Source organism: Cryptomeria japonica, chromosome 7 (assembly GCF_030272615.1).
Source record: "Cryptomeria japonica chromosome 7, Sugi_1.0, whole genome shotgun sequence".
In the NCBI taxonomy this organism is placed as follows: domain Eukaryota; kingdom Viridiplantae; phylum Streptophyta; class Pinopsida; order Cupressales; family Cupressaceae; genus Cryptomeria; species Cryptomeria japonica.
Window position 1 is genome coordinate 189,238,898 of NC_081411.1, and position 1,153,433 is coordinate 190,392,330.

A 1,153,433-nucleotide genomic window follows, 5' to 3' on the forward strand; every position below is an offset into this window, starting at 1 on the left:
ATGAGAGCAACCACTATCAATTATCCATTCATCTTTCTCCTCAACTTTATCTACTAGGGATTTCTCCTCATTAATGCAACTTGTAGAATTTGTAGTTATCGGAACATCTTCCTTGATAGAAATGAACACAAATTCATCTCTTGAATTTCCCTTATCAGAGTCATCATCTGTCACACTTTCATCAACAACATAATAACATTTCTTCTAATATTTAGGCTTATTTGTCTTAAATGGATTCTTAGGATTTATATCTCTTTCTGGAAACCTTGATGCAAAATGTCATATCTTGTTACATGAAAAAAATTTAAGAGGTGACTTTCCTTTATACTTACTAACACCTTTAGGCAATCTTTTGGCAATAACAACTTCAAGCTCCTCAATCTCTCTTTCCTCTTCTTCCATATCTTTCATCTCTTTCTCATATCTTGATATTCTTGTATAAATTTCTCTTGGATCATATCTTTTCTATCCAGATACAATAGCTTTGAATTCAAATTCAGTCTTAGGAAGAGAGTCACCAAACTCACTCAACCCAAAAACAGTAAGCTTACCAATAATCATATCTTTTGTCACATTTGTCATAGTTCTTATCTCATGAATAGCAGAAACTTTATGTTTGTAAGCAGGAGGTAAGGATCTCAACACTTTAGCAACAATCTCACATTCTTCTAATAGTCCACTAGTACATATGATACCACACACAAATTCATTCACTTTCTGCATAAAAGAAGTAATGTTCGCATCTTCACTTATCTTCAAGTTCTCATATTTACCCTTTAATCTCTACAACTTAGAAATATTCACATGACTATCACCTTAATGCAAGGTCTCCAATTTTATCCAAATTTCATGAACAATCTCCAAGTCCATCACATTAGCCATTTCAAAATTAGTCAAGGAACTCAACAATGCTTCCTTAGCTCTAATAATGTATTTTTCTTCCATTATTTCATCCAGAGTAGTAGGACCATTCTAAGGAACATTATATACATTCTTAGTATCTTCCAATACTCTTCTCTAATGCATCTCAAGGGGCATTGCATTTGGATTTTCCAAAGACTATAGTTCATTCCATCAAATCTCAGACTATCCTTCTTGAAAGAAAATGTTTCCATCCCAGATCTCCTCAAGTGGTCAAGCTTCTTCTAGAGGATCTAGCTCTGATACCAATTGTTGGCAACAATGCAGAAAATTGAGACAGGGGGGTGAATCAATTTGTGCAAAAACTTACTGCAACTTAAACCACAAATCAATCACATCAATAACACACATGACACAAAGACTTTTGAGGTGGAAAACCCAGTTAAGGGAAAACCCACGATGGGAACCTACCCACAATGAGATAATACCCTGTTAGGAGTAAATGAAAAATTTCAATGGGGAATGCACATGCATTCAGCCACACTGCCTAGAGCTTACTGCTCAAACAAGAAACCTAGAAGGGCTACAACCCTTAGGGAAGGATCGCTACCTTATAGGAAGTCTCACTGACTTCCAAAAGAATTCAGATTATATCTAGAGAATCATGAGTTGATGAAATATCATCTCAACATGTCTGAGTATGGTTCTGGTTAAGAACACTATTTGATCTTCTCTACAACACACTTCTTCGCACTTCACTACTACTAGATGATTAATACATTATTCTCTCATAGAATGATACCTCTAAATGATTATTACATTCATTTATACAAGGCATCAACCTCTATTTTAAGGTCAACTCAACACATGCTACATATTACAAAAATATAATCACACGTGCTATAATAATGCATGCAGACCAAAACAATGTAGGCTAAGACATAGTTTGGATCTAAACAACCACTAAAGATATCAAACATGTCCAATAATTATGTCTCAATCATAAGCAACACACTACAACATCATGAATGTCCCATAACATGAAGAACATCACTGGATAAGGAAACTCTTCAATAATGCACACAACAATCAATCCAGACCACCAATACACATAGCACACGATCTAGAAAAAATCACAAGAAACATAAATTACACCAATACAACTGCAACAATTTGCATTACTAGAATCATCATTATCTCTCTACCGGATCTCAAGAACACCAGCGCAACTAACTGTCAACCTGAAAGATTTTCTTGTGGGTTTCCAAATCACGAACCAATCAAACTGAGGACACACATCAACGTCTAGAATACATCCCATGCATCCACAACTAAAGATATTACAATTTTAGAGGATTACACACATATTTACCAAATATTGTCAACACTCAACAACTAAAATATCATTTTTAGTATCAGACCTCATAACTTGATCAATTCTCCATGCGGACCTCTAAAACTTTTGCTAAATCAACTAGAGATAAGTATGTCAAAAACTATTAATCTGCATCAGTTCATCTGCAACACATAGGATAAACCAACTCATTCAATTTGTCTGTGATAATGAAATACACAGAGGAATATGTTGACGTGAATGACAACACATCACTCTATCCAACCAATCATCCAACAATATCTAACACTCCCCTCACCATCTGAGTGTGTCAACTCCACCTTATCTATAGTAGGCCTAGCAACTACTCTCGGTCTCACAACAGCTTTAGAATGTCATATGAAGATCGACATGGCTGAGGGAACACCCTGCTCTTAACCAAATTGTTGCCTCACTCAATCAAAATAGAATGGGATGACAATATAACTGTGGTGACCCTCTAGGTAGTTGTTCCTCTACATGAGGTGAAGTTGTTTTTCCAGGCCCACCCATATGACCATCCATTGGTATGGCCTCCATGTGATCTCATCTAATCTCAAATTATCTATAGTGATCCTCCAATGCAATAGAACACCTAGTTGTCATGGTCTGGTAAGTGTATAGGCATAAACTCTAGGCATGTGAATATCCAAATCTATTGGACACCTAGGTAGCCTAGTACATGCGATATGTTCAAACATCCATATCTGAAGAGGCATACATGTCATCAGGCTATGACTCTTACCAGAAGAATAGTCGTTGAGAACATGGTAGAGATGGGCTAACATGATCCATCCCCATGAGAACATTTTACGCTACTCCTCCATCACCTGTATCACATATGTGAGACCACCATGGATGTGGTTGCCTTGTCCATCAGGATATATGGCTAGCCCCATAATGGCTATCATCAATCTCCTAGCAAGAGGGATATTGCTAGTAGTGTGAAGTAGCCAGCAGATAAGAATGTGTCCCCTCATCTCTTGCAGAATGGCTTGTTGGAATCTAAGAACACTGAGAGGGGGGGTTGAATCAGTGTTCTACCAGAATGATCAATTTTAACCTTCTTAAAACATGCATTCACAAACTGGTATACCAGAACATATAAGATTGAAAGAAGTAAAGAAACCAATAAGCCAATCACACAAATGAATACCATAACACAGAGAATTATATGTGGAAAACCTCAAAGAGGAAAAACCATGGTAGGACTTGTGACCCACAATATCAATCCACATGCCATATAAAGAGATATTACAAAATATAGGGGCCTACACTTGCAGGAAGACTTACAACCTAGAGCACAGTGCTCAATCACAAAAGGAGCCTTGTTGACTACACAAAAATCCAGTCTATAATCCAGAGAAATGATTAAACTGCAATGATAGCATCTTCTATGCCTAAATACAGTTTCGATTAAGCTCTGTCTGATCTGGTTTGAAACCCTAAACCCTTACCAGAATACCCTCTTACATAAATATCCTCACACACATGATCTCTCTCATATATTTCACATCTCCATTACATTCCATAACCTCACATATTCATATCCTTACCTCTTACAAAATGATCTAATCAACCGACCTATATACCATTTACAATCCATCATGCCTTATGTCATCTTACAAAGAAAATTACAAAATAAATATACATGTCGACTCAATAACATAAATAAATATATATAAAAATCAATTGCCTATGTTGGATCTCCCAAATGACGTTGGCCTCCAATACTTGTATCCTAATGAAGTGATGTTGACCTGCAATATCGGTAACCAAAGAATTCCTTCCAACCAGTGAAGATACTTGTCGATGTTGGTGCCAATGTCGGTGCCAGTAAAGTGTCTGTCGGTGCACTACTAAACCAAAATATGAAGCCAGAACATGTTGCCATAAATGACAAAATATTGAAACCAATTAATTAAGTGTCAATTGCCAACAATCTCCCCCATTGGCATTAATGACAACACTCAGTGAAAAATGATCATGGTTTCCATCTATTGGTTTCATCCTGAGCCTACTCCCCCTGAGTTGAATATCCATCTGAGATCATAATCAATACAAAATACTCCATATCTCCTAAATATTTTTCACCTATACCTCCCCCTTTGATAGCAATGCCAAAAATACCAAAAACCAAAAACCGAGATGAAAAATGAAAGTTTGTACAAAGAATATCCCAAAAAATATACCTTACCAGAGCTGAATATATTTGAAAATTTTCAGATAGGCCTTCTCCAAAAGCTCTAGATAAGTATCCCAACCAAATTAGAAAGTGTCAGAAATAAATACAAGTACATTTAGTATATGGTAAAATGACTCTTTCTCATTAAGCTTTGTTGGTGTGGGCTTACCAACCATATCTATACACTCCTTATGTACACTTAATGAATCCAATCGGGGACTACCAATCCTCTAAGACTTCTGGCTCTCCTTATGATTTTATCTTTTTCCCTCTCAAGAGCTAAAACTTGGGCTTCCAAAACCAAAATTTAACCATCAATAGATGTAGTCAATGAATGTGAACCATCAAAAGAATTGACTATACCTACAATCTCCTCCTAAATATCCTTAATACTTTTATCTATCTTATTTGTAAGTAAACCTATGTTACAACATACTCTATAAATATTAGTACACTGCCTCAAGGCATTATCAATCATCTTCAACTTATCATTAATCTCCTTCCTCTCCAACTTAATCATTTGATCAAAAGTTTCTCTCTTTGCCTATGTAAACCTCTCCAATGCCTATCGGTTTGATATCTGTTGTAAAGATTTAAATTCCTTAGAAATGTGCTCTATGATTATGTTAAGCTTTCCAAATGGGCTTGCTTCTCATCAAATTTACACTTTGAGACAACTCTATGCAAAACTGGGATAGATTGGTCAATAACTCCTTTATCCATAGATCCTTCCTTCATCATTTTCTATGCAGCCATCATCATGAGCTCAGTAGAACTCATCTTTGTTATCCTTTTTCTTTCAACTTGCAAGGTGTCAATTTGCAACAATGATGGGCTCACTACTGGTTCCTTGTCAGATTCCTCTTTCTCCTCCTCTACTAGTTTATTAACTTTTATAGCTTCCTCACTTGCACTAGTGGCTTCACCACTTGGTGCAGTATCAGTTACTGGACATTCCTCCTTAGGAATTGTGTCCTCAACATATACATGATGATCTAGAGGACTAATGTCCTTAACATTAGTAACCTATACACTTGCAACCTATATACTCTCTGATTCTATTGGTATCTCAACATTTTCCTATACATTAGTTTCTATCAGGGGCTCAATATCCAATATCCTGATATTTTTCAAAATTGTAGATGTGGTACACATTATACCTTTACCTTTCCCTTCAACTGGGATGTTTGTAGTATCTGTTTTAGCCTTTGGTGAAGTATAAAAACTAGGGTTTGCTGCTGTAGCATCCTAAAATTGCGACACTTGCAATTTCGACTGCATTTGGGTCTTCACGATGGTGACACAACACTGAACCTGAATGGAGACCCCGAAACTTGTCCACGACATCAAAAACTGCATTTTTCAGCACCCTGGCCTGATCCTCCTTGCACCTTGCTATCCCTGGAGGTGGGACCATGGTGCCTAGCACCCTGGTCCCCCAGGACCATGGCGCCCAGCGCCCCTGGTCCCTGGCCCTATTTTGGGCTCGGTCTCTTTTGGGGCCTCGGGTCTTTATGTTTGCAATTCGGGAAATAATTTTTCTTGGTCGGCCTAAGGTCAGAAAAATCAGTCTTTTAACCCTAATTGGCAAGTATATAAACTACATTTTCCTCTCCCATTGGGGTGGATGAAAAAGAGGAAGGACATATGTGTACAAGACGCCGAAACGATATTCAAACATTCAAGCATTCAAGCATTCAAGCATTCCTTCAAGCAATTGATCATTCTAAGTCTCCATTCAAGGCTAAAGTGTTGCATTCAAGACAAGGATTCAATCATTGAAGAGGAGATCACATACAACATACAACATACAACAACATCTACACCTTCGCATGTAAGAATACAAACATTCTTACAACAAGGTACTAGTACTTGTTTACATTACAATCATTTACATTTACAGCATTTCTCATTTCTTGGTTAATTCCAAAACTGGGGTTTGACCTAAGGGCAAACCCCTAATCCCTAACCCCCCAATCGTCTTCACTTTTCTGTGTGTAGGTTGTAGGTACGCGGCTGTAATTAAAGATCTGGAATCCTTGTGCAGAGACGAACAGATCCCCCTTCATTTCGCAGATTTTTCAGAGGACCGTGTGCACGCCGGGCGCCATCGTCCCATCAACTTTCACTCAAATTTGCAGGACAGTGTTGTCTCAACATTTTATTGCTAATTCCAGGTCCGCAGCTTCATCCTATATTCCTATCTCTGTTTATAAGTGAATCTTTCTCACTTTTCATGCATTCCTAGTTCAATCATTCTATCTACATTCTTTACAAAAGAGGGTAGCCTTGCTGTCTTAACCCTTGAAACTCATTTAGGATCCAATCTTGCATTGTGTGGGATTGGATCTTGTGGGTTTCAACCCCTCTTTTGAATGTAAAGTCTCCCCTAAGTGAAAACCGTCAACCCTAGTGACCTCCTTCCCCTCTCCTTGGAGTGGTGGGGGGAACACTTAGGGTTCGCTCACGATTTTCCGCTTTACATTTTGGTGAACCTGACATGAACATCCTTTCTGATTATTCATGGTTAGATCTGAAAATTGGCTTCCTTGATTACATTTCCATGTTTGATCTTTTGCAAATTTTAGAGGTTAATTGCATAAAAACCCTAAATTTTCTTTTTAGTAATTGAGCTTGTGAAATGTTTAATTATTAATGCTTGTTTCAGATCTACCCTTCTACTGCAAATTATCAAATCATATCTGTGCTTTAATTTTGAAAATTAAGTGGTTAAGTGTCAAAACCCTAATTTTTAAAACCCTCTTGATTCAACCTTTGACCGACAATTTCACTGATCAAAACATCTCCAAATCAGCTGTAACTTTGGATTCCGCAACAAAATCATAATATCTTTCATCCATGAAAATTTGGAAAAAAGTTGTGAGGACCATGTGCATCCTGAGCGCCATCGTCCCCGACATTTTTTCTGAAATTTTGGGAGCTAGATCTTACTATATTTTTTTGCTAAAATCCAAAATTTTGGCTGATTTTATCAATTACAACACTTTCAAAATTAAAGTCAAAGTTGGTCTAGTGATTGCTTGGATTAAGGCTCCTAATCATTCAAAAATTGTTGAAAATGAAATTTTGTGTCAAAATTGTGTTCTTACTGTCCTAAATCTGAAAAGTGTGTTGGTGTTCATTCAAAATTTCAGTGCTTCATTCAAATTTTTGCAGTTTGTAACTTTTGAAATTAAATGTTTAATTGCAACAACTTTGATTTCCACTTTCAAAATTGAATTTTGTGTGAAATTGAGTCAACTTTTAAATTTCAAAACTTGCATTGCTTTTGGTATTCCCTCTAAAATCATAAAATTCAAAATTTCAGTTTCCCTCTCTTTTTCAAAATTCAAATTTTGCATTTTTCGACAATCTTGGTAGGGTTCAATTTTGAGATCGCAACTTTAATTTGGCCTATCTACAGATCGTAAAATCACTCAATTTTTTCAGATTAGCTCTAAAATCATCATAACTTTCATCCCTAAAAATTTTGAAAAAAGTTGCGAGGACCGTGTGCACTCCGAGTGCCACGGTCCCTGACATTTTTTTTGAAATTTCGGGAGATTGTCATGATTGTATTTAACAACTTAAATCTAGGAGATTGGATGATTTTACTGAAATTTGCTACCTCTAAATTCAAAATCTTCTCTCTCTCTCTAGTGCATGAGTTTTACAACAATAAGCCCTACTTACACTATTCCCATTAGACGAAGCCGTAGAATTAAGTCTTTCCAAGGTTTAATTACCGAGGAGATGGAACCTAATTTGAATAGTCTTTTTAACGAGGACATGGGTAATTCCTCTAATCCTCTTAATGATGAAGAAGCTCTCCATGAGGTTTCCGAAGAACAACTTTTGAAATTGGATAACCAATTTGACAATTTTCAACAATGGATGTCTCAAGAATACCCCGATAGTCAAGCTCTTTCATTAATTGAGGGTCTAAAATGTATGGTTCAAAGTGATAAGAATGGAATTGATATTTTGTGTGGTATTGCACACATTGTGGATTTGAATGTGATTCCTATGAAGAGTTGTGCTGAAACTTTGGGTTATGCACAACCTCCCACTTAAGTCAATCTTTCTATTCCTCTGACAACTTCTATTGCTAGCATACCTACCTTTACATCAAACATAATGACTAATTCTATACAAGATATTCTGCCTATGATTACCAGTCATGGGGGCAATCCTTCCTCTTCAATTAACCCTCTTCCTTCATTTAATCTGACTTCTTCATTCATTCCTTCAATGAGTGTTCCTATTACACCTCCACAAATGAACATGACACAAGGGGGCAATTCATTCAACCATTCCATTCCTCCTTGTAGTGTTCCTCCTTTCCAATCCTCTCCTATGACTAACTATCATAGTGTCCCACCACCTTACTCTCAATCAATACCTTCTTTCAATAACATAACACCTCCATCTCAATCTAACACATCTAATATGAACTCTTTGACTGAAGCGACCATTAACAATCTTGCACAAACTGTCTCTTCTTTACAGCAACAAATTGCCTCCATGAATCAATCTAAGTTTAGTGTGCCCAAATTTGATGTTGCGAGCTCACTTTCTCTTGACATTGTTCGAGCTATCCCTCCTAAACATGTTGAAATCCTGCATTTGGAGCTTTATAATGGTAAAGGTGATCCTCTAACACATGTTAAGACTTTTCAAACAATATGTACCGATTTTGCTTATGACCAAAGGTTGCTTGCAAAACTGTTTACTAGGACATTAAGAGATAAAGCCCTACAATGGTATTGCTCGTTGCCTTCTTATTCTATTACTTCTTTCGAACAACTTGCAAATGCTTTCATTCAACAATTTCAAAACAATATAAGTCCTAAAGTTACTTTGATTGATTTAATGCATTGTAAACAAGGTGTTAAAGAAAAAGTGATTGATTTCATTGGTAGATATAAGCATTTGTATGCTCAAATTTCTTTTCCAGTGCCTGACAATGATATTCAAAGAATCTTTATTTGTAATTTACAAAAAGATATTCGAGATAAACTTCTATTTTCTGAGTTTACTTCTTTCCAACAGTTGTGTGCAACTCTTCACAATTATCAATTGACTATGAGTCAAATGGAACAATTGCATCCTATGGCTCCAAGTGATAAGGGTGATAGTAGTCAACAACCATTTAGGAAGTTTAAATCGAATAGAGAGTCCGTTAAATTCAATGAAAACATCATCAACAACAATGTGAATGCAGCATCAGGTGTGCCTCCTATTTCTAAGTTTTTCAAGAAAGAAAGAAAGTTTACTCCTTTGAATGAATCATTGCATAGTATTATGAATAAGTTATTGGAACAAAATGTGCTTACTCTTCCTCCTATAAGGAAAATAGATCCTACAAAGATTAATTCACCCTATTTTGATAACAAATCTTTTTGTCAATTTCATCGTCAACCTGGGCATGATACTGAAAAATGTTTTTCTTTAAAGGGTAAAATTCAAGATTTGATTGATAATAATACTATCTCTGTTTCTGGAGTAAATGATAAAGGCAATACATCTGTAGCTCCTCCTAACCAAAATCTTCAGATTTTTACTGATCCATTACCTTATCATACCTCTAATGCGATTGAGACTAATGATTCCTCTTTCTCATCTGATGGTCTTGTGTCTATGACTCCGAATGTGATTAACCTTGTAGAGCAGCAAGAAAACCCTAAAGAACCTTCCATCACATTTGATTCTAATGAAACTATCAGGGCACCTGATGGTCCTTTATATATAGTTGCAAAAGTCAAGAATACACCTTGCCGTGGAGTGCTTATTGATCCTTCGTGCATGGTTAATGTTATTACTGAAGAATTTCTTTTTACTTTGCAATTGAATCAAGTGATCTATGACAAAACAAATGTGGTTGTGAAATTATTTGATGCATTTTCTTCTCTTGCAATTGGTTCTATTACATTACCTATTGAGGTCCATAACAAATCCCTTGATGTGAACTTTGCTATTATTCCTTCTTCGGAACAATTTCGTGTGAAGCTAGGCTATCCTTGGCTATCTTCCATGAAAGCTATTGCTTCTCCTATTCACAAGTGTTTGAAATTTCCCCATAATGGTGAAGTTGTTACTATCAATCATAGTCTCTTTAAACCAGCTGAAAGAACTTCTAGCATTCCTATTGATTATTTTTGGCCTACATAATTCCAATCTCTTCCTCCGCGAAGTGATCATCTTTTCAAATCTTATCAAAAGTGGAAAACAGATATGATCCTATCTCTAAGTGAACCTAGAACACCCAAACTTGATATTCCTATCATTCTTGAGAAGGAAGTTCTTCCTTTGAAAGATAAAACTAATGTCTTTCCTCAAGAAGATTCCCAACCCATCCCTATGGATGTGACTATGTCTATGCCTAATAAACTTTCTAAAAGTAGACCTATACCTCCTCATCATGATGGACTTGGTCTCCTTCCTAAACCAAATATTCCTCCTTTATACGGAGCAGTTCCTCCTCCTTCCTTTTATAGAGAGAAGAGACCTTCCTCTTCTCCTATTATCCAGCTTAAGAGACCACAACCTAAACACCCAAGTAATAAGGATGAGAACATTCCTCCTCCTCAATCTTCTCCACTTCCTACTAAGACTAGACAAAATCATTCTACGCGTGAACGCTGACGAAGGAGTCGTCTTAGAGCTTAGGTAACTACTTCTCAAACTTTGCAATCCCCAAAAACACCTTCAACAAGCATTATTCCATTTTCTCCAAAATCTCCAAAACATAAGATGCATGATGGTCTTGATCCTGTGCGAGTTAAAGATCCTATTTTTATAAATCTTGATGATGATATAGATGAAAATGTTACTTCTCTTGCTTCCGATAGTGAATATGAACTTGTTGATATTGATAACCATTTATCTAATGAATTTTCTAAAGCACTTATCCTAGCTCCTAGACAAGAACAACGTGGCTTGGAACATGAACATAGCCCTTGTTTGGATCTTGTGATAGCTCCATCTACTGTGTTGGATGTTCCTCCTCTAGCATGTTCCCTGCCTTCCCAAAACATTGATCAGGAAGATCGGGGGGTAGATGACATGCTAGACTAGTTTCATTAGCATAGCAAACTTTCTCCTCCTCTCTTTTGTTACTTCTTCTATGTGTTATTCTCATTCTTCTATTTGTTGTCCTTAGTGTTGTCTACTTGAGGACGATGCAAAGCATTGAGATCTCTTTTGGTCTCTCTCATGTTGACTCAAAAGACACATGTGTTCCCTTCTTCTAGGTGACCTTCCTTGATTAGGGAATGAAGAACAATTATGCATACATACATATGATATACATGAATTATCATACAGCATACTGACCCCAAGGAAAGTGAAGTCACCTCATGCTTTGTGTTTTGTGTCTATTATCCTTGGGTTTATCTCACACTTGGGGGCTAAATCTTTGTGATAACGTGCTCCTTTCCCTTCTCATTTCTTATGTGTATCACTACCTTAAAGCAATCACCCTCATTGAGGTGTGTGCGATCGCTTTAACATAGGGGGGCATACACCCCATCTATCCCTTCAGGATACTTGAAAATTTCTTGGCGAACTTAGATTTGCCTTGAAAATTTTTGGTATTTCTCTTGCATGACTCATAGTGAGGGAACCTTACTACTGACAGTCATGGTTCTCCCTCGTGATCTTCCCTTTTACTTTGTCAATCGAAGTCGTAAGATCCTTAGTCCACTGGGGGCTTGGTGTATCTTGCCTCCTTGACGTGGTGAAAGTCTTTCAATGTTGTTTCCTTATACTTTACCAGAAGTATGAGTGTATGCTTATACTCCCGCTAAAGTGGGGGCTAAATGTAGCATCCTAAAATTGTGACACTTGCAATTTCGACTGCATTTGGGTCTTCACGATGGTGACGCAACACTGAACCTAAATGGAGACCTCGAAACTTGTCCACGACATCAAAAACTACATTTTTCAGCACCCTGGCCTGATCCTCCTTGCACCCTGCTGTCCTTGGAGGTGGGAACATGGTGCCCAGCACCCTGGTCGCTGGCCCTATTTTGGGCTCGGTCACTTTTGGGGCCTCGGGTCTTTATGTTTGCAATTCGGGAAATAATCTTTCCTGGTCGGCCTAAGGTCAGAAAAATTAGTCTTTTAACCCTAATTGGCAAGTATATAAACTACATTTTCCTCTCCCATTGGGGTGGATGAAAAAGAGGAAGGACATATGTGTACAAGACACCGGAACGATATTCAAACATTCAAGCATTCAAGCATTCCTTCAAGCAATTGATCATTCTAAGTCTCCACTCAAGGCTAAAGTGTTGCATTCAAGACAAGGATTCAACCATTGAAGAGGAGATCACATACAACATACAACATACAACAACATCTACACCTTTGCATGTAAGAATACAAACATTCTTACAACAAGGTACTAGTACTTGTTTACATTACAATCATTTACATTTACAACATTTCTCATTTCTTGGTTAATTCCAAAACTGGGGTTTGACCTAAGGGAAAACCCCTAATCCCTAACCACCCAATCATCTTCACTTTTCTGTGTGTAGGTTGCAGGTACATGGCTGTAATTGAAGATCTAGAATCCTTGTGCAGAGACGAACAGATCCCCCTTCGTTTCGCGGATTTTTCGGAGGACCGTGTGCACGCCGGGCGCCATCGTCCCATCAACTTTCACTCAAATTTGCAGGTCAGTGTCGTCTTGACATTTTACTGCTAATTCCAGGTCCGCAACTTCATCCTATATTCCTATCTTTGTTTATAAGTGAATCTTTCTCACTTTTCATGCATTCCTAGTTCAATCATTCTATCTACATTCTTTACAAAAGAGGGTAGCCTTACTGTCTTAACCCTTGAAACTCATTTAGGATCCAATCTTGCATTGTGTGGGATTGGATCTTGTGGGTTTCAACCCCTCTTTTGAATGTAAAGTCTCCCCTAAGTGAAAACCGTCAACCCTTGTGACCTCCTTCCCCTCTCCTTGGAGTGGTGGGGGGAACACTTAGGGTTCGCTCGCGATTTTCCGCTTTATAGCTGCAAAGAATTGAACCCATGCCTTGTGGGTTTTCTTTGACTATCTCATTAACACTACCTAACATAAGACTTATTATTTTGTGCTTGCTGTGAAAAATCTTTCTATCTGCAACCTCAAGTGTCATGTCCATCTTCTCTGGAGTAACAGTTGCACAATTAATTAGCAACTCTTGAATCTTTATATGCTTGTCCTCCTCCATTGCTGATAATCTTCTAGCATCTAATTTTTCATATAACTATGTTGGTATTTGATTTTGAATTTCTAACAAGGCTTTCTTATAAATATTCAAATATAACAAAACTGCTTCCTCAACTTCTCTTTGTTCATCATCATCCAAATGCTCATAATAAAATTGTGCATTCTTCAACACACCATCTTTATTTATTTCATCTACTAATTCTACACAAGTCTTGGGTGGAATAATAGTTACATTACCGGTGACAAGTGTTAGATCAATGTCATCCATCTTCTTTCTTCTTCTAGTACTGGATGGGGCAAAACGTGTTTCTTTAGGAGCTCTCTTCTATGATTTTACCCTGATTGTAACTTTCCTAACTGGTTTCTTCTTTGCTTGCACCTTAGTCTCTTTAGTTTTCTTCCTCAATAGCCTTTTGAATGCCAAGGGTGTGTCATCATCATATCCAAATTCTGATAGAATAGACTCAATAAATATTTCTGGTTCTTTTCTCTTCCTTCCTTTTTCTAGAGCAACATACAAATTAAGCTTTCCATGTACCAACAATATAGTAGAAAATGAAGCTTTGGTTATAGGTATCAAAATTGATATAGAATGGAACATTACACAACTTCAAGTCTTTGGAGACTCTTAGCTCGTCATCAATCAAATCAATGACGATTATCAAACAAAGGATGAAAAGTTGATGCCTTATAAAAAGATGGTTGATGATATCAAGAAATACTTTGTAGAAATAACATTTCATCAAATTCCAAGGAATGACAACAAAGTAGTAGATGCCATGGCAACACTTGCTTCTCTCCTTCAGACATAGGAAAATCAACAACATTATGAATTCCTAGTGGAAGAGTTGTTTTACCCTGCTCATGATTATCGCGATTCCCAAACCATCTGTCACCTTGTTAGGCATGATTCCTCCCGCTATGGCCAAATTTACACATACATGAAAGATAACACCCTACCTCCTGATTTATCAAAGAACCAAAAGAGAAACTTTATTCACCAATCCTCTATTTATACTCTTGTCGTGGATAGCCTGTTTAAACGAGGTCTAGATGGTAATCTTTTAAGATGTCTCAAACAAGAAGAATCTAAGAAGACCTTACATGAAGTCCATAACAACATTTGTGGCACTCATTCAAGTGGTCTTACCCTTTCAAAAAAACTCATACGCTTGGGCTATTGTTGGCTAACTTGTTGGATATTGTTAGCATATGATGAACTGAAATGATGATATGATGATAATGTATGTTGTCATTCATCTCAATAAGTGAAAGTGAACTGGTATGCAGATTGGAAGAAGATGGTGAACCGGTATGAAGATATGTAGTGAACCAATGTCGGGGTTTCACTAAGTATGACTACCGGTTGGTAGTCTCAGCTCTAGGGTTTCTGGTTTGGCAATCCAGCTTGTGCGATGCAACCAATGACATTCTATGATGAGTTAGCTAAGAAATGAGGATGAGATCGAGGTACCATGTCAGTTTTGTGCACATGAAGGATTTCCTTGAGGATCTTGCATGTGAAGATCGATTGCATTAAATGTCTACCTCTGGAATGATCATTCTTCTTAGCGGTATGAGAAGAGAGTGTGATGGGTTAGTGATTCCCATATGCGGTGAAGAATGAACAATGCAAACTATCTTGTGATTTTTTAAAGATTGTATTGCTCTATGAAAAGTGTTTGGATGGTTAGGATTGGACCGCCTGTATTGTAAACCTAAATGCTTAGGGTTTAGGGTTTATGATACCAACCTAATTTTTGTCTATAAGGTCGATGATATTTGTTATTTTTTGTTGTTGGCAAATGTAAGGTGTGAATCTGAGTGATGAGATACTTTCTAGACTAGTAAGAGGAGAACTATAGAGTGTGATTGCAAAAGAGAGGAAATGGAAAGGATCTACCTTGTCATGTAATGTTGTTATCAGATCAGAGTTTTACCTGTTGTCTTCTAACCATTTCAACAGTTGGAAAATCCCTTTACTGGGTAGCTTTAAAGGGATTATTGTAAATCCTTTAACTAGGTGACGCAAGATCATTGAGTTCTTCAAATCCTCTAGCGAGGTAACCTTTAACAGGGTATATAGACATCCCTTAACCAGGTGATCTTTAATAGGATCAGTTCCTAACATAACCTTATTGTAAAGTCTTTAACCGGACTAGGCTCCTAATAGAGTGAGCTTCAAAAGAGTTCAAAACAAGCTTGTGGGTATTCATCCCCACCATGGTTTTTCCCATCTAGATTTCCATGTGGAAAATCTATGGGTCATGGGTTGTGCATTTTTCATGTGATGATTAAGTATTCTGTGTTTTAGTGATTATGCATGCAGAGCTAATAGGTTATGGTATTACTGGGACACCACATGCATATGTTTATGGGTGAAGTTGTTATCAAGTATTGAATGTATTTGAAGTGATTAGACTTATCATTTTATGTTGTCTAAAGTCTTACTATGTTTAACCGATGTTGTCATGGTTAAGTTCAGTTATGAAGACAACCGGTTGGTATTGTTTTAACTTGATAAGTTGTTGAAAAAAATTTTGTCTATACAAATTTACCCCCCCTCTCAATACTGATTAGGGTATTTGTTGTTCATTATTATTCATCAATTGGTATTAGATGTTCTCCAGGTCCTCGGTGATTTAAGATTAACCACTTGAGGTAAAGATCCTGTTGTAATGATGAAGAGGGAAGGTCCTAAGTTCAATAGAGATAACTTCAAGATATGGAAGGACAAAATGAAGATTTACATCAAGAGTATGGGTGCTCAACATTGGAACTATGTTGAGAATGCCTATGTGATTCCCACTGGTACTCTGACCGATGATCAAAAGAGAGAGATTCAGGAAAATGGGAAAGTCATGGAAGGCCTTATCAGTAGCCTGCTAGATATTGAGTTTATTGATGTACAAGACAAGGACACTCCTAAGAATGTATGGGACACACTGGAAACCATTTATGGTGGTGATGAGCATGTAAAACCAGCTAAGGAAGAGAGCCTTAGAGGAAAATTTGAAGACATGAGGATGGTTGAAGGAGAGACCATTCAACAATATGGCATTAGGATTAAGACTGTGGTTGGAGATATCAAAAGCACTGGTGGAATGATTGACGATGCCATCATTGTTAGTAAAGTCTTGAGATCATGATTACCGATCTATGCAATCAGAGTTGCTTCTATCCAGGAACTAAGGTCTATTGATATAACCAAGGTATCCTTAGACTCTATCATTACAAAGTTGACTATGTATGAGTTGAATAGCTATGATGGCAGTGTTCAGAAGACTGAGTCAACCTTTAGAGAAACTACTACACCATCCAGAAAAGGAAATGAAACTAGTCCCAGTTATGAATCCAGACAATGCAGAGATATGGATGATGAAGAGATTCTGATGGAGTTTGAAGTTATTCTTGCTAAAAGACTTCTGAAAGGAACTGGTAAATATAGAGGTAAGCTTCCTTTAAAATGTTTTTCCTTCAACAAGATAGGAGAAATAGTTGTTAATTTTCCTAACAGTGATAATAAGGATAAACCGAAGAGGTTTAGAAAGTATAAAGGAGGAAGTAGAAGAAATTATCTTGTTGTTGTGGATGAAGGTGTTACTAATGAAGAGATTGAAGATATAGTGTTTGTAGCTGTGAAGGAAGCAGTGTCTGACAAGAAAGCCCTTGTCTCTTGCATTGAGAACTCCAATAAGTGGATTATAGATAGTGGGTGTTCTCACCACATGACTAGTGACCGGAGAAATTTTTTGTCTCTAGAAGAATATGATGGAGGTGTTGTCCATTTTAGCAACAATGCACCATGCTTGGTAAAAGGCAAAGGATCCATCTCACTAAATGGAAAAAGCAGTGCAGATGATGTCTACTAGCTAGAAGGTCTAAAGCATAACCTTTTAAGTGTTGCTTAGCTGAATGACAAAGGACTCACTCTGAAGTTCAAAGGTAGAATCTATAGTATAATTGGAAAGAGTGGTGAACTTATTGCCACTAGTAAGTAGACCAGAGGTAACCTATTTCAGTTGAATGCCAAGATTATTTAGTGTCTGATGGCTAAGTTTGATGATGATTGGATATGGCATAGGAGACTCTATCATATGAACTTTGACAATATTGTTAAAGTCGGTAAGATCAAGGTGGTAAGAGGATTGCCTTTGCTGAACAAACTTGAGAATTATTTGTGCAGAGAATGTCAACTTGGGAAGATGTCTTCCTTAACTTTTAAAGGTAAGTCTTTTTCAGCAGAGAATTTACTTGATCTTATGCATACTGATTTGTGTGGTCCTATGAAAACTAGAAATATTCAGGGAGATAGGTATTTTATGATTCTTACTAATGACTTCTCAAGAATGATGTGGGTCACATTATTGAATGACAAGTCTAAAGCATTTGGAAAATTCAAAGCCTTTAGAGCATTAGTAGAAAAGGAAAGTGGCCAAAGGATAAAGTGCCTAAGAATTGATCAAGGAGGAGAATTCACTTCTGATGAATTCAACAAGTACTATGAAGAGAATGACATCAAGAGGAAATTGTTTTCCCCTAGGACACTACAAAAAAATGACATAGGAGAAAGGAATAATAGGGTTGTAGTTGAAGCGGCAAGAACAATGTTGATCCAAGGAAAGGTTGTTCACACCTTTTGGAAAGAAGTGGTGAGAACCACAGTCTATACAATGAACCAAGTACTTATCAAGAAAGGCAAAGATAAAAACCCTTATGAGTATTGGACCGAGAAGACTCCCACTGTGATTTATTTTAAGGTATCTAGGAGTAAGTGCTATATCAAGAGAGGTAAGCATTTGAGAAAATTTGATGCTAAATGTGATGAAGGAATATTTCTAGGATATTCCACTAAGAGAAAAGCCCTCAAGTGCTACAATAATAGAAATTAGAAGATTGTTGAGAGCATCAATGTCAAGGTTGATGAATCTCCTGAGAAATCTGAGGGAATCAGTAGTGAGCAAATGGAAGGTGAACCGGGAATAGCTTTCTGGGAACCGGTTACAAAAGAAACAAGCAAAGATCTCAATGTTCCCATACTAGTAGAAGCTGCGATAGGAGAAGAAGAAGATAGAAAAGAAGGAGAAGAGGAAAAGCTAGAAGAACCAGCTAGAATCATTCCTAGATATGTGAAATTACATCATGGGCCAAAGAAGATCATAGGAGATAAAGATGCAGGGATACTCATGAGAAGAAAGGTGAAGGAGAACTCTTGTATGATCTCCAAATTGGAGCCTAAGACTATTAAAGAGGCACTTACAAATGAAGATTGGACTAAGGCAATGGAAGAGGAGCTAGATCAGATTGAAAAGAATGCAACATGGTCTTGGGTACCTAGACCTAAACACAAGAATGTTATTGGTACCAAATGGGTCTTAGGAATAAGCTAAGTGAAGAAGCTACGGTTATAAGGAACAAGGCTAGGCTTGTATGCAAGGGATATGCTCAGGAAGAGGGATAAGACTATGGAGAAACCTTTGCTCCTGTGACTAGACTAGAAGGTGTTTGAATGTTACTTGCATTTGCAGTATTTAAAGGATTCAAGGTATATCAAATGGATGTGAAGTCTGCATTCTTGAATTAAATCCTTGAAGAGGAAGTATATATAGAGCAACCAGATGGGTTTGCCCTATCAGAAGATAGTGACATGGTGTGTAGATTACACAAGGCCCTGTATGGATTAAAACAAGCACCAAGGGCATGGTATGAATGATTGCACTCTCATCTTGTCAATTTTGGATTTGAGAGAACAAGTGAAGATAACAACATCTACTTGAAATCAGAAGGTGATCAGATTCTAATTTGTGAAGTGTTTGTAGATGACATAATCTTTGGAGGAGATGATGAAATGAGCCATGCATTTGCAGATGTAATGAAGAAAGAGTTTGAGATGTATCTGATTGGGGAGATAAAATTCTTCATTGGTCTACAGATTTAGCAAATAAAAGAGGGTATCTTTATTACCCAATCCAATTATGTCAAAGAGGTATTGAAGGCTTTTACCATGAAGGAGAGCAAACTGGTTGGTACACCGATGGTGACTGGTTGTAAATTGACTAAGGAAGATAATTTAGTGTTGGTGAATAAGAAAGAGTACCAGTCAATGATTGGTAAGATACACTATGTGGTACATAGCAGACTAGATATTGCTCATGCAGTGGGCATAGTAGCTCATTTTCATAAATGTCCTAGAGAATCCCACTTGGTAGCAGTCAAGATGATTCTTAGATATGTGAAAGGAATAGTTGACTATGGATTGTGGTATCCATATAATGGTGACTTCAATCTCAAAGTGTATATCAATGTCGATTGGGTAGGATTTGTGGACACCCAGAAGAGCACAACTGGTGGAGCGTTCTTTCTTAGTGGAAGATTAGTATCATGGACGAGTAAGAAGGAGAGTTGTATTTCCTAGTCTATAGCTAAAGCAGAATATGTGGTAGCATTTATGAACTGTAGTCAAGCAATATGGATGAAACATGTATTGGAAGGTTTCAAAGTACCTGTATCTGAACCTGTGAATATATTTTGTGACAACAAAAGTGCAATAAATATTTCCAAGAATCTGATATTGCATGCTAGAACTAAGCAAATTGAGCTTAAATATCACTTGTTGAGAGAGAAAGTTCAGAATAAGGAGGTTGTACTACAACATGTTTCTAGTAAGGAGCAACTCGCAGACATATTCACAAAGCCCTTACTGAAGACTATATTTACCTATTTGAGAGGTGAATTAGGGGTTTTGCCCCTTCATGAAGTCAACTAAAGTTGTGTGCTTCACATCAGTCAGGAACTACAGTGTCAAATCTTTCACGATTGATGTGTTGAAGGATGCTACTCCATAGGGGGAGCAACATAATAGAGAATGGAAATTTGTGCCTCCACTTTGACATTGTTGTCAAAGGGGGAGACGATATCTGATGAGTAGTGGGGAGAAGATATCTGATTTATGGGGGGAAGATATCTATTAATACAGATACACTTGTCTATGACATCTATAGTTGCAATGCTACACTAAGTACTGCCATCAATCCCAAAGGGGGAAATTGTTGGATATTGTTGGCATATGATGAACCGACATAATGATATGATGATAATGTATGTTGCCATTGATCTCAATAAGTGAAAGTGAACCAGTATGCAGATTGGAAGAATACGGTGAACTGGTATGAAGATATGTAGTGAACTAGTGTCAGGGTTTCACTAAGTGTGACTACCAGTTAGTAGTCTCAGCTCTAGGGTTTCTAGTTTGGCAATCCAGCTTGTGTGATGCAACCGATGACATTCTGTGATGAGTTAGCTAAGAAATGAGAATGAGATCAAGGTGCCACATTTTAGGATTCCCAAAGATACTGAGAGGGGGGGGTGAATCAGTATCTAACCAGTTTGAGAATTTTCTTAACTTAAAACATGTAAAGCATATCAATACTATATATCAGTAAACAAAAAGTAATGCAATAAACAAAGATAACATCAACCACATGAAAAGCACACCATAACATAGTAGTTTAATGAGGAAACCCGATATGGGAAAAACCTTGGTGGGATTTGTGACCCACAATATTCACTTACTAGCCAATAAGAGAATATTACTGCTACAATAGGGGCCTACACATGCAGGAAGGCCAAGTGCCTAGAGCTCACTACTCAATTACAAAATGGGAAGTCTCACTGACTTACAAAATGGATTATACAAATCTAATGTCTTGTACTACTTCAAAATAGTATCTACTATGCCAGATCCAGTACCGATTTAAGCTCTGCTTCATACATAAACCCTTAACCTATCATTCACATAATAGGTCTGCCTTATTTCACCTATATTCATCCTTACAAAATGTTCTATAATGATCCCATACATATATGAGTCATTTTACAACTTTCCAAGTTGGATTATAATGATTTTACAATTAATTACAAAATATATTATAAACAAAATTCTTGTCGGCCTGGGTGTCAGTATACTTCCTTTCACTATTGGTGTTCTATGTGCTAGTGTAGAGTCTGTCATTGTTGGTGCCAGTAAATTGTCTTGCCGATGCCATAGGATTGCAAGGTTGCCATCAATGACAAAACCTTCAATCACCTACAATATCTCCCCCTTTGGCATTGATGGCAATACTCATGAGAAAATCCAAAAAGTGTCATAAAAAAGAATCTACCAGAATTGTCTTACCAAAAATTGTGTACCAAAAAAAATATGTGCTCCCCCTGAGCTGATGATCCATTTGCTGATTATTTTTCTCATTACTAACTACTCCCCCTTTGGCATCAATGACAAAGGTTGTCAAAGTGTCAATTGAGTGTGGTTTCCAGCTTCATCCTTGTAACCGGTTGGTTACAATTTGAAAAAGGTCTGTCAATACCAAATTCAGTCTCTTAGTGAACTGTTTGCTATCTTTTAATGTGGCCTCTATCCTCTGAATTATACCAGTGAGGTGTTGCATTTGTTGTGCTGGTGTTTTCTATCCTTGAATTAAAGCCTTAGATATCTCTTTTCTTAAGGAGGCGAGGTAGTCCAATTTTGGACTGTCTCCATTTTAGATCTTTTGCCTTTCCTTTTATTCTTTCCTTTTCTCTTTCCAACTTTAGAAGTTCCTCCTCAAAAGCTGTTATTTTCTACTCAAAAACTGATAATGGTTCAAATGAATTAATGAAATTATCAGCTAGTTGATTTATTTCTTCCTGTACCTTGTTGATCTTCTTGTCTATATCTACTGTCAAGAAGTTTGTTTTGCATGTATCTTTGTACAAAGTTTTAAACTCTTTTAGTGTATTACATAGTGTCGGTAAAAGAGTGTTAAATAGTCTCATGCACTTCTTTATTTCCTCTTCAAAGAATTTGAGTTTTTCCTTCTCTAGTTTCTCCTTGAATGCTTCCTCATTTATTTGTTCAACTATCACAGTGTTGTCAGTAATATACTTAGACAATGTGTCAAGTTGATTCAAAAAATCTTTATTATCTATATTACACTTGAGTGCTATCATTTTCAAAATTGGAATTGTGTCATCAATTGCTTTGTATGCTTGTGAACTACACTCTGTTATCTTCTTGATAGAATCCAAAAGAACTTATGTCACATTTGTTGGTTTGAATTCTACATTGAAAGAACCAACAATTTGTATTCCATTGCTGGGAGCAATTTCTTTGCTTGTGGTGACCTCTGGTAGGTTAGTTTGTGTTTGCATTTCTTTAAGAAAGGGTTTGGATTGCTCTGTTGTTGCCAGTGGCACTATCTATGCATGAACCTGTTGCTGTGAGGGAGCCTGTTGCTCTGCCTATTTCTCAGTGTTGTCACCTGTCGGTTTACCTTCTGTGCTATCTATTGCCGATGGCTCATTTGCAACATCTGTTTTCCCTATTGAATCCTTATCTACCACAATATTGACTTTCTAAGTGTCAATTTTCATTGTATATAACACCTCAGAATCAAGATTTGTGTCCTCATGTGGTATGTCCATACTCTCACTAGCCAGTTGATTGTCAGTAGTAACTATCGGTGGAGTATCTAGAGGTGGTGGGGATAAGTTATCTGTTATTTTTATGTTGGGTGGTCCACCAACCTTACCTTTTCCCTTATCCTTTTGATAAAACAAGATGGGTTTAGGGCTTCGATACTCTTCTTGCTTTTCCTTCTCTATAAGGAATATGTCCCATGCATTAGTTGTTTCTTTTGTTACCTCATTCACTCTCCCTGCCATTAGTGCTACATGTCGGTGAGCAGTTGAAAATACTGATCGGTTAGCCTCTGAGATCAATTTATTTATCTCATTAGGTGAGTTGACAGGATGTAGAGCAAGTAAATTTTCAATTTTTATTTTCTTATCAAGTTCAATAATACCTACTCTCCTAGCTTCAAGTTTGTTGTAGAGATCTGTCGGTATTTCATCAACAACTTGCATCAAAAAATTCTTAAAAATATCTAAATGCAATATTACAGTGTTCTCTACTTTATCTTTGTCATCATCTGATAATATGCTATACATTTTACTGATATTTATCAATTTACCATCCTCAGTAATTTCATCTAGTAATTTATCAATAGGAGCTATAGACTTCTTCTTAGGAGTCACCATTTTCTTCTTTGGAGTCAATTTCTTTGCTGGGGGCCTTACTGCCTGTTGTTTCTGTCTTGTTCTTCTAGGAGAAGGTGAAGATATCAGTGAAGATTTCCTTTATCTCACAACTCTTTTGAATGCAGCTGGTATGTCACTTTCTGAAGAAGTTCCAATGGGTGAAAGGTGAATTTCTGGTTGAAGTGCTTCAAACTCATCTTCAGTAATACCATTTTGTTTAAGTACATCTTCCTTAATAGCTTTTTCTTGCCTGGATCCTTTTCTAACTATTGCTTCAACCTTTTTAACATTTTTCTTTGATTGAATTTGTTTTTCAATAGTCTCTACACTACCAAATACCTCTTCTTTAGGTTCCTTAGGTGCTTCTAGGAGGGCTTTTGCATATGTTTCTATTATGTGGTCATTAGTTTCATACCCCATTTCAGTAACCTAGATGGTTCTTGGGATAACTACCTCCATCCAAATTTCATCCTTCTTTATAAAAAAATAGATTTCATCCTTATATTTGTTCACAATTGCTTGTGACAATCTAACTCTGGTCTTCATCCAGGCCTTCAGTGCCTGAAAATACTCATTTATGTTCTTTTCTCTATTCTCTCCCATGTTGTTTAGTAAATCTGACAATTGTTTTCCTACCGGTATATCAAAACCAATATTTTTGTTACCGATATCGGGTACTTGTTTGGTTATGTGTAGCATTAGATAGACAAGTAGGTTTCCAAATCTGAATGTTCCCTTTTTGTCTTTCTTTATCTTTCCCAAATTGTAAATTAGTTCATCTTTAAGCCATTCGCACACATCTATTTTTGCATTATCATTAACCATGTCATAGGCACTCTTTATGCATAGGCTAGAGACTGAGTTTAACCTATTTGCATGTGTGGTTTTGTAGCCTAAGATCATACTGATGAATCTGACATTGATATTTGTTACATCATTTACCCTTAAGGATCTCTTATCAGATGTTGCACCAGTTAGGTTAATCACTAGGTCATTCGAGACCTTCTTTGTTTTATCGGGTCTATTACCGGTGGAAGGTAACCCTATCACAGCCTTTACTACTTCTTTTGTGATTTTGTGAACTGAGTCTAACCAGAAGAATGCACCATGTACCCTGCTTAGTACTATCCTTATAACATCCTTGGGAAAATCCGGGATATTGAGAATTTTAGTAAAACCTAGGGTTTCTACTATCTTGTGTTCAAGTTTGATATTTTTGGATTCATCACAAATTATAGATTTATACATATTCTTAATTTTCTCATCACCTAATTCCTCTATATGACTATGTATATACATTCTAGGGTCTTCAGCAAAAACTACTCCTTTAGGGATTTGGGAAAATGCACCAATATTATCATCATTCTTGGCAATTTCAGGAATTAACTGGAATACAGGTTTAGGGTGTTTAATAACTTCGACAATAGTAGGGTTTGCAATGAGTTCAGAAACAAATGAAGAAGCCATGGTTATAAATACCTTTATCTGCCTTAAGGAATGATTGCTTGATGAATTGCTTCACTTCTTTTCTTGGAATACCTTCACTCAAGAATTTTTGTGCTCTCGAAAGTTTGAATGCTTGCTGAAATAAAAATGGAACCAAAACACTAATTTTATAATGTTAATTTTGCAAACCACCACATTTAATGCTTGTCGATTAAGTAATGACTTAACTTATCTGCCGGTATAGAAATAATTTCAACTTCTCACCATGAATCGAGGGAATAATAGCATATTTCACATTTGATTGCCAAACCCTCAAAGGATTTTTCTTTAGTTAGATGAAGAGTCTCCTATTAGTGGAGTGTTACTCTATTCTGCCAGTGGAGTGTTACTTTGTTTTGTCGGTGGAGTGTTACATTATTTTACCGATGGAGTAGTAGTCCTATCAATATTTAGATCTGACTTTCTGATCCATTGTTTTGAGAATTCTTTCTTTACCTCTTCAACCTTTTCTTTACTTTTCAAGCTAGCATCATTATTACTTGCTGGTGATACCTTACTTCTACAGAATTTTGCAATATGTCCAATCTTGTTATAGGCATAACAAGTCACATTATTTTTCTTAATAGCTTTCCCATATCCTATGCCGGTTTGTGTTCTACACTGATTAGATAAGTGTCCAAATCTTCCACAAACATAACATCTTTCATTCATTCTGCAATTTTTTGAATTATGACCAACTTTGTTGCATTTGGAACATTGACCGGTGGGTGTATTCATGTTCTGATAATTTCTAGATCTAGACAGATTTTCTCTATGACCATATTTGTTATAGTTAAAGCATTTGCCATTAAATTTATAAGTAGTGGGTTGTCTTACCAGTTTTCTATGATCATGTGTGTTTGCAGTACCATAGCTTTCACCAGTTTCAAAGCCAAGGCCATTAGTGTCACCATTAGGTTTCTAATTCTTCAACAAGTCACCAAGTTCTTCTGAGCTTTTCTTGAATTTTTCTTTGTGCTGATTTGTAGTATCTAGTTCTCTTTCCAAGATACCTTTCTATCTCATGAGTTCATTTGATTTGTTTTGTGCATGCATCAGATTTGTCTTCAACATATAATTTTCATAACAAAGTCTTTTGTTTTCATTTGTAGCATCATTCAGTATTCTAGTCAAGTCTTCTTCATTATTCTTTCTATCTTCAATTTCTTTACAAAATCTCATAGTCATATCTTGCATCTCATTTTTTATTGTCATGTTTTCTTGTTTCAGCTTATTCATCAGATCACTAAGTGTTTCCTTTTCATCATTCTCATTTTGCATCATTTCGTAAAGTTCTCTTCTCTTGTTCCTTGAAATGGTGAGATTTTCTTGAAGTGCTTGAATAATATCCTGTGCAGCTTTTAGATCATCTTCAAGTTTAATATTTTTCAACTTTTCTCCTATAGTACTTCTTCTTTCTCCTCATCACAAAAATCATCATAATAATCTTCTAAGTCATTAAGTAATTCTCTCTAAATATTGTTTACTATTCTTTGACAATGTGTCAAAGGTTTATATGAGGAGATATTGATATTTACCGATGTAGACACTGTCGGTTCATTCTTCTTCATCTTCTTTGTCTGTCTAGCCTTCTTTGGCATTTCATTAGACTCGGTCTCCTCAGAGTCTAGTTCATTTGACTTAGTCTTCCTTTTTCTTTCAAAGACTTTTCTCGGTGCCACTTCCAGTTTCATCTTTGCAGGTGATCATTTGGTCACTCTTGGAGTTGCAATAGTAGTCGGTGTCGATGCTGTAGGTACTACCTTTTCCTTCTTTGTTGCCGGTTCTTTTCCTTTCTTAATAGAGGGTCCCTCGACTAGTGTGATCCTTTCCAAATAGGTTTTTGTGCTCTTTGCCTTAGGATCAAGAGGTGAGGCAATAAGGGTTGAGGCATACCCTTCCAGCATATCATACATCACCTCATAGCCCATTGGCTCCACTTCTTCCATTCTAGGCTCAACAGCCTCCATTAAGCATTTGTCCACCTGGATGGTGAAACAGATGTCATCTTCATATTTTTTAACAATATCACCTGAGATCCTTAGCCTTTGGCATATTTTCCATCTAAACTCATCAAAATATTTGTTCAATACATCAGGGTAACTAGTTCCAATAGCTTGAATGCTTTCCTTGATCTGCTTGGTTACCGGTTGGTCAGGAGACCACTGGACATCTCCTACTCTAGGAAAGTAGCCTTGGAAATAGAAGAACAACCTGATCAATAGTTGTCCAAACTTAAATCTCAGTGCATTATCTTGTTTAATCAACTTCAGATTAGACATGAGTTGCCTCTGCATACTGGTGTATGGGTCAAATGTTGCATCCTCTTTAATCATCCGGTAAGCGACATTTACTGCTGCAGGAGATATAGAATGAATCCTGCTGGCTGAGAATGTTTTCTAGCCTATCACCATGCAGGTGTACTTAACAAGATCATCCTTGATGGAGTTGATTGTCATGCCTCATGAGTCGCTTGTTGAACTAGTGAGCTTGGCCATTTTCATTTTGCTTACCGTTCTAAGGGCTGGCACTTCCCCTATGTTGTAGAAACCAGTGACTGCATGAATTGCGTGATGCGTAATATCATGTGTCCTCTTCATGTACATCTTGTCACCATGGACTCTTCTCAAAATGATCCTAATATGATCCTTTGTAAAGTCTTCTAGAAAATATACTACATTATGGAGTTTCTTCTTCTCTAAGATACTATATTCCGGTTTGATTTTCTTGTCCTTTCCACAAAACAGACCTAGTTGAGAGTGGATGGCTAGAGACCCTAGGTCTTATATCTTGCAATCAATATAGTTAGAAATTCCCTCTTCCACTATCACTCCAGCCAGAACTTGTGATAGGGCATTATACTTTGACTTCCTTTGAATGAAACCTTCAGACTCAATGGATGTACTAGAATTGGTATGAGATGTGGAAGCCATTGTAGAATATTTTAAGAACTCAAAAAATACCTTTAAAATGCAAATTTAGGGCTTTCTAATTCTCCTTCACTCCACACTCTATCAGTGGCCGAATCACCGCTTTGTGTTCTCCACTTGACTATTCGCAAACTAAATTTGAATCTCCTTCAAGATTATTCAATTTCTTGAAATCTTAGCTCAAATCACCTTTTCTTCGCTCTACACTTTGAAAAACTTTTCTTCACTCGAAAAAAGATAGCGAGAAATGATTTGAAATATGCTTTTATACATGTCTCTCACCTACCACCATTAATGCTCCTCTATTAGGGCATGAACCCTAATTTGTCTTTTTACCATTTTTGGTCTTCTGCCAAGTGACAGGTATCACATACTAGTTAAGGTCTTTTACTGGTGTAAACCAGGGGTTCGAAAACATTTTGCCATTTGCTCCCCCTAAGCCTTTTGAAGCTTAGTTTGTCGGTTCCGATATTTCCACACTAGGTGCAGAAACCGGTTCTTCTTCCAACATTGTTGGTTTCTTCCTCCAGGTTTTGTTCATGTCTGCTTGAACTATTTCAACATCTATTTCTCCTTCCTGAATGACCGGTATATCATTAGATATACTCTTTCTACTTCTGCAGAATCTTGTAATGTGACCCGATTTGTTGCAGTGATAGCAAACCAATCCAGGTGCTCTCCAAGGTCCACTATTCATGTTTCCATTCTTCCTTTTGCATGTAGTAGTAGTGTGACCATGACCATGATAGATCATACAATTTTCACTCCATCCAGTTGCTGCTTGATGGCCACCGCTTCTTGATTGATGATTGAAGACATTAAACTAGTTGTGGTTCCGGTTCACAAAAGGTTTAGGACCAATTCCTTGGGTCCTTTGAGGATATCTTCCGGTGTTATTCATCATAGACCTGCATTCAAATTCTCTATGCCCAAACTTGTTGCATGCATAACAATGACCATTGAACTTATTGGATCTAGATACATTGTTAATAAAGGAAAATTATTGTAGGCTTTGCTCCTACAAACATTGGCAGTGTGTCCTTCTTTAAGATAGTTAAAGCAAACAAGTTTGAATTTTCGCTTACCTTTTCCTTTGAGTGTTGGTTGCTTCTTTGATGCTTCAGCATTTGTTCCTGAGGATTCTCCTTCCTTATGTCCAGAGAAACCAAGTCCATTGGTATTCTTTACTGGCCTAGATGACTCAAGCTTTTGCTCTAGCTTAACAGTACTTTTGCTAAGCTTAGCAAGTATTTCCTTTGACTCAGAGAGTTCTTTGGAAATAGCAGTATTTGTCTCCATTAGGCTTTCATTTTAAGAGATGACTATGTTTAGTTCATCTTCTATTCCTTCTTTTTCCATTCTGCTCTCATAAAGGCGAGCAGACAATGCACTAATCTCTTGTTTCAACTTGGAGATCTCATGATCTCTATCCTTTACCGGATCTTCAACTTTCCTCTGGTTCTCAAGCTCTTGACTAAACCGGATAGTCATTCCTTCCAACTCCTTTCTCAGATTAGAGTTTGAATCATTCAACTTATTTACTTCTGCAATCATGGCTTCCATATTTGCTTCATCTTCAGAACTATTTTCAGATAGCTCCATTAGCTTCTCTGCATGTTCTCTCCTTTTTGCTTGAGATGCCTTGTATTTGACCATAAGATCATCATACGATTTCTCAAACTAAGTAAGCCATTGAGTAAGTTCCCTCAAGGTGTATTCCCCTGTATCTCTTTCCAAGTGGTTAAACTTATAGAAAGGTAGGCTCTGATACCAATTGATGAATACTAAGAGGGGGGGGGTGAATTAGTATGCCAAAAATCAATGCACTTAAACACTTCAATAGTCTGAAGATAAACCGGTAAAATAGTTTAACAGACAGACCGGTTATCACACATGCAAACCAAAATGCAAATAAAGCATTCACCCACAAAAGAAATACAACCATAACACAAGATATTTGACATGGAAACCCAAATGGAAAAAACCACGGTGAAATGGAACTCACAAGTCACTATCTGCAGAATAGAAGCCAGACAGGTTAAGGTCTTACAATGTTCTTCACCAGAACAGATCCTGTTAGGAATCTCAATCTCTGTTAGGAGATAAGTCCGATTAAAGACTACCTTGCTAGAGGATTTTAGATTCACAGAGGTGAACCACCTTGTTAGAGGATTTTCCAAAAGGCTTTCGGGCCTACCCGGTTAAGGGCTACAGACTTGTCAAAGATGTGAGTAATCAACAAGTTGTTTGATCTATCTAATAGCACAGACCGCTTGGTTAGATCCAGTATAGCTCACAGATAATGCATTCCAGCATTAATTCAGTCTTCTCTATCTCTCACTCAGTTACAACCTAATCTTCTTAGATAAGATCACTCTTACAATAACTCAACAACAACCTTAAACCCTAGCACAACATTAACCCTTTTAGCAACAACCTAAAACCCTAGACATGATGTCCTTTTAAAGGAGTTTGATTTCATGTCATTCCAATAGGATTACATTTCAATTTCCTAGGTTCAATGACTCTAGACATACTCAGTAACACGACACAAGAAGTACTGCCAGTGTGTCGGCACCATCAAACAATCGGTGAATTGGTAACTCATCACAGAGTATTACTAGTTCATATAAAATATCGGTTGCCGGTTTGACAAAAATGAAGACTGGTAAGAATGTGTTATGCCACTTTGCTCCCCCATACCACTTGAGATCTATGAACCGCTTGGGGTTGACATGCCGCTTTAGACCGGGAAACACATTCTGCAAAATCACCAATAGTCTAAAGACTAGAATACAACATACTGGTTGGAACAGATACCAGTTGAGCTCTAGCTCATACATATAAAGGGGATCTCAATGCAAGTGTGTGTCCATCAATGACAATCACAACATAAACATAAAAAATGCCAACAATCTCCCCCTTTGGCATTAATGGCAACACTTAGGAGAATAAAATTTTAACATCTAAGTGTTTTACAACAAAAACATGCCATAAACAAAATTACTCCCCCTAAGCATATACACTATCCGTTAATCAATACAATGTATAGGAATTTTGCATACAGAGCATAAACATTGAGATAGCAGAGCATATAGCATATATCAAAGCATATAGCAAAATTTTAAAACTAGATAGTTCTCCCTATACTTCTCCAAAATGGATAGAGTACTTCTCCCCCTTTGCCAACAATGACAAAGTACCATTGAATAACCCTGTTTCCATTTGATATTAAAATAATAAAAGTTTATGACAACAAGGAATAATACTTGTCAAAAACCAATTTATAGTCCTGGAAAAATTGTTTCATTGATAGAGACCAGGACTCAAGTAGGGAGGTGGCCACTTCTTTCTCTGTTTGCATCTGGGAGACCTATTCTTCCATGGTATCAACTGTGCTCATTTCCTGTATAACTGTTAAGGCATCCAAGTTCAGATAACACTTCTGAAGAATTTGCAGATGTGGAAGTAAAACCAGTTGTAGCTCCTACAAATCTCTAGACCGTGTATTGATCTCTTGCTCCACTTTGGCTGACTGGATTTGAAACTGGTGAACGGTTTTCTCATAAGTTGCAAAGGAATCATAAGGTGGCTTAAATGTGCTCAAGTAAGACTATAAGTCTGATTGAATCTGTTGCTTCTAAGCTAGCACATCATCATATAATAGATGGGGTTGATAGATTTTTCTTAGTAGCAGATTTCCCTCATCCAAAGCGTCCCTTATATCCTTTTGGTCTTTCAGCAGTTCAGACCGGAGTTCATTCAACTTCTTTACTAGAGCAATGTTAAGAGCCTTTTGATGCTCTTTCTTGACATTTGCCTCAGCTGCTTCTTTTAGGCTTTGCACCTGATCATCCACTACAGTACATAGTAGCTTAAGTTGTGCTAGTGATGATTCAGTGTTGGGAAGATTCTTACCGGGGATCAAACTGATAAGGGTGTCTATAGCCACTTGAATTATATCTTGCTCCTTTTTCCTTCAAATGATTTGAAGGCACTCTTAAGCAACCTTGATTCTCTACATTAGCTCTGATTCACTTGCAAACTAGAGATTGATAGGACTAGAGATATCAGCCAGTTTGGCCTGACTCCCAGTTGTCTTCGAAGTCTCCATCTGTGTGCTCTTCACCGCTTCCACTGCCTTGTCCTCTTCTTCCTTCTTCTTTTTCTCTACTTCCTTCTTCTTTTCTTGTTCCTTGTCTTCCTCTTCTTTCTTCTTCTTTTCCTCTTCCTTCTTCTTCTTCTCTTCTTCCTTCTTCTTCTTCTCTTCTTCTTGTTCCTTTTCTTTGTCTTCCTCTTCCTTCTTCTTCTTTTCCTCTTCCTTCTTCTTCTTCTCTTCTTCCTTCTTCTTCTTCTCTTCTTCCTTTTCATTTTCTTTGTCTTCCTCTTCTTTCTTCTTCTTTTCCTCTTCCTTCTTCTTCTTCTCTTCCTTATCCTCTTCTTCTTTCTTTTTCCTCTCATCTTCTTGCTTCTTTTTCTCTTCATCTTTTCTTTTCTCCTCTTCCTCTTTTCTCTTCTCTTCCTCTTTCTACTTTTTCTCATCTTCATCCCTCTTCCTCTTCTCTTCTTCTTCCTTAGCTACTTCCTGTCTGTCCTCAGCTTGCTCACTGCCCTGTTTGACCTGTTGCACCTATTCTGTTCCCTCAGAAGGTATGTCCTGAGTGACATATTCTATGTCCAGGGCATCGACATCAATAGTGTCGATTGGTTCTTCAACCAGGTTTCCTTCTTCATCAAAAACTACATCCAGTTTGGATATAATCGGTTCTTTTTTTGCTTGCAGGTTGGCCATACATGCTTTGTGAGCTTGGATAGCATGATTCATATGCTAATAAGTGTCTTTTTTAACATCATCAATTATTTCCTCTAACAACCAGAGTCTTCTTCTCCTTGTGAAGAAGAGTCCTTTATTTTGGTCCAAAACATCAAATAATTCTGAGTTTGAGAGGTCGGGAAAGTATTGTGCAAAGACTTTCTCCCTTATCTCCTATTCTTTTTCTATGGTAATGCGCCATTTGTTATCTAATGCTTTATATAATGAATCCGATGTCTGAGATTTAACCTCTGATGGCGACCGATCATTCTTACACAAATAAATAATAATCTCCTATAGTACTTCTTCTTTCTCCTCATCACTAAAATCATCATAATAATCTAGTAAGTCATGAAGTAATTTTCTCCTAATATTCTTTACTATTCTTTGATAATGTGTCAAAGGTTTATATGAGGAGATATCAATATTTACCAGTGCAGACGCTGCCGATTCATTCTTCTTCATCTTCTTCATCTGTCTAGCCTTCTTTGGCATTTCATCAAACTTAGTCTCCTTAGAGTCTAGTTCATTTACTTAGTCTTCCTTTTTCTTTCAAAGACTTTTCTCGGTGCCACTTCTGGTTTCTTCTTTGCAAGTGACCATTTGGTCACTCTTGGAGTTGCAGTAGTAGCTGGTGCCAATGCTGCAGGTACTACCTTTGCCTTCTTTGCTACCAGTTCTTTTCCTTTCTTAACAGAGGGTTCCTCGACTGGTGTGATCCTTTCTAGATAGGTTTCAGTCCTCTTTGCCTAAGGATCAAGATGTGAGGCAATAAGGGTTGAGGCATACCCTTCAAAGCATATCGTACATCACCTCCTAGCCCATTGGCTCCACTTCTTCCATTCTAGGCTCAACAACCTCCATTAAGCATTTGTCCACTTGGATGGTGAAATAGATGTCATCTTCATATTTTTTAACAATATCACCTGAGATCCTCATCCTTTGGCTCATTTTCCATCAGAACTCATCAAAATATTTGTTCAGCACATCATGGTAACTGGTTCCGATAGCTTGAATGCTTTCCTTGATCTGCTTGGTTATCGGTTGGTTAGGTGACCATTGGACATCTCCTACTCCAGGAAAGTAGCCTTGGAAATAGAAGAACAACCTGATCAATAGTTGTCCTAACTTGAATCTCAGTGCATTATCCTATTTAATTGACTTTAGATTAGATAGGAGTTTCCTCTGCATACCGGTGCATAGGTCAAATGATGTATCCTCTTTAATCATTCGATAAGTGGCATTTACCATTGCAGCAGATATACAATTAATCCTACTAGCTGAGAATGTTTTGTAGCCTATCACCATGTAGGCATAATTAACAAGATCATCCTTGATGGAGTTGACTGTCATGCCTCGTGAGTCACTTGTTGAACTGGTGAGCTTGGCTATTTCCATTTTGCTTACCATTCTAAGGGCTGGCACTTCCCCTATGTTGCAGAAACCGGTGACTGCATGAATTGCCTGAAGCATAATATCATACGTCCTCTCTAGGTACATCTCGTCACCATGGACTCTACGCAAAATGATTCTAATATGATCCTTTGTAAAGCCTTCCAAAAAATATACTGCATTATGGAGTTTCTTCTTCTCTAAGATACTATATTCCAGTTTGATTTTCTTGTCCTTTCCACAAAAAAGACCTAGTTGAGAGTGGATGGTTAGAGACCCTACATCTTCAATCTTGCAATCAATATAGTCAGAAATTCCCTCTTCGACTATCACTCTAGCTAGAACTTGTGATAGGGCATTATACTTTGACTTCCTTTGAATGAAACCTTCAGACTCAATGGATGTACTAGAACTGGTATGAGATGCGGAAGCCATTGTAGAATATTTTAAGAACTCAAAAAATACCTTTAAAATGTGAATTTAGGACTTTCTGATTCTCCTTCACTCCACACTCCATCAGTTGCTGAATCACCGCTTTGTGTTCTCCACTTGACCTTTTGCAATCTGAATTTGAATCACCTTTAAGATTATTCAATTTCTTGAAATCTTAGCTCAAATCTCCTTTTCTTCACTCTGCACTTTGAAAAAAATTTCTTCACTCAAAAATAGATAGTGAGAAATGATTATAAATATGCTTTTATACATGTCTCTCACCTACCGCCATTAATGCTCCTCTATTAGGGCGTAAACCCTAATTTGCCTTTTTACCATTTTCGGTCTTCTACCAAGCAATAGGTATCGCATATCGGTTAAGGTCTTTTACTGGTGTAAACTAGGGGTTCAAAAACATTTCGCCGTTTGCTTCCCCTAAACCTTTTGAAGCTTAGTTTGCTAGTTCCGATAATTCCACACTAGGTACAAAAACCGGTTCTTCTTCCAACATTGTTGGTTTCTTCCTCTAGGTTTTGTTCATGTCTACTTGATGTATTTAAACATCAATTTCTCATTCCTGAGTGACCGGTATATATCAGATATACTCTTTTTGCTTCTACAAAATCTTGCAATGTGACCCGGTTTGTTGCAGTGATAGCAAACCAATCCAGGTACTCTCCAAGGTCCATTGTTCATGTTTCCATTCTTCCTTCTGCATGTAGCAGCAATGTGACCATGACCATGATAGATCATACAATTTTCTCTCCATCCAGTTGTTGCTTGATGGCCACCACTTCTCGACTAATGATTGAAGACATTAAACTAGTTGTGGTCCTGGTTCACAAAAGGTTCAGGACCAATTCCTTGGGTCCTTTGCAGATATCTTCTGGTGTTATTCATCACAGACCTACATTCAAATTCTCTATGCCCAAACTTGTTGCATGCATAACAGTGACCATTGAACTTATTGGATCTAGGTACATTGTTAATAAAGTAAGGAAAATTATTATAGGCTTTGCTCCTCCATACATTGGCAATGTGTCCTTCTTTAAGACAGTTAAAGCAAATAGGTTTGAATTTTTTCTTACCTTTTCCTTTGAGTGTCAGTTGCTTCTTTGATGCTTCAGCATTTATTCCTAAGGATTCTCCTTCCTCATGCCCAAAGAAACCAAGTCCACTGGTATTCTTTACTAGCCTAGATGACTCAAGCTTTTGCTCTAGCTTAATAGTACTTTTGTTGAACTTAGCAAGTATTTCCTTTGACTGAGAGAGCTCTTTGGAAATAGTAGTATTTGTCTCCATTAGGCTTGCATTTTCAGAGATGGCTATGTTCAGTTCATATTGTATTCCTTCTTTTTCCATTCTTCTCTCATGAAGGCGAGTAGTCAGTGCACTAATCTCTTGTTTCAACTTGGAGATCTCATGATCTCTGTCCTTTACCAGATCTTCAGCTTTCCTCTAGTTATCAAGCTCTTGACTAAACCAGATATTCAGTCCTTCCAACTCCTTTCTTAGATTGGAGTTTGAATCATTCAGCTTATTTACTTCTGCAATCATGGCTTCCATATTTGCTTCATCTTCAGAACTATTTTCAGATAGCTCCATCAACTTCTCTGCATGTTCTCTCCTTTTTGCTTGAGATGCCTTGTATTTGACCATAAGATCATCATAGGCTTTCTCAAACTGAGTGAGTCATTGAGTAAGTTCCCTCAAGGTGTATTCCCCCATATCTCTTTCCAAGTAGTTAAACTTATAGTAAGGTAGGCTCTGATACCAATTGATGAATACTAAGAGGGGGGGGTGAATTAGTATGCCAAAAATCAATGCACTTAAACACTTAAATAGTTTGAAGATAAACCGGTAAAATAGTTTAACAGACAGATCGGTTATCACACATGCAAACCAAAATGCAAATAAAGAATTCACCCACAAAAGCAATACAACCATAACACAAGATATTTGACGTGGAAACCCAAATGGGAAAAACCACGGTAAGATGGAACTCATAAGTCACTATCTACAGAATAGAAACTAGACTGGTTAAGGTCAGACCAGTTAAGGACTTACAATGTTCTTCACTAGAATAGATCCTATTAGGAATCTCAATTTCTGTTAGGAGATAAGTCCGATTACAGACCACCTTGCTAGAGGATTTTAGATTCATGGAGGTGAACCACCTTGTTAGAGGATTTTACAAAAGTATTTTGGGCCTACTCGGTTAAGGGCTACAGACTTGTCAAAGATGTGAGTAATCAACAAGTTGTTTGATCTATCTAATAGCACAGACTGCTTGATTAGATCCAGTATAGCTCACAGATAATGCATTCCAGCATTACTTCAGTCTTCTCTATCTCTCACTCAGTTACAACCTGATCTTTTTCAGATAAGATCTCTCTTACAACAACTCAACAACAACCTTAAACCCTAGCACAACATTAACCCTTTCAGCAACAACCTAAAACCCTAGACATGATGTCCTTTTAAAGGAGTCTGATTTCATGTCGGTCCAATAGAATTACATTTCAATTTCCTATGTTCAATGAATCTAGACATACTCAGTAACATGACACAAGAAGCACTGCCGGTGTGTCAGCACCATCAAATAATTGGTGGATTGGTAACTCATCACAAAATGTTAGTTGGTAACTCATCACAGAGTATTACTGATTCATACAAAATACTGGTTGTCAGTTTGACAAAAATGAAGACTGGTAAGAGTGTGTTATGCTACTTTTCTCCTTCGTACTGCTTGAGATCTATGAACCACTTGGGGTCGACATGCCGCTTCAGACCGGGAAACACATTCTGCAAAATCACCAATAGTCTAAAGACTAGAATACAACATACCGGTTACAACAGATATCGGTTGGGCTCTAGCTCATACATATAAAGGGGATCTCGATGCAAGTGTGTGTCCATCAATGACAATCACAACATAAACATCAAAAATGCCAACAAATCCAAGATACAGGTCTTGTTTATGTCAAATACAGTAGGCCTCCTCTCATAGATTTGTACATAGTCAGATTAACAGGTGTAGATTCATCCCTTAGTGATAATTTGTCATTTGTAGTCATAGGTGTGCTTATTGGTTTAGAGTTCTCCATCCCAAATTTCTTTAGTAACTCCTTCAAGTACTTGGATTCACTTAAGAATATACCTTTATCAGTCTGTGAAATCTGCAATCCTAAAAATAATTTTATCTCTTCAATCATAGACATTTCAAATTCATGCTGCATTTCAATAAAAAATTCTTTACATAATTCATCTTCTCCTCCAAAGATTATATTATCAATAAAAACTTCTATAACCAAAATTTCATCATTAGTCACTTTACAGTATAAGTTACTGTCAGCATTACCTTTAGAAAAACCAATCTTTAAAAGATATTTATCCAATCTAGCATACCAAGCTCTTGGAGCTTGCTTCAACCCATACAAAGCTTTCCTTAACCTACAAACCCTATCTTTATTATCTGTCAAAGAAAATCCATTAGGTTGCTCAATGTAAACTTCTTCTTCAAGATCTCCATTCAAAAATGGACATTTAATATCCATTTGATATACTTTGTAGTTCTTGTGTGCTGCAAAAGCCAAGAATAATCTGACTACCTCAATTCTAGCTACCGGTGCAAAGGCTTCATTATAATCAATTCCTTCTTTTTGAGAATATCCCTTACACACTAGTCTTACTTTATTTCTGATTACCTTACCTTCTTCATTAATTTTGTTTTTGAATACCCATTTTGTTCCAATCACATTTTTGTCTTTAGTTTGGGGAACTAATGTCCATGTGTTATTCTTCTCAATTTGTTCTAGTTCCTCTTCCGTAGCTTTAATCCAGTGTTTATCTTCACATGCCTCATTAATGATGATTCAATTTGAGAAATAAGACATACCTCTTTATTTTCTAGTCTTCTTCTTTTCATAACTCCTTGATACTCATTTCCAATTATCTGATCTTCAGAGTGATTCAATCCTACATACCGGGGTGTCTTCATTTGTTGTTGTTCCTCAATTATAGTGGAATTTTCAGATGATACCGGTGTAACTAGATCTTCATTCTATACCAGTGGATTCAATGTAGGTTCATTTGTTAGTATCTCTGTTGCCGGTTCAGAGTCTATATACATTGAAGTTCCTCTAAACTATTCATCAATCTTCACATTTGTATTCTAAACAATTTTCTACAATCTCTTGTTAAAACATCTACATGCCTTGCTCTTAGATGAATAACCAAGAAATATTCCTTCATCACTTCTAGGATCAAATTTGCCAATATACTCATCTCTTCTAATATATCATTTGCTTCCAAATATTCTGAAATATTTAAGAGTAGGAGTAATACCAAACCATAGTTCATGAGGGGTCTTACCAGTTTCTCCTTTGATGTGAAATTTGTTGAATGTATAGACCATTGTGCTTACTGCCTCTCTCCAATATACATGTGGTATATTTACTTCAGATAACATACTTCTAGCTGCATCCAAGATAGTTTTGTTTTTCCTTTCTACAACTCCATTCTGTTGTGGTGTCTAGGGTGCTGATAACTGTCTTCTGATTCCATTCACTTCACAGAATGTATTAAATTCCTTAGATGTGAATTCTCCTCCTTGATCTGATCTTAGACATTTGATTTTCTTACCCGTTTCATTCTCTACCATTGCTTTGAATAGTTTTAACTTCCCAAGTGCTTCTGATATTTCTCTAAGAAAAGTAACCCAACACATTCTAGAATAGTCATCAATGATTAGCATGAAATATCTATCACCTTGTAAGCTTTTAGTTCTAGTTGGACCACATAAATTAGTGTGAATTAAGTCAAGAGTATTATTGGATTTTTGTGGAATACTTTTAAAAGATGCTCTAACTTGTTTTCCAAATTGACATTCCTTACATACCGGATTGTGAGGCTTGACAATCTTAGGTAAATCTCTAATTGCCTTAATAGTACTGATTTTTACCATGCAATCAAAATTTACATGATAGAGTCTCTTATGCCATAGCCAACTTTCATCAATATGTGCAATCAAGCATGTCTTTTCACTGTTATTCAAATGAAAGATATTACCTCTAGTTTGATTACCGGTTACAATTTCCAAACCAGTTCTATTCATAATTTTGCATTTACCATTCTTGAATTGTAACTAAAATCATTTTTCAACTAATTGACCAACACTCAAAAGATTATGCTATAAACCTTCTACATAGTAAACATTGTCAGTATTATGCTTACCATCAAGAGATATAGTACCTTTTCCTTTGATCAAACAAGCTTTATCATCTCCAAATTTTACCAGACCTCCATTATACTCCTGAAAGTTCAAGAATTTACCTTTATCACCAGTCATATGATGTCAACATCCTGAATCAATGATCCATTCATCCTTAACTTCAACTTTACCTGCCAGTGCCTAATCTACCAATTGAACAGTAGGTGTCGATTGATCTTCTATTATAGCAACAAAAACCCATCCATTGTCTGTCAGATCTTCATCAGAATCATTAGTGTCTCCTTCATTAGTAAGATAACAAGATTTATCTTTATTCTTCTTAAATCTATATCTCTGATATTCAGGGTTAGGCTTGTATGTTCTTTGAGCTTCTTCTCTTAGTCTAGCATGTCTATCAGGGCATCTTGAAGCCATATGACCAATCTTGTCACAGTTAAAACATTTAAAGGGTTCTTTACCTTCATACTTACTTCCAACTGGACCTTTAGGCATTTTCCTTGCAAATAGTGCTTCAAGTTCTTCAAGTTCTTCATTTTCTCTCCTACTTTCCTCAAGTTCTCTTGCATAAAATGTTTTCCAATCAGATTTGTCAAAAGATGGTGCAACTGATGTTGATTCCTTAAAAGCTAAATGTGTCTTTATTGTAGCAATAGGACCAAATTCCTCAATTTCAAAAGCTGAAAGTTTTCCAATCAATGTATCCCTAGTTACTGATGTATTAGGCATTGTTCTCAACTCATTTATGGTAGTAACTTTCATTTTATATGCTAGTAGAAATCCTCTTAAAACTTTTGAAATAATTTTTGTAGTCACATAAATCTGTCCACTTAATAAAATGAATACTTAGTATTTATTTGATTATTTAACCATCAATTAATAATTAATTAAATTAATATTTAATTAATTCATCTTAACCCTCTTCTCCTATTAATTAAATAAATTATTCAATTTATTTGATTTAATTCACTTAACCAAATTCATACCATTAATTAAATAAATAAATCATATTTGTTTAATTAAATCTTCTCTCACATTTAAATAAATTAATATTTATTTAAATCCCCCAAAATCCCACCTCTCACATTTAAATAAATTAATATTTATTTAAATCCCCCAAAATCCCACCTCTCACATTTAAATAAATAAATCATTTATTTAAATCACCTTTATCCTCCACCCACTTGTATTTTCCTACAAAAGCAAGTTGCACAATTATTTTAAATAAATCATTTATTTAAATAACCTTTATCCTCCACCCCTTACATTTTCCTACAAAAGCAAGTTGCACAACTATTTTAAATAAATTATTTATTTAAAATCCTATTTATCCTCACCCACTTGAAACCTTTAATGGTTTCCCTTAAAGTATTCAAACTTGATGGCTTTAAAGTCTTCAAACTTGATGGCTTCCTTCTATAGTCTTCTTAAAGACTTTAATGGTTTTCCTTAAAGTCTTCAAGCCTTTAATGGTTTCCCTCAAAGTCTTCAAGCATTTTAAATGCTTTATCTTCTTTTTCTCATTTAAATAAATTAATATTTATTTAAATATTTATCCAAATTCAACTTACACCATTTAATTGAAATAAATGATTTTATTTTAATTGAAAATACCAAAATTTCTCCCACTTGCATTTTCCTACAAAATCCACTTGTATGCCTAAACCCCTTCTAGATTCTTCTAAACCCTTCCTAATTAGCCTAATCCATCCGCTAAATATTGTCACATTCTTAAGCAAATTGGAGTCACTTCTCAAAGACTCCAAAGTCTTTGAAAAGCAATTAATGCTTTGTGTGTTCAACAAATTAACCCTCAAAGTCTTGGATAACCTTTGAAAGCTTTCAACCTTCAACCACTTAATCCCCAAAGTCTCCAATAACCATTAATGGTTACCTCAAACCCTCCCACATGGTTAAAATATTTGTTTTGACTCAACCTCTACCCAACCCAAAGGTCTCATCAGGCCATTAATGCTTTGACCATGATTATCTCTTAAACATTTGCACAAAGGTTTATCCTTGGATTAACTCTTAATCCAATGGGTAATCTTAATTTAGACTTGACCCTTACCTTCTAGATAACCATGAGGTCTTCTCAAGCCTTTAATGCCTCCAACCTCTTCTCTCAACCCAATCCTATGTTGACACTTGTCACCATTTTATTGGTGCCAATTGTGCACATGGATCCCCAACTTTCAAACTTGGCCCTTGATTAAACCATTCAATCTTAACCCTTCATTTCCCCATTTCTTCTATAAATAGAACCCTTCTCCTCAAGCAAAAGGAAGCATTTTAGAGTATTGTTGTTATACTAGCATTAGCATAGAGCTTTTTCATAGCATCACTATCTACTCTTGCATAGTATTTGCTTATCATATTCAACCATCTTGAATCTCCATATGGCATCCATGGCTAGTGCTAAAAGCTGAGAGCTACACTCATTTGGGACTTGGAGAGGAGAGAAACAAGGGAGAAGCATCAAAAGGCATCATGGAAGCATCTTAGGGAGGCTCTTCTCCTTTCTTTTATTTTGTTAAACTTCTTTCATGCTTTTTAAAATCTCTCTTGATATGTTTGGAATGGTTTTTAGTTCTTTGTTTTGTTTTTATGGTTGAAACTAACTTATTAACATTGAACTTTGTTGTTGCCTTGTCCCCATTTCCATGACATCAATTTCATCTTCACTTAAGGTTCCTCCACAACATTTAATACCCAAAACAATTTCATTTGCTCTTTCCATAAAAGCAGAAATCCTTTCATCTTCTTCCATTTTCAAATTTTCATACCTGACCCGGAAGATTTCAAGTTTTGCAATTTTAAATGTGGAATCTCCTTCATTCATTGTTTCCAAATGATCCCAAATAGCTTTAGCAGTAGACCTATCCGATAATCCCATGATTTGCTGATCTGTTAGTGTGCTCAAAAGTGCTTCTCTTGCTTTGCAATCATTTTCTTCATCTTTTCCCAAAGTAGGTGGATTAGGCTGACTTTGAGTAGGAGGAATGTAGTCATTCTTTGTAACATCCCAGATGTCTTTTCCAATGCAATTTAGATGTGTCTCCATTCTGATCTTCCATATACCATAGTTGGTTCCATCAAGTTTAGGACTATCCTTCTTAAAATAGTTAGTAGACATTGGATCTCCTCAAGCTGTTAAACTTCTACAAAAAGAGGACTAGGCCATGATACCAATTTTTAGGTCCTAGAGACAACTGAGAGGGGGGGGGGGGGGTGAATCAGTTGTCAAAAAAATTCAAACTAGAAACAACTTAACCAACCTTAATGCTTAATACCGGTAAACAAAAATTTATGCCGGTAGATAGTTTATTAGTTAATTACATCACCGGTAAAGATTAATGCATGAAACAAAAAGACAATAACATCCACAACACATAACACCAATATTTGTACGTGGAAACCCTGTAAGGGGAAAAACCATGGTGGGAAACCTTACCCACAATCAGATGATACTATTGTAGATAGTATGTGTATACAAATGGGGTTTGCACATGCAAAAAGGCCAAGCACCTAGAGCTCACTGCTCAAACACAAATAGGAGTCACACTAACTACAATTGGATGGTTAAATCCAATAAGAATGTATTTCTCAAAATAGCATCTTCATATGCTGGATTCAGTACCAATGTAGTTCTGATTGTCTTGACAAATACCTTGCTTCACCTTCAAATGATGTCTACGTGTATAGCTCTGCTTATTCTCACATATACCTTCTTACAATTCCTTTTTCCAATCGCCTATCGATCTTACAAATAAGATCTTACATATATACCATAACCTAAGAGCAATTTTAGTAGGTCGGCTGTAAAAGATATTACAATAAAATAATTACAAGTAAATCATTAACTGATGCAATATCTGATTCAACATGTCAGCTTAATGCATTTATAATAACAACAAAATCATCTCCAAAGCATGTCATGGTAATCTAGAATAGATAAGCCTGTCAGTTCATAACTTGGACCTATTTGCCAGTAATAGCAAATATGCAAATACGAATATGCCAATGAACAAATCTCCAAGACAAAATGTCCAAATGATGTCTTTGACATAACTAGATATTTTCCATGTCATTACAAGTGTCGGTGAATAATATATCCTATCGTTGTACCAAATATCGATGACTATGCATAAGTCACTTGCTTGCCGATGAACATTGTTGATCCTCCAAAGTGCCAGAGTTGATAAGTGTTGATAGGTGTTGAAATCAATGACAAAACCATACCAAAATACCAACAAATTCGATGGAGGCACGATTGTCAAAACTGGAGGAGCACACAGGTATAGACCCAGGATCATAAACAATTCTCATTTTTATGAGACTAGGGTGTGGCACCTTTGTTCAAGACCAAGCGTGGCATCCTGGTCCACTGCCTTTTTCAGCTTCTTTTGGTAGATCAATAGTGTAGAATCTCAGCTCCTAAATTTTAGAAGTATAGCTTAGTGAGGAAAATCAGAGACCAAGGCATGGCGCCTAGGTCCAGCTTAGTTAGGCCTAATTTTCGATGACAGGTATACATTTGAATTTCATTTCCTGCTCTGTATTTTGTGTTTCAGTTTCAGATCTGTATCTTTCTACATTTTCAATTTATATCAGCAAATTTAGTTATCTCCTTAGCCTAATTAGTCATATCATCACATTTGGCACATTTCCTCTCATTGCAACAAAGGAATAGAAACCCTAAAGATATTCCTTGTCTCTCTCGCACAAGAAGTAATCTAAGTGAATCATCTCCTTAGGCTCTTTTGTATTCTAATGTGTGGATTATTGGCATTCTACACTCTTATGAGAATAGTTGATGTTGTCATTGATGGCAACCAACTTGCAACCCACTGGCAATAGGTTTCTACATGCACTGGCATCACAAACTTCATACACTGGTAGACACCGGCACCAAAAAGTGCTTATACCGGCATTCAGATTACATCGGCAACAAAGCATACTGACACTCCAGCCGACATGGGATAAAGTTTTTTTTATATGAATTGTTTTGTAAATATAATTATCTTTTGTAAGCCAGCATGGTATATTGTAAAATACTCATATATGTATGAGATCTTATAGATCATTTTGTGAGGAACAAGAGAATGAAGAATAGAGATGTATGGTAGAAGCTAATTGTTTAGTAGCAACGAAGGTTTTTTGGTTATGGTATCTATTTGAGCTTAAACCGGTACTAAACTTGGCATTAGAGATGTTGTTTTGAGTAGTACATTGTATTGGATTTAATAATCCATTTTGTAGTTAGTGAGACTCTTCTTTGAGCAGTGAGCTCTAGGCTGTTGGCTTCCCTGCATGTGCAGGACCCTATTGTAAGTAGTATTTATTCATTGGACAGTGAGTAAATATTGTGGGTCACAAATCCCATCGAGGTTTTTCCCACACCGGGTTTCCTCGTTAAAATATCTTGTATTATGGTGTATTTCTATGTTGTCTCTGTTATTTCTATTTACTGCATTTATTCTTATTTACCAGTACATTGTTTTGGGCTGCAAAGTTATAAATAAGTTTAAATATTCAATACACCGGTTAGACACTGATTCACCCCCCCTCTCAATGTTTGTGGGACTATCACCAAATCTAACAATTGGTATCAAAGATTTGTCCTCTATTTGCAAAAGCCTAATAGCTTGAGGAAGATTTTGAAACCGGTACAGATGGAGAACTTAATAAAATAGTTTGAAGGAGATCTTGAAGATTTTGATGTAGAAAAGTTGAAGAATATCAAACTTGAAGATGATTTGAGGACTCTAACAAATTCATTAAAGGACTTCAAGAAAATCTGGTTATAGCACAAAATAAGAGAAAAGAACTTCATGAGAAGATGCAGAATGCTGATGATGAAAAAGAAATTCTTAGAGACATTGCAAATAAGTTAAGGAAAGAAAACACTAATATTAAGAATGAAATGCAAGATATGACTCTGAGGTTATGTAAGTATATTGAAGATAGGAAGAAGAATGAAGAAGACTTGAGTAGGAGACTTAATGATGTAGGAAATGAAAATCTGAGACTTGGTCATGAAAATGATATGCTAAAGACAGATCTGATTCACATGCAACATGATAAGGAGGAACTTACAAGACAAGTTGGAATTCTGGAAAATGAGTTGGTTATTGCAAATGAACACAAAGACAAATTCAAGAAAAGTTCAGAAAGGCTTGATGACATGTTGAAAAGACAAAAAGCTGATGGAGATACAAATGGACTTGGATTTGAACATGGAGAAAGTTTTGGTACTACAAATAATCAAGATCAGAACAAACTGGTAAGACAACCTAATGCGTATAAATTTAATGGGAAATGTTTCAATTGCAACAAATATGGTCATAGATAAAATCAGTGTAGATTTAGAAATAATTAGAATACAAACTTACCCACTAGTAAATGCTCCAAATGCAACAAAGTTGGTCATAATTCAGAAAATTGCAGAATGAATGTGAAATGCTATGTTTGTGGTAAATTTGGGTATTTATCTAATCAATGCAGATCACAAACCAATCAAGGATATCGAAAGGCTATTTAGAGGAATAATGTAACTTGTTATGCATGTAACAAGATTGGACATATTGGGGATGACCCTTTGGTGAAATGGTGGGGCTTCTTGCCTGTAGTGCCTACAACCTAGGTTCAAACCCCCATGGGTTCGTCTCTACTATGTAAAAAATGGAGTACTCTTACCCTAGGGAGAACCTTGGATAAATAGTGGGGCTTCTTGCCTATAGTGCTTACATCCTTGGTTCAAACCCTTTTAAAGGGGTTCACCCTGTAGTGTGACGATAAAGTCACGGACACCGAAATGGGGAGGTCCCATGTTCGACTCACACCGCCATAGATGAATTGACTTAGCCCCAGGAAAGGATGGAGTGATAAGGAGGCCATGCTTCATGGGTGGAGAGATAAGGAGGAACCTTGATTGGTGGAGTGATAAGGAGGTTTTCGCTCGTGGCTATGGAGGGATAAGGGAGATGGCTATTGTTGGAGAGATGAGGAGGAGGAGATGACTGCTAATAGAACTAATTCTTAGAGGTGTTAATAGCTCAGATATGTAAGGCGGGGATGAGGCCCCTCGATTTGTGGCCTCACCTGGTGATTGGACCAGGCTAAAAATCCATGTCACCGATCAAAAAAAAAAAAGATTGGACATATTGTAAAATTTTGTAGAAGCAAAACTATACTGACACACAAGAAAGGAGCTAATTTGAAGGGAAAAGAAAAGGTAGATGAAGTAAAGAAAGAATTTTCAAAACAATAGATTAAGAAGAGTGATCAGAAAATTGATGAAACTATCTCTGCACTAGAAGAATGAAGTAATCCTCCACCGGCAGGAGATTCTTCATCCAATTGAGGAATAATCCTTAGGGGGTATTGCAGCAAGTTGAAAATCATGCATTCTACCCTTGGTTGATGGTGAGAAGATACATTTCTTCTTTACCGACAAGTGTATTAATTTTTCACTTAACCAACAAGCATTGAATGCGCTTGTTGAAAGATATTTCAATATATAACATTGGAGATCCCTCATTTTCGACTCACTGAACATTCAAACATCAAAGAGCGCAAAACTAAGAAAGGGCATTCTAAGGCAGAGTTGTGAAGTGATTTTTCAAGCATTCTGAGAATTTTGGTTCAAAGGTATTTATCTTTTGAAATAGCAACCTCATCTTCTGTTCCTGAGTTTATTGCAAAACCTATCATTGTTGAAAACATCAAATGCCCTAGACTCGTGTTTAATATTATCCCTGAGATTGCAAATAGGATGATTCTGTCGGAGCTTTTTCAAAAGTTCTGAAGGGTGTAGCATTTGCAAAAGATCCTAGAATCTACATACATGTCAACATAGAAAATATAGGGACTAGGGATTTAAAGAAAACATTTAATGAGGTTATTATCGATGGAAATGGTGCAATTAAACTTGAACATAAGATTGTGGAAGACTTAGGTTTTGTAGAGATTTTGAACAATTCTGAATTTCCAAAGGAAGTTGTAAGACTTGTATTAAGCAGAGTCCATGGAGATTTCATATGGTTAGATTCAGTTTGCAAAATAATCAAGGAAGCCATTAAGGAAGTTACTAGTTTACCTTCAACTAGTAGTAGGCCTAATAAAACCAAGAAAATACCTAACAAGGGAGTTATGGAGTTAACCAGAGCCACATCTGATAACAGATCACTTAGAGTGAATGATGTTAAGGATATAAATGTGAAATATGTGAGTATGGTACTAGGATATAAAGAAACACATGCAAATAGATTGAATTATGTTTCTAGCCTTTGTATTCACAGTGCATATGAGATGGTGAACAATAATGCTAAGATCGATGTGTGTGAATGGCTTAAAGATGAACTGATTGATAACTTAAAGAAGATTAAGGGAGATAAGAAAGTTACTTTCCATTTTCGGAACCTACTAGTATGCTTGATGCTATACTTTACCAAAGAGATACCCGACATAGGTCACAAAGATTTTGGTTATGACATCCCGGTAGGAAAATAGATACAGGAAGCTTTCACCTATATGGGCACTAACTGTGATAAGAACATTACAGACTACTTCAAAATATTCCAAACTAAGATGAGAGCAAGAGAGAGACTACTGCAGAGCATAATTGATAAGTATGACAAGCAAATATGTTTTGTCATTAAGCAAGATGAAACTTGGATGGAAGTGTAATACCCTAAAAATGGTCATCTAAACCATGAGCCCCTAATCTTCACAACATCACCAAGGTCCTAACCAAAGGCAATTAAATAAATCTTGAGCACATAATTAATTCCTAAAATCATCAAATGTCACATGGCAAAATTAATCACTCAATATTAATTAAATATTTATTTATGTAATTAACTCAATCCAAGTAAATCATTTTAAACAATTATCTTATTTATTTTAATTGAATATCCTTGCATATTTAATTAAATAAATCAATTTGCCATTAAATCATCAAAAAGAGGAATTTAATTAAATAAATCAATTGAGCACAAATCTTCAAAAAAGGAAACAAATCAAGAAAGAGGAATTAATTGACCAAGAAAGAATTAAAATTTTGAGAAAAGAAATCAATTGGAGATAATCTTGAAAAACAAATTAAAAATTGATAAATAATCTCAGAGAAAGCAATTAAAACAATTAAATATTAAAATTGAATGAAATAGAGAATAAATCAGTTTTTCTTGATTTTATCTTAATTTTAGTTCAATTTCCTTTAAAACTGAGAAAAGCATCCAATCACATCAATTCACCTGGATTGTGCTTCCTCTTGGAAAATCTTGACCGCTCATCAGCATTTGATCTCAGCCGTTGGTTTCTTTCTGAATTTTCTATAAATTCAGGCTCTCATATCTCATTCAAGGATCCTAGAGGCTGGAGAATATATAGTTATTATGTCATTTTTTCTCTAGGTTCATTGAGAATATTGCATACATATTTAGATCATTTACCTCATTTATTGCTTCAACTTTTTAGATTAATCTTGCATCCATCTAGCATTAATATCATGCTCATATAGATTAAAATCCTTCATCTTGGTGTTGTCTAGTCACTGGATTGCTTATACAAATCTAAGAGCAATCTTATACTCGCATCTTTTAGAAGGCAATGGGTCGATTTGTTACGGTTTTCATATTCATATTTATATCTGTCTAACCATGCATGTAATGACTTGATTGAAGTTTTGTGTAGATACAGATCCAAGTCCACTTTTCACACACACATTTCTGGCACCCACTGTGGGGCAAAAAATTACTTTTTCAGCCTCAAAATCATTTTGTTTTATCCTGCAAGTTTTGTCCATACAGTCTCTGCAAAATATCATACGAGCAGTTTCATTGCATCGTATGACATTATATTGATGCCTGCATTGTATCGTACGAAATAAGATTATATCCTGTAAATTGTCGTATGAATCAAAATATGGACTTGTACGACATACTGATTCTATTATATCCTATCGTTCTATATTGATTTATGACTCGTACGACATACTACTTATGTTGTCTTCTGTCGTTCTATATTGATTTCTAACCTATACGATAAAAGTGTTTTGGCATTCCATTTTATGAGGATTGTTGTACGATTCTATTTTCTAATATTTTAAAAAGAAAATAGATTACTTTTCAGGGTTTTTCTTGAATTAAATTTTGATTATGCTAACGTTGACCCTGAATTGTCTTCTGTCTGCTTGAGATTTTCATAGCCTAACCAATTTCTTGCAGGACGCTTGTCAAAGAATTTATCAATCAAACATATGCCTGTCAAAGAATAAAAACAACATGACAACTAATGCATTGTTTTTGCAGGTTGTGTAAAGAGAAAATCGACCAAATATCATGTATTCTTTAAATTCATTTTTAGGCACTTAAATTGCTATCTGCTTAAAGAACAAATCTGTCTTTCATGTTTTTAGAAAAATCTAAGAGGTAGGAGAGTATGCTCTTGTCTTTTATAGACAATCAGAAATCTAGACCCTTGAAGCTTTTTTCTAAGTTTTGAGATTTGTGTACGTTTAGCGAGCCTGTCACAGTGGGAAAAAGTAATCACCCTATGAGAATGACCCAAGTGAGTATAGCTGGACCTGCGCATTCCAACTCGCTATAATAAATAGGCCTCTAGTGATTAAAGTCTCAGATGATGGGATTATTTGAGTTTTCTCTTTGAGATCTCTCATATCAAGCATTTTGTAGGGTCTCATGGTCTCAATCATGTTTACGTGACTATGGCTTGTTTTGGTACCTTGTCGGGCTATAGGCCTCAATCATGCTTGTGTGACTTCAAGGGGTAATTTCAAACGGAATTCCTGACTAAGAACATAAGATAGAAGCTACCCGATTCACCTCCAAAAGGTTGATAATCTTTGTGCAAGAGAGATAGTAACTCTCCCAAGACACTTGCCATATCGTACCCCCATTAGCATTTGGAGTCGGCTAATACAGCATTGAGAATCCATTGCATGAGACTCAGTGACCGTATTCTGATTAGCTATTGGGTGTGTACCTAAGTCAGCAAGCAAAGGTTTTCTTCTCTAAGCCAACTTCCATAGGGTTAGTGTGCTATGATTGAATTATTATATATCTTGCGTGTTTTCTATGTTTTCATCCCTAAAACTAAAACTAGAATACCAAAAATGGAGAAAACAAGAAACCACTTAGTGATCAAAAAATCTGTCCATATCCAAACTGGTCTCTGTTAGTCATCAAAACATCAACCCTTATCAAAAAATGGTAGTCGTCAGTCATTGAAACTCTGTCTGTCAGAATCTCATCTCTGTCCAATCCTTCATCGTATGAATTCATGATCTTGTCAGTCAAAACAATCAAAGTTTCCCAGATCAGTCTATAGTAAGCATAAAACTGGTCATCATCCTCTTGAGCATAAACAACCTTTATAGTGTATCCCTGTCATTGCGTTGCATGATTTTGTCGATTATCTTTAAGCTAGTTCAAACAACATCTTATCAAACCTAAGTTAACTTAGATAACATCTTACACAGGATAGATCATTCCTAAAACTAGACCAAATCTTAAGTTAGTTCTCTCAATCACTACGTTAAATGAACTACTAGCTACAAAATGCCTGTTCAAACCAAAAATTCTAGTAGCAAAAGGGACAAAGAAAAAGAAATACCTTTTGTGTCAAAAGACAATCCATTCTTTGTGGAAGACCCCTTTTACAATAAACCATCCTCATCACAGATACCAGTTTATGACATACCAATCTTTGGTCAGCCCCTATCTCCCACCATGTCTGGGGAAAGACAAGAAAGAGAAGCTAATAAATGAGACACTCGCGATGACTTTAGCAACCATGCCATTGACAGTGATTCCTCATTGATTGAATCTGAGATTCCTGAACCTCATGAAGCTGAAGTACATAGATGTCAAAATGATAAACAATTTCGAAAAATGATGAAGGTCATCATGGCTAGGGAAAAATAAGACTATTTCCTAGAATTAGCAAAGCAAGGCGCCAAACTCCCTACTGGTTATAATGTGAAGGCCCTCATTGCTAAAGAGGAAGAGACACCATGGGGAAAAATAAGAAAAAAAATGCAAGCATTACAAACTGTGGTCGGAAGAATAGAAGACAAAGATAAAACGCCAAAACAATATTCTTTGGACACAATATGCCCTTTACATGTCTCCATTTCCTTCACAAGTTGAGATCCCAAAATTTGACAAATATGATGGTACCTCAGATCCTCAAGATCATGTCAGAGAGTTTTGTGCCGCTTGTATGGAGTTCATGCATGATCAAACCCCAAGGAGTTTAGGGGGTCAAACAATGGAATGGTTAGCAAGCCTACCCAAAGGGATAAAAATGTTTGAAGAACTAATCCAACTATTTTTACAACAATACTCATACAAATTTCATCACCCAGTCACTATGATGGAGCTTTACAATACTAGACAAAAGATAGGAGAACCCTTTTTCACCTTCCTCCAACGATGGAGAAAGATATTCTCTAGATATTTACGGACTATCCCAGATCTTGAGAAAATGGATATCTTTGTCAACAACTTAGTCCTTGAATTGAAGTATAGTGTCCAGATGCAAGTACACCCTTCATTCAACAAAATGATAGATAATGCCCTCAAAATGGAAGACATGCTTATCAAAAAGGGAGATATATCACTTTGGAAAGAAACATCACAAGGTTCTAGCTCTAAAGAAAAGAGTAAATACTAGAAATATGGAAAAGATAGCAACAAGAATGTCATTAATGATGGAGTGGTAGATACTATCCAAGCAAAAACAAATCCACAATATTTAACTTGGCCAGTGGCATGCAAGCACTCAAGGCAGCTGAAACTACAATAGAGAATCCCCCAAATAAAACAAGAGAATGGTTTAAAGAAAAACCTTGGCTTTCAAAGCCTAAGCGTGATTTTACTCCTCTAGATGAATCATATGAATCGGCTTTTAAAACTTTATTGGCAAATAATCTAATAACATTACCAGACAATTCTAGACCATATGACCCAGAAATTAGACCCAAATGGTGGAGAGAAAAGAAATATTGTAACTACCATCAGAACAAGGGACATAACATAAACCACTACATGAAACTCCAACATGAATTCCAAGATCTCATTGACGTAGGCAAGATCGTTGTTGGAAATCATGCAACTAATGCTGATCATAAGGCCTTTAAAGATCCCTTACCCACTTATGAACAAAGAGATTCCTCAAAATCCAAGGGAGGAGCTAGAGTCAATTATACTTACACTAACAACGATAATGTGATCAACATGATTGAATCTACACAAGCTAAATATTGCAATGTGATCATAGTCCCAGATCACCAAAATCAAGCACAAACTGCTAGTGCCATGACTCGTTCTCAAAGGAAGATTACTCTCCCAGGAGCTAGTTCCTCAGCTTTTGATCAAACAACATCAAATCTACCAAATAGACAAACAAACACAATCATGACCAAATCAAAACAACTAGTTTCATCAGCTTCTCCTAGTTATAGTATTGTCGAACAATTGAAGAGAACCAATGCTCAAATCTCCATTTTGGAACTGCTTAAGATTTCTTCTACTCGTAGAGAGGTCCTGGAAAAGGCTCTACATACCACTAGTGTCCCTAAAGATTTAGACGTAGATCAGTTTCAATCTATGGTGGGTCACCTAACTTCACCTCATTATCTCACTTTCTCTAAAGAAGATGATAACTCACTGAGTCACCCACATAACCAACCATTACATATTGAAGCCATGATCCATAAACACCAAGTTAAACATGTTTTGATAGATGGAGGCGCTGGGTTGAATATCTGTACATACAATCTACTAACACAGCTGGGATTTTCTGCAAATGTTATTGATCCAACAAACAAAATAACAATCAAGGCTTATGATGAAGAAGAAATAACCTCTAAGGGTCTAGTGCGATTATTGATCAGGGTAGGACCTGTAGAAAGAGATGTCATTTTTCAAGTCCTGGATCCTCATCTTTCATACAACATCTTACTAGGTAGGCCATGGATTCATGAAGTGAACGTAGTACCATCTACGTATCAACAATGCCTAAAGTTTCCATATAATGGATTTGAATTCAGTATTCTTTCTGATACAAGTTACACCTGCAATGCATTAACACAGAGTGTTGATGCTTTTGTTCCTCATAATAGAGTGGCCTCCACAACTGAAAGTTTAGAATCTTTGCTAAAAGATTTACAAAAGAAATCGAAAATCACAAACACTAGCATAGATGGCTACAAAATAGAGCCTATACTCTCACTAATGTCTCTTCCCCCATCACCAAGATAGTTGGGAAAACCATCATAGGCTATGAAGCCAAAAACTTCAACTCCAAAAGTCATTTACGATGGTGTCTTTATATAGTCCTCTACTTCTCTTGCGAATGAAATAGAAGAGGATGATGTTCTCAAGTCACTTTTCAAAGAAGACAGTGCAAATAAAGAAATATGACATTGTGAGATTTCTCCGACACAATATGGTCTAGGCTATAAGATGCTTCAACGCATGGGATATTTAGGTACTGGTCCTCTATGCAAACGTCAAAAAGGTATTGTTGATCCTATTAAGTTACAAACTAAGTCTGCCAATGATAAATCTGGATTGGGATATGATCCAAGAAAGTCATCAGATCAGAAGCACATGCCCCACCATCAACGTAAGTGGAAGAAAAAGGTACTACCTTTAACAACACAAGAAATTGATAATCAACAAACTCAGGAGGAATGTGACTGTGAGCAAAAAGAATTGCCCACCTAGAGAGAGGAAATAGATGGTAATCAAGTTCCAGTTATATCAGCTATAATACAACAGGAAGTAGAAGTCTCAAAGGATATGAGAGATGAAGTATACAGAATCAGAGAATTGTTTGCACCACTGAACATTCTAGTCACATATACTGGCAAACAACAAGTAGATGATTTAGAAACTGATTCAAATGAGTATGAATGGGGTCCTAACCATCTCTCAGATACATCTATTACATAAACCCCTGAAGAATCTAGTGATATCACAGATGATGCACAAAATCTTATATGCCTAAAAATGCAAAAAGAAATGGAAGAAATCAGACTAAAAAGACAAGAAGACTATGAACGACAGATGGAGGAAGAAAGGACACAAGCAATTTCTTCACCAACTCTACCTCTAATGAGGTAGGACAAATCAAGTACAGAACTACAAAAGAAGAATTAGAAGCTACAGAAATAGAACCAGTCATCAGTCTAGAGGAAACTGAATGGAAGAGACAACAGGGATTAACAGAACCGTCAAAGTCATGTCCACAAGTGTGTCAAATATAAGAAATCAATGAACCAGATCACAAAGGAACTTGCAACATCAAAGATGTGGGTGTTGATACTATATATAGCTTTACTAAGCCACTTGAAGATGAGTCAGCAACTTTATCCTATGACTCTGATGACTCAGACAAGAGCTCTATTTATAACAACAACTATTCAACAACGCATTATGACTACTCTGTCATGAATGATGAGATACTGTCTACTGTCACACAACAGTATGTAGTCTAGTCTGAAGTAGGTGACAACACTAGAAGTAGGTCGGTTGGGTTAGGTCCAATAAATACTAACATGAATTTTGACAATCGTGTCATAACTCTTCCTGGTCTCCAAACACATACACAAGGTAGTCTTCTAGAACTCGACTGATCGGTCCGAAGCCATGATGATAGTACCATGAACTCCCTTGAACCTATCCCAACCTTATCCTTAATACATCCAGAATTGATTGATTGTACTCTTTATAACCAACCCTTGAATGTACCTACTTTTACCAATGACTATACATTAGCCTATTATCTCAATGCAGTTGAACCCATGTACTCTTCCACCAATGAACAAAATGAAAACATGACTAAAGCCGATATCAAGTATCTTAGTCGAAAAAACAAGAAAAATAAAAATAAAAGATCTGATGGCAAAAACCACATTGTGGCGATGTCAGAATCTAAAAAAGAGAAAATAAAGGATGTACCTAAAGGTGAAAACCTTTTTGAGGTGCTTGAAGTGAGATACTTGATATACTACCAAGTCACTTCTAGGAGAGATCTTCCATATTGATCGAACCAACTCACCCAGTGAACATTGGGAGTCCAGAGACACCACATATCATTCATTTAGCTCAATCACTATTAGTAGAAGAGTTAAAAGATTCCAGCAACCTTTTTTTAGAAAAGAAGATCAACTTTGCATGGACATACTCAGATATGCCAGGACTAGATCTTGATCTCATCATGCATCATCTCTCTATTACATAAGGAGTTAAACCAGTCAAGAAAAAAATCCATAAGATGCATCCTCATGTGGCATTGCTAGTCAAAGCTAAACTAGAAAAAATGTTGAAAGCTGAATTTATTAGAGCTATAGACTACGCAGAATGGATATCAAATATAGTACCTATATCAAAGGCAGCCAAATCTATTAGAGTTTGCACAGACTTTAGGGATCTCAACAAGGCATGTCTGAAAGATGATTTTCCATTGCCCAACATTGACATGATAGTAGATATGACTGTTGGATATGAGATGTATTCATTAATGGATGGATTCTCTGGTTACAATCAGATCAAGATAGCACCTGAAGATTAAAAAAAGACAGCTTTCACATGTGCATGGGGAACCTTCTATTGGAATGTTATGCCATTTGGTCTAAAGAACGTAGGAGCAACCTACCAAAGAGCAGTAACCACCATCTTCCATGATATGATGCATAAAAATGTGGAAGATTATTTTGATGACACCTTGGTAAAAACAATGAAGATATCTACACATATTCAAGAGCTAGGCCTCATACTAGATAGAATGGAAAGATTCAAGCACCGATTAAATCCTAAAAAGTGTGCATTTGGAGTAACATCAGGAAAATTGCTTGGTTACATAATTTCCAAAAAAGGAATTGAGGTTGACCCTGAAAAGGTCCAAGCTATAATGGAAATGTCTCTGCCCAAGAACATCACTCAAATGAGAAGTTTATAGGGTCATCTTCAATCAATAAAACGTTTTATATCTCAACTAGCAAATAAAGCTCAACCCTTCACAAAGGTATTAAGGAAAAGGATTCAATACAACTGGGATAAAGATTGTGAATGAAATTTACAACAAACCAAAGAATATCATTCTAATCCACCCATATTAATGCCACCAATTCAAGGTAAGCCACTAATCCTGTACATATCAGCTACAGATACTTCACTGGGGGCACTTCTGGCACAACAGGATGACAATAAAAAGGAACGATCTATCTATTACATCAGTAGAACATTGGTGTCATATGAAATGAACTACACTACAATAGAGAAAGTGTTAGGGTTCCCATAGATACTGAGAGGGAGGGGTGAATTAGTATCTGACTGGTAATGTAATTTTCTTGAAACTGAATATGCAAAACATAAAGTAACAGCATACCGGTATGCAAGAATTAATGTAACTAACAGAATCAAAAACATCCACATGAAAAGAACACCATAACACAAGATGTTTAACGAGGAAACCTGGTGTGGGAAAAACCTCGGTGGGATTTGTGACCCACAATATTCACATACTGGCCAATAAGAGAATATTACTTACAATGGCGGTCTACACATGCAGGAAGGCCAACTGCTTAGAGCACATTGCTCAATAAGAAGTCACATTGACTTACAATGAGGATTTACACTAATCCAATATTCTGTACTACTTTACAATAGCATCTTCAATGCCAGATTTAGTACCAGTTCTTGCTCTGTTCTTTACACATACCCTTGACCTACAATTCACACATTAGGTCTGCCTTATAATTTATTTATGCTTCCTATCCATATCCTACAAATGACTACAATGATCTCTTTTATATACAAGAGTCATTTTACAATTTGCCAAGTTGGCTTACAATAATAAACAAAATATTACATATCAAAAATCTTGTCAGCCTCAGTGCTAGTATACATATTTCCTTTTGTGCCAGTGTACATCTTCTGTGCTGGTGCTGGTGTAGATTGATCTTGCTGAATCTGGTGCACTGTCTTGTTTGAATAATGCTTTGCTAGTATAATGTCTTGCCGGTGCCATAGGATTGCAAGGTTTCTTGTGTAATGCTTTTGCTGGTATAATGTCTTGCTGGTACCATAGGATTGCAAGGTTGCCATCAATGACAAAACCTTCAATCACACACAATGTCTCATTGGAGTGTCCATATGCCAAAAATCTCCCCCTTTGGCATTGATGGCAACACTCATGAGAAATTTCAAAAGGATATCCAAAAATGTGTAGACCAAAAATGTTACCAAAAATGTGAGAGCTCCCCCTGAGCATGTGATCCTTGTGTTTTAAATTTTCTCATCTACTATGTCCCCTTTGGCATCAATGACAAAGGTTAGTAGATTTTATAGTTGTACCAATTCATAACCTCAACCTTGTAGTTGGGTAGTTATTATCTAAAGAATATCTCCCAAAATTAAGTTTATACCATCCATAAAGTTCTTGTTGTCTTTTATTGTTGTCTTAGTTATGTATACTGTACCGGTGAGATGCTGCAAGTGCTCTGTCGATGTTTTGTTTCCCTGTGTTAGTGCCTCTGAGATTTCCTTCCGCAGAGATGCTAAATAGTCCAATCTTGGACTTAGTTTAGATCTCAATAATTTTGCCTTGTTTATTATTTTCTCTTTCTCTCTTTCTAATTTGAGCAATTCTTCCTCAAAATTTGTTATCTTTTCCTCAAAAGTTGATAATGTATTAGGTGAGTTAACAAAATTATCTGCAAGTTTATTGATCTCTTCCTGTACCTTGCTCATCTTTTTGTCTACATCTATGGTCAAAAAGTTTATCTTACAGGTGTCTTTGTACAAAGTTTTGTGCTCTTTCAATAAATTGCACAGTCCTGATAGAAATGTGTCAAATTCCCTGTTACACTTATTTATTCCTTCCTCAAAGAATTTTTGTTTCTCTTTTTCTACACTTTCCTTTACAGATTCTACCTTTGTTTGCTCAAAATTTCTAGAAATATATTTACAAAGTGTATCCAACTGGCCTAAAAAATCTTTGTTGGCTATATTACAATTGGGAGCTATTGATTTCAAAAATGGAATTGAATCATCTATCGCTTTATAATCTTGTGAGCTATAATCAATTTTTTTTTGATAGATTCAAGCAATACCTCTATTACATTTGATGGTGACCCAATAAACTGAGTGCCGGTGGAAGTGACCATGCTAGTATTGACCTCTGGTAGGTCTATTTGTGTCTCCATCTCTTTAAGCACAGGTTTTCCTTTGTGTTCTAGATTCCATCTTTTTCTCTGAATCTGCTACCAGTTGCTCTTTGTTTCCTACTACCAGTTGCTCTTTGTTTCCTACTGCCAGTTGCTCTTTGTTTCCTGATTTATCTGTTGTATCCTTATCTACCACTATGTTGATTTTCTGAGTATCAACATTCATAGTATATAGGACTTCAGGATTAAGATTATTATCCTCTGCATCCATACTCTCAGCTGCCAGTTGATCTTCTGCAGTTGTTGTTTTAACCGGTGGAGTATTTAAAGGAGGTGGGGGTAAGTTGTCTCCAATCTTGATACTTGGTGGTCCACCAACTTTACCTTTCCCTTTATCCTTGTCCTTCTGATATACCAGAATGGGCTTGGGATTCCTATATTCTTCTTGTTTTTCTTTTTCAACCAAGAATGTATCCCAACCATTTTCTGTTTCCTCTAAAACTTCTGTAACTCTACCTACCATTAGTGAAATTTGCCGGTGTGCAATGGAAAAAACTGTCTGATTGGCCTGAGCTATTAGATCATCAATTTCCTTAGGTGAGTTAACTAGGTATACTGCAAGTAGTTTTTCTATTTTAATTTTCTTATCCAATTCAATTATTCCTTGCCTTCTAGCCTCAAGTCTTTTATATAGTTCATCAGGAATTTCATTTAGGACTTGCAACAGAAAATTTTTATACATGTCCATGTGTAATATGACACTCTCTTCAACTTGTCCTTTCTCATCATCTGATAGGGTGTCATAGATTTTCCCTATGTTTTTCAATTTTCCTTCCTCTGTGATCTCATTTAGTAATATGTCAAGAGGGGCCAAGTCAGTGTTTTTCTTCTTCTTCTTTTTGGGGGTTAGCTTCTTCTTAGGTGTGGCTTTCTTGACTGGAGATCTCACGGCTTGTTGCTTCTGTCTTGTCCTTCTAGGTGAAGGAGTGGTTACCGATGAGGGGTCTCTTTTCCTAACAACTCTTTTGAAAGTTGCTGGCATATCTCCTTCTGAGGAAGTATCTACCGGTGATAGATGAGTTTCAGGTTGTTGGGCTGCCAACTCATCTTCTATTATGCCAGTTTTCTTTAATACATCTTCCTTTATGGCTTTTGCTTGTCTGGTTCCTTTTCTCACAAATGCCTCAACCTTTTTCACTCTCTTTTTAGATTGAATTTGACTTTCGATGGTCTCAGCACTACCAAATACTTCTTCCTTTGGTTCATTGGGGGCTTCTAGAAATGCTTTGGCATAAGTTTCCACTATGTGGTCATCTGTTTCATACCCCATCTATGTTACCCAGATAGTCCTTGGGATGACTACTTCAATCCAGATCTCATCTTTTTTTATTACAAAACATATATCATCCTTGTATTTGTTGACAATTTCTTGTGATAGTCTAATTCTTTTATTCATTCTGACCTTTAGTGCTTGAAAATACTCATTGATATTCTTTTCTCTGTTTTCACCCATGTTGAGTAAGTCAGACAATTTTTTTCCTACCGGTAGGTCAAATCCAAAGTCCTTGTTGCCTATACCAGAAGCTTGTTTGGTTATGTGTAGCATTAAGCATACAAGTAAATTTCCAAATCTAAAGGTTCATTTCTTATCCTTCTTGATTTTTGCTAAGTTGTCAATTAACTCATCCTTTAACCATTCACAGATATCAATTTTTACATTGTCCTTAACCATGTCATAAGCACTCTTTATGCATAAACTAGAAACTAAGTTAAGCCTATTAGCATGAGTTGCTTTGTAACCTAAAATCATGCTAACAAATCTAACATTTGTATCAGTCACATCATTAACCCTCAATGATCTGTTGTCGGATGTTGCACCAGTTAAGTTTGTTACTATGTCATTGGAAACCTTCTTGGTTTTGTCAGGTCTACTACCGGTGGAGGGTAACCCTCTTACTGCTTTCATAGCTTCCTTTGTAATTTTATGCACTGAATCAAGCCAAAAGAATGAACCATGTACCCTGCTTACAACTATCCTAACCACTTCCTTGGGAAATTCAGGAATGCAAAGGATTTTAGTGAATCCTAGGGTTTCAACAATTTTATGTTCAGGTTTCACATTCCCGGAGTTGTCACATATAACAGATTTATACATGTTTTTGATTTCTTCATCACCTAATTCCTCTATGTTGCAATGAATATACATTCTAGGGTCTTCTGCATAAACAACACCTTTTGGAATTTTTGAAAAAGCACCCGTGTTGTCATCTTTCTTAGCTACCTCGGGAACTAGCTTAAACACGGGCCTAGGTCATTTTATAACTTCAACTACTGTAGGGTTTACTATGAATTCAGGTGCAGAGGAGGATGCCATGATGATAAATACCTTTTTCTGCCTTAGAATGAATTGATTACTGAAGTGCTTTGCCTCTTTGCTCGAAAATGCCTTAGCTCGGAAATCTTCGCACTCTCTAAAAGTTTGAATTCACGGTGAAATGAAATGGAGCCAAAACCTTATTTTATAAAGTCTTTCCTACTACCTACCACATTAATTTCTTGCTGGTAGTGTATTAGCTCAACTTTATTTGCTGGTAATGAATGATTTTCAACTTCTTTTCTCTAATCGAGGGAATAATAGCACATGTGTCATTAGATTACCAAACCCTTAAGATAATTTTCTTCAATTTGATGAAGAACATCCTGTCGGTGGAGCATTGCTCTGTCCTACCAGTGGAGTATCATATTGTCTTGCCGGTGGAGCATTTGTTGGTTCTACCAATGAAGAAGTATCCCCAATATTTAGATCACCTTTTCTAATCCATTGTTTTGAGAATTCTTGCTTAACCTCTTCAACCTTTTCTTTACCTTTCAAACTAGTACTTTCGTTGTCCATCGGTGTACCTTTACTTCTACAAAATTTAGCAATATGACCAATCTCATTACATCCATAACAAGTTACATTATTTTTCTAAATAGCTTTCCCATAACCTATGTCGGTTTGTGTTCTACATTTATTTGATAAATGACCAAATCTTCTACAAACATAACATCTTACATTCATTCTGCAATTTTCAAAGTTATGACCAATTTTGTTGCATTTGGAGCATTGACCGATGGGAGGATTGATGTTTTGATAATTCCTAGATCTACATTCATTTGCCCTATGACCATATTTATTACAGTTAAAACATTTTCCATTGAATTTGTAAGTATTAGAAGGTCTTGCCGGTTTGCTGTGATCCTGGATATTTGTAGTACCAGAGCTTTCTCCAACTTCAAATCCAATTCTAGAAGTGTCACCTTTGGGTTTTTGATTCTTCAATAAGGTACCAAGTTCTTCTGATCTTTTCTTGAATTTTTCTTTGTGTTGATTTATAGTTTCCAATTCCCTTTCCAAGATTTCTTTTTGTCGTATTAGTTCATTTGAGTCATTCTGAGTATGCATCAGATCTGTTTTCAACATGTCATTTTCATAGCTAAGTCTTGTGTTCTCATTTGCTGCATCACTTAGTCTTTTGGTCAATTCTTCTTCATTCTTCTTTCTATCCTCAATCTCTTTGCAAAATCTCATAGTCATATCCTGCATTTCCTTTTTTTTTGTCATGATCTCTTGTTTCAATTTGCATATCATATCATTTAGTGATTCCTTTTCATCATTCTCATTTTGCAATTTTTCACAAAGTTCTCTTCTCTTATTTCTTGTAATAGTAAGATTTTCTTTAAGTGCTTGAATAATGTCCTGAGTTGCTTTTAAATCATTTTCTAATTTGATATTTTTCAGCTTCTCTGCATCATAGTCAGTAAGAGCTCCTTCAAGTTGCTTCATCAGATTTTCCATCTTTACCAGTGTCAAGATCTTCCTCAAGTTGTTAGGCTTCTGAAAATAGAGGACTAGGCTCTGATACCAATTGTTAGGGTTCCCACAGATACTGAGAGGGGGGGTGAATCAGTATCTGACCGGTAATGTAATTTTCTTGAAACTAAATATGCAAAACATAAAGTAACAGTATACCAGTATGCAAGAATTAATGTAACTAACGGAATCAAAAACATCCACATGAAAAGAACACCATAACACCAGATGTTTAACGAGGAAACCTGGTGTGGGAAAAACATCAGAGGGATTTGTGACCCACAATATTCACTTACTGGCCAATAAGAGAATATTACTTACAATGGGGGCCTGCACATGCAGGAAGTCCAACTGCCTAGAGCACATTGCTCAATAAGAAGTCACATTGACTTACAATGAGGATTTACACAAATCCAATATTTTGTACTGCTTTACAATAGCATCTTCAATGCCAGATTTAGTACCGGTTCTTGCTTTGTTCTTTACATATACCCTTGACCTACAATTTGCACATTAGGTCTGCCTTATAATTTATTTATGCTTCCTATCCATATCCTACAAATGACTACAATGATCTCTTTTACATACAAGAGTCATTTTACAAATTGCCAAGTCGACTTACAATAATAAACAAAATATTACATATCAAAAATCCTGTCGGCCTCAGTGCCGGTATACATATTTCCTTCTGTGCCGGTGTACATCTTCTGTGTCGGTGTCGGTGTAGATTGATCTTGCTGAAGCCGATGCACTGTCTTGTTTGAATAATGCTTTGCCGGTATAATGTCTTGCCGATGCCATAGGATTACAAGGTTGCGTGTGTAATGCTTTTGCTGGTATAATGTCTTGTCGGTGCCATAGGATTGCAAGGTTGCCATCAATGACAAAACCTTCAATCACACACAATGTCTCATTGGAGTGTCCATATGCCAACAGAAAGCATGCTTAGCATTGGTCTTTGCATCACAAAAATTAAGGCACTATATGTTGGCAATATCTATTAAGCTGGTAGCTAAGAATTATCTGCTCAAATATCTTCTTAGTAAAGCAACGCTTATCGGACGACTGGCTAAATGGGTCATGGTTCTTACTAAATTTGATATCAAATATGTGGAATGTAAAGCCATCAAAGGATAGGTTATTGTAGACCAACTTGCTGATGCTCCACTTGAAGACAGTCAACCTCTGCATATAGAATTCCCAGATGAATCAATCATGCACCTTACTAAACAATCATGGAAGATGTACTTTGATGGGTCTTTCACTCAACATGGTTCTAGTGTCAGGATACTTTTTATTACTCCCCAAAAATACTCAATTCCAAAAGCTTACAAGATTCTCTTCCCTTGCACAAACAACATTATAGAATATGAAGCTTTGGTAAATGGGATCAAGTTGGCTATTGAGTGGAAGATTGTTGAATTACACATCTATAAAGATTCACAACTCATCATCAACCAAATCAATGACCTATATCAGACAAGAGATGAGAAACTGATGCCTTATAAGAGAATGGTGGATGATCTCAAGAAATACTTTACCTTTGTATCATTTAAGCAGATCCCTAGAATAGCAAATAGAGCAGCAGATGCAATGGCCACTTTGGCATCTATACCATAGCTATAGGAGTCTAATTTTTTCTTTGAATTCCTGGTGGAAGAGTTACATTACCCTACCTATGATTCTCCCGAGTCCCAGATGGTAAGTTCTATTGTTGGACATGACTCATCTCATTATAGCCACATTTATTCTTACCTACATGACCAAGTTGTTCCTGCTAATCTTTCCCGAAATGAAAAAAGGAACTTAATCTGAAATGCGTCATGGTATGTCATCATTGCTAACAACCTATTCAGGCGAGGTTTAGATAATACTTTTCTTAGATGTCTAGAAACTGAGGAGTCCCAACATGCATTATCTGAGGTTCATGAAGGTGTTTGTGGATCCCATTTGAATGGTCTAACTTTAGCACAAAAACTACTAAGGGCTGGCTACTACTGGCCAGACATGGAGAAAGAAGCTATAAACTTTGCTAAAACCTATGAAAAGTGTTAGTTGCATGGGCACCTTATACATGCTCCAGCAAGGGATCTCATACCCTATGTGACACACTAGCCCTTCCAACAGTGGGCATTTGATCTAATTGGCCAAATATATCCTGCATCATGTAATGGACACAAATTGATTATCACTGCCACTAAGTACTTCACTAAGTGGGTAGAAGCTGTTTCTCTCATCAAGGCAACCGACAAACAAGTAGCCCTATTTATTCTTAATTATATCATCTGTAGGTATGGTATACCTTCATCCATTATAAATGACAATGGAGGATAGTTCAAAAAAAAAGATCTAGATGAACTCTATGAGAAATTCAAAATAAAACAACACTGGTCCTCAGTATATTACCCTCAAGGTAATGGACAAGTAGAGGCATCTAACAAAAACCTACTGACTATCTTGCACATAACAGTGAACAAATCTGGGAAGGATTGGCATCTGCAACTCAATCTTGCACTATGGGCTTATAGAACAAGTATCAGAACACCTACTAGGGCTACACCTTTTTCTCTGGTGTATGGGTCAGAAGCAATATTACCTATTGAAGTAGAAATACCATCTCTAAGAGTTTCCTTGCAAGGTCTTGTTATTGATAAAGACTATAGAATATCTAGATTGTAAGAGCTCAAATTGTTGGATGAGCGTCGGCAAGTGGCTTTTGATCATCTCAGAGTGTATCAAAAGAGAATGTCCAGAGGATATAATAAGAAGGTTCAACATCGAGAATTTCAGGTTGGTGACCTATTCCTGAGAGAAAATCCTAAAAATCAACAATTTCGAGACAACAAAGGGAAGTTTGAACCCAACTGGCTGGGTCCCTATATAGTTACTACAGCTTTTGGCTCTAGTGCCTATCAACTCTCAACATCGGAAGGAGAACAGCTCTGTGAATCAATCAACACCATCCATCTAAAGAAATTCTTCACCTAAATATTCTCTACTCCAGTAGCTTATACAACTAAAAGGTCTTGAAGAAATCCTAAAAAAAAATCAGAAAATGTCCCGAAGAAATCATAAAAATCAGAAAAACTCCTGAAGAAATTCAAAAAAGAAAAAAAGAAAAAAAAATAAATAAAAAGGAAAAAAGAGAGAAAATGCCCTGGTGAAAACCTGGTAAACAAGCACCTTAGTAAAAAAAATATATATATATGCATCTCTGCCAAGTAGGTGAAAACCTGGCAAACAAGCACCTCTTGTACTGAAGCGCTCCATCTATAAATGCAATGTTGGCACTCCCGCTTTCATGCATCTTTTCTTTCGCTTGTACATATCTTTTGGTCACTTTAATGACATCCTAGTGAAACTGATCATTGTCCTAGTCTTAGGTTAATTGATAAGAGCACATTACATGTCCTAAGAAGTATCAACCAAGTCAACCTTAGGTCAGTGAAACTTGGTTGTCCACTCCGAGACAGTTACCTATCTCCTGACTACTGAAGAGTTTTATCACTGAGTAAACAAGCAAAACAACATAACGGAAAACAATCACTAAACAGTTTGAGCTATGAATGAAAATTTTCTTTGTGTGTTGTCTTTTATATTGGTTTTCGATTATTATCCCTCTAAGTAACTTGAGGAAGTCTATCTTGACTAAGAGGAGCAAGGATTGGGGGCATAATATCCTCTTTGTTTTTTGCTTCAAGGAATGATCCCAATGATCTGGAAACATCTAAATTAGCTGGGTGTCTCTGATAAGAGCCTTCACATCAAGGTGAAATCGCCTCACATACCTCAACTCCACTTATTTGGATGCTACAGGGAGGTTCCCATCATTTCTTTGTCTGTTTTGAGGGAATCTCTTTATTGTGCAATCCAGGTCCATGTGTAATCTATCCAAGGATATGAATGAAAAAAGGGTCATTGCGAACAAGATAATTAATATTGCACATGAACAACAAGGAACTTTAATCTGCCTGCTATAATTGTAAAACGCTCAATGATGAAAATTAAGCTTTTCAAATCTAGTGACTAGGTTTCAGTTGCATCTCATTTTGCATCTCATCTTGCATTTCATTTTGCATTTTGTGAATTTAGAGTGATTTCAGTATGGTAACACTGATTTCTTTATCTTCTGAATGAGAAGTTGGAAGCTTCACCATTTCTCAACTAAGTGATCTCTTTTTCATCATCATTTCTCCAATAGAGTACTTGTGTTTTGAGATGTTAGCTACATACATGAGCATCTCATATAGATTCATACATTCACTATCATTCATTTGCATTCATCTTATTGCACAGAAAAATGAAAAATTTACATTACTCATTACTCATTACTCATTCACATTCATTTATTTGCATATGAAAAGAAACAAAAATGAGACATCCATATTCATTTGCATTCATACATTCATGCTGAAAAGAAATGCATACATATAGAATAAATCATATAAAGGACATCTCATAAGAGAATCAACACAAGTATGATGAAGTCAAATCGGATCTCGTATATATATATCATGTCAAGTATAAGAGTACAAAATGATGTCGAATGACATATACAAACTCCCATTAGAGCAAGAATCGTATAGGCTACAAAAAATGGGTGTGTCTACAAAAAATATCCGAGCTACAAAAAGAAATAATCTAGCTCGCACCCTCTCCCTCATCGGCTAGTGGGGGAGGAGGAGCCTAATACCTGGGATCCTGTCGAGGCTCCCGAGCTCCCTTTGACCGTGCCATATACTGTGAGTAGGGTATCACCTACTGAGCAACAGGAACTGCGACACTATATGTGGCCATGTAATAAACTTCCTTACTACTCTGGTGGAGGACCTCCTATCGCAAGGGCTCTATCTCTACTCTCAGTGCTGCGATCTAGTGATCATGCTTGGTCCTCACCTCAGCAAGCTAGCGATCCTCCTCGGCCCTCACCTTGGCCAGCTATCAATCCCGCTCTGCTAGTTGAGTCTGAGCCACTGTCAATTGTGACTATAGCTCTGCAAGATGTGCCCTCATCGATCGTCCAGCATATGTCCCCTACTCTCTCGCAGGCTCTCCACCCACATCTCCACCTGTGGCTCCACCCTACTCATCGCGCCACTACCGGACCTATCTCAGAGCTATTCACTCCTCCTTAATCCCACCCAATCTCACACCCACTCCTCCTAGGGACCCGCCCTCACCCCGCTATTGTCCACCCTCAACTGGCACCCTATTGCTGCTAGCACCAAAATCACCACCTATCCGCCTCGAAGCATTAACTCTCAGTCCCTACCTCTGGCCCTGCTTGTGGCCCTGTCCTTGTCCCTATGCTAGTATGAGGGCATCATCCTCAACATCCTCAATACAAGGAGCCTGCTCACTAGGATCTGTGAATCAAGGGAATGGATGCTGCTAAAAATAATCTCTATATAGGGGCAATACCCCCACATCCGCTATGTCATCCATGTAATCCTACCTCAGGTAGTGTAAACCAGTCAGCTCCTGCATCGCCAAAGAATAAGACAACTGTGAAGACCATCCCTGCCTCTCCTCATCTGCATACCGCACATAAGCTATGTACTCCTGTGAGATCCCTTAAGGTCAGCCATACTGCCTCATCACTCAAGAAATGACGAATTGCTCCACAATGGTCTACGACCTCCCAATCAGTGGGCATGTAACAAAAAGGTCCCTGCGGACTAGCCACCAGTCATCCCACAGCTCCAAGCCTCTATACGATCTCCATGCAACGGCTATCAGGTCATTGAGCTGCTGTCTCCAAAAATTTGTCTTGCCCAGATGGGGCTGTGTAATATATCCGGCATACCTATATATGATTGGTTGTCCGCGGTCTCTACTATCATCTACTATGGGCCGACAAATGGGAAGGTGCTCCCAAGCCCACACTTGCAAAATATATACACTGGCGGCCATGCTCTGCCCATCTCTATACATGATCTCATGCATCTCTGGATACATGTGGGCCAATAAACATGAACCCTAGCCAAGTCTCTCAGAGGTCTCTATCAAACTCTCTAGTATCTGACCCAATCTGCACTGGAAGCCCTGCTGCCCTCTGTCTGGCATTAGAAAACAACCTATAAACCTTGCTAGAATGCATGCAAGAGGATACTCCTCACTATACCTACTCATAAGTATGTCCCAACTCATGGAACGAGTCAAAATGTCAAGATCACCGAAGACATGCATCACTGCCTATAATCCTGGAAGGTGCCTTGAATCATAATCCACCTTATCCCCAGCAAAAGGGATATGAAGGATCCTATATACATCCTCAGGAATGATAGTCAACTCCCCCACTGGTAGATGAAATGTGTTATGCTCCGAATGAAAATGCTCTACCAATGTCGTGAGCATCCCGTGGTTCACACGAATATCAGGTAATCTCAATAGATGAGTCAAGCTGCACAAGTCAATATGAGCCTGCTCAACCTCACATAAATGTTGCATTAATGCCATAATAGGAGGATAAACACATCTGAACAGCACAGGAGGTAATCGAACCTACAAAAACCCAACAACGAAGCATCAAAAAACATTCCAAATGAGCCTACAAGAGAAGCAAAACATCACGCAAATCCAACTAAGTCAAATACAAAATCAAAATTTCACATTTACACCTTCAAAAATGCTCACTGTCTCTCGAATGATAAAACAAAGATAAGCATCATTTCGTACAAGCCAGGAATAGCTCTAGTACGACAAAACAGCCTCAAACGACAAACTTTTAGACTTCGCACGACAAAATGGTCTTTTTACAGACCTATCGTACAACACGAGGGTGCATCTCGAATGACAAAACTAATGACCTTAAATGACAAAAGAAATTTTACCAGTTACTCATACGAGACAGGATCTTGTCTCACACAATAAACCATGATGCCTGACCACAAACATGCGAAAAACTTGCAAAATGAACAAAAAAATTGAAAATTGAAAACATAAACAGGCTTAAGATCGATCACTTACCACTGGCTCGTAGTTTCAGGGTCGATTATGTCTTCTCTGGTGTTCAAATTGATGCTGATGAGTAGGGACCACCATTTTATTTGTAGAAGGTTTTTTTTTAATTTTCAAACTTGGAGGGTTAAATTGAATTGAAAATGACACTTTTGTCCCATATATAGCCAAAAACCTAATTTTTCAACTTGCTCCGATGGACACGAAAAATTGTACCCTTATCTAATTTGACTGTTCTGATTCCATTTTTGGGATCAAAATCGAAATTCGAGATCATTTTGCTAGTCAATTTCAGAATTTGGACTACTTAGCACTTTTCATCAAATGCTCATTCTTTCTTCAACTTTGTGCTCAATTTCTCATTAATCAACGCTACATCTCAATTTAATTTCTACAAATCAACTGTGCGCTCAATTTCTTATCAATCAATGCTAAATTTTCAAAAATTTCTCTGAATCAATTTGTGCTCAAAACAACTTATCATTGCTAAAAAATTGCCTATCATCACGTACTCTTGCTATTTTTTGATTCCACTCCTGAGGGAGCATACTCGTGACCTTATGACCTCACATTCTTCAAATGTTGAGAAAATTTTCAAATCTTTATCAAAAGTCGAGCAAAAAAATCTTTTTCAACTAAAGAAAATCAAATAAGACCTTATCGCTAGGGGCATCTCAACTTCATCACTATATATTAAGTTGAGATTTCTCGACCATCTAAATCGAATCAATCACTAGGGGCATATCAGTTTCATCGCTTCATATCAAGCTGATATTTGTCTTCGTTTGAATCAATCTCTTAACATTAATCAGTTTCATCGCTTTTCATCAAACTGATTATTTGCTTAAACTCAATCAAGGGTTTAAAGAGTATCTTTGATCACACTCAATCTAAGTAGGTGTTCAGTATTCGTCGCTTTGGATCAAGCTGGACAGTTTATCTTTTCTCATCATATCTTTATCAATCGAGTTCAAGATCGATTTTTATCATCACTCACTATGTCTAGCTCAATCAATTTCTAGATCAATAAGATCCGCTTCTTGATCAATCAAGTTCAAGTTTTGTATCTTTTATTTTCTATCGTTCCCAAGTTCAATCAAGTTTGAGATCGGTATCGCTTTAATTAGACTTCATTCAGCTTCGTCGCTTCGAATCAAGCTAAACACCTCGCTTTCATCTAGTTTGTGATCAATCAAGTTCAGAACTGGCATCTCCTAGACATCAACTATTCTTTGAACCAACATGTTGCTTGCACATTAATTCAAAGAGGGGCAAATGTAATACCCTAAAAATGGTCATCTAAACCATGAGCCCCTAATCTCGACAACATCACCAAGGTCCTAACCAAAGGCAATTAAATAAATCTTGAGCACACAATTAATTCTTAAAATCATCAAATGTCACATGGCAAAATTAATCACTCAATATTAATTAAATATTTATTTAATTAATTAAATCATTCCAAGTAAATCATTTTAAACAATTATCTTATTTATTTTAATTGAATACCCTTGCATATTTAATTAAATAAATCAATTTGCCATTAAATCATCAAAAAGAGGACTTTAATTAAATAAATCAATTGAGCACAAATCTTCAAAAATGGAAATAAATCAGAAAAAGGAATTAATTGACCAAGAAAGAATTAAAAATTTGAGAAAAGAAATCAATTGGAGATAATCTTGAAAGAAAAATTTAATTAAATAATTCAATTGAGCACAAATCTTCAAAAATGGAAATAAATCAGAAAAAGGAATTGATTGACCAAGAAAGAATTAAAAATTTGAGAAAAGAAATCAATTGGAGATAATCTTGAAAAACAAATTAAAAATTGATAAATAATCTTAGAGAAAGCAATTAAAACAATTAAAAATTAAAATTGAATGAAATAGAGAATAAATCAGTTTTTCTTGATTTTATCTTAATTTTAGTTCAATTTCCTTTAAAACTGAGAAAAACATCCAATCACATCAATTCACCTGGATTGTGCTTCCTCTTGGAAAATCTTGACCACTCATCATCATTTGATCTCAGCCATTGGTTTCTTTCTGAATTTTCTATAAATTCAGGCTCTCATATCTCATTCAAGGATCTTGGAGGCTGGAGAATATATTGTTATTATGTCATTTTTGCTCTAGGTTCATTGAGAATATTGCATACATATTTATATCATTTATCTCATTTATTGCTTAAACTTTTTAGATTAATCTTGCATCCATGTAGCATTAATATCATGCTCATATAAATTAAAATCCTTGGTGTTGTCTAGTCATTGGATTGCTTATACAAATATGAGAGCAATCTTATACTAGCATCTTTTAGAAGGCAATGGGTCGATTTGTTATGGTTTTCATATTGTATTTATATCTGTCTAACCATGCATGTAATGACTTGATTGAAGTGTTGTGCAGATATAGATCTAGATCCACTTTTCACACACACAGGAAGTAGTAAGCCCTATAACTATTTGGGTTACTGAGATGGGTTATGAGGTAGAACTATCTATTTTGGAGACATATGCTAAAGCTCTACTTGATGCACCAAGGGAGCCATCTAAGAAATTCTTTGGTAGTGCAGGAACCATTGAGAGTAATGTATCTATGCAGAAGAGGACAAAAAGAAGAGAAAAATTTATCAGAGATGCCTCCAAGAAGGCCCAAGAAATCAAAGAAAGTGTCATGAATATCAATGGTATATCAGCAAGTGAGCTTGAAGGACTGCAACCTGAAGAACATGTTTCACAAGTTGTAACATCTTCTGATACTGACAGTGGCAAGGCTGTTGAGTTTAAGAGAGTGGAAAAGAAAAGAAAAACCCCGCTGGTACCATCTCCTTCACCTAAGAAAACAAGGCCACTAAGGAAAAAGAAACAGGCAGTTAGGGAACCACAGAAGAAGCTTACACAAAAGAAAAAACAAACACCGATTACCCCCACACTAGATGATCTACTAAATAAGATTACATGGGAAGGTAATCTGGTAAATGTAAATAAATAGTATAATTCTTGTAAAGATTCTGACAAACAAACCATTGAAGAAAGCATTATCCTACACTTGGATATATACAAGAAAGTTTTGATAGAAGTGATGGATGAGTTATCTAACAATTTATACTTGAGATTAGAAGCTAAAAGGCTATCTGTGATGGAACTGGACAAGAAGTTGAAAGTTGAAGCACTCTTGATTGTACATCTGGTAAATTCTAGAGAAGAGATAGATGAGCTTATATCTGAAGCTAACCAAACAGTATTTGTCAGTGGACATTGGCAAGTGAGCCTAATGGCTAGAAGGGTTAAGGAAATTGCAGATAAATGGGACATATTTTTTGTTGAGAAGGAAAAGCAAGAGGAAAGAAATAGACCGAAAATGGAGAAGACATTCAAGGTATATCAGAAAGACAAGGGAAAAGGTAAAATAGGTGGTGTACCTTCTATAAAAATAACATATAACATCCCTCCATCGGCTCAGGACACCCCTCCTTTAACCTCAACATCATCGGTTCGTACAACTAATCCACCGGATATGGCTATTGAAGGTATAACTCATGATGATACTAACCTGGAGTTTGAGATACTTTTTACAATGAATGTGGATACACATAATATAAACATTGTGGTGGAAAAAGAGACTACAGATGTTAAGGAAGATAGCGTTGAGGACAACAATATTTTAGAGAAACTGGCAGTGGTACAAACAGAGAAACAATCTGAGGCAGAGGTTCATGTTGAGTCTGGGAAACCGGCAGTTGTAGAGGAACTTAATCAAACTAAGAAACCATTAAAGGTATAGGTACAGACACAGACAAATCCACTAGAAGAAAATATAAGTAAAGTGGATCCATCTGATGGAAATTAAGAGGATGTAGTGAAGGTAATTGATCAAACATTAGTTGAGAAGAAACCTACAGCAAGATTGAGCACATCTACAGGTGTATTCAGACCCACTAACATCACAGAGGTTCTATTGGATTCCATTAAAAAGATAACTGATTGCAATGCCTTAGCATTTAAGGCAATTGATAACACCTTACCTATTCTGAAGATGATTGCCCCTAATTGTAAGATAGATCACATTAATGATTCTTTAGGGAAATTGGACACATTATCCAAATTCATTGCTGATAATGTAATAACCATAGATAAGGTGAATGAGGATACCATTAAGGAGAGAGTTGATAAAGAGAAAAAATCATTCTTTGAGAACACCATAAAGAAATGTACCGATCACTTGGATACACTTTCACTGGTACTTAATTCTATAATTTTGGAGTATAAGGTGTTATATAGAGAAGCATGTAAACCTCACTGTTTGATAGAGGACATTGATGAGGAGATCAAAAAGACACAAAAGGAAATTGATGACATTGCGGATAATATAATAGGGTCATCTGGACTTATATCAGGTTTTGAGCAGGAAATGGCAGTTTTTGAGGAGAAGTTGGGGAAATTTGAGAAAGAGAAGGAAAGGATGAGGTCCAATGGCCAGGAACTCAAAAGTAAACTTGGTTCAAAATTGGACAATCTTATTACTCAGAGAGTTGAATTATCTAATGCAACAGTACAAGGAGAGCAATCAATGGAGCAACAAATGCACTATCTCACCGGTATGATCCAGTAGACTGGGGCAACTCTAAATGACAACAACAAGTTTATGCAGAGTTTAAACCTAGTTTTGGTAGACATCTTTCAGGTAGTAACCAACCAGTTACAGACCTTGAGGTAGCATTTTTGTACTATTTTGATTATTTATGACATCTTTTTTCATTGATGTCAAAGGGGGAGTAGTGGAGAGAAAAATGCATGTACATAGGAGATCACTTGCTCAAGGGGAGCACATCTTTTTGGATTTCAGTTTTGGGATAAGAGTTTTGGATTTTACTCATGAGTGTTGCCCTCAATGCCAAAGGGGGAGATTGTTGGCATTCTACACTCTTATGAGAATAGTTTATGTTGTCATTGATGGCAACCAATTGGCAACCCACTGGAAATAGGTTTCTACATGCACCGGCATCACAAAATTCATACACTGACAGACACCGACATCGGCAGGCACTTACACAACATTCAAATTACATCAGCAACAAAGCACATCGACACTCCAGTCAACATGGGATAAAGTTTTGTTTATATGAATTTTTTTGTAAATGTAATTATCTTTTGTAAGCCGACATGGTATATTGTAAAAGACTCATATATGTATGAGATCTTATAGATCATTTTGTGAGGAACGATAGAATGAAGAATAGAGATGTATGATAAAAGATAGTTGTTTAGTAGCAACGAAGGTTTTTTGGTTATGGAATCTATCTGAGCTTAAACTGGTACTGAACCTGGCATTAGCGATGTTGTTTTGAACTACATTGTATTAGATTTAATAATCCATTTTGTAGTTAGTGAGACTCTTCTTTGAGCAGTGAGCTCTAGGCTATTGGCCTCCTTGCATGTGCAAGCCCCATGTGCAAGCCCCTATTGAAAGTAGTATTTATTCATTGGCCAGTGAGTAAATATTGTGGGTCACAAATCCCACCGAGGTTTTTCCCACATTTTTCCTCATTAAAATATATTGTGTATGGTGTGTTTCTATGTTGTCTCTGTTATTTTTGTTTACTGCATTTATACTTATTTACCGGTACACTGTTTTGGGTTGCAAAGTTATAAATAAGTTTAAATATTCAATACATCGGTTAGGCACTGATTCACACCACCCCCCCCCCTCCTCTCAGTGTTTGTGGGACTAATACTGAATCTAGCATGGATGAGAGTGGAATTAAGTCCTTGTCTACTCGATTCCATTTTTGCCCTACACAAAAACAATGTAGAAAATAATTAAATAGAAGATGGACAATACAATAATTATGAAATTAAAAAGAAAAATCGATTAACATAGTTCAGTTGCAGCAACCATACATAAAACTATCAGAATTCTAACCATACAACAACGAAAATAACAACTATACATACAAAAGATAACAGCCATATATAAAACAATAGTAAAAAAAATTCAACTAAACTACAAATATATAAAACTATGACAAGTTACAATAAATCTCAATTAATGTAACAACCATCAATAAGCACAATGTATAAATATAGCTAGAGAGTGACAACGTGGATGGCTTTCCAATGCACAAAAATTAAAACTTCTCTAAAACAATAATTTTGCACAATATTGTAAATATTTTAACTAAAAGCAATGGGAATGTACTTTTGAATATTCTTTCATGCCATAGAATTCATTCAAATCACTTTTCCTAAGAAATAGTAAGTCATTTTTAAAGCATATATATGTGGTTGTCCCTAATAATTGACCATGCATTTAAAATAAGATATGACTAACATCTAAGTTGTTTGCCACGATTGTGAGAACCCTTTCTTATATTATATAATAATGTCCACAAGCACAAATTTATATGAAATGCTAATACTAAAAGTGGGAAAAATAGTTGGTGTCTTCTATATAAATTTAATACTTAATAAAATAGAAAATTCATAGTTGACCAACTTTTTAGTATTGTGAGGCTTGGAACTCTCTTGTATATCATGGGCGTTGGGCCCTCCATAATAGAGGAGAAAATACATAACATTGAACGGAGAGCCTCTCATATAAAATTTTATAGCAAACAATTCTCTTTAGTACTATATATTAAATAAAAGAGAAAACAAAATGCAGAACAAGGATTCAATTAAAATATTTATATTCTTGTAAAGCAGGAACAACTGCATTTTAAAAATACTAACGGTCACCATCTCAGCGCAAAGGCGCCGCCAACTTTATTTTTTAAGTTGCAAGTCCCACCGGAAATATACGCTTGCTCTTATTTTATTTTATTTTAAAAGGAGTGGCGGCGCCCACAGATCTGATTTTTCATAAGCATGTGATTTAGGAAGAAAAATTCGGCTTCCTCATAAATTTGAGAAATGATAAATAATTACTCGGTATTTCTTATATTAACATATCAGTATTCCTTTGGTCAATTCTATTGACAATTACTTGTGAAAACATATAGGTATATATTATATTTTTGGAATAATGAGTGTTCTTATAAGTATTCCTTTGTAAAATTTTAATGAGAATTACTTGTGAAAACATATAGGTATATATTATATTTTGGGAATAATGAGCGTGTATATATATATATATAGTTTAATGAAATATCAATTTTGATAAGAAAATCTTATCTTTTCAAAGATGGCATAAAACGTTTCAATTGAGTGAAAAACGTAGGTTTGAGATTCTTATAACTAATTTTCAATAAAATTTGAGGTGATGGCAAGATTTGGTATCCAAATTTGAAGAAATAGATATTCAATTTAATGAAATAGAAATTCTTTTAGAAAAAACACATCCATTATGAAAAATTCATATTTGTTTATTTCCCATGAGATATGAAATAATTTGGTAAGAAAATATCTATTTTCTAACACTATTACATATTTTATTTTGGTTTACCAAGCTAAAAAGATTAAAAATTTGAGCTAATTTTTTTAATTTAATTGTGACTAACATTTTTACAAGATATTTATGTCCATTGTTTGAACCATTCCATTCTTGTACTCGACCATATATAAAGTAGGCCAAATTTGAGATGTTGATCTTGGAGTGAAACATTCTCTTAAGTATTCACAAGAAGCCCAAGGTTTCAAGGGCTAATGGAGGTATAATATTTAATGTATTTCTAATTAGAAGATTATTTAGAAGATTGTAAAATATTCACAGTACTTTTGTGAGGCATCTATTCAAAATAATAATAAAAATACTCATGTTACTTAGGGATTACTAATTATATTCATCTAATAGTTGACAATTCTAAACATTTATCTAAATATATCGACAAAGTCTAGTTTTTTTGTATATATGATTGATATGGTCTTTAATATGTCTTTCCTTTAAAATATTTTTAGTTGAATCATTTAGGAAAATTCAATAAATATATGCACATATGTCTTTAATATGTCTATTGTTTTCTCAATATTACATTACCTCAACATATTATAACATGAAACAATATTTAGTATTGTACAAATTCTAGATTATGATTATATAGAATTTTTATGATTTATGTTTTAGATCACACTCCATGATCCATCATCACAATGAGTTAGAGTTAAAGAAAATAATTGAAAAAAGAACATCCTCTTCTCTAACTCTAACTCATTTTAGTGATGCATCATGGAGTATGATCTAAAACATAAGTAATTCAAAGTGAAACATGGTAAAAAAACTAAAATTTTTACTATAATGATATCATGGATTATGAAGATTTCATGTTTTTATAAAAAAAATGATTTTCTTTCAATTTTTTTTATTTCTAATGTTTTCCATCTTTGTCGTGTTTAGTGCATAACAATAACAAAGTTTATTCCATCCAAATCCTTAAACACTCCTAATGGCATGCCTTTGTTTGTTCAAATGAAGATGCTTGACCTTGCATAATCAAACCAACATATAGGCACACCATGAAAACTAAGATAGGGGTACATTAAGTATTGAATATTGTTTGTGGTGGGAAAATTATTTATATTATGTGATTTCATTCTATTACAACATCTTCAGGAAATACCTCTCAACATAACACAACTAAAAGTGAAGGAGGTATTATCCACCTAAATTATTGGTCTTAAGTTGCATTGTTAATCATAATGTTGTAGGTATTTGCAATGATTTTAAGATCTCTAATACTTAGGAGGAAACCTACCTTTAGGAATTTTGGATTGACAACTTAGATCATCAAAAAAAACAATCTTTTAAATGTTAAAATAAAATATGAATTTACACAAATAATAGTGTCCAAAATTTATATATATTAACCTTTATTTATAAATTCATCAAACATCATACAATCATCAAATAAAAAATGATAAAATTCTATTTAATTTAGTCAAAGAATCACACATATCAGATTAAAAAAAATATAAATCAATCTATATAAATAACATGAACATGAATGATTAAAAGTAAACAAATTTTAAATAGTATTAGAAATCCCATAATGACCTCATTACATAAAATGTGATAGCTCTTTTGTTAACATTGAAATTATATTTTAAAGAATGACCATGTAGTTTTTTATTAGGATAAACAGGTTTCGAGGGGACCAGAAACCCCATACAATAGGTTTTGAAGGGACCTGAAACCCTCAAATTTTTCATGGATACGAAACCAACAAAGAGACGCTGCAAGAGGATACATCAAAGAAAATATGCAGCCCAGCCACAACCACCTAAGAAGAGTCTGACATTACAACATCAGAGGCAATAGAAATTGCACAAACTAGGCAGTCACCACAAAACAAACGCCAGCCAGATAACAATAATAAGCAATACAACCCAAGTTGGAAAAGATATCAGATCTAAGACATCAAGCTATAGATCTAAAAATGAGCATGTAGTTTATCAAAAGTTTTTATTGAATTATTTTAAACATAGTTAATATATTTAATTATTTAATTTTTAATTATAATTTAACAATATTAAATATTAAACATTTAAAGATGTCAAATTTCCACAATCCATAATAACTATTGTAGAGATCTTCTAAATTCAATGATAAAAAAGATTGCTAACAAAATTGAATTCAGAAGATCTCTACAATAATTATTAAACATTTAACAAATGTGATAAATTCTCAATAAAGTTGTCAACATTTATTCAAATCCAATAAGTCAAAAAAACTTATATAAAGACCATACGATCACTTAAATATATTTAAAACCAAGAAAAATGAGTAACAATAAATTCTAATGAAAGTAACAACAATCAACAATCATAAAATGTTTCATCAGGTGGTTTCTCTTTTCTTGTAGTCCTAGGTTTTGTGCAAAAAGAATGTGGATGCCATGAACAAGCTTCAACAAATCAAAAAGTAGATTGTCCATTTCAAACTTTTTACGCTCTTGATTAGAAACAAGGAATCTGGCAAGTTATGAAATGATCTTATCTTTCATTCAATCATTCTTTGATTATACTATACATTGAATAGTCGTAAATTTCTTTCAACTACCTACGAATAATTTTATTCATAAAATTACATTATTTTTCAATATTAAAAACAATCATAATAAACAAAATTAAAAAAAATTAATTAAAGGGTGTCTCCACGGATGTCTCCATAAACGACTTTCCACATCACCAAAGGTCACACACTTATACAAGAGGAAAAAAAAATATGTTATTACCAAAACTAATCATAAAAAAAATTCTAGTTAGAAGGGTGTCTTCATCCCTGACTTCTCAATGCACCGAAGGTCACACTTTTATAAAGCAATAATTCACCCAATATAATACATATATTTTTTATTTTAATAAAAGAAATGAGTTTTTCTATGCTCTTAAGAATCATCCATATCACCTTTTCCTAGGACATGGCAAGTCATATTTCAAGCATAAAATATGATGTTGCCGTTGATAATGACCATGCACTAAAGATACCATATGACTAACACCCAAGTTGTCTCCCACGAATTTGAGATTCCTTTGATATAATAATGTCTACAAGTACAGATTCATTGAAATTCTAATACCAAAGGTAGGAAAAGTAATTTTGTGTCTTCAATATAAAAACCTCTAAAATATTTATTAATATTTAATAAAATGGAAAATGCATCGTTGACCAACTTGTGAGGATTGAGAGGCTTAGGTCACTGGTATATATCATCGGCGGTGGGCCCCTCATGAAAGAGGAGAATAATGTAAAACATGGAAAAGGAGATTCTCTTACACTACTAGGTAGTGCTGTGCTTTAATTATTAAATATGAAGTTTTGAAGCAAACAAATATTTTTTAGCGGGTACGTACAAGGGAGATTCCGGATCCAATTAAAATATCTTTTTTTTACCGGTCACTCTTGTCGACGACGATCAACTGCATTTTAAAATACTAACGGTCGAGATCGTTAGCCGGTCGCTCTCTTCGCAAATGTGCCGACGACTTTACTTTTTAAGCTGCAAGTGCCACCGGTAATATACGGTCACTGTTATTGGATAAAGCAGCGGCGGCGCCGACACAAGTTTCGGCGCCGACCGAAAGAATTATTGGTTTGGAGAAAAGGGTATATTTTCCATTGAGATTCCTCTTTTTTGCACGCTTTGTTTTTTAATACTTTTTATCATGTCTAATATACTTTCCCACTTATGAAAACAAGATAGGAAATTAAAGGTCGTATAGACAGCCCACGCGCGTGCGTTTCCACGATTTGGGTATTTAAATCGGTCAATTCTTTTCATGCCTTGAGTGTTGAATATATATGTTTTTCGTGAAAATGTAATATATATTAATATTAAAAGTTTCTTTAATGAAAATATAGTACAAAGAAGTTTTGTTGGTTAGGTATGAAGATATTTATAAAAAATTATCTTTTATTTTTTCCTATGCATCAGTATTAGGGGAAGAGCACCAATAGGTAACATAGTTCTAATAACCGTCATTTTATTGTCATGTTGACCCCCCAACAGTTGTTATAATGAAAACACTATTAATAAATTTGTTTTGTACCAATAACCAATCGTTTTTTGTAATTTTGTATTCATAATTGACCCATTTGTGCACCACTATTGTAACATTTGTGCACCACTATTGGGACATTTGTGAACAAGTACTAGCGATTTTGAGTTGACGGTTACTGGAACATCTTTAGTTAGGTATCGACACTTTGAAATGTGTACTTTTTGACCTTTGTGCGCATAACCGATTCCACAACGTGCATCGTTACTGCCCAGAAGCCAGATCAATAGCTATAAGCATTTAAGTCGCATACAAAGACAACTTTAAAAAAAAATCAAAATCTGATGTACTATTTAGGATCTGTGGGTGCGCGAAGTTAGCTACGACGACTACTAGTGCTCTTCCCCTACAGGTCCTCGAAAGTTATAGTAAAAAAACTAAAGGTCTACACTAAAAATCTTATAAATATTGTTAATATCCATTTTATTCGATTCATTTTTTATAATTTTTTTTAGGGGAAAAAACTTTTGATTCAGAATTATGACTTAGTGAGATCACAAATGGGGGACATCATCCTCATTTAACCATTTGCCAATAGCATTCAATGAGATTTGAACCTTAATGACAAGAACAACAATACCGCAACTTAACCATCACACCATGCCAATATTAGCAAATAGCTTCATTTTTCATAATTAATAACAAATAAAAAATAAAATGTATTATTTTACTTGAGATATTTCGTTTCCTACACATTAATTCAAGTAAATCTCATAATAGGATGAGATTATCAAATATTCTCCCCTCGTAAACTTAATCCATTACCAAATAAGATCTAAAACTATATTGAATTATACATTTCGGCACTCTAACATCTTGTTGCGAATTGTCTCTTTGTTCTCTCAAATGAAAGGTGTTGCCAAGAACAACAACAAAATCAAATTCTACTTGAACTATATCAAGCATCAAGATCTTTTGCAGTAGAAAAATGTCACTCCATGCTCAAGACAACTCCAAAGTTGGTTTAAGTTCAGAGTTGATATGTAAATTGTTCAAGTTTGTTCTTCTATATGTAGTTCGTTGTTTGGTAGAAAACTGTTGTAGTTGTTGTTTGTGCTAGGCTGCATCCCAATAAATGTATTTTGTTATTTTTATTGTTGAGGGATTACTTCAAAATTTTGTAGTTGTTTTGTTACAACCTTTAGATTTAAACATTGGTTGTTTGTGGCTTCTTGTTTGGCTACAATAGTTGTCTCTCTTGGATTGTTAGCTTTGTTTTAGTTAGTACTAAGTAGTCTCTTGGTGTTTTCTTTAGCAGCCCATGTGCTATCCCCCTTCATTGTAATTTTTTAATTTTGCATTATTCCAATACAGAAAAAAAATATAAACACAGAGATCTCCATACTAAAAAAACAATCTCTAGAGAAGAAAACAATGCCATAAATATAAAACTCACCACCATTGAAATTGTTACAATTAAATCTAGTCAATCTCAAGGATATGGATAAGCACCAACAATATTGGGCTTTGCCCTAACAAGAGAAGTAAATTATCAAGCATTTCATAATGGGCCATGTTGCCTAAAAGAAGAAAAATATAATAAAAATATTCATAATAAATAAATAATGATCAATAATCATAAAAAAAATGAAATTTATTTTATTTATTACTAATTTAAGAAAAACAAAGCTCACATGTAGAGTCATCCAATAGTATATAATGGATTTGAGAAGTACATAGATGTAACTTGTTGGATTTGATGATTGAATTGCATAGCTCTAAGAGCACCTATAACCAAAACACCCTATCGTAAAAGAGAGAAAAAATAATAATATGCAATGAAGCCTAAAGTTTTATTGATGAAAAAGTTAATAATTGATATTGAAGAAGTTGAGAAAATACAACTTTAGAGATCCCAAGAACACTTGCAAGAAAAATACCTATCACAAGAGAAGAATGGAGGCAAAAAACAATAATGGCTCTGAAGAAGAACATTATCATTCAAAGAGGGAATTAGTATTAAAAGTACAATACAATCCTTATAAAGGATATTAGCAACCCCAAAGGTGTGCAACCCTAAAGAAACCCTATAGGGATAATGTGTATTTAATAATTAGAATAATTATTAAATACCTACAATATTATTAAATGTCTAAGTTTAGCTTAAGTGTAGAGTACATAATAGACTAATAATTAAATAAATAATTATTAGCTAATACAAGATAACTCTAATAGATACAAATATAAAATAAATTATCCTTGATAAGGACAAGAATGAAACCCTAGTGAGGATATTATAAGATCATGAAATGAGTTCTAATTCTATGACTTAAGAAGAATATATGACCTAAGTAAGTTTAAGCATACTATTATGAATATGGACTTGATAGTAATCAATTAGATGATTATCTTTTTTACCTGAACACCCCCCTTACTTGTGCAACTTAGGGAGTATGATGGAACCTCTTAATGCACTAATGATGAATGTGTGGATGGGTCTTGGGTAAAAGGATTGATGAGGTACTTATATGCAAATAAAAACATCTCCCAAAACTAGGGAAAATAAGAAAACTACATGGAATAAATTTCTCCAAAAGAGAATAAAAATAAAAATAAGCATATAAATGTGATGCCTAATAAAGGAACTCATATCACCCCTGTTAGCAAGAAATATGAAGGAGATAGATTAGAGTTGTGCTCTTAAAGGATTTATGTAGTTATAGTATTTAAACCCTAGACTCGGTCCTATTGGGGTAGCAAAAAAATTATTTTGAATCCTACTTTTATACTTAATCCAAAAGAAACAACACTTGCATAGATTAGGCCCATAATTAGATGTATTTATATTCATGCATCAATGTATCAAATACATTCCTTATATCTCTGGTGTATCTTCTATCTCTTATCTCTATATATTATCTTTCTGTTATCTATCCTCTATTATAGTGAATAGATCTCTTTCTTGTACTTATGGGTATGCGCAGGATCGTGGTGGGCCAAACAAGCCTTTAAGTGGCAATAAAAATGAGAAAATGCAGCTAGGCAACTTGACGTAAAAATTTGAATAAGTTACCAACATTATTTCAAAATTATGTAAGAATAGAATCTATAGAAAATTGAATGTAGTTTCTATGCTACTAGTTGTTTTTTGAGAAAAAAAAAGTTTATTTAACAAAAATTTGAAATTTCAATGCAGTATTAATAAAATTTTAGGAAAAAGATAAGAAGAAGGTGTTTGTTTGACCACCCTAATCACAATCAAATAATTATTTTTTTTTATAGGATTTTAGATATAAGTAGAAGACTCATGTCTAGACACATTTTTATTTTTATTTTTTGAAACAAATAATTAATTATGATTTTTTTACTACAACTTTTTAAAAATATAAAAAACCCGTATGTCTGACCACCATAACTTGGTCAAAACTTTATGAAATTCAATATATACTTTTAATCCTATATTATACGAAGCATAGAATGTGACACATGCTTTGGATTCAAAAAATGTGATACTATTCGAAAGTTATAGATATATTTTAATCAGCCTATCAATCAAAACTATAGTCAGAATATCACCACTTTTTGGCCCCTCATGATCCTGCACATACCCTTATATCTCCAAATAGGGACACAACCCTTATATAGTATCCTTAGCTAATATCCTAGCTTCCAACCTATACATTTCATGACCCTATTGTTGTCATATGCACACTCCAATGAGACATTGTAGGTGATTGAAGGTTTTGTCATTGATGGCAACCTAGCAATCCTATGGCACCGGCAAGGCATTATACCAGCAAGGCATTACACCGACAAGTTAGTGCACCGGCATTAGTAGATCACACTCTACACCAACACTCAGGACACCGGCACCGGCACAAAGAAAGGAAGTATACCGGCACAGAGGCTGACAGGATTTTGTTATATTATATTTTGTTTATTATTGTAAAAACTTTGTAAGCCGACTTGGCAAATTGTAAAATGACTCTTATATATAAAAGAGATCATTGTAGACATTTTTGAAGGATAGAAGGAAGCGGAAAAAAAAAGAAAAATATAAGGTAGACCTATTATGCGAAATATAGGTTAAAGGTTTATGTAAGAAGCAGAGCAGCAACCGATACTAGATCAAGCATTATAGATGCTATTGTAAAGCAGTACAAGATATTGGATTTGTATAATCCACATTGTAAGTCAGTGAGACTTCCCATTGAGCAGTGAGCTCTAGGCAGTTGGCCTTCCTGCATGTGCAGGCCCCTATTGTAAGTAATATTCTCTTATTGGCTAGTGAGTGAATATTATGGGTCACAAATCCCACTGAGGCTTTTCCCACACCGGGTTTCCTCGTTAAATCCTTATGTTATGGTGTGCTTTTCATGTGGATGTTCTTAATTCTGTTTATTACATTATTGCTTGCATATCGGTACACTGTTATAATATGTTATGCATGTTTTAAGTTAAGAAATTCTCATTACCGGTCAGATACTGATTCACCCCCCCCCCCCGTTCTTAGTATCTATGGGATTCCTAACAATTGGTATTAGAGCCTGGTCCTCTATTTTCAGAAGTCTAACAGCTTGAGGAAGATCTTGACACCGGTAAAGATGGAAAATCTGATGAAGCAACTTGAAGGAGCTCTTTCAGACTATGATGCAGAGAAGTTGAAAAATATCAAACTAGAAGATGATTTAAGGGCAGCTCAGGATATCATTCAGGAACTTCAAGAGAATCTTACTGTTGCAAGAAATAAGAGAAGAGAACTTTGTGAAAAGTTGCAAAATGAGAATGATGAAAAGGAATCACTTAATGATCAGATAAGCAAGCTGAAACAAGAGAACATGACAACAAAGAATGAGATGCAAGATATGACTATGAGATTTTGCAAAGAGATTGAGGATAGGAAGAAGAATGAAGAAGAATTGACCAGGAGACTAACTGATGCAGCAAATGAGAACACAAGACTTAGCTATGAAAATGACATGTTGAAGACAGATCTGATGCACACTCAGAATGACTCCAATGAACTGATGAGACAGAAAGAAGTCTTAGAAAGAGAACTAGAAACTGCAAATCAACATAAAGAAAAATTCAAGAAAAGCTTAGAGGAACTTGGTAACTTGCTGAAGAATCAAAAACCTAAAGGTGACACTTCTGGAATTGGCTTTGAAGTTGGTGAAAGCTCCGGTACTACAAATACTCAGGATCATAGCAAACCGATAAGACAACCTAATGGTTATAAATTCAATGGAAAATGCTTTAACTGTAATAAGTATGGTCATAAAGCAAATGAATGTAGATCTAGAAATTATCAAAATATCAACACATCCACTGGTCAATGTTCAAAATGCAACAAAGTTGGTCACAACTCTAAAAACTGCATAATGAATGTAAGATGTTATGTTTGTGGAAGATTTGGACATTTATCTAATCAATGCAGAACACAAACCGACATAGGTTATGGGAAAGCTATTCAAAAGAATAATGCGACTTGTTATGCATGTAACAAGATTGGGCATATTGAAAAATTCTGTAGAAGTAAAGGATCACCGGTAGACAACAAAAGTTCTAGCTTGAAAGGTAAAGAAAAAGTTGAAGAGGTTAAGCAAGAATTCTCAAAACAATGGATTAGAAAAGCTTATCTAAATATTGGGAATAGTCCTCCACCAGTAGAACCAATCAAAGCTTCACTGGCAGGACAGAGCAGTGCTCCACCAGTAGGAAGTTCTTCATCTAATTGAAGAAAGTTTCCTTGAGGGTTTGGCAATCTAATGACACATGTGCTATTATTCCCTCGGTTAGAGATAAGAAGATGGAAATTACTTGTTACTGGCAGACAATGTTAAGTGAATACTTAATCGACATGCATTTAATGTGGTAGATGGCAAAAAGATACTATAAATTTGAGGTTTTGGCTCCATTCCATTTCACTGAGATTTCAAACCTACGAAGAGCGTGAAGATTCCAAGCTAAGGCATTCCGAGCAAGAGGCAAGAACACTCCAAGCAATCATCCATCCTAAAGGCAGTAAAAGGTATTTTCTCATGGCATCCACCTCTGCAATTGAATATATAGAAAACCCTATTGTTGTCGAAGTGATAAAAAGACCTAAGCCTGTATTTCAATTAGTTCCCGAGGTAGCAAAGAAAGATGATACCTTAGGTTCTTTTTCTCAAATTCCTAAGGGAGTTGTTTATGTTGAAGACCCCAGAATTTACATTCACTCTAACATTGAGGAACTAGGAGATGAAGAGATTAAAACCATTTTTAAAACTGTGATATGTGATAAATCCGGCAATGTAAAAGATGAACACAAGATCATTGAAACCCTAGGATTTACAGAGATCCTTAGCATTCCTGAATTCACCAAGGATGTGATTAGGATAGTCTTAAGCAGGGTACATGGTGAATTTTTCTGGCTAGATGCAATCCACAAAATCACTAAGGAAGCTGTGAAAGTTGTCATAGGGTTACCGACCACCGGTAAAAGACCAGACAAAACTAAGAAGGTATCCAATGACCTAGTTACCAACCTAACTGGTGCCACATCTGATAAAAGGTCCTTAAGAGTGAATGATGTAACATACATTAATGTGAGATTTATTAGCATGATGTTAGGGTATAAAGCTACTCATGCAAATAGACTTAATTCAGTTTCAAGTTTATACATTAAGAGTTCTTATGATATGGTCATAGATAATGCAAAGATTGATGTATGTGAGTGGTTAAAGGATGAATTAATTGACAACCTTGGAAAGATTAAGAAGGACAAGAAAGGAACTTTCAGATTTGGAAATCTGCTAGTATGTCTGATGCTACATATAACCAAGCAGGTCCCTAGTATAGGCTACAAAGAACTTGGATATGATATACCAGTCGGCAAATAGTTAACAAAACTATTCAATAACATGGGAGAAGACAAGGAAAACAATATCCATGATTTCTTTCAAGCACTAAAGGCCAAAATGAAGAAAAGAATCAGGCTATCACAAAAGATTGTTGACAAATATAAAGATGAAATATGCTTTGTAATCAAGAAAGATGAGATCTGGATGGAAGCAGTCATCCCTAGGACAGTTTGGGTAATAGAGATGGGTCATGAAACAGATGATCATATAATTGAAACATACGCTAAAGCACTTCTAAAAGCCCCTAAAGAACCTAAGGAAGAAGTATTTGGTAGTGCAAAAACTATTGAAATCCAAATACAATCTAAGAAAAGAGTGAAAAAGGTTGAGGCAGTTGTAAGAAAAGGTTCCAGACAGGCCAAAGCCATCAAAGAATATGTGTTAAAACAAACCGGTATAACAGAGGATGAGTTAGCAACTCCACAACCGGAAACTCACCTATCACTGGTAGGTACTTCTTCGGAGAGTGACATGCCTACAAATTTCAAGAGAGTTGTAAGGAAAAGAGATCCCTCACTAGCAACCACACCCTCACCTAGGAGGACAAGACAAAAACAACAAGTAGTGAGATCTCCGGCAAGAAAGGCGACACCAAAGAAGAAGAAACTGACACCCAAAAAGAAGAAGAGGACAAACAAGGACTTGGCCCCTCTTGATATACTGTAAAATGAAATTACAAAGGAAGGAAAATTGAAGAATATAGAGAAAATATATGACACTTTAACAGCTGATGAAAAAGAACAAGTAGAAAACAGTGTTATATTGCATATGGATATGTATAAGAAATTTTTGATGGAAGTAGTAAATGAAATTCCAGATGAACTATTTAAGAGATTGGAAGCAAGAAGACAAGCAGTAATAGAACTGGACAAGAAAATAAAGATTGAAAAGCTACTTGTTGTATATCCGGTGAATTCACCCAAATAAATTGATGACCTAATTGCTCAAGCCAGCCAGTCAGTATTTTCTACTGCACACCAGCACATTGCTTTAATGGTTGGAAGAGTTAATGAGGTGACTGAGGAGACATAAAATGGATGGGATATATTCCTAGTTGAAAAAGAAAAACAAGAAGAATACAGGAACCCCAAACCTATAAAAGTTTATCAGAAAGAAAGAGACAAGGGTAAAGGTAAAGTTGGTGGACCACCTAGTATCAAGGTTAAAGACAACTTACCCCCACCTCCTTTGATTACTCCACCGGTAAAAACAACAGCTACAAAAGATCAACTGACAGTTGAAAGTATGAATGTAGAGGATGGTAATCCTAATCTTGAAGTCTTATATACTGTGGATGTTGATACTCAAAAGATCAACATTGTGGTAGACAAAGATACAGCTGATAAGACTGAAATGGCTAGTGAGCCTCCGGTAGCTGAGCAAACTGACAACACACAGGAGAAACGGGCTGATGACAAAGAGAAAAAGGTAGAAACTCAGACTCAGACTTAGACAATGTAACAAACAGAGAAACAACTAGAGCAAAAGGCTCCTGAATAGGAACAGGAACAGAAGGAAACAGTGCCACCGACATCTAGAGAAGTAGAAAAACCATTTCTTAGGGATATGAAAACACAAACAGACCTACCAGAGGTCAATACAAGCCTGGTTACTTCCACTGGTGGTACTCAAAATGTTGATTCATCATTAGGCTACAAAACAACTAATGTGACTGAGGTACTATTAGATTCAATAAAAAAGATAACAGACTGCAGTTAACAAGCTTATAAGGCAATAGATGATACCATACCAATTTTGAAGGTAATTGCTCCTAACTGTAATATAGGCAATAAATATTCTTTAGGACAACTTGATACCTTGTGTAAATATATCACAGAAAACAATGAGAAAATAAAGGAAGAGACACTAAAGGATAAAGTAGAAATTGAAAAACAGAAATTCTTTGATGAGCAAATAAAGAAGTGTAACAGAGATTTTGACACACTTCTACCGGAACTGTGTAATTTATTGAAAGAGTACAAAACTCTGTACAAAGACACCTGTAAGACAAACCTTTTGACTGTAGATATAGACAAGAAGATGAGCAAGGTACAAGATGAAATTAATAAACTTGCAGATAATTTTGTCAACTCACCTGATACACTACTAGTTTTTGAATAGAAGATAACAAATTTTGAGGAAGATTTACTTAAATTGGAAAGAGAGAAAGAAAGAATAGTGAATAAGGCAAAGCATCTAAGATTAAAACTAAGTCCAAGATTAGACTATCTAGCATCACTACGGAAGGAAGTATCTGAGGCACTAATATAGGGATAGAAAACACTAGCAGAGCATTTGCAGCATCTCACCGGTACAGTTAAGAGAATATAGACAACAATAAGAGATAGTAAAAGTTCATGGAGAGTATAAACTTGATTTTGGTGGATCTATTTCAAATTGTAACTACCCAGTTACAAGGTTGAAACTACAAACTCTACTGACATCTTGATAACCTTTGTCATTGATGTGAAAGGGGGAGTAGTGGGATGAGAAAATTCAACATCACAAGAATCATATGCTGAGGGAGAGCACACACATTTTTGGTAACATTTTTTGGACTTCACATTTTTGGATACATTTTTTAAATTCCTCATGAGTGTTGCCATCAATGCCAAAGGGGGAGATTGTTGGCATATGCACACTCCAATGAGACATTGTAGGTGATTGAAGGTTTTGTCATTGATGGCAACCTAGCAATCCTATGGCACCGACAAGGTATTATACTGGCAAGGCATTACACCGACAAGTTAGTGCACCGACATCAGTAGATCACAGTCTACACCGACACCGGCACAAAGAAAGGAAGTATACCAGCACAGAGGCCAACAAGATTTTGTTATATTATATTTTGTTTATGTAGCACTGTAAATTGTACGCACTTGCTAGGGTGGTACAATTTCACACCTAGTTTATCACCCACCTTGGCACATTTTGCATTTTGCATTGCATTTCCCCTTTAGCACTTAATTAGTCAAATTAATTAGGTCTAAGGTTCTATTTCATCATCTCCCACATCATAAAGTTGAAAGTGTGCCCCTTTCATTTTATTCTTCCAATACATCATTTAATCAAAAACCCTAATTAGGTCCTATTTTGAACTTGGGGGCTTGATTTCGGGGGTCAAAACATCTCAAAATCACCTGTAACTTCGGGATTCTCTCTAAAATCATCATATCCGACAGCCCTGAAAATTTGGTGAAAAGTTGTTGGGACCATGGCGCCCGGAGTGCAACATGGTCTCGGACATTTTTCCCGAAATTTTAGGAGCGCGATCCAATCATAAAATAAAGCTTAACCCCAAGAAATTGGCAGGAGATTCAATCTCTAGGTCGGCCAAAAGGTGAAATTAAGACCTAGGGTTTCATATATAAGAGCTCTCTTTCTTCATTTGAAAGGATCCGAATTTTGGCTTTGGAGGACCTTCTATGCAGCGAAAGAGCAGATCTTTGAAGACTTCAATAACATTCAACATCCTTCTATCAAGCATTTATCAATTTCATTCATCCATTTAGGGCTTGGAAGACATTGAAGAACAATAGGAGATTACCGACTGAAGATTGGCTTGTACTCCTCCCTTGAGGGTTGGGTATGATTTCATGTTGTTTTCATGTCTTTGCATAAGCTTCAATATATCCTTTATTCATGCTTTAGATCACTTTGCATCTTGATTTAGAGCATTTACATTATCATTTACAAGCAATTAGGGTTTACTTTCTAGGTTGCTCTAGTTTGCTTTCTTGCATTTAAGGACCTTGCACACACACTAGGTCTGCACACACAATACATTTTACAATACAACTTGGCTATTCGTGGAGGTGGAAATCACCGAAGCAGGGGTTTGACTAAGGCAAAACCCTATATAGCCACCCAAACACCTTTTCAGATATAAGTGCAGGTTTCGGGATTCAGACGACGTTGCAAGTTACAGATCCGGAAGAAGCAGACGGAGACGGGACCACACACCAAGTTTTAGAGAAGAAGACCAGGACAGGGGCGTGGGGTGCCTTGGTCCTGCCAAGATAGGGGCGCTGGGCGCCCTGGTCCTCCTGACAGACAGCATTTTCAGCATTTTTGACAGCTTTTTCCAGAGTGCAAAACAATAGTTTCTGGAGCAGTTTCAGGGGCAGAATCAGGATAGTGGCGCCCGCGCCCCCGTCCCGAACATTTCCACTCAGATTTTGACTCTGGGTACGCATTTGCATTCTTGGCTTGTCCTTGTGTTTACAGCTTTCCATTATTTAAGTTCAATTCTGCAAATCTTGTTATTAGTTCATACTTGCACTTTGGGGTTTGGGATTGAACTTGCATCATTTTATCTTTCAATTACAACAAAGGAATAGAAATCCTAATAGGTATCCCATGGCTCTCTCTTCCGCAAAAAGAAGTAGCCAATTGTGTGATACCTCTAGGCTCTTTCGTATTCCACAAGTGTGTGGTTGAAAGTGAGATTAGGGCATGTTTGCTTAGTGTCACTTTTTCTCCCACACATTTTGGTGAACCCGACGTGAATCTATCATTGCTTCCTCTTGCATTGCATTTGTTAGATCTAGATCTAGATTTAGTGTGTTTTCATTTCATTTTCATTAAAAAGAAAAAAAAAAAAAAAGTGTGTTTCTTTGCATTGTGTGTTTAAAATTTTATGCAATTTCAAAATGTCAGATTTTTATTTGTAAGATGTTCATATTTGTGATGATTATGAGTTAGATGAAGCTTTAGATGAATTTTTGAAACCTAAATATACCAAACCTTCATTTTACCAAAAACTCATAAACATTGTTACTATGCCATTTCGTTGTGATGAGAAAGATAAGTCGAATGATTCCTCTCAAGGGTACATTCCTATCAGCTCTTCCACTAAATCTAGTAACATGGTTGTTTTCAATGATCCCCTCTATGAAGAGATATCTCCTTTTGAATCAAAAGATAAACCTTTTAATAGATATGATCATGCTTTGTTGAATGATGCCCTTGATGCCTTTGTGTCCCCTAAAAAACACTCCCTTCATGAGGATCCTTTTGTGCAAGAAGATGACATTATCCCTACATTTCCTAGTGATGGCCTTTCCTTTTCCAACAAAATTCCCACTAGAGATGATGAATTAATGGTAAATGCTTACCCTTCTCCTAAAGTTGGTCTTACCCATAAGCATCCCTTAGAGGAAGAAGATGAAATAATAAGCAATTTCCTTAATTCTCTCTCCCCTATTGAACATATTTTGAGGAAAGAGGATGAGTTTAACACATCTATTGATGCTCTCCCTCCTAAGGATGAGGAATTAATAAACAATGTTATCTCCTCTCCCGAAATTGACAATACTTCAAACATTCCTTTCAACAACCTCACTATTTGGGATGAACCATTAGAAGAAGGTATAGATTATTCTCTACCCCTAGCCAAAGGGGATGAAATCAAGATTGGAAACTCCCGTGATAGTTTCTCTCCTTCCTTGAATCTCAATTATTCTCCCTCTAAAAATAAAGCATCTCCCTCTCCTCAACTTGGTTCTACTCATAAGGAAACCCTAGTTCAAAGCAAGATGGTTAACATTTCTTTCAAAGATCTCCCTCTCAAAAGTGAGACTTTAGAGAGTAGTATTGATCCTTCTCCTAGAGAGTTTATTCCCCATGTAGATCCTGTGATGATAAAGGATGATATGACCTTTCCTAGTATTACTCTTCCTACTAGAACATCAATGCCTATCCCTTGTCTCTCTCCTAAAATTGATTTGATCCGTGATAAGATTTTAGTGCAAGAGAAGACTATCAATAATTCTTCCAACACTTTTGTTCATTCCTCTATACCATCCTCAATCAATTTGATACATGTGAATGAGACACCTAACAAACCTCTCTTCATTGTCTAAGGTGCTTGTCCTTCTCAAAATTCTCAACCTTTAAATAAGCCTATCTTAGTGGTTCAAGGTGGTTATGCTAATGATTCTTTTTGCACTCCTAAGAAACCTGTTATTACTGTGCAAGGAGGTTATTCCTCTAAGAGCCCTTATGAGTATGCTAAGCAATTGACTAGAGAGAGTTATCATGCGGTTGCCCATACTTATAATACTAGAAACAATAGGCAACCTAATCCTCCTCCAGTTATCCCAACTTCACTTCCTCCTTCCCAACCTATTCTTCCCCAAGCTCCACGTATTTCACAATTTCTTGGTAAGGAATATGATCTCATAGAACAACTTAAAGCTACTCCTGCTAAGATATCCCTTTGGGATCTGATCCAAACTTCTTCCGCTCATCATGGAATGTTACAAGATGCCTTGAAAGATTTGAATGTTCCCCACCTAATACATCTAGTAATATAGTGTCTTTGGTTAACTCTATGATGAATCCTAAAGCTCAAATTGTGTTTACTCAAGATGAGTTGCCTACTAGTGAAATTCAACATCAATATGATCCCTTGATGATTGTGGTTATCATAAATGACACTGCTATAAGACGAACACTGGTAGATAATGGCTCTAGCCTTAATGTGTGTAGCATTAATCTATTGCATAAGATGAATGTGGATACATCCCTTATTGAGCCTGACTCTCGTCCCATTCGAGGCTTTGATAATGTGGCTAAGTCTTCATTAGGTATTATCACCTTACCCATCACAGTGGGACCTGTTACTTTGCCTACTCCTATCCATGTTATGTCGGGAAATCTAACATACAACTTGTTATTATGGAGACCTTGGATTCACAGTATGCAAGCTGTCCCCTCTACATTGCATAGACAAGTTAAATTCATTTATAACAATAAGACATATACCTTGATAGGTGATACTAATTTTCAAGCTTGTTTGCAAACATCTAAGCCTTCCTCTTCTAGTAATGACTCTTTGAACAAGATACCTATGGATGAATCCTTACCCTCTGATAATCAAAATTCTTTGGATGAGTCTGAAGCTCCTGAAGAAGATCCTTCTCGACTTGAATATATGCATAAAAAGGCTTTTGATCCTGAGAAGGTTCTCGCAGAAGACGATTGGGGATCTCTTGACTTTAATCCCACCTTTGTAGGTGAGTATAGGGTTCCTCCTAGAGAGTTTAAAGTTAAAAAGAAGGAAGAAACTAAAAATCAATCAATCTTACCTGAACCTATGAGCAATAATTTTGTGGCTGCTTCTCAAACTTCTTCTCCTCACACCTCTAATTATGAAGAGTTTGATTCTTTGTCTTATGAAAAACCACCTTCTCTTCCTGAAATGGCTGATCGTTATGGTTGTGGTTTTCACATTTTTGCTAAGCATGGGTATCATGGAAATGGTTGTGGCACTCATGAACAAGGGATAAAAGTTCCTCTAGAGACTAATTTTCACAATTATGCCTTTGGACTCGGCTATAATCCCTGCAAACGTACCAAAGCATCTAAAAGACCATCTCTCAATGTGAATGCTATATTTAGTAGTGATGATGATCTCACTTCAACTAAATCATCTTCTACTTCTATCAACTCTCATTCCCCTCATAAGGAAATCTTGGCAATAAACAAATCTCTTTATGAATTCCCTCAAATTTCTAAATCCACTTATGAATCTTTATCTCCTATTCATCATAAAGTCCTTTCCTCTAGGGATAAGGCTCTAATAAATTACACTCATCCCTCTTCTAAGATTTCATGTGACTTTTCTTCTTCAATTTTTATCATTTTATACATGTTCTTGATCTCACTTATAGTTGAGCATTTAACATGTCATATTCAAATACCTCATTTAGTCTATCATGTCTTTAAATAACATTAATGGCTATTATGTTGCTCATCATTATGTGACATTGGTAGCTCATTTACTGGGGGCTCATTGTCATTCATGATGGTACAATTTCAAGTGCAATCATATTTTTTGAAGCAACATAATAGCCTAATTTTCTTGTTCCTATGGGGACAAGAATGATTTCATACATCTCTTCTTTTGCTTATGTCCAAATCTCTCCCTAGAAGATTGTGTAAGTCCTTCTCATTGTCCTTATCCTTGGGAGGCAATTATCTTTCCTTATTTTTATCTAAGGATCCACTTTTTCCTATTTTGTGGATGGTGTGGACTTTATTACTTGATGTTATGCCTTGTACGCATTTGCTGTTGTTTGTTCAAGGGTTCTCTCTTACAAGAGGTGTAAGTCCTTGACTACAACCTCTTTTGCACTTGGTAAAATACATCCATAATGAATTCACTCTCTCGATTGGGTTAAAAAGAGCGTCATCCTTCATTAAGAATCACTTTCACCTCGCAAAAGAAGGAAGTATTGCATTCTTATTCTCTTCTTTGTCTTATTCTAGAAGATGTTATATTTGTCTAAGACAATTCCTCTTTGGGATAGGTGTCTTTTGTACAAAGGTCTCTTCTCCTCTAAGGATCTCCTTTACACATACTACAAGATATCCCTTTTCAACTATCTTATCCTTGCTTAAGGAGTGCAGAACTCTCTTGCTTAGATCTATGACATTGTTGCATTTTTGGGGTATCTTCTTGTGTGATGAAGGTAGGTATCCTTGTTCTACTTTTCTTATGACATAAAACTTACACTTTTTGAGCAATGGGTCATTCTCGAAACTAGAGCACAGACTCTTAGAGCGAGATGTCATGTTTTTGTACTATACATATACAGATTGTAGCATACTCGGGCATAGACTCCTATGAGGTGCTTCTAACCTCCCTTACACACACATGCATGAGGTTGAGTGGAACTAGCGGCATAAGGCTAGACTTTCTCACTCTCCTCCCTTACATGGATCACCTAGACAGACTCTAGGGGCTAGTTTTCCATGTCCTTTTCCCATGGATCACCTAGACAAGATCTAGGGGTGAGAAGTCCATGTTTTCTCTCTCACTATTCTTCTCATGGATCACCAATGTGTGTATTCATGCTTTTTTCCTTTCTTTTCTTCTCTTTGCATTTTGTTTCCATTTACATCCTTCATCTTATGTTAGAGAACTCTCAAATCCTCACACTCTTTGTTGTGTTGGAATTGAGATTTAGTCCTCTTTCTTGCCAAATGATTCTCCATTAGTTTTTGATCTCATATCAAATCTTCTTGTGAGCATTTGTCATCAATTTTCTTTAACAATTCGAAGTGGTAAACATGATACCCTGTTTCAACTCACTAAAATTAGCAAGCCGAAACATGGGGGGGCATATAGCTACCCTCGAATTTTCATCACCTTCCTTAGTAAGCATTAGGTGATTTTGTGATCTAACATGTGGTTTTGTAGGGTGCGGTTCCTAACTGTGTACTACAGATACCGCTGGGGGCTTCGTTCGACAGACTTATGGATATATCCTTTTTCAAATAATGTTTACTTTTCTGTACTTTAGCTTGCATATGCACGTAGTGTTCATATGACCGCTAAAGTGGGGGCTAAATGTAGCATCGTAAATTGTACGCACTTGCTAGGGTGGTACAATTTCACACCTAGTTTATCACCCGCCTTGGCACATTTTGCATTTTACATTGCATTTCCCCTTTAGCACTTAATTAGTCAAATTAATTAGGTCTAAGGTTCTATTTCATCATCTCCCACATCATAAAGTTGGGCCCTTTCATTAAAGTGTGCCCCTTTCATTTTATTCTTCCAATACATCATTTAATCAAAAACCCTAATTAGGTCCTATTTTGAACTTGGGGGCTTGATTTCGGGTGTCAAAACATCTCGAAATCACCTGTAACTTCGGGATTCTCTCTAAAATCATCATATCCGACAGCCCTGAAAATTTGGTGAAAAGTTGTCGAGACCGTGGCGCCTGGAGTGCAACATGGTCCCGGACATTTTTCCTGAAATTTTAGGAGCGCGATCCAATCATAAAATAAAGCTTAACCCCAAGAAATTGGCAGGAGATTCAATCTCTAGGTCGGCCAAAAGGTGAAATTAAGACCTAGGGTTTCATATATAAGAGCTCTCTTTCTTCATTTGAAAGGATCCGAATTTTGGCTTTGGAGGACCTTCTATGCAGCGAAAGAGCAGATCTTTGAAGACTTCAATAACATTCAACATCCTTCTATCAAGCATTTATCAATTTCATTCATCCATTTAGGGCTTGGAAGACATTGAAGAACAATAGGAGATTACCGACTGAAGATTGGCTTGTACTCCTCCCTTGAGGGTTGGGTATGATTTCATGTTGTTTTCATGTCTTTGCATAAGCTTCAATATATCCTTTATTCATGCTTTAGATCACTTTGCATCTTGATTTAGAACATTTACATTATCATTTACAAGCAATTAGGGTTTACTTTCTAGGTTGCTCTAGTTTGCTTTCTTGCATTTAAGGACCTTGCACACACACTAGGTCTGCACACACAATACATTTTACAATACAACTTGGCTATTCGTGGAGGTGGAAATCACCGAAGCGGGGGTTTGACTAAGGAAAAACCCTATATAGCCGCCCAAACACCTTTTCAGATATAAGTGCAGGTTTCGGGATTCAGACGACGCCGCAAGTTACAGATCCGGAAGAAACAGACGGAGACGGGACCACACACCAAGTTTCAGAGCAGAAGACCAGGACAGGGGCGTGGGGCACCTTGGTCCTGCCAGGACAGGGGCGCTGGGCGCCCTGGTCCCTGGGACAGGGGCGCTGGGTGCCCTGGTCCTCCTGACAGACAGCATTTTCAGCATTTTTGACAACTTTTTCCAGAGTGCAAAACAACAGTTTCTGGAGCAGTTTCAGGGGCAGAATCAGGACAGTGGCGCCCGCGCCCCCTTCCCGAACATTTCCACTCAAATTTTGACTCTGGGTACGCATTTGCATTCTTGTCTTGTCCTTGTGTTTACAGCTTTCCATTATTTAAGTTCAATTCTGCAAATCTTGTTATTAGTTCATACTTGCACTTTGGGGTTTGGGATTGAACTTGCATCATTTAATCCTTCAATTACAACAAAGGAATAGAAATCCTAATAGGTATCCCGTGGCTCTCTCTTCTGCAAAAAGAAGTAGCCAATTGTGTGATACCTCTAGGCTCTTTCGTATTCCACAAGTGTGTGGTTGAAAGTGAGATTAGGGCATGTTTGCTTAGTGTCACTTTTTCTCCCACACAGTTTATTATTGTAAAAACTTTGTAAGCCGACTTGGCAAATTGTAAAATGACTCTTATATATAAAAGAGATCATTGTAGACATTTTTGATGTATAGAAGGAAGCGGAAAAAAAAAGAAAAATATAAGGCAGACCTATTATGCGAAATATAGGTTAAAGGTTTATGTAAGAAGCAGAGCAACAACCGGTACCGGATCAGGCATTATAGATGCTATTGTAAAGCAGTACAAGATATTGGATTTGTATAATCCATATTGTAAGTTAGTGAGACTTCCCATTGAGCAATGAGCTCTAGGCAGTTGGCCTTCCTGCATGTGTAGGCCCCTATTGTAAGTAATATTCTCTTATTGGATAGTGAGTGAATATTGTGGGTCACAAATCCCACCGAGGTTTTTCCCACACCAGGTTTCCTCGTTAAATCCTTGTGTTATGGTGTTCTTTTCATGTGGATGTTCTTAATTCTATTTATTACATTATTTCTTGCATACTGGTACACTGTTATAATATGTTCTGTATGTTTTAAGTTAAGAAATTCTCATTACTGGTCAAATACTGATTCACCCCCCCCTCTCAGTATCTGTGGGATTCCTAACACCTATCTCTAGATTACATATTTTTTCTTTGGGTTGGTGTCTATATCCTATTTTTCAGTCAACATCATCCTCTTGGTTAAATGTTAACTTGTCCCCAAGTAAAATTGGTCTAATGCCATGATGAAAATGTTTTAGTCTTGTGCCATTAATACAACACTGTTAAATCATTCCATCCAGAGTCTCCAATCAGATTCCTCTAGATTCCAGAATATCATTAATCTCATAGGGACCAAGCCACCAAACTTTGAGTTTACCTTGCTTTTTAAATTTTCTCATATAAGAGTAATTTGTTACCGAGCTCAAATATATTGGTTTGCAAGTTCCGATCATGCCAAGATTTTTGTGTTTCGTGTTTTGTTAAGAGGTATCCTTTAGTGAGTTGTCTATCCTCCTCTAATACATATAGTTTGTCAAGTTATTTCACATATTCATCTTCAATGACCTGAAGTTTGACTATTTTTCCAAGGTTGCTAACAATAATTGATGGGTAGGGTTGTTGGCATTTGGCATTATAACAGACAATGAGAGATTGTTGGCATTTCAATAAGGATATTGAGAAGGTTGTTGATGATTATGGATATAACTGATTAAGGATGTTTACTGTCTTAATATTATTATTTTGTCATTGATGTCGAGAAATTGATTTTATAATTCAGTATGATGTTGCCATATCTTGCGAAGTATGATTTGATGAGTATAAAGATGTTGGTAAAAGACACAGAAAGAATATGATAAATAAGGGGTGAAATAAATTATTCAATGGACAACTATTACTGAGTTAGACAATGATGAGATCATGATGTTTAGATTTTTTTGATATCCTACATATGTTATTGATTGAAAGGTTAATACTATACTATGTTACCGAGCAAGGAACCTAGTCGGTAAACCCTAAGGAACCTAGTCAGTAAAACCCTAAGGTTATCGCTATCAGTTAATGAAGGCAGAATGTCTACCGAGTGAAGTTTAGTATTCACCAAGTTGTAACCGAGCTGTAACAGAATACATTAAAAGATTACAAGCATTATTTAATGAAGGAAGCTGATGAGCTGACTATGATTAAACGATTGGTATGCAGTGAATGAAGTTTGTTAAAGAATCTATGGCAAAGGAAAATCGGCAGGAAGATCTACAGCTTAGATTGAACCGCAATACCCTAGCACAAGTTCCAAGAAATTTATGTAAGTTCTGAGGTAGAGTAAAATGTTTTTAGATTGAAGGATACATTGAACCTGAACAAAGTTTGAAGATTTGATGGCTATGATTGATCATGGGAAATGTGATCGAGGAGATTAAGTAGTTGGCGAATTGTTTATAAATAGGGAACTGTTGATAAACAATGTATGCAGGCAAGTGTATGCACAAGGATGCTACATAGTGATTACTGAGCACAGAAGCTTGAAGATTTGTTTTGAATAAACAGAGTATAGAGCCTAACAGATGGAAAAGATTAGTTCTATATCTATATTGTATTGAGCAAATAAGAATCTGCTTTAGCATTTTAGATGTGAAGTTGCAGATAGATTTTTATTACTGTTATTTAGTGAAGTAACAAAAAATATCTTAATCGAGTGGACTTAACAGTCTTATTTGTAAAACCCTCTAGCAAGGTGATGTTCTGATTGAGTGTTTGAAATCGTTTAACAAGGTCACTTCTAACAAGGTGAAGATCCTAACAGATCTGAGGTAAATCCCTTAACCGGGTCACATCTAGCAATGTGTTTGTAATCTTTAACAGGATTCTCTTTTAACTAAGCATACTCTAGAAGACTATATTTCTTAGTGGGTCTGAAATCCCACAGTGGTTTCTCCCTATTTGGGTTTCCAAGTTAAATCTGGTCTTATGAGTGTGTAATGTTCATATGCTTTTGAGTTTGCATGTTTAGCTGTTTTGGTTATATTACTAAAGTTTATGGTACCGAGGTTGAATATAATGTTTTTATGGAAGATTAAGTTTGTATGATTCACCCCCCCCTCTCATCTTATTAGTTTGGCATCTGTATTTATCTTTAAGTATCAGAACTATCAATTGGTATCAGAGCTTTGGACTCCAGAAAGAAAAGTTTAAAGGTACTTGAGGAAAAGATCCAAAGATGTATAAGAGGGATGCACCGAAGCTGAACAAGTCAAGTTTCTCTACATCATAGAAAAGGATGAAGATGCACCTAGCAGGAGTTGGAGAATATGTTATATCTTATTTGGAGAATGATTTCATCACACGGAGCACCTATCCATTGACTATGGAAGAGATAAAAGCAAAGCAAGAACATATCCAAGCAATGATTGAAATAACATCTGCATTGATTGATTTAGAGTTTAATGATCTAGAAGGCTACAATGATGCAAAGGCAATGTGGGACAAGCTCATATCTGTGTATGGACGAGATGAACTTGTTCAAAGAGCAAAAGTGGATAGTCTAAGAGGACAACTTGAATCTATGAGGATGAATGAAGGTGAGAACATAACCCAGTACAGTACAAGACTAAAGGAGATTGTCAATCAAATCAAAGGAGCAGGTGGAACTATTGAAGAAAAGGATATAACAAGTAAGTTGTTCAGAACCCTTCTACCAACTTATGCAATTCGAGTCTCTGCAATCAATGAATTGAGGTATGTAGTGAATATGCTAGTTTCTCTAGATGCTACTATTGGTAAGCTACATGCATTTGAGTTAAGTAACATTGATAATAGTGGGTCATCGATAAATAAAGTTGAATCTGCATTTAGCTCTTTTCATCTTGATAAATCTAATGATTACAATGAAAGAAAGTACAAGTACTCTGAAGGAGATCATAGTGGAGAAAGTGAATGATTTTGAAAGAACATGGAGAAAGTACACAAACTGTATGAGGAAATCAGAAAGCAAGAAGATTTTGAAGCACTATTAGCCAGAAGGTTACCAAGAGACAAAGGTAAGTATAAAGGAAAACTACCTTTGAAATGTTTCAATTGTGATAAGATAGGACATATGGCTTCTAACTGTCCTGAGAAAGATTCTACTGAAAAGAGAGATTATTGAGATGATAGACAGAAAGATAATCATTACAGAGGACACCGAGACTTCAGAAGAAGAGATAGAAAGTCATGCTTAATAGCCGATGAGGAATCCAATCATGATAAATCAGATGAAACTGATATAGAGGAAGTAGTTTATGTGGCAATCAAAGATGGATCAGATGAAGAAAGGTATGAAGAAAAAGCCCTTATATCTCACATAAATACTAATGATTCTCAGATCATAGATAGTGGATGCTCACATCACATGACAGGTGATAAACACAAGTTTGTTATGTTAGAAGACTATGATGGAGGCTATGTAAGATTGGGTAATGATGCACCATGTCCTGTAAGAGGTAAAGGATCCATAACACTTCTTGACAATGCAAGATGCAATAATGTTTATTGGGTTGAAGGTTTGAAATACAATTTGTTGCGTGTAGCACAGCTAAACAATACAGGATACCGAATAGAATTTCAGAAAGGAATTGTCAAAGTTCATGGCAAGGATGGAAAGTTAGCTGCTACTGGGACATAAACAAAAGCTAACACATTTCACCTTGACTCAACTCGGAATAAATGTTTGTATGCAAAGATAGTTGATATCTGGATATGGCATAAAAGGTTTTGTCATGTAAATTTTGATAATCTGAACAAAATAAGCAAGAAGCAACGAGTAAGAGGACCACTGAGTTTGGAAATACCTAAGAATGCTATGTGTCGAGGATGCCAGATGTGTAAAATGAAAAGATCAAGCTTTACAAGTAAGTCTTACACTTCTAAGGGAAGTGTAAATCTTGTGCACACTGATCTTTGTGGTCCTATGAAAGTTCAAAGTTCTTATGGCGATAAATACTTTATATTATTTGTGGATGATTACTCAAGGATGATGTCAGTAATGTTTTTAAAAGAAAAATTAGAAGCTTTTCAAATGTTTAAATGGTACAAGGCAAGAGTTGAAAATGAAACAGGAAGACAACTGAAATGTCTTATATCAGATAGAGGAGGAGAGTTCACATCTGATGAGTTGAAATTATTTTGCAATGATCATGGTATTAAAAGACAAGTCTTTGCACTGAGAACTCCACAGCAAAATGGAATAGCAGAGAGAAGAAACAGAACTATTGTGGATTGTGCCAGAACCCTGATGATTGATAAGAAAGTGCCACAAACATTTTGGAGAGAAGTAATAAGCACAACAGTTTACACCCAGAACCGAGTACAATTGAAGAAAGGTACTTTGAAGACACCATATGAAATCTAGTATGACAAGAAACCTAATGTAAGTTATTTTAAAATCTTTGGAAGTAGATGCTATGTACACAAGGATGATAGAAATGGCAAGTTTGATAAGAAAAGTGAAGAAGGAACATTTCTTGGTTATTCTTGTAGAAGTAAAGCATTTAAATGTCTGATCAAATCATCTAACAAAATAGGAGAAAGTGAAAATGTGAAAATTGATGAATTTGCAGAAAGAAATGATGAAGGAAATTCCAAGGAACCAGAAGATTATGATGAATTTGTCTATGTTCAACCGACAAGTCCTATCGAGAAACCTGCAGAAGAAAATGAAGATAATATCCAGTTACCAAGTGATGAAGAAGAACATACAGAGCCTACCGAGCCTGTATTAGCCAAGTATGTCAGAAGGCATCATGCACCAAGTCAGATTATATGAGATAAGGATGATCTAGTGATGACAGGGAACAAACTGAGACAAAACACATGTCTGATATCTGAATTTGAACCGAGAATAGTGAAAGAGGCATTTAACAGTGAAGATTGGTTAAATGCTATGACAGAAGAGATTGATCAAATCAAGAAGAATGACACATGGACACTAGTCCCAAGACTGAAGGACAAAAATGTAATCGGTACAAAATGGATTTTTAGAAACAAGCTGAATGAAAAAGGAGAGGTCATTCGAAATAAAGCAAGACTAGTCTGCAAAGGTTATGCCCAAGAAGAAGGAATTGATTATGGTCAAACTTTTGCACTTGCAGCAAGACTTGAAGGAGTAAGAACATTGTTGGCATATGCTGGTTACAGGAATTTCAAGGTATATCAAATGGATGTAAAATTTGCATTTCTGAATGACATATTAGAAGAAGAAGTTTTTATTGAACAACATCAAGGATTTGCTGAAGACAATAATAAATATTAGGTATGTAAATTGAGTAACGCTTTATATGGTCTGAAACAAGCACCAGGAGCATGGTATGAAATATTGCACTCTTACTTGGTTAAGATTGGTTTTATTAGGACAAGTGAGAACAACAATATTTACATGAAGAATGATGAAAATGGAATACTGATCTCTACCATATTTGTTCATGATATTATATTATGTGGAAATGACTCTCTATGTAAGAACTTTGGAAATGAAATGAGGAAAGAATTTGAGATGTCATTAATTGGTGAGATAAAGTATTTTATAGTTTTATAGATACTACAAATGAAAGACGAGACTTTCATTATTCAATCCAAGTACATAAAGGAAATCTTAAAGAAATTTGCAATGGAGGATTCAAAACCAGTAAGTACTCCTATGACTACCAACTATAAACTATCAAAGAATGATGAATTTGTATCTCTTGATGAGACACTTTACTGATCCATGATTGGAAAGATGTAATATGTTGTTCATAGCATGCCAGACATAGCACATGCAGTAGGTATAGTTGCAAGATTCTCTGCAGATCCTAAGGAAACACACATGATAGCAATCAAGAGAATTTTTAGATACCTGAAAGGCACTCAGGATTATGGCTTAGTATATCAGAAAAGGAATGACTTTGATTTAAAGTTTATACAGATGCTGATTGAGCAGGCAAGATTGATGATAGAAAAAGCACAAGTGGATGAGCTTTCTTTTCAGGAGAAAGACTAGTGAGTTGGCTTAGCAAGAAACAAGGATGTGTTTCACAATAAAAAACAAAAGCTGAATACGTTGCTGCAGCATTAAATTGCACCAACATAGCATGGATCAAACAACTACTAGAAGGTATAAATGAGAAAGTTACCGAGCCAGTAACTATATTCTGTGACAATACTAGTGCCATTAACATTTCAAGGAATCCTGTTATGCACTCTAAGACAAAGCACATCTCTATCAAATATCATTATCTTAGAGAAGAAGCTCAAGAGAAGAAAGTGGTGTTGGACTATGTTAGCACAAAGCAACAAATAGTAGATATCTTCACCAAGCCACTACCAAGGGACACTTTTGAGTATCTCAGAGGTAAGTTAGGGGTCCTACCCCTATCTTCTACTCACTGACCAATTTCGGTGAAAGCATCAATTCGATGACTCTACAAGATATCTTTTAAGAATTGATGTCGATTTACACATGTTAGGATGTTTTCTAAAGGTGTGCAGGAAATAATACAGGAAACAAAACATTAAATAATACAAGGAACAAGAATTGAAGACATAAATGCTTTGACCGAGACTAAAGTTGACACATAATTGGAGGAAATCACTTCATACAGGAAGAAATTATGTTTTAAGTTCTTTACTTTTTGGCATTGTTGTCAAAGGGGGAGAATACTGGAGAAAACTGGAGGAGAAGACTGAAAGAGAAGACTGGAGAAAAGTAGAAAAGAAAGAGGAGAAGACTAATGTATGGGGGAGAATTCTGATGACAGAAGAAGAGCATTTCAGAACAACAATCTGAATCAATTAGGTCAAATCAATTGGTTTTGCCATCAATGCCAAAGGGGGAGATTGTTGGCATTTGGCATTATAACAGACAAGGAGAGATTGTTGGCATTTCAATAAGGATATTGAGAAGGTTGTTGATGACTATGGATAAAACTGATTAAGGATGTTTACTGTCTTAATATTATTATTTTTTCATTGATGTCAAGAAATTGATTTTCTAATTCAGTATGATGTTGCCATATCTTGCGAAGTATGATTTGATGAGTTTAAAGATGTCGGTAAAAGACACAGAAAGAATATGATGAATAAGGGGAGAAATAAGTTATTCAATGGGCAACTATTACCGAGTTAGACAATGATGAGATCATGATGTTTATATTGTTTTCATATCCTACATATGTTATTGATTGAAAGGTTAATACTATACTATGTTACCAAGCAAGAAACCTAGTCAATAAACCCTAAGGAACCTAGTCCATAAACTCTAAGGTTCTCGCTAATGGTTAATGAAGGCAGAATGTCTACTGAGTGAAGTTTAGTATTCACCAAGTTGTGACCGAGCTGTAACAGAATACATTAAATGATTACAAGCATTATTTAATGAAGGAAGCTGATGAGTTGACTATGATTAAATGATTTGTATGCCGTGAATGAAGTTTCTTAAAGAATCTATGGCAAATGAAAATTGGCAGCAAGATCTACAACTTAGATTGAACCGCAATACCCTAGCACAAGTTCCAATAAATGTATGTAAGTTCCGAGGCAGGGTAAAACATTCTCAGATCGAAAGATACATTGAACCTGAACAAAGTTTGAAGATCTGATGGCTATGATTGATCATGGGATGATCAAGGAGATTAAGCGGTTGGCAAATTGTTTATAAATAGGGAACTATTGATAAACAATGTATGTGAGCAAGTGTATGCATAGGGATGCTACATAGTGAGTACCGAGCAAAGAAGCTTGAAGATCTGTTTTGAATAAACAGAGTATAGAGCACAACAGATGGACAAGATTAGTTCTATGTCTATATTGTATTGAGCAAATAAGAATCCGCTTTAGCATTTTAGATGTGAAGTTGCAGATAGATTTTTATTACTGTTATTTAGTGAAGTAACAGAAAATCTCTTGACCGAGTGGACTTGAAAGTCTTATTTGTAAAGCCCTCTAGCAAGGTGACATTCCGATTGAGTGTTTGAAATCTTTTAACAAGGTCACTTCTAACAAGGTGAAGATCCTAACAAATTTGAGCGAAATCCCTTAACCTGGTCACATCTAGCAATGTGTTTGTAATCTTTAACATGATTTTCTTTTAACCGAGCATACTCTAGAAGAGTATATTTCTTAGTGGGTCCGAAATCTCACAGTGGTTTTTCCCTATTTGGGTTTCCACATTAAATCTAGTGTTATGAGTGTTATGATGTTCATATGCTTTTGAGTTTGCATGTTTAGCAGTTGTGGTTATATTACTGAAGTTTATGTTACTGAGGTTGAATCTAATGTTTTTATCGAAGATTAAGTTTGTATGATTCATCCCCCCCCTCTCATCTTATTAGTTTGGCATCTATACATATCTTTAAGTATCAAAACTATCAATTGGTATCAGAGCTTTGGAATCTGGAAAGAAAAGTTTAAAGGTACTTGAGGAAAAGATCCAAAGATGTATAAGAGGGATGCACTGAAGCTGAACAAGTCAAGTTTCTCTACATGGCAGAAAAGGATGAACCCACACCTATCAGGAGTTGGAGAATATGTTGTATATTATCTGGAGAATGATTTCATCACACCGAGCACCTATCCATTAACAATGGAATAAATAAGGCAAAGCAAGAAAATATCCAAGCAATGATTGAAATAACATCTGCATTGACCGATTCAGTGTTTAATGATCTAGAAGGCTACAATGATGCAAAGGCTATGTGGGACATGCTCATATCAGTATATAGAGGAGATGAACATGTTCAAAGAGAAAAAGTGGACATTCTAAGAGTGCAAATTGAATCTATGAGGATGAATGAAGTTGACAACATAACCCAGTATAGTACAAAACTAAAGGAGATTGTCAATCAAATCAAAGGAGCAGGTGGAACCATTGAAGAAAAGGACATAACAAGTAAGTTGTTAGGAACCCTTCTACCAGCTTATGCAATCCGAGTCCCTGCAATCAATGAATTGAGGTCTATAACAAATATGCCAGTTTCTTTGGATGCTACTATTGGTAAGCTACATGCATTTGAGTTAAGTAATTTTGATAACAGTGGGTCTTCGGTAAATAAAGTTGAATCTGCATTTAGTTCTTTTCATCTTGATGAATCTAATGATTACAATGAAAGAAAGTATAAGTACTCTGAAGGAGATCATAGTGGAGCAAGTCAAATATTTCACAAGAACATGGAGGAAGTACACAAACTGTATGAGGAAATCAGAAAGCAAGAAGAGTTTGAAGCACTATTAGCTAGAAGGTTACGGGGAAGAAAAGGTAAGTATAAAGGAAAACTACCTTGGAAATGTTTCAATTGTGATAAGATAGGACATATGGCTTCTAACTGTCCTGACAAAGATTCTATTGAAAAGAGAGATTACCGAGATGACAAACAAAAAGATAATCATTACAAAGGACACCGAGACTTCAGAAGAAGAGATAGAAATACATGCTTAATAGTCGATGAGGAATCCAGTGATGATAAATCAGATAAAACTGATACAGAGGAAGTAGTTTATGTGGCTATCAAAGATGGATCAGATGAAGAAAGGTATGAAGAAAACCCTAATATCTCACATTAATACTAATGACTCTTGGATCATAGATAGTGGATGCTCACATCACATGATATGTGATAAACACAAGTTTGTTATGTTAGAAGACTATGATGGAGGCTATGTAAGATTTGGTAATGATGCACCATGTCCGGTAAAATGTAAAGGATCCATAATACTTCTTGACAATGCAAAGTACAATGATGTTGATTGGGTTGAAGGTTTGAAATACAATTTGTTGAGTGTAGCACAGATAAACAATACACGATACCGAATAGAATTTCAGAAAGGAATTGTCAAAGTTCATGACAAGCATGGAAAGTTAGCTGCTATCGGGACACAAAAAAAAGTTAATACATTTCACCTTGACTCACCTGGGAACAAATGTTTGTATGCAAAGATAGATGATACCTGGTTATGGCATAAAAGGTTTTGATATGTAAATTTTGATAATCTGATCAAAATAAGCAAGAAGCACCGAGTAAGAGGTCTACCGAGTGTTGAAAAACCTGAGAATGTTATTTGCCGAGGATGCCAAATGGGTAAAATGCCAAGATCAAGCTTTACAAGTAAGTCTTACACTTCTAAGGGAATTTTAGATCTTGTACACACTGATCTTTATGGTCCTATGAAAGTTCAAAGTTATTATGGTGGTAAATATTTCATACTATTTGTGGATGATTATTCAAGGATGATGTCAGTAATGTTTTTAAAAGAAAAATCAGAAGCTTTTCAAATGTTTAAATGGTACAAAGCAAGAGTTGAAAATGAAACAGGAAGAAAACTGAAATGTCTTAGATCAGATAGAGGAGGAGAGTTCACATCTAATGAGTTCAACTTATTCTGCAATGATCATGGTATTAAAAGAAAAGTCTTTGCACTAAGAACTCCACAGCAAAATGGAATAGCTGAGACGAGAAACAGATCTATTGTGGATTGTGCCAGAACCCTGATGATTGAAAAGAAAGTGCCACAAACATTTTGGAGAGAAGCAATAAGCACAACAGTTTACATCCTGAACCGAGTACAACTCAAGAAAGGTAATTTGAAGACACCATATGAAATCTGGTATGACAAGAAAACTAATGTAAGTTACTTTAAAATCTTTGGAAGTAGATGCTATGTACACAAGGATGATAGAAATGACAAGTTTGATCAAAAAAGTGAAGAAGGAACATTTCTTGGTTATTCTTCTTGAAGTAAAGCATTTAAATGTCTAATCAAATCATCTAACAAAATAGTAGAAAGTGCAAATGTGAAAATTGATGAATTTGCAGAAAGAAATGATGAAGGAAATTCCAAGGAACCAGAAGATTATGATGAATTTGTCTATGTTCAACCGACAAGTCCTACCGAGAAACTTGTAGAAGAAAATGAAGAGAATATCCAGTTACCGAGTGATGAAGAAGAACATACAGAGCCTACCGAGCCTGTATTAGCCAAGTATGTCAGAAGACATCATGCACCAAGTCAGATTAAATGAGATAAGGATGATCCAGTGATGACAAGGAACAAACTGAGACAAAACACATGTCTGATATCTGAAATTGAAATGAGTATAGTGAAAGAGGCATTTAACAGTGAAGATTGGATAAATGCTATGACAAAAGAGATTGATCAACTCAAGAAGAATGACACATGGACACTAGTCCCAAGACTGAAGGACAAAAATTTAATCGGTACAAAATGGATTTTTAGAAAAAAGCTGAATGAAAAAGGAGAGGTCATTCGAAATAAAGCAAGACTAGTTTGCAAAGGTTATGCCCAAGAAGAAGGAATTGATTATGGTGAAACTTTTGCACCTGTAGCAAGACTTGAAGGAGTAAGAACATTGTTAGCATATGCTGCTTACAAGAATTTCAAGGTATATCAAATGGATGTCAAATCTGCATTTCTGAATGGTATATTAGAAGAAGTTTTTATTGAACAACCTGAAAGATTTGCTGAAAAAAATAACAAAGATCAGGTATGTAAATTGAACAAAGCTTTATATGGTCTGAAACAAACACCAAGAGCATGGTATGAAAGATTGCACTCTTATTTGATTAAGATTGGTTTTATAAGGACAAGTGAGAACAACAATATTTACATGAAGAATGATGAAAATGGAATACTGATCTCAGCCATATTTGTTGATGATATTATATTTTGTGGAAATGACTCTCTATGTAAGAACTTTGGAAATGAAATGAGCAAAGAATTTGAGATGTCATTAATCGGCGAGATAAAGTATTTTATAGGTTTACAGATACTGCAAATGAAAGATGAGATTTTCATTACTCAATTAAAGTACATAATGGAAATCTTAAATAAATTTGGAATGGAGGATTCAAAACCAGTAAGTACTCCTATGACTACCAACTGTAAACTATCAAAGAATGATGAATCTACATCTATTGATGATACACTTTACCGATCCATGATTGGAAAGTTGCAATATGTTGTTCACAACAAGCCAAACATAGCACATGCAGTAGGTATAGTTGCAAGATTCTCTGCAGATCCTAAAGAAACACACATAATCAAGAGAATTTTTAGATACCTGAAAGGCACTGAGGATTATGGCTTAGTATATGAGAAAAGGAATGATTTTGATTTAAAAGTTTATACTGATGTTGATTGGGTAGGCAACATTGATGACAGAAAAAGCACAAGTGAAGGAGCTTTCTTTTTAGGAGAAAGACTAGTGAAATGGCGTAGCAAGAAACAAGGATGTGTTTCACAGTGAATAGCAGAAGCTGAATACGTTGCTGCAACATTAAATTACACCAACATAGCATGGATCAAACAACTGCTGGAAGGTATAAATGAGAAAGTTACTGAGCCAGTAACTATATTTTGTGACAATACTAGTGCCATTAACATTTCAAAGAATCCTGTTATGCACTGTAAGACAAAGCACATCTCTATCAAATATCATTATCTTAGAGAAGAAGCTCAAGAGAAGAAAGTGGTGTTGGAGTATGTTAGCACAAAGGAACAAATAACAAATATCTTCACGAAGCCACTACCAAGGGACACTTTTGAGTATCTCAGAGGTTAGTTAGGGGTCCTCCCCCTATCTTCTACTCACTGACCGAGTTTGATGAAAACATCAATTCGATGACTCTACAAAATATCTTTTAGGAGTTGATGCTGATTTACACACTTTAGGATGTTTTCTAAAGGTGTGCAGGAAATAATACAAGAAAAAATACATGAAATAATATAGGGAATAGGAATTGAAGACATAAATGCTTTGACCGAGACTAAAGTTGACACATAACAACAGGAAATCACTTCATACAGGAAGAAATTATGTTTTAACTTCTTTACTTTTTGGCATTGTTGTCAAAGGGGGAGAAGACTGAAGAAGACTAGAGGAGAAGACTAGAAGAGAAGACTGGAGAAAAGCAGAAATGAAAGAGGAGAAGACTAATGTATGGGGGAGAATTTTGATGACAGAAGGAGAGCATTTCAACACAACAATCTGAATCAATTAGGTCAAATCAATTGGTTTTGCCATCAATGCCAAAGGGGGAGATTGTTGGCATTTGGCATTATAACAGACAAGGAGAGATTGTTGGCATTTCAATAAGGATATTGAGAAGGTTGTTGATGATTATGGATATAACTGATTAAGGATGTTTATTGTCTTAATATAATTATTTTTTCATTGATGTCAAGAAATTGATTTTCTAATTCAGTATGATGTTGCCATATCTTATGAAGTATGATTTGATGAGTATAAAGATGTCGGTAAAAGAGACAGAAAGAATATGATGAATAAGGGGAGAAATAAGTTATTCAATGGGCAACTATTACCGAGTTAGACAATGATGAGACCATGATGTTTAGATTGTTTTGATATCCTACATATGTTATTGATTGAAAGGTTAATACTATACTATGTTACTGAGCAAGGAACCTAGTCGGTAATCCCTAAGGTTATTGCTATCGGTTAATTAAGGCACAATGTCTACCGAGTGAAGTTTAGTATTCATCGAGTTGTAACCGAGCTGTAACAGAATACATTAACTAATTACAAGCGTTATTTAATGAAGGAAGCTGATGAGATGACTATGATTAAATGATTGGTATGTTGTGAATGAAGTTTGTTAAAGAGTCTATGGCAAAGGAAAATCGGCAGGAAGATCTACATCTTAGATTAAACCGCAATACCCTAGCACAAGTTCCAAGGTAGGGTAAAACATTCTTAGATCAAAGGATACATTGAAGCTGAACAAAGTTTGAAGATCTGATGGCTATGATTGATCATGGAAATGTGATCAAGGAGATTAAGTGGTTGGTGAATTGTTTATAAATAGGGAAATGTTCATAAACAATGTATGCGAGCAAGTGTATGCACAGGGATGCTACATAGTGATTACCAAGCACAGAAGCTTGAAGATCTGTTTTGAATAAACATAGTATAGAGCCCAGTAGATGGACAAGACTAGTTCTATGTCTGTATTGTATTGAGCAAATAAGAATCCGCTTTAGCATTTTAGATGTGAAGTTGCAGATAGATTTTTATTACTGTTATTTAGTGAAGTAACAAAAAATCTCTTAACCGAGTGGACTTAACAGTCTTACTTGTAAAACCCTCTAGCAAGGTGACATTCTGATTGAGTGTTTGAAATTATTTAACAAGGTCACTTCTAACAAGGTGAAGATCCTAACAAATCTGAGGGAAATCCCTAAATCGGGTCACATCTAGCAATGTGTTTGTAATCTTTAATAGGATTTGCTTTTAACTAAGCATACTCTAGAAGAGTATATTTCTTAGTGATTCCAAAATCCCACAGTGGTTTTTCCCTATTTGGGTTTCCATGCTAAATCTGTTGTTATGAGTGTTATGATGTTCATATGCTTTTGAGTTTCAATTTTTAGCAGTTTTGGTTATATTACTGAAGTTTAGGTTACCAAGGTTGAATCTGATGTTTTTATGGAAGATTAAGTTTGTATGATTCACCCCCCCTCTCATCTTATTAGTTTGGCATCTGTACTTATCTTTAAGTATCAGAACTATCAATTGGTATCAGAGCTTTGGACTTCAGAAAGAAAATTTTAAAGGTACATGAGGAAAAGATCCAAAGATGTATAAGAGGGATGCACTAAAGCTGAACAAGTCAAGTTTCTCTACATGGCAGAAAAGGATGAAGCTGCACCTATCAAGAGTTGGAGAATATGCTGTATATTATCTGGAGAATGAATTCATCACACCGAGCACCTATCCATTGACTATGGAAGAGATAAAAGAAAAGCAAGGACATATCCAAGCAATTATTGAAATAACGTCTACATTGACCGATTCAGAGTTTAATGATCTAGAAGGCTGCAATGATGCAAAGGCAATGTGGGACAAGCTCATATCTATGTATGGAGGAGATGAACATGTTCAAAGAGCAAAAGTGGATAGTCTAAGAGGACAACTTGAATCTATGAGGATGAATGAAGGTGAGAACATAACCCAGTATAGTACAAGACTAAAAGAGATTGTCAATCAAATCAAAGGAGCAGGTGGAACTATTGAAGAAAAGGATATAACAAGTAAGTTGTTAAGAATCCTTCTAGCAACTTATGCAATCCGAGTCTCTCCAATCAATGAATTGAGGTCTGTACCTAATAGGCCAGTTTCTTTAGATGCTACTATTGGTAAGCTACATACATTTGAGTTAAGTAACTTTGATAACAGTGCGTCACCGGTAAATAAAGTTGAATATGCATTTAGTTCTTTTCATCTTGATAAATCTAATGATTACAATGAAAGAAAGTATAAGTACTCTCAAGGAGATCACAGTGGAGCAAGTGAAAGATTTCGCAAGAACATGGAGGAAGCACACAAACTGTATGAGGAAATCAAAAAGCAAGAAGAGTTTGAAACACTTTTAGCCAGAAGGTTACTAAGAGAAAAAGGTAAGTATAAAGGAAAACTAGCTTTGAAATGTTTCAATTGTGATAAGATAGGACATATGGCTTCTAACTATCATGACAAAGATTCTACTGAAAAGAGAGATTACTAAGATGATAGACAGAAAGATAATCATTACAAAAGACACCGAGACTTCAAAAGAGGAGATAGAAAGTCATGCTTAATAGCCGATGAGGAATTCAATGATGATAAATCAGATGAAACTGATATAGAGGAAGTAGTTTATGTTGCTATCAAAGATGGATCAGATGAAGAAAGGTATGAAGAAAAATCCCTTATATCTCACATAAATACTAATGATTCTTGGATCATAGATAGTGGATGCTCACATCACATGACAGGTGATAAACACAAGTTTTTTATGTTAGAAGACTATTATGGAGGCTATGTAAGATTTGGTAATGATGCACCATGTCCTGTAAGAGGTAAAGGATCCATAGCACTTCTTGACAATGCAAGATGCAATGATGTTTATTGGGTTGGAGGTTTGAAATACAATTTGTTGAGTGTAGCGCAACTAAACAATACAAGATACCGAATAGAATTTCAGAAAGGAATTGTCAAAGTTCATGACAAGCATGGAAAGTTAGCTGCTACCGAGACATAAAAAAAGGTATCACATTTCACCTTGACTCAACTTAGAATAAATGTTTGCATGCAAAGATAGATGATATCGGGTTATGGCATAAAAGGTTTTGTCATGTAAATTTTGATAATCTGATCAAAATAAGCAAGAAGCACCGAGTAAGAGGTCTATCGAGTTTGAAAAAACCTAAGAATGCTATGTGCCAAAGATGCCAGATGGGTAAAATGACAAGATCAATCTTTACAAGTAAGTCTTACACTTCTAAGGGAATTTTAGATCTTGTGCACACTGATCTTTATGGTCTTATGAAAGTTCAAAGTTATTATGGTGATAAATACTTTATATTATTTGTGGATGATTACTCAAGGATGATGTCAGTAATGTTTTTAAAAGAAAAATTAGAAGCTTTTCAAATGTTTAAATGGTACAAGGCAAGAGTTGAAAATGAAACAGGAAGAAAACTGAAATGTCTTAGATCAGATAGAGGAGGAGAGTTCACATCTGATGAGTTCAACTTATTTTGCAATGATCATGGTATTAAAAGACAAGTCTCTAGACTGAGAACTCCACAGCAAAATGGAATAGCTGAGAGAAGAAACAGATCTATTGTGGATTGTGCCAGAACCTTGATGATTGAAAAGAAAGTGCCACAAACATTTTGGAGAGAAGCAATAAGCACAACAATTTACACCCTGAACCAAGTACAACTGAAGTAAGGTACTTTGAAGACACCATATGAAATCTAGTATGACAAGAAACCTAATGTAAGTTATTTTAAAATATTTGGAAGTACATGCTATGTACACAAGGATGATTGAAATGGAAAGTATGATCAGAAAAGTGAAGAAGGAACATTTCTTGGTTATTCTTCTAGAAGTAAAGCATTTAAATGTCTTATCAAATCATCTAACAAAATAGTAGAAAGTGTAAATGTGACAATTGATGAATTTGCAGAAAGAAATGATGAAGGAAATTCCAAGGAACCAGAAGATTATGATGAATTTGTCTATGTTCAACCGACAAGTCCTATCGAGAAAGCTGCAGAAGGAAATGAAGAGAATATCCAGTTACCGAGTGACGAAGAAGAACATATAGAGCCTACCGAGCCTGTATTAGCCAAGTACGTCAGAAGACATCATGCACCAAGTTAGATTATAGGAGATAAGGATGATCTAGTGATGACAAGGAACAAACTGAGATAGAACACATGTTTGATATCTGAATTTGAACCAAGAATAGTGAAAGAGGCATTTAACAGTGAAGATTAGATAAATGCTATGACAGAAGAGATTGATCAGATAGAGAAGAAATTCACATGGACACTAGTCCCAAGACCGAAGGACAAAAATGTAATCGGTACAATGAATTTTCAAAAACAAGCTGAATGAAAAAGGAGAGGTCATTAAAAATAAAGAAAAACTAGTTTGCAAGGTTATGCCCAAGAAGAAGGAATTGATTATGGTGAAACTTTTGCACCTGTAGCAAGACTTGAAGGAGTAAGAACATTGTTGGCATATGCTGCTTACAAGAATTTCAAGGTATATCAAATGGATGTCAAATCTGCATTTCTGAATGGTATATTAGAAGAAGTTGTCTTTATTGAACAACCTGAAGGATTTGTTGAAGACAATAATAAAGATTAGGTATGTAAATTGAACAAAGATTTATATGGTCTGAAACATGCACCAAGAGCATGGTATGAAAGATTGCACTCTTATTTGATTAAGATTGGTTTTATAAGGACAAGTGAGAACAACAATATTTACATGAAGAATGATGAAAATGGAATACTGATCTCAGCCATATTTGTTGATGATATTATATTTTGTGGAAATGACTCTCTATGTAAGAACTATGGAAATGAAATGAGCAAAGAATTTGAGATGTCATTAATCAGTGGGATAAAGTATTTTATAGGTTTACAGATACTGCAAATGAAAGATGATATTTTCATTAGTTAATCCAAGTACATAAAGGAAATCTTAAAGAAATTTGGAATGGAGGATTCAAAACAAGTAAGTACTCCTATGACTACCAACTGTAAACTATCAAAGAATGATGAATTTGCATCTGTTGATGAGACACTTTACCGATCCATGATTGGAAAGTTGCAATAAGTTGTTCACAGCAGGCCAGACATAGCACATGCAGTAGGTATAGTTGCAAGATTCTCTACAGATCCTAAGGAAACACACATGACAACAATCAAGAGAATTTTTAGATACTTGAAAGGCACTGATGATTATGGCTTAGTATATCAGAAAAGGAATGATTTTGATTTAAAAGTTTATACTGATGCTGATTGGGCAGGCAAAATTGATGACAGAAAAAGCACAAGTGGATGAGCTTTCTTTTCAGGAGAAAGACTAGTGAGTTGGCTTAGCAAGAAACAAGGATGTGTTTCAAAGTCAAAAACAAAAGCTGAATACGTTTCTGCAGCATTAAATTGCACCAACATAGCATGGATCAAACAACTGCCTGAAGGTATAAATGAGAAAGTTACCGAGCCAGTAACTATATTCTGTGACAATACTAGTGCCATTAACATTTCAAAGAATCTTGTTATGCACTCCAAGACAAAGCACATCTCTATAAAATATCATTATCTTAGAGAAGAAGCTCAAGAGAAGAAAGTGGTCTTGGAGTATGTTAGCACAAAGGAACAAATAACAGATATCTTCACCAAGCCACTACCAAGGGACACTTTTGAGTGTCTCAGAGGTAAGTTAGGGGTCCTACCCCTATCTTCTACTCACTAACCGAGTTTGGTGAAAGCATCAATTCGATGACTCTACATTGAATCTTTTAGCAGTTGATGCTGATTTACACACTTTAGGATGTTTTCTAAAGGTGTGTAGGAAACAAGACATGAAACAATACATGAAATAATACAGGGAATAGGAATTAAAGACCTATATGCTCTGACCGATACTAAAGTTGACACATAACAGGAGGAAATCACTTCATACAAGAAGAAATTATGTTTTAAGTTCTTTACTTTTTGGCATTGTTGTCAAAGGGGGAGAAGACTGGAGAAGACTGGAGGAGAAGACTGAAAGAGAAGACTGAAGAAAAATAGAAAAGAAAGAGAAGACTAATGTATGGGGGAGAATTCTGATGAGAGAAGGATAGCATTTCAGCACAGCCATCTAAATCAATTAGGTCAAATCAATTGGTTTTGCCATCAATGCCAAAGGGGGAGATTGTTGGCATTTGGCATTATAACAGACAAGGAGAGATTGTTGGCATTTCAATAAGGATATTGAGAAGGTTGTCGATGATTATGGATATAACTGATTAAGGATGTTTACTATCTTAATATTATTATTTTTTCATTGATGTCGAGAAATTTATTTTCTAATTCAGTATGATGTTGCTATATCTTGCGAAGTATGATTTGATGAGTATAAAGATGTCGGTAAAAGAGACAAAAAGAATATGATGAATAAGGGGAGAAATAAGTTATTTAATGGGCAACTATTACAGAGTTAGACAATGATGAGATCATGGTGTTTAGATTGTTTTGATATCCTACATATGTTATTGATTGAAAGGTTAATACTATACTATGTTATCGAGCAAGGAACCTAGTCGGTAAACCCTAAGGAACCTAGTCGATAAACCCTAACGTTATCGCTTTCGGTTAATGAAGGTAGACTGTCTATCGAGTGAAGTTTAGTATTCACCGAGTTGTAACCAAGCTGTAACATAATACATTAAATGATTACAAGCATTATTTAATGAAGGAAGCTAATGAGCTGACTATGATTAAATGATTGGTATGCTGTGAATGAAGTTTGTTAAAGAATCTATGGCAAAGGAAAATTGGCAGGAAGATCTATAGCTTAGATTGAACCGCAATACCCTAGCACAAGTTCCAAGAAATGTATGTAAGTTTTGAGGTAGGGTAAAACGTTTTCAGATCGAAGGATACATTGAAGCTGAACAAAGTTTGAAGATTTGATGGGTATGATTGATAATGGGAAATGTGATCAAGAAGATTAAGTAGTTGGCGAATTGTTTATAAATAGGGAACTGGGTATAAACAATGTATACGAGCAAGTGTATGCACAGGGATGTTACATAGTGATTACCGAGCACAGAAGCTTGAAGATCTGTTTTGAATAAATATAGTATAGAGCCCAATAGATGGACAAGATTAGTTCTATGTATATATTGTATTGAGCAAATAAGAATCTGCTTTAGCATTTTAGATGTGAAGTTGCAAATAGATTTTTATTACTGTTATTTAGTAAAGTAACAGAAAATCTCTTAACTGAGTGGACTTAACAGTCTTAGTTGTAAAACCCTCTAGCAAGGTGACATTCTGATTGAGTGTTTGAAATCCTTTAACAAGGTCACTTCTAACAAGGTGAAGATCCTAACAGATCTGAGGGAAATCCCTTAACCGGGTCACATCTAGCAATGTGTTTGTAATCTTTAACAGGATTTTCTTTTAACCAAGCATACTCTAGAAGAGTATATTTGTTAGTGGGTCCGAAATCCCACTATGGTTTTTCCCTATTTGGGTTTCCATGTTAAATCTGGTGTTATGAGTTCGTCAGATTTTGTCACTGTGCTCCCATCATGTGCTAAAATGGGAGCTTTAGAACAAGATATAGTTCGATATTTTTTTTTGGATGTTTTAGTTGCAAGTGCCCTGGTGGACATGTATGCAAAATGTGGAAACAGAGACAAGCCATGTGAACTATTTAACCAAGTGCCACAAAACGTTTTGCTCTCATGGACTGCCACTATGCACAAAATGGTTTTGTTGAAAAGACTTTAGAAACTTTTAAAAGAATGCGCAGACAGTAAAGTCAGACTCCACGACCTTTGCCAGCATCAAAATCTCTCAAAAAAAATGTGATTTCATGGAATACTAGGCTTGCATGATATGCACAAAATGGCTATTAAGGATGTAAAGAGTGCGGGCATTATCCTACTGCATTCTTGATGTCGATGGTTTGGTCAAATGAGCTATGGCGATTCGTGAGCTACTCCTTCCTACAGCAAGCACGTCCTTGGACATCCTATAGCACATCCTTGGACAATAAGGCTCTAGGCTAGATAGAGAAACTTTCAATGGCCTGATTCAATGAGTTAAAAGTTGAGGTTAGCTTGTCACATTCCAAATTCCAATCTTCATTTTAAATTTTTTTGTGGTTGCTGACTACTTCGTTAAATTATCTATATGCTGCAAAGTGTATTGATTGTTGTACTTTGAATTGGCAGTCTTAAGGGAAAATATAGTTATGACTGGAAAGGATTTTGCATAATGTTTGATGTTACCATAAGATTGATCATAACTATGGGACACCCTGCAACTTGATTTCTTGGTTTGTTTGTTCCAACTTCCAGAGTGCACAACATTGTATGTAGTATGTACTAAATTGGGGAAATCATCTTTTTTGGTAATAATATTTCTATTATACATTTAGGAGGAGTTTTTACAAATTGTGTATGCTATCATTATGCAATCATTATATTGTGCAGTCCTGGGGACTATCAATATAGAAAGTGAAGGCAATTTACATGTCATTGAACTAAAAGTTAAAAGTTCAACTTGTATATGAAGCCTGTCTTCAGCGTAAAATGACCAATTTTCTCTGACCAATTTTCTTTTGGAAGCAGTTTAGTTTTATTTAATAGAACTTATCTTTGGAAATCTCCATCTCATAGATATTTGAATTTAGGTCTGAGAAATTGAAGTTATATTAATACTAGCAGCTTGAATTTAATACTGAAACTGATTACATGGATTACTTTAATCAGAAATTTGCTTATAAAATTATTAGGTTTTAATAGGCTTCTAGATCAATGCTGTGTCTCATGAGGAAATTTGAAAACATATTAAAGATCACTATCCATAATATATATAGTCTTCTTCTTTTTCCATGTTATTTTTTTGTATCAAAATAAGACTTCATTGTATCAATCAAATAAAAATATGAATCTCTCTTATTCAAATGTATATAAACATATTTTCAAGTAGAAGTAACAAAGACTTATTCTTTCACATAAGGGTCTATATGAATATGTCTCATACATATGATACCATATACATTTACATTTTTTTGTTATTTATCATATATGACAAAAAACTTAAAAGGGTATAAGACAACTTGCCACAAATCATAAAATGGATAGAGCTAATATGGGAGCCAACAGCGTGAGCACTCTTAGCACCAAAAAAGGGACAGTCTCAAAGAATCATTTGTAGAATACACACAGGTCAAGAAAAAGGATCAAGAGATAACAACAGTAGATCTAATTGCTATCGGCAGTACAAATTGGACCTCCCTGAGATTCAACCGCTAGTATTTAATAAAATAGAAAATGCATAATTGACCAACGTGTGAGGATTATGAGGCCCTCCTTATAAGAGAAGAATAATGCAAAACATGAAAAGGAGATCCTCTTATACTTCTAGGTAGTGCTTTGCTTTAATTATTAAAAATTGAAGTTTTGAAGCAAACAAATATTTTTTAGCGTGTAAGTACAAGGGAGATTCCATCTATATTGTTGGAAAAGAAGGGATATTTGCTTTATTACAACACGAATCCAATTAAAATATCTATTTTGACTGGTCACTCTGGTCGACCGCAAATGCGCCGACGACTTTACTTTTTAAGCTACAAATGCCACCGGTAATATACGGTCACTGTTATTATTGGATAAAGAAGCGGCGGCGCCAAAGGTTTAGAAATTTGATAGCAGAGTTATATCTTATTAATTAAGAAGATTTTTCTTTCAACCATCTAGTCTTGATCAGGTTCAATATTTTATATTTTGAAAGCTCCCATTATGTTTTGATTCAATATATAAAACATATAAAAAATTAATAGAAAAAAAGTGATTTTAAAGTTATTACCTATTATTAATGATTGTTTAAGTTATATTTAAGAGTAATATAATATATACAAACAGAAGATTTACAAAACTTTGATGAACATTCTTTATAGACATGTTTAGTAAAATTATAGTTGTTTCAAAACAATAGATATATTATATAATAATAATAAGTCACAATAAAAATATATCCATTTGAGAAAATAATTAAAAAAAAATTTTCTTTTATATTTTGTTGTCATATAGACTATTAGATGTATAAATACATTTTGAATACATTTGAATGTTTAGTTCTTATTTATTTTTATAATTTGTATATAATATTTAAAGCTAGATACATATAAAATAATTAGGAAATTTGAAAAACAAGTTAGATATGTTGTATAATACAAACATGTTAGACACAAAAACATTGATTAGAACCTTCAAATAACAATCATCATACATATCATAACAATCCGAAAATGCACAAATGGCATGACCAAAATCCATACAATATCATATGAACAAGTCATATTCTTATTTTTATAATTTGTATATAATATTAAAAGCTGGATACATAAAAATTAATTAGGAGATTTGAAAAACAAGTTAGATATGTTGTATAACACAAACATGTTAGACACAAAAACATTGATTAGAACATTCAGATAACAATCATCATACATATCATAACAATCCGAAAATGCACAAATGGCATGACCAAAATCTATACAATATCATATGAACAAGTCATATTCTACATAATTATGTTAACATAAAATGTAATATTTTTACATAGTTGTAAATACAAATACAATAAAATTATCTTTAGTTTTGTAAGTATAAAGATCTCCAAACTATTAGATAATATTAGCTTGTTGATTTATCACAACTAGATAATAGTAACATCCTTTTAAAGATCAATTTTTCACAATCCATACTTTTTGCATTCAATTGTGTGTATTCTTTTGCAAAAACTTTTCATATCACACTTTGTGATCCATCATCAAAATTCTAGAGAGCTCAAGGAGTAGAAAATTAGGCTAGCTACAAATCAAGGAAAAATAAATAGAGGTGGAAGAGGTAGAAGAGGGGTGACTAGTTGCACACAAATTAAAGTGTTATTGAGAAGAGTAATATTCTTATTCTTTATGTCTTGTTCAAAAGTGTTTGCATATAATATGGAGAGAATACTTGATAAAAATGGAATTCCAATGCATGATAATGTAGAGGCAACTGACCTTAGTGCATATTAAACCTAGACTAATATAATTGATGCAAACATGAAATCCATCAAATGTGTACCATAGTATTGCAAAGAAGATTTGACCATTAATATAAGGCATGCAATAAGAATCCATACATTTGAAACAAGAAATCTATTTAAGTATCACTAACAAAAAATGTGCAAAATTTTAGGGGAGATTAATGTATAGAGAAGTTGAATGTCATAAAATATGTTACAAATATATTTCAAAATGAAAATCTCTCTCATTAAAATTGTGGTTTTGATATTATGACAATTATTTTCCCTCTTCCATGTTGAACTTTGTGTATATTTTAGGACCTCAACATTACACCTTAAACACCTTAATAGTTGATAGAATGTATAAATTTAATAGTCAAGAAAGTCAACACTACAATTTAACTCAAAAATAGGGAAAATGAGCAAGCATAGATAATTCAAATAATATCTCTACTAGGAAGAATCTCTTTTAGATAGACATTATATCGATAAAATTGATACAAATCACACACACACACACACACACACACACACACACACACACACACACACACACACACACACACACACACACACACACACACTGAAAGAAAATTCTTTAACATACACCATTGAAATTAAAATTTCGTCAATATCTACAAAGGATGAAATTATGCACCACATAAGATTTGAAATAATATGTTAAATCGAAGACTCCCTTCTATAATGTGTATATTAATATCACATTCTAATTATTTTACATACTTTCTAAATTACTATCACCCATCTAATCCTTCCATAATATCAAACTTCATTTCTCAACTTTGCTACGTGACATCCAGATTTATTAACAATTTCGATTTTACTAGATTTATTTTGAAATGGTAAGAAGTAAAAAATAATGTACTCATCTTGAAGGCCATGAAAGCTATAGTAAAAAATAATAATGGCCTAGTTGAAAAGTATTAAGAATATTCTTAATACCCACTTCACTCAACTTCATTATCCATATTTAATGAAAAATAATAGAAATAAAATATATTATTTTACTTGATATACTTATTTCCTACACATTAATTCAAGTAAATATCATCATAGGATAATAGATTATCTAATACTCTTCCTTTGTACAAGTAAAACCATTACTAAACAAGGTCTAAAATTATAGAAAATTGTACATTTCAAAAGTAAATATAGTCAACATTTCAAGGATTTGCATGACCACCAACAATATTGATTGTTAGTATAACAAGAGAAGTAGATTCACAAGAATTTCATAAATGGTCATGTTGCCTAAAATAAAATCAAGTTTATGTTGGTATTATGGATGTGTTGCATTGGTTTTGTCATTGATGTCAACATTTGTCATTTTGGAGATCTACATTGTTGATTTGGCACTATGGTTATATTGGTTTATTATTGAACCGACACATTGTGTTCATCGGCAAAGTCAGTGACTTATGTACAATCACCGATATATGCTCATCGACAGGTTATATGGTTCACCGGTAATGATGATGACTTGTTATCATTTGGAGATCACTTGATTATGTCTAAGACATGGTTTGGATACCTGGTTTTTGTTAAGATTCCCAAAGATATTGAGAGGGGGGGTGAATCAGTATCTAACCAGTTAATGGATTTTCTGAATTTATTAAATGAATTGCATTCCAAAATAGTGTACCGGTAAACCAGAAACAATGCAGTAAATAAGATTAGTAAACACAACATAGAAAGCACACCATAACACAATATTTTTAATGAGGAAACCCGGTGTGGGAAAAACCTCGATGGGATTTGTGACCCACAATATTTGCTCACTGGCCAATAAGTGAATATTACTGATACAATAGGGGCTTGCACATGCAGGAAGGCCAACTGCCTAAAGCTCACTGCTTAAATACAAAAAGGAAGTCTCACTGACTTACAAAAGTGGATTATATAAATCCAATGTCATGTACTGCTTCAGATCAGCATTTGCTATGCCACGTTCAGTACTGGTTTAAGCTCTTGCAATAATCATAAATCTTATTCCACAGTCTGCCTTAATATTCACACATAATATCCTTCTCTTCATATTCCTATTACAGATGTTCTATAAGATCTCATACTTATATATGAGCCTTATTACAATTCGCATTGTCGGATTACAAAAAGATTTTACAAATAGATATAAAATACAATAGACAAAATCTTGTCGGCCAGGGTGCTGGTGAACATCTTTGCCGGTGCCAGTGCCGGTGTCTATGCCTGTGCCGGTGTCTACCGGTGCCATATGATTGTAAAGTTTCCATCAATGACAATGCCTTCAATCACCTACAATTTATCATTGGAGTGTGCATTTGCCAACAATCTCCCCCTTTGGCATTGATGGCAACACTCATGAGAAAAAGCCAAAATGTGTATCCAAAAATATTGTCCAAAACTGTCTTACCAAAACTGTTAAAACAATGTGCTGCCCCTGAGCAGATGATCTCTTTTATCATACATTTTTATTATCCTTATTTATTTTTCTCATCCTCTACTACTCCCCCTTTGGCATCAATGATTAAGGCTATCATTCAATGTCAATTGAGTGTAGTTCCTGTCTAGATTCTTGTAACCGGTTGGTTACGATCTAATATAAATATGCTAAGGCAACATTCAGACTATTGTAGAATCTCTCACTATCTTTTAGTGTTGTTTGAGTCCTCTGGATTTTACCGGTGAGAAAGTGTATTTTCTCTTCCAGTGTCTTAAGTCCTAGAACAAGAGCCTCGGAAATCTCTTTTCTGAAAGAAATGAGGATATCCAATTTAGGACCTAGTCTACACTTCAATTCCTTTGCCTTAAATTTTAACCTTTCCTTATCTTTTTCAAGTTTTTCTATTTTCTCTTCAAATCCTGCAATTTCCTGTTCTACTACCAATATTGAATCCGATGAACCTATTAAGTTGTTAGCAATATCATTGATTTCCTTTTGAGCTATGTTGATCTCTTTATCTATATCTTCTGTCAAAATGTTTGTTTTGCATGTATCTCTGTACAATTTCTTGAAGTCCAAAATTGTCTTGCCTAGTACCGGTAATAATGTATCCATATGTTCCTTATTCTTCTTGACCATCTCCTCAAAGAATTTTTCCTTCTCTTTATTCATTTTCTCTTTGAAAGTCTCCTCATTGATTCGATCAATTGTTAGAAGATTGCCGGTTATGTGTTTAGACAATGTGTCTAATTGGCCTAAAGAATCTTTATTCTCTATGTTACACTTGGGTGCAATCATCTTCAAAATTGGTATGGTGTCATCAATAGCCTTATATGCTAGTGCATTACAATCTGTTATTTTCTTAGTTGAACCTAGCAATACCTCTATCACATTAGTTGGTCTAAATTCAATCATGGAGGTTCTGGATGACTGTCCAACTACCTTCACAATTTGTAATTTGTTGATGGTAGTAATAGCATTGATTTCCTCTTTCTCTGGAGGGTCAGTCTGTGTCTGCATTTCAACTACCAAAGGTTTAGGTTTTTCATTTGTAGCTGGTGGCACTATCTCTGAATGTACCTATGAATGATCCTGTTGCTCTACCTATTTCTCTATACTCTCTACTAATGGTTTCTCTGATGGTGCCTCTGATGATTTTTCAGTGGTATCCACTGCCGGTTTTTTTGTTTGTGACTCTGTGTTTTCTACCAGTTTTTTTGTGCTTACTTCTGAAATGTCTACAGCCGATATCTCAATAGATTTTTCATTGCTATCAGTTGTCGGTTGCTCAGTAGATACATCATTATGTACACCCATGCTATCTACTTTTCCTGTATCCATTATCTGTTCAGTTTGTTGCTCACTCCCAATTTCAATGTCTCCAACTATATCTTCAACATGTGTCTCAACTATTGTGTCTTCTACCGGTGGCTCAGTTGCCACATCTCTTTTCTCACTTGATTCCTTATCAACCACAATGTTGACTTCCTGTGTGTCGATATTCATTGTATACAACACCTCAGAATCAGGATTTGTGTCCTCATATGTTGTCTCCATACTCTATGTTGCCGATGGAGTATCAAAAGGAGGTGGGGGTAAGTTGTCTGTTATCTTTATGCTCGAAGGTCCACCTACCTTACCTTTACCCTTATCCTTTTCCTTTTGATAGACTTTAAAAGTCTTTGGTCTCTTAAGCTCTTTTTGTTTCTCCTTTTCAACAAAGAATATATCCCACTTGTCTGCAGTTTTTTCTGATATCTCATTAACTCTTCCTACCATTAGTGCTACATGCCGGTGACCGGTTGAAAATACTATCCGGTTAGCCTCACTTATTAATTCATCTATCTCTTGCGTTGAGTTCATTGGGTGAACTACAAGTAGTTTTTCTATCTTGATCTTTTTATCCAATTCAACAATTTCTACCCTTCTTGCTTCTAACCTTCTATACAAGTCATTGGGTATATCATCTACAACTTCCATCAACAATTTCTTGTACATATCAAGGTGTAAGATAACACTATTTTCTATACTTTCTTTTTCATCATTAGAAAGTGTGTTATACAACTTGCTGATATTTGATAATTTGCCATGTTCAGTTATCTCATTGAAAAGTTTGTCCAAAGGAGGGATAACTTTTTTTTCCTTCCTTTTCTTTGGTGTCAACTTCTTTGCCGGAGGCTTAACTGCCTGTTGTTTCTGTTTTGTTCTCTTAGGTGTAGGAGTGGGCACCGGTGAGGTTTTCCTTTTCCTTACTACCCTTTTAAATTCTACTGGTATTTAACTGTCAGAGGAGGTAGCAACTGGTGAAAGATGTGTTTCCAGTTGTAGTCCTTCCAAGTCACTCTCCTTAATATCAGTTTTATTCAATACATCTTCCTTGATTGCTTTTGCCTACCTTGTTCCTTTTCTAACTATCTGTTCAGTTTTCTTTATTCTTTTCTGAGATTGAATTTTTCTTTCAATTGTTTCAGCACTACCAAATATTTCTTCAGTTGGTTCTTTAGGGGCTTCTAGAAGTGCTTTTGCATAAGTTTCAATTATGTTCTCATTTGCCTCATATCCCATTTCTGTAACCCAAATAGTCCTCAGAACCACTACCTCCATCCAAATTTTATCTTTCTTTATCACAAAGCACATCTCCTTTTGATATTTATCTACTATAGATTGAGATAGCCTTTCTCTAATTTTCATTCTAGCCTTTAGTGTTTGAAAATGTTCATTAATGTTCTTTTCTTTCTAATCTCGCATGTTGTTTAGAATGTCCAGTAGTTGTTTTCCTACTGGTATGTCAAAACCAAAATCCTTTCTACCAATACCGGGCACTTCTTTGGTTATATACAACATTGAACATACAAGTAGGTTGCCAAATCTGAAAGTCCCTTTCTTATCCCCTTTGATTTTCTTTAGGTTGTCTATCAGTTCATCCTTCAACCATTCGCATATGTCAATTTTTGCTTTGTTGTTTACCAAGTCATAAGCACTTTTGATACATAAGCTAGAAACAGAGTTTAATCTGTTGGCATGTGTAACTTTGTATCCAAGAATCATGCTAATGAACCTTACATTGGTATCCTTTACATCGTTTACTCTCAAGGATCTCTTGTCAAAGGTTGCACTGGTTAGGGTCATTGCAGTGTCATTTGAAACCTTTTTAGTCTTGTCAGGCCTGCTACTGGTGGAAGGTAAGCCTGTCACTGCCCTAACTGCCTCTTTGGTTATCTTATGAATTTAATCCAACCAAAAGAACTCCCTTAACACAATCCTTATAACATTCTTTGGAAAATCAGGAATACTAAGAATCTCCACAAAGCCTAGGGTTTTGACTATCTTATGTTCCGGTTTAACATTTCCATTTTCATCACACATAACAATCCTGTACATGTTCTTAATTTCATCATCTCCTAGTTCTTCAATATGACAATGTATGTAGATTCTAGGATCCTCAACATAAGCAACTCCTTTAGGTATTTTTGAGAATGCTCCTAGGGTATCATCTTTCTTTGCAATTTCAAGAATAATCTTAAATACGGGTCTAGGGTGCTTAACAACTTCAATTACAGTAGGGTTTGCAAAGAATTCAATTGTAGAGGAGGAAGCCATTGTTATAAATACCTTAATCTGCCTTTAGGTATGAGTGCTTGAATGATTTGCTTCACTTCTCGCTATGGATGCCTTCCCTCAGGATTTTCGCGCTCTAAGGAAGTTTGAATGCTCGATGAATGAAAAGAGAGCCAAAATATTTGCTTTATAATGTCATTTCCTCCAACTACCACATTTAATGCCTATCGGTTAAGTCAAACTTAACACATCTGTCGGTAAAGAAGTACTTCAACTTCTCACCATCAACCGAGGGTAAATTAGCATGTTTTTCAATTTGTTGCCATACTCCCAAAAGGTTTTTTTTCAGTTAGATGAAGAATCTCCTGCTAGTGGAGTGATACTCTGTTCTACCGATGAAGGAATAGATTCATTAACATTCATATCTGACTTTCTGATTCATTGTTTTGAAAATTCTTGCTTTACTTCTTCAACCTTTTCTTTACCTTTCAAACTGGGTCCTTTGTTATTTGCTGATGATGTCTTACTTCTACAAAAAATTTCAATATGTCCAATCTTGTTACAAGCATAACAAGTCACATTATTTTTTTGAATAGTTTTTCCATATCCTATGTCAGTATGTGTTCTACATTGATTAGATAGGTGTCCAAATCTTCCACAAACATAACATCTTACATTAATTCTGCAATTTTCTGAGTTATGACCAGCTTTATTGCATTTAGAACATTGACCCGTGGGTGCATTGGTGTTCTGATTGTTGGTATTTTGGTTATGTTGATATGGTTTTGTCATTGATGTCAACACCTATTAACATTTATCAACTCTGGCACTTTGGAGAATTGGCAATGTTCACCAGCAAGCAAGTGACTTTATGCACAGTCACCGGTATCTGGTACACCGATAGGATATAATGTTCATCGACACTTGGAATAACATGGAAAACACTAGGTTATGTTGAAGACATCGTTTGCACACTTTGTCTTGGAGATTTGTTCATTGGTATATTCGTGTTTACATATTTGTTGTTATCGTCAAATAGGTCTAGAATAAGCACCGACAGGCTTATCTATTCCAAATCAACACGACATGCTTTGGAGATGATTTATCAATGTTGTAAATGAATTAAGCCGATATGTTGAATCGGATATTGCATCGATTACTGATTTACTTGTAATTGTTTTATTGTAATATCGTTTAGAGCCAACCTACTAAAATTGGCCTTAGGTTATGGTATATATGTAAGATCTTATTTGTAAGATCGGTATGTGATTAGGAAAAAGAATTGTTAGAAGGTATATGTGAGAATAAGCAGAGCTATACACGCAAACATCATTTGAAGGTGAAGCAAGGTTTTTTGCAAAGGCATATCAGAACTGAACCGGTACTGAATCTAGCATATGAAGATGCTATTTTGAGCAGTACGTCATTATTGGATTTAACCATCCAATTATAGTCAGTGTGACTCTTATTTATGATTGAGCAGTGAGCTCTAGGCACTTGGCCTTTCTACATGTGCAGACCCCATTTGTATACACATACTATCTGTAGTAGTATCATCTGATTGTGGGTAAGGTTTCCCACTGTGGTTTTTCCCCTTACAGGGTTTCCATGTACAAATATTGGTGTTATGTGTTGTGGATGTTATTGTCTTTTTGTTTCATGCATTAGTCTTTACCAGTACTGCAATTAACTGATAATCTGTCTACTGGCATAAAGTTTGGTTTACCGGTATTAAGCATTAAGGTTGGTTAAGTTTTTTTGGGTTTGAATTTATTTGACAACTAATTCACCCCCCCCTCTCAGTTATCTTTGGGACCTAACAATTGGTATAAGAGCTTAGTCCTCTTTTTGCAAAAGTTTAACAACTTGAGGAGATCCAATGTCTACTAACTATTTTATGAAGGACAGTCCTAAACTTTATGGAACCAACTATGGCATATGGAAGATTAGAATGGAGACACATCTAAACTACATTGGAAAGGACATCTGGGAAGTTACAATGAATGGCTACACTACTCCTACTCCTAGTCAACCTAATCCACCTACCTTAGGAAAATATGAAGAAAACGATTGCAAAGCAAGGGAAGCACTTTTGAGTGCATTATCAGATCAGCAAATCATGGGATTATTAGATAGGTCTACTGCTAAAGCTATTTGGGACCATTTGGAAACATTGAATGAAGGAGATTCCATAGTCAAAATTGCTAAACTTGAAAGCTTCCGGGTCAGGTATGAAAATCTGAAAATGGAAGAAGATGAAAGGATTACTGCTTTTATGGAAAGAGTAAGTGAAATTGTTTTGGGTATTAAATGTTGTGGAGGAACCTTAAGTGAAGATGAAATTGTTTCAAAAGTTTTAAGAGGATTTCCACCAACATATAAAATGAAAGTTACTGCTATAAATGAGTTAAGAACTATTCCTAATACACCAGTAATTAGGGACACATTGATTGGAAAACTTTCAGCTTTTGAAATTAAGGAATTTGGTCTTGTTGCTACTATAAAGACAGATTTAGCTTTTAAGGAATCAACATCGTCTGCACCACCATTTGACAAATCTGATTGGAAAGCCTTTTATGCAAGAGAACTTGAGGAAAGTAGGAGAGAAAATGAAGAACTTGAAGCACCATTCGCAAGAAAAATGCTTAAAGGTCCAATTGCAAGTAAGTATGAAGGTAAAGCACCCTTTAAATATTTTAACTATAATAAGGTTGGTCATATGGATTCAAGATGCCCTGATAGACATCCTAGATTAAGAGAAGAAGCTAGAAGAACATACAAACCTAACCCTGAATATCAGAGATACAGATTTAAGAAGAATAAAGATAAATCTTGTTATCTTTTTGATGAAGGAGTCACTGATGATTCTGATGAGGATCCGATAGACAATGGATGGGTCTTTGTTGCTATAACAGAAGATCAATCGTCACCTACTGTTCAACCAATAGAGCAGGCCTTGGAAGCTAAAGTTGAAGTTAAGGATGAATGGATCATTGATCTAGGATGTTCACATCATATAAGTGGTGACAAAAGTAAATTATTGAACTTTCAGGAGTATAATGGAGGTCTGGTAAGATTTGGAGATGATAAAGCTTGTTTGATCAAAGGAAAAGGTACTATATCTCTTGATGGTAAGCATAATACTGACAATGTTTACTATGTAGAAGGTTTAAAGCATAATCTTTTGATTGTTGGTCAATTAGTTGAGAAAGGATTTCAGTTACAATTCAGAAATGAAAAATACAAAATTATGAATAGAACTGGTTTGGAAATTGCAACAAGTAATCAAACTAGAAGTAATATCTTTCATTTGAATAACAATGAAAAGACATGCTTGATTGTGCATATTGATGAAAGTTGGCTATGGCATAAGAGACTCTATCATGTACGTTTTGATTGCATTGTGAAAATTAGTACTACTAAGGCACTTAGAGATTTACGTAAGATTGTTAAACCTCACAATCCGATATGTAAGGAATGTCAATTTGGAAAACAAGTTAGAGCATCTTTCAAAAGTATTCTAGAAAAATCCAATAATGCTCTTGACTTAATTCACACTGATTTATGTGGTCCAGCTAGAACTAAAAGCTTACAAGGTGATAGATATTTCATGCTAATCATTGATGACTATTCTAGAATGTGTTGGGTTACTTTTCTTAGAGAAAAATCAGAAGCACTTGGGAAGTTCAAACTATTCAAGGTAATGGTAGAAAATGAAACCAGTAAGAAAATCAAATGTCTGAGATCAGATCAAGGAGGTGAGTTTACATCTAAGGAATTTAATGCATTTTGTGAAGTGAATGGAATTAGAAGACGGTTATCAACACCCCAGACACCACAACAAGATGGAGTTGTAGAAAGGAAAAACATAACTATCTTGGATGCAGCTAGAAGTATGTTAGAAGAAGAAAATCTACCACATGTATATTGGAGAGAAGCAGTGAGTACAACGGTCTATACATTCAACAAAGTTCACATCAAAGGTGAAACCAGTAAGACCCCTCATGAACTATGGTTTGGTATTACTTCTACTCTTAAATATTTTAGAATATTTGGTAGTAAATGCTATATTAGAAGAGATGAGTATATTGAAAAAGTTGATCCTAGAAGTGATGAAGGAATATTTCTTGGTTATTCATCTAAGAGCAAATCATATAGATGTTTTAACAAGAGGTTGCAGACAACTGTTGAGAGTACAAATGTGAAGATTGATGAAGAGTTTAGAGGAACTTTAAGGTATATAGACTCTAAACCAGCAACATAGATACTGACAAATAAACCTACATTGAACCCACCGGTACAAAATGAAGATCCAGTTACACCAGTATCATCTGAAAATTCCACTGTAACTAAGGAACAACAACAAACGAAGACACCCCGGTATGTAAGATTGAACCACTCTAAAAATTAGATAATTGGGAATAAGTATCAAGGAGTTATGACAAGAGGAAGACTAGCAAATGAAGAGGTATGTCTTATTTCTCAAATTGAACCATCATCAGTTAATGAGGCATGTGAAGATAAGCACTGGATTAAAGCTATGGAAGAGGAACTAGAACAAATTGAGAAGAACAACACATGGACATTAGTTCCTCGGCCTAAAGACAAAAATGCAATTGGAACAAAATGGGTATTCAGAAACAAACTTAATGAAGATGGTAAGGTAATTAGAAATAAAGCAAGATTAGTGTGTAAGAGATATTCTCAGAAAGAAGGAATTGATTATAATGAAACCTTTGCATCAGTAGCTAGAATTGAGGCAGTCAGATTATTCTTGGCTTTTGCAGCACACAAGAACTACAAAGTATATCAAATGCATATTAAATGTGCATTTTTTAATGGAGATCTTGAAGAAGAAGTTTACATTGAGAAACTTGATGGATTTTGTTTGACAGATAACAAAGATATGGTTTGCAGGTTAAGGAAAACTTTGTATGGGTTGAAGCAAGCTCCAAGATCTTGGTATGCTAGATTGGATAAATATCTTTTGAAGATTGGATTTTCTAAAGGTAATGCTGACAACAACTTATACTATAAAGTGACTAATGATGACATCTTGGTTATAGAAGTTTTTGTTGATGATATAATCTTTGGAGGAGAAGATGGATTATGTAAAGAATTTTCTATTGAAATGCAGCAAGAATTTGAAATGTCTATGATTGGAGAGATAAAATTCTTTTTAGGATTGCAAATTTCACAAACTGATAAAGGTATATTCTTGAGTCAATCCAAGTACTTGAAAGAGTTACTAAAGAAATTTGGGATGGAGAACTCTAAACTGCTAAGCACACCTATGACTACAAATGACAAATTATCACTAAGGGATGAATGTACACCTATTAATCTGACTAGGTAAAAATCTATGATAGGAGGCCTACTGTATTTGACACAAACAAGACCTGATATTATGAATGCAGTATGTATTGTTTCAAGATTTCAGAGTAATCCTAGAGAAAATCATGAATCAGCAGTAAAAAGGATTTTTTGGTACTTACAAGGCACTACAAATCTTGGTTTATGGTATCCTAGAGATGAAAACTTTCAATTATGTGCATACACAGATGTAAATTGGGCAGGAGATGTGGATGACAAAAAAAGCACCACCGGCAGAGCATTTTTTCTTGGAAGCAGATTAATTTCTTGGTTGAGTAAGAAACAAAGTTGCACATCTTTATCAACAGCAGAATTAGAATATGTTGCAGTAGCAACTACCTGTACATAGGTATTATGGCTTAAGCAAATATTGAAGGACATAAAGGTAAAATGCAAGGAACCTATTATAACTATCTATTGTGATAACACTGCAACAATTGATATATCTAAGAATCTGGTACTACATTCTAAAACTAGACATGTTTCTATCAAACTGAATTTTCTGAAAGAGAATGTTGAAGCAAAAGAAGTAAAACTAGTTTACGTGAATACTAAAGAGCAAATTGCAGATATTTTCACCAAGCCTTTACCTAAGGAGACTTTTGAATATCTTAGAGATCAGCTTGGGGTCATACCCCCTGTTAGGGTTTCAAGCAGATCCGAAGTAAATATGAACTAACAATTATATGCAGATTTAAATACAAAAGATAAAGGAATAAAATAGGACACAGATAACACAGAGATTTAACATGGTTCACCCAGAATGGGTTACGTCCACCATACACAATCGTCCAATCTTTCTTATTATTCAGCAAAAATAGTACATCAACATTACAATGCCTTAAGCATCCTAGCCGCTTATAACATACATTTTTTAGGGAAACAAACAAAGTTGACCTTTTTAGGGTTTTATTACAATGTCGGTTTTCATCAACAAAAAAATGGCAAAATTTTTTTTCTATCGGGTGAGTGTACAATACTTTGCTAATCAGTCACCACATTTCAACAATCTCCCACTTGGAGACTGATCAGACTCCACACCAAACAATCTCCCACTTGGAGACTGATACTATATGACACCACTATTCATGCAACATCCGTTGGATAAAACACTAGGACTCAATTGGTATAAATTCCACAATTATCAATCAAGAAGACCAACAAAAACTGATGAAGAAATTAGCTTCTCCTGTGGAACTGCCTTTGTGAACATATCGGCAGGATTCTCACTTGTGTGAATCTTCTCAAGCCGTAACTGACCCTCCTCCAAAACAGTCTGGATGAAGTGGTACCTGAGCTGAATGTGTTTTATCCTTGAATGAGAAGCAGAGTTCTTCGCAAGATGAATGGCACTCTAGCTATTAGTATACAATGGGTGATCCTCTTGTGTCTGACCCAATTCCTCCAAAAAACATTGTAACCAAATCATCTCCTTGCTGGCTTCTGTAGCAGCAACATACCCAGCTTCAGTGGTTGAAAGTGCATCAACCTTTTGCAGCCTACAAATCCAACTGACTACAGTTCCCCCTATAGTAAAAACATACCCTGTAGTACTCCTCCATGAATCAATATCACCTACCAAATTAGAGTCAACAAATCCACTCAGAGCAGCATTAGATCCTTTGAAACATAATGCCTTCATAGTGGTTCATTTCAAATACCGAAGGATCCATTTCACAACATTCCAATATTCCATACCTAGATTACTCATAAACCTTCTCACGACTCCCACTGCATGTGCAATATCTGGCCTTGTGCATACCATTGCATACATCATACTGCCAACAACTGATGAATATGGGATGTTAGACATTTTATTAACTTCTTCTTGTGCCTTTGGGCACATCTCCTTAGTCAATTTGAAATGACTAGCCAAAGGTGTACTAATTACTTTTGCATCCTACATGTTAAATCTTTTCAACACCTTCTTTATATACTTACTTTGGGATAAATTCAAGGTTATATTTTTCCCATCCTTTGTAATCCTCATACTGAGAATTTGCTTAGCTGCACCCAAATCCTTCATAGCAAATGACCTGGCTAATTTCTGTTTAAGATCATTTATATGTTGCATGTTAGACCCAGCAACAAGCATGTCATCAACATAAAGTAACAAGATAATATAACTGCCATTATCCAATCTCTTAAAATATACACAATGATCAGAATGACATCTATGATAACCATGTTCAGCTATGAAACTATCAAATTTTAAATACCATTGTCGGGGTGCTTTCTTTAGGCCATACAAACTTTTCTTCAACCTGCACACCAAGCTCTCCTTACCTTTGACCTCATATCCCTATGGTTGCAACATGTAAATTTCCTCCTCCAAATCTCCATGGAGAAAAGTTGTTTTAACATCTAATTGTTCAAGATGTAAATCATTTGTAGCGACAAGACTAAGTATAGTTCTAATTGAATTCATTTTTACAACTGGAGAAAATATTTCATCATAATCTATACCCTTTTTCTGTGCAAAACCTTTTACCACAAGTCTGGCCTTATATCTTTTCTGACCTCCTTCCTCCTCCTTCAGCCGATAAACCCATTTGTTAGGCAAGGCTCTTTTTTCTGCAGGTAAAGGGACTAAGTCCCAAGTCTTATTTTTCATCAAGGAGTCCATCTCCTCTTTCATACCTAGCTCCCACTGTTGTTTGGAATCCACCTCTATTGCTTCTTCATATTCTTCTAGTTCACCAGAATTAGTTAATAATATAGAATACAAAGAAGGAGAAAATCTTTCAAGTGGTCTACTTGACCTTGTAGAACATCTAACACTTGTAGGAGTTTGTGAGAAATTTTGTAGTTGCTGAGCATCAGGTACCTGTGACATTTCATTTTCAGGAATCTCATCCAACACCACATATTCTTGCTTGTCCTGTTCATGCTTCTTTTCTTGCATTTGTTCTTTATACATAACCTTCTCATTGAATATAACATCTCTACTTCTAGTTATTTTCTTATTTTCAAAATCCCATAACCGATATCCATATTCATCTATCCCATATCCAATGAAGGTACATTTATGAGATTTAGCATCAAGCTTGGTTCTATTTTCTTTATCAACATGGAAAAAAGCTTCACAACCAAATGTTTTCAAAAAAGAATATTTTAGCTTTTGACCAGTCCATGCCTGCTCTAGAATACCACCATCGAGAGGGGTTGAAGGTCCTCTATTTATCAAATAGACAGAAGTATGTACAACATCTGCCCAAAAATGTAAGAGCAATCCAGCATGCAATCTCATGCTCCTCGCGCGTTCCATGATAGTCCTATTCATTCTCTCTGACACACCATTTTCCTGTGGAGTTCCTGGAACTATCTTCTACTTTCTAATCCCATTTAAGGAGCAGTAATCTTCAAATGCCTTGCTGCAATACTCACCTCCATTATCCGTTCTGAGACACTTCAACCTTTTTCCTGTCTCATTCTCAACCAAAGTTTTCCATTTCTTAAAAGTTTCAAAAACATCTATTTTTTGTTTTAGGAAATATACCCATGTTTTTTGGTTGAGTCATCAATAAAAATAACATAATAAAAAGAGCCACCAAGAGATGATACCTGAGCCGGTCCCCATACATCTGAATGCACAAGCTCTAACTTCTCACTCTTCTTCTCTTTTCCAACATTGAGAAATCTGACTCTTTTCTGTTTGCCATAAACATAGTTTTCACAGAACTCTAAATCAATCTTCTTTAGTCTTCGCAATAGATTTTTGGAGTGAAGGATTTTCATTCCTTTCTCACTCATGTGCCCAAGCCTATGGTGCCACATTATCGAATCTGTTCTTGCAACATCTATTGTTGTTGTCCCTATAGTAACTTTATCTGTAGTAGCTAAGGTAGAGTAAGTGTTACCAATACACAGATATAATGTGCTTACCTTCGCACCTTTAGCTACTACTAATGATCCTTTACTGACCTTCCAGATACTGTCTGAGAAGGTAACTATGCAACCTTCACTACCTAGTTGTCCTGCAGAAATTAAATTTCTTCTTAAGTTAGGAACATGTCTTACCTCCTATAGAAACTAGTCATTACCATTCTGCAACTTTATCTTTATCTTTCCTTTTCCAACAATTTGACAGGGCTCATCATCACCCAAATATACCTATCCAAAATCACCTTGAACATAATCTAGAAAATATTTTCTATGGGGTGTAGCATGAAATGAAGCCCCAGAATCTATTACCCAAGAATCATTAACATTATCCAAACATAAGATTAAAGCATCTTGTAAAGTATTACTTGCAATATTAGCTTCCTTACCATGGCTTTCATTTTTGTCTCCTTCTTTGTTTTTCCGAGACCAACAGTCTTTCTTTAGATGACTAGGCTTTCCGCAGTACCAACAATCTTTCTTTCCTCTAGATTGAGAGCGTCCTTTCTTTGAATTCCCTCGTGACTTCTCATTCCAAGGGCATTTTCCTCTTTCCTTTGATCTTCCTCTGTTCTCCACATTCAAAACACTACTTGGTGATGTTGGAGTCTCACCTATGCTTTTCCTTCGCATTTCCTCGCTTAGGATAATACTAACAATATCATCAAATACCAAAGTATTTTTTCCGAAGACAGAGTTACTTACAACCATAACCAAGCTATTCCAGCTTTCTGGCAAAGAACATAAAATCAAGAGAGCCCTAACCTCTTCTGCAAAAGTAATATTTATCAAAGATAATTGACTGGTAATTGTATTAAATTCATTTAAGTGCTCCGCTACAGATCCTCCCTCACTCATTTTTAAATTAAATAAACGCTTCATAAGAAATACCTTATTTGAAGCCGAGGGTTTCTCATACAGCTTAGCCAATGTCGCCATCAAATCTACAACCATTTTTTCTTCTGTTATATTGAAAGCTATAGATGGTGCAAGGCACAGTCAAATGAATCCTAGTGCCTTTCTATCTAAAATGTCCCATTCTTCATCTGACATTGTGGTCGCTTTCTTTGCCTTTCCTTCTAATGGCCGCCACAAATCCTTTTGATACAGGTAATCCTCCATCTTCATTTTCCATAACTGATAAATCTGGTCATTAAACTTTTCAACCTTGAACTTGGAATCCTCCATTTCTCCCTCTCAAATCTGAAAGTTCTACCAATTTACAGAAAACCTCACTCTTATAGCAATTGTCAGGGTTCCAAGCAGATCCAAAGCAAATATGAACTAACAATTATATGTAAATTTAAATACAAATGATAAAGGAATAAAATAGGACACAGATAACACAGAGATTTAATGTGGTTCACCCAGAATGGGTTACGTCCACCATACACAGCCATCCAATCTTTCTTATTATCCAACAAAAATAGTACATCAACATTACAATGCCTTAAGCATCCCAACCGCTTATAACATACATTTTTAGGGAAACAAACAAAGTTGGCCTTTTTTGGGTTTTATTACAATGTTAGTTTTCATCACTAAAAAAATGAGCTGAGTGTACAATACTTTGCTAATCAGTCGCCACATTTCAACAACCCCCACTAGTAGAGACTTAGACGGTTGATGTTTGTCATCAATTGACACAATTAACAGAGAAATCTTTTACTCTGACTTTGATGATGAGAGCTACTTCTCAGGGGGAGAAGTTGGTATACTGAACTGGTTGGTGTTTTGTATTTGAACCTGGCTTTTGTATTGGCTTTGACATTTGATGTCAAAGGGGCAGAAATTGATATGGAAAAACACAAGAAAAATACATGTTACTCTCAGGGGGAGAGATTGTTACTTTGGGAGAGATTGATTACTCTCTATATCTAAATTTTGGTTTCTGGTTATGAACTCTTTTGGGAGATTGTTGGTTTTTGGTATTTGGCATTTCTGTTTTGGCAATTTGATGGTTTTTCCATCGTGTTGCAATCAATGCCAAAGGGGGAGATTGTTGCTATTTTGGTTATATTGATATGGCTTTGTTATTGATGTCAACACCTATTAACACTTATCAACTTTGGCACTCTGAAGAATTGGCAATGTTCACCGGCAAGAAAGTGACTTTATGCAAAGTCACCGGTATCTGGTACACCGGCAGAATATAATGTTCACCGACACTTAGAATAACATGGAAAACACTTGGTTATGTTGAAGACATTGTTTGGAAACTTTGTCTTGGAGATTTGTTCATTGGTATATTCGTGTTTGCATATTCATTGTTACCGGCAAATAGGTCCAGAATAAGCACCAGAAGACTTATCTATTCCAGATCAGCATGACATGCTTTGGAGATGATTTATCAATGTTGTAAATGAATTAAGCTGACATGTTGAATCGGATATTGCATCGGTTAATTGTTTACTTGTAATTGTTTTATTGTAATATCTTTTAGAGCCGATCTACTAAAATTGGTCTTAGGTTATGGTATATATGTAAGATCTTATTTGTAAGATCGGTATGCGATTGGGAAAAGGAATTGTAAGAAGGTATATGCGAGAATAAGCAGAGCTATACACCCAGACATCATTTGAAGGTGAAGAAAGGTTTTTGTAAGGGCATATCAGAACTGAATCGATACTGAATCCAACATATCAAGATGTTATTTTGAGCAGTACATCATTATTGGATTTAACCATCCAATTGTAGTCAGTGTCACTCCTATTTGTGATTGAGCAATAGGCACTTGGCCTTTCTGTATCTACAAACCCCATTTGTATACACATACTATCTACAGTAGTATCATCTGATTGTGGGTAAGGTTTCCCACCGTGGTTTTTCCCCTTCCAGGGTTTCCACGTACAAATATTGGTGTTATGTGTTGTGGATGTTATTGTCTTTCTGTTTCATGCATTAATCTTTACCGGTACTCCAATTAACTGATAAACTGTCTACTGACATAAAGTTTGGTTTACCGGTATTAAGCATTAAGGTTGGTTAAGTTGTTTTTGGTTTGAACTTATTTGACAACTGATTCATGCTCCCCCTCTTAGTTGTCTCTGGGACCTAACACTGATAATTTCTAGATCTACACTGATTTTCTCTATGACCATACTTGTTACAGTTAAAGCATTTTCCATTAAATTTGTAGGCATTAGGATGTCTTACCAGTTTATTGTGATCATGAATGTTTGCAGTACCAGAGAATCCGCCAACTTCAAAGCCAAGGCCATTTGTATCTCCATTAGGTTTTTGATTTTTCAACATGTCATCAAGTTCCTATGAGCTTTTCTTGAATTTCTCCTTGTGTTGATTTGCAGTAGCCAACTCATTTTCTAAGAAATCTTTTTGTCTCATGAGTTCAGTTTTGTCATGCTCCAATTGAATTACATCCATCTTCAACATATCATTTTCATGATCGAGTCTTAGATTTTCATTTCCAGCATCATTGATTCTTCTAGCCAAGTCATCTTCATTCTTCTTTCAGTCTTCAATGTCTTTGCAAAACCTCATAGTCATATCTTGCATCTCATTCTTCATTGTACTGTTTTCTTGTCTCAGTTTGTTCACAAGGTCATTAAGAATTTCTTTTTCATCATCATCACTCTACATCTTCTTAGAAATTTCTCTTCTTTTGTTTCTAGCAATAGTGAGATTTCCTTGAAGTCACTGAATGATTTCCTATGCAGCCTTCAAATCATCTTCAAGTGTCATATTTTTCAACTTTTCTACATCATAGTCTGAAAGAGCTATTTCTAATTGCTTTCTCAAATTTTCCATCTCTACAGGTGTCAGAATCTTCCTCAAGTTGTTAGGCTTTTGAAAATAGAGGACCAGGCTCTGATACCAATTCTTAGGATTCCCAAAGATACTGAGAGGGAAGGGTGGGTGAATCAATATCTAATTGGTTAATTAATTTTTTGAATTTATTAAATGAATTGCATTCCAAAATAGTGTACCGACAAACCATACATAATGCAGTAAAAAAGATTAGTAAACCCAACATACAAAGCACACCATAACACAATATTTTTAATGAGGAAACCTGGTGTGGGAAAAACCTCAGTGGGATTTGTGACCCACAATATTCGCTCATTGGCCAATAAGTGAATATTATTGATAGAATAGGGGCCTGCACATGCAGGAAGGCCAACTGCCTAAAGCTCAATGCTTAAATACAAAAATGAAGTCTCACCGACTTACAAAAGCAGATTATATAAATCCAATGTCATGTACTGCTTCGGATCAGCATCTGCTATGCCAAGTTTAGTACCGTTTTAAGCTCTTGCAATAATCATAAACCTTATTACACAATCTGCCTTAATATTCGCACATAATATCCTTCTCTTCATATTCCTATTACAGATGTTATATAAGATCTCATACTTATATATGATCCTTATTACAATTCGCCTTGTCGGCTTACAAAAAGATCTTACAAATAAATACAAAATACAATAGACAAAATCTTGTCGGCCAGGGTGCCAGTGAACATCTTTGTCATTGCCGCTGCCAGTGTTTGTGCCTGTGCCGGTGTCTACTAGTGCCATAGGATTGTAAGGTTGCCATCAATGACAATACCTTCAATCACCTACAATTTCTCATTGGAGTGTGCATTTGCCAGCAATTTTGGTGTTTTGGTTATTGATCTAATCGGGTTGACATATTTGCTATTACTGGCAGATAGGTCTAGGTTATGGACCGGTATACGTTATCTATTCTAGATCAACATGACACGTTATGGAGATGATTTATTGATTGGATATTGTTGTAAATGTATTGAGCCACCATGTTGTATCACATCAAGACTTATTTGTAATTGATTTAATTGTAATTTTATTAGTGAGGTGACCTACACAGTTGTTCTTAGGTTTTGTATAAATGTAAGATCTCATTTGTGAGATGAAGTGTGGAATTATGGTATGGTATTGTAACATGGTATGTGCGAATATTGAAGATCATATGAGCAGATCATAAGAACGAATCAAGCAGACATCATTTGAAGGTTCAAGTAAGGTTTGAAGGTGTTTATCAAAGCTTAAATTAGTACTGAATCCAACATTGCAGATGCACTTTGAAGCAAGACATTATTCTAGGATTTAACCATCCTACTGTAGTCATTGCGACTCCCATTTGAGTAGTCTGCTCTAGGCAGTTGGCCTTTTTGCATGTGCAGACCCTATTTATATACACATACTATCTGCAGTAGTATCATTTGATTGTGGGTAAGGTTTCCCACCATGGTTTTTCCCCTTACAGGATTTCCACGTCAAAAATATATGTGTTATGTGTTGTGGATATTGTTTCTCTTTCTGTTTCATGCATTAAGTTTCACTAGTATTAATATACACTGTTAATTTGTTTAACCGACATTAAGATTGGTTTACCGATATTAATTATTAATTTGGATTAATTTATAATTGGGTTGAAATTCATTGAAAATTGATTCACCGCCCCCCTCTCAGTTGTCCTTCCAGTTTGTAACACTTTATTTATTTTATTCCTAAGATAAATAAACTTTATTTTATTTATTACTAATAAAACTCACTTGTAGAAGCATCCAAATTGTATATCATGGTTTTGGAAAGTAAATAGATGTAACATGTTGAAATTGATGATTGAAATACATATATTTATACAATGTCATAAATTCCACATAATTGTGTTAACATAACACATAATATCTTTGTATAATTGTAAATACAAATACAATTAAAATATGTTTAGTTCTATATGTATAAAGATCACCCAAGTACTAGATCTAATATTAGCTAGTTGATTTTTCACAACTAGATAATAGTAAAATATTCTTTTAATGATATCAAATTTTCACAATCCATACTTTTTGGATTTGATTGCATGTATTTTTTTCATCAACATTTCAAATCACAGTTTGTTATCCATCATCATGTTTTTAGAGGCCTCAAGGAGTAGAAAATTAGGATATTTGTAGACCCATGAAGAATAGAAGGAGGTGGGAGAGGGAGAAGAGGGGTGATAGGTTGCACACAAATAGTTGTGTTATTGATAAGAGTAATATTCTTACTCTTTGTTCCTTCTTCAAATGTCTCGACATGTAATATGGAGAGAACACTTGATAAAAATGGACATTCCAATGCATGATAATCTAGAGACAAATGACCTTAGTCCATATTACCCAAACTAATATAATTGGTGCAAACATGAAACCCATCAAATTTGTATGATAGTATTAAAAAAAATATTGGTCTATTAATATAAGGCATGCAATAGGAATCAATACATTTGAAACAAGAAATCCATTTAAGTATCACTTACAAAACGTGTGAAATTATTTAGGAGAAAATAATTTATAGTGAAGTTGTATGCCATAATATATGTTACAAATATATTTTAAAATGAAAATATCTCATAAAAAAATGTAGTATTGATATTATGACAATCGTTTTCCCTCTTCCATATTTATCTTGGTGTATATTTTAGGACCCCAATATTACACATTATAAACCTTAATAGTTGATAGAGTGTATAAATTTGATAGTCAAAAAAGTCAACATTACTATTTAACTCAAAAAAGAGGACAAAATATCAAGCATATACAATTCAAATAACATCTCTACTCAGAAGCATCTCTTTTAGATAGACATTATATCGATAGAATTTATACAAATTACAAATCAAGAGAGAGGAGAGATATTATAGAAGAAAATTCTCTAACATATACCATTGAAATAAAAATTTCATTAATATTTACAAAGGATGAACATATATACCATGTAAGATTTAAAATAATGTGTTAAATCAAATGGTCCCTTCTTTAATGTATATTTTAATATCATAGTCCAATTATTTGACGTAATTTATTTACCATAATCCCTCTAATCCTTCTATTATCAATATTTCATTTCTCAAGTTTGCTATGTGACATCCAAATTTATTGACAAATTTTATTTTACTAGATTTGTTTTGAAATGGTAGGAACTAAAAAATAATGTGCTCATCTTGTAGGTTAGGAAATCTATAGTAAAAAATAATAATGGACTAGATTAAAAGTATTACAAATATTTTTATTACCCACTTCACTCGTCTTCATTATCCAAAATTAATTAAAAGTAAAAGAAATAAAATATATTATTTTACTTAACATACTTTTTTTCCCTACACATTAATTCAAGTAAATCTCATTATAGGATAATAGTTTATCTAATACTCTTCCTTTGTACAAGTAATCCATTACTAAATAAGGTTTAATATTATAGAAAAATATACATTTCGACACACTACAACCAACATAAAATTAGATAGAGGTATCCATACTAAAAAACCAAATCTCTATAGAAGAAAAAAATGAGCTATAAATTATTGATTCGTTATTTTTTTTATGAAAATCCACCACCATTAAAACTTTCAAAAGTAAATATAGTTAATGTCTCAAGGAAGGATTTGAATGCGCACCAACAATATTGATTGTTATCCTAACAAGAGAAGTAGATTCACAAGAATTTTATAATGGGCCAGGTCAATTTTATTTAATTTTTCTCTAATAAAATTTATTTTATTATTACTAATATATGAAAAGAAAAAATCACTTATAGAATCACCCAAATTGTATATCATGAATATGAAAAGTAAATAGATGAAACATGTTGAATTTGATGATTGAAATACATAGATCTATGAGAAAATTCAACAAAAGCATTCTATCATAAAAGATAGAAAACTATTAACATTCTATGAAGCTAAAAATGTATTGATGCAATAATTGATGATTGATACAATATATAATAAATACTCTTTGTTAAGGAAAATGATGAAACCCTAGATTTAATCCTAGTGAGAATATACAAAGATGAGGACATGTATCCTAATCCTATGATTTGAGAAAAAAATATTTGACCTATTGTGAATGTGGATGTAAAAATAATTAATTAGGTGATTGTGATTTCTACTTAAACATCTCCTCTCAAGTGTAACTTAGGGAGTGAGATGAAATATATGAATGAATTAAAGATAAATGTGCGGGCGTTTCATTACTAAAAGACTTGATGAGGTGTCTATGTATAACTAAAAAAAATATCTCATCATGAGAAAAAAAGGAGAAAACCTTCTGGAAAATAATCCTCTCAATAAGACAGTAGAAGGAAAAATAATCATATAGATGTAATGGAGAAAGAGAATCATATGACTCCTAAGTATTACTTCCATCATAAAGGTACAAAAGATATCCCCCATAGAAGGGGAAATAAGAAACTATGTCTCTCCCCTGCAAAGAAGGAGATTATGTATCGAAGGTAAATATTCAAAGAACACTAAAGATTATCTAAAATTGAGGGGAAATGTTCCTCCCTTTAAGAAGAAAAATTATAATGGTAGATATGAGTGTTGGCATTGTGTTGTGATTGATGTCAATCGATATAGAAGAATGCAACTAGTATGATAGATTGTTGGTACTGCTATAAGTCATGTAAACCACTATAGCAGGATAACTGGTATAGGAGAAGAATTGATGTGTTGTCATTGGTGATCATCAGTATGCAGAAGGATGAAACGGTATGTATCAATATGCTAGTGGTGCAGTTAAGAGACCGATGAGTAAAAGGTTGATGACATAGTGATGCATACAACTGGCATGAAAGATAAGGCATAGTGGGAGACTAATTGTGATGAAGAGGTGAAATGTTATTTGAATCACATCACACCGGAGGTGAAGTATGGGCAGGCCACCAGACTTCTAGTATGATGCTAACTAGAAAAACTGCCATCGGATGAAGAAACTATCACAGGTTATGTGACAGGTTGATAGAGTATGATTATTCTGTGAGCAAGATGACATATGGAAAGATACCGAGACATATGTCATGTTGAAGATGTGTCCTCCCCTCTATAAAGTCACACTTGTACTAGCAGAATTATTCCCTAAGATAGGCAGGTGATTGAATGCAGAGACCAGATGAACAAGTGGAAGATGAGGAAGCCTCCAGAGCATGATATCAGAAATGCACACCGGATAAGCAAGTGAAAACAAGGTGTGCTATTGGGACATTGAAGAAAAAAAGAGGAGTTGAGATGGTGTATTTGTCATCTTGACAAACCAATTGAGAGGAGAACTAGTTAGATGAAGAAGGATGCTAGTGAGTCTACAAGAACATACATGGTGATATCGGGATGCCGATGAAGGTTGATGCAGAATAGTTGGAGTGTGATGACTTGGTGTCATCAGTGTGTCTCACTGGCAAGAAGGAAAGTATGTTGTCCACTGACAGACACATTTACTAGAATCTGCATTGGTGATAGTTGACATGTTATTGTTGGTAATTCACACTCATTGGATTCATTTTGTTGTTATTGATGGCAACAAGATATGATGGAAGTTATAAACTAGCACTAGGGAGCATATACCAGAAGATACTGGCTTTGGACCATTCAGGGCTACACTAGTACCAACACCAACACTGACATCAATACTTCTTTGGAAGTTGACATCAATGAGTTTTTACTTAAATCATTTTGTAAATATTGTCAGAGCCGACATTGAATATCTTTTGTCAATGTATTGTAAGCCGACATAAGGCATATCATTTGTAATAGGTATATAGGTCAGTCTGCTAAGTTATTTTTGTAAGTAATGTGATAAATGAAATACGTGGATATAGGAGAATAGAGCAGAACTGTATGTTGCAAAATATATGTATGGAGATCATTTTGTATGCGAATGCTATATCATGCAATGATCTGTAAATAGCTTGGAAAGTATTCTTGGAGGAGAAGAGATATCGGTAGCAGTTCAAAGTTTATGAACCAGTATAGAGAAGAACCAGAACTGGAACTCTATTTGGCATAGCAGATGCTTTCTTGAGTTCACTTTCAGTAATTTACTTTGGCAGAAAGCTTGTAGTCAATGAGGCTCTTTAGTGATGAGCAGTATGCTCTAGGCAGTGTGCCTTCCTGCAAGTGCAGACCCTTACTATATGTAATATCTTTTCATATGGTCAGTGAGCTGATATTGTGGGTTACAAATCCCACCATGGTTTTTCCTCATTGAGGTTTTCCACGTATAAATTATGTGTGTTATGGTGTTCATTTATGTGGATGGTTTATTTGCTGCTTATTATATGTTTATTTATTTACCGACATATATATGCATGGTCTAGAAAGGTAAAAACTGTTCATTCTCACAGAACACTGATTCACCTCCCCTCTTAGTGTACTTGGATCCCAACAATTGGTATCAGAGCCTGGTACCTCGGAAGAAGTTTAACAACTTGAGGAAGATCCTTAAATCAAAATCTTTGAACGTGGCTACAAAGAAGCAGCTTGAGATGGCTCTTGAGGATTATGATACTGAAAGGATGAAGAACTTGAAATTGCAAGAAGAATTGAATTCTGCAAATGAATTCATTCTCATCCCGCAAGAAAGCTTATCATCTTCTCAAGCCAAGAGAAAAGAACTTTTGCAACAACCGAATGATGAGGAGAGGAATGCTCTTAAGGAACAATGTCATAAACTAAGTCAAGAAAACATGCTCATGAGGAATGAAATGCAAGATCTGACTATGAGGTTATCAAAATATATTGAGGATAGAAAGAAGAAAGAAGAAAGAAGATAATCTTGTTATATCTCTAAAGAAAAAAATTGATGAATGTGGAAGATTGACTCATGAGAATAATTTGTTGAGAACTGATTTGGCACACTCCCCGAACAATGAACACAAACTTGAAAGACATGTTACCACTCTGAGAGATGATCTAACTATTGCAAGTGATTATAAAGAAAAATTTAGGATCAGTGTTGCACAGTTGGATGACTTATTGAAAAGACAAAGATAGATTGATGATTCTAGAGGACTTGGATTTGTACAAGGTGAAAGCTCGAGTACTGCAAATGAAGATCATACAACTGGTATGCAAAACTCATCAAAATAGAGGAAACCGGTAAGGAAATCTAATGCTTATAAATTCAATGGTAGATGTTTTGTTTGCAATAAATTTGGGCATATGGCTAAACAATGTAGAAATAAGGCAAATTAAAACTACAATTCTGTTCTCGGTCAATGCATAAACTGCAAGAAATATGGTCATAGATCAGAAGATTGCAGAATGAATGTTAAATGTCATGCATGTGGAAAGTTTGGACATTTTGCTAATCATTATAGGTCAAGAAATGATACCGGATATGTCAAAGCAATTTAGAAGAACAATGTTACATGTTATTCATGCAACACAATAGGTCATATTGCTAATGAGAATGGAAAGAAGAAGGCAGATGAAATACAACAAGATCACACCAAGAGATGGGTTAGAAAATATGAATAATCAAGTGGAGATGGATCTATATCGGTAACTCCACCAATAGAATAGAGTATTTCTCCACAGGGAGGAAATTCCACTAGTAACTGAGGCATAAGCCTTAGGGGTTGGCAAAGTCATTTCTAAATTTTTTATATTACCCCAGAAGAGATCTAAGGAGATATGGAAAGAGATCTGGAGAATTGTGTTCATCATCGATGAAGGTTCACCTGACACATAACTATGAAACTGACATCCGTAGGGTTGTTGGTGATTATTTATTATAGAAAATTAGGGTTTTATTCACTGATAAAAGAGGGTAAGTGAATTCATTTTCACTCACCAAGCATTTAAACATTCAGAGAGAAGTAAAGGCGAGTCAAGAACTAGCAAAAGCACTATGAAAAGCTTTTGAGTAGTTATCAAACTTCCATCGACACTCACTTTCAGGTATTTTTTGACATGGCATCTAGATCTTCAGCTCCTACTTTTATTGCAAATCCCACAATTGTCAAACTCAAGGATAGGGTAAGACCAGTATTTAAGGAGGTTCCTGAAATTGCTAAAAAGGAAGACTCTGTGGGAGCATTTTCTCAGGTTCCTGATGACATAATGTATGTCAAAGATGTGAGGGCGTACATTCACTATACCCTTGAGGATTTGGGCATTGAAGACATCAAAAGCATGTATCAACCCGTGATACTGGGAGACTCCAGAACCATCAAACTAGAATTTAAAGCAATTGAGGATCTAGGGTTAACTGGTATTCTATACATACCAGAATTCAAAGATGAGGTGATTAGATACGCTATGAGTAGGGTTCACAATGAATTTATTTGGCTATATAGGCCTTACATGATCATGAAGGAGGAAATTCAAGTTGTCACCGACTTACCCAGGGTCGGACAAGAACCTGGCAAGAAAATTTCCAACATAGAGGTCAAAAAACTCATCGGTGCTACACCTGATAGCAGATCAATGAGGATAAGCACAATCACCAACACAGATATAAAGTTTTCAAGAATGATCATAGATTACAAGGTAACTCAATCCAACTAATTGAATTATGTTGCTAGTTCATGCATTCATGCTGCATATCAGATGCTAAGGAATAATGTGAAATATGATTTATGTGAGTGGATGAGGAGCGAGGAGATGTTAAACCTTGGAAAGATCAAAGCAATCAAGAAAGGCACCTTTAGATATGGAAACTTGATTGTTTGTTTAATGCTTTACTTCCTAAATGAGCTACCTAATATAGGGAAGAAGCATTGGGCTTAGGACATACCAGTAGGTATGCAAATCAAGGAAGCTATCACCGGTCTTGGTACTGGCAGAGATGAGAAAGTTTTGGGGTATTTTAAGACTTCAAGAAAACATGAGGAAAAGGGAGAGAATTTCAAAGAACATTATGGAAAAGTATTCCACTGATATCTGTTTCATGGTAAAAACTGATGAAACTCTTATGGAAGAAGTTGAACCTAAGCAAATCTGGGTTACTGAGCTTGGATATGAGGTGGATGATAGCATTTTTGAACTCTATGAAAAGATGCTATTAGATGCCCCATTAGATGATAAAACAAAACATTTTGGTACAGCAGGAGAGAAGGCTCTTGAAGCGAAAACTAGTTTTAACAAGAAGAGAAGAGAAAAGAAAATAGAAATGATGTCTGCATATGTACAAGATGTTCTTTATAAGATAGACACTTAACTAGGTTCCAAATCAAAATAGGTTGCTAAACCAGCAGAGGTTGGTACTGTAGAAGTGAAGAACCCACAAGTTCACATTTCCCCTATCACTTCTGACTCTGATCCTGAGGATAATGAACCTCTGTCTTTCAAAAGGGTACAAAGGAAGAATGTGGTAAAACCATCGATAGAGCAGAAGAAGGCAAAGCCTAGGAGGAGACTTGTTAGAAAGGCAACTAAGCCTACTGCATCTCCACCACCAGCAAGGAAGCTTATGTAGAAGAGGAAACCAGTCACACCGGCAACAACAAGTAAAAAGAAGAAGGGTGATGATACTAGAACCGGTAAGACCACAATGACCTGTGCTAAGCTTATTGATGAAATTACAAAAGATGGAATATTGAAAAATATATCAAAGTATTATGAAAATTTAGAAAAAAATGAGCAAAGTGAATTAGAAGAGGCTATTTTGTTATATATGGACATCTATAAGAAAGAATTAATTGAAATTTTGAAGGAGTGTAGCATCCTAAAATTGCGACACTTGCAATTTCGACTGCATTTTGGTCTTCACGATGGCGACGCAACACACAACCTGAATGGAGACCCCAAAACTTGCTCACGACACTGAAAACTGCATTTTTCAAGCACCTTGGCCTGAACCTCCTTACACCCCGCTGTCCCGGAGGTGGGACCAGAGCGCCCAGCGCCCTGGTCCCTCAGGACCAGAGCACCCAGCGCCCTGGTCCCTCAGGACCAGGGCGCCTAGCGCCCTGGTCCTCCAGGACCATGGCACCCAGCACCCTGGTCCCTGGGTCCTATTTTGGGCCCGGTTTCCTAAGTGATATCGGGTCTTTTTGATTGCAATTTGGAAATATACTTCCCTGGTCGGCCTAAGGTCGGGAAAATCAGTCTATCAACCCTAATTGACAAGTATATAAACTACATTTTTCTCTCTCATTTAAAAGAGGTAGGATATAACACATACATGACGGAAAAAGCGTGGAAACTATACTCAAGCATTCAAGCATTCAAGCAATCAATCATTTCAAGTCTCCATTCAAGGCTAAGTGTTGCATTCAAGACAAGGATTCAACCATTGAAGAGGAGATCACTTACTTCATGCTACAACATACAACATACAACATCTAAACCTTTGCACATAAGGATACCAACATCCTTAGAACAAGGTATTAGTACTTGTTTTACATACATTTACATTTACAACACTTGCTCATTTCTTGGTTAATTCCAAAACCGGGGTTTGACCTAAAGGCAAACCCCTAATCCCTAACCCCCCAATCGTCTTCGCTTTTCTGTGTGTAGGTTGCAGGTACGCGGCTGAGATTGAAGATCTGGAATCCTTGTGCAGAGACGAATCGATCCCCCTTCGTTTGATGGATTTTTCGGAGGACCGTGGCGCCGGGCGCCATCGTCCCAACAACTTTTGCTCAAATTTGCAGGACAGCGCCGTATCGACATTCTATTGCTAATTCCAGGTCCGCAGCTTCATCCTATAACCCGAACTCAGTTTATAAGCGAATCTTTATGACTTTCTATGTATTCTTAGCTTAACTTCCCTTAATCAACATTCTTTACAAAAGAGGGTAGCCTTGCTTTCCTAACCCTTGAAATTCATTTAGCATCCAATCTTACATTGTGTGGGATTGGATCTTATGAGTTTCAACCCCTCTTTTGAATGTAAAGTCTCTCCCCTAAGTGAAAAACCCATCGAATCCTAGCGAACCTCCCTTCTCTCTCCTCGGAGTCGGAAGAGGGGAGAACAACTAGGGTTCTATCGCGATTTTCTGCTTTACATTTTGGTGAACCCGACATGAACATCCTTTCTGATTATTCATGATTAGATCTGAAAATTGATTCCTTGATTACATTTCCATGTTTGATCTTTTGCAAAATTTTAGAGGTAATTGCATAAAAACCCTAAATTTTCTTTTTTTGAACATTGAACTTGCGAAATGTTTAATTATTAATGCTTGCTTCAGATCTGCTTTTCTATTACAAATTATCAATTCATGTCTGTACTTTAATTTTGAAAATTAAGTGGTTAAAAGTCAAAACCCTAATTTTTGAAACCCTCTTGATTCAACCTTTGTCCAACAATTTCACTGATCAAAACATCTCCAAATCAGCTGTAACTTTGATTCCGCAATAAAATCACAATATCTTTCATCCCTGAAAATTTGGAAAAAAGTTGCGAGGACCGTGTTGCACTTCGAGCGCCATCGTCCCCGACATTTTTTCCGAAATTTCGGGAGCGAGATATTGCTGTATTTTCCTGCTAAAATCCAGAATTTTGGCTGATTTTGTCAATTATAACACCTTCAAAATTACAGTCAAAGTTGGTCTTGCGATTGCTTGGTCTAAGGCTCCTAATCATTCAAAAAATTGTCGAAATTAAAATTTTGTGTCAAAATAGCATTTTTATTATCATAAATCTGAAAAGTGTGTCTACATTCATTCGAAATTTCAGTGCTTTATTCAAATTCTTGCAATTTGTGACTTTTGAAATTAAGTGCTTAATTACAACAACCTTGATTTCCGCTTTCAAAATTGAATTTTGCATGAAATTGAATCAATTTTTAAATTTCAAAACTTGCATTGCTCTTGACATTCCCTCTAAAATCATAAGATTCAAAATTTCAGTTTCCCTCTCTTTTTCAAAACTCAAAATTTTGCATTTTTTGACAATCTTGATAGGGTTCAATTTTGAGATTGCAACTTTAATTTGGCCTATCTACAGATCGTAAAATCCCTCAATTTTTTTAGATTAGCTCTAAAATCATCATACCTTTCATCCCTGCAAATTTCGAAAAAAGTTGCAAGGACCGTGTTGCAGTCCGAGTGCCACGGTCCCGGACATTTTTTCCGAAATTTCGGGAGATTGTTGTGATTGCATTTAACAGCTTAAATCCAGAAGATTGGCTAATTTTACTGAAAATTGCTACCTCTAAATTCAAAATCTTTTCTCTCTCTCTAGTGCATGAGTTTTACAACAATAAGCCCTACTTACACTATTCCCGTTAGATGAAGCTGTAGAATTAAGTCTTTCCAAGGTTTAATTACTGAGGAAATGGAACCTAATTTGAATAGCCTTTTTAACGAGGACATGGGTAATTCCTCTAATCCTCCTAATGATGAAGAAGCTGTCCATGAAGTTTCCGTTGAACAACTTTCCAAATTGGATAACCAATTTAACGATTTTCACCAATGGATGTCTCATGAGTATCCCGATAGTCAAGCTCTTCCTTTAATTGAGGGTCTAAAACGCATGCTTCAAAGTGATAAGAATGGAATTGATGTTTTACGTGGTATCGCACATATTGTGGATTTGAATGTGATGCCTATGAAGAGTTGTGCTGAATCTTTAGGTTATACACAACCTCCTACACAAGTCAATCATTCTATTCCTTTGACCACTTCTATTGCTAGCGTACCTACCTTTACATCAAACATAATGGCTACTTCTACACAAGACATTCCTCCTGTGATCACTAGTCATGGGGGCAATCCTCCCTCTTCTTCAATTAACCCTATTCCTTCATTCAATCCGACTTCTTCATACATTTCTCCAATGAATGTTCCTATTACATCTTCACAAATGAACATGATGCAAGGGGGCAATTCATTTAACCATTCCATTCCTCCTTGTAGTGTTCCTCCTATCCAATCATCCCCTATGGTTGACTATCATAGGGTCCCACCACCTTACTCTTTACCTTCTTTCAATAAAATCACACCTCCATCTCAATCTAACACACCTAATATGAACTCTTCGACTGAAGCTACCATTAATAATCTTGCACAAACTGTCTCTTCTTTATAGCAACAAATTCCCTCTATGAATCAATCTAAGTTTAGTGTGCCCACATTTGATGTTGCGAGCCCACTTTCTCTTGACATTGTTCGAGCTATCCCTCCTAAACATGTTGAAATCCCGCATTTGGAGCTTTATAATGGTAAAGGAGATCCTCTAACACATGTTAAGACTTTTCAAACAATATGTACTGATTTTGCTTATGACCAAAGGTTGCTTGCAAAACTGTTCACTAGAACATTAAGAGACAAAGCCCTACAATGGTATTGCTCGTTGCCTTCTTATTCTATTACTTCTTTCGAACAACTTGCAAATGCTTTCATTCAACAATTTCAAAACAATATAAGTCCTAAAGTTACTTTGATTGATTTAATGCATTGTAAACAAGGTGTTAAAGAAAAAGTGACTGATTTTATTGGTAGATATAAGCATTTGTATGCTCAAATTTCTTTTCCAGTGCCTGATAATGATATTCAAAGAATCTTTATTTCTAATTTGCAAAAAGATATTCGAGACAAACTTCTGTTTTCTGAGTTTACTTCTTTCCAACAGTTGTGTGCCACTCTTCACAATTATCAACTGACTGTGAGTCAAATGGAACAATCACATCCTATGGCTCCGAGTGATAAGGGTGATAGCAGTCAACAACCATTTGGGAAGATTAAACCGAATAGAGATTCCATCAAATTCAATGAAAACATCATCAACAACAATGTGAATGCAGCATCAGGTGTGCCTCCTATTTCTAAATTTTTCAGGAAAGAAAGAAAGTATACTCCTTTGAATGAATCATTGCATGATATTATGAATAAGTTATTGGGACAAAATGTGCTTACTCTTCCTCCTGTACGACAAATTGATCCTGCAAAGATTACTTCACCTTATTTTGATCACAAAGCTTTTTGTCATTTTCATCGTCAGCCTGGGCATGATACTGAAAAATGTTTTTCTTTAAAGGGTAAAATTCAGGATTTGATTGATAATAATACTATCTCTGTTTCTGGAGTGAATGATAAAGGCAACACATCTGTAGCTCCTCCTAACCAAAATCTTTAGATTTTCACTGATCCATTACCTTCTCATACCTCTCATACCTCTAATGCGATTGAGGCTAATGATTCCTCTTTCTCATCTGATGGTCTTGTGTCTATGACTCCGAATGTGATTAACTTTGTAGAGCAGCAAGAAATCCCTAAAGAACCTTCCATCACATTTGATTCTAGTGAAACCATTAGAGCACCTGATGGTCCTTTATACATAGTTGCAAAAGTCAAGAGTACACCTTGCCGTGGAGTTCTTATTGATCCTTCGTGCATGATTAATGTTATTACTGAAGAATTTCTTTTTACTTTGCAATTGAATCAAGTGATCTATGACAAAATAGATGTGATTGTGAAACTATTTGATGCATTTTCTTCTCCTGCAATTGGTTCTATTACATTGCCTATTGAGGTCCATAATAAATCTCTTGATGTGAACTTTGCTATTATTCCTTCTTCCAAACAATTTCGTGTGAAGCTTGGCTATCCTTGGCTATCTTCCATGAAGGCTATTGCTTCTCCTATACATAAGTGTTTGAAATTTCCCCATAATGGTGAAATTGTTACTGTCAATCATAGTCTCTTTAAACCAGCTGAAAGAACCTCTAGTGTTCCTATTGATTACTTTTGGCCTAAACAATTCCAATCTCTTCCCCCGCGAAGTGATCATCTTTTCAAATCTTATCAAAAGTGGAAAACAGATATGATCCTATCTTTAAGTGAACCCAGAACACCTAAACTTGACATTCCTATCATTCTTGAGAAGGAAATTCTTCCTTTGAAAGATAAAACTAATGTCTTTCCTCAAGAAGATTCCCAACCCGTCCCCATGGATGTGACTATGTCTATGCCTGATAAATCTTCTAAGAGCAGATCTATACCTCCTCGTCATGATGGACTTGGTCTTCTCCCTAAACCAAAAATTCCTCCTTTATATGGAGCAGTTCCTCCTCCTGCCTTTTATAGAGAAAAGAGACCTTCTTCTTCTCCTATTATCCAGCCTAAGAGACCACAACCTAAACACCCAAGTGCTAAGGATGAGAACATTCCTCCTCCTCAATCTTCTACACTTCCTACTAAGACTAGACATAATCGTTCTTCACGCGAACACCGACGAAAACGTCATCTTAGGGCTCAAGCAGCCGCTTCTCAAAATTTACAATCTCCAAAAACACCTTCAACAAGCATTATTCCATTTTCGCCTCAGCCGGATATTGAGCCTAAATCTCCTAAACATAAGATGCATGATGGTCTTGATCCTGTGCGAGTTAAAGATCCTATTTTTATAAATCTTGATGATGATATAGATGAAAATGTTATTCATGATGAACATGTTACTCCTCTTGCTTCTGACAGTGAATATGAACTTGTTGATGTTGATAACCATTTATCTAATGAATTTTCTAAAGCATTTATCCTAGCTCCTAGACAAGAACAATGTGGCTCGGAACATGAACATAGCCCTTGTTTGGATCTTGTGATAGCTCCATTTGCTGTGTTGGATGTTCCTCCTCTAGCGTGTTCCCTGCCTTCCTGAAACATTGATCAGCAAGATCGGGGGGTAGATGACGTGCTAGACTAGTTACATTAGCATAGCAGATTCTCTCCCCCTCCCTTTTGTTACTTCTTCTATATGTTATTCTCATTCTTCTATTTGTCATCCTTAGTGTTGTCTACTTGAGGACGATGCAAAGCATTGAGATCTCTTTGGTCTCTCTCATGTTGACTCAAAAGACACATGTGTTCCCTTCTTCTAGGAGACCTTCCTTGATTGGGGAATGAAGAACAATTATGCATACATACATATGATATATACATGACTTATCATACAGCATACTGACCCCGAGGAAAGCGAAGTCACCTCGTGCTTTGTGTTTTGTGTCTATTATCCTTGGGTTTATCTCACACTTGGGGGCTAAATCCTTGTGATAACGTGCTCCTTTCCTTTCTCATTTCTTATGTGTATCTCTACGTTAAAACAATCACCCCCGTTGAGGCGTGTGCGATCGCTTTAACGTAGGGGGGCATACACCCTGTCTATCCTTTCAAAGATACTTGAAAATTTCTTGGCAAACTTAGCTTTGTCTTGAAAATTTTTGGTATTTCTCTTACATGACTCATAGTGAGGGAACCTTACTACTGACAGTCATGGTTCTCCCTCGTGATCTTCCCTTTTACTTTGTCAATCGAAGTCGTAAGATCCTTAGTCCACTGGGGGCTTGGTGTGTCTTGGCTCCTTGACGTGGTGAAAGTCTTTCAATGTTGTTTCCTTGTACTTTACCGGAAGTATGAGCATACATACTCCCGCTAAAGTGGGGGCTAAATGTAGCATCCTAAAATTGCGACACTTGCAATTTCGACTGCATTTTGGTCTTCACGATGGCGATGCAACACGCAACCTGAATGGAGACCCCAAAACTTGCTCACGACACTGAAAACTGCATTTTTCAAGCACCTTGGCCTGAACCTCCTTGCACCCCGCTGTCCCGGAGGTGGGACCAGAGCGCCCAGCACCCTGGTCCCTCAGGACCAGAGCGCCCAGCGCCCTGGTCCCTCAGGACCAGGGCGCCCAGCGCCCTGGTCCCTGGGTCCTATTTTGGGCCCAGTTTCCTAAGTGATATCGGGTCTTTTTGATTGCAATTTGGAAATATACTTCCCTGGTCGGCCTAAGGTCGGGAAAATCAGTCTATCAGCCCTAATTGACAAGTATATAAACTACATTTTTCTCTCTCATTTAAAAGAGGTAGGATATAACACATACATGACGGAAAAAGCGTGGAAACTATACTCAAGCATTCAAGCATTCAAGCAATCAATCATTTCAAGTCTCCATTCAAGGCTAAGTGTTGCATTCAAGACAAGGATTCAACCATTGAAGAGGAGATCACTTACTTCATGCTACAACATACAACATACAACATCTAAACCTTCGCACATAAGGATACCAACATCCTTAGAACAAGGTATTAGTACTTGTTTTACATACATTTACATTTACAGCACTTGCTCATTTGTTGGTTAATTCCAAAACCGGGGTTTGACCTAAAGGCAAACCCCTAATCCCTAACCCCCCAATCGTCTTCACTTTTCTGTGTGTAGGTTGCAGGTACGCGACTGAGATTGAAGATCTGGAATCCTTGTGCAGAGACGAACCGATCCCCGTTTGTTTGACGGATTTTTCGGAGGACCGTGGCGCCGGGCGCCATCGTCCCGACAACTTTTGCTCAAATTTGCAGGACAGCGCCGTATCGACATTCTACTGCTAATTCCAGGTCCGCAGCTTCATCCTATAACCCGAACTCAGTTTATAAGTGAATCTTTATGACTTTCTATGTATTCTTAGCTTAACTTCCCTTAATCAACATTCTTTACAAAAGAGGGTAGCCTTGCTTTCCTAACCCTTGAAATTCATTTAGCATCCAATCTTACATTGTGTGGGATTGGATCTTATGAGTTTCAACCCCTCTTTTGAATGTAAAGTCTCTCCCCTAAGTGAAAAACCCATCGAATCCTAGCGAACCTCCCTTCTCTCTCCTCGGAGTCGGAAGAGGGGAGAACAACTAGGGTTCGATCGCGATTTTCCGCTTTACAAGGAGATATTTTTATCCTTGTATAATAAACTTGAGGCTAGGAGACTTGACACTGTCAAGAGAGATAGGGAGATCAAAGAAGTTGCACTTTTGGAATTGTGTGGTACTGTAAATAATGAGGAAATGACAAGATATATAGACATTGCAAATAGGACAATCTTCTCTAGTAAATCTTGATAGATAAGCCTTATGATGGGGACAGTAAATGAGGTGGTAAATGAGACAAGTAAGGGATGGACCAAATTCTTTCAGAAAAATCCTGACTTTCTCACATCTCAATAAGAATTTGCAAGGGCAACATCCTCCACCATTCCTAACAAATCAAAAGGGAAAGGTATTTTGGGTAGTTCAACTCTAGTTTTGACACAACCGACAGTAACTATAGATGCTCAAACACAACCAAAAGCTAAGGAGAGTGTATAGTCTGTACCGACACAAACCATTTTTGAGCAAGGAAATGTATAGGACACTAAAAATTATGTGGATAATACTCCACCGACAGTAACCAACACTGCACCAAGTGGCGAAGCCACCAGTGCAATAGAGGTTGAGATGGACAAGGTAAAAGCCACTGAGTCCATACCAGCAGGTAAAACTAATTCCCTGACAAAGGTTTTGGGAATTGACACTTCTCAAGTTGAGAAGAAATCAATCTCCGAGTTGAGTCCAACTGAATTAATGATGATGACTACTCAGAAATTACTAAAGGAAGGTACTATAGATAAAGGATTAATTGATCAATCAGTCTCTGTATTGCATAGATTATTACCTAACTGTTAGATTGAAGATGGAGAAAGCCCTTCCGGTAATCTCAAGACTCTAACAAAGCACATATCCAGTAATTTTTAATCTCTGAGGTAGATAGCAGACCGATAGGATTTGGAAAATTTCATAGCAGCAAAAAGAACAACTTTTGATCAGCTTATAGAAACAGGGAAGAAAAAAATCAAGGACAAACTTATCCCTATTGAGGTTTTTTTAAAATAATGTACAAATATCTACAGAGTGTGTTGTAACATAGATATTCTTACAACTAATGTAGATAGCAGATTGAAGGAGTTATATGATAAGATGGCTAAAATTGCTAACTCTTTTGATGGATAAATTTTTGCCTTGGACAATCAAATTTTTTCTTTTAAGAAGGAGAGAGACAAAATCATGAGAAGAGAAAGAAATCTAAGAGGATTGGTAAGTCCTAGACTAGATTCATTAGGTGTTCACAAGAAAGAGTGCATGGATATGATAGCTAAACCCACACCGGAAGGTATCCAAGAGAAAGAAACACTTGTCCACTTACTAGGTGGACTTGCATCTATTTCTGATACTTTCAAATCCATTTGGGATACATATCTTTAGTTATTGCAAAAGGCATACCCAGAAATACCAAAAATGACTAAGCTCCAGTGAAACTAACAGTATTCTTTTATTCTTTCAATTCTTTCACCGATCTTTGGCACTAATGTCAAAGGGGGAGTATGTTCATATATGAAAAATATTAGGGAAACACATTTCAAATGGAGTGTACTACTCAAGGGGAGCATATTTGTAGGGAATCCATTTTTCACATGAGTGTTGTCATCAATGCCAAAGGGGGAGATTGTTGGCAATTGACACTCATTAGATTCATTTCGATGTCATTTATGCCTTTGGAGCATTTAGGGCTACATCGACACCGACACCGGCACTGGCATCGATACTTCTTTGGAAGCTGACAATAATGAGGATTTACTTAAATCATTTTGTAAATATTGTCAAGGCCAACATTGAATATCTTTTGTAAATGTATTGTAAGATGACATAAGGCATATCATTTGTAATAGGTATATAGGTTAGTTTGCTAGGTTATTTTTGTAAGTAATGTGATAGATGAAATATGTGGATATAGGAGAATATAATAGAACTATATGTTGCAAAATATATGTATGGAGATCATTTTGTATGGGAGTGCTATATCATGCAATGATCTATAGATAGCTTGGAAAGAATTCTTGGAGGAGAAGCGATACCGGTAGCAGTTCAGAGTTTATGAACCGGTACAGAGCAAAACTAGTACTGAAACTCTATTTGGCATAGCAGATGCATTGTTGAGTTCATTTTTAGTAATTTACTTTGGCAGAAAGCTTGTAGTTAGTGAGGCTCTTTAGTGATGAGCAGTATGCTCTAGGCAGTGTGCTTTCTTACAAGTGTAGGCCCCTGTTATATGTAATATCTTCTCATATGGCCAATGAACTTATATTGTGGGTCACAAATCCCACCGTAGTTTTTCCTCATTGAGGTTTTCCATGTATAAATTTTGTGTGTTATGGTGTTCATTTATGTGGATGGTTTATTTGCTTCTTGTTATATGATTATTTATTTACTAGTATATATATGCATGGTCTAGAAAGGTAAAAATTGTTCATTCTCACAAAACACTGATTCACCCCCCCCCTCTCAGTGTACTTGGATCCCAATAGTTATGTCAACCGATGAAACATCAGAGAAGAAACAAGGAAGATAAGGTTTTCACATGATATAGAGAAGTGCAAAAAATTGAAGGATAAGGAGAGTTGTCGAAGTAGCTATGTTGCCGATAAGTGAACATATTCATGAGGTGTTTCACCGATAGAGTAGTGAAGTGCAGACATAAGGGTTACATTGGTAGGTTAGAAAAGGTGATGACAGGAAGGATAACCGACAAGGTGATTTGTGCCGGTAGGGTCAATGAACCGATATGTGTGTACCGGTTACTAAGCTGAACTGACAAAGTAGTGTGCCAAGGTGGATACCTATAGTAATGCCACGTGGAGGTGAAGTGGAGAACTTGCACAGGTTGGTGTAGAGTCATGATGAGGTATTTGGATGCTGGTCTAGCATTAATAGTGACTGCAAAGCTCGAGGGATGTTTGTAGAGGGGTTGCGGCTCGACGCAAGACAAATTTGACTATATCCATTGCGTGCACTGATCGATGTGGATTATCTGGATGTAGATCGAAGTTGTTGAAGCAATCCATTAAGTCATTAATGGTGATTGGCCAAGAGGTGTGCCGACAGATTGGTTGGAGGTTGCTGAAAAAGAAGGCGTGTTTTGAAAGGCGTAAAGATGGCGAAAATGTGCAGGTTCAACATTACTGAGTTGAAATCCAATTAGATCTGATTAGATTATGTGTCTCTCATAATCCGTGAAGAAAATCCTAAGGCGCTAAGTTTGAATATTGTTTTTGGCAGGAATATTAGACTATAAATATGAAAGCCAAAGATATTGTTAAGTGTTGCTGACTAAGAGAGTGTTGTTGCTGCAAAAGAGAGAAAATCAGTCAAGTGCTCATTGAGAGTAAGAGTGGGAGAGAGAATTAGGTTGAAGAGTTCAAGCAGTAAGAGAATGGAAACCATTAGTTGGCCTTTAAGTGTGGTAGAGGAGGAAACCGATGATGACTAAATGAGCATAGAAGAGGCTTAGCAGATTGTAGAGAAGCGAAGCTGAGAACAGATGGGAATCAAATGATAGATATCTGACTAAGTTATCAAGACTGGTGGTGAAGAGAAGCAAATTAGTTGAGAGAAGAGACCACCAGTAGAGTGTAAACTGGTAAAACAACAACCGAGAGAGGTGAACCAGTGTAGCAAAGAAGGTGTCTCACTGATAGAGTAAGGTATATGAAATGGTTACAAGATTCACTTGTAATAGAATGATTACTTATGTATTTGATGTTGTCATTGTGATCACTAAGTTGTTGCTCGGTGTAGGGGCTATAGCTCCTTTAGGTTGTAGCCCATAAATGAGTTAGGGGTTGGTGCTCCTTGGGTAGGTGCCCTAAATCAGGGGTTGTATCTCCTTGGGTTGGTGCCCTAAACTTTGTAACAGATTTCATTGTGAGCCTAGATTGGAGCAGTAGACTCCAACAACATTGCTCACCGAGGTTTTTCCCATCTTGGGTTTTCCTCATACATATTGGTGTTATGTGATGTCCCCTTGTGTGAATGTATTTATATTTAGTCTCCTAACTAACCAGTTAGTTTGCATTCAGTTAGATCTGTTAATAGGTATATTCACATAAGGATAGTTAAAGGGAAAAGTTTGAGATCCACTGATTCATCCACCTCTCAGTGGTACATTATGTCTAACAATGAGTAGAACTCCCTTTAGAGATGAGGAAAACAATCATGATGTGTTCCTTTGAAAACTAGCCAAGTTTCCACATGTTTGATTTAAAATATTTCATATTATGTGAAACAAATACAAACAAATATGAATAATTGAGAAGATTAATCTCCAAATATATTATTAATGTGATACTAGGTGATTCTATAAATAAATCTATAATTCCATGAAATTTTTTATCCCACAACTTAGCTATGGATGAAAGATTAAAAATATCATACTAAACTAAAATGATATCTCAAGAAAAAAGAGGTGGAGGAGATGGAAGATCAACACTCTCATGAATAGAGGTACATGGCAAAACACACAAGTTCAAATAATCAATGTTACCATTAGGAATGTAATTCATTCTAGATGTATGAATGTGGTTATCAATAAAAGGTACTACAAGATCATCTAAAGAAAAATGTGAAAATGCATACAATGAACATGAAAGATCTACCATCATAAAAAAAATAATATGTACTTTGTAAATCTTTCATAAGTATTAAATGATGTTTTAATTCAATATTCATCTGTACTCTATTATTTATAATCAAATATATGGAATAAAAATTTGATAATAGTGAAGTAACGTAAATTGCATTTAATTTTGACATACTGAATATGAATAGATCCTTTCGTACAAATACTTTATTTTTTTTTCCTATAATCAAAATTCTTGGTAAATTACAAGGTTTAAATGAAGATAGTATACCCTATGATAAATTTATATGGTGTGAGGCTCCTAAATCAAGAAGCCATTACTTTTATTAAATACTAGTAGATGAAAAGAGTGTATTTGATTTCATATTTTCTATTCCATTTTCCACTCCAATTATCTTTGGCTATGTAGATGGAGATGATATTGAAGAAAAGGATGCAATACATGACATAGATGAAGGAAATTTACTATTTTTCTTATAAAAAAGGTTCTTCAATTTAACAATATATTTTCTATAAAATTGATGTTCATCTTGTCCCTATTTTTTACAATATACATATTTTTATCTCTCTTTAAATGATTCACACCTAGAAGAAGAAGAGAAATCAAAGGTAGTTTGTGATTATGATCCCTTTTCTTGCTGATTGTTATTGAAATCCTTATTTTTCTATTTATTTCATTTGATGTTTGAATTCTTCATATCTTTTGTGCTTTGAGTTGAGTGAAGATCATGTGGTATTAGATGTAGAGTCATAAATTATTGTTGCTCAATATTTTATAATAGGTTTATGCTAGTTAACAAATTTGCCTTTTCTTCAAATTTTATATGTTTTTAAAATAAAGACTCCTGCACACCCATTATGAAAAAGAAAATGTACCAACAGTTGGGTAAACCAATCTTTGGTTTACCCTCTACATAAGAGTGTAGATCCTTGTAAGATGTTCAATAAATTTTTATGCAGGTTACTCAAGAAACAAACACACTTTTAACCAGAAAGAGAGAAAGGCTTCCACACTCATTTGTCAACACAAAGGAATGCTGCAAAATATCTATTTAAAAGTATAAAGCTCATAGACTTTATCTCTGTACACATTCATTCAACATAAAATTTATTCCATCCATAATACTCAAAGTAATAAAAATATTGATCGATTCTTTCTCATGTCTCACAGGACAAGGGGGATCAGAGTCATTCAAACAACTATGAAGTACTATGTAAAAAAAGAAAATCAATGAATCCACAAACAAAGATAAAGATGGTAATGAAGAGAATATATTCAATGCATAAACATATATCCCAATAGAGACTGTTAATCTTTCAAACACACAGATTTGAAGATCAAACCATAATATTATTTTCATTAAAACACTAGAATTGTCTATATTGAAAATCCAAAGAAACACTTTGTTTTTTGTCTTTTTCAATCAAAATTTTTCGAACCTTTAAAATAACTTATCCAACCATATAAATAGCCTCCAGGCTATGATAGTTTGTTACACATAAAACTAGAGTTAAATAATTAACTCTATCCCAAAGTTTAAAGAAGTCTTGTTTCATAAAACTCAAAAGCAATAACTAAATTAAAAACGCGGCATGAGCTACGAGAAAAGAAAGCATGATCAAGCTCCAACAACTGATGTGGCTTCAGCCTATCTATCTTGTGATCTGAGAGTACTTTGAATGTTCCACCATTCCAGGTGAGCTGTTGAGAAGCTTAAGATGAGATGGTAATGTGGGAGACATATGTGTAAAATCTGTTGCTTCCATACTTCTTTCTTTTTACCTACCTGGAGGACTTTACTCTTGTGCATCTCCAAATGATCGAAACAGATAGCTAACATAGATTCAATTCTTGTGACATTTGAGAAGTCCTCAATTGTTACAGACTTTGCTTCCTAAACCTGATGTATTCGATCTTTGAAGGCCTCAATAATCTGTGATGAATCCTCAAGCGTTTTCTTATCCTCTCTTAAGAGTTGAAGATCTATGCATTTCATGTCTTTTTGCATAGTGTTAGTCAACTCCTTCAATTCTTGTAAGAGCTTGAGGAATTCTTCATGTCCTTCTTGAATGATTGAGTTCCTCCACTCAATGTTTTCTTTGCAAACAAAGAGTATGTTTTCATCTAGGCCATGCACCATATTCTTAGTGAGGAAGTTCATTACCCCATATCTCTGTGTATCTCTCATCTGCCTTAACACAACCAACCATTTACTTTTATCTTTCTCCTAGGCAACCATCTCTTTTTCTATCTCTTTCCAAACAGATTTTGTATTCTCATACACTTTGAGCAAATAAGAGATATAACTTGTCCCTTGTTGTGCAATTGATTCGAGCCATTCACTAAAAACATCTTTGATCATTCGGCTCCTCTAAACCCGATCAAGTAACTTTTGATTCAAAGGTGATTTGGGGTCGAATGATAGAGAAACATGGAAGAGAGACTAAGGATTCGGATTCTGGATAGCATTAATAGATTGGGCCATCTGTATTATAATTTTCTTCATCTCACTTTTATCTTTCTCATCCTTCCAGGTCCTTGTGAAAATTCTTTTAGTTGAAGATTCCAAGTGTTTAACATCAGCAACTCGAGAAGTTGTCCCTAGATAAATCTTTTCAATGATTAAATCTTTCTTAGTAACATTCTCAATCTCTCTATCTACCGAAGGTCTAGCTACCTCTGCAACACAGTGTCTCGTCTACACATCAACATCAATCATGGTTTCTGTTCTGAGTGTTTCGGACTTTGAAGTCCTCCCTAGGCAGTTACTAACCATATCCTTCATTGGGATCAAAATAGGGATGACGTTCTTTTTTTAGGTAAGTGAGGCACTCAGCCACTTAGGGGTGGTGGATGTTTCCTTTAGTAATGGTGATTGTTGATCACTGGTGACAACAACCATAGTATTGCTAGAATCTTTAGGTTGCATGATTTCTTTTCCACTATCTACTGCATCTAGGAGGGGCTGATCTTACATTTGGGTATCCATTGTTTCTTGAGCTTCCTCCTTAGAATCTAAGTCCACTACCAGTGAACTTGCTAGGGTTTTCTGATTAATTTTCCTACTGTGTGATCTAGTAACACCGGTGGAAGATGAACCCGTGGAAGACTCTCCTAGGCCTGTATTTTTAGTCTTCTCCATACTTCGAACTCATCAACACAATTTTCCCAATAATCCTCCAATTGAGGTTCATGCTGAAAATCACTGTCCACTTCTAAATTTTCTCTAGCAAATGCTCGGCTATTAAATTTATATCTGGCAACATATGGTTGAAGCTTGAACTTTTTGAATTCAAGTTCAAGGTTCAATACATCTGAAATAGATGCACAACTATAATGGCCAAGTTCCATAGGAAATATCACCCTAGACTTCCCTTCACTCTTTTTGTCAATGTGTGCCAGTTGACGACATACCTCAATTAAAATGTAACTATCTAATACAAACCGAGGCAACCTGAAAGGTTCACGCTAGAAACTACCAACTCGAATATAAGTGAACTGGGTAAATTGGATAAAATAACTAACCATAAATGCTGATGAATTCCATTGCCTCTGTTGTCAATCTCTTATCTATGTTTCCTTGCAACTCGTGAACCAATCTCATTTCGAAAATGTAATTCCACCTCAAAAGGTTCTTTGTGTATTTATGTTCCTGTGCATGAGGATATTATTCATACACCTTTATCCCATCAATCCAGGGTTCATGATGAAACCCATTCCAATCTTAGGTACATGCAAGCATATAAAACAAATAAGATGACATAAAGAAGCCACTCATTCCTGCAAACCTATTCAGACATTCATGCAATCTTTCTACAATTACCTTCCCCCAATCTAGGTAGGCGCTACCATTCAACATGATTTGGATATAAAAGTACATACAGTCTTCCCAATAGAAAGCATGGGCATTCCCTTTTAACCTATTCAAAACAATGACAATGTCCCGCACTTCTGCTATGAAGTGTTCTCTAGTAAGTGGCCTTGGAAATCTAGAGTCCCCTTTTTGAATCTTCAGTATCATGACCAGGCTGACGATGAAAATGACAAAAAGCTTTGTGATCAAAATAAGGTGAAGTAATCTTTGCAGGATCAATTTGTCGTATAGGAGGAAGAGTAAGCACTTTTTGTCCCAATAACTTATTCATAATATCATGCAATGATTCATTCAAAGGAGTATACTTTCTTTCTTTCCTGAAAAATTTAGAAATAGGAGGCACACCTGATGCTGCATTCACTTTGTTGTTGATGATGTTTTCATTGAATTTGATGGAATCTCTGTTCGGTTTAATCTTCCCAAATGGTTGTTGACTGCTATCACCCTTATCACTTGGAGCCATAGGATGTGATTGTTCCATTTGACTCACAGTCAGTTGATAATTGTGAAGAGTGGCACACAACTGTTGGAAAGAAGTAAACTCAGAAAACAGAAGTTTGTCTCGAATATCTTTTTGCAAATTAGAAATAAAGATTCTTTGAATATCATTATCAGGCACTGGAAAAGAAATTTGAGCATACAAATGCTTATATCTACCAATAAAATTAGTCACTTTTTCTTTAACACCTTGTTTACAATGCATTAAATCAATCAAAGTAACTTTAGGACTTATATTGTTTTGAAATTGTTGAATGAAAGCATTTGCAAGTTGTTCGAAAGAATTAATAGAATAAGAAGGCAACGAGCAATACCATTGTAGGGCTTTGTCTCTTAATGTTCTAGTGAACAGTTTTGCAAGCAACCTTGAGTCATAAGCAAAATCAGTACAAATTGTTTGAAAAGTCTTAACATGTGTTAGAGGATCTCCTTTACCATTATAAAGCTCCAAATGCGGGATTTCAACATGTTTAGGAGGGATAGCTCGAACAATATCAAGAGAAAGTGGGCTCGCAACGTCAAATGTGGGCACACTAAACTTAGATTGATTCATAGAGGCAATTTGTTGTTGTAAAGAAGAGACAGTTTGTGCAAGATTGTTAATGGTCGCTTCAGTCGAAGAATTCATATTGGATGTGTTAGATTGAGATGGAAGTGTGATGTTATTGAAAGAAGGTAAAGAGTAAGGTGGTGGGACCCTATGATAGTCAACCATAGAGGATGATTGGATAGGAGGAACACTACAAGGAGGAATGGAATGGTTAAATGAATTGCCCCCTTGCGTCATGTTCATTTGTGAATATGTAATAGGAACATTCATTGAAGGAATGTACGAAGAAGTTGGATTGAATGAAGGAAGAGGATTAATTGAAGAAGAGGGAGGATTGCCCCCATGACTAGTGATCATAGGAGGAATATCTTGTATAGAGGTAGCCATGATGTTTGATGTAAAGGTAGGTATACTAGCAATAGGAGTGGTCAAAGGAATAGAATGATTGACTTGTGTAGGAGGTTGTGTATAACCTAAAGATTCAGCACAACTCTTCATAGGCATCACATTCGAATCCACAATATGTGCGATACCATGTAAAACATCAATTCCATTCTTATCACTTTGAAGCATGCGTTTTAGACCCTCAATTAAAGGAAGAGCTTGACTATCGGGATACTCATGAGACATCCATTGGTGAAAATCGTCAAATTGGTTATCCAATTTGGAAAGTTGTTCAATGGAAACTTCATGGGGAGCTTCTTCATCATTAGGAGGATTAGAGGAATTACCCATATCCTCGTTAAAAAGGCTACTCAAATTAGGTTCCATCTCCTCGGTAGTTAAACCTCGGAAGGACTTAATTCTACGGCTTCGTCTAACGGGAATAGTGTAAGTAGGGCTTATTGTTGTAAAACTCATGCACTAGAGAGAGAGAAAAGATTTTGATCTTAGAGGTAGCAATTTTCAGTAAAACTAGCCAATCTTCCAGATTTAAGCTGTTAAATACAATCACAACAGTCTCCCGAAATTTCAGAAAAAATGTCCGGGACTGTGGTGCTCGGAGTGCAACACGGTCCTTGCAACTTTTTTCGAAATTTGCAGGGATGAAAGGTATGATGATTTTAGAGCTAATCTGAAAAAATTGAGGGATTTTACGATCTGTAGATAGGCCAAATTAAAGTTGCAATCTCAAAATTGAACCCTATCAAGATTGTCGAAAAATACAAAATTTTGAGTTTTGAAAAAGAGAGGGAAACTGAAATTTTGAATTTTATGATTTTAGAGGGAATGTCAAAAGCAAAGCAAATTTTGAAATTTAAAAATTGACTCAATTTCACGCAAAATTCGATTTTGAAAGCGGAAATCAAAGTTGTTGTAATTAAGCACTTAATTTCAAAAGTCATAAATTGCAAGAATTTGAATAAAGCACTGAAATTTCGAATGAATGTAGACACACTTTTCAGATTTATGATAATAAAAACGCAATTTTGACACAAAATTTTAATTTCGACAATTTTTGAATGATTAGGAGCCTTAGACCAAGCAATCGCAAGACCAACTTTGACTGTAATTTTGAAAGTGTTATAATTGATAAAATCAGCCAAAATTTTGGATTTTAGCAGAAAAACACAGTAAGATGTCGCTCCCGAAATGTCAGAAAAAATGTCGGGGACGATGGCGCTCGGAGTGCAACACGGTCCTCGCAACTTTTTTCCAAATTTTCAGGGATGAAGGATGATGTGATTTTATTGCGGAATCCAAAGTTACAGCTGATTTGGAGATGTTTTGATCAGTGAAATTGTCGGACAAAGGTTGAATCAAGAGGGTTTCAAAAATTAGGGTTTTGACTTTTAACCCCTTAATTTTCAAAATTAAAGTACAGACATGAATTGATAATTTGTAATAGAAAAGCAGATCTGAAGCAAGCATTAACAATTAAACATTTCGCAAGTTCAATGTTCAAAAAGAAAATTTAGGGTTTTTATGGAATCACCTCTAAAATTTTGCAAAAGATCAAACATGGAAATGTAATCAACTTTTCAGATCTAAGCATGAAAAATCAGAAAGGATGTTCACGTCGGGTTCACCAAAATGTAAAGTGGAAAATCGCGGTCGAACCCTAGTTGTTCTCCCCTCTTCCGACTCCGAGGAGAGAGAAGGGAGGTTCGCTAGGATTCGATGGGTTTTCACTTAGGGGGAAGACTTTACATTCAAAAGAGGGGTTGAAACTCATAAGATCCAATCCCACGCAATGTAAGATTGGATGCTAAATGAATTTCAAGGGTTAGGAAAGCAAGGTTACCCTCTTTTGTAAAGAATGTGCATAGAAGAATTAAGCTAAGCATGCATAGAAAGTCATAAAGATTCGCTTATAAACTGAGTTTAGGTTATAGGATGAAGCTGCGGACCTGGAATTAGCAGTAAAATGTCGATACGACGCTGTCCTGCAAATTTGAGCAAAAGTTGTCGAGACGATGGCGCCCGGCACCACGGTCCTCCGAAAAATCCGTCAAACGAAGGGGGATCGGTTCGTCTCTGCACAAGGATTCCAGATCTTCAATCTCAACCGCGTACCTGCAACCTACACACAGAAAAGCGAAGACGATTGGGGGGTTAGGGATTAGGGGTTTGCCTTTAGGTCAAACCCTGGTTTTGGAATTAACCAAGAAATGAGCAAGAGCTGTAAATGTAAATGACTGTAATGTAAACAAGTACTAATACCTTGTTCTAAGGATGTTGGTATCCTTATGTGCGGAGGTTTAGATGTTGTATGTTGTATGTTGTATGTAACATGTAGTATATGATCTCCTCTTCAATGGTTGAATCCTTGTCTTGAATGCAACACTTAGCCTTGAATGGAGACTTGAAATGATCAATTGCTTGAAGGAATGCTTGAATGCTTGAATGCTTGGGTATAGTTTCCACGCCTTTTCCATCATATCGAATGAAAGAGGAAAATGTAGTTTATATACTTGTCAATTAGGGCTGATAGACTGATTTTCCCGACCTTAGGCCGACCAGGGAAGTATATTTCCAAATTGCAATCAAAAAGACCCGATATCACTTAGGAGACCGGGCCCAAAATAGGACCCAGGGACCAGGGCGCTGGGCGCCCTGGTCCTGAGGGACCAGGGCACTGGGCGCTCTGGTCCCACCTCCTGGACAGCGGGGTGCAAGGAGGTTCAGGCCAAGGTGCTTGAAAAATGCAGTTTTTGGTGTCGTGAGCAAGTTTTGGGGTCTCCATTCAGGTTGCATGTTGCGTCGCCATCATGAAGACCAAAATGCAGTCGAAATTGCAAGTGTCGCAATTTTAGGACGCTACAAAAGTATCACCATTTTGAAGGGTTGTAATATTAGGGATAACTTCACGAGTAACAGGATGAGTTGACACATCACTTTAGGAAGACAATGTAGTATTTACTTAGTGTTGTGCCCCATTATCTTGTAATACATTATTTCCTTTTACAAACTTAACTAGTCTATCCAATTCTTTGGGATTTAATTTAAGGTACTCAGTTGGTGTAATTTGAATATGGGAGGATTTTAAAAACTCTAGAATATCAAATGAACCCTCTATCTCTATAGATTTTATCAACTGAGGTTCCTGAGGTTTATGATCATTATTATGAAATCTGGAAACAATATCCTTACCTTTAGAATTCACAATAGAGGAATAATTCATAGTAGAGGATGAAGAAATGCCTTGAGGTTTTACATTTTGTTGATTCCTTGTCAACACAGCACATGAAGGATCCTCTAAAGTAACCAAAATATCACCTCCTCTTTCTGAATCTGACTCATACTTTAGGAAGTGGATTTCAAAGTCACTAGGTTGCCTAAAAGATTCTTGTTCACTTAATTCATTTGAAATCTCTTTAGATCTAATCAGTTTCACATAACACACCATTTCAAGACAATAATTTCCATCATGATCATCTATAAGATGAAAAAAACACATACTCCCCTTTGGTGGTGGGGCTTCAATCACCAATATTTGTTGGGTTGGGGGTAATTGTAAAAATTTGTTTCCAATCCCCAAAGTTTTATTTGTATTCCTCCTAGATATGTCTTGATAAGGTGATGAATAAGATGTACTAGCTTTGGGTAGCTATCTTATTGGGACTCATTAAATTTGAGTCAAGTTTAGATGCCCATTTCAAAATTTTGCTTTGCATTCCCAAATGATCATAAAATGAGTCAGTTTGAATGGCCTAGTTAGAGAGAGGGCAAAAGTGGACCCGACATATAGGTTTGGACTGAAGCTAAACACCGATCAAGTTTCATCTGATTGGATGGACATCATGGTTTCATGAGATCAAGTTGAACATGTTTTAACCTTTGCAAAATGGTGAAAGGGTTTGGCAAGTCCCAGAGACAAGCGATCTTCTTTGGTTAAAGAGTGATCGGGTTGGAAAAGGATCAATGGCTCACATTGATTCATGGCTGGGAGATGCACGAGTTCTACCTTCAGCGAAATAGCAAAAATGTAAAGGGTCCCACCAAAGGTAGCAGTGAACATGGTAGGTCTAGTTGGCAATGACAGAGCAGTGACGAGGTGTTCAGTTGGCAGTCTGCAATGGGCCCGAGCATGGTTGCCGTAGAAAGGAGTAAAAAATGAGAAAGTTTTTGAGATGTAACGGCTCGTGTGAATTCACGAAGATAAGATGCTAGCAGGTTAACCTTTGTGAAGGTGTGAAAAGGCCAGTGGGCCCAAAGATAGGCAGGGCCCAAAGTTAAGAGCCGATCAAGTTTGTTTTGATCTAACGGTTCTTGTGGTTTTGTGGCTACAAGCCAAATGAAGAATAAAGTTTATGAAGTCATGAAAGATAGGTGGAGGTCACATGGAGGTGTGACGTGACATAATAGCTGCCGCTTGTAGTAGAGCTTGATAGTCATGTGTTGAGTGACACGTGGTTTAAAAAAGCGGTTGAGGGCCCGCTTTGGTGTAACCGACAGTTATGTGGCAATAATAAAGATAACATGGGGCGGATTAAAGGTGGAACCCAAAGAAGTTTCCAGTGCTAATGGCCGACTGTCATGTGGCATTTATTAACCGGAGAACAAGTAGGGTAAGTAGTTCCTGATAAAGGGCCCACTTAAAAGGCATTCATCTCAAGATTGATCCAACGCTTCTTGTTGTTTCGTGGCCCGAAGATGCCCGCAGCTTAACTTCAGCGAAATGGCAAAAACCGTTAGCTATCAAGATGAGGCATGGTTAGTAAGTAAGATTGACCATCCTGGTTGGAGTTAAAGACTAGGTGATTTGAGTCCAATCTAATGCTTGGCGTGGCTTTGCGAAGGAAAATTGCACGACTGTTAAAGTCCATGAATTGGTGAAAAGGAGGTAGGGGTCGACATTAAAGCAAAGAGATCAAATGGAGATAAAGGCGATATAAGTTTCTATGATCCAATGGCCAATGTTGTTTCGCAAAAGAAAAGAGCATAGGTTTTATGTTCTACAAAATAGCGAAAGAGCGAAACAGAGGAAAGACTTAGAGAAATTATGACCCGTTGGAGCCAGTTTTGAATTCAATTTGGCGAATTCAATTCTGAAAAGAAAGCCGAAGCATGTGGAGTTAATTTCTAAAAACTTAAATGCCAACTTGTCCTGTTAAGTCCACATCAACTTGATTGCTAAGTATTGTTTCATCAAAGTTTGTTGTAGAGAGAATTGTTGTAGAGCGAATTGTTGTAGGGCAATTTTCTTTAGGCAAATAATCAGGTTTTTTGTGCTTTTCTTGATAACTCTTGGTTTGTTCTCAAATACTGCTATGTGAATTACTTCATTGGAGGTTTGTGCTAGCTTCTAGTGGTATAATTGTTTGACTAGAATGGCACCCAAAAGAGAATTAACAGGGAAGGTGAATTACCAAGACCGAAATATCTGTGATGATTTCTTAGAGCAATTAACCATGTCCACCAACATTGGGGCTAAGGCCAAAGAGCTAGTACCCAAGAACCCTCGTCTAAAAATTGGAGATGGCCTTTATGATAAGGGGAATTGGTTGAGAGACCCTGAAATAGGATTTTCAGGCTTAGGACTATTCAAAGTCGGTTTTGGGCAGAGGAATTCCCCAGCTCCTTTGAATGGCATATGGGAACAGGATGTAGGAAAGCTTGTGGTCCCAGGTGTTTTTATGGATGTAGATCTGTTAGCCTTGATTGCACAGAATTATGACCCAGTGGCAAGATGCATCAGGAACATAAAGGGATCAATCTTGATTGAGATAAATGAAGATGAATTTAAGAAAGTGTTTAAACTCAGTTAGTCCTCCAATTTGTTAGAGCCTATTGACTTTGTGTCATTAGCCCGGGTTTACAATGCACAAAGGGATCATCTTAGAAATGGCCCATTGAAAGAATTCTTTGTAAAGATAGGGGGGTTAATAGTTGTAGGCCCCAACACAATGGAACCATTCTCTCTCAACTTATTTACTTTGAGAGCTAAGGGTATGTTTTGGGCATTATGCCAGATCTTTGGAGAAGATGCTGAAAAGAATGTGCCAACCCACTATATGTTAATGATTACACAAATTCTAAACCCCTTCATAGCAATAACATTTTATTATGCCTCATACCTTGCTGATACAATTCATAAAGGGCTATTAGGAATCAAGAATGGTACGGAGGATAGGCCATTTGGATGGTATTCCATGTTAATGCACATGTTCTTGTTCAAAGGTTCCGATTACTTTGCAAAGGAAATGGACCTGATCAAGATAAAGGATAAAGAGGAGATGCCAGTGCAATTGTGGAGCACTATTCTATCTTGGGATAGAGAGGATGCAAGTTATCTAAAGTTTGATAGATGCTTTGCATCTAAAATTAGGATTCTTCTATGTAGAGAAAACCCTAGAATTCTAAGGCTCTTTTGGAGTTTCTTAGACCTAAGGACTTTGCAGAGGATATCAAGATTGTTCACAATTGGGGAGACATATATTTGTACCCTGTGTCTATTGTTTTTAGAGTGTTTGGATTTAGAGGCACCCCTTATTTACTACCCTATCAGGTCCCATTAAAGATAGGGATTGCAGAAGTATTAAGACAGATTGGAGGAGTGCAAGAGGCTAAGTTAACTAACAGGGGTAAAGGGACAATTTTCCCAACTATTACCATGGCCCACCATTTTGTAATCACTAAGGGTGGATGGAAATATTTTGAAGAATTCTTTAAGCCATATAGGTTGTCAAATGCAGTGTCAAGATGTGCAGACCCCAAAGACTTTTTGAATGGCACGTTAAAAAAAAGAGCAGTGTGTAGAGGTAGGCCACACCAATTTTAGTTCCCAGAAGATCTGATTAGAAATGAATTCATCTTAGATGAGCAGGAACCGAGGAAGGAGAAGTGGGTTGCATATAAGAAAGGCCTTGATTTTATCCATCAATTTGACACTAGCTATGACCCTCTTTCTAGCTTCAATCCATTTGTGGAGAAAATAAAATTCCTAATTCTTTATTTTGAAGACCTCATGTAGACCTTAAAAGAAAAAAGAGAGGCCATAATGCAAAATGAGCCTGATAAAGTTAAGATGGTTTTGGCTAAGCCTGCCTTTGCTAGAGCTATCACACATGGTGACTATGTAATGTGCAAGAAGTCAAAGTACACTGTGATGATGCTAGTGACAAGTGAGCCTTCCACTTCAAAAGGGAAAAGGAAGATTGAAGATGTCATTGACATTAAGGATTCCCCTAAGAGATAAAGAGTGGGAAAGGAAATTGAAACTGATGAGCCTCAATATTCTCCATCTCAATCTCTTATCCACATTGGAGATGAACAAGCTGTGGCTGAACAATTATTGCAGTTAGGGAGTCTCGGTGAGATTGCCTATACCTATGAGGAGACCCAAGAGGGGATGCCCGAAGAGCCACCTAGTGTTGAAATGGATTTAACTGATGGTGAGTTAAAGGGCCATGAATTGGACCTTACTGTTAAGCAAGCTAGTGAAGAATTCCTAGCTGATAGTAATTTTGTCACATCAAGAGCTCTTATGCAGTTTTTATGGAAGCAAAATATTGATCAATTCAAGATCAGATGTGAGCAAAAGGTAAGTGAATAGCCTCTCAAGGATGCAACCCAAGTGGAGGTAGAGATTAAGCAAGAAATGATGATGGAGGAGTTCAAAGCAATCACTCCTAAGAAAGGAAAAGAGATGTTGGATAAAGCTGGTGTGTTGATTCTCCCTGAATGGGATATAGCTGATGCATTGATTCTTGATGTAGTGAGGAAGGAGACAAAACCAATGGAAGGAGTGACCTTTAGCAAGGATAATGCTGCCTTGGTCATGTGGTCTCTGAAAAGAGATGAACATAGAAAGAAAAAGGATACCCCAGGGTCAAGCTACCTTGGAGGCATGATTGTTAAAAGAGTCCAAGACACAGGGGTAGTAGAAGCTGCAAGCACAGTCCTAGAGATTGCAAAGTTTAGTGTTGCAATGGTAGAGAAAGAAGCAAAGGAAAAGGTAGTTCTCCAAGCTAAGTTGGAGACAGTTTTAAAATCTTACAATAGTGCCAAGGAAGAGGTAATGGGTAAAGATAGCATTATTGCCAAGTTAAAAAGCTAGTTGGTAGGACAATACCATCAAGGTGAGTCCTCAACACTGATGATAAACTCTTCTCTTGCACGACCTCCACCTACTAGCCCCATCATTGAATTCCCACCATCCCTAACACCTTCTAGTTCCCAATTGGTTGAGATCACTCCCCATGAGTTGGAAAAGCTAAAACAAGCTCAAGCCTTGTTTGCAAAGAAATATGAAGAGAGAGTGAGGGCTACAATTTTGAGTTTTGCTGACACCATAGGGTCCTCATTAATGTACAACAACATGAGCAAAATTTTGGACATGTGGAATAAGCTCAATGGAGACAATGTTGTTCAGATGCCTATTTTTGACAAATGGAAAACCAAGGACCAGGATCTAGAACTTATTTGTGTATCTTATGATGAGGTAGGGCCTGGCCCCATTATCAAATCCACTTGTGACATGGAAAAGGATCTAGCAAAGTTAGCAGAAGGAGTAGATAATGCAGATAGAAAGATCAATTTGTACAAGAAAGAGTACACTGATCAAGTATTTGAATTACTCCCAAGGGGTTTTGCCAGTCCAACTCAATTGAAGGAGAAACAAATATGGCTTAATGAATTAGATGCCAACATATCATTAAGAATAAAAGGAATCATTGATTCCAATGATACTTCCCTATTTGTCAAAACAATTGAGGAGATAGAGAAAATGAAATCACACTATGATTTTCTAAATTTGGAGGTCAACAAAATGAGGAACTCTTGGAAAAGATTAGCCAAGACAAAGGGAAAAGTGATTAATTTCTCATGGTCTGCAGACGATGTATACCAGGAATGGACAAGAAAGTACACGGTACTAGATGTAGAGCAGTTAGAATAGGTTGCAACAGAACAACAAGCAGAGGAAGCCACATATGTTGTAAAGGACTTGTAACAGCTTCTTGGAAAAGACTCTTGTTTGTAACAAACTTTCTTTTGAAAGGTCCGAAGCTTGTATGCATCCATGTTATTATAAATGGATACCAGGACTTCTAAAAAATCATCGCAAGAATTTGTAAGGAAACTCTGCAGAAATATATCTGGGATTTTCTTGTCTTATGGAGAATACTCTAAGTTTTGTAATATTTTCTCAAAACTAATATCAATATACAGATTATCAACTTTCGAGCCTAAATTTTGTGTTGTCTTTTGGTCAACTTGCAAATATTACTGTTTTCAATATGAGTAATCTAGGGTTATTCATTTGAGTATGGATTGTAAGTCAGTCTTAAATAGAGGTGTTTCTTAGCTTTTCTCTCCAAGAGGGAAATTAAATACGCATGAAGCATTTCTATCAATAAATTTCCTATGGGAGATTTTGAATTTGATTAATGCAGTCTAGTTTGATAAGGGTACATTCTTATGTATGTCAGGCATATGTGGGGTTTTATAAAAGCCGAGGTGATGGGATGTGTGGAAATATTTGATTGTGGGAGTATTGTTTAAACTTAGATGACTCTATGGCCTGGATAAGGAACTGGTATCTATTGTGGTTATCTTTTACATATCTTGTAGGTCAATACTGAACATGAGTATAAGCTTTCTTTCTTTGTTTCAGTTAGTTTTGAGGCAATAGGATTCATTGGTTTTCAGACTAGTTTACTGTGGATCTGTCTTTTAAAAGTGTGAAGTCAATTCACATAAGGTATACCCGCTTGAACTTTGGACAAGTTCAAAGTGTAGGAGGTTTTAAAACCTTGTCATATGTTGCTTTGAAGTTTCCTTCTCTTTGATTTCACTTCTGTAGACAAAGTTTATTATTTTATTATAGGGGTTTTTAAGGGGAATTGGAATTTGAGAACAACATGTCTTTTAAGAGTTATTATGTCATTCACCAGCCTCTGGATTACATGATTTGAAGAAGTATATGGTTGAGCATTAGGTCATTCACTAGTCTCTCTTCCACTTTTGTGCAGTGATCAAGTCATCCTCCAACTCAACGACAAGCAGTTTAACATCACTCAGGGTGGCAACTCTTTGTCTATGGATCATGAAACCTATCTTTGAAGGCATGGAATTTATAAGAAAACATTTCAGATTGTCATCTAAGGGTTTCTAATTGACAAGAATTTTATGTACAATCTTATCAAATTTTGCTACGAAATTTCTCATAGATTCAACTCCTCGACAGAGTTGTCAAAAATCTGTTGGTTAACATATTTGCCTTTTCTTCAAATTTTATATGTTTTTAAAATAAAGACTCCTACACACCCATTATGAAAAAGCAAATGTACGAACAGTTGGGTGAACCAAGCTTTGGTTTACCCTCCACATAAGAGTGCAACTCCTCATAAGATGTTCAATAAACTTTTATACAGATTACTCAAGAAACGAACACACTTTTAAATAGAAAGCTAGAAAGGCTTCCACACTTATTTGTCAACGCAAAGGAATGCTGCAAAATATCTATTTAAAAGTATAAAGCTCATAGACTTTATCTTTGTACACATTCATTCAACATAAAATTTATTCCATCCATAATACTCAAAGTAATGAAAATACTGATCGATTCTTGCTCATGTCTCATAGCACAAGGGGGATCAGAGTCATTCAAACAACCATGAAGTACTATGTAAACAAAGAAAATCAATGATTCCACAAACTAAGATAAAGCTAGTAATGAAGAAAATATATTCAGTGCATAAACATATATCCCAACAGAGTCTGCTAATCTTTCAAATGCACAGATTTGAAGATTGAACCATAATATTATTTTCATTCAAAAACCAAAATTGTTTATATTGAGAATCCAAAGAAAAACTTCATTTTTTGCCTTTTTTAATCAAATTTTTTCAAACCTTTAAAATGACTTATCCAACCATATAAATAGCCTCCAGGCTATGACAGTTTGTTACACATAAAACTAGAGTTAAATAATTAACTCTATCCCAAAGTTTAAAGAAGTCTAGTTTCATAAAACTAATAAGCGATAACTAAACTAAAAATGTGGCATGAGTCACGAGCAAAGAAAGCATGATCAAGCTCCAGCAACTGATGTGACTTCAGCCTGTTTATCTTTTTTGATTCGGGAGTACTTTGAATGTTCTACCATTCTAGGTGATCTGTTGGGAAGCTTAAGATGAGCTGATAATGTGGGAGGCCTGTGTGTAAAATCCGCTACTTCCATACTTCTTTCTTTTTACCTACCTGTAGCACTTTACTCTTGTGCATCTCCAGATGATCGAAATAGTTAGCTAACATAGATTTGATTCTTGCAACCTTTAAGAAGTCCTCAATTTTTAAGGACTTTTCTTCCTGAACCTGTTGTATTCGATCTTTGAAGGCTTGAATCATCTGTTATGAATCCTCAAGCATTTGATTATCCTCTCTTAAGAGCTGACAATCTATGCATTTCATGTCATTTTGTATAGTGTCAGTCAACTCCTTCAATTCTTTCAAGAGATTGAGGAATCCTTCATGTCCTTGCTAAATGGTTGAGTTCCTCCATTCAATGTTTTCCTTGAAAACAAAGAGTATGTTGTCATCTAGGCCATGCACTATCTTCTCAGCGAGGAAGTTCCTTACTCCATATCTCTATGTATCTCTCATCTAAACCATGAAAATTGGGTAAAAACCAAAATTGAAGCCTACATATGTTGTTGAAGCTTGTAAAGATGAAAATTGGGTAAAAACCATGAAAGACGAGTTAAATTAGATTGAGAAGAACAATATATGGTAACTTGTTCGAGACCTAAAGACAAGAATGTAATTGGTACTAAATGGGTGTTTCAGAATAAACTGAATGAACATAGAGAAGTTGTTAGAAACAAAGCAAGACTGGTATGTAAGGGATATTCACAAATGGAAGGTATTGATTTTGAGGATACTTTTGCTTTGGCAGCTAGAATTGAAGTTGTTAGATTATTTATTGCATATGCTGCTCATAATAAATTCAAGGTATATTAGATGGATGTGAAGTCAACCTTTTTGAATGGTGAATTGGAAGTGGAAGTCTACATTGCGCAACCAAATGTATTTTTATTGACAGATGAAGGAGAGATGTTATGCAGATTGAAGAAAGCATTGTATGGACTTAAACAATACCCTAGAGCTTGGTACGCCATATTGGATAGGTATTTGATGAAGTTGGGATTCTGTAAAGGTACTTTCAATAGTAACTTATACTTCGAGATTGATAATAACAATATTTTGATTGTTGAAGTCTTCATTGATGAAATTATTATTGGAAGAGATGATGATTTGAGTAAAAAGTTTGTTGATGATATGCAAAAAGAGTTTGAGATGTCTATGATAGGAGAGATGAAATTATTTCTGGGATTGCAAATTACACATACTGACAAAGGCATTTTCATATATCAATCAAAGTATGTGAAGGAATTGTTGAAGAATTTTGGGTTAGATGATTCAAAACTTGTTGGAACTCCTATGGTAACCAGATGCAAAATGACAAATGATGATGAATCTCCAAAGGCTAACCAGACCTTTTATAGATCTATGATTGGTGGACTGCTATATTTGACTCAGACTAGACCTGACATTATGAATGTTGTATGTCTTATTGCAATATTCTAGGCCGATCCTAAGGAAAGTCATGTTATTGCCATGAAGAGGATATTTAGATATTTGAAGGGAACAATTGATTATGGTTTGTGGTATCTGAAGAATGATGATTTTATTTTGAGTGCTTATACAGATGCTGATTGGGAAGGTGATGTTGATGACCAGAAGAGAACTACATGTAGAGCATACTTTTTGGGAAAGAAGTTGATTTCTTGGGCAAGTAAGAAGCAAGATGTTATTTATTTATCTACTACAGAAGACGAATACATTGTTGTCGCTAGCAACTGTACTCAAGTAATTTGGATGAAGTAGATGTTGAATTATATTATAGCTATTTATAATGAGCCTACTGTTATATATTATGACAATTCAAGTTCTATCAACATCTCTAAGAATCCTGTGTTGCATTCTAAGACAAAACATATATCAATCAAGTTTCATTTCTTGCGAGAGAAGGTGAATGAGAAAAAAGTCAGTTTGGAGTATGTATCTACAAAAGATGTTCAGATTGTAGATATCTTCATGAAGCCTTTTCCTACAGATACATTTGTATATCTAAGAGAGAAGTTAGAGGTGATTTCCCTGCTTGCTGTGAACTCGATGATTTGAGTTACATTAATCCGGTGGACTTCATAGTCTTATCTTGACATCTATATTGATGAGTGGGTCTTGCTACTCAGGGGGAGTAGTTAGTGTGTGATTCAATTGTTCAGATTTGTAAGATTTGATCAAGTTATCTGATCCAATGTGATGATTGGTTTTTTTGTTGGTTTTCTATTGTAGAGTTGTGATTTCTAGTTTGTATTTATCTAGAATTTATTCTTTATGTTGTGTGGATTTTGGAGAGTGTTTGGAACATTCATGTGTGTCCTCAATTTGGGTGGTTCATGATTTGGAACTTCACAAGTGTATCTTTCAGTTTGTTGTTGGTGTTCTTGAGCTCCAGTGATGAAATGATGATGATTCTTATTATCCAAGTTGTTGCGGTTGTTGCGGAAGAATTCACATTGCTTGTTGATGTTATTTTATCATGTTCTACATGTTTTGATGGTCTGCATTGATTGTGGTGCACATTATTGAAGATTCTATTGTTTCGGTGGTATTCTTCGTGTTATAAAACTTTTTGGTTGACCTAATGGTTGTTGCATATTGTGGATGATCTTGGCTAGATATTCAATGGTGTTTCATGCTCGATGTTTTGATATTTAGATATTTGAAGGGAACCATTGTTTATGGTTTGTGGTATCCAAAGAATGATGATTTTATTTTGAGTTCTTATACAGATGCTGATTGGGCAGGTGATGTTGATGATGGGAAGAGCACTACAAGTGGAGCATTCTTTTTGGGAAAGAAGTTGATTTCTTGGGAAAGTAAGAAGCAAGATTCTATTTGTTTATCTACTATAGAAGTTTAATACATTGTTGCTTCCAGAAACTATACTCAGGTAATTTACATGAAGTAGTTGTTGAAGGATATTAGAGTTGTTTATAGTGAGCCTTTTGTTATATATTGTGACAATTCAAGTGCTATCAATATCTCTAAGAGTCCAGTGTTGCATTCTAAGATAAAACATATATCAATCAAGTTTCAGTTCTTGAATGATAAGGTGAATGAGAAAGAAGTTAGATTGGAGTATGTATCTACAAAAGAACAGATTGCAGATATCTTGATGAATCCTTTGCCTACAGATACATTTGTATATATGAGAAATAAGTTAGTGGCAATTGCCCCTCGTACTGTGAACTAGGTCCATTGAATTGCATCAATCTGGTGGACTTCATAGTCTTATCCTGATTGATGAGTGGGTGCTGCTACTCAAGTGGAGTAGTCACTGTGTGATTCAATTGTTCCGATTTGTAAGTTTTTTCCTAGAGGGAGAGAATAATGATTTGTATATGCCTTTAGCATTGATGTCAAAGATGGAGAGATGCACGTGAAAAAATACCTTATCTATCTGAGGTAGAGATCTATGTGTGCATGATCTCAGGGGGAGATTGCTGGAGTTGATTTCTTTCTTTACATTGATTATTTTTCACATTCATAGGTTGCCATAAATGCCAAAGGGGGAGATTGTTGGATATTAGAGTTGTTGGAATGTGTTGTTGTCATTGATGCCAACATATTCCCATGTTTCTTGTGCTTTGGTGTTGTAGAGAGTTTGTTTGGTTGCATATGTGCTAATGCAAATTAATGGGTTTTGAGATACTCATCTCTAGTTGATTCAATATGAGTTTCAATCTTCTGGAAGGTGATTTGATCAAGTTATCTAATCCGGTGTGATGATTGGTTTTTATGTTAGTTCTATATTGTAGAGTTATGATTTCTGGTTTGTATTGCTCTAGAATTGATTCTTTATGTTGTGTGAATTTTGGAGAGCGATTTCATGATTTGGATCTTCACAAGCATATCTTTTAGTTTGTTCTTGGTGTTCTTGATCTCCGATGATAAAATAATGATGATTCTTATTATCCAAGTTGTTGTGGTTGTTGCAAAGGAATTCATGTTGTTTGTTGATGTTCTTTTGTCATGTTTTATGCATTTTGGTTGTCTGCATTGATTGTGGTGCACATTATGAAGATTCTATTGGTTCGATGGTATTGTTCATATTATACGACTTTCTAGCCAACCTAATGGTTGTCGCATATTGTGACTGATCTTGGCGATATATTCGGTGGTGTTGTGAGCTCGATGTTTTGATTTATGTCCATGCCAACATTGTATTGGTCTGCATATTAATTCATGTATCATGTTATGTAATTAGGTCTTATGTGTAGGATAGACCTTGAGGTTAAGGTTGATAATTTATATAAATAAGTGTTGTAATCCTATAATATGTGTGTCTACAGTTGTGTCTGCATTCTTTGAGTGTGTTATATGTGCAAACAAGTGAATTGATATTTCGGAAGTGTGTGGAGGTGCCGAGGAGTGTTGCAAGGTAGACAATGTGCTTAACCAGAATTGTGATCAGGCATTTGGAGATGCTATTCTTTCGGTTCATATAATCTGGATTGTTGTCTGAATTTTCTTGTAAGGTAGTGAACCTTACTTGAGTCTTGTAGCCTTTTGGGATATTATATTTTGAGTAGTGAGCTCTAGGCAATGTGCCTGAATTCATCTGCATTCCCCATTGTATTATTTACACATACTACTATAGAGTATCATCTTATTTTGGGTAAGTTCCCACCATGGTTTTTCCCTTAACCAGGGTTTTCACATCAAAAGTTTGTGTGTTATGTGTGTTGTTGATGTGCTATTTATCTTTGATATTGTTGTTCTTGATCAGATCTGAAGTTGAAGTTAATATGTTTAAGTTTGGTGAAAACTAATCCACCCCCCTTCTTAGTTTTCTTGCATTGTTTTTGCCAACACCATCTACATAACAATAAGACACTAGAACTCAATTATATAGTATTTCCCACTCAACTCCATATTTCAACTAGATAGGTTCCTCTCTATATTTCCTTTCTAGATTTTTTTTTTCTTCTTTTATGTTTTGTATCTTATACATTATATCAAAGTTTTTAAATTTTCTTATCATTAGATTAGTTCACTACACACACTTAATAAATCTATATCACATACAACTCATATGGGAGTATGGATCAAGATGGCTTAGCTCTTTGTTAAGGAAAATACCTAAGCTGATTCACATTCCGGTAATGTTTTATGCGAGAAGTATTAACTTAGGTTGATGTATATACTAGCCTAGGATCTGTTTTCCAACATAACACTTGGGAGAATTAAATATACACATTTATAAAATCTTTATCTTATTCTTCATGATTTATAAAAAAAATCATCAATTCCTAGCTTTTTATTGAAATAATAGAAAATTTATACAAAAGTATAGCAAAAATAGAATAAATGGTTATGTAAATCTTCTCAACATCATAAATTGTATCCCTATATAATTTTATACTCACTTAGGCCTCACTTTAGTAGTTTGGCCTTTCGTATTTTGATCATGTTTGATTCTGCTCACATCGGCTTCAAATTTTAATCTTCATCTATCACCTAGTTTAGTGCTCATTTTTTAGCCCCTGATAGGCTAGACAATTGTCCCCTAGGCACACTTGTACTTAGAAAATGGCACCCTAGGCAGCCTTGTCCAACTTAAAGGGGCCCAATTAAGACCCTACAATAGCTAGAAAATATGGGCAAAAGTTCCCTTCCCGTGTAGGACCGCTTCCAAATTTCACACATGTTTCATGAGGTTAAGTATAAAATGAAGCCTTAAACCCTCATTTAAGACATCCATAATACAAGTCCATCATCTCTTAATTTTGAATTCAATTGTTATCAAGAAAATTCAAGTGAGCAAGCAATTAAACATTATCAAGGCAATGTAGGAGAGGTTAAGTATTCAGGATGGCATCCATGATCAAGTTACCATGAAAATATTTCTATATTCCTACATGATAAAATCAACCTTTGCATGAAGAATTAAAAGCAATACTAATCAAGGTATCACATTCCAGTTTCAACATTTCAATTCAAATCTAGTCTTTGACCTTTTAAAGCCATGGTTTTTGATTTAATTTTAATTGTATTTCAATTCAATTAATGGGTTAATTCCAAACCTGGGGTTTGATCTTGGAAAATACCTATCAACAACATAATTTCTCTTGTACTATGTGTAGATGATAGGTTCAAAAGAAAAAATTATGGATTCGAGAAGAGTGGATAGAGACATTCAAATCCAAATTTAATAGAGGAAAAAAGTGGCGAACAAGGTCATCCCACCTTTAATTTTCTAAAAAATCTTTAGGAGAAGGCTTAGTACTAAATCTTGATTTGAGAAAGATACCTATTTCTCATATTTGACATTCTGAGGACCATATCACCCTAAGAACCATTCTCTAACACTTTTAGGCCCAAATTTTAGACATAGGTTCCTCTTTTCTTTGCAATCCCATATATGTATTTATTTCTATATATCACACCTAAAATTTCTTGTGTATGTCGATTCTTGCCAATTTTACACCTTATACACTAGATCTTGCATTCAACTTATATTTTTCCATAACTCATTTTCAATAATTCAAGGTGGCCAAAATCCACTTTATGCTTAGTCCTTTTCACTCTAATTTGTGATTGAGCCAATTGAATGAATTCCCCTCCTTAAATGTAATCATTAAGGAAATAGGTCTAGTTCCCATTTTGCATTAATATACTCTGAATCTCATTTCCCAACATTATAATATCAAAAAAAAAATACACTTAGTATGCCTAAGTCATATCTAATTTCACTAAAGTGCTAAACGACTAGCCTTGGGGATCAAAGGAGGATATAGGAAAGGCCATTTATCACCAATAAGAGTAGTGGCTAGGTGTAGTGTTCTATGATAGTAGTAATTGGATGGTTGTTTAATAAGTAGTATTGTTGTTAGGAAATGTTGTTGTAGGTGGAACTGACAACTTGGTTAATCCCCTAAGGGCTATGAGATTCCAAAGGATACACTACATGGGTAACCAAGAAATCTAGAATTATGGGTCTTCTATAGACAAGCCCCTCAATTCTTGATGGGAATAAGAGTAGTTGAACCCCAAAATAATTCCAAATCCTCCAAACATGGTGTTAGCCTTGAGGTATGCCTAGAAATAAGGGGGATACAAAGGTACCTACAAACACATTTTTTTCATCTAGTGCATAACACAGTTGTGTTACATAATGTGCTCACACTATAACATACTCATGATATGGATTGGTAGGGATTCATATTAGGATCAATACCTACCAAATGATAATACAACCATATTCTAATGTGAATGTATTATAACATGAGTGTACTACCTCTCTCTTTCTCTTCCCATCTCTCTAACTTATTATATAACTTTCACACTCACTCTTCCTCTATATTTCTCAATCACATCCTTTCTATTTCTTCCTCTATATCTGTATGTCTCTATTAGTTTTACTTACTAATATTATAGCTTATGAGGCTAGGTTAGGCTCATAAATTGTCCACCTCTCCTTATACCATTTTCTTGTTACATTTTGCTCTTAGCTAAGGCACATGCTCAAATCTCTTCATGTTTCCTCCTGCATTATAATAGCAGCTATAGGTCTTCCACACTAATAATTGGATGCCTATAAAAGGGACCATTTTAGCTATGATGTGACCCACAAAGTCATGCCATACTGATGTTCCAATTGCATACAAAAGTAAACAAGTATAAAATTAGGAATCTCATCATATATGTTAAAATAAAAATAAACATCTAATATTCTACTTATTCGTAAATAAGTGCATATATAATTATCATGCAAGTCAAGATCAACTGAAGTGGTTGGATTATCTAACATCATAATCATCACTAAAGGTAGGGGCATAGTAGTGTAACTTGTACTCATCTCTCCATTCTCATAATGACTTGGTGCCTTAGTTTAAGAGGGTGATAATTGTGATACACATGCTCAAGACATAGGTCTGTCCAATGGTGTATCATCATCCCTCTCCTTTTTCTCCTTGGTGGTTGACTAATCCTTATCCCACTCCTCTTTCTCCTCCTCATATCTATCCTCATCCTCCTTGTCATGCCACAAATCATTTCAGTAATTTTCCCATAGATTAGGATCATTGGTGGGATGAATTATGGGAAACATGTGTTGGAGTCAATGGACACGGAGAGGTGGGGGGGGGTGAATCAATGTTCTAAAAATCTTAAAATTGTTATAATGATTCTTTAACCACCAGATGCATAAGGAAGAAAGTAAAGTGAAGAAACACAAAACAAATAACCATGCAACCATAATACCAATATTTTACATGGAAAACCAATAGGGAAAAACCACGGTGGGATTTGAACCCACAATATTATTTCACTATGGCCAGTAGCAAAATAATATTACAAAAGGGGAATGCACATGCATTCAAGCACACCTGCTAGAGCTCACTGCTTAGTTACAAAAATAGGGTTACAACCCCGGAGGAAGGCTCACTTCCTTACAGAGGATTACAATAAGATTACACTTAGTGAGGAACTAGAAAATAACATCTAACTATGCCACAAATCAGTTCTGGTTAGGCTCAAAGTGATTCTCTATGACTGATGTAATAATCGGCTCTATTTTGCTCTACAACTGCTCACCGGATCATCAAAAATTAGGATGCGCATGTGAAACTGCACTCAATCCCTCCTTAAAGTATTGCATACAAATTACCACACCAAAATACATTAACCCAATCGATCTTATTTATCAACACCAACAAAAATAATCTTTCACAAGTTGGCTTCACCAAACATAAATAATGAAATGTGTAGCTACAAGTTAGATTAAATATTTCACCGAACCATATTCCAGACCTAAAATACATGATCACACACTTCCTCTAGGTCTCAACAACCATCTAAAACACATCAACGATCACCAGAATCAACTGTAAGAATCTAATCACATGTTATACCACCAAATATGATGAATACACTGTTTTGATGCTTTATCGAATACCAGACCTTAAATCAAGCATAAGAATCAACACCAGAGGGTGGATCATCATGATAATCTACCTCATATACCCAACCAAATAATGACTAATCACTGAAACTGAAATGTACTTCACCGGAAATGAGAATGATCACAAAACTATATACTGAATTGCACTGATAGTCTTAATCCAAAAATAATTTAACCAAGATGTCTAGTTAGCCAAAACTTCATACCAGATCATATCAATAGGCTAAGTTGCCATCAATGATAACTCTTAAGAATCTGTAAGCATTGAGAAAAATCAATCTTCACCGAACCATCACCGAAACATCAAATGCCAACAATCTCCCCCTTTGGCATTGATGACAACATAGGTAATAAATGATAAGTGCCCAAACCACTGAAAGCAGTCCAATAATCAGAAAATCTATATACTCACTAACTAGATGTACCCCCCTAAAGTTGTGCATCAGTCGACATGTCTTACTCCTTTTTTCACTGCTCTCTCTCTCCCCCTTTGACATCAATGGGAAAGGGTGGGAATCTGCCAAAACTTATGTACAAAATAATGAATGAATGTAATTGATTACATGAACTTGAATATGTATGAGTAGGTCACTTTCAAGGATTCCAAATATTGGTTCCATCCTCTTAGGAAACACTCCAAAACACTTATTAGGGAACTACACATGAAGGCATGAATCTCAACACTTTGAAGATTAGATGGCACCGGTTTACCTAAGGCACTGATTGCATCCTCTTGTGCTCCAATTAAAGTGTCCATCCAAGGAGTTATCAAACTTCTCACATCTCCCACTTTACTCAAAATTTTCTCCTTTTCTTTATTTAAACTCAATAATTTATCAGTATAATCCAAAATTTGTGCTTCAAGGGTACTAAAAAAAAAAGATTGGGGTGCAAAAGAATGACCGAGACCAGCTAACTTACCCTCGAGATCTCTTATTTTCCAATCAATGTCTACAGTAAATTTGGGTAAAGACAAACATGATTTGAATTTTTACCGCCTTAATTCAATGCCTCTTCTATACTCTTCATGGAAGTCTTTAGGCTTTCTCTATCTCTCTCAACTTCTTTCAATTTATTCTACAATCTCATCTCAATCTCATCTCATTGAATCTTTTCTATACAGATTCCTCTGCGGCTTTTTCTAATGATACAAAATGATTTTTAACAACATTTAACATGTTCTTAAGCTTTCCAGAGGGAGAAGCACTAGAATACTGACTAAAACTAGGCAAAAGCTTTTCCAAAACCTCAGTTGCAAGAGAGATGACTTGTTTGTCTTCACACTGAGATTTCAACAAGTCTTCACTTGCTTGGATCTAAGCTTGAGTGGCAAGTTTCAAAGCTTGAAGAGGGGATAAGGTGTCGGCATTGTGTTGTCATTAATGTCAACCAGTATGGAAGATTGATGAGTAGTGTTGTCATTGATGCATACCGGAAATGGTGTCATTGATGTCAACTGGTTAGAAGAGCTATCGGAATAGGAGATGTATGGGAAACACTATCATGGTTGCATAAAGGATGAGATATCTTTGATATCACCTTGTGTTGCAGTGCATCGGTAAGGTAAAGAAGAAGAATGCCATTCAAAGGAATGACCATTGGAGTCGCAGTTGAGTCACCAGTACACAAGTTAGTGTTTGACTTCTACATATGAAATGGACAAGTTACTGGTATAGTCTATCACCGGTAAGGAAAGGATGTCAACTGGTAAGTGTTGTGTTGATAGTGAGTAGTTGCCAACTAGCAAGCTTATGACCAGTGTACAAGGAGAGTGGGAAAGATGTTGAGCTATTGTTTGTGATGAAGAGGCAGAATGTTACCTAAATCACATCAACATAGGAGGAGAAGAATGTACAAGTCACTGGTATGCTATGTGGATGCAAAAAAAAAGGACTCCCACCAGATAAAGATGTAGTCACCATGTGAAGAGATGACTAATAGTGAATGTGCCCACATTGGATCACATGTGCCTATTTGAAGTTATGCTGCACAAAGAAGGAACCCACGTGAGTGCATTGTAGGATGCAGATGACAAGGATTCACTTCCACTAGTAAGTGGAGCTTATCTCCTACTATGAATAGTGTGTATCATAGTTCCATGAGATAAGGAAGGAGAGGTAAAGAAAGATGTTTGAAGGTTCACATCGGATCTAGTAGTGAATCAAAGGAATGCCTCAAGTGCATGAAATCAGGGATATGCTCTGGACCGACCAAGAAGTCATAATGAGTTGTGAGGATATATGAAGAGTGATGGGTTTGTCACTTTGAAAAACTAGTTTAGATGATGTCTAATTTGACGATGAAGAAGGCAAGGCTGAGCACCTACAGATAAGAGAGTGCAACTGACATGCAGATGCCTCAGATGGAAACAGTTGAAGGTTGATAACATTATGTCATTAAGAGTGTTTACCAGTATCTATGTCCATCGGTAATATGGACAAGGTGCAGATGACTCCCATGTAATGAAGATGTGCATAAGCTAGGTTAGCAAGAGTGCTAACCGGTTCAGTGCTATACCAGAAGAGAAGCAGAGTGCAAGGTTGATGACAGACCGGTTAAGGGTTTAACCAATAGGGTTAGCAATCTGGTAGATGAACCCGATAATGGAGTTGGTCAGTAATCCAATCCATACTGATACAAAAATGGATGTCGACACAATTTCCACGTGGAGATGAAGTGTCATGCATGCATAGGTTGTTGTGCTGATTTGGTGAAGTGTTAGGCGGTGAGGTAGATGGTGACAGGTTGACATTTATGTTGACTGGGAGATTCACGGGATGCACTGTAAAGGTTTAAGGTTTGAGGTCAGGAGGACAACAAAGGTCTAGCCCAAACTGATTGAGGAGATCGAGGTAGGTGAAGGAAACCACAAATTAGTTGACAGGTCAAAATAAGATTGCCTAAAATAGAAGGCGTGATTAGAAAGGCATGAAAATGGTGGGATTGATTGATGAGTTTCAGTTCATCAATCCAGGTGATTAGATCGGATGAGATCTGATTGGATTTGGTTTCACCTCGAGGTCAATGAGGAAACCCTAACTGCCCAAAATTTGAATTGGCTTTTGGCAGGAAATACATGTTATAAATATGGAAGCCAAACTCGTTGAAGGGTACTGCTGGATGAGAGAGTGTTGCTACATGCAAGGAGAAATTAGTCAAGTGCTCATCAAGAATATGAAGAAGAGACTAAGTGTGAGGAAGAAAAAGGTTGAAGTATTCAACCTACATCAGTGAAGCAATTGCTAGTTAGCCACCAAGTCTGACAGAGAAGTGCAAAACCGACAGTGACCATACCGGCAGAGAAGAAGTGAAGGAGACTGCAGAGAAGGAAGACATAGAACCGACAAAGTATAGTACTGGTGGAGAGTAGCAGTGTAGCAGAGAGAAGAGAGAACCGATAAAGTGCAAAACTGATAGAGAGTAGAACCAACAAAGAGTAGAACCGATAGTGAATTGGATAGAAGATCTAGCAGAGACATTTGCAGAAGAGTTACAAAATCAATTTGTAACAAGGCTATTAACTTGTAAATTATTATGTTTTGTAATCACTAAGTTGGAGCTTGGTATAGGGATTGTAGCTCCTTGGGTTGGTGCCCTAAATCATGGGTTGTAGCTCCCTGGGTTGGTACCCTAAATTAGGGGTTGGTGTTCCTTAGGTTGGCAACCTAAACATTGTAATCAGAGATTCATTATGAGGATGGATTGGAGTAGTAGTCTCCAACAACATTTCTCACCAAGGTTTTTCCCATCTTGGGTTTTCCTTGTATATGCTGGTGTTATGTGATGTCCTTTTATGTGTGAGTGCTTTTGTGATTAGTCTCCCTACTAACCGATAAGTCTGCATTCAGTTAGATCTGATAAGAAATATACTCACATAGGATAGTTAAAGGGAAAATTTTGAAGAACCACTGATTCATCCCCCTCTCAGTGGTGCATTGTGTCTAACATAAGGTGCTCAAATCCACCAAAACATAAGAAAAATAATCCTCTATATCAATCTCCTTTCCTTTGTTAGTGACATTGGCTGCAATCATGGTTTCTAGAGGTTTTTCTGATGGCTCATTACGCTTCTCCTTTACAACCTTTGCACTCACACTCTTTTCACTTTTTGCTATCTCCTCAGCTATCATTTCTACAATTACTTCTATCTCAGGAGGGTCCTGAGTATACTCATTGGAGATATCTGATACTAGATTCTTGATAGGTGCATCTTTTGCAACATCTTGCTCTACCAAATCAATAAAAGGTTGATCCTTCAAACCACTGGAGACTGCAGTTACTTCTAGAATGGAAGTGTCTCCAGGAATGTTCTCTGCTGGGTGGGTTGCAACCTCTATCTAATTCACTTCATATCTCATATCTAACAAAAATTCTTTTATTATTCTCTCTCTCTTTTGCAACTTCATCGATTTTACCAAGCATAATTCCAATAATTCTCCTCTTGCTTCTGAATGTCTCTTTGGCCAACTTCAATAATCTTTCAACTTCATCCCTGGATATAACTAAACAAGTATTTACCAAAACGTACTTTGCATTTCTTCATCTTTTCTGTAAGAAGCATTTCTTCGGATATCTAAATTATCTTATAACTCTTTGGGAATCTTAGATGATAGTTCAATTAGAGCTCTACCAAATTTATTTGTGTACTGAACAATTGCTTCTTCAATTTCCCTCTGCTCCTTGTCATCAACATTCTCATAGTATACAACAAGATTATTTAAATTTCTATACTTTATTATTTCATTCTTGATTCTATTCTAAGGATTTAGGAGGGATGATCTTAGTCTTACCGGACTCTAAAGCTTCATCTATCTTAGATTTATTCTTCTTTCTCCCTCTAGGCTTTCCGGATGGCTCACCTTGAGTATTTTTCTTCTTGGAGGGTGGAGCATCACTGGATGGCTTTCTAACTACTCTACCATAAGTAGCAATCTTCTTAACTTTTTGGACTTCCTCATCTAACTTTGTCTCCTCCTCAACTACCACATACTCCTGTGAAGGCTTCCCCTTTTTCATTTTCTCAACTCCACCTGTTGATACTACTAGCTTGGGCTTGGGTGGAGGTACCCATTTCTTTACTTTAAAGAGAGGTGTAGATCTGTTAGGCTTTGCCTTGGATTTATTAGGAGGGTCTGTCAGTTTGGGTTGTGGCTTGATTACATCCTCTTCTCTCAATATATTCTAAGCCCTTTCCCTATTTATAGCCTCATTTGTCAATCCCATATTCTCTACAACAACCTCCACTTCCTTCCTGATCATTGTCTTCCTATCGGCATTAGTGAACTTTTTATGCAAGGAGAGGTCCTTTTCCTTGAATGTTCCAAATATTTCTTCCTTTGGGCCTACCGACTGGCTCAATAGGTGTTGAGAATATGCTTTGAGTGTAATAGCGTCAACTTCATACCCCATGGACATGATCCAAACTATCTTAGGCTCAACCGCTTCCGTGTGGAATTGATCTTTATCAACCATGAAACAAACTATCTTCTCATACTTCTCTACAATCTCCTGAGGGATTCTTTCTAAGGCTTTCATAGAGGCCTGAATGGTCTTGAAATAACCCCATAATGTTGATATTCTCATTGTAGGATCACCAATGCCCCATAATCCTTCCTTGATTTATATGACCACCAGTTTATCATAGGCCCATTAGACCTTCTCTTTTATACCGGGGATCTCATTTAGGAAGTATAATGCCAAACAAATGATAAGGGAACCAAACTTGAAGGTATAATTTTTATCTTTCTTGATCTTCTTCAAGCTACTCATCAATTCACTCAAAAGAGACCTTCACATAAATCATACATTTTGTTTTCCTTAAGAATCTAATATGCTAAAAATATTGTTGTATCAAAAACCGAATTCTACCTACTTGACTGATAGACCTTGTAACCAACTATCATTGATGCGAATCTGACATCATGCTCCAGGATGTCACTGATCATCATATCTCTTTTGTCGAACTTTGAACCGGTAGTGGATATCACAGTGTTATTTGATATCTTCCTTAGACCAGGAACTTTATCGGTTTCACTCAGGCATGTTACGACTTGAATCTCCTGCTTCGTGATCTTATAGGGCTTGTCTATCCATATGAACTCATCATGGACCCTACTGAGGACAACCAGATCCATTCCACTTCATCAAATAATGCGAAATGCATGAACTACATGAAACCCTTGTCTTGAAGAATCTTATATTCAGGTTTAAGGTTTCCCAGGTTGTTAGCCAAATGCATGTTATACAGAGAGAGCATGTAAGCACTCCCAAGATCCTCAAGATCACAGTGGATGTATGCCTTAATATGTTCATTATGAAGGACACCGTAGGGTACTGAGGAAAATGTTCCTTATGTATCATCTTTGACAAACTTGAAAGGGTGTTTCTCAAAAACCGGTCTTGCCCCATCCTTAATCTCAACAACCAAAGGAGTAGCAATTTCAGATGTAGATTCCATTTCTAACTTAGGGTTTGAAAACAGATAAATTGACAAAAATAGATAAATACCTTTTGATTGAACCAAGTGTAAGCAATTTCTTTCAGATCACTACAAGCTTGATTTAGGCTGCCAAGTCTCTTCTCTTCGCTGCTCTGCACTTTTTGCTTGATCGCATTGTGAACAATCAACCTTTGAAATGCCTTTTTAACCTCTGAAAACCTAATTTTTGGTTTTAATAAATGCTTCAAACTTTTAGCTTCTGGTTGCCTTGTTTTTCATGAAATCGCTCATCAGAACCTCAAATCTTCAAAATATCTTCTAGATATCATCTGCATTCATGATCTAAACCTTTTGCAACCTTCCAGAATTATTTACAGAACTTCAAATAGGGGGTTTTATGAATCTACATCAATAACTTCCCCTAAGGCCAAAAAGCCCTAGTTACCGGATGAGGTTCTATCACTAGATTTAGGTGTGGAGTCATTCTACACATTAGAATTATATTTCTTAACCCACACCTTCTTATGTTGATCTTTGATTAACTCTACCTTTTATTTTCCTTTCTCATCTGATTTTTTCTTGTTTATGGAAACATTATTCTTGCTTCTGCAATATTTTGCAATGTGACCTTGTTTGTTGCATGCATGACAAATAATATTTCTCTGCATAGGCTTGAAATTCATCTGATTTGGTCTCATCTTGCATTGGTTAGAGATATGTCCAAACATACCACAAGCATATCATCTCTTATTCTTAAAATTATTCATTACTGCTCTACACATGTTTGACGTTTGACTAAGATTATTTCTTATGAAACATTGACCAATAAAGGTAGGACCATTATTCATAGTATTCATCATTCCATTATTCATCCCACTTATGTATTGATTTTCCATATGACCAAATTTATTGCAATTAAAACATCAACCATTCAATTTATAAGCATTAGGATATCTTACCAGAGGATTCTTTCTCTTCTAATGACTAGGTTTTGCATTGCTCTGTAAAAAACCAGAGGATTCTCCTTTCTCATATCCAAGTCCTCGCATATCTTTCCCATGTCTCTGACTATCAAGTATCTCATCCAACTAGGCTGAACTAGCTTTGAACTTTTTTTTGTACTCATTAGTAGCAGTAAGCACATCCCTCATAATTGTGATTTGTCTCGCAAGCTCTTGACCATCATTTTTGGATTGTGCCAGTTCAAGCATCAACTGATCAATCTCATAATTTAGTCTGCAACATTAATGTACTCTATCTTTTAGTGATTAAGTTAAGCATTCTTCATTCTTCTTCTGTTCTTAAATGTCATTTATCAGTTTCATAACAATGGATTGCATCTCAATCTTCTAAACAACATTCTCTCTAACAATCTTTTCACATTCATCAGTCTTGTCTTGATTTTCCATTATTTGTTCTTCTTTCTCTTTTAGTTTGTCCATCAGTTCTTTCCTATTATCTCTTGAAATGTTCACTTGATCTTTGAATGTCTCAATGAAATCTTCAGCAACACTCAGGTTTCTCTTTAAGGAACTTACTTCTTTCATTGCTAAATCAAGGTCTTTAAGTGCCACACTAAGCTATCTTTGCAAACCAGAGTCCATTGATTTCATCTTCCAGATCTTCCTCAAGCTGTTAATCTTTTTTAAAGGAACTAAGCTTGGATACCTATTGTTGGAATCAATGAACACTGAGATGGGGGGTGAATCAGTGTTCTGCAATTTTTAACTTGTTATTCTGATTCTTTAACCACCAAAGGCATAAGGAAGAAAGTAAAGTACAACAACACAATAAATAACCATGCAATCATAACACCAATATTTTATGTGGAAACCAAAAAGGGAAAAGCCACGATGGGATTTTAACCCACAATATTATTCCACTATGGCCAATAGAAAAACAATATTACAAAAGGGGAATGCACATGCATTCAGGCACACTACCTAGAGCTCACTGCTTAGTTACAAAAATAGAGGTACAAACCCAAAGGAAGGCTCACTGCCTTACAGAGGATTACAAAAGGATTACACTTAGTGATGAACTAAAAAATAATATTTTTAAACTATGCCTCAAATTAGTTCCGATTAGGCTCAAAGTGATATGCTATGATTGATGTAATGATCTTCTCTATTCTGCTTTGCAACTGCTCACCGGATCATCAAAAATCAAGATGAACACATGAAACTATGCTCAATCACTCCTATAAGTATTTCATACACATTACCACACCAAAATGAATAAACCCAATTGATCTTATATATCCGCACAACAAAAATGATCTTCCTCAAGTCGAATTTACCAAACACAAAAAATGAAATGTGTAATTGGAAGTCGGCTTAGATATTTCATTGAACCATATTCTGAACCCAAAATACATGATCACACACTTCCTATAGGTCTCATCAACCATATCTAACACATCACCAATAACAAGAATCAACTCTAAGAATTTGGTCACATGTTATACCACCAAATGTGATGAATACTCTGTTTTGTTTCTTTACCGAATACCAGACCTTCAATCAAGCATAAGAATCAACACCAGAGAGTGGATTGTCATGATAATCTACCACATATACCCAACCAACTAATCATTCATCATCGAAAGTAAAACTTGCTTCATCAGAAATGAGAATGATCACAAAACTGTATACTAAACTGTACCGACAGTCTTTATCTAGAAATACTTTCACCTAGACATCCATTTAGCCAAAACTTCATACCGGATCGGATCAGTAGGCTAAGTTTCTATCAATGACAACTCATAAGAATCTATAAGCATTCGGAAACACCAATCTTCACCGAAGCATCACTCGAACATCAAATGCCAACAACATGGGGGTAGGATGAGCAGTTCTCCACAATATAGTGTATTCTTGAGATACACCTAGATAATCATTATTAGATGTAGGCAATAAATCCCACTTCTCATCATCTTGATAAATGAGTGCAATGGGTTGAAGGGGGGCCATGAATTTAATTGTGATATTTTTGGAATCAACTGTGTAAGAGATTTCTTATTAATCAATAGCATGGACTATAGAAATTTGATAAATATGGACCATGATTTTTTTATGAAAAATGGTATCTCAACCTTGTAATAAAAAAAGGTTATTTTTGATAAATGAGTGAAATAGGTTGTAAGGGGGTACCTCCTTGTAGGATTAGGGGTCATGTGGCCCAACAAAGGTTTAGGGGAAGAACCCTCAAAATCCACAATTTTGGCATAATTTTTCATTGTAAATATTGATCGTTTATCATTAGGCTATAGTTCTACTGGTGGATATATTGTGTTCTATAATTTTCCTATAAATACCCTATTTTATAGGATAATTGTTTTATGGTTGTGTATTGTGACATATTCTAAGTGTCTGATTGTTGTTTAGTTTTCTCTAGATGTCCATTGGTGATAATCCCGTGAGAAGCTAACTATGCAACTATATTGTAGTTATATAATTGTTGATTTCTAAATAATACATTGGGTTAATTTTTTGAGGGTGGTGGTTTTCTTCTGAAAGGGGTTTCTCCACATAAATCATCGTGTTGTGGTATGCATTCTATTAAAGTTTATTTTTATTAATGTAAAGATCTGAAATTTTTTTCAAAACCATCCTCTCAAGGTTAGTGTAGGAAGTTGTTCTACTACATTACCTTCCTTATAAGTGATATCAAAACATAATCACCTATGGTTTTAGCTATTGATTGTTGGGATTTTTTAACTAGTCTAAATTTCATTGCAGGGTGGTGTAGAAGATATTTTATGATCTTATTGTGGGAATTTTTAGAATGGAAATTTTTCAAGGAGAATAGAGGAAAATATTTTTGGAAATAATTTTGAGATGTTGAAACTAAATATGAATGATCTATTATTAGGCTGAGATCTTTGAGATGGTATTGATGAGAATTTCTTTAGATTTATAGATCCTATTGTAGAGGGTCAATATGATTTTATGGACTATAAAGTTAGGGCTCTTATAAAATTGTGATTTGTAGAATCTATTGTAATAAATTTCCAAAAGAGTCCTCTACAAAGAAGCTATGGAAGAAGCTTAGTGATATGTATCAATCCTAATCATTAGTGAATAATATTTCTTGAGAAAAAATATATTTTTTGAGAATGGAAGAGGGTGGATGAATTAGAGACCACCTAGAAGCATTTAATATGTTGGTGGGTCAAAGATGGACGAGGAAGAAAAATTATAGATATTTCTTTGTTATTTTCTTGATTAATGAAATTATCTTGTCATGTTTATTGATAATACTTTTGTTATTTTTAAGATTAAAGGTTTGGTTGGTTCTTCTCTTTATGAAGAGATAAGGAGGAAGATATCCATCACTACTAAGAAAGCCCTAACTATTCATGGGAGACCAAAGGAAAAACGAAAAAAGAATGAAAATCATTCAATAAATCAAAGTCATAGAGGAAATCTAAATCTCCTTGAAAGTAAAAAGCTATTTACTAGAATTGTGGTAAATCTAGACTCTTTAGTAATGTTCACAAAGAAGAATCTAGAAGAATAAAAAAAGAAATTTGATTTTGATTTAGAATTTGAGAAGGAAGAAGATGATGCATTCATTTAAGCTTTGGCCACTCATGTAGGTAATGGTGCATGGTTAATTGACTTAGGTGCATCTTTTAATATGACTTCTGATCAAGATTGGTTTTTATGTATGAATAATCTGATGGAGGTAAGGTATACCTGGGTGATGATTATCATTTAGATATTGTTGATCAAAGTAAAGTTAGAATTAGGTTTTCTAATGGTAGAATGCAAATGATTAATGGTGTTTTATCTATGAGAAAATTTATAGATGTGGGTTTGAAAGTAGTATTTTCTAATGTAGGATGTAAAATGGTGAGAGGTGCTATGGTGATTGCTAGAGGTGTGAGACTTGGCACATTGTATAAGATAGATACATACATGTCATTGAATATAATAGTAATTTTGTGAAAATAAAATTTGTGAATGCTTTCTTAGAAGAGGTGAGGGCTTTACCTTTATCAAATGGCCATGAATTTTGGATACCTATGTGTACTCTTAATCCTTAATGAAATTTACCTATAGAGAAGAATATGTTAGGGCACTAGAGACTTGGCTACATTGGAGAAAATGGTCTAAGGAGGTATGAAAAATAAAAACCTTATGAAAGGAGTAAATGATTGTAATTTTACTTGAGTTCTCCTAAATCTTGTGTTGTGTTGGGTCTTTCTTATTCTGTTGTGCTTAGTCCTATAGATGCTCCTTCAATTAGAAAATCCACATATTATGTTTCATTTATCATATTAATATAGAAGAAGGAGATGGGTATATTTTTCAAAGAGAAAATATAAAGTTTTTAGTTAATTTAAAGAATTTAAAGCAATGGTTGAGTTTTAGACTAGAAAGAACATAGAATGTTTGAGGACCAATAATGGCTATGAATTTTTATCTAATGATTTTAATATCTTTTGTAAAGATTGCAATATTAATAGTAAAAAGACAACTTTGTATTATCCACACAAAAATAGAGTTGCAAAAAGAATGAACATGACATTGATGGACATTGCTAGGAGTATGCTAAGTGGTGTTGGTCTCGAGCAAAATTTTTATATTAAATATATTGTCACTACTTAATACCTAATTAACACATCTCCTTCATCATCTTTTTTTGATAAAATGACTATGGAGGCACGCTTAGGTAATAAGCCTTCATTGAGATATATTATATTTTTTGGTTGCGAGGCATATGCCCATGTGCCAAAGGAGAAGTTCAAACATAGTTGGTAACAAGGTTGTGAAATGTATCTTCACTAGGTATATCTATGGTGTGAAACAATACAAGATTTGGGACCCTATTGTACAAAGGATAAGACATACTAGAAGTGTTATTTTTAAACAAATTAAGCCTACCTATGTTAAATTGCAGTCAAAAGAAACTAATCAGGAATATTTGATTCAATTATCTTCTATACCTAAGAAAGTTGAATTGATACCCCTAGAGATAAGAATTTGAGGAGATCTCATCTAGTGAGCTAAATATTTAGAATGGGAGGAAGAACCTCCAACTCATCTTGTTCGAAGGTCTAGAAGGCATAGACAACCATGTGAAAGGTATTCGCTTGATGATTAAGATTTATTTTTTATTTAGTTACTAACATGGATGAACCTAGATTTGTAGAAGATGTATTAGGTATGCATGATGAAGAATATACATGAAGAAATGATAGCTTCAAAAATGAATGCTACATGGGATCTTGTACCGTTTCTTGAAGGACAAAAATTTGTTTCCCACAAATGGGTGTTCAAGAAAACAATTGGTTAAGATAGACGTATTGATAAGTATAAAGAAAAGCTCGCTGTAAATGACTACTACAAGGTCGAGAGTGTTTATTATGGTAAGATATTTTCTCTTGTTACAAAAATGACATCTATTAGATTTTTACTTTCTATAGTTGTTACTTATGAGTTGGAGGTAGAGAAAACTAATGTGAACAATGCTTTCCTTTGTGGTGACTTGGGGGGATGTTGTCATGTATCTCATTACCTATTGTTGATTGCATTGTATTTATTTTTATTTCCTAATATGCCAATTAAGGTTTGGGTTTGAGGATATAGTTTGGTTCAGCAAAATATTTTTGGGGGTTTGGGTTCACTAACACAAAAAATATATAAAATAATGTGTGTGTGTGTACAACTAGTATGTTTATCTAGTCTAAAAATGTTGATCAATGTGAATTATAATTTTTGTATACCAAGACCAGATATATGAACAAGTGTAAACTAACAAAATCATTTATCTAAAACTATAAATAGTTGTTGTTTTTCATTAATGATGTCTATAACTTACATTGTTCAATCTATTCTGAATTTTATGTTATGATGTAATATTCATATTCTATAAAATTAAAAACACAATTCTAAATTTGGGCAATACCCTGGGCAAACCCAGGGAGGTACCCAAACCAGAACCAGTACACATCAATATGAACTAGGACTGGAACATAGGCTTGCAAGGAAGAACCCTGTAACTTAATTTAGTTTTGTTAAGATTTTGTAACTATTATAAAGATGTGAAATTTTTTCAATTTAATAATCCTCTCAAATTTAATGTACAAAGTTGTTCTTCTACCTCAACTTCCTTACAAGCTCATCTCTTCATCTCATTACACTATGAGTTGATTGCATGTAGGCTAGTAGTGCATTTAGGTCAGATATCCCATGGGCCTTATGCATACAATACACTTGAATCCTCACACTTGGAGGAGTGTACAATTCATCAAACTATATGTCTAATACTAAGCATATCATCCAAGATCATAATATAGATGTGATACCATACTCCATTTGCATACAAATATGGTCATATGATCCTCCATTTCTTAAATGGTGTGTAGGAGGATCGATGTAGGTGTGTGCCTCATCCATCTTGTGATACAATAGGAGAAATAGTAGTGAGGAGTATATGCCATAGGATTGGAATTTCCACTATAAATTATAGGATCCAAAATTTATAGATGTGACCTATAGTATCTCCTAATATAACTGGATCAAGAATATACATATGATTCTACTCAATGATGCTTAGTAATATGATCCTACTAAAAATGATGTCTATGCCTCACACTAGAAGTTATGTGTGATCATGTGTTCACTCATGTCAAAATATGAAATATTGAGGTGGCTACATCCCATAGCTCCATGGGTGCCATCAACATCAAATTGTGAAACCTCATCTTTGGCATAGAGTATACACATCATTGGTTAACATCTCAAAGATGTGTCGTTTCATCTTGAGTGGTATGCAATATGCCTAGTCATGCAACAATTTATATATATGACCTCTTGGATGTTAGGAATAAGTTGTCTCAACCTTGGATAATTCCTATTCTTATTATTTGTTTTGTAAAATGTATTTCTTGCAAATAATGTAATTAAGTGTGAGTGTACATGTCTAGTTGACATGTTGATGTGTCGGTATCTTGAATTGTGTGTAAGGAGATCATGGCTGAAATGGTTATGACAGATTCCTATGACACGTAAGAGCTATTTCTAGGAGATTTCAATGATGGGTGAAGACATGCAAGACATGTGGCAACTGATAAAGTTGAGTTCTGTACACTCTTCCTCAATCGTGGGGTTTGGGGCATCACCCTAGAAAAAATTTTAGGGTTCCTATTTTCTTGGAGAATGGTAAAACCCTAATACGGCTATCTTTGGAAGTTGCCCTAAAAAGGAAAGTGCATAAGCATTTTTTAGGGTTACAGACTGTGATACAAAAGAGTGTATTGTTGGTATGATATCGTGCTACTGGATTTGTCTTTAAGTGTCGATTGTCCCCTGAAAGAACTTGCATTGCAAGTGTGTTGTAACTGTTGTGTTGAAGATAATACATTATACAGGTTTTGGAGTGCTGGGGTTTTTTACCGAAAAGGTTTTCCCCAGGGTAAATCATTGTGTCATTCTCTATTTTCTGTATGCATGGTATATGGCTGCAATATCTTTGTTAAAGTAGTTAACGAATCTGAAATTGTAAGGATTTAAAAGAATTTGCACAATACTTTCCTCTAGAGATTAGTGTAGGAAGTTGTTTCCGCACCTGAGTTTCCTTACATTGCGTACTCTCACATCACTAGTGGGACATATAACAATATCATAGAGATTTCATCAACTTTCCTTATCCAATCAACAAATTTTCATCACAATCACCATGTTTCATGCACAAATCCCATGGGCACCTATTTGGACCATGACACCTAGATTGGACCTAAGTGCCCGAATTTAACTCAAACACCTATATTAAACTCAGGTGCCCAATTTGGACTCTAATACCCATGTTGGAGGTTGTTGGCTAGCTAGGTTACAAGAGCCCTAAAATTGGCTATTTTTACTAAATAAAGCTAAAATTTTAAAAAATGAAAGCAAAGTCTGTGTAGCCTACCTTGCAAGTCTATATGCCCTCTATGACATAGTCCCTCAATGCATAGAGCTTGAGTGGATGAAGTGCTCATCAATGCGGCATCACACTCTCGCTTATGTTGACCCCTTTGCCGTAATGATAAAATTAAAGGTAAGATTTTTTTAAATTAGGCTAATATATATATATATATATATATATATATATATATATATATATCTTTGTTTCTACAAAGTGCCCTTCGACATGTTGCCGTTTTACTAAATGACCCTACCAAAAGAATTTTTCATCACTCCTTTCACAATTTAATGTGGTATACATGATAACCAATTTCTACCTCCATCAAGAGAAAGTAGAAATAGGGGGCATATATCTAACCTTGAATTTAATCGCTTAGAAGTATTCTTGATGATTTTGATTTTACTAACAACTTAGTCATTTTGTAGGATGTGATTTCTAACATTGTTGGATTGTAGGTGACTACATTAGGGGCTACATTCAACATCCTTATGAATATATTTTTTCATGAGTGTTTATTTTTTTGTAATTTAACAAGTGCATATTCACATAGTATCTCATATGAATGCTAAAACAGGGGATAAATGTAATGTCATAAATTATGCTCCTTAATTATGAACCTAATTTCATAGTCTTCTAACACATTCCTTAGTTTTCACTCCCCTTAACAAGTTTAGAACTAGTTGTAGCCTTGACTTTATCCCCTGAACTCAAGGAGATCTGTCTTATTATTTCAAATATTCATTATTTAATTTGACATTTGATAATCACCAAAGATTAACATGAGGACCAGATCTAACATAAATATTTAATTGTGAGTTCTTGATTGTTAACAAGAACAAGAAAATTAAGCAGTATCAAGAGTTTCATAGTACGCCCTAGCGTATGCATTGAATAATTGTTATTTAATATGTATAGATTGTAATAAATGCATCAGGCGACAGATTTAATGTTGTTTCCAGGGTTCTGAATGAAGAGCGTTGGCCAATACACGAGTGATCATTTCTTCGGTCAGACATATTGGCTAGAGTGGGACAGGATATTCGAAGGGTATTGGATGAATGAAAAAAACCATGGAAAGTATCAAAACATTTGTCATATCTTCGGTTAGATATTATCGCTGGAGTGGAAAAGATGATCATAATATTGAAAACAACCTTCAAAAACAGCTGTATCGTGAGTACGAAGAAATTCTATACCATCATGTAGCATTATATATCGACAATCCTCTGTTGTAGTTGACATATGGTCGGATTTCCCTATAGGTTAAATGAGAACTTCTAATATCGATAATCTTCCTTTATGTTAGTGATACACGGTGGGATGAAACTTCTTCGTACACAATATCCCTTCTTTTTGATGGATACTTTCAAGATTCCTATTATTCCCCTTCCACTATAGCGACAATATCTGATAGAAGAAATGATTACTCTAATGTATTGGCCGATAATCTGGCTAAGTGTGGAAGCTTAGCTTGAACCAGATACAATGAACCACAGGAGTAACTGAATAGTTGGGAATGAACTGCGCAACTATAAATAGGATGTTCAGAGCACCATCTTCCTACACCAGATATTCTTTTCTTAGTATCATTGGATTTCATTTCATTTCATTTTTCTCTTAGTTTGGTCTCTTCCGCGAACTATATTCAATAGTTGGTTATTAGGTTTAAGAACTTGGTTTTCCTTGTGATCAATATCTCTTTCTTGCAAATAGCTGATAATGAAGATTGTATGTGGCTTCTTTTTTCTAATGGGTTTCATGTTGTTTATGTTCTCCCAAGCTGAACGGCCCATTAAGGACAAGTCCATTTCTCACAAGGGAGTTATGCAACTAAAAAATGAAGCCAATGCGAGGCTTGGGCTTGATGAGAAGCCAAAGCCCATTACGTCTGCCCACACCCTTGATGGTAATTCCAAAAAAATGAAAGGATTTACTTCTCCAGTTAAAATGGGTGAGATGATCAGTGTAGAAGAGGATGAGAATAATGGTCCTACTACTCAACCATCAAGTCATAGTCCTGGAGTTGGTCACAACAATCCTCCTGGAAGTAGGCCTTGATTCACTTGTTTAAAATACCTACTATAATCAGCCATAGTTTTCTCTCTATTGCTCTTGTATTTATATAGTTGTACTGTAGTTACTTCCAGATGGAATAGAACTGAACTTGTAGTCATTATATTTATAGATGTTTGCAATATTTTCCTAAATGGCCGCTCTCTAAAGCATTGAGACAAATTGTAAAGCCTTTTGGCTCTTGAAAGTAGGAGAAAAGGTGGCAGGGAATATACTATATGTTATAAGCATGTTGTTGAGACTAAGCTGGGCTTGTTGTTCTTAATATGTTTGTTTAAGAATATATAAATATATGTAACTATTCAATTCTATATATGGATTCCTTTCTGTTATATTATTATCAGTTTTGAGTATCTATGGTTTGTCACTTTTGTGAAATAGGGCTTGAATCACTTGCTTCAAATTCCTACTATAATCAGCCACTCTTTTCTCTTTTTGTTTCTCTTTCTGCATATATAGTTATACATGTGATTATTGTAGTGAAATACTCTAGTATTAGGGAATAAAACTGAAGCAGAAGCAAAGACAATCTACATGTTTGCAATATCTTATTATATGTCTCATAGTCAGATGGCTCCAGTTTGGCTCATGAAAACAGGCGAAGGGTTTCTAAAAATATTTTTTAAGGGACAAGCAAGACGCTAATAAAAGTAGAAATGATACAATACTGAGTTCTGCCTCTCTGCTTATTTTATTCGTTTAAGAATATACAAATCACTGCAAGGCCCATGTAATTTCAACACAAAAAATCTTTTTTTTACAATATGGTTTACCTCTTTGATTATGTGTGTTATGTCAGTTCTCTAGAATGCTTATGTCAGATAAATAAAATGTTGTGGTTAAATGGTTGGTATTACTGCTGTAGATGTCAGCGGACTTATGATGACACCCTTCCATGATATGTATTTCTAGTATTGGAAAATAGTAGCACCTGCTTTGTTTAATTATCAAATAGCATGCTTGTCTGTTTTGACTAGCAAAATATTGAAATTCAAAGCCATAGATCTGCCGCTCTTAACAAAAAGTGCTCACATTTTAGCAAGTTTCATTTTTGAAGTGTTAAACACTTATTTTGTTTCAGAATTAAAAAGAAAAAATATCTTAAAAAATTACTAACATTGAACAACTTGTTTAATTAAAACGATAAGATGGATTGAATATTATTTTTCATGTGTGATTTGGAGAATGCATCAAAATACATTAATGGCAAAAATGTGTTAGATATGTGATAGGTTTAAAACTATAATGGATGGAAAATGATGATATAGTTTATAATTTATGATTAAAGTAAAATGTATTTTTAATTATATGATTATAATTTTATTTTAAATTATTATTTTTTAGTGATTGAGTTGTAAATCTTGGACAAGAAGATTTGTTAGGTGATAAGAGGAGAAAAAAAAAAAGATTAATTGGTGTTCTCAATAGATTTTGTTATATGATTATTTGATGTTATAGTAAGTGGAAATCAGTAGAGGGTATGAGGAGGTTTCATTAATCTATACTATGATTTACAGAAGATCTCTTTGTTTTGTCATTTGAACTATTAGTGAGGCTAAAGCGGATGTAATTTAATGGGTTTACAAACTATGTAGAGAAGTAAACTTTGAGTTTAATTTTGGAATGCGATTCATAGATAGTGATTAATGATATGATCAAACAAACCAATCAAAGTTAGAGAATGAATGGATATGTGGAAGAGGAATTAGGAATAAGGAACACAACTATTTATTTTTTATTTGTGTAGAGTGCACATAGCATTAATGATGTAGCTATTTTTTTTGGATAATAAAGGAATTATAGAAGATCTGAATTCAATTATATAGATTGAGAGTGTTAGTAGTTGGTCCAGTTTCAAATATTATTATACAAAAAGCTAGAATATATAATTTTTCTGGTATTTTTAATTATAATTAGACATTTAATTTGATAAAGTTGGATGTTAATAGTGATTTAATTTGTAAGGATTGTTATTTTCTATGGCATGTGTTCAAAACATGAAAAATTACTAATAGAGTTTCGCAAAGGACTATTTATTTACATGTACTAAGTATTGATAGTGTTAGGCTTCTACAAGAATACAAAAGAGAAGTAATTTTGACATAGGGTCATCCCAAAAAGAACCTAGACCAAACCTAATCTCCAGAGCATGCAAAATTTTCCTAATCCTTATGGAGCTAATCAAGATTGTCATATGATGAATATGGGACCCAACGATAGTAAGACAAGTCTATACCTATTTGCACCAATAGTTAGACCATCTCCAATAAACCAAGACTTATACACATGTTACACCAACTATGAGACATGGGAGGCTAATGTAGATCACTTCCAATTATGGAGATTGATATTTAAGTGCATCACGAGGCATAGGAGATCATCCGTAGTAGCTAGGGAGTACTAGATAGGAGAGGATTTATCTGAAAGACTTATGCTTTATCATTATCACTATTATAATCCCATGGCAGCTTGTGAGCCTACTTTTTAGACCCATGGGCTGGATGTAAGCATTTTATAAGCATTATTTTTTACAGTAATAAAAGTTTCTCGTATTGTCTACATTCAAGTTGTGATGTATTTTTGTGTATGTTTAGTTGTAAGGTTGGACAATCCATTTCAAACCCTCTAACCTTAATTGCATCAAGTTGTACTAGAGAAAGATTTCAACCTAAGGAAGTGAGAGTTCCAAAATATCCTTGTTATGGACAAATCATTGACTAGAGGAAAGTTGTAGGTGTTGTCAACCGATCGGTGTGTTGGTGTTCCCAATTGATTGCTCTAAAAATTCTTTATGAGAGGCCAATCTCAATCTTAAAGGTATTGGATCAGTGGACCAATTGACAGAGTGGTGATTAGGGATAAGTAACTAATCACCCTCCCTACACTTTATGCTCTATTAGACCTAGGTGGGTATCCCTTACAACAACATCTTTCCAATTCTTCTTATTTATATGATGCTACTACAGATAGGTTCTCATACTACTATGTGAGTCAATGATATTTAAACCTCATGGGATGTGGCCTCCATCCTTGTGTAATTCTGATCACGATGAGAGATAGTCATCCTATGCACACTTGAAAGCAAAAATTAACAAACTGAAGATGATTATTGTATTTTTTTTAAGATAAATCTTTGTTCTTTCCATAGTTAAGCATGCATTATCATGATCAGTGCCTTATCCATTAGGCTAAGAACTAGATTAACCATTATTATAATTCATAGGACATGCATATTTTGCAGCATTTTATGCCTAGTATGATTGATACCTAAAATTAGTCATAGCATGAAAACATTTTCAAAATTGTATCTCAATTTTCATTCTCTACATAGAGCCTCTTTGAATAAGATTGGCACATTTTATCCTCTACTTTAGGAGAATCTAAAAATCATTCAAATTTATCAACATAATGAAGAGATATGAACCAAAAACCCTTGATTGTATTGATTCATATAAGACTTTGGATAACAAAAAGAGAGAAATAATCATAGAAATCATAGAACTGGATTTCTAGATGTTTCGAATATGTGTTCATATTCCTTGCAAAGATTTACTGCAAATGGAACATGACACAAAATCACAATATTGCAGTACAAAACATATGAACCCTTTTGTATGTTGTTCACCCTTGGTAAATAATAGTAAAATAGCCTCAAACTATATGAACTATATTTTTATCGAGGAATAAGAAGAAGGAAACAAGGCCTTGAATATCCTCTTATAGGCAACTTGATGATGCAATGAGCTTCGGGCCTTTTACAAAATCAAAATTTAAGGGACTTGCTAGTAAGAAAAAGAGAAAAAAACTTTTGAGCCTTCTGACAAGACAAATATTCTTTTATGCTTCTCCATAAGTGGTATTTGTTGAAGATGATTTGAGATGATCTGGAATCTTCCTCTTCTCTGTTCAAGATCCCTTATCAAGTTGAAAAGTATGATAACCCTAAAGACCTATTTAATACCTAGTGACATAGAGAAGCTTGTAGGTTCTTCCTAAAGATATGCAATAAATATGCATGATAAGATAAAAGTCTTTGAGATAGAAGAAAATGCTAGTGATTTAATCAAGAAATATATCATCTAACATTTTATAATTGAGAGGGAAGAAAAGAAAAACAAGATAACAGAAAAGGCAGTCCAAACTGTGAATTTAAAAATTTAAAACTTTAAAATCAGGAAAAAACACAGAAAATAGAGGAAAAAGGATTATAAATATTCAAATCCATATTGTTTGAGGTCATGGAAAGCCTTGAGATTCTATTGATATTTGTTATCTTCAATTTCTAGTCTAATTACCTCAATTCTGGTCATACCACTATCGAACCTTGAGAGCCCATCCATGTATGACAACAAATTCTTGTTGAGTAGTGTGTCATCTGAAGCAATATTAGGTAACAATCGACTTTGGATTGTCTAGATGTCATCTATCCACTCTATCTTGAACCTTAAGACTTTTTCTCCTTCTATTCTGCTTGTCTCTTTGTCAAACAGAGTAGGCATGTGGTTGGTGACCAGGCAAAGCAAGCCTATGAGTTCACTGTTAGTTCTCTGTCTATACATTCTATGAAAAATGAAGAGTTATTTTTTCATTTCAAACTGTACCTTAGAGCCTTCCATCATGGCATATAGGAAACTTGGGATATGCTTAAACAATGAAATCTCTAGTATATAAATTGTTTTGCTCATGTGAGATAATGAGGAAGCTACAAAACGATGCCTCTTCAAATTCTCTTGGGAAAAAATTAACAACTCCCTATGCTCATCCCATGCTGCATCAACATGGTCCAAAATTCCATTGAGATTTGACTCCAAGAGTGATTTTGAAATGCCTATCTTTATTCTTCTCTCCATATACAAAGAATCCATCATTAGCACATGCCTTTCATTACTCAAACTGATTATCTTCAATCTATCCTGAGCTAGATCATTCCTTAATCCCATACCTTCATCAGATGTATTCTCAATCCTACCTGGAGTTGTCTATGCAGGTACTATTCTTAATTGTTCTTTCAAAGTGTTCACCTTTTCTCTCAAAATTGTGACCTCTTCTTTTGTCTTCAAAGATACATTATGAGAAAAATTTTCCATATTTAAAGTGTGGCCTATTGCCTCTGTGATGGAAGTGTTGGCCACACTCTTTACTAACAGACTTATAAATAATTGATCAACCTCATATTTCATGCTAGGCCTTTTTGTGACCCCGTGATGGCACCAAATAACTAGTTGATCAAGATGATCATCAAATAATTCTCCTAAAAGTACTTTCTCCCTTTGTACTTCATCCATTGAATCCAAATATATGGCATGTCTCCTTCTCAATTCATTAAAAACAATGGAACAAGAGATGTCTCATCCTTCCAAAAGGAGTACTCCACTTCTCTTTACAATCCGCCTTCCGATCTCTGGGATCATAGAAGCAAATTGTTCATTTGCAGCTCTTAGGATTTCATCATTCATTCTCAACCATTCTTTATTATCAAAATCATCAAAGTTAATGCCTCTACTCTTATCCATTTAATTTGTCAAATTTCTTATGACAAATTGCTTGAATTCCCTAGTATTTATGAAATCATCATCACTCATGAATTGGTCACAAGCACTCAATCTCACATCTTTATTGAGATCTCCTCCAAGTTTAAAAGCATCAAGGGCCCACTCTTAAGGAGCAATTTGAATGGTAACCCCTATCTTTGTATCAAATTTGTGATGAGGTAAAGGATCATCTCCTTGAAATTCAAAACCTTGATATGACTGGAAAGGGATCTCTTTGTAGGGACAATATATGCAAAAGAGTAATATCCCTAGGGCTATCTAGGATTTGAAAAATAGGACCACTTGAAGATAGTACACCCATGGTCCATCTTCATGGAAGCTTCTACAAGCAATCTTTGTGAGGGAGAAGGGTGTGATGATCCTAGATCAAGAGTAGATGTGGATGGAGGTTCTTGAGGGCTTAAGGAAGGGGAAGAAAAGCCAATGGGCGAGCCAGTCAACTGAAGAGATTCTGGCCTTTCCTCCTCTACTACCTACACTAGAGGTATAATAACCAAGCGAGGTCTCTTAGGAGGTAGAGGCATTTTATCAACATCTATGTAAGTAGCAATAATTTCCTTCATCCTTGCTTCTGGGATTAGTTGCATCTCCCATGTTGGGAAGTAAGAATAGTCCTCCTTCCTTCTATTTTCCTCATATAGGATTTTATACCACCTCTCCTTTTTTTTCAATACTTTCTCAAAATGTTTTTCATTTCTTATGAGGTCTCCATCATCTTCCTTATCCCATTGGTTTTCTACTACCTTAGCCTTCCCAAGATTTTTGACAAATCATTCAAAGTCATAAAACCAATATTTAACTTGAGGAAGTCCATACCTGTTCAACATAAAATTCAAGATATCATATGATTTCCTATTTAAGAAGTGATACATCCCAATCACAACTTGTGATGGGATCATTGATCCTTTCTTGTGTGACCTTCCCACCGAGAACTTATCAGCCTCATTTAATTGCTACATGATTTCTAAAAAAGCCATCCTATCTTAAATAATAATAGGCAAAATCCTAGGAGTAACAGGTCTACCAAAGACCCTTATGATTGTGTGGTCCTTAAAGTAGAACCATGACCCCTAGTTGTGGGTGATATCTAACATATTCTTAAGGTCTGTGGGTCTAAGAAATTCCTTAGCCATTGGACTTAGACCCCACCTAACTTCCTTTTGCAAAACACTCAAAATCTTCCTTACAAATAAATTTTCAAAAACCAAATAGTTTGATTCATTCATATGAGAGTCCAAATTATAGGTCCATTCCTAAGCTAGAAGTTGTTCTCCTTTAGCCATAGTTAGAATCTGAAAACTAGGATGCCATAACTTAAGACCTTTGCATACAAATATATGCATCTGAAGAGAATAATACTTGAAGATTATTGATTTTTCCATTTTGAAATTATACAGGGCATTATTAGAACCTTGAGATACCACAAAAGCATAGTCAAAAGGCCTATTGATATCCTTTTTTTGACATCCATACAAACCATCAATATCTAGTTTGGAATCGGGTCCTTTGCGTCCACAACATAAACTTGACATAAGGAATAATATGTGTCCAAAAAGTTGTTGAAAAATAAGTTTGTGTTATAAGGGCCAGTTTTCTTTGATGTCAACTATCTATCATTGCCCTTTATGTGTGGAGGCCTAAATTATGCCAATTTTCCTCTATGAAAGAGCTCATTCTTCTTATACTCCATATCTAGCTCTTGCAGATCAATAACCCAATCTATGTTAGGGTTGAGCATGATCAGTTCATTGATGACATCTCTAGTGATCTTTGTTAACCTTCCACCTTTAGTGGACATAATCTCCCTAGTATTAGGCCTGTAATTTGTAGAAATTGCATAAACCAATTCAATATTCATATAGAATTTTGGCACTACAAGTTTTGCCAAATTGCAATTCCATATATTGGACACTAAACTCTCTCCTTCTTATTATTATACCCTCTCCTCCAAAGAATGAAACCTAATGGTGGAATAAATGCATCTTTGATCCCAAAATAATTATCAATAATGAATTTGTTTGGTTGAGACCTGAGCTTATATATCTTTTGTGTCTTCGATGATCCAGGGAGCTATGTAATTATTTCATCAAATAATTTTCTCTTCCCTAAATCCAAAGACTACCATTTCTATGGTTAGGGTTTTATTGACAAACACAAATAAGTATCTCTTATAATTTGGCTCAAGTTAAAGCCTACTACACTTAGACAATAATGAGAAATCTGAAACTATGTAGAGAAGGTGAAAACCTAAGAAGAATGCAATTAAAGTACAAACTGCAATTGCTTCTTAGAAACCCTAGTTATGATAGAAAAGAAGCACAAAAACATTTTAGAATATGTAGACCATTGTAACTATGAATTAGGACAAGATTAGTATTAATATAGCTAAAAAATTAAGATCATAATAGAGAAAATGGAATCTTTAACTATGGGCATGTATGTAGGTGTGATGGCTAGAGATAACCGTTGTAATTCAGATTTGAATGTTGGGCTCCCAACAACAAATTTTTGGTCACTCGACAATTTACATGCCCACCACTTGACACAATGATACCATTGATGTACACACTGAAAAACCTACTGAGTTAGAGCAACTGGCTACTGATAATTCAATAAAATCTATTGAGATAGCGACAGTAGAAAGTTCAGAGGTGCACATAGAGAAACTGATAGATAACACTGAGACACAATCAGAGAAAGTGGCAATTGAAAGCACAAAGAAACCGACAGAGGTACATCCTGAGAAACATGAAGATAAAAAGGTTGAGACAGAGACAGTGCCACCAATAATAGATGAGAAACCCAAACCTTTGCTAGTTGAGATGCAAACTCAAACTGACCTACCAGAGGACAACTGAAACAAAGAGGTACACACTAAAAAACCTACTTATTTAGACCAACTAGCTACTGATAATTATTGTAGTGTTAATGATATCAAAATTTCATAATCTATAAATTAATGTAGCACTTTTAGATTCTATTGTGTTAGTAAATTTTTTACTTCAGATCACATTCTATGATTCATTATCTGAATATAAGAAAGCTCAAAATGATAAAACTTAATACTAGACTCAATCAGTAAAGAAGATTCATTCAAATTTTATTTTCACTAAAACCAACCAAAAAGAATTCACTTATAAAAAATAAAACTTCATTATCTAAAGATGCCAAAGCCCAATTTGATTGATTTAGACAGGAGGAATTATTAAATATGGTCAATGATTCAAAGAGAGTATATAGGAGATTTAATATTTTTTGTCTCATCATTATCCCTTAAGCCTTTGCGACATTGCGGAGTTAGCTTTGTCATGCACCTTTTCCCAATTGCACAATCGTGCGACAATCTTAGTTGTCGATCTCTTGTGAAAGTGTATCCCTTTATCGTACTTAGAAAATGGAGGTATAGATCCCACATTCTTATTGCATGGCTTGGCTTTCTACATGTCCTTATCTCATTGGTCAGAGCATTTACCATCAGCCTTCATGGGTCCCACATGCCACATCTGCAATGGCGTTGCATAATTGGACTCTGGATGCATCTTTGACTAGTTACACAATTTTACAATCACTTCTAGTCATTGATCTTTGTTAGGATGTGATAGAAGAGCATCCCAGGTTCTTGGTACTCTTGCATCAACCAAAAGTATTTCATTTTCTATTTTGTTCTTTGTTCATTTCAGTAGTTCAGTATCTGAGATTTCACCAGATTCCTTGGCTTTGATCATTTCATGTGCGGGGATAGATTTGGCTTGCATTCCATTTCTTCTACTTTTTTACCAAACCACATCTCATTTGGATCTCTTTCCGGAAAGTTACCACTACCAGATTGGTTGGTAGTTTTCTATTTTTGGACCTATTTGAGCTTAACGGCTAGTTGGCATTCTCGAGTCTCATAGAGAAATTCCTTGACTTGGGGAGTAGACTTATTCCTTGTTAGATGATCTTAGATGCTTGGCTAACCTTCCTATTGGTCTGCTCTTTGTGGCAAATCTTTTCTGGAGGATTTGATTTCATATTTTGGGCCAACCTATTTGCACGTGTCATTTTCCCTTCTTGGGGAATGATATCTTTCTTGGCCAACCCAAATGTTTCTGGATGCTATTTATTGTTTATATGATCTTAGGATAGGGGTAGTTGAGAGACTGATCATTATATTATCATTTAGATTTCAGTGATTTTGGATTGATGCATATGGATGTAATCCTATAATAAGGCAATTTGCCTTCATATTGCCTGTAGTTGTAATTTATTTAATGATATATGATCCACACCTGATCTGACATTCTCTCTCTTTCCTATGTTGTTTTGTGTTTTTTCATTATTATTGTATTGTACAGACTATCCTCATTGAGGATCCTCCTCACCGTGACTGCACCAAGTGGTATCAAAGCCAAGTTTATATCCTGTTGATTTTGTTGTGAGGTGGTGAATTATGGATCTAGCTTGCAGCTGCAGAGGAATTGCTTCAATGGGGCAAAGAGGAAATATGAGAGGTGGAGCTTGGAGAGATGTATACCTAACTGTGATGGATATGTTGAGACTGAATTTGGCTTGCTTGGAAGTTGTTGAAACAACATAAGAAGAGGTCAACATATTAAAGATGTGAGTGATGATGAAGAAGAGTAGAATATTGAACCGGAAAATGGAGGTCAGCCAAAATTGGTGCAAGATGATGAGAGGCTGATAAGAGATTTGACTAGTGTAAATAGTAAACCACATTTTAACCCATTGGAGTATAGTGGTAAGTTGGATCCGGATGAGTTGATAGACTGGATTACGAAAAATGGAGAAATACTTTGATTTTGAGGGTACCAATGAAGAGAAGAAGGTGATCTTGCACTAAGTTGAAAGGACATTGATCATTAGGGTGAGAACATTTGCAGACTGATAGATAGAGGAAAGGAAAAGAGAAAATCAAATCTTGTAATAGAATGGTGAGTAAGTTGAAGGCGAAGTTTTTACCAACAGATTACCAAGTTAGTTTGTTCTAGAAGTTGCATAATCTAAAACAAAAATAATCTATCATAAAAGAGTATACTGAAGAGTTCTACAAGTTGAATATCAGATCTTGACATGATAAGGATGAAGTTGAATAGATTGTGAGGTATGTTAATGGGTTGCGGATGTCTATACAAGATGAGATCAGTTTGGTGAAGTTGCAGAGTGTGAAAGAGGCTTATCAATATGCCCTGAAAGTTGAAGAGAGGTTGAATAAGAGACATGAGCAGAAACAAAGATGAAGGGGTGGAATATTTCAGAGAGGAAAAACCTTTACTGGAGGTGGAAGATCTTTTGCAGAGCAGAACAAAGGAAAGACAAAGGACAAAGGTGATGAAAATTCTGCTAGATATTGCTGCTACAAGGATATGTTGTTGTCATTGATGTCAACATATTCCTGCTCCGATGATTGCAGATTGGTTTATTGGGATTTTGGTTTGGTGTATGGAGTATTTCTAGTATCACTATATTCTTCTGTATCAGTTTTTATGATCCAAGAAGCCTAATTGATCATATCAGATGATATGGTTTTGTAGTTTATTTTTCTGATCAGTACTTTGCAGAGTTAAGTATTTCCTCTAGTATATTTTGGTGTGATCAGATCTCGAGATGAGTCTTTGGGAGGCTTTTTGGGATGGTCTTGTGTATCTTTATTTCAGATGGTTCATGATTTGGTGCTCAGCAAGTTATCTTCCTTCGTGACAGTTGCTAATGATTGAGTTTTCTTTAGTTTTAGATGTTGATCAATAAAGATTTGATGTGGTGTTGATGCAGCTATTACCGATGATTCTAACGTGCTTGCCGGTGTTTCCTAAGTATTTCCTTATTTTTTTATAATATGCATTGATCATTGTGCGAGTTCTTGATGACTTTGCTGAACTAGTGATGTTCTTTGTGTTATTTGATTTTCCCAGTGATGTAGCGTGTTGTGGTTGATCTTGGCGTGACTTCTAGTGGAGATGAGCATTTGGATATTTGTCTTAGGACCATGTTATGTCATGTATATCATTATATTGGTCTAGTGGTTGATCTTTATATAATGTGATGTAATTTTATAATTATGAGTTGAGGGTTTAGCCGACCTTGTTGTCAAGGTTGATGAATTGTATAAATAGGTGGTATTGTCATGCAATTTAGTTGTCGAGGTTGTGTTTGCATTATCAGAGAGTGGTGTATGTGCAAACAAGTGATTCATCCTTTGACATAATGAATGAGCATATATTGGGGTTGGACTTGTAGAGAAGACAATTGTTCTTAACTGGAACTATCATCAGTAATTTGGAGATGTTATACTTTCAGTTCATTCCTTCTGGATTATAGTTTGAATCTTATTATAAGTCAGTGAGACTTCCTTGAGGGTTGTATCCTTCTGGGTCATTATCCTTTGAGCAGTGAGCTCAATGCAATGTGCCTGAATGCATGTGCATTCCCCATTGTAATATTTCCACATACTACTATAGAGTATCATTTTATTGTGGGTAGGTTTCCACCATGATTTTCCTTTAACTGGGTTTTCCATGTCACAATCTTGGTGTTGTGTGTTGCATTTTTTATCTTTGTTGTTGTTGCAATTTATCAGATTTATTTTTGTTGTTAAGTTTATAGATCGAGTGAAAATTGATTCAACCCTCCCTCTCTCGACTTTCCTTCATTGTTGTTGTGGACAATTGGTATTAAAGCTAGATCCTCTGGAAGAAGCTTAACCGCTTGAGGAGATCCAAGATGGAAACTAGAAGTGGAAGTGTTATCTTTAAGAAGAAGAGTCTAAGATTTGATGGAAGTAACTATGCTATATGGAAGAACCGGATGGAAGTGCACTTGAGATGTCTTGGAGAAGATTGTTGGAAGATTACAAAGAATTCCTATTTTGTTCCTCCGAATGGACCGATTATTGTTGACGAGATCAAGGAAGCTGATAATAGTATTAGAGAAAAGGACTCACTAATAAGTGCCCTAATTGATTCAGAGAAAACAAATCTAATGAGACTTTAGACCACATATGAGATCTAGGAGAATCTTGAAACCATGTATGAAGGAGATAAACAAGTGAAAGTTGCTAAGTTGTATAGCTTGAAAGGAAAATATGGATGTTGAGGATGGGAGAAGATGAGAACATAAACACTTTCATGGCTACGGTGAATAATCTTTTCCTAGGTATTAGATGTGCCAATGGAACACTTAAAGAAGTTTAAATTGTAGCTAAAGTGTTGAGTGAGGAATACTAAGAGGGGGAGTGAATTAGTATACCAAAAAGTACTGAACTCAAACACTTAAACAGTTTAGTAGTAAACCGGTATAATAGATTTACTAACAAAATAGTTAAAACAAATGCAAACCAAACAACAAATAAGGCATTCACCCATAGGAGCACAATCACCATAACACAAGAGATTTTGACATCGAAACCCAAATGGGAAAAACCATGGTGAGATGAAACTCACAATTAACGATCTGCAGAATAGTAACCAGACTGGTTAAGGTCATACAATGTTCTTCACCAGAACAAATCCTGTTAGGAATCTCAATCTCTCTTAGGAGATAAGTTCGATTAAAGACTACCTTGTGAGAGGATTTCAGATCCACAGTTGTGAACCACATTGTTAGAGGATTTAGAAAGGATTTGCCAGGCCTACCCGGTTAAGGGTTTCAGACTTGTTGAAGATGTGAGTAATCAACAAGTCAGTGATCTAAATACTAGCACATTATGCTTGGTTAGATCGTTGATAGCTCATTGTTAATGCACATTTAGCATTACTTCAGTCTTTAGTATATCCATACTTTGTTTCTTCACATAGACCTAATCTTCTTCTATGATCGCACATACAAAAACCCCACCAACCACCTAAAACCCTAGAAACTCCTAAAACCCTAGACATGATGTCCTTATAAAGGAATCTGATTTCATGTCGGTCCAATAGGATTACATTGCAAGTTCCTAGGTTCAGTGCATCTAGACACATTTGGTAACATGACACAAAATCACCACCAAAGTGTCAGTGGGTGATAACTCATCACAAAAATACCAGTTGGTAACTCATCACAAAGTAATACCGGTTCATACATTTACCGATTACTAGTTCACACATTTTACCAATTACCGGTTTGTCAAAATGAAGACTAAGAAAAATGATAGCAATCGCTTTGTTCCTTCATACTACTTTGGGATCCTCGAACCACTTGAGGTCCTCATACTGATTGGGTCTTCATACCGCTTGAGATTGGAAAACACTTTCTGTAAAGCACCGATAGTCTAAAGACTATAATACATAATATCGGTTGGAACAAATACCAGTTGAGCATAACTCATACATGTAAAAAGTGATCTCAAAGCAAGTGTGTGTCCATCAACGAAAATCACAACATCATCATCATCAAAAATGCCAAATTGAGATCTTTGCCTCCTATTTATGAGGAGAGTTTTTCTTCGGTAGCCAGACTTAAAGCTATTAGATTGTTACTTGCATATGCTACTTATCAACATTTCAAGGTATATTAGATGGATGTCAAATCCACCTTTTTGAATGGTGATGTTTAGGAAGAATTTTACATTGAGCAACCTGATGTATTTTCATTATCAGATGATGGATACATGGTATGCAAATCGAAGAAATTTCTTTATGGGTTGAAACAAGCCCCTAGAGCCTTGTATGCTAGATTGGATAAGTATCTGTTGAAATTAGGATTTAATAAAGGGACTATTGATAGTAATCTGTACTTTAAGATTGAGAATGATAACATCTTAATTTTTGAAGTCTTTGTTGATGATATTATGTTTGGAGGAGACAATGACTTGAGTATGAAGTTTGTCGGTGATATGCACAAAGAATATGAGATGTCTATGATAGGCGAGATGAAATTTTCCTTAGGTTTTCAAATTTCACAAACTGGAAAAGGTATTTTTATATCTCAAACTAAATATGTGAAGGAATTGCTAAATAACTTTGGATTGGATGACTCAAAACTGGTTCAAATTCCTATGGTGACTGGCTGCAAATTATATAAAAATGATGAATCTCTGAAAGATAATTAGTCTTTATATAGATCTTGTTGGCAAATGACTCTCATCCAATGATTTTTGGTGGTTTTCGGTGACTGATTTTTGGTTTAGGGTTGTCCTTGATGGCAACTCTTCACTAAGATTCATTTTGGTTGTCATGATTCTTCCTATCCAAAAGTAGGTGTTAACCGGTAGGAAAAACAGAGCTTTTTTGGGTCCAAATGCTTTCTAGTGATTTTTGTGCTTTAAATCATGTTGTTGGTGATTGGAATGACTTAGACACACTATTTTGGTGATCTGCACTTATCTTTTTGGATTTGGTCAAGCCAACCTATAACTACACATTACACCTTCAGGCCAGGATGTTGTATGATCCATTTTTTGGTACCGGTATATAAGTTTGGTACGGGCGATATTTTTAAAGTATGATATGATTGTATGCAAGTGAGAGGTGATCAAGAATCTATGTTGGGATAGTTTCACTTGCACATTCTTGATCTGGTAGCTGACTGAGATAGTGTATAGGACAGAATAGAGCAGAACAAAGAATGTGATCTAGTCAGTATTTTAACTAGATCTCATCCAAGCATAGTAGATGCTATTTCAGAGTTCATACATTGTAATTCATCATTTTAACAACTTTGTAAATTAGTGAGACTTCCCTAAGGGTTGTAGCCTTCCAGGTTATTGTAATTGAGTAGTGAGCTCTAGGCGGCGTGCCCGAATTCTTGTGCATTCCTATTTTCTAATATTGTTTTGCTACTGGCCATAGTGGAATAATATTATGGTTTCAAATCCCACTATGGTTTTTCCCATTTGGTTTTGCACATAAAAATCTAGTGTTATGATCTTGTGGTTGATTGCTTCATGTTTTTCCATTTTAGTTTTAAATGTTTTCTTCTGGTGGTTAAAAGTTAAGTCTAAAAATCTATTAACTAATAGATCACTGATTCACACCTGCCTCTTAGTGATCCATGAATCCAACAATTAGTATCAGATCCTTGTACCTATGAAGAAGCCTAACCACTTGAGGAAGGTCTGAGAGATTGATTCAATGGATTCAGGTTTCAGAGACAATTCGGTGTGGCACTTGAGGATCTTGATGCAGCTAGAAATGAGATTTGTACCTTGAAGAAGAACCTGAATGTTGCTGATGATTTCATTAATGACTCAAAGGATCAAGTAAATATCTCTAGAGAGAAGAGGAAGGAATTAATGGACAAGTTGATGGAGAAATAAGATCAGATCATGGAATACCAGGATAAAGCTGATGAAGTTAACAAGCTTGAAAGAGAGAATACTTCTTTGAAGAATGAGATGTAATCCATTATGATGAGGTTGACTAAGGAAATTGAGGACGAGAAGAAGAATGAAGATAATCTATACAATCATTGAAGGAAAGGGAAAATGAATGCTTCAGGATTACCTATGAGAATGATCAATTGAAGCTTGAGCTGACATAGTCAAGGAGCAATGGTCAAGAACTTGAAAGACAAGTTTCTACTTTGAGGGATGAACTTGCTATTGGTAATGAGTATAAAGACAAATTCAAAGATACCTCAACAAGGCTTGATGAGATACTCAAGAGTCAGAGGCATGGAATGGACATGTGAGGGTTTGGATTTGAGAAAGGTGAATCCTCGGATCTGGACAAGGCAATGCAAAAACTGATCATAAGAAGAGCAAGAATCCTCTAGTAAGACAAACTAATGCTCATAAATTCAATGGTAGATGATTTACTTGCAATAAGTTTGGTCATATGGAAAATAAATCTAGAAGTAGGATGAATAATGGAGTGAACAACATGAATAATTTTCTTACCTTTACTAATCAATGTTTCATATATAATAATTTTGGACACAAGTCAAATGTGTGTAGAGTAGTAATCAATAATTTGCAAAACAAATAATGCTATACTTGTGGTATGTTTGGACACATCTCTAATCAATGTAGGATAGGACCTAATCAAATGAACTTTAGACCTAAGTAGAATAATGTTGTTTGTCAAGCATGCAACAAAACCAGTCACATTGCAAAGTACTGCAGAAGCAAGAATAGTGCTCTGGTAGACATGAATAACTTAGATCAGAAAGGAAAAATAAGAGTAGAATAGATCAAGGAGAAGCATGAGAAGATGTAGATAAGAAAGGATAAATCTAGAGCTGACAATGGGTCTGCACCCGAATCCAGTGCAGGATCTTCATCCGGTAATTAGGGCTTTATGGCTTAGGGGGAGCTTTCATACAAACTCTAAGAACCCCCTCTTCAATGGTTTGCAATCGATTTCAGAAGGTTGCAGAAGGCTTGAACCATGAGTAAAAATGATTTCCAGAAGTTTCAGAGAAGATTTGGTGATTCTGTAAGTGATTTCATGAAAATCACGATAACCGATTGTTGTATTTATTACAGTGAAAAATTAGGTTTTCAAAGGATAAAAGTGCATTTGAAGCTTCACTTATCACAATATGATCAAGTGAATAGAGAAGAGAAGAGAGAAAACAAATTTGGTGATTTCTTCAATGATTTTAGACTCCAAAAAGAATTTCAGCACCCGGTTGTGAAGCAAGGTATTTATCTGTTCAAACTTTTAGTTTTTACAAACCCTAGGATTTGAAATGGCTTCAATTTTTGGTATTGTGAATCCTCTAGTGATTGAGATTAAGGATAAGGTTCATCCAGTCTTCAAGAAACACCCTTTCAAATCGATTGAGGACAATCCAAAAGGTGCATTTTCATCAATGCCCTATGGTGTACTACATAATAGGGATATTAGGGCCTATATTCACTATGACCTTGAAGAGCTTGGAAAATAAGACATGTTGGACTTATACACCAAGCATTCAACTGATGGTTTGGGAAATCTCAAATTTGAATTCAAGGTGCTTCAGGACAAGGGTTTCTCACAATTCATACATTTTCGGTTGTTTGACAAGTTTGAATGGATCTGCTACATTCTTAGCCACATGCATGATGAGTTCATATGGCTTGACAGACCTTACAAAATCACCAAGCAAGCGATCCATGCTATAACTAGTCTAGCAAAAACTGGTGATGTTCCCAGTTTGAGGAAAGTGTCAAATGACACCATCATAGGCACCACAGGATCCAAATTTAATAGGAGAGCCATGATTGTTAATGATAATGATGTGAAGTTTGCATCAATGGTAGTTGGATATAAGGTTTACTAGTCCAGCCAGTACAACTTTGTCTCTGGTACTGCTATTTACTCTACATATCAAATGCTCAAGGAAGATAAAAGGTATGATCTATGCAGTGCACTTCTAAATAAATTGTTTAGTAATATGAAGAAGATCAAGTGGGATAAGAAGCATAAATTTAAATATGGTACACTTCTTATTTGCTTGGCATTGTACTTCTTGAATGAGATACACAGTATCAAAGGTAAGGTCCAATGGGCCTATGATAGACCAATGGCCATGTAGATAAAGGAAGGACTATGGGGAGTTAGAGATGCAACCATGAGGATATTTGTCCTTTGGGGATATTTCAAAATCTTCCAAGGTGCAATGAATAGAAGGGAAAGGATTCCTAAGGAGGTAGTTGAAAAATATGAGAAAACTATTTGCTTCATGGTAGACAACGATTAGTGTCTAATGGAAGCAGTGGAACCTCGAATAGTATGGATCATGCCCATGGGGTATGAAGTTGACTATGTTACACTTGAGGCATATGATCAAAACCTTTTGAGTTAATTGGTGGATCCCAAGGAAGGGAGATTTGGGACTTAAAAGGAGAAAGACCTTAGTCTACATACGCAATTTACTGCTCCTACTCAGAAAAGAAAAGTTACTAAGATGGCAGAGGGAGTGGCTTCTTAGATGGGTTTCACCAAGGAGGAAGTGAAGAAAGAAAGGGAAAAGTATGTGCAGAAGGATACTAAGTCTTCTCCTTCTCTAGTGGCACAACTTGCAAAACCTAGCCCATTCAGAAAAGGTGTGCTGAAGTAGAAAGAAAAGCCAAAAAGAACCTATGTTGTAGTATCTCTGGTAGCCTTAGAAACTGAGTCTTAGGAGGAGGTAAGAAAGGCCAAGAAGAAAGGAGAATTTGTAAGAGTGGTGAGGAAGCCACAGACTAGTGGAGCCCTACAATCCAAGAAAGAAAAATTTGATCCTACTCCTACTTGAAGATCCAAAAGAGGTAGACAGGTCAAAAGTGAACTCAACAAAGACCTTGAGTCTAGAAACATACAAGGTAAGTACACAATTGTTCCTAAACTATCAATAGATTAGTTGAGAGATGAAATAATATTGGAGGACAATTTGAAGAATCTTGGAGCATATTTTGAGAATTTTGATGAAGGTGAAAAGAGAAAAGTTGAAGAAGCAACTGTATTATATCTACACAATTTTAGAAAAACATTAATTGAATTAGAAAATACCATTCCAAAGGATTTGTATAGTCTAATTGATGCAAGAAGAATGAATGCAAGCAAGATTGATAGAGAAATGAAGGAGAGAGAGCTAGTAAATGTATGTACTTGTATTACTCATGGTGAAGCAAAGTGGCTAATTGAAGAGACAAACAAGAAGGAATTTAGAAGTCAAAACAAGATCAAAAAATTGATGATTGGGAATGTGGAAGAGGTGAGGAAAGAGATATAAGAGATATGGAAGAAGATAATTGCAAATGACCCTGTATACAAGGATGCATTCAAGCCATCTCAGCCAGTAGATAAGCAAGGTGTTTCTAGAAGTCAGAAGGTTGAGACTCAGTATGAAGAACAACCTGAAGACCAAGGTAATACCACACTTTATGCTAAGACCAGTGATGCTCCTCCAATGGTAGATAGCTCTATAGCTCCTAAGATCCAATAGGTTGATATTGCACCAAGTGGCGACATAGGTGTAACAAATAAAAGGGACAAGGGAGACAAGAAGGATGCTGAGACAATAGAAGATAATGTTGTTGAGGTTGTCAAAGGCAAAAGTATAGCTGCTCTAGCAATTGTCACTCCTTTAGTTACAGGGACCCCACCTCAGATTCTGATTAATCTTGATGGTTCTATTGATCTTGGGAAGATGACTCTTATTCAGAAGCTTATTCTCACAGCATTTGTGCAAGCCCAAGCTAGCCAAGATATGGTGAAATCAAAGACTGGAGATAAAAAGCTAATTTTGATGTCTATAGATGTTTTGCAAAAGGTGGCCCCTAGTGTACAATTAGATTCAAATAGCAGCCTCTCTGATAAATTATTATAGTTAATTAATAGTGTAAATACTAGTTTTGATTCTTTGGAGAAGATGACATCGTAAAATGTTTTAGATAAGTTCAAGGATGCTAGGAAACAAACATTCCAGAAGATGATTGAAGATGATAGGGTGACACTAAATAAGAGATTGTAGATTATTTCTGATTTATTGCCAGAAGCCGGTAAATTATATAAATCTTGTCTCATTTTTCCTAATATTACTATTTATATTGATAAGAAGATAGGTGATTCCTTTGATCCCAGTGCAACACTAACCGGAAGTATTCAAGGACAAATTATAGCCTCAAATGATTAGATCTCAAGCCTTCAAGGGGATAAGGAGAAAATTTTGAGGAAAGTAGGTGAACTCTAGAACCTGATTGCCACCCGGTTAGACACTATCCTAAGTAAAAAGGTGGATTTAATGAACAATTTGACCTAGCCTATATCATCAGATTCAAGATAGCTAGAAATTCATGCTACTATATTTAATGCATTTATCACAGTTTTGGACAACTTGAAGAGTGGGTGCGATAATCACCTAAGATTTTTTAAGACTGTTTATGTTAACCTCTTCAAGTATTTGTAGAGTGTTTTTCATATGTATATAAATTTTGGACAACACCCCATCTTTGGCATTGTTGTCCAAGGGGGAGAGGAATGACAAAAAATTTATAGTATCGGAGAGTGAACTTTTTTGTCTAAGGGGGAGCCTTATAGATTCTTATGAACCGGTGTTTTGTGCTCAACACTTAGTTATTTTTCATGAGTGTTTCCATCAATGCCAAAGGGGGAGATTATTGGGAAAATTGACACTCATCTGATGATTTTTGGTAGTTTCTAGTGACTGATTTTTGGTTTAGGGTTGTCACTGATGCTAACTCTTCATGGAGATTCATTATGGTGGTCGTGATTCTTCCTATCTAGAAGTAGGTGTTAACCAGTAGTGTGCTAACTGATATTCTAGGAAGAACAAAGAATTTTTGGGTTTAGATGCTTTCCTGTGATTGTGGTGCATTCAATCATGTTGTCATTGATTGGGCTGACCTAGACACACTATTTGGGTCATCAACACTTATCTTTTTGGATCTGGTCAAGGTAACCTATAACTACACACTACACCTTCAGGCCGATATGTTGTATGATCCATTTTTTTGGTATTGGTATATAAGTTTGGTATGGGCGATCTTTTTTATGTATGATATGATTGTATGTGAGTGTGAGGTGATCAAGAATCTGTGTTGGCATAGTTTCACATGCGTATCTATGATCTAATAGCTAACTGAGACATTGTACAGGGAAGAATAGAGCAAAATAGAGAAGGTGATCCATTATGTGTTTTGCACTTAACTGGAACTCATCCAAGTATAGTAGATGCTATTTCAGAGTTCATATATTGTAATTCATCACTGTAATAGCTTTGTAAGTTAGTGAGACTTCCCTGAGGGTTGTAGCCTTTTGATTTATTTCAATTAAGAAGTGAGATCTAGGTGGTGTTCCTGAATGCCTATGCATTCCCATTTTGTAATATTGTTTTTCTATTGGCCATAGTGGAATAATATTGTGCGTTCAAATCCGACCTTGATTTCTCCCATTTGGGTTTACATGTAGAAATCTAGTGTTATGATCTTGTGGTGGATTGATTCATATTTTTTCATTTTAGGTTTAATTTTTTGCTTTCAGTGGTTAAAAGTTAAGTCTAAAAATCTATTAAGTAGTAGATCACTGAATCATGCCCCCTCTCAGTGATCCCAAAATCCAATATATCTATGGTTGGTGGACTGATATATCTTACTTAGACTAGGCATGACATTATGCATGTTCTATACATGGCTGCTAGATATCAAGTTGATCCAAAAGAGAGTGATGTCACTATTGTAAAGAGAATATTCAAATATTTGAAGGGGACTATGGATTATGGTTTGTGGTATCTGAGGAATGATGATTTCATGCTATGTGCTTATACTGATGCTGATTGGGCTGGAGATATTGATGACTAGAAGAGTACCTCCGATGGTGCAATCTTTTTGGGTAAGAAATTGGTTTCATGGGAAAGAAAGAAACAAAATTCAATGTCCTTATATACTGTTGAAGCTGAGTACATTGCTGCTACTAGTAACTGCACTCAGGTAGTATGGATGAAGTAAATGTTGAAGGATATCAGAGTTATCTATGAAGAGCCTACTATCATATATTGTGATAATTCTAGTGCTATTAATATGGCAACGAATCTAGTGCAACATTCAAAGACTAAACATGTGTAAATCAAATATCATTTCTTGAGAGAAAAATTCAGTGAAGAGGTAGTTAAGCTGGAGTATGTATCTACAATGGAACAGATTGCTAATATTTTCACTAAGCCTTTGCCTGCAGATACATTTGTCTATTTCAGAGACAAGTTAGGGGTAGCTACCCCTCCTAATGAGAACTAGATGCATTGAGTTACATCGATCCAGTTGACTTCATGGTCTTATTCCTTCTACCTGGATTGATGAGTTTATGCTACTCCTCTAGTGGAGTAGTTTGGTTATGTATTTCATAGGGGGAGAGATTCATATTTTATAGTCTAAAAGGGAGAGTTTTGTTTCATGTTCTTTGGCATTTCTCTCAAAGGGGGAGGAGAAGCATGTGAAAAATGGTTTTATCTTCTTCATCTTAGGGGGAGTCTATAGGAGATGTTTTCTTTCTTTGCATTTTTTTTTCACATTTGTACGTTGCCATCAATGCCAAAGGGGGAGATTGTTAGATATTGTTGCTCCTAGGATCTATTGTTGTCATTGATGCCAACATATTCCTACTTTGGTGATTGTAGATGGCTTATTGGGAGTTTGGTTTGGTGTATGGAGTATTTCTAGTATCACTATATTCTTCTGTATCAGTTTTGGTGATTCAGGAAGCCTAGTTGATCATATCAGATGATCTTGTTTTACAGTTTGTTTTTTTGATCGGTGCTTTGAAGAGTTCAGTATTTCCTTTGGTATATTCTGGTGTGATCAAATCTTGAGCTAAGTCTTTGGGAGACTATTTGGGATGGTCTTGTGTATCTTCATTTTAGATGGTTCATGATTTGGTGCTCCACAAGTTATCTTCCTTCGTGATAGTTGCTGATGATTGAGTGTTTTTTAGTTTCAGATGTTGATCGATGAAGATTTAATAACTAGTGTTGGTGCACTTGTTTCCAATGATTCTAATGTTCTTTCTAGTTTTTCCTAAGTAGGTCCTATTTGTTTTGATCATCCACATTTATTGTTGTGTTATTTCTTGATGACTTTGTTGAACCTGTGATATTTTGTGTTATGCAGTTTTCATAGTGATGTAGCGTGTTAAGGTTGATCTTGGCGTGATTTTTGGTGGAGATGAGAATTTGGATATTTGGCTTAGGACCATGTTATGTCATGTATATCATTATATTGTTCTATTGGTTGATCTTTGTATCATGTGATATAATTTTGTAATTGAGTTGAGGGTTTAGCCAAACTTGTTGTCAAGGTTGATGAATTGTATAAATAGGTTGTATTGTCATACAATTGAAGTGTCGAGATTGTGTCAGAATTATTAGAGAGTGGTGTATGTGTGAACAAGTGATTCATAATTTGACATTGTGATTCAATAGAGATTGGTGTTGGAGAGCAGACAATTGTGCTTAACCAGAACTGTCATCAAATATTTGGAGATGCTATAAGATGTAGAGCCAACCAACAACTAGGTGAAAAGCTTCTCTCACCCACAACTACTATGTCCAAAACAAGCTATTTTTTCTTTTCAAGGTGTGAAAAACACACCTACAAATTATCAACTCACACAACAATGTGAGTGATTGGATCCATACCAATTTAGTCTCTTTTGGTACAGGTATGATGAAAACATTGTACCCTTGTGTCCACCAGTTTAGTGTCTTCTGGTACAAGTGGGATGGAAATCTATTTTATTTTGTCTATTGGTTCTCCAACCAACACAAAACACTAATAAGAGCTAGCAATCAAATGTGTTAGGGATTACTTGCCTCACAACTGTTCAATTATCTAGTAGCCCTACCGGTTGAGTTTTCCAAACACAACTTTAAAAAGTTCCAAAGGATAGGACAAATAAAGGTTGATTAATATACCCTTTATCTAGTTAGACAATTTCCCAAAGGTTTAGTCACTAACCACAAGTTGAAAGGTTTGTACCCTTAATGTCCTTCCTGACCTAATTAAGCCAATTAGGCCTAATTTACAAAGCAAGTACCCCTTGTATTAGTCCCCCGACTAAACCAACACTTTTGCAACTTGGGGTAAGTTTTCAAACAATAAAATCCAAGGTTTCAAGACTTGATCCCATCTTCTTTATCTTTTGCAAGTGATTTCCACTTATATAGTTCAGGCTGTCACATAGAGATGCTCACCTAGGATCAATTCAATCTCTCTGGTCTTGGAGCCTCACTGCAAACCAACACTAAAATATTATGATAAAATGGCCCTTCTAAAATTTTCCCCATATGTTTTTTGGTCTTCTAGTGAAAATGTCAGATTAAGGGCATCTTTACAATGAAACCCTAGGTGTCGATAGGGTTTGCAACCAGTCTGGTTAGAATTGGATGGATCCCTCCAACTCAATTATTACAAAACCTCAAAATCAATTCAAATCAAAGATAAGATACTTCCCTAACTCATTCAATTGGTTTCAGATGTCCACCAATCCATACTGATAAGAAATGAACAACAAAAACACAGAATTTCAGAAAACTCCAAGTATATTGTATTGCTCCAAACTCCAAAACATCATCAAATTCATCAACTTCAACAACTATGTCGACAACAACCTCAAATCGATGCAAGTGGGAATAATATAGCCTCCCTAATGGTTTCCAACCATTTTTCAAACTTTGGAACTATTGGAGGAATAGTTATCCTTTTTTACAACATTTTGCAATGACAAGAAAAGTTGTCAACTTTCACTTTTCAAACTTTGATCACTCCAAGGTGTATTCAACCTATTAAAAATATTTTTCTGATGTTTCTAGACCAATATTTATTTGTCTGACTCATGTTTAAATTCCTACTGACCCACATGGTCATTTATCCATGGTGGCTTATAAAATGCAACCATTATAATGCCTTACATCAATCGGGTCTTATTAACTAACAAAACTATCAAGCTATTATAGATGATCCTTTTCACCTCATGGGTGATATTAGTCTCTTTTAGACTTCATTTATGTCCTTCTTTGTGTCTTTGGGTGCTCCTACACCATACTCCCTGAGTGATTGAATCTCAAGTTCACTTGAGATAAGTTCTGATAATGTAGTCCCATGTTTCTTCATCTGGTTTTCATCCATTCATACTGCATCTTCTTGAGGGAGGCCTTGCCACTTGACAAGGTATTGTTTGTAGACCTTATTCCTATTTTTCTTCACAATCTTGGTGTCCAATATCCTTTCAAGTTTGGGTGGCCCTTGACTTGGAAATTCTTTCAGTATGTTTGCAACATCCTGCACTGGAAATGTACCATCTTCTTGCACTATACCTTTGAATGGTGTCAGATTTGCAACATTAAAGATTGGGGATATACTTATATCTGAAGGTAATTGGATTTCACATGCATTGTTCCCAAACTTCTTGAGTATTGGACAAGGTCCAACCTTTCTCATCATGAGATTTGTGTTTTTCCATTTGGCATTCTCTCCTTTTCAGATTGGTGCATACCATGTCTCCAACTTGGAACAGCACATCTCTTTCTTCTGTCATCCTGCTCCTTGTACTTCTCTTTACTTCTCTACAATTGCATCCTGACTTGGTCATGAATCTCCTCTATCCCTTCATAAAATTCTTCTCCACTACCACTGGTATGTTCAGTTGAGGGTAGATTTCTCAATTCTAGCACACCTCTTGGATTTAGTCCATAGACAATTTGGAAAGGGCTCCTTCTGGTACTCCTATTGATAGAATCATTATAGGCATATTCTTCTTAGGAGATGATGCAATCTCACTTTTCACCATGCTGCTTGGTGAGGTACCTTAACAAATTTCTAACTGACCTATTGACCACTTCTTTTTGGGTATCCATTTGGGGATGATAAGCTGAACTAAAAGACAAGTTTGTGCCTAACTTTCTCCATAATGTCCTCCAAAAATGTCCTACAAATTTCACATCTTTGTTTGACACAATGTTCAAGGGTAAACCATGTATTCTCACCACTTTACTAAAGAAAAAATTTTCAACATATGTAGCATCACTTATGCTCTTGCATGGCAAAAAATGTGTCATCTTCCTAAACCTATCAACAACCACAAAAACACTATCAAAACCTTTTTGAGTTCTTAGCAAACCCATCACAAAATCCATGCTCACACTTTCCCAAGGTCTTGAAGGAATGGGCAATGGCTGGTATATTCATGTATTTATTATTGTCCCTTTGGCCTTTTAACACACCACACATGAATCCAGAAATTTCCAAACATCTATTACAATTTAGGCTAGTGATAAAACTATCTCGCCAACTCAAGGGTTTTATCTAATCCAAAGTGTCCCCCCATACAACCACTATGCTTCTCCTTAATTATGTTATCCCTCCTTGAATATTTAGGAAGGCATAACTAGAATCCCTTGAAAAGAAGACCATCTTGAATCATATAATCTAAATACTCTAAATGATACTAGCTACCAAACTCAGTGCATACCTTGTAAATGTCTTTAAAATCTTCATCTGCACCATACATACCCTTAAGGGAATCAACTCCTACACTCTCCAAATGGATTTCTACAACTATTAGTGCCCTCCTACTAAGAGCATGTATAACTTTGTTTGAGACACCTTTCTTGTGTTTGATTGCAAAGGTGTAGGCCTGAATGGACTCAACCCACTTCATATGCTTATGGCTCAATTTCTCTAGAATATTTAGGAAACTTATTGCCTAATTATCTATATATACACAACAAACTCTTTGGGAAGTGAATAATTCCTCCACTTTTTTAGTGCCTAAACTAATGCATACATCTCCAAATCGTAGGAAGAATATTTCTTTTGACCATCATTCAATTTTTCACTAAAAAATGCATTTGGCCTACCTTCCTGACTAAGTACTGCACCTATTTACAAAAGAATTGCATCACATTCAATCTGGAATATTTTGTCAAAATCCTTTAAGGTAAGAATTGATTGTTGTGATACCTTTTTCTTCAATGTTTCAAATGCTTCATTCGCCTCCTTGGTCCATGCAAATTTTCACTTTTGTCTACCCCTGATGGTCTCTAACATGGGAGCACAAATCTGGCAAAAATTCTAGTGCAGGACCACAAGAGAAATTTTGTTGTGTAGGTTGTAGGAGTTATGAATCATGAGATTTTGGTTTTTTATAAGTTCAATAGGCTAGTGAAAAAGTACGCAAATGTATGTAAGGACCCTAGGAGTCATTGATTGGCCAATGTTGGCCTGTGGGCTCTTAAGGGTGCCAGGTAGAATACTTGGTAGAATAAGTTGGTTTTGTGTTAGAATAGGTTGTTTGATGTGGTTTAATAGTTTTTAAGGTCATTTGGACCTTTAGAAGTGATCTAGGTTTGATTTGGGCTAAAGTTGTTCAATTATGTAAAAGTTATAAAAAGTTGCCAAAGTTGCTCATAGCAACTTTTTAACTTTTGCATTTTTCAAGAACTAATGGCTAGTTCATTGTATTTTTTAGTTAGAAGACACTTGTAACCAACCCAAGGCCAATATAAGGCTTGGTATACCCAATGAGAAGGTTGGTTGAAGAATTGGAATAAGGAGAGAAAGAGTTAGCCTTCAATTTGTTGTCTTTTTCAGTGATTTGCATTGAGTTTTCTTGGTATCATATAGTCTTTATAGACTTCCAAGCCCTGATAAAGAGATGGATTGTTAGAAAAAAGACATAACTTTCATTTCACGGTGATTTTAGGTTTTTAAGTGTTATAGTTTGTAAGTTTTATCATTTTTTTTATACGTGGGACTCGAAGACCTTGAAACAAGGGTTTTGAAGACCTCATGGCTCAAACCTAGTATTCCATGGTGGAACCACATACTAAAACCTTGTGGAATGCTAGGAGGCCTTGTAAAGTACATTTTCATTTTTTTTTTAAGACAAGGGAGGTTAAACTCCAGATTTGCCACCATACCCTAGGCTTGGCACGTTGAGTTGGCAAGCAATGGGGAACATGGACAACATGCCCTAGATGGGTAAATCCGCTAGAAGGTTTTGGTTCCTAGTAGGATTGGACATCCTAATGGGTGTAAATACCTAAAACAATCATTAGAATCCTTGAGCAATTGGATTGGTGAAGGCATTTGAGCAAGACCCTATTTTGTAGGCTTAAAAGGAGGAATTAGGCCTAAAAAAGGGTTAGGATAGCTAGTGACCACACCCAGATCCAATTCAAAGATATTGTAGGAAACTTCCAAAAGGGTATCCTAAAAGATAAAGAGTTCATACCGGTCTATAGGAATTCAGGTAGAAAAGTGCAAAATACCTCACTAACAGGGATAATTGGACTAGGTCTCCTAGTAGGCCTAAAAGTGCAAATTGGTCTTTAATCTTGGAACCGGTAATCTCCAAGGCCCTAGTTGAAGAGATAGGGTTAGGAAACAACACAAATTAAACCCTATGAGAGTTGGGAATGTGTGAGAGAAGATCCTAAGGTAGAGGGGGTTGGCTCTTGGAAGAAGTGTGAGAAGGTGTGTAGTAGGAAAGTCTCAAATAGGGAGTGTTGGACAATCACTAAACAATAGGAGGTAAACTTAGTCTAAGGACCTTCTAAAGGTCATTAAGGGTGGGCCCTGTAACCTTTGGAAGGTTGGAATGAGTGGAACCATTGGATGGTTCAAGAGACTGCCTAGAGAGACATCAAGAATTAGCTAAATCGGTAGGAGTGAACAACCCCTCTACATCAAATTCCTGATAAACTTCCTATAAATGGTAGCTAAGCCATTAAAAATCCTTACATCACCAATTTTTCTAGGAGTTGGCCATGCAAGAATGGAATTCACTTTATCAGCATGCATTTTTAGATTTCCTCTAGAAATAACAAATCCAAGGTAAGTCAGTTCTTCTTGAAAAAACACACACTTTTCCATGTTTATCATTAGTTTCTCTTCATTCAACCTTCTCAAGATAATATCCAAATGTTTTAGGTTCTCCACCTTTGTCTTCCTAAACACTAAGATGTCATCTAGATACACTATGAAAAAGTTACTAATGAACTCCTTCAACACCTCATTCATGAGTCTCATGAAAGTGCTAGGGGCATTTGACAACCCAAATGGAATCACCCTCCAATCATACAATCCTTCATTTGTTTTAAAATAAATTTCCATTCATCACTGGCTCTAATCCTTAGTTGGTGATAACCACTTTTTAAATCAATCTTGGAATAATACCTTGCACCTCCTAAACAATCAATCGAATCTTCTATTCTAGGCATAGGGAATTTATGCCTGATGGTTATCTTGTTAATGTCTTGGTAATTAGTGCACAATCTCCATGTTCCCTCCTTCTTTGGTGCTAAGACAGTTGGGACTACACAAGGGCTCAATCTCTTCCCTATCAAACCTTTATCAAGCAACTCTTGGATCTACCTTGCAATTTCCTCATTTTGTTGGGGACTCATTTTGTAGGTTGTCTTGTTTGGTAAGGTGGCACTGGGAATGAAATTAATGCAATGGATTATCTCACTTATTGGTGGTAGGGTTCTTGGAAACTCTTTTGCAACTATGTCCTTGTATTTTTTCAACATTTCCTCCACCTCCTCAGGGATTGTCACCCTTTTCTTTTCTACTTTTCCATCTAAAATGGGATCTTCTTCTTGCCTTGGTACTGATATCACTACAAAACAAGGTGTTCCCTCCTCCTTGATTGTCTTGAGAAACTCTTTTCCTTCCATGATCATGATCTTGGCCTCCTTCTCCTTTTCATCCTCAGTGTTATCCAACAAAGGTATCCATCCAATCACATTTACATCTTTGGTGATGGAGTAGGTGTTCTTGTGTCCATCATGATGGGCCTTAAGGTAATATTTCCATGGTCTCCCAAAAATAAGATGATAGGCATCCATCTTAACAATATCAAACAATATTTTGTCTTTGTATGCTTCGATGTGAAATTAAACCCATGATTTCTCTTCTACCAAGGTTTGTTTTCCTTTAGTAAGCCAAGAAACTTTATATGGAAACGGATGAGGAATTCTTCTTAATTTTAGTTTCTCTACCATTTCTAAGGTTACTAAATTTTCAATTGAAATTGAATCTATTATAACCTTACATACCTTGCCTCCTACTTTGCATGTGGTCCAGAAGAGTGTCTTCCTTTGTGGAGGTTCAGTATTGCTTGGTACTTTCAACAATGTTCTCCTCTCTCTGGAAGTCCATAGGAATCGGGTGAATTGACTTGTTCAAGCTCTCAAGGAGAGAGGAGAACACATTTTGTTCAAGTAGGTCAATTCTTCTCAAGTATTTGGTTCAAGTCTTCTTAGGGTACTTAGCTGCGGTATGACCTACTTGATTGCAGTTGTAGCATCTGAAAGGTTCAAAGCTTCTTCCACCAAATCTACCTCTATGGTTGGGTCTTCTTCCTCTGAAACCCCCTCTTGTGTTACCATCTTCATGTTGAATTTCTTGATTAGCCTCACCTTGTGGCCCAGGACTCTATCCTCTACCATTCATAGGGCCTCTACCTCTAGATTTTCTACCCCCTCTACATATATTATTCTGATCATTCTTTCTCTTTAGCTTCTCCTCTACTCTTAGTTCTAGTTGAAAGCACTTGTTCATTGTCTCCACTCCTAGTAAGTTGATCTCATCTTGGATACTATATTTAAATCCACCAAGATATCTTACCACTTTCTTCAGTTCCTCCTCGTGGTGTTTGGTCCTTAGACTCAACCTATGGAACTCCTCTTTATATGTACTCACATCAAGGTCTTTTTTCCTCAAACCTTGCAACTTCTTGTAGACATGGACTTCATAGTCAACTGGGATGAATTGTGCCTTCACTTCTACCAACATTCTATCCCATGAGGTTATCATACCTCTACCTTCCTTCACCCTCTCATCTTGGAGGTAATTCCACCAAGTGAGTGCTTCTCCTTTCATCTTTGACTTAGCAAAGATAACCTTCTTATTCTCAGGGGTGTCTTTGCATTCAAAATGCTTGTTCAATTCCTCAATCCAATCCATCACTTCTTCTGCATTCATTTTCCCACTAAACATAGGATGCCATCTTTACTTGATGAAGATTCTCTGCTAATGGACTTTAGGACCTCAACAAATGCTCTATGATCTGCAAGTAACTCAACTTCCTTCCTTGGGGTCTGTTCTTCTACCCCTTGTTCTTCTTCTTCATCAAAGTCACATTCACCCTCCTTTCTTTTGCCTTTGGCCTTCTCTAACTCCCTCACTCTATTTTCAAGCATCTCTTAAAAAATCTTCTTGATGGAATCTTGAGACATACTCTTAGGAGGCATGAATCCAGCCTCTCCCTCGCTTCCTTTCATGAACATACACCACAAATCACTTTCCCCATGTGATCCAACCTCGCGCTCTGATACCAATATCATGCAGAGCTAGGCAACAACTAGGTGAAAAGATTATTTCACCCACAACTACTATGTCCAAAACAATTTATTTTGTTTGTTCAAGGTGTGAGCAACACACCTACCAAATTCTCAACTCACACAACAATGTGTGTGACCAGATCCATACCAGTTTAGTCTCTTCTCATACCAGTATGATGAAAACACTCTACCATTGTGTGAACCAGTTTAGTGCCCTTCGATAATGGTGGGATGGAAACCTATTGGATTTTGTCTATTGGTGGTCCAAACAACACAAATCTCCTATAAGATTTGGCAATTAGATGTGTTAGGGATTACTTGCCTCACAACTATCCAAATGTCTAGTATCCCTACTGGTAGCCTAGTATCCCTACTAGTTGAGTTTTCCAAACACAAATTAACAAATTTCCAAAGGACAAGACAAATAAAGGTGGATTCAGATACCCTTTATCCAGTTACACAATTCCTCAAAGGTTTAGACTCTAACCACATGTTGAAAGGTTTGTACCCTTACTGTCCTTCTAGACCTAATTAAGCCAATTAGGCCTAATTAACAAAGCAAGTACCCCTTATATTAGTCCCTAGAATAAACCATCAAATCCAAGTTTTCAAACCACCAAATCCATGTTTTCAAGACTTGATCGAATCTTCTTTATCTTATGCAAGTGATTTCCACTTCTATAGTTCAAGCGGTCACATAGAGATGCCCGCCTAGGGTCAATTCAATTTCTTTGGTTTTGGAGCCTCCCTACAAACCAACACCAAAATATTATGATAAAATTGCCCTTCTAATATTTTCCCCATAGGTTGTTTGGTCCTCCAATGAAAATGTCAGATTAAGGGCATCTTTATAGTGAAACCCTAGGTGCTGGTAGGGTTTGTGACCAGTCTGGTTAGAATTGGATGGGTCCCTACAACCCGATTATTAAAAATCCTTAAAATCAATTCAAATGAAAGATAAGATACTTCCCTAAATCATTCAATTGGTTTCAGACATCCACCAATCCATACTGATCATAAATTAATAGCAAAAAAAAAAATTTCAAAACACTCTAAGTATATTGTACCTCCAAACTCCATAACATCATCAAATTCATCAACTTCAACAACTATGCCAGAAAGGACTTGGAATCAATCCAAGTGGGCATAATATAGCATCCCTAATGGTTTCCAACCACCTTTCAAACTTTGGAACCATTGGAGGATTAGTTATGCAATGACAACAAAAGTTCTCAACTTGTACTTTTCAAACATTGGCCACTCTAAGGTGTATTTGACCTATTCCAAAGATTGTTCTAATGTTTCTAGACCAATATTTATTTTTATGACTCATTCCTAGACTCCTACTAACCCACATGATCATTTATCCATGGTGTCTTATAAAATGCAACCATGAAAATGTCTTACATCAATTGGGTCTTATTGACTCACAAAACTATCAACCTATTATAGATGATCATTTTCCCCTCATGGGTGATATTAGGCTCTTTGAGACTTCATTCGTGTCCTTCTTTGTGTTAACATTGCACACTCCAATGAGAATTGAAGGTGATTAAAGGTTTTGTCATTGATGGCAACTTACCAGAAACCTTGCATCTTACCAACACTGGTAGACTCTACACCGATAGATAGTTCACTGGCAGTGATAATAATGTTTACCGACATCTCAGCCGACAAGATTTTGATTATTTTAGTTTGTATTTAATTGTAATATCATTTTGTAAGCCGAAATGGCATATTTTAATAAGACTCATATATAAGTATGAGATAGATTTTAGATCATTTTAAGATAGATGATAGAGGATAGCTATGATGGATATGTAGAACGAATATTGAGGTAGATCTTGTATAAGGGCTTATGGTTATTGTATGTGGTTAAACCGGTACTAAACCTGGCATAGCAGATTCTTATTTGTAGTAGTACATTATATTGGATTTTCATAATCCATTTTGTAATTCAATGAGACTTCCTTTTGTAATTGAGCAATGAGCTCTAGGCAGTTGGCCTTTCTGCATGTGCAGGCCCCTCTTGTAAGTAATATCTATTCATTGGCCAGTGAGTGAATATTGTGGGTCACAAATCCCACCGAGGTTTTTCCCACACTGGGTTTCCTCATTAAACATCTTGTGTTATGGTGTGCTTTCTATGTTGTCTTTACTATTCTTATTTACCGCATTAATTCTTGTTTACCAATACATTGTTTTGGAATGCAAAATACATAATTAGGTCAAATATTGTGTTAAGCGATTAGATACTGATTCACCCCCCCTCTCAGTATCTTTGGGACTATCATCAATCCTAACAACCTGCTCTATTGAAGGGGAAATCCATGCCCTCCTAGGTTAGGCATCACCCATCCACTCAGAAATCCACAGATCACAAGCTCTAGACAAGGAATATGTTGGATCTCCATCACTCTCCCTAAATGTATCCATGTCTTTTCCATCATAGGCAGGGGATCCCACTTGCAAGCCTCCCAAAGATAGAAGGCTATCGCATCCAGCCTATACTCAAGAATCACACCGCGAATGGGGATCTTCAAGATCCTCCATACATCCAATAGTGTTATAGTGACCTCTCCTATAGGTAGATGGAAGTTACAGGTCCTTTTATCCCACCTCTCTACCAGTGCAGTCATCATGGCAGTGTGTGCTCTGATCCTTGGCCATTGGTTGACAAAATCCAATCCTATAGTGTTGAATATCTCCAACTTGTATGCCCCTAACCACCTGTATAACCACATTGTCATCAACCGGTGCTCTCTTGATGCCAACGGCCCTAAATCCACCTGCATTCACGCAAACCACTTTATTATCCCTTGTCATTCTTCCTAACCCTCTCCTTTTCCTATTCATGAAGCATCGATGCTACCCCCTAAGCCAGTTCATACACCTATACTCATAAAATTATTCATTTTCCACCCTCCCTAGTGCTTGTGCTAATTCATCCAGCACTCACACCAAAGTCACGGCACTCATGCTATTCCATAGTCGCACGCGCCCAATCCTAGGACCTGACCCTGATCAGCATGGGCCCTCGCACCACATGCATATGCACACCCCAGAACCTATTGGCATTCTACACTCTTATGAGAATAGTTGATGTTGTCATTGATGGAAACTAACAGGAAACCAACCGGAAATAGGTTTCTACATGCATCGACATCACAAAATACACTGATAGACACTGACACTAGTAGGCGCTTACATCGACATTCAGATTACATTGGCAACAAAGCATACTAGCACTCCAGCCGACATGGGATAAAGTTTTGTTTATATGAATTATTTTGTAAAAGTAATTATCTTTTGTAAGCCGACATGGTATATTGTAAAAGACTCGTGTATGTATGAGATCTTATAGATCATTTTGTAATGCGAGGAAAATAGAAATGTATGGTAGAAGATAGTTGTTTAGTAGCAGTGAAGGTTTTTGGTTATGGTATCTATCTGAGATTAAACTAGTACTAAACTTGGAATTAGAGATGTTGTTTTGAGCAGTACATTGTATTGGATTTAATAATCTATTTTGTAGTCAGTGAGACTCTTCTTTGAGCAGTGAGCTCTAGGATGTTGGCCTCCCTACATGTGCAGGCCCCTATTGTAAGTAGTATTTATTCATTGGCCAGTGAGTAAATATTGTGGGTCACAAATCCCACCGATATTTTTCCCACACCGGGTTTCCTCATTAAAATATCTTGTGTTATGTTGTGTTTCTATGATATCTCTATTATTTCTATTTACTGCATTAATTCTTGTTTACCGGTACACTGTTTTGGGTGGCAAAATTATTAATAAGTTTAAATATTCCAACCACTGGTTAGAAACTAATTCACCCCCCCTCTCAGTGTTTGGGGGACTGTCATTGAATCTAACAATTGGTATCAGAGCTTGGTCCTCTATGTGCAAAATCCTAACAGCTTGAGGAAGATTTTGAAACTGGTACGGATAGAGAACTTAAGAAAATAGTTGGAAGGAGCTCTTGAAGATTTTGATGCAGAAAATTTAAACAATATCAAACATGAAGATGATTTGAGGACTACTAAGGAATTCATTAAATAACTTCAAGAAAATCCGGTTATAGCACAAAATAAGAGAAGAACTTCATGAGAAGATGAAGAATGATGATGATGAAAAAGAAAGTCTTAGAAACATTGCAAATACATTAAGGGAAGAGAACACTAATATGAAGAATGAAATGCAAGATATGACTATGGGGTTATGTAAGGATATTGAAGGTAGGAAGAAGAATGAAGAAGACTTGACTAGGAGACTTAATGATGCAGGAAATTAAAATCTGAGACTTGGTCATGAAAATGATATGTTAAAGATAGATCTGATTCACACGCAACATGATAAGGAGGAGCTTACAAGACAAGTTGGAATTCTAGAAAATGAGTTGGCCACTGCAAATGAACACAAAGACAAATTCAAGAAAAGTTCAAAAAGGCTTAATGACATGCTAAAAAGACAAAAACCTGAAGGAGATACAAATGGACTTGGATTTGAACATGGAGAAAGTTTTGATACTGCAAATAATCAAGATCAGAACAAACTGGTAAGACAACCTAATGCTTATAAATTTAATGGGAAATGTTTTAATTGCAATAAATATGGTCATGGAGCAAATCAGTGTAGATTTAGAAATAATCAGAATACAAACTTACCGACCGGTCAATTTTCCAAATGCAATAAAGTTGTTCATAATTCAGAAAATTGCAGAATAAATGTGGAATGCTATGTTTGTGGTAGATTTGGGCATTTATCTAATCAATGCAAATCACAAACCGATCAAGGATGTGGAAAGCCTATTCAGAGGAATAATGTAACTTGTTATGCATGTAACAAGATTGGACATATTGCAAAAGTTTCTAGAAGCAAGACTAGACCGGCAAACAAGAAAGGATCGAGTTTGAAGGGCAAAGAAAAGGTAGATGAAGTAAAGCAAGATTTTTCGAAACAATCGATTAAGAAGAGTGATCAAAAAGTTTATGAATTTATCTCTACACCAGTAGAACAAAGTAACCCTCCACCGGTAAGATATTGTTCATCCAATTGAGGAATAATCCTTAGGGGGTATTACAACAAGTTGAAAATCATGCATTCCACCCTCGATTGATGGTGAGAAGATACATTTCTTCTTTACTGGTAGATGTGTTCAATTTTCACTTAGCTGACGAGCATTTAATGTGGTTGTTGAAAGATATTTCATTATATAACATCAGAGATCCATCATTTTTGACTCACCAATCATTCAAACATCAGAGAGTGCGAAACTGAGCAAGGGCATTCTAAGGAAAAGCTGCGAAGTGATTTTTCAGGCATTCATAGAACTTCAATTGAGAGGTATTTATCATAATGGCAACCTCATCTTTTGTTCCTAAGTTTATTGCAAAACCTATCATTGTGAAAAATGTCAAACACCTTAGACCCATGTTTAAGATTATCCCCGAGATTGCAAAGCAGGATGTTTCTGTCAGAGATTTTTTGAAAATTCTGTAGGGTAGCATTTGCAAAAGACCCTAGAATCTACATACATTGCAACATAGAAAACCTAGGTACTGAGGATTTAAAGAAAATATTTATTGAGGTTATTACCAATGGAAATGGTGTGATTAAACCTGAACATAAGATTGTGGAAGACTTAGGTTTTGTAGAGATTCTCATCATTCCTGAATTTCCAAAGGAAGTTATAAGACTTGTATTAAGAAGAGTCCATGGAGAGTTCATATGGTTAGATTCAGTTTGCAAAATAACCAAGGAAGCCATTAAGGTAGTTACTGGTCTACCTTCAACCGGTAGTAGGCCTAATAAAATAAAGAAAATACCTAACAAGGGAGTTATGGATTTAATAGGAGCCACATCTGATAATAGGTCACTTAGAGTGAATGATGTTAAGGATATAAATGTGAAATATGTGAGTATGGTACTAGGATATAAAGCAACACATGCAAATAGACTGATTTTTGTTTCTACCCTTTGTATTCATAGTGCATATGAGATGGTGAACAATAATTCTAAGATTGATGTATGTGAATGGCTTACAGATGAACTGATTGATAACTTAAAGAGGATTAAGGGAGACAAGAAAGGTACTTTCCATTTTGGAAACCTACTAGTATCCATGATGCTATACTTTACCAAAGAGATACCTAGCATAAGTCACAAATATTTTGGTTATGACATCCCAGTAAGAAAATAGATACAAGAATCTTTCACCAGTATGAGCACTAACTCTGATAAGAACATTATAGACTACTTCAAAATATTTCAAAGTAAGATGAGATCAAGAGAGAGACTACCACAACGCATAATTGATAAGTATGACAAGAAAAATTGTTTTGTCATTAAGTGAGATGAAACTTGGATGGAAGCAGTAAGCCCTAGAACTATTTGGGTTACTGAGATGGGTTATGAGGCAGACCTATCTATTCTAGAGACATATGCTAAAGCTCTACCTAATGCACCAAGGGAGCCATTTGAGAAATTCTTTGGTACTGAAGAAACCATTGAGAGTAATGTATCTATGTAGAAGAGGATAAAAAGAAGAGAAAATTTTATCAGAGATGCCTCCAAGAAGGCCCAAGAAATCAAAGAAAGTGTCATGAGTATCAGTGGTATATCAGTAAGTGAGCTTGAAGGACTACAACCTAAAGCACATGTTTCACTGGTTATAACATCTTCTGATACTGACAGTGGCAAGGATATTGAGTTTAAGAGAGTAGAAAGGAAAAGAAAAACCCCACCAGTACCATCTTCTTCACCTAAGAAAACAAGGACACTAAGGAAAAAGCAACAGGTAGTTAGGGAACCACAGAAGAAGCCTACACCAAAGAAGAAACAAACACTAGCTACCCCCACACTAAATGATCTACTGAATGAGATTACATAGGAAGGTAATCTTGTAAATGTAAATAAATGGTATAACTCTTTTAAAGATTCTGAAAATCAAACCATTGAAGAAATAATTATCCTACACTTGGATATATATACAAGAAAGTTTTGATAGAAGTGACTGATGAGTTACCTAATGATACATACTTGAGATTAGAAGCTAAAAGGCTATCTGTGATGGAACTAGACAAGAAGTTGAAAGTTTAAGCACTCTTGGCTATACATTATATCTGAAGCTAGATGAGCTTATATCTGAAGATTATATCTGAGATAGATGAGCTTATATCTGAAGCTAACCTATCAGTATTTGTTAGTGGATACCAGCAAGTGAGCGTGATGGCTAGAAGGGTTAAGGAAATTACAGATGAGATTGCAAATAAATGGGACATATTTTTTTGTTGAGAAGGAAAAGAAAGAGGAAGAAACAAACTAAAAGTGGAGAAGACATTCAAGATATATTAGAAAGACAAGGGAAAAGGTAAAATATGTGGTGTACCTTCTATTAAAGTAATAGATAACATCCCTCCATTGGCTCAGGACACCACTCTTTTAACCTCAACATCATTGGTTCATACAGCTAATCCACTGGATATAGCTACTGAAGGTATAACTCATGATGATACTAACCCAGAGTCTGAGATACTTTTTACAATGAATGTGGATACACAGAATATAAATGTTGTTTTGGACAAAGAGACTATAGAGGTTAAGGCAGATAGTGTTGAGGACAACAAGATTTCAAAGAAACCGACATAGACTATTGACTCACAATAAACTAAGATACAAATTCAAGCAGAGCAACTGGAGACTGAGAAACCAATAGAGGACATGACACCTAGCAAAGGGCCACCAGAATCTAAGAAACTGATAGTGGTATAGACAGAGAAACAATCTAAGGAAGAGGTTCATGTTGAGTCTGGGAAATTGATAGTTGTAGAGGAACTTAATCAAACTGAGAAACCATTAAAGGTAGAGGTACATACATAGACAGATCCACTGGAAGAAAATATAAGTAAAGTGGATGCATCTTGTGGAAATAAAGAGGATGTAGTGAAGGGAACTGGTCAAACATCTATTGAAAAGAAACCCACAGCAGAATCAAGCACATCTACAGGTGTATTTAGACCCACTAGTACCACAGAGGTTCTACTGGATTCCATTAAAATGATAACCGATTGCAATGCCTTAGCATTTAAGGCAATTAATAACACCTTACCTATTCTGAAGATGATTGCCCCTAATTGTAAGATAGATCACATTAATGATTCTTTAGGTAAATTGGACACATTGTCCAAATTCATTGCTGATAATGTAATAACCATAGATAAGGTGAATGAGGATACCATTAAGGAGAGAGTTGACAAAGAGAAAAACACATTCTTTGAGAACACCATTAAGAAATGTACTGATCACCTAGGTATACTTTTACTAGTACTTAATTCTACAATTTTGGAGTATAAGGAGTTATATAGAGAAGCATGTAAACCTTAGTGTTTGAAAGAGGACATTGATGAGGAGATCAAAAAGACACAAAAGGAAATTGATGACATTGCGGATAATATAATAGGGTCATCTGGACTTATATCAATTTTTGATTAGGAAATGACAGTTTTTGAGAAGTTGGAGAAACTTGAGAAAGAGAATGCAAGGATAAGGTCCAATGCCCGGGAATTCAAAAGTAAACTTGGTTCAAAATTGGACAATCTTATTACTCAGAGAGTTGAATTATCTAAGGAAACAGTTCAAGGAGAGCGATCATCAGAGCAGCAAATGCACTATCTCACCAGTATGCAGCAGACTAAGGCAACTCTAAATGACAGCAACAAGTTTATGTAGAGCTTGAACCTAGTTTTGGCGGACATCTTTCAGATAGTAACCAACCGGTTATAGACCTTAAGGTAACATTTTTGTACACTTTTGATTATTTATGACATCATTTGTCATTGATGTCAAAGGGGGAGTAGTGGAGAGAAAAATGCATGTATAGAGGAGATCACTTGCTCAGGGGGAGAAGATCTTTTTGAATTTTAGTTTTGGGAGAACAATTTTTGATTTTTCTCATGAGTGTTGCCATCAATTGCAAAGGGGGAGATTGTTGGCATTCTACACTCTTATGAGAATAGTTGATGTTGTCATTGATGGAAACCAACTGGAAACCCACCGACAATAGGCTTAGATAGATTCACCAGCATCACAAAATACACCAGCAGGCACCGGCACTGGCAGGCGCTTACACTGGCATTCAGATTACATTGGCAACAAAGCATACCGACACTCTAGCCGACATGGGATAAAGTTTTGTTTATATGAATTTTTTTGTAAATGTAACTATCTTTTGTACGCTGACATGGTAAATTGTAAAATACTCATATATGTATGAGATCTTATAGATCATTTTGTAATGAGAGGAAAATAGAGATGTATGGTAGAAGATAGTTGTTTAGTAGCAGCGAAGGTCTTTGGTTATGGTATATATCTAAGCTTAAACCAGTACTGAACTTGACATTAGAGATGTTTTGAGCAGTACATTGTATTGGATTTAATAATCCATTTTGTAGTCAATGACACTCTTCTTTGAGCAGTGAACTCTAGGCTGTTGGCCTCCCTCCATGTGCAGGCCCTTATTGTAAGTAGTATTTATTCATTGGCCAGTGAGTAAATATTGTGGGTCACAAATCCCACCAAGGTTTTTCCCACACCGGGTTTCCTCGTGTTATAGTGTGTTTCTATGTTGTCTCTATTATTTCTGAATTGCATTAATTCTTGTTTACCAGTACACTATTTTGGGTGGCAAAATTATTAATAAGTTTAAATATTCCAACCATCGGTTAGACACCAATTCACCCCACCCTCTCAGTATCTATGGTATTGTCATTGAATCTAACAGAACCCCCTCAGACCCCTAATCCCTACATGCACTAGCATTATTTGCCAACACTCACGCTAGCCTAGGGGCACATGCACTGAAACAGCTATCAACGCATCCACCCTGCTAAACTTTTCACCTAATTCTATCCCCTAAATTCTATCCTAAATCTATCAAATTAAAGGGTAGGCTCAGGGTACATACCATTGGACCATACTGGGTGGGCCTTTCATGCTGGCGAATCCTCTCTACATGGTGCTTCTATGTGGGAACGTGATCCATGTCTTCTTCTACTTTCTAAGCTTTGATTTTCTCCAATAGTTATGTGTGATAATGACCCTTCATTGAGCCCTATGTGGCTTATATGGGCCCCCTTCATGGGCCTCCTCTGTCGCTTCTCCCTTTCTTCTATCTCTTTTCACATTTCCTAAAACATTTCTTCTTTTCTTTCTCATTCATTTATTATTTCTCTTTCTTTCTTCTTTTCATGAATTTTTTGCTATTTTTTTTTTAAATTCCGAGAAATTCTTAGGGGGCATACACCACCTGCGGTTTACGTCAGGGCATCCTCTTTCTTCTATCTTTTACCCATTGCCAAATTTTACTACTGCGTAAAAGAGGGGCAAAATGTAGACACTTAAATTAATTATTTAAATTAATTTAACCCTCGTACATAATTAATTTACTTAATTATGTTAACCTTTATTCTTCTCAATATTAATTAAATTTAATCTAATTAACATTGTCACTATAGTCCAATGATTGATTTATTTAATAAATCAAGTTTCCTTTCTTCTTCTAGGGCATTCAAAATTAATTCTTCCTAATCCTCCCTTTTGATTAATTAATATCAATTAATTAACTAATCTAGGTGATTCCTACAAATCACCTTTTCCTAATCCATCATTAGTCTAATTAATTCTTCTAGAAACTCCCTTAATCCTACTTAGCATTATTCTTCAATTTTTAATTATCCCCACTCATTCTCTATCCTAGTCAAATCTTCCTACAAATCCCACTTGCTCCTAATCCTCACCAAATTCTTCTAAATAATCGCCCTAATCCTTTGCTAGTACCTAATACCCATGATTAGTCACAAAAGTTAACCATAGCTAATTATGGCTAAATCCTTTCGTCCCCTTCTTCACCTTCCACCTTAAATGCTCCCTTTTTGGGTGAATGTGAGATTTTCAAAATCTCACATTCTCCCATGCTTAGCACCTTCCCAAGGAATTTCAAAATTCCTTTTCCCTTTTCCAATCCCCATGCACACAATAGCTTAGGAATTTTAAATTCCATGTCCATCCCCCAAGGAATTTTTAATTCATTTTATTCCTCCTAGGTGCATTGGGAACTCTTCCACATGTACCTTGAGGAGGGTGGAGACAAGAAATGCCTTTATGGAAAATCTCTTGGTCTCCACCCCCCCTTGTCATTTCATTTTCGTTTGATCCATGTGATCTCTTCTCTTAAATCCTAGCCCTCCATTCCTCTTCAATCTTGATCGTCCATTTTCCTCTATTTAATTCTATAAATTGGGGTCTCCATCCTCTCATTCATCATCTCCAGTTTGTGTAACCTTATGCTATTAGTTTGAGCCTAGAAATCATTCCAAATATATGTATTGCTGCCAAATCCATATTCTCCATTACTTAATCATTTTATCCCTTCATCTTGCATCCATTAACCAAGTCTCACACTCACCATTGTTGTGCAATCTTGGAGAGCCATCAACAATCAAACAAAGGAGAACATCCAATCAAGTGGAGCAATGGGGTGCATTCCACTTCATCATTCACTCAATTGGAGGAACAAGAGAGACTCCTCTCTGGCAAGGTAATATTTTTGTTAGTTTATATATTTATTTGATCTTTTCATATCTTTTGGATTTAAACTAACCTGCTAACCTTGCATACTTGAAGTTTCCCTTGGGTCACATATATATTATTCATCATTGTTGCAAGTTGGTATTTTCAGAAGTTGGTTCAATATCTTAGGGGGAGCTTTCTTGTTTATTTTGTTTCTCTAGTCATTTAGATGTTTATCTGTTATACTGATAAACTCTTCTTGTTCAGTTATCATTCTTAGAGAAGCATGTTAGTATCACCACTTTAAGGCATTCTTTACAGCTGACACACATAATTTTATATGTTTATCATGCCTAGTTTTGCTTAGGAAGTTTGTAGTTGTTGCCCTTTTCAGTTGGATATTATGGTTATTTGTTGTTTTCTACTATTAAACATATCTCATGGGAATGCACTCTTTGATGTACTATTCAGCTTTGGTGTCTACAGGTGGTTGTTCATGATCTACATTAACTAGTTTAGTCATATGCATGCTTCTTTGGTTCTCAATGGATATGGACAACTCTGATATGTATTAGGTTTGTTGAACTAGTAGTCAATCAAGTTCTAAGTCATAGTTTTGTGGTGACATATATCAATGACAAAGATATGTGAGTAATGTAAAAGAACACAAATTTTACTTATGCAACAGCAAAACAACTTAATATAAGTGTTTGAAAAGTGTAGAAATACATGTGTAGGGACTTAAAAATATTCTAAGTTGCTATGATTGGAGAAAATTCATGTAGTCATAAGATGAATGAGAATATACAAATATTTGTATTGATGAGAAAAAGAACAAACTCAGTGCTAGAATTTTATGTAGAACTTATATGATACAATACAGGCACAATAATTTAGAGTTTAGGTATATTTTTTTTAGTTTTAAAAGTTTATTCATTTGTCTCTATAATTCTTTGATTGGTTTATACAAAAATTATAAGCTATATAACAGTGATACATAACAAGGCATAGTTTCAAGAATTTCAGATTGAGATTCTCAAGTTGATCAACTTTGGTGACAAACTTGTTTGTGGTTTGAAATTTGATCTCTAAGGTGTAGTTGATATACAAATTCTTTGAATAGTTGGTTTTGATATTTTTTGATATACAACATCTTCTTTAACAGTGAAATAATGGTGCATACATATCCTTCAGTTTGGTATATTCAATGATTCTTTCACATTTGTTTGGACATATTGAGACATGTGTATTGTGATTCATGTGACTTATAACAATGTTTGGTCGTGAGAATGCATTCTTATCTTTATACAACTCTTATTGTTGTCATGGTTAATTTTATTATCATCACTATTAGAAAGCATAGTTGAAGTAATTCATATCCTTAGACTTGGTATCTTCTCTTTGATTCAAGAAGTTAGAGAGGGCATCTCATGTGTATGTTTACCCTTGTTGGTATTGTTGGCATTATGGTTCTATTTAGTCAATTTATGATGCATGATTGTACAGTATGTACCATATATTTACCTCTAGTTCTCTTGCAACATCTCAGACAATTCTCCTTTGGCATTGTTGTCAAAAAGGGGAGAAATATGACAATTGAGTAGTGAGCAATGAGCCTTGGTGGTGATGATAAAATGATGGTGATGATCAATTTGTATTCAGTTGATTTTGATGGTCATATGCATTTTTTTGTAGCCATTCTTCTTTCTGGATCAGTGTATTCAATGGAAGTCTTGTCTCAATTGATTCAATTGTTTTAGTATGGTATCAATTGTTTTTGACAATTTTTTAGTTTAGTTCATTACTTCTTTGATATCTGGAATCACTCATAGATGTAACAGGACATAGTATGTGCTAAATGCAGTGATACTTGTAGAATAGGTATATTGTTTTAGTTTGATATGTGGTTTTATTATTTTCATCTTTCTAGATTTGACATCAATGCCAAAGGGGGAGTTTGTATCTCCCTAAGGCATATTGGAATTAATGCCAACTGCTCTAAGATGTTTACAGTTCTCCTTGGCATGGTTTAGAAGAAATGAGACATTATGGTCATATGCAAATGATTCATAATGTGGTCATGTTTATATCAACTTGCATATATCTTTTATCACATTACGTATATGGTTACATTTTGGGTCAATGTGTACTTTGTTATGATTCACTTGTTGGCATTATGTGAACCGGTATGAGGACATGATGACATTGTATGTTGTCATTGATGTCAATATGCTGAAGAGGAGAGAATCGGTATATGTGAGAACCAGTATAACACTGTAAACCGACATTTGTGCCAAAGTGAAGCAGTGTGTTTGTTTAAGGTGAACTGACATGTGGTTATGGGAATCGACACATGGAAGCTTTGCATGACTACCCATTGGTAGTCTCAACTTCAGGGTTTTTGGTTGAGGTGTCTCAATCTCGTGTGACTCAATCAGTGACTTTGTGTGATGAGTTAGCATTGTAATGAAGAACAGATCATGTTGCCACGTCACCCTTGTGTGTGTGAAGGATCTTGCATGAAGGAGATTGTTCCTATCTACCTCAGGAATGTGCGAAGTCTATAAACTGTGATAATGCATGATGGGTTATCAGCCACCATTAAATCGGTAGAAAATGAACGATGGAGAATGTCTTAAGATTGGTTCAAGACTGCTACATTTAATGCAATGTGCTCAATGGTTAGGATTGACCCGTTTGAATTTCTTAACCTAACAAGTTTAGGGTTTAGTGTTTATGCTACTGACCTATTTGTTTCCTATAAGGTCGATGTTGGGTTTCTTTCTGAGGTTATTGGCAAAAGTTGTGTGTGTGTATCCAAGAGAAGAGATACACGATTCTTGCCAAACCAGAAGAGAGAAGTGATACCTGCAGAGTGTAAGTGCAGAAGGTGAAGAGGAGCTAAATTGGAGCTAAAGCAGATCTGCATTGGCATTGAGTGTTGTTACCGGATCATTGTAATACCTGTTGATCTCTAACCATTTCAATAGTTGGGAAATCCCTTAACATGGTATCTTTAACCAGCTTACTATAAATCCTTTAACGGGGTGACTCAAAACCATTGAGTTCTTGAAATCCTCTAACAAGGTAACCTCTAATAGGGTTTAACCCTTAACCAGGTATTCTAGCCATCCCTTAACCGGGTGATCCCTAATAGGATTCATTCCTAATAGAACCTATTGTATGAGTCTTTAACTAGACAAGGCTCCTAACAGAGCAATCTTCTAAAGAGTTCAAAAATAGCTTGTGGGTATTCATCCCCACAGTGGTTTTTCCTAGTTGGGTTTCCACGTGAAAAATATGTGTGTCTTATGTGATGTCTTTTTCATGTGATGCTATGTTGTTTTCTGTCAAGCAGTGAATCATGTTGATCTAGCTGTTTATATATATATCTTTGATGGTAGATTACCTGTTCATGCACTAGGGTGAAATGGAAATGAAGTATCAGATTGTATGAGAAGATAAGTGTCAACTGGTTTATGCTTGTCTCAGTTATTCTGGGTTTTTTCGGTTGTACTCTGTTTAAGACTAGAGTTATTGTCTGTCTGCCTATGCACAGTGTCCATTGACAAACTAGTTTTAGGATTGTGTTTTTTCTTGTACTAATTCACCCCCCGCCCTCTCAGTACCAGTTTGGTACTACCCATTTATCATTGAGTTATCAATTGGTATCAGAGCATCCTCCAGGTCCTCTATGTTATAAGCTTAACCGCTTGAGCTAAAGATCCTAGTCTAATGATGAAGAGGGAAGGTCCAAAGTTCAATAGAGAAAATTTCAGTATATGGAAAGACAAAATGAAGATATACATCAGAACCATGGGTGCTCAACACTAGAGCTATGTTGAGAATGCCTATGTTGCTCCTACTGGTACTCTCACCGATGACCAAAAGAGAGAGATGCAGGAGAATGGGCAAGTCATGGAAGCCCTAATTAGTAGTTTATCTAACATTGAGTTTATTGATGTCCAAGATAAGGTAAATCTTGAAGAGGTATGGGATACTCTTTAAAATATCTATGGCGGTGATGAGCATGTAAAACGAGATAAGGAAGGAAGCCTTAGAGGGATGTTTGAAGACATGCAGATGGTTGAAGGTGAGACCATTCAACAGTATGGAATAAGAATCAAAACTGTTGCTGGAGATATCAAGAGTGCTGGTGGTAAAATGGAAGATTCCACTATTGTAAGAAAAGTCTTGAGATCCTATTACCGGTCTATACAATAAGGGTTGCTGCTATTCAGGAGTTGAGATCAATAGACAAGACTAAGGTATCACTAGACTCCATCATTGCAAATTTGACAGCCTATGAGCTAAATAGTTTTGATAGCAGTGTTCAAAACACTGAGTCAACTTTTAAAGCTTCTGTTGTACCATCCAGAAAAGAAAAAGAAGCTAGCACTAGTGGTGAACCAGGATAGAGCAGAGAAATGGATGATGAGAAGATTCTAATGGCATTTGAAGCTCTTCTTGCTAGGAAACTTCCTAAAGGAACCAGTAAATACAGAGGTAAGCTCCCTTTGAAATTCTTTTTTTGTAACCAGATAGGACATATTGCTATAAACTGTCCTAACACTGACAACAAGGACAAATCGGAAAGGTTCAAGAAATTCAAAGGAGGAAATTAGAGAAACTATTTTGTGGCAGTTTATGAAGGTGTCACAGATGAGGAGTCAGAAGATGAAGAAAATGAAGATATTGTTTTTGTTCCTATCAAGGAAGATGTGTCAGACAAGAAGGCTCTTGTCTCCCACTTTGATAATTCTAATGAGTGGATTATTGATAGTGGTTGTTCTCACCATATGACTAGTCACCAGAGCAAGTTTCTATCCTTTGAAGAGTATTATGGTGGTGTGGTTCGTTTTGGTAATGATGCACCATGCATGGTCGAAGGTAGGGGGTCCATCTCTCTCAATGGAAATAGTAGTGCGGACAATGTGTATTGGGTTCATGGTCTCAGACACAACCTTCTGAGTGTTGCCCAGTTGAATGGCAATGGTCTCACTCTGGAATTCAAGAATGGAGTGTGTAGAATCAAAGGAAAGAATGGTGAATTGGTGGTCTCCGGCATGCAGACCAAAGGTAACCTATTTCAGCTGAATGCAAATATAAGTACATGTCTTATGGCTAAATTTTATGATAGTTGGATATGGCATAGGAGCCTCTGTCATGTAAACTTTGATAACATTGTGAAGGCCAGTAAGATCAAGCCAGTTAGAGGGTTGTCAATGCAAAGAAAACTAGAAAATACCTTGTGTAGAGAGTGTCAATTGGGGAAATGTCTTCCTCAACCTTTAAAGGTAAACCTTTCACTACTGACAATTTGCTTCATCTTGTGCATACTGATTTGTGTGGTCTTATGAAAACTAGGAGTGTGTAGGGTGATAGGTACTTCATGATTTTCACTGATGACTGCTCAAGATTGATGTGGGTCACATTCTTGAAAGATAAGTCTGAAGCTTTTGTAAAGTTCAAACCTTTCAGAGCATTAGTGGAGAAGGAAAGTGACAAAAGGATCAAGTGCCTGAGAACTGATCAAGGAGGGGAATTCACTTCCGGTGAAATCAACAAGTACTGTGAAGACTATCCCATCAAGAGGCAACTATCTTCCCCTCGGACTCCATAGCAGAATGGCCTAGTAGAGAGGAATAATCGGACTATGGTTGAAGCAGCTAGAACTATGTTGATTCAAGGAAAGGTAGCTCACATCATTTTGAGAGAAGCTGTGAGTACTGTAGTCTATACAATGAACCGGGTACTCATTAAGAAATGTAAGGATAAAACTCCTTATGAGTATTGGACTAGGAAGACACCTGTGGTTAGCTACTTCAGAGTGTTTGGTAGAAAATGTTACATCAAGAGGAGTAAACACCAGAGCAAATTTGATGCAAAAAGTGATGAGGGAATATTCCTCGGGTATTCCACCAAGAGCAAAGCTCTCAAGTGTTTCAATAATAGGACTTAGAGAAATATGGAAAGCATCAATGTAAGAGTTGACAAAACCTCTGAGAAAACTAAGGAAATCAGCAGTGAGCAAGAAGTAAATGAATGGGTTGTAACCTTCTGGGAATCGGTTGTCAGTCAACCAAGTACCAGTAATAGTGTTCCTACACCAATAGATGTAGATGTTGATACTGAGGGAGATGAGGATGAAGAAGAAAAGAAAGAGGAATCTATCAAGACCATTCCTCAGTATGTCAAGTTGAATCATGATCCTAAGCAAATCATAGGAGATAAGGATGAGGGAATTCTTACAAGAAGAAAGGTCAAAGAAAACTCATGTATGATCTCTGAATTTGAGCCTAAATCATTCAAAGAGGCACATAAAGATGAAGACTGGATCAAGGCAATGGAAGAGGAACTTGACTAGATAGAGAAAAATGGTACATGGTCTTTGGTACCCAAACCAGAGCATAAAATTATCATTGGCACCAAATGGGTTTTCAAAAATAAGTCGAATGAGGATGGCACAATGATTAGAAACAAAGCTAGACTGGTGTGCAAAGGATATGCCCAAGAAGAAGGAGAAGACTATGGAGAAACCTTTGCTCCTATAGCCAGATTGGAAGGAGTTCATATGCTTCTTGCATATGCAGCTTTTAAAGGATTCAAAGTATATCAAATGGATGTAAAATCTACATTCCTAAATGGTGTACTTGAAGAGGAAATGTATATAGAGCAACCAGATGGGTTTGCCCTATCTAAGGACAGTGACATAGTGTGTAGGCTACATAAAGCCTTATATGGTCTAAAGCAGACACCTAGAGCATGGTTTGAACTCCTGCACTCCCATCTTGTGAAGATTAGATTTGAGAGAACAAGCAAAGATAGCAATATCTACTTGAAGTCTGAAGGAGATCAGATCCTAATCTGTGAGGTATTTATTGATGACTTTATCTTTGGTGGAGATGACAAGATGAGTCATGAGTTTACAGATGAGATGAAGAAAGAGTTTGAGATGTCACTCATAGGGGAGATTAAGTTCTTCATTAGACTGCAGATCCAGTAGATAAAATATGGAATCTTTATCACTCAGTCCAAGTATGTCAAAGAGGTGTTGAAGACCTTTGGCATGGAAGATAACAAACTAGTTGGTACACCGATGGTGTCCGGTTGTAAACTATCCAAAGAGGATGACTCTACATTGGTTTATGAGAAGGAATACCGATCAATGATTGGTAAGTTGCATTATTTACTGCATATTAGACCAAATATTGCACATGCAGTTGGTATTACTGCAAGGTTCCAGAAAAGCCCAAGAGAATGCCACTTGGTTGTAGTCAAGCGAATTCTTAGGTATCTGAAGGGAACTATTGATTATGGATTGTGGTATCCATACAACAAGGATTTAAACTTGAAAGTATTCACAAATTTTGATTGGGCAGGTAATGTGGACGACCGAAAGAGCACAACCGGTGGTGAATTCTTTCTTGGTGGTAGACTGGTCTCATGGATGAGTAAGAAGTGGAGTTGTATCTCTCAGTCTACAGCGGAAGCAGAATATGTTGCAGCTTTCATGAACTGCACTTAGACAATTTTGATGAAGTATGTATTGAATGGCTTCAAAGTTCCTGTATCTGAACTGGTAAGTATATTTTGTGACAATACTAGTGCAATTAACATCTCCAAGAATCCGGTTTTACATTCTAGAAGTAAGCACTTTGAGATTAAGTATCATTTCTTGAGGGAAAAGGTTTTGAACAAAGAGTTTGCACTGGAACATGTTTCCAGTAAGGAGCAGTTAGCAGACATATTCACCAAGCCTCTCCCAAAGGCTACATTTATGTACTTAAGAGGTGAATTAGGGGTGTTTCCCCTTCATCAAGTAAACTAACGGTATATGCTCCACATCAGTCAAGTAATGCATAGTCAAATTTTTCTTTAGGATTGATGTGTTGAAGGATGCTACTCCTCAGGGGGAGTAGCATAATGGAATAGGGAAGCTTGTGCCTCAACTTTGGCATTGTTGTCAAAGGTGGAGAAGAAGAGAAGTGGAGAAGATATCTGCAGAAATTGGGGGAGAAGATGTGAAGCAGAGAGATATCTTTGTATATTTCTATCAGTGCCAAAGGGGGAGATTGTTGGCATTATGTGAACCAGTATGAGGACATGATGGCATTGTATGTTGTCATTGATGTCAATATGCTGAAGAGCAGAGAACCGGTATATGTGAGAATCAGTATATGTGACAACCGGTATAACACTGTAAACCGACATTTGTGCCAAAGTGAAATGGTGTGTTTGTTTAAGGTGAACTGACATGTGGTTAGAGGAACCGGTACATGGAAGCTTTGTATGCCTACCGATTTGTAGTCTCAACTTTAGGGTTTCTGATTGAAGTGTCTCAAGCCTATGTGACTCAATTGGTGACTTTGTGTGATGAGTTAGCATTGTAACGAAGAACAGATCATGTTGCCACATCAACCTTGTGCGCATGAAGGAGATTGTTCCTATCTACCTCGGGAATGTGTGAAGTCTGTAAACGGTGATAATACGTGATGGGTTATTAGCCACCATCAAATCGATGGAAAACAAATGATGGAGAATGTCTTAAGATTGGTTCAAGACTACTGCATTTAATGTAATGTGCTCAATGGTCAGGATTGAACCATTTGAATGTCTTAACCTAACAAGTTTAGGGTTTAGGGTTTATGCTACCAACCAATCTATTTCCTATAAGGTCGATGTTGGGTTTCTTTCTGAGGTTGTTGTCAAAAGTTGTGTGTGTGTATCCAAGAGAAGAGATATGTGACTCTTTCCAGACTAGAAGAGAGAAGTGATACTTGCATTGTGTAAGTGCAGAAGGTGAAGAGGAGCTTAAGTGGATCTACATTGGCATTGAGTGTTGTTACAAGATCATTGTAATATTTGTTGATCTTTAACCACTTCAATAGTTGGGAAATCCCTTAATAGGGTAGCTTTAACTGACTTACTCTAAATCTTTTAATAGGGTGACTCAAAACCATTGAGTTCTTGAAATCCTCTAACAAGGTAACCTCTAACAAGGTTTAACCCTTAACTGGGTATTCTAGCCATCCCTTAACCGGGTGACCCCTAATAGGATCGGTTCCTAACAGAACCTATTGTATTAGTCTTTAACCGAACAAGGCTCCTAATAGAGTAGACATCTAAAGAGTTCAAAAATAGCTTGTGGGTATTCATCCTCACCATGGTTTTTCCTAGTTGGGTTTCCACGTGAAAAAATATGTGTCTTATGTCATGTCTTTTTCATGTGATGCTATGTTGTTTTCTGTGAAGTGGTGAATCATGTTGATCTAGCTATTTATATATATATATATATATATATATATATATATATATATATTTGATGGTAGATTACCTGTTCATGCACTAGGGTGAAATGGAAATGAAGTATTAGATTGTATAAGAAGATAAGTGTCAACTAGTTTATGCTTGTCTGAGTTATTCTGGGTTTTGCTGGTTGTACTCTGTTTAAGACTGGAGTTACTGTATGTCTGCCTATGCATAGTGTCTATTGACAAACCGGTTTTAGGATTGTTTTTTTGCCTGTACTGATTCACCCCCCGCCACTCTCAGTACCAATTTGGTACTACCCATTCATCATTGAGTTATCATCACTTCTCATATCAATTAAGAAGGTGACAATAGTATTTATTTCATTTTCCTTTGAAAGAAGGTTCTCTTGATACCTAATGCAATTTTAATGATATTCCTTCAAAACTAGGAGTTTAGGCCCTTGATATTAATACTTTCAAAAGTATTATAATAAAATGGGAAATAAAATCCCATCTTCGTGGCAGTAGTTTGAAGTTTAATGACATTAATATGTCAAATGAAAAAAGTCTTACAAATAAATATAACCCAAGGTTTTGAAGTTCATTATTTAATTCATCATTTTGTGGCTCCAATGCTACGCCCTTGAACTAAGGCACACACATAATAGTTAGGGTTTCAATCACCCACAACCTAGAAAGTTTCTATGATTGGTCTTTAAACATGGAAATTATAGTTTGGACTCAGTTACAATGTGTAACCTTGTGACAAGAAGAAAGAGGTATTGGCAACAAAAATCAAGGAAAACTGAGAGAAGGGGTGAATCAGTTTTTATCGAATTAATCAAATTGAGCACAATCTTAGATCTAATTAACTGCAACAAAAGGAAAGATAATAGGAACAATAGAAACACATATAAAACCAAGATTTTAATGTGGAAAACCCAGTTAAGGGAAAAACCACGATGGGAACCTACCCACAATAAGATGATACTCTGTAGTAGTATGTGTAAATATTATAGTGGGGAATGCAATGCATTTAGGCACACTTCCTAGAGCTCACTGCTCAAAATATAATGACCCAAAAGGATCCAACCCTTGGGAAGGTTCACTACTTTACAATAATATTCATACTATAATCCAGTTTACATGAACTACAAAGATAGCATCTGCTAATGACTGATAACAGTTCCGATTAAGCTCATTTGTTTGCTTTGCAACACTCTCTGCTCAATATACCACACCAAAAGATGAATTAGTTTGTTTGAACATACACCACTCTCTGTTAAATGTAGACACAACATCCACTCCCAAATTACATGAATATAACACATATTTATACAGGTCGTCAACCTTGACTACAAGGTTGACCAAACCCTCAACCCTTAATTACAAAATTACATCACATGATACATAAATCAACGAAAAGACCTATACAATGCCATAGATAACATAACATGGATCCAAATCAACTCCTCCAACATGCAAGACCACTAGAAATCTCGCCAAGATCAATTGAAACACGCTACACTACTTAAAATACCACATAACATAAAGAATACCACTAGACCCATAAGATCTTCAAGAAAGTGCACAAGGATCAATGTGGACCACCAAAAAAATAGGATGTATGATCAAGAAACACCAACAAGCATGTTAGGACCGTTCGCAAGAGTTACACCAACACCACTTTATCAAATCTTAATTGATCAACATGCTAACACTCAAGAACACTTAATAGAAGCAATTCAAACAAGAAAGATAACTTGCAAAGAACCAAACCTGGAACCATGTGAAATGAATATACACATGAACATCCAAAACACTCTCCCAAATCATGAACTTAAGATATGATCATACCAGAGCACAATGGATCAAATACCAGAACACTACAACACTAAACACTGAAAACTAATCTTCATACTGAAATCCTTAGTCCGATCAAATCATCATGAAATCAATAAAGAGTGAAGTAGATATACTACAAATATTTCATTACTGAACCAGAAATCCTCATCAATAAACCAAACCAAATCAACTCACTGCAACCACCAGAACGCCAAACAACTCTCTGCAACACGAAAACACAGGAATATGTTGACATCAATGACAACAACATATCCTAGTAGGAGAAATGTCCAACACGAGTCATGAGAAGTTGCAATTGGTTTTGCATTTCTGTTAGAAAATCATCACAAAGATCCTTGACATCTTGGGCACAAGAAGTTGGAGTCTGAGATTTGAGCAAAATATTTTCTTATTGGTCTTGGTGGAATAGGTGTTTCATATCCATAATCTTTGTTTTTATTTTATAAAAGAAATGTGTTTAAGGGTTTGTTTTATTTTTGGTTTGTGTTTGTTAATGTGAGCATAAAATTTTTGTGAGGTTGTCTTTTTCATTTCGAAGGGATTACTTTGAAATGGTTATCATAACGAATTTGTCATCTATATTTCCTAAGTCTATCAAATTTGTAGGGTTTGTAACTTAGTGCTCTTGTTATTGTCTAACCCTTGTTGGTTTCTTCAATTATACACATTTATGAGTTTATCTTTTGTTTATATATCTTAATCATGATTATGATTTCGGTTCTTAGGTTATGGACAATGTGACTCACAATTTTGTTCCTATGTATTTTGTTAAATCTGGTGTGTTAAATTTATGAATTAAACTCTAGTATGGGTTTATTTATGTGGGTTAATCTAAAATAGAGTCTTTGTGCCTTTTCTTGCTAAACCCTAGTTTGGTTTTGAGTGGTGGTAAAGTGCTCAGGTTTGTTCATATCAGTGCTTGATTTTTTTTGACCTATTTGGGTATGGTAAACAAACCAAAGTAAAGATACTAGTATGATTGTTATTTATTAAGAGCTGATTAAAAAAGTAGTTATGATAACAGTTTTTAATTCAGTTCAAAGTTGTAAAACATTATGTATGTTACATTGAATACACTTTTTTAGTGTGTTGATTCATATCATACAAAGTATTTCACTGATTCATATCCTTGTACTTGAAAGTTCTATTGATAGTTTATTCAGTGCTTCGTGAAATTCATCAATTGTAAAAGTATCTTATATTGCTATGTATACAAACATATACACATCAGTATGTTGTACTTGGACTTCTACCTCTGAATCTTAAGTAATTTGAGATCAGAGGATGTTGTAGAAAGAAACAGAGATGATACTTTGTGTATGAAATTCAAAAATGATTGAGAAAGTTGTTGTGATTTCTAGTGAGGCCCATTTCTAGTGAGGCACACTATAAAATATCCAATGAGTCATTTTAAAAAGAGTAGTTTATCATATAATCTAGTGAGGCATTTTTTAGTGGTTTTTATTCTCCATGAGGGTTTTCCACACTCAGGATAATTTTTTGTGTGATGTGTTATTACTTTGATGTGCGTGATCCTCATGTTCATTTGTTTATTATGTGTCATTCAGTTTTAAGTTGTCCTAAGTGAAATTGATCTACATAAACTCATATCCATCATTAATTATTGTTTGTAATGATATTCCTTGCTCATCCTCATTATGGTTGATCAAATCATGGTTAATCTTTGTTTATGGTTTAGTGAATATCCTTTCTCTTAAGTCTCTTCTTTGTCATAGATCACTTCAAAATATTGTGTTGATGGATCTCTGATATTGATATATGAGTGTCAGTTGCCATGATTCCTATCTTAGTTCAGCAGAAGTTGTTGTGATGTGAATATGTGTTAATTTCATCTTAGCTTGATAGAAGTGGCCTTGATATTAGTTGATGACTTGGGTATGCCTATTCTCATGGTAGGTATGTATTAGATTTTTTATAAGATTATTTCAAAGTCATATGGATTAGTATGCAACTGATTCACCCCCCCTCCTCTCTTAATCGTATTATACTCCAACAATATCTAATTCAATAACATATTGATGAGAATTGATTCTTAAATTATTCCCAATGGAAAATCTACAACTGTATGCATATTTGAAAATTAAGTGTGTTAATATGGAAAACTATGAAGATATTCATCTTCTTTGTTCTACCAAAAACACCCACTTTAAAATGCTTAATAAACCTATCTTAGATTAACATAAATCATCATGTAAATGAACATTTATTTTTCATAAGACAGCAGCAATAATGAAGTATAAATCAGCTACACAAGAAGAACATCTCACAACACAAGATTTACATGGAGAAACCCTTTCAGAAAAAAAAAAACCACTAAGAAGAGAGGCCAATACTTGTATTATCTTTTGTATTGGTGAAAAATTAGGGTTTCCACAATTAGATATATGAAAAACACTAATTTTTACTTAGGGACCAATATATTAAAGAGGGATAAACCCGATAGATGTAGCCACAAATCAACAAGGATGGGGCTAGGAATTCTATTAGATTTACTAGATATGAGTTGATTGCCCTCTGTAGACACCTAAAATTGTCTTAGTTAAATAAGTATTTTATTTATTTAATTATTTTATCTTAAGCTCTCTATTAATTATATATATTTTTATTTATTTATTTAAATAATTCACTTATCCTCTTCTAGCATTTCCTTATTTAAATAATTTTTTGACATGAGCCAACATGAGATCTAGGTCCCAACTTAAATGATGTGACTGTTAAGGGCCCAAAAATGGCTCTTGATTGGGAGGACCAGGGCACCGACACCATAATCTTGACCAATCAGGAACCTAGAAACAAAGGGCAAATAAAGTGCAATTTGAAAATAATGAAGCATTTGCATGGTGTGGGAAGAATCAGGGCCCCAATTAGGAATGGGGAAACAAATACCAAGGTGAGGGCCCAAATGAGGACAAAATTGTGGGAGTACAATTTAGGACAAGATACATCTTCATGAAATAGAGGTTATGTAAAAATCCTTCCTTTCTTCTTCCCTTCAACCTTCAATCTAGTAGCACTTGTATCCAAAAATGAACTCCCATAATTTGTCCATCTGAAGCCCTCAATATATAAGTTTATGGAGGCCCAAAATACCACTATAGAATATTACTATGGGCCAATACAAGATTAGCAAAAACCATGGTAAAAATCCATCCAACCCATCACTGAGATTTCCTATACAAGTTCAAAACTAGCACCATAATTGCACTTACAACTTTATGAGAGTTGTCATACGATGCTATTATATGTTTTTATAAATTTTATAACATGCATCATCTAATTATAGTGTAGTAAATTGTACACCCTTGCTAGGGTGGTACATTTTCACACTTAGGTTAGCACCCGCCTTACTGTGTTTCAATCTTGCATTATTATTTCCCTTTAAGAATTTAACTAATTAATTAAATTAAATCTAAATTCAAATTTCATCACTTCATACATTATAAAATTAGGCCATTTACCCTAAGTGTTCCCCTTTTTATTTCATTCCTCCAATAAAATTTAATCATACCTTAATTATGTCCTATTTTGACCTTTAAGGCCCAATTTCATATATCAAAACACCTAGAAATCAGCTGTGACTTTGGGATTCACTCTAATATCATCATATCTAATGACTGAAAATTTGCTAAAAAGTTGGTCGAACCATGTGCGTTCCTGCCACGGTCCTCGGTTTTTTTTCCCAAATTTCGGGAGCACAATTCTATGATATTATAATGCTTAACCCTAAAATATTGGTGGGACATTCAATTCCTAGGTTGGCCTAAAAGTGTAGTTAGGTCAAAATTAAGATCTAGGGTTACATACATAAGAGCTCTCTTTCTTCATTTGAAGGTAATTATGAACGTTCTAGGAGGTCCTTTCTGAGAATCTAAGAGCAGGTTTTTGGAGCACAAATAGCCTTCTATGTAGTGAAAGAGAATCCTATGTGGATTCTTCACCAACATTCAACAAAATTCAATAACATTCATCAAGAATTTTTCAAGAATTCATGATCAATTAAGAGCCTTGAAGACATTGGAGAATAATAGGAGATCTAGTGGCAATATCTCTCACTTGGGGATTGGTATGACTTCATGTTATTTTCATGTATTTTTATGAGCTTCTTTACATCAATTTGCATATTTACATTCATGATTTAGATCACTTTGTATAATTGATTTAGAGAATTTACTTTATCAATTACAAGTAATTAGTGTTTTCTCTTTAAGGTTGCTCTAGATTGTTTACTTTCATTTTAGGATCTTGCATGCACACAAGGTTCTAGCACATAGATTTTTGATACATTATCCGCTATTTGTGGAGGTGGAAATCACCAAAATAGGGGTTTGACTAGGTCAAAACTCTATATAGCCACTCAAACCTTCCCTTTTCAATTGCAGGTGTAGAAATAGGTACCCGAAGGCACTTTCAGCTCAGCAAAAGGCACAGGAATCACCTACAATCATCAGATCTACCCTAATCTACTTGGGACAGAGGTGTGGCACACTGGTCCTCCCTAGGATAGTGGCATTGAACCATGGTCCCTCTTCTTTTTAGTGATTTTTATTAGGTTGTAGCTTTAGGTCATCAGATATGCAGTCTTTCAGTTACAACCTCCTATCTGCAGAAACATGACAGTGGCATGGCACACTGGTCCAGGTTAGTTTTGTTCAATTTGCAACATCAGGAAGAGGAATATAAACCCTAAGATATATTCCTTGGCTCTCTATTTCCTACAAGAAGTAGCCAAAGTGAGCTATATCCCTAGGCTCTTTTGTATTCCCAATGTGTTGGCAAAAGTAGGATTAGGTCCTAATCACCCGATCTCACTTTTTTTGCCACCACATTTTTGTGAACCCGACGTGAATCCAACCTTCTTCAATTCTGATTTATGTTCTCATATCTGAGTATTTTTTCTATTTCAAATTCAAATTTACATTTACAAGTTTAAATTCCTTGCAAATTTCAAAATTTAGAGGTTAATTTTGTTAAAACCCTAATTTTTCAATTCAAAATTGAACTTGTGGATAGCTTAATTTGCATCATTAATTTCAGATCTGATTTGGGAACACATTTCACTCATAAATTTCATTTTCTAAATGAACATTTAGAGTGCTTGCATTGGTTAAAACTGAAAATTTCCTTCTATTTTGCATATGTTATCATTTGAAAGAGGAAATTTTTTGTCATGATGCATTCATTTCATAGATGTGATAATGGGTTAGCTTCCCTTGCTTAAATTTTTCCATCTCTTAGATAACCACCTCTTATTTATGACAACATTTTATTACCTACAATAGTTGTTACCAGTCCCTTCAAAAATATCCCAAGCTCTAAGGATTAAGATTTGAAGAGTGATCTTGACAATTCTCCCAAAATGTGCCCTTCCTATCTAGCCATCTTAGAGGAAGAGGATGATATCATAAACAACTTTCTTAATGTTACCTTATCTTCCTTACATGACACCTCTCTAATTGAAAAGGTATTGATGGACATTGACTTATCTTCTCTTAAATTTGGTCTTACCGATGGGGGCATCTTAGTACAACAAGAGGTTATGATCACTTCTTCCAAAGATCTCCTTCTTAAGCATGAATCTTTGGAGAAAGATGGTCATCTCCCTCCTAAATAATACTCCCCTCATGAGGTTCATTTTTTGCAAGAAGATGGTATTTTCCCTACTTTTCCTAGTGATGGAATTTCCTCTTTTGATTACAACAAAATTCCTACTAGAGATGATGCATTACTGAGAAATGCTTTCCCTTCTCCTGAATTTTTCCTTACCCCTAAATATTCCTAAGAGAAAGAAGATAAAATCATAATAAATTTCCTTAATTCACTCTCCCCTAAACATCCTATTGAAGACATTTTTAGGAAATAAGATGATTTGGACACATGTAGTGATGCTCTCCCTCCTAAGGATGAAGTATTAATGAACAATGTTATTCATTCTCCCAAAATTGGAAATAACAATAAGGACATCTTTGTGCAAGATATTTCCAATACCTTCTTCAATGACCTCACTATTTGGGATGAACCATTAGAAGAAGGTGTTGATTATTCTCTCCCCCATGAGAGAACCCTAGCCAAAGGGGATAAAATCATGATTGATAAATCTCTTGATAGCATCTCACCTTTCATGAATATCAATCATTTTCCCTCTAAAAATAGAGCATCTCCCTCTCCTCAACTTGGTTCTACTCATAAGGATACCCTAGTTCAAGATAAGATGGTTAAAATATTTTTCCAAGATCTCCCTCTCTAAGGTGAGACTTTGGAAAGTACTGTTGATCCTTCTCCTAGAGAGTCTATTTCCCATGAATATCCTTTGATAATAGAGGGTGATATCACCTTTCCTAGTAATACTCTTTCTTCTAAAACATCAATGCCTACCCCTAGTATCCCTCCTAAAATTGATCTTATTCATGATAATATTTTAGTGCAAGAAGAGACTATCAACAATTCTTCCCACAATCTTGTTCATTCTTCTTCTAAGGACACCTTTGATATTCCTAAACCATCCTCAATAAATCTGATACATGTGTATGAAATACCTAATAAACCCCTCTTCACAATTCAAGGTGCTTGTCCTTCTCAAAATTCCCCATGTAAGCCTATCTTAGTAGTTCCGGGTGGTTATGCTAATGATTCTTTTTGCACTCATAAGAAACCTATTATTACTGTGCAAGGAGGTTATCCTACTAAGAGCCCTTATGAGTATGCTAAGAAAATCACTAGAGAGAGTTATCATGCAGTTGCTCATATCTACAACACAAGAAACAATAGGCAACCTAGTCCTCCTCTAGTTATCCAAACTTCACTTTCTCCTTCTCAACCTATTCTTCCACAATCACCTCGTATATCAAATATTTGCAAGGAGTATGATCTCATTGAACAACTTAAAGCTACTCTTTCCAAGATTTCTATTTGGTATTTGGATCAAACTTCACCTTCTTATCATGGGATGTTACAAGATGCTTTGAGAAACTTATATGTCCCACCTGTAGTTACACCTAATAACATGAATACCTTGATTGATCCTATATACAAACCCAAACTCAAATTATACTCACACAAGATGACTCACCTTCTCTTGAAATCCAAAATAAATATGATCCTCCTATGATTGTGGTTATTATCCATGATAGTGTTATAAGATGAACCCTTGTGGACAATGGATCTAGCCTTAATTTTTGTGGTTTACATATTTTGGATAAGATTAAAGTGGATAGTGCTCTCATCGAACCTTCTTCTCTTACTATTTGAGGCTTTGATAATGTTGCTAAACAATGTCTAGGTGTCATAACCTTTCCTGTTGAGGTAGGTCCTATTGTGTTACCTACACATATTCATGTTATGCCTGGTAATTTGACATATAACCTTATATTAGTGAGACCTTGGATTCATAGCATGCAATTTATCCCCTTAACTTTGCATAGGCAATTCAAGTTCATTTATAAAAATTTATGACATACATGTTATTAGCTGATACCAAATTTCAAGAACAATTAAAATATGGATCTTCTTGTTCAAGTACTTCCCATTCTTCTCCTAATCCCCCTACTTCTTGAAATACATCCATTCCCTTCGATGACATTGTTTCTTGTAGTACTCTTGATTCTTCTACTCAATCGGAATCTCCTCCCAATTATCTCTTTTCTCCCAAAGAAGTGCTCACAAATGATGATTGGGGATCTCTAGACTTTACCCCTACTTTTATAGGAGAATATAGGGTAACTTGTAATAGATCTAAGACCGAGAAGGACAAATCTAAGGAGGAACCTAAAGAGCAACCTAATTTTTCTAAGCAACTAAGTAACCACTTTGTGGCTGCATCTAATTCAAATGATTCTTCAAATCCTTCCTCTAATTAATATAGCACTGAGACCTATGGGGCATCATAATCTCCTTCTTATTTGGCATTGCTTTATGGTCTTGTTTTTCACATTTTAACTAAGAGTGGCTATGATGGCAATGGTTGTGGTGTAAATGAACAAGGAATTAAAGTTCCTTTAGAACATAATACACATGAAGTTTCATTTGGACTTGGATTTAATCCTTCTAATCCCACCAAAGAATCTAAAAGACCATCTCTAAATGTGAATTATATATTTATTAGTGATGATAACCTCACCTTGATTAAATCATCTTCTACTTCTTTCAACACTTGTCCCCCTCATATGGTAATATTGGTGATGAACAAATCTCTTTGTGAATCTCCTCAAGATATTTCTAATACCCCTTATGAGGCTTTATTTTCTACACATTCTAAAATCCCTTCGGCTAGGAATAAGGCTCGAATGAATTACACTTATCCCTCTCCTAAGATCTCTTGTGTGCAAGAATAGTATGACTTAGTGGCCTATTCTTCTCCTATAAACTTTTCTCTTTCCAAATACATTTTTACATTCATCATCTTATACATGTTTTTAATCTCACTTATAGTAGAGCATTTAACATGTCATATTCAAATACCACATTCAATCTATCATGTCTTTAAATAACATTAATGGCTATTATGTTGCTTATCATTATGTGACATTGGTAGCTCACTTACTGGGGGATCATTGTCATTAATTATGGTACAATTTGATGTCCAATCATACTTTTGGAAGCAGTATAATAGCCTTTTCTATCCCATCTCTTCTTCCTATATATATAGGGGGCAAGAGTGATTTCAAACATCTCTACTTCTTAAGATTAAAATTTCCCCTTTGTGAAGTAGTATCTTCTATAAGGATTTATTATTGATTGTAGAAGTTTATTAATACTTTAATTCCTTCTCTCATATCGAAACAAGCATCCCAAACGGGTATCTTAAGTACATATCCTTAATTGGGACCTCCTCCTTGGTGTTGGAAGTCATTGATAATTCATCAATTTCTTTTCTTCATTGAGTAGTATATTTTAATAAACCCTTCTATTTTGTGAACATGCATATCCCTGATGAGGATCCCTTGCCTTATTTTAGAAGAGTGTTGTTATAAATAATCTATCTTTAATGGCATCCCAATTCTCTAATCTTTTCAAAACTTGCATTCATTTGTTATAGAAGATATTATATTTGTCTAAGACAACTCCTCTTGAAGGTAGATGCCTTTTGAATAAAGATCTCTTCTCCTCCATGGATCTCCTTTACACTTATATAGCAAGATATCTCTTTTAAACTATCTTATCCTTGCTTGAAGAGTATTCCCTCTCTTGCTTGGATTTATAACATTGTTGTATGATAGATATCTTCGTAGTGTCGAATGTAGGTATCCTTGTTCTTTTTTCTTTGCTTTGAATTTGTTTCCATTTAAATCTTTCATCTTGTGTTAGAGAGCTCTAAAATCCTCACACTCTTTGTTGTGTTGGAATTGAGGCTTAGTTCTCTTTCTTACCAAATGTTTCTCCATTAGTTTTTGATCTTGTATCAAATCTTCTTGTGAGCATTTTTCATCAATCTTCTTTCACAATTCGATGTGGTAACAATGATATGCTATTTCAACTCACTAAAATTAGCAAGACAAAATAGGGGGGGCATATAGCTACTCTCGAATTTTTATCACCTTCCTTAGTAAGCATTTAGGTGATTTTATGATTTTTTCTAACATGTGGTCTTGTAGGGTGCGGATCCTTACTATGTACTGTAGATACCACTAGGGGCTTCATCTGACAACTTGTGGATATATCCTTTTTCATGATGTTTACTTTTATGTACTTTAGCTTGCATATGCATGTAATTTCATATGACCACTCAAGTGGGGGCTAAATGTAGTGTCGTAAATTGTACACCCTTGCTAGGGTGGTACAATTTCACACTTAGGTTAGCACCTGCCTTAGTGTGTTTACATATTGCATTATTATTTCCCTTTAAGAATTTAATTAATTAATTAAATTAAATCTAAAGTCATATTTCATCACTTCATATATTATAAAATTGGGCCCTTTACCCTAAGTGTGCCCCTTTTTATTTAATTCCTCCAATAAATTATTTAATCATACCCTAATTATGTCCTATTTTTACCTTTAAGGCCTGATTTTGCATATCAAAATACCTTAAAATCAGCTGTAACTTTGGGATTCTCTCTAATATCATCATATCTAATGACCCAAAAAATTTGGTGAAAAGATGGTCGGACCATGTGCATTCCCGCCACAGTCCTTGACTTTTTTCCTGAAATTTCGAGAGCACAATTCTATGATATTATAATGCTTAACCCCAAAAGGTTGGTGGGAAATTCAATTCCTAGGTTGGCCTAAAGGTGGAATTAAGTTGAAATTAAGATCTAGGGTTTCCTACATAAGATCTCTCTTTCTTCATTTGAAGGCGACTACGAATGATCTAGGAGGTCTTTTCTGAGAATCTAAGAGCAGGTTTTTGGAGCACAAGGAGCCTTCTATGTAGTGAAAGAGAAGCCTATTTTGAATCTAAAACAACATTCAACAACATTCAACAAAATTCATCAATCATTTTTCAAGAATTCATCATCAATTAGGAGCCTTGAAGACATTGGAGAATAATAGGAGATCTAGTGGCAATATCTCTCCCTTGGGGATTGGTATGATTCCATGTTATTTTCATGTCTTTCTATGAGCTTCTTTACATCAATTTAAATAGTTACATTCATTCTTTAGAACACTTTGAATCATTGATTTAAATAATTTAGTTTATCAATTACAAGCAATTATGGTTTACTCTTTAGGGTTGCTCTAGATTGTTTACTTTCATTTTAGGATCTTGCATACACACAAGGTTCTAGCACACACATTTTCAGTACATTATCGGCTATTTGTGAAAGAGGAAATAACCAACATAGGGTTTTTACTAAGGAAAAACCTTATATAGCCACCCAAACCTTCCCTTTTCAGTTGTAGGTGCAATAACAGGTACCCAGAGGCACTTTCAGCTCAACAAAAGGCACAAGAATCACCCAGAATCATCAGATCTACCCTAATTTGCCTGGGACAGGGACATGGTACCCTATTCCTACCCAAGATAGTAGCATGACACTAGGGTCCCTCTTCTTATCAGTTATTTTTAGCAGGTTGCAGGTTTAGGTCATCAGATTTGCAGCCTTTCAGTTGCAGCCTCGCATTTGTAGAAACAAGATAGTGGTGTGGCATCCTAGTCCAGGTCAGTTTTGTTCAATTTACAACATCAGTAAGAGGAATAGAAACCCTAAGAGATATTACTTGGCTCTCTCTTTCTCACAAGAAGTATCCAAAGTGAGCTATCTCCCTAGGCGTTTTCATATTCCCAATGTGTTAGCAAAAGTAGGATTACATCCTAGTCACCCGATCTCGCTTTTCCTACCACCACACTAATATTGGAATAGTATCTTATAATTGAAAGACACAAATAATAATAGATACTCTTGCACATTTCATACACTTATATTACATTCTATGCTTCTAATATTTACTCGTGGTAAACCTCATGGTAAATGTGAATAGTAACCATTGCCTGTAAATAATTAACTTACTATTTCCAATAAATAAATAATTATCAATTCAGTAAAATATTTATACTTCCATTGGTAAAATTCCCACCTCTTATGAATAATTTACAAACAATATTATAATTAATCAATTACATAGGATTTACAAGGTTGATGGAACCTTATTCCTAACAAAAGGTACAAGAGAAATATAGATAGGCAATGTAAAAATGAATATGTGAAGATGAATGTAAACAAAAAATGTATCAAGTGTATTGATGTCACTTCATATCTCTATGGAATTCCAATGCACAAGAAGGAAGAATAATATAATATTTTAGAGTATTGAAATAAAATAAAATTCAATGGCCACTTATGTCAGCATTCATGTTAGGTTGTCCCTTTATGTAATCTATAATGTTAAAAAGGAAGATATGAAAACAACTAAAAAAAGAAAATGATATATATTAGACAAATAATTGTATGCTTAGAATGTTATAGAGAACACTTGTGGTTTCCAATTGCATTCTTATTTCTGATGATTGGACTTCAAAACTAATACTTGATGCTTAATTCTGCACTCAAATTTTTACATGATCAAGGTAGTGGTTTATTACAACTTATGCTTCTAATTCTATCTAAATAATCTGTGTACTTATTTAAAATGTATATTTGGTGATATTTTGTTTCTTTCCTTACTAAGTGCTTCCATTTTATAATTCATTCTAAATATTTTGAGAACTAAAGTTTGATATAAATTTATAGAAATTTTTTTGTATGGTTCACAAGTTACATTTGTTCAAGCAAGGTTAAGGATATTAATATAACCTTATGTTTTTTATTAAGGGAAAAATAGGTTTTGAGGGGACCCAAAACCTTGGACAACATGTTTTAAGGGGACCTGAAACCCCTTGGATGAACCAACATCCAGAAAATAGCACGAAACAACTTATGAAAAGATATTCAGAGATTAAATACAACCAACCTCCAGTGAAACACTTACCAAAGGACAATAGAAAATATTACAAATCAGGATGGACCTAAGAAAAGAGACAAGACTCTAAGGGTTTTGACTAGCTCCCACAACCATAGAAGAGGGTTTTAATGAGGCTCCCACAACCTAAAAGAAACTAAGGGTTTTGATAGGAAACCATAACCAAACAAGAGGTTTTTAACCAGGCTCCCACGCCCAACACCCTTTAACCAAAAACAAGAACCAGAAAAACCAAAGGTGTGCCCTTTAAAACTGGCAACAAACACCTGGTTAGTCAAAAAACTAACTAACGGAGGAGGGTTTTTACTGGCTCCCTCAACTAGGAGGAACATGAACATGGCTAAAAACTGAAAGCTCTCTATAATCACTACCTCAATAGGAATCAGAGGAAGAAGAACAATACATAACACATACTTAGCCATCAAGATTCAGAGGTTCTTAAAAATGGGTTTTGACAGGCTCCCATAACTTGAAAAACCTGGAAGCATAAGTTGAATGAGATACCTACACCGAATCAGCTCCAAGAAAGTGAGAACCTCCCATCTCTCTACCTCAATAGGAAAAAAGGGCCAAAATCACAAAGGCATAGAGAGAGCTTTGAACAACTAGTTGACTCCTAGCAAGTTCCATCTGACAACAACTAGCCAAAAACTCTTCCCCTCTATAGAAGATTGACCCACCTCAATAGAGTAGGCTGAGAGGAATTGAGAGATCCAACCCAAATAGAAAGTGAGCCTCTTGAGAAGACAAGGATCAAGAAAGAATATCCACCTAACAAGAGGACCTCTGACAAATCTAGAATCCACAAACAAAAAAAACCCCATGATAGAGAGTCTCCCTAAAAAATAGAATTGTCAACTTTGACTATAGATAGACAAGGCACAACCAACAAGGAAAAAGCCTCCACCACAAATCCAAGGAGTGGGGGAGGGAGGAATGGGGTTGGAAGGAAAAGCCTTGAAAAAGAACAAGTAGAGCACACAATTCAGGCAAAAAAATCGTCCAAAACCAGAAACTCCCAAACCCACAAGAGCACACCAGGTCTTCGGAAGAAGAGAGAAAATCCTTCCCTCATAGAAGCCACCTAGATCCCTAATCCTCCCCTAGCTCCAATCCAAATATCTAGCACCAACAACATTCTTGAAGAAAATAATAGAAGCCGATATGACCGGGGAAACTAAGGATGAGGCAACAAGGGCCAAGAAAACCCTGCTAGAGTCACACTTCATAATAGAAAAAGGAAGACCTACTGGACTAGAGCCCTCCAATCACTTCCCCCTCTCCACCAGTATTTCTCTTAGAAGGTTTGAAAGATGAATCTCAACCCTTGGCGAGACCCTTCAACCCGAGCTACAAAACCAATCCAGATTTGGGCTGCTGCAACTCCACCATTTATGCCGCACAAAGGAAGGAAAGACATGGGCAGAAAAGGACACACCAAACTGTTAGGATTAATTATAGTCCCAGAGATACTGAGAGGGGGGTTGAATCAGTATCTAATCAGTTAGTAGAATATTTAACCTTATTAAGTATTTTACATTCCAAAATAGCGTACCGATAAATAAGAATTAATGCAATAAATAGGAACAATAAAGACAACATAGAAAACACACCATAAGACAAGATGTTTAATGAGGAAACCCGGTGTGGGAAAAACCTCAGTGGGATTTGTGACCCACAATATTCACTCACTGGCCAATGAATAAATATTACTTACAATGAGGGGCCTGTACATGCAGGAAGGCCAACTGCCTAGAGCTCACTACTCAATAAGAGTCACATTGACTACAAAAGTGGATTATGAAATCCAATACAATGTACTACTGCAAAGTAGCATCAGCTATGCCAAGTTCAATACCGGTTTAAGCTCATACAATAACCAAAAACCTTCGCTATCACTTATATCGCCTTATACATAATTCACAAGTCTTATTCATACCTTATTCCAAAGGACCTATAAGATCTCATACATATATATGAGTCTTTTACAATATGCCTTGTCGGCTTTACAAAAGATATTTATAATTAAGAAAAATAAACAAAAGTTTATTCCCTATTGGCTGGAGTGCCAGTATGCATTGTGGCCACTGCCGATGAAGTGTCTTCTGGTGTATGTAGATGTTTATGCCTATGTCAGTGCCTACCTATGGATTTACCAAATCAATTCCTGAAGGTTTCCAAATGGTTGGCAGTAGGTTGCCATCAATGACAACACCATCATTCTCATAAGAGTGTAGAATGCCAACAATCTCCCCCTTTGGCATTGATGGCAACACTCATGAGAAAAATCCAAAAACTGTTCCAAAAAGTGAAGTCCAAAAAGCTAGAAAAAATATGTGCTCCCTATGAGTAGATGATCTCCTCTGATTAAACATTTTTCTTTGTCCACTACTCCCCCTTTGACATCAATGACAAAGGTTGTCAAAAACTGTCAAACAAGTGCAAAAATGTCACCTCAAAGTTTGTAACCGGTTGGTTACAATCTGAAATATGTCTGCCAAAATAGAATTTAAGCTCTACATGAATCTATTGGTGTCATTCAAGGTTGCCTAAGTCTTTTGGATCATGCTGGTGAGATGATGCATATGCTCCTCCGGTGATCTTTCTCCTTGAAGTAATACCTTAGAGATCTCATTTCTCAGAGAGATAAGATTCTCCAGCTTGGGAACAAGTTTGTACTTAAGCTCTCTAGTATTTGCCTTAATCCTTTCTTTTTCTTTCTTAGATTTCTCTAGTTTCTCCTCAAATCCTGCTATTTCTTGCTCAATAACTAATATAGGTTTGGATGAACCAATTATGTTATCAGCTATATCATATAATTCCTTCTGTACTTTGCTTATTTCCTTTTCAATGTCCTTTGTTAACAAATGTGGCTTACATGTTTCTCTATACAGCTCCTTATATTCCAAAATTGTAGTATTAAGTGCCAATAAAAGTGTGTTAATGTGTTATGTGCACTTCTTTATTCTGTCCTCAAAGAATTTTTCCTTTTCCTTTTCAATTTTCTCTTTGAATGTATCCTCATTCACCTTATCAATTGTTATTACATTTCCAGCAATAAATTTAGATGAAGTGTCCAATTGACCTAAAGAATCCTTTACATGATCTATATTACATTTTGGTGCAATCATTTTAAGAATTGGTATTGTATCATCATTTGCCTTGTAGGCCAATGCATTGCAGTCAGTTATCTTCTTGATAGAGTCCAGGAGTACCTCTGTCACATTAGTAGGCCTGAATTCACTTAATGAAGTACCAGATGTCTGACCAACTGCCTTAATTACCTCAGTGCTTCCAACATTTGTTACCAATTTGCTTGTATTTTCCTCTGGTGGATCAGTCTGAGTTTGTGTTTCAACCTGTAATGGTTTGGGTTTCTCAGTGATTACTGGTTTCACTATCTCAATATGTACATGTGCTTCTATCAGTTTCTCTCTTGGTTTCCCTATGGGTTTCTCTGTGTGCTCACTTGGTGGTATAGTAGGTTTCTTAGTGCCAGTCTCTGTATCTTCAGTATTCATACCAGTGTCCAATGGTTGTTCTATTTGTAGTGTATGCTTTATTTGTATCTCAACCTCAACATTCTCTATTGGTTGCTCACCAATGTTTCCACTATCAACAATATCAGTCTTTACCTCTATGTTGTCCTTATCCACAACAATGTTCACTTCCTGAGTATCCACATTCATGGTAAATATAATTTCAGAATCAGGATTAGTGTCATCATATGTTACACCTATATTGTTAGTAACCAGTGGATCGACAGAATGTACTAGTGCAGTATCCAATGGTGGTGGTAAGTTGTCAGTTATTTTGATGTTTGGTATGTTGGCATTATGTGCACCGATATGAGGACATAATGACATTGTATGTTGTCATTGATGTCAATATGTTGAAGAGAACAGAACCAGTATAGCACTATGAACCGACATTTATGCCAAAGTGAAGTGGTGTGTTTGTTTAAGGTGAACTGACATGTGGTTATAGGAACTAGCACATGGAAGCTTTGTATGACTATCGGTTGGTAGTTTCAACTTCAAGGTTTCCGGTTTAAGTGCTTCAAGCCTATGTGGCTCAACTGGTGACTTTGTGTGATGAGTTAGCATTGTAACAAAGAACAAATCATGTTTCCACATCACCCTTGTGTGCATGAAGGATCTTGAATGAAGGAGATTGTTCCCATCTACCTTGGGAATGTGAAAACCCTTTAAATGGTGATAACGTGTGATGGGTTATCAGCCGCCATGAAATCGGTGGAAAACGAATGATGGAGAATGTCTTGAGATTGGATCAAGATTGTTGCATTTAATGCAATATGCTCAATGGTTAGGATTGAACTGTTTGAATTCCTTAACCTAACAGGTTTAGGGTTTAGGGTTTATGCTACTGACCTATCTGTTTCCTATAAGGTCGATGTTGTGTTTCTTTCTAGGCTTGCTGGCAAAAGTTGTGTGTGTGTATCTAAGAGAAGAGATATGTGATTCTTGCTAGACCAAAGGAGAGAAGTGATACTTGCAGAGTGTAAGTGCAGAAGGTGAAGAGGATCTAAAGTGGATCTGCATTAGCATTGAGTGTTGTTACCAGATCATTGTAATACCTGTTGATCTCTAGCCACCTCAATAGTTGGGAAATCCCTTAACAAGGCAGCTTTAACAGGCTTGCTGTAAATCCTTTAACAAGGTGACTCAAAACCATTGAGTTCTTCAAATCCTCTAACAAGGTAACTTTTAACAGGGTTTAACCCTTAACTGGGTATTCTAGCAATCTGTTAACTAGGTGATCCCTAACAGGATCAGTTCCTAACAAAACCTATTGTATCAGTCTTTAATTGGACAAGGCTCCTAACAGAGAAGACTTCTAAAGAGGTCAAAAAAAAGCTTGTAGGTATTCATCTCCACCGTGGTTTTTCGTAGTTGGGTTTCCACATGAAAAATATGTGTGTGTTATGTGATGTCTTTTTCATGTGATGATATGTTGTTTTTTGTCAAGTGGTGAATCATGTTGATCTAGTTGTTTATATATATATCTTTGATGGTAGGTTACTTGCTCATATACTAGGGTGAAATGAAAATGAAGTATTAGATTGTATGAGAAGATAAGTGTCAACCTATTTATTCTTGTCTTAGTTACTCTAGGTTTCGGTGGTTGTACTCTGTTCAAGACTGGTGTTAGTGTTTGTCTGCCTGAGCACAGTGTCTACTAACAAACGGGTTTAGGATTGTGTTTTTGTCTATACTAATTCACCCCCCCCCCCCCCTCTCAGTACCAGTTTGGTACTATTTGTTCATCATTGAGTTATCAATTGGTATTAGAGCATCCTCCAGGTCCTTTGTGTTATAAGCTTAACCACTTGAGGTAAAGATCCCAGTCTAATGATGAAGAGGAAAGGTCCAAAGTTCAATAGAGAAAATTTTAGTATATGGAAAGATAGAATGAAGATATACATCAGAAGCATGGGTGCTCAACACTAGAGTTATGTTGAGAATGCCTATGTTGCTCCTACTGGTACTCTCATCGATGACCAAAAGAGAGAGATGTAGGAGAATGGGCAAGTCATGGAAGCCCTAATTAGTAGTTTATCTGACATTGAGTTTATTGATGTCCAAGATAAGGTAAATCCCAAAGAGGTATGGGATACTCTTGAAAATATCTATGGCAGTGATGAGCATGTAAAACAAGCTAAGGAAGAAAGCCTTAGAGGGAAGTTTGAAGACATGCGGATGGCTGAAGGTGAGACCATTCAACTGTATGTAATAAGAATCAAAACCGTTGTTGGAGATATCAAGAGTGCAGGTGGTAAAATGGAAGATTCCACTATGGTAAGCAAAGTCCTAAGATCCTTATTACCGGTCTATGCAATAAGGGTTGCTGCTATTCAGGAGTTGAGATCAATAGACAAGACTAAGGTATCTCTAGACTCCATCATTGCAAAGTTGACAACCTATAAGCTAAATAGTTTTGATAGCAGTGTTCAAAAGACTGAATTGGCTTTTAAAGCTTCTGTTGTACCATCCAGAAAAGGAAAAGAAGCTAGCACTAGTGGTGAACCAAGACAGAGAAGAGAAATGGATGATGAGGAGATTCTGATGGCATTTGAAGCTCTTCTTTCCAAGAAACTTCCTAAAGGAACTGGCAAATATAGAGGTAAGCTCCCTTTGAAATGTTCTTCTTGTAATTGGATAGGACATATTGCTGTAAACTATCCCAATGGTGACAACAAGGACAAACCGGAAAGGTTCAAGAAATTCAAAGGAGGAAATCGGAGAAACTGTTTTGTGGCAGTTGATGAAGGTGCCACAGATGAGGAATCAGAAGATGAAGAAAATGCAGATATTGTGTTTATTGCTATCAAGGAAGATGTGTCAAACAAGAAGGCTCTTGTCTGCCAGTTTGATAATTCCAATGAGTGGATTATTGACAGTGGTTGTTCTCACCATATAACTGGTGATCAGAGCAAGTTTCTATCCTTGGAAGAGTATGATGGTGGTGTGATTCTCTTTGGTAATGATGCACCTTTTATGGTCAAAGGTAGAGGGTCCATCTCTCTGAATGGAAAGAGTAGTGCTGACAATGTGTATTGGGTTGATGGTCTCAGACATAACCTTCTGAGTGTTGCCCAATTGAATGACAGTGGTCTCACTCTGGAATTCAAGAATGGAGTACATAGTGTATATGGTGAAAATGGATAACAATAATAACAAAGTTGAAAGGCTAAATGAATTCAACCACAAAAACCCTAGCCTAACAACAATAAAGATCCACCATAACATATGAAGATTACCTAAGACAATGCAAATCAAATGAAATCAGAAAGATTATACCATCACATGTCCAATAGGGTTTTTGATCTCCATTCTGCTTATCTCGATTGATCTTGCTTGATATATTTTCTCTCTGATTTTATGTGCACAAGAGCTCAACAAAGAATGGAATGTGGTTGCAAGTAGGATCGTATAGTAGTCAAGTGCATAGATTGATTAGCTATGTTGATTAGGGTTTGATAATGAAGGAAGCATCTCCTTATATAGAAGACACTATAAGAAATGGAGGAATAAGATTGAGAGGTGTAAAAGGAGGTCGGCTATGATTAGAGGGTAGGTAGAAGAAATAATAAAATAATGAAAGGGGTAGGTAGTGTAGGAATTAAGAGATGAATGACATTTGTCATGGGTAGAAAAGGTTAATGAATTAATTAAATAAATAAAGATTTATTTAATTAATAGAAGAAATGAGATCAATTAAATAAATAAATATTTATTTAATTTAGGAAATGATAATTTAAATAAATAAATGTATTTATTTAAATGAGAAATAAGGCTAGAAGAGGATAAATGAATTAATTAAATAAATAAAGATTTATTTAATTAATAGAAGAATTAGGCTTAGATAATTAAATAAATAAAATATTTATTTAATTAGAATGGACAATTTTAGGTGTTTACACATAGAATCAAAGGAAATAATGGTTAATTGGTGGCCACCGACATGTAGACCAAAGGTAACCTATTTTAGCTGAATGCAAATATAAGTACATATCTTATGGCTAAATTTGATGATAGTTGGATATGGCATAGGAGACTCTGCCATGTAAACTTTGATAACATTGTGAAGGTTAGTAAGATCAAGGCAGTTAGAGGGTTGTCGGTGCTAAGAAAACCAGAAAATACCTTGTGCAGAGAGTGTCAATTAGGGAAAATGTCTTCCTTAACCTTTAAAGGTAAACCTTTCACTGCTGACAATTTTCTTGGTCTTGTGCATATTGATTTGTGTGGTCCTATGAAAACTAGGAGTGTGCAAGGATATAGGTACTTCATGATTCTCACAGATGATTGCTCAAGAATGATGTGGGTCACATTCTTGAAAGATAAGTTTGAAGCTTTTATAAAGTTTAAAGCTTTAAGAGTATTAGTGGAGAAGGAAAGCGGTAAAAGGATCAAGTGCCTAAGAACTGATCAAGGAGGGGAATTCACTTTTGGTGAATTCAACAAGTACTATGAAGAACATGGAATCAAGAAGCAACTATCTACGCCCTGGAATCCACAACAGAATGGCCTAGCAAAGAGGAATAACCGAACTATGGTTGAAGTAGCTAGAACTATGTTGATTCAAGGAAAGGTAGCCCACACCTTTTGGAGAGAAGCAGTAAGCGCTGTAGTCTACACAATGAACCAGGTACTCATCAAGAAAGGTAAGGATAAAACTCCTTATGAGTATTGGACCAGTAGGACACCTATGGTTAGCTACTTTAGAGTGTTTGGTAGCAAATGTTACATCAAGAGGAGCGAACACCAGAGAAAATTTGATATGAAATGTGATGAGGGAATATTCCTAGGGTATTCTACCAAGAGAAAAGCTCTCAAGTGTTTCAATAATAGGACTCAGAGAATTATGGAAAGCATCAGTGTAAGAGTTGATGAAACCTCTGAGAAAACTGAGGAAACCAATAGTGAGTAAGCGGTAAATGAACTAGTTGTAACCTTGTGGGAACTGGTTGCCAGTCAACCAAGTACTAGTAATAGTGTTCCTACACTGGTAGATGTAGATGTTGATACTGATGGAGATGGGGATGAAGAAGAAAAGCAAGAGGAATCTATCAAGGCCATTCCTCAGTATGTCAAGCTGAATCATGATCCTAAGTAGATCATAGGAGATAAGGATGCAGGAATCCTTACAAGAAGAAAGGTCAGAGAAAACTCATGTATGATCTCTGAATTTGAGCCTAAATCATTCAAAGAGGAACATAAAGATGAAGACTAGATCAAGGCAATGGAAGAGGAACTTGACCAGATAGAGAAAAATGGTACATGGTCTTTGGTACCCAGACCGAAGCATAAAAATGTCATTGGTACCAAATGGGTTTTCTGAAATAAGCTGAATGAGGATGGCATAGTGATTAGAAACAAAGCTAGACTGGTGTGCAAAGGATATGCCCAAGAAGAAGGAGAAGACTATGGAGATACCTTTACTTCTATAGCCAGATTGGAAGGAGTTCGTATGCTTCTTGCATATGCAGCTTTTAAAGGATTCAAAGTATATCAATTGGATGTAAAATTTGATTTCCTAAATGGTGTACTTGAAGAGGAGGCATATATAGAGCAACTAGATGGGTTTTCCCTATCTGAAGACAGTGACAGGGTATGTAGGCTAGATAAAGTCTTATATGGTCTAAAGCAAGCACCTAGAGCATGGTATGAATGCCTTCATTCCCATCTTGTCAAGATTGGCTTTGAGAGAACAAGCGAAGATAGCAATATCTACTTGAAGTCTGAAAGAGATCTGATCCTAATCTATGAGGTATTTGTTGATGACATTATCTTTGGTGGAGATGACAAGATGAGTCATGATTTTGCAGATGAGATGAAGAAAGAGTTTGAGATGTCACTCATAGGGGAGATTAAGTTCTTCATTGGACTATAGATCCAATAGCTGAAAGATGGAATCTTTATCACTTAGTCCAAGTATGTCAAAGAGGTGTTGAAAATATTTGGCATGGAGGATAGCAAACCGGTTGGTACACCGATGGTGACCAGTTGTAAATTATCCAAAGGGGATGACTCAGTATTGGTTGATGAGAAGGAATATCGATCAATGATTGGTAAGTTGCATTATGTAGTGCATAGCAGGATCAGTGCAAGAAGATGAGTCCACTTTTTGGCCAAAAAGTGGAAGTGTTTTCCCTGTTTTACAGATTTTGTCTGACTTGAGCTTAAATTTTGAAACACTTAGAGATTGAATCTTGGAAAAAGTCAGTAATATAAAAGATAGCTCTCTGAGTGTACTTTTTAAATATGTAATTTATTTTAATACCCACATAATAAAAAATAACTTTTTGAATGAAGTTCTAAAAACTATGTTTTAAAAATACCTGTTTTAGGACCATACCATGCATGTGTACGACCCACACTTTTTGACACATTTAAAATTATTTTCTCAAACCGTTTTGGGAAATGGTTTGTAACACAGTGAAGATTGATGAACATATTTTTCTGTATTTTTTTTTCAAATATTTTTTTTTTAATTAATTTTTTAATGGCCGTAATTATCTTTTTAAAAATTTGATGTGTACGACCCACATAATTTAACGTAAACTTAGTATTTTGAAATTTTTTTTTTAAATTGAAAAGAATTTTGTGTAGATTGATGACATATAATTTTTTTTTCAAAATTCATTAAAATAAATAAGTTATTAAATTAAGAAAATTAGTTAATATTTCAAATTTATGACCCTGATTTAGTATAAATTAAATGAAAAATAGTTAAAGTAATCAATTTTTAAATTAATTTACATATTTAGAATCTAGACAGTATAATCTGAAATGGGTTTCAATTCCATATAAAAATTCTTTGATTAGGGGCACGTAAACTATTTCATTTCATCATATTTGTGCTTTCATTCATGGAGCTTTGAATTTGCAGGTTCATGTCTCAGGTGTGGCCATCCCAGGCCTATCCCGGGCCTAATCCCGAGGCAAGTGGCGGGTTGTGAATTCAAATTTTGCATAACGGGCCCCCGTTTTATAAACGGGGGCCCGTTTCATTTTTTGCTCATTGGATTTAACAACGGGCCCCCATTATTTAAATAACGGGCCCCCGTTATTATAATGGGGTCCCGTTATTAAAATAACAGGCCCCCGTTTCTAAATAACCGTTACTGTAAAAAAAAAAATAGATTGCATCGATTTACCACACTATCATTGAAATCCGTACTGAAAAAGATTTTTTACATCATTTGGCAGTACTTTTTAATATTTTTTACACGATTTTTTGAAGACGAGTTTGTAAAAATGGGTTCTAAGCAACGTCAAAAGAAAAAAAAGAGGACAATGACAGTGGACGAAATTCAAGCACAAAGAGAGAAGGAGGCAAAACACCAAAGAGATCGAAGATCACAACAACGACAATTGAATAACACTTCTGAAGCATCTAGTTCAGTGCCCATTGTAGATGAGACCATTGAAGACATCATGATGGATGCAAGAAATGTAGAACCACACACGGGTATGACTGTTGATGCAAATGTTGATGTGGATGCGAATCCTGGTATGTTTTTAAATCCTGATGACTATGATGCCAATCAAATTGCTGATTTAAATGAAGCTGGATATAAATTTCATACACCAATACGAAAAGAAATAAAAATTGAAAATATTACACCACCATCTCTAAAAGAAAATGAATGTAATTTGTTTACTATTGATAGGAATGTGCTAGATAATCTTAATGGGTTAGTTTCTTGGAGACAAATCAGAACACATGCAAACAGATTATATAAACAATTTTTCTATAATAAAAAGTTAGGATTCCAATGTCAATTAATGCTACAATTAATAAAAATGTTAAAAATGCGTAAAGTCATGAAAAAAATAGGTATTTATGCAAAACCAAAAAGAAAAGATGAATCATATAAGCAAGTTGTATCTACTGTTGCCAGTGCCATCGATTCTATAGGAAAAACAAGTCGATCTAAAGATAAGAATGCAGCACGTAGAGTTATAACGACTGCTATAGTTGACAAAATGATTGTTAATAAAAGAATGTTAAGTGATATAAGTGGCTATTTGAACTTACATCGTAGAACCTTGTCAAGAGCGGCCAAAAGAAGAGACACAATTGAAATTGATCCACTAAACCATTGTTGGAGTTTTAGTGGTAGACTTCAAAGGTCGGACATGAAATTAAATGATGAAACTAAACAATTAATTACAAAATTTTGGCATGATAACACTAGAGTTTCATCAAATGTTAGAGATGTTTTAAAGTTAAGGGTGGGATCCAAAATTCGTGATCCTCATCCAAAACATCTTCTTGACATGACTCAAACTGAATTCTTTAAAAAATTTAGTGATGAATCTGTGTTAATGAATTTACGAATTAGTCAAAGATCATTTGAAAAATGCAGACCCTGGTATGTTAAAATCAATAAACAAAGAATATCTTGTTGTTGTAAAACTCATGTCCAGTTTCGTTACTATTATGATGTTTTTCGATATATTCGTTGTATGTTGCATGGTAATGATCTTGTGTAGGATTGTGGTGTTTATGTTCCACCTGAAACTATAAAAGATTTTATTGGAAGTTTATTTTGTAAACCACCTAATGAACAATTATTTCTTTCCAGTTCATGCATTTATGGTCTTTGCAATTTATGTGGGAACTATTCTTCGATAGGTGAATGTTTGCATGAACATGTTTCATTTGAGTTTGGACAAAAAATGGTTGATGTTAGGAGATTTAAAAATATAGAATACCCTCTAAAGGATGGAAAGATGGGGAAACGTTTAGAATTGATTACAGAACAGAATAGTGTGAATGCATTTATTAGTGAGTTTAAAACTCATATTGTTCCAAAATATGTGAAACATTCCCAACATGCCCGATGGCTTGATGGACAGTTTCGCATATGCAAGAACACATTTCCAATTGGAACAATAGTATTAGTTGTGGATTTTGTAGAAAATTATACTCTAAAACCACAAGAGGAAACTCAATCACAATACTACAACTCAGTGCAAGTGGCCATATTTGTGCACATTATATATAGACATGACCATGACAGTACAGAAGATAACAGAAAAATTTTGAGGGAGTATCATTTCTATGTTAGTGATAATCGATTACACTCTTCAGAGTTTGTCCAAAATTGCTTCGAGGTATTTTATGATAATCTTAAGGAAAGAGAAATTGACATGAAACAACATATGATATGGTTAGATAACTGCACTGGACAATTCAAAAATGCAAGAATGTTTTATTGGCTATGCAAAGTTCACAAGATATCCAATGTCCAACATTTATGGAGTTTTTTTGAAGCGGGACATGGTAAGGGAGAACACGATGGAGCCGGTGCCTGTATAAAAAGAGCTCTTGCTAGAGAACAATTGAAATTCGAGGATGTAGTGAAATTCAGAGATGCTCGTGCAGTTGTAGATTGGTGCAATTCAAAGTTGTAAAAAGGATCAACTGAAAACTCTGCAATTCGACGTTTCTTCTGGTTGATAGAGGAAGATAGTATTCCTATTCGGCATGATTGTAATACCATCATTGGATCAGCTAAATGGCATTCATTTAAGAGTTCTAATTCAAACACATGGACTATATTCACAAGGCAACTTGCTTGCTTTTGTCAGTTTTGTGTTTCCAGAGATTGGGAATTTTGTGAGAATAAAGAATGGGTTGAAGAATGGCAACAAAGCTCATTGACACCCATAGATGCAAATGATCCGCATGAAAGAACTGATGAAGATATGGATCAAATGTTTGCATCAAATGACTATGATCGCATTTCAGATCTTATACAACAAGGTAAAATTATTTTTGAAATTTGTTTTGATTTATTAAATAGTACATAAATTTATGAAATCTTACAGTGTATATTTTTGTTTTTATTTCTCATTAAATATTAAAATAAAATTGTTTTGTGCACAGGACATGTCTATGCTGTTGTTGCACCAGAGGACAATGAAGAGGGGATAGAGTATTGGTTGGCTCGATGTGTAGAGCCAAAACATAAGCTAACTACTCCTCGAGTAGATGATGATGGTTATGACTATCCAACAGGATCTGTGGTTGTTGTTGGCACTTGGCTACGCAAATATCTAACAAGAAAGAATGGATTGCCCGCATTTGAAGATTATGAATTAGAGAAAAAGATTATACATTACTCGCATTTGGTAGTGGCAACTAATATAAAATTGGATAAATATCATGGCAGGCCTGCTAATAAATAATTATGGACTCTCTCTATGGAAGAGCACGAGACAATTATAGATGCTTTGCAAAAGAGAGAGGATGCATATGGTATAACGGAATGAATCTAGTAAAATTTTGTTTCAAGTCTACCACAAGTAGAAGGCATCAATGAAAACAAAGTTATTTAAATAGACTGTTTATTTTATTTTAGATATGTCTTCTTGATTACATTTTGTGTACAATATACATAAATGAGAGACTACTGGTCAAATTTATGAATGAGATAATTATGTTTTAATCAAGTTCTATTCATTATATTTGTTAAATGATACTTTTTAATTTAGAATATGTTATAATTATAAGATATGTTTCGATACTTAGTTCATGATGTATGCACATGTAGTTTATCTAATCACAAGAACTATTTAAATGAAATTCCAAAAATAAAATTACAAGTCCACATAAAGCCTATAAAGTTGTTTAAGCACAACTTCCATAAATAAAATTTCAAGTCCACATAATATATAAAGTATGTGCAAAATTTCAAGTCCACATAATTTCAAGTCAATATATATGATCTAATGTGCACATAATTTCAAGTCCACATAATATCTAATGCGCACAATACACATAAAGTATGCACATAATATATATGATCTAATCCTATTATGAAACTATCCATATATATAAAGTATGTGTGTGCACGTGTAAACAAATATGTAAAGCTCGTAAAATAGTACATATCAGAGCCAAATAAACAGTAAAATTTCAAGTCCACATAATCCATATAATATCTAATCCATATATATGTCTAGATGGTAACATGATGTTCACTCCACATAATATCTAACGTGCACAAAATATATAAAGTATGCACAAAATATATATGATCTAATCCTATTATGCAACTATCCATATATATAAAGTATGTGCACGTGTAAAAAAATGTGTAAAGTCCATAAAAAAGTACATATCAAAGGCAAATAAATAGTAAAATCTAAGTGCTATCATCAATAACATCTCGTGGTCTCTTGTCCCCGGGACGTGGTCCAGATCCACCTGTCTCATGCTGTACAATAAAAAAATAATATTAAAATATTACTTGAAATTAACTTTTAAAAGAATCATTTATCAAATATAGTAGAATTCATAAATTAAGTTACAAACTTACCATATGCTCATCAGATCCTGTAGCAGTATCTCTCTTGTCCCCGGGACGTGGTCTAGATCCACCTATCTCATGCTGTACAATAAAAAAATAATATTAAAATATTACTTGAAATTAACTATTAAAAGAATCATTTATCAAATATAGTAGAATTCATAAATTAAGTTACAAACTTACCATATGCTCATCAGATCCTGTAGCAGTATCTCTCTTGTCCCCGGGATGTGGTCCAGATCCACCTGTCTCATGCTGTACAATAAAAAAATAATATTAAAATATTACTTGAAATTAACTATTAAACGAATCATTTATCAAATATAGTAGAATTCATAAATTAAGTTACAAACTTACCATATGCTCATCAAACCCTCTAGCAGTATCTCCTCTAGCAGTATCTTGTGCAGTATCAACACCAAATGCAGTGCTAGCTAACTCCTGTACAAGGTCAAATTCAAAGTGTCCAATTAAATCTTAAATTGAGAGTCAAAATAAGATCAAATTAAGTATTACATATTAATACCTCAAAGGATGTCGATGTGCGTTCAAATTGGCTCTGATCAAAACTATGAGGATAACCTATCCTAATGGTAGTGTCCACCTGCATACATGCATTTAATGAAATCATATTTAGTGAGCATATATATGTGTACTAAATAATTTCAAGTTAAGTTACAATATTGTAAGAGTTCATATTTAAGTTAAGAATTATAAGATACATACCATAGATGGTGTCACAATAGTCAGACCCTCTTCTCGATGTGATGTAGAGGGTCCCTCATGACCTGAATCCTGGAGAAAGAAGCATTCAATGTGTCAACATGAAAATTTATATAATATACGATGATAACATATTAACTTAAAAAGATCTAGTACAATGTCTAGATAGAAATTTATACTATACCCCATAAGGTGTGCCGAGTTGTCTTCCAGTAGATGCAATATTGACTCTAATATTAGGCGTAGTCCTTATCTACATAAACAAAATTTATTTAATGAAGTATTAGATTGTATAAAAAAAGAGATGCACTTAGTTTATACCTATATTTAATGAAGTACATAAAAAGATTGACATGTACATGTATATATATCTATACCTGGTCAAGATGAACATCCGAGCAAAGAAAATCCATATAAGATGTCATCATACTATCATCTACTGCATCATGCTCATCTGGAACTGAAGTAGATCCTGCAGCAGTAGTAGGACCTACACACGTCTCATGACAACTCGAACACATATGTGGCATCCATCGAGGAGCAGATGCCATGTGAGCAGCTTGCTCACTCAGGTTACCTATGAGGGAAGTCAAAGCATCTAATGTCGAAATGAATGATGTATTTTGGACATCTGCAGGAATCAATGGAGCAACAAGTGGAACTATGAGTGGATCCGGTAGGGGATTATTACTCCGTGCCCCTAATCTATGCTGTGGCATTCCACGACCAACACCTTGGAATGACTTAATATCAAAATAATTTGGTTTTTGGTTCATTACAAACTCACAGTATAATTTCTTCAAAAAATAAAAAGGGACCTCATAATTACGATGTGGTGGATAATCAAAAACCATCCACCATCTATCCCAAAAGTATCTAGCCATTTCTGGATGCACACACCACCTAATTGAAATTCTTTTCTGGTTAGGTTGCATTGGTTCTCTTGTTTTTGGGTTGGTAAAATATGGACATAAATGAGCTTTGGTTATTTTCAAATCTATGATTTGTCTATAAGTTAAACCATCGGCATAAAGATCACGCAACTCTTGTGGTCGTCTATGAAATTGATCTAATTGAGAATCAACAGATCTAACTGACTCGACAACAGTTTGCATTGATTTTGCAAACTCTACAAGATGGGGTGGCGTGACTTGCTCATTTTGGATAGCAGCAATGTTTTGTTCAATCACTTGTAGGTTTTCATTAATTCGTTCTCTTAAACGAATTTCATCCAATCTAGGGGGTTGTAGTGGTGGTGGTGGTGGTGGTGGTGGTGGAGGTGGAGGAGGAGGAGGAGGGGGTTGTGGTGGGGGATTTTCACCTAATAGTTCATCTATGTCAAAGACATCCATGATAGCAAAGAGCTCCTGCATATATAAAGATATACATGAATTATATGCAACTCTATGTCAAAGAAGAATCTATTTTACTAAATTAAAAAAAAACATTTATAAATAGTAACATTTCTATGTTGTTGAATGAGATACACATGAAATATATAATATAATATTGAACTTAAAAAAATATACATGTACATACTATTGAATCTTGAAATATAAAATTTGCGCACAAAACTTAATAAAAACTTTCAATGAAACATCATAAATCTATTATATATTCAATTTAATAAATTCATTTCTTGTAAAATGCATCAACTATTAAAATCAATATAAAATATTTCATACATAAGATCAATAAAGAAGTGAGAAATAAGATGATCCTCCTTCTAGTGTAAGAATATATAGCATGGAAACAATATTACTAAGACAACATAATATTTTGTTAACTTTAACTTAAAGTTATTTTGAAAAATGCACGTGTGTGTTTGGATGCTCCATATTTCTAGTGTTTTAGTGTACACATGATAATTTATTAGAATTCAATTACATAGTTTTGAGATAATTGCCATCAATTCATATTACATTGATTAGTCTTCAAACAATCTTAAAAAAAAACTAATCTCCCATGACTATAAATGACATACTTAAAACATATTATATTCTAAGTGGTTGTCATGTAAAGACAAAACATCAAAACTTTTGAAGAGTTAAGCATATTTCACCATTAAATTTCTCCCATAATCAAATCTACACAAGATTATAATTTACAAAACCTTCAAAAAATATTATTTCCTATAAATCATTTATTATAAAACTCCGCAATCATTTGTTTTCATATATAATCTTTCTATAAAATTTAAGATATCAATCCATACACAAATTCTCTTACAAAGTTGAATAAGAAATGAAGGATAGAGGATTAAATACTAAGATTGTTTTGAGAGATCAATGGAGTAGATTGATTGAAAGGATTGTGTGCATTAGAAGCTTCCAAGTGGCAACTTAAATGTTTGGTGCACATGAGGAGTTCATGATCCAAGAAATTTTTGAGGAAAAGGTCTTCTTAGGGGCGTATACACCAAGATGTTGTAAAAAAAGGTAGCCAAATGACCAAAAAAAGATAAACACGAGTGCGTTATTGGGAAATTCATTTAACGCATTTGAGGTCTTTTTTGTAGTGTTTTTTTCTTACACTATCCTAGGGTTGTTTACACTATCGTAGGTTCATTAGGACTATCCTAGGTTCATTAGGATTGTCCCAAGTTCATTATTGCTTTCTTAGGCTCATTAGGACTTTCTTAGGTTCATTAAGACTGCCCTACATTCATTAGGATCATTTGAGGCTCATTGGGACTATCATATGTTCATTGTGATTGTCCTAGGTTCATTAATTTAATTCATGTGTTCATTAGGACTATCTCACGTTCTCAAATAGCTTCAACTAATATCTTAAATTAACTATTAAAAAAAAAATAGCTCCTTAACAATTTAATATTATATACAATCGAATATGATTTCAACTTCAAACCTTGTGCACCTTTTAAAACCAAAAGATGTTGTTAAAACCATTCTTCTAATATTAGCTTAATCATAACATAATCTAATAAATCTTCCTCAAAATATCTACCAACTTCAAATCATATATTAAATCTTTTATAATATAAATTACATTCTAGATATACCAATATACTTCTAAAGATATTCAAAATACTTCTTGGGAATTATATTTTTCAAATCTTTCGGATGTATATATAATTAGCACCCCATTTAGAAAACTCATTATCAATCAACATTATAAATCAGGAATATTTTTTATTTTGTATTAATGAATTATATGTTTGGCATATTAGCTTCCTTTATGAACCTATGTAAACCAAACTCCTATTTTAGTAACTTATCTAGTTTTGCTCTAAAATTGTGTCCATAATTGATCCTTTTATACCATCACATGACATAATAGGACCATAATAGGACCTTTATGCCATGACATGGCATAAACCTAAGCCTAAACTTTCATATCTAAAATTTGAAGAACTTAATGTTAATTACTTTTAAGGTTATACTAATTTAGTGGTAACTTTTGTATTGCCTAATGAGGATTAAGAACAATTTAGGTACATATGTTCGGTTTTATTTCAATTTCATTTTCGAACGTTTTTGTTTTTGTTTAAATTTCATTTTCGGTTTTTTGTTTGTGTCGATTTCATTTTCAAACGTTTTTGTTTTTGTTTCCATTTCATTTTCGGTTTTTTGTTTGTGTCGATTTCATTTTCGGACGTTTTTGTTTTTGTTTCCATTTCATTTTCGGTTTTTTGTTTGTGTCGATTTCATTTTGTTAATTATCTAGGTTTGGTTTTGGTTTCTAAATTTGTTGATTACTGTTTAGGGTTAACTGTTCAAAAATATTTTAGATCAAAATCAAGAATTTACAAATATAAAAAATAATTTATTTATATGCTACTATTAAAAAAAACTAAAATAATATAAAAAAAACTAAATAATACACCAAAAAAAAAGAAAAATATACAAGAAAATTATGAAATGTGAAAATAGATGACTGAATGTGTACCTGGGATAGTGGTGGAGGCTTGAAGTGGAAACCACAGCACGGGGGCCCGTTTTTGATCTCCTCTTGTCAACTATCTATAACGGTGAAAATGAAAAATTATCCAAAAAAAATGATAAAAATAGCATTTCAAAACGGGCCCCCGTTTTGTTCATAAACGGGGGCCCGTTTTGTCCATAAACGGGGGCCCATTTTTAAAAAAATGGGGGCCCGTTTTATTTGGCTTCAACACCTCGTGACCTTTCGGCTCGGGAGGCCGGACCATTAACGGGCCCCCATTTTTTATAACGGGCCCCCGTTTTTAAAAAATGGGGGCCTGTTTTGTGGAGCACGTTTTCCAACGCACAGACTTCCGCAAATTTGTGACTCATTAGCTTGCACATACCCAACAGACTAGATATTGCACATGCAATTGGCATTATTGCAAGGTTCCAGAAAAACCCAAGAGAATCCCATTTGGTTGCAGTCAAGTAGATTTTAGTTATCTGAAGGGAACTATTGACTATGGGTTATGGTATCCATACAATAATGATTTTAACCTAAAAGTGTTCACAGGTGCTAATTGGGCTGGTAATATAGATGACCAGAAGAGCACAACTAGTGGTGCATTCTTTCTCGGTGGTAGACTGGTCTCATGGATGAGTAAGAAGTAAGGTTGTATCTCTCAGTCTATAACAGAAGCAGAGTATGTTGCAGCTTTCATGAACTATACTCAAACAATTTGGATGAAGCATGTATTGAATGGCTTCAAAGTTCCTGTATCTGAATTGGTAAGAATATTTTGTGACAATACTAGTGCAATTAACATATCCAAGAATCCAGTTTTACATTCTAGAACCAAGCATTTTGAGCTTAAGCATCATTTCTTGAGGGAAAAGGTTCAGAACAAAGAGATTGCACTGGAACATGTTTCCAGTAGGGAGTAGTTAGCAGACATGTTCACCAATCCTCTCCCAAAGGCTACATTTATATACTTAAGAGGTGAATTAGGGATGATGCCCCTTTAGGAAGTAAACTAAAGGTATATGCTCCACTTCAGTCAAGTATTGCATAGTCAAATTTTTCTTTAGGATTGATGTGTTGAAGGATGCTACTCCTCAGGGGGGGAAGCATAATGGAACAGGGAAGCTTGTGCCTCCACTTTGGCATTGTTGTCAAAGTGGGAGAATAAGAGAAGCAGAGAAGATATCCACAGAAATTGGGGGAGAAGATGTGAAGGGGAGATATATCTTTGTATATTGCCATCAATGCCAAAGGGGGAGATTGTTGGCATTATGTGAACCGGTATGAGGACATAATGATATTGTATGTTGTCATTGATGTCAATATGCTGAAGAGAAGACAACCAGTATAACACTGTGAATCGGCATTTGTACCAAAGTGAAGCGGTGTGTTTGTTTAAGGTGAACCGACATGTGGTTATACGAGCCTGCACATGGAAGCTTTGTATGACTATCAGTTGGTAGTCTCAACTTCAGGGTTTCCGGTTTAAGTGCTTCAAGCCTGTGTGGCTCAACCGGTGACTTTGTGTGATGAGTTAGCATTGTAACGAAGAACAGATCATGTTGCCACATCAGCCTTGTGTGCATGAAGGATCTTGTTCCCATCTACCTCGAGAATGTGTGAAGCTTGTAAATGGTGATAACACATGATGGGTTATCAGCTGCCATGAAATCGGTTGAAAATGAATGATGGAGAATATCTTGAGATTGGATCAAGATTGTTGCATTTAATGCAATATTCTCAACGGTCGGGATTGAAGTACTTGAATTCCTTAACCTAATAGATTTAGGGTTTAGGGTTTATGCTACCGACCTATCTGTTTCCTATAAGGTCAATGTTGTGTTTCTTTTTAAGGTTGTTGGCAAAAGTTGTGTGTGTGTATCCAAGAGAAGAGATTTGTGATTCTTGCTAGACCAGAGGAGAACTGGGCCACATCCAACAGCTTAGGCCAGTTCCTCTGGTCCGAGACTATGAAATGCCTCAGGTAGTCCTCCAGTATTCCATTAATCTGCTCCATCTATCCATCAGTCTGGGGGTGGAACCCAGAACTCATCAGGAGTCGGGTCCCAACTATTTTGAACAACTCCTGCCAGAAGCTCGAAGTGAATCGTGGGTCCTGCCAGAAGCTCGAAGTGAATCGAAGTGATACTTGCAGAGTGTAAGTGCAGAAGGTGAAGAGGATCTAAAGCAGATCTGCATTAGCATTGAGTGTTGTTACCAGATCATTGTAATGCCTTTTGATCTGTAGCCACCTCAATAGTTGGGAAATCCCTTAACAGGGCAGCTTTAACTGGCTTGCTATAAATCCTTTAACAAGGTGACTCAAAACCATTGAGTTCTTGAAATTCTCTAACAAGGTAACCTTTAACAGGGTTTAAGCCTTAACTAGGTATTCTAGCCATCCTTTAACTGGGTGATCCCTAACGGGATCATTTCCTAACAAAACCTATTGTATCAGTCTTTAACCGGACAAGGCTCCTAACAAAGCAGACTTCTAAAGAGTTCAAAAACAAGCTTGTGGGTATTCATCCCCACTGTGGTTTTTCCCAATTGGTTTTCCATATGTAAAATATGTGTGTGATATGTGATGTCTTTTTCATGTGATGATATGTTCTTTTTTGTCAAGCGGTGAATCATGTTGATCTAGCTATTTATATATATATCTTTAATGGTAGATTACATGTTTATATAGTAGGGTGAAATGAAAATGAAGTATTAGATTGTATGAGAAGATAAGTGTCAACCGGTTTATTGTTGTCTCAGTTACTCTGTGTTTAGTCAGTTGTACTCTTTTCAAGACCGGTGTTACTGTTTGTCTGCCTAAGCATAGTGTTTGCTGACAAACCGGTTTAGGATTGTGTTTTTGTCTGTACTAATTCACCCCCCCTCTCAGTACTAGTTTGGTAATATCTATTCATCATTGAGTTATCATGGTATTCCACCAACTTTACATTTCCCTTTGTCCTTATCCTTCTGATAAACCTTGAATGTATTATTCAACCTGTTCAATTCCTCTTGTTTTTCTTTTTCCACAAAAAAGATATCCCATTTATCAACCATTTCCTTAGCAATCTCATTAACTCTACTAGCCATCAAACTCACTTGTCGGTGACCACTAGCAAAAACTGATCTGTTTGTTAGGATTCCCAAAGATACTGAGAGGGGGGGTGAATCAGTATCTAACCGGTTTGATAAATTTCTTAACATAAAACATGTAAAGCATATCAATATTGTATATTGGTAAACAAAAAGTAATGCAATAAATAGAGATAACATCAACCACATCAAAAGAACACCATAAAATAGTAGTTTAACGAGGAAACCTGGTGCAGGAAAAACCTCGATGGGATTTGTAACCCACAATATTCACTTACTAGCCAATAAGAGAATATTACTACTACAATAGGAGCCTGCACATGCAGAAAGGCCGAGTGCCTAGAGCTCACTGCTCAATTACAAAATGGGAAGTCTCACTAACTTACAAAATGGATTATGCAAATCCAATGTCTTGTACTGCTTCAAAACAGCATCTACTATGCCAGATCCAGTACCAGTTTAAGCTTTGCTTTATACATAAACCCTTAACCTATAATTCGCATAATAGGTCTACATTATTTCGCTTATCTACTTCCTTACAAAATCTTCTATAGTGATCTCATACATATATGAGCCATTTTACAACTTGCCAAGTTGGCTTATAATGATTTTACAATTAATTACAAAATATATTATAAACAAAATTTTTGTTGCCCTGGGTGCCAGTATACTTCCTTTCATTGCCCATGTTCTATGTGCCGGTGTAGAGTCTATCGTTGTTGGTGCCGGTAAATTGTCTTGCCAGTGTCATAGGATTGAAAGGTTTCCATCAATGACCAAACCTTCAATTACCTACAATATCTCATTGGAGTGTGCATTTGCCAACAATCTCCCCCTTTGGCATTCATGGCAACACTCATGAGAAAAATCCAAAAAGTGTCATAAAAAAGAATCTGCTAGAATTGTCTTAGCAAAAATTATGTACCAAAAAAAATATGTGCTCCCCCTGAGCTGATGATCCATTTGCTGATTATTTTTCTCATTACCACTACTCCCCCTTTGGCAACAATGACAAAGGTTGTCAAAGTGTCTATTGAGTGTGGTTTCCATCTTTATCCTTGTAACTGGTTGGTTACAATTTGAAAAAGGTCTGCCAATACTAGATTCAGGCTCTTAGTGAACCGTTTGCTATCTTTTAATGCGGCCTCTATCCTCTGAATTGTACCCGTGAGGTGTTGCATTTGATGTGCTGGTATTTTCTATCCTTGAATTAAAGCCTCAGATATCTCTTTTCTTAAGAAGGCAAGGTAGTCTAATTTTGGACTAAGTCTCCATTTTAGATCTTTTGCCTTTCCTTTTATTCTTTCCTTTTCTCTTTCCAACTTTAGAAGTTCCTCTTCAAAACCTGTTATTTTCTCCTCAAAAACTGATAATGGTTTAGATGAATTAATGAAATTATCAGCTAGTTGATTTATTTCTTCTTGTACCTTGTTGATCTTCTTTTCTATATCTACTATCAAGAAGTTTTTCTTGCATGTATCTTTGTTCAAAGTTTTAAATTCTTTTAGTTACAACATAGTACCAGTAAAAGAGTGTCAAATTGTCTCATGCACTCCTTTATTTCCTCTTCAAAGAATTTGTGTTTTTCCTTCTCTAGTTTCTCCTCGAATGTTTCTTCATTTATTTGTTCAACTGTCACAGTGTTGTCAGTAATCTACTTATACAATGTGTCAAGTTGATTCAAAGAATCTTTATTATCTATATTACACTTGGGTGCTATCAGTTTCAAAATTGGAATTGTGTCATCAATTGCTTTGTATGCTTGTGAACTACACTCTGTTATCTTCTTGATATAATCCAAAAGAACTTCTATCACATTTGTTGGTTTGAATTCTGCATTGGAAGAACCAACAATCTGTATTTCACTGGTGGGAGCAATTTCTTTGCTTGTGGTGACCTCTAGTAGGTTAGTTTGTGTTTGAATTTCTTTAAACAAAGGTTTGGATTGCTCAGCTGTTCTCGATGGCACTGTCTCTGCATGAACCTATTTCTATGAGGGAGCCTGTTGCTCTGCCTATTTCTCAGTGTTGTCACCTGCTGGTTTACCTTCTGTGCTATCTGTTGTCGGTGGCTCATTTGCCACATTTGTTTTCCCTATTTAATCCTTATCTACCACAATATTGACTTTCTAAGTGTCAATGTTCATTGTATATAACACTTAAGAATTAGGATTTGTGTCCTCATGTGGTATGTCCATACTCTCACTAGCTAGTTGATTTTCAATAGTAACTATTGGTGGAGTATCTAGAGGTGATGAGGATAAGTTATCTATTATTTTTATGCTGGGTGGTCCATCAACCTTACCTTTTCCCTTATCCTTTTGATATACCAAGATGGTTTTAGGGCTTTGATACTCTTCCTACTTTCCCTTCTCTACAAGGAATATGTCCCATGCAATAGCTATTTCTTCTATTACCTCATTCACTCTCCTACCATTAGTGCTACATGCCGATGAGTAGTTGAAAATAATGATCGGTTAGCCTTTGAGATCAATTTATCTTTCTCATCAGGTGAGTTGATAGGATGTACAAGAAGTAATATTTCAATTTTTATTTTCTTATCAAGTTCAATAATGGCTACTCTCCTAGCTTCAAGTCTGTTATAGAGATCTGTCAGTATTTCATCAACAACTTGCATAAAAAATTTCTTAAAAATATCTAAGTGAAATATTACACTGTTCTCTACTTTATCTTTGTCATCATCTGATAATGGGTTATACATTTTGCTGATATTTTTCAATTTACCATCCTCAATAATTTCATCTTGTAATTTATCAATAGGAGCTATAGACTTCTTCTTAGAAGTCACCTTTTTCTTCTTTAGAGTTAATCACTTTGCTGGGGGCCTTACTGCTTGTTGTTTTTGTTTTGTTCTTCTAGGAGAAGGTGAAGATACCGGTGAAGAATTCCTTTTTCTCACAACTCTTTTGAATGTAGCTGGTATGTCACTTTCTGAAGAAGTTCCAACCAGTGAAAGGTGAATTTCTGGTTGAAGTGCTTCTAACTCATCTTCAGTAATACCAATTTGTTTAAGTACATCTTCCTTAATAGCTTTTGCTTGCCTAGATCCTTTTCTAATTGTTGCTTCAACCTTTTTAACATTTTTCTTTGATTGAATTTGTTTTTCAATAGTTTGAGCACTGCCAAATGCCTCTTCTTTAGGTTCCTTAGGTGCTTCTAGGAGGGCATTTGCATATGTTTCTATTATGTGGTCATCAATTTTATACCCCATTTCAGTAACCCAGATGGTTCCTAGGATAACTGCTTCCATCCAAATTTCATCCTTCTTTATAACAAAATAGATTTCATCTTTATACTTGTTCACAATTGCTTGTGACAATCTGACTCTGGTCTTCATCCGGGCCTTCAATGTCTAAAAATAGTCATTTATGTTCTTTTCTCTGTTCTCTCCCATGTTGTTTAGTAAATTTGCCAATTGTTTTCCGACCGATATATCAAAACCAAGATATCTGTTACCGATACCGAGTACTTGTTTGGTTATGTGTAGCATTAGACAGACAAGTAGGTTTCCAAATCTGAATGTTCCCTTTTTTTCTTTCTTTATCTTCCCCAAATTGTCAATTAGTTCATCTTTAAGCCATTCGCACACATCTATTTTGCATTATCATTAACCATGTCATAGGCACTCTTTATGCATAAGCTAGAGACTAAGTTTAACCTATTTGTATGTGTGGTTTTGTAGCCTAAGCTCATACTGATGAATCTGACATTGATATCCGTTACATGATTTACCCTTAAGGATCTCTTATCAGATGTTGCACCAGTTAGGTTAATCACTAGGTCATTTGAGACCTTCTTTGTTTTATCAGGTCTATTACCGATGGAAGGTAACCCTGTCATAGCCTTTACTACTTCTTTTGTGATTTTGTGGACTGAGTCCAACTAGAAGAATGTGCCATGTACCCTTCTTAGTACTATCCTTATAACATCCTTGGGAAAATTCAAGATATTGAGAATTTTAGTGAAAGCTATGGTTTCTAATATCTTGTGTATAGGTTTGATATTTTTAGATTCATCACAAATTATAGATTTATACATATTCTTAATTTCCTCATCACCTAATTCCTCTATATGACAATGTATATATATTCTAGGATCTTTAGCAAAAACTGCTCCTTTAGGGATTGGGGAAATTGCACCAATATTATCATCTTTCTTGGCAATTTCAAGAACTAATTGGAATATGGGTCTAGGGCATTTAATAACTTCAAGAATAGTAGGGTTTGCAATAAATTTAGGAACAGATGAAGAAGCCATGGTTATAAATACCTTTATCTACCTTAAGGAATGATTGCTTGATGAATTGCTTTACTTCTTTGCTTGGAAAGCCTTCGCTCGGGAATTTTCACACTCTCAAAGATTTGAATGCTCAGTGAAATGAAAATGGAGCCAAAACACTTGTTTTATAATGTTAATTTTGCCAACCACCATACTTATCTGCTAGTATATAAGTAATTTCAACTTCTTACCATCAATCGAGGGAATAATAGCATGTTTCACATTTGGTTGCTAAACCCTCAAAGGAATTTTCTTCAGTTAGATGAAGAGTCTCTTGTCGGTGAAGTGTTACTCTGTTCTACCAATGGAGGAGAATTCTTATCAACATTTAGATCTGACTTTCTGATCCACTGTTTTGAGAATTCTTGCTTTACCTCTTCAACCTTTTCTTTACCTTTCAAACTAGCACCATTATTACTTGTCGGTGATGCCTTACTTTTGTAGAATTTTTCAACATGTCCAGTCTTGTTACAAGCATAACAAGTCACATTATTTTTCTGAATAGTTTTCCCATATCCTATGCCAGTTTGTGTTCTACACTGATTAGATAAGTGTCCAAATTTTCCATGAACATAACATCTTACATTCATTCTACAATTTTCTAAATTATGACCAACTTTGTTGCATTTGGAACATTGACCGGTGGGTGTATTAGTGCTCTGATCATTTCTAGATCTACACTGATTTTCTCTATGACCATATTTGTTATAGTTAAAGAATTTGCCATAAAATTAATAAGCAGTAGGTTGTCTTACCAGTTTGCTATGATCATGTGTGTTTGTAGTACCAGAGCTTTCACCAGCTTCAAAGCCAAGGCCATTAGTGTCACCATTAGGTTTCTAATTTTTCAACAAGTCACCAGGTTCTTCTGAGCTTTTCTTGAATTTTTCTTTGTGTTGATTTGCAGTATCCAGTTCTCTTTCCAAGATACATTTCTATCTCATGAGTTCATTTGAGTTATTTTGTGCATGCATCAGATCTATCTTCAACATATCATTTTCATAACTAAGTCTTGTGTTTTCATTTGTAGCATCATTCAATCTTCTAGTCAAGTCTTCTTCATTCTTATTTCTATCTTCAATTTCTTTAAAAAATCTCATAGTCATATCCTACATCTCATTCTTTGTTGTCATGTTTTATTGTTTCAGCCTATTCATCAGATCACTAAGAGTTTCCTTTTCATCATTCTCATTTTACATCTTTTCACAAAGTTCTCTTCTCTTGTTCCTTGTAATGGTGAGATTTTCTTGAAGTGCTTGAATAATATCCTGTGCAGCTTTTAGATCATCTTCAAGTTTTATATTTAATAACTTTTCTATATCATAGTCTGAGAGAGCTTCTTCTAATTGCTTCATCAAGTTTTCCACCTCTACTAGTGTCAAGATCTTCCTCAAGCTATTAGGCTTCTGAAAATAGAGGACCAAGCTCTGATACCAATTGTTAGGATTCCCAAAGATACTGAGAGGGGGGGGTGAATAAGTATCTAACCAGTTTGATAGTTTTCTTAACTTAAAACATGTAAAGCATATCAGTACTTTATACCGGTAAATAAAAAGTAATGCAATAAATAGAGATAACATCAACCACATGAAAAGAACACCATAACACGGTAGTTTAACGAGGAAAACCGGTGTGGGAAAAACCTCGGTGGGATTTGTGACCCATAATATTCACTTACTGGCCAATAAGAGAATATTACTGCTACAATAGGGGCCTGCACATGCAGGAAGGCCAAGTGCTTAGAGCTCACTGCTCAATTACAAAATGGGAAGTCTCACTGACTTACAAAATGGATTATGCAAATCCAATGTCTTGTATTGCTTCAAAATAGCATCTGTTATGCCAGATCCAGTAACGGTTTAAGCTCTGCTTTATACATAAACCCTTAACCTATAATTTGTATAATAGGTCTGTCTTATTTCACCTATCTACTTCTTTACAAAATGTTTTATAGTAATCTCATACATATATGAGACATTTTGCAACTTGCCAAGTCGACTTATAATGATTTTATAATTGATTACAAAATATATTATAAACAAAATTCTTGTTGGCTTGGGTGCTGATATACTTCCTTTCACTGTCGGTGTTCTATGTGCCGGTGTAGAGTCTGTCATTGCTAGTGTCAGTAAATTGTCTTGCCGGTGTCATAGGATTGCAAGGTTTCCATCAATCACAAAACCTTCAATCACCTACAATACCTCATTGGAGTGTGCATTTGCCAACACTGTTAGCTTCACAGATTAGGTCATCAATCTCTTCTTTAGAGTTAACTAGATGTACAACTAGAAGTTTTTCAATTTTAATTTTCTTGTCTAACTCCATTACTGCAATCCTTTTTGCATCTAACCTCCTATATAGTTCATTTGGCAAGTCATCTACAACTTCAATTAACACTTTCTTATATATGTCTAGATGTAGAATTATACTATTTTCAATACTTTCCTTTTCTGAATCAGTGAATGTGTTATACAATTTGCTCACATTTTCCAAATTACCATCATCAGTTATTTCATTCAACAAATTATCCAATGGTGGTATAAACTATTTCTGTTTCTTCTTGGGTGTAATTTTCTTTGCTGGTTGCCTTACTGCTTGTTGTTTCTTTCTCAAGGTTCTTATTTTCTTGGGTCGAGGAAAGGGTACTGGTGAGGGTTTTCTCTTCCTATCAACTCTCTTGAATTCCACATGTATCTCACTATCAGATGATGTGCCAGTCGGTGAATATGTGCCTCCTGTTGCAATCCTTCAAGTTCACTAGCCTTTATACCAGTAATGTTCATAACATTTTCTTTTATTTCCTTTATCTTCTTATAAGCATCTCTTATATGCTTTTCTCTTCTCTTCCTTTGTTTCATAGTTTCTACACCACTTTCAATTGTTTCTGCACTACCAAAAACTTCTTCTGGTGGTTCTCTAGGTGCATCTAATAAGGCTTTTGCATAACTTTCAATAATGTTCAGATCTACCTCATAACCCATTTTTGTTACCCATACAGTTCTAGGTAATACAACTTCCATCCATGTCTCATCTTTCTTAGTTACAAAACAGATTTCCTTATCATATTTATATACTACACTCTATGGTATTCTCTCTCTAGTTTTCATTTTGGTTTGGAAAGCTTTGAAATATTCAGTTATATTTTTTTCCTTAGTAGTACCCATGCCGATGAAAGCTTCTTGCAAATATTTGCCTACCGATATGTCATATCCAAAGTCTTTCTGTCCAATATTGGGGATTTCCTTTGTGAAATACAACATAAGGCATACCAAGAGATTACCAAAATGAAATGTCCCTTTCTTATCACCTTTTATCTTTTCCAAGTTATCAATTAGTTCATCCTTCAACCATTCACACACATCTATTTTTTCATTATTGTTTACCATTTCATAAGCACTATTAATGCAAAGACTAGAAACTGAATTGAGTATGTTTGCATGTGTAGTCTTATAGCCTAAAATCATACTTCTAAATCTCACATTGATGTACTTGATGTCATTCACTCTTAGAGATCTACTATCAGATGTTGCTCCGGTTAAGGTCATGACTTTGTTATTAGGAACCTTCTTAGTTTTGTATGGTTTGCGGTCAGTTGAGGGTAAACCTGTTACTGCCCTAATTGCTTGTCGGGTGAATTTGCAGACTGAATCTAACCAAAGAAATTCTCCATGTGCCCTACTTAGAACAATTCTCACAACTTCCTCTAGAAATTCAGGGATGTTCAATATCTCCACAAAACCTAAAGTCTCAATAATTTTGTGCTCAGGTTTGACAATGCCATTTTCCTCACAAATTACAATTCTAAACATCTTTAACAACTCCTCAGAACCTAATTCGTCAATATTTTAGTGAATATATATTCTAGGGTCTTCAAAATAAGCTACACCTTTAGGAATCTTTGAAAATGCACCTATGGAATCATCTTGCTTAGCTATCTCAAGAATAATTTTGAATATGGGCCTAGGGCGTTTAATATTTTCCAGGATAGTAGGGTTTGCAATAAATTCAGGAGTAGAAGAAGAAGCCATTTGAAAAATACCTTTAGCTACCTGATAATGTTTGAATGCTTGAAAGAAATTTCTTCACACATTCACCTTGAATGCCTTTTCTCAGATTTCGCACTCTCTACTAATTTGAATGCTCGGTGAATCAAAAATGAGGGAAAACCGATGATATATAATGACTTTTCCTTCAACAACCGTATTAAATGCTCTTCGGTTAAGTGAAAACTTAACACATCTGTTGGTAAAGAAGAAATCTATCTTTTCACCATCAACCGAGGGTAAACTACATGATATTCAATTTGTTGCAATATCCCCAAGGGTTATTTATCAGTTGGATGAAGAATTTTCTTCTGGTGGAGTAATACTTTGTTCTACCGATAAAGAAATAGTCTCATCAACATTCTAATTTTTCTTCCTAATCCATTGTTTTGAAAATTCTTGCTTTACCTCATCTACCTTCTCTTTGCCTTTCAAACTAGGTCCTTTATTATTCATTGGTGAAGTCTTGCTTCTACAAAATTTTGCAATATGCCTAATTTTGTTACAAGCATAACAAGTCACATTATTCTTCTGAATAACCTTTCCATATCCTATGCCAGATTGTGTTCTGCATTGATTAGATAAGTGTCCAAATCTTCCATAAACATAACATCTCACATTCATTCTGCAATTCTCTGAATTATGACCAACTTTGTTGCATTTGGAACATTGACCGGTGGGTGCATTAATGTTCTGATTGTTTCTAAATCTACACTGATTTTCTCTATGACCATACTTGTTACAGTTAAAGCATTTCCCATTAAATTTGTAAGCATTAGGTTGTCTTACTAGTTTAATGTGTTCGTGATTGTTTGCAATACCAAAACTTTCACCAACTTCAAATCCAAGTCCATTAGTATATCCATTAGGTTTCTGACTTTTCAACATATCATCAAGTTCCTCTAAAATTTTCTTGAATTTCTCTTTGTGTTGATTTGCAGTAGTCAACTCATTTTCCAGAATTCCCATTTGTCTCATAAGTTTAGTTTTGTCATGTTGCATGTGAATCAGATCTGTTTTCAACATAACATTTTCATGATTGAGTCTTAGATTTTCATTTCCAACATCATTGAGGCTCCTAGTCAAGTCATCTTCATTCTTCTTCCTATCTTCAATGTCTTTACAAAATCTCATTGTCATATCTTGCATTTCATTCCTCATAGTACTTTTTTCTTGTCTCAATTTGTTCACAAGTTCATTAAGAGTTTCCTTTTCAACATTATCACTCTGCATATTCTCATGAAGTTCTTTTCTTTTATTTCTAGCTATAGTAAGATTCTCCTGAAGTCCTTGAATGAATTCATGTGTAGTCCTTAGATCATCTTCAAGTTTGATATTCTTCAACTTCTCCGAATCATAGTCTACAAGAGCTCCTTCCAATTGCTACCTTAAGTTCTCCATCTGTACCGGTGTCAGAATCTTCCTCAAGCTATTAGGCTTTTGAAAATAGAGGACTGGGCTCTGATACCAATTGTTAGGATTACTGATAGTCCCAAAGATACTAAGAGGGGGGCGTGAATCAGTATCTAACCGATTAGCAAAATATTCAACCTTATTATGTATTTTGCATTCCAAAATAGTGTACTGGTAAATAAGAATTAATGCAATAAATAGGAACAGTAAAGACAACATAGAAAACACACCATAACACAAGATGTTTAACGAGGAAACCCGATGTGGGAAAAACCTTGGTGGTATTTGTGACCCACAATATTTAGTCACCGGGCAATGAATAAATATTAATTACAGTGAGGGGCCTAAACATGCAAGAAGGCCAACTGCCTAAAGCTCAATGCTCAATAAGAGTCACGCTGACTACAAAAGTGGATTATGAAATCCAATACAATGTACTGCTTCAAACTAGCATCAACTATGCCACGTTCAGTACTTGTTTAAGCTCATACAATAACCAAAAACCTTCATTGTCACTTATATCACCTTATACATAATTCACAACTCTTATTCATACCTTATTCCAAATAACCTATAAGATCTAATACATGCATATGAGTCTTTTACAATATGCCTTGTCAGCTTTACAAAAGATAATTATAATTAAAAATAAATAAACAAAGTTTATTCCCTGTCGGCTGGAGTGTTGATATGTATTGTGGCCGCAGCCGGTGAAGTGTCTGTCGGTGTATGTAGATGTCTATGTTGCTGCTGGTGGCTTTACCATATGGGTGCCAAAAGGTTGCCAGATGGTTGCCAGTAGGTTGCCATCAATGACAACACCATCATTCTCATAAGAGTGTAGAATGCCAACACAAACTCCCATACTCCACTCCATTTTCGTTGCCCAAATCTACACCTTCCTCCCCTCCATCACCCTCCTCTGAAACCCTAGCTCTTGCCTTAGCACCCGCACTCATCTTCCTCCCCTCTGCCGCCCTCCTCTAGAACCCTTAGCTCCCACCTTAGCGCCCACTAATATAACCTTGTGTTAACAATTTATTTCTAATATTTTGGTTCTTGTGCATTGTTGGTCTATTTCGGGTAACCATATCACATGCTTAGTTTTGGTTAGATAAGCACGAGAAAGGGCCTAAACTCATTACAAGTTAGTCATCAAGAAAAGAGAGATGAAACTCACAAGATGTGATATTGTGTTTAAAAAAGAGCATCCTAGAGACTGACTAACAAAAAGCACAAAAAGAATAGCAAAAGGATAGCCAACAACTAGTTGTTGTTAAAAGATTTTACACTCTTTATAGCCTCCCATTATTTCTACAGGAACTCTAGACTATCTTCAAAGGACACCCCTTCGACTAAGGAACCAACAATAGCATACACCTTGTTGGGAGAGTTGGGACAACCTTAGTTAATAGCTAAATTATAATTGTATATTCATATAGTTATATCATATTTGTTAGTCTTATAGCCTACTCTCCTTGGTGTAGCAAACCCTAAAGTGTAAATGAGGTTCTCCCTTAAATTAATTTCTCCCCAAATTTTTCATTTCTATATATGAATCACACCTCTTCAAATTTAGATTAAAAATAGTTTCCCCTTCATTAATATATTATAAATTATTTAGTATCATTTATTAAAAATAAAGTAAATAACAATAAATATCAAAATATCAAACAAATTAATGTCATAAAAGTATGCATGGCAAACCATAAATTGGTGTGTATAAAATAACAATCCCCATGATTTTAACAATTATCAAGAGAAAATATGATCAAGGAAAATAAGAAGCACAATAAGAAAGGATCAAGGAAAATAAAAAGAGGAAATGAAAAATTAGATATGATCAAGAAGAAGCGGCCTTTTTTTTTTTAAATGTGTGTTCAAGTGACTTCATATCTCTATGTCATCCCAATCCATAAGAAAGACACAAAAATGGAACATAAAAAATGGTAAAAGGGTCATGAAATAAAATAAACTATCATAGCAACTCGTGTCAACATGTATGATAAGTAGTTTATTTATGTAATTAATTTTTTAACAAGTAAAAACTGCAAATAAGATCAAGTAATTGGAATATTATAATTATGATGATTGAATTGATTCTAAACATTTTTTTTTGTTTTTATAATTTAAATATTGCCCAATTTCATCTTTGTAGATTATTTTTTTATGGATTCACATCATATTTTAAAGATAATACACCTACATGCATTAGGAAATTAGGTTTTTATATAGAGTATTAAAGAGTACACTTATGGTTTTCAATTATATGTTTGTTTTCATTTTCGGACTCACAAACTTATTTATGCTTGTAGCCTAATGTTAGACTCAAGTGTCCATATGATAAAGGTATTATTTTATTGAAACTTACTAGTATCACCTTCTAAGTATGATAGTGTATATTTAGTATCTATTTGGTGTTATATTCTATCTTCCTAATTAAATTAATTGATTTTATAATTATTCTTTAATATTTTATAAATGAAAATTTTGTACATATTTATAGAGTCAATTTAAGGTGGTTCGCAAGCTCCATATGTCTATGCAATATAAAGGAGATTAACCTTAACCTATATTAACAATTCATTCACATTGTTGGTGCTTGTGAATTCTTATTATTATATACTAAAATTAAGTTCTTGTAGGTCTATCTAGGGTAATCATATAGAATTCTTACTTAATGCATATATTTATTTAACTATCATATTTAGTGACCTTATAAAATTCCCTTCTAGGTTTATCAATTCTTAATGTTTAGGTGAGCTTCCATCCTTAATTAAGTGGTACATTTTTATTCCTAAAATTATCATTTTATATATGCTAGTCATACATTTCTATCTAGATGAACAATACATTAATATTTGTATTAAGTTTCTAATCTATAAAAATTTAGCAATAATTGAAAAACCAACATATCTTTTAGTGAAATATGAGACATATATTTTCTCAAATTGATGAACCTCTTTCCACGTATGAATGACTTCATCTAGATTAATTTTTTTAGTTTGAATAACATCTTGATAATGATCTCTAGGCATATTAACTTGACTTCAGTAGAGAATAGATTTTACACATTTGTACAAGGTGGGTACCAGTGGCTAGAAACGACTTTTTTTTGCATGACCAAAACTCATTAAAGAGGAAGATTGATGATGACTCCCCTAGCACATGTTAGGATAACCATTAAATAACTAAGAGGAGGGGGTGTGAACCAGTTGTTAATAGATTATATCATTTAATCCACTTAATAACCTTAAACCAGTAAGGCAGAAAAGGATCTTGTAAGCAATAAAATTTAACAATAAAATAGATAATCAACATAATGCAAAAAATACCACATAACACCATGATTTGTATATGGAAAACCTAGAAACAGAAAAACCACGGTGGGAAGCCTACCCACAGTCAGATGATACTTCTGTAGAAAGTATGTGATACAATGAGGGGCTTGCACATGCAGGAAGGCACAGTGCCTAGAGTGTGCTTCTCATTACAAAAGAGTCTCACTGACTACAGAGAGGTAATAACCATCTCAAGATAAATGGACAACAATCCAATAGAGTGAACTGCTAGAGATAGCATTTACCATGCCTAATTATAGTTTCGGTTAAGCTCAATACCGGAGACCTTTGACCTCTTGCTTAATCCCAATTTGATCACCTATGATTGACAAAATTTGTTTCGCATATGATATTGCATTCCAAGACCACGACACATAATCCCCATTTCATACCATGATTTACAATGAGATCTTACATCATTTTATACCAACCCTAAAGCCTAAACCAATTAGGCTGGCCACCTAAAATATATTACAATAAGATCATTACATAAATACATATTACAATGATATGCCATGTCGGATTAAGACCAAACCATCAATAAGCAATCCATAGAACATCCTGAAACATCCCGGTAACATGTAGAGAACACGTTATCATGATACCGGTCCATAACCTAGATAGGCACCAGACCTATTCTGGGTCCACCATGCCAAAGCAATGTATTCAAGAAGTTGAAGCACGATTAAATAACATCTTCAACACCCTGAAATCCATCTAGAAGCCGTACCAACACCACTTATGCATCCTGTCAAGATTTCTTAGTGAAAGATCTATCGGTTAAAGCTTAAACCAATGTCGGTATGGGTTTACAAGAGTGTATGATAGCATCCAATTACCAAGTCAATACCAACTGACCAAAACATGCTCCAGAAATATGTAACACATAAAATAAAACATACTCCATTGATCCAAACATGTTGGAAGTGGCCAACATATAGTATCTTCTGTCAATAATACTATATCTTCTACCAGTAACCAACCATAAAAACTAATGTTGACATCAACGACAAAACATCAATGCAACACATAATCAATCTATTCATAATGCCAACAACCTCCTCCTTTGGCATTGATGGCAACACTAGATGTGAAAACCATCTAAGTACCAAAAAATGCCAAACAAGTCTCCCCTTGTGGAAGACAACCAACAATCTCCTGAATAACTCTCCCCCTATAAATGATCTCTATATAGTTCTAAATTTATTTTTCACATCACTGTCTCGCCCCCTTTCACATCAATGCTAGAAATCTGACACAAATATCAAAGCAATAATGTAGACCTTTTAATCTCAAAGCTAACTACTCCCCGTGAGTAGTAGCACCACTCATCAGTGTCAGAATGAGTAATATTTCTGATAATGCATATCGGACTGATGACAAACTGCATCAATCAAGTCTCTGCTGGAGGGGCGGAAACCCCTAACCTATCTCTCAAATACTCAAATGATTCCTTAGATAGTGGTTTAGTGAATATATCTGCAATTGGTTCTTTAGTGTTCACATAAACCAATTTGACTTCCTTTCCTTCTACCTTGTCCTTCAGAAAGTTATACTTTATTGATATATGCTTAGTCATAAAATTTAATACCAAATTCTTAGACATGTCAATAGTTGCAAAGTTATCATAGTAGATAACTACCAGTTCACTACAATTTACCTTGATATCCTTCAACATTTGCTTCATCCACAAGAATTGAGTGCAATTAGTTGTGGCTGCAACATATTCAACTTTTGCAGTAGATAAAGAAATGCATGACTGTTTTTTGCCAATCCATGAAACCAATTTATTTCCAAGAAAGAAAGATCCACCAGAAGTGCTCTTCCTGGCATCAGCATCTCCTGCCCAATCTGAGTCAGTATATGCACATAAAGTGAAATAATCATTTTTATAATACCATAAGCCATATTCTATTGTTCCTTGCAAATACTGGAATATCCTCTTTACTACACATTCATGATTTTCTTTAGGATTACTTTGATATCTTGAAACAATACTTATTGCATGCATAATATCTGGTCTAGTCTGAGTTAAATACAACAATCCATGAATCATAGACTTATACCTTGTCAGATTTACTGGTGTAGAAGTATCGTTGATAGATAATTTCTCACTTGTCACCATAGGAGTACTTACCAGTTTGGCATTATCCATACCAAACTTCTTCAATACTTCTCTCAGATACCTAGTTTGAAAGATAAAAATTCCTTTGTCAGCTTGAATAATCTGCAAACCTAAGAAAAATTTCATCTCACCAATCATGGACATTTCAAATTCATTCTTCATATTGTTAGCAAATTCCATGCACAATTTATCTTCTCCTCCAAAAATGATATCATCAACAAATACTCTAATAATAAGAATATCATCATCACTGATTTATAATATAAGTTACTATCAGCACTGCCTTTAGTAAAACCAAGCTTCAAAATATATTTATCCAACCTTGCATACCAAGCTCTAGGAGCTTGCTTCAATCCATATAAAGATTTCTTCAATCTGCAAACCATATCTTTATCATTTATCAGGGAAAATCCATCAGGTTGCTCAATGTATACTTCTTCCTCAAGTTCACCATTCAAAAATGCACATTTAACATCCATTTGATAAACCTTATAGTTCTTATAAGCTGCATAGGCAAGAAACGGTCTAATAGCTTAAATTCTAGCTACAGATGCAAATGTCTCATCAGAATCAATTCCTTCAATTTGAGAATATCCTTTACAAACCAATCTAGCCTCATTTCTTATAACTTGACCATCATCATTCAGTTTGTTTTTTAAAAACCCATTTAGTTCCAATAACATTCTTATTTTTAGGTCGGGGAACTAAAGTCCAAGTTTCATTTTCTCTATCTGATCTAATTCATCTTCCATAGATTTTAACCAATGTTTATCTTTACAAGCTTCAATAACAGATGTCAGTTCAATTTGAGAAATAAGACATACCTCTTCATTTGCCAGTCTTCTTCTTGTCATAACTCCCTTGTTCCTATCTCCAATGATTTGGTCTTCAGAATGATTTAATCTTACATACCTTGGTGTCTTCCGAACTTTAGGTTCATTGCTCTAATCATCAGTCATAGTTGGATTTTTTTATTGTGTCAATGTAACTATCTCAGTTTCCTGTATCGATTGAGGCATTATCAGTTCAGTTATGATCATTTCCACTATCAGTTCCTTGTCATATGATATAGATTGATTTCGGTATTGCTCATCCACTTTCACATTAGCACTCTCCACAATTTTCTGCAATCTTTTGTTATAACATCTATATGATTTGCTTTGAATTGAATAACCAAGAAATATCCCTTCATCACATCTAGGATCAAACTTTCCAATTGAATCATCACTTTTGATATAGCATTTACTTCCAAAAATTTTGAAATATTTAACAGTAGGTGTATGTCCAAACCATAATTTATAAGGGGTCTTATCGGTTTCACCTTTGATGCAAACTCTATTGAATGTGTAGATTGTTGTAATCACTGCTTCTCTCCAGTAGATGTAGACAAATGAAATTAGGAGATAGTTATCTACACCTTGGACTCCTCAGTAGAATGGAGTAGTAGAAAGAAAGAATAGAATCATTTTGGATGTTGCAAGATCTACGATGATGGAAGTGAACTCAACACCTTGGTCTGATCTATTAAATTCATGAGAAGTGAACTCGACACCTTGGTCTAATCTTAGACATTTGATTTTCAATCCAGATTTTGTTTCAACCTTTTCTTTAAATATCTTGAATTTCTCAAAGGTTTTAGATTTCTCCCTTAGAAAAGTCACCCACATCATCCTAGAATAGTCATCAATAATCAACATTGAATACCTATCACCTTGAAAGCTTCTAGTCCTTGCTGGACCACATAAGTTAGTGTGAATGAAATCAAGTACATCATTAGATTTATCATGTATGCTCTTAAAAGAACTTCTAACTTGCTTTCCCAATTGAGATTCCTTACATATCGGATTATGAGGCTTCATAATCTTAGGTATATCTCTAATAGCCTTAGTTGAATTGATCTTAACAATACAATCAAAATTAACATGACACAACCTCTTATGCCATAACCAACTCTCATCAATATGAGAAATCAAACATGTCTTATTACTAGTGTTCAAGTGAAAGATATTACCTCTAGTTTGAATATCGGTAGCAATCTCCAAACCACTCTTAATAATGATTTTGCATTTTCTATCTTTAAACTGAAGTTGGAAACCCTTGTCCACCAATTGACCAACACTCAAAAGATTATGCTTTAAACCTTCTACATAATATACATTGCTAGTATTATGCTTGTCATCTAGAGAAATAATACCTCTAGCTTTGATCATACATGCTTTGTCATCTCCAAATTTGACTTGGCCGCCATTGTATTCTTGCAAGGACAAAAATTTGGTTTTATCTCTAGTCATATGATGTGAGCATCCACTATCAATTACCCATTCATCCTTATCTTCAACTTTTGCTGCCAAGACCTTTTCTTCATTCATGATAGCCGATTCTGATTCATCTTCTTTTAAAGCATAGAACACCCATTCCTTTCCATTGTTAGATTGACTAGTAGAGTACACTTCTGTCGGTTCATATCCAGAGTCATCACTTACTCCTTCCTCAACCACTATGTAGCATTGTTTACTTTTCTTGAATCTATATCTATTTTGGTTAGGCTTAAATGATTTCTTAACTCTTTCCTCAAATCTAGCATTCCTTTTAAGACATCTAGATGCAAAACATTTAAAAGGTACTTTTCCTTCATACTTACTTCTTGTCAATCCTTTAGGTACTCTTCTACCAAATAAGGCTTCAAGTTGATCAAATTCTTCATCTTCTTTCCTCATGTCTTCTAATTCTTTTGCATATAGGACTTTCCAATCACTTTTGCTAGTAGATGATCATGATGATGATGCATGATAAGAAGGTTCAAATTTTACAACTCCAGAAGATCCAAATTCTTCAAGCTTAAAAGCGGATAATTTCTCAATAAGAATGTCTCTATTAACTGAGGAGTTTTCCATTGTTCTCAACTCATTAATTGTAGTTGCCTTCATCTTTTAAGTCGGTGGAAGGGCTCTCAAGACTTTGGAAGCTATTTCATCTTCAGTCAGAAATCCTCCACAACATTGAATTCCCATAACAATCTCATTTACTCTTTCCATAAACACAACAGTTCTTGCATTATATTCCATCTTTAAGTTTTCACATAACCTTTGCCGATGATTTATCAGTAAATCACATGATTTTCTGATCAGTAAGTGCACACAAGAGGGCTTCTCTAGCTTTGCAATCATTTTCAATATTCTTATCCAAGAATGCAGGAGCAGGATTTCCAAATGTCAAATCATAAGGTGTGTATCCTTTCTCAGTGATCTCCCAAATGTCCTTGCGAAGACATCTAAGATGTGTCTCCATTCGAATTTTCCATATCCCATAATTTGTTCCATCAAGCTTAGGGATTTCTCTTCTAAATTAGTTGCTGCTGGATTTGAAGTGTTAGTTGTCATAGGATCTACCTAAAGTGGTTAAGCTTCTACAAAAGAGGACCAAAGCTCTTATACCAATTGTTAAGATAATCAGTGAACAATTGAGAGGGGGGGGAGTGAATAAGTTGTTAATAGATTATATCATTTAATCCACTTAATAACCTTAAACTAGATTAAGTACCGGTAAGGCAGAAACAGATACCGGTGAGAAATAAAACATAACAATAAAAATATAATCAACACAATGCAACCATACCACATAACACAATGATTTGTACATGGAAAATCCGAAAAGGGAAAAACCACGGTGGGAAGCCTACCCACAGTCAGATGATACTTCTATAGAAAGAGTGTGATACAATGAGGGGCCTGCACATGTAGGAAGGCACACTACCTAGAGCGTAATGAGCATTACAAAAGAGTTTCACTAACTACAAAGAGGTAATAACCATCTCAAGATAAATGTACAACAATCCAATAGAGTGAACTACCAGAGATAGCATCTACCATGCCTGATTACAGTCCCAGTTAAGCTCAATACCAGAGGCCTTTGACCTCTTCCTTAATCCTAATTCGATCACCTATGATCAACTAAATCTCCTTTGCATCTGGTATTGCATTCCAATACCATGACACATAATCCCCATTCCATACCATGATCTACAATGAGATCTTAAATTATTTTATACCAACCCTAAGGCCTAAACCAATTAGGTCGGCCACCTAAAAGATATTACAATAAGATCATTACATAAATCCATATTACAATGATATGCCATGTCAACTTAAGACCAAAACAATAATAACCAATCCATATAACATCCCGACACATCCCGGTAACATGTAGAGAACATGTTATCATGATACCAGTCCATAACCTAGATAGGCACCAGACCTATTGAGGGTCCACCACGCCGAAGAAATATCTTCAAGCAGTTGAAGCATGATAAAAGAACATCTTCAGCATCCTGAAATCCATCTAGAAGCCGCACCAACACTACTTATTCATCATGTCAAGATTTCTCATTGAAATCTATGTCGGCTAAACCTTAAACCAATGCTGGTATGGGTTTACAAGAGTGTATGATAGCATCCAATTACCTAGTCAATACCAAATAACCAAAACATACTCCAAGAACATGTAACACATAAAATCAAACATACTCCATTGATCCAAACATGCCGAAAGTGTCCAACAAATAGTCTCTTCTGTCGGTAACACTAGATCTTCTACCGCTAACCAAAACCTGTCTTCCGGTAACCAACCATAAGAACTAGTGTTGACATTAATGACAAAAAATCAATGCAACACATAATCAATTCATCCATAATGCCAACAGCCTCAAAACACATGCTCTCTTACACCATATGAGGGTTAATCAACCCAACATTTATACATAGCATAACAAATAGAATAAATCAAAAAATTGCAAGGATCAATTCACCTTATATTTCTCAATGAAATGAAAATTCACACATGCTCTTTTATTTCAATAAAATGAAATGCACATTGTTCAATTACAAAATATTAGGTACTTAGGCATTACAACTTTACAATATAGAGCTCCAAGGTATGCTTCTACACTCCTTAATACTCCTTTTTGTCTACAAAGAGAATATATTGACTCCAAATGCCTAACCTCTAGCCCAAACCTCCCTTTTATAGTATCCTTGCACCCCTTGAAAATCCCACTCTCCCTCTAGATGAAAAATGTATGGCTATCAATTAAAGAAACACATAGCCAATAGATGACATTTCAACTTCCCTTGGAGGCCCCCTATAAGGTTTCTTTTCAATTTTCCAAAGTGGGCAATTAAATAGGTGCATGCTCCTATTTTTTATGTAACCATTAAATAAATATGAGTGCATTACTCGCTCCTTCCTTGTTCCCGTGTCAAGAAGTTTAATTTTTTTATTTTAGCATTATATATGATAGAAAATATAGGTCACAAATATTAAATAATTTCCACCTCTTATGTCCTCCTAGACACTTTCATAGGTACATGGAGACCTATATATGTTTGCATTATTTTTTAACCACCTAACTATAATAGAAAATAAAAATAACATTTTTTTTCTGGAGATGTAGGATTTTAAAACACCCTTGGATGCTCCTACATTATACACCTAGGATAGGAAATTTTTGTCAGCATGATCTCACAAAATGGATTTGCATGTTTGAGCCACCCTTTCAGATTGCTAACAATTTAAAAAAAAATCCATCACTGTGATAAGTGCGCATGAAGTCATTTATTTTTCCTCTTATTCTAGCATCTCATCATGGTATTCACCATCTTCCTCCAACAATTTTGTTCTTTACTCCTCATTCTCCATGTGGAATCAAGTCTACCATAGTGTGACCTCCCCCATCAAATCCATTCAAGTCTCTCTTTCCCTCTCTGATCAATTCACTTCCTCCATTTAATAACCTCCTCCTCCAAATACTATCTTCCCTTCTCTCCTCTTCTATGGGTTTTGACCTACCATAAACTGACCACCTCCACCAAGTTTCCCTTGCAACATCCTCTGAAAATTTGAAATATAAACATACAATATCTCTATACAAATCCACAATGAAACAAATTTTTATATCCACTATCTTTTAAATTATCTCAAAAAATGCAAAGAAAATTCTTCATTAAACATTGTAAAAGAATCAAAATTTACCTCTGCAACCTCTACCTCATCATCATCAGCTACAATTTCCTTTTTTTATGTCTAATATTGCAGTTTTTATCTCTAAAGTTTTTTCTCATTTTGAATATCATCTCTATCTTTGCAATCTCTTTCATGAGCATTGAATCTTACTTTTCATGTTCTTTGTCAAATAAAAGACCTCAACAAGCTGCTATATTTTCATTCTTCTCCTCATCTTCACTATTTTTCTCTTTCATGTATTCCAAATGATATGCTTCTATTGTAGATACTTTCCATGTTGTAAAGCTTCCAACCTATCTAATCTCACATTTATATCAGCCAACTCATCCAATATCCCCAAAATCTTCCTTTTTTCATATTGTCTCCAACCCTCCAAAATTATGGGCTTCCATACATATATCTTCATCTCATCTAGACTATAATCTTTCACCATCACTTTTTATACTCTACAATCTGAAAAACATTTTTGTTCATGGCTTCCTCGCACTCACTTATCCTCTATTGAACAAAGACTCTCAAAGATGCCCTCTTCAAGACCTCTTCTGCCCACTTCCTCTTACCAAAACAAGTCTCTATACCTTCTACCTATATTTATCTCTATTGGAGGATAGCATTAAACTCATACTACACCCAAAAGTCCTGGTGCCAAATTGCCTCACATTCAACACTCTATCTACATGCTCAAGAACTCATTCTCTAATATCCTTTGATGATGAGGTTTTCCTTAGCACACTAAAAGCATATTCTCTCTTACACCATATGATGTGAACTCTACCCAACATCCATACATAACATAATAAAGAGAACAAATAAAACAAATTTGAGAAATAATTTGTCTTCTATTTCTCAATAAAATGAAAATTCACACATGCTCTTTTATATCAATAAAATGAAATACACATTCTTCAATTACATAATAATAGCCACCTAGGATTAAGAAATTTGCAAATGGAGCTACATGCTATTCTTCTACAGTCCTAAAGTTGCTCCTATTTATGTATGAAGAGAAGAACTCAACTCCAAATCACTAACCTCTAGCCCAAGACTCTTTTTTATAGCATCCTTGTGCCTCCTAGAAATCAAACTCCCCCTCTTGATGAACAACAATTGAATATCAATAAAAGCAACATATAGCCAATATATGACTTATCAACTTCCCTAGGAGGGCTAAGGTAAAAGGCGTATTTTGAATTTTCCAAAGTGGGTGCCTAAAAGGCATCTTTTGAATCCCTTATTTTTATGTAAGAATTCAATAAATATGAGTGCATGTCTCTTCTGCTTCCTTGTTACCACATTAAAAAGGGCATTTTTATGATATTAGCACTATAAATGATAGAAACTATTGGCCACAAATATTAAATAATTTTAACCTCCTATGTCCTCTTGGGTAATTTCCTAGGTACATGTAGACCTATATATTTTTGCATTTATTTTTAACCACATAACCATAATACAAATTAAAAATGATAATATTTTTTGGAGATGCATGATTACCCTACACCCTTTGATGTCCTTTCAAAAAACATAGATAAAGCTTGTTAGATGAGTCTAAGAGGATATTTGTTTATTAAATAAAAATTATATAACTTTTAAAAAATGAAGTAGCAAGAACACATATAATAGTTGCCATAATGTACATCTTTCAAATCTCTCTAACTATCTCATTCCTATAAATAATATTCTCTTTAATATTTCTTCACACAATTTTTTTTTTCTATAAAAAATCTATTACACATATTTACATTTCATCATATTTGAATTTGTAACTTTAATTCAACACTTAGTAAGACTAACAAATTTTGAAATCCAAAAGTAAAATTAACATAGAATCCCTGTTGAAGTGGAATGCACCAATCATATGAGTACAATTAATAAGTGAAATATTAATTTACTAAATTTAGATATTAGGATTGCTAGTTGTTACCACAAAATTCAGCAATGATGCTAAAATAATTAAACGATAAAATAATATGAAAAATAAGTGTTTCACCTCTTCATGTAATGTTTAAATGTAGAATGATGCATCCTATTATAAAGAACATTATTTTATCAAAATAATAAAGAGAAAATCGTGTATTAATGCGCTAGTATTGTTCTAAATAGTTGGTACATAAAAAATCCCCCATTTAAATGTTTAAATGTGAACTGAGATCAACCATAATTAGTTGAGGTTATTTTCTTAGAGGCATCTATATTATAATTGAATGTAATCTCATCATTAGAATATAATATATAAAGATGACAACTTTCTCATCAGTTACTAACTAATCATTGCCATTGACTTGGATATAAATTTTGTTATGTGTCTATATAGAGGGTTTCTCACAATTTAGTCCTAAATGGTTTGATTTTGTCTTTCTAAGAACATTTTTATCATCGATTGGTGTATATTCCTAACACACGTGTACTTTGGATCATATATGTGAAAGCTTGATTTACAATCCAATGAATATGAAGAAATAAGCAAAATAATTATCTTGATAAACACATGATATACAAGTAGATGGATTCCAATCAAATGAAGAAAAATGGTGAGCAAAATAAAATGGAAAATAATTTGAATTATGAAAAGACCTTAGGTGTGCCCCTTTTAAGACAATAGAATCACCCTTATGTTTAAATAAAAAAATCAAACATAAGAAAAAGCATTTGGATCCATTAAAATCAAGATAGATTAAATACTAATAAATTTAAGATTTGAAAAATTTATATATTAGTTATATTCAATTAAAAGAATCAAATAAATATATATAAAAAGAACATAGCACGCACTCTTGTCTTCTACAAATGATTTGATTAAAAATATATATATATATATATATATATATATATATATATATATTTAATGACCCCAACAACATATATTTTTCAATTTCAGTAATACCATGCTTTACAATTATTAAGAGAATACAATAAAAATTGAATGAAAATAAATATAATTCTCTCCATGATATACGGTCAAATTAACTTTCCAGTCAACACCCACTAAAGTCAGTTATAAAATATGGAAGGGAGACAATGCCCATAACCAGAATGTGCAATGCTATTGTTTTACTTCATTTTTTATTTTAATTAATAAAATGGACTTTAAATCAGCTATAAGAGGCTCATGATGTATGTACCTAAGTAATTCAGCCTAATTCTCTCCACACCTTTGGCTTAAAATAAGACTTTTTGGCTTAAAATAGGATATTTTTGCCACAAAAGCCATAAAAGTAATGATCAACTGAAACATAAGCACATGAATTTGTACACTTAATAGCTTGTTTATGGCCACCGAGAAAGCTTTTTTTCCTTTTTATATAAACAATGCAGGAAGGAATTGGTTAGCCACCTTATGGAATATTTCTTTGAGAAACCCAAAGTGTTGGACGCTCTATATTCTTCCAATTATTGTACAATTTGGCAGTCTTTCCTTTAAACAAATGGATGATGAATTTATTTATTTTGAAGCCACTAAACAATTATTAATGATCAGCTACTGATAAGGATTGAAGGGTATTTAATTGTTGAATTTGGTTTAAAGATTTTGTAATATTAGGTTATTTATATTTAAGATTTAATTTTTAAATATTTTCTAAAACTTTCACATATTTGTAAATTTTAATGGTGTCCATTTTTATTGTAAATTACTTACATAGAGTACATAAACCCCACCATAAAACATTGTAGTCAAATATGGTAATGTCCACCTCGAAAGTAAAATGGGAGCACACTGACCACAGAAACGTCAAATTATAGCCTTCCAAACTTTAATCAACTTAAAAATAAATAAAAGAGGTGTTTATTCGAGTTAATCTGTTCAGTCAATTAGACAGTGGGTTCCACTGTCTTCTTTTTTTTTTTTGAATGTCCGGTCTATTATATTATTAAGCTCAACTTTTTCTGGAGGAACATTAAGGTCATCCACCAAATTTAAGAACTAATATAATATTGTAATGTCGACTCAGTGTTCTTAAATAGCTGCTCAGTGCCATACTTCTAAACTACAGATCCTTACATTTAGTTTGCCTTTGTAGGAACTCATTTCAGCCTTCATTTGGCTACTCTTTTCTAGCCTTACCAGTGTTTCCTGTTATTTTTTCCTTCCAGCAACCAATATTCAGTAGTTCTCAAAGTTTGCTTTCTGTTCATATCAATATATACCTTGCCTCTGAGCCATTCAAATCTTTTTACTTCACACACTTCATTATGAAGGCCTATGCTTTCATTATTCTGCTGTTTCTGTTTTCCTTATCCCTTGGTGATGCAGCTCGCAGTCTACCTTCTATGAAGACCCACTTTGATCTTAATGGTGTGAGGAGTGAGAATAGTCTTCAAAAGGGCTCCATGGAACACAGAAAAGAAGTCCATGGAGCAGCTGCTGCTAGACGTCATGAAGCTTTCCCTTCTGTAAAACTTGAGGAGATCAATGAAAACGAGGGTGAAAGTGGTAGTGGCAGTCATCCAATGGGACATAGTCCTGGAATTGGGCATGGCAATTCTCCTGATGGAAGGACTTGAATATGCATAATCACAAACACCCCTACAGTTGCCCTGCATTATTCTCTTCACTGTTGTGATTTACCAATTTATTATCTTCCAGCTGTGTTTGGATTTATGTAGTTGTTATGTAAATATGGAAGTCGATTGAAGTGTAGGAAATGGAGCAGAATAGTCAAGGCCATAGTGGTATACATACCAATTGCTTGTAAGAGAATATTTGAAGGTATTCAATAAATATCTTTTCAGGATAGAGTAGAGTGGCATATATTTGAAGGGCATGGGTAGGAATCTTTGTTTTAAAACCTCGCTGTATATTTGTAAAAAATGGGTGGAAATGTTACATCTTGTTTTAGAATTGAAAGGAATGGGTGTCTTGTGGAGTAATGAATGGATGCATCAAATGAGATAAAAGAAAAGAGAGTAGGGTTGCGTAAACATGCTTCGAAAGAGATCTAAATTGTTTTCTAGGTGAACAATGCGTAGTAGAGAGCTTTTCTTAAGATTCAGAATCGTAACTAATTTCGTCCATGTTTTTGTGCATGCCACAAGTGTATATAAGATTCGCTATTTTATTTTTTATATCATCAAAATTAAACTTTTAAAGATTCCTGGCACAAGCATTTCAAATTATAAGGTTATTATTATTATTAACAGCTGTAGCTATTTTATTCCAAAAATGATACGATTCGCGCATAACACAAGGTAAGTTGAAAATAATAGATCGAAGGTTAGCCTGCTTTTTGGAGGCAGATTAGGCCCGTCCCTATGAAACACTCTTTTTATTAAATAAGAAAAAATTACAAGAATTGAATATAGTGTACAATTCAAAGAATAAGAGTAATCATTATTTATCATCTTTAACATATTGTTTTTTATGTACTTATATAATAAAGAATCAGATTATGTAGGAAGATTTTGTTGAATAAGATGGCATTACATAATCTTATTTAATTCTTTTTAATATATATTTTATATAATAGTAATATTCTTATTTTACAAAATTAATCATTATTTAATAAAGTTGACAAGTAAAAGTTTTTTTCATAATTAAATTAATTTTTAAAGGGTACATTAAAAAAATAATAACTAAGAGAGAATAATCATTTTGTCACTTTATAAAGGAGAAGTAGATTATAGAAGTAAGTAAGAATAGTATGCTACATTAAGGCATAGTAAGTGCCTAAATTTGGATGTCCAAATATTTCATTATCTTGTGATGATTCAAAAACTATCACATAACATTTCATGTCAAATAAATGGTAATATTTTCTCTTCTAGCCGATTCCAATGTGATGGATTTGCTTCAATGGTGTCTTTTGTAAGTCTTTACCTTTGTTCTTTGTTGTATGTAAGCACATATTAGCCTTAAGAATATGTTATTTTGTGTTTTTATAAAACAGCCTAGAGATGGGAAATTTTGGGGTTTTTTAAGCACCCTTCAATTTTTAAGAAATAAATTATTATGAAAATATATAAGAAATCTAAGGATCATTAAAAAATGATCAGTCCTTAAAATGAATATGAACCTTTGAATGAGGAAATGGAACATTCTAAATGGGCCTACACTTCTTCTACTAAAGAAACTAAGTAATAGCTCTTATTATGATAGAAGAATTCAATCGAGAAACCACATTAGAAATTATTAAACTATAAAATAAACATAGAAAAGACTTTGAATTGGAATTTAGCAAAGACCTTTTGAAGATAACAACTATTCATGTACAAATCCATCTCTAAAATATTTTCTAAGAACTTTATGGCACTCAAAATAATGAGATAGTACAATTAAATATAGTTATATTTATGTATCACTATAATATTGTCATCAAAAGGGACAAATTCCCTTGGGAATAGAGTAATCCTTTGTGGATAGAAACAAACCCTTTTGAAATAATGATTGCCAAAATTAGAACACTTCTTCCTCATAAATATGGTAGCTCTCTAAGTTCTCTTCTACTTGATTTTATTTTAGCACAGTGCAATTGACCTGTCTCTACAAAACCAACAAATGAAATGGATGTAGTTGACTAGTTCAATTTATTTATTATATTAATTAGTAGAACTTAGAGAGTACATACTCTATCCAATGTGAGGTAGACTAATATTCTTATCTTTTTTATCTTTATCCATCCCATTAACTCCTCATTCTCATCCATTCTTTCACTCTACACTACCTATCATATCACCAAATTTGTTTGATTTGTGTAATATCAAGGAGCAATATTGTACAATAAATCTCCCACAACATCAATTCTTAAGTACATATCTCCTTTGAAATATTAGAATTTTATTACAAAAATATATAAATATGAAGAATCTAATTACAATAATTAATGTCACAAGGTGAATCACTATATAAGAATATATTTTTATCCTAGAGAATTTTATAATCTTTTGTCAGATGGATACTATGAACATGTAATCTAGGGAAAAGCTCTTCACCTTAAAGGTGAGAAGTCTATGTGATGCAGAGACAAACAACAAACTAGGTGAAAACCTTCTCTCACCCACATCTACTATGTCCAAAACAAGTTCCTTTTTTTGTTCAAGGTGTAAACAACACACCTACCAAATACTCAACTCACACAATAATTTGTGTCACTGGATCAATACTGGTTTAGTATCTTTTAGTACTAGTAGGATGAAAACACTCTAGCCTTGTGTGAATGGCAGACAATCTTCCAATACTGAAGGGATGGAAACCTATTGGATTTTGTCTATTGGTGGTCCAACCAACACAAAACATCCATAATATCTTACTATCAAATGTGTTAGGGGATACATGTCATACAACCAAAGGCTTAGACTCTAACCACAAGTTGAAAGGTCTATACCCTTACTCTCCTTCCAGACCTAATTAAGCCAATTAGGTCTAGTTTACAAAGTATGTACCCCTTTTATTAGTCCCCCAACTAAAACAACACTTTTGCAAGATGGGTTAAGGTGTCAAACCACCAAATCCAAGAATTCAGGACTTGATCCCATCTTCTTTCTCTTCTGTAAGTGTTTTCCACTTCTTCAATTTAGGCGGTCACATAGGGAAGCCTACCTAGGGTCAATTCAATCTCTTCGGGTTTGTAGCCTCCCTGCAAACAAACACCAAAATATTATGGTACAATTTCCCCTCTAAAATTTTCCCACAGGTTGTTTGGTCCTCTAGAGAAAATGTTAGATTAAGGACATCTTTATGGTGAAACCCTAGCTGTGGGTAGGGTTTGTGACCAGTCCGAATAGTTTTTGATGGATCTCTACAACCCAATTGTTACAAGACTTCAAACTTGATTCAAGTGAAAGGTAAGAGACTTACCTAACTCATCCAATTGGTTTTGAGCATCCACCAATCTGTACTGGTAAAAAATGAACAACGAAAAATGCAGAATTGTAAAAAACTCCAAATATGTTATATTGCTCCAAACTCTAAAACATCATCAATTTCAAAAAATTCAACAAAAATTACAAGAAAATCCATGGAATCAATCCAAGTGGGCATAATATATCCTCCTTAATGGTTTCCAACCCCTTTTCAAAATTTGGAAATGTTGGAGGATTAGTTATCCCTTTTTACAATATTTTGCAATGACAACAAAAGTTATCAACTTGCACGTTTCAAACTTTGGTGACTCCAAGGTGTATTCAACCTATTCCAAGGATTGGTCTGATGTTTCTAAGACCAATATTTATTTTCTTGACTCATTCCTAGACTCCTACTAACCCACATGGTCATTTGTCCATGGTGGCTTATAAAATGCAACCATGACAATGCCTTACATCAATTGGGTCCTATTGACTCACAAACCTATCAACCTATTACATATGATCATTTTCACCTCATGGGTGATAATAGGCTCTTTTAGGCTTTATTTGTGTCTTTGGGTGCTCCTGTACCATACCCCTTGGTTGATTGAATCTCAAGTTCACTTGAGGTGAGTTCCTGCAATGTAGTCTCATGTTTTTGCATCTGGTCTTCATCCATCCATACTGCATCCACCTCAAGGAGTCCTTACCACTTGACAAGGAATTATTCGTACACCTTATTCCTATTTTTCTTCACAATCTTGGTGTCCAATATCCTTTCAAGTTTGGGTGTCCCTTGAATTGGAAAGTCTTTAAGTATGTCTGCAGCATCTTCCACCGGGAATGTACCATCTTCCTACACTATACCTTTATATGGTGTCAAATCTACAACATTAAATTTTGGGGATATACCTATATCTGAAGGTAATTGGATTTCATATGCATTATTCCCAAACTTCTTGAATATTTGATAAGGTCCAACCTTTCTCGACATGAGCTTTGTGTGTTTCCCTTTTGGCAATCTCTCCTTTATCAGATTTGCTCATACCATGTCACCAACTTGGAATTGCACATCTATCTTTCTTCTATCAGCCTGCTCCTTGTACTTTGTACTTCTATACAATTGCATCCTAACTTGGTCATGAATCTCCTTTATCCCTTTAGCAAATTCTTCTCCACAAGTACTAATATGTTCAGTTGAGGGTAGATTTGTCAATTCAAACACACCTCTTAGATTCAATCCATAGAAAATTTTGAAACGGCTCCTTTCGATACTCCTATTGACATAATCATTATAGACATATTCTTCTTGGGAGATAATGGAATCCCACTTTTCACCATGCTACTTGGTGAGGCACCTTAACAAGTTTCCGAGTGACCTATTGACCATATTTGTTTGGCCATCTGTTTAGGATGATAAGCTGAACTAAAATACAAGTTTGTGCCTAAATTCTTCCATAAAGTCCTCCAAAATGTCCTACAAATTTCACATCTCTATCCGACATGATGTTCAAGGGTAAACCATGTATTCTCACAACTTCATGAAAGAAAAGGTTTGCAATGTATATATCATCACGTGTGCTCTTTCATGGCAAGAAATGTGCCATCTTTCTAAACCTTTCAACCACCCAAAAAACATTGTCAAAACCTTTTTGAGCTCTTGGAAAACCCATCACAAAGTCCATGCTCATACTTTCCCATGGTTTTGAAGGAATGGGCAATGGCTCGTATAGTTCTACATTTTTTGTTTTCCCTTTGGCCTTTCGACACACCACATATGGATCCACAAATTTTCTTGCATCTATTTGCAATTTTGGCCAGTGATAAAATCTTTGCACCAACTCAAGAGTTATGTCTAATACAAAGTGTCCCCACATACAACCACTATGCTTCTCCTTAATTATGTTATCCCTCATTAAACATTTAGGAATGCATAATTGGCATGCTTTGAAAAGAAGACCATCTTGAATCAAATATTCAGAATACTCTAAATGATATCGGCTACCAAACTCTGTGCATACCTTGCAGATGTCTTTGAAATCTTCATCTGCAACATACAAACCCTTGAGGGAATCAAGTCCTACACTCTCCAACTGGATTTCTAAAATGGTTAGTGCCCTCCTACTAAGAGCATCTGCAACTTTGTTTGAGACACCTTTCTTGTGTTTGATTGTAAAGGTGTGGGCGTGAATGGACTCAACCTACTTCATATGCCTATGGCTCAATTTCTCCTGACTATTTAGGAAGCATAGTGCCTGATTATCTATATACACAACAAACTCTTTGGGAAGCAATTAATGCCTCCACTTCTTTAGTTCTTGAACGAATGCATACATCTTCAAATCATAGGAAGAATATTTCTTTTTAGCATCATTCAATTTTTCACTTAAAAATGCAATTGGTCTACCTTCCTAACTAAGTATTGCACCTATTGCCAAATCACCTGCATCACATTTAATCTTAAATATTTTGTCAAAATCAGGTAAGGTAAGAACCAGTTGTTGTGATACCTTTTTCTTCAACATTTCAAATGCTTCATTGGCCTGCTTGGTCCATAAAAAATTGCACTTTTTTCCACCCCTGATGGTGTCTAAAATGGGAGCACATATCTAGGTAAAATTCCTAATAAACTTCCTATCAAAGGTAGCTAGGCCATGAAAACTCCTTACATCACCAATTACTCTGGGAGTTGGCAATGTGAGAATGGCATTCATTTTATCAACATCTATTTTCAGATTTTCTCTAGAAATCACAAACCCAAGGTAAGTCAATTCTTCCTACAAAAACACACACTTTTCCATGTTTATTATTAGTTTCTCTTAATTCAACCTTCTCAATACCATATCCAAATGTTTTAGGTGCTCCTCCTTTGTCTTCCTAAATACTAGGATGTCATCTAGATACACAATGACAAACTTACCACGAACTCCTTCAACGCCTCATTCATGAGTCTCGTGAAAGTTCTAGGGGCATTTGACAACCCAAATGGCATCACCCTTTGTTTGATTTAAAAGAAGTTTTTCATTCATCACTGGCTCTAATCCTTATTTGTTGATAACAACTTTTTAAATTAATCTGAATAATATCTTGTACCTCCTAAACAATCAATAAAATCTTCTATTCTAGGCATAGGGAATCTATAGCTGATGGTTATCTTGCTAATGGTCCAGGAATCAGTGCATAATCTCCATGTTCCCTCCTTATTTGGTGCTAAGGCAGTTGGGACTGCACAAGGGTTCAAGTTCTCCCCTGTTAAACCTTTATCAAGCAACTCTTGGATCTGCCTTGTAACTTCCTCATTCTTTTGGTGAGTCATTTTATTGGTTGGCTTGTTTGATAAGGTGGCACCGGGAATGAAGTCAATGCAATTACTTATCTCCCTTATTGGTGGTAGGGTTCTTATAAACTCTTCTACAAATATATCCTTGTATTTTCTCAATATTTCCTTCACCTCCTCAGGGACAGTCACCCTATTCTTTTCTACCTTGCCATCTACAATAGGCTCTTCTTCCTGCCTTGGTACTGACATCACTGCAAAACAAGGTGTTCCCTCTTCCTTGATTGCCTTGAGGAACTCTTTTCCTTCCATGATCATGATCTTGGCCTCCTTCTCCTTCTGATCATCACTATTATCAGGCAGGGGTATCAATTCAATCACCTTTTCATCTTTGGTGATGGACTAGGTGTTCTTTTGTCCATCATGATGGGTCTTGAGGTCATATTGCCATGGTCTCCCAAAAAGAAGATGAGAGGCATCCATCTCAACAATATCAAATATTATTTTGTCTTTTGTATGCTCCTATCTGAAATTCAACCCAAGATTTCTCTTCTACCAAGGTTTTCTCTCCTTTAGTAAGCCAAGAAACTTTATATGGAAATGGATGAGGAGTTCTTCTCAATTTTAGTTTCTCCACCATTTATAAGGATATTAAATTTTCAGTAGAACCTGAATCTATTATAACCTTACATACCTTTCCTCTTTCTTTACATGTGGTCCCAAAGAGTGTCTTCATTTGTGGAGGTTTAGTATTGCTTGGTACCTTCAACAATTTTCTCCTCATCATCAAGGCTTCTCCTCTCTTTGGAAGTTCATAGGAATCAAGTGAATTGATACTCTGACAATCAGTGTTTTGAGGAAATTGTGTTCTCCTCTCTCCTTGGGATCTTAATCCAGTCTTCTCAGGGAACTTAGCTATGGTATAACCTACTTGATTGTAGTTGTAGCATCTGAAAGGCTTAGAGCTTCTTCCATCAAATCTACCTCTATGATTGGGTCTTCTTCCTCTGAAACCCTCTCTTGTGTTACCATCTCCATGCTGACTATCTTGATTAGCCTCTCCTTGTGGCCTAGGACTCTGTCATCTACCATTCATAGGGCCTCTGCCACTAAAGTTTCTACCCCCTCTACCTCTGTTATTTTGATCATTCTTTCTCTTTAGATTCTCCTCTACTCTTAGTGCTAGTTGAAAGCACTTGTTCACTATCTCTAGTGTTAGTATGTTGATCTCATCTTGGATACTATATTTCAATCTACTTAGATATCTTGCCACTTTCTCTAGGTCCTCCTCATGGTGTTTGATCCTTAGACTCAACCTATGGAACTCCTTGGTATAAGTACTCACATCAAGGTCTTTTTTCCTCAAACATTGCAAATTCTTGTAGACTTGGACTTCACAGTCTACCAAGATGAATTGCGCCTTAACTTTTGCCAACATTCTATCCCATGAGGTTATAATACCTCTACCTTCCTTCACCCTCTCGCCTTAGAGGTAATTCCACCAAGTGAGCGTTGCTCCTTTCATCTTGGGCTTAGCAAAGATAACCTTCTTATTCTCAGGGGTCTCTTTGTATTCAAAATGATTGTTCAACACCTCAATCCAATCCATCACTTCTTAAGCATTTATTTTTCCACTAAACATAGGAATGTCTCAACAAGTTCTCTCTGATCTGTAGGTAACTCATCTTCTTGCCTTGGGGTCCCTTCTTCTCCCCCTTGTTCTTCTTCTTCATTAGAGTCACATTCACTCTCCTTTCGTTTGCCTTTGGCCTTCTCTAACTCCCTCACTCTATTTTCAAACAACTTCTTGATGGCATCTTGAGACATACTCTTAGGAGGTATATTGCTAGCCTCTCCCTCACTTCCTTCCCCAGACATACACCCCAAACCACTTTTCCCAAGCAATCCAACTCACGCTCTAATACCAATATAATACAGAGCCAAGCAACAAACTAGCTGAAAACCTTGTCTCACCTATAACTACTATGTCTAAAACAAGTTCATTTGTTAGTTCAAAGTGTAAACAAAACACCTACCAAATACTCAACTCACACAACAATTTGTGTGACCGGATCCATATCGGTTTAGTATCTTTCGGTACTGGTAGGATGAAAACACTCTACCCTTGTGTGAATGGTAGACAATCTTCCTATACCAGTGGGATAGAAACCTAATGGATTTTGTCTATTGGTGGTCCAACCAACACAAAACACCCATAAGATCTGACTATCAAATGTCTTAGGGGATACATGTCCCACAATCATCCTATTTGTCTAGTAGCCCTATCAGTTGAGTTCTCCAAACACAACTTAACAAAATTCCAAAGGAAAAGAAAAAATAAGGGTAGATTAAGATACCCTTTATCAAGTTACACAATTACCCAAAGGCTTAGACTCTAACCACTAGTTGAAAGGTCTATACCCTTACTATCCTTCCAGGCCTAATTAAGCCAATTAGGCATAATTTAGAAACAAAGTACCCCTTTTATTAGTCCTCTGACTAAACCAACAATTCTACAAGGTGGGGTAAGGTGTCAAACAACCAAATCCAAGGTTTTAGGACTTGATCTTGTCATGCTCTGTGAAGTGTACCTGTACCTGCAACCACAATGCACTCAATAAATCATTACAAGCATGGTTAGAAGATTTAAATCAAAGAAAGACAAAACCATAGCTAATCAAATTATTGCCTCCTAGTAAATATGAGTATGAAAATGCTCTCAGATCTGATTATGTAGATTCCAGTGACTTGACTACACTTAGATGGAGGATTTGAATGATGCAAATGCATGATCTAGCAAGAATAGCATGATTAAGCTAATATTTAAGCTAAAATGAGCATGATAATATTGCTAAGATGATAAACTATAAGCTAGGTGCCTATAGTAACAATGCATAAGATGAGAATGAGATGGGATGCAAAAATGATATGAAATTAGAATGTGAAATTGGGACCCTTTGTGCTCCAAAATGAGGTCTATTTATAGGATTTTTTAAGGTTAGGGGTGACGTGGCAAGAATCAACGGTCAAGATTGATCTAAAGATATCAATGGTTAAATTGAATGAGGATGGCAAAGGGAGTTGGATTAAAGGGAACATCTGTCATCTCTATGGTGACAAGTGTCAAGTGGCTTCTAAAAGAGGTTAGATGAAAGGGAATACTTAGTGACAAGTGTCACAAGGTTCTAGAAGATGTTGGATGAAAGGGGACATGGTGGTAGGTAGAATGGGTTAGGTTTAGGAGTGGTAGAAGTTAGGAGAATTTGAATTTAAAAATTCAAATAATATGAAAAGGATAATTACTCTCAACAACTCATGAATTTGATTTGTTTTAATTAATTAGGGGATTTACAAGAAATGATTTTGGATGGAGGGAATTAATTAATTTGAATGAATTAATTAAAGGGGTGAAATGAACCTATTAAATAAATCCTTAGATTTATTAATAAGTAAATGAAAAGGGAGGATTTAATCAAATTGCTTAGTGAATTCAATTAAATTGGGGAGGGGGATTAATTAAATAATTGCTTATTTAATTAATTATCTTCAGACCATTTTTAGGTGTATACATTTTGCCCCTCTTTGAAGTGAGGTGTGATAATGCATTGATTCAAAGAATAATCTCATTTTGATGATCATATTGATTTGATAGGATGCCCTAGCTCTTGATTGCTAAATTCTGGTATGATGATGCCCCCTCGAGAGATCAATTGAGATAATTGATCTTTGAAGTTTTTGCGAGATTGATATCCAAATAGATTTGATTTGATTTCTGCAACTATGGTTTGATGAAAATGTGAGTTCTTCGATTAGCTTGATTGCTTAGATTGATAAGATTGAAAAATCTTGATTGATTAGAGTCAGTCTTGTTTCAGGAATGACACCTCCTGTATAAGACATGAATGATCACAGTGTTTGGTTTCAGGAAGGATTCATCCTGTATAAGACATGATTAGAATGTCTGGTTTCAAGAAGAATACATCATGTATAAGACATGAATCTGAATCAGATCGTCTGGTTTTAGGAAGGATTCATCCTGTATAAGACGTGATTCGGAATTGATTAGGTTTGATTGATTGATTTGATTTGATAAGGTTGATAGATTAAGAACTGATAGTTTGTTGATATCAAGTTGTAGAAATTTTGGATATGCTGATGTTAATTTTGTTGAGAAAGATAGCATAAGATTTTCCCTAGGTCGATAATATTATAAGAGAGATGAGTTGTCATTCTGATTGCGTATACACCTGTGATGATACTTTGATGATTCCTATGATATATTTAACCTTGGATAAAAGGAGCTTTCAGAATCCCATACAAGAATGAAATGCAAGCTAAGATGCAAATGAAATGCAATGAAATGCAAAGCTATGACTAGACCAGTCACTAGATTATTTTGTATTTTTTTCATCATTGAGCTTTTGAAATGTGGGAAGTAAGTTCAAACATCGATGGTATAATTAAACCATGATGACCTGAGAACTACTTTCCTAGATTTTGATATAGCAAGTTAACACAAGCATCAAGGTATAATTGAACCATGATGACTTGAGTGTTGCTTGTGTAAAACAAGTAGTATTAATCATTTCAATACACAAATCAAAAAAAATCTTCAATGATATTCTGATGATCATGTCCCGAGACAAATTTGCACATATTAATGATTAATTTTCAGATAGCAGACAAGAAAACTATCATGTTTCTTCCTTGTTCCTCTAGTCAATGACATCGTGGAGTCACTGAGAAATCATGATAGCGAAAAGCAATATAGAAAAATTGAACAATCATGTTACAATCATTATTCAAAAAGATATTATACACTGAAAAGTGTGTGATGTGCTTAGATTGATTTTGTGATATCTTGATAGTTGATAGTTTGATCTTGTGTTCAATGTTGGATGTGTCTCAGTTTTTGCTTGATAAGAGTTGTCTAACTGTTTGTTCTACCTGTTTGGTTAAGCTTAGAATGATCAAAAGTTTTTTTGCCCCCAGCTAGGTGTAGGATTTTGCCCCAAGCCTAGAACACAAAGTCGTAATGATATATCCAATGATCCAAACCATGGTAGGAAATTAGCTGCGATGCTTGTGTATGTACAAATCCTTATGATGCATATGTATAGCGCTGATGGAAAAAATGAATGCAAGCCAAAAAATGCATGAACTAATAAATGGAAAAGCTAGTTGATAGATAACGCCTATTTGCTAGGTTTTCACCATCTGTTTTTATTGCACTTTTTCTGGTATTTGATTTTTTTTGGATTTTTTGCTTTTCCAATGTTTTTGATTTTTTTAATTTTTCTGATTTTTCACTATTTTTCATTTTTTTGATTTTTCACTGTTTTTGATTTTTCTGATTTTTCACTGTTTTTTATTTTTCTAATTTTTCACTGTTTTTCATTTTTTTTTTATTTTTTACTGTTTTTCATTTTTCTAATTTTTCAGACATAGAATTTCTTCAAGTGCATGCTATTGATAGGTTCTTCAAGTTTATCTTCATCCTATGTTGATAGCTGATATGCTCCTGATCCAAATACTGTCGTGACCACAAACAGACCTAACTAGTTTTGTTCAAATTTTCCTTTCTTTTCTTGATCTACCTGGTTGCGTGGATTTTCCTTTAGCGCTAATTCTCCAACTTGAAAGATTCATGGTTTAACCTTATGATTATAGCTCTAACACATTCTTTGTTGATATACCTTTAGATGATCAAAGGCATTGTGTCTACGTTCATGGAACAGTTCTAACTCTTATAGTCTAGATACACTTTGTTCTTCATCTTGGATGAGACCTTTTAGTGATACACGTAGAGAATGTATCTCTACTTCGATTGGAAATATGGCTTTTGATCCATATTCAAGAGAGAAAGGTGTGGCACCTATCGGTGTGTAGATACTCGTGTGGTAGGCGCATAGAGCAGGGTTTCATTGGATATGCCAATCTTTCCCAGCATCGTTCACTATCTTTTTGAGGATTTTTAGAATAGTATTGTTAGATGCTTCTTGCTTCCCATTTCTCTGTAGATAATATGGTGTGGAGAATATGTGTTGGATTTTGAACTTCTCACATAGCTCTTGGACATCTTGATTCTTGAATGGTCACCCATTATCAATGATAATGGTCATTGGTATTCCATAGCGACAGATGATATAATTCAAGATAAATGCAACAATTTGTTTTCCTGTGATGTTGATGAGAGGTACCACTTCAATCCATTTTTAAAAATATTCAGTAGCTACAAGAATGAATTTGTGTCCGTTAGATGAGGAAGGATTTATCTTTCCAACCAGATCAAGACCCCATTGACAAAAACACCAAGATGTTGCTAAAACATGTAGTTCTTGTGCTAGTGTATGGATCAAGGGTTTGACATTGTTTGCATGTTCTTTCTATCTTAAAAGAATCTCGTTCCATAGTCAGCGAATAATAGCCCAAGCATATGAGTTTTTTTGAAAGGGTAAGACCACTTGAATGAGTGCCACAAATGCCATTATGGACTTCATGTAAGGCCTTCTTAGATTATTCTTGTTCAAGACATCTTAAGAGAGTATCGTCCAGACCTCGTTTATATAGGGTATCCGCGACGAGAGTAAAATGAGAGGATTGGAGAATAAAGTTTCTCTTTTGGTTCTTCGATAAGTCAGGAGGTAGGATATTGTCTTTCAAGTATGTGTAAGTTTGGCCATAGAAGGAGGAATCATGTCCAATAAGTTGACAGATGGTTTGGGAATTAGGACAAATAAAGGCCGGATGAAACAACTCTTCAACCAGGAATTCATAATGCTATTGATTTTCTTGTGTCTGTAATAGAGAAGCAAGTGTAGCCATGGCGTCTGCTGCTTTGTTATCATTTCTTGGAATCTGTTCAAAACTTATTTATACAAAGTACTTCTTGATATCATCCACTATCTTTTTGTAAGTCATGAGTTTGTCATCTTTGGTTTAATAGTCACCATTGATTTGATTAATGACAAGCTGAGAGTCTCCAAAGACTTGAAGTTCTTTAATATTCCATTCTATAGCCATTTTTATACCTGTTACCAGTGCTTCATACTCTACTATATTGTTTGTACATGGAAAGCTCAATTTGTATGCTTTTGGGATTGTATGCCCTTGTGGCATGATGAATAGAATTCCTACTCCTACTCCATGTTGTGTTCTATTATTGATACCTGCTCCTGGACTAATATTTGGGTGATGTATTGTAAGATATGGATCAAACCCTGGAACGTCTGTATATGAACAGGTAAAATTGACTTGCCACCCTTTGAATGGTTTCAAGTGTTTTTGCCTTGCTATTTCTGATAGAGAGATTGTTCAATGTAGATCAATTGTGCTAATGATAGTTGCCTTTGCTGGTTTGATTAGGATAGATGACTTCTCTTGATAACATTTAGGTAAGGTGTCAAATCTCCCATCTTCCAGCACCACAATGAGGTTTTCACTATTAGATGCGTCCTTTGTTTTTACTTTTTCCCGGTCTAATGTTGCTAATAAATGGTTTTCAACATTAGACTTGATATTCTTTTCTTGATTTTCATTTTTGCGACTAGGAGATTTGACATCCACTTGACTTGAAGATACGTTAGCGGAATCCCTGGTGAAAGTTGTTGCGGGTTTGATTTCATCAAGATATAAGGATATGACATGGTCATTAGGTAAGGTATCAATGTCTGTATGTCCTTCATTTTCCCAGTCCATAGGTTTAGGATAGCTTAAGGATAAAGGATCTTTAGGTTGAATTGCTTCAAAGATATTAGGGGTCATGATAGAGATGTCAGAGCTTTCAGTATGTATGTCAATGTCTAGAACGATACTCTCATTAGAATGACCTCGTATAAGAAAATCATGATCGTCCTTAGTTAAGTCCATGTCAGTCGAATGTGATTCTGATTCAAGTGGGCTAGTTCCTAATGTTTGTTCTGCATACGTGTGAACTACATCGACTACTATATCTACTTCTTCCCTTTCAATTTCAAGTTGCTCTTGTTTGTTTGTCCATAATAGTAAATATTCTCCATTCCTTCGATCTTTTAGCTACATTTGTTTTTCCATGTTTGACAAAATTGATTCAAATGATTGTTCCTTGGATTGTGTGATTGAAGCTACTACCTCTTTGTTATGTGAACCAATGACCTCTTGAGCTGATTTTAGATCATTACAACATTGCAATGGATTTGAGTGTGCTGATATTGTGATTTCCTGTCCATTCTATGGAAATTTGACACATTGATGATATGTTTATGTAATAGCCTATATATCTTGAATCCACGGTCTCCCCAAGAGTATATTGTATGGTAGGTCCAAGTCTAAAACTTGGCATGCTGTGTCCTTTTGCAAAGGTCCCACTTTGATAGGTAATATCACAATTCCTTTGGAGTAATGTTCTTCTTCACCAGATGTTTTTATTTTTATCCTTTTTTGGGGATCAGCTACATCTTCTGAATATCCTAGAGCATGGACAAGATTCCTAGAGAAAATGTTCAATCCAGCTCCCCCATCTATTAGGACACATTTAACAAGTGTTCAATGAATGAGGACTTCAATTTGCAAGGAAGAGTTATGGAGGTTTTGCAAGGAATCAATGCTTGGATATGAAGGAGATGAGCTTTGAATAGGATCCTCTGAAATAGGTTTGATGGCAATCATGGATATCTCTTGGGGAACTTTAGCTTTGGATGCATTATTTGGCAAGGATGCTATGGAAGGTTCTTGCAAGCTTTCAAGAGGTGTAGGAATAGATGCCTTTGGATAGTCTATTTGCTTATGGATGGATGGATCATTGTTAGACATGGGTGCATGATTTTGATCTTCTTTAGCCAAATCCTTTAGGGATCTCTTTAAGAGGTGCATAAAAGAGCCACCTTTCTTTTGAGATGTATTTAAATCCTTGTGAGGTTTTAACATAGTTGGATTTTGATTTTGAACTTGTTTGATTTCTCTAATATGTTGACTTGTCATGCTTTCTTCTTGTGTTTTGCTTTGGTATGTCATGTTGATATGGTTTTCAACTATTTAAAATGTTTTTGTTTCCATTTCAAGGGTTTGATTGTCTAAAAGTTATTTTGATAAGTGATCAATTGTCAATTTCAAGGCAATAGAGTGATATGACACTAAAAGATGGTTCAAGTGTTTAAAAGTTTGCAAGTTTTTCGATCTTTGGTTTAGGAGTGCAATGGTGATGATTTGATAAGAACAAAGTCCAGTAGGAACAATATATCTTATGATGTGGGACAAGGTTATCCTGACCAAACGTTTTAGTTTCGTGATAAAGGATGATTGATCCTAATGAGAAACCATGTTTGAGTGATCAGTTTATCAAAGAGGGTGATAATGCACTTTGAGATGTTTAGATTTTGAAATTGTTGAGGGTGAGAACTTGAAAATCTTAAGGTGTTTATATTCTAAAGTCTAATTTTGATGGATGATAACTTGACCAAGCAAACCAAGTAGACAATCTAAGCATAGATTGATAGATAACAGGTGTTTATGCTTACTACAAATTGATCAAGCAGAAATGATAAATATGAAACAGGCATGTAGGACAAAGTTCTAGACTGGCAGATGTAGAGTTTCGTATGACATAAGATTCAGCTTAGGATGACACAAGATACAGAGCCATGTGACATAAGAGAGTTTTTCATAGAAGTAGCAGAAACTTGTACGACCTGGGATTATAGACTGCACGACAAAATGGATAACTCGTACGACAAAGGATAACAGATAATATGACAAATAATTTTATGCAAGTTAACTCTTCTGACAAATATTATGACTCATGCAAAAGAGAATTACAACTCATATGATAGGTTGCAGAGAATGGTAAAAAGTGTTTGTTTTGCTGATTTTGATCTTTGAATTCTGATGATGTTTTGCTAATGTTTTCTAGTTTTTAGGTGTCTAATTTTCTTATTTAGGGATGAATACGTAGCAAACACATGATGTGATACATGACACTCAGTAAAGCTAAACCCTAAGAAAGTTGGATGAGAATGAAAACCTTTGCTTCCTGACTTAGGTACACACCCAATAGCTAATCAGAATATGGCCGCTGAGTCTCACGCAATGGATTCTCAACGCCATATTATCCGACTCCAAATGCTAATGGGGGCATGATATGGCAAGTGTCTTGGGAGAGTTACTATCTCTCTTGCACAAAGATTATCACCCTTTCGGAGGTGAATCGGGTAGCTTCTATTTTAACTGACACTAGTAAGGGATCAGTTCGGCACGTCGGGGTATAAACTCAATTAAGAGGTCTCCCAGCCTTGAAAACTAAGGTTTGATATACCCAAAGGTAGGGAGGAGAGCTATTTTCAAGCACTGTCGTTGCTTTGATTTTCATCAAAAACACATTTATTTTATAGTGGGTTGGATTACTTGGTGTTAGTCATTCCCACTTAGGTCACTCCTCTCTCACCGACCTTAAGGGCTAAGAGTTAATAACTCCTTGGGAGGGCAGTCCTGCTAAAGAGATGCACTAATGAAAGCAAAAATATGAGTCTATCTTTCTGATCACCTAAGAAAGGTGAGAGCATACTCGCCTATCATCACAAGCACATAAGACATGATAGTTCATTTCTTTAAGCCCAAATTGAAGTGTGCCTAAAAATCTTAAAGAATACACAAAGTTTTTTGCTGAATCCTTAGGTAACCTACAAAATAGATCCATTAGTAGTCATGATTGTGTTTTGAATTTGTCTTTGACAAGCGTATCTTTGCAAGTGTCCTGTAGAAAAGAGTTAGGTTGCAAACATCTCATAAACATAACAAGATTAGCATTAGTGATCTGAACTATGAAATTTTAAAAAAAAACTATATGAAATTTTATCCTAACTTCAAATAGGCATAACTTTCTACTTGGGAATCGAAATTACGAATCGTTTAACTCATTGGAAAGGTCTCCAAGACTTGTAGATGAGATTTTTTCAAGGGCTAAAAATGACCAGAAGTCCTTCAAAAATGCAAATTACCAACGTATAGACAAATTTGAAAATTCTAATTTGTAGTTTATGGAAAAATACAGATGCAGAAACTCGTACAACACTATTTTCTAGTTAGCACAACAGAACTTTAGATTTTGCACAGGAATAAAACTAGACTCATACAACACAAAATTGTGCTAAGTACGAGTAAAGAATTTGCAAGAAATAGACTTGTATGACACAAATTTAGATTTAGCACGAATAAAGAATTTGCAGTATAAAAGCTCATACGAGTCATAATTACACCTAGTACAAGTCAGGATTAGGTGTCGTCTGGAGCTAAAAAGAAGCTCGTACGAGCCACAAAGGGAGCTCATACAAGTTTCTGATTCTATCTCGAACAAAGAGGAAGATTGATGAAGCTTGAGAGGCCGAAAATGATGATTTCTGCCCCACGGTGGGCACCAAAATGTCGTGCTCTATGAAGTTTACCTGTACCTACAACCACAATGCACTCAATAAATCATTACAAGCATGCTTATAAGATTTAAATCAAAGAAAGAGAAAACCATAGCTAATCGACTTATTGCTTCCTAGTAAATGTGAGTATGAAAATTCTCTCAAATCTGATTATGCATATTCTAGTGACTTGACTACACTTAGATGGAGGATTTGAATGATGCAAATGCATGATCTAGCAAGAATAGCATGATTAAGTTACATGAATGATTGATCTAGCATGATTAAGCTAATATTTAAGCTAAAATGAGCATGATAACATTGCTAAGATGATAAACTATAAGCTAGATGCCTATAGTAACAATGCATAAGATGAGAATGAGATGGGATGGAAAAATGATATGAAATTGGGACCCTTTGTGCTCCAAAATGAGGTCTATTTATAGGATTTTCCAAGGTTAGGGGTGATGTGGCAAGAATCAATGGTCAAGATTGATCTGAAGATATCAATAGTTAAATTGGAGCAGAATTGCAAAGGAGGTTGGATTAAAGGGACCATCTATCATCTCTATGGTGACAAGTGTCAAGAGGCTTCTAGAAGAGGTTAGATGAAAGGGAACACTTAGTGACAAGTCTCACAAGGTTCTAGAAGAGGTTGGATGAAAGGGGACATGATGGTAGGTAGAATGGGTTAGGTTTAGGAGTGGTGAGGTTTAGGAGTGGTAGAAGCTAGGAGAATTTGAATTTTAAAATTCAAATAACATGAAAAGGATAATTACTCTCAACAACTCATGAATTTGATTTGTTTTAATTAATTAGGGGATTTAGAAGAAAAGATTTTGGATGGAGGGAATTAATTAATTTGAATGAATTAATTAAAGGGGTGAAATGAACTTATTAAATAAATCCTTAGATTTATTAATAAGTAGATGAAAAGGGAGGATTTAATCAAATTGCTTAGTGAATTCAATTAAGTTGGGGAGGGGAATTAATTAAATAATTGCTTATTTAATTAATTATCTTCAGACCATTTTTAGGTGTATATAGATCCCATCTTCTTTGTCTTTTGCAAGTGTCTTCCACTTCTTCAGTTAAGGCGGTCACATAGAGATGCTCGCCTAGGGTCAATTCAATCTCTTCGGGCTTGAAGCCTTCTGGAAAAAAAAACCAAAATATTATGGTACAATGGCCCCTCTAACATTTTACCATAGGTTATTTGGTCCTTCAGAGAAAATGTCATATTAAGGGCATCTTTATGGTGAAACCCTAGGTGTCGGCAAGGTTTGTGACCAGTCCAGTTAGTTTTTGATGGATCTCTACAACCCAATTGTTTCAAGACCTCAAACGTGATTCAAATAAAAGTTAAGAGACTTCCCTAACTCATCCAATTGGTTTCGGGCATCCACTAATCCGTACTGGTCAGAAATGAATAGAAAAAACTGTAGAATTTCAGAAAACTCCGAAACATCATCATTTTCAACAACTTCAAAAATAACGCCAACAATGTTGGCTATTTGGTGGAATTGATTATGTATTGCATTGATGTCAACACTAGTTGTTTGGATACTTTACCAACACCCTTTTGGTCCCGGTAGGTTGAGTGGTTTCTAGTTAACCTGGATCTAGCATGATCCGATAGGCTCTCGTATGGTTTGGCGATGAAATCTTCTTGTTCATGATATTTATACTCATATTTGATTAGTTGGTTTTGTTATGGAGATTGGATGCTATCCTGCTTGCTTAGAAGATTGGTTTCTTTTTTCGGTGAGGGTTTCATCAATAAAGCTTTTGATGGAGATCTTTGATGAATTGCATAAGTGGTGTTGGTGCAGCTTCTGATGGAGTTTTAGGATGCTACTGATGATCATGTTCGAGACTTGGCGGTTGGAGATCATTGCTAAAGCCTATGAACCTATACTTGGTCTTGGTTGATCTAGGTTATGGACCAACTTTAATGTAACGTGTAGATAGGACCTATTGATGTATTGTTGGTATGTCTTATGCATTGAGATTACTTGTTTGGTCTAAGGCCGACATGGTTTATATTTATGTAATCGGTTTATTGTCTAGTGGTTGATCTAATTGTTTATGATCGAGGGTTTGTATAAATAGATGTAAGAGGTCATGGTCAAGGAATGTAATGTGCGAATAATATAATATCATTCAAGTAGAGGAGTTGGTCAATCATTGGAGATCAAATTGGGTTTATGTAAGAGGATTTATTCCTCTGGTATTGAGCTCAACCAGAACTGTACTGAGACATAGGAGATGTTATCTTTTGTAGTTCAACACTTCTCCGGATTGTAGTCTAGATTTCTATGTAGTCAATGAGGCTCCTTTTGTAATGAGCAGTGTGTTCTAGGAGGCCTTCCTGCAAGTGTGGGCCCCACAATTGTAATTCACATACTTACTACAGATGTATTATCTGATTGTGGGTAGGCTTCCCACCGTGATTTTTCTCTTTACCGAGTTTTCCACATACAAATCTTGGTGTTGTGTGGATGGATTTTATCCTATAATTATTGTTTATGCTTATTTGGATAAATTTCTATTCTAATATTAATGTTTTGGGTTTCGGTATTAAAGTTTAAATTGCTAATGGTTCCTATAATCTGTGACAACTTATTCACCCAACCCCCCCTCTCAATTGTCTTCCGGTTATCTGAACTGTCTAACAAACAACAACCCTGGAATTGTTTCAAGTGGGAATAATATAGCCTCCCTAATGGTTTCCAACAACTTTTCAAACTTTGAAACTGTCGGAGGATTAGTTATCCCTTTTTACAACATTTTGCAATGACAAAAAAAGTTGTCAACTTGCACTTTTTTAATTTGGCAACTCCAAGGTGTATTAGACCTATTCCAAGGATTGGTATAATGTTTCTAAGACCAATATTTATTTGCCTGACTCATGAATAGACTCCTACTGACCCACATGGTCATTTGTCCATGGTGGCTTATAAAATTCAACCATGACAATGCCTTACATCAATTGGGTCTTATTGACTCACAAACCTATCAACCTATTACATATGATCATTTTCACCTCATGGGTGATATTAGGCTCTTTTAGGGTTCATTTGTGTCTTTGGGTGCTCCTGCACCACTATGCTTGATCCAAAATTAATTGTTTAGAAACATAGTGTCATGTACAATGATACAACCACATATATTGATCGTGAGGTAAGTCGGCTAGAATGAAATTAATGTTGCACATATGAATTCCACTATTGTCATTGATTTCAAACCAATGTTAGTTTGTGTGGTTTGGTCGTTGATGGTGATCTCAATACATTGTATTTTGATGAATATGTTTAGTGGAAGTATGTTCATGTTCTTGATGTTTAGGTGTATGGTGTATCTTGTTGGCAGTATAGACATTTGTTTCAATGATATTATGTTAATGAATTGATTTCATATTCACATAATGTTGATGAGAGGATATGGGATGATGATTCAATGTGTTTCTGGAAGTGTGATGTTCTTTACTTGGTTTGGAAGTGATTATGTTATCCTTGGTGACTGCTATAGCAAACTATGTTATGTTCTGGAATATATGCTTGTACTAGATATGCTTTAGATAATAATTTAGATCATATTTTACTATTATTAAGGTGTTGTACTTTGTTTATGGTGGACCACTTATTCTATTTTTGCGATTGGGTTAAGACATTTTGGATTTAGCAGATTAGTATGTACCATCTTATACATATTGGTCTGATTGATTGTGTGCAAATCTTATTGATGATGATTGGAAGGTGTGTCAACTTAGTGTGAATCCTTACATGTCTTCTTTACATTTTAGATGATATAATTTGGTGTGATGTTATGTACATGTTACATTTTTCTTTGGCCAACTTAATAGTTTATTTTTTATTAATTGGTATATAGTAGGCAAATCAATTCTGTTTGATATAGCATGTGTGTGTGTGTGTTATTGATTGAGGAAAATGAGTGTTCTATGACTATATGAAGGAAATGTGAAGGAGATCTAAGGTTCGAAGCTTGTGTATAGCTAACAAATGAGCACAAATTGTGAACTGTTATTTGTATTTTTATAGATGTTATTTTTGTATACAGTTTAGTCTATTATTTCTATTATATTTGAATAGCAATTTGTATATTGCCCTAAAGAAGTGATATTTAGTTGAGCAAGTCCCGATTTTGTATCTTGCCTAAGGTTGTTGGCCATAGTCTACAAGTTCAGAGTAGTGAGCTCTTTAGTAGGAAGCCATATTTATTGTAATCTAGTTCAGTCTATTATCTAGATAAGCTTGTGCTTCTTCTTCTTCTCCTTCAAGAGATAAATGTATATCAAAGGAATTTACAAAGGCTATTATTGTTGAAAGTGTTGAAGAGAAACCAGAGAAGGTTAGTGTGCAAAAAAGAGATACAACAAGAAAGATGGTAATTGCTTCCCATGCTTCTTTAGAGGAAGGATCTTTTCATGAAGATAAAGTGCTTAAGATGCTTAGGAGAGAAGATGGCTTAAAAAGTGTTCGTGATTTGTGTCTCACTCCTCCCTCTTATGATCAAGATACCATTGAAGAGGCTTGTGTAAAATATTTACTCCAAGATAGTCTTGTTCCAATAAATGTTATTGATGTTCTTCCAAAAGTATTGATAGAGTTGTTAATTGATCATATGACAACAGTTGCTGGTGATGCCAATGATTCCAGTTAACCTTGCCGAGAAGGAAATGAGATAGAGAAAATGACAAAGAGGTGCCTAAAGGCACATCATGATCTTAAGTTGAATTTGATTAATTTTAAAAAAATGATAGATAGTATAGTATAGCTATATAGATATTGCTTGAAGTAGCTTGCTGATACAAAAAATTTAAAGATGAAATACACTCCATTAAGTCTCAGCTTATGGAGTTAGCCTAGTCCTTCAATATTTATAAAGATGTTAATGGTGCAATGAGATCCAAGGCTCGAGATCTCCATTCTCAGTTGCCATTGCAATGAAAGTTTAGAGACAAGAATATGTGAAGGTTTTTTGTGGACTCAATGATGGGCTTGAAAAGCACTGAGAGGGGGGGTGAATCAGTGACACCAAAAATAAAAATACTACAAACAATAACCAATAGATAAACTTAACAAATCTTTTCAACACAATGCATGCAATCCAAAATGATATAAAAATATCCACAAAAATGTAAAGCATCCACCATAACACAAGTGTTTGTACGTGGAAAACCCAAATAGGCAAAAACCACGGTGAGATGGAACTCACAAGTTAAATATCCGCAATAATAGATAACTGACCGGTTAATATCAAGAAAGTTCTCTTCTAGGAGCGAATCTTGTTAGAGATCCCAAAGCTTGATTAGAAGCTTATACCCTGTTAAAGGTAGTACCATGTTAGGAATAACCTCGATGGAGGATTTCTGAATCCAAACTAATCGATTACCCTGTTAAAGGATTTATACATTGAAGCTTGTTAGAGCTTACCTAGTTAGGGGATTTGATTTTGCTGTAATGGTTAGAAAACAACAAGAATGGCTTGATCTGTTCTGAGTAGCACAATACTTGATTGATCAAATCCTTCTAAGCATATTCAACACTGCTCTTTTGCATACTCTGTAACTTAACTCTTTTTCCTTTCGCACATAACATAACACTTTTCACTATATCAAATAATTCATTGTGATGTCAATATATAGACCTTATGATTTCATGTCAGCTTTAAGAAATCATAACACAATTTCCTAGGTGCAGTGTATCTGGACAAGTGAACATAACACATCATAAAAATTACCACCAAGCAGTCAGTGATAATAACTCATCATGAAATGTGGTAACTCATCACAAAATTACCGAATATCGGTTAGATCAATCAAATACCGGTTTGACTAGAACATATGAACCGTTGTCCTTGAATCTCCGCTTGATCTCCATCTTGATCTTCATCTTGATGTCGACTTACTATAACCACAGATTGTCTCTTATGCACATATCGGTTGACACAAAGTATCAGTTAGAGATAAACCACTAAGTATAACCTCTAACATACTGGTTGACAGAGTAAATAAATGAAGTTACACCAGTAGTCAATATAATCATATGTGTGTGTGAGAGTGTTTCATCAATGACAACAAATGATGAATACATTACAATCATCATCAAGCCAACAATATCCCCCTTTGTCATTGATGGCAACACTTACAAAATTTTATAGTAATACTGCTAAGTGTGCATACACAACAAATTTACAAATATACTCATGCTCCCCCTTCAAGCATTCATTATACAAAATTTTCAAAAACACACATACATGTTTCTACTCCCCCTTTTACAACAATGTCAAATTGAAAAAGTTAAAAATATATATATATATATAGAAAATTTGTATCAAAGTGTTTAGCATATACACAAATAACTTAAAAGTTGATGTATTAGCTAATCTCATAAAAATGTCATTAAAGTTTTGCTTCAACTGTGATATGGCATTTGACCATGTTGCTAGCACTTTCTCAGTGTACTAGACATAAGCTGTGTATGGAATTCTTCCATTGAGTCTAGTGTGTAGGTTTTAGGAGTTTCTAAGATAGCTTCTACATTTGAGTAGGTTCTCTGTAATATTTCTACCTATGATGTGAGAAGACTCTTGAGGTCCTTGAGATACCGAAGTCTCTTTGCCTTCTCAATATCATGGATGTCCAGCTTGTTATGCAACTCATCTACAGATTTGCTAAAGGCAAATATACAGTCCTGAAGTAGGATATATGTCTTGCATATCTTTTCCAGCTATTGCTATGTTTTTGTTTGTCTTTATGAGATATCAGAATAACAAAAAGAAACATTAGAATTGGAAGCAAGATACTTTCCTCCTATTTTAAAAGCTTTACTCAACGAATATTTATTGTGCGACAAAGCCATTCTTCCATTATCAATATCCTTTGCCAATTTTTCTCCATACTTCTTCTTGTGATTCTTTTTAGCATAGAGTTGAGCAACATCTTCTAGTGACTTGATTTGATCAGATGCATCTACAGCTAACTAACCAAGTTTGCTAATAGGTATAGGTAGATGTGTTGTAGATATTTCCGATAGAAGACCAGATAAAATATCTACTGCAGTCTAAATTATTTCAGCTTCAACCCTTTTCTCTTTCAGTCTCTTATTATGCGCTCTTGATTGCATGACAATTGCAATCTTCATCATTTCTAATATGCTCAAATTGTTCATATCAATAGGTCCTGAAATACGTAAAGAATCATCATCATCCTCATCAATTTTCTTTGGCTTTGTTGGTTCAGAGGATACAACCTTGATGATTTCTTTCTCTGTATTCTTCTCTGTTTCCTTTTCAAAGGACTGTGTGACAACCTTTTCAATAGACTCCTTTGGATTATCCTCAGTTTCTGGTGGAGAATGGGGTTTCTCTAGTTGTTCTGTTGCTAGTGGATTGTCCACTTTTAGTTGAGTTGATGGTTGCTCAACTAAGGTAACCTGTACATCTCTATTTGCAGGAATCTCCATATCTGGTGCAGTGTTGTCTCTAGATAGATCAACTATGTCCTGAACATCATCAACTACATGAATAATGGAGTCATCCATTTTCTTGAGAGGATAGACCTCATCAGGTTGAATAATCTCTTCTTCGTTCATTTCCAGTTGATTAACATCATTGACAAAATTATCCTCATTCATAGAGGATTGGATGAGTTCTTCTATCCTTTTGATTTCAACAATTGCCTTCTTTCCACTGAGTAACTTAAGTCTTCTTGATTTGAATGTAAACTGATATTTGTATCGAGCAACTAAGGCACTAATATCATCTTTAAAAAATTCAAGAAAATATTGTACAAATACCTCATTAATGATGTATTTTTCTCATTTTATAACTTCCTCCCATTTATTCAAAAGAATAGTGTATAAAGAATTTGAGATATCCTTTTCCAGTTCATGTGGATATCTACTATAATGACACAAATGAGTGATTACCTATTGAATGACTTTCTCTTTCTCATTTTCAGTGAAGGAATCAAAATGCTCTTTGACATTGTCAAACCTATTCCTTCCTAGTGTCTTCATTGTTCTTTCAAAATGGGTTTCAAGCTTGAAAGATGCTATATCAATAGGCATAGTTGCCTTTGGCAAATCCTTAACTAATTTTTCTACTCTATTGGTAGCCTTCATCTTCTTAGGTTCTTCTTCCGCATTTGAACCTTTAGATTTTGGTTGGAGTATAAGTTTTCGATTTCTCTTCTTTGGTGCATTCTCCTTCTTTGTATATACTTTAGGTGTCAGTTCCTTTTCGGTTAGAACACTCCGAGTCACCCTTGTGGTCTTTATCACTAGAGGTGAGTCAGCTTTCTTTTTCTTTCATTTCACATTAGTGACAGTAGCAGTAGTGGTTTCTGCTGGTGCATTTTGGACTGTGACAATGTCCAATTTTGTCTTCTTTTTATCTTTGGGAGATGCTAACAAGGTATTAGCATAACCAACTAGTAGATCATGGTTCACCTCATAACTCATGTCCTCCATCTCTTCTTCCCTTGGCTCGATTTATTGCATTAAGAAAAAGTTAGTGGTAGCCGTAAAGACTATGTCTTTTGCAAAGTGCATTACCACATCTTCTGGTAGTCTCATTCTCATGCTCATTTTTTTTCTGAAATTCATTAAAATACTTATTCAGGGCTGCTGGAAAAGTATTTTTTACCACCTTAGTGTTGTTCTTAATTTGTGCCAAGATAGGTGAGTCTTTTGACCACTCAATGTCTCCAATTCCTTGTAGAAAGTTCTAAAAATAAAAGAATAATATGACCAATAGCTGACCATACTTGAATTTTTAACTGTTACCCTTTTTAACAAATTGCAAATTCAGAAACAGTTGACTCATGATAGCTTCATAGAGATCATAATTTGCATTATCAACAATCATTCTGTGAGTTGTATGAACTGTTGTAGATGGAACACTATTAACTCTACTAGAGTAAAATACTCGGTAGCCTATCACCATTGCTGCTAGTTTCACTGCAAGGTCTTTAATATTGTTAACAAAAAAGGCATGTCCATTAGAATTAGAACTAGTTAAAGAGAATACCATGTCTTTTGAAATTTGTCTGAGAACAAGTACCTCACTGGTTGAGAAATAACCAGTTACAGGCTGAATGGCTTCCTTGGTTATTGTGTGAGTTCTCTCTAAATACATACTCTCCATGAACTCAACTCAAAATTATTCTGATATGCTCTTCCTCGAAATCTTCAAGAAATTAAGTGACATTATGAAAACCCTTTTCAAAAACCCTAGCATACTTTGTTTCAATCTTACCATTCTCATCACAAAGTGATTTCAACTATGTATAAATGTATAGAGATCCTAAATCTTCTATCTTACAGTCAATGTAACTAGACAAATCACCTTTGACCAAAACTCCACTGAGAACTTGTGACAATGTATTATACGACACAATTTGTTCTGCCTCTACAACTTCCATAGGCTCAGAAGTAATCATTAACCTCTTTATAGTCTTTGAAGTTGATGCCATTCTAGATGAACAAGATTCAAAGTGGGATGTTCAAAGAAATACCTTGTTTGGTGCACGTTGCCCCATTTACCAATTGAGATGCCCAAGTGCACACCAGTTCGACCTTCTACAACCTTGAATTCAACTTAATTTCACAAATCATGAAACAATTTGGCAATTAACAGCATAACAATCTTTCTTAGCTCAGCAAGCGCTCCAAATTTCATTCTCGAATGCGTTAGGGTAAAAATGACAAAGTAAAACTCTCTTTTATCCTTTTTACCTACTGCATTAAATGCTCTCCCGTTAGGGTTACTGTAGACACTTAAAAATAATTATTTTAAGTTCCTGACATAATTAATTTATTAATTGTGCCAATTGTAAATTCCTCCTCAATATTAATTCATTATAATTAATATTGTCACTATAGTGTGTTGATTGATTTATTTAATGAATCAATCCCCTTTTATTCCTTTAAAAAACCTCAATATTAAATCTCCTCAAATTCCTCCTCTTAAGTAATTAATTTCAATTAATTAGTTAGCCTAGGTGATTCATATAAATCACCTTATTCCTAATCCATCATTAACCTAATCAATTCTTGTAGAAATTCCTTAAACTCACTTAGCATTCTTCTTCTAGTTTTTAATTCCCTCCACTCATTCTCTTTCCTAGTCAAATCCTCCTACAAATCTTATCTACCCTAATCCCACCTATGTTGGCATTATAGTAAGAAAGATTGTTGATATTCAATAAGGATATTGAGAAGGTTGTTGAAGATTATTGATATAACTAAAGAAGGATGATAATTATCTTTATAACATTTTTTTGTGATTGATGTCAAGAAATTGATTATCTGATTCAGTATGATGTTGCCATATCTTGAGAAGATTGATTAGAAGAGAACTAAGATGGCGATAAAAGACATAGAAAGAATGTGATGAATAAAGGGAGGAATAAGTTATTCAATGGGCAACTATTACCGAGTTAGACAATGATGAGAGCATGATGTTTAGATTGTTTTGATATCCTACATATTTTGTTGATTGTAAGGTTAATACTATACTATGCAACCAAGCAAAGAACCTAGTTGGTAAACCCTAAGGAACCTAGTCGGTAAATGCAAAGGTTATCGATATCAGTTAATGAAGGCAAAATGTCTATTGAGTAAAGTTTAGTATTTACCGAGTTGCAACCGAGTTATGACAGTGTGCATTGGATGGATAAAAGCATTATTTAATAAAGGACAATGATTAGCTGGAAATGTATAAATGATTGGTATGCCATACATGAAATTTGTTAAGGATCCATGGCAAAGGAAAATCGGCAAGAAGATCTACAGCGCAGAGTGAATCGCAATAACCTTATGCAAGTTCCAAGATAGGAATACAAGTCCCGAGGTAAGGTAAAACATTTTTAGATCGGAAGGATACATTGAACCTAGTGAAGTTTCAAGATCTGATGGCTAAGATTGATCATGGGAAATGTGATCATGGAGATTCAATGGTTAGCAATTGTTTATAAATAAGGAATTGTTGATAAACAATGTATGTGGGCAAGTGTATGCATAGGGATGCTACATAGTGATTACTGAGCATAGAAGCTTGAAGACCTATTTGAATAACAGAGTAGAGAGCCCAGCAGAGGGACAAGATAAGTCCTATGACTAGATTGTTTTGAGAAAATAAGAATCTGCTTTAGCATTTTAGATGTGAAGTTGTAGATAGATTTTTATTATTGTTATTTTGTAAGTGACAGAAAAACTCTTAACCAAGTGGACTTAACAGTCTTATATGTAAACCCTCTAGCAAGGTAACATTCTAAATGACTGTTTGAAATCCTTTGACAAGGTCACTTCTAACAAAGTGAAGATCCTAACTGATTTGAGGGAAATCCCTTAACCGGGTCACATCTAGCAATGTGTTTGTAATCTTTAACAAGATTTGCTTTTAACCGAGCATACTCTAGAAGAGTATATTTCTTAGTGGGTCTGAAATCCCACAATGGTTTTTCCCTATTTGGGTTTCCACGTTAAATCTTGTTTTATGAGTGTTATTATGATTATGTGTTCATAAGTTTGCATGTTTAGCAGTTTTTTGGTTAAGTTGTTGAAGTATAAGTTACCGAGGTTGAATCTGTTGATTTTATGGAAGTTTAAATTTGTATGATTCACCTCCCCCCCTCTCATCTTGTTAGCTATTGGCATCTGTACTTTACATTAAGTATCAGAACTAATAACGTAATCTTTCTTCTAATCCCTCTCCTAATGAGCTGCTAGTGGCTAATCATGAATGTGAGATTTTCAAAATCTCACATTCACCTAGGAAAAGAGCATTTAAGGAGAGTGGTTAGATGGAAGGGACAAGGAGTTGACTTTGTGGCTAATCATCATGATTAGCCACAAAGTCAACTCCTTGTCCCTTCCATCTAACCACTCTCCTTAAATGCTCTTTTCCTAGGTGAATGTGAGATTTTGAAAATCTCACATTCCTCTAGGCATCCCATCCTCCAAGGAATTTTTAATTCGTCCTTATTCCTCCAATACCCATGAGCACCATTTTTGAAGAATTTTTAATTCTTTATCTCTATCCCTCAAGGAATATCTTATTTCTTGTTCTTCCCTAGGCACATTGGAAAGTCTTCCCAATGAACCTTGAGGAGTGTGGAGGCAAGAAATTCCTTTAAGGCATATCTATTGGTCTCCACACCTCCTCTTGGGCCTTGTGTGGGCTCACAAGGAATCCTGACCCTCCATCTTGGGTCAATCCTAGCCCTCCATTTCTCCTCCTCTCTTCCTATAAATTGAGGACTGCATCCCCTCATATCTCATCTCTAAGTTTAATAAATCCATGTTGCTATTTTTTGCCCAAGTAATCATCCTTATACCCTTACCATGCCAAAATTAGCACTCATCCATACTTAGCCATTCCATCCTTTAATCCTTAATCCATCACATCTATTTGTGCACAATATTGGAGATCCAACCACATTGAAATCACTCAAAGGATCATATCAAGTGGAGCATCATCAAAGGACGCCTTCACTTCACCAAGCTCAATCTGAGGGAGAAGGTATAAGCTTGCATGGTATAAATATTGTGTTTATGTTTTCATGTGGTTTGTTAATGTTCCATGTTTTTTATGTGTTTGAATGCTTTGTTTGCATACTAACCACCTGATTTCACCTTTCTAGTTTTTATCCTCTTCAGTTACAAACCCTTATTTCACTGCTCAAGGAGAAAACTGGTTGATAACATATTGACAAAAAGTTACCAAAAATTCATGTTTCAAAATTATTTTCCCGCTCATTTTTCTCAATGGGTCCAGAGGTAATTTGACCCTTAAGCTCCCCTTAGCCATATTAAAAAGGCTTAAGTCACCGGTGAAGGGTTCTCTTCATTGGGTGAAGGAACAATTTCTTCTCTAGATGAGTCATCACTTTTCTTCTTCCAAATCTGATTCATTACCTCTCTGGTTTCTTCAACATTAACTTTCTGCTTTCCTTTCTGATCCTTGGAAGAATTGATCAGTTTTCTATTTCTGGATCTACAGAATTTTGCTAAGTTCCTCGATTTGTTACAGTGATAACAGGCCATACCAAATGATCTCCAAGGTCCTGCATTTCCTCTTCCTGTTCTTCTTTTGCAATTCATAGCCACATGACCAAATTTATTATATATGATGCAAATAACATTTGTTACCTTTTCCATTTCAAATGGACTAAAGCGGTTGTCATAGGGTCCTTGCCAGTTCAAGTTTACCCGATTGTTAAAGTTCCTTGTCCAATCACCATTTGGTCTTAGATGCATGTGTGGTACAGGATTGTTTGCTCCATATCTACAATCAATAGATCTATGTCCATAAATTCCACATGTAACCTTCAAATTTCTTGGACACATACCTAGCATTAGTATTGCAACTTGCATTTCTATTAGGTTTGTCTCTACAAACATTTGTAGTGTGACTAGGTTTATGGTAAACAAAACAAACAGGTTTAAAGACCTTCTTACCGGTAGGCTTATTGATCTTAGGAGTAGATTTGTTCTTAGGATTGTTGCTCTTTGTATCAGAGGATTCACCTTTTTCAGTTGTGTGAAAACCAAGTCCAAAGATATCACCCTTCATTCTTTGTGATTGAATTTGTTCATCCAGCATGATAGAACTTCTGTTGAACTTCTCCAATTTCTCATTGGCTTCAGTAAGCTATTTGGTGAGATCTTCATTATGCTTTGACAAGTTCTCCCTCAGAGATGATGCAAGTTCAAGATCTAGCTGTAGGTTCTCCTTGTCTTCTCTTTCAGCAACCAAATGCTCATGCATAGTGATATTTTCCTGTTTGATGTTTGTAATCTCTTGATCTCTTTCCTTGATAAGATCTTCAACAACTCTTCTAGCTTCCAGTTCCTAACTCATGTGGATAGTGAGACCTTCTAGCTCTCTCCTCAGATTCAGTTTCTCACCATTTAACTTATCAACTTTCTTTACTAAAGCATCAATATTGGCTTCATTTGAAGAACTATTATCAAATATTTCTAATAGTTGTTCAGTTAGCTCTCTCCTTTTAACTTTTGAGGCTTTTAGTTTGACCCTAAGGGTTTGAAGCTCATTTCTGCTAGCTTCTAGCTCTCTAGCCATCTTGACGTAGCTCATGTCCCCCATGGTGGTTTCAAGACTCCCTTCTAAGCGATTAGGCTTCAAAGAAGTTCGGCTCTGATACCAATTAATGGACTTGAAAAGCACTAAGAGGGGGGAGGATGAATCAGTGACACCAAAAATAAAACTACTTCAAACACTAATTGGTAGATGAACTTAACAAAGTTTTTAAACACAATGCATGCAATCCAAAATGATATAACAACATCCACAAAAAGTAAAGCATCCACCATAACACAAGTGTTTGTACGTGGAAAACCCAAATAGGTAAAAACCACTGTGAGATGGAACTCACAAGTTAACTATCTGTAGCAATACATAACTAATCAGTTAAGGTCTACAAAGTGCTCTGCTAGGAGCGAATCTTGTTAGAGATCCCAAAGCTTGATTAGCAGCTTATACCCTGTTAAAGGTAGTACCCCGTTAAGAGTAACCTTGGTGGAGTATTTGTGAATCCAAACTAATGGATCACCATGTTAAAGGATTTATACATTGAAGCTTGTTAGAGCTTACCCGATTAGGGAATTTGGTTCTGTTGTAATGGTTAGAAAAAAACAAGAATGGTTTGATTTGTTCTGAGTAGCACAATACTTGCTTGATCAGATCCTTCTAAGCATATTCAACACTGCTCTTCTGCATACTTGGAAAAATAAATTTATATAGATGTGTAAATTTTTAAGTAATTTAGTGGGGTTTATATAATGAAACCTATCCAAGAAAATTTGTCATATATTAGAATACATAACTCATCTAAATTAAATTATTTGGGATAACTATGATTCTTTTGTAAAATGGTTTCTCTATTGATTATTTGGTCGCAATTATTAATCTAAATATTAGATCATTAATAAAAAATAGTATATAATATAATTTGTAAATATTTAATTAATAATATTATTAGAAATATATTATTAATGAACTGTTTTATATATAATAAATTAATAATAATTAAAACTAATGAATGCATACTTAAATGATTAAAACTAATTCTTTTCCAAGAATCTAATTAGATTTAAAAGAAAACTACTGAGTGACGAGGGTAATTGACAAGCCTATAATTAGGTATTGCGATTTGAATTTACTCAGACATATCAAATCTAACAGGATTGATAGGACAAATTAATCACTTCAAAATTTGAAAATTCAATTCAATTGAATAGTTTGGTATGCATCTAGCTCAGCATATTTTTCCTTTTGTTATTAATAAAAATAATAAAACCATTTTAGTTATGGATATTTTCATGTCAACCTTGTCTACAACACTTATAATGCATATCTCACAATTTTTATTTTGAAAATTAATTGTAATGGCCAATAATACTTACTACAACTTATGGGGCATTGGGGTTCTTTCAAGTGTGTTTTATGTAAGGAAATTAGTGAGATTATGATCATCCTTTTGTGCAATGTGAATTTGCAAAAATAATATGGAATTCATTTTTGCAAAGATGGGGGATTGAATGGACGATGCCACACAATCTCCCTAATATTTTGGACTATTTAAAATTTAATATGTCTAGTCCTATCTTGTGGTTCATTTGGAATTAAACTCCTATCATCATCATTTGGCCTATCTAGCTAGAAAGGAACATGCGAGTTTTCAAGGATAAGGAAAGAGTAGTTAGTACAATATGGGTTGTAGTGGAGAGGTCTCTTTGGTTGGACTTGGTAGCGTTCATATTAAGATGATTAGGAAGTAAAGAGGAAGAGGTGGCTTGGGTGGATGCTTGGCTGAATTTTAGGTGGCATGGTGGGCCAACAATAGAGGCTGATTAGGTGACCAATCTAGGTGTGGGGCAGAAGGATAAGGATGGGTTTTTTGATGTGAAGCAATTATAAAAGGAACATTAATCCATGGTGTCCAACTCAATTGCTTAGGACATGAAAACGTTAAAATTTCTAACACTAAGTATAGCCACCATTATGAATGCTTAAGGTGGTTGATAACATAAATGTTTAGGGTTTTAATTAAAGATTATAATTTAGGGTTTAGGGTTTAGGGTTTAGGGTTAATCAACCAAGATAGTCAAATTTCTCCTGGGACTTGTTTTTTTTTTTCTATTTATGGTTTAGTGTTCGTTTTTCTGTTCGGGGTTTATTGTCTGCTTTTTATGTCTAATGTTTATTGTTCGTTTACGTTTTTGTTTTTTGTTTTTTTCCTATGGTTTTTACTATTCATGTTTTTTGCAATATTTGAAAACTAAAAACTATTTTAAACATGAAATAAAATAAAATAAAAGATGATTTTCGAACTTTAAAACATAAAAATAAAAAAATAACAATACATTAACATGTTTTTATGAAAAACAATAAAAGTAAATAAAATAGAATATAAAAAATAAAACTAAATACCTAGAAGGAGGTAAAAATGGTCTAGAGGGTTAGCTGGATTGAAAAAAATGGGTACCTGTGCCCCTCAAAAACGCCTACCCATTTTTCAAACAGTAAAAATGATAGAAAATGGTTTTAAAAAAAAATTAAATACATTTTAAAAATGGGCGCCCGTTTAGCTTCGGGCACCCGTTGCTAAATGGGCGCTTGTTTCTTTATGGCTTGGGCACCCGAAGCTAAACGGGTGCCTGATTTTTACAAATCGGGCACCAGTTTCTAGCGGGTTCATTTCCCAACGTGCAGACTTCCACGGGATTGGGACCCAACTTTGTGCGTTTACCCCTATATCAAATATTTCATTGTGATCTCAATATATAGACCTTATGATTTCATCTTGGCTTTAAGAAATCATAACACAATTTCCTAGGTCCAGTGTATTTGGACAAGTGAACATAACGCATCACAAAAATTACCGCTAAGCAGTCGGTACTAATTATTCATCACGAAAATTACTGCCAAGCAGTCGGTGCTAATAACTCATCATGAATGTGGTAACTAATCACAAAATTACTGAATACATGCTGGATCAATCAAATACCGATTTGAGTAAAATATATGAATCGTTGTCCTTGAATCTCCACTTTATCTCCATCTTGATCTTCATCTTGATGCCGACTTAGTATAACCACAGATTGTCTCTTATGAACATACCAGTTGACACAAATTACCAGTTAGAGATAAACCACTAAGTGCAACCTCTAACATACCGGTTGACAGAGTAAACAATTGAAGTTACACCGGTAGTCAATATAATCATATGTGTGTGTGAGAGTGTTTCATCAATGACAACAAATGATGAATACATTACAATCATCATCAAGCCAACACTCAAGGATGCCATGGAATTATAATTGTCTACTTTTCTTAGATGTAAAAAAATTGAGCATAGTGTAATTAATATTGATGTATTTGATGTTGTTGTGAATTTATGTACTCGTTGTGAGTGTTAAAGCGTAATTTTCTCTTCAACAATTCAATTATGGAACTCTTCTTTTGTTGGATTGAAGAAAAAATACAAGGATATTTGGCAGGTGGAAATGTTTGACAAGTATTCTTATAATGCTATGAGATTTCCACAATCCTTGTTGTAATTCTCTTCTTTATTTCTAGATTCGATTGTGTATGCAATTTTTATTTTCATTTTCATTTTCTTACTTTCATTTTCTTTCTGGAGATTTCTTTTAGGGGAAGTTGCAATTTTTTCTCAGTAAGGTGTTTTAGTTTAAGGAGTTGCCTTTTGTAATTGTTGTCAAAGGGGGAGAAATATTTTTGAGGAAGTTTTTTATTTTTCTAGGATATTGTTACACATATGAATATGATTATTGTCATTGATGTAAAACCAATGTCAATCTATGTGGTCCGATTGTTGATGGTGATCCAGATATGTATTTCAATGAATATGATTAGTGGAAGTATGTTCATGTTCATGATGTTTGGGTGTATCTGGTTGGTGATCTAGATGTCTATTACCATGATCTTATGCAAATTAATTAATTTTATATTCACATGGTGTTGATCAGAGGATATGGGATGGTGATTCAGTGTGTTTCTAGAAGTGATTCTATTATATTTGGTGATTGCTCTAGCAAACTATGTTATGTTTTAGAATATATGCTTGTAATAGATATTCTTTAGAAAACATGTAGATTAAATGTTACGATTATTAAGGAATTATACATCATTTATGGTGGACCGCTTATTCTATTTTTGGGTCCAGGAAATCAAATGTTACTATTCTTCAAGTGTTGTACTTCATGTATGGTGGACTACTTATTCTATTTTGGGGTCGAGGATAAGATATTTTGGACTTAGTAGATCAATTTGTACCAGCTTATGCATATTAGTCTATTAGTCTGAGTGATTGTATGCAAATCATTTTTATGATAATTGGAAGGTGCGCTCACTTAGTGTGAATCCTCACACATATTCTTTATCTTCCAGATAATTTTTTTTGGGTCGATGCTTTGTACGTGCATTACATTTTTTTTGGCAGACCTAGTAAAGTTTATTTTGATCCGTTTGTTAGATACTAGGCAGATCCATTGTATTTGGTATAGTATGTGCATGTGTTGTTGATGGATGAAAAATAGTGTGTTATGATGACATGAAGGAGGCACTAAGGAGATCTAAGGATTGGAGGTTATGTAGAGTAGACAAATGAGTACAAATTGTGAACTGTTATTCGCATTTTGATAGATGGTTTCTGTATATAGTTCTATCTATTATTTTTATTGTATCTAAAAACCTCTTTGTATCTTACCCTAAAGAAGTGATCTTCAGTTGAGAAAGTCCTAATTTTGTATCTTGCCTAAGGTTGTCCACCTTAGTTTGCAAGTCTCGAATAGTGCTCTCTTTGGTAGGAAGCCATATTCATTGTAAAAAGTTACTATATATTAAGAGTTAGATTCTCACCATGGCTTTTCCCAACATGGGTTTTGGCAAGAAACCATATTCATTGTAAAATTCTTGGTGTTTCTATGTGGGTATTTTGATGATTGAGTTGTTAATATTTGGATGAATTTTATGGCTCAAGTTAATGTGGTCAAGATTTTGTATAACAAAGCTACAAATTGATAGCCATTTTGGCCTCAATACTCAAGAATGGGTGAAGAAAATGAAAGTTAAAGGTCTCTTATTTATTGATAACCTTGCTAGACCCTACAATGAATTGATCATGGTAAGAAACAATGTGTCTTCTAAGATCAGTGTCTCTAAGATGGAGGAATCTTCACACTAGCACTCCAAGAAATAGTTTTTTGATATCTTTGATATGGGCATTGATGTAGTTGTATCCAAGAAGATAATACCTTCAAAAGATACAACATCTGACACATGGATACAAAGTTTGGACTAGAAATATCAATTCTTGCAACAAAAAATTAGAGAACAAGGTAAATTGTTACGAGAAGCTAATAAGATGGTGACACAAGTTCTTCATGAGTTTGAATATATTGATTGCTAATTGAAGAAAAAATATAACTCCAAGTATGCCACCACAGATGAGCTTAATGAAGAATTTTAAAATAATATTGACATGTTGGCAAACCCAAAGGCATTGACACAAAAAAGCATGATAGGTTGGCCAAGATTGATGTATCTTTCGCTTGGTGTGTTACTCATTACAAATCATTCATCTCAAAGGCTAAATAAATATGAATAGGCGAGTCCTTATGGGTGTTAAAAACCAAGAATGTTGTTCTTCTTAATGAAGATGGAATTCCAAGTGTTCTAAAAGCTCTGCAGGATGACAAAGACCAACAAGCAAAGTAGCAACCTGCTAAAACAAGAGAAACAACTGCCACATAGTGAAATTGTTGTTTGTGTCACCATGTATCTACCTTTGATTTGATTTTTTGTTGTAATTATTTTTAAAATAATTATTTGAAAAGAATCGATTTTTAAATTTAAGGACAATTACTCTCTTTTAAATTTTTAAAAGAAGGAAAGATTGAACATGGTAGATGATTGACGAATTTTGATCCCCCTTGTCCTTTGAGACATGACTGAGTCTCGATTAGATTTAAAGATCAATTTGTATATCTTTGGTACATAATTTTTGAGTTAGGTATCTGGGCACATCTAATTTTAATGAACTCATGTTACTGTGAAAATTTGATTTCATGCTAATGAATAATGTGCTCTTTGTGGTGTCAACATTCTCATGAGTGATTTCTTTTCCACAAAAGTTAGGTTCACCTTTGAATGTTATGAATTATATCTGATTGTTGTTATTAACCTTTGAGTTAATATTATATTTGGAATTGCTTCTTGTATGTTAATGATCATCATAAGGAAAAAAATTTCATTCTTCGTAAATGTATTGTATTAGTTATTTGTTATTCACATTTGTCTCATGGTGATGAACAATTGTTAGTTCCTTTATTACTTTCAAGTTAAATATATATCTCAGTCTATTTCTAAATTTTAAAAAGATGGGCCTTAAGAAAGGAGTTGTACCTTCGTTTCAAAATTCAAAGGGAAACTACTTGTTAGTTTACCCAACAGTTTCTTGACTGATTAGGTCTTATTCTGGCTATAGAGTCTAGATTAGAAATCATTCATAAAGGACCAATCCGTTAACCAACAATAGACCATGGTAAGGCTTCACTTTTTGTGGTGGTATAATTTCATTCTTCTTTGGATAGTTTTTTGTTGGTGAAAGCTACCAAATGATCCTTATATCCAGTAGGCTGAGACAAAACTGTGCCAATGTCTATGTCGAATGCATCTACATGAGCATGAATTGGTACAGTTCAATCTAGAAAGATCAGGATAGGTACTTCTGGTATCTTTTGTTCAAGAGTGTTAAATGATTATTGACATTCTTCTATGTAATCCATTTCTAATTAGAAGGTGTCTACATTCATGACTTGACTTTTAAGTGCACTAAAAAATCACACTTTATAAAACAATAATTCACTGAATATAATACATATTTTTTATTTTAATAAAAGAAATGAGTTTTTCTATGTTCTTATGATTCCAAAAGATTCATCCATATCAACTTTTCCTAGGACATGGTAAGTTATATTGAAAGTATAAGATATGTTGTTGTGCTTGATAATGACCATGCACTAAAAATAAGATATGACTAACACCCAAGTTGTCTCCCACGAATGTGAGAATCCTTTGATATAATAATGTCTCCAAGTACAGATTCCTTGAAATTCTAATACCAAAAGTAGGAAAATTAGTTTAGTGTCTTCAATACAAAAATCTCTAAAATATTTATTATATTTAATAAAATGGAAAATGCATAGTTGACCAACGTGTGAGGATTGAGAGGTCTAGATCTCTTGTATATATCATGGGCAGTGGGCCCTCCATAAAAGAGGAGAATAATGTAAAACATGAAAAGGAGATCCTTTTATACTTCTAGGTAGTGCTTTGCTTTAATTATTAAAAAATGAAGTTTTGAAGCAAACGAATATTATTTTAGCGGGTACGTACAAGGGAGATTCCGCTATGTAGTTGGAAAAGAAGAATCTTTGCTTTATTACAAATACGGATCCAATTAAAATATCTATTTTGACCGGTCACTCTGGTCCACAGCGATCAACTGCATTTTAAAATACTAACGGTCGAGATCGTTAGCCGGTCGCTCTCAAGGCAAATGCGCCGACGACTTTATTTGCCACCGGTAATATACGGTCACTGTTTTTATTGGATAAAGCAGCGGCGGCGCCGACCAAAGTTTCGGCGCCGACAGAAACACTTGTCCATGAGCAAGTTGGAAAGTGGGTATATTTTCCATTGAGATTCCAAATTCCTCTTTTGTTGCACGGTTTGTTTTTTTTAAATGTATTTTAAATCTAGTTCAATGTACTTTCTCACTAATGAAAACAAAAAAGAAATTGAAATTGAAGGTCGTGGAGACAAAGCGCACGCGCATGTGTTTCCACTATTTGGGTATTTAAATCGGTCAATTCTTTTGATGCCTTGACTCTTGAATTTATATGTTTTTCCTCAAACTGTAATATTTTTTAATATTAAATCTTTTTGATAGGAAAAGAGAGTATGAAGAAGTTTTGATTCGTTAAGTATTAAGATAATTATGTTTTATTTAATAACAGGCGTTCTATATAATATTTTAGCGAAAGGTTCAGAATATTTAATAGCAGAGTTAGACCTTATTAACGAAGGAGATTTTTCTTTCAACCCTCTAGTCATGATCAGACAATATTTTATTTCTTCTGCTTTGATTCAATCTATATTAAAAAAAAATTAAAAAAGGTTTTTAATAATTTCATAGAAAAAGAAGTGATTTTAAAGTTATTAAACATTATTAATGATTGTTTAAGAGATATTTAAGAGTGATAATAACTACTAACATAAGATTTACAAAATTTTCATTAACATTTTGTTAAGATATGTTCAGTAAAATTATAGTTGTTTTAAAATAATAGATCTATTTTAAATTTTTTTAAGGATAAGTGCTATTTTTGATGGGGATAGCTTCCTATATTGCTTTCAAAAAAGATTACATGAAAAACATTACACGCTATGCCTCTCTAGACCACACACACCAAACACCCAAATTCTCTATAACCAAGCACACCAATTTCCTTATGACCAAAACACCTACTCACCTATGACCAACACACCTACACAACATACACGATGATCAATTACATGAGATAATGCAAGAGTTGTGAGACCAATTCTCCTAGCCTGAACAGGGAGTCTGAGGATTCCTCTGTTAGCCACCAATCATCTGAGTTCTTGAGATGTCTGAACTTTGTTAGGTCCCCGTTCATCACACCTTGTCTAAATATTGGCCAAGCATCCATGACAAACCTTCTTTTTCTCCTCTTCTCTACCTTTCTCTCCCTTTCCTCCTTGTCTTTTGAATCGGGGTTGTCTAATTCCTCCACTCCCTGCTCATTTGTTTCTTCATGATCATCTTCTATCTCTGATTCTTCTTCCAAGTCTAAGGAGTAATATGTTGATGGGTTAAAATAAACCCACAAAATGCTTTCCTTCGAGCCACCCTGAAATTCCAAAAGAGCAATGGCTGTTGCATCCCCATTCATTGCTTTCACAAAGTCCCCAATTAATTCTAAGCGTCTCTCCTTCGACTCCAAAACATCCACCACAAGTGCAAGCACTACCTCATAAATGAAGCCATCGCACCAATGCCTCTCCAAGTTGAGTGATACGTTTACCATCTCCAAGTATAACATATAAATGTCCCCCTCTGTGTTGAACAAATATAAGCATTGTCTCTCAACCGACTTTTCACAATTCATACAATTCATAGCAGCAAACAGTGCCATCCTGTTGCAATACTTAAAACCCCGCCTCCCTTATTTCTCTGTTATCCACTCACTACCGATCTTCCCTCAACGTATTTCCTCAGGTCAAGATGAAAGTCTTTAAATCGAGTTGGTTATCAAACAAATCTTCCAAACTCTTTGTCCAATGCACTACAATTCTAATCCCAAATCTTTATTACTTGATTACAATCTTCTCTTGTAGTTAGTTACATGACAAATTCATCCTCTGTCATACCTACACCTCTGTATAGACAGGTCATCTAAAAATATTGATTACTCTCATAAAACATGGCTTAAGGACGCATTCCCTCCTTTGTTTAAAGCCTGCGAAAGAAACACCTACTCCTACTACTTGCAGAGATAAGTAGATTACTTCACCCTATTCCTTCATGGGGATGATCAAGCCTATCAATCTAGATAGTCTTTTCATGCACCTCCAAAAAATCTTGAGGCCTAATCATCTTAAAGGTCTCCTCGGTTTTGACTCCCATATTGGCCAAAAAATATGTCACCTTATTGCCTTCTTTGAGCTGTGAACTAGGCCATATTCCCCAATTTTTTCCAACAGACAATTAATTCTAGGAAGCCACCTATACATCTTCCAATTGACGAACTTCTGCTTTATCACCCCATTAATGACAATCTGTGAATCCCCTTCTATGATTACTTTCATAAGACCTTTGCCGACACTTATAATTCCTATCCTACTTCCAACGCTCTAATTTTTGCTTCATTGTTGGTACTCTCTCCGAGATTACCATAGGCTCCTTGTAAGAAGCACCCTTCCTCATTTCTTAGGACAGCCCCAAACCCAGCCTTTCTAGGATTGTTTACTAGCACCATCAAAATTAAGTTTGAACCATCCCTTTTCGGGTGCCTTCCATCTAACCTTCTGCCTGTCCATCTTCTTGACCTTCATCTGCACCTGTCCTATTTCTTTGAATGACCATTTGGATTCCATCACCTTGTCCCAATTCGTGTATCTTCTAACTTGTTTTTTCTTTAGACTACAGATAACTACTTCCTTATGGCTTCTTTAATCCTGAGTATTAATTTGTCATTGGGTAGGCTGAATTCCTTGAAAATTCTTCATTCCTTTCTTTCCTCACATGTTAGACTAGCAAAGTTGGGCCTACTAGCCGAACATCCCCCCACTTGGAATTAAACCAATTACGTCATGAATTGAGGAAATTTCTTCATCTCTTCATTCCTGGTAGTTTTCAGTTCAACCATATCAAACAACCATTTCCAGCATGAACTCACCACCGGGCAAGTGTACAATAGATGGTTAACCGATTCCTCATCCCGCATACACATGACGCACCAACTTGGTCTAGTGATACCTATTATTTTTAACCTATTCCCCATCAGCACTCTATCTTGTAAAGCAATCCATAAGTAAGCACTCGCTTTGGGCAAATTTCTACTATGTCAACACAATTTGAACGGCCAACATGGGCTTCTTGATCTACTCCTCTAAACTTCATATCCCCATTTAACTTTGTAATCTCTTGATTTAGAGGCGCACCATGAGAGTGAGTCTTCTGCCACTCTGCAAAAAGCCAGCCTTTGTTTCAATAAGGATTCCAGTTTGGCACAAAGCTCTATACTTCTTATATTTATATTCTTCCACCTAACTCTATCTCCCTCATGACCAAGCCCATCCATGTAATTGGTTACCTTCTCCCCAACACTCTTATAGACTTACAATACCCAATTATGATCTTCGAAGATTTCTATAAAAGGCCTTTCACCCCCCCATGAATCATACAAGAAATTGGCTTTTCTTCAATTCCCAATCTACCAGGATAAGTGGTCAGTGATGAGCTTTCTACATTCCCATAGAAAATTCCATTCTGCTAAGCCTTTCTCAACATTAGCCACCATAAAGATTATGTTTGAATCCTCAGAATCCAAGTATTTACATCTCATAACTCTACACCAAAGTCTCTCTAAATGTTTGTACATCATCCAAGATAATTTAGCTCCTAGAGCCATATTTTGGAGTCCCATTTTCCTAAGCCCCACTCCTCTTTCCTCCTTTAAGAGGTAAGCAGTATCCCAATTGATAAGAGGTATTTTCCTCTCATCCTTCACTCCTTCCATATGAATCTATTTAGCAATCCATCAAGCTTGCTGCTGGCATTGCTCATCATCTTAAAGCAAGTCATGTTGTATATTGGTACTACTCAAAGAATTAACCTAATTATTTGAATCCTTCGTGCTTGGGAAAGCCATCTATTCTTCCACAAGATAGTTTTAGCTTTGCACTTATTGACAACTTCCTCCCAAATTTGAGTTTGCCTTGCTCCTGCATTAATGGGAATACCTAGATACTTAAGCAGAAATAATCCAATCTGAAATTCCAATTTATTTGCAATCTTGGCTTGAAGTTGTTTGCTTGTGTTTAGGAAGTAAATCTGTGATTTACCCTTATTCATAAATTGACCAAAGGCAGCCGAATATTCATCTAGTGTGTCCTTAATGGCTATCACATCCTCCATCGAGGCTAGTATTGGAAGAACACCTTTTGAGATTGTTACCAAAGTGCATCTTAGAGGTATATTAGAATTGAGAGATATTAGTAGTGAAGACAAGAGAAGTTGAGAAGAAGAAGATTTTGTAGATCACATGGCAGCCTTGCATATTCAGGTTAAGCTGCAGTTGGAAGACATGAACAACAAGTATAAGGAGAAGGTAGGTTAGAAGAGGAGACATAAGGAATTTAAAGTTGACGATGAAGTGATGGTATATTTGAGAAAAGAAAGATTCTCGATTGGAACATAAAAAATTGAAGATGAAAAAGTTTGGACCTTGCAGGATTTTGAGGAAGTTCAGTTCTAGAAATGCATATGAAGTGGAGTTACTAGATAGTCTGAGTATTTCACCTATGTTTAACATTGGAGATATTCATGAGTATCATCAACCAGAATTCAATGAGGATAGTATTGCAAACTTGGAGAAATAGTTGCCCTAGAAGGAATCGGGTCAGATTGAAGAAATTTTGGATAGTAGGATTGGGTGTAGTACCTGAAGCAGTCAGTATAAGGAGTATCTTGTGAATTGGAACAACAAACTAGTTGAAGATTCATCTTGGATTTCTCATGCAGAAGTAGACCTTGGTTTCCCTCTGACCCCAGCAAAGTGAGAGGCTCAATTTTTAAATAACCCTGGATGTCTGATGCAGGAGCATCCCCAGTTCATAGCAATCTTGCATCAACCAAAAGCATTTTCCTTTATGTTTTTCTTTTTGTTTTCAGTTTCAGCATTTCTTTCTGTGTGTCCCAGTTTTGGCTCACCGAATCTTGTGGAGTTGGATTCTACTTGAAGACTTGATCATATTTTTTATTTCTAGACCACATTACATTTGGATCATTTTTCAGAAAGTTATCTCTATTAGTTTCCTTGACAATTTCTTGTTACCAGTTGATAGTTCTTGTTACTGGTTGCCTGGACCTATTTTGGTGATCTTTCGAAGCTTGAATAGCCTTGGGTGTTGATTATGATGTTCCTTGGCATGTGGCCGAACTTCATCCTTTGGATTTTTTGGAGGAATCTCTTGGCGGAGGCCAACCTTGTTGGTTTTACACGTTAGGTCTTTTTCTTCAGGTTTTGATCCCTTTTTTTGCTAACTGGATCCTTACGATCATATATATATAATTATAATTCTGCATTAGAATGTAATAAATCAAAGAATGAAGTACCTAGACTCAACATAGAAAAATAGTTTTCAAGATTCAAGGTCCCAATTGTGACCTATTCTGTACTTAGAGCATGTTCTAGCAAGCTTGTGAGCCAGTTATGCTATAACTAAGTTGTTACCGATTGGTTGTAATCAATTTTCATATCTTTTTGTTTCTGTTGTGTTACTCTTGCTGACTGGTCTGGATTAATCTCTTTGAGGTCCCTCCTAACTAGTGACTACTTCAGCCTAGTTCCTCTAAAGAAGCTTAACCACTTGAGGAAGATCTGGGAAATTGATTCTATGGATTCCGGTTTTCAGATACAACTTAATGTGGCACTTAAGGATCTTGATGAAACTATAAGTGAGGTTTGTACCTTGAAGAAGAACCTAAATGTTGCTGATGAATTCATTAGTGAGCTAAAGGATCAAGCAAGTATCTATAGAGAAAAGAGGAAGGTATTAATGGACAAGTTGAAGGAGAAAAAGGATCAAATCATGGAATTCCAGTACAAAACTGGTGAAATTGACAAGCTTGAGAGAGAGAATGCTACTTTGAAGAATGAGATGCAATCCATTGTGATGAGACTAACTAAGAAAATTGATGACCAAAAGAAGAATGAAGAGAATTTGGTACAATCATTAAAGGAAAGAGCTGATGAATGCTTCAGGCTTACCTATGAGAATGATCAGTTGAAACTTGATTTGACACAATTACAGAATAATGGTCAAGATCTTGAAAGACAAGTTGCTACCTTGAGGGATGAACTTGCTACTGGCAATGAATACAAAGACAAATTCAAAGCTATTTCAACAAGGCTTGATGAGATGCTGGAAAGTTAGAGACATGGAAAGGATATGCAAGGTCTAGGATTTGAGAAAGGTGAATCCTTAGGATCTGGACAAGGAAATGCTAAACCTGATCAGAAGAAGAGCAAGAATCCTCTAGTAAGACAACCTAATACCCATAAATTTAATGGTAGATGTTTTACTTACAACAAGTTTTGTCATATGGCAAGTCAGTGTAGAAGTAGGATGAATAGTGGAATGATGAACAATAGCAATATGATGAACAACATGAATAATGTACCCACCTTTACTAGTTTGTGTTTCATATGCAATAATTTTGGACACAAGTCAAATGTGTGTAGAGAAGTAATGAATAACTCTCAAAATAAAAGATGCTATGTTTATGGAATATTTGGACATATCTCTAATCAGTGTAGGACAAGACAAAATCAGATGAACTTCAGACCCATGAAGAATAATGTTGTTTTTAGAGAATGCAACAAAACTGGTCATATTATAAAATTTGGTAGAAGCGAAAACAGTGCTCTAGTTGACAAGAAAAAATCAGATAAAAAGGAAAAGAAAAAAGTAGATAAGACCAGAGATCAGCATGAGAATATGTGGGTAAAAAAGGATGAATCTCAGGTAAATAATGGATCTGTACTTGAATCCGATGAAAAATCCTCATCCAGTAACTAGGGATTTTGGTCTTAGGGGGAGGAAAACCAATGCAAATCTTGCAGTACCCTTTGATGAGATATGTAGTCAATTGATTACAGATGGTAGAAACTGAGCTTCAGTTGATATCCAAAACTCAGATGGTTGATTTTAGCATCCTGTAGTGAAACGTGGCAACTGGTTGAATATTTGAGATCATTTATTTCAAAGTGAAATTAGGGTTCGCAAAGTTAAAAGGGAAAATGTGAGAATCATTCTTCATTTTGCAAATAGTGTTTTCGATTTGAAGAACAAGGCGATCAAATTTTCTAGGCAATCAAAGAGAAAAAACAATTCAACAAGTGATCTAGGGCATCTGTTAGTTGGTTAAGGTATTTTTTCGAAGGGCATTTTTTTGTCTGCTTTTCTTAGAATTTGATATCGCATCTACATCTTCCATTGTTACTTCACTGGTAGTTAAGGTTAAGGACATGACTCATCCTATATTTAGGAAACACCCCTACAAATCCATTGAAGATGACCTAGTTAGAGCTTTTTCTTTTATTCTGCATGATGTATTGCACATTGATGATGTTTGAGCCTACATTCATTGTGAAATTGAAGAAAATGTCTCTGAGGACATCTTGGACTTGTATATTGACAACATCATGGATGAGATCGACAATCCCAAGACAGAATTTGCACAATTGCAAAGAAAGGGTTTCACAGCATTTGTAAAATTTCCAACTTTAGATGAGAAGGAATGGGTAAGGTATGTGTTAAGCAGGATCTATGCTAAATTCATGTGGCTAGACCAACCATACAAGATCACTACTGATGAGATTAGGGAAGTAACCTATTTGAATCAAAATGGTGAAAATCCAGGGTTACAGAAGGTAACAAACCCTACCATGAATAAATTAATTAGTGTAGAGTTTGATGGGCGATCAATGAAGATCTTCACAGTAAAAGAGGATGATGTCAAATTTTCTGCAATGGTGACTAGGTACAATGTATACCAATTTAACAGACTGAATTCTGTATTCGACACTTCTATCCATGCAACCTACAAAATGTTCAAAGAAGATGGTCATTATGACTTGTGTAGTGTCCTATTGGAGGAGTTGTTGATAAATTTGAAGAAAATCAAATACAATAAAAAGAATGTCTTTAAATTTGGTTCTTTGATTATCTGTTTGGCGCTCTACTTCATGAATCAAATCCTTGGAACTGATAGAGTACAATGGGATTTTGACAGACTGGTTGCACAACAAATAAAGAAAGGACTTGATAGAATTGGCAACCAAGACACTCAAAATGTTGCATTATGGGCTTTCTTTAAAACTCATCAGGATAAACTAAAACAAAGAGTGAGAATCCCCAAATAAATTATTAATAAATATGAGGGGACAACCTGCTTTATGGTAAACAAGGATGATTGTCCGATGGAAGCATTTCAACCCCAGATAGTATGGATAATGCCTATGGGTATGAGGTTGATGAAGCTACCTTGGATGCCTATGCATAACACTTGCTAAATTCTCTAGTAGACACTAAGGAGGAGAGGTTTGGAACATGAAAGGAGAAATCAATGGAGTTGCAGTCCAAGTTCTCCAAACTAGAAAGGAAGAGTAAAGTAGCAAAGATTGTGGAAGACATTCTTGTCAAAGAAGGACATCCCCAAGAGAAAGTTAAGGCTACTGGAGCTGCGAGGAATGCAATTGAGAAATCCAATAAATAAAAGACTACACTTGCTCCCGTTAAAGTGAAGCTGATAGGACCTTCTCTTGCTCCGGTGAAGACACCTCCTTCTGGATCACAACCCTCTAGTGCATCCAAAGGGAAAGGTGTTGTGAGGAAGAAACAAAAGACTCAAAGTGAAAATGTGGCAGTCTCTCTCGTAGAATCTGAGACATAATCAAATACAGGCATTCCAAAGGCACCAAAAAAGGAGAATTTGCTAGAGTCATCCATAAACCCTAATCCAGTGGTGAGAAGAAAGGGGAAAAGGAGAAGAAGACTAAATCAGACCCTACTAGGAGGCTTGCTAGAGAAAAGCAAGTGAAGACTCAGCCAGAGTTTGGTAATAAAAAAGGTAAATCTAAATCTATTATTTCATTGACAACAGATCAATTAATAGATGAAATAATTATAGATGGAAATTTGAAGAATGCTGAAGTTTTCTATGCAAATTTTGATGATGGTGAGAAAAGGAAAGTAGAGGAAGAAATTGTACATTATTTACACAATTTTAGTAAAACATTGATTGAATTAGAAAAGTCCATTCCAAAGGACCTGTATAGTATAATTGATTCTAATAGAATGTATGCAAGCGAAATTGATAGAGAAATGAAGGAAAGAGAGCTTGCAAATATATGTACATATATTACTCATAGTGAAGCTAATAGGCTAATTGAAGAAGCAAATAAACAGTAGTCCAGAAGTAAGAATTGGATTAATGGATTAATGATAGGGAATGTAGAAGAGGTGAGGAAAGAGACAAAAGAAATATGGAGAAAAATTATTCAGAATGATCCTCTGTACAAAGATGCACTTAAGCCTTCTCAATCTGAAAATCCTCTGGTAGATGATGTGAATAAAGTGGAAGATACTCAAGATGTTGCAGAGCAATGAGTTTTTAATATTGTTGAGGTTGACCCTGCAAAAGAAAATAATAAATTAGTAGAGGCAGAGGATTGTCCACCAAGTGGTGACATCGGTGCACACAAGGCACCTAAAGAAGTCAAATCTGAATCAATTGAGACTATACAAAGGGAAGAGGAGAAACATGATGAACCATATAGAGGAAAGAGTAAGATAACAAAGATCCTGGTACTTGTGACAATTGACACTACAAAAATCCAAAGCCTAGGGAGTTTTCCATAGTTCAATATCAGTTTTGATAAACCCTTCAAGCAGATGTCTTCGGTTGAAAGAACGATAGCTATTGCTTCTCTTCAGGCACAAGCTAGTCAAGATCTGGTAAAATCACAGAATAAAGATAAAAAGCCAATTTTGATGTCTATATATGTTTTGTAGAAGGTGGCTTCCAATGTATAGATAGATTCAAATAATAGCCCCTCTCGTAAATTATTATGATTGATTAACAGTGTAAATACCAATTTTGATTCTTTGAAAAAGTTGGCCTCTTAGAAAGTTTTGGACAGGTTTAAGGAAGTCAGAAATAAACTTTCCTAAAAAATGATTGATGATGAAAGGAGAATGCTAAATAAGAGGTTGCAAACTATTTCTGACACATTGTCAGGAGCCGATAAATTGTATAAATCTTTCCTCATTTTGCCTAAATTTACTATTGGTATTGATAATGAAATAGGTGTCTATCAAGGGAAGCTTGCTAGTATCTCTCAAACTTTTGACCCCAATGTAACATGAACCAGAAATATTGAAGGAAAAATTATAGCCTTAAATGATCAGATCTCAGGCCTTCAAGTAGATAAGGAGAAAGTTTTGACGAAAGTGGGTGAACTCCGGAATCTAATTACCATCCAGTTAGATACTATGCTATGTAATAAGACGGATTGTATGAAGGAAATGGCTTGGCCTGAACCATAAAATTTGAGAGAATTATAAATCTATGCTACTGTATTTAATGCATTTATCACAATTTTGGATAATCTGAAGAGTGGGTGGGATACACACCTGGGAATTTTTAAGACTACTTATTCTAACCTCTTCAAGTATTTGTAAAATATATGTCATATGTATATCAATTTTGGGCAACACCCCATCTTTGGCATTGTTGTCAAAGGGGGAGAGATGAGGTGAAAAATGTACAGACTGATTGTGTATAAAGTGTATAGTTTGGTGATGCATATTTTTGGATTGTTGATCTAAGTGGGAGCCTTATAATTCTTTTATTCTTAGAATTATTTTATCCGGTGTATAGATTTCGCAGTTTTCAACACTTAGCCACTTTTCAGAAGTATTTCCATCAATTCCAAAGGGGGAGATTGTTGGCAATTGATACTCATCCGGTGATTTCAGGTGACTTCTAGTGGTTTCTTATTTGTTTAGGGTTGTCATTGATGACAAATCTACTTGGTGATTTGATCTGACAGTCGTGATTCATATTATTCGGAAGATGGAGTTAAATGATAGGCAGTTAACTGGTAGAACATGGTATTTCAGTAATGCTAAGATCCAGAATGATCTCCGATGATTGCGGTGTTTTTGGTGATTTTTTTGTGACCTCAACAATTGGGAAGACCCTTAGGAATTGTGTGATTATAATCTTTTGGTCTAGTGCTATGTTTTGTTCAAGATTGAAGCTGACTTGGAGCTACACATTACACTTATTGAAGCTGACTTAAAGGAGATTGCTTTTGTGGTAAGACCGGATATATAAGATCGAATTGGAAATTTATTTTTGGTGTGTTAAAGTTATGGTGATCCGTTTTGGTGCGATTGATTGCAGTTTCACGTGCACACTTTGCTTTCAGACCAACTGGTAGCTGACTAAGACATAAACAGAGTATTCAATAGAGCGAAGACAGTCAGAGATTCAGTGCTTAACCGAAACTCATTCTTGCATAGTCAGATGCTAATTGAGATTTCATTTCATTGTATTTAATCATTATAATCAAATTGTAAGTCTGTGAGACTTCCCTGAAGGTTGTAGCCTTCTGGGAAATTGTAATTGAGCAATGAGCTCTAGCCAGTGAACCTAAATGCAAGTGCATTCCCAATCTATGTAATATTTATGTACTCCTGGCCATAGTATATGAATATTGTGGGTTCCAGCCCCATCGTGGTTTTTCCCTTTCTGGGTTTCCACGTAAAAATTCTATTTTTGTGGATTTGTGTATTCTTTGTTGCATGTTTATATTATTTTCTGTTATGTATTACTAACTGGTGGATAAAAAATAAGTTTGAGGATTTGACTTCTGGTAGATCACTGATTCACCCCCCAGTGATCTTTGATTCTAACAGTCCTATCTCTCATAAATGATCTAATATTTCTTGTATTTTATCTCTCCTCACTATACATCATCTATAGCTCTATATGTTGGCTCATTTTTATTCATGGTAGTGTAATCTCCAATGTAACCATTCTTAGTTTTGGGGTGCAACGCAATAGTCTCTAGTGTGGGTGTTCTCACCTATACACTAAGGGGCAAGGATAGTTATCTTGAAAGTGTAGATCCCTCTTGAGGATGCCCATATTATTTATATTATTTAAATTATCAGCATAGAAATATGTTAATATTTTAGGTGGGAGGCTTATGACCACCTCAAAATTGATGTTCCCTTTCCATGGTAGTGCTTTCCATAATGTCCCCTAAGGCATAAATATCTATTCATCTCATAAAGTGTTGGCAGTTTAGGAATCACTCAATTCAACATAATTTTATATCTAGTAGAATTCATATAACTTAGCTTGATCAGTAGTATAATATATCTTTCTATTTTGTAATCCTTTGTTTGTTATGATTTCTAAAGAATTGATGGCTTGAATCACCTAGCATAACACAACTTTCTAGCTAATGGAATTAATGACTTACCTAGATCACTTGAGCTAATATAACTTGCTCATTTGTTGTGATTTATTTGGTAATCTTTTTGAGGTCTTGGTGGTCTATAAATTACACAACATAATGCAACTTTTTAGCCAATGAAATTTATATGACTTACCTTGATCACTTAACATAATACAACTTGCTAGTTCATGATCCTTTATTTGTTATGATTTATAAGTTTTTTTTGGTTGTTGAATCGTCCAACATACCATAGCTTACTAGAATTCATATGAATCACCATATATTTTCACCTAGCATACCACAACTTACTAGACATTGAATTTTTATACACTATGAGTGACCTAACACAATGTAGCTTTATAGGCTACGTGCTTCATAGTGTTACTACTTATCAAGTTGCCATTAGTTTTATGTTCAAAGTTATTCTATATACTCTAGTTAGTTATCTCTACCGAAATATTCAGTCGGTATGCACAGTCCAGTCAATTATAGAAGAAAAAAGTCACAGAGCCCAGTATGCACCGAGCTATCTACTGAGTATCATTCCATGTCTACAAAGCAGCAAAGATGACACACTGATTTGATATACACCAAGTGAAATGTGTTACCAGATTCATTGAACCTGGACATACATATGGAAACGTGTTACAAGATCAAGGAACATAGAACCATTATCACATTGGAAATTGCACTTAAAGATTGTGTATGATTTCGAGGTCATCTAACCAATGAAATATTTTGCATGGTTATTCATTCGATAAAACATGTTTGTAAGATTGAAGCAATGAATGGATCATCGACATAAGAGATCTATTTATACAACATGGATTAAGATCACACACATACATGTAGTATGACAGAAAGGAAGATATAGAAATATATGAAGCAAGACATGTGAAAGCACTAAGTGTTATGATTGTTACAGAGACATAGAAGTCACCAAGAAGGATTTCAGAGAACAGTCAAAGAACAGAGTAAACAAAAGGGTTCACCGAGTTACTATATGGGTTATTGAGGTATGCTCTAAGAAAGGTAATCTTATTCTGAGTACATAGAATCTGCTATAACATTCCAGATGTAAAGTTGCAGATATTTGTAATAATTTTACTGTAATATTTTGAAGTTGTAAGAGAAACCTTTAACAAGGTAAAAGACTCTAATCAAGTCCATAAATTGTAAAGCCTCTAACCAGGTGCAACATTTAGATTAAGTGTTGTAAAATCCTTTAGCAAGGTAGATCTAACAGATCTTGATGCTCCTAATAGGGTAAGCTATTAGAAATAGCTAAACATGTAGCTCTAACCAAGCAACCTTTATTATTGCAGTAGTGAAGTTGTGGGTGCCATCCCCACTGTAGTTTTTCTCTCTAACCAAGATTTTCTGCGTAACCAAAATATATGTGTTATGGCATGAATCATGTATGATTGTTATTTATTTGTTTGAGCATTATATTATGTCACTGCACTATTCAGTTTATGCTTAACAGTAAAGATATTGTTAAGAAAAGGATTTGAAGTACTGATTCACCCCTCCCCTCTCAGTACATTAGCTTTCCATATTGGGCCTAACAATTGGTATCAGAGCCTCAATCTTGGAAAAGGGTTTAACTTCCTAAAGAGAAAGATCTTATCAATGGAAGGCTATAAACAATCTCGGAGGATTATGTATCTGCAAGAAGAGTTGGATCATGCTAATCAAGTGATTGCAGACATCCAAAGCCAAATGCAAAAATCTCTGAAAGTGAGAAGAAGATTATCTGATGATTTGCAAGACTCTCAAGAGTTAGTGGAACAAATTGAGACATCATCTGAGAATAGTATATCTAAAGAGACTGAAGAAATGATTGGAGTATTGAAAGAAAAGAACAAATAATTGGCTGATCAACTAAAAGCAATGAAAAGAGAACATGAACATTTCAGCACACAGATGACTGAAAATCTTGATGCATTGAGGACAACCAAGGATAAAGTAAGAGATCTAGAAAGAGAGAAACAACAACTTGAAGCCTTAGTATCTGATAACAATGATGAAATCACAAGGTTGACTGGAATTCAACAAAACCTGTCAAATCAACTAGGTTATACACATCATGAAGCAAATCTGAAAGATGGTGAGAATCAAGCATTGAAACTTGAGGTATCAAGGTTGACCAATGAACTTGAAACAAAGAAGAAATCCAAAGAAACACTGAAGAAGAGTTATGAAGCATCAAAGATGTTGGATGAGCAACTGAATACAAGATGACCCAACAAAGATGTAGGACTCGGTTACAAAGGAAAAGACTCTACCGAGAAGGGAATCCATACTACCAAGAGAGGAGAATAATCAAAGCAAGCTGGAATCAAGAAGAACATCAAAAGAAAGAAGCCTATTTGCAACTACTGTGGAAATCAAGGTCACACTACCAACATGTGCCAAATAAGAAAAGGTAAGCAACCGAATGTCACTAAGTCCAAAGGTTATTGTTACAATTGCAATAAATATGGTCACACATCTAATCAATGTAGGACAAAGTCTGTTAACAATTATCAAATGGCAAAGTTCAAAGGGTTTTGTAAAAATTGCAATAGATATGGACATAGTACCGAGAAGTGTTAGTATAAGAAAAAGAACTATATGTGGTATGCACACTGAGCAAATGCTAGAAGCTACCAAACCCACAGAGATCTTAACCGACAATATGCTACAGTACCATGGGATTACAATACAAGGATATGGTGTGAATGTTGTGGAAGATATGGACATATAAGTCCCAACTGCTTTATAAGGTTTGGGATGAACAACCGAAGATCATGGAGAAATCCTGGTATGGCATGTTTTCATTGTCACAAAGTAGGACACTTGGCTGGAGATCAACCTAGAAAAGACACTAAGGAAATAAAAGAAAAATTAAAGATGATTTGGAAAAAGAAGGAAATTGTGTCAAATGAAGAAAGCACCTTACCTACCGAGTTAGGTGCTCCTATTCCAAATTAATTGGTAAAGGTATGAAGGGACTACATTCTCTTAAGGTTAAATCTTAACAGTTCCTATTTTATTATTTACTTAATTCAAAATTTGCACAATTAAGATGTAGTAGTTTTATCAAAGTCTTTTGGAGCACTATACAGGAAACCTGTCAAGTCAGTGAATACAGGAAACCTGTCAAGTTGGTAAATGAAGGAAGTTTGGTTACTTAGTTAAAGCACAAAAAAAAGGAAAGAAAGTTTAGTGGAACCGAGTGCATTTAATGTTTTTGACCTAACCCGCATGAAGCCCGATAAGGTATATTGTGTACTTAAAGCTTTTACACGGTCATTTTCACTTACCAAGTTTTCGAGAGAGCAGAGCAAAGCAAATCAAAAGTGATCAAACCTTCTACAAACCAAAATTCAAGGTATTTACATTAATCTCAACGCATTGTTAAGCTGGTTTACCGATCTTATCAAGTTGTTATCTACTAAGTGTAAAGCGTCAGTCGTTTGAAAATCCTCAAACCCTAAGGATCTTTTGTTAGTTTTTATCTGAAATCTACAAATGGCACCTAAGATCCAAGATCCCATCGTTGTTAAGAATGTTGAAAAGCCCTCACTAAAATAATCTTTAACTCCCAAAGTTGCATCTGAAGCAGATGACAAAACCGCATTTTCACTCATCCTAGATAGAGTGTTATTAGTCGAGGATGTGAGATTCTTCACAAAATGTCATGTTGAAGAACTCTGTCACGTTGAAATCAAAGACACATATGATGAATTGTGCACCGATGGTAAATTGGATAGCAAGTTTGAGAACATTAAGATCAAGGGATTAACTGAAGCCCTAACCTATCCCCGTGTGTTCAAACCCCAGTGGGTCAAGTTTGTTCTGAGTAGAGTTCATGATGACTTCATATGGCTAGAAGAGCAACCGTTTAAGATTACCAAGGAAATCATTCATCTAATTACCAGTTACCCTATTTATGATCATGCTTGAGCTCAAAAGATGATATCACAGAAGGAATTGATCAGTTTAACCGGAGTGGAATCAGATTGCAGAGGATTGAAATTGAACAATGTCACTGATGCAGAACTAAAATTTTCCATTAGAGTAATAGGTTACTGTGTCTTCCAATTGGCAAGGGAAAACAGTGTACCCTGTGCAGCAGTAGACCTAGCATACAAAATTGTGAAAAAGGGAATGAAAATTGATCTATGTAAGGTGTTGCTGAAAAACCTATTTGAGAATCTGAACACCATCAAGAAGCTAAAGAAGAACAACTTGGCTAATACACTAAAGTTTGGATCACTACTTGTATGCATGTTTTTCTATTTTGAAAAATTCTTTCCATCAGTCGGTAAAGTTTGGAAACTACACCGACCAATCACCTGTCAGATCAATGACTTCATTAAGAATCTAGGTGATAAATTTAATGATATTATGGATGATTAATTTAGTAAGTTTCAAGAGAAAATGCATAACAGGTACCGGATTCCACCCAAGCTAGTGGAGAAATACAAAGATGACATATGTTTTGAAGTAGACACTCATTACTGTTATGTGAATCTTGTGGAACCAAGAACTCAATATTTGTCACCTATGGGTTACAAGATTGATTTTGACATCACACAACAACAAATTGATGCATTTCTTACATTGCCAAGACATGCTACCGAGCTAAGGTATGGAACCTATGAAGAAGTGAAGGAAAAAGTAAAAATGAGCATTGTAGTACCCAAAGCTACAAGAAAGGCAACAAAGATGGTAAAGGCATTATCAGAGAAATTCAGAGAAGACTATTCCTCCACACCTATCAAAGGCACTATAGCCATTACCGAAGAGGAATCTGAAGCCCAAGAGGTAGCTATAACACTAAGCACCGAATTGCCTAAGGGAAAAGTGTTGAAAAGAAAGAAACAAGATTCATCAAAGGCCTCACCGACTCCTCCAGCAAAGCAACCTAACACAAGAGCATCTGCAACTTCATTGAGTAAGAAAACAAAGAGTGTTACTATTCCCAAGGTAACCAAAACTTACAAGAAATCTACTCAGAGACTCATTTTGGCAAAAGAGTCTAGTGACACTGAATCTAAGGATGCAAGCAAATTTCAGATTGTCAAGAGCAAGAAGGTAAATGTACATAGTATTGAAAAATTTTGTACTAATCTGAAGGAATATGGTGGATTTGGAGGATTCAGATATGTTAAGTATGAAAAGAGACAAATAGAAGAAGTTGTCATCTTCACACTTCTAAAATTCCGATTGGTCCCATTAGAAGTCTCTAATTCTCTTCCAAAAAAATTATATGCACATATTGATAACAGGTGGCAATATGCCCTAGACTCAGAGAAACAGAACAGAGAAAGAAGTCTGGTACATCTCTTTCTTGACATGTCAGTAGCTGAAATAAAAGAACATCTGACAACCTACCACACAAAGTTCCTCGTCAAACAAAAAGCCTTGAAACTGATGAATGGGTTGTATATTGAAGTGGAAAATGAGACAAAAGAAAAGTGGCAGGAAATATTTAGAAACAAGGATGCCGGTGAGCAAGCTGAAGTTGAAATAGTTGATGTCACCGAGTAAGATCCTAATGTTACCGAGAAAGACCCTGCTGACGCCATTCAAATAGATGAAGATATCATGGATACAAAGCCACCTGAACGAGAAATGATAGAAGGTAATGCATATGCAAAACTTGTATCTAGTGAATCAGTCTTGGAACAAGTTCATCCTTATCCACCAGTCAATCAACCTGTCTCAACCAAAGCCCCTCAGGATATGGATCAAGGCACCGAAGGTCACAAGTCTACAGTAGGAGAATGTACTACTCAAGAACAGACATCTCAAGATCCTCCTAGCACTAAAAATGTTGCAGCTGAGACACCAAAGGATACTACAGAGGCTAAAGAAACCGACCAAAGTGTTGCCTCTACCGAGCAACCTACTGAGGGTCATCAAGCCTCACAAGCCATTGTCTTAGTTCAATCAATGAAAGGTAAAGAAAAGAAGATGAAAAAGCATAGTTTCAAAGTAGATTTGTCAAAACCAATAGTGTTGCCCAATGTTGATATATCCAAATTAAAGGGGCAAGCACTCATTGATTTTGGTGAACTATGCAAAGCAAAGGTCGAACAAGAGAAGCAAATGGCTATTCAAAAGAAAAATAAAGTACTTCAGAAGGTGAAAGCACTCTTAATAGATATGCTACCTGAAGCTACAATAAACAAAGATGCAGCCATCCACATTCAACTAGATGAGCTCGTAACCAAGATGGAGACATCTAGAGTAGATGCATCCGAATATTTGAGCAAGCTAAAAGACAAGGAGCTCACTACAAAAATGATATAAGAGGTACAGAAAGCTATAGCTATTGGCAAAGTTAAACTTGTCAAATTTATTGCTAAGTTGTCCCCTCAACTCAAGCACATTCATTATTTATTTCAAAAACTCTATACATTTGCTTTATTCATTAAAGACATAAAAAATAAAATAGAAGCAATTGAGAAAGATATCACTGATCTCTCAAATAAGTTGACCATAGAGCCCAATTCAGTTCAGAATTTCTATACAAAGTTACAACAACTCATGGCTCAACAATTGGACCTAAGAAATGATGAACACAAGATCAAGATGCACATAATGACACTTCAGACATTATTCCTTCCTCATCTTTCATCTGTCCAAGAACAGATCAACTGAGCCACATTCTTATCTACTACACAAGAGGGAAGCACTTTAGATGGCTTAATATCATTATTGGCTGATATTCAAGCACAAAATTCTTTAATGGACAGTGTAAAGGATACCCTCTCTGTCACTCTCATCGAAGCATGGACAAAGTACAAATCCATTTTTGACCAGTTGCCACCACTGAATGGTAACTAAATTTTGATGTTTGTCAAAAAAGGGGAGTGATATAGTATTCAAAGCATCAAAGTATAGTATCAAACAAAAGGAGGGTAGTATACAGGGGGAGTATACCAAGCAGAGTAAGCAGAGTATCCAAGAGCAGTGAACCGAGCAATGAACAGAATAGTAAGCAAAGAACCATAGCAGATCACCGAGCATACAAAATTAGAGTTTTGTACAGTATATTGATAGGGGGAGTATATCTGGATTTACTATTTCATTGACTATTGTATATACTGTCAGTATAGTCAAATTTAGCAAAGTATATAGATTATTGAGTTATAGCTTTGAAAGTAGTTTTTGTCAAACATCTCAACTAATGTCAAAAGGGGAGATTGTTACTACTTATCAAGTTGCCATTATTTTTATGTTCAAAGTTATTCTATATACTCTAGTTGGTTATCTCTACCAAAATATTCAGTCGGTATGCACAGTCCAGTCGGTTATAGAAGAAAGCAGTCATAGAGCCCAGTATGCACCAAGCTGTCTATCGAGTATCATTCCATGTCTACCGAGCAACAAAGATGACACACCGACTTGATATACACCAAGTGAAACATGTTACCAGATTCATTGAACCTAGACATACATATCGAAACATGTTACAAGATCAAGGAACATAGAACCATTATCACATTGGAAATTGGACTTAAAGATTGTGTATGATTTTGAGGTCATCTAACCAATGAAATATTTTGCATGGTTATTCATTTGATAAAACATGTTTGTACGATCGAAGCAATGAATGGATCACTGACATAAGAGATCTATTTATACAACATGGATTAAGATCACACATATACATGTAGCATGACAGAAAGGAAGATATAGAAATATATGAAGCAAGACATGTGAAAGCACTAAGTGTTATGACTGTTACAGAGACACAGAGGTCACCAAGAAGGATTTCAGTGAACAGTCAAAGAACAGAGTAAATAGAAGGGTTTACCGAGTTACTATATGGGTTACCAAGGTATGCTATAAGCAAGGTAATCTTATTCTGAGCACATAGAATCTGCTATAACATTCCAGATGTAAAGATGTAGATATTTATAATGATTTTATTGTAATATTTTGAAGTTGTAAGAGAAACCTTTAATAGGGTAAAAGACTCTAATCAAGTCTATAAATTGTAAAGCCTCTAACTAGGTGCAACATTTAGATTAAGTGTTGTAAAATCCTTTAGCAAGGTAGATCTAACAGATCTTGATACTCCTAACAGGGTAAGCTTTTAGAAATAGCTAAACATGTAGCTCTAATCGAGCAACCCTTATTATTGCAGTAGTGAAGTTGTGGGTACCATCCCCACCACAGTTTTTCTCTCTAACCAAGAGTTTCTGTATAACCAAAATATATGTGTTATGGAGTGAATCATGTATGGTTTTTATTTATTTGTTTTAGCATTATATTATGTTACTGCAATATTTAGTTTATGCTTAACAGTAAAGATATTGTTAAGAAAAGGATTTGAAGTACTGATTCACCCCTCCCTTCTCAGTACATTAGCTTTCCATATTGGGCCTAACACATAGGATGTGATTTTTCACCCATTTTTGTCTAATATACAACAACTTTCTAGACTGATGGGGGATTTTTAATGTTTATGAACCCTAGTGACAAAGCAATCTAGTGTTCGATACATGTAACCATCATTTGTTTGCATCGATTGAGTTCATGTATTTATTATTCTTACATCTATTTTTCTGGGTTTCTACATATGTTTTTTTAATTTTCTTCATATGTTGTTATAAATGTATTCATGTATGTTTTTGGTATATGTATTGATTAAAATATGTTGGCATATGATGAAGCGGTGATAATGTATGTTATCATTGATGTCAAAAAGTGCTCAACCAAGTGAACCAATATGCACTGGAATGAAGATCGGAGGTGATTATGGTCAACCAAATGAGTGGACTGGTGTCAAGGTTCACTAAGTGTGACTACTAGTTGGTAGTCTTAGTTCAGCTGTAGGGTTTTTGGTTTGGCTTGTGCAGTGCAACCGATGATGCTTTGTGACGAGTTAGTTAAGAACAAGGATAAGGATCAAGATGCCACGTCAGTTGTGTGCACGTGAAGGATTTATTTGAGGATATTGTACGTGAAGATCAACAGCATTGAATGTCTACCTCCGGAATGTGCATTTTTCTTAGCAGTATGTGAAAAGCTCGTGATGGGTTATTGTTTTCTAGATGTGGTGAAGGTTGGACAATGCAGAATGACTTGAGATCTGTTTAGATCATTTCATTCTATGTAATATGTTTGACGGTCAGGATTGAACCGCTTGTAATTGTAAACCTAAAATGTTTAGGGTTTAGGGTTTATGCTACCGACCTAATTGTTGTCTATAAGGTCGACAAGTTTTGTTATTGTAATGGTTGGAAAAAGTTATGTTTGTGTCCGCATGTTAGAGATTTGATACTTGCCAAACCAAAGTGAGGAATCTATAGAGTGTGATTGCAAAAGAGAGGAACTGAAAGGGGTATGCCTTAGCAAGGAGTGATGTTATCAGATCGAAGTTTTACTTGTTGTCTTCTAACTATTTCAACATAAAGTAAATCCCTTGACTGGGTAGCTTTAACATTCTTTGTTGTAAATCCTCTAACCAGGTGGCTCAAGTTCATTGAGTTATTTAAATCCTCTAGCAACATAACTCATAACAAGGTTTCAACCTTTAATAGGGTATATAGCCATCCCTTAACTAGGTGATCCCTAACAGAATTGGTTCCTAAAAGAACCTTTATTGTAAATTCTTTAATTGGACTAGGCTCCTAACAGAGTGGACTTAAAAATAGTTCACAAACAAGCTTGTGGGTATTCATCCCACTGTGGTTTTTCCCATTTGGGTTTCCACGTGAAAAATTTGTGCGTTATGGGTTGTGAGCTTTTCATGTGATGATTGAGTGGTTTTTTATTAAGTTAGATATGCATGCACTGTCAAATGATTGTGTTTTTTATTGGTACAACTAATGCATGATTGATCTAGTGAAGTAGCTATCAAGATTTGAGATTTGTTGAATGTTGCCTGAAGTATTTTTGTTTAACCAATTTAGCTGTCTGAAGTAATTCTGTTTAACTGGTATTTCTATGGTTAAGTACAATGGTGAAGACAACTAGTTATCTGTGTTTTGATTTGTCAAAGTGTCAGAGTATGTTTTTGTGTGTACTGATTCACCCCCCCTCTTAGTATTGGTTAGGACCTTAGTAGTTCATCATTATTCATCAAAATATTCTTTATTTTTATTATATTTTTGGAATGAAACTTGGTATTGAGACAATATTTTGAACTTTGTGCTTAGTCCTTTCCACTATGATTTATGATTGAGCCAATTGAATTCATCCCCCTCCTTAAATGTAATTGCTATGGAAATAGGTCTAATTCCCAATTTGCAATCATATACTTGTGAACCCCATTTCCCAATATTAAAACCTCAAAAATGATGTGCCTAATATTTTGAAAAAAAATACACTTAGTATGCGTAAGTCATACCCAATTTCATGAAACTGTGGAACAACTAGCCTTAGGGATTAAGAGGAGGATCTTAGAAAGGCCATTTATCACCAATAAGAGTAGTGGCTAGGTGTAGTGTCCGACAATACTACTAATTAGGTGGTTGTTTAGGAAGTAGTAGTGTTGGGAGGTAATAATGTTTCTCTAGGTGGAACTCACATGGTTAATCCCCTAAGGGCTACAAGATTCAAAGGGATCTATTGCATGTATGACCAAGAGATCTACCACTATGGGTATTTTTTAGACAATCTCCTCAAACATTAATGGGAATGAGGGTAGTTGAGCCCCAAAATAATTCCAAATCCTCAAAACATGGTGTTAGCCTCATGTTACATCTATAAATAAGGGGGACACAAAGGGACCTACAAACACTTTTTTTTCCATCTATTGCATAGCACAGGTGTGTTGTATAATGTGTTCACACTATAACATTCTCATGATATGGCTTGGTAGTGATTCATACTAGGATCAATCCATACCAATCCATAATACAACCATATGCTAATATGAATGTATTATAATGAGTGTTAGTGTTTGCATACCCAAGAAACCCCCCCCCTCTCTCTTCCCATATCTCTAACTTATTAGATAACTTTGACTCTCACTCTTCGTCTATAGTTCTTAATCTTATCCTTTCTATTTCTCCATCTATATATTCACCTCTCTATTAATTTTATGTACTATTATTATAGTTCATGAGGCTAGGTTAGGCTCAAATATGTCCACCTTTCTATATACCATTGTCTCGTCACATGTTTCTCTTAGCTATGGAACAGGCTCAAATATGTGTACATGTCCTCCTGCATTATAATGAGGGCTATATCTCTTTCACACTAGCAATTGGACTTCTACAAAAGGGATTATTTTAGGCATGATGTGACCCATAAAGTCATGCCATACTCATATTCCAATTGTACAAGAAAGTAAACACATATAAAATTAGGCATCTCGTCATCTATATAAATGTAGAAATAAATATCTAATATTCTACTTAGTCATAAATAGCTGATATATAATCTTTTCACTGAGATCAATATTGTGTGTCAATATCAACTAAAGTGGTAGGAGTATCTAACATCATAATCATCACTAAAGCTAGGGGCATAGTAGTGTAAATTCCACTCATCTCTCCATTCTCATAATGACTTTATACATGCTTGAGACATATGTATCTCTAATGGTGCATCATCATCCCTCTTGTTTTTCTTCTTGGTAGTGAAATGATCCCTCCTTATTTTTATCCTCATCCTCCTTTTCATCCCTTAAATTGTTTCACCAATGTGCCTATGGCTTGGGATCGTTCATGGGTTGATTTATGGGGAACATGGGGCTCGGATGAGGAGTGCTCTACAATCTAGCGTATTCTTGAGATAAACATAGATAATCATCATTAGATGTAGGAAATGAGTATCACTTTACATCATCTTGATAAGTGAGTACAATAGGTTTCAAGGAGGCCAAGAATTTGATTACGATAGATTTCTAAATTCAATTACATAAGAATTTTTCATCAACCAATGGCATGGACTATGGAAATGTAATAAATCTAGGTCATGACTTCTTTAGGAAAATGGTATCTCCATTTTGCAATAACAAAAGGTTATTATTGGAATCAGTGATCACTTGGGGGGGGGGGGTGAATTGATGATCTACTAGAAATTAAAACTGCAAACGTATTCTTTATCCATCGATTAATAATGCATAACAAATATGAACATAAATATGTAACAATAAAAGTACAAATCCACAACATCGAATTTTTTACATGGAAACCCGGAAAGGGAACAACCACGGTGGGGCTGGAACCCATAATATTTATATACTAGGCCCAGAGTACATAAATATTACATAGATGGGGAATGCACTTGCATTCAAGCTCACAACCTAAAGCTTGTTGCTGAATTACAATTGTCCAGAAGGCTACAACCTTTAGGGAAGTCTCACTGACTTACAATTTGATTACAAAGTGAGTTTACAATGAAATGAACTCTTAGAAAACATCTGACAATGCCAAATTGAGTTTTGATTAGGCTCTATATCACTGACTCTCTCTATTATGTCAATTACTCTATTTTGGTCTTAGTCAGTTGCTGGTTGATCTGAAAGAAAAATGCACATGTGAATCTTTTCTCAATCGCACCAAAAAGGATCAGCAAAACACTCAAAAAATCATCACATCATTAAAATCAACCACTACAATGAACTTATATATTTGGTCTCACCACAAAAATAATTTCCTTCAAGTCGACTTCAAGAGATGTCATGTGTAGATGAAGTCAGCTCCAATCTCGAACATACCATAGCACCAAACTAAAATATTAAAACCACACACTTCTAATAGGTCCTACAGCACACCAAGATCACAAAAATAATCACCACAAACACCAAAAACATCAGAGATGAATCCGGATCAACACATTAAAAAAATACCTTATTTTGCCTTGTTCTGTTGGTTAACTATGTACCGGTTACCTCCATATTCTAGATAAGATAATTCACGACTATTGGATTCAATCACCATGAAGAGTTGATATCAATGACAACCATAAACAACTAAGCAACCACCATAAGTCTCTTGAAATCACCAGATGAGTGTTAATTGCCAACGATCCCCTTTTGGCATTGATGGCAACTCCTATCAATAATGACTAAGTGCTAAAATCTATACAAGATGAAAGAATAGAAGAAATAAAAGAGTCCCCCTAATATCAACTATCTATAAGTTTGCAATACATCGGGTTGTACACTCCATACAAAGAATTAGTCTATACACTGTACACTTTATACCTCATCTCCTCTCTCCCTCTATACATTTTTCACCACATCTCTCCCCTTTTCACAGCAATGGAAAAGATAGGGTGTTCATAAAATTTCTTGTACATACATATACATTCACCAAAGGATTAACTCTATACACACTTCAATATATCTACATAAGCTAACTAAAGGAATGCTAGATAAGTGTACCAACCTACCCACAAATTCTCCAAAATTTAAACAAAAAAGTTCAAAACATATGCATGAAATTCTATAGAAACAATGTCTCTAGGAGTATCCTAAGACATATTCTATATACAATCAATTTTATGATACAATAAGGTGTCTAGTCGAGGACCAATTAGGTTGAGGTGTTCACCTGTTCGCCTGATTACCCTCTCCTTCTCCTTCTCAATTTTTTTGATTTGCTTAGTGATATTCAAAATTTGTCCCTCTATACTGTCAGTTAGATTTGTTGTGGGATCATAGGCCTTAAAGATCTGAATTAGCTATCCTTTATAGTTCTCTATTTTCTTTTTTATGTCAGTTAAAAAATTAGTCAAAGTTAGACAAGAATCATATATTTTACTACCTTCTCCTAATGCCTTATCAACCAGTTTTAACTCCTTATCTAACTGTGCCTTATCATTATTTATCATTTCCAAAAATGTTTGAGTTTTGGCATCCTTAAACTTATCCATGGCTTGTTGGGCATATACCTTAGGCAAAGAATCAAATTTTATGCAAATATGATCAATTAAATTGTTTATCTTATTGGATGAGCTAGTGCTTGCATCAAGTTGCACTTCTGGTATCACCTGACCCAAAACTTTCACTGATTTCTCAATTAGTTTCTTCTCCGCTGACTCAGACTAGGATAACTCTTGACTGGCTTGCACCTAAAGAGAAGCAACAACTATCATCCTCTCAGCTAAAGAAATTTGAGAAAAAGGTTTATCAAAATTGATGTTGAATTGAGAAAAACTCCCTAGGCTGTAAGTTTTAGCAATGTCAATTGCCACTAATACCAGAGTTTCCAAACCCTTGCCCTTATCCTTATTCTTGTCCTTATCCTTATTTAGTTCAACCTGTTTTTACTCATATTTTTTCTCAGTTTCAACAGGTCAATATTTATCTTCCTTAGGAGCCTCTTGTGCACTAGTGTCACCACTTGGTGCATCATCCATGAGCTCTATTGGCTGGTCATTATATTTGTAGCATCATCAACAACATAATTCAAAACTTGTTGATCACCACCATCCTCCATATCCTCATCTTTATCTATAGTTTCTGCCAGATGGTTATCTAACTGAGTGATTTTATTTTGAGAGTCATTCTCTACAAGTCAGTTCTGTAAATTTGGATTGTAAGTCCATTAACTTTTCTTTGCAAGTACCGAATCTCTCCTCCTTTCTATCTTCTGGAGAGTTGATAAAATGTTGTGCATATGCTTCCAAGGTATCTTCATCCACCTCATATCCCATTTAGACATTATCCAAATAATGTAGGGTTGGACTGCTTCCATCAAGCATTCATTTTTATTCACCATTAAACGTATTGTCTCCTCATACTTCTTGACAATTTTTCTTGGGGATTCACACTCTTTGCTTCATCTTCTCTTGAAATATTTTGAAAAAGGCCCACAAAGAAGTAGTCTGATTGTCTTGATTTCTAAGACTGTCCAGTCCTTGATTGATCTGTTGCACCACCAATCTGTCATAAGCCCATTGGACTCTACTATTTATGAGGATTTGGTTCGTGAAATATAGGGAAAGACATTCAATCAATGATCCAAACTTGAAAACATGCTCCTTATCTTGTTTTATCTTCTTCAAGTTGATCAACAATTCTTCCAACAACACGCTACATAGGTCATAGTGACTGTCTTCCTTCGCCATCTTGTAAGAGGCATGAATTGATACACTTTGTACCCAATCACAATAGCAACAAATTTGACATCATCTTCCCTTATGGTACTAATTTTCATTGATCATCCATCAAATTTTTCACTAGTTAGTTTATTTATGGTAGGGTTTGTAACCTTCCGTAACCCTAGCTTCTCTTTGGTTTGATGCAAATAGATAATTTCTTTGATTGCTTCTGCAATGATCTTGTATGGCTTGTCCAGCCATATAAAATCAACATGAACCCTGCTCAACACATATCAAACCCATTCCTTCTCATCGAAAGACAAAAAATTTCACAAATTAAGTAAAACCCTTCTTTACTAGTTGAGCAAATTCTGGCTTGGGATTGTTGATATCATCCATGATCTTATCTGTGTATAGATCTAAAATATCTTATAACTCAATCTCTTCAATTTCATAGTGAATATATGCATGAACATCATCAACATGCAGAACATCATGTAGAACGAAGGAAAATGTACCTATCGGGTCGTCCTCCATGGACTTGTATGGATATTTCTTGAATACAAGATGAGTCATGTCCTTCACTTCAACCACCAATGGAGTAGAAATAGAGGATGTAGATGCCATTGCAAAATCTCAGAAAATAAGACTCATATTAATTCCATTCTATAAATACCTTGAACAACTATTGAATACCCTAGATCACTTTGCCGGATTGCTATTTTATCTTAAATCATCCGAAAACTTTGATCATCTAAAAAAATTGATAGCTCATAAACACAATTTGCAAGGCGAAGAATGACTCTCGTATTCGCTCTTTTAACCTTGCAAACCTTAATTTACCCTTCAAATAAATGCACCTCAAGTACTCGACTGGATTCCTTTTTCAACAACCAGATGCCACAATCAACCATTTGAGTTCCATATATCAGCTACCATATGTAATCTATAGGCCATAGATCTCATCAAGGGGTACTTGCAAGTCTCCCCCTAAGGCCAAAAGCCCTAGTTACGAGATGAAGATTCTACACTAGATACAAGTACAGATCCATTATCTATCTTAGATTTATCCTTTCTCACCCACATCTTCCCATGCTTCTCTCTGATCTCTTCAACTTTCACTTTACCCTTCTCATTTGATTTATTCTTGTCTACTGAAGCACTGTTCTTTCTTCTGCAGTACTATTCAATGTCACCAGTTTTATTGCATGCTCTGCAAACAACATTATTCTTCACAGATTTGAAGTTCATCTGATTCTATCTCATCCTACACTGATTAGAGATATATCCAAACATTTCATAGGCATAGCATCATTTGTTCTAAATTTATTCATCGTAGCTCTACATAATATTTGACTTGTGTCCAAAATTATTCCATATGAAACATTGATCGGTAAAGGTAGAAACATTGTTGCACATCACATTGTTATTGTTCATCATTCCATTATTCATCCTACTTTTGCACTGACTTGCCATATGACCAAAATTTATTGCAATTAAAACATCTAACATTAAATTTATGAACATTAGGATGTCTTACTGGAAGACTCTTTCTCTTCTTCTAATTAGATTTATCATTTCCTTGTCTAGATCCGGAGGATTCACCTTTCGTATATCCAAGACCTTACATATCCCTTCCATGTCTTTGACTTTCTAGCATCCTATCAAGTCTTGCTTAACTAGCTTTTAATTTGTCTTTGTATTCATTGGCAGTAGCAAGTTCATCCCTCAAGGTAGCAATTTGTCTTTCAAGTTCTTGACCATTATTCCTTGATTGTGTCAACTCAAGCTTCAACTGATCATTCTCATAGATAAGTCTGAATCATTCATCAACTCTCTCCTTCAATGATTGTGCCAGATTCTCCTCATTATTCTTTCGGTCCTCAATCTCCTTGGTTAGTCTCGTCACAATGGATTGCATCTCATACTTCAAAGCAACATTTTCTCTCTCAAGTTTATCATCTTCATTAGCTTTGTCCTGGTATTCCATGATCTGATCTTCTTTCTTTGTCAGTTTGTCCATTAATCATTTCTCTTTTCTCTATAGATACTTGCTTTATCCTTCATCTCACTAATGAATTCATCAGCTACATTCAATTTTTTCTTCAAGGTACAAACCTCACTTCTAGCAGCATCAAGATCCTTAAGTGCCATATTGATTTGTCTCTATGAACTAGTCTCCATTGAATCAATCTCCCAGATCTTCCTCAAGTGGTTAAGCTTCCTCAGAGGTACTAGGATTTGATACCAATTGTTGGAATCAAGGATCACTTAGAGGGGGTGAATTAGTGATCTACCAAAAATTAAAACAGCAAACTTATTCTTTATCCACTGTTTAACAATTCATAACAAATATGAACATAAACATGCAACAATAAAAGCACAACTCCACAACACTCGAATTTTTATGTGGAAAACCATAAAGGGAAAAACCATGGTGGGGTGAGAACCCACAATATTCATATACTATGGCTAGGAGTACATAAATATTAAATAGATGGGGAATGTACTTGCATTCAGGCTCACTACCTAGAGCTCACTACTCAATTACAATTGCCCAGAAGGATACAACCTTCAGGGAAGTCTCACTGACTTACAATTTGATTAGAAAGTGAGTTTACAATGAAATTAACTCTTAGAAATAATTTTACAATGCAAAATTGAGTTCCTATTAGGCTCTGTATCACTGCCTGTCTCTATTCTGCCAATTACCCTATTTCGATCTCAGTTAGTTACCAGTTGATCTGAAAGAAAAATGTGCACATGAAACTATGCTCAATTGAACCAAAATTGATCACCAAAATACTCAAAACATCATCATACCACAAAAATAAACTAGTAGAGTGATCTTATATATCTAGTATCAACACAAAAATAATTTTCTTCAAGTCGGGTTCAAGAGATGTAACATGTAGATGAAGTTAGCTCCAATATAGAACATACCATAGCACCGGAATAAAATATTATAACCAAATACTTTCAAGAGGTCCTACCATATAAAGAGATCACAAAAATAATCACCACAAACACTGAAAAGATCGGAGATGATTCCAGATCAACACATTACCAAAATACCCTGTTTTGCCCTGTCTGTCAGTTAACTATCTACTAGTTACTTCCATCTTCCAGATAAGCTAAGTCATCACTACTAGATTGAATCACCATGAAGATTTGACATCAATGACAACCCTAAACATCTAATCAGCTAGCGAAAGTCTCCTAAAATCATTGGATGAGTGTCAATTGCCAATAGAATTAGGGGTCATTTGCTTTGACAAAGGTTCAGGGACAACACCCTCAAAAGTCATATTTTATGCAAATTTAACATTGTGAATCTTGACTGTATATCATTAATTTATTGATCTATTGGTGGATATATTATGTGCATTTCTCACCCTAGAAAGAAACCCTATTATATAAGAGATTTACATTATTGTTGTGTATTGTGATGTATTCTAAGCATCTAATTGTTGTTGAGTTGCCTCTAGATCTCTGATGGTGATAATCCTATGATAAGATTACTATGCAACTATATTATAATATATTGTTTATTTCTAAATAATATATAGAGTGATTTTTTGGAGGGTTGCATATTTCTTTTGAAAGGGGTTTTTTCACATAAATCATTGTGTTGGGGTATGTGTTGGTATTATGGATGTATTGCATTGGTTTTTTCATTGATGTCAACACTTATCAACACTAAAGATCTTTGGTTATGTTCACCAGCATGTTTAGTGACTTATGCACAGTCACTGGTATTTGGTTCACTGACAGGTTATATTGTTCACCGTAACGTTATATTGTTCACTGGCATTGAGGATGACTTAGAGATTACTTGGTTCTGTCGAAGACATTGTTTAGACACTTATTTTGGTGATTTGGTTATTGTTCTAATCGAGTTTGTATATTTGTTGTTACCGGAAAATTGGTCTAGGTTATGGACCGGCAACCGTTATCTATTCCAAATCAGCATGACACCTTATGGAGATGATTTATTGATTGGTTATTATTGTAAATGCATTGAGCCAACATGATGCATCGCATATTGATTCATTTGTAATTGATTTCATTGTAATATTCTTAGTGAGCCGACCTACACAATTGGTCTTAGGTTTTGGTATATATGTAAGATCTCATTTATGAGATTGACATAGGGAATGTAATAAGGTATTACAAGGTTGTGATATTTGGTATATGTGAATATAAGAAAAGATACTCATGCAAACATCATTTGAAGATTCAAGGAAGGTATGAAGAAGATAATAAGAGCTTAACCGGTACTGAATCTAGCATATGAAGATGCTATTTTGAGTAGTACATTATCATTGGATTTAACCAACCAATTGTAGTCAGTGTGACTCCCATTTTGTGATTGAGCAGTGAGCTCTAGGTAGTTGGCCTTTCAGCATGTGCAGACCCCATTTGTACACACATATTATCTGCAGTAGTATCATTTGATTGTGGGTAAGCTTTCCCACTGTGGTTTTTCCACTTATAGGGTTTCCATGTACAAATATATGTGTTATGTGTTGTGGATGTTATTTGTCTTTATGTTTCATGCATTAAACTATACCAATACTATTATTAACTATTAAACTGTCAACTGACATTAAGTTTGGTTTACTGGTATTATGCATCAAGTTTGATTAAGTTATATTTGGGTTGAAATTAATAGACAACTGATTCACCCCCCCTCTCAGTTGCCTCTAGGTCCTAACAATTGGTATCTGAGCTAAGACCTCTATTTGCAGAATTTTAATACCCTGAGGAGATTCTATGACAACTTACTATTTCAGGAAGGATAGTCTGAAACTTGATGGAACTAACTATGGTATATGGAAGATCATAATGGAGACACATCTAAATTGCATTGGAAAATACATATGGGATGTTACAAAGAATGGCTATGTTGGTCCTACACAAAGTCAACCTAATCCACCAACCTTGGCTAAAGATCAGGAGAATGATTGCAAAGCAAGAGAAGCACTTTTTGAGCGCATTATCAGATCAACAAATCCCAAGATTATCAGACTGATCTACTACTAACGCTATTTGGGACAAATTGGAGACATTAAATAAAGGTGATACCATAGTTAAAATTGCAAAACTGGAATGCTTCCGGGTCAAGTATGAAAATATAAAAATGGAAGAAGATGAAAGGATTTCTACTTTTATGGTAAGAGTTAATGAGATTGTTTTGGGTATACAATGTTGTGGAGGATCCTTAAGTGAAGATGAGATTGTTTCTAAATTTTAAGAGCATTTCCACCAACATACAAAATGAAAGTAACTGCTATTAATGAATTGAGAACAATGCCTAATACATTAGTGTCTAGAGATATTTTGGTTGGAAAACTTACAGCCTTTGAACTTGAGGACTTTGGTCCTGTTGCTCCAATTAAGATAGATTTAGCTTTCAAAGCATCATCATCATCTGCAGTATCATCATCATCATCTAAGAAATCTGATTGGAAAGCATTTTATGCAAGAGAAATTGAAGACATGAGAAGGGAAAATGAAGAACTTGAAGAGCTTGAAGCACTATTTACAAGAAAAATGCCTAAAGGTCCAGTTGGAAGTAAGTATGAAGGTAAAGCACCATTTAAATGTTTTAAATACAATAAAATTGGTCATATGGCATCTAGGTGTCCTGATAGACATGCAAGATTGAAAGAAGAAGCTAAAAGAACATATAAGCCTAACCTTGAATATCAGAGATACAGATTTAAGAAGAATAGAGAAAAATCATGTTACTATGCTGATGAAGTTGTTACTGATGATTCTGATGAGGAACCGACAGATAATGGATGGGATTATTTTGCAATAACAGAAGATCAACCAACACCTACTGTTCAACTAGTAGAGCAGGCCCTAGTAGCTAAAATTGAAGAAAAGGATGAATGGATCATTGATTCCGGATGTTCACATCATATGACTGGTGATAAAAGTAAATTCTTAACCTTTTAGGAATACAATGGAGGTCTAGTAAGATTTGGGGATGATAAAGATTGTTTGATTAGAGGAAAAGGCACTATATCTTTTGACGATAAGAATAATACTGACAATCTTTATTATGTTGAAGGTTTGAAGCATAATCTTTTGAGTGTAGGTCAATTAGTTGAAAAGGGATTTCAGTTACAATTCAAGAATGGTAAATGCAAAATCATGAATAGAACTAGTTTGGAAATCGCAACCGGTAATCAGACTAGAGGTAATATCTTTCATTTGAATAACAATGAGAAGGCATGCTTGATTGCACATATTGATGAAAGTTGGTTATGGCATAAGAGACTTTGTCATGTAAATTTTGATTGCATTGTGAAGATCAGTACAACTAAGGCAGTAAGGGATTTACCTAAGATTGTAAAACCTCACAATTCGGTATGTAAGGAATGTCAATTTGGAGAGAAAGTTAGAGCAACTTTTAAGAGTACTCCAGAAAAATCCAATTATGTTTTTGATTTAATTCACACTGATTTATGTGGTCTAGCAAGAACTAGAAGTTTACAAGGAGATAGATATTTTATGCTAATCATTGATGATTATTCTAGAATGTGTTGGGTTACTTTTCTTATGGAGAAATCGGAAGCTTTTGGGAAATTTAAACTATTCAAGGTAATGGTAGAGAATGAAACCGGTAAGAAAATTAAATGTTTAAGATCAGATCAAGGAGGTGAATTCACATCTAAGGAATTTAATACATTCTTTGAAGTGAATGGAATTAGAAGACAATTATAAGCACCTCGAACACCCAAACAAAATGGAGTTGTGGAAAGGAAGAACAAAACTATTCTAGATGCAGCTAGAAGCATGATATCAGAAGAAAACCTACCTCATGTGTATTGGAGAGAAGAAGTCAATACAATAGTTGACACATTCAACAGAGTTCACATGAAAGGTGAAACCGGTAAGACCCCTCATGAACTATGGTTTGGTAATACTCCTACTCTTAAATATTTCCAAATATTTGGAAGCAAATGTTATATTAGGAGAGATGATTATATTGGAAAATTTGATCCTAGAAGTGATGAAGGCATATTTCTTGGTTATTCATCTAAGAGAAAGGCGTATAGATGTTTTAATAAGAAATAGCAGAAAATCATTGAGAGTGCAAATGTGAAGATTTATGAACATTTTAGAGGTAATTCAAGGTCCATGGACTCTGAACTGGAAACTGAGATAATAAAAAATGAACCTACACTGAGTACATCGGTACATAATGGTGATCCAGTCACACCAGCATCATTTGAGAATTCCATAGTGACTGAAGAACAACAACAAGTGAATACACCCAGGTATGTATGATTGAATCACTCTGAAAGTAAAAAAACCTAGGAATAAGTATCAAGGTGTTATAATAAGAGAAAGACTGGCAAATGAAGAGGTATGTCTAATTTCTGAAATTAAACCGACAACTATTTTTGAGGCATGTGCAGATAAACATTGGATTAAGGCTATGGAAGATGAATTGGAACAAATTGAAAAGAATAACACATGGACATTGGTTCCCCGACCTAAAAACAAAAAATGTAATTGGAACTAAATGGGTATTCAGAAATAAACTTAATGAAGATGGTAAGGTAATCAGAAACAAAGCAAGATTAGTGTGTAAGGGATATTCACAGAAAGAGGGAATTGATTACAATGAAACCTTTGCACCGGTACCTAGAATTGAGGTAGTCAAACTATTCTTAGCTTTTGTAGCACACAAGAACTATAAAGTATACCAAATGGATGTTAAATGTGCATTTCTGAATGGTGATCTTGAAGAGGAAGTTTACATTGAACAATGTGATGGATTTTCTATGACAAATGACAAAGATATGGTTTGCAGGTTAAGGAAAGCTTTATATGGATTGAAACAAGCTCCTAGAGCTTGGTATGCTAGATTGAACAAATATCTTTTGAGGCTTGGTTATACTAAAGGTAATGCTGACATCAACTTATATTACAAAGTGACTAATGATGACATCTTGGTTATTGAAGTTTTTGTTGATGATATCATTTTTGGAGGAGAAGAAGGATTATGTAAAGACTTTTCTAATAAGATGCAAGAAGAATTTGAAATGTCTATGATTGGGGAGATAAAATTCTTTTTAGGATTGCAGATTTCACAGAATGATAAAGGCATATTCATAAGTCAATCAAAGTACTTGAAGGAATTACTAAAGAAATTTGGTATTGAAAACTCTAAACTGGCAAGTACTCCTATGACTACAACTGATAAACAATCATTGAAAGATGAATCAACACCTGTTAATCCAACAAGATATAAATTTATGATTGGAGGTTTACTGTATTTGACACAAAAAAGACCTAATATTATGAATGCAGTATGTATTGTTTCAAGATTTCAGAGTAATCCTAAAGAAAATCATGAATCAACAGTGAAAAGGATTTTCTGGTATCTACAAGGCACAACAAATCTTGGTTTATGGTATCCTAAAGATGAAAATTTTGATCTATGTGCTTACATAGATGCAACTTGGGTAGGAGATGTAGATGACAGAAAGAGCACCGAGGTTAGTGCAGGATCATGGGGGGCCAAAAAGTGGTGATGTGAAAAAAATAGCCTTCTTCACTCGCCTAAAAATGCGAAAATCCATGTTGACTTTTTGCTTGGCTTGGGTGTCAATACACCTTAGCATGGTAATTACCTATGCAAATCGGATATCTGATTTTTATTTGTAATTTTAAATTAAAAAATATATTATATATTACATATTATATAATATATTATTATATTATATAATATATAATATAATATAATAATATATTATATAATATATAATTATATTTTATAATATAATACAATACATATTATATAATATAATAATATATTATATAATATATTATTATATTATATATATTATTTTAAAATAATTTGAGTATAAAAATCGGATATCCAATTTTCTAAGACAAATATATTTTGATAGTGACAACCTGTATGTCATTTTTAACTCACGGGCTGCGCGATTTTATAACAATCCGATATCCAATGTTTTGGCCAAAAATTGCTAAAAAATAGATTGAAAGGTAAGAATTTTATTATTTTCAATCATTTTCATTCATTTTTTGTATTTTTTGCTAATGTTTATTTGATTTTTCCTTGAAAATATGGTTTTTTTCATGAAAACTAGTTTTTTTAAATCAAATACCTAATTGTTTAAACTTGTTAACTAAATTTAATTGTTTACATTCGATAAGGTTAAAAATGGGGGATAACAATGAAAACATTGATCAACCACAACTGCAACAACCAAACCCTCCTTTGCCAAACCCCCCCTCAATTCAGGATTTGATTGCACAAAATTTGAATGAATTGAAGGGGATTGCAGAAGTATATCATAGGATCCCTCATCTAAACCCAATGTTTGATCCTCTTGTTGGTATTTTGGTATGGTTTTGTCATTGATGTCAACACCCACTAAAACACTAGCACTTTGGAGATCCAGCAACACTCACCGGCAAGCAAGTAACTATTGCATAGTTACTAGTATATGGTTCATAGGCAGGATATAATGATCACTGGCACTTGGAATGATATGGAAGACACTTGCTAATGTCGAAGACATCTTGTGGACACTTTTTTTTGAAGAATTAATCATTGGTATATTTATATTTGCATATTTGCTTTTACTGGCAAATAGGTCTAGGGTTACCTAAGGTTACACCGGTAGGTTTATCTTTTCCAGATCAGCATGGCACGCTATGGAGATGATTAATTATTGTTGTAAATGCATTAAGCTGACATGTTTAATTGGTTATTGCATCGGATATTATATTAGTTATAAAATATTTTTATTGTAATATCTTGTAGAGCCAACCTACTAAAATTAGTCTTAGGTTATGGTATAAATGTAAGATCTTATTTCTAAGATTGAATGTGGAATGCGAAAATGAATTAAGTGAAGGTATATACGAGATTAAGAAGAGCTATACATGAAGAAATCATTTGAAGGTGAAGCTAGGTTTTTGTGGAAGCATATCAGCATTACACTAGTACTGAATCCAACATATGAAGATGCTATTTTATGCAGTACATTCTTATTGGATTTAACCATCCAACTATAGTCAGTGTGACTCCCATTTTGTGATTGAGCAGTGAGCTCTAGGCTGTTGGCCTTTCTGCATGTGCAGACCCCATTTATGTACACTTACTATCTACAGTAGTATCATCTGATTGTGGATAAGGTTTCCCACCATGGTTTTTCCCCTTACAGGGTTTCCATGTACAAATATTGGTGTTATGTGTTGTGGATGACTATATGTTTATGTTTCATGCATTAATCTTTACCGGTATAGCAATTAACTGTTAACACTGTCTACCGGCATACTCAACTGGTTTACAGGTATTAAGCATTAAGTTGATTAAGTTGTTTTTGGTTTGAATTTATTTGACAACTGATTCACCCCCCCCTCTTAGTTGTCTCCGGGACCTAACAATTGGTATAAGAGCCTAGTCCTCTTTTGCAGAAGTTTAACAACTTGAGGAGATCCAATGACTACTAATTATTTTAGGAAGGACAGTCCTAAACTTGATGGAACCAACTATGGGATATGGAAGATCAAAATGGAGACACATCTGAATTGCATTAGTAAAGACATCTGGGAAGTTACAAAGAATGGTTATACTGCTGTTGTAGCTAGTCATATCGCTCTAACTACCTTAGCTAAAGATGAGGAGAATGATTGCAAAGCAAGAGAGGCACTTCTGAGCGCTTTATTAGATCAATAAATCATGGAATTATCAGATAGGTCTACTGATAAAGCTATTTGGGATCATTTGGAAACACTGAATGAAGGAGATTCCATAGTCAAGATTGCAAAACTTGAGAGCTTCTGAGTCAGGTATGAAATTCTGAAAATGGAAGAAGATGAAAGGATTTCTTCTTTTATGGAAAGAGTAAATGAAATTGTTTTGGGTATTAAATGTTGTGGAGGAACCTTGAGTGAGGATGAAATTGTTTCAAAAATCTTAAGAGGATTGCCACCGGCATATAAAATGAAGGTTACTGCTATAAATGAGTTGAGAACAATGCCTAATACATTAGTAACTAGGGATACATTGATTGGAAAACTTTTATCTTTTGAAATTGAGGAATTTGGTCCTATTGCTACTATAAAGACATATTTGGCCTTTAAAGCATCAACATCATCTACTCCATCATTTGACAAATTAGATTGGAAAGCCTTTTATGCAAGAGAACTTGAAGAACTTGAAGCACTATTTGCAAGGAAAATGCCTAAAGGTCCAGTTGGAAGTAAGTATGAAGGTAAAGCACCCTTTAAATGTTTTAAATAAAATAAGATTGGTCATATGGCTTCGAGATGCCTAGATAGACATGCTAGACTAAGAGAAGAAGCTAGAACATACAAGCCTAATCCTAAATATCGGAGATATAGATTTAAGAAGAACAAAGACAAATCCTTTTACATTGCTGATGAAGGTGTGACTGATGATTCTAATGAGGATCTAGCAGACAATGGATGGGTTTTTGTTGCTATAACAGAAGATCAACTGGCACCTACTGCTCAACTGGTAGAACAAGCCCTAGCAAATAAAGTTGAAGTAAAGGATGAATGGATGATTGACTCAGGATGCTCACATCATATGACAGGAGACAAAGGTAAATTCTTGAACTTTCAAGAATACAATGGAGGTTTAGTAAGATTTGGAGATGACGAAGTCTATTCAATCAAAGGTAAGGGTACAATATCTCTTGATGGTAAGCATAACATTGACAATGTCTACTATGTTAAAGGATTAAAGCATAATCTTTTAAGTGTTGGTCAATTGGTTGAAAAAGGATTTCAGTTACAATTTAAAAATGGAAAATGCAAAATCATGAATAGAACTGGTTTAGAAATTGCAACCAATAATCAGACTAGAGGTAATATCTTTCATTTGAATAACAGTGAAAAGGCATGCTTGATTGCACATATAGATGAAAGTTGGTTATGGCATAAGAGACTCTATCATGTAAACTTTGATTGCATGGTGAAGATCAATACTTCTAAGGCAGTTAGAGATCTACCTAAAATTGTGAAACCTCAAAATACAATATGTAAGGAATGTCAATTTGGAAAACAAGTTAGAGCTAGTTTCAAAAGTATTCCAGAAAAATCCAATCATGCTCTTGATTTGATTCACACTGATTTATGTGGTCTAGCTAGAACTAATAGCTTACAAGGTGATAGATATTTCATGCTAATTATTGATGATTATTCTAGAATGTGTTGGGTTACTTTTCTCAGAGAAAAATTGGAAGCACTTGGAATGTTCAAACTATTCAAAGCAATGGTTGAAAATGAAACCTATAAGAAAATAAAATGTTTAAGATCAGATCAAGGAGGAGAATTAACATCTAAGGACTTTAATACATTCTGTGAAGTGAATGGAATTAGAAGACAACTATCAGCACCTCAAACACCATAGTAGAATGGAGTTGTTGAAAGGAAAAATAGAACTATCTTGGATGCAGCAAGAAGTATGTTATCTGAAGTAAATTTATGACATGTATATTGGAGAGAAGCAGTCAGCACAATGGTCTATACATTCAACAAATTTCACATCAAAGGTGAAACTGGTAAGACCCCTCATGAACTATGGTTTGGTAATACTCCTACTCTTAAGTATTTCAGAATTTTTGGAAGTAAATGTTACATTAGAAGAGATGAGTATATTGGCAAATTTGATCCTAGAAGTGATGAAGGAATATTTCTTGGTTATTCATCTAAGAGCAAGGCATATAGATGTTTTAATAAGAGATTGCAAAAAATTGTTGAGAGTACAAATGTAAAGATTGATGAACAATTCAAAGGAACTTCAAGGTATATAGACTCTAAACCGACAACAAAAATTGTGACAAATGAACCTACACTAAATCTACTAGTACAGAATGAAGATCCAGTTACCCTGGTACCATTAGAGGATTCCATAGTAATTGAAGAACAACAACAAACTAATACACCCCGGTATGTAAAATTGAATCATTCTAAAGATTAGATAATTGTAAACAAATTTAAAGGAGTTATGACAAGAGGAAGATTGGCAAATGAAGAGGTATGTCTTATTTCTCAAATTGAACCATCATCTGTTAATGAGGCATGTGAAGATAAATTTTGGATTAAAGCTATGGAAGAAGAATTAGAACTGTAGACATCTAAAAATGGTCAACGCTCGCGGAGTCGTATTTTAACATTTGCGCATTGCCTTATTTTAGGGTTTTTGTGTCCATTAACATTTCTTCTATGTTGCGCACTTGGTCTTTATCATTTGCAAGCATCGAGTCCTTCTTCTACATTCTTCATTCATCTCGCCTTCGAATTTGGTCTTGTCGACAATAATCTTCAGTCATGATTTTGGTCAATCTTATTCTATTGCATAAATGTGCATGCTCAGTTGTCATCATTTTGGACATCGTCAATCCTAATTATGGTTTTGTCCTCTTATCAATCTTGTCATTTTGTGATCGATTTGTCATCGATCGTTGTCCTCTTTTCAATCTTGTCATCTTATGATCGATTTGTCATTGATCAAGGTCATTTTCAATCTTGTCATTTTGCAATCTATTTTGTCATCGATCGTTGTCATTTTTTCAATCTATTTTGTCATCGATCCTTGTCCTCTTGTCAATTTTGTCATTTTGTGATCGATTTGACATCGATCATCGTCCTTCTCAATCATGTCAATTTGGATCAATTAGTCATTGTTCCTCATCAATTGGTGCATGTATCAATCATTTATCAATTCAAAATCATGATTGAATCGACATCAAATCAATCTTACAACAAGACCTAATTATCATCCTTGCATTTCTAATTTATCTTCTAGGGTTTCATGATTTGTTCATTTAACCTTGTTTGTCATTTCCTCTCTGTTTTTCTCTTTAGGATAAATGATTTGTTTTATTTGTCCTAAGTCTTCTTGTCACAATTAAATGTTTATTTAATTGGCTAATTAATTCCTCCTATTTTTGTAAATTAATTAATGAATGAGAAATTATTAATTAATTTACCTAATTTGCATCAATTTCCTAATTTTCTAATTTCTCCTAAATTTCTAAATGTCTATTTCTATTTCAAAAACTTGTCATAAATCCTTGCATAGAAATTTGTCATAAATTGTCATAAATCGTCATAAATCCTTGCATAGGAATTTGTCATACACTTGTCATAATTTTGCTATTCTTGATTTGAATTTCTATTCGAATCACTTTCATGCAAATCTGATCTTTTCTCCAATTTATCTATAAATTGGATGAATTTCTTCAATCAAGGTCCTGGATCCCTGGTCGAATCAATCACACTTTGAGTATTCTTGCACTACTTGTCAATCTTGCTTTCACATTAGGTTTATGCACTTGAAGGTGAGATCCACAAATAAAGCCATTTGAAGGAGAAAGAAGGACAATGAAGCCACATGAAGAAGACATTCAAATCTGCATTTGGTTCGCTTAGTTTTTAATCTTGAATGTTTTGCTTTCATGTCTCTATTGAGTGTTTTTAGGATTGATCATTGCATTTGAGCTTTCATGATTGAGTTAGATTAATATTGATTTGCTTGTGATGATTTTCAAATTCCTAGCTACATTTCTTGGTGAACCCGACATGAAATACCACTTAACCATGCTTTGAGTGCCTTTTGAGTTGATTTGTAGGTCAAAAACCCAAGAAACAGGGTAATGCAGGGCTTTCTGGGCACTTCTGTGCCTGTGTAGGAGCAATCTATACCTGTGTCAAGCATTTTGCGCCTGTGTCAGAGACTTTTGTGCCTGTGTCAAAAGAACCTGCACCTATGTTGCATCATTCTGCACCTGTGTTGCATCATTCTGTGCCTGTGTCAAGCATTCTACGCCTGTGTAAGTCCAGAAATAGAGGTAAAAAAGCAGTGTTTTTACTTGCAAATTGGTTTGTTTTGCATTCTGTTTCTGCTTTTTTGGTTTTATGGTACTGATTCTTTATGCAACACCTTGGCATTATACATGACAAAGACAACAAATGAAACTACTAACATGTTTTATGCAGATTCGATAGTCAAAGACTAAACATATCAAACTTCTGACTTGGGTTTTTGCAGGTTGCCTTGGACTACAACTAAACTTTGTGTTTGCAATTAATATTTAGGCACCTAGTATGATTTCTAAATAGGATGGAATGAATTTATGTTTTCTTTGATTATTGAGTTTGACATTGGAGTAGGAGAGTATGCTCTCATCCTTCTTAGGGTGATCAGAAATTCAGATCTTCGATACCATGCTCATGTTTTTGATTGTGTGTCATCTTTAGAGGGCCTGCCTTCCTGACCATTTTCTTTCTTTTGCATGTAAGTGACAATCGTGAGAAGGGAATGACCCAAAGTGAGCACAGCCAGAGTACCTGGGCATTCTAACTCACTATAAATAAATACTTGATGGGTGAAAGCTTTGAAGGAAGGGTTACGTGGGAATTATAGTTACTTGGGAAGTGATGACCCTTGTACTCTTTCTCATATCAGCATCTAAGTAGGGCCTCATGGTCTAAATCGTGCTTGCGCGAGTACATTTGTTTGGTATCTTGGTGGGATTATGTCTCAATCACACTTGCGTGACACCAAGGAGTAACACGTAACAGAAATCCTTATTAAACACCTTGTATTTAGAGGCCAGAAATCCTTCTAGTTGCTTGAGAAGGAGGAGTTCGGATACTTGGAAGAGATACTAAGTTTGCCATGGGGAGATTTCCATGGGGACTGATGCTTGGCTACCCTGAGAAGTGAGTGTTGTGGAGGGGAGCCCGTGGGGTCAAGCATCTATGTATTCTCTTTGAATCTCATAATGAGTCTACCTCTCAAGTACCTACTGTCCCTTGCCTACCATAAGAAATGTGTGAATGAGCATGATTGTCTTGAGTCTAAGTTAAAATATCTTGTCTTCTTTGCTTGTCAAAAGTTGAGTTGTGTCTCATTTCAAAAACAAGAAAAATTGATTCAAAACAAGGTTAAACACAAGAGTATTTCATTCAACAAAGTTCAAAACACCTTCAAACATGGTTGTCAAACATTTTTCAAAATCTTGTCTCAACATTCATGTCACTTAGATTTAGGTTCATCCTAGGTTTGCATTTTGCAAAGTCATTGTCAAGTACCAAGGTTAGGTTTCACCTAGGTCATACTCCTTTGCATATCAATAAGGGTTTTCCATTTGCATGTGTCCTCTTGCATTAGACTAATACCATTTCATAATTCAACCTTAGGTTTTGTCTTAGGTTGACATTGTCATACATTTGCATTTGCATATTTGTCCTCATAACATTAGGTCACATTTGCATACCCTAGGTCTCTTCATTAAGTTTAGCTCATTATCATATCATATTAGGGTCATTTGCATAGTAATAGTCCCTTTGCTTATAGTGTCAAAACTAGGTTTTGTCATACTTGAGTAATGCAAATCTTTGAATAAACCCTAAGTCATTATTACAAAGTCTAGACCTTATCAAACTTTTTTTTTTTTTGTCATCAATGTCATTTGGTCAAACCTAGCTTAGTATCCAATCATATAGGGGAGACATTGTCATTTTGTCTTTTTTTCACTTGGCCCTTTTGTCCTTTGAGGTCTAGACATAATTTCAATTTCCTAAGGGTCACTTTTTTAGATTTGCAGTCCAAAAAGTTTGTCAAAATATTGAAAAGCAACAAAAACATAGGTTGCATTCTTGCCATAGATTGCATTTTCATCTATTTAGGTTGAATTTAGTTACATATCATACATCATCCTTGAAAAATTCCAAAAAAAAAATATTGCATTGCATAGTGACATGTCTATTGAAACAAGGTTCCTAGCACCAATGATGCAACAAAGTTTGACATATCAACCGACAATGCAATCGAATTTTAATCCAAGGCAATCACAATTATATCCAACCCAACAACAAGGCAATATCGATCAAACTTTTTATGATGAAACAAATGTCCAAATACAAAAACTAGAGGAGAAACTAGCTCAAGAAAAGTAGATATTGGAACAAAAAGTGAAAAACATTGAGAAGAATAGATCACAAATATCCAAAATGTTTCAAAAATTTCCAGGTTGAAATCCAAAGATTAAGCCAATTGATGTAAGATCTCTTATTGAACGATCAGACATACTAGCTCTCCTCTCACAAATAGAGATGATGAAACAATTTCAAGAAAAGAGACAACAACATTATGTGCCTCCACATCAAGAACAAGAAGGTGTTTACTATCAATCAAATTTTCAACCATCACAACCAATTGTTCAACAGCTCCAATATTTCCAACAGACACAACCAATGGTCCAACATATACAACCAACACAACCAATGGTCCAATTTCAACAATATGTCAAACCAAATATGCAATGTCCACAAATAGTTCAACCAATGGTGGAATATCAAAAAGTTTAATCAACATATCAATGTCAACAACTACAATCACAAATTCACAAACAAAGGCTGCAACCCACACCAAGCCAAATTTTGAACATGTCAAACCAATTTGATCAACATCTAGTTCAAAATCAAAACATGACATTAGACCAGGACCAAATTCTTGCCAAACAAGTTCAAAATCCAGATACAACTATGTCAAAACCTCGAAAGAAAGGTGGCTTTATTGCAATGATCTTAAGGAAATTACCAAGCGAGTTTATTGAGGAAGATCAAGATAATACACTTATGTCTAGCAATGCCTCATCCCCCCACAAACAAATTGACTCTCTAGTGGCATCTATCCCTACACCTTCAGAAGTTTCACAAGAACCTTCTATATTGTCCTCATCAAACAATACACCCAAGGATGCAATTATCCAAGGGCTATCCATAATTGATTGCCATGATAATCCAATTCATGATGCACATCCTTATCATGTTTCAGAAATACTAGAACCAAGGCCACCATGCACTTTATTGCCATTACCTATTTTAGAGGACCCCATTCGAAGTCCCTCTTCCTCATGTTCAAGCATTGATTCCTTGCCAAAATCCATCACAAATGTTCAAAGTATATTTCCTTCATGCCAAAACATTGAACCCTTGTCAGAATGCCCCATGCATATCCAAAGTCCAACCTCATGTCAAGAGGATAATTTAGAGCATGAAGAAATGTGTCTTAAAATAGATGAAGATCAAGATCTTGAAACCTTATCATCCTATCCAATTGTTGACCAGGACCCCATGTTCCCAGACACTCATGATGATTTCCCTATTCTTGTCCATCCTATCCAAAGTCCTATTGACACTCCATTTCCCGAGCAAGATCAAGATATCCGAGTCCATCCAATCCCAAATGATCCCCTTCCATTTCATGAAAAAAATGTCCTTTCAAATCCCATTGGCATTTCACTTCCTAAGAAAGATCAAGATATCCTTTCCATCCTTTCCGATGATCCCATTAAAAGTTAAGAGCAAAGCACCTTTGAAGGGGATTGCAATGATATTCCTCGTCAAGATCAAATTATTCCTTTAAATCCTCCACAAGATCCTTTTGTTCCACCATCTCCTTGTCCTAATCCCACATATCCACTCCAAGATCGCATTTCTTTTGATGATCCCATTATTTCTCCCATTCCGTCTCTTGAAGAGCCTATCATTGAACCATGTCCACTACATAATCCTAGTCCCCCTCATGATCCTAATCCCCCTCATGATTCTAACGTGTTAGTGTAAGATGTTCATGAACCCTCGACATGCATAATGGGTTCTTCCACTTTGGTGCAATCCGATCCACTTCAAAATCTCATTATTTCTCTCATATCATATCCACCTCATAATGGACTTGCGTCTTCTTCCCAAAGAAAAGAGTATCCTACAAGTCAAGATATCCATAAAGGCAAAGGAGTAGACCTTCATTAGAAAGAACCCCTTCATGTTAAAGAAAATATTAAGGGTCATGGCCTCAGTGATATTCCTCAAGACGTGGGTACCCCTACTAAATCCAACATCCCTTCAAAATCCAAACATATCCCTTCCCCATCATACTTTCCATCCATCTTAGGTCCTTATATCCCTTCGTCCTCTATGCAAGGTCAGCAAAGGCACACAGCCTTGAGTAAATTTCATCCATCCAAAACAACTCCATGTAGCAATCCACATGTATTCAAGGATCAACATGTCTAATATAATCGACATGTCAAAACAAAGAACAATATGATCTATAAAGAAAAAAATATATTCCAAAAGGCCACAAAGGCCCACTGAGCAAAAATAAAGCAAAGTCAAAATATATATGGGTTCCTAAATCCCTTGTGCAAGCAATGCACTCCAAGGAACCACAAAAGCATGAAAAATCAAAAACCATGTGGATCCCTAAGCAGCTCCTTGAAGCACAAATGCCTAGAGAAACATCCAACTTGGCATCCAAAGTTGCTATTCCTCCATCCAAACCTCTCAAATTTGTTCCTCCATGACCTTCTTCATCCATTTTGGGCCCTTATGTCCCAAAATCCCAAACTATTCCTCCATCCAAATCTCACAATCTGAGATCCATTTTTCCTCCATCAGTTCATCACCCCTCAAGGTGTGTGCCAATGTCGATCTTGCCAACATTTCTATCCACTCAAGCACAATTTTTCCAATACCCTATCCATTATCCAATGCATATTTTCCATCCTTCTATCCCGTTGATCCCATCCTTGCCTTAGATTCATCTCATTTTCCATGTCCTTATCCTACCAACATCTTTGAGCATCTTTTTAAAGGTCATGGTCCATTTTTTTCAAGGCTACTATACAAACAAAAAAAGACGCTTGAGTCCTTCTTCCATCCCCTATCATGTGTTCATCTTCGATTGAAAAAGTCAAAATACAAAAAAAAAAAGAAAAAAAAATACAAAAAAAGTGACAAAACAAAAGAGAAAAAGAGCAAAAAAGTAAAGAAAAATGTTTCACCCTCTAGTGAAAACCTGGCAAATAGGCACTTTGGGCAAGTACCATGGTGAAAACTTGGCAATCAAGCACCATGAGTAATGAGATCATTGCTCTGTCATCTATCATGACCTCTAGCTATGCTTTCTCTTGGTCGGTTTATCATGTCTATCTTTGTCCTGACCCCATGTTCTGTTCTAGGCTCGTGATTGGTCAACATCATTGTCTTGCATACTCCAGTTTCTTGTACATATGTGTCGGTCCTGGTCTATATATATGTCTTTCAGATGTGCATTGGGTGCACTCCCCTTGTCATGATCAATCACTGGAACTTTTGAATTTAAAAATGTCCTGAAATAATCCAAAAAAATTGAAAAATGTCCTGAAAAGCAAAAAAATAAAAAAAATCAAATAATGTCCTGAAATAATCCAAAAACATCATATAATGTCCTAAAAAAAAATCCCTAAAAATTAAATAAAGTCCTGAAAAAAAAAAGCAAAATGAAAAAATATCCCCTTTGTGCATAGACAAATTGTTGAGCATACCTCCAACGACACACAATCACACATTGTGCTTTAATGAAATCATGCATAAACAGCTGAACTTTTTCGATCAAACCAGACATTCAAACGGCTCCAACTTGTCATAACAATCAACTTCACAATCATTCTTTCTTGACACTATCATGGGTCTTATACAGGGTGTGGTATACTCGAAACCAGACTGTGTCCTGTCTTAGACGGGGTACCACATGTCCTAAAACCAGACAGCATGATTGTCCTATCAGCACTTTCAGCTTTTGACAATGAAGATCAAGATGTTTGTTTGACTTGTTGGAATTAGTGAGTCTTATCATTTTTTTGATTTATCTTCGATCATGTTCCTATGTTGCTCGATGATGTCACAGAGTGATTTAGAGTGACCGGGATGGTTCATGGTCCCTTTCTCTTTTCTGTTGTGATTGTTGTTTGTCTGTGATGTGTCTGTCTTTTGCAAAAAAGGGTTGCATTTCAACTCTGGCCTTCAATGCCATAATGCTACGCATCCATTTTGCTATATTAAATAAAGGTTCTCACCTACAAAGTGCATTACTGAAAGCAAGTTTTTCTTCATCTCTAACTATCCTCTGTCTCATTTATTCTTACTAACATTTCTTCCATCAGTTTGGATAGTTAGTCGGGTCTAGTGCTCCAATCTCCAAACACATATGCTGCATCCTACATTCATTGGTTAGTACATTTGCATTATATCAAACATCACATCAAGCATCATATCAAGCATTTTATCCATTTCATATTATAAATGCATAAAAAATACATAAAAATATATCCATACATGTTCATAAACAGTGCATAAGTCATCTGTTGGTGTAAATAAATATTCATTATGGATATTTTTACACTTACTTAAGTTAACTTAGGATAATGAATCTCTTCGTAGTTTTGATTTGAGACACTTAGGGAAGTGTGCACTTAGGGATAGAGCTTGTAGGAGAAATTCCACCTTTTGTGGTCTTATTTTGCTGTTACACTCCACATTCGGTGGGTCATCCACCTCTTGTGGAATATTATATTATTTCTCCTACCTACCCTTAGTATTTCTTACCTACCCTTGTTTTTCATTGAGCCACATGTCATATTTGTGTGCTCATACACCCATATGGCCTTGCTTATATAAGCAGGCCTCTATTCATTGTATTGGTTAATCCAGTTGATCATTTTGTATATTGATGAGAATATAGTTTGTTCTTATCATTCTATTGTCTCTTTTATGCTTTTCATTGTGCCCTTAATCTTGGCAAAATCCTACATGGTATCAGAGCTATTGGGGCTTCATTGATTGGTTTTTGGAGACATCGTGGAAGGTTTCTACTTTCGGATTTGGGGATCTTCATTTTTTGGGGGCATCATACAGTGATTTGGACATCACCGTTGAATCCGAGAGGCCGTTTCCATAAATTTTGACTATAAAGTTGACCTATTTTGGAGAGAAATTTTTTTTCCCCATTTTGGCTATTATCGTACTAATTTTGAAATTTTTTTACAAAAAATTTTCTTATTTTTCAAAAAAATTTCAAAAAATTAAAAAAAAAGAGTTTTTTGTTTGGGGGTCCGCAGACCCCCTCGTACACGGTACTTGCATATCGTAGGTTTTGCAGGGCCACTTCGAATGCCACGCCGTCGCCGCAGACCATCGGTACTTGACGTCGCCGATCCCTGCAGGGCTGCTCTGAATGTCGCGCTGCTGCTGTGCTCCCTCCCACCGGCTACCTTGATTTCCCCCACCCGTCGGTCTCTGCACGCCACCGGCTCCGGCAGCTCCCGTCCTCCCTGCTCCCGGCCACCGTCGGCCCCTCGGCTTCAGCCACCTCCTCCGCTGGTGACCACCTAACCCAGGCGGCAACTGAGTTCGCCACATGGCAAGTGGCCACTGGCTCGTGGGAAAATAGTCATCTACATAGCCAAGTCAGATCTGTATAGTACGGCCTGCCAGGTCACCTGCACCACACAGTGGTCCGTACAGTGCAACATCATCCGTACGGCCTACACAGTCACTTGCGTAGTCAGTAGTCCCTACAGTATGGACGCCCAGTCAGCAGGGAGGCGAAGTTTTTGTGACGATCATTAGATTGTCAAATTTAACACAGTGACTTGCTGACATCAACACCACATCAACATTTTTTGAAATTTTTTTGACCCCTCTCCATTGGGCTTTTCAGTTTTGCAGTCCAACTTTGAAAGGCCATATCTTGCTCATTTTTGCTCCTTTTTTGGTGCAATTTTTTTTAAAATGGGCTAAAATTTCATGATCTTCATAGTGGTGTGGTTATTTTCTAATTTTGGTGCATAGGTTTTTCAGATTTTTCTAATTCTCTCAGCTGTACCTATCCAATCCTCAATTTTGCAACTTCAAATGCCTCATTTGAGCTCATACGACCTCCTTTTTAGGTGCCATTTTTTGAAAGTGCTTATTTTTTCATATACTTTCAGAATCTATGATCAGATTTCAGAGATTTTGAGTGGAAATTGTACTTTTAGATATTGGTCTTATTTGGCCTATTAGGTACTTATAAATTGCTTGGATCTTAGTTAGATCTCTTGCAATATCAGTTTGAGACTCTTTTGGCCTTATTGAGGTAGTTGTAAAATTGTAAATCAGAAGTCCATTTTGTCATTTTTTGCAAGTGGCCCATTGTATACACACTACTTATTAAGTGCCAAAATCATCACATTGGGGGGGGTTCTTTGATTGAGTGAATTTGGGGTGGTGTCTTGTGTGATTGTGCCTCTCTTTGTGCTCTTTCCATTCTTGTTGCAATGAGTCCTAATAAGTTTCCACCTTTAACTCCACATAATTATGCATCATGGAAAATTAAAGTATGGAGTAAATTAATGGAAAAGGGTCTCACACACTACATAGATGGAACAATAACAACACCACCTGATCCTAAGGCTGATCCAAATGCTCAATTAGAATGGCTCACAAAGAATTGCATGGCTCTTGGAACTTTACGCAAGTATGTATCAGATGACCTCATTTTTCACATTGAGAAGTGTAAAACAATCAAGGATGCTTGGGATATGTTTTAGAAATTGTATGGACAAGTTGATGAAATTAGAGGCTATCAGATTGACAATGAGCTCACCAACTTAGATCCCAAGAGTTTTGATACAATCAAAGATTATGTCACCAAAGAAAATGAGCTAAGAGCAAAGCTTAAGGATTTTGGAATTGACAAAAAGGATGCTCAATTGATATTCAACTTGTTGGATAAGCTTGCACTAGAATATGTAGCATTTGTGTCTAGCTTCCAAACTCATCGTTTGATAGTGGGGAGTTCTTATGTTATGCCTTCATTTGATGCTTTCACAGAAATGTTGATATTAGAACAAACTAAGTTGTTGAACATGGGGTTTCTCAAGTCTTCAAATGCCAAGGCTTTAGTAGAAAATCAAGGAAATCAAGGAAGTCAAGGCAAAGATTCCAACAAGAAGAAGAAGCAATCCAAGTCTAAGCCACACCAGGAAAAAGGACAATCATCCTCTCCATCACAAGGCAATTTTTCATCCTCTTCCAAGAAGGGGACACCACCTAAGAAGGATAAACCAACTTGTGCATGTTGCAAGAAGTATGGTCATGATAAGCATCGATGCCACGCAAAACAAGTTGATGAGTTAACCAATCTTCTCAAGAAAAACAACATCAACTTGCTGTCTGCCTACATAAAGAAGGATTCATCTCCTTCCTCTTCCTCACAGTCTAAGGGAAAAGGGAAAGCATTTGTGGCTAAAACAGGTTCTTCACAGCAATGGATACTTGACTCAAGTGCCTCATATCATATGGGTTCTACAAAGGAGAAATTTTCTTCATTGGAACCATCTAAGGTACCTCACATTTACATAGGTGATGACACACAAGTAGAGGTTGAAGGGAAAGGTTCAGTTGACATGGACGATGGAACATTTCAGAATGTTCTCTATGTTCCTAACTTGTCTACCAACCTTCTCTCCATCTACCAAATCACTCACTATGGGAATGGGAAAAAGGTTGAGTTTACACCAGATTCAGTTGTGGTAAAGGAACTTGATGACGATGCCTTGGTAGCAGTGGGACAAGTCAATGACAACTCAAGGCTTTATTCATTTTCCCACTTTGTGCCAAGTTCACCTTCTAGGGCCTTGCTTACTCATTCAAATTCAAAAAGTAAGCTATGGCATGAGCGGTTTGGTCACCTCAACTACCGCTATCTTTAGCAGCTAAGCACTAAAGACATGGTCACAGGTCTACCTTGAATCCATTTTTCAGAGGGTGTATGTTCAGATTGTTCCATGGGCAAGCATCTCGAAGAGAAGTTTCATAAAGGGAAAACTTGGAGAGCTTTGGAAGTTCTTCAACTTGTTCACAGTGATGTAGCAGGTCCATTTCTAGCACCTTCACTCAGTAAGGCCCGCTATTTTCTTACCTTCATTGATGACTACTCCTGCTTCACTTGGGTCTACTTTCTCATTCATAAGAGTGAAGTATTTGATAGATTTCAGGACTTCAAGACTCATGTGGAGAAGCAATCTGGGAAAGTGGTCAAGATTCTTCGCACAGATAATGGAAGGGAATATGTGAACAAGAGACTTGAGGATTTTTGTACATTTGAGGGGATTGATCTTCAGCATTTTGTCGCATACACTCCACAACAAAATGGGGTTGCAGAATGCAAGAATAGAACTATCAAAGAAATGGCTAGCTGTATGATACATGCACATTCTCTTGATCCAGCCTTTTGGGCAGAGGCTATCAGTTGTGCCACACACATCTAGAATCGGGTTCCTCACAAAGCTTTGCAAGGTATTACTCCTTTTGAAGCTTGGGCTGGTAGGAAACCAATTGTGAGACATTTTAGAGTCTTTAGGTGTCCAGCATCGGCTCGCATACCTCCACAAAAATGCAAGGCATCGGAACCACAGAGTCGGCCTTGCATATTTGTTGGATATCCTGAGGGTGTTAAGGCATACAGATTGATGCACCCAGAGACACATGAGGTATTCATTGAGAGGAGTGTTCACTTTGAGGAAAGCTCTCCTATATTAGCCTCTCTACCTCCTCCACCTTCCTCCATTGTGGATAGTGATGTTAGTGATTCAGATGATGAGACTCCCTCAACTCTGACTCTCAGGGTTACACCTCCGTAGGGTCCACTTGTAGTTGAGGAGCCTCATTCTCCACCTCCACCTAGACCTCATTGGGCTCGATAGACACTTGAGTTTGTGGGTTCTCTTGTTGGGGATCCTTTAGATACACAGAGAACTTGATCACAACATCAGGATCTTCCACATGCATTCATTGATACTACTTTCAATCCATAGAAATTTAGGGAAGCATCAGGGGTTCCTGAATGGGACCAAGCTATGGAGGAAGAGTATTGTTCCTTGATGAGGAACAAAACATGGGATCTAGTCCATCTCCCTAAGGGGAGAAAGATGGTTCGATGTAAGTGGATCTATCGAACCAAGTTTGCAGTGGATGGTAGTGTGGATAAGTATAAGGCTCGGCTTGTTGCAAAAGGTTTCTCACAGGTTGCAGGTGTTGACTATACTGAGACCTTTGCACCCATAGCCAAGATGAACTCCAACCATTTGACACTTGCTATTGCTGCAGCTCATGGTTGGGCTGTACATCAGATGGATGTGAAGAGTGCTTTTCTTAATGGTGATCCTGATGAGGAGATTTATATGGAGCAGCCACAGGGTTTCATCCAGGACACTTCCTTGGTTTGTAGACTAAGGAAATCTCTCTATGGCCTTAAGCAGGCCCCCAGGGCTTGGTACGCCAAGATGGATTCCTTTCTTCTCTCCACAGGGTTCACCAAATGCCATTCGGATCCGAATGTCTACATTTTGCGACAAGATGACTCTCATTTGATACTTGTGCTCTATGTTGATGACTTGATCATTAAAGGGAGTACTTCATCCATCATTAGCAGGGTCAAATCTACTTTGCATGACAAATTTTCTATGACTGACTTGGGTCTTTTGCACTACTTTCTCGGGATAGAGATTTCACAGTCATCTTCCAGGATTACATTTTCGCAGCCCAAGTATGCTCTTGATCTACTTGCACACTTTCATATGGCTGATTGTAAGCCTGCCCCGACTCCCTTTCTTTGAAGAGTCAAGCTTGAGGCTTAGTGTTCTTCTCCACTAGTTGATGCCACTTTGTATCGTCAGCTTGTGGGTAGTCTCATCTACTTGACTCATACACGCCCTGATATTTCATTTGCAGTTGGTATGGTTTCCCGCTCCATGCAGGATCCACATGAGCTTCATTGGAAAGTCACCAAATGCATCCTTCATTACATCTAGGGTACACATCACTATGGGATTCACTATGCAGCAGGCACAAGACTTCACTTGGTTGGTTACACAGACTCCGATTGGGCTGGTGATCTAGTTGATCGTAAGTCTACTTCTGGTTACAGTTTTCACCTTGGTTCAGGCCCCATTTGTTGGCAGAGCAAGAAGCAACATGCTATTGCTCTCTCTTCGACTGAGGCTAAGTATTGAGGTGCTGTTAACGCAGTGACTGAGACCATTTGGCTCTAGTAGATTCTCATAGAGTTTGGATTCACTACTCCAAGGCTGACAGTCCTACATTGCAACAATCAGAGTGCTATTGCCATCTTGAAGAACCCGGTCTAGCACCAGTGGACCGAACACATTGAGATTCATATGCACTATATCTGAGAGCTCATCCAGGAGCAGGTCATTGATTTGCAGTATTGTCCTACAGCAAAGCAGGTTGCTGACATATTCACCAAACCTTTCACCAACAGTAAGTTCCAGCAGTTGTGAGCTCTCTTGGGGGTGCGGGATGTGTCATTAGGGGGGGTCAGCTGACTTCTCCTTCCTCTTTTATGGGGGGGATTCTTTCCTCTTTGAGGTTTTGTCCTTCTTCTTTGAGAGTCTTTTGTACTTTCATCTCTCTTTTGGGGGGGAGTTTTTTTCCCACTAGATTTTCTCCCTTTCTCCATTTGTGAGAGATTTCATTGCATAGTTTTGCTTGCATTTGCATATTGTACATGGGTACCTATCATGGCCTAGTAGCCAAGACCCATCTTGCATTGTTGACTTGAGTCTTCATTCCCCTAAGTTGCACTTAAGGGGGGGTGTTCGTGTAAATAAATATTCATTATGGATATTATTACACTTAAGTTAACTTAGGATAATGAATCTCTTCATAGTTTGGATTTGAGACAATTAGGGAAGTGTGCCCTTAGGGATAGAGCTTGTAGGAGAAATTCCACCTTTTGTGGTCTTATTTTGTTGTTACACTCCACATTCGGTGGGTCATCCATCTCTTGTGGAATATTATATTATTTCTCCTACCTACCCTTAGTATTTCTTACCTACCCTTGTTTCTAATTGAGCCACATGTCATATTTGTGTGCTCATACATCCATATGGCCTTGCTTATATAAGCAGGCCTCTATTCATTGTATTGGTTAATCCAGTTGATCATTTTTCATATTGATGAGAATACAGTTTGTTCTTATCATTCTATTGTCTCTTTTATGCTTTTCATTGTGCCCTTGATCTTGGCAAAATCCTACATCATCCATACATGGAAAAATAACTATAAGTCATAACACATTGCATCCCATCATATTGATGCATATCATATCACATATCACAATAATATCGGAGTACAAAATTGGACTATCTGTCCTAAGTATGGCCCGCAGGCTGACTACATAATGTCAAACTACATTTGTCTGTCCTAAGGATCTCGTGCCTCTGTCACTGGGTGCTCCCTCTATCCTCCTCATCCCTACCATGTCTCAAGGATGATGTCCCTCTTAGTCCTAGCTGTGGTGGTCTCATAGGTCCTCTCACCCCCATGCTGCTCAATGACCTCCGAGAGCGTGCCCTGCTCTCTGTCCTCAATCATGCCCAATATGAAGCTACTCTCTTCTCTAGTGGAACTACACCCTCACATAGTGTCCTCCAATGGTGTATCTCCTCTCCGGTCTCTACCAACATCTATGCCATCTCACATGCACTGGCATCCATAATCGACCCAATGTACTCAGTGACTCTCTATTCTTCTCGCTGTGCTTATGCTATTACTGTATCTTGAGCCGCTGTGAGTCTAGCTATCTCCGCTCTGAACTGATCCTGCTCGATCCTCAAGATGGCATTTTGTCTCTCTAATGTTGCAATGTGATCTTGCTGACTCACTATGGTAGCCCTGTACAACTCCATCTCCTCTATCTTAGCTGTCTCCGGCTCTATGGGTATATCCTACAATGACTCCTAATCGGCTGAGTCTGGCTCATAATTGTCATCCCCCTCATCATCTCCATCCTCATCATCCCCCTCATCCTCATCACCACCCTCATCCTCCTCATCCTCATCATCTCCCTCCTCTCTAGCGAGTGGGAAGTCCTCCTGTCTCCTAGGTACCGAAATATCAGGATCTGTCAATGGCACTGGTCGTCGTCGTGAAAACCATCGCTCATACTCCTCTATCATCCCAACATCCACCACATCTGATTTCCAATCCCACTATCTCTACTATAGCTATCTGAAGTAAGCATATGCTATGTGTGGCTGAATCATCCTCCCCAACTGACTTGTCTCTCTGTGAGATCGAGCAAAGTGTGCAGTCCCTCTAGGTACAACCTGCCTCTCTCCAAATTGTCGTCTAACTCTCTCTGGCAGGTACATCTCAATCACTCTCTGGAAATTCACTGGTCGCCCAATCAGGTATCTCTCCTGTCTGTAATACGATAGTTCATTACTATCATCTGACCATCCAGGGCAATCAAGATATGGCCTCCATGTGAACTCTCTCAATCTATCTAGCTCGTGTCACCAATATAGTATGTATCCAAATGGACCCTATCTCAGTGCTCCCCCATAGTAATATACATATGGTCAGTGTGGTAATACCTATCTCTCTGCAATCAATTGACATATGGCTATGTGCTCAAATGCCCATACCTGTAACAATGTGATTCCACAGCTCAAAGTCTGAACCCCCTGATATGCTATCTGATGCAATTGAAAATATAGCATAGCTAGTACACATGGTCCCCATGCGTACACTGTCCCCTCTATCGCCATCCGCTCTAGCACTCTTCCCCATCCAATCGAGAATCTATGTCCTTATCTGTCTCCTACTAGTAGGCATGCTATAACCATGAGTATCACTACATATCGTCGATCATACTCTGATGCCATGGTCTCCGAGCCGATCTCCCTCTCTATGATATCCAAATCATCTACGTCGCACTCAAATAATCTACACAAAGCATCTCTCCCTATCATTGGGTCACACTCTATCATCTCCCCATGAATTGGAATGCAGAGGATACGCCATACATCCTCTAATGTCACAATCGCCTCTCCAGTTGCCAGATGGAATGAGGAGGTCTCCAAATGCCATCGCTCTGCCAATGCGGTAAGTAGTCCTGTGTTTGCCCTAATCTTGGGCATGAATGTGATATAGTATATCCCAAGTCCTGCTAATGTATCTTTGTCCATGCTCCTGAGTCTATGTCGTAACATGAAGCAATTTGGTCTGTTCTCCCGCATGATCAATGGATCATGTCGACTCTGCATCACAATTGGGGCACATTTTGTCAATTTTAGGGTTTGCTCCTAAGGGTTGCATTTCCTCATTTCATCCACAAATCAAGGTGTTTCTCATCTATTTTGACTTATCCTACCCTTATTCCCCCTTTTCAGATCATTCGTATGCCATTTTTGACCAAATTAGGGTTGCCAAAGCACAACTGTGCCTGTGTGATAGGTCTTACACCTGTGTAGCCACAAACAATGCCTATGTACCCTACACAAGCGCAAAAGACACTACACAAGCACATGATTCACCCTACACAAGAGCAAAAGTCAGTTTCTACATTTTCTGTGGGCCTCGCAATGTCCCGCAAGCAAGTCAAATTCATAAAATTGACAATATGGGTTTTTGAGATACATACTGCTGCTCCTGCGTCATCCAATCATCTGTAAGTGCATACATGTTCTCTGAGGTGATCTGCCATTGGAATGTTCACCATCTCTCTGCAAGTGTCCTTTTCAAGAGCAACAAATTCTCCTCTTTGGCTAGTGCAAATGAGCACTTTTCACTCTCTTTGTCTCATTTATAGATCTTTGTCAGTGCATAGATGGATGTGCACTCTCTCCATCTTATGTTGGTCGTGGTCTTTTACACCATCAATTGCTTGTCCTTTGTGTATCCGATCTCCAATTTTCAGTCTGTTTAATCCTATCATTTCCTATCATTCTTATCAATCAATTGGCCTCTTTTCTGCATGTTTCTGGCCAATTCCTTGAGGGGGCATGCATATGTCATTGACAGTTGTCTGGGGCATATTCATTATTGTTCTTTGAAACAACGCTTAAAATTGCATTGTCTCAAAGAGGGGCAAAATGTAGACATCTAAAAATGGTCAACGCTTGCGGAGTCATATTTTAACATTTGCGTATTCCCTTATTTTAGGGTTTTTGCGTCGCATTAACATTTCTTTTATGTTGCGCACTAGGTCTTTATCATTTGTGAGCATCGAGTCCTTCTTCTGCATTCTTCATTCATCTTGCCTTTGAATCTGGTCTTGTCACCAACAATCTTCAGTCATGATTTTGGTCAATCTTATTCTATCACATCAATGTGCGTGCTCATTTGAAATCATTTTGGACATCATCAATCCTAATTAGTGTTTTGTCCTCTTATCAATCTTGTCATTTTTTGATCGATTTGTCATCGATCATTGTCCTCTTTTCAATCTTGTCATCTTACGATCGATTTGTCATTGATCGAGGTCATTTTCAATCTTGTCATTTTGCAATCTATTTTGTCATCGATCGTTGTCGTTTTCAATCTTGTCATTTTTTCAATCTATTTTGTCATCAATCCTTGTCCTCTTGTCAATTTTGTCATTTTGTGATCAATTTGACATCGATCGTCATCCTTCTCAATCATGTCAATTTGGATCAATTAGTCATTGTTCCTCATCAATTGGTGCATTTATCAATCATTTATCAATTCAAAATCATGATCTAATCGACATCAAATCAATCTTACATCAAGACCTAATTGTCATCCTTGCATTTCTAATCTATCTTCTAGGGTTTCATGATTTATTCATTTAACCTTGTTTGTCATTTCCTCTCCATTTTTCTCTTTAGGATAAATGATTTGTTTTATTTATCCTAAGTCTTCTTGTCACAATTAAATGTTTATTTAATTGGCTAATTAATTCCTCCTATTTTTGTAAATTAACTAATGAATGAGAAATTATTAATTAATTTACCTAATTTGCATCAATTTCCTAATTTCCAAGTCATTATTTCTAACCTAATTTTCTAATTTCTCCTAAATTCCTAAATGTCTATTTCTATTTCAAAAACTTGTCATAAATCCTTGCATAGCAATTTGTCATAAATTGTTATAAATCATCATAAATCCTTGCATAGAAATTTGTCATACACTTGTCATAATTTTGCTATTCTTGATTTGAATTTTTATTTGACACTTTCATGCTAATCTGATCTTTTCTCCAATTTATCTATAAACTGGATGAATTTCTTCAATCAAGGTCCTAGATCCCTTGTAGAATCAATCATGCTTCAAGTATTCTTGCGCTACTTGTCAATCTTGCTTTCACATTATGTTTATGCACTTGAAGGTGAGATCCACAAACAAAGCCATTTGAAGGAGAAAGAAGGACAATGGAACCACATGAAGAAGTTCAAATCTACATTTGGTTTTCTTAGTTTTTAATCTTGAATGTTTTGCTTTCATGTCTGTATTGAGTGTTTTTAGGATTGATCATTGCATTTGAGCTTTTGTGATTGAGCTAGATTAATATTGATTTTCTTGTGATGATTTCCGAATTCCTAGCTACAAGAACAAATTGAGAAAAATAATACTTGGACATTAGTTCCCCGGCATAAAGATAAAAATGTAATTGGAACGAAATGTGTATTTAGAAACAAACTTAATGAAGATGGTAAGGTTGTCAGAAATAAAGCAAGACTAGTGTGTAAGGGATATTCTCATAAAGAAGGAGTTGATTACAATGAAACATTTGCACTAGTAGCTAGAATTGAGGCAGTCAGATTATTCTTGGCTTTTGCAGCTCACAAGAACTACAAAGTTTATAAAATGGATATTAAATGTGCATTCTTGAATGGAGATCTTGAAGAGGAAGTCTATATTGAACAACCTGATGGATTTTCTTTGATAGATGACAATAATATGGTTTGCAGGTTAAGAAAAGCTATGTATGGATTGAAACAAGCCCCAAGAGCTTGGTATGCAAGGTTGGATAAGTATCTTTTAAAGATTGGTTTTACTAAAGGAAATGCAGACAACAATTTATATTACAAAATAACTAATGATGATATCTTGATTATAGAAGTATTCGTTGATGGTATAATCTTTGGAGGAGAAGATGGATTATGTAAGAAATTTTCTATTAAAATGCAGCAAGAATTTGAAATGTCTATGATTGGAGAAATAAAATTCTTTTTAGGATTGTAGATTTCATAGACAGACAAAGGTATACTTTTGAGTCAATCCAAGTACTTAAAAGAGTTACTAAAGAAATTTGGGATGGATAACTCTAAACCGGTAAGCACACCTATGACTACAAATGACAAATTATCTCAAAGGGATGAATCTACACCTGTTAATCCAACTAGATACAAATCTATGATAGGAGGTTTACTGTATTTGACACAAACCAGACTTGATATTATGAATGTAGTATGTATTGTTTCAAGATTTCAAAGTAATCCTAGATAAAATCATGAATCAACAGTAAAAAGGATTTTTCGGTACTTACAAGGCACTGCAAATCTTGGATTATGGTATCCTAGAGATGAAAATTTTGATTTATGTGCATACACAGATGCAAATTGGGCAGGAGATGTGGATGATAGAAAAAGCACCACTAGTGGAGCATTCTTTCTTGGAAAGAGATTAGTTTCTTGGTTAAGTAAAAAATAGAGTTGTACATCTTGATCAACAGCAGAATCAGAATATGTTGCAACAACAACTAACTGTACACAGGTACTATGGCTTAAGCAAATGTTGAAAGACATAAAGGTAAAATGCAAGGAACCTATTACTATATATTGTGATAACACTGCAACAATTGATATATCTAAGAATCTGGTATTACATTCTAAAACAAAACATGTTTCTATCAAACTGAATTTTCTAAGGGAAAAAGTTGAAGAAAAGGAGATAAAACTGGTTTATGTGAATACTAAAGAACAGCTTGCAGATATTTTTACAAAACCTTTGCCTAAGGAGAGTTTTGAATATCTCAGAGATTAGCTTGGAGTCATACCATCACCAGTAGAGACTTAGACAGTTGATGATTGTCATCAACCGACATATAATTAAAAGACAAATATTTTACTCCGGTCTTTGATGAGGAAGCTACTTCTCAGGGGGAGTAGTTGGTATATTGAATTGATTGGTATTTTGAATATGAACTTGGTTTTATTATTATAACTTTGGCATTTTATGTCAAAGGGGGAGAGATATCTATGGAAAAACATATTATCTTTTAAGAGAACTTTGGATAACACATGTTGCTCCCAAGGGGAGAGATTGTTGTTTAGGAGAGATTGTTGGTTTTTGGTATTTGGCATTTCTGTTTTGGCACTTTGACAGTTTTTCCATCTTGTGTTGCCATCAATGCCAAAGGGGGAGATTGTTGGTATTTTGGTATGGTTTTGTCATTTATGTCAACACCTACTAAAACACTAGCACTTTGGAGATCCAGCAACACTCACCGGCAAGCAAGTAACTATTGCATAGTTACTGGTATATGGTTCATCGATAGGATATAATGATCACCGGCACTTGGAATGATATGGAAGACACTTGGTAATGTCAAAGACATCATGTGGACACTTTGTTTTGAAGAATTAATCATTGGTATATTCATATTTGCATATTTTCTTTTATCGACAAATAGGTCTAGGGTTCCCTAGGGTTACACCGATAGGTTTATCTTTTCTAGATCAGCATGGCATGCTATGGAGATGATTAATTATTGTTGTAAATGCATTAAGCCGACATGTTTAATCAGTTATTGCATCGGATATTATATTGTTTGTAAAATGTTTTTTATTGTAATATCTTATAGAGTCGACCTACTAAAATTGGTCCTAGGTTATGGTATAAATGTAAGATCTTATTTGTAAAATCGAATGTGGAATGCAAAAAAGAATTAAGTGAAGGTATATGAGAGATTAAGCAGAGCTATACACGAAGAAATCGTTTGAAGGTGAAGCTAGGTTTTTGTGGAAGCATATCAGCATTACACTGTTACTGATATGAAGATGCTATTTTCTGTAGTACATTCTTATTGGATTTAACCATCCAACTGTAGTCAGTGTGACTCCCATTTTGTGATTGAGTAGTGAGCTCTAGGCTATTGGCCTTTTTGCATGCGCAGACCCCATTTATGTACACTTACTATCTACAGTAGTATCATCTGATTGTGGGTAAGGTTTCCCACCATGGTTTTTCCCCTTACGGGGTTTCCACGTACAAATATTGGTGTTATGTGTTGTGGATGACTTTATGTTTATGTTTCATGCATTAATCTTTACCGGTATAGCAATTAACTTTTAACACTATCTACTGGCATACTCAACTGGTTTATTGGTATTAAGCATTAAGTTGGTTAAGTTGTTTTTGGTTTGAATTTATTTGACAACTGATTCACCCCCCCCTCTCAGTTGTCTCTGGGACCTAACACCTCTCACATTGATCATAAATTGTATGGAAACCATGACTGAGGAGCACAATGCCGCCCTATTGTGGTGAGATTCTATGAGGGAAAAATATGCAGATGGCTTGTTGTATAAGGATATCAAGGATCTCAAGATATCCAAAGCCACTATCGCCTCATTGTTTGTGAATCCCCGCATTGGTCAACCTGTAGATCCCTCCCCCAAAAAAACTTTGTATTAAATGGTGCACAAATGATGGTATTGTGAAAAAATTTTGGGATCATTGGTGGATGATTTTTGACAAACCACCCAACAACAATCTTGATGTCCCCTTCTGTTTCATAAAAAAATTGTATGCTGAGTTTGTTTTACGCAAACATGTTAACTACTTTGACATCCAACCTTTCCAGGGTGTAGGTTTAGGTATGCCCCAAAATAGACCTGGGGCAGTCAGAGTAGTCTAGGGCCCATATGTCCCCCCTCCTACTGTTGATCCCCCACCTGTAGTGCAACATCCTGATATCATTTGTGAGGTGGCTTCACAGACCATATCAGCTATTCTCTCTTTGAGTAGCCTTTTGGTTTCTCAGGCTGGGTCAGTAGCTCAGCCTACTCTTGATGGTAGCAGTGCATCTAGTGGCACCAACACGTCATCCTTGGCTCCACACATATGCATGCCCCATAGTTGTGTCATGTGTGGGAACATATGCTTGGCTCTAGTTGGATAGCCCATTGATCCTCCTATGGACAGTGTAGATTATGAGGTGCATGAGATGCATGATGCACCAGATATTATTACACAGAATGGAGGATACCCTAGGGAGTCCTCACATGTTAGAAGTGAGGAGGCACCATCATCACATTGATGATGTAATGGTAAGATTTGTATTTTCACAGTTCATGTTATATTTTAAATGAATATTTATAATCTAGATAATATTAAGTACTAATTTTTATTTACATGGTCTACTTAAAAGTTGATGACCGAGGAGGAGTTGAGATAGATTTAGGAGGGCACCTTGTCAGCCATTTCATTTGATCTTGATAACTTGATGGTACATATATTATTGCACCTAGTTGTTTGTATTTTATTGTACATACATGCTCATCATTTGTATGTAGTAACTTGCATGTATATCTTATTTTACTCTTGTAGGGCATAAGCAGCACGAGTGCAGGGTAGCGTGATTTAGGATCTGGTAATGCAGTTGGAGACAAGGGAAAGGTAATTGAATGCAAATATGATTGAATGAATAGTTTAAATAACTTATAGTGATTATACACATCTAGACATAGATTGATAGTTTCATATACTTGATGTGTATATATACAAAGAATTCTTGGCTTCACATCCTTGATGACTACACCCTGTATACCTGAAGAGGAAGAAGAAGAAGAGATGCCTCGAGTATATGTGTGTTTATTTTATTTTGTGATTAGTAGATATAATTTGTTATTATCAGTGACAATTATATACTAACTTGTATCAATGTCATGTTTCTGAACATATGTAGGTTGTGTATGAAAATATTCAAAACATACCTCCTCTATCGAAGACATACATCAAGAGTCCTGCAAAGCCAAAGAGAAAACTTGGAGATGAGCTAAACATGAATAGTTCAATTACAGTTCATTTTTATGTTAACTTTTCGAATGTGAATTATATAATATAACTAATATTAATCATGGTTTGTTTTTCTTGTGTGGGATCCTTCAGAGCCAAACTGTGCGGCGAAGAGGATCGATTTTGATGATCCATCAGTAGCTTAGGATGTTATAGATAGTTTTGGGATGCTTACATGTCTAGTTGGCATGTATATTTTGTATATGGACATACATTCATGTATTTAGACATACATTTTGTTTCAGTTGGTGTTTATGCCATATTTGTGTATGGACATACATTTGTAATCATTTGACATTTTTTATATATACAGAAGTTGATATTCGATCATATAAATTGTTGCACATCTGTGTGTGGTGTTATCATGGAAATCTTTAATCTTCATTTCAATAATTAACAATGGTTAATAATGGTTATTTAATGAACAATACAATTCATTTCATTTCATCATAAGTGTTGTTTGTATAATGAACAATATAATTCATTTAATGAACAATACAATTCATGAATAATACAATTCATTTAATGAACAATACAATTCATGAACAATACAATTCATTTAATGAACAATACAATACAATTCAATAAATGAACAATACTTGATACAATTCACTATTACCCTATGCATGGTCCTATTTTTCCCCCCACCTTGGTTGAACACTAAGGGTTTTATTAGGGCAGCAATTTTTCAGTAGGCGAGAAAATTGTCAGTCTCACTCAATCGAATGTTGTCACGTGGCCAATTTCTCATTCTGCTCATCGCAATGACGAACCGTCAACTTTGACATGTCTAGCTAGGAATTATTACCCTATGCATGCTCCTATTTTCCCCCCTCACTTGCTCGAACGCTCGGGGTCATACCCTACTAGCGTTGTCCCTTGAGCGTCGTAAGTGCTAAAAATTGTAAAACTTTGATGGGCCCTAACTCAGAATCTATGGCACCTACAAATGATTTGTTTAAACCTACAAAACCACGAGAGGGGTCCCTACAAAAGCCTATCTTGGTTTTTCAATTTTCCCTACGGTTACATTAGGACAACAATTTTATGGTTAGCAAAAAAATCGTCAGTCTCACTCAATTGAATGTTGTCACGTGGCCAATTTCTCATTCAACTCATTGTGATGATGAACCTTCAGCTCCAACATGTCTAGTTAGGCATTATTACCCTATGTATGCTCTTATTTCCCCCCCCACTTGATCGAACGCTCGGGATCATACCCTACCGACGTCATCCCTTGAGTGCCCTAAGTGCTAAAAATTATCAAACTTTGACAGGCCCTAACTTAGAATTTGTGGCACCTGCAAATGATCCATTTGAACCTACTGGACCATGAGAAGGGTCCCTATAAAAGCCTATCTTGGTTTTTCAAGTTGCCCTATGGTTTTATTAGGGCAGCAATTTTTTTGTTGGCAAAAAAATCGTCAGTCTCACTCAATCGAATGTTGTTGCATGGCCAATTTCTCATTCTGCTCATTGCGATGATGAACCATTAGCTCCACAATGTCTAGTTAGGCATTATTACCCTATGAATACTCCTATTTTTCCCCCCCACTCGATCGAACGCTCGGGGTCATACCCTACCAGTGTTGTCCCTTGAGCACCCTAAGTGCTAAAAATTGTCAAACTTTGATGGGCCCTAACTTGAAATCCATGGCACTTATGAATGATCTGTTTGAACCTATGGGGCCACAAGAGGGATCCCTAAAAAATCCTATCTCAGTTTTTCAAGTTGCCCTATGGTTTTAATATGGCAGCAATTTTTTGGTTGGTGAAAAAATCGTTAGTCTCACTCAATCGAATGTTATCGCATGGCCAATTTCACATTTAGCTCCTCGCGATGATGAACCATCAGCTCTGACATGTCTAGTTAGGAATTATTACCGTATGCATGCTCCTATTTTTCCCCCCCACTCGATTGAATCCGCGAGGTCATACCCTACTAGCGTCGTCCCTTGAGCACCCTAAGTGCTAAAAATTATCAATCTTTGATGGGCCCTAACTCAGAATCCGTGGCACCTGCAAATGATTCATTTGAACCTATGGGGCCATGAGATGGTTCCCTACAAAAGCCTATCTTAGTTTTTCAATTTGCTCTATGGTTTTGTTAGGGGAGTAATTTTTTGGTTGGCAAAAAAATTGTTAGTCTCACTCAATCGAATGTTGTCGCATGGCCAATTTCTCGTTCTACTCATCGTGATGATGAACTGTCAGCTCTGACATGTTTAGTTAGAAATTATTACCCTATGCATGCTCTTATTTTTTCCCCCCGCTCAATCGAATGCTTGGGGTCATACCCTACTGACATCGTCCCTTGAGCTCCCTAAGTGCTAAAAATTGTCAAACTTTGACGGGCCCTAACTTGGAATCTGTGGCACCTACAAATGATCTGTTTGAACCTACGGGGCCACGAGAGTGATCCCTAAAAAAGCCTATCTTGATTTTGTAGGTTTCCCTACGGTTTTATTAGGGAAACAATATTTCGGTTGGCAAAAAAATCGTCATTCATACCCTACCGACATCGTCCCTTGAGCGCCCTAAGTGCTAAAATTATATATAAATAAGCATTACACTATAAACACATAATGATCATCAATATTTCCATGTATTTTATACACATAATTACCATTACACTTGCATGTGACATCCATTAAGGGATATGCAAACATGATTTTTTTTTCATTATGAATACAACTACACCAATGTACTCATGTACAGATACATGGACATTATCATCAATATAACTAAACCAATTTCCTCATGGACATTTTATATCATCATAACAATGTTACATAAATTCACATCCACATACAAATACAACATCCCACTTCATCTGCATCAGACATCCTCATGTCCTAAGAGAAAAGCTTACATACAGCAATGCCTGCATATAAATGGAGACCAAAATAAGTAACATTTTTATGCGGAATGAATGTGATACAAGAAACAAATTATAACACTTAATACAAATTAGTTTGGCAAATTATAAATAGATCATTTGAAACATTTTTAAGACGTACAAGATTGTATAATTGCGAAACTTACAAGTTTCTCTACAAAGTATATAAGCATAACTTTGAAGAAAGATGCATGTTGATTAAAGCCCTTCTCACTGCATTTCTCTGCATGGTTGAAGATGATGGTAGATATGGTCATTTCTAAATAGAAATAAATTCACTTTACTTAATGTTTATGCACAAAATTTTATCTCATTAATGCACAAAGGAATATGTACCATCACCAAGAGAGGGTCTTGTCAACGACGAATGATCTAGCATGAACCTGTATTTTAAAGAATTGTTAGTCTACACATAAAATGCATGGATGAACATAAAGTCTTTATGATAATCACTTCAACTGAAATGCATGATAATAATTGAAAAGGTGGGATTATATACCACAAAAATACGTCCCTTCAAATTATATCAACAGAAACCACTATGTTGATGCAAAAATCATACTGTGATACTATTGTATATCATCAAAAAAGACCTGCATGAGCATAAAGGTTTTACGATAATTATATCATCAAAAATTGTCAAATAGTGTTCTTTAATAATGAAAATTGTAAAGGTCATCAAATGCATGATAATAAGTCATGTCCCTTCTAATTATATTGAGTGTACCTGCTATGTGCATGCAAAAACCATGTTGCCAAAAAAAACATTCATCAATAAACCTGCATTTTCAACACATCCTTAATATACACGTAAAAAATTTGAACATTAAGGTTTAATGATCATTGTTTGAAATGAAATGCATGATAAAAAAAATAAGGCACCATTAAAGACCTACTACTCAAGTGTGCCTGAAGGGTCATCTCTTTGCTTAAGAGTATCCAGTATTTCTTCATGATCAACAGTAGTCACTGTCCATAGCTCTTTGGTCTTCGGTTTTGCTTGATGCTTCAACAACTTGACATTTGTAGCTATAATCAGGTGTGAATACATTATAATGGTTTTGTGTCTCTCATAGTATTCAAATGCGGGTATGCCATTCTTTCTAATCATGTATGTTCACAACCAAGTTCCCACAACAACAACTGAACTTGTAGGATATGTGAACCAATCATCACATGTCACTGGTTGTGTTAGCTCTTGTTTTCCCTGTACACATTATGCCAACCAATATTCTAATCTCTCTTCATTCCCTTGCGATGTGACAACTGTAAAAACATGTCCTGGCTGTATAGGATCTAATAGATGGTCATACTCAAGTGAACTTTCCATGTCATCATTTGACAAGGATATTGTTTGAGATAAAGGAGCTAGATAGTGGGGAACCCAAGTATCAACCCACTCACTTGACTCACACTGATCCCAATCACACCGAACATAACTTTGACAAAACAAGCCAACGCTCATGTCCAAATGGTCCATGTACTTGCATGTGAGCTTAGAAATGAATGCATCTTTGAAGAATCTTTAATTGTTTGACAATCCAATCTATCTCTCACTGTTCCCTCCTCAACCAACCAAAAGAATCTGGTCATTGCTGAATCAAGATGTTACAATTTTTGATGATTATGTTGTGATTGTCATTGATGGACACACACTTGCATTGAGATCATTTTTGTATGTATTAATTAAAGCTCAACCGGTACATGTTCCAACTAGTATGATGCATTATAGTCCTTAGACTATTGGTGTTTTGCAGAAAGTGTTTACTGATCTGAAGTGGTATGCTAACCCCAAGCGGTTCGAGGATCTCAAGTGGTACGAAGGATCAAAGTGGTAGAATACATATTTCCTAGTCTTCATTTTGTCAAACCGACAACCAACATTTTGCTTGAACCAGTATTTTGTATGAACCGGTAATACTCTGTGATGAGTTACCAACCGACATTTTGTGATGAGTTACCATCCACCGATTGTTTGACAGTGCCAACACTTTAATGGTGCTTTTTGTGTCATGTTACCAGATACATCTAGATGCATTGAACCTAGGAAATTGTATTGTAATCCTATTGGACCGACATGAAATCAGATTTCTTTATAAGGACATCATGTCTAGGGTTTTAAGTTGTTGCGGTTAATGTTGTTGCTATGGTTTAAGGTGGTTGAGGAGTCAGAGAGAGTATGAATGTATAGAAGACTAAAGTAATGCTGGAATGCATTAGGAATGAGCTATCAAGGATCTAACCAAGCAATCTGTGCTATTTGCTAGATCACTCACTTGTTGATTGTTCACATCTTTGACAAGTTTGTAGCCCTTCACCGGGTAGGCCCAAAAGCCTTTTGTAAATCCTCTAACAAGGTGGTTCACATCTGTGCATCCAAAATCCTCTAGCAAGGTAGTCTTTAATCAAACTTATCTCCTAACAGAGATTGAGATTCCTAACAGAATCTATTCTGGTAAAGAACATTGTAAGACCTTAACCAGTCTGGTTCCTATTTTGCATATAGTTACTTGTGAGTTCCATCTCACAGTGGTTTTTCCCATTTGGGTTTCCACGTCAAATATCTTGTGTTATGGTGGTATTGCTTCTATGGGTGAATGTCTTATTTGCATTTTGGTTTGCATGTGTGTTAACTAGTTTGTCTGTTAAACTGTTTTACTAGTTTATCACTAGATTGTTTAAGTGTTTGAGTACAATATTTTTCGGTATACTAATTCACCCCCCCTCTTAGTATTCATCAATTGGTATAAGAGCCTACCTTTCTATAAGTTTAACCACTTGGAAAGAGATATGGGGGAATACACATTGAGGGAACTTACTCATCAGCTCACTCAATCTAAGGAAGCCTATGATGATCTTATGGTCAAATACAAGGCATCTCAAGAAAAAAGGAGAGAACATGTAGAAAAGTTGATGGAGCTATTTGAAAATAGTTCCTCTGATGAAGTGAACATGGAAGCCCTAATTCAAGAACTAGAAAAGATGAATGAATCCAATTCCAACCTGAGAAAAGACTTGGAAGGACTAACTATTCGAATGTGTCAAGAGCTTGAGAACTGGAGGAAAGCTAAAGATCTAGTCAAAGAAAAGGATCATGAAAACTCCAAGCTGAAGCAAGAGATCAGTGCCCTAACTGCTCAACTCCATGCAAGCAAAGTGGAAAAGGAAGACATGCAAGGAGAACTAAACATTGCCATCTCTAAGAATGAAAACCTGATGGAAACAAATGTTGGTATTTCCAAAGAACTCTCTGAGTCAAAGGAAATACTTGCTAAGTTCAACAAGAGTACTGTCAAGCTAGAGAAAAAGCTTGAATCTACCAAACCTGTCAAGAATATTGATGGACTTGGTTATTTTGGTCATGAGGAAGGTGAGACCTCTGGTACAAATGTTGGAACATCAAAGAATCAACCGACATCAAAGGATAAAGGTACGCAAAAGTTCAAACCTGTTTGCTTTAACTGTCTTAAAGATGGACATACTGCCAATGTGTGTAGGAGTAAGGCTTACAATAATTTTCCCTATTTTCTAAATGATAAGCCTAGATCCTATAAATTCAATGGTAATTGTTATGCATGCAAAAATTTTGGGCATAGAGCATCTGAATGCAGGTCTATTATGAATAACACTAGAAGATATCCTCAGAGGACCCAAGGAGTTAGTCCTGAACCTTTTGTGAATCGGAATCACAATTGGTTTAATGCCTTCAATCATCAGCCAAGAAGCAATGGCTATCAAGTGGCAACCAGATGGAGAGAAAACTGTATGGTCTGTCATGGTCATGGTCACATTACTACAACATGTAGAAGGAAGAATGACAACATGAATAATGGACCTTAGAGAGCACCTGGATTGGTCTACTATCATTGCACCAAACTAGGTCACATTGCCAGATTCTGTAGATCAAGAAAGAATATATTTGATCATATACCGGTCACTCCAGAAGGAAACATTGATGTTGAAACTATTAAAGCAAATATGAACAAAACCTGGAAGAAGAAACCAACAATGTTGCAAGAGGAACTGGTTTCTGCACCTAGTGTGGAAATCACAAAACCAACAAACTAAGCTTCAGAAAATCTTAGGGGGAGCAAACGGCAAAATGTTTCGAACCCTAGGTTTACACTAGTAAAAGACCTTAACCGATATGCGATACCTATCATTTGGCAGGAGACCGAAAATGGTAAAAGGCAAATTAGGGTTTACGCCCTAATTGTGGAACATTAATTGTGGTAGGTGAGGAATATGTTTAAAAGAAATTTTTCAAATCATTTCTCACTATCAATTTTCAAGTGGAGAAGGTTTTCAAGTGCAGAGTGAAGAAAAGTGATTTCTGCTGCAATTCTGAGAAATTAAGGAACCTTGAAGGAGATTTAAATTTAAATTGCAAACGGTCAAGTGAAGAATGCAAAGCGGTGATTCTGCAACTGATGGAGTGTGAGGTGGAGAAGAATTTGAAAGCCCTAAATTCATGATTTCTGAAAGGTATTTTTTGAGTTTTCACTTTCTATCATGGCTTCTACATCCCATACTAGCTCTAGTGCATCTGTCGAGTCAACAAGCTTTATACAACACAAGTCTAAATATAATGCCCTATCACAAGTTCCAGCTGGTGTGATAGTACAAGAGGGAATCTCATATTACATAGATTGTAAAATAGAAGACCTAGGGTCTCTGGCAATTCACTCACAGCTAGGTTTATTTTGTGGAAAAGATAAAAACATCAAACCAGAGTATAGTATTTTGGAGAAGAAGAAGCTCCACAGTGTTGTTTATTTCCTGGAGGATTTCACATATGATCACATTAGGATCATTCTAAGTAGAGTTCATGGTGACAAAATGTACCTGGAAAGAACGCATGATATTACACCACAGGCAATTCATGCCATCACTAGTTTCTGCAATACAAGGAAAGTGCCACCTCTAAGGATGGTAAGTAAGACTGAAATGTCCAAGCTCACTGGTTCAGTGAGTGACTCACGAGGTATGACCATCAATTCAATCAAGGACGATCTGGTCAAGTATTCCTGCATGGTGATAGGCTACTGGACGTTCTCTACCAGTAGACTTAACTCTGTATCTGTTGCAATGGTAAATGCCGCTTATTGGATGATCAAGGAGGATGCATCATTTGACCTATGCACCAGTATGAAAAGGCAACTCCTGTTGAATCTTAAATCGATCAAATAGGATAATGCATTGAGGTTCAAGTTTGGACAACTACTAGTTGGGTTGTTCTTTTACTTCCAAGGCTACTTTCCAAGAGTAGGTGATGTCCAGTGGTCTGCTGACCAACTGGTAACCAAGCAAATCAAGGAAAGCCTTCAAGTAGTTGGAACTAGTTACCTTGAAGTTCTGAATAGGTACTTTGATGAGTTTAGACACAAAATGAGTCAAAGGATGAGAATATCAGGTGATATTGTCAAGAAATATGAAGATGATATATGTTTCACCATTAAAGTGGATTGATGCATAATGGAGGCTGTTGATCCCATACAGGAGGAAGGGGAGCCTATGGGCTATGAGGTAATGAATGATATGCTGGAAGGATATGCCTCTACCCTTATTGCCTCACCACTTCATCCAAAGGCAAGGAGAATCGGCACCTACCTAGAAAGGATAACACCGGTTGAGGAACCCTCAGCACAGAAAGGAAAAGAACCTTCAGTGAAGAAGGCAAAAGAAGTGTCGTTAGCATCAGCATCGGCTACTACACCCAATCCTACAGTGACCAAGCGGTCACCGACTAAAAAGAAACTGGAAGCGGCACCTACTAAAGTGTTTGAGAGAAAGAGGAAGACAAGGAATGCCTCACCAGACTCAGAAGAAACTGTGTCTGAGGAAAAACCTAAGAAGACACGACAAGCAAAGAAAAAGATAAAGAATGAACTGACATCATCGGCACCGGTAAATATTGACATCTCCTCCTACAAACCTTTGACACATTGTCAAAGAACTATCAAAAACATTAGGATAAAAGTGCTGAATGATTTGATTGATTGTTTTGATGACTTTAATGATGATGAAAAGGAAGTGGTTGAAAAAGAAATCATCCATTATTTATGTGTTAATGACCGGTCGCCTTTAGAAATTAGATCTGAGATATCAGATTCTTTGTATAAGTCCTTAGACAATAAATGGCACGTTGCCATAGAGTAGGAATAGGAAATGAGAGAGAAAGTTTTTGCTGAACATTTTCATGATGTATCAAATTCAGAATTGTTCAAAGTAATGAATAAATACAAAGGCCTCTTCTTCATGAGAAGAAGAAGACTCTTGTTACTTGAAGGAAAGGGTCAAGAAGTGCTCAAGAATACACACACTCTTGCTCTAGAAGCTCTTAAGATGCATAGAGTGGGTGAAGCCAATAGGAAGGTTAAGCAAGAACCGACAATAACTAAACTGGATGAAGTGTTTGACAATGAAGGAAACCCGGTTGTTGATCCCATAGAAGCTATTGATGTCGATACTTTGGATGGAGAGGATGTTGCTCAGGGTACACCATCGAAAGCTACAGGATAGGAGAAGAAGGCAGAACAAGAAGTAAAGCAAAAGGAAATAGAGGACAAAAAGGAGGAAGCAAAGAAGCAAGTGGAGAAGAAGAAAGCAGAAGAGGAAAAGAAGAAGGGTGAAGAGGAGAAGAAGAAGGATGAAGAGGAGAAGAAGAAGAAGGATGAAGAAGAGAAGAAGAAGAAGGATGCAGAGGAGAAGAAGAAAAAGGAAGAGGACAAGAAGAAGAAAGAAAAAGATGAGAAGAAATGGAAACAAGAAGAAAAGAGAAAAGAAGAAGAGAAGAAAAGAAAAGAAGAGGATGAAGAGAAAAAGAAACAAGAAGATGCAAGGAAGAAGAAAGAGGAAGAGGATGAGAAGAAGAGAAAGGAAGAGGAGAAGCGAAAGGAAGTAGAAAAGGAGAAGGAAGAGGAAGCTAAGGCAGAGGAGAAGAGGAAGGAAGAAGAAAAGAAGAAGGCAGAGGAGGATAAGGAAGAGGAAAAGAGAAAAGAAGCGAAGAAGAAGAAGGCAGAGGAGAACAAGGAAGCTGAAGTAGCAAAGAGCACGCAGATGGAGACTCCAAAGGCAATCGGTAGTCAAGCCAAATTGGCTGACCTCACTAGTCCTATTGACCTCTAGTCCGCAAGTGAAATGGAGTTGCTATAGAGCATTAAGGTTTCTCAAGAACGCCTTGAGGTGTTAAGGAGGAAGAAGGAGGTAGATGTGATCCAAGCGGTGGTGGACACTCTTACTGGTTTGTTACCCGGTACAAACCTCCCCATTACTGACTCATCATTGGCACAATTCAAGCTCCTATGCATAGTAGTAGATGATCAAGTGCAGAGCTTAGAGGAGGTAGCAGAGGCAAATGCCAAGAAAGAGCATCAAAAGGCTCTCAACATTGCCCTGGTGAAGAAGCTTAATGAGCTCCCGTCTGAGCTGCAAAAATCATAGAAGGATATAAGGAATGCTCTAGATGAGGGGAATCTTCTACTCACCAAGATTTGCCAACCTCATCTATTCTATGACGATGTGCTTGCATAGAAGCAAAAGCTTCAATCTGATTTGCAGTTATATATGAGCACCTTCAAGCTGCCATATGACTCTTTTACAACTTATGGGCAAACCGTTCACTAGTTTCATATCTAGTCTACTAAAATAGAGCATAAGATCAGCACCCAGTCACGAGATTTGCAGGAGCTACAACTAGTTCTATTCCCACATCTACAAATACTTTAGAAGTGCTATCTTAATCTAGATGCTTTAACAACAACATAGGAGATAAGCACAATAGACACCATGGAAGAATAGATCTCCCAGATGTAGACAGAGAAAGAAGTAGCCAACTCCCTACATGAATCTTGGTCTTTTTTTATGAAACAATTCTTGCAGGACTTTAAATCTGTTTTTGACAAGTTTTATTCTTTACTATCATAAACACTTATTATTTTAATGAAACATGGGTTAGTCTATAATATTATTTTTGTCATTGTTGGCAAAGGGGGAGAAGTATAAATTTTGAATGTTTTGATGTACACTTTCATGTTATTTTTGTTAAGAAATAGTATACATTGTATTTTTTGCAAAAGGGATAGTGTATATGCTTAGGGGGAGTAATTTTGATTCTGGCATATTTTTGTTGTAAAACACTTAGATGTCAAAATTTCCTAAGTGTTGCCATCAATGCCAAAGGGGGCGATTGTTGGAATTTTTGATGATTATGTTGTGATTATCATTGATGGACACACACTTGCATTGAGATCATTTTTGTATGTATTAATTAAAGCTCAATCGATACATGTTCCAACCGATATGATGCATTATAGTCCTTAGACTATTGGTGTTTCACAGAAAGTGTTTACCAATTTGAAGCAGTATGTTAACCCCAAGCGGTTCAAGGATCTCAAGCGGTATGAAGGATCAAAGCGACAAAATACATATTTCCCAGTCTTCATTTTGTCAAACTGACAACTGACATTTTGCTTGACCCAATATTTTGTATGAATTGGTAATACTTTGTGATGAGTTACCATCCACTGATTGTTTGACGGTGTCGACACTTTAAGGGTGCTTTTTGTGTTGTGTTACCAGATACGTCTAGATGCATTGAACCTAGGAAATTGTATTGTAATCCTATTGGACCGACATGAAATCAGATTCCTTTATAAGGACATCATGTCTAGGGTTTTAGGTTGTTGCGGTTGATGTTGTTGCTAGGATTTAAGGTGGTTGAGGAGTCAGAGAGAGTATGAATGTAAAGAAGACTGAAGTAATGTTGGAATGCATTAGGAATGAGCTATCAAGGATCTAACCAAGCAATCTGTGCTATTTGCTAGATCACTCACTTGTTGATTACTCACATCTTCGACAAGTCTTTAGCCCTTAATTGGGTAGGCCCAAAAGCCTTTTGTAAATCCTCTAACAAGGTGGTTCACATCTGTGGATCTAAAATCCTCTAGCAAGGTAGTCTTTAATCAAACTTATCTCCTAATAGAGATTGAGATTCCTAATAGGATCTGTTCTGGTAAAGAACATTGTAAGACCTTAACGGGTCTAGTTCCTATTCTGCAGATAGTTGCTTGTGAGTTCCATCTCACCATGGTTTTTCCCATTTGGGTTTCCACATCAAATATCTTGTGTTATGGTGGTATTGCTTTTGTGGGTGAATTTCTTATTTGCATTTTGGTTTGCATGTGTGTTAATCGATTTGTCTGTTAAACTATTTTACCAGTTTATCACTAGACTATTTAAGTGTTTGAGTACAATATTTTTTGGTATACTAATTCATCCCCCCTCTTAGTATTCATCACAAGAGTACCTCAATGTGACAATGCTGAACTACACCAATCAACAATAGAATGTGCATTAGATAAATTTGCACCTGAAATCCTCAATTTCTCCTTAACTAGACCTCTCTTCAAACATGCACCTACTCCATCATGCTCTCCCTTCCCATTCCTTGCCTCAAAAAAATACCAAATATGAGGTATAAGCCTCTCTACATGCATTCTACTCCACCAATAAAACATATGAGCATTCTTGAATTGACCCGTACAGTTATCTGACCATATTATATGTCGGTCAATTGCAATATCTTTATCATACAATAACTCAAAAAAAATCTGGAAAGAATGTTGCACATACTCGGAGGAGTGTGATATATCATCACTCATATAAAAATGATACTCCCTAATTATCTTCCTGTCCTCTTTTGTACTATCAGGAGCATATCTATATGTAATATGAAAAAAAATAGCAATCTGGACTGAATTGTAGTATTGAGATTGTACCTCATTCTGTGGTTGCAATGTATAGTTCTCTGCAAAATCAACCACCAATACAATAGTGCCAATTGGGAAAGAGTTATTACACATCTTGAACTGTTGATCCAACCATTAAGACCTATGGTGTTCCTTGCATACTTGTAGAAAATATTTTCCTTAAAATCCAAAATAAAATCAGCAATAATCACTTCTCTTGAGACTAATTCGCATCTAGAACCTTCACCTCCACTCTTCAAAGTATATTTCACTATCTCATATCTTTTTTTCTCAACATAATTCTTTCCAAACTCGTGTTCATTGACCTCATGAAAACATGAAACAAACTTTGACAACCCACCACATTCTGAGCACTTCTCATTCAAATAATCATTTATATAGAAATAGCATCCATCATCTCTAGGGCATAAAAATCGATTGTGCAAGTCTCTTGATGATCTCAAAAATAGCATTGCACCACACTCCTACAACATCTCATTAGTATGCATCGTAGAAAGAATATGAAATAAAAGTTCATGGTACATTGAAAACTCCACATGGTAATTGCAACAACAAGTATTGTGAATCTTAAGAGGAAGACAATGAAATGGTTTCAAAGATTCAAAGGCCCTTTGTGATATTTGCAAAGTTGGATATAATTCACAAAAAAATTTGTACAACAATGTTTGGCTTGATCCCAAGAAATGTTTGGGACGCAGTGTGCATTCTCGGTTGCTGATTCTTAATTTCAAAATGTCCTTTACATTGGGTGACAGTCTAGAATTAGAGTGCCAAAATTGTTGAATCTCCTCCTTCACATTGTTAGTCAATTTTCTATCAACATGTGGAAGCCTCCCACCAAAAGCCCATGTATCTTGTTGAAGTGGATCATCAAGTCTTTGTCTTCGCGAAAGTGCTCTATCCAAACTTTTATGGTTTATGTTAAAATCAACACAAGTTTGTCTCATTTGATGAGCCTTCCTCAATTGATGGCTTACTAAGGAGGTTGTAATCACTCTTTGAGTGGCTCTCATATCTCTTTCTTTGGTATTCTTTCCAATAGAATTGAGAGCATCAAATATATTTTTTGCAATAATAGAATTTCTCACCATCTTCTTGTTCATACGAATCTTTAATTTTCTTAGCAATTGAACAAAGAGTTGGCATTGCTTGGTCAATTTCTTATTGCTATAATTTTTTTTGAAAATTTGTGTAGCCTACAACCAAATGGTTCTCGTTGACCTTTTGCCTTCAAGATTCGCAATAATGTTCTCATCGATTTCAAATAACCATTTTGGGGTTCTTGAAGGTTTTGGATTTGGATTTTGTCTTTTATCCATGAGAGGGTCTTCATTTATAAAATAATTAGGTGTTACATATGGTTCACATGGTTGAGAAATTCCACCTTCAATGTCAAAGTTTTCCACATTTTCACCTCCTATGTCAAAATTTTCCACATGTTGAGCATTTTCATTATCACTTTCAACATTTTTAAAATTTCACTTTAAAAATCTACATTTTCATTTTCAATAACTTGTGGCACATTTTCAAATTCAATTTCCTCTTCATTTGAAGTAACATTAGCAATATTTAACATACCTTGTCTTCTCCTCCTATGACATTCTCTATCTCTTTCTCTATACACTTCAATTTGGTCATTTGAAAGTTTTCTTTTGCGTTTAGACTTCCGACAAATACTACTCCCCATTTCCCTCCACACAGATGCTCCTACATGATTGACAATGTAAGATTTGACTTTAATAATCTCCCAAAAGCACAAATTTGTCTCAACCTATCTAAAAACCCGTGATCATCGACAAAAAATAGAATATGCAGACTGTGGGCTGTTGGAATCCACAAAATGGCTCAGAAGGCTCTTTTTTATGTACATTCAAATCAGATATTCGATTTTAATGTATAAATTTATGGTCCCCAAATTTTTTTCCATTGCCACCTTTTTTTTACTGAACTGCCATGTTAATGACAATGGCAGAAATTGGATATCTAATTAAATCTGATATCGGATTTTATTAGTCATATTTTAGAGAGAGAGAGAGAGGAGAGGGAGAGAGAGAGAGAGAGAGAGGAGGAGAGAGAGAGAGAGAGAGAGGGAGAGAGAGAGAGAGAGGGAGAGAGAGAGAGAAAGAAAGAGACACAAAGAGAGAGATTAGGGGAGAGAGAGAGAGGAGGAGAGGAGAGAGAGAAAGGAGGAGAGGGAGAGAGAGAGATTTGGGTGATATTATGTACTAATGGGTCATATTGTGTCCTACGACACCTTAGGACACCATATGACCCATAACGACACAATTTGGTGTCTTAAGGGGTCATATGGTGTCCTAGGACACCATATGATTCCTATGGACACCATATGACCCCCAGCAATACCATATGGTATCATAAGGGGTCGTATGTTGTCCTTAGGGGTCATATGGTGTCCCATAAACCCATATGACCCCTTAAGACAACATATTTGGTCGTTATGGGTCATATTGTATCCTGGTGGGTCATATTGTGTCATATGACCCCTTTAAGACATCATATGACCCCTTAGGACACCATATGACCCCTAATGACACCATTATGGGTACCTTTGGTTCATATGGTGTCCTAAGCGATCATATTATGTCCTACAACCCCTTAAGACACCATATGATCCATAACAACACAATTTGGTGTCTTAAGGGGTCATATGGTGTCCTAGGATACCATATGACCCCTATGGACACCATATGACCCCTAACAACACTATATGGTGTCATAAGGGGTTGTATGTTGTTTTTAGGGGTCATATAGTGTCCCATGAACCCTTATGACCCCTTAGGACACCATATGACCCGTTATGACACTATATGACCCATAATGACACAATTTGGTGTCCTAAGGGGTCATACTGTGTCCGACAACACCATATGACTCTTATGGACACCATATGACCCTTACCGACACCATATGGTGTCATAAGGCATCGTATATTGTCCTTAGGGGTCATATGGTGTCCCATGAACCCTTATGACCCCTTAGGACACCATACGACACGTTATGATACCATATTGGGTTGCTTTGGGTCCTATGGTGTCCTAACGGGTCATATTATATCCTACGACCCCTTAGGACACCATATGACCCCTAACAACACCATATGGTCTCATAAGGGGCCTATGGTGTCCTACGACCCCTTAGGACACTATATGACACCTTAAGACACCATATTTGGTTGTTATGGGTCATATTGTGTCCAAATGGGTCATATTTTGTCATATGACCCATTTAAGACATCATATTGATAACTCAATGATGAATGGATAGTACCAAACTGGTACTGAGAGGGGGGGGTGAATCAATACAAACAAAAGCTTCACTCTTGAACTAGTTTGTCTGCAGACACTGTGCATTGACAGACAAATAGTAACTCCGGTCCTTAAATAGAGTACAATCGGCAAAACCCAGAATAACTGAGACAAGCATAAACTAGTTGACACTTATCTTCTCATACAATCTAACACTTCATTTCCATTTCACCCTAATGCATGAACAAGTAATCTACGATCAAAGATATACATATAAGCAACTAGATCAACATGATTCACCGCTTGATGGAAAACAACATAGCATCACATGAAGAAGACATCACACATGACACACATATTTTTCACCTGGAAACCCAACTGGGAAAAACCACGATGGGGATGAATACCCACAAGCTTGTTTTTGAACTCTTTAGAAGTTTGCTCTATTGGGAGCCTAGTCCAGTTAAAGACTGATACAATAGGTTTTGTTAAGAACCGATCCTATTAGGGATCACCCAGTTAAGGGATGGCTAGAATACAAGGTTAAGGGTTAAACCCTGTTAAAGGTTACCTTGTTAGAGGATTTCAAGAACTCAATGGTTTTGAGTCACCCTGTTAAAGGATTTACATCAAGCTAATTAAAGCTACCTTGTTAAGGGATTTCTCAATTGTTGGGGTGGTTAGAGATCAATAGGTATTACAATGATCTGGTAACAACACTCAATGGTAATGTAGATCTGCTTAAGCTCCTCTTCACCTTCTGCACTCACACTCTGCAAGTATCACTTCTCTCCTCTGGTCTGGAAAGAATCATGTATCTCTTCTCTTGGATACACACACAACTTTTGCCAACAAGCTCAAAAAGTAACACAACATCAACCTTATAGGAAATAGATAGGTCGGTAGCATAAACCCTAAACCCTAAACCTGTTAAGTTAAGGAATTCAAACAGTTCAATCCTGACCATTGAGCATACTGCATTAAATGCAACAGTCTTGATCTAATCTCAAGACATTCTCCATCATTCGTTTTCCACCGATTTCATGGTGGCTAATAACCCATTACACATTATCATCATTTATAGACTTTGCACATTTCTGAGGTAGATAGGAACAATCTCTTTCATGCACGATCCTTCATGCACACATGGCTGACGTTGCAACATGATTTGTTCTTCGTTACAATACTAACTCATCACATAAAGTCACCGGTTGAGCCACATAGGCTTGAAGCACTTCAACCAGAAAGCCTGAAGTTGAGACTACCAACCAGTAGTCATACAACGCTTCCATGTGTCGGTTCCCATAACCATATGTCGGTTCACCTTGAACAAACACACCACTTCACTTTGGCACAAATGTCGGTTCACAGTGTTATACCGGTTCTCACATATGTCGGTTCTCACCTCTTCAGCATATTGACATCAATGACAACATACAATGTCATTATGTCCTCATACCGGTTCACATAATGCCAACAATCTCCCCCTTTGGCATTGATGGCAATATACAAATATATCTCTTCACTTCACATCTTCTCTCCCAAATTTTGTAGATATCTTCTCCACTTCACATCTTCTCCCCCTTTGACAACAATGCCAAAGTGGAGGCACAAGCTTCCCTATTCCATTATGCTGCTCCCCTTGAGGAGTAGCATCCTTCAACACATCAATCCAAAATAAATTAGTTTACCTCCTGAAGGGGCAACACCCCTAGTTCACCTCTTAGGTACATAAATGTAGCCTTTGGGAGAGGCTTGGTGAATATGTCTGCTAACTGCTCCTTACTGGAAACATGTTCTAGTGCAATCTCTTTGTTTTGAACCTTTTCCCTCAAGAAATGATACTTAAGATCAAAGTGCTTGGTTCTAGAATGTAAAACCAGATTCTTGGAGATATTAATTGCACTAGTATTGTCACAAAATATACTTACCAGTTCAGATACAAGAACTTTGAAGCCATTTAATACATCCTTCATCTAAATTGTCTGAGTGTAGTTCATGAAAGTTGCAACATACTCTGCTTCTGCTATAGACTAAGAGATACAACTTTCCTTCTTACTCATCCATGAGACTAGTCTACCACCGAGAAAGAATGCACTACTAGTTGTGCTTTTCCAGTCATCTACATTACCTTCCCAATCAGCATGTGTAAACTTTTAAGTTGAAATCATTGCTATATGGATACCACAATCCATAATCAATAGTTCCCTTCAGATACCTAAGAATCTGCTTGATTGCAACCAAGTGGGATTCTCTTGGGCTTTTCTAGAACCTTGCAGTAATGCCAACTACATGTGCAATATCTAGTCTGCTATGCACTGCATAATGTAACTTACCAATCATTGATCTCATCAACCAATGCTGAGTCATCTTCTCTGGATAGTTTACAACTGGTCACCATCGAAGTACCAACCAGTTTGCTATCTTCCATGCCAAAGGTCTTCAACACCTCTTTGACATACTTGGATTGAGTGATAAAGATTCCATCTTTCATCTGCTAGATTTACAGTCCAATGAAGAATTTAATCTCCCCTATGAGTGACATCTCAAACTCTTTCTTCATCTCATCTGCAAACTCATGACTCATCTATTCATCTCCACCAAAGATAATGTCATCAACAAATACCTCACAGATCAGGATCTGATCTCCTTCAGACTTCAAGTAGATATTGCTATCTTCACTTGTTCTCTCAAATCCAATCTTCACAAGATGGGAATGCAGACATTCATACCAAGCTCTAGGTGCCTGCTTTAGACCATATAAGGCTTTATGTAGCCTACATACCATGTCAATGTCTTCAAATAGGGAAAACCCATCTGGTTGCTCTATATACACCTCCTCTTCAAGTACACCATTTACGAATGTTGATTTTACATCCATTTGATATACTTTGAAACCTTTAAAAGTTGCATATGCAAGAAGCATACGAACTCCTTCCAATCTGGCTATAGGAGAAAAGGTTTCTCCATAGTCTTCTCCTTCTTCTTGAGCATATCCTTTGCACACCAATCTGGCTTTTTTCCTAATCACTGTGCCATCCACATTCAACTTATTTCTGAAGACCCATTTGGTACCAATGACATTTTTATGTTTCGATCTGGGTACCAAAGACCATGTACCATTTTTCTCTATCTAGTCAAGTTCCTTTTCCATTGCCTTGATCCAGTCTTCATCTTTATGTGCCTCTTTGAATGTTTTAGGCTCGAATTCAGAGATCATACATGAGTTTTCTTTGAATTTTCTTCTTGTAAGGATTCCTGCATCCTTATCTCCTATGATCTTCTTAGGATCATGATTCAGCTTGACATATCAAGGAATGGTCTTGATGGATTCCTTTTGCTTTTCTTCATCATCCTCATCTCCATCAGTTTCAACATCTACATCTACCAGTGTAGGAACACTGTTACTGGTACTTGGTTGACTGACAACCGGTTCCCAGAAGGTTACAACAAGTTCATTTACTGCTTGCTTACTGTCAGTTTCCTCCATTTTCTTAGAGGTTTCGTCAACTCTTACATTGATGCTTTCCATGATTCTTTGAGTCCTATTATTGAAACACTTGAGAGCTTTTCTCTTGGTGGGATACCCTAGGAATATTCCCTCATCACATTTCGCATCAAATTTTCTCTGGTGTTCACTCCTCTTGATGTAATATTTACTACCAAACACTCTAAAGTAGCTAACCACAGGTGTCTTACCGGTCCAATACTCATAAGGAGTTTTATCCTTACCTTTCTTGATGAGTACCTGGTTCATTGTATAGACTGCAGTTCTCAATGCTTCTCTCCAAAAGGTGTGGGCTACCTTTCCTTAAATCAACATAGTTCTAGCTGCTTCAACCACAGTTCAATTATTCCTCTCTACTAGGCCATTTTTTTGTGGAGTCCGGGGGGCAGACAGTTGTCTCTTGATGCCATGTTCTTCACAGTACTTGTTGAATTCACCGGAAGTGAATTCCCCTCCTTGATCAGTTCTCAGGCACTTGATCCTTTTACTGCTTTCCTTCTCCACTAATGCTCTGAAAGCTTTGAACTTTACAAAAGCTTAAGACTTATCTTTCAAGAATGTGACCCACATTATTCTTGAGTAGTCATTAGTGAGAATCATGAAATACCTATCACCCTGCACACTCCTAGTTTTCATAGGATTAGACAAATCAGTATGCATAAGATCAAGAAAATTGTCAGCAGTGAAAGATTTACCTTTAAAGGTTGAGGAAAACATTTTCCCCAATTGACACTCTCTGTACAAGGTATTATCCAGTTTGCTTAGCACCGACAACCCTCTAACTGCCTTGATCTTACTAGCCTTCACAATGTTATCAAAGTTTACATGGCAGAGTCTCCTGATCCATATCTAACTATCATCAAATTTAGCCATAAGACATGTACTTATATTTGCATTCAGTTGAAATAGGTTACCTTTGGTCTGCATGCCGATGGCCACCAATTCACCATTCTTTCCTTCGATTCTGCACACTCCATTCTTGAATTCTAGAGTGAGGCCACTGTCATTCAGCTAGGCAACACTTAGAAGATTATGTCTGAGACCATCAACCCAATACACATTATCAGCACTACTCTTTCCATTCAGAGAGATGGACCCTATGGCTTTGATCATGCATGGTGCATCATTGCCAAAGTGAACCACACCACCATCATACTCTTCCAAGGATAGAAAATTGCTCCAGTCACAAGTCATATGGTGAGAATAGCCATTGCCAATGATCCACTCATTGGAATTATCAAACTGGGAGACAAGAGCCTTCTTGTCTGACACATCTTCCTTGACAACAACAAACACAATATCTTCATTTTCTTCATCCTCTGATTCCTCATCTGTGACACCTTCATCAACTGCCACAAAACAATTTCTCTGGTTTCCTCCTCTGAATTTCTTGAACCTTTCTGGTTTGTCCTTGTTGTCGCCATTAGGACAGTTTACAACAATATGTCCTATCCAGTTACATGAAAAGCATTTCAAAGGAAGCTTACCTCTATATTTGCCGGTTCCTTTAGGAAGTTTCCTAGCAAGGAGAGCTTCAAATGACATCAGAATCTCCTCATCATCCATTTCCCTGCTCTATGTTGGTTCACCACTAGTGCTAGCTTCTTTTCCTTTTCTGGATGGTACAACAGAAGCTTTAAAAGCTGATTCAGTCTTTTGAACACTGCCATCAAAACTATTTAGCTCATAGGCTGTCAACTTTGCAATGATGGAGTCTAGGGATACCTTAGTCTTGTCTATTGATCTCAGCTCCTGAATAGTAGCAACCCTTATTGCATAGACCAGCAATAGGGATCTCAAGACTTTGCTTACCACAATGGAATCTTCCATTTTACCACCTACACTCTTGATATCTCCAACAATGGTTTTGATTCTTATTCCATACTATTGAATGGTCTCACTTTCAACCATCCGCATATCTTCAAACTTCCCTCTAAGGCTTTCTTCCTAAGCTTTTTTTACATGCTCATCAGCACCATAGATATTTTCAAGAGTATCCCATACCTCTTTGGGATTTACCTTATGTTGGAAATTGATAAACTCAATGTCATATAAACTACTAATTCGGGCTTCCATGGCTTGCCCATTCTCCTGCATCTCTCTCTTTTGGTCATCAGTGAGAATACCGGTAGGGGCAACATAGGCATTCTTAACATAGCTCTAGTGTTGAGCACCCATGCTTCTAATGTATATCTTCATTCTATCTTTCCATATACTGAAATTTTCTCTATTAAACTTTGGACCTTCCCTCTTCATCATTAGATTGGGATCTTTACCTCAAGCGGTTAAGCTTATAACATAGAGGACCTGGAGGACTCTCTGATACCAATTGATAACTCAATGATGAACAAATATTACCAAACCGGTACTGAGAGGGGGGGGGGAGGGTGAATCAGTACAAACAAAAGCTTCACTCTTGAACCGGTTTGTCTACAGACACTATGCATTGATAGACAAACAATAACTCTGGTCCTTAAATAGAGTACAACAAGCAAAACCCAGAATAAATGAGACAAGCATAAACTAGTTGACACTTATCTTCTCATACAATCTAACACTTCATTTCCATTTCACCCTAATGCATGAACAAGTAATCTACCATCAAAGATATACATATAAGCAACTAGATCAACATGATTCATTGCTTGACAGAAAACAACATAGCATCACATGAAGAAGACATCACACATGACACACATATTTTTCACGTGGAAACCCAACTGGGAAAAACCACAGTGGGGATGAATACCCACAAGCTTGTTTTTGAACTCTTTAGAAGTCCACTCTGTTAGTAGCCTAGTCCGGTTAAAGACTAATACAATAGGTTCTATTAGGAACCGATGCTGTTAGGGATCACCTGGTTAAGGGATGGCTAGAATACCCGGTTAAGGGTTAAACCCTGTTAAAGGTTACCTTGCTAGAGGATTTCAAGAGCTCAATGGTTTTGAGTCACCCTATTAAAGGATTTACAGTAAGCTGGTTAAAGCTACCCTGTTAAGGGATTTCTCAACTGTTGAGGTGGTTAGAGATCAATAGGTATTGCAATGATTTGGTAATAGCACTCAATGCCAATGCAAATCCACTTAAGCTCCTCTTCACCTTCTACACTCACACTCTGCAGGTATCACTTCTCTCCTCTGGTCTAGCAAGAATCATGTATCTCTTCTCTTGGATACACACACACAACTTTTTCCAACAACCTCAGAAAGAAACACAACATCAACCTTATAAGAAATAGATAGGTCGATAGCATAAACCCTAAACCCTAAACCTATTAAGTTAAGGAATTCAAACGGTTCAATCCTGACCGTTCAGCATACCATATTAAATGCAACAGTCTTGATCCAATCTCAAGACATTCTCCATCATTTGTTTTCCACCGATTTCATGGCGATTGATAACCCATCACACATTATCACTGTTTACAGACTTCACACATTCCCAAGGTAGATAGGAACAATCTCCTTTATGCAAGATCCTTCATGCACACAAGGCTAACGTGGCAACATGATTTGTTCTTCATTACAATGCTAACTCATCACACAAAGTCACTGGTTGAGCCACACAGGCTTGAAGCACTTCAACTGGGAACGCCAAAGTTGACACTACCAACTGGTAGTCATACAACACTTCCATGTGTCGGTTCCCATAACCATATGCCGGTTCACCTTGAACAAACACACCACTTCACTTTGGCACAAATGCTGGTTCACAGTGTTATACCGGTTCTCACGTATGCCGGTTCTCACCTCTTCAGCATATTGACATAAATGACAACATACAATGTCATTATGTTCTCATACCAGTTCACATAATGCAAACACATATGACCCCTTTGGACACCATATGACCACTAATGACACCATATTGGGTCGCTTTGGGTCATATTGTGTCCTAAGGGGTCATATAGTGTCCTACGACCCTTTAGGACACCATATGACCCCTACGGACACTATATGACCCCTAACGACACCATATGGTGTTATAAGGTGTCTTATGTTGTCCTTAGGAGTCATATGGTGTCCCATGAACCCTTATGACCCCTTAGGACACCATACGACCTGTTATAACACCATATTGGGTCGCTTTGGGTCCTATGGTGTCCTAAGGGGTCATATTATTTCCTACAACCCCTTAGGACACTATATGACCTCTAATGACACCATATGGTGTCATAAGGGGTCCTATGGTGTTCTAGGACCCCTTAGGACACCATATGACCCATAACAACACAATTTGGTGTCTTAAGGGGTTATATGGTGTCCCATGAACCCTATGGACACCATATGACCCCTAACAACACCATATGGTGTCATAACGGGTAATATGTTGTCCTTAGGGGTAATATGTTGTCCCATGAACCCTTATGACCCCTTCAGACACCATACAACCCATTATGACACCATATTGGGTCACTTTGGGTCCTATGGTGTCCTAAAGGGTCATATTATGTCCTACGACTCCTGAGGACACCATATGACCTCTAAGGACACCATATGGTGTCATATGGGGTCTTATGGTGTTCTACAACCCCTTAGGACACCATATGACCAATAATGACACAATTTGGTGTCTTAAGGGGCCATATGGTATCATAGGATACCATATGATGCCTATTGATACCATATGACCCCTAATGACACCATAAGGTGTCATAAGGGGTCATATGTTGTCCTTTGGGGTCATATGGTGTCCATGAACCCTTATGACCCCTTAGGACACCATACGACCCATTATGACACCATATTGGGTCTCTTTGGGTCCTGTGGTGTCCTAAGGGGTCATATTATGTCCTACGACCCCTTAGGACACCATATGACCCCTAACAACATGATATGGTGTCATGAGGGGTTATATGGTGTCCATAGTGGTCATATGGTGTCCTATGACCCCTTAGGACACCATATGACCCCTTAAGACACTATATTTGGTAGTTATGGGTCATATTGTGTCCTAGTGGGTCACATTGTGTCATTTGACCCCTTTAAGACATCATATAACCCCTTAGGACACCTTATGACCCCTAATGACACCATATTGGGTTGCTTTGGGTCATATTGTGTCCTACGACCCCTTAGGACACCATATGACCCATAACAACATAATTTGGTGTCTTAAGGGGTCATATGGTGTCCTAAGACACCATATGATGCCTATGGACACCATATGACCTCTAACGACACCATATGGTGTCATAAGGGGTCTTATATTGTCCTTAGGGGTCATATGGTCTCCCATGAACCCTTATGACCCCTTAAGACACCATACGACCCATTATGACACCATATTGGGTCGCTTTGGGTCCTATGGTGTCTTAATCTCTCTCTCTCTCCCCCCTCTCCCCTAATATCTCTCTCTCTCTCACCTAATCTCTCTCTCCCTATCCTTCTCTCTCTCTCTCCCCTAATCTCTCTTGATCCCTCTCCCCTAATCAAGCCATTTATCTCTCTATCCCCTAATATCTCTCTCTATCTCTCTCTCTCTCTCCCTTCCCTCTCCCCATCTGACTCTGTCTCTGTCTTTGTCTTTGTCTCTCTCTCTGTCTCTCTCTGTCTCTCTCTCTCCCTCTCTGCTAGTCTCTTTATCTCTCTCCCTTTTGTCCCCTCTCTCTCTCTCTGTCTCTATCTCTATCTCTGTCTCTATCTCTGTCTCTGTCTCTGTCTCTCTATCACTGTCTCTCTCTCTCCCCTAATACATCTCTATCCCTCTCCCCTATTCTCTCCATCTCTCTATCTCTCCCATTTATCCCTTCCCCCTCCCCATCTCTCTCTCTCTCTCTCTCTCTCTCTCTCTCTCTCTCTCTCTCTCTCTCTCTCTCTCTCTCTCTCTCTCTCCCTCTCCCTAATATCATATACTAATTTATTTATAAATTAATATATTAAAATATTAATAAACATTAGATTAATTATGGGTAAATTTAGTTAGAGAATTTACTTATTAAAATTGGAAATCCGATTATATCGGATATCTGATTTTTGTAGTCAAATTTTCAAATTTCAAATTTTGGCTCGGGAATGCTTTGGTATTTGGCTTGGAAGTGACAAGCCTGGAAAGTCAACTGAAAAAATGCATTTTTCAGTATTCCTTGATTTTCCAGACTTTACATTGGTGGCTGACGACTTTTTTTGTAGCCAAAATTGATAAAACGAAAAGGGTTTTGTAAGGATGGTCCCAACTATCCAACAATATAAGGCTTCTCTAATTTCGACTTTAATAAATAATTATTATTTATTTTCTAATTGAATTCTGACAATAGCCCTGATTGATAGACTGATTGAAAAACACTCATAACTTTCGAATGGTATAACATTTTTTGAATCCAGAACATGCATCACATCCTATGCTTCATCTACTATAGGGAAAAAAATTTAAAAATTAAATTTCATAAGGTTTTGACCAAGTTAAGGTGGTCAGACATAGAAGTTTCTGAATTTTTGAAAAGTTGTAGTAAAAAATTCATAAATAATTATTTACATTATAAAAAAAAATAAAAAATATGTGTCACATCTGGAAATGAGTATAATACTTATAGATGAATATATTAAAAAAATATTATGATTTGATTGTGATTAGGGTGGTCAGACATATGTCTACTTATTTTTTTCCTAAAATTTTAGTACCACTGCATTGAAATTTGAAATTTTCATCAAATACGTTTTTTTCTTCGAAAAAACAACTAGCAGCTTAGAAACTACATTCAATTTTCTATATATTCTCTTCTTACATATTTTAAAAATAATATTCACAACTTATTCAAATTTTCATGTCAAGTTGCATAACTCTGATTTTCTAAAATTTCATTGCCACTTAAGGGCCTGTTTTGGCACACCATGATCCTGAACATACCCACCACCGGTGGAGAATTCTTTCTTGGTAGCAGATTGATTTTATGGTTGAGCAAGAAAAGAGTTGTACATCACTATCAACAATAGAATCAGAATATGTTACAGCAACAACTAATTGTACACAGGTATTATGGATTAAGCAAATGTTGAAGGACATAAAGGTAAAATGCAAAGAACCTATAATCATTTACTATGATAATATGGCAGCAATTGATATATCAAAGAATCCAATATTTCACTCTAAAACTAAACATGTTTCTATCAAATTCAATTTTCTGAAAGAGATTGTTGAAGCAAAAGAAGTGAAATTGGTTTATGTGAATACTAAAGAGATGATTGTAGATATCTTTAGTAAGCCTTTTCCTAAGGAAACTTTTGAATATCTCAGAGAGCAACTTGGAGTTATACCCTCACCGGTAGAGACTTAGACAGTTGGAGATTGGCATCAAACTGGCAAGAATTGACAGAGAAACTTTTTTTTAGATTTGATGAAGGAGAGCTACTTCTCAGGGGGAGTAGATTGATAAGTTGGTATTTGTAATAAGTTCTATGAAATGATTGTATCTAGTTTTTATATTGCTTTGGCATTTGATGTCAAAGGGGGAGAGATATCTATGGAAAAACACATTATCTTTTGGGGAGAGATATTATGCATTTTGATTTACAGTAATTGATCTCTTTGGGAGATTGTTTGGTTTTTGGTTTTTGGCATTTCTGCTTTGGCACTTAGATGGTTTTTCCATCTTGTGTTGCCATCAATGCCAAAGGGGGAGATTGTTGGTATTATGGATGTGTTGCATTGGTTTTTTCATTGATGTCAACACTTGTCAACACTTATCAACATTGAAGATCTTTGGTTATGTTCACCGATATCTAGTTCACCGATAGGTTATATTGTTCACCGACACTGAGGATGTCTTGGAGATTACTTGGTTATGTCGAAGACATTGTTTGAACACTTGTTTTGGTGATTTGGTTATTGGTCTAATCGACTTTGCATATTTGTTGTTGTTGGCAAATTGGTCTAGGTTATGGACCAGCAAGCGTTATCTATTCTAGATCAGCACGACATGCTATGGAGATGATTTATTGATTGGTTATTATTGTAATGCATTGAGCCGACATGATGCATCGCATATTGATTCATTTGTAATTGATTTAATTGTAATATTCTTAGTGAGCCGACCTACACAATTGGTCTTAGGTTTTAGTATATAAGTAAGATCTCATTTGTGAGATTGACATAGGGAATGTAATAAGGTATTACAAGATTGTGATATTTGGTATATGTGAATATAAGAAGAGCTACTCACACAGACATCATTTGAAGATTCAAGGAAGGTATGAAGAAGACAATCAAAGCTTAATTGGTACTGAATCCAACATATGAAGATGTTGTTTTGAGCAGTACATTATCATTGGATTTAACCATCCAATTGTAGTAAGCATGACTCCCATTTTGTGAATGAGCAGTGCGCTCTACGTAGTTGGCCTTTCTGCATGTGCAAACCCCATTTTTACACACATACTATCTGCAGTAGTATCATCTGATTGTGGGTAAGGTTTCCCACCGTGGTGTTTCCCCTCATAGGGCTTCCACATACAAATATCTATATTATGTGTTGTGGATGTTATTTGTGTTTTTGTTTCATGCATTAAACTTTACTGGTACTGTTATTAACTGTCAAATTGTCAATTGACATTAAGTTTGGTTTACCGGTATTATGCATCAAGTTTGATTTATTTATATTTGGGTTGAAATTAATAGACAACTAATTCACCCCCCCTCTTAGTTTCCTCCGGGTCCTAACAGTATGCATGCTATTTGTGTTTATTTTTTTAAAGTTTGTTCAATTATTATAAAGATTTGAAAAGAATTGCAAAACCATCCTCTCAATTTTAGTGCAGGAAGTTGTTCTGCTACCTTAAATTCATTATAAGTGGTATCAAAGCCTAATCACCTATGGTTTTAGTTGTTCATTCTTGGGTTTTTCGATCTAGTCTATATTAACTGGGGGCTTGTGTAGAAGATACATTTTGATCTTGTCACATGAATTTTTAGAATGGTAGTTATTTAGAGAGAATAGAGCTGGATATTTTTTTGGAAATAATTTTTAGATGTTGCTAAATATGGAGGACCCATTAATAGATTGATATATTTAAAATGGTATTGGTGAGAATGTCTTTAAATTGATAGATCCTACTATGGCTACTCAATATGATGTTGTGGTCTATAAAGCTAAGGGTCTTATAAAATTGTTCTTTGTAAAATCTTTTTTAATTAATTTGCATAAAAAGTTCTCTACAAAGAAGCTATGGAAGAAAATTGGTGAGATGTATCAAGATAAATCATTAGTGAATAAGGTTTTTCTTAACAAACAAATTATATTCCATGATAATGAAAGAGGGTGGATGAACTCTAGATAATCTAGAAGCATTTAATATGTTGGTGGGTCAATTGGTATTTGTTGGTGTCAAGATGGATGGGGAGGAAAAATTTAATATCTTTCTTTGTTCTTTTCTGGATTCATGGGATTCTTTTCTCATGTCTATCAACAACACTTATACTATTTTGAAGATTATGGATGTGGTAGGTTCTTCTCTTTTGGAAGAGATAAGAAGGTATCCATCATTCCCAAGGAGGCCCTAACTATTCATGGAAGTACAAAGGAGAAAGAGATAAAGAATGAGAATCATGATAAATCAAAAGCCAAAAGGAAATATATATCTCCTTAAAAGTACACAAATATTTTCTAGAATTATTGTAAATGTAGATTCTTTCACAATGTTTTCAAATAAGAAGAGAATAATTATGCATTCATTAAATCTTTATCGACTCATGTAGGTAATTATGCATGTTTAATTGACTTAGGTGCATCTTTTCATATGAATTCCAATAGAGGTTGGTTTTCTTAATATGAAGAATTTGATGGAGGTAAGTTGGACCTGGGTGATTAATCTCATTTAGATATTATTGGTCATAGTAAAGTAAGAATGAGGATTTCCAAGGGTAGAATACAAAGGATTAATGGTGTGTTCTATATCCCTAGATAGGTACATAGTTTTCTATCTATGATAAAACTAATAGATGTGGGCATGTAGGTAGCATTTTTTGATGTAGGATGTAGAATGGTGAGAGGTGCTATGGTGATTAATAGAGGTGTGAGACTTGACACATTCTATAAAATAGATAAATACATTGTTGATTGTAACATTAATTTTGCAAAAATAAAATCTATGGATACTTTGTTAGAAGAAGTGGGGGTTTTACCTTAAGAAAATGCCCATCTCTTTGGGATACCTAAGTGTCCTCTTTCTTCTAAATTAAAGTTACCTATCAAGAAGTCTATGTAATGGCACTAGAGACTTGGAAACATTGGAGAAAATGGTCTGAGTTATGAAAAATAAAAATCTTGTCAAAGCCTTGAGGGATTATAATTTTGATTTTTTTTCTATAAACATTGCATTTATGAAAAAGAAATGCATGCTTAGTTTTACTTGATTTCTCATAATTCTTGTGTTATGTTGGGTCTTTTTCATTTTGATGTGTTTAGTCCTATAGATGCTCCTTTAACTAGAAAATCAACTTATTATGTATTATTTATCATTGATAATAGAAGAAGCAGATAGGTATATTTTTCAAAGAGTATATCAAAGTTTTTTTTGTCAGTTTAAAGAATTTAAATCAATGGCTGATTTTTAGATTGGAAAGAACATAGAATGTTTGAGGACTAATAATGGCGGTGATTTTTTCTCTAATGATTTTAATAGATTCTGTACAGATTGTGGCATTAATATGGAAAAGATGACTTTGTATTCTCCACAACAAAATGGAGTTGAAAAAAGAATGAACATGACATTGATGGAGAAGGTTGGGAGTATGATCGGTGGTGCTACTCTAGAACAAAAGTTTTATGCTGAAGCTATTTCAACTACTTACTTCCTAATTAACATGTCTCCTACATTAGATGTTGATGAAACACCTATGGAGGCATTCTTAGGTCATAAGGCTTCACTAAGACATATTATAGTTTTTGGTTGTGAGGAATATACCCATGTGCCAAAGGAGAAGTTCAAACATAGTTTGTAACAAGGCTATGGAATGTATCTTCAATATTTATAGCTATGGTGTGAAACAATACAAGCTTTACCAGCCTATTGTATAGAGGGTAATACATAGAAAAAGTGTTATTTAAAAAAAAATTAAGTGTACCCATGTTATATTGTAGCCAAAAGAAACTAAACAATAATATTTCATTCAATTATCTTCTATGGCTAATAAAGTTGAATTGCTACCCCTAGATAGACAATAATTGAGGAGATTGCATCTAGTGAGGTAAATATTTAGAAGGGGAGGAAGAACCTCCAACTCATCTTCTCTGAATGTCTACAAGGCATAGACAACCACTTGTAAGGTATTCATATGATGATTGGAGATTTTTTTTTAATCTTTAACTACTAACATGGATGAACCTAGATTTTTAGAATGTAGGTATTAGGTATGAATGATGTAAAATCATGGAAAATTGTCATGGATGAAGAAATGGAAGCTTTTAAAATGAATGATACATGAGATCTTGTATTTTTTCTTGAAGGAGAAAAATGTGTTGCCTACAAATGGGTGTTCAAGAAAAAGATTAGTTAAGATATAGGTATTGATAAGTATAAATCAAAGTTGGTTGCAAAAGGATACTCTCAAGTAAAGGGTGTTGATTATGGTAGGATATTTTAACTTATTACAAAAATGATATTCATTAGATTTTTACATTCTATAGTTGCTTCTTATGATTTAGAGGTTGATAAAATTGATGTGAACATTGCTTTCCTTCATGGTGACATGGGAGGATATTCCCAAGTAAATAGTGAAGTTGTTGTATGAAGTTTAGTGTATAAAATTGTTCTACTACCTTAACTTCCTTACAAGTTCATCTTTGGGTCTCATTGCACTATGAGTTAACCAAATGTAGGTTAGTGGTGTGTGTAGATGAGATATTTAACTAGCCTTGTGCATCCAATGCACTCAAATCCTCACACTTGGAGATGTGTACAAGTCATTAAACTATGTATTTGATAGTAAACATATTGTTCAAGATCATTATATAGATGTGATAGGATACTCCATCCACATGCATAAATGGTCATATGATCATCCATTTCTTGAATAGTGAGTAGGAGGCCCATTGTAGTTGTGTGTCTCATCCATCTTGTGGTAAAAAAGGAGAAGTAGTAGCGAGGAGTATATATCATAGGATAGGAAGATCCACTATAATTTATATGATCCAACATGTATAAATGTAACCTATAGTATCTCCTAGTATGAGTTGATCAAGACTATACATATGATCCTCCTTAATAATTCTTAGTAATCATGGTCTAGCTAAAATCATGTTTATGCCTTATACTAGAAGTTAAAATATTCTATATACATCCTTTAGTGTTACTATCATGACTCATGTCAGAAGATGGAATGTTAAGGATGCTACATCCCATAGGTCCATGAGGGCCATCAACATCAAATTGTGAACCCTCATCTTTGGCATACTATATACACATCATAGGTTGGCATCTCAAAGATGTGTTATATCATCAGGTGATATGAAATATGTCTAGTCCGACAATAATGTGTATATGTGACCTCTTGCATACTCTTGCATTGCTAGTGGGACCTGTAATAATATCAAAGAGATTTCATCAACTTTCCTTATCAAATCAGCAAATTTTCATCACAACCACCAAGTTTCATGCAAAATCGCATAGACACCTATTCGGACCATGACACCCAGGTTGCACCTAAGTGCCGAAATAGAACCCAAACACCTAGATTAGACTCATCTGCCCAATTTGGACTCTCACACCCATGTTGGAGGTTGGTGCCTAGATAGTGTACAAGAGCTCTAAAATTGGTTATTTTTCCTAAATAATGCTAAAAGTTAAAAGAAAGAAAGCATAGCAAAGTTGTGTGACCTACCTTGTGAGTCTAGATGCCCTCTGTGATATGGTCCCTTAGTGCCGAGAGTATGAGTGGTTGATATGCTCATCAATTGGCATCACACTCTCACTTGTGTGTACCCCTTTACCATAATGATAAAATTAAATAAGACAAATGAATAGTAGAAAAGTGAAAAAAAATACTATTAATGATAAAATTTCTCTAAACCCTAATTATGTATATATTAATTTCATCTTAACTTGAGCTTATGAGCTTTGATTTTAGCATCATTTATTTGTTGGAATCATGATTTAGCTTTCTTTCTTCCAGGTGAATTTTTTACGGCTCCTTTCACAATTCGATGTGGTGTACATGATACACAATTTCTACTTCCATAAAAAGAAAGTACAAATAGGTGGCATATATCTACCCTTTAATTTCACTCTTAGAAGTATTCTTTGATGATTTTGATTTTTTTAACAACTTAGTCTTTTTGTAGGATGTGATTTCTTATATTGTGGGATCGTAGGTCAATACATTAGGGGCTACATTCTACATCCTTATGAGTATATTTTCTCATGAGTGTTTCATACAATCTAATGTTATTCTAACATTTTTGAGTTTTAATCTTTAGATTTGAAGTTTATTATTTATTTGTCATCTTGTATACCTTTATGCACCTTTAAGTTCGTTTGTATAGCACTTTTTATTGAATCATCTAGGGGTCCATTCGAACACACTTGAGTAGGGATACTTTTTATGTTTAACACATGTCACTGCTAGCCATAGTCTTAGACACACTTAAGATTTAGAGCACATACTTTATTTTAGTCGACATTAAACTATTTCCAGAGGTAGGAGTACTAAATTGGGGGCTTGACTGAGACAAGCTCGTACATAGCCACACCTATTTTTCTTCTCTTTTGCTTGTGTAGGTATAGATCCAAAATATTGAAACAATGTGAAGTTACAAGAGGATCGAGCCCATAGAGATAGATATCATCATCTCAAATTCAAGAGAAAAATCCTAGATAGGGACATCCAACACCCTAGTCCTGCCCATTTTATCGAAATTTTTAGGTGACAATAATTTTTAGTTTGCTAATGCTAGATCTAGAAAATATTTGGAGTCAATGCAATTTCAGGATAGGGGTGTCTAGCACTCCAGTCTAGTGTAGAAATGCTCTACTTCAGTCACATGTGCACTATTGTATCTCTCTTCCATTATGTAACTTTTTGTAGTTTCATATATGTCTGCAATTTGATTTTATTAGTATATATTGTCATTGCAATGCTTTTAGACACAACTAGATAGCATCTCAATCAATCAATCAATCTTCATTACAACAAAAGAATAGAACCTATGTTGTTTAGCTTTCTTTAAGAAAAGTTAGCTAAACTAAACAACTTTGGTTAATTTGTGTTCTAATATTTTATGAAGGAAAGGTTGATTCTCATTAAATAACTAGCTATTCTAGGCCATCCCTTTACCATATAAAACAAGGTGAAGGTGTGGGTGCAGTCAGCCTAATAGTGGATCCCTACAAAAAGTCCAATTCTATCCGTTGGTGACAATTAGGAATCATAAATATTTAATTGTGAGATCTTGATTGTAAAACAGAACAAGAAAATTAAGTATTATCAAGAGTTTACTAGTACTCCCTAGCGTATGCATTAAATAATGGTTATGTGATATGTATAGATTGTAATAAATGTATCAGGCGACCGCTTTAATGTTGTTTCCAGGATTCTGTATGAAGAGCGTTGTCCAATACACATGGGTGATCATTTCTTCTGTCAGATATCATGGTTAGAGTGGGACGGGATGTTGGAATATTGAAAAAACCTTGGGAAGTATCAAAACATTTGTCATACCTTCTTTAGATATTATCGCTGGAGTGGAAAAGATGATCAGAATATTGAAAAATAACCTTCAAATGTAGCTAGATAGTGAGTACAAAGAAATTCTATCCGATTATGTGGCATTATATATATCGACAATCCTCTGATATGGTTGACATATTGTCAGATTTCCCTATCGATTCCTAATATTCTCTTTCCACTATAGCGACAATATCCGATAAGAGAAATGATTACTCTAATCTATTGGCGGATAATCTTGCTAACTGTGGAAGCTTAGCTTGAACCAGATACAAAGAACCACAGGAGTAACTGAACAGTTGGGGAAATGAACTGCGCAACTATAAATAGGATGTTCAGAGCACCATGTTCCCACACCAGATATTCTTTCCTTAGCAGCATTGGATTTCATTTCATTTTATTTTCCTCTTAGTTTGGTCTCTTCCTCGAACTATATTCAATAGTTTGTTTTTAGGTTTAAGAACTTGTTTTTTCTTGTGACCAATATCTCTTTCTTGCAAATATCTGATAATGAAGATTGTATGTGGCTTCTTTTTTCTAATGGGTTTCATGTTGTTTATGTTCTCCCAAGCTGAACGGCCTATTAAGGACAAGCCCATTTCTCACAAGGGAGTTATGCAGCTAAAAAATGAAGCCAATCCGAACCTTGGGCTTGATGAGAAGCCAAAGCCCATTACGTCTCCCCACACCCTTGATGGTAATTCCAAAAAGATGAAAGGATTTCCTTCTCCAGTTAAAATGGGTGAGATGATGAGTGTAGAAGAGGATGAGAATAATGGTCCTCCTACTCAGCCATCAGGACATAGTCCTGGAGTTGGTCACAACAGTCCTCGTGGAAGTAGGCCTTGATTCACTTGTTTAAAATACCTACTATAATCAGCCACAGTTTTCTGTCTATTGCTCTTATATTTATATAGTTGTACTGTAGTTACTTCTAATGAATTCCCAGATGGAATAAAACTGAACTTTAGCCATTATATCTATAGATGTTTGTAATATTTTCCTAAATGGTTGCTCTCTAAAGCTTAGTTACCAGAAACGAGAAACCAGAAACGCAACTGCAACGGCAACGTGACGAGAAACGGAATATTTAAAGGTTGCGTATAAGAAACGCGTATATATATATATATATATATATAAAATTATAAAAAATTATTTTACATAAATGAAAAAGCATGGAGTTTTATATATATTGTCATTAAAAAACTTTATTTCACATAAATAAAAAATATGAAGTTAAAGTTTCTAAAATACAAAACAATAGATATATACGCATGCAAGTTTATTATAAAAATATATGTATATGCAAGTTTTTATTATAAAATATTATTCTACATAATTGAAAGGCATGAATTTTTATATATAGTTTCATTAAAAAAAATTATTTCACATAAATATAAAATATGAAGTTAAAGTTTCTAAAATACAAAACAATATATATACCCATGCAAGTTTATTATAAAAATTACTCTACTGTCAAATCTGTTTAAAACATTTACTTTACTGTCAAACCTGTTAAAAACAATTACTTTACCATTTAAAACATTTACTTTACTGTTAAAAACAATTACTTTACCCCACTTATAATGGAAAACATTTATTTGACTAACAAATCAAAACAATGGAAAACATATTACAAAGGAATTTCGCTGCAGAAACGGCCGTTAGAAACGAGAAACGTGTTTCTCCCGTTGAAACGCGAAACGACGGGAGACCGTCGCGTTTCTAGCAATTAAGCTCTAAAGCATTGAGACAAATTGTAAAGCCTTTTTCGCTCTTGAAAGTAGGAGAAAAGGTGGCAGGAAATATACTATATGTTATAACCATGTTGTTGAGACTAGGCTGGGCTTGTTCTTCTTAATATGTTTGTTTTAGAATATATAATTATATGTAATCTGTGAAAGGCCTATTCATTTCAATATATGGATTCCTTTCTGTTATATCATTATCAGTTTTGAGTACCTATGCTTTGTCTTGATTCACTTCCTTCAAATTACTACTATAATCAGCCACTCTTTTCACTTTTTGTTTCTCTATCTGTTTATATGGTTATACTGTCTATACTTCTAGTGAGATACACTAGTAGTAGGGAATAAACTGAAGTAGAAGCAATGGTAACCTACATGTTTGCAATATCTTACTATATGTCTCATAATCAGGTGGCTCTAGTTTGGCTCATCAAAAGAGGTGAAGGGTTTTTAAAGTAAGTTTTAATGGACAAGCAAGACGTTACTGAAAGTAGAAATGATAAAATACTGAGAAGTTCTCCCTCTTTTGCTTATCTTCTTTGTCTAAGAATATACAATATGGTTTATCAATTTAATTATGTGTGCTAGGGCAAAATGGGTTAGATATGTGATAAGTTAAAAATTGTAATTGGTAGAAAATGATGATATAGTTTACAATTTATAATTAAATTAAAATATATTTTAAATTGTTTGATTACAATTTTATTTCAAATTTCTACTTTATAATGATTAAGTTGTAAATTTTGGAGTAGACTTGTTAGGTGATTAGAGGAGGGAAAAAATTAGATTAATTGTTGATGCAGGAGCATCCTCGGTTCATAGCAGTCTTGCATCAACCAAAAACTATTTCCTTTCTGTTTTGCTTTCTATTTGTAGTTTCAACATTTCTTTCTGTGTATCCCGAATTTGGCTCACCGGAACCTGTGGAGTTGGATTTTTCTTGAAGAACTAATCATCTTCCTTATTTCTAAACCGTGGAGCATTTGGATCATTTTCCAGCAAGTTATCGCTGCTAGTTTTCGAGACAGTTTTTTGTTACCGGTTGCCTGGACCTATTTGCATTGGTGATCTACCGAATCCCTTCCATAGGTTGCAGAGCCTTGAGCATTGATTCTGATGTTCCTCGGCGTGTGGTTGAACTTTTACTGTGATCTACACTTCATCCTTTGGATTTTTCGAAGGAATTTCTTTGGCAGAGGCCGACCTTGTTGGTTTTGCACGTAAGGTCTTGTTCTTCAGGTTTTGATCCCTTTATGGGCTAACCGGATCCCCTTGGATCGTATAAATCATTTTATAGAGCATTAGAATGTAATCAAGAAGTTAGACTGAGCATAGAAGATAGATCTTAAAATTTGAGGTCTCGATTGCGACCTGTTTTGAATTTTGAGCATGTTTTCACAAGTCTATGAGTCGGTTTCTGTAACCCAATTTTTACCGATTGGTTGTAATCAGTTTTCATGGTATAATTCAATCTATTCTGCATTGCCTCCATCATGTCCCTGTGTTTCCATTGTGTTTACTTTTGTTGACCGGTCTAGACTGATCTCTTTGAGGTCTCTCCAAGCCAGTGATTGCTTCAAGTGGTATCAAAGTGAGTTTTCATTTCGGAGATTGTGTTGTCCTAAGAATTTTGTTATAAGGTGGTGGACTAAGGATCCGACCTGTAGCTACCGAGGACTAGCATAAAGATGGCGTGAAGAAGAACTAGGAATGGTTGAGCATGTTGGAATGCAGACCCTGCTGTGATGGAAACGTTGCGAGGAAAAGTTGCCCAGTTGGAAGTCGTGGAGACAAGCCAGAGAAGAGGCTAACACATTGAAGATGTTATTGGAATCTAAGAACACTGAGAGGAGGGGGGGGAGAGGTGAATTAGTGGTTTACCAATAAGATACATTTTAACCTTATTAACCAACTATTTGTGTAACCAGTAAACATAAAAGAATATAACAAAAAATTGAAATGAAGCAACCATAAGACAATACACCATAACACATAGATTCATACGTGGAAAACCTCAAAGAGGAAAAACATTGGTGACCCCAAATATATATCCACTAGCCAAATGAATAAATATTACAATAGAGACCTGCACACTGCTCATCACAAAAGGAGCCTCATTGACTACACACACCAAATATGGAGTTACAAGCAAAAATCTAAAGTCTGAAGCTGCATCTACTATGCTGCATGATTTCTGGTTAAAGCACAGTCTATACTGATTTTCACTATGTCCTCCCTTACTGGTATCTTTCTTCGCTTCCCAAACCTCTAAACCAATATCCAAGACCAACTACAGAATATTACATTCACATTCTTGTCGATCAAGATCACTCGCATAATATCACATCACTATATTCCATTACATTACAAAATAACCTAATCATATTGACTTAAATACCCTTCCCAAACACAAACATAAATGCCTTATGCTGGCTTACAATGATATTAAAATTTATTTTCATGTTGGCCTAAGCAAAAATAAATTTATTAAAATTTGAGACCGATGCCTTTTATCATTGTTGTGTAGACCTTCCGGATCAATCTCCCATGTCGGCCTCATATACCAATTCGTTTTTGTTGGTTTCCTTTTCCTGCCAGTTGCCGGAGTCCCTAACTTGCTGGTTCACTGAATGCAAAATGCTTGTGTCTGAACCATGAATACCGATGAGTGTTGGTAAAGTGACCAACCCAAAATAGTGTGTGTTTCCATCAATGACAATACAACCAAACCGGATGAGTGTCAATTGTGAACAATCTCCCCCTTAGGCATTGATGTCAACACTCATGTGAAAAATGGATTGCTGAAGTGTTGTTCCAGTTCCCTGCCAAAAACTCCAAAACTGATCTCAAAAATTGTTGGAAGACTGCTCCCCTTGAGCTATACATTACTTCTTATGTCCCAATCATTTTTCACATCAACCTTTTCCCCTTTGAAATCAATGACAAAGTCGGGGCAAATGAATGAAAGAATGAGAGAAAAACTATTATTACCGAATATAGATTTATTTGAAATTATCCAGGTAAGCATTAATTAAAAATCCTAACTATGTATCCCAACCTGTCTTAAATGTGCTCAAAATGGATTAAAAACCATTAAGAATATATGCATTAAGCTCTTCTTCTAATAGGTATGTCATAGTAAGTTTATTCATTAACTCTATGCTTTCCCTCTTTTGAAGTAATAGAGTATTCAATCGGGGACTCACCAAACCAATAAAATCCCTTGCACGCTAGATTAGCCTATCCATGTCCTTCTCTAATGCAAAAATCTCAAACTATGTTATCAAAATATGACCATCAATGGTACTGGTCAGTGTCTAAGGACCATCAAAACTATTAGCCAAATGTCCTAACCGGGCCTTTTCCACCTTCAATTTCACTTCAAGGTCTGATGTTAGTTTGCTGGTGTTAGAACAGGACCTATATATAATGCTAACTTCATTTAGAGACTTATCAATCTTTTTATCTCATCTGTCAACTTAGCCTTGTCAGATGAAATCATATTGTCACAAGTCACCTTTCGAGCTGCATTATATTGCTCAACCAACTATCGGTTTCATACATGTTGAAGAGTTTTAAACTCTTTGTGAATATGCTCTATAAAACCTTTCAATTTGCTAGATAGGCTTCCAATCTGATCTACCTTATATTCCGGTGTAGCCTACTGTAAAACCAGAATGGCCTACTCAATAGCCTGCTTGTCTTCAGTCCCTTCCTTCCTTAACTTCTAAGTTGCAACATACATCAATTCAAAACTTCTCAACTACTCAATATTCTTCTGTGCAAAATCAACTTGACCAAATGAGTCAAGTGCCAACATGATAGACTATCCAAAATCTTCCTAGAGGATTCAACCTTATGACTTGCACCAGTGGCTTCACCACTTGGTGTAGTAACCTATTCAACATTAACCTCTTTAGTATGTACATTTGGTTCTGGAGGTTCAATATCCTCAACCTATTTATTTTCTGTATCCTTCTTATCTTAAACAATTTCAATATTATCTACATGTTTCTCTACATTTTGGTGGTTCTACCGGAGGAATATCCTATGTTAGTTTATGTTCAAAAACTAGTGTATCCATGTCCAATATACCTTTCCCCTTATCATCTATGAGGATCTTTGGAGTGTTAGACTTTTGAGGGTCTTTCGGTGATGTAAAGAATCTAGGTATATCTACAAATAATTGTACCCAAGTCCAATGTGTCTCCTTAACTATCTCATTTACTTTAGCTACCATGAAACTCACATGCCGATGTGTACTCTGAAAAATAATTTTATTTACAAAATCTAAATATTGTTGTATCTCCTCATCAGTTATGGTTCCACAAATAGTTAACAACTCCTATATCTTTATATGTCTATCCTCTTCAATTGCAAATAATCTCCTAGCATCTAGTTTATTTTACTGGTCTGTTGGTATCTATTTTTCAATCTCTAAAAGTGCTTTCTTATATATATCTAAGTACAACAAAATTACTTCCTCAATTTCCTTTTTCTCCTTATCATCCATATGTATATAGTAATGTTGTATATTACTCAAATTCCATCTTTAGTGATTTGATCAATCAACTCAGAAACTAAGAGAGGAGGAATGACTTCAATACTCTTAATGGATTCAAGAGCTATATCTACATCAGATTTCTTCTTCTTGTCGGGAGTAGAACTAGACTCCTTAACCAGTTTCCTCTTCTCTATGGGCTTCCTCTCCTTCAAAATTTTCTTTGGGGGTGTCGGAGGGGTGACCTTCACTCTCTGCTTCTTTATTTCCTTAGCCTTCTTCCTTGGTATCCTGATGAAAGTCTTGGGAATCTGTGAGGGCACAACACCAATATCAGAACCGGATGTAACAGGGGCAATTTAAGTCTCCAGATTCTTCCTCTTTACTACACCCTTCTCAGTTGGTGTTGTCGGTGAGGCCTGAACTGCTAACAGAGAAGGTCCTTCAATTAGTCCAATAATTTGTTTGATTTCAGAAGACATCTTGTGCACAGCTTCCCCAACCTTCTTGAAATTTCCTTCCCTTTCCTTTTTGTTGAATCCAATGTCAAATTCAGTTTCTTTTTGCTTTGCAATCCCAAAGGATTTCTCTGCTTCATCAACCGGGGCATCAATAAGAGTCTTGGTATATAAGTCTAAGATTTATGCATCTACCTCATAGCCTATCTATGTGATCAAAATCTTCCATGGTTGCACTACCTCGATCAATGTTTCATCCTTCTTCACCATAAAGCAGATTTTAGTTGAATATTTGTCAACTATATTCTTTGGAGCTCTTTCTCTCTTCTTCATTTCTTTCTAGAATGATTTGACATAACCCCAAAGAATGGAGTCCCTATCCTATCCCATATTCCTTATATAATTTTTGATTTGTTTTTCTACTAGTATATCAAATGCCCATTGGGTCATACTGGTTCTAGGTAACTCATTTAGAAAGAAAAACATTAAACAAACAACAAGGTTTCCATACCAGAAAATACCCTTCTTCTCACCCTTAATCTTCCCTAGGTTTATAATTAACTCATCACACATCCATTGACATAGATCTATCTTTTCATCCTCCTTAATCATTTTGTGAGCATAGTAAATGCATGAACTAGAAACAAAGTTCAACCGGTTTGATTGGGTTACCCTCTAACCAATAATCATGCTTGCAAATTGAATTGCTTTGTCAGATTTGGCACCAGTTAAATTCTCCACCTCATTGTTAGATATCTTCTTCTTTCCAAGGGTTGAAAGGGTCTAGGGTAAACCGGCGATCACAAAAATAGCCTCCTTGCTAATCTTTTCAGGCCAGTCTAGCCATATGAATTCACCATGGACTCGGCTCAGTGCATACTGGATCAATTAATCTTCAAATTTTGGCATCTCCAAAATATCGATAAAACCTTGATCCTTCAGAATTTGAAATTATGGTTTCACTGACCCATCCTAGTTCAACAAGGTGCCAATATACATGTTCTTTATCTCAGCATAACCCAAATCCTCCAAAGTGTAGTGAATATATGCACAAACATCTTCCACATTCAAAACTACTTCAGGAACCCTAGAAAATAAGTTGACGAAATCATTAACCTTCACAATTTGAGGGAATTGCTTGAAAATAGGGCATGGACGGTCCTTGATGTCAACAAAACTAGGGGTAGCCACACCTATCAAAGTGGAAGATGATCTAGAATCCATTGAAAACAAAAGATAGCTTAGAAACTAATAAAAACCTCACAACCTTCGTTGGTGAAACCTCTTGAAAATCCACTCTAAATGCACTGGATATTTCTTGAAATGCTCTTGATCACCTTCAATCACCTTGAACTTGTTGTTCTTCCCTTTGAATGTTTTGTGATAAAAAATGAACAAACATTTTCCTTTTATTCTATGAAAAAACCTAATTTTTTATTGACATTAATGCATGTCGGCATATCATACCAGATTCAAAATCCATTGTCTCAGCACCGGCGAATCTCTAGACTATCTTCACCAAGATTTGAAACAAGCTTTCAAACCTCTACTGGGCTCAATGCAAGATCTGTCATTAATTTTCCTCCCCCTAAGGCTAATGCTTTAGTTACCAGATGAGTTTCCTACCAGTGCAGAAACAATCTGCTCTACCAGTTGAGTAACCAGAGAATTTACTTCTACCAATTGATCTTTCAACTTTCTAATCCACTATTTAGAGTGAGCCTATCAGATCTCATCAACCTTTTGCTTTCCTTTCTCATTTGATGTGTCATTCCCTTCCTATGTACTGTTGCTTCTACAATATTTGGCAATATGTCCTATTTTGTTGCATGTATAGTAAGTAACATTATTTTTTTGAGTTTCCTTGTTGATTACTTTACCATTTTTCAACCTACATTGATTAGCCGTATGTCCAAAATTTCCACATGCATGACATCTCACATTCACTTTTGTCCTATGACCATACTTATTACGCTTTGAACACTGACCGAGAACAACATTATTATTTTGATTTTCTCTATTTCTGCATTGACTTTCTCTATGACCAAACTTATTGCAAATAAAGCATCTACCATTAAATTTATGTGCATTGGGTTGCATTACTAGTGATTTTTTATTCCATTTGTCTGGTGGATTCCCCTAATTTGTAGTACCAGAGCTTTGTCCATGCTCAAATGCAAGACCTCTAGTGTCTCCAGTGTCTCTATGATCCTTTCATAACTCATCAAGTTTTGCAAAACTGACCCTGAAATTTTGTTTGTATTCATTTGTAGCATCAAGATCACTTCCTACGATTGACACTATTCTTTCCAACTCTTGCTCATTGTTTTGTGATTGCACCAACTTAGTTCTCAACACATCATTCTCATGCGCCAACCTAATGCATTCCTCTAATCTGTCTTTCAGAGATCTGCCAAGATTTTCTTCCTTCTTCTTCTGGTCTTTAATCTCCTTGGACATCCTCATAGTCATGGCTTTCATTTCATTCTTCATGACACCATTCTCCCGACTAATCTTCTAACATTGTTCCATAAGGGCATCCTTCTCTTCATCATCCAAATTTTGTAAAATTTCCTTCCTTTTAGCTTGAAAAAATGATAGCCTCTCCTATAGTGTAAGAATGAATTCCTTTGCAGAGTTCAATTCATCTTGCAGCTTCAAGTTCTTTAGCCTTTCAACATCATAGTCCTTAAGTGCTACTTCAAGTTCCTTCTGTACACTCATCTCCATGGATTTTGTTTTCAGGATCTTCCTTAAGTTGTTAGACTTACTCCAAGGCACCAGGCTTTGCACCAATTGTTGGAATCCAAGAATACTAAGTGGGGGGGGGGGTGAATCAGTGTTCTACTAGCAAGATTAATTTTAACCTTATTAACGAGGTATTTCTATAACCAGTAAACATAAAAGAATATAACAACAAATAGAAATGAAGAAACCACAAGATCATACATCATAACACAGAGATTTATACTTGGAAAACCTTAAAGAGGAAAAACCACAATTGGATTGGTGACCCACAATATCTATCCAGTGGCCAAATGAATAAATATTACAATAGGGGCCTACACATGTAGGAAGGCCAACAACCTAGAGAAAATTTCTCATCGCAAGTACCTATTTTCATTGTGTCCTCCCGTATTGGTATCTTTCTTTTCTTCCCAAACCTCTAAACCAATATCCAAGACTGACTACAGAATATTGCATTCTCATTCTATCGATCAAGATCTAAAGTAGTCACTGGTGAGGAGGAACCTTAAGGAGATCAATCTAGACCGGTTGACAATAGTAAACACAATGAAAACACACCAATATGATGGAGGAAATGCATAATAGATAGTTTTAAATTATAAAATTTTATTACATCCAACTAGTAACAACTAGTTTACAACATACCGACACACGGGCCTGGTAGAATAGGTCACAACCGAGACCTTGAATTGAAAGATCTATCTTCTAGGCATAGTCTATCAATCTGATACTCTGATTGATTCTTATTTATTATATTCTAAATCATGATTAAAAATATATATATTGATCCAAAGGATCCAATTGGCCCAATAGAGATCAAAACCCAAAGAATGAGACCTAACGTGCAAAATGAACAAGGTCGGCCTCCGCCAAGAGATTCCTCTGGAAAATCAAAAGAATGAAACATAGATCATGAGAAAAGGTCGGCCACATGCCAAGGAACATATAAATCAATGCCCAAGGGTTCACAAGCTTGGGAATGGGTTGCGGTAGATCACCAAAATAGGTCTCAGGCAACTGGTAACAAAGGAACAACTGGTACCAAGAAACTATCATGGAAACCATTAGTGATATCTTATCGGTAAGTGATCCAAATGAGGTGCAGTCTACAAGGAAGAAAGATGATCAATTCCTAAAGTAGAATCTAACTCCATAGGATCCGGTGAGCCAAAATCAAGACAAACAGAAAGGAAAATTGAAACTGCAAATAGAAAACAAAACTAAAAGGACAATGTTTTTGGTTGATGCAAGACTGTTGTGAACCGGGGATGCTCTTGCATTAGACATCTGGGATTAATGAAAAGTGAGCCTCTCACTTTGCTGGGGTCAGAGGGAAACCAAGGCAGTCTACCTCTTCCTGAGAAATCCACCAAGATGAATCTTAAACTGGTCTACTCTTCCACTCACAAGATATTCTTTTTACTGACTGTTTTGGGTACTACGCCCAATCCTACTGTCCACAAAATTTTCAATCTGATCTGGTTCCTTCTAGGGAAATTGGTTCTCAAGGTCTATAATAGTGTCCTCACTAAATTCTAGTTCATAGTACTCATGAAGATCTACAATGTTGAATATAGGTGAAATACTTAGACTATCTGGTAGATCCACTTTATATGCATTTCCAGAACTGAACTTCCTCAAAATCTTATAGGGTCCAAAATTCTTCATCTGTAACTTATTATAAGTTCCAACCAGGAATATCTCTTTTCTCAAATATACCATCACTTCATCACCAACTTCAAATTCCTTATGTCTCCTCTTCTCATTTGCCTTCTACTTATATTTGTCATTCATGTCTTCCAACTGCTATTTAACCTAAATATGCAATGTTGCCATGTCATCTGCAAAATCTTCTGCTTCTGAACTCTTTTGATCTTCACTACTAATGTCTCTCAATTCTGATATTTTTCTAAGATGCACTCTAGTAACAATCTCAAAAGGTGTTTTCCCATCCCGAATGAAATAATCCAACCATTTGCTCCTATCAACCATAACCGATTCTGTACATGCTTTCCAAGGTTCTACAAAATCTAGGTCTTCATCATATAAGGTTTTCAAATCTTCAAAACTTAATACTATCACTCTCATCTCAGTCAACAAATTCCTTCTCCTACTCAATGCATCAACAAATTTGTTAGATTTACCACTTTTGTGCTTCAACACAAAGGTGTAACTTTGCAATATTTCTACCCATCTCATATGTCTTTGATTCAACTTACTTTGACTATTCAAATACTACAAAGCTTGATGATCTATATACAACACAAACTCCTTAGGCAACAAGTAGTGTCTCCATTTGTTCAAGGCTTGAATTATGGCTTAAAATTCCTGATCATACATTGAATATCCCTTCTGGGAATCATTCAATTTCTCACTAAAACAGGCTACTATTCTCCCTTCTTGACTCAAAATGTCTCCTCTTGTTGTTCCACTTGCATCACAATCCACTTGAATACTTTATTGAAATTTGGTAAAGCTAATATAGGCTACTCAGTCACTTTTTTCTTCAACAATTCAAAACTTTTGTTTTCTCTGATGGTCCACTTGAATTCCTTCTAATCTCCTCTCATGGCCTCAGTAATAGAGTTACAAACTGAACTGAATTTTTTGATAAACTTCCTGTAAAAACTAGCCAATCCATGAAATTATCTTACCTCCCTAGTGCTTTTTAGTGTAGGCCACTCAACAATGGCTTTCACTTTCTCAAGGTCCATCTTCAAACCATCCTCAGATATCACAAATCCTAAATAGACTAACTCATCCTTCATGAAAGTCAGAATGTCATCCAAATACACAAAATACAATAACCAACTTACCTAATAATTTCTTCAATACCTCATTCATCAACCTCTTGAAAGTGCTCGATGCATTAGTCAATCCAAAAGGCATCACCAACCATTCATATAGTCCTTAATTTGTCTTAAATGTTGTCTTCCACTCATCACCTTCTCTAGTGATATCCACTCGTCAAATCTATCTTTGTAAAGTATTTTTCTCCACTCAAATAGTCCATTATATCATCCATCCTAGGCAAAGGAAACCGATATTTCACTTTGATCTTGTTTATTGCTCTTAAATCAGTACACATCCTCCATTATCCATTCTTCTTAGGTGCTAATACTACTGGTAATGCACAAGGGATTAGACTCTCCCTAATCAAACCTTTTTTCAATAGCTCCTACACTTGTCTATTCAATTCTTAATTCTCCATGGGTGTCAATTGGTGTGCAATTTTGTTAGGAAAACTAGCTCCGAGAACCAAGTCCATGCAATTACTAGTACTTCTAATAGGTGGTAATCCATCAGGTACATTATCTGAAATGATGTCCTCATATTTTGATAGCAAATCTCTTATCTCTTCTGGGTACTCTCTTCATGTTCTGGTCTCTCAGTCTTCTTAGGAATTAAGGGAAAACACACATTCTAATGTCTCAGTCCATCCATGAATTTCCTTCCATCTACTAAATAGTTTTTGGCATTTTTACAGACTTCATTCTTCAAAGGTTCCTCCAAAGGTAACAAGGTTTGCTTCATCCCATTGGCCACAATAGTGTATGTATTCTTCCTCCCTTCATGTATTGCATGTCTATAAAACTGCCAAGGTCTTCCCAACAAAAGATGACAAATATCCACAAGCATAATATCATACAAAACTTCATCATGATAATTCCCAATTTTCAATTTTACCAAACACTGTTCACGTACGAACAACTTATGTTCACCCTGAATCCATGCTACTTGGTAAGGATTAGGGAATTTCAACCTCTCCAATTTCAACATATTCACCATCTCTTCTAAACTAAGATTATCCAAAGTACCACTATCAATAACAACTTTACAACACTTATTGGATACCTTAAATCTGGTCTTGAACATATTCTTCCTCTGCAAGGGTTCTTCATCTCCTCTAGTATGACAAAAAGCTCTCCATCTTTTGGTTTATTGTATGATCTAGTGGGGTTTTCTTCCACCACTGTTGCTCTCTCAGTAGCCTCTGTCTTCTTACATTCTAATGAACATTGTCCTTCTCCTCCACACTTAAAGAAAGTTCTTCTAAGTGTCCTCTTGTCTTGTCTTCCAAAGTTCTCATTCTGGTAACCATCTGGGTCTCTCCTCTGATAGAAATTTCCATCATCCTTCTGGTATGGATTACCTTCTTTTCTCACTTCCTTGTCCTTTCTCTAATCCATACAGGTTCCTCTTCCTCTAGTATATCCTCTTCCTCCTTGAAATCTTCTTGTGGTAAACCTTCCACCTCTACCTCTCTATCCCTGCTCATGTCTTTTTGTTTAATTTCTCTTCAACCTTTAATGCATATTGGTAAGCCTCTACAATGTCTCCAATTTGATCATATTGAGTTCATCTTGAATAGACATCCATAATCCATTCAAATATCTTGCAATTTTTTCAACTTCATCATGAACATGTTTAGATCTGATGTTCAACTTGTTAAATACTTCGGTGTACTCTTTCATGCTAGATTCCTTCTGTCTTAGGTTCTACAACTTTAAAAATAAATCCACTTGATAATTCACCAGTACAAACTTAGAAATCATCTGATCCCATGTCTTAATCTTTTTTTTACCTCTTCTTTGTCTATCAACTTGGAAATTCTCCTAGCAAAGAGATGCATGACCTTTGAACTGGGTATAGGCATATTTCACCTTCCTCTCTTCTACAGTGTTTTCAAAATCAAAATACTTCTCCATCTCTGAGATCCAATCCATCAATTCATCTAAATCTAACTTCCCATCATATTTCGGTGGGGTAAAATGAGGTTTAGTATTCCACCTACTTAAAACCCTTAAAAACCTTTCTTCATCCGCATCAACTGTCGGTAGGTTTACCTGTTGTGTTGGGGCTTCTTCTCCTTCATCTTCACTTGTATCTTCAATATGTCAGCCTCTTCTCTAGGCTATCTGGTGCAGGACCATAGCCTATGGAGGAATGAACCAAGAATAAGATGATCTTCTATTAGCCAACAAATCAATGTAATAAGACCCTATGGGTCCTTTTTGTAATTCAATGTCCTAGGAGTGCGACAAGTTTGTCCATGTTTGGGTCAAATTGAGTCAATAAGGGTCACAATGGTTTAAATTGAGGGATCAAGTGACCAAAAGTTTAGTTGAGTCATATTTTATTTTTTAGGATCCAATGTAATCATTTTGGGGGACTATGATAGTCAGGAGTCTAAGTTGGTTGAATAATGCAAAATTTGTCATATTGTCAATTTGTTGTCATGACAATTTTGCACTTTTTGTAAGTTGTGATTCTCTAATAGTCAGTTAAGTTTGAAAAATAGTTGGAGGACGTTGTGGTATTTTGGGAGACACCATTATAGGACCCAAACATAGAAGGATGTAAGCTAGTTGATTTGGAAAGGAATCTGAAGCATCAAGAACTGTTGGAAACTCAAAAAACCATCTAATGTTTGTTGATTGCATACTGTAGGTGGATTGGCAAGAATGCTCATGACATAGAACTTGAAAATAGATTATTTTACCTATTTTTTTCATGTTGTGTGAAGTCTTGAAGTGATCTTTGCCCCATTGTACAAGAAAATCTCTATCAGGTAGCCTAAAACCTTCAAACCCTTAGGGTTTGACTAAAATAATGGGTTTTGGCCTATCAATCCTAAGTTGAACACTCTGCCATTATAGTATATTATAGGTCACTATATCATATGTAAATTCCAGAATCCATTAAGAGGACACAATAGGGCGAAGAGGATGGAGAACTAACCCTAGTTCTTGCTTCTCTATGTTACAGATCGGTTTGATGAGTGCAGTGCGTGAGAATTGAGTGGTAGAGCACTGGAAAGGGGTTTGAATATGATAGAGGAGTATCTTCGAGGTGGATATACCATTTCATGGTCAAGGATAGTCAATTTTAGGATAGCCAAGCAAGTTTGTGAAAGGTATCCAGTCCAATAGGTGTAATAGCCCTATTAGGTTTGTTAATGCAGTATAGGTTGGGATATCTGCAACTTGGCTTGAAACCCAAAGGTGAGATATTGTTAAGAACTCCCAAAAGGGTGTCTGAAAATTTAATTTTCTTGCCTCGATCATTTGGGTATCAAACGTTGTCACTCGATTCTTTCAAATGGAGGCCTAATTATAATTAGGACTGTTTGAGGGCAAGTGAAAATTGATTTTTCAGAAGGTCTAAACCATGAAATCCTATTTCATTTGTGTTAAGGTGTTGTGAGATCACCCCTCCAAGAGTTGTTGTATTGAATTGGTCAAGTGGGCTTTTCAAACCCCTAAAGCCTAGTAGTAGCCCACATATGAATGCAAGGGTGTGTGTAGTCACACAAGACTTGAGGAGTGTTATTTATTTGTAAGGGGACATATTGGAGCCTTTGAGTCTTCCAAAGGTGTTGTCTAGTGTCATCAAACCATTGAGTGACTTGGTGTTATTTAAGGACCTTCTGGTAGTAAGGATTTAGTTGAGTTTGTGAATCTTAGAGGTTGGGTGGTTAAGGTTGTCCTTCCAGCCTATTGGCTCCTCATCATATTGGTATGAGAGCTTGATTTTGAAGATCACTTGAAATAGGGGCTGACAAAATGCCTCCTAAGAGTATGTTGTAAGATGCAATGAAGAAGTTAATTGAAGAGATGCTTGAGTCCAAGCTTGAAGAATTGAAGAGGACTAAGGGTAACGATAAGGAAGATGGAAGTAACACTGATGAAGAAGGGGATAAAGAAGATGGGGAAGCCCCTAAGTGGGTGGAGGAGATACCTGCAGATCAAAGGGAATTTGTAGATGCATTGAAGTCAGTTAATAGGGACACCATTGATGGGTTGCCTATATATAGTGGAAGTATGGAAGCAGCAAAGGTGATAGACTTGATTGAGGCATTGACCAATCATTTTGAGTACAAAGAAATCCCTGAAGATAAGAGAGTTAAGTTGGAAAAAGCAAGGTTGAAGGGGTCTTCACTTACATGGTGGAACTATGTACAAGGGGTGAGAGTTAAGGAGGGAAAAAGTATGATAACCTCCTAGGAAAGGATGAAAGCTAAAGTCAAGGCACAATTCATGCCCATTGACTATGAAGTGTAGATGTATAAAAAATTGTAGAACCTCAGACATAGAGACTTTGATGTGATTGCATATATAGAGGAGTTTCATAAACTTAGTCTCAGATCAAAGAGACAAGAAGATGAGTTAGAGAAAGTGGCTAGGTACTTGAATGGCATAAGAATGAACATCCAAGATGAGATCAACATTTTGGCACTGGCGACAGCGAACAAGTGTTTTCAATTGGTCCTAAGGGAAGAAGATAAACTAAAAAGGAGTGAACATGGTAATAGAGGAAAAGGAGGGAGAAGTTTCAGAGGTAGAGGAAGTTTTGGAGGAAGAAGTCCTAACCAAAGGTATAGTGGTGAGTCTAGCCAACGAGAGCAAGTTGGGGACTCAAGTAGTAGAGGAGGATACCATGGGAGAAGACCTAATGGAAGAGGTGGGACAAATAGATTAGGGATAGGATCCAAGTTCTCTAGTATGAGAGGTTATAACTGAAATTAGGTGGGGCACCCAGCCTACAAGTGTCCAGAGAAGGCCTCAACTTCTCAAGGTGGTGAGAGGAGAACCACTTGACTTAAGAGGATGCAAGGAGTGTGACATCTCTGGAAGTGAATTTGGCATCAGAGATGGGATAGGACCTGATGATCAAGAAGACACCTCTCAAGGAACCAGTGAAGACTGAGCCACCCCAGAGAAAGGCTTTGTTTATAGTCAACTACAAGTTTCAAGGTAAGGTTTTTAAATTTGTCATAGATTAAGGGTCTACTGATAACATTGTACTTTGGAAGCAGTAAACAAGTTGAACTTGGAGATAATACCCTATAGTTGTCCATATAGGGTCAGTTGATTGAACAAGGGGCAACACATACTCGTCAATGAACAAGCATGGGTAGAGTTTAGTATTGGGGTGTATGGAGATTAAATTTTGTGTGACATCCTTCTAATGGACGCTTGCCATCTTTTTCTTGGTAGACCATTGCAGTTTGACATAAAGGCTCATCATGATGAAGAAAATAATGCTTACTGTTTCCAAAAGGATGGTGTGACTTTTAGGATACAGACAATGGTAGAAGGGGACCCACAACATGTAGGATCTAGTGTGATGATGGTGGGAGAAAAAGAGTTCATAAATACACCAAAGGAGGAAGGTGGGGTAGGCTATGCTTTGATTGTGAAGTGAAAGGAAGAAAGGAAGAAGGATGTGAGTGAGGTAGGACCTAAGGAGGTCAAGGAGTTTCTAGAGAAGTACAAAGGAGTGGTTGCAGAAAAAATACCTGATTCCCTACCACCTATCAAAGATATTAGTCATCAAATTGACCTCATGCTAGGAGCATTACTTCCTAATAAGGCAACATATAAAATGATCCCACAACAAAATGAAGAGATAGCTAGGCAAATTTAGGAGCTCCTAGATAAAGGATTGGTGAGAAAGAGCCTTAGCCCATGTGCAGTACCTACTATTTTAGCCCCAAAGAAGGATGGGAAATGGAGGCTTTGCACTGATTCTAGGGCTATCAATATGATAACCATCAGGTATAGGTTTCCTATTATTAGGATAGAGGATCTAATGGATTATTTACGGAAAGCTACCTATTTCTCCAAGAATAAACTCAAGAGTGGGTACCATCAGATAAGGATAGGAGAGGGGGGTGAGTGGAAGACTTCATTTAAAACCAATGTAGGGTTGTATGAGTGCCTTGTTGGTTTGGCAACATTTTAAAGGAAATTCATTAGGAATTATAGTGATATTTGTGCACCTATGTTGGAAACCATTAAGGGTGGTTGTAAGGTGAAGTTTATGTGTACCACAGAAGTAGATAAGAGTTTTGGGTTTTTAAAATAGAAAGCTGCCAAGTACCCAGTCCTAGTATTACCCGATTTTAGTAAGGTCTTCACCATTGAATGCGATGCAAGTGGGTTGTCCATAGGAGTAGTATTTAGCCAAGAGGGGAGACCACTAGCCTTTTTTAGTGAAAAACTAAAAGAAGCAATGAGGAAGTATTCCTCATATGATTTAGAGTTGTATGCCATGGTACAAGCTTTGAAAAAGTGGAGGCATTACTTGCTTCCTAATGAATTTATTGTGTATACTAACAATCATGCTCTTAGTATTTTGAATGGATAGGAGAAGCTCAGTCATAGACATATGAAATGGATTGAAATTATTCAAGCATACACCTTCATTATCAAGCATAAGAAAGGGTAGCCAATAAGGTTGCAAATGCTCTAAGTAGGAGGGTGTTGATAGTGAAAAAAGTGCAGTTGCAGAGCATGGGTGTTGAGGCACTCAAAGGATTGTATGAAGAGGACCAAGATTTCAAGGAGGTATATAAGATATGAAGTGAATTTGAAAATGCTTTTCATGGAGAATTTAATGACTACACCTTGTAGAATGATCTTTTGTTCAAGGGGTGTCAATTATGTATCCCTAGGTGTCCAATGAGGGTTAATGTAGTGAAGGAGAAAGATAGTGGTGGTTTAGGAGGTCATTTTGGGATAAAAAAGACTTTGGACCTAGTTAGGAGATTTTATTTTTGCCAAGGATGAAGATTGATATCAGAAAGTTTGTGGAGAGTTATACTATGTGTCAGAGAGAAAAGGAGGTTTCAACCAATGCAAGGTTGTACCAACCTTTTCCTATAGCAAGTAGACTATTGGTGTAAATAATGATTCATCACGAATATTAATACACCTTACTTAAGTTTACTTAGGAAATGCATTTCATAGTAGTTTGGGTATGAGACACTTGGGTGTTTGTGCCATATTGGGATAGTGTGTGTAGGAGAATTTTAACCCTTTATGGTGTGATCTTGTTACTACTCTATCATATCCACTTATTGTGGAGTGATAATTCCACCTTTGGTGGGTGATCCACCTCATGTGGAATATTTTATTGTTTCTCCTACCTACCAAACCTATTTCCTACCTATCCTTGTTTCTCATTGAGCCACATGTCATGTTTGTGTGCTCAGATATCCATATAGCCTTGCCTATATATGCAAGCTCATATTCATTGTATGAACAACTATTGATGAGAATACAATTTATTCTTGTCCTATATTGTGTCTCTCTTATTTGTGCTTTCCGTTCCCTCTACATCTTCGCAAAATCTCACATGGTATTAGAGCCATTAGAGTGCCATTGGTTTGCCAATTGAGAGAAATTTGGGGTTTTCCATTTTGGAGCTTTCTATTGTAGGTTATCATTGGAGCTTGTTGGGTCAAATCTAAGGTGAGAATTAGATTGAGGTGGTTTGAGAAAGTTAGAATCGCCTTTTGGTTTCTCCAAATCTAGAGCCATTTGAAGGTGGAGGGTGGTGACTTGTCCTGGCAGCGATCTACAATTTTGGAGCATATTTGGCCAAATCCGTCATTGCCATTCCGCTCAGAAGTCCCAAAAACCCCAAGATCGCCTATCCATTCGTCCAAATCGGCTTCCACCACTTCGAGCTGAGAAGAAATCCCCCTACCTTGGTTGCTGGTATGGACATAGTGAGCGGGTATGATTTTTTAATTTTTTAATGAAAAATAATTTCATTTTTCATTTAATTTTTTTTAAAAAAATAAAAATTAATTTTTTTTGTATTTTTATGAGGGAGTTCCCCCCCCTGGTCGTTGTACTCTACACATCATACTACATAATTTATTTTGGAGGGACTATAGCAGCCCGTAGGCTTACAAGCTCCTGCCTATTGCATTTCTCTAGGACTCCCCTACTCTAGTAGCCTCCATTGCTGCCCCTACCGTCGGTTTGCTTCATTCGCAATGGACATCTTATGCTAGTGACCACCCATTCTGATGCTGGTGACCATCTTCATTTGTAGCTCTCATCATTGTTTTCTCTATCATCGACCGTCACTAACGTTCCTCCTCATCAGGCACCTACTCCCTGCTATGGTCCCCCACCGACCACGTTTTCTCCGTTGACCGCTGCTCCGACCTCCACCGCCAGCCAGCTTTCTTCTCGCTAGCCTCTTGCCATGCGACCATTGACTCCTGATTCCTCTGCCACATTGCAACCCCTCCTCCACGTGGCTTCTTTGCAGTCATCCCATTCAGTAGCATGACGAACCTTTGTATGCCACCTCAAGATGCCACATGATCCAACACGTCATCAGACTGCACAAACACGATAGTTCTTTCAATCAATCGTATGTTGCCACATGTCATTCCATATGGTACAGATGCCTAGTGAATAGGGAGGTGAAGTTTTTGTGACGGCCATACGACCATCAAATTTAACCTCATGTTTTGCTGACATTATCATTTTTTTGAAAATTTTGCAAGCCCCCTCCATTGAGCTTTTTGATTTTGTAGTTCAAATTCAAATGGTCATATCTTTCTCATTTTTGCTCATTTTTTAGTGCAATGTTTTTTGAAATGGGCTAATTTTTTGTGTACTTTATTGTGGTGGAATTATTTTCTGATTTTGATGGATAGATTTTTGAGAAATCTCAAATTTTGGTGACTGTACTTGTCCAGTCCTCATTTTTGCAACTTCCAGGACTCCGTTTGGGCTCATTAGAACTCCTTTTCAGGTGTCATTTTTTTTGAAAGTGCATAATTTTTTGTCTACTTTCATAATATGCTATCAGTTTGCAGCAATTTTGGGTATAAATTGTACTTTTAGCATATGGTTTTTGTTTGGCCAATTTGGCACCTGTATTGCATAGATCTATCTTGCTGGTCTTTTGAATTGTAGCTCTTAGCCTATTCAGGCATTTGTAAAACTAAATCAGAAGTCCACCTTGCCATTGTTTGCAAGTGGCCTATTTTACACACACTACATATAAAGTGCCAAAATCATCATTTTGGGGGGCTACTTTGATTGATTGAATTTGGGGGGGTGTCTCTTGTGCTTTTGTGCTCTTGTGTTCTTTCCTTTTTTCTTCTATGGGTTCTCCTAAGTTTCCTCTCTTAACTCCTCATAATTATGCTACTTGTAAAATTGGTGCATCGAGTACTAAAGGAAAAAGGACTAACTCATTTTATTGATGGAACTATTGTTGCTCCCATTGATCCTAAGGTTGATCTCGTTGGTCACTTGGATTGGCTCACTAAAAATATCATGGCAATTGGTACCTTAAGAAAGTATGTATCAAAGGATCTCATTTTTCATATTGAGAAATGTACTCTAATCAAGGATGCTTGGCAAAAGTTTCAAGACTTGTACGCTCAAGTTGATGAGATTAGGGGATATCAAATTGATAGTGATCTCACCATGTTAGATCCCAAGAACTTTGATAGTATACAAAATTATGTCACTAAGTCAAAAGAGTTGACGGCACAACTCAAGGATTGTAGCATTGATAAGAAGGATACTAAATTGATCTTCAGTTTCATGGTCAAGCTTCCACAAGAATATGCAGCATTTGTTTCTAGTTTCCAAACCCATAGTATGACAATGGGTTCAAACTACACAATGCCTACATTTGTGGCTTTCATCGAAATGTTGATGATGGAACAAAATATGTTGATAAGCATGGGCATTCTTAAGACTTCTAAGTCTCAAGAATTAGTGGCAAATCAAGGGAACACAAGAAACCAAGGAAAGGACAACTCAAACAAGAAGAAATGGCAATCAAAGCCTAAGAACAAAGCCCCATCTTCTCCACAACAAGGAGATTCATCCTCTTCCAAGAGGGACAATTCACCAAAGAGAGAGAGACCTACTTGTGCTTATTGTAAAAAGTTTGGTCACAAGGAGCGTTGTTGCCATTCTAAGAAGATTGATGAGCTCACACATATCCTAAGAAGATTGATGAGCTCACACATATCCTAAGAAGATTGATGAGCTCACATTCAAAAGGGAAAGGGAAAGAATTCATGGCTTGTACAAGTGGGAAGACTCACTCTTTTGGGACAAGGAAAGGAAAATCTCTTTGTGCTAGTACAAGTCATGATTTAGGGAGATGGCTTCTAGATTCAGGGGCTTCTCCTCATATGGCATCTTCACAGTCTATGTTCTCTTCATTTGCGCCTTGCACCATGCCACAGATTTTGATGGGAAATCATACATACATGGATGTGATTGGGAAAGGATCTATTTCTATTCGGGATAACTCCTTCAATGATGTGGTGTGTTTACCCCATTTGACAAACAATCTCCTTTCCATCTATCAAATCACACATGGCACAACTAAGAGAATTGTGGAGTTCACACCTGAGTTAGTTTTCATTAGAGACTTGGAGACTAGAGCTATAATTGCAACTGGGGTGGTTGATCATCCAAGTTGGTTATACTCTTTTTCAGTTTTTGTTGATGATGATGAGTTTACATATGATAATTCTTCACTTGATAATCACACTTCTTGTGATGATTCAGATTTTGAGGAGAACTTTGGGTACTTGAACTTGGGGATTCTCACATGTGATCCCATTCCTAAGCCTTGTGTTTCATCTCCTATTGATATCACATCACCTCTTGCACCTGATGATGTGTATAGTGCGATAGTTTTGCTTTCATGTGATTCAGTGCAGCAGGATATTCATTATCTTCTAGCTTCAGATTCATGGGATGAGTACTTGACAAACATTGCAGATTTGGGAGACATCATTGATGATATTCATCTTCTCTTTGATGAAGATGATCCTTCTTTGATTGTTGCGAGGGAACACTCTCACCCTCTTGTTCATTCTCTGCATGATCATTCTTTCGAGGTTGACATGATTGTGGATACTTATGTACAACATTTGGAGGAGGTCTCTTTATGTTTATAGGAGACATGTGAGTCTTTGGATATTGTTCCACATTCATCTCCATTAGATCTTGGAGAGCCTTTTTCAATAGTGTGGAGCATTTTATCACCATTGGAGGGGGTATCTTTCATCTTCAACATGGGGACACTTGAGCAGTTTTCAGAGATTCCATTCATCATGAGTTTTTTTCATACACCTTTTTTCTTGTTTCTTCCTAAGGGGAGGAATGTTGTTTTACCGTCATGGAGTAGTATCTTCATTCATTATTGAGCTTCTACCATTGGTGCAGATTCTACATTGAGGGGGGCCTATCTAGCTTCTCTTCTTCTCTCATATGGGGGGGACTTTTTTCGCTCATGGGGTTTTGTTCCTCACATACTTATATGAGAGTTCTCTTGTATAGCTTTCATCTCTCTTCTGGGGGAGGGTTTTTCCCATTGGGTTTTTCTCTCTTTCCCCACTTTTTGAGAGATTTCATTGCATTGGTTTGCATGCATTTGTATTTGTGCATGGGTACCTAACATGGCCTTGTATCTGAGACCCATCTTGTATTGATTAGTTGCATTATAGACTTAAGTGCATTCCCCTAAGTTGCACTTAAGGGGGGTGTTGGTGTAGATAATTATTCATCATGGATATTATTACACCTTACTTAAGTTTACTTAGGAAATGCATTTCATAGTAGTTTGGGTACGACACACTTGGGTGTTTGTGCCACATTGGGATAGTGTGTGTAGGAGAATTTCCACCTTTTATGGTGTGAACTTGTTACTACTCTATCATATACACTTATTGTGGAGTGATAATTGCACCTTCGGTGGGTGATCCACCTCATGTGGAATATTTTATTGGTTCTCCTACCTACCACACCTATTTCCTACCTACCCTTGTTTCTTATTGAGCCACATGTCATGTTTGTGTGCTCACATATTAATATAACCTTGCATATATATGTAGGCTCATATTCATTGTATGAACAACTATTTATGATTCATCTATTGATGTGAATACAATTCATTCTTGTCCTGTATTTTGTCTGTCTTATTTGTGCTTTCCATTGCCTCTAGATCTTGGCAAAATCTCGCAAAGACCTTGGGAAAGTTTGAGTATGGAATTTGTGATGGAATTACCCAAGACAAAGATAGGTCATGACAATGTGTTTGTTGTGGTAGACAAGTTCAGCAAGATGGCTCACTTTATTCCTTGTAAAATCACCAATGATGCTAGCTGTATTGCATGATTGTTTTTCAGAAAGATTGTTAAAATCCATGGGTTGCCTTTGAGTATTGTATTAGATAGGGACACCAAGTTTGTAGGGCATTTTTGGAGAACCTTGTTAAAAAGGTTGGGTACAAATTTGTCTTTTAGCTCAACCTATCACCCTCACTCTACTGGCCAAACTAAGGCTGTGAATAGGTCATTGGGAAATCTTCTTAGATTTTTGACAAAGGAGCATGGAAGTATTTGGGATGTGGTGATACCTCAGGCATAGTATGCCTATGATGATTCAATAAACAGAAGTAAAGGTTTGAGTCCTTTTGAGATTGTGTATGGTACTCATCTAAGAGGATTTTTTGAATTGAGAGATGTTCAGGGGTTGGACAAGAGGAGTGGACATGATGATAAATTTGTAGAGGCTATAAAAGAAGTGCACCAACAAGTCAGAGATACCCTAGACAAGAATAGTCAAAATATTAAGGCAAGAGTGGATCAGAGAAGGAGAGATGTGTAGTACCAAGTTGGTGACATGGTCATGGTTCATCTTAGCAAGGACAGGTTGCCCAAGTGAGGCCATATCAAGTTGATGATGAGAAGGATTGCACCATAAAAAATATTTGGGAAATATGGTTCTAATACTTATAAAATTGAACTCCCTGATGATATTTCTATTTCACCTATATTTAATGTTTTTGATATTGTTGGTAATATTGCATTCTAACAGACAATGAAAGATTGTTGGCATTTCAATAAGGATATTGAGAAGGTTGTTGATGATTATGGACATAACTGATTAAAGATGTTTTACTATCTTGATATTATTATTTTGTCATTGATGTCAAGAAATTGATTTTCTAATTCAGTATGATGTTGCCATATCTTGAGAAGTATGATATGAAGATTATAAAGAAGTCGGTAAAAGATACAGGAAATAATATGATGAATAAAGGGATCAATAAGGTATTCAATGGGCAACTATTACCGAGTCAAACAATGATGAGATCATGATGTTTTAGATTGTTTTCACATCATAAATATGTTGTAAAATGTAAAGGTTAATACTATACTATGTTATCAGGCAATGAACCTAGTTGGTAAACCCTAAGGTTATCGCTATCAGTTAATGAAGGCAGAATGTCTACCGAGTGAAGTTTAGTATTTACCGAGTTACAACCGAGCTATAATAGAATGCATTAAATGTTTACATGTGATATTTAATGAAAGAAGCTGATGAGCTGGAGTGAATTAAATGATTGGTAAGCTGTGTATGAAGATTGTTAAAGAATCTATGTTAAAAAAAGATCAGCAGGAAGATCTATAGCTCAGATTCAACCATAATACCCTAACACAAGTTCCAAGATGAAAATGCAAGTTCCAAGGAAGGGTAAAACATTTTCAGATCAAAGAATACATTGAACCTGGACAAGATTGAAGATCTGATGGCTATGATTGATCATGGGAAATGTGACCAATGAGATTAAGCGGTTAGAAGATTTTTTATAAATAGGAAACTATTGATAAACAATGTTGTGGGCAAGTGTATGCACAGGGATGCTACATAGTGATTACTGAGCACAAAAGCTTGAAGACCTATTTTGATAACAGAGTATAGAGCCCAATAGATAGACAAGATTAGTTCTATGTCTAGATTGTATTGAACAAATAGGAACCTACTTTAGCATTTTTAGATGTGAAGTTGTAGACATATCTTTATTACTGTTATTTTGAGAAGTAATAGAAAATCTCTTAACCTAGTGGACTTAATAGTCTTATTTGTAAAATCCTCTAGCAAGGTGACATTCTGATTGAGTGTTTGAAATCCTTTGACAAGGTCACTTCTAGCAAAGTGAAGATCCTAACAGATCTGATGGAAATCCATTAACCGGGTCACATCTAGCAATGTATTTGTAATCTTTAACAGGATTTACTTTTAACCGAGCATACTCTAGAAGTGTATATTTCTTAGTGGGTCCGGAATCCCACAGTGGTTTTTCCCTATTTGGGTTTCCACATTAAATCTGGTGTTATGAGGTTTATATTGTTCATATGCTTTTGAGTTTGCATGTTTGACAGTTTTGGTTATATGACTGATATATATGTTACCGAGGTTGAATCTGATGTTTTTATGAATGATTAAGTTTGTATGATTCACCCCCCCCTCTCATCTTGTTGGCTATTGGATTTGTACTTATATTAAGTATCAGAACTATCAATTGGTATCAAAGCTTTGGACTCCGAAAGGAAAGTTTAAAGGCACTTGAGTTAAAGATCCAAAGATGTATAAGAGGGATGCACCGAAGTTGAACAAGTCAAGTTTCTCTACATGGCAGAAAAGGATGAAGCTACATCTATCAAGAATTGGAGAATATGTTGTCTATTATCTGGAGAATGATTTCATCACACTGAGCACGTATCCATTGACTATGGAAGAGATGAAGGCAAAACAAGAACATATTCAAGCAATGATTGAAATAACATCTGCATTGACCGACTCAGAGTTTAATGATCTAGAATGCTGCAATGATGCAAAGGCAATGTGGAATAAGCTCATATCTGTGTATGGTGGAGATGAACATGTTCAAAGAGAAAAAGTAGACAGTTTAAGAGGATGAATGAAGGTGAGAACATAACCCAGTACAGTACAAGACTAAAGGAGATTGTAAATCAAATCAAAAGACCAGGAGGAACTATTGAAGAAAAGGATGTGACAAGTAAGTTGTTAAGAACCCTTCTACTTGCCTATGCAATCTGAGTCTCTGCAATCAATGAATTGAGGTCTGTACCCAATATGCCAGTTTCCTTGGATGCTACTATTGGCAAGATACATGCATTTGAGTTAAGTAATTTTGATAATAGTGGGTCATCGGTAAATAAAGTTGAATTTGCATTAATTTCTTCTCATCTTAATGAATCTAATGATTACAATGAAAGAAAGTATAAGTACTCAGAAGGAGATCATAGTGGAGCAAGTGAAAGATTTTGGAAGAACATGGAAGAAGTACACAAGCTATATGAAGAAATCAAAAAGCAAGAAGAGTTTGAAGCACTATTGGCCAAAAGGTTACCAAGAGGCAAAGGTAAGTATAGAGGAAAACTACCTTTGAAATGTTTCAATTGTGATAAGATTGGACATATGGCTTCTAATTGTCCTGACAAAGATTTTACTGAAAAGAGAGATTATCGAGATGACAGACAGAACAATAACCATTACAGAGGACACCGAGACTTCAGAAGAAGAGATAGAAAGACATGCTTAATAGCTGATGAGGAATCTGAGGATGATAAATCATATGAGATAGATACAGAGGAAGTTGTTTATGTGGCTATCAAGGATGGATCAGATGAAGAAAGGTATGAAGAAAAAGCCCTAATATCTCACATAAACATTAATCATTCTTGCATTATAGATAGTGGATGCTCACATCATATGACAGGAGATAAACACAAGTTTGTTATGTTAGAAGATTATGATGGAGGCTATGTTAGATTTGGTAATGATGCACCATGTTTGGTAAGAGGTAAAGGATCCATAACACTTCTTGATAATGCAAGATGAAATGATGTTTATTGGGTTGAAGGTTTGAAATTCCTTCCTGTTGAGTGTAGCACAACTAAACAACACAGGTTACCGAATAGAATTTCAGAAAGGAATTGTCAAAGTTCATGACAATAATGGAAAGTTAGCTACTACCAGGACACAAACAAAAGGTAATACATTTCACCTTGATTCAAATCACAATAAGTGTTTGTATGTAAAGATTGATGATACCTGGTTATGGAATAAAAGGTTTTGTCATGTTAATTTTGATAACCTGATCAAGATAAGTAAGAAGCACCGAGTACGAGGTCTACTAAGTCTTGAAAAACCTAAGAATGCTATGTGCCGAGGATGCCAGATGGGTAAGATGACAAGATCTAGCTTTACAAGTAAGTCTTACACTTCTAAAGGAATTTTAGATCTAGTGCACACTGATCTTTATGGTCCTATGAAAGTTCAAAGTTATTATGGTGATAAATATTTCATATTATTTGTGGATGACTATTCAAGGATGATGTCAGTAATGCTTTTAAAAAACAAATCAGAAGCTTTTCAAATGTTTAAATGGTACAAGGCAAGAGTTGAAAATGAAACAGGAAGACAACTGAAATGTCTTAGATCAGATAGAGGAGCAGAGTTCATATCTAATGAATTCAACTTGTTCTACAATGATCATGGTATTAAAAGACAAGTCTCTGTACTGAGAACTCCATAGCAGAATGGAATAGCTAAAAGAAGAAACAGATCTATTATGGATTGTGTTAGAACACTGATGATTGAGAAGAAGGTGCCACAAAGATTTTGGAGAGAAGCAATAAGCACAGTTGTTTACACCTTGAACCGAGTTCAATTGAAGAAAGGTACTTTGAAGACACCTTATGAAATCTGGTATGGCAAGAAACCTAAAGTAAGTTATTTCAAAATCTTTGGAAGTAGATGCTATGTTTATAAAGATGTTAGAAATGGCAAGTTTGATTAGAAAAGTGAAGAAGGAATGTTTCTAGGTTATTCTTCTAGAAGCAAAGCATTTAAATGTCTGATCAAATCATCTAACAAAATAGTAGAAAGTGCAAATGTGAAAACTGATGAATTTGTAGAAAGAAATGATGAAGGAAACTCCAAAGAACCTGAAGATTATGATGGATTTGTCTATGTGCAACCGAGAAGTCCTACCGAGAAAATTGTTGAAGACAATGAAGAAAATATCCAGTTACCAAGTGATGAAGAAGATCATATAGAGCCTACCAAGCCTATATTAGCCAAGTATGTTAGAAGACATCATGCACCAAGTTAGATTATAGGAGATAAGGATGATCTAGTGATGACAAGGAACAAACTGAGACAGAACACATGTTTGATATCTGAATTTGAACTGAGAATAGTGAAAGAGGCATTTAACAGTGAAGATTGGATAAATGCTATGATAGAAGAGATTGATCAAATCAAGAAGATTGACACATGGACACTGGTCCCAAGATCAAAGGACAAAAATGTAATCGGTACAAAGTGGATCTTTAGAAACAAGCTAAATGAAAAGGGTGAGGTCATTCAGAACAAAGCAAGACTAGTTTGCAAAGGTTATGCCCAAGAAGAAGGAATTGATTATGGTGAGACTTTTGCACCTGTTGCTAGACTTAAGGGAGTAAGAACATTGTTGGCATATGCTGCTTTCAAGAACTTCAAGGTATATCAAATGGATGTCAAATTTGCATTTCTGAATGGTATATTAGAAGAAGAAGTTTTCATTGAACAACCTGGAGGATTTGTTGAAGACAATAATAAAGATCAGGTATGTAAATTGAACAAAGCTTTATATGGTTTGAAACAAGCACCAAGAGCATGGTATGAAAGATTGCACTCTTATTTGATTAAGATTGGTTTTATAAGGACAAGTGAGAACAACAACATGTACATGAAGAATGATGAAAATGGAATACTGATCTCAGCCATATTTGTTGATGATATTATATTTTGTGGAAATGACTCTTTATGCAAGAACTTTGGAAATGAAATGACCAAAGAATTTGAGATGTCATTAATCAATGAGATAAAGTATTTTATAGGTTTACAGATACTACAAATGAAAAATGAGATTTTCATTACCTAATCCAAGTACATAAAGAAAATCTTGAAGAAATTTGGAATGGAGGATTCACAACCAGTAAGTACTCCTATGACTACCAACTGTAAATTATCAAAGAATGATGAATCTACATATGTTGATGAGACACTTCACCGATCTATGATTGGAAAGCTACAATATGTTGTTCACAGTAGGCCAGATATACCACATGTAGTAGGTATTGTTGCAATATTTTCTGCAGATCCTAAGGAAACACACATGACAGCTATCAAAAGAATTTTCAAATACTTAAAAGGCATTGAAGATTATGGCTTAGTATATCAGAAAGGAAATGATTTTGATTTACAAGTTTATACTGATGCTGATTGGGTAGGCAACATTGATGACAGGAAAAGCACAAGTGGAGGAGCTTTCTTTTTAGGAGAAAGGCTAGTGAGTTGGCTTAGCAAGAAACAAGGATGTGTTTCACAGTCAACAGCAGAAGCTGAATACATTGCTACAACACTGAATTGTACCAACATTGCATGGATCAAACAACTGTTGGAAGGTATAAATGAGAAAGTTACCAAGCCAGTAACTATATTCTGTGACAATACTAGTGCCATTAATATTTCAAAGAATCCTGTTATGCACTCTAAGATAAAGCACATATCTATCAAATATCATTATCTTAGAGAAGAAGCTCAAGAGAAGAAACTGGTGTTGGAATATGTTAGCACAAAAGAGCAAATAGAAGATGTAGTCACATAAATCTGTCCACTTAATTAAATAAATACTTAGTATTTATTTGATTATTTAACCATCAATTAATAATTAATTAAATTAATATTTAATTAATTCATCTTAACCCTATTCTCCTATTAATTAAATAAATTATTCAATTTATTTGATTTAATTCACTTAACCAAATTCATACCATTAATTAAATAAATAAATCATATTTGTTTAATTAAATCTTCTCTCACATTTAAATAAATTAATATTTATTTAAATCCCCCAAAATCCCACCTCTCACATTTAAATAAATTAATATTTATTTAAAACCCCCAAAATCCCACCTCTCACATTTAAATAAATAAATCATTTATTTAAATCACCTTTATCCTCCACCCACTTGTATTTTCCTACAAATGCAAGTTGCACAATTATTTTAAATAAATAATTTATTTAAATCACCTTTATCCTCCACCCACTTGTATTTTCCTACAAAAGCAAGTTGCACAATTATTTTAAATAAATAATTTATTTAAATCACCTTTATCCTCCACCCACTTGTATTTTCCTACAAAAGCAAGTTGCACAACTATTTTAAATAAATTATTTATTTAAAATCCTATTTATCCTCACCCACTTGAAACCTTTAATGGTTTCCCTTAAAGTAGTCAAACTTGATGGCTTTAAAGTCTTCAAACTTGATGGCTTCCTTCTATAGTCTTCTTAAGACTTTAATGGTTTTCCTTAAAGTCTTCAAGCCTTTAATGGTTTCCCTCAAAGTCTTCAAGCATTTTAAATGCTTTATCTTCATTTTTCTCATTTAAATAAATTAATATTTATTTAAATATTTATCCAAATTCAACTTACACCATTTAATTGAAATAAATGATTTTATTTTAATTGAAAATACCAAAATTTCTCCCACTTGCATTTTCCTACAAAATCCACTTGTATGCCTAAACCCCTTCTAGATTCTTCTAAACCCTTCCTAATTAGCCTAAATTCATCCCTTAAATATTGTCACATTCCTAAGCAAATTGGAGTCACTTCTCAAAGACTCCAAAGTCTTTGAAAAGCAATTAATGCTTTGTGTGTTCAACAAATTAACCCTCAAAGTCTTGGATAACCTTTGAAAGCTTCCAACCTTCAACCACTAAATGGCTCAAAGTCTTTGATAACCATTGAAGGCTTTCAACCTTCAACCACTTAATCCCCAAAGTCTCCAATAACCATTAATGGTTACCTCAAACCCTCCCACATGGTTAAAACATTTGTTTTGACTCAACCTCTACCCAACCCAAAGGTCTCATCAGGCCATTAATGCTTTGACCATGATTATCTCTTAAACATTTGCACAAAGGTTTATCCTTGGATTAACTCTTAATCCAGTGGGTAATCTTAATTTAGACTTGACCCTTGCCTTCTAGATAACCATGAGGTCTTCTCAGGCCTTTAATGCCTCCAACCTCTTCTCTCAACCCAATCCTATGTTGAAACTTGTCACCATTTTATTGGTGCCAATTGTGCACATGGATCCCCAACTTTCAATCCTAACCCTTGTTAAGATTGCTCAATCTTAACCCTTCATTTCCCCATTTCTTCTATAAATAGAACCCTTCTCCTCAAGCAAAAAGAGAAGCATTTTAGAGTATTGTTGTTATACTGGCATTAGCATAGAGCTTTTTCATAGCATCACTATCTACTCTAGCATAGTATTTAGCTTTTCATTTCATATTTGAAGCTTAGTATTAAATCTCAATCCTCCATAAGCATCCATAGTGCAAAAAGCTGCTGAGAGCTACACTCATTTGGGACTTGGAGAGGAGAGGAACAAGGGAGGAGCAACTATGAGCATCTTGATTAACTATTTCATTTTATGTTTATATGCTTTCTATTTCATGCTTAATATCTCTCTTGATATGCCTGTTTAGGATAATCTTTTGTTGCTAACACTAACGTTTGTTTCTTGTGCTCTTGTGTGTGTTTCCATCAAACAGGTTTTCTAATCCTTTTTGCAGAGCATCATTTGGTGAACCCGACGTGAATCCAAACACCAAAAAGATCATTTTTTTTTTTTAACCAATAACATGTTTGAATGTTGAAAATGTCACACAGGTTGCGATTTTGACACTGTTTTGGTGCGTTTGGCATTATTTTGGCGCTATTCCCCCTGTTTCAGTGCTTTTCCCTTCTCTGTCTTTCCCTTTCTTTTAATACGTTTGTGTTAAATAGTGCCTCTGTTCAAACGCAGACTAGCGCTATTGTAACAAAACGTTGTACAAATCACCTTGTAACCAAAAAAAAAATAAAAAAATTTAGGCTTGTAGAAGCCCACCAAATAGGCAGATTTTACTAACTATTTTTCTCTTTTGTGCAGATTTAAATTAGATTAAAGAGTAGATTTATATTTTTTACTAACTTGTTTTTGAAGTTGGTTTTAAAAATGAATTCACTTTTTATTTTGGTTTAAAATTAACTTCACATTTCAAATTTGGGCTTTTGAAAAAGAATCACACATTTGTTTGGGGCTCTTAAAAAGAATTTCATTGTTCAAAGGTAAAAAGAACCACAAACTTATACAAAAACAACTTTTTTTTTTTTTTTTTTTGCAAGTTAGGAAACAAACTTCGTTTTGGTGCTTAAAATCAACAAGGCAAATTTTATTTCTTGCATCAAGATAAAACTCACAATCCACACTTCCATTTTTGGTGCAAATAAAATTCACAATCAACTTGTCTCATTTTTAAAGCAATCTTACTTCATGCAAACGTGTTTTTCATTAAGTTGACCAGGATTTTCAAATTCTAGTTTACTCAAACAATTGCCTTTGAAAATTAAAAAGAACACCATGATTGTTGGAGCAACATCTCCAAATAGTTAGATCACATTGCAATGATAGATTAAAAAGAACAGGTGTTTTTCGTGCTTGGCACGCTTGTGCACAAAAGTCAGTCGAGTGGACCTACTTCTAACACACACTATCCTCTCCCTTGGCTCTCATGGTCCTAGGTGCAAGAGAAAAGTGTTAGTAACACTCAAAATTTTATTTTTTTAAGAGAGGCCTGCCAAGGGATCGATACTCTTGGGAACGACCTCGAGCGGTAAATCCTTCGAGCCGCTATAGAAATCAGGTGAGAGCGAAAGCTGTAGCCTTGGGTATAGCTGTTCCTACAGTGTAACTGGCCGAAAGGACAAATGGGCCCCACCACCAGTTACAAGGCTCTTAAGTGAGTCACTGCAGAATGAACTTATGTCCAAAGCCATCGAACATGACTAAACACCTTTAAGTAGTAGCCCACCTGTTCTATTGATTGAGGATATTTGAGGTATAATTTAGTGCAAGAGCATAGATGGTTTTGCTCCCAAGATACTCACCATACATATTTCCTTGAGTAGAAACATAGCTTTTTGAAAAGTCACTTGTGGCTTGATAAAAGTGGTGACTCCCCCATCATAGGGATCATCTATTTGTTATGCTCGTGCAAGACTTAGTATATCACATCCTTACCTGCCATGGCGGGATTCATAAGGTATGTAGTACCAAAGTCGAAGAAATATCAAGATGTGGGCTAAATTTATCACAACTGGCCATTTGACCTTAGGGATAAAAAGTGTTTGAAGTGTGTTCGTTTTACAGACCTAGTGCGAATTGAGCCGACTTCAGGCTTTGGAAATACACCTTAAAATAAATCTAAAGGAAGGGTCAAAAACAAGTCCAAGGATTGGGTTGATCTAGACCCATACTCATTTGTGCCTTTGAGGCTACAATCTTGTGTTTGTGTGCTTGCTTTGTTTTCTTGTCAAAGAAAAATCAGAAAATCAATCCCAAAAACAAAGTATTCATCCAACATTTCTCAAAAACAACCAAAAGTACCAAAAACAAAGTGCAAAACAACAAAGAGACAAATTTTATGACCATTCTTCACATCTTGCGAAAGAAGAAGTGTCATCAGAATATCACCTTGAAAAGGAGACCACTAAGCTCAAAGGCTTTGATCAAAAGGAGGAAATTCTTCTATCTCAATAGACAATTTTTTGTCTCACATAGAGTCTTTCTACATCGCATGCGTCTCTATCTTCAAGGTAAAACAAACGAGTTTGATTCCGAATCATTGAACCGCAGAGCTTTTATGCAATATAGAGCTCTGAGTTATCACAAAAATCAAGGAGGAAAGATTAATCCCAACTTCTTCCCAAACATCTGTATCACCTACAACACAGCTCGAGAAGTGCCACCAACACCTGAAAGGGAAGAAGTAGAGTTTGTTCCATTTGTAACACAAAGTTTTTATTGAAGTTGAAAACAAAACATCCATCATCTCATTCATACATCATTTTTCCATCATCAATTCATCCCAAAACTCTCAAAACATTAAGAGGTTCTTGTCCCAAGATTCCTTTTTTAGATATTGCTTGAAATCAAACACATCACATCACTTTTAGATTGTTTCTACATCTAGGATAAGCTCATCCTAAGAGACACATCTACGCAGGTTAAAACTAGTTCATGAGTGAATCCTCTCATTGCTAGGTAGTCAAAATCTGTAACACATCTCAGATTTCTCTACACCTTATCACATCCAAACTCATCAAAACAAACAAGCAATTCAAAGAAAGAATTCTGGTTACATTTACCTTTAGAGTGCTAGAGATCTACAATCCACTAATCATCCATCTTTCATCGAACAACTCATCATCATCTTCAATCAACTTCAACACAAACTTGCAAACAAAATGGCTCAAACCCGATCGCGATCAAGGCAACGAGAAATAGAAATTGAGGAAGAAGAGGACAACCTCAATGAATTTCAAGAAGCACTTGGAGGAAATGTAAATGATGAAAACCCAAGTAGTCCCACTCCTTCAACAATCGAAAGGGTTCAGCATAACCCTCACTTTAACAGATTATTTGATGAAATTCTCAGGAGCAATGCGGATGCTCACTTCTTAAGACTTGCTCAAGAAGGAGCCAAACTCCCCTCAGACTTTGATCTTGCCCAATTAAGACAAGCATCAGAAAGACAAAGTCGCCATGAGGAGGAAAGACGTAGAGATCCCATCAGATATAACATCCCTCGAGGTAACCCACCACCTCCTCCTCCAAATGAAATGGAGATGTTGCGGCAACAAGTCGCGAATCTCGCCCAACAACTTCATAGTGGTGTTAAGACCAATCAATTTTCACTTAACGACATCTGTCCCTATCCGTTTGATAGGAATCTTTATATGCCACCCTTTCCACGCGGGTTTGAAACACCCAAATTTGAAAAATATAGAGGAAAGGGGGATCCCCGTGATCATGTCCGAGAATTTCATTCTGCTTGTCTTGAAGTAGCTTATGAGGACACATACCTAATGCGCCTTTTTCCCCAAAGCTTGGGAGGAACAACCACATCATGGTTTTCCCGACTTCCAGGTGGCATTAGAACATTTGAGGAACTCATCCAGAAGTTCCTATCTCATTACTCTTATAATATTGAACGCGACATCACCATGGCTGATCTATGCAACACCAAACAAAAACCAGGTGAATTATTCGCAGTATTCCTGCAACGATGGCGCCAAATGTCTAGCAGACGTTCTCTTCAGTTACCTGAACGAGAACTAGTGGAAATTTTCATTTCCAACTTAAACGAAGAAATGGAATTTCACCTGGATGTCAAAGACACAGACTCTTTTAACGATATGATCACCAAGGGTATAAAATGTGAAAGGGCACTCATCAAAAAAGGACTCATCAAAATCTTTAATGAACCAAAAGATGCTCCTCGCCCGCGCTTCAATAGCGATAAACCGAACTTCTGGAACAAGAATAAGAACATCGTCAACGATGGAGTTGTGGATGCTCGGACTGTCCAAAATGCACAACCTGTGGTTCGGTTTGCAGGACAAAATCCTCCACCTCAAAATAACACAAATGTTCCTCTTAATCAAGGTCGCATCACATCTCATGATGAACCAAGACCTCGTCCACAAAAACAAAAACGCACATACACTCCCTTAGGGGAACCCATTGAAACAGTGTTGTGACAACTCCTCTCTCAAAATTTGGTCACTCTACCTAAGCTATCAAACTATGAGCCTCAAGTCAAACCAGCATGGTGGAAAGATACTAAACACTGTGAGTTCCATCAAGGAAGAGGACACAAGACAAGTAATTGTCACCGATTGAAAGATCTCATTCAAGATCTTATTGATCGAGGAGAAATTGAGATTGAAGGACATGATCCAAAAACGACAAATAATGATCACCTGATGTTCAAGAATCCACTTCCATCACAAGATCAAAGGGGTCCTTCCACTTCCAAGCGAGGCACCGATACCACTGACTATACGCAGGCTGCGTATAACTACACTGTAAATCACCTATATGATGCCAGTGAACAAATTGCAACTATAACCTTCAAAAATCCCACCTCAAATTGCAATGTTGTTACACGTCGCGGCAAAGTTACCATAAAGGCAGCTCCACAGGGCACCACCTCTGTCCCAAAGCAGTACAATCTTGTGGAACAATTAGACAAAACGCCTGCGCTTATATCCATTTTAGAGCTATTACGCCTGTCACCATCTCATAAAACTATCTTGGATCAAGCACTCCAAGAGGCGTCAGTCCCTGCAAACTTGAATACAGACCAATTTCAAGCCATGGTTGGAAATCTAAAGTCATCACCTTGTCTCACTTTTTCTGAAAGCGACAACTCTTCTTTCCAACAACCTCATAACGCCTCACTCCACATTGAAGGCTTTGTCAACCAACACAGGATCAAGCGAGTCTTGATCGATAATGGAGCAGGCCTAAACATTTGTACACTTCAGTTGGTCACAGCATTGGGATATGCAATAGAATCAGTGGATCCTCGTAAGAAGATCACCATCAAAGCCTATGATGATGCAGAGCGTTCATCCAAAGGAGCTGTGGTACTACCAATCCGAGTGGGCCCTGTGGTAAAGCATATCATTTGTCAGGTTCTGGACCTTCCTCGGCCATATAATCTATTATTAGGAAGACCTTGGATACATGCCATGCAAGCCGTTCCATCTACCTACCATCAATGTATCAAGTTCCCACATAACGGTGTAGAGATCACAATCCTGGGCGATGCAAATCCCTTTGCTTTTTGCCATAATATCAACCATCAACCAGAAATTACTGTTCCTAATAGTAGGGAAGCCATTTCCTCCACATCATATGTAAGTCCCGCCTCTCTTGCCAGTTCGAACACCCCTATACCCAAGCAAGAAAAGCTTAAGATGAAAGTAGCAGAGGAAGGTCCTGGAGAATACAACTTGAGTCAGCTCTTTTGTGTGGGACAAATGCCCACTTCTCCTAGAACACATGGTAAACCACAACAGTTACTCCAGCAACCACTAATCACACCTGCATGTGCCTTGATGCCTTTCATCCTTGGGAAGAGTCAAGAGGAAGAGACACAAGATGAGGACCTAGCGGACTGGATCTATAAAAATCCCATCACCACTGATAAACCGCGAGTTACACTTCCTACAGAACAGTATGGCAAAGGCCTCCTCATTATGCAAAGAATGGGATATGATGGTCAGAGTGCTTTGGGATACTGCAAACAAGGATGACATGAACCGCTGCTGCCAGGGTTCAAGCGCAAAGGTAATACAGGCCTAGGCTTTGAAAAAGAGATCCTTCCTAAACTCAGATTTAAAGGAAAACCTAGCAAACCATTTTGCCCACCTACTGTAAAGAGGACACCTTTCATAATCAAAGCACCATCAAGAAATATTGTCACTGCCCTATCGAGGCTCACAAACCCACCGCAACCGTCATCAGTGCCAAAAATCCCACCAATCGAACTAGTAATCCCATCCATAGCAGTCATCACATCAATAAAACCATTCATAGCAGCAACTATATTGGAACCCGTAGGAGCATCTATGGCACCAGCCGTTCCAATAGAAGCCACTAAATCAACACTGTTGATACTTCCAGTGACAAAACCTTTAAACCCCATCACAGTTCCTGCAGCACCGATCACCTCAAAGGTACATAAACCAATCACACCTGCAGTATTCAACTCCAGCGACATCCCAATATGGTATAGCAATCGGATGCTGGAAAGTGATTCAGAGACCGACTCACATGAGTGGGAATTTGATTCTGTACAGCTTAACACTTCAGATGAGGAAGACACGTCACCACCTCCGCCACGCAAAGACATTCCTGTTTACGGAGAAGCACAGATAAAGACCACTTGGGTACCTGAGCTGGAAACATCTTCCACAGACCCTACATCTCATCCTACACCGGATTCTGATAGGGAGAGTACCATCAACGACCTTCACCACACTGTCTTAACCCTCACTGATACATCTCCCGCACTTAACTTAATCGATGAAGTAATGCCCATTATCCACCCTGAACTCATCGAATGGAACCAACCAAATCCCCCATGTCTTGACCTCTTCCAAAACGATGAGGCTATCATTGACTTTTTGGAATTAAGGGATAATCTACCAAGCGGGGATCACAAAGCTGGATTCACCATTGAACTTAATAGCGCAGCATACTTCGGGGCGGATGCCAAACCCTTCAGCTGCAAAAATATAACATTAAAACATGGATCTTCCAGTGAAAACCACACTGTGGCACTGTTTGATCCAACAAAAGTAAAAAGAAAGAGCGTATCCAAGGGTGAAAACCTCTCTGAGGCGCCTGAGGATGAAGGGTTTGACATTCTCCCTGCTAATACACAACAGGAACGATCAACGATCCTCATTGAGGAGACCAAAGAATACAATGTGGGGACTCCTGAAAACCCTCATATCATACATCTGGCATCTCTTCTCACTCCAAAGGAACAGCCTCAATTTATAGAGTTCTTCCAACAGCGTCAGATCAACTTTGCATGGTCATATGCAGACATGCCTGGGCTTGATCCTGATTTAGTCATGCATCATCTCACAGTAGCAAAAGGAGCCAAACCTGTCAAGCAGAAGCTTCGTAAGATGCATCCTCAGATTGCCGTGCTAGTCAAAACAGAACTCAAGAAACTCCTGGATGTTGGTTTCATTAGACCAATTGATTATGCAGAATGGATCTCCAACATTGTACCAGTTGGCAAACCAAAAGGGGGCATCCGCATTTGTACAGACTTCAGAGATCTAAATAAAGCATGTCCTAAGGATGACTTCCCTCTACCAAATATTGACATCATAGTAGATTTGACAGCAGGACATGCCATGCTTTCACTCATGGATGGCTTTTCGGGATACAATCAAATAAAGATCACACCAGAGGACCAACATAAGACAGCCTTCACATGTCCATGGGGCACATACTGCTGGAATGTAATGCCTTTTGGTCTAAAGAATGCAGGAGTGACCTATCAAAGAGCAATGACCACCATCTTCCATGACATGATGCATACTATGATGGAAGATTATGTGGATGATTTACTAGCAAAATCACTTACTAGAGAAGGACATCTTCACATCTTAGATAAAATCTTTGATAGACTGGAACAATACCATGTTCGACTCAACCCAAAGAAATGTGTCTTCGGAGTGACCTCTGGGAAGCTTCTAGGATACATTGTCTCAAGCAAAGGCATTGAGGTCGATCCAGCAAAGGTTAAGGCAATAATGGACATGCCACCTCCAAAGAATATCAGTCAGCTAAGAACACTACAAGGACGGCTTCAATCTATCCGCAGATTCATTGCACAATTGGCTGATAAGTGTCACCCATTCACACACCTGCTACACAAGAACATCCGCTTTCAGTGGGATGACAGATGCCAGCAAGCATTTCAGGCGCTTAAAGACTATCTCATAAATCCACCATTGTTGATGCCACCAGATCCAAGTAGACCGTTGTTACTTTATATCTCAGCAACAAGTACAGCATTGGGTGTACTATTGGCACAACATAATGCAAAAGGAAAAGAGTGTGCTATTTACTACATCTCTCGCACACTGGTGGGCTATGAACTCAATTACACACCTATTGAGCGAGCTTGCCTAGCAGTAATCTTGGCAGCCACTAAATTGCGGCACTATCTGTTAACACACAAGGTACAACTCATCGCAAAAATTGATCCACTCAAGTATTTACTCAGCAAAGCAGCATTGACAGGCCGCTTGGCCAAATGGGTGATGATTCTAAGTGAATTTGACATTGAGTATGTGGACCGTAAAGCTATCAAAGGGCAGGTCATTGCAGATCAATTGGCCGATGCACCACTCATAGGCGATCATCCTCTCATTTCAAATTTTCCAGATGAAGAGATATTCATGATCACAGAAGCACAACCATGGAAACTATATTTTGATGGTTCATACACTAGGCACGGCTCGGGGGCAGGCATTCTGTTTATCACACCTCAAGGTGATAGCATCCCGAAGTCTTACAGGCTCACATTTCCATGCACCAACAACATAGCAGAGTATGAGGCCTTGATCACAGGACTCAGATTAGCCATACAATGGAAATTAAAAGAACTGCAAGTATATGGCGATTCCCAACTAGTCATTCGACAAGCAACTGATGAGTATCAGACCAAAGATGATAAACTCATGCCATATAAGCAAATGGTGGACAATTTAAAGACATCATTTACTACTATCACTTTTGAGCAGATACCAAGAGATCAGAATCGAGCTGCTGACGCCATGGCTACCATCGCATCTCTACTAGATCTTCCACAGAATTCAACACGCTACGAGTTCTTGGTAGAACAACTTTGGATCCCCGCTTATGATATCCCTGAATCTGAAATGATATGTTGCCTTGTTGGTTCTGAATCCCCATGGTACGGTGAGTTCTACACCTATCTCCGTGATCACACCCTTCCTCCTAACCAATCAAATAACCAACGTAAAACCTTCATTCGCCAAACTGCTCGATATACCATTATTGCCGAAACCCTATACCGACGTGGTCTTGATGGTACTCTCCTTCGATGTCTGGAACAAGGTGAGATAACAAAGGCTTTGGAAGAGGTACATGAAGGAATTTGCGGGACTCACTCAAGTGGTCCGTCACTAGCCAAGAAACTCATGCGAGCTGGATACTATTGGCCATCTATGGAAAAGGATTCCTACTACTTTGTCAGGAAGTGCAAAAAATGTCAAGTTCATGGCGACCTAATACATGCACTAGCTCAAGAACTGCAACCAATCACAACACCATGGCCTTTTTGTCAATGGGGTCTTGATCTTGTGGGTAAAATCCATCCATCTTCATCCAATGGCCATAAATTCATTATTACCGCCACCGAATATTTCACCAAGTGGATCGAAGCTGTTCCACTTACCCAAGTCACCGGCAAGCAGATCGCCTCATTCATCCTCAATTACATCATCTGTCGGTATGGTGTGCCCATGTCCATTGTCACAGATAACGGTCTTCCTTTCAAAAATCAGGATGTCCGTGAGCTTTGTGAGAAATTTCATATCCAACACCGCTTTTCCACTCCCTATTACCCACAAGGCAATGGTCAGGCCGAAGCATCCAATAAAAACATATTGAGAATCCTAAAGAAGACAGTCAATGATGCCGGTCGTGATTGGCATGTTCAATTGAATCCAGCATTATGGGCATATCGAACTAGCATTCAGACCCCTACAGGTGCAACTCCTTATTCATTGGTCTATGGTGCTGAAGCTATCTTACCTATTGAGGTCGAGATACCATCCTTACGAGTTTCATTGCACAATCTCATCGATGATGAAGCATACAGAGTATCTCGTCTTCAGGACTTAGAGTTACTAGATGAGAAGCGACAAGCTGCATACAACCATCTCAAAGCCTATCAGCAGCGCATGAGTAGAAGCTACAATCACCGAGTTAGATCTCGTACATTTGAGGTAGGTGATCTTGTTCTTCGCGAAAATCCTCGCAACCAACCAAATAGAGAACATCAAGGCAAGTTTGAATCAAATTGGCTCGGCCCATATGTTGTCACTGCTGTATTCGGGTCCGGGGCATATCAGTTGGCTACATCAGAAGGAGAACCGCTTGCAGATCCAATCAACAGCATGCACCTCAAAAGGTTTTATACCTAAGGTGTACAGAGCATCAGGCTCCACTGCACATCAGAAAATACCAAAAACATTCAGAAAATGTCCTGAAGAAAATACAAAAACATTCACAAAAAAGTAAAGAAAAATCATGCATCCAAACGGTGAACAACCACTCCGGTGGCACCTTGGGTAAGTGCGATGGTGAAAACCTGGCAAACAGGCGCCACTCGTAAAGGCAATGGCTCCAGTATCTTTCAGGCTCGTTGCGATCACATTCATACATACACACATCCATCCATCTAACCATGGCTTGTTATTTTATCTGTAATCCAAGAAAGTACTTCATGCGTCTAGCATCCCGCTTTTTCATAAATCATGTCCAACTTGGGGGCAATGCCCTTACAATCTAGATGATGGAAGTGGATTCTACATTACTGGTGATTCATTGGCAAAAACATTCAAAAATGTCTCGCAAAATACAAAAACATTCAAAAATGTCTCGCAAAATACAAAAACATTCAAAAATGTCTCGCAAAATACAAAAACATTCAAAAATGTCTCGCAAAATACAAAAACATTCAAAAATGACTCACAAAATCCACAAACATTCAAAAACTATTACACAAAATCCAAAAACATCAAAAAACCATCGAAAATCACCCAAAAAAAAATGACAACACCTTGTACATATTCATCCGATCAGATACAAAATACTCACACAAATGACCACTTATCACTCGACCAACACAATCAACATCAACAATCCAAACTGTCTTAAACAAGGATGCATCCTTCCTTATCAAAACAAAGACAAGATGACATTTTCTTTGACAAGAAAATTATGTTAATCTATCAAATACTTGGTTGATTTATGAGTACAATGATTTGTTTATTTGTATCGGGATCTTTCAGCATTGTTTTGTATCGTTTGCGCATTATTTCCGATGAAGTACTGGGGCATGTACTAATGGTGTCTACGTGGGAAGTTCACCAAGCTACATGATCTTATGCAAAATGCAGTCATAGATCATTACGGCTTGCTGACTACAGCGTATACCTCGACCATATGAGCATGAACCATTACCAAGGATCCATATTCTTTTATTCTTTATGTATATACTATTTGTTTACAGGTACAATGCTCATTCTTTGGTTCCTCCTCATCCAATTTGGATAAAGGTTTTTATTTCTTAGTACGGTATGAACTTGTCTCAGGATATGATCAGCCTAAGATCAAGGAGGACGATCCAAGTCATGCATGAACGGAGATAATCCTTGTCTATTCCGCAAGCAATACTCAGGTCAACTTGATCCATTATATCAAGTTGCTTGTATTAACTTGCTATATCAAATCCATGTAAGAAATACTCTGGTCATCTTGAATCTTTATGTCAAGTTGCTTGTATTTTCTTACAACATTTTAAAGCTCAATGATGAAAAATAAAGCACTATGGATCGTCATTTCATCTCATCTGTATATATTGCATTTCGTTGCATTCCACCCATCCATACATTCATAATAGCTGCATATCATGCATACATAGTCATAATAATGCATACTCTATTTTACTCATCTTCTTCCATAGGACTCGGTCCTAGTCCTCCATTTCTTCTATCTAACATCAAATCCCCCCTCACCCTCCTTATCTTGATCATCACCATCACATACCCTACATCATGTCCCAATCAACCTAATCAAGCCACGTTCATCACCATCCATCTCTAAATAGGAGGGATTGTGTTTCCTATCCTCACTCATCCACAAAATTAAGCCAGTTACTCTGTCTACACAGATACATCGACTCCCACACACCTAGACTATCAACAGATACTCTGATCAAGTATCTTCGGGTCTCAACAGGTAATCGATTATGGTAATCCTAGACTACATCAGACATTTATCACAATGACCTAGTCTCAACAGGGTTGCCATGATTCCCCACAACCATCCATCACACGCACACACTATCAATTGATCAACCAATCAAACACAATCCAACAGACAATTACATCAATTGTCTAAGTCTCAACGAGTATTTTGCTTCATATACCTTGACTTCATCGGGCAATTACATCAATTGTCTAAGTCACCATCAGGTCACTTTGATTCACTTACTCAGACTTTATCTTGTCCAAGCGACCAACTGACATCAACTGTCACGCTTTGACTTGACCGAGGCAATTAAACCGATTGCACCAGATTGTCCAAACAATTTTGATCAATTGTATAGCATCAATCCAAACCCCACACTACATCTGCTATGTATCTCTTGCATGACCTCAGGGTACTCGTTGGCTTGTTGTTTCTTCATATTCACTCCATTTTCTCCCATTCTTTCATCATTAGTTCTAATTTCTTCTATTCTACCTCCCCTCCACTTTTCATTCTTTTTCCAGAGATCACCCGATTTTTCAAAAAAAAAAAAAATTCGGCCCATCTCTCGAGGGGGCATACCACCCATTAAATTTACATTTTATGGGGCATTTCTTCACACCTATTTTTCTTTCTTTGAAACGACGCGATAAACTGCACCGTCTCAAAGAGGGGCAAATGTAGTCACATAAATCTGTCCACTTAATTAAATAAATACTTAGTATTTATTTGATTATTTAACCATCAATTAATAATTAATTAAATTAATATTTAATTAATTCATCTTAACCCTATTCTCCTATTAATTAAATAAATTATTCAATTTATTTGATTTAATTCACTTAACCAAATTCATACCATTAATTAAATAAATAAATCATATTTGTTTAATTAAATCTTCTCTCACATTTAAATAAATTAATATTTATTTAAATCCCCCAAAATCCCACCTCTCACATTTAAATAAATTAATATTTATTTAAAACCCCCAAAATCCCACCTCTCACATTTAAATAAATAAATCATTTATTTAAATCACCTTTATCCTCCACCCACTTGTATTTTCCTACAAATGCAAGTTGCACAATTATTTTAAATAAATAATTTATTTAAATCACTTTTATCCTCCACCCACTTGTATTTTCCTACAAAAGCAAGTTGCACAATTATTTTAAATAAATAATTTATTTAAATCACCTTTATCCTCCACCCACTTGTATTTTCCTACAAAAGCAAGTTGCACAACTATTTTAAATAAATTATTTATTTAAAATCCTATTTATCCTCACCCACTTGAAACCTTTAATGGTTTCCCTTAAAGTAGTCAAACTTGATGGCTTTAAAGTCTTCAAACTTGATGGCTTCCTTCTATAGTCTTCTTAAGACTTTAATGGTTTTCCTTAAAGTCTTCAAGCCTTTAATGGTTTCCCTCAAAGTCTTCAAGCATTTTAAATGCTTTATCTTCATTTTTCTCATTTAAATAAATTAATATTTATTTAAATATTTATCCAAATTCAACTTACACCATTTAATTGAAATAAATGATTTTATTTTAATTGAAAATACCAAAATTTCTCCCACTTGCATTTTCCTACAAAATCCACTTGTATGCCTAAACCCCTTCTAGATTCTTCTAAACCCTTCCTAATTAGCCTAAATTCATCCCTTAAATATTGTCACATTCCTAAGCAAATTGGAGTCACTTCTCAAAGACTCCAAAGTCTTTGAAAAGCAATTAATGCTTTGTGTGTTCAACAAATTAACCCTCAAAGTCTTGGATAACCTTTGAAAGCTTCCAACCTTCAACCACTAAATGGCTCAAAGTCTTTGATAACCATTGAAGGCTTTCAACCTTCAACCACTTAATCCCCAAAGTCTCCAATAACCATTAATGGTTACCTCAAACCCTCCCACATGGTTAAAACATTTGTTTTGACTCAACCTCTACCCAACCCAAAGGTCTCATCAGGCCATTAATGCTTTGACCATGATTATCTCTTAAACATTTGCACAAAGGTTTATCCTTGGATTAACTCTTAATCCAGTGGGTAATCTTAATTTAGACTTGACCCTTGCCTTCTAGATAACCATGAGGTCTTCTCAGGCCTTTAATGCCTCCAACCTCTTCTCTCAACCCAATCCTATGTTGAAACTTGTCACCATTTTATTGGTGCCAATTGTGCACATGGATCCCCAACTTTCAATCCTAACCCTTGTTAAGATTGCTCAATCTTAACCCTTCATTTCCCCATTTCTTCTATAAATAGAACCCTTCTCCTCAAGCAAAAAGAGAAGCATTTTAGAGTATTGTTGTTATACTGGCATTAGCATAGAGCTTTTTCATAGCATCACTATCTACTCTAGCATAGTATTTAGCTTTTCATTTCATATTTGAAGCTTAGTATTAAATCTCAATCCTCCATAAGCATCCATAGTGCAAAAAGCTGCTGAGAGCTACACTCATTTGGGACTTGGAGAGGAGAGGAACAAGGGAGGAGCAACTATGAGCATCTTGATTAGCTATTTCATTTTATGTTTATATGCTTTCTATTTCATGCTTAATATCTCTCTTGATATGCCTGTTTAGGATAATCTTTTGTTGCTAACACTAACGTTTGTTTCTTGTGCTCTTGTGTGTGTTTCCATCAAACAGGTTTTCTAATCCTTTTTGCAGAGCATCAGAAGATATCTTCACCAAGCCACTACCAAAGGACACTTTTGAATATCTCAAAAGTAAGTTAGGGGTCCTACCCCTATCTTCCATTCACTGACCGAGTTCGATGAAAGCATAAATTTGATGACTCTACATAATACCTTTTAGGAGTTGATGCTGATTTACACACTTTAGGAGGTTTTCTAAAGGTGTGTAGGAAACAATAAACAAGAAATAGGAATTGAAGACAAATGCTCTGACTGAGACTCAGTTGATATACAACAACAGGAAATAACTTCTTACAGAAAGAAATTATGTTTTAGTTCTTTACTTTTTGGCATTGTTGTCAAAGGGGGAGAAGACCTACCAAAGGGGGAGAAGACCTACCAAAGGGGGAAAAGACTAATATATGGGAGAAGACTTAGAGAAGACTACAAATTGAAATAAAGACTAAAAAAACAAGAGAAGTCTAATGTATAGGGGAGAGCATTTCAGCATTTTAGAATCACAGCAATCTGAATCTTTTAAAGGTCAAATCAATAGGTTTTTCCATTAGTGCCAAAGGGGGAGATTGTTGGCAATATTGCATTATAATAGACAATGAAAGATTGTTGGCATTTCAATAAGGATATTGAGAAGGTTGTTGATGATTATGGACATAACTGATTAAAGATGTTTTACTATCTTGATATTATTATTTTGTCATTGATGTCCAGAAATTGATTTTCTAATTTAGTATGATGTTGCCATATCTTGAGAAGTATGATATGAAGATTATAAAGAAGTCGGTAAAAGATACAGGAAAGAATATGATGAATAAAGGGATGAATAAGGTATTCAATGGGCAACTACTACCGAGTGAGATAATGATGAGATCTTGATGTTTTAGATTGTTTTAACATCATACATATCTTGTAAAATGTAAAGGTTAGTACTATACTATGTTATCAGGAAATGAACCTAGTCAGTAAACCCTAAGGAACCTAGTCGGTAAACCCTAAGGAACCTAGTCGATAAACCCTAAGGTTATCACTATCGGTTAATGAAGGCATAATGTCTACCGAGTGAAATTTAGTATTTACCAAGTTACAACTGAGCTATAACAGAATGCATTAAATGTTTACATGTAATATTTAATGAAAGAAGCTGATGAGCTAGAGTGAATTAAATGATTGGTAAGTTGTGTATGTAGATTGTTAAAGAATCTATGGTAAAGAAAGATCGGCAAGAAGATCTATAGCTCAGATTGAACCACAATACCCTAACACAAGTTCCAAGATGAAAATGCAAGTTCCAAGGCAGGGTAAAATGTTTTCAGATCGAAGAATACATTGAACCTGGACAAGATTGAAGATCTGATGGCTATGATTGATCATGGGAAATGTGATCAATGAGATTAAGTGGTTAGAAGATTGTTTATAAATAGGAAACTGTTGATAAACAATGTATGCAGGCAAATGTATGCACAAGGATGCTACATAGTGATTACTGAGCACAGAAGCTTGAAGACCTATTTTGATAACAGAGTATAGAGCCCAGTAGATAGACAAGATTAGTTCTATGTCTAAATTGCATTGAACAAATAGGAATCCTATTTAGCATTGTTAGATGTGAAGTTGCAGACATATCTTTATTACTGTTATTTTGAGAAGTAGCAAAAAATCTCTTAAACGAGTGGACTTAACAATCTTATTTGTAAAATCCTCTAGCAAGGTGACATTCTGATTGAGTGTTTGAAATCCTTTGACAAGGTCACTTCTAACAAAGTGAAGATCCTAACAGATCTGAGGGAAATCCCTTAACTGGGTCACATCTACCAATGTGTTTGTAATCTTTAATAGGATTTTCATTTAACCGAGCATACTCTAGAAGATTATATTTCTTAGTGGGTCCGAAATCCCATAGTTGTTTTTCCCTATTTGGGTTTCCACGTTAAATCTGGTGTTATGAGGTTTATATTGTTCATATGCTTTGGAGTTTGCATGTTTGACAGTTTTGGTTATATGATGGATATATATGTTACCGAGGTTGAATCTGATGTTTTTATGGATGATTAAGTTTGTATGATTCACCCCCCCCCTCTGATCTTGTTGGCTATTGGATTTGTACTTATATTAAGTATTAGAACTATCAGATCTAACATTATATAGGAGTCCTACTTTAGGAGAAAGTGAAGGTGAATCTGTTCAAGAAAATGAAGAAAAGATAAAGCACTTACCACCTAAGGACCTGCCTAACATGGAGTGCATCTTGGATAAACAGGAAGCCAAGAAAACAAAGCACAAGACCTATTTTGAGCACTTAGTTAAATAGAAGGTCCTTCCTAACTCAAAAGCTACATGGATGTTGGAAGAAGATATCAAGAAGCAGGGTAGTGATTTCTAGCAATTGGTCTCTAAGAGGACTTGTGACAAATTTCACTCAAGGAGTATGGTGCAGGAGCACCACCTATGGAGGAATGAACCAAGATCAAGATGATCCTCTATTATCCTAGAATGAATGTAATAATACCTTATGGGTCCTTTATGTAATTAAATATCTAAGGAGTTTGACAAGTTTGTCCATGTTTGGGTCAAATTGTCACCTAGGGTCTTGCAAAGCAATTTGAGTCAATAAGGGCCATAGTGGTCTAAATTGAGGGATCAAGTGACCAAAAGTTTAGTTGAGTCATTTTTTATATTTTAGGATCCAATGTAATAATTTTGCAGACTATGATAGTCAGGATTCTAAGTTGGTTGACTAATGCAAAAGTTGTCATATTGTCAATTTGTTGTCATGACAATTTTGCACTTTTTGTAAGTTGTCATTCTCCAATGGTCAGTTAAGTTTAAAAAAAAATTGGAGGTTGTGGTTTTTTGGGAGACACATTTAAAGGACCCAAACACCGAAGGATGTAAGTTGGTTGGTTTGGAATGGAATCTGAAGCATCAAGAACTGTTGGAAAATTAGAAAACCATCTAATTTATTTTGATTGCATACTGCAGGTGGATTAGAAAGAATGCTCATGAGATATAAATTTAAACTAAATTATTTTACATTTTTTTTGCATTTGGTGTGAAGTCTTGAAGTGATCTATGCCCCATTCTACAATAAAATCTGTATCGGGTAGCCTATAATCTTCAAACCCTTAGGGTTTGACTACAATAATGGGTTTTAGCCTATCAATCCTAAGTTGAACACTGTGCCATTATAGGATATTATAGGCCATTATATCATATGTCAATACCAAAAGCCATTAAGAGGACACAACAAAGCATAGAGGATGTAGAACTAACCCTAGGTCTGGCATCTCTATGTGACAGATCGGTTTGATGAGTGTAGTGCATGAGAATTGATTGGTAGAGCATTGGAAAGGGGTTTGAATGTGATAGAGGAGTATTGTGGAGGTTGAAATAACATTTCATGGTCAAGGATAGTCATCTTTTAGGAGACCCAAGAATGTTTGTGAAAGGTGTCTAGTCAAATAGGCCTAATAGATCTATTAGGTCTATTAATGCTATATAGGTTGGGATATTTACAAGTTGGTCTGAAACTTAAAGGTGAGATATTTTAAATAACTCCCAAAAGGGTGTCTCAAAATATAATTTTCTTTCCTAGATCCTCTGGGTGTCAAAAGTTGTCACCCGATTCCTTCAAATGGAGGCCTAATTGCAATTAGGACTATTTGAGGGCAAGTAAGTCAAAATTGATGTTCCAGAAAGTCTAAACCATGAAATCCTATCTCATTTGTGTTAAGGTGTTGTGAGAACATGCCTCCAAGAGTTGTTGTATTGAATTGGTCAGGTGGGCTTTTCAAACCCCTAAAGCCTAGTAGTAGCACAAATATGAATGCAAGGGTGTGTGTATTTACACAAGACTTGAAGAGTATTAGTTGTTTGTAAGGGGACATATTGGAGCCTTTGAGTCTTCCAAAGTGTTTTCTAGTATCATTGAACCATTGAGTGACTTGGTTTTATGTAAGCACCCTTTTGGTAGTAGGGATTCAATTAAGTTTGTGAGTCTTAGAGGTTGCTTGGTTAAGGTTGTCCTTTTAGTCCATTGCCTCCTCATCATTGTCTCCCTGGCTTCTAACCAAGCTTCTATTCCTCACAACATCTCTATCACAACAAGGTCTTCATTTCCACGTACTCCACCATTCATAGTTCCTCTTCATGCCATCAATTCATGCTAGTCCTCTGCAATTACAGGTCAGATCTGCAATCTGCCACCCTACAACAAAAATTCAGGACACACAACCTCTAGACTGAAACTTCACTCTAATACCACTTGAAGAAGTCACTGGTGAGGAGGAACCTCAAGGAGATCAATCCGGACCGATCAACAAGAATAAACACAAAGAAAACACACAAATATGATGGAGGCAATGTATAATAAATAGTTATACTGCATAAAATTTGATTACATCCAGCCGGTAACAACCCATTTAGAACATACTGGCACACATGCCTGGTAGAATAGGTCTCAACTAGGACCTTGAATCGAAAGATCTATCTTCTAGGCACAATCTATCTATCAATCCAGTCAGCCCAAAAGGGATCAAAAGCCGAAGAACAAGATCTAATATGCAAAATGAACAAGGTTTGCTTCCGCCAATAGATTCCTCTAGAAAATTAGAAGGATGAAACCTAGATTGCACCAAGGAACATCAAAATCAATGCCCAAGGCTTCGAAATCTTCGAAATGGTTTTCAGTAGATCACCAAAAATAGTTCTCAGGGAACTGATAACAAAGGAGCAACCAGTCACAAGAAACTATCATGGAAACTGGTAGCGATATCTTTCCGATAAGTGATCCAAATGAGGTCCGGTCTGAAAGAAAGAAAAATGCTCAAGTCTTCAAGTAGAATCCAACTCCATAGGATCCAATGAGCAAAAACCGGGACACACAAAAAGGAAAACTAAAACTACAAATAGTAAACAAAACATAAAGGAAAATGTTTTTGGTTGATGCCAGATTGTTGTGAACCAGGTATGCTCTTGCATCAAGATTGCTCGTATAATATCACATCACTATATTCCATTACATTACAAAATAACCTAACTAGATTGACTTAAATACCCTTCCCAAACACAAACATAAATGCCTTGTGTTGGCTTACAATGATATTACAATTTATTTACATGTCATCCTAAGAAAAAATAAATTCATTAAACTTTGAGACCGATGCCTTTGATCATTGTCGTGTCGACTTGTCGGATCGATCTCCCATGTCAGCCTCATATACCAGTTCCTATTTTGCTGATTTCCTTTTCTTTCCTGTTGTTGAAGTCCCTAACTTGCCGGTTCACTGAATGTGAAATTCTTGTGTCTGATCCATGAATACCATTGAGTGTCGGTAAAGTGACCAACACAAAATGGTATGTGTTGTCATGAATGACAACACAACTAAACTGGATGAGTGTCAATTGCCAACAAATGTAAGTGAAGATGAAGGAGAGGAAGCCCCGAAAGAACAAGTAAACCCATTGGTGGTTGATTTGTATGAGGAAAGGTTGATGAATACTAAGAGGGGGGGTGAATTACTATGCCTAAGAACTTAACCAAACTCTTAAACAATTTACTAGCAGACTGGTGTAGCAGTTTAAACAATAAACCAGTTAAAGCACAAACAAGCCAAATAGAAAATAAAGCATTCACCCACAGAAGCACAATCACCATAGCACAATAAATTTTGATGTGGAAACCCAAATGGAAAAACCATGGTGAGTAAAACTCACAAGTCAACTGTCTGCAGAATAGTAACCAGACCGGTTAAGGCCTTACAGTGTTCTTCACCAGAATAGGTCCTGTTAGGAATCTAGATCTTTGTTAGGAGATAAGTTCTATTAAAGACTACTCTATTAAAGGATTTGAGATCCACAACTATGAACCACCTTGTCAAAGGATTTATAATAGGCTTGACTCGGCCTACCCGATTAAGGGTTTCAAACTGGCCGAAGATATTTGTAATCAACAAGTGAATGAGCTATAAGATAGTACATAATGCTTGATTAGATCCTTGACAGTTCTCTGTTAATGCATTACAACATTACTTCAGTCATCTATTATTTGCACTCACAAGCTCTGTAGTGAGATACCTATTTCACACAAACCTTATCTATTCTCCAATACTTGCACACATCAACAACTTAAAACCCTAGACATGATGTCCTCATATAGGAACCTGATTTCATGTAAGTCCAATAAGATTAGACTACAATTTCCCTGGTATAGTGCATCTAGACACATTTGGTAACATGACACACAAACACTGCCAAAGTGTTGGTGGATGATAACTCATCACACTTTACAATTATACCAGTTTAACACAATATATCGATTACCAGTTTACAAATGAAGACTGGAAAACTGGAACATAGTGTTTCGATCAAAAAGATTAACTGTCGCTTGGGGTCTTCATTCCACTTGAGGTCTTTATACCGCTTGGGGTCTTTAGTCATGCTATGACCAGTAAGAATCTTTTGCAAAACACCGATAGCCTTTGACAAACAAAGACTATACATATAATGACATACAATACCGGTTGGAATAGCTACTAATTGAGAATAACTCATATATCAAATAAGTTTGTGTCCATCAATGAAAATCACAAGTAAACATCATTGAAATACCGACAATATCCCCCTTTGGCATTGATGGAACACTTAGGAAAATTTTGACATCTATGTACTTAGAAAACAAAAATAGATGTCATAATCACAATTAGTCCCCCTAAGCATATACACTAAACCCTTTGCAAAAATTACAAGTATGTGCTTGAAATTTTCAATACTACTCCCCCTTTGCCAACAATGACAAAGTAATGCAAAATATTCCCTTTTTGCATAATATAAAAACATAAGATATGTTCATGACAATAGAGAGTAAAACTTCTCAAAAAGAGATTTAAAGTTTTGCATAAAATTCTTCATGTCCGAAGACCATGAATCAAGAAGTGAGGCAGCAATTTCACTCTCGGTCTTCATCTGGAAGGCCAAGTCTTCCATTGCATCGATAGTGCTCATCTCTTGTGTGATAGTAATAACCTCCAAGTAAAGGAAGCACTTCTAAAGATCCTGCAATTTTGGTAATAGAAGCAATTGGAGCTCCTGGAGATCTCAAGTCTGATTGTAGATGTCTGAGTCAAGATTTGGATTCTGATGTTGGTGAGTATGAATTGTTTTTCCATATACTATGAATAGATCATATGGAAATTTGAAGTTTCTGATATACTTTTGTAACTTTGATTGGAGTTGATTCTTCTGTTTTAGAGCATCTTCACAAAATAGTCGACATTGGCAGATTTTGCTCAAGAGGAGGTTACCTTCACCCATAGTTGAAATTATATCATCCTTTTGCTTAAGCAGTGTTGCTCTGTCTACATCCATTTTCTTGGCTAATGAAACTTTTAGAGCTTTTTCATGCTTCTTCTCTACAGAAATCTAGGCAGCATCTTCTAAAGATTGCACTTGATCATCTACTACTGTGCAAAGATTTTTTAGTTTAGCCAGCAAGGAATCAGTACTAGGAAGGTTAGTACTGAGGATTGGATTGGAAAGAGTGTCAATAGAAAACTGGATGACATCTCGTTCTTTCTTTTTCCTTAGTTCTTCCAATCTGACCCGCGCTAGTTGAATGCTCCTTAGTAGCTCACTTTCATCAACCGATTGAGTCAAATAGGCAAGAGTCAAATCGATGGGACCAGTGGGATCAACCTGCTTGGCTTGATCTCTGATTGCCTTAGGAGTCTATCCTCCTTCCTTGGCCTTGATCTCCTCTTGTCTTTTCTTCTCCTCTTCTTCTTTTTCCTAGGATACCTTGGCGGCCTTCACTTTCTCCTCTTCCACTCTCCTCTTCTCTTCTTCTTTCTTTCGCTCTTCTTCCCTCTTTTTCTCTTCTTCCTTTTTCTTCTTTTCTTCCTTCTTCTTCTTCTCATCTTCTTTCTTATTCTCCTCTTTCTCTTGTCTCGCTTTCTCCACTTTCTCTTTCTCTTGTTTCTCTTTTTCTGCTTTCTCTTTTTCTTGTTTCTCTTTTTCTCCTTTCTCATCCTTTTCTTTCTCTATTCTCTCTTTTTTCAGATTTCTCCTTATCTGGAGTGGTATCCTCAATATCTAGTGCATCAACATCAATGGGGTCATTTTGTTCTGCTATTCTTTCACCCAGACTATCAAAGGTTTCATCCAGTTTGGCTGTGGATAGGTCAAGTTCTTGCTTAGCCTGTCAATTAGCTTTGGATACTTTTTGCATTTTGACAGTAGCTTTAACATATAGATGGGTGTCTTTTTCTACTTTAGAAGTTTTTCCTCTGACTAGCTGAAGTCTTCTTCTTTGCATGAAGAAAATGCCTTTGTGCCATTTATTGGCCAAAGAATCATACAAAGATTTAGAAGTAACTGATTTAATATCGCTATGTGACCAATCATTAATACATAAATATTTAATAAGTTCTTGTTCAACATCCTCCTTTTCGTTATCATTGAAATCATCAAAACATTCTTTTAAATCATCAATAACTTTCCTTCTAATATTATTTATGGTCCTTTGACAATGTCTCATAGGCTTGTAAGTGGAAATATCTATATTTACTGATGTAGAGGTTGCTGGTACATTACCAATTGACTTTGTTTTCTTGCTTGATTGCATTGTATTCTTCATTTCTACCTCCGGTTCAGTGCTTTCTAAATCCAGTGAGTTATTCCTGGTTTTCCCCTTCCTTTTGAATACCTTCTAGTAGAATAGCCTCTGGTTTCTTTTTAGCTAGTGACCTCTTGGTAACTTTAGGACTAACAGCAGATATAACTGGTGTCGATGCCGATGGCACTACTTTACTCTTTTTCTACTTTGGTACCTCAATAGGTTTGATCCTCTCGGAGTAAGTACCAGTCCTCTTCTTCTTGGGATCTAATGGTGAAGCAAGTAGGGTAGAGGCATACCTTGTTAGTATATGATTTACCACTTCATATCCCATAGGCTCAACTTCATCTTCTTTGGGCTCAACCACTTGCATTATGCAATGATCTATTTTGATTGTAAAACAAATGTCATCTTCATATTTTTTAACTAGATCACCAGATATTCTCATTCTTTGGTTCATCTTTAGTCTGTACTCATCAAAATATTTGTTCAGAGTCTCCAGATACACAGATCCCACTACTTGCAGAATCTCCTTTATTTGTCTGGAAACCGGTAGGTCACTTGACCATTGAACATCACCAACTCTAGGAAAATATCCCTGAAATAAGAAAAATAAACTGACAAGTAGTTGACCAAACTTAAACCTCAAAGTTTTGTCAACTTTGATGGACTTTAGATTTTCCATTAGTTATTTTTGCATGCAGGTGCATAAGTCACATTTTGCATTCTCCTTGATCATCCTATAAGCGGCATGCACCATAGCTGTAGGAACATAATTCATTCTGCTAGCATATAATACTCTATACCTGATTACCATGCACACATACTTCACCAAGTCATCTTTAATGGTGTTACTAGTCATTTCCCATTAGTCGCTCATAGAACCAGTGAGCTTTGTCACTTTGGTTTTGGTGATCTTTCGAAGAACAGGGACTTCCCCAACATTGCAGAAACTAGTGACAGCATGAATTGCCTCTGGTGTAATATCATGGGTTCACTCAAGGTACATCTTATCACCATGAACCCTACTAAGGATAGTCCTAATGTGTTCTTCTGTAAATTCATCGACAAAATATACTGCATTGTGTAATTTCTTCTTCTCGATTATGTTGTATTCAAGTTTAATCTTCTTATCATCTTCATAGAAAAGACTCAGCTCGGAGTGAATCACTAGAGACCCTAGGTCTTCTAGTTTGCAATCAATATATCCTGAAACATCCCCTTCAACAATGACACTGGTAGGAATTTGAGATAGGGCATTATATTTCATCTTCTTTTTAAGAAACTTGGGTGATTCCTTAGGTTCAGTAGAACTATAAAGAATTTTAGATGTAGAAGCCAAATATAGAAGATTCCAAATGATAAGAATGTTTCAATGATAAATACCTTCACACTCTGAACTAGGGTTTGCCGATGTCGAGCACAACACACCTCTTTCAAAAGCTAACTTTACCACTTTCACTTCCACACTGGTGGTTGCAATATCTTGTGCAAGATTCCTTTCTGAATTTTTTCAAATGCAAGATGAGTTTTTGTAGTTGTGCTGCTCAAACTAGAAAATTTCTTCTCTGAAAATAGGTAAGTAAAAATGATGACAAAAGTCATTTTTAAACATGCTCCCACCTACCATAATAAATGCATAACCATTAGGGCTCAAACCCTAATTTAACCTTTTACCGCTTCATTTCTTCTATCGATTGACAGGTAACAAATACCGATGAGGCCACTTTACTGATATACTTCAAGGGTTCAAAACAATGTTACCGATATGTTCCCCCTAAGATTTTTGAAGCTTAGTTTGCCGATTTAGGGATCTCCACACTGGGTGCCGACATTGGGACATCCTGTGGCTTCTCTTCAGATTTCTTTTTCCAAGTTTTATCCATATCCACCTGAATGGTTTCAACATCAATCTTCCCTTCTGGGTTGACTGGTATGTCTCCTGATAAATTCTTTCTCAGTCTGCATGCTCTGGCAGTGTGTCCCAATTTTTTGCTTCCTTCTGCATGTTGCAGCAATGTGATCGCTACCAGGACAGATCAAACAGGTTTCCCTCCAACTATTTGCCAATCCATTACCATTTGACCAGTGGTCATAGGTTCTGTACTAGTTTGGGTTACAGTTCATAAGAGGTTCTAAGGAAACTCCTTTAGATCTTGGTGCATAACTTCCAGAGTTGTTCATAACTGACCTGCACTCAGAATCTCTATGCCCACACTTGTTGCATGCATAACAGTGACCATTAAATCTACCAGTTCTAGCCACATTGTTTTACATGTAAGGAAATTTATTGTAAGCCTTGTTCCTACATACATTGGCAGTATGTCCTTCCTTAAGATAGTTAGAGAAAATAGGTTAAAACATTTTCTTACCTTTACTCTTGTTGTTGTTCTTAGGTGTTGATTGCTTCTTTGATGCATCACTCTTGGTTCCAGAGATTTCACCTTCCTTGTATCCAGAGAAACCAAGTCCAATGGTATCCTTTGATGACTTCACCGATTCTAGCTTTTGTTCCAACTTAGCAGCACTCTGGTTGAACTTTGCAAGTATCTCCTTTGATTCAACAAGTTCCTTGGAAAGAGCATCATTGGTTTTCATCAAGGTTTCATTCTGAGAGATAGCAGCATTTAGGTCTTCTTATATTTCTTCTTTCTCTTCATTACCCTCTTGTAGATGAGAGGTGATGGTACATATCTCTTGTTTCAACTTAGAGATCTCATGCTCCTTATTCTTCACTAAATCTTCAGCTTTTCTTCTATTTTCTAGCTCCTGAATCATCCTGATAGTCAGTCCTTCTAGCTCCCTCCTTAGGTTAGTTTTGGATTCATATAGTTTCTCCACTTCTCCAGCTAGGGCTTCCATGTCTGCTTCATTAGAAGAGTTGTTTTCAGTAAATTCTATCAATTTCTCAGCAAGTTCTCTTCTCTTGGCTAAAGAGGCTTTATACTTGATCTTGAGTTCATCATAGGCTCTGTCAGACTCAGTAAGATGGTGAGTGAGTTCCCTCATGATGTATTCCCCCATTCCTCCTTCCAAGTGGTTAGACTTATAGAAAGGTAGGCTCTAATACCAATTGATGAATACTAAGAGGGGGGGCTGAATTAGTATGCCTAAGAACTTAACCAAACTCTTAAACAATTTATTAGCAGATTGGTATAGAAGTTTAAACAATAAACCGATTAAAGCACAAATAAGCCAAATAGAAAATAAAGCATTCACCCATAGAAGCACAATCACCATAACATAAGAAGTTTTGACGTGGAAACCCAAATGGGAAAAACCACGGTGAGTAAAACTCACAAGTCAACTATCTGCAGAATAGTAACTAGACCAGTTAAGGTCAGACTGGCTAAGGCCTTACAATGTTCTTCACCAAAATAGATCCTGTTAGGAATCCAGATCTCTATTAGGAGATAAGTCATGTTAAAGACTACCCTGTTAAAGGATTTCAGATCCACAACTATGAACCACCTTGTTAGAGGATTTACAATAGGCTTAACTGGGCCTACCCGATTAAGGGTTTCAGACTTGTCAAAGATATTAGTAATCAACAAGTGAATGATCTATAGGATAGCACAGAATGCTTGATTAGATCCTTGACAGTTATTTGTTAATGTATTACAACCTTACTTTAGTCTTCTATTCTTTGCACTCACAAGCTCTGTAGTGAGATACCTATTTCATACAGACCCAGTCTGTTCTCCAATACTCGAACACATCAACAGATTAAAACCCTAGACATGATGTCTTCATATAGGAACCTAATTTCATGTCAGTCTAATAAGATTAGACTACAATCTCCTAGGCATAGTGCATCTAGACACATTTGGTAATATGACACACAAACACCGCCAAAGTGTCGATGGATGATAACTCATCACACTTTCAATTATATTGGTTTAACACAATATACCAATTACCGGTTTACAAATGAAGACTGGAAAATTGGAACATAGTGTTTCAATCAAAAATATTAACTGTCGCTCGGGGTCTTCATTCCACTTGATGTCTTTATAATGCTTGGGGTCTTCAGTCATGCTATGGCCGGTAAGCATCTTCTGCAAAATACTAATAGCCTTTGACAAACAAAGACTATACATATAATGACATACAATACTGGTTGGAAGAACTACCAGTTTAGAATAACTCATTTATCAAATAAGTGTGTGTCCATCAATGACAATCACAACTAAACATCATTGAAATACCAACAAAGGTTTTGGAGGGTTTTGAGTAGGGTGAAAACTAAACCTCATTTTACCCCACTAGAATATGATGAAAAGTTGGATTCAGATGAATTAATGGATTGGCTCTCAGAGATGGAGATATATTTGATTTTGAAAACACTACAGAAGAAAGGAAGGTGAAATATGCTTGTACCTAGTTGAAATATCATGCATCTCTTTGGTGGGAGCATTTGCAGGTTGATAGATAGAGAAGAGGTAAAGAGAAGATCAAGACATGGGATCAGATGGTTGCTAAGTTGAAATTAAAATTTATGCCAGTTGATTATCAAGTAAATCTATTCTAGAAGTTGTAAAATTTGAGACAGAAGGAATCTAGTGTGAAGGAATACACCAAAGCATTTTACAAGTTGAATATCAGATCTAGACATGTTGATGATGAAGTTGAACAAGTTGCAAGATATTTGAATGGATTGCTGGTGCCTATACAAGATCAACTTAGTTTTATCAAATTACATAGTGTTGAAGAGGCTTACCAATATGCCCTAAAGGAAGAAGAGAAGCTAAACAAAAGACATGAGCAAAGGGAGATAAGAAGAGGCAGAAGGTTTTCCGGAGGAAGATTTCAAGGAGGAAGAGGATATACCAAAGGTAGAGGAACCTGTATGGATCAAAACAAGGACAAAGAAGTGAGGAAAGAAGGAAATTCATAATGGAAAGATGATAGAAGTTTCTACCAAAGGAGAGAACTAGATGGCTACTAGAATGAGAATTTTGGAAGAGATGACAAAAGACAAGACAAGAGGGTATTTAGAATAACTTTCTATAAGTGTGGAGGAGAAGGACATCATGCTTTCGAGTGTAAGAAGACAGAGAATACTAGAAGAGAAGAAGTGGTCGAAGAAAACCCCACCGGATTAGATATTAAACTAGAAGATGGAGAACTATTGATGATGAGGACAACTTTGTGTCATACTCGGAGAGATGAAGAGCCCTTGCAAAGAAAGAATATGTTCAAGACTAGATGTAAGGTATCAAGTAAGTATTGTAAAGTTGTTACTGATAGTGATAGTTCAGATAATCTTGTTTCAAAAGAGATGGTGAATAAGTTGAAATTGAAAATATTGAAACACCCTAAGCCTTATTAGATAGCATGGATTTAGGATGAACATAAGTTGTTAGTAAGTGAGCAATTTTTGGTGAAATTGAAAATTGGGAATTATCATGGCGAAGTCTTGTGTGATATTATGCCTATGGATATTTATCATATTTTCTTGCGTAGACCTTGGCAGTTTGATAGACAAGCAATACATGATGGGAGGAAGAATACATACACTATTGTGGCCAATGGGATGAAGCAAACCTTGTTGCCCTTGGAGGAACCTTTCAAGAGTGGAGTCTATACAAATGCTAGAATCTATTTGGTGGATGAAAGAAAATTCCTTGGTCAATTGAGACATAAGAATGTTTTGCCTTACTTCTTAAGAAAACTGAGAATCCAGAGCATGAAGAGGAACAACAAGAAGAGATAAACGATTTGCTGATAGAATATGGAGACATTATTTCAAATAATATGCCTAATGGGTTGCCACCTATGAAAAGTATTAGTCATTACATGGACCTAGTTCCCCAAGCTAGTTCACCTAACAAAGTTGCACATCGCATGACACTGACAAGGAATGAAGAACTAAATAGACAAGTGCAGGAGTTTTTGAAGAAAGGTTTGATTAGAGAAAGTTTGAGCCCTTATGCAGTACCAAGAGTATTAGCACCTAAGAAAAATGGAGAGTGGAGAATGTGTACTAATTCTAGAGCAATAAACAAGATCGCAGTGAAATACAGGTTTCCTTTTCCTAGGATGGATGACATAATAGATAGTTTGAGTGGAGCCAAATACTTTACAAAGATAGACTTGAAGAGTGGATATCATTAGATCGGGATTAGAGAAGGAGATGAGTGTGTTATCTCATCATTCATCCTTCATAACAAGAGTAAGTTGCCCTACAAAATTTTATTTAAGTCCTTATCTTTCTAGAAATTGCTTGGTTCAATCCTTAATCTATTTGTAAATTGTCTCTTAATCCATAGCATCAAGTTTCAATGGTCAGTTTGAACCTCGTGAACCCCTTGAACCCTTTTGAAAAGAGTTCATAATGTTCATCTAGGTACCGTAGGTTCTAAGTTGTCTAAAAAATTTTTATGCTCACATTCACTCAAGTGTTTTTGCAGAAGTTCTATTTCATGGTCGCGTATGATGTGTTATATCCTTTTGCTCTAGGCTATGAGCCCTTTTGAACCTAGTTCAAATAGTTCAACGGTGTTCAACATGTTCAATGAAGTTCAAAAGACTGGCAACACTTAACAAAGTTAATCTTTTCGAAGAGAACTTTCTTGACGCAGCATACGCTTTGAACTACCTGAACCCTCATGAAGTCAATTCAAATTGTTCATGTGTGTTCAAATGAGGTGGGTCCCATGGACTAAAAGACATAATGGTGCATTTATTGCTAAGTATGATGAAGATTGAACCATATCTCGGGTGACGTCAACTGGCTGATTTTTCAAGGCAAGTAATCATTTTTGGGAGTTGGCAGATACTCCAAAAATGCCACCATGCATTCAATGCACGCGTGTGATGTCAAATCCCAATCCTCAACACATTTGAGTTGATGAGAAGAATTAATGCATTAAGTTTGTGTCACTTCTTTTTATATAAGGTATGAAGTGATTGATTTTTGAAACTTGTTCTTCATTGCTACAGATTGTTTGATAGAAGGTTTTTTTGGTGGTAGTCATCCGATTGGTCTCAACTATGAAGGTGAGTGTTTTTTTCTATCTCCTCCAGTGATTTTTACCTACTTTTCTCTCTTGTAGTAAAATTTGCTGGGGAAAGTAAGGGTTGTTGTTTATGAATTATGAAGTCCACTCTGCACCTTTTTGGAAATGTCTTCAGTCTTACTTGCATAGAGCCCATTGTCAGTGATACAGACCTGAAAGGGGAAAATTTGGAAGCTTTGAAGGAGAGAGTGTTTAAAGGAATTGATGGTTCATTTGGTTTAGAAATTCTAAGTAGTGGCCTCATAGAAGCGGAAACCTTTCCTCCTGCTATCCCTTGCCCGGAACTAGTTAGGGATTGCATTGCAAGGTATGATCCTATTTTCGAAACTATCAAGAGAGATAATGGTGAAACCCTCTTTGCAATTAATAGGGAAGTTATTTCCTCTATTTTCAAATTGCCTGATTATCAGCTCTCAAATTTTTCTCCATCCCAATCAATCACTGAGTTTAATGCAGATAAAACCGGACACCAGAATAATATAGCGAAGTATTGGTTGAAGGTTCCTCAGAGGGGTGGCTCCAGGTTACCTAAGTATCCGAACAAGAATCACATGCTTCCCCACATCCATGATTTCATGTTACTGTTACACTGAGTTAGAGGTTCCACTGAGGCCTATAGCTTCGATGATTGGATTTACTATTATGTACAACTGGTGCTGGAAGGAAAACAATATCTTTACTGGGCAGAGCTTATTGCCGACTCCATGAGAGAACAACTGAGCATGGTGAAGAATTTCAAAAAAAAATTCTTTATGTCGTCATATCTGATATATTGCTTGGCATGTGTTAAAGAGATAGTGGGAATACCTAGGCAGCCAGCTGAGGGAGAGGTTTCTATGTATGACTTTTACCCCATGTTACAAAAAGATAATGCATTGCAAGATTTTAGGAGAGTACATAATCCTCTCCTGGGAGATTTGTGTTATGAGTTAAAGAACATGAAAACTAAGAGGATGTCTGAAGATGCCTAGGCATTAGTAAAAATATATGGTACTTTCTTTGTTCAATTTCCTCATTTTTGTTACATAAGAGTACACGGTTCTGAGGAAGAGCCTTTCAGACTTCCTCATTTTTGTTCGGATTGTTTTGTTCTTGCTGAGATCTATACGTAGTTGGCTACCATAATCAAGAAAGCTCAACCTAGAGATAAATGGGAGGATCATTTTCCCATTCAATTGGCTATCTTATCTTGCAGTTCAATGTCAAATACTTTGAGCATAGGAGGCAACTTGAAGAATTTAAATTTCCCACTGTATCATGAAAGAAAGGGCTTTGACAATAAAGGTTTCTCATGAAGTCTTGGTTTGATGCCACAAATTCCAATCCCACACCTGGAGGACTTCTGGGAAGATTGCAATGATGAGCTTGAAGTGTTCAAAAGGGCAAACAAGAGAATGGTTCTAGAATAGGTAGTTTCACTACAAGTGAAACTTGATATAAGTGGAATCTAAGAGGTTTATCTAGAGCTCTTTGAACCTGGATATCTAGACCAAGTTGAACCCGAAACGTCCTACATTAATTGGGATGTAGAAGAAAAGGATGACATATAGCTTAAAACAAAGAGGGTCTTGGAAAGAACTGCAGAATGGGTTAATAAGAGAAGAACAATGAGATTAGGCATCAAGATTGACCCTGCAAGAGATAGTGAGGTTGCTCTACGTCGCCCAAAATGTTTTTCTAACCCCACTTCTATGCCTGTTCATGTAGGTAAAGATAAGAAGCCATCTCACACCAAGCACAAGCCTAATCTTGCTCTAGACTTTTTTGCTCCTCGACATACAAGGACATGGAGTCTTGCATAAAAGAAAATGGACCAAGTCAAGGGCACAAAGGCAAAAGACAAGATCATTGATACTCAGATTTTTGAAGTCGAGGACCTTGATAGAGAGATTGTCAACACCATGTATTCTCATGCGGTCACTGTAGCCATGATGCCGCCACCTAAGGTGATCAGAGGAATAGCTGGTTCAAGTGCAAATCCTAAATGGCTAACCACTTCAGTAAGCAAGAAATGGAGTTTCATTCTAGTTTCCATACCAATTCAAGACATGGTGGTTAAATACATGAAGAAGGGTCCCAAACAAAAGAAGTTCAAAACAACTACCAGATTAGATGCTGATGAAAAGACCGAGAAGTGGGTTGATGAAATTGCCTCTTATAAGCCCAAAGATGAGAATAAGGAGGTAAATGTAGAGGACTTTCAGGTCACCAAAGTGGAGCTTGGGAACATGAGCAGGGATTCAGATAATCACCTTTTCCAAGTATTGGCTAAGAAGATGCTCACCATGTCAGTAAAGGATGGTCAGGAGAAAAGAGAGTTGAAGCGACATATCAAAATTATTGCTCAATTCATTGATAGTATAGTTTGTTTTAGGGCACTTCCCATATCACATGCTTCAAAAAGCTTTGACCCTACTTCACCAAAGAACAAAAAGCTAATGAATCAAGTTCAGCAAGCCAAGAGCATCGCAGGGGCTATAGAGAAATGGATTGAAGGAGTGACTAGAGATGGTGAAAAATATATCACAAGCTCTAGGAAGTTATGCGATGAGATGCAAAACCTCATTGCGGAGATTCAGAATCATATTGTGCCATGGGAAAAAGAAGAGCATAAATGGGAAATGTCTTACCCATGCTCACCAAGATAGAAGAGTACGAAGCCAAAAAGTTTTTAGCGGAAAATTCAATTAAGTCAATAACTGATTAGTGCCAACTCTTCGTATTGAAGAAAACTATAGCGTGGCGGGTAATGACATTCAAGTTTTTGATTTTTTATGCTAGGGCCTCTATTTACAAGCTTCAAGAACTTCAATGTAGCTTAGTCAATGATAATAAAGTGGTTAATCCAGACCATGATTGGCAACTGGGACTTTGTGAGTTGAACACAGAGGACATGGTGAAGGTATTTAGGCTGCACATGGAGAAAGTTAAGGCTAAAGGCAACTTTACTCCCGTGGATATAACACAAATCGCCCGAATTGAGTCCATGACATTTATCGGTAATGATCAGTTACCTAAGCATGTCGAAAAAATGGTGAAGCACAGATGGGACAAGGAAGCCACAAAAGAAAAGATCAATACCATGAAAAACCTAAGTCAGACTATAATTCAAGAGCTTGCAACCGCCCACGATGCCCAGAAAAGTGGAGGAGAAGATGATGATGGAGAAGAGGCATAACGAGATGATAATGAATAATTTTTATTTGTTATGTTTTTCATAATCTTGCAATGACTTCGGGACATCTGTCCCTCAAATACTCTATTGGTTTTTATTACTGTTTCAGAGGAGGTCGGGTTTTCAAGGAAACCTCCTCTGTTCTTTAAAGATTACTATAAATTAGATTAAGATAGAGAGAGAAAGGGTTAGAATTAGAGACTTAAATTGTTAGAAATTCATTTGTTTTGGAAGGAAGTAATCAGTTTTTCACAATCTGAAGTTAGAAAGAACTTATACGTGTATTGTTATGTCTTTGTTGCATGGAATACATATATAAAATCATATGCATTTGAGGAAGAAAATCTTTGAGTTTTGAATCCATGGAGTAGTATTTATTTGCAAATTTTAATCTAAATTAAACGACTGTGGTTACCTTTCTAATGGTAGATGTTGTCATTAATCTGGAGCCACCTTTCCATGTGGTTCTAAATGGATATATGTTTGAAAAAATATTTTATTTTTCTTGCTAATTTTCTATGAAGTGTTGAATCGGTGTTTTTGAACTTTGTTTCGATTACCTCTAGTTTACATGGTAAAGCATCTTGAAGAATAGTTTTTTTGAAATATTTGTAAACTATTAGCCTCTCATCTAAGAATGAAGTAGGCAGCCTTACATGCTTTCAAGTTAAAAGCATACCAATTTATTTAGTTAGATTATTCCCTGAATAACTAATGGAGGGAGTTGTACCTATCAAAAATTCAGAGGGAAGTGATGCATACCACACTTACCCAATTGTTTAGTTGAACTTTTGTCTTTCAAAGAGGGTAACAAAGATTTCAATTAATTTAATTAGAAGGACAAAATCTATTCACTAATAGAGTGGAAGACAACATACAAGGCAAATGAAGGTCTATATGAATGGTTGGTGATTCCTTTTGGGTTAACTAATGCACTGAGTACCTTCATGAGGTTGATGAATGATGAATCTTAAGAAGTGTACTTTCATGAAAGATGAATTAGTCTATTTGGGATTTGTGATATCTGAGGATGGTTTGAATATGGACCCTAAGAAAGTAAATGCAATTGTTGAGTGGACTACACCGGAAAGCATTGGAGAGGTCAGACCATTTCATGGATTGACTAGTTTCTACCAGAAGTTCATTAGAAATTTCAGTTCTATTTGTTACCCTATGACTGAGACCATGAGTGGAAATCGGAAGGAATTTAAGTGGACCACTAGAGCAAACAAATTTTTTGAACTGTTGAAACAAAAAGTGACTGAGCAACCTGTGTTAGCCTTACCGGATTTCAATAAAGTATTTCAAGTGGATTGTGATGCAAGTGGAATGGCAATAGGAGTAGTCTTGAGTCAGGAAGGGAGAGCAGTAGCTTATTTTAGGGAGAAATTGAATGATGCCTGAAGGAGATATTCAGTGCATGATCAACAGTTTTATGCCATAGTTCAAGCCTTGAAGAAGTGGATACATTATCTATTGCCTAAGAAGTTTGTTTTGTATATGGATCATCAAGCCTTGTAGTATTTGAATAGTCAGAGTAAGTTGAATCACAGATATATGAGATGGGTATAATATTTGTAGAGTTACACCTTTGTGTTGAAGCATAGAGGTGGGAAATCTAACAATATTAGGATTTGAGGAATTGAAGACCTTGTATTATGATGACCCATATTTTGTAGAACCTTGGAGAGCGTGTAAGTAACCAGTTACAGTAGATAGAAGCAAGTGGTTGGATTACTTCATTCAGGATGGTATGTTATTAAGAGGAATACGATTGTGCATACCTAAGAGCTCTATGAGGGAGAATTTGATAAAGGAGAAACATAGTGGAGGATTAACCGACCATTTTGGTATTGACAAAATAGTAGCATTGGTGAGTGAGCATTAGTTTTTGCCCCAAATTCATAAGGATGTTAGGAAATATGTGCAAAGTTGTAGAGTTTGTCAAGTTGAAAAGGGTAGTAGTCAAAATGTGGGATTGTATAAACCTTTGATAGTGCCGATAAGACCTTGGGAGGATATAAGCATGGATTTAATACTAGGATTTCCTAAAACATAGAGAGGGAATGATTCTATATTTGTGATAGTGGATAGGTTCACAAATATGACTCATTTCATACCTTGTAAAAAGACATCAGATGCATTACATGTAGCAGACCTATTTTTCAACGAAGCGGTGAGATTGCACAGATTACTTGAAGCAATCACTAGTGAGGAGGGACCTCAACGAGATCAATCTAGACTAGTCAAAAAGAATAAACACAATGGAAACACAAAGATATGATGGAGGCAATGCAAAAAAGATTTTTTTTTATTGCATGCAAAATGATTACATCCAATCAGTAACAACCAGGTTACCACCTACCTGGCTCATAGGCCTAGTAGAACATATAGAATAGGTCACAACCTGGACCTTGAATCATGAGATCTATATTCTAAGCACATTATAGCTACTTGATTCTCTCCTTGATTACATTTGTATGTTAAATTACAATTATATATCGATCCAAAGGATCCAGTCAGACAAAAAGGGATCAAAACCCGAAGAACAAGACCTAACATGTAAAATAACAAGGTCAGCCTCTGCCAAGAGATTCCTCTAGAAAATCGAAAGAATGAAACATAGTGTTGGAAATTTGGAGGAATTGATTATGTGTTGCATTGATGTTTTTTCATTGATGTCAACACTACCTATTTTGGATGCTTTACCTGAACCCTTGTTCTCTCGGAAGGTTGAGTAGTTTCTGGTTGGTTTGGATCCAACATGATCCAGTATGCTCCAGTATGGTTTGGTTATGAAATTGGCTTAATCATGATACTCATGTTCATATTCAGTTAGTTGGTTTTGGTCTGGTGATCATATGTTATTCTGCTTTCTTGGAAGCTTGGCTTGTGGTTCTGGTGAGGGTTTCACTGGTAGAGCTTTTGATGAAGATCTTTGATGATCTGCATAAGTCATGTTGGTGTAGCTTTTGGTGGTGATCATGTTCAAGACTGGGCGAATGGAGATCTTTACTTTAGCATATGGACCTATATTGGGTCCCGGTTGATCTAGGTTATGGATTGGCTTAATGTAAAATGTGGATTGGACCTCTTGATGTGTTTTCCGGATGTCTTATTGGTTGGATATTGTTTGTTTGGTCTAATGCTGACATGTCTTGTAATTATGTAATTGGTTTATTATCCGGTGGTCGACCTAATTATTTATGGTCAAGGGTTTGTATAAATATGATGTAAGATCTCATTATAGATCATCATAGGTATAAGGTCATGGAATGAGATATGGATATGTAATGTGTGAATTGTTAGATAGTTCAAATAACTAGAAGACAACTGAGAGCGGGGGGGGGGGGGGTGAATCAGTTGTCACAGATTACTGGAACTATTAGAAATTTAAAACACATTAATACTGAAACCCAAAACATTAATAAAAGAATAGCTATTAAACCAATTAAGCATAAACAATAATCACAAAATAAAATCCATCCACATGACACCAAGATTTATATGTGGGAAACCCAGTAAAGGGAAAAACCACGATGGGAAGCATACCCAAAGTCAGATAATACTTCTGCATTAAGTATGTGAATTAGAATTGAGGAGCATGCACTTGCAGGAAGGCCTATAGCCTAGAGTGCACTTCTCATCACAAAAGGAGCCTCACTAACTACATAGAAATCCATACTACAATTCGAAGAAGTGTTGAACTGCAAAAGATAGCATCTCCTATGCCTGAGTACAGTTTCAGTTAAGCTCAATACTGGAGTACTAAATGCTCTTACATAAACCCAATTCAATCTTGAATGATTGATCAAATCCTCTACCTGAAGGATATTACATTATTCGCACATTACATTACATTCCTTGACCATGACCTATAACATAGCCATGATGATCTATAATGAGATCTTACATCTATATATACAAACTCTCAACCATAAACAATTAGGTTGGCCACTAGATAATAAATCAATTACATAATTAGAAATCATGTCAGCCTTAGATGAAACAAATAATATCCAACACATAACATATCTTAGAAACACATCAAGAGGTCCAATCCACATGTTACATTAAAGTCGGTCCATAACCTAGATCAACTAGGACCTAGTATACATCCAAATGCTATAGTAATGATCTCCATCTGCCAAGTCTCGAACATGATCACTAATAGCATCTTGAAAGTCCACCAGAAGATGCACCAACACCACTTATGCAATTTATCAAATATCTTAATCAAAATCTCTACTGGTGAAACCCTCGCCGAAACCAGAAACTAAGCTTCTAAGCAAGGAGGATAGCATCTGATCACCAGACCAATACAAAATGACCGAATATGAGCATGATTATCATGGACAAGCCAATTCCATCACCAAACCATATTGGAGCCCATAGGATCATGTCGTATCCAAATCAACCAAAAACCACTCAACCTACTGGGATAAGAAAAGTATCGATAAAGCATCCAAACATTTAGTGTTGGCATTAATGACAAAACATCAATGCAACACATAATCAATTCCACCGAATGGCCAACAATCTCCCCCTTTGGCATTGATGGAAACACTAGTTGTGAAAAACATCTAAGTACCAAGAAATGCCAAACAAGTCTCCCCCAATGGAAGACAACCAACAAAATCCCACATACAGCTCTAAATGTCAATATCTCTCCCCTTTTCTTTTCTTATTCATATCTCTCCCCCTTTGACTTTTTCTTTTTCTTTCTTTGTCTTTTTCACATTAATATCTCTCCCCCTTTGACATCAATGCTAGAAATCTAACAGAAAATATCAAAGAAAAAACATAAACCATTGAATCACAAAGCTGACTACTCCCCCTGAGTATTAGCATCCCACATCAGTGCCGGAATGAATAGTCTCTCTGATAATGCATGCAAAAATACATCAATCAAGCCTCTACCAGAGGGGTAGAAACTCCCAATCTATCTCTCAAGTACTCAAATGATTCCTTAGGCAAAGGTTTAGTGAAAATATCTGCAATCTTCTCTTTAGTGTTCACATAAACCTGAGTAACTTCATTTGCTTACACCTTTTCCTTCAAAAAGTTATACTTCATAGATATGTGCTTTGTTTGAGAATGAAATACCAGATTCTTTGATATATGAATAGCAGTAGAGTTATCATAGTGAATAGCTATTGGTGCATCACAAACTGGCTTTATATCGTTCAACATTTGCCTTATCCATAGAACTTGTGTACAGTTAGTAGCAGCAGCAACATACTCAGCTTCAACAGTAGATAAAGAAGTACATGACTGTTTCTTGCTGATCCATGATACCAACTTCTTTCCAAGAAAGAAAGCTCCACCGAGAGTGCTATTCTGGTCATCAATATCTCTAACCCAATTAGCATTTGTATATGCACATAAAGTAAATTTATAATCCTTAGGGTACCACAAACCATATTCTGATGTACCTTGTAAGTATCTTAAAAACCTTTTCAATGCAATCTCATGATTTTCTCTAGGATCACTCTGAAATCTTGAAACACTACAAACAACATTCATAATGTGAGGCCTAGTCTGAGTTAAATAAAGTAGACCTCCAATCATATATTTGTATCTTGTAGGATTTAACGGTGCATAAACATCTTTTCTTGTCAATTTCTCACTTGTAACCATAGGAGTACTTATCGGTTTAGAATCTCCCATACCAAATTTCTTCAAGAATTCCTTAGCATATTTAGTTTCATAGATGAAAATACCTTTGTTATTCTAAGTAATCTGCAAAACTAAGAAAAATTTCATCTCACCAATCATAGACATCTCAAATTCTTTATTCATATTCTTAGAAAATTTTATGCATAACTTATCTTCACCTCCAAAAATAATGTCATCAACAAATACTTCAATAATCAGCATATCATCATTAGCAACCTTATAATATAAATTATTGTTAGCACTATCCTTAGTAAAACCAAGCTTCAAAAGATATTTATCCAACCTTGCATACACAACTCTAGGTGCTTGTTTCAATCCATATAAATCTTTCCTTAACCTGCAAACCATATCTGTATCATCTAATAGTAAAAAACCATTAGGTTTCTTAATATAAACTTCCTCACCACAATCCCCATTAAAAAATGCACATTTAACATCCATCTTATAAACCTTGTAGTTTTTATAAGTAGCATAGGCAAGAAATAATCTTACAACTTCAATCCTAACTACAGGTGCAAAAGTCTCTTCATAATCAATTCCTTCCTTCTGAGAATATCCTTTACAAACCAATCTAGCCTTATTCCTTATAACTTGACCATCCTCATTCAATTTATTCCTAAAAACCCATTTAGTTTCAATAATATTTTTATTTTTAGGCCAGGGAACCAAGGTCCATGTGTTATTTTTCTCAATCTGATCTAATTCTTCTTCCATAGCTTTCAATGAATGTTCATCTTTACATGCCTCAATTAGTGATACCAGTTCAACTTGTGAAATTAAACATACCTTATTAGTTTCCAGTCTTCTTCTTGTCTCACTCCATTTCTCTTATCCCCAATGAACTGATCTTCTGACTAGATTGTATTAATGAAATGTTATGTTGTCATTGATGTCAATTGTAATCAGTAATGATGTTATAATGTTGTTTTGTAACTGGTAGGAAGAACTAGTGAAGGGACCTATAATTGGTAGGTGAGTTTGTGGAGTGAACTGGTATTGCTAAGTATTAGAGAGTTGAACTAGTAAACCCTACCTATTGATTTGATAAACCCAAACTGATTAAATTGGTTGTATTGGTTTATGATCTAATGATGAGTGATAATGATTATGACACGTATGCATGTTGTATGAGAAGAGTTTCAAAGTGTTTTTTTCACGTTGAGATAACATTTTTTATCTTGGGAATGAGCAAGTATATTGCATGTAATTCAAACCGCGTGATGAGTTATAGAGTTCGATGAAGAGATGATCAAGGAGTGGTCAAGGCTATCTTGAATAATATGCAGAGATTGTTATGTAATCCAATGGTCATACTTGAACCAACTTGTTTGTAATCTCTATGAGAGAATTAGGTTTTTTTTGTGTTACTGACCTACTGATTTGTTTATAAGGTTGAAGAGTTGTTTTGTTGAAGTGTTGGCAAAGTTTTAGTTGAGTGTGTGGTTGCAAAACTGGATGATATATCTATAGTTTATGTAAAGGTGGATAGGATCATGAAAAGGATCTGAACAAGAAAGTGTAGTGCTATTCAAATAGATCAGCAAACTCCTATTGTTTTCTAATAATTAGAGTAGTAAAATCTCCTAATCGGGTAAGCTCTAACATGCTTAGTGTTATTCAAATCCTCTAACTAAGTGGTCCATTAGCTTGGATTTCAAATCCTCTACCAAGGTTACTCCTCATAGGGTATTGCTTCTAATAGGGTATTATAGTCAACCCCTTAGCTGGGTGGTCCCTAACAGGATCTGTTCTTAACACAAGTTTTTGTAAAACTTTAACAAGCTTGGCTTCTAATAGGGAAAAATTCAAAAGAGTTTAGATAGTTAACTTGTGAGTCTCATCTCACTGTGGTTCTTCCCATTTGGGTTTCCATGTCAAAAATATTGTGTCAAGTAGTGAATGTTGTTGTGGTTATGTTTACTATAGTTAAACTGCTTAACTACTTAATCCACTTTGATATGTTATGTTAACCGACACCAATCTAAAATGTAGTTTTACTTATGCCAATAAAGTATTTGGATGTTTGTGAGTTTCAAGTTGTTTACTATTAATCTGCTATAATAGTCAACCAGTTAAACTTGACAATGATATTTCATTTGTAGTTCAATGGTTTAACTTGTCAGTTTAGAGTTTTATTTGAGAGGTTGATTCTGAGATTGGTGAAAGTTATTATCAGTTTTCTATCTACTGATTCACCCCCCTCTTAGTAGTTAATTAGATCTATGTTCTTTCATCATACCATCAGTCATCACTCCATTTCTCTTATCCCCAATGATCTGATTGTCTAAATGATTCAATATCACATACCTCAGAGTCTTCTGACTTTCTATTCCTCTTCTATGTTCTTCAATTACTGTAGAATTCTCTTACACTGTCTGAATAACTAGTTCAACACTTAGTTCTGATAAAGGTGCTACCAGTTTAAATATAATCATTTCCACTGCTGGTTTCTTCTCATAAACTCTGATTTGGCTTCTGTCTAGCTCATCTACTTTGATATTAGCACTCTCCATAATTCTCTACAATCACTTGTTATAACATCTATATGCTTTGATTTCATTATAATAACCAAGAAATATGCCTTCATCATATCTATGATCAAATTTCCCAATGATATCATCTCTCCTAATATAACTTTTACAACCAAAAATTATGAATTACTTAACTATAGGTGTATTGCCAAACCATAATTCATAAGATGTCTTACCGGTTTCTCCTTTGATATCTACTCTATTGAATGTATAAACCATTGTGCTCACTGCTTCTCTCTAGTAGATATGAGGTAGACTAGATTCCATCATCATTATTCTAGCAGCATCCAAGATAGTTTTGTTCTTCCTTTCCACAAATCCATTTTGTTGAGGTGTCGAGGGAGCAAAAAATTGTCTTTTTATACCATGCTTCTCACAAAATTTATTAAGATCACCGGATGTGAATTCTCCACCATGATCTGACCTCAAACATTTAATCTTCAATCTTGTCTTAGTTTCCACTCTATCCTTAAATATTTTAAACTTTTCAAATGCTTTAGACTTTTCTTTAAGAAAAGTAACCCACATCATTCTAGAATAATCATCAATGATTAGCATGAAATATCTATCACCTTGAAAAATTTTAAGTCTACCAAGGCCATGCAAATCGATATGAATATGATTAAGAACATTGTTTGATTTATCTTGTATACTCCTAAAAGAGGTTCTAACATGTTTACCCATTTGACATTCTTTACATACTGGATTATAGGGCTTCATAATCTTAGGTATATCCCTAACTACCTTAGTTAAATTGATCTTGACAATGCTATCAAAATTCACATGACACAGCCTTTTATGCCATAGCCAACTCTCATCAATCTATGTAATCATACATGTCTTCTCACTAGAGTTTAAATGAAATATGTTACCTTTTCTCTGTGTATTGGTTGCAATCTCCAATCCAAATCTATTAATGATTTTAGATTTTCCATCCTTGAACTATAATTGAAATCCCTTATCCACCAATTTTCTTACACTCAAAAGATTATGTCGTAAACCTTCAATATAATAAAAATTTTCAGTATTGTTCTTACTGTCCAATGATATAGTTCCTTTTCCTTTAATCATACATGATTTATCATCTCCAAATCTGACTAGACCGTCATCAAATTCTTGCAAACATAAAAGATTCCCTTTATCTCCAGTCATATGATGTGAATAACCGTTGTCAATTACCCATTCATCCTTGTCTTCAATTTTAGCAGCAAGTACCTTCTCTTTAGGTACATTCTCTTCTAGTGCCAAAACATCTTCCTTGATAGCTAGGAACACTCATTCCTTCCCATTGCAAGAATGACTAGCAGAGTCTTCTACTGGTTCATCATAAGAATCAATTTTGCCTTCCTCATTCGCTATAAGGCATAATTTGTCTCTATTTTTCCTGTACTTATACTTGTTTTGATATCCAAGGTTAGGCTTAAATGATCTTCTATCTCTTTCTTCAAATCTTGAATTCCTTTCAGGACATCTAGATGCAAAATGACCAATCTTATTACATCCAAAACATTTAAAAGGTATTTTTCCTTCATACTTACTTCCTACTGATACTTTAGAAACTATTCTAGCAAATAGTGCTTCAAGTTGCTCAAACTCAACATCTTCTCTCTTCATATCTTTTAATTCCTTTTGATATAAATCTTTCCAATAATGCTTACTGGTTGTAGATGTAGATGCATGAAAAGTAGGTTCAGTCTTCACAACTCCAGAAGGTCCAAATTCTTCAAGCTCAAAAGCAGATAGTTTCCCAACCAAAGTATGACAAATGTATTAGCCATTGTTCTCAACTCATTGATAGTAGTACCCTTCATTTCATAAGCCGGTGGTAGGACTCTCAGGACTTTAGAAACATTTTCATCTTCACTTAGAGTTCCACCACAACATTGAATTCCCATAACAATCTCATTTACCCTTTCCATCAATGGAGTAATCCTTTCATATTCTTCCATCTTTAGGTTTTCATATCTCACCAGTAACCATCAAGTTTAGTAATCTTCAGTGTAGGATCACCTTCATTAAGAGTCTCCAACTTATCCCATATAGCCTTTCCAGATGATTTGTCAGTTAATTCCGTTATTTGTTGATCAGAAAGTGCACACAAGAGGGCTTTTCTTTCTCTACAATCATTCTCAAGCTCCTTGTCCAGGTTTTCTAGAGGAGGATTGCCAAATCTCTGATTATAAGGTATGACACCATTTTTTTTGATGTCCCAAATCTCCTTTCCAAGACATCTCAGATGAGTCTCCATCTAAATCTTCCATACTATGTAATTTGTTCCATCAAGCCTCAGAATATCCCTCTGAAAGATATCTCTAGAAGAACTGGATGAACTTGGATTGTTAGTCACCATAGGATCTTCCTCAAGCGGTTAAGCTTTCTGCAGAGAGAACCAAAGCTCTGATACCAATTGTTAGGTAGTTCAAATAACTAGAAGACAACTAAGAGGGGGGGGGGTGGTGAATAAGTTGTCATAGATTATCAAAAGTAATATAAATTTAAAACACATTAATAACAAAACCCAAAACATTAATATCGGAATAGCAGTTAAACCAATTGAGCATAAACAATAATCAAAGAATAAAATTGACATGACACCAAGATTTATACATGGAAAACCGGGTAAAGGGATAAACCACGGTGGAAAGTCTATCCACAATTAGATAATACTTCTACAGTAAGTATGTGAATTATAATTAAGGGGCCTTCTCTTGTAGGAAGCCCAACAACCTAGAGTGCACTAATCATCACAAAAAGAGCCTCACTGACTACATTAAAATCTAGACTACAATCTGGAGAAGTGTTGAACTACAAAAGATAAAATCTCTTATGCCTGAGTATAGTTTTGGTTAAGCTCAATAATAGAGGACTAAATCCTCTTACATAAACCCAATTTGATCTTCAATGATCGACCAAATCCTCTGCCTAAATGATATTACATTATTCGCACATTATATTCCTTGATCATGACCTCTAAAATAGCCATGATGATCTATAAGGAGATCTTACATCTATATATACAAACCCTCAACCATAAGCAATTAGGTCAGCCACTAGACAATAAACCAATTGCATAATTACAAACCATGTCAGCCTTAGACCAAACAAATAATATCCAATAGATAAGACATCCTGAAAACACATCTAGAGGTCCAATCCACACATAATATTAAATCCGGTCCATAACCTAGATCAACCGGGACCCAGCATAGGTCCACATGCTACAATAATGATCTTCATCTTCCAATTATCAAACATGATCACCAACAACATCCTGAAACTCCATGCAAAGCTACACCAACACCACTTATGTAATTCATCAAATATCTTCTAGTGAAACCCTCGCCAGAACTAGAAACTAAGCTTCTAAGCAAGTGGGATAGCATTTGATCACCAAACCAAAACCAACTAATTGAATATGAGCATGAGTATCATGAGAAATCCAATTCCATAAGAAAACTATACCAGAGCCTACTGGATCGTGCCGGATCCAAACCATCCAGAAACCACTCAACCTACTGAGACTAGAAGGGTGTCACTAAAGCATTCAAATAGCTAGTGTTGGAAACAATGACAAAACATAAATGCAACATGTAATCAATTCCACCAAATGACCAACATGAATAATGTAATATCATTCAAGAAGAGGATTTGGTTGATCATTGGAGAACAAATTGTGTTTATGTAAGAGGATTTAGTCCTCCAGTATTGAGCTTAACTAGAACTATACTCAGGTATAGGAGATGTTATCTTTGTAGTTCATTCCTTCTTCTAGATTGTAGTGTGGATTTCTATGTAGTTAGTGAGACTCCTTTTGTGATGAGCAGTGCACTTTATGTTGTTGGCCTTCCTACAAGTGCAGACCCCTCAATTGTAATTCGCATACTTACTGCAGAAGTATTATCTAATTGTAGGTGGGCTTCCTACCATGGTTTTTCCCTTTATTGTGTTTTCCATGTATAAATCTTGGTGTCATGTGGATGGTATTTATTCTATGATTATTGTTTATGTTTAATTGGTTTAACTTCTATTCTAGTATTGATGTTTTGGGTTCCGGTATTAAAGTTTTAATTTCTAAATGTTCTGGTAATCTGTGACAACTAATTCACCTCCCACTATGAGTTGTCTTTTGGTTATTTGAACTATCTAACAATTGGTATTTGAGATTTGGTCCTCTCTGCAAAAATCTTAACCACTTGAGGAAGATCCTATGGAAACTAATAGTTCAAGTTCATCTAGTTCATTTGGAGCTATCTTTTGGAGAGATATTCCTAGGCTTGATGGAACAAATTACATAGTATGGAAGATTTAGATGGAGACTCATCTGAGATGTCTTGGTAAGGATATTTGGGAGATCACATAGAATGGTGTTACACCTCATAATCTGGCATCTGGCAATCCTCCTCTGGCAAACTTGGATAAGGAGCTTGAGAATGATTGTAGAGCAAGAGAAGCCCTCTTGTGTGCACTTTTTAATCAACAAATAATGAGATTAATCGACAAAACATTTGGAAAGGCTATATGGGATAAGTTGGAGACTCTTAATGAAGGTGACCTATAATGAAGATTGCTAAACTTGATGGTTACTTGGTGATATATGAAAACCTAAAGATGGAAGAAGATGAAAGGATTATTGCATTCATGGAAAGGGTAAATGAGATTGTTATGGTAATTCAATATTGTGGTGGAACTTTGAATGAAGATGAAATTGTTTCTAAAGTTTTGAGAACCCTATCACCAGCTTACAAGATGAAGGCTATTGCTATTAATGAATTGAGAATAATGGCTAATGCATCTATCAACACGGATACCTTGGTTGGGAAATTATCTTCTTTTGACCTTGAAGAATTTGGACCTTTGGGAGCTATGAAGACAGAACCTAATTTTCATGCACGTGCATTAGAAACTGGTAAGCAAGATTAGAAAGCTTTATTTGCAAGGAATTGGATTATATGAAGAGAGAAGATGATGAGTTTGAGTAACTTGAAGCACTATATGCTAGAAGAGTACCTAAAGGATTGGTAGGAAGTAAGTATGAAGGAAAAACACCTTTTAAATGTTTTGCATGTAATAAGATTGGTCATTTTGCATCTAGATGTCCTCAAAGGAATTCAAGATTTGACGAAAGAGTTAGAAGATAATTTAAGCCTAACCCTAGATATCAGAATAAATATAAGTATAGGAAAAAATAGAGATGAATCACGCTGCATAGCAGATGACGAAGGCATTACTGCTTTCGATGATGAACCAAAAGAAGATTCTACTAGTGGTTCTGCCAATGGGAAGGAATGGGTGTTCCTGGCTATCATTGAATATTTTCTAGCACTGGAAGAGAATGTACCTGAAGAGAAGGCACTTGCTGCTAAAATTGAAGAAAAGGATGAATGGGTAATTGATAGTGGTTGCTCACATCATATGATTGGAGATAAAGGGAAGTTTCTATCTTTGCAAGAATTTGTTGATAGTCTAGCTAGATTCGGAGATGACAAAGCATGTATGATCAAAGAAAAAGGAACTATATCACTGGATGGTAAGAACAATATTGACAATGTTTACTATGTTGAAGGTTTAAGGTATAATCTTTTCAGTGTAGCAAAATTGGTGAATAAGGGATTTTAATTATAGTTCAAGGATGGAAAATACAAAATCATTACAAGATCTGGTTTGGAGATTGCAATCATTACACAGACAAAAGGTAATATATTTCATTTGAATTCCAATGAGAAGAGATGTTTGATTGCACAAAGTGATGAGAATTGGCTATGGCATAAAAGGTTGTGTCATGTGAATTTTGATTGCATTGTGAAGATTAGTTCAACTAAGGAAGTTAGGGATATACCTAAGATTGTGAAGCCCTATAATCCAGTATGTAAAGAATGTCAAATGGGTAAACAGGTCAGAAACTCTTTTAGGATTATACAAGATAAATCTAATGATGTTCTTTATCTTATTCATATTGATTTGTGTGGCCCTGCTAGAGTTAAAAAATTTCAAGGCGATAGATATTTTATGGTAATCATTGATAATTATTCTAGAATGATGCAGGCTACTTTTTTAAGGGAGAAATTTGAGGCATTCAAAAAGTTTAAAATATTTAAGGCTAAACTGGAAACTGAGACAGGAGTGAAGATTAAATGTTTGAGGTTAGATCATGGCAAAGAATTCACATCTGATGAGTTTAATAATTTTTTTGAGAAGCATGGTATAAGGAGACATTTTTTTGCTCCCTGGACACCTCAATAGAATGGAATTGTGGAAAGGAAGAACATAACTATCTTGGATGTTGCTAGAGGAATGATGATGGAAGCTAGTCTACCTCATATCTACTAGAGAGAAGTAGCGAGCACAATGGTTTATACATTCAACAGAGTACATATCAAAGGAGAAACCGGTAAGACACCTTATGAATTATGGTTTGGCAATACACCTACAGTTAAGTATTTTAGAATATTTGGTAGTAATTTTTATATCAGAAGAGATGATATCATTAGCAAATTTGATGCTAGATGTGATGAAGGAAAATTTATTGGTTATTCTAATGAAAGGAAGGCTTATAGTTGTTATAACAATATATTTCAGAGAATTGTGGAGAGTGCTAATGTCAAGGTGGATGAGCTAAATAGAGGTCAAATCAAAGTTTATGAGAAGGAACCGATAGTGGAAATGATTATATCTGAATTGGTAGAACCTTTATTGGAATAGAGTGTTGAACTAGTTACTCTGGAAGTATCAAAAAATTGTACACTAACTCAGGAACCGAGAAGAGGAATAGAGAGTCAGACGAATCCTAGGTATGTGAGATTGAATCATTCAGAAGATCAGATCATGGGGGATAAGAACAATGGAGTAATGACAAGAAGAAGATGTGAACTAATGAGGTATGCTTAATTTCACAAGTTGAATTGGTATCAGTAATTGAGGCTTGTAAAGATGAATATTGGTTGAAAGCTATGGAAGAAGAATTAGATCAGATTGAGGAAAATAAGAATGTTGTTGGAACTAAATGCGTTTATAGGAATAAATTGAATTAGGATTTTCAAGTTGTAAGGAATAAGGCTAGATTGGTTTGTAAATAATATTCTCAGAAGGAACGAATTGATTATAGTGAGACTTTTGCACCTGTAGCTAGGATTGAAGCTGTAAGATTTTTTCTTTCGTATGCTGCCCATAAAAACTACAAGGTTTATCAGATGGATGTTAATTGTGTATTTTTCAATGGGGATCTTGATAAGGAAGTTTATATTGAGAAACTTGATGGTTTTTCACTATCAGATGATACAAACATGGTTTGCAAGTTAAGGAAAGCTTTATATTGATTGAAACAAGCACCCTGAGCTTTGTATGCAATGTTGGATAAATATCTTTTGAGGCTTGGTTTAACCAAGGGTAATGCTGACAATAATTTATATTATAAGCTCACTGATGATATATAGTGATTATTGAAGTATTTGTTGATGACATTATTTTTGGAGGTGAAGATAAGTTATGCATAGAATTTTCTAAGAATATGGAAAAAGAATTTGAGATGTCTATGATTAGGGAAACAAAAATTTTCTTAGGTTTGCAGATTACTCAGACTGACAAAGGTATTTTCATCTGTCAAACTAAGTATGCTAGGGAATTGTTGAAGAAATTTAGTATTGGAAATTCTAAACCGGTAAGTAGTCCTATGGTTAAAAGTGAGAAATTGATAAGGAAAGATGTTTCTGCACCGATAAATCCTACAAGATACAAATCTATGATTGGAGGTCTTCTTTATTTGACTCAAACTAGGCCTAACATAATGAATGTTGTTTATATTACATCTATATTTTAGAGTTATCCTAGAGAAAATCATGAGAGTGTGGTGAAAAGGATTTTTAGATACTTACAAGGTACATCAGAATATGGTTTGTGGTACCCTAAGAATGATGAATTTATTTTATGTGCATATACAGATGCTGGTTGGGTTGGAGATGTTGAAGACTAAAAAATTACTTTCAGTGGAGATTTCTTTCTTGGAAATAAGTTGGTTTCATGGATCAACAATAAACAGTCATGTACTTCTTTATCTACTACTGAAGCTAATTATGTCATTTCTACTACTAACTGTACATAGGTTTTATGGATGAAGAAAATGTTGAAGGATATCAAAGTTCATTGCATGGGACTGGTAGTTATTCACTGTGATAACTCTCCTACTATTGACATATCAAAGAATCTGGCATTTCACTCTAAGACAAAGCACTTATCTATCAAGTATAACTTTTTGGAGAAGGTGGAAGAAAATGAAGTCAGATTAGTTTATGTGAACACTAAATAGCATATTACAGATGTTTTCACTAAACCTTTACCTAAAGAACCATTTGAGTACCTAAGAGATAGGTTAGGGGTTTCTTCCCCTCCGACAAAGAACTGATTGATGCTTTTTAGCATCAGCCCGATATGCATTATCAGAGATATTTTTCATTTTGGCACTAATGTGGGGATGCTACTGCTCAGGGGGAGTAGTTAGCTTTGTGATTCAATGGTTTATATTTTTTCTTTGATATTTTTGTCATATTTCTGGCATTCATGTCAAAGGGGGAGACATATTGATGTGAAAAAGAAAAAATTAAGGAGTTGTATACATTAGGGGGAGAGCTATATGAGTAATTCAAAGATTTACCAAGATATCATTCACAGGTGGAGTTTGGTCTTTGTTTCAAAACTTCATTTCTATATCTTTGAGTGGGAGATTATTGGTTGTCTTCCATTAGGGGAGTCTTGTTTGGCATTTCTTGGTACTTAGATGTTTTTCACATGTAGTGTTATAATCAATGCCAAAGCTGAAGATTGTTGTTCATTTGGAGGAATTGATTATGCATTGCATTGATGCTTTATCATTGATGTCAACACTAGTTGTTTTGTATGCTTTACCGGCACCCTTCTCATCTCGGTAGTAAAGTAGTTTCTTGTTGGTTTGAATCCAGCATGATCTGGTAGGCTCCGATATGGTTTGGTTATGGAATTGTCTTAATCATGATACTCATATTTATATTCAGTCAGTTGATTTTTGTCTGGTGATTGGATGCTATCCTGCTTACTTGGAAGCTTGGCTTGAGGTTCCAGCAAGGGTTTCACCGATAGAGCTTTTCATGGAGATCTTTGATGATATGCATTAGTGGTGTTGGTGCAGCTTTTGGTGGAGTTTCAGGATGTTGTTGGTGATCATGTTCAAGACTTGGCAAATGGAAATCACTTCTTTAGTGTATGGACCGAATTAATGTAATGTGTGGATTGGACATGTCAATGTGTTTCCATGATGTCTTATGGGTTGGATATTGTTTGTTTGGTCTAAGGCCAACATGTCTTGTAATTATGTAATTGGTGTATTGTTTGGTGGCCAACTTGATTTTTTATGGTTGAGGGTTTGTATATATATGATGTATGACCTCATTGTAGATTGCCATAGGTATAAGGTTAATGAATGGGATATGGATATGTAATGTGTGAATAATGTAATATCGTTTAGGTAGATGATTTGGTCAATCATTGGAAATTGAATTGGGTTTATGTAAGAGGATTTAGTCCTTCAGTATTGATCTTAACTAGAACTATACTCTGGCATAGGAGATACTATCTTTATAGTTCATTCCTTCTTCCAGATTGTAGTCTGTATTTCTATGTAGGTAGTGAGACTCCTTTTGTGATTAGCAATGCAGTCTAGGTTGTTGGGATTCCTACAAGTGCATGCCCCTCAATTGTAATTCACATACTTACTACAAAAGTATTATCTGACTCTGGGTAGGCTTCACACCATGGTTTTTCCCTTTACTAGGTTTTCCACATATAAATCTTGGTGTCATGTGGATGGTATTTATTCTATGATTATTGTTTATGGTTAATTGGTTTATCTGCTATTATGCTATTTGTTTTAAGCATTCTAGTATTAATGTTTTGGGTTTCAGTATTGAAGTGTTAATTGCTAAATGTTTTGGTAATCTGTGACAACTGATTCACCCCCCCTCTCAATTGTCTTCTAGTTATTTAAATTGTCTAACACATAGATCACAGGAAAAGATCAGCCACATGCCAAGGAAAATCAAAATCAACTCCCAAGGCTCCGCAAGCTTTAGAAGGGGTTCCTAAAGATCACCAAAATAGTTCTAGGCAATTGGTAACAAGAACTGTCGACCAGTAACAGGAAAGTATCAAGGAAACCGATAGCGATATCTTGCCAAAAAATGATCCAAATGCAATACGGTCTAGAAGCAAGAAAGATGATCAAGTCTTCAAGTAGAATCCAACACCATAGGATCCAGTGAGCCAAAACTGGGAGACACAGAAAAGAAAATTGAAACTACAAACATAAGCAAAACAGAAAGGAAAATGTTTCTGGTTGATGCAAGATTGCTATGAACTCGAATGCTCTTGCATCATTACCTAAGAGCATAGTTTCAAACATAGACACTAAGTTTGTTGGCTATTTTTGGAGAACACTTTGGAAGAAGATGAAGACAGATTTGAAGTTCTGTTCTACTTTTCATCCACAGATTGATGGACAAACAGAAGTAGTTAAACAGAATTTGGGAAGTTTGTTGAGATGTTTAGTTGGAGATAAAACCAAAAGTTGGGATTTTATTCTTGTACAAGCAGAGTCTGCATACAATAATTCAGTAAATAGGAGTGTCAGAAGAACAAATTTAGAGTTTGTTACTAGAGTACACCCTAGAGGTATATCAAAATTAAGAGGTATTAACAGTGAAGACCAGAGAAGTTTAGAAGTAGAAGAATTTGCAGATCACATGAAGGACTTACATATTCAAGTTAAGAAACATTTAGAGGACATGAACAACAAGTATAAGGAGAAATAATATGAGAAGAGGAGACATAAGGAATTTTAAGTGGGCAATGAAGTGATGGTGTATTTGAGAAAAGACAGATTTCCAGTTGGAGCTTATAAAAATAATAGATGAAAAAGTTTGGACCTTGCAGGATCTTGAGAAAATTCAGTTCTTGGAATGCATATGAAGTGGAGCTACTGGATAGTCTGAGTATTTCACCTCTGTTTAACATTGCAGATCTTCATTAGTATCATCAACCAAAATTTAGTGAGGATAGCATTGTAGACTTGGAGAAATAGTTTCCCTGGAAGGAACCGGATCAGATTGAGGATAGTAGGATTGGGTGTAGTACCCGAAGCAGTCAGTATAGGGAGTATCTGGTGAAGTGGAAGGATAGGCCAATTGAAGATTCATCTTGGATTTCTCAAGAAGAGGTAGACTGCCTTGGTTTTCCTCTGACCCTAGCAAAGTGAGAGACACTTTTTTTCAACAACCCCGGATGTCTGATGTAGGAGCATCCCCAATTCATAGCAATCTTGCATCAACCAAAAAAATTTTCCTTTATGTTTTTCTTTCTGTTTGTAGTTTCAGCATTTCTTTCTATGTGTTCCATATTTTGCTCATTGGAACTTGTGGAGTTGGATTTTTCTTGAAGAACTAATCATCTTCCTTATTTCGAAACCATGGAGCATTTGGATCATTTTTTGGCAAGTTATCGCTATCGGTTTCTGAGATAGTTTAATATTATCGGTTGCCTAGACCTATTTGCATTGGTGATTTATCAGATCCCTTCTGTAGTTTGTGGAGACCTAAGTGTTGATTCCAATTTTTCTTGGCATGTGGACAACCTTTTCTCATGATCTACACTTCATCCTTTGGATTTTTCGGAGGAATTTCTTTAGCGGAGGTCGACCTTGTTAGTTTTGCACTTTAGGTCTTGTTCTTTGTGTTTTGATCCCTTTTTGGGCCGACCGAATTCCCTAGATCATATAAATCATTGTAATAGAGCATTATAATGTAATCAAGAAGTTATACCCAACATAGAAGATAGATCTTAATATTTGTGGATCCGGTTGTGACCTCTTTTGTATTTTGAGCATGTTTTAGTAGGCCTGTAAGCCAGTTTTTGTAAGTTGGTTGTTACCAGTTGGTTGTAATCAGTTTTCATGATATAATTCAATCTGTTTTGCATTGCCTCCATCATATCCCTATATTTTTGTTGTGACTACTCTTGTTGACTGATGTGGACTGATCTCTTTGAGGTCTCTCCTAGCTAGTGATTGCTTCAATTGCCCCATAAAAAAAATTACAAAATTATTATTTGGTGTTATAATAAGGAGAAATCGTTAGTATACTCATGTGAAGCTATAATTTATATAAGATCTCTTTTTTTTCTCATTTGAACCATTAATGAGGCTAAATATGATGCAATCTAATGAGTTTACAAACAATGTAGAGAAGTAAACTTTGATTCTAATTTTGGAATGCAATTCATAGACAATGATTAATGATATGATCAAAGGAACCAATCAAAGTTAGAGGATGCATGGATATGTGGAAGAGTAATTAGTTTTGGCATTTTGATGATGTTGTGATTGTCATTGATGGACACACACTTGCTTTGTGTACACTTTCTTGATGTATGAGTTATGCTCAACCGATATTTGTTCCAACCGGTATTATGTATTATAGTCTTTAGACTATCGGTGTTTTGTAGAAGATGTTTACCATTCAAAAACTGACTGAAGACCCAGAACGGTATGAAGACCTCAAGCAGTTCGAGGATCTCAAGCGGTACGAAGGAACAAAGAAATAGTTAACATTTTTCAAGTCTTCATTTTTGACAACCGATAATTGATAAATTGTATGAACTAGTATTACTCTGTGATGAGTTGCCAACCAGTATTTTTGTGATGAGTTATCATCCATTGACACTTTGGCTGTGATTTTTTGTCATGTTACCAAATGTGTCTAGATGCACTGAACCTAGGAACTTGTAATTTAATCCTATTGGAACGACATGGAATTAGACTCCTTTATAAGGACATCATGTCTAGGGTTTTAAATGATGATGAGGGTTTTGTATGTGTGATCATAGAAGAGAAGATTAGGTCTGTGTGAAGAGTAGAAGTGTGGAGATATTGAAGACTGAAGTAATGTTGAACTACATTAACAATGAGCTATCATGGATCTAACCAAGCATACTATTCTAGTATCTAGATCACACACTTGTTGATTACTCACATCTTCGACAAGTCTGAAACCCTTAACCAAGTAGGCCTAGCAAAGCCTTTGTAAATCCTCTAACAAGGTGGTTCACAACTATGAATTTGAAATCCTCTAACAAGGTAGTCTTTAACAGGACTTATCTCCTAACATAGATCTAGATTTCTAACAGGATCTATTCTAGTGAAGAACATTGTATGACCTTAACTGGTCTGACCTTAACAAGTTTGGTTTGTATTCTTTAGATAGTTACTTGTGAGTTTTTGCTCACCATGGTTTTTCCCATTTGGGTTTCCACATCAAAACTTCTTGTGTTATGGTGATTGTGCTCTTGGGGGTGAATGCTTTGTTTTCTATTTGGTTTGCATTTATCTTATTTGGTTTATTTGTAAACCTGTCATACCGGTTATCTGCTTAACTGTTCAAGTGTTTGAGTTCAGTGTTTTTTGTTATACTAATTCACCCCCCACTCTTAGTACTCATCAATAGGTATCAGAGCCCACCTTTCTATAAGTCTAACCACTTGGAAGGAGATATGGGGGAATACACTGTGAGGGAACTTACTTATCATCTCACTCAAACTTAGAAAGCCTATGATGAACTCAAAGTCAAGTATAAAGCCTCTTTGGCAAAAAGAAGAGAGTATGCTGAGAAACTAATGGAGCTTACTAAAAATAGTTCTTCTGATGAAGCAGACATGGATGTCCTAGTTGAAGAAGTTGAAAAACTGAATGAATCCAATGCTAACTTGAGAAGGGAACTGGAAGGAATGACTATCAAAATGTGTCAAGAGCTTGAGAACCCAAGGAAAGTTGAAGATCTGGTAAAAGACAAAGATCATGAGATCTCCACGATGAAGTATGAAATCAGTGCCCTTACCGCTCATCTCCAATAGAGTAAAGTGGAAAAAGAAGAAATGCAAGGTGAACTAAACATGGCTATTTTTGAGAATGCAACCTTGAAGGAATCCAATGCTTCTATTACCAAAGAACTTACTTAGACAAAGGAGATACTTGCCAAATTCAATCAAAGTACTGCTAAGCTAGAGCAAAAGCTTGAATCAGAAAAACTGGTAAAGAATACCACTTGACTTGGTTTCTCTGGTTATGCGGAAGGTGAGACCTCTGGAACAAAAGATGTAGCATTAAAGAAGCAACCAACATCAAATGATAAAGGTAAGAAAATTTTAAAATTGTTTTCTTTAATTGTCTCAAGGAAGGACATACTGCTAATATGTGCAGAAATAAGGCCTACAATAATTTTCCTTATTTTGTAAACAATAAGCCTAGATCCAATAGATTCAATGGAAACTGTTATGCATGCAACAAGTTTGGGCATAGAGAATTTGAATGCAAGTCTATTTTGTACAATACTGGGAGATACCCTCCAAGGACTCAAGGAGTTATCCTGGAACCCACTGCGAACTGGAATCCAAACTAGTATAATGCCTATGACCATCAGTTAGGTGGTGGTGGCTATCAAGCGACAACCACTTGGAGAGAAACCCGTTTGATCTATCATGGTAACAGTCACACTATTACAACATGCAGAAGGAAGAATGGTAGAATGAACAATGGACCATGGGGAACACCTAGAATGGTATGCTATCATTGCAACAAATTGGGACACCCTACTAGAACCTACAGAATGAGAAAGAACCTATCAGATGATATATCGATCGCTCCAGAATAGAAGATTGATGTTGACACCATTCAAGTAGGAATGAATAAAACATGGAAAAAGAAACCTGAAGAAGTGTCACAAGATGAACTAGTTTCTGCACCTAGTGTGGAAGTCTCTGAACCAGCAAACTGAGCTTTAGAAAAGCTTAGGGGGAGCATATTGGTGAAATATTTGAACCCCTAGTTTATATTGGTAAATACCTTAACTAGTATACATTACCTGTCAATCAGGAGAAGATTTTGAAGTGATAAAAGGCAAAATTAGGGTTTGTACCCTAGCAGTGGAGTATTTATTATGGTAGGTGAAAGATCATTTAAAAGGGATTTTAGAAACCATTTTCACTTGTCTGTTTGCGAGCGAAGAATTTTTCAAGTGCAGAGCAATAAAGAGCAATTCATCAAGTGATTCAAAGTGAATTCAAAATCTTGCAGAAGAATCCAGAGATCATTTTCAATCTATCAAGTGAAGAACGTCAAAGCGGTAATCCAACAACCGAAGTGGTGTGTTTTGAGCAACATTGCAAAAACCCTAAATTTAAAAGTGTGAAGGTATTTCTCAAAATTTATGTCTATCATTTAATCATGGCTTCTACATTGCACTCCAGTCCTAGTGCACCTGTAGACTCAGTAAATTTTATTCAAAGGAAGATGAAATACAATGCCCTATCCTAGATACCCGTTGGAGTCATAGTTGTGGAAGATATTTCAGCTTATATTGATTGCAAATTGGAAGACCTAGGATCCCTAGTGATCCATTCCCAGCTAGGTCTATTATGTGGGGATGACAAGAAAATTAAACCAGAATATAGCATCCTAGAGAGGAAGAAACTACACAATGTTGTTTATTTTCTTGAAGAGTTCACGGAAGATCAAATCCACATTATCTTGAGCAGACTACACGATGATTAAGTGTACCTAGAGAGGATGCATGATATCACTATGGAAGCAATTCATGGCATCACCAGTTTCTATAACATTTTTGAGGTGCCAGCTTTAAGGAAGGTCATCAAGATTGAAATGACGAAGCTCATCAGTTCTCTAAGTGACCAACAGGGAATGACTGTCAACCCCATCAAAGATGACTTGGTTAAGTATGTCTGCATGGTGATCGGCTACTAGGTGTTTTATGCTAGCAGAATAAACTATGTCCCCGCTACTGTAGTAAATGTTGCCTACAAAATGATTCAGGAAGATGCCTCTTTTGATTTGTGTACCTGTTTGTAGAAGCAACTGCTACTAAACCTGAAGTCCTTTAAACATGATAATGCCTTAAGGTTCAAGTTTAGATAACTCTTTCTTGGCCTATTTTCCTAGAGTAGGTGATATTCAATGGTCTACTAACCAACCGATTACTAAGCAAATTAGGGAAAGTCTCCAAGCAATAGGAATTGGATATCCCAAGGTTCTGAATAAATATTTTGATAAATTCAAATGAAAAATGAGCCAAAGGATGAGGATTTCTTTAGATATTGTAATGAAATATGAAGATGACATTTGATTTATCATAAAGGTAGATGAATGCATAATGGAAGCAATAGAGGTGAGAAAAGAAGTAGTAGAACCCATGGGGTATGAAGTAATGTATGAAATGTTGGGTGGGTATGCCTCTACCCTGATTGCCTCACCCTTAGATGCAAAGAAAAAGTGAACCAACACCTACTTGGAAAGGGTAACACTAGTTGAAGAACCTTCAGTGAAAAAGGGAAAGGCAGTGCCATCGGTATTGGCACTGGTTACCTTAGTTAGCCCAAAAGTGACCAAGTGGTCACCTGCCAAGAAGAAACTAGAAGTTGCACCCACTAAAGTATTTGAGAGGAAGAAAAAGACCAAAAGAAACTCACCAGAGTCAGAGGATACTGAACCGACAGTGCAGCCTAGGAAAACTAGGCAATCAAGCAAGAAGGCTAAATCTACCGGTAATGCACCTACATCATCAGCACTGGTAAATATAGACATCTCTTCTTATAAGCCTCTGACACATTGTCAAAGGACTGTAAAGAACATTAACAGAAAGGTGCTTGATGACCTAAAAGAATATTTTGATGATTTTTCTGATAATGAGAAGGAAGAAGTAGAGAAGGAAATGATAAAATATTTGTGTAAATAACCGGCCGCCATCTGAAATTAGATCGGTGAAACTTGATTCCTTATTAAATTATTTGGACAAAAAATGGTGCATTGGTATTGAGAAAGAAGATGAAATAAGGGAGAAAATATTTGCTCAATACTTTCTTGATGCCTCCAATTCTAAATTATTTGAAATTATGGACAAAAATAAAGGTCTCTTCTTCATGAGAAGAAGAAGACTCGGGCTACTAGAAGGCAAAACCTCTGAAGTGGATAGGGACACTCATCTATATGCCAAAGCTATTGTCTAGTTACATCAAGTGTCTGAGACCAACAAGAATGCTAAACAAGAACCTAACCAATCCTCAGCCAAACCAGATTATGTATTTGATGGTGAATGAGAAAGAGTTATAGAACAGGTGGACACTATTGATGTTGATGCATTGGATGGTGAAGGTGTCACTCCAGACGTAGAAAAGGAAAAGGTTGATAAGGAAAAAGCAGAGAAAGAGAAACATGATAAGCAAAAAGCAGAGAAAGAGAAAAAGGACAAGGAAAAAGAAGAAAAGGAAAAACTGGACAAGGAAAAGGCTCATAAGGAGAAAGTAGAGAAAGAGGAAGAGAAAAAGAAAGAGGAAGAGAAAAAGAAAGAGGAGGAGAAAAAGAAAGTGGAAGACAAGAGGAAACAAGAAGAGGAGAACAGGAAAGAAGAGGAGAAGAAGAAAGAAGAACTGAAGAAGAAGCAAAAAGAGGAACAAAAGAGGACAAGAAGAAGACAAGAAAAGAGTAGCAGAGGAGAAGGAAGAAGAACAAGCCAAACAAGTGGAGACTCCCAAGGCAACCGCCGTGTTGGGACTAATTAAAATTGAATTAAGTTTAGAGGCCCATTTCAAAAATTTTCTCAGTATGTCGAAAAAGCACCTAAATAAGTCAGTTTGAATGCGTAGTTAGCAAGGGGGTAAAATGGAGCTAGTTGATTTTCAGAGGGTAAGGCTCGGGATTCATGTCCTACACCTTTCATTTGGCCTATTCAGTGATGTGCAACTTTTATAATTCAATTTGGATAAGTTTATGAGGTACCCATTTTGAGGGGTGAGCTGGAAGTGCATTTTAGGCACAAGTGCAAATTTTATTAAGTAGCCTACTTTGAGCGATTATATCTTTTGCCCTGTTGATCGTCATAAAAAAATTCAAAATGGATTCAATTGTATGCATTAATGTGAGACACTGCAAAATTTCAGGTCTTGACGAATCCATTTGCTCAGTTTTCAAAACCGAATCCGTTTGCGGTTTGTGATGTTTGCACAAGTGTAAAAATGTCCTGGTGAGCGTCATGTCAGAATGTTTGTTCTGGGATAATATTGGTATAAATGGTGAGCTACATTTCAAATTTCAAGATTTCATCAATCCGTTTGATCGGTTTTCAAAAAGACTCATTTTGCCATCAAATTCAGTTATCCGCACTTCCAGTGTTAGATCAGTTAATGTAGTCATTTTGGTAAGCGCGCCGTTTGCATCCTGTCAGTCGGGTGATCGAACTGAGAATTCAAAAATTTAATATGTACTTAAAGGTACCTATGTTCCAAATTTGAGAGCCTATGGAGGTCATTTGATATTTTTGAGAAAGGCATCATGTGTTGCCAGAACATTGACTTCATCAGGTCCGCAGTGTCGACAAAGCCAGTTGGTTGTTTTCGGAAATTAATATCTTTTTGCTCGGGACTCGTCTTGAGAAACCGTTTGGTAGATATCATCCTTGTATATCAAAGTACATGCCTGTCAGATGGCGAGCTCCAGAAAGGTGTTTTGACAGGTTTGAAAATTACGTCTTCACGATTAAATGCGAAAAATGTGGCGTAATTGCCTGAAAGTTGCAAAATGCAATTTTATGATCTGAAAATGGTGCCGATCGATTCCAGAGGTGTGTTTGAGGTCCATGAAGATATTCCAAAGGTCAGTTGCGTGAAAACGAAAATTTTTTTTAGTCGGACCCACTTTGGGGCCCGACCTGGCTCATTCCTGTGCATTTTATTTTTATGGCGACAATGTTCTTAGTGCATAACTTCATGATGCATAAATATACGGAAGTGCATAGTAATGTTACTATAAATTCTTGTTGAATATTCTAGTCCTGGTATGGAAGAGGAAGAGATTGGCATGGTCAATGAGACAATTCCCAATTCGGAAAGAGTATATTTTAAAGAGTAGAGAAGTCCTTTTCTACTCTGGCAATAGACAATTTTCAGAATAAAACTTATGCATTGGCAATTGAAAAAGAAAAAACACAGACCGTATAATTACCAGCAACAATCAATCTTCAATTCCTATTATGCTGTGAGTTGGAGTGGGCATTTAAATACTTCCAAGCTGAAAATGCCAAATTTATTCTTGCTTTGTGTGGAGTGGCAGCGTGGCATGTAAAAGGCATTGGAAGCATCTTCTACAACAAATGTAACATTGTAGAATTGTTTCCCCCTCTGCCAATCACCCCTCCAATCTCCCAAAATCTCATCCTTGCCTGCTGTGTGGAGAGTGAGATGTGTAGAAAACTGAAGTATCCATTCCTATGCAGCAGTCATTTTGCTGGTAACATGAAATTGATGGCAATGTGCAACAGGCAGCATGGTAAATGGGGAAATGCGTTGAAGTTATAAAACCATATTTCTCCTCCCACGTGATGGCTGGAGAAGGGCAGCAGTAGCTCAAATCAAATGCACATTGGATGATGTAAAGCCATCTTCCCAAAATCCATGTGATGGGTGAGTTGTTGAAGCATAATGTAATTTTGAAGAAGTTTACACAACAAATGAAATCAGTTCCTCCCTGCTGGACATGATTGCTGGAGGGCATTGAAATGTTTGTTTTTTTTAAATAAAGGCAATTGGCTGGTATGAAGCCATTCCCCCCTTGCTAACATGGTGAAACAAACAATATGCAGCAGGCTTCGCATGGTATGAGGAAGAGGTAAATATAAAAACTTGCAAGAAAGGGAAAAACGCCATTGAAGACCAAGAAAACTTTCAAAATGCAGTCCCAGGCTTAATGTTTTAATCCCACATTGGCTGGGAAGTGGGATATTTTAGTATTTGTATACAAAAACGCACTATACTATAATGTCTAAGCCATAAAGGCTTTTGACACAAGGTGCCCATGGGCGCCCAAAGTGGGCCCACGTGCGAGCACGCTTCTCGAGGTGATGGAGGAGTTGACTGGATGAAGACCAAGTGGACCCCACGTAGGCACGCTTCTCGAGGCAAACAGGTGAAATTTTGCAGACGAAGGTCGGGTTAACGAGCGAGCAAGTTCTAGAGAGATCAACGGTGCGCGCTATTTCGCGAAGGGAAGATGCACGTCGTTTAGACCCCGCGAAATAGAGAACGTGAACGAGAGCCGTCCACGTGGCACACAAGTGGCAGGTACAGTCAGCGGTCCAGCGAGTGGGTCCCGGTGAGGTGGCACCCAGTGGCGATGATGTGGCATACAAGCAAGCAACTCAGTGGCGGTGACGTGGCCGACAAGTGGCAAAAGATGAGGTGTCAACCGGGTGGCGCCCAGTAGACCCCATCAGCCAATCAGACCCCGCCACGTGGCAAGGCGTCAGAGCACATATGGAGGCAAAAATCAAATTTTAAATAATTAAATGATATAGTTTAAACTATAGAGAAATTCGAAAAATTTAAATGATGGGTCCGTGTTGAGGATTAATTCGCCCAGGGCTCAAATTTTTGCCAAAGTATAAAGTGTTGTATGTTTTCGGAAAGCTCTCGGAGTGAGGAATCCGATTATGAAGTTAATTTTGACAAATGTGAGATATTTTAGAAGCAGTTTCCACGGGAACAAAATTCAGTTAGAGAGGAGACACTTGGCAATTCAGTTCCAGATTTGATTTTCTTCTCTCCTCTTTTTATTCCGAATTCTTCTCAGTTGTAAGGGTTCCAGAATTCTGTGAGAATGGCTCCAGTTTTCATGGCTTCCAATTTTGAGCATTCTTGAAGATTGTACAGGGCAGGGCTTTTCCTTCAGAAATGGAGTTCAATTCTTGTTATAGGTGTTTTTAGTTGCAGGGTCTTGTGTATGTAAGGCATACATAAATTCACACAGGATTGTCTCTAGATTTGTATTTCCATTTTATCAAATCAGATCCTCAAGGAGGATGAAATTTGTTATCTCAAGGAGATAGTTATGATTGTTTGCAGGGATTCTTCAAGGAAGGATTTAAATTCTACAATAAATCATAAAAAATGGAATATAGTTTCAAGATCTGATGATTTTGTGAATGATCTTAGTAATGCATTTATGCAAGGCATTAATGCATGAATATTTAATAATGAAGATGGATTTGCAATCGAAGCTTCCATTTATAGTTTGATGTATGACTCTGTTTCCCTTGGATAAGGCACTGATCTTGCAATTAAAGGGGTTCTCAAACCAATTTAAAATCCAATCAGAATACCTTTAGTTTGTGTTATGTTTTGAAATGTTTTATCTATCTCATGCTCAAGTATAGTTGAGTTTTATGTGTAGATCTAGCCCATCTGCAATAAACTACTTGTTTTGGAGCCTTAGTGAGATCTATCTGTTTATGTTGATGCTGTCATAGATGTGTAATAGGTTTAATTCTAAGCATCAAAGGTATACCTGCCTAGGTTTTGCAGAGCCTGAAGAGTAGAAGGATTCATATCCTTGTCATGTTGTCCAAGCCCTGAAGTTCTTCATAGATTGAATTGGCTACTTCATAGATCAATTGCAGGTGTTCTTGGGTTATCACTTTTGGTGAGCAACACGCCGATCAAGAAAAATTAGTTGACATTGCTAATCCTATTGATCTCCAATCTATAGATGAATCAAAGCTGCTTCAAAGCATAAAGCTTACACAAGAATGGTAGGAAGCATTGAGGAGGAAGAAGGAACGAGATGTTATTCAAACTGCGGTTGACACTCTCACCAGTTTGATTCCTGGTACTAACCTTCCTAGTACTAATTCCTCTCTGTCAAAGCTGAAACTTCTATGTACCATTGTAGAGGACTAGGTCCAATGCATGGAAGAAGTTGCTGAAGCAAATGCAAAGAAGAAGCATGAAAAGGCACTCAACACTGCCTTAGTTAGGAAATTGAATGAGCTCCGGTCTCAACTTCAGAAACAACAAAAGAACATAAGTGTTGCTATGGATGAGGGCAAACTCCTATTGAGAAAAATCAACCAACCCCATCTATTCTGGATGATGTGCTTACCCAAAAAGAGAAACTCCAATCAGATTTGTAGATATACATAAGCAACTTCAAGACACCATATGATTCCTTCACTACATATGGGCAAACGGTTCATCATTTTCAACTTCAGTCCGCTAGGATAGAAGTGGATATCAACAACCGGTCAAGAGATTTGTAGGAGCTTCAACTAGTCTTATTTCCCAGACTGTAAATTCTTCAGAAGTGTTTTCTCAATCTAGAAGCCCTAATGGTAACTCAAGAGATGAGTACTATTGATGCCATGGAAGAACAGGTATCTCAGAAGCAGACCAAAAGTGAGGTTGATACCTCATTACTTGAGTCATGGTCATTAGACATGAAGACTTTTTTGGAAGATTTTAAATTGGTTTTTGACAAGTTTCATTCCTTATTGTCGTAAACATTTTCTCAATTTTAACGATAATGAGAAATAGGGGTTATTTTGCAGTACTTTGTCATTATTGGCAAAGGGGGAGTAGTATTTAAAATTTTGGTGAATGTTATGTATACTTTCATGTTACCACTTTAACGGAGTAGTATACATTGTAGTTTCTGCAAAAGGGATAGTGTATATGTTTAGGGGGAGTAATTTTGCATATGGCATATTTTTGTTGTAAAAATACTTAGATGTCAAAATTTTCGTAAGTGTTGCCATCAATGCCAAAGGGGGAGATTATTGGCATTTTGATGATGTTGTGACTATCATTGATGGACACACACTTGCTTTGTGTACACTTTCTTGATGTATGAGTTATGCTCAACTGGCATTTGTTCCAACCGGTATTATGTATTATAGTCTTTAGACTATCAGTGTTTTGCAGAAGATGTTTATTGGTCACAAAATGACTAAAGACCCAAAGCGGTATGAAGACCTCAAGCAGTTCAAGGATTTCAAGTGGTACGAAGGAACAAAGTAGTAGTTAACATTTTTCCACTCTTCATTTTTGACAACCGGTAATCGATAAATTATATGAACCGGTATTACTCTGTGATGAGTTATCATCCACTGACACTTTGGTGGTGATTTTGTGTCGTGTTACCAAATGTGTCTAGATGCACTGAACCTAGGAACTTGTAATTTAATCCTATTGGACCGACATGAAATCAGACTCCTTTATAAGGACACCATGTCTAGGGTTTTAGATGATGATGAGGGTTTTGTATGTGCGATCATAGAAGAGAAGATTAGGTCTGTGTGAAGAGTAGAAGTGTGGAGACTACATTAATAATGAGCTATTATGGATCTAACCAAGCATACTGCGCTAGTATCTAGATCACTCACTTGTTGATTACTCACATCTTCGACAAGTCTGAAACCCTTAACCGGGTAGGCCTAGCAAAGCCTTTGTAAATCCTATAACAAGGTGGTTCACAACTGTGAATCTGAAATCCTCTCACAAGGTAGTCTTTAACATGACTTATCTCATAACAGAGATCTAGATTCCTAATAGGATACGTTCTGGTGAAGAACATTTTATGACCTTAACTAGTCTAGTTTCTATTCTGCAGATAGTTACTTGTGAGTTTCTGCTCACCATGGTTTTTCCCATTTGGGTTTCCACGTTAAAACTTCTTGTGTTATGGTGAATGTGCTCTTTTGGGTGAATGCTTTGTTTTCTATTTGGTTTGCATTTATCTTAACCAGTTTATTTTTAAATCTATCATACTGGTTATCTACTTAACTGTTTAAGTGTTTGAGTTCAGTGTTTTTGGTATACTAATTCACCCCTCTCCCCCTCTTAGTATTCATCAATTAGGAATAAAGAACATAGTGTTTTTTTATACAATGCGTAAATAATATGAATGATGTAACTAATTTATTTTTGCATAATAAAGGGATTATATAAGATCTAGTTTCAATTATTTAGAGTGATAGTGCTAGTGGTTGGTGGTTGGTCAAATTTGAAAATTTTATTATATTAAAAGCTAGCATATATACATTATTTTGGTATTATTATTTGTATTTAAATATTTTTATATGAGAAACTGGTATACTAATAGTGATTCAACTTGTAAGGATTATAATTTTCTAAGGTGTGTGTTAAAGACATGAAAATTTAATGATGGACCCTGGGAAAGGACTATTTATTTACATGTTCTAAGTATCCATCAGATTAGAATTCTACAAGAATACAAAATGGAAGTGATTTAGGAGTAGTGTACAATAGAAAGATATAGCTAGGGTGTATATTTCTTGGAACAAACATAAGGGTGTGGTGTTACCTATAACAAATATCTAATAGAGAATTGCAATATATTTACCATTTTAAGACCCTATTTCATTAAGTTTTGTTAAGGGTATTTAAATGTTCATAAAAGTATGAGTGTGCGCACATGCACATGCGCGTGCATGCACACACACACAGATGTGTGTGTGTGTGTGTGCGAGAGTGCGCATGTGTGGGTGTGCGTGTGTGTGTGTATGTGTAAATATGTGTATTTATGTATATGTATATGTATATGTATATATGTATATGTATGTATATACATGCATATATATATGTACATGTAAATGTATGTATGTATATGTATATATGTATATGTATGTATGTATATGTATATATGTATATATATACATATGTGTACATGTATATGTATTTATGTATATATATATATGTATATATATATATATGTACATATATACATATATGAACATGTATATGTATGTATGTATTTATGTATATATATATATACACACACATATACACATATATAAGTAAGTATATCTCTATATAGATACATAAGTTTATATACATACATATATGTGTGTGTGTGTGTACATACACACATAGACATACATGCACACATACACACACACATATACATATACATATACATATACATATACATATACATATCCATATATGCATATATATGCATATATATATATATATATATACATACATATATATGTATATATGTATATGTATACATATATAATGCATATATATTTATACATATGTATGTATATATACATATACATATATATGTATGTATGTATATATGAATTGCAGAACCACAATTAACATTTCATCATTAAATTACATCAATGTTTTACTTGTCATTGTGTTTCCACTTTTCTTCAATCATATTTTATGAACCTTTGAATTAATGAGGTTGCTCATTTTTGGGAGGAGCAGTTGGTACACATTTTAACAAATACATTCTTGTCTATGAAAATTGAGATTCAAACTGATAAAAAATATTGTAACAATAGATATTGAAAGTAATAATGGTTTGTTGTTTCTCAAAACATTTGAAATGACCAATATGACAAATCAACATAAACAAGAAAATCAAATTTCTAAAATATAATTTTTTTTGCATGGTTTGTGATTAATTTGTGGATTCATATGTGTGAGTAGATTAAAGGGATAGGTTCATTAATTATACAAGATTATAAATATTTATTATCTTTGACCACTTTTGATAACAAGGATAACATTTGAAAAGAAACCCACAAGATTAAATTATTATTTTTTGATCTGCCTCTTCTAATACTTGGTAAAACAATATTTCTAATTAAAATTTGTAAGTTAAAAATTATAAATAAATTATCAATGAAAATATATATGTTGAACCTTATACATATGATTAGCTCAAGAGAATCAAAACCAATAGGAAGATTTTTAAAGATGGTGGGGTCTCTAGCTACTTCCAACCCCTACATTGTCACAATGTTCTCATTTGGAAAAAGCTCATTAACTCCTAAAAGCTATGTGATGTTAGAATTGGGAGTGTTACATTTACTCTACTAAAGGAAATTATAGGGAGGGTTGTCTACTTGTGTTACCTTCTATGGTTATAAGGTCAAGAGATTCCATAAAACTAGAGATATGAATTTCATTGATTGCTTTCGCAAAAACGGGGAGAATTTGGTTCACTTTTGAATTGGATACAAGAAAGAGGGTACTCTAAAGTTGTGGGATGATTTAGGTTATTACTTGATCAAATATTTAAGTTTGGAAGGCAATTTTGGTGTTGTTCACACCTATCATTTTCTCAAATTATTTTATTTCAAGTTTAGAAATATGATTAACTTTACATTCTATGTTTATATTCTCTTGAATCCTTGATTAATATATGTAGACATTCCCCATTACATAATGTATAAAACCTATTATCTATATTAATTTAATATTTTCAATTACTCTCCCTCAATTTTGTATTACACCGTCTATTGCTTGATATCCTAGTGATTTTTTTGGTCCTCATAGGCCCTCACTCTATCACCAAGAAAATCCTAAGAATTTGTAGCTTTCAATTTTTTTCCTTCTCATCCAATCACCCTAGTAGGAAAGACATTATATCCCCCCATTTTTTGGCCTAAGATGAAGAACCTATTTGGTAAGGTTAGGAAAGGAAAAGTCATTGCTAAGAAATTGAAAATTACCTCCAATGAAGCCAATACATAAATTTCAAAAGGCCTATGGTATTTCTCCCAACATTGAATGGCAAGGAAGGATGTAGAGAATTATTTGAGTACCCTAAATAATAACGAAAATTGAAAAAGGATAAAGGGAAACCCAAAAAGAGGAAGAAAGTTTAGAAAGGAAGTAAAAAGAGAAAAAGGAAAATCCAAAATGAGACTTAGAAAAAGGAGGTTTAAGATAATTTTGGTTGTGTCTAGCTAGGATAGAAAGACTACCTATATAAATACTAATATTGATATGGGAATTGACACTCTAGAGGTTATTTTAGATTTTGGTAAAGGTAGTAATGGTGATGAGTTAGACCGGTAATTACCAAATCTCAGTGATTGTATCCCTTGAAGATATCTCTTGATTCTCAACCTTTTAAGGAGGATGGAATTCAAACAAAATCTCTGTTCATTATTTTGGACTCTTTTGCACTCTTGAAAATCTCTCAAAATATCAAAAACATTGGTCACATAGAAGAGGAGGGTAGAGATTACCCTCAAAAGGAAAAATAGTGCAATTTGGTGAAAAATGTTTGGTGTTTGGACAAAAAAATTATTTTTATTAAGGAAACCTTGGCTAAGATGCTTTCTATTACTAAAGATATAATGGATTGTTGTTTGACTTCTATAGAATATATACAATTTGATTTTGAAGGGAAGAAATGAATAGGAAAGAAGTGTCATAAAGATAACCAAGAATAAAAATTCCAAGAGAGAATATTAAGCAATATAATTTTAATAAAAAGATTAAGCCTAGCTATGGACAAGTAGAACACTCTAATGAGCCTTCATAATTTGAGTTCTTCCTAGTCTTCTTTTTATTTGAGTTATCTTTGGTTTTTCTTAATTTATATTTACTGTTAGTCTCTTTGAGTTGTATTCATACAACATTTTGTGTTTTTTTTTTGTTTTTTTTTTTATGTTTTAATGTTGCAAGTTTTGGTTTATGACCCTTTTCCTAGGTTATCTAATAAAAAGTAAAGCTATTACCTAAATGAAAAAAATATTTTTCAAAAATCTCCTAATTACTTTTACGACCCTATTGAAAACATACCTTATAGAAGTTATGAAAAATAGATGCCATGAATATATATATATATATATATATATATATATAAGAAGGACCATATTAATACATATTATTTATATTCAAGGTCACAAGTATACAATATACAAGAATGTAACTAAACTTTAACATCGAGTGATAGATTCCTTGATATAGAGGTGTTTATAGGGCTTATATTAATTATAAAACTATCTGAAGACATCCATTATATAAATCATTCATCAATTTTCTTAATAAGTTGAGTTCCTCACATTTATTTACACAAATAATTTACCATATTAGTATAATCATTACTAGTGAACTAATGCATAGGTTTAATTTATTATCGTACTTCATTATCTATTTTTATTGTTAAAAATTACACACCAATAAAATTTCACATTATATATTGTACATTCATTTTGGTGTTCAACTATAAATTATAATATCTTTCATATGTTTTCACTTTAACTTCACGTCTTTCATAGTTTTTTATGAATGCATATTCTTTGACCTTTTTAGAGTTAATTTTTATTAAATAAGATTGTTATAAAAATAATTTCATTGGGAAATACCATCACAAAATTTTCTTAATCCAATGACTATTTAATCATTTCCTTCTCCTTTCCATCACTAGTAGTTGAGAAGCTAACAAATTCATAGGCTAATCGAGTAGTGATCCAACCCTTCTTCTCTATATTTCTTTTAACTTTAAAAGATAATATCCACTATTAAACTATAACTCTAAGAATTAAAAAAATGTATTGGGAGATCCTATTGCAAGTTTGGGGAGATTGTTGGAAGAATGCTGAAAATATTTTCTTAAGAGATATTTGAGAGATGTGTTGTCATTGATGTCAACATATTTCTCTCTCTATGATAGTGATGCAGTGAATTTTAGTGAGTTAGTTTGTTCAACATGTTAAAGATCAGGGTTTGTGGATTAAAGGATTTTTTAGAGGGATGCCTATAGCTGATTTAGGTCAAGTCTCAGAGGTCTGCATGAAGATTTGATTAAGTTATGAGTATCTATGTTGTGGCTGATTTTTCAGTTGTTTAGTGATGTCAGTATGATAGTATCTTGATCTGTATCACTCCACATTATAATATCTTGTTTTGTGGATTTGGTGGTATGTTTGGAGCATTGGTGTGTATACTAAATTGAAGTGGTTCATGGTTTGGAGGTTTGCACGTGATTTCTCAACTTTGATAGTCATTGAAGTTAGTGTTCTTGAGGTTCAGTATGATGATGTTGATGATTCTAGTAATTCGTGTTGGTGCAGATGTTTCTATGGTAATTCAAGATACTTGTGGATATTTTTGGATCATGTGCCTTTTATTTTGGTGGTCCACATTGATCGTTGAGCTCACAATTAATGTTTTTTTTCAGTTGTTGGTGTTCTTCATGTTCTTGGCCGACCAGATTATTGTAGCGTGTTGCAGATTATCAAGGCATAATTTTTGGAGGTGGATTGTGTTTGAGGTGATTGATTTGGGTCTATTTTATGTCTTGACTTACATTGCTTGGTCCATATATAGTATTGTATTGCATTGAGTGTGACTATATTTTTGTAATTAAGTGGTGAGTGTTGAGCTGACCTTGATGATTCATCCAAGGTTGATGTTGTGTATAAATAAAAATTTAATCTTTTTATTTGATGTGTGTGAGGTGAGTGGATGGGTGTGTGTGCACTGAATATATACATCTTTTGAAGACATAGAAGAAGAGTTAAGAAGAAATTTGTTTTGTGCTTCAATGGAATTAAACCAAGCATTAAGGAGATGAAATTTTCCAATTCATTGTTTCTGGATGTGATCCAAATCAATATATATAGGAAGTGAGCCTTTTTTTGGCAGTGAGGCTTCTTATTTTGAGAAATGAACTCCAAGCAGTGTGTCTAATTTCATGTGAATTCCCAGTAATACTTCTAATAGAGTATACCTATTTTGTGCATTCATCCCCACCATGGTTTTTCCATTAACTGGGTTTCCACATCAAAAATCTTGGTGTTATGTGTGTCCATGCATGTTGATTATTTATTCTTTCATGTTTTATTATCAGATCTAAGATTAAGTTTAACTTGTGTAACTTTTCGTGACAACTGATTCACCCCCCCCCTCTTAATTGTCTATCCTATTTTTATCAATTAGTATCAAAGTAGGTTCCTCTAAAGAATCTTAATTGTTTGAGGTGATCTGTGATGGCATCTTACAAGAAGGAAAGTCTAAGATTTGATGGTACTATCTACTCTCTTTAGAAGAGTCACATGGAGTGTCATTTGAGATGCATTGGTGAACCTTACTAGAATATTACTAAGAGCAAGTATACCATTCCTGCAAATGGTCCTTCAACTCTAGATGAGATCAAAACTATTGAGTATAATATAATGTCTAAGGGAACATTATTGAGTGCTTTGACTGACTTTGAGATGAAAAATGTTATGGAGTTGCAGACTGCTCATGAGATCTAGAAGAAGTTAGAAACATTGTATGAAGATGACGGTTATGTGAAGATTGCCAAGTTGTAGAGATTAAAGGGAAAATATGAGATGTTTAGATTGAGTGAAGATGTAAAAATCACTTATTTCATGTCAAAGGTGAATGAACTTGTGTGCAATATCAGACATGTTAGTGGGAAACTATAAGAATTAGTGATTGTTGCTAAAGTGCTCAGATCTTTACCTGCGCCCTATAAGTATAAAGTTGTTGCTATTGACGAGATCTAAATTGTGATAGATGTAACCAGTTTCATGTTGATTGGTAAGCTTTCAACCTTTGAGATGAGTGGGTTTGGAAATTTTCTTCCTAAGGTAGAATATGCATTCAAATAGGCTATTTACAAAAAGGATAAGTAGAGATATGATCTGGGAGAAAGTTCTTCAATGTGGATATCTATATATGAGAAGGAGAGAAATTAAATTGAAGAAGAAGAGTGAGAGAGTGAAGAGCTTGAAGCCATTGTTGCCAAGAGATTACCAAAAGGAGCTGATAAGTATGAAGGAAAATTACCTCCTATATGTTTTTCTTGCAATAAGATAGGTCATTTTACCTCAAGGTGTCTAGAAAGATTTCCTAAGCCAAGACCAAACAAACCTAGATTTCTAAAGAGATGCTATTATGTTACTGATGAAGGTGTGATAGATGATGAATCTAATTAAGCAAGTACAAGTGATAATGAATGGGTGTTTATTTCTATCAAGGAAGGTGATCTGTTTCCTACTGATTTTGCTAGCTCCATAAATGTGGAAAGAGATTTGGCTACACAAGTTGAAGAGAAAGATGAATGGGTGATTGATAGTGGAAGCTATCACCATATGATAGGTGATAAGAGTAAGTTTGTAATCTTGGAAAAGTATGAAGGTGGTGTTGTGAAGCTCGGTGATGATAAAGATGGTATAATCCATGGTAGACATTCCATTTCTCTTGATGCTAAGCAAAATACTAATTGTGTCTTGTATGTAGAAGGTCTAAAGCATAATCTTTTGATTGTTTGATAGATGGTTGATAAGAGATATGATCTTTAATTCAAGAATGGGAAGTGTATAATCTTGGGTAGCTTCGAAATTGAGATTTGGTCAAGTACAAAGACTAAAGGTAATATCTTTGATTTAAACAATGCGAGTAAAAGATGTTTGATTGCTCATATTGATGAAAATTGGCCGTGACATAGAAGAATGTTTCATGTGAATTTTGATAACATTGTCAAGATAAGTTCTACTCAATCTATGAGAGATCTTCCTAGGTTGATGAAACCTACTAACACTATGTGCAAAGAATTTCAGTTAGGGAAACAAACTAGAGAACTTTCAAAAGTAATAAGCATTGTTCAAGTGTATTATTAGATCTTGTGCATATTGATTTGTGTGGTCCTTATAGAGTTAGGAGTTTGCAAGGAGATATATATTTCATGTTGTTGATTGATGTTTATTCTAGGATAATGTGGTTTACCTTCTTGAGGGAGAAATATGAAGATCTAGACAAATTCAAGATTTTAAAGGCTATGGTTGAGATAGAGATAGGTTTGAAGCTAAAGTGTCTAAGATTCGATATAGGTGGTGAATTCACTTCCAGTGAGTTTAATACATTTTGTGAGGAACATGGGATAAGAAGATAGTTATCTACTTTGAGAATCCCTCTGGAAAATGGAGTTGTGGAAAAGAAGAACATAACCATTCAAGAAAATACTAGGACAATGATGTTGGAAGGAAATGTTCAACATGTCTATTGGAGAGAAGCTGGAAGTATTGTTGTATACACTCTTAACTAGGGGCATATCAGAGGTGATACTAGTAAGACTCCTTATGAATTATGGTTTGGTCATGCTCCTAATATTAAATATTTCAGAATTTTTTGAAGTAAATGTTATATCAAGAAGGATGAAGATCTAGGAAAGTGTGATGCTATATGTGATGAAGGAATATTTCTTGGTTATTCTACCAAAATCAAGTCATGCCAATGTTATAATAAGAGACTTAGAAAGATAGTTGAGAGTGCAAATGTCAGGTTTGATGAAAGCAATGAGAGATAATTCAAATATTGCAAATATGATTCAGATGATGAGAATGATAGCTCAGATAAAGGGAAACAACCTCAAACTCATAATCAAGTTTAGAACATTCCAATGAATCCAGTACCCCAAGGAGAAGGAACTAGTGCAACTACTGAAGAAATATCACAAGAGTTTGAAATTTAAGAAAATCCTAAGACTCATAGGTATGTAAGGTTGAATGATTCTGAAAACCAAATCATAGGAGATAGATATAAAGGTGTTCAAACAAGAAGAAGAATTGTTGAACATCAAGTTGAGTACTATTTTATTCCAAAGATCGAATCTAAGGATGTAAATGAAGCTTGAAAAGATGAACATTGGGGAAAATCAATGGAAGGAGAACTGATGTAGATTGAAAAGAATAATACATGGTATCTTGTTCCTAGACCTAAGGACAAAAATGTAATTGGAACCAAATCGATCTTTTGGAACAAATTGAATGAGAAAGGTGAATTTGATAGACATAAAAAAACACTTGCTTGCAAAGGATATTCACAAATGGAAGGAATTCATTTTGAGGAAACATTTTCCCCTCTGGAAAGGATTGAAGCTGTAAGATTATTTCTTGCTTTTGTTGCTTACAAGGATTTCAAAGTCTATCAGATGGATGTCAAGTCGACATTATTGATTGGAGAATTGGAAGAAAAGGTGTACATTGAGCAATTGTTGGGTTGATTATGATTGTAATGAATTCATCATATGTTGTCATTGAAGAAACACATACACACACATATGTTTATAGTGTCTACCAGTATAACTTCAAGTTGTTTATACTACAACCGATATACTAGAGGTTATACTAAGAGGTTTATCTCTAGCCAGTACTTTGTGACAACTGGTATATGCATAGAAGACAACCATTGGATACACATTAATTGGCATCAACATCAAGATCAAGCAAAGATTATATCAAGAGATTAAAGGATAATGGTTCATATGTTTAACTCCAACTGGTATTGATTGTTCCAACTGATATTCATTGATTGTATGATGAGTTATCCCACTGACAATTTTTAGCGGTATTTTTGTGATGAGTTATGATCACTTGGCCAGATACACTGTACCTAGGAAATTGTGCTATGATTTCTTTTGGCCGACATGAAATCTAAATGCCTATATATTGACATCACAATGAATTATTTCATATGAGAAAAATTGATACGCTGTGTGTGAAAGACAAAAGTGTTAAGTTGTAGAGTATGTAGAAGAGAAGTGTTGAATATGTTTAGAAGGATCTGATCAAGCAAGTATTGTGCTACTCAGATAGATCAAACCAATCCCGTTGTTTTCTAACAATCACAATAGAATTCAAATCCCCTAACCAGGTAAGCTCTAACAAGATTCAATGTTCAAATCCTCTAACAGGGTGATCCATTAGTTTGGATTCAGAAATCCTCCACCAAGGTTACTCCTAATAAGGTACTACCTTTCACAAGGTATAAGCTTCTAATCAAGCTTTGGGATCTCTAACAAGATTCACTCCTAGTAGAGCACTTTGTAGACCTAACCGGTCAGTTATCTATTATTGCAGATACTTAACTTGTGAGTTCCATCTCACTGTGGTTTTTACCTATTTAGGTTTTCCATGTTCAAACACTTGTGTTATGGTGGATGTTTTACTTATTGTGGATGATGTTATACCATTTTGGATTGCATGCATTGTATTTAAAATTTTTGTTAAGTTCATCTACCAGTTAGTGTTTGAAGTAGTTTTATTTTTGGTGTCAGTGATTCACCCCCCCTCTTAGCGATTTTCAAGTCCATCAATTGGTATCAGAGCCTAACTTATTTGAATCCTAATTGCCTAGAAGAGAGCCTTGAAACCACCATGGGGGACATAGGCTAGTTTGAGATGGCTAGAGAGCTAGAAGCTAGCAAAAATGAGCTTGAAACCCTTAGGGTCAAACTGAAAGCTTCACAAGTCAAAAGGAGAGGGCTAATTGAACAGCTATTGGAGATATCTGATAACAATTTTTCAGATGAGGCAAATATTGATTCTTTAGCCGAGGAGGTTGAAAAGTTAAATGGTGAGAAATGAAATATGAGGAGAGAGCTAGAAAGTATTACTATCCACATGAGTTAGGGACTAGAAGCTAGAAGAGCTATTGAAGATCTTATCAAGGAAAGAGATCATGAGATTGCCAAGATCAAGCATGAAAATGCTACCTTGCATGAGCATTTGAATGTTGAAATAGAAGAGAAGGAGAACTTATAGCTAGATCTTGAATTAGCATCATCTCTGAGAGAGAACCTATCAAAGCGTAATGAAGATCTCACCAAACAATTTATTGAAGGAAATGGGAAATTTGACAAGTTCATCAAAAGTTCAATCTTGTTGGAAGAACAAATTCAATCACAAAGAATGAAAGGCAATAACTCTGGACTTGGTTTCCACACATCTGAAAAAGGTGAATCCTGTCGTACCAAGAGAAATACTCTTAAGAACAAATCTTCTCCTAAGATCAAGAAGCCTATCGATAAGAAATTCTTTAAACCTATTTGATTTGTTTGCCATAAAACTAGTCACACTGCAAATGTTTGTAAAGACAAACCTAACAGAAATGCAAGCTACAATACTAATGCTAGGTATGTGTCCAAGAAATTTGAAGGTCACTACTTCACATGCAGAATGTATGGACATGGATATGTTCAATGTAGATATGGAGAAAATAATCCTATACCACATATGCATCCAAGACCAAATGGTAACTAGATGAGGAATTTTTACAACCGGGTCAACATGAACTGGCAAAGACCCTACGACAACTAGTTTAGTCCATTTGAGATGGAAAAGGTAACAAATATCATTTGCACCATCTGCAATAACTTTGGTCATTTGGCTATGAACTGCAGAAGAAGAACTGGGAGAGGAAATGCAGGACCATGGAAATCATCTGGTATGGCCTTCTATCACTGTAACAAACCGAGGCACTTAGCAAAATTCTATAGATCTAGAAATATCAAACCGATCAATTCTTCTAAGGATCAGAAAGGAAAGCAGAAAGTAAATGTTGAAGAAAACAAAGAGGAAATGAATCAGATATGGAAGAATAAGAGTGATGACTCATCTAGAGAAGAAATTATTCCTTCACCTAGTGAAGAGAACCCTATGCCAGTGAATTAAGCCTTTTAATATGGCTAAGGGGAGCTTAATAGTAAATCCACCTATGGACCCCTTGAGATGAATGAACGGTAAGAGAATTTTGAAGCATGAAATATTGATAACTTTTTGTCAATATGTTATCAACCAGTTTTCTCTTTAACCAGTGAAATAAATGTTTGTAACCCTAACAGGTGAGCATTTAATGCGGTAGGTAAAAAGGATAAAAGCAATTTTTTACTTTGGTATTTTTACCCTAACGCATTCGAGAAAGAAATCTGGAGTGCTTGCCAAGCTAAGAAAGATTGTTGGCTGATGATTGTCGAAGTTGCATTGTGATTTGTAATCAAGCTAATTTGAAGGTTGTAGAAGATCGAACTAGTGTGTAGTGGGGCATTCAACCAGTAAACGAGGCAGGGTGCATGAAATAAGGTATTTCTTTGAAAATCTTGCTTCAAATCATGTTCATTTGAAATGGCATCATCTTCAAAGTCTCTAGAAAGGTTAATGATTACATTTGAGCCAATGGAAGTTGTAGACACGAAACAAATTGTGTCATATAATGCATTATCACAAGTTCCTAGTGGAGTTTTAGTAAAAGGAGATTTGTTGAGCTATATTGATTATAAGATTAAGGATCTAGGATCACTGTATATTTGCACTCAGCTAAAATCTCTCTGTGATGAGAATGGAAAGATTCAAACACAGTATGCTAGGGTTTTTGAGAAAGGTTTTCACAATGTTGCTTATTTTCTAGAATATTTTAAGGAAGAGCATATTAGAATTATTTTTAGTCAGGTTCATGGTGAGAACATGTACTTAGAGAGAACTCACACAATTACCAAGGAATCTATTCAAGCCATAAATAGTTATTATTCAACCTGTAAAGTACCTAAGCTAAGGCAAATTTCAAAAGAGACAGTATACTCTATAACCGGTTCAACATCTGATAAACATGATTTTTTTGTTAACAATATCAGGGACCCATTGGTGAAACTGCCAGCTGTGCTTATAGGCTACCAGGCATTTTACTCTAGTAGACTAAATAGTGTTCCATCAGTAGCATTACACACAACTTACATGATGATAGCTGAAAATGCAGATTATGATCTTTGTGAGGCTATTAGGAGACAATTGTTTCTAAATCTGCAATCTATCAAGAATGACAACAGTCTAAAGTTCAAGTATGGAGAGATATTGGTTGGGTTATTCTATTATTTGCAAAATTTTCTACCAAGAATAGGTGATATTGAATGGTCAAAGGACCTACGGGTATCCACACAAATCAAGAAAAACATCAAGGTTGTAAAGAATACTTTTCCTACTGCTATGAATAAGTATTTCAATGAGTTTCAGAAGAAGATGAGGATGAGAATGAGATTGCCTAAAGATGTGGTAAGACATTTTACAAAAGAGATTGTTTTCACAGTTACCACTGATTTTTGTTTGATGCAAGTAATTGAGCCAAGAAAAGAAGAAATGGAAGATATGAGTTATGAGGTGAACCATGACTTACTGGTTTGTTATGCTAGTAACCTATTAGCATCTCCTAAAGATAAAAAGAAGACAAAATTGGATATTGTGGTAGTCCAGGATGCTCAAGCCAAAACTAGTATTGCTCCCACCACAAGTGGGAAAGGAAAGAAAAATAAAACTATTGAAGCACCTCCGATGATGAAGAATACAAGGGTGACTCAAAGTATCCAAACCAAAAAGGAACTGTCACCTAAAGTCTATACAAAGAAGGAGAATGTATTAAAGAAGAGAAGTCAAAAACTTATTCTCCAAGAAGAATCTAAGGGTACTGATACTAAAGAAGAACCTAAGAAGATGAAAGCTACCAATAGAGTAGAAAAGTCAGTAAAGGAAGTTCCAAAGGCAACTCTGCCTATTGATATCTCAACTTTCAAGCCTAATAACCATTTTGAAAGAACAGTGAAGACATTAGGGAGGAACAAATTTGACAATGTCAAAGAGAACTTTGATTCCTTCACTAAAGATGAGAAGAAGCAATTGATTCAACAGGTGATCACTCATTTGTGTCATTACAATAGATATCCATATGATTTTGAAAAGGATCTCAAATTATTTGTACACTATTTTGTTAAATAAATGGGAGGAAGCTATAAAATTGCAAAAAGAAATTATTGATTAGATATTTGTACAATATTATCCCAATTTGTCTAGTGATGAAATAAGTGCTTTAGTTGTTCAGTACAAAATTTAATTTTCTTTCAAAGTAAGGAGATTGAAGCTACTTAGTGGAATGAGGGAAATTATTGAGATTGACACACATCAAATATCCTGTGAAACCAAACAGATGAAAGAGCTTTTCCAATCCTCTAAGAATGAGGAAGATGTTGTCAATCGATCGGAAATGGATGAAGAAGAGATTGTACAAGCTGATGAGGTCTATCCTATCAAGGATGACACCATTATTCATGTTATTGATGATATTCAAGATACAGTTGATCTATCTAGAGACAACACTGCACCAGATATGGAACCTCCTTAAATCATTGATTTACAGGTCAAATTAGTTGAGCAACAAGCAATTCAACTAAAAGTGGTCAATCTACTAGAACCTAAACAACTAGAGAAATCCCAATCTCCATCGGTTTTTGAAGAAAATCAGAAGGAGTCTTATGAAATTTTTGTCACACAGACTTCTGAAAAGGAAACAGAGAAAAATCTAGAGAAAGAAATCATTAGGGTTACATCCTCTGAATCAACAAAGCCATTAGTCACTCCGTAGACTGATGAGGATGATGATGATGATTCATTATGCATTTTAGGGCCTATAAATGTTGACAACATGAGCACATCTGAAATGATGAAGATTGCAAGTGTTATGCATAAGAAGAGACTTAAAGAGCAAAGGGCTGAAGCTGAAACAATTCAAAATGCAGTAGATATTCTATCTAGTCTACTACTAGAAACTTCTATAGCACATCCTACATCCCCTATTAGAAAACTTGGTCAGTTGGTTGTTGACGCATCTAATCAAATCAAGTCACTTGAAGAAGCAACACAAACCTATGCTAAGAAAATTCACAAGAAGAAGTACGGGGAGAAACTTGCAAAGGACATTGATACTGGCAAAATGGCTTTGTCACATAATAAAGATTTGTTGAGTAAATCTATTGAAACAAGAGGAAAATACCTTGCTTCTACCTCTATTGTTTCATTATGTTATTCTGATATCACAAAGAGACAAACATAAATAGAGCAAGAGCTAGAAAGGATATGCAATGCATATGTTCCACTTCAGGACTCTATATTTGCTTTCAGCAAATCTATAGATGATTTGCACAACAGGTTGGATACTTATGATCATGACAAAGCAAAGTGACTCCGGTCTCTAAAGGAACTCAAGATTATACTCACATCGCAACTGGACAAACTACAAAGAGCCTACTCAAATGCAGAAGCTATCTTAGCAACTCCAGAAACTTGTACACTAGATTTGATGGAAGAATTCCTTACACAACTTATGTCTACACTAGAGTACACTTAGAATGTCCTAGCGACATGGACAAATGCATATCGTAGTTGAAGAAGGACTTTAATTTTATTTTCAGGAGACTAGCTTATGCATGAATGTTGATTCATTTTTTTATGTTATTGTTGTATATGTTGAACACTATGATACAAATTTTCTATATATATATATATATATCTTACTTTGTCAATTTGGCATTGTTGTCAAAGGGGGAGTAGAAATATGTATGTGTGTTTTTAACAAAATTTTATAATATATGCATTAAGGGGGAGCATGTGTATATGTATAGCAGTATTACTGTAAAAAAATTTAAATGGTGCCATCAATGCCAAAGGGGGAGATTGTTGGCTTGATGATGATTGCAATGAATTCATCCTATGTTGTCATTGATGAAACATATACACACACATATGTTTATATTGTCTACCAGTATAACTTCAAGTTGTTTATACTACAACCAGTATGCTAGAGGTTATACTAAGAGGTTTATCTCTAAGTGGTACTTTGTGACAACTGTTATATGCATAGAAGACAACTAGTTGATACACATTAATCGACATTAACATGAAGATCAAGCGAAGATTACATCACAAGATTCAAGGATAATGGTTCATATGTTTAACTCCAACTAGTATTCATTGATTGTGTGATAAGTTATCACAAATCATGATGAGTTATCCTACCGACAATTTTTGGCAGTATTTTTGTATTGAGTTATGATCACTTCACCAGATACACTACACCTAGGAAATTGTGTTATGAATTCTTTGGGCCGACATGAAACCTAAATGTCTATATATTGACATCATAATGAATTATTTCATATGAGAAAAAGTGATATGATGTGTGCAAAAGACAAAAGAGTTAAGTTGTAGAGTATGCAAAAGAGCAGTGTTGATTATGTTTAGAAGGATCTAATAAAGTAAGTATTGTGCTACTCAGACATATCAAACTAATCTTGTTGTTTTCTAACAATCATAGTAGAATTCAAATCCCCTAACTGGGTAAGCTCTAACAAGCTTCAATGTTCAATTCCTCTAACAGGATGATCCATTGGTTTGGATTTAGAAATCCTCCATCGAGGTTACTCCTAACAGGGTACTACCTTTCATAGGGTATAAGCTTCTAATCAAGCTTTGGGATCTCTAACAAGATTCACTTCTAGTAGAGCACTTTGTAGACCCTAACTAGTCAGTTATCTATTACTGTAGATAGTTAACTTGTGAGTTCCATCTCACCGTGGTTTTTACCTATTTGGGTTTTCCACGTACAAACACTTGTGTTATGGTGGATGTTTTACTTATTGTGGATGATATTATATACTTTTGGATTTCATGCATTATGTTTAAAATTTTTATTAAGTTCATCTATCGGTTAGTGTTTGAAGTAGTTTTATTTTTGGTGTCACTGATTCACCCCCCTCTCTTAGCGCTTTCAAGTCCATCAGCAACTAGATGGATTTCAATTGATTGATCAAGGAGATATGGTTTTTTGGTTGAATAAAGCTTTGTATGGACTAAAGAAATTCCCAAGAGTATGGTATGCTATATTGGATAAGTATCCGCTGAAGCTAGGATTTACCAAAGGTACTGTTGATAGTAATTTGTACTTTAAGATTGATCATGATAACATTCTGATTATTGAAGATTTTGCTGATGATATTATTTTTGGAGGAAATTATAGTTTATGCTAAAAGTCTTCTAATGAAATGTAGGATGAATTTGAAATGTTTATGATTTGAGAAATAAAATTCTTTTAAGGTTTGCAAATCACATAGTCAGAAAAAGGAATTTTTTTATCTTATTCCAAGTATGTAAAAGAGTTGTTGAAGAAGTTTGGTTTGGAAGATTCAAAACCACTTAGTACTCCTATGGTGACCAAATGTAACTTGATTAAATATGATGATTCCCCTAAGGTATATTAGACTAGATACATGTTTATGATTGGTGTATTTCTCTATTTGACTCATACCAGACTTGATATCATGAATGTTGTTTGTCATGTTGTGAGATTTTACACTGATCCTATGGAATCTTATGTTGTAGCTATCAAAATAATATTCAGATATTTGAAAATAAAAATTGATTTTCGTATGTGGTATCCTAAGGATGATGATTTCACTTTGAGTGCTTTTATTGATGTTGATTGGATAGGAGATGTGGATTGCAAAATGAGTACTATTGGTGGTGCATTTTTCTTTAAAAAAAGATTGGTTTCAAGGTTAAGAAAAAAAAGAATTCTTTTTCTCTATATATTGCAAAGGCAAAGTATATTGCTACTACAAACAATTGTACTCAGGTGGTATGCATGAAGTAGATGTTAAAAGATATCAGAGTAGTGTATGATGAGCCTATTTCTGTTTACTATGAGAACTCAAGTGCAAATAATATTTCTAAGAATCTGGCATTGTATTCAAATACTAAACATATATCCATAAAGTTTGAAAAGATAAATGCGAAGGAAGTCAGGTTGGAGTATGTGTCTACTAAGGAACATATTGTAGACATCTTCATGAAGTTTTTTCCTAAGGATACTTTTGAGTGTCTTAGAGGGAAGTTAGGGGTGATTTCCCTTCCTAATTAAAACTAAGATGCATTTGGTATGCATCAATCAAGTGCATTTCATAGTCATATCTTGTAATCTAAATTGATGGTGGTGGCTACTACTCAGGGGGAGTAGTCAGATGTTTAGTTTTAGTTTTGAGAGTTAGTTTTGTGGTTTGATTACAAATATGTTCCTTTTCCATTGATGTCAAATGGGGAGAGAGTAATGTGAAAACCGTGTAGAGATTTGGGGGAGAGAGTCGTGTGAAAAACTGTGAAGAGATTTGGGGGAGACAGTCATGTGTAGAGATTTCTTTTCTTTCTTTGTCATTGATTGTTTTTCATATAATATGTTGCCATCAATGCCAAAGGAGGAGATTGTTGGAAGTTTGGGGAGATTGTTAGAAGAATGGTGCAAATATGTTCTTAAGAGATATTTGAGAGATGTGTTGTGATTGATGTCAACATATTTCTCTATCCATGACAATGATGCAATGAAGTTCACCGAGTTAGTTTTTTCAACATGTTGAAGATCAAAGTTTGTGGATTAAAGAGTTTTTGGAGGGATGTCTATAGTTGATTTAGTTCAATTCTTAGAGGTCCAAATGAAGATTTGATTGATTTGTGAGTATCTATTTTGTGGCTAATTTTTGAGTTGTTTAGTGATGTCAGTATGACAGTATTTTGATTTGCATTGCTCCACATTGTAATATGTTGTTCTACATATTGGGTGGCATGTTTGGTGCGGTGGTGTGTATCCTCAATTCAAGTGGTTCATGGTTTGGAGGTCAGCAAATAATTTTTAAAGGTTGGGAGTCATTACAGTTAGTATTTTTGAGGTCTGATATGATGATGCTAATGATTCTAGTGATTTGTGTTGGTGCAAATGTTGATACAGTAATTCATGATACTTGTGGATGTTTCTAGATCATGTGCCATTTATTTTGGTGGTTTACATTGATCATTGAGCTCACAATTGATGATTTCTTTCAGTATGTTGGAGTGCTTCATGTTCTTGGTTGACCACATGATTGTAGCATGTAGCAAATGATGAAGGAGTAATATTTGGAGGTGTATCATGTTTGAGGTCATTGATTTGGGTCTATGATATGTATTGACTTACATTGCTTGGTCCGCATATAGTATTGTATTGTATTTAGTGTGATTATTTTTTTGTAATTAGGTGGTGAATGTTGAGTCGACCTTGATGATTCATCCAAGGTTGATATTGTGTATAAATAAGTGTAATAACTTTATATTCGAGGTGTGTGAAGTGAGTGGATGAGTGCGTGTTTGCTAAATATATACATCTTTTGAATAAAAAGAAGAAGTGTGAAGAATAACTATGTTTTGTGCTTCAATGGAACTGAACCAGGTATTAAGGAGATGTTATTTTCTAGTTCATTATTTCTAGATGTGATTTGAATTAGTATGTATAGGTTGTTAGCTGAGCCTTCTTATTTTGAGCAATGAGCTCTAGGCAGTGTGCCTAAATGCATGTGCATTCCCATTCTAATACTTCTAATAGAGTATACCTAATTTTGTGGGTTCATCCCCACCATGGTTTTTCCCTTAGCTAGGTTTCCACGTCAAAAATCTTGGTGTTATGTGTGTTCATGTTTTATTATTAGATCTAAGATTAAGTGTAAGTTGTGCAAGTTTTCATGACAATTGATTCACCCCTCTCCCCCCTCAGTTGTCTACCCTATTTCCATCAGATCCATTATCTCTCCCAAGAAAGAACCAAAAAACTCCTTGGTTATTCTATGAAGTTTTTATTATTCTACCAAATGATGTTCATCAAATGGTGATAGTAATTTTTAGTATTTGACAATGTCCTTCATGACATATTTAAATTCTTGTGCTGACATTGTTCTTATTTTATTATTCCTCTCCTTTTTCTTATTCATTGGGGTTTTTGATTCCTAAGTACTAAGATTTTCTACCCTTAGGATTATATTCAACTTAATGCTACTTTTTTCATTAAAAATTCTCTATTACATTTCATTTATTAGTGGCATTTTAAAATCCATAGAAAGGGTTACTTATTATTGTTGAAAAATGAATACAAGGTTTGATTATGGAATGCCATCAAAATAACATTAACATTAATTTATTCTATTTGTTGTGGGTTTATAATTCAAGTTATTGTAGGATATTAACATTAATTTGGTTAATATACCTTAAATATTTAATGTAATTTATTGTCAGTTTACACTAGATTAAATTCTACATTGTATTGTGAAGGAATCATGATAAACAGTAATGTATTTAGTGTATAACTCAAAATATCCAAGAATTAAAATATTATGTGTTGGAGAGGAATAAATTTCTACTTGTATATCCCTATGTTTTAGAATAATTCTTGTACTAAAGATGCTCATCAAAGTGCATAAGTGTCTACAAATATATAAATTATATGTGTAATTCAATATTCAAATATTATATAAACATATTTGGTGTAGTATATCATCATGGAAAAATCTTAAATAATTTTTTGGGAAAGGATAAGTCATCTAAAAATAAATACACATAAAATATCAAGTATTATTTTTAAAAGATAAAATAAACAATACAATAGATTAGAGGATAAAAAAATGATATAACCAAAATGTAGAATTCACATGATAATGTAATGCATGTGAAATGACCATCTTGATGATTAGTGTAGCAACGAGGAAGAGAAATTGTGATGCTAAAATAGGTTTCATACAAATTGTATCAATTAAGGATAACAATCAAACATATAATAATATTATACTATGAAAAAGAAGAGTAATAAGAAAGATACAAGAGAAATATAAACATGTAATGTAAAAATAAATATGTCAAGAAGAATGAGCACAAAAAGTCTATCAAGTGTAACTATGTCACTTCATATGTTTATGGCATCCCAATGCACAAGAAGGAAGATCATTAACCATAGATCCTTTCATAGTGACCAAGAAGAAAGATAATGGTTCCAAGTTATATAATCTACATGTTAAAAAGGAAGATAAGAAAATAATTAATAAAAGGAAAATTATATATATTGGAAAAATAGGTGTATGTTTAGAGTGCTATACAGAACAATTATGGTTTCCAATCACATTCTTATTTCCCATGATTGGACTTGAAAACATGTTAATGTTTGATGCTTCATTCTAGATATTGTATTTTACATGATCAAGGTAGTGGTATATTACAACTTATGCTTCTTTAAAATATATTTGGTGCTACTTTGTTTCTTTCCTTATTAAGTTGTTCAATTTTATAAATCTTTCTAAATATTTGGAGAACTAAAGTTTGATATAAATTTAGAGAATTTTTTATGGATGGTTTAAATGTTACATATGTTCTTGCAAGGTTAAGCCTATTGAACTAAACCCACGCTAATAATTTGTTCATATTTTTTTTTGTTCTTGTACATTCTTGTAGGTCTATTTTGGGTAACCATAGGAAATGCTTGTTGGCAATATGAAGGAATTGATTATGTGTTGCATTGATGTTTTGTCATCAATGTCAACACTAGCTATTATGGTTGTTTACCAGCTTCCAGTAGAAGGATTGGATTGGGAAGGTTATCAGTTGATTGTCACCAATATGATCTGAATGATGGAACATATTTGTATGAATGGTTCATATGCTTTTGAAGTATGTTTCAATTGGTTGGTATTGACTTGATCATTGGATGCTATCTTATGTTCTAGTAAGCCTACTTTGTAGGTCTGATAAGGGTTTCATCAACAGAGATTTATTAAAGATCTTTGATATAATGCATAAGTGGTGTTGGTGTAGCATCTAGAAGGGATTCAGGATGATGATAGTGTTTGTGTTCATGCCTTGACTGTTTGGTGTCATTTATTTGGTGTGTGTGGATCTAATTTAGGTTCGGTGCTATCTAGGTTATGGACCGGTTTTATGAAATGTGTTATTCCCTACTCTTAAGTAATTAAGAATCTTTGGAAGTAAGTGCTATATCAAAAGAGATGATTCCATTGGAAAGTTTGACCCTAGATGTGATGAAGGAATATTTATTGGTTATTCAACTAAAAGAAAAGAATATTGATGTTATAAAAAAAGATTGTAGATAATTATGGAGAGTGCTAATATGAAAGTGGATGAGCAACACAAAGACCAAGCTAAATCTTATGACAGAGAACCAACAGTGGAAATGATCATAATTGATCTAGTAATATCTATATCGCAATAGAATGTTGAACCAATTACCATGACATCATCAAAGAACTCAACTGTAACTAAAGAATAGCACAAAGAACTTGAAAATCAGAAAACACCAAGGTATGTAAGGCTAAATCATTCTAAAAATCAAATCATTGGAAACAAAAACAAGGGAATTGTGAAAACAAGAAGATTGACAAATCAAGAAGTATGTTTCATTTCTTAGATTGAACCAGAATTAGTAATTGAAGCTTGTAAAGATGAATGTTGGATGAAAGCTATGTAAGATGAATAAAATCGGATAGAAAAGAACAATACTTGGACTTTGGTGTCCTAACCTGAAAATAAGAATGTCATTGCAACTAAATGGGTTTATAGAAACAAAATGAATGAGGATGGGAAAGTTGTAAGAACAAAGGCTAGATTGGTCTACAAAGGATATTCTTAGAAGGAAGGAATTGATTATGGTGAAACTTTTTCACTGGTAGCTAGAATTGAAGCTGTTAGACTATTTCTTGTTTATGTAGCCTATAAGAACTACAAGGTCTATCAAATGGATGTTAAGTGTGCATTTTTGAATGGATAAATTGAAGAGGAAGTATTTATTGAGAAACCTGATGGATTTTTACTGACAAGTGATAAAAATATGATTTACAGATTAAGGAAAACCCTAAATGGATTAAAATAGGCTCTTAGAGCTTGGTATGCAAGGGTTGATAAGTATTTTTTGAAGATTCATTTTATAAAAGGTAATGATAATAGTAACCTATATTATAAGATAACTAATGATGATATTCTAATTATTGAAGTATTTGTTTATGATATCATTTTTTGGAGGTGAAGAAAAATTGTGCATGGAATTCTTTGATAATATGAAGAGTGAATTTGAAATAATATTTTTTCTAGGTTTGCAAATTACTTATATTGACAAAGGAATCTTTATTTGTCAAACTAAGTATCTAAGGGAATTATTGAATAAATTTGGTATGGAAAATTCCAAACTGGTTAGTACTCCTATGGTTACAAGTGAAAATTGTCAATTAAAGATGTATCCCCTCCAGTAAATCCTACAAGATATAAATCCATGATTGGTGGTTTTCTATATTTAACTAAGACTAGACCAGATATAATGAATGCAGTCAGTATTGTATCAAGATTTCAAAGTAATCCAAGAGAAAATCATGAAAGTGTAATAAAAATGATATTCTAGTATTTGTAAGGAACAACTAAAAATGGTTTATGGTACCCTAAAGATGACGACTTTACTTTATGTGCATATACAAATATAGATTGGGCAGGTGATGTTGATGACTAGAAAAGCACATCTTGTTGACCATTTGGAGGAATTGATTATCTATTGTACTGATGTTTTGTCATTGATGTGAACACTAGTTGTTATGACCGCTTTACCGGTATCCTTCTGGCCCTGGTAAGTTGTTTGGTTTCTAGTTGGATTAGATCATGATGATCTGGTATGCTCCAGTATGTTTTGGCTTAGATCTTCTATTCATGCTACATAGATTCATGTTCAATCAATTGGTTTTGATTTGGTGATCGGATGCTATCTGATATGCTGGTAAGCTTGGTTTGTTGTTTCGATGAGGGTTTCACTAGCAGAGCATTGTTGAAGATCTTTGATGTTATGCATAAGTGGTGTTGGTGCAACTCCTAGTAGAGATTTAGGATGTTGATGGTGACCATGTTTGAGACTTGGATGATTGTGATCATTGCTTTAGCATGTGTGGACCTAAAATTGGGTCTAGTATTATATCTAGGTTATGGACCGACTTCATGTAACATGTTGATTGGACTTCTCGATGTGTTTCTGGGATATCTTATGGGTTGGATATTATTTGTTTGGTCTCAAGCATACATGTTTTGTAATTATGTAATTTCTTTATTGTCTGGTGGCTGACCTTATTGTTTGTGGTTGAGGGTTTGTATATATATGATGTAAGATCTCATTGTAGACCATATGTGAGGAAGATATGGGTATATAAGGAGCGAATAATATAATAATCATTCATGCAGAGGATTTGGTCAATCATTGGTGATCGAGTTGCGTTTATGTAAGAGGATTAAGTTCTCTAGTTTTGAGCTTAACTAGAACTATATTCAGGCATTGGAGATGCTATCATTTCAGTTCATTCTCTCTTCCAGATTATAGTCTAGATTTGTATGTAGTCAGTGAGACTCCTTTTGTAATGAGTAATGTTCTCAAGGTTGTTGGCCTTCATGCAAGTTTAGGCCCCTCATTTGTAATCACATACTTCCTGCAAAAGTATTATTTGATTATGGGTAGGCTTCCCACCATGGTTTTCCCCTTTACCGGGTTTTCCACATACAAATATTGGTGTCATGTGGATGGTATTTATTATCTAATTGTTTCTTGTGCTTAAGTGGTATAGCTACTATTTCGATAATTGGTTCTTGACCTTGAAGAATTTGGACCATTGGGAGCTATGAAGACTGAACCTACTTTTCATGCATGTGCATTTGAAACCAATAAGCAAGATTGGAAAGTTGTATTTTTGAAGGAATTGGATATATATGAAGAGAGAAGATGATGAGATTGAGCAACTTGAAGCACTATATGCTAGAAGAGTACCTAAAGGACTAGTAGGAAGTACGTATGAAGGAAAAACACCTTTTAAATGTTTTGCATGTAATAAGATTGGTCATTTTGCATCTAGATGTCCTGAAAGGAATTCAAGATTTGAAGAAAGAGTTAGAAGATCATTTAAGCCTAACCCTGGATATCAAAATTAATATAAGAATAGGAAAAAATAGAGACAAATCACGCTGCATAGCAGATGAGGAAGGTATTACTAATTTTGATGATGAACCAAAAGAAGATTCTACTAGTGGTTCTATTGATGGGAAGGAATGGGTGTTCTTGGATATCAAGGAAGATGTTCTGGCACTGGAAGAGAATGTACCTAAGCAGAAGGCACTGGCTACTAAAATTGAAGAAAAGGATTAACAGGTAATTGACAGTGGTTGCTCACATCATATGATTGGAGATAAAGGGAAGTTTCTAACTTTGCAAGAATTTATTGACGGTCTGGTTAGATTCGGAGATGACAAAGCATGTATGATCAAAGGAAAAGGAACTATATCATTGGATGGTAAGAACAATATTGACAATGTTTACTATGTTGAAGGTTTGAGGTATAATCTTTTGAGTGTAAGAAAACTGGTGGATAAGGGATTTCAATTATAGTTCAAGGATGGAAAATACAAAATCATTACTAGATCTAGTTTGGAGATTTCAACCCGTACACAGACAAAAGGTAATATATTTCATTTGAATTCCAGTGAGAAGACATGTTTGATTGCAGAAATTGATGAGAGTTGGCTATGGCATAAAAGGCCATGTCATGTGAATTTTGATTTCATTGTGAAGATCAATTCAACTAAGGAATTTAGGGATATAGCTAAGATTGTGAAGCCCTATAATCTGGTATGTAAAGAATGTCAAATGGGTAAATAGGTCAGAACCTCTTTTAGGATTATACAATATGAATCTAATGATGTTCTTGATCTTATTCATATTGATTTGTGTGGCCCTGCTAGAGTTAAATGTTTTCAAGGTGATAGATATTTAATGGTAATCATTGATGATTATTCTAGAATGACGTGGGTTACTTTTCTAAGGGAGAAATTTGAGGCATTTGGAAAGTTTAAAATCCTTAAGGCTAAAGTGGAAACTGAGATAGGAGTGAAGATTAAATGTTTGAGGTTAGATCATGTTGGAGAATTCACATTTGATGAGTTTAATAACTTTTTTTGAGAAGAACGGTATAAGGAGACATTTTTTTCCTCCCCGGACACCTCAGCAAAATGGAATTGTGGAAAGGAAGAATATAACTATCTTGGATGCTACTAGAGAAATGAGGATGGAAGATGGTCTACCTCATATATACTAGAGAGAAGTAGTGAGCACAATGGTTTATACATTCAATAGAGTACATATCAAAGGAGAAACTGGTAAGACACCTTATGAATAATGGTTTGGCAATACACCTACAGTTAAGTATTTTAGAATATTTGGTAGTAAATTTTATATCAAAAGAGATGATATCATTGGCAAATTTGATCCTAGATGTGATGAAGGCAAATTTCTTGGTTATTCTAATGAAAGGAAGGCTTATAGATGTTATAACTATAGATTTCAGAGAATTGTGGAGAGTGCTAATGTCAAGGTGGATGAGCTGAATAGAGGTCAAATAAAATTTTATGAGAAGAAACCAGCAGTGGAAATGATTATATCTGAACTAGTAGAACCTTTATTGGAACATAGTGTTGAATCAATTACTCAGGAAGTATCAAAAAATTGTACACTAACTCAAGAACCGAGAACAAGAATAGAGAGTCAGACAACTCCTAGGTATGTGAGATTGAATTGTTGAGAAGATCAGATCATGGGGGATAAGAACAATGGATTAATGACAAGAAGAAGATGAACAACTAATGAGGTTTGCTTAATTTAACAAGTTGAATCGGTATTAGTAATTAAGGCATGTAAAGATGAATATTGGTTGAAAGCTATGGAAGAAGAATTAGATCAGATTGAGGAAACTAAGAATGTTGTTGGAACTAAATGGGTTTATATGAGTAAATTGAATGAGGATGGTCAAGTTGTAAGGAATAAGGCTAGATTGGTTTGTAATTAATATTCTCAGAAGGAACGAATTGATTATAGTGAGACTTTTGCACCTATAGCTAGGATTGAAGCTGTAAGATTTTTTCTTGTCTGTGCTGCCCATAAAAACTACAACGTTTATCAGATGGATGTTAAGTGTGCATTTTTGAATGGGGATCTTGATGAGGAAGTGTATATTGAGAAACTCTATGGTTTTTCACTATCAGATGATGCAAACATGGTTTTCATGTTAAGGAAAGCTTTATATGGATTGAAACAAGCACCCATAGCTTCGTATGCAAGGTTGGATAAATATCTTTTGAAGCTTGGTTTTACCAAGGGTAATGTTGACAGTAATTTATATTATAAGGTCACCAATGATATTTAGTGATTATTGAAGTATTTGTTGATGACATTTTTTTTGGAGGTGAAGATAAGTTATGCATGGATTTTTCTAAGAATATGGAGAAAAAATTTGAGATGTCTATGATTAGGGAAATGAAATTTTTCTTAGGTTTGCAGATTACTTAGACAAACAAAGGTATTTTCATCTGTCAAACTAAGTATGCTAGGGAATTGTTGAAGAAATTCGGTATGAGAAATTCTAAACCGATAAGTACTCCTATGGTTACAAGTGAGAAATTGACAAGGAAAGATGTTTCTGCACTGGTAAATCCTACAAAATGATAGTTCTGATACTTAATATAAGTACAGATCCAATAGCTAACAAGATGAGAGGGGGGGGGGGGGTGAATCATACAAACTTAATCTTCCATAAAAACAACAAATTAAACCTCGGTAACATATACTTCAGTAATATAACCAAAACTACTAACATATGCAAACTCAAAAGCATATAAACATCATAACACTCATAACACCAGATTTAATGTGGAAACCCAAATAGGGAAAAACCAGTGTGGGATTTCGGACCCACTAAGAAATATACTCTTCTCGAGTATGCTCAGTTAAAAGCAAATCCTGTTAAAGATTACAAACACATTGCTAGATGTGACCTGGTTAAGGGATTTCCCTCAGATCTGTTAGGATCTTCACCTTGTTAGAAGTGACCTTGTTAAAGTATTTCAAACACTCAATCAGAATGTCACCTTGGTAGAGGGTTTTACAAATAAGACTGTTAAGTCCACTAGGTTAAGAGATTTTTTGTCACTTCACAAAATAACAGCAATAAAAATCTATCTGCAACTTCACATCTAAAATGCTAAAGCAAATTTTTATTTGCTCAATACAATAGGACTTATCTTGTCCATCCGTTGGGCTCTATACTCTGTTATTCAAATAGGTCTTCAAGCTTTTGTGCTTGGTAATCACTATGTAGCATCCCTATGGATACATTTGCCCACATACATTGTTTATCAACAGTTCCTTATTTATAAATAATTTGTTGACCGCTTAATCTCCTTGATCACATTTCCCATGATCAATCATAGCCATCAGATCTTCAAATTTTGACTAGGTTCAATGTATCCTTCAATCTGAAAAATGTTTTATCCCACCTTGGAACTTGCATACATTTCTTGGAACTTGTGCTAGGGTATTGCGGTTCAATTTGAGCTGTAGATCTTCCTGCTGATTTTCCTTTGCCATAGATTCTTTAACAAACTTCAGGCATGGTATACCAATCATTTAATCATATCCAACTAATCAGCTTCCTTCATTAAATAATGCTTTTATTCATTTAATGTATTCTGTTACTACTCGGTTGCAACTCAGTAAATACTAAACTTCACTCGGTAGACATTCTGCCTTCATTAACTGATAGCGATAACCTTAGGGTTTACCAACTAGGTTCCTTAGGGTTTACCGACTAGGTTCTTTGCTTGGTAACATAGTATAGTATTAACCTTACAATCAATAACATATGTAGGATATCAAAACAATCTAAACATCATGATCTCATCATTGTCTAACTCAGTAAAAGTTGCCCATTGAATAACTTATTCCTCCCCTTATTCATCACATTCTTTTTGTGTCTTTTACCAACATCTTTATACTCATCAAATTATACTTCTTAAGATATGGCAAAATCATACTAAATTAGAAAATCAATTTCTTGACATCAATGACAAAATAATAATATTAAGACAGTAAACATCCTTAATCAGTTATATCCATAATCATCAACAACCTTTTCAATATCCTTATTGAAATGCTAACAATCTCTCCTTGTCTGTTATAATGCCAACACAAGATACAAATCTATGATTGGAGGTCTACTTATTTGACTCAGACTAGGCTTGATATAATGAATGTTGTTTGTATTGCATCTAGATTTTAGAGTGATCCTAGAGAAAATCATGAGAGTGCGGTGAAAAGGATTTTTAGATACATACAAGGTACATCAGAATGGTTCCCTAAGGATGATGACTTTACTTTATGTGCATATACAGATGCTGGTTGGGTTGGAGATGTTCATGACTGAAAAATTACTTTCAGTGGAGCTTTCTTTCTTGGATAGAAGTTGGTTTCATGGATCAACAAGAAACAGTCATGTACTTCTTTATCTACTACTAAAGTTGAGTATGTTGTTGCTACTACTAACTGTACATAGGTTTTAAGGATGAAGAAAATGTTGAAGGACATCAAAGTGCATTGCACTGGACTGGTAGTTATTCACTGTGATAACTCTGCTGCTATTGACATATCAAAGAATCTAGTATTTCACTCTAAGATGAAGCACATATCTATCAAGTATAACTTTTTGAAGGAGAAGGTGGAGGAAAATGAAGTCAGATTAGTTTATGTGAACACTAAATAGCAGATTGCGGATCTTTTCACTAAACCTTTGCCTAAAGAATAATTTGAATACCTGAGAGACAGGTTAGGGGTTTCTGCCCCTCCGATAGAGAATTGATTGATGCTTTTTGGCATCAGCCCGATATGCATTATCAGAGATATTTTTCATTCTGGCACTGATGTGGGGATGCTACTACTCAGGGGGAGTAGTTAGCCTTGTGATTCAATGGTTTATATTTTTTCTTTTATATGACAATTGATTTACCCCCCCCCCCCCCCTCTTAGTTGTCTTCTGGTTATTTGAACTGTCTAACACATAGATCATGGGAAAATATTAGCCACATGCCAAGGAAAATCAAAATCAACTCCTAAGGCTCCACAAGCTTCAAAAGGGGTTCTGAAAGATCACCAAAAGAGGTCTAGGCAATCGCTAACAAGAACTGTTGACCAGTAATAGGAAACTATCAAGGAAACCGATAGCGATATCTTTCCGGAAAATGATCCAAATGCGATACAGTCTAGAAGCAAGAAAGATGATCAAGTCTTCAAGTAGAATCCAACTCCACAAGATCTGGTTAGCCAAAACCAGGACACACATAAAAGAAAACTAAAACCACAAACAAAAAGTAAAATAGAAAGGAAAATGTTTTTGGTTGATGCAAGATTGCTATGAACCGCTCCTACATCATTACCTAAGAGCATAGTTTTAGACATAGACACTAAGTTTGTTGGCTATTTTTGGAGAACACTTTGGAAGAAAATGAAGACAGATTTGAAGTTCAGTTCTCTTTTCATCTACACACTGATAGACAAACAAAAGTAGTTAACCAGAGTTTGGGAAGTTTGTTGAGATGTTTAGTTGGAGATAAAACTAGAAGTTGGGATTTTATTCTTGCACAAGAAGAGTCTGCATACAATATTTTAGTAAATAGGAGTGTCTAAAGAACAACTTTAGAGATTGTTACCAAAGTACACCCTAGAAGTATATCAGAATTAAGAAGTATTAGCAGTGAAGACCAGAGAAGTTCAGAAGTAGAAGAATTTATTGATCACATAAAGGACTTACATATTCAAGTTAAGCAACATTTAGAGGAAATCAACAACAATTATAAGTAGAAAGAAGATGAGAAGAGGAGACATAAGGAATTTTAAGTGGGCGATAAAGTGATGATGTATCTGAGAAAAGAAAGATTCCCGGTTGGAGCCTATAGCAAATAACAGATGGAAAAGTTTTGACCTTACAGGATCTTGAGAAAGTTTAGTTTTGGGAATGCATATGAAGTGGAGTTACTAGATAGTCTAAGTATTTCACCTGTGTTTAACATTGCAGATCTTCATTAGTATCATGAACCATAATTTAGTGAGGACAGTATTGCAGACTTGGAGAAATAGTTGCTCCGGAAGGAACTGGATCAGATTGAGGATAGTAGGATTAGGTGTAGTACCTGAAGCAGTCAGTATAAGGAGTATCTGGTGTAGTGGAAGGATAGACCAGTTGAAGATTCATCTTGAATTTTTTAGGAAGAGGTAGACTACCTTGGTTTTCCTTTGATCCCAGTAAAGTGAGAGACACTTTTTTTCAACAACCCCAGATGTCTGATGCAGGAGCATCCCCAGTTCATAGCAATCTTGCATCAACCAGATAATATTTCCTTTATGTTTTTCTTTCTATTTGCGGTTTCAACATTTCTTTTGGTGTGTTCCAGATTTGGCTCACTGGAACTTGTGGAGTTGGATTTTTCTTGAAGCACTGATCATCTTCCTTTTTTACAAACCATGGAGCATTTGGATCATTTTTCGGTAAGTTATCGCTATCTATTTCTGAGATAGTTTTCTTTTACCGGCTACCTAGATCTATTTGCATTGGTGATCCACCGGATCCCTTCTGTAGTTTGAGAAACCCTAAGTGTTGATTCCGGTTTTCCTTGGCATGTGCACAACCTTTTTCTCATGATCTACACTTCATCTTTTGGATTTTTCGAAGGAATTTATTTGGTGGAGGCTGACCTTGTTAGTTTTGCATGTTAGGTCTTGTTCTTTGGGTTTTGATCGCTTTTTGGGCTGACCAGATCCCCTGGATCATATAAATCATTGTAATAGAGCAATAGAATGTAATCAAGAAGTTATACTCAACATAGCAGATAGATCTTAAGATTTGTGGTCCCAGTTGTGACCTGTTCTATATTTTGAGCATGTTTTAGTAGGCTTGTGAGCCAGTTTTTGTAAGCCGATTGTTATTGGTTGGTTGTAATCAGTTTTCATGGTATATTTCAATCTGTTTTGCATTGCCTCCATCATGTCCCTATATTTTTGTTGTGTTTACTCTTGTTGACAGATGTGGACTGATCTCTTTGAGGTCTCTCCTAGCTAGTGACTGCTTCAATTGCCCCATAGAAAAAAATTGCAAAATTATTATTTGGTGTTATAATAAGCATAAACTGTTAGTATACTCATGTGAAGTTATGATTTATAGAAGATCTTTTTGTTTTCTCATTTCAACCATTAATGAGGCTAAATATGATGTAATCTAATGAGTTTACAAATAATATAGAGAAGTAAACTTTGAGTCTAATTTTGGAATGCAATTCATAGACAATGATTAATGGTATGATCAAAGGAACCAATCAAAGTTAGAGGATGCATGAATATGTGGAAGAATAATTAGGAATAAAGAATAGAGTGTCTTTTTTTATAGTTTGTAAATAATATGAATGATGTAACTAATTTATTATTGGATAATAAAGGGATTATATAAGATATAGTTTCAATTATTTAGAGTGACAGTGCTAGTGGTTGGTCAAATTTGAAAATTTTATTATATGAAAAGCTAGCATATATACATTCTTTTGGTATTATTATTTGTATTTAAATATTTTTATGTGAGAAACTAGTATACTAATAGTGATTCAACTTGTAAGGATTATAATTTTCTAAGGTGTGTGTTGAAGACATGAAATAATAATGATAGACCCTAGGGAAGGACTATTTATTTACATGTCCTAAGTATCGATCGGATTAGAATTCTACAAAAATACAAAAGGGAAGTGATTTAGGAGTAGTGTACATTAGAAAGATATATCTAGGGTGTATATTTCTTTGAACAAACATAAGGATGTGGTGTTACCTACAACAAATATCTAATAGATGAATGCAATATATTTTATCATTTTAACACCCTATTTTATTAAGTTTTGTTAACGGTATTTAAATGTTCATAAAAGTATGAGTGTGTGTACATGCATGCGCGAGCGCATGCACACACACACACACACACACATACATGTGTGTGTGTGCGTGTATGTGGGTGTGTGCGCGTGTGTGTATGTGTAAATATGTGTATTTATGTATATGTATATGTATATGTATATGTATATATGTATATGTATATGTATATATGTATATGTATGTATGTATGTATGTATATACATATATGTATGTATGTATATATATGTATATATATACATATATATACACACATATACATATATATAAGTAAGTATATATATATAGATACATAAGTTTATATACATACATATATGTGTGTGTGTACATACACACATAGACATACATGCACACATATACATATACATATACATATGAATATAGATATCCATATATGAATATATACATATATATATATGTGTGTGTGTGTGTGTGTGTGTGTGTGTGTGTGTGTGTGTGTGTTTGTATACATATATATGTACATATATATATATATATGTATATATATATGTATATATATACATATATATATATATATACATACATATATATGTATGTATATATATGTATACATATATAATGCATATATATTTATACATATGTATGTATATATACATATACATATATTTGTATGTATGTCTGTATGTATGAATTGCATAACCAAAATTCACATTTTGTGATAAAATTACATCAATGTTTTACCTATCATTGTGTTTTCACTTTTCTTCAATCATATTTTATGAACCTTTGAATTAATGAGGTTTCTCATTTTTGGGAGGAGCAATTGGTGCACATTTTAACAAATACGTTCTTTTCTATGATAATTGAGATTCAAACCGATAAAAAATATTGTAACGATAGATATTGAAAGTAATCACGGTTTGTGGTTTCTCAAAACATTTGAAATGACCAATATGACAAATCAACATAAACAAGAAAATCAAATTTCTAGAATATAAATTTTTTTCCGTGGTTTGTGATTAATTTGTGGATTCATATGTGGGAGTATATTAAAGGGATAGGTTCATTAATTATACAAGATTATAAATATTTATTATCTTTGACCACTTTTGATAACAAGGATAACATTTGAAAAGAAACCCACAAGATTAAATTATTCTTTTTTGATCTACCTCTTCTAATACTTGGTAAAACTATATTTCTAATTAAAATTTGTAAATTAAAAATTATAAATAAATTATCAATGAAAATATATATGTTGAACCTTATACATATGATTAGCTCAAGAGAATCAAAACCAATATGAAGATTTTTAAAGATGGTGGGGTCTCCAACTACTTCCAACCCCTACATTGTCACAATGTTATCCTTTGGAAAAATCTCATTAACTCCTAATAGCTATGTGATATTAGAATTGGGAGTGTTACATTTACTCTACTGAAGGAAATTATAGGGTTGTCTACTTGGGTTACCCTCTATGGTTGCAAGGTCAAGAGATGCCATAAAACTGGAGATATGAATTTCATTGATTTCTTTTGCAAAAGGGGGAGAATTTGGTTCACTTTTGAATTGGATGCAAGAAAGAGGTTATTCTAAAGTTGTGGGATGATTTAAGTTGTTACTTGATCAAATACTTAAGTTTGGAAGGCAATTTTGGGGTTGTTTGTTGGCAAATGCACACTCCAATGAGAAATTGTAGGTGATTGTAGGTATTGTCATTGATGGCAACCTTACAATCTTGTGATACCAACAAGAAGACATAGGAACCAACACCAATAGACTCTACACCGACATACAGTTTCCCGACACCAAAAAGATTGATCACTGGTACCCTGGCCGACAAGAATTTTTTATAAATGTATTTTGTAATTAATTGTAAAATCTTTTGTAAGCCGACATGGCGGATTGTAATATGACTCATATATGTATGAGATCATTGTAGATTATTCAGGTGTGGTAAGAATGCGAAGTATGAAAAGAAGGTAGAAGACTCAATATGCAAATTATTGGATAAGGGTTTATGTATATTGCAGAGCTTAAACTGGTACTGAATCTGGCATAGCAGATGCTGATCTAAAGCAATACAAGACAATGGATTAGTATAATCCATTTTTGTTAGTCAGTGTGACTTCTTTTGTAACCGAGTAGTGAGCTCTGGGCACTTGGCCTTCATGCATGTGCAAGCCCCTATTGTAAGTAGTAATATTCTCTTATTGGCCAATAAGTGAATATTGTGGGTCACAAATCCCATCGAGGTTTTTCCCATACCGAGTTTCCTCATTAAAATATTGTGTATGGTGTGCTTTTCATGCTATGGTTGTTTTTATTTGCTGCATTATTTCTGGTTTACCGGTACATAGTTTTAATATTCTTTTTATGTTATAATTTAAGAAAATTATTATACCTCTTAGATACTGATTCACACCCCCCTCTTAGTATCTTTGGGAATCCTAACAATTGGTATCAGAGCCTAGTCCTCTATTTTTAAAAGCCTAACAACTTGGGGAAGATCTTGACACTAGTAGAGATGGAAAACTTGAGATACCAATTGGAAATAACTCTTTCATACTATGATGCATAAAAAGTAAAGAATATCAAACTTGAGGATGATCTGAAGGCTACTCAGGATATTATTCGAGGAATTCAAGAAAATTTCACTATAGCAAGGAATAAAAGAAGAGAACTTTGTGAGAAGATGCAAAATGAGGAAGATGAAAAGGAAACTCTTAATGATCTGGTGAACCAACTGAGACAAGATAACTATACAATGAAGAATGAGATGCAAGATATGACTATGAGATTTTATAAAGAAATTGAATATAGAAATAAGAATGAAGATGATTTGGCTAGAAGACTAAATGATGCTAGAAATGAAAACACAAGATTCAGTCATGAAAATGATATGTTGAAGACAGACTTGATGCAAACACAAAATGATAGAACTGAACTCATGAGACAAAAAAGAATCTTGGAGAATGAACTGACCGCTACAAATCAACACAATGAAAAATTCAAGAAAAGTTCAGAAGAACTTGTTGACATGCTGAAGAATCAGAAACCTAATGGTGATACAAATGGCCTTGGCTTTGAAGTTGATGAAATCTCTAGTACTACAAACAATCATGATCATAGCAAACCGGTAAGGCAACCTAATGCTTACAAATTCAATGGGAAATGCTTTAACTATAACAAGTGTGGACATAGAGCAAATTAGTGTAGATCTAGAAATTATTAGAATACTAATACAACCACCGGTCAATGTTCTAAATGCAACAAAGTTGGTCATAATTCAAAAAATTGTAGAATGAATGTAAGATGTTATGTCTGTGGAAGATTTGGACACCTATCTAATCAATGTAGAACACATACTAGCATAGGATATGGGAAAGCTATTCAGAAAAACAATGTGACTTGTTATGCTTGTAACAAGATTGGACATATTGCAAACTTTTGTAGAAGTAAGGCATCACTGACAAATAAAAAAGGTCGTAGTTTAAAAGGTAAACAAAAGGTTGAAGAGGTAAAGAAAGAATTCTCAAAATAATGGATCAAAAAGTCAGATCAGAATGTTGATGGGAATACTCCTCCACCAGTAGAACAGAGTAACATTCCACTGGCAGGAGACTCTTCATCTAACTGAAGGAAAATCCTTTGGGGGTTTAGCAACTAATTGAAAAACATGCTATCATACCCTCAGTTGATGGTAAGAAGTTGAATTACTTCTTTACCGGCAGATGAGTTATGTTGTGACTTAATTGACAAGCATTAGATGTGGTAGTTGGAGAAAAGAACATTATAAAGCAAGTGTTTTGGCTCTTTTTTATTCACTGAGCAATCAAATCTTTGAGAGTGCGAAAATTCCCGAGCAAAGGTATCCTTAGCGAAGAAGAGAAGCAATTCATCCAAGCACTCATCGCTAAGGCAGATTGAGGTATTTATAAACATGGCATCCTCCTCTATTCCTGAATTTATAGAAAACCCTACTGTAATTGAGGTTATCAAGTGCCCTAGACCCATTTTTAAGCTTGTTCCCAAAATAACTAAGAAAGATGATAACATAGGTGCATTCTCTCAAATTCCTAAAGGAGTAGTATATGCTGAAGATCCTAGAATATACATACACTACCATATAGAGGAATTCAGAGATGATGAAATTAAGAAAATGTATAGAACTCTGATTTGTGATGAAAATGGCAATATCAAACTGGAACACAAGGTAGTAGAAACCCTAGGTTTTCTGGATATTCTTAGCATTCCTGATTTTCCTGAAGATGTGATAAGAATAGTCCTAAGAAGAGTCCATGGTGAATTCTTTTGGCTGGATTCAATTCATAAGATCACCAAACAAGTCGTTAAAGAAGTAATAGGGTTACCTTCCACTGGTAGCAGACTTGACAGAACAAAAAGGGTCTCAAATGACACAGTGATGGATCTAACCGGTGCAACATTTGACAAAATGTCTCTAAGGGTAAATGATGTGAAAGACATCAATGTCAGATTTATCAGTATGATTTTAGGCTACAAAGATATGCATGCAAATAGGTTAAACTCAGTATCTAGCCTATGTATTAAAAGTGCATATGACATGGTTAATGATAATGCTAGAATAGATGTGTGTGAATTGCTCAAAGATGAATTGATAGACAATCTGAAAAAGATCAAAGGAGATAAGAAAGGAACCTTTAGATTTGGAAATTTTCTTGTATGTTTAATGTTGTACATTACTAAGAAAGTACCCGGTATTGGTAGCAAAATATTTTGGCTTTGATATACTGGTAGGAAAGCAACTATTGGATATATTAAACAACATGAGAGAAAACAGAGAGAAAAACATAAACAAACATTTTCAAACACTGAAGGCTCGAATGAAGACAAGAATAAGACTGTCATAGGAAATTATGGATAAATATTAGAAGGAAATATGCTTTGTAATTAAAAAGGATGAAATCTGGATGGAGGCGATTGTCCCTAGGACTATTTGGGTAACTGAAATGGGATATGAAAAAGATGATAACATTATTGAAACTTATGCAAAAGCCCTCCTCGAAGCGCCAAAAGAACCCTCTGAGAAAGTCTTTGGCAGTGTTGAAATAATAGAAAGTGGTATTTAGTCTAGGAAAAGAGTCAAGAAAGTTGAACAAACAATAAGGAAAGGCACTAGACAAGCAAAAGCACTCAAGAAAGATGTATTGAAGCAAACTGGTATCAAAGAAAGTGAGTTGGAAGGACTTCAACCGAAAACTCATCTTTCATTGGTTGCAACTTCCTCTGAGAGTGATATGCCAACGGTTTTCAAAAGGGTAGAAAGGAAAAGAAAACCCTCACTGGTACCCTCACCCACTCCTAGAAAAACAAGACAAAAGCAACAGGCAGTGAGGCCTCCAGTTAAGAAGTTGACTCCAAAGAAGAAGAAGAAGGTAAAAGAAAATATTGCTCCACTGGAAAAACTCCTTAGTGAAATAACAGAAGATGGAAAGTTGAAAAACATTAGCAAACTCTACAACACACTTTCTGCCGATGGCAAAGAAAGCATAGAAAATAGTGTAATTTTACACTTGGATATATACAAGAAATTTTTGATGGAAATTGTTGATGAAATACCAAATGATTTGTATAGAAGAATAGAATTTAGAAGGGTAGCCATTGTTGAGTTGGACAAGAATATAAAAATTGAAAAATTACTTGCAGTGCATCTAGTAAACTCACCTGATCAGATAGACAAATTAATTAGTGAGGCCAACCCGACAGTATTTTCAACTGCTCACCGACATGTAGCACTGATGGTAGGGAGAGTGAATGAGATAATAGAAGAAACTGCAGACCAATGGGACATATTCTTTGTTGAAAAAGAGAAACAATAAGATCTACTAAGACCAAAGACCATTAGGGTATACCAAAAGAACAAGGATAAGGGGAAAGGTAAGGTAGGTGGACCTCCAAGCCTAAAGATAACTGATAACTTACCCCCACCTCCTTCGGATACTCCACTGGTAGAAACTACAAACAATCAACTAGCTACTGAGAGTATGGAGACTCCTCGAGAGGATACAAATCCTGAGTCTAAAATTTTGTACACTATGAATATAGACACTCAAGAAGTAAATGTTGTGGTTGATAGAGAAACCACTGAGGATAAAAGGAAAGATGTGGCTACTGAGCCATTGACTATAGATATTGAGGTTGAGGTCAATGATACTATAAACATAAGCACAAAAACAAAGCATCTGGCAGAAGACACCACTTGTAAAACATTAGAAGAACTAGTAGATAAAATTGAAAAACAATCAAGAGAACTAGAAATGGACAGTGCAGAGGTATAGACTAAGAAATTGGAAGTGCATACAGAGACTACATCCGAGAAACCGGCTGTTGAGAGCTCAGAGAAACCTTCTAAGACACAGATGGAGAAACCAAAATAGAAATAGGTTGAGACACACGTTCAGACCGAGACAGTGCCACCGGCTAAAACTAAAAAAGCCTAAACCTTTGCTAATAGAAATGCAAACACAAACTGACCTACCAGAGGTCGAAACAAGCAAGGTTATAACTACAACCGGCAGCATGGATATTGTGAAAATAGTTGGGCAGACATCTTGTACTTCAATAGAAGAATTCCAGCCTATAAATGTGACAAAGGTCTTACTGGATTTGATAAAGAAAATCATAGTGTAATGCACAAGCCTATAAGGCTATCGATTCAGAGATCAGCAAAACACAAACTGAGATTAACAATATTGCTGACAATCTAATAGGAACATCAGATTCATTTTTGGAATTAGAAAAGAAAATTGCAGATCTTGAAGAAAAAATTGAGAAGTTAGAAAAGGATAAAGAGAGAATAAAGGATAAGGCAAAGAGCTTAAAATGTAAACTTGGTCCTCAACTAGATTACCTCATTTCTTTGAGAAAATAAATTTATGAGGCTCTGGTTCTTGGACTTAAGACACCGGAAGAGAAAATGCGCATACTCACTGGTAGAGTTCAGAGAACACAAGAGGCATTACAGGATAGCAAAAGATTCAGCAACATTTTAAATTTGGTTTTGGCAGATATTTTCCAGATTGTAACCCACCGGTTACAAAAATCTAGGCAGGAACCACACTCCACTGACAGTGAATGACAACCTTTGTCATTGATGTCAAAGGGGGAGTAGTGTAATGAGAAAAAATGATCAGAACATGACATCATCAACTCAGGGGGAGCATATATTTTTGGGCACACAATTTTGGTAAGACAATTTTGGTAGATTCTTTTTGGACATCATCTTGGACACTTTTTTATTTTTCTCATAAGTGTTGCCATCAATGTCAAAGGGGGAGATTGTTGGCAAATGCACACTCCAATGAGAAATTGTAGGTGATTTAAGGTATTGTCATTGATGGAAACCTTACAATCATGTAATACTAACAGCAAGACATAGGCACCGGCACCAACAGACTCTACATCAGTATATAGTTCACCGACACCAAAATGATTAATCACCGGTACCCTGGCCGATAGGAATTTTGTATAAATGTATTATGTAATTAATTGTAAAATCTTTTGTAAGCCAACACGCTGGATTGTAATATGACTCATATATGTATGAGATCATTGTAGATCATTTAGGTGTGGTAAGAATGTGAAGTATGAAAAGAAGGTAGCAAACCTAATATGCGAATTATTGGATAAGGGTTTATGTATATTGCAGAGCTTAAACTAGTACTGAATCTGGCATAGCAGATGCTGATCTGAAGTAGTACAAGACATTGGATTAGTATAATCCATTTTTGTAAGTCAGTGTGACTTCTTTTGTAATTGAGCAGTGAGCTCTAGGCACTTTGCCTTCCTACATGTGCAGGCCCCTACTGTAAGCAGTAATATTATCTTATTGGACAGTAAGTGAATATTGTGGGTCACAAATCCCACTGAGGTTTTTCGCACACCAGGTTTCCTCATTAAAATATTGTGTTATGGTGTGCTTTTCATGTTGTGGTTGTTGTTCTTATTTGCTACATTCTTTATGGTTTATCGGTACACAATTTTAATATGCTTTTCATGTTAAAAGTCAAGAAAATTATTATACCAGTTAGATATTGACTCACCCCCCCCTCTCACTATCTTTGAGAATCCTAACAGTTCACACCTAACATTTTCTCAAATTATTTTATTTCAAGTTTAGAAATATGATTAACTTTACATTCTATGTTTATATTCTCTTGAATGCTTGATCATATATGTGGACATGCCCCATTACATAATGTATAAAACCTATTATCTATATTAATTCAATATTTTCAATTACTCTCGCTAAATTTTTTCTTAGACCATCTATGGCTTGATATCCTAGTTATTTTTTTGGTCCTCATAGGCCCTCACTCTGTCACCAAGAAAATCCTAAGAATTTGTAGCTTTCAATTTTTTTCCTTCTCATCCAATCACCCTAGTAGGAAAGACATTATGTCCCCCCATTTTTCGGCCTAGGATGAAGAACCTATTTGATAAGGTTAGGAAAGGAAAAGGCATTCCTAAGAAAATGAAAATTAGCTCCAATGAAGCCAATATATAAATTTCAAAAGGCCTATGGTATTTCTCCCAACATTGAATGTCAACGAAGGATGTAGAGAATTATTTGAGGACCCTAAATAATAAAAAAAATTGCAAAATGATAAAGGGAAACCCAAAAAGAGGAAGAAATTTTAGAAACAAAGTAAAAAACAGAAAATGGAAAATCCAAAATGAGAGTTAGAAAAAGGAGTTTTAAGATAATTTTGCTTGTGTCTAGCTAGGATAGAAAGACTACTGATATAAATACTAATATTGATATGGGAATTGACACTCTAGAGGTTATTTTAGATTTTGGTAAAGGTAGTAATGGTGATGAGTTAGACCGGTAATTACCAAATCTCAATGGTCGTATCCCTTGAAGATATCTCTTGATTCTCAACCTTTTAAGGAGGATGGACTTTAAACAAACTCCATGTTCATTATTTTGGACTATTTTGCACTCTTGAAAATCTCTCACAATATCAAGAACATTGGTCACATAGAAGAGGAGGGTAGAGATCACCCTCAAAAGGAAAAATAGTGCAATTTGGTGAAAAATGTTTGGTCTTTGGACAAAATTTTTATTTATTAAGGAAACCTTGGCTAAGATGCTTTTTATTACTAACGATATAATGGATTGTTGTTTGACTTCTATAAAATATATACAATTGGATTTTGAAAGGAAGGAGTGAATAGTAAAGAAGTGTCATAAAGATAAGAAAGAATAAAAATTCCAAGAGATAATATTAAACAATATAAGTTTAATAAAAAGATTGAGCCTAGCCATGGACAAGTGGAACACTCTAATGAGCCTCCATAATTTGAGTTCTTACTAGTCTTCTTTTTATTTGGGTTCATCTTTGGTTTTTCTTAATTTATATTTACTGTTAGTCTCTTTGAGTTGTATTGATACAACATTTTTTGTTGTTTTTTTATTTTATGTTTTAATGTTGTAAGTTTTGGTTTATGACCCTTTTCCTAGGTTATCTAATAAAAAGTAAAGGTATTACCTAAATGAAAAAAATATTTCTCAGAAATCTCCTAATTAGTGTATACTTTTACAACCCCATTGAAAACATACCTTATAGAAATTATGAAAAATAGATGCCATGAATGTATATATAAATATAAATATATATATATATATATATATATATATATATATATATATATATATATATATATATATATATATATATATATAAAAGAAGCACCATATTAATACATATTATTTATATTCAAGGTTACAAGTATACATTATGCATTATACATGTATGTAACTAAACTTGAACATCAAGTGATAGATTCCTTGATATAGAGGTGTTTATATGCCACTCTATAAGGCTTATATTAATTATAAAACCATTTTAAGACATCCATTATATAAAAACATTCATCAATTTTCTTAATAAGTTGAGTTCCTCACATTTATTTACACAAGTAATTTACCATATTAGTATAATCATTACTAGTGAACTAATGCATAGGTTTAATTTATTATCTTACTTTGTTATCTATTTTTAGTGTTAAAAGTTACACACCAATAAAATTTCACATTATATATTGTACATTCATATTGGTGTTCAACTATAAATTATAATATCTTTCATAAGTTTTCACTTTAACTTCATGTCTTTCATAGTTTTTTATGAATGCGTATTCTTTACCTTTTTAGAGTTAATTTTTATTAAATAAGATTGTTATAAAGATATTTTCATTGGGAAATACCATCTCAAAAATTTAATGTTTCAATGACTAGTTGATGGGTGTTTCGACACACTCACCAACAGTCAGGTAGTTTATGCAAACACTCACCACCTCTCCTGAAAAGCAGTAAGTTCTGAGAAACTAACTACTCCAAGGTCTCTATAGTCGGGTCTCGACGGTGATGGGCAGCCCAGTGGCTAATGTGATTGTACCTATCAAGAGGCCTGCTAGTTGAAACAACTTCGAATTACCTACTTCTTTTTTTGTATTTTTAGATTTAGACTCTCTTTCGAAATAAACTGCAAAAGATAGATTAGGGAAACAACAAAATAACAATGACACCAATTTAATAACAACTTAATGAACTACTTAATTAGTACCCTACAATCCAAAAATCATCAAATATTATTCAAATTAGCATTCAATTACGGACCTCCAATGAACATGCAAAGTCATGCAACTTCACAAACTCATGGAAAGAATATAACCACAATATTGTCTATCCCAGTAATTCTCATACACCACTTATGTGCATAGTATGATTCATAAAGCAATAAACAGAAGATCAAAACAAGTTGCTGATTTCAAACAATAGACATTATCAGATTGCAAAGAACAAACTCATAGCACATATGCATAGATCAGACAATCTATAAGTTGCTTCTTGTATTAACTCCAAAGAATGTATCACAAAACTACTCAAATTCATAACAATAATATAAATTCTCTAAGTGGGCCTCAAATCATCAATTTGTGGACCCTCTAAATGGATTCTCTAATTGGACCTCAAATCATCAATTTGCGGACCTCTAACAATGAATCAAAATCTCCAATTTATAGAGTTTCTTGTCCTACTTTCTAGGAAATAAACCTAGACTAAATTAAGAACTAAAAAGCAAGGAGTCACAGTTGACTTGCAAGTCTCTACCTTGGACTCTAGTTAACTATTATGAAACTGGGAAACTGGGACTAGCTGAGTATTACGAAGACCATGCTACGTGAGCCAATACTTCGTAATCATGCAAAATTTGCTCAAAAAGCAAGTGTGACATCCATTATCAGTTGAAGCTAGAGTGGCTGTGATGGTGGCTTTGCTCCAACATGCATTTTGATTTTCCTAACTGTATGTTTGTCCTTCAAATAAAATCCAATTCAACATTTGTTCCAACTTATCTCCGCTTCATTTCAACTTTATCTCTATGATTTACAAATCTAATTCATTTAAGACATGTACATTAAAACAATAAAATAATTAATTTATTTCCTAAAATGTACCAATTTATTTTAATGAGAAAATATTATTTTATTTCTCTAAATTCACAATTTTAAATAAAAACAACATATTAATTTCTTTGTGAATTTAAATATAAGAAAACAGCTCAAATACTATTAAATTTCAAAATAAATTAAAATCTAATAATACTCCCCTTTCATATATATTTAATTGGATTCCATGGCCCACCAATTAAAAGGAATCACCTACAAGATGATAAAGATAAATTATTAATTCATAAATATTCTTTTATAAAGCAATTCACTTGAAGACAAATTAATTCCAATGAAAGAAGCTTTAAATGCCTTTAAATATAATATAAACAAGATTTAAATTATAACAATATTCAACATGGAGATCAAGAAAAAGCCTTTATGATCTTGAAACTAAAACATTCCAAAAGATTTAAAATAAAAATGCTTTAAAGTTAATACGTGAATTCACATTTCCATGCTTTATACTTTTTAGCTTGCCTTCTACGTTCTGTTTATTGTGCCTTCAACGAATGCTTTGCTTACAGTTTCATCATGCATCGTTTATGATTTTTTGTTTGAATTGATATGCATTTTACATGTTCCAATTTTGCTAATTCTGTGATTTGACTATTGTCCAATAGATGCTCTTGCAACTACGCTTGTATATTCAATGATATTTGGATTTTTTTGTTACTTTTCAAAGAGTTTTCAATTTTTTAGGGATTTTGTGTTTTTTTGATTTTTTTGGATTTTGCGGATTTTTTATGCTTACGCAAAGTCTACAACCTACAAAAGACAGAGACAATCAGATGATGACGACAACGACAACCACGATGAACAAAAAGACAAACACATGATGAAGAAGACAACAATGACCAATAGGAGGATGCATACACGAAAATGAAGATGCTCAAGCAACAAGCTCAGAACCTTGGGGACTCGAGTTTCTGAAATATAGATAGAAAAACAGTTTGGGAGTTTGGCAATCCGAAATTGCAGGGCTACACAAACAAACAAATGAGACAACAACAAACTCAAGAATGCGGGGACTCGGATTCTCGAACAAAGAAACATAAACAAGCAAACAACCCACCTCAGGAACTCAGGTTTCGAGGTGAACAAAACAAAAGACTAAAAATAAAAGGAAAAACTAATAGAAAAAGGATAAAAGAGGGGACCTGTATTTTCATAAAAATGAAAATGATGGGACTAGATATGCGGGGCGTAACAAATTGCGACTATCTGGGAAAAATGACTCTAGTCATTTTAGAACTTGAGAATCTCTGGTGTAACCTAACGCCTAAGGCTACTATCATTCAAAACAATGCATAAGAGCAAAAAGATGAATGAACTAATGAACAAGCAACTGAATCTAGAACTGAACAAGATCAACTCTTAAGTGTGTGCACATGATTCAATAATACATCATTCCCAATAATGCAGATAAACAAAGGAAATTGAGCCCAAGCTACATAGGTGAATTCAATCAACGTGTTTCGTGCAAGGTCATCTTGGGCATAGCTCTACTGCCAGTCAGGCATCCATATCCTCGATAGAGGTACCTCTGGCTCCCACCAAGCAATGCTCCATTGCTAGCCAGGCGTCCATAGTCCCGGTGGGGATTATTTGAAACACCCTAATTTAGTTGTTGCAAGTGGATCATTTATTTTCTCTTTCTTTCTTCTCTTTTTTTTTTAGATCATCTTTAACATAATGGAATATAGAAGGATTATTTCTTCATAACCTTTAAGAAACTTTCAAACATTGAAGTTCGATTACTGGGTTGGGAGCCATGGTGGACGACGTGAAACAACCCGACTTCTGATTTTTTACTTGGAAACAAGTTCATCTGGCATCTTACAAAATTTTCTGATGTAACTTAGTGTGATGGTAGTGCTGAGTAATCAGGTTAGCCTTCTCCAATTGAGAGTCAAAAACTCAAAACATTATTAAACCATTATATATCACTTTGGATGAATGTAGACAAAGATTTCAAAATTAACCAAAGAATAATGAAGTTGTAAAGAGCAAAGAGTCGAAGTCTCTCAATATCTTCCCAAGTTGTTATACGAAGAACATCTCTTCCTTAGAATCCCAGAAAATAAAAACAACAAAGCAAACAAAACAAACGAACCAAAACACAAAAAACAAAAGAAGACACAACACTAACAAACAAGAAGACTAGAAGACATGAAAGACCAAACAACAAGGAAAAGAAATGAAAACAAAAGGAAAACTAAACTAAACTTACCTAGCTAGCCTAAAATAACACTAAAACAACTTAAGACTCGATCTTAACAAGATGAGACAACAAAAAAATTGACCACTTTTTGACTGATTTTTCATTATGTTCAGCAATAATAACTTAGTTGTCCAAGTCCTAAGTCTAGCAAATTTATTTTTGTACTCAGAAATATAAAGTTTTAACAATTTCAATTCATTTTGTGAGCACAAAACTTTAAAGATCAGTAATTGTGGGTTTTCATTATGACCATGATCTACCCACAAACATGTTGGTATTCCCCCCACCTCATATTCAAATACAAAGTAATCAACACATAGAGGGAAAAGGAAGGAAGCCACCTAATTTAATTGTGTTGTAGGTGCATTCACTCACATAGTGACTTCATCATTATGAGGTCTGAGCTCGAGGAACAACTTGTATTCATGCTCAGGTTCATACATGTCAAGAGAAACAACATCCATTAGTAATACAATATGCTGGTCATAAACATTAACTTTAACTTTCAATACATTATTATCATGAAAAACAACACCAAGAAGTGAATTGGGACACTTAACTTCTAATGGACTATTTACTTCACACCCCTCTTCTAGTAAGTCAAAAGCTTTAAGATCATCATTCTCCAGATTATTAAAATCAGAATGTTTACCTTCAATCTTACCTACCATGGCAATCTCCCAAGCCATTACAAAGTCTGGACAACTTACCTCAGAATGTGTTTCCAAAGGATGAATCCTACATGAATCACATGTTGCAAAATCTAACATGTTGTGTGAGTAGCTACGACTACTCATCTCTATGACAAGTTCAGACACGAGATTCATTATCCTTTCTATTTCTTCTACTGAGGTAGGCTACATGCTATCTTTTCCTTGGAAAGTTTGAAACTCCTCTTCATGATGTATAACATCAATTCCCTGCACAAAATCATCAACATTAGCAGTTTCATTACCAAGGTTATGAGTAACTGATGAATAAGATATTTCTCTTGAAAGCTCATTAGAATGTATGAAATCAAATGAAGACTTCTCTATTTCATGTTGTTGGTCTTGGTGAAACATTTCCATTCCTAATTTTGTCTCTTGCATATACTTTTCACTTCCTTGCACTCCTTCAACTTGGAACATATCATAAACACTTTGTTGCAATAAGAGGTTAGTCTCATGTAGGTATGTGTTTTCATTGTTATTTTTCATAACTTCCAACTTTCTCTCATGATTAGCACAAACCAGATCTAGACATTCATCAAAAACATTTGGCAAGTTTGAATGGGACTTTGAATTATTTTCATGTTTGTATCAAAAGTCTCAATGTCCAAGTAATTATTATGAATAGGGAAGAGGTCTTCCACTACTTCATCCAAGAATATATTACATTCTCTTTTGTCATTAACACTCTCTTCAACCAAATCAACACAACTTGTGCATTCCAATGAGAAGCTCATATCATCATCTGTCATGAAAACATCCTCAAGAATATCACCTTTGTCCAAACAAGTCAACTTATTATTATTGTTCTCAATCACTTCCAAATCTTCTCTAATAACACATTCCTTTCTTATGAAATCCATACCAAGATCAACATTATCAACCTATAAACATGAAAGATTTTCATTCACAACTTTGTCCAAGAAATCATCCATTATTGAATCATCTTCTTTACAAATCGAACCCATACCCAAATCGAGTTCAACGTCATCATGTGGGACTAATTCAATACTCATTTGGCTAGGAGAAGAAGAGTCAACCATTAACATACCAGATTTTTCTTTGCTTGTAGTGATTTCTCTATCATGGTGGTCTTTGCCAATCAACTCCTTATGAGGGTCTGGTTGTGAGTCTTCTTGAGATATATACAATAGAAATTTCTCTATGAATTCATTTGTAAGGTCCCAATGGTCTTCCAACGGAGTGAATACTTATGCAAATTTAATTTCCTCCTTCAAGCATAGGTCCATTCTTTCAAGGAAAACAAAATATCTAGCTTCACAATGCTTGTTTGTGAGGTGTATTCTACAACCATCTAATAATGAAAAGTCAACCAAACACTTGGAAACACTCATTTCTTTCAGACGTCGGTTCGAGCTACTATGTGCAAGCAAAATGTCTTCCAAAGAGTTAAAACTTTTCTCACCTTTATTCTGTGATTTGTTACTATTAGAATCATGTTGAGAATGCAAATGAAACTTTTTAATTGTTGATTCTCCAGTGTAACAATGTTGGGGAAGAGTTGTCAATATTTCAAAACCAGTGGGAGTGTCATTCCCTACTCCAATTGCATCAAGATTAATCATCAACTCAGCTTCTTTATTCAACAAATACGAACAATAATCAATATTGTTTTTACATGGTAAATTCAATTCAACATCTCTCTCATGTTCATTGATGGAGGAAGGCATAAACACCACCTTACCAGCTTCATCCGTACTTGTCATAAGTTCTCCATCATGTTGGCTTTTATCAAGCAAATTGCCTTCAAGAGTGAATGGTTGTGAATCCTCTTGTGCTTTAAGTAGTAGGATTTGTTCTCTCAACTCATTTGTCAACTCGAGGTCACAATGATCTTCCAAGGGAGTGAATACATCCTCAAGTTTGATCATGTGTTTCAAATATCTATCCAATATCTCAAGAAAAACACAACAATTAATCTCATAATGTTTGTTTGTGCAGTGTATTCTACATCCATCTACCCATACAAAATCCCGCAAAGACTTGGAGACACCCAACTCTCTCAACCTTCATCCAAATGTTTACGCGAATGTGTAGGATCCAACCATAAACCAAAAAATTGCACACTTTCATCATGTGGTTGATCATCATGGACTTCACCTTGACAATGCATATGAAACCTTCCACTTGTTGATTCTTCATTAAAAAGTGTTGGGGCAGTGTTGTGGCAACTTCCACTTCTCCCAAATCTTTGCCAAAAGTGGTAGTTGAGTAACCTCCAAATCCGATTTTTTGTTTGTAATCAGAATTTGCAGCCACTTCTTTATTTTCAAACAACCGGTTCATGTAGCATGACTGATCATTGACTATTGTAGCTACAACTTCAATATAATCTTTTTTTATTCCTCCTCAATCATGAACAAAGAAAGAAGTTACACCCATAAAAACTTCATTAGCAGGTGTAGTATTTTCATTCACATTTGACAGTTGCATTTGGTGATTGTAGTTTGGCTGATCTATTGTGTTATTTAAAGTCATAGTAGGCAGATTTGGGACATTATACTTTTTGAATGTTTGGTGTTGGATAGGCATGGTGTGTGCCTGAGCACAAGTTTGTATATATGAACAACTCCCTAACACAATTTCATTAAAATGGTAAAAATTATTATTTACAGCATCATATCTAGATTGTGCTAAGATTAAGGCTATTCCAAGTGCCTAATGTACATCTTTGACTTCACCAAAACTTTTAATATTTTCTGTAAAAATATTTCCAATACCCCAAAAGTAATGACCTTTCAAACATCTTGCATCTATTAATTTGCTTGTAGATTGAACTCTTTGATACATAAGCAATAATCTATGATTGAATTGAGCAATTGATTCTCCAGATACTCTTCACATTAACAAATTGAATTAGTGCATCTTCCAATCTTGTGAAAGGATCGAATTGACTTAAGAAAATGAATTCAAATTCATGCCATGACCAAATCAAGTTAGGAGAAAGACTTGCATACCATTGTGATGTTGAACCTTGAAGAGTTTAACAAACAAGTTGCAAGTAATATCCTCTGGTGTGTTTTGAAGGGAAAACACTTGATGTTTAAAAAGATTTACATGGTCTGAAGCACTTTGTCCATTTTCAGGAAAGAACATGGGAAGCCCATTATACACATGATGAGGAATTGCATGCACAATCCTGGGTATGCACAATGGACTTCCCATTGGAGTTAAACTTTCCCAAGGTCTAACTCAATCTCACTTAAGAAAATAATTCAGAAATCATTACCGGCCCTCCTTCTAGCACCAATTTCTATTGACGGGTGCTTTAACACACTCACCAACAGTCAGGTAGTTTATGCAAACACTCGCCACCTCTCTTGAAAAAAAGTAAGTTCTGAGAAACTAACTACTCCAAGGTCTCTATGGTCGGGTCTCAACGGTGATGGAAAGCTCAGTGGCTGATGTGATTGTACCTGTCAAGGGCCCTGCTGGTTGAAACAACTTCGAATTACCTACTTTTTTTGTATTTTAGATTTAGACTCTCTTTTGAAATAAACTGCAAAAGATAGATTAGGGAAACAAGAAAATAGCAATGAAACCAATTCAATAACAACTTAATGAACTACTTAATTAGTACCTTGCAATCCAAAAATCATGAAATATTATTCAAATTAGCATTCAATTATGGACCTCTAATGAACATGCAAAGTCATGCAACTTCACAAACTCATGGAAATAATATCACCAAAATTTTGTCTATCCCATTAATTCTCATACACCACTTACATGCGCAGTATGATTCATAAAGCAATAAATAGAAGATCATAACAAGTTGTTGATTTCAAACAATAGACATTATCAGACTGCAAAGAACAAACTCATAGCACATACACATAGATCAGGCAATCTAGAAGTTGCTTCTTGTATTAAATCCAAAGACTGTATCACAAAACTACTCAAATTCATAACAATAATCTAAAATCTCTAAGTGGGCCTCAAATCATCAATTTGTGGACCCTCCAAATGGATTCTCTAATTGGACCTCAAATCATCAATTCGCGGGCCTCTAAGAATAAATCAAAATCTCCAATTTATAGAGTTTCTTGTCCTACTTTCTATGAAATAAACCTAACCTATATTAAGAACTAAAAAGCAAGGAGTCATAGTTGACTTGCAAGTCTTTGCCTTGAACTCTAGTTAACTATTACAAAACTGGGATTGGGTGAGCATTACAAAGACCATGCTACATCAGCCAACACTTTGTAATCATGCAAAATTTGCTCAAAAATCAAGTGTGACATCCATTATCAGTAGAAGCTAGAGTGGTTGTGATGGTGGCATTGCTCCAACATGCATTTTTCTTTTCCTACCTGTATGTTTGTCCTTCAAATAAACTCCAATTCAACATTTGTCCCAACTTATCTCCACTTCATTTCAACTTTATCTCCATGATTCGCAAATCTAATTCATTTAAGACCTACACATTAAAACAATAAAATAATTAATTTATTTCCTAAAATGTACCAATTTATTTTAATGAGAAAATATTATTTTATTTCTCTAAATTGACAATTTTAAATAAAAACAACATATTAATTTCTTTGTGAATTTAAATAAAATAAAACAACTCAAATACTATTAAATTTCAAAATAAATTAAAATCTAATAATATTCCCCTTTCATATATATTTAATTGGATTCCATGGCCCACCAATAAAAAGGAATCACCTACAAGATGATAAAGACAAATTATTAATTCATAAATATTCTTTTATAAAGCAATTCACTTGAAGACAAATTAATTCCAATGAAAGAAGCTTTAAATGCCTTCAAATATAATTTAAACAAGATTTAAATTATAACAATATTCAACATGGAGAAAAAACATTTAAGATCTTGAAACTAAAACATTCTAAAAGATTTAAAATAAAAATAAAACATTCTAAAAGATTTAAAATAAAAATGCTTTAAAGTCAATATGTGAATTCATATTTCCATGCTTCGTACTTTTGACCTTGCCTTCTACGTTTTTTTATTGTGCCTTCAACGAATGCTTTGCTTATGGTTTCCTCATGCATCGTTTATGATTTTCTGTTTGAATTGATATGCATTTTACATGCTCCAATTTTTCTAATTCCGTGATTTGACTATTGTCCAACAGATTCTCTTACAATTACGCTTGTATATTCAATGATATTTGGATTTTTTTATTATTTTTCAAAGAGTTTTTAATATTTTAGGGATTTTGTGTTTTTTGATTTTTTTGGATTTTGCGGATCTTTTACGCTTACACCAAGCCTACAATCTATAGAAGACAGAGACAACCAGATGATGACGACAACGACAACCACAACAAACAAAAAGACAAAGACATGATGAAGATGACAATAACGACCAACAAGAGAACGCATACACGAAAACGAAGACGCCCAAGCGACAAGCTCAGAACCTCGGCGACCTGAGTTTCAAAAAAACAGACAAAAAAATAGCTTGGGAGTTTGGGAATCCAAACTTTCGGGGCTACACAAACAAACAAATGAGAGAACAATGAACTCAAAAATGCGGGGACCCAGATTCTCGAACAAAGACACAGAAACAAGCAAACAACCCACCTCAAGAACTCGGGAACCCGGGTTTCGAGGTGAACAAAAAAAAAGACTAAAAAGAAAAGGAAAAACTAATAGAAAAAAGATAAAAGAGGGGACCCGTATTTTCATAAAATTAAAATGATGGGACTAGATATGCAGGGCATAACATGACTATTTAATAATTTCCTTCTCCTTTCCATCACTAGTAGTTGAGAAGCTAACAAATTCATAGGCTAATTGGGTAGTGATCCAACCCTTCTTCTCTACATTTCTTCTAACTTTAAAAGATAATATTCACTATTAAACTATAACTCTAAGAATTAAAAAAATGTATTGGGAGATCTTGTTGGAAGTTCGGGGAGATTGTTGGAAGAATGCTGAAAATATGTGATTAAGAAATATTTGAGAGATGTGTTGTCATTGATGTCAACATATTTCTCTCTCTATGATAGTGATGTAGTGAATTTTAGTGAGTTAGTTTGTTCAGCATGTTAAAGATTAGGGTTTGTGGATTAAAGAGTTTTTAGAGGGATGCTTATAGCTGATTTAGTTCAAGTCTTAGAGGTATGCATGAAGATTTGATTGAGTTATGAGTATCTATGTTGTGGCTAATTTTTTAGTTGTTCAGTGATGTCAGTATGATAGTATTTTGATCTGTATTACTCCACATTGTAATATCTTGTTTTGTGGATTTGGTGATATGTTTGGAGCATTGGTGTGTATACTCAATTGAAGTGGTTCATGGTTTGGAGGTCTGCAAGTGATTTTTCAAGTTTGATAGTCATTGAAGTTAGTGTTCTTGAGGTTTAGTATGATGATGTTGATGATTCTAGTAATTCATGTTGGTGCATATGTTTCTATGGTAATTCATGATACTTGTGGATCTTTTTTGATTGTGTGCCTTTTATTTTGGTGGTCCACATTGATCGTTGAGCTCACAATTAATGATTTTTTTCAGTTGTTGGTGTTCTTCATGTTCTTGGCTAACCAGATGATTGTAGCGTGTTGCAGATGATCAAGGCATAATTTTTGGAGGTGGACTGTGTTTGCGGTGATTGATATGGGTCTGTTTTATGTCTTGACTTACATTGCCTGGTCCATATATAGTATTGTATTGTATTGAGTGTGATTATATTTTTGTAATTAGGTGGTAAGTGTTGAGCTGACCTTGATGATTCATCCAAGGTTGATGTTGTGTACAAATAAAAATTTAATCTTTGTATTTGATGTGTGTCAAGTGAGTGGATGAGTGTGTGTGCACTGAATATATACATCTTTTGAAAACAAAGAAGAAGTGTGAAGAAGAAATTTGTTTTGTGCTTCAATGGAACTAAACCAAGAATTAAGGAAGTGAGCCTTTTCTAGGTAGTGAGGCTTCTTATTTTGAGCAGTGAACTACAAGCAGTGTGTTTGATTTCATGTGAATTCCCAATAATACTTCTAATAGAGTATACCTATTTTGTGCATTCATCCCCACCATGGTTTTTCCATTAGCTGGGTTTCCACGTTAAAAATCTTGGTGTTATGTGTGTTCATGCATGTTGATGATTTCTTCTTTCATATTTTATTATTAGATCTGAGATTAAGTTTAAGTTGTGTAAGTTTTTGTGACAACTGATTCACCCCCCCTCTCAATTGTTTATCCTAATTTTATCAATTAGTATCAAAGTAGGTTCCTCTGAAGAATCTTAATTGTTTGAGGTGATCTATGATGACATTTTACAAGAAGGAAAGTTTGAGATTTGATGGTACTATCTACTCTCTTTAGAAGAGTCACATGGAGTGTCATTTGAGATGCATTGGTGAACCTTACTGGAATATTACTAAGAGCAAGTATACCATTCCTGCAAATGGTCCTTCAACTCTGGATGAGATCAAAAGTGTTGAGTATAATATGAGGGTTAAGGAAGCATTATTGGGTGCTTTGAATAACTTTGAGATGACAAATGTTATGGAGTTGCAGACTGCCCATGAGATCTAGAAGAAGTTAGAAACATTGTGTGAAGATGACAGTTATGTGAAGATTGCCTAGTTGCAGAGCCTAAAGGGAAAATATGAGATGTTTATATTGAACGAAGATGTAAAAATCACTTCTTTCATGTCGAAGGTGAATGAACTTGTGTGCAATATTAGACATGTCAGTGAGAAACTAGAAGAATTAGAGATTGTTGCTAAAGTGCTCAGATCTTACCTGCATCCTACAAGCATAAATTTGCTGCTATTGAGGAGATCAACGCTATGATAGATGTAATTAGGGACATGTTGATTGGTAAGATTTCATCCTTTGAGATGAGTGGGTTTGGCAATTCTCTTCCTAAGGTAGAATATGCATTCAAAACTGCTATTTACAAAAAGGCTAAGTAGAGATATGATCTGGGAGAAAGTTCTTCAAGGCGGATATCTATATATGAGAAGGAGAGAAAGGAAATTGAAGAAGAAGAGTGAGAGATTGAAGAGCTTGAAGCCCTTGTTTCCAAGCGATTACCAAAAGGAGCTGATAAGTAGGAAGGAAAATTACCTCTTATATGTTTTTCTTGCAATAAGATAGGTCATTTTGCCTCAAGGTGTCTAGAAAGATTTCCTAAGCCAAGACCAAACAAACCTAGATTTTAGAAGAGATGTTATTATGTTGTTGATGAAGGTGTCATAGACGATGAATCTAATTAAGGAAGTACAAGTGATAATGAATGGGTGTTTATTTCTATCAAGGAAGATGATTCGTTTCCTACTAATTTTACTAGCTCCATAAATGTGGAAAGAGATTTGGCTGCAGGTTGAAGAGAAAGATGAATGGGTGATTGATGGTGGATTCTCTCACCATCTGACAGGTGATAAGAGTATGTTTCTAATCTTGGAAAAGTATGAAGGTGGCGTTGTGAAGCTTGGTGATGACAAATATGGTATAATCCATGGTAGACGTTCCATTTCTCTTGATTTTAAGCATAATACTAATTGTGTCTTGTATGTAGAAGGTCTAAAGCATAATCTTTTGATTGTTCGATAGATGGTTGACAAGGGATATGATCTTTAATTCAAGAATGGGAAGTGTATAATCTTGCAAAGCTTCAGAATTGAGATTTCATCACATACTAAGACTAAAGGTAATATCTTTCATTTCAACAGTGCAGGTAAAAGATGTTTGATTGCTTAGATTGATGAAAATTGGTTGTGGCATAGAAGAATGTGTCATGTGAATTTTGATAACATTGTCAGGATAAGTTCTACTCAATCTGTGAGAGATCTTCCTAGGTTGATGAAACCTACTAACACTATATTCAAAGAATTTTAGTTAGGAAAACAAACCAGAGTAACTTTCAAAAGTAAGAAGCATTGTTCAAGTGGATTATTAGATCTTGCGCATACTGATTTGTGTGGTCCTTATAGAGTTAGGAGTTTGCAAGGAGATAGATATTTCATGTTGTTGATTGATGTTTATTCTAAGATGATGTGGTTTACTTTCTTGAGGGAGGAATCTGAAGATCTAGACAAATTCAAGATTTTAAAGGTTATGGTTGAGATAAAGACAAGTTTGAAGCAGAAGTGTCTAAGATCCTATATAGGTGGTGAATTCACTTCTAATAAGTTCAATACATTTTGTGAGGAACATGGGATAAGAAAATAGTTATCTACTCTGAGAACCCCTTTGGAAAATGGAGTTGTGAAAAGGAAGAACATAATCATTCAAGAAAATACTAGTACAATGATGTTGGAAGGAAATGTTCAACATGTCTATTGGAGAGAAGGTGTAAGTATTGTTGTATACGCTTTTAACTAGGGGCACATCAGAAGTGATACCGGTAAGACTCCTTATGAATTATGGTTTGGTCATGCTCCTACTATTAAATATTTTAGAATTATTTGAAGTAAATGTTATATCAAGAAGGATGAATATCTAGGAAAGTTTGATGTTAGATGTGTTAGGATTCCCAAAGATACTAAGAGTGGGGGATGAATCAGTACCTAACTGGTATATAAATTTACTTGACTTAAAACATGAAAAGCATATTAAAACTGTATACCGGTAAACCAAAAATAATGCAGTAACTAAGAACAATAACAAAAACATGAGAAGCACACCATAACATAGTATTGTAATGAGAAAACCCAATGTAGGAAAAACCTCAGTGGGATTTGTGACCCACAATATTCGCTTATTGGCCAATAAGGGAATATTACTCTTACAATAGGGGCTTGCACATGCAGGAAGGCCAAGTGCCTAGAGCTTACGGCTCAATTACAAAAGAAGTCACACTGACTTACAAAAATGGATTATCCTAATCCAATGTCTTGTATTGCTTCAGATCAACATCTGTTATGCCAGATTCAGTATTGGTTTAAGCTCTACTACAACATAAACCCTTAACCAATATTTCGCATATTAGGTCTGCTTATTTTGCATCCTATTTCAGACACTTCCTATTACAAAATGATCTCATACATATATGAGTCATATTACAACTCACCATGTTAGCTTACAATGATTTTACAATTAATTACAAAATACATTTTAAACAAAATTGAAGTTGGCCAAGGTACTGGTATCCTTCCTTTCACTGTTGGTGTTCTATATGCTAGTGTAGAGTTTGTGGGTGCTGGTGCCGGTATCTTTGTCTTGCCGAGGTCATATGATTGCAAGGTTGCCATCAATGACAAAACCTTCAATCACCTACAATTTCTGATTGGAGTGTGCATTTTCCAACAATCTCCCCCTTTGGCATTGATGGCAACACTCATGAGAAAAATCAAAAGTGTCCAAAATAATATCCAAAAATAGTGTACCAAAATTGTCTTACTAAAAATGTGTGCCAAAAAATGTGTGCTCCCCCTGAGCAGATGATGTCCTTTCTTCTGACCATTTTTCTTATCCCACTACTCCCCCTTTGACATCAATGATTAAGGTTGTCATTCGATGGTAGTGGAGTCCTATGTGGATTCTTATAACCGGTGGGTTACAATTTGAAAAATATCTATCAAAATTAAATTTATACCGTTACCAAATTTTTTGTTGTCTTCTATTGCCTCTTGTGTTCTCTGCACTGTACCAGTGAATATGTGCATTTTCTCTTCCGGTGTCTTCAGTCTGGGAACCAGAGCCTTAGATATTTCTTTTCTCAAAGAAATAAGGTATTTGAGTCTTGAACTAAGTTTGCATTTCAAGTCCTTTGCTTTATCCTTTATTCCATGTTTGTCATTTTCTAGCTTCTTGATTTTCTCTTTTTGCTCTGCAATCTTCTTCTCTAACTCCAAAAATGAATCTAATGCACCTATCAAATTGTCAGCAATATTGTTTATCTTATCTTGTGCATTGCTGATCTCCTTATCAAGATCCTTTGTCAAAATATTTGTTTTACAGGTGTCCCTGTATAGTTTCTTGGAGTCAGGAAATATTTCTCCAAGTTCTAGTAATAGAGTATCCATTTTCTCCTTGTTCTTATTTACAATATCCTCAAAGAATTTCTCTTTTTCCTTTTTCATCCTTTCCTTAAATGTATCCTTATCTATTTGATCAATAGTCAGTAAGCTACCGGTGATGAACTTAGACAATGTGCCTAGTTGTCCTAAAGAATCCCTATTATCAACTGTGCACTTTGGTGCAATCAATTTAAGACTTAGAATTGTATCATCAATAGCCTTATAGGCTTGTGCATTGCATTCTGTGATCTTTTTTATTGAATCTAACAAGACCTCTATTACATTTGTAGGTTTGAATTTTACCATAGATGTACCAGATGTTTGTCTAACAGTCTTTATAATAGCCATGCTACCGGTTGTGGTAATTACTTTACTTGATTTGACCTCTGGTAGGTCAATCTGTGTTTGCATTTTTGCAAACAATGGTTTTTGCTTTTCAGTTTGGGCCAGTGGCATTATGTCTGTCTAAACCTGTGCTTTGACATGTACTTGTTTTGGTTTCTCTAAGCTTTTAACGGCTGGTTTCTCAGATGTAATCTTAGTTTGTACCTCTAAACTCTCTTTTGCTAGTTCTTCAGATGGGTTTTCTATTGTATCTACCGGTTTCTCTATGGTATCCTCTGTCGGTTGCTCTGTCTATGTAGGTTTTTCTATGTTCATCTCAACCTCTGTAGCTAGTGACTCAGTAGTCACATTTTTCACCTTATCCTCAATGGTTTCTCTGTCAACCACAATATTAACTTCCTGTGTGTCTACATTTACCGTATACAAAATTTCAGAATTAGGATTTGTATCCTCTACCAGAGTTTCCATACTCTCTGTGGTCGATTGTCTATCAGTAGTGTCTACTGGTGGAGTATCTAAAAGACGTGGGGGCACATTTTCAGTTATTTTCAGGCTTGGTGGTCCACCTACCTTACCTTTCTCCTTATCTCTATCCTTTTGATATACTTTGATAGTTTTTGGCCTAAGTAATTCTTCCTCTTTTTCTTTGTCCACAAAGAATATATCCCATGCATCTGTTGTTTCCTCAGATACTTCATTTACTCTACCAACCATTAGTGCTACATGTCAGTGAGCAGTGGAGAATACTGTCTAGTTTGCTTCACTGATTAATTTCTCTATTTCATCAGGTGAGCTAACTGGATGTACTGCAAGTAATTTTTCAATCTTAATTTTCTTATCCAGCTCAACAATGGCTAATCTTCTAGTTTCAAGTCTCCTATACAGATCATTTGGAATTTCATCAACAATTTGCATCAAAAATTTCTTGTATATATCTAAGTGTAGAAGTACACAATTCTCTATGCTTTGCTTATCATCAGCTGATAGTGTATTGTATATTTTGTTTATGTTCTTCAACTTACCATCCTCTATAATTTCGCTAAGAAGTTTGTCTAGAGGAGCAATAGTTTGTTTCACCTTCTTCTTCTTAGGATTCATTTTCTTTGTTGGAGGCCTTACTGCCTATTGTTTTTGTCTGGTTCTTTTTGGTGTAGGAGAGGTTACCGGTGAGGGTTTTCTTTTCCTTTCAACCCTTTTAAATACTATCGGTATATCACTCCTAGAAGAAGTTCCAACCGGTGAAAGATGAGTTTCTGATTGAGGTGCTTCCAACTCACTTTCACTTATACCAGTTTGTCTCAAAACATCTTCCTTGATTTCCTTTGCCTGTCGGGTTCCTTTTCTTACAGTTGTTTCGACTTTCTTAGCCCTTTTCCTAGATTGAATAGCAATTTCTATTGTTTTAGCACTACCAAAAATTTTCTCTTCCGGTTCCTTTGGAGCTTCAAGGAGGGCTTTTGCATAAGTTTCTATGATGTTGTCATCTGTTTCATAGCCCATTTTAGTTACCCAAATAGTTCTAGGGATAACTGCCTCCATCCAAATTTCATCTTTCTTGATCACAAAATAGATTTCTTTCTGATACTTATCCACAATATCTTGTGACAATCTTACTCTAGTTTTCATTCAAGCCTTCAATGCTTGAAAATACTCATTTAGGTTTTTCTCCCTACTCTCTCCCATATTGCTTAGTAAATCTAACAGTTGTTTTCCTACCAGGATGTCAAAGCCAAACTCTCTAGCACCAATACTAGGTACTTGTTTGGTTATGTACAACATCAACCAAACAAGTAAGTTTGCAAATCTGAATGTTCCTTTCTTATCTCCTTTAATCTTTCCCAAATTGTCTATCAGCTCATCTTTAAGCCATTCACATATATCTATTCTTGCATTATCATTGACCATATCATAGGCACTTTTGATACATAGGCTAGAAACTAAATTTAACCTATTTACATGTGTAGCCTTATAACCTAGGATCATACTGATAAATCTAACATTGATGTCTTTTACATCATTTACCTTTAAAGACCTTTTATCAAATGTTTCACCAGTTAGGTTTGTCACTGTGTCATTTGAGACCTTGTTTGTTTTGTTAGGTCTGTTACTGGTGGAAGGTAACCCTATTACAACATTTACCACTTCTTTTGTGATTTTATGAATTGAGTCCAACCAGAAAAATTCACCATGTACTATGCTTAACACAATCCTTATGATATCCTTGGGAAAATCTGGGATACTAAGAATTTCAGTAAAACCTAGGGTTTCCACTATTTTGTGTTCTGGCTTGACATATCTAGATTCATCACAAATCACAGACTTATACATATTCTTAATCTCATCATCACCTAGTTCCTCAATATGACAATGTATATACATCCTAGGGTCTTCAGCATATACTACTACCTTAGGAATTTGAGAAAATTCACCTATGCTATCATCTTTCTTTGCAATTTTGGGAACCAGTTTGAAAGCGGGTCTAGGGAGCTTAATAACCTCAACAACAGTAGGGTTTATAATAAATTCAGGAGTGGATGAGTATACCATAGCTATAAATACCTCAATCTTCCTTAGGGATGAATACTTTGATGGATTGCTTCACTTCTTTGCTTAGAATGCCTTCGCTCCAGAATTTTCGCGCTCTCGAAGATTTGAATGCTCGGTGAATGAAAAAGGAGCCAAAACACTTGCTTTATAATGTTATTTTCTCCAACTACCATATTTAATGCTTGTCGGTTAAGTCACAACTTAAGTCATCTACTGGTATAGAAGTAGTTTCAACTTCTCACCATCAACCAAGGGAATAATAGCAAGTTTCTCATTTTGTTGCTAAACCCCCAAAGGATTTTTCTTTAGTTAGATGAAGAGGCTCCTGCTAGTGGAGTGTTACTCTATTCTACCAGTGGAGGAGTATTCCCATCAACATTATGATCTAACTTTCTGATCCATTGTTTTGAGAATTCTTTCTTTACCTCTTCAACCTTTTCTTTACCTTTAAAACTAGGACCTTTGTTATTTGCCGGTGATGCCTTACTTCTATAAAATTTTGCAATATGTCCAATTTTGTTATAGGCATAACAAGTCACATTGTTCTTCTGAATAGCTTTCCCATATCCTATGCCAGTATGTGTTCTGCATTGATTAGATAAGTGTCCAAATATTCCACAAATATAACATGTTACATTCATTCTATATTTCTCTGAATTATGAGCAACTTTGTTGCATTTAGAACATTGACCGGTGGGTGTATTAGTATTCTGATAATTTCTAGATCTACACTGATTTTCTCTATGACCATACTTGTTATAGTTAAAGCATTTTCCATTAAATTTGTAAGCAGTAGGTTGTCTTACCAGTTTGCTATGATCATGATTGTTTGCAGTACCAGAGCTTTCACCAACTTCAAAGCCAAGGCCATTTGTATCACCATTAGGTTTCTGATTCATTAGCATGTCACCAAGTTCTTCTGAACTTTTCTTGAATTTCTCCTTGTGTTGATTTGCAGTAGTTAGTTCATTCTCCAAGATTCCTTTCTATCTCATGAGTTTAGTTCTGTCATTTTGTGTGTGCATAAAATTTGTCTTCAACATATCATTTTCATGACTGAGTCTTGTGTTTTCATTTCCAACATCATTTAGTCTTCTAACCAAGACTTCTTCATTCTTCTTTCTGTCTTCAATTTCTTTACAGAATCTCATAGTCATATCTTGCATCTCATTCTTTGTTGTACTGATTTCTTGTCTTAGCTTGTTTACCAAATCATTAAAAGTTTCCTTTTCATTTTCCTCATTCTAAATCTTTTCACAAAGTTCTCTCCTCTTGTTCCTTGCAATAGTAAAATTCTCTTGAAGTGCTTGAATAATATCCTGAGCAACTTTTAGATCATCCTCAAATTTGATATTCTTCACTTTTTCTGCATCATAGTCTGTAAGAGTTGTTTCCAATTGCTTTCTCAAGTTTTCCATCTCTACCAATGACAAGATCTTCCTCAAGCTGTTAGGCTTTTGAAAATAGAGGACCAGGTTCTGATACCAATTGTTACAATTCCCAAAGATACTAAGAGGGGGGAGCGAATCAGTATCTAACCTATATATATATTTACTTGACTTAAAACATCAAAAGCATATTAAAACTGTGTATTGGTAAACCCAAAATAGTGCAGTAACTAAGAACAATAACAAAAACATGAGAAGCACACCATAACATAGTATTTTAACAAGGAAACCCGGTGTGGGAAAAACCTTAGTGGGATTTGTTATCCACAATATTCGCTTACTGGCCAATAAGGGAACATTACTCTTACAATAGGGGCCTGCACATGCAGGAAGGCCAAGTGCCTACTGTTAGCATTTTCACAAAGGGAGATTGTTAGCATCTCAGTAAGTTTGTTAGAGAATGTTGATATAATTGAGAAAGGATGATTACCATCTTAATAATATTATTTTGTCATTGATGTCAAGCAATTGATTTTTTGATTCAATCTGATGTTTCCATATCTTAATAAGTATGTTTTGATAAGTATAAATATGTCAATAAGAGACATAGAATGAAAGTGAAAATAAAAGGGGAATAATAAGTTATTCAATGGACAACTATTACCGAGTTAGACAGTGATGAGATTATGTTGTTTTGATTGTTTTGATATCCTATATGAGTATTCAAAGACTGAACAAGAAGGAGAAAATATTTCAACCTATAGAACTAGTTAAGGCTTGATACTGTTCTATGTTACCAAGCAAGATGCTAGTCGGTAAATCCCAAGGTTATCACTATCGCTTAAAGAAGGCAGAATATCTATTGAGTGAAGTTCAGTATTTACCGAGTAACAACCAAGTAATAATAGAATGCATTCGATGGATAAATACATTATTAAATGTAGAATACCAATGAGTTGGAGTTCATCAGATGATTGGTATGTCATGCAAGAAGTTTGTTGAGGATCTACGACATCGAAAATACAAGAGATAGCTCTACAACATAGATTGAACAGTCATAATCTAGCACAAGTTCCAAGGTGAGGTAAAATGTTTTCAGATCGAAGGATACAATGAACCTAGTCACATTTGAAGTTCTGATGGATAAGATTGATCATGAGAAATGTGATCAAGGAGATTAAGTGGTTAGGTATTGTTCATAAATAAGAAACTATTGATGAACAATATATGCGGGCAAAATAGAAGAACAGTGACACTACAGTAGTGATCACCGAGCACAGAAAATTGCAAATCTGATTGAAGAACAGATTAGGAAGCCCAGCAAGAAGCAAGATAAGTCTTATGACAAGATTATTTTGATGCGCATAGAATCTTCTTTAGCATTTCAGATGTGAAGTTGCAGATATATTTTAAATACTATTATTTATTTTGTAAGTGACAGGAAATCTCTTAACCGAGAGGACTTAACAGTCTTATTTGTCAATATTAGGCCCAATATGGAAAGCTAATGTACTGAGAGGGCAAGGGTGAATCAGTACTCCAATACTTTCCTTCAATAATAACTTTACTATTATGCATAAACCGAATAGTGCAGTAACATAATATAAAGCTAAAACAAATAGATAACAATCATACATGATTCACTCCATAACACATATATTTTGGTTACGCAGAAAATCTTGGTTAGAGAGAAAAACTGCAGTGGGGATGGCACCCACAACTTCACTACTACAATAATAAAGAGTGCTTGGTTAGAGCTACATGTTTAGCTATTTCTGATAGCTTACCTTATTAGGAGTATCTGGATTAGTTAGATCTACCTTGCTAAATGATTTAACAACACTTAAACTAAATGTTGCACCTGGTTAGAGGCTTTACAATTTATAGACTTGATTAGAGTCTTTTACCCTGTTAAAGGTTTCTCTTACAACTTCAAAATAGTACAATAAAATCATTACAAATATCTGCAACTTTACATCTGAAATGTTATAGCAGATTCTATGTGCTCAGAATAAGTTACCTTGCTTATAGCATACCTTGGTAACCCATATAGTAACTCGACAAACCCTTCTGTTTACTCTGTTCTTTGACTACACTCTGAAAACCTTCTCGGTGACTCTGTGTCTCTGTAACAGTCTTCTTACACTCATGCACACACACCTTTAATTCTTAACTCAGGCTGTATAAATAGATCTCTTATGATGGAGATCCAATCATTCCTTCGATCTTATAAACATGTTTTATCGAATGAATAATCATGCAAATTATTTCATTGGTTAGATGACATCAAAATCATACATAATCTTTAATTGCAATTTCCAATGAGATAACAGTTAGATGTTCCTTGATCTTGTGACACATTTTCATATGTATGTCCAGGTTCAATGAATCTGGTAACATGTTTCACTCGGTGTATAACAACTCAGTGTGTCATCTTTGTTGCTCGGTAGACATGAAATGATACTTGGTAGACAACTCAGTGTATACTACGTTTTGAGACTACTTTCTTCTGTAACCGACTAGACTGTTCATACCAACTGAATATTTTGGTAGAGATAACTGACTAGAGTATATAGAATAACTTTGAACATAAAACTAATGGCAACTTGATAAGTACTAACAATCTCCCCTTTTGACATTAGTTGAGATGTTTGACAAAAACTACTTTCAAAGTTATAACTCAATAATCTATATACTTGCAAAATTTGACTATACTAACAATATATACAATAGTCAATAATATAATATATCTAGATATACTCCCCTTATCAATATACTATACAAAAATTTTGATTTTGCATGCTTAATGATCTATTTTGTGTGCTTTGCTTACTATTCTGTTTACTTCTAAGTGCACTACTCTTGGGTACTCTACTTGCTCTGCTTGGTATACTCCCCCTATATACTATACTCTTTTTGTTTGATACTTTGAATACAACACTTCCCCAATACTGTATCACTCCCCTAGTACGATATCATATCACTCCCCCTTTTTGACAAACATCAAAACCTAATTACCATTCGAGGGTGGTAACTGGTCTAAAATGGATTTGTACTTGGTCCATGCTTCAGTGAGAGCGATAGAGAGTGCAATCTTTACACTATCCATTAAATAATTTTGTGGTTGAATATTAGCCAATAATGATATTAAGCCATCTAGAGTGCTTCCCTCTTGTGTAGTAGATAAGGAGGTGGCTCAGTTGATGTGTTCTTGGACAGATGAAAGATGAGGAAGGAATAATGTCTGAAGTGTCATTATGTCCATCCGGATCTTGTGTTCTTCATTTCTTAGATCCAATTGTTGAGCCATGAGCTGTTGTAGCTTTGTACAAAAATTATGAACTAAATTTGGCTCTATGGTCAACTTGCTTGAGAGATCGATGATCTATTTCTCAATTGCCTTTGTTTTATTCTTAATGTCTTTAATGAATAAAGAAAATGTGTAGAGTTTCTAAAATAAATAAAGAATGTGCTTGAGTTGAGGAGTCAACTCAACAATAAATTTGACAAGTTTAACTTTGCCAATAGCTATAGCTTTCTGTAGCTCTTCTATCATTTTTGCAGTGAGCTCTTTGTCTTTTAGCTTGCTCAAATACTTTGATGCATCTACTCCAAATGTCTCTATCTTTGTTAGGAGTTCATCCAGTTGAATGTGGATGGCTGCATATATTGATACTGTAGCTTCAGGTAGCATATCTATTAAGAGTGCCTTTACCTTCTGAAGTACTTTATTTTTCTTTTGAATTGCCACTTGCTTCTCTTATTCGGCCTTTTCTTTGCATAGTTCACCAAAATCAATGAGTTCTTGCCCCTTTAATTTTGATATGTCTACATTGGGCAACACGATTGGTTTTGACAAATCAACTTTAAAACTATGCTTTTTCATCTTCTTTTCTTTACCTTTCACCGATGGAACTAAGACAGGGGCTTGTGTGGCTTGATGACCCTTGGTAGGTTGCTCAATAGAGGCAACACTTTGATTGGTTTCTTTAGCCTCTGTAGAGTCCTTTGGTGTCTCAGTTGCAACATTCTCAATGCTAGAAAGTGCTTGAGATGTATATTCTTGAGTAGTACCTTCTCCTATTGTAGACTTGTGACCTTCGATGCCTTGTTCCATGTAGTGAGGGGTTTCGGTTGAGACAGGTTGCTTGATTGGTGGATAAGGCTGAACATGTTCCAAGACTGATTCACTAGATACAAGTTTTGCATATGCATTGCCTTCTATCATTTCCTGTTTCAGTGCCTCTGTATCCATGACATCTTCATCTATTTGAATGGTGTCAGCAAGGTCTTTCTTGGTAACATCAGGATCTTGCTCAGTGACATCAACAATTTCAACTGTAGCTTGCTCACCGACATCCTTGACTTTAAAGATTTCCTGCCACTTTGATTTTGTCTCATTTTCCACTTCAATATACAACCCATTCATCAATTTTAAGGCTCTCTGTTTGACAAGAAACTTTGAGTTGTAGGTTGTCAGATGTTCTTTTATTTCAGCTACTGACATGTTAGGAAATAGATGAACCAGACTTCTCTCTCTGATCTGTTTCTCTGAGTCCATTGCATACTTCCACCTCTTATCAATATGCAAGTAAAGTTCATTTGGAAATGACTTAGCTAGTTCCAATAGAGCTAACTAGAATTTTAGAAGTGTGCAGATGACAGCTTCTTCAATTTGTCTCTTCTCATCATTATTTCTGGTTTCATACTTAACATATCTAAATGATCCAAATCGTCCATATTCTTTCAGATTAGCACAGAAGTGTTCAACACTATGTACATTTACCTTCTTGCTCTTGACAATCTGAAATTTGCTTGCATCCTCTGATTCGGTATCACTAGACTCTTTTGCCAAAATGAGTCTCCAAGTAGACTTCTTGTAGGTCTTTGTTACCTTGGGAGTAGTAACACTTTTTTTTTTTTTTATCTCGGTGAGGCTGCATATGCTCTTGTGTTAGGTCGCTTTGGAGGTGGAGTTGGTGAGGCCTTTGATGTGTCTTGTTTCTTTCTCTTCAACACTTTTCCCTTAGGCAATTCAATGCTTAGTGTTATTGCTGCCTCTTGGGCTTCAGATTCCTCTTCGATAATGGCAATGGTGCCTTTGATAGGTGTAGAGGAAGAGTCTTCTCTGAATTTCTCTGACAGTGCCTTTATCATTTTTGTTGCCTTTCTTGTAGCTTTGGGTACTGCAATGTTCATTTTTACCTTTTCCTTCACTTCCTCATAGGTTCCATACCTCAGCTCAGTAGCATGCCTCGGTAATGAGAGAAATGCATTAATTTGCTATTGTGTGATGTCAAAATCAATCTCATATCCCATAGGTGACAAATATTGAGTTCTTGGTTCCACAACATTCACATAACAGTAATCAGTGTCAACTTCAAAACATATATCATTTTTGTATTTCTCCACTGGCTGGGGTGGAATTCGGTACCTGTTATGCATTTCTCTTGAAATTTACTGAAGTAGTCATCCATAATATCATTGAAATTATCACCTAACTTCTTGATGAAGTCATTTATCTAATGGGTGATTGGTCGGTGTAGTTCCCAAACAACTTTACCGACTGATGGAAAGAATTTTTCAAAATAAAAAAATATGCATACAAGTAATGATCCAAACTTTAATGTATTAGCCGAGTTGTTTTTCTTCGGCTTCCTGATGGTGTTCAGATTCTCAAAATAGGTTCTTTAGCAACACCTCACATAGATCAATTTTCATTCCCTTTTTAACAATTTTGTATGCTAAGTCTACTGCTACACAGGGTACACTATTTTCCCTTGCCAATTGGAAGAAACAGTAACCTATAACTCTTATGGAAAATTTTAGTTCTTCATCTATGACATTATTCGGTTTCAATCCTCTGCAATCTAATTCCACTCTGGTTAAACTGATCAATTCCTTTTGTGATATCATCTTTTGGGCTCGGACATGATCATAAATGGGGTAACCGGTAATCTGATGAATGATTTCCTTGGTAATCTTAAATGGTTTCTCTTCTAGCCACATGAAATCATTATGAACTCTACTTAGAACAAACTTAACCCACTAGGGTTTGAACACATGGGGATAGGTTAGGGATTCAGTTAATCCCTTGATCTTGATGTGTTCATACTTGCTATTCAATTTACCATCTATGCATAATTCATCATAGGTGTCGTTAATTTCAACATGACCGAGTTCTTCAACACAACATTTGGTGAAGAATATCACATCCTCGACTAACAACACTTTGTCTGGGATGAGTGAAAAGGTGGTTTTGTCATCCGGTTCAGATGCAACTTTGGGAGTCAAAGAGTATTTTAGTGAGGGCTTCTCTACATTCTTAACAATGATGGGATCTTGGATCTTGGGCGCCATTGTAGATTTCAGATAAAAGCTAACAAAGGATCCTTAAGGTTTCAGGATTTTCAAATGACTGACGCTTTATACTTAGCAGATAATGGCAACTAGATAAGATTAGTAAATCAGCTTAACAATGCATTGAGATTGATGTAAAAACCTTGAATTTGCTTTATAGGAGGTTTTGATCACCTTTGATTCGCTTTTCTCTACTCTCTCGAAAACTTGGTAAGTTGAAAATGAATCGCAAAAATGCTTTTAAGCACACCATATGCCTTATCAGGCTCCATGCAGGTTAGGTTAAAAACATTAAATGTACTCGGTTCCACTAAACCTTCTTTCCTTTTTCCGCTTTAACCGAGTAACCAAACTTCCTTCATTCACTGACTAGACAGGTTTCTTATATTCATCGACTAGATAGGCTTCTTATATTCACCAACTTGACAGTTTTCCTGTATAGTGTTTCAAAAGAATTTGATATAATTTAAAACTTACTATTACATCTTAATTATGTAGACTTCAATTAAGTACATGACTAAATAGGAACTATTAAGATTTAACCTTGAGAGAATGCAGTCCCTTCATACCTTTACCGATTAATTTGGAATAGGTGCACCTAACTCAGTAGGTAAGGTGCTTTCTTCATTTGACACAATTTCCTTATTTTTCTAAATCATCTTTAATTTGTCTTTTATTTCTTTAGTGTCTTTTCTAGGTTGATCTCTGTAATCTCCAGCTAAGTGTCCAACTTTGTGACAATGAAAACATGCCATACCAGGATTTCTTCATGATCTTCGGCTGTTCATTACAAACCTTATAAAGCAGTTGGCACTTATATGTCCATATCTTCCACAACATTCACACCATATCCTTGTATTGTAATACCATGGTACTATAGAATACTATCGTTAAGGATGTGTGTGGGGTAGGAACTCCCTTCAAAGGGCTCCCAATATTTGATTTTGTTGTGTTCTTGCTTCTTTAAGAATCCATTATAAATATAATAAGAGTCATGTGCTTATTGGTCTTATTTAGGTCCTAGGTTCATAAGTCTAGGTTGAGTTTCCTTGTGGAGTAGAGGGTATGTGTGCCATTGATGTGTTTAGGGTCCTTCTTAGCATGGTGGTGTCCTTAGGATAGCCCAATGTGGGCCTAGGAGTCAAGAAAAGCAACATTGAGAAAGTTGCTCAAAAGTTGCAAAAGATGCATGACAACTTTTCAAAGTTGTCAAACCACTTTTCCAACTAGTGGGTCAAAACCCTTAGCTTAGCATGGAAAACCCTAATGTGGGCACACAAATTGAGGAAAGGGTACTATATGTAGTTGAAAACCCTTAGATGATGGGTTGGATGTTAGTTTTGTACGGCCCAAGGAAAGTGACTTGACTGTAACTGTAATTTTGATGCCAGTCGGCACTAATGGAGCAATGAAGGATTGATAATGGATTGATCTTCAAACAAAAATATGTTGAGACTCTTATATGGTGTATATTCCTTCATTTTGGGCATTTAAATTAGGTTTTGTTTTGCAAGTGTTGTGTGTTTGTAAATATTTTGTATACTTTCTTCTCATTGTCTAGTTTTGGACTGGTTTGTGTCAGTAGGTTGACAACTCCGTTCCCCATTGTGGAATCACCATGAAACCATGGGGAATAGGAGTAAAGACCCTATACATTACTTCAAAGAAATTAGGGCCCTTGAAGATGTAGGGAAGCCAACCAAAGACCCACTCCTAGGCGAGACTAGACAATGCCTGACTAGGAAGGGTTAAAGTTGCAAAGGTCTAGGAGAGCAAGGAAGGGCAGAGGAGGATGCACCTGTTGGAGGAGTTGTAGAGGGTTGTGTGGAGCACCATTGGTGAGAAGGAGGATCTTCCACCAATCCAGACAAGGTGGTAAAAACATCAACCCAACACTGTGACCCTGGCAAGCCTAAAAACACTCTTTAAAACCCTTAAAAAACCTCAAAATTCACATAAGGCAGTGTATGGACACTTGGAGGCCCAAAAATAGAAAAATACTTGAGCCCTTTCCAAATGAATAGAAATTATTTTGGGAAGTTTCACAAGTATATGCACCATCTGCAAGAGGGAGCCCTAAAAGTTCGGATAGGAGGCCTAATTGGGCACATTCCTTGTAGCCCTATTTTGTAGGAAAAATGCAAAATAGTGAAATCGGTAAGGGGTTGGGAGGTTGAAACCTCTTGGGGGCACATGAATAGATAGAAAACCATGCCTAAGACCTGTCCTATCCTTGCTAGGACCTGAGAAGATGTGGGACAAGCCAAACCCTTATTAGCCTAAGTAAGGGTTCTTTGAATCTCATTAGTAGGTGAGACATTAGGAGAAGTACTTCAAGTTGTTGGTGGGTGGATTGGGCAAGGTCAAGGGATTCTACAAGTAGGGGAAGTTCTAGAGACCCTAGGGTGTGGTTAGAACACCTGGTGATCCAAGGAAAGGATCTAAGAGCATAGACTAGGCTAGTCTATCCCATACCCTATCCCATAAGATTGGTACCAGAGCAAGTTAAAGATATGGTGGACCATGCATGTCTCTATATTATAGTGAATCAGTAGGGGAGAACAAAATGGTCACTAATGCAGAGCTATCTAGGGAGATAGAAGAGCAAAAGGAGAAGAACAGACTCCTTAAAGAAGCTATGAGCGAGATAAGGGACAAGCTGCAAGAAGTGATGGATCAGAGGACACATGGACCTTGGGGTGAGGACACAAAGGATAAAGGCAAGAAAACTATTGATATAGATGACATTATACCTGAGCTACACCTCTTCATCAATGAAGAACCCTTTGTAAAGGCCATTAAGGCTTTGAATACCAAAGCTTTTGAAGGATTTCCATATTTTAGTGGGAGGATGGACATTGACACCATCATGGAATGGATTGAGGATATGGAGAACCACTTTGAATGTGAGGGAGTGACAGAAGCACAAAAAGTTAAGGTTGCCAAATCAAGACTAAGGGGAGCAGCCTTGACATGGTGGAAGTACGTGTAAGAGGAGAGAGTTAGCATGGGGAAGCTACCTATTGCAAATTGGAAGGCCATGGTGAGTAAGATCAAGGAGAACTACTTACTAGAGGATTATGAAGTCCAACTTCATAAGAAGAGACAAGGATTGAAGCAAAAAAACCTTGATGTGACCTCCTACACTAACAAGTTTCAAAAGCTTTGTCTTAGATCCAAAGTCCAAGAAGAGGAATCTATCAAAGTGGCTAGGTATCTAAGCGGCCTAAAGTGGAACATTCAAGAGGAAATAAGCCTAGGGACTCCCACCACTATCCAAAAATGTCATCAGCTTGCTACCAAGGTGGAAGAGAGGAAAAAAAGGAAAGGAGACTCTAATAATAGGGGTAGAGGCAAAGGTAGAGATCAAATGAATCATTGAGGTGGTTACCAAAGCAAGGAAAATGAGAAAAGGAACCAAGGAGAATCCAAGTTGACTGAACATAGCAGTGAATCCAATCTCAGAGGAGGCCATTCTAGAGGAAGAGGGGCACAAGGCAATCCAAGTAGGGGTAGAGGTATCAACAAGGGTAACTCCTACTTTGCAACTATGAAATGTTACAACTGTGGTCAATTGGGACACCCGGCCTATAGATGCCCTGACAAGCCTACCTAATCAAATAGTGGAAAGAGGGTTGCTTATGCTCATGAGGACACATCAAGCAGCAAGACACCTGAGGTGGACCATATTGAATCAGAGATTGGAGAAAATTTACGTTCAATAGGGTCTTGATAAGACAGCCAGTTAAGAATGAACCTAAGCATAGGAGAGTATTGTTTAGGGTGAGATGCAAGATCCTTGGAAAGGTTTGCAAGGTGATAGTTGATTCAGGGTCAAGTGATAACATAATATTAGATGAGGCAGCATAGAAGTTGAAACTCACAAGGATACCCCACACTAACCCTTACAAGGTGACATGGTTGAATCAAGAGCAGAGTGTGCTTGTCAATGAACAGACTTGGGTAGAGTTTTCTATTGGAGGATACAAGGATAAGATCCTTTGTGATGTGTTACCCATGGATGCCTGTCACCTATTGCTAGGTAGACCATGGCAATTTGATAGGAAGGTGATCTATGATGGAGAGGAGAACTCAATTTCCTTCAAGAAGGATAGCAAAACCTTTAAGATTCAGTCTTTGATAGAGAATGAAGAGGGAACCTCAAGAACACCTAGTGTCTTATTGGCTACTAGTAAAGAGTTCTTACACTTTCTACATGAGGAGGAGACACTGAGGTGTGCAATCTTTGTGAAGCCAAAGGAGGAGGAAGACAAGTTGTAGGTAGAGGTACCCAAGGAGGTGAAGAAAATGTTGCAAGAGTATAAGGACATACTGAGTGATGGAGCACCTGCAACACTCCCACCAAGAAGGTCTATAAGCCATAAATAGACTTTGTTCCCACTGCATCCCTACCTAATAAAGCTGCATATAATCTCACACCTGACCAGAACAAGGAGGTGGGAAGGCAAGTGCAGGAGTTGTTGGAACAAGAATGGATCAAGAAGAGCATCAGCCCATGTGCAGTCCCAGTAGTGCTAGCATCCAGGAAGGGAGGCAAGTGGAGACTCTGCACTGATTCAAGGGCAATCAATAGGATCACCATAAGGTACAGATTTTCTATTCCTACAATAGAGGATTTGGTGGACTATTTAGGAGGCGCTATGTATTTTACTAGGCTGGACCTTAAAAGTGGTTATCACTAGATTATAATTAAGGAGGGTGATGAGTGGAAGACCACTTTTAAGACCACATAAGGATTGTATGAGTGGCTTGTGATGCCATTTGGACTCACCAATGGTGTTAAATGACTTCACAAGCAAGTTTGTGGTGGTGTACTTAGATGACATATGCATCTATAGCAGAACCAAAGAGAAGCACCTTGAGCATTTGAGGTTAGTTGTAGAGAGGTTGCATGAAGAGAAGTTGGCAATTAACCTAGAGAAGTGTGACTTCTTGAACCATGTTGAGACTCTTATATGGTGTATATACCTTCACTTTGAGCATTTAGATTAGGTTTTGTTTTGCAAGTGTTGTGTGTTTGTAAATATTTTGTAAACTTTCTTCTCACTATCTAGTTTTGGACTGGTTTGTGTCAATGGGTTGACAACTCCGTTCCCCATTGTGGAATCACCATGAAACCATGGGTAATAGGAGTATAAACCCTCTACATTACTTCAAAGAAAGAAAGGCCCTTGAAGATGTAGGGAAGCCAACCAAAGACCCACTCCTAGGTGAGACTAGACAGTGCCCAACTAGGAAGGGCTAAAGTTGCAGAGGTTTAAGAGAGCAAGGAAGGTCAAAGGAGGATGCACCCTTTGGAGGAGTTTTATAGGGGTGTGTGGAACACCATTGTTGAGAAGGAGGAGCTTCCACCAGTCTAGACAAGTGGTAAAAACTTCAAACCAACATTGTGACCCTGGCAGGCCTAAAAACCCTCTTTAAAACCCTTAAAAAACCTCAAAATTCACGTAAGGTAGTGTATGGACACTTGGAGGAACAAAACTAGAAAAATACTTGAGCCCTTGCCAAATGAATAGCAGTTCTTTTGGGAAGTTTCACAAGTATATGCACCGTCTGCAAGAGGGAGCCCTAAAAGTCGGGATAGGAGGCCTAATTGGGCACATTCCTTGTAGCCCTATTTTGTAGGAAAAAGGAAAAATAGTGAAATTGGTAAGGGGTTAGGAGGTTGAAACCTCTTGGGGGCACACGAATAGATGGAAAACCATGTCTAAGACCTGTCCTATCCTTGCTAGGACCTAAGAAGATGTGGGACAAGCCAAACCCTTATTAGCCTAGGTAAGGGTTCTTTGAATCTCATCAGTAGGTGAGACCTTAGGAGAAGTAATTCGAGTTGTTGGTGGGTGGATTGGGCAAGGTCAGGGGATTCCACAAGTAGAAAAAGTCCTAGAGACCCTAGGGTTTGGTTAGAACACCTAGTGATCCAAGGAAAGGATCTAAGAGCATAGACTGGGCTAGTCTATCCCATACCCTATCCCATCAGATTGGTACAAGAGCAAGTGAAAGATTTGGTGGACCGTGCATGTCTCTATATTCTGGTGAATCAGTAGGGGAGAACAAAATGGTCACTAATGCAAAGCTGGCTAGGGAGGTAGAAGAGTAGAAGGAGAAGAACAGACTCCTTGAAGAAGCTATGAGCGAGATAAGGGACAAGCTACAAGAAGTGGTGGATTAGAGGACACATGGACCTTGCAGTGAGGACACCAAGGATAAAGGAAAGAAAACTATTGATATAGATGACATTATACCTGAACCAGACCCCTTGGTCAATGAAGAACCCTTTGTAAAGGCCATTAAGGCTTTGAATACCAAATCTTTTGAAGGATTGGCATATTTTAGTGGAAGGATGGACATTGACACCATCATGGAATGGATTGAGGGTATGGAGAACCAGTTTGAGTGTGAGGGAGTGATAGAAGCTCAAAAGGTTAAGGTTTCCAAATCAAGACTAAGGGGAGCAGCTTTGACATAGTGGAAGTACTTGCAAGAAGAGAGAGTTAGCATGGGGAAGCTACTTATTGCAAATTGGAAGGCCATGGTGAGTAAGATCAAGGAGAACTACTTACCAGAGGATTATGAAGTCCAAATTCATAATAAGAGATAGGGATTGAAGTAAAGAGACCTTGATGTGACATCCTACACTAAAGAGTTTCAAAATCTTTGTCTTAGATCCAAAGTCCAAGAAGAGGAATCTATCAAGGTGGCTAGGTATCTAATCAGCCTAAAGTGGAATATTCAAGGGGAAATAAGCCTATGGACTCCCACCACTATCCAAAAATGTCATCAGCTTGCTACTAAGGTGGAAGAGAGGAACAAAAGGAAAGGAGACTCTAATAATAGGGGTAGAGGTAGAGGTAGAGATCAAATGAATCACCGAGGTGGTTACAAAAGCAAGGCAAATGAGCAAAGGAACCAAGGAGAATCCAAGTTGACTGAACATAGCAGTGAAGCCAATCTTAGAGGAGGCCATTGTAGAGGAAGAGGGGCACAAGGTGGTCCAAGTAGGGGTAGAGGTACTAGCAGGGGTAACTCCTATTTTGCAACTATGAAATGTTACAACTGTGGTCAATTGGGACACTTGGCCTATAGATGCCCTAACAAGCCTACCCAATCAAATAGTGGAAAGAGGGTTGCTTATGCTCATGAGGACACATCAAGTAGCAAGACACCTGAGGTGGACCATATTGAATTAGAGATTGGAGAAAATCTAATGTTCAATAGGGTATTGATAAGACAACTAGTTAGGAATGAACATAAGCATAGGAGAGCATTGTTTAGGGTGAGATGCAAGATCCTTGGAAAGGTTTGCAAGGTGATAGTTGATTCAGGGTCAACTGATAACATAATAGTAGATGAGGCAGCTAAGAAGTTGAAACTCACAAGGATACCCCACAATAACCCTTACAAGGTGGCATGGTTGAATCAAGAGCAGAGTGTGCTTGTCAATGAACAAACTTGGGTAGAGTTCTCTATTGGAGGATACAAGGATATGATCCTTTGTGATGTGTTACCCATGGATGCCTGTCACCTATTGCTAGGTAGACCATGGCAATTTGATAGGAAGGTGATCTATGATGGAGAGAAGAACTCCATTTCCTTCAAGAAGGATAGCAAAAGCTTTAAGATTCAGTCTTTGACAGAGAATGAAGAGAGAACCTCAAGAACACATAGCATCTTATTGGCTACTGGTAAAGAGTTCTTACACTTGCTACATGAGGAGGAGACAATGAGGTGTGCCATCTTTGTGAAGCTAAAGGAGGAGGAAGAAAAGTTGCAGGTAGAGGTACCCAAGGAGGTGAAGAAAATGTTGCAAGAGTATAAGGACATAGTGAGGGATGGAGCACCTGCAACATTCCTGCCAAGAAGTTCAGATAAGCCATCAAATAGACTTTGGTCTTGGTGCATCCCTACCTAATAAAGTTGCATATAAGGTCACACCTAACCAAAATAAGGAGGTGGCAAGGCAAGTGCAGGAGTTGTTGGAACAAGGATAGATCAAGAAGAGCATTAGCTCATGTGTAATCCTGGTAGTGCTAGCATCAAAGAAGGGAGGCAAGTGGAGACTTTGCACTGATTCAAGGCCATTAAATAGGATCACCATAAGGTATAGATTTCCTATTCCTAGAATAGAGAATTTGATGGACTATTTAGGAGGTGCTATGTATTTTACCAAGTTGGACTTTAACAGTGGTTATCACCATATTAGAATTAAGGAGGGTGATGAGTGGAAAACCACTTTTAAGACAACAGAAGGATTGTATGAGTGGCTTGTGATGCCATTTGGACTCACCAATGCCCCAAACACCTTCATGAGGTTGATGAATGAGGTGTTAAAGGAATTCATAGGTAGGTTTGTGGTGGTGTACTTAGATGACATACTCATCTATAGTAGAACCAAAGAGGAGCACCTTGAGCATTTGAGGTTAGTCCTAGAGAGGTTGCATGAAGAAAAGTTGGCAATTAACCTAGAGAAGTGTGACTTCTTGAAGAAAGAGTTGGTCTACTTGGGATTTGTGGTGTCCAAGGGAACCTTGAAGTTGGATCCAAGCAAAGTGGAGGCAATCTTGAATTGGCCTACCCCTAGAACAGGGACTGAAGTTAGGAGCTTCCATGGTTTAGCTCAATTCTATAGGAAGTTTGTGAGGAACTTCAATGGCATATGTGCACCAGTCCTTGACACCATAAAAGGAGGCCTTAAAACTAAGTTCAAATGGACTGAACCAGCTGATAAAGAATTCCAATTGTTGAAGCAAGAAGTAGCCACAAAACCCATCCTACTCTTACCTAGTTTTGACAAGCTATTCACATTGGAGTTTGATGCAAGTGGAATTGCAGTAGGGGGTGTATTGAGTCAAGAGGGAAGGCCTTTGGCATTATTTAGTGAGAAGCTTAATGAGGCCAAGAAGAAGTACTCAACCTATGACATAGAGTTGTATGCACTAGTTCAGTCTCTCAAAAAGTGGAGGCATTACCTACTCCCTAAGGAATTTGTGGTGTTCACAGATAACGAGGCTTTGAGTTACATTAACACTCAAGAGAAGCTTAGCAATAGACATTTGAAATAGATGGAATACCTCCAATCCTTCACCTTCACCATTAAGCATAAAAAGGGGCAACTCAACAAGGTGGTAGATGCTTTAAGCAGGAAGTTGTTGACAGTTCAAGAATTACAGTTGCAGAGCATAGGAATAGAAGGTTTCAAGGACCTCTATGAAGGAGATGAAGACTTCTCATCAGCCTACAAGGTTTGCAAGGAGTTTGAGAATCATTTTCACGGTGAGTATGCAGATTACACTCTCCAAAAAGGTCTCTTGTTCAAAGGTAATCAGTTATGTGTGCCTAGAGGATCCATGAGGGAAAACCTCATCCAAGAAAAACACAATGGTAGTCTAAGTGGACACTTTAGAGTCAACAAAACTTTGGATCTAGTACAAAGGTACTACTATTGGCCCAAGTTGCCAAGAGATGTGAAAAGGTATGTGGGGCAATGTGGTGTGTGTCAAAGGGAAAAAGGAGGATCTAGTAATGCAGGCCTCTATCAACCACTACCGGTCCCAAATAGGCCTTGGGAATGTGTAAGCATGGACTTTGTAGTAGGACTCCCCAAGACAAAGACAGGTGTAGATAGACTCTATGTGGTAGTGTTACTACTTATTAAGTTTCCATTAGTTTTATATTCAAAGTCATACTATACATTCTAGTTAGTTAGCACTACCAAATCATGCAGTTAGTATACACACAGAGAAGTCGGTATGCATAGTCTAGTCGGTTACAGAAGAAAGTAGCTATAGAACATAGTATACACCGTGCAGTAAAGATGACACATCGAGTTGATATTCACTGAGTGAAATGTGTTACCCGATACATTGAACCTGGACATGCATATGAAAATGTGTTACAAGATCGACGCACATCTATTCGTTATTACAAGGACAATCTAACCAATGAAATATTTTATTTAGTTACTCATTCGAGGAATCTTGTTTGTAAGATCGAAGCAATGAATTGGATCACCGTTTTAAGAGATCTATTTATACAACATGAGTTAAGAGAAAGGTATGTGCATGTATGTATGAAGGAAGACTGTTATAGAGACATAGAGGTCACTGAGAAGGTTTTTAGAGAATAGTTGAAGAACAGAGTAAACATAAGGGTTTACAGAGTTACTATATGGGTTACCGAGGTATGCTTTAAGTTAGGTAATATTATTCTGAGCACATAGAATCCTCTATAACATTTCAAATGTAAAGTTGCAGATATTTGTAATGATTATATTGTAATATTGTGAAGTTGAAAGAGAAACCTTTAACAGGGTAAAAGACTCTAACCAAGTCTATAAATTGTAAAGCCTCTAACTAGGTGTAGCATTTAAAATAAATGTTGTGAAATCCTTTAGCAAGGTAGATCTAATAGATCTTGTTACTCCTAATAGGGTAAGCTATCAGAAATAGCTAAACATGTAGCTCTAACCAAGCATCTTTATTATTGCAGTAGTGAAGTTGTGGGTGCCATCCCCACCACAGTTTTTCTCTCTAACCAAGAGTTTCTACGTAACCAAAATATATGTGTTATGGAGTGAATCATGTATGATTGTTATCTATTTGTCTTAACTTTATTTTATGTTATTGTACTATTCAGTTTATGCATAACAGTAAAATTATTATTCAAGAAAAGTTTTGAGGTACTGATTCACCCCTCCCCTCTCAGTACATTAGCTTTCCATATTGGGCCTAACAATTGGTATCAGAGCTTGAATCTTGGAAAAGGGTTTAACTACCTAGAGAGAAAGATCTTATCAATGGAAGGCTATAAACAATCTTGGAGGATTGTGTATCTGCAAGAAGAACTGGATCATGCAAATCAAGTGATTGCAGACATGCAAAGGCAAATGCAAAAATCTTTTAAAGTAAGAAGAAGATTATTTGATGACTTGCAGGATTCTCAAGAATTAGTGGAACAAATTGAGACATCATCTGAGAATAGTATATCTGAAGAAACCGAAGAAATGATTGGAGCATTGAAAGAAAAGAACAAAGCATTGGCTGATCAACTAAAAACAATGAAAAGAGAACATGAACATTTCAGCACACAGATGACTGAAAATCTAGATGCATTAAGGATAGCTGAGAATAAAGCAAGAGATCTACAAAGAGAGAAACAACAACTTGAAGTCTTAGTATCTGATAAGAATGATGAAATCATAATGTTGACTAGGATTCAACAAGATATGATAGATCAGCTAGGTTATGCACATCATGAAGCAATTCTGAAGAATGATGAAAATCAAGCATTGAAACTTGAAGGATCAAGATTGATCAATGAACTTGAAACAGAGAAGAAATCCAAAGAAACATTGAAGAAGAGTTATTAAGCATCAAAGATGTTGGATGAGCAAATGAATACAAGAAGACCCAACAAAGATGTAGGACTCGGTTACAAAGGAAAAGACTCTACCGAGAAAGGAATTCATACTACCGAGAGAGGAGAATCATCAAAGCAAGCTAGAAATAGGAATAAAATAAAAAGAAGAAGCCTATTTGCTACTACTGTGGAAATCAAGGTCATACTGCCAACATGTGCTAGATCAGAAAAGGTAAGAAACCGAATATCACTAAGTCAAATGAGTATTGTTGCAAGTGCAATAAATATGGTCACACATCTAATCAATGTAGGACAAAGCCTGTTAACAACCATCAGAAGGCAAAATTCAAAGGGTTTTGTAAGAATTGCAATAAATATGGACATAGTACAGAGAAGTGCTGGTTTAAGCAAAAGAATCACATGTGGTCTACACACCGAGCAAACACTAGTGGTTACCAAACCCACACAAATCCTTACCGACAATATGCTGCAGTACCATGGGATTACAATACAAGGATATGGTGCAAATGTTGTGGAAGGTATGGACATATAAGTGCCAAATATTTTACAATATTTGGAATGAACAATCGAAGATCATGGAGAAATCCTGGTATGGCATGTTTTCATTGTCACAAAGTTGGACATTTAGCTGGAGATTGTAGAGATCAACCTAGAGGAGACACTGAAGAGATAAAAGAAAAATTCAAGATGATTTGGAAAAAGAAGGAAATCATGTCAGGTGAAGAAAGTACCTTACCTACCGAGTTAGGTGCACCTATTCCAAATTAATCAGCAAAGGTATGAAGGGACTGCATTCTCTAAAGGTTAAATCATAACAGTTCCTATTCTATTATGTACTAAATTCAAAATCTGCATAGTTAAGATGCACTGGTAAGTTTGAAATTCTATCAAAAGTACTTTACACAAAACCTGTCAAGTCGATGAATACAGAAAACCTATCAATTTGGTAAACAAGGAAATTTGGTTACTCGGTTAAAATCAAAGAAAAGAGAGTAAATTGGTTAAAGGTAAACCAAGTGCATTTAATGTTTTGACCTAACCTGCACAGAGCCCGATAAGGTATTTTTGAGGTCATTTTCATTCACCAAATTTTTCAAGAGAGTAGAGCAAAGTGAATCAAGGCGATCAAAACTTCATTCAAAGCGAATCCAAGTTATTTACATCAAATCTCATCACTGTTAAGCTGGTTTTCCGATCTTGTCAAATTGCTATTATCTACCGAGTGTGAATCGTCTGTCGTTTGTAAACTGTCAAACCCTAAGGATAGTTTGCTAAGTTTTATTTGGTATTTGCAAATGGCACCTAAGATCCAAGATCTTGTAGTTGTCAAGAATGTGGAGAAGCCATCTCTGAAATACACCTTGACTCCTAAAGTCACCTCTGAACCAGATGACAAAATTGCCTTTTCACTCATCCCGGATCAAGTCTTGTTAGTCGAAGATGTTAGATTCTTCACCAAATGTCATGTTGAAGAACTCGGTCATGTTGAGATTAGTGACACATATGATGAGCTATGTATTGATGGCAAACTGGATAGCAAGTATGAGCATATCAAAATCAAGGGATTAATTGAAGTCCTAGCCTATCCCCATGTATTCAAACCCCAGTGGGTTAAGTTTGTTTTAAGCAGAGTTCATGATGATTTTATGTGGCTAGAAGAGCAACCATTCAAAATCACTAAGGAAATCATTCATGTGATCACCAGATATCCTATGTATGATCATGCACGAGCATAGAAAATAATATCACAGAAGGAGTTAATCAGTTTAACCAGAGTAGAATCTGATTACTGAGGACTGAAACTGAATAATGTCACTGATGCAGAACTTAAATTTGCAATTAGAGTAATTGGTTACTGTTTCTTGCAATTAGCAAGGGAAAACAGTGTACCCTATGCAGTAGTTGACTTAGCCTACAAAATAGTGAAAAGGGGAATGAAAGTAGATTTATGTAAAGTGTTATTGAAGAACTTGTTTGAGAACTTGAACACAATAAGGAAGCCGAAAAAGAACAACTCAGCAAATACACTGAAGTTTGGTTCACTTCTTCTATGCATGTTTTTCTACTTTGAGAAGTTCTTTCCCTCAGCCGGTAAAGTATTTTGGGAGCTACACCGACCTATGACCCATCAAATTAATGACTTTATCAAGAAATTGGGAGATAATTTTAATGATATCATGGATGACTACTTCAACAAATTTCAAGGAAAGATGCACAACAGGTACAGGATTCCACCACAGTTGGTAGAAAAATATAAGGATAATATATGTTTTGAGGTAGACATTGATTACTGCTATGTGAATGTTGTAGAACCAAGGACTCAATCTTTGCCACCAATGGGTTACGAGATTGACTATGATATCACTCAACAACAAATTGATGCATATCTTACACTGTCGAGGCATGCTACTGAATTGAGATATCGAACTTATGAAGAAGTTAAAGAAAAGGTGAAAATGAGCATTGTAGTACCTAAAGCTACAAGAAAGGCTACAAAGATGATAAAAGTTTTATCTGAGAAAGTCAGAGAAGAATCCTCCTCTACACCTGTCAAAGGCACTCTTGCCATTACCAAAGAGGAATCTGAAGCTCAAGAGGCAGCAATAACATTGAGTATCGAGTTGCCTAAGGGAAAAGTTTTGAAAAGAAAGAAACTGGACACTACAAAGGCCCTACCGACTCCAACAACAAAGAGACCCAGCACTAGAGAATCAGCTGCATCACCGAGTAAGAAACAAAAGAATGTTATTATTCCCAAAGTAACCAAAACCTACAAGAAATCTACTCGAAGACTCATTTTGGCAAAAGAGTCTAGTGATACAGAATCTAAAGATGCCAACAAATTTCAGATTGTAAAAAGCAAGAAGGTAAATATTCATAGTGTTGAAAACTTTTGTGCCACTCTTAAAGAATATGGTGGATTTGCAAGATTTAGATATGTCAAGTATGAGACTAGGAATAATGATGAGAAGTGACAAATTGAAGAAGCTATCATCTGCACACTTCTAAAGTTTCAGCTAGCTCCATTAGAACTAGTAAAGTCAATTTTGAGTGAATTGTACTTACATATTGATAACAGGTGGAAATATGCAATGGACTCAGAGAAACAAATTAGAGAAAGAAGTCTAGTCCATCTAATTCTTGATATGTCTGTAGAAGAAATAAAGGAGCATTTGACAACCTACAATTCTAAATTTATTGTCAAACAGAGAGCCTTAAAATTAATGAATGGGCTATACATTGATGTAGAAAATGAGACAAAAGCCAAATGGCAGTAAATCTTCAAACTAAAAGATGTCAGTGAACAATCTCAAGTTGAAATTGTTGATGTCATCTAGCAAGATCCTGATGTCACCGAGCAAGGCCCTGATGCTACCAAGAAAGACCTAGTTAACACTATTCAAATTGATGAAGATGTCATGGATACAAAAGCACCAGAGCAGGAAATGATAGAAGGCACTACCTATGCAAAACTTGTATCTAGTGAATCTATGATAGTACAAGTTTAGCCTTATCTGCCGATCAAACCACCCATCTCTACTGAAGCTCCTAAAGATACAACACAAGGCACTGAAGGTCACAAGTCTAAAGCAGTAGAAGGTACAACTAAAGATCAGACCTCTCAAGCACCAGCAAGCACTGAAAATATTACTACTGAGACCCCTAGTACCGAGACACCCAAGGAAATCACAATGGCTACAGGAACTGACCAAAGTGTTGCCTCTACCTAGTAACCTACTGAGGGTTAGCAAGCCTCACAAGTAATTGTCTTGGTACAACCAACCAAAGGTAAAGAGAAGAAAGTGAAAAAGCATAGTTTTAAAGTTGATTTAACTAAACCGATAGTGTTGCCCAATGTGGATATTTCAAAATTAAAGGGGCAAGCACTTACTAATTTCGGTGAACTATGCAAAGCAAAGGCCGAACAAGAAAAACAGATGGCCATTCAAAAGAAGAATAAAGTACTATAGAAGGTGAAGACACTGCTAATAGAAATGCTACCATCAGCTACAGTGTCAACCAATGCAACCATCCACATTCAACTAGATGAACTCTTTAATCAAATAGAAACATCTGGAGTTGATGCATTTGAGTACTTGAGCAAGCTAAAAGAAAAAGAACTTACTGCAAAAATGATTGAAGAGGTACAAAAAGCTCTCGCTATAGGAAAAGTCAAGCTTGTCACATTCATTGCTGAGTTGTCCCCTCAACTCAAGCATATTCTTTATTTATTTCAGAAACTTTGTACATTTTTTGTATTCATTAAAGATATCAAGAATAAAACTGATGCAATTGAGAAAGAGATGACTGATCTCTCAACTAAGTTGACCATAGAGCCTAATTTAGTTCAAAACTTTTATACCAAGCTTCAACAGCTCATGGCTCAATAGTTAGAACTCAGAAATGAAGAGCATAAGATTAGGATGGATATAATGACCCTCTAGACATTATTCCTTCCTCATCTCTCATCAGTTCAAGAATAGATCAACCGAGCTACACACCTATCAACTACATAAGAGGGAAGCACTCTTGATGGCTTAATATCACTATTCACTGATATTAAAGCACAAAATTCTTTAATGGAAACTGTAAAGGATGCACTCTCAGTCGAACTCACTGATGCCCGGAAGAAGTATAAATCTATTTTTGATCAGTTACCCCCCCTGGATGGAAATTAATTTTTTGATGTTTGTCAAAAAAGGGGAGTAATACTACATAAGGGGAGTAATATACTATATTTAGGGAGTGATACAGTTTTGATAATACAGTTTTGAGTATTGTATAAAGGGGAGTATACCAAGCAGAGTATACAGAGTATGCAGAGCAAGCATAGTACACAAGCAAAGAACCGAGCATACAAAATCATAGTTATGTATAGGATAATGATAAGGGGAGTATATCTAAACATACTATTTCATTGATTATTGTATATATTTTCATTTTGCAAGTATATAGATTTTTGAGTTATGACTTTGAAAGTAGTTTTTGTCAAACATCTCAACTAATGTCAAAAGGGGAGATTGTTACTACTTATTAAGTTGCCATTAGTTTTATATTCAAAGTCATACTATACATTCTAGTTGGTTAGCATTACCGAATCATGCAATCGGTATACACACAGAGAAGTCAGTATGCATAGTCTAGTCGGTTATAGAAGAAAGCAGTTACAGAACACAATATACACCGAGCTGTCTACCAAGTATCCTTTTGAGACTACCAAGTAGTAAAGATGACACACCGAGTTGATATTCACCAAGTGAAATGTGTTACTAGATACATTGAACCTAGACATGCATATGAAAACGTGTTACAAGATTGAGGCACATCTAACCGTTATTACAAGGATAATCTAACCAATGAAATATTTTGTTTAGTTATTCATTTGAGGAATCTTGTTTGTAAGATCAAAGCAATGAATTGGATCATCGTTTTAAGAGATCTATTTATATAGCATGAGTTAAGAGCAAGGTGTGTGCATGTATGTATGAAGGAAGACTATTATAGAGACACAGAGGTCACCAAGAAGGTTTTCAGAGAACAGTTGAAGAACAGAGTAAATAGAAGGGCTTACAGAGTTAGTATATGGGTTACCGAGGTATGCTTTAAGCTAGGTAATCTTATTCTGAGCACATAGAATCTGCTATAACATTTCAGATGTAAAGTTGCAAATATTTGTAATGATTTTATTGTAATATTGTGAAGTTGAAAGAGAAACCTTTAACAGGGTAAAAGACTCTAACCAAGTCTATAAATTGTAAAGCCTCTAGCCAGGTGCAGCATTTAGAATAAATGTTGTGAAATCCTTTAGCAAGGTAGATCTAATAGATCTTATTACTCCTAACAGGGTAAGCTATCAGAAATAGCTAAACATGTAGCTCTAATCGAGCATCTTTATTATTACAGTAGTGAAGTTGTGGTTGCTGTCCCTACCACAATTTTTCTCTCTAACCAAGAGTTTTTGCGTAACCAAAATATATGTGTTATGGAGTGAATCATGTATGATTGTTATCTATTTGTCTTAATTTTATTTTATGTTACTGCACTATTTGGTTTATGCATAATAGTAAAATTATTATTCAAGAAAAGTTTTGAGGTACTGATTCACCCCTCCCCTCTTAGTACATTATCTTTCCATATTGGGCCTAATAGGTAGTAGATAGGTTTTCCAAGATTAGCCATTTCATTCCATGTAGAACTACACATGATGCTAGCTATATTGCACATCTCTTCTTTAAGGAGATCATAAGGATTTGTTGACTCCCATTAAGCATTATTTCAGATAGGGACATCAAGTTCATGGGCCATTTTTTGCAAACTTTGTGGAGGAGACTAGGAACTAATTTATCACTTATCTCGGCTTACCATCCACAAACTGATTGTCAAATTGAAGTCATTAATAGGGTGTTAGGCAACTTGTTGAGGTGTCTAACCAAGGAGTATGGGCAGACATGGGATCTAGTCATTCCACAAGTGAAGTATGCCTACAATGATAGTGTAAATAGGACCACTGGAAGGAGTCCTTTTGAGGTTGTCTATGGTAGACACCCAAGGGGAGTGTGTGAACTCAAGGAAATTGGTTCCATGGAGATGAAGAGTGGTCAAGCAAAGGATTTCACTGAAACCATCAAGGAGATCTAAGAGCAAGTCAAGAAAGCCATCCTAGAATCTACTCAAAAACTGAAGGCCAAAGTGGATGAAAGAAGGAGAGAGGTTCAGTTCAAAGTGTGTGACTATGTGATGGTCCATCTGAGAAAAGATGGAATGAAGAGTGGCAAGCCTACTAAATTGCTAATGAAGAGGGTAGGACCTTGTAGAATTCTGTCAAAATATGGTGGGAATGCCTACAAGGTTGATCTTCCTTCAGATTTAGCCATTTCACCAGTCTTCAATGTTGCTGATCTGATAATGTACAAGGGTGAAATAGCAAGGCAGACTGAGAATCAAGCCAAAGTACTGCAAGACTTGGATGTGAATGCCTTACCTCAAGTGAAGTAGCCCATAGCAGAGGAGATCTTAGAGTCAAGGATGAAGAATTCCACTAGATACCAAGTCTACATGGAGCACTTGGTGAAGTGGGCAGGTCAACCTGTGTCAAAAGCTACTTGGGTTGAAGAGAACAGGTTCAAGAAGCTTGGCATTGATCCGGCTCTTGTCACTCCCCTAGTTCCTTAGTTTGTTGTAGAGGGGGAGTATGGTGTAGGAGAACCCTTCAAAGGGCTCCCACCATTTGATTTTGTTGTGTTCTTTCTTCTTTAAGAAGCCATTGTAAATATAATAAGAGCCATGTGCTCATTGGTCTTATTTAGGTCCTAGTTTAGGTCCTAGGTTCATAAGTCTAGGTTGAGTTTTCCTATGGAGTAGAGGGTATGTGTGCCTTTGATGTGTTTAGGGTCCTTCTTAGCATGGTGGTGTCCTTAGGATAGCCCAATGTGGGCCTAGGAGTCAAGAAAAGCAACATTGAGAAAGTTGCTCAAAAGTTACAAAAGATGCATGACAACTTTTCAAAGTTGTCAAGCAACGTTTCCACCTAGTGGGTCAAAACCCTTAGCTTAGCATGGACAACCCTAATGTGGGCACATAGAGCGAGGAAAGGGTACTATATGTAGTTACAAATGCTAAGGAGATGGGTTGGATGTTAGTTTTATACGGCCCAAGGAAAGTGACTTGACTGTGATTGTAATTTTGTTACTAGTCGGCACTAATGGAGCAATGAAGGATTGATAATGGATTGATCTTCAAACAAAACTATGTTGAGACTCTTATATGGTGTATATAACTTCATTTTGAGCATGGATTGTAACCTCTAGCATTTGCTCGATGTGCAGACCACATATAGTTCTTTTTCTTAAGCTAGCACTTCTCAGTACTATGTCCATATCTATTGCAGTTTTTACAAAACCCTTTGAATTTTGCCTTCTGATAATTGTTAACAGACTTTGTCCTACATTGATTAGATGTGTGACCATATTTATTACAATTGTAACAATAACCTTTGGACTTAGTGACATTTGGTTGCTTACCTTTTCTGATTTGACACATGTTGGCAGTGTGACCTTGATTTCCACAGTAGTTACAAATAGGCTTCTTTCTTTTGATGTTATTCTTGTTTCCAGCTTGCTTTGATGATTCTCCTCTCTTGGTAGTATGAATTCCCTTCTCAGTAGAGTCTTTTCTTTTGTAACCAAGTCTTGCATCTTTGTTGGGTCTTCTTGTATTCAGTTGCTCATCTAACATCTTTGATGCTTCATAACTCTTCTTGAGTGTTTCTTTGGATTTCTTCTCTGATTCAAGTTCATCGGTCAACCTTGATACTTCAAGTTTCAATGCTTGATTCTCATCATTTTTCAGAATTGCTTCATGATGTGCATAACCTAGTTGATCTAATAGATTTTGTTGAATTCCAGTCAACCTTGTGATTTCATCATTCTTATCAAATATTAAGACTTCAAGTTGTTGTTTCTCTCTTTCTAGATCTCTTACTTTATCCTTGGTTGTCCTCAATGAATCAAGATTTTCAGTCATCTGTGTGCTGAAATGTTCATGTTCTCTTTTCATTGCTTTTAGTTGATCAGCTAGTGCTTTGTTCTTTTCTTTCAATACTCCAATCATTTCTTTAGTTTCTTCAAATATACTGTTCTCAGATGATGTCTCAATTTGTTCCACTAACTGTTGAGAGTCCTACAAATCATCAGATAATCTTCTTCTTACTTTTAGAGATTTTTTCATTTGTCTTTGCATGTCTACAATCACTTGATTAGCATGATCCAGTTCTTCTTGCAGATATACAATCCTCTGAGATTGTTTATAGCCTTCCATTGATAAGATCTTTCTCTTTAGGTAGTTAAACCCTTTTCCAAGATTCAAGCTCTGATAGCAATTGTTAGGCCCAATATGGAAAGCTAATGTACAGAGAGGGGAGGGGTGAATCAGTACTCCAATACTTTCCTTCAATAATAACTTTACTATTATGCATAAACTAAATAGTGCAGTAACATAAAATAAAGCTAAAACTAATAGATAACAATCATACATGATTCACTCCATAACACATATATTTTGGTTACGCAGAAACTCTTGGTTAGAGAGAAAAACTGCAGTGGGGATGGCACCCACAACTTCACTACTACGATAATAAAGAGTGCTCAGTTAGAACTACATGTTTAGCTATTTTTGATAGCTTACCCTGTTAGGAGTATCTAAATCTATTAGATCTACCTTGCTAAAGGATTTCACAACACTTAAACTAAATGTTGCACCTGGTTAGAGGCTTTACAATTTATAGACTTGATTAGAGTCTTTTACCCTGTTAAAGGTTTCTCTTACAACTTCAAAATAGTACAATAAAATCATTACAAATATCTGAAACTTTACATCTGAAATGTTATAGCAGATTCTATGTGCTCAAAATAAGTTACCTTGCTTATAGCATACCTTGGTAACCCATATAGTAACTCAGTAAACCCTTCTCTTTACTCTATTCTTCGACTATTCTTTGAAAACCTTCTCAGTGACCTCTATGTCTCTGTAACAGTCTTCTTACACTCATGCACACACACCTTTAATTCTTAACTCATGCTATATAGATAGATCTCTTATGACGGTGATCCATTCATTGCTTCGATCTTATAAACATGTTTTATCAAATGAATAATCATGCAAATTATTTCATTGTTTAGATGACATCAAAATCATACACAATCTTTAAGTGCAATTTCCAATGTGATAATGGTTAGATGTTCCTCGATCTTGTAACATGTTTTCATATGTATGTCCAGGTTCAATAAATCTGGTATAACATTTCATTCAGTGTATAACAAGTTGGTGTGTCATCTTTGTTGCTTGGTAGACATGAAATGATACTCGATAGACAACTCGATGTATACTATGTTTTGAGACTACTTTCTTCTGTAACCGACTAGATTGTTCATACCGACTGAATATTTTGGTAGAGACAACTGACTAGAGTATATAGAATAACTTTGAACATAAAACTAATTCAAACTTGATAAGTAGTAATAGTAAACTCTCTAGCAAGGTAACATTCTAAATGAGTGTTTGAAATCCTTTGACAAGGTCACTTCTAACAAAGTGCAAGACTCTAACAAGTCTAAGGGAAATCCCTTAATCGGTCACATCTAGCAATATGTTTTTGTAATCTGTAACTGGATTGGCTTTTAACCAAGCATACTCTAGAAGGGTATATTTCTTAGTGGGTCTGAAATCCCATAGTGGTTTTTCCCTATTTGGGTTTCCATGTTAAATCTGGTGTTAAATGTGTTATGATGTTTTAAGTGTATCTGTTTATGAGTATTGAATGATTTATTGTCATAGTTGCATATCAGTAAAGGCTACCAAGGTTGAATCTAGTGAATATATTGTATTGTGAGTTTTTATGATTCATCCCCCGCCTCTCATCTTAACTAACAATTGGTATTAGAGCTTTGGACTCTAGAAGAAAAGTTTAAAGGTACTTGAGGCAAGATCTGAATATGTATAAAAGGGATGCACCAAAACTAAACAAGTCAAGTTTCTCCACATGGCAGAAAAGGATGAAGCTGCACTTATCAGGAATTGGAGAATATGGAACATATTATCTAGACAATGATTACATAGCACCTAGCACCAACCTAATGACAATGGAAGAGATAAAGGCAAAGAAAGAACATATTCAAGCTATGATTGAAATTACATCAGCATTAAGTGACTCAGAGTTTAATGATCTAGAGGGCTACAATGATGCCAAAGTGATGTGGACCAAGCTTATATCTATGTATGGTGGTGATGAACATGTTCAAAGAGCAAAACTAGACAGTCTAAGTGGTCAACTTGAATCCATGAGAATGAATGAAGGTGAAAACATAACCCAATACAATACAAGGTTAAAGGAAACTGTCAATCAAATCAAAGGAGCAGGAGGATCTATTGAAGAAAAGGATGTAACAAGTAAGTTGCTTAGAACACTTCTACCTACTTATGCCATTCGAGTCTCTGCAATCAATGAATTAAGGTCTATGCCAAACATGCCAGTCTCTTTGGATGTGACTATTGGTAAGCTACATGCATTTCAGTTAAGTAACTTTGATAACAGTGGGTCCTCGGTAAATAAAGTTGAATGTGTATTCAGTTCTTTTCATATTGGTGAATCTGATGATTACAATAATAGAATGAATAAGTATACTGAAGGAAATCATAGTGGAGCAAATGAAAGATTTTGCAAAAACATGGAAGAGGTACACAAACTATATGAAGAAATCAGAAAGCAAGAAGAGTTTGAAGCATTATTAGCCAGAAGGTTACCGAGAGGCAAAGGTAAGTATAAATGAAAGTTACCTTTAAAATGTTTTAACTATGATAGAATAGGACATATGGCTTCTAACTGTCCTGACAAAGAATCTAGTGAAAAGAGAGAATACTGAGATGACAGACAAAAAGACAACCAATACAAAGGACACCGAGACTTCAGAAGGAAACATAGAAAGACATGCCTAGTAGCTGATGAGGAATCCAACGATGATAAATCTAATGGGACTGATATAGAGGAAGTTGTTTATGTGGCTATCAAAGATGGATTAGATGAAGAAAGGTATGAAGAAAAGGCCCTAATATCTCACATAAATAAAAATGATTCTTGGATCATAGATAGTGGATGCTCACATCACATGACAGGTGATAAACAAAATTTTGTTAAATTAGAAGACTATGATGGAGGATATGTAAGATTTGGTAATGATGCACCATGTCCGGTGAAAGGTAAAGGATCTATAACACTTCTTGACAATGCTAAATGTGATGATGTATACTGGGTTGAAGGTTTGAAATACAATTTATTGAGTGTAGCACAGCTGAACAATACTGGGTATTGAATAGAATTCCAGAAGGGAAGTGTCAAAGTTCATGGCAAACATGGAAAGCTAGCTGCTACTAGGACACAAACAAAAGGTAATATATTTCATCTTGACTCAACTCAGAACAATTGTCTGTATGCTAAACTAGAAGATACTTGGTTATGGCATAAAAGGTTTTGTCATGTAAATTTTGATACCCTGATCAAAATAAGTAAGAAGCACCAAGTAAGAGGTCTACTGAGCCTGGAAAAACCTGAGGATGCAATATGTCTAGGATGCCAGATGGGTAAGATGACAAAGTCAAGCTTTACAAGTAAGTCCTACACTTCTAAAGGAATTTTAGATCTAGTGCACACTGATCTTTGTGGTCTTATGAAAGTTCAAAGTTATTATGAAGATAAATACTTCATATTATTTGTGGATGATTACTCAAGAATGATGTCAGTTATGTTTTTGAAAGAAAAATCAGAAGCCTTTCAAATGTTCAAATGGTATAAGGCTAGAGTTGAAAAAGAAACAGGAAGATAGTTGAAATGTATAAGATCTGATAGAGGAGGAGAATTCATTTCTGATGAATTTAACCTATTTTGCAATGATCATGGTATAAAGAGACAAGTGTTTGCATTGAGAACACCTCAGAAAAATGGGATAGCTGAAAGAAGAAATAGATCAGTTGTAGACTGTGCTAGAACCCTGATGATAGAAAAGAGGGTACCTCAAACATTTTGGAGAGAAGTAATCAACACTGCAGTTTACACCCTAAACCGAGTACAACTGAAGAAAGGAACTTTAAAGACACCATATGAAATCTGGTATGATAAGAAACCTAATGTAAGTTATTTTAAAATATTTGGAAGTAGATGTTATGTTCACAAAGATGACAAAAATGGAAAGTTTGATCAGAAAAGAAAGGAAGGAACATTTCTTGGCTATTCTTCTAGAAGTAAAACATTTAAATGTTTGATCAAATCATCTAACCAAATAGTGGAAAGTGCAAATGTGAAAATTGATGAATTTGTAGAAAGAAATGATGAAGGAAATTCCAAAGAACCAAAAAATTATGAAGAATTTGTTTATGTTCAATCGAGAAATCCTACCGAGAAAGTCAATGAAGAAAATGAAGAAAATACTTAGTTACCGAGTGATGAAGAAGATCAAATAGAGCATACCGACCCTATATTAGCCAAGTATGTTAGAAGAAATCATGCATCAAGTCAGATTATAGGAGATAAGGATGACCCAATGATGACAAGGAACAAAATGAGACAAAACACATGTCTAATATCTGAATTTGAATCAAGGATAGTAAAAGAGGCCTTTAGTAATGAAGATTGGATAAATGCTATGACAGAAGAAATTGAACAAATCAAGAAGAATGAAACATGGACACTGGTGCCAAGACCAAAAGAGAAAAATGTAATCGGTACAAAGTGGATTTTCAGAAACAAGCTAAATGAAAAAGGAGAGGTCATTCAGAATAAAGCAAGACTAGTTTGCAAAAGATATGCTCAAGAAGAAGGAATTGATTATGGTGAGACTTTGGCACCTATGGCAAGACTTGAAGGAGTGAGAATATTGTTGGCATATGCTATGTACAAAAATTTCAAGGTATATCAAATGGATATTAAATCGGCATTTTTGAATGGTATAATAGAAGAAGAAGTTTATATTGAACAACCTAAAGGATTTATTGAAGACAAGAATAAAAATCAGGTATGTAAGCTGAACAAAGCATTATATGATTTAAAGCAAGCACCTAGAGCATGGTGTGAAAGACTGCACTTTTCTTTGATCAAGATTGGATTTATAAGGACAAGTGAAAATAGCAACATGTATATGAAAAATGATGAAAACAATGGTATACTGCTTTCAGCCATATTTGTTGATGATATTAATTTTTGTGGAAATGACTCCTTATGCAAGAACTTTGGAAATGAAATGTCCAAAGAATTTGAGATGTCATTAATCGGTGAAATAAAGTATTTTATAGGTTTACAGATACTACAAATGAAAAATCAGATTTTCATTACTCGATCCAAGTATATAAAGGAAATCTTGAAGAAATTTGGAATGGAGGATTCTAAACGTGTAAGTACTCCTATGACTATCGATTGTAAACTATCAAAGAGTGATGAATCTACATCTTTTGATGAGACACTTTACCAATCTATGATTGGAAAGTTGCAATATGTGGTTCATAGCAGGCCAAATATAGCACATGCAGTAGGTATAGTTGCAAGATTTTCTACAGATCCCAAAGAAACTCATTTGACAACAATCAAGAGAATTTTTAGATACCTGAAAGGCACTGAATATTATGGCTTAGTATATCAAAAGAGAAATGTTTTTGACTTAAAAGTCTATACTGATGCTGATTGGGGAGGAAACATTGATGGCATGAAAAGCACAAGCGATGGAGCTTTCTTTTTGGGAGATAGACTAGTAAGTTGGCTTAGCAAGAAACAAGGATGCATTTCATAGTCAACAGCTGAAGCTGAATATGTCAGTGCAGCATTGAATTGTACCAATATAGCATGGATCAAAAAATGGTTGGAAGGTATGAATGAGAAAGTTATCATGCCAATAACTATATTCTGTGATAATACTAGTGCCATTAACATTTCAAACAATCCGTTAATGCACTCTAAGACAAAGCATATCTCCATAAAGTATCATTATCTCAGAGAAGAAGTTCAAGAGAAGAAAGTTGTGCTAGAATATATTAGTTCAAAGGAACAAATTCCAGATGCTTTCACAATGCCATTGCCAAGGGACACTTTTGAGTATCTCAGAAGTCAGTTAGGGGTCCTACCCCTATCTAGTACTCACTGACAGAGTTCGGTGAAAGCATCGATTCTATGAATCTAAAGGATAACTATTTATGAGTTGATACTACTTTGCACACTTAAGGAGGTTGCCTAAAGTTGTACAAGAAAAAGTGATTGAAGACAAAGATGCTCTGACCATGAATGAGACTGCAAGGAAATTACTTCACAAAGGAAGAAATCTTGAATTAGTTTTTCTTTTTGGCATTTTTCTCAAAGGGGGAGAAGAATAATTTATAAGGAACCAATAGAAGAAGCTGGGAGAAGACTAATGACTGGGGGAGAATCCCAAAAAATTATAGAGAAGTTTAAATAGTAATCTGAATCTGAATCAATTGAAATAAATCATGTTGGTATTGCCATTAAAGTTGGTTTTGCCATCAATGCCAAAGGGGGAGATTGTGAGTATTTTCACAAAGGGAGATTGTTAGCATCTCAACAAGTTTGTTGGAGATTGTTGATATAAATGAGAAAGGATGATTACTATCTTAATAATATTATTTTGTCATTGATGTCAAGCAATTGATTTTCTGATTCAGTATGATGTTGCCATATCTTAATGAGTATGTTTTGATAAGTATAAAGATGTCGGTAAGAGACACAGAATGAATATGAAAATAAAAGGGGAATAATAAGTTATTCAATGGGCAACTATAATCAAGTTAGACAGTGATGAGATTATGTTGTTTTTATTGTTTTGATATCCTATATATGAGTATTCAAAGACTGAAGAAGAAGGAGAAAATATTTCAAGCTATAGAATTAGTTAAGGCTTGATACTATTCTATGTTACCAAGCAAGATGCGAGTCGGTAAACCCTAAGGTTATCACTATTGGTTAAAGAAGGCAAAATATCTACCGAGTGAAGTTCAGTATTTACCAAGTAACAACTGAGTAATAACAGAATGGATTGGATGGATAAATACATTATTAAATGTAGAATACCAATGAGCTAGAGTTGATCAGATGATTGGTATGTCATGCAAGAAATTTGTTGAGCATCTACGACATCAAAAATACAAGAGATAGATCTACAACATAGATTGAGTGGTAATAACCTAGCACAAGTTCCAAGGTGAGGTAAAACATTTTTAGATTGAAGGATACAATGAACCTAGTCACGTTTGAAGATCTGATGGCTAAGATTGATCATGGGAAATGTGATCAAGGAGATTAAGCGGTTAGGTATTGTTCATAAATAAGATTGTTTTGAGCACATAGAATCTGCTTTAGCATTTCAAATGTGAAGTTGTAGATATATTTTATTATTGTTATTTATTTTGTAAGTGACAGGAAATCTCTTAACCGAGTGGACTTAACAGTTTTATTTGTAAACCCTCTAGCAAGGTAATATTCTAAATGAGTGTTTGAAATCCTTTGACAAGGTCACTTCTAACAAAGTGCAAGACTCTAACAAGTCTGAGGGAAATCTCTTAACTGGGTCACTTCTAGCAATGTGTTTTTGTAATCTGTAACTGGTTTGGCTTTTAACCGAGCATACTCTAGAATGGGTATATTTCTTAGTAGGTCCAAAATCCCACAACAGTTTTTCCCTATTTGGTTTTCCACGTTAAATCTGGTGTTAAATGTGTTATGATGTTTTAAGTGTATCTGTTTATGAGTATTGAATGATTTACAGCCATAGTTGCATATTAGTAAAGGCTGCTAAGGTTGAATCTGGTGAATATATTCTATTGTGAGTTTTTATCATTCACCCCCCCCTCTCATCTTATTTCACACCTAGGGCTTACTTCTCAATTACAAAAGAAGTCACACTGACTTACAAAAATGGATTATCCTAATCCAATGTCTTGTACTACTTCAGATCAACATCTATTATGCCAGATTCAATATTGGTTTAAGCTCTGCTACAACATGAACCCTTAACCAATATTTCACATCCTATTTCACACACTTCCTATTACAAAATGATCTCATACATATATGAGTCATATTACAACTCGCCATGTTGGCTTACAATGATTTTATAATTAAATACAAAATACATTTTAAACAAAATTGAAGTCGGCCAAGGTGTCAGTATCCTTCCTTTCACTGTCGGTGTTCTGTATGCCGGTGTAGAGTCTGTCGGTGCCAGTGCCGGTATCTTTGTCTTGTCGGGGTCATATGATTGCAAGGTTGCCATCAATGACAAAACCTTCAATCACCTACAATTTCTCATTAGAGTGTGCATTTCCCAACAAGATGTGATGAAGGAATATTTCTTGGTTATTCTACCAACATCAAGTCATACTAATGTTATAATAAGAGATTTAGAAAGATAGTTGAGAGTGCAAATGTCAGGATTGATGAAAGAAATGAGAGATAATTCAGATATTGCAAATATGATTCAGATGATCGGAATGATAGCTCAGATAAAGGGAAGCAACCTCAAACTCAGAATCAAGTTTAGATAATTCAGATGAATCCAGTACCCCAAGGAGGGAGAAGTAACTAGTGCAATTGTTGAAGAAAGAACACAAGAGTTTGAAATTCAAGAAAATCGTAAGAGTCATAGGTATGTAAGGTTGAATCATTCTGAAATTCAAATCATAGGAGATAGAAAGAAAGGTATTAAAACAAGAAGAAGAATTGTTGAAGATCAATTTGAGTACTGTTTTATTCCAAAGATTGAATATAAGGATGTAAATGAAGCTTGGAAAGATGAACATTGTGTAAAAGCAATGGAAGGAGAATTGATGCAGATTGAAAAGAATAATACATCGTATCTTTTTCCTATACCTAAGGAAAAAAATGTAATTGGAACCAAATCAATCTTCTGGAACAAATTGAATGAGCAAGGTGAATTTGTTAGACACAAAGAAAGACTTGCTTGCAAAGGATATTCACAAATGGAAGGAATTCATTTTGAGGAAACTTTTTCCCCTATGAAAAGGATTGAAGCTGTAAGATTATTTCTTGCTTTTATTTCTTACAAGGATTTCAAAGTCTATCAGATGGATGTGAAGTCGACATTATTGAATCGAGAATTGGACTAAAAGGTCTAGATTGAGAAATTGTTGGGTTGATGATTATTGTAATGAATTTATCATATGTTGTCATTGAAGAAACACATACACACACATATGTTTATATTGTCTACCATTATAACTTCAAGTTGTTTATACTACAACTGGTATACTAGAGGTTATACTAAGAGGTTTATCTCTAACCGATACTTTGTGACAACTGGTAAATGCATAGAAGACAACCACTCGATACACATTAATCAACATCAACATCAAGATCAAGCAAAGATTATATCAGGAGATTAAAGGATAATGGTACATATGTTTAACTCCAATTGGTATTGATTGTTCCAATTGATATTCGTTGATTGTGTGTTGAGTTATCCCACCAATAGTTTTTGGCGGTATTTTTGTGATGAGTTATGATCACTTGGCTAGATATATTGCACTTAGGAAATTGTGTTATGATTTCTTTGGGCCAACATGAAATCTAAATGTCTATATATTGACATCATAATGAATTATTTCATATGAGAAAAATTGATACGTTGTATGTGAAAGACAAAAGGGTTAAGTTGCAAAGTATGCAGAAGAGAAGTGTTGAATATGTTTAGAAGGATATGATCAAGCAAGTATTGCACTACTCAGACATATCAAACCAATCCTGTTGTTTTCTAACAATCACAACAAAATTCAAATCCCCTAACTAGGTAAGCTCTAACAAGCTTCAATGCTCAAATCCTCTAATAGGGTGACCCATTAGTTTGGATTCATAAATCCTCCACCAAGGTTACTCCTAATAGCATACTACCTTTCACAGGGTATAAGCTTCTAATCAATCTTTGGGATCTCTAACAAGACTCTCTCCTAGCAGAGCACTTTGTAGACCTAACCGGTTAGTTATCTATTACTGCAGATAGTTAACTTGTGAATTCCATCTCACAATAGTTTTTACCTATTTGGGTTTTCCACGTACAAACACTTGTGTTCTGGTGGATGTTGTTATATCATTTTAGATTGCATGCATTGTATTTAAAAGTTTTGTTAAGTTCATCTACCTGTTAGTGTTTGAAGTAGTTTTATTTTTGGTGTCAGTGATTCACCCCCCCCCCCCCTCTTAGTGATTTTCTAGTCCATCAATTGGTATCAGAGCCTAACTTCTTTGAACCCTAATTTCTTAGAAGAGAGCCTTCAAACCACCATGGGGGACTTGAGCTACTTTGAGATGGCTAGAGAGCTAGAAGCTAGCGGGAATGAGCTTGAAACCCTTAGGGTCAAACTGAAAGCTTCACAAGTCAAAAGGAGAGGGCTAAGTGAACAACTGTTGGAGATATCTGATAACAGTTCTTCAGATGAGGCCAATATTGATTCTTTAGCTGAGGAGGTTGAAAAGTTAAACGATGAGAAATGAAATCTGAGGAGAGAGCTAGAAAGTCTTACTATCCATTGAATTGGAAGCCAGAAGAGCTACTAAAGATCTTCTCAAGGAAAGAGATCAAGAGATTGCCAAGATCAAGCATGAAAATGCTACCTTGCATGAGCATTTGAATGTTGAAAGAGAAGAGAAGGAGAACTTACAACTAGATCTTGAATTAGCATCATCTCTGAGAGAGAACCTATCAAAGCATTATGAAGATCTCACCAAACAACTTACTAAAGCAAATGGGAAATTGGACAAGTTCATCAAAAGTTCAATCTTGTTGGAAGAACAAATTCAATCACAAAGAATGAAAGGTGATAACTCTAGACTTGGTTTTCACACATCTGAAAAAGGTGAATCCTCCGGTACCAAGAGAAACACTCTTAAGAAGAAATATGCTCCTAAGATCAAGACGCCTACCGATAAGAAGGTCTTTAAACCTATTTGCTTTGTTTGCCATAAAATTGGTCACATTGCAAATGTTTGTAAAGACAAACCTAACAAAAATGCAAGCTACAATACTAATGCTAGGTATGTGTCCAAGAAATTTGAAGGTCACTGCTTCACATGCAAAATTTATGGACATAGATATGTTAAGTGCAGATATGAAGAAAATAATCATGTACCACATATGCATCCAAGAACAAATGACAACTAGATGAGGAATTTTGGCAACCAAGTCAACATGAACTAGCAAAGACCCTACGACAACCGGTTTAGTCCATTTGAGATGGAAAAGTTAACAAATGTCATTTGCACAATCTGTAATAACTTTGGTCATGTGGCTATGAACTGTAGAAGAAGATCTGCAAGAGGAAATGCAAGGTCTTGGATATCATCTAGTATGGCTTGCTATCACTGTAACAAATTGGGGCACTTGGCAAAATTCTGTAGATCCAAAAATATCAAACCGATCAATTCTTCTAAGGAACAAAAAGGAAAGCAGAAAGTTAATGTTGAAGAAACTAGAGAGGAAATGAATTGGATATGGAAGAATAAGAGTGATGACTCACCTAGAGAAGAAATTGTTCCTTCATCCAATGAAGAGAACCTTACACCATTGAATTAAGACTTTTAATATGGCTAAGGGGAGCTTAACGGTAAATCCACCTCTGGACCCCTTGAGATGAATGAATGGTAAGAATTTTGAAGCATGAAATTTTGATAAGTTTTTGTCAATATGTTATCAACTAGTTTTCTCCTGGACCGATGAAATTAATGTTTGTAACCCTAAGAGGTGAGCATTTAATGTAGTAGGTAAAAGGAGAAAAGCAATTTTTTACTTTGGTATTTTTATGCTAGCGCATTTGAGAAAGAAATTTGGAGCGCTTGCTGAGCTAAGAAAGATTGTTGGCTGATAATTGTCGAAGTTGCATTGTGATTTGTAATCAAGCTGATTTGAAGGTTTTAGAAGATTGAACTGGTGTGCACTGGGGCATTCAACCAGTAATTAAGGCAGGGTGCGTGAAATAAGGTATTTCTTTGAAAATCCTTCTTTGAATTATGTTCATCTAAAATGGCATCATCTTCAAAGTCTCTAGAAATGTTAATGATTACATCTGAGCTAATGGAAGTTGTAGAGGCGGAACAAATTATGTCATATAATGCATTATCACAAGTTCCTAGTGGAGTCTTAGTAAAGGATATTTGTCGAGCTATATTGATTATAATATTAAGGATCTCGGATCATTGTATATTTATACTCAGCTAAAATCTCTCTATAATGAGAATGGAAAGATTCAAACATAGTATGCTAGGGTTTTCGAGAAATATTTTCACAACATCGCTTATTTTCTAGAAGATTTTGAGGAAGAGAATATTAGAATTATTTTGAGTCGAGTTCATGGTGAGAACATGTACTTAGAGAGAACTCACACAATTACCAAGGAATCCATTTAGACCATAAATGGTTATTATTCAATAGGTCAAGTACTTGAGGCAAATTTCAAAAGAGACAATATCCTCTCTAACCAGTTCAACGTCTAATAAATGTGCTTTTTTTGTTAACAATATCAGGGACGCAGCGGTGAAACTACCAACTATGCTTATAGGCTACTAGGTATTTTACTCCAGTAGACTAAATAGTGTTCCATCAACAGCAGTACACACATCTTATAGGATGATAGTTGAAAATGCAGATTATGATCTTTGTAAGGCTATTAGGAGACAATTGTTTCTAAATTTGCAATCTATCAAGAATGACAACAGTCTAAAGTTCAAGTATGGACAGCTATTGGTTGGGTTATTCTTTTATTTGCAAAATTTTCTACCGGGAATAGGTGATATTGAATGGTCAAAGGACCTACCGGTATCCGCACAAATCAAGAAAAACATCAAGGTTGTAAAGAATACTTTTCCTACTAGTATGAATAAGTATTTCAATGAGTTTCAGAAGAAGATGAGCATGAGAATGAGATTCCCTGAAGATGTGGCAAGACATTTTATAAAAGAGATTGTTTTCTTAGTTAACACTGATTTTTGTTTGATGCAAGCAATTGAGCCGAGAAAAGAAGAAATGGAAGATATGAGTTATGAGGTGAAACATGACTTACTGGTTGGTTATGCTAGTAACCTATTAGCATCTCCTAAAGATAAAAAGAAGACAAAAATGGATATTATGGTAGTCCAGGATGCTCAAGCCAAAACTAGTATTTCTCCTACCCCAAGTGGGAAAGGAAAGAAAAAGAAAATTGTTGAAGCACCTCCAATGATGAAGAATACAAGGGTGACTCAGAGTATCCAAACCAAAAAGGAACTGACACCTAAAGTCTATACAAATAAGGAGAATGTATCAAAGAAAAAAGTTGAAAACTTAATCTCTAAGAAGAATTTGAGGGTACTGATACTGAAGAAGAACCTAAGAAGATGAAAGCTACCAATAGATTAGAAAAGTCTCTAAAGGAAGTGCCAAAGGCAATTGTGCCTATTGATATCTCAACTTTCAAGCCTAATACCCATTTTGAAAGAATAGTGAAGACATTAGGGAGGAATAGATTTGACAATGTCAAAGAACATTTTGATTCCTTCACTGAAGATGAGAAGAAGACAATCATTCAATAAGTAATCACTCATTTATGTCATTACAATAAATATCCTTATGATCTTGAAAAGGATATCTCAAATTATTTGTACACTATTTTGTTAAATAAATGGGAGGAAGCTATAAAATTGCAAAAATAAATTATTGATGAGATATTTGTACAATATTTTCCCAATTTATCTAGTGATGAAATAAGTACTTTAGTTGATCAATACAAAATTTAATTTTCTTTCAAAGCAAGGAGATTGAAGCTACTTAGTGTAAAGAGGGAAATTATTGAGACCGACATGCATCAAATATCCTATGAAATCAAATAGATGGAAGAGCTCATCCAATCCTCTAAGAATGAGGAAGATGTTGTCAATCGATCGAAAATGGATGAAGAAGAGATTGTACAAGATGATGAGGTCTATCCTATCAAGGATGACACCATTATTCTTGTTGTTTGATGATGTTCAGGATACAAGTGATCTATCTAGAGACAACACTACACCCGATATGGAGCCTCCTGAAATCAGTGATTTAAAGGTCAAATTAGTTGAGCAACCAACAACTCAACTAAAAGTGGTCAATCCACCAGAACCTAAACAACTGGAGAAATCCCAATCTCCACTGATTTTTCAAGAAACTCAGAAGGAGTCTTATGAAATAGTTGTCACACAGACTTCTGAAAAGGAAACATAGAAAAATCTAGAGAAAGCAATCATTAATGTTACATCCTTTGAACCGACAAAGCCATTAGTCACTTCGTAGACTAATGAGGATGATGATGATGATTCATTACACATTTTAGGGCCTATCAATGTTGACAACATGAGTGCATCTGAAATGATGAAGATTGCAAGTGTTATGCATAAGAAGAGACTTAAAGAGAAAAGGGTTGAAGCTGAATAAATTCAAAATGCAGTAGGTATTCTATGTAGTCTACTACCATAAACTTCTATAGCACATCCTACACCCCCTATTAGAAAACTTGGTCACTTGGTTGTTGATGCATCTGATCAAATCAAATCACTTGAAGAAGAAACACAAACCTATGCTGAGAAAAGTCACAAGAAGAAGTATGGGGAGAAACTTACAAAGGACATTGATACTAGACAAATGGCTCTATCACATAATAAAGATTTGTTGAGAAAATCTATTGAAACAAGAGGAAAATACCTTGCTTCTACCTCTAATGTTTCATTCTATTATTATGATATCACAAAAAGACAAACAGAAATGGAGCAAGAGCTAGAAAGGATATGCAATAAATGTGTTCCGCTTCAGGACTCTACATTTTCTTGTAGCAAATCTATAGATGATTTGCACAACAGGTTGGATACTTATGATCATGAGAAAGCAAAGCGACTCTGGTCTATAAAGGACCTCAAGATTCTACTCACATCGTAAGCGGACAAACTACAAAGAGCCTACTCAAATGCAGAAGCTATCTTAGCAACTTCAGAAACCTACACATTGGATTTGATGGAAGAATTCCATACACAACTTATGTCTACACTAGACTACACTTAGAATGTCCTAGCGACATGGACAAATGCCATATCATAGTTGAAGAAGAACTTTAATGTTAATTTCATGAGACTAGCTTATGCATGAATCTTAATTTATTTTTTTAAGTTGTTGTATATGCTGAACACTTTGATACAAATTTGATATATATATATATTACTTTGTCAATTTGGCATTGTTGTCAAAGGGGGAGTGGAAATATATATGTGTGTTTTTGAAAATTTTGTATAATATATGCATTAAGGGGGAGCATGTGTACATGTATGGCAGTATTACTGTAAAATTTTCTAAATCTTGCCATCAATGCCGAAGGGGGAGATTGTTGGCTTGATGATGATTGTATTGAATTCATCCTATGTTGTCATTGATGAAACATATACACACACATATGTTTATATTGTATACCGGTATAAATTCAAGTTGTTTATACTACAACTAGCATGATAGAGGTTATACTAAGAGGTTTATCTCTAAGTGGTACTTTGTGACATCTGGCATATGCATAGAAGACAACCAGTGGATACACATTAATCGACATTAACATGAAGATCAAGTGGACATTACATTAGGAGATTCAAGGATAATAGTTCACATGTTTAACTCCAACCGGTATTGATTGTTCCAACCTATATTTATTGATCGTGTGATGAGTTATCACAAATCTTGATGGGTTATCCCACCGACAATTTTTGGTGGTATTTTTTTGATGAGTTATGATCACTTGACCAAATACACTGCACGTAGGAAATTGTGTTATGATTTATTTGGGCTGACATAAAATCTAAATGTCTATATATTGACATCACAATGAATTATTTCATATGATAATAAGTGATATGATGTGTGTGAAAGACAAAAGAGTTAAGTGCGAAAGACAAAAGAGTTAAGTTGCAGAGTATGCAAAAGAGTAATGTTGAATATGTTTAGAAAGATCTGATCAAGAAAGTATTGTGCTACTCAAATAGATGAAACCAATCTTGTTGTTTTCTAACTATCACAATAGAATTCAAATCCTCTAATTGGGTAAGCTCTAACAAGCTTCAATGTTCAAATCCTCTAATAGGGTGATCCATTGGTTTGGATTCAAAAATCCTCCATCAAGGTTACTCCTAACAGGGTACTACCTTTCACAAGGTATAAGCTTCTAATCAAGCTTTGGGATCTCTAACAAGATTCACTCCTAGTAGAGCACATTGTAGACCCTAACTGGTCAGTTATCTATTATTGCAGATAGTTAACTTGTGAGTTCCATCTCACCGTGGTTTTTACCTATTTGGGTTTTCGAGATACAAACACTTGTATTATGGTGGATGTTTTACTTATTGTGGATGATGTTATATACTTTTGGATTGCATGCATTGTGTTTAAAAGTTTTATTAAGTTCATCTACCCATTAGTGTTTGAAGTAGTTTTATTTTTGGTGCCACTGATTCACCCCCCTCTATCAGTGATTTCGAGTCCATTAGCAACTAGATGGATTTCAATTGATTGATCAAGGAGATATGGTTTGCTGGTTGAATAAATATTTGTATGGACTGAAGTAAGTCCCAAGAGCATGGTATGCTATATTTGATAAGTATCCGTTGAAGCTAGGATTTACCAAAGGTACTATTGCTAGTAATTTATACTTTAAGATTGATCATGATAACATTCTGATTATTGAAGTTTTTGTTCATGATATTATTTTTGGAGGAAATTATAGTTTATGCTAAAAGTTTTCTAATGAAGTGTAGGATGAACTTTAAATGTTTATGATTGGAGAAATAAAATTCTTTTAAGGTTTGCAAATCACATAGTCAGAAAAAGGAATTTTTTTTTATCTTAGGCCAAGTATTTAAAAGAATTGTTGAAGAAGTTTGGTTTGGAAGATTTAAAACCAGTTAGTACTCCTATGGTGACTAGATGTAAGTTGATTGAAGATGATGATTCCCCTAACGTAAATTAGACTAGATACACATCTATGATTGGTGTATTTCTCTATTTGACTTATACCAGACCTGATATCATGAATGTTGTTTTTCATGTTGTGAGATTTTACATTGATCCTATGAAGGATGTGGAGTACAAGGATAATGAGGAAAAAGATGTGAATTCTGAGATAATGTGGAAAAAGATGTGAATTCTAAGAGGGGGGAGAACAAGGATCCTGAGAAAGATATGACTAAGGACAGTTTAAGTGAGGATAAGAAAAGTGCGGGTAAAGGGTTATTCCTGGATAACCTTTAAAAAATTAGTGGGTGAGACTGGATTATGACAGATGGACCTATGAACTCTTGAAGAACCTTAAAAAAAATGGGAAATAGATAGATGAGAAGAGCAAGGATGATGATAGGGATCAGATAAGATGGAAGCGGGATATGGAGGAGAAGGTTAAATCACTGGAAGAAGGGAGTGTGGCGATGAAAAATTTGCTAGGTATTATTCTAAATATCCTATCAGTAGTCACTAAAAACTTGGAGGATATTTCTAAGGTCTTTGATAATTCTAGTTCTCCTAAACTGGTGGTGGACCTTGACATGGATGAAGATACTATCCATATTGGCAGTGGTGAAGCTACTCCAACTCGTGTTGAAAAGAGGACCAGGGCAAGTGTCAAGAAAGTTGTGGCTCCTTCTACTAAGGATATCCCTAATCTTAGGGAAAACATCAAAGATTTGCATGGGATTAGCAACACCTTGGCTAATGCCCTAAAAAAAATCAATTAGTTTCTTCTCTTGGGTCAGGCTGGTTTTGCTAGCTTTGTGGGGCTTTCGCCAGTTTTGTATGGCTTTTTGTTGGCTTTTTGCCATTTTTTCCTTTTTTGTCTCTTTTTCCTTTATCTGCTAAGTTCCATTTGTAAAGGGTTTTGGGGCCCCTTCAAAACCTATTTTTACCTTAATAAAAAACAATTGATTTTTGTCTATGGTATCCTAAGGATGATGATTTCACTTTGAGTGCTTTTATTGATGTTGATTGGACAAGATATGTGGATGACAAAAAGAGTACTATTGGTGGTGCATTTTTCTTCAAAAAAAGATTGGTTTCAAGGTTGAAAAAGAAAGAATTCTTTTTCTCTATATATTGCAAAGGCATAGTATATTGCTACTACAAACAATTGTACTTAGGTGGTATGGATGAAGTAGATGTTAAAAGATATCAAAGTAGTGTATGATGAGCCTATTTCTATTTACTATGAGAACTCAAGTGCAAATAATATTTCTAAGAATCTGGCATTGCGTTCAAATATAAACATATATCCATAAAGTTTCACTTTTTGAGAGAAAAGATAAATGCGAAGGAAGTCAGATTGGAGTATGTGTCTACTAAGGAACATATTGTAGACATCTTCATGAAGTTTTTTCCTAAGGATACTTTTGAGTGTCTTAGAGGGAAGTTAGGGGTGATTTCCCTTCCTAATTAAAACTAAGATGCATTTGGTATGCATCAATCAAGTGCATTTCATAGTCATATCTTGTAATCTAAATTGATGGTGGTGGCTACTACTTAGGGGGAGTAGTCAGATGTTTAGTTTTAGTTTTGAGAGTTAGTTTTGTGGTTTGATTACAAATATGTTCCTTTTCCATTGATGTCAAATGGGGAGAGAGTAATGTGAAAAACCATGCAGAGATTTGGGGGAGAGAGTCATGCGAAAAACCGTGAAGAGATTTGGGGGAGACAGTGATGTGTAGAGATTTCTTTTCTTTCTTTGTCATTGATTGTTTTTCATTTAATATGTTGCCATCAATGCTAAAGGGGGAGATTGTTGGAAGTTTGGGGAGATTGTTAGAAGAATGGTGGAAATATGTTCTTAAGAGATATTTGAGAGATGTGTTGTGATTGATGTCAACATATTTCACTGTCCATGACAATGATGCAATGAAGTTCACCAAGTTAGTTTTTTCAGCATGTTGAAGATCAAAGTTTGCAGATTAAAGGGTTTTTGGAGGGATGTCTATAGTTGATTTAGTTCAATTCTTAGAGGTCCAAATGAAGATTTGATTGATTTGTGAGTATCTCTTTTGTGGCTAATTTTTGAGTTGTTCAGTGATGTCAGTATGACAGTATTTTGATTTGCATTGCTCTGCATTGTAATATGTTGTTCTACATATTGGGTGGTATGTTTGGGGCATTGGTGTGTATCCTCAATTCAAGTGGTTCATGGTTTGGAGGTCCGCAAGTAATTTTTGAAGGTTGGGAGTCATTGTAGATAGTGTTTTTGAGGTCTGATATGATGATGCTAATGATTCTAGTGATTTGTGCTAGTGCGGATGTTGATACGGTAATTCATGATACTTGTGGATGTTTCTAGATCACATGCCATTTATTTTGGTTGTCTACATTGATCATTGAGCTTGCAATTGATGATTTCTTTTAGTATGTTGGAGTGCTTCATGTTCTTGGCTGACCACATGATTGTAGCATGTATCAGATGATCAAGGCGTAATATTTGGAGGTGTATCATGTTTGACGTGATTGATTTGGGTTTGTCCTATGTCTTGACTTACATTTCTTGGTCCACATATAGTATTGTATTGTATTGAGTGGATTATTTTTTTGTAATTAGGTGGTGAAAGTTGAGTCGAACTTGATGATTCATCGAAGGTTGATATTGTGTATAAATAAGTGTAATAACTTTGTATTAGAGGTGTGTGAAGTGAGTGGATGAGTGTGTGTTCTCTAAATCTATACATCTTTTGAATACAAAGAAGAAGTGTGAAGAAGAATTATGTTTTGTGCTTCAATGGAACTGAACCAGGCATTAAGGAGATGTTACTTTCCAGTTCATTATTTCTGGATGTGATCTAAATTAGTATGTATAGGTTGTTATCATTTTCTAGGCAGTTAGCCTTTTTATTTTGAGTAGTGAGTTCTAGGTAGTGTGCCTGAATGCATGTGCATTCCCATTGTAATACTTCTAACAGAGTATACCTAATTTTGTGGGTTCATCTCCACCATGGTTTTTCCCTTAGCTAGGTTTCCACGTTAAAAATATTGGTGTTATGTGTGTTCATGTTTTATTATCAGATCTAAGATTAAGTGTAAGCTGTGCAAGTTTTTGTGACAATTGATTCACCCCCCCTTAGTTGTCTACCCTATTTCCATCAGATCCATTATCTCTCCCAAGAAAGAACCAAAAAACTCCTTGGTTATTCTATGAAGTTTTTATTATCCTACCAAATGTTGTTCATCAAATGGTGATAGTAATTTTTAGTATTTGACAATGTCCTTCATGACATATTTAAATTCTTGTGCTGACATTGTTCTTATTTTATTATTCCTCTCCTTTTTCTTATTCATTTGGGTTTTTGATTCCTAAGTACTAAGATTTTCTACCCTTAGGATTATATTCAACTTAATGCTACTTTTTTCATTAAAAATTCTCTATTACATTTCATTTATTAGTGGCATTTTAAAATCCATAGAAAGGGTTACTTATTATTTTTGAAAAATGAATACAAGGTTTTATTATGGAATGCCATCAAAATAACTGCTAGAAACATTTTATTTTTATTCTATTTGTTGTGGGTTTATAATTCAAGTTATTGTAGGATATTAACATTAATTTGGTTAATGCCCCTTTTCATCCTTGGATTATGGCAGGAGACTTCAATGCCATCCTCGAGTTGAGTGAGAAGAAGGGGGGTGTTATTTGTTTGGAACCTTCTTCTTTCCTTTTCTAGGATAGTATCTCCTTGATGCAGCTAGTTGATGTTCGGCCTAGCAATGGTTTGTTCACTTGGAACAATAGGAGGGTGGGAGAGAATTGGATTGCTGAACGATTGGATCATTTTCTAGTTTCCTATTTTTGGATCGGTGGGGGGTGGTCCACAAGTTCTGAGATTCTTGATTGGAGAGGGTCGGATCATTGGCCCATCAAGCTAGTTTCGTCTTCAGCTCAGGTAGCCCATTCGCCTACATTCAAATTCCAACTTATGTGGCTTCGGGACCTATCTTTGCAGGTTCTTGTTGCGGACTGGTGGAAGAAAGGGAGACCAACTTTTGGCACTACCATGTACTCTTTTGCCAAGTAGCTACAATTTGTTAAGCTTTAGCTTAAACAGTGGAATCATCAAGGTTTCAGGAACATTTTTCATGAGAAGAAAGCTGCTCAAATTGTGCTGAATGAGATCACTAGTAAAATTAGGGAGCATGGGTTGTTTGAGAAACTTCTTAGAGAGGAAGACAAGGCTGTCAAGGTGTTTGAGGAATGGGAGCTTTGGGAAGAAATATATTGGAAGAAAAGAGCTCACATTGACTGGCTGAAGGAGGGGGACAAGAACACTGCTTTCTTCTTCAACTCAGTGAAAGCAAGAAGACATGAAAATTCCATTCTTGTTCTGGTTAACGATAGAGGTGAGCAGTGCTTATCCTTGCAGGAGATGTCTAGGGAGTCTCTCCAATTTTTCCAGTCCCTCTTTAGGGAGGACTCTCAGGGGGAAAGAGTGGAGGAGAATCTGGTTCTAGATTGCATCCCTTCACTTGTCTCCAGGGAGATGAATGAGCAGCTTTTGGGTCCTATTTTACTGGAAGAACTGGAGAGGATTGTCTTCCACATGAGGAAAGGAAAGGCTCCTAGACCGGATGAGTTCCCGGTTGAGTTCTTTCAAGAGTTCTGGGATATAATTAAGCTAGATTTATTGGAAGTAGTCCAGGAGTCCCAAAGGAATAAACAGATGCTTAGGGCATTGAATTCAACCTTCATTGCCCTAATCCCCAAGTGCAAAGGGGCCGACCAGTTATGCCTGTTACGCCCGATCTCCCTCTGCAATGTGATTTATAAGATCAATTCTAAGTTGATAGCGGATAGATTGAAGAAGGGCTTGGGGAATGTTATTTTTGAGGAGCAGAGTGGGTTTGTGGAAGGGTGCCAAATTTTGGATGGGGTGGTAATTGCTACAAAGACCATTCATTCTATGGCAAGTTCCAAGGAAAAATCTATGTTTATCAAGTTGGATATGGCTAAGGCATATGATAGAGTTTGGTGGTCCTTCCTCCAGAAGATCCTCAAGGCTTTTGGTTTTGCGAATGAGTGGGTCTAGTGGGTTATGAGTTGTATTACATCCACTTCTTTCTCTATGCTTATCAATGGAGACCATACTGAGCTATTTTATGCTTCTAGGGATCTCCACCAGGGAGATCCTCTCTCCCCTTATTTATTCATTCTTCTTGCTAAGGGTCTGGGGAGGCTAATTAAGCATAATGTGGGTTAGGATTCTATTCAGGGTTGTAGATGGGGGAATGACTTGCAGCCGCAATCTCACCTGTAGTTGTGGATGATATGGCCCTAATGGGGCTTGCTCGGATCAACGAAGCTTTGAATCTACGTAAGGTCCTGGATGTTTATCTTGTAGCATCTGGCCAGATGATCAATGAGGATAAATCTTCCATCCTTTTTTTCAACACTCTTTAGTCTATTCAGAGGATGATTACTCTTATATTGAGATTCCAAGTTGGCTCCCTACCCCTAATGTATTTGGGTATTCCTATTTCTCCTTGCAACCCCCCTAGGGAGTCATGGCAGGGGATCTTGGATAATTTCCCCTCCCAGGTTGATCACTGGACTCATAGATGGTTATCCTTTGCGGGGAGGGTTCTTCTAATTCAGTCGGTGGTTCAGGCTTTGCCGACCTATCGATGTATCCTTAAGGTGGCTCCTAGGTGGTTCTTGAAGGGTTTGGACTCTCTGGCTAGGAAATTCTTATGGGTTGGTAATCTCACCTCTCCCAAATGGAGTCTGGTCAATTGGGACTTGGTTTGTAGGCCGAAGTAGTCTAGGGGGCTTGGGTTAAGGTAGTCTAGTCTTTTTGGGGAAGCTCTGGTTGATAAATTGTACTGGAGGTGGTGTGTTGAGTAGAACCGAGGCTAGGCCAAGATTTTGGCCAACAAATATATACAGAGGATCCCGATGGAGGAAATCCCCAGATATTAGCTTAAAGGAAAGGGCTCATTGATCTGGTACACTCTCAAGAGGGGGGCCTCTCTCATTAAGGCAGGGCTCTTTTGGATCTACAGAATGGGGGAAGAGGTTCTTTTCTGGAATGATTCTTGGGATGGTTACCCTCCCATTCTTGATCAGTTTCCTAACCTTGGAAACCTAGGCCAGAGATTCTTGGAAGCTGGATGGTCAAGGGTGAGTGACTTTAAGGCTATCTATAGGTGCAGTCAGCTAGAATTGGAATGGTGGAAGACTCCTAATGAATGGTCGGTGGTTGTGATGGAGGAAGAATGTGTAGAGTTGCAGGGCATTTTGGCGAATAGACACTGTAGCTCCCTGAAGGGTAGGGACAGGCTTGCTTGGTCTCCAAATCCTAAGGACATTTTTTCTATGGCTAGTGGTTACTAGGAGTTGTTGAGTCAAAGAATTGAGGGAGGAGAAGTGAACTTGTGGAAACAGGTGTGGAATAATGCTTCTTGGCTGAAGTGTAACTGCTTTGCCTGGACTTTGGCATGGAATAGATGTCTTACTTGGGACAATATCCACAAGCGAGGATTCTTGGGGCCTTCTATCTATGTTTTATGTGGTAACAGAGAGGAAGACTCCTCACACCTATTCTTCAGATGCCCCTTCTCTATGTTGATCTAGCACTATTGGTGGGGGGTGTGGAAGCATCCTTGTGTCCATGCAGACTCTCTGGTGGAGGTTTGGAGCAATTTGGGCAGACCTCCTATTCCATCCTCCTTCCTCCAGATGGTCTAGTATATTGGGCCTATCTTCATTCTGTGGCAGATCTGGCTCGAACAGAATAGGAGGATCTTTCAGGAGGCCAAATTGTTTGTTCAGCAAGTTTGGAATAGGATCATTTCTATGATTTGGGAGACAGTGGAAGCTAAATGTGAGGTGAATTTCCTATTGGGTAGAGATGAGGCAGATTTTGTGAGTAGGTTTGGATTGCAGGAGTTGTCTCCTAGCTCGGCTTGTGTCTGGAAAGGTAGACGGGCTATGAAGAAGGTGCAAAGGGTTGGAAGGTGAACACCCCCTCAGCATGAGTATATCAAGATCAACATTGATGGCTCATCTTGGGGCAATCCAGGCCCTGCTAGTGTTGGGGGTGTTGGCAAGAATAGCAAGGGGGAGGTTGTTTTCTTCTTTTCGGTGCATAAAGGATATCAGTCTAATAATTTGATGGAGGGTTTTGTGATTCTTTATGCACTTGAGCGGGCTTTGGCGATGGGTTTTAGGAAGGTGATTTGTGAATTGGATTCACAAATTGTTGTTAACTTGTTGTCTGATTAGAAGGTGAGTGGGATTCAGTGGCAGTTGGTAGGGATTGTTTAGCAGATTCTTCATATTATCTCTTTAATGGAGTAGGTGTCCTTCAACCATATTCCTCATGAATGGAATGGAGGGGCTGACTATTTGGCCAAGTGGGCATCGGAACATGACAATGAGTGGAAAATGGAGGGCTGGGAGCATCTCTCTGGGGATTACTGTCAGGAATTGAAGAAGATTCTCACGGAGGACATGGGTGGCTTAGAAGCTGGTTGAAATGTGGTTGGGCTGGTTGTCCTTCTCTGGGGCCTCGGGGCTTTGATTCTTTTTGTAATGCCTGTTTTTGATTCTCAATAAAGTTTTTACCCTTTTGTCAAAAAAACAAACAAACATTAATTTGGTTAATATACCTTAAATATTTAATATAATTTTCTGTCACTTTACATTGGATTAAATTCTACATTGTATTGTGAAGGAATCATGATAAAGTGTAATGTATTTAGTGTATAACTCAAAATCTCCAAGAATTAAAAAGTTATGTGTTGGAGAGGAATAAATTTCTACTTGTATATCCCTATGTTTTAGAATAATTCTTGTACTAAAGATGCTCATCAAAGTGCATGAGTGTCTACAAATATATAAATTATATGTGTAATTCAATATTCAAATATTATATAGGTATATTTGGTGTAGTATATCATCATGGAAAACTCTTAAATATTTTTTTGGGAAAGGATAAGTCATCTAAAAATAAATACACATAAAATATCAAGTATTATTTTTAAAAGATAAAATAAACAATACTATAGATTAGAGGATAAAAATATGAAATAAACAAAATGTAGAATTCACATGATAATGTAATGCGTGTGAAATGACCATCTTGATGATCAGTCTAGCAATGAGGAAGAGAAATTGTGATGCTAAAATAGGTTTCATACAAATTGTATCAATTAAAGATAACAATCAAACATATAATAATATTATACTATGAAAAAGAAGAGTAATAAGAAAGATACAAGAGAAATATAAACATGTAATGTAAAAATAAATATGTCAAGAATAATGAGCACAAAAAGTGTATCAAGTGTAACTATGTCACTTCATATGTTTATGGCACCCCAATGCATGAGAAGGAAGAGAATTAACCATAGATCCTTTCAGAGTGACCAAGAAGGAAGATAATGGTTCCAAGTTATAAAATCTACATGTTAAAAAGGAAGATAAGAAAATAATTGATAAAAGGAAAATTATATATATTGGAAAAATAGGTGTATGTTTAGAGTTCTATAGAGAACAATTATGGTGTCCAATCACATTCTTATTTCCCATGATTTGACTTGAAAACATGTTAATGTTTGATACCTCATTCTAGATTATGTATTTTACATGATCAAGGTAGTGGTATATTACAACTTATGCTTCATTAAAATATATTTGGTGCTACTTTGTTTGTTTCCTTATTAAGTGGTTCAATTTTATAAATCTTTCTAAATATTTTGAGAACTAAAGTTTGATATAAATTTACAAAAAAAATTTTGTATGGTTTACATGTTACATATGTTCTTGCAAGGTTAAGCCTATTGAACTAAACCCATGCTAACAATTTGTTCACATTTTTTTTTGTTCTTGTACATTCTTGTAGGTCCATTTTGGGTAGCCATAGGAAATGCTTGTTGGAAATATGAAGGAATTGATTATGTATTGCATTGATGTTTTGTCATCAATGTCAACACTAGCTGCTATGGTTGTTTACCAGCTTTCGGTAGAAGGATTGGATTGAAAAGGTTATCAGTTGATTGTCACTGGTATGATCTAAATGATGGAATACATTTGTATGAATGATTCATATGCTTCTGAAGTATGTTTCAATCAGTTGGTATTGACTTGATCATCAGATGCTATTTTGTGTTCTAGTAAGCCTGCTTTGTAGGTCCGATAAGGGTTTCACCGACAGAGCTTTATTGAAGATCTTTGATATAATGTGTAAGTGGTATTTGTGCAGCTTCTAGAAGGGATTTAGGATGATGATAGTGATGTTTGTGCCTCAACTGATTGGTGTCATTTATTTGGCATGTGTTGATCTAATTTAGGTCTGGTGCTATCTAGGTTATGGACCAGTTTCATGAAACTTGTTATTCCCTACTCTTAAGTATTTAAGAATCTTTGGAAGTAAGTGATATCTCAAAAGAGATGATTCCATTAGAAAGTTTGACCCTAGATGTGATAAAGGAATATATCTTGTTTATTCAACTAAAAGAAAAGCATATAGATGTTATGAAAAAAGATTGCAGAGAATTATGGAGAGCACTAATGTGAAAGTGGATGAGAAACACAAAGACCAAGCTAAATCTTATGACAGAGAACCAACATTGGAAATGATCATAATTGATCTGGTAATATCTGTGTCGGAACAAAATGTCAAACTAGTTACCTCGACATCATCAAATAACTCATTTGTAACTAAAGAGTAGCACAGAGAACCTGAAAATCAGAAAACACCAAGGTATGTAAGGCTAAATCATTCTAAAAATCAGATCATTCGAGACAAAAACAAGGGAGTTATCAAAACAAGAAGATTGGAAAATCAAGAAGTATGTTTCATTTCTCAGATTGAACCGGAATTAGTAATTGAAGCTTCTAAAGATGAATGTTGGATGAAAGCTATGTAAGATGAATAAAATCAGATAGAAAAGAACAATACTTGGACTTTGGTACCCCGACCTGAAAATAAGAATGTCATTGGAAATAATGGGTTCTTAGAAACAAACTGAATGAGGATGGGCAAGTTGTAATAATGAAGGCTAGATTGGTCTACAAAGGATATTCTCAGAAGGAAGGAATTGATTATGGTGAAACTTTTTCCCTGGTAGCTAGAATTGAAGCTGTTAGACTATTTCTTGCTTATGCAGCCTATAATAACTACAAGGTCTATCAAATGGATGTTAAGTGTGCATTTTTGAATGGATAAATTAAAGAGGAAGTATTTATTGAGAATATTGATGGATTTTTACTGATAGATGATAAAAATATGATTTACAGATTAAGGAAAACCCTATATGGATTAAAACAGGCTCTTAGAGCTTGGTATGCAAGGGTTGATAAGCATTTTTTGAAGCTTCATTTTATAAAAGGTAATGCTGATAGTAACCTATATTATAAGATCACTAGTGATGATATTCTGATTATTGAAGTATTTGTTTATGATATCTTTTTTGGAGGTGAAGAAAAATTGTGCATGGAATTCTTTGATAATATGAAGAGTGAATTTGAAATAATATTTTATCTAGGTTTGTAGATTACTTATACCAACAAAGGCATATATATCTGTCAAACTAAGTATCTAAGGGAATTATTGAATAAATTTGCTATGGAAAATTCCAAACCGGTTAGTACTCCTATGGCTACAAGTGAAAAATTGTCAATTAAAGATGTATCCCCTCGAGTAAATCCTACAAGATATAAATCCATGATTGGTGGTTTTTTATATTTAACTCAGACTAGACCAGATATAATGAATGCAGTTAATATTGTATGAAGATTTCAAAGTAATCCAAGAGAAAATTATGAAAGTGTAATAAAAATGATATTTCGGTATTTGCAAGGAACAACTAAAAATGGTTTATGGTACCCTAAAGATGATGAGTTTACTTTATGTGCACATATAGATGTAGATTGGGTAGGTGATGTTGATGACTGGAAAAGCACATCATGGTGACCATTTGGAGGAATTGATTATCAGTTGTATTGATGTTTTATCATTGATGTCAACACTAGTTGTTATGACCACTTTACCAGTATCCTTCTGCTCCCGGTAAGTTTTTTGGTTTCTGGTTGGATTAGATCATGATGATCCAGTATACACCAATATGTTTTGGCTTATGGAATTGGATTAGATCTTCTATTCATGCTACGTAGATTCATGTTCAATCAGTTGGTTTTGATTTGGTGATCGGATGCTATATTATATGTTGGTAAGCTTGGTTTGTTGTTTCGATGAGGGTTTCACTAGCAGAGCACTGTTGAAGATTTGTGATGTTATGCATAAGTGGTGTTCGTGCAACTTCTAGTAGAGATTTAGGATGCTGATGTTGATCATGTTCGAGACTTGGATGATTGGGATCATTTTTTTAGCTTGTGTGGACCTAAAATTGGGTCTGGTATTATCTAGGTTATGGACCAACTTAATGTAACATGTTGATTGGACTTCTCGATGTGTTTCTAGGATGTCTTATGGGTTGGATATTATTTGTTTGTTCTCAAGACGACATGTTTTGTAATTATGTAATTGCTTTATTGTTTGTGGTTGAGGGTTTGTATATATATGATGTAAGATCTCATTGTAGATCATATGTGAGGAAGATATGGGTATGTAAGGAGCGAATAATGTAATAATCATTCATGCAAAGGATTTGGTAAATCTTTGGTGATCGAGTTGGGTTTATGTAAGAGTATTAAGTTCTCTAGTATTGAGCTTAACTGAAGCTATATTCAGGCATTGGAGATGCTATCGTTGTAGTTCATTCTCTCTTCTAGATTGTAGTCTAGATTTGTATGTAGTCAGTGAGACTCCTTTTGTAATAAGCAGTGTGCTCTAGGATGTTGGCCTTCCTACAAGTGTGTGCCCCTCATTTGTAATCACATACTTCCTAAAGAAGTATTATCTGATTATGGGTAGGCTTCCCACCATGGTTTTTCTTTTTACTAGGTTTTCCACATACAAATCTTGGTGTCATGTGGATGGTATTTATTATCTAATTTTTTCTTGTGCTTAAGTGGTATATCTGCTATTTCGATAATTGGTTTATGCATTCCGGTATTGATCTTTTGGGTTTCGATATTAAAGTTTTAATTGCTTAAGGTTCTGGTAATATGGTGACAACTGATTCACCCCCCCTCTCTCAGTTGTCTTCTAGTTATTTGAACTATCTAACACATCGAGTGGAGCATTATTTCTTGGGAAGAAGTTGGTTTCATGGATCAGCAAGAAGCACTCATGCATTTCTTTATGTACTGCTGAAGTTGAATATGTTGCAGCTGCAACTAATTGCACTCAAGTTATATAGATGAAACATATGTTAAAGGATATACAAGTGAGTTGTAATGATTCAGTTGTTATTCATTGTGATAACTCTGCATCTTTTGACATATCAAAGAATCCAATATTTCACTCCAAGACTAAGCACATATCAATCAAGTATAACTTTTTGAAGGAAAAGGTGGAAGCAAAAGAAGTTAGATTGGTTTATGTGAACACTAAAGAACATATAGAAGACATCTTCACTAAACCTTTGTCTTGGGAATCATTTGAGCATTTGAGAGACAAATTGGGGGTTTCTACACCCCTAGTAGAGACTTAAATGATACAGATGCCCATTAGTCCAGTATGCATTATCAGAGCTATCTTTTGCTCTGGATTGATGAAATAATGCTACTACTTAGGGGGAGTAGTCAACCTTGAGATTTAGAGTTTTCATATTTTATTTGATATCTATGTCATATCTTTGACATTGTTGTCAAAGGTGGAGGGATATATGCAAAAAATTATTGCTATTTATTTTTTAGATTGATTGCACTCGTTAGGAGGAGTTTGGTTGTGAGTTTGGTGGTACTTGGTCTTTTGATTCAAATTTGGTTTAGAGATTCATTGCTATATCATTTTATGGCAGATTGTTGGCTATCTTCCATAGGGGGAGACTTGTTTGTCATTTCTTGGCACTTGGATGTATTTCATATCTAGTGTTGCCATCAATGTCAAAGGGAGAGATTGTTGGTAATATGAAGGAATTGATTATAATGTGTTGCATTGATGTTATGTCATTGATGTCAACACTAGCTATTATGGTTGTTTACCGAGTTCTAGTAGAAGGATTGGATTGGGAAGAATATCAATTGATTGTCACTGGTATGATATGAATGATGGAATATGTTTGTATGAATGGTTCATATGGGTCTGAAGTATATTTCAATCAATTGGTATTGACTTGATGATTGAATGATATCTTATGTTGTAGTAAGCTTGCTTTGTAGGTCCAGTAAGGGTTTCATCGATAGAGATTTATTGAAGATCTTTGATATAATGCATAAGTGGCACTGGTGAGCTTCTAAAAGGGATTCAAGATGTTGATGGTGATTGTGTTCGTGCCTCGACTGATTGGTGTCATTACTTTGGCATGTGTGAATAAAATTTAGGTCTGGTGCTATCTAGGTTACATATCGGTTTCATGAAACGTGTTGGTGGATCAAGAATAATAGTTGTCAATTGTTCCTTTATTTAAAGGATCCACTTTACCTTTGTTGACTTTTATCTTTTATTTCTAGATTATGTAATGGATCCATTGAATTATCATTTGGGTGGCCGACCTAATGGTTTAGGTCTTGGGGATGTATAAACATATGTAAGATCTCATTGTAGATCATAGGAAAGGAGTGAATAATGTAATAATCATTTGTGTAGATGATTTGGTTGATCATAGGTGATCAAGTTGGGTTTATGTAAGAGGTTTTAGACCTCTTTTATTTAGCTTAACCAAAACAATAATCTGGCACGTTTGATGCTATCATAGGTAGTTCTTTCTGGATTGTTGTCCAAATATTTTGAGGTGGTTGGCCTCTTTTGTAGTTAGTGAGACTCCATTGTGATGGGCAGTACGCTCTAGGCAGTGTGCCATCCTGCATGTGCAAGCTGCTATTGTAATCATATACTTTCTATAGAAGTATCATCTGACTGTGGGTAGGGTTTCCCATTGTTGTTTTTCCCTTTATCGTATTTTCTATGTACAAATCATGTTTTTATGCATTATGGTTGCATGGTATTGATTATCTGGTTTTCAATTATGCTTTAGTGCTTTATCAATTATTTCGGTATCTATTTTATTGTATTCTAGTAAAAGGTTTTAAGTTCTTTAATTCACATAATCTATTGAGAACTTATTCACCCCCCCTTCTCAGTTGTCCATTGGTTATCCTAATTATGCTTAGTTTTTATTAGATAAGAATAAGAAAGAGCTTGAACTCATTACAAGGAAGCCATCAAGGCAAGAGAGATGAATCTCATAAGACGTGAGATTGAGTAGAAAACTAAAAACAAAGACTCATAGGTATAACCAACAAAAAATAAAAAAATAATAGGAAAGGATAAGCTAACAATTAGCTATTGTTAAGAGAGAATTTCCTTCTTAGGGATGAAAAATGAAGATTTGTTAAAAGGAAGAAGATTGTGCATGATTATTCTAGCTAGGTTGATGAGGAGTCCAATGCTGAGGGGGCTGGTGATAAATAGAACTTGGAAAGATACGATTTTATTAGTGGAGGGAAGAATTTGATGGGTGGAGGGGAAGGATCCTTGGGAGTCGTCTCTTCCTCTCCATTGTCTAATAATGCTAATAAGAAGTTAATTAACCATACATCCTTTCCCAAGGACTAGAAAAAGGACTCCCCTTTCCTTGGGAGTGACCTTGAGAATTCTCCTAATCTTCTAGGTATTGATAGGGATGCTACAATGGACCACTTCAATATTTCCAAATGATATTTTTTAGAAATGAATAAAGTTAATAAAAACATCCAATCTATTAAAAGAAAAATGGCTTCTTTGGAGCAGGATGATGTTCAAGCTGCCTCTAGGGCTCATGTTGACATTGTGATCTTTAATGAGGAAAAAAATAGAATACTCTCTATGCTAGAAACATGGACAAAGATGTTTCTCCCCTAAAGAAAAAATATGAAGGTGTGTTGGGGGTTTTTGAAGCGAAGATGAAGATATTTGATGATCTCACTAATCTAGTTAACATGAGCTATAGAACCATTCACACTAGTGTAGAATAGATTAAAACCCTTGTGAATAATTGGTAGAGAGTGCATGCTTTGAAGTCTGTGGGAAATTTTTTTATTGATCTTGACTTGGATGAGAAGGGTAAGTAGACTAAGGATGATAATGGAGGCCCATCAACTCAAAGCGATGGACATCTCAAGAAGTCTAGCGAGCAAGCAAAGTTTTAATTCCAAGATCTAAAAAACTTGGATTAGTATTTGGATCAAATGGAAGCTGAGGTTGTTGAAGCCTTCAAGAATCTATGTTAGATTTCATGTTTTTATTTATTGGCATGCTATTTTAGGGGTATGTCTTTTGGTGTTTTTCTGTTGTGGTTGAGTTGTCAATTAGCTATGTGTTTTCTATTTGCAACTCTTTGTACTAAGGGTTTTGAGTTCCCCTCAAAACCTATTTTTTCTTTAATAAAAAACTAGCTATTGTTAATAGATTTCAGATTCTTTATATCCTATCATTTTCTCTGGAGGGACTCTACATGATCTTCAAAGGATACCCCTCTAACTAGGATTGAGGAACTAATACTAGTATCCACCTAGTTGGGAGAGTTGGAATAAGCTTAGTTAATGACTAAGTTATAATTTTGTTTTCTTATAGTTATCATATTTATTAAGCTTATAAATCACTCCCCTTGGTGTACTAAATCCTAGAGTGTACCTAAGTTTCTCTTTTAAATTAAATTATCCCCAAATTTGGATTATCTATGTTTGAACCACACCACTTAAAATTTAGGTTAAAAATATATTTCCCTTCGTTGGTATGTTACAAATTAATAAGTATCATTTATTGTGTATGTTGAATATTGACATATTTGTAAACCCTAAATGATCTAACTACTAACAGAGATCTAAAAACTAATTCAAAAAAACCTTCAACATAGAGCTACCATACATGTAAGGAAAACATAAAATTCAAATATACCTTCATATTCATGGTAGGATTGTCTCTAGTGTTCTCCTAACCTCAATGATATTATATTGATGATGTTTTCTCCCATAGTTGTATACACCTGCACAATAGCTCAAATAGGAATGGATGGTGGTTGTGATGATGAAAAGCAATTATTGTGAAGATGTATGACTTGAGAATAATTTTGGCAAAGTGTAGGTATGCTCAAGCTACATGTCATGTAGGATGAGGGGAACAATATTCTTATATATAAATCACAATGAAAATCAAGGGTTTAGATTAAGACGTTTAAACAATGAATAGCCATGGTCACATGTACTTAGAAGATACTCATTACAATAAGAGGGTGCATAAAGATAAAGGGATGATATTAAGAAGTTGTAAGGTGAGTAAGTACGAATGAATAGGATTAAGTGGTTATTTCAAAATGGAGGGATATGATTAAGTAGTGGGTTGAGTTTTTAGATTAAATGAATGTGGGCATTAGAGAAAGACAATGTAAATGAAGAGGAATATGACATTTATCACATGCCAACTAATTTTGATTATGATCCATGTAAAAAAAATCAATGGCTAGGATTAAAAAGGAAAAAGGTAATGAATTAATTATATAAATAAATATATTTATTTAATTAATCGAGGAAAGAGGGCTAGATTAAGTAAATAAAAATATTTATTGAATTTAGAAAAGAGGGATTGAATAAATAATAAATATTCAATTAATTGGGTAAGGATAATTTTAGGTGTCTATATTTTTCCCCTCTTTGAGACAATGTTGTTTATTGTATTGTTTTAAAGAATAAAAATTTTAGTGATACATGCTCCAATTTTCCTTGGTGGGAAATGTGATATTGCCCCTTTAGAGATTGGGTGAAAGATTGGAAAAAGTTTAGATAATCTATTAATAGGAAGGGAAGGATATGATAGGCATGAAATGGTAGAAAATGGGATTAATTGATAGAAATGGGACCACAATAGGGTTTGAAGGGTCATATAGTACCGTGATAGGTTTGCACAACCAATTAGGGTTACAATGCCTATACATGAGCTTGGAAAGTTAACTATCCTGCAACTCCTTTAGATATTTAGCCTAAAGAAGATTAGAGCAAAATAGAGTAGAGTAGTGACATAGATGGTAAGAAATCTAGTGCAAGATCACCGATTGAAGTGCATGTGGTTATTTGATCAACCACATGCCTACAAAGAGTTGATATGTGCCTAACCCTCTTTCTATGAATTTGCATTTAATGGATGATTAACAAGGCTATAAGTTAGGTTAGGCAAAAATGTAGGAATACATTTTATGTAGTTTTTGTCTTAATGTGGTTTGTTTGGTATGCAATAGTATTTTTGCAACATTATGTTGCATTTTTGCAGGAAAATACTATGTTTCTACAAAGAATTTGTGTTTTCATTCATAATTTATGTATTTGCTAGTTATTAATGTGTTTTTTCTTATCATGCATACTTTGAAGATAAAGGTGTGCTTCTGTTAGCAAACTATAATTTTGTAGTCTAAAGCTACATATTTGATGAAAATATCTAACTAATAAGGATGACTACTCAATTAATAAAATCAAGTAGTTGACCAAGATTATGAGTAATCTCAAGAAGTTTCTACAAAGGTGTTGTGTTTTCATTCAAAATTTGTATAATATTCTAGTTATTAATGTATTTTTTCTTATCATGCATACTTGCAAGCTAGAGGTGTGCTTCTATTAAGAAACTATAATTTTGTAGTCTAAAGCTACACATTTGATGAAAATATCTAACTAATAATGATGACTAATCAATTAATAAAATCAGGTAGTTGACCAAGATTATGACTAGTCTCAAGAGGTTATAAACACTAGGAGAGATATGGCATAGTGAGAATAACTACTTTCATTCATCGACTAGAGAGATGACAGTGATGGTAGAGAATGTGTGGCAGATCCTATGGAAACTTATTATTGTAGAGTTCATGGTCTATGATTGCAATGGGGATGTTGATGTTGTGTACCAAGATTATGGAGATGAAGAATTGGATATTCAAGGAGGGGTAGTTAGCTGGAGGGAGATGGTGGAATGATGTGATCTACGACCATTAGTTTCTATTTGATTTATCAGGTATACCATCTGTCCTGATAGGAAATTGTATGGGTTCTTGATTAGGTGAGGCTAGACATTAGTGAGTGATTATGGATAGGAAATGGGTCACCTATAGCCCATGCATGTTGACACATCTATAATATGGCCTACATCAGTTTGTATCTATGGGAGGGCCTTGTCTATCTATTTGGGTGACTTTACCACATGTGTGGTCATATGAGAACATTGTCATTTTGATACCAATATATATGAGTTTCTATGTAGCTAGGCAACCTTATTCCCATATGTATAGTATGATCAAAACCTAGAAAAAGTTGGGAAAGATGAAGTATAAGAGACATGTGATTGATGATATAGGTATATTCATCTAGAGATCATACTTAAGTTGTGAAGATTGGGAGGATGATGAGGAAGAGTTGGCATTTTGTTACCAGGCATGAAGCTTCATAGGTTAGACAGAATATATAATTAAGAGATATCTACCAAGTAGAGTATCAAGGTAGTTCAGGAGAATACACAAATAGCTTAGGGGATTGGTTTAGTTTTCCTAAATAGTTAGGGAGATGCATCATTGGGGGTCAAATGTATCATATGATGTTGGAGTAGCTAATTTTTATGCACTACATCCCTTGTAGTGGGGCATGAGGAGAGAAATAATTGATGCAGGTATGGCACTTGATTTTGAGGCATCATTCACAACACATCAATTTTAATGCTTGATAGGTCTAGGGATGATTCATGCATATGAAGGTGATTAGGAGTATGATATTAATTAAGAAGGTGATGCAGGAGGAGGACTTAGGAGGGGGATTCAGGAGGGGATGGAGGAGCTGGAGATAGGGGAGGACAAGTAAGTGCTCCATACTTGGGATTACCACTAAGGCCACCATCGGGATGAGGGGAAGAACCCCAAGTGAGGAAAGAACCAAGAGTGTAGATCTTGGATTATCTTGACCCATTTATATAGGAGAATCCTTAGTTATCAAGCTATCCTATATCAACCAAGCTCATTTCCTCTCTTACATTTTAATTTGTCATTTTATTAAATATTTATTTTGATACCTTGGGGATCTATATTCACAATCTGAATGTGGTCATCTACATCATATCTAGAGATATTTTGATTTGCATTAAGTTATCACATCTAGAAGAACATTCATTTGTGGATGTTGCAAGGTGTGCGCCCTTGGTCTCCTCATGTTGTGTAACACATCGCTTGATTTTGTGACATGGCTTAACCACCTCCTGTGGATTCTATAAGTCTATTGGTTGTACTAGGCATTAACAGGTTGATCTTTTGGTACAACAGAAATCCCACTTGTAATAATTGGTATCAAAGGTTGGTCACAAGTTCAAACCCCTTACTTGCACGGGAGGGGGGGGTGCATTGTTGCAAGGTGTGTACCCTTGGTCTCCTTGTGTTGTGTAGCACACTACTCAGGTTTGTGACATGGCTTAACCATCTCATGTGGATTATATAAGTCTAGTGGTTGTATTGGGCATTAACAGGTCAATCTTTGGGTGCAACAACAACCACACTTGTAACCAAGCATTCTATGTTATTTGTACCAATTTGCTTGTAGATTCTTCCCATGGTGTGTGGACCTAATTGGAGCATTATTCAAGATGTTTGGGACCTAGGGGAATCATTTCCTATGGTCCGCATTGAGGCCAACCTACATGTTTCATCATTCTTTGAATTTGAAACCCTTCAGACCAATGTGGATCTTTTATAAAGCTTGTATAGCATATATAATAACATCTTGTAGTCATTCAAAGGTATTTTATATAGTAGTAGTTAGATTTATAAAAATTTAACATCTATATTAATATTTTAGTTCCACTAGTTCATGGGATTATGATTAGGCCAATGTGCCTTGTAATGCCTTGTGGTTGGCATTTGAGATCATTTTTATTCTACATACCAATTCATATGATTTAATTAATTTTTCTAATGATAAATATATTGATATTTTTTCTTACTAAGTGATTTTATGTTATTTTTGCTATGTTGATTATTTGTTGCACGATTGGACAGTCCTATTCCAGACTCTTCATCTATGATTGGAATACCCATAGATACATGATCAAGATCAACCTTTGCCTAAGGCATAATGAGGAAGATATGGCTAGGAAATGGATAGGTGACAACCTTACAAGCTCAAATACATGACTAGGATGCATAGGTTGAATACTATAGGGAGTGATTGTCGCTAGAGATATAGACTTAGAATCTTTATGGAGATAGATGTAAGATCTAACCAAAGAAAGGGATACCAAAATCTAGAAGTATGGGCTAGAGGAGACCATCATATAGTAGGTTAGAGCATCTCAACACGATGACACCTCAAGGGAAATGGACTTGATCTTGAGGGTAAGAGACCAGGCTATACTAGAGACGTCTATATGAGGTGCTAGTACCACCTAGGTAGAGGGTAGGGAATTTTTATTAGAGATCATATGGGTGACCATTAAAACCCAAGATAAGTAATAGAGGGGTTATGAGACCACCACCACTATGAATAGGAGAGGTTGGATCATCTTGGTGTAGTCACGATTAGGAGGGAGCTCAAAGAGATCAATCCGACCATGCAACAAGAGTAAACACAACAAAAGAAACACTAGATGATGGAGGAACTGCAAAACTAATTGGATTATATTTTGAAAAGCAATTACAATCTACCGGCAACACATGGGCTAGAAGATTTGACTCACAAGCCTAATACATACATGCTTAATTATAATGGTGGTTAACTCCAGACCTCTAAGTCTCAAGGTAGATCTTCTATGTTCTAATTGAATGATTTCTAATGCTCAATTACACTGATTTATATGATCTAGAGGGATCCTCATTGACCCAAGAATAATAAAATGTCGATGAACAAGATGAAACGTGTAAAACCACCAGGTCGGCCTCTGCCAAAGAGAATCCTCTGGAAAATACAAAAGATGAAGTGCAAACCCAAGGGAAGGTCAGCCACATGCCAAGGAATTTAGGAACAATGCATTGAGGCTCTGCAAGATTCACCAATATCATAATAGGTCCATGTGGTTCTAGTGTTCTAAGCCAGAACACTGTCTTGGAATCCAGAAGCGATAACTTGCTAGAAAAAGATCCAAATATCTTGGGGAGTTGGGGTAAGAAAGACAATCATGTCCACAAGAAAAATCCAACTCCACAAGATCTGGTGAGCAAATACAAGAAAACATACAAAGAAATGTTGAAACTACTAAACAAGAATCAAACTGAAAAATAAATGTTTTTGGTTGATGCAAGATTGCCAAGAACTAGGAATTCTCTTGCATCAGACATCTAGGGTTGTCAAAAGTGAGTCCCTCAGTTTTTTGGGGTATAAGGAAAACCAAGATGGTCCACCCTTGTCTAAGAAATCCAAGTTGAATCTTCAACTGGTATGTCCTTCCACTTCATAAGATACTATTTGTACTGGTTGCTTTGGGTGCTATGCCCAATCCTACTATCGAAAATGTTTTCAATTTGATGCAGTTCCTTCTAAGGCATCTGCTTCTCCAAGTCTGCAATACTATCTATACTAAATTTTGACTCATGATACCATTTTAGATATGCAATATTGAACATAGGTGAAATACCCATACTATCTAGTAACTCCACTTCATATGCATTTCTGGAGCTGAATTTACTCAAGATCTTACAAGGTCCAAAATTTCTCATTTGCAACTTGTTATAGGTTCTAACTGGAAATCTTTTATTTCTCAGATACACCATCACTTTATCGCCAACTTCAAATTCCTTATGTCTCCTTTCATCTTCATTCTCCTTATACTTTTTGTTCATCTCCTCCAAATTTTGTTTAACCTGAACATGTAAGGCATTCATATGATTTGTAAATTCCTCCACTTCTACACTTCTCTTCTCTTCATTATTGATATCTCAGAATTTTGATATACCTCTAGGGTGTACTCTGGTAACAAACTCAAAAGGTGTTCTTCCGGTACTCTTGTTCACTAAACTATTGTATGCAAACTCGGCTTGTGCAAGAATCAAATCCCAACTTCTGGTCTTCTCTCCAACTAAGCATCACAAAAAATTTCCCAAACTCCAGCTTACTACCTCTATCTATCCATCAGTCTATGGGTGAAAAATAGATCTAAATTTCAAATCTGTCTACATCTTCTATCAATGTGTCCTCCAAAAATAACCAACAAACTTAGTGTCTTTATTTGAAACTATTCTCTTAGGTAATCCATGCAATCTCACTACCTCTTTCAAAAATAAGTCAGCTACATGCACTGCATCTAATGTCTTTCTACAATGTATGAAATATGCCATTTTCAAGAATCTATCAACCACCACAAATATAGAATCATTCCATCTCTGTGTCTTAGGTAATCCAAGTATGACATCCATGCTTATGTCTTCCCAAGGTCTCTCTATAATTGTCAAAGACTTATACAATCCCACATCATGACTACTACCTTTTGAAATCTGACAAACTCTACAAATTTGCACAAATTTCCTCAAATCCTTATGAATCTGAGGGGAAAAGTAATCTTCACTTACTAAAGCCACTATTTTGTCAACACCAAAATGTCTAGCTAATCCTCCACTATGCTTCTCATTTATCAGATTCTCCCTCATAGAACTCTTAGGTACACACAACTAAACTCCTCTGAATAATATCTCATCCTGAATGAAATAATCCAATCACTTACTTCTATCCACTATAACCAGTTCTCTACATGCTTTCCAAGGTCCTACAAAATCCGAGTCATCATCATACAAGGTCTTCAATTCCTCAAATCATAACACTCTCACTCTCACCTCTGTTAGAAAACTCCCCCTTCTACTCAATTCATCAACAAATTTGTTTGACTTTCCACTCCTATGCTTCAACAGAAAGATGTAACTCTATAAGAACTCCACCTATCTCATATGTATTTGATTCAACTTACTTTAACTATTCAAATACTACAAAACTTGATGATCAGTATACAATACAAAATCCTTAGATAATAAGTAATATCTCCATTTCTTCAAGGCTTGAACTATGGCATAAAATTCATGCTCATACATTGACTATCTCCTTCCTGCATCATTCAAGTTTTCACTAAAATAAGCTACTTCTCTTCCTTGCTCACTTAACACTGCTCCAATTGCATTTCCACTTGCATCATAGTCTACTTGAAATACTTTGCTAAAATCTGGTAAAGCTAATAGAGGCTTCTCATTCACCTTCCACTTCAACAATTCAAAACTCCTATTTGCTCAGGTTGTCCACTTGAATTATTTTCTATCTCCCCTCATTGTCTCAGTCATAGGGCCACAAATTGAACTGAAATTTCTGATAAACTTCTAGTAAAATCTAGCCAATCCATGAAATCATCTTACCTCTCCAATGATTTTTGGTGTAGGCCATTCAACAATTGCTCTTATCTTCTTTGAGTCCATCTTCAATCCATCTGCATATCTCACAAATCCCAAATAGACTAACTCTTTCTTCATGAAACTATACTTCTTAAGATTTATCAACAGTTTCTCTTCTCTCAATCTCTGCAAAACCTGTCTCAAATTCAACATATGCTCCTCCTTTGTCTTACTAAGTATCATAATGTCATCCAAATATACAATATCAAATTTACCCAACAGTTTCTTCATTACCTCATCCATCAATATCAGGAAAGTACTAGGTGTATTAGTCAACCGAAAATGCACACTAACTATTCATATAGTCCTTGATTTGTCTTGAATGTTGTCTTCCACTCATCTTCTTCTCTTATTCTGATTTGATGATATCCACTCTTCAAGTCTATCTTTGTGTATTATTTGCCTCCAATCAAACAATCCATTATGTCATCCATCCTAGGCAAAGGAAACTAGTACTTCACTGTGATCTTGTTAATTTCTCTGTAATCAGTACACATCCTCCATTCTCCATTTTTCTTAGGTGCTAATATGGCAGGTATCGTAAAAGGACTCAAAATTTATCTGATCAAACATTTCTTCAATAATTCTTGTACTTTTGTATTCAGCTCCTCATTCTCTTCCAGTGTCATCCAATGTGGTTCTTTGTTAGGCAAACTAGCTCCAAGAATCAAGTTCATGCAATGAATCAAACTTCTTATAGGTGGTAATCCATTAGGTACATTATCTGAAATGATGTCTACATACTTTGTTAGTAACTCCTTTATCTCCTATGGTTGTTCTTATTCATGCTCCAGATTGTCAGTCTTCTTAAGAACTAAGACAAAACATACAAACTCATGTCTCATTTCATCTAGGAATCTCCTTCCATCAACCAAATAAATTCTAGCATTCGTATAGACTTCACGTTTTAGGGGCTCCTCCAAAGGTAACAAGGTTTGCTTCATCTCATTTGCAACAATAGTGTATATGTTCTTCCTTCCATCATGCACATCTTGTCTATCCTAATACCAAGGTATTCCCAAAAAGATGTGAGAAATATCCATAGGCATAATATCACACAACACTTCATCCTGATAATTTCCAATTTTTAATTTCACCGAACATTGCTCACTAATATTTTATGATCATAGTAAATCCATGCTATTTGATAAGGCTTAGGGTATTTAATTCTTTCCAACTTCAACTTATTCACCATCTCCTCTAAAAAAAGATTGTCTGAACTACTGCTATCAATAATTAATCTACAAAACTTACTGGATACCTTACATCTAGTCTTGAAAAAAATTCTCCTCTACAAGGGTTCTTCCTCCTCTCTAGTATGACACAAATCTATCCTCATCATCAATAGTTCACCATCTTCAATTTTCTAGTTGATCTGTTATGGTCTTCTTCTACCAATGTTATTCTTCCTGTGTTTTATGCCTTCCTATATTCAAAAGCACGATGTCCTTCTCATTTGCACTTAATGTAAGTTCCTCTAAACACTCTCTTATCTTGTCTTTTGTCATATTTTCCATAACCCTCATTCTGGTTTCCATCAAGTGCTCTCCTCTAGTAGAAATTTCTATCATCCTTCCGGTATGAACTACCATATTTGCTTACTTTGTTTTCCTTGTTCTAATCTGTATATGTTCCTCTCCCTCTGAAATAGACTCTTCCTCCTTGAAATCTTCCTCTAAAAAACCTTCCACCTCTACCCCTTTGTCTCTTCTCATGTCTTTTGTTCAACTTCTCTTCTTCTTTTAGGGCATATTGGTAAGCTTCCTCAATACTCTGTAACTTGATCAGGCTGAGTTCATCTTGTATAGACATCTATAACCCATTCAAATATCTTGCAACTTGTTCGACTGCATCATCACTATGCCTGGATCTAATATTCCATTTGTAGAATGCTTCAGTATACTCCTTCACACTTGATTCCTTCTGCTTTAGGTTCTATAAATTTTTAGAATAAATTCACCTGATAATCAGTTGGCATAAAATTTAATTTTAACTTGGTAACCATCCACTCCCTTGATTTGATCTTCTCTTTACCTCTTCTCTGTTTGTAAACCTGCAAAAGTTCCCACCAAAGTGATGCATGCCCCTTCAACTTAGTACTATTGGTATTTTGGTATGGTTTTGTCATTGATTTCAACACTTATCACCTATCAACTCTGGCAACATTCACCGACAAGAAAATGACTCATGCACAATCACTGGTATCTGGTACACCAATCGGATATAATGATCATCGACACTTGGAATGGCATGATGAACACTTGGTTATGTCGAAGACATTGTTTGAACACTTTGTCTTGGAGACTTATTCATTGGCATATTTGTGATTGCATATTTGTTGTTACCGGCAAATAGGTCTAGGTTATACACTAACAGGTTTATCTTTTCCAGATCAGCATGACACGCTATGGAGATGATTTATTATTGTTGTAAATGCATCAAGCTGACATGTTGAATCAGTTATTGCATTGGATATTGTTTTAATTGTAAATTGATTTTATTGTAATATCCTTTAGAGCTGAACTACTAAAATTGGTCCTAGGTTATGATATAAATGTAAGATCTTATTTGTAAGATCGGATGTAGAATGTGAAAAAGGATTGTGTGAAGGTATATGCGAGAATAAGCCGAGCTATACACACAAACATTATTTGAAGGTGAAACAAGGTTTTTGTGAAAGTATATCAAAACTACACTGGTACTGAATCCAGCATATAAAGATGCTATTTTGAACAATACATCCTTATTGGATTTAACCATCCAATTGTAGCCAGTGTGACTCCTATTTTGTGTTTGAGCAGTGAGCTCTAGGCGCTTGGCCTTTCTGTATGTGTAGACCCCATTTGTATACACTTACTATCTGCAGTAGTATCATTTGATTATGGGTAAGGTTTCCCACCATGGTTTTTCCCCTTACAAGGTTTCAACATACAAATATTGGTGTTATGTGTTGTGGATGACTTTGTCTTTTTGTTACATGCATTAATCCTTACTGGTATTACAATTAACTGATAAACTATCTACCGATATAAAAGACCGGTTTAGTGACATTGAACATTAAATTGTTTTTATTTTGAATTTATCAGACAACTGATTCACCCCCCCACTCTCAGTTGCCTCTGAGACCTAACAATTGGTATAAGAGCCTAGTCCACTTTTGCAGAAGTTTAACAACTTGAGGAGATCCAATGTCTACTAACTATTTCAGGAAGGATAGTCCTAAAATTGATGGAACCAACTATGGCATATGGAAGATCAGAATGGAGACACATATAAATTGCATTGGAAAGGACATCTAGGAAGTTACAAAGAATGGCTATACTACTCCTACTCCCGGTCAGCCTTATCCACCTACCTTGGTAAAAGATGAAGAAAATGATTGCAAAGAAAGAGAAGCACTTTTGAGTGCATTAACAGATCATCAAATCATGGGATTATCAGATAGGTGTACTGCTAAAGGTATTTAGGATCATTTGGAAACACTGAATGAGGGAGATTCCATAGTCAAAATTGCAAAACTTGAAAGCTTCCGGGTCAGGTATGAAAATCTGAAAAATGGAAGAAGATGAAAGGATTTCTGCTTTTATGGAGAGAGTTAATGAAATTATTTTGGGTATTAAATGTTGTGGAGGAACCTTAAGTGAAGATGAAATTGTTTCAAAAGTTTTAAGAGGATTTCCATCAACATATAAAATGAAGGTTACTGCTATAAATGAGTTAAGAACAATGCCTAATACATCAGTAACTAGGGACACATGGTTTGGAAAACTCTCAGCTTTTGAAATTGAGGAATTTGGTCCTGTTGCTACTATAAAGATAGATTTAGCTTTTAAGGAATCAACATCATCTGCACCATCATTTGACAAATCTGATTGGAAAGCCTTTTATGCAAGAGAATTTGAAGAAAGCAAGAGAGAAAATGAAGAACTTGAAGAACTTGAAGCACTATTTGCAAGGAAAATGCCTAAAGGTCCAGTTGGAAGTAAGTATGAAGGTAAAGCACCCTTTAAATGCTTTAACTGTAATAAGATTGGTCATATGGCTTCTAGATGCCCTGATAGACATGCTAGACTAAGAGAAGAAGCTAGAAGAACATACAATCCTAACCCTAAATATCAGAGATATAGATTTAAGAAGAATAAAGATAAATCTTACTATCTTGCTGATGAAGGAGTGACTCTATTATCTTGCTGATGAAGGAGTGACTCATGATTCTAATGAGGATCTAATAGACAATGGATGGGTTTTTGTTGCTATAATAGAAGATCAACTGGCACCTACTATTCAACCGGTAGAGCAGGCCCTGGCAGCTAAAGTTGAAGCAAAGGATGAATGGATCATTGATTCAGGATGCTCACATCATATGACTGGAGATAAAAGTAATTTCTTGAACTTTCAAGAATATAATGGAGGATTAGTGAGATTTGAAGATGATAAAGCTTGTTTGATCAAAGGTAAAGGTACAATATCTCTTGATGGTAAGCATAATATTGACAATGTCTACTATGTTGAAGGTTTAAAGCATAATCTTTTGAGTGTTGGCCAATTAATTGAAAAAGGATTTTAGTTACAATTCAAAAATGGAAAATGCAAAATCATGAATAGAACTGGTTTGGAAATTGCCACCGGTAATCAAACTAGAGGTAATATCTTTCATTTGAATAATAGTGAAAAGACATGCTTGATTGCATATATTGATGAAAGTTGGCTATGGCATAAGAGACTCTGTCATGTAAATTTTGATTGCATGGTAAAAATTAGTACTACTAAGGCAATTAGGGATTTACCCAAAATTGCAAACCTCACAATACAGTATGTAAGGAATGTCAATTTGGAAAACAAGTTAGAGCTAATTTTAAAAGTATTCTAGAAAAATCAAATAATGCTCTTGACTTAATTCATATTGATTTATGTGGTCCGGGTAGAACTAAAAGTTTGCAAGTTGATAGATATTTCATGCTAATCATTGATGACTATTCTAGAATGTGTTGGGTTACTTTTCTCAGAGAAAAATTAGAAGCACTTGGAAAGATCAAACTATTCAAAGCAATGGTAGAAAATGAAACTGGTAAGAAATCAAATGTCTAAGATTAGATCAAGGAGGAGAATTTACATCTAAGGAATTTAATGCATTTTGTGAAGTGAATGGAATCAGAAGACAACTATTAGCACCTCAGACACCATAGCAGAATGGAGCTGTAGAAAGGAAAAACATAACTATTTGGATGTAGCCAGAAGTATGTTATCAAAAGAAAGCCTACCACATGTGTATTGGAGAGAAGCAATTAGTACAATGGTCTATACATTCAACAAAGTTCACATCAAAGGAGAAACCGACAAGGCCCCTCATGAACTATGGTTTGGTATTACTCCTACTCTTAAATATTTTAGAATATTTGGAAGTAAATGCTATATTAGAAGAGATGAGTATATTGGCAAATTTGATCCTAGAAGTGATGAAGGAATATTTCTTGGTTATTCATCTAAGAGCAAGGCATATAGATGTTTTAACAAAAGATTGCGGAAAATTGTTGAAAGTACAAATGTGAAGATTGATGAACAATTAAGAGGAATTTCAAGGTACATAGACTCTAAACCAACAGCAGAGATTCTAACAAATGAACCTACATTGAACCCACTGGTACAGAATGAAGAGCCAGTTACACCGGTATCATCTGACAATTCCACAGTAACTAAGGAACAATAGCAAACAAAGACACCCCGGTATATAAGACTGAATCACTTTGAAGATCAAAGAATTGGAAATAAGTATAAAGGAGTTATGACAAGAGGAAGATTGGCAAATGAAGAGGTATGTCTTATTTCTCAAATTGAACCAGCATCAATTAATGAGGCATGTGAAGATGAAAAATGGATTAAAGCTATGGAAGAAGAATTAGAGCAAATTGAGAAAAATAACACTTGGACATTAGTTCCCTAGCCTAAAGATAAAAATGTTATTGGAACCAAATGGGTATTCAAAAACAAAATTAATGAAGATGGTAAGGTAATCAGAAATAAAGCAAGACTGGTGTGTAAGGGATATTCTTAGAAAGAAGGAATTTATTACAATGAAACCTTTGCACCAGTAGCTAGAATTGAGGCAGTTAGATTATTTTTGGCTTTTGCAACACACAAGAACTACAAAGTATATCAAATGGATATTAAATGTGCATTTCTAAATGGAGATCTTGAAGAAGTTAACATTGAACAACCTGATGGATTATCTTTGACAGATAACAAAGATATGGTTTGCAGGTTAAGAAAAGATTTGTATGGATTGAAACAAGCTCCAAGAGCTTGGTATGCAAGATTGGATAAGTATCTTTTGAAGATTGGTTTTTCTAAAGGTAATGCTAATAGCAACTTATATTACAAAGTGACTATTGATGACATCTTGGTTATAGAAGTTTTTGTTGATGATATAATCTTTGGAGGAGAAGATGGATTATGTAAAGAATTTTTATTGAAATGCAGCAAGAATTTGAAATGTCTATGATTGGAGAAATAAAATTCTTTGTAGGATTGCAGATTTCTCAGACTGATAAAGGTATATTCTTGAGTCAATCCAAGTACTTGAAGGAGTTATTAAAGAAATTTGGGATGGAGAACTCTAAACCGGTAAGCACACCTATGATATAAAGGACAAATTATCTCAAATGGATGAATCTACACCTGTTAATCCAACTAGGTACAAATCTATGATAGGAGGTTTACTGTATTTGACACAAACAACACCTGATATCATGAATGCAGTATGTATTGTTTCAAGATTTTAGATTAATCCTAGAGAAAATCATAAATGAGCAGTAAAAAGTATTTTTTGGTACTTACAAGGCACTACAAATCTTGGATTATGGTATCCTAGAGATGAAAACTTTAAATTATGTGCATACACAGATGCAAATTGGGGAGGACATGTAGATGATAGAAAAAGAACCACCAGCGGAGCATTTTTTCTTGGAAGTAGATTAATTTCTTGGTTGAGTAAGAAACAAAGTTGTACATCTTTATCAATGGCAGAATTAGAGTATGTTGCAGCAACAACTAACTGTACACAAGTATTATGACTTAATCAAATTTTGAAAGATATAAGGGTAAAATGCAAGGAACATATTACTATCTATTGTGATAGCACTGTAGCAATTGATATATCTAAGAATCCGGTATTACATTCTAAAACCAAACATATTTCTATCAAACTAAATTTTCTAAGGGAGAATGTTGAAGCAAAAGAAATAAAACTAGTTTATGTGAGTAATAAAGAGTAGATTGCAAATATTTTCACTAAACCTCTACCTAAGGAGACTTTTGAATATCTCAGAGATTAGCTTGGGGTCATACCTCCACCGGTAGAGACTTAAGAAGTTGATGTTTCTCATCAACCGATAGAATTAACAGAGAAATCTTTTACTCTGGCTTTGATGAGGAAGCTACTTCTCAAGGGAAGAAGTTGATTGGTTGGTATTTTGTATTTGAAAATGTTTATATTACTTTGGCATTTGATGTCAAAGGGGGAGAGATTGATATGGAAAAACACATTATCTTTTGAGGAGAGATTATTCATTGGGGGAGAGATTGTTACTCTCTGTATCTGTATTTTTGGGAGATTGATGGTCTTTGGTATTTGGCATTTTTGTTTTGGCACTTTGATGGCTTTTCCATCTTGTGTTGCCATCAATGCCAAAGGGGGAGATTGTTGGTATTTTGGTATGGTTTTGTGATTGATGTCAACACCTCTCACCTATCAACTTTGGCAACATTCACCGACAAGAAAATGACTCATGCACAGTCACTGGTATCTAGTACACTGACATGATATAATGATCACTAACACTTGGAATGGCATGAAGAACACCTAGTTGTGTCGAAGACATTATTTGGACACTTTGTCTTGGAGACTTGTTCGTTGGCATATTTGTGATTGAATATTTATTGTTACCGGCAAATAGGTCTAGGTTATACACCGACATGTTTATCTTTTCCAAATCAGCACGACACGTTATGATTCAGATGATTTATTATTGTTGTAAATGCATCAAGACAACATGTTGAATCAGTTATTGCGTCAGATATTGTTTTAATTGTAAATTAATTTTATTGTAATATCCTTTTAAACCCTCCTACTAAAATTGGTCCTAGGTTATGATATAAATGTAAGATCTTATTTGTAAGATCGGATGTAGAATGTGAAAAAGGATTGTATGAAGTTATATGCGAGAATAAGAAGAGCTATACACGCAAACATCATTTGAAGGTGAAGCAAGGTTTTTGTGAAAGCATATTAGAACTACACCGATACAGAATCTAGCATATGAAGATGCTATTTTGAGCAGTACATCCTTATTGGATTTAACCATCCAATTGTAGTTAGTGCGACTCCTAATTTGTGTTTGAGCAGTGAGCTCTAAGCGCTTGGCCTTTCTACATGTGCAGACCGCATTTGTATACACTTATTATCTACAGTAGTATGATCAGATTGTGGGTAAGGTTTCCCACCATGGTTTTTCTCCTTACTAGGTTTCCACATACAAATATCATTGTTATGTGTTGTGGATGACTTTGTCTTTTTGTTTCATGCATTAATCCTTACCAGAATTGCAATTAACTGATAAATTGTCTACCAGTATAAAAGACTGGTTTACCAGCTTTGAACATTAAATTGTTTTTGTTTTGAATTTATTAGACAACTAATTCATCCCCCCCTCTCAGTTGCCTTTGGGACCTAACAAGTACAACCATATCTTACCTTTTTATCTTATGTGGTGGCTTCAAAATCAAAATATTTTTCCATCTCCATGATCCAGTCTAGCATTTCATCCAAATCCATCTTGCCATCATAATTTGGTGGACTAAAATGTGGTCTGGTATTTTCCCTTGACAATAGTCATTTAAACCTCTCTTCATCCAGGTCATTCATCGATGGATTTTCTACTTGTTCTTTTAGTGCTTCTTCTTCATCTTCTCTGACATCTTCAATATGTTGACCTGTTCTTTGGGCTATTTCAACAACTTTTAATCGGGCTACAATTCCTCTCAACATTTCCATCACAGTAGGGTATGCATTCCCATGCACCATCTTCATCCTAGTCCTCTGCAACTATAGGTCTGATCCTCAAGCTGCCACTCTACAAAAAAATATTCAGGACAACGCAATGTCTGAAATGAAATCTCGCTCTAATACTACTTGGTGAAGTCACGGTTAGGAGAGACCTCAAAGTGATCAATCCAGACTATGCAACAAGAGTAAACACAATAGAAGTAACACTCGATGATGGAGGTAATGTATAACTATTTGAATTATATCATAAAAGCCAATTACAGTAAGTTGGTAACATGTGGGCTACAAGATTCGGCTCACAAGCTTAATACATACATGCTTAATTACAATGGTGGTCAACTCCAAACATCTAAGTATCAAGGTAGATATTCTATGTTCGAACTAAATGATTTCTAATGCTTAATTAAATTGATTTATATGATCTAGAGGAATCTGTTGGCATTATAGTAAGAAATATTGTTGATATTCAATAAGGGTATTAAGAAGATTGTTGAAGATTGTTGATATAACTGAATAAGGATGATAACTATCTTTATAACATTATTTTGTCATTGATGTCAAGAAATTGATTATCTAATTCAGTATGATGTTATCAATCTTGAGAAGATTGATTTGAAGAGAATTAAGATGTCGATAAAAGACACAGAAAGAATGTGATGAATAAGGGGAGAAATAAGTTATTCAATGGGCAACTATTATTGAGTTAGACAATGATGAGATCATGATGTTTAGATTGTTTTGATATCCTACATATGTCATTGAATGTAAGGTTAATACTATACTATGTCACCGAGCAAAGAACCTAGTCAGTAAACCCTAAGGTTATTGATATCGGTTAATGAAGGCGAAATCTCTACCAAGTAAAGTTTAATATTTATCGAGTTGCAACCATGTTATGATAGTATGCATTGGATGAATACAAGAATTATTTAATGAAGGACAATGATTGGAATTCTACACATGAAGTTTGTTAAGGATCTATGGAAAAGGAAAATCGGTAGGAAGATCTACAGCATAGATTGAACCGCAATAACCTTGTGCAAGTTCCTAAAAGGGAATGCAAGTCCCAAGGCAAGGTAAAACATTTTCAGATTGGAAGGATACATTGAACCTAGTCAAGTCTGAAGATCTGATGGCTAAGATTGATCATGAGAAATGTGATCAAGGAGATTAAGCAGTTAGCAATTATTATAAATAAGGAATTGTTAGTAAACAATGTATGCGGGCAAGTGTAAGGACAGGAATGCTACATAGTGATTACCAAGCACAGAAGCTTGAAGACCTGTTTGAATAACAGAGTAGAATGCCTAGCAGAGGGACAAGATAAGTCTTATGACTAGATTGTTTTGAGCAAATAAGAATTTGCTTTAGCATTTTAGATGTGAAGTTGCAGATATATTGTATTACTGTTATTTTGTAAGTAATAGAAAATCTCTTAACCAAGTGGACTTAATAGTCTTATTTGTAAACCCTCTAGAAAGGTAACATTCTAAATGAGTGTTTGAAATCCTTTGATAAGGTCACTTCTATCAAAGTGAAGATCATAACAGATCTAAGGGAAATCCCTTAACCGGGTCACATCTAGCAATGTGTTTGTAATCTTTAATAGGATTTGCTTTTAACCGAGCATAATCTAGAAGAGTATATTTCTTAGTGGGTCCGAAATCCCACAGTGGTTTTTCCCTATTTGGGTTTCCACGTTAAATCTAGTGTTATGAGTGTTATGATGATTATGTGTTTATGAGTTAACATGTTTAGCAGTCTTTTGTTATGTTGCTCAAGTAGAAGTTACCGAGGTTGAATCTATTGATTTTATGGAAGTTTAAGTTTGAATGATTCAACCCCCCCCTCTCATCTTGTTAGCTATTGACATCTCTACTTTACAATTAGTATCAAAACTAACAATTGGTATCACAACTTTGGACTCTAGAAGAAAAAGTTTAAAGCTAATTGAGGCAAAGATCCAAAGATGTATAAAAGGGATGCACTGAAGCTGAACAAGTCAAGTTTCTCCACATGGCAGAAAAGGATGAAGCTGCATTTATTAGGAATTGGAGAATATGCAACATATTATCTGGAGAATGATTACATTGCACTGAGCACCAACCCTATGACCTTGGAAGAGATTAAGGCAAAGCAAGAACATATTCAAGCTATGATTGAAATAACATCAGGATTGACCAACTCAGAGTTTAATAATCTAGAAGGCTGTAATGATGCAAAAGCAATGTGGACTAAGCTCATATCTGTGTATGGAGGTGATGAACATGTTCAAAGAGCAAAAGTAGATAGTCTAAGAGGACAACTTGAATCCATGAGAATGAATGAAGGTGAGAACATAACCCAATACAATACAAGACTAAAGGAGATTGTCAATCAAATTAAAGGAGTAGGTGGAACTATTGAAGAAAAGGATATAACAAGTAAGTTGTTGAGAACCCTTCTACCAACTTATGCTATTTGAGTCTCTGCAATCAATGAATTAAGGTCTATACCTAACATGCCAGTTTTTTTGGATGATACTATTGGTAAGCTACATGCATTTGAGTTATGTAATTTTGATAACAGTGGGTCTTCGCTAAATAAAGTAGAATCTGCATTCAGTTCTTTTCATATTGGTGAATCTGATTATTACAATGATAGAATGAGTAAGTACTCTAAAGGGGATCACAGTGGAGAAAGTGAAAGATTTTGCAAGAACATGGAAAAAGTGCACAAACTGTATGAAGAAATCAAGAAGCAAGAAGAATTTGAAGCATTATTAGCCAAAAGGTTACCGAGAGTGAAAGGTAAGTATAAAGGGAAGCTACCTTTAAAATGTTTCAATTGTGATAAAATAGGACATATGGATTCTAACTGCCCTGACAAAGAATCTAGTGAAAAGAGAGAATACACAGATAACATGAAGAAAGACAACCAATACAAAGAACACTGAGACTTCAGAAGGAGAGATAGAAAGACATGTCTAGTAGCTGATGAGGAATCCAATGATGATAAATTTGATGAAACTGATACTGAGGAAGTTATTTATGTGGCTATTAAAGACAGATCAGATGAAGAAAGGTATGAAGAAAAAGCTCTAATATCTCACATAAATAATAATGACTCTTGGATCATAGATAATGGATGCTCACATCATATGACAGGTGATAAACACAAGTTTGTTAAATTAGAAGACTATGATTGAGGCTATGTAAGATTTAGTAATGATGCACAATGTCTTGTGAAAGGTAAAGGATCTATAACACTTCTTGACAATGCTAAATGTGATGATGTATACTAGGTTGAATGTTTGAAATACAATTTGTTGTGTAGCACAACTAAGCAATACAGGATGCCAAATAGAATTTTAGAAAGGAATTGTCAAAGTTCATGACAAGCATGGGAAGTTAGCTGCTACTGGGACACAAACAAAAGGTAATACATTTCATCTTGACTCAACTCGGAACAAGTGTCTTTATGCAAAGATAGATGATACCTAGTTATGACATAAAAGGTTTTGTCATGTAAATTTTGATAATCTGATCAAAATAAGTAAGAAGCACCAAGTGAGAGGTCTACTGAGTCTGGAGAAACCTGAGACTGCTATGTACCGAGGATGCTAGATGGGTAAAATGAGAAGATCAAGCTTTACAAGTAAGTCCTACACTTCTAGAGGAATTTTAGATCTAGTACATACTAATGTTTGTGGTCCTATGAAAGTTCAAAGTTATTATGGTGATAAATATTTCATATTATTTGTGGATGATTACTCAAGGATGATGTCAGTCATGTTTTTAAAAGAAAAATTAGAAGCTTTTCAAATGTTTAATTGGTACAAGGCAAGAGTTGAAAATGAAATAGGATGACAACTGAAATGTCTTAGATCTGATAGAGGAGGAGAGTTGACTTTTGGTGAATTTAACTTATTCTGCAAAGATCATGGTATAAAAAGGCAAGTATCTACACTGAGAACACCTCAGCAAAATGGGATAGCTGAGAGAAGAAATAGATCAATTGTGGATTGTGCAAGAACCGTGATGATAGAAAAGAGGGCACCTCAAACATTTTGGAGAGAACCAATCAGCACTACAGTTTACACCCTGAACCGAGTTCAACTGAAGAAAGGAACTATGAAGACACAATATGAAATCTGGTATGACAAGAAACCTAATGTAAGTTATTTTAAAATCTTTGGAAGTAGATGCTATGTTCACAAAGAAGACAGAAGTGGAAAATTTGACCAGAAAAGTGAAGAAGGAACATTTCTTGGTTATTCTTCTAGAAGTAAAGCATTTAAATGTCTGATCAAATCATCTAACCAAATAGTGGAAAGTGCAAATGTGACAATTGATGAATTTGTAGAAAGAAATGATGAAGGAAATTCCAAAGAACTAGAAGATTATGAAGAATTCATTTATGTTCAACTGAGAAGTCCTATCGAGAAAGCTGGTGAAGCAAATGAAGATAATGTCCAGTTACTGAGTGATGAAGAAGATCATACAGAACCTACCAAGCCTATATTAGCCAAATATGTCAGAAGACATCATGCATCAAGTCAAATTATAGGAGATAAGGATTATCCAATGATGACAAGGAACAAAATAAGATAGAACACATGTCTGATTTCTGAATTTGAACCGAGAATAGTAAAAGAGTCATTTAACAGTGAAGATTGGGTAAATGCTATGATAGAAGAGATTGATCAAATCAAGAAGAATGACACATGGACACTGATCCCAAGACCGAAGGACAAAAATTTTATCGGTACAAAGTGGATTTTCTGAAGCAAGCTAAATGAAAAAAGTGAGGTTATTCGCAACAAAGCAAGACTAGTTTGTAAAGGTTATGCTCAAGAAGAAGGAATAGATTATGGTGAGACCTTTGCACCTGTGGCTAGACTTGAGGGAGTAAGAACATTGTTGTTATATGTTGCTTTCAAAAATTACAAGGTATATCAAATGGATATTAAATCTACATTTTTGAATGGTATACTAGAAGAAGAAGTTTACATAGAACAACCTAAAGGATTTGTTGAAGATAGGAGTAAAGATCAAGTATGCAAACTGAACAAAGCCTTATATGGTCTGAAGCAAGCACCTAGAGCATGGTATGAAAGACTGCACTCTTATTTGATCAAGATTGGTTTTATAAGGACAAGTGAAAACAACAATATGTACATGAAGAAAGATGAGGACAATGGAATACTGATCTCAGCCATATTTGTTGATGATATTATATTTTGTGAAAATGACTCTTTATGCAAAAATTTTGGAAATGAAATGAGCAAAGAATTTGAGATGTCACTAATCGGTGAGATAAATTATTTTATAGGTTTACAGATACTGCAATTGAAAGATGAGATTTTCATTACTCAATCCAAGTACATAAAGGAAATCTTGAAGAAATTTGGAATGGAGGATTCTAAACCAGTAAGTACTCCTATGACTACTAATTGTAAACTATCAAAGAATGAGGAATCTACATCTGTTGATGAGACACTTTACAATCTATGATTGGAAAGTTGCAATATGTTGTGCATAGTAGGCTAAATATAGCACATGCAGTAGGTATTGTAGCAAGATTCTCTGCAGATCCCAAGGAAACCCATATGACAACGATCAAGAGAATTTTCAGATACGTGAGAGGCACTGAAGATTATGGCTTAGTATATGAAAAGAGGATAATTTTGATTTAAATGTTTATACTAATGCTGATTGGGTAGGAAACATAGATGATAGGAAAAGAACAAGAGGTGGAGCTTTCTTTTTGGGAGAAAGACTAGTAAGTTGGCTTAGCAAGAAACAAGGATGTATTTCATAGTCTACAGCAAAAGCTGAATATGTTGCTGCAGCATTGAATTGTACCAATATAGCATGGATCAAACAACTGTTGGAAGGTATAAATGAGAAAGTTACCGAGCCAGTAACTATATTCTATGATAATACTAGTGCCATTAACATTTCAAATAATCCAATAATGCACTCTAAGACAAAGCATATATCTATAAAGTATCACTATCTCAGAGAAGAAGTTCAAGAAAAGAAAGTTGTGCTGGAATATATTAGTTCAAAGGAGAAATTAGCAGACATCTTCACAAAGCCATTGCCAAGGGACACTTTTGAGTATCTCAAAAGAAAGTTAGAGGTCCTACCCCTATCTTCTACTCACTGACTGAGTTTGATAAAAGTATCAATTCAATGAATCTACAAAATATTATGTGTGGATTGATGTTGATTTACGCACTTTAGAAGGTTTTCTAAAGGTGTGCAAGAAATAGGGAATAGAGACAAGTTGATCTAACCAAGAATGAGATGATACACAGTAAGGCAAATCACTTCACAATGGAAGAAATCATGATTTAGTTCTTTTACTTTTTGGCATTGTTGTCAAAGGGGGAGAAGACTATAAATGGTTGGAAGACTAAATGCTTGACTGAATGGTAAAGCCCTGAATGATGGAAACAACAAAAGGCTAAGGACAATCGGAGAAGATTGGAAAAGGGAGAAGACTTTAGAAGATTTTAACAGCTCAAGGATAACAGGAGAAGTCTAACAGCAATCTGAATCCAAATCAATTTGAATATCTTGTTGGTATTACAATTTAATTGTTGGTTTTGCCATCAATGCAAAAGGGGGAGATTGTTGGCATTATAGTAAGAAAGATTGTTGATATTCAATAAGGATATTGAGAAGGTTGTTGAAGATTGTTGATATAACTGAAGAAGGATGATACCTATCTTTATAACATTATTTTGTCATTGATGTCAAGAAATTGATTATTTGATTCAGTATGATGTTGTCATATCTTGAGAAGACTGATTTGAAGAGAATTAAGATGTCGGTAAAAGACACAGAAAGAATGTGATGAATAAGGGGAGAAATAAGTTATTCAATGGGCAACCATTAATGAGTTAGACAATGATGAGATCATGATGTTTAGATTGTTTTGATATCCTACATATGTTGTTGATTGTAAGGTTAATACTATACTATGTCACCGAGCAAAGAACCTAGTTGGTAAACCCTAAGGTTATCGATATCAGTTAATGAAGGCGAAATGTCTACCGAGTAAAGTTTAGTATTTATCGAGTTGCAACCGAGTTATGACAGTATGCATTGGATGAATACAAGCATTATTTAATGAAGGGCAATTATTAGCTGGAGATGTATAAATTATTGGAATTCAATGCATGAAGTTTGTTAAGGATCTATGGAAAAGGAAAATCGACGGGAAGATCTACAGCACAGATTGAACCATAATAACCTTGTGCAAGTTCCCAGAAGGGAATGCAAGTCCCAAGGCAAGGTAAAATATTTTCAGATCAGAAGGATACATTGAACCTGGTCAAGTTTGAAGATTTGATGGCTAAGATTGATCATTAGAAATGTGATCAAGGAGATTAAGCGGTTAGCAATTGTTTATAAACAAGGAATTGTTTGTAAATAATGTATGCAGGCAAGTGTAAGCACATGAATGCTACATAGTGATTACCTAGCATAGAAGCTTGAAGAACTATTTGAATAACAGAGTAGAAAGCCCATTAGAGGGACAAGATAAGTCTTATGACTAGATTGTTTTGAGCAAATAAGAATCTGCTTTAGCATTTTAGATGTGAAGTTGCAGATATATTGTATCACTGTTATTTTGTAAGTAATAGAAAATCTCTTAACCGAGTGGACTTAACAGTCTTATTTGTAAACCCTCTAGCAATGTAACATTCTAAATGAGTGTTTGAAATCTTTTGACAAGGTCACTTCTAACAAAGTGAAGATCCTAATAGATCTGAGGGAAATCCCTTAACCGGGTCACATCTAGCAATGTGTTTGTAATCTTTAATAGGATTTGCTTTTAACCGAGCATTCTCTAGAAGAGTATATTTCTTAGTGGCTCCAAAATCCCACAATGGTTTTTCCCTATTTGGATTTCCATGTTAAATATAGTGTTATGAGTGTTATGATGATTATGTGTTTATGAGTTAACATGTTTAGCAGCTTTTGGTTATTTTACTGGAGTAGAAGTTATCGAGGTTGAATCTGTTGATTTTATGGAAGTTTAAGTTTGAATGATTCACCCCCCCCTCATATTGTTAGCTATTGGCATCTGTAATTTACAATTAGTATCATAACTAACAAGATTTGTATCGCTCCAAGAAGAATCCAAAGCCGATGAACAAGATGAAATGTGTAAAACCACTAGGTTAGCCTCTACCAAAGAGAATGCTCTGGAAACTCCAAAGAATGAAGTGCAGACCAAAGGGAAGGTCAACCACATGCCAAGGAATGTTGGAATAACACATTAAGGCTACGCAAGTAATGGAAAGGATCCAAAAGACTCGCCAATAGTAGAATAGGTCCAAGTGGTTTTAGTGTTCTAAACAAGAAAATTGTCTCGGAATCTAGAAGAGATAACTTGCCGAACAAATATATCAAAATGTCCTATAGACTTGGGGCAAGGAATATAATCATCTCCACAAGTAAAATCCTGCTCTGCAAGATCCGGTGAGAAAATATAAGAAAATGTAGAAAGAAATGTTGAAACTACAAAACAGGAAACAAACTGAAGATAAATAATTTTGGTTGATGCAAGATTGCTAAGAACCAGGGATTCTCCTGCATCACATCTATATCTTAATAGTCATCGAGATCAACTAGTTCTAAGTGTGGGATCACCTCATAGATCATTTAGATCCCTATATCTTAGTATGATATAGACACCTAGGTTAGGACAATTTTGATGCTCCTAGTAGCCTTTTTGATATTTTGACATCACTATACTTTTGAAACATTATTTTTTTATTATATATATATATATATGAGATGACATGATTTTAGCAGCAACTATGTGTATGTTTTTGGGAAAATGTTATTACAATAGAGATAGGGATTTGGAACTCTAGGGATGGTGATTTCAACTCCATTGTGTAAGCATTTAATGCATTGCTGATAAGTGGAGGGTAGGGCTCGCATAGCATGAATCCATGGTCATCCTATACAAAACACATCTTTGATTACTGGCCCAACTTTGATTAGCAATGTGATAGATGATTTATATGAGCACTCTTTGTCATCATAGGATTTGATTGCTATCTTTTTTTTCATATATAATCCATTTAGAGAACCCTAATGTTGTGAACAATTTTAAATTTTAAATACTTAGACCCTCTCAACCATCTATGAAGATTAATTTTACATGATGTCTATGGATGAAGGGTATGATATGCAAATGTGCATTACAAGGTTGTTAGGGACATGCGTCATCATGGTTAGTAAACACAACATAATGCAGTGATGAAAGGTATCCCCCCATGGCTTGAAATATATCCATGTGTATATCAGTAGGGACATAGGTCACTTGTAAAGCTTTATCAAGATGGTCTTCTGTGAAGGAGACATGCATATGAGCTAAATAATGGGTATGTGTGAGGGGGTATTCCTAAGTTGGTCGACAATGTCATACTAGTTAGATGAGGAGGTACATTTGTAAGTGATAGTTTGGAGAGTCTATTTACCATAATAGGTTGTTACATTATACTTAGGGGGTTTGTGTTTGACAATTATGATAGATACATGATTGTCCACTTTGATAATGTGATTGACATGGTGTACTCATAAGAGACATTGGTTAAAATGACATTATTAATTTGAGTTCTCATAGGCACTTTTCCTTTATCATTATTGGGTAAAGTTGTTGCAAACAACAATGAAGGAAAACTAAGAGGGGGGGTTGAATCAATTATCACTGAATCTACAATATTAACCATAAATGCAGATCTGATAAACTACAGAAATAAAAAAGATAAGCAAATTGAAAGCACAACACACAACACCAAGATTTTGACATGGAAAACCTGGTTAAGGGAAAAACCAGGAAGAGAACATACCCACACTAAGATGATACTTTGAAGTAGTATGTGAAAATATTGCAATGGAGAATGCACTAGCATTCAGGCACACTACCTAGAGTCCACTTCTAAAAACTGATAACCCGAAAGGCTACAAACCTCAAGGAAGTCTCACTGACTTACAACAAGATTCTGACTACAGTTCAGAAATAATGAACTAAGAGAATAGCATCTCCAAAAGCTTGATAATAGTTTTGGTTAAGCACATTTATGTGCTCTACAACACCAATATATGCTCAATCAAAATTTTGAAGAATGAATCATTTGTTAGCACATACACCACTCTTTGATAATGTAGACACAATCTTGATACCCAAATTACATGACAATATCACCTATTTATACAATTCATCAACCTTGACAACAAGGTCGGCTAAACCCTCAACTCACAATTACAAAATTACATCCCATGATACAAAGATCGACCATCGGACCAATATAGTGATATACATGACATAAAATGGACCTAATTCAAATTTCCAAACACGCAACAACACCAGAAATATCGCAAAGATCAACCACAATATGCTACACCACCAAGAAGACTGCATAACACGAAGAACATCACTGGATCAAAAAAATCACCAAGAACTCACACAACGATCAATGCGAATCATAAAAAAAATAGTACACAAATTAGAAAATACTAGAAAGCACATTAGAATCATCAAAAACAAGTGTACCAACAACACTTATCAAATCTTCATCGATCAACATCTAAACCTCAAGAAAACTCAAACAACAGCAACTGTCACGAAGAAAGATAACTTACGGAGCACCAAATCATGAACCATATGAAATGAAGATACACAAGACCATCCCAAAAAATCTCCTAAAAAATAATCTCAAGATCTGATCACACTAAAATATACCAGAGGAAATACTGAATTCTGCAACGTACTGATCATGTTGGTGTAAAGAAATATTCATTATTATAGGAGAAATTCCACCTTTTGTGGTCTTATTTTGTTGTTACACTCCACATTCGGTGGGTCATCCACCTCTTATGGAATATTATATTATTTCTCCTACCTACCCCTAGTATTTCTTACCTACCCTTGTTTCTCATTTAGCCACATGTCATAATTGTGTGCTCATATATCCATATGGCCTTGCCTATATAAGCAGGCCTATATTCATTGTATTGGTTAATCCAGTTGATCATTTGCATATTGATGAGAATACAATTTGTTCTTATCATTCTATTGTCTCTCTTTTTATGCTTTTCATTGTGCCCTTGATCTTGGCAAAATCCTACATGGTATCAGAGTTGATAGGGCCTCATTGATTAGTCTTTTGGAGACATTTTGGAGGCTTCAATTTTTGGGGGCGTCCTACAGCAATTCGAACATCACGATTGAATCTGGGAGGCTGTTTCCATGAATTTCAACTATAAAGTTGACCTATTTTGGTGAGAAAATATTTTTGCCCATTTTGGCTATTATTGTATGGATTTCGAAATTTTTTTTGTAAAAAAAAAAAAAATTTTCCGGAAACAAAAAATTTGGAAAATTTTCAAAAAAAAAAAAGTATTTTGGGGGGTACACAGACCCCCCGTGAGCTTCACACCCTGTGTCATCTTTTTGTAGGGTCCGTACTGCGTATCGACTGTACCTCCCATCCTTTTCTGTCGGTGACGTCCTCTCGTTGCACCTGATGGCTGGCGCCCAAATCTCTCGGCCTCCCTGCGCCGCCCTGTTGCCGTCCTGTTGCTGCCCCATCACCGCCTTGCCCAGTAGGCCACCTCGTCGCCACCTCGCCTAACAGGCCGCCTCGCCTAGCAGGCCACCCCGCTGCTGCCCGCGTAGGCTGCCCGCCCTGTCGCTGCCTATGTAGGCTGCCCGCCCTGCCGCCCGTGCAACCCTTCCAATGCCAACACCTTCAGCTCCCCGCCGCTGGCACTAGAATATGCAACATTTGTGTCTAGCTTCCAAACTCATTATTTGGTAGTGGGGAGTTCCTATGTTATGCCTTCATTTGATGCTTTCATAGAAATGTTGATATTGGAACAATCTAAGTTGTTGAACATGGGACTTCTCAAGTCTTCAAAGTCCAAGGCTTTGGTGGCTAATCAAGGGAATCAAGGAAGTCAAGGCAAAAATTCCTCTTCCAAGAAGGGGACACCACCTAAGAAGGATAAACCAACTTGTGCATATTACAAGAAGTATGGTCATGATGAGAATTGATACCACGCAAAGCAAGTTGATGAGTTAACTAATCTTCTTAAGAAAAACAACATCAACTTGCCATCCGCCTACACAAAGAAGGATTCATCTCCTTCCTCTTCTTCACATTCTAAGGGAAAAGGGCAAGCATTTCTTGCTACAACAGGTTCTTCATAGCAATGGATACTTGACTCGGGTGCCTCATATCACATGGGTTCTACAAAGGAGCAGTTTTATTCATTGGAGCCATCTCAGGTACCTCACATTTACATAGGTGATGATACATAAGTACATGTTGAAGGAAAGGTTCAGTTGACATGGATGATGGAACATTTGAGAATGTTCTCTATGTTCCTTACTTGTCTACCAACCTTCTCTCTATCTACCAAATCACTCACTATGGAAATGGAAAAAGGTTGAGTTTACACCAGATTCAGTTGTGGTAAAGGAACTTGATGATGATGCCTTGGTAGCAGTGGGACAAGTCAATGACAACTCAAGGCTTTATTCATTCTCCCACTTTGTGCCAAGTTCACCTTCTAGGGCTTTGCTTACTCATTCAAATTCAGAAAGTAAGCTATGGCATGAGTGGTTTGGTCACCTCAACTACTGCTATCTTCAGCAGCTCAGCACTAAAGCCATGGCCACAGGTCTACCTCGAATCAGTTTTTCAGAGGGTGTATGTTCAGGTTGCTCCATGGGTAAGCATCCTGAGGAGAAGTTTGATAAGGGGAGAGCTTGGAGAGCTTTGGAAGTTCTTCAACTTGTTCACAGTGATGTAGCAGGTCCATTTCCAGCACCTTCATTTAGTAAGGCCCGCTATGTCCTCACCTTCATTGATGACTACTCCCACTTCACTTGGGTCTACTTTCTTATTCATAAGAGTGAAGTATTTGATAGATTTCAGGACTTCAAGACTAGTGTGGAGAAGCAATCCAGGAAAGTGGTCAAGATTCTTCATATAGATAATGGAAGGGAATATGTGAACAAAAGACTTGAGGATTTTTGTACATTTGAGGGCATTGATCTTTAGCATTCTATCACATACACTCCACAGCAGAACGAAGTTGTAGAATGCAAGAATAGAATTCTCAAAGAAATGGCTAGCTGTATGATACATGCATGTTCTCTTGATCCTGCTTTTTGGGCCGAGGCAATCAATTGTGCCACACACATCTAGAATTGGGTTCCTTACAAATATTTGCAAGGTATTACTCCTTTTGAGGCTTGGGCTGGTAGGAAACTGATTGTGAGACATTTCAGAGTCTTTGGGTGTCTAGCATGGGCTCGCATCCCTCCGCAAAAATGCAAGGCATTGGTACCATAGAGTAGACCTTGCATATCTGTTGGATATCCTGAGGGTGTTAAGGCATATAGATTGATGGATCCTAAGACACATGAGGTGTTCATTGAGAGGAGTGTTCACTTTGAGGAAAGCTCTCCTAGCTTAGCCTCTCTACCTCCTCCACCTTCCTCCATTGTGGATAGTGATGCTAGTGATTTAGAAGATGAGACTCCTTCAACTCTGACTCATAGGGTTACACCTCCATAGGATCCACTTGCAGTTGAGGACCCCTGTTCTCCACCTCCACCTAGACCTTGTTGGGCTCGATAGACACTTTAGTTTGCGGGTTCTCTTGTTGGGGATCCTTCAGATACAAGGAGAACTCGATCACAGCATCAGGATCTACCACATGCATTCATTGCTATTGCTTCTGATCCATAGACATTTTGGGATGCATTAGGGGTTCCTGAGTGGGACCAAGCTATGGAGGAAGAGTATATTTCCTTGATGAGGAACAACACATGGGATTTAGTCCATCTCCCTAAGGGGAGAAAGACGGTTTGATGTAAGTGGATCTATCGGACCAAGTTTGTAGCGGATGGTAGTGTAGATAAGTATAAGGCTCAGCTTGTTGTGAAAGGTTTCTCTCAGGTTGCAGGTGTTGACTATACTAAGACCTTTGCACCCATAGCCAAGATGAACTCCATTCGTTTGACACTTGCTATTGCTGCAGCTCATGGTTGGGCTGTACATCAGATGGATGTGAAGAGTGATTTTCTTCATGGTGATCTTGATGAGGAGATTTATATGGAGCAGCCACAAGGTTTCATCCAAGATACTTCCTTGGTTTGCAGACTAAGGAAATCTCTCTGTGGCCTTAAGTAGGCCCCCAGGGCTTGGTACGCCAAGATGGATTCCTTTCTTCTCTCCGCAGGGTTCACTAGGTGTCATTCCGATCCGAATGTCTACATTTTCTGACAGGATGACTCTCACTTGATACTTGTGCTCTATGTTGATGACTTGATCATTACAGGGAGTACCACATCCATCATTAACAGGGTCAAATCTGCTTTGCATGATAGATTTGCTATGACTGACTTGGGTCTTTTGCACTACTTTCTCAGGATAGAGATTTCACAGTCACCTTTTGGGATTACACTATCGCAGCCCAAGTATGCTCTTGATCTACTTGCACACTTTCATATGGCTGATTGTAAGCCTACCCTAACTCTCTTTCTTTCAGGAGTCAAGCTTGAGGCTTAGTGTTCTTCTCCACCAGTTGATGCCACTTTGTATCGTCAGCTTGTGGGTAGTCTCATCTACTTGACCCATACACGCCCTGATATTTTCTTTGGAGTTGGCATGGTTTCCCGCTTCATGCAGGAACCACATGAGATTCATTGGAAAGCCGCCAAATGCATCCTTCATTACATCCAGGGTACACATCACTATGGGATTCACTATGTAGCAGGCACATGACTTTGCTTGGTTGGTTACACAGACTCCTATTGGGTTGGTGATCTTGATGATCGTAAGTCTACTTCCGGTTATAGTTTTCACCTTGGTTCGGGCCCCATTTGCTGGCAGAGTAAGAAGAAACATGCTATTGCTCTCTCTTTGACTGAGGCTGAGTATCGAGGTGCTATTAACATAGAGACTGAGACCATTTGGCTCCAGCAGATTCTCACAGAGTTTGGATTCACCACTCCACAGCCAATAGTTCTACATTGCAACAATCAGAGTGCTATTGCAATCTCGAAGAACCCAGTCCAACACTAGTGGACCAAGCACATCAAGATTCATATGCACTATATCCGAGAGCTCATTCAGGAGCAGGTCATTGATTTGCAGTATTGTCCTACAGTGGAGCAGGTTGCTGACATATTCATAAAACCTTTCATCGAGAGCAAGTTCTAGCAGTTGTAAGCTCTCTTGGGGGTGCGGGATGTGTCATTGGGGGGGTCAGCTGACTTCTCCTTCCTCTCTTATGGGGGGGACTTTTTCCTCTTTGAGGTTTTGTCCTTCTTCTTTGAGAGTCTTTTGTACTTTCATCTTTCTTTTGGGGGGGAGTTTTTTCCCATTGGGTTTTCCCCCTTTCTCCATTTGTGAGAGATTGCATTGCATGGTTTTGCTTGCATTTGCATATTGTACATGGGTACCTATCGTGGCCTAGTAGCCAGGACCCATCTTGCATTGTTGACTTGAGTCTTCATTACCCTAAGTTGCACTTAAGGGGGGGTGTTGGTGTAAATAAATATTCATTATGGATATTATTACACTTTACTTAAGTTAACCTAGGATAATGCATCTCTTCGTAGTTTGGATTTGAGACACTTAGGGAAGTGTGCACATAGGGATAGAGCTTGTAGGAGAAATTCCACCTTTTGTGTTCTTATTTTTCTATTACACTCCACATTCGGTGGGTCATCCACCTCTTGTGGAATATTATATTATTTCTCCTGCCTACCCCTAGTATTTCTTACCTACCCTAGTTTCTCATTGAGCCACATGTCATAATTGTGTGCTCGTACATCCATATAGCCTTGCCTATATAAGCAGGCCTATATTCATTGCATTGGTTAATCCAGTTGATCATTTGCATATTGATGAGAATATAGTTTGTTCTTATCATTCTATTGTCTCTCTTTTTATGCTTTTCATTGTGCCCTTGATCTTGGCAAAATCCTACAGATCAGAAAAACAAACTGCAAATCGGGTCATATGATATGATCAATTAATCTTCCCGGATCACCAAAACCAATACAAAAGAATATTGTGATACGATAAATACTCGATACACCAAACCAAAATCTCAATGAACCAATATTCAATCACCAGAGTATGAATATGTTGACATCAATGACAACAACATATCCTAGCAACATCAATATCCAACAATCTATCCCTTTGGCATTGATGGCAACATATGAATGTGAAAAATAATCAATGCAAAGAAAGAAAACATCTCCATTAGACTTCCCCTGAGATCAAGAAGATAAAACAGTTTTTCACATGCCTGTCCTCCCCCTTTGACACCAATGAAAAAGAACATAAAACCAAACTTACTCTCCCCCTTAGATAAACAAATCATGATTCAGATAATCAATCCAAGAAAACTACTCCACCAGAGGAGAAACACCAACTCATCAATCTGCATAAATAAATAAAACTGTGAAGTCCACCGAATTGATGCAACTCAATGCATCTAGTTCTCACTAGGAGGGGTGGATACCCCTATCTTGTCTCTCAAATAGACAAATGTATCTACAGGCAAAGTCTTAGGCAAAATATTAGCAATCTATTATTTTGTAGATACATATTCCAACTTCATTTTCTCTTTACTGACTTTTTCTCTCAAGAAACAATATTTGATTGACACATATTTTGTCTTTGAATGTTGCATCGGGTTCTTGACATGTTAATAGAACTGGAATTATCAAAATATATGACAATAGACTCATCATATATAACTCTGATATCCTTCAATATTTTCTTCATCAAAACTACCTGAGTGCAGTTAACAACAACAACAATGTAGTCATCTTCAGCGACAGATAAGGACAGTGAATCATGTTTCTTACTAGCCCATGAAACCAATTTCTTACCCAAAAATAAAGCACCACTAGAGGTACTCTTCTAGTCATCAACATCACCAGCCCAATCAACAGCAATGTAAGCACATAACGTGAAATTATCATTTCTCAGATACCACAAACCATAATCTACAGTCCCCTTCAAGTAACTGAATATCCTTTTTACAGTAGTGACATGACTCTCTTTCGCATTAGCTTGATATCTGGTAGCCATGCACGCAGTATGCATAATATTTGGTCTAGTCTGAGTAAAATATAATAGTCCACCAACCATAGATCTCTACAAAGATTGATTAGCTTTTAGAGATTCATCATTTTTAGATAATTTACAACCAGTCGCCATAGGAGTTCCAACCGGTTTTAAGTCATCTAACCCAAACTTCTTCAACAATTCCTTCACATATTTAGTTTGAGATATAAAAATATCTTTTCCAGTCTGTGAAATCTTCAATCCTAAGAATTTTTTTATCTCTCCTATCATAGACATCTCAAATTCTTTCAGCTAATCACTAGAAAACTTCATACTCAAGTCATCATCTCCTCCAAAGATAATGTCATCAATAAAGACTTTAACAATCAAGATGTTATCATTCTCAATCTTAAAATACAAATTACTATTAGCAATACCTTTATTGAAGCCTAATTTCAGCAAGTAATTATCCAATCTAGCATACCAAGCTCTAGAGACATGTTTCAATCCATAAATAGCTTTCTTTAGTTTACATACCATGTCTCCATCCTCTGATAATAAAAATTCACCGGGTTACTCAATTTAGACTTCTTCCTCAAGATCACCATTCAGAAAAGATGACTTGACATCCATCTAATATACCTTGAAATCTTTATAAGAAACATATGCAAGCAACATTCTCACAACTTCAATTCTAACTACTAGAGAAAAAGTGTCCTCATAATCAATTCCTTCTTTCTATGAATATCCTTTACATACCAGTCTTGCTTTATTTTTGATAAATTCACTGACTTAATTCAATTTGTTCCTAAATACACATTTAGTACCAATCACATTCTTATATTTAGGTCATTGGTTAGGAGGGACCTCAAAGAGATCAATTTGGACTAGGCAGCAACAAGGGACACAATGTAAATAAGAGGATATGATGGAGACAATGCAAAACTGAATGAATTAGATCATGAAAATTGATTACAGATAATCGGTAACATCCGGGATACAAGATTCACTCACTGGCTTGCCACATACATGCTCAATTATTGAATTGGTCAACTCCAGACCTCTAAATCTTAAGATCCATCTTCTAGCTTCTCTCGAATAATTTCTAATTCTCAATTACAATGATTTATATGATCCAAGGGGATCTGGTTGGCCCAAAAGTGATCAAATACCAAAGAACAAGATCGAATGTGTAAAACCAACAAGTCAAAGAAATTCCTCTGGAAAATCCAAAGATCATAGTTTGGATAAAAGGGAAGGTTGGCCACATGCCAAGGAACATTGGAATCAACAAACTGGGGCTCCACAAGCTACAGAAAGGATCTGTAAGGCTGACCAATAGCAAATAGGTCCAAGCAGTTCTGGTGTCCTAAGCCAAAAAACTGTCTCAAAATCTAGAATCGATATCTTGTTGAAAAATGATCCAAATAGTCTGCGGTTTAGGAATAAAGAAGATGATCATGTCCTTAAGTAAAATCCAGCTCCACAAGATCCAGTGAGGCAATGGAAGGAAATACAGAAAGAAATGTTGAAACTACAAAACAAAAAACAAACTGAAAAAGGAAATGTTGTTTTGGTTAATGCAAGATTTCCAACAACCGGGGATGCTCCTACATCATAAATGGAGACTTGTATATGGTTGCATTTATTTTTAACAACCTAACCATAATAATTTTTTTTGAAAGTATATATATTTTTTGGAGATGCAAGATTGCGCCACATCCTTAGATGCCCCTGCATCAAACATAGATAAAACTTCCTAAATGATTCTAGAGGAAGATTTGTGTTAAACAAAATTATACAATTTGAAAATGAAAAAGTAAGACCACACATAATAGTTGACACAATGTACATCTTTCAAAAAATCCCTTTAATTATTTTGTTCACATAAAAAATATTCTCCTTTTCCTATAATTCACACATGATTTTTTCTATAAATATCTCTATTACACATATTACATATCATCATATTTGAATTTGCAACTTTAATGACACTTAGGTAGGCTTACAGATTTTGAAATTCAAAAGTAAAATTAACACAGATTATGGTTGAAGTGGAATACACCAAAAATGAGTACAACCAATTAGCGAAATATTAACTAAATAAATTTATATATTAGGATTGCAAGTTGTACACCACAAAAATCCAACAATGATGCTAAATTAATTAAAAGATAAAATAATATGAAAAATAAGTGTTTCACCTCTTTATATAATGTTTAAATATAAAATTATGCAACCTAATATATAGAAAGTCAAGTTATCAAAATAGTAAAGAGACACTCATGTGAACTTGTGTTTTACTACTATTATAAAGAGTTGGTACATAAAAACTTCTTCATTTAAATGTTGAAATGTGAACTGAGATCAACCATAATTCATTGATGTTTTTTTAGAGGCGTCTATTTTATAATTGCATGTGATCCAATAATTAGAAAATATAATATATAAAGATGCTAACTTCCTCATCAATGATTCAAACTAATCATTGTCATTGACTTGGATCTACATTTTCTTATGTGTCTACATAGGAAGTTTCTCACAATTTGGTCGTAAATGGTTTGATTTTGTCTTTCCAAGAACATTTTTTATCCTCTATTGGTGTATATTCCTAACACACATGTACTTCGGGAGCATATATGTGCATGCTTGATTTATAATCCAACAACTATGAGCAAATAAGCAAAATATTTCTCTCTTGATAAACACATGGTATGCAAGTTGATGTATACAAATCAAAACAAGAAAAATGATATGCTTAAAAATTGGAAAATAATTTTAATAATGAGGAGACTATAGGTGTGGCCCTTTTAAGACAATAGAGTCACCCTTATGTTTGAAATAAAAATGAATCACAAAAAGAATAATTTAAATTTATTAAAATTGAAATAAATTAAATAGTAATAAATTTAAGACTTGAAATTTTTTACATATTAAAAGAACCAACTAAATACATATAAAAAAAAACAAGAACATAGTACACAATATTGTCTTCTACATTTGATTTAACAAAAAGAAGAAAAAAAAAAAATTAATCACCTCAAGAACATGTATATCTAAATTTCTCTAATAGCATAGTTTACAATTATTAAGAGATTATAATAAATATTCAATAAAAATAAATATAGTTCTCTCCATGATATACGGTCAAATCATCATTTCATTCCACAACCACTAATTTCATTTATAAAATATGGAAGGGAGCCAGTGCCCATGACGAGAATGTCAAATGCTATTGTTTTACTTCTTTTTTATTTTGATTAATAAATTTGACTCTAATCAGTTATAAGAGGCCCATGATGTCTCACTCTATGAAGTTCAATCTAATCCTCTCCACACCTTTGTGCTTAAAATAGAACTTTCCTGCCACAAAAGCCATAAAAATAATGATAAACTGAAACATAAGCACAATAATCTGTACACTTAATTGCTTGTTTATGCACACCGAGAAGATTTTTTCTCTTCATATTTAAACCATGTAGAAAGAAATTTGGCAGCAAGCTGTTTGCTTGCATAGCATCTTTCCTTTACAAAAATAGACGATGGATTTATTTATTTTTAAGACAGTAAACAATTATTAATAACCATTAATGAGCTTGTTCCATTAACAGCTAATCATAAAGATTGAAGGGTATTTAATGGTTGAATTTAGTTTGTATATTATGATAGTTTAAATTTTTTGAACCATGATGGATTTATATTGTTGATAAATTATGCCCATCATGTTTGTAAATTAAGATAATGTCCACCTCCACCATAAAATGTTGGCATTGATCAACAAATCTCACTATAAAATATTGTAGTCAAATTATGATGATCTCCACCTTCAATATAAAATGTAAGCCCATTAACAACATAATATAATATAATGTCGATTTACTATTCTTAAATAGCTGCTCCATTCCATACTTCTCAAGAACAACTTCTCACATTTAGGTTGCCTTTGTAGGAACTCATCTCAGCCCTGCTTTTGTTACTCTTCTCTAGTCTTTCCAGCATTTCCTGTTATTTCTACATTCCAGAAGCCAATATTCAGTAGTTCTCAGAGTTTACTTTCTCTTGATAACAATATACCCCTTGTCTTTGAGCCATCATAGACTTTCTTTACACACACTTCACTATGAAAACCTGTGGTTTCATTATTCTGCTGTTTCTGTTTTCCTTATCCCTTGGTGATGCAGCTCGTAGTCTACCTTCTATGATGATCCACTTTGATCTTAATTGTGTGAGCAGTGAGAATACTCTTCAAAAGGGCTCCATGGAACACAAAAATGAAGTCCATGGAGCAGCTGCTAGACTTCATGAAACTTTTCCTTCTGTAAAACTTGAGGAGAGCAGTGAAAATGAGGGTGAAAGTGATAGTAGCAGTCATCCAATGGGACATAGTCCTGGAATTGGGCATGGCAATTCTCCTGATGGAAGGACTTGAACATGCATAATAAGAAAGCCCTCCAAAGTTGCACTGCATTATTCTCAACACTGTTGTGAGTTGCCATTTGACTGCCTTCCTGTTGAATTTGTATTTGTGTAGCTATATTGTATTGTAAATATGGAAATGGATTGGAGTATGGGGAATGGAGCAGAATAATCCAGGCCATAGGGGTCTAAATACCAGCTTCCTGTACATGAATATTTGAAGATATTAGAGAAATATTTTTCCTTTGATAGAGTTTCTTGCATTTGGAAGCAATGGGTAGAAGTCCTTGTTTTAGAATCTTTCTTTAGATTACGAAATAATGGGTAGAAACCTCACATTTCGTTCTAAATTTCGAAGGAATGGGTGTCTCTATGGATATATTAAATAGGATAAAAGAAAAGGAAGTAGGGTTGCGTAAACATGCTTCCAAAGAGATTGTAAATTGTTTTCTAACTGAACAATGCATAGTAAACTCTTTTTCTAAGATTCCCAATCGTTAACTAGTTTCCTCCATGTTTTTATATGGATTTGGAAACACGCGATTAAGTGTATATAAGATACAGTATTTTATTTTTTATGTCACTAAAATTAAGTTTTTTAAAGATTCCTAATACAAGTGTCTCAAATTATGTTGTCGTTGTATATTTCAAAGAATAAGAATGTAATAATATATTTTTAATGTTTAGTAGCCTTAATCTAAGTGAGATTGATTATTATTTATTATCTTTGGCAGATTCTCATTTCTAATATTTATAGTTTTATTTAATAATTTATCTTTATGTTGGTCACATTGAAATTTATGACCTCCTCATCCTTGGTATAAATACAGTAAAGCATGAAGAGGTCCATCAAATATACTATTCAACATAAAAGCAAAAAGGTAATTATTTATGTAAAAGGAATGGAAGTACCACAACAAAGCTAAACAAAATGATCGAAGTAATAACAATTAAAATCAAAGGGATTTAGAAATCCATGTCATATATAATAACTATAATATAATAAAAAAATGCTTCTTAGATGGTATTAGATAAGACTACTATTTTAGACACAAGGATAATAAAAATTTGTTTTCCATATTGACCACCCAAGTGCATGAAATTAATAATATGTTTGTAGTACTTGAATTTAATCTTGAAGCTCTCTTATAAATAATTCTAGTTAAATTTATATATGTTCGCATTACTAGGATTCACTTTGTGGTCACTAAACATAATACATAAATTCTATCGTGATCCATTTTTAGCACACTAGGAAAATAATTTCACCAAATCATGATATTTTGTTCCTTCTATCTATAGACCTATAGGTATCTCTAAACTAAATAACTTTAACCTTCAAATTGATTTGAATTAAGCGGTAGACTAAGGTTCATGATTTAAACAAGATTGGGGAACCTTACTAGACAACACAATCTTGCAATCAACTCAACTCCATTCACAAATCCATACATCAAAAGTAAAACTCACATTCTAATATGCCAAAATGTGTTGGTATTTTGGATATATTGATATGGTTTTGTCATTGATGTCAACACCTGTCATCACTTGTCAACACTTATCAACACTTGGAGATCTTTGGTTATGTTCACCGGCAAGTCAGAGACTTATGCACAGTCATCGGTATTTGGTTCACCGACATATTATATTGTTCACCGACACTTGGAATGAATTGGAGACTACTTGGTTATGTTGAAGATATTATTCGATCACTTGGCATTGGCAATTTGGTTAATTGTTTATTCCGGTTTGCATATTTGCTATACCAGCAAATAGGTCCAGGATACACATCGACAGGCATATCTATTCTAGATCAACATGACATGTTATGGAGATGATTTATTATTATTGTAAATGCATTTGAGCTGACATCATGCATCGGATATTGATTTATTTGTAATTGATTTTATTGTAATATCTTTTAGTGAGCCAGCCTATTCAATTGGTCTTAGGTTATGGTATAAATATAAGATCTCATTTGTGAGATTGATATGCTATTGAGAAAAGAATTGTAATAAGGTATATGCAAAAATAAGCAGAGCTATACATGCAGACATCATTTGAAGGTTGAAGGAAGGTTTTTGTGAAGGCAATCAAAACTAAACCGGTACTAAATCAAGCATATGAAGATGCTATTTTATGCAGTACATTATTAGTGGATTTAACCATCCAATTATAGTCAGTGTGACTCTCATTTTGTGATTGAGCAGTGAGCTCTAGGCAGCTGGCATTTCTGCATGTGCAGAATCCATATTGTACACAAATACTATCTGCAATAGTATCATTTGATTCTAAGTAAGACTTCCCACCATGGTTTTTCAACTTACAGGGTGTTGGTATTTTGGTATGATTTTGTCATTGATGTCAACACCTACTAAATCACTAGCACTCTGGAGATCTAGCAACATTCACCGACAAGCAAGTAACTATTGCACAGTTACAAGTATATGGTTTACCGGAAGGATATAATGATCACCATCACTTGGAATGATATGGAAGACACTTGGTAATGTCAAAGACATCATGTGGACACTTTGTTTTGAAGAATTAATCATTGTTATATTCATATTTGCATATTTGCTTTTACCGGCAAATAGGTCCAAGGTTACTTAGGCTTACACCAGCAAGTTTATCTTTTTCAGATCAGCATGGCACGCTATGGAGATGATTTATTGTTGTTGTAAATGCATTAAGCTAACATATTTAATCAGTTATTGCATCAGATATCATATTGTTTGTAAAATGTTTTTATTGTAATATCTTGTAGAGCCGACCTACTAAAATTGGTCTTAGGTTATGGTATAAATGTAAGATCGAATGTGGAATGCAAAAAAGAATTGTGAAAAGTTATATGTGAGATTAAGTAGAGCTATACATAAAGACATCATTTGAAGGTGAAGCTAGGTTTTTGTAGAAGCATATCAGCATTACACCGGTACTGAATCCAGCATATGAAGATGCTATTTTGTACAGTACATTCTTATTGGATTTAACCATCCAACTGTAGTCAGTGTGACTCCCTTTTGTGATTGACCAATGAGCTCTAGGCTGTTGGCATTTCTGCATGTGCAGACCCAATTTATGTACACTTACTATCTACAGTAGTATCATCTGATTGTGGGTAAGGTTTCCCACCATGATTTTTCCCCTTATAGGGTTTCCACATACAAACATTGGTGTTATGTGTTGTGGATGACTTTATGTTTATGTTTTATACATTAATCTTTACCGGTATAGCAATTAACTATTAACACTATCTATTAGCATACTTAACTGGTTTACCAGTATTAAGCATTAAGTTGGTTAAGTTGTTTTTGGTTTGAATTTATTAGACAACTAATTCACCCCCCCCCTCTTAGTTGTCTCAAGGACCTAACAATTGGTATCAAAGCCTAGTCCTCGTTTGCAGAAGTTTAACAACTTGAGGAGATCCAATGACTACAAATTATTTCAGGAAGGATAGTCCTAAACTTGATGGAACCAACTATGGGATATGGAAGATTAGGATAGAGACAGATCTAAATTGCATTGGTAAAGACATCTATGAAGTTATAAAACATGGCTATACTTCTATTGGAGCTGGTCAGACCGCTCCAACTACCTTAGCTAAAGATGAGGAGAATGACTACAATGCAAGAGATGCACTTTTGAGCGCATTATTAGATCAACAAATCATGGGATTATCAGATAGGTCTACTGTTAAAGCTATTTGGGATCATTTGGAAACACTGAATGAAGGAGATTTCATAGTCAAGATTGCAAAACTTGAAAGCTTCCGAGTCAGGTATGAACATCTGAAAATGGAAGAAGATGAAAAGATTTCTGCTTTTATGGAAAGAGTAAATGAAATTGTTTTGGGTATTAAATGTTGTGGAGGAACCTTGACTGAGGATGAAATTATTCCAAAAATCTTAAGAGGTTTGACACTGGCATATAAAATGAAGGTTACTGCTATAAATGAATTGAGAACAATGCCTATTACGTCAGTAACTAGGTATACATTGATTGGAAAACTTTCAGCCTTTGAAATTGAGGAATTTGGTCCTATTGCTACTATAAAGATAGATTTGGCCTTTAAAGCATCAACATCATCTGCTCCATCATTTGACAAATCAGATTGGAAAGCCTTTTATGCAATAGAACTTGAAGAAACTAGGAAGGAGAGTGAAGAGCTTGAAGAACTTGAAGCACTATTTGCAAGGAAAATGCATAAAGGTCCAATTGGAAGTAAGTATGAAGGTAAAGCACCCTTTAAATGTTTTAACTGCAATAAGATTGGTCATATGGCTTCGAGATGCCCTAATAGACATGCTAGACTAAGAGAAGAAGCTAGAAGAACATACAAGCCTAATCCTGAATATCAAAAATATAGATTTAAGAAGAACAAAGACAAATCTTGTTACATTGGCGATGAACGTGTAACTGATGATTCTGATGAGGACCTAGCAGACAATGGATGGGTTTTTGTTGCTATAACAGAAGATCAACCGACACCTATTGCTCAACTAGTAGAACAAGCCCTAGCAGCTAAAGTTGAAGTAAATGATGAATGGATCATTGATTCAGGATGCTCACATCATATGACAGGAGATAAAGGTAAATTCTTGAACTTTCAAGAATACAATGGAGGTTTAGTGAGATTTGGAGATGACAAAGCCTATTCAATCAAAGGTAAGGGTACAATATCTCTTGATGGTAAGCATAACACTGACAATGTTTACTATGTTGAAGGATTAAAGCATAATCTTTTAAGTGTTGGTCAATTGGTTGAGAAAGGATTTCAGTTACAATTTAAAAATGAAAAATGCACAATCATGAATAGAACTGGTTTAGAAATTGTAACTGGTAATCAGACTAGAGGTAATATCTTTCATTTGTATAACAGTGAAAAGGCATGCTTGATTGCACATATAGATGAAAGTTGGTTATGGTATAAGAGACTATGTCATGTAAACTTTGATTGCATGGTAAAAATCAGTACTTCTAAGGCAGTTAGAGATCTACCTAAAATTGTGAAACCTCAAAATACAATATGTAAAGAATGTCAATTTGGAAAACAAGTTGGAGCTAGTTTCAAAAGTATTCCAGAAAAATCCAATAATGCTCTTGATTTGATTCACGCTGATTTATGTGGTCCAGCTAGAACTAAAAGCTTACAAGGTGATAGATATTTCATGCTAATTATTGATGATTATTCTAGAATGTGTTGGGTTACTTTTCTCAGAGAAAAATCAGAAGCACTTGGAAAGTTCAAACTATTTGAAGCAATGGTTGAAAATGAAACTAGTAAGAAAATCAAATGTTTAAGATCAGATCAAGGAGGAGAATTCACATCTAAGGACTTTAATACATTTTGTGAAGTGAATGAAATTAGAAGATAGCTATCAGCACCTCAGATAGCACAATAGAATGGAGTTGTTGAAAGGAAAAACAGAACTATCTTGGATGCAGCAAGAAGTATGTTATCTGAAACAAATTTACCACATGTATATTGGAGAGAAGCAGTCGGCACAATGATCTATACATTCAACAAAGTTCACATCAAAGGTGAAACTAGTAAGACCCCTCATGAACTATGGTTTGGTAATGCTCCTACTCTTAACTATTTCAAAATTTTTGGAAGTAAATGTTATCTTAGAAGAGATGAGTATATTGGAAAATTTGATCCTAGAAGTGATGAAGGAATATTTCTTGGTTACTCATTTAAGAGAAAGGCATATAGATGTTTTAATAAGAGATTGCAGAAACTTCAAATGCAAAAATTGATGAACAATTCAGAGGAACTTCAAGGTATATAGACTCTGAACCGAAAACAGAAATTGTGGCAAATGAACCTACACTAAATCTAATAGTACAGAATGAAGATCCAGTTACCTCGGTACCATCAGAGGATTCCATAGTAATTGAAGAACAACAACAAACTAAGACACCCCGGTATGTAAAATTGAATCATTATGAAGATCAGATAATTGGAAACAAATTTAAAGGAGTTATGACAAGAGGAAGATTGGAAAATGAAGAGGTATGTCTTATTTCTCAAATTGAACCATCATTTGTTAATGAGGCATGTGAAGATAAATTTTGGATTAAAGCTATGGAAGAAGAATTAGAACAAATTGAGAAAAATAATACTTGGACATTAGTTCTCTGGCCTAAAGATAAAAATATAATTGCAACCAAATGGGTATTTAGAAACAAACTTAATGAAGATGGTAAGGTTGTCAGAAATAAAGCAAGACTAGTGTGTAAGGGATATTCTCAGAAAGAAGGAGTTGATTACAATGAAACCTTTGCACCGGTAGCTAGAATTGAGGCAGTTAGATTATTCTTGGCTTTTGCAGCTCACAAGAACTACAAAGTTTATCAAATGGATATTAAATGTGCATTCTTGAATGGAGATCTTGAAGAGGAAGTCTATATTGAACAACCTGATGGATTTTCTTTGATAGATGGCAATGATATGGTTTGCAGGTTAAGAAAAGCTCTGTATGGATTGAAACAAGCCCCAAGAGGTTGGTATGCAAGATTGGATAAGTATCTTTTAAAGATTGGTTTTACTAAAGGAAATGCAAACAACAATTTATATTACAAAATAACTAATGATGATATCTTGATTATAGAAGTATTTGTTGATGATATAATATTTGGAGGAGAAGATGAACTATGTAAAGAATTTTCTATTAAAATGCATTAAGAATTTGAAATGTTTATGATTGGAGAAATAAAATTCTTTTTAGGATTGCAAATTTCATAGACTGACAAAAGTATATTTTTAAGTCAATCCAAGTAGTTGAAAGCATTACTAAAGAAATTTGGGGTGGAGAACTCTAAACCGGTAAGCACACCTATCACTACAAATGACAAATTATCTCAAAGGGATGAATCTACACCTATTAATCCAACTAGATACAAATCTATGAAAGGAGGTTTACTATGTTTGACACAAACCAGACCTGATATTATGAATGCAGTATGTATTGTTTCTAGATTTCAAAGTAATCCTAGAGAAAATCATGAATCAGCGGTAAAAAGGATTTTCCAGTACTTACAAGGCACTTCAAATCTTGGATTATGCTATCGTAGAGATGAACTTTTTTATCTATGTGCATACACAGATGCAAATTGGACAGGAGATGTGGATGATAGAAAAAGCACCACTGGCGGAGCATTCTTTCTTGGAAAGAGATTAGTTTCTTGGTTGAGTAAGAAACAGAGTTGTACATCTTTATCAACAGCAGAATCAAAATATGTTGCAGCAGCAACTAACTTTACACAAGTAGTATGGCTTAAACAAATGTTGAAAGACATAAAGGCAAAATGCAAGGAACCTATTACTATATATTGTGATAACACTGCAACAATTGATATATCTAAGAATCTGGTATTACATTCTAAAACAAAACATGTTTCTATCAAACTGAATTTTCTAAGGGAAGAAGTTGAAGAAAAAGAGATAAAACTGGTTTATGTGAATACTAAAGAACAACTTGCAAATATTTTCACAAAACCTTTTCCTAAGGAGACTTGAATATCTCAAAGATCAGCTTAGAGTCATACCACCACTGGTAGAGACTTAGACAGTTGATGATTGTCATCAACAGACAAAATTAATAGATAGATCTTTTACTCGGGTCTTTGATGAGGAAGCTACTTCTCAGGGGGAGTAGTTGGTATATTGAATTGATTGGTATTTTGTATATGAACTTGGTATTATTATAACTTTGGAATTTTATGTCAAAGGGGGAGAGATATCTATGGAAAAACACATTTTCTTTAATGAGAGATTGGTATTGAAGAAACACATGTTGCTCCTAGGGGGAGAGATTGTTGTTTAGGAGAGATTGTTGGTTTTTGGTATTTGGCATTTCTATTTTGGCACTTTGATGGTTTTTCCATCTTGTGTTGCCATCAATGCCAAAGGGGGAGATTGTTGGTATTTTGGTATGGTTTTGTCATTGATGTCAACACCTACTAAAACACTAGCACTCTGGAGATCCAACAACATTCACCGGCAAGCAAGTAACTATTGCATAGTTACTGGTATATGGTTCACCAACAAGATATAATGATCATCAGAACTTGGAATGATATGGAAGACACTTGGTAATGTCAAATACATCGTGTGGACACTCTATTTTCAAGAATTAATCATTGGTATATTCATATTTGCATATTTGCTTTTACCAGCAAATAGGTCTAGGGTTACCTAGGGTTACACCAGTAGGTTTATCTTTTCCAGATCAGCATGGCACACTATGGAGATGATTTATTATTGTTGTAAATGCATTAAGCCGACATGTTTAATTAGTTATTGCATCAGATATCATATTGTTTGTAAAATGTTTTTATTGTAATATCTTGTAGAGCCGACCTACTAAAATTGGTCTTAGGTTATGGTATAAATGTAAGATCTTATTTGTAAGATCAAATGTGGAATGCGAAAAAGAATTGTGAGAAGGTATGTACGAGATTAAGCAGAGCTATCCACAAAGGCATCATTTGAAGGTGAAGCTAGGTTTTTGTAGAAGCATATCAGCATTACACTGGTACTGAATCCAGCATATGAAGATGCTATTTTGTATAGTACATTCTTATTGGATTTAACCATCCAACTGTAGTCAGTGTGACTCCCTTTTGTGATTGAGCAGTGAGCTCTAGGCTATTGGCCTTTCTGCATGTGTAGACCCCATTTATGTACACTTACTATCTGCAGTAGTATCATTTGATTGTGGGTAAGGTTTCCCATCGTGATTTTTCCCCTTACAGGGTTTCCACGTACAAACATTGGTGTTATGTGTTGTGGATGACTTTATGTTTATGTTTTATGCATTAATCTTTACTGGTATAGCAATTAACTGTTAACACTGTCTACCGGCATACTTAACTGTTTTATCAATATTAAGCATTAAATTGGTTAAGTTAATTTTGGTTTGAATTTATTAGACAACTGATTCACCCCCCCCCTTCTTAGTTGTCTCCGGGACCTAACACATGGTTTCCACGTACAAATATTTGTGTTATGTGTTGTGGGTGTTGTTGTCTTTCTGTTTCATGCATTAATCTTTACAGGTACTGCAATTAACTAATAAAATTGTCTACCGACATAAAGTTTGGTTTATTGGTATTAGGCATTAAGTTTTGGTTAAGTTAATTTTGGTTGAATTTATTGGGCAATTGATTCACCCCCCCACCCCTCATAGATGTCTCTGGGACCTAACAATTGTTATCAGAGCCTAGTTCTCTTTTAACATAAGTTTAGCAGCTTGAGGAGATCCAATATCTTCTAACTATTTCAGGAAGGAGAGTCCAAAACTTGATGGAACTAACTATGGCATATTGAAGATCAGGACGGAGACACATTTGAATTGCATTGGAAAGGACATATGGGATGTTACAAAGGATGGCTATACTGCTCCTACTCAAGGTCAACCTATTCCACCTAACTTGGATAAAGATGAGGAAAATGATTGCAAAGCAAGAGAAGCACTTTTGAGCACATTATCGGATCAACAAGTTATGAGATTGTCAAATAGATCTACTATTAAAGCTATTTGGGAAAAACTAGAAACATTGAATGAAGGAGATTCCATAGTCAAAATTGCAAAACTGCAATGCTTTCGGGCCAGGTATGAAAGTATGAAAATGGAAGAAGAAGAAAGAAATTATGCTTTTATGGAAAGAGTAAATGAAAATTTTTTGGGTATACAATATTCGAGAGGAACCTTAAGTGAAGATGAGATTGTTTCTAAAGTTTTAAGATCTTTGCCACCGACATATAAAATGAAAGTTACTGCTACAAATGAATTGAGAACAATGCCTAATGCTTAGTATCTAGAGACACTTTGGTTCGAAAACTTTCAGCTTTTGAGCTTGAGGAATTTGGTCATGTTAGTACTATTAAGACAGATCTAGCTTTCAAGGCATCATCATCAACTATAGCATCATCATCATCATCTTATAAATTTGATTGGAAAGCCTTCTATGCAAGAGAACTTGAAGAAAGTAGGAGAGAAAATGAATAACTTGAAGGACTTGAAGCACTATTTGAAAGGAAAATGCCTAAAGGTCCAATTGGAAGTAAGTATGAAGGTAAAGAACCCTTTAAATGTTTTAACTATAATAAGATTGGTCATATGGCTTCTAGATGTCTTGAAAGACATGCAAGATTAATAGAAGAAGATAAAAGACCATATAAGCCTAACCCCAACTATCCAAAATACAAGTTTAAGAAGAATAGTGACAAATCTTGTTATTACACTGATGAAGGAGTTACTAATGATTCTGATGAAGACCTGATAGACAATGGATGGGCTTTTGTTGCTATAACAGAAGATCAACCTACACCTACTATTCAACCAATAGAGTAGGCCCTAGTAGCTAAAGTTGAAGATAAGGATGAATGGATTATTGATTCAGGATGCTCAAATCATATGATTGGTGATAAGAGTAAATTCTTAACCTTTCAGGAATACAATGGAGGTCTAGTAAGATTTGGAGATGATAAAGCTTGTTTGATCAAAGGAAAAGGTACTATATCTTTTGATGGTAAGCACAATACTGATAATGTTTACTATGTTTTAGGATTGAAGAATAATCTTTTGAGTGTTGGTCAATTATTTGAGAAAGGATTTCAATTACAATTCAAGAATGGTAAATGCAAAATCTTAAACAGAATTGGTTTGGAAATTGCAACCGGTAATCAGACTAGAGGTAATATCTTTCATTTGAACAATAATGAGAAAGCATGTTTGATTGGACATATTGATGAAAGTTGGTTATGGCATAAGAGACTTTATCTTGTAAATTTTGATTGCATTTTGAAAATTAGTACTACTAAGATGGTAAGAGATTTACCTAAGATTGTTAAACCTCACAATCCGATATGTAAGGAATGTCAATTTGGAAAGAAAGTTAGAGAAACTTTCAAGAGTATTCCAGAGAAGTTTAACAATGTTCTTGATTTAATTGATACTGATTTATGTGGTCCAACAAGAACTAGAAGTATACAAGGAGATAGGTATTTTATGCTAATCATTGATGACTATTCTAGAATGTGTTGGGTTACTTTTCCCAGGGAGAAATCTAAAGCATTTGGGAAATTCAAACTATAACGAAACTGACAAGAAAATCAAATGTTTGAGATCAAATCAAGGAGGTGAATTCACATCTAAAGAATTTAATACATTTTGTGAAGTCAATGGGATCAGAAGATAATTATCAGCACCCCAGACACCCCAGCAAAATGGAGTTATGGAAAGGAAAAACAAAACTATCTTGGATGCAGCTAGAAGTATGATATCAGAAGAAAATCTACCTCATATATACATGAGAGAAGCAGTCAATACAACTGTTTATACATTCAACTGAGTTCACATTAGAGGTGAAACTGGTAAGACCCCACATGAACTATGGTTTGGTAATACTCCTACTCTTAAATATTTCAAAATATTTGGAAGTAAATGCTATATTAGAAGAGATGAGTATATTGGCAAATTTGATCCTAGAAGTGATGAAGGAATATTTCTTGGTTATTCATCTAAGAGTAAGGCATATAGATGTTTTAACAAGAGATTGCATAAAATTATTGAGAATGCAAATGTGAAGATTCATGAATAGTTTAGAGGAAATTCAAGGTACATAGACTTTGAACTAGTAATAGAGATAATCACAAATGAACCTACTGTGAATACACCGATATAGAATGGAGATCCAACTACACTGGCATCATCTGGAGATTCAACAGTCACTAAAGAACAACAACAAGTAAAAACACCCCGGTATGTAAGGCTGAATTATTCTGAAGATCAGATAATTGGAAACAAATTTCAATGAGTTATGACTAGAGGAAGATTGGCAAATGAAGACGTATGTCTTATTTCTCAAATTGAACTTACATCAATAAATGAGGCATGTGAAGATAAATATTGGACTAAAGCTATGGAAGATGAATTGGAACAAATTGAAGGAAATATCACTTGGTCATTATTTCCCCGGCCTAAAGACAAAATTGTAATTGGAACTAAATGGGTTTTCAGAAATAAACTTAATGAAGATGGTAAGGTAATCAGAAACAAAGCAAGATTAGTGTGTAAGGGATATTCACAGAAAGAAGGAATTGATTATGATGAAACCTTTGCACCGGTAGCTAGAATTGATGCAGTCAGACTTTTATTGGCTTTTGCAGCACATAAGAACTACAAAGTATATCAAATGGATGTTAAATGTGCATTTTTGAATGGAGATCTTGAAGAAGAAGTTTATATTGAACAAACTGATGGATTTTATTTGACAAATAATAAAGACATGGTTTATAGGTTAAGGAAAGTGTTATATGGATTGAAACACTAGTACATTTGGGCCTAATTTTCGATGGCTAATTGTCAGACTTGCAATGACACCACATCGGACTTCTGACCAACTTTACCATTGAAAAATTGTCATCGTGCTTCCCAATGATGCCATTTGCATTGGTCATCCGACGACATTATGAACTCCTCCAACGGCGGCTATATTTGCTTCCCTAGCCATAAATTTCGACGGATTACCATCAGAATTCTGATGGATGCTATGTTTGCTCCTTGACGATTGTCCAACATGGAAGTGACGTCAAATATACAACATCCTTGTCGGATGTTTCTTTAGTTGTCATCGAAATGTCGATGGTGAGAGATGATGTGGGTCAAATGGCTTTGTCGTCGGTGCATGAAAGCATTGAACGAGTTCTACTTTTAAAAATTGCATAAAACATTAATTATTTACTTGATTCAGTGTTATTTGCAAAAAAGGATTATCAATGATGTTTTCTTTCTCTAAGACTTGTCTAGGATCTTTCCATCAGATAATATGTAACATCGAATGACTAAATATTTTCTTTACAAATGCTTATTTAATTTAATTATTATCTGAGCATGAATTAAAATTTATATCTGTATGGAAGCAGAACATACAAGCTGAAGAGTCATGTGCAAGTAAATTTCATAAAAGAAAGAAAGCAGGCATTATCTTGAATGACATGGAAACAAGCTCATCAGCTGCCTAGAAGAGAGAAATTGGACAAAAGCAGAGGAAAGTGTTAAAGGGTGATAAATACATAGAGAGTATGCAATACAAACAAACAATGTCTGGAGTGTGTGATGTGACATCTCTAATTTATGTCCGGAGGGACTAACTAGTTTTGGAGTTCCTGTGAAACCTATTGGGCCACACTTGGAGGAAATCAATGTGTTCATGCAAGGAGCACCTTTTTTCTATTATGAGAATGATGATTTTGCACCAAAGGATATTTGGAAGGCAATATCCAAAAATTTCTATAGTGTGGAACTATAATTGGCGGACTCCAAGTAATTTTCATCTTTCAGAAGACCAAGAGGTTATGTACACAATCTACCAATAGAAGGGTGATTTCAAGCATTGCCTCTTCCCCCCATGACTATTCAGGAAGCACTTCCTCAGACAAAGGACTATTGGAATCCATGGGATCAAAGAAAAAAATTGAAGCATAGACTCTAGACAATGTGGTGGTGTCCTTCGGGAAGAACTCTACACTATAATTGAAAATTCGAGAGGGAAACTACAAGATAGTGAAGAGAAATACATTCTTGAAAAGTGGGAAGAATGGATCTTGGTTTGGGTGGGGCCAAGTATGGTGGCTTCTCTAGAGGTTGACGAGATAGAAATCATATTAGGATTTGAAAAAGATCACACTCATGGAACTTCGTGTGTGACTGATCGATTGTGTTGTTTGGGTAATGCATTCCAAATAGATATAGTTGCATACCATTTATCTATCTTGATTAAAGCCTTTTATCTTGATGGCATTAAATTAAAGTTCTTTCTCTTCTATCTAGTATTGGTGGAGAAGAGGTTGCTTTGCATCGACTTGGGATACAATACAATGCAACCTCTTCTCAACCAATACTAGATAGAAGAGAAAGTACTTTAATTTAATGCCATCAGGATAAAAGGCTTTAATCAAGATAGATAAATGGTATGCAATTGTATCTATTTGGAATGCATTACCCAAATAGGGAAATTGATCCGTTGCACACGAAGTTCCACGAGTGTGATCTTTTTCAAATTCTAATATGATTTATATCTCATCAACCTCTAGAGGAGCCACTTGACTTTGCCCCACCCAAACCAAGATCCATTCTTCCCACTTTTCAAGAATGTATTTCTCTTCACTATCTTGTAGTTTCCCTCATGAATTTTCAATTATAGTGTAGGGTTCTTCATGAAGGACACCACCACATCATCTAGAGTCTATGCTTCAATTTTTTTCTTTGATCCCATGGAGGCCAATAGTCCTTTGTCTAAGGAAGTGCTTCCTGAATAGTCATGGCGGGGAGAGGTAATGCTTGAAATCTCACTTCTATTGGGAGATTGTGTACATAACCTCTTGGTCTTCTAAAAGCTGAAAATTACTTTGAGTCTGCCAACTCTAGTTCCACACTATAGAAATTTTTAAATATTGCCTTCCAAATATCCTTCGATCCAAAAGCATCATTCTCATTATAGAAAAAAGGTGCTCCTTGCATGAACACATTGATTTCCTCCAAGTGTGGCCAAATAGGTTTCGCAGGAACTCCAAAACCAGTTAGTCCATCTGGACATAAATTAGAGATGTCACATCACACACTCCAGACATTGTTTGTTTGTATTGCATACTCTCTATGTATTTATCACCCTTTAACACTTTCCTCTGTTTTTCTCGAATTTCTCTCTTCTAAGCAACTGATGAGCTTGTTTCCATGTCATTCAAGATAATGCCTGCTTGCTTTCTTTTATGAAATTTAGTTCCACATGACTCTTCAGCTTGTATGTTTTGCTTCTGTAGAGATATAAATTTTAATTCATGCTCAGCTAATAATTAAATAAAATAAGTATTTGTAAAGAAAATATTTAGTCATTCGATGTTACATATTATCTGACGGAAAGATCCTAGACAATTCTTGGAGAAAGGAAACATCATTGATAATCCTTTTTTGCAAATAAAACTGAATCAAATAAATTAAAAATGTTTCATGTAATTTTTAAAAGTAGAACTCCTGCAATGCTTTCATGCACTAATGGAAAAGCCGTCTAACCCACACCATTATCCATAATAGAACAAATCAATATAATAGGCTATTATAAAGAATATATACAAAAATATGAAAAAACATTAAATTACCATTACAAACCCATAAACCATTAAATAGTGAAAATAGATATAAATTTGTAAATGTCTCCCTACAAACAACACAACCATAACCAAAACAAAAAAAATTCTTATCCGCAAAAACTAAGTGCTGGTGAGTTGCAAGTCTACAACATCTCTCATATGATCGAACCATTTCTTAATTTTTTTCTTCTGATTAGTCAATGGATTTAGATGCATGTACAAGTTTTCTATTTGAAGCCTTCGTTTCCCTATATTTGAGACTTAATAAAATTCTTGTGAGTAGAATGGTGAAGATTATCACCCAAACAAATCATATGCAAGGGAGACAATCACATAAGGTCCATCTGATCTTCAGACATTGATGCCCACTTTAGCATGTCACATCCTAAATTGACAAAACTTGTGATTGGGACCCAAAATATGACCCCTCATTTCTTGCCTCATGTGTGAGAAAAAATTCAAACACTTTATGTATAATTAGGTATAAAAGGAAGCCTACCCTATCATTTGAAGGGGTCTACCTACAATTCAACTGATCTCTGAACTATAAAATCAATTAAATTCCAAGTGAACAAGCAATCAAGCATTCATCAAGCATTGAAGGAGAATTCAAGTTAAAGCACAACATTCATAATCAACAGTCTGCATGACATCCTAAAACCTTGTGTGAGGATTCAAGAAAGATTCATCAAGGTATCATGTTCAATTTTAAGTATTTTTAGATTATATCTAAAGGGATCATTTTAAAGAGGGAGGAAGAGATCTTTTCCTAAAGATGTCTACCTCCAAAAATAGAGGAGATATTTAATAAAGATATCATCTTTTAAATTAAGAAATGGGTAGGAGATTAAGAATACAAACCTTCCATATTGCACACTTCAAGGTATATTCAAACCTATTTGACCTAGGAAAGCCTCCATCAAACAACCTTTTTTTGTCACCTTGTGTGTAGGAAATTGATTCAAGAGTTATGTGTGAAGAATTTGGCAAAGTAAATGATGACAATCAAACTCAAATTTTATCTATCTTGAAAGCCTTTTATCCTGATGGTAGTAAATTAAAGTTCTTTCTCTATTTTCTGGTGATCCCTAGAGTAGAGGTTTCTTTGCATCGACCTGAGATACATTTAACTTGTGTTGTATCTATGAAAATATGTATCATAGGTCGATGCAATGCAACCTCTGCCCCATCAATACCAAATAGAAAAGAAAGTACTTTAATTTAATGCCATCGGGATAAAATTATTTCGAAACATATATTAGGTATAAAAGGAAGCCTACCCTATCATTTGAAGGGGTCTACCTATAATTCAAGTGATCTCTTAATTATAAAATCAATTCAATTCCAAGTGAACAAGCAATCAAGCATTGAAGGAGAATTCAAGTTGGTGCAAGTGCATTTGGAAGACCAAAGGACTCAATGAAGCCATTAAAGACTTTTTAAGGTCTTAGGAGTGAAGAGACAATCAATTATGATGTCTTAAGGTCCATTATGGCCTTTAATGATGAAAATTGTAATAAGTTTGTAATTTGTCCTAAAGGGTCTGATAAGGACCTTAGGACCAACAAAAAGATGTAATAGGAATTTATGGCTTAGGGAGTCTACAAGAGTTTAGGCAAGTTAAATAAATCATTTCATGACCTTATGTGTCAGAAATTAACATTTTTTGATCAAATGGTTTATGTAATGCTTTGTTTGATAGAGAATGCTGGTGTACGGACTAGGACAAGCAATAACAACAAATTTTTGTTTTCTTGAAATTTTTTGGTGTTTTGGCTTATGGTAACTTTGTCTTGAGTGTGTATTCAAATTCCTAATGCATTGAAGAGACCTTGAACATATTATTTATAGGGAAGATGCACTGATAATTTATTTGTCTTAGACTTTAGACTAGTTGCATTGACTATTCTAACAGATGTGTGCAATTTGGCATTTGATTTGGTTGATTTACAATGAGAATGGTCATTCCATGAATGTAAAAGGTTGAATATTCATGGGATGGTACTCCTCTAATATGTACAATAAATTACTAATAGGTTGATGTGCAGATTGGGTGGAGAACTGGGGGGTGATCACCAAAACAGCGAATGTAAGAGTGGAGAAATTGCTTGCTAAGGAGCAGCAGTAGCAAATCCACCTTAAGGAGGGGCACATTTTATGATTGATAGTTTTTAGACATTTCAAATGAAATTTGACTCCATCATCATTTGGATGGTATAGTGTTTGGAAAGGAGTATATGAGAAACCCTACTTTTAAGGGTTTGTGAGAGGCTAAATAAGGGATTTTGCATCTAAGAAGGTTAAAACTTGTAAATAATTGCATTTCGTTATTTTTGAATCATATAATTTCCAAAGAAACCTTTTGATAGTAGATTGTGTATACCATCTAAATCCAAAATGAATTCATTTTGTCTACATCCGATTCAAAGACGACTGGTCGATTGCACTGTTTGGGTAATGCATTCCAAATAGATACAATTGCATACCATTTATCTATCTTGAAAGCCTTTTATCCTAATGGCATTAAATTAAAGTTATTTCTCTATTTTCTAGTGATCTCTAGAGCAGAGGTTTCTTTGCATTGACCTGGAATCCATTTAACTTATGTTGTATCTATGGAAATATGTATCCTAGGTCGATGCAATGCAACCTCTGCTCCACCAATACTAGATAGAAGAGAAAGTACTTTAATTTAAATCCATTAGGATAAAATGCTTTCAAGACATATATTAGGTATAAAAGGAAGCCTACCCTATCATTTGAAGGAGTTTACCTACAATTCAAGTGATCTCTTAATTATAAAATCAATTCAATTCCAAGTGAACAAGCAATCAAGCATTCATCAAGAATTGAAGTACAATTCAAGTTAAAGCCCACCACTCTACATGACATCCTAAAACCTTGTGCGATGATTCAAGAAAGATTCATCAAGGTATCATGTTCAATTTTAAGCATTTTTAGATTAGATCTAAGGGATCATTTTAAAGAGGGAGGAAGAGATCTTTTCCTAAAGATGTCTACCTCCAAAAATAGAGGAGATATTTAATAAAGATATCATCTTTTAAATTAAGAAATGGGCAGGAGATTAAGAATACAAACCTTCCATATTGCACACTTCAAGGTATATTCAAACCTATTTGACCTAGGAAAGCCCCCATCAACAAACCTATTTTTGTCATTTTGTGTGTAAGAAATTGATTCAGGAGTTACATGTGAAGAATTTGGCGAAGTAAATGATGACAATCAAACTCAAATTTTGATGGAATGAAAAGAAGAAGAGTAGGCCAATTCCATACACCTTCCTTTACTATTTTAAAAATATCATTGACCAAAATATTATGCAGCAGTAGTATGGAGTGCATTTCATCTATTTTATGCCCAAATATTTTAATGGTGTATATATCACTTAACAAACCACCTGATACTTAATCGATGTGTCTATCATATGCAAGACAACTAATACTAATTGGTATGTATTAGTTAAATCCCATAACAATCAATGTTCATAGTTAATATATTAACTGATATTAATCAGAGTGCACTGGTTAAGCCCGATAACAATCGGTGTTCAAAGTTAACATGTTAACCGATATTAATTGGAGTGCATTGGTTTTAATGTAAACCAATACCAATCGGTATTCTGTGCTATGAGATTTACAACCGATGATTATCGGTAGTTAAGCATTGATTGAACTTTTCAAGTATGGGTGAATATATACAAATTTAAGAATGATCATCGATCAAATGAAGGTGTTGTTCACCAAAAGTGTTAACCCAAGAACACCTGCAATTGATATATGAAGTAGCCAATTCAATCTATGAAGAACCTCAGGGCTTGGACAACATGACAAGGATATGAATCCTTCTACTCTTTAGGGTCTACAAAACCTAGGTGGGTATACCTTTGATGCTTAGAATTAAACCTATTACACACCTATGACAACATCAACATAAATAGATAGATCTCACTAGGGCTCTAAAACAAGTAGTTTATTGCAGATGGGCTAGATCTACACATAAAACTCAACTATGCTTAAGCATGAGATAGATGAAACCTTTCAAAACATAACATAAACTAAAGATATTTTGATTGGATTTTAAATTGGTTTGAGAACCCCCTTAATTGCAAGATCAGTGCCTTATCCAAGGGCAACAGAGTCATACATCAAACTATAAGTGAAATCAGTCATTGCAAATCCATCTTCATCATGAAATCTTTCTACATTAATGCCTTACATAATGCATTACTAAGCTTATCCTTAGAAAATATCAGATCTAGAAGCATGAACCCTATTTTATTAATGTTTGCTCATAAAGTTTAAAATCTTCCTTGAAGATTACATACAAACAAGCATTACACTCACAAACACAATTTTTTATGACAAACTTGGTCCTCCTTAAGAATCAAATTTGAATAAAATGAAGATACACATCAGAGACAAATTCTGTGCAAATTTGTGCATGCCTTACATACACAAGAACTTGCAACAAATAACACCTATAGCATGAATCAAACTCTATTCTATGGAAAAGGACATTGCCCTGTACAATTTTGAAACGAACTCAAAATTGGAAGCCATGAAAATATGGAGCCCTTCTCCAAATTTCTGGAACCCTTACAAATGAGAAGAATTGAGAATAAGAAGAGGAGGGAAAGATCAGATCTCATCAGAACAAGCCAAGTGTCTCTTTTCTCTAACTGAAATTCTTTACCTTCTTCTTTCCCATGGAAACTGCTCTCGAAATATCCCATATTTGTTAAAATTAACTACCTGATCGGATTTCTTATCCCAAGAGCTTTCTGGTGACATATAATACTTCATATTTTGAGCAAAAATGAGACCCTGAGAGAATTAATCATTTATGTGCTCACATCATTTAAATTTTTGAATTTTCAATATAGTTTCAACTATATAATAAATCTGCAGTTAACATTGATTTTTTCTTTGATTGTACCCTAACGTCTTGCCATGTGGCGATCTCTGATTGGTTGATGGGGTCCACTGGGTGCCACCTCAACTGACACCTCATCACTGCCACGTGTCCGCTTGCTTGTCTATCCACCTGTATGCCATGTGTGCACCACATCATCGCCATTTGGACGAGACCCACCTTCTGGACCGCCATGTCACACTGCCACATATGCGCCACCTAGCTTTTGCCATTTCGCAGACGGTAACTAGCATGCATCTTTGCCTTACGAAACCACGTGCACCATCGATCTGCTTGGAACTTGCTTGACCTTTAACCTTGCTCATTTTCGGAGATTCTTTTCACTATTTCATGGACCTTAACTAGTGAGCAACTTTCCTTCAGGAAGTCACGTGAGATATCCGATTTTTTGAATTTGCAGGGTCTTTTCGCCATTTCACCATTTCGCAGCCTCTAACCAGTGAGCCTCTCCACCCTGTGAAGTTGCACTGACCGTCAGATCATCTTGAACCCGCTCACTGGTTAAGCTAACCCTTCTCTGCAAAATTCACCCGCTTGCCTCGAGATCCGTGCCTGCATGGGGTCCACTTGGTCGCCGCTTAGTTGCCACCTTAGTCGCATTGGGATCCGCACCCATGCGCATGTGGTCCACTTGGGTGCCCAACGGGCACCATCCATCAAAAGCCTTGATGGCTTTGACATATTAGATGGGTGCACATTTGCATATAAATATCAAAATGGTCCACTTCCCAGCCAATGTGGGATAAAACATTTTGCCTAAAACTACAAGTTTTGAGGGTTCTCTCTACAACTTTGCATTCATTGAATTATTCCAAATGCTCTTTTAGAAAAACCATGTTGGGACTCATTAAAATTGAGTCAAGATTAGAGGCCCATTTCAAAAATTTTGCTCTGCATGTCAGAAAAGTACCTAAATGAGTCAATTTGAATGGCCTAGTTAGAGAGGATAAAGTGGAGCCAGTTGATTTTCAAGAGGGTTAGGCTCAAGATTCATGTCCTACACCTTTCATTTGGCCTATTCAGTGATGTGAAACTTTTAGAATTCAGTTTGGATAAGTTTATCAAGTACCCATTTCGAGGGGTGAGCTGAAAGTGCATTTTAGGCACAAATGCAGATTTTATTGAGTAGCCTACTTTGAGCGATTATATCTTTTTCCCTGTTGATTTTGATGAAGAAATTAAAAATAGATTCAATTATATGCATAAATTTGAGTAAGCTTGCAAAGTTTCAAGTTCTTACGAATCCATCTGCTCAGTTTTGGAAGATCAATCCGTTTGCAGTGTGTGTGATTTGACTAATCCCTGTTTCGATAGCTAGTCGGAGCCCTGTTTTGCACAAGTGTAAAAGTTGCCTCAGTGAGTGTCATGACAGAATTTTTCTTTCAAGTTAATTTTGGTATAAGTGACAAGCTATGTTTCAAATTTCAAGCCTCTGGCAATCCGTCTGATCACTTTTCAAAAGGGTTCATTTAGCCATCATTTTCATTTATCCGTACTTTCAGTGTTATATCAGTTAAAGTAGTTGTTTTTATGAGCGTGCCATTTGCATCCAATCAAGCTTTTGGTCAAACTGAGAATTTAAAGATTTAATATGTACTTCAACGTACCTATGTTTCAAATTTGAGGGTCTACGAAGGTCGTTTTGTATTTTTGAGAAAGGCATCATGTGTTGCTAGAACATTGACTTCATCAGGTCCGCAATGTCGACAAAGCCAGTTGGTCATTTTCGCCGATTAATATCTCTTCACTCGGGACTCATTTTGAGAAACCATTTGGTAGAATTCATCCTTGTATATCAAAGTACACGCTTGTCAGAGGGCGAGGTCCAGAAAGGTGTTTTGACCAGCTTGAAAAATACGTCTTCGCGATTAAATGCGAAAATGTGGTGTAATTGCCTGAAGGTTGCAAACTTTAGTTTGATGATCCAAAAAATGATGTTGATCATTTCCAGAGGTATGTTCAAGGTGTCTGAAGCATTTCAAAGGCCAGTTGCTTGAAAATGAAATTTTTTTTAGTTGGACCCACTTTGGGGCCCAACCTGGCTCATGCTTGTGCACTAATTTTTGTGGCGAATTGTTCTTATTTCATGGCATGCAATTTCCCATTTGGCAAATGATGATGCTAGAGAAAGTTGCAAACTAGAGATTTGTCATTTTGACAATTGTGAAGACAATTCAAATAGAGATATGGAGGATATGGCCCTTCTTGTCCAGAACATGGAATTTGCATGATCTAATAGTCAACAAGAGCATCAGGATCCAATTCTCAAGCGGATATCTTTGAAAATTCCAAAAGGATGGTTGACTATTATTGATCAAATGCATATTGGCAATTGTAAGGTGTAGTTGCCATGATTCAAAAGGCAACAAATGAATGCCATTAATAGGTGCATGCTATGAGCTTAGTTCCTCCCATGTTGGACACAGCCTAACCCCCCCCCAAATTTCTCTCTGCGAGGCTGTTGAAAAGCCAAAGAAATTTTTAAACAAATGCAACTTGCAGCTAGCTCACTCCTCTTGTGCAGTGATTGAAAGGTTCAAACAACAAAACCTACAACCTTTGCTAAATTTCCCTGCATGGAGTTTGGAGGGCAACAAAAAGTACTTATTTTTTAATGTAAATCAATGTTATCCCCTCCTCCCTCCATGGTGTTGGTTGGGCGTTGGAATTTATAGAAGGCAGAAAGTTTTTTTTAAGAAACATAGCAATAGAAACTCCCTTCCCACGTGATTGGTGATAGAGGTCATTGAAAATGGAAGAATGCAAAATGTTTTGTTATTTGCAAGGTTGAAAACATAGAAGTTGGCAGGTCCATTCTCCCCCTGCATGGTCAAAGTGCTGAAAGGCATATGAAATTATAAGCAAATTGCAATGTAGCAGGTGTATGCTAAACTCCACGACCTCTGCCAGCACTTTCCCTCTTTCATGTGGCTACAAGTGAAGGAGGTGCTTAGTCTGCATTGGTGCTGGTCACTAAAAACCTTCAAGTAAATCTTTTGGCAGGTGCAATGCTAGCAATGTCCTCTACCGTGGTGATTAAAAGGAAGTTAAAAGATATCATCCAGCGATTGCAAAGGTAGTGTCCATGCCTCCTCCAAGCTGTGCATAGTATTGGGAGTGATTTAGAACTTTAAAAAGTTGCATTTAGCAACAGGTGTGTCACCAAAATCCCTTTGTGTAGCAGACCTGTTGAGAACGGTAGTGAAGGGTTTTAAAAAATAAAACAAAGTTTCAGCAATGAAATCAGCCTTGTGTGTTGTGGCGTGCTTGGAAAGGGCGCTTGAAACCATCAAGTAAATGCAATTGGTATGCAAAATTATCCCTGTAGATGAAACACTGGTGAATAGACCATAGAAGAGGCCATTAAAGTTGTAGAGAAACCTCCAAATTGCATTCCCAGGCATAATCACATTATCCCACATTGGCTGGGTGGGAGTGTTTTGTGGTATTTATAAGAAAGAACAAACACATGCATAGTGTCAAAGCCATCAAGGCTTTTGACGGAAAGGTGCTCGTTGGGTTCCCAAGTGGACCCCACGCATGGGCACTGATCCTAATGCGACCAAGGTGGTGATTGAGCAGTGACCAGGTGGACCCCACGCAGGCATGAATCTCGAGGCAAGCAGGCCAATTTTGCAGAGAAGGGTCAGCTTAACCAGTGAGCAGGTTCGAGATGATCTGATGGTCGACCCAACTTCACAGGGTGGAGATGCTCACTAGTTAGAGGCTGCAAAATAACGAAAGGCATCTCCAAAAATGAGCAAGGTTAAAGGTTAAGCAAGTTCCAACCAAATCGACGGTGCACGTGGTTTCATGAGGTGAAGAAGCATGCCAGTTACCATCTGCAAAATGGAGAAAGCCAGGTGGCGCTCAGGTGGTAGGTTCAGTCAGAGGTCCAACAGGTGGGTCCCATCCCAATGGTGCCTAGGTGGTGGTGATGTGGCACACACATGGCGTACAGGTGGACAGACAAGCATGCAGACACGTGGCGGTGATGAGATGTCAGTTGAGGTGGCACCCGATAGACCCTGTGAACCAATCAGAGGCCACCACATGGCAAAGTGTCAGAGCACAACAAGAGCCAAAAATCAAAGTTAAATAAGGTTTATTATATAGTTGAAACTATATGAAAAATTAAAAAATTTAAATGATTGTGCACATGTGAATGATTAATTCGCCCAGGGCTCTATTTTTGGCCAAAATATGAAATATTATATGTTTCTAGAAAGCTCTCGAAGTGAGGAATCCTGAGGCAAGTGGGCGAATTTTGCAGAGAAGGGTCAGCTTAACCAGTGAGTAGGTTCAAGATGATCTGACGGTCGGCCCAACTTCGTAGGGTGGAGATGCTCACCGGTTAGATGCTGCGAAATAACGAAAGGCATCTCCAAAAATGAGCAAGGTTAAAGGTCGAGCAAGTTCCAAGCAGATCGATGGTGCGCGTGGTTTTGTGAGGTGAAGAAGCATGTCGGTTACCGTGTACAAAATGGTGAAAGCCAGGTGGCGCTCAGGTGGTAGGTCCAGTCAGAGGTCCAACAGGTGGGTCCCGTCCCAATGGTGCTTATGTGGCGGTGATGTGGCACACATGTGGCATATAGGTGGAAAGACAAGCAAGCAGACACATGGCGATGATGAAGTGTCAGTTGAGGTGGCACCCAGTAGACCCTGTGAACCAATCAAAGGCCACCACGTGGCAAAGGGTTAGAGCACAACAAGAGCCAAAAATCAAAGTTAAATGAGGTTTATTATATAGTTGAAACTATATTAAAAATTCAAAAATTTAAATGATTGTGCACATGTGAATGATTAATTCACCCAGGGTTCTATTTTTGGCCAAAATATGAAGTATTGTATGTTTCCAGGTAGCCCTCGGAGTGAGGAATCCGATCAAGTAGTTAATTTTGACTAATTTCTGGATATTTGAAGAGCAGTTTCCATGGGAATGAAGAAGATATTTTGTAGTTAGGGACAGAGGAGACACTTGGCTTGTTTTGATGAGATTTGATCTTTCCCTCCTCTTCTTATTCCCAATTCTTCTCATTTGTAGGGGTTCCAGAAATTTGGAGAAGGGCTACATATTTTCATGGCTTCCAATTCTGAGTTCTTTTCAAAATTGTACAAGGCAATGTCCTTTTCCATAGAATAGAGTTTGATTCATGCTATAGGTGTTCTTAGTTGCAGGTTCTTGTGTATGTAAGGCATACATAAATTCACACAAGATTGTCTCTAGATTTGTATTTCCATTTTATCAAATTAGATCCTTAAGGAGGATGAAATTTGTTATCTCAAGGAGATAGTTGTGATTGTTTGCAGGGATTCTTCAAGGAAGGATTTAAAATCTGCAATAAATCATGAATAATGGAATATAGTTTCAAGATCTGATGATTTTGTGAATGGTCTCAGTAATGCATTTATGCAAGGTATTAATGCATGAATATTTAATAATGAAGATGGATTTTCAATCGAAGCTTCCATTTATAGTTTGATGTATGACTCTGTTGCCCTTGGATAAGGCGCTAATCTTGCAATTAAGGGGGTTCTCAAACCAATTTAAAATCCAATCAGAATATCTTTAGTTTATGTTATGTTTTGAAATGTTTCATCTATCTCATGCTCAAGAATAGTTGAGTTTTATGTGTAGATCTAGCTCATCTGCAATAAACTACTTGTTTTAGAGCCTTGGTGAGATCTATTTGTTTATGTTGATGTTGTCATAGGTGTGTAATAGGTTTAATTCTAAGCATCAAAGGTATACCTGCCTAGGTTTTGTAGAGCTTGAAGAGTAGAAGGATTCATATCCTTGTCATGTTGTCCAAGCCCTGAGGTTCTTCATAGATTGAATTGGCTACTTCATAGATCAATTGCAGCTGTTCTTGGGTTATCACTTTTGGTGAACAACACACCATGGCTAGGAACGATGCTGGCAAGGTCGTGGAAGCAAGATTTACATCTAGCAATGCTATTTACTCGAAAGCTTTGTGTTTTAATGTTGCCCCTTCTTCCACGCATGGAGGAGCTGGATGCATGGCATGGAGATTCTTGTTGAAGGAGGAAAACTAACTGCAAATTGCATTGTTCATGAGTTTAATGGGGGTGAACTCACAATAATGGTTCCCACTTTTTTGCCACTTTTGACATTGAGATGAACAATTTTAAAATAATCTTCAACTTCCGACAACTATAACTTTTAAACTATTAAGAATTTGGAGATGATGTAAATTAGTGATTTGTAGAATTTTGTCTTTAGATTCTATATATTTTTTTTTCAAATTTTTTTGAAGGATTTTTTTTTAATTTTTCCATCTCCCTCGAAACATAGTTTTTTACAACAAACTACATTTTTTAAGAGTGATGTGCCTACCAAAGCGCATAACTTTGTTTCTATAAATTATAAAAGATCAATTCTTTTGAATTTTGGTTTTTAACATCAATATCCAAGGCTTGTAGTTGGTTTGATAGTGATATGTTCAATATTTTTCATTTTATTATTTTTTGAAGTCCGACTAGTCATAATTCAGACATAGGTTTATGTTTGAACACATAACTTATTCTATATATATCGAAATTCAATTTTATTTTTTTTGTTAGAAAGAAGACATCAATACCTAGGGCTTAGATATTTTTCAGAATTTTTTTGAATTAGTTTCCTATTTTTCCCAATGCGTTGAACAGAGAAGTTCATGTTTGGTGAAAAACCTATATTTGGTAAAATTAAAAAAACAAGTTCATAATAAACTCAATATGTAATAAAATTATATTCATTGGAAAGCTTGCTTCGAGGACTATAATACTACATTTTGGGTTGTCAAGATCATTCCATTTGAGCCTTCAACCAGAGGTTTTAAGGAAAAAAATCTGCAAAAAAATGTAGAAAGCTTCAGAGAAGCCTTAAAAAAGGGGTTCGAATGAAGGGGGGTTCGAGCGAACCCCCCTTTTTTAAGTGGGTTCAAATGAAGGGGGGTTCGAGTGAACCCCCACACTATAATTGAAAAATGACATTAACGGGCATTAAAGGTGCTTCGCTCAAAAAATGGGGTTTGAGCGAAGTGGGGTCTTCACTCGAAACCCAAAGGGTATTCCGTTCGAACACCCCTACTTCGCTCAAACCCCCCGTAAACAAAATTTTCCACTTTCGCCAATTTCCTTCGTTGGAAAAAGTGGGAACCAACATTGTGAGTTCACCCATTATTGCCTTACAACATGCTCACGTAGAGGATAGTTCTAGCAATTAATTTGCTTTGAGTTTCAATGCCCTTTTCACATCTTCATTTGCATGTTTCATAAACCTCAACGCCCCACCCAACACTATGAGGGAAGAAAGGATGTTGTTGTTGTGTTTGATGAAGACTTTGAAAAGTCTTTTCTCCACCTTCTATGCAAGAGGATTTGGCTCTGATTTTGCCCATGCATTATTCCAAGTTCAATGGCTTTTTCCCATGCCACGCTGCCTGTAGTTCTTATCCACCACACAGAGGGAGAAGATGTTGGCAGAAACATTTGTTTGAAATTTCATTGATTTCCATACACCCACGTGAGCTACAGCAAAGAGGGAATATGCTGGGGTTTTCATTTGATTTGCATATTGCATAAAACTCATCTCCCAACCACCATGTTCCAGTAGGGAAAGAAAACATGGCATTGATTTGCATTTGACTGTTGTTGATAAAACCAAATGCCCACTCCATACACTACGTGGAGGATACCATGCCATTTGTATTTGCTTGATGGTTTCTATAGCCTTTTCACCAGCCATCACGTGAGAGGAGGCCAACAAGGGTTTTCTATTGCTATGTTTCTTTCCTTAACAATTTTACATTGCCAATTCACACACCACGTGAGCTTGGATAGATGGCTATACACCAGCCAATTTGCATTTTCATATTTTTTTGTTTATGGCAGCCTTTGGTATGTAATTGTCCAATGTCATTGCATGCAGTAGAAAGGGTGAGATCAATGCGAGCATCATCCAGGATTTCAAGTTTTGTAATAACATCATTGAGAAGGTTAATGGCTTCTTCTATTTTATCTTCATCAACCAATTCCTCTACTCCTCCATTGCTTATATCTAGCATGTAAAATACCTTGGTTGTTTAGACCAAGAGAGGCATTCCCATTTTTGCATTATCCTCTGGTGGGAAACATATTAGAATACAAATCGAACCATGGATGTCAACATTACCCTGGAGGTGCTCATAGGGCCAAGCCACCAATAAAATAACACTGTGCAGGCATGAGCCAAGTCGGGCCCCAAAGTGGGTCTGACTAAAATTTTTTTTTGTTTTCATGCAACTGGCCTCTGGAATGCTTCAAACACCTTAAAATTACCTTTGGAAATGATTGGCATCATTTTCGGATCATTAATCCGCATTTTACGACTTTCAGGCACTTGCGCCACATTTTTGCATTTAATCACGAAGACGTATTTTTTAAGCCGGTCAAAACACCTTTCTAGATCTTGCCATCTGACAGGCGTGTACTCTGATATGCAAGCATGAAATCTACCAAAAAATTTCTCAAGATAAGTCTTGAGTGAAGAGATATTAATTGGCAAAAATTGCCAACTGGCTTTGTCGACACTGCGGACTTGATGAAGTCAATGCTTTGGCAACACATGATGCCTTTCTCAAAACTATCAAACGACCTCTATAGGCCCTCAAATTTGAAAAATAGGTACCTTGAAGTACATATTAAAACTTATAAATCTTAGTTCAATCACAAGATTGTCAGGATGCAAATGGTGCGCTCATGAAAATGGCTACATTAATTGATATAACACAAAGTATGGATCACTGAAAATGATGGCTAAATGAACCCTTTTGAAAACCAATCAAACAGATTGGCAGAGGCTTGAAATTTGAAACATAGCTTGTCATTTATACCAGCATTAACCCGGAAGAAAAAAAATTTCATAACACTTACTGAGGCAACTTTTACATTTATGCGAAATAGGGCTCCGACTAGCTGTCGAAACAGGGACTTGTCAAACCACACAAACTGCAAATTGTTCGAGCATGGTAAACTAAGAAAATGGATTTGTTAAGACTTGAAAATTTGCAGGATGACTCAAATTTATGCATAGAATCCAATCCATTTTAAATTTATTCATGATGATCAACAGGGAAAAAGATACAAACACTCAAAGTAGGCTACTCAATAAAATCTGCATTTGTGCCTAAAATGCACTTTCAGCTCACCCCTCGAAATGGGTACTTGGTAAACTTATCCAAACTGAATTTTGAAAGTTGCACATCACTGCATAGGCCAAATGAAAGGTGTAGGACATGAATCCCGAGCCTTACCCCTTGAAAATCAACTAGCTCCACTTTACCCTCTCTAACTAGGCCATTTAAACTGACTCATTTGGAAATGCAAAGCAAAAATTTGAATTGGGCCTCAAAACTTGACTCAATTTTAATGAGTCCCAACAAAAGGAACAATATCTTTAAGTCTTCATCATAGTTTATCTATAAGATAGATGATTGAATAAGAGACTTCATTTATCTCTCATTCAATCATTTATCTTACCGAGGCTATCATGCATTAACGAGATAGAGGGACCTTATATCAAATTAAGGAAGGCATGAGAGTGATATATGTATTAGTGTAATTATTATACTTTTTGAATATTTATCCTTGGTTACATTTAGACCAAATTACAAGTTACATTGAATATAGGACCACAAGTTACATCACCCAATTAGGGTCAGAAAAAATTACAAGTTACATTTATAGGGTCTGTCCTATTCGAGCTAGCTACTATTTCAACACATTCTAACACATGTATCTATTTCTATGCAATAATTAGTAGTATCTACATAGACTAGCATGGTACATAAGTTATTTTCTAATAGTTCCCTTCATATGCAAATCTTTCAAGATTATTTAGTTGTATCTACCTTCTTAGGTTATGCAAATGGAGATTAGATTAGGTTATGTATCTACCATTTTTCTCTGTAATTATCATTGTGTTTAATAAATTTTTATCCCTTTGGTGAAAAAAGGAGGTTGATGATAAATATCTATGTTGTCTATTAGTTGATTCCCATGACAATAAGTGGTTAATGCTGATACAAAGTAACATTAACAGGAAACTTTGATGAAAATCTAATACACATCACTGTTGAACTTACCCCTGTCTCATATAACCCTATGTTGGCTAGGCCCCACCATAATTAGAAGAGCCTATTTACTACTATCCTAAACCTTGCATTGACCATCACAATTTCATAGTGAGTTGAGTTAATTAATCCTTTAGCAAGATTGGGAAAGAGTTTGGTATTGAGTTAGGTGTTCGTGGAAGGATTAAGGAGGTACACTATCATCATAATTAATGTTAGAGAGTGTTGTGTGAAGAAGAATGGCTGCGAAAGGAGTGATTGTCCTAAGTGCTTGAGACTGTCACAAAAAGTGAGTGTTGCAGCAGTGAATCTTCCTTTGACCTTTGGGTGTTTGGGAGGGTAAAGACCCACATATCAACTATCTACTTTGACATCCTAGGATGGTGTCCGCCTACTCTAAAACCTTGTGGGAACTCTTTTTCTAATACTAACAAATACATAACATGTGCCTCTCATATAACCCTATGTTTTCTGGGCCCCACCATAATTAGAAGATCCTAACTACTAAAAAACATTTGATTCTCCCCTAAAAGGTTGTTGAGTCATAGAAGGCCTAGCTTGATAGCCCTATAGTCTCTCATACCTAAAATATCCTTGTGTCAATGATGGTCACATGTGAGTACCCTATGGCCCCTACTATGCTCTAGACCCTTGTCCCTAATATTGATAATATTGGGTTTTTCTTTGTAATGTTAGGGGTCCCACAGATACTGACAGGGGGGGGTGAAATAGTATCTAACCAGTAATAAGAATTTCTTAAGTTAAAACATGCAGAACATAATATAATAGTGTACCGGTATGCAAGAAATAATGCAATAAATAGAATCAAGAATATCCACATGAAAAGTACACCACAACACAAGATGTTTAACGAGGAAACCTAGTGTGGGAAAAACCTCGGTGGGATTTGTGACCCACAATATTCACTCACTGGCCAATAAGAGAATATTACTTACAATAGGGGCCTGCACATGCAGGAAGGCCAGCTGCCTAGAGCTCATTGCTCAATGGGAAGTCACACTGACTTACAATAAGGATTATACTAATCCAATAACTTGTATTGCTTTACAATAGCATCTTCAATGCCAAATTCAGTACCAGTTCCTTCTCTATTCTTTACATATACCCTTGACCTATATTTTGCACATTAGGTCTGCCTAATAATTTCCTTTTTTTCTCTTACATCACTTCTACAAATGTCTACAATGATCTCCTTTATATACAAGAGTTATTTTACAATTTGCCAAGTCGGCTTACAATAATAAACAAAATATTACATAACAAAAATCTTGTCGGCCTCTGTGCCGGTATACATCTTTTCTTTTGTGTCGGTGCCGGTGTAGAGTGATCTGTTGATGTCGCTGCACTATCTTGTCGGTGTAATGCTTTGCCAATATAATGTCTTGCTAGTGCCATAGGATTGCAAGGCTTCTTGTGTAATGCTTTACCGGTATAATGTCTTGCCAGTGCCATAGGATTGCATGGTTGCCTGTGTAATGCTTTGCCGGTATAATGTCTTGCCGGTGCCATAGGATTGCAAGGTTTCCATCAATGACAAAACCTTCAATCACATACAATGTCTCATTGGAGTGTGCATATGCTAACAATCTCCCCCTTTAGCATTGATGGCAACACTCATGAGAAATTTCAAAAAGTATCCAAAAATGTGTAATCCAAAAATGTTACCAAAAATGTTTACCAAAAATGTGAGAGCTCCCCCTGAGCATATGATTCCTGTGTTTTGAATTTTCTCATCCACTACTCCCCCTTTGGCATCAATGACCAAGGTTGTCAAGATGTTAGTAGAGTGTGTAGGTTCAGCTATCCATATCCTCAACCTTGTAGCTGGGTAGTTATTATCTGAAAAACTCCCAAAATTAAGTTTATACTATCCATAAACTTCTTACTATCTTTTATTGTTGTCTCAGTTCTTTTTACTGTACTGGTGAGATGTTGCAAATGCTCTGCTAGTGTTTTGCTTCCCTGTGTTAATGCCTCAGAAATTTCCTTCTGCAGAGATGCTAAATAGTCTAATCTTGGACTTAGTTTAGATCTCAAATGCTTTGCCTTGTTTATTATTCTCTCTTTCTCTCTTTCCAATTTGAGCAATTATTCCATCAAATATTTCTTGTACATGTTCATATGCAATATAACACTGTTCTCAACTTGTTCTTTCTCATCAGCAGTTAGAGTGTCATAGATTTTCCCTATGTTCTTTAGTTTTCCTTCCTCTGTGATTTCATTTAGCAGTACATCAAGAGGTGTCAAGTCATTGTTTGTCCTTTTCTTTTTCTTTGGAGTCAACTTTTTCTTTGGTGTGGCCTTTCTAACTGGAGATTTCACAGCTTGTTACTTTTGTCTTGATCTTCTAGGTGAAGGAGTGGTTGCTGGTGAGGGATCTCTTTTTCTAACAACTCTTTTAAACGTTGTTGGCATGTCACCTTCCAAAGAAGTACCTACCGGTGATAGATGAGTTTCAGGTTGTGGAGCTTCCAACTCATCCTCTGTTACGCCGGTTTTCTTCAATACATATTTCTTAATGGCTTTTGCTTGCCTGGACCCTTTCCTTACAAATGCCTCAACCTTCTTTACTCTTTTCTTTGATTGTATTTGGCTTTCTATGGTCTCAGCACTACCAAATACTTCTTCCTTAGGTTCATTGGGGGCTTCCAGAATTGCTTTAACATATGTTTCAACTATGTGGTCATCTGTTTCATATCCCATCTCAGTTACCCAAATTATCCTTGGGATGACCGCTTCCATCCAAATTTCATCTTTCTTAATAAAAAAGCATATATCATCTTTGTATTTGTCTACTATTTTCTGAGATAACCTTATTCTTTGCTTCATTTTGATCTTCAATGCTTGGAAAAAGTCATTTATATTGTTCTCCTTGTTCTCACCCATGTTATTAAACAGTTCTATCAATTGCTTTCCTAGCGGTATGTCATATCCAAGTTCTTTATAACCTATACCGGGAACCTGTGTCGTTATGTCTAGCATTAGGCATACTAACAGATTTCCAAATCTAAAAGTTCCTTTCTTGTCCTTTTTGATTTTTCCAAGGTTGTCTATTAGTTCATCCTTTAACCATTCATAGATGTCAATTTTTGCATTGTCTGTTACCATATCATAAGCACTCTTAATGCATAAACTTGAAACTGAGTTAAGTCTATTAGCATGAGTGGATTTATAACCTAGTATCATACTTATGAACCTCACATTGATATCTTTTACATCATTAACCCTTAGAGATCTCTTATCAAATGTTGCACCAGTTAGTATTGTAACTAGGTCATTTGGAACTTTCTTGGTTTTATCTGGTCTCTTACCAGTGGTCGGTAACCCTGTGATAGCTTTCACAGCTTCCTTGGTGATCTTATGGATTACATCTAACTAGAAAAATTCTCCATGAACTTTGCTTAAAACTATCCTAATCACATCCTTAGGAAATTCAGGAATGCTAAGGATTTCTGTAAATCCTAGGGTTTCAATAATCTTGTGTTCATTTTTTACATTGCCGGTGTTATCACATATCATGGTTTTGATTTCCTCATCTCCTAACTCTTTAGTGTTGCAGTGGATGTACATTCTAGGGTCTTTAGCATATACAACTCCTTTAGGGATTTGAGAAAAAGCACCTAGGGTATCATCCTTCTTTGCTATCTTGGGAACTAACTGAAATACAGGCCTAGGTCTTTTAATTACTTCAACAATAGTAGGGTTTGCTATGTATTCAATTGCAGAGGTGGATGCCATGATTAAATACCTTTTACTACCTTGGATGGATGATTGCTTGGAGTGTGCTTGCTTCTTTCTTGAAATGCCTTAGCTCGGAATCTTCGCGCTCTTTTGAAAATTGAAATCACGGTGAAATGAAATGGAGCCAAAACCTTATTTTTATAATATCTTTTCGCCATCTACCACATTAATTGCATGCCAATTAAGTATTCACTTAACATTGTCTGCCGGTAATAAGTAATTTTCAACCTTTTATCTCTAACTGAGGGGATAATTAGCACATATTTCATTTGACTGCCAAACCCTCAAGGAAATTTTCTTCAATTAGATGAAGAACTTCCTACCGGTGGAGCACTACTCTGTCCTACTGGTGAGGCATTACTTTGTCCTACCGATGAAGCATTGGTTGGTTCTACCGGTGGAGAAGTATTCCCAATATTTAGATCAGCTTTTCTAATCCATTGTTTTGAAAATTCTTGCTTAACCTCTTCAACTTTTTCTTTACCTTTCAAGCTAGCACTTTTGTTGTCTATCGGTGTTCCTTTACTTCTACAAAATTTAGTAATATGCCCAATCTTGTTACATGCATAACAAGTTACATTATTCTTCTGAATAGCTTTCCCATAACCTATGCCGGTTTGTGTTCTGCATTGGTTTGATAAGTGTCCAAATCTTCCACAAACATAACATCTCACATTCATTCTACAGTTTTTCAAAGTTGTGACCAACTTTGTTGCATTTTGAGTGACCAGTGGGTGTATTGATATTCTAATAATTCCTAGATCTACATTCATTTGCTCTATGACCATACTTATTACAGTTGAAGCATTTTCCAGTGAATTTATAAGCATTAGGTTGTCTTACCAGTTTGCTGTGATCCTGAGTATTTGCAGTACCAGAGCTTTCACCAACTTCAAAGCCAATTCCAAAAGTGTCACCTTTAGGTTTTTGATTCTTCAGCAAGGTACCAAGTTCCTCTGAGCTTTTCTTGAATTTTTCTTTGTTTTGATTTGCAGTTTCCAGTTCTCTTTCCAAGATTTCTTTTTGTCTCATCAGTTCATTTGAGTCATTTTGAGTATGCATTAGATCTATCTTCAACATGTCATTTTCATAGCTAAGTCTTGTGTTCTCATTTGCTGCATCACTTAGTCTTTTGGTCAATTCTTCTTCATTCTTCTTTCTATCCTCAATCTCTTTGCAAAATCTCATAGTCATATCCTACATTTCATTTTTTGTTGTCATGATTTCTTGTTTCAACTTGCTTATCATATCATTAAGTGATTCCTTCTCATCATTCTCATTTTGTAGTTTTTCACAAAGTTCTCTTCTCTTATTTCTTGCAAGAGTAAAATTTTCTTGAAGTGCTTGAATGATATCCTGAGTAGCTCTTAAATCATCTTCTAATTTGATATTTTTCAATTTATCTGCATCATAGTCTGTAAGAGCTCCTTCAAGTTGCTTCATTAGATTTTCCATCTTTACCAGTGTCAAGATCTTCCTCAAGCTATTAGGCTTCTGAAAATAGAGGACCAAGCTCTGATAGCAATTGTTAGGGGTCCCACAGATACTGAGAGGGGGGGGTGAATCAGTATCTAACTGGTAATAAGAATTTCTTAAGTTAAAACATGCAGAACATAATATAACAGTGTACTGGTATGCAAGAAATAATGTAATAAATAGAATCAAGAATATCCACATGAAAAGTACAACATAACACAAGATGTTTAATGAGGAAACCCAGTGTGGGAAAAACCTTAGTGGGATTTGTGACCCAAAATATTCAATCACTGGCCAATAAGAGAATATTATTTACAATAGGGGCCTACACATGCAGGAAGGCCAACTACCTAGAGCTCACTACTCAATGGGAAGTCACACTGACTTACAATAAGGATTATACTAATCCAATAACTTGTACTGCTTTACAATAGCATCTTCAATGCCAAATTCAGTACCGGTTCCTGCTCTGTTCTTTACATAAACCCTTGACCTATATTTCGCACATTAGGTCTGCCTAATAATTTCCTTTTTTTTTTTTTTTCTTACATCACTTCTACACATGTCTACAATGATCTCCTTTATAAACAAGAGTCATTTTACAATTTGCCAAGTCGGCTTACAATAATAAACAAAATATTACATAACAAAAATCCTATCGGCCTCTGTGCCAGGATACATCTTTTCTTCTGTGCCGATGCTGGTGTAGAGTGATCTGTTGATGCCGGTGCACTATCTTATTAGTGTAATGCTTTGCCAATATAATTTCTTGCCAGTGCCATAGGATTGCAAGGTTGCCTGTGTAATGCTTTACTAGTATAATGTCTTGCCGATGCCATAGGATTGCAAGCTTGCCTGTGTAATGCTTTTCCGGTATAATGTCTTGCCAATGCCATAGGATTGCAAGGTTGCCATCAATGATAAAACCTTCAATCACATACAATGTCTCATTAGAGTGTGCATATGCCAACATGTAAATCATATAGTAAGTCTAAATTATCCTTTGAAGGATGGGGAGGTCTATGGACACTTTAGTCCCTTCATCAAGGTTACAAACTTCTCTGATGCCTCTTGTGTCCTCCCATGTACCTCCTTTTCCATAAGAGACTTTTCCATAGCAACCCTAAAGTGGATTGGCCATGTGCAGGAAAACTAAATTTTTGGGCTTTCCACCCATAATGAAATAATTGACAAGTAACTTGTCTTGAATGTAATCTACAAACTACAAGAACTCCAAAAACTAACTCTCATGTTGAGCCACTATGAAGCCTTATTATGTAAATTATGAAACTGATCTATGCATCTCTATCAAAAATATTTTGAAATAGAACACACTTTGAAGCACTCCAAAATGGTATCTCGAGAGGGTTTCCAATGTGAGTTGGTGAATTTTATCCTCCTAGTACCACAAGGTGGAAGCAAGTCCTTTCAAAAATTGCATTGAAAATTATGCCTTTAGGTTTCTCACATATAGATGCAACCCAAAGCATAAGTCCAAGCTAAGTAACCAGGACTTATCCTCAACCTCATTTGTGGATCTTAAAAATGTAGAGGATTGGAGATGAAGCAACTCTCGAATATGATCCTTTGGCTCATGATATGTGCTTGCTATAGTCTATACCTCTTGTATTTATGCATGATGAGGCTAGGTAATGTGTATTGATCAATATTCTATCTCCTCTATGTGTATTTCCCAAATTGAAGGCAAACTCCTAATAAGCTCCCAAGATGCAAGTATATGCTCCTCTACTACAAGTGGATCCTCATGACTTGTAAGATTTGAGGTCCATACTTAGTCTACTCATCTTGGTGAAAACTCTTGAAGTGATATGACCCTTCCTTCCATTTTCTACACCCTATTTTCTAACCCACACCTCATAACCTTTACCTCACTTCCTATCATTATTACCTTCCATCTACCTTTCATATCCCCTATCTTAACCTCCTCCACTTTCCTACATCCTATCCCAAACCTTAACCTCATACACACTTACTTTTACTTCAACTAGATAACCCCATTCCATCCTTCACATCCTTTTATCACCCCCATTTACATTCCTACCTTCTAAACCCCGTAACATATCCTAACTTACTCTTTCACCATTACATCCTTCATCACTTACCTACCTATCTTATCCTAACCCACACCTCATGACCTTATACCTCTCAGCTTCTATTTTATACCACCTTCCTAATGGTACACTTATGCTCCCTTCCAAAACACCGACAAAAAATAGCATTCGATCACTACACAGTGCTCTCACGGTTTTGCAGTAGGGATTTTCTGTCACAACCATATATATGAACATCCATAATTAGGATATATTTTACATAATGGCACTCGATCATGCAAGTTTAGGTCATCCCTCTCCTTAATTAGGATATATTTTAAATATGGAAATTAGTGTTAATATGTTTTAGGCTTACTATATTGTTCATTATTTAAAATACAGTGTTTAATTAATACATGATTATAGGATTGTTCAACGGTTTAGGTTTTGTAAGAAATTCTTCTTTTAAATCAATCATATCATATTACAAAAAACCTCTCACCATCTCTGCTATTGGCAATTAATCTAATAAATCTATAATAAACTTTGAATCTGAATATTTGAATATGTATAACAACAAATTTGTTGATTATACCTTACCTTTTTTCTTCAACCAGATCTTGTAATGCCCGATTTAGAGTGAAGCAATGATAATTGAAATGGCCACCTTGACAAACACATCCTTTGGCTCAAATGTAAAAGGAAAGGAAAGCGGTGCTATGATAGTTGACCATTCCTACTTCTTGCAATGATTTAACCGATAGGGAAGCTTTGTCCACCTCCCTCCTTCGTGTTCATTGGGGGATATCCCAACAATAACTTCTCGACTTACTAGACCCCCACCCATGACTTCTTGAGCACGTAATCGATCTGGATTCTTTTGTCGGAATCGGCATGGGAGGAACCACTTCATTCCATGGCTGGAGCACTTGTAGTAGATAGCTAGGATAGCTGACCATTCCTACATCCTACAGTGATTAAACCCATAGGTTCCCCGTGAGAGGATACTTATCCAAGCTGGAGCTTTTGTAATGGTAGAGGTCCATGGGACGAAGAGACGGGATTTTGTTATGGTTGAGGTCGATGGGACGAAGAGATGGGATTTATGAAATGACTTGGTCTTTTTTTTTTTAGTAATGCCCATGGTCATCGGAATTTCGACGAAAGCAAGCACATTTTCTAAAAAAACACAAATGTCATTTCCAATTCCTTCTTCGTCAAAATCAAATGTTGCATTATCATCGGAATTCTGACAAAAGCGGGCATTTTAAAAAAAAATCAAATTTGATCACAATATACCTTCTTTGTTGGAAACCTCCATCAGAATTTTAGGCCAAATGTATTAGTGAAACAAGCTCCTAGAGCTTGGTATGCTAGATTGGACAAATATCTTTTGAAGCTTGGATACACTAAAGGTAATGCTGACAGTAATCTATACTACAAAGTGACTAATGATGACATCTTGGTTATTGAAGTTTTTGTTGATGATATAATCTTTGGAGGAGAAGATGGTTTGTGTAAAGACTTTTCTAACAAAATGCAGCAAGAATTTGAAATGTCTATAATTGGAGAGATAACATTCTTTTTAGGATTGTAGATTTAACTAACTGATAAAGGTATATTCCTATGTCAATCTAAGTACTTGAAGGAATTACTAAAGAAATTTGCAATGGAAAACTGTAAACTGGTAAGCACACCTATGACTACAACTGATAAATTATCTTTGAAGGATGAATCAACACCTATTAATCTAACTAGATACAAGTCTATGATAGGAGGTTTACTATATTTGACACAAGCAAGACCTAATATTATGAATGCAGTATGTATTGTTTCAAGATTTTAGAGTAATCCTAAAGAAAATCATGAATTAGCAGTGAAAAGGATTTTTCAGTACCTACAAAGCACTACAAATCTTGGTTTATGGTATCCTAAAGATGAAAATTTTGACTTATGTGCATACACAGATTCTAATTGGGAAGGAGATGTGGATGACAAAAAAAGCACCACCAGCGGAGCATTTTTTCTTGGTAGCAGACTAATTTCATGGTTGAGAAGGAAACATAGATGTACAAGTCTATCAATAGAAAAATCCGAATATGTTGTAGTAGCAACTAACTATACATAGGTATTATGGATCAAACAAATATTGAAGGACATAAGGTAAAATGCAAGGAACTTATAACTATTTATTGTGATAATATGGCAGAAATTGATATATCAAAGAACCCGGTATTTTACTCTAAAACTAAACATGTTTCTATCAAATTCAATTTTCTAAAGGAGAATGTTGAAGCAAAAGAAGTAAAATTGGTTTATGTGAATACTAAAGAGGAGATTGGAGATATTTTTACAAAGCCTTTGCCTAAGGAGACTTTCGAATATCTTAGAGAGAAACTTGGAGTCCTACCCCCACTGGTAGAGACTTAGACAGTTGATGTTTGTCATCAACCAAGAGAATTAACAGAGAAATATTTTATTCTGACTTTGATGAGGAGAGCTACTTCTCTAGGGGGAGTAGTTGGTATATTGAATGAATTGGTATTTTTTATAATGATTTGGCATTTGATGTCAAAGGGGGAGAGATTGATATGGAAAAACACATTATCCCTTGGGGGATAGATTGTTACTTTGGGGAGAGATTGTTGGGGAGATTGTTACTTTGAGGAGAGATTGTTTGAGAGATTGATTACTCTTTGTATCTGTATTTTGATTTTTGGGAGATTGTTGGTTTTTTGTTTTTGGCATTTCTATTTTGGCACTTTGATGGTTTTTCCATCTTGTGTTGCCATCAATACCAAAGGGGGAGATTGTTGGTATTTTGGATAAGTTGATATGGTTTTGTCTTTGATGTCAACACCTATCATCACTTGTCAACACTTATCAGCGCTTGGAGATCCTTGGTTATGTTCACCGGCATGGCAGAGACTTATGCACAGTCACAGGTATTTGGGTCACCGACAGATTATACTATTCACCAACACTTGGAATGACTTGGAGACTACTTGGTTATCTCAAAGACATTATTAAATCACTTGGTTTTGGTGATTTGGTTAATTGTTTATTCAGGTTTGCATTTTTGTTGTTATCGGGAAATAGGTCCAGGATATGCACCAACAGACATATCTATTCTAGATTAGCACGACATGTTATGGAGATGATTTATTATTATTTTAAATGCATTTGAACTGACATCATGCATCGGATATTTATTTATTTGTAATTTATTTTATTGTAATATCTTTTAATGAGCCGACCTATTCAATTGGTCTTAGCTTATGGTATAAATGTAAGATCTCATTTGTGAGATTGATATGCGATTGGGAAAAGAATTGTAATAAGGTATATGCAAAAATAAGCAGAGCTATACACGTAGACATCATTTGAAGGTTGAAGGAAGGTTTTTGGGAAGGCAATCAGAACTAAACCTATACTGAATCCAGCATATGAAGATGCTCTTTTATGCAGTACATTATCATTGGAATTAACCATCCAATTGTAGTCACTGTGACTCTCATTTTGTGATTGAGTAGTGAGCTCTAGGCAGCTAGCCCTTCTGCATGTGCAGAATCCATATTGTACACACATACTATCTGCAGTAGTATCATTTGATTGTGGGTAAGGCTTCCTGTCATGGTTTTTCCCCTTACAGGGTTTCCATGTATTACCGGTACTGCAGTTAACTGATAAAATTGTCTACCGGCATAAAATTTGGTTTACCGGTATTGAGCATTAAGTTTTGTTTAGGTTAATTTTGGTTGAATTTATTAGAAAACTGATTCACCCCACCCCCCCCCCTCTCAGTTGTCTCTGGGACCTAACAAAATGTACTAGAAAATTATGTTTATATTCATAGTTTCATGGAAAACACTTACGTTTTTTAATTATTTTCTTGGTTCTCATTTTTGGACATAAAAAATTGCTTTCATTTGAGGTATGTTTTTAGACTAAATTTTCCATATGATAAAGCTATTAATCTATTGAAACTTGTAAGTATCACCTTCTAAATAATTGTAGTGAAAATTCAATTTTTGTTTTGGTCTTAGTTTCTTTCATCCTAATTAAATGATTTTCTATTATATGACTTCTTTACTATTTTGAGAATTAAAATTTAATGAAAATTTAGTGAATCAGACATGTATATTTCACAAGTTCCATGTGTCAATGCAATATTTAGGAGATTGTTGTTAACACCCATTGAAAGTAAGTTCTTCTAAGTTTATTTGGGATATCCATAAGAAATTCTTACTTGAGGCCTAGATTGTAATTTTATATATATTTAATTATCAAATTTAGTGACATTTAATAGATTTCTAGTTTACAAATGTTTAATTTGTAGGCGAGGTGCAATCCTTAATTAAGTAGTCCAAAACTTTTCACTTTGTAAAAATGAGTTTTATGTTTGTATATAGGTGAATAATAGAATCCAATTTGTATTGAGTGTATAATCTAGGAAATGGAGAAATTTTTTGAAAAATAACATATATTTAAATGAAATATGAGACATGCAATTTTTGATGTTATTGTACTTTCATTGAAGTATGAATAAAATTATCTAAAATAAAATTTCTATCTTATATAAAATCTCAATAATAATATCTATTCATGTTTTTTATTAGGATAAATAGGCTTTAAGGGGACCAAAAACACCATACAATAGGTTTTGAAGGGACCTAAAAACCTCAGATTTTTCACAGATCCGGAACCAACAAAGGGACATTGTAGACAAATACAACATAGCTAAACAACAACAAAGCCACAAACAACCAAGAAGGATTAAACATTACTTCTCTTGTGGCACAAGAGGCTGCAAAACACAAATCAACCAAAACAAAACAACTGCCAGCTAAACACAAAAGAACAACAATGCAAACCAGGCTAGCCACAAAAACAGACCTAAACCACCTTTTAGATTTGAGAAATAGAAAAAAAAGGGTTTTCCCAGGCCCCCTTAACCTATAACAGAGTTTATAGCTCACCAACATAAAAAACTAAGCCTAACCAAGAACACAAACTGGCCAAATTGGGCCCTTGAAAATTGCCAGCATCCAGCCTATCCATAATAAAAGAAAAATACAAAGGGTTTTTTTAGGCTCCCTCAACCTTGAGAATGCATTTTAAGAGGCTCCCACAACTTGACAGGGTACTACTATCAGCCAGCTAGCCCATGAACAAAACAAAAACAAAAGGGTTTTTCTAGGTTCCCTCAACCTTAAAAATGAATTTTATATGGCTTCCACAACCAGACAAGACCCATATCACAATAAAACAACCTGGAAATACAATCTAGGAAATAGGGTTTTGAAAAGGTACCCTAAACCTTTTAAAGGAAAGACTAAGAGGGTTTTTATAGGCTCCCTCAACCCATAAAGCAACTTGGGAAGCAGGGTTAAGAAAGGAAAACCACACCCAGCTGTAACAGTAACCATGCAAGGATTGACACGCAACCATAACCAACAACACGAGAATCATCAGCATCCAAAAATATTCCCCACCCCTTCTCTCCACCTCAATAAGAGAAAAAGACACCTCTATAGGCAAGAGAGGAAAGCAAGCCAACAGTCCCACATAGTCCGGAGAAAGGGCCACCTCAATATGACACTAAGGAGAGAAGACCAACTAACCAAGAAATCCTTCCACAACCCAACACACAAGAATCCAATCTACCTCAATAGGAGGGAAACCCAAAGCCAACAAAGAATAGAAAAAAATAGGGCAGAATAGAAGAAACCCACAACAAGGATGAAACAAGGAAATAAACAAGGGTCTGCTCACAGTTAGAGGAAAAATATCCCACCAAAATAGTTGCAAAAGTCCAAGCTTTGGCAAGAACCTAGACCGAACACCCAACAACGGTAGAGGGTTCACAATGCAATCCAAGGAAAGAAAGGAAGAGTAAGATTTGGATGAAAAAGAGAAACAACCAGTAGCATTGTCCAAAACAATAACAAAAACCTCCCATACATGCTCATCATGGACCAAGCCCATACCCACCATCATGCACGACAGAGCAGTAAGCCTTAGAGAAAAATATTCAAACGAGATAAAGTCGACAGCTCCCACAACCTCCTCCCAACACCACCCAAAGGTCACCACCACAACAGATCCATAGGAAAGAACCGCAATAGCCACCAAAGGGCACAAAGATGGCGATAAAACACGCAGACCCATAAGGGCAAGGGAAACTAGTCCATGTTGACCATAGGACCTACCTTGCTAGCAACAAAAAGAACCACCTAAAATAATGACCCATCTAGCATAGAAAGCCCTGCGACAAACCACTTCTCACTGCCTTCATCATCATTAGAGTTAGCCTCCTCCTCCTCCCCTGTAGAAACCCTATCGCCCCCACAATCTCTTCTCCCACCTTAACTCATTTCAAAACTTTTAAAATAATGTATTAGAAGACCAAATCACATGATGATATAATATCTATTCATGTTGACTTAATGTAATTGGAGAATAAATTTTACAAATTAGTACAAGTTGCTAGTAATGGCTAGAAACCACTTAATCCACACATGAACAAGAAATATCTAAGATGAATGTAAAGAAAATTTCCTATATGAGCCTAAAAAGGAGATTAATTTAGAAAAGAAAACTATATATCTCTAAAATTAGAATAGTAAGAACACACCTAAAAGGTCACACAATGTACATCCTTGAATATTTATCTTATATTATCTCATTTGTTTTGATAACTCTCACAATATTTTTTATATAAAGATATTTATTGTGCACCATACATTTTATCATATTTGCATTTAGTAAATTTACTAAAAGTTAGTAACTCTTACAAAATTTAAAATTCCAAGGTAAAATTACTACTTAATCCCTCTTATAGTGGAATACTACAATTATTAATTGTAAGTGGAATACTTGAGTTATATGAGTACAATTAATAAGATAATGATTAATTAAATAAATTTGAATATAAGGATTTCAAGTTGTATACCATATATTCAAACAATGATAGTGAACTACCAGAAAGATAAAATAATATGAAAAAGAAGTGTTTCACCTTTAGCCTATTTTGTTATAGGCTCAATAGTTTTTTTTCCTACTATTAATATAAAAAACATCTATTCATTTGGAAATATCTCTCTAAAATATTCACTAAAAACTTTATGTCACAAAGAAGGTGATAGCACTTATCACAACTATAATAATGTGATCAAATAGTATTTCCATACAATGAGAGATTTTCCATTAGTTAGTGTGTAATCCTTCATGGATATAATAAAAATCTTATGGAAATATTATCACCAAAATTTTAACATTGCTTCCTCATAAATATTGCATCTCTCCAAAAACTCTTCTACTTTATTCTTTATTACCACAAGTAGGCGTGACCTATCTCTGCAAAACCAACAAATGAAAAGGATATGTCTAGTTGGTTCAATTTATTTATTGTATTTATGAGTAGAACCTTGACATTACATACTCTAGTGAACCCAACATGAGGTACTAGAGAATTATAATATTTATTATCTCTCTCCATTTGTTTCATTTCACATTCTCATTAACACACTCATTCCACATTACCTATGATATCACCGAATTTATCATATTTGTAAGAAACTAGACTGAATGATGATTTAGTAAATATCCTACAATGCCAATCAATAAGTAATTTTATTTTTTAGAAATTAAAATAATCAATGTCACGAGGAAAATCATAATGTAAAACTATATTTACAGCTTATAAAATCAATGATGGGTCCACAATTCATTTCACGATAGTAATATCATGTATAAATATACAACCATATAGACCCTATAGTGATGTAAGAAACTTAGGAATCGATTAAAAAATTCCTTTATTTTATGTTACCCCTCAAATAACCTACCAAAATGAATAGATTCCTATTTTATACAATTAATTAATTAACAATAAACAACTAGAAAAACCATACCTCCATTTTATAACAAAATAAATGAGAATAATAAATTCAAAATAAACCCCATGCATGGTGGTTTAGTTAACCACATAACTCAATCAAATATATACACCATTAAAGACTTTATTTCTACTTTAGTTTAAATAACTATAGCCAGGGGAATAAGGGTGTTCAATAATCCCAATTCAAATCACCCATAGAGAATATAGGATCTTAAATCGAAAATTGATAATGGAATAAAATTAGCTTATTAATATATAATTTTAAATGCTTTTCAAGGTATCTCATAACCTTTTGCATACATAAAATTTTACAAATGAAATAAAATAAGAGTTTCTAACTATAATTTACATCTTTCAATCCCATGATAACAAATAAAATAGGGAAAATGTTACCAAATTAGCTATAGAATTCTATGGTGAAACCTAATTTATTTGCATCAATCATGTACCCTAAAACTATGTGAGATATTCTAGGTACTAAAAAGAAAGCGTCACCTAAATCCCAATAAATCTAATTTAATTGTCTTACAATATATATCTTTGAAGAAAAAAACATTTTAAGGCATGATCCTTCTTAAGGTCTTTACTTCCTTATGTTAAAGAAACTCTTGATCATGTCATGGAAAATGATTTAATTCCTACACCACCTCATAAACTTATTAAGTTTTTTATTGGGTGATAGTTGAATACTCAGATAAAATCATATATTACTATCCTTTAAGAATTATTAACAACTCTATAGCTTCATAGCTTTCTAAAACTTTCTTATGGATTTCTTCATATTTGGTATTATTGAATACCTAAATTATCCATCCATTCCTTTATTTAAATCATTGGGGAATTGATTAGTACATTCAATATAGAAAAAAATAGTCTTGTGAACGTGAAGAATAATAGTAACAAATGTGTAGCCTATTTTCTCATTTAGTGAGGGTGAGCTCTAGGATCCTCAATAATTTATCTTCATATAGATCACATTCAAATTTATGATTTCCTCATCCCCAACATCAAAAGAGAAAAGGATGAAGAGGTCCATGAAATGCCATATTTAGAAGAATGATAAAGCACATTCCTAATTTTTTAAGTTATAATTGATAGTGTAATTTAAATATACAAGCATTAAAAATATCATACACATGAGAGAAAAAAAAAACACTGAATAGAGAAAATAAAAACTGAATGTGAAAAAAAAAACCTCTTTATTATAAACATGCTAAAATGTGTTGGAAGCATCATAATGGAAGTTAAATCAAATGATGGAGACAATATTTATCTAAATAAATGAAATTTGGAAATCTATTTTTTGGAGTTGTAATGAAGTAAATTGTATCCCTTTACAATTATACAGTTTATTAGGAACACACTTTAGCGTGTCTTTTCATATATCATTTTAAGTCTATTTGATCTCTATTATACATTAAACATTAATTGTTAATCTTGAAATTTGGTTCTATCAATAAATACTTAAATTGGCATAATATATAAAAAATTGAATATACCATTCATTATCGAATATTCCTTCATGTCACAAAAAAAAAAATTCTACCATAGAATATTCTCTTTAGTGTCAAAAAAAACCATTCATTGTTGGAAAGATTAAATGATGCCAAAAATATTTTATTTATTCATAGGTATATTCTATGTGAACTTAATATTTTATCTAATTAGGAAGCCATCAACTAGCTTAGATAACTTAGAAGATATCCAAAATTCTAGAGCAATTGATTAATATTTGCTATGATTAATAATTTTTTAGCCATGAAGAGGTTTCTAATGGTCATCAACATCAATTTTTGGTCACTGGTCAATAAGATAAAGTCATTAATTTAGTTTTAAATTGGAAATTACAATGTACTATCTACCCTAAATTATAAATAGTTCCCTCCTTTTTGTTTTTATGATTTTTTTATTCATCTTATTTTTTAAAATAAAAAAATAAAAAACCAAAAATCTATTTCTCCTTCAAAACATTCATAACAATGGATAGTGCATTGATGATGGTAGGTGTTGTACAAATACATATGATTCTACAAATTTCTATCTAAAATTCTCTACAATGAAAATATTTTTTATTCTAGTGAATTGATAGGAGATATTAGGGTTTCTGGTCATTCTAGATCTAATGGTGATTCTTTTTTGATGCTAGATGATCCAATTTTTGAGTCATGGTATGGTTATTAAATACTAAGTTAAATTTGATAGTAAACTATTTAGCTCTCATAAATTAACTACAACTAGAATAACTACCACATCTAAAGAGAAAAATTCATGATGATGTCTTATGTAACCTTGACAAGTGAATTGATCCAAAACAACATTTGAGATACCATTTGTATTCAACTGATGGTTTGATTCAATTAGATATAATTGAATAAAATGGATGATACAATATATAAATTAATTCTTATTAAAGAAAAAATAAAATCAGAAATTAAATCCTAGGTGAGGATTAAGTTAGATCATACAAGTGTCCTCATCTTATGCCATGAGATAACATAATCTAAATAGAGATATCCTCGATATTGGAAAAACAATTGTCAGTTTATATTAAGTGTAATAAATTAAAAGGGTACCTAAGTTATTAATTAATAATTAATAAATTACCAAGTGGTTATCCTATTTACTCGAACACTTAGGTATCGTAGTTATTGGGTGAGAACTTTCTAGTTATATATAGTGAGTCTTGTGGAGTTAGTATTGTGCCTCTTAATGGTCATGAGGAAGTTAACTTATTGTAGTCTAGTTTAGTAGTAGTTGACTACATATTATTCTCTACTATTTTCTATGTTGGTTTCTTCCATCTCTCTTATCTATACATCATATTTCACGTGTTAATGAGTGTAATTGTATGCATTCTCCTATATTCTCTTTTTATATACATAATCTTTTCTTTGATAACATAAGGAGGCTTATGATTTCTTAAAATTGATTACTCAATAAGTAATAACATTCAATGTAGAAGGCATTGGTACAATCTCATATCAACGAGTTCACTCTCAAATTTTTATTCAAATATTTCCTAAAATGTCTAGATATTGCCTCTAAAATTGGAGTCATTTTATCTTACCAATGATGTTGTTCAATATTTTTAGCATTTACTAAGGCACATTGAATTTATATAGAATTTATATGAAGAAAAGTCAACTTAATGTGAGAAATGTAACTAAGCAATAACTCAAAATGGGTGGAAATCTGGATAAAATTCTCTTGTTATTGATTTTTTTTTTTTTTTAAATTAGTTGGTTGATATTTATTGTTAGAATGGTAAAAAATATTCCGAAACACATAAAAAGGGTAAGTTTCAAGGATGATGTGGGTAAATTTCTTGAAGGAGAAATCAAAAGCATTCAACAAATTCAAGATCTTTAAAGCCCTAGTTGAAAAGGAAACTGACAAGAATTTGAAGTTCTTAAGATCTGATCGGGGTGGAGAATTTACTTTTGATGAGTTTACTAGGTATTGTGAAGAACATGGAATAAAGAGACAAATCTCAACACCTAGAACTCCACAACAGAATGACATTACAGAGAGGAGAAACAAAACAATAGTGGAAGCTGCTAGAATAGTGCTAATACAAGGAGATGTTCCAAAAAAAAATTGGAGAGAAGAAGTTAGTGTTGTTGTTTATACTTTGAACTAGGTTCTTGTCAAGAAAGGTAATGATAAAACACCTTATGAACTTTAGCAGGGTAAGACTACTAATGTCAGCTACTTTAAATTTTTTGGTATTAGATGTTTTATTAAGAGAGATAATTTTATTGGAAAGTTTGATGCTAAGAGTGATGAAGGGTTATTCCTTGGATATCTACCAAGAGTAAAGCATTTAAATGTTATAATAAAAGGACAAAGAAAATAGTTGAGAGTGTGAATGTTAAATTTGATGAATTTTTTGACAAACCTAATGAGTCTAGCAGATATGAGCCTCCTAATGATACAAAAAAACTTGTGTATATTAAACTAGAAGTGCAGAAGGAAGAAGAGAAAAACAATGCAGAAATAGGAGCTCAACTCGTAAGCGATGAAGAAGATGATGAACATGAAGAAGAAAGAATTTCATGGGAAATGGTAATCCCAAGATATGTAAGGCTAAATCATTCAAAAGACCATATTATAGGTGACAAGAATGTTGGTGTGCAGACAAGGAGAAAAATCAGAGAGAATTCTTGTCTAATTTCAACTATTGAGTTGAAGAATGTTAAGGAAGCTTTGAAAGATGAAGACTGATTGAATGAAATGAATGAAGAACTTGACTAGATTGAGAAGAACAATACATGGTCTCTTGTTCCTAGACCGGAAGAAAAAAATGTTATTGGGACAAAATGGGTATTTAGAAACAAACTTAATGATAATGGTGAAGTTGTTAGAAACAAGGCGAGGTTGGTTTGCAAAGGGTATGAACAAGAAGAAGGTGAAGATTATGGTGAAACATTTTCACAGTGGCAAGACTTGAAGGTGTTAGAATGTTGCTTGCCTTTGTTGCTTTTAAAGGATTTAAGGTATATCATATGGATGTTAAATCAACATTACTGAATGGTATCTTGGAAAAAGAAGTATATATAGAACAACTGGATGGTTCGCAAACTACACAAGGCACTATATCGATTAAAGAAAGCTCATAGAGCATGGTTTAAAATATTGCATGCACATCTAATCAAGATAGGCTTCTGGAGAACTAGTGAAGATAGTAACATATATTGGAAGACTGATGGACACAAAATGTTAATTGTTGAAGTTTTTGTTGATGATATAATATTTGGTGGAAATGATGACATGTATATGTCTTTTACAGATGAAATGAAGAAAGAATTTGAGATGTCTCTTATCGGTGAGAAAATTCTTTATTCATTTACAGATTCAACAACTGGAGAATGGAATATTTATCTATCAGACTAAGTGTGTAAAACAAGTCTTGAAAACTTTTGGCATGGAAGATTGTCAATCGATTGGTACTCTAATGGTGACAGGTTGTAAATTATCAAAACAAGATGATTCACCATCTCTAGATGAGAAATAATGCAAGTCTATGATTTGAAAGTTGCATTATGTTTTTCACAGTAGACCAAACATTGCACATATTGTTGGATTGGTTGCAAGATTTCAGAAAGATCCTAAGGAGACACACATGGTAGTGGTAAAAAGGATATTCACGTATTTGAAAGCAATAGTTGATTATGGTTTGTGATATCCTTACAATGATAAATTTTCTTTAAAATTTTTCATAGATACAGACTGGGTTGGAGATATTGATGACCAGAAAAGCACAACCGGTGGAGCTTTATTTTTAGGAGAAATATTGGTGTCCTGGATAAACAAGAAACAATCTTGTATTTCAAAATCTATAGCAAAAGAAGAATATGTGGAAGCATAAATGAATCGTAATCAAGTTATATGGATGAGACATATTTTTGAAGGTTTTAAGGAAGACATGTCTGAACCAGTAACTATTCATTGTGATAACACTACTGCTATTAATATTTTTTAAAATTGTGTACAACATGAAAGAACAAAGCACATTGAGTTGAAGTATCACTTTCTGAGGGAAAGAGTACAAGAGAAGAAAGTAAGAATGGAGTATGTGTCTAGCAAAGAGAAATTTGAAGATATATTCACTAGAAACCTTTGCCTAAGACAACCTTTGAATATCTCAAAGATAGATTAGGGGTTGTACCCCTGCACAAGATCAACTAAGATGCTGGTGATGTATCAATCCAGTGAATTCATTGAATATCTTTCAGTTTTGGATTGATGCGAAGTGGGCTATTCCTCAGGGGGAGTAGCTATGATGAGATAAACAAAGATGGCAGCAGCAAAGATGAATACAACATAGGTATTTATGCTTTTGGAATTTCTATAAAAGGGGGAGAAGAACTAGTTGAGAAGAAGAAGAGCTAGATAACCAATAGAAGAAATACAAAGGAGATGTTGAGCAAGAAGAGAAAGTACAAAATAGATCATTTCAGTTCAGCATGATGAGGTTTTTTAGTGTTGCCATCAAAGCCAAAGCGGGAGAATGTTGTCATATTGGCATAATTGTTGATGATATTGATGAACTAGTATAAGGACTATTGGTGATGATATAGTTGAGATGTTGTTTGATTACTTGATGATCATTTTGTGTTGTGATTGATGCCAACTATGGTTACATTGTTCTATTATGTTATCTAAGTCATTTATGATTGACCACAAAGATATGGAATGGATTTGAGAGTTAACTGGCAAATAGGACTTTAAACAGTAAATGTGAAACTATGTTAGGCTTAAGTAATTGGATCTAGAGATTGATGAGGAATTTGGTGTTGCGGTTTGTAATATGTGTTTGTAACATTGTAATGAGATTATGACCGAAACCACATCATGTTTTGGCTACTGGAAGTCATGTTTGTGATTTACTAATGTATTTTCTATAAGGTTTTAGTATGGTTTAAGAACTGGTATTCAAATCTTATAACCGGTAATGATTTTGAGTTCGACAATGTATTACAATATGTTTGTAAGATGGTGATGACGTAGCTAAATCCTTGTGAAGTGCTAAGATGTTATTTTGGCATGTACAAGGAGAATATTTCTTGGGAATGAGCGAAGTGCTTAGAAGAATGAGCTAAATGGTTGAAAGTGTATTAGATCGATGTGTGGTGATCATTGAATGATTGTAATTGATTTGTAATTTTTTGTAATGGTCTATACGATAATTTTTAATGTTTTGTAAAGATCTGTGATGATCTATGATGTAAATCTTAGTAAGAGGTTAGGGTTTTGAAATCAACTAAGCTGTAAAGTCTATTTATGGTAAGTCTATGATAATTTACTATGCCAGTGATCAAAGGACAAGTGTGTGGCCGAACCAGTGTGTGTGTCTGAAAGAGAGAAGCAGATTAAAGCAGAAAAGGATATGTACAAGAAAGAAGATTGTTATTTTCATACCATACATCTGTTGTTTCCTAACAATTGCAACAGACTCAAAATCCCTTAAGCGGGTAGGTCCTGATAGGCTTGATTGTATAAATCCCTTCATCGGGTGACTCACTAGCTTAGGTTCTAAATCCTTTCACAAGGTTACTCCTAATAGAGTAATGCTCCTAACAGGGCTGAGATAAATCCCTTAACTGGGGGACTCCTAACAGGGTCTTCTCCTAACCAGGCATAATTGTAAGCTCCTACCTGGGCTAGGCTCCTAACAGAGAGCATTCTAAAAGAGTGCAAAAATCTTATGGGTACCAATTCCCACCGTGGTTTTTCCCATTTGGGTTTCCATATGAAAATTTTGGATTTCATGTGTTGATTTATTTCTTATGTGTTTAAATTGATATATTTCTATTACATGCATGTTGATGAACACTTAGAAAAAGAGGTTGATAAATTTGATCAGCAGTATGATTTCAGTTATTACTTGTACTATTTATGAGTTTTTTCAAAAGAATTTTTTTTCTGATTGTTAAAGTTTAATAGTTTATTGTTATTACTAATTCACCTCCAAATAACTGGATCCCCACAAATAACACTGAGTGTAATTGTATGCATTTTCCCATATTCTCTTTTTGTATACATAATCTTTTCTTTGATAACATAAAGGAGCATATGATTGCTTAACATTATTTACTGAAGAAGTACTAACATTGAATGTAGAAGGCATTGGTACAATCTCAAATTTTTATTCAAATATTTCCTAAAATGTCTAGATATTGCCTCTAAAATTGGAGTCATTTTATCTTACCAACGATGTTATTCAATCATTTTAGCATTTACTAAGGCACGTTGATTTATATAGAATTTCTATGAAAAAAAATCATTTTAATTTGATAAATGTAATGAAGCAATAACTCAAAATGGGTGGAAATTTGGATAAAATTATCTTGCTATAGATTTTTTTTTAAAAATTAGTTGGTTGATATTTATTGTTAGAATGGTAAAAATATCGCCAAACACGAAAAAAAGGGAAATAAAAGTTTTAGAGGTATAAATGATATAAAATTCTAACCCTAACAAATAATAAATATATATCTTATTATAAAGATGTTAATAAATAATACTACACTGAAGATAGTGTTCTTAAATGAATTATAATTGTTGGCCATTTGATGGAATTGACTATGTGTTGCATTGATGTTTTGTCATTGATGCCAACACTAGCTATTTGGATGCTTTGCCGACACCCTTTTGGCCCCGGTAGGTTGAGTGGTTTCTAGTTAACTTGGATCTGGCATGATCTAGTAGGCTCTGGTGTAGTCTAGTGATGGAATTGGCTTGTTCATGATACTCATGCTCATATTTGGTCAATTGGTTTTGGTCTGGAGATCAGATGATATCCTTCTTTCTTAGAAGATTGGTTTCTGGTTCCAATGAGGGTTTGATTGGTAGATTTTTTAGTGGATATCTTTGATGAATTGCATAAGTGGTGTTGGTGCAGCTTCCGGTGGACTTTATGGATGATGTTGGTGATCTTGTTCGACTTGGCAGATGGAGATCATTGATATAGTGTGTGGACCTATACTGGGTCCCGATTGATCTAGGTTATGGACGAGCTTTAATGTAATATGCAGATAGGACCTATTGATGTATTTTCGAGATGTCTTATGTGTGGATATTATTTGTTTGGTCTAAGGTCGACATGGTTTATAATTATGTAATTGGTTTGTTGTCTAGTGGTCCACCTGATTGTTTATGGTTGAGGGTTTATATATATAGATGCAAGATCTCATTGTAGATCACCATGGTTGTTGTTAGAGGTCATGGTCAAGGAATGTATTGTTTGAATAATGTAATATCATTTAGGGAGAGGATTTGGTCAATCATTGGAGATCAAATTGGGTTTATGTAAGAGGATTTAGTCCTTCCATATTGAGCTTAACCGAAACTTTATTCAAGCATAGGAGATGCTATCTTTTGAAGCACAACACTTCTCCGGATTGTAGTCTAGATTTCTAGGTAGTCAATGAGGCTTCTTGTTTGATGAGTACTGCGCTCTAAGCTAATGGCCTTCCTGCAAGTGCAGGCTCCTCAATTTTAATTCACATACTTACTACAAAAGTATTATCTTACTGTGGGTAGGCTTCGCACCATGGTTTTTTTGTTTACTAGATTTTCCACATACAAATCTTAGTGTCATGTGGATGGTATTTATTCTATGATTATTGTTTATGCTTAGTTTGTTTATCTGCTATTTCGGTATTAATGTTTTGGGTTTCGGTATTAAAGTTTAAATCGTTAATGTTTTCAGTAATCTATGACAAGTGATTCATCCCCCACTCTTAGTTGTCTTCCAGTTATTTGAACTGTCTAACAATTGGTATCAGAGCTTTTGTCATGTCTTCATAAAGCTTAACCACTTGAGGAAGATCCTATGGCAACTAACAATTCAAGTTCATCCAATTCATCTCGAGCTATCTTTTGAAGGGATATTTTGAGGCTTGATGAAACAAATTACATAGTATGGAAGATTGAGATGGATACTCATATAAAATGTCTTGGCAAGGACATTTGAGAGATCACATAGAATGGTGTCACACCCTACAATCCGGGATCTAGAAATCCTCCTCCGACAATCCTAAACAAGGAGCTTGATAATGATTGTAGAGAAAGAGAATCCCTCTTGTGTGTGTATTTTGATAAATAATGGGATTAATCGACAAATCATCTGGAAAGGCTATATGGGATAAGTTGGAGACTCTTAATGAAGGTGACCCTATAGTGAAAATTGTGAAACTTGATGGTTACTGGGTGAGATATGAAAGAAGATGAAAGGATTACTGGATTCATGGAAAGGGTAAATGAGATTGTTATGGGAATTCAATGTTGTGGTAGAACTCTAAGTGAAGATGAAATTGTTTCTAAATTTTTGAGAGCCCTACCACTTGCTTACAAAATGAAGGCTACTACTATTAATTAGTTGAGAACAATGGCTAATACATCTATCAATAGAGATACTTTGGTTGGGAAAATATCTTCTTTTGAGCTTGAAGAATTTGTACCTTCTGGAGCTATGAAGTTTGAACTTGCTTTTCATGCATCTACATCTACAACTGGAAAGCAAGACTAGAAAGATTTATATACAAAGCAATTGGAAGATATCAAAAAAGAAGATAACGAGTTTGAGAAACTTGAAGCACTATTTGCTAGAAGAGTACCGAAAGGACTAGTAGGAAGTAAGTATGAAGGAAAAGAACCTTTTAAATGTTTTTCATGTAATAAGATTGGTCATTTTGCATCTAGATGTCCTACAAGAAATTCAAGATTTGAAGAAAGAGTTAGAAGATCATTTAAGCCTGACCCTAGATATCTGAAAAAGTATAAATACAAGAAAAACAAAGACAAATCATGCTACATAGTGGATGAGGAAGGCATTATTGATTCTAATGATGAACTGGCAAAAGACTCTGCTAGTGGATTCGACAATGGGAAGGAACGGGTGTTCCTAGCTATCAAGGAAGATGATCTAGCACTCAAAGAGAATGTACCTGAAGATAAGGCACTTGCAGCTAAAATTGAACACAAGGATGAATGGGTAATTGACAGTGGTTTTTCACATCATATGACTAGAGATAAAGGGAAGTTTCTGTCTTTGCAAGAATTTGATGGTGGTCTAGTTAGATTTGGAGATGACAAGGCATGTATGATCAAAAGAAAAGGAACTATATCATTGGATGATAAGAACAATACTGACAATGTTTATTATGTTGAAGGTTTGAAGCATAATCTTTTGAGTGTAGGACAATTGGTAGATAAGGGATTTCAATTACAATTCAAGGATGGAAAATGCAAAATCATTAACAGATTTCACTTGGAGATTGAAACCAGTATATAGAAAAAAGGTAATATATTTCATTTGAACTTCAGTGAGAAGACATGTTTGATTACACAAATTGATGAGAGTTGGCTATGAAATAAAAGGCCATGTCATGTGAATTTTGATTGCATTGTGAAGATCAATTCAACTAAAGCAGTTAGGGATATACCTAAGATTATGAAGCCCTATAATCTAGAATGTAAAGAATGTCAAATGGGTAAACAGGTCAGAACCTCTTTTAGGAGAATTCAAGATAAATCAAATGATGTTCTTGATCTTATTCATACTAGTTTGTGTGGCCTTGCTAGAGTTAAAAGTTTTCAAAGTGATAGATATTTCATGCTAATCATTGATGATTATTATAGAATGATGTGTGTTACTCTTCTGAGAGAAAAATCTGAAGCATTTGAAAAGTTTAAAAATTTTAAGGGTAAAGTGGAAACTAAGACAAGATTGAAGATTAAATGATTGAGATCAGATCATGGTGGAGAATTCACATTTGGTGAGTGTTAGGATTCCCACAGATACTAAGAAGGGGGGGTGAATCAATATCTAACTGGTTATAAGATTTTCTTAACTTAAAACATTTAGAGCATATTAATACTGTGTACCCGTAAATAGAAATTAATGCAATAAACAAAGACAAAAGAAACCACATGAAAAACACACCATAACACAATATTTTAATGAGGAAACCCAGTGTGGGAAAAACCTCAGTGGGATTTGTGACCCACAATATTTGCTTACTGGCCAATAAGATAATATTACTGCTACAAGAGGGGCCTGCACATGCAGGAAGGCCAAGTGCCTAGAGCTCACTGCTCAATTATAAAATGGGAAGTCTCACTAGCTTACAAAATGGATTATATAAATCCAGTGTCTTGTACTACTTCAAAATAGCATCTATAATGCCAGGTCAAGTACCAGTTTCTGCTCTTCTTCTTACATAAACCCTTAACCTATATTTCGCATAATAGGTTTGCCTAATTTTGCCTAATTACATTCCTCTATGCTTTCTTAATTGTTCTACAATGACCTCTCTTATATAAGAGTCATTTTACAAATTGCCAAGTTGGCTTACAATGATTTTTCAATAATAAACAAAATATATTGACAATAAAATTCTTGTCAGCTTCTATGTCAGTGTAGAGTCTGATCTTGCTAGTGCTGGTGGAATGCCTTGCCGGTGTCATAGGATTGTAAGGTTTCCATCAATGACATAACCTTTAATCACCTACAATGTCTCATTGGAGTGTGCATATGCCAATAGTGAGTTTAATAACTTTTGTGACAAGCATGGTATAAGAAGACAATTTTGTCCTCCCTAGACACCTCAACAAAATGGAATTGTGGAAAGGAAGAACATAACTATCTTGGATGCTACTAGAACAATGATGATGGAAGTTAGTCTACCTCATGTCTACTAGAGAGAAGAAGTGAGCACAATGATTTAAACATTCAACATAGTACATATCAAAGGAGAAATCAGTAAGACACCTTATAAATTATGGTTTGGCAATATACCTAAAGTTAAGTATTTCAAAATTTTTGATAGTAAATGTTATATAAAGAGAGATGATATTATTGGGAAATTGTATCCTAGATGTGATGAAGGCATACTTATTGGTTATTATAATGATAGCAAAGCATATCTATGTTATAACAAGAGATTGCAGAGAATTGCGGAGAGTGCTAATGTCAAACTAGATGAACTGAATTGAAGTCAAATAAGAGTTTATGAGAAGGAACCAACAATGAAAATGATTATATCTGAACCAGTAGCACCTTTACCAAAATAGAGAGTTGAACTAGTTACTCTTGCGGTATCAGAGAATTCTACAGTAACTGAAGAATCGGGAAGATGAACAGAAAGTCAGAAGACTCCTAGGTATGTGAGATTGAATCATTCAAAAGATCACATCATTGGGGATAAGAGAAATGGAGTAATGACAAGAAGAATACTAACAACTAATAAGGTATGTTTAATTTCACAACTTGAACCGGTATCAGTAATTGAGGCATGTAAAGATGAATATTGGTTGAAAGCTATGGAAGAAGAATTAGATCAGATTGAGAAAAATAACACATGGACCTTGGTTCCCCGACCTAAAACTAAAAATGTTATTGGAACTAAATGGTTTTTTAGGAATAAATTGAATGAGGATGGTCAAGTTCTAAGGATTAAGGCTACATTGGTTTGTAAAGGATATTCTCAAAAGGAAGGAATTGATTGTGGAGAGACTTTTGCAATTGTACCTAGGATTGAAGTTGTAAGATTATTTCTTGCCTATGCTGCTTATAAAAACTACAAGGTTTATCAAATGGATATTAAATATGAATTTTTGAATGGGGATCTTGATGAGGAAGTTTATATTGAGCAACCTGATGGTTTTTCACTACCAGATGATACAAACATGGTTTGCAGGTTAAGGAAATCTTTATATGGATTGAAACAAGCACCTAGAGCTTGGTATGCAAGGTTGGATAAATATCTTTTGAAGCTCAATTTTACTTATTAATTTATATTATAAGATCACTAATGATGATATACAAATTATTGAATTATTTGTTGATAACATTATTTTTGGAGGTGAAGATAAATTATGCATAGAATTTTCTAAGAATATGGAGAAATAATTTGAGATGTCTATGATTGGTGAGATGAAATTTTTCTTAGTTTTACAGATTACTTGAACTGACAAAGGTATTTTCATTTTCCAAACTAAATATGCTAAGGAATTTTTGAAGAAATTTGGTATGGGAGATTCTAAACTAGTAAGTACTCCTATGGTTACAAGTGAGAAATTGATAAGAAAAGATGTTTATGCACTGGTAAATCCTACAAGATACAAATCTATGATTGGAGGTCTTCTTTTTAAGACTCGAACTAGGCCAGACATTATGAATGATGTTTGTATTGTTTCAAAATTTTAGAGTGATCCTAGAGAAAATCATGAGATGGTGGTGAAAAGGGTTTTTAGATACTTGTGAGGTACATCAGAATAGGGTTTGTGCTACCCTAAGGATGATAACTTTACTTTATGTGCATATACAGATGTTGATTGGGTTGGAGATGTTGATAACCAAAAAAGTACTTCTGGTGGAGCTTTCTTTCTTGGAAAGAAGTTGGTTCCATGGATCAGCAAGAATCAGTCATGTAATTATTTATCTACTATTGAAGCTGAGTATATTGTTGCTGCTACTAACTGTACACAAGTTTTATGGATGAATCAAATGTTGAAGGATATACAGGAGGATTGTGATGCACTGGTAGTTATTCACTACGACAACTCTGCTGCTATTGATATATCAAAGAAACTAATATTTCATTATAAAACAAAGCACATATCTATGAAGTATAACTTTTTGAAGGAGAAGGTGGAAGAAAATGAAGTTAGACTAGTTTATGTGAACACTAAAGAGCAAATTGCAGATATTTTCACTAAAAATTTGTCCAAGGAATCATTTGAGTACCTGAGAGATAGATTGGGAGTTTCTTCCCCTTCGGTAGAGACTTGATTGATGCAGTTTGGCATCAATCCGACATTCATTATCAGAGATACTATTCATTTCGACACTGATGTGGGATGCAACTATTCAGGGGGATTAGTCAGCTTTGTGATTTAGTGGTTTATGTTTTTGCTTTGATATTTCTGTCAGATTTCTAGCATTAATGTCAAAGGGGGGGTGATATTGATGTGTAAAAGGAAAAGAAATTCAACGCTTTATAGAGATATTATTCATAGGGGTGGAGATAGTGATATTCAGAGCTATATGCGGGAGATTATTGGTTGTCTTCCATAGGGGGAGACTTGTTTGGCATTTCTTGGTACTTAGATGTTTTTTCACATCTAGTGTTGCCATCAATGCCAAAGGGGGAGATTTTCGACCATTTCATGCAATTGATTATGTGTTGCATTGATGTTTTGTCATTAATTCCAACACTAGCTATTTGGATGCTTGACTGGCACCCCTCTGGTTCGAGTAGGTTGAGTAGTTTTTGGTTATCTTGGATCTGGCATGATCCAGAAGGCTCTGGTATAGTCTTGTGATGGAATAGGCTTGTTCATGATACTCATTCTCATATTTGGTCAGTTGGATTTGGTCTGGAGATTAGATCATATACTATTTTCTTAGACGATTCATTTCTGGTTCCGACGATGGTTTCACCAATAGAGCTTTTGGTGGAGATCTTTGATGAATTGCATAAGTGGTGTTGGTGCAGCTTCTGGTGGAGTTTTTGGACTATGTTGGTATTCTTGTTCAATACATGGTGGATGGAGATCATTTCTATAGTGTATGGAGCTATAATGGGTCTCGATTGATCTAGGTTACAGACCTACTTTAATGTAACATGTGGATAGTACCTATTGATGTATTTTCGGGATATCTTATATGTTGATATTATTTGCTTGGTCTAAGGCCAACGTGGTTTGTAATTATGTAATTGGTTTATTGTTTGGTGGTTGACCTGATTGTTTATGGTTGAGGGTTTATATATATATATATGTAAGATCTCATTGTAGATCATCATAGTTGTTGTTAGAGGTCATGGTCAAGGAATGTAATGTGTGAATAATGTAATATCATTCAAGTAGAGGAGTTGGTTGATCATTGGAGTCAAATTAGGTTTATGTAAGAGGATTTAGTCCTTTGGTATTGAGCTTAACTGGAATTGTACTCAGGATTAGGAGATGCTATCTGATGCAGAGGTTGGAAGAAGTAGGGTGATAAACCTACCTACACACCTTGGTCTTCTTTATCTTGACTCTCCCTCACGGCTATGATTCACACCTCAACTATGAAATCAAACTATTACCCCTAACGAGGGATGGCACAACACTTCTACCCACTTCCTAAGACCTATCAAGATCTTCCACAATGCTATTTTGAATCACATGACAAATATTATATTTTGAGGCCTAGACAAGCTTATCGGTACAGGTATACCGACACAGATTTACTGGCACCAATCTACCGATTAGTAGCCCTATTTCACTATCTTTCTAGACTTTTCTCCATATAACACCAAACAACACCCTTAAAAAAATTAGGTTTCAAACCCCCTTTTGGGATTACTATCAGATTCCAAAATATTGGAGTTCCATCCTATTCCTGGACTCTTCAACACCTACTTAGGTCATAGGCCTAATTGATCATGTTAGACAGATTTCACAAAGGAGGTACATGAGAATGGGATCACAAGAAGGTTCCAACTCTTCAATAAGTTTCTTCTATGTTTAAATGCTCCAATTCCATCAATTCAACTCATCATCTCATCATTGTTCATTGTATGCTCAATGAAACTCATCTAATATAATCTAAACCCTCAACTAGTTTAAACTAGGGCTTGGTGGTAATGTACCAGCCAACTCCTATGACTTTGACCCTCTATAATCTCAATATACATCTCCCTAACTTGCATTCTACCCATGGCCATCAGATCCCAATGAGTAGATTGCGAGTTAGGGTCTTATTTGCATTGTAACCCTTTAAAATGGAGGATTTCAAACCTGCAGAGGATAAAACGCTTATAACTTCCACTAAAATTCACTTCCCAAGGTTAGACCAAATGCATTGGAATAGTTTTTCAGGGTTCTTTTTAACCAAATCAAAAATTCATCAGTAGATCTCACGCTGTATATGAATAGTATAGAAAAATATCATAATTATGGCGAAATCAAACTTGTTCTATTCAATTTCTCCACCAAACTTTAAAACTTTTGACTTCATTTCTTCCTATAGTTGTCCAAGCATATATAAACCTTTTCCAATGTCCATAACCAACTTTTGAATAGTTAGGACCATTGGAGAAGCAGTTGGCATCCTACTAGCAACTTCGAAAAGTTGGTTGACAACAAATGTAACATTTTACAACTTAAGACAACATTGGTTATTGACCACCTAGACCTTATGGAAACACATCCAAGGTCATTATTTGGACTCCAAACACCTAAGAAAAATTCCAAGCCTTCATAGCCTAATAGACCTCTAGCTTAATATGCTCACCGAAGAGATTATTGACCATACAAATAGGCAATCAATTACATCAAGGGTGATCATCGATCTAACCCATTATTAAATCACAAATGAACCTGTAGACACCACCATGTGTTTGAAAATAGATGTATAATGGAATTTTCTTTGCACCATACTCCTGGGCCCAAAAGAAACTCATTTCCCTTGAGTTGGGATGTCTACAAAGAGAGTTTAAGTCTTCTCAATGGCCTTAGAAGTCATCCATGTAGCATCTTCTAAAGGTTGATTCTTCTGTTTGACTAGGTACTCTAAATAAGTCTTCCTCCTTGTTTTCTTTCTAACCCTTTGATCCAAAATGAACTCAATCTTAGGATTGAGAGGGAAGGGAGTCCTTCCAACATAGCTGGACTAGAAGAATTAGATGGACCTGCAACACAAACATCATCCACAGAACCTTTATATGCATATATATCAGATACATTGAATATAGGATATAAACCAACATCAAGGGGTAGATCTATCTTGTATGCATTTGTTCCACATCATTTTAGGACCTTAAAAGGACCTATCTTTTTCATGAGTAGCTTGGTGTACTTCTCCTTAGGGAGTCTTTCTTTTTTGAGATGAATCATCACCATGTCTCCCACTTTAAATTGAACATCTCTCCTTGTGACATATGTTGCTTGCTTATAGTTTTTAGTGGTTTGTATTAATCTATCACGGACTTGTTGATGTCTGTCTCTCATCACTTTGGCAAAATCATCCGCTTGAGCACTCCTTTCAATATTCTGCAATTCTCTAAGTTCAAGAACACCTCTAGGATAGGTTCCATATACATTTTGGAAAGGACTTAGTTTGGTACTTATGTTCATAGAGTCATTATATTAGAATTCTGCTTGTGGAAGAATAATATCCCAAGTGACCCCATGGTCCTTAGTCAAACACCTCAACAAATTACCAAGGGATCTATTAATCACCTTTGTCTGTCCATCAAATTGAGGGTGATAAGCAGAAGAGAAGGAAAAATTTGTCCCTAACCTATGCCACAAAGTCCTCCAAAAATGTCCTACAAACTTAGGATCTCGGTCTAAGATAATGCTTAAAGGTAGCCCATGAAATCTAACAACCTCCTTGAAGAAAAAACCTAGAATATTGGAAGCATCATGTGTAACTATGCATGGCAAAAAGTGTGCCATTTTTGAAAACCTGTCCACAACAACATATATACTGTCATATCCTGATTTAGTTTGGGAAGACCTAAGATAAAATCCATGCTAACTGAATCTTAAGGTTTAGTAGGGATTGGTAATGGAGTATATAGAATTTCTTTTGAACTTGTCTCTTTTTCCCTTTGGCATACCACACACTCTGTCACATACTTTCTCACATATGACTGCATCCTAGGCCAAAAGTAGAATCTCCTAACCAATTCAAGTGTCTTATCAAGTCCAAAGTGTCCTAAAAAACCTCCACAATGCTTTTCTTTTACAATATTTTTCCTCATGGAATAGTTAGGAATACAAAGATGACTTCCTTTGAAAAGTAAGCCTTCTTAGAGGATATAATCAGAAAAATCAATATGCTACATGTCATTCATGTCCTTACAAACTTCATAGGCCTCCTTGAAATATTCATCTCCTTGATACATGTCTTTCAAGGAATTGATTCCTATGCTTTCCAATTGAATCTCCTGTATTAATAAGTTCCTTCGACTTAGTGCATCGACAACTTTATTAGCTACTCCTTTCTTATGTAGGATAGTTAAAGTGTAAGCTTGAAGATATTTCATCCACTTCATATGCTGGTGATTTAGTTTCTCCTGCCTATTCAAAAAACTTAGAGCATGGCTGTCAATATATACAATAAACTCCTTAGGTAAGAGATAATGTCTCCACTTCCTAAGGGATTGCACCATAGCATACATCTCTAGTTCATATGTAGAATACTTTTGCTTTGCCTCATTTATTTCCTCACTAAAAAATACCACTGGCCTACCTTCCTGACTAGAGACTCCTCCTATGACCTTATTTGATGCATCACATTCAATAGTGAAAACCTTATGAAAGTCAGGGAGTACCAAAATAGGTTGCTCTAAAATATTAGTTTTCAAAAAATCAAAAGATCTATCAGCCTCCTTAGTCTAGACAAATTGACATTTCCTACCACCTTTTATGGTTTCTATCATTGGTGAACTAACCCCACTGAAATTCTTAATAAATCTTCTATAAAAACTTGCTAATCCATGGAAACATTTTACCTCACTTCCTGACTGAGGGATTGGCCAGTTTAAGATTGCCTCCACCTTAGATGGACCCATTTTCAAATTTCTTTGAGAAATTATAAATCCAAGGAACACTAGTTGTTTCTGGAAGAAGACACATTTATCCAAATTTATCTTCAACTGCTCCTCATGTAACCTTTGCAACACCAAATCCAAGTGTGTTAGATATTCATTCATATCTTTATTGAAAATCAATATATCATATAGATATACTACTACAAAATGATTAATGAAGGGCTTAAGAACCTCATTCATGAGTCTCATGAATATACTAGGGGTGTTGGAAAGTCCAAATGGCATAACCATCCATTCAAATAGACCTTCATTGGTCTCCATCTCTGATCTGTATTGATAATAACCACTTTTCAAATCCATTTTGGAATAATACTTGGCCCCTCCTAGACAATCCATCAAGTCCTCCATTCTTGGCATTGGGAATCTATATCTGATTGTTATCTTATTGATGGCCCTAGAGTTGGTACATAACCTCCATGTTCCTTCATTCTTAGGAGCTCGTACTGTAGGGACTGCACAAGGACTTATGCTCTTCCTAATGAACCCTTTCTCAAGCAATGCTTGGATTTGTCTTGCAACTTTTGCATTTTGTTCAGGGGTAAGCTTGTATGCTACCTTATTGGGTAGTGTAGCACCCGGTATGAGATCAATGCAATGATTGATTTCCCTTTGAGGGGGTAAGGAATTGGTACTGTCTACAACTATTCACTTATACTAGTCTAGCAAATTTTGAACTTCTTTAGGACCTACTTTCCTGTCTGTCTCTTGGTTCTTAGTCTACTTCTTAGGTTTAGCCCTAGGCTTGAAAACTATTGCAAAATGAGGATTATCCTTCTCCTTCAAACCTTTAATGAACTCTTTCTCATCTACTATCATGACACTAGTGATAATGTGCTTATCCTTACTGTCATTCAGAAGAGCTGTCATAGTGAAGTTCACCCCATTCTTGGTTATGATGTAAAAATTATTCTTTCTCTCATGTTTAGCATCTACATCATATTGCCAAGGCTTGCCTAGTAGTAGGTGACAAGCATCCATTTCTACTACATCACACAACACCCTATCTTTGTATTCACCTATTAAAAATTCTACACAAACTTGCTCACTAATCATGGATTGTTGACCTTTGTTCAACCAAGACATTTTATAAGGATGGGAATGAGGTATTCTTTGCAAGTTAAGCTTAGTAACCATTCCAACAAAAGATATGTTATCTGGAGACACTGAGTCCACAATGACTTTGCATACCTTGTCTTGTACTTTGTAGGAGGTTCTAAAAAGACATTTCCTCTAAGGTGGTTCTTTGATGATTGACACTTTTAAGAGGGCCCTATTGATCATCAAGAGTTCTCCTTGCTCCAGATCTGCAGACTTTGAAGTTGATGTGTGGTAGGATGTCATGCTTTGACTATATTCTTCTTGTATTAGATGTGCCCTCCTATCACCTCTTTGGCTATAATTTCTTAGTTTCTCAGGACATCTAAATGAATGATGCCCAACTTGGTTTCATGAAAAACACCTACTGGTAAAGACACTAGATCCTCTTTCATCGAATCTTCCTCTACCATTTCCCCTCCTTCCTCTAAAGCTACCTTTGTTCCCTAATTCTCCCTCTTATTCCTAATGGCTGGACTCTCCTTGGGGTTTAGGTGATGATCCTCTTCCATTGAATCTACCTTTGCCTCTAAAACTTGTACCCTTTCCTCTATTATTGTGTTCTCCTCTCCTTTTTTGCTTCTCCTAAATCCTAAGTGCCATATAAAAACACTTGTGTAGTGATTCAGGGTTAAACAAACTCAGTTCATCTTGAATACTTAACTTAAGACCATTCATGTACCTTGCTAGATTTTGTGTTTCACTCTCTGGCATCTTTTCTTTAAGGGTCATTCTATGGAACTCCTCAGTGTAAGTACTGACATCCAAATCACTTTGCCTTAGATTTTGTAATCTCTTGTGTAAGATTGTCTCATAGTCCTCAGGAACAAATTGCCTTTTGATCTCTATCTCCATCTACTTCCATGAGATTATAGGTCTCTTTCGTTCTTCATCTCTTTCATTTTGTAGAAAGTTCCAGCAACTAAGAGCTCGACCTTTCGTTTTGGATTTAGCCACCTTCACCCTTTGGTTTTCAGGTACCTCTTCACAATCAAAACAATTGATCAATGATTCTATCCAATCATTATACTCTTTTGGATTCATCTTTCTAGATAATGTAGGTAGTTCTACTCTATTATCTCTTCTTCCTACCCTATTGAGGGCTTCAACAAATTGCCTTTGATCTACTGACATCGATAGTCTCTCTTCTTCCTCTTCTCCTTCTCCATCAGATGTTGATGCAACTCCCTTGCCTCCCTAGTCTTTCTTCAACCTTTCTATCTCCTCCTCAATATTTTTATTCTTAGCCGCCTACTCCCTCACTATCTTGGCTAACTCCATGTTTGTCATGGGTCTAGTTGGAATCTCCTCACTATTCTCTTTTGCATCTTTCATTGCTTTATTATTCTCCAAGTCTCTTCTGATGATCTTATACCACTCGATGCAGAGGTTCGTAGCAGTAGGGTGATAAACCCACCTGCACACCTTGGTCTTCTTTACCTTGAGTCTCCCTCATGAATATGATTGTCAACCTCAAATATGAAATCAAACTCTTACCCCTAACCAAGGATGGAACAACACTTCTACCCACTTCCTAAGACCTATCAAGATCTTCCATAATTCTATTTTGAAGCACAAGACAAATATTGGCTTTTGAGGCCTAGATAAGCCTACCAGTATAGGTCTATCGACATAGATTTACCGACACTGGTCTACTAGTTAGTATCCCTATTTCACTGTCTTTTTTGACTTTTCTTCAGATAACACCAAACAACACCCTAAAAAAATTTAGTTTTCAGACACCCTTTTGGGATTACTATCAGATTCCAAAATATTGGAATTCCACCCTATTCCTACACTCTTCAACACCTACTTGGGTCACAGGCCTAATTGATCAGGTTAGACCAATTTCACAAAGGAGGTATATGAGAATGGGATCACTAAAAGGTTCCAACTCTTCAGGAAGTTTCTTCTATGTTCAAATACTCCAATTCCATCAATTCAACTCATAATCTCATCATTGTTCATTGTATGCTCAATGAAACTCATCTAATCTAATCTAAACCCTCAACTAGTTTAGACTAGGGCTTGGTGGTAATGTACCAACCAACTCCTCTGACTTCACCCCTCTAGAATCTCAATATATGTGTCCCTAAATTGCATTCTACCTATGTCCATCAAATCCCAATACTAGGTTGTGATTTAGGGTCTTATTTACATGGTAACCTTTGAAAATGGAGGGTTTCAAACTTGCAGAGGATAAAACGCTTATAACTTCCACTAAAATTTACTTCCTGGGGTCAGACCAAATGCATTGGAAGGGTGTTTCGGGGAATTTCATGAAACCAATCCATTAGTAGATGTCATGCTCTATACAGATAGTATAGAAACACATCACAGTTATGGCAAAATCAAACTTGTTCTATTCACTTTCTCCACCAAAATTTACAAAAAATTTGACTCCTTTTTTTCCTACAGCTATCCAAGCATATATAAACCTTTTCCAATGTCCATAACCAACTTTTGAATAGTTAGGACCGTTGGAGAAGTAGTTGGCATCCTACCAGCAAATTTGAAAAGTTGCTTCACAACAAATGCAATATTTCGCAACTTAGGACAACATCGGTTATTAACCACCTAGACCTTATGGAAACACATCCAAGGTAATTATCTAGAATCCAAACACCTAAGACAAATTCCAAGCCTTCATGGCCTAATAGACCTTTAGGTTTATATGCTCACCTAAGAGATTATTGACCATACAAATAGGCATTCAATTACATCAAGGGTGATCATTGATCCAACCCATTATTACATCACAAATGAACCTATAGACACCACCATGTGTTTGAAAATAGATGTGTAATGGAATTTTCTCTGCACCACTATTGTTTGTAGTTCAACACTCCTCTGGATTGTAGTTTGGATTTCTATGTAGTTAGTGAGACTTGTTTTATGGTGAGAAGTGTGCTCTAGGCTATTGGCCTTCTTGCAAGGGTAGGCCCCTCAATTGTAATTCACATACTTACTATAGAGGTATTATCTGACTATGGGTAAGCTTCCCACCATAGTTTTTCCCTTTACCAGGTTTTCCACATACAAATCTTGGTGTCATGTGGATGGTATTTATTTTGTGATTATTGTTTAGGTTGAATTGATTTATCTTCTATTCCGGTATTAATGTTTTGGGCTCAGATATTAAATTTTAAATATCTAATGGTTTCGGTAATTTATGACAACGTATTTACCACCCCCCCTCTCTCAATTATCTTCCGGTTATTTGAACTGTCTAACAATAATACACTATCCAATATGCCTAGATACCTATCAAATCATGATAAAAAGGAAAGGTTCTTAAGGTTTTGTGTTGTGTATAATCTTTGAAATGCAATAAAACCTACTCATAAATAGTTTTGACCATATATTTCAAAGAATCAACAATACAGGATAGATCATTCCCATATTTTAGTTTCCTATCCTCAAGGTAGATTATTAGTGATTTCTCAAAGTAGTACACAGAAAAATATGGTCAAATTTTAGTAAGGAACACAATTTTGAAAACTATAAGGTTTCTCAATATACCAAAGGGTAAATAAAATTTAAAATCCTTAAACAAAGGTTTATTTAGTTTTGGGTATTATATTTTAAACTACGAATAATAATATTGACTATTGTATTGCTAAAATTAGTACAAATATATAATTTAAGTGACATAAAAATAGTAGAGAAGAAATCATAGATGAGGTTTCATCTAAAATGGGATTTGTTTTGGAAACTAAGTTAGGATGGTGTTGAATTAGGATATACTACATATTAGTGTGTTATGTTAAGGTCAATTTTCAATGATGATGCCATAAGAGATGAATTTATTTTTCTATAAGCATTAATATGAAACATAAATTACCATGTGGTTAGCTTATTTATCCCAACACTTAGGTTTCCTATTTATTGGGAGAGAAATTTCTAATTGTATAGTGAGTCTTGTTGAGTGAGTATCCCACATCTTACTGGTCATGAGGAATTTAGCTTGCACTAGTCTTTCTTAGTAGGAGTTGACTACTATTCTTCTCTACTATTTTTTGTGTTGGTTTATTCACTATATCCTATCTATACATTGCATTTCATGAGTTAAAGAGTGTAATTGTATGCATTTTCTTGTATTATATTGTTCTTTATATAGTTTTTTCTTTGACAATGTAAAGAGGCATATGATTGCTTGACATTAATTTGTCAAGTATTACTAACATTCAATCTAGAAGACCTTGGTACAATCCCATATTAATGATTTCACTTTCAAAATTTTATTCAAATGTTTGCTAGAACCCCTAGATATTGCCTTTGAAATTGGACTCATGTTTTCTTTCCAATGATGGTATTCCATCTTTTTAGAATATACTAAGGCACATTGAATTTATATAGAAATTCTATGAAGAAACAATAAAATTAACGAGATAAATGTAATGAAGCAATAACTCAAAATGGATGGAAAATTGGCTGAAATTCCCTTTTTATGTATTTTCTAACTTTTTTAATTAGTTGGAGAATGGTCAAAATATTCTCAAGGAGAAAAAAATAGGAAATAATTTTTTTTATGGTTATAAATTATATAGAATGCAAACCATAACACATAATAAATATGATTATAAAGATGTGAAAATTAATACTACACTCAATATTGTGTTCTTAAATGAGTTATAATACCATAACCAATAAGCACAGATATATATCTAATAAATGATGAAAAAAAGGAGAGGTTTTCAAGGGTTTGCATTGTGTATGAGATTGAAAATGAAATAAAACAACCTCATAAATAGTTTTGAACATGTATATCTAAGGACCAACAATAGCGGATAGATCATTCCCATAGTTTAGTTTTCTATCCTTAAGGTAGATTGTTAATGATTTCTCAAGGTTGTATAATTACAAAAATATCATCAAATTTGACTAAGGAATACAATTTTGGAAACTATAAGGTCTCTCAATATACCAAATGGTAAATGAAAGATAAAATCCTTAAAAAAAATTTATTGAGTTATATGTATCATATTTTAAACACTTCTCAAATTACAACCTTTGTGAAGAATAAAACTTAGCCAAAGACAATTTCTATTTCATGAAATTTTAAAAACCATTAATATGAGTTTCAAATGTTAGACACAATGCACCACTGAGAGGGGGGTGAATTAGTGGTTCTCAAAATTTTCCCTTTAACTATCCTATGAGAGCATACTGATATTTAGATCTAACTCAATATAGACTTACCGGTTAGTGGGGAGACCAACACAAATGCAATCACACAGAAAGAGACATCTCATAACACCAACATATACGATGAAAACCCAAGATGGGAAAAACCTCGGTGATAAATGTTGTTGGAGAATGCTGCTCCAATCCAGCCTCACAATGAATCTCTGATTACAATGTTTAGGGCACCAATCCCAGGAGAACCAACCCCTAATTTAGAGAGCCAACACAAGGAGCTACAACCCATGCACTGAGCTACAACTCAATGAATACAAAAACATATTTTGATACCAAAGTTATCTTCTTACATTACAAATGAATTTTGTAAGTCTTCTTCAAATCTCTCTACTGGATCTTTTGTCCAGTTCACTGTCGATTCTCTCTTTTGGTTACCTCTTCTCTCCACTACTCTACTGCTCTTCATCTATACAACACTCTATCAGCTCTATGCATACCTACTCTACAGTCTTCTACACTTCTTCTTTGCCAGTATGGACACTACCATTTTTTCTCACTGTTCTCAGTTGAACACTTCAACCTAGTTCTTTCTCACACTCAATCTCTTCTTCTTCTTCTTGTTAAGAACTTGACTAATTTCACCTTATAGGAAACAACACTCCCTCATCCAGCTGCAATACTCTTTCCTTCAGCAGCAACCTTCAATGATTTTGGATTATTTATAACCTGGTTTTCTCGCCAAAACCCAATTCAAATCATTGGTGGTTAGAATTTCCTCATCAACCTCAAGGAAAACCAAATCCAATTAGATCTTATCTGATCTGATCGCTCAGAAAGCTATCTATACATCACCACCATTAATGTGTCTTCCAATACACATTTTCTAAACATAGAAAACATTGCTCTATATCTCAATCTACATCTATCAAAATGCCATTAATATCTTTGTTGTTTCCTTCACGAGGTTGTCCCAGAATCTGTTTTTCTTTCTTTGATTCTGGTGCCACCAACTCCCTGATCTTTCTCTGTCGTTCACTCTTAATCAAGCCACACTCTTCTGATCTGATCCATAAATCATGGGCTCCATATTAAATACACACCTATAGAAACACCTATCCCTACATGACACTTCATTGATCTCTGAATGTGTACCACTTCATCTCCATGTGGCAATTGTGTCGACATCCACCTTTGCTAGGTCATTTGTGTTGGTATAAATGGGATCACCGACCAACTCCATTATAGGGTTCATCTACCGGCTTACTATTAGGATTAATTATAGTCCCAAAGATACTGAGAGGGGGGGGTGAATTAGTATCTAACCGGTTAATAGAATATTTGAACTTATTAAGTATTTTGCATTCAAAAATAGTGTACTAGTAAACAAGAATTAATGCAGTAAATATGAACAGTAAAGACAACATAGAAAGAACACCAGAACACAAGATGTTTAATGAGGAAACCCAGTGTGGGAAACACCTTAGTAGAATTTGTGACCCACAATATTCACTCATTGGCCAATGAATGGATATTACTTACAAGAGGGGTTGCTCATGCAAGAAGGCCAGCTACCTAGAGCTCACTGCTCAATTACAAAAGGAAGTCTAATTGAATTAAAAAATGGATTATGAGAATCCAATATAATGTACTGCTACAAAACAACATCTGCTATGCCAAGTTCAGTACTAGTGTAAGCTCATACAATAACCAAAAACCCTTCTACAAAATCTGACTTAATATTCACTCTACATATCCATCATATCTATCCTCTATCATGTATATCAAAATGATCTACAAGATCTGATACTTATATATGAGTCTAATTACAATATGCCATGTCAGCTTACAAAAAGATATTGCAATTAAATACAATAAACAAAACTTTATTCCTATCGGTTGGGATGTCAGTGAACATTGTTGTCATTGTTGATGAAGTGTCTACCAGTGTCGGTGCTTGAAGATATCCACAATGTTGCCAGTAAGTTTCCATCAATGACAACACCTTCAATCAACTTCAATTCTCATTGGAGTGTGCAATGCCAACAATCTCCCCCTTTGGCATTGATGGCAACACTCATGAGAAAAATCCAGAAACTGTATCCAAAAACAATGAAGTCCAAAATTTTACCAAAAATGTGTTCTCCCCCTGAGCAGATGATCTCTTCTGAAAGTTATTTTTCTCTGTACTGCTACTCCCCCTTTGACATCAATGACAAAGGTTGTCAAAATTGCCAAATGAGTGCAGTCTTCAACTAGAACCTTGTAACCGGTTGGTTACAATCTGGAATAAGTCTGCTAAGACCAAGTTCAAACTTTGAGTAAACCTGTTGCTATCCTTCAAAGTTGCCTCTGTTCTCTGAATAGTACCAGTGAGATGATGCATTTTCTCTTTCAGTGTCTTCTTCCCTTGAATAAATGCCTCAAAGATCTCTTTCTGTAGAGAGATGAGGTTATCCAACTTTGGACTAAGTCTACATTTTAGCTCTTTATCTTTTCCCTTTAACCTTTCCTTTTCCTTTTCTAACTTCTCTAGTTTCTTCTTAAAATGAGCAATTTTCTGTTCAATAATTGATATAGGTTCAGATGAACCAATGATATTATCAGCTATGTCATTAATCTCCTTTTGCACTTTGTTGATTTCCTTATCAATATCCATTGTCAAAAGATTTGTCTTACAAGTGTCTCTGTACAGTTCCTTGAACTCCATAATTGTTGTACTCAATGCCGGTAAAAGGGTGTGAATATGTTCCATACACTTCTTTATTGTTTCACCAAAGAATTTCTCTCTTTCCCTGTCCATTTTCTCCTTAAATGTTTCTTCATTTATTTGATCTACAGTCAGTATATTGTCGGTGATGTATCTAGACAATGTGTCTAACTAACTCAAAGAATCGTTATTATCTACATTACACTTGCGTGCATTCAATTTAAGAATAGGAATTATATCAGCTATAGCCTTACAGGCCAATGCATTACAATCGGTAATTTTCTTAATAGAATCTAATAGTACTTCAATCACATTGGTTGGTCTGAATTTTATCATAGAAGTATTGGATGTCTATGCAATTACTTTCACAATCTTTGTGCTCCTAGTGGGAGAAATCACTTTTCTTGTCTCGACCTCTTGAGGGCCAGTCTGTGTTTGCATTTCTACTAGCAAAGGTTTAGTCTTTTCAGTAGTTGTCAGTGGCACTGTCTCTATGTGTACTTGTTAATCAACTTGTTTCTCTGCTTGTGTCTCTACCTATTTTATAGTGTTATCTACTGGTATTTTTGATTGTTTTTCAGTGTTATCCACCGCCGATGACTCAGTTGGTTTCTCAATGCTTGCATCAATAGTATTATCAGTAACCATGCCACAAACCAAGGGATCAATTGTATACTCAGTTTGTTTTGCCTGAATCCCAATCTCAATATGTTCTCCCTGTGATCCAATCTCAATATTATCAGTCGGTTTCTCAGTAGCAACATCATTTTTCTTTTCCTTTGTGCTTTCTTTGTCAACTACAATATTAACCTCTTGAGCGTCTATGCTCATAGTATACAAAATTTTAGACTCAAGGTTTTTGTCCTCATGTGGTGTTTCCACATCTTGGTAGCCAGTGTACTGTCAGACTGTACCGGTGGAGTAATAGAAGGTGGTGGTAGGTTATCTATTAATTTTATATTTGGTAGTCCACCTACCTTACCATTTCCTTTGTCTTGATCCTTTTGGTAAACCTTGAGTTTTTTTGGTCTTTTAAGTTCTTCTTGTCTCTCTTTCTCAGCAAAGAAAATGTCCCATTTGTCAGTTGTCTCTTCTGAGATTTCATTTACCCTATCAGCCATTAGACTTACATGTCGGTGTCCACTTGAAAAGACTGTTCTATTTGCTTCACTGATCAACTCATCAATTTCCTCAACTGATTTTATAGGATGTACAACAAGTAGTTTCTCAATTTTGATTTTCTTGTCAAGTTCCATAATAGCTAGCCTTTTAGCATCTAGCTGCCTATATAAATCACTAGGCAAATCATCTACAACCTCTATTAAAACTTTCTTATAAATATCAAGGTGTAAGATGATGCTACTCTCTATACTTTCTTTCTTCTCATTGGTAAATGTATCATACAATTTTCTTACATCAGATAAGTTTCCATCATCTGTTATCTCATTCAATAGGTTGTCTAGTGATGGTATAACCTATTTTTCCTTTTTCTTTCTAGGTGTCAGCTTCTTGGCTAGTAGCCTCACTGCTTGTTGTTTCTTCCTTGTCTTTTTGGGTGTAGGAGAGGGTACCGATGAAGGTTTTCTCTTCCTATCTACTCTTTTGAATTTTGCAGGCATTTCACTTTTCTAGGATGTACCAACCGGTGAGAGATGAGCCTCCAGTTGTAGTCCTTCTAAGTCACTTTCCTTGATACTAGTGATATTCATTATGTTTTCCTTTATTTCTTTGACTTGCTTGGTTGCACTTCTTATATATTTTTCTCTTCTCTTCCTTTGTTTAAGTGTCTTCACACCACTCTATATTGATTGTGCATTCTCGAAAACCTTTTCTTTTGGTTCTCTACGGGCTACTCATAGGGCTTTGGAATATGTTTCAATTATGCTCACATCAGCCTCATATCCCATTTCTGTCACCCATAAAGTTCTAGGAAGAATTGCCTCCATCCAGATTTCATCCTTCTTAATTACAAAACAAATTTCCTTTTCATATTTATCTATAATGATTTGTGGTAACCTTTCCCTTATTTTCATTTTTGCTTTGAATGCTTGGAAATACTCAATGATATTGTTATCCTTATCTGTCCCCATACCGGTGAAGATATCAAATAGTTGTTTCCCTATTGATATTTCATAACTAGAGTCTTTCTTTCCTATATCAAGAACCTCTTTTGTAAGATATAGCCTTAAGCATACAAAAACATTGCCCAAATAGAAAGTACCTTTCTTATCTCCTTTGATTTTCTTCATATTGTCAAATAACTCATCCTTTAACCACTCACATACATCTATCTTAGCATCACTGTTAACCATATCATATGCACTTTTAATACATAGACTTGAAACTGAGTTCAGTTGGTTTCCATGTGTGGTTTTGTATCCTAAGATCATGCTTATGAATTTAACATTTATGTCTTTTACATCATTAACTCTCAGGGATCTACTGTCATAGGTTGCACCTGTTAAATTCATCACTGTGATATTTGAAACCTTCTTAGTTTTATCTGGCCTGCTATTGGTGGAGGGTAAGCCAATCACTCCCCTAACTCATTCTTTAGTGATTTTACAAACAGAGTGTAGCCAAAATAATTCACCGTGAACTTTGCTAAGCACAATCCTTACTACCTCCTTAGGAAATTCTGGGATGTCAAGGATTTACTCAAAACCTAAGGTCTCTATAACCTTATATTAGGGTTTCACAACTCCACTTTCATCACACATAACATTTTTATACATTTTCATGATTTCCTCTGAACCTAATTCCTCAATGTGGCAATATATGTAAATTCTAGGGTCTTTTGCATGTGCAACTCCTTTAGGGATTTTTTAAAATGAACCTAGGGTATCATCTTATTTCGCTACCTCAAAGATGATTTTAAAAATGGGCATAGGGAATTTAACTACCTCTATAACAGTAGGGTTTGCAATGAATTCTGGAGCAGAGGAGGAAGCGATTGATAAATACCTTAATCTATCTGATAGGTTTGGATGCTTGAAAAAACTTGCTTCACTTCTTACTAAGGATTCCTTCGCTCAGGTTTTTGGTTCTCTTTGAAAGTTTGAATGCTCAGTGTTTGAAAAAGAGGAAAAAATATTGATGTCTTTTCCTTCAACAACCACAATAAATGCCTGTCGGTTAAGTGAAAATTAACACATCTGTCGGTAAAGAAGAAGTTCATCTTCTCACCATAAACTACGGGTAAACTTGCATGGTTTTCAATTTGTTGCAATACCCACAAGGGTTACTTTTTAGTTGGATGAAGAATCTCATGCCGGTGGAGTAATACTCTGTTCTATCGGTGAAGTAGTAGTCTCATCAACATTATGATCTATCTTTCTAATCTATTGTCTTGAAACTTCTTGCTTTACCTCATCAATATTCTATTTGCCTTTCAAACTGGATCCTTTATTATTTATCGGTGAATTCTTGCTTCTATAAAATTTTATAATATCTCCAATCTTGTTACAAGCATAACAAGTCACATTGTTTTTCTAAATAGCCCTTCCATATCCTATGCTAGTTTATGTTTTGCATTGATTAGATAAGTGCCCAAATCTTCCACAAACATAACATCTTACATTCATTCTACAGTTTTCTGAATTAAGACCAATTTTGTTGCATTTGGAACATTGACTAGTGGGTGCATTAATGTTCTGATTGTTTCTAGATCTACAATGATTTCCTCTATGACCATACTTGTTACAGTTAAAGCATTTCCCATTAAATTTGTAGGCATCAGAAAGTCTAATCGGTTTACTATGATCATGATTGTTTGCAGTACCAAAACTTTCACCAACTTCAAATCCAAGTCCATTAGTGTCTCCATTAGGTTTCTGACTTTTCAACATACCATCAAGTTCTTTTGAACTTGTCTTTAATTTCTCTTTATGTTGATTTGCAGTAGCCAACTCATTTTCCAAAAATTCCTTCTTCCTCATAAGTTTAGTTTTATCATGTTCCATGTGAATCAGATCTGTCTTTAACATATCATTTTCATGACTGCATCTTAGATTTTCATTTCCAGCATCATTGAGTCTTCTAGTCAAGTCATCTTCATTCTTCTTTCTATCTTCAATGTCTTTACAAAATCTCATAGTCATGTCTTGCATTTCATTCCTCACGGTCATGTTTTCTTGCCTCATGTTGCTTACAAGCTCATTAAGAGTTTCCTTTTCATCATCATCATTTTGTATCTTCTCATGAAGTTCTCTTCTTTTGTTTCTAGCAATAGTGAGATTCTCCTGAAGTCCTTGAATGAATTCTTGTGCAGTCTTCAGATCATCTTCAAGTTTGATATTCTTCAACTTTTCTGCATCAAAGTCTGCAAGAACTGTTTCCAATTGCTTTCTCAATTTTTCCATCTGTACCGGCGTGAGAATCTTCCACAAGCTGTTAGACTTTTGAAAATAGAGGACCAAGCTCTGATACCAATTGTTAGGATTGATGATAGTCCCAAAGATACTGAGAGGGGGGGGGGTGAATTGGTATCCAACCCATTAACAAAATATTTGACCTTATTATGTATTTTGCATTTCAAAATAGTGTACCAATAAACAAGAATTAATGCAGTAAATATGAAGAGTAAAGACAACATAGAAAGCATACCATAACACAAGATGTTTAATGAGGAAACTCGGTGTGGGAAAAACCTCGATGGGATTTGTGACTCACAATATTCACTCACTTGCCAATGAATGGATATTAATTACAAGAGGGGCCTACACATGCAGGAAGGCCAATTGCCTAGAGCTCATTACTCAATTACAAAAGGAAGTCTCACAGACTTACAAAATGGATTGTGAGAATCCAATAAAATGTACTACTACAAAACAACATTTGCTATGCCAAGTTTAGTACCAGTGTAAGCTCATACAATAACCAAAAACCCTTCTACAAAATCTGCCTTAATATTCGTTCTACATATCCATCATATCTATCCTCTATCATGTATATTAAAATGATCTAAAATATCTCATACGTATATATGAGTCTTATTACAATATGCCACGTCGGCTTACAAAAATATATTGCAATTAAATACAATAAACAAAACTTTATTCCTGTCGGCTGGGATGTCAGTGAACATTGTTGTCACTATCAGTGAAGTGTCTGCCGGTGCTGGTGCCTGAAGATATCCATATTGTTGCCGATAAGTTGCCATCAATTACAATACCTTCAATTCTCATTGGAGTGTGCAATGCCAACACTTACTAACCTAGCTAGTTAAACCCTCAAACTAGTCTATCATCAACTTTGCACTTTGCTTCTCTTTTGGTGTAACACTCAATCGGTTAGAACTCTTGCTAACTTACCTTATGCACATCTTCATTAGATGGGAAGTCTTCTGCATCTACACCTTGTCTATATTACCAGTGGACTTACATACTGGTAAAAACTCTTGATGACACCATGTCATCAACCTTCAATCAAACTCCGTCTTCAATCCAACCATTTTTCTCAGTCTGCATCTGCTCAACCTTGCCTTCTTCTTGATCATCCTGGACCATATCTTAACTAGTTTGTCAAAGTGACAAACCCATCACTCTTGATTTGTACCAGTAACTCAACATGCTTTCTCTGTTGGTCCAGTGCATATCCCTAATTTCATGCTCTTGATGCATTCCTTTGATTCACTGGTATATTCGATGTGACCCTTCAAACATTTTCCTTTACCTCTCCTTCCTTATCTCTCAGAATTATGATGCACACTACACATAATAGGAGATAATCTCCACTTACTAGTGGAAGTGAGTCCTTGTCATCTACATCCTGCAATGCACTCATGTGGCTTCCTTGCTTGTGTAGCATATCTTCAAATAGGCACATGTGATCCAGTGTGGGCACATTCATTGTCAGTCAGCTCTACACATGGTGACTATATCTCTATCTAGTGGGAGTCTTGTTGTTCTGCATCCACACAACATACTGGTGACCTGTACATCCTTCTTCTCTTGTGTTGATGTGATTCTGGTAATATTGTGCCTCTTCATCACAATCAACATCCAAGCATCCTTCTCATTATCAACACATCACTTACCAGTTGACATATTATCTTTATCGATGATAGACTATATCGGTAACCTGTCCATTTTATCCACACAAGTCAAACACTCACTTGTGTACCGATGACTCTTGTGATCATTCCTCTGAATAACATTCACTTCCTTCCCTCACCGTTGAACTGCAACACAAGGTGATATCAAAGATATCACATCCTTTATGCAATCATGATAGTGTTGCACAAACATGTCTTATATCGGTAGTCATCCTATACCGGTTGACATCAATGACAACACAATGCCAACATCAAACAGAAAGAAAAAATACTTTGCAGGGGTAAAATTTGTCAAATTTTGGAATAGACAACTACTAACACTACATGCATTTCCACTTCCCAATTATCAAGGTCTTAAAAGGTTGACATATCAGTATACACTAAATTTTTGTAAAAAATAAATTCTATTTTATTGAATTCGTCTTTGAAAGTGTATAAGTGAAAAGTATTATGATATTTTGAGGTATAATATTAGAAATATTAAATAATAAATACAAAATTACATAATACTAGGAGTAAAGTTTTAAATATTCATATATTAGTCACAAGTGCTTATGCCTTGTTAAAGGGGAACCTTCTTAAGAAAAATCATTTATTATAATGAGCAATTCCTAGATAATATTATTTTTGTTATATAAATATAAATTCCTCACAAGAATAGATAAAAATAAATTACAACTATTGGCGATGAGTTTCCATAATATGATAAACACTACTAATAATAATATTGGCTATTTTATTGCTAAAATTAGTACAAATATATAATCATAGATGAGGTTTCAACCAAAATGGGCATTTTTTTGGGAACTAATTTAGGATGGTGTTGAACTAGAATATAATGCATTTTAGAATGTTATGTTAAGGGTCATTATGAATGATGATACTAAATGAGATGAATTTGTGTGCTATAAGCATGAATATGATACATAAATTACCAAGTGGTTAACTTGTTTACCCCAACACTTAGGTATCCTAGTTATTTGGAGAGAAATTTCTAATTATATAGTGATTATTATGGAGTTAGTCTCCAACCTCTTACTAGTCATGAGAAAGTTAACTTGTACTAGTCTTGTTTAGTAGGATTTGAATACCTATTCTTCTCTACTTTTTTTTGTGTTGGTTTCTTTCCCCTCTCCTATCTATATATCATGTTTCATTTATTAAAGAGTGAAATTGTATGCATTTTCTCGAACTCTCCTTTTCTTTACATATTTTTTGCTTTGATAAAATTAAGGGGATTTGCTTGCTTATTAATTACTCAAGAAATACTAACATTGAATCTAGAAGACCTTGGTACAATCTCACATTAATGAGTTCACTCTAAAATTTTGATTCAGATTTTTACTAAAAGTGGTAGATATTCTCTAAAATTAGGCTCATTATTTTTTACCAATGATGTTATTCAATATTTTTAACATTTACTAAGGTACGTTGAATTTATATAGAAATACTATGGAGATACAAACAACTTAATGAGATAATTGTATTAAAATAATAACTCAAAATGGGTGGAAAATTGGCTAAAATTTCCTTGCTTCCTATTTTCTAATTCTTTTAATTAGTTGGTTGAGACTTATAGCTAGAATGGTCAAAATATTCCAGAATAGAGAAAATGGAAAATAAAAGTTCAATAGCTATAAATGATATATAATTCAGGTCGGAGCACAATAAATATGATTATAAAGATGTCTAAAAAAAATACTACACCCAATATGTTGTTCTTAAATGAGTTATAATTTTGTATCCAATATGCCTAGATATATATCTAAGAATGGTAAAAAGGAAATGCTTTTAAGGGTTTTTGTTGTGTATGAGATAGAAAATGCATAAAACCTCCTCATAATAGTGTTGACCCTACATTTCAAAGAGCCAACAATCGAGGATAGAGCATTTCCATAGTTTAGTTTGCTATCCTCTAGGTAGATTGTTAGTGAATTCTCAAGGTTGTACACTTAGAAACATATAATCAAATTTGAGTAAGGAATACAATTTTAAAAATGATAAGGTCAATCAATATACTAAAAGGTAACTAAAATATAAAATCCTTCAACAAAGGTTAATTGAATTATGAGTATTATTTTTAAACACTTGTTTGTTTGTTAGAACCTTTGTGAATAATGTAGCTTAGCCAAGGACAATTTCTCTTTCATCAAATTTAAAAAATAATTAATACAAGGTTTGAAGAAGAAAGGAAAAAATACTTTTCAAGGGTAAAATTTATCAAATTTTGGAATCAACACCTAGCAACACTTTATACATAGCTAGTTTCCTATCATTGAGGTCTTACAAGGGTGAAATAAAAGTATATGGTAGATTTTTGTAAAAAAAAAATTAACTATTATTGCAATGAACTTGGAGACTGCACTAGTAAAAATCCTTATGATCTTTTGAGTTAGAATATTAGAAAAATTAAATAATAAATACAAAAATGACATAATTCAAAGAGTGTAGTTTTAAATATGCATATATTAGTCACATGTTTTTCATACCCTTTTTATGGGGAACCTTCTCAAGAGAAATGCTTTATTATAATCAATGATTCGTAGATAATATTTTTTTGTTATATAAATATAAATTCCTCACAAAGAGATACTTAACATAATACAATTATTGTGTGATGAATATACATAATATGATACAAACTTCTAATTAATGTGATGCGGGAGCATCCCTTGTCTATGAGCAATCTCACATCAACTAAAAATATTTGCTTCTAGTTTTTTTCTTGTTGTAGGTTTTGTGTTACTTTCAACATTTTCCTGTAGTTGTTTCTTTTTTGTTGTGGATCATATTTTCAGCGTCTAGGCTTGTTCTTGTTCATCATTTAAAATTTCCAGTTCATTTGGATTCTTTTCTGGAAAGTTATTCCTTCTGGAGTGTCTGTTTCTTGCTTCCGAAGGATTTTTGAGCTTATCAGCTAGTTGGTGATTTCTTCTCGTGCGAAGCGATTTCTTAGCTTTCAGATATGTTTTCCATCACACGTGATGTTCTTAGGCCCTTGTCCAACCTTCCTATGTCATCTGCACTTCTCTTTTGTTCTTGGCAGATGAGATCTTCATGTTTTGGGGTCGACCTATTTTACACATTTTATATTCCTTCCTTGGTTATTGTAATCTTTTGTGGTCAACCCATATGTGTTTCAGATGGTATATATTGTTATATGTGATCTTTTGATGCATAGAAAAACAATATGATGATCTAGATTCATAAATTATAATTTTGATACTTCTTGGAGATCTAGATGAATTGTATTCTAGGATGTAGTCTGTAATCGGGCATGTTAGCCTACATGTAACCCAGATGTTACTAGATGTTCTATGATGAATATATTATAATATGGATGTTTGATTTTCCATCTTCTGTGTTCTGTGTTGTTGCTTTTGTTGTGTTACTCTTGCTGCATGATTTGGATTTTTCTCTTTGAGGACCTTCTAGTTCATGGTTGCACAAGATAGTATCAGAGTTGGTTGCAAACCTTGAGGCATTCCTTTGGGTGAACAAATCTCTGAATTGAAGTAGGCTGCAATCAATAGATTGTCAAAAAAGAGGTAATTGAAATCTTTTAGTCAAATTACCGAGTTGAGGTAGTTCCACTAGAGCAGAGAAAGAGATGACACTGAGGAGGATGAACCCTCGAATGGTAGAGAAGATGATAGAGAATTCAAAGAATGAGATCTAAAATGTGTTGGCTAGTTTTCAGAGAAATCCGGAATCAGAGGATGAATTTGAGGAGGTAGGAGAAGATCTTGAGGTTGAAGATGCTGAAGGAAAAGAAAGATTGCTTAGAGTAGTGGCATGAGTAATAAAAGTTCATAAATTTGATGATGTAGAGAGTCTTGGAGCTAATCCTATTCACCTTCTCGGTTTCTTGTCTTACTCAACCCTCTAACTCCTCAAGTCCATCCAATGGTACTTGTTAGGGTTTTTCTATCTAGACCTCCAAGGTCTAATCCACTTTAGATTTCCTCCAAGGTACAGCCACTAATCTTAGGCAATCAACTCCTCCTATTGAGTTTGCCACCTCAATCTCTACACACCACTCCTAAGGCTCCAACAACCCCTGCAAAGGATCAGAACACACCAACTTACTATAAGAGTTCAAAATTATTTTACCTAATATCTTTGATTTATTTTAGGGGTTTGAGTACCTTCAAACCCATCACTAAGGTTCTATGACCTCTCTTTGACTCTACCGGTTCCAAAAAGGCCTAATGCAATTAGCCCTCCTATGGCGGTTTTAAGGGATTAGCTTGAAAACTTCCCACACAAGGCCATAAAAAAATTGTAGATTCAAGTACCCTTTTCAGAGTTACAAACAATATTGAAAAATTGCATATGTGTTATTTGTACACATGCGGTTTCCAATACTACACTATTTTTAAGGATTTTAGGCATACCAAGTGACTCACAAACTTGTTCTTGATAAGGTTCACTAGTCAAAACATCTTCCAAAGATAATAATGGATTAATAAAGGGCACTCATAGGGCTTTCCAAACATTGGGCCATTTATCTTCCACCAATCCACATGTGCTTTGAATTTGCACATCTTCTGCTGTCCTAACTCACTGACTCCTAGCGGTGAGCCTAGGGCTTCATTGTAGCTCCTCCACAAAGGGCTGCAAAATAACAAAACCTACTCTAGAATTATGTACAGATCCTAACCTATATTTCCACTTTAGTTAAAAAGGTGCCATCAATGGATGCTTAGGATAGATCCATTTTGCTCTTAAACCCTACTTGCAAGGGTTTTACACCTAGTTAAAAAGAATGAATAAGATCTATGCAACCAAACACACTTAAAACTGCTAATATACCTTTTTGTAAATATGTTTCAACAAAATCTCCTACCCTACAATGAGATTCTACTAACAAGTCCGTACTGGACCATACAATACAACAAAAACCAAGAAAAATATTAAATGGTAAAGAAAACAAGATTTGCTTACAACTCAAAAACTTCTTCTTGCATTCCAAATTCTCCAACTCATACAATGAATTTGATTTAGGATTTTATCCTCATGATTTAGTTGGTTGAACCAACTTTGCAATGCAAATCATAAAAAATGCAACTTTTGCAAAATGTTGTTCAACAACTTTTACATCTTTTTGACACTTGAGATGAAACTTTGCATTCAAGTGCATTCCAAGGATATTAAAGGCCCTCAATCATCTTATAATACCTAAACACAATACAATAGACCCCTATTACATGATGACAATGATCTAGAGTACTACTCCTATGATCAACATTATCATTACAACTTCCTAGGTTGATAGCATCCTGAACACAAATGACATAACCAAAAGCTTGGACAACTCAACCATGGATCTACTGAGTCTAAAATGGTTGGTCCATTGTTAAATCATGAGAAACAACACAAAAACTTAGAAGAAACCAAATTTGCATGCTTGGAGTGTTAGGTGCCCTGCACCATACTCCCCTGGGAAAAAGAACTCAAGTCCCTTGAGTTAAGAGGTTTGCAATTTCCACCCCATGATGAAGTATATCTTCTTCTGACATCCACATAGCATCTGATTCATGTAAATCTTCCCACTTTACAGGATAATACTTGTAGAATCCTTTCCTTGTCTTCTTTACTACCTTGGTGTCCAAGATACTTTCAAACTTTACCGCTTGGCTTGGTGGCAAATCTCTCACCCAATCTGCATTAACCTGTGATGAAATGTCCAACTGATGTGCTTGTGACTCTCCCTTGTATGGATAGAGATCAAATACATTAAAGATAGGATAAATACCCAAGGTGGGAGGGAGTTCAACTTCATATGAATTTTGTCCATATTTGTGCACCACCTTGAGAGTTCCAATCTTCTTCATCACTAGCTTGGTAGGCTTCCCTTTTGGAAGTCTCTCCTTCCTTAGGTATGCTAATATGAAGTCTCCCACTTTAAATTGTACATTCCTTCTTGTTTTATCAAAATTCACCTTATATTGCTCAGATTTTTGTTGTAAGCTTTGCCTTACCTTATCATGCACTTCTTTGTTACCTTCTGCAAAATTCTCACCTTGTGCACTCTTACATGCCATAGAACTAATATCTCTATGCTCTAATATTCCCCTAGGATGAAATCCATACACTATCTCAAAGGTACTTTTACCTGTGCTTCAATTCACTAAGTCATCGTATGCATATTCTGCCTGACCGAGTACCAAATCCTAAGTCTTCCCATGTTGTTTAGTAAGGCATCTTAGCATATTACCCAATGATTTATTGACTACCTATGTCTATCCATTTTATTGAGGATGATAAGTAGGTGAAAAGGATAGTTTAGTGCCCAAATTTCTCCAAAGTGTCCTCCAAAAGGGGCTTAAGAACTTCACATCTCTATCACTAACTATGCTGACTAGAAGACCATGAATTCTAACTATCTCTTTGAAGAAGAAGCCTATAGTTTAGGTGGCATCATTGGTGCTCTTGCAAGGTATAAAATGTTTCATTTTACTAAACCTATCAACCACTACATACACACTATCAAATGCCCTTGGAGTTCTTGGTAATCCTAACACAAAATCCATACTCAAACATTCCCAAGGCCTTTGAGGTATGACCAAAGGTTTTTATAGACCTGCATTACTTGATGATCCTTTTTCTCTTTGCCAAATTGTACATTTCTCTACAAACCTTCTCACTTCTAATTGCAACTTGGGCCAATAGTAAAACCCACCAACCTGCTCCGAAGTCTTATCTATGCCAAAATGACCTCCTAGACCCCCTTCATTCTTTTCTTGGATAATATTTTTTCTCATAGAACTTTGGGGTATGCAAAGAAGATATCCTCTGAACAACAAACCCTCCTGCATCATATATTCTGAATAAGAGACATATGAAGTGTTAGAAAAGTTAGAAAAAATAGTATATATCTCTAAAAATTCTTTATCATCCTAGTAGAGGTCTTTTAACTCACTCAAACCCACACTTTGCAATTGTATCTCCTGCATAGTCATGACTCCCCTACGTAGTGAATCGGCTACCTTGTTGGCAGTACCCCTCTTGTGCTTGATAGTTAAGGTGTAGGATTGTAGTTATTCAACCCACTTTAGGGTTCTTTGATTCAACTTCTCTTGCCCATTGAGAAAACTAAGGGCATGGTTGTTAGTGAAAATTAAAAACTCTTTGGGCAGCATGTAATGATGCTACTTATTGAATGCTTGTACCATGGCATACAATTTCAATTCATATATGGAGTATCTTTCCTTATCTTCATTTAACTTCTATAAGACGAAGGCTATAGGATGACCTTCTTGGCTTAAAACTACCCCTATTGCCCTTTGGCTAGCATCACACTCTACTGTAAACAATTGATTGACATCAGGGAATCAAAGGGTTGGCAACTCTTCTATCTTAGATCTCAACATTTCAAACCCCTTATTGGCTTCCTCTATCCACTTAAAGTAACATTTAATCCCACCTTTGATGGTGTTGAGTATAGGAGCACAAACATGACTAAAGTTTCTCACAAACTTCCTATAAAAAGATGCCATTCAATTAAAACTCATAACTTCGCTTATGCCACTAGATGTAGGCCAATTAAATATTGCTTCTACTTTACTTTGAGCCATCTTTAATAAACCTTGTGAAATAACAAAACCAAGGTAAACTAACTCTGTTTTGAAAAAATCACATTTTTCAAGGTTGATCTTGAGTTGAGCCTCCTTAAACTTCTTCAAGACAATCTCCACATGCTTAAGGTGTTCCTCCTTGGACCTGTTGAAGACCAAAATGTCATCAAGATACACAATAAAAAATCTATAAATAAACTCAACTAGGACTTTATTCATGAGCCTTTGGAAGGTACTACGTGCATTCGTGAGGCCAAATGGCATCACCCACCACTCATATAAGCCTGCATTCATTCTATATGGTGTCTTCCATTCATCACTAGGTCTGATTCTTATCTGATGATAACCAGACTTCAAGTCCACCTTTGTGAGGTAGCTTGCTCCACCTAGATTGTCTAATAGGTCCTCAATTCTTAGGATGGTAAACCGGTATCTTATAGTGATCTTATTGATTTCTCTTGAGTTAGTGCACATCCTCCATTTTCCTCCTTTTTTAGGAACTAACACAATTGAAACAACACATGGACTCAAATTCTTTTTAATAAACCCTTTACTAAGAGTTCTTGCACTTGTTTGGCGATCTCTTCATTTTCAATAGGTGTCATTTTATAAGCAGCTTTGTTAGGAAGATTTACCCCTTGTATCAAGTATATATGATGATTTACATCTCTCATTGGAGGCAAAGGATCAGGCATATCATCTCCTATAAATTCTGCATATTTATTTAGTAGTCCTTGTACTTCTTGAGGCACTTCACTCATTTGATTTGCCTTAGCTTCTTCTTTAGGTTGTAACACTGTAGCATAGCCCTGATTACCCTTTTGTTTTAATAACTTAAGAAACTCTTTACCACTCAATAACATGACACTTGACCCTACTTTCTTTTCCTCTTTTAGATCAGGTAATGAATCCATCTGATATTTCTTGCCATTCTTGGTGATGAGATACTTGTTCTTTTATCCATCATGACTGGCTTTCACATCATATTGCCATGGACAACCCAAAAGAAGATGACAAGCATCCACATGCATATTTCACATAGTAGTTTGTCTTTTTACTCATTAATTTCAAATTTCACCCATTCTTGTTCATCAACTAAGACATGTTGACCCCGGTTGAGCCATGATATCTTATAAGGAGTTAGATGAGGTAATCTATTCAGTTTAAGCTTATCCACTATTTCAACTGAGACAATATTCTTTGTGGAACCTGAATCCACAATCACCTTACAAATTTCCCCATGTGAGCTAAAAGTGGTCCCAAATAAACTCTTCCTCTATGGTGTCTCTTGAGCTTGGGGTATCTTTAGCATTGTTCTTTTCATCATCATATTTTCTCCATTTGTTACTAGCCCTACCTTGTTGATTGGAGAAGTCACACTCTGAGTATCCTTGTCCTGCGCTAACTGAGTCCTTCTTTCACCCATGTATGAGTTTGATTAACTTGAGGCTTTCCCCAAGCACCTACTCATGGTATGACCAATTTGGTTGCAATGGTAACACCTACTGGTGAAGACTGTGTTTCCTCTTCCTAAGTTTCCAAACCTGCCCCTAAAATTGCTTCTTCTTCTATAGGATCCTATAAATGTTACTCTTTGTGAGTCCGCATTTCCTTCTAAGTTTTTTTTCTCTTCATTTCTTGGAGCATTCTGCCCTCTACCAAAGGTTCCTCTACCTTTGAAGTTTGTACCACCACTATGTTTCTCATTTTGCTCACATCTTCTCTTGATCTTCTCCTCTGCCCTTAATGCCAACTAAAAAAGATTATCAACAGTGTTTGGTGTGAGGATGTTGATTTCATCTTGTATGTTTTGCCTAAGGCTATTCATGTACCTTGCCAATTTCTCCACTTCATTCTCATGCTTCCTAGACCTCAAACTGAGTTTGTGGAATTCCTCAGTGTATTCATTGACATGTAGCTCCCCCTGTTTCAAATTTTGTAGTCTCTTGTGGATTTGAACTTCATAATCCCCTAGGAGGAATTGAGCCTTAAGCCTTATCTTCATACACTCTCATGAAGTTATCTTCTTCTTACCTTCTTGTACCCTTTTTTCTTGCATCATGTTCCACCAAACTAGGGTTGATCCTCTCAATTTTGACTTGGACACATTGAATAATTTCTCCTCTACTACCTACTTATAATTAAAATGATTATTTAGGGTCTCTATCTGGAATCTAGCAACTCTTCTCCATTGATATTTCCTCCATAGATGGGTAATCCATCCAAATTATCTTTGGAGATGGATTTGACTGTATGTAAGAATAGATTTTGATCTTGAGGCATTACTACTTCTTCTTGTTTCTCTTCATCTTCAACTTCTTCATATGTCTCATCTCCCCATTCCTTCTTAACCTTCCCCTTCTCCTTCTTATCATCTTTGGTTCCTTTACTTCCTTCCCGATCCTTCAATCCTTCTAGCATCTCTTCCACCATTTGTTGGATGGCTTCTGCAATCATAGCCTTCAGAGGCATTGAACTTGATTCTAATTCTTCATAATCTGATATACACAAAAACTTTAAAATGGGGGCTCTGATACCACTCTAATGCAGAGAGTCTTGGAGCTAATCCTATTCACCTTCTTGCTTTCTTGTCTTACTCACCCCTCTAACTCCTCAAGTCCATCCAATGGACCTGGTTGGGGTATTTCTATCTAGACCTCCAAGGTATAGCCACTAATCTTAGACAATCAACTCCTCCTATTGAGGTTGCCACCTCAATTTCTATACATCACTCCTAAGGCTCCAACAACCCATACAAAGGATCACAACGTACCAACTCACTCTAGGAGTTCAAAATGATTTTACATAATTTCTTTGATGTCTTTTAGGGGTTTGAGCACCTTCAAACCCATCGCCAAGGTTTCCTTACCTCTTTTTGACTCTACCATTTCCGAATAGGCCTAATGCAATTAGCCCTCCTATGATGGTTTTCAGGGCTTAGCTTGAAAAATTCCCACACAAGGCCACAAAAAAATTGCAGATTCGAGTACCCTTTTTAGAATTACAAACAATATTGGAAAATTGCATTTGGGTTGTCCGTACACATGGGGTTTCCAATACTGCACTATTTTTAATGATTTTAGACCTACCAGGTGACTCACAAACTTGTTCTTGAAAAGGTTCACCAGTCAAAATATCTGCCAAAGTTAATCATGGATTATTCAAGGGAACACATGGGTCTTTCCAACCATGGGTCCATTTCTCTTCCACCAATCCACATGTGCTTAGAATTTTCACATCTTCTGCCATCCTAACTCACAAAGTCCTAGTGGTGAGCCTAGGGATTCATTGTAGCTCCTCCACAAAGGCCTGAAAAAAAACAAAACATACTCTAGACTTATGTACAGACCCTAACCTATCATTCCACTTGATTTCCACAGGTTCCATCAATGGATGCTCAAGTTAGAGCCATTTTTCTCTTAAACCCTACTTGCAAGGGATTTACACCTAGTTACAGAGAATGAATGAGATCTTTGAAACCAAGCACACTTCAACCTGCTAATCTACCTTGATGGAAAGATGTTTCAACAAAATCTCATGCCCTACAATGAGACTCTACGAACAAGTCTATTACAAGCTAGGGTTGTTGTTGCAGCAAAAGATCGACTTGTCAATTCCTGATACAACCACTAGACTTATAGAATCCATAGGAGGTTGTTAAACCATGTCGTGAATCTCCATAGGGGATGTTGGCCCACTACCAACAATCCCCCTCCCAGCATCACTCATTATGGCCTGCATGATTCAAACCTATGACCAAGCTCTGATACCACTTGTTACAAGCTAGGGTTACCATTGCACCAAAAGATCGACCTGTCAATGCCCAATACAACCACTAGACTTATAGAATCCACATGATGCTATTAAACCATGTTGTGAATCTTCATGAGGGACACTGGTCCACTACCAACAAAGTCCATACAGGACCATACAATGCAATGAAAACCAAGAAAAATGTTAAATGGTGAAGAAAACAAGATTTGTTTACAACTCAAAAACTTTTTCTTGCATTCCAAATTCTCCAACCTGTATAATGAAGTTGATTTTGGATTTTATCCTCATGATTTAGTTGTTCAAACCAACTTTGCAATGCCAATCATAAAAAATGCAACGTTTGCAAAATGTTGCTCAGCAACTTTTACATCTTTTTGACACTTGGGATGCAACTTTGCATTCAAGTGCATTCCAAGCCTCCTAAAGTTCCTCAAGAATCTTAGAAGACCTAAACACAATAAAATAGACCCCTATTACATGATGACAATGAGCTACAGTACTACTCCTATGGTCAACATTATCATTAAAACTTCCTAGGTTGATAGCATCTGTAAAACAAATGACAAAACCAAAAGCTTGGACAACTCAACCATGGCTCTACTGAGTCTTAAATGGTTGGTCCATTATTACATCATGAGAAAAAACACAAAAACTTAGAAGAAACCAAAATTGCATTCTTGGAGTGCTAGGTGCCCTGCACCATACTCCCCTAGGACAAAGAACTCAAGTCCCTTGAGTTAAGAGGTCTACAATTTCCACCGCATGATGAAGCATATCTACTTCTGACATCCACATAGAATTTGATTCAGGTAACCTTGCCCACTTTACAAGATAATTCTTGTAGACTCCTTTCCTTGTCTTCTTTACTACCTTGGTGTCCAAGATACTTTCCAACTTGACCGGTTGGCTTGGTGGAAAATCTCTCACCCAATCTGCATTAACCTGTGATGAAATATCCAACTCATTTGCTTGTGACTCTCACTTGTATGGATAGAGATCGCATAGATTAAAAATAGGAGAAATGCCCAAGGTGGGAGGGTGTTCAACTTCATATGAATTATTTCCATATTTGTGCACCAACTTGATAGGTCCAGTCTTCTTAATCATTAGCTTTGTAGGCAGCCCTTTTGGAAGTCTCTCTTTCCTTATGTATGTTAATACTAAGTCTCCAACTTTAAATTGTACATTCCTTCTTAATTTATCAACATTCACCATATACTGCTTGGATTTTTTTTGTAAGGTCTGTCTTACCTTATCATGCACTTCTTTGATGCCTTCTGCAAAATTCTCACCTTGTGCACTCTTAGGTGCCATAGAACTCATTTATTTGAGCTCTGATATGAGCCCAGAATGAAATACATACACTATCTCAAAGGGACTTTTACCTGTGCTTCAGTTCACTAGGTCATTGTATGCATATTCTGCCTAACTGAATACCAAATCCCAAGACTACCCATGTTGTTTAGTAAAGCATCTTAGTAGATTACCCAATGATATGTTGACTACCTCTATCTAGCCATCTGATTGAGGATGATAGGTAGATGAAATAGATAGTTTAGTGCCCAACTTTATCCAAAGGGTCCTCCAAAAGTGGCTTATGAACTTCACATCTCTATCACTAACTATGCTGATTGGAAGACCATGAATTCTGACTATCTCTTTGAAGAAGAGGCCTACAATGTAGGTGGCATTATTTGTGCTCTTGCAAGGTATAAAATGTGTCATTTTACTGAACCTATCAGCCACTACATACACACTATCAAATCCCCTTGGAGTTCTTGGTAGGCCTAACACAAAATCAATACTCTAAGATTTCCCAAGGCCTCTCAGGTATGACAAAAGGTTGATATAGACCTACATTACTTGATAATCCTTTTTCTCTTTTGCAGACTATACATTGCTATACAAACCTTCTCACTTCTGATTGGATTTTGGGCCAATAGTAAAACCTACCAGCCTTCTCCAAAGTCTTATCTATGCCAAAATGACCTCCTAGACCCCCTTCATGCTTTTCTTAGATAATATTTTATCTCATAGAGCATTGGGGTGTGCAAATAAGATGTCCTTTGAACATCAAACCCCCCTATATCATATATTTTGAATAAGAGACATGTGAAGTGTTAGAAAAGTCAGAACAAAGAGTATATATCTCTGCAAATTCTTTATCATCCTTGTAGAGGTCTTTTAACTCATTCAAACCCACACTTTGCAATTGTATCTCCTGCATAGTCATGACTCTCCTACTTAGTGCATCAACTTACTTGTTGGCAGTACCCTTCTTGTGCTTCATACTGAAGGTGTAGGATTTTAGGCATTCAACCCACTTTAGGTGTCTTTGATTCAACTTCTCTTGCCCATTGAGAAAACTAAGGGCATGGTTGTCAGTGAAAACTACAAACTCTTTGGGCAGCAAGTAATGACACCACTTATTTAATGTGTGTACCATGGCATACAACTCCAAGTCATATGTGGAGTATCTTTTCCTAGATTCATTTAACTTCTCTAAGAAGAAGGCTATAGGATGACCTTCTTTGCTTAAAACTGCCCCTATTGCCATTTGGCTAGCATCACATTCTACTATAACCAACTGATTCAAATCAGGCAATCTAAGGGTTGGCAGCTTTGCTATCTTAGCTTTCAAAATTTCAAACCCCTTATTGGCTTCCTCTGTCCACTTAAAGTGACATTTAATCCTTCCTTTTATGGTATTGAGTATAGGAGCACAAACATGGCTAAATTTTCTCACAAACTTCCTATAATAAGATTTCATTCCATAAAACTCCTAACATCACTTATGACCCTAGATGTAGGCAAATTAAGCATTGTTTCTACTTTACTTGGATCCATCTTTAAACAACCTTGTGAAATAACAAAATCACGTTTTTCAAGGTTACCTTGAGTTGAGCCTCCTTCAAATTCTTCAAGACCATCTCCACATGCTTAAGTTGTTCCTACTTGGACCTGCTAAAGATGAAAATGTCATCATGATACACAATAACAAATCTACAAATATAGTCAACTAAAACTTCATTGATGAGCCTTTGGAAGGTAATAGGTGCATTGGTGAGGCCAAATGGCATCACCAACCACTAATATAGGCTTGCATTGATTCTAAAGGTTGTCTTCAGTTCATCACCAAGTTTGATTCTTATCTAATGATAACTAGACTTCAATTCCACCTATATTGTCCAATAGGTCCCCAATTCTTGGCATGGGAAATTGGTATCTTATAGTGATCTTATTGATTTCTCTTGAGTTAGTGCACATCATCTATTTTTCTCCTTTTTTAGACACTAACATAGTAGGAACAACACATGGACTCAAACTCATTTTAATAAACCCTTTGTCTAAGATTACTTGCACTTGTTTGGCGATCTCTTCATTTTGACTAGGTGTCATTTTATAAGTAGCTTTGTTGGGCAGATTTGCCCTTAGTATCAAATGTGTTTGATGATTTACATCTCTCATTGGAGGCAAATAATCAGGCATATCATCTCCTATAATTTCTTCATATTGCTTTATTAGTCCTTGCACTTCTTGAGGCACTTGACTCAATGGATCTGCCTTAGCTTCATCTTTATCCTTTAACACTATAGCATAGCCCTAATTACCCTCTTGTTTTAATACCTTAAGAAACTATTTACCACTTAGCAACATGACACTTGAACCTACTTGATTTTCCTCTTTTAGATTAGGTAATGGATCCATCTGATATTTCTTAACAATTTTGGTGATGAGATAGCTATTCTTTTCTCCATCATGATAGGCTTTCACGTCATATTGCCATGCATGGACCAAAAGAAGATGACAAGCATCCATAGGCAATATGTCACATAGTAGTTTCTATTTATACTCACCAATTTCAAATTCCACCCATGCATGTTCATCAACTAAGATATGTTGACCCCAGTTGAGCCATGATACCTTAAAAGGAGTGAGATGAGGTAATCTTTTCAATTTGATCTTATCCACCATTTCAACTAAGACAATATTCTCTATGGAACCTAAATCCACAATCACCTTACAAATTTCCCCATGTGACCTACATGTGGTCCTAAAAAATTTTTTCCTTTGTGGTGGCTCTTGAGCTTGGTGTATGTTGAGCATTGTTCTTCTCATCATCAAATTTTCTCCATTTGTTACTGGCCCTACCTTGCTAATTGGAGAAGTCACACTCTAAGTATCCTCCTCCTACACTAACTGAGTCCTTCTTTCACCCATGTATGAGTTTGGTGAACTTGAGGCTTTTCCTGGTCACCAAATCATGGTATGACCAACTTGGTTGCAGTGGTAACACCTACTAGTGAAGACTATGTTTCTTCTTCCTGAGTTTCCAAACCTACCCCTAAAATTGCTTCTTCCTCTATAGGATCCTCTAAATGTTCCTCTTTGTGAGTCCCCACTTCCTTCTTAGTTTTGCTGCTCTTCATTTCTTGGAGCATTCTTCCCTCTGCCAAAGGTTCCTCTTGCTCTGAAGTTTTTACCACCCCTATGTTTCTTATTTTTCTCACTTCTTCTCTTGATATTCTCCTCTGCCCTTAATGCCACCTAAAAAAAAATTATGAATAGTGTCTAGTGTGAGGATTCTGATTTCATCTTCTACGTTTTACCTAAGGCCATTCATATACCTTGCCAATTTCTCCACTTTATTCGAATCCTTCCTAGCCCTCAAACTGAGTTTGTGGAATTCCTCAGTGTATACATTGACATCTACCTTCCTCTATTTCAAATTTTATATCTGTTGTGGATTTGAACTTCATAATCCCTTGGTAGGAATTGAGCCTTAAGCCTTATCTTTGTACATTCCCATGAAGTTATCTTCTTCTTACCTTCTTGTACCCTTTCTTATTGTATCATGCTCCACCAAACTAAGGCTGATCCTCTCAATATTGATTTGGCCACATTGATGCTTTTCTCCTCTACAACCTACTTATAATCAAAATGATTATTCAAGGCCTCTATCCAATTTAACAACTCTTCTCCATTGAGATTTTCTCCATAGGTGGGTAATCCATCCATGTTATCTTTGGAGATGCATTTGACTACATCCAAGAATATTTTTTGGTCTTAAGGCATTGCTACTGCTGCTTGTTCCTCTCCAACTCCCACTTCTTCATCTGTCTCATCTCCCAATTCTATCTTAACCTTCCCCTTCTCCTTCTTAGCATCGTCTGTTCCTTTACTTCCTTCTTGATCCTTCAATCCTTCTATCATCTCTACCACCATCTATCGGATGGCTTTTGGAGTCATAGTTTGGAGGTATTGAACTTGTTTTTGATTCTTCATAGTCTGAAATACACCAAACCTTTCAATGGTTCGATCTGATGCCACTCTAATGCAGAGAGTCTTGGAGATAATCCTATTCACCTTCTTGGTTTCTTATCTTACTCAACCCTATAACTCCTCAAATCCATCCAATGGTACTGGATTGGGGTTTTCTATCTAGATCTCCAATGTTTGATCCACTTTGGCTTGCCTCCAAGGTATAGCCACTAATCTTAGACAATCAACTCCTCCTATTGAGGTTGCCACCTCAATCTCTACACACCACTCCTAAGGCTCCAACAACTCCTACAAAGGATCACAACACACCAAGTCGCTCTAGGAGTTCAAAAAGTTTTTACATAGTGTCTTTGATGTCTTTTAGGGGTTTGAGGACCTTCAAACCCATCGCTAAGGTTTCCTGACCTCTCTTTGACTCTACCGGTTCCAAATAGGCCTAATGCAATTAGCCCTCCTATGGCATTTTTCAAGGTTGAGTTTGAAAACTTCCCACACAAGGCCACAAAAAAATTGCAAATTGGAGTACCCTTTTTCAGAGTAACAAACAATATTGGAAAATTTCATCTAGGTTATCCATACACATGGGGTTTCCAATATTTCACTATTTTTAAGGATTCTAGGCCTACTAGGTGACTCATAAAGTTGCTATTGAAAAGGTTTACCAGTCAAAACATCTGCCAAAGCTAATCATGGATTATTCAAGGGCACTCATAGGGATTTCCAACCATGGGTCCATTTCTATTCCACCAATCCACATGTGCTCAGAATTTGTGCATCTTCTGCTATCCTAACTCACCAACTCCTAGTAGTGAACCTAGGGCTTCATTATAGCTCCTCCACAAAGGCCTGCAAAACAAAAAAACCTACTCTAGACTTATGTATAGACCCTAACCTAGCATTGTACTTGATTTCAATAGGTGCCATCAATGAATGCTCAGGTTAGATCCATTTTACTCTTAAACCCTACTTGCAAGGGTTTTACACTTAGTTATAGTGAATGAATGAGATGTTTGCAACTAAACACACTTAAAATTGCTAATCTACCTTACTAAAAATATGTTTCAACAAAATCTCATGTCCTACAATGAGATTCTATTGATAAGTCTGTACTAGACCATACAATGCAACAAAAACCAAGAAAATTGTTAAACGGTGGAGAAAACAAGATTTTCTTACAACTCAAAAACTTCTTTTTGCATTCCAAATTCTGCAACCCATACAATGAAGTTGATTTTGGCTATTATCCTCATGATTTAGTTGGTTGGACCTGTAGGATTTCGCCAAGATCAAGGGCACAATGAAAAGCATAAAAAGAGAGACAATAGAATGACAAGAACAAAACTATATTCTCATCAATATGCAAATGATCAACTGGATTAACCAATACAATGAATATAGGCCTGCTTATATAGGCAAGGCCATAGGGATGTGCGAGCACATAATTATGACATGTGGCTCAAGGAGAAACAAGGGTAGGTAAGAAATACTAGGGGTAGGTAGGAGAAATAATATAATATTCCACAAGAGGTGGATGACCCACCGAAGGTGGAGTGTAACAGCAAAATAAGACCACAAAAGGTGGAATTTCTCCTACAAGCTCTATCCCTATGTGCACACTTCCCTAAGTGTCTCAAATCCAAACTACGAGGAGATGCATTATCCTAAGTTAACTTAAGTAAAGTGTAATAATATCCAAAATGAATATTTATTTACACCAACACCCCCCCTTAAGTGCAACTTAGGGGAATGAAGACTCAAGTCAACAATGCAAGATGGGTCCAAGCTACTAGGTCATGATAGGTACCCATGTACAATATGCTAATGCAAGAAAAACTATGCAATGCAATCTTTCACAAATGGAGAAAGGGAGAAAACCCAGTGGGAAAAAACTCCCCCCCAAAAGAGAGATGAATGTACAAAAGACTCTCAAAGAAGAAGGACAAAAACTCAAAGAGGAAAAAGTCCCCCCCATAAGAGAGGAAGGAGAAGTCAGCTGACACCCCCTAATGACACATCCTGGACCCCCAAGGGAGCTCGCAATTGCTAGAACTTGCTCTCGGTGAAAGGTTTGGTGAATATGTCAGCAACCTGCTCCACTGTAGGACAATACTACAAATCAATGACTTGCTCCTGAATGAGGTCTCGGATATAGTGCATATGAATCTCGATGTGTTTGGTCCACTGGTGCTGGATCGGGTTCTTCGAGATTGCAATAGCACTCTGATTGTCGCAATATAGAACTATCAGTCATGGAGTGGTGAATCCAAACTCTGTGAGGATCTGCTAGAGCCAAATGGTCTTAGTTGTTGCATTAATAGTGCCTCGATACTCAGCCTCAGTCAAAGAGAGAGGAATAGCATGTTGCTTCTTGCTCTGCCAACAAATGGGGCCCGAACCAAGGTGAAAACTATAACCAGAAGTAGACTTACAATCATCAATATTGCTAGCCCAATTGAAGTCTTTGTAACCAACCAAGCGAAGTCCTGTGCTTGCTGCATAGTGAATCCCATAGTGATGTGTACCCTAGATGTAATGAAGGATGCATTTGGTGGCTTTCCAATGAAGCTCATGTGGTTCCTGCATGAAGTGGGAAACCATGCCAACTGCAAATGAAATATTGGGGCGTGTATGGGTCAAGTAGATGAGACTACCCATAAGCTGACGATACAAAGTGGCATCAACTAGTGGAGAACACTGAGCCTCAAGCTTGACTCCTGAAAGAAATGGAGTCAGGGCAGGCTTACAATCAGCCATATGAAAGCGTGCAAGTAGATCAAGAGCATACTTGGGCTACGATAGTGTAATCCTGGAAGGTGACTGTGAAATCTCTATCCTGAGAAAGTAGTGCAAAAGACCCAAGTCAGTCATAGCAAATCTATCATGCAAAGCAGATTTGACCCTACTAATGATGGATGAAGTACTCCCTATAATGATCAAGTCATCAACATAGAGCACAAGTATCAAGTGAGAGTCATCCTATCGCAAAATGTAGACATTCAGATCGGAATGACACCTGATGAACCCTACAGAGAGTAGAAAGGAATCCATCTTGGCATACCAAGCCTTGGGGGTCTGCTTAAGGCCATAGAGAGATTTCCTTAGTCTGCAAACCAAGGAAGTATCCTAGATGAAACCCTGTGGCTGCTCCATATAAATCTCCTCATCAAGATCACCATGAAGAAAAGAACTCTTCGCATCCATCTGATGTATAGCCCAACCATGAGTTGTAGCAATAGAAAGTGTCAAACGAATGGAGTTCATCTTAGCTACGAGTGCAAAGGTCTCAGTATAGTCAACACCTTCAACCTATGAGAAACCTTTTGCAACAAGCTGAGCCTTATACTTATCCACACTACCATCCACTGCAAACTTGGTCTGATAGATCCACTTACATCAAACCATCTTTCTCCCCTTATGGAGATGGACTAAATCCCATGTGTTGTTCCTCATCAAGGAACTATACTCTTCCTCCATAGCTTGGTCCCACTCAGGAACCCCTGATGCTTCCCTAAATGTCTATGGATTAGAAGCAGTAGCAATGAATGCATGTGGAAGATCCTGATGCTGTGATCGAGTTCTCCATGTATCTAAAGGATCCCCAACAAGAGAACCCACAGACTCAAGTGTCTGTCAAGCCCAACGAGGTCTAGGTGGAGGTGGAGAATGAAGCTCCTCAACTGCAAGTGGACCCTATAGAGGTGTAACCCTACGAGTCGAAGTTGAAGGAGTCTCATCATTTGAATCATTAACATCACTATCCATAATCGAGGAAGTTGGAGGAGGTAGAGAGGCTAAGCTAGGAGAGCTTTCCTCAAAGTGAACACCTCATGTGTCTCAAGATCCATCAATTTGTATGCCTTAACACCCTCAGGATATCCAACAAATATGCAAGATTGACTCTGAGGTTCCAATGCCTTGTGTTTTTGTGGAGGTATGTGAGCCCATCCTAGACACCCAAAGACTCTGAAATGTCTCACAATCAGTTTCCTACTAGCCCAAGCTTCAAAAGGAGTAATACCTTGCAAAGCTTTGTGAGGAACCCGATTCTGGATGTGTGTGGCACAACTGATAGCCTCTACCCAAAGGCAGGATCAAGAGAACGTGCATGTATCATACAGCTAGCCATTTCTTTGAGAGTTCTATTCGTGTGTTCTGCAACCCCGTTCTGCTATGGAGTGTATGCAATAGAATGTTGAATATCAATCCCCTCAAATGTACAAAAATCCTCAAGTCTTTTTTTTACATATTCCCTTCAGTTATCTATACGAAGAATCTTGACCACTTTCCCTGATTGTTTCTCCACACGAGTCTTGAAATCCTAAAATCTGTCAAATAATTCACTCTTATGAATGAGAAAGTAGACCCAGGTGAAGAGGGAGTAGTCATCAATGAAGGTGAGGACATAGTGGGCCTTGCTAAATGAAGGTGCTGGAAATGGACCTGCTACATCACTATTAACAAGTTGAAGAACTTCCAAAGCTCTCCAAGATTTCCCTTTATCAAACTTCTCTTTGGGATGCTTGCCCATGGAACAACCTAAACATACACCCTCTAAAAAACTAATTCAAGGTAGACCTGTGACCATGTCTTTAGTGCTAAGATGCTAAAGATAGCGATAGTTGAGGTGACCAAACCGCTCATGCCATAGCTTACTTCCTGAATTTGAATGAGTAAGTAAGGCCCTAGAAGGTGAACTTGGCACAAAGTGGGAGAATGAATAAAGCCTTGAGTTGTTAGTGACTTGTCCCACTGCTACCAAGGCATCATCATCAAGTTCCTTTACCACAACTGAATTTGGTGTAAACTCAACCTTTTTCCCATTCCCATAGTGAGTGATTTGGTAGATAGAGAGAAGGTTGGTAGACAAGTTAGGAACATAGAGAACATTCTCAAATATTCCATCATCCATGTCAACTGAACCTTGCCCTTCAACCTCTACTTGAGTATCATCACCTATGTAAATGTGAGGTACCTTAGATGGCTCCAATGAAGAAAACTGCTCCTTTGTAGAACCCATGTGGTATGAGGCACCCGAGTCAAGTATCCATTGTTGTGAAGAACCTGTTGTAGCCAGAAATGCTTGCCCTTTTCCCTTAGACTGTGAGGAAGAGGAAGGAGTTGAATCCTTCTTTGTGTAGGCGGATGGCAAGTTGATGTTGTTTTTCTTAAGAAGATTAGTTAACTCATCAACTTGCTTTGTGTGGCATCGATGCTCATCATGACCATACTTCTTGCAATATGCACAAGTTGGTTTATCCTTCTTAGGTCATGTCCCCTTCTTGGAAGAGGATGAAAAATCACCTTGTGATGGAGAGGATGATTTTCCATTTTCCTAGTGTGGCTTAGACTTAGAGTGCTTCTTCTTTTGTTGGAATCTTTGCCTTGACTTCCTTGATTCCCTTGATTAGCCACCAAAGCCTTGGACTTTGAAGACTTGAGAAGTCCCATGTTCAACAACTTAGATTGTTCCAATATCAACATTTCTGTGAAAGCATCAAATGAAGGCATAACATAGGAGCTCCCCATTGTCAAATGATGAGTTTGGAAGGTAGACACAAATGCTGCATATTCTGGTGCAACGTTGTCCAACAAGTTGAATATCAATTGAGCATCCTTTTTGTCAATTCCACAATCCTTAAGCTTTGCTCTTAGCTCATTTTCTTTGGTGACATAATCTTGGATTGTATCAAAACTCTTGGGATCCAAGTTGGTGAGCTCATTGTCAATTTTGTAACCCCTAATTTCATCAACTTGACCATACAATTTTTGAAACATATCCCAAGCCTCCTTGATTGTTGTACACTTCTCAATGTGAAATATGAGGTCATCTGATACATACTTGTGCAAAGTTCCAAGAGCCATGCAATTCTTTGTGAGCCATTCTAATTGGGCATTAGGATCAGCCTTAGGATCAGGTGGTGTTGTTATTGTTCCATCTATGTAATGCATGAGACCTTTTTCCATTAATTTACTCCATACTTTAATTTTCCATGATGCATAATTATGTGGAGTTAAAGGTGGAAATTTATGAGGACTCATTGCAACAAAAATGGAAAGAGCATAAAGAGAGGCACAATCACACAAGAAACCCCCCCAAATTCACTCAATCAAAGAACCCCCCCCTCAAAAGTGATGATTTGGCACTTTATACTTAGTGCATATACAATGGGCCACTTGCAAAAAATGGCAAAGTGGACTTCTGATTACAATTTTACAACTGCCTCAATAAGGCCAAAAGAGACTCAAACTAATAATGCAAGAGATCTAAACTAAGATCCAAGAACTTTATAAGTACCTAATAGGCCAAATAAGACCAATATCTAAAAGTACAATTTCCACTCAAAATCTTTGAAATCTGATCATATATTATGAAAGTAGACAAAAAAAATGCACTTTGAAAAAAAATGACACCTGAAAAGGAGGTCGTATGAGCTCAAACAAGGCCTTTGAAGTTGCAAAATTGAGGATTGGACAGGTACAACTGAGAGAATCCAAAAATTCTGAAAAACCTATGCACCAAAATTAGAAAATAATCACACCACTGTGAAGATCATGAAATTTTAGCCCATTTCAAAGAAAATTGCACCAAAAAAGGAGCAAAAAAGAGTAAGAAATGGCCTTTCAAAGTTGGACTACAAAACTGAAAAGCTCAATGGAGAGGGGGTCAAAAATTTTCAAAAGTATGCTGATGTGGCACTGACATCAAAAATTTACTGACTTAAATTTGACGGCCATATGACCATCGCGCAAACTTCACCTCCCTACTGACTAGGTGTCTGTATCATACGGACTGCTGACATGGCGCAGTGACTGTACAGCTGACTAGGCTGTCATACTGTATGGACTGCTGACGTGCACATGGTGACCAGACATATGGTTGTTGACTGCGGGCCAGTGGCTGCCTGCGACATGGTGGGTGTGAGTCCACCGGTTTAGTGGACCGCCGGCGGGAGGGAAGTGCCACCGGAGGCGGCAGAGTTACTGGCGGGTCGGGAGCCGAGGGGGTCGATGGTGGGAGAGGGGCGGCCGACGGAGTTTTTGCAGGATGCCGGAGCTGGAGGCATGGCGGTGTGCGGCGCTGTATAAGGCGACGGCGGGAGGTACACGTCAGTGGCTCCGACAGTGCAGGTACGACCTGCAACACGTGCAGGGTACTGCAGAGTACGAGGGGGTCTACGGACCCCCAAAACAACTTTTGATTTTTTTTATTAATTTTTTTTTTCCAAAATTTTTCTTTTCTTCTCTTTTTTTTTTTCGGAAAATAATAAATTTTTTTTGGAAATTCGTACAATAATAGCCAAAATGGGGAAGAAAAATTTCTCACCAAAATATGCTGACTTTATAGTCGAAATTCAAGGAAACGGCCTCCCGGATTCAATGGTGATGTCCAAATCGCTTTATGATGCCCCAAAAAAATGAAGATCCCCAAATCCGAAAATTGAAGCCTTCCACGATGTCTCCAAAAACAAATCAATGAAGCCCCAATGGCTCTGATACCATGTAGGATTTTGCCAAGATCAAGGGCACAATGAAAAGCATAAAAAGAGAGACAATAGAATGACAAGAACAAAATTATATTCTCATCAATATGCAAAAGATCAACTGGATTAACCAATACAATGAATATAGGCCTGCTTATATAGGCAAGGCCATATGGATGTATGAGCACACAATTATGACATGTGGCTCAATGAGAAACAAGGGTAGGTAAGAAATACTAGGGGTAGGTAGGAGAAATAATATAATATTCCACAAAAGGTGGATGACCCACCGAATGTGGAGTGTAACAGCAAAATAAGACCACAAAAGGTGGAATTTCTCCTACAAGCTCTATCCCTATGTGCACACTTCCCTAAGTGTCTCAAATCCAAACTACGAAGAGATGCATTATCCTAAGTTAACTTAAGTAAAGTGTAATAATATCCAAAATGAATATTTATTTACACCAACAGGACCAACTTTGTAATGCCAATCATAAAATATGCAACTTTTGCAAAATGTTGCTCAACAACTTTTACATCTTTTTGACACTTGAGATGCAACTTTGCATTCAAGTGCATTCCAAGGATCCTGAAGGCCCTCAAGCATCTTAGAAGACCTAATCACAATACAATAGATACCTATTACATGATGACAATGATCTAGAGTACTACTCCTGTGATCAACATTATCATTACAACTTCCTAGGTTGATAGCATCCTAAACACAAATGACACAACCAAAAGCTTAGACAACTCAACCATGGCTCTAATGAGTCTCAAATGTTTGGTCCATTATTACATCATAAAAAACAACAAAAAAACTTAGAAGAAACCAAAATTACATGCTTGGAGTGTTAGGTGCCCTGCACCATTTGAGGTTTCAAACTTTTCAAGTTCATGGAATCTTGAATACTTTATAGACTGGATCAAAGAGTTGGAGGACTAATTCGAGTTTGAAGATGTTAAGGACCCATGGAGAGTCTGGTTAGAACAAGCTATGTTGAAAGGGCATGCAAATTTATGGTGGAAAGAGTTATAGAGAGATAGAGTGGAGAATGGTGACATGAAAATCACCCAATAGAGGTAGATGGTCACAATATTGAAGGCTAAATTCATTTCGAGAGACAATGAGTTGGAGTTGTTCAAAAAGTTGTAGAACTTGAAGTAGAAGGACATGAGTGTGAAAGAGTATATTGAGGAATTATACAAGGTGACAATCAGATCCGATCATCGAGAGATGGATAAGGAAAAGGTGGATAGATATATAAATGGACTCCAATTTAATATTCAAGATGAGACAAGTATGCCAAATATTTTTACAATTGAGGAGGCTTATTAATATGCGTTGAAGTAAGAAGATAAATTGAAGAGAAGACAACAGAATAACTCTAAGGGAAGAGAAAGACGTGCAACAGATAGAGCGCAGATGGAGAAATAGACTACTAAAGAATCAAAATCTAAATGGATAAAGAACTAAGGGAGAAGACATAGAGAAAAGGTAGTGGTAGTAGCAGTAGGGAATTTTTTGTTAGATGTTTTAAGTATGGAGAAATTAGACATAGATATTTTGAGTGTAAGTAGGGAATGGTAAAGAAATACATGAAAAATGAGGATCAAGAAGCTATAGTTACCAAAGAGAATATGTTAGAACTGGATCAGGGAGAATTCCTTTTGTTTAGAAGAGTCTTGATGGAGAAGAATAGTGAAGATACCAGACCTACTCAAGGGAAGAATCTTTTCCAAACTATTTGCAAATCAAGTGGTATGTGTTGTAAGGTTATTTTTGATTCTGGAAGTACTAATAATTTGGTATTAGAGGAGATGGTAGTGAAGCTTGGTTTGAAGAGGCTTGAGCATCCTAGCCCTTACAAGGTGAGTTGGTTGCAAGATGATCATAAGGTGGAAGTAAGAGAGCAGTTCTTGGTGAATTTTAATATTGGACCTTTCAAGGATGTTTTGCCTATGAGTGCTTGTCATGTTTTATTCTGTACACCTTGGCAATTTGACAAATGAGCTACTTATGATTGTAGAAGAAACCTAATCACTATTGAGAAGGATGGGTAGAAGTTTAGTTTAGCATCTTTGAAGGAGAAGGAGAAGGCAATGAAGAATTGCAATGCTGAGAAGTAGGTTACAGAGGATACACCGGATGGTGGCATGGATTGGCAAAAGGATCTAGTGAATAGGTTTGATAGTAAGGTGGTACTAGATAGCATAAATATTACGGTGGTGATGGAAGATCTGATGAAATCTTGTGGCAATAATAAATTAGAGTTGCAGAAGAAAGAGAGCAACAATCAGAGAGAGTGTGTAGGTATGAAGAAAGTAAGGGGAGATAAAGAGAAAGTGAAGCTAGAGAATCTGGTTGAGGTTAGGAAGAATTTTGCAGACAAAGAAGATATTCAAATAAAAAATGAGCATAGGGTCTATATCTCAAATCCTTTTCAATGCTCATGAGTTGCCTCTCATGGAACAACTTTTTCTACCTAGGGTGTCTAATGTAGAATCATCCCTAGTCTATGAGAAATCTTGTATCAACCAAAAATATTTCCTTTTAGTTTTGTTCTTGTTTCAGTTTCTGTGTTTTTTTTAGCATTTTCCACTAGTTGTTTCTTTTTCATTGCGGATCATATTTTTGGCTTCGAGACTTGTTTTTGTTCATCATTGAAGATTTATTATTCATTTGGATTCTTTTCCAGCAAGTTATTTCATTCGAAGTGTGTGTTTCTTGGTTCTAGAGCTGTTTTGAGCTTATCGGCTAGTTGAAGATTTTTTCTCGTGCGGAGCAATTTCTTGGCTTGCGTATTTGTTTGGCATCACACAAAATGTTCTTAGGCCCTTGGCTGACCTTCCTATATGGTTTGCACTTCATATTCTTTCTTGATAGATGAGATCTTCACATTTTGGGGCCAACCTATTTTACACGTTTCATTTTCCTTCCTTGGTAAATGCAATCTTTTGTGGCTGACATAGATGTGTTCCAGATGGTATATATATTGTTGTATGTGATATTTTGAGACATAGCAAAGTAGTATGATGATCTAAATTCATAAATTTTAATTTAGATACGTCTCGGAGGTCTGGATGAATTGTATTCTAGGATGTATTCTATAACGGGGCATGTTAGCCTGCATGTAACCCATATGTTACCAGATGTTCTATGATGAATATATGATGATGTGGATGTGTGATTTTCCATCTTCTATGTTTTATGTTGTTGCTTCTATTGTGTTACTCTTGCTGCATGATTTGGGTTATTCTCTTTGATAACCCTCTGGGTCATGGCTGCATCGCAATGTAAGGGCAATAAAAAAATTAGAAAATAGATCATAGATGAGTTTTCATCCAAAATGAGCATGTTTTTGGGAACTAAGCTAGGATGGTGTTGAGCTAGGATATATTGCATATTAGAGTGTTGTGTTAAGGTGTATTCTCAATGACGGTGCAACAGAGAATAATTTGTTTGCTATAAGTATAAACTTATGCTATATTGATCACAACTAGAACATAAACTATAGAATATCAACTTGAATGTCATACAACTAAATATACAAAATCTACCTTTAAAAAGTGTGAGAAATTAAGAATAAGTTTTAGTTAATTTGATTTTTGTAGTATACCTCTTAGGTGAAGTAATAATATAAATATTGCAAATCGTAAAATCCTTTCTATATTTTATACATTGAATAATGGTTAACATTGTCATCATATGTTTTGGATATTCACCTTGCAGGCCTCACTCCTATTGGAAAACTATAAAGTCATACATAGTAAGTTCCTTACAAAACATCACTATATGGTGTTAGTGTGAACTAAAACTGAAAAAATATTGGATTATATCTTTTATATTAATTTGTTTGTATTGATGAAGCTAAGAAGTGACGATTGAGGACTATCCATTCACCCAACAAGACTTGATTTCTGATAGACTTATTAAGAACCTTTCAACTTTACCAATACACCAAAGATCCATTGACATGACAACAAATCAAATGCAGTTCTCTTTTCATATCTGTTAAATAATAAATAACGGTTATGTGCAATTTGCACGTCCACTGAATGATGGCTACTATTATTATTGATAATTGTCCTTTAGTTTACTGAAAAACGGTAGGATGAAATGTCCTTCGTACTCAAATCCCAACTAATTTGTAAGAATAATGTTAAGTATTCGGATATTCGTGGACTCAAGCCATCAGATCTCATGGAAGACATGATTACCTTATGTATTGGCCGACGGTTGATGATTCTTCAAACATTATATATTCATTCAACTCTCACTATCAAATATAGTATGACTATTTATTTTCAAAAACATTATTCAATTGCATTCAATTCTACCACAGCAAAAACTGAACGGTTGGGGAAATGACTTGGGCAACGATAAATAGGCTTTCACAGCACTGGATCATCCCAAAGCAGATAATCTTTCCTTCTTAGCATTCATTTTCCCAACAACTTGGTTTTTCTTGTGTCCAATATTTCTCCCTGGAAATCATAGTGTTGTCCACTTCCAAAGAGCTGATAATGAAAAGTCTCTATGGCATTCTATTTCTAGTGTGTTTCATGTTGCTTTCATTCTCCCTAGCTGGACGGCCTATTGAGAACAAGCCCACTCCTCACAAGGGAGTTATGGAACTCAAAACTGAAGCCAATCTGAGGCTTGGGCTTGATGTGAAGCCAAAGCCCACTATGTCTGCTGATTCTATAGTTGCCCAGACCCTTGATGCTAATTCCAAGAAGATGAAAGGATATCCTTCTCTAGTCAAAATGCGTGAGATGATCATTGTAGAGGAGGATGAGGAGAATGGTAGTGGTACTACTAAGCCATTAGGACATAGTCCTGGAATTGGTCACAACAATCCTCCTGGGAATAGGCCTTGATTCACTTGCTTAAAATACCACCTTCCTAAATCATCCACTGTTTTCTCTTAGTGCTTTTATATCTATATGATTATATTATTAATTACTTTTAATGAATTGCCAGGTGGGAATAACTCTGAAGTAGGAGTCAGGATATATAGTAGTTTGAAATAACACTGAAGTAGAGGTCATGGAATGTTTGAAATATTTACCAGTATGATGGTCTCTCTGAACAACAGTGAGACAAAGTACAAAGCCGCTTTGGCTCTTGAAAATGGGAAAAGGTTGGCAGGAAATATATTATAAGCTATAAGCATGGTGTTGACAGTCAGCCTGGCCTGTTCTGATCAACTTGTTTGTTTAAGAATATATAATTATAGGTAATCTGTGAAAGGCTTATGCAATTCCAACATATGGAATTTTTCTCTAATATCATTAAGAATTTGAATACCCATGCTTTGTCACTTTTCTGTATCGTTTTTTCAGATAAAATAGATGGCTGTGATTCAATGGTTTGTATTGGTAGTGTAGATATCAGCCACCTTATGATGGCAGCTTTATGAGTTTTAAGTATTTGCAAAGTATTAGCTCCTGTTTTGTTTAAAAATCAAACTGCAAGGTTTCTCCATTTTAAAGACAAACTATTGAGATTAAAAATCCTAGGACTCCTCTAGGAAATGAGAAGTGCTTTACAATTAAAGAAATTGGTTAATTAATTTATTAAAAGGTTAAATTTTTGTTTGTATCAAAGACTATTAAAATAAAACAAATTGTTCAAATAAAGGAGTGCTTTGAAAGCATGTCTTGTTTTGTTTTGTTTAGTTTGGGAAATGCAATAAGCCCACGGGGTCACATGAAATATATATGTGGTATGAATGCAATAACTATTTATTTTGACTAATGGGATAGTTTGCAATTAAATGTTATATTAAAATATATTTTTCAATTCCACACTAACAAAATCATATTCAAATTGTAAGACATTAATTTATTTATTTTTTGATGAATACGCAATTGGATTTTATTAATTTAAGTAATAAGATATACTATTCACAAAGAAAAGTAGGGGGACATGAGATCACATCTTCAACTTTAGATGGGTAGAGCTTGGAATATCCATCAAACACAGGCAATGCCTTAAAACATAGTAAAAAAAAATTGCATAACGATCGCTAAGTGGCTAAAGCAATCCCAGTGGGAGGCGGAGATCGATCTTTCTCATCTTTAGGACCCCATACATCAATAGGGTTAGGAGATTCGTATAGAGGGTCCAACCCTCATTAGCAGCAACAACCTCCTGTATATTCTCTTCTCCATGCATAGGAGAAATGGCCAATGGCAGGTGAGGGAAAGTCTTGGATGTACTAGGCTAAGCACTATCATCTCTAGTGGGCTACCCACTACCACCATCAATAGAAGGAGTGGCACCACTAGAACCCCTCCCATGAAGAGAAGGTGAAGGAGAGTGCCAATGATGGAAATCATGACTACTAGACTAGTAGTGAGCCTAAGGCTTCTGGGTCTGAGAGTGGTGGGAAGAAGAAATGAATGATGGAGACCAGGAGGGTCTTTGAGTAAGACGATATGCGAAGAAGAAGGCTCTCGCTTGAATGGTCTAAAGAAATCATGAATCTAACTCCAAAAAGTTTGAGCTTGATGACAATACTAAAAGAGATGCATAAAAGTCTTAGATTTCTCACAAAAAGGGCAATGAGGATTCAAAACCCCCATGTGTCACAGGCAAGAGCTGAGAGGAAAGACTTGGAAAAAAATGCACCAGGAAAAATGGGCAAGTTTTGGCTCCAAATTGACAAACTAGATACCAAAAACTCTGCATCTCCAAGTGGTATAAGTCGATAGCAAGTGTCATTTAAAATTCAAAGCATGCACCACAAGAAGGTTCAAAGAAATCCATTCTAGGTCAAAGAGGGTTTGTATCGAGAAAATGAAGTTTCAGGGTACCACAACCAATCTTTCCACCAAAGCTTCATAGAGTGAATGCCCGACTTGTGAATCATCTCCATAGGAAGAGTCAATAAGACAATATCAAATGTCTATTGAATTGGCTGAATAAGCCAGAACTGCACATGTAAATCTTTCGAATACCAAAAGCTCATGGAAGCTCTAGAAAAGAGATCTTTAAGAGTATGAATTCCACACTTGTGAGAGCATAAAGACCTCTCTCCAAGGACTAGCGAAAGGATGACCTTGGATATAAATAAGGGGTGACCATCAAATGTTGTGATGCTTAAACTAAAGACCATCATGAAAACCAAAGCCAATCCATCTAAGCCACAACTTGATGGGCTCGTAGGCATGCCATATGCTATTGCCAACATAAGTACCTTTAATGTGAACAACATCCTTCATAATAAGAAGGGTTTGAAAGGAAATACCCTTCCAGGAAGTTTTATTAATTGGATATCCTGAAGAAATACAATGCCTAAGACTTGAACTTTCTAGGCCTCCAAACTAGAGATGGCTCGTATGACCCACTTGGCATGCAGAGCAAGCCCTTATTTCTGGGTAGAAAGTGGATCAAGACCACTAGATTCCTGAGGAAGACAACAAAACTCTCATGCGACTCTATGAAAGCTAGAGTGAGCAAGAGAATAATACCACACAAAATCCCTCAAAAGCTTATCAAGCTTCAAATATGAAGCTTTTGAAGGAGCTCAACAAGAGGAGTGATAAACATGGGTGGTTGCTAGCACTTCAGAGTAGATTTGAAATTTCTCACAAGAGAAAGGAGCTTGGTGAGCCAATAGGATAACATTTCCTCAATCTTGGAAAGAACCACATTCCACGGGTTCATGAGGAACCCTAAAAAGAAAAAGGGATGCCTAGGAACCTGAAAAACTTCACCATAACCTAGCCACTTCCAGCTAAACTAAAGAAGCCATGAAGGAGTGGGAAAAGAAAACTACCGATAACATTGTATCTTTTGCCACTAAATGGCAAACCCAAAGGCCACACAATAGATGTCAGGGTAGTGAGGGGACTCTTGAACATTCTTCTCATCCTCAATGAGGGCAAGAAAGGAATCATCTACGAAATGACCATTAGTTAATCGAGTAGGAGGATTAACATTGGCCCCCAAAGAAGGTGACTTAGGTAGGGAAATACCCTTGATTTTGCCAGCTGTAATGGTATTGCAAGCAAATAGCCAAAACCCTCAACCGCCAAAACATCCAAGGAAGGAGAAAGAGGGCAACCGTATTGAATAGACCTGAACAAACCAAAATCAAAATATTGGTGACCATTGATAGTGATACACGCAAAGGCATCCCCAAATAGCATCTAAACAAATTAAATGAAATGGGGACCAAAACTAATAGCCCAAAGTATGGTGCAAATGAAAGGGCATTGAATTCTATCATAATCTTTGACAAAGTTAATCTTGAGAAAGATTGCACTTTTCTTGGAGTAATGAGCCCACTCCATCCAAACAACAATAATATTATCCAAAATGAATCTCAATTTAATGAACCTAGTTTGTGTTGGCCGCAAAATCTACAAGAGAAGGTGAAAAAAAATTAGATCCAAGGCCTTTGCAATAATTTTGTAATAATCATTAAGGAGTGTGATGGGCTACCAATTCCAGATATCCTCTAGGTCCTTGGCTTGGGGTATGAATTTGATATTGTAAAGTGGAAAATTTGAACTTAGAAAATTCACCACATGGAAGGGAGAAATCACTAAGTCAATTTTCTCTTTGAGGACTTTACAATTCGAAAGAGGACATGAATCCACTAGATCCAATCCTAAATGAGACAAGGACTGAATACTAAGTAGATTGAGTGAAATGGAATGTGTTTGACCCTATTTTATAAGTTAAAGATGTCGAAAGTGAAGACAAAATAAGTGGAAGCAGTAAACTACAGACTCGGGATTTCATCATGCACTTGGAACTGAGAAGTATGATTATGATTTGGAGATATTCTATGAAAATAGCCAAAAGTAGCAGGGACCACGTGTTTGAACTAGGACACCCACCCTCTTGGTCCTGCTAAATTTTCACGAGTAGAAAAGCGTTTTTTCATCTTTGCAAATGAAACTTAATTCTAGAAGAAAAATTGCACACTTGTTTCCTATAGACAAAAAGAAAGGGGAAAAGGGTTGGAAACAGGGGTTTGCCTCGGTCAAACCATGGTTGGAATCAACCTTGAATGAAATATTGCAAATTTTTGAAATAAATAATGTAAAGTTATACTTTAGATCTGCAATGAGTGATGATGGTGCTTCGCTTCTTGAATGTAATCACAAATGTTGTATGAAATGGCATGAACATAGGAAAAACCTAACACACACACGCACGCTTGCAAATGAATTATGTAAAATTCTTCCAAAATAGTTGAATGAGAATGGTTGATGTAGACTTGATGAATGCTTGAGAAGACTTGACATAATCCACGCTTTCACTTCATAAGAGGGTCCTTCCAGATTGTTTGATACCTCCAATGAGGAAAGGAAAGGCTATATGTATGAAACCCTAACATTGTTTTGGGTCATAGGCCAACCTAGAAATATTATTGTTTGCCAATTTCTTGGATTTGAATATTAAAATAGAACCATCATGTTCTCTCAAAATTCGAGGAGAAAAAGTCAAAATCAGGTAGCTAGCTACCTGTCTGAACACATGGTCCAACTAAATTTTTGCCAAATTTTTGGGGAAGCAAGATATTATGATATTAGAGCTAATTCCAAGGGTATGTAGAAATTTGGGGTGTCTAGATATGTAAAATTTGTCCTTGATGGTTGAAATAGGACATAATTAGGGTTTTTGATTAAATAATTAATTGAAAGAATAAAAATGAGTACAATTAGGGTAAAGGGCCCAAGAAGACTTTAGATTTAATTAAATTGATTAATTCAATGCTTAAAGAGAAATTAGAATAATCCTCCTATTGGAACACAATGGAACACTAAGAGGGGAGTGAATCAGTGGTAATCAATAAAAACTTTTACTTCATAAAGATCTAAGTAGTTGTAACTTTACTCATCAAGAAATGAGTAGAGGTATCAAATACATGAGCACACACATAATAAACATATCCATAACACAAGAATATATGAGAAAAATCCATGGTTGGGAAAAATAAAAGTGAGAAATGTTGTTGGAGTCTACTGCTCCAATCCAGCCTCACAGGTAAAATAGGTTACAACATTTAGGGCAACAATCCCTAACTTTAGGGCACCAACCCTTACAGTTTTATGTGCTACAACCCAAAGGAGAACAAACCACTACCTCTGAGCACCCACTCAGAGATTACAATGAGTATAGATAACAAATACAGGTTAGATACCCTGTTGCGAATGAATTTTTGCAACACCTAGCTCATCTGCCTTTGAGATTCATTGTCTCTCTTTTGCCTTCGGGTCTTTATGATTCAATCTCATCTCTCTTCCTTTTATCTATCTCAGCCCTTATTCTTTGCTCTTTGCTCTTTACTCTTTCTCTTCTCTTCTCTCCTTTTTCTCATTCTGCCTTCTCTCAATCTCTTGTTACTTCTGGTTACCTTGGCTGTCTGCACTCTAATCGCTGCTCTCTATCTCTGATCTCTGATGCTTTGTTTTTTCTCTTTGTCTTCTCTATGCCAACTCTCTATGTGGTACCCTGCAACCACACAAGCCTCACACTTTGTTCTTGCCTTCTACTACACTCACGTTCTATCATTCAACCATAGCTTGCAATACACTCTTCTCTTACTTCATAGAAACTCCTTTCAGTGAGTCAACTACCCCCTATCTACCACATTCACTACAATGATCTACTCTTCATAGTTGCATTCTACTTTGACACCTGCACACTCACTAAGTCTGTATACTTCAATGAATTTTTATTTTGAGCCATTGATCTTGGTCGTTATTGTGGTAGTTCCATGCGTCACATCATCATACAACTTTGCCCCATGTTCACACTATTGTGCCAACTTTTCCTCATGACTCTGCAAGCTTAGTTGCCTCAACTACCATTATCAAATCTCATCAAATGCCTCTCCATTCGGTCATCTTGTATATGCAAGATTTCCCTCCAAATCGGTAATTCAAAAATTGATTCATTCTGTCTCTATAAGATTTGGTCAGTAGAAAATTGGATTTTTTACTCCCGAATCAACCATCTGCAATAAATATCCTTACTCTGATTTTTGTTTTTGCCTTTATACTAGGTTGATAATTTTTTGCAATCTAAATCTGCCTCATAGATTTTATTTTTCCATTTTTGATTACCTTTAGCCCTACAAAAATCTCTTGTAATAGGTCTGTCATTAATGCACCTCAATCATCTATCGACCTACCTTAAAGAAAATGATACTAATCTCTATTTTCACCAACCTCTGTATATGTGATTTGTCCTTCATCCTCTGTAATCCACATGTCCTCATTAACATCGTCTAAGTCACTCTGTCAGTCCTAATCAACATCCATGTGGATCTTTGAGTCAATAGGCTTGTAGTTATGGTCACAGAGTTGATTAGAGGCTTCAAATCTGTTGGCAAAAATACCCTTTCATCTTTTAGATAGGTGTCCTCTGATTGAATTCGCATAGGCCATGTCATCTGGTCAGATTTGGTCAAGGTTGATGTGGACTATCGGGTTAGCTGGACGCATGCTCTACAAGCCCATCGGGTTGACTATAAACACATATGTCAATCTACTCTGTCATTTGAAATCCTCTTTCCTCATGTTCATCACCTTAGCAATCCTGATGTCAATTTCTCAAGGCTCCATCAATATAGTTTTAACTATTGATTTAACACTTTGTCTCTATTCCTCCTTCACATCCTATCCCAATCACCTTGTGATGTCTTTTGTTTCTTCTATTGGCATGAGTTACATCGATGAAAAACTAACCTTTGATTTATGTTATTGCCATAGGTCATATCGAGCCATATTCTCCATGTTGACTGACCATATTGGCATAGGTAATCCCGAGCTGAAATACTTTAGGTCAAATGACCACTCATTAAGTTAACCATAACTATTGGCATAGAAAAATCATGTTGAATTGACAGTGCAAGCTATTTCAAAACATACTATCAACCTTTCTTTGTCCGTATAGGTAACTCCGATGAGAACCTACCCTTTAAATTCCTTTATCACCATAAGCTATACCGAACCACATTTTCAATGTTGACACATCTTATTGGCATAAACTATCCTGAACTAAAGTCTTCAATCCAAACAACCATTCATTAGAGTAGTCATAACTATCGGCATAGCCAGAACATGGTAAATCGAAATAACAAGTTATACCAATGACACAATCAACTTCCCTTTATCGACATAAATATTTTGATCTCATAACTATTCTGAAATCACAACTCCATATTGACACTCTCTATCAGCATAAGTATTTCGATAAGAAAAATCCATGGTGACTAACTTCATCAGCATAGTTATTCCGAAGTCACAACTCATTGGAACAACTATCACTATCGGATTAGCTTTTGGATACTATACCATCAAAACAACTTATTCTAATGACACAACTTGAACCAACATCAACATAGCTAATCCAAAATCAAACTCCAACAAACTCCTCCATATCAGCATATGTTATTTTGATGATCAAACTTTGCACTGATAAACTACACTGACATAGATTATACAAATGAGAACCTCCATTGGAATAGTTTACACTATCGGCATAGAGATAAATTGTCATTTCAAGTTCAAAATCTACTCCAATACACCTGTTGAATCTCCTTGTTCGCATAACTATTCTGACACAACAATGTCAAAGTAGTTTACTCTATCAGCATAACACAAACTTGTTAACCAGCCTTCAATAGTTACTCTGATAGGCATCTTCAGTCACTTGGTCGATATACTAATATTAGAGTAGTTTACTCTATCAACATTACTCAAAAATGCTACTCTATCTTTGTCCCCCTATCCCAAAAAGTGGCTTTTCCTTTGTTTTTGGCATTTCTATAGCGATATGATGACTTAACTGCATAACAATTGATCGGTATTGGTATCTCGATCCGTCAAAACACCACAAAGACTCCTCACGTCTCGACATCGACATGAATTATACCGATATCAATTTCCTCCACATGACTCGGTATCGGCCAATCTATTCCAATACAACCACTTCACCTGTAAAACATTTGGTTGATATAGCTATCTCGATATTGTTTGTGATACTTATTTATTAGACCATACCGTGATCAGTATAACATAGTGATGTTATGTCGATATAACATATATTATCTTCACAACCTTAGCTTCAAGACATCCAATAGGAACCCATCATATAGCATTGTGGGAGTTTGCAACTTCACACCTAATCTCTTCTACTACATCTGCCATCTTCATCATTTGGATCACTGTGATCTATGCAAGTCTCTCCAACTTATGATATCAATCAACCTAATAGAAAAAATTCTTCTACAACTTTATCATCCCTACACACACACATGTTGACATCAATGATAACTTCAATGCCAACACCTCCCACTTATGCCTCTTATGCCCAAATGAGAGGGGAAGACCTCCTTACATACTTGGTTTTCATCAATGTTAATTTTTTGACATAGGCCGACATGAAGAAGTAATTCCTACTTAGATTTTGGATGGGGCTAAGGGCTCAAATTAGGCCCCAATTAGGGAGGAACATGGCTTCGCGTCATGGTCCCAATGAAGACCAAGGCGCCATGCACTGGTCCCAACTCAAATTGGGCCAGGGTTAAGGGGTTCAGCAAGATAAAATATGGTATAAAGGCCAATTTTGCATGGTAGAGGCACAAATGGGTCTAGATAAAGCATGAGGATGAGAACACTAAGGTGAGGGCCTCAAATATGGTCAAAATTGCAAAGGGTGCAATTTTAGGGTGCTATAGATATTTCCTTGAGTAATAATATTACCTAAAGAGTGATAATGAGAATGGGTGAGAATTCATAGGGGAAGCCATCAACAAAAGGTCTCTCAATATACCAAAAGGCAAATGAAAGATAAAATCCTTCAACAGAGGTTTATTAAGTTATAGGTGTTACACTTTTAACAATTCTTAGTTTATTAGAAACTTTGTAAAGAATATAGGCTAGCCAAGGACAATTTTGCTTTCATGAAATTTTAAAAAATTAACGTAGAGTTTCAAGGAGAAAGGAAAAGTACTTTGCAATGGTAAAATTTTGAAATATGCACCTAGCAACACTATATATATAGCCACTTTCCTATTACCAAGATTCTTACAAGGGTGAATCAAGGTACATGGTGGATTTTGTAAAAGGTAAATTTAAATATTATTCAACTTAACTTTGAGAATGCACGAGTAGAAATTATTATGATCTTTTGAGTTTAAATATTAGAAAAAATTAATAATAAATAAAAAAATGACATAATTCTAGGAGTATAGTTTTAAACATGCATTATTAGTCACATGTTTTTATCCCCTTTTTTAGGGGAACCTTCTCAAGGGAAGTTCTTTATGATAATGAATGATACCTAGATAATATTTTCTTTATTATATAAATATAAATTCCTCGCAAAGAGATACCTATCAAATTACAACTATTGTGAAATGAATTTGCATAATATGATAAAAAACCTACTAATAATAATATTGACTATTGCATTGCTAAAATTAGTACAAATATAATAATGTAAGGGTGATTAAAATATTAGAGAAGAAGTTATATATGAGTTTTCATCCAAAATGGGCATGTTCTTGGGAACTAAGCTAGGATGGTGTTGAACTAGGATATAATGCATATTAGAGTATTATGTTAATGTTCATTCTTAGTGATGATGCGAAAAGAGAAGAATTTGTCTGCTATGAGGATGGATTTATGATACATTGATGACAACTAGAACAATTATAAGTATACAAAATCTACCTTTAGAAAGTATAAAAATTAAGAGTAATTTTTAGTTAGATTGTTTTAATTAGTTAATTAAATATTGTAGTATATCTTTTAGGTGAACTAATAATATAAATATTTCAAATCCTAAAATTCTCTCTATATTTTATTTGTTGAAGAACGGTTAACATTGTCATTATTTGTTCTGTCACCTTGCAGGCCTCACTCCTATTGGGAAACTATAAAGTAATACAAAGTAAGTTCCTTACTAAAAATCATTATATGGTTGTTATGTGTGATCTGAAACAAAAGAAATATTTGATTATATGTTTTACATTATTAGTTTTATGCTTCTTTATCACTTACATGTATTATTCCCCTTACTATTTTTAAAAAAAATTGTCATATATTGTGCACACAAATTCACATTGATTTCTAAACTAACTATAAATTAAGAATATTTTTTAGTTAATTTAATTGTACATCTTATAGGTGAGCTAATAATATAAATATTTCAAATCCTAAAATCCTCTCTACATTTAATAGGTTAAAGAATGGTTTGCATTATCATAATTTGTTCTTTATATTCACCTTATAGGCCTCACTCCTATTGGGAAACTATAAAATCATAAAAAGTGAGTTCCTTACTAAAAATCACTATTTGATTGTTTTGAATGAACTAAAACTCAAAAAATATTTGATTATATGTTTTACATTATTAGTTTTACACTTCTTTATGACTTACATGCATTATTCCCCTCCATACACTACTCAACCTTTTTAAAAAGAATTCCTTACCAATTTTTTTATTTTCATCTTATAATGTGCAGACAAATTCACAATCTAATGCCCTATCACAAATTAACATTGTTTTCTAAACTAACAATCTAATGCTTATAATATACCTTACCTAATTTACTCATCTTGATGAAATCTCAAGCTAAGGACCACCGACTGAGGTGTATCCATTCACCCGACACGACTTGATTTGTGGTGGGCTTCTTAAGAACCTTTCAGCTTCACCAATACACCAAAGACCCATTGACATGACAACAAATTTTCATATCTATTAAATAGTATATAACGGTTATTGCAATTTGCACGTCCACTAAATGATGGCTACTATTATTTATAATCGTCCATTGCTTTACTGACACATGGTAGGATGAAATGTCTTTCGTACTCAAATCTCAACTAGTTTGTAAGAATGCTGTTAAGTATTGGGATATTCGTGGACTTCAGCCATCAGATCTCATGGAAGACATGATTACTTTATTGTATTGGCCGACGGTTTTGATGATTCCGCAAACATTGTATATTAATTCAACTCCCACTATCAAATATACTATGACTATTTATTTTCAAAACCATTATTCAACTGCTTTCAATTCCACAACAGCAGAACCTGAACAGTTGTGGAAATGACTTGGGCGACGATAAATAGGCTTTCACAGCACTGGATCATCCCAAAGCAGATAATCTTTCCTTCTTAGCATTCATTTTCTCCTCCTTTTGGTCTATTCTTCAATTTAAGTTCAGGTGTTCGTTTTTAGGGTTTAACAACTTGGCTTTTCTTGTGTCTAATATTTATCCCTGCAAATCATAGTGTTGTCCACTTACAAAGAGCTGATAATGAAGAGTCTCTGTGGCATTCTATTTCTAGTGTGTTTCATGTTGCTTTCATTCTCCCTAGCTGGAGGGCCTATTGCGAGCAAACCCACTCGTCACAAGGGAGTTCTGGAACTCAAAAATGAAGCCAATCTTCGGCTTGGGCTTGATGTGAAGCCAAGGCCCATTATATCTGCTGATTCTATGGTTGCCCACACCCTTGATGGTAATTCCAACAAGATGAAAGGATCTCCCTCGCTAGTCAAAATGGGTGAGATGATCAGTGCACAAGAGGATGAGAATAATGGTCCTACTACTCAACCATCAAGTCATAGTCCTGGAGTTGGTCACAACAATCCTCCTGGGAATAGGCCTTGATTCACTTGCTTAAAATACCACCTTCTATAATCACCCACTGTTTTCTCTTTAGTGTTTTTATATCTATGTGCTTATACTGTAATTGCTTCCAATGAATTTCCAGGGGAGGATAACTCTGATGTAGAAGTCAGGATATCTAGTAGTTTGAAATAACAGAGGTCATGAAATGTTTGAAATATTTACTAGTATGTCACATAGTCAGATGGTTTCTCTGAACAACGGTGAGACAAGGTACAAAGCCGCTTTGGCTCTTGAAAATGGGAAAAAAGTTGGCAGGAAATATGATAATGTAACTGATAAGCGTGTTGTTGACAGTCAGCCTGATCTGTTCTGATCAACTTGTTTGTTTAAGAATATATAATTATATGTAATCTGTAAAAGGCCTATGCAATTCCAACATATGGAATATTTTCTGTAATATCATTAAGAGTTTGAATACGTATGCTTTGTCACTTTTCTGTAAAGTTTCTCAGATAAAATAGATGACTGTGATTCAATTCTTAGTATTGGTAGTATATATATGAGACACCTTATGATGGCAGCTTTGCATGCTATGAATTTTAAGTATTTCCAAACTATTAGCTGTTGTTTTGTTTAAATATCAAACTGCAAGGTTTATCCATTTTTAAAGGCGAAATATTGAGATTCAAAAATCCTAGGCCTCCTCTAGTAAACAAAAGTCCTTAAAAATTAAAGAAATTGGATAATTAATTTATTAAAAGATTAAATTTTTGTTTGTCTGAAAGACAATTAACATAGAACAAATTGTTCTAATACAAGAGCGCTTTGAAAGCATTTCATGTTTTGTTTTGTTTTGTTTGGGAATGCAATAAGCCCAAAAAAATCACATGAAGTATAACTCTGATATGAATCTAATATCGATTTACTTTGATCAATGGGATAGTCTCAATTACACACTTACAAAATCATATGAACAAATGGTAAGGTATAATTTTATTTTCTATTAAATAAATAATTGTAAACAAATAAAAAGCAAAAATTCTTACTATAATGTGTTAAATTCGTATATTATTATTTTATTATTTTATTTCACTTTGTATTTTAATTAAATTCTCTTTAATGTAATGTCTAGTATTAAATTAGCATATTATTATTTTATTATTTTATTATTTTATTTCACTTCGCATTTTAATTAAATTCTCTTTAATGTAATGTCTAGTATATAAGTTGCATATTTTAATTTAATTTTTTTTAAATAGTTTAAATTTAATGTAATTTTATTTACATATTTTCATAAAATGTTCTTGATTTTTTAATCTCATCAATTTAGTATCTTAGGTCAAATTTATGACAAGAAAATTTATTATAGGATTTGAAATTTTCATAGTTAATTGATCTTTTATTGTCCACCTAATTTGAACTGGATTCAAATTTTCAATAGAAGTGTTAGATGAAGTATCACTTTTCTTTCATAGTGATTCATGTATTCCAAACATCAATCTCTTAGTGTTTTATTTTTGTGGACGCCCCAATTCCTTCTATATTTGTGCATTCTCTAGATGAATCCTTACATGTTGTATATGTTTCTCTTGTTCTTTGAAGAATAAAGTGGGATCACCAATGACATCATGTTTTGAGCATGAAATGTCTAGTTTCGAGATTACAATCCACCTATATGATTAAATTAAAATTCATTATTAGTAGTGTATTGTAAATGTTAAAAATGGGAATTTTATATTGTAGTACAATCATTGTAGTTGTTGGCCCATCTTGAGTTAAAAATAGTAGAACAAGTATATCTTGTGAGTTGTAGTATAGAAACCTTCAAAATGGCCTTGGAAGTCATAAAATTGTTATACTTTCTTGGTAAGATAAATTTTAGTAAGTGGATTTCATCAAAGAGATCTAACTTGTATCTAATTGTTGATTCAATTCCTTCTCCAAATTTTACAATGCTCAAGAATTGTATATATGGATGTATGGGTAGGTTGGTATTGTTTGTATGTTCGATTGATTTTGGAAGATGAAATATTCATATAAAATTCCATTTACATTCCGTTAGTTGATAAGTATTTTCTAGTTTAGTTCTAAAAGTATACTATGCGGAAAATAAATAATAGCATTCATTTTATTTTGTTTTTTATAAAATGGATAATATATCCAAGATAAATTTATAGCCAATTTAATAAATATGTTGGAATGATAAATATATTTTAGAATTTATTTCATATTAAAGGGTAAGCTTTAATGGTACAAAAGATGTAAAGATAAAAAGTCATACCTATATCCAACAACTAATTTGGAACTCTCAATAGGAATTATTTGGTGATGACAAACTTGATCTTGTAGTAGAGGGAAAAAGTAATAAATATAGTAATAAGAATAATACAATTGACACTATTGTAACATAAGATGTCGAAGTAAATAAATAATAGATTAAAAATAGGAATTAGTTTTTAAAAGAACTATAACAATAATGACATTTTAAATAGTAAGCTAAATTTTTTAATAGTTATTTTGTGATACCAACATTATGTTTTTATAAACAAATAGATAGATGCATAACAATCCGAAGGCTAAAACTTGTTCATTCATTTTTAAAATTACATAGTTTATAAGACAAAGTCATAATAAAAAACAAAATGGACAACTTATGATTTAAAAGTGTAGAAACCCAACATAAAAGAGAGCAAAACTACTAAGCCTATGATCTAAAGTTAGTTTGCTAAAAAAAAGGCAAGGTAAGAAAATTATCTTTAAAAACCTATTCATGCTATAAGAGTTTTCTTCTAGAGGACAATAGCCATTAGAATACTTAAAGGTTAGTGAAATGAAGTAGCTGATAACCATGATATATGGATGACCAAATCAACTTGATTGTAATTGTAAAATTTGTCTTAATTGAATAGTCTAATAATGAGTAGCTATATTGGTATTGACAAACTTGGGTTAGACCCTCCATGCAGAACTACTAGTTTTAAGCACCATAACCTTATGAGCTATTCCAATGCCTGGGGATGATGTTCTCTCTATAAACAAGTGTCTAGTTGGTTTTCTAGAGTACTCCATGTTTATTTTAGACTAAATTATTGATCTAAACACATCTCATAGATGGAGATATAATTCAAAATTCTCAATATTATTTCATTTTAAAAAATATCAAATTAAGTTTACAAGATAGATAAATAAAAAGTTTACTCATGGCATCTAACCTAAACTTTTGTATAAGAGGGATTGATGGAGGTGGGATGAAAAATAATGCTATTTTTTTTAATTTTACGGATGATTATAATTTTAGGATTGTATATGTAGTGTGATAAAATTGTGACCCTAGCAATTTTCGACCACATTAGGGTCCTCACGCATGTGGAATCAAATCCCCTAGCCTGATCGAAGACCGAAGAGTGCTCAACCCTTGAAAGTTGCTTCTCCCTTGCCCTTTGCACCACCCTGTCTACACTGTGCTCTAGAGAAAAGGGCAGGACAGGGGCATAGTGCCCCTGTCCCCCCTAAAACAGGGGCGTGGTGCCCTTGTCCCTACCCTATTTTTGGGCAAGACCCTTCCTAAGTGTGCATTGAAGGTTGCGCAGTGAGTGGGAAAACTTCCCCAATATCAGCCTATGACGAAAATCAGTTTCATTAGCCTTAATTGACAAGTATTAAAGTTGCATTTACCCTCTCATTTGCATAATTTGAAAAAGTTGGGATGAGTGGGAAGTTTACATGAGATCAAGCATTCAAGAGCATTCAAGCATTCCTTTCCAACCTTGAGCATTCTCAAGTCTCCCTTCAAGGCTAGGTGTTGCATTCAAGTCAAGGATTCAACTATCGAAATACGAGATTCATTCCAACATTCAATTCCACAAAATAAAATTTACCTACATTGTATCTACAACCTCCCTTCAGGTGATTTATATTATAATCTTTTAGTTACATTTACTTGCAAGTAATTTCTTTCATTACTTGGTTAATTCCAAAATTGGGGTTTGACCTGAAGGCAAACCCCCAATCCCAACCCCTTTTCCTCTCTTTTCTGTTTGTAGGTTGTAGGTGCATAACTATACTTTTGGACTTGGACTCCAATTACAGAGGTGGAAATACCCTTTTTGTTTAATGGATTTTCGGAGGATCGTTTACATTCTTGCTACGGTCCAGACAACTTTTCCTCAAATTCGCAGGGAGGCTTTGTCTCGACATATTACTGCCATATCCAGGTGCACAGCTTCACCCCACACTATGAGGATGAATTCACAAAGCTGGTTGCCACTTTCACCAACGAAGGAATTTGGCGAAAGTGGGAAGTTTAATTTTTGAGGGGTTTTTGCGAAATAGGGGTGTTCGCTCGAACTACCCCTTGGAGTTCGAGGAAACCATGTTATGGTCTTGGGTTCACTCCAACCACACGTAGTTTTTGGGTTCGAGTGAACCCACTTTAATATTATTATTTTAAGGGGTTTGAGCGAACCCCCCCTTCGCTTGAACCCATTTTCAGTTAGGTTTTTTTAAAACATTTATAAATAGCGAATGCGATAGTTAAAGAGTCATTCTCAAATTTGTCTTTTTCTGTCTAGTGGGGGTTGGATCGAACCAGTTGTCAGCATCACGTCACTGAGTTTTGTCTGCAGTAGCTAGCATCTTTCATATTTCAGTTTTTGACCTTTATTATATCAGGTGCACAAAATAACCCTTTGTTTGGTTTAATAATGTCTTTTCTTATTAAATTAGTAAATAATTTGTTTGTTAATTTAATTTTTTAATTAAATAATTGTATATAGTTATTTTTTTTCAACATTTTGGAAAAATGTTTGATAATTTAATGTTTTGACTGAAATGTGTCAATTTGTTTTTAAAATTACATAACTGTATATATGTTTTATTTTCAATATTTTAAAAAATTGTTATAAAAAACATAGAAATCTAAGGTAGTAAATCAGAACTTACAAAAACATTAGCAAAAAAAGAAAATTAGAAAAATGTCACAAACGTAAATATAATAAATTAAAAATTAGAAAAATTAATAAATTTTAATTTAAAGAAACATTAGAAAATTTAGATAACATGGGATGTTAATATTGTGACCCATTTTCACATCCTATTACATGCACAACATGACCCCTTAAGACCACATATGCCTTGATGACACTATACGTTCCCTTAGGACCATACAGGATCACATATAACATACTAGTGTACATATGACATTCCCTTTAGGATCACATAGTGTCGTAAGGGGTCATATGTGATCCTAAGGGGTCATACATGTGTTATAACACATACATGACCCATTAGAACTTCATATGACCCCTTATAGCATCCTAGTATGAACAACATACCCCTTAGTCCATCACATAGTGTCTTAAGGGGTCGTATGTGGTCCTAAGGGGTCACGCATGCATTAACGCATGCGTGACCCCTTAGTAAGTCACATAGGACCCCTTATAACATATTAGTGTGAACGACATACCCCTTAGTCCATCACATAGTGTCTTAAGGGGTCATATGTGGTCCTAAGAGGTCACACATGCATTAACACATGCGTGACCCCTTAGTAGGTCACATTTGACCCCTTAAAACATCCTACTATACATATGACATTCCCTTTAGGATCACATTATGTCCTAAGGAGTCATATGTGTTCCTGAGGGGTCACGCATGTGTTATAACACATACAACACATGTGTGACCCATTAGAACCGCATATGACCCCTTATAACATTCTAGTGTTATAAACATACCCCTTAGTCCATCACATAGTGTCTTAAGGGGTCGTATGTGGTCCTAAGTGGCCACACATGCATTAACACATGTGTGACCCCTTATAACATCCTACTGTACATATGACATTCCCTTTAGGATCACATAGTGTCCTAAGGGGGCATATGGGGTCCTAAGGGATCACACATGTGTGACCCATTAGAACCACATATGACCCCTTATAACATCCTAGTGTGAATGACATACCCCTTAGTCCATCAAATAGTGTCTTAAGGGGTTGTATGTGGTCCTAAGGGGTCACACATGCATTAACACATGTGTGACCCCTTAGTAGATCACATAGGACCCCTTATAACATCATACTATACATATGACATTCCCTTTAGGATCACATAGTGTCCTAAGGGATCATATGTGGTCCTGAGGGGTCATGCATGTGTTATAACACATACGTGACCCTTTAGAACCACATATGACCCCTTATAACATTCTAGTGTTATAAACATACCCCTTAGTCCATCACATAGTGTCTTAAGGGGTCATGCATGCATTAACACATGCGTGACCCCTTAGTAGGTCACATAGGACCCCTTATAACATCCTACTGTACATATGACATAGTGTCTTAAGGGGTCGTATGACATTCCCCTTAACATCACATATTACAGATTTAATACTTTTATAATCATATGGGCCCAAATTACAAAAATACAATGACCTCTTTTTTTTTAAGATATTTAGTTCAATTAAAAAAAAATTGTCAAAAAATTTAGAGACTTGTTGCATTCCATGTTATATATCATGTTCTTGAATTTTTTATGTATTTCAAAGATTTAAATATACACTTGTTAGATCTCTCTATCTCTCTGAAATATATGTTATCTCTAGATCTGAAATATATGTTATCTCTCTATCTCTCTGAAATATTTGAAATTTTTATGTATTTTTTGAAAATGAAAATGATCTCTCTCTCTCTCATGAAGATTTATATGTATAATCTCTCTCTCTGTCTCATGAAAATGATCTTGCTCTCTCTGCTTACGTATTTATTTTAACTTTATGACATGTACTTAGATAGATGGCATCCTAGGATATACCTTTGCAGGCTCCTGATTAGGATCCACCTGCGGAGACTCTTGATCAGGATCCACCTGCGCAGGCTCCTGATTAGGATCCACCTGCCCAGGCTCCTGATCATGATCCACCTGCGCAAGCTCCTGATCAAGAGCCACACATTGATGATGTTGATCCTCCATAGTAGGATCCCCCCTTGCCTGACATTGCTACTATTTTTTTAGTATAGTGATCCTAAGTTGCATAGGTTGAGGGCCATATTAGATGACCCTCGTACTGATGGCGTTTATAGGAGTACATGCACATCCATTTTTGATAGTTTGTGAACATTGAGGGACCGCTTAGTTTCTCACACTTCATTCTCTCCTGAGGTTATAGAGGATATATATAGACAGTTGAGGAGTGAGGTGAGGGGTCCTCATTCTTTTGCTAATGTGGTGGGGGTGGTCTCGAAGGTAACCATCAACGAGAGATGCTTTCCACAATATCAAGAGAAGAGTAAGGTGAGGGGATATTAGGTTACTAGATGTATCGACCCACAGGTTGTATCATTGATTTACCCATGCTTCTTAGCTGCCCATGGTCATTATCCTAATAATGACTAGATACCATTATACTTTGCACAACAGGTATTTCCTGAGGTTCATTGTCAGATGAAACCAAACTACCTTGATATTCCAGGATATTATGGACAAGGGAGGGACAGGATTGCTAATAGAGATGCATATCGTAGGCATGATAGAGCTCCGCCTAGACATAGGGACCTTGTTGGCCAAAGATTTCCTGCAGTAGTCCCAACCATGGTCCCCATAGCAGATCATGTTGTGATTGCTTCTCAAAGAGAAACAATTGATAGGATTGGACAAATTGCATTAGCAGCAGCCACCATATCTTCTAACAGGCTGGGCAGATATATGATGAGTCAACCACGTTCGCAATCATCCACAGATCATGCATCTTCTAGTCATGGGGGGCTTTAGATTTAGATGATCGATATATTACTGCTGGCATCCCCTCCCTAGATGAGGTAGCAGCTATAGTCGGAGGTAGTAGATATGTACAGATGTCACAGTATTTAGTCGAGGACCTACTACATGCTTATAGTTTTATTTCATCTCGACTTGGGATACCATTGGTTGCTGTTAGAGAGGAGATTCTTAGAGATGGTCAGGCTATAATGGCATCTATGCATACCTTGAGGCAATCACAACACTCTCATCACTCTACGCATGCTCCAGGCACTAACCCACCTACAGATCACTCTATTGCTACAAAGGAGGAGCTACGAGCTGATCAGGTCCATATCACACATGATGGCCGCTTGGATTCATTTGACGAGGAGATACGAGTTGATTAGGTCCATATCATAGAGGAGGGTTTGGACACATTTGAGGAGCAACTAAGAGATTTGAGCCATACTGGGTTTATGGACATGCTACTACAGTTAGACACTTCATCCATGATGCCCACTCATCTAGTTAGCCCCTTGCACTCCTCAGTGATTCTTATAACTAGAGAGAGATACACAAGCACGAGTGATGTTGTTGATATGATCACGGGATAGGATTAGACTATACAGCCTACTCCAGGTGATACACAGGTATGTACATGTACATGTGCGTTTAAATTTTTAGAAGATATTTGTATACATGTTGTAAATTTGTAGGATATATATATATATATATATATATATAGATCATGTTTAATAAATAATCTAGTTCTAAGTTTTAATTTGTAGATCATTTAAATTGATCATGGACTAATCCTTAAATTGACAGTTAGTTCATGTCGTTCCTTCCTTGAGCTTTGAGCATGTGTGTAGGAGAGATTCTTTAGGTGTTGTTAGTGGACAGGTTAGTTATGGTTTTTGGTACATATATGTACATGTATGTATACATGCACGTTACAATTTATATTTAAATTTTTATTTAACTCTACTTGGATTTGATGTACATGCACGTATATATATATATATATATATATATATATATATATATATATATATATATATATATATATATATATATATATATATATATATATATATATATATATAAATTACATTTAATATTTAAATAAATTCTACTTTTACAGGACTCTCCCTCAAATGGTCGCTCAGTTCATAGCCGACATGATCCCTATTGATTTGCTCCAGAATTTATAGCTCATTTATGTATTTATCTTTTTATAGACTTTCATATTATATATATTCATGCACGTACATGAAGTTTAGACTAGATTATATTTTATACTTGGTTTGTGTTTGATCAGATTATATATATTTCATGCATGTACATGGAGTTTAGACTAGATTATATACTTTGTACCTTGTTTGTGTTTGATTAGATTATATATATATTTCATTCATGTATGCAGTTTAGAGTAGATTATACTTTATACCTAGTTTGTTTTTTATATGGATTATATATATTTCATGCATCATGTATGAAGTTTAGACTAGATTATATTCTTTAAATACATCGGTTACATGTTTGATTAGATAGTATATTTCATGCATGTATGAAGTTTAGACTAGATTATACTTTATATCTCCGTTGTGTTTGATCGAATTATATATATTTGCTGCATCATGTGATATGAATTTTAGACTAGAGATTATATATTGCATGCTCATGTACATGTGTTAGATTATATATTCCATGTGCACATGTACATACATGTTAGATTATATATGTACTTTATGTTCGATGGACTGGACTAGATTATATATATATATCACGTGCACGTGTTCAAACAAAAGAGTATGCACGTCAAATGAACAAAATAAACTTAATAGGTCCTACTTACACATGTCCTAATTCCATATTATAATCAATTTTACAAATGTACATATTACATTCTACTTTAAATATGCATTTTTTAATTAAATTATTTTAACTAGTGGTCCTTACAAATTACATGCATTTAGAATTAGATACAGTACCTTATACATACAAATTAAACATGCATTTAAACATGTACATGTACTTGAATTAACTTTGAATACATCCTAATTTGATATAATTAAAAATTTCATGTACTTAAACTTAACAAATATTTATCCTTGAGTTTCAAAAGAAGTTAAGAGATATAGAATTTATCTTGAGTATTAATTCAATTCATGTGGGCTGAACCACATGTGTACTTTGGATTACTAAATATATACAGTTCATACCACATCAAGTGGTTCAGAATGCTCTTCAATAACACTTAATATTTTGTCATGATCTTCACTATCTAGGATCCACTTTTGAGACCGCCCTCAATGTGGAACTGTTTGAAGAATTAGGCCAACAACAATGACCAAGTGACTATACTGATATACCTTGTTGTCAATTTGGTATTCAGTGACATGAATCCCATGCTGAAAAATTTTAACTGGTTTGAAATTTGTCCCTTGGACTACAACTGAGCCTGCATGTACATGTATATAAGAAACGTGAGAAATTAAAAATTTCCAAGTAAACAATTTGTACATGTACATATTCAAATCAGAACTCAAACCTATGTGAAATGACATTCCATCACTCATCTCATATTTTGATAACTTCTTTCTCTCTTCTGTGCAATGCAATAAATAATAACTAACACCTTCTATATTTTGATCTTCTGCTATGACTGCAAAAATATCTCCTACAATTTGACAGAAGCTAAATAAATTCTAAGTTACATGTCATTTTTAAGGAAATATTTACATGTGTATGTCATATGTACCTTTTTTAATCAATCCTGAAATATGATCGTAATCACCCAAAATCAAAGGAATGTCTTCAAAGTTTTCATCCTCATTTGAATCCTCGTATGTGTCAAAAACATCTAGTGGCATCATTTTCCATTCACTAACATATCCAAGCTCTTGGTTCTTGCAATCAACATAGTTTTCGAAAATGCATTCGGAATAAAAACATGAATAATTCTTAGTGTATAATGTCCATGGGCGATTATCTGTACTCATGACACAATGCAAAGATCTTTTCCTCTCCACGCTCTTGCATCCATGCATTGATTTTATATCCACATCTGCAAAATGTACATGTGTACAAGAATGTACATGTGTACAAGAATGTACATGTAGATCAAGTTGTTAAATTGAAACATTTGAACTCAGAACATGTATTTTTTAAAAGATTAAAAAAAATTAAAGAAAACACTAAAAGAGAACACGTGCCAGTTATCTCCCAAAACACTCTATATGGAATGGGTTTGTATGTTCTTGATGATGATTCCCCAGGATAATTAGGTTGCTCAAAGTGTTTCTCACACCATTCAACAACATCATGTGCATCTTCTATATGATCTCTTGTGTACTTTATTTGATGCTTTCTTAGAGCACGTTTGATACAAGCTCCTGCACCATCATGTTCACCCTTTCCATGACCACTCTCGAAAAAACTCCAAATATGTGGTATTTTGTCATTTCGGTGATATCTACATAGTGCATAAAATGGCCTCAAAGGTTTGAATTGTGCCACACATCCATCAGACCAAACAAAATGTTTAACTATTGTTATGCCTCTATCTTTCAAATATTCAAAAAACTTCTTAAAGAAATGTTGTACAAAAAGTGTGTCATGCTCCTTATCATCATTGATATAGAAGTGGTACTCATTCTTAATGACACAATTTTCAAATGTACTATCAACACCATCCAAATTCATCTGTACATGTTGATAACACACATGCACCAAAATAGTGATTTGCTTTGAAAAGTAATACTCTAATTGAATCTCTTTTTGATGTGCAAAAGAGTAATTTTCTGTGAAGTCAACTACAAATAGAATAGTTCCAAGTGGGAAAGTGTCTCTTAATCTTTTAAATTGTTCTTCTTGCCACTTGGCAAAGAAACCATGGCATATGTATGGTTTTATCAACTTACGAAAATTTTCCATAAATGTTCCAATAGGTATTTCCTCTTCTACATAATCTAGCCTTGTAGGTTCCTTTCCAAATTTTGTTTCAAATTTTTTGTACTTGTAACTCTTGCAATTTACCATCTTCCTCATGTTAGTATCTTCATCTCTCAAAGGCAATTTAGCCAAGTCCCTGCATGTTCCACAAATTCCTCTTATGCAATTTATTTGAACGGTTGCATTATCATCTAATTTATCACATAACAAGTATGCTATGAATTGACTTGTTCATTTAGGAGGAGCATTATCATAATCATCACTATCTTCTCTAATCTTTTGAAACACCTAATAGTACAAGTCAAATTCAATGTGATAACGACAACAATTTTCAAAAACTTTGTTTAACTTCACATAATATGGCCTTAACCATTCAAACATGGTTTGTCTAATCTTTATATGAGGGTTTGTTTTAGTAAACAACACATACAATTCATGTTTTGTTGTGTCTATTCAATGTTTTACATAGAGATCATAATGATCAGGACCAATCTTTTGCTTGATAACATCTCTACTATTTGATGAAGGATAAGTATTATCATTCCAAAAACTTGTCACAAATTTCCTAACAACATCTTCAATTCCATCAGAACGAGGAGCTCTACACATCATTGCCCAATTCCCTTCTAAGGTAGTATCATCCAAAATATTTCTCCTTTTAACATATTTAGATATTGTCCATCTACTAGAACCAAACTCAGATGACAGTGAAGAGATTTGTCTTTTGTAAGGAAATCTTTCATTTAGTAAAGATATCAACATCACTCTTCTTGAAATGGTCTTATCTAGTTTTCGATATTTTTTACCAATGTTCACCAAACCTTTCTTAACATTATCAATAATAGATTTTTGTAGCTGAGAAGTTTTCCTCTTTTGACTTGTTGTATCTATACCCAACAATTTCATTGGATCTATTAAGTCTTTATGAGTAAGTATAATTGATAACAATTGAGCTTTTTCTATTGTAGTATCAAGATTGCTGAAATGAGACATTATTTCTTTTCCACCTTTATTCATTGACCTCCTTTTAGTATGTCTAGGTTCTTCACTAAGACGTTTCAACTCATCCACATCCATTTCAAGTAAATGATCTAAATTTTTCTAAGAAATATTTCTCTTCACCTATTTAGCTAGATCCATAATATGCTCATCCATATCAGTGGTAGGAGGTAAGGATCCTGACCCCTCTCCTTCAAAGGTCTCCATTGGTTCAGCTTGGACAATCTCCTCCCTATGTTCATCAACTATATTGTGTTCTTCAATAGGTTTGTTTTCCTTGACTCTCACTTCAAAACTCCCTTCTTCTCGAGCCCGCTCTACACATAATTTAAGAGTTTGTGTAAGGTTCAAATTAATCTAGATTATTCAATTAGGTTTTAAAATTAGCCCGTTCAATTTAGTTTATTATTTATTTAATTACTTTCAGGACCTTACTGTTATAACTCTAATTAAATTACCTATTTAGGTTTAAAGTTCAATTTGTTCTCAAGTTAGGATTAGGGCTCAAATTTAAATTTAACTTGTGCAAGTAGGTTTAGAGTTAGAGTTAAATTTTGTTCAATAATTTTAATATTTCAAGAAGATCATAATTATTTTAATTTAATTTTTTTCTGATGTTTAATTATAGATTTACACATGAAGAATTATAATTAATTTATTATTATCGTTTAATTTATGGTATTCCTTACGTATAGTAATAAGGTTAAATTTTGTTTTGCGCTAATATAACAAATAACCATAAACATATAAAGTGGAAATAAATATTGATGAGTTATTTTGAAAACCTCAGTCTCTAATTTTGAGCACTAATTTAACACATAAAATAAAATTTTGATAAATTAGAAATTCCAATTTTGAATATTAAAAGTACAAATATTTTGATGCATGTGCATACGATAAAGGTGACCTCATATTAATTTGTTATGGACCATAATGTAGGTGGACTATAATTTGTCACATGTGTGTATATTTGAGACCTATTATTGCATAATAGACCTCCTAATCTAAATTTTTTTTCCATATGTGAAGTCATATAAATAGAACCTAAATTATTCAACATGTAATAGGTTATAAACTTATGTCACATTTAAGACCTATAATCAATGTAATAGTCCTAATAGGCCTTATTATTAAAATCAATATGACCACGTATGCAAAAACATTTCACAATTAATATACTTAACTCCCCTTAAGACAAATTATGTGATATTAAAGGACCTATCACATGAAATTAAGTACATGTCTTAAATATTCAATATATATAATTTAGAACCTAAATTTTGACATAATAGGTCTTATTAATTTTATGACTTAATAGGTCTTATCTATTATAAATGGACTTAATTATATAGGAGAAAAATACAATTACATAATAAGCAAGTTGATGGAATTTGAAATTTGCAAATACACATGTATTATCTCAAATTAATTATGATTTCCAATTAAAACAAGATTATTTTTAATCCTATTATTTCCAATTAATTTAATTAAGATTTTTTAAATTAATTTTCATTAAAATATTAGATAAAAAATATTGAACTAATTAATACTAACAAATAAACACTATTTTTGGTACGTAATACATATTAAATTAAATATAAATAAAATTAAAAATACATACTTGCATCATGATATCTTTGTCTTCTTTGTTCTCGATATCTTTCTTCTGTTTCAGGAGAATAATTCCTTGAAGTCTTATTTTTCCTTCTCTTCTTGTTCCCCATGCTTTTAAAAAAACCTTCAAATTATTGCCCTCAAAATAATTTTCAAATGTCTTCTTTCATCCAAAAATGAGAATTATTTTAATCATTTGTGTGATAAAAAATGAAAAAAGTTATGGACATTTATACAACTCCACAAATGAAAAAAAAAAAAATTTGCGTCAGCTAGAGTTCGAACGAAACCCAACAGTTAAAAATGATCGGGTTTGTTCGAACCTAGTCGTTACAAAAAAGTATGGGCCAAAATCAAACCCGTGGGTTCGAGCAAATGGGGGTTCGTTCGAACCCCTTATGGTTCAAGCGAACCTAATTCACTCAAAGGACTGTTCATTAGAACCCTCCTATTAGAGGTTTCTCCCAAAAAATTTCAGAGTTTTGAAGAATTTATGACTTCGGAGCTCTGGTTCAAAGCAAGAATGAAATAATCTTGATAACCCAAAAATATTAGATGGTAGTACTCAGAGAAAGCTTTCCAATGAGTATAATTTTATTATATTTTGAATTTATTATGTTCTTGTATTTTTTAATTTTATGGAAAATTGGTTTTTCACCAAACATGAACTTCTATGTTCAACACATTGGGAAAAATAAGAAACTAATTCAAAAAAATTCTGAAAAATATCTAAGCCCCTGTTATTGATGTCTTCTTTCTAACAAAAAATTAAATTAAATTTTGATATATATAGAACAAGTTATGTGTTCAAACTTAAACCTATGTCTGAATTATGACTGGTCGGACTTCAAAACTTTATAAAATGAAAAAAATTGAACATATCACTATCAAACCAAATGCAAGCCCTAGATATTGATGTTACAAACCAAAATTCGAAACAATTGAGTTTTTATCATTTATAGAAAAAAATTTATACATTTCGGGAGGCACGTCACTCTTAAAAAATGTATTTTTTTGTAAAAAACTACTTTTCGAGGGAGATGGAAATTTTTTTTTAAAATCCTTCACAAAAATTTGAAAAAAATGTGTATAGAATCTACAAACAAAATTCTACAAAATACTAATTTACATCATCTCCAAATTTTTTATAGTTTAAAAGTTATAGTTTTTGGAAGTTGAAGATTATTTTAAAAATGTACATCTCAGTGTCAAAAGTGGCAAAAAAGTGGAAACCATTATTGTGAGTTCACCCATGATCTTGAGTTATTACCAGTTCTTTGTCACTTTTGTACTTAGTCTCTATACATAATTTAATCAATTCCTTTCCATTCCAAGTAGAAGAGGGGATTGGCTTATCATTCTCATTTCATCCAGAATTCTATCTTCTTCTTTGGAGGTTGAATCTAATGTATTCCCTGCCCCCTCTTCCAATATAATGTGTGAAAAGTGTTTGAAGGGAAATTCGTAGTGAAACTCTCATCTCTCTTTGGAGGGAAAGGTTAGCATTCCTTTTGACCTCTCATTCACACATTTTTCACTTACCATTACATTTTGGTGCTATTACATTTTGGTGAACCTGATGTCTTGCATGCTTTCCTTTGAACAAAATTGCATATTTTTCATTTGCAAGTTTCAAATTTCTGCAAACTTAGTGGTTAATTAAAATTGAACTTGTGATTTATAAAAATTACTTGTTGTTATCTTAGATCTGAAAATTGTTTTGTTTGTCAGATTCAATTTCCTCATTGTCTTGTTCAATTTGCAAATCGAATTTACAAAATTAAATGGTTACTTGTTAAAACCCTAATTTTCAAAAATCATCTTGAACTTGTGCAAAAATTGGATTTGCATTTAATTTTTAAATTTTTTATTGTTCTCAGACTTGTTTTCATTCCTACAATTCAAATTTTCAATTTCCTTCATTTTTCCCAAAATTCAAATTTCAAAATTAAGTGGTTAGGTCATAAAACCCTAATTTTCAAATTTAATTGGATTTTGTGCAAATTTCAATCAATTTCATTCAATTTCAGATTTCTAAACAATTTCCAAGATGTTCCTATCCATTAGGTTTTACCTTTTTCAAATTTGCAATTCAATTCCTCTTTTTCTTCAAAACCCTAATAGGGTCCTATTTTTACATTTGAACCTTAATTTCGCCCATCTAGAAATCGTAAAATTCACCAATTTTGGTGGGTTAGCTTTGAAATCATCGTAATATTCATCCCTAAAATTTTCAAAAAAAGTTGGCCAGACCATGAGCATTCTCGCCACGGTCCTCGTCTTTTTTCTCGAAATTTCTAGAGACTATTATCACTGTATTTAATAGCCTAAATCCAGAAGATTGGCTGATTTTGTCGATTTTTGATCCCTCTAGAATCGAAAATACCTCCAAAATTCAACATTTCAAATTTCCAAAAAAAATTTAAAATTAAGAGTGTTGGTGTAAATAATTATTCATCATGGATATTATTACACTATACTTAAGTTTACTTAGGAAATGCATTTCATAGTAGTTTGGTTATGAGACACTTGGGTGTTTGTGCGACATTGGGATAGTGTGTGTAGGAGAAATTCTACCTTTTATGGTGTGATCTTGTTGTTACACTCCACATTCAGTGGGTGATCCACCTCATGTGGACTATTATATTATTTCTCCTACCTACCCTTGTTTCTTATTGAGCCACATGTCATGTTTGTGTGCTCACATATCCATATAGCCTTGCCTATATAAGCAGGCTCATATTCATTGTATGTAATAAATGCTTAATGATCCAGTTGATCATATTTTTCATCTTGATAGAATACAGTTTTTTTCTATCATCTATTTTGTTCTCTCTTATTTGTGCTTTCCATTGCCTCTTGATCTTGGAAAAATCTCACATGGTATCAGAGTTGGTCCATGTCTCACAAAGAGGTTAATTATAGTTTGCCCTAATTTTAAAAATTCTGATTTTAAAATTAAGTGGTATTTTGTTGGCCCTAATTTTATATTTCCAATTTCTTTTCATTTTTTGAAATTGTGTCATCATCTTCTTCCAACAAAGTTCAAATTGTTTAATTAGTATTTTCTTAAATTTTGCATTAATCAATTTTGTAAGCTTTGTTCCAAAATTCAAAATTCAAATTTTCCCTCTAGTGCATGAGAGTCACCACTATTAGTCCTATCTACACTATCCTCGTTAGACAAAGCATTAGAATTACGGCCTCTCAAGGTTTAATTACTGAGAAGATGGAGCCTAATTTGGTTGACTTCTTTAATGAGGATCATGCTAATTCTTCCTGTCCTAATCATGTGCCTATTCACCCCATTGATCAAGCCCATGATGAGGAAGAAGGTTTAACTAGTTTCTCTATAAATCAATTTTCCACATTGGAGAATCAATTTGATAACTTTCAAAAATGGATGTCCAAAGAATACCCTAATAGTGAAGGTCTTCCATTAATTGAAGGTCTTAAACACATCATTCAAAGTGGTAAGAATGAAATTGATATATTGTGTGGCATTGCACATATTTTTTATTCTAATGTCATGCCTATCAAGAGTTGTGTCGAAACCCTAGGTTATTCACAACCTTCAACACAAGTCAATCCTTCAATTCCTTTAACTTCTCTTATGACTAATATTCATACTTTTACCTCCAACATCATGGCTACTTCATATCAAAATGTCATCCCTACAATCATTGGTCATGGGGGAAATCCCTCTTCTTCATTTAATCCTTCATCTTTACCTATGTCTTCCATAAGTATTCTTGTTAACCCTCAACCAATCAATGTGACACAAGGGGTAAATTCCTTTAACAACTTTGATCCTCCTTTAAGTGTCCCTTTTCCTACCCATTCATCACCTATGCCTACTTATCATAATGTCTGACCACCTTGTTCTTAGTCCATGCCTTCTTTCAATAACATCACACCACCTTCAAAATCAACTATGTCTAACATCAATTCTTCTACCAAAGCGACAATTAACAATCTTGCTCAAACCATGTCTTCCTTATAACAACAAATTGCTTCTATGAGTCAATCCAAGATTAGTGTGCCCACCTTTGATGTTGCGAGCTCACTTTCTCTTGATATTGTTAAATTTATGCCACCTAAACATGTTGAGGTCCCTCAATTAAAACTCTATAATGGAAAAGGTGATCCTCTTATGCATATCAAAACATTTCAAACCTTGTGTACTGATTTTTCTTATGATTAAAGATTTCTTGCAAAATTGTTTACAAGAACACTAAAAGATAAGGCTTTACAATGGTATTTCTCTTTTCCTTGTCACTCTATCACTTCTTTTAAACAACTGGCAAATGCTTTCATCCACCAATTTCAAAACAACATTGGACCTAAAATCACTTTGACTGATTTAATGCATTGTAAACAAGGTGTTAAAGAAAAATTGACTGAATTCATTTGTAGATATAAGAATTTGTGTGCTCAAATTTCTTTTCTAGTACCAGATAATGATATTCAAAGAATTTTCATTTCTAATTTATAAAAAGATATCAGGGAAAAGCTTCTTTTGTTGGAGTTTACTTCCTTTCCATAGTTGTGCCCAACACTTCACAATTATCAACTAGTTGTGAGTGCAATGGAGCAATCCACTCACATGGCTCCGAGTGATAAGGGGGAGAGTGTTCAACAACTATTTGTGAAGTTCAAACCAACAAAAAGCTTCATCAAGTTCAATAATACAATCAACAAACACAATGTGAATGCTACAATAGGTGTGCCTCCTATTTATAAAGTTTTGCAAAGAGAAAGACAATTTACTCCTTTGAATGAATCTTTATATAGTATTATGTCTCAGTTGTTGCAAACAAATGTTATCAAAGTTCCTCCTATAAAACAAGTTGATCCTTCTAAACTTGCATCCCCTTATTTTGATAACAATTCATTTTGTCAATTTCATCGTCAGCCTGATCATGATACTGAGAAATGTTTCATATTGAAAAATAAGATTCAAGATTTGATTGATAATAATACTATATCTGTGGTAGGTGTGAATGATAAAAGGAGTAAATCAGTAGCTCCTCCTAATCAAAATCTTAAGATTTTCATTGATCCCTTGCCTTCTCATACCTCTAACATTATTGAGATTGTGCCTACTTCTTTCTCTTCTGAGGAATTCACCTCTATGGCTTCAAACTTGGTAAATATTGTAGAAAAACAAGATATGCCTAAGGATCCTTGTTTTAGATTTGACCCTAGTTAGACCATTAGAGCACTTGATGGCCCTTTATACATAGTTGTGAAGGTTATGGTTAGACCTTTCATGGTGCACTTATTGATCCGTCTTGCATGGTTAATGTCATAACTAAAGAGTATTTTTTCACTTTACAATTGCATAAACCAATATATGATCCTTGTAATGTGGTTGTGAAGTTATTTGATGGATTCTCTTGTCCTACCATTGGCTCTATCACCCTTCCTATTGAAGTTCATACTAAATCGATGGATGTCGACTTTGTTATCATACCCTCTTCCAAGGAATTCCATGTGAAGTTGGGCAATCCTTGGCTATCTTCCATGAAGGTTATTTCTTCTCCAATCCACAAGTGTCTAAAATTTCCTTACAATAGAGAAATCATAACCATGAACCATAGCTTATTTCATCCATCTAAAAGATGCCCTAGTGTTCCTATTGATTTCTTTTGGCCTAAACAATTTCAATCACTTCCATCAAGGAGTGATGGTCTTTTTCAATCTTATCAAAAATGGAAGAAAGATATGATCTTATCCTTAAGTCAACCTAGATCCCTAACACTTGACATTCCTATCATACTTGAAGATAAAGTTCTTCCCCTCATGAATAGAACTAATCTCCCTCCTAAGGAAGATCATCAACCTATTCCTATGGATGTGACTTTTCCTTCTCCTAAGAAGAATAACATATTCCTCCTAACTTTAGACCTGTACCTCCTCCTCGTGATCGACCTGGTCTTCTTCCTACACTTAGCATTCCTCCTTTATATACCGCAGTTCCACCTCCTTTCTCTTATCAAAGAAGAGGCCTACTTCTCCTCTTTTTAAACCTAAAAGACCTCATCCTAAACCTTCAACTATCAAGGAGAGAAACATTCCTACTTTTTCAAGTGTTCCTCCTCCTTCTCAGCCTTCCACTAAGACTTGATGGAACCATTGTGCAAGAGAACATCGACAAAGACGTCATGTTCGAGCTCATGAAGTTGTCCCTCAAAATAATCAATCTCCTAAGACTCCAACAATTGACATGATTCCCTTTTCTCCTACACAAGATGTTCAACCTATACATCTCCAAATCATAGGTTGCACAAAACATGTGATGGATTTACTCCTATTCATGTTCTTGCTCCTCTTTCTCTAAACATTGATGAAGAAATGGGTGAAAATGTTATTCATGATGGCAATACAACTCCTAATACATTTGATAGTGTTTATGAATATGTTGATGTGGAAAAGCATTTATCACCTAAATTCTCACAAACCCTAATCCTACCTCCTAGAATCAAACAAAGTGACTTGCAACATGAGCATAGTCCTTGTTTGGATCTTGTGATAGCTCCATATGTTGTTCTCAATGTCTCTCCTCTAGCATGTTTCCCACCTTCCCGAAACAGTGATCAGCAAGATCAGGAGGCAGATGTCATGCTAAATCCTTGCGATAACATGCTCCCTCTCTTCTCTCTCCCTTACCAGTTTGATTATAGTCATCATAAAAGGAACATAGATCATATTGGACTTTTTTGTTTTGGAACCTTCAAGACCTTGGTGTGTTTTGTAGACACTCACCAAAATAGTACAACATTTCCCTTCATGAATAAGTCTCCTTTTAATTAAAAATAGAAAAAACAATTCCTATTACTGACTATCACACATCGGTATTGCCAAACAATGATATAATGGACACAAATACTTATGGTTTCATCAAATAAAAATATGAAGAGGATCCTAATACACTCCACCAACCTTATTCAATGGTTTCTCCCATGAAAAAATAGCCACTCCCATTCAAATCATTAGTATTTCATTTATCTCTATCATTGATAGTCTGAGACACATGGGAACAATGCCTAGGACATCAGCTTTAGACAAGAAAACCTCAACCAATAACTCTATACCTTTGAGACATGGAAGATTACATTCCATTGCATCATTTTACCAATTTATAACCTTTTTTAAATGTGGAAGAGAAAGATATATAATGTTAAAGTTCACTGGTTACCCTCATTGAGGTTTTTATAGTTTGTATAAAACTTTAATAACTCTTGCAATACCTTATGAAATTCAAATAAAATTGATTCAGATAAAAGGTGAATACATTTCCCAACATTCACAATCATCCATAGATTAATTTGGAGCCATACAAAGTCACAAATGATGATTGTTATAGTCACAGGGCTAGATAAATATAGAAATATAACTGAATTTTATTACCTTTCTCCAAACTTTTATATAATCTCCACCCCATACATCCTCTCTCACCCTCAAATTATACATGCAAGGGTATTTAACCCCTTCCATCCCTTTCAACTGACTCCAACAACTTTTGAACTAATTTGACCGTTGGGACAACATGACAACATGACTGATTTGTATTGTGCATTATGACAATAATTTTGAGAATTTTTTGCTTGATGACTCCATACTTTGCAAAAATATTATAAATGATCTGTAAGCATCTACACATACCTAAGTAAGGACAAATGAGCCTTAATAAATCAAAACATTTCATGGAAGACACATTTACAACTTTTGCCATCCTATGAAAACATTAGTAATTCATGCTAGGTCTTCCTATCCTCTTGCTTAAGTATATGTAAAAGTGATGATGGAAACAACAATATTGAAAGACTAAATGAATTCAACCACAAAACCCTAGCCTAACAACAACAAAGATCCACCATAACATATGAAGATTACCTAAGACAATACAAATAAAAAAAATTAAAAAGATTATACCATCACATGTCCACTAGGGTTTGAATCTTCATTCTTCCTATCTTCATTGATCTTGCTTGATATATTTGCTCTCAGATTTTATGTGTGCACAAGAGCTCAACAAAGAATGGAAATGTCGTTGATATCTTGATTGCAAAAAGGCTTGATTCCATAAGATTGATTATCCAAATAGAATGATTAGGGTTTAATAATGGAAGAAGCATCTCCTTATATAGAAAACACTTTAGAAAATCAAGGGATCAAATTAAGAGGTGTAAAGATAAATGGTCAGGTAGGATTAGAGGGTAGGTAGAAGAAATAATAAAATGATAAAGGGGGTAGGTAGTGTAGGAATTAAGAGATAAATGACATGTGTCATGGGTAGAAAAGGGTAATGAATTAATTAAACAAATAAAGAATTATTTAATTAATAGATGAAGTGGGATCAATTAAATAAATAGAAAATTTATTTAATTTAGGAAAAGGACAATTTAAATAAATAAAATTATTTTTAAATGAGGAAAAAGACTAGAAGAGGATAAATGAATTAATTAAATAAATAAAGATTTATTTAATTAACAGAAAACTTAGGCTTAAATAATTAAATAAATAAAAATATTTATTTAATTAGATAGGACAATTTTAGGTGTCTACAATATGAACTTGTTAAGAAAAAATTTCTGCCCTTTCCAATATAATTTCCTTATCACCTACATTGAAACAAACACAATGAAAAATTCATTAACAAAAGCAAATTTCTTAGTATTGAATTAGGCACAAACTCTGTGTTTTTCTTCTCAAGTCTTCTTGGTAACTCCTTCCATTTATCATCAACCTCTTCATCCATCTGAGCATACTCTGGCAGTTGTTCATCAACAACATTGATTTCACTAACCTCATGCACTTCAACACTATCACCCTTCATACATACCTCTTCTTATACCATCACCATCACCTCTACCTACTCCATTTCAACTTTAATTTTTCATTCTTCCTCAATGGCTACATAGATTGTCCATAAGTTTTATTCTTCCTTATTGATTGATGCACCTATATCCTCTTCTTGGCCTTCCTCTATTTTTTCTCTACCCTTCTCCATCAGGGGTGCTTCTATCTTCACATCTGGTTCAACTTTTTCCCTTTGAATAGGCCACATAACCTTGTTTCTAAATGTCAAATGCCAAATTTATTATTGCATCTCAATTCTTCTTTTCAATTCCTCTATCTTTTTTCATCTCTAGCCTTATCTGTTCCAGCTCTTGCTTTATTTCTCTAATCTCTTATTCAAACTTCATTTGCATTGCACTCTCCTTTTCCTCTTTACTCTTCTTCCTTTCTTCTTCTCTTTTCTTTTCTTGTGTCTTCTCTAATGAACCCTCACCTCACAAATACATCTTCAACAAACACAGTCCTTCAAGAAAGTCTTTCTCACCTTGCTTTATTTTGTCCTTACCTCACCTAGGTGTCTCCTCTTTTCTATCCCTAGTCTCTTGGCAACCAGGCTATCGTCTCAACCTAAACCAACACAAACACACAACTACCACTACACAACTTCTTCTCTGAGGGTCTTCTAGCTTTAATACCACTTTGATGCAAAGGCTAAGGGTTCACACAAAAATCACACAATTGATCTTCTTACAAGGTACTTGGATAACCTTTTCACTTGGCTCTTCAAGGCCATCCCACATATCAGATGAACTCAAATTAACAATACTTCAAGGCAATGTTACCCAAATAAACCTATTTGCAACTATTAAATAAGAATACACAACACCTTACTTATTGATTCTCTTGTCAATATGACACAAGAACAACATCCCACTTAGGACATCTTTGAATCATGAACATGTCACACAATACAACTTCATTTTGTAACAACACCAAACAATGAATTGACAATACTAGATTAGGCCTAAATAAACCTTCATTGATTGCCCTCCTTCCATAAATATAATATTAATAACCCTCTTGATCACCAAAATAAATTGAAACATTCAATAAAATCTCCTGAATGATCTAAATCTGAAATACATAATCTTAAATGGAGAAAAGTCAAATTAAAGGTGAGTTACAGATTGGAATAGACTATCAACTGTTGGCAATTGACACTCTATTGGCTGGTTTCACTATGTTGTCATTGATGGAAACATGATTTTGTGTTCTGGCTTCATGTTTTGATTCTATGGTGTACTGGCAGACACTTCACAGATTCTACACCGGTGGGACAAAAGGATTTCTTTGGTCACCCGTAATGCAGGCTAACATAGTTTAATAAAGGTTATTGATATTGGAGGCTGACATATCTTGGATTCGGCATCAGAAATTGATTTTAATGATTATGCATTTATGTTATCTGGTTGACATGTAATTTGATATTGTATATATCTTTGTAAGTCAACATAAGGCATACAAAGTTTTATAGGGTATATAGGTCAATTAAGATTAGATCATTTTAAATAATAGACATGGTGATGGATATGTGAATGTAATATGATGCAAAATTATTCATAGATATTATGTATGTGAGGAAATTATTGTAAGGGTTATTCTAGTAAAGGGTTTAGGGATTCAAACCGGAACAACCGGAACTATATTCTAGTATAGAAGATGCTATCTTAGTAGTTCACACTTCTTTGGATTGTAGTCTAAAATTTTATGTAGTCAGTGAGGCTCCTTTTGTGATTGAGCAGTGTTCTCTAGGCTATAAGCCTTCCTGCAAGTGCAGGCCCCTCATATTTTGTAATATCTCTTCATATGGCTAGTGGATTGATATTGTGGATTGCAAGTCCCACCGTGGTTTTTCCTCTTTGAGGTTTTCCACATATAAATATGAGTGTTATGTTTCTCATTTATGTGATTGGCTTATTAGTTGCTTTACTTATTTCAATTTTGTATGTACCAGTATATCGGTTGGAATTTACCATTCTAATATAATACTAATTCACACCCCCCCCCCCCTCTCAGTTTTATTGGTTTTCAACAATTGGTATAAGAGCCTTGTGCCTCGAAGGAAGTTTAACAGCTTGAGGAAGATCCTGAAATCAAAATCCATAGATATGGCTTTGGAGAAGCAACTTGAGATGGCACTTGAAGATTACATTACTGAAAGGTTGAAGAACTTAAAGCTACAAGATGAATTAAATTTTACTAAGAAATTCATTCTTGTCCTACAAGAGAATCTATCATCTGTTCAAGCTAGGAGGAAGGAACTTTTACAAAATCAGGATGATGAAGAGAAAGATGCACTTAAGGAACAAAGTCAGAAATTGATCCAGGAGAACATGGCTATGAAAAATGAAATGAAAGTTATAACTATGAGGATGTCTAAGGAGATTGAGGACAAAAATAAAAAGGAAAAAACTCTTGTTGTATCCATGAAGAACAAATTTGAAGAATGTGGTAGGTTGGTTCATGAAAATGATATGTTGAGAACTGATTTGGTACAATCCCAAAGTAATGAAAAAGAGCTTGAGAGATAAATGATAATACTGAGAGAAGATTTAACTACTGCAAGTGAGTACAAAGAAAAATTCAAGATCAGCTCGGCACAACTTGATGAGTTATTGAAAGATAGAGGTAGATTGGAGACTATAGTCAACTTGGATTTGAGAAAGGATAGAGTTCTAGTAGTGCTAATGATGATCAAAACCATAAGGCACCGATAAGACAAATAAATGCTTATAAATTCAATGGTAGATAGTTTCTTTGCAATATATTTGGTCACATGGCTAGGCAATGTAGAAATAGAGAAAATTAGAACCCGGATTCTGCTCCCGACAAATGTTCTAAATGTAATAAGTTTTGTCATAAGACAGAAGATTGCAGAATGAATGTAAAATGCGATGCTTGTGAAAAATTTGGACATATGGCTAATCAGTGTAGGTCAAGCAATTTCACTAGTTTTAGCAAAGCAATTCAAAAGAACAATGTTACATGCTATGCATGTAATGAGGTTGGACATATTGCTAAGTTCTATAGAAGCAGAAATCCACTAGCTAGTAATGGAGGATCAAATAAGAAAGGGAAAGAGAAGATTAGTGAAATTCGGCAAGATCATACTCAGAGATGGGCTAGGAAGACTAAAAAACAATCATTATATGGGAATGTCCTAGTTACTTATCCAGGAGAAGAGGTTGCTCCTACACTAACAGGAGGCTCATCTGGTAACTAAGGCAGATGCCTTAGGGGTAGGCAAAATTCATAAAGATACTGCATATGCCCTGGGAAGAGGGTCTGGAAGATGTTCCAAATATTGGAGAGGATTATATGGCATGGATATGTTCTGAACGAGATTCGATATCCTTCATCAACATATAAACATATTGAAGAACTAGGGTTTACAGACTTTTTGGATATTCTAGAGTTTAATCAGATATGTACTAAGCAAAGTACATGGGGAATTTATATGGTTGAACAAACATCAGTAGGGCAACATCCAGACAAGAAGGTTTCAAATGATTTTGTGAGGAAGATCACTGATGCTACATCTGAAAAAAGATCGATGAAAGTGAGCACTATCACTGACACAGAAATCAAATTTGGTAGCATGATCATAAGGTATAAGGTAACTCAGTCAAACTGACTGAATTCTGTTTCTAGTTCATGCATTTTGGCTGCATACAAAATGATGAGAGATAATGTAAAATTAGATCTATGCAGTTGGATTTTTGATGAGTTGTTGATAAATATAGGAAAGATCAAGGGTGAGAAGAAGGGTACTTTCCAGTATGAGAACTTGTTAGTTTGCCTAATGTTATATTTTATGAATGATACACCTAGTTTTGGTAAGAGGCAATGGGATTTTGACATCCAGGTAGGAAGAAAATTGAAACATTCAATTGTTGCATTAGGAAGCTAGAGAGATGATAAGGTATGGGGGTATTTTAAGGCATTTCAAAAATCTATGAGGTCTAGGGTAAAGGTACCTGAGCATATTATACAAAAATATTCTACTGACATATGCTTCATGGTAAAGAAGGATGAGACACTCATGGAAGCAGTTAAGCCTCAAAATATTTGGATTAAAGAAATAGGCTATGAGGTGGATGCATAAATTCTTGATGCTTATACAAAAATTCTAATTGATGCACAAATTGATGAGGCAGAGAAGCCCCGTGGTACTGCATAGTAGAAATTAAAGAGGTTGAAATAGAATTCAACTGGAAGAAAAGAGAAAAATAGGAAGGAAAAACAAGTAAGTTTGTGCAGAAGGTCTCAAAGCACATAAACGCACTAATTGATGTTGTCCCAGAGAAAGGTAGAAAGAGGAAGGATCCAAAAGTTCATATTGAACCTGTTACTACAGAATCAAAGTCAGAGGATAACACACTGGTAACAATTAAGAGGGTTGTTAGGAAGAAATCAGAGGGAACAAAGGCAGAAGCAAAGAAGCAACTGGTTACGAAGGTCACAATCAAGCTACCGACACAAAATAAAGCACATAAATCTACACCTGCAGCTGCATCCAGTACTGCCAAGAGGAAGAAGAAGAGTGACATCGACTTAGCACTCAAAACTGGTAATGTGACTATCATACCACCTAAAACTTGTGGAGAAATTGTTGGTCAAAACACTAAAGATGGCATGTTGAAGAATGTTCAATTTAATTATGAAAAATTAGAGAATGATGAACAAAGAGAGGTAGAGGAAGCAGTCCTAATATACTTGAATATTTATAAGAAAGCCTTAATAGAGATATAAAATCACATACTGACTGAGTTATATAACATGTTAGATACTAGAAGATTATCAACTATGCAAGAGGATAAACACATTAAAATTCAAGAACTATTATCTATCTATGTTACTATAGCTCCTAATGAAATGGAAAAGACACTTGAGGTGGCAGACAAAAAAATTTTCAATAGCAAACATAGGATAACTAGTCTAATGCTAGGAAGAGTAAATGAAATAATAAGGGAGACTCAAATAGAATGGGTTAAATTTTTGGGAGAAAACAAAGGATTCTTTACTTCACCAAACACCAAGATAGACACTGTAGATACCCCGGTTCAAGGAAAAGGAAAGGAGATTATGGGTAGTTCACCCTTATTTTTGAAAAATATTAAGATAGCGGAAATTGAACCCTTGGTAAATACAAATGTATAGACAAATACTAAGCTACTAACTAATACAAAGAATGAACAAGCTAACATTGTACAAGATACTAATATTGAGGAAAATTGTCCTCTAGATACAAATGTACAGGTTGAGATTATTGTTCCTACAAAGGAACTGGGAGTTACACAGACTGCACCAAGTTGTGAAGCCACCGATGCAAGTAAGGAGGTTATAAAGGATAAAACTTCAGAGGAGAAAACAATGGAATCTGATAGGGTACTAGTTGTTGGCCCATCATTATTGTCAATTGACACTTCTTAGATAGAAAAGAAAAACATCACAGAGATGTGTCCCACTGAACAGATGATGATGGCTGCACAAAAACTGATGAAGGAGGGATCCACAGATAAAGGGATTATAGATCAATCAATCTATGTTCTACATAGATTGGTCCCAGAGTGTAAGATTGAAAATGAAGCAAGCCCATCTCGAAAGCTTAAGGTAATCACAAAGCATATCTCAAAGGACTTTCAATCCTTACACCAAATATCAAACCAACAAGCACTAGAAAGATTTACTCTCGCTAAGAGAGCTTCTTTTCATCAGGTAATTGAAACAGAGAAGAAAAAGATTGAGGAAAAGTTGATACTAATAGAAAACTCCTTGAAACAATGTACAAATATATATAGGGTATGTTGTAATACTGAAATACTTACATCAAATGTAGATAAAAAGATAAAGGGGATTCAAGAGAAAATTGCAAGTATTTCTAACTCTTTTGATGGACTGATTTCATTGATTACATCAATTGATGGCCAAATTTTGATTTTGGAGAACCAAATTTTTTCTCTTGAGAAGGAAAGAGACAAAATAATTAGAAGACCTAGAAGTCTGAGAGGCTTGGTGAGTCCCCAGTTGGATTCACTCTATGTACACAAGAAAGAGTGCATGGATATGGTGGGAAAGCCCACACCAGTAGAGATAAATGAGAAAGAGTCCTTTGCACATTTATTGAGTGAACTTGTATCTATTTCCAACATATTCAAAACCAGCTGGGATACTTATGTGGATTTCTTGGAGAAGGCTTATCCAAAAATTTTGAAGTTGGTCAAGCTCCGGTAAGACATTTTTGGGGATATTCATTGTACAGTTCTTATTGTTTGACTTTTTTTGGGGGCATTGATGTCAAAGGGGGAGTAGTATAGATGTGAAAAAAGAATAAAAGAGTTGCATACATTAGGGGGAGTTTTGGAGATATGGAGTATTTTTCATATTCAACTTAGGGGGAGCAAGGCAGGATGAAATCGACAGATGAAACCTTGACCATTTTTCACATTGAGGGTTGCCATCAATGCCAAAGGGGAAGATTGTTGGTAATTGACACTTTATTGGTTGGTTTCACTATATTGTCACTAATGGCAACATGATTTTGTGTTCTGGCTTCATGTTTTGATTCTATGGTGTACCGATAGACACTTCACAGATTCTACATCGACATGATAAAAGGATTTCTTTGGTCATCGACAATGCAGACCAACATAGTTTAATAAAGGTTATCGGTATTGGAGTCTGACATATCTTCGATCCGGTATTGGCAATTGATTTTAATTATTATGCATTTATGTTATCTGGCCGGCATGTAATTTGATATTGTATGTATCTTTGTAAGCCGACATAAGGCATAAAAAGTTTTATAGCATATATAGGTCAGTTAAGATTAGATCATTTTAAATAATAGACATGGTGATGGATATGTGAATGTTATATGGTGTGAAATTATTTAGAGAGATTATGTATGTGAGGAAATTATTGTAAGGGTTATTCTAGAAAAGGGTTTAGGGATTCAAACCGAAACAGACAAAGCTTAAACCAAAACTATATTTTGGCATAGAAGATGCTATCTTAGTAGTTCACACTTCTCTAGATTGTAGTCTAGAATTTTATGTAGTCAGTGATGCTCCTTTTGTGATTGAGCAGTGTCTTTAGGTTGTAAGTCTTCATGCAAGTGCATGCCCCTCATATTTTGTAATATCTCTTCATATGTCTAGTGGATTGATATTGTGGGTCACAAATCCCACTGTGGTATTTCCTCTTTGAAGTTTTCCATGTAAAAATCTCTGTATTATGTTTCTCATTTATGTGATTGTCTTATTATTTGCTTTACTTCTTTCAATTATGTTATTGTATTCCAACTTCAACATCCTTCCCTTACCAGTCTGATCACATTCATCATAAAAGGACTTTGTTGTTTTATAACCTTCAAGACCTTGGTGTGTTTTGTAGACACTTGCTAATTAGAGAACAACATATCGTTTCATGAACAAGTCTCCTTTTGTTTACAAATAAAATAAAAAACTTCTATTGTTGATTGTCACAAAACAAAATTGCCAAATAGTGATGTAATGGAAAGAAATGCTTATGGTTTCATTAAATCACAATGTGAAGGGGATCCTGATACACTCCACCAATCTCATTCAATGGTTTTTCCCATGAAAAAAAAACCACTCCCATTCAAATCATCAATATTTCATTTATCTCTTTCATTGATAGTCTAAAACACATGGAAACAACGCCTTGGGCATCAACTTTATACAAGAAAACATTAACCATTAACTCTGCACCTTTGAGACATGGAAGAGTACATTTCAGTGCATCATTTTAGCAATTTATAATATTTTCTAATGGTGGAAGAGAAAGGTACAAAATTTTAAAGTTCATTGGTTACCCCCACTAAGGGTTTTGACAGTGTATATAAAACTTCAATAACTCTTGCAATACCTTATGAAATTCAATGAAATTTGATTCAGATGAAAGGTGAATACATTTTCTAACATTTAAAATCATCCATAGATCAATTTGGATCCATACAAAGTCACAAATGCTAACTACATTATAGTCATAGGGTTAGAGAAATACATAAATATAACTAAATTTTATTGCCTTTCTCAAATATCTCATACAATCTCTACCCCATACATATTCTTTCCCCTCAAATGATTAATACAAGGGTAATTAACCCCTTCCATCATTATCAACTGACTCCAACCACTTTTTAATTGATTTGACTGTTGGGACAACATGACTGATTTGCATTATGCATTATGACAATAATTATGACAAATTTTGGTTGATGACTCCAAACTTTGCAAAAATATTCTAAATGGCATGTAAGCATCTACACATGACTAACTAAGAAACAAAAAGCATTAATACATCAAAAGATGTCATGGAAGGCACATTTACAATTTTCGCCATCCTATGACAACATTAGTAATTTGTATGCAACTTTACATTATAGATTCCAAATGACTCCTAAATGTATAGAATGACTATAAACCCATCCAAAAAATGGTCCTTAAGGGCTCATTTGACATGAGACAAAACATAACTTAAAATTTGGCTTGTAATAACATGATAGATTCCCCTGCATCATACGATGCCACTGAAAAGAATTCCAAGTCCCTTGGAAATGGAGTTGCAACGAATCTTCCCCGAACTCTTAGATATTCAAATGCTTCTTTACCTGGTTGTCCCTTCCACTTAGTCATGTACCGGAAATATGTATCCTTTCTTCATCTTGCACCACCACTATGCTTCATCTGTTGGCATATGTGCAGAGTTTGATGACATGATGGGAATGTATGTTGCATTGATGTCAATATGTTGAAGTATGAACAGGTATATTGAAGTAAGCAAACTAGTAAGTAAACCAGTATGATGCTATGAAGTAAACTGGTATGATGGTATGAAGTGAAGTAGTATATGCAAAGTTTGTATCGGGGTTTCATTTGATATGACTACTGCTTGGCAGTCTTAGCTTTAGGGTTTCCACTTGATGCATTCCATGTCTGTGTGATTCGACCGATGACATCTTGTGATGAGTTAGCATTGAAATGAAGGTTTGATCGTGTTTCCATGTCAGCCTTGTCTGCATGAAGAATCTTCTTAAGGATATTGCATGAAGAAGATTGATTCTATCTACCTCAGGAATGTGCAAAATCTTAGTAAATAGTGGAGAGCGTGTGATGGGTTATCAGCTTCTAGAAGAGGTGAAGAATGGACAATGGAGAACATCTTGAGATTTGTTCAAGATTGTTTTTCTCTATGTAATGTGATTAAATGACCAGGATTGGACCAACTGTATTGTTAACCTAGATGCTTAGGGTTTTAGGTTTTGGCCATCGACCTAATTGTTGTCTATAAGGTCGATGATGATTTTCATTTGAAGTTGTTGGCAAATGAATGTATGTGAGGTGATTCTTGCTAGACCAAAGGAGTAAGCAAAGATTTGTAGAGTGTGATTGCAGATGTAAGGAAACTGAAGCGGATCTGCCTTGGCATTAAGTGTCGTTATCAGATCAGTGTATTACTTGTTGACTTCTAACTATTTCAGCAGTTGGAAAATCCCTTTATCGAGTAGCTTTAATGGGCTTTTTGTAAATACTTTAACAGGGTGACTCAAAATCATTGAGTTCTTTAAAATCCTCTTACAAGGTAACCTATAACAGGGTTTTAACCTCTAATCAGGTATATAGCCATCCCTTAACTGGGTGATCCCTATTGTAAAGTCTTAAACCAGACTACGCTCCTAACAGAGTGGAATTTAGAAGAGTTCAAGAACAATTTGTGGGTATTCATCCCCACCGTGGTTTTTCCCAGTTGGGTTTTGATGTGAAAAATCAGTGTGTTATGTGTGATGCTTTTTCATGTGATGTTTTAGTGTTTTCTATTAAGTAGTAATGCAAGTTGATCCAATGGTCATTGTATTTCTAATGTATTACTTGCCTAAGCATATGGGTGAAGTTGAGATGAGATATTAGGTTTTGAGAAGATCAAGATTTTACCAGTTTATGTCTTTTACAGTCATACTGTGTTTTACCGGTAGTGCCTTGATTTAGATCGATGATATTGTTTACCAGTTAGTGCAGTTTTTGCAGTCTAATTTGTTTAAGAAGCTTTTGTCTATACTGATTCACCCCCCCCTCTCAGTATTTGTGTTATAAGCTTAACCGCTTGAGGAAAAGATCCTATTCTAATGATGAAGAGGGAAGGTCCTAAGTTCAATAGGGATAACTTTAAGATATGGAAGGACAGAATGAATATCTACATTAAAAGCATGGGTTCTCAACACTGGAACTATGTTGAGAATACTTATGTTGTCCCTATTGATACCCTCATCGATGATCAAAGAAGAGAAATTTAGGAGAATGGGCAAGTCATGGAAGCTCTTATCAGCAGTCTATCTAATATTGAATTTATAGATGTTCAGGATAAAGACAATCCCAAAGATGTATGGGATACTTTGGAGACTATCTATGGCGGTGAAGAGCATGCGAAGCAAGCTAAGAAAGAAATCCTTAGAGGAAAATTTGAAGTCATGAGGATGGTTGAAGGAGAGACCATTCAACAATATGTGATAAGAATTAAAACTGTTGTAGGAGACATCAAGAGTGCAGGAGGCAAAATAGATGATCCCACTATTGTTAGCAAACTTTTGAGATCCTTATTACTGGTCTATGCAATAAGGGTTACCGCTATTCAGGAGTTGAGATCTATTGACAAGACAAAGGTGTTCCTTGACTCCATCATTGCTAAGTTGACCGCATATGAGCTAAAAATTTATGATGGTAGTGTTCAGAAGACTGAATCAGCCTTTAGGGTATCTGCTACACTATCTAGAAAGGGAAAAGAAGCTAGTACTAGCTGTGAACCCAGATAAAGCAAGGATATGGATGATGAGGAGATCCTGATGGAGTTTGAAGCTCTTCTTTCCAAGAGACTTCCTAGGAACTAGAAAATACAAAGGTAAGCTCCCTTTGAAATGTTTTTCTTGCAATAGGATAAGACACATTACTGTCAACTGTCCCAACATTGATAATAAGGACAAACTAGAGAAATTTAAAAGTTCAAAGGAGGAAATAGGAGAAACTATCTTGTTGCAGTTGATGAAGGTGTCACTGATGATGAATCAAAAGATGAAGAAAGAGAAGACAAAGTGTTTGTAGCAGTTAAGGAAGATGTGTCAGACAAGAAGGCTCTCATCTCCCACTTTGATAATTCTAGTGAGTGGATGTTCTCACCACATGACTAGTGACCAGAAAAAGTTTTTGTCTCTGGAAGAGTACGATGGAGGTGTAGTCTAATTTGGTAATGATGCACCATGTATGGTAAAAGGCAAAGGGCCCATCTCTCTAAATGGAAAAAGCAGTGCTGATAATGTGTATTGGGTAGAAGGTCTGAGGCATAACCTTTTGAGTGTTGTGCAGCTGAATGATAAAGGACACACTCTGGAATCCAAAGATGGAGTGAAAAATAAAAGGGAAGAGTGGTGAACTAATGGCCACTGGTATGCAAACCAAGGGTAACTTATTTTAGTTAAATAAAAATATTAGTCAATGCCTAATGGCTAAGTTTGATGATAGTTGGATATGGCATAGGAGACTCTGCCATGTAAATTTTGATAATATTATGAAGGGCAGTAAGATCAAGGTAGGTAGAGGATTGCATGTACTGAACAAATGGGAGAATCCTTTGTGCAAAGAATGCCAATTGGGGAAAATTTTTTCCTCAACCTTCAAAGGTAAATCTTTCACAATAGATAATTTGCTTGATCTTGTGCATATTGATTTGTGTGGTCCTATGAAAACTAGGAGTGTTCAGGGAGATAGGTATTTATGATTCTTACTGATGATTGCTCAAAAATTATTTGGGTCACATTCTTGAAAGACAAGTCTAAAGCTTTTGGAAAATTTCAAGCCTTCAGAGAACTAGTTGAAAAGGAAAGCAGTAAGAGGATTAAATGCCTTAGAACCAACCAAGGAGGCAAGTTCACTTCTGGTGAATTCAATAAGTAAAGTTAAGATAATGACATCAAGAGGCAATTTTTTGTCCCCCAGACTCCACAGAAAAATATCCTAGTAGAAAGGAATAACCGAACTACAGTTGAAGCTTCCAGAATGATGTTGACTCAAGGGAATGTTGCTCACACTTTTTGGAGAGAAGCGGTGAGCAGTGTAGTCTACACTATGAACCGATTACTCATCAAGAAAGGTAAGGATACAACTCCTTATGAGTATTGGACCAGTAAGACCCCAATAGTAAGCTACTTTAGAGTGTTTGGTAGCAAGTGTTATATCAAGAGGAGTGAACACCAGAGAAAGTTTGATGCAAAATCTGATGAGCGAATATTCTTAGGGTATTCCACCAAGAGCAAAGATCTCAAGTGTTTTAACAATAGGACTTAGAGAATTGTTGAAAGTATCAATGTTAGAGTTGATGAAACCTCTAAGAAACCTGAGGAAACCTGTAGTGAGCGACCGGTAGATGAACTAGATGTAACCTTCTGGGAAGTAGTTGTAAAACAACCAAGTACAAGTAACAGTGCTCCTACACTAGTAGATACTGATGCAAATGTAGATAAAGATGAGGGTGAATAGGAAAATAGAGAGGAATCAGTTAAGATCATTCCTAAGTATGTAAAGTTGCATCATGATCCAAAGTAGATCATAGGGGATAAGGATGCAGGAATACTTACAAGAAGAAAGGTCAAAGAGAATTCTTGCATGATTTATGAATTTGAGCCCAAAACATTTAAAGAGGTACACAAAGATGAAGATTGGATCAAGGCTATTGAAGAGGAACTTGACTAGATAGAAAAGAATGGTACATGGTCTTTGGTACCAAGACCTGAGCACAAAAACTTTATTGGCACCAAATGGGTTTTTAGAAACAAGCTGAATGAAGATGGAATAGTGGTAAGAAAAAAAAGAAAGATTGGTATGTAAGGGATATGCTCAAGAAGAAGGAGAAGACGATGGAGAAACCTTTGCTCTACTATCTAGATTAGAATGAGTTCAAACGCAACTTGCATATGCAACCTTCAAGGGATTCAAAGTGTATCAGATGGATGTGAAATCTGCATTCCCGAATGGAATACTTGAAGAGGAAGTGTATATAGAGAAACCAGATGGGTTTGCCCTATCAGAAGATAGTGATATGGTGTGTAGGCTATATAAAGCCTTGTATGGATTGAAGCAAACACCTAGAGAATGGTATGAACGTTTACACTCCCATCTTTTGAAGATTGGATTTGAAAGAACAAGTGAAGATAGAAATATCTATCTGAAGACAGAAGGAGCTCAGATTCTGATCTATGAAGTGTTTTTTGATGACATAATTTTTGATGGAGATGACAAGATGAGCCATGCGTTTGCAGATGAAATGAAGAAGGAATTTGAGATGTCACTAATTGGAGAGATTAAGTTCTTCATTGGACTACAAATTCAACAAATGAAAGCTGGTATCTTTATCACTCAATCCAAGTATGTCAAAGAGGTGTTGAAGACCTTTGGCATGGAAGACAACAAACTAGTTTGTACACCAATGATGACCGGTTGTAAATTGTCAAAAGAAGATGACTCAGCGTTGGTGAATGAGAAGGAATACTGGTCAATGATTGGTAAGTTGCACTATGTAGTACATAGCAGACTGAACATTGCACATGCAGTAGGCATTGCTTCACATTTTCAGAAAAGTCCAAGAGAATCCCACTTGGTAGCAATCAAGCGGATTCTTAGGTTTTTGAAGGGAACTATAGATTATGGATTGTGGTATCCATACAATGATGATTTCAATCTCAAAGTGCTTATTGATTCTGATTGGGCTGGTAATGTGGACGACCAGAAGAGCACAACTAATGGTGCATTCATTCTCAATGCTATAATAGTCTCATGGATGAGAAAGAAGTAGAGTTGTATCTCTTAGTCCACAATAGAAGTTGAATATGTAGCAACATTTATGAACTGCACTCAAACAATTTTGATGAAGCATCTATTAAGTAGTTTCAAAGTCCTTATATCTGATCCGGTGAGTATATTTTGTGATAACAAAAGTACAATTAATATTTCCAAGAATCCTGTATTGCATGCTAGAACCAAGCACTTCGAGCTCAAGTATCATTTTTTGAGGGAGAAAGTTCAAAACAAAGAGGTTGTATTGGAACATGTTTCCAGTAAAGAGCAGTTAGCAGATATGTTCACCAAGCCTCTACCGAAGGATACATTTACCTATTTAAGAGGTGAATTAGGGGTGTTTCCCCTTCAAGAGGTGAACTAAAGGTATGCGGTCCACATCAGTCAGGTATTGTATTGTCAAATCTTTTCAGGATTTATGTGTTGAAGGATGCTACTCCTCAGGGGGAGTAGCATAGTAGATCATGGATGTTTGTGCCTTCACTTTGGGATTGTTGTCAAAGGGGGAGAAGATGTGAAGCAGAGAAGATATCTACAGTATTGAAGACATATTATATGGAAGATGTAGAGATATCTTTGTGTATGTGAAGCAGAGAAGATATTTGCAGTATTGAAGACATATTATATGGAAGAAGATGTAGAGATATCTTTGTCTATTGCCATCAATGCCAAAGGGGGAGATTGTTGGCATATGTGCAGAGTTTGATGACATGATGCGATTGTATGTTGTCATTGATGTCAATATGCTAAAGTATGAACTGGTATATTGAAGTAAGCAAACTTGTAAGTGAAATGGTATGACGGTATGAAGTGAACCGGTATGACAGTATGAAGTGAACCGGTATGTTGGAGTGTGAACTAGTATATGAAAATTTTGTATTGGGGTTTCATTTGATATGAATACCAATTGGTAGTCTTAGCTTTAGGTTTCCTAGTTGATTCATTCCAAGTCTATGTGATTTGACCGATGATATCCTCAGATGAGTTAGCATTGAAATGAAGATTTGATCACGTTGCCATTTCAGCCTCATGTGCGTGAAGAATCTTCTTGAAGATCTTGCATGAAGAAGATTGATTCTATCTACCTTGGGAATGTGCAAAGTCTTAGTAAATGGTGGAGAGCGTGTGATGGGTTATCAGCTTCCAGAAGCAGTGAAGAATGCATGATGAATAACATCTTGAGATTTGTTCAAGATTGTTTTTCTCTATGTAATGTGATTACACGGCCAAGATTGGACTGACTGTATTGTTAACCTAGATGCTTAGGGTTTTGGGTTTTGGCCATCGACCTAATTGTTGTCTACAAGGTCGATGATGATTTTCATTTGAAGTTGTTGGCAAAGAAATGTATTCTTAGTAATTCTTGCCAGACCAAAGGAGTAAGCAGAGATTTGTAGAGTGTGATTGTAGATGTAAGGAAACTGAAGTGGACCTGCCTTGGTAATAAGTGTTGATATCAGCTCAGTGTATTACCTATTACCTTCTAACCATTTCAAAAGTTGGAAAATCCCTTTACCGAGTAGCTTTAACAAGATTTTTGTAAATCCTTTAATAGGGTGACTTAAAATCATTGATTTCTTTAAAACCTCTTACAAGGTAACCTTTAATAGAGTTTTAACCTCTAACCGGGTATTTAGCCATCCCTTAACCAGGTGATCCCTAGCAGGATCGGTTCCTAGCAAAACCTATTGTATAGTCTTTAACCAGACTAGGCTCCTAATAGAGCAGACTTCAGAAGAGTTCAAGAACAACTTGTGGGTATTCATCCCCACTTTGGTTTTGCCTAGTTGGGTTTCCATGTGAAAAATCAATGTGTTATGTGTGATGCTTTTTCATGTGATGTTTTACTATTTTCTATTAAGCAGTAATGCAAGCTGGTCCAATGGTCATTGTATTTTTGATTTATTACTTGCTTAAGCATATGGGTGAAGTTGATATGATATATTAGGTTTTGAGATGATCTAGATGTTACTAGTTTATGTCTTTTATAGTCATACTATGTTTTATTGGTAGTGCCTTGGTTTATGTTGGCAAATGCACACTCCAATGAGACATTGTAGGTGATTGAAGGTTTTGTCATTGATGGCAACCTTACAATCATATGATACTGGCAAGGCAATCCACCAGCACCAGCAAAGTCAGATTCTACATCGTCACATAGACCACCAGCATCGGCAGTGAAAGGAAGCATACCGGCACAGAAGCTGATAGGAATTTTGTTGTTAATATATTTTGTTTATTATTGTTAAATCATTGTAAGCCGACTTGGAAAGTTGTAAAATGACTCTTATATAAGAGAGTTCATTGTAGAACATTGTAAGAAGATATATGTAAGGCATGGAGGAACATAATTAAGTGAAATAAGGCAAACCTATTATGCAAATTATAGGTTAAGGGTTTATGTAAGAAGCAGAGCTATAAACCAGTACTGGATTTGGCATAGTAGATGCTATTTTGAAGCAGTACAAGACATTGGATTTATATAATCCATTTTGTAATTGAGTAGTGATCTCTAGGCACTTGGCATTCCTACATGTGCAGGCCCCTCTTGTAGCAGTAATATTCTCTTATTGGCCAGTAAGTGAATATTGTGGGTCACAAATCCCACCGAGGTTTTTCCCACACCGGGTTTCCTCATTAAAATATTGTGTTATGGTGTGTTTTTCATTTGGTTGTATTTATCTCTGTTTATTGCATTACTTTTTGTTTATCGATACATAGTTCTAATTTCCTCTACATGTTTTAAGTTAAGAAAATCATATTACTAGTTAGATACTGATTCACCCCCCCTCTCAGTATCTGTGGGAATCCTAACAATTGGTATTAGAGCCTAGTCCTCTATTTTCAATAGCCTAATAGCTTGAGGAAGATCTTGACACCGGTAGAGATGGAAAACTTGATGAAGCAACTAGAAGGAGCTCTCTAGGACTATGATGTAGAAAAATTGAAAAATATCAAACTTGAAGATGATCTAAAGGTTGGTCAGGATATTATTCAAGAACTTCAAGAAAATCTTACTATTTCAAGAAACAAGAGAAGAGAACTTTGTGAAAAGATGCAAAATGAGAATGATGAAAAGGAAACTCTTAGTGATTTGATGAATAAGCTAAAACAAGAAAATATGACAACAAAGAATGAGATGCAAGATATGACTATGAGATTTTGTAAAGAAATTGAAGATAGAAAGAAGAATGAAGAAGAGTTGACTAGAAGACTGACTGATGCTGCAAATGAAAACACAAGACTTAGTTATGAAAATGATATGTTGAAGACAGATCTAATACAAGCATGAAATGACTCAAATGAACTCATGAGACAAAAAGGTATCTTGGAAGGAGAACTGGCTGCTGCAAATCAACATAAAGAAAAATTCAAGAAAATCTCAGAAGAACTTGGTGACTTGTTGAAGAATCAGAAACCTAATGGTGACACTAATGGTCTTGGCTTTGAAATTGGCGAAAGCTCCGATACTACAAACACACAGGATCATAGCAAACTAGTAAGACAACCTACTACTTATAAATTCAATGGAAAATGCTTTAACTGTAATAAGTATGGTCATAGAGAAAATCAATGTAGATCTAGAAATTATTAGAATACTAGTACACCCACTAGTCAATGTTCAAAATGCAACAAAGTTGGTCATAATTCTGAAAATTGCAGAATGAATGTGAGATGTTATATTTGTGGAAGAATTGGACACTTATCTAATCAATGCAAAACACAAACTAGCATAGGTTATGGAAAGGCTATTCTAGAAAAATAATGTGATTTGTTATGCATGTAACAAAATTGGGCATATTGCTAAATTTTGTAGAAGCAAGTCCTCACCGGTAAACAACAAAGGTGCTAGTTTGAAAGGTAAAGAAAAGGTTGAAGAAGTAAAGAAGGAATTCTCAAAACAATGAATCAGGAAATCAGAACTAAATGTTGATAGGAATACTCCTCCACCGACAGAAGAAAGCAACACTCCACAGGCAGAAGAAAGTAACACTCCACTGGCAGGAGAGTCTTCATCTAACTGAAGAAAATTCCCTTGAGGGTTTGGCAAACAAATGTGAAACATGCTATTATTCCCTCAGTTGATTTTAAGAAGTTAAAATTACTTCTATACCAGTAGATATATTAAGTGATTACTCAACTAGCAAGCATTAAATGTGGTAATTAGCAAATTAACATTATAAATCAATGTTTTTGGCTCCATTCAATTTCACCAAGCATACAAACATTCTAAGAGCATTAAATTTCTGAGCAAAGGCATTTCAAGAAAAGAAGAAAAGCAATTCAGCAATCAATCTTTGCAAAGGTAGAAAAAGGTATTTATAATCATGGCATCCTCTTCTATAACTGAATTCATAGAAAACCCTACTGTACTGGAAGTAATCAAGCTCCCTAGGCCCATTTTTTAGTTAGTTCCCAAAATAACAAAGAAGGATGATAATGTTGGTGCTTTTTCTCAAATCCCCAAATGAGTAGTTTTTGTAGAAGACCCTAGGATGTATATTCATTGCCATATAGAAGAATTAGGAGATGAAGAAATTAAGAACATGTACAAGACTATTATTTGTGATGATTTTGGTAATGTGAAACCTGAACACAAAATAATTGAAACCCTCGGATTCACATAAATTCTCTGCATTCCAAATTTCCCCGAGGAAGTTATTAGGATAGTATTGAGTAGGGTACATGGTGCATTCTTTTGGCTAGATTCTATTCACAAAATTACTAAGGAAGCTATAAAAGCTGTAACAAGGTTACCCTCCACCGATAACAGACTTGACAAGACAAAGAAGGTCTCAAATGACCTAGTAATGAACCTAACAAGTGCAACATCCGAAAAAAGGTCTTTAAGGGTGAATGATGTAACTGACATAAATGTGAGATTAATTAGCATGATTCTAGGCTACAAAACAACACATGCAAACAGACTAAATTCGGTTTCCAGCTTATGCATAAAGAGTCCTCATGACATGATTAAGGATAATGTGAAAATTGATGTGTGTGAATGGTTGAAGGATGAACTGATTGACAATCTAGGAAAGATCAAGAAGTATAAGAAAGGGACATTTAGATTTGGAAACTTACTTGTTTTCTTGATGCTACATATAACCAAATAGGTCCCAATATAGGTAATAAGAACCTTCGATTTGACATGCCGATAGGCAAATAGTTATCTGACTTATTGAACAACATGGATGAAAAAAAAGAGAAGAATATTAATGAGTACTTTCAAGCATTAAAAGCCAGAATGAACGCTAGAGTCAGATTGTCACAAGAAATTGTAAATAAATATAAGGATGACATATGTTTTGTGATTAAGAAGGATGAGATCTGGATGGAGGCAGTTATCCTAAGAATAATTTGGGTTGTTGAAATGGGTTATGAGATAGATGATCACACCATTGAAACATATGCAAAAGCCCTTCTGGAAGCACCCAAGGAACCTAAGGAAGAGGTATTTGGCAGTGTTGAAACCATTGAAAATCAAATTGAATCCAAGAAGAGAGTGAAGAAAGTAGAAGCAATAGTGAGGAGAGGTTCAAGGCAGGCTCAGGCTATCAAAGAAGATGTACTTAAACAAACCGATATTACTGAATATGAGTTACAAGCACAACAACCAATAACTCACCTTTCACCGGTAGCAACTTCTTCAGAGAGTGATATGCCAGCAGCATTTAAAAGAGTTGTAAGGAAAAGGGAACATTCACCGATATCCACACCTTTGCCTAGAAGAATCAAACAAAAACAATAGGCAGTAAGGCCCCCGACTAAAAAGATAACTCCAAAGAAGAAAAAGTTAACACCAAAGAAAAGGACTCAACAAAATATTGCTCCAATTGACAAACTAATAGATGAAATAATAGAGGATGGACAGTTGAAAAACATCAACAAACTATATGATACATTATCAATTGATGACAACGAGAAAGTTGAAAATAGTGTAATTCTACACTTGGATATCTATAAGAAATTTTTGATGCAAATTGTAGATGAAGTACTGGTAGAACTATTTAAGAGACTTGAAGCTAGAAGGTAAGATGTTATAGAGCTTGACAAGAAAATAAAAATTGAGAAACTACTTGTTGTTTATCCTATTAACTCACCAAAGGAGATAGATGATATGATTTCAGAGGCTAACCTGACAGTATTCTCAACTGCACACTGACATGTAGCACTTATGGTTGGTAGAGTAAATGAGGTTGCAGAGGAAACTCCTAACGCATGGGATATATTCCTTGTTGAGAAGGAAAAATAGGAAGAATATAGAAACCCCAAACCAATCAAGGTATATCAAAAAGACAAGGATAAGGGAAAAGGAAAGGTTGATGGACCTCCAAGCATCAAAATAATAGATAATCTACCCCCACCATCTCAAGATACTCCACGAATAACAACAATTGAAGATCAACCAGCTGATGAGGTATTATATACAATAGATGTTGATACTTTGAAGGTCAACATTGTGGTAGATAAGGACACAACCGGTAAAACAGATATGGCTAGTGAGTCACTGATAACACTGAAGGAAAACTAACAGATAGTGCCATAGAATAATAGGTAGAACAACAAACAGAGAAACAAGCAGATCAACAGGCTCTAGCATAGGAACAGGTTAATACAGAATCAGTGCCACCGGCAATTGCTGAGCAAAACAAACCATTGCTTAAGGAAATGGAAACATAGACTGACCTACCAGAGGTCACTACAAGCAAGGATATTGCTCCCATCGGCAGAATTTAGAGTGTTGTCTCTTCAACTGCGGGATTCAAGACAACAAATGTAACTGAAGTTCTTTTAGACTCTATAAAGAAAATAACAAATTGTAGTTCATAGGCATATAAGGCTATAGATGACACAATTCCAATTTTGAAGATGATGGCTCCAAAATGTAATGTAGATAGTAAGGATTATTTGAGTCAACTTGACACTTTGTCTAAGTATATTACTGACAACACAGTGATAGTTGAACAAATAAAGGAGGAAGCATTCAAGGAGAGGTTAGAAAAAAAAAACACAAATTCTTTAAGGAAGAAATAAAGAAGTATACAAGGCAGTTTGACACACTTCTACCAGAATTATGTAGCACATTAAAGGAATTCAAAACTTTGTATAGAGATACTTGTAAGACTAAATTTTTGACATTGATATAGACAAGAAGATCAGCAAGATACAGGAGGAAATAAATCAACTAGCTAACAATTTTATTAATTAATTTGATTCATTATCAGTTTTTGAGCAAAAGATAACAGGTTTTGAGGAAGAATTACTAAAGCTAGAAAGAGAAAAGGAGAGAATAAAAAGTAAGGCTAAGGATCTAAAATTAAGACTAAGTCCAAAACTAGACTACCTAGCATCCTTAAGGAAAGAAATATTTGATGCATTGGTACAAGGACAGAAAACACCGGCAGAGCAAATGCAACACCTCACCGGTATAGTTCAAAGGACAGAGGCCACAATAAAACATAGTAAAAAGGTCATTGAGAACTTGAATCTGGTTTTGGTAGACCTTTTTCAAATTGTAACCACCTGGTTACAAGGTTGAAATAGGAAAGTACACTCTATTGACACTTTGACAACCTTTGTCATTGATGCCAAAGGGGGAGTAGTGGTATGAGAAAAATCCAATAACTTAGGGATCATTTGCTCAGGGGGAGCACACATTTTTGGTAACAATTTTTGGACTTCAATTTTTGATACACTTCTGAATTTTTCCCATGAGTGTTGCCATCAATGCCAAAGAGGGAGATTGTTGGAAAATGCACACTCCAATGAGACATTGTAGGTGATTGAAGGTTTTGTCAATGATGGAAACCTTACAATCCTATTACACTGGCAAGGCAATCCACCGGCACCAGTAAAGTCAGATTCTACACTGGCACACAGACCACTAGCACCAATAGTGAAAGGAAGCATACCAACACAAAAGCCGACATGAATTTTGTTGTTAATATATTTTGTTTATTATTGTAAAATCATTGTAAGCTGACTTGCCAAGCTGTAAAATGACTCTTATATAAGAGAGTTCATTGTAGAACATTGTAAGAAGATATGTGTAAGGCATGGAGGAATGTAATTAAGCGAAATAAGGCAGATCTATTATGCAAATTATAGGTTAAGTGTTTATGTAAGAAGCAGAGCTATAAACCGGTACTAGATCTGGCATAGTAGATGCTATTTTGAAGTAGTACAAGACATTGGATTTATATAATCCATTTGGTAAGTTAGTGAGACTTCCAATTTTGTAATTGAGCAATGAGCTCTAGGCACTTGGCCTTCCTGCATGTCCAGGCCCCTCTTGTAGCAGTAATATTCTCTTATTGGCCACTAAGTGAATATTGTTGGTCACAAATCCCACCGAGGTTTTTCCCACACTGGGTTTCCTCGTTAAAATATTGTGTTATGCTATGTTTTTCATGTGGTTGTTTTTATCTTTGTTTATTGCATTACTTTTTGTTTACCAGTACATAGTTCTAATTTGCTCTACATGTTTTAAGTTAAGAAAATCTTATTACCGGTTAGATACTGATTCACCCCCCACTCTTAGTGTCTATGGGAATCCTAATAGTTCCTAGCAGAACCTATTGTATAGTCTTTAATCAGACTAGGCTCCTAACAGAGCGGACTTTAGAAGAGTTCAAGAAAAACTTGTGGGTATTCATCCCCACTTTGGTTTTTCCTAGTTGGGTTTCCACGTGAAAAATCAATGTGTTATGTGTGATGCTTTTTCATGTCATGTTTTAGTGTTTTATGTTAAGCAGTATTGCAAGCTAGTCAAATGGTCATTGTATTTCTGATGTATTACTTGCTTAAGAATATGGGTGAAGTTGAGATGAGATATTAGGTTTTGAGAAGATCTAGATGTTACTAGTTTATGTCTTTTACAGTCATACTATGTTTTATCGGTAGTTCCTTGATTTAGATCGGTTATATTGTTTACCAGTTAGTGTAGTCTTTGCAATTTAAGTTGTTTAAGAAGCTTTTGTCTATACTGATTCACCCCCCCTCTCAGTATCTATTGGGTATTTAGTATTCATCATTATTCATCATCATCTTCACCCTAGGTATTCCTATCCTCTTTCTTAAGTATATGAACTTGTTAAGAAAAATTTTCTGCCCTTTCTAATCTGATTTCCTTATTACCTGCATTGAAACAAACATGATGACAAATTCATTGGCAAAATCAAATTGATGAGTATCAAAATAATGCACAAAATCTACATTGTTCTTCTCAAGTCTTCTTGGTAACTCTTGCCATTTATCATCAACCTCTTCATCCATTTGATCATGCTCTGCCATTTGTTCATCAACAACATTGGTTTCACTAACTTCATCCACTTCAACATTATCACCCTTCATACATAACTCTTGTTCTACCATCATCATTAAATCTATAGCTTGCTCCATTTCAACTTAACTTTTTCATTCTTCCTCAATGACTATATAGATTGTCCACAAATCTAATCCTTCTTTATTTATTGCTACACCTAAATTGTCTTCTTTGCCTTCCTCTATTTGTTCTCTACCCTTCTTCATCAGGGGTGCTCCTATCTTCGCATCTTTTTCAACTTATTTACTTTGCTTTCTCTTTTGCGTTATCCTTTGAATAGGCAACACAACCTTCTTTCTAACTCTCAAATTCCAACTTTGTTGTTGCATCTCAATTCTTATTTCCAATTTCTCTATGTCTTTTTGCATCTCTAGTCTTATTCATTCTAAATCTTCCTTTATTTCTCTAATCTCTTCTTCAAACTCCATTTTCCTTGCTCCCTCTTTTTCCCCTTCCTTTTCTTCCTTTCCTCTTCTATTTTCTTTTCTTGTTTCTTCTCTAATTAACCCTCACCTCACAAATAGCTCTTCAACAAATATAGTCCTTCAAGAAAGTCTCACTCACCTTGCTTCATTTTGTCCTTGCCTCACTTAGGTGTCTCCTCTTTTCTCTCCCTAGTATCTTGGAAACCAGGCTATCATCTCAACCTAAACCAACACAAACGCACAACCACCACTACACAACTTCTTCTCCCAGAGCCTTCTAGCTCTGATACAACTCTGATGTAGAGGCAAAGGGTTCACACAAAACTGACACAACTTATCTTATCACAAGGTAATTGGATAATATCTTCACTCGGCTCTTCAAGACCATCCCACACATCACATGAAATTAACTTAACAATACTTCAATGTAATGTTACCCAACTCAACCTATTTGCAACCATGAAATCGGAACACACAACACCTTACTTATTGATTGTCTTGTCAGTATGACACAATGATAACATCCCCCTTAGGATATCTTTGAATAATGAACATGTCACACAATACAACTTTGTTTTGTAACAACACCAAACAATAAAATGACAATACTAGATTAGGCCTAACTAAACCTTCATGGACTGGCCTCCTTCTAAAAATACAATATCAACAACCCTCATGATTACCAACAAAAATTGAAACATTCAATACATTCTCTTGAATGATCTTAATCTGAAATACATATTCTTAAATGGATAAAAGTCAAATTAAAGTTGAGTTGCAGTTTGGACTAGAATATCAAAATCTTGCCCATACCAATCTGATCATAGACATCATAAAATGAACACAAATGGTATTAGCCTTTGTTGTTTTGGAACCTTCAAGACCTTGGTGTGTTTTGTACACTCACCAACTAGAGTACAACATTTCCTTTCATGAAAAAGTCCCCTTTTGTTTGCAAATAGAACAAACAACTCCTATTGCTAACCGTCACAAATCAATATTGTCGAACAATGATATAACGGACACAAATGCTTATGTTTCATCATATCACAATGTGAAGGGGATCCTAATACACTCCACCAACCTCATTCAATTGTTTTTCCCATGAAAAAACAACCACTCTCATTGAAATCATCAATATTTCATTTATCTCTATCATTGACAATCTAAGACACATGAAAACAACACCTAGAGAATCACATTTATACAAGAAAAAATCAACCAATAACTCTGCACCTTTGAGACATGGAAGAGTACATTTCATTGCATCATTTTACCAATTTATAATCTTTTCTAATAGTGGAAGAGAAAGATACAAAATTTAAATGTTCACTGGTTACCCTCATTGAGGGTTTTCATAGTTTGTATAAAACTTGAATAACTCTTGCAATACCCTATGAAATCCTATGCAATTTTATTTAGATGAAAGGTGATTAAATTTCCCAACATTCACAATCATCCATAGATCAATTTGGATCCAAAGAAAGTCACAAATGTTGATTGTTACAGTCACAGGGTTAGAGAAATATACAAATATAATTGAATTTTATTGCCTTTCTCCAAACTTCTCTAAAATCTCCACTCATACATCCTCTCTCCATGTCAAATGATTCATACAAGGGTATTTAACCCCTTCCATCCCTTTCAACTGACTCCAACCACTTGTGGACTGAATTGATTGTTGGGACAACATGACAACATGACTTATTTGCATTGTGCATTTTGACAAGATTTTTGACAAATTTTGCTTGATGACTCCAGACTTTGCAAGAACATTCTAAATGACCTGTAAGGATCTACACATGCCTAACTAAGGAAAAATAAACCTTAATACGTCAAAAGATGTCATGGAAGGCACATTTACAACTTTTTCCATCCTATGACAACATTAGAAATTTGTATGCAAGTTTACATTATAGATTCCAAATGAATCCCAAATGTATAGAATGATTATAAACCCATCCAAAAAATGGTCCTTAAGGCCTCATTTGACATGATAACAAAAATAACTTAAAATTTGTCTTGTAATGACATGATAGGTGCCCCTGCACCACCAAGACAAGATTACATAATCAAAATACAGGTTTTTTGGAAAGAACTCAAACCATCTTCCTAACAAAATCCCTTGCATTGTAAACAAAACAGTTAAGGAAATGGAAAACTAAGAGAAGGTTTTGAAAGGGTTCCTCTAACCATTTACTAGTAGAAAAACATGCCACCAAGAAATTGTGAACCATATCAATAGGTCCATTGTTGGCAATGACACTGGAAGAACCTATAGGATTTTGAAAGGCATCACTCAACCTTTACCTTTTAAAACATCCTACCAAAAAAAAATCCTAAACCACCTCGAAAGGTCCACTATTGGTAGTGACACTATAAAACAAGGGTCTCAAGAGGGAGGCCATCGAGGTAAAGACCCCTTCCATCAATTGAGAATGATAAAGACCACAACCCATCCAACTAGAGGGAGATCTAGAGGGCATCTCTCCTAGAGGAAATACAAACACATGGGGGGAAGGGAGAAAGCACAAAGCCCCACACAAATAGCATGTTATAGAGGAATCCAGATGCCACTAGAGAAGTAAGAACTAAGGTACCATAGCTCTCTCTAGTTTAACACCCATAAGGTAACTAGCACTCATCACACCACTCAATCCAGCCTACCAATGACAATGAAAAACTACTTTAAAGAAAGGATACCATCTGTGAGAAAAAAGAACATCTTGAAAGCCCCACAAACTCCCTCCACTCACAAAAAGTGTAGGGCTCGAAACCCCAGATGGGAAGGGAAAGAAACCCTAGGAGCCAAAAATCTGAATATAGCAATGGTAGTCATCAATCATAGCATCACACAACACCACAAGCAAAGCCTAATAAGGGTCTTCCTCTTGTCAGAGTGTCTCAAAGATATTAAGAACCCACAATGCATCACATACCACAACATATCAAGCGGCAGCCAGATCTAAGGATCCCACCAAAACACAACCAACAGAGTCTGTATCCACACCAAACTCCTGAAGCATTTTAACAATCCTTGATGAAAGACCCACAAGAAGGTAGATTTTTAGCTGATGAGGGATCCAGTAGAAAACACCTTGCAAAGGCACCTACCACTAATGTAGATACAAAACTAGGCCAATGAGGTCCCAACAATCATAGAATAAAGGCCCCATAAACCCAAACACCCAAAATAGAGAATTTGTAGAGAAACACGAACACTTACCGCAAATGGAAATAGAGGCCCAAAAAAGAACACCCCCACAAGTAAAGGTGACCCAAAGGAATGTTCCCAAATAGCAAGGTGGGATAGGTAAAGGATTATTCCTTCATCCTCATTGTCATCATCTCCCTCATCTTTATCCTCTACAACTTCTTGTCCACTTGAAACCCTAGCCCCACTCCTCCCGGTCTTCCCCATTATGTAGAAAAAATGTTAATAGCCTCATTTTTTCATTTGAAAATATGACTTTACTCTTTTATTCACATCACATCTTTACAAATGTTACAACAATAAATTAAAAAAGTAAGAAATTTTCATATCCCATTTGATTTGATTTTGGAAAATATCTAAATCAAATTTTCTAAATTCCTTTGAAATCAACCTACAATGAGCAACAGTAGTTGTAAATTCATTAGTGGGCCTTGGAACTAGTGAGCACCAAGACATTGAATGATACAAAATCATGACTAGAGCTGAAATATATTAGCTTAAGGATGTGGATGAATTTTCAGCATATGCAATAAGAAATTTGAAATAGTAGTAGCAACAAAAATAAAATAAAAGATTATTGTTTGAGACAACAAAGAAATATTTAGTAAAATAGTTATAAGTTGTGATTTAGTTATTTGACAACATTGTGGTTTAATGCATACAAATGCCAGAATTCTAAAATAAGCTCTACAAAAAAGAAGTGTGACATTCTTATGTAACTTTGACCAATGCAAAGTGGGTACTAATTGTTTAAAACAATAAAAAATTAAGAGACTTAAGAACATTCTTTATCTAATTAAATTATACAATGATACATATATAGATTCATATTTTAATATAATTACTTTTGTGATGTTAAAATTAATTTATATTTTACGTTTAATTTCTTATCAGTGTATCCCTTCAACCTCCTAGAGGTGTAAGTGCTAGTAGTATTTGATTAATGATAATACATGAGAAATTATCAAGTGGCCAAATTGATTGTTAGTCTATGAGACCGATTTTGTAGCTAAAGGGATCTACAATACTCTATAGTATGTTTTTCTCTAGATTTCTTTCTTATTCATCAATTCCATTATTGCTCTCTACTATTGCAATGATTTTCTATTATCATGAATCAACTAAGATTACCATGGACATTGCTTCAATGTACTTTGGAATAAAGGGGTAAAAAAATTATTGAAAATCATAAACAAGAATTACAAAGAGAGCTAGAGCCCCAAAGACCTAGAAAGGAACCACAAGACCAACTAAAGATCAACCAGCTTCATAACTATCCATGTCCTCAGTAAAGATCTTCTCCAAGTCCTGACAGTAATCCGTGGAGAGATGCTCCCAACCTTCAACTTTCCAAGCATTACCATGTTACGAGGCCCACTTAGCCAAACAATCAGCTACTCTATTCCATTCATGAGGAATATGGATGAAAGACACCTGCTCCATCATAGTACTAATTTGAAGAATTTGGTGAACAATCCCTGCCACCTACCAATGAATCCCACTCACCTTCTGCTCAATCAACACATTAACAATAATTTGTGGATCTAATTCACAGATAACCTTTCGCCATTCCAACTCCAACGCATGCTCCAAGGCATAGAAAATTTCTAATCCCTCCATAAAGTTATTATACTACCACCCTTTATGCACCGAAAAGAAAAAAACCACCTCCCCCATATGACTCGTACCAACACCACCAACCCTAGCAGAGCCCAGATTACCCCTAGAGGAGCCATCAGTGTTAATCTTGATAAACTCATCCTAGGGGGCCATCCACCTTCCCACCCTTTTAACCTTCTTCATAGCATGTCTACCTCTCCTGACACAAGATGAGGCGGGAGACAACTCTTGTAAACCCAACCTACTCACAATATCTGCCTCATCTCTATCCAGAGGAAAATTAACCTCACATTTAGCTTCCAGGGTCTCTTAAATCATAACAATGATTCTATTCCACACTTGTTGAACTAACAGTCTGACCTCTTGAAAGATCCTCCTATTCCTCTTGAGCCAGATCTGCCACAATATGAAAATGGGCCCAATATGCTAGATAGTCTAGAGAGAGGAGGACAAGACAGGAGGTCTGCCCAAACAACTCCAAAACTCCACAAGGGAATCCATGTGAACACAAGGATGCTTCCACACCCCACACCAGTAATACCAAATAAGCAGCGAAAAAGGGCATTTGAAGAATAGGTGTGAGGAATCATCCTCCCCATTACCACACAAAAAATAGATGGAAGGCCCCAAGAATCCCTTCTTGTGAATATTGTCCCAAGTTAGGAATCTATTCAAAGCCAAAGTCCAAGCGAAACAGTTACACTTCGGCCAAGAAAAATTATCCCACACACATTTCCACCAGTGCACCTCCCTCCCCTCCAATCTACGGGACAATAGCTTTGGGTAACCACTATCCACAGTAAAGATGCCCTTAGGATTCGGAGACCAAGAAAGTCCATCCCTACCCTTGAGAGAACTACAGTGTCTACTCGCCAAAATGCCATACAATGCAACAACTGGCCACTCATTAGGAGCCTTCCACTACTCCAACTCGAGTCGCCCACACCTATAAATAGCCTTGAAGTCGCTCACCCTGGACCACCTTGCCTCCAGAAACCTCTCGTAAAGACTCCCAAGGTTAGGAAATTGATCAAGGATGGGGGGTATCCATCCCAAGATTTGTACTAGAAAAGGACCTCTTCCCCCCTCCTACATATCCAAAAGAGTCCTTCCTTAATAAGAAAATTCCCCTTCTTGAGAGTGCTCCAAATCATTGAGTCATTTCCCTCAAGAGGGTATCTTGGGATTTCCTCCTTCAGGATCCTTTGTATATATTTGTAGGCCAGAATCCTAGCCCAGTCTCGATCCTGTTCAACACACCACCTCCAGTACAATTTAGCCGCCAAAGCCTCCCCAAATAAAATAGACTACCTTAAACCAATCCCACTTGACTGTTTCGGGCTACACACCAAGTGCCAATTGAGAAGACACCATTTGTATGAGGATAGATTGCCTACCCATAAGAATTTCCTTGCCAGAGAGTCCAATCCCTTCAAGAATCACTTAGGAGCCACTTGTAGGATACATCAATAAATTGAAAGAGCCTAAACCACCTATTGGATCAGTTGAACCCTCCCAGCAAAGGATAACTATCTGTGTGCCCAATTTTCAACCTTCGTGCAAAATTTATCCAAGATACCCTACCATGAATCCCTGGGAGGATTACCCGGAGAAATAGGAATACCTAGATAATTCAAGGGAAGCGAGCCAATTTGGAATCTCAAGATACAAGAAATCCTCCTCTAAATAGTTCCAAGTATGTTGAAGAAGAGGATAGAAGATTTATTCACATTGATCAACTAGCCCGAAGCTACAAGATAAACATCCAAAACTTTACACATATTAGTAGCCTCTTTGATCCAAGCTAATCCCATCAGGTTCGTGTCATCAACAAACTGCAAATAAGACTGCGGTTGCACTTCATTACCCCAACCCCAACCCTGAATAATACCCAAACCCACATTATGCTTAATCAACCTCCACTGACCCTCAGCCAAAAGAATGAATAAGTAAGAGGAGAGGGGGTCCCCCGGGCAAAGACCCCTAGAAGCACCAAACAACTCAGTATGATCTTCATTAATTAGCACAGAGAAGGAGGTAGACATAACACAACTCATAACCCATTGGGTCCATTCATCAACAAAGCTAAAAGCCCTAAGGATCTTCTAGAGGAAGGACCAATGAACTCTATCATAAGGCTTAGCCATATCCAACTTAATAAACATAGCTTTTTCCTTAGAGGTTGCCATAGAATGAATGGTCTTCATAGCAATGACCACACCATCAAAGATTTGGTGACCTTTCATGAACCCTGTCTACTCCTCAGAGATGGCATCCCCAAGAAAATTCTTCAACCTATCCACTATTAGCTTAGAGATGATCTTATAAATCACATTACAAAGAGAGATAGGGGGAAATTGGCCTAACTAGCCAGCCCCATCACACTTGGAGATTGGTACAATGAAAGTCACATTCAAAGCCCAAAGCATTTGCTTATTCCTCCGGGACTCTTGGACCACTTCCAATAAGTCCAATTTGATAATATCCCAAAAATATTGAAAGAATTCAACTGGAAACCCATTCGGTCCATGAGCTTTTCCCTTCCTCAAGTGAAAAAAAATCCTCTCGAGTTCTTCTAGAAAAATAGGACCCCTAAGCTTCTCATTCACCTCCTTAGTAACTAGAGAAGGAATGCAAGCAACAACCTAGTTCTCCTCTTTTGATTCCCCCTAAGAATCCTCACTGAAGATGGACTGAAAATACTATAAAGACTCCCTAGAAATCTCTCGCAAGGATAAAAATTGCTCACCTCTATCATTGACCATAACAAGAATGGAATTTCCATGTCTTCTTGCTTTCACTTAATTGAAGAAGAAAGTAATATTCTTGTTCCCCTCTTGAAGCCAATCAATATGAGCTCTCTATTTTCAGTATATTTCCTCTCTAAGCTCCAATTCCTCAAAAGCCTTGACAGCCCTATCTTCCTCCCTAAGAAAGGCTTTATACAAACCATGCTCTCTAATTTCACTAGTGGTGCCATTCAACACTATTTGAGAAGCTTTCTTAGCATAAAAATGTTCTTGAAACACTGTTGGTTCCACCATTTAAGCTGAAACTTAACAAATTATAGTTACTTGGAAAAAGTGTACATAGCAGTGCCAAAGGTTGGCCTCCCTTTCCTCCACCACTCTACTACATTATTCTGCAAAGAAGGATCCCGTAATCACATAAGCTGGAATTTGAATGAAGGAGAGTGAGTGACCCAAGCAGAAGAAGATACCAAGTTAATGGGCCAGTGGTCCGACCCTCTCCAATCAAGAATCTTAGAACATGTGGACCACCCCCCACCAACCCAAAAACTAGAAACCTGAAAGTGATCCAACCTCTCCGCAATCCAATACTCCCCTACCCTCCTATTGTTCCAAGTGAACAAACCATTACCATACTTAATTTCAATAAGATGCAAAGATGATATACTATCCCAAAAAAGGAAAGAAGAAGGTTCCAATTGCATAACACCACCCTTCTTCTCACTCAACTCTAAGATGGCATTGAAATCGCTTGCCATAATCCAAGGATGAAAAAGGAACAATCTTCACATCAAAGAAATATGAGACCATAAGTTCTGCTTACCCTGAAGATCAGTGGGGGCATAAAAGTTAGTAAACAAGATATATTCCCCAGTCTCAAGACTAGAGGCAACCCACCAAATAGGCCGAATACTCAAGGGGTTCCAAAGATAGGCCACCCATCTAGAGGAACCAACTGCCCCAATACTGACACTAGCTTCTTCCCCATAGCTTTGGCACCAAATCCAACATAATTTCCACATAAAGTTTAGTTTCCTACAAGAAAATGACATCAAGAGAATGACTCCTTATCAACTCGCGAACAATTTTTTGTCTAGGGTGATTGTTCAAGCCCCTCACATTCCATGACATGTTAGGACCCGAAGGCAACTAAGAGGTGGGGGTGAATCAGTTGTCTATTAATTTCAACCCAAATATTGTTACTACTTATCAAGTTTCCATTAGTTTCATTTCAAAGTTATTCTATATACTCTAGTCGGTTATCTCTACCAAGATATTCAGTCAGTATGCACAGTCTAGTCGATTATTGAAGAAAGTAGTCTCAAAACATAGTATACACCAAGCTACCTACCGAGCAAAAAAGATGACACACTGAGTTGATATACACTGAGTGAAACATGTTACTAGATTCATTGAACCTGGACATACATATGAAAACATGTTACAAGATCGAGGAACATCTAACCGTTATCACATTGGAAATTACACTTAAACATTGTGTATGATTTTGAGGTCATCTAACCAATGAAATAATTTGCATGGTTATTCATTCGATAAAACATGTTTGTAAGATTGAAGCAATGAATGGATTACCGTCATAAGAGATCTATTTATATAGCATGAGTGTAAGAAGACTGTTACAGAGACACAGAGGTCACCGAGAAGGTTTTCAAAGAACAGTCAAAGAACATAGTAAATAGAAGGGTTTACCGAGTTACTATATGGGTTACTGAGGCATGTTATAAGCAAGGTAACTTATTCTGAGCACATAGAATCTGCTATAACATTCCAGATCTAAAGTTGCAGATATTTGTAATGATTTTATTGTAATATTTTGAAGTTGTAAGAGAAACCTTTAACAAGGTAAAAGACTCTAATCAAGTCTATAAATTGTAAAGCCTTTAACCAGGTGCAACATTTAGTTTAAGTGTTGTGAAATCCTTTAGCAAGGTAGATCTAACAAATCTAGATACTCCTAATAGGGTAAGCTATCAGAAATAGCTAAACATGTAGCTCTAACCAAGCACTCTTTATTATTGTAGTAGTGAAGTTGTGGGTGCCATCCCCACCGTAGTTTTTCTCTCTAACCAAGAGTTTCTGTGTAACCAAAATATATGTGTTATGGAGTGAATCATGTATGATTGTTATCTATTTGTTTTAGCTTTATATTATGTTACTACACTATTTAGTTTATGCATAACAGTAAAGTTATTATTGAAGAAAATTTTTGGAGTACTGATTCACCCATCCCCTCTCAGTACATTAGCTTTCCATATTGGGCCTAACAAATATAACTTAATCAAAGTTGATAAATAATACCAGTAAACCAAAGATAATGTCGATTAATAGATTAACTGTTAATATTAATACCCGTGAAACTTAATGCATGAAACAGAAAGAGAAACAACATCTATAATACATAACACAAAGATTTGTACGTGGAAACCCTATAAGGGGAAAAACCATGGTGGGAAACCTTACCCACAATCAAATGATACTATTGTAGATAGTATGTGTATAAAAATGGGGTCTGTGCATGCAGAAAGGCCAACCACCTATAGCTCATTGCTCAATCACAAAATAGGAGTCACAATGACTACAATTAGATGATTAAATCCAATGATAATGTACTACTCAAAGTAGCATCTCCAATGTTGGATTCAGTACCAGTTAAGCTCTGATAATCACCTTCTCTATGATCTACTCATATGATCTTGTATATTTGCACATACCATGTTACAGTACCATAACCATATACCTTATCTCTGTTCTATATCCTTTTCTACCTTATTACATCATCTCACAAATGAGATATTACATATATACCAAGACCTAAGACCAAATGTGTAGGTCATCTTACAAAGAATATTACAACTAAATCAATTAAAAATAAGTCAATATGCGATGCATAATGTCATATTAATGCAATTACAATAATATCCAATTGAATAAATCATCTCCATAACGTGACGTGCTGATCTGAAATAGATAATGCATGTCGGTCCATAACCTAGACCAATTTCGCCAGTAATAGCAAATATGTCAACCTGATTAGACCAATAACCAAAATACCAAAACCAAGTGTCCAAACCATTTCTTCGACATAATCAAATGATCTCTAAATTATAACAAGTCATCCTCAGTGCTGGTGAACAATATAACCTACTGGTGAACCAAATACCTGTGACTGTTTATAAGTCACTGAACTTGGCGGTGAACATAATATGCTAGTTCAACATAATCAAAGATCTCCAGAAGGATAAGTGTTGATAAGTGTTGACATCAATGACAAAACCAATGCAACACATCCATAATACCAACAATCTCCCCCTTTAGCATTGATGGCAACACAAAGATGAAAAAACATCTAAGTGCAAAACAGAATGCGAAAAACCAAAAACCAATAATCACCAGAATAGATCAATACAATAAATCAAAATACAAATGCCAGAGTCTATATTTTTCCCCCAAGGATAATTATTGTTTTTCCATAGATATCTCTCCCCCTTTGACATAAAATGCCAAAGCAATACAAGTACTATGTACAACCAATTCATAAAACCAATTACAAATACCAGTTGTTATAACCAACTTCCCCAACTACTCCCCCTGAGAAGTAGCTCTCCTTCATCAAAGATGGAAAAAGGTTTCTCTATAAATTTTGTCAGTTTGATCACAAGCATCAACTGTCTAAGTCTCTACCAGTGAGGGTATAACCCCAAGCTGCTCTTTGAGATATTCAAAAGTTTCCTTAGGCAAAGGCTTAGTAAAGATATTTGCAATCTGCTCTTTAGTATTCACATAAACCAATCTCACTTATTTTTCTTCAACATTCTCTTTCAGAAATTTATATTTGATAGAAAAATGTTTAGATTTAGAGTGAAATATGGGATTCTTAGATATATCAATTGATGTTGAATTATCACAATAAATGATTATAGGTTCTTTGCATTTTACCTTTATGTCCTTCAACACTTAATCCATAATACCTAAGTACAATTAGTTATTGCTGCAACATATTCTAATTCTGCTATTGATAATAATGTACAACTTTGTTTCTTGCTCAACCATGAAATCAATCTGCTACCAACAAAGAATGCCCCGCCGATGGTGCTCTTTCTGTCATCTACATCTCTTGCCCAATTAGCTTCGGTGTATGCACATGAATCAAAATTTTCATCTTTAGGATACCATAAACCAAGACTTGTTGTTCCTTGTAGATAACGAAAAATCCTTTTCACTATTGATTCATGATTTTCTCTAGGATTACTCTAAAATCTTGAAACAATACACACTGCATTCATTATATCAGGTCTTGTTTGTGTCAAGTATGGTAAACCTCCAATCATAGATTTGTATCTTGTCGAATTAACAGGAGCTAAATCATCCTTCAATGACACTTTATCAGTTGCAGTCATAGGAGTACTTACCGGTTTAGATTTTTCCATACCAAATTTCTTCAGTAGTTCCTTCAGGTACTTTGTTTGACATATTAATATTCCTTTATCAGTTTGTGAAATCTACAAACCTAAAAATAATTTTATCTTCCCAATCATAGACATTTCAAATTCTTCCCGTATCTTATTACCAAAGTCTTTACACAATCCATCTTCTCCTCCAAAAATAATGTCATCAATAAAAACTTCAATAACCAAGATATCTTCATTAGTCACTTTGAAATATAAGTTGATGTTAAGATTACCTTTAGTATAACCAAGCTTCAAAATATATTTGTCCAAACTAGCATACCAAGCTCTAGGATCTTGCTTCAATCCATATAAATCTTTCCTTAATCTACAAACCATATCTTTATCATTTGTCAATGAAAATCTATCAGGTTGTTCAATGTAAACTTCCTCTTCAAGATCACCATTTATAAATGCACATTTTACATCCATTTGATATACTTTATAGTTCTTATGGGCTGCAAATGCAAGCAATAATCTGCCTGCCTCAATGCTGGCTACCGGTGTAAAGGTTTCATTGTAATCAATTCCCTCTTTCTGTGAATATCCTTTACACACTAATCTTGCTTTGTTTCTGATTACCTTACCATCTTCATTAAGTTTATTTCTGAATACCCATTTAGTTCCAATTATATTTTTATCTTTAGGTCGAGGAACCAATGTCCATGTAGTGTTCTTTTCAATTTGTTCTAATTCATCTTCCATGGCTTTAATCCAATGTTTATCTTCACATGCCTCAATAACAGATGTTGGTTCAATTTGAGAAATTAAACATACCTCTTCATTTGCCAGTCTTCCTCTTGTCATAACTCCTTGATACTTATTCCCAATTATCTGACTTTCAGAGTGATTCAGTCTTACATACCTGGGTGTGTTCACTTGATGTTGTTCTTCAGTCACTATGGAATTCTCTAATGATGTCATTGTGACTGGATCAACATTATATATTGGTGTACTTTGTATAGGTTCATTTGTGATCATCTCAACTACTGGTTCAGAATCCATAGATCTTAAATTTCCTCTAAAGTGTTCATCTATCTTCACATTTACACTCTTAATGATTTTTTGCAATCTTTTATTAAAACATCTGTATGCTTTTCTCTTAGATGAATAACCAAGAAATATACCTTCATCACTTCTAGGATCAAATTTTCCAATATACTCATCTCTCATAATGTAGCATTTTCTTCCAAATATTCTGAAATATTTAAGAGTAGGAATATTACCAAACCATAATTCATAAGGTGTCTTACCAATTTCACCTTTGATGTGAACTCGTTTGAAAGTGTAAACTGATGTATTCACTACTTCTCTCCAATACACATGAGGTAGATTTTCTTCTGATATCAAGCTTCTAGCTGCATCCAGAATAGTTATGTTCTTCCTTTCCACAACTCCATTTTGCTGAGGTGTTCGGGCTGCTTATAGTTGTCTTTTAATTCCATTCACTTCACAAAATGTATTAAACTCCTTAGATGTAAATTCACCTCCTTGATCTGATCTTAAACATTTTATTTTCTTACCGGTTTCATTCTCTACCATTGCTTTGAATAATTTGAATTTCCCAAAAGCTTGTGATTTCTCCCTAAGAAAAGTAACCCAACACATTCTAGAAAAATCATCAATGATTAGCATAAAATATCTATCTCCCTATAGACTTCTTGTTCTTGTCGGACTACACAAGTCAGTATGAATTAAATCAAGAACATTATTGGATTTCTCATAAATACTCTTAAAAGTTGTTCTAACTTGCTTTCCCATTTGACATTCCTTACATATTGGATTATGAGGTTTTACAATCTTAGGTAAATCCCTTACTGCCTTAGATGAACTAATCTTTATAATGCAATCAATATTCACATGACAGAGCCTTTTGTACCATAACCAACTTTCATCAATATGTGCAATCAAGCATGTCCCTTAAAAGTTGTTCTAACTTGCTTTCCCATTTGACATTCCTTACATACTAGATTATGAGGTTTTACAATCTTAGGTAAATCCCTTACTGCCTTAGATGAACTAATCTTTATAATGCATTCAATATTCGCATGACAGAGTCTTTTGTGCCATAACCAACTTTCATCAATATGTGCAATCAAGCATGTCTTTTCACTGTTATTCAAATGAAAGATATTGCCTCTAGTTTGATTATCAGTTGCAATCTCCAAACTAGTTTTATTCATTATTTTGCATTTACCATTCTTGAATTGTAACTAAAATCCTTATTCAACTAATTGACCAACACTCAAAAGATTATGCTTCAAACTTTCAACACAATAAACGTTGTCAGTATTGTTCTTACCATCAATAGATATAGTGCCTTTTCCTCTGATTAAACTAGATTTGTCATCCCCAAATCTTACTAGACCTCTATTGTATTCTTGAAAAGATAAGAATGTACTTTTATAACCAGTCATATGATATGAACATCCAAAATCTATAATCCATTCATCCTTTTCTTCAATTTTAGCTATCAGGGCCTGCTCTACTAGTGGAATAGTAGGTGTCGGTTAATCTTCTGTTATTGCAACAAAAGCCCATCCATTGTTTGTTGATTCTTCATCAAAATCATTAGTAACTCCTTCATCAACATAGTAACATGATTTGTCCCTATTCCTCTTAAATTTGTATCTCTAATATTCAGGATTAGGCTTGTATGTTTTTTTAGCTTCTTCTCTCAATCTTGCATGTCTATCAGGACATCTAGATGCCATATGACCAATTTTATTGCAGTTAAAACATTTAAATGCTACTTTAACTTCATACTTACTTCCAATAGGATCTTTAGGAATTTTCCTTGCAAATAGTGCTTCAAGTTCTTCTAGTTCTTCATTTTCCCTCTTGATATCTTCATGTTCTCTTGCATAAAGTGATTTCCAATCAGATTTATTAGATGATGATGATGATGCAGATGATGATTCTTTGAAGGCCAAATCTATTTTAATTGTAGCAACAGGACCAAATTCCTCAAGCTCAAATGTCAAAAGTTTTCCCACCAAGGTATCTCTAAATACTGATGTATTAGGCATTGTTCTCAACTCATTAATAGCAGTTACTTTCATTTTGTATGCCGATGGCAATGCTCTCAAAACTTTAGAAACAATTTCATCTTCACTTAAGGAACCTCCACAACATTGTATTCCCAAAAGAATTTCATTAACCCTTTCCATTAAAGCAAAAATTCTTTCATCTTCTTCCATTTTCAAATTTTCATACCTGACCCGGAAGCATTCCAGTTTTTCAATTTTGGTAGTGGTATCTCCTTCATTCAATGTCTCCAATTTATCCCAAATAGCTTTAGAAGTAGATCGGTCTAATAATCCCATGATTTGTTGATTTGACAAGGCGCTCAAGAGTGCTTCTCTTGCTTTGCAATAATTCTCATGATCCTTACCCAATGTTGGTGGATTAGGTTGATTCAGTGTAGGACCAACATAGCCATTCCTTGTAACATCCCAAATGTCTTTTCCAATGCAATTCAGATGTGTCTCCTTTCTGATCTTCCATATACCATAGTTAGTTCCATCAAGTTTCAGACTGTCCTTCCTGAAAAAGTTAGTTGCCATAGAATCTCCTCAAGTTTTTAAACTTCTGCAAAAAGAAGACTAGGCTCTGATACCGATTGTTAAGAACTAGAGGCAACTGAGAGGGCAGGGTTGAATCAGTTGTCTATTAATTTCAGCCCAAATATAACTTAATCAAAATTGATACATAATATTGGTAAACCAAAGATAATGCCAGTTAACATATTAATAGTTAATATTCATACCGGTGAAACTTAATGCATGAAACAGAAAGAGAAACAACATCCACAATACATAACACAAAGATTTATACGTGGAAACCCTATAAGGGGAAAAACCATGGTGGGAAACCTTACCCACAATCATATGATACTACTATAGATAGTATGTGTATACAAATGGGGTTTGCACATGCAGAAAGGCCAACCGTCGACAACTCACTGCTCAATCACAAAGTAGGAGTTACACTGACTACAATTGGATGATTAAATCCAATGATAATGTACTGCTCAAAGTAGCATCTCCAATGCTAGATTTAGTATCGGTTAAGCTTTGATAACCACCTTCTCTATTGTCTGCTCATATGATCTTCTATATTCGCACATACCATGTTACAATACCATAACCATATACCTTCTCTCTTTTCTATATCCTTTTTATACCTTATTACATCATCTCACAAATGAGATCTTACATATATACCAAGACCTAAGACCAAATGTGTAGGTTGACTTACAAAGAATATTACAATTAAATCAATTACAAATAAGTCAAGATGCTATGAATCATGTCGGCTTAATGCAATTACAATAATATCCAATTGATTAATTTATCTCCATAATGTGTCATGCTGATCTGGAATAGATAATGCATCTCGGTCCATAACCTAGACCAATTTTCCCTGTAATAGCAAATATGTCAACCTGATTAGACCAATAACCAAAATACCAAAACCAAGTGTCCAAACCATGTCTTTGACATAACCAAGTGATCTCTAGATGATAATAAGTCATCCTCAGTGTCGGTGAACAATTTAACCTATCGGTGACCCAGATACCAATGACTGTGCATAACTCACTCACTGAACTTGTTGATGAACATAATGTGCTAGTTCAATATAATCAAAGATCACTAGAAGGATAAGTGTTGATAAGTGTTAACATTAATGAGAAAACCAATGCAACACATCCATAATACCAACATGATAGCACAATCATTTTGGGGGATTGGAAAAATGAGAATCCAGAGTCTTAACTGACCCTGACTCAACCAAATTCTCTCCCATGATCAATTTGATCTTATCCAAATCCTTCTTTTTGCCAACCTTTGAAATATTCTTTGTTGCTCCTTTCTTAATGTCCTTATGATGAAGACCCAAATGTAATGTGATCTTGTTACTTTTGACCCTAGCAAGTTCCAATTTTTTAGCTATAGGAGAACCATCCCCCCCCGCCAACTTCACTTCAACACCATAAATGAGCCCCAACTAAGCCACTACTTGTTGATCCATCTCCATTTGCTAACTCCCAACTACTTGCAGAGCCTGGGTAGAGTCACAATTCACACTATCAAGTACCAACCCTGATGCACCCTGATCTAAAGCAATTAACCCTGGGTTCACCTCCTATTGGGTAAGGTCATCCAAGGTTTCAAATCTATTAAAGGTATCCTCCTCCTGTCTCTCCTTTAGGGACCTCTTTTTTCCCTAATTCCTTTTCTTTTTCTTAACTAGGACAAAACCATCAACACCAACAACTTCATCAGACATGGCAGCTTTTCCTTTGTCAACCCCATGTATGTTAGGGGATGGCTGTTGAGGTTGGTGCACCACCAGTTTATACCTAGGACACTTGCGCTACAAATGACCATACTCATGACACAAATGACACCAAAATGGTAAATTCTCATAATCCAACTACTAAACCCAAGAATAAGAACCTGCACACATATCTATAGCATCCAACAAGGGCTTACTAAGATCAATTTCAACACAGATATGGGCAAAAGTCATTACCTTTCTCCCCAAGGTTTCCATTGAAGATCCAACTAGCCTCCCAAGCACTAAAGTGAGCATCCACAACACATCCTCCTGACAACATTCCACTAGAAAACATGGTAAACGAACCAACATTGGGACCCTATTTAGGAGCTTCTTCGAAGGGTTAAACCTTGCATGCCAAGGTTTGATGAACAACCCCACCTGGTTGTAAAAATACAACCCTCCTTCAAATACCCTATTGTGATACTCCATGTAGTTGAATGTAACCATGAAGTAGTTGTTTGCCAACAACATAATCTCCATTGCCCCTTCCGGTGCCCAAGTCCTCTGAACCCAGTTCTCCAAAAACTACAGAGATTTACCCTCATCCCCAAAAACTTGCAATATAACGAGTGTTTTGAAAATTATTCAACATCTTTAGCTATCATCTCCAGAGGAATAACCAACCTCAGCCTCTTGCTGCACCTCTCCAAACAATCATTAATCTTCATAATTAGAGAGCCACTAGCACTACCAAATCCTGAATTTGAGGCAAAAAGGTTATTAACAAAGGTCTTGACCCTTTGAGATGGGGATTTTAAACCCACCACAACATGGAAATCCATGTTGGGTGACACCTTCAAGGCCTCTCCACTAATACAAGACATAGTACCTCACAAAAAGCCCACATCCCGAAAAGAAATGAGCAAGGGATCCACACACCCCTGCAAGGTACCAAACACCCCCCCCTTCCAAGCTCCACCACAGGGAAGATCAGACCCCCACTGCCCTTCCCTGCATGCAGTCTAGGAATCTGCAGGAAGCCCCGAGCCCCTACTAGATGCAGCACCAACCCACCTCTTGCAGCCACTGAACCTCCACCAGCACCTGCAACCCCGAGATCAACCACTCCCTACACTAGCACTCACCGCTCTTCAACTGACGCACCAGCACGTAGATGCTTATCATGAGCTAGGGCTTTGATGCCCTAGCCCAAGCACAACAACCCTCCACACATGAATCCATCCTCATTTGCTTCAATGTACTTCAAATCCCTTAAATCTCTCAAATGTTTCTACAAAATCTTTTAATTTATTGAATCTCCCTTGAGTGCTTTCTCTTGGCACTTAGAGGGTATGTTAATGCTAAGGGATAATCAAATTAGTCAAACATGGTATTCCAAACATTGAGAAAATTGAAGAAACATTGCTCTCAATGGATACACTCTTTTTGCATTTGAAATAGAAGGAAACTACATGAACATTGGACCTAAACAATCATGATACGTTCAACTGATATGACAACTACAGTTGCATCCTAGAATAGATCCTTTAGTGTTTGAGATGCACACTATACATGGGAATGAACACAAAAATCAAATTGCATCCAATATACTAATCTCTTCTTATTACTATAGTAGTAACTATGTTTTCTTGGCCTTATGATAATTGATTTTTATTTGCAATAAATCAAACTTGTAGTCATTAAGGTATGTTGATTTAAAATATGTGTTTGTAATATACTATCCTTCTATAGATTCCAATATTTTGAGCTTGTGTGTAATGCCCGAGTTATTTGTTCAACAATAACTTGATCACATGCTTCTCAATTTCAAACTTTCATCCTTTTATGATGACTTGCATTAATATCACTATCACTGATGCTTTTTTAAAAGCAATATATTGAAACGATTGCCAATAATACTGAGGAGGGCCAAAATTTTGATAGATACTTATTGCAAACTCAAAGGTAGCACCAAATTGGCCTATAAGAAAATCCATGTTTGCTATTTTTTTTTTGTTGAACTTGGATGCTTTAAGGGGCACATTTAGTTCATAATATTTTTTTATTTGCATAGTATTTTAGTACACTCATTCTATCTAAGAATTGATAGATATTTATAATTTAATGTGAAACATATTCACAAAATTAATTATAATAAATATTATAATAGATGACTTTGCTTAATGAATATGAATGCTTTTTCTTTTTGATATTGCCTGGGCAATAGTTAAAATGATAGCTTCCTTTTGGTATGCATAGGAAAATGATTTCTTTGCCTATCCTCTTTGAAATATTTAGCAATAAATGATATTCTAATCTTTACATAGACAAATCTTTATGAAATCCCTTACACACATAAATTATTAGGACACTATTAATAGTCGAAATTATTTGAATCAAGACTAACTTTAAAACTATCTACAATTAATGTAAGATTTGATGAGCAATTTCTTCGACTCATAGCAAAGCTTATAAATGTTTCAATAATAGGTTGAATAAAATTGTTGAGATGGTTGATGTAAGATTTGATGAGAAATTGCTTCTAAGTGATGATGTATAGGATGTTGAGGAGGATACACCTATAAGACTTGATCAAGCTCCTAAATTTGTTGAAGCAGAAATAACAAATGAAGAGAGTGCATCTAGTCCTAAAGATGCATCTAGTTCTAAAACATAAATTCCTCTACGTACACCCTCCAGAACCATTACTAAAAGAAATCCTCAAAATCAAATTATTTGTGACATAGATGCAGGAATCATGACTAGGAGAAGAGAAAAAACTGATGAACAAACTCAAATGGTTGAGCATTATTGTTTGGTAACTGATTTTGAACCTAAATCTATCTTTGATGCATTGATTTATGATTGTTGGCTAAATGCAATGAGAGATTAAATCAATCAAATAGAAAATAATAAAACCTGGAAACTAGTGCCTAGACCAGATGATAAAAATGTTATACGAGGAAAATGGATTTTCAAAAATAAACTTGATGAATCTGGTAAACTTGTTGAGAATAAGGCACGCTTTGTTTGTAAAGGCTATGCACAAGAAGAAGGTATAGATTTTGGTGAAACATTTGCACCTGTTGCTAAGCTAGAGTCAATATGAATATTTCTTACATATTCTTGTTTTAAAAACTTTAACATCTATCAAATGGATGTTAAAACAACATTCCTAAATGGTTATCTTGATGAGAAGGTATATATGGAACAACCAGAAGGGTTTATCTCTGTTGATAAATGTGATTATGTATATAGGTTGAAAAGGGCTCTTTATGACCTTAAACAAGCTCCAAGAGCTTGGTACTCTAGATTGGATGCCCACCTTACAGCAAATGGATTCACTAGAGGTGGAGTTGACTGTAACTTGTATGTCATGGTTGAAGGTAATGATATTTTAGTTGTTGAAGTATAAGTGGATGGTATTTTTTTGGGTAGCAATAATGACTCTTTGTCTAAAGAGTTTTCAAAACTCATGGAATCTAAATTTGAAATGTCCATGTTGGGTGCATTAACTGTTTTCCTTGGTCTTCAAGTAATGCAACTTGAAGGGGGCATATTTCTGTCACAAAATAAATATGCAAAAGAAATGCTTAAGAAGTTTAACATGATAGATTGCAAATCAGTTAGCACCCCAATGGAGACTGGATGCAAATTAACTAAGACTGATGATTCTCCTGAGGTGAATCAATCAGAGTATAGATCAATTATAGGTAGTTTACTATATTTAACTACATCTAGACCTCATTTAATGTATGCAGTATGTATGGTTTCATGCTTTTGGTATGCACCTAAACAATCTCACTTGACTGTTGTGAAAAGAATATTTAAGTACATTCAGGATACTTTAGACTATGGTTTATAGTATCCTCAGCAAAACAATTTTTCACTTGTTGGTTTCACTGATACTGACTAGGCTAGTTGTATGGATGAGCAAAAGAGTACCAGTGGTGCAACCTTCTTTCTAGGTTATTGTCTTGTTGCCTAGCATAGTAAAAAGCAAGATTGTGTCACTTTATCAATTGCAGAGTCTGAGTATATTGCAGCAACTATGTGTTGTACTCAGCTAATCTGGATGTCTCATCAAATTACTGATATGGGTATTTCGGTTGACAAACCCATTTCTATTTTCTATGATAACACTAGTGCCATCGATCTCTCTAAGAATCATGTTATGTATTCTCACTCTAAACATGTTGCTATCTGTTAGGTCCAACTACAAAAGATAATGTACTGAGAGGGGAGGGGTGAATCAGTACTTCAAAAAAAAAAATTCAAAAACAATCTTACTAATAAACATAAACTGTGTATAGCTGATCTCATAATATATAAAGCTACAACATAATCATAGAAATAACCTGCATACACATTTCACTCCATAACACAAATATTTTGGTTACGCAGAAACTCTTTGTTAGAGAGAAAAACTACAATGGGGATGGCACCCACAACCTCACTACTGCAATAATAAAGGTTGCTCAGTTAGAGCTACATGTTTAGCTATTTTTGATAGCTTACCCTATTAAGAGTATCAAGATCTTTAGATCTACCTTTCTAAAGGATTTTACAAACACTTTTACAAAATGTTGTACCTGGTTAAAGGCTTTACAATTTATAGACTTTGTTAGAGTCTTTCACCCTGTTAAAGGTTTCTAACACAACTCAAAATAATTCAATCAAAATCTTTACAAAATATCTGCAACTTTACATCTAAAATGTTATAGCAGACTCTATGTGCTCAATATGAAATTACCATGCTCATAGCATACCTCAGTAATTGATAAATCAACTCGATGACCTCTTCTATATACTTTGTCCCTTAAGTTGTTTTCTAAAAAACCTTCTTAGTGACCTCTAAATATCTCTATCACTCTTCATATCTTATCTTCTCTCATGATTTTCATTTTAAAATCATCAATCTCCCCTCTCTATATTAGATACTCAAATCACTCTGAATATATAGATCTTTGAGGTGGTGATCTTGTTCATACATCGATCATACAATCATGTTTTATCGAATGAATAAACATAGAAATTATTTCATTGGATAAATTTCCTCAAAATCATACAAAATCTTTAAGTGCAATTCCCTATGTAATAATGGTTCCTTGTTCACGAATCTTGTAACACATTTCCACATGTGTCTAGGTTCATTGAATCTGGTAACACGTTTCCACTTGGTTCAGATTAACTCGATATACCTTCTTTGTTGCTCAATAGACATAGGAACTTTACTCGGTAGGAAGCTCGGTATAACTCATCTCGATGACTAGCCTTTCTTCTGTAACCGATAGGCTTAGTACATACCAACTGAATATTTCAGTAGTATTAACCGACTAGAGTATATAGGATGACTTTGGACATAAAACTAATGAAAACTTAGTAAATAATAAAAATCTCCCCTTTTGACATTAGTTTGGTATGTTTGACAAAATTATTTTCAAAGTCATAAGACAAAATCTATTTACTTACAAAATTTGACTAAAATGGTAGTATATACATTTGTTCAAATACATACTTCAAATACATACTCCCCTTATCAATATGTTGTACATAACTTTATTTGCATGCTCCCCTTGTCAATGATATTTGTACACTCAGTAGATAGTATAAATTTTGTACACTCAGATACTCTATATACTCAGTACACTCCCCCTTTTTGACAAACATCAAAACTAGTTACCATTAGGTGGGGGCAACTGGTCAAAAATAGATTTATACTTAGTATGAGTGTCTTTGAGAGCATTGGTAAGTGCATCCTTGACACTTTCCATTAAAGAATTATGTGCTGTAATGTTAGCTAACAGTGAAATCAAACCATCTAAAGTGCTTCCCTTTGGTTGAGTAGATAATTGGGTAGCCCGGTTGATCTGCTCTTGAACGGATGATAAATGGGGAATAAATAATGTTTGAAGTGTCATAATATCCATCCTTATTTTGTGCTCTTCATTCTAAAGTTCTAACTGCTGAGCCATAAGAGTTTGTAGCTTTTGTATAAAAAATTTGAATAGAATTTGGCTCGGTAGTCAGTTTATTTGAGAGATCGGTAATCTCTTTTTCAATGACTTTAGTCTTATGCTTGATATCTTTAATAAAGAATGAAAATGTACATAACTTCTGGAATAAATAGATAATGTGCTTGAGTTGAGGGCATAACTCAGCAATGAATCCAACAAGCTTGACTTTACCTAGAGCAGTTGCTTCCTGCACTTCTTCAATCATCTTGATAGTTAGCTCTTTGTCTTTTAATTTGCTAAGGTATTCTGATGTGTTTACTCCTGATGCTTCTAATTGGGTGAGTAGTTCATCTAGTTGCATATGGATGGCTGCATCTTTATTCAAAGTAGCTTCAGGTAGCATGTCTGTCAATAATGCTTTGACCTTTTGAAGTACTCGGTTATTCTTCTGAATGGCTATCTATTTTTCTTGTTCTTCTTTGGCTTTACACAACTCTCTGAATTCAATAAGTGCTTGCCCTTTTAGTTGTGAAATGTCAACATTTGGCAACACAATAGGCTTTGACAGATCTATCTTAAAATTGTGCTTCTTTGCTTTCTTCTCTTTGGATGATGATGCCTTCACTAGTTGAATGAGTACAATGGCTTTGGAGGCTTGTTCTTCCTCGGTTTGTTGCTCGGTGGAAGCAACAACTTTGTCAGTTCTTGTAGCCTCTGATGTATCCTTCGGTGTTTCCTTGCTTGGGGTCTTAGTGGAAATAGTTTCAGTGTTTGCAGGTGCTTGAGAAGTTTGTTCACCTGTGGCCTAAGAGGTAGATTCACCTTATGTAGCCTTTTGATCCTCTTTGCCTTGTTCGGTGTCTTGAGGTTGCTCGGTTGACACTTGTTGAGTTACTGGAGGATAGGACTTAACTTGTTCCAAGACTAATTCACTTGATACCATTTTGGCATAGGTATTTCCTTTTATCATCTCTTCTTCTTGTGCCTCAGTGTCCATGACATACTCATCTAGTTGAATAGTTGAGGTAGGATCTTGCTCAGTGATGTCAACTATTTTCACTTCACCTTGAGTCTCTTCAGTCTGAATTCTGAAAATTTCTTGCCATTTTTCTTCAGTTTCCTTCTCTACTTCAAGATAAAGACCATTCATCATTTTCAAGGCCCTTTGCTTGACTTGAAAATTTGTCTAGCAGTTTTTCAAATGTTTTCTTATATCATCTACTGACATGTCTGGAAAGAGATGTACCAAAACTCTTTCTCTTACCTGTTTCTCCGAGTCCATAGCATATTTCCATCTATTGTCAATATGAGAGTAGAATGCTTTTGGAAGAAAATTAGTTACTTCCAATGGAACTACTCAAAATTTGAGAAGTGTACACACTACTAACTCTTCTATTTGCCTCTTCTCTTCTTCTATTTGAGAGTCATATTTTACATACCTAAATGATCCAAATCCTCCATATTGTTTCAATTTTGCACAAAAATTGTCAACACTGTGTACATCTTCCTTTGTGCTTTTAACAATCTGAAATTTATTTGGATCTTCAGATTCAGTGTCACTTGACTCCTTATTCAAAATGAGTCTTTTGGTCAACTTTCTATAAGTCTTTGTAACTTTAGGCAATTCAACATTTTTCTGCCTCTTACTGGGTGACACTGTAGATGATCTAGTGTTAGGTCACTTAATTGGAGCAGTTGGTGATACCTTAGTAGTATCTTGTTTCTTTCTTTTCAAGATTTTGCCCTTTGGCAATTCGGTGCTCAGTGTAATTGCGGCTTCTTGAGCTTTAGATTCTTCCTCGATTGTAAGTTGATCATTTTTCCTACCTGTTGGCTTAGTAGGTGTGGAGGTAGAACCTTCTCCAAATTTTTCAGTTAAAACTTGGATCATTTTAGTGGCTTTCTTGGTAGCCTTTGGTACCACAATACTCATTTTTACTTTCTCTTTTACCTCTTCATAGGTACCATATCTGATCTCAGTCAAGTGCCTTGGAAGTGCCAAAAAGGTATCTATCTGTTGTTGAGTAATATCAAAATCAATCTCATAACCCATAGGCGGTAAAGATTGAGTTATGGGTTCTACTGCATTGACATAATAGTAGTCAGTGTCCACTTCAAAACATATAGCATCCTTATATTTTTCCACTAACTAAGGTGGGATCCTCTACCTGTTATACATCTTTTCCTAAAATTTGTTAAACTAATCATCCATTATCTCATTGAAGTTATCACCTAGCTAATTGATCAAGTCATTTATTTGATGGGTGATTGGTCGGTGTAATTCCCAAACAATGTTACTAACTGAAGGAAAGAACTTTTGAAAATAGAAGAACATACACACTAAGAGTGACCCAAACTTTAGTGTCTTAACAATGTTATTCTTCTTACGTTTCCTTATTGTGTTGAGATTTTCAAAAAGATTCTTCAACAATACTTCACATAAATCAACTTTCATACCCTTTTTCACAATCTTATAGGCCAAATCTATAGTTGCACACAGTATACTATTTTCTCTTGCTGATTGGAAGAAACAATAACCAATGACTCTAATTGCAAACTTTAGCTCTGCATCTGTTACATTATTCAACTTAAGACCTCTGCAATCAGACTCAACTCCGGTTAAAGTTATCAATTCCTTCTATGAAATCATCTTCTGTGCTCGGGCATGGTTGTATATAGGGTATCTAGTTATTATGTGAACAATCTCCTTGGTGATCTTGAATGGTTGATCCTCTAACCACATAAAGTCATCATGCACTCTGCTCAAGACAAATTTGACCCAATGGGGTTTGAAAACTCAAGGATAGGTTAGGGCTTCGGTCAATCCCTTAACTTTGATATTCTCATACTTACTATCCAAGATTCCATCAGTGCATAATTCATCATACATGTCCTTAATTTCGGTATGACCTAACTCTTCAACATGACACTTAGTATAAAATCTGACATCTTCAACCAATAGAACCCTATCCAAAATAAGAGAAAATTGAGTTTTCTCATTGGGTTCAAATGCCACTTTGGGAGGTAAGGAATACTTAGAGAGGGCTTCTCAATAGTCTCAACTACAATAGGCTTTTGCATCTTGGGAGCCATTTCAAACTTGGATTTCTACTAACGAAATAGCTTAGGGTTTCAACTAACCAGAAAACGCTTTTGACTTAGTAAATATAATGCAAATATTCACAACTTATATTGATTAGTTAACTTGCTTGAAAATGTGCTTAAGATTGTGTGAAAATACCTTGAATTCACTCTGGAGATGTTTGATCACCTTTGGTTCACTTAGCTCTGCTCTTTGAAAACTAGTAAGTGTAAAATGACCGCACAAAGAACTTTAATACACCCTTTACCTTATCAGGCTTCGTGCAGTTAGGTAAGATAAGCATTAAATGCACTTGGTTCCACTAAACCAATTATCTTCCTTCTATGCTTTTACCAACTAGACAGGTTTCCTACACTTACCAACTTCTCTGGTAGATAGTATTTAAAAATGCTATTGCATCTTAAGTATGCAGATTTTGGAATTATGTTCATGATTAAATAGGAACTATTAGGATCTAACCTTGTGAAAACATAGTCCCCTCATACCTTTATGATTAATTCGAAGTAGATGCACCTAACTCGGTAGGTAAGATGCTTTCTTCATTAGTTGACCCATTTTCCTTCTTTTTCCAAATATTCTATAATTTGCTTCTTATCTCTTCAGTATCTCCTCTAGGTTGATCTCTGCAATCTTTAGCCAAGTGTCCAACTTTATGACAATGAAAAAATGCCATTCCAAGATTTCTCCATGATCTCTGGTTGTTCATTCTAAACCTTATCATACAATTGGTGCTTATATGTCCATACTTTCCACAGCATTCACACCATATCCTTGTATTCTAATCTCATGGTACTATAGTATATTGTCGGTTAAGATCTTTGTGAGTTCGGTAGCTTTTAGAATTTGCTCGGTATGAAGACCACATATAGTTTTTCTGCTTAAACCAACACTTCTCGGTATTGTGTCCATATCTATTGCAGTTTTTGCAAAACCCCTTGAATTTTGCCTTCTGATAATTGCTAACAGACTTTGTCCTACATTGATTAGATATGTGACCATACTTATTGCAATTGTAACAATAACCATCAAACCTAGTGACATTTAGTTGCTTACCTTTTCTGATTAGGCACATGTTGGCAGTATGTCCTTGTTTTCCACAATAATTACAAATAGGCTTCTTATCTTTCAGCTTATTTTTATTTCCAGCCTTCTTTGATGATTCTCCTTTCTCGGTGGTGTTGATTCCTTTGTCAGTAGACTTGTTTCTTTTGTAACCAAGTCTGGTAGATTTGTTGGGTGATCTTATGTTTAGTTGCTCATCCAACATTCTTGACTCTTCATAACTTTTCTTCAGTGTTTCTTTTGACTTCTTTTCTGCTTCAAGTTCATCGGTCAGTCTTTATAATTCAAGTTTCAATGCTTGATTCTCATTTTCTTTTAGATTTTCTTCATGATGTGCATAACCCAATTGATCAGATAGATTATGCTGAATTCCAGTCATCCTTGTGATTTCATCATTCTTTTCAGACACCAATGCTTCTAGCTGTTGTTTTTCTCTTTCTATATCTCTTATGTTATCCTCAGTTGTTCTCAATGCATCAAGATTTTCAGTCATCTGTGTGCTGAAGTACTCATGTTCCCTTTTCATTGCTTTTAGCTAATCATTCAGTGCTTTGTTCTTTTCTTTCAATTCTACAATCATTTCTTCAGACTCTTCTGATATGCTATTCTTAGATGATGTCTCAATTTGTTCCACCAACTCTTGTGAGTCCTGTAAATCATCAGACAATCTTCTTTTGACTTTTAGTGATTTTTACATTTGTCTCTGCATGTTTGCAATCACTTGATTAGCATAATCCAACTCTTCTTGGAGATTCACAGTTCTGCATAATTGTTTATAGCCTTCCATTGATAGGATCTTTCTCTTTAGGCTGTAAAACCTTTTCCAAGAGTAGAGCTCTGATACCAATTGTTAGGTCCAACTAGGAAAGCTAATGTACTGAGAGGGGAGGGGTGAATCAATACTTCAAAAAAATTTCTTCAAAAACAATCTTACTATAAACATAAACTGTGTATAGCTGATCTCATAATATATAAAGCTACAACATAGTCATAGAAATAACATCCATACACATTTCACTCCATAACACAAATATTTTAGTTATGCAGAAACTCTTTGTTAGAGAGAAAAACTATGGTGGGGATGGCACCCACAACTTCACTACTGCAATAATAAAGGTTGCTCGGTTAGAGCTACATGTTTAGCTATTTTTGATAGCTTACCTTGTTAAGAGTATCAAGATCTTTAGATCTACCTTGCTAAAGGATTTTACACACTTTTAGAAAATGTTGTACGTGGTTAAAGGCTTTACAATTTATAGACTTTGTTAGAGTCTTTTACCCTATTAAAGGTTTCTAACAAAACTCAAAATAATTCAATCAAAATCTTTACAAAATATATGCAACTTTACATCTGAAATGTTATAGCAGACTCTATGTGCTCAATATGAAATTACCATGCTCATAGCATACCTCAGTAATTGATAAATTAACTCAGTGACCTCTTCTGTATACTCTGTCCCTTAAGCTGTTTTCTAGAAAACCTTCTCAGTGACCTCTGAATATCTTTGTCACTCTTCATATCTTATCTTCTCTCATGATTTTCATTTTCAAATCATCAATCTTCCCTCTCTATATTAGATACTCAAATCACTCTAAATATATAGATCTATGAGGTGGTGATCTTGTTCATACATCGATCATACAATCATGTTTTATTGAATGAATAAACATGGAAATTATTTCATTCGATAAACTTCCTCAAAATCATACAAAATCTTTAAATGCAATTCCCTATGTAATAATGGTTCCCTATTCTTGAATCTTGTAACACGTTTCCATGTACGTGTCTAGGTTCATTGAATCTGGTAACATGTTTCCACTCCATTCAGATTAACTCAGTATACCTTCTTTTTTGCTCGTTAGACATAGGAACTTTTCTCGGTAGGCAACTCGGTATAACTCATCTCGATGACTAACCTTTCTTCTATAACCGACAACCTTAGTACATACTAACTGAATATTTTGGTAGTATTAACCGACTAGAGTATATAGGATGACTTTGGACATAAAACTAATGACAACGTAGTAAATAATAACACTATCAAATTACACTTTCTGTGAGAACATGTGTTAGCTAATGAATTTCAGATGTTGTATGTACCTTCTCAGGCACAAGTAGATGACATTTTCACAAAAGCTCTATCTAAAGAAGAACTTGAACATTTCAAGGATAGGTTGGGAGTCATCTCTCAATCTACTCTTTCTTAAATTCTTGACTTCAATCAGGAGGAGTTTTTCTCTCCACAAGTATTCTGCTATTTTTTTTGTTTTTTTTGTCCTTTGTCCTTGAGTCAAAAAGGGGGAGACAACATCATTGACAAATAAGATTATATTTCATTGGTATTCATGAGATGGTATATTGATAGATCAAATGATATTTGGTATTTATGAGATGAAGATGGTATTCGGTATTCATGAGATGGTATATTGGCATTTGGCATTTTTGACATGATTGACATTGACAAATGATATTGGCATTTTGTATTTCTAACATGATTACAATTGACATTGATAGAGTATTGCATTCATAATTGACAACAGTCTTGGCATCTAGTAGTGGTTTCATCTTGGTATTGATAGTTGTTTCATGTTTGACAACATTCTTGATTGTTTTGACAGACTAGTATTCTTGGCTATTGACAAATGACAGTTGGGATTCTTGGCATCCATTTTTTTGTATTGACAGATGACAGGTGATAGATTGACATTTGGTATTATTGGTTTATATCCTTATTGATAGTGGTTTTGTCTGGCATTGGCACTTTGCATTATGCAGTTTTTGTCTCAGTGGTATTTTATTTGCATTTCAAAGTCAATGATGGCATGATTTTTTCCATCAAGGATAAAGGGGGAGTTTGTTGTCCCTTGGTTGTCCTTGACGACAAAAAGGGTGACATCATGGGGCTTTGGTTAAATGCCAGTTGTCATGGTGTATTCCTTTCTCTTTATGCCTAGGTACTAGTGGTTTATGCTATGAACATTAAGTGCTTAAGAACTATTGGCATGTTGTTTTAAAATCACTTTGTATAGTGTTGTCGGTAATATGAGATGTGGGTCTCGATGACTTGGAGGTGAGCTGGTGTTTGGTTGGCATGGTATGGCATTTAAGTGACATAATGTTGACGGAATAAAAAATGCACTTCAATATGACAAAGGACTTGGCATTTTCTTGTAAAGAAAGAAACAATTATGTTTTTGTTATATTTCAAACCCTAACAGGCAGTCGCCATGAGTTTCGTTCTAGCAGTTACAGGGCATATTGTGGTCAAAATCTGGTTGTGGGTTTATGATATGTCAATTCTCAAGGCCAAATGATTGGAATGGTGGTCTTGGTTGTTGATTCAGTGGGATTTGCTATAGATTTTAAGGGGTTTCACAGGTACCATCATTCTATTTTGTTTATTAAAAGGTAAAATCTTTTGGAAAATGGTTAAGTTTATTTTTTAAATTGAAAAACAAAATAAGGATGTTTTTTATTTCAGTTTTTTTCTTCAACGCATATAAACGGAGTTAGCAAAGTTAAAGAATTTTTGGTTTGGTTGCAGAATGTCATTATATTTTTCAAATACATGGTTTCATTTCTCTGCAATTACTTTCAGTTATTTATCAAACCCTAACCGAGGGTTGGGAACTTTTTGTTTCTGAGAGTTTCTTCAGAAGATATAATGTCATATATATGGGTAATGGCAATCTAAAAGAGGCATTATAACAATTTTTGAAGGTCATAAATGTTGAAGTTCTTTCAACGAACTGTGAAGGTTTTTTGTTGAAACAAAGAGGTGTATTTCAGTACGAATGAAAACATGATAATTTTAATGTAACAGAGTGTATAAATTTTTTATGAGGTATACTTTGAAAATAAAACAGTATATGTTGAATTCTCAGCCTTATTAATACAATGAATTAGTGATTTGTATTGTACTGATATAACAGTACCCTGTAACTGAGATTATTGCATATCATTGTGTTTGAAAATCGCATTCAAACACTGGCAATTTGTAGATGCACAAATATAGTGTAGATATAAGTTTTTTAGTGCCTGTAACTTGAGATGCTATAGAGATATTGTGAGATATAGGGGTGGGTGTTCCTTGGAGTCTGATACTTCTAAATGGAGTGTACTGAGTTTGTGCTCATTGAGTTAATAAAAGGAATTCATTGCGAGTGGTTTTTCTACCCCAAGAGGGTTTTCCACTCAATAAATCTATTGTGTTATGGGTTCATGTTTGTCTCAATCTGTTTCATTAAGGTTAATGATCTGATATCGAAGCTATGTATATGGTTTGATGTTCATAAATCGTCTTGCTTATTTTCTGCATTACTTAAAGCTGCTCAAGTTATATTTCCATTTGCAAAATTCAGTTTTAATTATAAGCATGACAAAGGTTATTCAAAATGCATATTGAATAATCAACTTCATATGCTTTAATAAAGTTTTGTCTGTATCTCTAGGGATTGGATTTTAATACCCATTGATTGCAAGTTGTCTCAAAGTTGTTCAATTTTATATTTGTTCAATTTGAGTCTGAGTTTCACTCACTCTGATTCACCCCCCACCAACAACAAATTCAAAGATCTTCAACTTTGCATACCTTTCACTAAACAACTTCTTTGTCTTCAACTATGGCTCGCTCTACTCATTCATCATTATAAAACTACACATCCACAGTCTAAAAACACATTTTTAATCTTAACACTTTCCTGGATCTTCTGCTCTGATATCAAATGAAGAATTGAAAAACAGTCCCAAATAATAATAACAAAAATACATCAACAAACAGAAATAATAAACACTTGCAGCACAATCATTTTACACACAGAATATATTCAACATAATTCCAATATCGAATAGAAGAAAGAACTTTATATTATTCTTAAAAAAAAACTGACTACAAAAGAGAAACAGGGCAGGTGACTAGAAAAAAGAGACAGGGCAGCTTATATATAAGCAGTTCCCAATACAACATTGTCAATAATGGACTGTTTCTTTTCCATAGTTGAAAACTTACTATGACATGCAAAAGAATTTATGTAAGGAATTCTAAACAAACTGCTTACTAAATGCAAGCTAGAAAACTATGAAAGAAATTAGAAACTGCAAAGAACAGTCTACAGCATTTTTATAATTCTAACTGCCACTCTTTTCTGAAAGGATGATTATGTATTCCTCACATACCAATCTTAAACAACGGTCTAAAATGTGAGGAGTTGTAATTGAGAAGATTGGAATGGAAGAGCTATTTAACAACACTGACTCGACATTAGTAATTGATACGTATTCAATATTATATTATTTCTACAATTTAGTGGATACCCTCGATGTTCCTCAACCAAAAAGTTAATAATATAATAGATTCCACGATTCCCACCACTTTCATTCACTACACGGATTTAATCAAATATATAAAAGTTAGATATCTATAATCTTATGACATGAAAAGAACGTAGAAAAATCCGTTTCTTTTACGAAAATATACATGTATTTATTATATTGTATGGAATTTTGTTTTATAGAAGTGTGACCTTTAGTGTATTAAGAAATTATGCACCTTGACTAGATTAGATTTCAAATGGTTTAGGATTTTCTTCTTACAATCTTAGTAATTTTCTTCTTTTTAACATTCTTAATTCAATTAAATGGATGGATTTGGATGGATTTGTCTTCGGATCATAATTTTTATTTCTAATGTACATGTTTTACGATCATTTAAACACTCATAAAATATAATATTTTTTGTTGTCATGAATTGGATCTAAGATAATAGATTGATGGATTAAAAAATCAAAACTATTTTTTGAAAAAATATGTATATAAAATTACATTAAATTTTAATTTTTTAAAAGAATTGAAATTAAATTATACAATACATAAAGTAGACATTACATTAAACAAAATTTAATTAAAATACATAATAAAATAAAAAAATAAATATAATTAAGATATAAAGAAGCACAACACTAGTATAATGAATTTTAATAAGGAATTCATATTTATGATTTTTTAATTTTATAATAATATTGAGGCTTTTAAAGTTAATATAGAGAATAGAGGATGACAACAGAGTCTATTATAAGCATATAAAGGATAGATAAGATTTTAGGATTTAAAGTGTAAATCTTATTAGTTCATCTAAGAGACATAGTACAATAGCTAAAATAACTAATTATAAGTAATAAAATAAATATTATTCTAATTTTTTTTTTCATATTTCAAAAGTAGTTTTCGTATGTTCATTGTATAGATAGACGTGCTTAAAATATGTTTTATGTTGTAGTTGTCACATGTGTATGTATAAAATTCATAATTATACCACACAATTTATCTCTTTCAGCATCATCATTGTCTATAAACCTTAACACAACATCTAACATGTAATATATCATAGTTCAACACCTTCCCAACTTAGTTCCCTAAAGCATTCCCATCTTGGATGAATTATCATCTATCATTTTATTCTCTAATTTTTTAAGGTCCTTACATTCTATCTTTGTGGTACTTCAAGCAATAAAATACTTAATAGTATCATTAGTAATATTTTATTACACTTTGTAGATCTATCACACAGTAGTTGTAATTTGTTAAGCATCTCTTTATTATTTATTTTTTATTTATTTAAGAGAAAAATATTATCCACAAATCTCTAATTAAAATGAATCATTTCTCTTGAGCAGTTCCCCCGTAGAAAAGTCCATAGACACTTGTGACCAATGGAAGAATATTTAGAAATATATTCTAAGAATTGTGTCATTTTTTGCTATTTACTATTGCATTTTTCTAATAATTTACAACTAACTATCCTAATAAATTTTACTAGATTTCTTTAAAATGTCACATCAATAATAATAAAAGTTAACTATCTACCACATACTTTAACCTCTCCCTTTTAAGACCTCAATGATTGGGAATTCGCTACATAAGTACTATTATTAGGTGTGCATTGTATAATCTACTAAATTTTCTCCTTGCAAAATGTTTCTCCATTAATGTTGAAAAATACTATCCTACTATTCTCTTCTCTCTCTTAACTCATTACAAGTCTATTTTGGTCTTATACTATCCTACACTAATGCTGTTTCTTGGTTTTGGATTGTCTAGCACCACCTTTTCTAGTCTTTGATTGAGTGTACTAATGTACCCAATGCCATAGTTTGAATGGAAAAGGGTGTGAAACACCATTGTCCCTCCAAAAGGTGCTAGAATTCAAAGGTGTATGAGTGTCAGACTCCACAATTTGTAATCTAATTTCTTGATATCTTTATGTGACCTTTAATATATTTTCCTAAATTTTTAAATAGCTTGAGAACTTTATATAAAGAAATCTTTTATCATTCATAAAGAAGCTATAATCATAATTGAAAATTACTTATTCAATTAATTCATGAGAAAATCTAAGCACTAGGAGCAACAAGCTAAAACAACCTATCTTGAAGTATGATTGAGAAGACTAGAGTCATAATGCCCTACTTTGACTGCACAAGGATGCCTAGTAATCCAGTCACTCCAAAAAGGTTTCCAAATTCGAACATGTATGAGTGTGACCTCCATAATTTGTGATCTGATCTTGAGTATTTTATTTGACTATTATATGTTTGTCTAAATTTGGATATACATTGACAACCCTATATATAAATAAATATTATATTTTAAGCAACTGAATCAATGCCTATTTCTAAGAGGATTGTTGTGTCTAATTCCAGGACTATGTTCATTCTCTTCTATATTGACCATCTCACCCAATTTATATGGGTGAGGAAATCCTTACATTCTCTTGGAATTCTTCACAAGGCTGTACATAACCTTTAACTTAGAAGGTATAATGCGTTTTGACTCCTCAGCAAGCACAAGGTTCACATTGGCTTCATTTTTCAGTTCCTTAACTCGGCGGTTCAACTTTGGAGAAACATGAAACACACTAGAAATACAAAGCCACAGAGACTCTTCGTTATCAACTATTTGCAAGTGGGGAACACTTTTATTTTCACGGACAGAGATTGGACTCAAGAAAAATGAGAAAATGAAATGCTATGAAGGAAATACTATTTTATTTCCTTTTAATCCTCCAATAAAATAAGAAGGCCCAATATGTCTGGATCTAATTAATTAAATCAAATTCTCTCCAAACGTGTGGCTTAAAATACAAACATAAATAGAGAGAATACGTACGATTAAGTTTTTCTTTATCAGAACCAAGAAAATTTTTGGGTCGACCACTTAATGGAATATTAATTAAACCAACCCAACATATTGGCGGCGAACTTGTTGCCTCCATAGCATCTTTCATGTAAGCCAGTCGGCAATTCTTGAATTTTTTTATTGTAAAGCCACTAAACAGTTATTAATACTTAGTAATGAGATTGTTCCTTTAACAGATAAGGATTCAAGGATATTCAATTGTCAACATTTGGTTTACATATAATTGTCGATTTAACAAAGTATTTGAATTTATATGCAGTTTAGTGTGAGTCTGACTGTTGTGGAAGAGTAAATAACAGTAATTTACAATTTCATATGTTGTTAATTTATTTTTAATTAATTGTGAGGGTTATCTTTCACATAGAATGTTAATTTTTATGAATATAAAGATAAAGAATAAATTAAAATAGCAAAGGATTAGAAAGTTAGTCTGTTAGTTTTAAAAGGACTTCTATCATATCAAATTCTAAAAATCCTGTAAATCTAAATTACTGAAAATATACAATCTGACATAAACATACTGACCATGAACAGTGAAAGTAAAATTATTATGTCTTCATATATTAGCAGAAATGAAATATGTATATTATAAACTCCATATAATAATTCAAAGATGTGTGTATATATGTTAATGTAAAAGTGAGCTGGACAGTCAGTTTTCTACTGTAAGTGTCTATTATTTTATTCAGTTTAACTTTTTTTTTAGGGTATCCACTAGAATTTGAGGAATATATCAGTTGTTGTTAATTCTTCTTTTGTGTAATTCTCAAATATGTGTTAATCTGAAAGTGAGTTGGACAGTCAGTTTTCTACTGTCAAGTGTCCATATTTTATTCAGGGTATCCACTAGAATTTAAGAAATATGTCAGTTGTTAATTCATTCGTCCTTTATGTTCTTAAATAGCTGTTCAATTTCATACTTCTCAAATATATGTTAATCTGAAAGTGAGTAATTTAAGGAATATGTCAATTGTTAATTCCTCATTTGTGTTCTTAAATAGCTGTTCAATGTCATACTTCTCAAACATGTGTTAATCTGAAAGTGAGTAATTTAAGGAATATGTCAGTTGTTAATTCTTTCTTTGTGTTCTTAAATAGCTGTTCAATGTCATACTTCTCAAATATGTATTAATCTGAAAGTGAGTTGGACAGTCAATTTTCTACTGTCAAGTGTCCATTATTTTATTCAGTTTAACTTTTTTGAGGGTATCCACTAGAATTCAAGGAATATGTCAGTTGTTAATTCCTCCTTTGTGTTCTTAAATAGCTGTTCCATGTCATACTTCTCAAATATGTCTTAATTTGAAAGTGAGTAATTTAAGGAATATGTCAATTGTTAATTCCTCCTTTGTGTTCTTAAATAGTTGTTCAATGTCATACTTCTCAAATATGTTTTAATCTGAAAGTGAGTTGGACAGTTACTTTTTTACTGTCAAGTGTCCATTATTTTATTCAGTTTAACTTTTTTGAGTTTTGAAGGTATCCACTAGAATTCAAGAAACATGTCAGTTGTTAATTCCTCCTTTGTGTTCTTAAATAGCTGTTCAATGTCATACTTCTCAAATACAACTCTTCACATTTATTTTGTCTTTAAAGGAGTTCATTAGAGTCTTCCCTTGGCTACTCTCTTATAGCCTTCCCAGTGTCTCCTGTTGGTTTTTCCTTCCAGCAGCGAATATTCAATAGTTCTCAGAGATTTGTTTCTCTTGTTAGCAATATAGACCTTGTCTCTAAGCCACTAATTGCTGATCATTACTCACAGTTCACTATGAAGCTCTACGTTTTCATTATTCTCTTGTTTCTGTTCTCCTTATCTCTTGGTGAAGCAGCTCGGAGTTTTTCCTCTCTGAAGACCCAGCTCGATCTTAATGGTGTGAGCACTGAGACTACTCTTCAAAAGAGTTCTATGGAACAGAAAAGTGAAGCCCTTGGAGCGGCAGGTGGACTTCGTGAAGCTTTTCCTCCTGCTAAACTTGAGGAGATGAGTGAAAAGGAGGGTGAAAGTGGTAGTAGCATTCATCCAATGGGACACAGTCCTGGAATTGGCCATGGCAATTCTCCTGATGGAAGGACTTGAATATGCTTAATAACAAAGCCCTCCACATTTGTCCTGCATTTTCATGCACCCTGTTGTGGTTCGCTAATTTATTGCCTTCCAGTTGGGTTTGTATTTATGTAGTTATATTGTAAATATAAAATGGATTGAATTGTGAGAGTAGTAGAGATATCTAGGTCATACGGAAATCACATGCATTAACTTTTGATTTCTAGACTATTTTCTATGTTTAATATATTGCTTAGTGTGTGATTTAAGACTGGCTATACAAACATGAATAGCAGCTTCTTTCCTGTTCACAATATTTGAATTATTTTCTACTATTGTTTTTCTGAATATAATGAGTTATATTTTTATTGGGTAAATTATTTTGGTTGGAGAAACAGATTTTTCTGGATAAATGCTTTGGTTAGAAACTGGGATCTCATCTTCAACATGAATATGAATATTTAACATTTAGCAATAACATTGAATAGTTTCTCTTCTTCTGATCTCTTCATTTCTCCCTCTTGTCTCTTCATATTTTGCAGACTTTATAAAACTTGTGGACTATGCAATAAGAATATAATTTTGTAAGCTGCTGCAACAATAGTAAAACAGAATTTGTAGTCTTTAAAGGTAAATCAATTAATAAAACTGATTTTTCTCTCTGTTTTTTTTGTGAATGTTTAAATCTGAGTTTGTATTTTTTCTTACTTGAAACTTTCAATAACAGTAAGAATTTAAACATTAATAATAAAAAGAACTAATACTACAATTTAACCATCACACTATAATATATAAAAAATAATTTTAATTCTAATTTAAAAAATGTCTGTTTGAATTTAGAAGAAAAGCATGGCTTCTTCACCAATGAATGCATCTGCCAAAGGGATGCGTTAAAAGAGACGTCAATGCTTTTTAATTGAAGAAAACACGAAGTGCTTCTCTTAATATTGCTAAGTAATTCCGTACATGGCTTTTGTGGACTTCGAAACACGTATTATGAATTCATATCAGTGCGATGTCTCATTTTTTAATATAAAACATATCACTGAAAGTCTGTTATTCAATTCTTTTTGTTTCTGGCACAGCTTTTTATAGCTTTGTTTTGTTAGTGTAACAACTATTTAGTTTATAACATAATTATTAATTATATATAGTAATTTGTTACATTTCAATAATTTAAAATTTTATATATTTATATGATAAGCAGTACCATATTTAATAAGAATTCTAAGTTGAAATTTAGGTGGCATGATGTTACTTAATTTAGCAAACTAAAATAAATTTTATTGAAAGGTTTTCTTTCATAAAATCAGTCATTATTTTGTTAGTTCATATGATAAAATATTGCTTCAAATGTTGGAGGATTTGTTGCTTCTAAGCATGCTTAAAAAGTGATGTTAGTACTTTTTAAGGGAAGATTCTAAAATGTTAACTAATTTCTAGATGTTTTATCTCGATTTGGAGAAACATCTTATTATATATGAGAAAAAATTCTTATTCATTCTATTTCTAGAAAATATTTTTATACCTCTATTATTTTCTGATTGTTGATTATTGTACTTAGATTTGACCTATCTAGTTTATAAAACAATAACTCTAAATTATTTATTATGTTTAAGTAATAATTTGATTATTTTTTATTGTTTAATAACTTTTTTTTCTAAAAATAGTTTGCAGCTAAAGAAATTGAAATATATTTTCTAATCAACAAAGTAATTATCTTATAAAATCACTCACTAGTTTATCAGTTTGCATAATGACAAATTTTAATTGTAAAATACACTAAATCTAGTATATTACATTTTGATTCTAGTTTATTCTACTAAGTAAACATATTTGCATTTGTATGGTAACCTTAGCACATATGCTAAAACTTCCTCTTTGTAGAAAGTTGAGATCATCTTGATAGAATTCCAACAATTCTCTGATAAATTGCTAGGCACTTAGAACCAAGATAAGATGGCAAAGGTCAACAAAATAAGAAAATTGCCACTATCAAAATCTAGACCTAAAAACTATTTAAATTATATCACTTCATTTAGCATAGTACATAATGAGTCTTTTGTAGTTCCTCTTATTGTTTGTTGGTGTCTAGTTGTGCTTGAAGCTTGTTCCTCTACTATGTACAAGGTTCAAGGGCCCTCTGTACTTACCATAATAAAAACCATAGTCCATAGTGAAAGATTTCTTTATGGGTGTGAATATTGTATTTTATCTAATGAGTTTCATATTGGGTCCTAATCATACTTTCATACTTAAGATTAACAAAGTCATTTACTTTTAGTGTCTAATATCTTACTACGAAGACATTTATTATGATCTTGTTTTGTCAAAAAACAACTCATATGTGGCATAGTATCTCTAAATTTAGAATTTCATTCTACTGGGTGGAGAGATTTTGCTAAGAATTTTTATGTAATACATGCTAGTGCAAAATAGATCTCATAGTTGAGCTAAAAAAGGATAAAAAATATATAAATCAATGTAAACCTTATTAGGGTTTACTATCAAGATTTTATCCCCATTTTCAAGATTTAAAGAATTTGATGGTAAAATATTTATACGATTGTATAAAATTAAATAGTTTGTAAAATTGTAAAATTGTTGTATAAGTTTAACAATTCTTATCATTTATCAATAAGATATTAAATATATTTACGCACTATCAATCCTTTAATATTTAACTTTTACACACTATCAATCCTTTAATATTCAACTTTTACACACTATCAATATCAATCCTTTAATATTCAACTTTTACGCACTATCAATCCTTTAATATTCAACTTTTACATTTGCATAGGTGTTTATTTCACAATCATCTTAGTGGATAGATAAATGAGTTTTACCTCTCATCGTATTGGCGAGTAAGGGTTACAAGAATGTGTACTTGAAGGTAAAGATTGTAATCTCAGAAGGAGTACAACATCTAATCACTCCCAAATTGGGGCTACACTTTGTTAGTGATGTGGTCACTACTACTCCTAGATTGCTAGTCTAGTGCTATCTCCTCCATATTACACTACTAAGAAATAATGCATAGTATCTATAATGTTTAATTGATTTCCTCAATAATCCAATGAGAGAAAAGAATGTGAACAACTTTATATAATAAGCATCCCATGTATGGTTCATTTTCCCTATTTTCTTAAAGGAAAAAAAAAGACATAAAATAATTAAAAATGTTTCTTATTGTTGTCCATCACTTTTCTTTTATTTTGAACAACTTGATACTTACTAGTAGTTTTTTTAGACTAATTTTTGTTATTTCCTTTATACACAACTAATGTACAATAAAATACACAATTTCTTTAGTTAATGTCGATAGGAATTCTACAATGATAGGAGGGGGTGGAGTGAAATGGTGTGAAAGTGTTAATATTAAATTTTATCTTTTATTTGAAATTTGACAACCATTCACATGTCAAAATATTAATATTAATTATAAACTTAACATTCTCAAAATAAACACCATATAAAAAAAATTACTCTCATCAAAATTATAAGTCTTAGATAGATTAAATATAAATCCACCATTTCATAATTACAATATTCTTTTAAAAAATATATTTTTTATAACTTTTTATGTTTAATAATTTTTTTGAACAATGATAAGAAATTTAAAATTTAAATATAAAAAACTATATGTCAATTATCCAATAAAAAAATTGTATAAGAAAGTAAAATAATGTAGATACAATATAATTTAAATATTTTTGTATGTAGTAGATATAATTTTAAATGAAATTAAATAATTTAAAAGTAAATAAAATAGTTTCAATTGACATCTATCAAAAATTTCTTTAGATAGATGTATTTAAGATATCTATACTAGTTAATGAAACTACTTCTATAAGAAAACATATATATACTACATTAGTAATACCTTGAGAAACCATGAATTTTTAGAGTTAACTATTTATCCTTTTTTGTAATCAACGTTTACTTGTACTTCCTTGTGGAGATTTAGTTGGCTTCCAGTTTATGTTCTTTATCATGGCCAATTTTCATTGCATCACTTATGAAATAGATGCTCTTTAGTCAATCAAAAACCAATTCTAGGTCACTCAAAAAGTCAAACATCAAAACTAATTTGTTATTCAAAAACATCTTGAAAAATGGTAGTAAAATTTGTTGTCCTTAGATTAACTAAATTTGATACATAATTATATTTCTAGTGAAATTAAATGAAACTTTTGTTACATTACTTCGTTGTTAAAGTTATTAATTATTATTATACATTTGCTATGCTCCTCTATTCTCCCTTCTCCCTACAAGTGTAATTTGTACATCTCAAAGTCAAGTGATTATCACAATTATGGGGTGATCTGCTTGGCTAACCTAACACAATGATATACAAAGGTGACCTTATTTAAAAGTACATGGAGGACCAAAATATGTATGTGTTAGAACATCAATAAGTAATAAGTAAAATTATTTCTTGAAATTCTTTTGTGAAAAATCTATTGGAATATTTTTTAAATTCATATTCTACTAGGATTGAGGAGTTTTAAAACCCCTTGTATAGCCTACAAATTTGATTTTAAATAATTGAAACATAAATTTGATTTTTTTTGTGTAGAGAGAAGTATCTAGATTTCTTAGACATAAGTATTTTCTATAAACATTTCAAAATCAAAAGTTATTAAAAATTGGTAATATATCATTTCAAGAATATAATAATTTCTTTTTTAAATAATTAATTAAATAAATTAAAATATATTTGACATTATAAAAATTATATATTTGACATGTTTGACAAACAAATACTATCATCTACAATATATATCATTTTACTTGCATGTATATTATAAACATTAGCTTCTACTCTTCCTACTACCATGGCATTTTACTTGATGTCCAAAGCTTAAATTTGTGTTGTGAAACCTATGTCCAAGGGTCAATTGTGTGTAATATGTTTTATTTTATGATCACTATGAAACATATATCCATTTTCAATAAATTATACTTATGGTCATTATGAAACATATATCCATTTTCAAAAAATATACCTATGTGTAGATCAGTAGGCAAGAAGGTTAATAATATTTTCAAATAGATATATGTTTCAAGAGAAATAAATACTTGATTTGAAATAATTTCATTGAAAGTTGACCATTCTCCTTTCAATCACAATACAATTGATTAAAAATATAAGGCTGATGTTTCTTCTTACTTAAATTGTATGTCTTTATATCACGAAACTATGGCTTATACTCAAACAAAATATAATTTGTAGCTCATAGAAAGGTTATATAATGAAAATAATATATGTAATTTTATGTCTCCATGGTACACTATATTTGTTTGGAGGTATGCTGCAACCTAGTTATTGGTCCTCCCATGCAATATTTTCTCATATAAATAAAATTGAAGGTAGATGTAACTTCCAATTAATTGTAATTATTTTTTAAAGCATCATACTTATATTACATCGAACTAGATGTTGCTTTGAGATAAAATTATTAGGTAAGTCTATTTTAATGAAGTGCTATAGTTCATTTGTATGCATCTAGATATTTAGTTTTGCTATTCTTCATAAATATATACTCTTCTTTTATGCATGATTATGACTCTATTTTCTTATGAAGTAAACATCTATCTAAATTTTGAAGATCCAAACATTACTTAAGCATTACTTAAGCTAATCCTTTCTGTAATTTCTAATGCTAAAGACAACATAAGGTTCTAGGGAATGGGGAATAGAGTTTCAAAAAGTTCTCTAAAAACTAAATTATTAGGAAAGCTAAGAGTATGATGAAGGAAAACACTTAAGACTCAAGTAGGCTAAGAAATAATTAATTAAATAATTTGAAGACCAAAACTATATTTTTGGAAATTGATTTAATACCATACTCTTTCTATGGCTTTCGGTCAAATAACTTTTTCTATTCGACACTTTAAAAACTCCGGTATAAGCTAAGGAGACAACGACCTTAAAGAGAGTGTGCAACGTTATTATTTTATACCCTTTTAATCCTCCAATAAAATAAGGAGGTCCAACAAGTCTCGATCTAAACAATTAAATCAATTTCTCTCCACACCTTTGACTTAAAATACAAACATAAATAGAGAGAATAAGTGTGCTTGAGTCAATACCGAGAGAATTCCTTGGTTAGACCACATAATCAATATTTTTTAAACCAGCTCAACGTATTGGTGGCGAACCTTGCCTGTATCTGGTAATGAGTTTGTCCCATTAACAGATAAGGATTCAAACATATTTAATTCTTAAATTTGGTTGCGATATTTGAATTTTTATACAGTTTAGTGTGAATCTGATTGTACTGTAAACATAAATAATAGTAATTTAGGTTTTTGAAAAAAAAATTATACAGTTTAGTGTGAATCTGATTGTACTGTAAACATAAATAATAGTAATTTAGGTTTTTAAAATTTGGAGGAATGTCAGAATGTTTGTGGATAATCTATTTTTAATTTATTGAGAATGTAATTTTTTCCATATAAAAGTTAAAAATATATAAAAAATAGAAATTGGTGACAAAGTAAATCTGTCATTCTAAATTGAGTTCTTACATATCAATTTCAAAAACATTCTGAAAAATCAAATGAAATGGAGATGAACAGTCATTATAAGAGGGAGAAAACTCCATAGACAAGTTATAAATCTTTGTCATCTTGAAAATTGTTTATAATGGAATTATTATCAATAATTTTTTCTTTCATATTAAGATGAACCAAGAAAAAAATTAATTAACAAAAGAAATAACACAGATTATAGAAAAAATATCCCAAAGTTAGAACTCTAAAAAAAAACCACCCTTACAAGATCAAAAATCTAAAGAAACAATGTAATCAGCATACACAAAATCCCTTTAAACTGTGTCCGAATCCCATACACAACAATCCTGATCACTTGCAATAAAAAAAATTTAATTACACCGAATTTACAAATTAATCACTAACATACTGACAATGCACACTGAAAATAAAATTATTATGTCTTCAAATATTTTAGAAACAAAAATGAAATCTGTATATTCTAAACTACATATAAAAATAGAAAGATGTGTATATATTTGAGTTAATCTGAAAGTGAGCTGGACTGTCATTTTTCTACTGTCAAGTGTCCACTATATTATTCAGTTTAACTTTTTTGTGGTTGTCCACTAATTATAAGGAATATGTCAGTTAATAATGTCCACTCAACATTCTTAAATAGGTCATCCATGTCATACTTCTCACCTACAACTCTTCACATTTAGTTTTCCTCTGTAGTTCACCTCCCACTCTTTCATAGCATTTCCAGTGTCTCCTCTTGTTTTCTGCTTCTCAGAGATTTCTTTCTTTTCTTAGCAAAATACATCTAGTCTCTTGGGCATCCATAGCTGATCAATACACACACTTCATTATGAAGGCCCATGCTATAATTATTCTGGTGCTTCTGTTTTCCTTATCCTTTGTTGAAGCACCTAGGAGACTGCGCTCTATGAAGACCCAGATTGATCTTAATGGTGTCAGCAATGAGACTACTCTTCACAAGGTATCCATGGAAGATCATAAAGCTTTTCCTCCTGCTAAAATTGAGGAGACCAGTGAAAAGGAAGGCAAAAGTGGTAGTAGCGTTCATCCCATGGGACATAGTCCAGGAATTGGCCATGGGAATTCTCCTGATGGAAGGACTTGAATATGCATAATCACAAAGCCCCCCACAGATGTCCTGTATTTTAATGTACATTGTTGTGATTTGGAATTTTATTACCTTCCAGTTGGGTTTGTATTTATGTGGTTATATTGTAAATATTGAAATGGATTGATGTGTAGGAATAGAAGGAAAATCCAGGTTATTTTTTGAAGTTCCACATAATTTTTTCTTCATCCGAATATAATGGACTACATTTTTTTCAAATGTTTTTTTGGTTTGGAGTTAGGAATTGAGTTCATACAACAGATCTTAATAATATTTAGATGAAGATTTTGATATTTGTAATATAAACCACTAACACCACAAATTAACCATCCCATAAAAACAATATAATAAACTACGTTTAAAGTGAATGGTTTCAACTTTTAGAATTTGAAAGGAATGGGTAACTTATTGACCAATGAATGCGTCTACAAAAGGGAATTAAGGAAAAGATTAGGATTACGTAAGCATGCATTAGAGGAAATGTCAATGCTTTTTAAGTGAAACCTACACAAAGTGCTTCCATTAAGATTCCAATCGCGAACTAATTTCCTATGTGTCTTTTGTCGACTTGGAGACACGTATTAAGTATACATATGAGGGCGATGTCTTACTTTTAGGAGAAAACAGAAAATTACAATTCTATTATTTAATCTTTGTATTCCTAGCTCAGTTTTAAACTAATAATTATTATTAATTATATTAAATAATTTTATAATTTTTAATTATAAACAATAACATATTTAATAAGAACTAGTTGAAATTTAGGTGGCATGATGTTATTTAATTTAGTAAGCTAAAACATATTATTTAATTGAAAAGTTATTCTTTCGTAAAATTATTCATTGTTTTGGTAGTTTAAATAATAAAAAGGAATGAGTTTGTCCTCAACCAATGAATGTGTTTGTCAAAGAGGATTAATGAAACGAGAGTAAGAATTGTATAAGCATGCTTCAAAAGTGATGTTAGTGCTTTTTAAATAAATATTCTAAAAGGGTAACTAATTTCTCTATCTTATCTTGATTTGTAGAAACATCACACACACACACACAATATTGTTTTTTTATTAAGTGGGGAAGGGCCCCAACCCATTAGACATCCAATTCAAAAATTATCTATCAAAATAAAACTGGAGATCAAGCCCACCAAGAGCATTAAAGAGTTTATGTAGAGTTTACATAAACATAAATATAAACATACACATAGCAGTCTTGAAATAACAAACTAAAAATAGCTAAGATCAAACACAACAAAAAGAAATAATAGGGTGCATTAAGAGATATAGCCCAATCCATCCAACATGTCATCCAGTTGCTCCTCCCATGAGAATGAGGTGTTGCTCATCTTTCCCTGAGACCATCCATCCTCGGTCTTCACAAGAGCTTTCCAGTTCTTCTTTTACTCAATTTTCTTCACCATTATCACAACCTCCATCACACTCTTCTACATCAAGATTTTGTTAATTTTAATCATGTTCTCAATGCCTATGTCAAAATTCTTGATCCACTCCCTATTTCTCTCACAACCCAAGCAATTTTGAGTGATTTCTACACTCTCGACCCTAATATTAAGATCTCCAATTTCCACTACCATCACCTATCAATTTTGGAGTTTAGTGATGCCTCTACCAACATCTTGTTCTTCCTCATCCCTATAATCCTATAAGTTATTTATTTGTTCAAGTGCTACATTGAATTGAATCTATTCTAGGGGAAGGGGATAGTGAGTCATTTGGAATCAAATTAAGCGGTTCTTCCTGGGTCTCTTCACTATCTCAAAACCAGTCCCATTAAAAGTTGAATCATTCAATTGCTCCTTAGTTTGGTAATTAGGGGTTTTCTCTCTATGGCCTTAGTAGTCTTAGTAGCAATAGTTATTTTATCATGCCTACCAAACATACACTCCCTAGAGGAAGTAGTTATAACATCCTTAGCCAATTCACTATTGAAAATATAAATACCAGGGGAGGGGAAAACAACAAGGAATCTATTTTGGGACTTGCTTTTTTTTGTTTGCCACTAATAGACTTAGGGTGTATGCTTCCTTGGTTACTAATAGGATTTTTTCCCCTCTTGGGGTAACTTTAAGGCCAATGTCAATGACAAGAGGATATGTTTCACAACCAATATTACCTTTTATGTTTCTTGAGAGAGAAAAGTAGGGCTTTGCACAAAGAAATAGCATGCGATGAGGCTAACACATCATCCTGAAAGGTAATTTTTTTTTAGAGTTGCATGATGGTGGACGGCTTCGACCCTACTCAATTGGAGAATTGTGGGGTGAAATAAGATTCAAAGTAGGAGTATTTTCCAATTTTTATTTGTAAATTTCATAATTTAGACCCTGGTGTAGCAAAGAGTAAACCCCCTCTAAAATGCATTTATCCATGAAAGACAAAATGAAGAATGGGTAACTTAAAGGTTTGTGGTGCCTTAAATGACTCAAGAGGGGAAGTGTTATCCAAGGACCATTGCTAATATCACCTCTAATAAGAAATATTTTTTGAAATGATAGCTGGTAGCTGACAACTCCCCATGGTAGTGACAACTCTTCTCTATTGAATATGTTCTAGTTCCTTTTCAATCCTTTGCCTGCTTCTAGGAAAACTGAGATATGGTCTTCATAAGCTTGTGTTTAGCTTAGCCAAGGAAATTTGTTAGCTTAGCCTAGTAATAAGTCCCCCCAAAACTAATCTCACCATGCAACCTTTGCCTCTCCATGACTACAATTCTTCCACATCAACAAACAAAGTACTCAACGTAACCAAGATAATGGATTGCTTTCCACTACCACAGGGGAATACTAACTTACAATGAATTCATTTCTCGTACCACATGAGAGGATCAATTTATAATGAACTACTTTCCTTCACTCTATAACTTCCTTTTTTATCCATAAATGGTAATAATTATAAGGTATCCTTCTCATGTGTACTTGTAAAATTATATTATCTTTGTAAATCTCTTGAAAATAGACTTTAATTACAAGTTTACTATCACTATCCCAACTTTGTTCCTTGAATTTGAAATAACCATAGCTTTTCCAAGTCATAACATCCTTCCTTTTATATATCAACTCCAAAGAACTAATGAAATTCCACACAAGAATAATAGTAAGAACAATTTTAAACATTTCTTTCATTTGTATAACTAATAAACTCTTCATTTCTATCATTACACAAAATAATTTTGATGTGATAGGGGATCTCCAGCTCATTATTCTAATATTTCCAATCTTTGAATTTTAGACCCTCATTAGTAAAGGCATCCACAACTTTATTCTCTCCCTAAAAGTATGTGTAGCCTTTTGTTTTGGTAGCAACCCAATGATGTGATTGCTATCTTCCATATAATTTCTTATTCTCCACGATGGAAAAATATTTGACCTAATATTATTGATAATTTTTTTTGAATCACCTTCAATTATGACATTATTAATTTAATGGGTCAAAATTCTTTTAAAGTCCCACCAAAGATATAAGGCTTGACCTTCATTATTATTTTTTTCCCAATGCTTTTAGCATACCCTTCTATAAATTTATCCTTGGAATCTCTTATTTATCCAGAAGTTCTAACCAAACCAGAATTTCTCTTACTGCACTGATTGAAAATCAACTTAACTAAATCTTTTCCTGATTTTCTTCATTGCACATGCTTCCTTAAAAAAAATCTTTTAATTTTATTCATATTGCAAGTAACTCCCCACCATCTTCAAACATATAATTCTAGGAGAGCAGAACTCTGACTTGCACATTCAAGTTTCATAAAATTTATATTTTCCAAGGCTATAACCTTCCAATACCCTTGGTTATGTAGTTTTTCATAGCTTATATTTAATTTTCCAAGAATTTTTTATAAATTTTCCCTAAATGCTATTATAATGTCAAATATTTTGGGAATTCATTGAAAATCAAATTTTGTAGCTTAGAATGGGTGTTGATAACTTTTGGAACCAAATAGTGTCTTTTTTTTTTTTTTTTTTTAAATTTAAAAATTGAGAATTTAAATTTTTCACTAATGTTAAATCTATTTTAATTATAGATTTGATTACTTTTTGGATTTTTCTCTTTCAAAAAATGAGAAAATTTGAACATTTGGTATGAAATATGAATTTTTCAAATCTACCAAAGACATAGTATATCATAAAATATAAGAACAAAACAATTGGAATGATATTGTAAAATTTACCATAAATTTATATTTTAATGCATTGTTTTCCATGCCTCAATTTAGAATTGTCTTGAATCCATGAGTTGATAATTTGTCTTTAAACTACTCCTAGTATTTTTGTTGTGTCACCTCTTCTGTGGTCATTGAATAGTTTGACATTATTGCATTGACAACATAACTCATTTTTATGAGAGGTATTATGGTACTTTTCTTGGTGGGTATGTGAGGCCATTGCAATAGCTCCACCTATTTTCTCTCCTAGAGCTAATTCATTTGAATGTTGGAGTAGTAGTTTATTTTAATATTGTTTGTTCAAGTAATTTTGATTGAATACTTGGATGTCTTATATGTCATCGTGTCTTAAACGAGTACCTATTTGTCTACCTTTGTGTTTTGTGTGTGTGATTGCACTTTGTGATATCTCCTACTATAGAATAAGTGAATCCTTTTATTTTTCACATCCTCCAAAGGCATGTTAATAATATTTTAGTCCCATTGAAATGTAGTTGTAACACGATTTATTGGAACTCTACTTGAGATGAACTATAAATGGAAATTGTATATATTAGTGATCTATATTTAGTTTATGTGACTCAATGTGTGAGCCAAGAATGAATAGGATATGTTTTACTTTCAGTATTTCATATTTTTAAGCTAAAATAATGTAGGAATATTTATTTTTGGTTTTAAATGAATCTAATGCATCTTGAATGAGTTTTGGATTGTGTTGTGAACTTAGTATATTTTTTTACTATTTGAATGCTTTTGCCTAGAGAGTTGGATCATTCGAAGCAATTTGGGATAGATTATTGTATTTTCTTTCACTCAAGTCATTTTCCTTAGCCAAAATTTAGGAGTATTAGGAAAGTCCTAATACATCTCCCTACCTTCTACATTGTGTGTAGATTGTGTTATGCACCTAGGAAATAAAAAAATTTATTTGGCCTTGTGTCATTTTTGTTGTTTGGACCAAGTTCAATTATTTTTGACATTCATATTCATTTATTTTGGGGCATATCAAATATACCAAGGAGCCTATCCCTACTTGGGATTACCTTTTAATTAAGACACTAGTGCTTCATATGAAGTACAACTCCTTCTCAAGAGCACAATACTAGAAGAGGGCTCTAGCATTACACTGAGACTTTAACATTCAATTAGGACTAAATAAATAGGTTGTTGTGTCTTGTTTAGGTGTTATCTAATTTGAGGACTACTATCCTCAAAATTCTTATTTTTTTCCTTTCATCATTAAACTGTTTCTTCTAATTGTTTCTTGAAAATAAATCAAATATGAAAGTTGATTCCCTTGACCTGAAGGGTATTTTTGTATTGTTATTTAATGGATGATATCCTTCCATAAATAATAATGGCATCTCCTTTTCTTGGGAATTTTTTTGTCACTTGGAAGTGACCCATTGTCCTTCCATTGGGTGGATAGTTTATATCTCCTACAAGGAAAATGTCTTGTCTTGGTTAGTTCTTGCATTGAGGTTTTCTAAGGTGGATACAAAGTGAATTTGTGGTGGATGTACTCTCATAATAATCATCTCATTATTTAACATTGTTAGCATCTAGTCTAATAGGCATTCCATTATTAGTGTTAGATTTGAGCTTGTTGTCAAAATTGTAGTGTTTGTTCTAGATGTCTATTATAGGATGAGGAATCTCTAATCTTATCCTTGTATGATATAATTAAACAACATAGACATGGATCAGTACTTGATCATCATTGGGTGTTGTCCCTTCTCTCATATGTTCATATAGTGAATTTGTCCCTTAACTTTACTCTTTTAGTTTTTCCTCCTTGCTTATGAAGTGGAGAGGTCATTCTTATTATTGTTTAGTTTCTGTTTTTGTATTTCACATAACACTTGTGCACATTATAGTGCAAGTGTGACATGTCTTGTATAACTATTTTAATGGATATTATTTTTCAAAATAAAATTTATTTTTCTTTAGGTTTCACCTTGGTCATTCAAATAGATAATTACATAAGAATCAACAAATTTCCATGACATGCATAACTAGTCTTGTAAGAAACAATTTTGACACCAAATAAATTCATAGAACTTTCAAAATATTAAGAAATTGTTTTCATTTAAAAAATAATAGTATAAAAACATTTAATATGAATCTTGTTATAATTTTTTTTTTTGATAAAACAAATAAGCATAAATAAATTAATATAATAGGAAAAGTGCAATATAAAACTTAAAATAGATATATGAAGCAAGCTAAAAGACCAACAAACAGGGGAGAAGATCTTAACCACAACAATACAAAAATATACCATGGGAGACCATATGAGAAAGGCATCTAACAGAGGAACAAAGGGAGAAATTAAAAAGAAATATCATCTTGTACTACCACCTCTAACTCTACATCATTCTTGATATCACATTCTTTGAATATAACATCCTCTTCTAGCAAATGACACCCTCTATTTACTATAATATTTGCAATCTTGTTGGCTTCTCTAAAGTAGTGGGTAACTTGAAAATAATCAAGATTTGGTAGCAAGATCCATGCGTCCTGACAGATATACATTACCTTCCAATCTTGTGTTTCTAATTTAGAAAGTGCGGAGATAATTTTCATTGAATTACATTCAATGAAAAGATTCTTAGCCCCAGCTTTGTATGCTAATCTAAGACAAAACAACAAAGCTAATGGTTCTTGTATATTGTTAGTCCCATCTAGGATTCTAGATGCCCTTGCAATAAGGACTTTACCTCTATAATCTCTTACAACACACCCTACTCCAGAAACCCTTGGATTACCCTTAGCCACACCATCAAAATTTAACTTAATGAAATCCCTCTATGGAGGTTTCCATTTGATTACTTTTTTGTCCACCTTCTTAGTGGACTTGTTAATGAGGCTCCATTAAAATGGAAATTTGATGTCTTTCCATACCAACATAACAAAGCTATCTCAAGATGTAAAGAAAGAATCTTTTCTTTTAAACTAATGGTAAGATCTGAAATCAATTTTGATATTTTGTTTTCAATGTTGCTAATGACATCTTCATTCTTACTATATTATTTTTTATAATCCTTCTATTCCTTTCCCACCAAATGTTCTAGATTAAAATGGTAGGAACAAATTCCTAAAGAACCACAAAGAAAGATTCTTGATACAATTTAGGCCATGATTCAAACACAATAATCAAGTTACAATGAAGGGTAGTAGACCATTGAAATTTCTTAAGGAGAAAAGTCAAACATGTATTTGCAAAATTATAATTAACGAGAAGATGATCCTTTGTTTCCATTTCTTTTCCACATAACACAATTAAAAAGTGGAGCAATACCTAGGGAAGCCAATCTATCAGTAGTAAGAATATTTCCAGTATGAACAAGCCAAGCAAATGACCCATCTTTTGGTAGACCTGTTATTGTCAAACAAAAAGAAAAGTATCTCAACTTTTGAACAAGATGTTGATCCCCAAGAACTTGGTACCATTGCTTCATTGTATAGTTACTAGATTTAGAGGGGGTCCAAATAAGTCTTTCCTGAATGCTTTAATAATGAATTACTCTATTCTTCAGCTTTTGAAGAAGCAAATGCTTTTGCCTTGCTGGAGAAAACACATCTCCAAAATCTTTGTAGTGTACTTTCAAAATACCATTCGCACTAGTGATAGAGAAATAATTAGCAACCTTGTCTCCCTAAGATGCCTTTTAGCAATATTTTAATCTCTTTCATATTCTCTAATCTATCCAATGCAGAAAGACCATTTCAAGAATATTCCCCAAAAAGTTCTCTTCTTCCATCATGGATAATCTAGTAGAGATAAGAAAGAAATGCTTTCCAACATTTTAACATGAAATTCCACATTTCAAAGCTTGAAGGAGGGTTAAGGAATGTCAAAATTCTCTCACAATTTTTTGACTCAAGATACTTAGCCACAATAATTGAAACCCATTTTGATTTGTTGTTTCAAGAAAACTTCCAAACCAATTTAACCCTCGATGCCATGTTTCTACTTTCCATATTATGAATCCCTGCACCCCCACCTTGCCTAGGAATACAAACTTTATCCCATATTATGTTAAATTAGATTTTTATTTTCCATTCCTAAAATAAAATACTTCATCTACTATATTTGAGTTATTGATTGAATATTTTAGAAATACTCAATTTAATAGTTTTAACTCTTAATAGTAATTAGTTGATAGTCTTCTTTTATGTGGTAATCCCCTACCCGATGGGCTAAAGCTATTCTGGCTCCAAAATAGACCTTTCGTACAGCGTATTAGTGATAGGTTAGTCAATCCCAGCCATTAATTGCAAAATCAACAGTGTAAAACATGTGACTAACACGCATGTTAGTCAATCCATACTATGTTTTTAGAGCCAGAATAGACGTGTCCTACCCGATGTGTCTCACATTGTACTTTCTCATATTGTCAGTTTTAATTTTCTAGTCATCAGAATTTGTAGAAATAAAACGATCAGTCTTGCATGCAACCTGCTTTATCCTTTTTAACCATTGTTCACTACAGCAGACATATACCACGGCCTACTTTATCCTTATCTTCATTACACTTCACCTCCATTAGCAAGGCTTAGCTGGCATTGAAACAACTATATAAGGTTGTGTAGCATTAAAATAATTGCAGATTTGATGACTACTTCAAGTAACGTTTCAATGAAAATCTTGTGCATGTCATCACCGTGTTGTATTTCAATGATTGCTCTAGCAAACCAAGTAAAGCATAAATCCTACACAATAGGTAACTAGTCATCAATATTTTCTCTTCATAATATCCTCAACAAGAAAGAAAAATTATGGTTTCTACTCTATACCATCCGTGTTGATGTTTTTTTTCCTATATGCCAATATATCTTCTCCTTTGTTTAAGAGGACACAACATGAAGATTGATAATGAAATGGAGTTACGCATTAAAATAATTGATAAATAAATAGAATCAATCTAAATTTGTATATTTTATTTATTGGAAATCAATGAGAAAGGAAAAAAAATTTGTATTATGTAATGTCTCCATTTTTTGGAGGTAGAATAATTAATTAATTTAATTAATTAAATTGTCTTAATTAATGATATTTCTTAAGGATAGCTTAATTGATTAGTTTAATTAAGAAGTATTAAGTTAATTATTTATAAAGTTATCAAATAAATAAAAATTAAAAGGTAAGGTAACTTTATATTTAATTAATTTAATAAAGTAACTTAAATTAATATTATATCATAAAAGTCACTTAAGTGAAATAATATTATTTTAATATTATATCTAGAAGCTTCTTGAAAGGATGGAGAAAAGTATAAAAGAAGGCCAAGTTAAGCTTCTAATCATTGAGGATTTGATATTTGATTTGGAGTTCTTCGTGATGAGGGAACCAGTTTGGGTTTCTACCATTATTGGTCATTGGGAACGATACCTCCCATTGATTCACATAACTGAGGTGGTGAAAGATTCCTCCGAAGGGTTGTAGCCGAGAGGAAGACATTTCAATCTTTCTAACTGAGATTCAGTGGTGGCCATAGGTCAAATTTTCTGGGGTCATCTTGCATAGTAGATTTGAGATCATTAGTAGAAAAAGATTGCATTGATTAGTTGCATTGGAGGACTAAGTCTGATGTAAAGTTACAGTCATACTGGAGAACCATTGGAAACCATGATTTCACTCATGGAGGGTTTATACTAGACCTCGACTCCACTTGCTAGTTGGAGTACCCTCTTCCTTGGGTCATAGAAAAGGATTTTAATGCTTGAAGGGAGACAAAGGGGTCGTCATTTATTTATTATTGACATTCATATCAGAATAGAGGCGATTTTGGGAAAGAGGTCAATTTGGCAAGAAGAGATTATAAAGTGTATTGATATTTCTTGCTTCTTCATCCTCACACCTAGGCACTTCATCTAGGTTCACTTTGCATTGTTTGAATTCAAATTTCAGTCATGTATGCATGAATTTATGGGTCGCCATTAGTACTCTAAAGTTTTTAGAAATAATAAATTCCATTGTAAGCCAAGAGTCTTGGCCATTGCTGAAGTAATTTGTAATCATTCAATTGGTTTTCAATAATAAGGAGGAATAAGGTAGCATTCAACTCATATGTTGTTACTTCAATTAATTAGTTGCATGCCAATTGTTTGTAAAAATGCCTCTTGGTTGTAGGTGCACATTTACCATTGAAATTCATCTATAATGCATTTGAGAAGAGCAAAGAGTCATTAATACTTTGAGTTTATAATTTAGATATCATAGAAATCATTTGCAAATGCATTTCCTGTGTATGGGTGTCAATAACACACAAAGATTGTGAAAAGCCTTTTCTGTGTCAATAACACACAAGGTTATAAGTCTGAAACTCAAACCAACAAGCTAAATTTTGTATGTGAACTGTTTGATATTATATCTTGGGTCATAAAAATCAAAAAAGAAATCAGTTTTTTGTAACAACAGGTTTAAGGGTTGTAGGACAACTATTTGACAATATTCCTTAAGCCCATCTTCAGCATTTTAAGGCCATAATCAGCAAGGGATATTACATACTAATAGGAAAAAAATCCAATTCCCTAAACTCTTGCACCCTTTCACACTCTGTGTCGTAGTATTAAATTGGATTAAGCATGTTTGCATCCAAAAAGATGTTTTTGAAAGAACTTGTGGAAATAATCTAGAAAACCCTTCTAGTTTTATTTTTTAAAATTATTTCAGCAAATGATAAGCAAAACTTATTCTTTTTGGAAATTATTGACAAAGCATTTTCTTTCACTTTTAAAATGAGGAAATGAATTTTATTTATGCATAGAATTAGAAACACAAGACAACCCAAAATAAAGTGCAAATGAAGAAAGCATTATAATCTAACCAAGAAAGAAAAATTCTTTAAGCTTGTGGTCAAGGACATTGTGAATTTTAGCATGCTTGCCTAAACTAGTAGACAAGGTTGAAGTCAACAAGAAGTTTCCAATGGGTTACATCTGAATAGATTATGAATCATTCGGGCTTCTCTCAATACAAAGAGAGATAACTAGAAGCAAAGTACTAGAACTTGCCATTTTCTTCAATGGGTCTCTATGATATGCTTGGATTCCACCTATTTGAGGTAGACAAGAAGATTCTAAATGCCTGCAACAAAATATGCAAGATTGATAGAATTGAACTAGATTTTAGTGATGGAATCAATAACAATTTGGGAGCCTCCAACTACTCTTAAAGATAATCCATGCTTTCATCCTTGGCAAGAGAGATTGATTATCCATGTGCTTTCATCCTTGACAAGAGAGAATTGCATTGCTTATTAGTAGCAAATGTATTTTTTATTTGAGGACATGCTCAACCAAGATGACTTACAATATTAGCAAGTTTGGCACAAACACAAAAAGCATGAAATTAACATTTTCTTAGTATGGATTTGCATGGACTTGATACATGCCTATCCACATCGTGTCACATGCAAAATGAAATGAAAAAAAAAGATCTAATTGTAAATCTCTCTCTCTCTCTCTCTCTCTCTCTCACACACACACACACACACACACACACACACACACACACACACACACACACACACACAGATATAACTATTTGACTTCTTTAAATACATGAAATTGATATTAATTTAAATTAGCAAAGGACACATTTAATCAAATTGGAAATGACATCGAAAGAATTTAATCTTTTGTCCTAGTAATTCAAGATGAAGTAAAGCCCAAGGTTTTGACACATTCAAATATATAGATTATTATTTCTGTGTATATTTGAAGTTGAGACCACAGTAAATTTGGAAAAAAAAATTAATTATAGAGGATTTTCTTGTCTGAGATGGGATTTTGCATGTATTATATATAACTTAATTATGTATTTAGTTTTGTTTATTTATCCTATGAATTAATAGTTTTGTTTATTTATCCTACAAATTGAATGCTCTTTGATAGAGGTGTATAATATTATTAGTTAATTTTTAATTATTTAATGGTGGTGCTTATAATTGGATATTATCCAGAAGTGGATTTTTAACATAATTTCTAAGTAGTTATATCTTAAACATTTGTCCTGATGCAGTTATTGATACACAATACATGAAAGGATTTGAATTTTGGTAAGTCTTGTATTGATTTCCTAGTTTTAAAAGCGAGTTTGTTATTTATTCTTTTAGATTTTTAATTAGTAAACAAATGTTGTTTACTATTTTTTTTACACTTACAAATTCAACAATAAACCTCTTGACAAAATAATATGTTTCATATGATTACTATCAACTAGCCATCATACTTCCTTTTGATAAAGTGCTAGTTTATGGTTAATTGTATGCGTGTTTCTTAATTAACCTGGTTGTGCATAGGAATCTTGGTTTCTTTCCCTTTACAACAAGTTGAATTATAAAATTTTAAAGAGGAGACAACATAGAATGAATGTGTGGACATCAGCAGCCTACTTTTCACAACTAAAGATTACTTTTGCCACTTGAAACTTAGAAAGATAAAGAGAGAAAATCTTTTAATGCCCATACAAAACTGATAGCTTCTATCTTCGATAGGTCCAATGTGTGTGCTATGTATTCCTGCAAATTAATTTAAAAACAAGAGAAGTCTATCCTCTAACATTCGTGCGATTGTACTACTGGTCAACACTCTATGGAATCTATAGGAGTTGTACTGTTGATGGGTTTAAGAACTAGTTATGTTATTAGATTAATTAAAAACCTGCACAATTCTGAATAAAATATATGATTTATAAATAGCAATGTATTACATAACTAATATACAGCCGCCAGTCTTTTAACAGGCAGATGATGTGTATGACATTAAAAATGGAAACTTTTCAGTACTGCTTCAGAATAAATCTATGCATTTTGTGTTTTTGATAAACTTTGAAAGCTTAAATTAAACAAAATAATACTTTATAGGATAAAGATAAACTTAGTTCTCATCTTCTCCAAAGGGTAATCTTTTACTATGTCAGCTTTTTGCACTGGTGGTAATGGACGTGGAAGGCATTAAGAATATTTAAATGTATTAATGTCGCTATCATCCACGTACATGACGCCTTTATCATCCTTCAAATTCTCAGCGATCCAGCCAAATATCTTCCAAACTAAACTCCTCCTCCCGAGTGGTTTTTTTCCGTACAATTTCTACCGATTGATGTTAATTTTTCTTCTTCGTTGTAGAATTTTCAGCCCACATAAAAGTACAAGTCTATCAAAAATCAATATTTGTAAGTAGGTTTCTCATCTGATCAAGAGCTGTATGTTTAGAAAGATTATAAGCTGTTACAATAGAGCAAGGTCACTATGAAGGGATATGTTTTAGTTATTCTGTTTCTTCTGTTTTCATCTTCCCTTGGTGAAGCTCCTCGAACTGTGGACCATGGCATTAAGGTTCTCATCAAAAGTGAAACCACTGAAGGCCTTGGATTTTGGAAAGTGAGAAAACTCAACTTTTATCTTCTGCACAGCATTGATAGTAAGAAGTCTGAGGAATTTCATTTAGAAGATACAGTTTTTCCTTCTGATTCAGAACACAAGGAAATTAATAGGAAACCAATGGAAAATGGTAAAGATGACAATGATATAGAGCCACTAGGACATAGCCCTGGTATAGGTCATGGCGATCCTCCTGGCAGAAGCCCTTGAATCTCATTTAGTGAGATATATCATATAAAATGTTTCTATTGTATTACCATGTATACTATTGTAAGTAGCTATTGTATTTCCTCCCAGTTGCATGAAGAGTTTGTATATTATGTAATTTAATGTGAACAAAACACGTTCTATGGTTTACCCAATATAAATTTGTTGATTTTGTTAAGTTTTTGTGTCGGTAGATTCAGTATATCTCAAGATTACTTGATTTAGTTAGTGAATGTGTTCGTAGTATGATTATGTTATATGCCTGGAATATTGGAATTTTGTATTTCAAGTTTTTTGGGTTCCTTTTGTTTGGCCTAGGATTGTTCCATTCCGTGATTGATTCAAGGTATGAAACCATGGATATGAAGGTCATAAGAACAACTATGGAAATAGGTGTAATAATAGGAATAACAGATAATGATTGTATACAAATAAGTGGAAATATAGATACAATAAGTTGTGTATGGAAATGTGTATAAGGAACATAAGTTATTTGTGGATGAAATATTGTGTAAAGAACATAATTTTTTAAAAGAGTGTTGTCTATTGATGTGTTATTGTTTTGCATTGTAATTTGACTAGAATGGACACAAAATTATATTTTATCATTTATAAATAAATAAAATATGTTAAATCTTGATTTAGTAATTGTCTAATATATTTGAGAATTTGTTGATTTGGTTTATTGATAGGAAAGTAGCATTGTTTTCTTAAATTTGTAAAATAATAGAAATTATAAGTTGGTTTAAATAAATTCAATATATAACAATTATAATAATATTACAACTTTGAATCATAATGATTAGTGAAATAGGTGTGAATCAACAAAATCTCAATTTTGAGCTTTGAGTCTATAGAGTCAATTTTATGTAGCATATGACCGCTCTTGCATGTTGCCCTATGAATTTACACATAAAATTATGATATTAAGTTGATAATGAAATGAGTAGGAATAGGTTCAAATATTAGCATAATAAATGATGATTATAAAAATATAAGTGCATAGATGTGATAGGATAAGATGTGTATAGAAATATGTTTAAAGAATAGTAAATCAATGTGAATAAAAATTTAAAGAATTTTATAAAAATTGTACAAAAGTATCTAGCTTATCAATATTTAATTATATTATATCATTTTTAAAAGAGATAAAAATTTAAGTTCACTATTACATACATACCTAAGAATAATATTCTTATATATAATTTTTATTATGAATATTATTTAAATTTATTTTAAAAAAATTTAAAAAATTAATTTAATAAATTCAAAATAATAAATTACAATCTATTTTGAAAAAAAAACTATTTGATTCATATAATCTCCAAAAATAATAAATTTATAAGATAATTTTACATAATTATAACGTAGAGAGTATAAATTTATTTGAGAGGATTTGCATTATATTTAATAGAACAAGGTATATTACTCATTTACAATGAGTTTTTAGATAAGATTTTATATTATATATTAATATATTAAAGAAAGAATTTTAAAGAATTAAAGTATTAAATTAATATATTAAAAACTCATAAGTAGTTTGATTGTTAATATAATTGAAAATTTGACATCAAATTCTTATTTGTTATATTTTCATCATTTTATAACCTTCAATTTATTTATTTTCAATAAAAAATATATTTCCAAATACATACTAGCTTAAATAAGGATAAATTTTGGAATTTGAAGTTAACTATATATTATGAAGTAGGTGTCAATATGCTAAAAGACAAAAGGTAAAAACAATTCAAAATATCTTGCTTGAAATATTAAGGAAAGAACTTCAAAGCGTGCTTATGGGTGAAAGGTGGTATCAACATATTTGAAATAATGAGAAAAATGGCTCTAAAGATTTTTAAAGATAACATTTCTTCTATTTCAAAGTAATCAAGGACCCATCTCCTATGGCAGATAAGCATTCTCTTGTTAAACAAGTAATATCAAAATAGTAATTGAACATAATCATTCTTTACTTAATACATTTTCATTGTATTGTTACAATGATAATTAGTATATTTGATTAGAAAATTCCTTTTGAAAAGCTTAATAAAAGTACAAAATAAAAAAAAGTTCTTCTCATAATAAGTTGGTTCTTAAATTAATAATTATTTCATTCAAAAAATATTTCAATTAAAACTAATATTAAATAATTTATTAGGCAATATAAATTTTTATTTCAATATGATAATATAAAATTTGATTTATATTTTTATTAGATATAATAGAATATAAAATCACTATTTATTATTTCTTCTAAATAAATACATACCATATGAAATTCTATTTACAAAGTCTTAATTATAGAACTTTCAATGACATGAACTACTCTTACTAATATAAAAGTTAAAATCATTTGAATTTAAAGTTAGAATAAATATTATATTTTCCAACGAGATAATTATTCAATCTATATACGAGAAGCTAAATTACTATTTAATATTGAAGTAAAGGAATTTTATACAATAAAAAAAGCTGCCTCGCATGATTTAATACGAGGAAAGAATAATTTGTTATCATAAGAAGAAATACTTTTAATGGTCAAAAATAGTGGCGCACAAGATGTTGATTTCAAATTTTAATCATGTTAAATGGGCTTTCTTGACATTACAAAATATTTGAAGAATATTGACACGTACAGTTATATAGATAAATATCCAACTACTATTCTTGCAAAATGTAATGAAATCTTTTATAATAATATTTTAGTTTTAACATCTTTTCAATGAAGCTTATCCACCCAATCTCAGTGGCCTATGGGAAATGGGTGCCGTGTTCTAATTTTAATAATAATTTAAAGTATATTTAAAAAATAAACTCCGCAGACATCATTATTTCAAGGTCTTATCTAAAATAAAGAAAAGAGTTCCGTAAACAAGCTTCCAAACTGATATTAGTGCGCCATACTGTAAGTAGTCATATAAAATTCGTAAACTGCTTTTGCTAGCAATATTTGGAAAAGATATCAATTCACCAAGTTCAATCAAATATTTATTAAAATTCCCCCTCCTCCCTCCCCCCTGCCCCACTTATTTATTTATTTATTTATAGAAATATACACGCTATGACATTGGCTTATAAATTCAATATAGTATAACTCAAATTAATATTTGAAAAGGCCTCCACAAATCCATCCTTAAACTTCCAAATTGTAAATGCGCTCCTTTATAATATAATATAGATCTCCTTTCTCTCATAATAATAATTGTATAGTAATTTTTAAGGTGATCTAATAAAATTTGACTTCTTTAAATTCCTTTTATAACACTTCAAATTATGGCATGATCATTATCTTGTCAAGAGGAAATCTAGAAAATGTAACTTCAATATGTGGCACCACTTTTAAAGGAGTAAAGCTACTTCAAAATGTGTTAGAGTTTAATATGTGCGCAAGAGTCCTTGAAGAATGTTGGACCATACTCAAACAAAGACAAGGTACAAATTAGTGATATAAAGTAACTCCTTTAATTAGGATGCAATGACAACAAAAAGCATGAAAATGATCTACCATACAAAATATTTTTGTACAAAAGTGTTAGTCTTGGTCTTCTACAAGGAAAAATGAACAATAAAGCATATGTAAAATTATAGAAATTGTTTGTGAGCTCACCACACCATAGAATCAAGAACTAAAATTGGAGAGTTGATATTTGTAGCCATAAAGGAAATCCCAATTCATTCACTCATATTGTCCCTTATAGAAAATTCAAATAGAATTTCATTGAAAAGAAATTTATTTCATTGTTTGTCAAAAACATGTAGAGTAAAACTTGTCCACATACCATTTTTTGAAAAAAAAAATGAATTAGTAAAATAAATCCTTTTTCTTTGAAAATTTGCACAAATGAAGTTCTAATATTCATCTACAGGAATGCATCATCAATTTATTTTTATTTTTATTTTTAAACTACTCTATTCCAAGTCAAAATCAACATAAAACCCTATGTAGGTGTAGGAGCATTTCATTTCAATTCTCTCTAATAATTGCTTATATCCCATTATCTCCATCAACTTATAACGCTCCTCATCTTGGAGTTGGATTTTTCTTCATTTATCTTCTTCTTCTTGCTTCTTTCCCTCTCTATCTACCCATTTTTAAACATTCATTTGGTAACTCTTCTTTGAAATATGGCACTCCAAAAAATGTAACCCCCCTACACGAATTTAGTTTTATTCCTTATTTTATTACAACAACTAACACAAAAAAGCAAGAAACTGTGCACTAATATGCTTGCCATTAGATTTTATTCTCTCAAATTTAATATTAAAAATTCAAATAATTGAGCCATCAAATTCATCAAATTTAAAATAGTCAAGCCACTTATTTTTTGAATTTCACCAATTTAATTTTCCATCTACTAGATGTGAGAAAAAAGTTCTTTGAAGCATTGCCTACAAAAAATGAAAATCAACAACAAAACAAAACTAAAAGAAATATATTTTTATTTATTGATGCACCAATGAAACCAAATGCTCCTTCATCATTCCTCCAAGGTAAGAGGAAATGCTCCATGACATGAAACTTAAGAACATTTAAATATATTTTGCCTCCCTTTGATCCATATTTCTTCCTTGTCAACTAGTTTCTTCTTCTTCTTTACCCTACTTTGAAATTTTTTGTGTCTCCTTTCCTTTATTTCTTTTTTCCTTCTTATTATAAAATTCACTTTTTGTATCATGACTCGTCCTTCAATTCTACTCTATTTTTCATTTTTTACAAATAGATTAGCATTAAAACATTCATCAAAAAACTCAACTTTCCCTTTTGTAACTACTTGTCCTTAGATTTGGTGCAATGCTAGCTATGAAGCTATCATCAATACATTGGGTCATTTCAGCAAAATAAAACCTAACACCTACCTTTTCTCCTATATTTCTTGTGCTAGGTTTTTGGTGGATTTTTACCTTTTCAACTGCTTGTTGTTGAAATCTCATTAAAGGTTGGTGAGCTTATGTGGAGATAGATTCTGGACTATGAAGGGCTCCCTTTTTGGTATAGATGCTATTTTGCTGCCTCTATGTGTTCTTCTGATTCTTGCCTTCATTCTTCTCCTACGTGGTGGAAAGACGTAGAATGATGTCATCTCATAATTTTTTTTGTTGATTTAGATTCTAGTTTAGAATCTCTTGTGAAATATATGCCTCCCCCTCCAATTGTTGTTCCTATTTTAGTGGCTTGTACAATTCTTGGTCTAGTGGTCCCTCTTTCGGTGGTTTGTGTATTTCCTACTCTGGTGGCCCCTCCTATGGCTTCTCCTAGAGATCTGTCTAGCCTCATTCCATCTAGGGTTTGATTCTTTCTACTCCCAAACTATTAGGTTCCCTCTCTAGGCTTGGTGACCCATCTATATAAATTTTATGTTGCCTTCGATGGCTCCTCTAGCATTGCTCTTTTGGTTTCTCCTAAGAAATAATTTTCATCTTGAATTATTGTAGACCATAGAAAAAATATTCAATCCCTCTCAACCTAGAAAACTCAATCTATCGTCATGGTGCCACTTCTAGGTCCTAACTTCTAATCTACAATACTTTGGGTTTTGTCCTTATGTAAAGAAAATTTTGATGTGTTTCAGCTTTGTTGTGCTGTATTTTTAGATTTTAGTTAACCTTATTGTTCTATCTTGGAACAAGTTGTTGTTTATATGGTTGTTTTCAAATTTTTAATGGGTTGGGACCCTTCTCCACTTACTCTTAAAAAAAAATGTTTTTCCTTTACTCTCATCTTCTCACATATCAACAAAATGAACTATACCATTTTTTATTTCATTTAGTGACACCTTACTGTTGAACTTAACCTCTTCCATTTTTCCACATTTTATTGTCATTTCATCCATAAAAAAATTAGCCTCAATATCAATATTGATAAAACATAAAAATTAGACAATTGCCTCTAAAATTTCCTCTTTCCCTACTATTGCAACATACTTATTTTCTACCTTTAAATTACTTCAATGATAAATGTATCATCTGTGACCTCTTTATTTTCACTATTTATCATTTCCCCTCCAATTCTTTTTTATTTTTGCTATCTCTTTATCTCTTCTTTTAACATGATATTGTCTTCTTTTTCATCAATTTGTTTGTCATATATCGAACAATCAAAGCCCATTCAAACTTCATACACAAGTCCATCCACCACTTGTATATGTGAATCAATATTAATATGACTAGAAATATTACATGATACCTTTTGTTGTTGTTGTTGTTTTTGTTGTTTCAACTTATTCCTCGTGAAACTTTGTTGCTACATTTTTCATGCCATTAAAATGACATGACTTTGGTTCTACAATTTCCTTTTTGCCTACCTCTTCTATCACCAATAAAATTTCTTCTTTCATTGTGCCACCTTCATGAAATTTTCTAACATCCTTGATCACATCTATTACTTTTTTATGTTTCATATCCTCAAACATATTGAATCACAAATTTAGTTCTACCATCATATCAATGCTTGTATTCCTTTGATACTTTTTTGTATCCACCCACTCGATTGTCCTCTTCATGAAAATATTCATCTAATTCCACTTTATGATTTCATATTGAGCACTTATCTCACACTCTAAATCTACAATGACATATCCACTACAATATTCACATACTCATCTATCCTTAACAATTAACTTTGGAAGAAGCTTCCTCTACTCACTCTTAACAGAGGAACTCTATACCTTCTACTTAGCCTTATTTACATTAAAGGACAACTAACTTTCTCACCATTACAAGACTCCTGCAACAAACTTATACTAATAATATTTCACACCCTAACATGATTAGCCATGCTTTGATACCATTTGATGCATATCAAAGATCAAAAAGTTGAAATTAGAGTGATGACATCTAATGCCATAAAGGAAATCCCAACTCATCACTTGGATAAAACTTCATTAAATTCAAATATATTTTCATTGAAATGAAATATTTTTCATTGTTTCTCGTAAACATGTATAGTAAAACTTGTCCGCATAACACTTTTCAAAAAATATTTTGAACTAAGAATATAGTTATTTTTTGCATAAAAAGTTGCACAAGCAAAACTATAATATTCATCTTTAGGAATGTATCATTAGGAAAATATATTAATGAAAATAGCATACTCTATTCCAAGTGAAAACCACAAGGAAAACTGATCTATGTGTCAAAGCCTTTCATTTAAATTCTCTCTAATTATAAGTTTTAATATGTCATTATCTCTAGCTACTTATAAATCTCCTCCTCTAGAAGTGTGATTTTTCTTATTTTTTCTTCTTCTTCTTCCTATTCCTTTCCCTCTCTATCTACCCATTTTAAAAATTAATTTTGTAATTCCCTTATGAAATAAGGCACTCCAAATAATGTAAGTCACCAATAAGAATTAAATTTGAATTTAAAATTATACCATAAAGAATAAATAAATAACCGACTAACATGCTTTCCTTTGATTTTATTCCATTCAATTTGATGCTAAAAATTCAAATTAGAGAGCCATTAGTTTCATCAATTCAAAACATTGGAGCCACTAATTTTTCAAACCTATTTAATTTTATATGTGCTAGATGTGAGAAAAATGTTCCTTCATACCTTTCCTGCAAAACTGAAGAAAAACCACAACACAACACAATTAAAAAATAAATAAATAAATTTGTGTGATGCACCAATGAAACTAGATGCTCTTTCATCATTAAATGAAACCTAGGGCAAACAAAAAGATATTAAAATTATAAAAAGTTAATTAATGTGATTATGGGTCTTGGCTACAATGAAATGTTAGGTACCCCTTTACAAATACAATTTCTCACAAAAGAAGAAAAGGAGAAAGCCTAAAGGGACAAAAATTGCATCCAAAATGAGAAAAGATATTAAAAAAATAAAAAACTTTAATGGATTCAGAACACAAGAGCCCCCATGGATGAGATGTTCAACAAGTATATAATAAATATACCCCTTATAATAATGAAAGAGAGAGACAATTTAGCTATCCCATAATGTGTAACATCCTACAAAAATGGTGAACTCTGTAGGACAAAACAAGATCCAATGCATACAAACAACATTGATACCCTTGAGAAAAAGCTATATAACTAGTAAAATTGTATATATAATTTCCATTTTGGTTGAAAATTGGTAGGAGGGAAAATCCATATGCATGAACATTGTATCCCTAAAATCTTCTTAGGTGTCACCAAGTTCTTTGAAGATGATGATGCCATAGTCTGATCATCTACATTCCCAATCAAGATAAAAGGTGAAAAACTAGGATCAAGCACTAATTGTTGTTGAACTAGTTTGAAAGATAAAGATGATGGGACAATAGTTGTTCCTTTTCTATCACCAAATAGAATGGATAAAACCTCGAATTGTTCGTGCAAATTTTAAATGTAAGACTCCACAAAAAAGTTTGAAACACCTATCAACAAATCATGCCAAAAAATATAAATATGAAAGATGACAATTTACTTCTTGTAGCGTATCACTAGAAAACCTTGGTAAAGAATCTCTAGAATCAAATCTAACAATATGATATGGATGTGTAATCTCAATTGAAGTAGAGGATTCTAGAGTGGTCCCTTGATCATGAATTCACTCAAGTACTACATATATTAAAGATCCTCTAATGTATCACCATCAATGGGGATATAATAAACAACATTAAGTGGAATGAGGCAATATGGTACATGATCAAGTTGGAATGGAGGATTATGCATATCATGCTAGATCTCCCAAATATTGTTCTAAATTGTGTTTGGGAACTTGATACCTCATTCAATTGTAGGTCTCCTAAAAAATACATGAATTAATTGTTGTACAAATAAAACCTATGATGTGATCATTTTTATGAACCAAAATTGATTTCTTTCTTTTTATCTTTACTCAATAATGACTCCATAAGTATGAGGCAAAAGATAGAGCCACTTGCAATATGTTAGGTTGCTTCCTTTTTCTAGGAATCATAATTTTTATTAGTCAAAATGATTATAAAGGATGAGTTGTATAAACCATGATTATAACAATGATACACTACTCAAATGATAAAATTAGAGTTGAAACATGAAACATGGATTCAATGAAGCGATTTAATGAAATAACCACATTCATAAGTGCTCTCATAACCACGTAATAATTTAGAATATAAATATGGCTAAAAATGAATAAAATGTACCTATAGAAAAATCTAGAAAAGGTTCATGAATGGATTTAAAGAGCTCCTTATTACCTCTCCAAAAACATAAGAATTATGAAAGATGGAGATTTTGGGAAAAATTCACAAGGTTGGGAGCTAAAATGAAAGATCTGACTTTAAAAAGTAGAAAAATGGTTTGCACCATTGTGAAGTGCTTGAAACCAACCTTTTGAGAATGTGTCATTTAAGGAAATAAATGTCTCTCCCACGATAATTTATGATGACTTGAAAAGAACTAACCAATTAGGGCACATAGGCACAAAAAAATCAACCCCTATAGATTATTAATGCCTATCAATGATTTTTTTTTAAAACACCACCACCATGAGTAGCGAGAGGGTGGTAGTCAAGGTGGTAGAATAGCGATGTGATTTTCATACCACATATTTCGATTTACTCCACTAATGCTACAAATAAAATAATCTTCTAAAGGAAATGAAATCAACACTGCTTTAAATTTGTGAATGTTTAATTTAAAAAAATTAATTTTAATGTTTAATTTGTATGTAACAATGCATGACAAAAAATCCAACTCTATAGAAATAGATGTGACACAAATACATAATGCTCCCTAAAATATGTTGTCGAATATGTTGAATGTTCCACTAAGGTTCCCATGTGTAGACTGTCAACTATTAATAGTAGACTATACTTTATGATGCCATCATATATATCTATGGTCGAATTGCATGGACAAATTTAGGGTGACAAGTTAAAAATTTCCTTTAAGTCGCAAGATAAAAAGTTATATATTTTGATTGTTTGATAGTCTATTGTAGGGTTGTTTAAGCTCTTGGATACAATGTAAAGGGTTATTTGTCCAAAGTGCTTCAAAAATTTTGCTACTTCTTACATTTTCCAACCATTACTCAATTTGAAACCCTCATATATCACATTTGATATGTCAAATTTAGATGAAACAAAAGACAAAATTGAATTTTTTGTGATTTATAGATTCAATAGACAACTAAATTGTAAAAGAGTCTACCCAAAAAAATATCAATTATGATTACCTTTTAAATTTGAGAATGGGCTTCCATTTTGAAACTTTGATACCATGTAGTAGTTGATTGTGAACTCTCCTCACCCCAAGACCACCTACAAAATAACATTATCCTTCTACAAGAAAGAATGATGAGAATATCTCGCATAAATATGGATGCAAGAATTAATTATGTGATTTACATATGATAATTTATTAGTAAATGAAAGGTTGATAAATGTAATTAGACAAGATTGTTACATGTGTCTTAATTTAATGACGATACAATAAACTAGACAATTAATAAATGACATGGAACTGAATAATTAAATGCCAAAAGATAGGACATTATCTAATTGACAACTAAGACATTCTATAAAGGTTCTTAGAACCTAAGTAAATGCAACATGTGAATAAGACCTTCTAGGTGAACTAGCTAGGTAAAATATCTCATTCAGACCAAGACAGATAAAAGAATATTTAAATTTGAATAGGCATAGTATAGACATTTTCTCCTTTACATAGAAATAAATGGTTAGAACATGAATATATAGAATTGTTGTTAAAAAATATTCTATTTTTTTATTAAAGATAAAAGCAAGTTTTAAGGGGACCTGAAAACCCCTTATGCTAGGTTTTGAAGGGACCCAAAACCCTCTGGAAATAAATGGGAATCCAAAACCCACAAAGAGAATGTTGCAACAAGATACATTACAAAGACAAACAACAACCAAATGTCAACTAAACATCAAAAAGGTAGCAAAGAACAAGCTAAGATACTCACTAGGCCTAAAGACTTAGACAAGAGATGTCAACAATAAGATAAGGGTTTTGCAAGGCTCCCTTAGCTTGAAACAAGGGTTTTGGCAAGGGTCCATTAACCTAATCACCAAATATTTACCCATGAAACCCAGGAACATCGTACAATAGACCACGAAGGCATCCAAAGAGAGAGGCACTTCAAAGATTAGGATAGATACAAGAACCAAAGGTTTAGTCAAGGAACCCTTAACCTTTAGATTGGGTTTTGACATGGCTCCCAAAACCACTAGGCTGAAACCAAAAAACAAAACTCTAGCTGAAAGTCATCTCTCCTCCAACAAAACCCCTCTGTACCTCAATAGGAGCAAAAGAGAAACAAGCCAACCACAAGAAGAGAAGAACATGATTCAACCCCACAATTGACTAGCCAGAGAAAAAAATTGGCCACAAAGAGCAACAAACAATCTCCCTCACCAAGGAAAATGCCACCTCCATAGGTATTGTTGATGCCTCAAAATGAACTATAAAAGGGAAAGAAGAGAGAAAAATGTGGAAACCCTCACCATGGCCTCTAGAGAAGACTCCACGTCGATAGGAGCACAACCCTGACAGGACAAATCTCTAACCAAAAACAAGCCACAATTAACCTAGGCCCTTGAAAACTTCCAGCAACTGCTTGACCACTAAGAAGAATAGAGCCCACGAAAGCCCAGACACCGAAACAACTACTCAAAAGAAAAGGCGAGGAAAACAAATTTTAGTTGATTTCGATTGCATGGTCGCTAATATGCTTCTATGCCTTGATTTTGATGTTTAGTCCATTAGAAAATTCAAGTCCACTATAATAATATTTCCTTCTTCAAGTTTGATTTTTCAAGCCATCAATTAGTAACACATTGAATGTGTTTCATTACCATGACATAGCAACATCTCACATAATTTTATGTTCTTTTGTTTTATAATAGATATAACAAAAAGAAATAAGAAAATTAAGTTAAATTTAAGATTTACTTGTGATAACACATGAATCCCAGACAAAGTATAAATAAATCTTAATAATGATATAATGCATGTATTGACGTAAGTACAAATGTACTGAAATAAATAAAAAATTGATAACAAATACATTTAAATAAATATAACAAATCTAGGTACAAATGAATAGTAATTTAGACATATTACATTAAAAAGGTATCATCAAAGTTAAATCAAAACTAAACGGGAAATGGCATGAGCACTCAAAATTCACCATTACAATTATTAAAACAGGAAGCCGCCACTTTATGGGATACTTTATCACCACCGACTTCCTACTTGTTTATTTACTTGAACGTTCTCAAAGAAAAAGAGTTGGCAGAGCCCCACATCACAACAGCAGTCCACTTTTCGTTGGTCGAAGGTGTGCTCCACATATTATTTTATCTCTTTATTCAGTGCCAGACAGCATTAAACAAATCCTTTGAGGTGGATTCTATCCATTAATCTCTATCCAGACTCGTTTCGAGACTGAATTTAGGTGTGAAATGTACACCATAATCTATAGGCCATTCACTTAGTTTGACATTCAATAAGAAAAATGTATCAGTACGGAGGATAGTCGTAATCTTTGACATCAACCTGCCACTACTAAATATCTCGCTTGATAGCTACACATCTCTAACTTAACCTCATCCATTTAGTCTTATGGTAAAGAATTTTAACTCAAATTCTCATCTCTAGTCTTTCTACATATAATTAGATTCACTCGAGAAAACAATACTGCTTAGTGAGTTAAGAGTTTGCATTTTCTTCTTGAGTACACCATGTTTCAGCAACACTTCATTATGAAGAGTTATTCTTTCATTATTCTTCTGCTTTTGTTTTCTTTGCCCCATTCTAAAGCTTCTCGGACAATCAGTTTCATGAAGAACTACGAACCCACTCACCAGAGAGAGGAAGCAGAGATAACTAAAGTAGAAAAAGGGCTTCGTCGTTTCATGAAAGTAACAGTTTTTTCTTCTGATCCAAAAGAAAGAGAAATCACTGGCAAGAAAGTAGATGAAGCTAAGAGAGCTATAACTGTTCAGCCATCAGCACACAGTCCTGGAATCGGCCACGAAAATCCTCCTGAAACAATCCATTGAGTTGAGATACAATAGGTATAGATTATTCTCTATATTTCACCTTAGCATTTGTACAAGATTTCCATTCTGTAATGTAACTAAGTAATATGCTTGCGTAGATGATTAGAACTTTATGAAGGAACTAGTTATATAATATGCCTAAGAAGATGATTAGAGTATTTGAAAGAAACCTAGTTAATGGCTAATTATTTTGCTTGATGATAAACAGGCTTGTTTGGCGCTCACCAATGCTAAAAGTTGCTGTGGAAGATGGTGAGATGTGCAATTTGTTTGAGGAAATAAATAGGGTTTGCAGGATGAAATAAATGTGTAATGTCCAGCTTGTTACTTTATTATCAGTGTGACTTGGTTGTCACTATAAAAATACTTAATGGGCTATGGTGATATGAGTAGAGGTTACATGCGACTGATAGAAACTTTGGCCAGTCTTAAATTACACACATTATGCAGCATATTAAGTTTAGAGAATGTTAGTCAATTCTGGATATGCTTAAACATCACACACAAAGCTTACACTTCTAGACTTAAAAGTGTTAAACATTCAGAGTTGACTGACATTTTCTAGGATTAATATGTTGCTTAATGTATATGGTCACACTAAGAATACATTTCTAGGCTTAATATGTTACTTAGTGTGTGTGGTTTAAGACTAGCCGTCAACTCTGAGTGTTTAAGACTTTTAAGTCTAGAAGTCAAAGCTTAGTGTGTGTGATTTAAGCCATCCAAGAAAGTTCAAATTTAAAAATTGTGCCTTGGATTGGAAGGATTGTAAGCAAAAAGTTATATTATGCTTTCATAAATATAAGAAAATTTTTGTGAGGAATTTGACAAGGGGGATGTTCAATGTTCACTAAATAAGTTTGGTTTCATAAGGTTGGTCTTTTTATGTTTATGGGTTCTAAACCTTATTTTTGTTGTATACAACTCTTATGCTTGAGGGGTTGATTGTTGGTTGATGTTTTAACAATTTGTTTAGTGATTATTCATGATTGATGCTCTTTAATTGTGGTTTACATTTTTTTTAATCTATTTTTATCTTTATAAAAAATGATTGTGGTCTTTAGGAATCCTTAACTTTACTTTTTTAAAAGATTTAGTCTATTAACTTTGATGGTTGATTAGTTGTTTTTATAAATAGTTTTTCAATTTTAGTTTAGAGATATTTAATTTTTAATTCATTAGAAGTAAAATGATCAACTTAGAAACTGATAATTATATAATTTTATAAAAAATAATACTATATTTACAAATCTGAAATAATTTTCATGTTTCCTCAAAATCATCCCAGAAATAAATTTTGAACATAATAATAACTAGAAAACCTTTTTTACCTACAACTGGGATTCATCTAATTACCAACTATTAGAATAAATATTGAGGGTTTTGACACACACATTTGGAATTTGTAAGCAATAATCTTCCCCTTGTCAGAAATTCTTTTATTAGAGTTATAAAGACAACATGAAATGAATGTAAAAAGAACCATTATAATACCAAAAAATGGAGAATTAATAGGAAGTGTAAAAGATAAATGTAAATAGATAGTGTCAAACTAGTTTTTTCAATTTGGTTAGGAAAGAAGCTATTCAATTAATTTTGTTTACTTAATGAAATTCATGGTCGGTAAGAGTCATAGTTAGATGAATTTAGTTGTGGAATAATATAAATATCAATATAGTGTCTACTATAGACTATTACTTCATGCAGGACAAATATCAATATTTAAAAAAAAATAAGAATAGATAATAGAAATATAAATTTATATTAATGTTTGTTAATAAAGACATCAAATTTTGTACCAAGAACAATAGATATATGTGTATGGACAAAGACAAATAAAAAATACATACACATATTTAATTTATAAATTTTACATGTACAATATACTATAGTAGACCAGCCAATTCTCAAGAGAGATTTTTTTTTACTATTTAGATCTCCTTGTATAGATTCTCCTTTGATTTCAAAATAATTATTTACCTTGTTATAGGAATCATTTTATGTAAAACGATGCAATAACTTTGGCTACATGTATTTGATAGGTCCAAATTTAATGATTGATCTATCCATAGGTCTTTTCTACTAATTTTAGATGTCTAAATAGCTTAGAATTGGTAATTGGGCTACCATGGTGGTTAAGGCACTTTTTTATCACTATTTTTTTTATTATTCAAAATATTAGCCTTAATTAAATCAATGAGGAGTTTACTTATGTTGATAGCTGCTAGTTGGATTTGTAGACACCTAAAAATGTCTCATTAATTCTACACTAATTATTCGTCTATTTAATTACTTAATTCTGTAATTATTTTATTAAACTAACTATTTCTTCTAATCATCACCTTTCAACACTTCTAATTATTCTATTTCTATTCTCAAATCATTTTAACGAGTTAACCTTATCTTAATTATTAATTAAATATCAATTATTTAATTAATTACGACATTTTCCTTAGTTAAATAATATTTATTATTTAATTAATTCTATTTCCCAAGTTTAAATAATTTCATTTAAATCATTAAAATTAATTAACTCATTCATCCAATTCTCCAAATTATAATTTCAATTAATTCCATCCAATTTCATTTCATATTTCCCCAAATTTGAATTTCACTTCATTTCATCTAATTTCATATTTCCAAATTCACATTTTTCCCAAATCTGAATTTCAGTTAATTTCATGTGCATTTCAGCATTTGAATGACCAAATTCAAATCCAAATTGAAAATGAAAATCAAATTCAATTTCAAATTCCTACAACACATGCTAAAATTAGAACTGATTGATCAAATTAGTTAACTCAGTTAACTCATCAATCATCCTTTTTAACTCAAAATTAATTCAGTCTTCTAATCAATCAATTCAATCATCTCCCCAATCTATTTAGTTCACTAATCAATCAAGTGAGTTGACTGATCCATCTATTCAGTTCACTCTTCAATCAATCCAGTTGACTACTCAATCAAATGAGTTAACAAATCAATCAACTGAGTTCACTGATCAATCTAAATCAATTATCTATCAATCAACACTTAAGTTCTATTTCTCACCCCCTTTGTGTTGAAAATCTATAAATTCAACCTCTTTTCATCAATTCAATCTAGCTTTTTTTAGAATCACAGTCTTGAAAACATTTGTATGTAGGAAATTGGTGCAATAACTGAGAGCCATCAACCACACAAATTGGAGAAGAACAATGGAAGGAAAAGTGGAGAATAGGGATTTTATAGTCGGTTTAATTAGTTAAGGATTCTTGTGATTCATCTTTTTAGTCTAATTAGCCTCATATTCTTGATGATTTCAAGAATGATGACATGATTTACTTGAATTTTTTTAATTTATTTTTTATTGAAATAGGATACACATAATATAATTGGTTTAAAAGAGAATATTGTAATTGGATAAGTTTTCTTTGAATTTTCACATGCACCAATCATGCTATTATTAGTAAATATTCAAAGATCATTTTTTTAATTGGACTTATATTAATTGAGTTTTTGATATTTTTCTAGCTATAAATAAATTGAACATTTGAGGTGGTTTCTTTATGGTTCTTTTGTAGATGATCATAATGACATTGTAAAGAAAGGTAATCATAGAACTAAAATGTGAATGTTTCATTCATTATGGAATACTTGTATTTGATTAGTAGAGGGTTCTCATATATTTTTTGTTTGGAATTTTTTAAATGGTACCAACTAATACATAAGATGTCATGTGTTTGGATTTATGAGCTTTCTAAAAAAAATTATTTATATTGTTGTTCATTCTTAATTAAAATTTATGAATAAAAATATATAATTTTAATAAATTTAATATTATTTGTACACTTAATTCTCATACAACAAATTCTATTAATTATAGTTTTATTAATATCTATAGTTATATCTAAAAATGTTGATCAAACATAATGAAATACTGAAATACAGATTTGTTTGTATAAGTATTCTGCATTTTTATTAATACATTTTTTTTTACTAAGGTTTGGAAAATGTGTTTTATATGAATTAGAAAAAATAATAGTCCTATATAGAAATTCAAAATGAGAGATGTCATGAAGTAAATTAACGAATATATGGATGTTTAGAAGGTGGATTAGTGTGTAGACATTTGTAATAAATATTAGACACCAATATACAAATAATTTATTAGGGACCCCATTCTATTATATTATATGTTAGCTAGTAGTCTCGCTCACATATTTTACATATCATCCTTAGGAAATACTAAACGAAGGAGAATTCACGTGTTTTATGAATAATATTGATAGTTATTAGAGTTAATTATTTATTCCACATCGTTAGGACGGTGGTAATTGAAACATTTAAAAAAAAAAATTTAATAAATAATCCTCAAATGGAATGAATATTAGATATTTGTAATTTGACATCTTCAATTTATGTGTAGATTTTTAATTTATTTTATCTTATAGACTCGTTATGAATGTTATCTAAGCTCTTTCTAAGACCATTTATTCAATTAAAATTACAAATTTAGGGTCATCTATAGTTGTCTATCATTTTATATTACCTTCACCTAGAAGATTATTAATGATAAAAAAATGATTACAAAATCAATCGTAAATCATAATAAATATATTACTCATGTTTCTATTATTATTATTTTTACTTTCCAAGATATTTTAATTTTAAGGTTAGAAAACTTATATTATGGATTTTCAACTATCCCAAAAGAAAAAATTTCTCTTGATAATGGTTGGTTCCTCTTTACTATTTTTATTTAATTAACACTAGCTAAGATTGAACATATATAACTCAAAGAGGCTCCATATATGAAAAAGAGTTTCAATGTGCTTGTGTATGTCAAAATATCACTAGATTTTAACTATAGCATAGCCATTCGTAACCTTGGGCCATTTAAATTGATTGTTGTATTGGTAAGTTAATTACCATTTCAAGTTTCCCACTACCCAAATTAGAGACAACTTAGTAAGCTATGAATATGATCCTACTTCTTTACCATTAGTTATTTTAAATACTAAAGTACTCATATTAATGGATATAATGTGAATTTATTTATTTTATAGACCTAAGAAACCCCCCAAAAAATCATCACTTTTACCATTAAATGTGTAACAAACATTAAAAAAAAAGCAATTTATATCTCTCCCATGGATGTTGTTATTAAGTATTTGGCAGCAATTAATATTCTTCATCACTTGTTTAGAGTAAATCTACACTTATATTTGAAACGTTGAAACTAAATTTAACTCAATCCAAATAATATTTTTACTTTTAACTGAAAACTTATCTTATCTTAATAATAAAATAGGGATATGGTGCTATGTGTTTTCTCTTTCATTGGATTGTCTCCTCACACTTGTCTCTTTGATTTTAGTTAATCGTTTATATAACTCTATCTTTCTATATTTTAATGCTAGATTTGTTTACTTAATTTTTAGGAACCTTCACGTTTTCCCTTTCCTCTACATCATAATAATTTTTCAATATATCTCACATATTTTTATTTTGCTAACTATGACCCCATTTGTTTTTTTAATCTTTATTTATAGGAACCACTACATATTGGTCTTTATATCTCGATCATCCCTTTAATTTATTATAAATAAATTAAAAAAATCCTTTCGAAACCCACACAAAACTTAGAAGCTCTTATCACATATTCATAAGCTAATTAAATTCATTATGGTCCTCTAAATAGTAATGTTAGAAAGCAAAGGACTAACAATAATTCTGATTCAAGCTATTGCATATGGTATGTGGTATATAAATAGATCACTAACCAACTATAGGAGATGAATCCCTTATTGGGAATTGTACGTTTATATCTATTGTAAATGATATCCAAAAGATATAGGATGTATAACTAAGATAGATATATTGTGATATGTAAATTAGAGACTAAGATTTGTGTTTTGGATGGAGATATCATATAATGAAGGTGTTGATTGTCCCAATCTATGTTTTGTGATTGAATTTTATTGATGTTGATGACTGAATGATTTTTTTTCTTATGTTATTACCACATCTACTAATTTCTCTTACTATGTAGTCTGGGTTATAAAGTGACTACATAAGATATCTTTAGAGTATAGATCTCCAAACAATAGTTTCCCCATTTCTCATGCTAACTATGGTTTTGTTTTAGGGAGCTTCAAGTGAACAATGAGGAAATTTAAGAGTAGAAGAGAAGGAAAATTGGCAAAAAGTTTATTTGCACTAGACCTTAATGGCGACCTCTATGAAAGGGGGTAGGATCTCAAAGGAACCGTAGAAAGGCGTGAATTTTCAAATTTCAAAATATTATAAGGTATATATATATATATATATATATATATATATATATATATATATTAGGAATATGAGGAAAAATTATTATGGCCAAAGGAGATAATTAAATCATGAGAGAGACAAAATTTGCATGAATAGTAGTAAAAAATAAACAAAGAAAAATCAGGAAAGAGAGGAAATATATTCAAAAAGAGAATAAGAATTGAAAAGAGGAAGAAAGAGAAAGATAGAAAAGTAGTAGAAGAAAATTGTAAAGGAAATGGAAAGCACACTAAATAGAGTGCAGCGAAGCATGCCCAAATTGCGTGTATGCAAGGATAGCAAAGGGAAGATAAAGGAATATAAAGTCGAGAATTTCATGAAAGAGGGAAAACAAGTTGTGGTGGAAAGTAATCTCAATCTTAAATAATTATTAGAGGAATATGATCTAGTACCACATATTAACCAAACACCGTCTCTATAATTCAAGCAATACATTTAACAATAACCATCCTTATACTAAAATTCATCCACTATTCCAATTACATCAAATACAAATACAAAAAGAGAAGAAGAATAAGAAGATCAAGAAGAACTAGATTGTGGAAAACATAATTTAAAAATTGGGACAACTTAGGAAACAATAATCAGGCAATTGATTAGAGAAAACTAGGGAAGACTGCCCCAACTAATTTATATAATTGTGGAATCCAAGAAGGGGATACCTTTGAAGATGAAGACATCATGAGTAACATGAAGAAGATGTCAATATCTAAAAACAACACAAATGATTCCATAGAGCATGTTTTCCTGCTAGGATCCATATGGTAGAGAAGAAATTAAACACACAACAACACCAAACTATTTTCAATTTGACTAGATCCCTAAGAAATTAACCATTTAAATGGTATCATACATCATACCCACAAAATGATAAATAATGGGATGAAGTGCAGAGAGATTTCTTGGAAAAATTTAATAGTCAAGAGCTCTCCATAGAAGGAGTTGCTAAACTATAGAATAATCCCAAAAGGAGGATGAATCAATCACAAAATTTGATAGGAGATTCAAGGAGGTATCATGAAGACTAGAAGAGTTTGTTAGTAAAAAAATAAAAAATTGAGTGGTTCCCTTCTATGATGATGGAAAATATAAGGATGACTTTAGAAGGAAGATATATTGCTTCATATTAAAAAATGGTGACATTATCCTATCAGATAGAGAACCAATCATTGTGCAAGGTACATAAGGAAATAGAAAGTACGTAAATAGAACAACTATAGTTAGAAATTGAAAAACTATGCTTGAAAGAAGAGGTCATGAAAAAGGATATAGAATATCCAAGGCTAAGTACCTAGTGTTCTTATTGTGGTAGAGAGGGAAATGTGGAGAATGAGTATCCTAATGAGAGTGGAGAGAAGAAGGTGAGCATAGTAAGAGTTTATCTTCATATATTCCAAAAACTAAATTTTGTGTATTTTTGCACTTGTTCATAATGAGATGATTGTAAGATAAATTTGAATACTCTTCCTAGGGATTCTACATGAGAGAGAATTAAACTATGTTAGAGATATGGATTATGTGAATGGACTTGGAGAAAGAAAGTTCTATTCATAAGACAATGGATATAGAATACTGCTATGGTGTCAGCAAAAAATAAAATTTAATGCATACCAAATCCATACCTCTATAAAAATAATGGATCCTACCATAGAGAAAGAGACTAAGGTTGATGTAGATGAAGCCAATTAGATTGTCTATTTCAATTTTTTAAAGATAAGCCATTATGTATTTGAATGTTGGGGAGAAAAGAGAAACATGTGAATTTTGTAAATAGAAAGACCATGACCTATTTAATTATAAAATGACATTCCAACACTACAATAATGAGACATTGTTAGACCAAAGTGATGCTCCATAAAGCTCAAATGCAACCAAAGGGGCTAGAGTTCTCCACAAAGTACCAAAAGCACCCCATAAGAAACAAGGAGAAGTCACGTAGCTAGGAAAAATGCAAGGTACACTTCAGATGAGATCAATACAAAAGAAGATGAATAGAATATGGAACCTAAGCTTTAAAATGAGGAAAAAGATGTAATGATCACTAGACAAGGAACTAATACCAAAAAAACACTAGTAGTAAAAACTAAAGAGGAGAGTGTAGAAGAGGAAGAACGCTTCTTCTTGACTAAGCAAAAACATGATCAAATCATTGAGAAAACACAAAGAATAGAGGAGCAATAGAAAAATATAGAGTAGAAGTAGAATAACTATTTCATTGAACAAGAAGTAAATATTATCAAAAAATGACATATATGGTGACACAACATGATTTGTTGGTGAAATTGAAGCAATTTAATAAGTACTAGAATAAGTAGACTACACCATGAGTCATAATAGTTGGGAAACACTAGAAGACATGGTCATGATAGACATGTAGATTCATCATAAAAGGATTAATAGAGTGATGGTGGTCTTAGGGGTAAATGTGAGCTTTCTACCAAAGAGGATATGGGAGTATTTACGGAAATTGATGCTTGAACCAACTCCATACAACATCAATCTAGTAGATATAACTAGTATGGAGACATTAGGAAATTGTAACCATGTACATATTAATGTCCATGGAATCAAAAAATTTATAGACATTGAAGTAGTAATAGACAACAAAATTCTTTACTCCTTTTATCCATCACTATGACTATGATGGTTTGTCAATGCATAGACATTACAAAGGAATAAATTTCATTTGGAGATAGTACAAGGATAGCACACATTCCTTTGGGAACAATTTTACAAGAAAATTCAGTGGAAGAAGTAAATGTGGTAGAATATGAGGAGGATGAGAGGAATATAAATAACATAACTAAACTATTGAGGTGAATGAAATAAATAGAACCATATATAAAATATTGTAGTGAAAGAATAAATGAATAATGAAGAAGTCTACTCCTGCATATTTGGCTCTCAAAGGGTGTTAATTATTAGAAGGTTACCATACAAGGAATCATTGGAAGAAGAATCAATTATAGAAAAATCATTGGATGAAGACAAAACTGAGGAGGAGGAAACACTACACGACACTTGCACCAATACAAAATACAATTAGTGAAAGTCATCTCATCAAGGAAAAGAGATTTCAAGTAACATATCCCATATCAAGCTACCTATATATTTTGGGTTTGGATATTTCAGGGCATACATTGATCATTTTGAGCATATCTTTAGAAATGATGGCCACAAGCTAGACATTATCATGTATACACTAACTAACACTATAGTATGTGGGTACAACACATACCAAAGGACTATCAAAATATGGGAATCTTCAAAAATATTGATCGAAGCAAGATACTTACCAAAAGAAAGAGAATTCCTAGACATACCAAAATATGATGATAATATCTCATTGCAAGAACACCTAGATAGAAATATTTACTCCTACGAGAAAAGGTATAATTATGACAACAAACTATACATACAAGTTCTATTTGATCTTGTCACTAGTAGTGTAGAATTGGTACATTAATGAAGATCAAATAGGAGAAACCAAAGCATGAGAGTAGGTAACTATCTCTTTTATTCATATATTTTCTTTTCATAGTGAAAACCTATAGATAGATTAAAAATTATGGAAAATTAGAAGTAGAAGTAAATTAATAAATATTAAATTCTATGTAATAAATATCGTATTTAAGCATATAAATTAGAAACTATACAATTCGCTTGTCAGGTTTGCCAAAATGTGAAGTGGGGAAATAAGATTGACTAGTCAAAACATGCAAACTAGGAATCAAACCCATTAAAAAAAATATCACATTACAATAAATGAATCAATAAGACCAATATCTAACCTATTAAAATACATGGACACAATATTTATTCACAACCTTTTTGTTGAATTGTTGTAATTAGATAAAATGAAATAATTAAATGTAAGAACTAAGGATGATGATGCAAAATTTAAATTAATCAATATAGACATAAAGTTTTAGAATAGATATATAGCTTCTGAGTACACATGTAGAATTAAGAGTCAAATAGGAACTTGTGTCTACAATTTGATCCAAAAAGTGGTGGACTATGTAGATAGGTGACGTATTCCTCTAAGTCTTTGGTGCAAAAAGTGGTGGACTATGTAGCATGGTTGAGTATTAGAATGTTAAAAGATGAAATTAAATAATAATATTAATCATATAAAATTTATTAAAGTCAATGAATATATTTATAATATTTAATTTTTAATAAGAGAAAATATTCAAAAATTGATTAAAAGTATAAATTATTATATTCTTATAAAATTGAAATAGTAATATTTAGAACAAATAAATTTTTAATCAAATTAATTTAGCAGTTGTAAAGATTGATTTTGTATCTTTAAAATGTTTATATGATATGTTGAATTATTCAAAATCATATGAATTATTTATACTCTTGATTGAGATTCATGTCATTTAAAATAGTTTGACACCAACATTTTTTGTTTGTTTTATAATACATAGTTTTTACATTAAACTATACACTTTTATGACCCTTATTCATCACATGGTTTGTTCTTTTTTAGAACTCATCGTTGGGAGTTATTTAATTATTTAAAAGAGAATTTATAAATAATATCTTTATTGTCACAATTGATAGTTTTGAAATAAACAAAGCAATCATTTAAAGTCAATATACTTGAAAGAATTGAACCATATCATCTATTGGTTCCTCTATGAGTTCAAAAGAATTACCTACATGGAGTAGCTCTTGTATGATACTTTTATGAGGAATCAAAGCATTCAAGAATGTATGTACACTCATAGATTCAATCATTTGAGTTTCTTCAATGCATGCTTAGTTAAAATATTATAAATATAATTTTTATTTAATTAGACATCAAAATTATTTGCAAGAATGTTTCTGAAATTAACTATGTATTTTTTATCAACATCTCAGCTTACACTCACCAAAACTTGTGGAGCACCTAATCTTAAAGACTTTTAAATCTACAAAATTCAAAATAATTTACATATTTGTATTTCCACTATAATTAAACATACACACTATATTATATAAAAAAAAACTCTAAATCATTTTTTATTTTAATTTTATGAATATAATATATATATCTATACGGCTTTAAATGATACTTGTAAGTATAGTATCAAATACGAATTCATAAAAGGTCATTCCTAAAGAGTTTCCTTCTTAGCATTGCAACAAGTTGGCTTAGACAGAAGGAAGGTATTGTGTGAACACCAATGGAATTAGGAAGATAAACATCTACTATTGCTGAAACCATGACATTCAACTTTCAACCTCGCTTCTGAATCCTTTGAGAAGATACCAATATGGGTAGGACTCCTCAACTTACCCTTGCCTTTTTGGACTGAATCTGTTTTTGAAGCTATTGGAAACACTTTAGGTAAATTTCTGGGTGTTGATGAGGATTCCCTTTGTTTCCTTCATACCACGTATACCTATATTCTTGTGTAGATGCCCCCTATAGATTTTTGTTAGAAATTTTTAAATGGCAACTGTGTGTAACCGGTGGATCATGAAGGCATTTTGTTTAGATGTAGAAAGTTCTTCCAAACAGGTCATATGACTACCAATTCACCAAAAATATATTCAAAAATAGGTTTCATGGTGGATGGAGGAAGATTTGAAACTCTACGTGGTTGAAAAAGAAAGCCCCAAAGCTTCAAAGATCGATTCGGATGAGGTAACAATTGAAAGGAAGAAGGAAAAGGACTCAGAAAAATCCTTAAAAGGGAGGAATAAGAACGGGGAAAATAGGGAAATTGTTGCTGATTGTTTAGTGGGACGGGAAGACTTTAAGAATGAATCCTCCATGTCCTTGGTCTTGGGGGATTGTCACATTACAAACATGAGGGCCTTAGGGTAAGTTGAGCCAACAAACATAGGAATTTTTGATACAACAATCTTTTGTATTCCTGAGATGGAGTAGGACTTGCATGAATCCACAATAAATGGTCAGAAGGAAGCTGTAATGTTGGAAGAAGGCTAGGAAATTGTGAAACGAAAGAAATATAAGAGGCCAAAGAGAGATGAATCTCTGAATATGCTCCTTATTTCTCACACCAAAGATAGAAAAAATAAAAGTAGAGATGATATTAGTAGAGATTAAAGGTTGTAATAGAAATGTTTAAGTGCTTGTATTTCAAATCAAGCCATTTTGGGTTAGGGAATTGTGACCCATGAATTAGTGGGATATTTGGCAATATGGTATGCTTGACATTATGTAATGCATTTTTCTTTACTGCAGCTTTGTATAAGGCAGTAGGAGATGCCAATTAGGAGATGCCAATTAATTAGGAGAATCAGTGTCAAAGATTGCGGTAAACTTTTATTTCCCTTTTTCTTCTACACTTTCTGTAATTTGATGCTTTTCTATAATATATGGTGACTGGCCCTTACCAACCAAACATCCAAAACAACTCCTAAAGAATAGAAGGGCATGAACCCTAAAACTATAAATATTAATATTAATAATATGGACATGAGATCAACTCTTTTGAATCATGGAATGCATTAATTTTGTTTTTGAGGCCAGAGTCTAGGTGACCAAGTATAATTTCATGATAGACTACATTCATATCCATTGATTCACATAAATACAGTCAGATATCCCACAAAAAGTCTACCATGAAGACATGGATTTTTAACTGTTGTACTGAAAATATTGCCACAGAAGCCCATATTGCATTAATTCTAGAAACTATCATGTAAAGATAAACGTCTGTTGCATTCTCAAGCACAAAAGTTAATCACCATTAAAAAAGACCTCGACCAGAAAACTAAATGTTTTCTAATACAAATAGTAGTAAAAACCCAAGATGGTCATTCTAGTTATGTCCCTCACTAAAAGTTTCTTGGTCCCTATATTCATTTCAATCTGATGTACCATCACCCTCTACATCTTGCACTTTAGTTCCAAGCTCTTATCCACCCCAATACCATAGCTCTTGCAATGGTTATTTTGTTTCTGGGCTTGCTTGGTGAAGCAATTTCTGTAGAATATTTGTGCTATACCTGCTCAATGCAAAATGATCAGCAATATCTTTGCATTAGCTGCTAGAAAGTAAGTCCTTACAACTGACCTAAACACCTCTATGATCTATCACAAAAAGACTTCTATTCACACAATCCAACATTTTTTTCCACTCTAAACTTTGATATTTGTGTTTGTACAGAACACCAAAGAATGTATCTACCGCTGAAGTGTAGTAATTGTATTTTTTTAATAAATCTCTGTCTAGTAATCCTAATAATTTAATCATACTGAGACTCAAAGTTCTTACAGCATAGAAACTTATGAGCTAGATTAAAGGGATACACCCATGCTAAGTGACATATTCCTACAATATCCCTACTGAACTATACAACAATAACACCATAAAATTCTACAAGAAGAAAAATGAATCCAACAAAGCTTGATTTCAATTTTTAAACTTTGTATTCTATTAAACTCTCTTAAGCTGTGCTGTGAAGAGTTAAAGCCAATTGATGGTTGGTTCATTTTGTATCTGACAGCTTTGTATAATTTAAAAAGAAAATCTTCAACAACTTTCAAAGTAATAGTTAATGTTAATCACAGTGGAAGTATCTGATCTACCATGTCAATGCTATTCTCACATCCTAAGCACCCTGAGAGGGCTAACCTGAAGTGATACCGGCATAACCATTATGGATACAACTACAATATGGCCCACCCATATCCAAAATGAGAGGAAACTTGAAGCCAAGCCAGATACATATGGATTCAACGACTTAGTCAGTTGTGCCATATCTAAGTCAACATTTTTACAAATCAAAAAATCTTAACCCTAAGACATTAATCAATAATAAAAACTGCATAAATCTAATCAAAACCAGAGGTATGCTCTGATGCATTTTTCATTTCCCATGTTGTTTTCTGTTTTCCCGATTGATTTTAACTTCCACTTTCCCATTTTCAGTAGGCGAAAAAACTCAAATGCAATTTGTGTCTATACTGCAATAAAATACTAAAATAGGGCACATACCAGGACAATACAAACTTATTAACTGAGATCAACACTTAGAATGAGTTACGCATGGTTGCCATTTATTTATAAGGAATGAATGCTGATCATGTGAGTAATAACAGCATGTCTAAAACCATTAAACTTGGTTTAGAGTCAACAAATATTAAACTCGCTTTAAACTAAGACACGACATCATCTCTGCTTAAAGCTATAAATGAGCAGTAATCCTGGTTTAGTTTTATAATTTTATTATTATCAAGGTTTTTGTTTGAGAGAGGAAAAGATCAGCTAGGTTATAACAGATTTCAAGGTTTTAGCTGTTTTTGTCTGTATTTCTGGATTTGGATCCGTATTCTTCTTCTGGTTTTTCAATGAGCATTGACAAGGGGATCCAATCCGCATCGATCTTTTCTGTAATATTGTTCGAGATCTTTACATCTTGTCTCGATCATATAGATTCCTAGCATTCACTTCTTGGCTAGAAAATAAAATCTGCTGCACCAAAAAGATCGAAATCAAGATAATGGTATCAACATCAATGGAGAATAGTAAAGCATGGTTGATTCATGTTTCCCCAAAATAGGTCATGCTCTGTTTTCCTCTTGTGATAGACTGTACGGCATCAAATTGATTAGTCTCCTTTTCAGTTCTTTCTCACAAATACATTAAGTTTATGGAATCAAAAACAAATCTAGGCGTAATTAAAATTTGCAGTAATTGTAGCATAGATTAATTACCCTTGGCTTTATTCTAAGTAGTTCGTAAATAAAAGAAATATTTCATTTACATGTTATATATATCACATTTATGACAAATAATTTACATAAATATTTTACGGTTGATTTAGTGTTATAAGGTAATCCCCAAACGGTGTGGCCTTTCAATGTGGAGAAGCATTTGCAGGTATAAAGCAACGCCTATAGTTTAAACAGTATGATATAATTCTTCGAATTTGTGCAACTCTAAAGCTTCATATCATATTTAAATTTGTGAACTCTAAAGCTTCATATCTTGTTTAAGAAGAAAGAGTTGATAATGGATTTTTTACAGGAAGTTCCCGAGCAAATATATCGAGACATCTTACTACGAGTGCCATACATATGTCAATCAAAAATTAAACAGCTGTTGGAACCTGCCAAACAAATGATGGAAAGTTTCCAGTTTTATCAAGATAGAATTAAGTTTGGGCTGGCAAAGAAATATATATGTTTTCTCGAGAATAGTTCTAGAATATCTATATACGATCCTGCCGATCAATCATGTAAACTGCTGCCTCCCGCAAACGCATTCGTTCAAAAGATTATAAATGTATTGAATCATAAGATTGTTGTGTTGGGTTGGTCACATGATTTAAGTCCAATTTTTTTTATATATGATTTATTATCTAGTACATGGAAGCATGGTGCTGAATTTCCCACCCCCAGACCTAGAAACCAAGAGTTTGCGTGTTGTGCCTCACTTGATGGATCGATTTACATTGCGGGAGGATATAATACTGGTCTTATTGGACTTCATGAAGCGGAAGTTTATAAAGTAGATGAAGACAAGTGGGAGCTTCTTCCTAAAATGCACCAAAGAATGTTTAGCTGTAGGGGTATTTTTATTGAAGGAATGTTTTATGTCATTGGTATTTCAGATAATAGATGTCAAAGATTTGATCCCAGCACAAGAGTATGGACAACAATAAATATGTCTATTCCTAATTCATGCCTCGATGTTCTGTATGCCTTTGGCCGACTAATTGCATTTACAAGAGGAGGAGTAGAGCAATATGATTGGGAAGAAAATGTATGGAGGCATTTGGAAACTCTCCCTCAACACCACCCTATTTTATATGTTTGTGCCACAGTGTGGTGTGATCGAATTTTCTTTTGCGGACTTTTTGGTATTCCTTATATGTATAACAGTACTATAATTGATCAATTGTATCAATTGTATATGTATAAACCTGGAGCACCTTTCTCTGAGAGGTGGATTTTTGTTGACCAACACAATATTTTCCTAGAAGCCACCGCTCTATCTATTGTCACAATAGAAATTTAATATATTTTTAAAATCATTTAAAACATATGATTGTTCAAAATAGACTTCAGATATCTATTTCTTAAAATCTTACAATTAGTTTTTCAATTAGTGTTTAATTGTGATATTTAAAATATATGTATCTGAAAATAATTATGTATCTATTATCTCAAGAGAAATTTATTATATTTTTAGATCATTTAAAACATATGATTGTTCACTTTTGACATATAGCTTGTTTTTTACATTTGTTCGTACAAAATTTTATTAAAAAAAGTATAAATCATGCAACCTTTAATCTATTACAAAATAGTGAAACACATCATCATTAAATTGAGAAAAAAATTCACAATTCAAAATGCTTAATTGATATTTCAACACAATGCAAGTTCATAAAATTTAATTATTTGTTGAAGATGAAAGTGTTATTTTCTTTAAAGCAAGAGAAAAGTAGCTTTAATAACAAAATGAATTAAATTTTAATCTTGTAATATTATGTTTGAAACCATTGTTGGTTGAACCTTGGTTGAAGACATCATTTTGAGTTATCATCATTATGGACTTTGGTTCAACCTCTTTTGTTGTTCTCAGTCATGATTGGGGTTCACCATTATCTCACATAGGTGATGTTCTCTAACCATTTTGATATTAAAAAAAAAAAATTAAAAGAAAGATTTTTCTTTTATCAATTGTAATATTATTTTTATTTACAACCTCAACCATAAGAGCCTCCAATCTATTGAAAAATGCATCTTTGATAATTCTTAACTTTAATTTTCCTTTGACTATTTATCCTATTTCATTAAATATCTAGTAGGGCTAATTGGACTTTATTTTTTAAAGCTATACAAAAACATATAGATATGAAAAATGAACTAGGCAATTTATTTCATAAAATCTAAGATGCACTTACTTCTACAAGGACTTAAACAAGAGGGTAAATGAAACATTTGATGTTTTGGAGTAAAACTATTCACAAATTGTAGGGTTAGACAAGGTATACTTTAAGATTTTCTAAGAAGAATAAATTTTTTATTATAAGGAGACTAATTTGTTTGAATTTTTTATTATAGGGAGATTTATTTGTATGAGAAATAATTAAAATAATACCATAAATCAATTGAATTGGAGTGTCTATTAAACTTGTAACATACCTCAAGTTCACTGTACCTTTTATGAATAGATTGTCTATAGTCTTTTGTGCATGATACATAGTTATCTTGATATTTCTTTTTAATTTGTCTCATCTTTACATTATCTTAAGATCCCAATGAGATTCATTTGAAGGAAATTAAACATATCATGAGGTAAGCTCAAGTCACACAATATTTTGAAATTTTGTACATATTGTGTTCTTCTTAGATTATGGGGTAAATAACATGTAGTATCATATGTTCTATCCTCATAAAGTTTCATTCTCACCTTGGTGTTTCGGTCTTTAGTGCCAAGTATCTAACTTGATTATGTTCATGCCTTCATAAATTCTACATTTTCAACTATCGCTCTTGCCTTTATCCCATTTTGATCCCTAATTAATATGACCAAGGTGTCATAGTTCCATGGTCCTCCTAATCAAGCCCAAAAATAGGACCTTACAATAATGACTCTTTATGGGTGATAAATTTGGCTCCATGTCAGCCTACCCCAAAATTTTAAACACTTATTCTATTGTTAGGTATAAAAGGAAGTATATCCCCCTCATTTTGGGTGATAAATTTGGCTCCATGTCAGCCTACCCCAAAATTTTAAACACTTATTCTATTTTTAGGTATAAAAGGAAGCATATCCCCCTCATTTGAGTAAGTCCATCTATAAAATTCAAATATTTATATAGAAAATTCATTTCAAGTTCAAGCAGAAAGAAATCAAGAATTCATCAAGCATAGAAGGAGAAGTGAAGTCAAGTTCAAGCATTTAAGAATAAATCCATGATCAACATTATATGAAGACATTCTACATCTCTCTAGTAGTGCAGAGATAAAAGGAAGGTATTGTGCGAGCATTAGTCTCATGATTCTTAACTTCATCTACAATCTAAGTTCCATTCTATGGAGGCGTATAACTAGTCTTGATAACATCCTAGATTCCATTCTGGAAAAGTCTCCAAATAAGATTATACAACAATGGTGCTTGAAGATATATTTCTTGCACCATTTCAAATCTATCCCAAGCGGTTAAGCTTTGCAAAGAGAAACCTTGCTTTGATACCAATTTTTGAACTCAAGATAGGACTAAATGGGGGGTGAATCAGTCTCTAACTTAAAAAAATAAAATATAAATTGTATCTAACCATCCAACAATAATATTGAGAGAACATTAATCAGTAACACATGAACACTAGATTTATATGGAAAACCCAAACTAAAAAAAATGTTGCCAATGCGATGTTGATGATTATGATTTGTTGTCATAGATTGTTGCAAATGTGATGTTGATAATTATGATTGGTTGTCATTGATGTCAACATAATGGTTGTCATCAGTGTCAACATGTGTTCTTGTTGTTGGCGATCTGGAAGATGTGTCCCCAGGATCTTTGGTGCTCTTGAAGATGTGTTTCAACTTGGATTAGTTGAGTTGATGGTGATCTGGATATTTTTGTTTATCAAATATGGTGTTGATTGATTGTATCCTGGTTCTATTCATAGATTTGTTATTTTGGGCAGTAATTTTTGGGTTTGTATTAAGTTTGAAATTTGAGGATATGTAGTGGCTTTGGTAGAGCATGTAAGTCATGATTATGTCAAAGATAATGCTAGCATTTTTTATGATGAATTAGATTATGAAGATGGTGACTGTTTGTTTTTGGTAGAAATAGATTTACTTAAAATTGATATTCCTAAGACTGTTTATACTACTTTACATGTTAGAAGAGACAGAAATGAATGGCTAATTGATAGTGGATGTTCCAATCATTTGACTAGTGACGAAAGTAAGTTCTTAAAACTTCAAAAGTATGATTGTGGTTTTACTAGGTTAGGAGATGATCAGATAGCGCAAATTGTGGAAATCGATTCTATTTATTTTAATGAAAATCATAATGCTGACAATGTTTACTATGTAAAGGGTTTGGATCATAATATTTTGAGTGTTGGAGAAATGTGCAAAAATGGTTACAATGTTGTTTTTCAAGATGATTGTTGTGAGAACTAGAAGGGATCCAAAATTATTATTACAACAAGGAAAATGACCAGTGGAAACATGCATCTAATAGAAGGAGCTACAGAGCATTGTTTGTTACCTCAGATTAATGATAGATGGCTCTGACACCAAAGGATGTGTCATATCAATTTTGACAACTTGGTGAATCTTTTCTCATCAAGTGCAATGAGAGATTTACAGAGACTAGCCAAACTAGATAACAACATTTGCAAAGAGTGTCAAGTTGGAAAGAAGACAAAAGAAAGTTACAGAGAAAAGGAGCATTCGTCCATCAGATTGTTGGATTTAGTGCACACAAACCTATGCGGTCCCACCAAAGTAAGAAGCATAAAAGGTGAAAATTATTCTATGTTGTTGATTGATGATTATTCTAGAATGTCATGGGTTGCATTTTTGAGAGATAAGTTAGAAGAATTAGATAAATTCAAGATATTCAAAACTAAAGTTGAAAATAAAGTTGATAGAAATATTAACTATTTGAGATCTGAGAGAGGAGGAGAATTTACTTTTGATGAGTTTAACAACTTTAGTGAGAAACATGGTATTACAAGATAATTATCTTCCCCTAGAACACCACAGTAGAAAGGTGTAGTGGAAAAGATAAAATGAACTATTTAAGAGGCAGCTAGAACAATGATGAAACGAAAAAAAATCTTAGAAGTCTATTCTGGAGAAACAATTAATATTGTAGTCTACACTCTCAACAAAATTTTATATTGTAAAAGACATAGGAAGACATCTTATGAGTTATGGCATCATCAAATTTTGACAGTGAAATATTTCAAGGGATTTGGAAGCAAGTGTTATATCTAGAGAGATGTAGATAATCTTGGAAAGTTTGAGAGTAGAGAAGATGAAGGCATATTCCTAGGATATTTAATAGGGAAAAAGGCATACCAGGTTGGTATTCTACACTCATATGAGAATATTTAATGTTATCATTGATGGCAACTAACTGGCAACCAACCAACATCACAGACTTCATGCACCGACAGACACCGACATTCTGATTTCACTGACAACAAAGCATACTGGCACTCAGGCTGACATAGGATAAAGTTTTGTTTATGTGAATTGTTTTGTAAATATAATTCACTATTTGTAAGTCGACATGGTATATTGTAAAGACTCATATAAGTATGAGATCTTTTAGGTCAAATTTTTGTAGTATATATGGAAGAATGCAATAGGAAATTATTAGCAAAGGTTTTGGTTAATGACTGAGGTTAAACTGGTACTACGGTACTGAAGCAGGCATTAGAGATGCTATTTTGAGCAGTACATTATATTAGATTTAATTATCCATTTTATAGTCAGTGAGACTCTTCATTGAGCGGTGAGGTCTAGGTTGTTGACCTTCTTGCATGTGCAGGCCCCTATTGTAAGTAGTATTTATTCATTGGCCAGTGAGTAAATATTGTGGGTCACAAATCCCATCGAGGTTTTTCCCACACTGGGTTTCCTCATTAAAATATCTAGTGTTATTGTGTGCATTTATGTTGTCTCTTTTATTTGTGTTTACTGCATTAATTCTTGTTTACTGGTACACTGTTTTGGGTGGCAAGGTTATAAATAAGTTTAAATATTCAAAATATTGGTTGGATACTGATTCACCCCCCCCTCTCAGTGTCTTTAGGACTGTCATTGAATCTAATAATTGATATCAGAGTCTGGTTTGCAAAAACCTAATAGCTCAAGGAATATTCTAAAACTAGTACAGATGGAGAACTTAAGAAAATAGTTGGAAGGAGCCCTTGAAGATTTTGATGCAGAAAAATTCAAGAATATCAAACTTGAAGATGATCTAAGGACTACATAGGAATTCATTAGAGGACTTCAGGAGAACCTATTTATAACACAAAATAAGAGAAAAAAACTTCATGAGAAAATGCAGAATGATGATGATGAAAAGGAAACTCTTAGAGACATTGCAAATAAGATGAGACAAGAAAACACTAATATAAGGAATGAAATGCAAGATATGACTATGAGACTATGTAAGGATATTGAAGATAGGAAGAAGAATTAAGAAGACTTGACTAGGAGACTTAATGATGGATCAAATAAAAATTAGAGACATCATGAAAATGATATGCTAAAGATAGATCTGATTCACATGCAACATGACAAGGAGAAGCTTACAAGACAAATTGGAATTCTAGAAAATGAGCTGATCACTGTAAATGAACACAAAGACAAATTCAAGAAAAGTTCAGAAAGACTTGATGACATGCTGAAAAGATAGAAACCTAATGGAGATACAATTGGACTTGTATTTGAAATTGGAGAAATTTCTGGTACTACAAATAGTCATGATCATAGTAAACTAGTATGACAACCTAATGCTTATAAATTTAATGGGAAATGTTTCAATTGCAACAAATATGGTCATAGAGAAAATCAGTGCAGATTTAGAAATAATCGGAATACAAACTTACCCACCGGTCAATGTTCCAAATGCAATAAATTTGGTCGTAATTTAGAAAATTGCAGAATGAATGTGAAATGCTATGTTTTTGGTAGATTTGGGAATTTATCTAATCAATGCCAAACAAAAACTAGTCAAGGATATGGAAAGGCTATTTAGAGGAATAAAGTAGCTTGTTATGCATGTTAAAAGATTGGGCATATTGCAAAATTTTGTAGAAGCAAGACTATAACAACAAACAATAAAGGATCTAGTGTGAAGGGAAAATAAAAGGTGAATGAAATAAAGAAAGAATTTTCAAAACAATGGATTAAGAAGAGTGATTAGAGAATTGATGAAATTGTCTCTGCACTGGTAGAAAAGAGTAATCCTCCACTTGTAGGAGATTCTTAATCTGATTGAGGAATAACCCTTAGGGGGTATTGCATCAAGTTGAAAATCATGCATTCTACCCTTGGTTGATGGTGAGAAGACACATTTCTTCTTTACTAGTAGATGTGTTAAGTTTTCACTTAACCGACAAGCATTTAATGCAGTTGTTGGATGATATTTCATTACATAACACCAGAAATCCCTCATTTCAACTCACCAAGCATTCAAACAATCAGAGAGTGTGAAATTGAGAAAAGGCATTCAAAGGCGAAGCTGTGAAGTGATTTTCAGACATTCTGAGAATTTTAGTTAAGAGGTATTTATCAAAATGGCCACTTCATCTTTTGTTCTTGAGTTTATTGCAAACCCTACCATTGTTGAAAACATCAAATGCCCTAGACCCGTGTTTAAGATTATCCCTGAGATTGCAAAATAGGATGATTTTGTCAGAGATTTTTCAAAAATTTCAAAGGGTGTCGCATTTGCTGAAGACCCTAGAATCTACATCCATTGTAACATAGAAGACCTAGGCACTAAGGATTTAAAGAAAATGTTTAATGAGGTTATTACCGATGAAAAAGGAATGATTAAACTTGAACATAATATTGTGGAAGACTTAGGCTTTGTAGAAATACTGAACATTCCCAAATTTCCAAAGGAAGTTGTACTACTTGTATTGAGCAGAGTTCATGGAGAGTTCATGTGGTTAGAGTCAATTTCTAAGATAACCAAGGAAGAAATTAAGGCAGTTACTGATTTACCTTCAACTGGTAGTATGCCTGACAAAACCAAGAAAATACCTAACAAGTGTGTGACAAGCTTAACTGGAGCCACATCTGATAGCAGATCACTTAGAGTCAATGATGTTAAGGATATAAATATAAGATATGTTAGTATGATACTTGGATATAAAGCAACAGATACAAATAGACTAAATTCAGTTTCTAGCCTTTGTATTCACAGTGCATATGAGATGGTGAACAATAATGGTAAGATTGATGTTTGTGAATGGCTTAAAGATGAACTGATTGACAATTTGAAGAAGATTAAGGGAGATAAGAAAGCTACTTTCCATTTTGGGAACCTACTAGTATGCTTAATGCTATACTTTACCAAAGAGATACCCAACATAGGTCACAAAGATCTTGGTTATGACATCCCGGTAGGCAAACAAATTCAGGAAGCTTTCACCGGTATGGGAACTAACTATGATAAGAACATTACAGATTACTTCAAAAGATTTCAAACTAATATGAGAGCTAGAGAATGGTTACTGAAAAGCATAGTTGTTAAGTATGACAAACAAATCTGTTTTGTCATTAAGTGAGATGAAACTTGGATGGAAGCAATAAGCCCTAGAACTATTTGGGTTATTGAGATGCCTTATGAGGTAGACCTACCTATTTTGGAGACATATGCAAGAACACTACTTGATGCACCTATGAAACCATCTGAGAAATTCTCTGGTAGTGCTGAAACCATTGAGAGTAATGTATCTATGTAGAAGAGGAGAAAAATAATAGAAAATTTTATCAGAGATGCCTCTAAGAAGGTCAGTGAAATTAAGGAAAATGTCATGAATATCAGTGGTATATCAGCTAGTGAGCTTGAAGGACTGTAATCAGAAACACATGTTTCATCGGTTATAACATCTTCTGATACTAATAGTGCCAAGGCAACTGAGTTTAAAAGAGTTGAAAGGAGGAAGAGAAAACCCTCACTGGTACCCTCTCATTCTCCCAAAAGGACTAGGACAATAAGGAAAAAGCAGCAGAAAGTTAGGAAACCGCAAAAGAAGCTTACACCAAAGAAAAAAAAACATCGGCTATCCCTACACTGGATGATCTACTGAATGAGATAACACAAGAAGGTAATCTAGTAAATGTAAATAAATGATATCATTCTTTTAAAGATTCTGATAGAGAAACTATTGAAGGAAGCATTATTTTACATTTGGATATTTACAAGAAAGTTTTGATTGAGGTTGTGGCTATTTTACCTAATTATCTTTATCTGAGATTAGAAGCTAAGAGACTATCTGTTATGGAACTAGATAAGAAATTGAAAGTTGAAGAATTTTTGGTTGTACATATGGTAAACTCTAAGGAAGAGATAGATGAGCTTATATCTGAAGCTAATCGGTCAGTATTTGTCAGTGGACACCGACAAGTAAGCCTGATGGCTAGAAGGGTTAAAGAAATTGAAGATGAGACTGCAGACAACTAGGACATATTTTTTGTTGAGAAGGAAAAGAAAGAGGAAAGAAACAGACCAAAAGTGGACAAGACATTCAAGGTATATCAGAAAGATAAGGGAAAAGGTAAAGCAGGTGGTGTACCTGCTATAAAAGTAACAGATAACATCCCTCCACCAACTCAAGATACCCCTCCATTAACTTTAGCATCACCGGTACATACAACTAATCCATCGGATATGGCTACTGAAGGTATAACTCATGATGATACTAACCCAGAGTCTGAAATACTTTGCACAATGAATGTCGATACACAGGACTTAAACATAGTTGTGGATAAAGAGGCTGCAAAGGTTAAGGCTAATAATGTTAAAGACAGTAAGATCTCAGATACACTGGCACACACTATTGACTCTCAGGAAACTAAGATACCAACTCAAGCAGAGAAACTAGAGACTGAGAAACCCACAGAAGATAAGGAAACTAACACAGAGAAACCATAATCAAAGAAACTGACAGTTGAAAAGGTACTTCTATAGACTGAGAAACCATCAAAAGTAGAGGTACAAACACAGACTGAGGAACTAGTAGAAAATGTAAGTAAAGTAGGAGCAACTAATGGAAATAAAGAGGAAATAGTGAAGGCAATTGGACAAACAGTTGTTGAGAAGAAATCCTTAGCAGAACCAAGCACATCTACAGGTGAATTTAGACCTACTAACATAACATATGTTCTATTAGATTCTACCAAGAGGATAACTAATTGCTATGCCTTAGCATTCAAGACAATTGATAACACATCACCAATCTTGAAAATGATTGCACCTAATTGTCAGATAGAGCATATTAATGATTCTATAGGTAAATTAGACACATTGTCCAAATTCATTGCTGATAATGTTATAATTAGAGATAAGGTGAATGAAGATACCATAAAGGGAAGAGTAGATAAAGAGAAAGGAGAATATTTTGAGAAGACCATCAAAAACTATAATGAGCATATGGATTCACTATTACCGGTACTGAATTCTATAATTTAGGAGTATAAGGAGTTATACAGAGAAGCATGTAAACCTCACTTTTTGACACTAGACATTGATGAGGAGATTAAAAAGTCACAAAAAGAGATTGATGACATTGCGGATAATATGATAGGTTCTTCAGGACTTATCTCAGTTTTTGAGCAATAAATGATAGTTTTTGAGGAGAAGTTGGAGAAACGTGAGAAAGAGAAATCAAGGATAAGGTCAAAAGCCAGGGAACTCAAAAGTAAACTTGGTCCAAAATTGGACAGCCTTATTACTCAGCGGGTTGAATTAACTAAGGCAATAGTTCAAGGAGAATGATCACCAAAGCAACAAATGGAATATCTCACTGACATGATCTAGCAGACTGAGACCATTCTCTTTGACAACAAAAAATTCGTGCAGATCCAAAATCTAGTTTTGACAGAAATTTTTCATATTTTAAGCAATCGGTTACAAGCGATGATGTAGCATTTTTGTGTTCTTTGGTTCTTTTTTGACATCCTATGTCATTGATGTCAAAGGGGGAGTAGTGGAGAGAAAAATGATGCATGTACAAAGGAGATCACTTGCTCAAGGGGAGCACATCTTTTTGGATTTCAGTTTTGGGATAACAGTTTTGGATTTTTCTCATGAGTGTTGCCATCAATGCCAAAGGGGGAAATTATTGGCATTCTACACTCATATGAGAATAGTTGATGTTATCATTGATGGAAACCAACTAGAAACCAACCAGAATCACATAATTCATGCATAGGGAGACACCGGTACCGACAGGCACTTACATCGGCATTCAGATTTCACTACCAACAAAGCATACCGACACTCAGACCGACATGGGATAAAGTTTTGTTTATGTGAATTGTTTTGTAGATATAATTAACTATTTGTAAGCTGACATGGTATATTGTAAAGACTCATATAAGTATGAGATCTCTTAGGCCATTTTGTTGTAGTATGTATGGAAGAAGGTAATAGGAAATTATTAAGATGATATAGTGGACAATGAAGGTTTTGGTTAATGACTGAGCTTAAAATGGTACTCAACCAGGCATCATAGATGCTATTTTGAGTATTACATTGTATTGGATTTAATTATCCATTTTGTAGTCAGTGAGACTCTTCATTGAGCAGTGAGCTCTAGGCTATTGGCCTTCCTGCATGTGCAGGCCCCTATTGTAAGTAGTATTTATTCATTGGCCAGTGAGTAAGTACTATGAGTCACAAATCCCACTGAGTTTTTTTCACACACCAGGTTTCCTCATTAAAATATCTTGTGTTATGGTGTGCATTTATGTTGTCTCTGTTATTTGTGTTTACTACATTAATTCTTGTTTATCGGTACACTGTTTTGGGTGGCAAAGTTATAACTAAGTTTAAATATTTAAAATACCAGTTAGACACTGATTCACCCCTCCCCCCCTCTCAGTGTCTTTGGGACTATCATTGAATCTAACATACCAATGCTTCAATAAAATGCTGAACAAGATTATTGAAAGTGCATATGTGAAAGTTGATGAAGATACTTCTAAAGAGTCTAAGAAATTGGTAGTATTTGAGTCTAATGAATCAGCTAACAGGAAAAGGAAAGACAAAATAACAAAAGGAGAAGAAGAAAAGGAAGCTCCAACATCTACATCTAAGACCCCAAGATATATTAAGAAGAATCATTTAGTAGATCATATTATTGGAGATAAGAACAAAAGAATCATCACAAAATGCAAAGACGCTCAAGAACAAGTCCTGTTATGTTTACTTTCAGAGATGAAACCAAAACCAATAGAAGAAGCATTCAATGATCAGAACTGGATAAAAGAAGAGTTAGATCAGATTGAGAGGAATTAGACATGATAATTAGTTATTGTAGACCAATAGATAAGAATGTGATTGGAACACAATGGGTATTTGGTAACGAGCTAGATGAAGATGGAAAGGTTGTGAGAAATGAAGTGATGTTGGTTTGTCGAGGGTATTGTAAGGTTGAAGGAATTGATTTTGAGGAAACATATTCCCTGGTTTTTGGAATGGACACAATCAGGATGTTTCTTGATTTTGCAACTTTTAAGGATTTTAAGGTTTATCGGATGGATATGAAATCAAAATTTTCAAATGGAGAATTGAAAGAATAAGTTTACATTGAAAAACCGAAAGGATTAAAGTTGAAAGATGATCTGAATATTGTTTGTAGATTGAAGAAGACCATCTATGCATTGAAACAAGCCCCTAGAGCTTGGTATGGAAGGCTAGATAAGTACTTGATTGAACAAGGTTTTCAGAAGAGTTCGGTTGATAGCAATTTATATTTCAAAACTAATTCATGTAAAATATTAATTATTTTAGGTAATGTTGATGAAATAATTTTTGGAGGAAATGAAGGTATGTGCAAAAATTTGCTAATGAGATGCAAAAGGAATTTGAGATGTTTATGATTGGTGAGTCAAGAATTTCATGAAAGGGGGAAACACAGTTGTGGTGGAAAGTAATCTCAATTCTAAATAATTATTACAGGAATATGATCTAGTACCACATATTAGCCAAAAAATGTCTCTATAATTGAACCAGTACATTAAACAATAACCACCCTTATACTGAAATTCATCCACTATTCCAATTACATCAAATACAAGTACAACAAGTGAAGAAGAATAAAAAACATCAATAAGAACTGGATTGTGGAAAATATAATTCAAAAGTTGGGACAACATAGGAAACAATAATTAGGCAATTGATTAGAGAAATCTAGGGAATACTACCCCAACTAATTCATCTAATTTAGGGATCCAAGAGGGGGATACCTTTGAAGATGAAGACACCATGAGTAAAATGAAGAATATTCCAATATCTAGAAACAACACAAATGATGCCATAGAGAATGTTTTCCTACTAGGATCCATATGGTAGAGAAGAAATTAAACACACAACAACACCAAACTATTTGATTTGATTGGATCCCTAAGAAATTAACCATTTAAATGGTATCATAGATCATACCCACGGAATGATAAATAATGGGATGAAGTGTAGAAACATTTCTTGGAAAACTTTTATAGTCAAGAGCTCTCCATAGAAGGAGTTATTAAACTATAGAATTATCCCAGAAGGAGGATGAATCAATCACAAAATTTGATAGGAGATTCAAGGAGGTATCATGAAGACTGGAAGAGTTTGTTGGTAAAAAATAGAAGATTGAGTGGTTAGAAGGAAGATATATTGCTTCATCTTAAAAAATGGTGACATTATCCTTTCAGATAGAGAACCGGTCATTGTGCAAGGTACAAAATGAAAGAGAAAGTAGGTAAATAGAACAACTATAGTTAGAAATTGAAAAACTATGCTCTAAACAAGAGGTCATGAAAAAGGATATAGAGTATCCAAGGCTAAATACCTAGTGTTATTATTGTGGTAGAGAGTGACATGTTGATAATGAGTATCCTAATGAGAGTGGAGAGAAGAAGGTGAGCACACTAAGAGTTTATCTTCATATACTCTAAAAACTAAATTTTGTGTATTTTTGCACTTGTTCATAATGAGATGACTGTAAGATAAATTTGAATACTCTTCCTAGGGATTCTGCATGAGAGAGATATCAAACTATGTTAGAGATATGGAATATGTGAATGGACTTGGAGAAAGAAAGTTGTATTCTCAAGATAGTGGATATAGAATACTGCTACGATGTCAGGAGAAAAAAAAATCTAATGCATACAAACTCCAAAACTCTATAAAAATAATGGATCCTACCATAGAGGAAGAGACTAAGGTTGATGTAGAGGAAGGCAATTAGATACTACCTATTTCAATTTTTGAAAGATAAGCCATTATGTAGTTGAATGTTGGGGAGAAAAGAGAAATACATGATTTTTTTAATAGAAAGACCATGACCTATTTAATTGTAAAATGGCATTCCAACACTACAATAATGAGATATCAGTAGACCAAACTGATGCTCCATAAAGCTCAAATGCACCTAAAGGGGATAGAGTTCTCCATAAAGTACCAAAAGCACCCCATAAGAAGCAAGGAGAAGTCATGTAGCTAGAAAAAATGCAATGTACACTTCAGATGAGATCAATACAAAAGAAGATGAATAGAATATGGAACCTAAGCTTGAAAAAGAGGGAAAAGATGTAATGATCACTAGACAAGGAACTAATACCAAAAACAAACTAGTAGTAAAAACTAAAGAGGAGACTGTAGAAGAGGAAGAATGCTTCTTCTTGACTAAGTAAAAACATGATCAAATCATTGAGAAAACACAAAAAATAGAGGAACAATAGAAAAATATAGAGAAAAAGTAGAATAACTATTTCATTGAATAAGAAGTAAATATTAAATATTATCAAGAATTGACATAGATGGTGAGACAACATGATTTGCTGGTGAAATTGAAGCAATTTAGCAAGTACTTGAATAAGTATACTACAGGTCATGAGTCATAATAGTTGGGAAACACTAGAAGACACAATCATGACAAATGTGTAGATTCATCATAAAAGGATTAATAGAGTGATGGTGGTCTTAGGGGTAAATGTGAAATTTATACCAAAGAGGATATGGGAGTATTTAGGGAAATTGACGCTTGAACCAACTCCATACAACAATCTAGTAGATATAACTAGTATGGAGACATCAGGAACTTGTAACCATGTACAAATTAATGTACATGTAATCAACTAATTTATAGTCAATGAAGTAGTAATAGACAACAAAAATTTTTAGTCCTTTTATCCATCACAATGACTATGATGGTTTGTCAATGCATATAGATTACGAAGGAGGGAATTTCATTTGGAGATAGCATAAGGATAACACACATTCCATTGGCAACAATTTTAAAATAAATTTTTGTGGAATTAGTAAATGCAGTAAAATATGAGGAGGATGAGAGGAAAATAAATAACATAACTAAACTATTTACTACTAAAATAATGGAGGAACCTAATTCAAAAAGGAATATTGAGGTGAATGGAATAAATAGACCCATATATAAAAATATTGTATTAAAATAATCAATGAATAATGAAGAAGTCTACTCCTACATCTTGGCTTCCAAAGGGTCTTTACGATTAGAAGGTTACCATACAAGGAATTATTGGAAGAATAAACAACTATAGAAAAATAATTGGATTAAGATGGAACTAAGGAGGAGGAAACACTACAAGACACTTGCACCAATACAAAATGCAATTAGTGAAAGTCATCTCATTAAGGAAAAGAGATTTGAAGTGACATATCCCATATCAAGCTACCTAGAAATTTTGGATTTAGATATTTCAGGGCATACATTGATCATTTTGACCATATCTTTAAAAATGATGGCCACAAGCTAGACATTATCATGTATACACTAACAAACACTGTAGTATGTTGGTACATCTCATACCAAAGGACTATCAAAATATGGAAATCTTCAAAAATATTGATTGAAGCAAGATACTTACCAAAAAAAAGAGAATTCCTAGACATACAAAAATATGATGAAAATATCTCATTGTAAGAACACCTAGATAGAAATATTTACTTCTAGGAGAAAATACAATGATTATGACAACAAACTATACATACAAGTTCTATTTGATCTTGTCACTAGTAGTGTAGAATTGGTGCATTAATAAGGACCAAAGCATGAGAATAGGTAACTTTATCTTTTATTCATATATATTATTTTCATAGTGAAAACCTATAGATAGATTAAAATTATGGAAAATTTGAAAGAGAAGTAAATTATAAAATATTAATTCTATGTAATAAATATCGTATGTAAGCATATAAATTAAAAATTATGCAATTCGGTTGTAAGGTTTGCCAAAATGTGAAGTGGGGAAATGAGATTGACTGGTCTAAACATGAAAACTAGGAATCAAACCCATTAAAAATACATCACATTAGGATAAATGAATCAATAGGCCCAACATCTGACCTATTAAAATATATGGACACACTATTTATTCACCACCTTTTTGTTGAATTGTTATCATTAGATAAAATGAAATAATTAAATGTAAGAACTAGGGCTAATGCTGCAACATTTAAATTAATCAATATAAACATAAAGTTTCAGAATAGATATATAACTTCTAAGTACACATGTAGAAATTAGAGTCAAATAGGACCTTGTGTCTACAATTTTATCCAAAACGTAGTGGACTATGTAGATAGGTGACCTATTCCTCTAAGTATTTGGTGCAAAAAGTGGTGGACTATGTAGCATGGTCGAGTATTAGAATGTTAAAAAGTTGAAATTAAATAATAATATTAATAATATAAAACTTATTAAAGTCAAAGAATACATATACAACTTCATATGATACTTGTAAGTATAGTATCAAATAAGAATTCATAAAAGGTCATTCCTAAAGAGTTTCTTTCTTAACATTGCAACAAGATGGTTTAGACAAAATGAAGGTATTGTGTGAGCACCAATGGAATTAGGAAGATAAACATCTACTATTGCTGAGATAATGGCATTCACCTTTTAACCTCGCTTCTAAATCCTTTGACAAGATACCAATATGGGTACGAATTCCCAACTTACAGTTGCATTTTTGGACTAAATCTATTTTTGAAGCTATTAGAAACACTTAAGGTAAATTTCTGGGTGTTTATGAGGATTCCCTTTTGTTTCCTTCATACCACCTATGTCTATATTCTTGTGGAGATGGATATAAAGATTCCCCCTACATAATTTTGTTAGAAACTTTTAAATGGGAGTTGGTTGTAACCAGTGGATCATAAAGGCATTTTGTTTAGATGTAGAAAGTTCTTCCAAATAGGTAATATGACTACCCAATGCACCAAAAAAAACTCAAAAATAGGCTTCATGGTGGAAGGAGGAAGATTTGAAACACTATGTGGTTCAAAAAGAAATCCCCAAAGCATCAAAGATCGATTCGGATGAGGTAAAAATTGAAAGGAAGAAGGAAAAGGACTTAGAAAAATCCTTAAAAGGGAGGAATAAGAAGGGGGAAAATAGGGAAATTGTTGCTGATTGTTTGGTGGGATTGGAAGACATTAAGAATGAATCTTCCATGTCCTTGGTCTTGGGGGATTGTCACATTACAAGCATGAGGGCCTTAGGGTAAATTTAGCCAACAAACATAAGAAATGTTGATTCAAAAACCTCTTATATTCCTGAGATGGAGTAGGACTTGCATGAAGCCACAATGAATGGTCAGAAGGAAGCTGTAATGTTGGAAGAAGGCTAGGAAATTGTCAAAAGGGAAGAAAAATAAGAGGCCAAAGAGAGATGAACCTCTAGATATGCTCTTTATTTCCCACACCAAAGATGGAACAAATAAAAGTAGAGATTAAGGGTTGTAATAGAAATGTTTAAATGCTTCTATTTCAAATCAAGCCATTTTGGATACATGGCGAAGTCGGGGAGAGAGATGCATCGACGATTTCAAGGGTTTCAATAGTTTGGTAATGGTGGACGATTTAGAAGGAATGATCACTGTAAGGATTACAACACCAACAAAGCTAGGGTAGGAAGAGGAGGGAGTCATAGGGAAACTTTCAAACATTCATCTTGGGCTGAAAGCATCGAACCGGAGATACACATAGCCATGCTGGAAGATATTGAAGAAGATATTTCTTTGTGGAGCGAGATGGTAGTTATTGGGAGATTCATCAGGGCAAGGATCTCTCGAATTCAAACTAGAGCCTGGGTTAAAGACAATTAGAGTCAGGAGGTTGTTCTGAAGTTCATTCCAAAAGGATTTTTTATTGTGATTTTCAGAGAGGAGATAGATAGAACTAGGATCTTGAACCATCAAAATTGGACTTTCAGTTCGGCATACCTGTATCTTCAACCATGGCAACCAAACTTTGACCCTGTTTCACTAGCAGTTTATAAAGAACCCATTTGGATCCGACTGTATAATCTCCAGATGGAGTATTGGGGGGAAGCTAGTCTGGAATGTATAGGAAGATTGTTGGGTATGTTGCTAGAAGTGGATGAGGATATCATCGAGAATGATTCCTATCTATATGCTAGAATTAAGATAGTAGCAGTTAAAATGGTTCCAATTGTCATTCTTCTCAAGGTTGGATCTAGGTGATGGAAGCAACAGGTCGAGGTTGAAGTTCCCATCCCATGTAGGGAATGAGGAGAGGCCATGGATCTTGATGCAAGGATCCATCCCAATTGTAGCAAAACGGTCAAAAAGTGGGTGGAAATTATTGGTGAATGGAAGGTGGTTACGACAACCGCTTTACAAGAGAAGGCGATTTCCCAAAATTCAGAGAAGCTGAGGGCCTCTTTGAGTGGTTGCAAATCAGGAGAGATTCCATGTGTAGGCAATAAGGTAGCAGAGGAGAGAGAGTTCAATCCTCTATTGTCAGAGAATCTTGCACATCAAAAAGGTTTATCTGACACAAAAGTTAAATATGATAGGGGATCTGACAATAATTCCTTTCAAGAAGATGTTCTGGAAAATATAGACCAGAGATTTATTAGCCAATCCGCTAATATTCTGTTAGGCAAGGCCAAGGGTAGTCGGGGCAAAAAATCAAATAAGAAGCAGAGAGAAGATAGAGCTAAGGAAAAAGGCATCATTAATGTTTTTGAGTTTATGAAAAAATCCAAGGGAGATGGTGCGTCCCTTGGTGAGAAGAGAAAATTACCACTTGGAACGTCAGGGGCCTTTCAACCCTTGACAAGAAACACTTGGTCAAACGAGCGTTGTTAAGAGCAGATAGTGATATTATTCTACTCTAGGAAACTAAACTATGTTTGGATAAAGCCCTTAGTTTTCTTCACTCATGCAATCATTGGGATGGCTTTTTTCAAGAAGCTAGAGGCACTGCCAGGGGTTTGGGAATCCTTTGGAACTCTCATAAGATAAAGGTGACAGACTTGGAGAAATTTGAACATTGGATGTTTGGAGTGGCTCATAGTTTAACAAAAAATGAGGTTTTTCCCTAGTCAATGTCTATGGTCTGACAAAGACTAAAGAAAAAGCATAGTTGTGGAAGGACATCTCAGACAAGATTGCCTCCACTGACAAAGATAGAGTCATTGTAGCAGGAGATTTTAATGCATTGCTTGCTCTAGAAGAGAAGAAAGGGGGTCTGCTTATGTCCAACAAGGTGATAGAGGATTTCATGGAATTCATGACCACGAATAACCTTCTCGATGTTATCCCAAAAAATGGTAAGTTCACACGGACCAATAAGAGAGCCAATTTTGCAAGAATATCGAAGAGATTGGACATATTTCTTGTAGGGCCCTATTGGATGAAATCTGCTTTAACTTGGACTCCTACATTCTTCCTTTATCATTATCAGATCATTTCCCAATCCAATTAAGTTTCCAGGAAGCCAATAAGTTTTACAGAGGGAGTTTTAAATTTCAAAGTATGTGGTGGAGAGATAAATATTTTCTTCCAAAGTTGGAAGCTTGGTGGGTAGAAAGTGATATTTCTTCAGGGACCCCGAGCTTCTGCTTTGTAAAAAGGTTCAAGATGGTGAAGCAGAGCATTAGAGAATGGAATAAGGTCTTGTTCAAGAACATTTTTGCAGAGAAACTTAGAGTGGAAATTGAGTTAGATAACCTGAACAATATCATCATCTTAGCAGGCATGTCCAATGATGAGTTTGTCAGAGAAAATCAGCTCAAAGGTAAACTATCAGAACTTTTGCTCAAAGAGGAAATTTACTCGAGGGATAAATCTAGGGAGCACTGGATCAGGGAAGGAGATTTGAATACAAAATTTTTCCATGCCTCTTTCAAAGCAAAAAGAGCTAATAATCAGATTGCCCATATTCAAGATGGGGTCAGGGCCTGACAGGATGAGGCGGAGGTCATCGAAGGAATTCCAGTTAACTATTTCAAAGAACTCTTTAGGGATAGTCTTGATGATCAGCCTCCTGCCCCCTTGCTAGATTCAGAAGAAGATAATACTCAGTTAATGCGGCTCTTCTCACTTCAGGATATTAAGAAGGCTACTTTTGATAATCTCCCTTTCAAAGCCCCTGGGCCCAATGGTATGACATTGGAATTCTTCAAAAATGTTGGGGATTTGTGGGAGAAGATATTTTCAAGGTGGCAGAAGATTTCAGGAGAAAAGGTAGGTTTGTTAGAGAACTGAATAACACAGTCATAGTATTGATCCCCAAAAAGCAGGACTGTTCAACCATGATGGACTTCCATATGATATCCCTGTACAATTCTTTGTATAAGATAGTGTCGAAGGCAATAGTGAATAGATTGAAACCTCTACTCAACAAGATCATCTCCTATGAACAACATGGGTTCGTTCTAGGTAGGGAAATTGTGGACAACATCCTTACAGGGGGGGCAGATCATTCACTCGATGTAATCAACCAGGAGCCCAAGTATGGTTATTAGATTAGATGTTAGCAAGGAATACAATAGAGTCAGGTGGTCCTTCCTTTAGGATGTTTTTCTTCAGTTCGACTTTGATAAAAAATGGGTACATTGTATAAAGCACTACATTTCTTCATCCAACTTCTCTATTCTTGTGAATGGTTCCATGAGCGGATTTTCCAAGCTACTAACAGTTTGAGACAAGGTGATCGAATGTCTCCCTTTTTATTTGTTCTTATGGCAGAAGCTTTGGGTAGAAACATTAAGAAGCAGATCAGGATGGGCCTCTGGCGAGGGATCTCCATTCATGAAGATATAGAGCATATCTCTCATTCCCAATTTGTAGATGACACAATCATGTTTGGGGAGGCTTCAGAAAGGGAGGAAAAATCCATCAAAAGAGTGCTTGACTCCTATGAGCTTTTCTCTGGCCAAAGCATGAACAAGAACAAATCTTTGGTCTTTTTCCTAAACACAAATAGAAGGCGCATGTCTAGACTTGCAGAAATTTTAGGCTTTGCAATGGGAGAATTTCCGTTTACCTATCTTAGTGTTCCACTCTTTTTTGGAAGAGTCGACAACAAACTGTGGGAAGAGATGATCTGCAGATGCCAACACAAAGTGGCGTATTGGAAAAATAGGTGGTTATCGTAGGCTAGGAGAATTCAAATGATCGAGGATGTCTTATCCACCATCCCCACTTACTACATGTCTTGTTATAGGTTAAGCAATAGAGCTTCCCTGGCTTTGGACGGTTCGCTTAAGAAATTCCTATGGGAGGGATCGAAGGAAACAAGAAGGATCTCATTTATTAACTGGAAAACGGCCTGTATGATCAAGGAAGGAGGGGCAGGCTTGAGAACTATGAATTTACAGAATTTGGCTTTAGGAGCTAAGGTGGCATGGAAGATGTTTAAATATCCTCAGAAACTGTGGTGCAGAATTATGGTAGCAAAATACCTTGATAGTGGCCAACACAGCAAGAGGCTCTCCTTTCTGGAAATTCATTTGGGAAAGTCTTAAATTGCTCACAGGACACCTCTCCTAGAAGATTGGAAATGGTAAAAGAGAGATATTTTGGTGAGACTCCTGGAATGGAGACGTTCCAATAGTAGAAATGTTTGAGGATAGGACTGGGTAAACCAAGTGGAAGCATCTGTAGGGTCGTGGGTGGCTGATTATTTCCAAATTACTCAAAACCTATCTTGGAAGAGTGTTGGGGAATGGCATCAAGTTAACCATAAGAGGTTCTCAGACATTCTCTTGTCAAAGAAGGTGTTTCCCTCTAAGGAAGAGGATAGCTTACTTTGGAGCGCTTCCAAATCAGGGGATTATAGAGGTAACCTTGGTTACGAGCTCCAGAGGAAGAGGGAGAAGAATGGTAATTGGCTTTCAATCTTGCGTTGGGGCAAGTTGCCTCTTCCAAATGCGAGAGCCTTTGTATGGATTTCTATCAACGATAGAATTTTAACTAGCAATAGCTTGAAGTCGATCGAGTTCTCTGGGCCAAGTTGGTGCACTCTGTGTAAATAGGAGGAAACAATAGATCACCTTCTCTACTAGTGTCCCTTTGCCAATCAATGCTAGGATTAGTTTCTAGAGTTATTGCATTTCAGCACCACTACAAATCCAACATTAAAGGATTTCTTGTTGGCCTAGCTGACTAGAGGCAGATTCTCTAAATGGGGTATTCTGTGGATAGCCAGCCCGCCATTGTTAGTTTGGCATATCTGGAAGGAATGTAATAGGAGGATTTTTAAAGAAGAATATTTGGAGATCCATGTCCTATTGGTTATGATCAAGAGGGTGATAGAGGAAGTAATCAACAACAAAATTCAAGGGGTGAGTTTAAAATTTTCATCTAAGTGGGACTCAAATATGGAGAAATCCTGGTCCTTCAAATAGAGTAGTGACCATAAATTAAATGATAAAAAATCTCTCAGGAAAAATGCCACGTGGCAGGCTCCACCAATAGGGTGGCAGAAACTGAATTTTGATGGAGCAAGTAGGGGGAACCTAGGTTGGAGCGGTCTGGGAGCTATCATTAGAAATGAGGTCGGGGAGGTGGTACATGCCATCTTAGGTCCAATTGGAATAGGGATCGACAACATGGAATAGATAGCTGCATTGGAGGATGGGTTTCAGTGGTGTGTAAAGAGCAGGATAGATAAACTCATCATTGAAGGAGATTCTCAGATCATCCTCAATGGTGTGTCCAAGTCCATATTTCTGAGTTGGCGATTGGCAACATGGATTCTGAGGATAAACTCCCTTTTGAATCTCCTTGTCGAATATCAGATCCAACACATGTTTTGAGAGGGAAACAAAGCTACTGACCATCTGGTAAATATGGGTATTGAGGAAGGCTCAGTGAGAGAATTTAGTAGGACTCAGTTTGAGCTGATAGTACTCCAGGAAACCATTCTGCTTGTACTTTAGGAAATCATTGCCAGGGACAGGGAATCTATTACGAGGACCAGAACTGGTTAGGTAGGATGGTTTTTGAAGGTGCCGACAAAGGGTGTTGGGATCGATAGAGAATACCTAGTAGATAGAAAGGAAATCTAGGCGACTTCGTGGTAAGTCCTTCCTCACCAGTATGCATGAAGTCTTGTTACATGACAGTCGGATCCAAACTAGGTCTCATTTTGTGCACTTGGGAGAATGGCAGATCATTTAGGAATTGTCTGCTAATGTAGCAAGATCACTGGTTTGGAGGAAACGCCCGAGGAGCAGGTGGAGCATTTGTTCAAAAAGGCTAACGAGTAGGAGAAAGATATGGTTGTAGACATTTTGGGACCTAACTATTGGGCTGGGGCTCATGTTCACGATGACCGTCTGATGGAAGACATGTTTCAACCGATTACCCAGGTGTTGGGCCACCCCATTTCAGCCAATGGTATCCTTTGCAGGATAGTGGAGGAAGGCATCTATCTTGATGTAATGAGATCCTTGGATGGGATAGTGTCTAGTCCGGTAGATGGATGTATGCTGGGGTATTTTTACTTGCAGGAAAAAGGAAAGAAGAAGAAGATGCAGAAGGCCTAGTCCATCTTCAAGGCAGGCATTGTTACGGAGAATAGCATGGAAATGTTTGAAGCTTTCCTTCAGGAAAATGTTGATCTCTTTCATAATGGAGTAGGGGATAGGCTGGTGGCTATGGGCAATGGGATTAAGTATTTGTATAATTGATCCATTTGGGATGTAGCCTAAGGAGAGCATCTCCTTCACCCTTCGTAAGGTTTTTTTCTGGTGGAAATATAATGGGTACTGCCCCCTAGGCAGAACTTGATTAAAAATTAAAAAATTAAAAATTCAAGCCATTTTGAGGTAGGGCATTGTGACTCATGAATTAGTGGGATATTTGGCAATATGGTATGCTTGACATTATGTAATGAATTTATATTTAGTGCAGTATAAGGCAGTAGGAGATACCAATTAATTTTATTTTTTTTTGTTTAAGGTAGAATCAGGGTCAAAGATTGGGATAAACTTTTCTTCTACACTTTCTGTAATTTGATGCTTTTCTATAATATATGGTGACTGACTCTTTCCAACCAAACATTCAAAACAACTCCTAAAGAATTAGAAGGGCATGAACACTGAAACTGTAAATAATAATATTAATAATATGGACATGAGATCAACTCTTTTAAATCGTGGAATGCATTAATTTTGTTTTTGAGGCCAGAGTCTAGGTGACCAAGTATAATTTCATGATAGACTACATTCATATCCATTGATTCACATAAATACAGTCAGATATCCCACAAAATGTCTACCATGAAGACATGGATTTTTAACTGTTGTACTGAAAATATTGCCACAGAAGCCCATATTGCTTTAATTCTAGAAACTATCATGTAAAGATAAACGTCTGTTGCATTCTCAAGCACAAAAGTTAATCACCATTAAAAAAGACCTCGACCAGAAAACTAAATTTTTTCTAATACAAATAGTAGTAAAAACCCAATATGGTCATTCTAGTTATGCCCCTCACTAAAAGTTCCTTGGTCCCTATATTCATTTCAATCTGATGTACCATCACCCTCTATCTTGCACTTTAGTTCCAAGCTCTTATCCACCGCAATACCATAGCTCTTGCAATGGTTATTTTGTTTCTGGGCTTGCTTGGTGAAGCAATTTCTGTAGAATATTTGTGCTATACCTGCTCAATGCAAAAAGATCAGCAATATCTTCGCATTAGCTGCTAGAAAGTAAGTCCCTACAACTGACCTAAACACCTCTATGATCTATCACAAAAAGACTTCTATTCACACAATCAAACATTTTTTTCCACTCTAAACTTTGATATTTGTATTTGTACAGAACACAAAAGAATGTATCTACCGCTGAAGTGTAGTAATTGTATTTTTTTAATAAATCTGTCTAGTAATCCTAATAATTTAATCATACTGAGACTCAAAGTTCTTACAGCATAGAAACTTATGAGCTAGATTAAAGGGATACACCCATGCTAGGTGACATTTTCCTACAATATCCCTACTGAACTATACAACAATAACACCATAAAATTCTACAAGAAGAAAAATGAATCCAACAAAGCTTGATTTCAATTTTTAAACTTCGTATTCTATTAAACTCTCTTAAGCTGTGCTGTGAAGAGTTAAAGCCAATTGATGGTTGGTTCATTTTGTATCTGACAGCTTTGTGTAATTTAAAAAAAAAATCTTCAACAACTTTCAAAGTAATAGTTAATGTTAAAAGATTTCAAGTTTTTAGCTGTTTTTGTCTGTATTTCTGGATTTGGATCTGTATTCTTCTTCTGGTTTTTCAATGAGCATTGACAAGGGGATCCAATCCCCATCGATCTTTTCTGTAATATGTTCGAGATCTTTACATCTTGTCTCGATCATATAGATTCCTAGCATTCACTTCTTGGCTAGAAAATAAAATCTGCTGCACCAAAAAGATCGAATCCAAGATAATGGTATCATCATCAATGGAGAATAGTAAAGCATGGTTGATTCATGTTTTCCCAAAATAGGTCATACTCTGTTTTCCTCTTGTGATAGACTGTACGGCATCAAATTGATTAGTCTCCTTTTCAGTTCTTTCTCAAAAATACATTAAGTTTATGGAATCAAAAACAAATCTAGGCGTAATTAAAATTTGCAGTAATTGTAGCATAGATTAATTACCCTTGGCTTTATTCTAAGTAGTTCGTAAATAAAAGAAATATTTCATTTACATGTTATATATATCACATTTATGACAAATAATTTACATAAATATTTTACGGTTGATATAGTGTTATAAGGTAATCCCCAAACGGTGTGGCCTTTCAATGTGGAGAAGCATTTGCAGGTATAAAGCAACGCCTATAGTTTAAACAGTATGATATAATTCTTCGAATTTGTGCAACTCTAAAGCTTCATATCATATTTAAATTTGTGAACTCTAAAGCTTCATATCTTGTTTAAGAAGAAAGAGTTGATAATGGATTTTTTACAGGAAGTTCCCGAGCAAATATATCGAGACATCTTACTACGATTGCCATACATATGTCAATCAAAAATTAAACAGCTGTTGGAACCTGCCAAACAAATGATGGAAAGTTTCCAGTTTTATCAGGATAGAATTAAGTTTGGGCTGGCAAAGAAATATATATGTTTTCTCGAGAATAGTTCTAGAATATCTATATACGATCCTGCCGATCAATCATGTAAACTGCTGCCTCCCGCAAACGCATTCGTTCAAAAGATTATAAATGTATTGAATCATAAGATTGTTGTGTTGGGTTGGTCACATGATTTAAGTCCAATTTTTTTTATATATGATTTATTATCTAGTACATGGAAGCATGGTGCTGAATTTGCCACCCCCAGACCTAGAAACCAAGAGTTTGCGTGTTGTGCCTCACTTGATGGATCGATTTACATTGCGGGAGGATATAATACTGGTCTTATTGGACTTAATGAAGCAGCAGTTTATAAAGTAGATGAAGACAAGTGGGAGCTTCTTCCTAAAATGCACCAAAGAATGTTTAGCTGTAGGGGTATTTTTATTGAAGGAATGTTTTATGTCATTGATATTTCAGATAATAGATGTCAAAGATTTGATCCCAGCACAAGAGTATGGACAACAATAAATATGTCTATTCCTAATTCATGCCTCGATGTTCTGTATGCCTTTGGCCGACTAATTGCATTTACAAGAGGAGTAGAGCAATATGATTGGGAAGAAAATGTATGGAGGCATTTGGAAACTCTCCCTCAACACCACCCTATTTTATATGTTTGTGCCACAGTGTGGTGTGATCGAATTTTCTTTTGCGGACTTTTTGGTATTCCTTATATGTATAACAGTACTATAATTGATCAATTGTATCAATTGTATATGTATAAACCTGGAGCACCTTTCTCTGCGAGGTGGATTTTTGTTGACCAACCCAATATTTTCCTAGAAGCGACCGCTCTATCTATTGTCACAATAGAAATTTAATATATTTTTAAAATCATTTAAAACATATGATTGTTCAAAATAGACTTCAGATATCTATTTCTTAAAATCTTACAATTAGTTTTTCAATTAGTGTTTAATTGTGATATTTAAAATATATGTATCTGAAAATAATTATGTATCTATTATCTCAAGAGAAATTTATTATATTTTTTAGATCATTTAAAACATATGATTGTTCACTTTTGACATATAGCTTGTTTTTTATATTTGTTTTTCAAGTAGAAAGAAATCAAGAATTCATCAAGCATAGAGGGATAAGTGAAGTCAAGTTCAAGCATTCAAGAATAAATGCATGATTAACATTCTATGAAGATATTCTACATCTCTCTAGTAGTGTAGAGACAAAAGGAAGGTATTGTGCGAGCATTAGTCTCATGATTCTTAACTTCATCTACAATCGAAGGTCCATTATATGGAGGCATATAACTAGTCTTGATAACATCCTAGATTCCATTCCGGAAAAGTCTTGAAATAAGATTCCATCATATACAACAATAGTGCTTGAAGATATATACTTCCGACACCATTCCAAATCTATCCCAAGTGATTAAGCTTTGAAAAGAGAAACCTTGCTCTGATACCAATTTTTGAACTCAAGATAGGACTAAGTGGGGGGGGTGAATTAGTCTCGAACTTAATAAAATAAAATATAAATTGTATCTAACCATCCAACAATAATATTGATAGCACATTAACCAGTAACACATGAACACTAGATTTACATGGAAAGCCCAAATTGAAAAAAAATGTTGCCAATGTGATGTTGATGATTATGATTGGTTGTCATAGATTGTTGAAAATGTGATGTTGATAATTATGATTAGTTGTCATTGATGTCAACATAATGGTTGTCATCAGTGTCAACATGTGTTCTAGTTGTTGGTGATCTGGAAGATGCATTCCCATGATCTTTGGTGCTCTAGAAGATGTGTTTCAGCTTGGATTGGTTGAGTTGATGGTGATCTGGATATTTTTGCTTATCAAATATGGTGTTGGTCAATTGTATCCTGGTTCTATTCATAGTTTTGTTATTTCAGGTGGTAATTTTTGGGTCTATATTAAGTTTAAAATTTGAGGATATGTAGTGGCTTTGGTATATCATGTAAGTCATGATTTGGTTATGGAATTTTTTATGGATGTAACGTGTTGATCTAACAAATGATGTATGTTTTGGTATGGTCTACTTCTCATTCCTTCCCTGTTGGCATTTGAAGAACCGGTATGATGATATGATGATAATATATATTGTCATTGATGTCAATAAGTGCAAGTGAACTGGTATGAAGAGTTGTAGTGAACCGGTGTCTGGGTTTCACTAAGTGTGACTACCGATTGGTAGTCTCAGCTCTAGGGTTTTTCGGTTTGGCACTCCAGCTTGTGCGATACAACCGGTGACATTCTGTGATGAGTTAGCTAAGAGATGAAGATGAGATCAAGATGCCACGTCAATTTTGTACACATGAAGGATTTCCTTCAAGATCTTGCATATGAAGATCGACTGCATTAAATGTCTACCTCAAGAATGAACATTCCTTTTTAGTAGTATGGGAAGAAAGCATGATGAGTTACTGATTTCTATGTGCGGTGAAGAATGGATGATGTAGAATGACTTGTGATCTATTTGAGATTGCTTCACTCTATGAGAAGGGTTTGGACAGTCAGGATTTGACCGACTGTAATTGTAAACCTAAATACTTAGGGTTTATGCTACTGACCTAATTTTTTTCTATAAGGTTGATGATGTTTGTTATTGTAAGTTGTTGGCAAAAGTTGTGTGTGTATCCGAGTGATGAGATACTTGCCAGACTAGTGAGAGAAAACTGTAGAGTGTGATTGCAGAGTAGAGGAACTAAAGAGGATCTGCCTTAGCATATAGTGTTGTTATCAGATTAGAGTTTTACCTATTGTCTTATAACCATTTCAACACAAGGAAAATCCCTTTGCCAGGTAGCTTTAACAGGCTTATTGTAAATCCTCTAAACAGATGACTCAAGTTCATTGAGTTCTTTAAATCCTCTAGCAAGGTAACCTTTAACAGGGTATATAGCCATCCCTTAATCGGGTGATCTTTAACAAGATCAGTTTCTAGTTGAACCTTATTGTAAAGTCTTTAATCAGAATAGGCTCCTAATAGAGTGATATTTAAAAGAGTTCAAAACTATCTTGTGGGTATTCATCCCCACCGTAGTTTTTCCCATTTGGGTTTCCATGTGAAAAATCTGTGTGTCATGAGTTATGCATTTTTTTTGTGATGATTAAGTATTCTTTGTTTGAGTGATTATGCATGCAGAGCTAATGGTTATGGTATTGCTGATATACCACATGCATATGTTTATGGATGAAGTAGTTATCAAGTATTGAATGTATTTGAAGGGTTCGATTTTATTGGTTTATATTATTTGAAGTCTTACTGTGTTTAACCGCTATTGCCATGATTAAGTTCAGTAATAAAGACAACCGATTAGTATTGTTTTAACTTGATAAGTTGATAAGAAGTTTTTGTATGTACTGATTCACCCCCCCCCCTCTCAGTACTAGTTAGGGTATGAGTTGTTCATCATTATTCATCATTCCCACCACTCGAATGTTTATAGTTGACCTATTTTAGATCCCCATCTTGGCCGACTTGGAAGATTGTGCTTCCTAGAAGATAGTGTTTATATGAGGATGATCTAATTGTGTTAGTATGAGAAAGTCCAAGATTGTAATTGAAGATATGTGAGATAGATGAGGAGGATCTGATTGTTGATATTGTACAAAGTGTGTTGGTATTGAGGAATTAGAAGCAATTTGGCTTTACAGTGTGTGTTACAATGGTGGACTACCTTTCTTTCTTTCTTTCTTCAGTAGTGAGCATTTTTCTGGGTAGTGAGAATTCTAGATATGATCCACCCTTTGTAAATACTCCCTTAACTAGTGTTCTATATTGAGAACTAACATTCTCCATGGTTTTTCCCTTATTGGGTTTTCCACATCACATCTAGTGTTCATTGTGTGATCTATTGTATGTTTATGTTTTCATTGTATATCTATCTTAATTAATTCTATTGGTTACTTTGGATGTGCAAAAGCTTAAAATAAATTTACTTAAGTTATCAACTCATTCACCCCCACTCTAAGTTGCTTAGATATTGAACAATTGGTATCAAAGTTTTGGTTACTTAGAGAAGAGCTTAACCGCTTGAGGTAGATCCTGATCTGATGGTAGATAAATTGACTATTCCTATCTTTGAAGGATCTAACTATAGTTTCTAGAACGTGAAGATGAGAGGCTACCCAATCTCTTTGGGATACAACACTTGGAAAGTAGTGGAAACTAAGTATGTTCAACTAGAAAATGAACTTACTACTCCAAATGAGATTCAAGCTTATGAAAAGAATGAAAAGGCAAGGTCTATCTTTGGTGCTTTATCAGAGATTGAATCTACCTTTAAAGCCTCTGAGGAGAATCTATATATGAAATTTTTGATGAGATGGAAGAAAACTTTGTAAGGAAACTAAAGAAAGGCACTAACAAATACAAAGGTGTGTTACCCCTTAAATGCTTTAGATGTGGAAAGACTGGTCATATTGATACTAATTGTCCAGAAAGAGGTTCAAGGAAAAAATATAGAGAAGGTAAGGGAAAATTTAAGAAGAGAGATTATTATGTCAAAGATAATGCTAGCATTTTTTATGATGAATTAGATTACGAAGATGGTGACTGTTTGTTTTTGATAGAGATAGATATACTTAAAATTGATATTCCTAAGACTGTTGTTACTGCTTTACATGTTAGAAGAGATGGAAATGAATGGCTAATTGATAGTGGATGTTCAAATCATATGACTAGTGACAAAAGTAAGTTTGTGAAACTTGGAAAGTATGATTGTGGTTCTGCTAGGTTCGGAGATGATCAAATAGCACAAATTGTGGAAATCAGTTCTATTTTTTGATGGAAATTATAATGGTGAAAATGTTTACCATGTAAAGGGTTTGGATCATAATATTTTGAGTGTTGGACAAATGTGCAAAAATGGTTACAATGTTATTTTTCAAGATGATTGTTGTGAGAACTAGAAGGGATCCAAAATTATTATTGCAACAAGGAAAAGGACTGGTGGAAACACGTATCTACTAGAAGGAGCTACAAAGAATTGTTTGTTATCTTCGATGAATGATAGATGGCTCTGACACCAGAGGATGTGTCATATCAATTTTGACAACTTGGTGAATCTTTTCTCATCAAGTGCAATGAGAGATTTAAAGAGGCTGGCCAAACTAGATAACAACATTTGCAAAGAATGTCAAGTTGGAAAGAAGACAAAAGAAATTTATAGCGAAAATGAGAGTTCATCCATCAGATTGTTGGATTTGGTGAGCACAAACCTATGTTGTCCAACCAAAACAAGAAGCATACAAGGTGAAAAATATTTTATGTTGTTGATTGATGATTATTCTAGAATGTCATTGGTTGCATTTTTTAGAGTGATATTAGAAGGATTAGATAAATTCAAGATATTCAAGACTAAATTTCAAAATAAAGTTGATAGAAATATTAAGTGTTTGAGATTTGAGAGAGGAGGAGAATCTACTTCTGATGAGTTTAACAACTTTAGTGAGAAACATGGTATTAGAAGATAGTTGTCTTCCTCTAGAACACCATAGTAGAATGATGTAGTGGAAATGATAAAATGAACCATTTAAGAGGCAGCTAGAACAATGATCAAAGGAACAAAAATATTAGAAGTCTATTATAGAGAAACTATTCATACTGCAATCTACACTCTTAACAAAATTTTATATTGGAAAAGATATATAGGAAGACATCTTATGAGCTATGGCATAATAGAATTCTAATAGTGAAATATTTCAAGGGATTTGGAAGCAAGTGTTATATCTGGAGAGATGTAGATAATCTTGGAAAGTTTGAGAGAAGAGAAGATGAAGGTATATTCTTAGGATATTTTACAAGGAGAAAGGCATACCAATGCTTCAAATAAAAGGATAAACAAGATTATTGAAAGTGCAAATGTGAAAGTTGATGAAGATACTTCTAAAGAGTCTAACAAATTGGCAGGATATGAGTCTAATGAATTAGATGATAGAAAAAGGAAAGACAAAATAACAAAAGAAGAAGAAGAAAAGGAAGCTCGGGAAGCTCCAGTATCTACATCTGACTCCAAGATATATTAAGAAGAATCATTTAGCAGATCATATTATTGGAGATAAGAACAAAGGAATCATCACAAAATGCAAAGTACCTCAAGAACAAGTCTTGTTATGTTTACTTTCAAAGATCAAACCAAAACCAATAGAAGAAGCTTGCAATGATCAGAACTAGATAGAAAAAAGAGTTAGATCAGATTGAGAGGAATTAGACATGAGAATTAGTTCATGTCTAGACTAGCAGATAAGAATGTGATTAGAACAACATGGGTATTTCATAACGAGCTAGATGAAGATGGAAAGGTTGTGAGAAATGAAGTGATGTTGGTTTGTAAAGGTTATAGTAAGGTTGAAGGCATTGACATTGAGGAAATATATTCCCTGGTTTCTTGAATGGACACAATCAGGATGTTTCTTGGTTTTGCAACTTTTAAGGATTTTAATGTTTATCAGATGGATATGAATTCAAAATTTTTAAATGGAGAATTGAAAGAATAAGTTTATATTGAAAAAATGAAAGGATTAAAGCTGAAAGATGATCTAGCCATTGTTTTCCAATTGAAGAAGGCCATCTATGCATTGAAACAAGGCCCTAGAGATTGGTATGGAAGGATAGATAAGTACTTGATTTAACAAGGTTTTCAGAAGAGTTCAGTTGATAGCAATTTATATTTCAAAACTAATTCAAGTAAAATCTTAATTATTTTAGATAATATTGATGACATAGTTTTTGGAGGAAATGAAGGTATGTGTAGAAATTTTCTAGTAAGATGCAAAAGGAATTTGAGATGTTTATGATTGGTGAGTTAAATTTCTTTCTTGGTTCACAAGTAAACTAGAATGATAAAGGAATTTTTATTTTATATTAAGGAATTATTTTTTATTAAGATAAATGGGTTTGATAGGGACCGAAAACCCAAATCCAAAAAAAAAAATAGAGTTAAACCATAGTCTAAACAACCACTAAACAACAACAAAAACAAGGGAAGCACCCCAAAGAGACTAACACCAAAAAACACAACACTAGAAAAAAAAAAGAAGAAAGAAGCAAAAAACAACTAAATAAGATCTTTCAAGAGCTCGATATTCTTTTGGATCATCCTATTATTGATCTCCTAGAGTTCATCTATGATAAATTTCAAACTTTCCCTTTCTTGATTTTTTCTCCTAGTCCTGGTAGAGGGCACCATGGAGGTCTACACATCCTGGTTCTTCTTGTCCAAGTTGATGTCAGAGGACAGGTCTAATTTGATTAGATGAGATTTCTGAATGATAATTTCCTCGTTCACTCTTTTGAGACCTTTCACACTATTATATATTGCCTGCTTACTTATCTCCACCAAACCCTTGAGTTTACCCTTTAAATTTTGAATATCATTCTCTAGTTTGTCAATCCTAGCCTCATGCTTTGGTTTCAAGATCTTGATATCTTCCATAAATTTTTGGGTCAACTTCAAGAGTTTATTAGTTTTATTAGGTGTCGGATTCTTAGAGAATGAATCAATAATTTACTTGATCCCTTGTTTCAAAAGATTAATTTCAGCAAAAACCCAGTGAAAACATTTCTCTTGGTTGGAGAACAAATTACCCAAGAGACTGTCAACATCCATTTTGTTTATTTTAGGCTCATTGGTGTCCACAATGAGGGGAATGTCAAGTTTAATTTTATCCTCCCCTTTTTATTGATTCTCTTCCCTTTTCCTAGTATTCTTCTTTTTTTTGTGGGCCCAAATTTTGGGATTGAGAAATAGGGGTTTTTCAACTTTTTTGCTGCCCATATAAGTGGATTCCTACTTTTTTAGCTACTAGTAGTGCCAAGAGTGGGCTTCTGCAAGGGGCCCTCATCCTTTGAGGTTTTATATGTTGATTCATCTAAAACATATATGTCATTCGAGTTCATGGCAATCCCTTCCTCCTCACCAAAATATGTATCAGAAACATCATGCACATCCCAACTGGCTAAGGGTTTGGGGTTTCTCAAAACAAGAGAGGGTTTAACCTTGTGAATATTAGCATACTCCATAATCAGGAGGATAAAACCCTCATGCAAAACTAGATTTTCCTCATTTTCACAATGATTATGAATATAATGCTCAAGAGAAAACAATAAATAAAACAACATGGAAATTCTTTTGTCATGCCTAAAGTGATTTATAATTGGGAAATGATAAGTAAAGATACTATAAAATCGGCCATCAAGTGTTGTGTACCTCATAATGAACTCCGTTATATCTTCCCAAAGCTTCAGAAGATCCTTTTAGTTGTAGTCTCCATCTGTGTATATTAAAGTATTGTTGAAAAAGTTTGGGTTGGAGAATTCCAAACAAGTGTGTACACCTATGACCACCAAATGCAAATTGACAAAAGATGATGTCCACTAAAGTGTATGCAAGTCAGCATAGATCAATGACTGGAGGACTATTATTTTTAATTGCTACTATATTGGATATCATGTATGCAGTTTGTTTGGTAGCTAGATTTTAGCAAGAACCAAAGGAATAACATGTTGTGGCAGTAGACAAAATTTTCATATACCTAAAAGGAATAGAAGAGTTTGGCTTATGGTGTCCTAAAAATTCAAACTTTACTCTGACAACTTATACTGATGTAGATTGGGTCAAAAGTGTTGATGATAGGAAAAGTACAAGTGGTGGAGCACTCTTTCTTGGCACCTAGTTAGTCGCTTGGTCAAGTAAGAAGAATGATTTAATCTCTCTATCTATAGTTGAAGTAGAATACATTGCAGCATATTCATGTTGCACACAAATTATATTGATGGAGTAGAAATTGATGGATATTGGTGTGATGTTCAAAGAACTTATCTCTATTATGTCTGTTAACACTAGTGCAATAAACATTTCTAAGAATATGTTATAGCATTCTAGAAAAAAGCATATATCCATTCGGTATCACTTCTTGAGGGAAAAGGTGTAGGATAATAAAGTAAAGGTTGAGTATGTATCTAAAAAAGGAGTACATTGTAGATATCTTCATGAACGCATTGTGTAAAGATACTTTTCAGTATCTCTTATAGAAGTTAGGGGTATTACCCCTTCCTAGCTTAAACTAATGTACATTCGGATGTGCATTAGTATAGTGAGCTACTTGAATATAATTATCCAGATTGATTCTTGTGTTCTTCATCTTAGGGGGAGTAGGAGTAAGTTTCAAAGGGGGATATTTTCCCACCTTTGTCATTGTTATTAAAGGGGGAGAGATTCAAAGAGAGATTTAGAGAGAGATCTAGAATAGTCCAGAGACTGTTATGTCTTTGTTGTTGATGGATGTTTCCATTGATGACAAAGGGGGAGATTGTTGCAAATGTGATGTTGATAATTATAAATTATTGTAAAATATTTTTGAAAATGTGATGTTGATGATTATGATTGGCTTTCATTGATGTCAACATAAAGGTTGTCATTAGTGTCAACATGTATTATTGCTATTGGTGATCCAAAAGATATGTTCCCAAAATCTTTGGCACTCTGGAAGATGTGTTTTATCTTGGATTAGTTTAGTCAATGGTGATCCAAATATTTTGATTTATTAGATATGGTGTTGATCAATTGTATCATGGTTCTATTCCTATCTTTGTTGTTTTAGGTAGTGATTTTTGGGTTCGAATTAAGTTTAGAATTCATGAATGTGTAGCGGCTTTGGTATAATGTGTGAGTGGTGATTTGGGTCCAAAATTTGTAATGGATGCAACATGTTGATCTGAATGATGATGTGTGTTGTGGTATGGCCTACTTCCCATTCCTTCCTACCACTCAAATGTTTATTTTTGACCTATTTTAGATCCCTGTGTTGGTAGACTTGGAAAATTATGCTTCCCAAAAGACAATATTTATATGAGGATGATCTAATTGTGTTAGTATTAGAAAGTGTAACATTGCTATTGAATATATGTGATATTGATAAGGAAATATCTGATTATTGATGTTGTGTGAAGTGTGTTGGTATTGAGGCACCAGAAGCAGTCTAACTTTGGAGTGTATGTTAAAATAGTGGATTACCTTTCTTTCTTTGATAGTGAGCCTTTTTTTGGGTAGTGAGCCCTCCTCACTGGTAGTCAGCCACCCTTCATAAATATCACCTTAACTGGTGTTTTATATTGAGAACTAACATGCTCTTTAACTTTTTCCTTCTTGGGTTTTCCACATTATATCTAGTGTTCATTATGTGATATGTTGTATGTTTATGTTTTCATGCTATATGTGTCTTAATTAATTTTGTTGGTTACTCTGAATGTGAAAAAGCTTAAAATAATTGACAAGTTATCAACAGATTCACCCACCTCTTAGTTGCCTGAATATTCAATGAAAACCACGGTGATAATCCAACTCACAATATTAATAGAAATGTTGATAATGTTTTAGGCTTACTACCAAAGTGCAACAACACTTGAAGGACCTACAAACCTAAGTCACACTACCTTAGGGAAAGATACAGTTACTTGCACAACTGAGGCACAGTAATTTAGGGAAAGATACAAAATGCTTCTAAGGGAGCCACTATCATTCAAGAACATAAGAATATATAAAAAAAAATATGAGAAGGATCTCCTGAACATGAAATTATCCTTGAAAATTAGTATCAAGTGACCAATATAATGGAAAACATATTTGATCACTATTATTGTCTCAATGAATTATCTAATAGAATATATAACCTTCAAAGATCTTTATTGTCTTTTTCACATTTGCACTCTCAAATCTAATTGCATATCTTTCACATACACTTGTCATCAATTCACACATATTCCTGGTACTACGCATATAAAACTGCATTCCTTAAAATATAGGATAGATCATCAAAAACCTAACTAAGGGTTGGCCATAATTAGAATAAATAATATTACATAAAATAAGCAACTCAAACCAAAAATACTCAAAGTGGTCCACTCTAGGAGAAAGAGGGGACCCAAATACATCATAAACCATTTTACCAAGATGAATCTAATGATCTGCACATGCTGACTCATCCTCCTAATTCACCTTCAAACATAATTGTAGTGTCATAAAATTAATACACCTAAAATTTTAACCACATTTTGGGTCCTCACCTTGGCAATGATATCTCCTTCCTTAATCGGGACCTAATTCTACATTTCCAAACCTTTTACCTTCCTCCTTCATGTCTTGTATTTTCTCTAGACCCTGTCTGGGCCCCAAAATAGGGTAGGACAGGGGCGTGGCAAACATGTCCCCCTAGGATAGTGGCATGGAGCTCCTATCCCCACCTCCTAGGATGGTCCTATGTGTGGGTTTCCCAATCTCCTATGCATTTCTTGTCTTGGGGGTCTATTATTCCTCTTTGTCAGCCTTTGATGGTTGAAATTTAATCCTTGAGGCATGTATAAAAGGGAATTTAATACCCTCATTTAGGGATGGATGGATAGCACATAAACAGATAATAGGGGATAAGAGATAGAGAGCATAAGGAAAAGATACAAGATTTCAAGGTCATCATCAAGCATTGAAGTCTTCTTCATTCATCCATTGGAGCAACCTTACAACATTTGTTTGCAAGTATGTGTGTGTTAGGGTTTTTTTCATGTTATATGCCATTTCATACAACATTTATGCTTACATTCAAGAAGCAAATCAATCACCATCAACAAGTTGCAGATATACAAAGTCTAACTCTCCATTGTTTACATTCAAGCATTTGCAACTACTTTCTTTCTAGGTTGATTCCTCAATCGGGGTTTGACTAAGGAAAACCCCTATCCACAACCCCCTTTTCTTCTCTTTTTGTGTGTAGGTTGTAGCTGCGCAACTATAATTGCAAGTTTGGGCTTCATTTGTAGAGACGGAAGAACCATTTTGTTTTCAATATTTTGTGGTAAACCATGTACATTCCCGCCACGATCCCAAAGAATTTTCTCCAAATTTGTAGGGTAGATTCACATCAGTTTAATTAGCTCAGATCCAAAGTTACAGTGTGATCCTGAACTGGTAGCACTTCATTTCACTCATTTCCTCTCTCTTTTCTATATAGTCAACTTTCTCATTTACAAAAGAGGGAAAATCACACATCAACTACTTGTAATCGACTTAGTATTCATATCCTTATGTCTCTTGGATTTGGATCTAGTGGATTCAACCCCTCTTTTGAATGTAAATTTATTCCCAAGTGAAAATAATCCCAGTGGCTTCCTTTCTCTCTCCTAGGTGGGGAGTCACTAGGATCCAATTTTCCACTTTAGAATAATGTGTAAAACTCATTAAATAGTCAGCAAAAAGGCCTACATATATCTCCACACATAATGGTGAGATCCATAATAATACTCTAAATCATTCTCCAATGCATATATGGACCAAAGAACATAATCCACTCTAGATAGCTCAATAAATCACACTGAACCAAAACATAGCTACATATACCAAACACAAATCAACATAACTCCCTTGTGGAACAAAGAACCGACCAAAGAAGCACACAAAGAATAATATATGAGACTTAAAATCACATCCACTAAATTGCAACATAAAATTTAGCATATTTAGAGGCCAACAAAGACTTTTCATACAAGTCTAATAGACACTCTTACTACCAGAGTAGAGAAAAAACCAACTTATGTAAACTAGATTCCCAAAAAATAAAACTCAACTGCAACCCAAAACATAACTACAACAACAAGAACATATCCAGATTAGAATCCATCCAGACAACCAATTTTGACATCAATGACAACCATACAAACTCATATTTCCAGCATAAATAACAATGTGAAAAGAAGATTATGGTGCAATCCTATATGGATGTTGTACGAGATATCCATTAGATATGTAGAAGAAGAGTGGTGATGTGGATTAGTAGGATAGTAAAATTACTTTCAAAGAAATTAAATAGTGGTATAGGTTCTTCTACAATGGATTATTACTGTTATTATTGTGTCAATGGCTTTACAAGAAAGTAATGGGATAAAACCCACAAAGAATAATTCTCTAATACCAAATGTAATCAAAAAAATATAAAACATATTGTAGCATCATAAATTGTACACCCTTAATTGGGTGGTATAATTTTACGCTTAGGTTGGTACCCACCTTAATGTGTTGCATTTTGTATTTTTAAATTCCCTATAAGCATTTAATTAATTAGTTTAATTAAATCTAAAGTCCTCTTTTATTACTCCAGACATTATAAAATTGGACCCTTAACCCTAAGTGTGCCCCTTTTTATTTTATCCTTTTTAATCAATTAATTCATCAAAGCCCTAATTATTTCCTCTTTCAACCTTCAAGGTCTGATTTCGCATATCTAATTACCTTGAATCATCGCACCCACTACGTGATCAACTTATAATCATGATACCTTGCATCCCTAGAAATTTTGGGATCATGTTTTAGTAGTATTATAATGTTTAATGTTATATTTTTATGAAAATATATCAATTTTAGGTCAGCCTTTGATCAAAAAGCAAGTTAGGGTTTCATATATATAGCCTTTTCTTTCCTCATTTGAAGGATCCAACAACTCTAGAAATTGAAGGAGCTTCTTGTGAAGTGAAAGTACATGTTATGTGAAGCCTTCCCTCAACAAATCAAACATCTATCAAGTCTTCATCAACCAATTTCATCATCAATTGAAGCTTTGGAGATATTAAATAATAATAGGAGATCATCTACTATTGATTGGTTTGTACCTCTCCCTTAGGGTTTGGTATGGTTTCATGCCATTTTCATATTTCTATGTGAGTTTCATAACACTTATTTTCATATCTATATTATTGCTTTAGATCCATTATTACATTTGTGATTTGAAGCATTCTCACTTACATTTAGGGTGTGTACTTAGCATAGGGTAGAACTCTAATTTTATATTTTAGCTCATTTAGGATCTTGTAAAAACATGAGATTCTAGTACACACACATTGAACAACATTGGATCAGCTATTTGTGGAGGTGGAAATCACCAAAACAAGGGGTTTGAATAAGGCAAAACCCTATATAGCCACCCAAACATGATTTTTCAAGTTGCGGGTGTAGTTATAGAGATCCGAGGAAGCAAGAACTTTCGAGAAAGCTAGAACTTGCAAGGATAGTTCGAGATCCATAACCAAATCTTAGATCCCTATGACTGAGGTGCCCAACACCCTGGTCCTCTACATTTTTGAGCATTCTATGGTAGTTTAGCAATTCAGAACCTCAGTCCAAGAATTTTAGCTCAATATAGTAAGGAGGACAAGAGCACCCAGTGCCCTAGTCTGACTCAATTAGGCTTAGATTCTGATATCAGGTGCACACTATAATTTCCCCTCCAACTCTATACTTTGTATCTCAGTTTGAGTTCTGTATCTTTCTGCAATTGCAATTTACCTAGTCATTTTCCTTCATCTTTCCATCTTAGTTTGTGATTATTACATATTTAAATCACTTCCCTTTCATAGTAACATAGGAATAGAAAACCTAAGAGTATTCCTTGACTCTCTTTTAGAAGAGTTAGTCAAAGTGAATCACTTGCTTAGGCTCTTTCATATTCTAATGTGAGGAGGAAAGTGGGGTTAGGCCCTAGACTACCCAATTGATTTTTCCACCATCACACAAACCTACAAAAAAATTTCTCTATTTTTCAATAGTTTACAATACACACAAAAAATATATATAGATAGATAGAAATAAATTATAAAATGAAATTTACAAAATATTCAAACTCAAATTATACTATTTGTTACAAAAAATATATTGTATAATTCAATATGGACTTGCACTTAACTCTTTGTTCTATCAATCTAGTGTTATCTCCTATGCCACTAGAATCTTTGTTCTCCTATCCAAATTCAAAACCTCTTTGTTACAACATTTATTTCTTCTATGTTCAATGAACTAGTTATTCTTCACTAAAAAACTTACATTTTCATCAATATTCCTTCTTTTTATCTATTGTTGTACCTAACAAAAGTCTTTTTCATTTTTAAAATTAAAAATTAGTTAAAAACTTAAATAGATAACACTACGTGTTCATCGGAAATGATAGATGAATATCCTAAAAGATCTCAAATGGCTTATCTCTAACCGATAGTTATGTAATAATCTTGGGAAACTATTTAAATTCAACGCTTGCCCCTTTTCTTGAGCCTCTTCATCTTTCATTTGAAATTATATCGACGATGTCTTCCCCTCTACCATTGTTTTTGTCTCAATCCTCTTGTGCAGTCACATTGGTTACTAGGAACTATTAGTCCCCATTCTAGCCCCCTATGAGTAGTCCCTAGATTTACTAGTGGGCAAGGGCTAGGATTTTTTAGCCCTCTAGTTGCTTTGATAACAAGATTGGACCACTTTTATTAAATTGGTTATAAATTGGGCATATGATGACTATTATTCTCAAATAAGATATCATAGGAAAGCGGATTTAAATAACTATCTAGTGATGTTGGTTATTTTTTAGATTTTTCTCCTAGAATTTAGGCATACTATTTAATAAATAGCTTCTTTTTTACACTTCCAAGGCCAGAAATTTCTCAAATGAATCCAATTTTTGTTAACAAGTAGATGTTAGAAAGGCATTTCTATGGTCTATGTAGATCTATTGTTATTTTTTATAGGTTTTCAATCAAGTACATAAATCATGTATTTTAAGTAATTTATTTCTTTTACAACTTGCTAGTGATTCAAGTTTCAAAAGGGTTTATTTTTTAATTATTGTGGGGGTTCAAATTACATATTTTATATCCTTGTAAAATATTAAATGTATGGTGGATTTACTATCTATTGAGTGACTTCTTCCCCATAAATATCATAACTAGAAAAGCTTGATGACCATATTAGTCTTGTCCAAATGTTTATGGTGAAACTTAGATTAGACCCAACAAAACCTAATATATTCATTTGAGATAATTTTGCATATAGGAACAAGATGGATGAGGCTATGGGTTTTATTTACATGCATGTTTTAGATAGTCTCATATTTCACTTTGAGTCTTGTACTACTACAATTGATATCTGGGATAATTTTAAGGATGTTTTGAGGCAATCAATGAGTTTAAGATGATAAAATTATAAGGCACTGAGAGGGAGGGTTGAATTGGTGGAAGCAAAAACAATATAAATATGATGACCTGCTTAAACAACTTAAAATTTAACAAGTAGAAGAGGAATATCACCACATAAGATAATGCCCAATAAAACAAATTCCACATAACACAAGAGATTTATATGTGGAAACCCAAAAGGGAGAAACCATGGTGGGAGTTAATACCCATAAGATTTAGTATCTGCAGAATAGAAATCTTTCCCAGTTAAGGTCTTACAAACATGCCCTGTTAGGAGCAGACCCAGTTAGGAGTCACCCGATTAAGGAATTTAAATGATTAGCCCTGTTAGGAGCTTTGACCTATTAGGATCAACCTTGCAAGAGGATTTAACACTCTGATATAGAGCTACCCTATTAGTGGATTTACAATGTAAGGCCTGTTAGGACCTACCCGATTAGGGGATTTAACTGTTGTAACTATTAGGATAACAACAGTTTAAATGATCTTCATATAACACCTCTATGTCTAATAAGATCTACTTCAAATCCTCAAAACTTCAATAACACATCAATATAGAGCTTCACTAATCACCACACAATGACAATCTCAATATTAGCCTTCAATCTTATGTCTATCTCATAACTCATAACACTTTTTATAGACATCAACTTAGTTGGCTACAACCTTGGAACAATTTCCTAGGTTCAATTAATATAGACAAAATAATATTGCACGGCGAACTTATGTCGGCCACCGACATAAAAAATCAAAACATGTGCAGTTTTACTGATTTAAGTGGCTTTATCATTATCGGTTAAGTGTTCATCAAAATACCTTCTTTGTACATCCAATCTCACTTGTCTAGTTGCATCTGCCAATGCGGTCATAGACATAGCTCCAAATACCTATCTCCATCGCTCCTATAAAACCACATCATCAATCTACCGATTGCATGAATGCAACTCTATCTTTGTTTACCAGTTAAGAACCTATTTGCCGATTCATTGGTAAACTGTCATCTGTATCAGTTATACCTTACCAGTTGGCTTCCATGACTTAGATGACCACAAAAATATTGTTGTCATCAATCACAACACAAGAATTAGTCATCAAACATGAATCTCAATCTCTTCATCACATTTACCAATCAATCATTTATTGGTTGCAAATTACCAACAGTCTTTACTAGTTCAATCAAATGCCAACATTATCCCCCTTTGGCATTGATGGCAACACTTAGGAAAATTTTTGTCAACTAAGTGTACAAAACAAAAATTAACTTCATGACATATACTCCCACTTAGCAGTTGCGTGCTATTACAAAAATTAAAAGACTTATACTACTACTCTCCCTTTACTTTTACATAAAAAAATTTGACTGAGTGACTCTTCAACTATTACCCCCCCTTTGCCAACAATGTCAAACAAAGAAGTAAATACATGTACATAAAAATTTGCATGAAAATTGCATAGCATATATAGATATAGGAGTTCAAAATGTTGTTAAAATGCAATCTTAGAAAAATCATCACTAAAATGGGATTTCAATTGTGTTAGATCATTATGCCAGGTCTCCAAAATAGTGCCGATTATCTCCACATGTTTCCTCATCTGTCAAGAAAACTCCTTCATGTCATCTAGAGTTCTCATCTCCGATGTAGAAAGAATAGCTTTAGATTCTTTATATAATCTCTGCAAGATTTTGACCTTTGATATCAGCTATGTCTATAATTCCTGCAGTGATTTGATCCTCTGAACCTATTCAGTTTCATAAGCTTTCAACTTATGCTGAGGTTCAACAACCAATATTACATAATCGATAAAAGAGTAAATAAGAGGCTTGAATGACTCACTAAGAACCTCAAGTTCTTTCTTAGCTTCCTTCTTCTTCTTTAAATCAACACAAAACAATAAAAAATTTAAAGCAGTTGCAAGTATTTTACCTCCGGTTTCAAGTCCTTCTGTTAAATAGTCCTTATTGACAGTAAGAGTAACTTTCCCTTTATCAATTTCAATCAGAAATTTCTCAGTTCATTTCTTCTTATAATCCTTCTCAAAAGTAACATACGCTGCATCCTCAAAAGATTTAATATGTTCGCCGACATTAGAAACAAGTTGTCCAAGCTTGTCAATAGGAGTAACAAAATTATTAGTATTAGTCTCTGGTAGGAGACTTGATAAAATCTCAACATCATTCCTTATTGTCTTTGCCTCATTGTTTTGTTCTTTCATCCTCTTCTTCTTGGCCCAGGATTGCATGGCAGCTGCAATCTCCATCAACTCAGTTGAGCTCAAATTATCCATGTCTAGTGGACCTTTCATACTTATAGCATCATCTTCCTCATCATCTAAAATTTTCTTGTTAGAATCAAGTAACAAAGGTGTCACTTTAGGTTCAGTCTTCTTCTCTACATCTTCGTTTTTATTTTCCTCTATGTTTTATTTTTCTTTTGTCACTTCCTCTTTCTTTTCATTTTCCTATATTGATGGGGGTTGTGTATCAGCAGTTTAAGTAACTACCAATAGCTCCTCATCCTTATTTTATTCCTTTTTCTTAGACATATCAACATCAACATCCTAGACATTTACATTTTCAGGAGCAACATCATCATCAGGGATAATCTCAGGTTCAGTTTGTGTGTTCACTGGTTGATCATCCAACACATTTTCATCAAGCTTAAAATCAATTATTTGAACACCTTTCGGAAGAGCTTCGGCCTTAAAACTCTCTAGTTCATCTTCCTTAACTTCTTCCTCTTCATCCGGAATCAGACCCAACACCTTTTTCAAAATTTGTTCAATCTCCACATGGACTAATTGGGTCTCGCCAATTAACATTCTCGTCAATCTTTTTTTTAACCTAAACATGACTTTGCCTTAGCAAAAATTTCATCTAGCTCTTCCTCAGTAGCTTTAGGTTGCAAGTTTTTTAGAAAATATTCAATGTATTCTCTATCTTGTTTCAGGGCTACCTACCCTCTAGCATCAATTATATTATACAATGAATTTGGAATTGTCCCTTGCAATTAAATTGGGGCCTTGTTGTATATATTCATCATGTAGACAATTGCATCTTCTATTTCCCTTTGTTCATCTTTACTAAACTTATAAAATAGTTTCTTCACATCAGTCAATATACCATACTCTTTAATGTTTATTATTAAATTTTCAAGAGGTGTGAGCTTGATTACCAGTTTCTTTGGACATTTAATAGTTGGAGTAGCAACACCCTTTGACCTTTTGCCACTAGCCCTTAGGGCTTTCTTCTCTCCTTTGAACTCAGTCTCTTTTTCATCAGCATCTACCAGTTTATGTTCTTGTTTCTTTTTCCTTTTACTAGTCTTAACCAATGTAGTAGGTGGTTCAACAATCTTACCTTTTCTCCAAAACCGAATCTTTGATGGATACTCCTTTTTAATTTCTACTGGTTTCTACTTTTTAATAGTTGCTGGTTTTTCTTTCTCTATAGCCTTCTCCTTTGTAGTTCTTGTCTTTACATCGGTGGGGGTACTAGTCCGTGCACTTGATGTTCCGGCTTGTTGAGAAGCATGCTTTTCTCTTGCTTCAACAATGGCTTCCTATGTGAATCCTTCTTTCTCTACAAATGCTTCAACTTCTTTTCTAAATTTATTTGCAATTATTGGTCTTTGAAGTTCAGAGTGCACTTGAAGGGATTTCTCCTTGTAAGTGCCAAACCATTATGCTATTATATCTACTGATTGGGAAGACAAATAATCAGCATATGTAGTCAGAAGATCTTTGTCCACTTCATATCCCATGGGAATAACCCATGTAGTCTAGGGAAAAACTCCTTCCATAATGCAAGTATTTGTATCAACCATAAAGCAAATTGTGCTTTCATACCAGCTGAAAACCCTTGCCGGTATCCTTTCCCTTGCATGCATTTTTTTCTGAAAGTCTTTAAAATATCCCCATGCAATTTTTCCAAAATCATTACCAATCATTCTAATGCTATACTTCATTTGCATCAATATAGGAGTGCCATTTATCCATTGGATATCACCAATACAAGGGAAATATTAATTGACCAAATTTAAACCTTAACCTCTTATCCTTTTTGACGGATAATAGGTTCAGCACAAGTTGACTCCTCAACGCCTCTGAAAATTCATAGTTAACATCTTCTTTGATCATCCAGTAAGTTGTATGAGTAGCTGTAGTAGGGATGTTGTTCATCCTTCTATTGTAATAGATCTGGTAACCAATCACCATAGACACATACTTTATGGCCAAATCATTGATATTATTCACCGTCATTTCTCTTCCATTCCTTTTATATCCTAGTAACTTTTCTACATCATTCTTAGGAATGGATCTCAAAACTGGAACCTCACCGGTGGCGAAAAATCTGGAGATTGCGTGAATAGCTTCCTTAAAATATTTATATGGTCGGTCGAGCCACATAAACTAGTCATGAATCTTTCTAAGCACATATCTCACAAGTTCATCATCAAAATCATTAATCAAATTCAGGGCATGGTGAAACCCTCTCTTGGTAGCCCTTTTGAAATGATCCTTCAAAATACCATTCTTATCACACAGTGCTTTATATTGATAAAATATAGCAGCAAAACCAAGATTTTCTAGTTTGCATTGATAGAAAGATCTAACATCTTCAACATGTAAAACACCATAAGGAACTCTAGATAGAGATCCGATGGGATCAATTTCCTTGGACTTAAACAGGTGCCTCTTAAATTTAGAATGGGGTCTATTGGTAACATCAACTAAATGTGTGGTGTCCATCTTCAATGATTCATAAAGATAAGAAGATATCAAGATTTCTTAATAAATACCTTTTACCACTTCTACACTAGGTTTCCAAACACCGTGAAATCTATCTCATCGTTTCTCGATCGCAAATCACACTAGATCACTTCAAATCTTTATCAATGTTGCAAACATAGACTCTGGTCTGCTCTAGTTTCTCTTCGTGTTCTAACAAGAATACAATGTGACAAATAACATTCAAAAAGTTCCTTTATTTTCCCATTACCTGCCACATTAAATGCCATTACCAATAAAATCCTAAAATATCTTTTAACACACTACCGGTTCTCAAAACACATCAAACCTACCAGTTTGATCACACAATCAATTCTTAATATTGTAATACATCAAAGTATGCAAATTCAATATACCTCATGGTCCTTCAAGGGGTTCTCAAATGGATCTATCATTAAGACCCCCCTAAGCTTTTTAACAACATAGTTTATCAGTGAAGGCTTCTCCACACTAGGTGAAGAAATAGGATCTTCAGATGGTTTTACTTCAGTTTTCTCATCATCCTTCTTTTTCTAGATTGTGTTCATTTAAGCTCTAGTCTCCTCCACGTCAAATTTCATCTTCCCTTTCTGGTCAACATATTGATTCACCGGTTGGTTCACCTTTTCTCTGTAAAACTTTCCAATATGTCCCAGTTTATGACAATGATAACAAGCCATACCAGATGCTCTACAAGGTCCAACATTGCCTCTAATAGTCCTTCTTTTGTAGTTTATAGCTACATGACCGTAGTTATGATAGATTCTGCAAACCACATTCATCGTCTTTTCCATCTCATAGGGACTAGACTAATTAGCATAAGGTCTCTGCTAGTTAGAACATATCTGGTCATTAAAGGTTCTTTTCTAACCACGACCAGACCTCTAACTCATGTGAGGTGCTGGATTATTTGCTTCATACCTGCACTTAACAGCTCTATGTCCATGCATATTGCAAGTGAAACAATAACCATTAAAGGTTCTAGGCTTATATCCTTGATAAGCATTGGGTCTATAACCATTAGCAAAATCGGACATGCTTCTATAAACATTAGCAGTATGTCCTGGTTCATGATAATTGAAACAAATAGGCATATAGGATTTCTTACGAGTGGGTTTCTGAAATTTAAGTGCAAATTTACCTTCATGCAAGTTGTCCTTAGTACCAGAAGACACACCTTTTTCAAATGTATTGTAACCCAATCCAGTTGTATCACTGTTCATCCTTTGAGATTGGATCTATTCAAGAAGCATGCTAGAACTTTTGTTAAAGCTTGTCTCCATCAATCTAGGGTAGTTAACAAGTGATAAAAACTAGATTGTACATAATTCCTACATTTCTTCTTTAATAAGAACTCTTATATTAAGATGTGTTTTCCAAAACAATTAATTATGATGGTTCTATGCTTTTGCTATGATTTAGCTATAAAATAACATCATAAAATTCTACAAAACCATTACTCTAAAATACAACTTACTTATAGATAACTAATGAGAAACTTCTTGATAAAAAGTATCCCCATATGACTATTTGAAAATGCCCTCAATTAAGAGGATAAAGAAAATACTTCTTCCTTGAATGATTTGGAAGCAGCTTTAGAGAGCCCAATGTCCAGAACGAACATAACATGATAAAGGAACTGTTCTAAACCTTTTTTTATTTCCTTAATAGGTAGCTCCCAACACAAAGGAGGGAAGTTGTAACTACAATAAGAAATGAAAATGATAAAATAAAATAAAGCAAATACTTTTAATTTAGACAAATTATCTGAAAAACATAAATACAGTATTTGAAGGGTCAGCCGTCGCCCGACCATTTAGAAAGGGCCCACCATCTACGCTCGATAAGAGACAGGTGGGAAACAGATAACTTTATAATTTTGTCAGCTTGTGCAAATGCTCCACGATGCACTTGAACGGTTGAAAAATAACTGCCACGACTTTAAATTTAAAAAATCACTGACTGAAGAATTTGGGTCGTAGTTACCAAAAATGTCAGATGGCCACTCTAAATCAATAGATTTATGCAATATAATTTTTGATATGATATCACTTAAGGAGGGCACAAATTTGTTGACTAATCAATTCGTCTTTAACATTGCAAGTGTTGTAAATGTGGTCGAGGTATTTATTGTTGGCAAGGTGCACTTACCACTAATGATTATGGGCCAGCCTCTGCTATTAAACTTAGATTATCATATTGTTCAATTTCATCTATTCTATGTTTTTCAGCTAGTCCTTGTAGATGGTAAGTCTATTTCTGATCTCTCTTTTGTATCCTAGTTAGACTCTTTTTAAAATTCAATACCTAGAATATGTGGTTAGAACCTGTGAGGAAAAAATCATGGTTCAATATTTCCTGCATTTTCTTTTAATAATATTCTATTGAATTACTATCCCTCTTAATTCTAGATGTCATGATGGATACAAGGGTTATAGTAGTGGACTAATGTATGGATTTTATATGTATCAGCTAAAAGACAAGCATTAATGCTATAAGAGTTTGGGCGAAGAAAAATTGGAATTAAAGGATTAGACAAAAACAAATACAATGTCAATATCTTTTCTATTACTCATCTTTTCTTATTAGGAAGAATTTGGTAATACTCTAATTGGTAGATTCTGGTTAATTGATTAATATAGCTTATTTAAGAAAAAAAATACCCACGTTTTCACCCTTTGTTTAAACGGGACGTTACAACAATTTGCATTTAGTTTCCTACTCTTTTTATGGATCTTTAGGAAGACACACTTCTTAAAAGAAATAAAAACTTGGTTTTTAAGTTGTTGACTATTGACCTAATCATTGTTGGATATTAGAGTTGTTTGGAATATGTTGTTGTCATTGATGTGAACATATTCATGTGTTTCTTGTGTTTGGGTGTTGCAGAGAGTTGGTTTGGGTGATTTATTGCAAATATGCTGATGTGGATTAATGGGTTTTTCAAATACTTATCTCTAGTTGATCTAGAAGGTGATTTGATCGAGTTATGTGATCCCGTGTGGTGATTGGTTTTTGTGTTGGCTCTATATTACAGAGTTGTGATTTCTAGATTGTATTTCTCCATAATTGATTCCTTATGTTGTGCGGATTTTGGAGAGTGTTTGTGATGTTCATAGGTGTCCTCAATCAAGATGGTTCATGATTTGGAACTTCACAAATGTCTTTCAATTTGTTGTTGGTGTTCTTGAGCTCCGATGATGAAATTATGATAATTCTTGTTATCTGAGTTGTTACAGTTGTTACAGAGGAATTCACGTTGCTTTTTGATGTTCTTTGATTGTGTTCTATGAATTTTGGTGGTCCGCATTGATCATGGTATGCATTATTAAATATTTTATTGGTCCGATAGTTTTCTTCATGTTATATGACTTTCTGGCCGACCTCATGGTTCTTGTGCATTATGGATGATCTTGGCAAGATATTCGGAGGTGTTGCATGTTTGAGGATTTGATTTGTGTCCATGCTATGTCCTTGCTAACATTGTATTAGTCTACATACTGATTTATGCATCATGTGATGTAATTTTATAATTAGGTCATATGTGTTGAGCTGACTTTGAGCTTAAGGTTGATGAATTGTATAAATAAATGTAATATTCATTTGAGAGTGACATCTACATGTGCAAATATTGTTTTGATCCTTCAGTAGTAGAAGAGATAAGTGATAAAATTAGGTCTTATGTGTTGAGCTGACTTTGAGCTTAAGCTTGATGAATTGTATAAATAAATGTAATATTCATTTGAGAGTGACATTTACATGTGCAAATATTGTTTTGATCCTTCAGTAGTAGAGGAGATAAGTGATAAAGTGCAAAAGAGTGTGGAGAAGTGTAAAGAGAAGAGTTTGTATATTTTTGTTTAACCAGCACTGTAATCGAGCATTACGAGATGTTATTCTTTCAATTCATCTAATTTGGATTGTTGTCCAATCATTGTAAGGTAGTGAGCCTTCCTAGAGTTGTAGCCCTTTGTTGTTTTTGAGTAGTGAGCTCTAGGTAGTGTGCCTGAATGTATGTGCATTCCTCATTGTAATATTTACACATACTACTACAGATTATCATCATATTATGGGTAGGTTCCCACCATGGTTTTTCCCTTGATCGGGTTTTCTACATCAAAAATCCATGTGTTATGTGTGTTGTTGATGTCGTGTTTATCTTTTTTGTTGTTGTTCTTGATCAAAATTGAAGTTGAGGTTAATTTGTTTAAGTTTAGTGAAAACTGATTCACTCCCCCCCACGCCCTCCCTCTCAGTTTTATTGCATTGTTGTTGTCAACAATTGGTATTAGAGATAGATCCTCTAGAAGAAGCTTGACCGCTTGAGGAGATTCGGGGTGGTAACTATTATTTTCAAGGAGAGTCTGAGATTTGATTGAACTAATTACACTATATGGAAGAACTGGATGGAGGTTCTCTTGAATTTCCTTGGAAAATATTATTGGATGATGTTCCTCTAAATGGTCGTGTTATTGCAGCTGAGATCAAGCATGATGAACATAACATAAGTGCTAAAGAAGCATTATTGAGTACCCTAAATGATGCAAATATGACTAATTTGATGGGATTGCTCTCATGAGATTTGGGAAAAGCTAGATACCTTGTATGAAGGAGATAAAACTTGTGATAGTTGCTAAGAATGGGAGAAGATAAGAATATTTCATCCTTTATGGCTAAAGTGAATGATCTTGTGCTAAACATTAGATGTGCTGGTGGAGTCCTTGAAGAAGATGAGATTGTAGCCAACGTGTTGAGATCCTTGTCTCCTTCTGACAAACACAAAGTTGCTGCTATTAATGAGATAACGACCGTGACAACTATGACAAGAGATATGGTAGTTGGTAAGCTTGTTGCTTTTGAATTTAGAGAAATTGGTGAATTAGATGGCAAAACTGAGACTGCATTTAAAGCTACTATATCTAGGAAGAAAAAGTATGATCCGAGAGAGAGTTAAACTAGGGTTTCCATATATGAAAAACAAATGAGAGAGATGAAAGAATAGGAAAGAGAATTGGAAGAGCTCGAAGAACTTATTTCCAAAGGATTGCCTAAGGGAGCTGGTAAGTATGAAGGGAAGTTACCTTTAAAATGTTTGTCATGCAATAAGATAGATCATTTTTCTTCTAGGTGTCCTGAAAGAGCTGAAAGAGTGTCAAAGTATGATAATATTTAAAAGCCTAATCAAAAGTATAGATATAAAAGGAAGTGTTATTATGTTGTTGATGAAGTTGTGATAGATGATGAGTCTAAGAAAGGGAGTTCAAAAGATGAATTTGTGTTCATTTCTATCAAGGAAGATGATTCAGAACCTGTTGATTCTACAAGTTGCATTGTTGAAGAGAAAGCCTTGGATACTAAGATTGATGAAAAAGATGAATGGGTGATTGATAGTGGTTGTTCACATCACCTGACAGGTGATAAAGGTATAGATTTGTGAATATGTAGAAGTATGATGATGGTGTAGTAAGATTTGGAGACAACAAATCTTGTGTAATCCATGGTAGAGATTCTATTTCTCTTGATAGTAAACATAATACTGATGAAATTTTATATGTTGAAGGTTTGAAGGATAATATTTTGAGTGTTGGACAGATGGTTGATAAGGGACATGATTTACAATTCAAGAATGGGAAATGTAAGATCTTGAATAGCTCCAATATAGAAATTGCATTGGGAACTAAAACTAAAGCTAATATCTTTCATCTGAATGCTGGTGAGAAAAGGTTTGATTGCTCGGATTGATGAGAGTTGGTTGTGGCATAGGATAATGTGTCATGTTAACTTTGACAACATGATTATGATAATTTCTACTCAAGTTGTGAAAGATCTGCCTAAGATAGTAAAGCCTATTAATATGGTGTGTAAAGAATGTCAATTAGGAAAGAAAACAATAATTTCATTCAAGAGAAAATTGTATACATCTAATGGGCTATTAGATCTTGTGCATACTTATTTATGTGGTTCTTCTAGAGTGAGAAGCTTGTAGGGTGATAGATACTTTATGTTGCTAATTGATGACTATTCTAGGATGATGTGGGTCACTTTTCTAAAGGAGAAATATGAATCACTAAAGAAATTCAAAATATTTAAAACTAACAATGGAGACAAAGATAGGAATGAAGTTGAAGTGTCTAGGACCTGACAGAGGATGAGAGTTCACTTTTGGTGAGTTTAATTCTTTTTCTGAAGAGCATGGAATTAGGAGATAGTTATCTACTCCATGAACCCCTCAGCGGAATGGAGTTCTTGAAAGGAAGAACATAACTATTTTGGATGCTGCTAGAACTATGATGATTGAAGGAAATGTTTTTCATATCTATTGGAGAGAATATATTAGCACTACTATGTACACATTCAACCAAGTGCATATAAAAGGTTATTCGGGTAAGACTCCTTATGAGTTATGGTTTGGTCATTTTCCTACAGTTAGATATTTCATAATATTTGGAAGCAATTGTTATATTAAAAGAGATGAGGATATAGGAAGTGATGAAGGAATATTTTTGGGATATTCTACTAAGAGAAAAGCCTACTATTGTTACAACAAGAGACTAAGAGAGATAGTGGAAAGTGCGAATGTGAATATTGATGAGAAGCATGAGAAGCAAATCAAAGCATGTGGCTATGAATCTAATGATCAAGATGTTACTTCAAAGCAAGTGCAGACTCCAAGCATGAAACAAAGTAATCTGAAAGAGACAACAGATCTAGATGCTTCTAGAAATGGATAAGTTCAAGAGATTGAAAACTAGAATAATCAGAAGACCCTGAGATATGTAACATTAAATCATTCAGATAATCAGATTATTGATGATAAAAATAAAGGTGTGATGACTAGGAGAATAATTGTTGCTGAAGAAACATGTTTGATTTCTAAAATTGAGCCTAAAGATGTTGTTGAAGCTTGTAAAGATGAAAATTGGGTAAAATCTATGGAACAAGAGTCAAATCAGATTGAGAAGAACAATACATGGGAACTTATTCTGAGACCTAAAGATAAGAATGCAATTGGTACTAAATGGGTGTTTCAGAATAAACTGAATTAAGATGGAGAAGTTGTTAGAAACAAAGAAAGACTAGTATGTAAGGGATGCTCATAAATGGAAGTTATTGATTTTGAGGAGACATTTTCTCCAATAGCTAGAATTGAAGATATTAGATTATTTAATGCATATTCCACTCTTAATAATTTTGAGGTATATCAGATGGATGTGAAGTTAGCCTTTTTGAATGGTGAATTGGAAGAAGAAGTCTACATTGATCAACCAGATGGTTTTTCATTAACAAATGAAGAAGAAATGGTATGCAGATTGAAGAAAGAATTGTATGGACTCAAACAAGCCCCTAGAACTTGGTAAGCCATATTGAATAGGTATTTGATGAAGTTATGATTTTGTAAAGGTACTGTTGATAGTAACTTATACTTCAAGATTGATAATGATAATATTTTGATTGCTGAAGTCTTTGTTGATGACTTTTTTTTTGGAGGAGATGGTGATTTGAGTAAGAATTTTGTTGATGATATGCAAAAAGAGTTTGAGATGTCTATATGATAGGAGAGATGAAATTCTTTTTGGGATTGCAAATTAAAAAGACTGATAAAGGCATTTTCATATCTTAATCAAAGTATGTAAAGGAATTGTTAAAGAATTTTGGGTTAGATGATTACAAAGCTATTGAAACTCCTATGGTGACTGGATGCAAGTTGACAAAGATGATGAATCTCCTAAGGCTAATCATACCTTGTATAGATCTATGATTGGTGGAATACTATATTTGACTCAAACTAGACCTAAAATTATGAATGGTGTATGTCTTTTTGCATGATTTAAGGTTGATCCTAAGGAAAGTGATGTTAATACTGTGAAGAGGATATTTAGATATTTGAAGAGAAGAGTTGATTATGGTTTGTGGTATCCAAATAATGATGACTTCACTTTAAATGCTTATACTGATCCTGATTGGCCAGGTGATGTTGATGACTAGAAGAGCACTACCATTGCAGCATTCTTTTTGGTAAATAAGTCGGTTGCTTGGGCAAGTAAGAAGTAGAATACTATCTCTTTATCTACTATAGAAGATGAATACATTGTTGTTGCTAGCAACTGTACTTGGGTCCTTTGGATGAAACAAATGCTGAAGGATATTAAAGTTGTTTATAATGAGCCTATTGTTATATATTGTGAAAATTTTAGTGCTATCAATATTTCTAAGAATCCAGTATTGTATTCTAAGACAAAATATATATCAATCAAGTTTCATTTCTTGAGAGAGAAGGTGAATGAGGAAGAAGTTAGATTGGAGTATTTATCTACAAAGGAACAGATTGTAGATATCTTTACTAAACCCTTGCTTGCAGATACATTTGTATATCTAAGAGAGAAATTAGGGACGATTGTCCCTCGTGATGTGAACTAATTCATTGAGTTGCATCGATCCTCTGGACTTCATAATCTTATCCTAACATCCAGATTGATGAGTAGGTATTGCTACTCAGGGGGAGTAGTCAATGTATTGTTGAATTGTTCTGAATTGCTTGTTTATGTGTCTAAGAGGGAGAGATTATCTAGTAAGAGGGAGAGAATAATGACTTATATGTGTCTTTGGAATTTTTGTCAAAGGGGGAGAGAAGAATGTGAAAAATTTCCTTATCTATCTGAGGTAGAGAGCTATGTGTGCATGATCTCAGAGGGAGATTGTTGGAGTTGATTTATTTCATTGCATTGATTTTTTCATATTCATATGTTTCGATCAATTCCAAAGGGGGAGATTGTTGAATATTAGAGTTTTTAGAATGTATTGTTGTCATAGATGTCAACATATTGCTATGTTTCTTGTGTTTTGGTGTGCTGGCAAATACACACTCCAATGAGAAATTGTAGGTGATTGAAGGTTTTTTCATTGATGGCAACCTTGCAATCATATGATACTGACAAGACAAATATACCGACATCGGCACTGAGAGACTCTACACTAGCATATAGAACACTGACAGTGAAAGGAAGGATACTAACACCTTGGCTGACTTCAATTTTGTTTAAAATGTATTTTGTAATTAATTGTAAAATAATTGTAAGCCAAAATGGTGAGTTGTAATATGACTCATAAATGTATGAGATCATTGTCGATCATTTTGTAATAAGGTGATAGGCCAAATTATGTAGACCTAATATACGAATTATTGGTTAAGGGCTTATGTATGTAGCAGAGCTTAAACCGGTACTGAATCTGGCATAGTAGATTCTAATCTGAAGTAGTACAAGACTTTGGATTAATATAATCCATTTTGTAAGTCAGTGTGACTTCTTTTGTAATTGAGCAGTGAGCTCTAGGCACTTGGCCTTCCTGCATGTACAGACCCCTATTGTAAGAGTAATATTCCCTTATTGGCCAGTAAGAGAATATTGTGGGCCACAAATCCCACCGAGGTTTCTCCCACACCAGGTTTCCTCGTTAAAATAATGTGTTATGGTGTGCTTCTCATGTGGTTGTTGTTATTCTTGTTTACTGCATTATTTCTCATTTACTAGTACATAGTTTTAATATGTTTTTCATATTTTAAGTCAAGTAAATTTATATATCGGTTAGATATTGATTCACCCCCCCCCCCCCTCATAGTGTCTTTGGGAATCCTAACAATTGGTATCAGAGCCTGGTCCTCTATTTTCAAAATCCTAACAGCTTGAGGAAGATCTTGTCACCGGTAGAGATGGAAAACTTGAGAAAACAATTGGAAACAACTCTTACAGACTATGATGCAAAAAAGGTGGAGAATATCAAACTTGAAGATGATCTAAAGGTTGCTCAGGATATTATTCAAGCACTTCAAGAAAATTTTACTATTGCAAGGAACAAGAGAAGAGAACTTTGCGAAAAAATGTAGAATGACGAAAAGGAAAAGGAAACTCTTAATGATCTGGTAAACAAGCTAAGACAAGAAATCCATACAACAAAGAATGAGATGCACAATATGACTATGAGATTTTGTAAAAAAATTGAAGATAGAAAGAAGAATGAAGAAGACTTGGTTAGAAGAATAAATGATGCTGGAAATGAAAGCACAAGACTGAGTCATAAAAATGATATGTTGAAGATAGATCTAATGCACACACAAAATGACAGAACTGAACTCATGAGACAGAAAGGAATCTTGGAGAACGAACTAGTTGCTGCAAATCATCACAAGGAGAAATTCAAGAAAAGTTCATAAGAACTTGGTGACATATTGAAGAATCAAAAACCTAATGGTGATACAAATGGCCTTGGCTATGAAATTGTTGAAAGCTCCTGTACTGCAAACAATCATGATCATAACAAACCGATAAGACAACCTACTGCTTAAAAATTTAATGGCAAATGCTTTAACTGTAACAAGTATGGTCATAGAGAAAATCAGTGTAGATCTAGAAATCATCAAAACACTAATACACCCACTTGTCAATGTTCCAAATGCAACAAAGTTGGTCATAATTCAGAAAATTGTAGGATGAATGTGAGATGTTATGTTTGTGGAAGATTTGGGCACTTATCTAATCAAAGCAGAACACATACCGACATAGGATATGGGAAAGCTATTTAGAAGAACAATGTGACTTGTTATGCCTGTAACAAGAGTGGACATATTGCTAAATTCTGTAGAAGCAAGTCCTCACTGGCAAATAATAAAGGTCCTAGTTAGAAAGGTAAAGAAAAAGTCGAAGAGGTAAAGCAAGAATTCTCAAAACAATGGATCAGAAAGTTAGATCAGAATATTGATGGGAATACTCCTCCACCGGTAGAACATAGTAACACTCCGTCGGTAGGAGAATCTTCATCTAACTAAAGAAAATTATTTTGGGGGTTTAGTAACAAAATAAAAAACATGCTATTATTCCCTCGGTTGATGGTAAGAAGTTGAAATTACTTCTATACCGGCAGATGAGTTAAGTTGTGACTTAATCGACAAGCATTAAATGTGGTAGTTGGTGAGAATAACATTATAAACCAAGTGTTTTGGCTCCTTTTTCATTCACCATGCATTCAAATCTTTGAGAGCATGAAAATTCCTGAGAGAAGGCATTCTAAGCGAAGAAGTGAAGCAATCCATCAATCCTTAAGGCAGATTGAGGTATTTATAGCTATGGCATCTTTATCCACTCCTGAATTTATTACAAAGCCTATTGTTGTTGAAGTTGTTAAGCGACCTAGACCCGTATTTCAGCTAGTTCCTGAAATCACAAAGAAAGATGATATCATAGGTGCATTTTCTCAAATCCCTAAAGGAGTAGTATATGCTAAAGACCCTAGGATGTATATACATTGTCATATTGAGGAATTAGGTGATGATGAGATTAAGAACATGTTTAAAACTATAATTTGTGATGAATCTGGAAATGTCAAACCTAAACATAAGATAGTAGAAACCCTAGGTTTCACTAAAAGTCTTAGTATCCCAGATTTTCCCAAGGATATCAGAAGGATTGTGTTAAGTAGAGTACATGGTGAATTTTTCTAGTTAGACTCTATTCATAAAATCACAAAAGAAGCAGTAAAATTTGTAACAGGGTTACCCTCCACCGGTAATAGACCAAACAAAACAAAGAAGGTTTCAAATGACACAGTGATAAACCTAACTAGTGCAACATTTGATAAGAGATCTCTAAGGGTAAATGATGTGAAAGATATAAATGTCAGATTTATTAGTATGATCTTAGGTTATAAGGCTACACATGCAAATAGGTTAAACGCAGTTTCTAACCTATGTATCAAGAGTGCCGATGATATGGTTAATGATAATGCAAGGATGGATATATGTGAATGGCTTAAAGATGAGTTGATAGACAATTTGGGAAAGATCAAAAGAGATAAGAAAGGAACATTCAGATTTGGAAACTTACTTGTTTGTCTAATGTTGTACATAACCAAACAAGTACTCGGTATTGCTACAAGAGATTTTGGTTTTGACATACTAGCAGGAAAACAACTGTTAGATTTACTAAACAACATGGGAGAAAATAGGGAGGAAAACCTAAATGAGTATTTTCAAGCATTGAAGGCTCGAATGAAGACTAGAGTAAGACTGTCACAAGCTATTGTAGATAAGTATCAAAAGGAAATCTATTTTCTGATAAAGAAAGATGAAATTTGGATGGAAACAGTTGTCCCTCAAACTATTTGGGTAACTAAAATGGGCTATGAAATAGATGACAACATCATAGAAACATATGCAAAATCCCTTCTTGAAGCTCCAAAGGAACCAGAAGAGGAAGTGTTTGGAAATGCTAAAACAATAGAAAGTGGAATTCAATCTAGAAAAAGGGTTAAGAAGGTTGAAGCAACCGTAAGGAAAGGAACCCAACAGGAAAAGGCAATCAGAGAAGATATTCTAAGACAAACTGGTATAAGTGAAACTGAGTTGGAAACACCTCAACCGGAAACTCATCTTTCACCGGTTGGAACTTCTTCTGAAAGTGATATACCTGTTGTATTTAAAAGGGTTGAAAGGAAAAGAAAACCCTCACCAGCACCCTCTCCTACACCTAAAAGGACAAGACAAAAGCAATAGGCAGTAAGGCCTCCAGTGAAGAAGATGACTCCTAAGAAGAAGGTGAAACAAACTATTGCTCCTATAAACAAACTTCTTAGTGAAATCACAAAGGATGGTAAGTTGAAGAACATCAATAAAATATACAATACACTATCAGCTTATGATAAGGAAAGTATAGAGAACAGTGTAATTTTACACTTAGATATATACAAGAAATTCTTAATGGAAATTGTTGATGAAATTCCAAATGACTTGTATAGGAGATTAGAAGCTAGAAGATTAGCTATTGTCTAATTGGATAAAAAGATTAAGATTGAAAAATTACTGGTAGTGCACCCAGTTAACTCACCTGATGAAATAGACAAATTAATCAGTGAGGCTAACCAGACTATATTTTCTACTACTCATTGGCATGTAGCATTAATGGCAAGAAGAGTAAAGGAAGTTTCTAAGGAAACTATTGATGCATGGGATATTTTCTTTGTGGAGAAAGAAAAAAAAGGAAGAATTACTTAGACCTAAGACTATCAAAGTATATCAAAAGGACAAAGATAAAGGAAAAGGTAAGATAGGTGGACCACCAAGCCTGAAAATAATTGACAATATGCCCCCGCCTCTTTCAAATACTCCACTGGTAGACACTACTGAAAATCAACCGGCCACTAAGAGTATGGAGACTCCAGTAGAAGATACAAATCCTGAATTAGAAATTTTGTATACAGTAAATGTAGACACTTAGGAAGTTGATGTTGTGGTTGACAGAGAAACCACTAAGGATAAGGAGAAAGATGTGACTATTGAGTCACCGACTGTAGAGATTGTGACAAACATAGAAAAAATAGCACTGATAGAGCAACTGGAAGAGGATACCACTGAGAAACTAGTAGATACAACAGATAAACCATCTGAAGAACTGGCTAAGGAAAGTTCAGAGGTATAGACCGAGATTATATCTGAGAAACCTTCTGAGACATAGTTAGAGAAACCAAAACCAGTACAGGTTGAAGCATAGGTACAGACAGAGATAGTGCCACTGGCCCAAACTGAAAAGCATAAACCTTTGTTTGTATAAATGCAAACACAAACAGACCTACCAGAGGTTGAATCAAGCAAGGTAATAACCACAACTGGTAGCATGGCTATTATAAAGATTGTTGGACAAACATCTGGTACAACTATGGCAGAATTCAGACCTACTAATGTAATAGAGGTCCTGTTAGATTCAATAAAGAAGATCATGGAATGCAATGCACAAGCCTATAAGGCTATTCATGATACAATACCAATTCTTAAATTGATAGCACCAAAGTGCAGTGTTGAGGATAAATATTCTTTAGGTCAACTAGACACATTGTCTAAGTTCATCATCGACAACCTATTGACTATTGATCAAATAAATGAGGATACATTTAAGGAAAGAATGATAAAAGAAAAAGACAAATTCTTGGAGGATATTGTAAAGAAGAACAAGGAAGAAATGGACACCCTTTTACTGGAACTTAGAGAAATAATCTATGACTTCAAGAAACTATATAGGGACACTTGCAAAACGAATGTATTAATAGAGGTTCTTAACAACGAGATCAACAAAGCACAAGAGAAGATAAATAATATTGCTGACAATCTGATTGGAACATCAGATTCATTTTTGGAATTAGAGAAGAAGATTATAGAACAGGAAGAGAAAATCAAGAAACTAGAAAATGATAAATAGGGAATAAAGGATAAGGCAAAAGACATGGAATGCAGACTTAGTCCAAGACTAGAGTATCTTATTTCGTAGAGAAAAGAAATATCTGAAGCTCTGGTTCCCGGACTAAAGACATCGGAAGAGAAAATGCACATACTCACAGGTACAGTGCAGAGAACACAAGAGGCAATAAAATATAGCAAAACATTCAGCAATGGCATAAATTTAGTTTTGATAGATATCTTTCAGATTCTAACCCACCAGTAACAAGAATCCAGGCAGGACTCCACTGACAGTGAATGACAACCTTTGTCATTGATGTCAAAAGGAGAGTAGTGGGATGAGAAAAATGGTCAGAAAAAAGGACATCATCTGCTCAGGGGGAGCATACATTTTTGAGCATATAGTTTTGGTAAGACAATTTTGGCAAACTACTTTTGGATATCATTTTGGACACTTTTGATTTTTCTCATGAGTGTTGCCATCAATGCCAAAGGGGGAGATTGTTGGCAAATGCACACTCCAATGAGAAATTGTAGGTGATTGAAGGTTTTGTCATTGATGGCAACCTTGTAATCATATGATACCGGCAAGCCAAATATACCTGCACCGACACCGACAGACTCTACACTGCCATATAGAACACCGATAGTGAAAGGAAGGATGCTGACACCTTGGTCGGCTTCAATTTTGCTTAAAATGTATTTTGTAATTAATTATAAAACCATTGTAAGCTGACATGGAGAGTTGTAATATGACTCATATATGTATGAGATCATTGTAGATCATTTTGTAATAAGGTGATAGGTAAAATTATGCAGACCTAATATGTGAATTATTGGTTAAGGGCTTATGTATGTAGCAGAGCTTAAACCAGTACTAAATCTGGCATAGCATATGCTAATCTAAGCAGTACAAGACTTTGGATTAATATAGCCCATTTTGTAAGTCAGTGTCACTTCTTTTATAATTAAGCAGTGAGCTCTAGGCACTTGGCCTTCCTGCATGTGCAGGCCCCTATTGTAAGAGTAATATTCCCTTATTGGCTAGTAAGCGAATATTGTGGGTCACAAATCCCACCAAGGTTTTTCCCACACCAGGTTTCCTCGTTAAAATATTGTGTTATGGTGTGCTTCTAATGTGGTTGTTGTTATTCTTGTTTACTGCATTATTTCTGGTTTATCGGTACACAGTTTTAATATGTTTTTCATGTTTTAAGTCAAGTAAATTTATATATCAAGAGTAGAGGCTATGTTTAAAAATAAAAATAGACTCCACATAAAGAAAGAAAAGACTTAAAGGCACCAATAGGGACGAATTTTGTGTTGAAGTAAAGTAATTCAAGGAAATATGATAATTAAAGTGAATCCTGCATTGACAAAATATAATATATAGATAAAAAATATTCATATCATTTCATTATTCTTCTCACATAAGATATCTTATATGGATAAAAATAAAATGTTAAAATTTAGAAAAAAAAAATGATAAATTAGTAATATATTAAAAAATCTTAAATTTACTAAGACAGTTTCTAAATTCACACACAAAAACTTTCTTTATAATTAAAATACATATTAGAAATTATTCTAATTTTATTAATTAAAATATTTTATAACTTAGAAATAATTAATATAAATATTTCCTAACCCCATGTCCTCATGCAACTACAATTTTTGCTTAAAATTAAGCACCTAGAGTGTTCAGATGCAATTTTTTAATTAAGAGGAAAGGATAAATTGAAATTTTTTCCTATTTAAGTGGAGTAGTTGCTTAAAACTTAAAAATAAGGTTTGAAAAAAGGGAGGACTGGGTTGCTATTGAGAAGATTGACATGTAGCTCTCCAAAAAAAATTCTCTCTTATTATTTGTTTCCAATTAGTAGTAAAGATTTCTTTTAATAATGCAATCTCCACAAAATTAATGCTAAAAAAATTGAGCAGCTAGCCAAAATAAGCTAAGCACCCTAATCCTACCATTTCAAAATATTCTAAATAAATTTATATTTAAAATTATAATAGTATATAATATAATTATAATAGTATATAATATATGTTACTTATTATGATTTCTTACAATTTATTAATAGTTTGAAGTGTTATATGTATGGTTTTAAGAAAAAATGGCATGTTGATGCATAGTCTAAAAGTGGAAAAGCAACCATATAGATCACCAAATTCTAGAGCTGCTTAGTAGTTATCCTTAAACACCTCCAAATTAAGCTAACAAAATACAAATGAAGGTTGCTTTCGTGAAGGTTTAAGTTTGATGATCATATATGCTCATTTTTTAAGATAAATTAGAAATTTCAAATACATAATGATTTGAAAAAATAGAAAAATATTGTTAAATTAATATTTAAAAAAATATTAATTCATAATAATTTTGAAATATTAAATGTATTTTAGTTTAAATTTAAGTCTTTTATATATTTTTTTGATATAAGATAAAAGGATCTTTTGAAAGGGTTTCAATCTTTTTGAAAATAGATGAGGAGATAACAAAATGGTTATGAAAAAATCCATCAACAATAAATATAAAAGAATACATATAAAAAAAAATTTGAAAAAAACTAGAAATGAGAGATAAAAAAAAACACCTCAAAAGACGCTCCTCAACACAAGAATAGATAGAAGCCCTAAAATATCAAAGCTGGTGAAGAAAAAGACCCACCTCCCACTTATTCTAGACAAATTCCAATTATTAAATAATATAGCTAAATGCATATTCAATGAAGACACTAATTTTTTTTTTTTGAAATATCCACAAGTTACTTTAAAAAATCACCTATTTGATAACTACGAATACGATCCAAACTCCTCTATGTATGTCCAAGGGGTTGAGCTTAACTGGTTAAAACATTGGGTTCTCACTGTGGAGACCCAAGTTCAATTCCCAATAGGGACATCTGAAGTGGAATTCTAAGCACCATTTGCTTAACACATTTTTAATAATATATTATTTTATTTTTTAATTTTTTTTCATATAATGCGTCCACATTCTATAGGTTGAGTGGTCATTTCACCTGTTATATAACTACAATCAAAATTCCTGTGTCAGTGATTTTTTAAATTTAAGTCATGGCAGTTAATTTTCAACCGTTCATGTGGACTCTGGAGCATCTGCACAAGCTGACAAAATTAGAAAGTAATGAGTTTCCCACCTGCCACTTGTCAAACTCAGACCGTGGGCATCCTGTATTTTTATACTCCCATGGACCACCTTCAATTAAATAAGAAGAGTTTGTCTTATCTACATATATAACTTTAGAGACAACTAAGTCTTGTCCAAAAGACAAATTCCCCTTATTCTCTTATAATTTTCTACCCATGTTCTTTCTATTTTTCCCAAACTATTGAATAATTTAATAGTATTAAGTTTATTTATAGTTTGAAATAAAAAAAAAGAGCTATAATGTATATCCTAGGGATGGAGACTAGATGATTATACCATATGCAAGTGAAAATTGGTTAAAATGGGTATCAACTAAGGTGAGAGTAGTCTCCTAGGAAGAGAATCTAGAACCCCCAACCAGTCCTCCCTCTTAAATCCGAGAGGGAGTCGATTCCGAGACCGATGGGGAGCAAACCCACTGCCCAAACCAACTCACCTACCCATAAGCTAATAGATAAAGGTTCATTAGTGGCTATGTACTTATCTTATTTAAATGGTCGATTTATCTAATAAAGGTAGAGTACATGTTAGCTACTCATGCATAAGAGGATGTTGTTTGGGTTCTAAGATATTGTAAATTTTAGGCTAATTTAGACAACAATTAATGTTCCTTGTACAATGTGACACTATTTCTCACATTTAAGACAATACATGATTTGTGTATGAAGTTGTAAGATTGTCTTATGCCATTACAAAATTTGTAGGAGATCTTATAATGATTTTATAACATGCATAAGAACATCTAAACAAAAGAAATAATATTTACAAAATTGACTTTTGACCAGCTTTTAGAAATACTATGGTGCCTCATATATTATTATGTAATTTGTACTGAATTTCAAAATAAAACATCCAAATTCCATAAGGAAAACTAAAATAAATGACAAAAGTTAACCCAAACTAGAACTTAAAGAACTTGTTTCTCATGAACAATAAAATTTAAAATTGAATAGAAATAAAAGAATCCAATCACGCTAAAAAACCATGTTTAGAGTTAACATCTACACAATTTACTTCCAGAAAAAAACAAAAATATAAAAATCCTCTCCAAAAAGTATAACCATACTTACATATGGAAGAAAATATGTGCTGCTAGGTTTCCAAAAACTAACATCAGATTATAAGTATACTAAGGTTTTATTCTTATATATTTCTTTAGGTGGCTTTTCTTTTCTTATTTTGGAAGCTTGAGGTTTATGCATGAAGAAGTTAAGGTCAAACATCAAGTGCAGCATATCAAACTAACTTTTGTAGCTTCGTTATGCATGAAACTAGATTCACAGTTTTTTGCATGAAACTTTAATAGATTTGTATTCTTGATGAATAGTATTTTAGAAGAACGTTTAGTTTAGAGATGATTCTTTTTTATTATAAGATATCTCTTGACATATTTTACATATATTTTTTAAATATAGATATACTAATTGTAGTAAATTAATTGAATTGAAGAACAATAAAAGTTGTTTGCAAATAGGAAAACGAGGACAATCTAACTTGGCTTTTAAGTTGACGATTTCATTCGCACTTGAATTCCTCTACCTATAATGCGCGACAATCCCTTATCTTTAGAAATTATAATGGGCATACATCAGTTGTGTGCGAAGCATAGAGACATATTTTATAAGATCTGAAAATATATGTGCCTTAAAATAGAATCCTCACAGAAAGTCCAAAGAAGCATATCGTACGAAACAAACATGTAAAATGTTATATTAATAATTGTTAACTCAAACTCAAACTCGATAACAACGAACATTTCCAAACCATAAAAAATACTGATAGTGCGAGCTGCCATTAATGTTGCCCATGCTTTTCTGTATTGAGTACCACAGGATTTCAATAATATTTCCCATACTTCCTATACAAAAAAAATCATTAAATACAAAAGTATTAGAACTATTTCCTTGGTCTGTTGATATGCAGGAGTGAGAAAGATGTTAACTTTAGAATGTTTAATATATTCAGTCAGTTTTAGGAAACAGACGAATGTACGAATGCAGGAGGGACAAAATATATATACGCCAAATTATTTTCTCTTTTTTAAGAGCAGATGCGCTGTTCATTCTTTAGCGTTCTAATTAAAGAGTAAACTGTAAATAATTTATTGCATCTCAAGTATTGAGCAGAAATTCCTTACATAAACCTAGAAACTGAATGTTGAATGTTGAAACATGAGTATTATATCATATTGAAGTGAAAATTGGTCGTGATAATTTTGGTGATGTTCAGAGTTTATTTTTTCTATCATCTTGTATGTTGTGGAGTGTGGTTGTGGTCTTTTGTTGGGTTGTTAGTTTAAAACGAGCAGAAAAAACACATAATAATGAACAGAAAATAGAAGAAAGAATAATAGACACAACAAATAACTCAAGATTAACATGTTTCACCACTAAACGGCTACGTCCACTAGAAAGGAGGGAAAATTCTTATTAACTAATATCCAATACCACTATACATCATGTATGGGCTGCACACAGCCATTTATATAAACATATCAGATATGAAATGAAGAGTCTTCTGGAGAAGACAAACAACCATGTGACTGTTGGGCTTCATATACCCAACAATCTCCCTTGTGAAGTCCAACCGGCATAGCCTGTAACATTCCCTACATCTCCATTCCAAAGCTCATACTACAACCAGCTCTTGAGAAGATTTTAATATCGCGAAACTCTGTTCATGAATAGTGCGAATTAATCTTCTCCAAGTCAGATCAGAGTTAAAAACATATTGTCTAACTACTTCATCCGGTAATCCATAATCAGAAACACTACTATCTGTAGATGCATAATACACTCCTCCATCAAAGTCTCTTGCTCTTGTGCTCCCCTTTAATAGAATATCTAGAAGATCACCATTGTTAGATTTTAATACCCAAATATAAAACTCTCATACAGGAGTGAATAGCCTACAAACATCACTCCCAATTCTCACGGTTGCCTCACTGCCCACATCTGGAACACACCGACTCTCATTCGGCCCCACAATATCCAACATAAACAAATCAAATGAATCATTACTACTGCCATCAAACTGGCCAAATTGGAACCCATGTTCTCTCTTCATTTGACCAACATCGGATGCAATATTCTTATGTAATTTGGCTACCAAGGGATCTGATTTTGAGCTTCCAGACCTTGCACCAATGGGCTCCATGTCAAATGAATTTGTTGTATTTTGTGCAAAAACTTGTGCAGTACCTGCAATCAATGCATTCCACTCTGCCTCTATTTCTGCAATCTGGAGCAATAAATCATCACTCTTTTGTTCTTTTTGAAATTCATTTTCCTCAAAGACTTTATTCTCAGCCTTTTTGAAGTCTTCTGGATCTTGCGCAACCTTGAGCTAGAGGCTATCTCTTGCCTCTGTGAGCTCTATAATCCCCGCGCTCCTGGGATATTCAATCTCCAAGAACCTCGAATCCTCTTGTGGATTCTTTCCACCAAAGAAAGGCTTTCCTATCAACAAGGCATACATTTTTGTGAGGAAAGAGTCCTCTGTTAGGAGCTTCCCATCACTTTCCTCTTGCTGAAATACGGTCTCTTCAGAAAAATCTCATTCTTTCTCAAAGTTATCTTTTCCAATATTCATCATGCAACACAAAACCATCAACTTTTGGTCCATATAAATCAGTTTGTTGGTGAGTAGGAGATTCTCTTCCTTCAACCTCATAAATTTTTCTATTTCATAATCCTCCCAAGTCTTGGTCTCAACCTCCTCAACTTCATCCTCACTCACTTCAGCGTTCTCCTCTTCAACATCCTCTTCTTCAGTTGAGTCAAGAAAATCTTGAAACAACAAATACTTCAAACCCTCTTCTTCTTCGACCAACGTCTCCTCCTTTTTCCAGCCATCCCACCAATGAACATGATGTTTTGTTTTAACTTTTGCTTGCACAATTTTACCCTCCACCGAGTCTAAATTTGCAAGAAAATCTCTAATGATTTAATCAGTGTCTTCATCTTTTGGCTACGTTTTAGCGTTCTCGAGAAACCAACAATTTCTTTTTATGTGGCCTCACTTGCGATAATACTAGCAACTAATTTCTCTAACTTTGAACTTCTACATCTTTTCGAGAATTTTCAATCCTTTATCTATCTACCTTTCCATCTCTTCTCAATCAATTCACCTAAGCTCTGATACCAATTGTTAGTTTAAAACGAGCAGAGAAAACACATAATAATGAACAGAAAACAACAAAAAGAATAATAGACACAACAAAGAGCTCGAGACACAAGATTAATGTGGCTCACCACTAAGTGGCTATGTCCACTAGAAAGCAGGGAGAATTCTTATTAACTAATATCCAATACCAATGTGCATCATGTATGGGCTGCACACAGCCATTTATATAAACATATCAAATATGAAATGAAGAGTCTCCTGGAGAAGACAAAGAACCATGTGACTGTTGGGCTTCATATACCCAACAGGTGTAGTATTATTTGTGAATCTGATTCTTAGATGGTGATGTCTTTGCTGAATGATCAGTGGCTTAATGATGCTAGTTGGCACTTAGCTATGGTTATTAAACAGATTCTTCAGGTCTATGGTTCTTAGGACTCAGTTACTTTTAGTAATATTCTTAGAGAATGGAATGGAGTTGCAGATTGTTTGGCCAAATGGACTTATGATCAGATGTGAATCTAGGACAGTTGCCTCCAACATTGTGTTGTACCTTTGACAACTTATTAGAGAATGATAAAATGTTTTAATGCTTTGTATCTTTTTGTAATTGAATAATTTTTTACCCCTCTTTTTAATAAAAAAAAAAAGTTTGAAAAATAATGCTCCCATGAGTAAAACAAACAGCCAAATGGAAGGAGTCGTTTTTGGTTGGATCATCATGTAATAAATCCTATGTCTCTGGCTAATAAATGATGTACGCAAAACAACAATAGGAAAAACAAAATACATCATATCTAATTCAGAAGAAGCATGGTAAAAGTGGTGTCATATTTGGCACTAAAGAGTTGCAGGAAGATCATCAGGCCCAATACCTGGACTATGATCATTCACATGACCATCCTCCAACGCTTTCCTTGTTCTTACACAACTCTCACCATGACCAGTATTAGATCTGGAATGCCCATTTTCCTCAACAAAAAGGATTGAAATGCATTGTGGATTAATACTACTGACTTTCTCTTTGATGTTTGCAGCTTTTGTATCAGCTATCAGGGTAGAAATCGGAGGAAGAGGACTGCCCTCCCCTGTTAATTTCCACAATGAAAACGACAGTTTCAATCTAACTGTAACTATTTAGTTTTTATTAAATTTATATCAGAGTTTCGACTGTTGATCTCTCGCCAAGGTGATAAAATAGAAATGAAAGTTGCTTTCGCGAAGGATTAAGTTTGATGATACTTTTTAAAATATAAGAGTTTGAATAATCTTGTAAAAATAAAATATTATACAATTCATATATTTTCACATATATTTTATATAAGGTAAATGTGCAGGTGTGGGAAAAGAATTCTGAGCAGAGGCAGTAAATATGACTGGTATATTAATTAATCGAGGTCCATCCTCTCATTTAAATTTTGATATTCTAGGGGAAACATGATAAGTAAAGAAAATCTCTTATATTCATCTGTTGAGCTTCCGCTCATAATTCACAGGACAAAAGAATAAATGTGGAAATGAAGTCGAGATGATTTATCTTTGTGAAATACGGAGAGTAGAAATCTGTAGATTTACAATCAGATAATACAAATTCAATTTAATAGGCAACAAACTTTTATTTATTCAATATCTGTTACATCAAGATTTTGATTCTATCTGCATAAACAATACAAACAATAAAAGAAGGCATTATTTTATAGAAGTTGAAGTCTCTAATTTACAGTTCATTACATCATCAATAAGAAAATTTCTAAAACATGATAATTGCCATCTCTGAAACTTTATCAAAAACACTATAAACTGATTTAGAATCTTTATTTAAAAATTCAAATTACATTCTTGAAAATTACCAATTACATTTCTAGTTACACCCTTGCATCACTATCCAACAAAATCTGACTACAGACTGTGGGATCCCATATTGAAACAGGTTACACGAAGGCGAGATGTAATATTTGATGAAAAAGTTGCAGGCACAGGTACATACAGAAGTAAAGATGGTTCAGAGAGTCCAAACTATAGTGGGCAACCATTGGTTATGTGCAAAGCATAAAAACTTATTTTATTTAAAAAAAATATATATGAACCTTAAAATCGACTGCCAAAATAAAGTATAACGAAGCATCGTAGGAAACAAACATGTCGAAAATAATCACAAATGATTGTTAACACAAACTTGATAACCACGAAGATTTCAAAGGCATCATACATAAACAATATGAATAGTGCCAGCCGCCATTCATGGTGCACATGTTTTTTTATATTGAGCACCAGAGGACTTCATTTATATTAACCACTTTCCAAAACAATATGGTTTGTAAGAAAAGTATTAAAACTTTTTCCTGGGAATGTTGATATGTGCGAGTGAGAAAGAATGTTTAGTTTAAAATGTTTTTTATATTCAGTTTCAGGAAAATGTGGAATGTTCAAATGCAGGAGTGACTAATTATATGTACATAAAAATTGTTTTGTCTTTGTAAGGCTATATTAAAAAAATCATGGCAAATCTGAAAGAGCAGATGTACGTTGTTCAATATTTTGCGTTCTAATTACAAAGTAAACTGTAAATTATTTGCATGTGAATGGAGATGCCCTCCAAGAGAAATAACAACTGTATTATAAAAAAAAATTTGGAAAACAGTGCCTTCATACACAATTGAATCCAAAAATAAATAAGAGAATTAATACCCATGACTAAAACAGTCAAATAGAAGAAATCTTTTTGGATTGCATCATCATATAATAGATGCTATATCTGTAGCTAAATACATGATGTACCAAAACCAGATAGCTATATAAAAAAAAACTAAGAGGAACCAAATGCTTTATATCTAATTCTGATGGAACATATTAAAAGTTGAGTCAAATTTAGCACTAAAGAGTCATAGGGAAATTATCATGCCCAATACCTGGAGTATGATCATTCACATGACCATCCTCCAATGTTTTCTTTGTGCTCACATAACTCTCACCACCACTAATAGAAGATTTGAAGTGCCCATTTTCTTCATCAAAAATGGTTGAAATACCTTGTGGATTAAAACTACCCACTTTCTCTTTGATGTTTGCAGCTTCTGCTCCGGCTTTAAGGCTAGAAATTGGAGGATGAGGAGTGCCCTCCCCTTTGAGGTTACGAGCATCACACAAGAAGAAAGAATGAAGCAGACAAGACATTAAGAAGATGAGGGTCACAAAAAAGAAAGTAGAAGTAAAATAAATCTTCATCTTGCAAACGAGCCTCAACCAAATTCTAAACACAGAAACACAGAAATCAAGAACTGAGCAAGACGAATTTGGTACTTGAAATTGCTGCGTATGTTGGTTATATTTATAGTCGTTTAAGAAGATACTTTCGGCTATAGAAAATATTTTAGCCTCTCTATACTATGCACAACAATTGACATATATTTTTTTTACTCGTTCTTTGAGTTGTCTTTTCAGCTTTTGTTAATTGCAACTATGAGAACGACAATCTGCAAGTGTTTTTTTTTAATTTATATCAGGGATAAGCTAATTAAATTTGAAGGAAAGTTGTTTTCATTGGGGTTGAAGTTTGATTATCATCGATGCTACTTAAATATTTTTTTTATAATAATTTAAAAAAAAAATATATATAATCATTTATATTTTTTATATAGAATAAAATAGATTTGTTTTAAGTGTTTCAATTTTTGGAAAATAAATTGGGAAGAGATAGAAAATGAAGGAATGAAACATTCCATCAAAAATATAGGTAAAAGGTTTTTGAAATTTCAAATCAGATACTAAGAAAGTATCCACCAGTTGGTTAACATATGTTGACCAATATTTTTTTAGCACAATATATAATGCGTCCAAATTCCTCTGTCAGTGATTATTTAAATTTACCGTTATGGCAGTTATTTTTCGTCCGTTCGTGTGGAGCATTTGCACAAGCTGACAAAATTAGAAAGAAATCAGATTACCAGCTGGCTCTTATTAAACGCGGAGCGTGGGCCCCCTGCCGTTTTTTTTATAACTTCAATGGTAATGAAAATTATATTTTAGAAGTGTGATGGACCACCTTCAATTTTCACCATCAACCAACTTTCCAAATGGTCGGGCGGCGCATCATTCATGGTGTATCATCTTCTTATATGTCATGAATATAAAAACGTCAAGTCAAAACTTTGAAAAATGCATTCTAAGATAACACTATTCACAAAAGAAGAATTGAAAGAAGAATTGTAAGGATTATGGGTAATTTTCTAACCCATTAACTACTCTAGATGGATCCCCAATATAAATCTTATAAGATAAAATAAGAAAAATCTTATTTTACATATGTAGTAATTTTAGAGAAAAATAAATCTTGTTCAAAAGATGAATTCTTTGTACTCAATATTGATCTGATTGTTCATTCAATAGTAGAATAGGACTTTTCATCTTTCATGGTAAGACAACTTCCCCTTATTCAATATTGACATGATTGTACATTTAATAGTAGAGCATGACATTTTCTTTCACGGAGTAATGAGAAAATTAAACTATTCTTAAATGAAATGATGAGACAAATGAAAAGTATTGTAACAAGAATTCATACGTTATAAAAAATATAAGTATTAAACTGATATTAAACTAAATTTAGAATTGTAAGTAATAGAAAGAATTTAAAATATTCCTAAATAATAGAATTCACTATCAAGCAAGACATGGTGATGCATGGACATCAACACAATATTTTGTAGTACTTATCATGCACTATCTTCCTAGCTAGTCTCATGCTACCACCTTCAGAAGAAGTGTAACTCAAATTTTTCATGCGAAACATGGACAAAAAAGTACAAAATAATAGATATTAAGTAATTTAAAAAGGTAAAAAAAAAACTTAATCTATATCTTTTGAAAAAAAAATAGAAATCAAGATATGAAAACAAGAGACCTCTTATTGTTGTTAGTTGAGAGGAATCAATATAAAAAATATCATTTTAAAAGAATTGATTCACAATTAAAGGGTTCCACCCAAATGATGATGGTGTATTTTAGATAGATGAGCATTATAGTATGTAGCAATAGGTTTCTAGAGAAATATCAACATTTAAATATTGGAAAACTCATGTAATCCCAGTACATCATGTTGATGTATGTATATTTTTCTAATGTCCTATAGCAATCTATCAAAATATAGCAAAGTCTACTGCAAATGAAATGAATTTGGATCTAATAATTAAATATATAAATATAATAGAGGAAAAAGGTTAATAATAACTCTAAAAAGATAGCTAAAATATATTTTAGCAATCGATGCTAAAGGAATCACAAAAAGATAAAATTGTAAGGTCTAGAATTTCACACACACACATGTATACACATACACATACACATACACATACACATACACATACACATACACATACACATATACATATATATCCTTCACCATATATTGAGGTACCCATTGTTATATATTCATTCCTTTTACTTTAAAAATTGTAGGCACCACCTATTAACAACTGTTGATTGTTAGTTTGCATGACATGCTCCATAACATCATAAAATATTGTGTGGATGAAATATTGAACAAAAAATGAACAAGAATAGAGCATCTGTGTATTCTACAACACATCTTCTAAATTTTAATGGAATACAAGATTTTTCAAGATTAAAAGAAGTGTGTAGTGTAACATTGGTTAAATTATTATTCTTTATTATTATTCAACAAGGCACATAGGTGGATCCTAGAAATTAAAATTGATCACCAAAATACCTCTTATAGAGAATTTTAAGCCACTCAATAGCTTATATAGAAAGCTTCAACGAAGAAAAATGCTTATTTCTCTATTGGATAATAAATACCTTGGACCATCATGATATGTTTTGTGGGAAACCATGAGCTTCCATTGAGATAAAGCTTGTTAGAATGCCTATGAACAAATAAACTAATTCCATACTAATATTTTTTATAATATCACAATCACTACATAATTCTTTTCTACTATACATATCAACAACACAACATGCCTAGGACCCCTTCTAGCATAGCATGGTGAATAGGGATGTGAATGGGTCATCTATTACGAAAGATAAACATTATCAAGCAATGAAAATAATTACGTGTTCATGAAAAGGGAATCTACAATAGCACTATTGATATTTAGAAATCTTAGGAACTATCTTGTCAAAAAAAATTAGTTCATTTTAAAAATTGATCCAATCAAGTGTTTTCTTAAAAGAATGTCCCTAGTTAGATGAATAGGAAAATGGATCATGTTTCTCAATTACCTAAAAATTGACTATGTGAATCAAAAGGTGCCCAAAGATCGTTTGATTGAAAAAAAATCACTAATTAATTACAGATCTTCCTAACGAATCTATCTTGGCATTAAAAGATCTACATTAGTAGACACTATTTTGATGGGCCCTTTACCAATTATGTCTTAGTGATTTGTATTATATTTGTCATTATAGAAAAGAACAATATCCATGAGGAATTCATGATTAGATTCCCTACACCAAAAATAAATTTAATGAGGCTTTTTTAAAAGGATTTAGGTTCAATACATAATGGATCACAAATTTCTTATCAAATTTTAGTCAATTCTACCTAGTCATCAAGCAACTTAGTGATGAACATCACAAAAAATATGAATATAATATATTATAAAATGGTGGCTCATGGCTAGTGAAGAAACCCTAGTTGTAACTTCCTCAATAATGGTGACTAATAGAATGGTCAATACCTTAAGCTATGTTTAAGGCAATGTGTTGGTGAATAAATATGATTCGGTATTAGATTTATTATGTGGCATACAATTACAATGGTATGCATGATATTTATTTTATATATGTACCTCCATCCTAATCCATTAATCATGAATCCAACACCCAATCATTAGTCTTCATTTTTTCTCTCATAATGCTATGTGTTCTTTCTATTTTTCCTATATTATTGACTAATTTTAAAAATATTAAGTATATTTATAGTTTGGAATAAAAGACAAGAACTATAAATATATCCTATGAATGGAGATAAGATGAGAAAAAGATAGTAGAAAATATTTATTAATTTAGATAAAGTATGGTTATCATACCATATGAAAGTGAGAATGAGTAGGGCTATGTATCATATGATCTAAAAAAAGATAGAAATTACCAAAGAAGTAAGAACCTTGAGTTATTTCATGTTTAATCATGGTTGTGATCACTAGGTACTAATGAAGAGGATCTTTAGATATTTGTAGGGTACTTCTAAGTACTTTATATGTTAACATACAAACAAACGTCTTTGGATACCTACATCTCTGAATTAATAATCAAGAAAAGTCAATTTCCTATTATGTAGGGGCCGTTTATAGATAAAGGTTCATTATTAGCCATGTGTTTATCTTATTTAAAAATTTAATGGTTTGGATGACCAAGAAAAATGGAATGGTTTACTCATCTACTTAAGGTAGAGTACATGTAAGCTACTCATGCATATAAGAAATATTTTTGGATTCTAATATAATTCTAAATTTTAGACTAAGTGGTGCAGGAGCACCCTTCAAAGGGCTCCCACCATTTGATTTTGTTTGTTCTTGGTTCTTTAAGAAGCCATTGTAAATATAATAAGAGCCATGTGCTCATTGGTCTTATTTAGGTCCTAGTTTAGGTCCTAGGTTCATAAGTCTAGGTTGAGTTTTCTTCTGGAGTAGAAGGTATGTGTGCCTTTTATGTGTTTAGGGTCCTTCTTAGCATGGTGGTGTCGATAGGATAGCCCAATGTGGGCCTAGGAGTCAAGAAAAGCAACATTGAGAAAGTTGCTCAAAAGTTGTATGACAACTTTTCAAAGTTGTCAAGCAACTTTTCCACCTAGTGGGTCAAAACCCTTAGCTTAGCGTGGACAACCCTAATGTGGGCACACAGACTGAGGAATGGGTAATATATGTATTTGCAAACCCTCAGATGATGGGTTGGATGCTAGTTTTGTATGGCCCAAGGAAAGTGACTTGAGTGTGACTATAATTTTGTTACCAGTCAACACTAATGGAGCAATGAAGGATTGATAATGGATTGATCCTCAAACAAAACTGTGTTGAGACTCTTATATGGTGTATATACCTTCATTTTGAACATTTAGATTAGGTTTTGTTTTGCAGGTGTTGTGTGTTTGTAAATATTTTATAAACTTTCTTCTCACTGTCCAGTTTTAGACTGGTTTGTGTCAATGGGTTGACAACTCCTTTCCCCATTGTGGAATAACCATGAAACCATGGGGAATAGGAGTACAGATCATGTGCATTACTTCAAAGAAACCAGGGCCCTTGAAGATGTAGGGAAGCCAACCAAAGACCCACTCCTAGGTGAGACTAGACAGTGCCCGACTAGGAAGGGTTAAAGTTGCAGAGGTCCAAGAGAGCAAGGAGGGTCAGAGGAGGATGCACCCTTTGGAGGAGTTGTAGAGGGGTGTGTGGAACACCATTGGTGAGAAGGAGGAGCTTCCACCAATCCAGACAAGGTGGTGAAAACATTGAACCAACACTGTGACCCTGGCAGGCCTAAAAACCCTCTTTAAAACCCTTAAAAACCTCAAAATACACCTAGGGTAGTGTACGGACACTTGGAGGCCCAAAACCTGAAAAATCCTTGAGCCCTTGCCAAATGAATAGCAGTTCTTTTGGGAAGTTTCACAACTATATGCATCATCTGCAAGAGGGAGCCCTAAAAGTCTAGATAGGAGGCCTAATTGGGCACATTCCTTGTAGCCCTATTTTGTAGGAAAAAGGCAAAATAGTGAAATCGGTAAGGGGTTGGGAGGTTGAAACCTCTTGGGGGCACATGAATGGATGGAAAAACATGTCTAAGACCTGTCCTATCCTTGCTAGGACCTAAGAAGATGTGGGACAAGCCAAACCCTTATTAGCCTAAGTAAGGGTTCTTTGAATCTCATGAGTAGGTGAGACCTTAGGAGAAGTAATTCAGGTTGTTGGTGGGTGGATTGGGCAAGGTCAGAGGATTCCACAAGCAGGGGAAGTCCTAGAGACCCCAGGGTGTGGTTAGAACACCTAGTGATCCAAGGAAAGGATCTAAGAGCATAGACTAGGCTAGTCTATCCCATACCCTATCCCATCACTAAGTCAGAAAACAATTAATGTTTCTTGTGAGAGTTTAAGCATCATATAATTGGCAAAAAACTTCACCTTTCATGCATGGATAATGTAAATTTAGTTTAGTATCATTTTCTCACAACATCATAGATGATAGGATGATGTTTTTAGAGGAGCTTGATACTTGTGAGAATTTTGTAGATCCTTTGGAAAGCTAGTTAGCATAATGAAATTCAAGTTGTATAATGATGGTATGAGGCTCATGGTCCCTAACAAATTCGGCATAGATTGTTGGTGTGCTTTTTTTGTCTTGCAAGCATATGACAAGGGAAAATATTAAACTTATTAATTAAAATATATATATATATATATATATATATATATATATATCTGTGTGTGTGTGTGTGTGTGTGAGTGAGTATTATTAATGAAAAAAGGTATCTAGCTAAAATGTGACATTTATTCTCACATTTAAAATAATATTTGATTTGTGTGTGAAGTTATAAGAGAATCTTATGAAATTTTAAGACATGTAAGAGACCTTAAAGTGATTCAATAACATGCATGAGAACATCTAAACAAAAAAGTTATAATATTTATTAAATTGTATTTTGAGAAACTTACGAGACATACTATGATGCATCATATAATATCTTGTAAGCTATGTTGAATTTAAAAATAGAATGCCTGATTTCCATAAGGAAAACTACAAAGATGAAAGACAAAACTGAACCCAAACTAAAACATAAAGAAGTTGTTCCTAAAAAACAATAAAATTGTCAATGGGCTCTTGGTCTTCTGGTGAAGTTCAATGGTTCTTAATAAGCCACTGGGGATCAAGTCTTGTTGAGTGCAAGATTCCAACATCATATGGGATTAGATCGGGATTGACAAAAATATTCTTACTCCGATTTTTTAAATTGAAGAAATGTAGAAAACGATTACATTAAATAGGCAATCTAGAGACTATTAAGAAAACAAAAAACAATCCATAATCAGCATATAAGCATATAGCTTGCAGGCCATAACCATTAAAGAAATATCACATAAAATTCAAATAATATGACGACCATAACTAAATGTGAAGACCAGCATCACAAACTGTAAAATTACAACAATATGTAATCCAAGAACCAGACAGCCAAAAAGAACAAACCAACTGAAAGAAAGAGAGAAAGCAGTCAATTTATTTTACAAGAGAAGTATTATTCGATGAGTAAATCTTCTTATTTCTGAATAGCACATTTGATATATAGAATTTGAAAATCCACCTTTAAGTTCTTCCCAGCCAAAATTGAAAGAACAAAGAGAATAAAATACATCTCACTTGGCTTTTAAGTTTAACGATTGCATTTACACGTGAATTTCTCTACATATAATGCCCGACAATACCTTATCTTTCAAAATTATAATGGGCAACCATCGGTTGTGTTCAACGCATAAACACATATTTTATTATAAATCGATCCCCGAAAGAAAGTCAAACGAAGCATAGTGCGAAACAAACATGTAGAGAGTTATCATAAATAATTGTTAACTCAAACTCAATAAAAACAAAGCATTTCGAAGCCATAGAAAATACAGATAGTGCGAGCTGCCAGTAATGCTAACAATATTTTTCTATATTGAGAATCACAGGATTTAAATAATATTAACCACACTTTCTATTAAAAAAAACAGAAAAAATCGCTTACATACAAAAAGTATGAAAACTTATTCCTTGGGATATCGATATGCAGGAATGAGAAAGAATGTCTACTTTAACATGTTTTATATATTGAGTCAGTTATAGGACAAGAAGCAATTTTCAAATGTAGTAGTGACAAATTATATATACATTAAAATTGTTTTATCTTTGATAGGGTATATAAAAATCATGGAAATCTGAAAGAGAAGATGTACGTTATTTATTATTTAACGTTCCAATTAACAAGTGAACTGTAAATTATTAATTGAATGCCAAATATTGAGCAGATATCCCTTACAGTTAACCATAAAATGAATGTTGAAACATTCAATGGAGAAGCCCTTCAGGCAAAATACCAACTATTTTTATGTTGAAACATTAAAAAGTTTGCAAAACAGTGCCCCCATGGCTAAAACAGCCAAATGGAAGGTCCTTTTGGGTTGCATGATCATTACATGAATGCTATATCTATAGCTAAATATATACCTACTAAAACTAGATGCTTATATGAAAGAACACTACGAGGAACAAAATGCATTATATCTAATTCGGAAGAAACATATTAAAAGTAGTGAGAAATTTGGCACTAAGGAGTTGCAGGAGGATCATCGTGCCCAATTCCTGGACTATGCTCATCCACACCACCATCCTCCAATGCTTTCCTTACATAACTCTCACCATCACCAATATGAGATTTGGGGTACCCATTTTCATCAATAAAAATGACTGAAATGCTTTCTGGATTTAAACTACTCTCTTTCTTTTTGATGTTTGCAGCTTCTTCTTCGGTTTTAGGACTAGAAATTTGTAGAAGAGGACTTCCATCCGCTTTGAGGTTACGAGTATCACATAAGGAGAAGGAATGAAGCATAGAAGACATTAAGAGGATGAGGGTCACAAAAGAGAAAACAGGAGTGAAAAAAATCTTCATCTTGCAGAAACCTAGTCTCAAATAACCTCTGAAAACAGAAACGCTGTAATCAAGAGCTGAGCAAGACAAATTTGGTGCTTGAAATTGCGACGTATGTTAGTCTTATTTATAGCAGTTTAAGAAGATACTTTCGGCTATAGAAAATATTTTAGCCTCTGTATATCATGCACAACAATTGAAGTAATTATATTATATTTCTGTCTCAAGCTTTGAGTTGTCGTTTCAGCTTTTGTTAATTCCCACTATGAAAACGACAGTTTCAATCCAAATGTAACTGTTCTTTAAAGTTATATTAGGGTTTCAAAAGCTAATTTTAAATCCTCCAAGTTAAGCTCATAAAGTATAAATGAAAGTTGTTTTCGTTAAGGTTTAAGTAATTGTCGAGAAATGATGTTTATTAAATATTTTTAAAAATTATGTATTTATAATAGTTTTATAAAATAAAAATATATATTTTTATATTTTAAGATTTTATAATTGTTTTATATAAAAGGGTTTGAAAAAGTTTTTTAATCTTTCAAAAATATTCAGGAAGAGATAATAAAATGGGGAATAATATAAAAGTGAAATAACAAATTCATGTCTCTTTTCTTTCTATTTTAGATTTATGTCAATTTATTATTTTCTACTGATTAGTATGTAAGAGAGCATATTTTACATAAAAATAAACAAATAAATTAAAAATTAAATATATATTACATAAATTTAAAATAAATTTATAAAACCTATATTTTAATTCAATATATTCTTTTTAAAATCATAATTATATTTTATAATGAAAATAATATTATATAATCATATAACCATTAAATTTTAATCACAGTTATAAAAATAAATTTACTTCCACATCAGAGAAATATAAAGTTCTCAACTTTTACTATTTCATGTAAGGACAACATTCTGATTATTAAATAATATAATCAAATAATTATTCAACGAAAAATTTTCATCATAAAATATTAATTAAATGCAAAAAGTATCCACCATTTATTTAAAAATTCACCTATATGATAACTGCCAATCCAAATCCATTTTTCAATGATTTTTCAAATTTCTAATCAGATACTAATAGAGTTGAGAGAGTATCCACCATTTACAGTAATTCTTTTTTTATATCATACGTCCACATTCAATGGATTTAGAGTGGCATTTTATTTATTTAATAACTACCATCCAAATTCCTTTGTCAGTGATAAAGTCATGGCAGTTATTTTTCAACCGTTCATGTGGAGCATTTGCACAAGATGACAAAATTAGAATAGAAATGAGTTTCCCACCTGCCAATTATCAAACGCGCACTTTTTTATTCTCACTTCCATACAAATTAAATAATAATTTAGGCGTCTCGTGGACTAGTAATCAATTCTCATCGTTTAACTCACTTTCCAATGGTCGAGCGGCGCCTGACCCTTCAAATTATGTCAGTCTATGTTCGTCAGCTATTTTGTCTAAATAAACAATTTTTTCTTTTTTTAATTTTATTTTATCTTTTTGGTTTCTTATTGTAGTCCTCTCTTTTGTTTTATCAGCTACCTATAAACAAGAGTAAAGATGTTTAAGAGATTTCCTTTCCCATGTTACATTGATGCCCTTTTAAGCTACTCCCGGATCATGCAAGGCATGCTGATTTACCTTTGAACTCATTGCAATGTTTTTTCATAAAGGCATAAGGGCAATTGAGATTAGAACACCAAGTTTCACTATTGGTAGTTGTATTTTAGGACAATGGTTTTGTAAAATTCTATCATCTTATTCTTTTCTACTATACATATCAACAACACATCATGCCTAGGACCCCTTCTAGCATAGCATGGTGAATAGGGATGTGAATGGGTCATCTATTACGAAAGATAAACATTATCTAGCAATGAAAATAATTACGTGTCCATGAAAAGGGAATCTACAATAGAACTATTGATATTTAGAAAACTTAGGAACTATCTTGTCAAAAAAAAAAATAGTTCATTTTAAAAATTGATCCAGTCAAATGTTTTGTTAAAAAAATTTCCCTAGTTAGATGAATGGAAATGGATCATGTTTCTCAATTAGTTAAAAATTGAGTATGTGAATGAAAAGGTGCCCAAAGATCATTTGATTGAAAAAAAAATTACTAATTAATTTTAGATCTTCCTAACGAATCTATCTTGGGATTAAGAGAGCTACATTAGTAGACACTATTTTGATGAGCCCTTCACCAATCACGTCTTAGTGATTTGTATTATATTTGTCATTATAGAAAAGAACAATATCCTTGAGGAATTCATGATTAGATTCCCTACACCAAAAAAAATTAAATGAGGCTTTTTTAAAAGGATGTAAGTTCAATACATAATGTAACATAAATTTCTTATTAGTTTTTAGTCAATTGTAGTTAGTCATCAAGCAACTTAGTGATGAACACCACAAAAAATATAAATATAATTTATTATAAAGTGGTGGCTCATGATTTTAAATAATATTTATCACTTTAAGTTCAACCAAATTCACAATATGTATAGACAACAAGGCTGCAAATGTTATGGTCACAATTAGATCTCTACTAAACATGGTACATATTCTACAAAAATCTTAGTTTCTTGTATAGTACTCAATCCTATCATATGATATTTTGGATACATAAATCATATGTGAAATAATTATTTGTTACTCTCCCTAGAACCACAATATCCATATGTATCATAATAATCAAAATCTTCCATTGAACCTATCATACAATAAAATAAAGTCAATTAACCTCCATGCATTTTATTTTATACTCCTTTGTGACATGATCTATCTTAAAAAAAATGATGAAACTTTGTTAATATGCCTCAAATAAGAGAGATTGACTCAATTATTCTAAGAGGTTCAAACAATTATCTATTGATCTAGCATCGATTGGATGGTCCTAGTTAAAAGAACTAATAAGAATAGTACATAATTAACACACTATAGGAAAAAATGGTTGTAAATATGTGATGAAATTAATATATTTTCAAAATAATGTAGATATAATATATGCAACATCTCAATTGTTTTATCCTAGTAATACCCATTTCTTCTTCTCCACATGGGATGTCAATATCATAATTAAAATTGTAGACACTCAAAATTGTCATGTCTAATTAAATAAATATTTTATTTATTTAATTATCTAAGCCTAATTCTTCCATTAATTAAATAAATCTTTATTTATTTAATTAATTCATTTATCCTCTTCTAGCCTTATTTCTCATTTAAATAAATACATTTATTTATTTAAATTATCCCTTTCCTAAATTAAATAAATATTTTATTTATTTAATTGTCCTACTTCTTCTATTAATTAAATAAATCTTTATTTATTTAATTAATTCATTATCTTTTTCTACACATGACACATGTCATTCATCTCTTAATTCATACACTACCTACCTCTTTCATTATTTTGGTATTTCTTTTACCTACCCTCTAATCCTAGCCAACCTCTCTTTTTACACCTCTCAATCTTAACCCTCCATTTCTTATTGTGTCTTCTATTTAAGGAGATGCTTTCTTCATTGTCAAACCCTAATGAATCATTCTAATCACTCATGCTAATGATCTTTCATGCAACACTATGATCCTACTTGCAACCACATTTCGTCGTTTGTTGAGCTCTTGTGCATATAAAAATCTGAGAGCAAATATATCAAGCAAGATCAATGGAGATAGGAAGAATGGAGATCAAAACCCTACTGGACATGTGATGGTATAATCTTTGTGATTTTGAGTTATTTGCATTGTCTTAGGTAATCTTCATATGTTATGGTGGATCTTTGTTGTTGTTAGGCTAGGGTTTGGTGGTTGAATTCATTTAGCCTTTCAATTTTGTTATTATTGTTATCCATTTTCACCATAAACAAAAATCAAACCCACTTTCTTAAAAAAGAACAAGTTCATCATCATTACTACTAAATACATCATCAAGTGGGTACAAGAAATTTTCTTCACTTACACTAGTAAGTAGAAAGTATTGAAATTGATCCTCAATGCCTCCATCAATACTAACATGGAAATCAGGATAAAACCAAAGATCATGTGATAGAGTAATTTGTATATGAGGTTTCTCTTTTGTCCTCTATCATCAGCCTTACATTCATTATCCATCTGACAACAATAATTAAATAACCCTTCTCACCAAAGATACCTCCACTAGAGCCTACTACATTGACTATGCATCTCTTTCGTATCTAAACTTATACACATTTTCCACACACATGCCATGTTAAATCCCTAATGTATCCACCTATTCCTAAAAACCATTATGTTATGATTACATATTATCTCACTATCATACAATCCTAGATACCTAATAATGTAGATAATGTATAACTATAAGACATATTTACCCACCTACACACCATATATATCCACCTCCACATATTTGTTCTTACTCTTTCTATATAGGTTATTTTTCATAGAATTAGCTTGGATGCTATCCATATTCACCTGAAAAATGATAATATTTGACTATAACCTATTTATATTTTCTTTCAATCATACTATAACACCATCACATGCTATTACCTTGTTATTGAATCTCCATAAGGTTGAAGACATCAAACTAGATAGCTCAGAGAGACATAGACAAAGGGTTTTTCAAAGCTCCCATAACTTTAACACCTAGAAATGAATTAAAGAAAATACCTAGGTGATCAAGTTTTGAAAAGGCTCCCATAATCTTTGAAATAAGGACAACAACTGCACCTTCCATGTAGCCAAGGACATGAAGAAGAGAAGAATTAATAGGTTTTAATAGGCTCCCAAAACCTTCACAATGCATTTTAGAATGGATCCCATAACCATCAGGCAAATGTCAAAGAAAGCCCCCTTATGACAAGTCCCCACCTCACCTGAAATGACCATCTCCATCTCAATAGAAGATTCCCTCACCTCCATAGGGTCCACAAAGGAAGCAACTAATGTAGTAATAATAGCCAAACATGATCCTCTCCTGCTCCCGTGCAACCAAGGAATAGGAACAAAGAAACAAATGTCCTAGATTATAGTAGCTTCGAACCACTCCCACAAAATAATTCTCGACCTCAATAGGAATAAAAAAAGAGGATGAAAGAAATAGAGAAAGCCCAACCCTACCATTTCCCACAAGAAGATACTATACCTCAATAGGAGAATACTCCACTTACATAGGAGTAACACAAAAAGGTCCAAGGAAAGAGAATCATGAACCCACTTTAGGAAACTAAACACCTAAAACAACTGGGCTAAACTTATACTCACAAGGTCAAACATCTCCTCATAACCAAAAAAAAACCCTAACCAAAAATAGTGAAAATCCACAAAAACAGCTCCAAGAGAAATGGATGTCAAAAACTCAAGGTTAGTAAAGACAACAACACTCCATCCAAGAGAAAAAAAAAAGGGTATGAAAATATCAACATAGAGAAGGAACATACCCCACAAAGAGATCAAGAGATAAACCCCAAAAGGGTAGAAAAAGACTCCACCATGCAAGCCTAGAACAAAACCATATCACTTCTACCCAAAAGAGCTCCACTTAACTTAGAAGAAGCTGAAACACTGCAAGATTCAGAACCATGTGCTACAACAATAGGGAAACACAATGCCAACAAAAACACTCAGAGACTTAAAAGTGAGGCAATGGTAGAGGAAGAAGAAAGCCTATGTCCACTTGCATGAAGAAGGACACCAACATGGTCCAAAGAAAAAAACATAGGCAACAATTAGATCTCCAACATCTTCAACTCTGCCATCACTAGCCAAACTATTTGTGAGCCCACTAGACCCCACAATATCTTCTCCTATTGAAACCATCATAGTAGAAATCTCACTCTCATTCATTTTGAACCCTCAAGAAGAAACCCTAGTTCTAACTTCCTCAATAATAATGACTAATAGAATGGTCGATATCTTAAGCTATGTGTAAGGAGGTGTGTTGGTGAATAAACATGATAAGTTATTAGATTTATTATTTTCTCTTATAATTTGTGTTCTTTCTATTTTTCCTACATTATTGACTAATTTTAAAAATATTAAGTATATTTATAGTTTTGAATAAAAGACAAGAACTATAAATATATCCTATGAATTAAGATAAGATGAGAAAAAGATAGTAGAAAATATTTATTAATTTAGATAAAGTATGCTTATCATACCATATGAAAGTGAGAATGAGTAGGGCTATGTTTCATATGATCTAAAAAAAGATAGAAATTACCAAAGAAATAAGAACCTTGAATTATTTCATGTTTAATCATGGTTGTGATCACTAGGTACTAGTGAAGAGGATCTTTAGATATTTGTAGGGTACTTCTAAGTCCTTTATATGTTAACATACAAACAAATGTCTTTGGATACCTACATCTGTGAATTAATAATCAAGAAAAGTCAAATTCCTATTATGTAGGGGTCGTTAATAGATAAAGGTTCATTATTACCCATGTCTTTATCTTATTTAAAAATGTAATGGTTTGGATGACCAAGAAAAATGAAATGGTTTACTTATCTACTTGGTAGAGTACATGTAAGCTACTCATGCATATAATAAAGATTTTTGGATTCTAATATAATGCTAAATTTTAGACTAAGTCGGACAAAAAGTAATGTTTCTTGTGAGATTTTAAGAATCATCTCATTGGTAAAAAATTTCACCTTTCATGCATGGATAAAACACATTTAGTTTAGTATCATTTTATCACAACATAATAGATGATAGGATGATGTTTTTGGAGGAGCTTGATACTTCTGAGAATTTTGTAGATCCTTTAGAAAGATAGTTAGCATAACGAAATTCAAGTTGTATAACGAGTGTATGAGGCTCATGGTCCTTAACAAATTGGGCATAGACTGTTGGTGTGCTATTTTTGTCTTGCAAGCATATGACAAGTGAGAAAATATTAAACTTATTAATTAATATATATATGTGTATACACACATAGATGTATATATATATATATATATATATATATATATATATATATATATATATATATATATATATATATATATATATATATATATATATATATAATTAATGAAAAAAGGTATCCAGCTATAATGTGACATTCATTGTCACATTTAAAATAATATTTGATTTGTGTGTGAATTTATAAGAGAATCTTATGAAATTTTAAGATATGTAAGAGACCTTAAAGTGATTCAATAGCATGCATGAGAACATCTAAACAAAAGAGTTATAATATTTATTAAATTGAATTTTGAGAAACTTACAAAACATACTATGATGCATCATATAATATCTTGTAAACGATGGTGAATTTAAAAATAGAATGCCCAATTTCCATAAGGAAAACTACAAAGATGAAAGACAAAACTGAACCCAAACTAAAACATAAAGAAGTTGTTCCTCAAAATCAATAAAATTGTCAATGGGCTCTTGTTCTTTTGGTGAAGTTCAATGGTTCTTAATAAGCCACCAGGGATCAAGTCTTGTTGAGTGCAAGATTCCAACATCATATGGGATTAGATCGGGATTGTGTCCTCATATGCATTCCTTCGCTCTTAGTTGAAGAGGTTTAAGCCTAAGGCTTGTGCTCTACAAAACAAAAACCCAAAAATCCTTTTGAGAAAGTATAGCCATACCTAAAAGTTGTTTGCAAATGGGAACACAAAAATAAACTTACTCAATTTTTTTTTTATAGAGAAAATGTAGAAAATGATTACATTAAATAGACAATCTGAAGACTATTAGGAAAACAAAAAACAATCCATAATCAGCATTTAAGCATATACCTTGCAGGCCATAACCATTGCAGAAACATTACATGAAATTCAAATAATATGACGACCATAAATAAATGTGAAGACCAGCAACACAAACCGTAAAATTACAACAATATGTAATCGAAGAACCAGACAGCCAAAAGGAACAAACCAACTGAAAGAAAGAGAGAAAGCAGTCAATTTTACAAGAGAAGTATTATTCGATATCTGATTAGCACATTTGATACATAGAATTTGAAAATCCATCGTTAAATTCTTCCCAGCCTCAATTGAAAGAACAAAGAGAATAAAATACATCTCACTTGGCTTTTAAGTTTAACGATTGCATTTACACGTGAATTTCTCTACCTATAATGCCCGACAATACCTTATCTCTCAAAATTATAATGGGCAACCATCGGTTGCGTTCAAAGCATAAACACATATTTTATTAAAAATCGATCCCCGGAAGGAAGTCCAACAAAGCATAAGTACGAAACAAACATGTAGAGAGTTATCATAAATAATTGTTAACTCAAACTCAATAAAAACAAAGCATTTCGAAGCCATAGAAAATACAGATAGTGCGAGCTGCCAGTAATGCTACCAATATTTTTCTATATTGAGAATCACAGGATTTAAATAATATTAACCACACTTTCTATTAAAAAAAACAGAAAAAATCGCTTACATACAAAAAGTATGAAAACTTATTCCTTGGGATATCGATATGCAGGAATGAGAAAGAATGTCTACTTTAACATGTTTTATATATTGAGTCAGTTATAGGACAAGAAGCAATTTTCAAATGTAGTAGTGACAAATTATATATACATTAAAATTGTTTTATCTTTGATAGGGTATATAAAAATAATGGAAATCTGAAAGAGAAGATGTACGTTATTTATTATTTAACGTTCCAATTAACAAGTAAACTGTAAATTATTAATTGAATGCCAAATATTGAGCAGATATCCCTTACAGTTAACCATAAAATGAATGTTGAAACATTCAATGGAGAAGCCCTTCAGGCAAAATACTAACTATTTTTATGTTGAAACATTAAAAAGTTTGGAAAACAGTGCCCCCATGGCTAAAAAACCCAAATGGAAGGAGTCCTTTTGGGTTGCATCATCATGTAGTAGATGCTATATCTATAGCTAAATATATACCTACTAAACCTAGATGCTTATATGAAAGAACACTAAGAGGAACAAAATGCATTATATCTAATTCAGAAGGAACATATTAAAAGTAGTGAGAAATTTGGCACTAAGGAGTTGCAGGAGGATCATCATGCCCAATACCTGGACTATGATCATCCACACCACCATCCTCCAATGCTTTCCTTACACTGCCTACATAACTCTCACCATCACCAATATGAGATTTGGGGTACCCATTTTCTTCAACATAAATGACTGAAATGCTTTCTGGAATTAAACTACTCTCTTTCTTTTTGATGTTTGCAGCTTCTTCTTCTGTTTTAGGACTAGAAACTAGTAGAAGAGGACTTCCATCCGCTTTGAGGTTACGAGCATCACATAAGGAGAAGGAATGAAGCATAGAAGACATTAAGAGGATGCGGGTCACAAAAGAGAAAAGAGGAGTGAAAGAAATCATCATCTTGCAGCAACCAAGTCTAAAATAATCTAAGAAAACAGAAACGCTGTAATCAAGAGCTGAGCAAGACAAATTTGGTGCTTGAAATTGCTGCGTATGTTAGTCTTATTTATAGCAGTTTAAGAAGATACTTTCGGCTATAGAAAATATTTTAGCCTCTGTATATCATGCACAACAATTGAAGTAATTATATTATATTTCTGTCTCAAGCTTTGAGTTGTCGTTTCAGCTTAATTTAATTCCGACTATGAAAACGACAGTTTCAAACCAAATGTAGCTGTTATTTAAAGTTATATTAGGGTTTCCAAAGCTAATTTTAAATACTCCAAGTTAAGCTCATAAAATATAAATGAAAGTTGTTTTCGTTAGGGTTTAATTTTGATGATCAGGTATTCTCATTGTCAGAGAAATGATGTTTATGAAATATTTTTAAAAAATATGTATTTGTAATAGTTTTATTAAATAAAAAATACATATTTTATATTTTAAGGTTTTTATATAAAAAAGTTTGAAAAAGTGTTTTAATCTTTCAAAAATATTCCCGAAACGATAATAAAATGGTTATGAAAGAATTCATTTGTAATATATGAGTAAGTATACAATACACCAAAAAAAGATTAAAACAGAAAATAGAGGAGAAGGGATTGGAAAGTAGACTCTCCAATACAAGAATAGATAGAAGCCCTAAAAATTTAAATCACATTAAGAACAAGAGACACATCCCACTCATCCTAAAGAAGTTTCATATGTTTCATTGAAGAAGCTATAATAGCAATTTTGACATGTTTTTTTCTTTTGAAACCATGCAAATTCTCTTTTGAGATTTCAATTGATATTTTAAAGAAATTTTAATTTTTAATATTTTCTGTGTTTTAGTTTTTGTTGTATTGGCCAAGTTTTTGCCAGTACTCAGCCAACTATGGTTTTAAATAATTTATTTTTAAATGATTTTCTAAATTAAATTTAATGTTCTATAATATTTTCAAAAATTTATCAATATTAAATTACATATTTTACATAAAAATAAACAAATAAATTAAAAATTAAATATATATTACGTAAATTTAAAATAAATTTATAAAACTTAAATTTTAATTCAATATAATCTTTTTAAAATCATAATAATATTTTATAATGAAAATAATTTTATATAATCATATACTCATTAAATTTTAATTACAGATATAAAAATAAATTTACTTCCACATCAGAGAAATATAAAGTTCTCAACTTTTACTATTTCATGTAAGGACAACATTCTGATTATTAAATAATATAATCAAATAATTATTCAACGAAAAATTTTCATCATAAAATATTAATTAAATGCAAAAAGTATCCACCATTTATTTAAAAATTCACCTATATGATAACTGCCAATCCAAATCCATTTTTCAATGATTTTTCAAATTTCTAATCAGATACTAATAGAGTTGAGAGAGTATCCACCATTTACAGTAATTCTTTTTTTATATCATACGTCCACATTCAATGGATTTAGAGTGGCATTTTATTTATTTAATAACTACCATCCAAATTCCTTTGTCAGTGATAAAGTCATGGCAGTTATTTTTCAACCGTTCATGTGGAGCATTTGCACAAGATGACAAAATTAGAATAGTAATGAGTTTCCCACCTGCCAATTATCAAACGCGCACTTTTTTATTCTCACTTCCACACAAATTAAATAATAATTTAGGCGTCTCGTGGACTAGTAATCAATTCTCATCGTTTAAATCACATTCCAATGGTCGGGCGGCGCCTGACCCTTCAAATTATGTCAGTCTATGTTCGTCAGCTATTTTGTCTAAATAAACAATTTTTTCTTTATTTTATTTTATTTTATCTTTTTGGTTTCTTATTGTAGTCCTCTCTTTTGTTTTATGAGCTACCTATAAACAAGAGTAAAGATGTTTAAGAGATTTCCTTTCCCATGTTACATTGATTCCCTTACGAACTCATTCGAATGTTTTCTCATAAAGGCATATGGGCAATTGAGATCAAGACACCAACTTAAAATTCTATTATCTTATTTTTCAATTAAATTTTAATAAAAATATAGAATCGTCATCCATAGTGCATTATCTTGTTGTATGTCTTGATTATAAATTAGTCAAAAAAAATTTCAGATAATACCTCATCGAAGAAATTTTTTAAGAATTACTTGCGAGATCAATGAACTATTCTAGATTAATATCTAATATTAATCTTATAAGAAAAAGAACTCCTCCTATCTTCTTGTAGAGTAACTTTAATGTACAATAACTTTAGAGACATCAATAAATCTTGTCCCAATGATGACTTCCTCTTATTGACAAGATTGTCCATTCAATAGTAAGACATGAAATTTAATCTTTCATGGTAACATGAGTTTCCCTTACTCAATATTGGCATGATTGTTCATTCAAAAACAAAGTATGAAATTTTATTTATTATGTTGTCATGGAGAAATTAAACTATTCTTAACTTCTACATTACATTACTTTGATGGGTCAACTAGAAGTAACTCGGGTCAAACAGAGAGAGTGGGTTCATGAGCAACCCAAGTTTTCGAGGATTAGTATCTTTAAGAGAGGATGAAAGTGTAGGCCCATCTTGAATGTCCATCTAGTTTAAACATTTATGTTCTTAATCAAATATTCTTCTTTCCTTTTATTTTGTAAACTATGATTTATCCTATTGTCCAATATCTGCATTAGACATTTATTATGTTTTATATGTCATTTCAATATTGTTTGAGATGTGAGTGTGTTTTAATTTAAGTTGTGAAACATATTGATGATCAATATTCTTTGGACTAGGAAGTGAAAATCCCTTCTCAAACATTTCTTAATGATTGATAAGAAATGGACTTAACATGTTTGAGACCTTTCACCATGACTAGGGAAAACTCTATTCTCTAGTGTTCTTTTTTAATGTGATCATTTAACATAGTTAAGTCCCCTACTCATGTAATTATGACTTTTGTATAAACATCAAATTCTATAATTGTAATCACATTATGTCACCCCGATTCTAACTATAGGTGTACATTTTGACATGTTTGTGTTATAATTATATTACAAATAAATGTTTTGTTCATTCATTAATTGTTAATGTCTTGGATGAAAGCTTGAGGCATTATAAGGAAAATATCAAATTTCTCATTATTTATCTAGTTATCTTTTTAAGAAAAATTCATGGTGACCCTTTTCTATAATATAAAAAAAAAATGAGAAATCCAAGTTCAAGAGAACTTTTATTTGAAATACAATAAATGTAATTGAAACAAAAGTATTTTTTTAAATTTCACATCCACAAATTATTTATAATTTTCATTTTTATAGCCTATCTTATACGAATTCCTAATAATTATTTTTTTAAATTTCAATAACATCATACCCATAATAAATTCCCAATAAATTGCTATTATTGTCATAATGCAATCGTTTGAATATGGTATTGTTGTCCTTGGCATCAAGAACACCCCATTGAGATGTTATTGTTGATTATTGTATTAGAGATGAGGTTTCTTGTTTGTAGCGTCACCAATTTATAGCTATAAATTAAAAACATTTAACCACTTTTCAAAAAAAATATAATTTGATAATAATTTTTTAAAATAAGAATTTTTTTTTGATAAAAAATTCATTACATAATATTTCATTCTCAAATATTAACTTCAATTTGTAGTGTCATAAATTGTTGACATTAACAATTTCATACTAGAGTTTTAGACCCATTTTGATGGAGGTGCCTAGTTTATGCATGATTATGCTCAATTTTGTGACTATTTCTATAAACTTAGTTAATTCTCCCATTCCCCACCTTTTTCTTGCTTGTTTTCCTAGCATTAGGGCACAAAGTGCTATTGCCTAGGCAAAAAGAGCTCAACTTTTGAAAAATGAAAGTTTGTGTTGCAAATAGTAAGAATTTAGCTTGGTTTGTTGGTTTTCCTCAAAAAATTATTTTGAAAAGATGCAAGTTACATATAAATACAACTCCATTTCCCATTTTAAAATATAGAAAGTTCAAATTAGAATCCTAACATCCTATCAATCAAATGAAGCATAGATCTACATTCAAGGATCAAAGCATTCAAGCATAGAAGTCTACTAGAACAATCATGATCAATTTAATTATGTTTCCTCATTTCAAAAGAATGCACTAACATGTTATAGCTAACTTCAGTTCATCACACCAAGCCTTTTGTGATATTCTATGAAAGGATTTCATACTTGATATAATATCTTGTCAATTTGGTATTTAATTACCTATTTAGCATCTATCCTTATGAGGGTATGCAATCATATCTCATCACTCACCATTGTGGAAATGGATCCACTAACACAATGTTTGACTTAGGCAAGTCTCTAAATGTCACAATACTTTTCTCTATTTTCTTTTTGTGCAAGTTTGGAATCAATAGTAGGAAAGTTATACAAGTGCATAGAAGACTGTGATAAAATTTGCACAAATAAAAAGCCCTAGATTATGATACTTAGTGCCTCTATCCTACTATTTTGAGCTAGATTTTTAGGAGAAAATGGTACAAAACCTCCTAATTTCATTTTTCATTATCTTTTGCAATTTTAGACACCTTCAGACTAATGCACTCAACACCCCTATTTGACATAGTCTAGTCCAAATTTAAGATTAAGGTTCCTTTCTACATCTCCATTCTAGATCTACCTTACCATTTTATTTGTTTATCTTCTATCTATTGTTTACTATTAATTATGCTTATTTTTCATCATTAAGCTATGTCACATACACACTTCACTATCTCATTTCTTTTGCAACAAAAAAACAAAACCAAAATACCTAACTAGCTTTTTCATATTTCAATTTTATTAAAAAAATAATTAATATCTATAATTTAGATTGATTGAGCTAAGATTCCCATTTCCCTTAGTTTCACAATTTTAACTTTTTCCTTTGAATAGTAGCTAGCTTAAACGTTCTTGCGAAATAGGGAAACAAGATAATTTCACTTTGCTTTTAAATTTATCAGCTTCATTCCACTTGGAATTCTTCCAACTATTAAGCCCAATGACTCCTGGTCTTTCAAAACAATTATTTTGGCTACCCATGAGTCATGTCTAAAGCATAAAGACATATCTTCAAATTTTAAACCCAACAGCCACAGAAAATGCCAACAAAGCATCGTGCAGAACAAACAATTACAGCAATCATAAATTATTCTGAACTTGATCACAAATAACTACAAACATGTCAAAGCCATAAATAATAAAGTTAGTGATGGCCACCATTGATGATGTGCATGTTTTTTTGCATTAGGCACCACAAAATTTCAATAACATTTTGTTGTGCTCTATGAGAAGTGTGATACCCGTAGGTGCAACACAAAACACTCAATAGATCATTACATGAATGGTTAGACAAATCATAAGAAAAAGAAAGATGAAACCATGACTAAGCGATCTATCGCCTCCTAGAAGATGCGAGTATGGATTTACTTTCAAATCTGTATAAGCAATCCTAGTGACTTGACTACACCTAGATGGAGGATTTGAAATGATAATGATATGCAAAGATGAGATTGATTATGCTAGATTGATCCAAGAGACTAATTAAGCTAATCATAAGCATGATTAAGCTATGAAGATGACTAATTAAGCTACATGATTCAACAATTATGCTAGAAAATGATCAAATTAAACTAAATCTAAGATGCAATTACCTATAATAACAATGCTCAAATGATATGCTAGAAGATATATGCCTATAGTAACAATGCATAAGATGAAAATGAGATGGGATCCTTATTGCTCCAAAATGGGGGATATTTATAGGATTTCCAAGGCCAGGGGTAAGGTGGCAGGAATCAACGGTCAAGACTGAGTCTAAAGATATCAAGAGTGAAATTGGAGGAGGTTGAAGAAGAGGTTGGAGGAAGAGACACTTTTCATCTCTATGGTGACAAGTTTCAAGGAGCTTTACTCATCAAAGGGCAAGTGTCCAAGAGAGGAGACATGTGGCCAAAGTGCCATGTGTCTCAAGAAGAAAATATCCACACCATAGGAGGTTAGGTGGAATGGGTTAGGTTAGAGGGATGGTTAGGTTAGGTGGTTAGAAGTTAGGAGGCATGTGGGTAACTGGAATTTAAAAATTCAAATAATAGAAAAGACTAATTAATTCTCAACAACTGATAAATTGATTTGTTTTAATTAATTAGAAGATTAGAAGAATTAATTGACGATGGGGGAGAATTAATTAATCAAAGGGGACTATTGAAATGAACCTATTAAATAAATCCTTAGATTTATTAATAAGTAGATGAAAGGGGGAATTTAAACAAATTGCTTAACAAATTCAATTAAATTAGGAAGGGGGATTAATTAAATAATTGCTTATGTAATTAATTATCTTTAGACCATTTTTAGGTGTATACATTTTTCCCCTCTTTGTAGCGAGGTGTGATGATGCATTGATTCAAAGAATAATTTCATTTTGATGATAATATTGGTTCGATAGGATGCCCCAACTATTTATTGATAAATTGCGATACTATAATGCCCCCTTGGGAGATAAATTGAGATAATTGATCTTTGGAGTGTTTGGAACTTTGTGAAATTGATATCCCGATTGGAAATGATTTGATTTCTACAACTGTGGTTGATGAAAATGCGAGTTCTATGAGCACGATGATGTGGTTCTTGATTATTGATAAAGCTTGATTGATTAGATTGATAAGATCAAGATTTAGTCTAGTTTCAAGAATGATACCTCCGATATAAGACAAACATGATCAAAGCATTGGTTTCAGGAACGATATTTCCTATATAAGACATGATCAGAACGTCTAGTTTCAGGAAAGATACATCCTATATAAGACATGACAGAATCGATTTAGATGTGATTGATAGAATTGATAAGGTTGATTGGATAAAGAACTGACAGTTTTTTGATATCAGGTTGTAGAAAGATTTAGATATGCTGATGTTGGTTTTGTTGGTAGGGATAGCATAAGATTTTCACTGGGTTGACAATATCTAGATAGAGATGAGTCATCATTCTGATTTTGTATACACTTATGATGATATCTTGATGATTCCTATGATAGATTTACCCTTGGATAAAGGAGCATGTGGGATCCCATGCAAGAATGAAATGCAAGATAAATGCAAAGGTACGACTGGACCAGTCACTGGGTTATTGTGTTTTGTCATCATTGAGCTTTTTAAAATGTGGGAAGTAAGTGTAAACATCGATGGTATAATTAAACCATGATGACCTGAGCATGACTTTCCTGGATTTTGATATGGCAAGCTAGGACAAACATCGAGTTATAATTGAACCAAGATGCCTAGAGTGTTGCTTGCATAAAATAGGCAGTATTAATCATTTCAATATGTAAATCAGAAATATCTTTGATGATACTCTGATGATCATGTCCCGAGACAAATTTGCATATATTAATGATTAATTTATAGACAACAGACAAGAAAAATATCATGTTCCTTCCTTGTTTCTCTAGTTAAAGATATCCTGGAGTCACTTAGAAATCATGATAGCAAAAATCAAGATAGAAAAGTTGAACAATCATGTTAAAATCATTATCCTAAAGATATCATCCATGTGCTTAGACTGGCTTTTTGATAGTTTGATGGTTGATAATTTAATCTTGTGTTCAATGTTGGATATGTCTCAGTTTTCACTTGATAAGAGTTGTCTAACTATTGTTCTACCTATTTGATTAAGCTCAAAATGATCAAGAATTTTGCCCCCAGCTAAGTGTAGGATTTTTCCCCAAGCCTAGAAACAAATTCGTTATGATATACCCAATGATCCAAACCATGGCAAGAAGCCACCTGGGATGCCTGCATATATACAAAGGCTTTATTATGGATATGATCAACATTGAAGGAAAAGAATGCAAGTGGAAGGATGCATGAACTAATAGATGGAAGAGATAGCATCTGTTTGCCAGGTTTTCACCATCTTTTTTTATTGCACTTTTTCTCATATTTGATTTTTTTTTTTTTTTTTTTTTTCTGCTTTTTCACTTTTTGGGGATTTTTTTTTTCTTTTTCACTGTTTTTGGATTTTTTTGCTTTTTTAGACATAAAACTTCTTCAGATACATGCTATTGATGGGTTCTTTGAGTTGATCTCCATCCTATGTTGATAGCTAATATGCTCCTGATCCAAATACTACTGTGACCACAAACGGACCTAACTAGTTTGGTTTGAACTTTCCTTTCTTTTCTCGATCCGCCTGGTTGGGTGTATTTTCTTTTAGTACTAGTTCTCCAACTTGAAAGACTTGTGGTTTGACCCTGTGATTATAACTCTGACACATTCTTTGTTGATATACCTTTAAATGATCAAAGGCATTTTATCTTCATTCATGCCAAGGGCCTTCACAAAGTATTTTTTGCCACTCGATATGGGGGCACAAGCCAATAGGCTAAACCTCTTTGGCTAAGAGCCAAGGACTGAGGGGTATCCATTTCGGCAAATTCGCCCAGGGCATGATCTTGACCTCATTCCTTATGATGTTGGAGCCTTGCACTCAGCAAGACTTGATGCATGTTGGGCTCATTTGGAGCGATTTAACTTCACCAGTAGACCAAGGGCCCATTGACATTAATTTTAGTTTTAATGTATTGATTAGTATAGAATATGGTGTATTTGGAATAAAAGTTGTGAAATAATCTTAACTTATTCATATTGTTATGCATTTCAAAAATATAAATTTTTTTTTTGACATTTTGATTAGAAGGAAAAATTCATCTTGAAAGTATGAATTTTAAATTTCATAATTTGATTGTTTCACTTCTTAAAAAGTTATTGTTGTTAACACAATAAAATGATATTTTAAATTGCATGTTGTGGTAGTGTATTTAAGTACTATCACTAGTACACTTAGATCATTGAGGACTCTCATTGTGTCATTGATGTACGAGCATCATCACCTTAGTGAAATTGCATTGTATTATTTTATTTTCAATCTAGATTCATTTTCATTCAACCCATTCATCCGCATTTTTTATTAAGGATGCAAATATTAGTTGTAAACATGATTCCTATCCAACCATAGACATGAATAGTTGAAATAAATTCACAATAATCTTTGATTTTTCAAAAAATTATTTCTACAGTTAAAAATTCAATTTCATATACAAGAACATTTCCACAATCATAATCTCAATTTCATATTGTATGACTACATGATTGATGATTGAAGGTTGTCTTGCCACCATACTTAAAAATAAATAAAAGATAATATTGTATGCAATTTACAACTATGGGTTTCGAGTAGTCATTTCACCTATTTTATTTATAGGGTCCAACTCCATCTGTCGCTGGTTTATTTAATTTAATGTGAAGGTTATGACAGTTATTTTTCAATCCTGCATATTGACCCTTTATCAAAACCGACAAAATTTCAATGAATTCCGTTTTCCACCTTCTCCTTAATAGTGGGTCTTATGGAATTATATTTTAGACGTCTCATGGACCAAGTTCAATGACATCTCTTGAGTTTTCAAGTCCTGTTATTTTATGTTCATTAGATATTCTGTCTAAATTAATATATTTTGTTTTGTTTTATTTTATTGTTTCGCTTTCTTATCCTTATTACCTTTTTTTTTATGAGCCACCTATTATCAAGAGTCAAAATGCTTAGGAATTCCAATGTTTCCTAAGTGGTCAACATTAGGGCCTCACATCATTCAGAAGATTTAGTGACATAAATTATTTTGATTAAATTTGTTTTTAAACAAAGTATGTCTCAAAATTATGTAGAGATGTAAGTGACAATAGTATTTTTTTATCAAGAAATCTCAATTCATAGGTTGCATTTTAGGATGTGTGTTTTTGTAAACATATTTGATGTTTTGTGAAGAGTAAATTTTTTATATAAATTTAAATTTTAAAATTGTTAAAAAGATATGGATGTATCTCATTAAAGTACAATATTAACTTTTTGTCATATACATAAATATATAATACATTATGAGATGAAAGGTAATATGAGTAAGATTTTGAAATCAAACCAATGGTTCTAGGATAAACATTATGTGTTTAAAGTTTTGGTATCATTTTTTCAATTCTAATGGTAAGCTTGTTTTCATAATTTTTATTTAGCTATAGTTTTCTCAATTATTCATTAAAAAAAATTGTATTACTTTAAATTAAATTCATTATTGATATTTTGTTGAAAAAGTAATGTATACATTTGGCAACACCAAAGATCAATAATATTACATTATAGATGCATAACAAGAATAATGCTACCTAGATATACATGATAGAGGTTCATCATTGTTGAGATAGTCCAAGCTTGATTTAGAAGGTGTTCCCTCCTACCTAGTCTTATACATGATTACCCATGTAGGCCCATTTGGCTCAACAAATGATGGCCTTATTTGGAACTCAACATTACACACACCATCTAATGATACTACTTTTTAGTGTTGTAAATTGTACTCCATAATTGTGAGGCCAGTTTGACACTCTCCTTAGCACTATCTTTAGTTTACACTCCCTTACACAATTTTGGGACCATTTCTAGCCTTGAATTTACCTTGCAACTCAAGGAGATTTGTCCTATCGCATTTTAATTCTTAATTGTATTATTCCACATTTAATCACCACCAAGAAAAAAATAAAGACCAGATTTAATATTAAAGGCCTAGATTATCACATCCCCCTTTCGGACAACCTATTTTGATGTGCTATTGTGCTCAACACAAGTGTTCTACCAAAATATTTTCAAATTTTAAATATTTTGAGTGTCGACTTTGACATTATAGAATGTGGTCTTGAATTATGTTTATGATCATTTTATATCAATTTGTAATTAAAATTCAACGACAAGCATATAAAATATAGAATCTTTCCTAATTTAGATAAACAACCTTGATAATGGAAAAGATCTACTAAAATGATCACATGTAAGTATCTAAATCTAAAGGATAATTAGCAACACTCACTATTCAATATTGATCATTCACCATTATTGCGAAGATAAATGAAGCTTTAAGGAATTTTGGAAGATGGTAGGGAATCAATATGATTCCCACGTTATTCATTCATTATGAGCTTTTAAGCTTTAGATCTCATACTTAATCATCTATTTACATGTTTAAGTACTCTTGAGTTGGTTTATACACCACATTTTGATTGATTCATCTAGTGCTCACTTTAATACACTTGACTAGGGTTACTTTTTCATGTTTAATCAAAATATTCCTCTCCATTATCTTAGACACACTTAAGGTTAATAGAGCACATGTTTTATCACAGATCCAACATGACTATTTGTGGAGGTGGGAACACCAAAATGAGGATTTGACTAATGTAGCATCCTATATAGCAATAATTTTTTTTTCAAGTGTGTATGATTAGATCTGATATTAAAGGAGATTATACAAGTGTAGAGTATACTGAAAATAGACAATTCCAAATGCAAGTAGAATCCTAGCTCCTTCAAGTCTAGCAACAAGTGCAAAGGTTTCTGCATAATCTTCACCTTCTTCTTGTGCATATCTTTTGCAAACTAGTCTTGCCTTGTTCCTAACCACTTCACCATCTTCATTCAGCTTGTTTCTAAACACCCACTTAGTACCAATCACATTTTTATCCTCTACTCTGGGGACAAGTGACCAAGTGTTGTTCTTCTCTATTTGATCAAGCTATTCATTCATAGCCTTTATCTATGTGTTTTAAAAGTGGACCTGTATCTATATCTGTATCTAAATACACAACACTTCAATTAAGTCATTAGATACATGGTTAGTAAATCAATAATCAATAATGAATAATAAACCATTACAAAGTGACCTATTGTCTTCTAGTAGATGCGAGTTTAGTCTTGCTCTCGTGTTTCACATGCAATACCATTGACTATACAACAATCTAAATGAAGGATAGCAAATCTATATGAGCATGAATTTGAGCTAAATGAATGCATGATTAATCTAGATATGCATGATTTAACCAATATTAAGCTAGATGATTAACTAAGGATGCAATAACTAATATGTAATATCTCAATGCAAAATCTCAATGAATCTAGAGCAAAAACAACATAATAACAATATATTCTCTAGGATCCTTGAATGAGAGATGAGAGCCTAAATTTATAGAAAATTTAGAAAGAAACCAATGGCTGAGATCAAATGTTGATGAGTAGTCAAGATTTTCCAAGAGGAAGCACAATCTAGGTGAATTGATGTGATTGGCTTCTTTTCTCAATTTTAAAGGAAATTGAACTAAAATTAAGATAAAATAAAATAAAACTGATTTATTCTCTATTTCGTTCAATTTTATATATTTAAATGTTTTAATTTCCTTTTTTTAGATTATTCTTCAATTTTTAATTTGATTTTTAAGATTATCTCTAATTGATTTCTTTTCTCAAATTTTAACTCTTTTTTTGTCAATTAATTCTTTTTTTGATGATTTAATGGCAATTTGATTTATTTAATTAAATAAATAAGATATTTGTTAAAAATGATTTACTTGGAATGAACAATTAATTAAATAAATATTTAATTAATATTGGTTGATTAATTTGCCATGTGACATTGATGATTTTAGAAATTAATTATGTGCTCAAGATTAATTTTAATTGCCTTTGGCTAGGACCTTGGTGATGTTGTCAAGATTAGGGGCCCATGGTTTAGATGACCATTTTTAGGGTATTACATTTGCCCCTCTTTTAATTAATGTGCGAGCAACGCATTGATTCATAGAAAATCTGATGTCTAGGAGATACCAGTTCTGAACTTGATTGATCACGAACCTGATGAAGAGCGAGGTATTCAGTTTGATTTGAAGTGATGAAATTGAATAGAGTTGATTAAAGCAAAAACGATCCCAAACTTGATTGAACTAGGACTGATGAAGAGAAAAGATACTGAACTTGAACTTGATGGATCAAGTTCAGTGAATCTTACTGATCTAGAACTTGATTGAACTAGACATAGTGAGCAGAGAGAAAATCGATCTTGAACTTGATGGATCAAGACATGATGAGTGAAGATAAACTGTCCAGCCTAATTCGATGCGATGAAACTTAACACCTCTTAGATTGAGTGTGTGATCAAAGATACTCTTTAAACCCTTGATTGAGTTTAAACGAATAATTAGCTTGATGGAAAGAAATGAAACTAACTAACGTTAAGAGACTATTTCAGATGAAGACAATATCAACTTGATATGAAGTGATGAAACTTATATGCCCCTAGAGATTGATTTGATGAAGCTTAGTTGCTCGAGTTGTAACGAAGATTTTTGAAATAAATTCTCGACTTTGAGGTCATGAGTATGCCCCCTCGGGAGAGAAATCGAAAGATAGCGAGGGTTGCGCAGTGATTTCAAGCAATTATTTGAGCGATGATAAGTTATTTGAGCACAAAGATTAATGTTGTTGATTAAAATTAGAGTTAATGTGAGAATTAAATTTATATTTAGCATTGATTAATGAGAAATTGAGCACAAATTGAAGAAGAGAATGAGCAGTTGATGAAAGTGCTAAGTGGTCGTAGTTGTGCAAACTTGACTAGGAGGATGATCTCAAATTTTGATTTCAATCCCAAAAATGGAATCAGGACCATCCATTTAGCTTAGGGTACAAGTTTGACATCTATCGGAGCAAGTTGAAAAATTAGGGTTTTGGCTATATAAGGGGTCCATGTGTCATTTTCAAGTCATTTTCACCTCTCCAAGTTTGAAATTTTAAAAGCCCTCTGCGAAGAAAAATGGCCATTCCGATCCAGGAGCATAATTTTGAGCACCAGAGACAACATAATTGACTGCGAAACTATGACCCAATGGTAAGTGATCGATCTTAATTCTTAAATTTTGAATTTTGATTGAGTTTTTTCCATTTTTAAGTGGTTTAAAGTCATTTCTCATGGTTTATCGTGCAAGATAAGACCATTTCTCATACAATAAACTGTCACCTGAGTGTTTTTATCATATGGGCATATAGGGTTTGTCGTTCGGTGTTGTCCCATGTCTCGTACTAACTTGTTCTTGAGTACCCCTTTTGTTGTGCAATGTATAATTTTTTTTTCGTATTGTGATAGTTTGTCATGCAATGTATAATCCTGATTCGTACAAAATTCTACCCTTTTGTGAAAACTTGTATGAAAAATAGCAAGCATGTTTTAGGGTCAAATTATCAAATATTGATTTTACAAATTGTGTATTTGGCTTTGCGAGCATGTGTAGCATATTTGTAGTGCAATTTGGATTACGTGCTATTAGTGTTTATGATTGATTTTATAGATTCAGTTGCTAGATATCTTGTTTCGATGTGTGTATCTACCTACGATGGGATTAGTTCATGGTTTAGCAAATGTAGATAGGGCACATATTGATGTGTACGGTTTTGGATACCTTCTTTAGATGCTAGATATCCATGTAAAACACGGGATGTTGACCACATTAGTAGAGTAGTTTCATTCAGAGCATAATACTTTCCATTTACCTATAGGAGAGATGACTGTCACACCTGAGGATGTCTATCGGATTCTCAAGATTCCATTTGCTGGCGACTAGGTCGATTATGATTCTACTCAGTGGCCAAGTATCTTAGCTTTGAGATGGATATTCCACGATGAGACGATCCTTGAGCGGGCCATCACATGGGATGTTCTAATGACTAGGCATAGTGAGCAATTTTTTCTAGCATGTGTGTTAGCAGGTATCATTGGTTGTTTTTTTATGCTGAATAGGGGACAACAGGGTTTTCTATGTGGCTAGGCTAGGATGCTCAAGAGACTATTGACTCATCTTGATAGATTGGTGTGGGGATATTTTTTGTTAGCCCATTTGTATCATGAGATGCATGAGGTTGCATATAGGGATGGGAAGAGTATGGCAGCAGGAGTCTTAGTTTTGCAGATATGGGCATGGGAGCACATCCCAACATGCAGGCCAATAGTAGATGATGCTAGAGAGCCTCACTAGCCTATTGTATATTTCTATCCAGGTTATGTCACTTAGCCCCATCTAGGCAAGACAGATTAGTGGAGGAGACAACTCGATGATTTGATCATGGTAGTATGGAGACTATATAGGGGTCTGGAGCTATGGGATATGTTTATGACTGGAGAGGGAAGATGAAGGATATGTTTATGAATCATCCTCTTGTTGGTAGGTCAGTGTCCATCATTGAGCAGTTCGTAGTTTCTAGGGTTATGTGGCATTATGCCAGAGAACAAGGTATATTGCCAGAGTTTACAGCCTATGCTCGATATGGAGATGAGGAGAGATGCAGATGGGCTTCGAGATTGTCCTATGTACTGAGCATGCAGGAGCTAGTTGGTTTACAATGACTAAGATGGGATTACTTGGAGGATGTTATGGATGCAAGGGTATTTCCCTAGTATAGGGATTGGTTCTAGAGGCATCTATTTCCTAGATTCACAGATCCTGCAGAGCACGTACCTCTTATAGAGGAGTTTGAGGATGAGGTACAACCATAAGCAATAAGTATAGGGGAGAGGATAGGTACGGGGTTGAGGACAGGTGTAGGGTCCAAGAGTGGATACATCGAGGTTGGCAGGAGGTGATCTTGGAGCTAGTAGTAGCAAGATACTAGCTGGAGTGAGACAACCACAGAGAGGGGAGGGTGGATCTTTGAGAGCAGTTGGGGTTGAGGCTGGTGGTGCCAAGGTAGTAGAGGGTGGAGGGGAGGAGGAGAGAGCATCTCCTAGGTAGGTGAGATAGTGGAGAGATGAGTAGGGAGGCGAAGAAGGAGGTGAAGAGGGAGGCAGAGAGCCTACGAGAGAGCAGGGTGCAGCGGATGCAACACGGTCTCTGAGGGCGAGATTGGCAGGTTTGCAGTCATAGTTGATAGTGGCATAGACATAGCTTGCAGAGTGAGACCAACAACTTGTTGAGGTCAGAGTAGAGCGTGATCGACAACTTGCTAAGGTTAGAGTAGAGCAAGATACTCTCCAGCGAGAGGTTTTGCATCAGATGAGCCAGGAAGCCTATTATGTTGCCGCATATAGTGTAGCAGTTCTAGTGGCACAACAGGTTGTTTCATACTCACAATATATGGCTTGATCAGAGGGAGCTAGGCCATCCAGACAAGACGCCAGTCAGCCGACACCTCCTCCTCCACTTGGCAATCAGGGAGAGGCAGAGAGGTAGTTGTGGTATATCTCCTAGATTTTGTTATATGTACCCCATTTTTGTAGCCTTATTTGATTCTTGCTCTGATGAGACATTGTATATGACAGTTGATATCATTTGTACTCTAAGACTTTTATGATAATATATACGAGATCTTGATTTGATTTCATCATACCTTATGTTGATTGATTATGAGATGTCTGTCTATATGCTTTATTCTATATGTATGCATATTTTTTCAGTATGGATGTATGTAATATGGATGTTTACTTTTGTTTCTTTTTCAAATGCAAATAAATGATGAAAAATGAGTAATGAGTAATACAAATTTTATTTTTCTTCATGCAATAATATGAATGCAAATAAGTAATAACGAAATGTATGGATTTATATAAGATTCTTATGTATGTAGCTAACATCTCAATACACAAGTACTCGATCGAAGAAATGATGATGAAAAAGAGACCACTTAGCTGAGAAATGGTGATGCTTCAAACTCTCATTCAGAAGAAAGAGATCATTGTTAATATGCCGAAATCACTCGAAATGCATAAAATTTTAGAATGAATGCAACCTAAACCGAGTCACTAGATTTGGATTGCTTAATTTTCATCACTGAGCATTTTACAAACACAACAAGCAGAATAGAGTTCATTTATTTGCATATGAAATATTAATTATCTTGTCCACAATGACCCTTTGTTCGTTCATATCCTTGGATAGATTACACATGCATCCGGATTGCACATTAAATAAATTCCCTCAATAGACTAACAAATGACTCCAACCTCCCTGTAGCATAGAAATAAGTGGAGTTGAGGTATGTGTGGCAATTTCACCTTGATGTGAAGGCATTTATCACAGACACCTAGCTAATTAGGTGTTTCTAGATCATCGGATTCATTCCTACAAGTAGAAAACAAACACAACAAGCATAATAGAGTTCATTTCTTTGCATATGCAATATTAATTATCTTGTCCACAATGACCCTTTGTTCATTCATATCCGTGGACAGATTATGCATGCATCTGGATTTCACATTAAAGAAATTCCCTCAATAGACAAATAAATGACTCCAACCTCCTTGTAGTGTACAAATAAGTGGAGTTGAGGTATGTGTGGTGATTTCACCTTGATGTGAAGGCATTTATCATAGACACCTAGCTAATTAGATGTTTCTAGATCATCGGATTCATTCCTACAAGCAGAAAATAGAGAAAAGTATTATTCCCGCAATCCTTGCTCCTCTTAGTCAAGATAGACTTCCTCGAGTTACTCAAAGGGAATAATAAGCAAAAGCCAATGTAAAAGATAGCACACAAATAAAATTTCATGTATATCTCAAACAGTTTAGTGGTTATTTTCAATAGTCTTGTTTTTACTGTGTACTTAGTGATAAAACTCTTCAGTAGTTGGGAGATAGGTCACTGACTCAAAGTGGATGACTAGGTACCACTGACAGAAAGATGACTTGGTTGATATTGCCTAGGACATGTAAATTGCTTAGTCGATTACCCTAAGACTAGGACATTGATTGCTTTCAAGCCATGAAGGTTCCAAAAGAACCAGATGTCACAAAAGCGACTAAAAGATATGTACAAGCGAAAGCAAAGATGCAACATTTCAGTACAAGAGATAAGACCAACCTGGACAAAATCCAACAGCCATACTGATCTATGTCATTGTTTTGATTTAATCATTGATAGGAACGTCTGGTTTCAAAGATTAAGTACCCCGTATAAGACTGATCTATCTGGTTTCGAGTGTACCCTTCCTTGTATAAGACATGTTGATGTTTGATAGAGTTTGATAGATTGATTAGCAAGACATTGAGATAAGTTTGATTGTTGACTTTGAGAGTTTATCTAATGTTGATTTAGTTCGATGGATAGTCTATGCTTTCTTCCTTTTATTTTTCAAATTTTTTTTTTATTTTGAGTTTTTTTAATTTTTAGGATTTTGTTTAAGACATTTTATGATTTTTAGGAGTTTGTTCAGAACATTTTATGATTTTTGGGAGTTTGTTTAGGACATTTTATGATTTTTTTATTAGGATTTTCTCAGTTATGCCCCCAGTATGCAGACCTATATGACATGATGATCTGCAAAATGCATGTGGATACAATTCATTTTTGATATGACCTATGTTAATGCAATATGCATGATGAAGATGCATTTCCTATTTGAGCAAGGATGGCCATGTTTTTTTATCACTTTGTAATACATCAATTGAATTGGAGGTACAAAACATTTCATATATAAGTAGTCAATCGATCCTTAAGGTCCCTTGGAACATCCATGTTAACACACTTAGTGACTAGGATTTACAAATGGAGATGTAGAAAATTTTCCCCATTGGTTCTTGAAACTTTGATCTTCTTTTTCTCATGTGAGTGCAAATGAGTTAATTCCTGCTCTTATGTTCATTAAAGATCCTTAGCATCCTATATGACTAGCTATGTAGATTATCCTAACTTAAAAAGCATCCTGAACAGAGCTTCACTACCAGCAAGCTTTTAGAGCTCCGACGAGGTTATAGACTGTAATTTCTTGAATATTGCTCCCTTGCCAGTAGGCGTCCATAGCCCTGATGGAGTTACTCACATGTTCCCATAGTCAAGCTTTTTGTTGCACTTGTATCCGTGATATTTCAATTATATATCATTGCTCTTTTGCCTTGAGATGAATATTTTGCCTAGCACTTTTCATTTTTTTTATTTTCTTGCCTTGACTTGTAAGTAATGAAACCTACTTGAGTGTGACAATTATAGTGGTGCTGAAGTAGAATTTTTAGATGTTTCACTAGTCATATGATCAACTAGGTATCTAGCATGAATTAGAGATTTTTTTAATGTGTTTGAGATATAGCAATTGATAGATTTTGGGTTAACAAGTCTCAAATAGTGAAATCACTACCCAACCATAAGTAAAGCATCGTCACAGGGTAATGTTGAAAATCAATGACCTTAGGACCTCAAAGACTTCATGTCCGAATATCTAAGAAAGGAAGAGACCCTCATTCTCTTAAATGCAAATAAATGATAAACTTGGAGAGTTGCCTTGTTTGATTAATGTTGCTATATGCTAATGCAGAAACTTTGTGAATGTGATACATTTAAAAAGAAACTATATGTGATGCAATGCTTTGAATAAAATGATATGCAATGCAAAAAGGAAAACCTAAACTAACCCAGCCCTTAGATATAATATTGTTTAAGGTGCATGTTGTCCATAGGGTCATGGAGTTATGTGTAGATAGTTCATTTGTCTTTTCATGAAAAGTTGGATAAAGATGTGTTTTCCCATAGGATATAAGGACTCAGCTAAGTATACATGTTCAACATCTCCAATGTTGATTTCCTTAGTTTTTTGGATTTTGTGATGAAACTACGGTAAAGTCTCATGCAAAGGATTGGATAAGGGGTATGGAAGGATGAAAAAGAGGTGTTGGATAATGTATCAGATATTGAAATTTTGGTGCATGAGCGAATGGAAAAGTTTGTGGGATTAGCATTGGCACACATCTTGAGGGATGGTGGATTGATGGAGGAAAAGTGGATCTCAAATTTTGAGATTTGGATGGAGGAACAATGAGGGATTTTGGGATATAAGGATCCAAAATGGATGAAGGAGGCGATGGAGAAATATTTTTGGAAGGTTTGGATGGGGGAACAACAATATTGGCTATTGATTTGGATTTTTCTTTAGACTGTTGTGCTCCAAGGAGATGCTTAGGGGTCCACATGGTTTTTGATTTTTCATGATTTTGTAGTTTCTTGGAATGCATTACTTCTAGAAGTGCCTTAGGAACCCATATAGATTTTTTTTTTTCTTTCTTTTGCTCAATGGACCTTTGTGTCTTTTTAGATGGGTGGAAGGTACGAGAAGATGTACACCTTTGTTGATCTTGCACAAGGGATGGAGGAATATAGGGTCCTAAAATGGATGGAAGAGATGAAGGGGAAGACATGTATTTGGATTTTGGTTTAGTAGGCATAACAACATCTTGAGGAATGTCACTGAGGCCATGACCCTTAATATTTTCTTTAATATGTAGAGGTTCTTGCTTGTGAAGGTCTACCCCTTTGCATTTAAAAATAATTTGACTTGTAGGATCATGAGAGGGGTTTGTAGGCATGATGTATACTTGAGGTGAATGTGGAGGATTATGACAAGGAGATAAAGGTATAATTTTATCTTGACATCCAAGAGGACCATTGGATAGAATAGGAATGGTGTTTGACTCTTCATTTTGAATAGGATCATTTGAAAATATGGAAGAGACATCATGATCTTTCTTAGGAAGGATTCTTTTCTCTTGATATGGAAAGGGATCATCTTGGAAGAAATGGAAAGGTATAAGGGAATCATCATGGGATGCTATGGAGATAGGATCTTTTTCAACCATTGGATGGGATGGCCCTTGAGATAGCCTTGGAGGATCAACATGAGAAGTTTCATCATTAGGTTCATTATTTGAGGGATATGATATGGACTTCTTTTGAGAAGCCTTAGGATATGGAGACATCATGGAAGAGATGGAGGCTACATATGGGACATTTCTAGACACAGGTCCATAATTGTGATCATGCTTAGTAATGACATCTGGTTTCTCCTTAGGTGAATTTTTATGATCTTCAATTTCAATAACACCATCATCAAGGAGGTCTTGAATTTTATATTTTAATTTCATACACATTGAAGTCTTATGTTTGTTATGCCTATGATATGCACAACAATTACTCAAAATTTCACATCCCCAAGAAGCTCTTCCAAAGCTGACTCAATAGATTTCCCCAAAGGTGTAAATTGTCTATCTAGGGGATAGATATCTTTTTGTCTTGGTGAAGTTGTCTTGTGATCTTGTATGAGATTTGGCTTTTGATTTTCAATTACTTTCTATTCCACCTTATGTAATTGTTTTACCATTTCTTGAAGTCTAGTGTTCTTAATATCATGATTTTTTATCTCAGGAGGTTTCATTAAATCTTTTTGTTGGGCTTGAATGTCATAAATTTCTCTCTTGAGATCTTGAATTTGTTGGGCCAAGGTAGCCATGGGATTCTTACTCTTGTCAAAATTTTTAGAAGAGCTTCTGGTTTGAATAGGCATTTACAACCGACGGGACTGAGAGCTAGATGTGATGAACAAGTCAAGATCAAATTGAAGCTAGTTGTTCATTTGACGTAGTGATTTTAGAGAAGTGACTAAGACTCAGTCTAGTTTCAGGAATGATCTATCCTATATAAGATGTGATCTAAGTAACTTAGTTTGATTTGAGAGAAGTGAGTAAGACTCAGTTTGGTTTCAGGATCAATCTATCTTGTATAGGACATGATAAAAGTAACTTAAGTTTGATAAGTAGTTGATTAAACTAGATAAAAGATGATCGACAAAACCGTGCAACACAACGATAGGGGTACACTGTCAAGATTGTTTATGCTCAGAATTATGATGACCAATTTTATGCTCAATGTAGAATGATTAGGAAAGTTTGACTATTCTAGAAAAGTGTGTAGATAGACAAGTTTTTGTGTTGACAAAATCAAGAATTCGTACGACAGATTTTTTAGACCCAGCTGACAATTTAGTAGTTCCCAGATGATAGAGACAGTTTCTCATACGATTTGCTGCCTCAACTCGCATGATAGTATAATGATCTCCAGACAAAAAAATGATGAGTATGATGATTATTCATACGACAATATGTTGAAGGCTAGACAACATTTTTCTAACAATAGAATGACAATTCTGTATACTCCGACGACAATTATTACAGGTCCAGATGATAAACTGATAGAACCAATGAAGACTTGTACAACAATAGGTATATAGCCAGATGATAATTTAGTAGACTCGTATGACAATGTATTGGACAAAGATGAGATTCTGACACAAACAAAGTTTTGATGACAAAGACCAGTTTTTGATGACTAATAGAGACTATTTTTTGACATGGACAAAGTTTTGATCACTGAGTTGTTGATTGTTTTTTCTAGTTTCAATATTTTAGTTTTAGTTTTAGGAATGAAAACATAGTACACACAAGATGTATAATGACCTTCAAGCACAACAGGCTAACCCTACAAAAGTTGTCTTAGAGAAGAAAACCTTTGCTTTCAGACTTAGGTACACACCCAATAGCTAATCATAATATGGCCGCTGAGTCTCACACAATGGATTCTCAATGCCATATTAGCTGACTCCAAACGCTAATGGGAGAATGATATGGCAAGTATCTTGGGAGAGTTACTCTCTCTCTTGCACAAAGATTATCCCCCTTTCAGAGGTGAATCAGGTAGCCTCTATCTTATAGTTCTTGTAGACACTCAAAATTGTCATGTCTAATTAAATAAATATTTTATTTATTTAATTATCTAAGCCTAATTCTTCTATTAATTAAATAAATTTTTATTTATTTAATTAATTCATTTATCCTCTTCTAGCCTTATTTCTCATTTAAATAAATACATTTATTTATTTAAATTATCCCTTTCCTAAATTAAATAAACATTTTATTTATTTAATTGTCCTACTTCTATTAATTAAATAAATCTTTATTTATTTAATTAATTCATTATCTTTTTCTACACATGACACATGTCATTCATCTCTTAATTCATACATTACCTACCTCTTTCATTATTTTGGTATTTCTTATACCTACCCTTTAATCCTAGCCGACCTCTCTTTTTACACCTCTCAATCTTAACCCTCCATTTCCTATTGTGTCTTCTATTTAAGGAGATGCTTCCTTCATTGTCAAACCTTAATGACTGATTTTGGAGTACTTGGCTACACTACGATCCTACTTGCAACCACATTCCGTTCTTTGTTGAGCTCTTGTGCATATAAAAATCTGAGAGCAAATATATCAAGCAAGATCAATGGAGATAGGAAGAATGGAGATCAAAACCCTATTGGACATGTGATGGTATAATCTTTGTGATTTTGAGTTATTTGCATTGTCTTAGGTTATCTTCATATGTTATGGTGGATCTTTGTTGATTGTTAGGCTAGGGTTTAGTGGTTGAATTCATTTAGCCTTTCAATATTGTTATTATTGTTATCCATTTTCACCATACACATTTTGGCACGCCTGGTGGGACTCTTCTCCCTTTGCATTTAACAATTTTGTTGCAGATTTCACATTTTTGAAGTTGCAGATCGGACAATTTTCGATGACATTTTAGGTTTTTCCGCGTCTGCGAGCGTTCGGATCGCGTTTTTGTGTTTCAGAAGCGTCTGCAATATCTTGAATCGCGTCTGTGTTTTTTTTTGCCAGAATTTATTTTTGCAGGTTTCTGTAACCGCGTCTGTGAATTCAAACTGCGTCTGTGATTGATCTTATCATGTCTGTGTTCGAGAATAGCATTTGCGGTGTCCAAGCGCGTCTGTGCATAACAGAACCACGTCTGTTTCATACAGACACGTCTGTGTTTGGTATAGAGGCATCTGTGCTTTCTGTTTTGCAATTTCAATTTTTCTAAGATTCGGGTTTTCGGATTTTTTACTTAGGATTTCAGATCTGGTTTATTTTTGGCTAACCCTTGCAGATCTAGCTAACCTGGTTTGTGCAGCTTGCTTTGGAGGCAAAAACGTTTTTGTTGAAGGCCCCTTTTCACAAAGTCTTTTTGGGTTTTCTAAAATTTACCTAACTTGTGTGCTTGCAGGAAGGGGTTATCATTTGAAACAACCCAAACTACTAACAATTTTATTGCAGGGCCTTAGCTAGGGTTTTGTAATTTTGATTGTGTGCCTTGTTTTCATAGCTTAGCAAACACTTCCATTGGTGCACTAAAATTGAATCATTGTCTTTTGTGTCTTGAGCAATAGGCTCTTTTTGTTTGATCTTTAGAGGGCCTGTCTTCCTGTGTGGTCATTAGGACTACTAGTGAGAAGAGAACGACCCAAGTGGTAGCGAGGAAAACCCACCTCATCCAAACCACTATAATCAAATGTATTCATGGTGAAAACTATGAATAACGTGTGTTGATTAGTTCATACCGACACTATGTCTCCCCATAAACCCATTTGATCAAATTTATTTGATCATTTGTAGGGCGTAACCCCTACCGGCTGGGAGCCTTCTGTATTTACAGAGCTGAAAGTGCCGCATGTATGGCCACATGAGCGGATGCCCTTACTAGCACCTCTTTGTTTTAGATACCCAAATCCTTCTAGTTGTTGAGGCAGGAGGTCGGACCTCTGGTAGCGGCCCACACACATACGGTTCTTAGTAGAGATACAAAGTTCGCCATGGGGAGTTTTCATGGGGACTGATGCTTGGCTGACCCGAGAAGTGAGTGCCGAGGGTGGAGCCAGTGAGGTCAAGCATCTAAGTATCTGCTCTGAATAGCGTAGCCTCGAGGGTAAAACCCTATGTGGGATCAACAACTATTGTCTTGCCCAGCCCTAAGATTTGTGCTTGTCTTATGCTAAACACTCAAACATTCAAGACAAAATAGCAAAACATTGTGTCTTTTGTGTCTTCAAGTGTATGCAAAAAACTTTTTACATCAAACAACACACTTTTGGAGTCTAAACAGTTTGCAAACATTGAGTCATCAACATTGTGTCCTCTTGTCACGAAAAAACAGTCGAAAAATCAGATTTGGTCACAACAAAACAACTTCACAGATAGGAAAAATTGCATTAAGGTTACAGAAACGCGTCTGTGTCTGTTCAAACTGCATCTGCGTTAGATAAGCGCGTCTGTGAAGTACAGAATAGCGTCTATGTTTTTAACAGCGTCTGTGTCAAATAGAGAAGCATCTGTGTCTGGGAATCGCATCTGTGAAGCATACAGAGGCGTCTGTGTCAGGAATTGAAAACTTTAACAGTCAAGCAAACAAAGAAAATCAGTTTCAGCATACTTGAGCTTCCTAGGTTGTCTCTTCAGGTTTCATCTAGCGTTCAGCTTGTTCTAAGGTTTCATACAGTCCATCATTGCTTCACATCTCATTTTACATTCATACTTGTCTAAACTTGAGTCAAAAAGGTCACTTGCTTGTCCTCACTATACTTTTTCAACACACTACATACAACAACACTTTGCTAAGTGGTCCCTCATCAAGGTTTCTTACCTTTGGGTCTCATTTGGTCTTACTTAGAGTCAAGGTCAGCTTACCTCATCAAGAGAAACTATCCTCTCTTTGGAAGTCACACCTACTCTACTACTTACATACTTGGTCTTACACTTTGGACATTGCAAGTACACCTCAAGATTCATTTACACTCCATACAACTCTTGGTCTTCTATACTCTCGTCATTTTTCATCTAGTCTCTCACATCTTGGTCTAACACCTAGTTCATGGTTGAAACCCGCCTTCAAAAATCTAGGAGAATAGCTAAAGAAGCTCAAGAATCCGTAAACATGAGTTCTTATGAGTATGACAATGATCTATTCTACAATCCTGAGCACACTACATTACCAGACATGAATGTTTATAGACACAATCCAAATGTGGAAAGCGTAAACACTATAAACAATAATGCTACACACAATGACACAATGGACAACTCTTCAATACTATCAGCAGACATAGAAGAATCCATAATGAATCCTCAATTCAATAGATTGGTTGAAGAGATAATGAGGAGAGATCGACAATACTTTCTAAACATGATGGCACATAGTGGAGCTAAAATACCGCATGATTTTGACTTATCTCAACTTATGGAAAGTCGACCCTCACAACAAATTCAACCCAACATGGATCAAAGGAGACCAAATAGTGGAGGAAATAGAGGACCGAATAATATGATGCCGGAGTCACCATCAGCTATGCTTCAAAAGCCAGCAATCTCACATACACAAGCTCAAACATATGATACTTATACTCAAAGACCATCATGGAGGCCTTATGCTCAATCACATGCTCAAGGTATGAATCAATCAAAACAAGTAGATACTCAAAGGCATCCCCAAAATTTTGACACAAAGAGACCTCATGTCAAAATTGGGGGCAACACAATGGAAAATGAAAGGCCTATTGAATATGGTTTATACACACAAAATAGATATGGGATTCCCCAACAAGAAGTTATGCCAAATGCTCGATACATGTCGCAACAATATAGACCTCCATATGGACATGTCTATGATCAATATCATCCATACATGCAACAAGCTCCTCCTCAAATGGGTGTTTCAAACATGGGGTATGCTACAAGAAATCCATCTCCTCCCAAGATTAATTTGGAGCAACAAATTAGAGATCTACAAAAGAAAATGGAGGACATGAGTACACCAAAACCTACATATACTATGAGAGATATATGCCCTTATCCCTTCGATAAGAGCATTCCAATGCCTCCATTTCCTCCACACTTTGTAACGCCAAAATTTGACAAATATAGAGGGAGAGGAGACCTCAAGGCACACATAAGACAATTCTTCATAGCTTGCATTGAGGTAGCGGCAGAAGAAACATACTTGATGAGGTTGTTCCCACAGAGCTTAGGCGATCAAGCTATGGAATGGTTTTCTCAATTACCTCCTAGTATTAAGTCATGGGGCGACTTGGCAGAGGCATTCATTCAGCATTTCTCTTACAACATTGAAACAGATGTCTCAGTTACTACCTTGTGCAATACTAAACAAAAGGAAGGAGAATCTTTCGCAACATTTTTACAAAGATGGAGAAACTTAGCTAGCAGATGCTCTTGCGAAATCCCGCAAAAACAAATGGTGGAGATGTTCACACAAAACGTTAATAAGGCTATTGGCTATGATCTCAGAAAAGCCTGTTTGTCTACATTCAAGGATGTCATTGAAAAGGGCCTAGCAACAGAAAAGGTCTTAATTGAACAAGGAGTTATCAAACTATTCAAAGAAAACAAAGAGGACTTCAAAGGAAAGGACAAACCAAAATTTTGGAACAAGAACAAGAACACAGTTAATGATGGTGTTGTTGATGCCAACACAGTGAGACCCAAGTTCGTCTTTTCTGGATCAAGTTCTACCAACAATCAGGTGAACAACCAAACAACTTCTAAACCTCGAAGGAAGTACACTCCATTGGGGGAACCACTTGAATCAGTATTCAAAAAGCTTGTAGCAAACAAAGTAATTACAGTTCCAGATTTTCCTCCTTATGAACCAAAGGTAAAACCAAATTGGTGGAATGATGATGAGTACTGCGAGTTTCATAAGAGCAAGGGTCACAAGACAGGTAATTGCCATCGATTGAAAAACATTGTGCAAGATCTCATTGACAGAGGAGATATTGAGATCGAGGGACATTCATCTAATCAAGAGCATGAGGTGTTTAAGGAACCATTCCCAAAACATGACAAAGGAAAAGGCAAAGTCACAGATGATCAAGCCAATTACACTAGAGCATCTTACAATTATGATTCTACTATCAATCACATCTCAATGGACAATCATATCTCTACTATCACTATCAAAAACAAAAATCCTGAGAATCCTTCTCAGAGACCCAAGATTGTCCTAAAAGGTGTGGGATCTTCCTCCGAATCTACCTCTGAATGTCATGTTACAACCCGTCGAGGTAAGATTACATTGCCAGGTACCTCCACTAAGAATACCAATCCTTCATCTACCAAGCCTGAGTACGACCTTGTAGAACAATTAGGGAAGACGCCCGCGCTCATCTCCATTCTTGAGCTCTTACGTATATCCCCCGCTCATAAAGCTATCCTTGACAAAATCTTGAGAGATACTGCCATCCCTATTGATCTGAACGTGGACCAGTTTTAAGCCATGGTGGGATACCTATCCATTCCACACCCCCTCACATTCACAGAAGCCGATGACGCCTCCATAAGTCAGCCTCATAATGCACCTTTACACGTTGAAGCCTTCATACATAAACACCGAATAAAGTGAGTCCTGATAGATGGAGGAGCAGGTCTTAATATTTGTACATTGAGCACTATTAAACAATTGGGATATTCTGAAAAAGCTGTGAATGCTACAAACCAAATCACCATTAAGGCATATGATGATGAAGAGCGTTCATCCAAGGGCACAGTCACCTTACCTCTCAGAGTTGGGCCAGTTACAAAGGATGTGGTTTGTCAAATCCTTGATCTAGATCTCACATACAACATACTCTTGGGATGCCCATGGATTCATGAAATGAGCGCAGTCCCATCTACATATCATCGATGCATCAAGTTTCCACACAATGGAGTGGAAGTGACCGTCAAAGCTGACCCAGACCCATTCATATATTGCAACAATCTGCAACCTCGATCAGAAATAACAATCCCAGTCAATCAAGAAGCTATTCCTTCATCAGCATATGTGGATCCAGAATCCTTAAAAGCTTCTACATCAAAGCAAACAGAGCTAAAAGAAAAATTCAAGTTTAAAGACATGGGATGTGGTGAGTATATCTTTCATGTTGATCAACTCCCACTATCTGCTAAGGTATTCAGTCAACAAGAACAAATTACAAACAATTTGCAATATCAAGGAATTGGGTGTGAACCACCTAGTGTTGTGGCTACTAAGTCTGAATGCAAATCTCTTCTAGTGGTGCAAGCAACTCTTGATATCAATAGTCCTAAGAGTGGTTCCAGCAAAGAATCTATTGAGCATATCGCCAACCCTCTTGAGAACTCACATAGCTTTACCATATCATCCACTCATTCCATTTCCACTCCACTTCCAGACTTGGATCAACAAGAATTACAAAAGCCCTTACTCATTGGGGATAAAAAATCAAGCTTCAGAAAGAAAAAACTAAAAGTCAAAACTAAAGATAAGTCCTTTAGTACAAATCAAAATCAAAAGCTATTGGACTCTGCAAAAATCAAATTCAAGGATAAAAATCCTATGAAAGAAAAGGAACAAGAGTTGATCTCCCCTAATATCAAAATAACTGGGGGCAAAAGTTATAAAATTTCAAGTCAAAAAGCATACTTGTTGATCCTAAGTCTCCATCATGCTATCCTACTCTCACTTCTTTTCACAATCATAAGCCTTCATAACTCATCCACTTGTTCCACACATCCATCTCCTTTTGGCGATACATCACAGACCTTTAATGGAGCTTCCTTGAAGGACTTTGTTATCAGTGATGCCCAAACTTCTTTAGGTGACATGCATATGGGCCTACGTAGTCCACACACTAGTAATTCTATCTCAGTTCCTTCATCGAGGAAGACATTCACTCGAGCTACACATCATTCAGTCAAGGAACGTCACAGCTACAATCACAAAGTTAAGCCTCACACATTTGAGGTAGGGGACTTAGTTCTCAGAGAAAACCCCAAGAATCAGCAAGACAGAGATAAGAAGGGCAAGTTCGAACCAAACTGGCTTGGTCCTTACATCATCACAATAGTATATGGCTCTGGGGCATATCAGCTCTCAACTATAGAAGGTGAACCCTTGGAGGATCCTATCAACAGCATGCATCTTCGCAGGTTCTACACATAGCTTTTCAGAGCATCCTAATTCAAAAAATACAAAAAAATTCAAAAAATTCAAAAATACAAAAAAAAATTATAAAACAAAAAAATCGTTACATGGTGAAAACCTGGCAAACAGGCGCCTTGTGACAACAAAAAAATTGAAAAAATCAAAAAAAAGTAAAGAGAAATAATTTCGTCCAACGGTGAAAACCACTTCGGTGGCACCCTGGGCAAGTACCATGGTGAAAACTGGGTCACCAGCGCCATGCGTAGAGACATTGCTCCTTCCTCCTTTAGGATTCTCTTTCATCCTTTCACTTTGCATACACTCACAACCTATTCGTTCACAATAAACTTACCCAGTCCCATCATGGCTTGTTATTGATCTACCCAAGATTGGTTAGCCATTCATAATAAACCTCCCTTTTCGCCTCCCTTTCCATCCATAATAAATTAGATCCTATCTGTGGCTAAGGCAAAATTCTACGTCTAGTGATGGGTGTGGAACTGAGAACATCACATGTTTCGAGGAGTACAGTTTTTGCCAGCTTCCTTCAGTCAATCCGCGCACAATCCGCAATAAAGCAACATTTGCATCATAGATCCACAATAAAGTTCCATTTTCTCCACAATAAAGTATCAGTTTCATGGATTCAGTTAGTTTCAAATGAGACACAGCAGCAACAATGGGCTTCAACAAAATCAAATCTTTCAACAGACTCAGACAACATATGGTTCAGTGCTATCTATCCTTTTTGTGAAAGTGAACATTGTGACCACAATCGAATAAGACTTATACAAGTGACAAGAGACACTAAACTTGAGGACTACAGTGGATGTTGGTGTTGAGTCTTGGTTTTCTTTTGATTTTATCTTTTGGTGACATGTCTTTTAGCTTTTCCAGGATGTCTCTGACTAGAGATTCTATCTCCAGGATGTCTTTGACTAGAAAGGTGAGGATGGGGTATCGTCACCTATTTGCATTTGCTATCTGTGGATTATCTTTTAGTAATGCTATGACTTGTCCAAGGATATGAGGACACTGTGAGTCTAGTATGAACTAGGGCATTCCTTGTTTGTGACTATCTTATCTCCATGCAAACAGGTACAATGACTTTTTGGGTCAAACATATGCCTCGATTGTCATAACCTACTTGCCATAATAAGCTCAATGATGATAACACACAAGAAGCTCTTTCACATTCATATCTTCTATCTTTCATCCCCCTTTCTTGATTGACTTCCATCGTCCTTCTCGAGTCCGCGTAGCTTGCTATCACATGACTGAGTATAATGACACACCAAAAATATTTGCATTTCATGTAGCTGCATCTACATTACCACATATAAGCATCTCATACATACATATAGATATTACAACTGCATCACATCCTGCACACAACACTTGTTAGCACAATTTACATCTGCATTATCATATTCATCAACATTACTTACATTCACATTTGCATGATGCATACGCATATACAATATAAAAAAATAAAATAGTGCATTGCATCATATACATATTTGCATCCATATCATAAGCATCACATAAGAACATCTCATCACATAGGTACACATGCATATAGCTGCCGCAAAAATGAATCATCTCTCATATATAATCAAATGTGTCATGATACAATGATGTCAAAAGAATCATATGGCTACAAAATCACCCGCAGGTCTCTACAATACAAAAATGGTACAAAACTGATACAGAGGAACTCACTGATCACTCTTGCCAACACTATTGGTAGTGCTAATCCTATCCATGTCATGGTATCCCATGCCACATGTCCCACCCTCATCCCTAGTCCTGGATCCTAGAACACTCGTCTCAGTGCATCCCTATCTCCATCTCGATCATACGGAATCAACTCTCCATCAATTGATATCTGCAGAATCCTGTAGACATCCTCAACGGTGACTGTCATCTCACCCATCGGCAAATGAAATGTGCATGTCTCTGAATGCCATCTCTCGGCCAACGCAGTCAGTAAACCCATGTTTGCCCGAAACTCGGGCACATATAGCACATGTGTGAGACCCATCTCCTCAATAGAAATCATGTCCTGAATCGACAACTCTGGTCGCAACCTCTGAGTCGATGGGAATCTCTCCCGTGACTCCAACATAGGCAAATACTCATGCAGTCAACCAATCAATCATGTCAGTTATCGTGGCATTCACTGTTTATCACAAAATGCTACTTGCTATCTAAATGCATATGGTTATCTATCCTAGTGACACTCACTGTTCATCACAAAGTGTTGCTATCTATCCTAGTAGTACTCCCTGTTCATCACAAAGTACTACGTGTGTGACACTCCCTGTTCATCACAAAGTGTTACTCACATTCGCACTCCCTGTTCATCACAAAGTGCTGCCTATCTTGGTGCTCCCTGTTCATCACAAAGTGCCTTGATCTATCCTAGTCTTCCTAGAGGACCTGCTTGAGTGTATCCTCTCAGCAGCTTATCCAATCGACAACGTATGTTCAACAGAACTGCTGATTTGACCTAAAAAGACTCAACCTATGCATTTTGCAACACAAACGCGCTTTACACTCCTAAACGCGCTTATAAACTGCACAAACGCACTTCTGCAACACAGACGCGCTTCCTGAACACATACGTGCCTATACCATTCACAAACGCGGCCAGGGAACACAGACGTCCCTACATGACATAAACGCCCCTACAATTTTCAAACGCGTCCGCATTCAGCATAAACGCGGTCCCAGGCATAGACGTGCCTGGAACCGACACAGACGCGCCTGTTGGACACAGACACACCTAGCACTGACACAGACGCGGTTGCGCATTTTTGCACTTTTTAACTACCCTATTCCTAGCACATTTATTGCTACCTAACATGCATTAATGGCAAAACTTGAAATGCGTGAAAGTACGAGGAGGTTTTTGGGTACTTACCGGCTCTCCTGCATCTGCTGGTCGCTGGAATCGACGAAGGCGGTCAAATCTATGAACGAAGGCCATCGCTGCTGACTGCTGCTGCTCTTTTCTCGCTCTGCACTGTGATCTTGTAAGGGTGTGGATGACAATGAGGATGTCTTTTGCCCGTGGTCTATCTTATAGCCTACCCTAGCTCTCGCCTTCATTTCCCGAGTCAGTATTCTTCTTCCTGTGACTTTGTCACTTTATTCGCTCAACCCATTCTATCCCGTCTTTCTTATCGAGAGATTGTCTGCAATCTTTTTAGACATTTTCATCCAATCTCTCGAGGGGGCATATAATTCCCATCTTGGGGCAACTCTGTATCAGTTCATCTTATCTTCTTTGAAACAACGCGACAAGCCGCATTGTCTCAAAGAGGGGCAAAATGTAGACACTCAAAATTGTCATGTCTAATTAAATAAATATTTTATTTATTTAATTATCTAAGCCTAATTCTTCTATTAATTAAATAAATTTTTATTTATTTAATTAATTCATTTATCCTCTTCTAGCCTTATTTCTCATTTAAATAAATACATTTATTTATTTAAATTATCCCTTTCCTAAATTAAATAAATATTTTATTTATTTAATTGTCCTACTTCTTCTATTAATTAAATAAATCTTTATTTATTTAATTAATTCATTATCTTTTTCTACACATGACACATGTCATTCATCTCTTAATTCATACATTACCTACCTCTTTCATTATTTTGGTATTTCTCATACCTACCCTCTAATCCTAGCCGACCTCTCTTTTTACACCTCTCAATCTTAACCCTCCATTTCCTATTGTGTCTTCTATTTAAGGAGATGCTTCCTTCATTGCCAAACCCTAATGACTGATTTTGGAGTACTTGGCTACACTATGATCCTACTTGCAACCACGTTCCGTTCTTTGTTGAGCTCTTGTGCATATAAAAATCTGAGAGCAAATATATCAAACAAGATCAATGGAGATAGGAAGAATGGAGATCAAAACCCTATTGGACATGTGATGGTATAATCTTTGTGATTTTGAGTTATTTGCATTGTCTTAGGTTATCTTCATATGTTATGGTGGATCTTTGTTGATTGTTAGGCTAGGGTTTAGTGGTTGAATTCATTTAGCCTTTCAATATTGTTATTATTGTTATCCATTTTCACCATACACAGTTCTTAGTCATGAATTTTATTCAAAATTACCCTGTGAAGTCATGCAAGCGTGATTGAGGCCTATAGCCTGACAAGATACCAAAACAAGCTATAGTCACGTAAACATGTTTGAGATTGCAAGGCCCTACAGAATGCCTGATATGAGAGATCTCTAACAGAAAACTCAAATAATCCCATCCTCTGAGACTTTAATCACTAGAGGCCTATTTATTATAGTGAGTTGGAATGCTCAGGTCCAGTTCTACTCACTTGGGTTGCTCTCACAGGGTGATTATTTTTTTCCCACTGTGACAGGCCCGCTAAAGGTACACAAATCTTAGATTTAGAAAAAACTTCAAGGGTCTGGATTTTTTATTGTCTGTAAAAGACAAGAGCATACTCTCCTACCTCTTAGATTTTTCTTCAAACACAAAATAAAAATTTGTTCATTAACCAAATAGCAATTTAAGTGTCTAAAAAATGAATTTAAACAATACACGATGTTTGGTTGATTCTCTTTAGGCAACCTACAAAACCAACACATCAGCAGTCATGTTGTTTTTTATTCTTTGATAGGCATATGTTTGATTGATACATTCTTTGACAAGTGTTCTCCAAGAAACTAGTTAGGCTGTGAAAATCTCAAGTAGCCAGAAGACAACTCAAGGTTAGCGTCAGTATCATCAAAATTTAATTCAAGAAAAACCTTGAAAAGTAATTTGTTTTTCAAAAAATTCTTATCTAACTCCTCCAACCCACAAGAAACTGTTAGAAACTTGCAAGAAGAAAAAGTTAGTGAAATATTAAATCTCTTGGTGGACTTACACAAGCCTAATTTCAAATCTCGGTTACAAATTTTTCACTCCTAATGCGGAAATGCCCTGAAAGCCCTGAAATTTGACTAAGTCTGAAATTTGGAAGATCCTCCAAAAACTAGATTTTGCATTATAGCTCCTAGAGGTTCGAAACCCCTCTCAAACACCCTGACAATATATATGGAATATAATTTAAAGTATTAAAAACTTATACTTAAATGTTATATTCCATATATATTGACCTTCCACAAGCCTAATTTTAAGCAAACTCCTAAACAAAACTCTTTCTTTTTCATACAACAGAACAATAACTCATACAAGTATTCTCACCTAACCATATGAGAATTCTCACCGAACCGAAGGAGTAAACCCACAAGAAAATGAAAAAATCAGTTACTTAGATGATGACTCCCACAGAGTGGAATGACAAATTGTAGAAGTTATTGTGTATGTTGTAGAAAATCATACAACCTTTTGTAGGGACTGTACAGAAAATATCTAAAAAAATAAAACAAAGATCTTGCAAAGCCGAAAATGAAATTCTTGAGCCCTACGGTGGGCGCCAAAAATGTGTGTGAAAAGTGGACCTTTATATGTATCTGTATCTGAATACACAACACTTCAATTAAGTCATTAGATGCATGGTTGGTAAATCAATTATCAATAATGAACAATAAACCATTACAAAGTGACCTATTTCCTTCTAGTAGATGCGAGTTTAGTCTTGCTCTCAGGTTTCATATGCAATACCAGTGACTAGTCAACAATCTAAATGAAGGATTTTAATCTATATGAGAATGAATTTGAGCTAAATGAATGCAAGATTAATCTAGATATGCATGATTTAAGCAATATTAAGCTAGATGATTAACTAAGGATGCAATAACTAATATGTAATATCTCAATGCAAAATATCAATGAACCTAGAGGAAAACAACATAATAATAATATATTCTCCAGGATCCTTGAATGAGATATGAGAGCCTGAATTTATAGAAAATTCAGAAACAAACCAATGGCTGAGATCAAATGATGACGAGCAATCAAGATTTTCCAAGAGGAAGCACAATCCGGGTGAATTGATGTGATTGGCTGCTTTTCTCAGTTTTAAAGGAAATTGAACTAAAATTAAGATACAATAAAAAAATACTAATTTATTCTCTATTTCATTCAATTTTGATATTTAAATGTTTTAATTGCTTTCTTTGAGATTATTGTTCCATTTTTAATTTGATTTTCAAGGTTATCTCGAATTGATTTCTTTTCTCAAATTTTAATTCTTTTTTTGTCAATTAATGTCTTTGTTGATGATTTAATGGCAAATTGATTTATTTAATTAAACATACTAGGATATTTAATTAAATAAATAGGATATTTGTTAAAAAAAATTTACTTGGAATGATCAATTATTTAAATAAATATTTAATTAATATTGGTTGACTAATTTGCCATGTGACATTGATGATTTTAGAAATTAATTATGTGCTCAAGATTAATTTTAGTTGCCTTTGGTTAGGACCTTGGTGATGTTGTTGAGATTAGGGGTCCATGGTTTAGATGACCATTTTTAGGGCATAACATTATGCAATCATCATCCTTGAGAGTTTCTCTTATTGTCTTTGGTTCAACTATGGAAATCAGACAAGCACATTCCTTTGATCTTTCTTAGTTTTTTTACTCCAATATCCTATCACCAATTATTTGATCTGCTGAGTGATTCAGCTTAACATATCTAGGTATAACCGGTTTCGGTATAGAGGTTTCTTCTTGTTCATCATCTTCTTCTTCATCTACCAGTTGAGCAGTATCCTCCACACTGTTCTACTTAGCATCAATCTGAATCTCTAGTTCAATGATCACTATCTTCTGTTTCTCAATTGCATCAGACTTGCTGGTATCTTCCACAATTTTCTTAGTTCTTTTGTTAAAACACTTTAATGCTTTTCTCTTGGTTGAGTAACCAAGTAATGTTCCTTCATCACTCTTGGGATCAAATTTACCAATATAACCATCTCTCTTAATGTAACATCTGCTGCCAAAGACTTTGAAATAACTGACATTAGGAGTATTACCATGCCATAATTCATAAGGTGTTTTATCATTACCTTTCTTAACCAATACTCGGTTCATTATGTATACTGCAGTGCTAACAACCTCTCTCCAAAATATTTTAGGTACATCTCCTTGTACAATCAACATTGTTGGTCTGATCCTTTCTGCATTTCCATTTAGCTTTGGTATCCTTAATGTTGATAGTTGTCTCTTGATTCCATGCTCATCATAGTATTTCAGAAATTCTATAGATGTGAATTCTCCACCCCGGTCAAATCTTAGGCACTTAAGATTCTTACCAGTTTATTTCTCCACTAAGGCTTTGAATGCCTTAAACTTTCTGAAAGCTTCAAACTTTTCCTTCAAGAATGTAACCCACAACATTCTTGAGTAATTATCAATAAATATCATGAAATACCTGTCACCTTGAAAACTTATAGTCCTCATACGACCACATAAATCAGTGTGCACCAAATCTAAAATATTCTCAGAAGAAAATGATTTTCTCTTAAAAGAAGTCATCATATTACCCAGCTGACATTCTTTACAAATCACAATGTCTTGTTTAAGTAGTTCTGGCATACCTCTAACCATATTTGAGTTGTTGACCTTAACCACATTATCAAAATTCACATGACAAAATCTTCTATGCCATTACCAATCGTCTTCAACTTTAGCAACCAAACAATTGGTAACATTAGTATTCAGATGGAATAAGTTACCTTTTTTGTCTATTTATCGGTAGCAATCAGTTCTCCTTTGCATCCTAAAATCCCACACACTCCATTCTTAAACTCAAGATGATAACCTTTATCATTCAACTAACCAACACTCAACAAGTTATTCTTTAATCCTTCAACCCAGTATACATCATCAACATTTCTTTTACCATTCAAAGAAATTGATCCTTTACCTTTTACCATACATGGTGAATTGTTGCTAAATCTCACTACTCCATCATCAAATTCTTCAAGTGAAATGAACTTGTTCTTGTCACTGGTCATGTGGTGTGAGCAACCACTATCAATAATTCACTCATCACTGCTATCAATATGAGATACTAAGGCCTTCTTGTCATAAATATCTTCCTTTACTACTACAAAAAAAATCTCCTCATTGTCTTCATCCTCAGATTCCTCATCGATAACACCTTCATCAACTGCAACATAACATTGTTTCTTTCCTTTTCCTTTATACTTTCTAAATTTGTTTTTCTGATCACTATTAGGACAATTAGCAGCAATATGTCCTATCTTGTTACATGAGAAACATTTAAGAGGAATCTTACCTTTGTACTTACTAGTGCCTCTAGGAAGTCTCTTAGCTAGCAAAGCTTCAAATTCCATCAGGTTGCTTTCATCATCCATTCCTTCATTATCACTGCCATGATGACTTGACCTATACACATTCTTTCCTTTTCTTACCAGTACATTAGATAAAAATTCTTTGAAAGAATATTATTCTTAGATACACTATTATCAAATCTATTTAACTCAAAAGTAGTAAGAGTGCTTGTCAAATAATCAACTGTAACTTTATCTTTCCTGACTAATCTCAATTCTTGGATAGATGATACTCTAATAGCATAAGCAGGCAATAAAGTTCAAAGCATTTTACTCACCACTATGTCTTCTGCAATGGTTCCACCAGCACTTTTGATTGCTCCAACTATCTCTTTTATCCTTTGACCATACTGTGTCATGCTTTCTCCTTCCATCATCTTCATGTCATCAAACATACCACCTAGGCTCTCCTCTTTAGATTTTTGCACATGGTCATCTCCATCATAGATCAAATTCAACTTTTCCCACACTTCATAAGTTGTTTCAAGACCATGGACATCAATATACTCAAAATTAGAAAGTGTACTTACAATTGCTTCCAATACTTGAATATTCTCCTGCTTCTCTTTGAGCTGATTTGCAGTCAGAGTACCGCTAGGAGGTGAATACATATTTTCAACATGCAACTAGAATTGTGTCCCCATTCCTTTGATGTAGATATTCATTCTGTCACTCCATATTATGTAGTTGTCCTTTGTAAACTTAGGATCCTCAATCTTCATCATCTCAGATCCTTACCTCAAGCGGTTAAGCTTTTACACAAATAGGACCCAGTGACCTAATACCAATTGTTATTATGAGGATCTGGTAACTACTGAGAGGGTGGTCTGAATCAATAGTTAAAAAATTATGATAATACTTTAAAGACACTTCAAAACCAATACCGGTAACTACTAAAACAACTCTCAAACTAGATTTACCAAACTATTACCGGTAGCTACTTAAGTGTTCATCATTAAGCAAACATAGTAAAGACATCAAATGAATAACTCAACAATCCATCCACAACATGAACACAAATTTTTTACATGGAAACCCAAATGGGAAAAACCATGGTGGGAATTAGCACCCACAAAATATTTTTGGAATGCGCCTGGTTAGGAGCTTTACAATATGGCTAGTTAAGAGCAGACCCTGTTAGGACTCACTTGATGAAGGGATTTACAATATCAGCCCTGTTAGGTGCTCTTCCCTGTTAGGAGTAACCTTACTAGAGGATTTAGAACTCAAGTTAATGAGCCACCCGGTCAAGGTATTTACAAATAAGGTCTGTTAGGATCTACCTGATTAAGGGATTTCAAACTGTTGTAACTATTAGGGAACAATAGGGAAAATGATCAGAGTACAACACTTTCTTGCTTGCTTGTACAACTCCTTTTTAGCTCAATTCTGCTTCTCTCATGTAGACTCTTCAATCTAGTTTGACACACTCTTCTTCTCAAAACTACTAACACAAAATCTCTTCTCAAACTTGACCTAAATACTCTTTTGAACTAGGTCAGTTACAAAACCCTAGCAACATTCAAAATATATTGAATTTACATCAAGCATGACAAAAAAGTCTGCCAAAATACACTACAGATCATTAGAACAAATTTCAAGACAATTTCCATCGTTCAATGATCACCACACATCACTGCACATCGATTTGATAAGGAATCAGACCCTTGTCACATTATACTAAGAAATTTGTTGTTTCCCAAGAAATCCAATCCTTGTACATGCTCAAACATCATCTTATCATTATACACAATTTTTGAAACATCATCACTAAGTTATGAACATGATAAGATCACCGCCAAACCATAAATAATTACCGATCAAAGATCTGTTACCAGTATACATTCTTCTTCATAGAGTTTATGATAGTCAATCATAACTCACTCAATATACTGAATTTGCTAATGCGATGGAACATAGATGCATGTTCCTGTAAAACCGCCATTCCTAACTCACCACCAATCATCTATACCATCGTCTTGATCATCACACTATTCCTGCTTACCGGTTTACAACAACTTAGCAGTTTTGTTGTCTAACACATTCTTCTCCTGATCAGGATTTACTGGTAGGCCTAGATGACTTAGATAACTAGTTAACCATGGTTTCCATCAATGACAACACAAATAGAGTCATCAAACAACTTAACATCATCATCTAGCCAACAATCTCCGTCATGAAATCATATCAACTTAACAACTTAACTTCTCATCTCATCATCAATTATGTTCAATAACAATAATATCTAGAGTTTTGAATACTATGTTTGAAGAAGAACTAAATTTTATGGATTCCATGGAATAGAGTGACTATGGATGTGAAGGTGTAGTTAACATCAAACGAGAAGTAAGATCTGCTCTTGCATATCTAGATGAGAGTAGATTTAAATTTAAGAAAGCTAAAGACAAAATTGAGTACCTGGGAAAACTACTAGATGAAGGAAGAAAGAAAATGGATGATCTTGATACAAAGATAAATAGAAAAAAAGATGATTGTACTAAACTTGAGAAAGAGGTGCATAAGATGAAAAAGGAATTGAAGGAAACAAAGGAACGAATTGACAAAGACCCAAAGCTAAAAGGTGGAAGTGAAGTTCAACATGTTATACTCAATGCTCAGAAACAAAGAAAGGACAAAAAGGGTTTAGGATATGAAGAAGGAGAATGTTATAAAGTCAAAGAAAAGAACAATGATCCCCTAGATTAGAATGTCTAAAAGTCACCTTCGGTTTCTAACAAGTACACTTGTAAAGCTAAGTGTTTCAATTGCAATAAATATGAACATAAAACTAGTGATTGTAGAAGTTAGATAAGAAATCAACCTATTTTGATAAGATGTTATTAATTCAACAAGTATTGACATAAAGCAAATGAGTGTAGGAATAGGATGATTTGGAATGAATGCAGAAATATAAATTTTGGACAATCATTTCTTGGAATATGTTAGTCCTATAATAGATATAGGCATAAATTATTTGAATATAGAGAATCTAAAAAAACAAAAGTAATGGAAGGTATGGAAATTATCATTAAATAAGTTTAGTTTGCTACAATTGCAACAAAGTAGGGCATATGCCACGAGATTGTGGAAATAGATCTAATATGTCTTTTATATCGACAAAGAAAGTGGACATTAAACTTGAGAAGGAAAAGATGAAGAAGATGTGGATTAATAAATCTAATGAAAAGACAACAAAATACAGAAATTGTGTCAGCACCAATTGATGGTGTTGCTTCCTCTAGAAATTGAATTTGCTTGTTGGACTAAGGAGAGAATTGAAAGAAAAATCTTATACTCCCTCAAAATTTGGAGTAGTAGGTCATAAGATAGTTTTCTAGTGCTTTTAAATATTGTGAGTGTTATCAGAAAAAGGAGTAAAAAAGGGAATTTGTTTTGGGAAATATGCTTGTCATTAATACCTATCTGCTCAAAACAAAATATATTTTGAAGGCACTTGTTTATTTTGATCGCTTGCAAGAACAAAGCCTAAGGAATTTTAGTGGAAAGAGGGGCTTAGTTTGTTATGCAAATAAAACCCTAAGTCTATAGTACATCAATTCTATTTGTCATAGATCCAAAATTGAAGCCTTGACTAATGTTGAAGCCATATTCATTCATCATGATGTTGACCAATAACGATGGAGCATTTTGTAGAGTGCCACTCATTGCCTATATACTGAAGATGCATGTTCTTACATTCATTCTAAAATGGAAGAGGTGAGTCATTTGAAATTTAATGGCCTATGGGAACAGGTAACTGAGAGAGATTGTGTGACTTTGAAGAAGGAATATAAAAAAATAAATTTGTTGGTTTAGAAATTTGGAGATTCTATTCTGCTTTTTCTAATGAGACTGGGTGGATTATAATAATTTTGAGCCACATTTATGGAGACCAAATGTATCTTGACAAACCCTACTAGATTACGAGGGATGTGCTCCAAACCCTAACCAATCTATGTCAATTAGGAGATGTTATGGCTAAGTGATCTATTAAGAATGATACTATTACAACTCTAGCAAGAGAAAAATGTAATGGAAGAGTAATGACTATTGAGAATATCAATAACCTTGGAGTGAATCTTGCAACAAAATACTTGGCATACAAAATCTACGTTTAGAATCGAGAGCATATGGCTACAGCTATAGAAATTCATACAACCTTCAAAATTTTGGTATGTAATGAATCCTTTGATCTTTGTGAACTTCTTTTGGGAGAATTAATGGAGAACTTAATTAAAACAAGGAAGAGAAAGTACCTTTTCATGTTTTTGAATGAAATCCCCGGAAGAGGTAATGTTGTATGGGACAAAATATCTTCATTGGGTATGTAGATAGGGGATTATGCAGGAAAATGTATGTTGGATGATGATAAATATTGAAGGGATTTCAATGGTTCATGTAAGGAGTTACAATAGTCTATGCAAAAAATATATAGGTTTTCATATGACTTAGTGAACCGATACAAAGATGCATTTATTTTTGCTGTTAATAGTGACAATTACTATATTATGACAGTAGAACCATGTGTTGGATGGATTATAGAGCTTCCCTGCAAGGTATTTGATGAAATAGCAGTAGGGGACATTGAACAAATGAAGAATTTGGACAAGGGGAAGGAATTGAAGAAAGTATAAGGAAAGAAAAATTTGCAAAGTCCTTTAATAAGAGAATGTATGAGATATTCACTAAAATAGGGCTTACAAAAGCTACTCATAAATATTCTTCTTGAACATATAAATTTGCATCCTTGTCATCTCTTGCTAAGCCCAATGTTTTAGAGGTGTCCAAAATTGTGTCCAGTAAAGATATACCCACAAAAAAAAAAGAAAACCTAGAAGAATAACAAAAGAATGGAGAAAAGTAGAAGAAACTAATGAAAGCATCAATGAAGAGGCAATAAAGGAAAGATTTGTATAAGTCCTAGAAAAGGGAATTCTAAAGAGACTCTTGTGAAATAACCTCTGGTAAAGAAGCATAAATGTGGAATTCTGTACAGAAAGAGGAGAGTTCGAAGGTAGAATGATTGAAAATGGAAAGTTTGGTTAATGCTTTAGTAGATAGTCAATCTTTTAGCTATGTTTTAGAAACATATGATGAAACTGAACTTGTTAGTAAAGATATCTTGCAAAAAGAAGTGATCAGATATATGATTCGGTTTGACATAACATTGAATGAAATCAAAGATGAAATTCTCAAATATCTTTATAAAATATTGGTAGAGAAAAGAAAGGATGCAATGACTAAAGAATCGAATTTCAGAATTGTTTCAATGAATAAATTCTATAGTTCTCTAAGAAAGGAAGCTTGATTAAAGGTTCAACAAGCATGAAAACTCATTTTTGTACTAAGGAAAGAGTAAATGTCATCATGGCTAAAATATACAGGATATTAAGAGAATAAGGAGACAAATAGATGATATAGTTGAGGAAGTTGAATAACAAGTTACTATTTCTCTATCTTCTCATCTAGAGAAGATCTCTAGGCTAACTGATTCAGGTGAGCCTAATGGAAGTTGTGTTGCTCCAATATCTAAAGAAGATATGCCTGTAAATGAATCAAAATCAATTTTGGTTATTTTAGGTGTTTTTGATACAAAGGAAGAGAAAGAAGAAGAGAAAGAGACAGAATGGGAGCCTAAGAATGTGTTTGAAAACTTGGAAGATTTACAAGAAGATAATGCTTCGGATTTTGTATTACAGTCATATGGAAGTGCTTCTAAGGGAGACAATGCAAAGGTGGATGGAGAAGGAAGACCTTAGGAAGAAATGAAAGGAGTTGAGTCTAAAAGAGTCGTAATTCTATTAGCTATAGCTCCTGAATGTAATATTTCACCTAAGTTTATGTTCTTGTCTCACAAGGTAAATTGGATATTGATATGTTATCTCTACAATAGATCCTATTACTTGGTAACTCTTTACTCTCTAAAGCTAGAAAGAAGAGTTATGTTTCAGGAGTTTAAGTTGAGGATATGTTGAAGTTTCTCAATGAGAAACTTTCAAAATTTAAAAGTTTAATCCAAGAATGACAAAGGGAAAATGAGAAATGGATTCAATAAGTTGAATGCTAGTGCAATGAATTTTAAAGAAAGACTTGCTAAATATGCTTAATAAAAGATGTCATCAAAGAAATTGTAGTCACTACAGATCAAGTGTTTAGAATCTCATGTCAGGCTGAAGGAAAAGATAGGCTCAATTGACATTAGCATACATCATGCAATAAAAACATTTAGAGTCTTTATGTCTTGGTTGAAGGCAACTAAAGACATCTAGTAAAGGATCTTGGATATAGAATAGGCAATATTGGATATTTCAAAGAATTTTGATCCCTAGACAGATGAAGATGATTTTGAAAGGATTAAAATTTCTTAGTTAAACAAGGATTTGGAGTTATGAAGTATTTATAAAGAAGCAATTAAGAATCAATTTAATAGATTGTGGGACACAGTTGAAATTGGTATGTCTGGAATGTTAAAAGTGTCAAAGAATGTAAAGATTTAAGTCTAGAATTTTAATTGATGTTGATTCCCTACCCCCTCTTAGCACTTGATGTGTGTTCAACAAGATGTTTTGAGAGTGAATGTATATAAATATAGACCTTGATGTTTTTGATATGCAACCCCAAATTATCTGACATTTCCATTCACATGTTACCATCACTAAAGGTATGCTTGAGTATACTCTGTACTAGGCACAACATGTTGAGGTGAGACTTAGCAATATGACCACTTGGGAACTAGCTAGGGGTGGCCCAACCATTCAACATCATGATGATGACATTTCAATCATTTTCCTTTGATAGTCACTTTCATGAATGAATTTTAATTTTCCAGCTTAATACAATGATGACCAACTACCACATCAACATAGTTAAAAGACTAAACCCCAATAATAATAGCACATGCAGAGATCATTGTGCCTTTCTTATCCCTAAGGATTCCACCCCATCCAATCTAACAAAAGTTCCCCTTAGTTGATCCATCATATTTAATTTTAACCAAACAGGGTTTGGGGGACCAAGGAAGAGAATTGTTATATGAATTTTTTATTACCTTCCATATTTATGTCATTCCCTTGTTACAAAAATCAGATGCACTACTTCTACCTTCAATATGGATGAAGTGGTTGCCTTATTTCCTTTGGAAGAGATGTTGAGAACATAATGGAATTCGTTATATTTTTTGGTATATCAAAGGAGAAAGACAAGAAGAAGGACAAAGAGAAAGGCAAGTCAAAATATGGACCATGATCCTTGTGAAAATTTACATAATTACATGATGAAAAATATTTGACTAAAAACCAATAAACTATATCGATTGGCAAGTCAAAATTTAAAATAAAAATATTTAAGTGTAAATACTAAAGGTCTTACAAAATATCTTTAGTCTATGTATTGTACTGAGGTGGAAATATTTAGTTCTTATTCTGAATGGCATATTTACATGGATCTATTCTCTTTTGTTCAGTGCTTGACTTTATCATCTAGAATGGTTAAATGATTTAATTACAATTTGAAATAGATCCTAATTACCTCATTTAAGAAATCTATCTATCACTTTAAATATTGTCATTTTAGATAATCCTCTTGCAATAACTTGTGCTAAATCTTATGAGAAAATTTTAGTACTTGTTATTAGTTGATTGTATTATAGATTATATGTTGTTCATGGAGTAAAAATGTTAGTTGGACATTGATACGAAGAGTTATAAACCTATTTAACTGATTTTGTTACATATGTAATGTCTAATTATTTATTTATTTGAGGTCTTTCAAGTTATAATAGAAACCAGAATTATCAAATGCTTAGAGAGAAACAATAGGGTTATTAATATACAAAGAATAAGGTTGGTTGATGTCCTAAATGTTCTATTTGTAATTCTCTTTAATTATTCTATTAACTTGTTTAGGAGTGACTAACTTATCCAATTTTTGTAAAACATTTTTATTCATTAAACTTTGGAATGATTCCTAAAGAAAAATGGCAAATTATTGATAATTGAAGAAATTATGATTGAAAAAAATGATAATAGTCTTTTATAATAATACAAAATAAAAGACACAAATCAATTAAAAGTCTGAATGCTAAAAAATATATGTAATAAACTTTTAATTTTAAATTTATTTAAAATTATTTTTTTGATGAATAGGCATTCACTTTATTAATGTTAAACATGGAAATACATATTCAAAAAAAAGGATCGGTGGTAAGAAAGAACTACCAAAAGTCACATGGCCTAGCCTAGAGAATAAAAACTATAACAAAAATGTGGGCATAGCCTAAAGATCAAAGTCACATGGGCCTAGCCCAGAGAATCAAAAGAAACATAACAAAAGGTCATCAGGTCGCAAGCAAAGTGCCTGCAGAAGGCAAGGGATCAGGGTCATCAAGATGACCCCAACTAGAAGTGGGGGTTGGGGTACCATGAGGAAGAGACCAACTATTCTCATCATGCTCCTTCTCTTTATCTTCTTCATCCCTGCAGGGGGGAATTGCTAGAGGAAACCACGAGAAAACTTTGCCAGAAGGCCCTCTAGAACCACTAGGAGAAGTGGAAGTAGGCCACCCAGAAGCACTGCCAGGCCACCCAGAAGCGCTGCCTAGCCATCTAGAGGTGCCACGATCAGGACTCATTGCTCCCCCCGAAGGCCACCCCTGGTCCATCTTGGGGGAAGGGGAATGAGTCCACCTACGTGGAGGAGAACCACACTGAGAAGCCTAAGAGCAGCTGCACCGCTGGCCCCGGAAGGGCGACTGATGATGGGAGGAGGAGGGAGAGGGAGACACCCATGCCACAGTGCAAGGGGCATTGGCCTAGTGATCGAGCAACTCCTGCAAGTCATAAACCTCAAGTGCAACTTTATTAGCTTGCACTTGAATCTGCAAAAGAACATTAGAGCATATAACAACTTTAGAATAAAGAGAAACATGAACATCCATCTGAGAATGAGAAAATATGCGAGCATTTCTATCTTTCCATATGTGAAAGAGAATCACCAACCTCAAAATGTGCCAAATTTGAGAAAATTTGGTGGGTATCTTGGGAGAATCTCCCAGAAGAATCATCTGTCAAGAAAAGGGTTCGGGCCTAAAGGGCCGAAAGAAATCATGAATCCAACACCAAATATGTTGAGCTCTGGAACAAAACCAAAAAAGAAGATTGAAAGATTCCACTTGCCGACAGAAAGGGCGGAAAGGGTGAACAACCCCCAGGTGAATGAGCCATGACCCCACCAATAAGCCTTGGAAAAGAATACACCAAGCAAAGTGGGTGATCTTGGGCTCAACTTTGGCAGACCACATAGCAGAAAAATGCTAGTGCTTGACATGATTGGTAGACTAAAGATAACATCTGTGATTCAAGGAGTCCACCATCGTTTGATGCAGAAAAAGCCATGAGTAACCCATACGTGGCTTATAACTCCTAAAAGGAGAGTCAGGATACCATTTCCAATCTTTCCACTAGGGCTTAGACCCACAAATGTGCACCTTGTGAAGCATACCAGAGGGGGTGGCCTGCACCAGACCCTCAAAGGTGGCCTGATCTTGGTTATTAAGACCATACGAGGGATGAAAGTCTTCCCAAGAAAGATGACGTGAACATTTAAATTTATAAGAGACATTTAATTAGTTCTGTAAGCGAAAAACATTAAATGCATAATCAATTCATTGAATATATATACATTTGAAAAGATGCCAAACAGAAAAATAAAATAGTCTATTTCATTTTAAATGTAACTCATTTCTCCCTGGAATCCCTCATATTATAATGCCCAACAATTCCTTCTCTCTCAAAATTATTATATTGAGCAGGCAATCAGTCATGTACCAAGCTTAAAGACCTATTTTAGTCAATGCATAAATCTATGAACAACAGAAAATAGCATGGAGAAACATGTAATGTCATCATATATGATTTTTAACTCTGACATAGATAAGAACAAAGCCATAAACAATATAGATAGTGCGAGCTACCATTAATGCTCTGCATGCAATTCTGTATTGGGCCCCACATGATTTCAATAATTTTACCATCCTTTCTATGAAGTACATGCAAGATTATTAAACCTATTTCCTTGGATTGTTGACATGCAAGTTTGACAAGAATGGCAGACAAAATGTATGCTTTATATATTAACTAACTTACAGATAAATGATGGAATGTTAACGTGCACGAGTGACAAATTATATATAAATAAACTTTGTTTTATTCCTTTGACATGTTATAGAAAAATCATGGGAAAACTTAAACAATAGATTCTCGTTGTTCATTATTTAGAGTTCTAAATAAAAAAGAAAACTACAAAATATGCTTGACATTTACCCAAAGTGAAATATTAAACATTCAATGGGGAAGCGCTACAAGCAAACATAACTATTCATATAGCTAATATAACATAGTTAGGAAGACAATAAAAGGGAACAATTTTTTTTTGAGGGGTTTCATCATCATTTTGTTTTGGAGGGTTTCATCATCATGTGGTAGATGTTAATGCTCTATCTAAAAGCATGATGTACACATAACTAGTTGCTTATAGGAAATAGCAATACGGAAAACAGATCTCACACTAAGGAGTACTAGGAGGATTATCATGTGAAATACCTGAACTAAGATAATTCAGAGGAACAACCTCCAATGTTTGTCTTATGCCTACATAAGTATTATATGTTCATTGAGTAGTATTCAATGTCGTATTGTAATAGAAGTTGTCAAATAATCTTGTTATTCGTTTAGTAAAAGGCTTAAGTTAGTGTAGGATTTTGCCAAGATCAAGGGCACAATGAAAAGCATAAAAGAGACAATAGAATGACAAGAACAAACTATATTCTCATCAATATGCAAATGATCAACTGGATTAACCAATACAATGAATATAGGCCTGCTTATATAGGCAAGGCCATATGGATGTATGAGCACACAAATATGACATGTGGCTCAATGAGAAACAAGGGTAGATAAGAAATACTAGGGGTAGGTAGGAGAAATAATATAATATTCCACAAGAGGTGGATGACCCACCGAATGTGGAGTGTAACAGCAAAATAAGACCACAAAAGGTGGAATTTCTCCTACAAGCTCTATCCCTATGTGTACACTTCCCTAAGTGTCTCAAATCCAAACTACAAAGAGATGCATTATCCTAAGTTAACTTAAGTAAGTGTAATAATATCCAAAATGAATATTTATTTACACCAACACCCCCCCTTAAGTGCAACTTAGGGGAATGAAGACTCAAGTCAACAATGCAAGATGGGTCCCGGCTACTAGGCCATGATAGGTACCCATGTACAATATGCAAATGCAAGCAAAACTATGCAATGCAATCTCTCACAAATGGAGAAAGGGAGAAAACCCAATGGGAAAAAACTCCCCCCCAAAAGAGAGATGAATGTACAAAAGACTCTCAAAGAAGAAGGACAAAACCTCAAAGAGGAAAAAGTCCCCCCAATAAGAGAGGAAGGAGAAGTCAGCTGACCCCCCCTAATGACACATCCCACACCCCCAAGAGAGCTCGCAATGGCTAGAACTTACTCTCGGTGAAAGGTTTAGTGAATATGTCAGCAACCTGCTCTACTGTAGGACAATACTACAAATCAATGACCTGCTCCTAGATGAGCTCTCAGATATAGTGCATATGAATCTCGATGTGTTTGGTCTGCTGGTGCTGGATCGGGTTCTTCGAGATTGCAATAGCACTCTGATTGTTGCAATGTAGAATTGTCGGTCATGGAGTGGTGAATCCAAACTTGGTGAGCATGTGTTGGAGCCAAATGGTCTTAGTCGCTGTGTTAATAGCGCCTCAATACTCAACCTTAGTCGAAGAGAGAGAAATAGCATGTTGCTTCTTGCTCTGCCAACAAATGGGGCCCGAACCAAGGTGAAAACTGTAACCAGAAGTAGACTTACAATCAACTAGATTGCCAGCCCAATCGGAGTCTATGTAACCAACCAAGCGAAGTCCTGTGCCTGCTACATAGTGAATCCCATAGTGATGTGTACCTTGGATGTAATGAAGGATGTGTTTGGCGGCTTTCCAATGAAGCTCATGTGGTTCCTGCATGAAGCGAGAGACCAGGCAAACTGCAAATGAAATATTAGGGCATGTATGAGTCAAGTAGATGAGACTACCCACAAGCTGATGATACAAAGTGGCATCAACTGGTGGAGAAGAACACTGAGCCTCAAGCTTGACTCCTGAAAGAAAGGGAGTTGGGGCAGGCTTACAATTAGCCATATGAAAGCATGCAAGTAGATCAAGAGCATACTTGGGCTGCAATAGTGTAATCTCGGAAGGTGACTGTGAAATCTCTATCCCGAGAAAGTAGTGCAAAAGACCCAAGTCAGTCATAGCAAATCTATCATGCAAAATAGATTTGACCCTGCTAATGATGGATGAAGTACTCCCTGTAATGATCAAGTCATCAACATAGAGCACAAGTATCAAGTGAGAGTCATCTTGTTGCAAAATGTAGACATTCGGATCAGAATGACACCTAGTGAACCCTCCAGAGAGAAGAAAGGAATCCATCTTGGCATACCAAGCCCTGGGGGCCTACTTAAGGCCATAGAGAGATTTCCTTAGTCTGCAAACCAAGGAAGTATCCTGGATGAAACCCTGTGGCTGCTCCATATAAATCTCCTCATCAAGATCACCATGAAGAAAAGTACTCGTCACATTCATCTGATGTATAGCCCAACCATGAGCTATAACAATAGCAAGTGTCAAACGAATGGAGTTCATCTTGGCTACGAGTGCAAAGGTCTCAGTATAGTCAACACCTGCAACTTGTGAGAAACCTTTCACAACAAGCCAAGCCTTATACTTATCCACACTACCATCCGCTGCAAACTTGGTCTGATAGATCCACTTACATTGAACCATCTTTCTCCCCTTAGGGAGATGGACTAAATCCCATGGGTTGTTCCTCATCAAGGAACTATATTCTTCCTCCATAGCTTGGTCCCACTCAGGAACCCTTGATGCTTCCCTAAATGTTTGTGGATCGAAAGCGGTAGTAATGAATGCATGTGGAAGATCCTGATGTTGTGATCGAGTTCTCTGTGTATCTGAAGGATCCCCAACAAGAGAACCCGTAGAATCAAGTGTTTGTCGAGCCCAATGAGGTTTAGGTGGAGGTGGAGAACGAGGCTCCTCAACTACAAGTGGACCCTGCGGAGGTGTAACCCTGCGAGTCAGAGTTGTAGGAGTCTCATCATCTGAATCACTAACATCACTATCCACAATGGAGGAAGGTGGAGGAGGTAGAGAGGCTAAGCTAGAAGAGCTTTCCTCAAAGTGAACACTCCTCTCAATGAATACCTCATGTGTATCTGGATCCATCAATCTGTATGCCTTAACACCCTCAGGATATCCAACAAATATGCAAGGTTGACTTTGTGGTTCCAATGCCTTGCATTTTTGTGGAGGTATGCGAGCCCATGCTGGACACCCAAAGACTCTGAAATGTCTCACAATCGGTTTCCTACTAGCCCAAGCTTCAAAAGGAGTAATACCTTGCAAAGCTTTGTGAGGAACCCAATTTTGGATGTGTGTGGGACAACTGATAGCCTCTGCCCAAAAAGTGGGATCAAGAGAACATGTATGTATCATACAGCTAGCCATTTCTTTGAGAGTTCTATTCTTGCATTTTGCAACCCCGTTCTGCTATGGAGTGTATGTGATAGAATGTTGAAGATCAATCCCCTCAAATGTACAAAAATCCTCAAGTCTCTTGTTCACATATTCCCTTCCATTATCTGTGTGAAAAATCTTGACCACTTTCCTTGATTGCTTCTCCACATGAGTCTTGAAGTCTTGAAATCTGTCAAATACTTCACTCTTATGAATGAGAAAGTACACCCAAGTGAAGCGGGAGTAGTCATCAATGAAGGTAAGAACATAGTGGGCCTTACTAAATGAAGGTTCTGGAAATGGACCTGCTACATCGCAATGAACAAGTTGAAGAACTTTCAAAGCTCTCCAAGTTTTCCCTTTATCAAACTTCTCTTCAGGATGCTTGCCCATGGAACAACCTGAACATACACCCTCTAAAAAATTGATTCAAGGTAGACCTGTGACCATGTCTTTAGTGCTGAGCTGTTGAAGATAGCGGTAGTTGAGGTGACCAAATCGCTCATGCCATAGCTTACTTTCTGAATTTGAATGAGTAAGCAAGGCCCTAGAAGGTGAACTTGGCACAAAGTGGGAGAATGAATAAAGCCTTGAGTTGTCATTGACTTGTCCCACTGCTACCAAGGCATCATCATCAAGTTCCTTTACCACAACTGAATCTAGTGTAAACTCAACCTTTTTCCCATTCCCATAGTGAGTGATTTGGTAGATGGAGAGAAGGTTGGTAGACAAGTTAGGAACATAGAGAACATTCTCAAATGTTCCATCATCCATGTCAACTGAACCTTTCCCTTCAACCTCTACTTGTGTATCATCACCTATGTAAATGTGAGGTACCTTAGATGGCTCCAATGAAGAAAAATGCTCCTTTGTAGAACCCATGTGATATGAGGCACCCGAGTCAAGTATCCATTGCTATGAAGAACCTGTTGTAGCCACAAATGCTTGCCCTTTTCCCTTAGACTGTGAGGAAGAGGAAGGAGATGAATCCTTTTTTGTGTAAGCGGATGGCAAGTTGATGCTATTTTTCTTAAGAAGATTGGTTAACTCATCAACTTTCTTTGCATGGCATCGATGCTCATCATGACCATACTTCTTGCAATATGCACAAGTTGGTTTATCCTTCTTAGGTAGTGTCCCTTTCTTGGAAGAGGATGAAAAATCGCCTTGTGATGGAGAGGATGATTATCCTTTTTCCTGGTGTGGCTTAGACTTAGAGTGCTTCTTCTTCTTGTTGGAATCTTTGCCTTGACTTCCTTGATTCCCTTGATTAGCCACCAAAGCCTTGGACTTTGAAGACTTGAGAAACCCCATGTTTAACAACTTAGATTGTTCTAATAACAACATTTCTATGAAAGCATCAAATGAAGGCATAACATAAGAACTCCCCACTATCAAATGATGAGTTTGGAAGCTAGATACAAATGCTGCATATTCTGGTGCAAGCTTGTCCAACAAGTTGAATATCAACTGAGCATCCTTTTTGTCAATTCCACAATCCTTAAGCTTTGCTCTTAGCTCATTTGCTCTGGTCACATAATCTTGGATTGTATCAAATTTCTTGGGATCCAAGTTGGTGAGCTCATTGTCAATCTGATAGCCTCTGATTTCATCAACTTGTCCATACAATTTCTGAAACATATCCCAAGCCTCTTTGATTGTTTTACACTTCTCAATGTGAAAAATGAGGTCATCTGATACATACTTGCGCAAGGTTCCAAGAGCCATGCAATTCTTTGTGAGCCATTCTAATTGAGCATTTGGATCAGCCTTAGGATCAGGTGGTGCTGTTATTGTTCCATCTATGTAATGTGTGAGACCCTTTTCCATTAATTTACTCCATACTTTAATTTTCCATGATGCATAATTATGTGGAGTTAAAGGTGGAAATTTATTAGGACTCATTGCAACAAAAATGGAAAGAGCACAAAGAGAGGCACAATCACACAAGACACCCCCCCAAATTCACTCAATCAAAGAACCCCCCCCCCCCAAAAGTGATGATTTTGGCCCTTTACAAGTAGTGCATATATAATGGGCCACTTGCAAAAAATGGCAAAGTGGACTTCTGATTTACAATTTTACAACTACCTCAATAAGGCCAAAAGAGACTCAAACTGATAATGCAAGAGATCTAACTAAGATCCAAGCAATTTACAAGTACCTAATAGGCCAAATAAGACCAATATCTGAAAGTACAATTTCCACTCAAAATCTCTAAAATCTGATCATAGATTATGAAAGTAGACAAAAAACCATGCACTTTCAAAAAAAATGGCACCTAAAAAGGAGGTCGTATGAGCTCAAACGAGGCCTTTGAAGTTGCAGAATTGAGGATTGGATAGGTACAGCTGAAAAAATCCAAAACTTCTGAAAACCCTATGCACCAAAATCAGAAAATAACCACACCACTACGAAGATCATGAAATTTTAGCCTATTTCAAAAAAAATTACACCAAAAAAGGAGCAAAAATGAGCAAGATATGGCCTTTCAAAGTTGGACTACAAAACTGAAAAGCTCAATGGAGAGGGGTTAAAATTTTTTCAAAAAGCCACTGATGTGGCATTGATGTTAGCAATTCACTATGTTAAATTTGACGACTGTATAACCGTCGCAAAAACTTCGCCTCCCTGTTGACTGGGTGTCCATACTGTATGGACTACTGACTGGGCAGGTGACTGTGTAGTATGACTGATAGGGCATACGGATCTGATGTGGCACTGTGCAGGTGTACGGTTTTACTCGTGGGCCAATGGCTGCCTACCACATGGCAGACGTGAGGCCGCCTATTTTAGTGGTCACCGGAGAGGAGGGAGCGGTCGGAGCCAAGGAGGCCGACGACGGGCTAGGAGCTGAGGCGGTCGGCGGCTGTCTGGGAGTCAAGGCGACCGATGGTGGAAGACTTGGGCACTAGCAAAGACACAGCAGCGGTGGCGGCGGGGCGAGCGACTACTGTGCGGCGAGGAGTAATGTGCCGTTAGCGGGATGTTGACTAGCGGCGTGGCCCGGCCGGCGGATGGACTGGTAGGATGGAGGAGATCAGTGGCGGCAGTACTATTTGCAATGCCCACTGTGTGGTACAGTGGCCACGTGAACCTATTGCAACGCAGGTACGAAAGGGCACCGGGGGGGGCTCTACGGACCCCCCAAAAATGCAAAAAAAACCTTTTTTTTTAAATATTTTTTGAACGCTATTTGATTTTTTCAAAATTTTTGAAAAATAATTTTTTTATTTGAAATTTTTTTTCGAAATCATACGATAATAGCCAAAATGGGGAAAAAAAAAATTTCTCACCAAAATAGGTCAACTTTATAGTCAAAATTTATGGAAACAGCCTCCTGTATTCAACGGTGATGTCCAAATCACTATATGACGCCCCTCAAAAATGAAGATCCCCAAATCCGAAAATAGAAGCCTTCCATGATGTCTCCAAAAACCAATCAATGAAGCCCCAATAGCTCTGATACCATGTAGGATTTTGCCAAGATCAAGGGCACAATGAAAAGCATAAAAGAGACAATAGAATGACAAGAACAAACTATATTCTCATCAATATGCAAATGATCAACTAGATTAACCAATATAATGAATATAGGCCTGCTTATATAGGCAAGGCTATATGGATGTATGAGCACACAAATATGACATGTGGCTCAATGAGAAACAAGGGTAGGTAAGAAATACTAGGGGTAGGTAGGAGAAATAATATAATATTCCACAAGAGGTGGATGACCCACCGAATGTGGAGTGTAATAGCAAAATAAGACCACAAAAGGTGGAATTTCTCCTACAAGCTCTATCCCTATGTGCACACTTCCCTAAGTGTCTCAAATCCAAACTACGAAGAGATGCATTATCCTAAGTTAACTTAAGTAAGTGTAATAATATCCAAAATGAATATTTATTTACACCAACAATTAGAAAATCTATTAAATATCATAAAAAATGTCATTACAAAGTCTTATGAAAAACAAACAAAATAGGGGAGTCTCTTAGACAAATCTCCCATAGTTGTTCATAGTATTAGGCAAAAACAAGGCCTATCATACCCAAATCTTATAAAAAAATAAATGATAGAGGAAAAAAGTGGAGAACAAGATTGCTATGGGCAATGAAAACAAAGATTTCCTTTCCTTAACCCATATTGGAAATCCTTGCGCCCTCAAAATCTGTGGATGCTTTGTGTTAAGCACATTCAATAGCCTCTGACAATCGCTCAACCTATTCTAGACTCAGTTCCTCCTCATCTTCACTAGAATCTGGGCTCTCCAAACCATCAAGGCATTCATTATATTTGTATTCCCAAACCCATGCTTCATCTTCATTCACATCATCACCTATAGCTCTCTTCCCAATGCTTCTCAGAGAGCCCCATTAATCTCTTTAGGAATGCTAATCCCGTTTTAATCTAGAATTCTCTTTCCTCAATACTCTTTTGATTCCATAAATTGATAAATGGAAGCCTTGGCATCTCTCTCGTTCCACATTTTAAAAAAATATATTTTCTTGGAAGCAACATTGAGAGTCTATCATCCACTGGGAGAAAAAAATTTTTGAGTCACCTAAAAACGTGTCTTTGAAAATGAGGCAACACAATTCTTTTGCTACCACTTTCTTTTCCTCCATGGTTAAAATTATGGCTAGAAACATTGCCAAAATATCCCTTGGATATGAGAGAGTCTATCATCCAACAATGTTTCTAGCCATAATGTTAACCATGGGGGAAAAGAAAATGGTAGCAGAAGAATTGTGACACTACATTTTGAAAGACACATTTTTAGGTGACTTGGAATGAGTTCATCTCTTGGTGGATGATAGACTCTCAATATTGTTTCTAGGACAATATTTTGTTGTTAAATATAGAATGAGGGAGGTGGCCAAAGCTTCCAATTATCACTATATGGAATTGATAGAGTTTTGAGGCAAGAAAATTCAAGATTAAAAGGGGATTGGCGTTACTAAAGAGATTAATGGGGCTCTCTAAGAAGGGTTGGTAGAGAGAACTATAGGTGATGATGTGAACGAGGATGAAGCATGGGTTTGGAAATACAAATATGATGAATGCCTCGATGGTTTAGGGAGCCTAATTCTAGTGAAGAAATTAGATCTTATGTTAACCTACTTTCATCACTATGCATCTACAAAATCTAGATCCAATTGTATATCGAAATATTGGAATTTTGAATGAAAAATACAACTATATAATTGATATATGCATATATTATAGAAGTGCATTTAGATCTTCAATTTCAAAATTTAAATTTTATAATTTGATCTCATGTTTCACTCTCTTACTAGTCATTGTGAGATAACTTGAAGAAAGTATATTAAAAATTGAATATTATGGTAGTGTATTTAATAATAACTATAATTTATTCAGATCATAAATGATTCTCATTTGATTATTCATATAAGAGTATCAAAATTATATCAATTTCTTGCTTCATAATCCCACCAGTGCTATGCATTCTCCTATTACTTGCTATCTTGATTAAATTCCACAAAAGCTATATATCTATAAGTTCAACTTAGGAGAACAAAATTTTCACTTAGGAGATACTCCAATGTTTTTTATAGACAAAATTCTTTTCAAATATATGTACAATGAATTAAGGTCAATTAAATATAGTTGTCAATAACTTACAAATTAACTTCTACAATTTAATAATTTTAATTGTTAAATCATTTCCATACTCATACACATCAATTTCACATGCTAGATCATTTTATTACTCACATTTATCAAATTCATAGGATAGATCATTTTCACACTTGCAAATATCAATTCCATGGACTCAACTATGAACTATAATAAAGTACAATGAATTTATAAATTCAAATGTTTTTGTTGGAAAAAGAACTTAACTTTAAATATATTCACAAATCAATTATAACATTCTTTACAATATGTTTCGTCAACAAGAATTGAATAAACTATAATAAATAATTGATTTAAATTGTACAATATATTAATCAAACTATAAATTATATATGCAAATTAATTAATTTATTAAATTATTTAATCTTTTTCAATGCATACTAATCCAAAATTTTATAAATAAAAAAAGAAAGAAAAATATATAACTGTCTATTACGAATGTTTTGTGTTGCCATTGATTTCTATATTGCCTTTTCACAATATTCTTACCATTAGTTTTCTCATATTAAATACATGTTATATCAATGTATTTTGAGTAGTCATTTTTCCTCTGATAACTACGATCCAATTCTATTTGTCTATTATTTTATGATTTTTTTATTTAATATCAAGTGAGACAGTTATTTTTCAACTATTCATGCTGATCCTATATTAAAACCAACAAAATTAGAAAGTATTCACTTTCCCACCCCCTACTTATTGAACGTAGAGCATGGGCCACGTGCCGTCTTAATTGTCACTTCAATACTAGTGGAAATTATATTTTAGGCGTACCGTGGACAAGTTTCAATTCTATATCACTAATTCACTTTCTCAACAGTAGGAAAACTGTCTCATGCTCAAAGATTGTGGTTTTTATGCAGCCAATACTAGTGAAGCCTCTAGTGTCACTTCTATGTTTTTGAACCCTATGGTTGTAAATGATTTTACTACATCTGAAGACTCTAATCATATTGGTACTCTCTATATTAGTGATATGTACAACGTGAAATGGATCATAGCTAATTTCTTTACTCCCAATACTACGGGTTTGGAAGAATTCATAAACTAACCTCAAGATTTATAGGAGGGGACTTTAATGAACCGTTGAAAGAAAGTGACAAGTTCAATATTTATGGGAGGGGAATTTAATAAACTATTGAGAGAAAGAGATAATAAAGGAGGATAAAAAATGTTCACGCATAGTAGAGTTTACAACAATCAGGATTTTATAGATTTGCACCTTTATAGAATCATTTTTACCTATTGTAACAAGGGTTGCAGAGCAACATAGTTCCTACCCAGTGCTACAAAATTGGTTGTGGATTGCTTCTGTTCAATTGGAATGTCTATGGACAAGACTTGCACCTTGTAGAAATGTGAAAGTTTATTTCTTTGCACATAATTTTTCCTCTAGCATGTATATTGTTTTCTCTGCTTGTATAGTTTGAGAAGAAGAGCAAAAGGAGATAATGGTGTAGGAGTCATTCCAGGGAAAATGGAACTTCCCATAACAAGACTTCAAAAATATTTTGAGAGTTCAAATCTTCACAAAGAGTCGTGCAGACACTTTATCTCATAGGTGAAAGCTCATAAATGTTGAAAGTGCAAAATAACTAAAGACATCTAAGCAAGTTGTAGAACAATAGAAGTGTTCAAATGAATAGATTACTGAAAAAAGTGTTTGGAAATATCCAAGTATGAGGAATAGAAGATGCAGAAGCTTTACAGAGTAAGTTTACTTTAGTTGCATTGGAGATTAAAAGTATGGTTTAGAGTGGTGACATGTATGCTTTCTCCCCCACACACCAATAATGAGCAGAGAAAGTAGATTGTTTATTACAAGAAAAGTTGATTAAAGTTTCAACTTTTATTTAATTTAAAGTATGGTTTTGAGAAGAGAGTTTTCATAAACAATGACCATAAAAGTTAATTGGCAATCAAAATCGCACATCCAAAACTACTACCAAACAATTTATTAGCAATGACATAATGACCTGGAGCTTGTGAATAATTGAAAGTATTATATGAATATTTGAAATTTTTGAAAAACATACCTTTGACCTCAATGTAGTCCATGTCTTTCTTTGGTCAATACAAAACGTCAACTCACAAGCCCATAATTGACAACTTTTAAAAGTGCAAGAAATATTTAGACCATTGAAACCAAGAAAATTTTAGAATTGAGATGTGGTGGTTATTGAACATTGTTCCTATTCTCCTTGTAGAAAACTAAATGATTATAATTTTTTATGTTGTATGATGATGTTTAAATTTTATTAAATATGGTATTATATATGAAAATCGTATGAGTCTTTTCATCTTGAAACCATAAAACACTATTTTCTTTATTATAACAGTTTCCATTTACTTGATGGTTTACTGCTAATATAGTTGACATTCTCATGCAATCACCAATGGTCTTTTCAAGCATGATATATTTAAAGAAACAAAACTGTTTTTGGGTGAGATGGATGAGTAGGGAGTTGTAGCAATTGTCCATTCGCATGGCTAAAGAAGGTGTTGGCCACACAGGCCACGAAACTGTGAAGGTGTATAACACACAATGTTAGTCGTATTCGAGGTATCACATGGCTAAAGGTATTGGCCACCCAAGCCATAAAACTGTGAAGGTTAATAACACGCAATGTTAGTCACATTTTCCATATCGTGTGGCTAAAAAAGGTGTTGGCCACACAGGTTGCGAAACAATGAAGGCACGTGACACATTGTGTTAGTTGAAATCGCTGATCTGCATGTCTAAAGAAGGTGTTGGCCATGCAATCCGTGAAACTACGAAGCCACATAACACACAATGTTAGTCGTATTTGCTATATCGCGTGGCTAAAGAAGGTGTTGGCCATGCAGGCCATGAAACTGTTAAGGCGCATAACACACAATGTTAGTCGTATTCACCATATCACGTGGCTAAATAAGGTGTTCATCACGTAGTCCGTGGAACTGGAAAGGTGCATAATATGCAATGTTAGTTGCATTCACCGTATCGTGTGGTTAAAGAAGGTGTTGGCCACATAGGTTGCAGAACTGTGAAGGTGCATAACACACAATGTTAGTCATAACTAATATCTGACATATCCAAGGTGTAAAACAAATGTGTTATTTGTTTTATTGGATGACATGTAATTTCATGTTAAACAATAAATGATTTTTAGTTACATCTATTGTACATAAAAGTGATGATTTGATTAACTTGTATTTGTAGAACAAAGATTGGTGTTGACTGGTCAAGATGAGCTTATGTAACAAATCATAGACATAAGTAGTAGTTATAGGCCTAAAATTTGCATCTTACTCTTTCTCTACATATAAGTGATTAATAGGGTGTAAGAGGCTCAACAACAAATAACTCCCTATTTGGTCAGCATTTACCACATCTAGAATGTGGAAGCACAGTCAGGGCATGTGGACTCTTGAATAAATCTCATCTAGCACTCGAAACAACCCCAATTAAAATATCGTCAATCATATGAATTATAGCCCTCCAAAACTAGGTTTTAATGCCTTCTTTTACCTACTGTCATCTGTCCCTGTGAACCTATTCCCCTCTGCAATCTTGCAGTGGGCGAAAAACTAACCAATAAGAAGCTTCTAATTCTCGTTCCATGTGAAGGAAACCATATCACTCAAATAATTTGAGCCAATTAGAAGACATAAAATTCTTTTAGTAATGCATTGTGATTAAAAATTGATTACTTTCAACAATCTAAACATTGCAAAATAGGGAGACTGCATTTCATGAATTTAATGCTATAAAATATGATTGATTGGAGAAGAAAAATCTATTTGGAAGTTAAAACTGAGCCTCACCAATAGTTCCTTGAAAGCCTTGAAAGGAAGGAACTAATAAACGGGTAGATTTTTTTTCATTTAGGTTAGGTTAGATTATAAAATATAGCTGGCTTATTTTTTTGTTTATTCTCATTAGGTTAGGTTTTGATCATTTTCATATGATTTTTATGCTAATAAGTTAAAAAAATATTTCATTTAAAATTTAAAAAAATGTTGACTCATCATTGTAGACTAAATGCATAAATGGATAATTAGAGAAATATCACTACAAATGGATCAACCATGTATGAATTCTCTATAAATATTAAAATTTTAATAAAAACATCCATATTAAAAAAACATCCTTTGGAAATATATCTAAAAGTAACATTAAATTAAAACTAAAGATGGATAAGATTTGCCAAAATCCTCAATGTAGGGGATTGAATCAAGTCCTCCTGGTTGAAGAGAAGTATCTTTTTTCTAATATGCATTTTGTCATCTTTAAGGAGGAAAAATTTCTTACATAATAACATGAGGTTATATAGGTTGAGAAAGATGGTTGTAACAGTATGTTTTTCAACCTTACAACTCTCAAGGATGGATATAAGATAAAAATATATATACTTATAATGGGGAGTTTGTAATTGTATAGGAATGTGAGGTTAGAAGTGAATCACTAAAATTGTTCTTAAATTTCATATTGGATGATAGGCCCATTAATTTTTTTCACTCAATATAATAGTTTGGAGGAGATTTGTAACCTTCTAGATGATGATGTTGATAGAGAGATTGCTATAACCCCCTTAGATAAGTAGATTAAGTTTTGTGTGTTCTTTTCTTAAGGCAAAAAATATAATCAATAATTTTCCTTCACCTAAGAAATTATGATGTATGATTATCCTACTTATGCAATGTCTCTATTATGATGTGATGATTCTATTATGATGTGACGATTCTATGATGTATGATTATATGTGTGGATGCATTATGGATATATGCATACTAATCCCTAAAGATTCATTTCTAATTCCTAAATTTACCATTTAATACCCTTGGTCAAATTTTTGCATGTTGACTTGAGCCAAGTCATTGTTGTAGTTATGTATCTAAATATTCACCTTTCAAAATTTATAATTCAAATTTAAACATTGCTAACTTCTCTATTAGACATGAGCCAATCTAGCATAGATTTACTTAATTTTCATGCTTGGTTGTTGTATTTAAAAATATTCAATTTTTTATTTAAAAATAATTAAGACGTCATTTATAGTTATCAACGAGTATGCTAGGGTTTTATTGATAATACATTTATGAGAGCACCCTACTAGGAATTTATTAGAGCACGTCATCCTAGGTTCATTGCATGCTTGGAGTTATTGAGGAACATCCTTGGGTTTTATTGATAAAACATTTAAGAGAGCATACTAGCAACATTTATTGGAGCACATCATCCTATTCATTTTTCATGCTTGCTTGATGGTCTTCGATATTTTATTTGACCCATCCAAATGCCTAAATGAAGAGCTCTTGACCCACCCTTGTAATTCAACAAATTTCTCAATAAAAATCAAAGCTAGTTATTTCCAATAGTCAATTTTCTACCATATCAAATATGCGAGATTTAATTTACATTCATTCTTGCAAAGACCCACACACAAATTTAAGTGAACCAAAACAAAAAAAATTATCAATTTATACAATTCAAAATCTTCATCTAAATCAACTCTAAATTTCTAAACATTAATAAATCAACTTATAACATTCATTAAAACACCTCTTCATTACCAAATTTCAAACTTATTATCACATTCAATTTATTTAATACCTAGATTTATAATAATTTTAATTGCAAATCCCATCATCTAAATTTATTTAATTGATAAAAAAATAGGTGTAGGTGTTTTATCTCTTTAAATTATGTTTCATGTTTTATGTAATTCTCTTTCAAGTGTGTATTCAAACATTTGTTTATTATCATTATTATATTTCACCAAACACAAGAAACGTGCACGAGAATATTCGAATCTAATAATTATTTAAAAAATAAATAAACATGTTCGTGGAGAATCTTATAATTATTTAATGGAGATCCTTAGATCTATCTTATGTATTTGTCATTATTATTTTGTTATTATTTTGCATAGTCAAGATTTGATTCGTTAAATGAATATTTAGAAACTATACAAATAATCATTTTAATCTATTTGATATATTTTTATATTGGCCATAGAGACCAAGGATTCCTATCATGAATGCCTAAAAAGTTTAAAATACTTTTAAATGTTACTCCATGAAAGTTGAAAGTTTTGTCCAAGGATTGCCATGTAGTCTTTCTCTCTAGAGTTTTTTTTAAACATTAATTACCTTGAATTTATTTTTCTCCTTATCTAGTAAAGAGGTTGCTTTTTGCATAACTAGGTTTAATAAAGTATTCAATAATAAAAAAATGAATTATTTTTAAATAGATTAGTTGAAATTATTACATATAAAATAAAAATATTTATTTTTTATTTTTGAATTCAATTATGTAAGAATTTTTGCATCAATTTTTTCGAGTCACAGTTTGTGAATTATTGTTGAGATTTTTCTTCTTTATTTTTTCTCTTTCATTCTGATGATAGTTCGTGGAGTGTGACCCAAATATTGATGTAAAAGTTCTTACATAGTTGAATCCAAAAATCAATTACAATCAACAACATAGATTGTATAATTTTGATAAATCTATATGTTCAATTTTGTTTTTTGATTTGAGGTAGTTAGTGATAATTGTTTTATTATGTAATATGTGTGAGGGTTAGAATGTAGGTTTTATTTTAGATCAATAATGTTATGATTGTATTAAACTTTCTCAATATTTATGCTTCATATTTGGATGAGGTTGGGATTATAATTATGTCTTGGGCTTATAATTATTTCAATGGTTCACATGGAAAATTCATCAAGTTATGAGATCTGGTATTGAGGTTGGTTTTTCAGTTGTTTAATATTTTGGATTTTGCTCCATGCTGCAATATTTTGGTTTGTGGATTTGGCAGTGTTTGGGATGTTTCGGTGTGTCCTAATTCAGATGGTTCATGATTTGGAGATCTGCAAGTGTATCCTTTAGTTTGACAGTCAGTTCAGTTGGTGTTCTTGGAGTTCGGTATAATGATGATGAATATTCTAGTAAGTTGTGATGTTGCAGTTGTTGTTGTGATAATTCATGATGCTTGTGGATGTTTCTAGATCATTTCCTATTTGTGTTGGTGGTCCACGTTGACCATTGTGCTTGTTATTGATGATTTTCCTTATTATGTTCGTGTTCTTCATGTTCTTGGCTGACATGATGATTGTAGCGTGTTGTGGATGTTCAAGGCATAATTCTTGGAGGTGTTTCATGTTCAAAGTGGTGATTTGGGTCCATACTATGTGTTAACCGACATTGTTTTGGTCTACATGTGTTATTGTAATGTGTGTGGTTATATTTTGTAATTTGTATTGTGGGTTGAGCCTACCTTAAAAGATAGGCTAATGAGATGTATAAATTAATGTAATTTTATGTTGCATATGTATCTGTTGTAGCTTCAAGTGTGTATAATGTGCGAATAATGATTTTATCTTCTAGTAGCAGAGATGAAGTGTGAAGAAGTGTGGCAGAGCAATATATGAGCTTAATTGGAACTATAACTAGGCATGAGGAATATCAGTTCATGATCTTCCAAATGTAATTCGAATCTTTTTGTAAGACAATGAGTCTTCCCTAGGGTTGTAGCGCTTGTTGTTATTGTGTTTTGAGTAGTGAGTTCTAGGTAGTGTGCCTGAATGCATGTGCATTCCCCATTGTAATATTTCATATACTTTTAACAAGGTATCATCATATTGTGGGTAGGTTCCCATCGTGGTTTTTCCCTTAACCGGGTTTCCACCTCAAAAATATTTGTATTATGTGTATTCTTGATGTGGTGTTAATTTATGCTTTCACTAATATTTATTAGATTTAGAATCGTGCTTAAGTTAAGTAATGTTTTGTGAAAATTGACTCACCCCCCTCCCCCCCTCTCAAATTTTTGCCTTGTTGCCAACAAGTTCATCCTTGCACACTCGTATGCATACATTTATGGGAAATGATCATTCTAGTATCTCCTCTTGTCATGCACCTATAATTATATTATTCTATTATAAGGAGATCCCTCATGATATCTATAACATTCTAGGTTAAATGTTCAATATTTGCTTCATGATTACCTATGTGAGGGTATCCTTATTGATATAGATAATTAGTATAATATAAGGAAGGGAAAATTTTAATATGATTATAAATTCCACTAGGATATGATTCAAATATTGCATTAGAAATGACCAATAGCACCTTGTCTTGACACTTTTAGAGCATCATCTTACCTCTTTAAGTAGGAATTGGTTATGTGAATGAAAATGGAGTACCACGATAGGGTCAAGAGTGACTACTTTTTAATGAAATGAATACAAATTGATCTTGGATGAGAAATTAAGGATAGTCATGTTTAAAATTTTAAGATGTGACAAAAATAAGATTCATGGTGATCAAAATCTAGTTTGTAAACTACTAATTTTTTTTAAAAAGGTGGAGATTAAGAGGTTCAAATAGAGGAGCATTTTCCATGCTCCTCTATTCTTTTTAGAAAAATATAATATAGCATCTAGTGTGCTCCCCCTAAAATGTTGTATTTTTTAAGTATTTCTAAAAATGCTTTAGTAGGAAATTAGTTAACATAATGTAGTTCATACCTAATTTTTTGTTAATTTTTTAATATATAATACATCATTTGTTACTAATTTCAAAATTGAAAGATATTGAAAAATGTAAAATTGATTGTGCTTCCCTTTTTTTTTTTTGAAAACTAATAAAACTAATTTTTTGGAATGTGTATAGAATGGAGTCTAGAGTATGAAACTATAGTTTGTTTCAGATTTGGATGAACTAATAACAAATGGTACCAAAAATATTATACATAGCTTTTTAGCAAAAAAAACACTAGAAAATAAATTGAAGGTCAAAAATTTAACATATTCAAAATGTAGGAAAAAACATATGAATAGAAAGGCATGAGATAGCTTGACATTATTGATAAAAATTTTAAGCAACATTAAAAAATGTGCAAACATAAACATGTTTTCAGGTAGCAACATGCAAATCTAAATCATTGGGCTGGATGACCAAGAAGAACCTTATCCTAATGGTTGGTAGCTTCCAAGACAAGTTATAGCGTGAGTGTGCTACAATAATAACAATAAAAAGATAGTCTATAAAAACATGATCATGACATGCCCGTGTTATATGCACGATGGATCAAAAACTGGTTTGGTCACCTCTTGGTCCCCCATCTTTGTACATGTGCCCACTTAAGGAAGTGACAATATTGCTTCATGTTTTTCCTTCATTAGATAGATTTTCTACATCACTAATGAGACCTTGGTTTATAATGAATAGAGGTAGTTTCCTTTATGGTAAATTAAAATGTTTAAAATATGTTCATGGAGATAAAATTCTGAAAGTTAAGAAAGATTATTTGTACCTATTTTTAAGTCCAGACATGTTGTACATTTGACGATAATAATTTTCAAGGGCATTATTTATGAATACAAGGATAACTAACATGACACATAAACACCTAACAAATCTCCCTTACCTTATACATGTAGGGATAAGGTTTATAAATTATATTATATACATTTACAATGAAAGAACCAATAACAAATTGTAAAACAAGATAAGTTAAAAAAGTCATCCCTTTGCACTGCATTTATTTCTAAGGATCAACACAATCCTTTTCTTCATGTGTATTAGACTCCAGATTGGATTTGCAAATGCATAAACAATGTAAACTTTATATTTTTGGTTGTATAAAAGACTCCTAATTTATAATTTTCAAATTCAAATGTAGAGACAATGTAACTCTTTCAACTAGACATTATGTGTTGACTTGAAGTGTGAAACATTTCATTTGGCACCCTTGTAGCTATATCTTTATGGGGCAACACTAGTTCATGTTAATTATTGATTTAATCTAGGTTTAAATCTCAACTGACATTATAATAAATACATGATTATTACTGATTATTTATCAAAGCCCTTATATTGCACCATCATTTTATGTAGATCCACTCATTGTTTTGTACTCATTGACTCAATATTCTTATGAGGTTTTTTAACTAAGGGAGATACAATCTCTATCACATACAAACAATTGAGTAGACACCCAAAGATTTAGAGAGGTCATATCTACACGCACATATTAGAACCACACTTGCATGGTCAAGTTTAATCAATCTTATAATTCTACTAGTGATTCATAATAGAAAATAGTGAATTTACAAATTTCAGAGCATTCATTCAAATATCACTATATTTTCAACACACTAAAGAATCATTTTGTGTGTTGAACACACTAAAGATTGAAAGAAACAGAATCATTTTCAACACACTAAAGAGTTATAACATTAATTTTTTTTAATTTTTATTTTTATGAATAGGTCTTTTTTATTAATAAGAAATATTAAAGTACATATTCACAAAAAAAGGTCCGGAGATACAAGATCACCTCAGGAGAATCACTAGACCAGCAACCGAAAACAAAAAACAACAACAAGCTATTCATAAAAAATAATTAATTTTTTTATTTAAAAAAGTGAAAAAAAATACAAAAGTTGAGAAAAAAAGGCTGTCAGAAAACAGCAATAAGACTGTCACCATACAAAACAGGCTGTCACCAGACAACAAACAAAACAACAATAATATTCATGCTTATTAAGAAATTCTTATAAAAGCTACAGCATTATCCATCAAGCAACTTCACAGTTTAAAAAAGAGGTCGGACAAATCCATGCAAGAATAGTTAAAAATACACTGAATTTTTTAATTATTCGTACAAGATATAGATCCTGAAAATATCTATGGTTTGAAGTATTTTAGTATTACATTTTATATAATATCTTTAAAAGATGCTCTTGCTGTAAACATCACGTTTCAAGCTTTGCAATTCTCCAACTCATTAAAATAGTATATTTACTGGATCTTCTTCTTGAATATATAATGTACTTATTACACTTGCACAATTACAGATGTGCAACCACAGTCAAATAAATTCTATTCAATGTGTAAAATGTTGTAGTCAATTGATCTTATCCTTATAAATATATAATTGAAGAACTATACAAATTTTATTCAACGGCTATTAATCTAATTTAAATTATTTTTTAAATTGCTTATCCCCACTCCTCACTGAACATTATTATAGATTTCATGTAAGGAGATAATTTTTTATTTTTTTATTTTTTTTATGGATGTTATAAGAACATGAATTTTAGATTGAATTATTTTTTTTATTGAAAGTCAAAGATTAAGGGGTATCCACTCCGAGTCTTGCACTCAACATGATTTAATTCCTAATAGTAGAGCATCATCTCTAATGATGTTGGAGTCTTGCACTCAACATGATTTAATGAGCATTAAGAACCATTCAACTTCACTAACACACCAAGGGTCTTTTGACAATTTATCTTTGGTTCTTGGAAGAATAAAATGCGAAGTGAAAGGTTTAGGTTTCTTGTTGGACGAGATTGGTTTTGATCTTAGGTTATCTAATAGCGGTAGGCAGTTTTTGTAAGTTGGGATTAGCTAATTAGCTAAACTTGGGAGTTGAGAGGTGGAAGTGCAGACAAAATAATAATAAATGATTTTTTTTAATTTTCCATATAGTTAAGTGTCACAAACATAATAATTGATATACAGATATTTGAGACTTTATCAATTAAAAATTCTAAAAATAAATAAATATACTAATATTTAAAACTTTATCAATAAAACAATACATACAAAATTTCTCACTGCTTTATTAATCAAAAACAATACATACAAATTTTTTTAAAGAAAATAAATATACAAGAAACATCACATTTTTCACAATTAATTGCTTCTAAATTGAATTTCATTTTTTATATAATTAATTTTTAAAAACGCTCAAATTTATTTATAAATATCTATACCTAGCTACTAAAATTACAAATATTTGTATACAACAACTATTTATTAATAATTCTAAATAATTTTAAGTAATTCAGAACATGTATTTTACTATCAATATAACCTCCTTAAAATACAAATAACTAGCAATTGCACCTTGGTGTGCAATGGGTACGCAGAATACGTGTGGAAGGTCAGTTAGGAAAAAAAAAAAAAATGTTCTGGAGAGACAAAGGGGTAAGGAGATAGATCTAAGAGACAAAAATAGAGGATAGATGATAATTAGAGATATATAGAAATATGGAATGTTAGGGAGAGAGATGCAGGGAGGGGTAAGGAGATCGAGGTAGGGGAGAGGAATGCATAGATAGAAATGGAGAGGGATAGATGTATTTATCTAATCAAATCATGTTTCTCGTATCTTATGACTCATTAGCAGAAGGAACTGCATTCCTACCATGGTTATGATGGAAGATAAATGTATCTAGGTGACAAGAGTTTGCATCAAATTGTTGGTTGTAAGAATGATTATATAGCCACATTGGCAGTGATGAGTGACACCTAAATGCACTTTGAAGACATCATAAATTTGGATGCAAAGTAGTATAGAGTGAATGTAAAGTATGCATTGAATAATATTTGTTGTTGGAAAGAAAATTGAAATACTTTGAGAAAATATATATACACAATTTAAAATGTGTTTAACCATTCAACAAAAGAATTCTCTTAAAAAATATATAAAAAATAAAACTAAACTATATTAAAATTGTTAAATTTAAAATTTTAACTTTTATATTAAACATTACAAATAAAAACTAACATAAAATGTTCAAAATAAAATGAAACTTATTATAAAGATAAGCTAATTCATGATTTACAAATTTATTTCATTTAACATATAAATAATAATGAAATATTAAATACTTAGCAAAAAAAGATATATTATATAATATATAAATTACAAATAGCATAATATATGAATGACCTACACATATATATTTTTTTCTCCATATGATTCACTTCATTAACAAATGATCAAAATTTGAATTAACAAAAGCTTGGAAGAGAGTCCAAGGTTACCTACTTAGGTTTTAATTGTAAAAGTTGTGCAAAATATAGCAAGGAGATACACTAGTAGGACATCATCATACTGAACATATAAAAATAAAACATAAATAAATAAATTTGAAACTTAAATCTAAATTAAAATGATAAAAAATTAATTTATAATTTAATAATTTATTTAATTCAATTTTTATATACATAAAATAATTATTAATATTATTAAAAATCTATTATTTACATATTATTTATATTACAATATAAAAATTCTTAAAACAAATAATAAATAAAAACAAAAATTTAAGTATATTTTTTAATGTAAAAGTTGAATAAAAATGAGAAATTTAAAAGTAAAAAAAAAACAATTAAAAATAATGAGAGCTAGAATTACAATATTATAGTTGATTATTGTTGAATTAAACTTAAATAACACTAACTCTAAGCCTAGTTAAATTCTAAATCTTAGTTGAATTCTAAATCTAACCCTAACCCTAACCCTAACTTCTTAAATATAATTAATTGAAATAAATTTCAATCCTAAATCTTTTTAATCTTCATATTTTTTGTTATCTATTTTTTAATTTAATTATATAGTTTTAATTAGATAATTATCAACCTGAAAAAAATTTATATATAAATTAACATTAAAATTTACAATTTAATACTTTTGTATAAGTTAAATTTGATAAAATACAAGAAAACAAATATGATTTTCATCTTTTAAATATAGTTATAATTAATTAATAATTATTTTGAATAAAACATCAACACTCTACTTAAATATTATTCATTTGAAGAATATATCTTAAAATAAATAAACCATCTATACTCTTCTTAAACACTCACTATTTATTTTAAATTTATAATGTATCAATTCTAAAGTTTTAATATGAATATTGTACAAAGCATGATATGAACTTGACAATTATATTTTTAAAGATAATTGAAAACCTAATTTTTATCTTTAACTCTAAATCTAATTATTTAACATTTGTTTTTTAATAAAAATCAATATTATTATTTAAAAAAATTGTTGACATAATAAAATTATTCTCACTTAAAAATATTAAATGTTTTCTTCTCCTTAATAATAATATAAATATAATTAAAAAAAATTATAAATAAAATTCTTCATTATTATTAAATTATTTGAATTTATTATATTATTCATAAAAAATATAATCTAATATTAAAATATTAAATCATTTAAATAAATTATTTTAAAAATTAAATACTACAAAATTTTAAATAATAAACAATTAAAAAAAACCTTCTACGTAGTCTCATTTAAAAAAAAATTCTATCGCTTAAACTTAATAATGATTAATGTTATAGGGTTTGTCTGACGCGAGCAGAATGGACGAGCCTGACAATTTTTTAGAAATTGCAGAAGATGTCAGAAAGCATAGATGAAAAGGTCTTCACGTAATAATAAAATTCACCACACTTCCTTTTGTTTTACAAAATATCTTTGTCAATCATAATTACACTAGATGACAATTTTAGGAATAATTTTCCTTTTCACGAGACCAACTTTTTGTCATTTCATGAAAATATTTAATGTCGTACCTATTTGAAATTAATATATTAATATATTTCATGCTAATGTGTATTTACTTAAATGACACCGTTTTTTTAAAAAATAAAATATAATTTATATTATCATTTTATTAATTTTCTAAGATAGTTTTGATGTATCATTTTTATTTTTATTTTTAAAATATGTATTACATAAGTTTATTTATAGATAGTTTTTAAGGTAATTTTCAGGTAAAAACTCCTTATTATGTATATACTGATATTATTAATAAATTTCAATTTGAATTTTTAGTTTAAAAAAAAAATTATTTAGAAAGTTGAAATTAAATAAATTAGGAAGTTTTCATTTTAAAGAAAGATTGAAAAGTTTTTATAGGAAAATAAATTTAAAAATAAAATTATTGTAATTTAATTTTGCTGGTTAATAGTAAATTTAATTGTATGCAAGTTTTTAACATCAAAATCATATAAAACATTCGAATATTGATATGTAAAAAAATTCAATCTTTTTATCTCTTAATCAAATAATTTTCTTAATTTTTTTATGTATATAATTTTATTGTTGAATTCTTTTGTTGGCTGTTATAATTTACCTTGATAAATCAATGTAGACATTAAATACTTAAATCAATTTGACCTACCTTAATTCAATTCAAATATAATTTATTATTATAAAAGTCAATTCTCCAATCAATACTACATATATCTAATATGATTTTTTAGAAGTTCAACAAATGTTTATTATAAGCAATGATAATTTTTATATTGTGTTATGGAAACAACACATGGTATTGTAGTTTCATTATATTGGAATGATAAATAGAAAATGTAAGAAATAAACAATTGTTTTTATCATTCCAATATAACAAAACTACTACATTTAGAAGAATAACATGCTACAAATGAGCTTTCTCATTATAATAATTTGCAAGCCCAAGCCACAATCTACACTATTGGAACTATGTTCTGTAACTCCTCTTTTTTATCTGGATTGTATAACTCCCATAAAATGTTTTGGAAAAGTGTAACCTCATTTTTGGGTGCCAAAAGCCTAATCATCCATTTTCCCAATCTAGAAGATATTTGATTGGAAATTGGAAATTTGGATTTTTGGTACTTGAACTTTTGGGAGCCATAACTTTCAAATTGGCCATTAGATCTTCAACCATCATATATCGTTGGAAAGCTCATGAGGAGACCTATAACTATGAATTACATGGATGCACAGTCTAATCAAATTTTGAGACCATTCGAAGCTTTTGAGACCCTCAAAATTACATTTGAAGTTGTATTGGAGAAATTTACCAAAATAAAAAACCTTAATATCTCTCAAATGCCACAGGTTTTTTGGATGATTCTATCATTATTCACCTTATATTCTAGTCATAACTGATAACTGATAGTTAATTGATACTATGATATGCAATGCAAATGATTTAAAACTAAATGAGAAGTGCTAAATTGCTAATTGCTTCAAGATAAAGCTCACGGATGCATAAGTTTTACTCAAATTGTTAACTTGAAGAGTCACTTGAAGACTAACTTGAAGACTAACTTGAAGGCTAGCTCTTTCTCAACTCAAACTCCTACTTTTATAGACTTTTGAGAGGATAAGATGATGTGTCTTGGATTAACAGTCATAATGAGATCTACAAATTTGGATGGATGTGAGCAAAGGTGAAGGTTGAGAGAAAGGGGGAAGGAGAAGACAAGTGCCACTCATCTCACCTTGACTGGGTTGCTGACTGAGGAAATCTAGGGATGGTTGGAGAAGATTTAGGCATGGAAGGACAAGTGGAATCAATTCCTTCCTAAGATGTAAGGATGTTGGAGAGAATAAAGAAGAAGGTTAAGAAATATGTGTACATACATAATATTTAATTTATTTTGGAAGTTGAAGATAAGTGGCTAATAAATGTTTTATTTATTTTAATTTTGTTGAATTAATTTAGCCACATGACGGATGAGTTGGCAAAGGAAAGATGAAGTTTAGATGGAAGGATGAGTTGGAAGAGGGGTTTAAATAATTTAATATTTGAGACTATAGGATAAAAGAATAATAATAAAATATTAGATATTTAATTAATTGATTAGAAGAAAAGGATAAATGAATGAATTAACAAAATGTTTCAATTAAATTAATTAATAGAAGAATATGGTATGAATTAAATAAATTAATCTTTTCAAATTAACTATTTAATAGAAGAAAATATATTAAATAAATATAAGATATTTATTTAATTGCTCATAGCCATTTTTATGTGTATATAGAAGATTTGTTATCGATTTTTGAGGGCACTCCATCTAAGGGGGAGAATTTTGAAATTAGTTCGCAGATTTAGGGGGAGTATGTATAGTTGCATTTTTTTTTGGTGTAAATATTATGCCCTTTGTCCTTGATGTCAAAGGGGAAGAGATATCAACCAAAGGGGGTTTATACAAGCTTTTTGTATATATGCACACAGTGTTGCCATTAATGACAAAGGGGGAGATTGTTGGAGTCTTGTTGAGAGAATGTTGACAATGTATGTTGTCATTGGTGTCAACACTGATGTTTGACAATATGTGTTCTCACTTAGCATGGACAGATGGAGAAAGTGCTATGGATACTAGTATATCAAATGGTAGTATGTTGGAGATGTTTTTAACAAATTGGTTATTGATGCAGAAGTTGATCCGAAGCTTTATCAATTAACAACATATCAATTTGGAGCTCATGGTATGTATGGATTCTCATGACATAACTTATGTTCATGATGGATGTCATAACCCTCTTTTTAGACTTTGATAAAAATTATATTAATATTATTATTATATTAATATTTATTTATTATTATTATTATTATTATTATTATTATTATTACAATTATTATTACTACTATTTTTATTTTTTTTCAATAAAAGTGGGAAAGCCACTAAACTTATTATTATATTTCATAGCTTTTACAATAGGTTCAAATCCATACCGATAGAAAAGAACCCACAAGAAAACCTCTCGTTATAGCCTTGAATAAAAAACTAAAACTACCCCTACATAATCTGTTACATATCCAGAAAACCCACCCACCCCATACAACTGAAAGTATACAAAGAGGTCCCATAGGACATGTTTAGATACAAAGCCAACTAGCTGCAAAATAAAGAGGTGGATAACAAAATTATTACTACTACTGCTATTATAAATATTAATATTAATTTTATGAGCAATATGAGTTGGAGACGAAAACTTAATAAGGATGGAATTAGTTTTAAAAAGAAGAATTACATTGTGGTGACACACTCATGAGGTCATAGTTTACTTGAAAATTATTTATTTCCTCAATAATCTAATTGAGCACATGGTGTAGGAGAAATAAGAAGATTCTAGAAAAGAAATTTTCAAATTAAAAATATGGAATAAATATTATATTTAGCAAATATATGACATGGGAGTTACAAAATTATTCTATGACAAGAATAATTCTATTCATGGCTTTTTTATGACAAAGGAGTTACGCAATTCATTCTTGATAAAATGGAGGAAAATTCAAATTCAAATTTTAAATGCATGGTCAAGTGTAACCCACACTATGACAACAATAATTTTGCATGAAATTAATTTAGAAATTACTTATTTTCTCAATATGTTATTTATCACATGTTGTAGGAGGAAATGAGAAGGTTCTAGAAAAGAATATCAAATTTTCAAATTTTGCATGTAACCCCCACTATGACATTAATCATTTTTGCATGGAATTATTTTAAGAAAAAGAATATGTGAATCATTTAAATCTTTTTGTAGTGGGAAATGACTCTCTTTTCTATATATTGAGTTCTAGATTTTCAAAAAAGGGGAGTTCATTTTATTGTTTGTATGAGATGAAATAGGTCTTTGAATTGTTAAGAAATTAGTTTTCAATTTCATGTTAGTTGTAGGAGGAGTTTTGTAGAAATATTGTAGGATTTTTCTTCAAGGTTTTGGGAAGATCTTCACAAAGCTACAAAGCATGGATTGAGAAAGGATGGCTGGGAAATAGGGGATTGATTCAACAGCAAGGTTCTTTCATTCATCTTGATCCAGGTTCCATTCTATCCTACTTGCATGTTTTCTATCAGGAAATATATATATATATATATATATATATATATATATATATATATATATATATATATATATATATATATATATATATATATATATATATATATATATATATATATATGAAGGAAGGGGATTTTATTTATTTATTTGTTTGCTTGTATTTTGTAAATTTTAGTTAAAGGAAAAATATTTTGATATTTTTTTTAAATCAAAAGAGGGAGGGATTAAATAAAAGAGGAATTTGTATTTTCATCCCTCTTCAAGAAATCTCCTTCTTTGTTCTTAGATTTTGATAAAGGAAAATACATTTTCATATAATCATCTTTATTTTAGATTTTGATAAGGAAAATATATTGCATATATTCATCTCTGTTTTCAGACTTGATAAAAGAAATGCATTTGCATACACTCTTATTTCTTAGATTCGATAAAGGAAATATGTATATTGCATGCATCTTTTCCTTGTTTTTAGATTTAATAAAGGAAATTCATATGCATGCATGTCTCCTTGTTTTTAGATTTGATAGAAAAAATTTAAATGCATGTAGATGATAAATTTGTATATCTTGCTTACATTTTGGGATTAATAAGTTACAAAAATTTTCTCAATGATTTTATTATCCAAATTTGATTAACTAGTTATTTCTTATTTTAAGGTTTTAAGAATGTATACTTCCTTTGGTTGAGATAAATAAATAGATGAGGATTTAATATTTATTTTTATGTTATTTTATTAAATTTATGCACTAACTTTGTTTAATTTTTATCAAATTTAAGTTAATTATTTAATATGCATATAATTTCAAATGATATATATATATATATAATTTAAAATTTAAAATAAATTTTAGTTTATTAAAATTAATGTTATGATATGATTATTTACAAGATGAGATGCATGATGTGTTATTATTTTGGTATTTTATGTTTTATATGAGAATGCAGATACTAACCAATGATATATGCAAGATGCAAAGCGATTGTGATATCTATATGTATGTATGAAATGCTAATATGTGGTAATGCAGGTGCAATATACATGAAATGCAAATATTTTTGGTGTGTCATTATACTCAGTCATGTGATAGCAAGCTACACTAACTCAACGAAGGACGATGGAGGTCAATCAAGAAAGAGGGATGGAATGTAGGAGATATGGAAGTGAAAGAGATTCTTGTGCTTTATCATCACTGAGCTTTGTTATGGCAAAAAGGTTATGACAATCGAGGTATAGGTTTGACCCAAAAAGTCATTGTACTCATTTGCATGGAGATCGGATAGTCACAAACAAGGAATGCCCCAGTTCATACTAGACTCACAGTGTCCTCATATCCTTGGACAAGTCATAGCATTACTAAGAAACAATCCACAAACAACAAAACAATAGGTGAACATATCCCATCCTCACCTTTCTAGTCAAAGACATCTTGGAGATAGAATCTCTAGTCAGAGACATCTCGGAAAAGCTAAAAGACATGTCACCAAAAGATAAAATCAAAAGAAAACCAAGACTTGACACCAACTCATAATGAAGTCCTCAAGTTATTTGTGTTTCTTGCCACATATGTTAACATGTTTGATTTGGTCACCATGTTGTCATCCCGATAAAAGGACAAATTATGCTAAAAACCATGTTGTTGACAAAGTCTACTGAAAGATTTAATTTGTTGAAATCCCTCTATTGCTTGTGTCTCATCTAAAACTATCTAAATCCATGAAACTAATACCTTATTGCGAAGAAGAATAGAACTTTATTATGGATTGGCAATACAAGTGATCTATTATTGCAAACTATGCGCAGAAAGAAGGAGGAATGAAAAGAATGATGCTCCTCAAAACATGCGATGCTTAGGGTACCACTTCCATCACTAGATTTGGGATTTTCCCCTAGTTACCGATTGGACCTAATTTATTATGAATGGAAAGGGGTGAAAAGGGAAGGGTTAATTATGAATGGCTAACCAATCTTAGGTAGATCAATAACAACCCATGATGGGAATGGGTAAGATTATTATGGATGGATAGTTGTGACTGTGTGCAAATTGAAAGAATGAGATTGATTCCTGAAGGAGGGAGGAGAAATGTCTCTACACATGGTGCCGGTAACCCAATTTTCACCATGGTACTTGCCTAGGGCACCATCGAAGTGGTTTTCACTATTCGACGGATTTATTTCTCTTTACTTTTTTTCTGATTTTTTTATTTTTTTTATGTCACAAGGTGCATGTTTGCCAAGTTTTCACCAAGTAACGATTTTTATATTTTTATGATTTTTTTGTATATTTGATATATTTTTTTTTTTTGTATTTTGAATTAGGATATTCTAAAGAGCTATGTGTAAAACCTACAAAGGTGCATGTTGTTGATTGGATCTTCCAAAGGTTCTCCATCTGGTGTTGAGAGATGATATGCATCTGACCCATAAACTCCTGTGATGATGTCAAGACCAAGTCAATTTGGTTCTAACTTGCCCTTCTTCTTGATGTCTTGTTGATTTCTAGGATTTTCTTTGAGAACTAAATCACTCACCTCAAATGTGAGAGGCTTTAGTTTGTGGTTATAGCTGCATTTTTCCTTGACTGAATGATATTTTGCTCCCTTGATTGTCTTCCTTTATGAAGGAACTAAGATATAATTACTAGTGTGTGGACTACGTTCACCCATATGTGTGTGGCCTAAAGAAGTTTGGGCATCCCTAATAACAAAGTCCCTTGAGGAAGCTCCATTAAAGGTCCATGATGTATCGCCAGAAGGGGATGGATGTGTGGAACAAGTGGATGAGTGATGAAGGCTTATGATTGCGAAAAGAAGTGAAAGTAGGATAGCATGAAGACTGAGGATCAACAAGTATTATTTTTTACTTGAAATTGTAGAACTTCTGCCCTCAATTATTTTGGTATTAGGGGAGATCAACTCTTTCTCTTTTTTCTTCAAAGAATTTTTATTCTTGACCTTGATTTTTGCATAGTCCAATAGATTTTGATTTTGATTTGGACCAAAGGCCTTTTCTTTATTTTTGAATTTTAAATTTTTCTTTTCAAGGCTTGATTTTTGATCCCCAATGAGTAAGGTATTTTGTGATTCTTGTTGATCCAAGTCTAGGAGAGGAGTGGAAATGGAATGAGTGGATGAAATGGTAAATCTATGTGAGTTCTCAAGAGGGCTGGTGATATGCTCAATAGATTCTTCGTTGTAACCACTCTTAGGACTATTGATATCAAGAGTTGCTCGCACCACTAGAGGAGATTTGCATTCAGACTTAGTAGCCACAACACTAGGTGGTTCACACCCAATTCCTTGATATTGCAAAGTGTTTGTAGGTTGTTCCTATTGACTAAATGTCTTAGGAGATAGTGGGAGTTGATCAACATGAAAGATATACTCACCACATCCCATGTCTTTAACCTTGAATTTTTCTTTGAGCTCTTCTTGCTTTGATGTAGAAGGTTTTAAGGATCCGGGATCCACATATACTGATGAAGGAACAACTTCTTGATTGACTGGGATTGTTATTTCTAATCTACATCACAGGTTATTACAATATATGAATGAATTCATATCAACATTAATGGTTACTTCAACTCTATTATGTGGAAACTTGATACATTGATGATATATTGAGGGAACAACTCTCATTTCATGAATCCATGGGCATCCCAAGAGTATATTGTATGTGAGATCTAAATTAAGGACTTGACATACCACATCCTTTGTAACTAGCCCAACTCTGAGAGGAAGGTGAATATGCCCTTGGATGAACGCTCTTCATCACCATATGCTTTAATGGTGATTGCATGTGTAGAATTCACAACCTTTTCAGAATATCTCGATTGCTTAATAGTGTTCAATGTACAAATGTTCAGACCTACTCCTCCATCTATCAAGACTCATTTGATGTGGTTTTTATAGACAAAGGATTCAATATGTAAAGGTGTATTATGAGGTTGGGTTACAGATGCATCATCAACTTTTGTGAATGTGAGGGTACATGGATAGAAAGGTATCCCGCCATGGCTTGAAACTGGTCCATGTTCAAATTAGTGGGTACAAAGGTCTCCCTCAAAGTTTAATCAAGGATAGCCTTATGTGCGGGGGATATGCATAAAATCTCAAGGATAAAAATGAGGGTGGGTGTCTCCCTAGCTAATCTACAAGGTCATACTCATTCTTTATGGATGAAGAGGTTGTGGGCTTGGATGGAACACCTTGCAAGGTGACTTTACCTCGACTAGTTGTAACATTACATTCAAAGGTTTCATTTTTGGAAGATGAGGAAGATGGTCCAATGCCTTTCAAAACAACTTCACTCCTTTGCGTAGGACCTTCAAGAATTTTGTCCTTTATGATGATGATAGACACATGATTATCCATTGAAATGTGATTAATGGTAGAATCATATTCATAAGGCATCTTGGTATAATTGGCTTGATTATTGGTAGTTTTTTCTTTTCCCTTGTCATATTTAGGAAATTGCTCCTTAAACATCACATACTCTTCATTGGAGGTATGTCCATCAACTTCTATGTCACCTCTGTCAATGAGATCCTATAAGATATTCTTCAATCTATGACAATTTCTAGTTAGATGTCATTTTCTCTTATGATATTTGTAATATTCATCATCATTTCACCAATTTGGTTTCACTTTTGGCTCATATGGTGGATTATCTGGTAGTTTTATGAGCTTGTTTTCCACTAACTTCTTGAATGTCGTTTCAATTGGTTCTCCCAACGGGGTGTATTTTCTTCAAGGTTTTGAAGTTTCTTGAGTATTTACTTGGTTGTTTGTAGGAGAACTTGGCCCTGAAAGAGTGATTCTTCATCTTACTTTGTTAGCATCAACAATACCATCATTTATTGTGTTCTTGTTCTTGTTCCAAAATTGTGTCTTGTCCTTTCCTTTAAATTCTTCTTTGTTTTCTTTGAATATATTTATAATACATTGCTCAAAAAAGACATTCTATATTGCTAAGCCTCTCTCAATAACCTCCTTGAAAGTGGACAAATAAGCTCTCCTCAAGTCATAACCAATTTATCTATTGACATTCTATGTAAACATCTCTACCATTTGATTTTTGTGGAATTTGGCAAGAGCATCTGCTAGCTAAGTTCCTCCTTCTTTGTAAGAATGATGAAAATAATTCCCCATCTTTCTATTTGGTATTGCACAAAGTGGCAACTGATATATTTGTCTTTATTTTGTATGAGAAATGTTGGATAAATGCCTTTGCTAATTCACCCCATTACTTGATACCAGGCGATAGTTAGGAGAACCACTCCATAGCTTGTTCACCTAAGCTTTGTGGAAAAAATCTCATAAAGCATGTTTCTTTTGTTGCTACTTAAATGCAAGCTGTGAAAAATAGTCTTATATGTGCCTTCGGGCCCTTTATGGACATATATCTCTCATTTTGTAAGCTGGTTTTGGTGTATTGATGTCCTCCATCTTCTTTTCTAAGTCCTTGATTTGCTGTTCAAAATTGTTTTTAAGTGGAGACTGACTTCTTGGACCATATCCCATGCCTAAGCCACCAGGTGGACGATAATGCATGTATGAATGGTATTAATCATAAAAATGTTCATATAGAGGGGGTCTATAATGATAAGGCATGTAGGTACCACTTGATATAGAGTCATAATGAGGATTGGAATATTTGTTTTGTCCATGCATATCATGTTCTATAGGCATATCATGAGTTTTCTCTTGTGTATTACCCCCAAATTTGACACGGGGTTTTCTTGTGTCAAAATTTTGAGCATACCTCTAGGTATCCAATTGCTTTTGAGTATTGTCCTTAGCATTGGTATGTGGCTAGGTGTATTTATCCACATAAGATTTCCATGAGGGTTGGCACAGACGCAATTGTCCATGAGATATTCTTTCTTAAGTATCATAAGCTTGACCATGTATATTTGGGATCTCAGGTTTTTAAAATAAGGATGATGGTGACTTAGGCACGAGACGTGTTCTTCTATTACCTCCACTATTAGGTCTCCTTTGATCCATGTTGACTTGATTTTCTTGAGTAGGTCAATTTTCTATTATTTGAGACATGTCAAAATCATGAGGTATCTTAGCTCCACTTTGTGCCATCACTTGTAGAAGTATTATCTCTCTTCTCATGATTTCTTGTATCATCTTGTTGAAATGAGGATCCATGATTGAATCTTCCACCTTTGCTGAGTGTACTGAAATGTTATCAACATTGTCATCTTGTGCATCATTGTTGTTTGTATAATCCATGTTCTAAATATTCTCAATGTTTCTATAGATGTCCATGTTAGGTAATGTGGTATGCTCAGAATTGAAAAAGATATCATTGTTGTACTCATAGCCACTCATGTTTGCAGACTTTTGAGCCTCTTTATCTGCCCTCTTAGAGTTTTGGGAATGGGTTTCAACCTTGAACTAGGTCTTGACCAAGATGTGAAAGACTAGATGAAAATGTAAAGAGTATGGAAGACCAAGAGTTGGATGAAATGCAAATGAATCTAAGGTGTACTTGCAATGTTCAAAGTGTAAGACCAAGTATGTATGTAGTAGAGTAGGTGTGACTTCGAAAGAGATGATATATCTCTTGATGAGGTAAGTTGACCTTGACTCCAAGTAAGACCAAATGAAACCCAAAGGTGATAGACCTTGATGAGGGACCACTTAGCAATGTTGTTGTATGTATCATGTTGACAAAGTAAGATGAGGACAAGCAAGTGATCTTTTGACTCAAGTTTGGACAAATGTAAATGTAATGCAAGGTGTAAAGCAATGATGAACTATATGAGACCCAAAAATAGGATGAATGCTAGATGAAAACCTAGAGAAATAACCTAGGAAGCTCAAGAATTTTGAAACTAATTACTTTTTCTTACTAGATTGTAAGTTTTCCCAATACTGAACATAGATGTGCCTGTATCCTTCACATACATGGTTATTAAACATAGACTTGACTAGATACTGCACAAACACATTTTTGAGAATCTTGTGAATATATAGCTTGCCATGATGACATAGACACATTTTTGTCCTACACAAATGTGGTTAAAGTACACATACATATTTCTATCAGACACATATACATTTCTAAAGCCTGAGTGCAATTTTTCCAATTTGTGAAGTTGTTGTGACCAAATCTGAATTTTTGACCTTTTTTTTGTGACAAGAGGACACAATGTTGATGAGGACTCTATTTTTGCAGGTGTTTGGATTCAAAATGACCCAAAATAAAGTGTGTTGTTTGATGTAAAAAAAATTTTCATACACTTAAAGAGACAAAAGACACAATGTTTTGATGTTTGGTCTTGAATGTTTGAATGTTTAAAAAAAGACAAGCACAATTCCTATGGTTGGATGGGGCAATAGTTGTTGATCCCACATGGGGTTTCCCTCGAGGCTACGCTATTCAAAGTGGATAATTAGGTGCTTGACCCCACTAGCTCCACCCTCGACACTCACTTCTTGGGGCATCCAAGCACCAGTGCCCACGAAAACTCCTTGTGGCAAACTTTGTATCTCTACTAAGAACTGTATGTGTGTGGGCCGCTCTAGAGGTCCAACCTCCTACCTCAACAACTAGAAAGATTTGTCTTTCTAAAAAAAAGAGGTTGTAGTAAGGGAATCTACTTGTGTGGCTATACATGTGACACTTTTAGCTCTGTAGTTACAGAAGGCTCCTAGTCGGTAGGGGTTACGCCCTACTATTGACCAAAACAAATTTGATCAAAAGGGTTCATGGGGAGACATAGTGTCGATATGGACTAATCAACACAAGTTACCCATGGCTTTCACCATGGATATAGTTAGTTATAGTGGTTCAGAAGAGGGGGTATTGCCTCACTACCACTTGGGTCATTCTCTCCTCACTAGTAGTCCTAGTGATCACATGGGGAGGCAAGCCCTCTAAAGTTTAAACACAAAGAGCCTATACACAAAAGACATTGGTTCAATTTTAGTGCACCAATTGAAGTATTTTCTAATCTATGAAAACAAAGCACACAATGAAAATTAAAATCAAACCCTTGCCAAGGTCTTGCAACAAAGATTTGTTAGTAGTTTGGGTTGTTTCAAATGATTACCCCTTCTTGCAAGAAAACAAGTTAGGTTTATTTTAACAAAATCCCAAAACACTTTGTGAAAAATAGGGGCTTTCAACGCATGATTTGCTTCGAAAGACAAGCCATACCACTTTGTTAGCTATGTCACAAGATATTGGCTCAAATAAACTAGATCTGAAACCCTAAATGCAAGACGAAATGAAAACCCTAAATGAGGAAATAAAAATTAAAAAATACAAAACAAAAAAATGTAGGAAACACAGATGTTGGTTTACCAATCACAAATGCGGTTTAAACACTCAAACGCTCTTGAATACTGCACAAACATGACTCTGCAAAATGTCTGCAAAATAGAAACCTTGAAAAACACAGACACAGTTACATCCACCACAAACGCAATGATATACGCAAACACAGTTAAAGCTCTCACAAACACGACTAAAATGAAACCTACAATATGAAAAATAAAAAATACTATCGGGAACATAGATGTGATTCTAGAATTCACAGACGTGACAAAAAACCAAAAATGCGGTTTTAGAAGTCACAGATGCGAACATTCAAAATGTCATCAAAAAATGTCTGATTTGCAATTTCAAAAACACAAAATCTGCAACAAAAGATGTTAAATGCAAAAGGGACAAGAGTCCCACTAGGCGTACCAAAATGTATATGGTGAAAAGTGATGATAAACTATTATAAAACCATAAAGATTCAACCACAAACAATCTAAGTCCTACAATGAAACATTCACCAATACCAATAGAGATACCTAAGATCATGCAAAACAACAAAATAAAACAAGATATACCATTCACATGTCTAGTAGGGTTTCAATCTCCATTGTCTTCCTATCTCCATTGATCTTGCTTGATATGTTTGCTCTCAGATTTATGTGTGCACAAGAACTCAACAAAGAACAAAAATGTGGTTGATAGCTTGATCGCAAAAATGCTTGATTGCATAAGATTGATTCAAGTATCCGATTAGACGCATTAGGGTTGATAATGGAAGAGGCAACTCCTTATATAGAAGACACTTTATAAAATGAAGGGATAAGATTAAGAGGTGTAAAAGATAGATGGGCGACTAGGATTAAATGGTAGGTAGATGAAATAATAAAATGATGAGAGAGGGTAGGTAGTGTAGGAATTAAGAGATGAATAGCATATGTCATGGGTAGAAAAAGTTGATGAATTAATTAAATAAATAAAGATTTATTTAATTAATAGAGGAAATGGGATCAATTAAATAAATAAAATATTTATTTATTTAGGAAAATGACAATTTAAATAAATAAATGTATTTATTTAAATGAGGAAAAAGGCTAGAAGAGGATAAATGAATTAATTAAATAAATAAAGATTTATTTAATTAATAGAAGACTTAGGATAAAATAATTAAATAAATAAATATATTTATTTAATTAGATAGGACAATTTTAGGTGTCTACAGGATTCATACATAAAGTGTAATGGCTTTGTTCCAAAACAATTATATCTCACAAGTAATTCAAATCATTTTTCATAAGTTATCTTTACAAGTATCATAATTTCCAAGCAACTAGTACTTTCATGCATTTAGTTCAAGTTTCAATTATTATCATAGTTTTTCCTTCAAAGAAAATACTTTTCCCTAGTAGTTGATTTGTTTTTGTTCTTTTTGATTATATAAAATTTATACCTTAGTTTTTTATTTCAAGCACAATTCCTTGTATATAATAGTTTCTTTTTCATAATTATATCAGTGTATTACTTCATTTAAGATTCATGAATTCAAAGTTAAATTCCTAGTTAGGCAACTAAAAAAGAGGAGTTGAAACCAAAAACTAGCAGCGTTCAATATTTATGGTGCCTCTAGGTCAGGCTTATGGGTAATGTCATCGTGTTGAACTACTGCACTTAACGCCTAATAAAGCTGCAATAATGACGATCGTTCCTATAAACTGCTAGGGAGAAATAAGGGTCATTTGAAAGTTAAAATCCAAGGGGCGGGTAACCCCCCTTGGATCGATAATATAAAACGATTAATTTTGAAATGAATTTACATTCGCTCAGTTAAACCTTAGAAAACCCCATTAGGGTTTGGTTGTGTGTGACATTTGGAATTTATTTAGCTTGATGATTTTCATCAAATGATAATGGATCAAGGGTGACACATTTGATAGGAAATAAGATTTAGATGTTTTAGGCCACCAGCAGAGGCCTACCTTGAGCCTTTTTTCTATAAAGCTACCATCATGGGTAGCAGCCATAGAGAAACTGTCTGGGGCATTGACCCTAGAAAGGGTTGCGTACCCACCAAATAGTTTACATTAAACCATAGTTAAAAAACCATAACTACATACTTTACGTCTTGATCTCCTGCCGAAACAGGTATGTAGGCAGTCTAGGGATGGAGTTGTCTCTTGTACTTAGGCATTCGGGGATGGGGATTAGGATTTCACTAAGGGTGAGTTTAATATGGTTTTGAAGATCCTTTAATTCTGTAAACTAAGGGTACATATAACTCTAATTGGAAGGTTAAAATTAATTCAATGCATACTCGAAAGGAATCACGTATGGACTCACTTGACTTCCCGAGGCTTTAGGTTGAATTCCAAGGTAGTACTCAAGCTTGTTTATATAACTATTTTTGTTTACTCCTAAAGATGGCAACCTAGGTGCATTCCTTGTAGGGGAGTGTAGTCTTTAGAGAGTGACTCAGGACCTGGATGGTCCCGATGAGTCTAAAGTCTTAGACCAAAGCATATCCTATTCTTATGAATAGATGCCTACCCCATTTGGGTAGATGCCTATCCCAAATTGGATAGATGAAACCCCCTATCCCGTATGGACAAATGCCTAGCCTCTATGGTTAGATGCCTAACACATATGGTTAGATGCCTAGTCCTATATGGATAGATGCCTTACCTATATGGTTAGATGCCCATCCCGGTTGGATGGATGCCTATCTTGTTTGGATAGATGTACCTAAGTTTGTGATTGAATAAAAAACAATTAAGAATAAGTAATCAATCTAAAAAAAAAATCAGTTGGTATTTTTGGATTAAGTTAAGTGGGTTATTGCAATGGAGACACTTTGGTTGAAGTTTGCATGTTTGAAGATGTCTTGTTATTTGTCCCAATTTGGTTTCATGACTAGAGGTTTGATGAAAAGTGTCTAAGTGTTGAGACAACGAATTTATTTATGTTTGTTGTATACTCTCTAAATTGGCTATTAACAATTAAATAAATATTTATTATTTATTTAATGTTATTTTCCTCTATTGAATAGTTAAATTGACAAGTTTAATTCATTTTAATCTTAATTCTTCTATTAAATAATTAATTTGAAAAGATTAATTTATTTAATTCACTGTAAGTCTTATTATTCTATTTATTAATTAAATTGAAGCATTTTTATTTAATTAATTCTATTGGAGTTGAGGAAAAACCAACTCTATAGCTCCCAAAGATCACCTACATGCAAACCTGTCACAGAAGGAGAGAAGCAAAAAGCTATGGAGGCTAGAATTCAGAGATCCAAAAAAGAGGAGTCATATTGATTGTGCAACAAGAATGCAATTCAATAATTATAGTTGTTTATGAATATACAAAGATAGAATCCTTATAAGAGGATACTTGAAACCCTAAAGGAGAAAAACCCTAAAGAATTATAAGATTCCTAAGTTTACCTTAAGTATAGAGTATAATAGACTAATAATTAAATATATAATTATTAGCTAATAAAAAAAAACTCTAACACCCCCCTTAAGATGAACTTAGGGAGTAGCTAAAAAAAAATTAAGGACTAAAAAAACATGAAAGTAACAATGGGTCCCGACAACTAGGCTTGATGAGGTACCCAATTACAATAAAATCTCTGTAAAGTGGAGAAAAAGGAGAAAACCCTATGGGAACAAAACTCCTCTCCAAGAAGAGGTGAAAGCTCAAGTGAAGGACTAAGAAGCCTCCAAACAAGAGTGTTCCAGAAGATAAGAACGAAAACATAGGGAATGAAGAACACCACAGAAGCATGAAATAACTGCAAACACAGTTGAAGAGTAACTGTTGATCTGAAGAACTACCACTAAAATAGAATGTGACTAGGTAGAGAAGACTGTAATCTGCATGAGTGTCCTCAAATAACACTACTCGAATCAGATGGCAAGCAAAGACAAACAACTGAACTCAAAGATAAAGATGACATAAAACCCCAAAGCTTGTAGAGCTAATCAATCGAACCAAGGAAGCATTAGAACAACATGACAAACCTCCCCATAATGCTGAAAAGGGAGAGGGACAAGTACACTGAAAAGAATGACCAACAAGAATTGCATGACGAAGAACCAAGAACATCAAAGGTGCAGAGAAAATACACAATGTCATGGAAGGAACACTCACTTGACACAAATCACGAGGCTAATGTCATGGAAGGAACACTCATGTGAAAAAGGTAGATGGAAAACAAAAGGCAAACATCAACCCCCCCATGACACTTTATACGTAGTGCATGTACAATAAAACACAAGATGTACAAAATTCCAAGTATACAATACATAGTGACACTTTATCTTAGTGTGTTTGCAAAAAAAATCTTACAAAATGATGTACAATGATAAGAAGAGATAGAAAATTGAAAACATAGAAAGAACAACCAAAGATGAGACATCATACTCAAAGAAAGAGATCCCAAGACCTGAAACATCCGAGATATTCACCAAAGTGTTGAAAAACAAAAAACTGAATAAAATATACTTGGAGCAGAATCTGGAAATAAAAGTATATGAATGCAAAGTGCATAGAACAAGATTTCCAATGATATAAAGTTTTCAAAAAATGAAGTTCGGATTCTCAAGTTATGTCTCCCGGAGTGCAAAAATGGACCTCTAGCTTTGACAGAAAAAAAAACAAAAAAAACATGAAAATAGAAAACTCAAAAGTTCAAACCTTGAGATCTGGATAGATCTTGGAAAGAGATTTCCGACGATATAAGGTTTGTCAAAAAATGCCTCTATATGACCAAGTTATGGCCAATAAAAAAATCATGGCCCAGATGCCCTTGTCACCGAAATAGGTCGAATTATATATCAAAATTCATGGAATCGACCTCCTAAATTCAACCGTGAGGTCCTTTTGGCACCAAAATGTACCAAAAAATCAGCTACCCCCAGAAATAGAAAAAAGCAGCTGCACAAACCCTTGAATACTCATATCTGAAGAACAAGGCCCAAAAAATATCATGAAGAGAACAAGTGCATGCAAATCTAGAGCTTTGATACCATATTGGAGTTGAGTAAAAATCAACTCTATAGCTCCCAAAGATCACCTGCATGCAAACCTGACATAAAAGGAGAGAAGTAAAAAAGCTATGGAGGTCAGAATTCAGAGATTCAGAAAAGAGGAGTCATATTGATTGTGCAACAAGAATGCAATTCAATAATTATAGTTGTTTATGAAAAAAGAAGGAGATAATCCTTATAAGAGGGTACTCAAAATCCTAAAGGAGAAAAACCCTAAAAAATTATAATATTCCTAAGTTTAGCTTAAGTATAGAGTATAATAGACTAATAATTAAATAAATAATTATTAGCTAATAAAAGATAACTCTAACAAATTCATTATCCTTTTCTTCTAAACCAATTCAATTAAATATCTAAATATTTAGTCATCCTTATCCAATTCTTCTATAGTCTCAACAATAATTATTTAAATCTCCTTTTCCAACTCATCTCATCTCAACATCACTTCCTCTTTTACCAACTCATCAATCATGTGGCTAAAGATATTAATATTGTTAAAATATAATAGATCATTTATCTTCAACTTACAATTCATAAATCAAAGAATGTTTATGTACACACATTTCTCAACTTCCCTATATTTTTTCCAACCTTCCTACATCTTTGGAGGGAGTTGAATCCACTTACCCTCAACTTCCCTAAATCTTCTCGAACAATCCTATATTCTCTCAAGTCTTCATCCTCAGTCAAGGCGAGCCTTATAACACTTGGCTTCTCCTTCCACATGGTTCATTCTCAATTGTTGATCTCTACCAAATGAGATTTTTCACATAAAAAATCTATAAAAAGAGCAATTCTCCAACATTTTTAGACTAATAGCCATCTAATAGTGATCTTGCAGTAGTCATTTTGCATCCATGAGTTTTAGAAATTAAGCATCTTGAGTAAATTATGAGTGTTCCTTTGGCTTTAGCATAATCATATAGCTTTGCATCATAGCATAAATCATTCTAGCTTTCGTAATCATATCCAACTATTAGTTATCTATCCATTTCACATTTTCCATCTTGGAAGCTACACAGTGCATGTCTGAAAGCAATTATTTGCAACCAAGAACAATGGGGATAAGACACAATGAGATAGGAGGATAAAGGCATAATCTTTATATTTTCATGCTTTCTTTGTTTACTTTGTTTAATTGGTTGATATTTGGAGTTTTCCTGTAGCTTTCTTTATGAATAATTATTGAAAAACTAACCAGTAGTAGGCTTATTTTGAAGTAAAATTCCAGGTTGATACATTTGCAGATTAATATTTTACTCTGCATCCTATCGCATTGCATTCCTTGGTTGTGCAAATTTGGAGTTAGGTTTGGTGATTTCTTATGAGTATACTGTCAAATTTTTAGCTGATTTTATTGCCTACAAAAAATGTTTTAAGTGTTTGATCTTTTGGTCTCGGTATGAAAGAGAAACGGTTTTAGGTCAATTAGAAGAATACTTTGCATTCTCTAGCATTGATATATATGATAGTGTGGATTTGGGGGCTTAGTAAGGATAGTGTATTGGACCCATGCCAATAATTTCAAGTCTCTTGGTGAACCAATTAATGATTTCTTGCATTATGTTGTTGGAATCTACACAATGTCTGATGAATTGGTGATTTACTTCTACTGCATCATATTTTGGTCCTTTTTTACTTCAAGTGAGGATTGGAGAATATTTTTCTATGGGTCACATGTCTTATTTGGTGGTCCACATTATGGTTTGAATGTTATATTGTGTTGGGATGAGTGTTTGATTTGCAAATTTGATGTATCATGCCTCCTTGATATGTTCCATTGATTGTGGTTGATCCTAACCTAGCCTTTTCGGGTTGAAGGATGTTTAGGAGGTGTAGTATCACCTTGTTGAGACCAACTATGATTTGGGTTGACATACAACCTATTTTTTGTGATGCATTGTATTTAGAACCGACTTATGCATTGTCACATGTTTCTCTTATTAGGTCTACCTAATAGGTGTTTTGGATGTTGCGAAGGATATATGTATAAGGAACAAATAATTTGGTAATAATGATGTAGTAGTTTCTATTGATAAAATTGATGTATGTATATCTATTTTTGGATATGTAAGAGTTGGTGTGAAGCTTATGAAGTGTGTGGAGTCAGTGTGACATATTCATATTTGAGCTTCAAAGTTGCACTATTTGCATTTGAGATGCTTCTTCTACAATGATTCACCTTGTGCAATTCATTATAATGTTGTGATATTTCATCTTACACTAGAGAAGTGATCTTTACTTTGCAAGTCATTGTGTCTTGCCCTAGGAAAGTGCACTTTATTCTCCAAGTCTAGGTGACAGTGACCTTTCTTGGTAGTGTGCCTAAAAAAAAGTGTTATAACACATGTTTCATATATTGTGAGTTGATCCTAACCATGTTTTTTCCCTCATTGGATTTTTCGCATAAAACTCTTGGTGTCCATGTGTGGTGAATATTCTTTTCCATTCTTCATTTCTATAGATCTAAATTTGATATTTTATAAGTGTTAATGGATGAATGAATTTTTATGTCGATTCACCCCCCTTCTCAACATTTGGTGTATGTTCAACACATTAGTCCAATTAGGGATTTATATTCCGATAAATTTTTTTTTATTGGTTTGCACAAGGAGATCCATTTGGTATCAACATCTTTAAGAAGCTTATTTCCATTGGTTATTCCCTTAGAAATTTTTCCATATTTTGCAAGTCATTTGGGACTTTGACAAAATAATGAGTAGAGATCATGAATTATATTATCAACTTTAGCTACTGAACAAAAATTGCTCATAGTTCTAAACGCTAAATTCACTTTATGGGTCATATATCGAATGCAAATCATGTATGGTGAAATAGAAGTTTGTATCTTTGTGCAAAGACCATTCCTATGAGCTTGAAACATTGTAGCTCCATCAACTCCTACACACCAACTTTTTGACAATTG